The sequence below is a fragment of the Rhyacophila brunnea genome, unplaced genomic scaffold, assembly GCF_057557595.1.
Source record: "Rhyacophila brunnea isolate RB1 unplaced genomic scaffold, BYU_Rbru_1.0 scaffold_9, whole genome shotgun sequence".
Classification (NCBI taxonomy): domain Eukaryota; kingdom Metazoa; phylum Arthropoda; class Insecta; order Trichoptera; family Rhyacophilidae; genus Rhyacophila; species Rhyacophila brunnea.
The window spans coordinates 45,422,717-46,456,653 of NW_028233361.1; the positions used below are offsets into that span (position 1 = coordinate 45,422,717).

The window sequence follows — 1,033,937 nt, forward strand, 5'->3', positions numbered from 1 at the left end:
ACGTGATTTACATTTTATTAATGATTCCTATTATCAAAATAGAAACCCACACACTTCATATCATCATCACGATCAATAGCGAAATGAAAATACAATAAAAAAAATCGAAACAATGCGCCGGTGGAATAAATTTATTTTAATTTATGCAAAGCAAAGGGTTAATTTTTTCACGTATGCGTAGACTGGGCAAAAAATCCTATGTTTCAGGCATAGAAATTAAGTTACAAATCAGTGATATAGAACATCAGGTATTTTATTTCAAAATATTACTAGACATAGGTACCTTTTTTCCGACCATATCCGATCCTAATAAAATAATATGGGCCTCCACATAGCTCTACCTATTAGGTCCATACTCTGACACATACACAAATTGAAAAACAATATGTGTATTTACCAGACCCAAGATTCGAACCTGAGACCCACGATGCTATAGGCCGATGCTCATTGAATGATCGTTGTAATGAATTTAATATAATATTTTTGTTTTTAACATTATTGGTGGAGGGGTTGAAAACAATGTTACTCATAGAAAATCATAAAATGTTTAATCATTAACGATTAATAAGGCTACCCTAAGGTCATGTTTCCACTTACCAATGGCTGTCGTACTGATGTTCCGTGGGGGTAGGCAGGTCATGCGTTGCATGGGGGCGGTGCATAATAAAAGGCTGCAAATGTAGGACGGATGCAAATATGACAACTTTTGATATCAATAGTGGTTTTTCATGAAGTAGTGTAAGTAGATTGACATCTCAGTTTAGAAAATAGTCGAAGAATTAAAAATCCTGACAACAGAACCATTATCGTAGTGTTATAATATTGAAATGGCAATTTATCGCATTGGCAAATATTTTTTAAGGGTGCCTCGCAAACAATCGCTGTTTGAGAAAAGGTTTCCAAATAGGAAATGCTCAAATCCTCAATAGATTATATCGTCACTGTTCTGGCAGAAGACACTAATTCGAAAAAATGTTCCTTATTTCAAACTTTACCGTCTGGAAACCTTCTTAATAAATAAACAGTCTTTATTTTAAAGTCATCCTTTTTACGATTACTTAATAAACTCACATGATAGACCATTTCAAATATTTTAACAACTTCAAAGTCAAATTACTCAAAACTAGTATTCTCCAGTTAGTGTGTTCTGCCAGAACAGAAACGATATAATCTAACTTTTTAAATAAGATTTTTGTTGCATTTTTTGTCATTTTAAGATAGAAACATAGATGGTTACACATGACAATTTTGCATACGATTTGAGACTAAAAATGAGACTAAAAGGCTACGGGGAGGCACTGACAACCTTGGAGGCCCCTTGTAATTTCTTTAATATAACAAGTCGATATCTCCAATGGAAAACCACTACTACGTTAAAAAATGTTATGATAGTAATAATTTCTTAATTTGCCGCCAACGCCTAAGCAACGCATGGCTTGCCTGTCCCAACGAAACGTCACTGACCTTTAGTTAATTTATATAGTTTCAAATAACAATCGAAAATTTTTCCGAAAGTTGTGAAACACTGAACGAATATCTAATCATTTTATAAAAGGGACGTTCTTATTATCTTAAACGAGTAATAAGGGTAGTTTTTTTTCGTAAAAAATCTAGATTTTTATTCCTGGTTAGGGCAGATGCTAGAAGAAACATATGGTGAGTGGCTAAAGGGATTGTCTATCGACAACGGGTATCGCATAATTGGTATGGAAATTTATTATTTTTTGGTTAGTAGGTATTAAATGATTTTCTAAAATATTTATTTTTGTAATATTGGGTATATCGGATCCAGCCCACGGGTCATGATAAATTTGCATGAAATTTATCAATATACCAATGAAAGAACCTAAACATAGATAACTTTGAATGAACTATTTTTAACTTTGTCCCACATTATTATTTCTCTTTACTTGCAAACCTACTAACTAAACTTGGTAGGAAACGTAGATAATTCACATTCTTTTATTTATCAATGAATGGGTATACAATTATTTTTAAATATTGACAAAAATTAAGGAGTGTTTTCATTTGAAAAATAATATTAATTAATTCAAAATTTAAATCAATATTTATTTTATTTTTATGCATATGCATTTAATGCCGAATATAATAATAATGATATATGTACATCGTACTCCTTTGAATATGCCTATTGTAGAATTTATTTCCAACCACGTATAATATCAATAAAGGTAAATAAATGATTTACCTAAAAAATGTATAATATTGTATGTGGCAATATTTAAGTGGACATGTTAGCAGAATGTGATAATAATGCTGTAAAGACTTATCGTAATAATGGTAATAAATCGTAATAATTTAAAGACTTAAAATAATTAAGTTATTTATATTTTACCCATAAGATAAAATATATACAGTATAACCTCGTTTTTACGTGCCCGGAATTCACGTTTTCCCGGCAATTGCGTGTATTTTTTTTAGTCCCGATGTATTTCAGTACATTTAATACCCGCATTTACGTTTTTCTTTCCCGCGATTTACGTCGGAAATATTCAAAATATGCGAGTTACGCGCACTTGACAATGATTGGGTCGTGACATTCGAACGATTTTTCAATAAAATTTTTAATTGAATGTTGTTTTTTAATAAAACGTTATTTTTTTGGAAACATAAAATTTAAATGTTCTTTTTTTAAATACTCCCCTTTTACATTTTCCCTCCAATTAGGTTTTTTTTCTTCAGTCACTTAAAAAACGTAAAATAGGGGTTATACTGTATTAATGTGTAGGACAGAGCGATAAAGGGAGAAGACGTATTAAAGGGGGTAAGATAAGAGAAAATGTACAGGTAATCGCTAATTCTAATTAAATCGGGTCGTGAAAACAAGTAAATGATAGTATAGGTACTCTCAAAATAGTTTGACAGATATTTACAGTGCAGTAGACAATACAATTAATTTGTGACAGATTGACAGAAAGTATAGGAAATACGATTTTGAAAATGATATTCCCTGAAGATATCAATTTGTCATTAATTATAAATATACGTTCAATTCAAATTGAAGCAATTTCGGAAATGGATAAATTTAGATATTATAAGACATTTGTATGTTATCCAATAACCAATCAATCAAAAAATATAAACATTATGGATGGGATGCACAACATAGCCATATCCGAAAATGATGAACCGGTAGATATTTGTTTCTAAATAAATCTTCTTCTTTTTGTGTCATACCCTAGCGGAGGTCGGCCACCATCAAGGCCGGAACAGTTCAGTGGAGCTGCACTCGTACCAATCACGGAGGTTCTTAAGCCACGAAATGCGGCGCCGTCCTCTGCTACGCTTCCAATTGATCTTTCCTTAAATGACAAGTTGGGTAATGCTGTATTTTTGTCCTCTCATAATGTGGCCGAAGTACTGTAGTTTCCTGGTTTTGACACTACGTAGAACTTCTCGGCCCTTCCCCATTCGATTAACTCCCGGTCAGTCCAAGGAATTTTGAGGATGCGCCTATACAGCCAAATCTCGAAAGCTTCAAGTCTCCGTGACATCTCTTGGTTTAGCGTCCATACTTCCATACCATAGAAAAGAATTGAGAGAATATAACAACGTACCATACCCAGTCTTAGACCTAAGTTAAGATCTCGATTGCTAAGGAGGCGTCTCATTTTGAGAAAGGCGCTCCTTGCGATCTCAATTCTAGTTTTTATTTCCTGAGACTGGTTCCATTTCTCATTGACCCATGTACCTAAATATTTATAAAGAGTCACACGTTCGATTGGTTCGTTGTTAATGACAAAATTTAATGAATGAATAATAATTGGTAAATTACCTTTGTTTTAGTTGTCAATAAATATGTCTCGCTTTCTAAACACATAGTATTAGGAAACAAGATAATGTTCCGTTGAAAGTTTAATGAAATATATTGCATTATGTGGCATTAAAAACGTCAAACGTATAAGAAATCAAATAACTTTACGATTCACAATACTACACGTCAACAATTTATAAACATATAAAATACCATTAACAGTGACAATATAACCGATTTCATTATCTCATGAATATTAACATAACATATTTAATTCAACAATTCCTATGTTTTCTTGCATAAAATTAGATTTTAATCGAGTTTATTTACAGCTTTTGTAATTTTATTTCCATAAAACACGGTTTCGATAGAAATCTTATTGGGATTTTTGATAATTTTATTATTATGAACAAAAGAGACATCACGTCATAAAAAGTTCGAATAAAAATTAAGTATTTTTGACACGTTTGTATTGACAATGTTTAAATATGTTAATTTTTTTATAATTAACATTTGGGCACATATAGAAATTCTTAGCATCACTTTAATTAGTTTATTGGGCTGTTTTAACACATTTTATTGACATTTTAACTGTTATTTTTCAAAATTTTTGTTATAGCTAATAAATTCATTTTGTTTTCTGTCGGTAAAGATATTAAATAAATTATTAAAGTAATGTACGTATACTAAAACACACCCGGTAACAAACACACCATAAAACAACTTATGTATATTATATTATTATGGTATTTTGACTTAAATATTTCTTACCAATAAAAATATGTAGTTAAGCACCTGCAATGGACGAATGTCCTGTGCACCGTATGAATGACAATGAACCGGCAAAGAGAGTGATGTCCAGCAATCTAATAGAACGTAGAAGAAGAAGGAGGCCAAAGATTCGCTGGTTGGATGGAGCTGCCATTGACTGCCGTATTCTAGGGGTACCAAATTGGAAAGCGGCCACACTGGATATGGACAGGTGGAGGGAGCTGTTGGAGGAGGCCACGACTCACACCGGATTGTCGCGCCCCTGATGATGATGATGAATGGACGAATGCGTAAGTCTCGTGTTCGAATCCCAGGTCTGGAAAATTCACATATTATTTTCCAATGTATATTTGGAGCCAGAGAATAATATACCTATTAGGTTGACAAATAGCTAACATCCATTTCTCGTAAAAATATAAATTTGTTAATAGTAATGGTAATACGTTAATTAATATGCACGAAATATGCAATCAAAAATCTTTATTTACAGCAAACAAATAAGCGCCACCATTGGAACTCACAACTTGGTGCCGCGGCCTGACTATAGAAGGCCTTGTGAGAAAAAATCCAATCTAGAGTTGTATGTTATGGTTTGTATTATTTTAGTTTTTCTAATTTGGATTTTCTAGAATATTAGATATTATTTAATTTACCTACTTAATTAAAAAATAAAACCATCCCTGAAATTGTAGGTATTCAGCATTTACAAAAATACTGGTTCAATATTTAGGTACATAGTTTAATAATCGGTAGCATAAATTATATTTTACAAAAAAAATGACAGATGATGATAATTTTATTGTTAAACAATATCATATAAAAATTATCAACCCTTTCGTTGCAAATTCCTTTCAATGCATTAACCCCTACTAATATGAAACTTTGTTCATGGTAGGTATCATTATCGAATTTTCCGTTGTAATTATACTTTTTGTGCACTTTAATCACCGTTGCGCGTGCGCAATACATACACAGTATTATATTATACCCAATATGTAGGTATACGCTGAAAGGGTGAAATTAACCCTTTCTCTGTTTTCAACCCCGTGTCTAAATGCTAATTGCAACCTTGCAGTTAATGATGTCTAAAACAAAAAAAATGCATGAAAATAATGCATTTTTTTCATCGCATAGGCAGATGTTACACATTTTGAAACCATCAATAATTATTCTGTTTTTTTTTGACACAAATTTTTAATGTTTTTTTTTTGTAATAATGATCATTGCTATAAACTCTTATGAGTCGAATATTACGGACAGCGAATTTAAAAAATAATACATAATATTATATACCTACTGAGTATCAAAAATTGTCATCTCGCTATTTTTACTTCATTAGTAATCAAATATTCGATTCAGCTAGCAATTTGAGAGCAGTAATAGATCAGTATCCACTGGTTACGTGCGGTGACTTTTATTTGTTGTGATGCTGTTACTATTTGCTACATATTATTATCTATTTGTGACATATGATTTTTTTCCAGACGTGGGATTCGAACCGGGGACCCACAACATTATAGTATGACACGCTACGTAGGTCTCAACATGCTCATCATCATATTCAGAGCTTCAATATTGGGACCATACCTAAATACGATTTTATATAAATAAAAAGGATTTGAAGTTATACACATTTATATTTTTATAAAAATCTATGTTTTTTTTTTAAATAAATATAAAAAAATAAAATAAAATATTTTTTTATTCAGCGAATAATTCACAAGATTTAAGAATGTCACATTATAATTATTGAACATACATAATTTAAAAAATAACTGAAAATCAAACCTGCATCTCTCGGGTCATACTTAATTGTGACAAATTTTAACTAATGGCTTTTAATACTCACTGAAGCGTTTTCTAAATTGAGCTACTATTGGCGATCGGCGTTTGTATTTTAAATCAAAGTAGGTATTACTTTAATTACTAACCGACGTCACAGATCACTTCAAGATTTTTGTTGTAACTTATTTGAACTTGATAATAATTTTGGATAAACTATTTTTTATTCAACGAATAATTCACAAGAATTAACAATGTAACATTCTAATTATCGAAAACACATAATTTATACATAGTGGTTATATTATGTAATCTAAAATAATCAAATGATTATATAAATACTTCAGTATGCAATTAAAAATATTTTTTCTTTAGAAGGTAGGCTTTAAATAATCGCCTAGTATGGAGTCTTTGCCACTGCAAGATAGATAGATAGGTACAAAAATGTTGTTTAATTTATTGATGTAGGTATTGATTTAAAAAACAAGTGAAATCAATTTATAATTGCTATAATAATGCATAGTTATAAAAACGTTGTTCAATACGTGTTAAAATATATCATTATTAATTATTTTCCATCTTATGTAATAAATTATTTAATTGAAGTTCTCAAACATAATCAAAAGAAGATGTATGGCCTATTCAATAAATTTTAAAAGTAAAATAAATTATAAGAACACAACATTGGATTATAAATTACCGGAATAAATTAAAAGCTCGATTTTGTATGTATTCTAAATTTGAATGAATATTTTTTAATTAATTTCAGTTTATTTAACACAACACTCATTTGCATCTTGGAGACAATTTTATATAGTGGAGTGCTACATAATTTACTACTATAAACAATCTGTTTCATTCGTGTTATTATAGCACCACAACAGGCTGAATATAAAATTAGTGCGAAGATCATCATTCATTTACAACATTACATCAACATCACCATCATTAGCCTGAATCTATCCACTGCTGGATGAATGCCTCTCCAAGCTAATTCCACGCTATGCGTTCCGTTGCCACGTACTTCTGCAGAACTTAATCATTTCATCGATCGAGTGGTATTGAAGTCTACCTTGCGGACGTTTTTTTATCTCTTGGGTACCACTGGATGACTAAATTTGTCCAGCGATTGTCCCTTCTTCGAGCTATAATGTATAACAGTGCATACAATTTGTGTTTGTATATTTGTGTGCTCTAGTCAATTTCACACTGCATCATTTAAGCAATCAGATTCAAAAGTGAATTACATTCGCAACCATATTATGCTTTTATGGATTTAAGTGGCTGGAAGAAACTGAGAAGGATTCTAGAGTTCTTTGAGTAATCGCCTGCAGAACAAAGTGAAATGTAGTGAGAATTCAGTTTGCTTGAGTTACCCTTCTCTGTCACTTTAAGTTAAGAAGTCTCACGTTATATTTTACACTTCTTATCATAATATAAATAGAACACAAGTTGTACATTTTCCGGGAACAACATTTGAATACATTGACATATACACATACAAAATTGTGAATTTTAGCGTAATGTTTACGATGAGAGTAATGAACCGTTCCAAATAAACATATAATTTAATAATTGTAAAAAATAACATATCGATTTGACCTAGTAGGACCTAAGACGATTATTCTAACTTTTATCCCAGGTACAGTGCGCACGAATTAGTGAATTGATTAAGGTAATCAGTCTTTCTACAGATTACGTATACAAACTTTACAAAGAGCCGTGTACTTTTTCATGCATTTGTACAATTATTGTTGACTGTGCCATTTGCTCAAATCTTATTTTTTGGGTAGGAAAATGTGAGAAAAATCATAGATTTGCGACGCGTTCAACTGCTCAGAATCACCGTTTACAAGTCACATTTCAAATCAGTTCGACTTTTTCAAATTAAGAACAACTCTACGTTTCATGTATCATGCATAAACGCAGTAACACGAACAATGCATACATAATAAATAATCATAACCAACCATTCCAAGCGGTCTACTCGCACGACTAATGTCGACCATTTCACTTGGAATGGTTCGCGGAATGTGAATATTTGTACGTTGTTAATTAAAATGACGTGTCGAAGAACGAACGGGTGTGATATTTATGAATGCTTTCGCCGGGCTTATTCTGAGGGAGTAGGCACATTCCAAGTGTTGTGTGTATTAATAAGCAGGTGTTGAAGGTATGTTGGAATGGTTTGTGGGTGTTGCCCTTAGGCTGAGACTTGTTAATTGAGCGCGGACGTCTGTGAATTGGCAGAATGCACAGATTTTTGAAGGGTCAACATTCTTTTCAGAAAAATCGGACATTTAAATTTATTTATAGAACATGGAAAGTTTATTATAAATACAATGCCAACAGACGACGATTTGCAGAACTAAAAGTCGCCTTGGTCTTTCATGTATTTATATTGCGATAAGAATTCCGAGGCCAGAGAAACCACAGTATAGCCCAAAAATAATGTAGAAAGTGTAGAAATGAGGACATTCATATGCATCGTAGTAAAATTATAGAAACCTCGTAAAAATGAAGAAAGCTAAGCTGAGGATGTGGTTAGATGTGGAAGGCAACGTAGAAAATTCTGTCATGAACACGTGGAAAGAGCGTGATTAGAATCCTACACATCATGATACACGAAAGACCTCAACAAACAGAAAGATAGTTGCAATTAAATTGTCAAAAATTGTGGTATTGTTACCCACTACTAAGTATATTTATCGATTTTCCAGCCTAGATTTTTTTAGTATTCTATGTAAACAGGGCTAAATTATGTTGGATGTAACCTGCGATATGGTCATGAAATAAAGAAGCTAGGAGTAATATTATTGACTAGGTACTATTATCACTACATCGTACCCTGTGACTTCCTTCTAGAAGTCCTGTAGCAAAGTTACTGATCCTCCCCTCAAGCCAAGGTGAATCCCTTATTCTGAGTATCATTAATTTGTATCCTCCATAAGTGGCATGATATTCAAGATATATTACAATTTGTGGTTGACAACATTCTATAGAAAATATTACCAAAAGACAAAGATATTATTTTTTGTTACTGTTTATAAAATGAAAAATTATGAAAATTTCCAACGTTCATTTTGAATAAGTATAACATAATTTGAAAACTCAGAAAATTTGTTACCACAAGAAAAAATCTTTTTAAAAAAATACGACACCCAGCGGGATTTGAACCAGCGCTCCTGGGATTCGCGCCCATGTGACGTAATTGTGACTAAATTAACGAGGACCCATTTTTTTTACAAAACTCTGTTAAATTTTGTCAGTTGGTTTTGAATCAAAGTATTAATATTACCTTAGTTACTAACCGGTGGTAGGATCTCTCCAAGTTGTTTCCATATTTTCACTTGCTAATAATTTAATAAACTATTTTTTTTATTTAACGAATACAAAAAATAGTTTGTTAATTTGAATTGTTATTGATCTACAAAAAAAAACTTCGTTCGAAAATCATACCTTGTAGTTGCTTAAGCACATAACTAAACATACAAGTTATATTAGTTTAGTGCTATTTCAACTTTTTGTATTTATTTAGTGACCCACAAGGAAATAACAAACAGTCACCCCACCAGTATTTAACCAACGGCTCACATTCCAAGCGTATCTCACCTTAATTCCTGTCTATATCCTATGCTTGGAATGGGCACGGTGGCTCGCGGGCTAATTAAGCGTAGGCGCATGTGACGCGTATTATTGGACACATAGATCACACCTTCGGTTCACTGGAACCACTTCTTATAAATATTCATGAAGTATTAAATTTTCTCTTCAGGTATTATTATTTGAAGGGTTTAGTATGAGCACTGTTCTGAAATTGTACGAGTTCGTGGTAGCGTCAGGGAGAGTGAACTTTTTAATTATCTCTTATTTTTTTCTGTACCTGAGGGCTAGTGAAATAATTTTATTATTATACAAAACGAACACTTTCGGGAAAACGTATTTTAAGATTTTTCAGCCACTGTCTGTGGACGGTTTTTTGGTTTAAGGATTATCAGGTTGCTATTGTGAATACACTCAACTATCTCTGAAAGATATAATTATAATACTATAGATACTTACGAAATCTGTAGGTACTAATTTTCTACAAAATTGGACTTGAGACACTCTAGCTTTGAGGTAGAGATTTTAGCAGGGGCACATACAAGGAAAGGTTTTCGGGTCCTGATCCAAGAGACAGAAAAGTAGGTACAAATTATTTGGGTAAATGTAATATTACTTCTTTTTCATCATCAGGAGCTTATAACCGCCCATTTTACTCCGCACACATCTCTACCACGCCTCGTTGCTTCCGCTGAAAACCGAATCACCTGCACATATACCCTGCGCGTACTTATATACGTAATATTATATTATATTAATGTGATTGGGATATTATATAGCATTATTTACATCTTTATGTTAATGTATATTTTCCTTATGACAGTTTCTTAAACTAGTATTTTCCGACTAACTTTCTTCAAGGCATGCTCGCCTTTCATTCTATTGAAGCTCGTAGGTCACTTCTGCTCTTAGGGCATTTTTCCCTGCACTGACGTGGTATAGTTTCCAATACTGATATTCTGGAAAAATTGAATTGTTATGTATCCGTCAACGGCCTATTTTGGGTGAAAACTGTTTCCTCGTGTCAGGCTCACCAGGCACCGATAGCGAGGGCTGTACGGCTGGTCAATATACCCTTAGAGATGTACACATTTTTGGCGGTGCAATATGTGTTGTGTTTTTTAAATTCTATTTTATTGCTTAATTTGTATTTTTCTTGAATTATTGTTGTTTTTTTTATTTTATTTCTTTTGCACCTATAAAATTATTTTTTGGTTTGTTTTTTTCTTTACTAATTTGATTTACCTGTACTTTTTATTCTAAATGTCATGTTGTGAATGTCTTGAATTAATATTTTTTTATGTGCTCCATGTGTCTTTTTTAAATAAGTAAATAAATTATTATGTTATATTAGGATGTTTCTAAGCGCTGATCACTTAGCATCCATGTGGGATAGGCAAAGACAATTAATATTATGTACGTAGGCACATAATAATAATATTGTAGAGTAAAGTAAAGTATAATAGGCCATCCATGGACTGAAACCGTATGCGGTTTCGAACCGTGTGCAATACTAAGCTTATCTTTTCTCTTCATGGATATATTTTCATGAACACACATCATAAGTTTAGTATGGCACACGGATCTAAACCGCAAACGGTTTCAATCCATGGATGGCCTCTAAGTATGTAGGTTTTTTTTTTTAATATATAAATTGAATTTAAATCAAGCACCTTCAATTTATTGATCTTATGAGTGTTTATATTTAAGAATGTGGGTATTCATTTAATGAATTTAATCATTGAACATATTATTGTCCGCGTGGATAATTATTTTAAATAAAACCATTTTTACCCTAAAATAAGTGATGTGTAGAGATTATTTTTACCCGCATACAAAAATGTTCTAGCCTTCCTCTCTAGTTCAGATGCCTTTCATTACGAGGGGTTCTATTGGAGTCGTCAACATTGTACCATGATATTTATTTTACTATTCGTATTCACTATACGTACATACATATAGGCAGGGCTTTTTTGTAATGTAATGCGGTGGAACGGCGTTCCGGCACCTTTTATCATGGTATTTTTAATGTATCAAAAGCAATTAGATAAAACATTGTTCGCGATTACATAGTACAAGTTAATTATCCTGAATCATCTCATATGAAAATACATATCCTGAAAAACTATCGCGTTTGACATGTGCATTGACTTCTATTATCATTTATTCAAGTGAATGTGAACGCGAATTTTTGCAAATGAATCTAATTATTACCCCAGAGCTTCGTTGAAGACAAAAATAGTTTTGACACTTTTTGATCATTCAAAATACATTGATCGGTGGTGACTCAGTGGAAGAAGACATTCGGCCATAGACTCTAACTACTATAAGAAAAGGAATCGAGACGATTTGTCAGACGAAAATTAGGCAGAACTTTGGAAATCACTAGATAGTAGATTATAGTAGATTAAGAACATGGTGTGGAGGACGGCTAGGATATGACTCCATCTAACAATCAATCGAGAATAGACACGCGTCGTTCATATGCGACTGACTTGAAACATATAAGTCAAATGTTACCCGTGAAACAGTCGTACACCAAGTTATATGCGCATGCATCATGACTGATTCAGATATCATGGCTAATATCGTAGTATATTCTTGGGTTTCCACCGTGTCTCCCTCTTCCTTCTTTACTCGACGTTTCGGGCTCGTTGCAGAGGCCATTATCAAGAGATGATATGTTTAATGATGAAAATGTAGTGTAGGTATGCCTCAAACATTATATAATCATGGCTAATAATTACGTTTCCATCCAGCCAACGTGATTCGTGAACCCTCTGAAGATAAGAGCGAGTCATTGGGTACTTCGTGAACGCAGTGAAGTCAAGAGCGAGCCAGATGGTGAACACTCTGTAGAGGAAAGCGAGTCCGAGCGTTCTCCGTGAATTATTCGTGAATCGAATGAACTAATCAATAAGAACGAGACACGGTAATGTTTAATTGACGCAAAGATTTATGTTAAAATTTAAATGACTCGTTTCCCAAGACCAATTGAGAGTGGTTGAGATGACTATATGATATACGATATGCTATCAATGTAATACTATGGTTATAAACAATTCAAAAAAAAAATATTGAGTTGTTCGGTTTCCAATTGTTCAGCCCCTCTGTTTTAATAGACGATTATAATGATGAATTCCATAGATATCCCCTAGTATGTTATATCATCGGACCCCGTCCATCTTTTCCATAGAGATAGCCATACAAACACTTCAAATCTTTTCAATTAACAAATAATGACTATTGTTCGTTCAATGATCAATCAATGTGAAAAATGAATCAATTGATACAAAATAAATCTTTATAAAGAGGTTTAAATATTCTATGAACCATATATGTAGGTATATGCTACTTTTGAAATATTGTAGTTACATGACGGTATATTGAGATTGTCATTTGAAAATTTACACACTTAATGGACGCCTGAATAATAGAAATATCCTCGTAAATAACCATGATGCCTACGATGGTCGAATGGTTACCGCGTCGGCTTATACTGTCGTGGGTCTCGGATTCAAATCCCGGCTCAGATAAATTCACATGTTGTTTTTCAATGTCTGTTTGGATCTAGAGTATAAACATTATAGATAAAGCAAGTAGCTGACATCAATTTGTCATAAAAAAAAAAACAAAAAAAAAACTGTTAATAAAATCTACACTCTGTGGAAGCCTATATATATGATCTTTTTTAAAATGACTATGCTTATAGAAAAGCAGGTCATTTTGTAACAACTTAATTTGGTAATATAAATAATTAGCTTCTGTAACGTTTTGTCATATTATTTACTTTAATATTTTAATAGGTTAACTAAAACTGTGCTTAGGGGGGGACATGCTCAGCGTACGTCAAAATGGAGCTTTTATGCTATTTTCAAAGCATGGTTATGGACATTCCTTAAACGTTGTAGATAACTATTTATATAATTTTGAAGCCTTATTATCCTTTATATTTATTTTAAACATTTGATGACTGCATAAAGTATTTTTATTGCAATATAAAATAGTATTCTTTTAAACCTCTCGCTCTATTGTTTTAGAATATAGTCATATTTCAGTACGTCCATGTGAAGTGGTGTTAAGATTTTTTATATTTATTATTTTTAAAAGCATTTATAAAACCATTAGTAAAATTTATGCCGACATTATTATAGTGAAATATTTACGATACATAATTATATTGATAATCTCTGTGATCCCAAATTTGACAAGAATTAGGCATTTTATTATTCAAAAAATGGGCAAGATTTACACATTTTAAGATAATTCTAAAGATATTGATTATAAGCTATGTCTTTGACCATACAAACATTTTACGAATAATGTTTGCTTTATAATAATTATTGACCTAATAATAAGGTAGTATTTTTTGAAATACGCCATTTCTATTGACATTTCCCAGTAGCTAAGCTACAACATACGGGCGTAGCCTAAAATTGACAAACAATAAATGAAGTAGGGAGTAAGATCATGGTAATGCGCGTATTTGAACATGTACCGTTTTTTAAAAAAATATTTTTTTTTCAGTTAGCTGATATGATTCCGTCTAGCAATATTATTATAGTATGAATTGCGGACACGGCAGCCCTCGGTGATTGAAGTTTCGTTGCCATGGCCGGCCCACTCTCACCCTGCAGCGGTGCTACAAAATCGATCTACGCGCTGCAGGTTTCTCATGGCGAGAGGCGCAAGATTTGATGATGAACCGAGGGAATTGGCGTGACTTTGTGCTTGCCATATGCCGTAATACTGGGGCGTGACAGGGTGAAGTAAGTAAGTAAGCAGTAATTAATAACTTTCTTATTGTATAGATCTTTAAAAACATACCATATTGTGATGTTGAACATCGATTCAAAGACAATGTTTCGCTGGCTTTTGTAGGTAGCTAATAAATCAGGAAAATATACCGTAGCAATAAATGCAAATATTTTTTAATGGTTTGTAATTATGCAGTTCTGCGGACGAATGCAGTCCATTGTTGCAGCAGTACCAAAAATGCAATTAAATAATTACCATTCCCGACTCACAATGCATTCTTTGGTGAAGCACTTTGTACAGAGAACCATAAAATGCGGTAATAATTATGTATGGAATACACGAAAATTACAAGAATTTAAAATTTGCATGGTCGTATTGGACTGTAACAAAAGTTCCCAAACTTTTTGAGGAGCGAATGCCTATATATTGAAAGTTCTATGTATGTCTATATGCATTGTCATGTAAGTACTATACCCATGCCTAAAACCAAAAGGTAGGTATGCATAATTAATTAAATATATTAATATTATATAAAAGGTACGAGTTTAAGAATAAAGAAGACAAATAAATACACATAAAAAATTAATTACGTATTTCAGTATGTATTCTTATTATTAAAAAAAACAAAAGAATATACAGAAAAAAATATTTCTAGATCGCAAGTCCGCAAAAAGTAAAATAATAGTATAGTATGTTGATCAGAAATTCAGATTTTTTTTTTATATACCTACTAAGATCGCCAATTTGGACTGAAAGAATGAAAGTTGAGAATAAGCTTGAATGAGGTCGGAACTAGATGTGGTGAAGGCCCACCCTTCTTTCGACCATGTCCGATCCTAATAGGATCATATGGGCCTCCACAGAGTAGAGGTTTGTATTAACAGATGTTGTTTTTTACGAGAAATGGATGTCAGCCACTTGCTCAACCTATTAGGTCCATATCCTGACAGACACAAATTGAAAAACAATATGTGTACTTGCCAGACCCAGGATTCGATCCTGGGACCCACGGCGTTATAGTCCAACGCTTAAGCCGCGCTGCCACCGTGGGTGTTAGAGCCCACCCTTAGCTACACTAAAAGTAATGGTGACGAGACTTTAGCTGTAGACCAAGATCTTCCGCATAATATCTCATCTACTACAACAATAACGACAGCTGCTCACAAGATGAATAAGAAATATGTTTTTATCCACATCTTATAAAATACTTAGATACTTATGCATATTTTATTTTATCAGTGTTTTAAAGTCCAACAGACTATTTACAATATAGGTACTACATTTTAACAAGTAGGTACTCAGTTATAATGTATACTTGTATTCTTTTGTATGACGCTATGAAGGATTTTTATTTTGTATGGATGAAAAAAAGAGGGGATAACGCGTCGAGGTAAGCTCAGGTGACCAGACCTTTAAGGTCAGAAGCGTCCATTGTTTCTTGAGGTAGCTTTTATCACGACATTTCAGTGGCGGTGGATGGTGAAAAAATATTTACGCAAGTAATAATATGTATATTTCATTCTTGATGGACGTTATACGTCTAGAAAATATTTACTAATAGTTATTTTCAAGTAAAATATAGAAAGAAGTTGATATTATTCATAATTATTGTATCCATCATAGTCACAGAAGATTCAAGAATGCTCGGTTAAAGCAATTGGAGAGTGTCGGCGCTGGATCGTCCAGGATAGAGGAAGTTTTTGAATGAGGTTAAGACCCGTAAAGGGTTGTTGTGCCATAAATGATAATGATGATCCATCATCGTACTCCATTTTGAGGAACGTTTTTCCAGTTTTTACATATGTAATCATTTTAATTCCATTGTAATTCATTTTAGAAAAGGTAGACTAGTTTATACTGTATTATATAACTATTAACATATACAGTATTTGACTTCTCAGGTAATTAAATAAATACACAGATTTTTTTAAAATATTATAACTAGAGTAGGTACCGCTACGCCTCCTGGCTACATTTGGTAGCCCAAACCGCATTGAGGCACTCGACTTCTTGCCAGAACCCTTGCCCATCGTTCACTTCAAAGTAATATTTGAGATCCATTATCTCAAAAAGTGAATCGGCTTTCCATGATACATTTATATCTGGAATCCGTGCACGACGAATATATTATGAATTATTTATTAATTATTATTGTTTCAGTTTGATAGTATCATTGACAAAAAAAATATTTCAAAAAATTTTCTTATATTATAGAGTAACGGACCGCCCTCATATTTTAAGAGTATGTGTTGTTCTTGAATGAATTTACGGGAAATACTTTACAATAAAACATAGCAGATTTTATTATGTATTTTTCTATTATATTGGTTGCTACTTAGTCGATTTTATTTAAGACGCATTTAGACGAAGTCCAAACCTATGAAGTGGCTAATAGTAACTACATGAAAAAATACGTATTGCTTGAATCTCTATACAAGATGTAAAACTGTTTTTTTATGTAAGACATCTATTAAACAGAGCACAATTTTGTTTGTCAGGCTATCGTCTTTCAAGTGTTTTATATAAGAAAATGAATCAATACCGGCCTAGAATACTAGACCTAGGCTACCTGGCTACTAGAATATTTTGAACTGATCAGTGTTACAAAAAACAATATTTTGTATATTATTTAAAAATAGAATAATATTACACTACATATATACATACTATATATTTGTTTCTAATTTCTTGAGTTTTTTAATTACATGTTTAAAAAATTATTACGTGGTTTATACTCCACGCCTATGGTATTCTTCTTCAAAGTATTTGTACAACAAAAATTTATTTTACATTATAACGAAAATGATTTACAACCAAACTTACAAAAAAAGAATCAAAATCAAAGTATGCGTTTAAATAATCATCATCATCCACCTCGATCGATCCACTACTGGATGGAGACTTCTCTAAACTGATTCTGTACCCTCTCAATCATAATATGAATTACATTGTACATACTTCTGGAGAAGTTAAAAATATCTTGCTATTGCTCCAGCGACCTCGAGCTCTACCTTTCGCATGTTCTGTACTTGATTACCACTGGATGACTAGATGTGTATATCGATGGACTATTCTTCGAAATATGTTCCTGACCATATAATATGTGGATATATCTGTGGGGTAACCAATTCTCTAATTAATCATGGGTATCTTTATATCAATTAATAATATTTAAGAATATTGTCATACTCTGTGTGTCCATGAAAACTATTTATTTTAATAAGTCATGATCATCACTTTGTTTCTTCTCCCATACGGTGTTGATAACTGTTAAACTAACTGATAAATATGTCAAGCAGGGTAAAAAGAAATATAAATGGCTTTTGTAATTCACTCAACCCATTATATAAAACGATCAAACACACATTGAGTAAGCAACGAAATGCATTTTTATGCCCAGCCGCGAGATCGAACCCACGGCATCGGAATTTTACTATCCTAGTTTATTATCTCGTAACATAAAATTCTTATAATGGTACTTTTATAATGATTACCTTGTTCGCACTCAACCCAAACATATCATTAATAATAACAAAATAGGGAAACAGAGATATATTAAATATTATATTGTTATCTTTCCAAAATTATAAATACATTTTTTAATCTTGTGATATCAATAAATTATTATTTTCTAGACAATGCCGAATAGACAAAAGATTTTTTTTCGACTATGTCCGATCCTAACAGAATTAATACAAAGTGGAGGTTTGTATTAATCCTATTCCCATAGTAGGGAAATGAATGTCAGCCATACACAAATTGAAAAACAATATGTGTATTTGCTAGACCCAGGTTCAAACCTAAGACCCACGACGTTATAGGCCGACGTTTAAGCCGCGTGGCCATCGTGACTGTAAAGACACAAGAGCTAAAAATGCTAAATTCTTCTTATTGAAAATAGATAATTTTGAAACAAAAAAAAAACATACTTACTAGAAAAAGTCATAAAAAGGATACCTATATCAAGTGTGAGTCGAATGCTTTATCCCTTGAGCTATCGACATGCCTGTGATGCATACGAATTAAATCTAATATACCTATACCTACTTTGGGTATAGCGACTAACTTTAGGGTAAACCAATTTTATTTTTAACATCTGTATAGGTACCTAATACGGGTGAATAATTACTTTTACCTCAGAATGCGTATATAACTAACTACCTATTAGATTTAATTCGCACGAATCATTGAGAGAACTTAAAATTTTTCTGTGATATTAATTTTCTGAGGTATTTAAAAATTATATACCTACCTACTGTTATATTAACTCTAATTATTAGTTATTAGGTTAGTTGAGAAAAACATTAAATGCTTTATTTGATGAGAAGTGACATTTAGAGTGAAAGCACTTTTAATGGTTATTGTATTCGATCATCAAAAAAATCAAATCCATGCATTTCATCTTAATATTTAATTTAAATGTAATATTAATTTATCTATCAATTCTACTCTGTTTTCGTCTAATTAAACATAATTATGAAACATTAGCGCAGGTCCGGTGTTTCATTGGATAGATTTTTATACCCAGTGATATTTTTACATAATATTATTATCTTATTTCATACATAGGTACCTACAATGATTGAAGATTCAACACCCAGATGGGGTTGGCGTACGTTTAACGATCCGGCAGGTAACGTTTTGATTTTTTAACTGCTGTCACACCTTAAATTAACTTCTGCCCGCGGCCTGGTGTCACTACTCGAGGTGTTAAAAAGAGGATCACTCGGTCATAATAATTTATATTGCCTATACATATTTGTCTGAGAAACTTGATAATTAATTATTGATATATACAGGAATTGGCTACTAATTGATTAAGTAATCGAGTGGTCAAGGATTAAAGGATTACTATTGAATATAAGTATAAGTGAGTTAGGAGGAGCAGTTTTTATATCACCCATAACCGAATTTTTTTAAAACGGTACATGTTCAAACACATGCGTTACTATGATCTTACTCCCTACTTCATTTATCGTTTGTCAATTTATGACTACGGCCGTATGTTGTATTTTAGCCACTGGGAAATGCCAATAGAAATGGCGTATTTAAAAAAAATACTACGTTATTCTTAGGTCAATAATTATTATAGAGCAAACATTATTCGTAGAATGTTTATCACATTTAAATGGTCAAAAACATAGCTTATAATCAGTATCTTTAATTCTTGTCAAATTTGGGATCACAGAGATTATTAATATAATTTTTTATTGTAAATATTACTCTATAATAATGTCAACATAAATTTTACTAATGGTTATATAAATGCTTTTAAAAATTAATAAACATAAAAAATCTTAACACCACTTCACATGGACGTACCTACTGAAATATGACTATATTCTAAAACATTAGAGTGAGAGGTTTAAAAGAATACTATTTTATGTAATAAAAATACTTTATGTAGTAAATAGATTATCTAAAACGTTTAAGGAATGTCCAGGATCATGCTTTGAAAATAGCATAAAAGCTCCATTTTGACGTACGCTGAGCATGTCCCCCCTTATGGTTGGTTTACCTAATAATCACTACACAGTATAGAAATGTTTTTATTCTTTTATTAGCTACATATTGAATTGAAATATTTTTGCCTGTATTGGATGTAGGTACCTCGATATTTAATAAAAACACTATTAATTATAATATATACATACATGTATACTTCGAAATTGCCTTACTTGTAGTGGAATAACTTAACCCTGAAATTTCTTCTACTGCGCACGAATTACAAAGGACAAATTAAATTATTGCTACCGTTATTATTTCCGACTGCTCTTACATGAAGCATATTGCATCGTTTTATCTCGCTCGAGATCGCTCTAACTACTTTATATTTTCTGTCAAAACTACCGAACTTCACGCTTATGTGATAATATGTTTATAACTTAGTAATCTATTAATCATTAGTTATTCAATTCTATGCTGGAAGAAGCATATTTCTGAAAGCGTGGTAGTGGGTTCAAATCTCAGTTTGTGAAAGAGGTATGTATGCAAATAATTAAAATAAAATGACAATACGGTTCTAATGAACTGCATGTATGAACATTTGTGAAGCTTCATATGAATAATATTTACAAATTTAAGATAGGTATAAGTATTTTTCTATTAATCATGCTTTTTTTGAAAACTACTATACCTAGGTTGACTAAAATTTGTTTAAAACTATATCAAAATCAACCCTATCAAAAATCTATTTTGAAACTGCTAAATGTTTCCTGATATTGTGCTCAAAATATCATTCAGATTAAGTTTGCCTGAAATGCTAAAAAGTTTATTCAATACTAGTAAAAATAATAAATTAATTGTCAAATCAACAGAATACGCAAATTAATTACTTGTACCTCACTTCAAATATAATTTATTTTAAGGCACAACTAAAACATATCGTCGGTGTTTTGTAAAAAGGGCGAATTAACCAAAATGCTACTTTACAGGAGGAGGATTTTTAACTTTTGACATTTATTTGTTTTTTACCTGTAGATGATTATAAATATCTTACAAGTTTATAATAAAGCTTAGAAAGATTACTGTCATTATAATAGATATTATTATATAATAGTTTAAAAGGTCTAATATGTCACATTTGCTTTTTATTTCATAATTTTAATTAATTTAATTTTAGTCGATTATCGTTTTTAAGTACTTTCTAGTGCTAGTGGGATACATATTGTATTTTCATTAAAATCTTGATTTCGCCAAAATGGTTGATTCGCCCTTTTTACAAAACACCGACGATATTGACTAATCGCATTCACTATTTATCTCAAATATTTTATAAGGGTTTTACCTATATATCTAAGAATTTGATAAATATTATTACCTAAATAATGTTAACATAATCATTTTCCTGTGACGTCACGCCGTATTCATCGGTCATAAACAAATAATGCCCCTCTGAAAGCGCATTCCGAGCTTATTATTTTATTTTTCCCGCTCTTCTTCCTCCTCTTTCAGCCTTAAACTCTTTTTTATTACCCATCTCTTCTGACGCTTCTTTTAATTTTGGCGCGCATTTTGACACGTGGAACACTTTTTTTACGCATTCGAATTTCAAACGGTTTTGTTGTTTTCAGATTCAGAAATACATTATAAGCAGAGAGAATCAACATATAGATATGATGTCCAGTTTAATGTTTAAATATTATAAAATGACAATGATATGATTTTATAAAAGTAAATTTAATAAGTAGGTAGGTAGGTACCTACCTATATATCATGTAATAAACTATTTTTTTATTCAACGAATAATTCACAAGATTTAAGAATGTAACATTCTTTTATTGATATTTAAAAAAAAAATACAACACCCATCAGGATTGTAATTCGTGCTCTTGTGCACTGGCCACTAAGCTATACGTATCATATCTTATTGAAACAAAGTTAACTAGTGGTTTTTACAATACTCTCTGAAGGACTTATAATAAAAGAAATAATACTGTAGAAGTACGTAGCATTAATATGAGTGCTATTATCATATCAAAATTTCAGGATCTATTTAACTATGAAAATATTGAAAAATGTGCTTTAGAAAAAGTTGGGGGGGTTAAAGAAACAGCGGCTCAGTACTATTTTATTGACCACAACACCACTGCTTAGGTATCTAATATATGATTATAACCTTTTAAATGTATATTATTATAATTCAAAGGGATGGAGGGGACTCTTTTTTGAGTTGCTCCGCTCTAGCTCTGCTCCGGATAAAAAGTTTAATTTCTATAATATTTATAAGTATTTTTTTTTTTAGAATTATTAATAACTATGTCCTTGCTTTTTCCTACAAGGTGGTTGTTAGTAATTTTGAACACAGTCACAAACACCCAGGCTTTGAGAAAAACACATAAATGTTCTTGCCATGACCGGGAATCGAACCCAGAACTCTCGGGTGGAAGGCCAGCGCCTTACCCACTGCACCACAAGAGCCGCCTATATTTATAAGTATTATTATTAAAATAATATTAAACTTATGGACTTACACAAATAATGTTAAAAAAATAAAATATTTTTTTTAAATACGGTTTATTATTCGTCATTTTCATTATTAATTCTAATTGAGAAAATTTCCGACAGTAAATTGTCTTTCATTATCTGCCTCCTCTGTCAAAAAAGTGAGGTTATTGATCACTCGGTGGTGTTTTTATATTTAAAATAATTCCAGTGTTTCCAGTCAAATATAATATTTTCATTGGATTTTAGGAAAATTTAATAATAATAAAAAAGCATTGTGAGTAGTGGAGCACTACACATTTTTGGTGCTCCGGGTAAAGCCCCATTGCTCCACTGCTCCGTGCTTCTGCTCAAGCTAAATTTTGTGTTTTTTACTTGACTACATTTTCATGAAGACATATAATATTATGTAGGTAATCAGTAATTATGTAAGATAATCCGTCTTCATTAATAAAATGTAATATACCCATTTAAGTCAAATCAGTCTTATATTCAAATTACCTCTGTGGCGACCAGATGCTACGAAAGATTATTATCATTTTCATTCGAAAAAAAAAACTATCGTGATATTTATATAGCATAAAAAATATTTTATGGCATTTTTATGGCAAATTATGACATATTTTAAAATTCCCAACGCAACATCATACGTACAACACACAATATAGAATGCTACCGTAAAATGCAAATTCCGTAATATAAAATTAATATCCAGTCCGTGGGCGTAAGAAATTATATATGATTTAATTTAAAAAAATTACCAAAGGTGGCACATAAATTAAGTCGATTTCTATTGTTACTCGTGACTTTTTATTGACTTTATTGATCGTATATTTCGATCATTATTATATGAGATCTATTATAAACTAAGAAATCTGACAAGACGTGAAAAATTATTAATAATTAGCGTAAAATACACATTTGTTCGGATTTTTAACACGAGTAAATGAGTAGGAATGGTGTTTTAACATTAATTCTAGTATTTGGTCGTAAAATTAATCGTTTTCTTCATCCAATTTTGCATAGTTCTGCCATGTTTTAAACATAATTACTGTATGTATACCTACCTACTTATCAAATGAAATATTTGTCTCAATAAAAATATTTTTTAATGTGGATAATAAAAATTCTTTCACACTTTTTAATTATTTTGTTTTTAATTCAAATTCACATATATCGGGTTTAATATTTTCGACTGAGGGTACGTACATACATTATGTAAATCGGATTTAAATTCTAATTTAAGACCGATAGCTTTTTACTATTTATTACTACTCGGGGCTCCATCTTTACGTCCGATTTTCAAAATATCGGCAATTTCATGATTTTATTTGCATATAATCATTTATGGCATTACAGCCCTTGGCGGTTCTTGGCCTCCTTCAAAAACTTCCTCTATCTTTGACGATCTAGGGCCGACACTCTCCTCCTAGTAAATCTCCTGTGGCGCAGTCCAGTCATCTCAATTTCGATCATCCATTTCTTCTCTTGCCCTCGTGGGTATCGTACATAGCCCGCCTTGCTGGAAGTCAAAGATAAACTAAAAAACTAAAAAAAATGTGATTTTTTAAAGGATCCCTTCTTATTATTAGTAATATTTATTATTAAAATTTAGTTTATTACGTTTTCTACAATTTTATGAGGAGAGTTTTGACTAATTCATAGTTTTAATAATTTTTATATTTATTACATCGATTTTTACAAAAGTATAAATGTGTACCTACAGCTTCAAAACTTTTCTATTTATATCACATATTTTTTAGGTATGGTCCCAATATTGAAGCAAGATTTGATATAAACAAAAAGGATTTCAAGGTATAAACATTTGAATTTTTATGAAAATCGATGTTTTTTAAAATAGATATACCTATGAATTAATCAAAAATGTCCTACTAGGTAGAGGATTCGCCTAGCATACAGTTTAGGACTAAAACAGTATGTGGCGGGACTTTGCATATATAATTCACTTTCTTCTACTTTATAGATTCCTTCATATAATTTACCCATCTGAACTTATATTATTATTATGTGTCAGCCATGTCAGCTACGTTATAAAGACTAAATAATGGAGTGATCCATGATGTCGGTTAGTTATTAAGGCATTTAATTGATACCTACCATGATTTAATACACAAAAACCTATAAACAACATTGTAACGTAATTTGATAAACATTTAATATAACAACTACTAGTTAAAATCGTCGTAATTACGAAGGGTGCCCGTAAAGCACACTGACACACATCCAGCGGTTACATATTTGAGTCTCGTCGGATGTCGTATTTTGTTCTAAAAAAAAATATTTTTACTAGTGGGTGCATGAGACGTTCAATAATTGTATAGTTACAAACAAAATTGTTATTCGATGTCCGCAATAAGTACTCTTTCATGTTATATAATCGTGTAGAATACAACCTAATTAATATATTTATACAACTCCTGTAGATTAATACCTACCTATTTAAAATATCTAAATTATTGGATTATATTTGAAAATATATAATTATCAGAAAAATCTAGTTACTTCGGTGATATTAATTATTACTACCACAATAAATAAACACGACAAAAAATGTTTACCGAAGACAAACACTTAGTAGTGGACTTTCTTTTGTCATTTTCCTATACTTGCAATACGCTTTTCCGATACCCTTGTTAGTGTCAAATTGGATTTGTCCACTTATGTTACTCCCCCACCCCCGCCCGTCTTACGGCACTGGACCGCAACACTTAGTGTCCCCGCAATGGACGGTTTAATTCGTGACGCGTACGCCAATGTGTTTGTGCGTATGTACGGGGTGGCGTTGGATGAGGCGTTTTGTGTCACGGATATACGGCGATTATCTCCCATTTCCGAAACGATTTCTACGCCACTGGTGAGATGACCATGATATTTCACATAAAAAAAAATTATATAGACAGTGACGTCATTTTGGTTAATTTTTTTTTACTTTGAACGTAAAATGGCGATTTCTACATAATCTCTGAAAAACTAATATACCTATTTATTTATATTTTTATCCACGTGTTTAGGTACCGAATCTGCATTACATGACATTATTATGGGTATATACAGGATGGGGCGTGAGAACTTCCTTTTTTGAAAATGAAACAAAAGACTGTATAGGCCTCAAATTTTGTTATTCTTATTTTTCGCCTGTCACACAACATTTAACATTTTTGATTTTACACCATCTTAAAAATAATATCTTGTTAATGTCGCCCTCTATATGCAATACACTGAATCAGTCGAATTCGGAAGTTTCGGTTCACTATTTCAAGCATTCCGACCGGTATATTGACAATTTCGGTTCGGATGTTGTTCTGTAGGTCTTCCAGAGTCTGTGGACGATCGTTATAATCCAGGGATCTGAGATAACCCCACAATAAATAATCTCAGGAGTCTCAATCAGGCAAGCGAGCAGGTCAGTTTACATCCCCTCTCAGGGAGATCAGCCGCTCTGGGAAGGCTTGTTTCAAAAAATCTATTGAAACCCTGGAGGTGTGGGCAGTGGCCCCATACAGCTAAAACCACACATTGTCCAGTGCCATTTCTTTGAGAGAAGACAAAAAAATCATGGATCACAGTCAAATAACGGTCTGGTTTCACGGTTACAGCACGACCGTTTCCTTGAAAAAAGTAAGGGCCGATGATCTCTACTCTTGAAACTGCACCCGTGACACGATCTGAATGAAGAGGTCTCTTATGAAGCACTCTGGAATTTTTTTCACTCTAGTACCTACCACATATTCTGTTTGTTAACACAGCCACTAAAGTGAAAATTTGCCTCGTCAGAGAAGAACGTAAGTACGTCGTTGGGTAATGTGTCAACCAGCAGCTCACATGATATTTGTCAGGTTGCATAATCACACAAACATTAACCTTAAATCCAGCCTCTCTCATTCAGCCCTTCTTCTCCCCTCTATGACCACCACTAACTTTTCCATGGCGTTTTTAAAAAAGGAAGTTCACACGTCCCACCATGTACAACATTTTCAGTTCCCTTAAGCAGTGTTCTCCAAGCCTTTAACACCTGCGGACCGGTAAAATTATTTCAGGGACTGTTAATGCAGAAAAAAAGGTGTAGTATTTTATTGATATGTATTGCATATTTGCTAAAATAGTTGATAACCATGTTTTCAGTGTTATTTCGGAGAGAAAAAGCGTTACATTGACATCTATTCTGTTTTTCTGTTTCAATTTTCTTACTTACATAGCCGAAAAAGTTTGCTAGACCTAGGTGGTACCTAGTCAAAAATTAGGACGATAATTGAATGGTTTTGTAACTAAAGATGTTTGTATTTTATATCTGGATACTAAATCGGCATCAAAAAACAACTCGATTATTTTTCCTTATTTTCGACTATCAATTGCGCATCAATTGACGTCTTCGATGAAGGTATGTACTTATAATCAGGGACCTCTGATTATAAGTACATATCTACTTGGGAACCAACATTTCTGAAATGAATGGGACGAATCTCGAACTCGGTAACAGACTGAAAATGCATAACGTTAAGCTCTTCAGTAGGTATTTGGGTCTTGGGCTGCCTCGGGAGGTCACCAGTGGATAGCGTAAAGAGGGACGCAGATAGGAGAGAGAAATAACTCGGAATACAGATCCCCGGAAGATAGTTGTGCAGTCGGAAATGACTGTGATACCAGAGAGTATTACAAATATTAGAAGAATGTATTATACAAAATAAAGTGAAAATAAATTTGAAATTTTAAAATGTATACTTATTTCAAAATAAGAATTTCCGACTTCTTAAAATTTGTAGTAATTTATCAATTGAATTGAACACAATATTACAAATCATTAAAATAAGGTGTTAATCACGTGGTCACCCCATTAAATAAAACGTTTACTTTATCGGTACTTATTTCTTTAGTTTCATAGGGATGTTATCACCCCTCCGTCTTAAGTTAGTTAAAGCACTCACATTTTTTTGTATTTCATGCTTAGGCTGATAACATAGATAAAATATACAAAAATGTAAATGGTAGTATCAATAATAATCGATAATCGTATTGTTACATAAGTATTTATACCTACAATATGTTATTTTTATGACAATATTGTATTGAATCTAGTTATAAGAGGGGATCAAATGAACCTTTGTTTCTTGGACCCTTATGATACAAGTTATCTGTATCGGCCAAATTTTTGTTGGTTTAATATTTTTTCTTCATTCTTGTAATTATTTTAGAAATGGCTTTAGCGAATGCCTAATAACTTATCCTCAATTATGTTTAATGGCGTAACACTTTTTTTGTTTGAGAAGGTGTGATTTTTAACCATGTTTAAAAAACTGTTTTTTGTATTTCCAACAATGACTAGTGCGTATTAATTGTTATATAACGCATACAAAAGTAACATTACAAATTTAATATCACAAAATGATGTGCTGCCAAAAGTCGGTAATTTAAGTATTTAGAGCTAACATCTGATTATGGGTCTATTATATAAATATGTATGCTAGAAAAAAATCAAGGTCATCGGATATATTATAGAACATGCATATAAAGCACAAATAAATTAATATCATACACGATTTTAGAGGGCACGTAAAACTTTATATTACAATTTCTCCATTACATGCTTTCAAGTTTTACCAACTTTTGGCAGTAATAAATAATATACGGTATCATAAAACTAATTAAAATATTATAATGTTCATAAACAAATTTTAAACGTAGCAAGATAATCTATTTTTAGCAACATTTAAGCTATAGGAATCTATTTAGATTACGTTTAAAATACATTTGGTACACTTATATACCCCTTTATAAAATATATAACATATTATCGTCATTCAGTAATAACTTTCTGTAAGTGTTATTTGAATTAATCTAGTTTGAAAATTAAATTCAAATTTATGTTATAATATTATTTCCGATTAAGGGAATAATAAGGGCATTCCCATTGAAGAAAGATTGACCTGATGATAATTGGGGGTAGTTTGATAAAACATTTTCCCTTACATCAATTTAGAAACGGTGTGGCGATTTTATTACTTGTTAATTGAAATGTCTCGATGAATTAATATTATTTATATCTCAATCTATGGTTTTCTCTGACCGCGTTCTTCTAAATTTTTATTGGGTTTGTACATACTCAACCACCTCACTTGTCTACGCCACTGTAAATTTTGATTTTGATGACCATATGCTGCATCTAAAAAATGGTTGTTGTAAAGAAATGCGATTTTAGATAGGTACAGATTTGTTTGGCGATTTAAATAAGCCGCACAGTGTTACGTTATGAGTATTTTAAAATCCATAATGAATCAACGGAATTCGTACCTAACCGAACTTAATAATAACAATATTATTTTTATCATTGGTAGAATAATTCCGTGGCTCATTTGCATAAGCATTTCATTATGAGTTGTGTATCGCAACTCAGTGGGACACCGGAGCATTGGGACGCAGGTTCGACTCTGGGATGGCATTCTATTGTGTTCGCGATGTGGGTATGTACCGACGTGGTACTTAGTTGGAGCGACGGTGAAATATGAAAATAGACTATAACAAGATCAGAGATGATACTGTACAGGATGTTTATTTTTATTAAAATAAAATAAAATGAAAAAGGCATAAACTGAATAATAAAAATTGGTATCACCTAAGATTAAGTACCCGCCGTATATATTAATATCATGGCCCCCACATCCTGAAGCGGGCCCCCTACCTATCGCAAAGTATAAAGGCAGTGTGACGCTCTACAGTAGCGTTTTTCAAATGGTGTAACGCGGTAAAATTAATTTGTACATATATTTAGTGTCTTTTGTATATTTGAATTATGGAGTTGTCGAGTATCGATACACAATTAAAAATTGTATCGTACAACCACATAACTTTAGACTTTATTTTTACTATTCGAGAGAATTTGTGATGTGTTTAAATCACTTATCTGGTCGATTCGCCACATCGGGCCCTTCCTGAGCCCGGTCCCCCAGGCTAGAGCCCTGTCAGCCCCCTTTTGTGGAGGCCATGATCAATATACATACCAAGGAGTGTATTAATTATAAACGCGGATAAATTTACAAGACTATGCAAACGGTATGTGCACACGCGACAGAAGTAACACTTTTTTACTTTTCTCACAATTTTCATAATTTTCAACATCGTCTACCTCAGTGGCAAATCGAAGAGAATCATTTGGTATATATAGAGATAGCTACCTAATCTTAGTAATAACGAAAATATCTTTCAATAAAAAAATCAGCTTACTGGTTGGAAACAAAATGTAACATATTTTTTCTCTCTTTATAATAATGTTTCATTTCATGTTGTTAACGTCTTAAACTTATAATTTGTAATGTCCACAATATGTTAAAAAATAAATTGAATTGAATTAGACTGAATTTTTCGTCAGGTTTGCGATGTCTATCTTACTTCCGTTGCCCTTTGACATCCTTTGTGACCAGAAACGACACGTGCAAATAATTACAGTCTGACTTATTAGCCAGTGCGTACGAAAGTTGAGTTGGCCGACAAAACTAAAGACGCATCTCCCTTTTACAGAGTGTCCCACCTTCCGCTCCTGGTTCAAGATTTTAGCCTGTATCGAAGCGTCACGCTGTCATTATATCGATAATCAATTAAGATTGGGAGACTGCGATGGCTAGGTCATGTGCACCGTATGATTACAATCAATTAAGATTGGGAGACTGCTATGGCTAGGTCATGTGCACCGTATAAATGACAGTGAACCCGCAAAGAGAGTGATGTCCAGCAATCCAATAGGACGTAGAAGAAGAGGGAGCCCAAAGATTCACTGGTTGAATGGAGCTGCCAGTGACTGCCGTATTCTGGGGGTACCAAATTGCAAAGCGGCCACACTGGATAGAGACAGGTGGAGGGAGTAGTTGGAGGAGGCCAGGACCCACACCGGGTTGTCGCGCCCCTGATGATGATGATGACTTATTAGCCAGTGCTCACGAAAGTTGAGTTGGCCGTCAAAACTAAAGACGCATCTCTCTTTTACAGAGCGTCCCACCTTCCGCTCCTGGTTCATGATTTTAGCCTGTATCGAAGCGTCGCGCTGTCATTATATCGATTATGTATTTAATAACGCTTAAACCTTTGCAATCTCAGGCTAAAAATATAATTACAAAATATGTGTCCAAGTTTTATGAAGAAGAAAAGCAAAAGAAAAGAAGAAAAGACACAGAATGCCCTTAATTCTTCAGATAGATCAAATAAATGTATCGCAAAAATGACATGTAAGAAACCACTGTATTACCAACGTCAAAAAAATCCCCACTTTTGGGAAAAAAATATTTTAAATTTAATTTTGTGTGTTTTATTGGTATATATTTTGTTAGTAATGTATCCATATAACACATTTCTTAGATATTGGAGTCATGAAAGGATGATAAAAAATAATGTAAGTATATAAAAAATGGGGCGGCATTTTGTCTAGGGACGTCACTGCTAACAGATATTTTCAATAATTGTAATATAATATCTACTTTTTTTATTGTGAAAACAACAATAGTAAAGTGTAGGTATCTATCATATAATATATACTAAATTATGATTGGTATATAATATTTAAAATGAATTACTATTGATTAGCAATACATATATTATAATATATTTTGTAAGGAGTATTTAAGATTTTATTTCGTTTGGTAAATAAACTATTTAACTGTAAAAGTAAGTTTGAGAGTGAAGTTACTATTCCTTTTTATTTATCAATCATTGAAAAGACAGTTTCCCTAAAACGAGGAGAAAAATAATTCATATTCAATAAATCGAAGATAAACTTTTACGAACACCCTCTACATATTTACGGGTCATAATCCCACCAATCACGATTCAATCACCACCAAGACAAGATAAATCTTAGGCATGTTACAGTAAGGTCTAAATTTGCTTGCGCGTAATTTCGGTACTTGTGTTTTTTCGTACGGCATACCGATGCGCACTGATTCCAATCATCCATCAAATCAAAGAATCGATTTTTTTTATTCCGTTTTGTAAGAAAAAAAATGTTTCTGTTTGAACTTCGTGTGACTTGTAAAAATAAGACTTATGATAATTTATTCATATCACTGTGAAGCGTCACGAAGTTTTTTTTAAACAATTAACAAAGATTTATTTATTCACGAGTCAGCTTTGATCATTTTAAATCAATACATTTTTGAGTTTTTTTTCTTTCATATTCATTATAGTAGGTATGCTTCACAAATAATTCAAGAATTTTATTCAACACAATAAAATAAAGTTTCAATCACTTTGATGTCATGTCTGATTAAAGAAAGCCTTTTCCGGAAATTTTCTGCTCTTCTTAAATTAAGGCTCATTATGACCTTAGGGCTTATTATTCAGGATCATGATGATTTTGGAGTAGATACTGCGTACATACTTCTAAACCTTATAACAGATTATAATAATATGAGCGAATACTTTGTTGCAATTTTATTATTATTATCTATCACAATTTCGAATCTACCTACGCCCTTGAGTTCTGAGGGATTTTGAAACGTCACCTAATTTCTATAGAATAACATTATTAATTACCATCATACAACAATCTTCGGCTGGAAATTATATTAGTTATATGAAAAGCGGTGCACTTTACGAGTCTGTCCTTTAACTAATGACAATCTATATCGATCTCTTTCTCGCTAATGTACCGGATATTGGACGAAATGAAATGGACAATCGAGAAACGGAAAAAGGTGAGGCAAATATTTGTGATTCTTGTAATGTCATAACGCGGCCTCCTAGAGGCTTTTTTATACAGAAAAAAATAATATTATTTTTATATAAATAATTAAAATGACTAAAATATTGCTGCCACTTTCGGCATAATGTAATTATTATTATATTTAACATTTTATCAAGTAGAATCTACTAAGTATTAATAAAGGTGTAGGTACATATTTTAACGACTTGGTTATAATTAGGGATTGCAAAACCGGTATTTCAAAACCGGTATTCCAGTATTTATCAATACCGAAATAACGGTTCTAAAAATCCAAAATACCGGAATTTTCGGTATTCAGAAAGCACACTCGTTTACGTTTTTGAAAATGAATTATAAGTTATGTGCTCCTAAAATGCAAATATATCGAGTGAATCCAACAGAGGTAAAAAAATAATAAAACAAATTTCATCAAATATAAGTACCTGATTGTCGCGATGATTTATCATAATATTATTTCGAAATAGAAAACATCCGTGACAAAAATGTTCAATTATTCTATAAATTTTTATTGATTACTGTACAAGCGTTGAATTTGAGAAGCTCTTCCTGCAGCCGGACTTATTTGCACTTGATGAACTTTTGAGAGCTTTTGTTAAAATTATCAATATATTCAAATTATTTGTAAAAAATCACTAGTTCTACAATTATGATCAATACATATTTTTAAATGTCAGCATAATAAATGTATGTGTGTAGGTGTTTGCTATAAAATAATATTTTAAAAGCTATATTATGATTGATAAGCAATTACTTCTATTTTTTTATTGTTTAAGAAATACCAGTATTAATACCGGTATTCAATAAGAAATACCGAAAAACCGGTATTGGCATTTTCATTCGGTATTGCAATCCCTAGTTATAATAAATATAAAAATATCCGCAAAAATTCTGACAAAAATAAGCATGTTGGATGATTGATGAAATATTAATTAAGTGAGTAACTACCTATATAATTTTTTTTTATTCAAAACCGAATATATGTTAATACGATTAAAGATTGTAATCTACAAATAAAAATGTCTGTCTAAATTAATAAATTGATAAATTTTATGTACCTAAAATAATAGTATTACAGTAGCTACTCATGTAATTATTATTTTTATCTCGTCGTCGCACCAACCCATTCTACTTTTAGATGCTACAAGAGCGATCTACGCGCCGTAAGATCAACATGGCAATTAGTGGATGATGGGTCGCTGAATCAAAGGAAGCATCGTGACCTTATGCTAGCTCCGTGCTTCTATGTTTTAGTATGTTAGGGAAAAGTATGTTGAAATTGTTTAATTTTAGCACTTTACTGTGGATATTGTGAACAAATAACGAATGGCATATAAATGTAAGCATATATATTCCTTATCCCATTATCTAGAGAATGGCGTTTGCAAGGAATCTGAAACGTCAAGACAGGACGGAGAAAAATGAACGCACGTTGACAGCAACAGGTACACGTACAGGTACGTTTAATCACCTTTTGAAATTATTATTGTATTGTTGTGTAATCACGTTCCTTAGCTTGTAGTATTGCTAGAAGAACGATCTACGTGCTAATTATCTGGCAGTGCGTCGTGAGACGTGGTGATTTTCCGAGGGAGATGAAAATAATGCAATAAAAAATACTTGTGTGTTAAAATAAATTAAAAAAATGTGTTAAAAATATTACTTAAACATAATTGAAAAATTTATCGAGGAGGCCACCTTCAACCAGTGGCGTAGCGTCACGTTCATTAGCATTATCGTCGTCCATCAATTAATTTTAATTTTATTTCAGCTCCGAACACAAAGTGATTTATCAAAAATGCCTTCGACCTTTCGTGTTGTGGCTTTTTTATTGTTATATCTTGCGCTTACTCGAGCCGCTGTATTTATTTATGGAATTGATAAATTAAAAAAGTTCTGAACGCGATTTATATGCTTTCGTGAGAAGGTGTTCAGAAAGACTACCAATATTTTATGAAACGTACCTTCAGAGTGTATTGAGTGAGCAGGAAAAGTTAATTTAGATATAACAGCAAAACATGAAGAAGTTCTAAGGTACCGATTATAGTAGCCATATAACCACTTTGATATTGTATAGTTATATAGTATATCGCAATCTCCCACACATCTCAGACACCTTGAAAATAATTGAGTCTAGCAATGAATACCTGACTTGCAGCTATCACTAGAGGTTCTTACTTATCTACGAGTTATTTTGACCTGTCGCACCCACAAATGGTTATCGAATGCACATAACTTAATAGTCATAGTCTTGTATTTTAGATATGCCTCATGAGAATGTTAAGGGGAAGCTCTACAGAATCGGCCTTGAGAATTGAAAATATGATTTTTTTACATGTGGTCCATAATAACTGGTCTACTAGTTAATATAAAAAGGTTGCCGCCAATGTTTGTCTCAATAAACTCCCTCCAAGTGAAGCTTGTGAAGTGAAGCTATAGGGTGACCAAAAAATAGTACTTTCTAATAAATGTTACTAAATTCAATATGTTTATCAGTTCTTTGGTGTGAAGTATTGCAACTGATATGATGGATATGATAACTTTTTTGATTATGTGTTGGCCACGATATAAACTTAATAATATATTAATAACTTTTTAACCTGAAATTGTCCGAGAACTAAATATACGAAGGATGTTGACATACATATCTACCTACATTTTTATTTCATGTGCTATCCAAAAAACATTACCAATGAATAGTGTTTATTTGTAATGTTTAGGACCTACGTATTAAAAATAATAGGTACTGTTTAATTCTAATGCATATTTTCTAAAGCGTAGAATTTAGTGTCTGCCTATTATAAAAAGAAAGTGACTTTTTATTGGCTGCGCAACTTCACTTTTATACTAGTGAAACAAGTGGTAGGAAGAAGCATTATTGTATGTAAAGCCAATGGGCGAAATAATTTATATCATGAGTGCCTAAAAATAATTATTAACATACAGTCACTAGACACATTATTTTTTTATTAGTCCATCTGACTGGCGGGTGACGCCAGGGCTGTCGACGCAATTAATTATATTGTACTTTTTAAATTTTATTTATAATATATTTTATTCAAGTTTTGTGCATCTAATGCCGGGTGCACACTGGCAACATGTCGCGCGACAACCTCGATAAATTTTACGATAATTATCATAATGGCTTAAGAAATTTTACGATAATTATCATACTTACGTAAAATTTGACGAGGTTGCCGGTGACATGTTGCCAATGTGGACCCGGCATAATATCCACTGTGGTTCACGTAGTGGAATGGACCTGTTGTTTCTGGGGTCAACTAATTCAAGAAGTAAACACCCATGATAGAATTTTTCCAGTTTTAGTTGCATTATATTCCAAAACTCATTTCCGATTTTATAAATGGAAATTTCTTGGTGTACATAGTAAACAAACCTACGAATAAAAAAAGACAGGAAGGAACATACTGATTCATCGCCATAAAAACTGGCAACCAAATTCGCCATTTTGGAAAGCGACGACTTTGCTTAAACAAATATCGCGTGGTCTGCACGTGTGCGGTAAACTTAAATAGGTAATTTTGTGTATTTTATGTTTGTGTATCATGCATTGTTGGCCATATTTTCCGGTCTTTCTTGATTGCCGTGACACAATATGTTCCTTCCGGTCTTTTTTATTCATAGAAAAAACAGTATGTTCTATTAGTTATATAATGTATTATGAATCTGTAATAAAATAATACGCAATTAAAATATTTTCAAATTGAAAAAAACACATTTTCCTAGCTTTGAGCCGTGCTCACTCATGAATGTCATTCTTCATTTAGGTAAGTATATACAAATTTTGATGTTATCTTGCAAATTAAACAGGTATCTGACCTTTTCACCATATTATACATGTACCTACATGCAAATGTAATGTTTTCAAATAATTGATATGGATTATAATATACCATCGTATTATTTTCTCGAAATCATAAACATACTACTCGTATAATAGTATTTGAGTATCAACCTATGCTCAATTTGAATTAGGTAATAATAATAATATACCCGTAGATATAGCAATAGTATGTTTGCTACGATATCCACCCAAGTTATCAGTATGTACTTACAGGTTTGATTAAAATCTATGACGAAATTAACATTTCAAAAATATCAATCCATATAATATTTTGACAGCCCTGTTTTCTGATCGGCGGACACGTGCAGTTGTTTATCAAATAATAATGTGTAAGACGGCCGACAATACCAATAATATATATATATTTTTTTAAAATAAAATCTCCGATGATTAGTGATTTTTGCGAAAATATCGATTTAAATTAACGTCCTAACGACGCCGATGTCCTTTTGATACGAGATTATATTTCAATCTCCTTCTCTTGAGCCCCCCCTTAACCTCAACTCAATCGAAGGCGGATAGAGAAAGGCAAGCACAACAAACTCATTAATACCAAGGGAATGACTAGGGACCGAGAGGAGTGAAAGAAGGTAGGGGAGGTCTTCAGGACCTTGAAGGAGTGAATCAGGAAATACAGAATTACGGGTGTGGAGTAATAGTAACCGATTTCGAGTGTGGAAGAATATGGGATACACTTAAACAGGTATCAAGACTACGTCCTTCGTTCTGACAACTGCTCTCGGTTTATGCACCAACACTCATTCGATATTGGCGTATTTGAAGGTTCCAACATACACTATTACACGTCTATAATATGTGTTTCATTTTCGTAGGACACTCACAAATTCAAAACCCTGCTTCAAAATGTAGTGTGTTGGGGTATAAATCAGTGGCGAAGGGTGACTTTTGGAAACAGGTAGGCTGTGGAGGAAGCACACTAATTGTTAGATGTATTTACGGGAAATAAGATGATAATCCGACATAACTACTGATGAATAGGTAGGTACACAAAAACCGATGAAATTTCAAAAGCTCACTGATGGTTTAAAATTAAGCAATTAATTTGAATTATGTATTTTCTTAAATATAAACGCAAGATACGCTCAAAATGTATTGAAAATATCCGTTGTTGTGAATCTGTTCCATAACAATTTATAATTTAACCCGTAAACTAGACATTTTAAAATACTTCTATATTTAAAACACAGACTTAGATACAATATCAGATTTCAACTGACATAATTGGCTGAATAAATTGTCTTAGTCTATAAATAAACTCACTGACAAATAAAAATCACGAGATAAATTATTTATTATTTTTAACAACAATCAATATTTATATGTGATTGAATCCCTAGAAATTATTTTTTAAATTATCTTATAAATTATTTTGAATAAATGTGCACTTACGTAAAATGTAAGCGCTCCTTAAATAGCTTACCAATTTATATGGGCCGCCGCAGACGTCTTGAAATTATGAGAAACAAACTTCATATAAAAAAAAGTTTTCGATTCACGCGAACGTAATCCATACAATATGTGAAGCGAAACGAGATGTCGCTTAATTTTTTAAACTTTCGAGACATGCCATAAATAGTGCTTATTGAAATAATGGAAAAGATCGTAAAATTATAATGACAATTATACGATAGATGTCGTTGGGCATATTGAATATATTATTATGTGATTATATTATTTAATATGTCAATATTAAATTAAAAAATAATTTTCTTAAGAAGGTAGGCTTTAAATAATCGCCTAGTATGGAATATTAGCCACTGGCATAAATTATAGCCTATCGGATATTCTATTTATTAATCTGTTTTGTGGAGTGAATCGACAATTTTATTGTCAATGATGATGGTATGTACTTGTATTTCATCATAAGTTACACTTAGGTAATTAATTTAATATTCAATAATACCTACGCAGTTTGATTACTGTGGGAAAGCATTCAATTGGGGATTTGATTGATTGATTTATAGATATTGTTTTTTTTTCATCTCTATTACTTTTTCTAATAATCTTTTATTTAAACACGTTGTTTATCTGTATAAATCTCGATCGTGATTAAAGATTTAACGCTGCTTAACGCTGTCAAAAAAATTAAATCACACATCACATATAATGGCGAAAGATATAATCGATTTGTTATTAATAAAATGATGTGCTATAAATTCTATATTATAATTTAGTGCTTATTAATTTGATACACTATAAAGACAACCATCTTTATGATAGTGCCTGGTCTTCTTAGAAAATACGAGGCCCGGATAGGAGCGCAAATATTATTACATTCAAGGCCTGAACAAAAACGACGCATAAGTGTGAGTGAGAAAGTATTCGGCACCCTTATAATCTCTACGACACGCGCTAGAGTAAGATAAAAGGTTTACAGATGTGTGAGACGATTTTCTATGGTGTCGCCGCCAAATCTTAGTTTGTTGCTTAACTAAGCTTCGATAACCTGCTAGCGCGTGTTGCTAAAATTGCTATTTTTTGTGTTAAACATAAAGTCAGTAGTAAATATTTTTAGTTAATTAAGTAGAAAAGATGGTTCTGTGTGTTGTATTAAAATGTGGTAGCCGTACTGATAAGCAAGAAGATGGTATTACGTTTCATAGGTAAGTTGATACATGTTCGTGATAATTTATTTGTATATTATTATATATTTTAATATCAAATGACCTAGTGTTTCTTTAAAATAATTAAATTACGGATATTTTTACCTGATGGTTGCATTTTGCCCGCTTAAAAATACTATATAACGTAAAAAAAATAGAAAATTATATTTTAATTCTGAGCGTCTAGTGCGAGCACCAGCGAAATGGTCTATGGTCTCAAACATTTGTATACGAATGCGTTCGCTCGCCCACAAACCAAACGCACGGCTCGCAACTTCATTTAGCAATGCAATGGGTGGCGTCTAGATGTATCTTTAGTCTAAGATTACATTCCATTTTTAAAAAATAAACTGCAGAGGGGATGCTTCGTCAGCTGAATGCAGAACTTTACTATTCTAACTCACATTTTTTTTTTAGAAGGGAGTTTTTTGAAACAGCATACTTCAATTATTTATCGTTTATATAAATACATGAATACATTATAATTTAGTAAAACTATTGATGAATAAAATTATGTACAAATTTGTTTATATAGATAATAAATAACTTAAGTAGGCTGTTTCAAAAACACGTCTGTAAAATATTTCAAATGTGAGTTAGAATAGTTCTGCATTCAGCTGACGGCTTGCTCAGCATTGCAAACGTTCCAATGCATTGAATCAATATTTACGTAAAAGGCATCATATGAAAAACACTAATAAAATCAGTTGACATGTAGGTATAGCTTGGAAACCTGATGCATGATCAAAAATATAGAAAATACTAGGCTCATTTGAGCAAAGTGTGCTGCGCGCCGCGCGGTATCTTCGGACTATTAATTATTACACATAGTCATAGTGGAGACTGAGGTGTAATAATGGGATGTGCGCTTTTTACAGGAGACAAAATATTATATACCTAATCCTTTAAATTAGGTCCTTTTGTAAATATCACATATTACAAATTTAAAGTGTTCACAGCATGGTTTAAAAATCGAACAAAATATTATTTAAATTTTAAAAAAAATGGTGATAAAATGAGTAGGTAATATGGAAGTTCTCAGAGTGAACCAAATACCTATAAGTACAATATGTAAAAAAAATATATAATATCAAACAACGTCCACCTAAAATACCGTGACGTTAGTGAAATATATAATTAACCGGAGCGATTTGTTTGAAAACGGGTAATGCCCTGCCAATTGGTATTACCAATAATGGTGAGTTAGTTCTGCTTCTTGGATGAACAAACAACGAATGGTCTCGATTTCTCTGACAAGGAACAGAGGTCAATATTACTAATAACACAACACAATACACAGTTTTCATAATACATCACGTATAATCTTTGAAAAAATGTTGCAATATGTAACTAGATCTCTTCTAAATGTTAGACTGCATTACATAATATGCAAGCATACCTAAAAGAAAGTCAGTCGGATAGACTGTAATTATTTAATTAGAGAAACTGTAAGACAAACGTATACCTGGTCGACTTTGTACAAAATTGAGGGATATTATCGAGATGGATTTAAAGACCGTTATCATCCATAACTGTACAGCAGTAGTTTTGGCCAGATCTGGAAGGATGCATATTATGCTAGGGAAGCCAAAATTCAAGTAATTCACAGAGGATTATAGCACCACGAATAAGTAAACAATAGTAGTGAAATAATTATTAGGAAAATAACTAGGTAGATTGTCATTTTTATAAGGCTCAAACTATAATTTCTGTATATATGTTCTAATGAAATTCATTGACGTCACATCTTTAAAATATTTTAATTTTAATTGACTGACAAGCGAGCTGGGCTTAAAAATCGACGGGCGGTATAGGCTTTCCATTTTGGTCTGAATTTGATCTGAAATAAAGATAATGTCTTGACTCTGTATTCACGCCATTCACGCCTTACACTTGTCTCAGGCTTCAAGTTCTGATTAAGATAATAAAAATACAATAAAGCACATCTTGTGTTTTATTTTAATTGTGTCACTGCTACGGTTTTTTTCCACGTTTTAAATTGGGCGTCCCTGATTTTCGTATCATTTGAAAACGAATAAACCAAAATGACATAGTGTTATATCGGAGATTAATGCATATATTATTATATTGTTATATTATCCACAATTTTTCTATTTTTTTTTCATTTATCTATGTCGTCATTAATTTCGCCACCTCTAATTATTTACCTAGCATTATGGGGAATGGGACAACTGGTCACCAGGGCAATTGGGTGCCACACTTTCGAATGAAATAAACAGATGTTCGTTACTATTTTATATAGAAAGTAGACGTAGTGGAGTAGAAGTAGAGTAGAGGAATTTTATTCAGTTTCTATCTACTACTTAGTAGTTTTAATTTATTTTGCTCTTAACGTAATGTTTTTTATTGTGGATTGAAAATTATCATTCCGACCATGTCCGATTCTAATAAGATCACCACAGAGTGGAGGTTTGTATTAACAGATTTGTTTTTACGATAAATGGATGTCAGCCACTTGCTCAACCTATTAGGTCCGTACTCTGACTCATACATAAATTGAAAAACAATATGTGTACTTGCCGGACCCAGGATTCGAACCTGGGACCCACGACGCTATAGGCGACGTTGGAACTCAAGCATATGCACAATTAAATCATTATTTACCTGTGTATATTAATTTAAATTCTCACCAAGTATTAAAAAATAATATAATTATTTAAATAATATTAAATATGTATATATTTTAACAATACCTATAATCCACAAACATCTATCGAACGCCGAATCGTCCTACACCCCTTAAATAACAGTTGTATTTGCGGGTCCAAATGTATATTTTGATAACGAATAGGATTTTGTGGTTATCTCAAAATAAATATTCATGTAAGTCACTGATTTTGAAACGAATGTGCGCAATTATTTTACATGTATACGGAAAAGGTTTTAATAATATTGACCTTTACATCATGTCAATTAATTTCTTAAACATGAGTGCAGATTCAAAATTGTATTACAATAACGTGACCACCACAAGGGTGTCAAAATTAAATAGTTTTTAGTCAATGACATATTAAATGGACAACTCACTTCATACCGGCGCGCACGAGAAATTGTGCATGAAAGTCATTCACAAATGTATAGGTAGATGTCACGTGACCATATGACGTATCCATTTCCATTATGCGATACAAGCTTCGAGAATTTATAGTAATATAACCTTTATTGTAATGGCGTATTAGTGTCATGACTCATTGCGTTAGAAACAGATTCTCGGTTACTTACGACTTCTCGGAGATTAGACGCAAGTGAGCCCAGCGCATCACAGGCGACTGTCCAATGGTTTCTGTCATTCAATTGCATTGAATAAACATTATCTTAAAATGGCATTTTATAAATAATAAATAATACTAACACATGAAAAGTGATATCCCATCTTTCTTGGAGTGTTTAGTAGATTTTTTTACAATTTTTAACTAGGCACATTGGCATTTTGTAACACAATAATAACGGTGGAGTCGAAACTTGACAGTCAGAAATTTTGTATGGGCAGACCCAGCGGTGTCGCCAGACCGCTTGCAAGCAGAATGTTCATTTGAGCGTAGGATACCGATATTAAAATATGAATGTCGCCATCCGGCAGACCCGACACAAAGTGAGTGTCATTTTATTTTCTAGATGCTTCGTCCATATTAATGTCATTGTTTTTAGTACAGTAAATAAGTAGATAGGTACTTAGGAGTTTTCTAGGACCAATAGTATTATGTAAAATAAGTACCCATGCAGAAAGGGTACGGAAGTATCTTTAAATTTCGAAGTGTAAGCACAACTCTCACGATAGTTTTCACAAGGCAGAGACGGTAAACATTTTTTTCAAATGTAATACAAATTTATACATAACTAACTCATATTTCTCTTAACTTTACTTATGTATTGTTTTTTTAGAATATCAATGTACGGTCATCATGCTATCATCATTGCACTACTTCTTCACAACTTTATTATAAAGTAGGTATATTGAAATATATTGAAGAGAAACTGCCTTCTTCACAAATGGAATTAACTAAATAAGTAAAGCAGACGAATACAAAAATAAGCCTAATGTTTAAATTTACTGCATTTTATTTCACATTTAAGATTCATTTGTGCATTAGTGAGTTTGATATCAGTTTTTTATAGTTATATAGAATCATCATTATTTCGATGAAAAAGCGGTTAAATCACAAATACCAGAACGTACACGCACCTACATAACATTCACTTTTAGGTACATAATGAATCTTGGGTACTATCCGATTACTAAAATCGTACAACTATTAAATTAATGTCATTGCGAGCACCTAATACCAAATAAAATACGGTTCATTTTCTATTCATGCCATAATTTCAAAATAACTATGCATTTGAGGTTTACTTGAAATTTCATCAGGCTTCGAATAAAAAAATAATACTTATTAGTTGTTATAAAGTCAAAACTGTAAATAAACAAGTTCGCTCCTAAGTCTAGTATATCATGGCTATCCACGGCATTGTTACAAACCATACTATAATTAGTAAGTACCGTATTTGTATTACAATTTTGATCCTTATTCTATGTACGATGTTAAATAGTAAAGTTATTGTACGCCAAAAATACTACAATTTTAAATAACGTAAAGAAATACTCGATAAGTACGTACCTACTATAATTTCGGTATTTCTGTATTATAATGTATTGTGAATTCTTATAATTTCATAAGACAGGACAATTTGGTGAGCCGATAAAGAAATTTGTGTAAAAGAGATAAAATTAAAAGCCTTCAACTTTGATTTTAAACGACCAAAATATGTAAACACTACTTCACAGAGTGGTATTTATATTAATTGATGTTTCATTCGTGCAACGTATTGGGCCCTTATATTAGATCAAACAAGCATTGCAAAATCAACATGAATTTTTTACAGCCTCGCCATACACGGCCGCTCCACCAATTCGTAAGTACACAATTAATGTTCAATCTTGGTTGTTGGAAAACCCAGCTGGTTGAGTATTGATGTGACGTACCACGCACTTATTCGATTTCCCCAGCCGTGGCTCGGTTGGAAAAATGTATCGGATGTGTCTACATCCCGCAGCGGAAATTGACGTTCCGCTACCACACGTTTGGGCGCCAACCGGCACAGCCCGCCATTTTGTAACACAGCTGTTTTGACTGGTTATGAATTTTACTGCGGTAAATCACGGCGGGGGAAATTTTGCATGCAACTGTTCGTCGGGAAAGTTGACAGGAAAAATCAGTTACACTACCGGTACAATATATTTCTATATACATATAAAAGTGATGTAAATATTTTATAATATATCTGGACCTAATAGGTTGAGCACGTGGCTAACATCCATTGCTCGTAAAAACAAAATCTGTTACTACAAACCTATAATCTGTGGTGTCCCATATGATCTTATTAGGATCGGACATGGTCGAAGAAGAAGAAGAAGAATTGAGGATTGCCATTTTAGACAAAATAATTATCAAGCTTTATATTCCATGTCTTGGTAGCAGTGGCGAAAGGTGGAGGTAGGCTGTTACGATCCGACATAAATAGTACACACTAAAATTTCAATATTTAAACTAAACCAAACTATAATAGTTTAGGTATGCTATGGGGAATCCAACAAATATGGTGCATACTTTTTCAGTCATACTTAGTTGTTTCCCTTAAATTAAGAATACATTTACAGATAGTATTGGCTAGTTTTTTTTTTAAATTCATTGGGCCTGTCAAAACAAAACCATAATCGATAAAAAATATATTAAATAACTTTTATATATAAAATATCTAAAATGATCTATGATTTAAGTGTATAATTTTATATATATTAAAGAAAAATGATTTTTTAAAACTATTTTCTACTATAGATTGAATTACAAAGGGTTTAGTTGAATTTTAAAAACTAACAAACACTATCTACAGATTGTAGTCTTAGTTCAATTAAAACAAATACGTTTTACTAACAAAGTTTAGTGTGCACTATTTATGTCGGATCTTCACAGCCTATTTCCAACCTTCGCCACTTCCATGGAGACAATGTGATTTTTAGAATATCTAACCGCCTCCAATAAAATTGTTAATAGAATGTTTTATTACTACGTTAGTACTTGTTCTCCAAATATCAAGTCTCTTATATAATGTTTGAGGCTTTCACGGTTGTGTTTTTTTTTTTTTTATCGTAGTTGAGTTTTGGGTTTCCACCTTTCTTTTAGGTTGTTAGCAACGTAGCAACGTTTACATTCATATACCTACACTACATTTTCATCATAAAACATATCATCTCTTGATAATGGCCTCTGAAACGAGCCCGAAACGTCGAGTAAAGAAGGAAGAAGGACACACGGTGGAAACCCAAAAATCTACTACGATCAAGTCTTAAAAGACTAAGCGATAGTGCCCATAGAACGCGTCGAGCGGGCGAAGTCGGCGTATGAAGCGTTTATTCATAACCATAATCACACGTCTCTTGCCACGCATTACCCTTCACCTATGTAATAAGTGGCCCAAGCAGCACAAAATAATTATTATTACAGCGTCTCTCATAACAAATCAATAAAAATATTATATTATTTCGGGGCTTGTTATTAATATTTACGACGACATTATTCAACCAGCGAAATATAGAACATGCAATAAAATTAAACAATGAGATCTCTGTTATTAAATAATGACTTCTCGCCCGTCGATCGACGACGCCGTCCAGAGCGTGATTTTGCTCGCTGTGTTCAATGAATGGACTCCATTGTATTTTCTTTCATTCGTATCGCCGAGAAGCGGTGATTCGCGAAAAAACGATGATTCATGCGGCGGGCGCGTATAATGCGTCGTCAAATCCAGTGGGCGCTGGCGTATTTGATTACGTTGTATTTTCGTTGATTTACACGCCACTTGTGAAATTTTGCGCGAGAGCCATACTTGCTGCGTTAAGTGGGTTTTACGCCTAAGGTATACGGAAAAAAGGCAAAGAGAACGTTCAAGTGGGACTGAAGATTTTAGGGGTTCTTTTTTATTAGATGTATATAACATGACATAGGTTAGTTTTTTTTAAATTCATTAATCCCTGCCTCACCAAACAGTGGCGAAGGGTGGACCTATTTAGTAAGTGCATGTTTACATTACAAAATCATTGATATTAAAAAAAAATACTTGTTACATTGATAACTATAAAATTTAATATACCAGAAATATGCAAATACTTTCCAAAGTTTCCCCGCTCACTCAATGTGCCCTCAAAGTATTTCATTTCAGGCTTCTCCGCAGCAGGAAGTGACGTCATCCGCTCCAGCGATGATTAGCGCGCCATTTAACCCGGGCGGAGGAGGGGGTGCCCGCCGATAAAGTTGCTTCCCGAGAGCCTTCCGCATGGCAAGAGTCAGATAGCAATTATGCTAATTCGCCATGTTAATTTCCTGCAACACCGGCTGTTTAAACTAAGCAGGAAGGAACTTACTGTCCTTTGGTGTACAACAACAGGACCGTCCTAAAATCATAACTCCAATTTGGAACCCATTAATCGGAAAACCTGTAAAGAAACCGCATTTTTATGAGTCGTATTTATTAATTAATTGCATGCCATTACTACTTTCTCAAAGAAAGCATACATTTGTAAAGTTTTATGTGCACACTGAACTTGTATAAACTGTGTGCTGTGAAACTGTCTATTACATATGGAACCGATCTTCAGTGGAATATACCCAATACTATCTGTGAAACAATTTTAAATTAAATTAAAACTAAACATTTTAAAGTTTATACTTAACGTCAAGAATAATGCCAATTAATTATTATTGAATTTGTTTGATTCGTATGTTTCTATCACAGAAGAGATTAATAAATAAAATTCTGATAAGCTATACCCCAAAACACTACATTTTCACGCAGGGGGTTGAATGTGTTAGTATTCTACGAAAATGAACCACACATTATTGACATGTTGCAACCTTCAAATACACCAATATTGAATGAACGTCGGTGAATAATCCGAGAGCAGTTGTCAAAACGACGAACATGCTTATTAAGTTTATCCCATATTCTTCCACACTCTAGATCAGTTGTCTGTTACTCCACAGCCGTTAGGTATTTCTGAGTTCCCTGTATTGACGACGTTTATCTTCTGATATAATTTACACTTTTCTATTATGATTGGTTTCAGTTAGCCAGGGTTTGACTTTCGGCATCTTTGATAGGACATAAACTTCAAGGTGCCGAAATGTGAAACTCAGTTCAATGAAAGCGATGTCATTTATTAAAACATTTGTTCATAAATTTTATTTTCATATTATTGCTGTGTTATTATTTCTGAGATACAAATTATAATTAATTATGTTTTTAAATAAATAGTTTTAAGAATTGAAGTAGGATCAAATATTTTATAATCACCCTGTAATACTTTCCTAAAGGACGTCCGACATTTCGCAACAGTCCTAGCCATTATTATTATGAAATATTTAACGTAATAACTGTCTGCATTTAAGAACATACCTTCACGATTGACTTTTTTACACAATTTTCCTTTCCAATAGAACATAGTGGTTACGCTTTTTTCAGTGGACTGTAATTTGAAGATGCTTGTGGATTACGGATCTAGGGGGGCGGGGTTTAAATAGGATGCCAGACACTGACCTTTTATGTTGAGAGTTCAGTGTATACGCACTCACGCACTGGTAAACGGACGGTTCGGAATGTCACTCTCACGGTTCACTTGGAATTAACCATATTAGTTTTGGACGAGTCACTCTGTACGCCTGTGCGCGTCCGCTGTCTTAAAGTAACTGAATGTAAACTTAACCACGGTCGACTCATGACCCGTGACTGCTGGTCGCCTGGTCTTGCGACACTAACTGGGATTTTTGGTAGGTAGGAAAAAAGGAATGAGGTCCACCATAATTGGCCCAACCGCAAAGTATTATTATTTTTGTAGATACTTAGATCCTTCTACTCATTTCAGAACTACATATTTTCATGGACCATAATATCTAATATTTTTTTAAGCAGTTGGGCTTAGAGTGACCCTTTGGTCGTCTAGTAACTCATGGGAAACACAGCGTGCCAATTTTTTCCATTACCATTCTAGCTCTTTGGTGACATCCTATTAATTATATTGCATATTTTTGTCTAATGTAGCTGGTGGTTTATGATTTATTAATTTAGTAATTTGCAGATTGCTAAGTATTAATATTTTTGTGTTCCCGTCACATTACATCTAACAATATTGATATATCATCATCAGCCGGGGTCAATCCACTGCTGGATGAAGGCCTCCCTAAGCTTTCTCCAACTCTCTCGGTCCTGTGTCGTTCGCTGCCACGTATTTCCGCCGAACTTTACCAGTTCGTCAATCCAGCGGCTTTTAGGGCGACCCTGTGGCCGTTTCGTACCCCTTGGGTACCACTAGATGACGGCATTTGTCCAGCGGCCGTCCTTTCGGCAAGCAATGTGCCTCGCCCATCTCCATTTCAGCTGTTTGGCAACGTCTATTACATCGCGTACTCTTGTCTGCTTCCTAACCCATTCGTTTCTCTTACGGTCCTTTCGCGTGATGCCCAACATGCACCTCTCCATGCCTCGCTGTGTGACTCTTAGCCTTTGGACATCTCTCGTGTTGAGGGTCCACGTCTCGCAGCCATACGTGAGTACAGGTAGCACACATTGGTTGAACACCCTACGCTTAAGACATACTGGTAGGTCACTCTTGAAGATAATATTCAGACGTCCGAAAGCACTCCATCCCAGCTTTGTTCTTCGAGCGATTTCATCGTGCATGCTTCCGTCTATGGACACCTGCTGTCCGAGATAGACGTAGCTGCTGACTTGCTCGAGTTGGGTGCCAGAAATACAGATAATCGCAGGGTCCGAAAAACAGTTCCTCATCACTTTTGTCTTTGAGACATTTATCTTTAGACCGACCGTTTGACTGACATCCGCGAGTTCTTGCATTCTACCTTGGAGGTCTTTCGGGTCTTGTGAGAGTATAACAATATCATCTGCAAAGCGCAGGTGACTGAGGTGCTCCCCATTAATTGGAACACCTTTTTCCTCCCAATCAAGTTTCCTAAATAAGTCCTCAAGAGTAGCGGTAGCTTGCCGGACACCTTTGTTAATGGGGAATTTACACGACCGTTTGTGGAGTTTCACGCATGCTGTGGCATCACTGTATATACTGTTCAATATGTTTATATAGCGTCTGGAAATTCCTTGGTTGCTAAGGGCGTCTATAATTGAGAATTTTTTGATGGAATCAAACGCCTTTTCATAGTCTATAAAACCAAGATATAATAAGGCTATATAATATTACTGATGCATTAATTTGTTTATTATATGAACTATATTTTATATAGAATTTTACACAGGCATAAGAATAAAATATGTATTTTATCCGAACTCCTACTCTCTTCTTCGATCTTAGAAATTCTTGCAAAGTGTCAGTTTCTAATGCTTTTTTTTTAGTGTGTAACAACTAATCAGTATCATTATTGTTAAAATATGTGTTTTCACTAAATAATATGTCGTGACATATTTGCTTAAAGCTGTGTTGTAAATTTCGTGAAAGGGGAAAACGGAAAATGAGGAAATGCAAATGTGCTTCATGATAAATGGCCTTAAATGAAAATGCCGAGGTGGATTTTCCAATTAAGTATGTTTTTTTAGCATCTCGTGCGATCATAAATTTCCGCTAATTATACGAATTTCCTCAATCAGTATAACTACTCCAAATGTTATGTTTTAAATTGAACACGACAAGTGCACGATTTTCTATAGCAATAAGGAAAATTATTTAAAAACAAACATTATAAAATTGACTTATTTACATTGGCCAACTTACGTAATCTCTTAAATTCAAAATCTAAATCAAAATTATGAAATCATAAATATTCAAAAAAAAATTTAAGTATATATTAGAAACGTTATAATACAAAGAAGGCAGTGGCAACGGGTGGAGGTAGGTTATGGTGATTCGACATGAATAGAGCACACTACATTTTGTTAGTCAAACTTATTTGTTCACATTGAACTAGGTAACGATAGAGATTGCAGATGGAAATAGTTAGTTTTTAAAATTCAATTAAGCACTGCCTAGACCAAACCATAATATAAAAAGTAGGGTGTGGAGACTCGACAAAAATAGAGCACACTACATTTTGTTAGTCAAACTGATTTGTTTTCATTGAACTAGTAATACAAATTGCAGATGAAAATGGTTAGTTTTTTAAATTCAATGAAACCCTGCCTAGACCAAACCATAATAATAAAGGTAGGCTGTGCAAATACGACAAAAATAATACTCAGTTTTTCAGACATACTTATTTTGTTTTCATTGAACTACAAATTGCAGATGGTTTATAAATGTGATTAAACGCTGCTCAAACTAAACCATAATAGATGTATCTGTAAAATATCTATGTACAATTTAATGGCATAATTTTAGATATTTTATATACAGAAGATTACTTTTTATCTAGTATCTATTATGGTTTGCTTTAAGCAGGGTTGAATATAATTTTGAAAACTAACTAACACCAACTGCAAACTGTATTCTTATTTCAATGAAAACAATTAAGTAACACTCATGAAGTGTAGTGCGTACTATCTATATTGGATCTCCACAGCTTAACTCCATTCTTTGCCACTGACAGAAGATGGAAAAGTATATGAAATATTATAAAATATACCGACTTCAGTTTATAATACATTCCAGTCCGGTTTCAATACAATTATTATATTTTCAGTCTTACAGGTTTAAGTATCGGTTCAATTCACTTCACTAGCTTAAACACTTCTATAACTTGTGTATGTCCCCTAACTTAGAAAAGATACTCAATATTAAGGTAACTAAGCATTATCACCATTGAGTTAACTTTTAATACATAACAGCGTAACTTCTGAGATTAACTTACTAATTCTCCCTTTGGTTATTGGAATGGAAAGTGGAAACACATTACAAGATTCTACGAACGTGCTTTAATTTTTAAAGCTTTTGAACTAAACTAGGGAAAACTAACTACTTATGCATCATATAGATTATAATGGAGATTAGTTATATTATAATTTACAGACAGAGAAACTTTAATAATTCAGGAAGTAAAATGATTCAGTATTCTAGAATATAGACGATTAACCATTTGCATTAAAGACATAGCGCATGTTAGTTTAGTATGTAGATAACTTTGATTATGTTATGGTTTTGCTATTACCTATTCCTATCCTTTTTTTATTGGCAGTAAACTTTCATTTTAGTCTATTAATTAAAAAAATATTTGATACGTTTATGTGGATAATTTTCGGTAAATAAAATAGCATATTTGGTACTGTTTATTAGTTAGTTTGGGTTAGTTTAGGTTAGGTTAGGTTTGGTTAGGTTAACCTAACAAATAATCCAGTTTATCGGAAATGTGTTTTCCGCTGTATTCCTGATCACCGAACAGTACCGCATATTTAAATAAAATCAAAATACAATAATAAATCGGCATAATTAACCAATAAATAAAAACTTAGAATTTCAGATTTAGAAAGAATTTAAATAGACAGCATTGAGCAATGGTAATCTCAAATTCAAATATAATGTTACTATATACCTACCTTAATAATTAATACATTTACTTTGTTCATCATCGTTAATTATTGGATTGGAGCGATTAAAATAGCCATTGATATTGTAACTAAGACTCAGATCTCGTTTCAATATTTACGCAAAATATGTACTTTCTTTTGTTTATCTATCAAACCCTATTTTAGTAAAGTTGGTATTTTTAAAAATATTTATTTACTTATACATTATTCAAATAAAATAATTAAAAAAGAATAGAATCAACAATTACTAAGCAAAATAAATATTATATATTATTATTCAAATTAAAAATTTCAAGTAGGTAAGCCCAAAGGTCCAAAAAATGATAATTGCTTTGATTCAATTAAAATTATGGTTGCCATCTGTTAATCGAATTTGAAAACAGTAATCGTAAGTATTAAGAAATATCTGCAAGATATGGATTGATAAACTTACGCCAAAATTAGTCACCTATCAAGCTGTTAGAATTACACTCGAAAATACATTTTTTATAGGATTTTTCTCAATTCGTATGCCAAATGACAGAACAAATTAATACGATAGAAAGCCAGGCAGTTTCATGAGGGTCAAACAGGGAACTGAAATACGTATCGAGTAAGGAATAGCAGGTAACCGATCTCGAGTGCGGAAGAATACGGGATAAACTTAAACACGTGTCAAGAATGCGTTATACGTCGACTACTGACAACTGCTCTTAGTTCATGCATTGACGCTCATTTAATATTGGTGTACTTCACACACTATTGCGCGTCCATAATGCGTGGTTCATTTTCGTAGGACACTCACACATTCAAAACCCTGCGTCAAAATGTTGTGTATTAAACGTAGCCTATCAAAATTCTATTTATTAATCTGTTCTGTGGGGTCAAGTCATTAAACGCAATTAGTACAGGCCCCTCTGAAAATCCTCAAATAATACCAATATTGAAGGTGCGTTGCGTTTACAAGACAAAATTTAATACATAATATTACAAACGTTGAAAAAAAATATTGAAAATAATAATGTGTTTAATTTTACCCCATATTATTTCTCTGCAGTCGATAATCGTAGGTACCTAAGATAGGGCATGCCCCATTAAGTTTGTGTTCAAAATTATGTACACCAATGAATATTATTTATTATTATTATATATTGAAGAATAATATTATTTACTAAGTATTTTTTGCTAGGTCTGGTTGGTAGTTAACAAAAAGAAGTCAATAAGACGATTCATGCCTTTCAGATCCAGTGACTGCAATCATATAAGATAGGATAAGTATATGCTCAAAATATCAGTCCTATGCGACATTTCTTTTACCACGGGAAAAAAAAAAAAAAAAAAAAAAAACTCGACTACAAATCGCAGTCCTCAGTTCCCAATGAATACGACAAAATATTCATCAGAATCACCTCCGCCTTGCGCTACTAAGAATTTTCCAGGGTTTTTGCAAGGCGGTTTCATAGGCCCTGGCCGAATTTAAATTAGCAATACCCGATGCGGGTAGAAGAACAGTTTTCAATAAGGCATATTCTCTCAGCCGGCACAATTTTCATTTGACTAGCATCAAGTAGAGTAGTTTGCGTGCCAAAGTCCTTAAGAAACCTCGATAGTAAATGCGAGGTATCCATGAAGGCATCTAGAAAAAATAAATAATAATACTATGATGTAGATTCGTTATTTTAAGTAGTAAGTAATTGAAGATAATATTATGTAATGATACAAAAATATATAATGTTTGAGACTTTCACGGTTATTCGTCATCGAAATAAATTTTGTTACCTCATATTATTTAAATACTGTATTAGGTAATCATAGGTACCACTCATCATTACAGGTGTGACACATTTCGACAGTCATGTTTTGTTTTCGAAACAAATCAGAGTGGTGGAAGCGATTGTCAGCAGTTTAATCAATCATAACCGAGATCAATAGTGTCTATTTTGATTTATTTTATTGCGACGATGACTCTTATAATTTATTTATATAAATAGCGAAGGACGATTGATAGGGAGATACACTCACTCCTGACTCGTCACTCGACATAGTCACCTCACTTCTCAGTCGCAGTTAGGTCTGAACATGAGCTCACCACGATTACTCTGCACTAGGGATTCCAATCCCGGGATCCCGAGTTATTTTCGATATCTATTAATCCTGGGATTGATAAACATTATCCCGAAGCTTTCGGTATAATTTTTTTATTAATTTTTATGGAAAATAAAATAAAAACGAAAATATAACAGAAAAAATACTTTTAATAACAAATAACTACATTAGAAATAAACTGAGTTTGAATGAAGTTTGATTTATGTCCATGTGTAACTTACCGATTCATTTTATTTGTCACATAATTAAATAAAAATGAGAAAGATTGGCAAAAAACAATGCTTCGCACTATTAACAAAGTAATTCCACCATGATCTCATACGTTTTACGGCAGTTTCATATTTGGCTGACTAATTAGATTTATGAAGCGGAAAGGCCATAAGTACACCATGATTTTCTTTACTATTTTAAATCTCGCTAACCCATTCATTAATTCGTTACTATCAGAAACAGCAATCTCATATTAAATTCACATTATTATTTATATTATAATATTATTTACTCCATTAAACTTATGTATTTCTAAGATTGAACGTTTACAATATTAACAATAAATGTCTTAAATAGTATAAATTATACTAGATTTATTTTTGACAGATTTTATCAATATTATTTGTAAATATAAAAAAAATATATTAAAAATGGTAAAAAAATGCCAATCCCGGGATTGTCAAATTGTAATCCCGAAATCTCGGGATCAGAATTTTGGCTCGGGATTGGATTCCCTACTCTGCACCGTTAATCTTTACTCCATTGTAACTCTCTGTACTCTGCATCAAGACAATAATTATATACATCCTTCTACACTGTTGCTCCCTCACCTGACTACCTCCTTATACGATCACCAAAATACTATTCGTATTGTAAGTAAATATAGGGTATCGCCTTGTTTGCTTAGCCTAATCAAAAAACATCTAAAAAGAATTTCATAATAATAAAATTGTTGTAGTCTATCATCAAACGATATTTTCATAAAAGATGTTAAATGTTTTCGCTAAAATTCTTAATAATATCCATTTTTAAACGGTAGTATTTACCTTGTACAAAGTATTGTTGGAAAAAATAATTAATCATAACTTCAAAGGTTTTCCATTCAAGATACCTTTTTAATGACGTATTCTAATTTTCTATTCACTACATTTTTCAATACAATAGTATACAGGAATGTATTTAGCATGATAACCTTATAAATATGATTCATATACACCAGTGGCTCTCGAACTTGTTTGACTCGCAAACCCCTTCGATATTATTAATTATATTTTGCAACTTACCACGTCGTTATTTTGATGTTAATATATAAAATACATTCAGAGTGTTAATGAAACCGTGGATCTTGGTTTCGAATCTCAGGTCTGGCAAATTTACATCTTCTTTATCAATAATATGTATTATCGAACCCAACCGTTTCAACACATATTTTTCGTAAAAAGAATATAGAATAGATATTATAGAAGAAAACCTCTCCGTGAGGTGGCCAAGATCTATATTGAATTATATATAAGTACAAAAAAGGACAAAACTACTCAAATGAAATAGTAACAAAACAAAAATCCATTAGAATTTAAATTCAACTTCCATCAAGTACCCTTTGTCGATAGTACCTTGTAATATTATATATTTATATGTGTAGTTGTATTTAAAATGACTACATGTTGAACCATAATGAAACTTATATTATGTTTATTTTAGAAATATCAACATTTTTAATTTTTACAACATTTTTATTGGCTCGTATTCTTATTTTTCCGGTGGTTGTTTGTCCGGTACAAATCTTGCAATCGATTTTTAACTAACTTACCGACTAGCTAGACATTTAAACTTTTAGAATATATCAGAACACGATGCCAATGCACTTTTTTAATACTTTTAGCCATCTTTAAGAAGAATTGAATTCATTTTCAGTTAATTCTGTTTTGTATGAAAAGTTATTTCAGAAGAAATCCGTAATCCAATCCACTGTTATTGGTTGCTAGGGGTCTGGGGTCCTAGCAACTAAATTATTAATATACACGTGCGTTACTATGGAAATCAAAATTACATTTCAGTATTATTTCTATCGAGTACAAATTTTTTTGATCGTTTAAGCTAGCAAGTCAAGTTTATATGATTCAACAGAAAATTTAAAAACGTTGTATATAAAAAGTTCTTTTTATCTTGTAATTATTTTTTTAATGAAATTGTCTATTGAATATTTATTTACGGTAGCTTCATAATTTGAGACTACTCCGGATGATTCTAATTACATATAATATTATTATATTGACAATTATGCCAAATCACGAACCACTGTTTAAAAACCATACCAATATAATATGCGAAGCTTTTAACACTTTACTAATCAGTCATATTGATAACTGCGAAAGCTCTTTTGGTAAAAAAGTTCAAATAATACTAATATTATTTCGCTTTGATGACAATACTATTTGATCAAGTATTTAGTTTTTGATTAATATTTTCATTCGATTCGTACGTTGAAAATACATTTTTTTTTTAAATCGTTAGCCATTTAATTAATCAATGTGCTATATAAATACAATTGAAATAGTACTAAATACCTACATAATGTGATTTTTAATGTTATACAATGTTAATATAGGTACTCGATATTTAAATGAAAAGTAGAATATAATGATTATATGGTTGGAACACCCTTTAAGTTAATTAAAACATTCTTCTTCTTCTTGTTCGTTTCCTCGTGTCTGAAGATCGTGACCGCCTTGAAATGGTCATATTTTGCGTTACCAAGACTTTGCACCCTCTCCATTCTCTGCTTCTCTCAGGGTAGAGTGAAGGCTGCGCCCAGTCTGCTACTTCCTTTGCGTTGACATCCCTGGATGTTCCTAAAACCACCAGTTTCACCAGGTTATCTAGTGCGTGCCGAACAATATGTCCAAAATAACTGCAGAATGCATTTCAGACATATTATTCAAGAGCCGTTCATTTATCTACAGTATCTAAATGATTTACTGGTTCGTCCTATGCTTTATCTAAGAAATTCGAAACATTCGGCGCCAACACCGCATTTTGAAGGCATCAATTGCCCTCCGCTCCCTTGCCTTCAGGATCCATGATTCGACACCGTACAAAAATATGGAGAACACTAATATTCACACAAGTATAATTTTCGTGGCAATGGAAATCCCCCGATCGTTCCATACAGTGGTACGACGCGTCATCGTATTTTTCGCAATATGTATGAGCCTTCTTATCTCTGCTTCACATCCACCTTTTCCACTAATGGTCAATCCCATATATACAAACTCATCCACTGCTTCCACAAAACATCTATATTATTAGGTAATCAATTGGAGTGTCTGCTTCTCACAGTGTTATAACACAAAACTACGACCAATATTGATGAAACTTGCACAGCGAATAGACTAGATTTAGAACAATACGAAATATGGAGAAACTTGGATAAAGTTATTCTTCATTGTGTATTTCTGCCATTTCCCCCCCTATATCACGAAATAAATAAAAATGAATTGTGTAATGAGTCAGTATAGTTTTTCGTTATGTTATAAATCATTTTTCCAATAAAAAAAATACATATCTAAAAAATATTATTTTTTTAGATAAAATTATATAGGTACCTATGTAACTGACAAAATTGTATAACGTTAAATAGTTATATTACTTATTATATTATTTTGTTTTATCTTTATAAACCCTTTTTATAAATTTTAGTTAGAAGTAGGTATATTTATTATATAGGAAGATAATATTCAAATCAAAAAATGTTTGTAAAATATTTACAATGTTATACACCTACTTATTGTTATATTCCAATGTTATATTCCTATATAGCTCGAAGAAGGGATAATTGCTGGACAAATTTAGTCACCCAGTGGTACCCAAAAAGTACAAAATGTCCGCAAAGTAGACCTAGAGGCCGCTGGATCGATGAAATGATTAAGTTCTACGGAAATTCGTGCCAACGCAACGTACTGGACCGAGAGAAGTGGAATCAGTTTGGAGAGGCTTTCATCCAGTGGATAGATTCAGTATGATGATGATGCTGATGATACCTATGGAATAAAGAGGAAATAATGCGAGTAAAAGTTAGAATGATTAAAATAAGTAACGTGAAATATTATCCATGAATTAATAGTGGAACTTTGCATGGCAATATGCATTACGGGCATAAAGTAGAGAGTAAGAATGCTTTGCTGACCCATCATTGACATTAAAATTGAGCTCGTCAACAACTACGTCTATCCCGGATAACAAATGGTGAGATTGCTTACAATACTAAATATGCATTGAGCGCAAAGTATTCAACTAATGTGTGCTTCTAGTGCGCACGTATTCATATAAAACGTGGACTCTTATTAATGTACGAGAAATTTGAAAACTTTAAGTAGCGGCGCAACCTGGTATAAAAAGGTGCATATTAGGCATAGTACAAAAATACACCAAAATAAATACATTAATGATGCAGACAAAAATTCAGTAGGCGATTTGATAAAGTTAGCCAAGCTGATGAAATGGCAATAGTCCAGATACAAAAGAAGATTAAGATTTAATCAAAACCTCAACACAGGGATTGTAAACTAATGTAAATCATGTTGTGTTAGCAATAATTATGGCTCCTGTGTGAATTTATGTACCCTATTATTATTGAATATAAATTGGCTAAATGTGTTGCTTTGACCCTTTTGGCTTTGTGCAGCCGATATAACAGCCAGTTGTGTTAATGTGGCGGCTAGATACAGGGAGGAAATGAAAAGGAAATTAATCTAACACTATGCATTATATTATTATTCTGATATTAACTGGGAGGGTTAGGCGCTTATGAAAATGTAATTCGCGCAGCTTTTAGCCTTTACTATTAATAAACGCGATGTATTATTTTTAGTACATGGTATATTCAGATTATTTTGAAAATAAATACAATAAATTTTATGGAAATAGAAATGAAATTTATGAATATTGTGCATTTAAAATAAATTAGTTTATGTATTTGATAGACCTGTTAAAAGTAAAATCATATACATTGCCGCTGAGCTTTTGAAACCGCCGATGCGAAATAAAAATAATTTTACGTGAAAGTCTAAGAACTGCTTTATAACTGAAAAATGAACCTAATATGCTTTTATATAGAATTTTCTGAATACTTGATATGTATAAATAACAGATAGTAAGGGGATGGTCATCATTTTTAATTACTCTAATTCGATAACTAGTAGGTAGCTGAATTGGATATATTACTATTATTAAAATGAAATATGCTAAATCAGACATTTCTTCATAATATTTATAATATACTAGCTGAAGTACCCGGCTTCGCACAGGGTCGCTTCGTGGTTATATTTATCTTAGATATTTAAAAAATAATAAGGGGTAATTATTTTTTTAATATTAAAATATCTGTGTAATACAATATGGCAATATGAAAATAATTCAAATAGTAGTAAAGGTCAAACAAAAGACACTAAATTAAAATCGAATCCAAAATATGCAAATGTTATTAATGTTATTAATATGTAGTAAAAAAAATCAAAATTGGATGGAACAAACAAACAACAAACTTTGTATTTTATATAATACTAATTTAGAAACCTTCGCAGGTGTGCCCACAACAACTGACAAAAGCTTCATCGCAATCGGATGAATGGTATAGAAACGCATACGAATAGAAGAAGAAAAATATGGTTGTTATCATTTAGAAACCTTCGCGGACGTGCACACACAACTGGTCAAAATTTCATTGCAATCGGATGAATGGTATAAGAACGCATACAAATAGAAGAAGATAGAATAGAAGAAAAAAAGAAGAAAATAGTTGTATCAATTCAGATACCTTTGCGGGCGTGACCACAACACTTGATCAAAATTTCATTGCACTCGGATGAATGGTATAGGACCGCATACGAATAGAAGAAGATAGCATAGAAGAAGAAGAAGAAGATGGTTGTACCAATTCAGGAACCTTTGCGGGTGTTACCACAACAACTGACGAAGGTTTCATCGCAATCGGATGAATGGTATAGGAACCATACGAATAAAAGAAGATATAATGAAGAAGAAGAAGAAGATGGTTGTACTAAATCAGAAACCTTTCCGGGTGTTACCACAACAACTGACGAAGGTTTCATCGCAACCGAATGAATGGTATAGGAACCATACGAATAAAAGAAGATATAATAAGGAAGAAGATGAATAGAAGAAGAAGAATTCATTTTTATATATAAGATATAGCCTATACTCTTAGCGAAAGTGCAAGCAATACGTTCACAAAATTTTATCGCAATCGGATGAACGGTATGGCAGCGCATAAAATACGAACAAACAAGCAAACAAATATTGATTTTTATATATTAGATAGATTAGATTGTTTTGGTTGTATTTGAGAGTTTCAATAAATATTGAAATAAATTAAGATCAACTTAAAAAAACACATTTTGGCAAAATTGTTACTATATGGAAATCTTGAAAACTCGAAATGTCGAATCTTCCTCTATGAAAAGCTAGCTGAAAAAAAGTTACCAAGATAAATTATTTTGTTATAGTATGACAACATATTTTTTTATTATTATAATTACATTACAAATAAACTGAGTTTGAATAAAGTTTGATTTATACCCATGATTAAGTTGCCGATTCATTTTATTTTTTCACATAAATTAATAAAAATGAGAAAGATTGGAAAAAACAATGCTTCGCACTTTAACAAAGTAATTCCACCATGATCTCATACGTTTTACGACAGTTTCATATTTGGCTGACTCATTAGATTTATGAAGCGGAAAGGCCATAAGTACACCATGATTATTTGCTTTACTATTTTAAATCTCGCTAATCCATTCATTAAGTCTTTACTATCAGAAACAGCAATCTCATATTAAATTCACATTATTATTCATATTAAAATATTATTTACTCCATTAAACTTATGTATTTCCAAGATTGAACGTAGATATACAATATTAACAATAAATGTCTTAAATAGTATAAATTATACTAGATTTATTTTTGACCGATTTTATCAATGTTATTTGTAAATATAAAAATTTTATATTAACAACGGAAAAAAATGCCAATCCCGGGATTATCAAATTGTATTCCCGAAATCCCAGGATCAGAATTTTGGCTCGGGATCGGATTCCCTTGATATGACGATATGTGGATACGTATACAATTTTGAAATCGTGATTAAAACAAGTAAAGGCCAAGTTCAAAACTTTGTATTGTAAAAGAGTTGATTTTTCTTTCTTTCCTTTCATCGGCTATTATCCGTACAGTCACACGTAAGTTCACGAACTCAAGTTTACCTGTTCCAGATAATTACCAGATGTAATTATATATTGCCTGGTACGTACCTGCCAGACGTAAGCAAATTACTGAGCCTTTATTAATAATAACACAATATTACATCTTTTCAAGGTTTTTTTTTATTATGTTCTTCATTATGAACGATTGCCAATATCAGTGTAAATATATTTAAGTAAGATACCAATAATTGATCATTTTTATTCATTTCAGTAAAGTTCTATTAACAAACAAGGTTTTTTTCTTAAATAACGTCAGATTTAAAAAAAAAATATTGTTTTCTGGTCAGTGAATCTGAATAAATGAATGTTTTAATTAAATTTAGTTGGCAGCAATATTACTTAAAGCTAGCCTAACTCTAAAATTCGGTAAAAATCCTTCGTTTGTAACAAAATGCGTTTAAAAGATTCGGCTACATTATGAGGTATAACAAAGTAAATTATAATTTTCACTCCTAAGTGGAAGCGGAGAAAATAAAGTAATGATTGTTAAAAACTTGCCCAATCCACAGTGGGGTAGTATTCGCTAGATGGGTAAGAAAATCTAAACGAAGGTTTATCTAAAAAAACATATACATAGGTAGGTATTTAAAAACTAAAGAAGGGGTTCAGATTCTAGAGGAATCAATCGGTACCTATTTGCTAAGAATATTTTATTCATGAATGAAAAATGAAAAGTATGGTTAATATACCTGCAGGTGTATATATTCTAGATAAAACTGATAAAGCGTGGTATAGCACATTGAACACACAAAGTGTATTCTTTTTAATAATAACCTATTTAAGAGTAATTTGGGTTACAAGGTATTCTAAGCCCCCGATGATGTCACAATTAGTACGTCAGTGCAAAAATACCCTAAGATATTTGAAGATATTATTCGGATATATTTTACAACCCTTATACATAACAGAGATGCGTGTTTTCTCTTAGCTATGTAACCTTTGACACTGGCTCGACTTCCAAGATTTTGGAGAATTGATACATGGCCTGGAGACGCCAGTGCTTGCAATACTTCGATGATAGAATAGTAAGAAGAAAAAAATTTTTTTTGGTAAGATTTAATCCAGGTAATGGTGTCTAAAATATTATAATAAGTAAATTCTGCACCCTAAAAACGACCCGTAATCTACAAGCATTCGCTGTATCGGCCCACGTGTATGAAGCAAAAATTAAACACGTAATTACACCTGTAATTATCATTGAACGTTCACTTTCCTGAAACTAACATAATTTCATACGAAGCTTTAAGTTCAGCGTAAAGACGTATATTTATTAACACTATTAAATAATATCTTTTTATTACTGTAAAAAGAAAAACCTTTAATTGCCTATATTTATATATCTGATTCAAATAGTTTGGACTATTGCTAGAAAGAGCTTTATGAACTTTTTATATTAGACCATTTGATAGCGACTCTTCAACGTTTTATTGCGTCTAAATTGGGCACCCATAGAAATTTAATAATTTTACTTTGGTGCATTAAGATGGCGGCTAAAAAATTTGTTTATAATCATCGTCTGACGGTCTTATGGGGTTTCATTACCATGAACCTATGAACGACATACCTTCGCATTTTTAGTACTGATAGAATAATACTATTTATTATTAGATATGCCTATTAAGTATTATATGTCCGGTAAAAGTTATCCAGCTATCCAAGTGTGCGCTATTATTTTCTGTGTTCCATCAAATTCCCCTCTCCAAGATCCACTCTTTGTCACTTCTGGGCGATTACAATGATTAAATATAACTATTTTTCGCATCGTAGAAAAGTGCCAGAACGTCCGACTTGAAATAAATAGTAGTCTGAGTACAAACATCGATATTTTTTTTTATTAAAAGTCAATCTACATTCAATTAAAGCGCACTTGAGTGCATGGTGGCCTCAATCTTGGGGAACTGCTCTTGAGTCATTACCGATGTAAATAACTGACGATGCTTCATATCAAACGTAATATAACGTGTGGTTAGTGTTTTTTTATTGCCATCAATTTAAATATCTATTAGGATGAAACCGGTCTTGAGTACATTATAATAATTGTGGATGAAGTAAAAACTAACAACTTTATTATTTTACACAATGAAAAAATAATATATGAATACAGGTAAGTATAAATAATACATATTTCTCAATTATTATTTTATATTGAAATTGTTCGCAAAGTAAAGCTAGGCTGGCGTGCTTTTGGCCACCAGAATAATATCTTCAAAAGTGACCTTCAACTGTGCCTAAAGCGCAAAGTGTTCAACCAGTATGTGCTTCCCGTAATCACATATGCGTGTGAAACATGGACCCTAAGTAAAAGAGAGATCCAGAAACTTAGAGTAGCACAACGTGGTATGGAAAGGTGCATGCTGGGCATAACGCGAAAGGACAAAAAGAAGAATGGGTCGATAAGGAAGAAGACATGGGTTTGCGATGTAATAGAATTCATTAAAAGCCTCAAATTGAGATGGGCTGGACACATAGCTCGAAGAAGAGACAATCGTTGGACAAATTTAGTCATCCAGTGGTATCCAAGAGGTACAAAACGTCCGCAAGGTAGACCTAGAGGCCGCTGGATCGATGAAATGATAAAGTTCTGCGGAAGTACGTGGCAGCGCAACGCACAGGACCGAAAGAGGCCTTCATCCAGGAGTGGATAGATTCAGGCTGATGATGATAATTTTATATTGATGAAAAAATAAATACTCGTGGGCAATTAATTTAATTATTATTTGCTGAACGTTTCTGATATAATTACCCGAATTAAATGAAATAATTACAACCAATCAACGCGCGGCAAATTATCTAAGTTCCGTTCGCATTCACGAAATAAACTTCACTCATCAAGCGAAGGTGGAAGTTGGAAATTACTTCGTGGATATAATTACTCGCTGTTCCGCTCAGATGGCTACGAAAACACAAAAGATTGGCACAGGAACAACGGATTTGAAGTTAAATGCTTGGATGCAACGGGGGTGTAATTAGAACGAAATAAAAAATAAACAATAGGAATCGAAAGGATTTCTACTTGCATATTTTTTTACATTGTTCTCACGATTTGTCAACGTATCAATCAATATAATATAACATTGTAAGTCATTATTAGGTAATACCTACATGAGTAGCAGTATAGTAACTAGAGATGGGAAAACTGGTCGATTTTGAAAACTAAGTATACTTACTACCAGTATAAAAAAATACTTAGTATAGAAACTTATTCCAAAATACTAGTATTTGGAACACTATATAGAGCATTTGGCGTGCGTATGCGACAAAAGTTTCATACTCAACTGAAACTAAAACCAACTCCATATTAGTATTTGAAATACGTATCGGCTCAAGGAACTGAGACTGTGTATCGGCTTCAATAGAATCGCTAAAAATACGCTGAGGTCCGCTTGTCGAAAAGTTTCATTTATTATAAAATTTTAAACACATTTTAAATTTATGAGTTGTTTTTCTGTTAGGTTACAATATTATTGTTAACAAAAATGAATAAAAGTGATTTATTTTAAATTTTAAACATGTTTTGAGCGGTCATATAGCAAGCCTAAGTCTGTACGTCATCTCACCACTGTGCTGCGACACAAAATTTATGCACGCAATAGACTAATAAATTAAAATATACCTATATTAAAGTGCTATCTCGTTCGCTCGCATTTAATGTCAATGGTGTTGAAAGTCTACCAACTGGCGAGTGCACAGAACAGCGACTCGCGATGATATCATCACAAGTTTTTTGGAATAAGTTTATTGGGTCACACATACTGAGTATGGGTAGTTTCGTCCGAAACTTGAGTACACAAACTGGTGACAGTATTTCCAACTCACCTCAAATAGTAACTTTATTATACAAGTAGTAGGTATATAAGAGTGCACGTAAAGCACAAGTAAGCTAATGAATATATTAACGAACGTTATATAAGATGTACAAATTATAAAAACTTTAGAAATTCAACAATTATTTTATTAAGACGTTAGTTGTATAAAATAACATTTAAAGCATGGTTAATGTTATACTTCCACTAATAATAGTGTTTTGCAATAATGATATTTTCGTTTTTAAAGAAATTTTCAAATAAACCGAATTAGTTAGATTTTTAAAATCAAATATTTATTTAATTTATCATATAATTGAATAAAATAGACGGATATAACTTTTTTTTAGCAACAATCATAATATTATATATGCTTACAGGGACAACAGCCTCAATCTAGATATTACATATACTTAAGCTTATAATCAATAGAGCCTCCCTATTATTAGTATTATGTTTATTCCTAGTTTTAAAAGCTTTTATTTTTTTCTACATACAAAAAAAAATCACTAGTGTCTACTCATCTTGGGACCCAAGGGTTTTATTCAAGATATCAACCACCGAAATCAGTTTAGTAGTTTGTGAATAATTTTGTATAACGCACGGACTTCATTAACGTAATAGGTAGGTATATGTTTGAATGAAATGGCCAATTATCACAGCGATTTCAAATAAATATAATAGCTTTTAATCTGACCTATTTACGGTACTTGAATATTATGTAAAATAATAATTATGGTTTATTAATGAATCTTTACCACCGATAGAAATATATAAACGATTATTTTAGTGTTTTTGGCATCATAATTCAAATCTTTTTTCTAACTAAATAATAAATGAACACGATTCATGTCACTTTGACTTAAACATGAAGGCATTCATATTTAAAAATCATGTTGTACTTACTCATGTCAAGTATAAATTGAATTAATGACTATTTTTATATTCAACGAATTATTCACAAGATTTGAGAATATAACCTTCTATATATTAAACATACATAATTAAAAATACCTCAGAAATGTATAACCACTAAAAAAAAATTTAAATACAAAAACCGATAGTCAAAAATAGCGCAATTTCATAAGCATTTCATATAGAATCTACTAGTTAGTTATCGTAATTAAGTTAGATGCCCGTAGTTTAATTGGTTAAAACATATAGGCGCGAGACCAGTTGATATACGGGTTTAGATCCCGTTGTATTTTTTCAAATGTGATGTTTTCTAGTGGGTATATATCAGAGGTGTTTTCAAGCTATGTAATTGAATTTATTTATTTCACGTCGACGAAGTCTTGGCCTATTACTGTGTCAATTGTCGGTATTTATCAGACAATATTTTTTTTTTTTAGCAAAACTTCAATCCTGGGATTTTGGATCTTAACGAATGATAAAAGAATAATCTCAGAATTGAAAAATTTATCGGTGGTTGTAATCCCTGCTTCCCATAGTAACTAAATTTAATATATCATTTCAATATTCTTTCAACACTTCTATTATACGTACCTACGTATCTATAGTTAATTTAATTAACACTAAAATATAAAATGGGTAGAGTTTAAATATGTATCTTAAAATTAAGGCATATCTTTTCCATGTTTCCTTTAATTCTTAACTGGCACGTAAGGTCCATCGGAAAATATCGATTTATTAAATATTCAGCGCTTTAGCTCGGAGCTGCGTGTTTCGGTAATTAGTTGGGTTTTAATCGATCAGACGAAGTAAAACGTTGCCTCATTTAGAATCAACCTAACTATGCAACATACAAACAATTCTGTTCGAACACCATTGAACGCGAATAATTTTAAAACTAATACTTTTCAATTTTCATCGTGAGTGCCATAATTTTTTTTTTACACAATTGATTTTTCTTAATAATTTTCAAGTCTAGTAAATTATTTTTATTCAATTTTCTCGTCTCTTTTATATATTAATATTCTTTTATATATTTTATATACTTACCTATAATATATACTAATATATACCTAAATACAACATCAACTGACAGAATAATAGTAATAATCTTTCTCAGAAATCGGGAGCATCATTTTATGTGTTTGTTTATTCTCCCAAGGTGCAGAACTAACCTGCCATGCCAAATAATGTAATGCCAATTGGAAGGACAATAACTCACGAAATCGCTTCAGATGTTGACATATTCCACCTAAGTAAGGATGATTATAATATTATATGGACATTGTTTTATCTATTCTTAAAATAGGGTATATTTAGCTCATTCAGTGTACTTCTTTACATCTAATTTATATGTATGTATTTACTATTTATTTTCTACCGTTTAATAACTTAAAACTGCATTATATATATTTTTTTAATATTAAGTATAGTATATTAATCCTATGTCTTTGTTTTTAAATGTCATGTTGTGAACGTCTTATATTAATAATTTGTAAAGTTCGCTATGTCTATGTAAAATAGATACAATTTTATTATGTTATTTATAGTAAATGTACAATTTTTATATTCTTCATTATAACTGCCATACTACCTGAATCGCATTATTTTATTTTCATTAATTAATAAACTAAGTAGGTACCTATGTATATTTTTGCATAAGATAATCTTGTCTTTGATCTGTCATAAGATTTTTGCATATGTTACGCCGAATGTGCGAAATTGAATATTACATGAAATGGGCAAAATTTTGCCTAAATCATGATAAATGCAAGCCCGTTGCCTTATTCATGAATTATACAAAATATCTGAAGAGTGCGTGAATTCAGCAGTAATTTTTCTACCTAGTTCATGTATTGGACAAATTAGATAGTAGCGCTAAGATGGTATTTTTTGCAACTAAACTAAATGTATCAAATGCTCATGCATTGGTCAAAATGTACATATTATATTATCTATGGTCAAAATAGATGATCGCGCTCCGGTGGTGTTTTTTGCAACTAATCAAACTAAACAAATGTGTCAAATGTCATTGATTATAAATTATAATATAAAAATATACCAATCAATAACTACAATGACGTTTATATCCGTTTACTATGCGCAAAAAAAAATCTAGAACTATAATATGATAACGGAAGAATTTTATTGAAAAGTATTTTCGCGATTTGATTCGTGCTTGGGTATCAAACGTGCAATGGTCGATTGAATGTTTGTGATAGTTTGTTGACACTTGATAGATAACCTCAAAATGGACATTCAGTTAAATAATTTAATTCAGAATTACAAAACCTAACCTAACCTAACCTAATAATAATAATATTATATTATGTCCAATTATAACTAATAAAACCATCCGTATTAAATTTACTTTTTCTTCTGTCATGTTGACAGTTCAAGAATTCCATACCCTGGCGAATTCATATACTCAGCAGAAAATTTACCTTATTCATGAATAAGGCAACAGGCTTGACTATTACATGAATTAGCCAAAATTTTGCCCATTTCATGTAATAGTCATTTTTGCACATTCGGTGTAACACATACACAATAAAATTATAATATTTCATTAAAATTATAAATAACTTAGTTTTACCACATCGTGGAATTATTTACTAGTTTTTAATAAATCACGATTCATGTTTGAATTGAAGCATCGTAGAGTATTGTTAGCAACAGCTTAAGCCTATGGTTCGAAATATAACAGTGCCTTTTATTCCAGAGGGACTAAACCTACGCAGATTAGTAGGTACGAGTATTCACGAAAGACAAAGACAAGAAACACCTGACACACCTGTTAACAGACAATACTCTGATCACAATCACAATTTTCCAGTGACGTCCGCGTTGATTGTGTGATTAAAACCTGCCCATTTCGATCATCATCATCATCAATGCGATGATTGTATCAAAGAAGACGACATGCGTAGTGTTGTGCTACGTTCAAAGAGGTCGCCGTGAGTAGACGTTACGCCAATGGACATGACCCGAATAATTCACAGACAACTTAACTTTCAACTGGGATTATCCTTAAAGCACGTTTCCGGACTAGGGTGACCATTCAATATGGTAATAAATTCAATATGTTAAGCATGATAATAAATTATTAAAATCAACGAATAAAGCATATGATATGGTGACTGATGTCGTTTTATTAAAACCGCCACAAAACACCACGCTTTATTAAAAAATATCGATAGTTCGGTAGAAGACGAAATATAGTTGGATGGCCGTTCGAAAGAAGGCGATGCAATATTGATAGTACGTAGAGTCAATTACATAAACCTTAACAATAATCATATAAGCCCTGCCTTATTTAAGCACTACAATAAATCGCAGATGCGCATGCTAAAGGTTAATTTGTTTCACTATTATAAATCTATTTAATATATATATATAAAGTATTCACTAATCCCGAAAATATCTAAGCTTGTGTGTTAACCTATGAAATTAAATTTATTTTTACAAAAAAAGATGACGTTAATAATAAACAAAAAATACTCAATTCGAAATGTTTTTTTTAAATTTGGAACCGTGAGTGAAATTGCTGATTTGACATTGATTTAGGTATAACAAATGTGTTAATAACGTAAAACCGATAACCAACAATATTAATCCAATTTAATAAGCCGTGAAAAAACTACTAGTTATATTTATCGTAATTTATTAGAATACTCGTAGCTTAATTCGAAAAGCACATTGCCGCGAATTCGGTGTCGTATTTTTTTTTCAAAAAACGTTTTTCTCGTGGGTATACACGAGATGTTTTCCAATAATTATGTATATTACCTATATGTTATATTCTACTGGATTAGTAATTTACGATTTGACAAAATAATAATAACATTCTTAAAATCTTGTGTTTATCTATGATACTCAACATATTAATCGTCTCTGTTCTGGCAGAACACACTAACTGGAGAATACTAGTTTTGAGTAATTTGACTTTGAAGTTGTTAAAATGTTTGAAATATAAGTCTATCATGTGAGTTTATTAAGTAATCGTAAAAAGGATGACTTTAAAATAAAGACTGATTATTTATTAAGATGGTTACCAGACGGTAAAGTTTGAAATAAGGAACATTTTGGTACTAACTCGATATGTCATTTTTTCGAATTAGCGTTTTCTGCCAGAACAGTGACGTTATAATAATTTTTTTTTTTTGTTTTGTTTTGGTTTGTCAATATATATTTTTTGTGGATTTATCTACCTTTGCTACTGAAGTACTCGCATGGTCACGCTAGCGACCGGCTATCTCCATAAGCACGCGTGTCTTACATGACTCTCTGTGTAATATCTTAATGTCATATCTTTAATGTCAAGCAGATAGGCGGTTTTGCGTGAGAATTGAAATGGTAACGTTTAAAGAATACAAATATGATAAAATTTACACATTTTACTCGTATATTTTAATATTACAATATACGATTATGTGACATCTTCAATACACTAGAAAAATACTAAATATAATTATTTTATTAATATTATTCAGTTAGAACATAAATTTTGTTTTTAGGAGCGGTACGCCACTATAGAACAGTGACGTAGGGTGCCTGGAGAAGGAAGGTATGCTATGGTAGGTAACCGAAAAAAATGTCATATTACATCCGTATACATATTTACGGAACTTGAACTTTAATTTTGTTTCATTTTTAATAGTTTACTAAAATATTTTTTTGACCTAGTACGATCCTAAGAAGATTATAATAATTACTGCCAAAAGTTGGTAAGTCTTGATATCATGTTATGGAGTAATAATTGCAATTTTTATGTCCTCTAAAATCAGGCAAATAATGCTAATTTATTTGTGCTTTATGTGCATGTTTTGTAATAACGTACCTAGTACCTAAATAAATAAATTATCGACTAACCATGTTTTGGCAGCAACCCCGCGATATGCACCTTCACGAAACCTTGCGAAACCTATTAGGTCCATACGCTAACTCCCAAACACACATTAAAAACAAAATGTGTATTTGTCAGACCCTGGATCCTAAGCTGGGACCCATGATAATATAAGCCGCTACGTTATCCGTTTGGTCATCGTGGGTATTAAATTATTTAATTTACTGAACATAAAATATTATATTTTACTTTTTTATAAAAGATATTTCAAAAAGAGAACACGTAATAAAATAGTTATTTTACGAAAAGTGATATACCCAACCAGGAATCAAAGTTATGCTAAAAAAAAAATGTCAGTTGGGCTTCTTATCCGGTAGGCTACGAGGACTGTCCATCGTGAGCAAAAGAATATAGCTATTATACAATAGGCACACTAACTAGCCATTTGAAACTTTTAAAATATATCAGAACACGATGCCAATGCATTTTTTTAATACTTTTAGCCATCTTTAAGTAGAATTGAATTCATTTTTGGTTAATTCTGTTTTTTATAAAAAGTTATTTCACTACCATTATTGGTTGCTAGGGGGTCCTAGCAACTAAATTATTAAATAATATATATGTGCGTTACTATGGAAATCAATATGAAATGACATTTCATTATTCGGTATTTCTATCAAGTACAATTTTTTTTTGATCGTTTAAGCTAGTCAAGTTAAGTTTATATGATTCAACAGAAAATTTTAAAACGTTGTATATAAAAAGTTCTTTTTATCTTGTAATTATTTTCATATTATTTAAAAGCTCCCTTCATAGAAAGAGCTTTTGGCGAAAATGGCTTATATAATAATAAAAATGCGAAAACCAAAAATTACCATATTCTATTCTCTTTTTTAAAAATGGAATCTGTCACTTCCGCCTTTTGGCTTAACAAGTTATTGAAAACGATATAACTATGTTGTGCATATATATCACTTATGTGGGGTGTAACTTGATTTGGTTTTCCCATGATACATAATATGTATTATGTGATAAGGGGCCTTTTAAGTAGTTTAGAAAATTACCCTGATACATTTACAATATACATATATGTATACACCCGCGATCACCGCGCTACTTAAACGTCGGCCTATAGCGTCGAGGGTCCCAGGTTCGAATCCTGGGTCCGGCAACTACATATTGTTTTTCAATTTGTGTATGAGTCAGAGTATGGACCTAATACGTCGAGAAAGTGGCTGACATCCATTCTTCATCCATCTAATTAGGATCGGACATGGTCGAAAAAAAATATTCTGTAATAAGGGACCTTTTGGATTGATCAATAAATTACAACCTTAATTTCAATTTATTTATTTTTAACATATTGTGGACATTACAAATTATAAGTTTAAGACGTTCACAACATAACATTTAGAAACAAAGAAATATAAAACGGTATTACATAAAAAAGAGATAGATCAGTATTATAGAAATAGATAGTATGTTATTAAACAGTAGAAATGTGGAAATACAAAAAATATAAATTAGATAGGTACAAGGCCTACCCGATGGTTGTTTTACAATGTATAAGATCACGTTATCACCCAGTTTTTACTTGTAATTGTCACCATTCATAGGCTATAATATAAATAATTGTGTTTTTTTGAAAGAGAATTTTATGGTCAAAATATTACTTTGTAGTAGTAGGTATAAGATTTTCATAAGACAATAAATAATAATAATATGTATGTAGGTATTGTTAATAGAAAGTTGACTAAAATATCTTTAGTGCACATCTTCAACACATTTACGACATGTCAATTGCGATATGAATGATAAAAATAACCGTCACGTAGTAAAAAAGATTTTGGCGGGAATTAATTAGGCATTGTTTTGCGGCTACGTTCGAAATTTAAATTCAAATCGAGCGCCATTTAAATTAATTTGAACATTTTCTTAGAATTAACGCAAGACAAGATCCGGGATCGAAATGACAGCAGAAACGTGTAGACAGACATACTAATTAACATGAGTCATAATGGATAATACCTATCTATACTATATCTATATAATGCTATGAGAGTCTTGGCCTTCTCCAACATCCGCTCAAATGCCCTTCACGATTCTGAAGGTTTTATAATAATGGTTGGAAACATCTTTAAGCACTGAGTGATGACACAATGTAACTCCAAAATTACTTATTTCACCCTCTCACGCTCCTGTCTTAGGAAATCGGAGAGGCACAAGTTCGTGCCCTTTCTCTCGATTTACTGATGTCATGAGGGAGGGTCTACCGTCTCTACATATGTATTTCAGTAGCGAAGGGTGGAGGTAGGCTGTGAAGATCCCCCATAAATAGTGCACATTAAATTTTGTCAGTCATACGTATTTGTTTTTATTAAACTAAGACTATAATTTACAGATGGTGTTGGTTAGTTTTTAAAAATCAATTAAGCCCTGCCTAAACCAAACCATATTAGTTTTGGTAAATTTTGGGCGATACGACAAAATTGGGTACTGTTCGGTTATACGGAATACAGCGGAAAACACATTTTGAAAATAGCCGATAAACTGGATTATTAGTTAGGTTAACCTAACCAAACCTAACCTAACCCGAACTAACAAATAATCCAGTATATCGGGTATTTTCAAAATGTGTTTTCCGCTGTATTCCGTATAACCGAACAGTACCCAAAATTGTTCACACTTTTTCATTCATACTTATTTATTTTCGTTGGATTAAGAATACATATTACACATATTGTTAGTTCATTTTTTTAATTCATCAAGCCCTGCCTAAAACAAACTAGAATAGTTTAAAAATATTTTTGTCTATGTCATGTATGATTAAATTGCATGATTTTAGATATTTTATAGTAAAACGAGTATTTTTGGACTAGGTATTATCTATTATGAAACACCATCTGTAAATAATTGTAGTCTTATTTCAATGAAAACAAATACGTATGTCTGACAAAGTTTAGTGTGCACTATCTATGGCGGATGTTATTAACAGCCTACCTCCACCCTTCGCCACTAATGTATATTAATATAATAATTAGTTAGGTATACAATTTGGTAAATGCTTCATAACAATAACTCATTTTTGAAACTAGGCGCTTCAATGATAGGTGAAAAATAAGCTTGATTTAAAATTTTGGAAAACTGATGGGAATACAGCAGAGTTCTCATATTTTATAAATGAGTTTTACCATATCGCTGATATTTTAATATGTTTACTGAATATATTAATTAATAGATACAGTTTAGGATTATTTAATTCATTTTATTAGCAATAGGTACGTGGACTAAGGAAATTAGCATGTAGTATAAACTTTTGCATACGTATGAGTCACACACCTGTTTGCATATTATATTATTTTCTCTTGCATGTACCTATGAGTCAGTTAATTTTACTCCACCTCGTGGGAATCGGGCACGTGATCTTAAGACTTCAAAGCTCAAAATAGATATCAATCAACTTCACCATTTTATACCGTTTTATAAATGAGCACTTATTATCAAAGTGTATAACAATCCAATAAATACAATGTCGGAATATATATTAAAAAATATATTTTGCTGCATGTAATATAGTCTTTACTTTAATATAATAATTAATATGTATTTAGAGCAGTGGCGAAGAGTGAAGATAGGCTATTAAGATCCGCCATAAATAGTGCACACTAAACTTTGTCAGTCATACGTATTTGTTTTTACTGAAATAAGACTATAATTTACAGATGGTTTTGGTTAGTTTATAAACCATAAAATAGATAATAGTCAAAAAATACTCGTTTATCTATAAAATATCTAAAATTATGCAATTAAATCATACATTACTTTGGATATTTTATAGATAGAATAATATTTTTTATCTATTATAGTTTGGTTTAGGCAGGGCGTAATGAATTTAAAAAAAATAACCAACAATATGTGTAATATTAATTCTCAATCCAACGAAAACAAATAAGTATTAATGAAAAAATGTGCACTATTTTGTCGGATCGCCCATAGCATACTAAAAATATTATGATTTGGTTAAGGCAGGGTTTAATTTATTTTTATAAACTAACCAACACCATCTGAAAATTGTAGCCTTAGTTCAAGAAAAACAAATACCTATGACTAACAAAGTTTAATGTGCACTATTTATGGCGGATGTTATTAACAGCCTACCTCCACCCTTCGCCACTAATGTATATTAATATAATAATTAGTTAGGTATACAATTTGGTAAATGCTTCATAACAATAACTCATTTTTGAAACTAGGCGCTTCAATGATAGGTTCCACCCTTTGCTACTGATTTAGAGTAGGTAGGTTTTAGTCGGAAAACAGATTACTATCAAAATGATAATAAAGCTAAAACTGGTCGTTATGTATTTTGACCAAAACAATTTGCAATCCTTAATGCATTTGACACTTGTCGAGCTGGTGACATATTTCGGTATCATGGTTGCCGACGGTGGCAATCTTTCTAGTAAACCTGAAATCCATATAAGAATGATGGATTCATCCAACTTAGACTCATGTGGATGTCAACGAAGTAACCGCTTATTGTATCCTATAAAGTTTTAATCGCTAGACAACGGTGTATATGTAATACTGCAGTGATTAGGCCGGAACTGACTTTAGAGAGTCTTATAAACAGGAGTTAGCTGCAATTTAGCTAAGATTAATATTATTTTATGTTTCTGTACATATTTGAATAGCTGTAAGGTTTCCCTATAGATGTAGACGATTTAGCGATTCATTATATATTCTGTTTTTTTTTTAAATTCTATTTTATTCTTTAAATTGTATATTTTTTTTGAATTATTACTGTTTTTTTATTATTTCTTTTTTATAAAATTATTTTTTCTTTGTGTTTTCCCTAGTTGATTTACTTGTACTTTTTATTCTAAATGTCATGATGTGAACGTATCGAATTAATAATATGTTTTGTGCTCAATGTGTCTTTTTTAAATGATGTTCTGCCAGTGAGCCATTTTCAAGAGAGTCAAACTAACCATAGGTACATAGGAGGGGATGTAGATTATAAATAATCACCTATTGCTATTACATGAGAATTTTGAAGGTAATGAAACCTAGAGCTCGACTCAACAAATCTTGTTAACTGTACGGTATCTGTAATCGTTGTTTATGAAATTAAAACCATTCTCCACTAAACCTATTGTTTATTGTACTCGCCACTCTCTAGCTATAACAGGAGTTATATTAAGAATTGGGTTATTTTAAAATGCAAAAAGTGATTAACAGGTTCATTTACCTGCGTAAAAACGAGCAGGCCTGACTGACATCATCCTTCGCACAAAGATGGCCGATAATGATTAGATTGTAAGATGAATATTCAATAATTAACGCATCTGACATTCCGTCGTGTCTAATTCCCATTTCTACACACGTCCCCGTGAGCTGTGGCGCGCGCACGTCCCCGCGATCAGTCGCAAATGATATTTTTTTTAATTGCCCATAATGTCGCATGAAAATGCCCTCCACGCGCCGCCAGTCGTTCAACCCGACTAAAACTACCCAACATTCCCTGCCACTGCTCCTAAAAAATATTTTTCATTATATTACCTAGAAAAAATTAAGAAATCTATTTTTATCCATACTAAGACCTCCAGTCTTTCAAGTACCGCGCGCCTATGCCAGTGTCATCCACCAAACAAATAATATTCCAGAGTAAAATATTTTGCAGAGTAAGATATTGGTGCATACAAGTTTGATACGGTCGACAGTTTCATATATCTTGGATCTCTTGTAACTCGACATAATGATATTACAGAAGAAATCAACAAGAGAATCATGTCTGCGAATAAATGCCACTTTGGCCTGTTAAGACATTTTAAGTCCCGCATACTATCTCGCCGAACTAAAAGCACTTTTTACAAGACACTTGTAAAGCCAGTGCTCACCTACGCATCGGAAACCTGGACATTAACTCTGCGAAATGAACGAGCCTTGAACATCTTTGAAAGAAAAATTCTCTGCCGTATATATGGACCGATCAGGGATGGCACCAATTGGAGGAGGAGATATAATGCTGAGCTCTACGGGCTGTACGAAGATTGCAGCGCAGTTCAATCAATTACGATTGGGAGACTGCGATGGCTAGGTCATGTGCACCGTATGAATGACAATGAACCGGCAAAGAGAGTGATGTCCAGCAATCTAATAGGAAGTAGAAGTAGAGGGAGGCCAAAGATTCGCTGGTTGGATGGAGCTGCCAGTGACTGCCGTATTCTGGGGGTACCAAATTGGAAAGCGGCCACACTGCATAGGGACAGGTGGAGGGAGCTGTTGGAGGAGGCCAGAACCCACACCGGGTTGTCGCGCCCCTGATGATGATGATGAAAATATTTTGCAACGCTACTCTACCCATTATTAGGCTCATGATTCATTAATTAATTAATAATATATTATGTCGCAATTTTTTAATCGCTTTCGTATTTAATTGACCAAAGACAAGTTAACAAGTTAGGTACCTCTTTGCTACATTTTTTTTATGAAAATCCTCTGTAACACTCTAGTTTTCCTTTAACTATATATCTGATATTTCCATCTTTCTTAATTTAACTTATAATCAATTCTCACATCTAGGGATTGCAATATCGATATTTCAAAACCGGTATTTTAATTATTAATCGATACCGAAATACCGGTTTCGAAAATCAAAAATACCAGTATTTTCGGTATTAATAAAGCGTACTATTACATGTTTACGATTTTCGGAAATAAATTTAATGTTATTTTTCACTATTTACTACTATCATCATCATCAGCCTGAATCTATCCACTGCTGGATGAAGGTCTCTTCAAGCTGCTTCCACTTCTATCGGTCCTGTGCATTGCATTGCCACGTACTTCCGCAGAACTTTATCATTTCATGGATCCAGTGGCCTCTAGGTCTACCTTGCGGACGTTTTGTACTTCTTGGATACCACTGGATGACCAGATTTGTCCAACGATTGTCTCTTCTTCGAGCTATGTGTCCAGCCCATCTCCATTTAAGGCTTTTAATAAACTCTATTACATCGCAAACCCTTGTCTGCTTCCTTATCCACTCATTCCTATTTTTGTCCTTTCGCGTTATGCCCAGCATGCACCTCTCCATACCACGTTGTGCTACTTTAAGTTTCTGGATCTCTCTTTTACTTAGGGTCCATGTTTCACACGCATATGTGATCACGGGAAGCACACACTGGTTGAACACTTTGCGTTTTGGGCACAGTGGAAGGTCACTTTTAAAGACATTATTCAGGCGGCCAAAAGCACTCCAGCCTAGCTTTACTCTGCGAACAATTTCATCAAATATTAAATTTAGTATGTAAGTTTTATACTGCCAATATCAAAATTTATTGGCCGAAACTAACACAAGTTAAATAATATTAAAACGAAATCCCTCAAATATAGTTAAAGAATTATTGTCACGATGAATATAATATTTCGAAAAAGAAATCATTCGTGGCAAATATTTCCAGTTATTAATCTAACGTTGACAGTACATCCAACAAACGTTGAATTTGAGAGAGATTTTCCTCTACCCGGACCAGTATTTGTACGAATTAGCAATTAAAAATTATTATGATCATTACTTTTTTATAAAAGTTAACATAATAAATGTAGGTATGTACTTTAAGTTGCTATAAATTATGTTTTAAATAGATTTTAATAGTTATATTTTTTTATATGAATGTACTTATTTTTCTCTATAATATGTTTTGACGAATATCGGTATTCAATCAGAAATACCGGTATTGATATATTCATTCGGTATTGGAATTCCTACGCATATGCATGTTAATTTGAATTAGTAACTCAGTCCAGAAAATACGTATTACTTCGTTTTCTGAATAGCACATGTATTTTAAGTCATAGATTACTAGGTATTTAGGTATTGTTGTTCCGGTCCTAATTTATTGATTAAAAATGGAATAAGTACTACAAATGATAAATTGCGTTTTATTAAATTAAAACAACATTACAATGCAGTTCCGCCATGGATTGATAGTTAACAAAATAAAAGAAAAATTAGGTATTCAAGTTAAAAACATAACATCACACAAAATACTTTTTGTTTGTTTTACTCAACGCCACTGCTCACTGAAAATAAAATTGTGTATGTATGTAATGTCAATTTTGTGGCGTTATACCTTTATTTATTTAGACATTTGTTTTTTTTTTTATTATTTTGATGCTGTCGTACATAAATGTGTATTTTTAATCGGTACGTTAAATTCTCATTAAGTCGATAAATATTTAATCCGCGTAGCCGAGGACAATGAGTCGTCCGGGGGACATCTATTAAATCTTATTGTAAGGTGTCATAGGCAGTGGCAACTCGAAAATAGTACAATTTTTAGTTTATTACGTAAATTTTTTTGCAAAAATAAATTTCACAGCGATTTGACCTTATATTGATTAATGTTAATACTATCGATGGTACTAGATGGAATTTGATTTTAAATTATAGTGGATTTAAGTTTCGTACTATTCCATTACTTTCACTGCACTATCAGTGTGTATTTACCATTGTTGAGTACGCAAAGTGCCTGAAAATGCCAAAAGGCGAAACCCGGGTCGCAAAAACGACTCAAATGGAATAGTACAAAACTTAAATCTACTAGAACTTATATTAATTATTTAAAAGCTTCGACAGATGTTTATAAAATAGAAAATGGAAAAATAAACGTAAAGACGAACTTTCATTAGGTACTCGTACATTAAAATATATTAAAATGCAATTAATAAGGAAGGAAAATAGTTTGATTTAAGGGCGGACATGCTCAGCGTAGGTCAAAATGGAGCTTTTATTGCATTTTCAAAGCATGATCCTGGGCATTCCTTAAACGTTGTAGATAATCTATTTATATAATTTTAAAGCCTTATTATCCGCTATATATTTTAAACATTTGATGACTGCATAAAGTATTTTTATTACATAAAATAGTATTCTTTTACACCTCTCGCTCTAATGTTTTAGAATATAGTCATATTTCAGTACATGAGTGTACAGTGGTGATAAGATTTTTTACATTTGTTATTTTTAAACGCATTTATAAAACCATTAGTATAATTAATGTCGACATTATAATAGTGAAATATTTACGATAAAAAATCATATTGATAATCTCTGTGATCCCAAATTCGACAAGAATTAGGCATTTTATTATTCAAAAAATGGGCAAGATTAACACATTTGAAGATAATTCTAAAGATACTTATTATAAGCTATGTTGTTGACCATTTAAGTGTAATAAACATCCTACGAATAATGATTGCTTTATAATAATTATTTACCTAAGAATAAGGTAGTGTTTTTTTTTTAAATTCGCCATTTCTTTTGGCATTGCCCAGTAGTTAAGCTACATCATACGGCCGTAGCCATAAATTGACAAACTATAATTAATGTAGGGAGTAAAATGATGTTAACCGTTTTTGAAAAAAATAACATAGAACATAATCGAGTCATAAACCTGGATACATTCTCGATGCAGGGCGACTAGGTACAACGTCACTATAAGTAAATTTTAATATTGTTACAGCATGAGAATTAAGGGAACGGAACCATCATAAGCCAAGTTAACCCCTAATTACTATCGAGCGTAGAAAGACTGCATGCTCTCACCATATTTTCCAGAATGAGAACTATGTTTTACTCCAGCTAATAATGGAAAAAAGGTAGAATAGCTATTAATTATAGCCGTGGATATGTAACCTCTGTAAGTAGCTCAACGTAGATGGCGTTGGTGAGCTAATTCAACTGGCCCAGGATAGGAATGACTTGTTTTTTGGTCGCAAACCTTTCAATAGAAGATGGCACCAAAAGTAAAAGAAGCCTTTCAGCATTTCTGCAAATGTGTCCAGTTAAATAACGGTCTTATATCTGAATGAGTGTAATGAGATTAAACAACCATGCCCTTGTTTATTTGCACAAGATGGTTGAGAGAGTTGATTAGATTGAGTCATTTACATATGCGCATAATTGAATTGTTTTCTCTACACTTATTAAATGATGTGTCATTTATGTCTTAAATTTTCTCTATGGCCAGAATTAAATCTTTAGTATTTTAGTGCTTCTGTATTGTTTTGTTGTTAAGTATTTCGTGAGGTTTTTGGAGGTAAATTATGCGATAATGTTATCTACAAAGACATACTGCCAAGAGTCCATCACTCCTTTTTTAATATTGGGCATTTGTTGATGACGTGTCACACAGCTTGAGATATGTCGCCATTATATGGACAGCATTATCGTCCTTAAATTTAAAGCTTATTTGATAGGCTCTCAGGAACTTTTTCCAGGAACATTGCAACACCACGTCATAGATGCTAACACGCCACGGAGCACTGATATCATTGTGTTAATTCACGAAGTATTGTATAAACGTGTCTTCTGCTTTATAGAAATTTCTTCTACGTCATTGATATAATAATAAACCATAGAATCACTTTATCGAAGAGAGCCGTACAGGCAATTGACCTGACACTCTGTTAATATTAATCCTCAATATATATATTATATATGTATGTATATTTACACTTCGCCGCATGCATTACAAATGGATGTCATTACTTCATCATGATGTTTAAATTAACGGACACCGGCAAATAATGCACGCGGATAAATAAATAAATAAATAATTTATTCAAACAAATGAAGAACAGCGAAAATCGCAACGCGTTGCACATCTCAAATATTTCAGATCTGTGTAAAAAAGGGATTAGTCACAAATAAAAAAATAATAATAAAAAATAAAACACCGTTCATTGTGAGAAAACGAAGAGCATAAAAAGACGGTAGCAGATTTGCTATCTTTAAAGTTTTGGTCCATGGCGACTAATGTTTGTATTTATATACATCAATAAGACAGTGTTTCCTGTTTGTTACCTACTTATGCTTACTAGGGAATCAAAATTCAGGATAGAATTTTCAATTCTGGGATTATGGTCAGTAGGTGCGTATTTATTAGAATCATTTCATTCTTAGGATTGGACCAAAATAAATAAATTGCACACCTTTTCAGTGTCTAGATAGTACCAACATAACATTAATTTAGGCAAAGGAAAAAATAAATTTGTTTCTTGATTTAATAAAATAAAATACTTATTAAATAAAATTAAATATAATGCCGTAATATTCAAATCGTAGTCGGCAATGTCTCAAAATTTAAGTGTTTGTTAGAGCTATCGAAATATTTTCCTTTTCATAAGCGTTTTAACTACTTAATACCGAAGCACAAAATATTTTTCTTTGTTTGTTATTTGTTTCGTTATATTATATGGAACTTGTCCAGCTGACATACCGTCGCTATAGGATTTGTTTCCCGAATAGACCAAATGTCAATTTTACAGGAGACGAAAAACAAATTTCATTGTCGTATATTTTAATATCAGTAGATGTATCAATCATTCTTTCTATACTGTATGATTGCAACATTATCTAAGAATAGATTCCAAGAATAATATACTGGTATAAATCATTAAATGCACAGAAAACGCGTTTTATTTACAAGTACTCACTGTGGATATTCGGGAATTTTTTAGCGCTCTCTCAGAATAATGGATATTCGGGACAAAACATGGACGTTCGGGATTTAAGACCGTAGCGTATTGCTGCACGGCCCACAGATTACTGAGTGGTCAAAAAGTACGCGCTTCAAATGTTATATTTATTTACACGATGATTGTTAATAATTACTTCTACTATTTAAATACTTAATGATCGTAATTACCCAAGTTCGTATGTAATAATATCATGCGGCAATCGCTTTTTCGGTTTTATTCGGATTAAGTAATAAAATAGTTTTTAAGTAATTAACTATTTTTTTATTGAACGAATAATTCACAAGATTTAAGAATGTACCATTCTAATAATTGAACATACTTATATAATTTTTTTAAATCACTTCTGAGAAAATATATTATAAGGCATCTACGACTTCAATTACTAACCGACGTCACGGTCATTTCTCCAATATTTTATGATGGTACTTACTCGTACTTGCTAACAATTTTATATTAATACTTTTTCCAAAAAAAAAAATCTATTTATATATATCTGTATGTTATGATATCTATATATTTCTATAATTGACAATTAAACTTATTACAAACCACCAAATAAATATTATATATTTACTATTGTAAGGAATTACAACACAAAATAATAGCACGTATAAATTAATTACCATTGGCTGCTAATATTAGGTAGGTACCAATATCCTAAGTATATAATAACCACCACCATACATATAAAATTAAATTAACTATCAGCGCATTCAAAAATAAATAATAGCATCGCCTTTATTTTCATAGAAATACCTAGATTAAAAGTAAAATAAAGACAAACAATGTTTGATTAATAATAATTTGAAATAATAATTATTTTTTACGTCATAGTAGTTGCCGGGTCATACTGTAGAATTCATATAACCGTTGTGATTTTGTGTCATTTATCAAAACAAAATGCAGTTATTTAGGTTAAATACTCACTTCCACAACTCTACTGTAAGTTCAGGGCGAACTGATGATGTATCAGCTATGAATGATCTCTTCAAATTTGATGAATTCACTATTAAAACAATAGTAACGTTAAAAACAATATCAATAAGACGAAATTTGAAAGAAGTCTCCGGACGGCCGAAAAATATGAAAGCGGGCGTGATTGTTTTAGAGCTAGACAGCGTGAATGTGGGAGCGAGATGCATGGCGTGAGCGCGGTTTGATTGGCTTAAGTCATATTCGGGAAATAAACACTCAGCCAGAGATATATTTCGACCGAAATTAACTTGGATATTCAGGTACGAATAGTTGGACATTCGGGAGAACACCACGGAGTTATTGCAACTTAACATAGCGTATTCGGGTTTTTTAAAAAAATATCTCTGTTCCTAGATAAAAATATATTGTTTTTATAAATGATTTCGGTAGAGTTCGATAAAAGAAATTGAACTGCATTAAAATGTCGATTTCGACAAAAATGGATATTCGGGAAACAAATCCTATAGCGACGATACTATGATATTGTTGATAGTAGAACAGATTTAGAAAATATCGTACTTGTAACAATTCAACAAGAGTAAGTAAAGTATTCAGATATAATGGGAGAGTAGTGAGTGAGATACAGGTAGAGCAAGAGGACTTACTCGAGTGTATAGATTTATTACTCGAGTGCTATATTGATGTATGTGTCTATAGGCACTGACTGGATAGTGGATATTCATAGAAATATAATGGCTATGTAAAGCTGCGGATTTTCGGTTCATAATGATTTGAAAAATAATAGCAAGTGGTTGAATTGCATTCCCACAGCTAACGCGTTGGGGTCTCAGGATCGAATCGTGAGTCTGGCAAATACACATATTGTTTTCCAATGTGTGTTTGGAGTCAGAGTGTGAACCCAATGGGTTGAGAAAATGGCTTACATCCATTTCTAGTAAAAAAATGTTAATACAGACCTTCACCCCGAGGAGACCCATATGATTTGATGTTCCTAGCATCAGCCATGGTAAAAAAAATACATTCAAATCGAATCAATCAATTTCGCCATTTCTGATTTCGGACAAAGTCAAAAATTAAATTAATGTGCCAGTACTGTTTTATATGTAAAGGTAAAAAATATTACTATTTTGTACTTAGTGCTTTCTTCTCATTGAATGCGAATAATAATTGAAAATAACGTCATTCCCGGGTAGCTAGTTATATCGCGAAATATATTCAATACAAACATAACTCAGCTTTCACATACCATAAAATACCAAACCCGATTAATGTGAAATTCTAAAAATAAATACGTACTTTATTGAAAACTAATGTAGGTACTTAATAAATTGAAATACAGAATATTCTGCATTGGAATGTAGTGTCTTATAGAGGTGTTATTTTATAAACAATTTTTTAAATCTTTTTTGTTATTTTTTTTACTAGAACTACCTAACTAATCCTTATGGTTTTTATTGCCCCTTGTGTAGGTGTAGATACCACTGAATGACAGTGTTTATCCAGCGGTTGTCCAATCGCCGAGCGACATATCCAGCCCGTTACCACTTAATACTTAACGACTTATACCACATCGCATGTTCTTGTCTGCCTCATTACACATTGGTTTTTTTATGGTTTTTCCACGTCGTGCCCAACATGCTCACTTCGGTGCCACGTAGCGCCGCTACTAATTTGTGAAATTCACTTAAATTGCACTAAGGACCATGTTTTACATGCATATATTATGACCAATAGTAGCACACATATATTATAAGTAAATAGGTACCTTATTTAAGTTCTCCTGACTTCCTATGGCACTAACAATAAATTTTTCCTTAATTAACATAAATTTAAATTATATCGGCCTACGTGTCTGTGTGTAAGCTTTTCTTTTATTCCTGCACTGTGGTGGTGTTCATTGCAAGATTTTTTCAATAACATAGTTTTAACCCTATGGAGAATTGTGTTAGTTATAATAATATGTACAAGATATTAATTGTTTGATAATGTTTTGTATACTGCGTCAAATGCACAATATAAGTAAAATTGTTAATCCATCCGTGTGTGTTTCAACCCAGAGAATTCATCCAATAAATTATTGAGTGACCAATCATTTTTCGTAAAAATTCCCTTAAGTTAGATACCTGCACAATATGTAAGTTGGTATATTAGTGATGAAAGGTGTGGTCGCCGTAAAGATCCAATATGAATAGTGCACACTAAACTTTGTCAGTTATACTTATTTACGTATGTATTTATTTAAGAAAACAAAACATTGTGGACATTCAGAGCAGAATGCAGAAACATTTGTCATAACTAAAATTTCCTTAGCACAAAACACTATGCAGAAACATTGTCCTTAGTTAATATAATGTTGTATATGGTATAATGTTCGTTATGGTCTCGTCTTAAAAGCTTCGTTCGTTTTTTCTATTGAAAATAATACCATATTTAAAAATTCTCTTTCCTATGGTTTAGGTAAATTATTTTGTAATTGTTAAACGATGACAAAAATATAACAACTGCACTTTATAAATGCAATAACTATAAATACATAGTTAATATTTAATGATAATACTCTTATGTTTCCGTTATCAGTCATTATACGTGATTTCACAGGCACCGCAAGATATTTTTTTAACATGGTAACTCTAGCGTCAAGTGTCATTCTGTCTGGCATCTTGTATTTCTACGTACTGGCGTACAAAAAGTAAAATAATATTCTGCAAGTACATGCCAAACGAATTAACACTATCAATATCCATATTGAGATAAATTGTTAAATGAATTTGAGTGTATGGACAGTTTTATAGACACGCGAATTTATTTTGACAGCAACTGTCAGTGGTAAATGGTAATACAGAAGGGGGCGTGTTCATAACAAAAGTAGGTAGTCTATGGTTAAGGATTCCTTAACTCTATAGTCAGTATAGTCTATAGTTAAGTCATCCTTTTTGGCAACTTACCCTTAAGATCGAAAAATTGGATTGTGCATTAGGCTCTCAGGACGTCCACAATATGACATTTAAATTATAATAAATATTACCTTCACAAGAAAGAAGAAGAAAAAATAAAAAAAAACATAAAGAATTTTATACAGTAAAATAAAATTTTAAAAACAAAATGCACAGCACATTATTGAAAATCTTAATGTCTTTAGGGAGTGCATTGACTACTCTCGTACCTCACTAATGGTGCCTGATAGGCGTAACTCAAGGAAGAAGGTCATGGCTGCGACCACGTAGGTAATTGACAGGCGCATAATGTAAATTTTAATTCTATAGGGCGCCAGGATTGGGAACCATCCCTCGTGATATCTCAATAGCAGAAGTGACTTACGAGATTAGGAGAGTGAAAAGTGAGCATTCCTTGTAGAAAGACAGTCGGAAAGTAATTTGTTTGGCGAAGTATTGCAAGAAACAAATTATACGTCTTAAAATAAAAACATCGAAGAAATTTCTTTTGAACGCGCTATAAAATAAGCTTGTAGGAAACTTCATAATATACCCATTATCAAGAATACTTCGCACTAACGAGACGTAGATAGTGTACGTATGTTATTTGGATTATTCAATGGTTTGGTTTGTCGCGTGATGAATCCTAGAAGCTTACTTCCACGTAGAGCTGTACAAGTTATACATATGAGAGTGAAAAGATAACGAAGAGTCAAAAATTATGCCAAGATCTTTTGCCTCAGATTGGCGCTTTATAGAATTTTTTGACATTATATAATTCAATTTAATTTGTTTTCATTTGACTAAAAATACAAATTATAGTTGGTATTGGTTAGTTTTTAAAATTCAATAAACCCTGCCTACAACTTTATTTGATTAATGGTATATCAAACCACATCACAATTCATATTATATTTATAATATCAAGTGAAATCTGTTTTTATTAATAATCTACAAAATAATTTTGTTATTGAAACTACTAATTAATGATATTAATTACTATTTCTACGTTTAATAAATTAATTAATTAATCATAATTATAACAATACTATTGAGTATTGAAATGACACAACGGCTCTTGGCACTTAAATAACTAACATAATGTTTGAATCACACTTAACCTCAATGCAGAATCACGCGATGACAATTTATTTCTTAGAAGCCAGCTTTGTTTAAATACATAATAATAATATATTCTTACAACAAAGTAAGTGAAAAACTTTGCTTTACTGGCACGTGCATTGTTCGAATATTTAATTTTATTTACATTCAAACCTTATGTTTGTTTTTTACTATGGATTCTTTTTTATTAATCTTGTACTTAGTAGTTTTATATAGGCTCTATATACGTAACGATTACCTACATCCTATTGGGCAGTGTTAATCAATTAAAATACACATAAAATACAATAGATGCTTAGACAGTTATCAATATGTTATTAAATACATACAGAACACAGTACTGGTGAGGGGTGATCGTAGGTTGTTAAGATTCGACATAAATAGTGCACTCTAAACTTTGTCAGTCAAACTTATTTGTTTTCATTGAACTAAGCGTACAATTTGCAATTAGATGGTGCTGGTTATTTTTTTTAAATTCAATTAAACCCTGCCTAAAGCAAACCATAATAATTATTTTAAATATGCTCTGGGTGACCCGAAAAACATAGTGCAAACTTTTTCAGCCATACTTATTTGTTTTCGTTGAATTAAGAATACCTATTACATAAATGGTGTTATGGTCAGCACACGCGATCAGGGACCTGGGGCCCAATGTTAGAACTTGCGAGTGCCAGCTGCCCGGTCGACATGACGTCATATGACATCATTGCGACGTACTACCGGAGTGATAATAGCGCTCGAGAATATAACGCTACTCCGACAGCGGCGCTATTCATTGTCACCATACACATATAGGTGTTTCATCATAATAATATCTACGGTGGGCACTGCGCACGGGCGGCATGCTTCGAGCGTGTATTGGCTGACGTCACAATTACGTCATGTCGTCTGGTGCCACACGAGTCGATAGTTAGGAAATCGCGGTGCAGGTACCGCTGCAGAATATAGACATATAACAGCATGCATATGAAGGGGTGGACAAGTTCACGTATCTCGGATCCAGCCTAAATACCCAAAATAAGACAGCAGAGGAGATAAAAATCCGCCTTATCTCCGGGAATACATGCTAGGCCGAAGAAGTAAACTTCTAATATGTAAAACAATTATAAGGCCAGTGGTCACTTATGGCTGTGAGACTTGGTGCTTAACTCAAAATGAAGAAAACAAATTATCTGTCTTCGAGCGCCAAATACTTTGGACCCACTTTGTAAAATAGGAACTACAGAATAAAAATGAACCACGAGTTGGAAGAGCTGATTGAACAGCAAACAATTTAATATTCTGTGAGTCCCAAAGACTACGATGGGCGGGACATGTGGAGAGAATGCCTGAAGTTAGAGCGCCAAGGATCATGAGGAAGTGGCTACCCCAACGGAAGAGACCCAGAGGCCGTCCAAGAAGGAGATGGGCTGACGCCGTAGAAGTGGACTGGCTTCATATTGGAAGACCCGGTAACTGGAGAAATGTGGCGAGTGACCGCAGTGAGTGGAGAGCGGTTGTGGAGGAGGCCAAATCCCACCCCGGGATGTAGCGCCGTGGAAGAAGAAGAAGATGAGATTACATATGGTGTTGGTTAGTTTTTAAAATTCATTAGCCTTGCCTAGGTCAAACCATAATCGTTCAAAAATATTCTTCTTTCGATAAAATATCTAAAATTATGTTTGGTCTAATGATATAATATTAGATATTTTACAGATAAACGAATATTTGTTTATTATTATCTAGTATGACTTGGATTAGACAGGGTTTATTTGAATTTTAAAAAACTAACAAACACTCTCCACATATTGTAGTCTTAGTTCAATGGAAACAAATAATACGTTTGACAGACAAAGTTTAGTATACAGTATTTATATCGGATCTTAACAGCCTACCTACACCTTTCGCTACTGGAACACAGAATTAAATTTAAAAAAAATACGCCAAAATTTTGTAAATATACCAAAGTAAAAATATCCATAAAAAATGTGACGAATTAGTGTAGTTTATTGAAAAATTATTAGTAAAATCTATTATTAAATTCCATCAATCTGATTCTGTCGGTAGAATTCCCTAGTAGCATTACACTCCACCTTGATTCACTAAACAGACTGTCTTTATTACTGACATGTCTACACCCTGTCGCTTGTTGTACCTACGTAACAAATGCTTTTGTTTTATATAATATGTACTTACCACCTTAGCATATAATATAATCAATATTCATAGTCATTGAAAAACTAATAAATTGCACATACGACATGCTAGGTGATGATTTATGTAGATTTGTCGAGTAGGTACCAAACACAGGTTATAAAAGCAGGAGTGGTTTATAAATTATTCTAGTAGTGAGTACATGTATTATTAATGTATAAAAAAAATAGATCCAGTTGATAAAAGTTTTCAACACAAAGACATCACACACTGTCCAAATTTAATACAAAGTCACGTAGATAAGTATTGTGCACGCGCTGGCAGAGACAAAATTTATATTTTCTGTAATGTAAACTTTCGCGAAACGACAATGATAATAATAATAAGAAGCAGTATTATTATAATGGCAACATTTTAACTTGTTCATTTCTCACAGCAGTGTCCTAAATACCTGCGCAAGCCGGCGGTTATATTTTAACAATTATCGTTAATTTTAACTATTTAACGGTTAGTGCCGTAGCAGCTAGTCAAACTCAAGCAAACGCATATTAATTGACTGATTAATTTAGATTTTAACGCTCAATATTCAAATTCTAGACATCAATATGTCGATAAAGTTACTTAAAAATGATCGGAATTTAATAACAGTTTAAACTATTAGACAATATATTCTAAATATTGTGCTGGAGGCAAATGCATGGAATAGTGAAAAGATGGAATTGTTCAGTGTGGTTAAGAAGCTTTTGAAAGAGGTAAACGCAACGCAAATTTTTATAACTTCATAAAATATATATACTTATACTTATTATAAATTATTACTACCTACCTACTTTATAAATCTATTATAAAAACTGGAGCTCAGACTATTAGATTAAAATCAGGATTCAGATGAAAAATAATAATACCTACACACATCATATTAAAAAAAAAATCAGTTCGTCTTTCATGCTCTTTCATTATAATACATTATGATTATATTATAATATACCTACATGAATACATTATTATTGGATTTTTTTTTAAATATCTACTTATAGATTATTTACATTATGAATTTGTTTTAGCTGAGAAGGCATTTAATTATATGGTATTGATATTGCTAGTGATGGCTTTAGGTAATTTATTGTCTTTTATCTTTACTACCTAAACAATGCCGATTAAAAGATTCATTATTGCTTTATGTTCATTAATTCTGTTGACGATCTATGTAAACTAAATAGATTTATATGTATTGTAAAAATGCCACACAGAATTAATGTTTATTTTATATATCTAAACCATATAACTGTGTGCTATTTAGATAGGGACACTAAAATAATTAACAAACAAAAACTGAATCACCTTTCCTATCGATTATGTTAATTGTATTAAGAAAACAGTTATTGTTATTGCTGTGGTTTGTCTGAATAGTAATATTCGTGAAACATGAGCGAGGAGGTCTGATGAATAAAAGTGTTAGAAAGTGCTACAAATATTATTGTAAGAGCCATTAGTTAATTTTTTTCGCAATTAGATAAGATGCCTATAGCATTGTGGTCAATGTGCGTGGGCGCGAATCCGGAGAGACGTAGGTTCGACTCCTGCTGGGTATCGTATTTTTTTTCAAAAAATATTTTTTCTATTAGTTATATGTTTTCTCAGTGTTTTCAAATTATAAAAGTATGTTGCAATAAAAAGAATGATACATTCTTAAATCTTGTGACTTATTAGTTAGATAAAAAAATATTTAATAAAAGTATAGTTGAAAACTTTGGTCCATAATCACTGGCTTTCTCATTGCTATCTTTTTAATCTGTTCTGTGGTTGATACATACCTATCCGTTTTTTTTTCTAGCTCTTTTTAAACGGGTCATCTTTTCCGCTCATGAAATTTTTAACAATTAGCTCCAATACCACAATATCTCAAATGTATCACTCTCAGCAAATCGCACATACAAACTAGTCTTGACTTCTAACACGTTGAATTTGTCAATGTGATTTTGTCATTCATAAAACTCACGTCATTTAATAGACAGCTTTGGTGTGACATTGTTGGTAGAATAACATATATGTTCGTCGTATGTCACAAATTTCACCAGACATAGGGCCGCGTGTAAAATAACAAAATGTTCATTTAGCATTCATTTCGGCCAGTCACGGCATGGTCCTGTATGTGTGCGTGGAAGAGAGTTGCAACATAACCGGTCAATTTAATGAATGGATATGTTGCAATCGAGACAATTTTGTATGTGTGACTCGACATACGGCTTTACTTTTCTTGTATGTCCAAAATCTCGATACAATAAAGAAATCTAAATCAGATCTGAGTTCTGTAGTAGATTATGTTAAATTATACTCGTTATTATCGGCAGGTTTCAATAGGGTGATATTTTGCAGTGGCGAAGACTCCATGCTAGGCGATTATTTGAAGCCTACCTTCTTCTTCTTCTTATTGTGCCATCCCCTAGCGGAGGTCGGCCACCATCAAGGCGATCTTATATTTGTCGTCTGCTACCCGGAACAGTTCGGTGGAATTGCACTCGTACTAATCACGGAGGTTCTTAAGCCACGAAATGCGGCGCCGTCCTCTGCTACGCTTCCCATTGATCTTTCTTTGAATGACAAGTTGGGGAATGCTGTATTTTGTCCTCTCATAATGTGGCCGAGGTATTGTAGTTTCCTGGTTTTGATACTACGTAGAACTTCTCGGTCCTTCCCTATTCGATTGAGAACTTCAACATTTCGTCGCTATAGGATTGGTTTCCTGAATATCCGTTTTTGTCGAAATCGACCTCTTAACGCAGAATGTTTGTTTGTATATAATTGGATGAGAACCATCCCTTTCTTTAAATTACTTTGTAATGGTAATGAATACATCATTCATATGCTGTAAAAATAACAATTTAAATATCTCCATGTATTTAAATATAGGATTATGAAATTTGTTTTTTGTCTCCTGAACGTTTGGTCTATTCGGGAAACCAATCCTACAGCGACGATTTGTCACCCGGCCAGTCCAAGAAATTTTGAGGATGCGTCTATTCAGCCACATCTCGAAAGCTTCAAGTCTCCGTGACATCTCTTGGTTTAGCGTTCATACTTCCATACCATAGAAAAAAATTGAGAGCACATAACATCGTACCATACGCAGTCTCAGACGTAGGTTAAAATCTCGATTGCTAAGGAGGCATCTTATTTTGAGAATCTCCTTGCCACCTTCTTAAGAAAATATTTTTTTAATTGCATATTGACTTATTTATATAATCACTCGATTATATATTATATAAAATAATTGTTTCAAATAATTCTCAATTTTTTTCATATGGACTTTACGACACGTAGCCCCACCTAGTCTATCGAATTGTATGAACTAAGATAAGCTCCGATCACAGAGTATAAAACTAAATATTTAATATTTAGATAATTTAAAAAAATTATTTCTATGGTGTTAAATCGAATATGTAGACTGTTTTTAAACGTAAAAAAACTTTTATCTAATGATTTTTGATGTATATAAATGTTTTGAAAAAATACGTAATTTAAACTGATCGCTTAATTTTATGTCGTCAGTGAGTTTTATTAATTTTGTTTGTCGTTGTAATTAGTGTGTACCTATTCATCAGTAGTAATATCGTATTATCTTCTTATTTCTCGTAAGTATACCTGACAAGTGTGTTCTTTTTATCAGATCTCCACAGTCACCTCTTTCCAAAAGTCACCCTTCGCCACTGATATTTTGATTGAATTACAAAAGGAAGTAAGTAGTGAATTATTAAGCGGTATTTTCAAGAACAGCGTAAATGTAGTAAGGTGGAATATGAATGTATAGTTATTAGAAATCTTTACACACTGGCATATTATTTTCTGTAAAGCATCACTCACTTTATACCTATTGAACTGTATTTCTTACGAACTATGCCATCATGGCGTCTGCATGTTAATCTGATAATCGATTCACCTCTGTCAAAAGGTGGGCACTAAATAAATTGACCAATCCCATTGACTCCACAATAAAAACTGGCATAATATTGTGATTGCTAAGTCAGATAGTTTGATTTCAATTCTGATGCAATGTACCTACAGTATCCTTATGTATTATATTAAGGATGTAGCAGGTACCAAACCTTATTTCGATGTATATAGAATTCATGTTTCAACTCTTTGAAGTATATAATGTATTTGTAGCTATCAATATTTAAGCAGAGCTAGAAGAGAAACTATTGCAAGAATGACAAAACAGAACAGCCAGGGGAAAAATAAAACATTAATTTTTGTGGAATCTATTTAGGTTAGGTTAGGTTAGGTCATTATTTTGTTGTACCTAGTCACCCAATCATTTTGAACATATTATTGTATCGATTAAGATGAGATATCCTAAGCTTGCCGGCAACACCGAGTTAAGTCCCGTTTATTTGAGGCTTTCTACCGATTAGGAATGCAGAAATTAGGTATATAATTTGATTTATTATGGCGTATTGAAAATCTGTGCTATTAAAAATCTATCAACATAATAGAGATAGGACAATTTCAATATTAAATTTATATTCTTCCTGAAATGTCATAGTTATATTATTGATCGTTGTTCTGTTTTGTCACTGTTCTGTTTTGTCATGGAACCTAAAAAAATGTATATGTAGGTACGGTTGTCATTAGTTTAAAATAAATACATTAAAACTTTAGTTGTTTCAAATTTTGGTGAGTAAAGTTATCAAATAATTTAATTAATTTTTATTTTCGCGCATTAAAACAAGTCCACATAAAATTTAATATCCTTAAATTCTCTCACTTTTACAAAAAGAAAAAAATAATTCTTATCAACAAATTTAAGAATAATTATTATTTCATCACCTTATTTGAATTGAATTCTCTGTTATCACATCAATTTGATTGGTAACATAACACTGTATTTAGATTGATGTTTTCAAATTATTCGATTAACGATACGAGATAACTTCGAATTATTACCATATTGTATTAAATTTATTGATGTACCTTCATTTATATCATATACAGGTCCGCTTAAAAGTAACTATTTATTTACAACCAGTATTTAGCACAAAAAATTTTATGTGAATTAATATAAAAGTCAGTTGGCAAGGACCAAGATGTTGAAGCATAGTTCGTTTTTTTAGTTTAGGCCATACAACCCAAAGAACACGTGTCTAGGACGATTCGGCGCTGAGACAACTGGGCGCCACGCAATCGAATGAAATTCGAGAATAAATAGACGTTTGTGAATAGATAGGTAGTTTAAAAATATATACTTATTTAATATTTAAATTATTATATTATTATTTAATACTTGGTGATAATTTACATATGCACACATAGATAATGATTTTATTGTGCATATGTTTTTGTTCAAACGAGGAGAGAGTTGTTTTTTAAAAAAATAAAGCCTTAGGTATGATAATTCTCAATCCGCAATAAAAAAAACATTATGGTAAGAGCAAAATTAATTATTACTACCAAGTAGTAGACAGAAACTGATTAAAATTCTTCGTCTACTTACTGTATAAAATTGTAATGAACGTCTATTTATTTCATTCGGCAGTACGGCGCCCAATTGTCCTGGCGCCCAGTTGTCCCATTAAATGCGCATTCCGTTTGTGATATAAATTTGAATGCATATTATTTTTATGATACAGCTTGCACTATTGAAAGTAACATAATATTCTTTAACACGTGTTTAAGTTTATCCAATATTTCTCCTTCACTCGCAATCCGCACATCACAAAATTGTCCAAATAGTAAAAAAAAGTCGCTTTTTCACTTCAAGCATACTAAAATTTAAAAGTATATGGTTGGGCGATGGAATTTTTGATTATTGTATACCGATATTTGACAACTCCAAAATTATTATATAGTTGTAAGAAATACAATAAAATCGCTAAAAAATACCCTTTTAATTTTACCTCGAATACCATTTGGAATACGCAACTGTAGATCGCCACACTGCCTTTAACTTAAGCGATAGGTAGGGAGGGGGGGCACCAAAGATCCGAGCCTGGGGGGCCGCTTCAGGATGTGGGGCCATGGCCATATTCTACGCCAGACTGTTATCAAAGAGAAAAAAGAAAACATTGCAATTAAAATATTATTCGATTTAATTATTTACTTACCATACTTTTGATATGGCTATATATTATGCGTAGATGAATAAAAAATATAGGTTTATATTGCCTGTGTTTCAGTTCGATCATTTATTCTTTCAAATCGATTATTGCCTTTAACTTATTTAAAATTTTAGAATAAGCAACAAATGTTTATTTAAATGCGAGAAAATATCACGTCGGTTGAGATTCCGAAGATCACAGACGCCATTACAGTGTGGTGACCACTACACCGGGTCAAAAAATAAAGATTATAATATGATTTTAAAGATATGTTATCATTAAAGACGAAACACTTAGGTTAGTCTACAGATGTCAGAAGTCGTCTCAATTGCGTCTAGGGATTGCAATACCGGTATTTCAAAATCGGTATTCAATTATTTATCGATACCGAAATACCGATTTCAAAAATCCGAAATGCCGATATTTTCGGTATAAAGAAAACATACACGTTTATGTTTTTTAAAATGAATTAATGTTATATTTTTCATTATTTACTACTATTGTAAAAATTGTATGCTGCCAAACCGCAAATATATTGACTGAAACCAACAAAAGTTACATAATATTAAAACAAAATCCCTCAAATATACTCATAGAATTGTCGCGATGAATTAACATATTTCGAAAAAAGAAGACATTCGTAGCAAATGTCTCCAATTATTCTATAACTTTACTATTGATCCAACGTTGATAGTACATCCAACAAACGACGTATTTCTTTTATTTTGTTAACTGTCAATTCACGGTGGAACTGCATTTGTATTATTGTTTTAAATTAATAAATCGCATTTTTTTTGTAGTACTTATTTCACTTTTAATCAATAGATTAGGACCGGTTTCGTCCGCCTCAGAGGGACATTTTCAACTGAATACAAAAAAAATTTACCCAATTCTAATTTGTTAAATAATCAATAATATTTTGTGTCTTCTCCGTTAGTATACCCTATTTAATATTTGGGATTGTTATAACATAACTTTATATATCTATTGTACATTATTTATTATTTTTATTTAATTTTGACTCATATTTTGGTTGTATTTGTTTTTGTATTCGATCTTACTTCAATTGATAATATTGTTTTTTTTTTTTTTTATATACCTACTTTTTATTGTAAATTTTGACTAATCATAAATATTTGTTGATATTAATGTTATTGTAAGTGTTGATGTTTCATATTTTGTGGTTTGTTAATATTTTAAAATAATTTGTTTAATGCCCCTCATGTATTATGAAATATTAATGTCCAACCTCATTAATCTTTAATTAACTTGTTGTTGGGAACGTATTATTGGACGGCTAATTTATGTACCTATTGCTATATTATTTCTGTCACTTTGGATTTTGTTTGATAAATATTGTTTTAAGAAAAATGTATTCAGTTGAAAATGTCCCTCTGAGGCGGACGAAGCCGGTCCTAATCCATTGATTAAAAGTGAAATAAGTACTACAAAAAAAAAATATTTCGTTTTATTAATTTAAAACAACAATAAACCGATGTACCTATTTCAGAGAGATTTTCCTGTATCCGGACTAGTATTTTATAAAAATTAACAGTACTAAAATATTATCATCGATACATATTTATAAAGGTCAACATAATAAATATAGGTACCTAGATAGCAAAAAAAATAGTATTTCAAATAGATTTTAATAGTTATATTTATTGATAGGTACCTACTTATTTTTTTCTATAATAAGTTTTGACGAATACCCGTATTAGGTAATACCGGTATGCAATAAGAAATACCGAAATACCGATATTGATATATTCATTCGGTATTGCGAACCCTAATTGCGTCTGATATTTGCTTCGATGTAGATAAGAAATATTTTGATTTTTTTTGTATGAAGACTTAGAGACCGACAAGTATGAAATGGCCAGATGAGACCTTCATTTAGCAATATGTCGACGATGATAATACAATGCGTGTTTCGTTAATATTCTTTATTCAACACACTAATTAGAGTATTCCTCCAAAGTTTATCAGATATTCGTACTACGTATATCTATTCTATTTTCTAGGCTATTTCTGTTTCCTCACTCATGGCATTATGAATTTACTCTTTTTATTATGAACATTTTATGCAAAAATCTATAACTTTTTCTATCACTTTTTTCTGTCTCAATCGAAAAGCGTTTTTGGCTATTTCCCGTAAATAACAATATCCACGTACCTTAATTCACAGATGCTAATTCGATGACAATGTAATATTACTTTTTAATTTGGGGGTGGACCAGTACTACAAACATGTGATCTTCATACAACGTTCTTAAAAAATCAAGGTTTTTTTGAACATAAATAACTTAAAAAAATCACATTGGAAAAAAATATGACACCCGACGGGTTTGAACCCGTATATCCACTGGTTTTGCGCCAATATGCTTTAACCATTTATTGAGCTATGGGCATCCTATCTAATTATAATAGTAGTAGTAGTAAGATCATGTTGTAAGATCGTGTTTGAACATGTACCGTTTAAAAAAAAATCGGTTAGGTACATGTTCAAACACGCGCGTTAACATGATCTTACTCCCTACTTCATTTATCGTTTGTCAATTTATGACTACGGCCGTATCTTGTAGCTTAGTCACTGGGAAATGCTAATAGAAATGGCGTATTTCAAAAAAATACTACCTTATTCTTAGGTCAATAATTAATATAAAGCAAACACTATTCGTAGAATGTTTATCACATTTGAATAGACAAAGACGTAGCTTATAATCAGTATCTTTAAATGTGTAAATCTTGCACATTTTTTGAATAATAAAATGCCTAATTCTTGTCAAATTTGGGATCACAGAGATTATCAATATAATTTTTAATTGTAAATATTTCACTATAATAATGTCGACATACATTTTACTAATGGTTTTATAAATGCTTTTAAACTGAAATATGACTATATTCTAAAACATTAGAGCGAGAGGTTTAAAAGAATACTATTTTATGTAATAAAAATACTTTATGCAGTCATCAAATGTTTAAAATAAATATAAGGCTTCAAAATTATGTAAATAGATTATCTACAACGTTTAAGGAATGTCCGGATCATGCTTTGAAAATAGCATAAAAGCTCCATTTTGACGTACGCTGAGCATGTGGGCCGTTAAGCGATCCTGATGTCTTATTTAGGTAGGTACATTTTTACCTAAAAGTAATATGTTTTTTACCATCGTTTATTTAATAATTTAGTAAGTATACTTAATTATTATTGTTAATAAAAAAAACTGTACATAGATGGAGCATGATGTTGTATAAATACCTAACGGGTAGTAAAATCGTTTGAGATCACATGTATATTATATCGGACGAGTTGATCACATTTCAGGTGTTGGTCACCCGATGCAAAACTGACCATTCACGGCAATTTATTCAATGTCCGATTTTGTCACAATATTCGATCTCGGTATATATTGGAAAATTATCTTCGGGAAGATTTTTATTGGAGGCATTAGCGTTATAAATATCGATGGACCATTTAAATAATTGAGTTGTCTAAACAAGTTTCGTACGAGGCTCCGATTCTCGAATCGTTGGAATTTCGAACACACTTTTTTTAAAGCAAACACTTTTCACCGTACAAATTGAGGAAATATAAATTGGTACAGCAATAAAATCGTATTATCATGAATAGCTAGATACTATATATTAATATATTAGTGTTCAATGACTTCGAATATATATTATTATAGGGTTGGGGTCAAAATCCCGAAAGCAGAATCCCGAATGGCCGAAATCTCGAAAGCGTAAATCCCGAAAAATATAAAAATACAAACAGTAATAATTGCGCAATATTAGCACTTATCTTGAAGAAAATGGTTTTTTGTCTCTCTTGTAAAATTTGCGCAATTCAAGATAAGTGCCAAGATTGCGGAAATTTGTACAAGAGAGACAAAAACCCATTTTTCCACAAAAACCCATGTTTCTACAAAAAAATGGTTTTTGCCTCTCTTGTAAAAGTTGCAAAATTCAAGATAACTGTTAAGATTCCGCAATTATTACTGTTTGTATTTTTTTATTTTTCGGGATATCGGCCTTCGAGATTCCGGCCATTCGGGATTTCGGCCATTCGGGATTTCAGCATTCGGGATTTCTGCATTGGGGATTTCGGCCTTCGGGATTTCGGCCTTCGGGATTTAGGCTTTCGGGATTTCAGCATTCGGGATTTCAGCCTTCAGGATTTCGTCCGGCACCCATTATTATAATATGTATGTATACTTATTTATTTATTGATAATGTTGTCTTGTTTTTTTATCTGCAACATATTATGTAAATGACAGGGAGATACGTTTTAAATGGGTTAAAATTGTATGTTAAAATAAACTGACATGAAAATAAAGAAATCATCTATTTTAATCGGGTCGTGAAATAAAACAATAATTAATGATAAGTGGGTGGCTCACAATAATTAAGGATCAAGTTCAATTTTCATAAAATTCATTTTTTTTGTTTCAGTGGCTAGATAAAACAAATTACTATATTGTATGTTAATATCACAATCGTAACTCTACAATTTCTCTAAAACTCTAAAACTCTAATCTCTCAAAAACAATAAATGGCAATACTTGTATTGATAAGACATCAAATTGAATGTGAATCATGACCGTTTTGACAGTTCCTTTAGCAGTATAAAAAGGTATTTACTAACATTAATACTTTGTTAATATTAATAAAGACTGAATATACTTTATGTTTCGACTAGGTATTTATTTATATTGATCCATGTACTATCAAAATATATACAGTGAAAACATTCCTGAATTTTACAAAAGGAGTTTTAACTTTAGGTCCAACTATCTCAGGATCCATTTTGATGGAATTGATTCATAATTATGGTGAACCACCCAGGTATGATACTCCCGTAATAGTGTCACAAATTATTTTAGAGTATAAATGTGATTTTAATCAAAATATTTTATATTGCAGGACTAAGGTACACCCAAAAATTTTGGCACTGCCGACCTGCATTTTTTCTAGAAATTATCTCAGGGCAAAATGGTGAAATGTTCAAGTAGGTTTAGCTTGAAGCTTCAGGGCCGTAATAGAATCGCTTATTTTTAATTCATAATCGTGTTAAGCCGATTTGTTCACTTTTTTCACTGCCTTGAAGGAAGTGTGTAATATCTTACAAGCATAACCGACAAACTAATAGGTGCATATTATAATATTATTAATCACTTTACGTAAATACGACGCTTGAGTGCGTTGCGACCTCAGTCTTGGTCATCTGCTACTGAGACATTCCCAGGCGTAAACAACTGTTGATGCTTCACGCCAAAATGTAGGACCTCGTGATCTACATACTTGATTAAGGCCGAGTGTGGTGCGCGGCGGGTTGATTTGGAGGAAACTATTAGTTAGGTAGTAATTTCAGACATATTGTATAATACACAAATTTTGCGAAGACGGTGAACAAACGAAAGCAATCTGAATGGCAAAATCACTCAAAAACACGTGTATATATATACACACACACATTTATGTATATAATATATATGTAAGTACTTGCTGTTTAAATAAAAACAAAAAACAATAAAAATAGAAACGTTTAACGATACGATTGCAATTTTAATGAGTAACGCGAAATTTTACCGCTCAGCCACTCCCAAATGAGCACACCTCTTTCTGTGAATAAATAATGTTTTTTTTTGCCTTGTTTTGATAAATCAGTGTGATTAAGAAAAAAATATATTGTTATGAGAATACTGCTACGTGTTGAAGATAAGGCAGGTAATGAAACAAAAAGAGATACTTAACTCGTTTTGAAATATTTTGTTTATTTTTAATATATTTTTTAACTCGTATGGCAAAGTGCAAAAGTGCAAATCTATCTTGTCAAACCAAACCGAGTCTTTCGTTTTTTGTACAAACCAACCATAATGTTCATGCTTTGATTTGAAATTATTACATTTCTTCTCACTGTGACATCCCTAGCAAAGGTCGAGCACCACAAAGGCGATCTTTGCTCTATCATCTACTACCAAGTAGGTACGAAGGTTCTTAAGCCACAAAATGTAGAATCGTCATAATATGCAGTCCATGGCCCCCACAAGGGGGGGCTGACAGGGCTCCAGCCTGGGGGCCCTGGATTAAGGGGGGCCCGGCCTGGCAAATTGACCAGCCAAGTGAGATAAACACACATCACAAAATTTCACTAATGGTAAAAAAGGTCGCCTGCGGCGCTATTTCACTTAAAACAAAATTAAAAGCATATTGATTATTGTTTGTTAATATTCGATAACTCCATAATTCAAGTGGGTGTATTAGAAATAAAAAAAATCGCTAAAAATACCCTAATTTTTACCTCGAACACTATTTGGAATACACAACTGTAGATAGTCACACTGCCTTTACCTTTAGCGATAGGTAGGGGGCCCCGCCAAAGATTCTAGCCTGGGGGCCCGCTTCAGGATATGGGGGCTGTGATGCAGTCTCAGATCTAGGTTAAGGTATCAATTGCTAAGGAGGCGTCTCATTTTAAGAAAGACACTTCTTCCTATATCGATGGTTCTATTTATTTCCTGATATTGGTCCCATTTACCATTAACCAATGCTCCTAAATATTTATAGTGACCAGTTCCATCTATTCGCTGTTAATAACATCATAACTTGGTTTGGTGTCGTTATTTTTGATACTTTTAATAATTTAGTTTAATAATAAAACAAAATAATAGGTTAATTATGTTGTTACTACGATCGGGTGACAGTGCCAAAGTGTATCTTCACTCACGATTACACGTGTGATATAGCTGTTACATAATAAATGTCCGATTAATTATTTTAGGCGTAATTTGTTTTTTTAAATATCTATATGAAATAATTTTAATTTCGGTAGATAGGTAGGTACAACATATTTTTTGCTGCACAAATTCTATGTAAGTACGTAGGTAATTAAGTCCGCCAAACCTTTATCTAGGTACCAACCTACTTATTCACAACTAGAGACTATGATTTCTCAATTTTTTTCATTTCCCGAAATCAAGAAAGTTTGTTTTCTCGAAAATTCAAGTTCAGTTTTTTGATTTCTCGAGATTAACTTAAGATTACGAAATTACAATATATTTTTGCTGATTTTTTTGAAATTTGTTCCGACCAAATTTTTTACCGATAAATTTATTTCAGATTTACGTCGAGAGCTTTTTTTGTTACCGAGAAATTTCGGTTTCGGACAGTAGCTTACTTAACACAGTCACTGCTGACCAGTTTCTTACCACAACTCGGTCAATGCTCAAGACACGCCTGGCGTGTAGCAATTAGCATGATAATTAAATGTGGTAATTAACTGGTCAGCAGTGAATATATATGTATCTAATGGCCACATGCCAGGCTTATTTTGAGCACGATTGTGTTAACCACGTGACAATGTCTTGATTTCTCGATAAATCTCGAGACGAGATATTTAGAACACGGCCTCTAATTCTAATTGAAACTCATCGTGACTTATACCTAATTAGCAACTACACTCGATACTCACTTAAGACGATACATCAGTGAAACGACAAATAATTTTCAACTATAGGCGCGACGAAATTTTGGACTCGCTGGCATTCGGAGAGCGAACGTCGAAGTGTCAATACGTCAATTTGTTTCGTGATGGCGACGGGGCTATTAATTCTTAAATCGTGTAAAGATGACTAAAAACGTTACCCATTTATTTGAAAAAGAAAACATGTCAATGAATATATTATTATTGTTACTAATAGAACAATAAACAGAATATTAAATGGACGCATGTTGGATTTATATGACAAATTATATTTCGTTCGGCATGCGTCATTTGCACTCGCGACCCGCAATCCGCGCATCGCCTAGTCACGATCTTTTTAGGCCATGCCTCAACTGAGGTATATTTGGTATATAACCTTAACTTAGTTACGAAAAACTTCTCGATCACACCAAACAATTAATATTCTATAGTTTTGATACTATAGTTAATGGCGTTATCGCCACGAAGAATGCAACATTGTATAGTGGAGTAGTTTACGCATGCCATGCAGCTCAGCATGTGTTCAGTTTTTTATGACTTTACTTCTATATTAAGTCCACGGCGAGATGTCAAACATGGCCGATTTCGCTAATATTAATGTTTTACACGATGTTTTATGGCGAAGTTTTTACTAAAACAGGATAAATAAAACTTTTCGTACAGAAATTTGATATTATAATGAGACGTTATGAATAATCAGTGCTTTTATTGATTTTTCCAATTACACAAAGATGTAGAAAAAAAACTTCTATGGAGATATAATAAAATATCTAATAATATATGAAAGTGATACTGATGAAAGTTTACTCTATTTAACTTGTATGGCGAGAAGATATTATTAGATAATTATGTTACCAAATAAATATTCATAGTTACCTACTTATACAAAATTAATGCAAGTGCATTTTCACGTTGTCTGATAGCAGAAAGTCCCATAGGAAAAACATAGATGATACATAATATTATATAAATTACGCATAACATAGACCAAGCAGTTAAAACGTGTTGATTGCGAGATGGTTTGTCATAGATCGCACCCAGGGAACACAGAATTAATGGGAACTGAAATACATAATGAGTCATCTGCATCTCTTGAAATTATTTTGATTTTCGGTTTTCATCGAGTTTTCAATGTAGAAGAAGACTTAGGGATTTTTTTTATTTTATCTCTTTTTCTTATTTTAATACTTACAATTACTTAAATAATATATTGATATATTAAAGCAAAAGCACAGTCTATTACGATACAATGACAAAATATTTTCGTAAAAATTGAGGAACAGATTCGAGGACTAATTATTATTTAATGGTTGCAATAATTCGAAACATAATATACCTACTTTCATTACAACTAACCATATTATGTCTAACATTTAGTATTCTATTTTATGAATCAAATAAAGTTGCTCCACGCGTAAAACTTCTATGAATGTTATCTTGAATAGTAAGGTATGTTTTATAGTAGACCAACAGTTATTGAATGAAACACCTGGACCTCTAGCTTTGAGCCGTTAACTAATAACTAGGGATGTCGAAAAAGTATTGAAATATTCTTTTTGACCGTTACTTAGATACTTTTGTTTCACTTTAATATCGGTATCGGTAGTTTGATTTTGACCGGGGATGCTGACCTGAGTAATTTTTAATTTTCATTTAAAGTCATTGTGTATTACCTACAATAAATTATACATATATAGGTACTTATATAAAATATTGAAATTATTATTTTTTATATGAAAGTGTATAGCTTAGAGGACGATGAATATTTAATAAACTCAAAACGTCAAGTAGAATCTATATATCCGTATATACAGAATTTATATACCTATATTTGTTCACGATTTTTAATAGACATGTTTACCATGATAATGAATTTGAGATTCTTCTACTTAAATACGAGTATATACATAAAAAAATACATATTTGCTTGGTAGTTACCGGTAACTCAATCTTCTCTCAGGGAAAAGTGTCAAACATTCAGAGACTACAGATAAACGAATAGCTCTTGACAGTATGTTTGAAATGCATTCTGCAGTTTTTTGGACATATTTTTCGGTACAGACCGGATATCCTGAAGATATTATTGGTCATTGGTAGTCTCTAGGGAAGACGAAGCAGAGGAATAGCGTCGACGTGCTGATCACGTGAAAGAGCTTATTGGGGGCAGTCTTTACTTTGCCCTGAAATATATAGGTACATAAAATATATTCCATGTGTGTATCTTTAAGCATTTTTGGTGTTTTAAAATAAATCCACTTGAATTGTCAGCAGTCGGAATCAAAATATGTACCATTGATCGCGACCCCCTTTTGTTTCGTTTAGCTATTTTTATCAGTCAGGAAATACACTAAAAATAATTATAAAACAAAATTTGATTTGTCAAATACCGATTTTTTTCTATTACCACACCGAGCCCACATGCTAAATTAAAGTGCCCACCACCACCCGTCATATATGCACAGCAGGCTAGAACCCTGTTAATCCCCCCTTATGAGGGGCATGGGAAGTAGTGTAGTGAAATAGTAGTTAGTAATAGAAAAGGTAGAATCACAAGCATCCAGGCTTTGAAAAAATCACATACATAAATATATTGTGACTTCGCCGAGAATCGAACCCAAAGCCACCGGATGAAAGATTAGCGCCTTACGCACTTTGCTACGAGGGCCACGAGGGAGAGGTCTAAAGTGGTGTCTCCGACAAAATCTTTCTATTCAATACTTTACCAGTATCGATTCAATATCGATAGCAAATTACATCTGTTAGGCCACCCCTACTAGGAACGAGTTAGGCCATTAATTTTATTTTATATTCTGAATGAATAAAAAAATTAGAATAACACCATCTAACAAACAAATCAAATTTAATGCCCGGTTTCCTCAATAAAAGTGCTAGAAAAAAATCTGGGATAATATAATCCTTATTTAAATAAACATTCATGTGTGATATCCTCAATTTAATTAGTAATAAATGTACACCAATACTATTAACCAGTGTCATTGGTGTATTTTATTTTTATTTAAAAAAAAACTGATTTTAAGCTATGATCATGTAAAAACATTTGAATAATTTTATGACCTAAGATAAAAGATAATACTTATTCTTTACTCCGGTTTGTCATATTAAGTAAGTTAAGTGGTGCTCAATATTAGAAAAGTCTGAAGGGTTTAATAATCATTTAAAGAATACTCCCTAACACACGTGCAGTATTTCATAATAAACGTCAAACATAGTATCATTAGGAACATACATAATTAATTGAAAACATTCACTAAAAAAATCTTGAAAACAAATATACGTCGTTGTACATCAGATTTTGACCAATGTTTTATTTTTTTTATATTATTTATGTATAATTAAGTTTTTGATATTGTGTTATATTCAATATTTTGTATAAGTAATAATTTTATCTTTAAAATTATAAAAATGTTAAATATTATTTTCTCAATACAAGCTATTTTCAAAAATTAAAATATCTATTTATTTAGCTTGTGACAAAATCTATGATACACAAAAAAATACCAAATTTTTTTACACATTGCCATTCAATCGTAGTAAATTTTTGGGTTTCCATCGTGTGTCCTTCTTCATTCTTTACTCGATCTCTTGATAATGGCCTCTGCAACTAGCCCGAAACGTCGAGAAAAGAAGGAAGAAGGATACACGGTGGAAACCCAAAAATCTACTACGATAAAAAAAAACAACCGTGAAAGCCTCAAACATTATATTGGCATTAAAATTTTAATTTCGTAAAAAGGCGGCGTAAAAAATTTACCCTGCAACCACAGAATTGAGAATAATTAAATAATAATTAAGTATGTACAATTACTTTAATTCCTAATTAATAATATTACCATTTTGTAAAAAAACTATTTTGCGTTTAATGTCAATACAAAAAAAATTAAAAGTACTGACATTTTCTGTTTTGCAATTTCTGAAAAATATCCAATCTTTTCGTTTTAACGTTGAGACAAAGTCTTTAAGACTAAATCTACGAAGCATATTTTGTTTCGTTTTTCTTCTTAATAATTAGTAAAAAAAATGCTTTCTGTGTAGTAGGTAGTACTGAAAATATTCTTGTGTGCTTTCAGAAGAACAAGGTTTAAGAAGCTCTTTTTTTAGAGAATAATTTATTCTGACTCTAATTGGAGATAACGAAGAAGTGGAAAACATGATTTTAAGCTAAAAAGTATATTGTACTATAATAATAATTTCAGTTAATTTTATTATTATGTATTATTTATGTAAACTCGCACAAAAAATATACATGTCGTAGATAGTTTTAAACATATGGACGAATAATGACAAAATATATAGGTATTCTATTATTTATTAGTTTGAGGTATGTACTTACAAAATTAATATAAGCGATGTATTAACTGAATATTGACAAAATGTGTAGGTTTTATTAAAAATCCACTGTAAAAACTAAAAAAATCGCATCTTAAGATAAGACAGAACTTGGTAACGGATGTGACATGGAAGATCACGATCATCAATAATAGAGAACATGCAGTGCATAAAATAAGACAAATATGACGCTTTGTATAGTTACATCATTATATAGTGGCACTGTGGGCGATTTTTTGCGACAGTCATATATGTTTTACTCATACAATTACGAATTACTTTTGCCGTAGTCATGGTGCCACTGTATAGTGATTTACCTATTCAAATAGTACCATTATTTTCCTCTTTCATTATGGATATATATAATATCAATACTTAAGTAGACATCATGGAATACAAAAATAAAGAAAAGGTGTTGCCTTCTAGGTGATGCTCTAAGTAGGCTTAATTCTCGAGTGTAAACTTAAACACGTGTTAAAGAATAATAATATAATATGTTCAATAATTAAAAGTTTGTCATATAAATTAAACGTGTATATCAGTATAGGTAATATTTGAAGACATTTTGGCCTATGGCCTGTCTTGCCTAATCGTCATTAAGTAATACACCGAAACTAACTTCAATTCCTAAGGTCCATGGCAACTGGGTTTTGTGTTTTTATTTTAGTATTCTGTTTTGTTGTAAATGTGTTGACAAAATATATTACAACAATGGTTTGTTTACAATAAATTACGATAATGGTTTGAAAAATGAATTTGAAATATTTACGCTTATTACAATGTAGTTAGAATGCATTAAATAATTTAGTATAATACCGTACCCACCATACCATGGCTGGAACATGTGTTCCGGATGTCGCCAGAGAGTGCGACACTTCGTACCCTTGTGGCACAGCTTCAAGGGTTTCATCGCCGTGGCCGGCGCTCCCTCATCCTACAAAAGTAATCTACGCGCTGCAGGTCTGGCATGGCGGGAGACACGGGAGTTGGTGATGGACCAAGGGAAGTAGTGTGAACTTATGCTTGCTCTATGCCCCAATGCTTTGGCTTGACAAGGTGAAAGGGAAAGAGATAATACCGTTTACGTATAATACAGTCGTTTACGGGGGTGTTTTTAATAGTCCCCAAGTAATAAGTTAATTCATAAGTGTAGGTACGTAGTAGGAATGAATTAATTGATGTTTTTATTCCAATTTCTCAGCATAAAACCAAGTGGTTCTCAATCGTTATTATTTAGATGGCACAGTGATTTAGTGCAGTCGTAAATGAGATTCCTTTCGCGCCGTTAAACACGATACATTGAGAGGCGATCGGTCGTAACTTAGGCGGGGCATTATGAAGATATTTTAATATCAGATCCGTGCGGTCGATAAATTAGCGACCATAATGGTCGATCGCGGGCGACATCGAACGAGAGACATCTCCGAAAGTAATTATTGCCCACACTTTAAGCACTGATTATTATTTCACCTAAAACAGAATACTTACAACTGTATTTTAAAAGAAGCTTGATTATTTTTAAATTATTAATTTATTATTCAATGTACAATGTTTTTTATCTTCTAATTTTATTCTTCGAGAGCGACGCAGAGAGGGTGAGTATGACTGACTAGAGGGCAGTGGCGAAGGGTGACTTTTGAAACGTGTTAGGCTGTGGAGATCAGAGAAAATAACACACTTATCAGGTATATTTAAGGGAATTACGAATATAATACAATATTACTACTGACGAATGTGCTTGATACAGTTTCAATAACTCACTGTGCGACCTAAAATTGAGCGATGAGTTTAAATTAAACATTCATATAAATACACATAAAATAATTATTTTAATCAAAATTTTATTTATATGTGATTGAATGCCATAGAAATTATTTTTCTAAATTATCTAATTATTATTGTATTAATATATTATACGCAAAGATTTTAGGCTTACGCATTGGCGCCTATCATTTGTATAGACTGCTCCAGACATCTTGAGGTTGCGTGACATAAAGTTCATAAAAAAAACATCACTATTCTTGGCAAATAATTAGACAAAATTCTTAAAGAAAATGTCGCGCTGTTGTTTAAAAACCTTTCTTTATAATACATTCCTACTTTCCTACATATTCGACAGATGTCAGTGGATTTGAGTGATTAGGTATATAGGTACGTCAATACGTAATTAAAAATTATTTTCTTTAGAAGGTAGGCTTTAAATAATCGCCTAATATGGAGTTTTCATCACTGCTAGAGGGATAGAGATTCCTGGAGTATTGTTGTGCAGTCAGCTATAGACCTGAATTGTCTGTAGCGCCAGGTCAACTAACTAACCAATTAATTTTATTCTTGGTTGAAAGCCACAGTGTTTCAATTAATCATCATCATCATCAGCCTGAATGTATCCACTGCTGGATGAAGGCCTCTTCAAGTTGCTTCTACTTCTCTCGATCCTGTGCGTTGCGTTGCCACGTACTTCCGCAGAACTTTATCGTTTCATCGATCCAGCGAATAACACAGTATTAATTACCAAGAACCCTATCATAATCAACATTCTCTCTATTTTTATAGTTTGTATGCACACAATATTATCTGAGCAGTAAATGTTATAAAAAAATATGTTCGCAAGTACTCAGTATTTTTAGGGTAGATAAAATAATGAACTATCAAATTATTATACAACAAAATAAAGTAGTAATTATTGGTATCTCAATCTACTTTCTATAAATTTCACGTGTGTGAAGGGACATTTTGGGAAACATGATATTGGATTCAAGATGTGAAATTAACAAACTTTGTTGATATCAACTCCTGAATCTTATTATTCAAGGGAGGATAATATAAGCACAAGAAATTCGTCCTAGTTCAAGAATCCTAGAGACTGGTTTGAGTTTAAGAGCGGATTCCACAATCTAAGGTTTTGGTCCTAAGGATAAGTCGCCGAAAAGCATGACTTAACTATAGACAATCCTGAGTATAGAGTTAAGGAATCCTTAACCATAGAATACTTTTGTTATGAATATGCCCCCTTCTGTATTACCATTTACCACTGATAGCTGCTGTCAAAATAAATTCGCATATCTATAAAACAGTCCATACACTCAAATTCATTTAACAATGTATCTCAATATGGATATTGATAGTGTTAATTCGTTTGGCGTATACTTGCAGAATATTATTTTACTTTTATACGCCAGCCCGCAGAAATACAAGATGCCAGGTGATAGAATGACACTTGACGCCAGTGTTACCATGTTAATAAAATATCTTGCGGTGCCTGTGGAATCACGTATAATGACTTATAACGGAAACATAAGAGTATTATAATTAAATATTAATATGTATTTATAGTTATTGCATTTATAAAATGCAGTTGTCACATTTTTGTCATCGTTTAACAATTATAAAATAATTTACCTAAACTATAGGAAAGAGAATTTTTAAATATGATATTATTTTCAATAGAAATGATCTTAACTAAGGACAATGTTTCTGCATAGTGTTTTCTGCTAAGGAAATTTTAGTTATGAAAAATGTTTCTGCATTCCGCTCTAGTACTCCATCTCTATTAAGATCGGCGAGACAAGGGGAAATCAAAAATAGATAACGGATATGGCACAGAAAGAAGTATATAAGAGTCTTAATCGATTCAATGGTGTCAAATGCAGATTATTATTTTTGGAAGGAAATAGTGAGAATGTCAAATATTATTCTTGTATGCCTCATTAAAATGCTGTTATTTGTTATCTAATGATTAATTTCTTGACGTCAGAGGCATTGCGACTTATTTGATGTAATGATGCAATTACTTAATTACTTCAATGATTATTATTGGTGGAATTAAACTATATTATTTAATATAATATGTACATACATAAATAAATTATTGAAATAATACCTACGAATAGTTATAGTCTACGGTTAGTCTCTGTTTACTCTTTATTGCCAATTTTTTTTATCCATGAACAATGGTATTATAATAGCGGTACCTATTATGAAAAATATACATTATTAATAAATTAATCTTATAAAATAACAATAATATTATGCACCAACCCTATTAAATTCAGATAATTTTATTGCAACTTAGACTAGTTTCGGTGGCTTTATATCTTAGATGGTATATTTTCAATGTAGATAGAAATATATACTTTTAATTTGCCTTAACGTTTCTAAAATAATTGTGGACCACATGGGATTTGAAAAAGTGTTTTTTTTCAGATGATCAACTAGACTTAACTAAAATATACAAACATTTAGATACAATTTATTAATACGAGTATTTAGACGACAATTTTATATAAACTCAGTAATAAAAATGATAAAAGCATTAAAAATATAATATGTCTACATAATTTTATATTAAATTTAAAACAAAGTTACATCTAGAATCATTAATATTTGTTTTATTAAAATTTATAGTATGCCAATTAATGCTACACAAATTTGAACAACATTGTAAAATATAATTCATTCATTCATATGTCCGGCAAAAAATCCTTGTAAAGCAAAAGCCAGCTTACAATATAGTTGTATAACCTCTGATATAAAGAATGTTTATTAACAAGCAAACGTTTTACCACACACGTATAAATAGATGGCAGCAAACACCTTCCAGGTACATAAATTAAAACACTAAAATTCACCTACAGTCCAACAGATCTTCACAAATCCATTCATAAATGTCAAGATATATCGTCATTAAATATTCACTCTCCAATTTAAACCGGAATATTCTTTCCATATCCCAGAAGTACAATGCCGCAAACCAGATTTTTCTTTTTAGTAGTTGTAATCAATGTTATCATCATCATCACCCACATACTTTTCACATGCTTTCCCTCCACCCTATACTACCTCTCAACATTCTTAAATTTTACGTATAATAATCTAGAATTGGTTTTAAGAGAGTCTCCCAGAAACATTGATATATACCTTGCTAGATAACCTTTTCCCTATGAAGGAATACTATACTAATAAGACACTATTTCGAAAGCCCAACTATAGAAATTGATTATAGCAAACAAAAAAATGCGCCGCATGCGATTTTTTTTATTGTAAGTACATGGAACAAAATTGTAAAAGAATATAAATGGGCATGACCATAATTTTATTGGTCTAATATACATCTGACAATAACCTATAAAATCACTCCTATTGCGATGTATATTGAATTGATTTGGTAGTAAATACTATATTATGTAATAACTAATATATAAATCTTCCGTCGTGTCTATGTGAAAGATGTGTCTGGACCAGGGAACTCAAAAATAATAGGAACTGAAATACCTAATGGGTGTGGAGTAACAGGCAACCAATCTCGAGTGTGGAAGAATATGTGATAAAGTTAAACACGTATCAAGAATACGCTTTTCCTTCGTCTGACAACTGGTCTCGGTTTATGCACTGACGGTTATTCAATATCGGTGTTTTTGAAAGTTGTAACACACTATTTTACGTCTATAATGTGTGGTTCATTTTTGTAGGATACTCATACATTCAAAAGCCTGATTAAAAATTTAGTGTATTGAGGTATAGCCTATCGGAATTCTATTTATTCACTTTTTCTGCGGCCTGAACTCTTTCCAATCATGATTTGGCCATCATGATGGTCGCGTCATTGGATTCAACCATATCATCGATGGTGCAGTTGGTTGGAATGAGAGGACACATTCGTAGTTTAAAAGATCACTAGAGTACATATCTCTACTTCTTCATATTATCCTTGGTCCTGGTTGCTTCGGTTAGTGTTCGATGTATTGTCCTCCAAACAGTGAAGTCCTACATGCCCTCAGATGGCAGCTTCTCGTACTGTATCACTGAAAGTCTGCATAGTCGCTCTGTCCTTAAACGGTGTTCATTTACAAGCATTTTATCTATTTTCAGTGAATTTCGAAAGAATAAAATTTAAATGAGTGGATTCGGGCAGACCAAAAATCCATAGGCACCCTTCTATTTTGCACACACTTTATCCATTTAATAGTTAATGCCCAATAAATCTCCCAAAAACCCTGGTTGTAAATGACGGACACGAGAGAAGTATTTTTCTACCTATTTTAATTAGTGAGACACCTAAATTATTAGTATAGTAGCTTAAAAAAATAGTTTATATTATCTATGTAGACAGAGTTTTTCAAATTTTATTTACAATAGTAGTGCCTCGTGACAATGAAATTGGTACAGATTTTAATGGCTTTACTCTTATATTAATATATATACCTATATATATTATATCCATGTAATTATTCTTTTGAAAAAAAAATGATTTACTAAAATAGTCAACCATTAAAACTTTGACAGTATACCGGTTTGTCACAGATATTTTTTTTTAATTTTTACTCGAAAAATCTGAGCCTAAAGTTGGAATTTGTTCATAATAAAATCAATTCATTATTTTCAATCGTGTTTACCTAACATCAATCAAATGAGAAATGGAATTTTTGTTGGTTTTATGGTCGTTTATCTTTATATACTGATTCACATTTTTATTTATTTATTTAAATTTATATTATATGTCCGTCAAATAAAATTAATACCCATGGTTTTTAACTGATGTAGTTTCTTTAAATGCCTACGTGCATATTATTTTCATTTAATAAGGTTTTATGGTAACTATGTTTAACAGTATTACGTATATAATATTATGTCTTGTTTCTTCAATCATTTTCTAGTTGTTAATTTTCTTGGCAGCTGGCACAAATACATTACAGTTGAATGAAATAATACATAGTTATGTATGCGAAAAAAGTAGAGTATATACCTATGTAATATTGTTGAGCTAATAAATTTGAAATTTTTCAGAAAAGACAAAAAAACTGCATTATAAACACAAAAAGAAGGTAGACTTTCTAATTGTTTTTTGTAACTCTCTATCACAGCATCATCATTGAGTATTATTTTGCAATAATTCACAAGTGATTATTTTATAAATCGGAGGTATTAATTACAGTTTTATTAAAATAATATAACATTATGTCAGTTCGAAAATTTTTATAATTAAATACTTATATTTTAATTCACTGGTTAAAAGAATATTAACAGTTTTACTAAACTGTGTTGTCTAGCATAGACTAATAATAAAAAATAAAAACAATTCTTTTAAGAAAAAAATATCATCGGAATGTTTAATAGATCAAAGCCTAAAGAAGATAAGTGAAATAAACGTCTATTAATTAGTAAAATTAACACATAAGTATAATATTATGTAAGTTCCCACACAAATTTGTCCAAAGCTCATTCTTATTTTGCCTCTATTGAAAGGTTTTAATTTCTGACTCTCATGTTTATAATATCGCACATAGAAATGCTCACGTTGCTGTCACGACCTGGAAAGACACACGAAGATAGAGCGACAAGGATTATTGGAGGCACCGTGTGGTGTTCATAATATGCTCAAACTAACGGAAGGACATGGTTGAAGAGACTGTTCACGTTTGACGGTATTCATCAGCTGTTGACGATGTCTTATTAAAGTGGATGAAACCGGTCAATAAGATTCCTATATAAAAAAATATGACATAGTAGGTAGGTACTGTATCGAATATTTCTGGAGAAGCTTTCATATCCAGCATCATAGACTACACACCACTGGTATCTATATTTACGACAGTGGTGCCTGAATACACATACATGGATAGCAGTGGTGAAGGGTGGAGGAAGGCTGTGAGGATGCGACATAAATAGTGCACACTAAACTTTGTCAGTCATACTTATTTGTTTTTATTGATTTTATTGATATTAACTAAGAAGAGAATTTGTAGATGGTGTTGGTTAGTTTTTAGTTTTGGTATATTTTGGGCGATTCGATAAAAATGTGCACCCTTTTTCATTTACACTTATTTGTTTCCGTTGGATTAAGAATATGTATTATGGCGGATCTTAAAAGCCTTCCTCTACCCTCCGCGGTACCAGTGGCGAAGACTCCATACTAGGCGATTATTTAAAGCCTACCTTCTTAAGAAATTTTTTTTAAATTGCACATTGACATATATATATATATACTTAATCACTTCATTATTTTATGTTTTATAAAAATAATTTATTTTGCCAACGAGAGATGTCGTATATGTAGGAATGTCTTACAGTATTACACAGTTTACAAAACAACTGCAAAGGTATTAAAAAAATATACCACAGCGCGCTGTAAATAAATAATAAACGCCGCGACGTCTCGACGTAAATAAATCTCCGATTATGTGTGAAATAATTCTGATTTTTTTTCGTATGGACTTTACGTCTCGTAACCGCAGCAGTCTGCTGATTTGTACGAAATAAGGTAAGCTCATATCGCAGAGCCTAAAACATTCGCGCATAATAATGTTGTCAGGACTGCGCACTTTGTCCAAAATCATTAATAATAAGATAATTAAAAAAATAATTTCAATGGCGTTTAATCGAATATTAATAAATAAGTAAGTATAGATTGTTTTTATAAATAAAAATAAATTTTATCTAATGATTTTTGGTGGGTATACATGTTTTTAAAAATACGTAATTTAAACACATCGCTCATTTTTATGTCGTCAATGAGTTTTTGAAGTTTCATTGAATTAGTGAGTCGTTGTCTTTTACTAGTGTGTACCTATTCATTAGTAGTAAATATCGTACTATTCTCGTAAGTATACCTGACAAGTGTGCTCTTTTTTATCAGATCTCCACAGCCTACCTCTTTCCAAAAGTCACCCTTCACATGTACATGATAATAAATTGTTCAAGCAAGATATTGGATACCTCTAAATTTAATAAGAAAAAAAATCCATTTTGTTGGTTTTAACGTAATTAGATATAAACTCGTTATCATGTAGGCACCAACCGATTATTCTATAGTTTTTAAAAGCCTAGGTGACGGTAATAAAATGATCTATGGTTATAACAACAGAGAGGTGATTTTTTTTGATAATCATTATTATTGCCCACAAACTAGACAGGCATTCCTCTATGGCCGTCCATTTGTTACTCGGACCTATCTCGACATTATAAACATTATTTTAAGTGGGATAATTAATCAGGTGAAACGAAAGGAAACGTTGCTGGCTGTCTATGGGTATTTTATTTCGTTTTGTCTTAGGAGTGTTGCAAGTATAAAAAAAACCAGGTGTGTCTGCGAGATGATTATTTTCGTTGATTGTGTTGAGCAACATTAATATTAACGTTTTGATTAATTTGAATATTAATCCATGATTAAAGACGCATTTAATATTTTGGATATTGTAATTAATTATGAATAAATTTAATATAAATGAATTTATCTGATCGCAGTATATTGTCTGTGGTAGGTAACACTAGATAGAAGGTTAAATATATATTTTTTTTATATTTTTTTCTGTATAAATAATTATTGCACAATTGTTGTGCTTAAATATTTCAACGTACTAATTTTTTGGACTTAATATCCACATTCTTATTATTGAAAGTAATTAAACCAACCATTATCACATGGAAAATCGTCTCGACTTGGATATGGTCATAAATCAAAACCGTTGGAAATGTTGCAATGCTCTTCCGCGCATATATATTATACTCTAGTTATATAGGGAAACAACTCAAAATTTCAACGATTTGAACGTTAACGTCAATGTTATGAGTTAACTCATTCACTGCTGACTAGATAATGACTTTTTAATTACTACCTTTAAAATGCACGTTAATTACATCGATCGGCCTGGTCATTACGCGCCAGGTGCGTCTTCAGCGTCCAATGTATGAATAATGCCATTTGATGTAGAAAGGCCTAATCTTTAAAATTCAATAAAAAAAATAATCAAAAATTTATTCAACTGGTCAAAAAATTTAATAACCCTCATTAATTCAATTACAAGCATGAATGCCTGGATTTGATATTTTTTTTAAACTGTAAAATTTCATTGTGTATCAGATTACTATTTTAACTCACATTTGAAATGTTTCAGAAGGAAGTTCTTTGAAACAACCTACTTCAGTTATATAATTATTATGATTTGTATAGATAAATGAATAAGACTTAGTACATCATATTTTAGTAAGACTATTGGTGGAAATAGTGATGCATAAATGTGTATATATACCTAAATAATAAATAACTTAAATAGGATGATTCAAAGAACACTTCTGTAAAATATTTCAAATGTGAGTTAGATTAGTTCTGCATTCAGCTGACGACTTGTTTCTTTAATAATTGTGTTAACTGTCAATAATTATTCATGGTGGAAATACATTGTATTAATAATTTAAAAATATATATACATATTATAATTATTTGTCATGTAGGTATACAATATTACAGTGGCGAAGGCTCCATACTAAGCGATTATTTAAAGCCTACCTTCTAAGAAAACTATATCTTCAAGTATTTATTTCAAATTGCAATAAAAAAATATATAGAAAATTTTAAAATATTAAGAGTCATCTATTGTGTGAATTTGAATGTAGACTATGTAAATTAGCCGAGTTTAGAATCAAACAAAAAATTACAAGCGAGTGACGACATCTGTTGTTTTTCTTTGAATGACGATTGTCGATTATTGACTTCATAATCGAAAATAGTTTTCTATACCTTATATGACTCATGTCTTCGAGCAAGTCTACAAATTTTATCACGTCTTGGAAGCGTTCGAGTGACCGCCTTCCAACTCTTTTTGCAAAGTTTATTGTCTATGCCTGCCGCTTTAAATAATAATAAATAAATAAGATGATTTAAAAAAATAATGTCTATTGGGTTCAATCAGATATAATTATTAATTGATTTTAAAAATAACAAATAATTGTATCTCGTGATAATTATTTAGATTAGTTCAGTCATAGACAAACATAATTTATATCGTTTTAATTCAGTCAGATTGTTGTTCAAAACATGGTGGTATAGTTTTATTTTGTGAGACAATTCTGTGATTTATTGTATTCTGAATGTGGATAGATTATCTTTTTTTGTACCCTAAGTCATTCGTCAGTGCTTCAAATACAAATTATTTGTAAAAATGTCTAGTTTTCCAACTGAAATTGGTCATTGCTGTAGTACAGATCAAATTTTAAAAATATCATTTTCAAGTTTGACGTTTAACCAAAAATCAGAAATTATCAAAGCTGGAAGATCAACCGTTCATTTAAATTTGCATACAGCAAAAAAAACTTATGTTAGACATTTCCACAACAATTTATATGACAAATATTCGTTTTTGACTGGCAGTTGTCAATTAAATAAACTATATTGTTGGCCATGTATGCTATTTGCCACAGATAAGTCTGCGTGGAATTATTCTGGTATAAGTGATTTAAATAATTTGACAAATTCAGTGGTAAAACATGTGACTACAGAAAAACATTTACATTCAATCGTAAATCTGGAATCTTTTGGTAAAACTAGAATCGAATTTGCCGTTGATAAACAACAAAAGGCAATTGCTAGAGTACACAATGAGAAAGTCGACAGAAATCTTAATATAATGCGTAGATTGATAGATACAACAATTTTTTTGGGTAAACAAGAATTATCTTTTCGAGCACACGATGAAAGTGAATCATCAAATAATCGTGGAAATTTCATAGAATCTCTTCAATTTTTATCATCTTACGATTCTGTAATTGAAGGACATTTTAATTCATTAAAATCTTCGTGCGCCTTTTCTGGATTATCAGGTGAGATTCAGAATGATTTAATTTCGTCAATATCATCCGTAATTATTTCAGAAATTAAGGCTGAAATTGCAGAAGCTAGTTTTGTTTCTATAATGATAGATGAAACACCAGATATTAGTCGCCGTGAACAGTTAACAACCATTTTGCGATACGTTTCAAATAATTCTGTAGAAGAACGATTTTTAGGTTATGTAGACGTAAGTTCAGAGAGAACTGCCATTGTTTTGAGTTCACATGTATTCTCCATATTAGAAAAGTTTAATTGTAGTGAAAAATTGGTAGCGCAAAGTTATGATGGGGCTGCAGTAATGTCTTCAGAATTAAACGGAGTTCAATCAAAAGTTCGAGAAAAATGTTCTATGGCCATATTTGTACCGTGCCATGCTCATATTTTAAATTTAGTTTTATCTAGATCCGTTGAAAATGTTGCGGAATGTAAAAAATTTTTTGGACACATTAATAAATTAGTGAGTTTTTTTAATACATCTACAAAGAGAAGTGCATTGCTCAATGAAATAATGGATCGCCGTCTTCCAAGTGTTGCATCGACCAGGTGGCACTACCACTCTCGTATACTTAATGTAATACATGACAATAGATCTGATTTCATAACGACATTCGAGACAATACAGAATAATTCTTCTAAATGGGATGAAGATTCTTTAACCTTTGCAGATGCTTATGATAGTAAATTTAAAGAATTTGAATTTAACTTTTACTTAGGAATATTCTCCGAAATCTATGCCCGAACGGATATTTTATTTAAAATTATTCAAAGTAGAACTGTAAACATTTCTTATTCCATTAAAAAAATTAACGAATTTAAAAAATGGTTAGAGACCGACTTCCAAAATAGTTTTAGTAATTTATATAATAAATATAAAAACCTCTGTGAACCACCAAAAAAACGTCGCAGAAATGAATTAAATGATGAGCAATATTTTAAAATCATTTTTAAGGAGGTTTGCGATAACATTTTAATGCAAATGAACGATAGATTTGTTTCATTTGAAAAATTAAATTTTTTAGAATTACTTGAACCGACGCTATTTAAATCGTTTAAACGAAAATTTCCAGATAAACTATTTGAATCCCTGAAAAACAGTTATTCTGGTATTTTTGATTCAAGTCAATTGAAAAACGAACTTAAAGTCATTTATTCTTTACCAGAATTTCAAGATTCAAATTTAAGAGAGTTGTTCGAATATTTTAAAAACAAAAAATGTCTAGTGGAAGCTTTCTCACAGACTTATAAACTAGTCAAATTATTTTTAACGCTACCGACCACGACAGCGACGGCAGAAAAGAGTTTTTCTACTCTAAAACGTGTCCACACATATTGTCGAAATACTCAAAATCAAACTAGATTATCGAATCTTTCAATTATAGCTATTGAAAAAGAATTATTAATTAAATTAAAACGTGGGCAAACATTTTATGATGATGTTTTAAAAAAATTTCTGCAGAAAAACAGACGAATTGACTTAGAGTACAAATGATCATATAGTAAGCCTTTATATTAATTACCTACTGAAATATCTTGAAGTGTTTTGAATGGCAAAATGACAACAACAGCTTTTTTCAAAGCCACCAATGATATATTTTTGGGCGTATGTTACGTGTATGAATGTTTATGAAAATACATAATTTAAACTCATCGCTCAATTTTATACCGTCGGTGAGCTATTGAAATTTCAACGATTCAGTGTGGCGTTGTCATTAGTGTGCACATATTATTATTCATCAGTACTAATATCGTAAGTATTATCTTCTTATTTCCTGTAAGTATACCTTACAAGTGTGCTATTTTTCTCTGATCTCTACAGCTTACCTCTTCCCAAAAGTCACCCTTCGCCACTGCAATATTATGTAAAAGAAATAATTTTGAATTTAAATATTATTATTTATAGCAGGTACTTAATTACCTACTCAATTTCTGGCATAAAAAGAACGAAATTATTTTTTTAATCGCTTGCCTATATAATACTTCTTGATTCATGAAACCTGAAAAAAAAATGTAACATACATACATACCTCAATGACCTCTATTCAATACTCACAATAAAAATAGTAATTTTGCAAAACAAAAGACGCGACAAACCGATAAAAATTCTTTTCAATATAAGATAGGTACCCACTTAAAAATGTTAAAATTTGACATTTGACACCTGACATTTGACATTTGACACGGAATCATCGATTTTCGATGTAAAGTGACAAACAACATGGAATTTTCAACATGTCACCGAGTAATGATTCAATGAACATAATTAGGCAGGTACTCACCATTGAGAATATTCTAATCAGGTGCAGTCAATCACATTCATTTCGTCATCTCAATTTAAACTATAACTAGATAACTTGGTTATCACTGTTTTTGAGATTGGATATGATTCTACATTTATTTTGTACATTTAATTATTCTACATTTTGTTTCTACATTTTTTTATATAGCTATTAGATATGATTCTACATTTATTTCCTTCTCTACAAAATGATAAAACTGGGAACTGTATTAATTTTGTGTTTGAAAATATTAACTTTAAAACCATAAATGCATTAAATAAATAAAATACTTAATATATCTACAATATTTTTTCATACAGTTGAACATTATTTAATTGTTTCCAATTAGACTAGCACAATTTTCCATTTTTATTTTAAATAATAATAATAACAATAGTCTAGATTTATGTTAATCAAGTAAAGTTTAAATTTCATTTTCCCAATATTTGCCAAATCAAAGTTTCGAGTATCTAGTTGTAGTATTAATTGAGGTGACGATTTGCATTTACATGTGTGCGAAAGAAAATTATAAAAGCGGATTTTGATAATTATAATTAGAATCACTTACGAAAGCTCTATTATTTTTGACAATTCGATTAGTAAAATATTTAAATTCCACCATACAGTGACACATAATTGAATTCTAAACCGTTATCGACAAATAATTGATGGAGCTTATGGGATGGTGGAAGGACGAATCCCTGCGAGGAAATGAAGCATGTACTTATTAAATTGAGATTTTCATTTAAAAGTACATTGATTTTAGATAGTGATGATGACTTTCATCTCTTACCTGTTTCGTCTTCTTTATTAAACTTAAAACTGTTAGAATTATTATTGCAGTATTTCATTTAAAGTCACGTTAAAAGCTATCGCTTTTGAATTATTCAGGCAGTGAGAAAATACATTAAAAATGTTGTAATAGTCTAATGAATGACACCTCACATAGTGCTTATGAGCATATACAAGTGTGTTTAAGCAGCGACACATTCGTGTTAGGACTAACAAGGTAAATATTTAACTTTAGTTAAATATGCGCAAACACACCACTGTGCGACGTTGTGTCTCATAGGCATATACACACAACTTATCTTATTCTACTATTTGAGTTTGGATATTTTTTCAACCATTTCTGTTCCAGACGAAGCATATCATCAATGCAAAAATATGTTAACTATTTTTTTAGATCATGTTATTAGCCATATTAGACAGCATAATATTTATCTCCACTTCACTTCAACTTTTAAATTCTGGTTTTAATACCATGTAATTTTGCGCATGCTTTATGTGGAAAGTGTGTTACGCATCGCGTCAACTGTCTACACTCGTATGTCAAATAGTTTTCATTTTTTAGGGGAACTAGCGTTGTCGTCTTTTTATAATGCTTATTTTAATACAAAAATATAGTTTTTTGAAAAAACTATACTTAAGTAATACAAAATTTTGGCTTATTTGGAGTAAAATTATACTGCCTTTTTTAGGAAGAAGGCAGTAACTGACTCTCACACACTTTCGAGATAAATGACATAATGTGTTTTTTCTCAAACTTTAGTACTGTGAATTAATAAAAAACGGTGGTAATTTTTATTAATAGGATGTTAAAATACAAACAAAATAATAATAAACAAGCAGTAACTGCAATGAATAGGTGCAATTACTGCTCTTTTGCTAAAAAAATGCATTATTTTAGAAGATGTCAATTTTTTCACCAAGGAGTTTAACGGTATTTTAGTGATAATACTGATTTTAAAGTGAACATAATATAATATAGCTTTCAAAATTACCTAACGGATGGCATTCATAACTCAATTTCACAAATTTTGCGAGTTACTGCCTTCTTCCTTAGAAGGGCAGTATAGTAGAATTTAGTATTATACCTACATCATTCGGTTGGCAACATTTACGTGCTATTGAATAGAGCTAGATCACGTGCGCTAGCACTTTCATCATGGAAAATGGCCATTTTGACACTGGTTTACGGCAGTCAATGCGCATGCTATGCATGCACTGCGATGACGATGCAAAAAAACCCGAATCTAGACAGGACTACGCAAGCCTACTCGTCGACTTAAAACCAAATCAAGCAATATCAGAATTATCGTAAAGAATATTAAAAAAATATATAATATTAGTGAACGAGGTGATAGTAGTCTAGTTTTAGCTTACCAGAAAAATAAAACTGTTCTTTTGTAAAAATGCGAATGACAAGTGGTTTAATTTTTGATTCGATACTTGGGTGATTATTAGTTGGAAATTGTAATACCTACTTATACATTCCTACTTAGATAATTAAACTTATGAAATACATTATACTATAAACAAAATATTAAACTATTGAATAGAGAGAGCAATGTTGCCACTGTAGTGTAGCGAACAGCAATAGAATACGAAGCATGCAACTAAATACAGTTTTCTGATATTTTTAAGTATTTTATTCAATCAATATGTATCTAAAAATATTAAAAATGGCAATAAATATGTTTTTATATTGATAGATAACCTTATGGTTTGTTATAAAATGCACCTTCCTTTTTAACACCCGACTTTTATTATTATATTATATTAATTTATGCATATTTTTATCATTAAAATGTTAAAAAGTTCGACGATCACGAAAGATTTTTGAATAATAATTAATGGTTTTAATATATTTTATATTATTTAAATTTTATAATAATAAGTAAGTATATACATATATCTTTTTAAGAAATCCTTTTATTTATATCGAATAGACCACCAGTATGATCACAATTAATACCTGTTCTTCAGTAATGTTCGATAAAAATATATTTCTAATAGTAACATGTCATTCCTATACCTTTGTAGTGACCACATCTTGTAATTATGTAAGTAAGTTTAATTTAAGTATTGGATACTCAGCTATTGGAGATAAAATTACAAGGAAAATCTTCTTGGGTGACTTTTGTCTGGTATCAAATCCATTTATGTTAGTAATAATAATGATTATTGGAGAAAATTTACATCAGACATTAAAAGCCGGGTAATTCAATCGCTTATCAGAGCTTTTATGACAAGCTTGTAATATAAACACAGTTGTGGCATATTACTTTAAAAGTTAGAGATGGACTCACACTAAGGCAATACCTTGACACAATATTTCGTGCAATATTTTTATATTATTTTTCAAAATATTGAAACGTAAGTTTTGGGAATATGGTTAAGTAGTACATATCCAGATTAGTAAGAGTACGGTGGATGCGGGTTTGAGACCCTCCAAGCACTATTATTTTTTTAAATATTTAAATGTATTATTTGTTTTCAATAATTATTTTTGATTTTGTTTGATACTGTAAAAGAATGACTTGAGGTCAAGGCCTGATCAAAAACTATCGATATTTAGTGTGAGTGAGAATTATTGTATACATAAACGTTCACTCACCAGCACAATCAAATGCACGGAAAACGGTCTTCTTTAGCAAGACAATTCGTGGAGTCTTTATAATCTACCGGCGATTTCCAAACTGAGAAATGCGCAAGGGAAGGCGCAAAAAATTTAACAATGTAGCCACTGGTTTTCAGTTTCCAAGTCCATAGTTCATAAAACGGTATACTACGGTATCTATTATTTGTCGATGAATAAACTATAAATTTAATTGACTTCTTACAATTGAAAAGGAAAAATTCATAGAATTATCATACGATACTTCATCGAAACAAACATTTAGTAGCATTATCTTCAATTAAATATAGATTTGATAATCTGTGTGCAAATAAACAAACACAGCCATCGCATTGAGCACAAATTATTTTTTAAATAAATTATAATACATAGTAGACCCTTCTTATTATTCTGTAAATTAGGTTTTTTCATATTTTTTTTTTGGATTTATATTGGTTTGACCGTTTAAAAAACGTATGTGTATTATTTTATGAAATTAGGGGGTGGGAGATGCCAAGATTAGATATTTTTTAAAAGAGAGCGTAGTAACATAATGTTTTGAAACCACTGACTACACTCTACATTCTAGTCTTAAAAGAGTTAATAATCTAGTTCTAATTTTAATAAAAACTACTGATGATCGGGTTTGAGACCCTCCAAGGATGATTATTTTTTTTAAATATTTAATAAGCATTATTTGTTTTCAATAATTGTTTTTGATTTTGTTTGATACTGTAAAATAATTACTTGAGGTCAAGGTTTGATCAAAAACTAACCATAAGTGCGAGTGAGAAGTATTGTATAACACGTCAAGATTAGATATTTTTTAAAGGGGGACGTAGTAACATAATGTTTTGAAACCACTGACTACACTCGACCCTCTACAGTCTTCAGGTAAATTTAATAAAAACGTCTGATAATCGAAAGGTATTTCCTACTAAAAACTCAATTTACCATGTGAACACAATTTTCTTTGAATTTATTTAATTTATTTATTGAATGCAGGCACAACTTTACATAATGTAACATAATATATTACCGTTTATTTGATTTTATATTATATTTAACTAGAAATTTACGTTTTGGACAGATTAAATAAAACGGCGTATTTGACTGTCTTCTAAAAAGGTTCATTTCTTCTGGTAGCAATCTTGCGGCCGGGCGACAAGCAACATCTCTATTTCTATATTTTTTAGTTTGTCCCGAAAACGCGGGAATTTTGAAATTACACTTTATTACTAGAGTTTATAATTTTCGATTTACAATAATTAGAAAGAATTATGGAATACGCAATGCAATATTGCACGTGTTGTCTGACCGTAGTCTGGACTAATCTTAAAGTATTGAAATTCATTCTAAAGTGAGACTGGATTAAATTTAAGGTGACTTTTGGTACTAATCAGCGCAATAAAAAGACAACCTTGCTCTTTAGATATTAAGTATCGTCAGGTGTTGGGTATTATCCAGTCCGGTAACTAATTTCATTAGATTCCAGAAAGACGTTGCAATAAAATAAAATTGTAAAACATATACCTACTCATATCAGTAGCGAAGGGTGGAGGTAGTCTGTTAAGATCCACCATAAATAGTGCACATTTTAACTTTGTCAGTCATACGTATTTGTTTTTATTGAACTAAGACTATAAAATTTACAAATAGAGTTAGTTTTAAAAAATCAAATTAGGCCCTTCCTAAACCAAACCATAATAGTTTTGGTATACTTTGGGCGATACGACAAAATTGTGAACATTTTTTCATTCATACTTATCTATTTTCGTTGGATTAAGAATATTTATTACACATTCTTATTTGTCCTGTGGTTGTTTGTCCATTACAAATCTTTCAATCGATTTTTAACTAAATTTCCGACTAGCTAGACATTTGAAACTTTTAGAATATATCAGAACACGATGCCAATGCATTCTTTTAATACTTTTAGCCATCTTTAAGCAGAATTGAATTCATTTTCAGTTAATTCTGTTTTGTATGAAAAGTTATTTCGGAAAAAATCCGTAATCCAATCCACTATTATTGGTTGCTAAGGGGGTGGTCCTAGCAACTAAATTATTAATATATACGTCTAATGAATTATTAATATATAAATCAAAATGACATATCAGTATTCTATATTTTCAAAAAAAATATTTGTTGACAATTGCCTTATTTGTCCTAAATTATTAATACGTAGAATTGTCAAGTTTATATTATGATTCAACAGAAAATTTACAAACGTGGTATTTATATAAAAAGTTCTTTTTATCTTGTAATTATTTTAAATTCATTAAGCCCTGCCTAAATCAAACTATAATAAATTAAAAATATTATTCCATCCATAAAATATCCAAATGTATGTATGATTTAATTGCATAATTTTAGATATTTTATACTAAGACGAGTATTTTTTTACTATTATCTATTATTGCTTGGTTTCGTATGGTTTAATTGAATTTTAAAAACTAACAACGCCATCTATAAATTGTTGTCTTATTTCAATGAAAACAATACATATGACTGACAAAGTTTAGTGTGCACTATTTATGGCGGATTTTAACAGCCTTCCTCCATCCTTCGCCACTGACTCATACACATTAGATCGTATTTAAAAAAAAAACTTAATTTATCATTATCAACAGACGGGTCTATTCACTGCTGAATGAAGGTCTGCCATAGCTCCCGTTCACTATATTCGTTCCCTACTTTTGTGCTGCCTTATAGGTATTATGCATTTGTTCAGCAGTTATACACTTGTCAAGAAACATGTCCAGGCCATTGTTATTTTGAACAGCTTGGCGACGTCTATTACATCGCGTGTCCTTGTCTGTCTCCTTATCAATTTGTTTTTGTACTCTTTTTGTGCTATAAGTTAAGGTGATGATTTTGATTTCATTTATACATAGTAATATGTTATATTGTAAATAATCTGAGACTGTTTCCAAAAATCGGCTCAATCAAGCCTTATTAATAAAAACTGCTATATTAAAAAAAAATTAGGTGTATGCAATATAATTATTATATTATAATCGAGCAATTTATCCATGAAAACACGATTTATTCTAGAGCGTAGGAATAAGGGTGTGTGAATGTGTTTATTGTTACCATTGCTTTTCTCGAATGCACTTACATCAAGTATATTGTATTGCTTACTCTCTCTCAGCGCCATTCCAACAATAATTCCGTTTATAATAGATAATTATTTTGAATAGCTGACAATTTAAAGTGTAATAAAGCATTTTTTTATTCAACGAATAAGACAGAAGATTTGAGAATGTAACATTCTATATAATATTGAGTAAGTACACATAATTTGAAAACATCTCATGCATATACACACTTTATTATGAGGATTTTAACTAGTAGCTGTTGTTAGATGAAATGCTAATCGAATCCAGCAGATACAGGTTCAAGTCCCGTCGGCTGTCGTCTTTTTTCTACAAAATGATTTTTTCTAGTGTATGTATGCATGAGATGTTTTCAAATTATGTATATTCAATTCAAAGTATATTGAAAACCTATAATACTACGTATTAATTATAGTATATAGGTATCTTTATTATTTCCCTTCAAAATATTTTAATACATAAATCAACTTTAAACATTTTTTCCTGTGTTGAATTTTATATCTTGTCTTAAGAAGGTAATTAGTATTCGAGTTAACACCTTTGCGCGTTCAATATTCAAAAAGGGTCTCGAAACCCAGGTAATTAAAATGTATGCAAGGGCATTTGACCATGTGTCTACTCACCACAGTAAAATCTTTATGATAAGGATGTTTTGACACAACGAATAATTTATATGACAGGTAAAGTTTCTATTTATAAAGCCGAGCTTTTAAAAATTCACAAAACCTGAACGCTTGTTCAAGTGTGTGTATAACTTTATACCTCACAAATAATTCCTAACCACTATGAAGCACTACTAACTTACACCATTTTAATATTTTCCTATCGATTTGAAGGTTCTGTATAAAATAGAAAACTTATTTTATGTTTTAGACAATGTTTATAATATGTAGGTACCTCGTCAATATTATATTATTAATAATTTCTCTGACGTCAAAATATGTTTGTTTGATTTCCTTTTCCTACTTGCTCCCTAACCGACACCTACACATTTTATTATAAATAAATACAAAGTTTGTTTGTTCAAATCGTTGATGTAAAAATTAGGTTGCCTGCCAATTCGAATTTTGAATTTTCATGACAGATAAAGTTTGATATTTTGGATTCGATTTGTTTTTTGTTTGACTTTAACTGGCTGTCAGAATTAGTTTCATTTGACATGTTGTGAGCTTAGTTACAGATATTTTGATATTGAAAAATGTACTTATTATATATATATATATATTATTATTGTTTTGTGTATAAGATAAATGTATATCGATCAATGAAGCGACCTCATGCGAAGCCTCGTATGTAAATGGGGAATGCTGAGGGCGTTTAGTAAGTCTCTCATTGATAAACATCTTTGGATGCATCTTGAACATGGGCCCCACATTTTAAAGCGGGCCCCCAGGCTAGGATCTTTGGCGGGCCCCCTACCTATCGCTAAAGATAAAGGCAGTGTGACGCTCTACAGTAGCGTTTTCCAAATCATGTACGGGGTAAAGTTGATGTTTATATTTAGTGTTTTTGGTATATTTTAATAAATCTATTTGAATTATGGAGTTGTCGAGTAACGATACACAATTAAAAATTGTATCGTAGAACCACGTAATTTTAAATAATCACATTATTGAAGAAAAATAGCCCGCAGACGACTTTTTTTACTATTAGAAAGAATTTTATTTGTGATGTGTGTTTATAGCACTTATCTGGTCGACTCGCCATGCCGGGCCCTTCCTGAGCCCGGGCCCCCAGGCTAGAGCCCTGTCAGCCCCCCCTTTGTGGTGGCCATGATCTTGAATCATAGGTATATGGAAAAAAAGAAGACAGAGAATAATTATTATATGTCTTACATTTATATAGTACCTACAGAGGTACGTATCTCCATATTGTCATCCTTATTGCGTTTTCATTCTACACGTAGGTATGTAATATTGTAAAATAAAAATAAAATCTTATTCTAATCATTAAAGGGATGTGAGGATGATGAGGGAGTGTGGAGATAAAGTCGTTGTTGCCTGAAAGTTTCGAGTAGAGAGTTTATTTATCGATACAAGAATAAATAAATGCAATGATAAAGATTATAAGGTGATGTTATAATCGCAGGTGCGGATGTACTGATGAGATCGATGTTATCGAGACATTAATCGTTCCAAGAGACTGGACTTGAGGGAATGGCGATTGGATCTGTCGAGTGACCGGACTCGCAACGAGTAATGAGCTGAGTGGCGAGTTATAGATCGTCCTTGCTATTTATAAAAATGCAGTTCATAGTTTACATGGGACATTGTCGCAATTAAACAAATCATAATATACAGTATTGATCTAGGTTGATTGAGGAAATGCTGACGATTGCTTCCGTCACTTTGTTTTGTTTCGACAAGAAAACATAAATATTGAAGTGTGTCACCCTTGTAATGCTAAGTGGTATTGTCGCTATTATAGGGATATTGAATGAAACACATTGTATTTTGATTCTAGCACAAGGAAACAAAAAACCTTGATTGTGATATAAATAAAAATAATTATATATGAATTATTGTAAAAAATAATCTTTCCTTAGAATCAACTGCAATATTTTAGAGTACAATTCATTCATACTGACACTTCGTAACTCATTTTTTTATTATTTTATTTTTACACAAAGAAAATAATGCTCAGAAATATTTAATAACGCAATTTCTTTATTAGTTGGAACAATGCCAAATTGTCTAGCGGTAAAGTACAATACTCCCATAATAATATTCTGCCTGCTAGATTTTACGCGAGAAGACAGTAGTTATAGAAATATTTACAAGTGCTTATATAAAATTTAACACAATTTTTTTGTACATAATATTAATATGTATTCCACAGAACAGATTAATAAATATAATTCCGATAGGCTATACTCCAATACACTAAATTTTGAAGCAGAGTTTGTGGGTGTCCTACGAAACACACATTATAGACGTGCAATAGTGTGTATTGCAACCATCAAATACACCAATATTATGAGCGTCAATGCACAAACCGAGAGCAGTTATCAGAACGGAGGAAAAGCTTAGAATGACGTATTATTGACACGTGTTTAGATTACTCTCTTCACTAATTTCAATATTCGTGTATTTGAAGATTGCAATACATATAATGTGCAAGTCTATAATGTGTTGTTCATTTTCGTAGGACACTCACACATCCAAAACCCAGCATCAAAATGTAGTTTATTGGGGTATAGCCTATCGGAATTCTATTTATTAATCTGTTCTGTGATCGTACCACATATCTATAGTATATTTCCGTATATAGGTATATATATGGGGATAAACAACTCAATCCGTGTCAACATAATTGATCGGCGATATAATTATCTGACCGCAATTATAAATTCCTTAATATCCATTTCCCGTAGTGTCCAATTATGGCAAACTCAGCAAATAGATTACTGCAATTATAATTTCCGCAATATCCATTTTCCCACATAGTCAGCCATGTCCAAATATTATGTAAACTCCATATTATAGAGTAGCTGACTCAATTATAATATTTATTTCCTAAATATTTTTTTCAAGATATTATTTTGATTGTGAGTAGGTACGCCAATAAAATAAATAGTGGATCATAATTCATTGTCACTCGAATAATTTCCCGGTCTGTTAGCATCTCAGTCTCTGTTATCGCTCCGCACAACATCTTATTCTATCAAGACTTGGACCTCGGATCAGTATTGTAACATAACTACTGTAACATACTCTTGTGCCGACTGTTTACGCTGCAAATAAAACTCGCTCCGCAATCCATCGGAACAACCACCAACTCTCGACTTCTTCATCCACAATACCATGATATTATATTTTATATTATTGCATGGCATGATAACAAAAACGTAATCACATTTTTGCGTAGGTGGGTACAATATTTTCATCTCACCTTTAATAATTATTATACTCCACCTGTTGACACCTTCGAAAATTAAAGGAATATTATTAATATTTTATATTTCAATTAACTTAAAGTAGATATTATCATATATTATATAATTATTGCAATACGAGAGTGCATAGTATAATAATAATTATTGGCACACAACACCAAATGCCAGTGTCTGAAAGCTAAGTGATTTAATATGCATGATAAAATTTAACGAGACTAGAAATTGATTTCATTTTTTAATGTGAATTTTTTGTAAGCATATTATAATTATTTTTATGATATCAAAGGAAGATCAGATTAATATTCAATACATACATTAAAAAATCTGTGACGCTGTATTTTTTAATAAAATATTTAATTTGCGAAAAATACCATGCTCAAATTAGTAGGTACCTACTACCATGTCTGTGTGTCAATATTGCGTATGTATGTGTTTGTGTTATGAATGTATTTATACTTCACTATAGAGCTATCTAGGTAATACATAGTAAATCGGGTTATTTTACCGATCAGTAAAAATATTATCAAACTGTTATAAACAACACTTTTTAACTGATAACTCTACTATATACTGATACTCTATGATATACTGCATCGCGACACTCGTGCCTTCGCCGTACTACAACTTATAGTTGTTGGTAGAGTTGGGTTTCGGGAATTCTAGAGAAATTTTCGAGATTTTCCATCCCGAATCTCGAGAATTGAAATTTTTAACATTTCGGGAAATCCCGGATCTCGAGAATCTTTTCTCGGGATTTTTTTATTATCAAATATTAAATGAATAAACGGGTTTCTTTATGAAAAAAGTGGACAGAAAACACAAAACGTTCAAAGACTAATCGGGGCATTTAACACGATTAAGCCAACGTCAACTCAAAATGAGCGCAATTTTTGCAACATCAGGGAATTTTGTGTAAAAAGCGTACGCGATTCTCAGACGCAGCGATTGAAAGCCTGTATTTTTTGAAATTCCATTTTAATAAGTAATGTTTTGAATTATTTTTGTTTTCCTACTTCTATTTTGTCTGTCTTCTTACATAAATAAAAAAAATCTTATTTTTTAGGAATTTGCCTGTTTTTACACTTGTTTTTAGGATTTTTACAGGTTTTTTTTAAATTCCCCGATATCACGAGAATTCCCGAGAATTCTTTTCTGAAAATCCCGAATCTCGAGATTGAGATTTTCTCGGGAAATACCCAACTCTAGTTGTTGGTACCCAACCTCGTGTACAGTCAATAACATTTCACATTAATTAAATAAAGACATCATTTACATATTATTATGTAGTGATAAGCGACCGCGTAAAATGGCACTTTTACTCGAGCATACGCATGCAGCAAGATGTTATAACTGTAATCACATACCTAATTACTATTTTTATTACCTACCCACCTACGAAATTTGAAATGGGAGCGTTTAAATTTTAGTAAATAAAAAAATATGTTTACTTGGTTAGTGATAAATAATACTATAATTTTGCGCCGAATATACCAAAATGTATATTTTTTAACAGTGTACCTACCATAAGTTTTTTTTCAGAAATTTTTACTATTTTAGTAAAGTGCTCAATACCTAATTACTTGAAAAAAGATGGCATTTTTCCCCTTCAACCATCCCCTGCTGCAACTTATTATTAATTAATAATATACTAGGTATGTACCTAAGTACAAAGAAATATTTTAAGAAATACCAGTGACGCCGAATATAATCTAAGTTTGTGGGATAGGCAGTCAAGTACAAAGTAATTGTCGAAATCAGTGACAATTAAATTAATCAATTGACAGGCTTGGACCGTACTTAATGGAATTCGTTCTGCAATAAACAAGGCGTGCACAAACTTGTCTTTTTTATTTTTCGGATCATTTCTTCGTGAATATTCTAAAATAAATTCACGTAGGTACCTACTGGGTGACTAAACCTTACTTGGTCGCTCCAATATGCCAATAGTTGTTTTCCTCTAACTTTTCTTCCCTGGATGCTTGACCAAATCTGATAACACAAACACGCCCTCCAAACCAAACCCGCCCCGCACCACACTCGGTCTTAATCGAGCGTATCACGAGGCACTACGTTTGATTTGAAGCATCTGTACAGTTGTTTGCGCCTGGTAATGTCTGATACTTTAAACTGAGATCACCACGCTCTCAAGTGAGCTTTGACTGAGTTTACTGATTTTAGTCCTTGACGATAGAAAAGGCACAGAGAATTAAGAAATAGAAAATGAATTTAAAATATATTATATACTCGTAACAACGATAACAATTAAAAGTTAGTTAAAAACTTTTTTTCCTTTCTTCTCTTTCCTGGTTTCATAACCCTGTGTAAATATGGACTTTTTCAGTATCCGCTTCCAACATTTTGTTCATATGTGATTCATCCAGTAGATATCCTACTAATAGTTAATTTGGATAATGCTGTTTATAACCTATATGTCATTTTTTGTGGTGTGTCTTCTAAACTATGGTAATATTGTTATAAATGTTGTAGTTGTGTGAATTTGAATAGATTATAATATACAATATGAACCAATATATATTTGTACATATTTAACAATTTTAGATGTTGAGAGACAAAGTCCTTGAACACACAAAAAGTATTAAGTTACTGGTAAAAAAATTTAACATCAAAGGTGCTAAAAACCTAACCAGGATAATTAGGGTTTTCAACATGTTATTTTATCTCTTAGTAATTGAAATCTGTTTATTATTTAAATTGTTTTTCCATATTTTATAACAATTATACAATATTATAACGATTACATTACCTACATTCTTTTTTTTTATTTATAGATATAGAAAAATAACCACGGGAAATAAAGAATAAAGAACCATTTTTTAATAGAAAAAATATGTCGATATAAATAATTCATTATTTGGATACTTACTCATTTTCTCCACATTGGAAAAAAAATATTTCAATTTTTTTAAGGACTACAATATTATGATGTACGTTTTAATTCGTGCACCATAAATTCTGTACACCTGCAATACTCACTAATGTCTCTCCCGGCTAATAATTTCTCATCAAGTCTGAGATTCTCATGTTTTAATTTTATTTTAAAATTGAATAATACGCAGCTGCAACCTAACTCACTTCTTACTTGTACCGCACTGTACCCACATTATTATAGTAAAAAATAATTATGTAATTCAGGAAAGTAGAATGATATCTATCGCACTATTAAATAACTATTATTTTCGAAACTAGCTATTAATTTGATACAAATGCCGCCTATTCGACGCTTGCATTCTGACAGTGCTGCTTTACGGTAGCGAATCATAGCACCTTACGAAGGCTCAGAGCAACCGTATACTGAGCTTCGAAAACAGATGTTTGCGACGAATACTGGGTGTGCGGTGGTATGACTTTAGGAGCAATGAGGAGATAAGAGAACGTACCAAGCAGCCTCTCATCACGCTGAAAGTGAAGAGGCGACGTTGGACCTGGCTCGGCCACGTGCTGCGGATGCCAGAAGAGAACTTTAACCTGGCTTGCCTGTTCTTCAAGCCGATCGGATTCCGGCGTCCTGGAAGACCGCTAAATACAATCTACAGAGTGTATACGGCGGAGCTACGGGATGACCTGGAACGAAGCAAGAAGACTGGCGAGCGACAGGGATTCTTGGAGGCGCCACGTGGTATCCATATGCTCCAGCTAAGGGGCGGATATGGGCAAAGAAGAAGAAGATTAATTTGGTGAAATACGGCTTATTTACCGATATAATTCAAATCTTACGTTCAACTTCTCAGAATTCACAGGTCTGTCTGTAAGCAGCTCTGTAAGCAGTCTGTAAGCTTATTCATATGTACGATTACATGTAGGTATATTCAGTTGTTATAATTTAATATTATGATTTTATTGGTGTTTTGAAAGGGAAGCATTAACCATTCCTATTTTTTATTTCTTTAACCAGTTGACGCGACATGTACCGTTTTAAACTATTTTTTTTGGTTAGTCACATGTTCAAACACGCGCGTTAACATGATCTTACACCCTACTTCATTTATCGTTTGTTAATTTATGTGCTACGGCCGTATGTTGTAGCTTAACCACTGGAGAATGCCAATAGAAATGGCGTATTTCAAAAAAATACTACCTTATTCTTAGGTCAATAATTATTATAAAGCAAACATTATTCGTAGAATGTTTATCACATTTGAATGGTCAAAGACATAGCTTATAATCAGTATCTTTAGAATTATCTTTAAATCTGTAAATCTTCCCCATTTTTTGAATAATAAAATGCCTAATTCTTGACAAATTTGGGATCACAGAGATTATCAATATAATTTTTTATCGTAAATATTTCACTATAATAATGTCGACATAAATTTTACTAATGGTTTTATAAATTAATAAATATAAAAAATCTAAACACCACTGCACATGGATGTACTGAAATATGATTATATTCTAAAACATTAGAGCGAGAGATTTAAGAGAATACTATTTTATGTAATAAGAATACTTTATGCAGTCATCAACTGTTAAGTGAAGGTTGATATGTGCAATAAAATTGTGTTCTTAATAATTTTATAAACTTATTAAGGGTTAATTACCAGCGGAAATCGATCTATTGCTGGAAGCTTCCCCATAGCTTATTTCAATCTTCTTGGTCCATAGTCCTTCGCTGCCATTAGGGATTGCAATACCGAATGAATATATCAATACCGGTATTTCTTATTGAATACCGGTATTCGTCAAAACCTATTGTAGTAAAAAAATCTATCCATCAATAAATATAGCAATTAAAATCTATTGAAAATACTATTTTATGGCAACCTAAAGTACCTACGTACATTTATTATGTTGACCTTTATAAATATGTATAGATCATGATATTTTAGAACTACTAATTTTTCCAAAATAAATACTATTAAATCCAGGTACAGGAAAATTTCTTTCGAATTCAACGTTTTTTGGATGTACTATTCAATGTTGGATCAATAGTTGTTATAGAATAATTGGAAATATTTGCCACGAATTTTTTCTTTTTCGAATAAATTTAATTCATCACAACAATTCTATAAGTATATTTGAAGGATTTTGTTTTATTATTATTTAACTTTTGTTGGTTTCAATCAATATATTTGCGTTTTCCCAGCATTAATCTAATACACTAAATTTAATATGCAAAATAGTAGGTATACTTTATTGATACAGAAAATACCGGTATTTTTGATTTTTCAAACCGGTATCTCGGTATCGATAAATAATTGAATACCGGTATTGCAATCCCTAGCTGCCATATACCTACATCTACCGACATTAATTAGTTCGTCGATCGGGCGGGTTTTTAAGATACCTTGGATTCGGCTAGAGATCCTGATGTAATGCTGTCATCATCATCACCATCGGCCGAGATTAATCCACTACTGGATGAATACCTCCCCTAGCTCTCTCTTTTCTTTTTGGTCCCTAATTTTTTTCTGCCACGTAAATCCACGCAACTTTATAGGTTCGTCTATCCAGCGGATGTAAGGTAGATCATCTGGGCATTTCATGCCTCTTCGGTACTACTGTATGACGGCATTTGTCCAGTCCATTACCATTTCATCTGCTTAGCTTCCTTATCCATTGGTTTATTTTGTGATCTTTAAGCGTTATGCCCAAAATGTACCTTTCCATGCGACGTTGCGCTACTTGTAATTTTTGTATTTCTCTTACATCAGGAGTCCACATTATTTCGCATGCATACGTGAGCGTTAGTAGCACACATTGGTTGAACACTTAACGTTTAAGAAACAATAAGAGGTCACTTTTGAAGATACTATTCAACCGACGTATGACTACATTATTCCGGCGGTTATTTAATTTTGTTTCAATAACATATTGTGTAAAAACGACCAAACCTCGCTAAAAGATTACTTATTCAGAGACATGCGATTCTGGATAAGTACAAATTAATGTTTAAACTATTTTAGGGTCTGCCCTCAATGTTTTGTAGTTATTCTACATTCATATAATTATTATTATGAGATCTGTCGCGTTGTAATGGATGCCACAAGCGCGAATCCGACATTACTTGAATCCTACACTTTATTATTGGGAATTTATTGCTTTAGTCATAATGCTTATTAAAATAACTATTTATTACGATTTAGAATTTTTGATCAAATTTACATTGAGTTTTGGCTTATAATGTGTGACGCGGATTTATTTTGTGTAAAAAACTGTCATCTTGAAAATATTTCTGAACGACTTTATCTTAATCCCAAAGCACGTGTTCGGTTTTTTCAATTAGCAGAAAAGTTTGACATTCAAAAACCCACAACAAATATTATTTTATAATTAAGTACTTATCCTGTTTACTTCTTTATTTCTGAGATCATTTTTAATCATCAGGTATTGAATACTACAATTGTTTTTTTTTAATACATGTAATGTCTTCTTCTTTGTTACCTAATCACAACGTTACATGATGTCATTCTATTTCAATTATTGTAATAATTTTTGTATATTATTTCATTTTTTTTCTCTAAGAGATACATTGAATTTAAGAAACATCACCTATTAATATAATTTTATCTCACGTCTTCTGCTCTTTGGTTATTTAAAATATGTCTAAAATGAATGTATCTTTTGATGCATTTCAGAAAATTTATAATGATGGCCAAAATAAAACCGACCATCACCATCATCAGCCGGGATCAATCTAGTGCTGGATGAAGGCATCTCTTTCCACTCTTTTTAGTTCTTAGTTATTTGCTGTCACTTACATTTGTTCAACGTAGTAAATAAGTACCTAATCGTTAAGCTCAAATTACATTGGCAGATTGCGTCTGGCCCGATCGTCTGCCACGACTGTCAAACTCTATTCTCTATGGTTTTCAAAGATGGTGAGCGATCGGGACAAAAGTGGAGATTTTTTTATTATTCCGTCGTGCGATCCATTCATTAGCAAGCGAAGATTACCGAAAGCGTACGAAAATAGCCGAATACGCGCCCGCTCGAGAGCCACTTAAACGGTCGTTCATTCTACTCAATTCTACTGCTCGATTTCAACAACTACAAGATGGCGAAATCTCAAAAAAATGTATGGACTAGCGCTTAGGACACGGTCCTCGTCAAATTAATACACGCCAGTTGAAATATATCCATACTCGCTACAATTAATCTTAATCGATTGGCTTGGAGATTCAAGCTCGCCCAGTTATTTATGATGTAAATTAATAATATGTATACAAAAATTCTATAAATGTCAAACGGCCGCGCAAATTTCAACAGATGCTCGCTAGGTTTACGAAAATACGTTCAGTGTAGTCACCAATCTAAGAAATATCTAGTTTTCGGTCAAACTATATTTTTAATAATAGCAACACTATGTTTATTTTAAACTAATCAAAAGCACGAACTAACGCGATTGAATCATTGCGTGTAATTGCAAATAGTGTTAAAACGTTGGCCACGACGGTTATTGGATCGGGTTGGGTCTGCGCGTCTGCCAATGTAATTAAGTCTTTAGGTGCATCTTGGATATAACTGTTTGACTGTATTTTTACAGTGATTGTACCCTTGCCGACCGATATGTAACCCGATATGACCTAATTAGTAACATGCACCTTCCCGTGTCATGTTGGGTTACTTGAAGCTTTTTTTTTCATTTGTCATACGTTAAGAATCCATAATTCATTATTTTTGTAGTAGGTACATGGAGTGATGAGTTTTGAAGATAGTATTCAGGCACGAAAATGGGTTCTAAGTCAGTTTGGTTCCGCGAGCAATCTCGTCAAAAGTCGATAGACATAATATGTTATCCGAGATAGATATAGTTGTAGACCCGCTCGAATTTATTTATATTGATGAGTGATGCGGAGAAGGAGACTAGACGCTTTTGAAATGTGGTGCTGGAAGCGGATTTTAATAACCTTGCGGTGTGCCAAACGTACCAAAGACTTCATAGTGGGCGCCTGGTCTTAGCGGCAATAACTAGGGATTTGAGGTAGGTGGGAAGAAAGGATGAAAGCAACCATAATTATTGGCCCAACCATATATTAATAATTTATTTAAACTTTGATAATAACTAGGTCATTATAAATAAAATTATAAGTCATTTAAAAACCAAAAACAACCTAAAATAATGTCGACACGTGTTTAAAAATTAATGACGGGAGAAACAGTCGACCGAGAAACTAACTAATTATAGGTAATAATTGAATTGGCACTACTTGCTATTTCTTAAACGAATGGCGAAAATTACATATACCTACATACCACCTTAGTATTCTTAATTACTTTAACGTTTGTTTGGAAACCTGCGTTTCTTTTCAATAATATATTTAGATATACCTATAGGTAAGAGTTTCTCAATTAACGAGTAAAAAAATCGAACTGACAAAAGTCAAAAGTTGTGATTATTGTAACATCCTGAAATGTTGTATTATTTACATGTAGAATCATTTCATTATTTTTAATAAGCCCTGGTATTCCGATATGTATGTAAATATTGACATGATGGAGATTTTGTATAACTATATTCTAATTTTCCTTAAGAATCGTCATGGTTTGTTGTGTTTCTGGGGATTAATAATGTATTGTAATTTTGTGTCATTCTAGATTTGTGAATTGGTCAACGTTCTTGAATATTCAGAGATATTTAATTGTTTGGATTCTTATTAATAATCAAAAAATGATTTTCATTTATTAGAGAAAAGTCAATAAAGAGTCTTCTTCTTTTTGGCACCAAACATTAATTTGTTGACTCCTTCTTTGTCGTGCACTCATGGCAGAGGATCGTGACTCTCAGGGCAGAATGGATGGTGCCCCCAGTCAGCTCTTTCACTTGGTCACTCCATCGCGGAGACGATCTTCCTCTGCTTCGCCTTCCCTGGGGGCTACTCAAAACTACCAGTCTCTTCAGGTTGTCCGGTCCGCACCTGGCAATATGTCCAAAAAACTGCAGAATTCTTCTCAGACATATCGTCGAGAGCCGTTCCTTTACCTGCAGTCTCTGGATGATTGACTGGTTCGTCCTGTGCTCCGTCCAAGAAATGCGAAGCATTCGGCCCGAACACCACATCTCAAAGGCATCAATTGCTTTCTATTCCCTTGCCTTCAGGGTCCACGACTCGACTCCGTATACAAATATCGAGAACACTGATGTTTGCACAAGCATCATTTTTGTGGCAATCGAAATTCCCCGATCCTTCCATATAGTGGTAAGGCGTGTCATCGCATTTTTCGCAATCTGTTTTCAATCAATTTGTTGACAAAAGTAAAAAAAAATGACGAGGCAGGCTTCTCTTAATCAAGCTAAAAATTAATGACCTAGCATTTAAGTTTATACCTAATTAATTGTTTATAATGAAAGTCGATGTGTAATTTTCATACGTTTCTAATTTTTTAAATATTGTATTAGGTACATATTATGAGAATGAGAAGCAAGCAGCGCTCGAAATGGAAAAGTTTACGAACCGGAGCGCTCGACAAATTTTCTGAAGATATTTACATAGTCATCAAATCATATATGTATTTTATGAAAATAAGTGTGTCAGATTTTCTATTCTATGCCCTATCTAGCTCAGACGGTGAACATATTTTTTCCACGAAACGGAGCGATAATTTTACAAATTTCACGAGCCGGAGCGACGCTCCGGTGCGTTCCGTTCCATTTCGAGCCCTGGAAGCAAGTATTTAAAAAGTGATTTACCACATAAAAATGCTTGGAAAATGATGAAAAAATTTTGTGGTCAATACTCATGTTTTGTTTGAATGTATCAACTTTATTATATTTTACAGGAAAAAACATTGTTTAAACAAAAACTGTGGTTTTCCTCCTATAAGTTTCACTATAAATCATCGAAAATGATTTAAATTTTTGAAAATGTGTGACAAATCATGATTTGAATGTTTGCTCTTGATATATTAAAATTATTTATTACTTACTGAGGGATGTATTTGATTATTTTTAATTATTTAAGTAGCTAAGTCGGTATATAATAAAAATATGTCAATTTCACGGTTTGAAAAAATGATAGGTGTGCCGCCTCATGAAAAGTTTGGGAAGCACTGAATTGATAGCATTTAAACTGCTGTACTTATCTGAATTGATGATGTGGAATTTTGTTTGATATTTCTAATCTACTGATATTATATGAGGTATAGGTAGTATAACCCATTAAAATACAGATACAATACTTAGTAGGTTGGTAATCAGCCATTTTAAATTATCCTAATTTACATCAAAACCATTCAAACTGGCTGTCATCACGATTTTTTTCAAATTTAGAATTCTCATTCAAATCATCAACATTCGAAATTATTAATTGCCGTGCGATATTCTTTGGTGAGCGACAAAATATAAATTTAGAACATGCGTTTCAAAATAAATAAATACAAAAAAAAAATCTAAATTCGAAGCTTTCGATCATTTTTAAATTTAGAATCCTACGCGACGCGTTCCACAATCCTTCGTTTAAAATGAAAAATCCGCGTAAATCAGTTGTAACGAAAAATACTAATATAATCTGAGAATTAATTCCGTCTCACTTGCTCTCGTTAATTTGAATTAAGTACGTGAAGTTCGTGTCTCTTTTCGGCTGGCACTTGATTCAATTTAATTTAGTTTAGAGTTCGTAGTCTAGAGGTGCCCTTGACTTTCATATTAATTTATTAATATTTAACATTGTATGCTGGCGTAAATACGTACTACTACATACACATTGTCGTATTGGACATATTTTAATTCATTATGCTTAGGAGACAAGTTTTAGAAAGATGATAATAGCAATATACTAATATATATTATACCTATATATTATATAAACCAGGGAACACGGAATTAATGGGAACTGAAATACCAAACGAATGTGGAGTAACAGGCAACCGATCTCGAGTGTGAAAGAAAATGGGATAAACTTAAATACATGTCAAGAATACGTCATTCTTAGTTTTTCCTTCGTTCTGACAACTGCTCTCGGCGTATGCACTGACTCTCATTCAATATTAGTATTTTCGAAGGTTGCTACACACACTAATGCACGTATATAATGACGTATGGTTCATTTTCGTAAGATACTCACACATTGAAAACCTTGCTTCAAAATGTAGTATATTGGGTATAGTCTATCTGAATATAAACGTACCCACCTATGTGGTAAGGATAAACCAAATTTATGCACATATCATGATTATAAAATTACCATCTATGTCATATGAAATCTAATGTCTTATACCTATATCAGGGCATGAGAGATAATGCAACTTCAGTGATAAATATAATATTTTCTGTCGAAACAGTAAATGAAATAAGTATGTACTTATTGTTAAGTAATGAAAAAGTTTCACCATCTCTGTCTTATAGATTAGTCAGGATCGATTAAAAATCTGCTAACTTTTACCATGCAATTGGCACGGTTGTAGGACGGTTCGACGGAAAATTGATTTTCAAGAAAAACGTTAGATTTAACGTTATCTGCCGGTTGCGTTTTTTTAAGTTATTTAAAAATACTAGATCTGGACTCAGAGATATGCAAAGTTGGCATCGCTACTTATCACTATGAGCAGGAACGCAGAACCTATTATAATATTACATAGTTAAATAATGATTTAAAGAAAAGTACACAAATGCTTATACCCCATTGAATATTCTATGATTCTACAGAATCCATATTTATTCATGATAATAGTGTAATTTAAAGGGAAAAATATTAAATTGAATACATTTTGTGGACTTTTGTTACAAATAATTTAGACCCGCATGTCTCCAATAGAAGCATTGTTGATACAATAATACAATAAGTCCGTCGTTCCAGAAGATCATACTTTGCTACCACACAAGCTTCAATAAGTACAGTGTGTTTAGAATACATAACTGATAGTAAAGTGATGTTAACCATCATAAATGTATTTTATAATAAAATAGTTTTGGATATTTTCAGGTAGGTATATAATATATTTTATACCCATCATAATAATATGTAAACAAACATAAGTAATGAAAAATTAACAATTTTCGAACAATTATTTCTATACTGATATTGTACTAATTTTGTAAACGAATGAATACAGCATTTCCCTTTATTCACATTACGCACCTGTGTTAGGCAAAATAACTACGAATTTTTATTAACTTACAAATTACTAAATTCAATATTCATATAAAATAGCTGATTATAGATCAACTTTTACGTAATATTTAACAAAACTATAAAATATATACTCAGCGGCGATTTTCTTTGAAGCAGTTGACACAATCAATTCGTCAGAAGATTTAAAATGGGGCCTCGAAACAGTTCAAACCGGTCATACAACTATTATTACCTAAATTATAATGATATTTTAAAAAATGTATTTTTTACAAATTGAGTAGGTATAAAATATTCCCCAGAGCATAATAAAATCAACTAACATAATCACTCAAACAGGTACGTATTGTATCTATATAGAATCAGTATAATAGTTATTTTTTGTTACATGATGCGATTATTTTTCGTATGTCTATGCACGATACACTGTCTTGATAGCTCTGCAGCACTACGCCATCGGAAGAAGAACATTGAGGATGGTTCCAGGTGACAGATCACCAAAACATACACTATGACACCAGCCCCTGACGACCGCGAAGCCCTCGGGAGTTGGATCAAATTCGGCACTCGTCGTAGAGAGAAACACTTGATATGATGAGGATAAAGGCCTATCGCCAAGGTGCTTCATGATGAGAAGAATACCCAAAGTAAGTAGGTTGATGTCTTTAAGATGTGGTGTTGAAGTATTACATGGATGGCAATGGAGACGAAAATCTGTGTTCTGTAAAAATATATATACATATACCACGTAGTAAGTCGAAAATGTTATGAACACACTGTATAATTGTTTGATTTACTATTGTCGTGTATAATATTAGTGTTTTTATAAAAAATAACACAAAATAAGCGTAGGATGGTGGATGAATAAAATTATTTTACTGTAGTATTTATTTATTTCGGATTATCGATGGTTTGCTACCTCAGCAGCGAATTAAAGCTTGGATTGTTATTCTAAGAATTGAATATATATTATATTGTTAAATTGAACAATGTTGTATTTATGTATTAACATGCCAATGGAAATAAATATAAATAGTATATACATAAAAATATTATATAGTATAAAAAATACCAGAACTCATGCAATCGTAATTTATATAACTGTAAATCATGTTTTGTAATTAGAAAATAAATTTCTTTAGTTATATACTTAAAATATGCATAATATTATCTGCAACAATGCATTAATACAGTTGTCGCAGTGGTTTTGAAACTGTTGTTTTATATCGCTGCGCCCCTCGCCCCTAGATATTTTATAGTGGCGCTCTAAAAATACCAATTGGTGGGATGGGTCATTCTGCGGTACTCGGCACAGTTTCTCAAATCTTGGAATCAGTGTACGTAAAAATAAAACAACAATCCGTCCGCAACAAAACCTCCACTCTGTGGAAGCTATACGATCCTCTTAGGATCGAACATGGAGATATAATGTAAGGCAAATAGTGCATTTTGCTGTGCGTACGCCATACTTAGTTTTACCATAATTGTTATACATGCTAATTTTTTTTAAATTTTATTGTTTGAACACTGTTCTGGCAGAAGATACTAATTCGCAAAAATGACATATTGAGTTAGTTATACCAAAATGTTCCTTATTTCAAACTTTATCGTCTGGAAACCTTCTTAATAAATAAACAGTCTATTTTAAAGTCATCCTTTTTACGATTACTTAATAAACTCACATGATAGACCATTTCAAACATTTTAACAACTTCAAATTCAAATTACTCAAAACTAGTATTCTCCAGTTAGTGTGTTCTGCCAGAACAGAGACGATGTAATAAATAATGCAGACAGTATTATGTGAGTATCAAATGTTGTTTTTTCAACGCGTGCGTGTTACCTGTGCTCCTGTATGGCTTTGGGATGTGGCATCTTTTAATATTTAAAAGTCTCGGATTTTGAGCTATGAGAATAGATATCTCCGCTGAATCTTAAGGATACATTGGTACGACTGAGTTACAAATACTCAAGTTCGCGGACACGGAAACCCTTGGTGATTAAAATAATCACGAAGAGGCGGTTCACGTGGCTGGGACATGTGTTCCGGATGCCGCCAGAGAGTAGCAAAACTCAAGGGTTTCGTCGCCGTAGGCAGCCCTCCTTCACCCTGCAGCGGTGCTACAAAAGCGATCTATGCACTGCATGTCTGGCATGGCAGGAGTTGCGAGAGTTGGCGATGGACCGAGGGAAGTGGCACGAACTTGAGCTTGCCCTATGCCGCAATGCTGTGCACAAACTGCACAGCCTGTTGAGCGAGAGGATGAAAGAAGAAAAAATAATAAAAAAAAATATTTAGTGACGTGAGATTCTTTCTTGAATTTAATATGTAGGTGCGTAAATTATTTTATAAACACGATAGCATATTATCTTGGTTTAAAGCAGGCAACTCAGAAGTAATGAGAACTAAAACGCCTAATGGATGTGGAGAAGCAGGCAACCGATCTCGAGTGTGGAAGAATACGGGATAAACTTAAACACGTGTCAAGAATACGTCATACGTCGAATACTGAAAATTGCTCTAGGTTTATGCAATGACACTTATTCAACATTGGTGTATTTGAAGGTTGAAACATACACTCTTGCACGTCTATAATTATAATACATGGTTAGTTTTTTGTAGAATACTCGCACATTCAAAACCCTACGACAAAATATAGTGTATTTGAATACTTATATCCTATCGGATTTATATTTATTACTCTGTTCTGTGGTTCAAAGTTATAAAAGTTGGTCACCTCGCCAGTATCATTTCCTCCAATACTACATTCTTAAATCTTGTGTATTTATTCATTTGGATTTAAAATATATAAAATAGGATCTTCTTAGCAAACTCGGTGTACTTCTTTGATATATATGTATATTATTTGTATTTTTACTGCTTTTGTATGTTTATATTATGTTCGTTTTTCGTTTTTATTACCCTTTTCTCTATAATGTAGGGTTTCGATGTGTCATCAATGTGGTAGGGTCTCGTATCCCCTTTGCACCTTGCTGAACTTGCCACTGTATAGGAGGTCATCACTGTTGTAGTCTTTACGTCGGGGTCACCAATGTGGGTCGATTTGAGTTACTACTTAACTGTGGGACGTGTCTTAGGTCATGGTGTTGAGGATGATGATAAAGAAGTCGAAGGTGGATGCAGGAGTGAGTTTTATTAGCGACGTAATGGTTGGTACAATAGTATGTTACAGTAGTTATGTTACAATACTTATGATAATATTAAGAGGCCCGAATCTCGGTACAATGAGATGTTGTACGGTGCGATATTTCTGATGAATTATTATTCGCTATTTATACATCAAAATAATATCTACCCATTATAATTTAGAAAATAACTACTTATGTATATTAATCGAGTCAGCTACTTACTGTCATCCGAGTAGCTGACGATTGTATTAAATATAGATATCGCGGAAATACCTATTGTACTATAATTTGCCACTACAGAAATGCATATTAAAGAAATTTAAATTCCGGTAATATATTTAATATCGTCGATCAATATGCTGACTCCAATTGAGTTGGTATCACCATAATAATAATAATGTTTCATGTTACGTCTTAAACTTATAATTTGTAATGTCCACAATATGTTAAAAAATAATTGAAATTGAAAATTAATTAAAACATCGTATCCGTTATAAACGATTTTTTTTAAATTATGAGTGACTAATGTTAACCTGATGCATGCAAAAGCAATAATATGTAAATTTTAAATCATTCACAGACTGACCAATTAAGAGAAGATATTTTTAATTGTTTCTTCATTGAGAATAATTTATACTAACGAAGAAAGGTTAATTGACCATATTTACATTTGGGTTAATTGCTGAGCAGACAGAAAACGGTCACGAAGTTAATAATTCATCAAGTTAATTCCCGAAAGACATGCGCTGTGAGATTTACTGTTATTACGATTTTTTTCTTGTACATATTAATGGAAGCGGAAAGCGTTTTTCTTGTTTACGGTAAATATCATAAAATCTGTAAGATTAAGGCCTAGATGCACAGAATGTCGAATTACGTTAAATCAAAATAACGTCTCTTTTCTTGTGTTAACTGTCAATTCATGGTGGAAATGGGCATTTTCGCCAAAGTTTGTACATTGCGTTTTTGGCATGTCCCATGACTTCGATTGATTTTTTCATAGTTATATTTTATAGAATATTGGGAAATGTATTTTTAACATGCAAATTTATCAATTTACTTTATTTGGTCAGTTAAGGAGGTACAACTGTCTGACCTGTATATATTTTTAATTGATTATTTATATCAAAAGGTAGTGTGTTTTTACCATACCTAAATTCAAATAAACAAAGTCTGATCGCAAACAAACTTTAGTGCTTTTTCCATTTTTAATAAATAAATCTGGACTGCTTTCGTCCGCCTCATAGGAACATTTTCAACTAAATAATCTTTATAAAACAGGCATTTATCAAAACAAATTTAAAAGGTCACACAAATAATCTACAAACACTTTGAATTAGCCATCCAATAATATTTTGTAACCTTAAAGCGAAGGAAGACATTCCCGATTAAACCAAATATGTTGTGCTTTTTGTTATTTTTTTAGGAGAAATGGTCAGCCACTTATTAGCCAATTATGTTATTTATTATTATTATGTTAGCCAACCCATTAGGTCCATACTCTGACTCATACATAAATACTGAATCATGATCAAAAACAATATGTATATAGCTAAGGAACTTTCAATATTTTTTACGGTCATCTTTTTCCGATAGTACTTCTCAGGTTACGGCAAACTACATAAGTACGTACAAATTTCCGGGCACGATGTTACCAATATGTCGTCGGTTTTTAGATTTCACAATCAAAATAATGCTAGTCTTTCGTGTTGGGTATGCAATCGATATGCAATATTATGTTCAATTGTTCTTATTGTGCCATCCCCTAGCGGAGGTCAGCCACCATCAAGGCAATCTCATCTTTATCGTCTGCTACCCGGAACACTTCAGTGGAGCTGCACTCGTACCAATCACGGAGGTTCTTAAGCCACGAAATGCGGCGCCGTCCTCTGCCACGTTTTCCATTGATCTTTCCTTGAATGACAAGTTGGGGAATGCTGTATTTTTGTCTTCTCATAATGTGGCCGAGGTCTGTAGTTTCCTGGTTTTGATACTACGTAGAACTTCTCGGTTCTTCCCCATTCGATTGAGAACTTCAACATTTGTCACCCGGTCAGTCCAAGGAATTTTGAGGATGCGTCTACACAGCGACATCTCGAAAGCTTCAAGTCTCCGTGACATCTCTTGGTTTAGCGTCCATACTTCCATACCATAGAAAAGAATTGAGAGAACATATTAACAACATACGAGTACCATACGCAGTCTCAGACCTAGGTTAAGAGCTCGATTGCTAAGCAGGCGTCTCATTTTGAGAAAGGCGCTCCTTGCGATCTCAATTCTAGTTTTTATTTCCTGAGACTGGTCCCATTTCTCATTGACCCATGTACCTAAATATTTATAATGGGTCACACGTTCGATTGGTTTGCTATTAATGACAAAATGACAAAATTATGTTCAATAAAGAATACTTATTTCTGAAATTTGTGTAACTATGTCACTCAACTTTTTAGTAGCTATTGTGAATATCTACAAAATACTTAAATCTATCCAATATCCTCTAACTAGGCACTTCTTAATTTATTTCTTCTAAAAATGTTATCAGGTTAGGTTGTGTCTAAGAACTTAATCGCCAACAGACCAAAAATACAAAGTTTGTTTCTTGAAATAACCCTACGATTTCATTAATATACTCTATAGAAACAAATTACAGATAGTTAAATCCAATGAACCACATACTGTTTAACTACCCCGGTGTTATTACAACCTTTTGCGAAAATACGCTATATTTTCTTAGGCTATACAAAGATGTTTCCCTTGTTTTTCAACCCCTCACTAATAACTTATTTTAACACCTACTTCATATTAGGTAGGTATGTACTTTAGCAAGGGTAAGAAAGACTATCTCAGGTAAGATGTATAATGCTATAGTTATTATAAATAATTACAAGATAAAAAGAGTTTTTTATATACCACGTTTTTAAATTTTCCGTTGAATCATATAAACTTGACGATTCGATGCAATTATTGTCAACAAATCATTTTTTTGCTATTTTGCAACAAACAAACAAATATAGAATACTGAAATGTCATTTTGATTTCCATAGCAACGTACGTATATTTTAATAATTTAGTTGCTAGGACCACCCCCTTAGCAACCAATTAATAATAGAGAATTATTCTTTGAAATAACTTTTCATACAAAACAGAATTAACTGAAAATGAATTCAATTATACTAAAGATAGCTAAAAGTATTAAAATAATGCACTGGCACCGTGTTCTGATATATTCTAAAAGTTTCATATGTCTAGCTAGTCGGGAAGTTAGTTAGAAAGCAATTGCAAGATTTGTACTGGATAAACAACCACTGGACAATCAAGAATACGAGCTAAGAAAAACGTGGTAAAAAGGAGTTTCAATTTTATATTTTGTCTAATTCAATTAATTATAATGATTTTGAAATAAATTTTTAATTAATTTTACCATATACTTAAATGTTCATGCAATTAATGTATAATTTGAAAACACATCAGATATACTTACTAGAAAAATCTTTGAAAAAAATACGATGCCCGACGGGCCTTGAACCCGTGTACATTGGACGTGCCTTACCAATTAAGACACGGACGTTTTATCTAATAACGATGACATTCACTAGTGGTTTTTACATATTTAAATGTTTAATCAGCTTTTGTGTTTTAAATTAAGGTATCAATTAAGTAGCTTAATTACTAACCGACGTCCGAATCACACAAAATCTTAGTTATAACTTAGGTACTTACACTTGCTAATAATTTAACTATTATTTTTAAAATACACTTTACATTATTCTTTTCATATTGGCTCCATGTCAAAGGAGACTGGACTCTCTCCAATGGTAGATACACATATTCAAAATATTCCTATTAGTAATTCCGATATATTTTTTTACACTAAATTCAATAATTTTTTATTTAAAAAATACAAAAAAAGTTGTTTTTCCAAATTAAGGTTTAAAGTTTTGAGAATTGGAAATGTGCGTTAAGTTAAGATATATAATAATAATTGTGGATTAAGTATTAATACAACTTATGACTTAACTTATAATTGTTAGTTATTTTTAATAGTTATTTGAGTGAATTTTGGAGGAAGCAAAGACGCAAAGGTTTAACTATTAAAAATAACATACACGTGTTTAAGGTTATCCCATATTTGTCGACAATATTAAACCATTTTACAGCCTCACACAGAAGGCAGTAGGTTAACTTCCCTTATTTCGTTTTCCCTGGTTATAAAAAAAACATAAAATAAAAAAATAATAATGACAATATAGAAAATAACTCTAAAATACTATGATACAAATTAATGGTGCGACTTAATTAATTTATTAAGGACTCACTTGATTAATTTTATAAAGAATGTATTGGAATAGGCTTTATGGCACAATAATTATCGCAATATGATTTGATCAGAACAATAACAATCATTAATATCTACACTTCGCCGCCTATTGATTTCATTTCTACCACTTGACCACCCCATCATGTGTTTCACATACAGACATTATTAACACTTGGATACAAATAATATCTTACAAAATAATTGATTCACAAAAACTACTCCTAAAAAAATTAAACTACGTTAAAATATATCAACATAAATTATAACTATCGAGCTCAGATGATAATTAAGTACTCGTTACTAGAACATCACATAAATCAGTTGATATTAAACCTTTTAATGATGCTGTTCAAAATTAACCTCTCATTTAAATAGTTGTTCCATTTGTTTTAATATGACATAAAACTATTAAGGCTATACTTCAGTTGAGGTATAATCTAAAAAAAATCGTGGCTAGGCGATGCGCGGATTGTGAAAATGACGCGTGCCGAACGAAATATAATTTGTCATAAAAATCCAACATGCGTCTATTTAATGTTATGTTTATTGTTATATTACTAATAATAATAGTACATTCATTGACTTGTTTTCTTTTTTAAGTACATACGTAAAGTATTTTAGTCATCTTTACACGATTTAAGAATATTTTCATCCGACGCCATGACAAAACAAATTGACGTGCGGACACCTCGACTGTCTGTCTCCGATTGGCGACTAGTGAAAAATTTCGTCGCACCTACTGTTGAAAATTATTTGCCGTTTCACTGAAGTACGCTCTTAAATACTAAATTCACATATATAACTAAATTAATATTATCTAAATAAATACATCCTTCAAATGTAATACAGTATAGAAGTGCATACAATACCTACCTACTATAATACTGTCCTAGTTGAAGAACTACAAATGGTGACAACTGATAAAATAAGACATTTGTTTCGGGAATACATAATTATTGTGCTATGACGTTATGTCATACGGTGTGGTAGTGCCAGAGGATCCTGTCTTTGACGCTATCAATTACAGACTCGAATCCAGTGTCAGGAAAATTCACATATTTTTTTCTATGTATGTTTGTTCTAAAACAAGGAGATGATGCATTCAATGGGTGAATGTTATTACCTCATCAAACATCTCCTCGCATATCATTTTGCCCTAATACACTTTTTTTTAAATCAAACATAACGTTTTTTCCTCACTGATCACCTGGATTCACTCTACTGTAGAATTTGGTGTATGACGCGAAAAAACGTTTAATTGCAAAAAAAAATGCCTGATCTAGAAATGAACAATACGTTTTAATGAATAAAATAAACAGTATTTACTGTACCATCGTGATAAGACGTGTGAACCGTTAATAATTGCAATTGACTGATTTTGGTTTAAAATTCGCGCCTTTTAGTGCGCCCCATGCTTCAGCAACAATGACTAGATGAAAGCTGTTAGGCGCCGGGCACATACAATCGGTCGTGCGGGGCGCTCGCGCATATTCAATATGAGTCATCGAAAATACAACGTGATCAAATATGGTAGAGCACACTGGTTTTGACGAAGCGCTGTGCCCGCTCGCCCCATGATTCACGCGTTGTTTGACTTCTCAGCGGGATGAATTAACGAAAATACTACGTTGTTAAATATGTCAAAGCCCATTGAACACGGCAAGCAAAAGGGGCGCGCTCTGTTTTATTTTATCCGCTTCTGGACACGTTGTCGATAGACGGGCGCCTCCATTATTTTAATAACAAAGAAGTTATTGTTTAGTTGCTGGGTATGCGATATATTGCTAGTAGAATTATGTCATCGTGAATATGAATTACAAGCCGCCAAGAAATAAAATAATAATTTTATTACTTTGTTATGAGAGGCGCTGAAAATAATAATTATTTTGTGCTTCTCGTGCCTCTTATTACATTAGTGAAGGGTAATGCGAGGGTGGAAGGAGTGTCATTTCGGTTGTATTTACGCTTCACGGGCCTACTTCGCAGTGATTGCCCCGATCCGACGACGCTTTTGGTGGGCTTTATGCCTAAAGACAGCGGACGCAAACATTTTTTTCTATCTGATGAAGGCTCAATAAGGTATCTTTCAACCGTGTTAGTGAGAATTTGATTCAAAATGTAGCTTCCCCAGGCTTGTTTTTTGAGCATGGAAGCATACTATAATCTCAAGCGCCTTTCAATAAATTAAAACCAATTCTATAACCGTTAATAACTATCATATACATGGGCTTTGTCGAGTGTGCAAATTACTATCAAAATAATTAATATATTTGGTTAATGTATACTTATTATTAATTACCTACCACTTCACTTCCTTAAAGTGACATCATGACAGTTTTCTGCCGTTCATCCTAACCCTATAGCATCATATATATGATACCTAGTGTGACAGTAGTTACCTACTTATCGTCAGTGCTTTAATGCACGCTATGAGCGGAATGCAGAATCCAATATTTCGATCTTAAGGATAAGTTGCCGAAAAGGATGACTTAACTATAGACTATACTGACTATAGAGTTAAGGGATCCTTAACCATAGACTATTTTTGTTATGAAAACGCCCCCTTCTATATACCATTTACCACTGACAGCTGCTGTCAAAATAAATTCGCGTGTCTATAAAACAGTCCATACACTCAAATTCATTTAACAATAATTTATCTCAATATGGGTGTTAATTCGTTTGGCATGTACTTGCAGAATATTATTTTACTTTTTATACGCCAGCCCGCAGAAATACAAGATTCCAGACAGAATGACACTTGATGCTAGTGTTACCAAGTTAAAAAAAATATCTTGCGGTGCCTGTGGAATCACGTATAATGACTGATAACGGAAACATAAGAGTATTATAATCAAATATTAATATGTATTTATAGTTATTGCATTTATAAAGTGCAGTTGTCATATTTTTGTCATCGTTTAACAATTATTATAAAATAATTTACCTAAACTATAAGAAAGAGGATTTTTAAATATGGTATTATTTTCAATAGAAAAAACGAACAAAACTTTAAGACGAGGTGAACCATAGACAACATGATTTTAACTAACGACAATGTTTCTGCATAGTGTTTTCTGCTAAGGAAATTTTAGTTATGACAAATGTTTCTGCATTTCGCTCTAAGATTAGTAGTATTGAAAATTAGTAATTCTGACATATATAAAGGTATTATAGGCACTTCAACAGCGTTGTGTGTAATTTAATTCAAATTTCTGCAGTTACATTAATCCTTCTATCGTGGAGGTAATCCCAAGGGGGTCTTCCGTGCATCAGATTCTAGTTTAACAATATATGAAAAAAAAATCTTCTGTACCTACACCATCTAACAATATTTCTAAACTCTGCAACATCCATTTAGTTTCGACTGTATCTTCTCTGGCCTCGATTATATACGTCATAATTGGTAAAAAATAATCTATAACAATGTTAATGTCATTTAATAATTAAATGGAAATATTAAAGGTTTCAGAGTGTTACCCACCAACACTCAAACAATACTTAAACACCAACATCTCATCTGATCCCCATAAAAACCGCACATGTGTTTCGTCAGTCTCTTGTATCGTATTCAAGCACACAAACATACCCGATCAGCTGTTAACGCACACACATACAAGGCCCGTATACACGCAGCATACATTGGCAGGCGTCGGATTCACACCAACGGACAATACGGCGTCGGAAAAATAATAAGGCTCATTTAGATTAACGGCTAATTATTTCGTTAATTAATCGATCGTTAGGTCTTAATGAAAGGTTTCCGATATAAATGTGAAGGGCATTAATTTGTGGATGGAATCTAATTACATAAAGTCTGGTTATATACATTGTTTCTTTTCCACAGTATTTTATTTTATCATAATTACATAGTGACAATGAAATATAAATAGGAATTGAGTTAACAACTACATACCTAGTGTCATTCTCAAAATGAAATACCTCGAAAGCAATGGACCTGAGAGTTGGCTACTGTTATATCTTTTTAGATATTTTCTATGGCATAGAGGTACGGACACTAAACAACAATATATTAAAATTCTAATGGTTTTAAGTTTTGTACTATTCCATTTAGGTCGTTTTTTGCGACCCGGGTTTCGCCTTTTGGCATATTCAGGCGCCGTGTACACTCACCTAAGGTAAACACACACTGACAACGAACACTCTTTAACTCTAGCTTATATAATAAATCAATATAATAAAGTAGGTAAAAACTCCATTACCTACCTACCAAGTCAAAAATCACAAAAAATACAACAAACAAATTATGAATAGTTGAAGTGTCAGCGCCTGAAGATGCCGAAAAGCGAAACCCGGGTCGCAAAAAACGACCTAAAAGAATAGTACAAAACTAAATCCATTAGAATTTAAATTCAAATTCCATCAAGTACCTTCGATCGATAGGATTAATATTAACAATATATTAAATAGAGTTAAGGCCATAGCCCTCACATCCTGAAGCTGGCCTCCTGGCTAGGATCTTCGGGGGCTCCCCTGTCTATCTCTAAGATTAAAGCCAGTATGACGCTCTATAGTAGCATTTTCTAAACGGTGTTCGATGTATTCGGTATATTTCAGTTTTTTTTTTTTTTTTAATACATCTACTTCAATTATGTAGTTGTCGATTGTCAAAACACAATAATAAAAAATTGCGTCACACAACCATATATATTAAAATATTAACTCTTCATGAGTAAAATAGCACCACAGGCGACTTTTTTTTTTACTGTGAGAGCATTAATTAATATGTGATGCTTTTTTATCTCATTTGGTCGACCCACCACGCCGCGCCCCCAAGCTAAATCCCTGCCATCCCCTCCTTTCTGAGGGTCATGGTTGATGCCTTCGAGATATAGTGTTGTATAGACCCATCTATAAAATTCCTTGGACTGACGCCTAACTGCTTTAAATGAATGGGAAAAGACCGATAAGTTTTGCATGGCATCAAGACTAGCAAACTACAGTAGGAATCTTGATCATATTGTAAGAGGGCAGACGTACTCTGCATTATCCAAGAAAATCTCAACAGTATACCTGACAGAAAACGCAGTATTTCGTGGCTTAATGAGCCATGTAATTGGTACGATTGCAGCTCTACCGATTTTTTATAGTTAATAAACGAAGATACCAAAAATTATCCTGATGGTATCTAAATTCTGAAGAAGAAGTGACAAATACTCGATAGTAAACAGTAATAAAGACTATCTTAAATCGATTTATTTGTGAATATTTAAATTTGATGACATCTATCTTATTTCAATGGAATCTCTGCATTATGGAGGCCGGATGGTGATATCTTGTCCAAAATAATTTAAAAAAAAAATCATCTCTTGGATACATTGTTAATCGACTTTAATTGCCGTTTAATTGACGTATGTCATGGATTGTCTTATTTGTTAAATTAATAATACGGTCGATCATTGAGTTTTTGCATTAGGGTGTTAATAACAATAGTGTGAATGCTCCTTAAACCCAAACACACAATCTATCATGTATGTAGGTAGATGAGACGCCGTCAGATATGGGGTAAGGCAAACATTACGGCGTCCACCAAAATACTTGACGTTAGAGAAAGCGCGTGTAAAGACGGTCCGAAGGGCCAGCCGAGTGTTCCCTCCACGCGAAATTGCATCGCGAGACTAAGTTGGAATGTGACACGAAAATTAATTACCCGCCTTAATTACGCGTCTGTGAATCACGCGGACTGTGCCTAATGAAATAATAAAGAAATTGCTTTAATTAGCGGTGTGAGTAATGTGTGACGTCACGGCCGGTTTGACAGCTGTCACTTTGACAGAAAGCTTGTGGTGCTGAAAGAAAAACGTGGCGCGTAATAATGCGTGTGTCTTTTGTTTTTTTTTTGTTAAGTTCCATTAGTGTTTTTAAAATAACTTGTAAAGTGTTGCCATAATATTATGAGCGCCTATTATAAGTTTGTATATTGTGTTTAAAAGGAGCTGTTATGAAATAATTACAGAATATAACTTCTTTAAAAAGTGAAATACTGCGTTTAAAACACTGAAAACCGTTGGGCTATTTTTCCACAACATTATAGTGAGTATAATATATTACTTATATTAAAATAATTCTATAAATTTTACTTATTATAATAAGTACTTTGTCATATTAAGTCCACAATGTTTAATACGATTTTATTTTATAAAGTATTTTCAAACTGTCATTAGTATGTAAGTAAATTTTTTTCGGATTTTCATCTTCATTATTCTCCTGACTGATGACCATGATCACCCATGAAGTTGTACTGTGACATTCTCCAGCTTTTTTTCTATCCTCTGCAAGGATCTATCGATCTTTGAATAAAAATTTTCACTTTGGTGACTTAACTATATTGGTGTTACTCCCTTGCCTCTTTGCCAGGCACATTGCTCACAACAATAATTGAGTCGCCTAGAATCATAAGTTATATTTTCCAAAAATCAAGTTTTTAATAAATCGCAAAAAAACACTAGCGCAGGCGTTATTTTTTGTAATCATAAAGTAGTAATGAAATATCTTGAATATTAATCAGTGACATTATTGATTTGCTTTTTTTAAAGTATAAGTATATAGATCTCATTATGTATCCTCATTAAGATGTGAAATAATCCATGACAGTGTGAGAAAAAATACAGATTCCTGGTTAGTTAGAAAGATCTTATGGCCAGAATATAATTGAGCGATTCTTAGAAATGGTTTTTACACAATTAAAAGTATTTTTTTATATGAGTACAACTTTCTTTTTATTGCTTAATGTATTTAGAATCGCTTGTTATTATTAACTAAAAAATGATAAAATGTTAGTTATGACTCTAAGTCACTCAATAATTAATCTTTCAAATAATAAAATGAGACAAAATGTTCAAACAAAATATTTGTTTAATAAGTTGAGGATTATGAAAGGGAATAATGTGTAGTTGATCCAATGCAATGACTCAATGAATTGGACGAATGGTTAAAAACTATAACATGATAATTAGTTTAGTTAGTTGTTTGGTTAGTTAGTTAGTTATTATCTCTATGTATGTAGGTACTTAGATATTATATTTTTGATGAAAATCAATTTTAATTCTGATTTTTAATGGATTAATCAATGTAATCGCAATTGTTGTCAAATTATAAATATAACCAGCGATCTACCTAGGTTAAATAGATTTACTAATTACAGAAATAGCTAATACAGGCACGTACATAAGTAAGGAGAAGGTTTGCGTCCATACTCCCACCCCCCTCCCCCAGGAACGAAAACTATACATTTTTTAAAAGGTAAATGGAATATTACATCTTCTTCGTCAGGGCCTTCTGACTACGGATCGTGACCCAAGTGATTTGTCTATCGAACAGCACTCTAAAGTCTACTGTGGCCACTAGAAGACCCGTGTCACTAATGCATTGGTTCAACCATCGGAGACAATCTAATGTTTACTTGAATATTCTAATGCAGCATGTATAAAAGACAAAACAGCGCCGACGACACAAACAGACTCTACTGATTCTAATAATTACGACTGTTGGCTATGCACATTCGATAACTATTCGTTGATGCGACAGCTCGCAATACCGTGATGGTGAGCGCTCTTAGTTATAGCTGCAGTCCATGAGCTTATCGTTAGACTCAAAGTACGGAGTCTGGGTATGGATAATGTATCAGGAAAAATGCGGTGATCTACGGTTGAAGTGACGGAAAGCTTTATGTAGTAGGTGGAAAAAATATAGAAATCAATGGCAATTGTTAACTTTTATTACCTCCATCTCCTCCTACCATGCTAAAATCAATAATAGATAATGAATATCTTTTTAAAAATTGTGCCTTCTAAACTATTTTTTTATATGCACGTCTGAGCTAATACGTAACAAATATAATTAGGTAAGTATAAAATATGTATTTTTTCAATGGCATTCGTATAAACAAAAGTCACCATACACCTCTCGTCAATAATTAATACTTATATGCAACTTATTTATATATACCTTGGCTTAGAAAGCCGTCTATAGGTATTATTTATCCGGACTGCACTCATCACTATCTACACATTACTATTTTTTTAAATTTTAATTATCACCATTTTAAAATAACATACAAAATACATATTATGATAATTTAAATTTTATCTTGTTTTATGTAAAACCAAGTCGTGCATATCAGGTGTATATTTACGGTCGGTGTGTGTTTATCTTCACACACGCTTGAAAGCAAAACCCAGAGAGCTTATGACATTTCACACCTTGAGTGAATGTTTAAGGTGTGCACAGCAAACAGAAAAATATTATTAGTATTTGTCCATTACGCGCAGCTGCGTTAAGTATCCACACGAGTGTACTTTTTTAAAATTATTTATCGTTAAAAAGTTTAAATATTCGATTTTTTAAAAATTAGACTTATCTACTTATGTATTCCAACTAGGTTGACCAAGCTTACAGAATGACTCCGTTGGTTTATGTATATGTATATAAATATATCTACATTAAAAAACATAATAAACTGATAGATGCACAAATTATGTGAGATGGTCTTCTAGATCTAGACTGCTGCATTCGAGACAGTGTTCAAATGATTAGACGTAAACAATAGTCAGTCGAAACACTGCGGCATTTTGCAGTCGTATCAATCATTAATTATATTATGTAATTTGTTCCGTATGGGGCAAAAAGAAATTTTGCTGAGCTGCCTACAAACGTATACCTACTAAATCACTAAAAAATCAGTTATTATTTAAAATTTTATAATTAACTCTAATTTTCAAAAAAAAATATAAATATGTCCAATACCAGTGTTTTTCAAACTGTAGTAACTACACGTACCTCTGGGAAAACAAGAAAGGCACGGTTGAACATTTTCCTCAATGGCATACTGAATACCTAATATTATAAAAGTACATACACTAAAAAATACCAAAATACAAATTGTATATTTTTGACTAGGTATAACATATTAAAATACTGAAAATCGAAATAATAACATGCAAATAAAATTTGATAGTACATATAGATAGATAATAATATATGGTGACTTTACATAAGCTAAAAGAAAAAGCTCTCTAATCTGATGAAAAATGTCGCATCAAAAAAGGAAAAAAATCAGCTATTGAGGATATTAAAAAAATAATCATAATATTTTATTAGCTGTCAAAAGTAGGGTAATATATTGATATTAATAAATGTTCACATACCTATATATTTTAAAATTAAGTGTTTTCAGATATATAAATATAACCACTTCCGTCGCACCAGATATTTAGATATCTGAATACATTATACCAATACTCCTACGATACGAGAATAAAATAACTACAAGATAAAAAGAACTTTTTATATACAACGTTTTTAAATTTTCTGTTGAATCATATAAACTTGACTTGACTAGCCTAAACGATCAAAAAAATTTGTACTTCATAGAAATAATACTGAAATGTCATTTTGACATTCATATTGATTTTCCATAGTAACGCACGTATATATTATTTAATAATTTGGTTGCTAGAACCCCCTAGCAACCAATAATGGTATCGAAATAACTTTTCATACAAAACAGAATTAACTAAAAATGAATTCAATTCTACTTAAAGTATTTAAAAAAATGCATTGGCATTGTGTTCTGTCTATATTATACTCTAAAAGTTTCAGATATCTAGCTAGTCGGGAAATTAGTTAAAAATCGATTGCAAGATTTGTACCGGACAAACAACTACCGGACAAATAAGAATACGACTTAAGAAAAACGTTGTAATAAAATAATAATAATAAAACCTAACGAATGTATCAGCTAATGATATGACATTTAAAACAAATGAATATTCTCTGTCAAGAGGGAACGAAAATTTTAAAACGTAATTCCTCCCTTGATGTATGATTACTATACAACTTTCCTAGTTTCTGATCTAACAAGGTCAACCAAATTAGATTTATCCGAAACGCATTTTTTTGTAAATTTAAAATAAACTCCTATCTAACTCTTCTACATGGATTCATAATATCTACAAGACCAAGCAAGATTGGCTGCTTCTGTTACACCAACGTCAAATAGAGCTGCTTTAGTGGGTAGTCATTAAATGGATACTAACATGATAAACTATCATCATCATCAGCCGGGGTCAATCCACTGCTGGATAAAGGCTTCCCCAAGCTTTCTTCAACTCTCTCGGTCCTGTGTCGTTCGCTGCCACGTATGTCCGCCGAACTTTACCAGTTCGTCAATCCAGCGGCTTTTAGGGCGACCCTGTGGCCGTTTCGTACCCCTTGGGTACCATTGGATGACGGCATTTGTCCAGCGGCCGTCCTTTCGGCGAGCAATGTGCCCCGCCCATCTCCATTTCAGCTGTTTGGCAACGTCTATTACATCGCATACTCTTGTCTGCTTCCTAACCCATACGGTCCTTTCGCGTGATGCCCAACATGCATCTCTCCATGCCTCGCTGTGTGACTCTTAGCTTTTGGACATCTCTCGTGTTGAGGGTCTACGTCTCGCAGCCATACGTGAGCACGGGTAGCACACATTGGTTGAACACCCTACGCTTAAGACATAATATGGATAACATAAAAATAACATGGAAAACTATACTGATAACTATCTTAGAAATAGAGAACATCAGTTGTTTATTCTCCCAAGGTGCAGAACCAACCTGCCACTGGTAATGCCAATTGGGAGGGCGATAACTATGTTCAACGAAATTGCTTCGGGTATTGATATATTCCACCTACGTGAGGATGAGTATAAGAGAGGACATTGTTTTATAAATTCTTAAAATAGGGTCTGCTTAACTCATCCGTCGTACTTTCTTGTACCTATCTAATTAATATTTTTTGTATTTACACATTTCTACTGTTTAATAACTTACTATCTATCTCTATACTGATCTATCTCTTTTTTTATATAATACTGTTTTTATATTTCTTTGTTTCTAAATGTCATATTGTGAATGTCTTAAACTTATAATTTGTAATATCCACAATATGTTAAAAATAAATAAATTGAATTGAAAACATTTGGAAAACAGTATCCTTGACGAAATAGTATCTGTCAAATTACGTGTGCATGACAGGTGGTGGATAACGGTCTCATCATTAGACCATGTCCGATTCTAATAAAATCATATGGGCCTCCCCAGAGTAGAGGTTTGTATTAACAGATTTTTGTTTTTACGAGAAATAGATGTCAGCCACTTGCTCAACCTAATAGGTCCATACTCTGACTCATACACACATTGAAAAACAATATGTAATTAATAATTAATTAAATATTTTTGAATAACAGTTGTTAAAGAAAACAGGATTGCGTTATTTATAACCGGTATTTAGTTAGTATTCTACAAGCTTTGACATATTCGTGAAAAATATTCTTAAGTAGGTAGGTACCTGTAATGAATTCTCATTTTAGTTCATACATAAAAGTTTTCTTATCGCGAAATCTATACAAATGATACATTGATCCATAAATCATAGCTAATTACACTCTACGGTCGTCAAAAATTTAAGAAAGTTATGTAAAATAAAAAAAGCTCAAAATCTGATCGCGCTAATTACGCAGGTCTAATTTATTTCATTAAAAGTAGCATTATATCATAAGTAAAAGAAAGTGCATTTGTCTCGCATGACCAAACATGAAAAAGCTGCCTTCGATAATTTTCTACCCCAGCTTTTACACAAAGGAAAACTTAAGTTTCTTGCAATGCCCCCAGCCCCCTCTTACGTCTGCCTAATTTGAATATCAAATTCATACTTACATGAAGTGTTTTCATTACAGAAGAGCTATGTCAATTAATTATTTAATTATATAGGTTTTTGAAATGATGTACTAAGCTTCGACAAAAAAATGTCTAACTAATTACAAACTCCAATATAAAGTTTTACCGAATATTTATGTTTGTGAAAGTGGTGGCATAGTTGGTTGGTTTTACATCTGTCTTAGAACCCATGAGTGTGTACATGATCCCACCTCTCGTAAAATAACATGTGTTATACTCAGATTAGATGTTTTATTCAGAGTAAAGAAGAACCCACTGAATTGATTAAATGGCTAGCAACTCTTTCTTATGAAAAATCTATCATTACAACTTCCAATTTGTAGGCAGTTGGCTTTTAAATATGTAACGTTTTTACTAAAATCATGCATTAGCAACAAGACGTGTATGTTATGCAAAAAATAAGGGTTTATTAAAATTTCTTTTTTATCGTAATACGGTATGATGAAAAAAATATTGGCAACCATATTTTTTAATTTTAGATCACGGTTTTAACAATTTTCACGTATGTAACTGCTTGCACTCGCTTATATTAACGTTTATTGGCAAAGTCTCTATACGCAAAAAAATCGTAACGCAGCGGTGTCACATATTTTGTTAACGATACAATGGCAAGGAGCTGATCAGATATGTTTACCCTTCTCCACCCACCTCAGTGAAGGGGGCATGCCATTCTTATTGCAGCATGTCCGTTAGATGCCCTTATGACATTGTCTAAATGACACTTTCGATGTAATCGTTTACTATTTTTATAAACCATCCCATGAACAACAACTGGTGTATGATAATGCTTAAATCCATATTATTTCGCTAAACGGGTTATATGTAAGGCTTCGATATGACCTTTTCTCGATGTATTGAGTAGATTGCAACATATAGTTGTACCTATATTTAAGACCGTCCAACCTCTTTAGGTCGTATAGTACTGAGATAAAATTCATGTCTAAATAAAACACGGTTCTTGTTGGTTTACAGAAAGCCAGCAGCAAACAAATTTTGAAAATAGCCGATATACTGGATTATTTGTTAGGTTAGTTTTTTATTCTTGAATTCATGAATTTTACCAAAATCGGCTATGAAAATTGAATTAATGTTCATATTGAATCTAATAAAATTGGGGACCATATAGAAAGCAGCAGTTCACGGCTAACTGTGCAACGGTGAAATATTTTACGTACAATTTACATGTAACTATAATATATATTATTATGTATATTTTTTTTTGAATTTAAATCATAGTCCTTGTAAAAAATTTCCCACGAAAGCCGAGCTATCCGCGTCGGCTATTAATGTCGTATGTCCCGGTTTTGGATCTCGAGTCAAATTCATTTGCTGTTTTTCAATGTGTGTTTGTACCCAGAGTATAAACCTTATAGGTTGGGCAACTGGCTAACATCCATTTCTCGTAAAGGAAAAAATCTGTTAACACAACCTCCATTCTGTAGTGGCCCATAATATGGGCGTACAGGCAGAATTCACTAACTCCAAATAAATACACAGTTCTGAGATAATCAATGTTTTGTGTTTATGGTGTTCTTAAAAAGGTTGTAAAATCTTTATTGTTTGAGTTATTCATTACTTTTTTTATATGTTAAATAGTCTTAAATCGTGACTTCTGCCAGTCAAACAGCATTGCTTTTTCTATACAATGACATTAAAATCTCAATTTCGTTAGTGACTTCTGCCTGTACGACCACGATATGATCGTCTTAGGATCGAGCCTAGGGGCGGCAGGTTATATAAAAGTATGGTGAAGCAGGCTGTTATGGTGAAAAAGTATGGTGGGGCGGGTTGGTAATCAAGTTGCGGCAAAATTTCCACGTTAACATCATAGAAAATGGGTACGTTATAATGACCAAAGTAAATCCTCCGTGATGCCATGATTTTTTTTATCGCTTTGCTATTTCTCGTAAGTTATCGGCTATTGTTGGCCTGCTTCATTCAGTTGTATGAGAAAGCCGATTTTTTGCCCTTCTTTTTATTTAATACCTCTATGGATCGAACATTGTAATGAAACGGAGAAAATATTAATATGTATGTAAGAGAAAAACAATTGTTGTATAAATAGCTCACCTTGTCTAAAGTCATACATTTTGGTTTTCGTGGAAAAACTGTGTTAACCCTACTGGACGATTAATTCGGCAATTATCCTACGTAAAATAACTGGCCGGAGCTAAATTTTAATTACCCCAAGCGGCCGCCAAGGAAACGACTTGGAAATATTACCCGGAAGAGACGATGTATTCTAATAGTGCCTACAGTGGAAATCATTTTGTACAGGGGAGGAATTACTGTGGGTATTATTTAAGTTGATTTCATGAATAAATTTAATTCGTCTGGATCGGTTTTTTTCATTTTCTTGCGATTTCATTATACCTCGGCAATTATTAGGAAAATAATTTCATTAAAAATTGCCATCACTAAAATATTTAAATAATTTTTTTATATTTCAGATTTTAGGTAACCATGTTCGATTCTAAAAAAGAATTGTCTGATATGGTCCTCCACAGGATGGAGTTTGTTTTGTTTTTATAAGAAATACCATAGGTCCAAACACACGTTGAAAAACTACATGTGCTTTTTTCCACACACGGGACCCACGACATTATAAGTCTGATGTATGACCGTTCGGCCATCGTGAGCGTTGACAGATTACTTGGATTAGATGCATTTTGTAGATATTTAGTTAAAATAAAAGTATCTTGTAAATAAATTGAAAGATTTTTTAGAACGATCAAATTATCGTACATACATATAAGTTAACGTACTTTTTTCCTCCACCACCCGCCACCATATCCGTTACGCAAGCGTATACCGTGGCGTAACGAACGTTAGGCGATTTGTCAAAGTTGTGCCGAAAGTGTCTCAGGAGAAACTTCCCAAGACCTTGGTTAGCGTGTACTAGAGTGTGCGTGATTCCTACTTCGATATAATGTATTACGGTAAATTCTCGATGAGAAAACACATTCTCGCTCGCCGTAAAAGGCTGAGAAATTTTCCTTCGTAGATACCAAATCGCAATGGCCAACCGGTCCAACTGAGGGTCGGACCGACTTGGGAAGCTCTTCCCTTTTAACTGACATATGGGGATACTCCCAAAGGATGTAATCGGGATCCTGTAATTCACCATATAAGCAAGTCGGACATTCTATTAAGCCAAGCTGACAGAGCTTACGTACGGCGTATAATAAAAGACAATGTATCTATTCACCTAGGCTCTTCTCAGTTGGACATATAGAGATTTGAATGCAAAATCGCGTATACCCCCCTCGTCTCGTTCTAAAAAAAAATTCGTCGAAAATTAAAGTCGAGAGGTAAATTATTAGCTTAGTTGCACTTTTCTTGGCTTGTCCGCACATTTTTTCCGTCCAAAATCAGTGTCATTTTTTTCGTTTCCTTAAAAAAAAAATAATATTACAATATAAAATTCGTTAACAATCAGACTGAGATTTAAAGCTTCTTAACCGGCTCTGCCCCAATGTTTCACATAGGTACTCTTGCTATGAGGTAGTTACGCCAATATATCTATTGAACTAGTAACTAATATTAGTATTAAAACTTGTAGGTAATACTGCACACTCTTAGGAAATTCTTTATGGAAAACGGTTTTGAAGATCGTTTCTCGTTCGTTCGCCATGATATACGCCAGAACGCAGTGAAGGAAAAGCATGGCTAGTATTTATAAATATGAGAATTATTAACGCGTTACGAACTGCGTTTGAAATTCCCTACCCTCTGTATGGAGGGTGGTGTAAAAAATGCTTCAAATTAAAAAATGGATTGGTGCGTGCCGTTAATGATGGCTTAATAACCCTCCCGAGCTTTTCTAAATACACCCTGCTACATGCGTGAGTATGTAACAAATCTCCTCCAAATACTATACATAATAATAAATATAGGTAATGAATACATCAAGGTGATATAGCTTTAATATAGGTATACCTACCTACATCATATAAACAAACTCGAGCTGTACCTTAGAGCTGCAAGTGCGGAAGTCACATTTTTGAGTTAAGTAGGTATGCAGATTTAAATGTGTATTCACGTTCTCTTAATGCTGAAAATTTGGGAGTCCAATGTCACATGGTTTTCAAAATACTTACTTCCAAAACGACGTTAAGTAGTTCAATTATTAAACTTTAGAACTGAAAGAGTGGATGTCTGATTTAAATAATTTTTGCTTTACCCTATAGCAAAACGATTAATTGCAAAAGTGCGGAAGTCGAACATACGGAGTTTTAGTCCGAAAGCGAGTGAGTATTTTAACTAGATTAGATAAACTATTTTAAAACTGCTCTCCTGCAAAATATTGAATAATATGTGACTTCCAGACTTTTAGCTCTAAGGTCTAGTACGATTTAATAGTTATAGAGTCACGTATAAATAGATATAGGTTGGGTTAGGTATATGTTTAGTATACCTATGCCTATAATCTACATATATTTACTATATTTAATATATCATCTTGACTGGGATAACAGTATAATCTATTTTTTTAATATATAATAGAGCCATTAACCCAAGGCCCTCACAAAGGGGGGGCTAGCAGGGCTCTAGCCTGGGGGCCCGGGCTTAGGAACGGCCCGGCGTGGCGAGTCGACCAAATAAAGTGATATAAACACACATCACAAATTCTCTCTAATATTAAAAAAAGTTGGCTGCGGCGCTATTGTTCCCCAATTTTGTTATTATTTAAAGTAACGTGGTTGTACGAATTAATTTCTAATTGTGTATCGATACTCGATAGCTCCACGATTCAAATGGATGTATTAAAATATACAAAAAAACACTAAATATACACATTAATTATATCGCGTACACCTACTGTAGAGCGTCACACTGCCTTTATCTTTGGCGATAGGTAGGGAGGCCGGTCAAAGATCCTAGCCTGAGGGCCCGCTTCAGGATGTGGGAGCCATGCACTAACCCATAGGCAGATCCTAGGGCTTGGAACTTGGAAATTAGACCAAATCAACTTTATGAGTGAATTTTTATTTAACACTAAATAAGATAGATTCTATTTACTGAATAAACAAAAAGTATTAGAAAAATTATGGAATACTTATTGAACAGAGTTAGCTTTGAACAGATATTTTACCTTCTGGTGAGTGCTCTTGAACAATTTAGTAATTAACCATACTTTCGTTTACTTTTCTCATTAAAATAACATAGGTGAATACTATACGTTTTAATTGTCGTTTATTATTTCTGATGTTTACTATTTTTGTTAACTAAACATAATTATTTAACAGCTGTCAGTTTATTTGCTGAGTAGTGATTAAACCAAATTATTTAAATACGTACCATGCAAACGACCCTAAGAACCGCTAATAATAATTATCAACAAAAAATACATATTGATTTTAATAACTTGGCGACGAACTGTCATGTTACCAATACAATTTTTCCACACTCTCTATTCTTAATAAACTACTACCAAGCTCAAATCATTTGATAGTTTACAAAACACGAGGTGGGTCACACAATGTGGGGGCAGCTGCTCTAACTCTATGTTTGACCTCAACATGTAAATTAAAACTCACGTTAAGCCAAGTTAATTACCCGCGTTCAACGTGCTTTGACGTTTTTCCATTTTTTTTTATTGTTTTCTTTTACGCATTTCAATTGAAATGAATGGAGGAGGTGGATTTGAGGGGAGGGGGTTGTTAATGGGCCAAATTATTTTCAGTAACACGAGGTGTCATTTGGAAAATATTTTTTCATAGGCTGTGTTTTATAATTGAGGCAATTATTTTTTTTATTCCCCGTGTGATTTCGTTAAACAAAAATCATACTGTGCTGGAATTGCTTTGTAATTATTATTAAATATTTAACCTCGACACCGGTGGTTATTTTGATGATTCATCAACCAAGCGTGATAGTGTTGAATTTTAATTGTGTTTTAAGAACGTAGAATTCTTCATTAAAAATAAACAGGATTCTGTTTTCTGAAAATATATAACTTGCAAAGCTTTAGAAACATAATAATAATTGTACATATAGATAAGTCATAGATTTTTTGACTTCAAAAGCTTGGACCGTATGGCATTCGAACACAAGTCATTCGCTTACCGAGTGATGGCCCAAACGATGCAAATACTAACTTTTCAGACATTTCTTAATATCAATGTTATCTGAAATTTTTACAAATTCCGTGATTTCTATGGCTACCAGCTTTGTAATTTAAAAAAAATTAGGTGATTCATATGATAATAGATACATATATTATTAAAGCTATACCTCAAATGAGGCATGGTCTAATAAGATCGTGGCTAGGCGATTGTGCAAAAGACGCGTGCCGAACGAAATATAATTTGTCATATAAATCCAACATGCGTCCATTTAATGTTCTGTTTATTGTTCTATTAGTAACAATAATAATATATTCATTGACATGTTGTCTTTGTCAAGTAAATGGGTAACGTTTTTTAGTCATCTTTACACGATTTAAAAATTAATACCCCCGTTGCCATCACCAAACAAATTGACGTGTTCACAGCTTGACGTTCGCTCTCCGATTGCCAGCGAGTCCAAAATTTCGTCGCACCTATAGTTGAAAATTATTTGCCGTTTCACTGATGTACCGTCTTAAATGAATCACATTATATTCAGTAAATGTAACGATATTTTATTAAAGTATTGGCTGTTGACCATTAATTTATCGCTTATTTTATGGTCTACATACCAACAAATTAAGTACAGTAATATAAAAAAATGGCTTTTAGTCTATTGTTCAACTTTTATATCCATACTCTGAATGCAAACATTAACGCAGTTATTTGAATTTATAGTTAAAGAGTGAGCGGTTGTATTAATTTTGTGTGGTGTGCTTTTTTGTGCCGTGTTGAGTAGGGATTGCAATACCGAATGATCTATTAATACCGGTATTTCGGTATCTATTATTGGATACCGGTATTCGTCAAAATATATTATAGAAAAAATAAGCACCTATCGATCAATATAACTATTAAAATCTATTTCAAACACTGTTTTATAGCAATATAAAATACCTACTTACATTTATTATATTAACCTTTATAAATATTTATAGATCTTATTATTTTAGAATTAATAATTTTACAAATACTATAAGTCCGGGTATAGGAAAATCTCTCTCTAATTCAACGTTTGTAGTATGTACTATTAACGTTGCATCTATAGTTATAGAATAATTGGAAATATTTGCCACGAATGTTTTCTATTTCGAAATAGGTATGTTAATTCATCGCGATAATTCTATATATTTGAGGGGTTGTGTTTTAATATTATTGAACGCTTGTTAGTTTCAGGAAATAGATTTACGTTTTGGTTATTAATTATTAACTTAATCTACATTAAATTTAATATACAATATAAGTAACTAAAAAATGACGTATGAAATAATGTATGGTGCATGCTCTATTAATACCGATATTACCGGTATTTTATTTTTGAAATCAGTATTTTGGTATCGATTAATATTTGAATACCGGTTTTCAAATACCTATATTGCAATCCCTAGTGTTTGGTATATGAAAGCGAACGCTGTTCAAAGAAATGCGTATCTCAAAAATGATATAAGTATGTTAGTCTGACGACCTCGAAACGTTGAGGAAAGATAAAAAGGAAGAACATACGGCGACATACCAAATACAAACAAGCTTACAATTAATATAATATAACAAAGTTTCAAGCTAATTACGCACGTCCTTGAGTCTTTGCGTCAAGTAAATTTGCTATGAGAAAGATATTTTTAATTACTAAGTTTGCAATTATAGTAATCTAACAATGAAACTGTCTAAGTATTATTATAAAATAATAATAAATTATAATAAATCCATATATGATACCGTAGTTTTATGGTGTTTAAATGGTTTAAAAAAGTTTATTTCAGCCATTGGCGTCCCGTGAATGACGCATGAAATAGGGCTCTTCCTTTTAATTGTCATTCTTGCTGTCAGAAACGCGAACGGGACATTTCTCAAACCGACGTTGCTAATGAGTTCAGCGGACGGCTTTTATAATTAAATATCTTTCTGACCTGAATAAGTGTTTATTTTTATTTTATTTATTTACTAAAGAATGTGATGTAAATCTTACATAATTCAATCCAGTAAAATATATTATTTATTGTATAATAATACTTATATACATGCAGAATCATCAATCAAGAACTTATATATGGAAAGCTTTTTCTCCACCTTAAATGTAATAAATATTTAATAATAATATCTTCTGAATAAATTAGTGACTTCTTCCTCTTCTCTAGTACCACAGGTAGACCTTAACCACCTCAAGCAGATTCCTCCATTCTATTCAATCATATACTCTCTTTCACCAGCCAATCAGTCTTAATGGTCGCAAGCTTCTTTGTTGAAAACTGAGCTACTAAAATCGTGGTTTACTACACATCGTTTTCTTTCAATAAAATTAAATATGAGACATTTTGATATGTTTGTACATTCAGTAGCGATGGGGATGCTGTTCAAATCCAACATAAATAGTGCACAATAAGCTTTCTCGGTCATACTTATTTGTTTTCATTGAACTTAGAATACAAATTGCAGATGGTGTTAGTTAGTTTTTAAAAATTCAATTAAATCCTGCGTAAACCAGGCCATAATAGATAATAGACAAAAATATTCTTATAAGTATCTATAAAATATCTATAATTATTATGTCATTCAATCATATGTAGTTTTAGATATCTTATTGATAGAATAATATATATTTTTTTATCTATTATGGTTTGATTAGGCAGAGGTAATATGGTAAAAGAACTCATAAGTGAATCAATCAGAAATAATAATACCTATGATCTCACGGAGAATCGATTTTGGAACCCCAAGACGAAAGGCCAGCACCTTACGCACTGGACTATGAGGGACTTTGGTACAACCTATAGTTAGTGCTCACATTACAAAATACAATTAAAATATATAAATTGGTAGACTTATAACTCTTGACACGGAGTCACTTGGAGCACAGGACCAATGCCGCGATACCACATGAACTGCGCATCAGCTAGAGACTTTCCTCGGTGTGTCTGTGTTGTATTTTACGATATTATGGACCTACATACCGTAGTTTGTCATAGTATATAAAGCCTTGAACGTTTACTGTTGGCAATTTCCCTCGTAAAGGGAGCGCACGGTGCACACAATAAGGTGGAGTAACCTAGTGAAGAAATCCACTGGAAAACTGATCTACTACAAGGCTTGCAGACGAAAGAAAAAGTTGAAGAATCCCTAATCCAGAGTTTGCAGTAAATATCTGTTCCCGAGTTATCACAATCCTGGCCAAGGGTTACAACGAGGTCTAACATTTTTTTTTATATCAGTCTAAGCAATATCTGAATCAGATAAATCATTACTTGTATTCAACAAATAATTAACAAGATTTAAATATACATACACAATTTGAAAACACGTCAGATATAATAGCTAGGTGTTTTTGTAGGTGTTCAATATAATATAGAATAATACATTCTCAAATCTTGTGAATAATTATTCGTTGAATACAATAAATGGTTGATTAAATTATTAGAAAATGCAAGTACGTTATTAGTAAAAGTTTGGAGTGATCCGAGCGTCAGTTAGTAATTACGGCAATAATAATATTAATGGTACCTACTTTAATTTACAACGCAAAAACTGATTGTCAAAATTAACGCCATTTGATAAGCATTTCATGTAAGAACTACTAGTTAAATTCTTCGTTAATTAATTATGATGTCCGTAGCTTAATTGGTTAAAGCACATTAACGCGAATTCAAGGTTCAACTCCATTTTTTCTAGCAGTGTTTTCATATTATACATATTCAATATCTGAATCATTGCTTATAATCCCTTTTAATTATTTTATGATTTACGATTGCTCACGTCAGTTACCGTAAATCGAAAAATCCTACGTATTCATATAATTTAGCTATACTATGTTCTTCTTTTTCCTTTCATCAAGGTTTACCTAAATTCACGTATTTTTACCCTAGATTAATTATTATTGTCTTAGCGCCTAATTAGTAATGGGCCGATGCCTATCTCGTCGCATTAAATCAACCCCTATCCCGCGACTTGAGAAGTCGTCAATCGATCGTCTCGACGAACTACCCCAGCGATATTATTATTATTATGGTATACGTATAACATGTGAACTTACCCCAGACGTTCGTGCGGGATGGTCGTAAAATTAATTTTTCTTCATTAACCTTTATGTTCGTTCCTTTACTTTCTTTCATTTTCTTTTCCACATTAACTCGCCACCTTTATTTAAGTCCCCCTTCCCCCGCTCGCCGCCACTTCTGCCTCGACACCAACACTTGCAGAGATGCGTGGGTAATTGTTTTTTTCACAAAAGATGAGTTCAAAATAGGTAGTGTTGACAATTTCAGCCGAAGCGTCCAACACAACTGGCGCGTTGCCCATCAGATGGCCATTAGATATAATTAGCATTTTATTTAAATGTGATAATTACATATTAATTAAAAGGTCCGCTGCGAATCGGTTTAAGCACCATATTATCAAAACCCACCTAAATCCATGAACCAATAGACTCTATAGATGATGATTACCATCGCTGGTAGTATCATAATATTATTGTCATCAAGAAAGTGACTGAATTAACAACGATTGAAGCAAGAGTATCAGTGCAGGATCACTTCAGATAGACAATAATTGTCAAGAATCGATTTAAAGGTAAAATAACAAAAATAAACAATTTTCAAACTTATTTATTAATGCGTTTATTTTTCCACGTTTTTCTTAGCTCGTATTCTTGTTTATCCGGTGGTTGTTTATCCAGTACAAATCTTGCAATCGATTTTTAACTAACTTCCCGACTAGCTAGACATTTGAAACTTTTAGAATATACCAGAACACGATGCCAATGCATCCTTTTAATACTTTTAGCCATCTTTAAGTAGAATTTAATTCATTTTCAGTTAATTCTGTTTTGTATGAAAACTTATTTCGGAAGAAATCCGTAATCCAATCCACTATTATTAGTTGCTAGGGTCCTAACAACTAAATTATTAATATATACGCGCGTTACTATGGAAATCAATATGCGTGTCAAAATGACATTTCAGTATTATTTCTATCAAATACAATTTTTTTTTATCGTTTAAGCTAGTCAAGTCAAGTCAAGTTTATTTGATTCAGCAGAAAATTTAAAAACTTTTTATATAAAAAGTTCTTTTTACCTTGTAATTATTATTATGTATTTAAACTCAATACTATACTGCCATATATTTTCGATACGACAGATCACAGTTAACTGTGGTCTGTGATACAGCCAAATGCATATTATTTACATCAAATTCAACTACAGTCTGTGTAAAAGATATTTTGTTATAATTCTTACATACAATCCGATTATATTATCCCATATAATATATGTTATATTTTGTTTTACAATATAATACTTCATATTGACTTTTCAGAATGTAAGTTGTAGTTCATCTTCCACGAATAGAGTGATATCTGTATATTAATAGGTATAGGTACAAGTAGGTAAGTGTGGCAAATTCATAAAACTTTTAATCCACGATTTGATAGAGAATCAAGTTTTGTGTTGAATGTGTGAGGAGCACTCAATAAACAACAGACTTACATATTGTCATGGTGAAGGCTGTTTTTATTTTAAATTTAGGAAACCATATTGTTAATAAAGTGTCATTTCACAATTTACATGAAAGTTACCATTTTATCTTCAATAAATTTGTCACACTTTTCAATTAATCAATCAATGAATTATTGATGATAGTTTTTAATGACATATAGAACACGTCATCGTTGATAAATTGATAAAGGCCTCATAGAATAAATATTTTCATAAAGCTCATTTTGACTGCTTAATCTGAAAACCAACTAACTGCACTTTTGACCAAAAATGGGAGTTTAATAGCAATTTTTTATAAAGCATCTTTTCTATGCTCAAACAATCTTCTATGCTCAAATTCCTAAACCTATAAATAAATGCGTTATCGTTCTTCACACAAAATAGCCAACTGTAGTGCCAAATTTTCAATATCATAAATTGAACAACTACTCCGCTGTTTATATATTTTTTCTTTATATATAATTTAAATATTGTTACACAAATTATTGTTTTTATTTCGTAATCCGTCATAAGTACCTACTGATACCAAATATCATAATGCCTAAATCCCCCATCAAAAATCCTCCAATCGACAGAGTTGGGAATATAATGGTATTATTATTGTATGAGTCAAGGCTAGACTAGGATGCACAGCGAAACAAACAAAAAGAAAGTACCGTTATCTGTTTCTGGGCGGACGAAGGATCGAAAGTAGGTACAGTCAGTCGGTAATCTACCCTTGAGCCTTGAACGTCGCCTCTAAATACGATTTGCCACCTCTTTGCGCCAAAGCGTGAGTTTACAAATGTTATTATTAATTAATTGTTACTTGTCAAGCGAAATATACTTACGTAATGTCCCTGAATCAGTGTTTTTAATAAGTGGAAAAGTGTAAATCAACACCCTACGTAAACCCTTACCCATCACTACCTATGGCAATTTTGTCGGGAATATTTTTGTTGTTTCATCAGAAGTAGTGATATGTAGTCTCATGGAATATTGTTTTGATTTAAACGGATAATTTTATACGACATTGAATATTCAGACTACATTTCATTTTATAGCGATGTTTGCAAGCGTGGGTGTACATGAGTTAAATAGATTATTATGCATGGACAATAATGTGTAGCGGCTAAAAATTATAAATCATTGTATAATTTACATATTGGCATATTCAAAACGATCTGGACTAAACTTAAAATATATTAATAATATTTGACCATGATTAGAAAATATATCGTTCTTATTTTCGATTATCTCTTTCTACCTCACAAAAACCAATATTAAGTCTTTACAAAAACCTAAAGGAAGTGGTATTACCTTTATAAACTTAGCGATATCTTGAGTAGTCATTTATGTCTTGACACGAAGAAGAAGATTAATATAAAACACATATTTTGTAGAATAATGTTAAAAATATCATTAGATATTCACTTCTTCTTCTTGTTGTGTCATCCCCTAGCGAGGTCGGCCACCATCAAGGCGATCTTATATTTGACGTCTGCTACCCGGAACAGTTCAGTGGAGTTACACTCGTACCAATCACGGAGGTTCTTAAGCCACGAAATGCGGCGCCGTCCTCTGCTACGCTTCCCATTGATCTTTCCTTGAATGACAAGTTGGGGAATGCTGTATTTTTATCCTCTCATAATGTGGCCGAGGTACTGTAGTTTCCTGGTTTTTATACTACATAGAACTTCTCGGTCCTTCCCCATTCGATTGAGAACTTCAACATTTGTCACCCGGTCAGTCCAAGGAATTTTGAGGATGCGCCTATACAGCCACATCTCGAAAGCTTCAAGTCTCCGTGACATCTCTTGGTTTAGCGTCCATACTTCCATACCATAGAAAAGAATTGAGAGAACATAACAACGTACCATACGCAGTCTCAGACCTAAGTTAAGATCTCGATTGCTAAGGAGGCGTCTCATTTTGAGAAAGGCGCTCCTTGCGATCTCAATTCTAGTAAGAATATTCAATACTTTACAATAAAATGTGTTGCAAGCATTTTTATTACAAACAAAAATGTAATAAAATTTAGTCAGTTTTTGGACATTATTATATCATAAACTCCTTGTCTCGAGCTTTTTTAATGAATAACCATTAACGAAGCTCAAGTTTGTGGAATTCCACAAAAGTTTTCCATAGCAATTGATTCCATAATACATTAGTATGGTCTTTTTCAGACGAGATATTTTGCATACATACACACATAGGTACATACAGACACCCATAGATATTTGCATAGTCAATTTAAAATTTAATATCATAGTTATTATTATTATTGTAAATGTGAAGGATGGGGGTCGGTTTAGGGCATATGAATTTATTTATTAAATATTAGCATTTGATATTTTGATTAAGTACTAGAAAGTCCGTCTCACGTAGGGATTTTAATACCGAATGAAAATCCCAATACCGGTTTTTCGGTATTTCTTATTGAATACCGGTATTTCCTAAACATTAAAAAAAACAGACATAGGTGCTTATCAATAAAAATATCGCTATTAAAATCTCTTAAAAATATTATTTTATAGCAAAAACCTACATACCTACATTTATTATGTTGACATTTAAAAATATATATTGATCATAATTGTAGAACTAGTGTTTTTTTACAAATAATTTGAATATATTGATAATATTAACAAAAGCTCTCAAAAGTTCATCAAGTGCAAATAAGTCCGGCTGCAAGAAGAGCTTCTTAAATTCAACGCTTGTACAGTCATCGATAATAAATTATAGAATAATTGAACATTTTTGTCACGGATGTTTTCTATTTCGAAATAATATTATGATAAATCATCGCGACAATTAGGTACTTAGATAAATATATTTGATGAAATTTGTTCTATTATTTTTTCACCTCTGTTGGATTCACTCGATATATTTGAATTTTAGCATCACATAACTTATAATTCGTTTACAAAAACGTAAACGAGTGTGCTTTCTTAAGGGCGGACGTGCTCAGCGTGGGTCGAAATGGAGTTTTTTTCTATTTTCAAAGCACGATCATGGACATACCTTAAACGTTGTAGATAATCTATTTATATAATTTTGAAGCCATATTATCCTTTATATTTATTTTAAACATTTGATGACTGCATAAAGTATTTTTATTACATAAAATAGTGTTCTTTTAAACCTCTCGCTCTAATGTTTTATAATATAGTCATATTTCAGTACATAAATGTGCAGTGGTGTTATGATTTTTTACATTTATTAATTTTTAACCGCATTTATAAAACCATCAGTATAATTTATATCGACATTATTCTAGTGAAATATTTACGATAAAAAATTACATTGATAATCTCTGTGATCCAAAATTTGACAAGAATTAGGCATTTTATTATTCAAAAAATGGGCAAGATTAACACATTTGAAGATAATTCTAAAGATACTAATTATAAGCTATGTTTTTGACCATTCAAGTGTAATAAACATCCTACGAATAATGATTGCTTCATAATAATTATTGACCTAAGAATACGGTAGTGTTTTTTTGAAATACGCCATTTCTTTTGGCATTCCCCATTGGTTAAGCTACAACATACGGCCGTAGCCATAAATTGACAAACTATAATTGAAGTAAGGAGTAAAATGTTGTTAACGCGCGTGTTTGAACATGTACCTAACGGAATTTTTTTTTTAAACGGTAAAGAATTACTTTTTTATTATTATTGTGCAGATTCAGGTACATCTTTAATGCAATTTACAACATACGTAATAATACAAGTAAGTACCTATATGATATTAATTTATATTAAGTATCCAAGATTTAAATTAACGATATTATTTTTATTTTTTTACCCCTGATTTCACTTACGTATGTATTCGTATTCTGAAATTGTAATTGTAACTGTGTAATGTTAAAAGATTTATGTAAACTTAGAAACTTTTAACTATCTGATTTATCAGTGTATAAATGCAAACTTAAATATATAATAAATATTAAATTTGTAAATGTATTTGTAAAACGGATTCAAGTACGACATATTCTCGAATTTAATAATAATAGGCATAATAAGCTTAAAACCTGCCTACAGTATCAAAGTAATGTGAAATATAGTAATAACTGAGTTAAACGTTTACTTTTAAATATATTATTTTAACTCTCTTATTTATAGCATTATACATATAATTAAATAACTACTTAAGCTCACATAAACGAATGGCTAAATTCGTTTCCAGCCATTACGTTATCTTTTCTTTCTTATAAGGTCCCACCCTTTAACTTACTATGTGCGATTCTATTCATATAAGTCGTCGCCAGGATAAATAATATTCAATGAAAATACTTTACAAAAAATCTTATGATTAAATATTCCGTTAATAATAATATGTACATACATATTTAATAATTATTATACAGTTAAAAATGTTTGTGATATTTCTTTCATGCGCAGCTATTAGTAACTAAAATACGAAGCTTGTAATTTGAGACATTTATTAATGTTAAACATTTATTAGTGTAATTAACGCCCACGGTAGCCGCGCAGCTTAAGCGTTGGACTATAACCCCCTGGGTCCCAGGTTCGAATCCTGGGTCTGGCAAGTACACATATTGTTTTTCAATTTGTCTGTGTCAGAGTATGGACCTAACAGGTTGAGCAAGTGGCTGACATCCATTTCTCGTAAAAAACGAAAATCTGTCAATATAAACCTCTACTTTGTGGAGGCCCATATGATCCTATTAGGATCGGACATGGTCGAAAGAAAAAAAGAAGATTAATTAATAAATATGTATCTAAAAACATTAAAAAGAAAAATATTTTTTTTTATTTTAAGTCTAAGATAAACTTACAGTTTACCCCCCCCCCCATCTTATTATTACATATATTTTGCGGTCTTATTTGTTACTAAAAGTCTGTTAATTAAGTTTTCTATGCTATACTTTACAGATTTTTGGCCAATTGGTAGTTTTAATATTTTTTATATTTATTTTAAAAAACATCGATTTTTTTAAAAATATAAATGTAATAAATATAACTTAAAATCCTTTTTATTTATGTTAATTGCAAAGACTCATGTCAGGGTGTGCTTTTAAATTCTGATATTGCGCAATGATTAATAGAGACCGATGTATTTGAACGACCTTTTGATTGGCACAATATTATACCTACACAAATCTTCAATATAACGACATAATATAATATCTACATTACGCGATTAATATGTTTGCATCACTGTAGTTCAGTGTTGGATTAAAATTTAAAAGAACATCCATAAACCTCGCTTTATTGTAACCATCTACTTTATATTAGACTTGATTGCCTATTTGCTACTTCAAACCGTTACGAATGTTAATTTTTGAAGCATTTTATTTACCTGTGCGGCGCCCAGTTGTCCGTCGTCCAGTTATCTTGTAGTTATTCTGGCGTCTTGTTGGTGCAGTACATTTTTCCTAGACCTCATCTCTCTACTGACGTGGCCCACTAACGCTTAAGTTAGGTTACGCTTAGTTCGTCGGCAGAATTTCCAAAGAAAACTCGGTCGGTTAAGAATTGTGTGAACATCCGACCCATCACCACCCTGAAGCTTCGCTAACTACGCTGCGGCTACTTACTTCACCCCCGAAGATTTTTAATCAAATAATGGACTCTAATGGGTAGCATTTTGCTACTTAGCCATTTTGTTATCTTGCATTAAATCAGAAAACAAAAATAATTAATAATATAATAATGTCATGCAATAAAAACAGTCTTATCTTAAAATGAGCAATATGAAGATTGTTATTATGGACTTGGCTTAAGTATCACTTATCATTAAAGAAAAACTTAATGATTCTACTAAAATATACAACAATATTTTGTATATTAATCGTTTATTTTATGCTAAACTTCTCATAACTTTACGATATAACAATATATGTAATGTACATAAAAAAAGCTTTAATTTACATGACTTTTAACGATGATAGTATTAATTTTAGGTCTTTTTAAGGTCATTGAGTTTACATTGAAAAAATAATAAATATTCAATACGAGAAACGAGTTCCGGTCATATTTAATTTATAAATCAAGTACCTACTTAGAGCGCGATGTAAAACCTTACTTAGGGGCGTAAGTCCCTAAGATACGTCCTTAAGATCTTTAAGATATCAATATTGGCTACTTAGATTCAAATGCTTGATTTAGATTGAGATTAAATCAAGAAACGCCTAACTACGAGTATGTCGATCTAAATTAGCAACTCTGGATTAGGAAATCCAATCCCGAACAATTTTCGATACCTATGAATCCCGGGATTAGTAACCATAATCCCGAAACCTTCGGGATTGATTTTTTTATCAATCACAATCAATTAGTATGTGTACAAAATTATGTTAGTGGAGTATATGTACCTGCACAATATGTTACATGAGGAATCGCCAGATGCTCACAGATAATAAATAACCATTTTTGTTGTCGAATCGTAAGAACATTAGAAAAATAATAAATTCGTTCATTATTTAACTATCTAGACGCCACTGACGTTCTGGCACGCGAACGGCGTCTAACCGCCAGTGCCATGGACGTGCAGGCAGGTACTTATTTCTACGCCAAATTTTACGAATGTTATCTTTTCTTAAAGTTTTTTCACATTATTATCTATATTACAATATTATTTACTCCATTAAACCCATGTATTTCCAAGATTGAACGTACACAATATTAACATTAAATGCCTTAAATAGTATAAATTACACTGGACATTATTGACCGATTTTATCAATGCTATTTGTATAATTCAAAAAAATATATTAAAAAAAATCGGTGTGTACTTAATAATTAAGTAGGTACACACCGATTTTTTTTTAATATATTTTTTTTAATTATACAAATAGCATTGATAAAATAATATGTTCGCGCGTACATACTTCTTTGGCGTAACAACACGTTAGTAAAAATTCACATCAACCAAAAATATTCAAACAGTTAGAAAATAGTTTTCATATAAATTAAATATGTAATACCAAACAAAAGTAACGTACCTATCACACTTAAAAATATTAAGCTTAATTTTGACAACTAATCACATATAAAAAGGAGTAGGTACAATTCACAACGCGAAAGAATATTTTTCACCAAGCAAAATAATCCATACTCCTTATTCTATGGTCACTATGGTCGGCTATGATCACATCATTGCGCGAGACGTCATATTTCAGATCTGTCAAATAATAAAGTATGATATAAGATAGAATTGACGTTTTATTAGCCCCATATCAATAAAAACTAGAATAAAGGTGGGCCACTTATTGGAATGCCGCTGGTTTATTTTTAGACACTTTAACTCATATCACTATTTAAATTATTTAATTATTTCTCGTTGTTTTTATTTTATTTTGGCCAACAATAATAAATTTGCTGCCTAGGTAACGGAACAATTCTAAACTATAATATTATACTGTATAATCGTCACGATTGCATTATCATACTGTGGCATAAAGGCAGCTAACAATCGTGGTTCGAATCCAACCGAGTGCTATTTTTTTCGTGTGAAAAAATATATTATGAGTTACATGTCACTCGCCAAAAATACACTCTGATCTGATTTTCCAAACGCGCCTAAAGAAGTATAACTTCAAAACGCCAATACCAGAATCGTCAAATTGTAATCCCCGGATCAAAATTTTGGCGCGGGATTGGATTCCCTACTCTGGATGGTGTTTATAATTAATCATGATGGTTCTGCATCGAGCTCTTAATGGATATATTTCTTTAAACACCAGCATGAACCCAATTAGTTTAGCAAATGGTTAACGGCAATTAATATGTTTTGAATTTAAAATTGTATTATCTATAGATTCGAAGAAAAAGAAAAGAGAGATGTCCTAAGTTAGAGATACTGAAGAATGAGCTATTTTTGACATTTAATATCAAAAAAAATAACTAGCATTATTTTGCATAAAAAATCTGAAATAATATTGGTGTATGTGAGTGTTTATGTATTCATTGCTAAATATGAAACGCGTCATCTGAAATTTTCATAATTAACTCTCAGTTGGTTTAATGACCCTCGTTAGTCTGACCGCTGAGCGACCTGCAAAATTTCACTTCGTCCGTCTAATTCCGTAACGAAGTAAATTAGAGAGATTTATTGGGACGTAATAATATCAAAATTAAATTAAAAACAGTGACACTCAATAAATTGTTAATGACATTAAGAAAACATAAAAGAAGTCTTTATTTATGTGGGTAGGTGCTTAACCATCACGCTTTTAATTATTTATGTTTACATTTCGAAGCAAAAACATTCACATTACCTCATCTCAATATTGAAGCTGTATTAGATTTAGAGGTAATAATACAGGTATTATAATAATATGTTGCCATTCCTTCGAACATAATATTTGCTTTTAACCGATAACGTAGAGTAATGTAAAGCAGTGTTCCCCAACCTGTTTACACATGCGGACGGATATGTAACGGAATTACCAATCATGCAATATAACATAAATTATTGTGAAATTAACTTCGATGCAATGTACTATTAACAAGAATCCTGAGCTGAGCTTATTGCTTCAGTTATTACAACGTTTTTCTTAGCTCGTATTCTTATTTGTCCGGTGGTTCTTTCTCCGGTACAAATCTTGCAATCGATTTTTAACTAACTTCCCGACTAGCTAGAGATTTGAAACTTTTAGAATATATCAGAACACGATGCCAATGCATTTTTTAAACTTTTAGCCATCTTTAAGTAGAATTGAATTAATTTTCAGTTAATTCTGTTTTGTATGATAAGTTATTTCGACACCAATATTGGTTGCTAGGGTCTGAGGTCCTAGGAATAAAATTATTAATATATACGTGCGTTACTATGGAAATCAATATGACATGTCAAGTACAAATTTTTTTGATCGTTTACGCTAGTCAAGTCAGGTTTATATGGTTCAACAGAATTTAAAAGCGTTGTATATAAAAAGTTCTTTTTATCTTGTAATTATTTTTGATTCAGTCGCTTCGTTGATGATGTCGCTCCATCTGGAAGGCGATCGTTCTTGCAACCCTCTCTCTTAGACGTTACCAGAGATCACTCTTTTCTCCAGGCTGCTCGAATCTCTTTTTACTCTGCCGAGAGACATTCTTTGTTGCCAAGATCTTCCAGTACACAAACATGTTCTACACCTGGCCGTCAATCTTCGACCTTTACCAATCCTGAACTAAATGAATTAACATAAATGGTCTTATAGGTAATTCAAAGATCATATTATTATAGTCTTTGTTAGCATCGTCAGACGGGGTATATATCTACCATCATAAATTATTGACATGTGTTTGAATTTAGAACTAAACTCATCACAGTACCTATATAAAAGTATTCAATTATATGTTAAATGTTAGTATGTGACGCCCTCATGTAGTAATAATTATTTCAAACAATTTTATTATTATAATATATTTTCAATGTACATCCGCTAAATTTTATGATTCTTTTGGACGCACACTACTGCTTGTGTATCATTCGTTATACGACTGTATTTGTCCAGCTGTTGTCCACTCACCGAGTAACATATCCGGCCCATTGCCATTTCATTAGCTTTGTTTATTTTGCGATCTTACCGCGACGCTAGTAGTCTAGTGCGTAAGGTACTTGCTTCTCAATTGTGTGATCCGTGTTTGATTCCCGGTGAAGTCACAATACATTTATATGATTATATTTTAACGTATACTACTGCAAGAATGCCTATTTTAGTGTTGATCATAATTATTATTTTTACTTTAAAAAAACCTAATATTATGCACCTTTACATGCCACGTCGCGCTACTATTATTTCAGCTATGTACCTATATTTTTTAAATAAAGTAAAATACATTTTTAAATCCTATACCTAAATATGTAAATAATATTTACAAAACGACGCTTCATTGGACTCTCCTTTTAAAGCAGTCTCTTTTCTAATAATTGTACAATTATTGTCATTGGATAATTTTGGTAAAACACTATTTAATATATTTAATATTTTTAATTTATGTAGGAATCTACAAATCTAATTGATGATCTTTTGTCATCTATTAATTTATTCTCACTGAAGTTATTTGTGTATTATAAAAATGTTATAATAATATTTTCAGAATCATTCAATAACTTTCAAAAACTTCTCAGCGGTTGTGCATATCCCCGATATAATCTTGCGATGAATACCGCAGGCAATAATTAATGCTTTATTTTTAATTTTCTTGGAATGCGAGCAAATGCTATATTTACAAATTTAATGAAATGAAATGAAATGTAACGGAACGGGAGATGCTTTAGTGTCTTCCGTTGGATCGCGATGTGCGCCACTGAAGCGTGTAATATTGAATTTGGTTTTGTATAATGAATATCATTCCATGGCACATCTGAACTGTTTAAGAATTTGAATTTTGTAAAGTAACTCGATCACACGAGGGACAATAATTAATTGCTCAGCATTTAGTGAAGTTGCGATGTACACACGATATGACAGAAGGTAACTTCTCATTCAGGCTCGACAGAAGAACCTGTCAATACTGCCCGTTTGAAATAAATAAACCTAACTCCATACTAGATGATTAGGAAATAAATGGCTGTAAAGTCTATACCTACATACCCAAATTTCTGACAATATGTCATATAATAAAGAAAGGGAATAAGGAGAGTGGGATGATTTGGCGCCGCCAATTAAACGCCAGGACAAATGGGCGATGGAGATCTGAGCGCTGTATGGATTAATAAAATCCGCAAAAGAAATACATGTTTGAATTAACATGTAGACAAGCTAATCTAATATAAAATGTACGGATATAAGTTACATATATTAAAAAAAAATTCGGTGACGTAGTTATAAAATATGTATAACACCCACTATGGCCAATAAAGTCGTGGGTCTCGGGATCGAATCGCGGGTCTGGCAAAAAATCACATGTTTTTTTTCAATGTGTATGGACCAGAGTATGGGTCTAATAGATTAAGCAAATCCATTTTTCGTGAAAACAAAAATCTGTTAATACAACCTCCATTCTGTGAAGGCCTATATTATGATCTTTTTAGGGTCAAACATTGTAAAAAAAAACCTAGAAATAGGTATCGGGCACTTCAATCACAACACAACAATCGTGCAAGAGGAAGGCGTCCCCATAGTATTTCTAAAACAATGTGGTCCAAAATCAAAATCAGAGCTTCTTCCAGCTCTCTTCTATTTTTTTTCCTCGGATGCAATCGACTTTCATGGCGATTTTTTTTTTCATTCAAATTTAATGACGGGAAATTTTTTAGCTTTCGTTCCAGATTTTTTCATTCGATTTTTAATTTATATTTTTGTGAACAGTATAGTACCTACTATAAAATATAAAATTCATCGAATTGAAATTTAGTGCCCCATGTCCGGCTGGACCCCAATGCTGTGAGGTAACTATGCAACTACTTTTTGTTAAATTGTATTTCACAAATTAAATAAAATGAAAAGACGTCATTGATTAATATAAAATGCACAGTTATTTTTAAATACTTTCTGAATAAAAAATAATATTACAATTAGTAAGTATTACAATAAAATAAGTGACAAATTCTTTTATAGTGTTTTTGTAGAATAAAACCCATTTATATTTTATGGTTTTCGTTAATAGGAATCATGTTTTGTGCTCAAAATAATTTACTGAAGGAGCTTCCTTTATACCTACTGATATTGCAATCATCTTGCCTTGAAAGGCTGCATTTTGTCCACAACCGTACTCTATAAATGAACTCTCAACCTCTCTAAGAAAGTCATCTATATAAATATATAACATAAATAAAGTCGACTCCAGGCGCGCACACAATGGGGGGTTGGGTTTTGTGATTTTTTCTATTTCTTCACCAGTATCTCATGTCTTGGTTCTCGAACAATCTTCTCATCATGGTGGACCTTTTTCTCTCAGCTTTCCACGACATGCAAGGTCTGTATCAGTGGGAGACGCGTGGCACTCATCAATTACTACACCATCTGAGGCATCCAAAGTTTGCTTTAATATTCTGACGCAGCATATCTAAAAGACAAGACAACGCGGACGATACAAACGGACACTAACAATTCTAATAATTATGACCGGATAAATGCGGAAGTCAGTGGTGTCTGCTAGATTTTGTCAACTTATTGTTGCCTTAATGAATCAATAATATTTTTTTTCGAAATTGACCCCTTAAGATATTTTGCTGTGTGGTAGATTCAGTTTTAATTTGTCAATTATAATTATGTAGGTACATATTATCAATTAAGTTTTCAATTGAGTGTTTTCAGAATTATGTATATTCAATAATTATAATGGTACATTCTTAAATCTTGTGAAATATTCGTTGAATAAAAGAAATAGTTAATTAAAATTATTAGCTAGTTTAAGTAAGTTGCAACAGAAAATATTAGAGAGATCCGTGACGTCGGTAAGTAGATAAAGTAGGTAATAAATACTTTAATTTAGAATACAAAAATCGATCGCCTACCGTAACCCAATTTGGAGAGCACTAATGAGCAGTTATTAATAAAAGCTAATAATTAAAATTTGTCGCAACAGTCGTAGCATAGTGGAAATGCACAGGGCGCGATACACAAGAGACGCAGGTTTGATTCCTGCCAGGTGTCTTACTTTTTTCCAAAAAGATTTTTTCTATTTGCTATATTTTCTCATGATTGTTTTCAGACTATGTATGTTCAATTAAAAACTATTTGATTATATTTCTACTGCGTTCTAATAGCGCAATGTTATTATTTGTTTACAAAAGCTCTACTATTTTACGATAAATAAATTTGGCACACATACGTGCATTTTTAAAGTTTAAGTAAGTAATTGTTTTTTTCATCATAATATATTTTGTCATTTAAATATAAATTGACTGGCAAAACGGCTCTTGCTATTAAATTTAATGTTTCTTAACAGCTTAAAATAAAATTCCCACAAAATGCAATGATAATATTTTCGATGCACGCATTCTTTCGTTTTCCACATTTCATATCTTCTTAAAATAATAATCGTACAATATTTTTAGAACCAAAACTAAATTCGCACGTACTCGCCGTGACGGTAATAGGTTCAAAATTAAGATAATGTAGTGTGCAATTCGCGAGCGTGGGCGCCCGGCTTATGAATCTGAAGCTTTTCATAATGCGGACACGGTGGAGCGACGCGACGAATGAAAGCGACAAATTGATTTGAATGTGTTTTAATTAGATATCATACACGTGGCTGGTGCTGCCTAAAAATTGATTCCTGGAACACAAAATTCATAGGTGTTTAGGTTGAACCGGTGTATTATCTTAACAAATTCAAATCATTCATTAACTTGAGTTAAAAATTAAAAAATTCAAGATATTTACAGAATGAAATTAAAACATACAAATAAGTAGAATTAACAGTATTGAAATGACGTATTATCATTGACATATTATAGTATAGGATATAGTTTTTCATAGAAAATACAAAATATTAGAATGGTAACCTTAGCAGAATAGGTCAAAGACACGAAAGTGAAATATGCACATTTGTTACAATGTATGTAGGACTTATTTTTTAAACCAGATACAATGCATGACTTCAGTTTTATATAGCAACACCTATACAAACAATATCAATGTGTAGCCAAGTTAGTAGCGGAATATGACAAAATGGTAAGTATAAAAATTCGGTACAGTTTGGTAATGAGGAATACAGCGGAAAACACAATTTAAAAATACCCGATATACTGGATAATTTATTAGTTTGGGTTAGTTTAGGATGGTTTAGGTTAGGTTAGGTTAGGTTAGGTTTGGTTTGGTTAGGTTAACCTAACAAATAATCCAGTATACCTATCGGCTATTTTCAAAATCTGTTTGCCGCTGTATTCCTCATAACCCAACTGTACCAAAAATTTTAAGATGAATTTTCAATATGTACCTACCCTTATTGCAATATAATAATATTTTATTTTTAAACCATATTGATCTGTAATAATCTGTTACGAAATAATACTATTTCTATTACCATACCCGAAAGTCGATGGGCAAGGTCATTTAAAGGTTTTTTTTTAATTATTTTCTAATGCTATTTCTATTAGTTTATCTATATTTATAATATAACAAAGAAGTATGATAGAAAATTATATATTATTTGTATATAATAGTGACGTAGGTACGTATAGCTATGTAGGTGTAGGTATATAAAAACTTATACCAAAATGTTCCCACTTACAAGATAAATAAATTAATGTCCTACGCAACTTAAATGTAAATAAGAATAGGTCTCCCATTGATATCACCAAAGTTTTACACCTTAGAAAATCTCTCATCCGTATTGTGTATGGGTATCATCTGGGAATATCCGAGAATGTGCTTCAAGAGGGAAGAGATGCTCGAGTCGGTCCAACCAGCTGTTAGGCCTACCGGGCCGTCCGACCTGGTCGCCACAAAGGTCAATTATATTGCATTTAAATAATTGCAGCGTCTTATTGCGTACGTGGAGATCTCTTCACATAGTTTTTGTATATCCGTATTATATAGCTTGGTTTTTGTATTATATTTATATTATTTTTATGTTAGTCCGTGCCTTTCTCTCCTATGGCACTTTTTATTAACTTAAGTCAACTCAGTAAACTCAATCAATGCTCACTTGAGAGCGTGGCGATCTCATTCTTAGACATCTGCTCCTGAGACATTACCAGGTGTAAAAAACTGCTGATGCTTCACATCCATACGTAGGGCCTCGTGATACGCTCGATTAAGACCGAGTTTGGTGTGTGGAGGTTTGGTGTGCAGGGGTCTTTGTTTGTGTTGCCCGCGTGTCACTCTTCTCATAATTGGTCTCTTTCATTTGTCGCGTCTATGTTCTAGGCCGTATATTTGAGAGTTTCCTGAAATAGATTCAAATGTGTGATTATTGTCTTGCAGAATTTAATTAATTCAAAGTGATGTAGGTAGATACACAAATAAAACTATTTTAATAATAACGTATCACGCGAAACATTTTCATAGACATTATTTTATTTGATTTGTGATTATTAGTTTACAAAAACATGTTTAATATCAAACTGATATTTGTGACTAAATAACATTGTAACACATGTGTCTGTAAATACTACACTAAGATTATGTACATATTATCTACAACTTAACGTCATTATCATATTAATATAAACTGAAATAGTTTATGGGAAACTAAAGAAAAATCTTAACACCATAAGATGATAACACAGTAATTCAGTGGAAGTCTATAGAGACATGGGGACCTACCAGTGGTAAAGGGTGGAGGTAGACTGTTAAAATCCGCCAGTGACGTCCCGTGGGGGTAGGCAGATTAAGCGTCGCTTAGGGGCGGCAGTTTTTTGAAGGGCGGCAAATCGCGGAGAATCGTTTGGAATACATAGAAATAGCTACCTAAAATTAATTATAACGAAATTATCTTTCCACAAAAAATTCAGCTCACTGGTTTTGTCGGGTTCGCGATGTCTAGTTTACTTCCGTTGCCTTTCGACGTCCTTGGTGACCAAAAACGACACGTGCAGATTTGTGAATAATTACAGTCTGATATTTTGTTAGTAATATATCCATACAACACATTTCATAGATATTGGACTCATAAAAGGATGATAAAAATACTGTATAAAAACATGGGGTGGCATTTTATCTAGGGACGTCACTGAGATCCACCATAAATAGTGCACACTAAACTTTGTCAGTCGTACGTATTAATTGTTTTCATTGACATGAGACAACAATTTACAGATGGTGTTGGTTAGGTTTAAAAATTCAATTAAACCACACGAAACCAAGTCATAATAATATATAATAGTCAAAAAATACTCGTATATCTATAAAATATCTAAAATGATGTAATTAAATCATACATAGCTTTGGATATTTTGGTTAGGCTGGGCTTAATGAATTTGAAAAAATGAATCACCAATATGACGTGTAATATTATGTATTCTTAATCCAACAAAAACAAACAAGTATGGTTTGGTTAGGTAGGGTTTAATCGATTTGTAAAAAGCAACTAAAACCATCTGTAAATTATAGTCTAAATTCAATAAAAACAAAGTTTAATGTGCACTATTTATGGTGGATCTTAACAGCCTACCTCCATCCTTTGCTACTGGTACCTATATATAATAGTTCAAAGGAGATAGGAGTTCTGTGAATTGTAAAAGATAAATATTACTACAATCCGACCTATCATTTACCTACATTCAGTAACGTCCCATGGATGCAGGCTGGGCATACGTTGCTAGGGGGCGACACGTTATGAAGGTCGACAAATAATATTACACCTGTTGAGAGAAGAACCGGTTTTTCATGAAATAGACGATGTGGTCGCTTTGTAAAAAAGTGCCGACACCTTCGTCTTAAAAATAATGGAAGCATAAAATATCCTGGCCACCTATCCTATTTTCGTATTTTAATGCTCAATGATGATTTACCGCCCACGCTAGCCGAGCGGCTACAGATTAGGCTTATATTGTCGCGGGTCCTGGGTACGATCTCGAGTTTGGAATAATATCAAATGTCGTTTTTCAATGTGTGAACATAATAGGTTCAGCAAATGACGAACATCCATTTCCTGTAGAGCAAAAATCTGTTAAGAAACTTCTAGAGTCAATTTTAAAATAAAGGTGATTTATGGCACAGGTAAAATTATTACAAGGTGTCCTCTGGACATGACAGCTCATCATATTTCTACGTACTTAAAAATACTGCATTTTGATAATATATTTCGAGGTAATGCTCTAATCTTCAGTAGATGTAATTTTATAACAATGTTAGTTGACTACAAAATGTATTTAAGTATCTACTCAAAAATTTTGCATACAATTCGGAAGGAGGTGGCATTTTTAGTTTGTCTGAGCGTGGCACTTTAATTTGGGACGTCACTGATTCCGTGACTAATATAAAATAAATATGCATTGTGGTTAATTCCGACCATGTCCGATCCTAATAGGATCATATGGGCCTTCAGAGAGAAGAGGTTTGTAGTAACAGATTTTTTGTTTTTACGAGAAATGGATGTCAGCCACTTGCTCAACCTATTAGGTCCATACCCTGACTCACACACTAATTGGAAAACAATATGTGTACTTGCCAGACCCAGGATTTGAACCTGGGACCCACGGCGTTATATTCCAACGCTTAAGCCGCGCGGCAACCTTGGGTGTAAAATATTAATTATAACTAACAATTATAACTAACTTATAATTAATCATAACAATATTAATTTACACATTGAATTAATATTGTCTTGGATTGGGTATTTTTTCTTTTATTTTTAAAACTGTAACATGTCATGAAACTCAATTATAGTAGTAATTTAATAACAATTAAAACAATCACAGAAACGCACGTTTTATAGATGTATTATTATGATTTCACTGGAAATCGTACTCAGAGCTCCCGGATGAGAATCCAGTGTGGTTAATATGCCTTAGTCGCAAAACGGATTCAGTTCTATTCATATACTTAATATAATTTGTACGGAGTGAATTATTATTGTAAGAAAGTTAACAGTCGGTGAGAGCCTCTTTTTAAGGCTGGTGTGACTCGACCTTCAAGTCTATTTTGATATTAAAAAATATATAAACATACATTACGCGTTCTACTTTTGAGCAGGTCCTTTATATTAACAAATTTATTATTAGTTTCTAAAATATAATATACAACATAATCCAATAGAAATGCATCATGTTATAATATATTATTATTATGATGACTTTCATTTCCCGAAAATACACTGTTGCCACTGCAATTTTCGTAATGGTGAGTGTGCAAGATTTTAATATAAAACGGAATAAATTGATAAGTAGGTATGTGGATATTTTACCCACGCTCAAATAAAGCAAGGAATGAAAGTGTAAGTGCCAATTTAAATGATTCCACAGAATAATTGTTGATCATTTGGAGACGAATATTGATAAAGAAAGTTTTTATTGGCAATAATACAATTAATAAACATAGGTACTAGGTAAATATCACAGAACAGATTAATAAATAGAATTCAGATAGGCTATAGATACTTACCTATGTAATTGAAGGGCACCTGCTGAGGAAATAAAAAAATAAACGGTTAAAGCTTCACCTACCAAATCTCAATGATATCATATAATATTATTGCATACATTATTTCTACATTTACACGACTCAATTCCTATGGTGCGATCGCAAAACAGATTAATATATTATATAATTCAGATATACTTTAACCCTAATACACTACATTTTGAAGCAGGGTTTTGAATGTTTGAGTATCCTAGGAAAATGAAACACACATTATAGACGTGCAATAGTGTGTGTTACAGCCTTCAAATACACCAATATTGAATGAGCGCCAGTGCATAAACCGAGAGCAGTTGTCCAATCGAAGGACAAGCTTAGAATGACGTATTCTTGAGACGTGATTAAGTTTATCCCATATTCTACCACACTCGAGATCGGTAACATGTTACTCCACACCCTTTAGGTATTTCAGTTCCTATTAATTCTGCGTTGCCTGGTAGATATGTATATATTTGGTAATCGGTAAAAAATAATAAAATATATATTTTTTCATATATGTACCTGAATTGTACCAGTGCTCACGTATACGTATGAGCGTAACGTAAAGCGTAGCGCAATAAAGGTGCAAGTTGGGCATAATGCGAAAACACCACAAAATAAACCAATGAATAAAGAGACAAATAAGAATACGTCATGCAATATATGTCGCCATGTAGATTAGATAGCAATGAAGAGGATATTCAAAATTAAAATTTATTTATTTATTTACATGTACTGAATTATACAAAGTACAAATTCAAGACGTTTACAACGTGATATAGAACAACAAAGAAATATATTATGCTATAGGTTACATGTAAATTTTACGTAAAACTTTTCACCGTAGCACAGTTCGCCGTGAGCTTTCTTATCGGAAAGAGATGACCGTACAGGTACTAGGTATACGGTCTCGAATTTTATTAGATTTAATAAGATCATTAATTCAATTTTCATAGCTTATTTTAGAAAAATTCATAAATTCAAGATTGAAAACCTAACATAACCTAACAAATTAATAATCCAGTAGGTATATTGGCTATTTTCAAAATTTGTTTGCTGCTGGCTTCCTGTAAAGTGTAAGACGACAAGAACCGTAATTCATTTAGACAAGAATAATTTTATGTCAGTACTATACGACCCAAATAGGTTGGATGGTCTTTAATATATGGCCATTTATATTTCCGATACAACACTTCACGGTGAAATGTGATACGGTGAACTGCATTCGTACAAGTTTCCGGACACGGTTGATCCTGTCGTAATAATTTATATAACAACGTCCACCTATAATACTCATCCTCACGTAGGTGGAATATATCAGCATCTGAAGCGATTTGGTTGAACAGATTTAATGCCCACCCAATTGTTGGGAATCACTACTCTAGAGACATAATAAACTATCAAATATTATAAATGAATAAGTAGGTTGGTATGTATTTTAATATTATATCTATGCAGCTTTTTTAATAATAGGCAGTATACCTACTGGACACCCAAATTATTATAAAGCCGGCCTTTTACGTTACCTATATTATTTATATTGTGATCGTGTAAAATCGTAAAATTTTGTGTATTTTTAACTACTATAGACTGATTGATTTATCATTGTTGTCATTTGTGATACATCTCGCTTTAAATACATACATTTTTATCCTAAATACAAAATTAACGACCGTGAATGGCTATTTTTTGATTTTATTATTATTTAAATTTGTTTCGTTTATGACCTTAATATCCTAAATGATCACGTATTCCATTAGGACATTAGGAAATAGTCACTGATAACATTTTATCACTAATAAAATATACATTAACTGGTCCGTGGATTAGGCATAATGTAAGCTCAAGTTATGAAGCCATTACTAGATTTACTGCTCTGAATTCGTACTTATAAACACATGTTTTAAAAAATAAAACAGAATTATATCAAAGAGCACAATCATTATTTAGTTATTTATCGGTGTGTATATCATGTACTAAAACGTATCGCTAATTTATTAATGATATCCGCTGATACATAAACTGTATATAATTATTCACATGAGATCATTTTACCAATCGTATTTACCTAAGTAATAATAATAAAGGTTTCTACAATATAATATGACAATTATTACCATATACGGTATTAATAACTAATAATTAGTAAGACTTTTATTGTATAGTAAGTAGGTACCTTAGAGTCCTTGGAGCTTTAAGGCTATACTTCAGCTGAGGCATGGTTTAAAAAGATCGTGACTAGGCGATTTGCGTATTGTGCAAATGTGCGAGCCGAACGAAATATGATTTGTAATAAAAATTCAACTTGCGTCCATTAAAGGTGATACATCAGTGAAACGGCAAATAATTTTCAACTATAGGCGCGACGAAATTTTGGACTCGCTGTTATTCGGAGAGAGAACGTCGAGCTGAAAACACGTCAATTTGTTTCGTGATGGCGACGGGCGTATTAATTCTTAAATCGTGTAAAGATGACGAAAAACGTTACCCATTTACTTTAAAAAGAAAATATGTCAATGAATATATTATTATTGTTACTGATAAAACAATAAACAGAACATTAAATGGACACATGTTGGATTTATATGACAAATTATATTTCGTTTGACATGCGTCATTTGCACCCGCGACCCGCAATCCGCGCATCGCCTAGCCACGATATTTTTAGACCGTGCCTCAACTGAGGTATAGCCTTAATGTTATGTTTATTGTTACAATAGTAATAATAATACTATATTCATTGATATGTTTTCTTTTTCAAATATATACGTAAAGTTCTTTAGTCATCTTTACACGATTTGAGAATATATTCCTCCGACGCCATGACAAAACAAATTGACGTACTCATACCTCGACTGTCGGTCTCCGATTGGGGACGAGTGCAAAATTTCGTCGCACCTACTGTTGAAAATTATTTGCCGTTTCACTGATGTATGCTCTTAAGGGGAAGCGTAATGCTAAAGCGACTTTTGCATTCATACACATACACTACACTTCATCATAACATAATCTCTTGATAATGGCCTCTGCAATGAGTCCGAAACATCGATGAAAGTAGGAAGAAGTACACGTGGTAAAAACCGAAGAATCTATTACGATACATAACGCAACTAGGTGCGTGGCAATTCACAGGAACGAAAGAAGTAGAATCAGTTTGAAGAGACGAATAGGCATATTTATTAGTATTATATGTTATCAAAAAAATTATAGAAAACGAACTAAAATGATAATTATAATATTATATTCTATGATTTTAAAGTAACATGTTGAAGTAAAATATAATAGTGATGTTATATTGATAGCTAAAAATAGATCCTCATTTAAGTCAGTGTGACGTATTATTAATTAATATGAAGAACGAATGAAGCGCCAAACATGAGGAGTCTGCAACCTTTTACTGTTTACTTGAATGAGTTTTTTTTAGAAGTTTCTACCTATATATTTATGTAGGTTTAGTTACTTTAGGTAGGCGCCTACCATTTATTGTATTGAAATTATATTCTATATACTTAAATATAAATTATTTACCATTAATAATATGTGGTCTCAAGGAAAGTAGAGAAAAATCAGTAACAGGACAGTCGAAATAAACGTTTAATTTTCTCATTTATAAGTTATTTACAATTAATAAAGTGGCTAACATATCTCAATCCTCTTTAACCTGATCACAGCCAGAGCCGAGTTAACTCATCAAAGCATGCATGTCACATCGGGCCATAGACGAGTTAACTCGTGCGTTCATGTAAAAGACATAGCTTCTGAATAAATTGTTTGAGTATATTTTCTAAATAATATTTATCATTTTCGTATGAAAATATTCAAGATAAACTCGAGAATCACGTTGATTTGGTAAATTTTCACAAATATTTATCATTCTATTCCTATTTCATATTTTAAGGGAATTATTTTATTCTAAAAATAGCTGAAATACAAGTGTCTACCTGGTAAAAATTGGCTGGCAGTGTAAAGGGTAATCATGTTAGAAAGATACACGCATGATGGTGAACAAGTAAGAGCAATTCTTTTAAATATTTTTAATAAAAAGGTTTCCATTCAGGACCAATCCGCACCTGAATTATCTTTGTGAAATACTTTCCAAACTAATAAGGAGAAAATTCAAGACGGCATTGTTTTCTTCGAGATATATTAAGACTGAAGAAATAATACACAAATATGCACTGAAATCAAAGATCGTCAATCCGTATTCCATGTAAAATGGATTCCTAAGTGTTTATTTGTGTAGTACGGAGATACTTATTCAAAAATAGGATCCAATTAGAACCTTGTTTAATTTTGAAATTGGAACAAGAATTCTCTGACAGATGGCGTTGTGTAAATATGCCGAGAGCTTTTGAGATGTGAGAAATGAAATATTCTGGATTCGTTAGCAAAATATTAAACTGTTTTCGAAAACAACGTCGTTTCATAAACACAATTTATTCATGCGATGAGTATAGGGAATTGTTATTAGTGGCATTATATTCTGGAAATTAATGTAATGTGAACTCTGATTCAAGAAATATGTACTTAAGTTTATTATATAAGAATGTAGGTAGATAAGTAAAATAAAAAAATGAATAATAATAATATGTAGACATTCACAAAATGGGGTTATAATTAGCATACTTCTAAACGAGAAATTGTTTTCAACGATTCGTTCAATTCATAGGCTGAGGTAAAAATATACCAATTATTTAAATATATATATATATTTATTCACTGGTATGGTAGCAGGTTGTAGAAGATACCAGCAAAAAATCATATTGACAGAAATATTTCTCACTAAAGAGGTACCGGTTGACCCTCAACCAGCTAGCGCAATTTTCCGATGCAAGGACGCAAGTGTCGATATGATTTATTGTATGGTGATATCTGTCAATTCTTTGTGAAGATGCATTGCATTATGTAATTAAAATAAAACTCAATATAATTATGTAGTACTAGTTCTACTTACTTTTGATATTATTCAGAACCAATTTTGTCCGCTTCAAATGGACATTATCAACATTGTCAAATATCTCTATATTATGTTCAGTGGTTTAAATTTATCCGATATTAGACATGAAAAAGTTGGATCCTAGTTTAAAAGATGTATTCTTGGGGATGTTCTGTGGCACTACCATTTTCTCTACCACCGATAGGGTGTTTTTCAGCACAAATGCATATTGATAGAAATAATTATTGTTTGTGTGTTTAGCATTTTATAAACCTTTTCGGCTAAACACACGTTTAAACAACAAATGGATTTCATTCAGCCACGATAACCGAATAATCTACGCACAGATTTAAGGACATATCACTCCAATGCGAGCGCAAATAATTAAAAAAGATGATTAGAATATTATTTCAATAGGTGTTTCAGAGTACGACATTCAGATATTAATTTATTTTTATTACAGTATTATGGCATAACAGTGATGCACCACAATACACAGTAAAATACAACGTGTACAATAATTGTTACAAAAAGGTTATGAAACGCAGGTATTTCTTACAAAATTATTTTTAAATTTCACAACACATAATACTTATTGTAATATTTTTGAGATTTCATCTTACGTAATTCCTTCAAATCTTATAAATTTTGATAAAAAAAATAACGTGAATAGACAAAATAAAATACTTTATTACTAATGACTATAAAATAAATATAAAACAGTACCGAATGGTAAATACAGTAATAGGTAGACAGGAAATGCTTAAAGAACTATATAGTTCAATAAATTCGTATAATAATTTATTAATCATTATTAAATTATTTAAGAAAAATATATGAATTTAGAGTCACCATTACAAAAAGTTTATCTTTACAGCGTTGACTTTATACCACCATTGTTTTGTGTTTCTTAGTTGAAATCTATTCTTATCGAATATAGCGCATAACTGCTAATTAATAACACTACAGTGAATGGAATAGATTAACTTTTTGGAACTATCTAATAATATAGCGTACAACTCGCACCGTGAGTGTAAAACCAAGGCATCTGTAAATTTTTCAATTTCGAGATTAAATGCAAAACAATTGCAAAAGTCGTGAACTTGATAATGTAAAAGTGAAGTAACTGAAAGAACATGCAATATAATGTAGATATAAACCAAATATTATGTTTTTTTTAGAAACTCTATGTGTCCTAACAAAACGAAGACTTCAAACCCTAATATATCCAAAATATATCTTTTGCACATGCCTTGGTTTTACACTCACGGTGCGAACTATTCATTAATAACATTACAGTGAACGAAATAAGTGAACTTTTTGGACTTGATTCATAATTATTCCGAGTCTTTCAATTAAAAATCGAATGAATCAAATCGAAATGGCAGTGCGCGGGCCAGATTGTCCGCGTTGTTTATTGGCACCTCGTCAGTATTTACACTAGCCAGAGAGAGCTCACTTTTTTACGAGCCAATCGGTTTATTTTTGTTTTTAATTACTTAGAGTCGTTAAAAAATCGACGCTACCAAATATTTTAGACAGGCGTCGGTCGCGGAGACGCTCTGGTAAAAATAACTCGATTCAGAGTGAGATGCGATAAACTTGACAAAGAAATATAAAACATATCGAAACATTACAAAATCAATACTCAACTACTAAATAGAGTTATTGAATCGATATAAAACTAACGATATAAAAGTAATAATACAAAAAAATCAAATTAAATTATTTATTTTTATTCAGAAAATAATATATATTTTAATATATATCACTTTATAATACATTATTAAATTCACAGGTGCGATGTACTTCTTTCATACATTCAAAGTATCATTTACCTGTCAAAAAAATCCGAATTGATGCACCTAGTTTTAAACTATGACATAAATGACAATACGCAACATGGGTGAAAAGTAAAACAAAGCTATCCTGATTCCTGAATCATTTAAAAAAATCCAAATGGTATCTGAATATAATTATTATGATGGGATCATACTCGTCATAATAATTATGTATATATAAGATTGGAGTTCTCAGATTCAGAAAATATGTTTAAGTAGATATTTAGAGAATATTTAGATGAATAATCATAAAAATGTCAAACGATTATGTGAGTTAAATTAATAAGCAATACATATGGTTGTTATAAATCAAAGCTGTTAAAACACATAAATTATGTTAAATGTTCGGTTTTGGTCTCAGTTCCGGTTCAAAATGAATTAAAGGGTTCTAATAGTTTCTGGATTCTGTTCTGATTTATTTTCTTTATATTTTATAGTATAGCTATAGCCATTTGGTATTCACAAGGCGTTATGTATCAATTTCAGTCACCTCGATACTTACAAATATAACCATTAATACTTAAAATGTTTTTATTATTTTAATACTAAAATTCCGCAAGGCTGAATTTTCTTACAGTGAAACTCTTTGGTAAATGTAAAATATACCAATGTATATTTTACTTTTATTTTAGAGTTTTCATCTTTTTGCTGGTTTGCATACAACTTAAACCAACATGAGCAATGGGATTCAACCGGAATGATTGCGTGCAAGGCGTAAAATTTAATAATGTTCAATTAACAAATTTTATGGATTTATTTTACGGCGTACACATGGTGTATGCTAGGCTTAATGATTCTTATTTTCGATCCCCTGGGCTACTGAATGTGTTAAAAACCTTATGTTTTCAACGGACAATATTATGCGATAATTGAATAAATCATGCATGCTTTCAAATTAAATATACCTATAAGAAAGACGTTTATTTTGAAAAATATTGTATAAAGTAGATACTGATACCTACATTTTTGGTGGTCTTCGAAAAAAAAAACAAAAGTCAGCGTTTGGCCGCCAAATAAATAAAATTACCTTCAGATTACTAGAATAAAATTAATTCTTTGTAAGTGAACTACCTTTAAGACTAAGCCTTATAAACTGATGCATAAATGATACAAAATTGAAGAAAATGATATTAAAAAAACGTTTTTGTTACTATATTGACATGGAAAATTCAAATGAAAACCAATGATTTTACCCAACAGTAGCTAAGGCTTCTAAGGCATTGGTCGGAAATTTTTTACAAAAGAGTAGGGTATTTAGTCAAAGAAATTAATGTATTAAAAATATTCTGAAACAAAACTTATTTATTTATATTAATGTGATTTTTTAATAAAATATTGACACAATATTTTGGTTTGCAAACAGAATCAATTGATTTACTGGCATTTATTAATTTATTGATTTACCTATAAATCTATTTGAAACATTAAATATGTATACATATATGTAAAATCTTACGAATGTTCTTTAAAAGATCTGATCGACTTTGGTGGTCTTTATTGATTGTTTTTTTTTTGGGAAATCCAATAGGTAAAGGCCAGGTCATCATTTAATGAAATATGGTTTTAGATTTCTAGAATGTTTTCAATGCTTACAATAATAATACTAATACTATTCTATTATACCTACACCTTGACCTGTTGTAAATAATGATAATTATTGTATACTCTCGAATGCCAGTTGTCACGGATTTACATCAAGCTATCATTTTAGTCGCCATTTGTTTTTAAAATATTCATCGTTAAGTCAAATTAATCGTTCATAAATGTTGCTTTGGATGGAAATCGCGTGGGAGATAATTTATTGCCTTTTTATTTATTTTTTAAAGATAAATGAACCATTAGAAAATTATTTTTGAATAAAGACACCTTCGTACTATGACGCACTAGTTAATTGATTCAAAATTTAATACTTTCATTTTTTATTAATTAAAATAAAACGCAATACGAAGAATAGGTACTTCCTACTTATTCCACATAATATAAGAACATAAAAAACAATTGTGATCGGTTGTGTCCGCTTTAACGGATTCAAAAATATATTCCTCAAGCTATCAGTGCTGAAGGGTGGAGGTAGGCTGTTAAGATCCGACATAAATAGTCCACAATAAACTTTGTCAGTCATAAGTATTTGTTTTCATTGAACGGGGTCCACAATGTACAGATGGTATCAGTTAGTTTTTTTTATATTCAATTAAATAAACGAATAAATACTCCATAATAGATAATACTTAGTAAAAAAATAATCGTCTATATATAAAATAAATAAAATTATGCCATTAAACTATACTTACATAATTTTGGCTATTTTGTAGAGAGAATAATATTTTTTATCTACTATGGTTTGGTTTATGCAAGGTTCATTGAATTTAAAAAAACAAAATAACAACATGTGTGATAATAATAGGTATTCTTAATTCAATGAAAACAAATAAGTATTATTAAAAAAGTGTGCACAATTTTGTCGTATCGCCCAAAATATACTAAAACTATTATGGTTTGGTTTAGGCAGGGTTTAATTATTGATTATTAAAATTTTACCAACACCGTCTGTAAATTGTAGTCTTTGTTCAATATAAACAAATACGAATGGCTGACAAAGCTTAATGCGCACTATTTATGTTGGATCTTAACAGTCTACCTTCACCCTTTGCCCCTGCAAGCTATTTGTACCAAAAATATTTATAGAAGACATGAATATTTGTTTTTATAGATTGTTATGACGTTGTGTTGTAATGTACGTATAACGTAAAATATTTCGTCATCCAATTAATTATAATAATAAAACAGGATGTATATAAGTAGGTAAATTTTGCATATTTTATATTTTATGGAATTTACTATTTGGGTGAATCTAAAAAGTAGGGTGCATTCATACATTTTCTTTCACAATACCTACTCTTTAAATAGTTGTACGGCTGATTTTGATATAATATTATAATTGAGTTGTAAAAACTTATTGTAACAGTATTTTACATGGCAAAATATGGTTTTACTAAAGTTTAAATGCCTTGTGTATCTTGTTGAGACGTTTAAGATAGGGATTGCAATACCGAATGAAAATAAAAATACGGGTATTTCAGTATTTCCTATTGAATATCGGTAATAAAACCGGTATTCGTGAAATATATGAAAAAAAAGTATCTACCAATAAATATAAATATAAAATCTCTTTAAAACATAAATATTTTATATCAAGAATATCTAAATAGGTAAACCTTTTAACATAATATTATGTCAAGGTGAAATACTCTAGGGATACTGATGTTTACAAAATACATCTAGTAGTTGAACTATTGGTAGGTATTCTCTTCTTCGAATGATCTTTCAATAAATTTATATTATGAAGTGTTCTTAGATTACGTGTATGTGCCCCACTGGTAATTCCACTTTATATTTTATTAGTTTATTAGTCTTTTGCACTTAGCAATTTCTTTATTTTTATCCCGTAAGAAGTAAACACAATATTTCTCACTGTTTTAACAAAATTATATTTCCTAATTAATTATTGTATAAAATACTCTTTAGTACATAAACCTCAAACATTAGACACAGGAAAGTACAATATATTTATGAAATATTCGCCTCTGTGGCTGAGGCAATGACATTATTAATGAACAACGCACTCAGTACAGTAGCTAGCAAGTAAATTCGTGCATAGCGACATTCGCACATGTATAGGTAGACGACATGCAATTTCCATTATGCGATATCACGCATTGGGAATTTATAGGATTATCACCTTTATTGTAATGCCCTTAGAACAGTGTTTCTAATATCAATGTTCATTTGAGCGAACCCGTTCGAACCGAACCATTCGGCAGACCCGACAAAAAAGTGAGTGTTTTTTTTCCAGATGCTTCGTCCATATTAATGTAATTGGGCTGAGGTTACTAATTATTATACAAACGAACGATGTAACACGACAAAAATTACAGTCGTCTTAAACCTTTCATGTTAATTAATACATTTTGTTTCCACTTTCAATACCGAATATATCGGTATTGTATTATTTTTAAAACCGGTATTTTGGTATCCAAAATAATGAAATGCCGGTATTGCAATCCCTAGTTTAAAAGTTATTCATTTTTTATGATGATTTTTGCATTATATTTCATCGGAATTCATGCTAAGTTTCACTTAAAAAAGCAGTCTAATTATCTATAATACTGATAGTTCTTTAAATTGTACTTTATTCTTTCTTAGTAGGAATATTTAAGATGTAATTGATTGAATTATATAGTGTATCTTTCACATAACTTAATTTTTTTTCATTGTTTTTTTTTAATGTATCTTACATAAAGCGATAATTTTGGCAATGTAAACGAATAAAAAATATTAAATAACGTTCAATTACTCTTAGGAATACTCAAGATAAAATAATATCAATGTAGTCCAAAAAACTAAGTGGCTGAAATGGGAATTCATGGAATCAAGCTATTTAGACCACACTACAAGACATAAAATTATACATGAAAAACGATATCACGCATTATTAATGTTAGTGAAATAAATAAATTTATATGATATGATATAATAAATAAATAATAATAACAAGATAAAAATAACATTTTATATACCACGTTTTTAAATTTTCTGTTGAATCATTTTAACTTGATAATTCTATGTATTAATAAATACTTTTTTGTACTTGATAGAAATACTGAATAAATATAGAATACTGAAATGTAATTTTGAAATTTCATGTTGATTTCCATAGTAACGCACGTATATATTAATAATTTAGTCGCTAGGACCCCCTTAGCAACCAATAATAGTGTAGAAAAAGCAAAATAGCAAAACAAAATTAACTGAAAATTAATTCAATTCTGCTTAAAGATGGCCAAAAGTATTAAAAGAATTCATTTTCGTCGTGTCCTGATATATTCTAAAAGTTTCAAATGTCTGGCTAGTCGGGGAGTTAGTTAAAAATCTTCAATCGTCCAATACAAATCTTGGACAAACAAGAAAAATTTGTACTGGACACACAAGAATACGAGCTAATAAAAACGTGGTAATAATAAATGGTCTCCGCATAATGTTTTTTCATGTTTAAATTAATTATGGTACAGTTTTAGATGATTTAGAGAATGAAATAGCGAAATGGAAAAATATTGAATATTATATTCACAGTATTCACACTATGAATCTAAATAATATACACATTGGGGGAAAAAACAATGTAACCTATCTGGTGAAATATTAATTGAATCAAGAGTGCCAAACTACAATTCGGAAGATCGATATATTTTTTTAATTAATTATTAACCGTCGTATTGGAAAGAGGTGGTTATTTGATAAGCATTCCATGTATGACTAACTAAAATAAATTGATGCAATTAGATAGGAGGCTCGTAGCATAATTGGTTAGTGCACAGTTGGCGAGATACCAGTGGTTATACGGGCTCAAATCCCGTCGTGCATCGTATTTTTTTTCGAATATGATTTTTTTTTAGTGGATGAGGTGTTTTCAAGTTATATATGTTCAATATAATAATATGGAATGTTACATTCTTAAAGTCTTGTGAATTATTCGTTGAATAAAAGAAATGGTTTATTAAAAATATTATTGTTTTTTAACTTTATATACATTTGATTAATTGAATCTATAATGTCAAGGGTCATTTAGATGAAGTTGAATTTACGATTATCGAATTTTGGTCAAGTATTAAGTTTTAATATTTGATCGTTTGCGGTGTTCAGGTTCAAGCACTGGATCAACAAAAGATACATCGATAGAGTAAAACCATTTAAAGTGTAGTTATCCATTGTTCGAAGTTGTGTTGATTGTGAGACGATATGAAATAAAGTATCGCTCGTGATTTGAATCGGAACTGATTATTTTGGGGGCCCACTTCGGGCACTTAACACTACGAATACATATCCTCTGATATAATTTAGGAATCATATATTTAAATATCATTTTTACCAACAGATGCTGAATAAAAACATATTATATGCGAAAGCTTTAATTCATAGCCCCTACATACTGAAGCGGGCCCTGGGCTAGGATCTTGGGTGAGCTTCCCTACCGGAGTTAAGTTTAAAGGCAGAGTGCTGCTCTACACTAGTCTACAGTAACGTTTTCCAAATATGTAGTGTTTGAGGAAAAATTAAGGGTAACCTATTCGGTGTATTTTTAGGGATTTTTTGTATTTTTTAATACATCCAAGTGAAATATGGAGTTGTCGAGTACACAATAATCAAAAAATGCACCGCATTATCACATAGTTTATTTTAAAATGTTAAAATAAATATATTTTCACTATCAGAGAAAATGTGTGTTTATTTCACTTATCTGGTCGACCCGTCATGCAGCCCGGTGGATGACAGAAAGTTTTCCAGGAAAGACATACAGGGATATGCAACGATACGCTCAGTGGCTTTAGTTTCTCCGCACTCACACAAAATAGTGAAATCCACACGTATGCATATGCATGATATACGCACATCAAGTATGTCGCAGCCTATTCGCAGACTTTTGGTAGCTGTAATATTGAATGTACCACCAGAGAGAAATCCGTTACTGCAGAACAGTGATGAATCTAGTCAAAGTGCTGCTCCTTTATTTATATGTGTAGTCTCTGAGTTAATTCATTGGTTATCTATCTACATACGTAATTTATTATTTTTATCTTCATCTGTGTTAAACGGAAAAATTAAATTTTTAAGAAATCATTTTTTTCTATAAATATATCTACGACATTTATTTATATTTAGGATAGAGAAAGGGAAGGAAGTGTGTTAGCGCCGCAATTAAAATATAAACATATTTCCATGAAACCTACTCACAAAAATTATACCTAATATTCGCAGTCATTCTTTCATTTGCGCGCTTTAGAATGTACCGCCCCTTAGCAGTACATGTCCTGTTTACCTCCACGAAGCGTCACTGTTACGCTACCATGCACGCTCACTATAACTTTTTGACTTAGAATCCATCGTATATTATTGTACCCGTATTTTTTTAGTTTAACTCACGTTGTTGAAATGGTTAATTGAGGTAGACCGTAGACCTCAAAGATGAGCTCTTGGGGTCAAAAAGCCGTTGCTTTTTTGGTGAAATATACAACAATAATCTTTTATTTTCGACGATTAGACGGGGCACTGGAGTGATTCGATGGCTATCAAAAGTAAATTACATACCCGGAACATAGTGTGAAAATATTTCGGTGCACAGCGAGAAAAAGATATTTATGTTAATTTGAATAGAAAAAAATACTGGCTAAATAATACGAATGTTTACGAAGTACTTACAGCTAGAAAATGTTGAATCTTCTTCTCAGTTACTGCCTCATTACTGAAGATCGTAATCTTCACGTGAAGTTTTGTTCATGATTCTCCCACAGTTGTCTCAGTTGAGCGTATTATTAACACCAATAAAAATCCTGTCGCATTCTTGTTTAATAACTATTGGTCATCCCAGGGCATGAGTGTTATCTTATATCTACTATTTACAATACCAATATGGACCGGTAGTCACGTAACTACATAACTGAAGAGTTCATTTCAGATGCATGCTTGAAGGCTGTTTTTTATTCTTAGGTTTTCAGGGATGGTTTTGTTGGTACGCCTGGCAGTTCACGCGATTGTAACCATACGTTTTGGAAACTAAAACTTGTCCATGCATCCAATGGCCATCCTTAAAGTTATGAAAACTAGGTAAGGCATCTCGATATTGACCAAAACTCATTGCGTAGAGATCTTGGTCTTTTTTGTCGTTATAATTGATAAATTCCGATTATTTTAGTACAGTATAACGATTAGGTAGTTTTTCAAAAATATATTTGTAATTATTATTTTTCTGTTTACTTAAATGACTAACAATACGTGAAAACTTTTCCGATTATAATGCTTGTATATCTATCTGTTACTTTATGAATTTTTATACCATATTGATTTTTTAAAACCAACCTCTCTATTTTATTCTGCAATACCGATGATTCATCCTATTTTAAATAGTTAATATATTTACATGTTCAATACCTTCGTTCGGCACTCAAGCAGTAAATGATATCTTTGATGTGTACCTAAACAACTTGTATGTAATAATATAATATCCCGATTTTATTTTATTTTATTTTTCCTCTTGTATTTATAGTTTAAAGCCAAATTTTATTTTTTGTACATTATATAATATTACGTATTTACCTGTATTATTTTATTGTTATTTTTATGTGTGTCTGTTTTACTGTTATATTTATTAAGTAATTACCTATATCTTCTTTCGCAAGTGCATGCGCCGTTTTTAAATAAATAATTAATACATGTTCATCAAAAGTTATTATCGTCGCTGTATATCAAATATTATCTCATATTATGTGGTTTCAGTCATGTTCTGAGATAATCGAAAAAACTTTTTTAGAAAATAATCGTAAATAATAACTATATGTTTTAACATTTTTTGTAGATCTTAATCATAAATTAAAATTGGATAATCATATTTTCAGGTACCAGAATCAGGCCTTAGGCTCTCACATAGTATAAATAAATTATTGAATATCGATGTTATTTTTCATTTTTGATCATTTCTCAAGTGATATTATAATTCATATCGTCACTGTTCTGGCAGAAGACACTAATTCAAAAGAATTACATATTGAGTTAGTTATACTAAAATGTTCCTTATTTCAAACTTTACCGTCTGGAAACCATTTTAATAAATAAACAGTCTTTATTTTAAAGTCATCCTTTTTACGATTACCTAATAAACTCACATGATAGACCATTTCAAACATTTTAACAACTTCAAAGTCAAATTACCCAAAACTAGTATTCTCCAGTTAGTATGTTCTGCCAGAACAGAGACGATATTATGGTAGAGAAAAAAATGCGCATCACGTGGTATCAATAACTCATTTTCGTCAAAATCACCACATAGGAGGTATTTAATATACAGCGATGTTATGACGTTTTCATCTATCTCAACAGAGAAAATCGAACATTTTGAAAATATAATTTTAAAAAAATGCTAACCATTCATATGATACTACTCGTATTCTAACTTTGGAGAGTAAAAAAAGTATCTCATCAAATTTCATGGTTGGTTCATCGAAATGAATAAAATTGTAAAAAACGCTGCATTATTAAAGATAATAAATGTGCCAATGTGTACTAAATATCGTAAAATTAAAAGAAACATATAATTATTTATGCACAATATATGCGCACGCTTGTCCAATTGTCGTGTTAAAAGAGGGTCATTTCTTGTAGATGAATATCTTTATTATAAGGGGGAGCTTAACGCGTAATTTTGTAGACGCAGTAATTATTATCGCACGGCATGGAAAGAAATCCGTCGCCATCTTATCCGCGATCAAATCGGCTAACGAATATATATTTTTCTCTACTGACCGGTGCGTTAGCATGCGTTGATAAACGTTTTATGGCCAATTAAAATTTTAAAAGAAAATTTAGCTTACTACGTTTTCCTTGAGAAACAATGATTAGTTATGTGGATAATGAGATTTTTTTTTGTTGTTTTAACAGAATTTACTACGTTTTTTAAAAGTATTATATCATCGGTAGGTAATATGATTGTTCACCCATGCACTCGTTGGGTGTAATTATAAACATTGGAAGACATACAATAATATAACCACATACGTACTAGTGGCGAAGACTCCATACTAGGCGATTATTTAAAGCTTACCTTATTCTGAAAAATATTTTTTTGAAAAATGTCGGATTATTTGTCAATGAATTGTAATATTTTTTCGTATGTACTTTACTTCACGTAACCTCAGTCAGTTTATCGAATTGTATGAAATATGGGAGGCTCCTATCGCAGAGACTAAAACCTTCACGCATAATAATATTGTTGTAATGACTGCACTTTGTCCAAAATAATTAATAATTAGATATTTAAAAACATAATTTCTATTAATTATATTATTAATACAAATAAATTGTTTTTTAAAATAATAAGAAATTTTATGTAATGATTTTTGATATGTATAAATGTTTTGAAAAATATATAATTTAAACTCATCGCTCAATTTTATGACGTCAGTGTAAGTAAACCAGACAAGTGTGCTCTTTTTGTCAAATCTCCACAGCCTACCTCTTTCCAAAAGTCATACTTTGCCACTGATACACAGATACATCAACATACTCATTTAGTAAAAATAGTTCATAATTCCACTATATATATAATCTGAAGAGCTTCTTCGATCTAGTTTAGTGGATAGCAAGAATTTTACAGAAAATATATTTGGTATTTCAGTTGTCCGAATTTTTCCCTATTTGGATGATTATTTTTAAAAAAGCTAAACCTTGTCATTATCGTGTTTTTTTTTATATATTTATTAATTACTTATATTTTTTATTATTCAATATTGAATATTTAGAGAGGGTTTTAAGAATGTTAGATTCTTTATTATACAAATAACATAATTTGGACCTTTCTGGGAGATTGCTTTTGTCACTGAGCTTTCGATCCGTATATGAAAATTATTTCATATAACTACGTTTAAAGTGAGGTAATTCTAATTACACAAATCCGGAGACAATCTGGTTCGAGATCAATAATTAAGATAAATGACATTATTATCGTAATTGTAACATACGTCTGAGCGCTATCCACGTATTTATTATTAACGGTTCTTGTACTTGTAAACGCAACATGTAAATAATTCTGACAATCTAAAAAAATGTCGTGTAATAATTATACCAACATGCTATGCGTAAAAATGAAAAAAAGTTGAGTCAGACGAATGTCGCTAAATCAGTAAATTTAGCATCAAAATTTTTCTTTTTTTAGGTCTTCTAAAATGTAATGATTTTAGACTTAAGTATACCTTTTTTATTTTGTAAACACTTATCGAACGCAAATGATCAATACCCACACATAGGTATGTAGGTACCTATGTCTGATTTTTTTAAAATTATCAGCAATAGCTTATTTTAATTTAAACACAAGCGTTTTCTTTTAAAATTTCCCATTAATTTTTGGCTACATTTCCACGCGGCCATAAAACGTGAAAACTTATTTTAAGCGTCAATTATTTTCCAACTTCCACGCGTTTTAATTTACGTGGAAACATGAAAACGCGGCCGTTGATTATTGTTCTTAATTGCGTGGCTATTTCCTTAGAAGGCCCCATTTAGTTGTACACATTTTTAAGGCATGCCTATGGAATCCAGTGGTGTACAAAAAACTATAAATAACATTATTTTTTACGACAATCTTCATAATATATGATAAGTTGTCGGTTAAATCGATTGTAAAATAAAATAATGAAAAAACTTAAGTATTTTAACATAATAAATAAAGTATTGATAAGATTGACAAACCTTTTGTTTCGAATAATATTGTAAATTATTATTTTGATTGAGATCTGAATAATTTACATTTTCTATTTTTAATATGACTTACCTACTATATTATAGTGTCTTGATGATGATATGACAACTGAATGAATTTTTGACTAGAAACAAACATGATTTTTTTAAATGTTGTATTCAATTATTGTAATGATAATTTTAATATGCGAGGAGTAAACTATGGTAAGTCTAAAATGTGATCTTTAGATGTGAGGTTTAATTGTTTTTCTAACTTGAAAATCCTTGATTTTTTAGTTAGAAAACTAAATAAACATTCTTTTTTCTTAAATATTTTTTTTTATTATAGTCTTCCTATTTTTGTATTAATTAATGGCCAGTTGTAACTTAGCTTTAATAATTTCTAAAACATCAACTCTAAAATATTATGTTCTCTAGAAAAACAGTATGTCCAGAGTACTTTTTTATTTAGAATAGACAAAATCGCTGTTTTAAAACATATATTTTTTGACCATATCCGATCCTAATAAGATCACGTCATTTATGACAAAGTGGAAATTTGTTTTAACAGGTTTTTTTTGTTTTTAAAAGAAATGGATGTAAGTTCCATACTCTGACTCCAAACACATATAGAAAAACAATATGTGTATTTTAGCCAGACACGCGATTCAAGCCTGAGACCTACGACATTATATTAAGCCGACGCGTAAGCCGCTCGGCAATCGTCAGCGTTAGGTTAGGTTAGGTAAGGTTAGGCTTAAAACATGTTAATATAAATCAAGTACAGCTACAATGGCCACGCGGCTTACGCGTCAGCCTATTTATAACGTCGTGTGTCCCAGGTTTAAATCCTGGGTCTGGCAAGTACACATATTATTTTTCAATTTGTGTATTAGTCAGAGTATGGACCTAATAGGTTAAGCAAGTGGCTAACATCCATTTTTCGATATATTTTAATACAAAACCTCCACTCTGTAGAGGCCCATGTGATCCTATTAGGAACAGACATGGCCAAAAAAAAGTATCAATTGAAAAGAATGTTCTTTTAAAACATATTTGCCATTCTTCAATATCTGTTAGTACGCCACTGTTTCGGCCTCATTTGACCCATCGAACGATCCGCGCTAATGGACTCATATTAAGTTCTCATTGTGATTTTATGTACGCCGATCACGCCATCTTGGTGTTTTAGGAAGGATTTTCTTAAAAAATATATTCGGAATAATGAGTCAGTCTTTAGTGTTCAGACCGAAGAAACGTCTAGAACACTTTATCTAATGTTAATCTATTCATGCCTTATTCGTTCTCAAAAGATACATTCGTCAGTGTGTAATTATTATTGGTCCTATTTAAAAGGGATTTATTGCATACAAAAAACTAAATATTACTTAAACAAAAATAAACCGAAACGCAGCGAATTTTATGAATTCAATTTAAGTGTATTCAATTGTTTCTTTATTACTTACTACTAATCACTATAGGTACTGAAATACACTATGTAATATAATAAAACGATGGTTGGTAAAGCTATATTTGAGTACGCCCATGATAACCTATCGGATTATAACATCGTGTGTCACAGGTTCAAATCCCGGGTCTGTAAAATATATATTGTATACATATTGTTTTTCAATTTGTGTTTGGAGTCAGAGAATGGACCTAATAAATTAAGCAATTGGCTAACATTAGTTTTTCATAAAAAAACAAAATTGGTTAATACAGATCTCCACCCTGTGGAGGCCCATTTATGGTCGAACAAAGTCAAAAAAAATTATAACAATCTTACAATACTGAAGAAACTTTACATTTTGCAAAAAATAAGTATTAACGTATGTGAAGAGGCTTCTACTGAGTTAAAATTTAAAAAAATATATTAATAATTTAAATACTATCGACCGAAGGTAGTTGATGGAAATTGAATTTAAATTCTAATGAATTTAAGTTTTGCATTATTCCATTTGAGTCATTTTTTGCGACCCGGATTTCACCTTTCGGCATCTTTAGGCACTGTGTACACTTACTAAAAGGCAAACACACACTGACAACGAATACAATTAACTCTAACTTAAAATAGTACAAAAATTAAATCCATTAGAATTTAAAAAATATATTATTTTTAAGTCGTTGACAGATGATCAAAACGAATGAACACATCGTTGCTGTTACTCGCATTAAGCCATGTCCACATTGACAATAAGTTGCTAGCAACTTCTTTAGAAATTATGATAATCATCGTACAATTTAACGAGGTTGCCAACAACTTGTTGCCATGTGGACACGGCATTACGTTCTGAAAATATAGTTAAAAACAATTACTTATCGTAATTGATTTTTGAGTTTTCACAGCGTGTTCCTCTTTCTTTTTTTTGAAGTTTCGACCTCGTTGCATAGGCTATTCTCAGGAGATTATGAGTTGATTACATGTACTGTATGGCCTGTTATAGTTTTTAAAAATAATACTTAATATAGTATTATTTTTTTAAATATTATGATGTTAATAGTTTTTTTTAATACACTTATGACGTCTGCTCATCCAATTGTCCCAGTACCTATTCTGAGAGCTTTTTACTAACATTTTAATAAGAATACGCTTAAGCCAAATAAGTACCTATTTAGTTACTTAATCTGGGGCTACAGGTTATTCAGGTACTTGGCTGACTGTACAACCATCTTTCAGGCACCTCTATCCCAAACTCTTTCTCTCTCTCTCCAGTCGGTCACACTTAGCCCCTCTACATCCCTCTTGATGTTATCCGCCCATTTCCCTCGGGGTTGGCCCACTGGCCGAGTGCCTACAGGGGTTCCTTTATAAACTTTATGAAGAGCTCCAGATCCATTGCATCTAACAATGTGACCGACCCATCTGAATCTTTGCGCCCTCAAGACATTGACTATTATATATAGGGCAAAAATTGTTCGCAGACCTCAGCAGTCGTACGGATGTGCCACCTTGGTGTTATTTAACCAATCCAAGCATTCTTCGAAAAAACTTTATTTTCGAATATTTGGATAGCCGTCTATTGTTTTTTTCCCGTTAGGATCCAGGTTTCACACCCATACAAAGCGCATTAGTTTGATTGTCACGTTATATAACTGAAGTCCTGTCTTTTTGGATAATAGCTTAGACCTGAATAGACTCTTCAGTCTACTCGCAAATTCTAGGTTAATCTCGTTCTTTTAGGAGATGTTGGTTCTCTTAAGTAATAAGGTCTAATCAATGTTAATCATTAGATTTATTCGTTTCGTCACATTTTCCAGGAGAGTGAAAATCTCGCTTATATTCGTTTCTTTTCCCCCGAGCAACACCAGATCATCGGCATAGCCTAATACGTTGTGGGATCCGTTTAGAACGGCTCCATCTCCTGTTAATATGCACCTACTTGTAATTTACCATATAACATTATATATTAATATTTATTTTTCTTTCAACCTCGCATATAATATAACTAATAGTGGATTTATCATCGTTGCAATCATTCATAAAAAAGGCGTCACTTGGTTGTTAAAGAGACTCGTGTAATATTAAATTAAGTATAGGTGTATTATTTAAATAGTACCTATATAACAGACGGGTATTCGTCCACATACAATTATTATTTTACAAATAATGATATGTTTATTTATAAAAGGGTGTATCTACTTACCGTTAATTTAACTGTCGGCCATCTTTTGTTATCGGTAAAGCAGGTATTTTTGTATTCTTAATATTGTTAAGTATCTAAGTATATACTAATAACAGTATTTCATCGATGTATTGATTATAAAATTTTACAGACAGGATATAGATTAAGTAGGTAACAATTATGATACTAAATACAAAAATTTACCACAGTAAACTATTTATATAATAAAGTGCTAAATATATAGATTAAATTTTATCACAAATGTTGGTTTGAAAAATAAATATTAAGAACCCTTTACTGAATAACATAGGTAAGTATATAAACTATTTTTTAAATTGACATTTTGTTAGAGATATATAGCCTAAATCAATCCTCTGTTTAATTAAGGCCTCTACAAGCTAAATCAACTCTTCTCGTTCCGATACACGTGAGAGCCCCTGAAATAAATTACATAATATGGTGAAGGCCTCGAGAAAATAAAAAAAATATTTTTCTAGATACCTTTATTTATTCAAATTCATTTTTTTTTTTACATATAGTGAACATTACAAATTATTAATTTAACACGTTCATAACATAACATTTAGAAACAAAGAAATATTATTAAAACAGTATTATATAAAAAAGAAATAGATTAGTATTAAGTTATTAAACCGTTGGAAATTGTAAATACAAAAAATATAGATTAGATAGGTACAAGGGTACACCGGATGAGACAGACCCTATTTTAAGATTTTATGGATACCGCGGATTTACTACTACCGATGTTTCTTTAAGGACTCGGGACGCAAACTATTCTACTTGATGCTAACTTGAAAATTTGTGCCGGTAAGAAAAATGCCTTATTGAAAACAATTCGTCTAACCGCATCGGGTATTGCTAATTTGAATTCGGCCAGAGCCTATGAAACCACTTTGCAAAAACCCCGGAAAATTCTTTGTAGTTCAAGATGGTGGTGATTCTGATGAATATTTTGTCGTATTCTTTGGGAACTGAGAACTGTAATTTATAGTTGCGTTTTTCTCGTGGAAAAAGAAATGGCACTGGATCTGAAAGTCATGAATCATTCTTGCATGTTACAGAAATTAAAAACACATCTCTTCCACCCAACGCCTGAGATATAATAATATACCTACCTTCTAGGAAAAAAAGTTTTTTTATTCAAACCATAAAACGCAATTACCAAAATTAACGCAATTCGTGAAGTGGCTCAGATGTTTGAATATTAGTAATTTCGTCGTAATTATATAGGACGCAGGTAAAGAATATTGACCAAAATCCAAAGGATTCAGGTTCAAGTGTTACCTGGCGTCGTATTTTTTTCAATCTAGTAAGTATATAGATTCACGAGTTTTTTTTTAAATCGTGTATGTTTAATTAACCTAATATGACGTAGCTAAAAAGTATATTAATCACATCGCATAATGATCAAAACAAAACAAGCTTCTACACAGGGTGGTGAAATAATACATTTTTCACCATTTATAATAAATTTCTCCATCGAAAATATAATTAGTTCTGATTATAAGTAGCCGATAGATATAGCAAAGTACCAAGCGCCATTATTTCCCCTCATAAACCGCATTGTGGCGTTTCATACAAAAGAAACTTAGTTACTTACTACCTTTGTGTTGGAGAAACAATAGGCGCTTGTACCACTGAATACATTTTTACAAAGTGACTGTACGTACCGCTGCTTATATTGGGAAAGTTATATACAACAGGATTATATTATAATATATTTAGTAGAAAAATGTAAATATGTAGAATATTCGGTGTAACTATTTTTCTAAATTTTTTTTTTGTAATATGTAGGTATGTTTAAAATGTTTTTCAAAAATGTGTATTTTCAATAAAAACAATCAAAAAAAAGTCTTGCATGTATTCAGTAAGTAGCTACCGAATAATATTATATAATAATTAATAATTACTCTCAGTGTCTATAGATGGATGTATATTTAATGAAATTGTTCGCAGAGTAAAACTAGGCTGGAGTGCTTTTGGCCGCCTGAATAATGTCTTCAAAAGTGACCTTCCATTGTGCCTAAAGCGCAAAGTGTTCAACCAGTGTGTGCTTTCCGTGATCACATATGCGTGTGAAACATGGACCCTAAGTAAAAGAGTAGCACAACGTGGTATGGAGAGGTGCATGCAGGGCATAACGCGAAAGGACAAAAAGAGGAATGATTGGATAAGGAAGCAGACAAGGGTTCGCGATGTAATTGAGTTTATTAAAAGCCTTAAATGGAGATGGGCTGGACACATAGCTCGAAGAAGAGACAATCATTGGACAAATCTAGTCATCCAGTGGTATCCAGGAAGTACAAAACGTCCGCAAGGTAGACCTAGAGGCCGCTGGATCGATGAAATGATAAAGTTCTGCGGAAGTACGTGGAAACGCAATGCACAGGACCGGAGAATTGGAAGCAGCTTGAAGAGGCCTTCATCCAGCAGGCTGACGATGATGATGAATTACTCTCAAGTACCTACTATACGTTTACAATAAATTTAGTTATAATTTGACGCCATCTAAAAATCATGTTAATAATATTGTTAGCTTGATTTATGATTTTGATCACATAGCTAATATACCTCGAATAGCGTAGTTATTATAAATAATTATCACAAATCATAGGCTGATAAATGGCTCAAATAATAAGAGTATTCATCTGGACAATGAAAGATCTGAGTTCATATCCCATTCGGTCCAACTTATTTGTTGGATAATTGTTTGATGTCCTAAAATGTGTAAGAAAAGAGAATAACTGCTCAAGTCACTTCGACCAGCATCGGACCGTTCGACTAGGCCAATTTTATTTCATTTAGAAATGTTTCCGGTGTCAAACTGCCAATATGAAGATCTCTTCACTTAAATTGTTCGGCAGTATTGTATTCACTTTTGTCATTTATTAAAAAAAAAATACCCTTACGTCCTCCTCTATCCAACGGCCACTTTTAAATTCAGTAAAAGTACATTTGGGTACATGACGACCCAAGTCTTGGGTAACTGCTCCTAAGTCATTCCAAGTCATAAAAAAATATTATTCAAAACCAAACTTAGGGTCACGTGATATGCCCGATTACGACTGGATGTGGTTCGGTTGGGCCATTAACTTCAATGATGGTTTTTGAAAAGTATATTATGTATTCCCAACTTTAGTATATATTGTATACAATATGTTTTGGAGGCATATATTTAACCTTTTATCTATAATATCAAATACATAATGGAAACAAGAAATTAAACTAATTAGGTAATTTTTATTGTAATATTGTTGACTTCAATCTGAAGACTCCATCTTAAAAGTCTAAAGTACTTATCAGTCTACACTTATTACGTAAACTTTATTACTAAAAGTAAATATTTATGAGTAATCCAAATTAGTAGGTATTTGTTACATTAAAAGGTGTATTAAATATTTTTATGCAAAATGTACAAAGAACATTATCGTTCCAGAGTGCGACGCAGCAAACCAGCACAAGTAACTAACTACCCTCCTGTAATTTCTTTTCACAATATTTTGTCCGGTCAATCGGGGCTTTTGTTTATTTTTGTATGTGTACATGCCACTACATCGAGTTGTCAGTATGAATCAAATAACCTACAGTGAGTGATTATTCAATTTAATCAGGTAAATACCTACTGTTGAATTACCTAACTAAACAATAACACGAAAAAAATTTGGTTGCAATTTTTTTCTATAAAATATTTGGATTAACAAATCAAAAAGTTATCTATACTTGCCTCAAGTATCAAATTTTGATAAAAATATCGTTATTGGGAATTTCTTAGTATTTTTTTTTAATTTAGGCTTTATTATACTGTGTCATAAAGAATCTGTACTCCCATCCCTCTGTTATATCATTGTTCTGGTCTGGTTTTCATAGTCAATACCAATATGAAAACAATGATCACTTCTAGGTAGGTACTTTAAATAAATAAATCAGTATACAATTGCACAATTGGCGATTCGTGAGTGTGTTCGAGTTGTTTGCTACAATGTCTGTGTCAATACTAGCAAACAATATCATTTCTCGTCCTTTTCCGATATTTGACTGATAATTGAGGCTTTTAGTGTCAAAGTCTGTAACCTCCATTTTTATTGCATTAATATTTTTTTTATTCTGATTATCCAGCTTTATTTGTAAGTTAAATATAATTAATCTGGAGATTGATTGTAATGTAGTTTATATTGATTGTCAGCCGCTATTAATTGTAAATAAGTGAATGCTGTATTTCGAAAACGTTACAAGTCACAATTGTGTTTTAGCTAAATAGTGTAAACAACCTATATAAAAAAGTTTTTATGGAAAATATATTATTTATTTTTTAGTAAGTGTCAACTTTACTGTCAAAAAACTACAAAAAATGCCTTACATTAATTTGTGTATTTAGGTAATATGAAGATTTTTGAAACTTATGTCACTCTTTTTTAAAATGTGACATGTAACGTTTTTGATATACAGCATTCAAGTATATTACGACTGACTTTATTTTTTTTTTAACCATTTTAATGACGTTAAGAACATTTTTTATCACTTTTCTCTTTTATAATAATTGTTTATTAAGAATAATATTTCTAAAAAAAAAAATCTTTTTGCAGTCCTAGATATTAATGGAGGTTATTGACTTTGAAAATAATAGCTTCAATTAAAATACATACTTTTTTAAACGTTTATAAAACAACAAAAAGAGAGAATGGAAATGTCACTCATTTCTCATTATTTTTACAATTTTATGGTCATGTGTATGTGTTAGAAAAAGTTTTGTTACAAATAACAATAATTCTACAGGAATATTTAAAACACCCTCATTCATTGCTAATGACAATAATGATTGGTCGATGTATGTACCTACAGGTCACCATGCTAAATCTAATCGATTTTTCTATTCTCATCCCCTAATATTACGCTTTCAATAGTTACCGTTAATATTAGCAAAAATCCGTAGCAGCTTAAAAGAAATTAAACAGCACGTCGTCATTGCAAGAAAATCTTATTTTAACATATTTTCACACGATGATGGTTAACTTATTAAATATCTATACTAGGACACATATTAAGATACGTTTTTATATCTACATAATGGGTAGTAAAAATTTTAATCCCCCTAAAATATCTCTCCTTACTGTTAGGCCGTACCTACTACTCAATCAAGTGGCGAAGGGTTGGAGGTAGGCTGTTAAGATTCTACATAAATAGTGCATACTAATCATTGTCAGTCAAACGTATTTGTTTTCATTAAACTAAGATTACAATATGTAAATAGTATTCGTTAGTTTTTTAAATTTCAATTAAAACCTACTTTGTCCAAACCATAGTAAATTATATTAAAAAAATAATCATTTATCTATAAAATATCTAAAACTATACCATTAAACCATACATCATTTTAAATATTTTATAGACAGAAGAATATTTTTTATCAATTATGGATTGGTTTAGGCAGGGCTTAATAAATTAAAAAACACTATTTGTAATATATATTCATAATTCAACGAAAACAAATAAGTATGTGTGAAAAAGTGTGAACTATTTTTGTCGGATCGCCCATAGCATACCTAGACAGGTATTAATTGAATTTTAAAAACTAACAATCACCATCTTCAAATTATATTTTTAGTTCAATGAAAACAAATAAGTAGATATAACTAACAAAGTTGAGTATGCACTATCTATGTCGAATCTTAAAAGCCTACCTCCACCCTTTGCCACTACTACTCACTGTGTCCAGTTATTCAAATTAAACATACATTATTATTTTTTAACACACGGTCAAACATTCGAGTATGACATCACTCTTGTACTTTTCAACCCTTGTGCACTAACGGGTATTAATAGGGTGGAGTGTGCCAATCATTTAAATACAATATATTTTAAATCTGCTATGAAACCTCTATTACATCGCTTACTTTTGTCTGCTTCCTTATTCGTTGGTTTATTTTGATGTTTTTCAGCGTTATGCCCAATATGCTACAATATGTTACGCTACTCGTAAGTTTTTGATTTCTCTTACATTACGCCGACGCTCACATCTAAACTCGCCTCGTCTGCCGCACAGCCATAAATCAAACCTTCCAAAAACGTCGATCCGGTGTTGCATATGAAGACCGCGCAGATCTACCTAGCGACAGTCGCACGTAACCTTCGAAACGTATAGCTATTTGGATGCGGCGAGTCTGTATAGGAATGACCAATTCGTAGGCATTTGTATGCGTCCCGGCGTCTTCGACTCGCAGCCCGAGAAGCATGTGACTTGTCGATTGCAACAGCAGATGTTTTTTTTCAAACTAAACAGTCGCATTCGACCAATCTGCGGAGCTCCTTTTGGAAACGTATGTTTCGTAAACACACACACATAAGTCACATCGATGTATTCGACATGTTGCAGGCGAGACGAGTTTTGATGTGAGAGCCGGCTAAGAGTCCGTATTTCACACGCATACGTGAGTACTGGTAGCATACATCGGTTGAACACTTTACGTCTAAGACATGGGAGGTCATTTTTGAAGATATTATTCGGGCACCCGAATGTACCTAGTCCATTCCATTTTGGTTTTGCGAGTGATCTCATCATAGATACTACAATATTCAGCAAAACAGTTTACCATTACTTTTATAATCGATATATTTATCTTTAAACTTACCGTGCGGCTGACATTTTCAAACTCTTGTATCCTGTTATGAATGTCTTCTGGATCATTGGAATTGACAGCAATGTCGTCAGAAAAGCGCATGTGACTGAGATGTTATGTATGATGCAATGAGGTGAAATGGCAATGGGCTGGACAAGTGGACTACCCAAGGTACACTAAACGATCACAGGGACGCCTTAAATTCTCTGGATGAACAACCTCACAAAGCTCTGTGGATGTACATGACAGCAAAGCACTAGGGACCGAGAAGAGTGGAGACAGCTTTGGAGGCTTTTATCTAGCAGCGGATTAACCCCAATTGATGATGATGATATTTTAAATATTATACCTAAGTATATCTATAATACGGGTATTATAAAAAAATGTATTTTTTCAATTATATTTATGATTATTTTAAATATATTTAAAGTTTATATTTATTTTCATAATTATTGCAATAATGAGTATGGAGATTCCAGTCCAATAATGAATACACATAAAAAATATTTTATCTGAGATAGTGAGATAGGTAATAGATAGGACCTGCGATGCAAAATTTGATTGATGCAAACGTAATCTATTTAATACTTTATATTGTAAATTATCAATGTATCATTTTTTTGCTTCGTATTCTGCCGCTAGATACCTTCAATTGGCTCAAAATTTACCTTGAGAAGCAAATATAATATTATTCTTAACTGTGAATTTTCTATTTTTTAGTCTCTTTAAGTAAGATTTAACATGTTTTTATCGTGATTCCAAAATGAAATTATTTTAAAGATTTTTATAATTATTCAGACTAATAAAATAAAGACTTTTTATATAACTAATATCACCAACGCTCCACCCCTAAAAAGCCTACAATAAAATTCAAAGTATCAAGTTCCGACATAGTTAGATTGGGATCACAATTAAAACTGGTTGTACAATGTTATATTGAATTCAAAAGCAGCTTTTACAGGCATATCAAGACCGCTTCAGATAAACATTACTCTTGTGTTCATTTATCAACACCTTTAATATGATATATTGATTATATAATTAATATGTTTTTTTCCTAGATCATTTAATGTATATAATAATAACTTATTTTTTAAGTTATAATACATAAAGATAATTAAATATTAATCATATGATAGTGTTGTATACCCAAGACAGGAATCACTATGTGACATCGTATTTAGTTTTCGCCTGTGCCCACTCGTAAAATCAAAAGCTTTTAACCCTTTGCCGGTGCACTCATTCGATTTTGTACCCCCCATAGCTGCATAGTCTTGTCAAGTGTTATTTCGTTTGTGCGATTCAAAGGGGTCAAATGGTATTATTTTATAAACTTTTTTAACAATTCTTCTTGAAGCTAGTCGTCAAATCATTAATGATATTTTATTCTATATCATCACCGTGATCATTAATTTTACAAGAGAGTAATTTAAAAAAATATATTAATTTCAATGTAGATACTTACTAGTTAAAAACTTTTATACTTTCTTGTAGAAAATTGTTATACAAACATTTAAGAGATCTTACTAAAGTATATTAAATAACGTAATTACATATTATATAATACAAATTACTTTGTTTTTAAACAACGTTTAAAAAGTTAAAGAGTATAAATTGCAATAATTAAAAAGTATATCTCTTCCTCTTGGTCGTGCACTCATGGCTGAGGATCGTGACCACATTTAAATTTCGCTATCCTTTGAGCGACCAAGACTTTCCATCCTTCTCGATCTTCCGATTCCCTCAGGGCAGAATGGATGGCGTCAGCTCTTTTACTTGGTCGCTCCATCGCGCAGACATTCTTCCTCTGCTTCGCCTTCCCTGGAGGCTACCCAAAACTACCAGTCTCTCCAGGTTGTCCGGTCCGCGCCTGACAATATGTCCAAAAAACTGCAGAGTTCTTCTCAGACATATCGTCGAGAGCCGTTCCTTTATCTTCAGTCTCTCGATGATTGACTGGTTCGTCCTGTGCCCCGTCCAAGAAATACGAAGCATTCGGCGCCAACTTCACATCTCAAAGGCATCAATTGCCTTCCGTTCTCTTCTTGCCTTCAGGGTCCACGACTCGACTCCGTATAGAAATATCGAGAACACTAATGTTTGCACAAGCATCATTTTTGTGGCAATCGAAATTCCCCGATCCTTCCATATAGTGGTAAGGCGTGTCATCGCATTTTTTGCAATCTGTGTGCGCCTTCTTATTTCCGCTTCGCATCCGCCCTTTCCACTGATGGTCGATTCCAGATATACAAACTCGTCGACTGTTTCGAGGTTTTGGAGTGTACTTGGTGTTGGTAGAAGGTTGGCCCGATCAACAACCATTAACTTGGTCTTATTCCTATTAATAAGGAGGCCGTATTTGCGACTCTGTTCCTCTACCCGGTGTAGCAGATTTGTGAGTTCTCTTTCATCAGTAGCGATTAGTGTGGTATCATCTGCGAATCTTAAGTTGTTTATTTATTAAAGTATATAGCATTATTTATTTTTAATTTTATGCATAATGTATTTTTAGTGACGTCCTTACCCTATTATTCTAATGATCGGGTTTAAAAGTCAAAGACGCATTTTGATTGTTAGAAACTATTACATCGAATTCTTTGGAGACTGATTGAGAAAATGGAAAATAGTAGGTGTCTATATATAATAACATGCGAAAGAATGAACTGCTCCAGGGGTCTACACAACACATATAATAAAGACCAAGAAGACGAAGAAACATTTATCTACTGTCAGTGACGTCCCTAGACAAAATGCCACCCCTAAGCAGCGCCAAAATGCCGCCCCATTTTTTATACAGTATTTCTTATCATTTTTTCATGACCACAATATCTAAGAAATGTGTTGTATGGATATATTACTAACAAAATATATACCACTAAATCTAATTTAAATGCCATACTTCAATAGACAATGTTGCGTGTCCACGGTGTCAGATACATACATTTAAATATACACCTGACAATTTTCAAAACTCGCGAATGACTGGCAAAAATATTTGGATAAATTAATTAGGTCAATATGTACCTACCTATAATTCAAATATGATTCGCAAATACGCACGTATCATTGCTAGTCATCAAGGATGTGACGTCCAAGGACGACGGAAGTAAACTAGAGATCGCGAACCCGACAAAAAAAATCAGGTCTGGTAAACCTTTTATGTTAATTAATACATTTTGTTTCCAACCAGTGAGCTCAATCTTTTAATAGAAATATATTTCCGTTATTACTAAGTTTAGATACCTATTTCTATATACACCTAATAATTCTCCTCGATTTGCCGACCTTCGAGTAACTGCCGCCCCCAAGCGATGCTCAATCTGCCTACCCCCACGGGACGTCACTGTTTGCTGGATAATCTGAGTTAGTATTTCAGAACATTGAATAAGACAAATATTACAATAATAACAGTTATCTTTTATTTAAAAGATGATACATAAATAAAAAGAAAACCATTTAATCGATATTTAAGCAAGTTTGGTTTTCTATCTCATTTATTAAGAAAAAAGTAGTCAATCATCTAGTCATATCTGCATTTTATATTATATACATAGATGGTAGATTTAAATTGTATTTTGTATTATACAAGTAAGAATTTACCTACATTAATATGAAATCACTTCATCAAGACTGCTCATAATATTATAAGAACAAAATATATACCTAAGTCAACCATACCTGTAAACATTAACATTATATTTTTAACTATATAGCGAATAAGGTATAAACACCCGATTTACTGTAAGAAAATTATAGATGCATGACATTTTAAGTCACAAACGAGAAATTTCGCATTAGTTTTATTGTATTTTTTTATATTTCTATTGTAATAACAAACGTTATTTAATATAAAATAATGGGATTGTCTGCAGTCTTTGAAATGGCATAATTATGGCTATTTGCCATAATTTTGCATTCTTGTCCAATTAAGTACCTCTTGTTTATTTTATGAAATGTTTTAATGCCATATGAACAAACTACAGTCTGTTCATAGCGTTATTGTTATTTAACAATCATAAAAATCAAGTAGTAAAGGGCGGCCAAAACTGAGCAGAAAGCGTAAAAATGACAATCTCCAAAATAGTATTGACCTCGTATTGCAACGGATATGTCTAGTGTCATTTCAGTTTAAAGCTTCGAACTTGCTAACGGTGATGCAATATTACTCACGCACCTCTTTATAATGCAGCGCGTATATTATGTTTGTAGCACTGTATAATAATTAAAATATCTATTTTAGGTTGTATTCACTCGGATTCTAAATGGATAAATTTGAAAAAAATAGGTAACACAAGGTGAAGAGGGAACCAAATCATACCAGTACAACCCTGAATTACTTTTTTCCATATTCACAGTGCAGTTGTATAATGATTCCAGTATATATATAGCATATATAGGCTAAGCAATTAATGGCATATAAAATAGTTTGTAATTTCTTTAATGATGTTAATTCATTGCGTTTAATAAAATAAAACACAATATTTATTATTATTTCCACTTTCTCTGTATTATTGTATATTCTTTACTACTTGACAATGTCCTTATGATGCGGACGAAACCGGTTCAGAATAATATTAAAAAAGTGGAATTAGTAGAAACTAAATATTGTGCTTTATGTAAATTTTTAATAGATTGTAATGTTTAGCAGTATAACTTTTCAACCCCTCTAATTTTGTCAAATCAATTAAATAAAAGTCGTCATGTATTTTTCTTGCATTTATATAGAATTTATCGATTGCACATTTAAAAATAGTAGGTAGCTTTATAAGCAATTAAAATACATAAATTTATTCTTGCATTTGTACTATTTGACATATAAGTACGTTTAAAAAGTATACCTACATAGATTATTATTCTTCATATTTTCCATTATAAAACCTTTGACATTATGTGACTACTAAGTGGTTTGAACGTAATATTTTATATGTCTAATAATTGATGAAAGTTTTCTGAATATCCTATATCTACTTTTTTAAATTATAATTTAACAAATTTATATTCTCTTGTAATTCGTTTCGCGTCACCTCACACACAAGTAGCTGCAATTTCATTATTCAAAGAAATTGCATACTTATAAAAAAGTAATTTGCATTATTTTATATTATTGTAGTTACCTACTTCGTGCACTGCTTTCTAGTTTTGTTCTGATTGCATCGGTTTTTTTTATCAAATTAATAAAAATATATAGGTACCTAGCAATATCGATGTAGTAATTGATTAAGTATTTCATAATCTTCTTTATATATTATTACGGTTTGGAAGATTAATAATTTATGTTGGCTAAAACATAATATTTTTAGACAGAGTCAAGTTGGTGCATTACGGTCTTTAGACCCAAGGAGTCAGGATTAAATTTGCTTTGACTGAACTAAATAGAGATTTAACTATTAGTAATTAATATAATAATAATTAAATTTGTCGTATCGCTTGTCGTATCATTAGCAAAACCAGCTAAACCAAAATAGTTAAAACCATTATTATAATATTGGAAAATGTAATTCTTGAAAGTAAATTAACGGTACCTCTTTTTTAAAGTAGGTTGGTTACAATTATTTTCGTTTATGCAGGAAAATTCACGATAGGTATGGATATGACAGTATCGTCATTATATTAAATGACATTATAATTAATTTGTGGCATATTGTGAAGTGAGTCTAGGACGATTTGGCACCGGACAACTGGACGCCACGGAATTCAAAAATAAATAGACGTTAGGTACTTATAGGTACTTTAAAAAAATATTCAATATTATTATTTATATTTAAATGATTATATTATGATTTAATAGTTGGTGAGAATGTAAATATGCAGACGTAAATAATGATTTAAGTTTAAGTTCCAACGAAAAAAGAGTTTTTTATTTTATATAAAGCCTTAGGCATGGTAATTCTCAATCCGCGATAAAGAATACATTATGTTAAGAGTAAAATGAATTCAAACTACTAAGTAGTATATAGAAACTGATTAAAATACCTCGTCTACGTTCTGTATACGTGTCTACGACAGTGCAGAGTCCAATTGTCCGGAGGCCAGTCGTCCCATTCCCAAAAGAAGTATGGTGTCAGATAGGAAACACGATTTTGAAAATGATAGATCTCTGAAAATGTCAATTTCTATAATAATATGCTCGATTCAAATTTAAGAGATTTCGGGAGTGGATGAATCGAAATGAAAGTGTTAAAAAATCAACAAAGTGGCGGGGTTGGATAAAAAATTAGTCTGCTATCCAATGGACAAAAAATAGAAGCATTATAGATGAGGTAATACCATCGGCTAAATAACGCCACTTGACAAATTAAGAAGTTTGAGCCACATTCAAGAATTTTGACAGGTGGCACTGCCACCTGATTTTTTTTCCAGTTTCTAAATAATGACGGTTCTTTATATAAAAATAGTTAATGATATGCTTGAACGTATGACTAATTAAAGCTTTTTTCATGTTGGTGTAATGTCAACGACCCTGTCAAATAAAGCTCAGACCATGAGTGTGAAAAATTATTTTATAATAGAAAATTACCAGTGGCGAAGGATGGAAGTAGGCTGTTGAGATTCGACATTAATTATTCACACTAAATTTTATCAGTTATACTTATTTGTTTTAATTGAATGAATACAATTTGCAGATGGTGCTAGTTAGTTTTAAAAATTCAATTAAGCCCTTCCTAAACCAAATCATAATAGTTTAGGTAGGTAGGTACACTATCGGCGATCCAACAAAAATAGTGCGCACTTTTTCAGTCATGCGTTTTTGTTGATATAAGAATATATTATATTATTATTACAGATGGTATTAGGTAGTTTTTTTTTTAAATATTAAGCCCTGCCACACCGTCGCTATAGGATTTGTTTCCCGAATATCCATTTTGTCGAAATCGACATTTTAATGCAGTTCAATTTCTTTTATCGAACTCTACCGAAATCATTTATAAAAACAATATATTTTTATCTAGGAACAGAGATATTTTTTTGAAAAACCCGAATACGCCATGTTAAGTTACAATTACTCCGTGTTGTTCTCCCGAATGTCCAACTATTCGTACCTGAATATCCAAGTTAATTTCGGTCGAAATAAATCTCTGGCTGAGTTTTTATTTCCCGAATATGACTTTTAGCCAATCAAACCGCGCTGACGCCGTGCATCTCGCTCCCACATTCACGCTGTCTAGCTCTAAAACAATCACGCCCACTTTCATATTTTTTCGGCCGTCCGGAGTGCTCTTTCAAATTTCGTCTTATTGATATTGTTTTTAAAGTTACTATTGTTTTATAAGTGAATTCATCAAATTTGAAGAGATCATTCATAGCTGATACATCACCAGTTTGCCCTGAACTTACAGTAAAGTTATGGAAGTGAGTATTTTAACCTAAATAACTGCATTTTGTTTTGAGAAATGACACAAAATTCCAACGGTTACATGAATTCTACAGTATGACCCGGCAACTACTATGACGTAAAAAATAATTATTATTTCAAATTATTTTTAATCAAACATTGTTTGTCTTTATTTTACTTTTGATCTAGGTATTTCTATGAAAATAAAGGCGATGCTATTATTTATTTTTGAATGCGCTGATAGTTAATTTAATTTAATATGTATGTTAGTAATTATTTATTTGGTGAATATTATATACTTAGGATATTGGTATCTACCTAATATTAGCAGCCAATGGTAATTAATTGTTTGTAATAAGTTTAATTGTTAATTATAGAAATATATAGATATAATAATATACAGATATATTATATACATAGTTTTTTTTTTTTTTTTTTTGAAAAAGTATTAATATAAAATTGTTAGCAAGTACGACTAAGTACCATCATAAAATATTGGAGAAATCCGTGACGTCGGTTAGTAATTGAAGTAGTAGATACCTATTTTTATTTAATAAACAAAAACCGATCGCCGATAGTCGCTTGATTTTGAAGAATACTGATGAGCAGGTATTAAAAGGCCAATAGTTAAAGTTTGTCGTCATAAGTATGTCACCTCGTAGCATAGTGGATAATTCGTGGACAGGGTCGTAAACCCAGGAGATGCAGGGACGACTCCTGCCGGGTGTCTTACTTTTTTCAAAAAGATTTTTTCTATTGGTTATAATATATTTTCTCAGAAGTGATTTTCAAAATTATGTATGTTCAATAATTAGAATGGTACATTCTTAAATCTTGTGAATTATTCGTTGAATAATAAAAAAAGATTATTAAAAACTATTTTATTACTTATTACGAAAAAAACCGAAAAAAGCGAATGCCGCATGATATTATTACCTATGAACTTGGGTTATTACGATCATTAGGTATTTAAATAGTAAAAGTAATCATTAACAATTATCGAGTAAATAAATATAACATTTGAGGTGCGTACTTTTTGACCACTCAGTAATCCGTGGGCCGTGCAGCAATACGCTACGGTCTTAAGTCCCGAACGTCCTTGTTTTGTCCCGAATATCCATTATTCTGAGAGAGCGCTAAAAATTTCCCGAATATCCACAACGAGTACTTGTAAATAAAACGCATTTTCTGTGCATTTACTGATTTATACCAGTATATTATTATTGGAATCTATTCTTAGATAATGTTGCAATCATACAGTGTAGAAAGAATGATTGATACATCTACTGATATTTCAATATACGACAATGAAATTTGTTTTTCGTCTCCTGAAAAATTGACATTTGGTCTATTCGGGAAACAAATCCTAAAGCGACGACACCATATTCAAGAAAAATATTCTTCCATCTATAAATTATCTAAAATTACGGATGGTTTAGTGGCATAATGTTAAATATTTTATAGATAAACGAATATTTTTTGCCTATATTCTAATATGGCTTGAGTTAGGCAGGTTTTAATTAATTTTTATAAACTATTAAACACTCACTAGCTACTGATTGTAGTCTTAGTTCAATGAAAATAAATGCGTTTGACTGAGTGTGTACTATTTATGACGGATCATAACAGTCTACCTTCACCCTTCGCCACTGATATAGGCTCTATTAGCATACAAGAAGATTATTTTTTCGAAAAATTTGTTCATTTGGTAGCCGTATTTTTTACTAAAATGTTAATATTCGAATAAAAAAAAATAAACTGAGTACTTACATGTTTCGCAGTTTTCTCAGAGCGCACTTGAGAGTATAACACTACACAGTTAATGACTTATACTAACGATATGAAAAAAGAATCAAATTATATGAATCAAGTTGGACTTCCGCTCGTGCAGGTACATTTAATTCATGGCAATTAGGTGTGTATAACAATATGAGAAAGAATGGAAGACCCACTTGCACATACCTGTATTATACTTACCTTACGTGTGATTGTCTGCGTGAGACACGTAGATACCTGCACACACACAGATAAAACGGTTAAAATTATTATAAATAATTATGTTATTATTAAATTATTCGAGGACTACGTTACCGTTATAATATTATTTTAAACAATTTAGAAAGAAAAAACACATCAAAAAATAATCTTTTGCAATCCGGGAGTACCAATTTATTATATAGTGTTACACCCCCGTATGGTCCCCATTTGGGGATGTCTCTGTGTATCTGGAGAGGCCCGAGTCGGTATCGAATCCAACAAATAGTAACGGCTGATTGCGAAAATAATTAAATAATGTTTAATATCTGCCGGCAACATTGTCTGAATAGCGTTAAAAAAAATACGAATGGCAACGCCGCATTTTGTACGGCTCTCAAGTGACCGTTGGTTTTAGCGGGAGAAGCGTTTTTGACAGCAACGAAGTAAGCAGTGTTAAGCTCGATATCCGTCAAAATTAAATCGAAACGAATTTGTATAAAAATGTAACCATTTAGAATACTCGTATATTAACTTAAATATATCTTGCCGTTTCCAAAACAATTCCGGTGTGTAATTTGTTCACCTCCACATCCCGAATCCAGACAAAAAACCATACTAAAAATAAAAGTGACGCTTAACACTTTCCAAAATGGAGGGAAATGATAATAGGTACATAATAATATATATTTATTAACCGTGTTCTTATTTTTTCGTGCAAGGTGGTTGTTAGTAATTTTTAACATTCAAAAACACCCAGGCTTTGAGAAAATCACATAAATATATTGTATACTAACGAGGAATCGAACCCGGAGCTCCCGGATGGAAGACAATGCAATGCACCATGAGAGACGGACAATCTATTATTCGTGCATAATATCACCATATTATAAGGCGTTTTTTATACTAGCAATCATCTTTTGTAGTTTTAAATCAAATTATGAACGATTTTTATTTTGATACTTAGAATATCTTTCTTAAATCTCTCAATAATCTACTCAAATTCTATTTTTTTTTTAATCTAGAATCTTTTCTGATATACTGCCCCCAATAGGAAAAGGGCAAGTTTTCGACAAAAATTAGAAATTGAGTTAGTGTACGGATAATGCAGTACGTATAATCATTAACCATTTGACATAAAAAGTCCTATAAAATTTATTTCAGTAAAAATATCGACATATTGTTCATTTTGTCAAAACGGTAATTCTTCTAAGCAAGAGAATTCATGAGTAAAATACAACATTGATTGAAAATATAGTGGTTTTTGCTTATACCTTAAGACGATAGGTACATGAGTGAAACGGCAAATAATTTTCAACTATAGGCGCGACGAAATTTTGGACTCGCTGGCATTCGGAGAATGAACGTCGAGGTGTGAATACGTAAATTTGTTTCGTGATGGCGACGGGGGTATTAATTCTTAAATCGTGTAAAGATGACTAAAAACGTTACCCATTTACTTGAAAAAGAAAACATGTCAATGAATATATTATTATTGTTACTAATAGAAGAATAAACAGAACATTAAATGAACGCATGTTGGATTTATATGACAAATTATATTTCGGTCGGCATGCGTCATTTGCACCCGCGACCCGCAATCCGTGCATCGCCTAGCCACGGTCTTTTTAGACCATGCCTCAACTGAGGTATAGCCTTGAATCAAAAGATTCATTCACATTATTGAAAAATTTCTTAAAAAATGTTGAAAAAACTTGAATTGGTAGGTATATCATCATCTCAAAATGTGACTGGCGTGCCATTTTGCTTATGGGTGCAGTACAGGTATTTACTTATTGTGTTTTTAAGTTTATTATAGCCCGTTTACACGTGCATGGATTTACTGGCGGCAGTACGTATTGTCGCAATCATAACAATATATTGCAAATGTAAACAAGTATTATCGTGGATGTTGCAAGACTGCATGCATGGATCAAAAAACTTTAGCGGCTTCTGATATGTCACGCGATAGTTGTAACTTGCATGACGTATGCGCATGCACAGTGGAACAATGGTAGCAAACCTGACGCAAAGCATTTTGACGGTTAGCAATTTCCACAACCTGTCAAATAGCACCATACAATAACAACAACGCGTCTCGCTTACACTTGAAAAATGAGATTGGTGAGACAGTCAGTACTTTTGCATGTAAATAGTTATTATAGCCATACACCTCTACACCTCTTTGATTCATTTATTATTAATAGTAAGTTATAAGACGACATAACACAATGAAGAGTAGTTATTTTAATATAAAAAGTTAGATATAAAATTATTTTTATAAGAATCAATTGTCTGGTTAAATATATACACCATGCGGTTATTTCTTCTTTCAATACCCCTCTAAATATAATACCATTCAATTTTAACACTATTGAAGTAGGTATGTACTATCAAGAGGTAAATATTCCCCAAACAATACAATATCTAACTAACCCATTTTGCTTATTATTTGATATGGTGCTCAAATTTCAATTTTATTAATTAAATCACATTGTGTTTTATTCCGTAAACTAGCTAAGTATGTCATTCTAGATACGGATTATATTTATTAAATTAATTTAAAAAATATTATGGCGTTTCAAATATCATAAGAAAATTATAATAATATACCTATAATAAATATTTATAAAAATACATTATTATTATAAATGTCGATAGTAACTCTGCAATACACAAGTTTGATTATGGAGAGCATCGTGAGTTTAATACCTTCACATAATTATTATCATCGACGTATTTAGTATATGGCTACAAAATTTTAGTGTTCCAGTATTATTCCTTAAAAATTGTATTCTTTCATAAAAAAACAGATTAATACAGATGAAAGTAACAGAAAAATTTTTCCTGCATTATAATAACAGTCATTTTTCAAACTGAGTAAATTTTTTTTTTTTTATTATTTGAATAAGATTTTAGTCAGAACTGTAGGACTAAAGTGCTTACGCACATCGTTTGCCACTGTCCACATGTTATTTTCACATAGCAACGCCAATTTAATTGAAAACTCGCGAAAATGTTATTTAAAATATGTAGGTATATTTTTTTTGTAAAACTATTAAAAATCATGCTTTATAATATTGATATAATATTTTATCGAAAATAACTTAGGGCAACATAATTTATTGTTATTTGACTCTAATTGAAAAATAACAAGGCATCTCTCATAATCACACTTCAGCAAGTCGTTCCTTACAAGCTATAAATAAATAAACGAATGCAAGACTGATGCTATCTGCTAAACGATCCCCCACATAGATTGCTGTATTATTAATAAAACATACAACTGATGCTATCGCCTTTGAAGATGTGCATGTAGTGTAAAAACGGAACAATTAAATCAACATTAAAAATCCTCAAAAGACAGTAATTAAATGTAATTCTTTGTGTTCATTTTACGTAGGAACCCTTTAGCGTCGAGCACTAAATTAGCATAAATGGACAACAATTTATTAGCATAGTTACTTTCAACAATTTAAACGTTTAAAATAATTTATGTTGATAGTTTTATATTACATTAATTTAACATAACTACGTCTATCAACAAAAAAGTTTAGTTAATTAAAACGGTTTCCACAATCCTTTTAAGATTGCATTATATAATGTTATGGGGAGGTTAGGAGTAAGGTTATGTTATGTTACTATAAAGAGGCGAATAGCCAGCGACGTCCCGCACTTAGGGGTTGCATGTAAATTGTACGTAAAACATTTCACCGTGGCACTGTTCGCCGTGAGTTTTCTTATCGGAAAGAAATGACCGTATACTATTCGGTCTCCGATTTTATTAGATTCAATATGAACAATTGATTAATTTCACTTTAATAGGTGATTTTGGCAAAGTTCATGAATTCAAGAATGAAAACCAAACCTAACAATTAATAATCCACTATTTCGGCTATTTTCAAAATTTGTTTGCTGCTGGCTTCCTGTAAGTGTAAAGTGTAAACAAGACAAGAACCGTGTTTTTTTTAGACATGAATTTTATGTCGACCCAAAGAGGTTGGACGGTCTTTAATATACGTCAATATATTTCCGGTACAACATTTCATGGTGAAGTGTGATACGGCGAACTGCATATGTACAAGTTTTCGGACACGCACTTAGTCACACTTAGAATGCTGTATACTTGCTGTATAATGCAAAATTGTTGGGTGCATACCTACATAATAATGTTACTTAAACTTAATAGTAAAATGTTTGAAAAAAATTACGTAAGTACCTACACACAATCTACCGATGATTAGAGCATTTCCAAGAAATCCACTCCCAAACATCAGTGGTTTTAGGTAGATACGTGAAAGTCTGACGCGTTGACAAGTATGGAGGTCTCCTTTTAATGTTTTAGAACTAAAATATCGATACTTTCTAATGAAGCAACAGCAACTAACGCTTCATGTAAAATCGCCACTGCTTTCAAAAGCTGTAATGACCCTGGTCATTCCTTCATTTGCCGCTCTTTATATTTTGCTGCCTCTAAGCAACGCATGGCCTACCTTATACGTCTTTGCAAATAGCGTATACGATTGTTACGAATTGGAGCTCTATAATATTCTGCAAGAAGAATGTTTCTCTATATTTTTTGAGTTGATAGACACCGATGGAAGGGTCTTGTATTAAGGCTATACTTCAGTTGAGGCATGGTATAAAAAGATCGTGACTAGGCGATGCGCGGATTGTGCAAATGACGCAAGCCGAACGAAATATAATTTTTCATAAAAATTCATCTCGCGTCCATTTAATGTTATGTTATTGTTACATTATTAATACTAATAGTATAATCATTGGCATGTTTTCTTTTTCAAGTAAGTGGGTAACGTTTTTTAGTCATCTTTACACGATTTAAGAATATATTCCTCCGGCGCCATCACAAAACAAATTGATGTGCTTACACCTCTACTGCCGGTCTCCGATTGGCGACGAGTGAAAAATTTCCTCCCACCTACTGTTGAAAATTATTTGCCGTTTCACTTATGTATGCTCTTAAGAGTATCCAACCAGCGAGAAGCGTCTTGGATAACATGACTGACAGGCGTAGGTCGACTGGTAGACCCTAACTTTAGTACATAGTTGGATGATTTCAACGAGGATGGTACATTTATTAGCTAGAAGATACTAACCCAGAATAGGGGAATATAAAATAAGTTATTTTAGGAGGCTAAGGTCCAAATTGGTAAAGCTCCCGATATCCTTGAACAAGTTCTAAAATGTCTTTAGAGAATCTTAATCTAGGCTGACTTGTTTCCAAGCCAACCGATTCCAGCGTTCTGAAAAGCCACTTAATACTTCAGGGTATATCATGGTGAATCGGGCCCCCAGGCTAGGATCTTTGGCGGACCCCTCTACCTATCGCTAAGGATAAAGGCAGTGTGACGCTCTACAGTAGCGGTTTCCAAATGGTGTACGCGATAAAATTAATCTGTAAGTTTAGTGTTTTATTGTATATTTTAATACGTCCATTTGAATTATGGGATGTTCAGTATTGATACACAATTAAAAATTGTAACGTACAACCACATAACTTGAAATAATAATAATGTTGAAGGAAAATAGCGCCGTAGGCAACTTATTTTACTATTAAAGCAAATTTTTTATTTGTGTTTATCTCACTTATCTGGTCGACTCGCCTCGCCGGGCCTCTCCTGAGTCCGGGCCCCCAGGCTAGAGCCCTGTCAACCCCTCATTGTGTTGGCCATGGGGTATATACTACAATGCTACGCGATCCTGGCATAACCTGTGAATATGCAAGAATACTCCCGAGAGACAGGAATTCTTAGAGGCTTAAAACCTAAAAAGTATACAAATATTAAGAAAAAGGAGATACAACCTATTTTTATGTATTTATCTATCAGTTGTTGTTCTTCCAAGGAGCAGAACTAACCCGGCATTGGTGATGCCAATTGGGAGGGCAATAACTCTGTTCAACCAAATCCAATACCTACGTGAGGATGAGTATTTATAGGTGGACGTTGTTTTATAAATTCTTAAAATAGGTTCTGCTTAGCTCATTCGGTGTACTACCTTGTATCTATCTAATTAATATTTTTTTGTATTAACACTTTTCAACTGTTTATTAATACTGATAATACTGATCTGTTTCTTTTTTATTTTATTTTATATATAATACTGTTTTAATAATATTTCTGTAATTCTAAATATCATGTTAGGAACGTCTTAAATTAATAATTTGTAATGTTCACTATAAGTATGTAAAAATACATAAAATTTGAAATTTGTACCTGCCTTCCATCGAATTCTGGCCAATGTGTTTTACTAATTAACCAATCTGCAGTATATTAATCATCCTGAAATTTCCTAATAACTATGCGTACGCGATTATCTCAAATTCTGTTAATATTTGCATTTATATTTTGTGATTTTGATTCCTAAGTAATGTAAAAAGCTACAAAACACTCCAGAGATCAAACCGTCACTGTTCTGGCAGAAGATACTAATTCGAAAAAATGACATATTGAGTCAGTTATACCAAAATGTTCCTTATTTCAAACTTTACCGTCTGGAAACCTTCTTAATAAATAAACAGTCTTTATTTTAAAGTCATCCTTTTTACGATTACTTCATAAACTCATATGATAGACCATTTCAAACATTTTAACAACTTCAAAGTCAAATTACTCAAAACTAGTATTCTCCAGTTAGTGTGTTCTGCCAAAACAGAGACGATACAAAGCATTACGACTACTATCCTACTGCGCGTCGATAACGCAGCGGTCGGATTTTTTGACAGCGTCGACCTCGTTTTGCTGTTCGTGTAATTCAGCCTTTAGTTAGTCGACGCCATGTGGTTAAATGCATCATACGGTTGGATTGAAGAGTGCATAATTACTGCAAGCAAAACGTGCATAATTGTTTTGTTGGAAACGCAACTGCAATTAGTCAAATTATCGTTAATGATTTTTTTTATACATAAGTATACTTAATAATAACGTTTTATATTCTTACTTAAAGATGTTGGGAAACTGGGTGACTAATCTCTTTGTATAGAGCACCTTAACATCAAAACTGCCTAACTCTATGAACCAAATTATTCACAAAGAGGAAAAAGCTTCTGCGGGCTATATTAATAGTAAAAGTGGTCATTATGTCCAGGGAGGCGCCAAGCAGGGGTGTTACAGGTTCAAAATACCCTGGTGGCAGGATTCAGGGGCGGCAAAAGCCTAAAAATTTATATATTTTTTAATGATTTTATTTAAAAATATATGTTATTCAATAACATAAACTGAATTTTATGATATGATGTACCTATGTACATTGGTTACTGCCGAAGGTTCAGAGTAAATTATAATTAAGAAAATGGGAGTCATAAATGTAACACATTAAAAAAACTATTTATCTTATAAACATTTGTTCCATGGATAGTAAAAATTTCGCCTACGACGCAATTTTCTTTCATGTTATTAAAACATGTTAAATAAATTTGTTCTTACATTCTCCACCAATCGCCCACACTACATATATAAAACGTTCCAAGATGCTTCACCACGTTATAATTAAGAATTTTATGTATTTCACATTTAAAATATTATGTGATATTTTTTTGTAATAATGAGTAGGTATGATTTTGGTGACAATAAAATAGTAAAAAGAAATTTTCAGCTGGCACACAGGCGACCGCCATCTATGGACCCGATACACCCGATTAATAACTCATTTAGTGCTAACTAAAGCTAACTAGGCGCGTTTGGACGAGTTGGCCATTAAATATAATTAACGTGTTATTTAAATGTGGTAATTAAAAGGTACTTAAAAGGTCAGCAGTACAGGGTGGTTGGGGCTTAGTTTGGAATCAAACCCGAACCCCCCGGATGTGAAGCTTCTGTCTTACTCGTTGTACTTCGGCGTACCCCCAAAGATGATGGTTAGAGTTATGAAAAATGAATTAGGTGTGCACAATCAAAATAAAAATTTTCTCCTCGTCATTAGAAGCATAAAAAAATACAAAGTGTAATTAAATTATTACACAACAGCAACAAAAAATAATAAGTAACTCGTGATTCGTTGAATTCCTAAGTAAATAATAACCCCGTCGAAAAGACAATATGGATAATTTACACCGGTTACACGCATTTTGTGAAACTATAAAGCGTGCAAGAAAAGACGGGCGTAATTATCTCAGTCACACTGTATTGTTTGGTAAAATGTGAGAGAAGGAAGAAAAAACGTGTTTTGTTGTAGGTAACTAATTGAAGTACAGTGCGTGCGCGGAACACTGGCTCGTTCATTGTTGTTTTGTTATATTTACGCTGTGATTACGTTTTAATTGTTTCTAGTAGGCGTGTAGATGGTTTTGTGCACAACAATCGCTCGGCCTGGCGTTCATTATACGGTGTGTTACCACGACTATATTTTGTCAGGTTATTTAATGGATAAGTATTTTAACAACTGTCAGGCACTCTTTTAAACTAGTTCAAACATTAATTTTGTTACATTATCTTTACTGGTGACGCAGTGGTGAATAGAAATTCTAATCCCGGGATTACGCTATTAATATTTTCCGTTATTGTGGAATCAGATAGAAAAACGAGTGGAGTTTTACACAAAAACATTTGTATACGAGCATACGTATTTATATTAACAAAAATATATTAAAAATCTCACATTTAGCAGTTAGGTAATTGATTTAAGATTTGTTTTCAATGAAGTTTACTGATTATTAATATTATGCTTCGTGCATGCATTATCACTTCCCCCTAAAACAATTTTCCCTCCTAAATTGGAGTCGATTACTTTTTACATGGCCCCCACATCCTGAAGTGGCCCCCCAGGCTAGGATATTTGGCGGCCCATACACATTAAAAATCATTTGACATAATTCATTTTTATTTTTAAAAACAATCTAAATAGTCATCTACATTTTTATGTGACAGAATTTTTTTTATTAATTATTTTGGATAAAGCGGCAGTCATAGACAATAATATTATACGCAAATATATAAGACTTCACGTTGAAAGCCTAGGGTATTGCATACATTGCGGTAGACGGGCTGAAGTCACGTGAGGTAAAGTCCATACAAACAAAATCTCCATTTCTCGCACAATAATCTGAATCAAAATGGGGCTGTGGATTTTTATTTTTTACCTTTTGTATATACTTATAATATACTCCTACATAATAATATACGACTGATAGAAATGTGGTTAGCAAATTAAATTATTTTTGTAGAATATAAATACATTAATATGCAAATAAAATAAGTTTTTATTCAGAAGGTAGGCTTTATATAATCGCCTAGTATGGAGTCTTCGCCACTGGTAGGACCTATCTTGAAACACCGTAACGCTGTGGTGTCACGTTTTCTGTGTTCGCTCTTCTCCGAGTACTTTCGGGAGGAGGGAACGCTCCCCTGACTGGTCTGTCAATCATACTTGGAACGTTGTCAAGACGGCGCTTTCGAATTTCTTAAAATTACACTCCATTACTACGAATAAAAACGTGTTATGTCATTGTATCATGTGTTACTCCGCTAAACGGATTGTACATCACTAATCTGAAGAATATTATTACAATTGTCATTCACATGATTGATTATTAATTTATTGATAAACGATATCTTTGAAAATCATCGTATTTCTAGCGTCAGTGACGACTGCAGCCACTTCATAAGACAAACGGGATTAGGGGACAATCCTTTGCTCACTCTCAACGTGAAAACTTTAAAAGCACACATATAAGTTTTTGTACTTTATATAATTAGGATTATAGCATTATTAATAAAGACGTCGGTAAATAGCGATGAACAAGTAGATTTAAACGACTACATAATACCGTCTCTGTTCTGGCAGAACACACTAACTGGAGAATACTAGTTTTGAGTAATTTGACTTTGAAGTTGTTAAAATGTTTGAAATAATGGTCTATCATGTGAGTTAATTAAGTAATCGTAAAAAGTATGTCTTTAAAATAAAGACTGTTTATTTATTAAGAAGGTTTCCAGACGGTAAAGTTTGAAATAAGGAACATTTCGGTACTAACTCAATATGTATTTTTTTCGAATTAGTGTCTTCTGCCAGAACAGTGACGATACTATGCATGACTTAATTCAAATGCAAAAAAAATGGTCAAGCAAGTGGGGTTGCTAAGTTTATACGAGAAAGAAGACTCGATTCAGATTGTGAAGAATAAATGATATTAAAAAAATAAAATAACTAGGTACTTATTTCATTAGCATGTTTGTCTCATTTTATTGATAAAAAGAGAAAAACTTAATAAGGATACGCAAGATGTTTTCATGAAAAATTAATACCTAAATATAACTATGTGGACTGCCGGAAAATTTCACGAATATTCATAAGTAAAACATTCTAAAATCTTCGAGAATCTCGTTTTTCTCGTTTCTCAATTTCTCAATTTCTTAAGAACTAAAGATGGTGAAACAAGATTCAAAATTTTATCATTATTTCTCGAAAATTCTCGATCACAACCTTTTATATTATATACTAATTAATATCACCATCATCATCATCAGCCTGAATCTATCCACTGCTTGATGAAGGTCTCTTCAAGCTGCTTCCATTTCTCAGTCCTGTGCATTGCATTGCCACGTACTTCCGCAGAACTTTATCATTTCATCGATCCAGCGGCCTCTAGGTCTACCTTCGTCTCTTCTTCGAGCTATGTGTCCAGCCCATCTCCATTTAAGGCTTTTAATAAACTCTATTACATCACAAACCCTTGTCTGCTTCCTTATCCACTCATTCTTTTTTTTGTCCTTTCGCGTTATGCCAAGCATGCACCTCTCCATACCACGTTGTGCTACCCTAAGTTTCTGGATCTCTCTTTTACTTAGGGTCCATGTTTCACACGCATATGTGATCACGGGAAGCACTCACTGGTTGAACACTTTAGGTAAGTAACTAAACAATTGCATAATTGATAAAAACTGGCACATGGGACTCGTATGTGGTATTTATTATTAATATATAATAATAGTGTTTAAAAAAAATTTAACGAAGCTTTAAAAAATGTACTGCTATCTAACCAAACCATATTAAATAAATATTATGTAGGTTTATCACTATAACCTCTCTATGCATTATTTCTTTAAAAGATAACTACTAACGATTAATTTTATAATGTTAATAAAAAGCTGCATTTATTATTATTTTAATAAATTAGCTATAAGTAGATAATTACTTAGGTAAGAATATTTACTTTCAAGAAAAAAAATCTGAAAATCTTAATATATTTATCATAATATAGATAAAATTAAAAATTATCTATATATATTAAATAATGATACCTAAATACCGGAAAATTGTTAATTTATGTTTATCCGCTAATAATTGACAAGTAAACTGAGTACAAATTTATAGGACGGTTTTGTGTAGCGTTTTGTGCTCAAAAATAATAGTAAGATTATATACAATAAAATTTAATTAAAATAACTGATAATACTGACTATTTATATCGGCCAATGGGTAGCCATATAAAGCAAATTCTATCGGGTAACTAATATTATGTTGGTGTTATTAACCGTCTTAAATATTAAATTCACCTCTACCTAATACCGATATCAGTAAATGTTGAATTTTATGTGGTAAATACAAAATGGTTTATACATAATATTATTATTTAACTAATCGTCACTCTAAATTTTGTTTTAAAAAATACGCCAAAGAATTAATAATATATACATTATTTTTGAAAGATAAAAAACTATAATATTATATTAAATAATTATTACCTAATCACTTCAAATTTATAAATAATTTAACTACTTATACTTAAATACCTATCTTACCTTCAATTAAAATGCAATTATGCTTTTATTCATAGTATTTTTAATGCTATTCTTCCTATATAAGACACTAATAATATATTATGTTTAATCACGTGTACCTAATAATAATTAATAAATAATTACGTAGGTATATAAAATGACAAATAAAAATCTATGATAAAATTACACGTAATTAAAATGTCATAAAAATACTTTGAGTTTTATAAATTATATATTTTTTGTATAGGTAATTAATAAAGTACATACGTATCATTCATTGTTCATTATATATAGATATAATTGGCCAATTATAATACTTGGCCGTAGTCTTGCGATTATTTTGTATGATTTACGACGAGGAAGAAGCGTTATTGTAAATAATATAAATTATGAAAATTAAGATAATTTATTATTTATTATACCTAAGTTTGATTTATGAAAAGCGTTAACTACCATTTAGGTACGTTGGTACCTAAGTCTATAATACATCAAACAGACCATTATACTGTGTACGCCAGTGTTTCCCAAACTATCGACATATGTGTACCTCTTCTATAATTTTCGTACATTGAGTACCCCTCGCCAAAAAAAAATTGCATATATTTTAATAACAATCAAAATATATTTATTTTTTCCTTTTTAGTACATAAACAAAATAATAATATACGAAAAATAAAATTCATTTATAATAAAAATAAATAAAAGTTATTGAACATACATAATTTTGAAAAACACTTCTGAGAAAATATATTATAATCAATAGAAAAAAACTGTGTTTTTCAAACGTATGTATGTTCAATAATAAATTAGAATGGTACATTCTTAAATCTTGTGAATTATTCATTGAACACAAGAAATAGTTAATTAAAAATAAAAATTATATTGTCATATTATAAATAACATTCATTATAATCAATGAGAAGGATGAAATCGTTTATGTTGAGACGACAGATCATCGTAATTTGGTTCCCTGGTTACTAATTTTAATCTGAGCGGTTCCACGTCCAAAAAGCCTGTTCCTTTTTTTTACTTAATGTCCACAAATACTGAAAAAGTAACTTCACATGGATATTATGAAGTTGGAAAAGGCAAGATGTATTTTAGGACTTTCTCTGTTAAAACTGGATACACAATATGTTGCATTTGCAACCAGAATGATGTTAAAGTACAGTCCTTATATTTATTTTTCAAGAATCCGTCTGAAGCTAATTCCAACAACTGCTCTCCTTCCGCATGCGATAAACCTTCTTGCATGGATGTTGTATTGATGTTGTATTAATGCTTGTTACACCAGGTGTAGCCAAAGCCCGGTGCAGCGCGTACCCCCACCAAACTCTTACCGTACCCCAGGGGGTACGCGTACCACACTTTGGGAAACACTGATAGAGGTTTAAAGACTTTCAAATACAAAATCGTTTATTGAGATGTAGCGATAGTTATAAATCTTAAGTTTAAATCGAATTAAGGCAATAGATAACAATATTAAAATAGTATTATGAATATACATTCACACCCCGTCTTAATCGGGCATATCACACAATACTGCGTTTGTATGTGAAGCATCATTTATTGTGACTGTAAATGTGGCAGTCACAGTCCAAGACAAGATGACCATGCACTAAAATGTGGTTAGACTGAATTTATATGACTTTTAGACTTAAAAGTAGTTATGAGAGGGATGATAAAAACCATCAACCAATTTGATATTTAATTGAACGCAGTTATTGCTCTATCTCTAGCAATTCGCATTAAAGATCTGAATCTTGGGATAATAAATAACCAATGCTCTCAATCTCTAAGCCGGCTCGCACATCAAAACTCGCCTCATCTGCAACGTGTCGAATACGTTGATGTGACGTCTTCGCTATTGACAAATCACGTTGCCAAATAGAGCTCTGCACATTGGTAGAATGCGACTTTTTAGTTTGTAAAGAACATCTAGTGCTCCTACCAATAAATTACATGCATCTTGGGCTGCTAGTCGAAGCCACCAGAATGCATACGCACATCTACGAATTGGTCATTCCTATACCGATTCTCAGAATGCCGCATCCTAATATATATATATATATATACGTTTTGAGAGGTTACGCGCGACTGTCGCTAGGTGCCTATTTGCGCGGTCTTCATATGAAACATCGGAGCAACGTTCCTAGAAGGTTTGATTTATGGCTGTGTGGCAGACGAGGCCATTTTAGATGTGAGAGCCGGCTAAGATACTAATAAAAAATGTTGGGTGTGCCATACCATTGAAGCTCCAATACTACGATGGAAAAATTTAATAGAATTTAATAGAATAGAAATTTATTAAAAGATAAAAAAGGCCTAATCAGGAATTTACCAGTCATAGTTTTAGTACAAATATGTTGTATCAGTATGTTAGACGGACCCTACTATGGTTTCCTTATGAACATATCAGCTGACAAAATATGTATTTTTTTCTGTGCAACAAACAATGAATGCCTGGGACTCTAGGGAACCATTTATTTTGTGAAAGTAAGATAAGTATATATTCGTAAATAGTATATTAAAGTTAATTCCAGATTCTATTAGCAAATTACAGCCTATAAAAACATGGACAGAGAGTGACCATTTCATTGTTTGAGTTGGGGGGGTATGTACATGCTTCTTATACAATTGTTAAAATTTCTTCGTATTTCATTCAAATAATGTGAATTCTGAAAAAAGTTATATTTTCCTACACTTTTTTTATAAAATTGTTCCTGCGACGCAAGCCTGACTGTTCGATTTGTACATTAAAAAAATATTACAGTTGTTAAAGTTTTTAAATGTTTAAACGGTAGATTTACAGTATTTAGATCATTCTGATGATGTATATATAGCCCGATGTACGTCATGTCAATATAAATATATCAAATAGCTTAAAATCAACAAAAACGTTGTTTCAAATCCATTAAAATAGTGTTATATCAAATAAACTCCAGTTCGATTAATATATTATTTTAGTTTCGTTGCCAATAAGTTTTTTTACTTAAAATAAAACTATTCGGTATATACTTAGGTACCTAAATTTCAATTTTCTGATACCTATATAGGGGGGAGTGTATTTGAAGTTTTGCTACTGGTGAACGGAGTATTTTTGTATTTACTTTATTAATTTAAAATATGGTATCCACAGAGAGAAAATAATATCTTCAAACTTGTAATTTGTGCGGCCTACGAACAATAAGGAAATTATTGATTAATCGGCTATTATGATCAATTTAGGGCTCGAAATGTACCGTAACGCACCAAATCACAGCTACGGTTTATGAAATCCCCGAGATTATCGCTCCATATCGTGAAATAATTAATTTGATCGTCTGAGCTAGGTAGGCTATATATTAAACAAAACATCTAACACATTTACTTAACTTAACACAAAAAATGTTTTTTTTTTAACTAAACACAAAAGAAATAAGTTAAAAGGTATCAATTTTCAATTTTTTGAGACGGTTTTTGTTTGCCCCTGAAAATTTTAATTAATTGACTTCCGCGGTGTTGTTTCTTAAGCGACGATATATATATAAAATTAGTATTAATACTATCGACCTAAGGTACCTGATGGAATTTGAATTTAAATTCTAATAGATTTAAGTTTTGTACTATTCCATTTGAGTCGTTTTTGGCGACCAGGGTTTCGCCTTTCGACATCTTCAAGCACTATGTGCACTCACCAAAAGGCAAATACACACTAGTAGGGGCTTTTTACAAACACTTCAACTATTCACAATTTGTTTGTTATATTTTTTATTGTGATCGTTGACTTAATAGGTAGGTGATAAAGTTTTAACCTACTTTATTGTATTAATTTGTTATCTATATAAGTTAGCATTATCTGTATTCGTTGTCAGTGTGTATTTGCCTTTTGGTGAGTGCACATAGTGCCTGAAGATGCCGAAAGGCAAAGCCCGGGTCGCCAAAAACGACTCAAATGGAATAGTACAAAACGTAAAACTAATAAAATATAAATTTAATATGTTATTAATTTCGAAAAATTAACCGATTCGTAAAATTTTCCATTTCGAGCGCTGGCTCAAAAGATTATGCAATAATGCGCTACACCACTTGACAATATTATTATATACGTACTTAAAGTTGCATAGACAATATGAATAATGGATAACAGCTTTATTGAGCAAAGTAGATACGTGATATTAATATTCGACCGCCAAACATGCGAGAAGAAAAACAAGCCGCGTGACGTCACCGCAAATGTTGCACTGTGGCGTTATTCCGTTAAACTAAAAGTAACGGCGTTATCTAAATGAGACATCTTTCGTTATATAACCTTAACTTAATTAAGAACTCGCCAGATGAGATGGGGTTGGCGGGGGAGGGGGCGAGACGCGAGGGGTGGGGGGTGGAATGGCGGATGATATAAGTTTCACGCGAGGACCGAATTAGGAAATAGTTTTGATTTTCATTTTTGTATATAATTATATTAGTAAATTTCCATGGCAGACTGTTTTTGTTATATTCACGGCATAGTTTTTAAAAGTACCTCATGTTTGTTGTGTTGCAGTACACGGAGTGGCGATGACATATTAAATTTTACCTCGTCTGATGATCATTATAGTAATTTTTAATCTATCACTTTTAATTTATCCAATATAAAAATATATTTTCTGTCTTCTTTATAAAAAATACTGTCTGTTATAATCAGTGATGTAGTATAAAAATTCAATAGTGCCAGGTCACAACTTTGAAATATCCCAATGAATATTCATTTATTCAATTCATTTATTTTTTTAACATATTTTGGAGATTACAAATTATAAGTTTAAGACGTTCACAACATGACATTTAGAAACAAAGATATATAAATATAACAGTATTACATAAAAAAAGAGATATATCAGTAGATGAATTAGATAGGTACAAGGAAGTACACCGGATGAGTTAAGCAGATCCTATTTTAAGAATTTATAAAACAACATCCACCTCAACTCATTCTCACGTAGGTGGAATATATCAACACCCGAAGCAATTTCGTTGAACATAGTTATCACTCTCCCAATTGGCATTACCAGTGGCAGGTTGGTTCTGCACCTTGGGAGAATAAACAACTGATGGTCTCTATTTCTAAGATAGTTATCAGGGACACACAGGTCAACACTGCCCAGAATGTCAGAGTTCTCATTTATACCTTGTATAAGTCGAAAAAAATACGTAGCTAAATAAAGATTTCTTCTAAATTGTAGACTGCAGTATGTAAGCATGCCTAAGAGAAAGTCAGTTGGATAAAGCCACGGATAGTATCCATACAACCTCAAGTAAAAGAGTCTCAAGAATTTCTTCTGTACCCTCTCCACCATAAGGCTATACTTCAACTGGTGCGGTGCCCAAACAATAGACCCACTCTCAAGTCTGCTTCGAACTAAAGAATTAAATAAAAGTTTTAATACCGTAACATCTGAAAAGACCCGGGAAGTACGCATGACGAAGCCCAACATTTTAAGCGCTTTGTTTCAAATGGTAACTATATGGCTAATAAATGTCAGTTTACTCTCAAACGTAATGCCAAGATCCCTTACAGATGATATTCGTGACAGAACTCTGCCATGCATCGAGTATTGGAAAAACAACACTTTTGAGGCTCTGGTAAACGATAAAAGATTGCATTTATCAATATTGAATTCTAGTTTGTTACGCCTGCCCCAATTTAATACATTATCTATATCAAGTTGCAGTTGACGACAATCGTCCTAGGTGTAATATGTAGTCGAAAATCCAAACAATAATTTAAGTTATTTTAGTGATATACAAAACTGAGTCAATGTTTGTATTTTATGTCTGAACACCAGATTAGCATTATAAAAAGAATAATATTTGTATATTTAATTACTATAATGACGATTTGCTTGAAATTTTTGACATAATAATATGTATTTTCAAATAGGGAAACCGACAGAAATTTTCTGTAAACCGGCAGTTAAGAAACACTGTATTAGTGCCTCCAGGATTATTTTAAATAGTTAATACAGTATAACACGTTTTCGTTCTTTTTATTGATCCAAAATAACATGGATATCACTCGGAGTAATTCCGTAAACAATGCGGTTATCCACAATAATTGTTAGCACAGTTAACACGTCTTACTCGACAAAATTTGACATCTCGCGGTTAACGCGGTCATAAGCAGCCATTTTCAAAACCATAACTTTCCGAATTAATTAACTGTCTGAATACGACACAATAATAGTATGTGTCACTAAATTTCAAAACCCGCTATAACACTTTTTCATTATTTTGAGAAAATCAATAAAATCTTTTTGAACTAAAAAGGTTTTTGAATGTTACAGTAGTGTTATAACGGCAATTGATAGACATGAGATAGATATATAGATCTTGTTTCATAAATTACAGTCAATCACAGCGGATTTTGAAAGAGGCGATACAATTTTTGTGTAGAGATTTTAATAACGAATCTATTGATTATAATTATTATATATCTTAATTATGCCGAAAAAGTGTTATAGCGAGTTTTGAAATTTAGCGACACTTATAATATTAAACACTTTTTTATTAATTTTGGAGTTAGGCGATATGTTATATGAATAGTCCTGCTGGTATATTATGTAAGTCACTCTACAACCTACAAAGTCACCGAGGATATGAATAAATCGATTCGCATCTGTATTGGTAATGATTTCTAGCATTGAAACACATATTGTAATCCCACAAGGTTAATTAGAATACCTATACACCATACAGTATACGTACCGAATATTATTGACTATTATTTGAAACAAATTTTAAAAATTCTTATACTCTTGCGTGCCCAATTCGGTCCCCTGTTGTTCTATCCAATCTAATTAGCGCCGTCTTCCCAGTTTGCTCCTGTCCGAAGCCGCTGGGGCCATCTTCTTAATCTCTTGCTTAATTACATTTTGCGGGACACTTTTTTTTACTATTTTAGTTCACTTCCACAACTTATCGGACTATGGGGTGAGATTGTATTAGTCCTCAGAGTACGTGTATATTCACTTGTTTGTCTATGTATGCGTTAGTCTGGCATTAAAGTGTCTTGGATTGGATAACAATCTCAATGGTAGATAAGACACGTTTAATTAAACACATTTATTTATTTAGAAAATTACGCACGTATTTTATTTTTCTTTAAACCAATGTCGCTTAATTGCGGTTTTCTGACTGCACTTATGTAGTTAACTTTTTTGCTATTAATCCGTGTTTGACACAATAAAGGTTATTTGCTAAGGGCCCACATGCCCCACGTAGGTCAAAATGGAGGTTATATGGTATGTTCAGAGCATAATCCTGGAAATTCCTTAAACGTTGTAGATAATCTATTTAAATAATTTTGAAGCCTTATTATCCTTTGTATTTATTTTAAACATTTGATGACTGCATAAAGTAGTTTTATTACATAAAATAGTATTCTTTTAAACCTCTCGATCTATTTTTTTAGAATATGTACCGTTTAAAAAAAACGATTTTTTTTTTTTGGTTAGGTACATATTCAAACACGCGCGTTAACATGATCCTACTCCCCACTTTAGATATCGTTTGTCAATTTATGGCTAGGGCCGTATGTTGTAGCTTAACCACTGGAAAGTGCCAATAGAAATGGCGTATTTAAAAAAAATACTACCTAATTCTTGGGTCAATAATTATTATAAAGCAATCATTATTCGTAACATGTTTTATCACATTTCAATGATCAAAGACATAGCTTATAATCAGTATCTTTAGAATTATCATCAAATGTGTTAATCGTGCTCATTTTTTGAATAATAAAATGCCTAATTGTTGTCAAATTTGGGATCACAGAGATTATAAAATATATTTTTTATCGTAAATATTTCACTATATAATGTTAACATTAATTTTACTAATGGTTTTGTAAACAACGTCCACCTAAATTCACCCTCACGTAAGTTGAATGTATCAATATTCGAAGCGATTTCATTTAACATGGTTATTGACCTCTCAATTGGCATTACTAATGGCAGGTTAGTTCTGCACCTTGGGAGAACAAACAACGGATGCCCTCGATTCCTAAGATAATTATCAGAGACACACAAGCCAATACCACCAAGAATGGCGTTTCCATTTACGCCGCGTATAAGTCAGAAAATATATTGCTAAATAAAGATCCCTTCTAAATTTTAAGCTACAGTATGTAAGCATACCTCAGAGAAAGTCAGTCGGATAGAGCCACGGGTAATATCCATACAGCCGAAAGTAAAGGAGTCTCAAAATTTCTTCTGGACCCTCTCCACCATAAAGCCGTAGTTCAACTAATGCGGGGCCCAAACAATAGACCCACTCTCAAGTCTGCTTCTAACTAAGGAGTTACAGAGAAATTTTAGTACCGTAACATCCCGGGAAGTATGCACGACAAAGGACAACATTTTAAGCGCTTTTTTTACAAATGGCATCCATATGACCACTAAACGTCAGTTTACTGTCAAACGTAATGCCAAGATCCCTTACAGATGATATTCGCGAGAGAATTCTGCCATGCATCGAATACTGGGATATTCATATGATCTTATTTGGATCGGGTATGGTCGAAAAAAAATATAACTTGTAATTTTAATGATCTATAAAAAATCTATTTGTAATCTCTATTGAAGCTATTTTACGGACACACTGTTGTCTGTGTATATTATATTATATTTATTTATAGAAAAAGGCACGTGTAAGTTTTTATTGTTGGCATATGTTGATAAACAAGAGAGAATCCCTTAAATGAGATGTGAGATATAATTATTAGCTAATGAAATGACAGTAAACTTAAACAAACTTTTTTATTGCCCGCTATGCTCTCGGGAAAGTAATGAAAATTAGTCGAGGAACACTACATTGCTACCTATATACACTAGCGAACCAAAAGTACCTTCAGAGTATAACCAATAAATAATATTTGTATTAACAATACCATTAGAAATTGTGAAAAAGATTTAGATTAATAAGATAAATAAAAATAAAAAAGCCTTTTTATTTCTTACAAACAAAAGTAAATGACAGTTAATTGACTATATATAATATATTCATTTGACTATATCTAATGAATATATATAACCTATTAATATATCTTTTATGTATATATATATATCTATGATTGTATTATCTACTTATTTTCTAGTTTATATAATATTAATTATCATTATTTTTTATATTCTTGTGTAATACATATATATATATATTAAGATTTTTTATTTTGTATATAATACTATTAGATAATGTTATAAATTAAACAGTGATATGTAATTAGTTTGTTTGGTTTGTAAGAACCCCTCTTCGGGTGAAGGCCTCCTCCAAAGAGTCCCACTGGACTATATTTTTGGTTATTTGTAGCCAATTTGGGCCCGCTGTCTTTATGATGTCGTCTTGCCATCTCGCATGGTGTCCTCCTCTATAGCGTTTCCCTTTTGGGCCGTTCCATGAAGTAATTATTTTTGTCCATCTCTTATCTTGTAGTCTCTCTACATGACCCGCTCATTTCCATTTAAGTCTTTGAGCATAGATTAGAGCGTCTGTGGCTTTTTAAATATTTCTTATTTTTGTTTGTCTGATTTTTTGTCTCTTGTTGATATTTAGCATACCTACTACGTTCCATAACGCGTTGGCAGCTGGTGATTTTGTTCTTTACTATGCTAGAGTACCTCCAGGTCTGACAGGCATATGTTAAGCATGGTAGGAGACATAAGTGTTCATCACTCTAGTTTTTATCTTTGCTGTCATATCGCCTTTAAATATTTCCTTTAAGTATTTATTCCAAGAACTTTGTATTCTTCTTTCTAATTCCAGCTCATTGTTTTTCCTGTCAAAACAAATTTGTTTCCCCAGGTTGGTTAAAGATGGTTAAATATTTTTACAATACAAATTTGAAGTACCTACCTAAAGCTGCTGTAAATTTAAAAAAATAATTATACTCAGGGCGATAACAACAAAAAAGACTTTATTTTGATGTATATGAAAATTATGAGTACGTAAATAACATAAAACATATTATGTATTTATTAATTCTTTGGTATTCAATTAATAATACTTTAGCATTTGGTATTGATTGTTAACATTTCGGAAAACAAGTTGGCTGGAGTCTGATTTATGCAGTTTCCAACTCAGAACCATATTTTTTCTTCTAGAAAATATGTAGAAATGTACTTATTGAAAAATGAATTTATTATCTTCTTCTTCTTTGATTTAATAGTTTATAAAACAAACAACAATCGACGAATCGGCAGAAACGTAGTTTTGACGTAATAAATAGAATTTATAGTTGTTTTTCATAAATAATAGATTCATTGCCCTAATTGAAAAGTATTTTTGTTTTAATCCGTTGTCATACTTACATAATATACCACGAAATGCTATCAATTTATGGTGATACATAATTGAAAAATATCACATGCAAGTACCCACTAGTAAAAATACGAAATCCGACGGGATTTGAACCTGTAATCGCTGGATTCGTGCCAGTGCACGGGGATAATGCTTAATTACGACGATTTTAACTAGTAGTTTTTACACGAAATGCTTATCAAATTGAATTACAATGCTGGCTATCGGTTTTTTGTATATTAAATCAAGGTAGGTATTATTACGTACCTACTTAGACTTATTAATAATTTAATAAATTATTTACTATTTTATTTAACGAATAATTTGCATGATTTTATAATAAAACATTATATAATTATTAAACATAGATAATTTGAAAACAATTATTAAAGTAATTAAGTAGGATGCCCGTAGTTTAATTGGAAAAGCACACTGGCGTGAATTCAGCGCTTACAGGTACAAGTCCCATCGGGTGTCGTATTTGTTTCTAAAAAAGATTTTTCTAGTGGGTATAAATAGTGTTAACTATTCGTTGAATAAAAGAAATAGTATAATTATTCAATTTATATTTGTCCTACAGATTATAATTTTTATTATCGACAATAATTTTTAAACAGGTAATAGATATTTTAGTTAGTTTATCATAGTTGGTAGAGAACCTGTCTTTAAATCTGTGGGTGTGGGTTAAATCTTGTGTCAGTGTGTATCAATATATATATATATATATATATATAATATATAACATTTCTTTTTTGGTCGATAATGCAAGTTGAAAGAAAATTAGACAGTGAAATCTATAAAGAACGATATCATATTGCAGTCGTTATATCATTGGTATAGTGAAACTATTGGATAGCAGTGTATACTATACTTTAAAAGTAAACAAGACAAATTAACCTATCTAAGAAAACAAGATTTATTACATTCTAACGGAAACTATTCAACACAATCAATAGATTTTCTTAGACAATAAAATTTAACTATCTGTTTTCGTAAAATAGTACCCAACTAGTTTGGATCAATAAATTTAATATACATACACATTAACTCCAGACAAACGTTCAATTACATAGTTCAATATTATAATATAGTTCGATAACTTAGACCAGAAGGTGGGAAAGAATGGCACATACACCAGTGGCGTAGGATGCCTATTGAAGGTAGGTAGGTCACTGAAACAAAGGTAAAGGACAGCCATAGTTATAGGACTTAAATTTAAACTTTGCTAATTTTTAGTATTTTACTGAAAAAAAAATATTTTACCTTCTTATAATATATATTACAGGTAATGAAGACAACAGGCACTAATATAATATTACTATATAATTCTACTGTCATGCTAGTTGTGGATTTTGACCGTGATACCATTTAGCATTGCATCAAATTAAAAATAAAATTTATTTATTTTACATTTATAATGAATTTTAAAAATTATAAAGTAGATACATGGAAGTGCACCGAATGACCTTGGGAGACCCTATTTTAAGAATTTATAAAACAACGCTCGCCTATAAATACTCATTCTATAGTAGTGTAGTAGTGTAGTAGTAATATAAGTGACACAATCATAAATAACCAGGCTTTGATAAAATCGCGTAAATTAATATACTGTGACCTCATTGGCTATCGAACTTGGAGCTCCCAATGAAAGGCCAAGGTCTTCCGCACAAGACTACCTATGAAGACCGCGAATATGAGGCACCGACAGGTGTGTAGGCCACGTTAAGAAATTTTTACCACCGTTGCGCATTACAAAATGTATTATTAGTTATATTCCCAGAATTTTTACGCATTTGACAAGAAGTACGCGTGGTTTTAAGAATTAATACTTTTTACAAGTCAATTCATGGAAAATTGCCACTGAATAATCTATGGTACTAACATATGTTGATTTTGATCACCTCCAACATCTGCCTTCATATATGTATGTCTAAAGGACGCCCATGCTCTTAAACGCAACCCCGACTCTTGTACGAGGATGAGGAAATACTTACAGAAGACAAAAAATGTTGAAATATTATGCTGATTCGCATTAATAATAATTGTTCGATATCTAAGTGCGCGCTTATTTATGCCTGACTTTATATTATTACATGTGTGTTATATCTATACGAGAAGTTTCTTTTGAGATTTATGCGTCAATGACATTGATCTACTTTACGAGCTGCTTGTTGGCGAATTTACAATCTGCCTGTAAAGTCGCCCAGTGTCGTCATCGAAAAATTTAACAAGCAGATTGTAAACAATCTACCTAGAAAAGTTGAAAGCCGGTCAACTTTACATGCTACACGCCGGCGTGTGGGCCTACTGCGTCTGCGCAGTAGAGCGTAGTTGCGACCTCCCGGTAAAAAACGAACTACGTTCTGTCAAAATAGTCGCTAGTTTGCTGGCTTCTCAGCAAATGGAAAGTTTTGTGTGTCATCATCACAATCGCAGTAGCTGAATCGCCCGCTTTTAAATTCGCCAACAAACAGCTCATAAAGTAGCTCAATGTAATTGACACAATAGAGAGAGTTAGAGAGTTAGTGTGAGAGAAGTTGGTACCAATAATATATTCAAGTGCAAGATATATCAAAATATAATAGTTTTTTTTAGTTATAACCATACAAACGGTCGGTTAGTAATTAAGGAATTAATTGATACCTACCTTAATTTAATATATTCCCCAAAACCGACAGCCAACCTTATAACGCAATTTGATAAGCATTTCATGTAACAACTACTAGTTAAAATTGTCGTAATTATCTAAGGCGTCCATAGTTTATTGGTAAAACATACTGGCGCGAATCCAGCAGATACAGGTTCAAGTCCCGTCGGGCGTCGTATTTTTTTTTTACAAAATCATTTTTTTTAGTCTGTATATGCATGAGATGTTTTCAAATTATGTATATTCAATATATAGAATGTTACATTTTGAAATCTTGTGTCTTATTCGTTGATTTAAAAAAATATTTTATCAAAAAAAAGATCAATATTACAATTATTGTATTATTATAAAAAAATAGTTAGGGGATAAAGATTTTAAACAACCTGTTTAACATTAACAAAGATCAAGTAAAGTTATTTTATTAAATAATATTTATACCCCATAATAAGAGATATGTTTTTTTGTATATTATATATGTTTATTTTTAATATGAGTATACTTACGACCTTTTACCTTGGCTGGGCTGTGCACACGTAATAAACAGGGGGTGCCGTTAGTTTCTTAGCAAAGATAATAATACCGGCATGACGATTCCGGTCCCTTGTCTTAATTAATATTTCCCCATCTAGTCGTGACGTCACATTCTTAGCATTGCCCTCACCACCCCCGCTTTCCACCTCCGCCGTCCCCGTAAGAAACTTATCCGTTGGTTTATTGGCAAACTAATGCGTCGTTCGATCTTCTCTTGTGTAGCAGTATGGCGGCAATCGAGAAAATGCTTTTCGTTAAAGTTGCATGACTTACAATTGTCTATTATTATTATTATTATTATCGAAGGTACATAACTTTGACTGAGTCTCTACGTCTTATTATATTGGATCTGTCTAATTTTTAAATTAGAACGTAGAACATTTTGACTGAATAGCGATACGTATCAGCTGTTTTATTAACACATACAAATATCAGCTCAACCAAGTGAAACTATTTAAATGAAAATAATTTGAATAACAATTAATTTTATTATCAACGTGAGGCGAGACAATGCAAATATACACACACTCTTAATTATTAACTTTAATAATTATCCCAAGACATTTTTTTCTTTAGATTTTTAGCGATTTTTTTTCCCCGACCATGTCCGATCCTAATAGGATCATATGGGCCTCCACAGAGTAGAGGTTTGTATTAACAGATTTTTTTAAAGAGAAATGGATGTCAGCCACTTGCTCAACCTATTAAGTCCATACCCTGACTCACACACAAATTGAAAAAGAATATGTGTACTTGCCAGACCCAGGATTCGAACCTGAAACCCACGGCGTGATAGTCCAACGCTTAGGCCGCGCGGCCACCGTGGGTGTTAGCGATTACTGGTGATATATTTTTCCCAAACATATACATGAATCTAATAATACACTTAGCATTTCGATTTTTTTTTGTAATGTTTTTTATTTTTCTACTCATTTTAGGACTCGGGTCTTTCATTTAAGCCATCAACTTCTGAAATAAGTTCAATGGTTAATTGCAAGGACCTACAATACGGAATTACGTAGTATCAGTAGGTATATAAAAATAAAAATGTGACAATACCTCCAATCTTGGCGTTGTTCGCCCATTTTGTTATTGCAATAAATTTTATTTTTGAATTCAATTGAATATTATAATCTAGCGCATTTTGCTATATACAAAGCTGATATCGGTTGCTATCGAGGGTAGCTAATCATATTTATGTATTGAGGCGGTTAATTTTTACAATAAGTTAACCGTCTGAACTTATTTGAGTTGCCCCATCTCCACCCGCCATGTATATGCAGCCGCGGTTCGTGCACGGCCGCCTTCTATGACGCTATAAACGTATCAGATTGAAAAGATTTTAGTGCCACACTTCCTTCTCCAGAAGCGATGCTGCATGGGACTGATCTAGCAACCATGCACCTTAGTGCTTAAAGAATAAACTGTCAAAAAGTGCTATATTTTAACAGTACTTTTCTTGGCTGTGTTAACTTTTAGAGCGAGATATACATTTTTGACAGTTTAGACGGCTAACTTATTGCAACAATTATAATACCTGGATACGATAAACTACCTTCGATAGCCGCCGATAGTAGCCTTGTGTATGAATAGATGTGCAGGTCTTTCATTTAAGTCATCAAATACCGAAATAGCTTCAATGGTTTTTATATAATTGAAAGCACAGTGGGAAATTTTGTATATAATAATGATAGCTAATGGCTGTTTGTGACATTAACTCCATTCTATATGTACTATCTTGACTTTGTTTGCTTGTTTAACATTCATTTATTTTTGGAATCATCTTAAAATTTAAGTCTTTCATTCGAGTCATCAAGAACTGAAATAGCTTCAATGGTTATTGCATAATTTCAATTAAAATACCAATATATATATACTTAATACAAAAGTACGAAAACGGGTGTACCTATTCTATATTTCATATGTGCAAATAACCCATCCATGCCTCACCCAATAACCCCAGTTATTCAAAAAACTAGACACTCACTCCCCTCTCTGTCTTCCAGATTAATAAAATGCCCCCTCCCCCCACTTTTCCCAGTTTCTTCGCCTCGTGGGCATTTATCAGCCCGTACAGATGTGCGCCAAATTCTTTTGATAAGCAACTTTTCCAATATGAAGTTCGGCTAATTAATGTCCCCAGACAACCGTTGGGCGACTGCGACTGTTCGCAGTTCGCTCCCCAGCGGGGGACGCCAGTGCCGCCTAGGATTCATAATGTTTACACTACAAGATTCGGTTAACCGGGAATGCTAATCTCAGTTTAACGATTAACCGGTAAAAATAAAACGGGAATATATTGCTATTGTTTAATTATAATATCATCACTGTATAAAGACTAATTATCGTAACCCTCACTTTTTACCGGTGACATTTTGATGGCAATAGACTTATTTCATACTCTTAAACCATTTGTAACTTGACAAAAAATATTCCAACCAAATTCTGTAACCCTCTAAATATGAACCACTGGTGTGTCAATAAAAGAAAATTCTCATTTGTAATAATATTATATACTTGTATAAAATAATAAATAAATAGTATATAAAATAATAAGTAAACCCAATGCCCACAGTTTTTTTCACTTCCTGAACAATTTGATATTTTTGTAGGTTTCCACAATTGGCATGGAAAGTGACGATATGAGGAATTAAAATAATTGATAATTCGGGATTATCTTCTACTGTCTATTGTTTGTCATTTTTCAGCTTCTTGACTTCGATACCAATATAACAGACTTGGTACAATTATTAGTTCTTCCCTCAATCTGTGTTTATAAGATACCGGTATTGGTTAACCTAAAAACGTAATACCGAGTTAAGGATTTACCGGTAATAATAAACTGGGCTTATATTACTATCGTTTTAAAATTAAGAGTATAGAGATAATAAATTATCTGGGATTACCTTATTCTGTTTATAGTTTACCTGTTCCTGGCCATAATCAAAATAATTTGTGTCTAGACAAAGATTTCCTCCATATTCATCAGAATCCTTCTATTTTCCATAACATAATAGTTGGGAGGACTTTATACAATAGGCTGGGTAAGAAGTAAATATTTTTCTTTTTTTCACTATTTTGAATAATATTTTATTTCTGACTAACTAATTTATAATAACCAACAGTAAGAGATTGACTAGTTAAATCAAATAAACTAATCTAAATAAATGACATTGCTAAGTAACCAGACTTGGGACATAAAGAAAAGTGGAGTGGTGTAATAAATTAGGTTGATAAAAATACAATTAACAAGGTATTTCATGAAGACTCTTCCATACTCTGTAGATGCCTTGTAGTAAAATTCAATCGGAAATTATTCTGACGCTCATTTATTTCCTACTATTCCTTGGTTAATGGCGATTTACGTTAATAAACTGAAAACTGCGTATTTCTCAGTGTTCGAATATACGCCACTGTAGAAAACAATAATTATGACGACGCCGTATTGGTAAGAAAAGTATATGGCAGGAAAATCGACGCCGATATCCGACGCCGCCGAATGTTACTTCAGACGAGAGGTGGATCTTAAAATAAATGAATGGTCTATTAAAAGATGGTATTTTTATTTTTAAATATTTGTCATTAATTAATAAATTTCCTATATGTATTGAAATATTTATGTAAACTAATTGTTTTTTAATATAAATTATTTGCAGTTTTATTTGTAACAACTTTACCTAAGTTATAAACTATAATATAAGTTCAATAAAGATTACTGGATTCTTAGATCTTGTCTATTATTCATTGAATTTGTATAGTAAATCCATTAAAACTAACATTTAGAGAGATCCTATGCTTAGGAATGAAAATAAATACTTATTATTAATAAATATGTACCTTGATTTAAAATTAAGGAAATATCCGGGGATTATAAAATTATATGGGTAGCTATAGATCATCGCTTGGTTTGTGATGGATATGTATTCCCATTCAGTATCAACATATTTTTATTTTGTATTTTTCAAAGCTATGTTTCTGATTTTGTTATATAAGTATTTATGCTATAGAAATGCTTGTAAATTTTACCCAACCATTGCGATTAAAACCCGTGACATTTTCTCACCGACAAATAATTTTTATATCATTCAATTAGTAGGTACATACTTATTTACTTATATTACTAGTACTGTTTGTAGTTTAGGTCATTTATATATCTAATAAATAGGTTACAATAAAATTTCACCATTGATAATAACTTGATAGCTTAATAAAAAACATTGATATAAAAAAAAGCCCATAAGATGACACGTACCTACATGATATTTACTTGTGAGCGTGATATATCACAGTGACTCATTGTTAAGCATCTCGCCAGTCATTACAGTCAGGTGTTCAATGCTTAAATAATCAAACCGTGGCGTGTCTGGGCATGAAGTGTAAAGTATGCGGATATATCGTGGAAGGAAATATACAAGGTACAAACAGTATATGATCACAACGGTTATCTGTAGAATTTCCGAACATCGTAAAGAGTTATACCCAGTCGATTTATGTAAAAAAAAAATGTGCAGACGTCCTATACAAATCTTATGGAAAGTACAGTCGGTAGCAAGTTAACTTTGAATAGCATATATATAATAATAAATTAAAGCTTATTACATAAAAATCACGGTGTAATAATATTATCACGTAATGGCACTGACGTATTGTCATAGCAACAGTGTTTGACAGTACAATGGAATAATGATAAAACAGTATGTCAGAGTAATTAGAGACTAAGCTTTTTGTTTTACATTGATACGAAGCTTTCAGTCCGTATCCAATAAAAGCGACAATTAACGACAACAACGAATCACCTTTCCCTTAGCGAAAAGCTCTCCATAGCGACGCTTATCTCGAGCAACGGACAATGGAAAAGCTCCGGTGTATGGGAAACAACGGATCGGCCAACAAGTGTCGGCGCTTTATTCGAGCGTCGCGGCGCCCTCAAATCGGCGTCGCTTCAGAAGACAAAGGTGTCCGACGATAGACGGCGTGAAAGGAAGCAAGTGTTTGAAATAGAGCCTTAATTGGAAAAAGCCGGTCATCGGTATTGTAGGGACGATTCCTATTGTGGGTATGATTCCGTTATGAGGACAATTGTTCTTAATCGCTGAGATTATTATATTGGTATATCATAATATTAATTCATTAATAATACAGTCATTCCTTTTTAATTATTCTTTTGAATGTTTATAATTGTATTATTTTATATTTCACATAAAAGTATTTGGTACTGTTAGATTATCAGGAAAACAGCGGAAAACACATTTTGAAAATAGCCGATAAACTGGATTATTTGTTAGGTTAACCTAACCAAACCTAACCTAACACAACCTAACCTAACCTAAACTAACCCAAACTAACAAATAATCCAGTATATCGGGTATTTTCAAAATGTGTTTTCCGCTGTATTCCTGATAACCGAACAGTACCAAGTATTTCTATATGTAAGAAAAATACTTAACAAGGAAAAAACGTGTATGGGAGAGCAGATTTAGATGATATAGAAGTGGCGAAGAGTGGAGGTAGGCTTTTAGGATCCGGCATAATAGTGAACACTAAACTTTCAAGTCAAGTTACATTTAAGCGTATTTGTTTTCATTGAACTAAGACTACAATATGTAGGTAGCGTTTGTTATTTTTTTTTTAAATTCAATTAAACTCTACCTAATCTAAACCATAGTAGATAATATTAAAAAAAAAATCGTATTTGTCTATAAAATATTGAAAATTATGCCATTAAGCCATAGATAATTTTAGATATTTCATAGATAGAAGAATATTTTTTGAAAAAATCTCCACTATTGTTGGATCGCCAATAGCATACCTCCCAAACTATTTTGGTTTGATTTAGGTAGAATTTAATTGAATTTTAAAACTAGAACCATCTACAAATTGTATTCTTTGTTCAAAACAAATGAGTATGACTGAAAAAGTTTTGTGTGCACTATTTATGTCGAAACTTAATAGCCTACCTCCATCCCTCATCACTGCTTTCTACCAATTAATACACACCCTTTAAGGGGGGACATGCTCAGCGTAGGTCAAAATAGAGATTTTGTTCTATTTTCGTAGCATGATCCTGGACATACCTTAAACGTTGTAGATAATATATTTATATAATTTTGAAGCCTTATTATCTTTTATATTTATTTTAAACGTTTGATGACTGCATAAAGTATTTTTATTACATAAAATAGTATTATTTTATACCTCTCGCTCTAATGTTTTAGAATATAGTCATATTTCAGTACATAATTGTGCATTGGTGTTATGATTTTTTACATTTATTATCTTTTAAACGCATTTATAAAACCATCAGTATAATTTATATTGACATTATTATAGTGAAATATTTACGATAAAAATTATATTGATAATCTCTGTGATCCCAAATTTGACAAGAATTAGGCATTTTATTATTAAAAAAATGGGCAATATTAACACATTTAATGATAATTCTAAAGATGTTCATTATAAGCTATGTCTTTGACCATTCAAGTGTGATAAACATCCTACGCATAATGATTGCTTTATAATAATTAATGATCTAAGAATAAGGTAGTGTTTTTTTTAAATACGTCATTTCTTTTGGCATTCCCCGGTGGTTAAGCTACAACATACAGCCGTAGCCATAAATTGACAAACTATAATTGAAGTAGGGAGTAAAATTATGTTAACGCGCGTGTTTGAACATATACCGCTTTAAAAAAAATCGGTTAGGTACATGTTCAAACACGCGCGTTAACGTTAACGTTTAAGGTATGTCCAGGATCATGCTTTGAAAATAGAAAAAAAGCTCAATTTTGACCCACGCTGAGCACGTCCGCCCGCTATCAGCACTGTGCTATCGTCATTATTTTTTATTAAACTAATAATTAATAATTAACGCTTACCAAAAAATCATAGGTATCCTCATAATAAAAGAATATTTCTGATAACAATTTAGTAGAAACAAACTACACATGTATTGATAAGTGTGTTTTTACGATGCACATAATATTATTGTATAAATAAATTTTACTAATATCATCTCATTGTGAAAAAATAAAACATTTCACTTTATACATTTTTTTTAATTAACATTTTAATGGTATCTGTGCAGCCGTATTCATATAGCCACGAACCGCACTCAACGCAGTTAGTGGTTTATCGGCCGAATAAGAAAACTATAAAAAAATGCATGCGTCACGAAGGTGCGTACAGGAATGCGCACCAAACTTAAAATGGCGGCGATCTGCGCGATCTGTCAGTGTCACTTTAATATACATCTAAAATGAGTTCATCGCAACATGTGTTTAGCAGATTTCGTTCGTCTTGATTGAAGTTAAATGCCCGTCGTCGTTGGGCTATAGATGCATTCATGATGGTAAAAATGCTAAAATTGTAAAAATGTATACAGATATCGAGGATCGATGGAAATGTCAATATTGTCAATGGGCCCGCGAAGCTGTATTGCCATATTATGGAAATGTTTACTAGGTATACTTTAGCCTTTTGTGTACTAAGAAGTATAAAATAAATATGATATAATAAAAAATAAATTATTTAAATGATAATTATTAAACTTATATGGTAACGTTTACACATTTTTACACATATTCACAATTTCAAAATTTTAAATTAATTATCGGGGAATCAAAATTTAAAATTTTGAAATTGTGAATAACGGCATGGCGCGTATTACGTCAGCTACGTGACGTCACTATTCAACAGACTATATTTAGGTTTATGCATGCAAATTTTCATTAAATAGCTTGAATGCAGTTTGCTGTTATATGCATACGCCAGTAAGAATACAAGTCAATAAATAACAAATTTTCAGGAGAGCAATCTCAAATTAATTAACCGTAGTAAATTTTACTGAGTAATTATGATACTAAAAAAAGGAAATCAATAAACTGAAGAAAAGGTAACATTACGAAAATAATTACTTGTACTAAATTATAATGCATACGTTTGATCACATATGAAAACTGGGTCTTAAATACTAAAAAAACTGTATTGAAAAGTATTTTTTTAAAGATCGATTTACATATTACATATTATATGAAATATCGCGAATATATCATAAAACCACCCTTTCTTATTCCCTTAGTATGAAACTCATAAATATTATTAGATACAGAAAGGGCAAAACATATTACAAAATAATTTATTTTATCAAAATCTATTACCTACATAAATATCCAAGGATAATAGAATCGAGTCTATTATCGGTGGTGCTTATAAATTTTTCCATTCGACATGTATGGCATGTCCCGTTAATATGTTTACGCAATTTATACGTGCCAATTGCCCTGGCTGGCTTTTGGTATCTACACTTCACACGTATGCCAGATTTAGGGTTGTATTAGTGAGAGTTAAGACATCACAGAAACAAAAGCAGCAATGTAATTTATGAAGTCTTTCGTTGGGGCTTATTTTATTTCTGTCACTATTATTCCAGTATGAACCTGTGAAAATGCAAGAGAAAATAATGATCGGCTTAAACTATTTTTTCTAATACTTAAAGAAAAGTAAATTATTAGTGGATAAAGTAGGTATTTAAAGTTTTTCTTTAACTAAGTTAACTTTTAACTTTCTAAAACTAAGCTAAATCAAATGATTAAATTACCTGATGTAAGTTGTATAAACACAATTTTGGGTTTACCCAATTACATAAATTATTGTTAAGGTATATTGCCAATATATCTAACGCCAATGGGAGACAAGATGATACAACAAGCGTGTTTTCAACGAATATTACAATAACAACTGAAAACCATATAGAATGCGAAGAAAGTAATATTTCTTTTTTATTTAACGTGTGGTTCTAATTTATTACCCATGTTCGTACCCTCATATTAGTAACGATTACAGACCAAACAATTTCATTACTAATGGATATAAACATATTTTTTCGGTAATTCCTGGTAATTTCCTCGTATAAATTATTCTTAGATTATTTTTAAATTCAAATACTGTCCCTCAGAGTCAGGGTACGATTTTGTAGAAAATAAGTTCAGTACATACCTACATTTTTTTAAACTTAAAGTATCATACCTTTCAGAGCCAATTTATTGTATGATACTATCTATAACAGAAACCTAAAATTCATAAAACCAAAAAGCTGAAAGTCCATAAACAACAAACGGCTAAAAGTAGCTATCAGATTTTGGACATATTATAACATACCGGCTATCAGCTACAGAACTATTTTTTAGTGATCAACGCAATTGTTACGTAATCGATTAGTATTGAATTTGTATTACTTTGTAATATCTTTATAATATCAATCTTAAATTTTCTGAAATATTTGTTGAATAAAATTAGAATAAAATACTTTATACTTAATTTCAAAGCCTTTGTAGGGGGTACTATTCTCGTAATTTAGCAGGAAAACTGGCGAAGGCCGGTTTTTTTCGTACATACTACACAAATCCATGTGTATAGAGTGTGTATCTACTTTGTTTGCAAGAGCTAATAGTTAATTATCTGCGAACGTTTTTAATCAGCGTCGAAGTACGTGTCGCCTATTCTTTGCGCAGTTATGTAGTGCTTAGTTAGTCGTGCAAACAAATCTTGACCAATCTGGTGAGATTATTTGCCGAGGCGTTTAAGGTCAACACCGTGTCGAAACTTATGTGTACAGCACCCACCAATGGCGGATAATATTTACACGAATGAGTTTGTTTGTTAAGTGTTTTAATTGTTTAATAAATCAATATTATATTATTGTATATTGATTTTTTCTTCTTCATATCCTTCCACCTTAGAGCAGTGGCACAACAATCTAAAGACAGCGGTTCTTTTTTTTCTATTCGGTTTGACATCATTTTGCAGCTGCTGCATCTCGACATTTTAACCGTAAAACAACGAAGATTAAATTTAAAGTTTTAGTTGATTATCGACCGTTTTCAAAAAAGGTTTTATATCATGATAATAATAGAAAAGGTATTAAACCTCATCAAAGATATACAGTCACTATCATAGTGATATACTTAAGTAAATATTTTTTTATGTTTATTGAAAACTGAATATATACAATACTTTTAAGAATGTAGCATTGTATTATTGAAAATACACGATTTGAAAAATTTACACAAATTTACGTTGAAAAATAGTGTATATTTAGGCCGAATGAGATTCGAATACTCAGTTTTCTCTTGCCTTGAATGTTAACCAATTAAATTTAATTATTATAAGCCAATTATATTAATAACCCACGTATCCTTTTAATAACGCTGTTTAAAGCAGAGCATTGGATTCGAGTTTGGAGAAGATGCATGGAGCAGTGGAGCAATGGGGTTTTACCCAGAGCCGGAGCGGAGCAAGAGTACCGAAAATGTATAGTGCTCCACTGCTCCGGATGTTTTTTATTTTTAAAATTTTAAATTCCAATGAAAATATTATATTATTTGACACTTTGCAACACTGGATTTATTTAAAATACGGCAACACTTCCGAGTGACTAATAATTTCACTTTTTTGATAGAAGAGGCAGATAATGAAAGACGATTTGCTGTCGCCCTTTGTTAAATAGAATTAATAATGAAAAGGACGAATAATAAACCTAATTTCAAAACTACTCTTAACATTAAATTTGTATACTTACATATGATACCTATTATAACTTTTTACCCGAAGCGGAACAGACCATGGAGCAGAGCTGGAGCAAGTATTAGGTTCCGGAGCGGAGCATCTCAAAAAAGGGTCTCCTCCAAACCTCTAGTTTAAAGTGTTTCAATTTTCGTCAAGAAATCATTACCGTCTTTTTAATGTTTAAATTATAGTTTTGTCTCTATTCTTTCTACTCAAAAATTTAGTTGAACTTAGGTACTAATAATATAATATATTATGTTTTATTGCAGACCGAATATATACGTTAATGAAATAATATAATACTGTCACTTTATTCCGCTTACTTATTAATAAAAGAAGGCGGTATTCCATGTAAGGAAATAAATAGTTGTTTCTGGTAGTGTTCTTGGATACTTACATATTTCTTAGGGTACTGATAGGTACGATAGCTAACTTAAAACCAAATAGTGAATTTATTGGCCCAGCTTAGAATTTAAACTAACCTATTATGACACTCGAAGATTATAGTCATATTGATGCATTTAACATAATCTATAATATTTAGTGATACCTCAATCAATGCTAGAAACCTATTACTATTGATCGTAAATCAATCATATAATATTATTAGGTATCTACTTATATTATATTATTAGTAATATGTTGCAGTTATTCAAAAATTTCTGTACCTAAACGGAGCCAATTATGTGAATTCATATTTTTTTCGCGAAGCGGCGTTTAAAAATGCGAACAAACGGTCCCAATTGGCGGGAAAATCACTCTGGGAGGAAATTCAAAAATGGAAAACTGTTTTAATTTACGCCGCCCCTCTTTTTGCCGCCAATTATCTCACTCCTCTCGTCCGCACAACAGTAATTATTATTATTGCATATTTTCCCGTCCTATGAAAATTTGAAAAGGCTCTTTTTTCAAATGATTTACCGCCAATCATGGCCGCCATTCAATAATGACGCTGTGCACAGGGTTGTATAAAGGTAGACATTTATGATTAGCCCAAATAAATTATTTTTGACCAATCATTGTTTTTTTCACCGTATTGCATATTATCATTTTTTTTATTATTCTGATAAAATTGCATATCGTCACCTCACTACTACAACTTGATTTTCACTATTTTTGAGATAGATAGCTATTGAATATGATTCTACATTTCCGTCTCTACAACATGATAAAATGTGTAAGTCAGAAGTTAATGGGAACTGTATTAATTTTGTGTTTGAAAATATTTGATAACTCTGAAACCATAAATGCATTAAATAGATAAAATAATACATCTATAATATTTTTTCATAAAATTGAAAATTATTTAATTGTTTCCTTATTAGACAAGCATAATTTTCCATTTTTATTTTAAATAATAATTTTAGCCTAGATTTATGTTAATTAAGTAAAGTTTAGATTTCATTTTCCCGACAATGACCAAATCAGAGTTATCTAGTTGTAGTATTGAGGTGACGATATTGAAACGAAAAATACTAGTTCCAAGGATTCTATGGGAACTTTATAAATAATGTAGAACTATAACAATAAATAATTAAAATTAAACAATATTATTTGTATATTAGGGCAGATATCTAACTCGAATTCACCCCTGTATCAGCAATAAAGTTTTCACAAAATAAATGCATTGGTGCGTATGACCATTCTTTTTTTTACATATCTACACATTCTATAAATCTATTTTGATTGGCGATTTTGTGAATCCAGTACCTACGTATTTTCGCGCTCACCTATATTGTATGATTGATTAGGCATTCAGAGTATTGTAAAGCATTCTATTGTAATTATGATTCTTTTGTAACGTTTTCATATTTTTAAAGGTAATTATTTTTACTTAGTAATTCCATTATATTCACAATGTTATATATAAAAGTGTAGGTGGCGATATAAAACAATATAAAATCCCAAAGTAGAGAACTTGCACCAGTAGTAAACAGTACGTGCGGATTGGAATTTTACGCCAAGAAAAAAATATGTGTTTTTATAACTGTGTTTCATTAAAAAGTTGAGGGTTAATAGATATCTGCTGAATACAATATTCCCTCATTAATAGTCGAGAAACTATGGCAATCGACAGCCAGTATTCATTGAAAAAACTAAGCAATAAATACGTTATATTATTAAATTGTAATTTATTGATTATATCTGGAGATGGTCAGTATCTACAGCATTTATAGACAGGGCCACGCTAAAAGTGGTTGCTGCCCGGTGCCGACTCAAAATTTCCGCTCACTCTCTAACTAAAATATATTTTTAGAAAATAAATATTTTAGTTAAAATCATTATTTTATTATCATAAAATATTTATAAGTATTAAAAAAAATATGTATATTGTCATTTCTCAAAAGAAGTTTTTTTTTTACTATTCATTATATTCATTAGAAAGCTTAATGATACGTATAACTTCCAGGCTACAAATAATTACATTTTTGTAGAAACATTTTGTATAAATTTAATATTTTATGATAGGATAAAGGTTATTGAGACTTTGAGAGAATGTTTTTCAGTATATCTGTGATGCCTGTCATAAGTCGTATCCAAATCATTGATCTTAAGCTCATAAATATGAATATTATTATGTACCCATGTTTAAACATATTTTTAGTTAATTCTTCAATTAGCTAATGTAACCTTTCTGTAGTGTGCAGCACACGTAGGTACTTAATATATTTAAACATGAGATTCCGTTTATGTATCATCTGTGTATTTTGCCACCCCCTTAGATCTTGGCGCTCGGATGGTGAGCACCCCGAACACCCCGCTTATTGCGTTCTTATATATGGACTACACGCCACTGATACCTCGAGATCCTTTTTTTTAAACTTTAATTAATTATTTTATAGATCTTCTTCTTCTACGGCGCTACATCCCGGGGGTGGGATTTGGCCTCCTCCACAACCGCTCTCTACTCACTCCGGTCTCTCGCTACACTTCTCCAGTTACCGGGTCTTCCTATAAATTATTTTATAGATGCCCTGTGATAATAAGTTATACTTAGTAATATTTAACAATTACTTATTTAGCCTTTATTAAATATCTAACAACATATAATATTTTATAATACTTAATTTCAATATTTTAATAATTCTTATCTCAAGTGCATTTGACACTTCTTTAATCATTCATTTATTACCTACGTAGGTAGGTACTTATTATTGATCAGTCAATTGAAAATAATACTTTTCGCATAATAGCTAACGAATATGAAATAAATATGCAGGGAAGAACAATGATCCCCTCGATACGTCGATTCGCCAACACCTGGCCTTTTCAAAATGGCTAATAACACGTTGTTTGCTATTTGGCATTGTGATTCGCAAAATAAATAAACCAAAGTTTCACACCTTTGTAAATTACCTACCCATTGTAAATAATTTTCAATATGTATTTATTCGTAGATCGTTTTCAAGTTTTAAGTGAAAAATATATTTTTAGACAATTCAGAGTATAAATCTTTTGGTACGTAAGTATGATTTCTCCCAACGATAAAGACTGGCTACTAGAAGAAAGAAATCGATTTATAACCTAAAAAAAATCATATATTTGGACACTTCAGTAAAGCTGGCATTAGACTATCACAGATCTTTGACAAATAAATATATTTTAAGAAGAACATATTTGACTAGATAAAAAGAAAACAGCAAATGTTCAAATTAAACCAAATAATTTTATTTGAAATTTTAATTTTAAGCAATCTTAGTAGGTACGTATACTAAATCATTGTAATAATAATATATTATTTGAGGTTATATGGATAAGTACTATCCGTGGCATTATCTAACTGGCTTTCTCTTAGGTATGTTTACATACTATAGTTTAAATGCTAAAATATTTGGCCACGTATTTTTTTCGACTTATAACGTAGTGTAAATGAGAACTTTGCCATTCTTAGTGATATTGACTTGTGTGTCCCAAAAATCGGAAGCATCAGTTGTTTGTTCTCCCAAGGTGCAGAACTAACCTGCCATTGGTGATGACAATTGGGAGGACAATAACTCTGTTCAACCAAATCGCTTCAGATGTTGATATATTCCACCTAATACCAGTGGGTATTGTTTTATAAATTCCAAAAATAGGGTCCACTTCTCTCATTAGGTGTACTTCCATGATTTATAATTTATAACTTTTATGATTTTCATACTGTTTTTGTGATAGTGCATACATTTATTTCTTCTTTACACTGTTTAATACTATTTCTTTGATTTTAAATGTCATGTTGTGAACGTGTTAAATTTATAATTTGTATTGTCCATCTTATGTAAAAAAAAATAAAACCAAAAAAAAATTAAAATACTTAATAAAAATTATAACTAATATACCCCCTCAATACTGTGTCATTATTTTTATGCATATATCTCAATTTGTAAGCAATGGAGAAAAACTCATTTATTTTTGAGCTGCACATTTTATACAATCTTTTACAGTAGGTATTGTAGTCCGAATTTTATAAAATATATCTGTCATATTTTTTTCTATAAAAAATGGTAGCACGACACTATGTTTAATCAAATATTAAATCTATGAAAAGAGTGGTTTTGCAGTGTTGACACTGGCATTCACTATAGTAACAGCTAGTTTCAAAATAGAGAACGGTCAGAATTAAGCCACCAAAATTATTAATTGAAGAACACGAAAATATGAAATTCTATATAATTTTATTGCTACACCGATCACAAAAATATATATAAATAATTCGTTGTCTATTTTGACGCAGCGTAATATTATATGTGTCGCTGAGTTTCAAAACCCGCTATAATACTTTTTTGAATTAATTAAGATATATTTGGATTCGTTATTAAAATCTCTACATATGAAAATTTTATCGCCTCTTTCAAAATCCGCTACGATTAACTGTCATTTATGAAACAAAATCAATGTGTCTATCAAATCCCGCTATAACACTACTGAAACATTCAAAAACCTTTTTAGTTCAAAAAGTTTTTGTTGATTTTCTCAACATAATGAAAAAGTGTTATAGCGGGTTTTGAAACTCAGCGACACATATACCCTATCGTGTTTTATAATATATAAGAGTTGTTCTTAAAATATATGCTATAAAACATTTGATAAAACATCTTCGTCAAAGATCTTTGATAGTTTAATACCTACCAGCCTTATACTTAGTAGGTAACTAATTGAAAATTGAATTGTTTTTGGGAAGAATGATAGGCTAAGTTGATATTAAAGGTAATTGCTGAAAGTCATATGATTGAAAAAAAAAAATTGCTTTCGTTCTTATCTGTTGACATGAATAGTATATAGTAAGAGTTCCATACTGACCTTCATACTTAATAATATAATATGTTCTTTAATCAATAAGCAATAATTACATTTTGCCATAGCAATAGATATGACATTGATTGGCAATTTATTCGTACATAATATAAATTTATTCAAAATTTTCATCTACGACATTATTATTATTATTATCCTAATTCCAGAAATTAAAATACTATATTATATTTAAAGTAAATATTGTAATTGTTATGTATTAAAACTTCGTCATAGATCTCCTCATTACAGGTTAGAGGTATATAATAGTTCACCATGTTCAAACGAACTATTTAACAGCGCTGTTGTTACGTATCTGGAATTATTATCTTATACATCAGTTAAATATCAATTATGAAGCAGAGAAGTGCTTGACCGGAAAGAATTCAAAACAGAGACGGATTTATAACATAAAATGCCAAAGACAATAATACCATTGTAACCTACATACTCGAAAACAAATGAATTGTCAAAACTGATATCATAAAATACAAATATATATATTTTTTTTTTATGTTCGTGATACGATTTTTTATCTGGAATATTTATTTACCTAGACAACAAATAAGCTGGAACCGGAAATTAAAAGTCCGAATAGGTGGGTTAGAAGCAATATAATATATTAAATTAGGTTTAATTTTACATTCAAGTACTATTCATATTTTTAAAATGTAACAAAAATTACATACACATAGCGAGGCTGCTCAATTTTGAGAAGGCAGTTCGCTACTGTAATCGTACGTCAGGATCATGTTGACATCTAATCGATATCATTACAGCTATTAACTGTATCACAATTTTAATTAATTCTGTATAATTGTCTTATTCTGTAATAAAATACCGTTATTGCAACAACTTCTTGATTATCCTGATTATCCTGATCAAAATACGACAAGGTGAAGACCCCGGTTCAAGTTTTCTTACTAGGCATTTATTATAAAATAAAAAATCATAAAGTTGTAATTTTTTAAAGTTTTTTTTTCTTTTGCAATTATGTAGTCCAAATAATTAAACTGTTTATCAATTTTGAAACCAAAATCACAAAGCTAGCGTTAAAATAAGTTAGCTGAAAAAGGGCGTAAAAATATTAAATAATATTAGTTCTGCTGTCTTTCCAATACTAGGCACATTAATTTTAGTAACTACGTAAAAATATTACATTTCACTAAAAAACCTATCAATTGCTCATACAGTGTAGCAGTGACAAAGCTTCAATTTATAATGAAGGAAATTGTTTGATCAAATTACATCAGGAAAATAATTCATATCGTTTCCTCAATATACTACAACTAGATAACTCTGATTTGGTCATTGTTGGGAAAATAAAATTTAAACTTTACTTGATTAACTTAAATCTAGGCTAAAATTATTATTTAAAATAAAAACTTGTCTAATTATTGGGTCTAACAATTAAATAATGTTCGATTGTATGAAAAAATATTGAAGATATATTATTTTATTTATTTAATGCATTTATGGTTTTAAAGTAACACAAAATTAATAGATACAGTTCCCATTAACTTCTGACTTATCTAGTTTTATCATATTATAGAGAAGGAGAATAATATTCAATAGCTAACTAATAAACAGTGAAAATCAAGTTATCTAGTTGTAGTATTGAGGTGACGATATGTTGTTTAATAAATGTCACTATGTTCTAATATGTTAAGCATACGGCTAACAAAAATTTATCAATCGTCATAAGAGATCATTTTTAATTAACGTGATTAAGGCAATGAAATTATTTTTCATAATCCGTATTTATAGAAAGTTAGTGCATACGTAGTTACTATTTTACACGCCCATTTAAAATAGTCGTCCGTACGGTTCTGTTTTAAAGGAATTCGACCAACAATAAAATCATTCCAATACTTCTCTGATTGATTATTGTTCATCGCAAAAGAAACAGGTACGGTCTATGGTTTTTGACCAGGTATGATGGTATTTTGTTTGTTTTTCTACCTTCAAGATTAGGAATGCATTGATTGAACTGCCATTTAAATTTGATATGGTGGGAATTAAGAATTGAGATAGTTTTTTTGGATTGTAAAAATACCATCTTATTTATTTATCATTGGTAGGTATCAAAAGAGGGTTACATGTACATTGTTCCTTCTTCCAGCTTCCATCTCTATAGCACCGAGATGAAAAAAATACGCTTTGTTCGTGGAGCATCGCAACCAATAATGTTCCAATTTTATTAGATCTTAACCTAACCTAACCTAACTTAATCTAACCTAATCTAACCTCACCTAACTAAACCTAACTTAACCTAACCTAGCCTAACAAAATAAATAATCCAGTAATTCGGCTATATAAAAGTGTAAACCGAGTATGTTTTATGTAGATATGAATTTTATTTCAGTACTAACGACCCAAAAAGGTTGGACTGTGATACGGCGTTCAGCATACGTAAAAATTTCCGGACACGATCAAAGAGATTGAAGACATATTTTTCATATACCTACCTACCTAGATCGTGCATAAATATACGAAAGCTAGCTAAAAAACGTTTACAATTAATGAATTAATGCTTTCACTTAAGTTACATCAGTCACTCAGTGAACTACATAAAATATAAACTATACAGATATTGCTAAAATATAAGTTTTGAGACTGATTCTGTTATAAACAGCTGGTACCTAGATATTTATTGTTTTAATGCATACTTAATGATTGCGTATATTCACCATTTCTGACATCAACCATGTTCGACTTGTAGCTGAACTCGACCATTGATATAATAATAATATAACTATAATCTATACTGCCTGTCGTCATACATAAATCAGTAGCTAAATACACTGACCCATCATTATTTAGAATATTTCGATGAACAATCACAAAAAATCACTTTATCATAATAATGAAACTTCGAAGTACGCCACTGTAAAGGCCGGTTTTCTAAAATGCTACTAATTCAGCACACTAAAAACGTTTAGGAATCCGCCGCAAGTATTACAACACAAAAAGTTTACTGTTTAATATTATTTTCAAAGCTTTAAAAAAAGCTGTAAACTAGAGAAAACACGAACAGCTGGCGGACCTCGTACAGTATAGATGGGTGGACAAGACGACATTACAGCATATATGAAAAAATATTTAATAAAGCTGGGGGAGAGATTCATCGGTTTGTTTCTGACTCATTCCAATTGTTTAAATTTAAAATAATTACAAGATAAAAAAACTTTTTATATACTTACAACGTTTTAAAATTTTCTGTTGAATCATATAAACTTAACTTGACTAGCTTAAACGATCAAAAAAAAATGTACTTGATAGAAATACTGAATAATGAAATGTCATTTCATATTGACTTCCATAGTAACGCACTATATATTATTTAATAATTTAGTTACTAGGACCCCCTAGCAACCAATAATGGTATCGAAATAACTTTTTATACAAAAAAGAATTAACTAAAAATGAATTCAATTCTACTTAAAGATGACTAAACGTAATAAAAAATGCATTGGCATGGTGTTCTGATATATTTTAAAAGTTTCAAATGTCTAGCTAGTCGAGAAGTTAGTTAAAAATCGAATGCAAGATTTGTACCGGACAAACAACCACCGGACAAATAAGAATACGACCTAAGAAACACGTTGTAAAAAGTATCAGGCTCACAGAATTGAATAAGAAACATTCGATATAACAATATAAAACTGCATTCTATCAAATTCAAATTTCGCTTTCATTCTATCCCAGTAGGTGGCACGATGCGTTTTAATATTTTAATGATCGAGATACGCGACTGTCTCTTTCGTACACAGCCTCCAGACCACGCCCCCTTGTATCCAGCATCCCCCCTCTGACCCCGCGACAGTGTCACCTGCCTGCGCATCGTATGCAAATTTTCCACATACCTACTAACGCCGGCATACTTATGCACTCCTGTTACATTCCGGGCGCGGGTTGACATATCGGGTGTTCACTTTCTCACTTCACTTTACTGGAGCTAAGAGAGGAGCTGGAGAAAATACAGTTTTTAAGATAGTGTCATTAACGTATTATATACGTTTCATTAAACAAAAAAAACTTAGCATGGCGTTACTAGTATGTAAATTCACCAATGCGCTATTATAGCTTCGTTATATTATATTATAATATAGGACTGTATATACTTTACATAATACTTACGATTACAGTATAGGTATAATTTACAATAGTCAATTAAATTCATTTAACAAGGCTTTAACAAGTTAACATTAGTAGCGAGTAGCCGGATATGACATCAGATGAGTGGCAAGTGGTGATATCTAATCGTCACTACCTCTCACTCATCGATCACTTTCTATTTTATCTAAAGCTATTTTAACAAAAACGAACCATAAGTGCGAGTGAGTAAGCATTCGGCATGCTTACATCTTCGCACGATGCGTTAGAGTAAAATATAATTTATACGGCTGAATTAAATATTTTTGCTAAACGTCGCCGGTAAAAATGGATTAGACCGATTACATTCAATAAAAACTGCAAGCACGTGTTGCTGAAATTTATTGTTTTTGTGTTAAATATACAGTTAGTGGTAATTGTTTTTAGTTATTTTAGTAGAACATATTATTGTTAACTATGTTTTGTTTAAATTTGGAAGCCGTACTTACTGATAAGCAACACGATGCTATAACGTTTCATAGTTAAGTTGGTATTAATAATATCGACGTTTTGCTGTGCGTTATACGCAAGAAGCACGGCTTCATTTTACCTTAATTTTATTTTAAAAAATAGGCGTCCTCTATAAATATCAATATTACAATACAAGATTTTATCTAAATCCGTTGTCTTGGAGATTCCATGTGGGCTACTCAGAAATGGCGCACAGGCAGAACGTTTTATCTCGGCAAGTAGTTTGTTACATTTTACAATAATTCTTAAAACTAATGAAATAATATGTAGGTATAGAAAAAATACATATAACATAGTATAAATCTTAGCTACATTGCGGCCAACTCCTGGTTATAAGACCATCAGAAGCCAGTTTCGGCTTAATCCCTGAAAGATAATTTTAATGGATGTTATAACGTATTGTCGAGCAAAAACTTCTTGTCCACGTGCTGTACGGATCTATCAATTTACGTAATTTTAAGTTTTTTATAATACAAATATGTCTAAAACGATTAGGAGTGATGTTAGAATTATTATTAGTATACCTACTATTGGTTTATTGCGAAAGAAAATGAGTCGCATCTAAAAAGAGAGCCGATACATTATTTAAACATGACTTGCCGCCATAACAGGTAGGTATGTCACTAAGGAATCTTCTATGTGCGACTGAAGCGATTTCCTGTTATCGACGATATCTTGTTGTCAGACAGTACTAGATATTGCCTTATAGCAAAACGGTATTTCATGCTCATTTTGTAGACCATTCTGGTAATATGTTGATACCATCTTATCATTTAGGTACAATAATTGAAATAATAACCAAACTTCTAAGATATTATGCCAGAGTGGTCAGTCATAGGTCAGTCATAGTACAGCAATTTTATTATTTCACTGATGAATAATATTATTTTTAAGCCTCACTGTATTTATGTTTCACCGATACCTCAGTACAATTTTATCTGCTGCACACAATATGTAGACGTCTCAAGAAATAAGATGACATTCGTCGACTGTGTTCACTCTGCATAGAACTTACTTCAAAGCTTGCATACATTACAAAAAAATCAAGTTTTTTTTTCTTATTTTCCGTATCAGTACTAGAAATATGCATAATACTTTCCATGACTTGACAAGGCTTGCAACATGGCCTTGTCAGCACAGCGTCCTACTCCTGAGGGCACTCTAGAGCAGGGATCGGCAATATTCGATGCGCCCTCAAGATATCTACCATCAAATTATAATACTGTCACTCCACTAACAAGTTGAATTTCATGAAAAAAAAAATTGATTATGTCCGCGAGAAAAAAAATGGGTTTATAACTCATGATTCAATGGGTGGTCCAGCTTGAGTCATAACTATATAGTTGAAAATGTCCCTCTGAGGCGGACGAAACCGGTCCAGATTTAATTTAAAAAAGTGAAAAGGTACTATTAATATTTGCATTGTATTAAATTAATAATAATAATAATAATAATAATAAATCATCATCACATTTCCTAAATTTTAAACATATTATTGAAAAATTGGGACAAGAAAACTCTATTTATACATCATATAATATAAAGATTATGGATACTCTCATAGAAGATGGATTTGAGGAATTTGTGTTAGTAGAACTAGTGGTGAGATTTTTTATAAATCCATTTAATATTACTGAAAATAATATACACACTATGATGTCAATATATTTTGAAATCAGTAACACCGAAGACCTAGAATTGGAAATAATAAATATACAAAATGATTTTATATTAAAAGCACATACCTACAAAATGTTTTGGAATTTTGTCAAAGAGAATAGTTATTCTAATTTAAGACAATGTCCATTAAAAATTATCTTCATACTGTGCTACGACTTATTTTTGCGAGTAATGTATATGAAATACTTAAAATCAAAATATCGATCAAGACTCACAGACCCTCACTTGGATAATTGCTTAAATTTATAATAATGTTAAAAATTTTATCATGGTTTTTTGTTTAACTTTTTTAATATTTGTATTTTTTATTTTAAAGCTTGAAATATTAGTTAAGTATATATTTTGTTATGTTGATTTATGTCGATATGTGTATATCTTCTCTTAAATAAATATTAATTGATTTTATTAATATGGTGTTTAATTTATAGAACTCCATATTATTATTAATGCACATTTCTGTGTTTTTCGGGGTTATATCAAGATTTTATGTTCTATTGGGATTTTCAATAGTTACCAACATTAAAGAAAAGTATATATATGTATATATTATGCGCCCCAGGCTATGTTCAAAATTTTTATTGCGCTCTTCGTGGCAACAAGGTTGCCGACCCCTGCTCTAGAGTACCATTAAATCTACCCCTGGTAAAAAAAAACTATTTTTGTGGAAATTCTAAGTCTAATGTTGTTTTTATAATATAGGTATCTAAATTCACCACGAATATTTTACTTAGTAAGTAAATAGTGTTGCTTTAACAGATATGTACCTATTCGTATGTTTAACTCCGTGAATCCCGCACCCGACGTTCCTTGCGGTTCAAACCACTTACGCCAGTGGACGAGTGCTGGGCAAACAATACTTTACCGCAGATCGCAGGGAACCACGCTACTTACTACAGTCATGTTGAAAAACATCACATAATACAATAATACTCTCCTTAGATGTATACTTTACGTAGTAAAATATAATATCATTATAATCTACCTAATTACTAATATTTACTAGCTGTCTTATATTGTTTCCTATGTATGATAGAGTATGGTGTGAGACTTGCTGATGAGTATGGGAATTTTTGGTTTTAATATTAACCCTGGTAACTAACAAGAATGTCATCTCTCTTCTTGGTCGTGCACTCATGGCTGAGGATTGTGCCCACATTTAAATTTCGCCATCCTTTGAGCGACCAAGACTTTCCATCCTTCTCGATCTTCCGCTTCTCTAAGGGCAGAATGGATGGTGCCCCCAGTCAGCTCTTTCACTTGGTCGCTCCATCGCGCAGACGCTCTTCCTCTGCTTCGCCTTCCCTGGAGGCTACCCAAAACTACCAGTCTCTCCAAGTTGTCCGGTCCGCGCCTGACAATATGTCCAAAAAACTGCAGAATTCTTCTCAGACATATCGTCGAGAGCCGTTCATTTATCTTCAGTCTCTGGATGATTGACTGGTTCGTTCTGTGCTCTGTCCAAGAAATGCGAAGCATTCGGCGCCAACACCACATCTCAAAGGCATCAATTGCCTTCCGTTCTCTTGCCTTCAGGGTCCATGACTCGACTCCGTATAGAAATATCGAGAACACTAATGTTTGCAAAAGCAATTTCATAAGTGAGGAAATAAAACGGAGAGTTATATAGCAGCAAACTGGTGCTACTTTGATCTAAAACATCAGCCAAAGTCTTGCATCCTCTCGCATCGTACAAAAATTCATATGTATAGGACGCTAATTCGAGTAATACTGACCTACAGGACGGAGTATTGGACTTCGATGAGCATGCGTTAGATATATTCGAAGGTGCTAGGTAAAATATATGGGCCCATACTAGAAGGTAAAAAATAGGTCAATGCGGAAACTGGATTTTATTAATTTCGCGCGCTGAAAAAAATCAATGATACATTATTATGGATATCTTTTTCGATGAAGACCCCTCATAAAAATTGCCCGTGTGTGCGCCTAGCAGCTTCGTACCTACTTCAGATTGTCATTGTTGTAGCTCTGTAGTTTTTTTTTGTTAAGTGCAGCAATGTTCTTTAAATAGTGTTGGACTGTTTCGCTATTTCTGAATTCAGTAGGTATGGTATTTTGATACATTTTGGAAATAACCTTATTTTATTTTTACATTAAATATTTATGAAAAACCACGCACGCGTAGCACATGTGACTTAATCACTTACTTAACCTATTGGGTAGGTAGGTACTTACTAAGGATTAAAAATACATTGAAAAAAACACCAATGGGTTTGAACCATCTAGCAGTGTTTCCCAAACTTTCGACATCTATGTACCCCTTCTATAATTTTCTTAACACTGAGTACCTACTCCTCGTCAAAAAATAAATTACATATACTTTAATAACAATTAAAATATTTTTTTTTCCCTTTTTAGTACATAAAAAAATAATAAACGGAAAATAAAATTCATTCATAATAAAGTATAATTAAAATAAATACAAGTTATATTGTAATTAAAAACATTCATTAATCATTATAATTAATGATAAGGATGACATTGTTTACGTTGAGACAGATCATCATAATTTGGTTCCCTGGTCGTTAATTTTAATCTGAGATACGGTTCCATAATATCCAAAAGTCCATTCCTTTTTTTGACTCGATGTGTACACAATAAATGCTGAAAAAACAACATAGATATGAAGTTGGAAAGGGCAAGATGTATTTCAGGACTGATAAATGATGACAGAATGATGTTAAAGTACACTCCTTATATTACTCTTCTTCCACATGCGATATGCCTTCCAGCACGGATGTTGTATTGATGTCGTATTAATGCTTGTTGTACCGGGCGCATACCCCATGGGTTACGCGTACCACACGTTGGGAAACACTGATCTAGAATATTTAATCTTGTAAGCAAAACTTTCGGAGACGGACGTTCTTCCACTACAACACTGCAGACGCGCACTTACGTCTACGGTTTTAATAATAATTACCGTCAACACTACCCTTATGTGTGTACAGGTAATTGCTAATAATACCGCCGTAATTACACCCCGCGATATTCGTTAACTTTTTCCACATACCTACGTACAAGACATAAAACTTACCCACGCCATATGTCCACTGTGTTTGTTTAATGAAAGGGTGTATACGGTTAACACCTTGCCACCCGTTACAGCTTTCACTATTAATTTCAATAATTATTCTCAAAATTTCCTTATATTTAGTCCAGACCAACATACACCTGTATATAAACAACATTGCATAAAATCTATATGAAAGTTGTATAAAAACTATCCCTATGACGTGTCCATACTCCCCGAACGGTATCGACATATAAGTCGTGGTTTCGGGTTATAATCCCGGTTCTGATATTTTTTCATGTTGTTTTTTAAATGTGTATTAGGTAAGTAGGTATAAGTGGCTATTATAAATTTTTCGTAAAACAAATCCGTTAATACAACCTTCACTTTGTAGAGGCATGCGTGATCCTCGTATGATCGATCGAATATCGTGATGTTTGTATAAAAAACTATTTACAAACATTTTAAATGTTTTGATACAAATGTCCATTTTCTTTATTACGCCGCGTACGGAAGTTTTGTGTAAAATACCGACAAAGTGTGAAGATGTTTAAGCAATTTTCTTATTGCTTATAACGCGCAGTATCATAGAATGTTGTTTCGATTAAAACAAGCTAATTTATATGACGTGAACTATCGAAACTACATTTAATTTGATGATGATTTTTGTAATTGTGATTTTTTTAATCGGACAGTGGAATGTGCACGTTCGTTTGTGTTGGGACAGATGTTTATAGAATATTTTTATAATTTCTTCACGCACAGAGTCGTATTGTTGTTATTGCAATATAGGTAGAGTTCGTTTTATAACAACATATAGGTACCTAAATAAAAATCCACGTTATGTGTATGATTTATAATTGTGACCTTCGATGAAGCGGGTTAAAACTGTCACGCCGACTATGAAATGTGATTTTGGGTCATTTTGAAGTTGTGGCCAAAATAGAATCATTCATGATTCAGTCAACGATGGGTGACAGATGGGTAAATTTGGTGACTGAGAACTTACTGTAATCGTCAACCTAAGTATCACCGAACGACAACTGAGTTGTGCACGAAAAACATGAATTATTATATTTTATATACAACTCTTAAATTAAATTTCACGATCGGGAACGATCAAGGCATACATTGAACCTAGAAGGGTGGTAGGTTCCAGAAAACCATCCTCCCACATGATCGCATTTAATGAAAATGGTAGAATATTACCAATGAATTTAATATAGCTATATACATATTGATATAGAAATATTTTTTTATTGTCGTATTTGATTTTCAGTTATGATAATAATAATTCACGTGCACAGAATGTGTTAACTGCTTCTCAAATAGCGATAAAACCGCTCCAACAGCCTTAACATGTTTCACGTTATATTAGAAGAAAGTTTTGGGAGGAGGTGTATAATTATTTTTGCGCATCTGTTGCAGCAAAAATTACATTAAAACTGGCAGGAAGTAGCTTGTGAAAATAAACTGTTAAATTTATTTTATAAAAATTATTATGTGAGTATTCAAAAAAAAATCATATTATCAAATAAAATTTTGAAATAAGTTTGTAAGCTTTTCTGTCGGTTTATTTTATAACCACATTTTTTTTGACCATGTCCGATCTTAATAGGATCATATGGGCCTCCACAGAGTAGAGGTTTGTATTAACAGACACCCACGGTGGCCGCGCGGCTTAAGCGTTGGACTATCACGCCGTGGGTCTCAGGTTTGAATCCTGGGTCTGCAAGTACACATATTGTTTGTTCAATGTGTGTGTGAGTCAGGGTATGGACCTAATAGGTTGAGCAAGTGGCTGACATCCATTTCTCGTAAAAAAAAAGACTAGACGTATCTACTATTAGAAAAATCAATCAATCAAATGGATTTAATTCACTGAAAATTAGAATGCAAGCAACATGTCGTTAACTGACAACTTCTCTCGGTTTATGCACTGACGCTCATTCAATATTAGTGGATTTGAAGGTTGCAAAACACACTATTGCACGTCTATAATAATTGTTTCATTTTCGTAGGACACTCACACATTCAAAACCCTGTTTCACAATGTAGTGTATATAGCCTATCGAAATTCTATTTATTATACTGTTCTGTGTTTAACTTGTATTGATAGAAACGTATCTATCTCTTTAAAAAAATATGTAGGTATTGTTTTATTCATTTGATATTTGCTACGCAAAAACCTGTTTCTAAATCCGGCAATGTTTTGTGACATATTTATATATATGTAAAACAATGTACCTACTTACCCATTCGAAAATGGTCAAAGCGGGTATGTAATAATATTATTATGTATTGACTTGTTATGTTTCGAATGCATAGAGTATTTACCCATCAATCGACGATTTTTATTTTATTATTGTACAATTTTTCATACTACGTGAGTGTTGAGTAATTTACGCGGTTGGCAGGTCCATTCCATTCACCATGTCAAGAAAGTAGTGCTATAACTTTAGTTATCAAATATTGTCATATTTACCATGATTACAGTGACATAAGTGGTAGCCCGCTCGGCTTTCAACCGAAATTTTGGTAGTTCAAGGCCTTTACTAGGGATTTACTAATCAACTGTGACGGTTTTCCATAACACATCAGCCGAATTCACTACTCCAGCAAAATTGCTGTACCATAATATCACACGTTAAAAAATAAATAAAAAAACTAGATACATCGTGCATTCTGATTCCATACACACCTTGTAATGATTTATTAAATTATATTTTCGGACCGGTTTGTTTTCATATAAATTATACTGAAAAAAAGTAATAAAACACACTTGCGTAAGTACCTTCACAACATACTCTTTCCTTTGATTTCGTCCCCCCTTTTGTTTGTGAGGGCTATAATTAAGCATACTTTGTATGGTCGCTCACTCACAAAGAGACCGGACGGGCGCCCATTGTGTGAGGAAGCTTGAATAAAAATAATACGTATATTGAACAATAATAATAAAATATGAAATAAAAGACTCGGGCTCAAATTAACAGAAGGAGCTACTGCTCACGGAACACCCTGTGTCAATCAAATTTCGGATTGAGCACCCATAGACATAGGCGTCCGATTCATAGAGTGACCAGAAAACTTAAGAACTTTAACTTTATTTTAATCACCCAAATTAAAACAATAATTAATGAATACGTAGTTTTTCCGTCCAAAAGAAAACTACACTTATATAAAATAATTTGATTGTCTAACTGTATGTCCGTATATTTGGTTATAACAAAAAAAACTACTCGAAGAGTAACGAAACTTGCACAGCTTATAGATGACATTGTCGATACCTACCTCTCAAAATAGAAGACTTTCGTCTTGGTTTTTGATATTTTGAAACTTTTCAAAAACAACGCACATGCAACAATATCAGAGATTGTTAAAAAACGAATGATACATTCTTAAATCCTGCGTATGAATTGATTGAATCATTACTAAATCAACAATTTTACATGTTAATTAAAAACATAATACACAAGATTTATGAATGTGACGTGCATCCATACGTACATAGTCTTGAATATACATACTTTTTGAAAGCTCAGAAAAGTTGGTACTTTTTTGAAAAACCCAAAAAAAAATTATCTTAAACAAAGATTGGGATATTATGAATAAATATCTTTAATTTTTTGACAGTAGTGTACTTAATAATTTATTAATTTAACTGGCGTTTACGTGGTAGAACTCCATTATAATGGTTTTGAAATAAATTTATTTTTGTTAATTCTACTTTAATAGAATTAACAATACCAACTTTGTTCACGATCAATTATTAAGCTACTAACCCAAATATCTTACTTACGAATAATTTCCAATAACTACGCTATCTGAGTTATTTCTTTCAGACTAAATGAAAACAATAAAAACTGTTTTCTCTCACCGATTGCCACATTTTTTTTATTGCGTATACTTTGGCCGTTGGCGTAACGAACATTATTAACCACCGAAGACCTTACTTTACGTATACTAGATGTAATAAAGACGCTCAATTCGCGAAAGGAAGTTTGTAAAAATATATACGTTGTTAAATTAGGTGAATAATTTTTCAAAGCTGTCTTGCAACTAGATTATAATAATAATATTTATATACTACCAACGCAGTTCTACACTTTCATTATATAAAAGAACATCTTTTTATAATACGTTTAATATAATTAATTAATATCTTAGTCACCCTATTACCTATTCAACTATGGAATAAGTTCATTAAGGTCAATATTAGTAATTCATATTCACACAACGAAAACTGGTTAAATAGAAATTCAAAAATTTGGACTATAATAAATATTGTATAGGAGTCTTATATACTATTTATAATATAGTATTTGGACGCATTTATTAAATGGATAAAACACAGTTGAATGGTTGCGTTGATATTAATTAGTACAGATAAGTTGGTGACATCAAGCAATGGCTGTCACTTTTTAATATGCATTGTGTTTACTTATTCGCATGCAGTTTAAAATGTGTTGACAACTAAATAATAATTCAGTAATCATAGTGACAGATTGTCTTTTTATAAGTCCTGCGAATTGGTAAATAAATCTTAAATTGGCAAGTGTGAAGTATTTTTCAAATGAACCTGTAATGCGAAGTTCCTTTTAACTAAAATTTTAAATCAGTAGGCAGAGATCCTACTTATGTTTGACTTCCATATGTTTATTCGAAGACTGTTTTCTTCGTCAATCTTTAGTTTCAACATACCATTCTTATATATTTTTTGGGTACTGTTCGGTTAAAGCGGATACAGCGGAAAACGCATTTTGAAAATAGTCGATAAACTGTATTATTTGTTAGTTTGGGTTTGTTTAGGTTAGGTTAGGTTGGGTTGGGTTAGGTTAGGTTAGGTTAGGTTAGGTTAGGTTAGGTTAGGTTAGGTTTGGTTAGGTTAACTTAACAAATAATCCAGTTTATCGGCTATTTTCAGAATGCGTTTTCCGCTGTATCCGCTTTAACCGAACAGTACCATTTTTTGATATATACTCAAATACTCAATAAATGAAGTACTCTTTTATTTTTGTATAGGTAATTTTTAACGATTAATTTTTTTATATCAAATTCATTACTAAATCATTAAAATTTATGAAAATATTACATTAAAATATATGAACTTGTCTTATTAGCAAATAATTGTAAGTAGGTATAAAAGATAATAATGTTGTGCTTTGAAATATACGTATTTTAATAGAAATAAGCTATCTATAGCCAACAATGAATGGGTCCTAATTATATTAATGGTAAGTATATTAAAAACTTTTAACAATCTTTTCTGCTCATTATAAATTATTAAGTAAATGTTTTTAATTTCTATATAGCATACAATAATGAAATATATTATATTTTAAGCTGGTTATATGAATCATATAATACACTTCTTATTTCTATTCAACAAGACAATATAATTGGCTGGAATACTTTCTTTCCAGAAGAACTTTATATTGCTTGAGAGGTTGGCGCAAAGTTTTTACAGACAATATTATATAGGCCGAAGTGGGGCGTTTCAGAACCTTCCATCTCGTCTATGTTAAAAAAAATAACTCAGTAATCCTCATGTTAGGTTTATATATTATATAAGAATTTATCTACAAATAAAATAAACCATTCAAATCTACGTTAGGTATTAAAAAAACTATAATTTTTATTTATATTCAGAAGCAAAATTACTTTTTTAATTTTTAAATGATTTTTCATTTATTACAAGTATTTTTGTTTTTTACTACTTATGCATTTTTTTCTTGTATATTATCGTCACTGATAACTACTTACTTACTTCAGACTGTCATGCTCCGGTATGGGGCATAGGGGAAGTACAAGACCGTGCCACTTCCCTTGGTTAATTGCTAAATCTCGTGCCTCTTGCTATCCGAGACATACAACGCGTAGATTGCTTTTGTAGCACCGCTGCAGGATGATGGAGAGCCGGCCTAGACGATAGAACCTTTGAGGTTGTGTCACAACCGTACGGACACAATCATAAATAAGTTTACCATAATTATTTATGTCTAAACCTCGACAAACTACAAAAACATTCATTTATTGAATAAAAAAATTGAAAAACATTAATATAATTAAATAGGTATAATTGGATATTTTGATTATGTGAATAAATAATATGTCAAAGACAAAACAAAAGTTTTCGACAATCACGTTTATGCACTGTCTGGCGGTGACTGACATAACCATGGCCCCCACAAGGAGGGACTAGCCTGGGGGCCCGGGCTCATGAGGGGCCCGGCGAGGCGAGTCGACCAGATAAGTGAGATAAACACACATCACAAATTTGCATTAATATTTAATATTTAAAAGTCGCCTGCGGAGCTATTTTCCTTCCAATATTATAATTATTTTTAATTATGTGGTTGTACGGTACAACTCCATAATTCAAATGGATATTTTTAAATATACAAAAAAAAACAAAATATGGGTACACATTAATTTTAGCACGTATCTACACGATTTGGAAAACGCTACTGTATAGCGTCACACTGCCTTTATTTATAGCCATGTGATTTGATAACATTTGTAACATTCATGTGATTTGATATGACGGCATCTATAAATGGTAATAACCGTGGCGTAATATATAGATATACCTACTCTCTTAATAGTTGAAGACAAAAAAAATGTGTTATAATGAATTGGAAATAAAAAAAAATTACTTTTAATACAAAATAAAATATTTTTGAGTATCAAAATATAAAAAATAAACACACCTAAAATTTTTTATTTCAATGAAACACTTGGGGAAACAGATATGGGGTTTTCAAATTAGACGTCTAGTAATAATATGAACTTAGCCAAACCATCGCAGGATAATAAAGCATACTTAGTTTCTACAAAAATGTTCCTTATAACTTATAATAACAACGATAATAAGCGAAGGGGTCTACGAAAAGGAGTCTTATATGATTAGACGATGTTACTGTTTAATCCAAATTATACTCTATTCATGACAAAAATATGCAATTTGTATATATATTTAACACCGACGACGGTCGAGCTGACTAATGTCTGGTAAAAATCACACGTTATTTTTCAATGTATTTTTGGACACATATGTATCTAATTAGTTGAGCTAATATCCAGTTCTCGTTAAAAAAAAAAACTATTAATAGAACCTCCACTCTTTGGAGTACCATAATATTATAATCTTTTGAGGATCGGACATGGTAGGTACCTATAACAAATATACATTTATGACATATACATATGGCTGCGTTTTTCAGTGGATTGTATTAGATGGGGTGATGGGTGATTCGGATGCTGGGGAGAGGGGTTATATCGATGACGCCAGGCACTGACCTTTTTTGATGCTGAAGCTGGCTTCGTGGTTTTGGTAGTTCCTCACTGGCACTACCACTTTCGTGCATTACTGTTTACTTTGAGTCACTCCGTAGTTTTTTTGCTATGTTGTTTTGGACTCACGATAAGTTTCGCGGCACTGGGCCGACCGATAGTTTGTAAGGGAGTTGTTTCTTTAATGCACGTCTAACCCCGTTAATGGTTTGGAGGTCACTAAATTGTTTTATATTGTGCTTGGACTTGGATATAGGATTTATAGGGGATTACGCAGCCACAATTATTAGTCTAACCAATATTATATTACATCGACTCAACCCTTTAGGTTTTGTATTAAACACACATTGAACAAAGATATAAACAAATTATTACATTATTACAGGATTATAACTGCCAACCCACAGTTTAAGAGATGCATTTCTGTTCTGGCACTATTCCAATGCAGGCACTATGACTATAGAGAAGCTAGATTAGGTGTAATTAAAAAGAAATTCTATTTAACCACTTTGATTTCAAAACAATCAATATTTTTTTTAATTAAAAAGCAAGTAGGTTGGTACAAATTAAAAAAATCTTTTATACTTAACTACAATTTGATCATAAAAATAAAGTTAAAATAATACGTTATTATTATTCATCACACGTCGACGAACAAGCATTTTATAACAGTCTTGTTTTAATTTTTCCGTCTTATTTTCTATCTTAATAATGAAAAAATAATGGATTCATTTAATTGTATTTAAATGTCCCCATATATCCACTCTATCATTTTATATATCTCTATGACAGTCGAATTATAAAGCAACGTTCACATTTAACGCAACCGACTATACATTATGAACGTAGTTGAATCGTGAATCGGTAGTGACCCGCTAATATCGCGGCTAGTACGTAACCATTGCATACAAAGGGAGAAATACTTAGTCCCAGACTTAATATAAGAAAATGAACTAATGGATTTTTCTGCTTTCTTTTATGTTTTCATATTATTAACGTAATATACGGGGCTTGCCTTGAATGAGAGGACTAGAGATCTCTTTTGTGAAGACAATAGATATACTGTCGTTTCGCTAAGAGAGGATATTTAATTATCGCCATAATAATATATTATATCTTGTGCTTTTTAATACAATTCACCGTTGCGTATTGTTTGGTTCTATAGCCACCGTTGATTGTTTAATAAGGATTTATGTGGATGGGTTAATTTAATTAATAGTCAGTAAACAATAACTACCCCTTCTTTAATTTTCTCAATTATTTTTTTAATATTATCATAATTACCTTTGAGTTCATAACACAAGAGAAGTTGTGACTATCTTTAGCGTCAATTTTCTTTGACGCAATTGTTTCATCAGAAGATTTAAAAATGGGGCATCAAAACAGTTAAAACCAGAGAGTTGGAGCGGACTCTTTTTTAGTTGCTCCGCTCTAGCTCCGCTCAGGAACCAAATACTTGCTCCAGCTCCACTCCAGGTTCTGCTCCGCTCCGGATAAAAATTTAAATATGCATTATTTGTAAAAAAAAAAGTAGTTTTAAAATAAGGTTTATTAATCGTCATTTTCATTATTAATTCTACTAAACAAACCGACAACAAATCGTCTTTCAGTATCTGCCTCAAAGTGAGGTTATTTATTAATTGGCAGTGTTTCCGTATTTCAAATACTACCAGTTTTGCAAAGTGTCAAAATATACCTACTATTTTCATTGGATTTTAGGACGAAAATTTAATAATAAAAAAAACATCCAGAGCAGTGGAAAACTACAAATTTTCGGTATTCCTGCTTCGCTCCTGCTCCGGGTAAATCCCCATTGCTCTACTGCTCCGAGCAACGCTTATGAATTATGAGCGAGCGGAGCTTTTTACCAGGGTCCGCCCACATAAAGGCCCATAGGCCACGCAGACTTGATATCAACCAAGGTCAACTTTGAGGCGTTAGAGAAATTTGCAGCGTCGTATAGAGATCAGGTTAATCGGGTTGATCCCGATTCCTCAGTAGAATCATCATCGAATTCAAATCTTGATATTCAGAATGTAAATACAGAGGACACTTAATGTCATCAAGATTAGTCTAGTCAGTCTAACAATTACCTTTTCTTTCTATTTTTTTTTTTGCTGCATTTTTATTACTCCCATGCGGCTCCGTATCGGAATAGCAGAGTAAGCATGTATTTTTTTTCATTCAGACACATTTTAGTGTCATGGAAGGCGGTCCTGCATATCTTCAATTGAACGTAAATGACAGGTGGAGATGAAAAACCTAAAATCATTTATTTAGTCACAAGATTATTAAAAAACACCAAAAAATATCGTGAAGGCCTCCAAACCTGTCAGTGCGCCGGTTCTATACCAAAATCACCACTGATGATGACGCTTCAATATGATGGCGGGTCGCTGTCAAAGTCTCAAAAATTAATAAAAAATAAAATATACATAGGTTTGGTCTATAATTATATTCTTGTTATTATTCCATTAAATTTGATATTTCTTATCATTATCAAGTAGGAAATAATAAATAATTCCTCGTGTAAGTCATGATTTTATTTTACGATTTTTTTCATAATTAAATGTTTAATATGAATACCGGTTTCATTATAATGGACATTTTCAATTTGTCCATCTAGATAAAACAGGTATTAGTATTAAAAATTTAAAAATTTGTATTATGTACTTACATAAATATTGATTATTTTTTTATTATTTTTAATAATATGGATTTCCATTAAATATGTATTTACAATATTAGCAGTTAAAAAATAATTAGTAGTTATGACCGAAAATATATAACTCGATACTAGTGTAGATGTGAGTATTGCGAGCGATCAGTTCTTCAACTGACCGTTCAAGTTATTATAGTTGTCAGTCTCTAGTATTAGATTATAAATAATAAATTATTTATATCTATTGAGCACTCTTTATTTTACTATAAGTATAATCCTTATATTATTGTATATTATGTATTTATACCCATAATGCATGCAGCACATTGGCATAAAATAATACCTACATACTATATTTTTTTTAATATATACAATAATATAATCGTAATCGTAATATATTTAAGCATGTCATATTATTTTTATATTATAATACAACCTGTATCTGTCTACGTAACAGTACTTGACTACCAAAATAGACTTCCCATACGTCTATGTTAACAATATAACTCTTCAACTCACCCCTTAGTCAAGTTTTTCTTCCGATTGTAGCCCGCCTAATAATAAAATGCATCTGAGTTCGAAGCTACGGCGGTATTATTATGAGCAACATTGCATGCATGTGGTCGGTAATTTCTTCCCTCCCATTCAGCCCCGGCCCTCTTCGCCACCCTCTCGGCTTACCTCCTCCTTCCCTCTGTCCTCCCTTCCTAGTCCGGCAGTGTGTGGATACAACCTACCCCCTTATGGCAACGTGGTCAGTTCAAAGCTAGGCTCTATCACAGCTGGACATGCTCTAGGGAACGTTTCGCGAAATCCACACAAAGTAGAGAAAAAACTCGCGCGTTTTCCGGTAAACGCTCTTGTGATCAGCTGTCATTTTTTGCGCGTGATTTTGACAGTTGTCAGCTGTTTGCGTTCCGATGTTGTCGAACTGTCAAATAAATAAACAAGAGTGCATACAAGTGTTCTAACATTGATATTATCTACATATGGTAGAAACTTTAAATGTTTATTTTATTAAAGCGAAAGCTAGTGTACATTTTGTAAACTTTGTAGACCAATAAATACATTATTACTTATCTAAAGTGATTATTATTGAATAATTTAATATATTGTAACGATAACAGAGTGTCATAAAAGTGAGGTTAAATTACTAACGGTTCTTATGTGTCTACATGATAATATTACGTATAGTTTCTACTATACATATATACGAACAACTATTAACAGTTCAACAATAAGGTGAGATATCTAATCAATATGTAATATGTCACATTTTATAAGTTTTATTAAATTGCACCTAATATACGTATATGGAGATATTATTTTTGTTGTTTGATTTTTATAAAAAGTACGAAACCTTATGTAGCTAGGTATAATATAAATTATTTTTTTCACATATCACTGTTGTAAGCATTTAAATGAAATTAATACGTCTACATCATGGTATATTTATAATGTTCATATTATACATATTGTACTACACACATATAGGTATTATATAGAGTTTTAATGTAATGTTACTTATTAAAAATAGTAGACAATATAAAAATAGTTTTTATTTATATTTCTGTTCACCATTCATTTAAATATTTAGAGATGAAAAGTACCTACTTACCTACATATTTTTATAGCATCATACAATATACGTAGATACAGTCATATTCTTTTTAAAATATCGACGAAAAATACGATAAAATAGATATTCACGTAAGAAATTTTACCTCATTTTATGTAAAAAATATTGGTAGGTATACATTACTTTTATTTAAGTTAGGTAGATACAAAAAATCATCTTTTGATTTACTCAGAAAAATCACTGTAGGTAGTCTGAATAATTAGGTAGGTACATATATTAAAGAAGGAAAAAAAATAACCACTTTCGATCCTAACCGGAACATATGAGCGTCCATAGATTGAAGATCATTGGGTCCTCGTTCTGGATCAAATACCTAGATATTAAAAAAAATGTAATATATGGCAAACACAGAATCGGACCGGCATCAAACGATCTATAGACGGAAGCTCTACTGACTACGCCAACGAGTGGTTACATACAATAAAATACATTTGATTTGCATATTATTTTAGTTATAATTTATGTATTCTAATTGAATACATAACAATACGAACAATATAAACCATTATTGTAGATGCACTTAGGTATTTGTTTGTTAACCAATCATTAGATACTTGTCTACTACTATTGATTTACTAATGAATGTAGTATTTGAACAATAAATGATTCTGCTCATATTATACTTTGGGTCTTTTATAAAAAAATTCATTATATCATAAACAGATAAATACCTACAGATGAATATACATAGTTAAAGACGAATTTGTGTAAAACCGCATTATTTATTTATTATTTATTATGATAAAATGTACGGAGGGTATTCAGATAATATTATACTTAGGTATATTATATCTAATAGATATGTAAAGAAATGAATGTCATTTAATAGGTTTAGTAAGTGTATTAACAGTGTTTAGGTATCTAATATACTATTTTCCAAATACTAGATTTTAACTTGTCTGTTTACTGAGTATCTAATACTGTTCTTTAAATTTATTAATTTGTTATATAAACGAGAGTTAACTGTATTTTGTGTCAGCGTGCATTTGCCGTTAGCAGCCGCAAATAGTGATTGAAGGCCAAGGTTGCAAAAAATTGTACAATGCCTAAATCAATAATTATAATTTATAGTGAGCTTACCTGTTCATTTACGACTCTGCATTATTCTCCTACCATGTCCAATTTGTATTGGAAATTTCTATGTGAGATAATGTCATAGCATAAGTCAATTTCTAATACTTACATAGTTAGGTACTATTGTATCGATCAATAGGTATATCTATTATCGCAATTTTATTATACTAACCTATGGTAAGTTTTTTTTTAATTTATGGTAATCAAAGTGGTAAAATAAACTAATGAATTATGGCGTGTTTATAATTATTCCGAGTTTAATTGACCGATATAAATAGCGAACACTTAAATAAAAATCATTACCTGGCATTAGTAAAGCACGAAGTGCCAAAAAATTGAATTTGAAATAATTATGTTTAAAAAAAAAACTTATTTTTTTTTCAAAGCAGTCACGGTATTCAACTTATCGTCCGGAATCGTTTCCATACAAACCAAAAGTGCTGTCATACGTCATAGTACCTATCATTATATTAAAATCAAACCTTGTACTTATATCTCGTCCATTTTTTTTATATATTATTCTACAATATGCAATTTTTCTAGGATATTAAATCTTTTAAATACGTAGCGTAAATGTATAATTATGTATATTTCATCGCCCATCTTCTAACTTGCATTACATTACAGGAACGTGACCAAGTATATTTTTTAATTTTCTATTAAGTAATTATGCCTAACAAATTTGTATAGTTTCTCTATTATATATTTTGATTCACTGTTTTAAGTCATCGCTTCCTGAAATCCTAGTCTACCATATTAACATCGTATATGTTTTGATTCAATCTTGATATCAGTTTATTGCAAAACTAATATTTTGCACTTCATGGTAAGTAAGAACTGGGGTGGCTTAACCTTTGACGCATATGGCTCAATGCATAGAATGTCGATGTTATAATATTATAAATCTAATTAATTAACAACGATATGCATAGAAATTATGGATAAGTAAAACAGTGAATAACATGGCAACGTCACGTCGCTTTTAGTGATTCAAAGTCTTGTATTTTTTTCGTAAATTATTAAAATAGTTTTTGAATATCATACAATGGTAAACATAATAAATGAAAAATGGACAATATAAATTTTAAATATTTACATATTTACAACAATAATATTATAAGACTTTTAATTGTAAATGCACGTGCCGTGGACAAATTTATTATCAGAATAGTTTGTATTCATTTTAATAAATGGTAACACGCCCCCCATATTATTGCTTCATTGATATTGTCATTGTTTGTATAACCACAAACAATTATAGTAAATAATTACAAAATCTTTGATTCCTTTTTAGTTGGTGTTTGCTTAGATAATCATTACTCAATAAAATATTTGTTTTTTGTCAATTTTTCACCGTCTATGCTCACAATCAATAATTGTACGTTAGTCATTATTTATCTGAAATCCGTTGATTAATGATTATGCCTATTATGTAATAATGTACTAGGTAGGTAGGTACTATCTATATGCGTCTTGATTGTTTATTTATTTCTAGTATGAAAATATTCAATATGGCTGACTTTTTATTTTATTTTAAAATATATTACTAAAATAATAATTAATAATAAACGAATGACACAGGTAATGCTGTTATCCACGTTTTGATCCTCGCATTGAATTCTTATATCAGTCTCAAGCATTAAAATGTCTAACTTTACATGATTAATTATGTTGAATAAAAGAAAACCATTAAAAATGTAATTAAAAATGTATCGGATCATTGTAAAATCCCATCAAGTCACCAACGTACTCTCTGATAAGAATGAGTTAATGCTTTAACACCTTCGGACGCGTGTTTTTATCTGCTCTTTTAAAACTTTTTTATTACCAAAATCTTACATACTCGTACATATAGCTTTTTTCAATAATATATTAAGGAAGCTTCCATTTATTTAACGAAGTTTATTTTTCAGAGGCTTTTCCTAGTTAATTTTAAGGAACGCTACATTTTCAATTCTCAACTCTTGTGTAAATTCAATTTTAAGAAAAAATTTCATATTACTTATTAGTTTACTGATTTAAAAAATAACAATTATTATTAAATACAACATAAAGTTACTACATATAATTGAAAACACATACAAATCGGTTTCGTTTAGTAACAATAAGTTTTGTCCAGAGAAGGAAAAGTTCTTTAATCAATATTTTTACAAAAACATTTTCTGTAACATCAATATGTTCAGGCGGCCCTGGACTTTTGAACGTTTTACTTTCGCACAATTGTGTCGCTACATTTCAAAATCAGCCAAGTCCACCTTTAGGTATTCTTGACTTTTTTGTGAATTGCTGAAGAACTACTGCTTTATAACATTTCTGCATTATCAAAATGTGGAATTTATTAATTTTAAATATTCTATACTCGAAATAATATAAACTTTCACCCTTGTGACTGTGTATTTGAGGAAAAAAGCTGTTTTTCTTCTATTCATCTATACTGGACTTGGCTGATTTTGAAATCTAGCTACACAATTCGCTATTTCGTACGTTTCTTAAAATTTAGTTTTTTGTTGATAATACAAAAACTTCCATGCAGTTTCTTCTCTCTCCTCCGCTTCCCGTCACCTTATCAAATACGTAAAAGGATGGTATTCAACTATCTCTTGACAAGTTTATAAAAAAAACACCTGATTGGTAATACGCCTCGTTTACTTTATTATGCCAATTGTTAAAAAATATTAAAATACACTTTTTGATATTTTTTTACATCCCTCTACTTTCGAACATTCAACATTCGAACACATTATCATGAACCAATCAATTACGTGTGAAAGTCGAGGGCTGCATGTGTTTTTAAACGAATTCTGGGCGTAATAAAAATATACGAATTAAATTCTGACGTTTATTATGAAATTGGAATTGTTTGTAATTGTATATTATAAAATGAAGTCACTTTAAATTTTTATTTCGGCATCTTCAGGCGTCGTGTATACTCACCAAAGGTAAACACACACTGACAACGAACACTCTTAACTCTACCTTATATAGTAAATCAATACAATAAAGTAGGTAAAAACTCCATTTCCTACATATCTAGTCAGAAGTCACAAAAAATACAATAAACAAATTATGAATAGTTGAAGTGTCAGTAAAAAACCTAATTAAAATTAAATTAAAAACGACTTAAATGGAATAGTACAGAGCTTGAATCCATTAGATTTTAAATTCAAATTCCATCAAGTACCTTCGGTCGATAGTATTAATATTAAATTAATTTTTATTGTAGGTATTTGATTAAAATCCTATTTTTATTTCCGATATCAGCAAAATTTAATATTTCAAAATTTAATTTTGAAATCGATATTAGGTAGTATTTGGCTGACAAATAAACTGGGGGTATTTTTATTGCAACTATTTTAAGCTTTAAAAAAGTACCATTTCGTAACCTTTCTTTTCGATTTTATTTTGAAAACATATATTTAAAAAATACAGTTATAATATTGTTAATACCGCCGGAGGTTCTCAAAGTGTTGAATCAGTTTTTTTCCGTATCCTCAGGTGTTTGTATGGAGGTATAACATTTATGAGTGGGTTTTGATTTTTAATTTATCGTTATACACTTTTGTTAATCATGACATTAAGAACGTTTTATTGTTTTGACATTTTCAATGTCCAGACATTTATTTATTTTTACGATATCCAACTGGCGCCATTGTTCCGATTTTTTTCATCTCATTAAATATATTATAAAAATATATAAATTAAGTTATAATACGCGTTCGGAAACCTTGAAAATTGCAGTAAAACTCTTGGTATAATGTCAAAAAATACTGATTATACTATAGTCATCAAAATATAGGATTAAAGTCATAAAATCAATAATAAAAATGCATTTTATTCGAATAATATGACTATTAATTTATCTACAAGACGGAATGTAAATATTTATTAGAACAAGTATAATATAATAAAGCCAAAAATTAGAACACTACATATTCAGTGCTAATAATAATTATATTATAAGTATATGTACCTAAATAATATAATTTACTAAATTTTAGCGACTAACAGAAAGACAGCATACTTACGCATATGAAATATGGTAATTAAGGTGGATATTAACAGACCCAAGTGGAGGTGTCTAATAATTTAGAAAAAAACTCATGGTAGATAATTGACAAAGTCATATCCTCTGGGAATGAGAAACAAAAAGAGAAGAGCTGCACATGTCTGTTCAAACAGCTGTTGGGCCCATTGGACCGTCTGACCTCGTCGCCACAAAGGCCAATTTTGTTGCATTTAGAAAGTTTACGTCGATATATTAGTTTGTGCAGCAGTTTTTTATAACCTTTTTATACTTACTACAATTTTCTCTATTCGATTGCCTCTACGTGCTCCTCTCTCCCGTGGGTTATCTTAACTTAAATTCATGTAAATTCGGTCGAAGCTCATTTGAGTCCATGGTGACCTCACTCTTGGGTAACTGCTCCTAAGACATTCCCAGTCGTAAAAAAATATACTTCATAACCAAACGTGGGGTGTCGTGGTCGCCCGATTAAGACCGGGTGTGATTTGGTGGAGTCATTAATTTCAATGATCGGTAAGTAAAAATAAAAGCTTCACAAAGATGAAAGGATCTATTTAAGACTGGCACAGTTTTTCCACATTCAACCGTCCGACTTACTGCTGAATGCCATCGAGGTAGAATTAAGGCACGGGCGTGGTATGACCAACTGTCAAGCCACGTGGGTTTCTTCAATTAGGAGATCCTGACATATAGGTATAATAATATCTACACTACTCACAGTTGCATTACAGAGCTAAATAAAAATGGAATAACTAAAAATACTATACGAAAAAAACGATTATAATGTTACATTCTTAAATCTAAAGAATAAAAAAATAGTTAATTTAAAATTATTAGCAAGTTCAAGTAAGTTACAACAAAAAATCTCGGAGTGATTCGTGACGTCGGTTAGTAATTAAAGTGATACATACTTTGATTTAAAATACAAATGCCGATTCTCAAATAGTGGCTCAATTTGGGAAGCGCTTCAGTGAGTAATAAAGGCCAATAGTTAAAATTTGTCGTAAATAAGTATGACTATTTTAGCATAGTGGACTATGTGCGTCGGCGCGATACCTGAGAGATGCATGTTTGATTCCTGCGGGGTGTACGGATTTTTTCTATTGGTTATAAGTAATATATTTTCTCAGAAGTGTTTTCAAAATTATGTATGTTCAATAATTAACTATTATACGAATAATCCTTGATTTGGGTTATCTTCATTATAATCAAAAAAGATTATTTTCAAATTTTTGGAATATTAAGCACCGTTTCGAGAGGAGCACACTAATAGTTCTTTCCCAGACAGTGAATAGCGGGTGTTTGATTAATAACCCGAAGCGCGACTCGTTTAGCAATATGCGGCCAGTAATTTCTCATTTGCGGCGTCGTCAGTAATCTGCCGGCGACAGTGGTAATCCAAACAGCGGGGTCATCTCCACCCCACCACAGTGTGTCGTACCGCGGGGTCGTTCTCACCCCCACGATGTCAGTGTGTAGTGTGTTTTTCACCCCACGAAACCGGTATGTACGTAAAACACACTTGTATGTCCTTAACGCCGCAGCGACTTGCACATTACGATAATATCGTGTAACTATTTTGAAACTAGCAAATATTAACAGGTGGCAGTATCACCTGTCAAAATTATCATACATCTTCTCCCTACATCCCTCATCTGGTCTTACTGTCTTTATTCTTGTATTTTCGAACTTATTTTTTCTATGATTGACTTGATACTTACCTTTTTACTCTTATTTTAGATTTTTCACATTTTTTTATCTAACTAATAATCAAACTAACTAATGATGATTGATTAAATAAAAACATATTGCGTTAAAAGACTTTTGCATTTCAGTGCACCATTGGAAAGTGAATCTCAAAATAAAACAATAAGTTTATACATGCATATAAGATGGTTGTACGAGCCTTTGCAAAAACGGTTACATGTAAATAATTATACGTAAAACATCTCATCGTGGGACAGTTCGCGCTGAGCTTTCTTATCAGAAAGAGATGACCGTATATTATACAGTCTCCAATTTTATTAGATTCAATATGAACATTACTTAATTCAATTTTCATAGCTGATTTTGGCAAAATTCATGAATTAAAGAATGAAAACCTAACCTAACCTAACAAATAATCGAGTATATTGACTATTCTCAAAATTTGTTTGCTGCTGGCTTCCTGTAAAGTATTAACCGATAAGAACCATGTTTTATTTAGACATGAATTGTATGTCATAATTATACAACCCAAAGAGGTTGGACGGTCTTTAATATACGGCCATATATTTCCGATACAACATTGCGTGATTTGGCGAACTGAATACGTACAAGTTTCCGGAAACGGGCAAAAACATGTTATTAACATTAGTTACTAGAAAAACATCAAAGTATCATATTATTTTAGTTAAATCAGAATAGCTATATCTCGCTACACCTGTATTGTAAATAGTAAATACAGACCAGTTACTCTTCTCTATCTGATGTTCCTGGAATCCCTAACCTCTCCAATAACGTGCGCAAAATCTACCACATATCGTTCTCAAGCCTACAGACATCCCCGACGCGTTTGCCTCCCCTTGAAAGAAAACTCGGAGCGTACTGACCGGTCACGTGACGGTGCCTCGCACTTACACACGACGGCGCTGTCGACGCGTCACCCTTTGCCGCGTCTAGAAGAGAACACTTGACATCCCGGGAACTCCCGAGCTTTTCGTCTTCCAACTGTGAATTTTAAATTACCAAAAAATAACTACTAACTTGGCTGTATAGAGTGAAACCACATATAAAATTAATGAAGTTAGTGTGGATGGATGATAGGTTGGCTGAACTTGAACCTAAAGTTGATAAAGTTGATTGTTATTGTATTCTGTTTTTAGAATGTAATTATTATATTATAATGTATGAGTTGCCTAGAGTTGTGACTCACATATTCCAAAAACCGAGTTTTGAGATAATCGCAAAAAACCACCAAAACACTGTTTTTTTTTGTAATTTGAAGAAAATTATTGAACTCCTTTGAATATTAATGAGTGAGTGAGTCGATTTTTTTAAAAATATATATATATAAGAGGGCTCGCACATCAGAACTCGCCGCATGCGTCTTACGACGAATTCGTCGATGTGACCTCATCGTAAACCAAGAAACAAACGTTATCAAATGGAGCTTCGCAGATTGGCCGATGCAACTGCAACTCTGCGACCCTGCGACATTCGTCTAGTTGCATTGGCCAAAGCCTGCATGTCGATGTCCGGCCAATATCGACTCCGCGCATGCACACAGCTGCAGAATCGGGCGAATCGGCCATTTCTCTCCAGACTGTCGCTGCGTTTGGTAGAGCTAGAGCTAGCAGCGCTAGGCAGATGTGCGAGGTTGTGATCGTGCAACATTCGCCGGCAGTCTCGAAGGTTTTAATTTATGGCCGTCAGGCGCACAAGGCGAGTTGTGATGTGCGAGCCGGCTAAAGCTCCTTAGGCTACAAACACACAGCATATCATATGAAATAGAGCTCTCTGATTGGTTAAAAAGGCGTTGATGGCTGAGACATGATGTGAGCTATGACACCAACTAACAGTCAACTTTGTCAATGATCGTCATATGTTTTAAAGTAAATTTTGTTACCCAAATATTTTTCTTTATATAATGCCTTTAGAGTCACTTGGTATATTTAACTAAAAAATTACAAAATTGAAAAATGCGAGTAATGACTCTGGGCGACTCATATATTTATTCTGTATCTTTCTTTAATCTTGTATCTTGTTTTATAGTGTCAATATAAAGGTTTTGGGTTCAAATCGCTGATCTGGCCAATTCACATGTTGTTTTTTAATGTGTGTTTGGACTCAGAGTATGGAGCTAATAGGTTAATATCTATTTCTCGTAAAATAAAAAGTCTTTTAATATAAACTCCACACTGTGGAGGCCCATAATATGATCTTTTTAGGATCGGATATGGCTAAAAAATATAGTTATATAATATATTATTCTGAAAAATTTAATCAAAAAAATTACAACAAAAAACGTATTGCCTACTCAATTTCATCAATATCGTAAATAATGACAATAATAATATATTTTTATCGTGTCACCGTCGTAGATTATATCTATTTTTAGAAAAATATTATTACGTAGGTACTTATTTTCTTCTATCGCATAAGCAACAACATCCCGCTTTACTCCTTTTAGCAAAAAAAACATCGATATTTAAAAAAAAATATGACAATATGTTCATCAATTAGAAGATGACATTATAAATGTTGTGTATGTGTATATACAGTAGGTATTGAATGAAAATATAACTGTTTCAGATTGTTTAATTTTACTGGTAGGTAGCTACATATATTTTTAATATACCTACTACAGAGGTGAAACAGGTCATAATCGTGCATTTGTTCATTTTTTCTGTAACACAATAATTATTATCAACTCGAGAACAGTATTTAGGCAAATGGCAAAAATGATTAGCCGGTGTGTTTTTTGTTAACGGAAAAAAACCCTCACCCGTAAGTAGTGAAAATTTTCTTTGGTGCCACCGGAAAACAGGCATGTACTCAGGTTTGCTATCGCCCACATTTGAATATGTCGAAGAAAATGATGGCATTAAAATACCATTAGAGTCGATCAAGTTTGCGCCGTCTACTTTCATACGATATTTGTTTTTTTTCTTCTTCGCTTTTCGTTTCTATGAATGTACGCTCAGAGTGGCGATGGGGTAAGTAGAAGCACGTCGCACTTATAACCTAATCATCAGCTGTATACGTATATATAAGTATACATTAACGATTAACTATTTATATGTATATGAAATGAGAAGCTTTTCTAATAGGTATTGTGTTGAAATTTATTAGATTATCTGAAAGACTTTGAGGGCATTCTGAATATAGATAGAATCTAAATACAGTCGAACTTGGTAATTACGAGAAAGATGGGACCGACTGAATTTGCTCGTTATAAGCATTATTCGTTATAACAAATAATATGTTTTTTAAATGAGCGGTCACATAACACAAAAAGTCGCAATTCAAACAAAAATACACAATTAGAATTTTTCCCCGAAACAAGCATGGTATTCATAAACTACAAAATAGGTTGTATATTGTAACGAACGCTGGTAGGTACCTACTGACTTCAGCTTGGATTTTTTACATGAAATTTCAACCATATGCGTGGATACTTTTTCAATGTTGTCGGCGAAAACACCAATTAGGTACTTAGAAACTTAACTAGTGTCATAAACGTAATCCGATCCCGGCGACATCGTTCGACTGTCGGATTTTATTACTTAGGGTCGAAAATGTTTTTAGACGATTGACACATTAATAGTTTTAAGAAAATTTTTGACGATATTTTTGCTCGGTATATCCGATAAGTAGCTCGTTATAAAAGTGAATAAATCTATGGAGAAAATCATAAACTAAAATGTCAACGAATGTTTCCTCATTACATCCGAGATTTCGCTATGTCCATGATGGTAATAACCGAGTTCGATTGTATACAAAAGTAATGCTGGAAAATGTATAGGTACTAAATGTAGTGAGTTATTTTGCATTGCTATACATTAGTGAGCACGGGTAGCACACATTGGTTGAACACCCTACGCTGCCCTATGGCTGCGAGACGTGGACCCTCAACACGAGAGATGTCCAAAGGCTAAGAGTCACACAGCGAGGCATGGAGAGGTGCATGTTGGGCATCACGCGAAAGGACGGTAAGAGAAACGAACGGGTTAGGAAGCAGACAAGAGTACGCGATGTAATAGACGTTGCCAAACAGCTGAAATGGAGATGGGCGGGGCACATTGCTCGCCGAAAGGACGGCCGCTGGACAAATGCCGTCATCCAATGGTACCCAAGGGGATTGACGAACTGGTAAAGTTCGGCGGAAATACGTGGCAGCGAACAACACAGGACCGTGAGAGCTGGAGAAAGCTTGGGGAGGCCTTCATCCAGCAGTGGATTGACCCCGGCTGATAATGATGATACATTAGTAGAAAAGAGTGGAGGTAGGCTGTTAAAATCCGTCATAAATAGTGCATATTAAACTGTGTTAGTCATAGATATGATTCTAGCGTCAAGAGCACTTACGATAAAAAATATCTAGACGTCCATACACTTATAATAATTATTATTAATAGTAGCCAGTAATAATAATGATTCAATATTTTTTATTCAAGAAATAGCTCAGTAACAAGAAAAATCACAAAAAAACCATTTTGACCAATTAATTGCTATTCGTAGTACATGCATGTCTTTCGCTCTCTCCAAGCTGTCCATTTAAACATAATTTTTGTCTTTGAGTAAAAAAAATGAATCTATGAGTTATGAATCCATTACAAGTCAAACTAAAACCTAGTTATTCATATTTTACGTCGTTTTTTATAATATTGTTATCGATAATCAGCTTTGGTATGTTACCTTCTAGATATCGAAGTAAACATAAGGGTTGTCCTCCCCTTTCATATTGCATAGTGCAAACTTGACCCTAATAAATACAGAACGGCCTATACCACACAATACAAAACGATAGTCTGCAGTAACACGCAATGCGAATTAATACAAATTTCTTATTTTGGTACAATATTATTTACGCTTGTTGAATTTCGTCTACAACTAGATAAACTCTATAATTTTTTTATTATAGCAAGTGAGAGAATTTTTGGCTATAGATAAATGACAATCTAAACATTAGTCTGTTATGACATTCCAACATAAACATATTGTTGTTTGCGATTTTTTTTTGAATATTTAATAATTTATGCAATTCACTAATTGAATGAATCTAAAATTATTTTGTTGATACACCTGTACTAATTGACAGATGCGGGCGATAATGGTGTGAAGTTTGCTATAGAAAAATCTGTCATTAACATTTAGTATTATTTATAGCTTCACTTTTGTGAAAATGCTCTTCAACTTTAAATGAACGTTTGGAAGCGGTCCGGTCCTAATGGAGTTCCGTTATTATTTTTTTTGTTAGTTCTTATCGATCTGAAATCTTCGTCAATCGATTAAGGTCGGTGTAATTCTGATAAATTCAGAAATGAATATAAATCACACAATGTTTTGTTTTATTTTTACAACACTATGACGATATGACGATGGCGGATTTATGATTTTATGTGTATCTTGTTTTACATTATAAATCGTGTTTTATTTAATTTAATTTAATAAAATGCAAATTAATAATACAGTGCATTTCCACCATGAATTGACAGTTAATACAATAAAATAAATTATAAATCTTTATTTAGCTTATTTTTAGATGACAAAAAGTGGTCACAGATGTTAAAAAAAATTGATAACACCTCAGTCACATAGTCACTAATTAATTTCAGCATGATTAATTACGGTAAAAGTTGTTTAATTATTCATAAAACACATAGGCTGGATGCAAGTTCGAGTCCCGTTCAGTTGGTACGTATTTTATCATAGGTTTCGAAAGTATTTCAAGTTATGTATGTTCGGGCATGAATGCTATATTTTTAAGTCTTGTAAACTTGTTGATTTAATGAAACAAAATTAGTTGTAATTTTAATTAAATATCAAATATGATAAAAAATATATAACAACAACAATTATTTTAATGGTAGGTACATTTAAAGATTCTCGTATGCTATCTGAAAAGAATTCGCATTACAAATTTAGGAAAAAAAAATATTTCATTACTATGGAATTAGAATTTTATTAATTCTCTCCGCAAGCAAATTTTCCGAGATCAACCACACATTGAATCTTAACGCTAAGCAACGTGTGCGCTGGCCAGGATGTGAACCCCCGGCCTCTTAGATACCCCCCTTCCGCCCTCACATTAGCCACATCCCTTCCCACACCCCCTTAGCATTTTCTTAATTTCTTAACTTCCCCCCTTGTTCCCACCCTCCTACCCTAGCAAGCGGTTTCCTCTTGCCTATTCTATCGTTTAGCCACACTCGGATACTGCGACGGATTAACATTAAAATAATACGTAATATTATACCAGAACAATTGACCGTGCAGAAATTACACACGTGGAAAACTTCAATAACTCATTTAAAATTCATTTAAAATAATTATATTTTCAAAACACTGTATAGAGGGATTAAGACGTTAGAAAATAATATAAAGATGTTGAAGGAAGAGTAACCATTGCTCCTTAAATCGATTAGTACGAATATGAGAAGAATGTTGAAAAAATAGTATCATACATTTTAAATACAAACTATTTGTAACTACGCCATCGTCATAGATGAGGGAATTTATTTGCGGATTGCATCAGTGTCCACAAAACATCGGGCTATGGGTTTTTTTTTTAATTATTTCAGAAATTTTGTTTAATTATAAAAAATCATTAAAAACAGTGTAACGGTTCTATACATAGAACAGATTCATAAATAGAATTCCGACAGGCTATATCCCAATACACTTTTTACAATTTTGACGCAGGTTTTTGAATGTATGAGTGTCAATAATATGTACTTAATATTATTTTAATAACTACCCGCTTTGACCATTTTTGAATGGGTACACTATTTTACAATATTTACAAATATATTATAAAACGTCGCTGGGTTTAGAGACACTTTTTCACGTAGCAAATATCTAATGAATAAAACTATACATATTTTTTAAAAGAGATAAATACGTTACTATAAATAGAAGTTAAACACAGAACATATTCTAATGAATAGAATTCCGATAGGCTATACTCATTACATTATGAAACAGAGTTTTGAATGTGTGAGTGTCCTACGAAAATGATCCAGGCATTATAGACGTGCAATAGTGTGCATTGCAACCTTCAATACACCAATATTAAATGAGCGTCGGTGCATAAACCGAGAGCAGTTGTCAGTATTCATGACACGTGTTTAAGTTTATCCCGTACTCTTCCACACTTGAAATCATTTTCTTGCTTCTCCACACCCGTCAGGTTTCCTGGTTCTATATGATTTGTAATTCATCAAGTGACGAATTTAATCGCCGTATTAGCACGTGTACTGTATATGTGCATATAGAGCTGAAGTGAAGTTAATATAATAAAAACACATTATTTGGTCATCATCGCTAACCGAGGTCATATTCACTGTTAGATGAAGGCCCCCTTTAGATCCTTTTACTCTTTCCGATACTTAGTTTTTCACTGCCACGTAGGTACATCCGCCGAACTTGGTTAGTTAGTTGATCCAGCGGATTTTAGGGCGACACTGGTCGTTTAGTACCCCTCGGGTACCACTGAATGACTGCATTAACTTTGTCTTGTGGTTATTTACTTACCGATCAATACGGTCGATCAATTGCCATTTCATATTTTTAGCTAATTCTATCACTTATCTTATCTGTATCATTCACTCATAGATTTATTTTACGATCTTTTCGCGTTATGCCTAATATGCACCATTCCATACATTGTTGTGTTATTTGTAGTCTTTTGATTTTTCGTACAATAAGATCGTATTGTGGAACCAGAAGATAGACGTCTAACTTAGTCTAGTTTGAGTATGAAAAGCATATAGTATTAGGTATCATTAAAACGCCTTCGTGGAAGTTAAAAAAAACATTCGAGGTGTTGCTACAAACGGCATATTTTTTCGATTTAAACTTTTAACCACAGAACAGATAATAAATAGAATACCGATAGGCTATATTCAATACGCCGCATCTTGATGCAGGGTTTTGAATGTGTGAGTGTCCTACGAAAATGAAGCACGCATTATGCACGTGCAATAGTGTGTGAAATACACCAACATTAAATGAGCGTAAATGCATAAACCGAGAGCAGTTTTCAGTATTCGACGTAAAACGTATTCTTGAAACGTGTGTAAGTTTAACCCAGATTCTTCCTTACTCGAGTCGGTTACCTGCAATCGCCTTACCCGTTATGTATTTCAGTTCCCATTATTTCTGAGTTCCTTGCTTTTAACTATGGTTCTGGATTAAGCTCTAAAGGTCAATATTTCATATTATACATACGTACCGTCGTAGTCCAATGCGTAAGGCGCTGGGATTTTATCCGCTGACTCCGGGTTCGATTCCCGGTGAGATAACATTAATATATTTATGTAATTTTCTCAAAGTCTAGGTATCTATTATTGTTTCACTACACTTCTGTCATTGGCCTGGCCTGGCCTGTTGTAGTATTAAAAAATATATTATATTTGACGATCAGTAGCATACATTCTTTAAGTGTAAGGTACAATGAAGGGTCACGTTTGAAGATACTATTCAGGCGTTTAAATTCGTTCCATGTAAATTTGGTTCAGGGAATAATCTCGTCATTCATACTTGTCGATCTTAATTGATATCAGAGATATACGTAGTTATTGATCCGATAGATTTAAATGTTAATTATGCTTTCAATTAAGATTTAAATGTTTAGTAAGCTTTTGGGTCAGCAAAGCAGTTTATTGTTAGTTTTATCTTTGACACACTCATTTTTAAACATATTTTGAGTTTTTAATTTGAAAGCTTTTATCTGAAGCTTTTATAAAGACAATAATGTAGTCTGCAATGTGCAGACAATTATGGTAGATAAATTTAAAAAAAAAATGTCTACATGTATAATACACTTTTCTCGGTGCTCGCGTCATTTAACTGAGCAGTTAATTTCAGTATATGTACTTATTGTTTTCAGTCCTAAGTAAATATAAGTTCTTAACCTGTCGAGCATCATTAGGGTATTTATTAGTTCTAACTTTTAACCACCGGAAACTGTATCACTGTTTCTTTCAAATTTGGAATGCACTTTTCCGCGCAATTCTCGCGTCAGTTCCACCACCCCACCCCCTCACTTACTCTGCACTCGTTCCCTTGGCCCTAGCCACGAAAGACCGAAGACATCTCGTCTCTAATGTAGATATGCTCCACGCGAGACGGGCATCTCGCATCCTTGTCTCGCGCCAGTGTTTTTTTCATAGCGGCGGTAGGTGTCTCGCGTGGTGCTGTCCCTGTCTAGCTCATTAGAAAATCGATGCTAACTAACCGCCGACGCGCGGGCGAAGGAAAAAGAGGTCGGCGTTGAAACTAGCAAAAGTGCACCGAGACCCGGAAAATGTTAACCTTTAAAACTGACCACGAATTAGCCTGACTGAAAGTAATCATACCAAAATATCATACATACATTATTTACATAAATTTATTGAGGCTGCGCTATCTGTATTAGGTATTGTAACCGTAAACCCCCAAATAAAAAACGTCAGAGTTTTCTCATTATTAAGTAGTTTTTGTAACTACTGTCTTTGAGATTAAGAATTGGTCCTAATTTCTCAAAGGGCGGGTTAATACTGAGTTTTCACGTGACGTTTGGATTCTTCCATCTTGCGTTTCAAGCAAAGAAGGAATATCGACATCCACCATTTTTAAAAGATTTTTTCCTGACAATATTAAATATTAGTCATAAGCGGGACAAATATTCACCTGCCCGTGTCCTCCCTTACCAGAGATCGACCACCATTACGGAAATAATATATACTTTATTATCTGATACCCAATAGTTTGATAGAGCTGCAATTTTGGTAAATACTTGGGAGTTTTTATGTTAAGTAACAAAATACGAGGTCATCTTCTGTCACCTTCAGTCTTGATCTTTCATTGGATAATGATTTGGGGAATGCAGATATGTGATTATCTCACAATATGACTGAAGTTATGTACTCTGATACTACGTTATTTTCCAACCGTTTAAGGACATCAATATTATTTTATAATCCTTTCAGTTTAAGAACTTTTGAGGAAAGTCTTCACAGTACATCTCGAAAGCTTCAATCCATCGAGATATCTCTTAGTTTGGCATCTATAATTCCATGTCATTCAAAACAATTGGGAGGATACAGTAGCAAGCTATACGTGTTACCATTTTTATGTATTAAATATTAATTAATAAAACATAATTATTAGTAAATAAAGCCACAATAATGACACTCAAAGCTTTAAATTATTATCAAACTGAAAAATAATTAAATATTTACTCGTATTATATACCTGACAGACAACGTATTTATTACGTACCGATTCGAGACCTCATATTTGACTATATTTTTTGTTACACAGGTAATTCAAATTCATAAATAACGTTAAAAACCTGCGTTGCGTTACAATATTCTCTACACTCTCTTTTAGGTGTTATCCTGACAGAAGCTGGAGTTTCTTAAAACATTAAAAAAACATTAAACACAAAATAGACTATAAAAATGAACTATGATTTTATAAGTATAATTATTTTAATTCGTTTGCATATTATTCAATACCACCCAAGCCCGATATATGTTAAAATTTCTTCATTAAATACCTAAAATATAATATTGTAATTTATAATTTTCGGGCCAAGCTGTACTTCTACAATAAAGCGCACAAGTTTCCACGTTCATTAATTAAGCTCGCCGCTCGCCCTCCCACTCTAACACACTGCCGACATGCCTAAATGAGTCGCTGCATCCCTCTCGCGCGAGCTTTGCGCAAAAATTAAGCGCGTTTATACATACCGAACCTATTATCAACGTGGGTATTTTCCACTAAGAGAATGCTTTCCACCGGATATCGAAAGAATGCAAGTCCACCGATGTGACGTGCAAAAATACCCCGTATGCAAAACAGCAGCAGGGGTTTTATTCCCGAGCCACTTCCAACTTGATTTATGATATTTTGAAAGTTCGCCATGACATGTTTTTATAATTTAGACTTTTCCCAGTTTCCGCCCTGGTGTCTATAGGCAGTATTTTGATATAGATTTTATTGTATGCATTTATGTAAAACATGTTTGTTAGTATTCGTGTTTATATTTTTCCTTGTCACAATAACCTGTGAACACCTTCATACATTACTCATATGACAACACAATTTGTGCAACGTTCTATTCAATCGAGTATCATAATAACTTTGTGATAATTTAACTCTCAAATAACTTTATATTATCAATGAATTAAACTGAAACATTTTATGATAGGTAATCCTATATTATTATACTCGTACCTACTATTTTAATACTGTTTTTATCATGCTGTGAACGTCTCGAATCTATAATTTATAAAGTTCACTATATGTATCTGGTGGCACTTTTCAGTGGACTGTAGTATAATGGTGGATGATTCGGATGCCGACGGGGGGGTTATACCAAGGATGCCAGGCACTGACCTTTATTGATGATGAGGCTGGCTTCATGGTCTGGTTTTTACTCACTAGCACTACCACTCTCATGCGATAATTGAGTCACCCTATGCTCGGGAATCGACGGTCAAAACCGGTGCACGTAATGACGTCTTAATGTTTTACAGTCACACGGTTGAAGAATGACTAACTGTTAATAGTAGGCCTGGCAAGGATAATGGTGTTGGGTGGGTAAGACATTTATATTGTATTTGGGCTGCCATAATTGGCCCAACCAGCACCAAAATAAATAAATTTTAATTTTAACACGTATTTCGTATGGAACGCAAGCATTATCAAGTATAGATAAGTACCTACCGGGAAATAATTATGACAATAGTAGTCTATGTGATGCAAACTAAACATGAGTAGAAATAGTTAAATATATTCATTACATATTATTATCTACTTATGAGTTTGAAACTAATTTAATTTCGACGGGTAGGGGATGACAATAATAATATTATAATGTGTGATATTGCAAAATGGTGGCTCTGAAATATTCTAAAGATATAATGTTTACGTGATTTATAATATAGAGTATTTAGAAGAAATTTAGTTTAATAAAATTTACTATAAGATTGCAAAGCAACCACATAGTTCTTTATAGATTGTTTTTGGGGATGCTTCATATCTGCAGCATCTATTGATCGCACGCTACTGGTGATAATTATTAATATAAAAGTTTGCTTTATTTGAAAAAAAATGCTGGAAGGTACTTTAAATGTGTATAAAATAATTAGAGCGATAATACTAAACATTATAATGGATCATTGGACAATAAAATAAAAAAAATACTCTTGAATGATGCATTCCGAAATCTTGTTAATTATTCGTTAAATAAAGAAAATCGTTTATTAGACGTCATATCTGCGATAACATAACTAAATATTTCAAAAAAATACATTTTTATCTGTTCATATTAATTTCGATGATTTTATTTATATCGCTAATATTTTGGCATCATAATAATATATGCAGAATTTCCGTTTACAATGCCATTATTAGCCGCGGGTTTGAGGCCTTCGGCTGGCTCAAATTCACACATAATATTGGTATTTAAACGTTTGTTTGACCCAAAACTTGAACCCAACGGGTTGATTAAATAACCTGTTTAAAAAAAAAAGTGATATGATAACCTCTAATCTGTCAAGCACTTTAAAGTGAAAGTGGTATTTTAATTTATTTGGTGCCTATATTGCTATACTTATCTATTTGTATTTGAATTAACTAAATTATTTTGAAAACTGAATTTCTCTTGTTCACATTGATCCACTTTGGTACTTTTTTATCATCAATACTATAAATTTTGTAATTTTCCAATACGTGTTTAATTCAGATGAAGGAACCAATGGTTTGTACAAAATGTATTACAACCTTTCCTCATTAACTAGTAGCTAATATAACCCCCACTCTGTGTAGGCATATATGCACCGATCAGGAGCGAACATTGTATTTAAGGTAGATACTTAGGTACTAATATAGGTACTATTTTAAACAGTTTAATATTTTTGATTATATTCTGTATAACACTACAATATACCACGAGGCTCAATGTCAGTAGTGTAGTGAAACAGTGGTGTATTTAGTTATATTACTGAAACAATTACAAACACCCAGGCTTTGAAAAAATCACATAAATATATTGTGACCTAACCGGGTCGAACCCGGAGCTCCCGGGTGTAAGGTGCTGTTAGACACTGCAACTAATTATAAATTACTTACTCTACTTAAACTGTCGCTACAAACCATTCATGTCCATTCGAATCTCTATTCCAAACACATTAGATCTCATTTATAAATTCCACAACTTTATATTATATAGTTGAAACTGAGGCAATGAGAAAAAAATCCCTCTCACTTTTATAAAACGATTACAAATGTATGGTGTGTTTATCACTGTTTTAAGTTTAAATATGTATCCTACCTTATATTTCTAAATTCTATTTGTAAAAAAACTTTTTACAGTTCTTCTGCGTTCTTAATCTTTGTATAAAATGTGGTTTTTGAAAATTATTTTAAGTTAAATATTTTATAATTTTTACTTTCTAAAAAATAATGAAATTAAATCGAAACGCTTTATACCTACAGTGCGTTTATTTATTACGTGCACACTACTGTAAGACGTCAGTAATGTGAAATAAATTCATTTTAAATTTTTTACTTACATATAAAAAGTCAGATAAAATAATATGCGAAACTACTACTGTAATTCTATCATATGCGTAGTTAATTTTATGGAAATCGGGTTTTGGTTTTCTGCATTTTCCAGCCAATGAGTAAAGATATTTAATAGTTTGTAAATATATATATATTTTATTTAAATACTATAATATTATTATCAATATACATTTCAATCTTCTATCTAGTGATATTCTTTTCTTTTGACCATGTCCGATCTTAATAGGATCATATGGGCCTCCATAGAGTGGAGGTTTGTATTCATCGATTTTTTTATTTTTACGAGAAATGGATGTCAGCCACTTGCTCAACCTATAAGGTCCATACTCTGACTCATACACAAATTGAAAAACAATATGTGTACTTGCCAGATCCAGTATTCGAACCTGGGAACCTCGACGCCATAGACCGGCGCTTAAGCTACGCGGCCATTTTGGGTGTTTGTCTAGTGATATTACATACCTAGAAATGCTGAAATCAAAGAGTTTTGAAAATTTTCTTCCTCTTCTAATACAACAATATTATTATTACCAGGACATACACGAGATCATGTCAGTATCGTCAATGTTATTTGTTTTCCATCACCTAAATATTATAGCGCATGTATACGTGCATGGATTTACTTGCACAAATAGTGTTTATTTTAAACTATCGCGATAATAGCTTTACTGTTTCCACGTAAAAGTGCTGACTGTCTCGCCAATCTCATTCTTAAAGAGTAAGCGATACGCGATGTTGTCATTTTATGGTACTATTTGACAGTCGTGAAAATCGGTTAACCTCAAAATGAGTCTCGCGGTGAAGTTTGTTTTCTTTATGGCAAGTACTAGGCACTATCGTTCTACTGATATTGAAGAAATCCCAACTATCGCGTGAAAATACAGAAGCTTACGAACTTTTTTTGTTTCATGCATGCAATCTTGCAACTTGCAGGATAATACATGTTTATACGTGCATTTTCTTATTATGTCCGTGATAATACATACTGTCAGCAGTTAATCCATGCACGTGTAAACGGGGTACTATACTGATCTAACTTCGTTAATTTTTCAAATCAATTGAAAAGTGATATTCCAAGAGATTTAAATTAAAATTTTGAGAAATGAAGGCGTCCCTCGAAAGGGGGTCTATATAATACATCATGTCAAAAAGCGATTTTATTGACACGATATTGGAAAGTTTTATTATTTTAACTGCCACACTTCTTGAGATATTATTAGCAACACTGGAATTCTTACCGTAGAAGAGGGGTCTATAATCTATATGATTGTTTTTATTATCCAAAATAAAAATAATAAAATGTCAATGATAAAGAATGTTTTCATGAACATAATTATTATCACAGATATACTCCAAAAGTCCGCATGATCGAATAAAACGTTTTTTTTCGTCTTATGAACAATTTTGTTTTTGCATATAGACGCCTTTTTGGGGGACGCCTTCAAATAATGACTTAACCTAACATATTATTATTATAGAATTTAGTCAAGCTTGCCATATAGATCATTCAGATTTGTGGCCGACTGTACAACCATCCTCCAGTCATCTCAATCCCAAGATATTTCTCCCCTGTTGATCACACTCAATATCTCTGCACCCCTGTTGACGTTATCCACCCATCTTCTACAAGGGTTCCTTCATAAACTTTATGAAGAGCATTAAATCAATCTAAAAATATGACCGGCCAATCTTAGTCTTCGCGTCCTCAAGACATTGATTATGTTGAGGTTTTCTTTAACCGATAATTCTCGGATAGCCATCCGATTTTTGAATGTAGACTTAATAAAAATATAGAAAAAATAGCATTAAAAAATAATAACACTATTGACTGTGGGTAGGTACTAGAAGAAATTTGAATTTAAATTATAAATGATTTAAGTTTGTACCTACTCATTCCATTCGAGACATTTTTTGCGACCCGGGTTTTGCCTTTTAGCATCTTCAGGACCTTTGCACACTGATTAGGCTAACTAAATATTATAGTTATAGATAGTATTTTATAAATTCAAACCACTTCAAAATTTTCAGCCATTCGGATTTTCTACTTAAATCTTTACTTAATTAAAATATTCCGCGATATTTGAATGCAATATTTTAGAATATAAACGAAGAAAGTGCATTTGCCATTGGTGAATGATGATAGTGCCTGAAGATGCCGAAAGGCAATCACAGGGTCGCAAAAAATTACATGAATATAGTTTATCAGAACATTAACAAATTTAATTTTAGCTTTTTAGTTTTCGCTAGGTCCTTAGTATATTTTGGAATGTATATTGTGTCTTCTAATACCAAGTATGCTTCTGATAGGAAAAGCTTTGACACCAAGAAACTTACATTGTTTTGATTCAAATATTTTTTTAGCCATATAAATGATCTGAACGTACTATTGAGTTCAATTAAAATGGTAACCGGACAAATCAGAACATGACAAAACAGAACAGTGACAAAACAGAACAGCCAGGGGGAAAATGAAACATTAATTTTTGTGGAATCTATTTAAGTTAGGTTAGGTTATTATTTCGTTGTACCTAGTCACCCAATCATGTTGAACATATTATATTAATTAGGATGAGATATCCTAAGCTTGCCGGCAACACCGAGTTAAGTCCCGTTTATTTGAGGCTTTCTAGCGATTAGGAATGCAAAAATTAGGTATATAATTTGATTTATTATGGCGTATTGAAAATCTGTGCTATTAAAAATCTATCAACATAATAGAGATAGGACAATTTCAATATTTTTCCTGAAAGGTCATAGTTATATTAATCGTTGTTCTGTTTTGTCACTGTTCTGTTTTGACACTGTTCTGATTTGTCGTGGAACCAAAAGTGATACAATTTTTTTAATATATTTTACGAAAAATAAATTATTATTTTCGGTCGCAATCGGTTTAAAAACTTCTACACTATAGCAAAGCATAGACGATCTCAGTGGGAGCAACAGACAAGCCTTGCCTTCGTGTTTAGTTTTCAGGGTCACTCATAAAGTCTGCAGAGGTTTATGTGCAGTAAATTCCTTCAACGTGTTACGCGGCATCGCATTTGTCTAGATAGATTTTGTCTTATGATATTCATAGCATTTTGATTAACATTGTGATTTTCATTACCATCTATATATACATTATATACTTCGCTATATGTAAAATATAATCATCATCATCAGCCGTGATGAATACTTCCTCGAGCTTCTGCAATTATTTTGAAGTCTAGTTCTTCGTCAATCCAATGTATTTAACCGTAGCTCTGCAGTCATTTAACTATTTAGATAACTCTGTTTTGGTTTTTGTTGGGAAAATGAAATATAAACTTTACCTATTTGATTAAAATAAATCTAGGCTATAATTATTAAATGAAAATTGTGCTTATCTAATTGGGAATAATTTAACGGCCCACGTGCGCCGCCGCGTAGGTAAAAATGGAGATTTTATGCTATTTTCAGAGCATGATACTGGACATTCCTTAAACGTTGTAGATAATCTATTTATATGATTTTACATTAAACATACGCCCACGGTGGCCGCGCGGCTTAAGCGTTGAACTATAACGCCGTGGGTCTCAGGTACGAATCCTGGGTCTGGCAAGTCACATATTGTTTTTCAATTTGTGTGTGTCGGGGTATGAACCTAATAGATTGAGCAAGTGGCTGACATCCATTTCTCGTAAAAAACAAAATCTGTCAATACAAACCTCTACTCTGTGAAGGCTCATATGATACTATTAGGATCGGACATGGTCGAAAAAAAAAATATTTTGAAGCCTTATTATCCTTTATATTTATTTTAAACATTTGATGACTGCATAAAGTATTTTTATTACATAAAATAGTATTCTTTTAAACCTCTCGATCTAATGTTTTAGAATATAGTCATATTTCAGTACATCCATGTGCAGTGGTGTTAAGATTTTTAGATTTATTTTTTAAATGCATTTATAAAACCATTAGTAAAATTAATGTTAACATTATATAGTGAAATATTTACGATAAAAAATTATTTTATATAATCTCTGTGATCCCAAATTTGACAAGAATTAGAAATTTTATTATTCAAAAACTAGGCAAGATTTACACATATAAAGATAATTATAAAGATACTGATTATAAGCTATGTCTTTGACCATTAAAATGTGATAAACATTCTACGAATAATGTTTGCTTTATAATAATTATTGACCTAAGAATAAGGTAGTATTTTTTTGAAATACGCCATTTCTATTGGCATTTCCCAGTAGTTAAGCTACAGTATATAGCCGTAGCCATAAGTTGACAAACGATAAATGAAGTAGGGAGTAAGATCATGACCGTTTAAAAAAAGATTTTTTTTTCGGTTAGGTTAAATTTAATTTAATACCTCTATGGGTTAAATATTGTATATACTTATATTATTTTATTTATTTAATGCATTTATGGTTTTAAACTAGATAGCTCTAATTTGGTCATCGTTGGGAAAATAAAATTTAAACTTTACTTGATTAACATAAATCTAGGCTATAATTATTATTTGAAATAAAAATGGAAATATGTGCTTGTCTAATTAGAAACAGTTAAATAATGTTTAATTTTATGAAAAAATATTGTAGATATTATTTTAATGTATTTATGATTTTAAAGTTATGTAATATTTTCCAACACAAAATTACTACAGTTTCCATTACACCAAACTGTAGAAAAAAATGTATTCCTTAAATTTTATACATTTTATTACGCACACATGATCGAGCGGGTAACGTGTCGGCCTTTAATGTCATGGGTTCCGGGCTCGAATCCCAGACCTGGTGAAAAAATCACATATTGCTTTTCATTGCGTATTGACCTAACAGGTTGATCTAGTTACTAGTGGCTAATAGACATTTCTTATAAAAACAAAAATTTGTTAATTCAACCCTCACTCTGTGAATCCCCATAAGGTGTTCTTAGGGTCAGACATGGTGAAGTAGTAGTATCAGTAGCAATCATATTTTACTAAATTTGAAGATATTTTAAAATAATATATACAATTGATAAAGGCTTATCGTTGATAATTTCTTTTCGGTTCTATGCATTGCATTTTCATATATTTTACTTCCGTATGGATTAACTATTTCATTGGTGCATTAAAAGTTTTGTTCCTCTTGGATACCACTACATGACTAGATTTATACAACGATTTTCTTTACTCCAAAGCATATGTCCAGCCCATTTCTATTTAAATTCAATATTTTAATATATATACTGTTTAAGTATACTAAATCAGATACAAAATTTCACGTCAATTATTATACGAATTCCCCAGATTAAAAAAATTACAAGACTAATTTTTAGCAATACAAAAAAAATTACTATTTTGTTGTAGTAAGAAAATGTATACTAAGTACCTACATATATTTTAATTAATAACACAATCACTGCTGAGCTGTTAATAAACTTTAATTACCAAATTTAAATAGCATCCTAATTATATCGAATGGCCAGGTAACGCAAACGCGCCAGTCGCGGTATCAGCACTAAACGAGTTAATTATACCAAATAATAAATCAATTAAAATTATTTTGTTATTGTTGACGCCTGATTTATTTTAGATAATTGTTCATTGAAACTACATAGCCTGTGAAAGCCTCATAAATGGACTAATTTCGGTAAAACGGACGGAAAAACCTTTACGAAATCTTGAATTGAGTGTGATTTTATGACTCATTTTCCATTTTCACCGTTAAGCAAGTACTGGTCTGATTAGTATGTAGGCTATTTGGGATATGTGTTCAATTGAAAGATATTAGGTAATATTAGCAAGGTTATCATTTGGACAGGTAGATTAGTGGTTATAACTTTTGCTTAAAGCTCATTCGGTCCAACATTTTTAAAGACGAGTATATTTTGGCTATTGATTTATTATTTATTATTTACGTGTAAGTTTCATATCGTGGGAGCTAAGCCAAGAGGGTGTAGAGCACGTGGTTATTTATGCGACTAGATTATTTATAATGTTATCTCTATCGCTCCAAAAAGCGTCAGCAAGGGTAATTCAGTGACGAAGTTATAACATTATAATAATATTATAATCGGTAACTACTAAAGTTATTAAATAGTTCATAACGTCTCTCTCAATATGTTTAACTATAGTTAGATGTGTTGTGTTGGTAATTATGTGGAAAGCCTTCCATCCGCGACCAGCAGACAGCCAGCGCAGATGGAAAATTATGAAGAAATTACATCGCGCATCCGTCTTCCCAATCTACCCTCACGTTCTGCAAAGCGCTTTGCCTTATTTACCCTACGTATTTCCGACGACGCCTCAAATTTATGTCTGTCTCGCTCGTCCGAGTCTAATATTCTAATTTGCATACTACCACTGTCCCTTTCGCACCGGCCTATCTAGTCGGACGCGTTTAAATTATAATTTCCAACGAGAAAAAAGCCTGTGAATCCTACGTTTGTTTGAGATTGTCGCGCTTTAGGTTGGTCGCAGTATGAAAGCTCATATAAATTCAGGCGTCTCGCTTTGGCCCGAGCGCCGCGACGCCGTTTCGTAAAAGCTCCGCTTTGGGCGTCCTTCTAGAGTGGAAGGTAGCGGCGTACGGGGTGGGGCGATATGCAAATGCGCGGATATCTGACGTTAAGGAACATTTTCATATAGCGCGGTCGACGGGGTGGGTGGTAAAAGGAAGGGGTGGATTTTCCAGGCGAGCTTTCCGAGTCGACTAGAAGAGGGACGGTCGCCTCCCGCAACGGTCGTTTTTACCATACCTTAACGAGCTTTTTGACTTTTTTATTTTTTAATTTTTTTTACCACTGTTAATTTTTTGACATCATTATTATGCCGCTCCGACTGCAAACCAACTAAGTGCAGGGCTGGATTCGAAATATATCGCAAATAAAAAAATATTTTATCTTAAATTTAAAACTGTCAAACACATTGCACATTATCGATATGTAGATATGCAGACGCATTTCGTACAATAATAATCGTTTCATTATTATCGCAAAATGTCATGAAATTATAAAAAAGTATTTACTATCAATTTTAAAGTGGTTTTAAAACTTTTCTAAAGTGAGATAAATACAATCAGCTGTGAACTGTAAAGTGTCATTCATGTGAAAAAAAAACTGTAAAGTGTAAAAAAGTGCAATATTTTATGTGGTCTCATAAAAATTAAATTAGAAAACCTTTTTACATTTCAGAGTTTTATAGTCAGAAATTAACAAACAGTATTTCTTGAAATTTACTGAAATAAAAAACTAAGACAACTAATAAATATTTATATTATGTATTACACATAATTATGAAATATTTATTGTCACTTTATATCTTTATACATGAAATTAATTTTCAGATATATAATCACAATTTAATTATAAGATAATGTTTAGATAAATTTAGACGCTTAGGTAAGTAGGTATAATATTATTAGAAGATAAATATAATCATAATAATTGTTCTTTCGATGTTTTAGCTCTTATTAAACTTACGATAAATTATTAAAAAACCAACATAATCAAAGAACTTATATTACAAAGTAAAAATATGCTTTCATTAAATAAATCAAGATTACTAGTGCTTTCAGGGTTCATAAATAATAAAATTCAAATTCAAAAAAGCTTTCACAATGGCCCCGCATAAAAAAGCTCCGCTCGGTCCAATGACAACAGTCCAATAAACAATTAAACTCCCGAAGGCTGTGCAAGCCGCGCTTTTAAGGCTCTATGCTCGCGGCCGGTGGTCAATTATATTAAAGTCTACGATGTATTTTGACAGATGCCACCGAGTTGGAGGTTTGATTTAGGCGAAAAGACATTAACATTAGGCTAATAAATGCTACTTATAAAAGATGGTTTTTTTATTCGTTCCGTATAATATGAAATCCAGGCATTTTAAACTCGTCCGTTATTTATTTCTTAAAACTTGAAGAAAATAGATTATTCAAAACAAGTTTTACTTAAATAAAAAAAACTAACATTTACCTTAGTAGTATGCCATTTTACAAAAAAGTATATTATCATACCATTATCAAGAGTATTTTTACGTTACATTACATTTATATTAATTTAGTGAATTGACGAATGCATAACTTAGTAAACATATTTAGTTACGACCAATTTATTAAAATTATTATGAATATTGTGTTTTCACCAAAACGTCTCATAATACAGTGAAAATTAAAAAAATAAAACAGCCGTGATCATTTTAAACAATGCAATTCGATAAAAAATAGCTAATAGGTATTTTTTATGACAGTGGCAGTAGTGACATTAAAAAATAATGACGATTAACACTGAAAAAAATATACAGTTATTATAAGAAAGAGTTTCTTTTTCAAGAAAATCATTTCAAATCGCATATAATAAATAATATCTCAGCCGTTAATCTATTGAGAATCCACATATTTAAATAAAACTTAACTTAAACTTACCTACACTCAGTTATATTATTATAACTAAAATTCTAATTGACTTAAAAGTAGGTAGTTATCTAACTATTTTAAAAACATATTTTGAGTATGAAATTGTTACATTAATATTCATCTATTATTTTGATTATACAGTGTTGTAAAATTGTATATAAAACAATAATTAAATATACTTACAAAGAACAGTTGGAATTAGTATTCCAATTCGTCATACTATTATAGAATATAATATTACATTTTACGTCACCAAAGAATATATTATATTAATTTTGCAATAACTATAAAAGCCGTCGGTTATAAATTTGTTTTCAGAAATACTTTATTTAAATAATAAATATGCCTATCATATTTCTCTATAAAAATGAAAGCAATGTGATAGGTACTTTTGATAATAACGTTTATATAACTATTTTTAATTATAATACTTGTCGACTTATTTTTTATGTTTTTAAGAAAGTACCAAAGAGTGAAGAAAGTGAAATTAACTACATAATCTAAATACATTGCATACCTAAATAGTAAAAAAAATAAAACACTTTATTTATCTGTCCATATAATATTACCTTTTATTGTCATGGCAATTATTATATCTTAAATACAAATAAATACTAATATGATCCTTCAGTTTTTGCACACTATTTTTTTTAATACTTTAAAATAATTGATATTCATGTAATATACCTAGCATTCACAAAAAAAAACAAAATGACGAACGATACAAAATCACACGAAAGTCTAAATTTCCCTAACAATAAATAATAATGAACTTTCTTTACCTACATAATATCATGGCAGTTATAATAATTAATATTTTTTTATACTTCAAATTATGAATTTACTAGGTATCAGTTATTTGTTTAAATTAAAATTGTATTTTGTACCTTTTTATTGTGATGGTTTTCATGCCTTAAATAATATAAAGGTTAGTACCCCGATACCCCATTGTCACATAAAAATCAAAACCCAAGAAAACTTATCACAGCTATATACGAAACCGGTTGTGATCATTGTACAATAGATTTACCATCACTACGTGTAAATGTGCAATGTTCTATTATTATGTACCAATTTATTAGTATGTAATGTGTCCATTGTCTAAATGTCAAAATGGACCCAAACACTGTCCGCGATTCACAGTTTAAAATCACCTGAAAGTGCATAACATAAAAACGATAGTCGTATATTATTACCAAGTGTGTTATGTGTAAGTTACATTATAATAATAATATTTTAATGTGAATTCCAAAGTGCTGGGCCCACGCTATGTATACGGAGCTTCTGCGCCCACTCGCGAGGCCCTTAAGGAATGAAATATTACCAACGGATTATAAAAGCCGGATAGAGGTTAAATGGTGCCCTTAATTGTGTATGTAAAAATACCTTACATCAATTAAATTGATTAACATTTTGAGGTCTCTTTAAAATTTCTTTCAATCATTTTTTTCATTCAAACTAACCATTTTTTTAATACCCTTTGATTACTCTAAGGTAGTAACTTATATCTGTGTTACTTATAAATGCATCACTTTTACTTGAAGGATTTAACAAAACATAAGGCTAAAATTTTCTTTTAGTTAATGCAATCCATTTAATAATATTATGTTTAATACATGATTAAAGACAAGATTCTAAATTTAAACAAAAAAAAATATCCAAATACATTTAATACCTATTCAAAATAGATATCTATTTTTATTACTCATACAATTAGAATGCATTAGTATATTACAATTAATATTATCTTTACCTATCAATTATTGGTACCCAGATATAATGCTATTATTGATTATTAAAATATTTCGATCGATTTTATTAACGTGAAAGGACATTGCAAACTGCTAGAAGGTATGTGATTTCGTATTTTGATATTGATACACCATTCATACCCTTCTTAGCAAAAAATACCCGGTCATGATCCTTTTTAAAACATTAATATCGTAATTTAGTTTATTAATCTCATGTTGATTTTAATTCTTTCATAAACGTTATAAGTATTACACAACTTACTGTTTGAAATTAAAATAGAAAAAAAAATTGTCATTTTTCGTTAATATATTTTTATAAATGACTGATTGTTAGAACTATCTTCTTCTCTTAATACCGTAATTTGTCAAAGGTTTGCGATTAAATTGCTGTACATCTTCCTATCATGGAGTCATGGATCAGGCATATAAATGACACTGAGTCACTTATGGAAATTATGTCGCCAAAAGCTCTTTGACTACCCATGTCACTACAATCGCCCTTTTTCTGGATTACGGAAAATATGACATATGTACCCATGCAGTTTTCCATGCATTTAGCTTTAAGTTTTTTGCATTATTGGCTCATCTTGAAACTTCATTGATGACGTGATCAAATCAACAAATGCTGATCGTACGTCAATACAGTCACATCTTGAAAATTATCGCGATTATCATGATTTTATTCTATATATTATGTACTCCTCTCCTGGATGAGCATTTTAAATAATTAAACTAAGTACCCATACTCAGTCAAAGAAAATTAGAGTGCATATTATCGACTTTACTTTCGGATTAATACCTCTGAGACATTCTTGGGCCAAAAAACTGTAGATGACACAGATGAACACTATTGTTGTGCCTTGTAAGAGCCCGTTTAAGAACGAGTGTAGTACTGGGAGGGTTATATGGGGGTATTTATTGTAGCATTTTTCGCCCTCCATTGAGTACCATGATTTATATATATATATCTCAATGATAAAAGATATATTTCTCTTTTAATGAAAACTATTGAAATAAAAATAGTGGTAAAATTAATAGGTTCATATAATAATTAGTAGTCTCATTGTGGGATATACATGGCAGGTTTTTTCTTACGCCAGATACTTTTTCTATTCCAGATGAATGAATACCACCGCTTTAAAATTATCTAAAATATCTAGTGGTTAAATCTAGCATTTAAATTATCTCCATGTATATGCGCATATATCCTACCTTGTAGTAATCATTAACCATAACATTATTAATTAACTATTTTTTCAACGAATAATTCATAAGATTTAAGAATGTAACATTCTAAATATTGAACACAGGTAATTTTTAAAAAACTAATAAGAAAATACAGTATAACCAATAGAAAAAATCTTGGAGTGATCCGTAGCGTCGGTTAGTAATTAAAGCCATACCTACTTTGATTTAAATACAAAAGACGATCGCCAATAGTAATCAATTTAGAAAACGCTTCAGAGAGTATTAAAAGCCATTAGTTAAAATTTGTCGCAATTAAGTATGACGCCTTTAGTGGTATATGTGCATGGGAACGATACCCGCGAGATACAGGTTCAATTCCTGTGGGGTGTCTTACTTTTTTCATTTTTTTTCTATTGGTTATAATTTATTTTCTTAGAATGTTTTGAAACTTATGTATATAATATAACATTATTGATGATTATATTCTTCTTTCCTCCTTTTGCCATCCCCTATTGAAGATTGTTTACCATTAGGTGGACTCTAAAGTCTGCCATCCTGCACAATTCTTCAACGTATCAATCCCAGGGGATTTTAATTATACAAATAATTATTAGGGCGCTATATTAAAACTATCAATAAACAATATTATAATAATATGCATTGTATTAAATTCTTAGAAACGCTTTTAGCTTAGTCAAATTTAATGTTATATTGGTAAACGAACGGCCAAAATGTGCGGTAGATTTTAACGCTCTCGAAAGGTGTAAAGTTGATATACTTGGACCGTAAAAGCCTCACGTAAGGTACCTACGCGCATACAGCCTACCCCATCACAGAGCTTTTATACCAAACAGTCTTTTCATTGACTTTTACAGCAACAGTTAGGTTTTGTATGCAATTTAATATCAGTTTTATGCTCAAATACAGCTGATAAAAAAGTCATAATCTCTGCGCCGTTTCATTTTTTGCGATATGTTTTGAATAGCAATAAAGATAAATCCAATATCATTCAGTATAAACCTTCTGAGAAGTATAACAATTTTATTTATGTGTAATAATTATTTTGAAAACTTTCTGATAAAAGCTTTTTCATAAAGCTTTACGTATTAGGTATTATGTATATATTTCCATCTTGCACTACTTAAAATTATGTTAAAACCACTTAACCTATTTTAGTGTTTTATGGTTGGAACAATATAACAGCAGGACTTTTATAACTAGTGAATAAGGTAACACGTTTCTGTTATTTTTCTTAATCCAAAATATCATGAATATCACTCGGGGCAATTCCATATGAAAAGCGGTTAAGTAGGTAGGTATCTACAATAATTGTTAACACACGGTACTGCGTCTTACTTGATTCTAATCGTATGCATTTGGAATCAAGTATGACGTTATAAAAATATAATATGTTGTCGTACTAATCGATTCATCAGATCAGATGACAAAATGGGGCTTCGAAACAGTAAAAATCAGTCATAACTTTTTTTAAATGTAATAATGTTAGGTATCCCGTAATGTTACTTCAACATCATTATCATAATATTTACCCTGGATCAATCCACTACTCTGTGAAGGTCTTTCAAATCTGTGCTTTGTATTTCTACATAATTACGTCCACAGACCTTAAATCTCATATTGATTTAGTGGTCATTTAATTGACGTTTCGAAAACTTCCTTTCTTTTAGGATGACTACATTTTTCCAGCTACTTAGGTACATATTGTTCAAATTATGAGCCGTGCCCTTTTCCATTTTAGATTTTAACTAAATTTCTTTATTTTACTGAGTGTACTTATATGATTCGTTGTAATAACGAGGGGTATCTACAGACGAATTTTAAGCGCATTAAGAGGTCTTGTTTGAAAACATTATAAACAATTTCATCATATTATATACATACATCTTTGTCTCTGTTGCAAATTTTACTGATTCGTTAGTAATGTATTCAAAATAACGATATTGTCCATTTTAATAGTTAGCATTTTAATAATACCTAGTTCATTACCAATGCATTAATATGTACCTACTTAATTTATTAAATTATATCACATTATATGCTAATCCGAATGTTTGCGATTGTTGCATATTTATGCAGTTATTCCGGTTAGCAAAGAATAAGGCCGATTGGTGTCAAAATAATACATTAGGTACTCGTTGTGGAAACTTAAGAATTTACACATTGTAATGATTGCTTTCATTTTTGATTGCTTAAATATATTTGACAGAATTTGTTGTGTGTTTGCTTCTATAACAGCTGTACTTAAGTGCATCATTAAGGAGGTGTGTGTTCTCCAAAGTGATGTCCATCAGTCATCGGAAAATTTTAAGATAATTAGATGACAATATTATTTATATTCTTTGTTGAATTTGATATTAAATATTTTGTAAACTATAAAGCAATGCTTTTGTTATTGTAGATAGATAGAAGACAACAAAACTGTGGGTATTATTATTATACCGATAGTACAGCTGTCCTACGGTGTTTTACTAATACATAATGTAAATATAAATCTAAAACCCATATAAAAAAAAACAATCATCACTTTATTGTCAAAATAAATACGTCAGAACTATTTCATTCAAACTCTCTTGCAACTTAATCTAACAAGAAAATTCCTGTTAAGGTGCGCAACAAAAGTGCGGATCCAATTTTATTGCGTCTTCTAGTTATATTATGATTTTTACGACTTTTGACCAGACCTGTGTTAGTTGGCAACCAGATGGAGGTCCAACGCTGAATATTTCGTTGTTTTTGGACCTTATAGTAGTGGAGCAGTGACGTAGAATTAAAAGAAAGTCCTTATCTCAAGGTAAATAAAAATAATAGTATCAATGTTAATTTTTATTGCTTAGAAGGTCCATTGTATATTATATATGAAGCATTACTTCACAAATAATTCAGGGGTCAAAATGGACCGAAGGGCACCAGCACGTAGCTTCAGTATCATCTCCGTCTCTTCTAAAAAATAATTTGACCACCTAAAGCGCCGAAAAATATAAATTGATCAAATATATTTTTGATAGATAAAATACACTACTTATATAAATACAATATTCTTTACTATTATAATATTCTTACGATGTGGTAATTTTTAGAATGCTCATAGCGTGATTTTATTTTTCGTTTTGAAATTGTGACAATATAATTTTCCTACTTTTTACTATTAAAATATAGTTATAATATAAAATATGTTATATAAGTACTATATAATATACCTACCTAGTTGTATTAATGCAAAGGCACCAGAAAATATTATAAAAAATCGTAGGGAAATGTATCTAATGGAGAAAATGAAATGGGCAGTTATATTTATCAGCATTGAACCTTTAGTAGTTTTTCGATAATAAATATATATTTTTTATTAAGTAACTAATGAACTAACGAAAGAAAGAAAAAATGACGGAAAAGTTGCTTAATATTTTTTGGGTATTTTTTTTTTAATATATTCTCAATCATAAATTGGTTTAAAAATTACTCGCAATGAATATGTACTTACTTTTTTTACTCTACATTTTTACATGTATTTTATTTTAGGTATCATACTAAAGTATAACATATTTTGTATTTATTATTTTTTAGGAATAAAAAAAAGAATCAACGTGCAATTTGATCTATATATTAAATTATTTCATTTTTCGTATAATATATAGAGATACGCCAATGTGTCGTATATACGTATATAATTTTGAATATATTCAATAAAATATTTAATTTGTGCCCTCGGCCATTTTACGTCGGAGCAGGGTGTGTGCCAAGGCGACTGGAGCGATTTAATTGCCAGTTTGACTGACGTTTATGGCCGGGATTCATTTCTCATACCTTTTTAAAACTCTTTTTTTCCCTGTTGACCACTCATTGTTGGGTCAACGTGTTGCGAAGATGCAAATTAAACTTGAGTGCCAAAGTGCAACACGTTCATATTAACTGGTTATGTAAGTGCTCGTTTTAATTTTTATTAATTCTATATCACTTTGCTCATTAAACTTCAAGCTTAATTTAAAATTAAAATAATTTCCAGATAAATTTTCATCATAAATTTTACGATATCAACAATAATTAATAAACCATGTTATGCACAAACTCCATGGTAGAAAAGGGTGACTATATTCAGGCAGTAGCACTGCATTGCGAATTACGATGATAGTGCTAGTTATTGATTATCAGGGAATACAAAATTAATGGAAACTGGCTAACCCTGCTGGATGTAGAGCAGTGTTTCCCTACTTTATTTCTGCTAAGCCCCACGGCAACGCTTCAAAAATCTCCATGCCCCCCCCCCCCCTTCAAAATTGTAGCTACCTAGCTAATATTTCTGAAAAAAAATGAATTGCTTCAAATAAAAAATGCACATAGGCAAATTGTTTTTAATTTAACTTTCTTAAGTAAATATGTATATTACATTACATATACAACTCAGAAGAAAATTAGTACTTCGTCTTTAAATGATTTTCAAGATGACTTTTTTGCCCTCCAAAATATTGAAATTGCCCCGCACGTTGGGAATCACTGGTTTAGAGTATGAAAAAATATGGTATAAACAACACGTGTTAAAAAATATGTTATTTTTATTATAATAATATGCATTTGTCACGTAAATGTAACGCGTATTCAATATTTGAGGGCAGTCGTTTTTCTATTAGGGTTTATGGCCTGACCGTCATAAAGTATCCTGCTTCACAAGCTTGATCCATGGTGATGGATTTTGCATTTATATCTTATTAATATGTACCTACTGTAGGTATTGATTATATTTAAATGCAATGCGGTAACATGTTTATTTCAATATGTTACATCATCATTTTCCATAAACTTCTTCTACTTCGATGGCGCTACAGCTCAAGTCGAGCCCTGGCCTCCTCCACCGCCGTCCTCCAGTCAGAACGGTCCTCCGCACGTCTTTACCAGTTCATGATTTTTAGCAGCTGGTTGGCATATTTTGTAATGTTGTCACCCCATCGTGTGCGTGGCTTTTCCACTGGCCTCCCCCCCCTGGATTTCCTTCGAGGATTTTCTTCGATATCCGTGACTCAGGCATGCGCTGGACATGGCCTGCCCAGTTCAGCCTATCGACTTTTATGAAGGTGGAGAGTTTTGAATCTTGATATAAGCGGTATAGTTCCGTTCCGTTCCATTTTCCATAAACAGTTTACCATAAATAATTTGAAGTAATAACATTTACTACCACTACCATCGAAATTTACAATTTTGTGTCACGGTCTGATTATTAGTAGGCTTTGCATGGTAGAGTAGCTGTTGTAGAGCATTTGTCTTCGAAATCATAAATGCGGCTTTACATCCTGCGTAGCGCGTTTTACTGCAACAGGTCGTATGGGCCAATAAGAGTAGTGTAGTAGTAAGTTTTGAAAAAAAATCACAAGAAAACAAACCCAAAACCCCCGGATGAGAGGCTAGTATCTTACGCACTTGATTACTGGACCCCAAATCCCACATATACATCTATATAATTATAATAGTAATTTGTCTTTTTAGTAGGTACATTGACCGGATATGTGATATATAAAAAAATGTTAAATTTAGAACACTTAAAATGAGATCTTAATGCATATACCCATGTTTATTATATGTTATAATATAGACAATCCATGATTTTGAAAAATCTCAGACACATTATATCACTGTGTTGGATCCTAAGAGGATTATATGGGCATCCATAGAGTGAAAGTCGCAATAACAGATATTTTTTACGAGCAATGGATTTAATCCATTTGATCAACCAATTAAGTTCCAAACATACATGTAAATTTTCTAGACCCAGTATTTGAACCCGAAACCCACGACGTTATAATGCTCATGCGTGTAAGCGCTCTAGCTTTTAAGTTACCAATCTGTTTTTTTTTCTTCTAATAACTACAGAATTTCAAATTCTGCCAATCGAAAGCGATTAACTATGTATCGATTAAGGTAAATGACATTAGTAACATTATTATCACCGATGTCTTTCTATTAAACGATTTTTAAAATTCCTCAATACGATAAGTATACTAAAATTGTATATAATGTAAATTATTATCAGAATATACAAACCATTTTCATGACATTTTTTTCATTTCTGATAACTGTGGTATTTGTCGAAAAACATTTTAAAGAATTTATAATTATATAAGTTTATAACAAAAAAAATATATTCGATAAAATAATCTCAAAAATCTTGTTAATCTGGCCATCATACATTTTAAAAAAACATCAAAAATGGAGCTATGTGGGTAGCAGATTTTTTTTCCCCGTTATTAGATCAAAATTAATTGTTCTACAATTTATGCGTGTGTCAAAATTAGATGAAAATACTTAACAAAGAATCCTTGTAAATCAATACACTGTCTAGCTTAAAATTATGAAGATGATTATTATAATAAAACAAACCAGAGATCCAAAGAAATACGATTGCATTTATGGAACGCATAACTTCTTTGATATACTTCACACTTTCAAAGGAGTTAAATTATAATCCTTACGAAGAATCCTGTGGAGGAGAATTAACATCACAATGCCGAATGCCATTTATCTTGAATAATGTACGTTGTAGTTCATTCAATGTCCTCGCTTCTTAATTGCTGCCGTCCTGGTAATAGAACCAAAACAACATTTGATTTCACACACTCTTGGGTTAACCCACGCGTGAAAAAATACTTACAATAATAATTAATACCATTGAAAACTTAAGACTTTAATTTTTTTATGCATTAGGTACCCACCTATAGAGTATATAAGGTTTAAAGAAAATTAGTGAGTCCAATTAGTAGGTACTTTCATTTAATTTAGTCGAGTTATCTTACAACTCATTTAATAAATTAATACATGGTTAATAATATAGTATGATAATTGAATAAAAATGCCCTCTAAATATGCAGTTATTAGTGACATCATGAAAAGGCGCCTTTTTTCAAGATTTTAAATGATATGAGCCATTCGAAATTTAGTTTCACGCGTAGGTATCATTACACGAAAAAAAATCTGTCCGGACCGGTTTCGTCTACTTAAGATATTGCTAATAGCTAGTTATATAAATCCTTTTTTTAAGTCAAACCGTGCCGTATATTAATAATATGTTTGGTACATTATATAAAACAAACAACTTCCCAATATTAACTTCAATTTGAAAAACTTTCATTTTACAAGGGTAGTAAAATATTCTCAAAAATTATCAATGATAATTTATGTATAGGTATATTTATTTAATACACGAATGCTCGAGAATTTTCTTAACACATTCTGTGTGGGCTTAATAAAATATTCATAGTATAGTTGGTCACTTATCACTATTTGCTTATAGCAAAGATTCCCATTTTATGCTTGTATCAGACGAATAAATAATTTTAACCAAACAAAATGGCGTAAAATATCGTGAACATTAAAACATGAATAAAGTCTCGCTTTAAAATAACGCGTGACAAGATAATCTGATAAAATATTCCATTGCGTTTATTACACGCCCGAGTACATACTTATTAGGGATTTCAATCCAGGGCGTAATTTTCAATACCGGGTATATGCATATACACTTTTTAAATACCGGGATTACTTGTATTAATTTCTGTCTTGATAAACTTACATAGTACCTAATTAATAATAATTTCTCATAAAAACTATTTTCAAAAAATAAGACATATTTCATGATTTTAGTGCTCGCAAATTCCTCGGATAGATAAATTACTTAATAGATATAGTAAAAAAATATATATTAACAATGTTCATTTCAACTAAATTTATGACAATAAATGTTGTACTATTCTCATAATAAATTTTTGAGTGTTGCATATTCTTTCTCCTTTTTTCCTCGACGTTTTGAGCTCATTGCAGAGGCCATTCTCAGGACAAAATGTGTTGATTAATGGCCTTTGCAACGAGTCCGAAACATTGAGAAAATAGGAGGAATAACACTCGGTTAAAACTCAAAAATCTTTTGCGATACCAACACATAACCATGAGAGTTTCAAACATTATATTTATTTATACTATACTTTATTAATCGGTTTTAGTGAATTGTCATTTGGCAAATTTATGTTTTATGTACTTTTCGATGATCCAGTATAATATTATATAAACTGCCAAAAAATAATTAAGTATATTTTATTTATTTAATATTGTGTATTAAATTATCTTAATATACATGTGAATATTCTAAGCATACTGAAAACTTCACTATTGATCGTTTTCAACAATCAGAATTAAAATTTAATTTCCATTAGGTCTCTTAATTATTAATTTAATTTATTTCGTTCCATAAATGAGATTTATTTATTTAATATATGTGAAAAAAAATCTTAATATTCCCGGATTAGTTTAGATGCTCAAATACACCGGGATCCCGAAATTGCTAACCCTAACTTTCATCGCCCATCGCTATTTTATAAAATTTAAAATAACACGTGTTAATTTAAAATAACTTAAAATGTTTTAAATAAAATATAAACAAAATAAAGGTACTTAACCAAATAATAACAAGACTACGGTGCGATCTTTATTTTATAGGTCGATAAATTTTAGTTTTACGTTATTTTAATGATGGCAATATCGAGTAACCAGTTTAATGAGGACATGAAAAAATGTTATAATATTAAAACAATAATATTTTTTTATTTAATTATTGCCAAAGAACTTTGAGAATTTTAGTTTACGTACTGGCAACAAAACTATTATATCTTCTAAATATCTTATAAGGGCTCATTTTCTTATATTTAGAAGATAACTAATACAATCCTTTTAAATGCACTGTACTAAAATAAACATAAATTTTTCAACTATATTAATTGCTAACTAAGTTACCTGTAGAGTTGTAGATACTAATGAATGCAGACACACAAGTTGACAACCTCATAAAGCATTTATCACTTGTGTTGAACTTCTGACTAAATTGAATGAAAATGTACCGTCGAAATAAATAATAATTCAACATAGGTATGCAATACATAAGTGTTTTCAATAATAATTGTAAAATTAAAGGTTTATTTTGACATTATCGTCGTATTTATTTAGTTTTATACGTTCTGTGAGCATTTGCGAAATTACCGTAGGGTGTAGAATATATTATTTAAAATACAGGCATGTGAATCGTGCTAAATATTTTTTTTTTTATAATATAAAGTGTAGTTAACTAGTAGTAAACTAGACAACTTAGATTTTGAGATTGAATTACATTTGCTAATCTAAAATATATTTTTGGGAAATATTAAAAATTTTAGAATCTGATCTAAATCTTGACCGACCAACAAAGAGGCTTCTCAATAAAAAAATCTCAACCTATTATTTTCAAGCTCTAAATACAAACTTATATTTTTTTAAATATAGCATTTGAATTTTATGGTATGAATATGATAGCTAATGAATATGATAGCAAAAAAAAATAATGTTATCCAAATTAAACCATAAAATGTTACAGTTAAGTTTCCATATTCAAATGATTACACTAAAATCAATATTTTTAGCAACCACATTGTCTCTAAGAAGTATAATTTTATTTGAACGGAATTATTTTTAATACTTTTATTAAAAACACCTACTTAAGTATCTACATAATGAAATAAACATATTATAATAATTATTATTCTTCTCAACCTTTTTATGAACGTGTACTATCAAATCCAATATTTTAAAGTATCATTAGGCACCAACACTTAATATTAAGGCGTTTAGATAATACAACTTAAGAGTTATGCCATTTTTATGTTGTTTCTAATAGGTACATATCATTAATTGGTGAAAGTTTTTTATATCTACGAGCAATGCACACTACAGTCAGGCTTTGTCACGAAACTGTAAACTACGATCGTAGTGCTAGTCATTACTCATACTTCGAATGCAATATGGTTAAATGTTTGTGGAATATTATGATTGTTGCATATTGAAATAAATAAAAATATCTTCGAAAATCTTCATTTATTGCAAACAGGCTATCGCAATGCATTCAAAGATATCTAAATAATAACTAGCACTACCATCGTAATTTAAAATTTACTGCCACAGACTGTATATAGTCTACCTATGAATAAATTTTTGACTTTAACGGAATTTTCCATCTTTTAAATACATTTAATAACGGAATATTATATATTTAAATTTTAACAGCTGATTGTTCATCAAATAGTTACTAGAATAATGTATTTATTATCTCGTAATATCAGTTTTGCGATCATAAAGGTTCTGAAATATTTTTTATTTTTGCTAAATACCTACTTAATTTGATGTTATTATGGAAATGTTATATTATTCAAAATAACATTTATTAATACTTTATATTGTACATTATCATCTCGCTTACCACTGGTTGAGGACCGCTCTGCAAACTTATTATTATTATTATTGAAAGCATGACAGCATTAGCGATGTCACTTTTGAACAATTTTATGGATTAAATATTTAAAAATCGATTGACATTGATTTTTATTTAAGTCGTATAATATCTACATCTAGGCATAATAATGATGTCATTTAATTTAATGATTTTTTTTTTCTTCTATTGTAACTCATGTTTTTTTTTTATTTTCTCACAGCAGATCCGGGAAGTGATGACAACAAAACATTAACAAAGATCGTTTTAAAAAAAAAACAACAAGTAAAATTCATTAAAAATAAGTTTTTTGAAGACTTGTTAATAAAATTAAAAGTGCACGTATGGATTGTACCGACGTCGTAATATCCTGATGTGATTTAGCGAGACAGGTGCTAACCGGAAGACCTGCCATCTCAATGTTCGGGGCATGCGCATCACAAGACACTTCACAGGTAAGATGACGCCAATTTCTATTTTATAAGGCCATTTTGATTTTTTATTCACTTTCGTTTTTATGGCAATTCAGTGTGAACTGCTTCGTATCGTAAAAATATATCTGGTGACGAGACACGATTAGGGATTGCAATAACGGTATTTCAAAACCGGTATTCAATTATATATCGATACCGATACTGGTTTCAAAAATCCAAAATACTGATATTTTCGGTATTAAGAAAGCATCCGCGTTAGAATATCGAAAATGAATTTAATGTTATTTTTTCATTACTTACCTACTACTATATTGTATAATATTAAATTTAGTGTATAAGATTATTGCATAAACGCAAATATATTGACTTGAACCAACAAAAGTTAAATAATAATAAAACAAAATCCCTCAAATATATGAATACGTGTATTAATTAAGGCTCTAAGTACCAAAAACAAAAAAACTGACATTTTTATAGAAAAGTGTTCTACATACTAACGCCAATAACTTCAGCTATGGTCTAAGTGCCTCAAGCAAGTCAAAAAAATACAGAAAAATATTTAAACCTGTTGACGTTGTAAGTCCGTTGGCCTGTTTTATTTATAATGGTGTAAATAGCACTACAGTGGTCAACTACATTCAATATAAAATGGCTGACGATGGTGTGTTGACACTTGCGACTTCCTAATACCTAAAATTATAGAAGCTGCCGTGATTGTTTCACACTGTAAAACCACATTTTTCAAAAGGTCTGCTTCATGAAATTTTACTGCAATGACTCGGTATTTTGTATCTACAGGCAATACTACTTTTTGGTACTTAGAACCTTAATTAATACACGTATTCATATATAGAATGGTCGCAATGAATTAACGTATTTCGAAAAAAAAATACAATCCTGGAAAATATTTCTAATTATTGTATAACTATTGATCCAACGTTGAATTTGAAAGCGATTTTCCTGTACCTGGACTTGTATTATTTGTAAAAATTCTAGAAGTTCTAAGATATTATGATCTAAGTATAAATATTTATAAAGGTCAATATAATAAATCTCAGTAGGTACTTTAGGTTGCTATAAAATAGTGTTCTAAATAGATTTTAATAGCTATATTTATTGAAAGTATTTTCTATATGTTTTGACGAATACCGATATTAATACCGGTGTACAATAAGAAATACCGGTATTAAAGTATTCATTCGATATTGCAATCCCTAGACACGATGGACTATCGATTCACGTTTTTGTACAAACATGCTATCAAGTTGAAACAATGTAAGAATTTTTTTTTAAAATGGATTTACTACAATATTTTATGACACCATTTCGTTATAATATAAATGTCCATACACATAAACATCGTTATTTTATTGAATATTGACCTCCACATTTACTGCAATATCAATATTCAACATTTATTTATTTAAATATTGTGCAAAAATTATGTCGCAAAAACTGTCACTTCTTTTCCGTGGTGCTCTATTACAGAATAGGTCTCAATAAAAATTAGTACATCATACTACCATCAGTTAAAAAAAACCGTGTTTATCTTTATCCTCTTCTTCATTCGATGGCGCTACAAATCAATTCAGGCCGTACCCTCTTCCACCGTCTTCCTTCAGCTAGTGCGTTCCTTTACAATATCTATACAATAATATGTAGGTATACCTATAAATAATATAAATATGTTATGAAAATAACACATTACACGCATACTTACAAATACTTCAAGTAAATTATTGCTAAAGAACTAAATGAACATATTATCAAGAGGCGAGTTCATAACCGCTGGAAAAATACGCAGTCACACTGTGATACCATAGATATACTAGATGACACAAACTAATCAAGTTTTATAGAAGCACATGGAAACATAGAATTAAAAACTGAAAGAAGACAAATGGGTCAGAGGACGACTTCACACTAGTGGTGAAGTGTGGAGGTAGGCTGTTAAGATCCTACAGCAATAGTACACACTAAACTTTTTCAGTAATACGTATTTTTTTTCATTGAAATAAGACTAAAATGTGCAGACACTGTTGGTTAGTTTTTAAAAATCCAGTAAATCCTGCCTAAACCTAACCATAATAGGTTTGGCATGTTATTGGCGATCCACCAAACATAATGCACACCTTTTCAGTCATACTTATTTGTTTTCGTTGAATTATGAATACATATTACAAATGGTGTTGGTAAGTTTTTTTTAATTCATTAAGCCCTGGATATGCCAAACCATAATAAATAAAAAATATTCTTCTATCTATAAAATATTCAAAATGACGTATGATTTAATGGCATAATTTTAGATATTTTATAGATAGATGAATAGTTTTTGACTATTCTATATTATGGCTTAATTTAAGCAGGGTTTAATTAAATTTTAAAAACTAACCTGCACAATCTACAAAATAATTTATTCTGTATCTAAAATAATATCAATAAAAATTCTACTCAAATGCTTCTTATTTTATAACACATAAATAACAATCACTTAATAGATATGCAAATTGAATACTGAAAAAATGAGTTACGACCGCTAAAACTTTTGTCCGTCTTTTTTTAAATTTTAATGTGAAGTAGGTACCTGGGACCACTTTCTTCCCAAGCCTTGGGCCATCTAGACAACATATTGCAAACGAGGTGAAAAAATATCTGCTTGTAACGTTTAAAAACACACAACAAATATTATTATATAAAGAGCTTTTTAATTTTAGACTTCCTTTGATATAAATTTGCGGTATTGAATTAAAATTCGATAATTATCACAATATTAAAATCTAGACAGCTAAAATGAGTATTTAGGTAACTACCGTGTTCGGTAATTGGTACGGAAACACTTAAAGGTACACGAAAAAAATGGCTAATTTTCATTTAGCAGTAATATTCAAGTTAATACCCAATTGGAGTGAAATTAAAAATCTAATGTGGCAATAACTAATGTTATAATAACAAATAAATAAATTAGATACCATGTTCAATAATAAACGAAGCATATAAGCCTCTACCAAGTGAAAGTTTTATTAAAAAAAAAATACAATGATAAATTACAATAGTTCTACATTCATCTGACGAAATGGAACCGTTGTTAGATATTCGCCGTACCATTGAAAAAAATAGCATGCATTTTTTCGACCAGCTCGGGGGTTAAAATTACAAACCACGGCTTTATATTTATAGAAAGACAGCTGCTCTACAAACTAGGTCAACGTAATCTGACATTTGGACGGTAAAGGCAAAGGCTGGAAGGACGTAACCACGACTCCATAATCAGCGAATTCCATATTCGAGACTATTTTTCCTAAGTAATTTTCTACTAACTAATACTATACTAAGATCAGGTCGAACGTTGGAGACCAAATATTGTATATACCACAGGTTTTACATTGGCAAAGGTTCTGAATTCCGAGAAAAATCATCTGGTCATGAAGTCTCAACGAAGAAGAAGAGAACATCCATTACTTTTATTAACTCAGGACCACAATACAAATAATATAGAATGCATATTGAAACAAGTGGAATTCGAACATACAACTTTTTCTTGCCAAAAAAGTATTTTGTGGACATTTGATTTTTTGCACGTTGATTTTTCACTAGGTTGCTTAATAAATAGGATTTAGTAATTTATTTGGAGAACATAAGTTATTTATTTTAGATTAGTTAAAATATTATATATCGCATCCCAAAAATGCATTAAAAATAGTTGTTGAGTGACGAAGTTACTAGTATTTTACGACGTAAATACGACATTAACATTTATGCCGAAACAAATCAAATTTATTTCGGATTGCTCTCGTGTACATTTATAAATTGTTTGTAAAACGCCTTTTCGGTTTTGTGATATCGATATGCACCTATATTACTGAGACTATCATTAGACGTTATGTATATTCAATAAATAATATACTCCTTCATTATTAAATCTTGTGTATAATGTGCATTGAAAAAAAAATAAGTAAGTTGTGATTATCGTAAATCTTATTTAAAATATTTAGGGAAATTAAAAATATTTTACAAAATAATGAATGGCTAATGCAACATATAATCGGCTAAAGCAATCATCATTGTCATTACAAAACAACATTATGTCAACGCGTTTCCATAGCAACATCGACCGCGGCAATTAGCCAGCGAAATAATAATAACGTAGCTCCACTATAATTCCCCCGAAACGATTATTTCACCCTTAAAAATCATGTTCGGTTAATTTCAGTGACTTGTTTCATAACAGATATGCCCAGCCAACTCATAACACGAATATAAATTGATTTTATAACACTCATTATGATGGCATACCTTAGTCAAACGTTTCGTTAATATTAGAGCTTTCAAAGCTTATTTATAATAATGATTAACTTAGAGGCCAAATGCAGGCGTCTGTTTAAAACAAGTAAGACATGTTAACTGTTACTCAACTACATTTGACAGCTCGCAGTTATCGCGGTCATGGGCGGCCGTGTTAAAAAATATCACGCATAACAGTTAACTTCCCGGAATAATCAACTGTCCGAATAAGACATATCATATTTATCACATTTTAAATTGATTTTATAGTCCTGCTAGATTAGTTGAGATCTCAAGGATTTTTTAGTATAAAATATCCGATGGAACATAGTCATCGAGTTTATTTTCCCTCAGAAATGCCGCTGATAGTCATTATGTAAAGACAATAGTAGGTATCTATGCCTTATATTATATAAAAAAGAAACAGTACAAAAATATTTAAACAAGTTTTTTAAACAATAGTGTATGCCCTAGATTATACAGCTTATTGAGATAACTAAACAATTATTTATTATGGCAATAATTGCATTCCACTAAAACTAAAAATCAATGAATGCCAGGCATCTAGATATATCAAAAGAATACATATTCTGTCTGCTCAAATCCTTTGATAATTTATTACCTGTAGGTATATGCACAAATAAAACTTAATTAATTAATAAGTATTGTATTAACACAATAACATAGAATTAATAAAAAAATATATCAAATACTGCAGCGCATTATTTTTGTATATTATATATGACAGTGCATTATCTTTGTTTTATTGTGTGGGGGGGCTAATTTGAAATGGGGTGGAATTATTGTGGATGGATAGTTACGTAGCTAAGCGACACGGCGTGACCATTGTAAGAATCAAAACTAAATTAATCGGATAGTGTTTTACTTCGGCTGACATTTTTAGTGTCTACATAAAATAATAATTTAATTTAATTGTATTAACATTTATTTTAAAGGATTTGATTATATAAATAAGATATTATAACATATTTCGTTAAATTTAATTAAATTCGTTTATTACTGTCTCAAAATTATTTATTTATTTAATAAGTAATAATTTACTTATACAACAGAAATCTAGACATTTTTGTTCTGACTTTGAAATTTCTTTGCAACGCATATCAACGCAACAATTATTATAAGTATAAAATTGTGGTTAAACAAGATATAAAATTTTCAGTTTCCCACACATTATCATTCACAAAATATGAATAATAAGAAACAATGCAATAGAATTAAATATGTAATTTGAATTTCATCTAAGTACTTGATTTTACAGACCTAAAAACTTATCTGAAGAATGGGATGGGCGAGCCACTGTCGAAAACTACACAATCAAGACTCGTAACTGGACAAAATCTGGCATTCGAATGACATTTTCAAAATGGCGTCCTATGGTAGTTCATAGTTCCGTTTTTGGCTATTCTACAGATAAGTTTGTAGGTCTGTACCTAATAATTGGTAACCTTAGTAATGGAACAACAAAACTACTAGCTGAAGGTTCAACGTCATTTTATTTTCGATTTGAATTTAGAATTCATTGATAATCTCTACAATTTTACAATCAAGTAGTAATGAATGCAAATGTTCTCGAAATTGCGGATAATCCAAAAACCTTCTGGCAGATGAGAGTAATTTCAAAAAAAGATTGTCTATAGTCTATATCAAATGATTCCAGGTTACCAATGAACAGTGACGTCCCTAGACAAAATGCCGCCCTTAGGCAGCGAAAAAAGGCCGCCCAATTTTTTATAGGTACTTACAGTATTTTTAATTATCCTTTCATGACTAAAATATCTAAGAAATGTGTTGTATATACGTTACCGACAAAATATATACTACTTAATCTAATTTAAATGCTATCCCTGCTTCAATAGAAATATTGTGAGTCCTAGGTTTCACATACATTTAAAAATACACCTGGCAACTTCCAAAATTCGTGACTGGCAAAAATATTTGGAAAAATTTTAAATAAGACACGTATGTACCTACCTATAATTAAAAAATCTGCACGTGTCATTGCCGGTCATCAAGGACGTGACCTCCAAGAACAACGGAAGTAAACTAGACATCGCAAACCCGACAAAAAATACAGTCCTTTTAAACAGTGTAGGTATGCTAATTACTTAATATATTTTGTTTCCAACCAGTGAGCTGATTTTTTAAAAATATTTCCGTTATCACTAAGTTTAGGCAGCTATTTATATAAATATACATAATGATTCTCCTCCATTTGGCGCCCTTCGAGTAACTGCCGCCCCCAAGCGACGCTCAATCTGCCTACCCCCACGGGACGTCACTGCCAATGAAGAAAAAAATAGTCTAACCAAAAACGCACAATCATAATCTATAAAGTATTGATGATGTTCATAATAGAACTAACAACACATTCAATATTTTATTTTTTGTAATGTAGTAATATGGAATAGTAAAAATACACAAACGCCAAAGAAAACCCCCGAGGAAAGCTGGGTGCAAACGCGAGTATTTTATAATACAAAAAATTATCAAAATTAATGCCTCGTATTTATGAACCCACGATGGCCGCGTGGCTTGAGCGCCGGTCTATAGTATCGAGGCTCCCAGGTTCGAATCCTGGATCTGGAAATTACACATATTATTTTTAAATTTGTGTATGAGTCAGAGTATGGACCTACTAGGTTGAGCAAGTGGCTGACATCCGTTTCTCGTAAAAACAAAATTTGTTAATACTAACCTCCACTCTGTGGAGGCCCATATGATCCTATCAGGATCGGACATGGTCGAAAGAAGAAAAGTTTATGAATACTTCAGGTCATTAAGTAATCAAAAGCTCATAATGTTATAAACTTAGGAAATATAAAGAATTTAATTTTAAGATTTAAGCTGTTACATTTATTCGCAAGCTTGCAAAAGTGAGTTTCAGATATTTTACGATGTTTGATTTAATTTAAATATTATTATGTAGGTATCATTAATTAATAGGCATATAAAAATATTAGTTACTTCACCACTGACTATTATTCATACAAATAAATTAATCCACATGGTATTTGCATAAGCTCTATTCAATATAAGGCTTTCAATTAATAAGTCTATAATATTAATCACTCGAAAACTTTTATAGGTAGCTTTGATTTCTACAGTACAATGTTTCACATATAGAAATAATACAATGAACCCAAAAGTTCTTGACCTTGCTTAATATTTCTGTCTACATTCAGCCACACACACACGACTCATGTACACATGCTCATAAAAGCTCTGTCACACACACACGTCGAGCTTTTCGTGCGTGTCCGTAAGCTTTGCAATGCTGAGATCATTTCAAGTAAACATTCTACTAACTTTTTTATTTTTCCTAATTTTAGACTAATCTAAATACATATTTTGATAATAAAATTCTTTAAAAAATATTGAAAATACTAGTTTTATAATATTTTATCATAAAAAATAATGATCAGTAATTATTACATATAATAAAATTATATTTGTAAATTGACTACTAGAATTACTGAGTGAAACGTGGTCTACTTGGGAACTTTTTTTGTTCACATTACACTTTCATATGAAACGATAAGCTTTTGTGAATCAAACAATCTACATTGTTTGTATGAAGAATGTTGAGTTTGAGAAATGGAAAACGTAGTTAGCCTAATATGAAATGACTGTTTTTCTTTCTATTTTATTTAATTTTCTGGGCCTGTTATGTTGAAATAAATAACGACTTTTATCATTAAGTAACACCATTGAACAAAGGAGAATTTCGCGCGAACTAGTTGTTAAAATTTGTACATGTTTGTGAACAATTTATAAGCATCGAGACGGTACGAAAACATAAAAAATATCACATCAGATAAAACCCTTAACGTCACATTTATATATATTTTCATATAAAACTTCAACCAATTACTTACAATATATAAGAATGTACCCATCTGGCTAGGTTGGCAACCCTGGAATCTCATGAATCAACGATCTGATTGAGATATTATATTGAAATGAGTGGCATCAAAGACTAAAGACCAAGAGCGCGATGCAGAACCACACGGAGTGCTGAGGGCCACGATCTTCAAAAAAACTCCTTTATTCTTAAGAGCATACTTCAGTAAAACGGTAAATAATTTTCATCAATAGGTGGTACGTAATTTCGTAAGCGTTGCCAATCGGAGAGCGATAGTCGACATTTGAGCACGCCAATTTGTTTTTTGATTGCGTCGGAATCAATTCTTAAATCGTGTAAAAATGACTAAAAAACGTTACGTATTTACTCGAAAAACAAAACATGTCAATGGATATATGATTATTATTACTTAAATAACAATAAACATAACAATAAATGGACGCACGTTGAATTTTTATGACAAATTATGTTTTGTTCGTCACGCTTCGTTTGCACAATCTGCGCGTCGAGTAGTCACGATCGATTTAGACCATGCCTCAGCTGAAGTATAGCCATAATGATCCTCTACCATTAATTCATGACGTAATCCACAGCATTGAAGATCATTCAAGAGAATACAGTAGCGTTCTCCAAATTCTCATTCTAGCGAGTCGGGATTTTAGTAATTCAATATTATTAAATCCACAATTACATTAAAAATACAAATATTCTGGCATGATAATTCTAACTGTGTACTTCAATAATCTTTTCATATATTCTAAATTACGAAATATATCATATTTTATCACAATAGAATCGTAATGCTAAATGCATATTACTAAGTACAAACTATTCTATTATGCTTACAGAATGTAATTATCGAGGGACACGGCTTAGTAGTTGTATGGCGAGCTTATTGACATCTGCACATTACGAATTCCCGACCAGCTATTGATTTTTTCCATGGCGGTTAGGTGAAACTAATTATGTGTTATCGGGGACCTACCCTGATGAGATGCTATGGTGTTGTGATTTTTGATACTGTAGCTGCAGTTGAAATATTATAGGGGTCTCTTATGAATGCACAATTATTTGATATAACGTAGCAGTGTTACGTTTTCCAATTTTTGGAAAGCTCATTATCAATAACATTAATTAATAATTGAAGTGAAAATTAAATATTGTCTGCAATTACCGTAATTGAGTTTTATCATGTACCAACATAAGAATTTTTGGTACTTATCGATTTAAAGGAAGCCAGCGGCAAACACATTTTGAAAACAACCGATTATAATGTTAGGTTCGGTTAAGTTAAGTTAGGTTAGGTTAGGTTAGGTTATATTTCTTTCTTGAATTAATGAATTTTGCCAAAATCGGCGCGGTTCTTACCTGACTTCCCTTCAACTGACTTAAACCGACTTGAATATATTAACTAAATTAAATATTCAGTATTATCAATGAATTCATAACCCAGCCATGTATATAGTCTGTAAAATTAATTCAATATATTATATTGCATATGTATATTATAACTGCATTATATTATAATGCAGGGTCCGTCAGATGAGTTCATAATAAACGTTATTTATTAATACATATGAAAATTATTAATTATTTATAATTAATTAAGCAGTTAATAGAATCCATTCATAAGAATATTATTTTTATACTAAGAGGAAGCTTCCTAGAAGATAACCATTTAAAGTATTTCGTATCTAAGTATGTATATATAGCGAGACATATAATAATTCGAATTGAAATACAAAATTCCAATTTAAAGAACTGATAGGTATAAAATGAACTGTCGATATGTTATGTTTGAATATGTTCAATATTTTTTTTTAGTAATTCGAGCTAGTTTTAATGTTTTTTTGTGAAGAAAACATTGAATTCTTTTTACACATTTACAATTAGATTCCACGTGGAAAAATAGCACCGTCTAGAACTGCATTATGCAATATCTCTACAGATGCATGCAGATATTATAACACTAAAAAAATAATGCTTCTAAAAAGATTCGTATCCGAATCTATTACGATTATATAATTATAATCGCTGAAAGAATGTGTTTTGTATCTTGGTTATAAAATCCTCTTTATTCAAAGCTTGATCACGTGTTTGGCGAGTGTTGCGCAAACATAATATTCCTATCCATTTGTAGAACGCTAATCAATAATGATTTGCGTCAAAACGCTTTCTTCCAACAACCTGCCATTCATTATGCCGGCCCATAATAATTATCCATGCCGAAAATAAGTGAGCAAGTTCAGTTGTACGTAGGGTTACCACTTATTAATTTGGCCCAAACCCAAACGATATATAATTTACCTAACATTTTGTAAATGTAATGCTTGTGATGGTAACTAACATTGGAAACACAACTAGATACGAGTACCAATAATATAAAGAAGGAAAATGACAATGAGAGGCAAAGAGTGACTTTTGAAAGTCTGTAAGCAATGTGGTGGTTATGGTGTCAAGGTAGGAACTTGTCAGTCATGCAATTATGGAAAGATAATAATAATAATATGATATTACAACTTATGAATAGGCTAATTTTTGTCAACGTACAATCACATGTTGTTTTTCGATATGAGTGTTTGAACCCAGAGTATAAGTTTGAGCAAGTGCATCAACATTTATTTCTTTTAAAACAAAAATCTATTAATACAACACAAATGTTTACGTAGAATCATTTCGTATAATAAAATAAAGAAAATATAACATAACTGTTAGTTTTTAAACACAATTAATAAAATTTTAATTTAATTTTTCAAAATTTATGTTGTTTTAACGGCGTAGGAAACTTTTTTGACATGATCTTATTTACTGTAGTGCAATTTTCCGATTTATTTCAATAGAATTTTCCAATAGATGGCATAATATTCTTTACAAAACATTATACATTTACGTACGGATTATTAAAGCCTTTGAACGAACGAAATATACAATTACGTAGAGTAGGTATATTGCGATAATTTTTGTATTATATTATACATCAATGCTTCTGTTAGTATATTCCTTATAGTAGTATAAAATGTATATACATATTACATACTTTTTTTATTACCTTGCTGTTGGTTTAAATAATAGCCTCATAAGGAGTATTCGCCACAGATGATTGCGTCTACGTTGTTACTAGAGTCACTGTAACATTGTGTCTTCAAAACTAGAGAACTATAGTTCTTCAATACAAGCGTCTTCTTTTTCAAAAGCATAAATCAAGTACTGGTTCCTCAATCCTCCACATCTACGCTTCAGCGAAGGTTTTCCCCATCGTGAATCTTCAATGAAATGGTCGATGGATTCCCAGGCTCGATACACGGAATATTAGATACAATAATGTTAATGACGATGAGATAGTAAATAATGGTTTTATAATAGTTTCAATAAAAAAATAAGCATTTTCGGGTGACAATTTTATTAAAACTATTCCAATTCTCAAACAAGAAATTATTTCTATTACTAATATGCTCTAATACGACAATATACACATGTATGCCAATCAGTATAGGCTCTTCTTCTTCTTTTGGTCATATCTTCCATCAGATGGCGACTGACATGCAGTACCTACTTATCCCTATCTTGGATCAGTCATATCAGATTACGCCTTCGACATTAAGCCACTAGGGTTAAAACGCCGTAATTTTCAGTTACTTCACGCGAACTGTCATGGTTCTTGCTTGATTCCAATTGGGTAAAAGTGTATATTTAAAATCAAGACCTGCATTACGTATCGATTTACAGCGCTGTGTCTCTTTGCCCTAAGGCAAGACTCGATTCAATTAGAAATTCATAATACTCGTATTAATAATATAGTAGGTACCTAACTATTAATTTTTAATTAAGAAAGTTTCTTCTCTTCTTATTGTGCCATCCCCTAGCGGAGGTCGGCCACCATCAAGACGATCTTATCTTTGTCGTCTGCTACCCGGAACAGTTCAGTGGAGCTGCACTCGTACCAATCACGGAGGTTCTTAAGCCACGAAATGCGGCGCCGTCCTCTGCTACGCTTCCCATTGATCTTTCCGTGAATGACAAGTTAGGGAATGCTGTATTTTTGTCCTCTCATAATGTGGCCAAGGTATTGTAGTTTCCTGGTTTTGATACTACGTAGAACTACTCGGTCCTTCCCCATTCGATTGAGAATTTCAACATTTGTCACCCGGTCAGTCCAAGGAATTTTGAGGAAGCGTCTATACAGCCACATCTCGAAAGCTTCAAGTCTCCGTGACATCTCTTGGTTTAGCGTCCATACTTCCATACCATAGAAAAGAATTGCGAGCACATAACAACGTACCATACGCAGTCTCAGACCTTTTAAGAAGCTTTTTAGAAAGTTAAGTATAATGAATTTTTTAAATTTATTATCTATGATTAGGTAATATAGTTTTTTTATGTCAATAAAAAAGTAGCCTCTTCTTAATAAAAAATAATAAAACATCATCACTCTAGCAATAATTAATATATCAAATGTGTTAATGAGTTACGAGTAGGTACCAAATTATTTTTTACTTTTATTAATTAAACCGATTAAGGCCCTGAATTCAATCTTATCGAAAGCTTCGCAACGGTGTTCGGTTTCGAACAGGGTGCAGGGTGTTGCAAACAATCGCTAGCTCTCCCTCCTCATTAACACCTTCAGGTATCAAATATCACGATAATATTTAATACTATAATATTTTTTTTTTGTAAAAATATACATTTTGCTTTGAGTACTCTTAACCTAACATAACAGAGAATCAACACTAACATTTAAAATGTGTAAAAGGAGAAATCTTTTTATGACGAGTAAATACAAAACAAACCATGTTGTAAAATAATATAAATAATGTATGATAAAAAACAGAAACATTTTTTAATAGTACATACTTAAAAAAGAAGATGTGGTCCTCGTAGTTTGGTGTGTGAGACACTGTCATCTCGTCCAAAGGTCCGGGTTCGACTCGGTGAGGTTACAATATATTTATATGAATTTCTCAAAGCCTGGGTGTACATGATGTGATAGTCTCACCTACTATATTAGGCAATACACCACATTTTTACTAGACTGCTGTGATTGGACATCATCACTAATTTTATTGTTCTCGTATTTATAAGAACATATACATATAGGTATTTATTGACAAAAACGAAGGTTTCACTGAATTAAAAGATTCAACCTATATTCGTTAGAGATTAAAAATAATAATTATTATAATACATAATATAATCAAGCACACAAACAGAAAAATTGTATGTACCTACAGGTCCATTTCATAAAAATATTTTGTATCTATTGTTATAATGTATTATTGAATTTTTTAAGTCTACCTAAGTATAACTGGATTCCAAATGCATCCGATTATAATCTATACTTGGATTTAAAAAAATGTAATTTGAGATTCTAATGGGATGCATTTGGAATCAAGTAAGACCTGCGTCACTGCGGTCGAACTGCAGCGCCGTGTATCTTTGCCCTAAGAAGTTTGTCCTAATATTCCATTCAAATAAAAAGATTCATTTTTTTATTCCTTGGGGGGGTCCGGATCCGAACCGCCTCCTGTCTCTTTGTATATCTTTGATATAATTTTATTTTATAACTTTATGAATTCCGAGAACTATTTTTTAGTCGATAGATGCTTCAGTTGTCACTCCGTTATCAATGCTGCACATAATGGCCATTGAATAAAAGTATAACTAAAGTAAATATAACTAATTACTGGATTTGTATGTTATATAGATAGGAAGTTCATTCACAGGAATTAGATTACTTACGTAAATTAAATATATCCAATTAATTTGTTTTTGTTGTAATTTTTTGTACGATTTTATACTTTCCGTACGTAGGTAGATACGTTTTATGTTATCGTAGTTTATTAAACATTACAAACGATTACTAATTGAATAGAGCAAAAAATTGAGATTAGGTAAAAAAATCTATATAATTAGAGGGAATTGTGCATAAGTATTTTGTGCATCGCATTATTAATTAAGTCGAATCTGAATGAGTTAAGCAGGGGCGTCCGCAGTAGTGGGGGCACAAGTACACGCTACCCCCGCCGAAACCGTCCGCCGCAACTCCGATGAGTCACATTTTTTTCCACAATTTTATTCCAGGGGTGAGCTTCACCCCCCGCAAGACATCACATGGTCGCTTCAATGGTGTCGCTCACCTACACGGCCTAACTGGGCACCATTGCCACTGACAATAATCGAAAAAAAATACACTTAGTAATTTGAGATAAATGTGAGCATCTGCAATTAATATATTATGGTACATAGATAAAGGAATTTTAATTATAATATTCCGAACGAACCAGTAAATGTTGCATATTTTTAGAAGAAATTTACTTTTGTCATTCTCCCTACCCAACCGAAATGATTTCTGAAGTTATTAGTAAAACATGGGGACACAAAAATAATAGAAATGGCTGTAAGACGGTACAATTCTTGAATATAAATAAATATGATATAAACTTATACGCGTGTTAAACAACATGTTATTTTCAATGTTTACATAAATATATTATTATAAATGTATAAAGTGCATTCAATTTTCGTTAAATGTTTAAGGATATTCAGGCGGTTTTGTGTTTCTTACATTTTATGATCTGACCATAAACCAATAGGTAGATTAAAACTCTTGGTATAGTATGGCGACTGGTTTTTGCATTTGTATCTTATTTGTTTCTCCTGTGATTAAGTTAAACATATTATAGATAAGTATACAATATTAATACTATCGACTGAGGGTACTTGATGAAATTTTAATTTAAATTCTAATGGATTTAAATTTTATACTATTTCATTTGAATCTTTTTTTTTCATTCGGCATCTTCAGGTTCATGCGCACTCAACAATGGTACCTACATACACACTGACTTCGAATACAGTTAATTCTAACTTATATAACAAATTAATACAATAAAGCAGGTAAAAACTTTATCACCTACCTATTAAGTCAAGGATCACAATAAAAAATGCATGAAGATGCCGAAAGGTGAAATCCGGGTCGCAAAAATTACTCAAATGGAGTACAGAAACAAAATAAATCCATTACAATAAGTATATAAAATACTTGAAATAATATTTTTTCCGAACACAATTTTTTAGGTAGTATTTGTCAAAGAATATAAATTAAGTATTTTCAATAATTATTGTGAAAATTTCTTCTAATGAAATTCAATATTATGTATAATACACCTATGAAGATATAAAAAGCGAGCAAGCAATCTAAATTTTCTTTATTACTAGACGCTATTAGATATTAATGTGTCTACGTTGCGTTGGGTTCTTTTGGTAGTTAAGTTTTGTATTAACTAACAAATGTAATTAACTACATAAAGTAAGTAAGGAACCTCATTATTATTGAATTTAATTTAGACATACAAACAAAATAAATTCAAATTATATTTTTAATTTTAACTGGAATACTAATAATACGATAAAAAGTTTACAATTTTCTTATAAGAATATATTTACCGGGTATTGTTTCTCTTTATGGTAAAATATTTTTTGAAGCTTTCATCTGACATCATTCTTGGCTTAACGAAACTTTGAAGGACCTTCGTTCGCCTCATCCAGAAACTTATTATCCCAAAAAATACAGTGCCATCGCTTTCCAATTATTATGTTGTCCGGGTGTGGAGTAATTTAACTATGTCAGTCGTCATATTGAATATTTTTGTCAATATGACTAGATGAAGATTTGAGTACCGCTTGGTGTATATATATTTTTTAATAAATGTAGGTACATAGTTATATTTCTTATGTGTTTCAAATTTTGTAATAATATTTTGTAAAGTAACTTGACAAGACAGAACGCAAAATTTTAACTGCAATTATAATGATTATAATTTATATTGTCGTAGGTAAGAAGTATGATAAAAAAATAATAAGGATAATATTATTACATAGTTGTTTTAATTTTTAAAAAGTGGAGGGGGTTAATTTATACCTAAAGATAAACATGATAATGAAACCATTGAACCACGGACCATCACTACTGACACTAAACTTCGAATGTATCATATCAATAGCCCCCCTCACCCCACCTTTTATTTGCCACCCTCCAACTCCCCTCGCCCTTGTTTAATCCAATCACAGGCAGCGATGTTTGTTAATAGCTGGCTCGTCGATGTAGTCGCGCAATATCTTAGTATTAATAACAACAAAGTCACCATTTTTAAGCCATGATCGGTCCTAAGAAGATTATATAAATTTCCACAGAGTGGAGGTTGTACCAATAAATTTTTTAAACTTGATAATGATGTTTAGAAATAGAAAAACAACTTTCGACTCTCAACACTAGAAGCTGATGCGGTATCCCAATGCCATCTTTAGATTAATAAAACCTGAACATTACTTTTTGCACCACCAACGAGTGGTCCACTTTTAAGCTGACAAAATCAGATCCCTGATTGCTTGACATATCGATTCACCCTTTTTCGTCTCAAATTGAATTATAAAAAATTCTCAAATCAAATATATTAACTATCAGTGTTATTTATAAATAATATACATTCCAGTTATTCATCAGCTGTCAAAGTCAGACTAGTCCTTCACACAAAAACCGGTGGTAATATCAATTTCCAAAAAATATAAAACATTGATCTATGCATTACATTTGTAGAAGGTGTGTTAATGCTAGTGTATTATTTATCATGTAACTTATCTATTCAAATCAAACCATTACCTATGTGAACACGACAGACGTGTATGAGCACTCTATATAACAATGACAGTTCATACATAGACACCAACGGGAGGGGCGGAAAAAGTAAGACCAGTCGTTGTGAATGTATGGGCTTTTTACTTTAGTCGGCAATGGGTATCCGCATCATATTATGGATACTAGTTTCATTAAGTGTCAATTGTTATGATTTATTTTTCCTTGTTGATTGACAAATATTTACAATGATTTTTGTATTAAGAATTTATATGTGAAATTGTGACCGGTTTCACGTTGATTTTTATAAATCAAGCTTAATTATACATTTAAATGTTCATGATAATTCTCTCTCGATTTTTTATCCATTGATATGTTTAATACATTCTTATAAGACTCAAGCAGTAAATGAATTTTTGTGCTGATACAAGTTGTCTTTTCTTAATTTATTGTATCATCAATAGGGAAAGTATGCTGGTAAAGTGCGTTGTAAGTAAGGGCTCAGACACACGATACTGCAGTTAGCGTGCGTCGACACAGGTCTTACTTGATTCCAAATGGATCCGATTAGAATCTCTAATTGTATTTTTTTTATTCAATTGGAGATTCTAATCGGATGCATTTGGAATCAAGTAAGAGCTGCGACGACTACAATGTCGTAAGGAGGGCCTGTCTTTAACTGCACTGATTAGTTGTGGACTTTTCTCATTCTACAGTCAGTCACGTTCTTCTATCGTACGCTACGCAACGTGCGTAGATATCCTATATAAACAATAATACCAATGCAATCCGTAGCATGCGGTTACTAACGGTGGCTATCGTTAGTTGTAGCGACTGAGCGTGGCGTAAATATAATTAGTCACAAAGACACCAAAAAGTCTACTAAATCACCGTATACTTTTATTAATACCATTATTCGTTATGGTCATAAAAGTGCCTACAATAGACATATTATGATAGAATGATTACAAATTACAGTTTTACCCTTAATCTTCATATACCTCAATCAGTACAAAAACTGTCATTATCTCATATAAATAACCACCAAATATATGAGCGCTGACGATATACATATATTTAAAGAAATATGTATCTATAGTCTAAGGAGAAAATAATATTTTCTCTCGACTAAATTTGTATATGTAAATCTCAATATAACTTTTCTAATGAAAGATTGACTTACCACGATACTTAGTTATAGGTGTAGGCTAATTTTTTTATCGCCAGACTAATAGTGTCTGGATATGTGGAATGAACCCGGAAAAGTGCGAGGGTTCGCAGTTAAAGTGATGAAAAGCTGCAGATAATAAATTAGTTAACAGGGTAAGTCTAAAAGTCGGTGGTTACCATAAAAACCAGTAATAAATTATTGTATATAGTTTCTAGAAATAGTCTTTTCTTAATATATGATTAATACAATCATGTAATATTTTATTTCATCTTTTTTTGAAGAATCACAACCACAGAATAATAAATAGAATTCTGATAAGCTATTCCCCAATACCTACACTACATTTTGACACAAAGTTTTGAATGTGTGACTATGAGTACGAAAATTACCCACACATTATAGACGTGCAATAGTGTGTGTTGCAATTTCAAATACACCAATATTGAATGAGCATCAGTGCATACAACCCAATTCAATTCATTTATTTTTAAATATTGTGGACATTACAAATTATAAGTTTAAGACGTTCACAACATGACATTTAGAAACAAAGAAATATTATTAAAACAATATTAAATACATAACAAAAGATATAGATCGGTATTAATTTATTCTACAGTATAAATGTGTAAATACAAAAAAAATATATAGGTAGGTACAAGGAAGTACACCGGATGAGTTAAGCAGACCTTATTTTAAGAATTTATAAAATAACGTCCACCTATACTCATCCACACGTAGATGGAATATATCAACATCCGAAGCGATTTGGTTGAACAGAGTTATTGCCCTCCCAATTGGCATCACCAATGGCAGGTTAGTTCTGCTCCTCGGGAGAACAAACAACTAATGCTCCCGATTTATAAGATAGTTATCAGAGACACACAAGTCAACGAGAGCTGTTATTAATATATCCACACTCGAGATCGATTGCCTGTTTCTACACACCCGGTAGGTATTTCAGTTCCCATTATTATTGAGTTCCCTGATGATCACAACCATCAAATCTATACTTCTAAAGTGTACAAATAATTTTAAAATGGTTTACTTTCTTGACTAACGATTACTCATTATAGACCATTATTGATGTATTATTTCTTCTGATTTCTATCAAAGAATATTGCATATCGAAAATAATAATATCGTTTCTGACGTTGTCAATATCAACAGTTTAATTTGTGATAATTTTTTATTTAAAAAGTAATTTCCACAAACAACTTTGTTCCTGTTCGTGTTTGCAGGGGCTTAGTTAACGTACTTTCATTAATAAAGTAACCCCCTTCCAGTAATTATGTGTGGAATGAAGTATATTACATATCGACGGGAATAAAATCGATATGTTTGTATGGTGGTGGTTTGTTTTTCTCAGTGTTCACTGTTCGCTTTCTATCTATTCTATGGTTATCTATTCTCTCATACGGATAGACATTACAATATCTATTAACCACTTATTAATTATCTTAGAGTGGTGAATGTACATAACTTCAATCTTTAAGCCAATCATTGCTTGTATTTTGTAAGTGTAAAATACATAATATAAGTAAATGGTATCCTTAAGATTCGACATTTTGAATAGTTAACAGTTTACACTAAACTTTGTCAGTCAAATTTATTTATTTTCATTGAACTAAGAATACAATTTTATTTGCAGATGGTGCTAGTTAGTTTTTTTTTTTTTAATTAAATTGAACACTAACTAATCCAAGCCAAAGTATAAGTACCATAAGTATGACTAACAAGTGCCTATCTAGATACTAGGTATAACACAGTAGCGAAGGGTAGAGATAGGCTGTTATAGTGCACACTAAACTTGTCAGACAAACTTATTTGTTTTCTACCAAATGGTGCTGGTTAGTTTTTTTAAAATTAAATTGAACCCTACCTAATCCCAGCCAAAGTATAACTAACAAGTGCCTATCTAGACACTTAACTAGGTATAACCTAGTAGCGAAGGGTAGAGGTAGGCTGTTAAGATCCGCGATATATAGTACACACTAAACTTGTCAGTCAAACTTATTTGTTTTCATTGAACTAAGAATAAAACATACAGACGTTACTGGTTAGTTTTTTTTTTAAATCAGTTAAACCCTACCCAAACCTAACCATGATAGTTAAAGTATGCTATGCACACTTTTTTAGTAATACTTAATTGTTTTCGTTAAATTCTTCTTCTTCTTCTTCCACGGCGCTACATCTCGGGGTGGGATTTGGCCTCCTCCACAACCGCTCTCCACTCACTCCGGTCTCTCGCCACACTTCTCCAGTTACCAGGTCTTCCTATATGAAGCCAGTCCACTTCTACGGCGTCAGCCCATCTCCTTCTTGGACGGCCTCTGGGTCTCTTCCGTTGGGATAGCCACTTCGTCATGATCCTTAGCGCTCTAACTTCAGGCATTCTCTCCACATGTCCCGCCCATCGTAGTCTTTGGGACTTACAGTATCTTATGATTGTTTGCTGTTCAATCAGCACGTCCAACTCGTGGTTCATTTTTATTCTGTAGTTCCCATTTTCCAACGTGGGTCCAAAGATTTTGCGGAGTATTTTGCGCTCGAAGACAGCTAATTTGTTTTCCTCGATTTGAGTTAAGCACCAAGTCTCACAGCCATAAGTGACCACTGGCCTTATAATTGTTTTATAAATTAGAGGTTTACTTCTTCGACCTAGAATTTTCGACCCCACCAGTCGCTTGCAGGCATGCCAGCATTTATTCCCGGAGATAAGGCGGATTTTTATCTCCTCTGCTGTCTTAATTTGGGTATTTAGGCTGGATCCGAGATACATGAACTTGTCCACCCCTTCATATGCATGCTGTCCTATGTCTATATTCTGCAGCGGTACCTGATCGCGTGTGCTGACCATATACTTAGTTTTTGACTGGTTTATTTGCAGCCCAGCGTTTTCTGCTTTTATTTTCATAGTGCCACCATGGTCGATCATCCTCTGTTTGAATCTGCTTGTAGTTATCGTTAAATTAAGCATACAAATTGCAGGTGATGTTGGTTAGTTAAATTCAGCCCTGACAATATCAAAACAAAATTGATAAACAAATATTCTTCTATTTACAAAATAATATCTAAAATTATGTATAGATAAATGAATATTTTTTGACTAATATCCACTATGGCTTGGATTGAGCAGAGTTTCATTGAAATTTTAAAACTAATAAATACCATCTACACATTGTAGTCTTAGTTCAATTAAAATAAATACGTATGACTGACAAAGTTTCGTGTGCACTATTTATGTCGGATCTTAACAGTCTACTCCCACCCTTAGCCGTTGCCTTAAATAAAAATTATACATAAATATTATGTGTCGGGTATCCTATGACAGAAGAATAAAAGAATAAACAACGCTTATATTGGTATAATAATTATTATTGCGATATATTTATGGAATAACTTAAACGATGAAGCATTTGAACTGTTTGTCAAATTAACTGTCGGCTTAGTACACAATTACTTCCGAAAACATGCAAGATCCGGTGCATAAAAATATACTGTAGACATCCCTCATAGTTTGCGAAAGAAAAACCAAAAAAGATTGACGTGATTTTCTAGCTACCTCTAGGTACATACTATTTTATGGAATGAGCGCATTGCAAGCAATTTAAAAAATATCAGTAAATTAGTGATGTCCTTTTACTAAGATGGTTTCACCGGCTCGCATAAAGTAGTCGATGATCGCGCGAATTAAATTGGATAGCGTAATGAGTTTGTAGACAAGGCGACGTTTTTACTATATAGATTATAGATAATAAACTTATCTACTTTTCTTCTTCTTTCATCGACCTTTTCGAGACATTTTTTTGACATCAAAGTAACATAATATCTAAATTAATATTTTTGCAATTTGTATTTTTAAATTCATTCAGATGACTTTCCTGGTTTGAGACTACCACGTAAATATGGTGTAAGCCTGAACCGAATCCGTTTTGGCCATTCTAGGTTATATGTATATGTAAATCGTTCTACAGTGGCACCGTATGCGACACGCGGTTGTATTGCAATTATTTTCTGCAATGCTTGTTTCTATGCTATCAAACAATACCACTACAACTGCACGGTTCTTTTACCGTGTCCATGGTGCCATTGTATACTGATTTAACTGTATAGGTGGAGCTTGAAAGAGTACCTACTTTGCAAGTTTAGTAAGACTAGTAAGCATATTTTTATCCATTTCCAATGGAACTTTTCATGGGACTAGTTTTGTGATTTTGTTTTTGGTGTACTTATAATTTTATAGAAAAACACTGCTATTAAGTTAAAAAGTAGTTTGAACAGTTCACATCGTACAGATTTGCATGCAGTAATCAAAACAACATTTCAAAAAATATTGAGTTACTACGTCTGATAGAGCAGTACCTATCGTTTTCCCCCCAAAACATAGCCACGATTTCTTGCTTGTCAACATAATATGTGTTTATGTTTTTTATTCGTATTAGATAGTTTTTATAGTGCGTTTGTTACTATATTATTTCTCAGTAATTGGTTGACATAATTATCAAGATAATATCATTATAATTAATAATAATTCAGTGAACCGGTCATTGATGTATTTTACATCAATGGAACCGGTTGTTATTTATTCTTTGGAAAGCACTAAACATTAAAAAACACAGCGGGAAGAAAATAATAAAAAAATCCCGCAAACGGTAAACTGCACAAATTGCATGTAATGAAATGGTAATGTGACTATTTTGTTTTTGAATACACAAATGCAATCAAATAACTAACAAAATATGCAAAACACCCCCGTCCGCGGGTTGTTTTTCTCTCAAGACGATGAAAATAATAACGGCACGCGAAAATATATGTTTAACTCACTCCGTGTAATTATTTTAACCAAAAATTAAAGGCAAAACTTGTATTTAAGTTATAAGCAAAAATAAATTATAACCACGCTAATATTAGTTGCTATTTTATACCTAATGAATTATAATGTTGTTATACCTGCTTCAGCAGATCTATTCCAACTATGTCACTCTTAACTTAACACTTAACACCGGTTCGGGGTATATTTATGAGATTTGATGTAACCCCAATCTCTATAATTTTATCACAACTTTGCATGATTTTGTAGGGATGACTTAAAACATGTTTGTACTAATTATAGGTATTTGACGTTAAATTACGTGCTTTTATTTAGCAATGTAAGTTGCTTTCTGCTCGGTAATGATGTTCAAAAAAGTGTTATAGGTATTTTAATCGACTTTAATATTTGATGAAATAAATATAACGAATCAAAAATTTAATAATAAATTTAATTTAAGCAAACGTACAGGTAGGTATGTTTGTTAGTTTCTGTGTAATGATATTGCTAATTATTTTGACAGCCGCCATTCGCTTTTTGCAATAATTCTGCTGCTAAACCCAAAGCCTATCATAGTCAGGTCGTGAAACGAAACTATAAACTTCAATCGTAGTGGTAGCTATGGCTAATACTTGTTTTATATTTAAATAAAAGGTAATTCGTTAATTATTGATTTCAATGAAATATATAATCAAAAATCTTCATTTACTACGAATAGGTATCCGAATTGCATTTGAAAAAAATCAATAAGTATCACTACCATCATTACTCGTAATTCAGTACCCTGGCCTGTTTACAGTTGACCTTGGTAATGACCTTAGTCGATAAACGATCGAATTCAGCCATCTAAAGCATATATAAAATCGTCTCGACTATGATATATGGTCATAAATCAAAACTGCCAAGTTGCCAGTTGCAACTCTCTTCCTCTTGATGTGACCATGCCGGGACAGTAACATCACGAAGCTAACCGATACAAATGAAAAAACAGCTTCTGCACATGCGCCAATTAGACATTTCGCTATTCTACGCTAGTGTACCATGTCGCAGCAATGCTATGTGCAGCAGTGGGTAGACTATAATATGCTTCATAACTTTTCACTCTGGCTCTAGAATGAAAATGACAACAAGGCAACAGGACAACAAAAATCCGTCGACAAATTTGACGGGTTGCAGTTGAGATAAGTTTATATGTGTGACCAGGCTAAGGTCTCTTATGAAAATTAGTGTGATTAAGCATCTGGCTTCTATAATGTTGTGACAGCTCCTCATTAAGTGAAAAAGTTTTGTAGCAACAACGACAATAAACTAGAATTAATTAATGTTACCTATGTCAACAAGCGGCAGACAACATTATCTTGTTTTAATTTTTAATTCATTCTTAATTATCAAACGTGTAGCATCACGCCATTCGGCTGAGACAGTGCCTAACTAATGGTGGAAAATTAAAACCTTACAAAGTAGTGAAACGATCGCGTGCTATGTCAAAAACTACTGCTGAAAATTGAAAATCTATGTTGTGGTTTTATCTGTTTTCGCCTGTTGTTTCTGAAAATAAAAAAAAGTATTTTTATCAATCCACCAATAATTAATAGCATAGTTAGGTAGGTATTACCTACCACCCCACGATGGCCGCGCGTCGGCCTATAGCGTCCGTGGGTCGCAGGTTCGAATCCGGCGTCTGACAAGTACTCATATTGTTTTTCAATTTGTTTATGAGTCAGAGTATGGACCAAAAAGGTTGAGCAAGTAGTGGCTGACATCCATTACTCGTGAAAACAAAAATCCGTGATTACAAACCTCCACTCTGTGGAGGCCCATATAATATTATTAGGATCGGACATCAATGGGAAAATTAATCGTAGGTATATAGGTATATGTAGGTACTAACTACTGGTAGATTGTTGAAACAATAGTCCCAGTTTAAGTAAAACATCTTGGCCTTGCTCGCTCGTTTTACATTCAGTTTTAAAACAAAAATCACTAGAATTAATTTTTTTAAGTATGAACTTATTGATATTACGAAAAAAATATTAACATTTTTATTTTGTGGTATTTCTATACAAAACTGCTACGAAATAGTCTGCTATAACATTAAAGCCAATTCATAGAATAATGAATACTGAACACGTTACATTGCTATTTTTTCATATCAAACAATTAGTCATAAGACTGTCAACGCAAATAGCATATTAAAAGTTATCTCGTTTTCAATCAATCTAGATTCCATACTTGACATTTCCATATTTTATCAAACGGTTTAAGTTTTTGTTTTTCTAAATTTTATTATACTATGCCATAGGTACATAATATAATATAAACACATTCATTTTTAATATTCAAAACTAATTAATTACACTTACAACGAGATATAATTATTGGGATAACGATTTGTATATTGTTTTAATGGTTTAATTATTATTCTTTCATGACAAACAATAGTTAACTTTCTGCTTGCTGTCCACTCGGTGCTGTGTGAGTATAGAAAAACGTAAATTCGTAAAGCGTGTCGAATATGAAAAATTTTCCTCCGCCAAATTTCACTCGGCAATTTGTTAGCCGTTTCCTTCCGAAAACAATTTCGCAAATGTATGCGATTTCTTTAAAATGCTACCACCAATTGCTTTATTTAGCTACGGTCTCTGCTAAATAATAATTTTCTCTCTACATCTATCAAAACTAAAAATAAAATTTACAATTTAGCTGTAGTATGGCGTTTTTGAAGTGACGACATTACGTTTTAGTAATACTTGTATACAAATTACTAGTTAGTCTTAAATACGTATCGACTTTTAATATAAATAAAATTACCTAAACATAGGCAAAGATAATACCGCATTAAGTAGACTTATAATATCGCCCCCATTTATTTTTAGTTCTAAATTTCCTGTGTTTTTGTTTTTTTTAATTTAAATTGATTTTTGGTACAATTCTGTGTACCAATTTTACGCACCAATTTTCGTAGCCGATTTTGGTAAAAATCATGAATTCAAGATTGAAAACCTAACGTAACTTAACCAAACCTAACCTGACAAATAATCCAGTAGGTATATCGGATTTTTTTTTAAATTTAACCGCTGGCTTCCCTTAAATGTACAAGAACCTGATTTTTTTTATTGTTTATACAATCCGATTGCAAAGCTCGTCCGCCTTACGCAGAGGTTTTTTCCTACAGATTTTTGTCATACGAGAAATGGATGTTAGCCACCTGCTCAGTCTATCAAGTTCATGCTACAGCTCCCAACAGACATTAAAAAAACAATTTGTAGTTTTACCAGACCCCGGATTCGACCCGACCTATGACTTTTCTAATTACCGCTCGGCCATCGCAGGCTCAAAACTACATGCATGAAGTTAGTGATTCATAATATAAAATAAGCATTTATTTTTTTTACCCACATAGTGATTAAATCGATTTATAAACATCTTTAAGTTCGGTATTTACCAATAATATATTTCTTACAAAGTCAAAATGCTTTTAAAAATAAATTCAAACAAAACGTATACTAAGGTACCTACTTTGCTTTATAAATTTCATACTCATACATTAAATAATTATATTTTGCATAAATTTAATTACTTATGCTTATTCAAGTAAAAATAAAGCTTGGCGCATTATAATGTTCTAACGACCGTTACAATATTATTACTCAACAATGAAATATCGTTACATGTTCGTTATAAAATCCATCAGACACTGACGACACTGTGTTATTATTTCTACAAATCGATATTCATTGCTTCTCAAGGCTCGTATTGTGGCCAAGTGATAGCGATGTCCCATAAAAGAGCTAACAAACGGTTCGTAAACACATTCGTATTACCTATTAATACAGTAAAAGTAGGTTAATCACCATGATTTTCGGGTGAAATTACTTATTTTGAAAATATCAACTTCACTGGAGTGCACTCTTAAAAATAAGCGACTTTTAAATAAAATTATATGTTGTTTTACGCATAATCACAGAACCGAAGCTAGGATTACGTGTAAAAAAAAGTTTTCTAGAATTTTTTTTAAATTGAATAAAAATATATTAAATCTATAAACTATACAAATGGTTATGAAAATCTTCGAGAGAGCTTATCAAACTAATTCTGAATGACATAAGTAATATGAAATCATAAAATTATATACATAAATAATAAAAAGGTGACATTTTATAGTTATTTTTAAATTATAAGTACCTACATATAAATATATATATATTTTTTTTATTTTGGACACTCAGTAAATTGAATTAAATTAGGTACATATTTTACATTCTATTGGATGTCCCTAGTATAACTGAACTTTTCGTTAAAGAAAGTTATCAGTGAAATTATTCATTTAAAGGTTTTTTTCTGGATTTAATAATTATTTAAAAAGAACTATTTAAAATATAATTTTATTGTTACAATTTTATTATTTGTTTGAATTACTAATTGCTTTCTTAAACAATGTACCTACTGATGATTTTCATATTTATAAAAATATCAGCCAAATATATTCTAATTAACAACTTTCACGAACAAGCGGTAAAAAAATCAATATAATAATTTATCAATCAAGATAATTTACTTTGCTTCATAGAAATTTGTTATTAACGTTCGTCGCTGTGTCGTTTAATTTATAAACCGGCTCGCTAAAATATCTAAAAATTCACCACTACTAATATGTAACTACCACACATGAACCTATAATAATAATGAATTCTTAACATAATTCAATTGATTTCTTTTGAAATTATGCAGTTATCGTGCATTGTGTTGCTGGGAAATTTGAATATGTTGATTGAATCCGAGGGGAGATGATTCGTTGTTACCTGGTGATCAGACATTATTGGGTAATGCTACGAATGTGTATCGATTTGTACAGCTTATATTATTAGAACGTTATTAAATATTTTAAATTCAAACCTCGACAATACAAAATATTATATACAATCTTTATATATTTAGATAAATAAAATATTAATCATTGATATAACATGCACTTATAAATGCATGATTTATTTTAATTAATTTACAACACTCAATCAAAATGTCTTGTATCTTATAGGTTTTTCTTTGTATTTTTATAAAATAATTATCTGCAGAGCTATTCCAATTAGTTTACTAGTTAACACGATAAAACGTTTCCGTTATTTTTCTTGATCCAAAATAACACGGATATCACTCGGGTCAATTCTGTATATATACATGGTGATTATCTAAATTGCAAGTTAATACTTAACAACCGCTGCTCATGTGCCATGCTACTAACATTTTTTTACACTATGTCAACTTGACTTTGTTTAACCTTAAAAAATAACTTGTTTTATATATGCGCTATATTCCGGTTAGTTTTATTGTTGTATTATATATAAAATATATATTAAATCCTATAAAAATCTAAATCTTTGCAATCTGTTGATAATACTTTACGCAATGTTAGAATCAATTTTCAAAATCGCCGCATCCGCGTTAAAAAACGTCACGCCTGACACTTCATATCCCGTGATAATGAACTCTCAGAATAAGACATGGGATATTTAACACCTTTTTATTGATGTTAGTGATATGGTAGAATAGCCCTCCTGCGCGGCTTTATAAAAACATTTTCAATATACTAATTACAAAATACTATGTAAAGTAAAATAAGCCTGCATCGTGATAAAATATATAAAAAGTAAATTAAAATACTAATTGGTAAGAGCATTAAATTTATAATCTACTTTTTTTTATTCGTTTATGTGTTGAACGAATGAAAAAATAATATGCATATACAGACTATCACTATGTAAAACTATCTCAATATACTTCAACTGTAAATAAAGAAAAGGTATTTACGTATGATTTGTTTATCATTATATTACAATTATTAAGACGTATTTTAATCTTGATTTAGCTTATCCTGATATCGTAATCATAACCATCGGTTTAATAAGCAATGATTTATTTTGCGATTTACGATTATAAACTTTCTAATTTAATCTAAGTTTCCATATAAAGCGAAGTTTGATTAGGTTGTACCTATTATAAAGCCATTATAAAATATATATATATATATATATATATATATATATATATATATATATATATATATATATATATATATATATATATATATATATAATATTATTACTCTTAAATATATATTATATTAAAATAGTTTATTAAGATATCATACATTGAAGCATACCTAAAAAATATAATAATATTTTTACTTACTCTATATCAACTCTATATTTACTCAAATCATCCAGATGACATTGATATAAAAGAAATTTAAAATGCGCTCATCTACCTACTAAAAATTTTATAAATATGCAGCTCGTGCCAAATATAGTCCACGAGTTAATTTTTTTAATAATTTAAACATAGCCGAAAGCGACACTTTGGGGTGGTTACTAAATTTATGTAAAAACCCCAAATTCGTAATACATAATATAGCACGGGCTGCATATTTTTACGGCAAAAATACAATAGCTAGAAATCCTATCTACTTATTCCAAGAGATATTTGCATCAGTCACTGCAGCTATATGCAAAACGGCAACCAAATTATATATTTATAAAAAAACGGTGCATTTTAATTTGATGTTAGAAGTATACCTACATACGCACGTGGATAAAGATATATTTAAAGTAGGTAGATAGATACGCATATATTAGATCTTTTTAAAAGACTTTATAATAGTTTAATTTAAATTTTATCATGTCAGTTTTACTAATTTACTGATTGTAATATACAATAAGTATGTATATCGTGATGGTATGATTGTTTAAAATTTTTTGGTGCTTTTGAACAATATTTGTCCATAAGTTTGGTAAAATTTTTATGTAAATATTGAATTTTATTACATACACTCTACAGTATAGCCGTTTTGTATAATATAAAAATAGCCTTCTTGATATTATGTAATTATGAAATACAGACCTTAATTTCCTAAACATAAAAAGCTAACATTTTTGCAAGATAGTGATGAAATAATAATATTGTATAGTGAAACTTTTTATTTATCGAAACCAAACAGATTACCTACACTTACGTAATATAAAAAGGTTATTCAATGAAATCATATATCATCTGGATCTGTTCAGTACAAGAATAAGCACATTTTTAAAATACATATTCATGCAAAAAGATTTTTAAAAATTACACACATAAATAAATATTTAATCAATTATTTTCAATATTTACCTAAATTGCACTGTAAAATCTACATAGTTATACATGTAAAAGGCAGTGGTGAAGGGTAGAGGTAGGCTGTTAAGATCCGCCATAAATGGTGCACACTAAACATTGTCAGTCATTCGTATTTGTTTTCATTGAAATAAGACTACAATTTGCAAATGATGTTGGTTAGTTTTTAAAATTCAATTAAACCCTGCAAAAACCAAGCAATAGTAGATAATAGTCAAAAAATACTTTATATTATCTATAAAATATGTAAAATTTTGCAATTAAATCATAAATAACTTTAATATTGTATAGATAGAATAGTTTCTTATGATTTGTTTTACGCAGGGCTTAATGAATTTAAAAAAATTAATAATATGTGCAATAATATTATGTATTCTGAAACCATCGAAAACAAATCCTAAGGAATGAAAAAATGTACACAATTTTAACGTATCGCCCAAAACATGCCAAAACTATTATGGTTTGGTTAGACAGGGTTTAATTGTTTTTTTTTAAACTAACCAGTACCATCTGTAAAGTGTAATGTTAGTTCAATAAAAACAAATACGTATGACTAACAAAGTTTAATGTGCACTTTTATGGTGGATCTTAACAGCCTACCTCCACCCTTCGCTACTGGTAAAAGGTGTATATAATAATTGATTAATATAACAATAAAATTCTGTAGTAAGACGGCAAAATATGATATGTCTGTTTTTCTAAATTGTTCAGAAGAGCAATTTTAAGCTTCGAAAAATATTCAAACAATGAAAAAATCAGATATTGACACAGGTTATATCTCCCTACCTATAAGACCTAGACATACCATATTTTGATATCTTGTAGATCTTACTGAGACGAGTCTGAATGTACACCTAACTCAATTTGTCAAAAAATTGGCATATCATGTTTTGCCACCTTACTATAGATTAATAGTAGTGATTAGCTCTGTAGCAATAATTAATTGTTTCTCTATCAAGCATTTTATCACCGTACCAGCTTACCAATTTCTTTTTATATTGTCGGTTTAATAATAGTACAAAAAAAATATATTTCATCAATAGGTAGGTTAAAAAAAACCGTTATTTCTTCTCAAGTTTTATCCGGCTTTACAAAATACACCACAAATTATTTAACTTCCAAAGGTCCTTATCATTTTCAACCCTTACCATAATTATTCAAATTTGCTATCTCAGTTTAGCTAGATACTTTATAATATGTAAATTTTGATATCTACATGAGAATTAACCCGAACAACCTTCACACAGCATTTAACAGGTAGTCAAATATATCCAAGGTACGCAGAACTCTAATTTTTATGGTAATTTTCACACTATGAAAAAAATATATATTATTATTTATAAATCGCGACCCCTCTAAGATGACAGTGCCTGTTTTTTTCTATTATTCTTTTTTTCATTGTGTGCAAAAAAATCAGACAATTTTAACCCTCGCGAAACTGTTGGACAAGTTTTAATTTCAAGGGTTGCAAAACGAAGGGCCAAGGCGTGACAATAATCCTACTCGCGCATATATTATGTTACATGACGTGAAATTTTTTATGTTTTGTATGCGATCCAATTGCTTCGAATCGATTGTTTGAGTTTACTGTATCGAATGTCGCATATCGATTTATTTAATATTTTAATTTGTAAAGTAAAATAATGAAAAATATAACGGTTACATTGATATGAAATAACATATGCTTTTAACATAAAAACATTTAATATTTTCAATTTTTTATGGAGATTAAAATTTAACACTAAACACTGTTTGAAATTTAAATTTTTAATTGTAATTTTTTATGGTTCTCTGATTTTCTGATTCTTGTACGTTATATGCAAGTGCTAGAAATATTTGTTTTGGCTCGTTTTTCAAAATAGTTGTTTGTAATTTTCATTTGACATAATATAACATAAAATTACTTGGAAAATTCCAATGTAACAATTTTGAATAAAATTCGCCCATAACATAAACACTACAAACAAATTGTACTTGTTAAAAAAAATCACTGTATTCCTCAATAATTATTATTTTAGTTACAGTATGTCTTTATAAGAAAGAAATGTTCGTTATATTTTTTAATTATTATTGTATGTATCAGACAGTGCCTCGGGCATCCACGTAGATAAACCTGCCTCTACCGCTTTCTACTAAGATTTTTCGTATAACTTCAATACCTTTACTAAGAATTATCTCTAAATAAACTAAAATATTACCATTCTATTAAAATGATCAAATAATATCCAAAGCAATTGAACACTATTATCATTGCGAAATAGTACAAATTATATACATAGTCAGAATTATTTATAACACTACTGAAATGATATCAATTTCAATAAGCATTACTTATTTATTCAATATTTAGCAAAATAGCGTCTTATCATTTTGAATACATGCCTTCTACAGTGGACGTTTTTAGCACTGAATAATTTTATATACCAAATGCATGCATAATCTTGTATTTATTTATACATCAAGGGCATATTTGACTTATCGTATACACCGGGGACAACGACGTTGTTTACCTATGTCTATAGATATTTATATGTACACAAATTTATATTTAGATTCACAATATTGTACCTAAATAATATACAAGATATTATATACCTGCTTATTTAAATTTAAGTAATCGCTGTGGTGGATATCTACATAATATTTACATGTAATATCTTTATGATTTTCTCATTTTATAATACTATAAAATAACCACAAAGGATATTGGTTAGTTTTGTATTTAACGTTAGACGTATTATTATCATGGTAAAAATAGAGTATGGGTGCATATATTATTTCAGTTTTAGGCCCCCGGTAACGCATAAGTAAAATAAATATAATAATAAAGGAAAGATGCCCACTTTAGAGCAAATATTAGTTTGAGGTTTCCGCTCCATAATTCACATAAATATTCTTTCAAACAATAAATCTGTCCTATCATTTTAAATGATTATTCTGGACTGGATATAAAAAAATACTAGTTATAAATTCATTATAATATGTGTAAGATTTGCGATGAATATTTTTTTAATTGCGATTTGATCTGGACCGTAATGTCTAGAATAAAATATAAACATTTGACATTTAGTGATGAAAGCAGATCTCGAGAGTCTTGTCGACGGCCAAACAGACAAAATAATGCAAACGTCAGCAAAATTGACATTCGATACAGCCTATTTTCTGTTTGTCTGAGACAGTCCTTCCAGTTTTTAGCTGCAAATCTTCAGTGGAAGATATCCTAAATTTTTTTATTGTATTTATTCAGGCGAAAGGTTGGAAAATATAAAAAGAAGCTCCTTCCAAAAGAGTGTCAGGATGTTTCTACTGAATCTAACGTTTGAAAAAGATATTTTTCAATTCATTCACCATTTTAAATTGTGAAGTCTCCGCAAGTATGAATAAATTTTCTTTCTTTTATTACAAAATTTTTATCGATGAGCTTTTCATAATAAAATAATGGACAGGTAGGTACACACCTAACTTTATTTTTTATTATTTATGGTTTCGTCTACTTACAAAAAAATAATTTTGGATTATTATGAATTATAAAATGTATTTGTTATTTAAATGCAATAAAATACAGCGATAGTATTCTGAATAGGTACTTACTAATAATGATTTCATTTAGATGCTATTATTATCTGAAGAAAAAATTATGTATTTACTTGCACCAATAGTGTGTCTCATCTCAATCTCATTCTTCAAGAGTAAGAGAGATGTGATGTTGACATTATATGATACTATTTGACAGGTCGTGAAAATCGGTATACCTCAAAATGAGTTTTAATAAAATTTACCGACAGGTTCAACACTATTGTTATATTAAGCATGCGAAGATATTGAACAAATTCCAACTGTCTTGTAAAAATTCAGAAGCTTCCGAACTTTTTTGAATTATGAATGCAATCTTGCAACTTTGTGCATTTTCTTGTTATGGCCGCGATAATACGTATTGTCAGCAGTAAATCCATGCACGTGAAAATGGCGTATGACACATTAATAGACCGATGAGTAATTTAAATACTTATTTTACGGGGTATTTTACAGTTTTTACATAGCTTATAATGTAGATTATTAACTTATTAATTTAACTAAATTCCTCATTGATGTCACAGTCCATCTTCATGATTGGGCCAAAATATCAGTATAAGAATATTTATTTTAACCGTCAGTAAACTACTTAAAAAAAATACTTACATTATTTTACGCTGAAAATCAAGGCTTACAAACCAAATATTTACGTCTAGCTTAGCACCTATATAATCGTTTATAAAAACATTGAATTTAAAGCATTGACGCCAGACGTTCGGTACTCGTTAATTCAAACAGCTGATTTGGATTGCAGATTCGATTTAAATCCTTGAATGGTAACCTCTCACGTGTTCTTGACTCGTTTCTATTTTTGAACAATAAAGACCACGTGGCTTTTCATTCAATCAATTCTTACTCACCTGAAAACACTCTTAATTCAAAGGGCCACTTGCGATTTGTAAAGATTTCAAGTAAAGTATAAAACTAATTATGTGTTTTTGGTTCATTCAAAAAAATTACCTTCACAATGTTGATCCATGTTTCAATTAGGACAATAGTTCATTAAAATATTTTTTCATTCGTTGTTTCAGAAATATGTTTTTTTTCTAATATTGAACATTATTATAACATGCACGCTAAAGAGCGTATGAAACTGGGAGATTTTAATGCATTTTCCTCTGCAGACATGACCATGAATTTTGGTTGGTATACGCTCAGAAGCAGCTATTTGCATCTACATTCTTTACGGAACGTTTGTACGCACAGCGTCACTACGGCGAATACTTGCGACTTTCAATAGTAGCTTTATGTCTACTGCCCATGACTGGAACTTTCCACTTTTGTACTTTAATCTCCCGGCGTAAACACACATCCACCGCAACTGGACACTTGGCGTTGTTATGCGTGCGGTGAACATTTGAGTGTCATCTGCAAAAAATATGTACAAGCTATCGACCGTAGACATAAGCAGTCATGCTTGCACTTGGTCTAACGGCAAAAGCACAGCGTAGTGCGCAAAGCGTGCCGTTTAGACCCCTGCGCCCTGCGCGCATCACAATGCTTCTTGCTGTGTGCTCCACCATTAACACTAATTATTCGTGAGTCACCTATCAAATCCAAAACACACATCGGTGTATAAGTATGTAACAATACGATTAATATGGAATTAAACGTGGTATTGTACACTGTATACGATAAGACGATGTGCATCTGATATACTTCCTTAATGTGATACAACATATACCATTCAGGTCCATGGTCAAGTAGTACAGTTATCCTCCAATAATCGATGCACCCAGCTGTTAACAGTCGGTCATACTCAGCTTTCCTGTGTCTTCCATAATATTGTCAAACCATTCCATCCAAGAGCATACAAAAGACCGAGTTTCTAAGTTTAACTCATCGCATCTAAATATTTAAAAAAAAATCTGTTTCATATAAATAATAGTGACACATATTTCTCATCTTTTTGTATCTATTGCAATATTATGTAGAGATTTTTATTTTCACATTGTTATATAAGTTAGTAAAAAGCTTAAATATTTACCTACGCCTAAGTGGTTTCGGTGCTATTTTAAATGTAGGTACACAATCATTATATACACCTAACCTAATTCTTTCTGAATATCGCATTATATTATTTATAGATACAGATTAAGCTTAAGGGTACATAATTTAACTTATTCTATTTTTACATTTAAACGATTGATGTTTTTTCAATTACACCTGACCGACAAAATTTAAATATTGCTACATCTAAAAGATGGTAAGTTGTTTACAGAATAAGACTCCAACAATATAAGACCACTTACTGCCACGCGTGTCCACAAACATTCCATTATAAAAATAATCCAACAATAGTATTTGACAATATTCAAATGCATTTTACAATTCAAAAAAAAAATGAAAAGTTCCGTTTTGCTGCGGTCTCCCCCTGAAAATGGCCACGTTCCAAATTTATTCAAATATTTCGAAAAGTTTGAAAGGTGAATAAATAATAACAAAATTTTCGAACTGCATTGCATATTACAGAGACTTTAAATTTTAAATCATTGAATTCAAAGCCATTTATAAAATTGGCAAAAACTACTATAAATAACTGAATTATATTATTATCAGCATCATCATCACACTCCTTGCTGTCTCCATTCTTTACGGTCCTTAGTCATTTGGTGCCATGCCATGTATTCACCACTAAACCTGATTATCTTATTGATCTAGCGGGTTCTTGGTTTAGTCTTGATATTATAATATTACTTGGGTATAATTTCTTTATCTTACGAAGGCGTGTCCCAATTTCTCAAATATCATGCGCAGAGCAATTTGATTGATAAAAACTACATGAACAATATAATATTATGAATTATGCAATCAATTCCTAGAGTAAAAACAAAATTAAAATAAGTCTTGAGTTCAAACCAAAGTTTTTAAATCCAGGTCTTAAAGCAAGTAAAATATTTATAATAATTATTGTATTTTTTATTATTTTATACGCGGGCAATAAGTAAAGTTATAAGTCAGGTTAGTGTAGCCTTGGATCTAATAATTATTTATCTAATAATGGATCTAATTTTAATTCTGCTATAATTATAGCAAAACTAAATATGTTGTAAAACTCTTGTATAGAAATAGATTGTATGAATTTGAATCTAAAAATACCGTTTGGTTACTGATCAAGTAAGCTACAACTGACTGTAATGCAGTCAGGTATATTTTAAGATACATTCATAATAATTATTCTACTATGATATTTTACTATAATTTAAAATAAACCCAATTAATTAATTACATAGGTGTGTACATGATTCTATGTACAGATTTTACCAAAATAAGTCTTGAATATATTTTCATACAAATAAGTAATTAAATTAATTTAATTCGTTACATTTTATATATTGCCATATCAAAGCAGTTATTTAAATATAAAATTATCTATAAATAGATGTGGAAAGATACTTCCTCGTTCATTTTATATAGACAACCAAAAGGCAAAACCAAATTATTGAATGCATATATCTATTTGGAGTCTTAGAAAAACAGATTTTCTTCGCAATACAAACCTTATATTGGCAATATATGAAAAACAAATATTTTACCGCGCACTGCAGATTTGGCATGTGCTGAACACAAACACACCTGGATTAAATGCTCAAATTAAGCAAATAATTTGAATAACGCCCATAGTAATAAGGTGTCTGTGAAATTTATTTGCATATGAAAATAGACATATGAATAAATACAAAAAAAATCATGTTTGATAAAAAGGACACGTTTTGTCCACGTGTACTGCTACGCATCACTATCATCTGAATATTTAAATCCAACGCAGCCAAGAATAATTGTTATGTAAAGTTATTTTTCGCTTCATGAAACGCCATGATGTAGCATGTGTACTATCTAATTGTTAAATTCATATGAGATGGCTTTTATAACGCTTTTCTTCTGTCGTATTCGTGCGAGAGATGGTTATAAACTTTTCTTGCGTTGGTAACTTTTATGGCTACTTCATTTCCTTCTAAAATGTCGTAGCTGGATACGGTAAACCGAGAGACCATCACAGATCACGCATTTTCCCTAACGTTACGTTAGCAGCTTCTTCATATTATAATTGGTTATGGTTAGCATACTCCATGGCCTCCATGTTTGCGAATATGTTTCGTGGATATAATATTCTAAATTTTAGTAAATGGTTTGTACCAATATTATAAATTTAAGCTTATTTGTGTATTTGTCTCTTTAAAATAGCTCTGTTTCGCAAAGTTTCAGTACATGGTTACAGAGAACACTTCATGTCAATAAAGATAAATGACAGTATGGCACTAAAATCTTTTTATTCTGACACGTTTAAAGCATTGTAGAAGGTGGCATATAAATACGTCATGACGGGTGGAGACGGGATAATTCAAATCATGGTAGCTAACAATTTTAAACTAAAATTAAAGGGAGCGCAATGCAAGTTTTCTCAAGGGCGGTACTTTGTCTGGAGATGTCACTGAATAGATCAAGGGTACCATTTTTTTATACAACTGGAAATTGATCATGAGAAATCAAATTGTGAATAATTCAGAACATTCAAAAAAGTTCATTTTGAAAGAACATTCTCTGGATAAAGAACGAGTTTATACTAATAGGTAACCCACAAATTTTAATAAAACGTATTATCACCAAGGCCTGAATAACAACAAACCATGAGTGCGAGTGAGAAAGTTTTCGGCACGCTTATATTTTTACAATATACCTACGTTAGAGTAAGATAAAATTTCTACGACAGAATTAAATATTTTATGTACACGTCACCAGTAAATATTGGTTTGCATAATTCCATTCATTCAAAAACTGCAAGCACGTATTACTGAAATTTATTGTTTTGTATTCAATATATAAAGTTAGTGGTAATTATTTTTAGTTAATTTGGTAGAAAACATGGCTAACGATGTTGCGTTTAAATTTGGTTGCCATACTGAGAAGCAACATGTTAGTATAACGGTTCATAGTTTTCATTTTTCCGAACAATACACACTCTCTTTATATTATTACTCTGAGATTGTCAGTGTATTAACACACGTCTGCCAAATTTTGATGTATTGATATAGGAATTAGTATAAAAGCTGTTGTTGGTTTAAATATTAGTATTTAAGTTAATACATATTAAATTAGTAAAAAACATTAATAGGAAAAACGATAATCGTTATCATAGCATTACTTGTCCTTGTGACAGCCTTAAATACCGTAATGATTACATATATAACCCCAGTCTCCAATCACGGTTTACAATAAAAGACTGCTATCTTGACAATAAGCCGAATAGCCACCCCTGATGGACAGTAATATTCTTCTTCACCCCCACTATAAAGCTGAATAGAACAATGGGTAATGCTCCAAACACCTCACTCGGTCAAGTGATGGACGAGACAAAAGGCCAAGACAATGAGCCGAGTGATTGTCAACTTGCTTCGCTTTGGTTGGTGGAATCGATACTTCGGCTAGACAGGCAAGCTACTTGAATGTATATTATAGAATCTAATATTTCAAATTTATAATGAGAAAGAACAACTAATATAAAATTTATTTATAGTGTAAAAAAATACTTTCGCAAAATTATTCAACATACATAATTTTGAAAACACTTCTAAAAAAATATATACTTACCTAACCAATAGAAAATATCTTTTTTTGAAAAAAAATACGATATCCAGCAGGAATTGAACCTGTATCCCTCATGTTTCGCGCACACTGACATTAAGCATTGAGGTATCCAAACTAATTGCGACAAATTTTAACTAATGTCTCTTACAATACTCTCTGAAACGTTTTCCATATTGAGTTACTATTGGCGATTGGCTTCTGTATTTTAAATCAAAGTAGGTAACCGATGTCACGGATCACTCATGACTATTTTTTTTTTGTTGTAACTTACTTCAACTTGCTAATAATTTTATTAACAATTTTTTTTATTCAACGAATAGTTCACAAGATTTAGGAATGCAACATTGTTCATTGATTGATCAATTATTGTTAAAAGAAAAATATTAAATTCTTAAATCTTTTGAATTATTCGTTGAATAAAACAAATAGTTAATTAATTTATTAATCAATTGAATGTAGGAAATATAAATTAAATTTTTAATTCACAAACATATCATTATAGGCCTTCGCTAAGTGAAAGGTTATATTGACAGAGTCCTTGCTCAAGACTAAATACAACAAAAATCAACATAGAGGTTTTTCTGAAAATTTTACATATGCAGTTGGTTGTATCACAGATCATCGTGAGCTGCTGTGAGTGCCGTGAGATCAAATGCATGTCTAAACACTTAAAAATACGTAATAAAAACCACCATAATACAAGAGAGAGACAGAAATAGGTACAAAGGTAAGAAAATGAAAATAATATAAACATATCGTATAATTTATATAAAATTCTGATGCCCGTAAGTATCAAGTTGTACATATCAAAGTAATGTTCTTATAAAATCGAATAAAGTTGAAGCATTACAGTCTACAATGTTCTCTCAATGCTATACGTGCTATGCTCTCGGTGAATTGTGATACGGCTGAATGTAATACTTCCAATTTATATATAACCTATTCCGCAGACTCTCCACCACCACCAAATATTTTTTTTGAAACTCATGCATCTGTATTGTGTCAATCTCGTAGATGAGGGGCTTTTTCTCATTTACATGTGTTTTATATAATTATGTAGTGATATGTTAAAAGACAACCGACGTGAACAGTGATTGAAAGCTGACTTTACAATTTACTTTATCTTTAAAATAAGAAGAATAACACGTTTTAAATTAGAATAATCGTTTACTGTGTCCAACAAAACCACGGCTTAGAAAAGAAGACAATTTCTTCATTGTAATCTAAATCTCTTGTACTTACTTAGGTATATAAAAAGAGCAATGTCAAAATTTTCAGATTTAAAAAAAATATATTTTAAAGCTCATATCCGTTTCACAGAATTTTCTTAATTTTTCTGAAAGCACAATTCATCAACTGGTCTCTCCATTGTTACAAGCGCAATTCTGCAGCCTCTCACAATGAAATTTTTCTACGCTTAGACATTCTTACGGAAAACAATTAATGCATTGTATTTTATTGTTTGGAGCTTTTCATACTCTGCCGAGCTTTCGGGCAGACGTCTCAGTCATTGTGAGTAGGACGAGCTTTCGCTGTAAAAATATTATTATGAAGACTTTGTCAAGTATTACGACTTAAACAAGGATTTTTATTCGAAATGTAACTTATCTCATAAATACCTGAATATAACATGTTAGATATACATACGATTATCGTACTATTATTACTATGGCTCGTTAGGTTAATTAACTTGTGTGGTAAATATTTCAGTATATTCATTCGGTCACTGATATATTTACATGATTTTCTTATTATATTATATTACAATAATAATAGTTTTGGAATTTTGAAAATTATCTTAATAATAAAATTATAAAATATCTGCCATAGAATTTTAACCATCATTTGGCGAGGAAAACGGAGTTCAAGAAGACTCTCTAATTTATATTTTAATGATACTTAAAATTTAGCTAGACGAAGCCATTCTGGTTTTAAAAAATATATTAAAAGTCCACCATTACACTCAGCATAATAAAAACTATATGTTGTATAGATATAGGTAATCATCACCTGGCATTGATTTTACATTGACAAGTTTGGTAGTACCGTGAGGTATATGTAAATCAATAAACAATGGCACCATGATAGTATGTACAGTAAAAGCGACTTGCAGTAGTATTGTTTGCACGCATTAAAATACGCGTTGTAGCAAATAATTCCGATACAGCCGAGAATCGCATATAGCCTCACTTGTTGCAGACTGATAATCCTTGACAGGATATCAATTGATCTGTGTCATAAATTTTGATTTTTTGACCAATCAACAAACATTGTGTGAGTATAAAAAATACATATTATCTGACCGACTCATTACGACGGAAAAAATACTGTTTACACTCTATAATCAATATTTTTAATATTTTTTTTTCTATAGAGAAAAAGCATTAACTGCGGTATTAATTACTACATATTTTTAGGCATACAATAACTATTTTTTCTGAATTAGGACAAAATAAATTTCAAAATTAATAATTATGTACTTAAGTGCATGTTAAAAAAATACTATATAAAACACAAAATTCTACAACTTTGTTTTTGCACTGTCTCGTGATAACTGATATAACAAAAACAAAAATGCACACAATGCATAATTATTGTGATTGATATAGAGCCATCTTTAAAAGTTAATAATCATGGCTTTATGTTCACTCTATATACGAGTAGTTTTAAAAAAATACAATTGATAGCATTTTTGTGCTCAGATTATCTATCTCCTGCACGTGTATCAGAAAATATTATGTACTATAAACATTACAAACCGAGACAAAATGACAAACCAGATGGAACCTCCGAACCCATCGTCAAACTGGGACAATCTTAGTCAAATTTATAAATGGATGTATGGTAAACATACCTATTGTATTTCATACCGAAATGGAATCAATTTAGAGATGTAAATAATATTTTTTACTACCAGTAAAAGAATTTTAAATTTCCACCTAATTTTTCAATGCCAAATACTTAATTATATAATAATAGAATGTAATATGAAATAGTCGATAGTATTAATTATTTAATGAAAGAATTAATACTTATAAGTATTCAGTTTGTAGTATTACAAATGTTTTAAAATAGATTTTGCATGGATAAATAATATATTTTACACTTGCAAATAAATCCAATTTTATTTTCTATATATATATTTTCATACTATCAGAGTGTTAGGTAATAAATTCTGTTAATCTACCTACTATATCATGGATATGTACATATTTCATTTATTTATTTAACCACATAACTCTTATTAAGACGTACTTTTCGCTTATTTAATACAGAGAGAAAATGCATTCTCTGATATGAACATTATATCTACTAACACTATTACGAAGTTAGAAGTAGAAGACATCTCATAAACATATTAGGAGAACCTGCTTGTATGTACTGTTTGCTGTTTATGAAAGTTGTACTCATTGAAATGGAAGTATTGTGATTCGGTTACATTAATAATGTAACGTAATGTTTTGTTTCTTAATTAATAAAACTTTCAATTAATTAAACTTCTGTTAAAAACTTATATTTCTTCTTTATCCTATTCACCGTATAAATATTAAATGAAGTAAATATACATAAAAAATTCTGCTCGATAGTTTTTCAGGTCATGTCAGTTCGTCGTTACTCCTCGTTACTCTTAAATTCGCGATGCTCAGTACACAATGTTATCGCTTAAGAGTGGAGAGTTCAATAATCATGCAATTTCCTTGAGAACGGTTTATATTTTTCAAAATACGAATACAGACAGTGTACAGTTTATAATATTCAATTATAATAATTTAACTGGGCAAGCGTTAATGCCAGCGCTCCATTGGCGAGCCAAAAGTCCTAGGACAATAAATTGTCCGATTTGTCTATGCTCTGCTACTGAACGAATAAAAAAGTAATGTCTTCTGATAATCCTATAATTTTGTGTTATTTATATGTAGACTTACATAAAATAATATAGCAGTGAAAACAACACAAGTTTTACGTTTTATTTTATGAATTTCATAAATACAAATAAAAAAATAATTGGAAAATCTCTTATTTTCTAATGTGTAAATTAACAAATGAATCATTAAAAATGTATAAAAACAATTACTTACAGATTTTTTTCGGATGAATGATCGCGTATTAATGTCAAATCGAATTTGTATATTGATCGATGGACGAAGTCTGGCAACTCGGAGGGTAAAATATCAAACATGTTTGAAATCCAACGACCCTGGTCTGCTGATTAAAAAGTCCGCAGATCTGGGGTGCTCCACGCAAAAAAAAAGTCCGAAGACTGTAAATCGTCTGACTTGCGTGCCAATGGAGCGCCGGCTTAACGTTAAACCAACGTCTCCTGCGAGAGGCAAGTAACGATATCTACTATATCTTATTCATCGATGGTGTTTTCTTTTGCTTGAAACCATTTTGGAGGAGGTACTATGTGATCTTCTCAAAAACGGCTCACTGGCAAAACATTTCATCTTATGAGGAAGTTTGTTAGGTACATTTTCATATTCTTAAAGCAAATCAAATATGTACAGAAGTCAGAAACATACTCTAAAAATCTGATATATAAAATATAATATTAAATGCAACAACTAGTTATAAGACCATCAGAAGCCAATTATGGCCTTACCACCACCATAGTGGATTTTGGTCGAGCTTAATAATCTAATCTAATCAAAATTATGTTAATGTTTCAGTAAAAAAAAAATTATCTGAATCGAAGAATACGCCTCTATCAAAATAAAACCCTCTAAAAGATTAATAGAATAAAATTAAAAGTGAAAATTTTTACCTCCATAAAGAGTAGGTGATATCAATAGATTTTTATCGTAGAATGGTCATTCGCCATGCGTACAACCCACTGGGTATTTACACTGGATTCAACACACATTGAAAAAACCAACATTTATTTATTTATTGTATGTACTAATATATTTGCATATAATATAACATTAATGTAACCATTCCATAACAGCACGTTGCAACGTTAGTTCAGCTTCTAACACCATTCAAAGCTTCCATACATAGATAGTTCGCGCTCCGTGAGCTGTTGCAGTCACAAAGTGGCTCGCGATTATATTATTCATTATCCCTGGCGTCCGCAAACACGTGTTTTGTCAGCAATGTTACGCCATTGTTCTATGATAACGTCTCATTATTATTGGGAGCTATGCACAATGGTAGGGTGACCAAACCGATGTTAGAAATTTCAATAAAATAATTTAAATATGTTGTAGAATAATATGACAAATTTAATTGTCTATCTCACTACGTAGGTACTAAAAGTTAAATTCTCAGTCATACTTACTCAACATTCCGCTACGCTTAGCCAGCCCTCACATTTTAACTCGCATCGTCTACCACATATATCCATAAATCAAACCTTCTAGGTACGTCGTTTCGATGTTACATAATATTAATACGCGCACATCTACCTAGCGACAGTCGCGCGTAACCTCTCGAAACGTATATAGGTATATTTGGATGCGGCGACCGGCGAAGAATATAGGAATGACCAATTCGTATGTGTGCGTAGGCGTTCTGTTGTCTTCGACTCGCAGCCCGAGACTCATGCGATTTGTTGATAGCAGTACCTACTAGATGTTTTTTTCAAACTAAAAAGTCGCATTCGACCAATCTGCGGAGCTCCATTTGGCAATGTGTGTTTTGTGAATAACGACGTATTTGATGCGTTGCAGACGAGACGATTTTTGATGTGCGAGCCGGCTCAGTCCCGATTGCATATAGTAATTGCAACACGTTAAATTTGTTGTTATTTACAAAACACATGTAATTTAATGCAGGTACTACAGCAGATAGCATCGGTGTGATTTTTTTGAAAAAAAAAACATTTGTTTGTCGCATGTAACACATTTCAGTCGACATAGGGCATAGGAAGAATAGCAAAATTTTACATCGGCGCATGTGCAGAAAGTGCTCTTTCATTCATGTTGAGTAGCTACGTGACGTCACTATCCCGACATGGTCTCATCTGTACGCATGGAAGAAAGTTCCAACATTGCGCCCGGTTTTGATGTATGACCATATTTTATAATTAAATGTCGATTGGCCATGGATTATATTTTTAAATTTTAATAATAAATAACGGTTAGTGCAAGCATATTTGAATGTAGTGTTTCCATTGAAATAATGTAAGGATCACTGTATCCGCAGTGTGGGCATTTATTTAACTAATCCACTGATAACACAACCATTAAATTTTAATTATGTTATAAATGTATAATAACTTTGAATCTGTATGTACGTGTTCAAATTATATTATGCAGTTTTCATAAGTTTGCCATAGTAGGTAAAACTACTTTTGTCAAATTAAAAATATTTAATACAGTTGAAAGAAACGGAAGTTTAAATTCGATTTTAATAAAAAGCCAAATTGTCGTCCTAAATATAACTGAAGTCACGCATAACTTAGTTAGCTCTAGCCATATGCATTATGCACACATAGGAACCAATGCAACGATATTCTTCTACTTAAGCTTTTTACTTCATTACAAGACTTTTTTCGGTACTGTTCGGTTATCAGGAATATAGCGGAAAATTCATTTTGAAAATAGCCGATAAACTGGATTATTTGTTAGGTTAACCTTACCAAACCTAACCTAACCTAACCTAACCTAACCCAACCTAACCTAACCTAAACTAACCCAAACTAACAAATAATCCAGTTTACCGGGTATCTTCAAAATGTGTTTTCCGCTGTAGGTATTCCTGATAACCGAATAGTACCCTTTTTTCTTTTGCAAGTATTATGATAAAAAAAATAGGGGGTGAAATATCATAAACGATACTGACGTTTATAATATAACATACAATGTCATATTAACTGAATATAATATAAGAATGTCAGTATACCCAATAAAATATATTAATATTATGTGATTGAAAATAAAAGCTTAAAAATATACTTGTGTATTAGAAGCTTTTTGGTCACCCAATATTTCATACGTTACAGAATGAGAGAAAGCAATACAAACTGATAACTAACTGTCGCTATAAAGTGTTGAAAGCTTCTCACAATTCGTGTGATAAGTATTATATCAAAAGCTTTTGTTTTAAGTTATGCCAAACAGTGCCTTTGGATTCTACATAAATTGTACTTATATATTATTATATACAATGTTTGCCTGAAGCTTCTGCCGAGTTTTGAAACTCACATTTATTGTTTTAATACTTTGAAATGTTGTACATAGCAAGAATTTAGTAAATATATTATCATAATATTATATCTACATATAACTATTATGACGATAGACCGCTGGTACTGTACTGTCCAAATTTCTTAATTATACGTAGGAATGCATTGTACTATTCAGTTATAGATTATTACCTACTCGTTTTCACATAGGTATGTATCTGAAACATATGTAACCTAACATAGTATGAAAAATGCATGTTGGGCAAAATGTATACGACAATGCATTCTTTTAAAACTTTTGGCCATCTTTAAGCAGAATTGAATTCATTTTCAGTTAATTCTGCTTTGTATATTTCGGAAAAAAATCCTTAAAAGTAATATTTACTACTCACTATTATTGGTTGCTAAGTGGGTCCTAGCAACTAAATTATTAATATATACGTGCGTCACTATAGAAATCAATATGAAATATCAAAATGAAATTTCTGTATTCTATAATATTTATTCAGTATTTCTATCAAGTACAATAAAAAGTTTTTAGTAACACATAGAATTGTCAAGTTTATATGATTCAACAGAAAATTTAAAAACGTGGTAAGTATATAAAAAGTTCTTTTTATCTTGTAATTATTTTTAGATAAAACCTAAGGCATGATAATTCTCAATCCGCAATGAAAACAATATGTTAAGACCAAAATGAATTAAAACTATTAAGTAGCAGATAGAACCTGAATAAAATCCTCGTCTACACTCTGTATAAAATCGTAATGGATGTCTATTTAGTTCATCCAACAGTGCGGCGCCCAATTGTCCTGGCGCCCAGTTGTCCCATTCCCTTGATTTTCTATATTCTATTTTAATTTAAATATTTTTTTAAATATACTTAGGTGGATACCTACGAATTCTATACGTATGAAAACATTTAAACCGTTAAACGCGACTGCAGTATTACTCCCAGAGAACTATTCTCAGCTAAGATTGCATCTTCACATTTCATCCGGCCGAACAAACAAACATTCTACAGCATGCGCGCAATGTCTTGCAGTCAGCCAGCAGGCGTCTAATTTTTCCAATTCCCACTTTTCTTCCTCCTTTATTTCTTTCGTCAGGCAGCTTTGCACTCTCTCTAATTACACTTTACTTTCTTGCGGTATTGGGTTACTTAATTATTCTGCCGAGCGGCTAAGTCCCAAGTGAGAAGGAGGGGGCAGGTATTAAAAGTAACCACGCTGTACTGAGTGGAATTCTTCGTACTTTCATTATTATGTATGTGTACAATTTACATCAACGTGTAGGTACAGTGTATTTAATTATTTTTAGTAAAAAGCCACATAATCCCATGTCAATAAATTTGTACCTACATAGATACTTCACCGTGAGATATATCGGAAATAGATGACCATAATAATATAATATTAAGATCAAATTCATTTCTAAATTAAATTCACAATAAAACGTAATAAAACACCGGAATATAAGAAAAAGATATAGATAGGTAAGTAAATTATGAATACAATCATATCATAAAAAATATTTTTAATTCTAGTAGGTGCTCGTAAGTATCAATATTAAATTAATGTTCTTATTGAATCTAATATAATTTCAATGCTCCACGAACAAAGCATAATTATTTGATCATAATAATTATTTGATCTCAATGCTGTCATCTCTTTCCGGTAAGATAACTCACGATTAACTGTATACGATGAATTGTGAATACGTATAATTTACCTGGATTAGTCAACACTAACTTAAACATGATAATATATAGTTTGTTAATAATTTTTACAAACTATATTATTATCGGCGGTTTAAGCGTCGGCCTATAGCATCGTGGGTCCCAAGTTCGAATCCTGGGTCTGACAAATACACATATTGTTTTTCAATTTGTGTTTGAGTCAGGGTATGGATCTAATAGGTTGAGGAAGTGGCTGATACCCATTTCCCGTAAAAACAAAATTTATTAATACAAACCTCCACCCTGTGGGGGCCCATAAGATCTTATTAGGACCGGACATAGGAACGGTCAAAAAAAATCAAATGCAACACACAAATCTTATAATATCAGAGTGTGTATTGTTTATCGTAGTGTATCGTGAGGTACTGACCAGCCACGAATAATTTTATTGCACAAAGTCTGACAAGAAACAGATTGTGCTATTTTTGCAATGTGTGTTTGTTCCAGAGAAAGGATCCAACGAGTTATACGAATGGCTAATAAACAATCTTCGAAAAAACGTATCTACGATAATCATGGCCCCCACAAAGGGGGGGATGTCAGGGCTCTAGCCTGGAGGCCCCGGCGTGGTGGGTTGACCTGATAATTGAGATAAACACATATCACAAATTTTCCCTAATGCGGAAAAAAGTCGCCTGTGACGCTCTTTTATTTGTAGAGTTTTAACATTTTAAAATGTCTAATTGTGTGATGCAATTTTTCATTATTGTTTGTCAATACATATTCGACAACTCCATGATTCAAATGGATTTATTCAACAATACAAAAAAATCGCTAAAAATACACAGAGTACTCTTAATTTTACCTGAAACAACATTTAGAAAACGATTCTGTAAAAAGTTCCACTGGCTTTAACCCTAGCGATAGGTAGGGGGGCCGCCAAAGATCCTGACCTGGGGGCCCGCTTCAAGATGTGGGGGTCATGACGATAATATATCTTCCACTTTGTGGGAATCTAAATCTTACTTTGTATACGAACGTAAGTAATAATTTACCTTTTTTTTTTAAATATTCTTAATATTGCTCCATCCTCTAACGGAGGTCGGTTACCATCAGAGCAATCTTCACTTTATCATCTGCTATCCGGAGTAGTTTGGTGGTGCTGCACTCGTACCAATAACACAGGTTCTTCAGACACGAAATGTGGCGTCGTCCTCTGCTACGTTTACCGTTGATCTTTCCTTGGATGAAATTATGGAATCATGCACTTTTATTCTCTCATAATGTGGCCAAGATAGTGTAGTTTTTTGGTTGTGATTCTACACAGAACTTCTCAGTCTTTTCCCATTATATTAAGAACCTCGACATTTGTCACTCGGTCAGATTAAGGAATTTTGAGGATACGTCTATACAGCCATATCTTGGAAGCTTCAATACTTCGAAAGTCTCAGCTTTTTAAAATTACTAACGGAAATACTCTGAACTAATTAAAAATGCTAATATGAGTAGAATAAAATTAAACGTAGTGACAAGAGGATATTAATTATCTCATTGGTGTGTGTTATTATATGCTTATGAAAGTAATGTAGTACTAGTAGGTATCCAACAAAAATGTTAATTTACCTGCTTTATCTTGGTTCCCAAGGAACTCAGAAATAATGGGAACTGAAATACCTAAAGTGCAAGTAGTAGTAGTTAACCGATCTCGCGTAAGGAATAATCCGGGATAAACTACGATAAACACGTGTCAAGAATACGTCAAACGTCGAATACTGACAACTGCTCTCGGTTTATGCATTGACGCTCATTTAATACTGGTGTATAACATGTCACACTATTGCACATGCATAATGCATGTTTCATTTTCGTAGGAGACTCACACATTCAAAACCCTGCATCAAATTGAATATTGCTTATCGGAATTCCATTCATTATCTGTTCTATGTTGGTTCCCATACGGGGAGAGCTTAAAAATAAATTTTATATAATATATTCTCATGCAAAAAACAAGCTACTTACATTATTCAACTAAATAATTTTAATAATAATGATACAGTTTTGTTATTTTTTGTATTTTTCTATTTTTATAGAATACCGTTTTATTACAGCTTTTTCACAGACGATCTGTTCCTAACCTTTCTCAACTCGAAAAGTTTTTTTCAAGTAAGAGGCTTAGTTGACCCACCGATTCAAAGCATCAACTCACTGAACAAAATAAACATACTTAGATCAAATACTACCTTCTATTGAACCGACCATTAAGAAATATTTTGCATATTTATTTATTTTAATACAGATCTTATATTATAATATTTTATATTATATTTACCATTTTTAAAATATCGAGTATTTTACGGTCTAATAAACTTCTTAGTTATTACCTGAGCGTATTTGATTAATTTGAATTAAATTTTTTATCGATTATTGTTTTATACTTTATAGCGCTTGTAGAGGCCCAACGCATGAATTGATTTAGAGGCTCCCTATAATTAAAAAAATCATTATATTTGTAATTTCCAAATAATAAATGCAGATTTTTTTAAAGTATGCTTTGGGTAATATGTTATGCTCTGTTAGTTTTTATAAATTTTAATAATAATGAAATTCAATTCAATTCAATTTATTTATTTTTACATATTGTGGACATTACAAATTATAAGTTTAAGATGTTCACAACATGACATAAAAAAAGAGATAGATAGTATGTTATTAAACAGTAGAAATATGTACATACAAAAATATTAATTATATAGGTACCTACATGGAAATACACCGGATGAATTAAGCAGACCCTATTTTAAAAATTTATAAAATAACGTCCACTTATACTCATCCTCACGTAGGTGGAATATATCAACACCCGAAGCAATTTCGTTGAACATAGTTATCGCCCTCCCAATTGGCATTACCAGTGGCAGGTTGGTTCTGCACCTTGGGAGAATAAACAACTGATTTTCTTTTGATGAATTTGAGAAGCTTTCGGTTATATCACTATTAGTTAATTTTGTCGTAATCAAGTAGGGTACAGCTGGCTTAATTAGTAAACAAAGATTGGCCGGAATCTGATGGTATCGGGTTTGCGTCCTATCCGGCACCATATTTTATTCAAGATTGTTTTTAATAGCCTACTTTCTGAGGTTTTTCCAAACTATGTACTTATGTTCTATAAAAAACTGTTACATTTTGATTTTTTTGAATAAAAAAAAAATAAATAGGTTTTTAATATTATTTATATTGGCAATAATCAGACAACTTAAAAACCTTACATTTGAAATATTTTAGAACGGAGTTCTTTGAAACAACCTATTACTTACATTATTTATTATTTTTATAGATAAATGTAAAGGTATATCATATTTTAATAGGACTATTGATGAAAATAATTATGCAATATAAATAACTTAAAAATTATTTCAAATTCAGGGCTTAAAATGGACCGGAGCGTATCGAAACGCAACTCCGGTTTATGAAATCTACGCAATTATTGCTCCGTCTCGTGTATATATTAATTTGATTGTAGGAGTTAAGTAGGTCATTTAAGAAAAATCTAACACACGTATTTTTATAATGTTGATATTTTCGAAAAAACATCGAGCGCTCCGGTTGGTAAAAGTTTTCATTAAAGTATGTTTCAAAGAATATTTCTGTAAAATATTTAAAATGTGAGTTAGAATAGTTCTGGATTCAGCTGACGAAATGATTATCATTATTGGCTAAACATTTACAAAAATAGACAAGACGTAACTATGCTTTCATTTTATTCCATTGGGATAGAACATAAATAAGATTCTCATACAAGTCAATGCATAGAAAAAATAAAATTGTATAGAAGGGAAACTTTGGTTGAAACGGTCGGTCGATATATCGATTGCAGCCCTCGACAGCTTGAAGGGTGAACCAACCGTCCATCGCTTACGTTGCTGCCTCACTTTGTCGGTAGGTAGGTAGGTAACGTAGACATAAGGATAAAAATAGGTAAGTATGTAGGTAGTGAGTTTTTACAACTGCTACAGCACGTGATCCGTGCGTATTTCAAACGCGTGTGTGTTGTTTGTTTTGTTTTTATTATTGAGGAAAATCGACAATGATAAAATGGGAAAATATTTTTGCATTACAGTACTGCATTGAGTAAATATGATACAAATTTGTTGTAATTATTTAAATATATTAAATGTCTTTCGTTTGATGAGTGAGAGCTATAACTACTAAACTACCCGAAGAAACCTCGATAGTAAATGCTAGGTATCCATAAATGCACCTAGAAAATTTATGGTACTGTTCAGTTATCAGGAATACAGCGGAAAACACATTTTGAAAATACCCGATATACTGGATTATTTGTTAGTTTGGGTTAGTTTAGGTTAGGTTAGGTTGGGTTAGGTTTGGTTAGGTTAACCTAACAAATAATCCAGTTAATCGGCTATTTTCAAAATGTGTTTTCCGCTGTATTCCTGATAACCGAACAGTACCAAAAGTTCTAATCTTGCAGTTAATATTTCCTAATACCTACGCTAGATCGGGTTCATAATTACCGTGTCCGAAAACTTGGACATATGCAGTTCGCCGTATCACACGTCACCGTGAAATGTTGTATCGAAAATATATGGCCGTATATTAAAGACTGTCCAACCTCTTTGGTTCGTATAGTACTGACACAAAATTCATGTCTAAGTAAAACACGGTTCTTGTCGGTTTACAGTCTAAACTTTACAGGAAGCCAGCAGAAAATATTTTTGAAAATACGTAGTCTATATACTGGATTATTTGTCAGGTTAGGTTAGCTTATCATTCTTGAATTCAATTTTGCCGAAATATGAAAATTGCCGCTGTTCTCGCCTGTCTTCACTAATTGTACCCTCCATTGTTTTAAAAAATAAATACAAAGTTTATCTGCTCTTAGATTAAAGCATCATCTACTTAATTTAATTTATATTTTCCAAAATTCTTTTCATCAGAAAAAAAACTAAGTGTCGCTTCGCTATTTCTTTTTTAATGGTTAGCTAACTCAACTGGTTATTATCGTAGGTACTCGTATATTATTATTAATTTATATTTAAAAAAAACGTTCCCAAGTAAAAATATTATCGGCAAAAAATCACTAATAACCAATGATATAATAATAATGTTAGACACATATTTTTAAGAATAAAAAGGCTCTTATAATCCACCCTGCTCATTGACAACTAGATATGGGATACATTTCTAAAACAGATGAATGTTTACTACTAATTAGGTATGTTGCAATTATTATTTGTATTCTTTAAATACTATGTCTATTAATAAACCAATGGTCCAGACAGTTGTCCTGATTGCCAAATACAATTACAATGTACTTATATTTAATATGCGGCCCTCGTAGTCCAGTGAGTAAGGCTTTTCAACGGAAGCTTCGGGTTTGATTCCCGGTAATGTCACAATATATTTATATGATTTTCTCAAAGCCTAGCTGTTTTGTGATTGTTTTACTTATATTACTAACTACACTACTGGTTCATTACATTAAATTCATTGGGATTCATGGCCTGTTGTAGTGTTAAAAAAGAATATAGGTATTATGTATATATTTACGCTAACGATGGCCGAGAAGGTAACGTATCGCTCTATAATTTCATAGGTCCAGGAATCGAATCCCATGTCCAGCAAAATTCACATGTTGTTTTTAATGTATGCTTGGACCCAACGTATGGTTTTAATTAGTTGAGCAAGAAGCTAAAATACATTTCTCATAAAAACAAAAATACATTAATACAACACACCTTACAGTGCAGTACATTGCCCAATTCTTCTACAGGAATCATTATCCAGGGCTCTTTCTCTCGCTAGTTGGCCACCATCTTAACGTCGGGACAAAGTATCTACTGGAGTTTCGTAGACATTACTTTTTGACTATAGATCAATCGAATTATTTATTAACAATATGGGCCGTCAGTCATCTGATTCTTCGCGCAGTCAATTGAAATATGGATGCAATTTACAATTTTTTATTTGTTTTATTGTGCTATCAGTTCCCTTTAATTTTGATATTCACGTATCTAAAGCCGAGATACATGTAGTTATAAGTAAATGATTAATACTTTAGAAATACATATCCAGTAAATAAGTACTATGTATCATTGTTTATGTACCATTATGCCAAATTCTTAACTTTTTTATCAATTTATTAGAAATACTGAATACAAGTTCAATGCTTTATCATCAGACAGATTGTATAAATATAAAACAATGCTACATATAGACATGTACTCACAATATAAACAAACATATCAGTCCACGAGATTTCTTTTGTTGTATTTGTGTGCGAAAGCTCTGTGAACGAAACAAGGAGCTTTTGTTGAGATGGGACAATAATAAAATATCGGTCAACAATTCACCACCAAAGATTTTTTTTTAATTTTTGAATAACTCATACAAATGTTTTTTCTAAAGAAAAGTTATCTGAACATGTTATAATGAAAATATCATAATATTTTATTTTATAATATAAAATTATTACAAATCAAAATTGGTAGGTACTTATATTTTTATTAATATTTTACAATCATTAATTTAACAGATACATAATCTGCTTTATTGGCAGCATTTTTAATTCAGTTATTTATTTATTTAACATACATAATTTTGAAAAACACTTCTGAGAAAATATATCATAACCTATAGAAATATCTTTTTAGAAAAAGGAAGACACCCGGCAGGAATCTAACTTGCATCTTCTGAGTTTACGCCCAAATCCGTGCATTATCCACTATGCTACGAGAAGACATACTAATGACGACAAACTTTAACTATTGGCCTTTTAATACCTGCTCATCAGCGTTCTTCCAAATCAAGCTACTATTGGCGATCGGTTTTTGTTTATTAAATCAAATTAGGTACCTACTACTTCAATTACTAACCGGCGTCACGGATTTCTCCAATATTTTATGATGTAACTTACTCGTACTTGCCAATATTTTTTAATTAACTATTTTTTTATTCAACGAATTATTCACAAGATATAAGAATGTAACATTCTAATTATTGAACATACATAATTTTATTCGTAAGTTCATGTCAGTTACAACAAAAAATCTAGGAGTAATCCGTGGCGTCGGTTAGTAATTAAAGTAATATCTACTTTGATTTAAAATACAAACGCCGATCGCCAATGTAGCTCAATTCAGAAAGCGCTTCAGTGAGTATTAAAAGCCATTAGTTAAAATTTGTTGTAATTAAGTATGACTCATTTAGCATTTTGTGGTCAATGTGCATGGGCGCGATACCCGAGAGATGCAGGTTCGATTCCTGCGGGGTGTCCTCCTTTTTTCAAAAAGATTTTTCTATTGGATATACTATATTTTCTCATAAGTATTTTCAAAATTATGTAGGTATGTTAAATAATAAATAATTTAAGTGGGAACCTTTAGACAATTTGAAACCAAAAATTAAAGTGGCCAGCATTCTATGTCTGCTTAGGGGTAGCAATGACGTCACCGAATTTACACATAGGTACCTAAATTTGTTATGTGCGTGTGAGAATTGTTTGAATAGAAGTATTATTTGTGTAGTGCGAATCTTGAAAGTCCGAACATAGGTATGTCCGAAAGCTCACAGGTGCGCAAGTGTTTATGTATTTGAACTTTTACGTGTACATACGTACATAAGTTTTGTATGCGTATATGTGTATTGAAAAGCTCTCACGCACACCAATACCAAGCTGCCCTTTGCGACTACTTGTTGAGCTCTATTCACGGTCAATCTATTTTGAAGAGAGAACGCGGGTCATGAAAAGTTAAAACTAGTTATTCGATATTATATTATATTTCATCACGAAATATTACCTCCAATATTTATATCTACACATAGCAGGATATCTACAGCACTGTATTAGTACTTGGTCAACTTAAGTTTAAAAAAAAAGAATAAATAATTGCTAGATAAAAATAACTTTTTATACACAACGTTTTTAAATTTTCTGTTGAACTGTTATGCTCAATATTCTGAAACTTGTATTTGATATGAAGTAAATAAAAAACAAACAAATATAGACTACTGAAATGTCATTTTGATTTCTATAGTAACGCACGTATATATTAATAATTCAGTTGCTAGGACCACCCCCTTAGCAACCAATAATAGTGTTTTACTTTTTACGGATTTTTCCGAAATAACTTTCCATACAAAACAGAATTAACTGAAAATGAATTCAATTCTGCTTAAAGATGACTAAAAGTATTAAATGAATGCATTGGCATCGTGTTATGATATATTCTAAAAGTTTCAAATGTCTAGCTAGTCGGGAAGTTAGTTAAAAATTAATTGCAAGATTTGTACTGGACAAACAACCACCGCAAAAACAAGAATATGAGCTAATAAAAACGTTGTAAAAATCCCGGAAACAATCGTGAATAATATCGTTTAAATGTTTTTGATTGGGTGCTGTACTTTGTATAACACTTAGAAAACATATTTCACTTCAGTAAATATAATTTTACAAATAAATAAATAAAATCACTATACTCAAATAGTAGTTTATTACGAAACAAAAATCATACGTCACTTTTTAAAATACTGCTTTCAGTAATCGCTGACAAGTTATCAAATACATATGCAAATGCTTTATTCATAAATTACGACAACTTACTGTAAGATCAGCGGCAATTTTCTTTGACGCTGATTACGCAATCGATTCGTTGAAAGACTTAAAAGGGGGCCTCGAAACAATTCAAATCGGTTGTTAATTTATACCAAAGTGTAGGTCAAATTAATGTTTATACAACTGCAGTTAGAGCTTGTCAAGATTACGCGTGTCTCGCCGCGAGTACATGTGGACAGCTCAATGAGGTCACTTGTACCTTGACCGCGCGCGAGAGGTGACATGAGGTCAGTACATATTGTGGACGGCTCAATGAGGTCACCGGTACCTGGAATGCGCGCAAGTTAAATCGCGCCATCTGGACATGGCCTTATCCAGTTTTATATTGGCAACAATAATAACGTCTACCCTTATTTAAGATTGACAATTTTTTTATTTTTCATATGGCATCTTTTAAAAATAGCTAACCTATTTCCACCTTCAGAAATATCCCAATATGCTGCCGCAAACCTCAAAAATACACATTGTGTGTGTGTGGGTGAAACGAGACGAGACAGTAAAAGTGTAGTGGTGACATACGGAGGAGTTTGACCGTGAACCAATGTTTTGCTGTGTTTGTATTATATCGTGAAAACACACATACATACAGCAGGGGTCAGCCACTATCGAGTATCAAACAGCTGATAATATTTGAATTAAGAACTCAATAAATAGTTGACAATTACAACACTATTCGAATAGTCTTGATACAATTCATAATATTACACACTTGTATTTTACTAGATGGAAATCCTATTCAAAGATATATATATATATAATTAATTCCTGTAAATTATTAGGTACATTATAGTCTATAATTTATCTATAATTTAGAAATATGCTTCATGTGGTCTATAGAAAATGACTGTCTAAACTCCCCCTATAAAATTAATACCTACCAAATTTCATCATATTTTTATCACCCCCAAGGAAAAGGAAACAATTTTATTATTAATGAACTCTGAATGACCAGAATGTATTTAAAAATAATGTTTATGCTTTGTATAATCTTCCCCATTAGCTTAAGGAACCATCACAATATTATATAATATTAATGCCCACGATGGTAGAGCGGCTAACGCATCGGTTTATAATGTGGTGTGTTCCAGGTTCAAATCTTGAGTCTGGAAAATACTCATATTAATTTTTAATGCGTGTGGAGTCAGAGTATGGATCTAATAGGTTGAGCAAGTGGCTAAGATATATATAACGTAAAAACAAAAATATGTTAATATAAACATCCACTCTGTGGAGACCCATAATATGATTTTCTTATGATCAAACATTGTCAAAAACAAAATCACGTGTGATTCAATTAATAACTACTTTTTTCAGTGAGTAATGTCAATTATTACAACTAGGGTTTTCCATTTTTTTATTCATCTGTCATGAACTTTCGAAAATATATTTTTTAAAACATATGCCCACGTAGTCCAGTGCGTAAGGCACTGATCTTTCCTGGGGACTCCGAGCTCAATCCCGGTGAGGTAATTTGGCGTTCTAAAATCCTGGGTTTTTTTATTATAATTTAACTGATTACACTACTATCATTGGGCTTCAGGTCGATAGTACATCGATTTTTTACCAAAGTTTTCAGACTCCTGTCATATTGTATACTAAAATCCTTCGATAAAGTATTGGTCAGAATTATTTCCTGACAATAAAATGCTCCGTGTTATATATTTAATGTGTGCGCTTCCTTCAAAATACTGGCCGTAAAAATACGACTTTTTTATATGGCCAATAATAAATTATTTATCATTTTCAAACGATCGTTTGAATGATACAGACTCGAAATTTGTTCACTACAAGTTTATTTAACAATGTATTATTTGAAATTTTAAAAAGATTAAATTTCAATAAATTACAATGAAAAATTATCGTTTGTTGTTTTTGGTCTCTTTTCGTATATTAGTTTAAAATTGATTATGTAAAAAGTAGTGAATTTATTAATTGTAATAAATGCGTTAGTTTACGCAATACCCAATAGCAATAGAGGTGTACCTATGTCTGAAAATCCTGTGGGGAAGTCATATAATATGTTACATACACCACAATGTACTCCGTGATCTGAACCTCACCACACTTGCAAAGTGGGGACCCTTTCAAGCCCTATTTATATACAATATAAGGTTATAAGGACATCTGGATTATCTATACCGGCTTCAATTAAGACACAATATGCTAAATTTGCATGAAAATCTTAAGCCAGTTAGCTCATCCAGCAGATACACAATTATAAGTAAATTCTTCGCTTCCGATGCTAGCAAATCACGTAGTCAAGCATCGTCCTGCTCACTCACAGTCAGAAGTAGCTTTCTTGCAATCCAGGAAGGATCCCTCAAGCGAAGAAATTACTTTGGCAGTGACGCTATGCCACCATATAATGGAAGTTTTGAATAGTTTAATTTTTTTAATATTCCTTCAATTTTATAAGTAGGTATATATATAGGATATTTTATCACTATATAATAAAAATCATGTGTTTAAATGACATAGTATACTTTATCAAGTGGGAGGACTAAAACTTTCGATTGCAGTTTATATTATAATAATAATATGTAATATACTATTGCCAATGCTATGAGTGAGGGGAGTAGAAAAAGAGTTAACATGAGAAAAACATAAGATAGAGACGGTTGGTGAATTTCTGAATATATATATATTGTGTAAATGAGGTGGTATTTTTTATGTGAGGAGTAGTAAATACTACTTGTTTTTTTATTTCTTAAAATAGGACATATAATTATAACATTCACTCAGTAACTCTTTAATTTTCATATTGTAATTCGTTAGCTTAGAACTTGTTATATTTTTTTTTTTCGTACCATTCCAGGATTCATTACAATCAAAGTTAGATATCTTTGCTATATTGTTTATTACTAGGAGTAGAGTTAGAGCTGCACTCAACTACTGAGGTTCTGATGCCATGAAATTCAGTGTCTTCATAGGCAACGTTTACTGTTGATTTTTCTTGAATAATGCATTCAGTAATGCTATACTTTTGCCTATCATAATGTTTTTTGGTTTTGTTTCTATTTAAAACTTTTCTACCCTTTCCCATTCGTTAGAGAATATTAATATTTTATCACCTTTGGTCATTGGTCAAGAAATTTTGAGGATACAGCTACACAGACATATCTCGAAAACTTTAACAAGATTGGTCATACTTCACATTTAATATGCATACATTATTTCATACTGTAACATGATGAGTGAAATAAATTATGAAATTTAAATTATATTTTTGCACTTTAAGATATTAATATTAAAAATGACAACAATATCGATCACGAAGTGCATATTAAAATTATATTTCAAACCTTCTATAGCCTCTCCCATCTTTCTTATACCTATATTATATTTTTATTATATTAGGTACCTATATATTATATTATTACATATAAACGATAAAGGAATAGTCGTCTCCGAAATAATAAATAATATCCATTCCCGCCTGGTAATTCACGGAGTCGGTACATATATGCGCCCATTGTTTGAATAAATTTATGGGCCGAGGAATGCATGTTGCGCCCTGCTTCGGTACAGGACCGGATCGATACTCATTGATCATCGGAGCGTGACCGAGAGGAATGCATTCGTTCCCCAAATAGACCAGAAAAATATCAACAATAAACATCGTGTGACAAAAGACTCTCCAAACTAAACGATTAATTTTTAGCAGATAACTTCGATATTAGAAAATATATTATTTTTTCTGAACATGTTTATTCAAAATAGTTATAATACAATCATTCATTTTATACCGATTTAAAATTAAAACTGTGTAGATATTAGGAAATATTAACTGCAAGATTGGAACTTTTTTTCTAAATACCTTTATGGATACCTCGCATTTACTATCAAGGTTTCTTTGGGTAGTTATAGCTCTCATCCAGCAAACGAAAGACTGTATAATATTTTAATATAATATTTAAATAATTACCAAAAATTTGTATCATATTTAATCAACACTAGTTTTCTAAACAAAAAATTACTCATCAATGACGCTGACGTATTTAAGGTAAGTTCGTCGCTGTATCAGATTTAATTTGTATCTTAATCTTGATTTAACTTAATCTTAACTATCGATTCAATGACAAAAAAAATATCTATTATCTTAGAACTTTGTATTTAAGTAAAACATTAAATTATCATGTTCACTCCCAAGCGGAGTAAAATAAGGTCCCCCGCGAAGAGTATTATTTTATTAATACATAGGTACTTTTTTTTTTAAATTTTTGGTTATAATATATTTTTATTTATATTAAAGTACTTATTTATATTATGACAGTTAAAGCACCGTTGATGTACACAAAAGCTTAACAATGTGAAAAGTATCATGTACAATTTACAAAATTAAATTTACCATCGGCAAACAAACAAAAATTCAATATACACGAAAGCACTCTATACTAAGCCACCAATCTCCGAATGAATTTTTAAATACGCACAACTTTACGGTTGTCTTTTATAATATTGTTATACATTGCATTATGTACATTTTTATTTATTAGATTTCTACCTGAAAGCTCCGGTAATGTGCATGGTATGACCTGTGTGCGATACAGTTCACTGTTTTTCGATTTTTCTCAATCATCTGACATGAGCGTTCACATCATAAACCAAAACCCCCGTAGAATAAAAGTATACCCTGATGTTTGCAGAAAAAAATAACAATACATCGCTTGTACGTAATATATGTATCAGAGATCAGATTCACTTGCTTCTTTTTAAAAGCTTCCATGCGTAAGGATGGTTTTAATGAATGTTTTAGTTAGAGTAACACGGGTCTAAAAAAATTGATTGAAGTTATTTGGGGCGACATAGAAAACTTTTAAATCATAGCAAGGGATACTATTTTTTTTTAGTTAAGGAGCTTTAAAAAGTTTTAGTCAATCTTTTCGTATTTCGTATGTATTTTTTTGTAATTATGGTTGCAATTTTATATTGCATTTGATAGTTTCATAATTAATGTTACTTTACATACAGAAAATGGTTTAGGGATCCATTGACAAGACAAGTGGCAATAGATATTGGATGTCGTAGAATGCCGAGAGGCGATTAACCTGTTGAGAAGGTTATTTGACAGTAAAATAATCGGGGTCTCGAAGCCATGAAGTCCTGACGAATAAAAAAATAATATTCCATTTTCATTATGTACATAATAATTCATATTGTTTTGTTTCTGGGGGGGGTCCGGACCCGAATTCCTCCCCCCCCCCTCGCCTTCTGTGCGCGCCTGGAATATATCAATGTCACAACTTTATATAAATCATTTATTTAGATCACACTAATTTAGTGATCAAACAACAGTACCTACTTGTCTACAACGATAATGTTTTTATGATATATTTTTATTAAATATTTTATTAATATTCTTTTTTATTTATTATTTGTTTTTTTTATTAAACACCACAACAAGCCGTAAAGCCCAATAATAGTGGTAAAACTCCCAGGCTTGAGGAATTTACACATTAGATTATGTAAATATATTTTGACCTCACAGGGAATCGAACCCAGATGGAAGGCTAGTGCCTTACGCACTGCACCACTATATAAGAGATCGTAGTAATCTTTTAAGAGATTGATTCATCGAATACAAATAATTTAGTGTTTTGAAACTGTCAACTTCATAATTTCTCAGTACACATGTAAGCAAGTTTTTCAATAATTTTGAAAACAATTTTATTTACAATGGGTCAACACAATTAAATCTTAATAAATCAAAAACTAGCATATTTCCCCAATTACTTCAAATGACTAACTGTACAACGTTTGCATGGTGCTTGAATATGCCGAAAGGCAAAACTCAGGTTACAAGAACAATATAAATAAATGTTGATAATATGTCAAACCTTATATTTTATAAATGTATTGCAAAAAGGGGTTTATTAGTTATGGACAGATAGTAAGTTATATTTTTGGTAAATAAAATACAATAGAGAAAATAAACTATCCTAAAAGCGAACGTTTGATGTACAAAAACATTATTGTATCAGTTTTTGTAATTTGACGCCTCATATACCAGTATATTATATTTTTTTCAAATCTAACAAGTTTTCCATATCAATAGTGGTGTTAATTATATTTACATTCATGCAATATGTGTTGTAAATAAATATTTAGTACCTATCAGCTTTTTCACATGACAATTATTTCGCAATATTTCCATGAAAAAATCTTTTGTGCAATTATTTAAAAAAAATATATATTAAACAACTTATAACGACAAATTATTATTAAAATACATAGCCTTATTTTTTAACAATATGTAAATCGATATAATGTGAAACAACTTACAAATTGTAATGTTAAGAATAAAAATCCTGATCAATAATTAAGGCCATTGAAATAATTTCTCCCGGCGTATATCCGGGGATAAAATTAAAAAAGACTCCAAGCCGGATACCCTTTGTGTGATATATATTCAACCCTTCCGATCAATCGATCGGATAGGTGCCGCCCAGCGAAACATTTCTTGCGTTTATTAAAGAATCTGTGCCATCGCCGTAATAATCACACAATTATATCCATCCTGGGGTCTAAATGGGTATTAACACCTTCGAAAACACTATATTAAATAATTTTGGAAAAATAATTGAATTATTAATAACTTAGAAAAAAATGAACCTAGTGAAATTCGAACACATATATTATTTCAAATTATTGATTGAGTACTCTCGTCAGATCACGTCACTGATCCAACTGTTTTTTTTTGTGATAATTGATAATAACTACGCTATTTTGTGGTATTTTAAATGAAATTTTGATCAATAAAAATAATTTTACATTCTTAACCATCTGTACATTCAGTCCTACCTACCTACCATATTAAATATAAAAATAATTAATATTTACTGACTTATGTATTGCTCTTTTAGTTCCGGAGCATAAGTCACACAAGATTGCGTCATTTCATTCGCTTTTTCATTCGATTCTTGCTTGCAATATTTTAAGTAAATCTTATAGTACGTAGGTCGTTATTGTAGCATTGCTGCCTTAGTCAAAACATTGTCTGTGTATCACAATAATAACAGTAAGATTATTCAATAATTCTACTTAACATATATAATTTTGAAGAACACTTCCTGAGAGAGTATATTATAACCAATAGAAAAAATCTTTTTTGAAAAAAGTAAGTCACCCCGACGGGGAATCGAACCCTGTATCTCCCGAGTTTACCCCTCATCCGTCGCATTTATCCATTATGCTACGGCGTGACATACTAATAGCGACACATTTTAACTATTGGTCAATTTTAATACCTACTCATCAGCGCTCTTCCAAATCAAGCTACTTTGGCAATCGATTTTTGTTTCTTAAATCAAAGTAGGTATATTACTATTACTTTGATTACTAACCGACGTCGTGGAATTTCTCCAATATTTTTTAGATGTAACTACTTGCACTTGCTAATAATTTTACAATTAACGATTTCTTAATTATTAATTAATTATTTAATTATTTGAATAAAAGAAATAGTTAATTATAAAATTCTACTTAAGTGTCTCGTTATAATATTTCTTTTGTGTATGGTAGGTAAACCACGATCAAAAATCGTCAAAAAAAATCATATTATTTAAATAAAATACAAATATTAATATAAATAGGTATAAGAAATATAATATATCAACAAGCCAGAACATTGGAACTCATAGGTACAAAATGTAAAAATTTTAAAAGAATTTACATGATATCGTTTTTAGTGATATTTTGCTGATTTATTTTGGATATAATTAATATACAGAGTAAAAAAAATATGAATTTTACCAAGCAGTAGGATTCCAACTCGCAATTAATAAGACATGTATGAGCATTTTGGCGTCTGTTCCACGATATAATTTCTATAATAGCTATTACCCTTGTAGTATATAATAAATGTCATCTAAATAGGTACATTTAAAACTTTACATTGATAAATATTTTCTTAAAAATCTATGAAGATATTCATATAATTCAAAGCCAGTATTTGGATCGCCTGGGAGGATTATTAATTCCCGTGAAATTTCTAATCTCCAACGAGTTAAAGACTATTCAATCCAACTTCTGATATGTATTGTATTAAAAGTGAAAAAAAATGGATAAAGGGTTGACATTTTTTCACCAATAATCGAAAGGGGCACCCTTATTCGTTTGACGAAGGGAACATAATAACAATAAATATATATTGATAAAAAATGCATTTATTTCTTGGTTGCTCTAACAAAGGACATATTTTTTTTGTCCTTAGCTTGAGTTGGATCTGTGTAAAACTGTCGCAGTTTCAAATTTCTAATTTACCTGTGCATTGCTCAATATATTATGTAATCAACGGTAAAAAAAAATACAAATGGTTGAGAAAGCTATGAAGATTATTTGAAGAATTCATATCGATATGTCATGGGTTCTCTCTCAAGCAATGAACAAAACTTAAATTCTTGCGTATGATAAAATAAATATACACTGCTTTCGTTGATCATCTAGGGTAGGGTAGAAAACATAGAATGAAGAAGAAGCATCTCTTGGCAGAATCAGTGGTTTGATCAAAGCACATACGCAATATTCAAAGAGACAATAAATAGGAACCTACAGTTGGGTTAGAAGACAGCACTTAAAAAAGAAGAAAAATATGGAAGAATCTTCTCTAGACAATGGAGTCTAAATATCAGATGGAAAGAGGAACTGAAACTAATGATTAAATAATTTTATATGTCATATCCATTTGTATTAAATTGTATGTTGTTGTTTCTTACACCTATCAAAACTGTAAGCATTTCAACAGATTTTTAGATTCATTTAATTACACAATTCCATAGATTCCATAAACAATGATTTACAAATTTTTATAAGGCACCTAACGTTCTTTATGCCATGGTATTCGCTCATATAACAGTTAAAAGAAGTGCGAAAAATCAACTACAAGCTGTTTAGTTTGTTTCAATAAATGCGTTTATTATTATTATTTTTAATTCAACACTGTTATTCAAAAGTGCTAGATTCTCATTTATGAAACAAATTTTGACTGTATGGGATTTGAACGCACATCTTACCTAGTCACAGGCGAATTGATTTTCGGCCATCTAAAATGTTTCAAACTTTGCCAAAGAAAGGTAACCAGCTTTATAACAATATTACTATTATGACGTACCTATCATATTTTAGGACAATAATATTATATTCGGTGAATAATTGATTAAAGTATTTTTATTATCACTGTAGAAATCGCTCCATTACTTTTCCGACCCAGGCCATAAACACGAATTTTTAGCATCCTGAGAATATTCATTGCTTAGCAATAATAATTGTCTATTTCCCCGTGTCATTATATTATTTTTCTCTATGAAAACAGTGGGCCATTTATCCAAGCGTGGCGTGTTTACGTGCAATTCGATTCCTCTATAAGTTTTCATAGCCATTTTTTTATTGCCCGTTTTCGATTCATAACTTGGTATTTCAGTCTCCACGGTCAACTGAATCAAAGCGATTTATAAAAGTATGAATAAAACTGGATTTTTACGGTCACATTAAAATGGCGACACGAGTAAAATGTATCTTTTTTTACTTACATTATATTAACTTCACATGAATTGTGTCTGTGACTACATAGGTACAATTTTATTGTACATAATATACTTTATTATATCTGTACATTAAAGATGGTGTTTCATATGTACGATTTTCATAAAACAATGTAATTACAGATCTTTAACCAAACGTATAAAATTTTAAGAGCCAATTCACATTTTCAGTCTATTTATAAGGGATAACTGTAATTATTAAGGCAAATCCTCTACCTATCCTATATATAGGCATATAGCGAAAAAATATGAAGCTTGTAATTTGAGACATTTTTTTGATAATATTAAATTTAAACTGTATTAATTAATAAACATGTAAGTATCTGGAAAAAAAAACACCCACTTTGACCGCGCGGCTTAAGCGTTGGACTATAACGCTGTGGGTCCCAGGTTCGAATCCTGGGTCTGACAAGTACACATATTGTTTTTCAATTTGTGTGTGGTATGGACCTAATAGGTTGAGCAAGTGGCTGACATCCATTTCTCGTAAAAAACAAAATCTGTCAATACAAACCTCTACTCTGTGGAGGCTCATATGATCCTATTTGGATCGGACATGGTCGAAAGAAGTATCTGAAAACATGAAAAAGAAAAGTATTTTCTATTTTAAGTCAAAGATAAACGTGCAATTTTAAAAAATGTTATAAAATGTGAATTTGGTAAAGGATTCTATCTTATTATTACATATTATTTTTTATAAAAAATATAAATGTGAAATAGTTATTATTTATATCACAAGGTAGAGGATTCACTTTAAAATCAAAAAGTCAGTGAGCGAAAAAAGCAGCCCAACGCATTGTAGCCGGTACCGAATAGACAAATAACATAAAAATATGCGCAAGTGAGAAACTGTTACAACGCGTTATAGATAATGTATAGTGTACGCATATCGAATCTGCGAAGGACGATTGTCAGCCATTCGTCAAACCCAAAATAACTATCTACAAAACATTGAATTAATCACTTTCTTTCAACCACAAAATAACGCTTGATAAAAATGATTAGAGTATAGATACCTATTTTATTTAGAACATTGATATAAGTATTAAATAAAAAATATTTTTTATTTAATTAATTTTTATTAATATTTGTATAATGCAGAAACCATAAAAATATCATAGAAAATATGGTGTAAAAATCGCAGTTAATAATTTTCCGTCAACTATTCAATAAGTACTCAAAACAATAAACCCGATTTATCCATGGCATAAAAGCTTCAAAATTGCATTTATGGAGATTATTTTCACAATTGGCTATCGTTTTATTGAATTATTTCTTAAATGCATTTACTCTCATGACACTCAACAGAATGTTAAAAAATAATTATCACCTAATCCAAGGACACATTATAATATTTTTATCAATAAATACCATTAAATCAGATAATCATAATTTATTGAATCAATAGCAATTACAATAGGCCCCCATAAAACCATTAAAGCAATAAAAAATGCACTTATAAAACATCTTTTTTCAAGTGTGGAGCCCGGATAAAAATGTCGTTATTATAATATATTAAGGGAATCTATACAATAACAATTTATTTTTGAATTGTAACAAAAAGTTTTTCTCTTTTATCAAAAATTATTTATTTTTCAATTATTTTGTTGTATGTGAAAAGCTGTCAATATTATTAACTGTGTACGCCAAACTGTGTTAAACATAATATAGGTAAAAAAATAAAGCTGATAGATTAATTATCTTGCGTATATCAGTATCTGCTTGCATTAAAATTAGTGTGTTAAGCGAGATTTTAATTCGAGTAGAAATTATGCGAGCTTTCAAATGTCTTATTAGACTAAACAGTTTACAAAGATGGTGCATCATGCACACATGTAGATGGTGTTAAAAAAATCATCATAATAATATGTCGTAAAGTCGATCTATCAAATTTAGTATTTTTATAGTTTTATGTCATATTATGACAAATGCAATATGCAAGGAACGTTTAGTTAATTGCGAGATTAATTTTGAACTGCTTGATTCAAAGGTTTAATATCGACTGATTAATATGATATTCAAGTGATGTGTACTTAATTATTCTTTGAACTCATAAGTTATAATATCTGTTGATAGATTTTACTATAGTACTTACTACCTATACACTTTGTATTTTTATTAAAAATAAAAACATTTTTATTTTTCAATCGACACTAAATTCACACAAACAAAAGAATCGATGATAATTGATTTTAATAATGTAAGCCGATGTATTATTATTTTTACTAAGTGAAAAAAATATAATATTGCCTGTACTACAATGTAATATATTTTTGCCTTGCTCCCAATACATAATATTAAATCAATCCGGTGTCATATGGCTTGAAAAGGATTTTAGTTTGCTGGTAATAATAATTGAATTTTTTTCACAAATCATTTTTCAATGCAGAGATATTCTCCTGGCATCAGCTATTGTCCCATCGATACATCTATATTATTTTTGTGTTGTTTGCATGTCGTAAATATTAATTTTGTCAGTTATCTGGTGATAATATATTATATTATAAATACCATAAGATCAACTAATAGTTATGTATATAAAAGTAATATATTTCGACTCGACGTAGAGTCAACATATTATATTATAATACAGAGTATATATACTCTATCGTTTTTTATAATGTTAATGATACTTATATATATTTACGTAAGTTTAATTTACAGAAAACTTATAATAAATAAATACCTACCCAAGTACCTACATCATATTTTTATGTTGAGTTCCTTCTTTTCAAATCTCTCTTTTTTTAAATAAATCAACCTAAATTATAGCCCAAATAGTAGCAAAAAGTGCTTACTATGGAGTTTACATCCTCCAGATTTACCAATGTAACCAAAAACCAGGTTACCCATGTAACCAAAAAAAATACTAGAACCATCATACATAGGTACGGTACTTAAAATTTGAATTTTGTTCCAACTTCACTATTTTACTGATACAATTTACTAAAACAAAAATATTATATTTTACTTTTTAAAAATAGATATTTGTGGTGTTTTTAAGATAAGCTCTAAATAATTGCTTAGTAAAAAATATTTGCCACTGAGCATACTTATAATATATTCTTGCAAAGACTTGTTGCTTAGGAATGGTAGGTACCTACCATGAAACCTTTTATATTATTATGTTAGTCTTATGTTTCACTAAAAGTCATAGCGAACCTTACCATTGAAAAATATATCATAATAATTAATAATACTCAATGATTATTTCTAATGTTTTTTTATTATTTTTGTTTCAGGTGAGAATGCAAGGATATATGTCGTAGATATCAACAAAAACTTTAGTGATATAATCGTAAGTATGTTTTTAACACTAATTTTAAATTATAAAATAGCAGCGGTGGTGTAGTGAGGTGATACGCGTGCGAAAATCCAACCGATGTCGATCGAACGTACTTAGTCACTGACTGGATATTCATATAAATATTACAAAAAATAAAATAGCTACATAGCAAAAGTGAGTCTAGTTGATTAATAAAAATACGAAATTAAATCTCATTGATTTGAAAAATAATAATAAGTGAATAAATTACGTTGACTTACAATGCCGTGGAATCCAGGCTCGAATCCTGGCTTTGAAAAAATACACATATTGTAACATCCATTTGTCGTAAAAACAAAATTCTGTTAATACAACCATACACTATGTGGAGGCTCATATTATGATCTTATTAGGATCGGACATGGTCAAAAAAATTACATTCAAATCGTATCAGTCCAATTTTTCACTGTGTAAATCTGTCAACTGTGTATTTTCGCATTTCACGCGGACGATATCGCGGGTGATCATTATGTATATTATAACAATTATTGTAGAAACTTTTTATAAGTATCTCTTAAGGATTTATTTTATTGAAATATGTACTAACTTACTGCTATTGAAACTTATATGTAATGTTATAACATAACATTACCTCGGTATGTATGTTCTCAGTTTATAAATAGATACTAAATACTAAGAGCTTTTTTGTAATATTTTTGCACATTTAATCCACGAAAAATCTAAATATGTTCAATGACGTTCGATTAAATGCAATTAAATAATTATCTAGATTTGTTAATACTGTAATTGAAAATATTCTTATATTTTTCCTAAGTTCGATAATAATTGAATTATTTCAACTGTAATGGTCACAATGATACTAATCGATCTTAATTGTAAAGAACACACGTACAAAAAATTAAGTCGTTTCAAATTTGTAATGCTCTCATTCCGCCACCTTTGTATTGCAAAGCAAACCATACCCAGTAATTACAGGTCATAAAATTTTTGTTTTATTTAGCCAATTAGAAGGGGTAATTTTTCGATTCAAATCGACTTTAATATCCAATCGCGGATTGCGTATTACATTTTTACAATGTGAATATTAAGTGAATGTTATTCTGCTGTATTGTACATCGTTATGTATATATTAAAAGTAATTTTTGATGATACCTTATGATTGGGTTTGACATTTAATATTCTAGAATAATTACATAAATCTAAATTACTGCTTGTTTAGTCATATTTTCGGAGCAAAAGTATATCGTTCAAATATTTCTACTTACTTTGACTGTTTAGAATAGTTAGGTTTCAACACAATTGTGTTGAATTATTCTTAATTAGAGCGACAGCTTATATTATTGTCGTAAGCCTCGGGTTCGAATTTCGGGTCCTGAAAATTTACACGTTGTTTTTTAATATATGTTTGAACCAGGGAATAGACTCAATAGGTTGAGCAAATGACTTACATCCATTTCCCATAAAAACAAAAATCTTTTAATAAAACCTCCACCCTGTGGAGGCACATTTTATTTTTTTATGATCAGACATGGGTTAAAAAAACTGACATTAATAATTAATAACGTAGGTATAATAATAATTTTTAATTAACTATTTTTTTTATTCAATAAATAATTCACAAGATTTAAGAATGTATCATTCTAATTATTGAACACACATAAATAAAAAAACAAAAGCCGATCGCCAATGTAGCACAATTTAAAAAGCGCTTCAGTGAGTATTAAAAAAAGCCATTAGCTAAAATTTATCGTAATTAAGTATGACTCCTTTAGTATTGTGGTCAACGTGCGTGGGCGCGATACCCGCGAGATGCAGGTTCGATTCCTGCAGGGTGTCTTACTTTTTTCAAAAAGATTTTGTAAAAATTATGTAATTATGTTCAGTAATAATAATTATCAATAAAATTCTTATAACATTTCCAATCACAAACTGATGAATAGTCTCTACTTCGTAGATTATTTATTATCAAAACTTTCGTTCCTTTTGGGGGGGGGGGGATTTATTGATTTTCTGAAGGTATACTAATCTGGGAATTGTCTCTACCTGGCACCCACTCTTGGCTTCACAGACCGGCATTCAACTCACTATACTACCGTTGGGCGCAATTTTTGATGATACCTTATGATTGGGTTTGACATTTAATATTCTAGAATAATTACATAAAACTAAATTACTGCGCATTTAGTCATATTTTCGGAATAAAAGTGTATCGTTCAAATATTTCTACATTGACCATGTAGAATAGTTAAGTTTCAACACAAATTTGTTGAATTATTTTTAATTGTAGCGACAGCGACAGGTCTTAAAAATTCACATTTTGTTTTTTAATATATATTTGAACCAGAGAATGGACCTTATAGGTTGAGCAAATGACTCACATGTATTTTTCTTAGAAACAAAAATCTTTTAATACAACCTTCATCGCGTGGGGGCACAAATGATTTTTTTAGGATCGGACATGGATTAAAAAAAACTGACATTAATAACGTATAATAATAATTTTTAATTAAGTATTTTTTTTATTCAATGAATAATTCACAAGATTTACGAATATATCATTCTAATTATTGAACACACATAAATAAAAATACAAAAGCCGATCGCCAATGTAGCACAATTTAAAAATCGCTTCAGTGAGTATTAAAAAAATCCATTAGTTAAAATTTATCGTAATTAAGTATGACTCCTTTAGTATTGTGGTCAACGTGCGTGGGCGCGATACCCGCGAGATGCAGGTTCGATTCCTGCAGGGTGTCTTACTTTGCACCCACTCTTGACTTCACAGAACGGCATTCAAGTTTAATTGTTTCACCAAATCCAAAAATCGTTTATAATTTTATTTTATTTTAACCAAATTTAACTCAATTTGAGTACATAATATAATATATTTTTTTAGATTTTTTTCCAAAGTACTTAAGAAGTTTATTTATTTTCCAAGTATATAACGTAATAGTTATATCGCATGAGTGGAAGGCGTAGCTATTTATTTATTTTTTCTATAAAAAATCTTCTGAAGAGAAAAAACCTCCGAGATAAGCCCAAAGTCAAATCACCCCAACCTTCAATTCCATTTTACGCGCCAAAAATCGATACGGCATTATAAATTCACAACGCATGCTTGTACGTAGATAAAAAATATGCAAAATTACAGGCTGTACCAAAAATAAAACAGTGATATTATAATTGTATTCGTCAAGTGTCACCCCTTATTAGAGTCAGTGACAATCAGGGTGATCTTTACTGTATCTAGAGTTTAGTTTAAATTCCCTCGTACTAACGTATTCTTTTAATATTGTCTTTGAGAATACGCTAATAAATTATATAATTTTATATCATTATAATAATTTAGGTTAGTCATTGCAACTTCCAAATTCAAATACTAGGTAAAGAAAATGGTAATTTTTACCCGTAAACATTTGAATTCCAAAGTGATATGTCAGAAAACAAAAATTCGGAAATGAAACTTAGGCGACTCCTCTCACATGAGTCAGTTGATTATCAGACAACAAATAATGTGGTCGAAGGTGTGTAATCTATTTTTTTAATTTATTTTCTATTTGTTCTACAATACTATATGGATCTGCGGATCTATTCTATACACAAAGCGACTATCAACCGCTAAAGTTATAAAGTGATACTATTTATTACATATTTGTATTGAGGTATTATAATTGTTACAATAAGTTAGCCGTCTAAACAGTCAAAACTGTCAGTCTCGCTCGAAATTTTATCACAGCCAAGAATGAGTGCAGTGCTGTTAAAATATGGCACTTATTGCAATAATTGTAATTGTTACAATAAGTGCTAATACTTTGATACAAACCTACCCTAGTTAGCCATAGTATTTATCACTTTATCACTTTAGCGGTCGATAAGTATAAAATAGACCCACTTGACCTCCTCACGAAGGGGTTTCTTGACAAATTTTTGTTTTACGTGAAATGAGTGTTGATCACTCAACCTATTAGGTACTATACTTTGGGTCCAAATACATATGGAAAAAAACACGTACTTTTTTGCCGGATTGAAACCCAGGACCCATGATATTATAAGCCTAACGCGTAATCGCTCGACCATTGTGGGCAATATGTAGGGACACCTAAAATACGGTTGTAGGATGGCGTGGCCCAGGATGCAGGACCAATTGGAATTCCGAATTGTAGAGGATATATGAAACTGAGGACAGATTAGGGCATACAGTTGTGCCGCAAATGATTTGTGATTTTGTATTTATTATATATTTCAGATTTATATAATTTAAGTATACTTTAGCGATTCCAATAAAAAAAATGCTGTATTTTTTCTCTATTAAGTTACAAAATTGTCTAGAGTGTAATTTGAGCATAAGAGTATTTTATATCTTTATTTATAATTAATGTCATATTTAGTACACTCTGTATATTATGGTACGCACGGCAATCATCTAACGAGGGTATATCCACTCCTTACTGCAGCTGGAAGTTTAGTCTTATACACTCCCTTACCTCTGTTTATCCTGTCGGCAAAGTCAGACGTTTTTATATAGAAAGGGGATGAAAAAATAATGATATGTATCTAGCAACAGACATTTTCATGTGATACATTTATATATTAACGTATATGTACACTAAGATTGATTTGAAAACAAAAAAATACCTAAGTATTTAAATGGAAATTGGTTTAATATTTTCTTTCCTCTTCTTCATCAGACTCTTTCGATATAAATTAGTCAACTTTATAAGATCACAAAATTCTGAACTAAAAAATATTAAAACTATTAATTAGTCAAAAATTTCTTAGGCGATAACTTAATAAACTAAATTTTAATATTAAATATGACCATAAAATATATGTGTACCTAATAATAAGATGGGGTCTAATTTAACAAATTCACATTTTATAAGGTACATTTTTTACTATTGTAAGTATATCTGTGACTTAAAATAAAAAATGTTTTTCTATTTAATGTTTTCAGATAGGTATATATTTGTTAACTGACACAGTTGAAATTGTAAATTATCAAAAGATGTCACCAATTGCAAGCTTCGTATTTTTCCGCTAGGTGCCCCTGGTAGGTAAAGACATCGCCTTACGGTAGATATATCCACAGAACTCTGATTTCCCTGATTATGTCACCGTTTATCATAATTTAAATATGTATACGGATAAACACCGCTTTCCATTATTTCAAGCGCTAATAATTTCATTTAATGGTTAATCAATTTTACACTAAATTTTAAATAATTGTTTTATCATCATGTCTATGTTAATGCTATTAATAATGTACCTAAGTCATCAAATAATCACTTACTAGGGAGTCTTTTCAAGTGATATGTATATAATATATGTTGTCAAACTTATATATACCTTCAAATGTATTTATACGTATTTATAATCCTTGATACGCTTGATTTATTTAATTTTCTGCGTAAATACTCCTTTGAAAAACAACTTCTTTGAATATTTACGGTGATTTTCGTTTACTGAATTCAAAGTATAAAAAAATGTTCCGATGATCACTTATACTATGTATATGCCCTCTCTAAGAGGGTTCTTCAAAACAGTGTTCCTTAAATAATAATTTATTGACAAAACAAATGTTTCTAATATTGACTAAAAGCTTGTCACTGTGGAAAATATTTTTTAATACAAATCATCGACGTTTTTTATCACATTATGGACCAAGATCTTTCACTGTTATAAGTACCAGAAGAAGATAGCTCACTTAGAGCAGCATATACGTAACAGCCCTGCTACGATGATTTTTTAACTCATTAAGATATAACATACATATTGTTCGACAGATAATTTTTTAACTGGCCACGGAATTCGAGACAGCAATCCACTGGTAAAAAAGAGTTTTGTTTATCATTTCTTATCTGTATATTATGGATTCGCCTAGAATTTTTTAAATAAACGCACATGCGAAATTGATAGCCACACATACCTCAATCGAGTTAAAAACCCAAACAAAATTCGTAAAGATAAAGATTTTCTGTATCAAAACTATAATATATGTTAATGAGTATGTTTATATATAATATATCATCGTCATTCTAAAATTATTCATGTAGGTAAAATACTAAAAACTGAAAAAAAAACTTAAACTTTGACAAGACCAATGCCTAGCATGACGTGTTCTCTGGGACTAATGACAGATCCTAAAAACCGTATCTGGAAATTTGTACGTAAACAGTTCACCGCAGGACACTTATTCGTGCGCCGCAGTACGTGAAACATGAGTTCGTGTAACATTTAATCAAATGACGAGTTCTTCGTTGAACATTTCACCGTGGAGTATATTTGTACGTATGCTACAACATGTGGCGAATTTTATGAGATGTCTTTACTAGGTTAGGTTAGGTTAGGGTTAATCTAATTGAAACAGTACTATTTGCAAACTATCGCCGCATTTTGTAAGATACGTACAAATGTATTCCACGGTGAAATGTTCAACGAAGAACTCGTCATTTGATAAAAAAATGTTATACGAACTCATGTTTCACGTACTGCGGCGCACGAATAAGTGTCCCACGAACTGCATACGTACAACTTACATGTAACCTGCACCGATATAATATAGCGATGGACGAATACATTGATTGAGCTTTGGCGTCTTCCCCCATTAGGCATAATCCCCCGAATTACCTTATGTTATATGTCTATAATATCTAAAATACAAGAAAAAAAAATCTCGATTTGATAAATAATATTAACGACAGTCAGCGTTTAGAAATCAGTATGTAAATATGTATCTCATAGTCTCATTTAAAATTAAATAATAAAAACTAATTAGATTTAGGGAAATGAAATAGTGGAGTTATTTCAATAATATTTCTTCGGCACCAAAATGTCACTTCAACTGTGTAAAACTTATTTCTAGAATCAAATTATTTTCAAGTTATGTTTTGATGTGTGAATTAAGGAAAAGTTTCATAATAACTCGCCGAAACCGCGCCGTACTAGTGCATTAGTGCACCAGATTTTTTTCCATTGGACATATATATCAACCACATTTCCTAATATATTTACAAGTAGAGATAATTATTTTTCATATAATCTACAGTGTCTTTATTATTAAGAACAGCTTTCAAATTTTGGAGATTATTAGGTTTTGGGGCATTGGTATAATATTTTCATACAAATGTTACATTATTTATACCAATTTTATTGTATCACTAAGTAAATATTTTGAAGTCAGCAAACATCTGGTTTAGGGTTCGTTATCAGTCCCGAGCGCAGCTTTCCTCCATCCCTCCCAGCCCACCTCTAAAAAGCTCACCCTCTCAAAAACACAAAAAATCGATCAGACATTTTTTTTATAAGTATATTCGTCGCGGGGGTGGCCGATTCTTTCTTGCTTACCCTCGATGTAAAACGCTACCCCACGGGGTTGAAAGATACTACGACTCCGATTCCAAGCTTTAAAGCATGAATTAAAAATATTATTACTGCAAGGATTCATTTGATCAATTCGTAAATGTTCGCTTTTGAATCGAGCTTTTTATACTATGCACGTCTTCTAATTTGCTATATCTACCTTATATTTTGAAAGAAGATTGTTAATTAAAGTGCCTAGTTTCAAAAGCCCCTAAAACGGTTTTGAAAATTTTTCTGTTAGATATCTATTTAGATGGATATTTTTGTTACCTATATTATGGCCAAAGATTGAACTTTATAAAACGCCAAAAACCGTGAATACTTATGATCAAAAATTAGGGTAAATTTCAAAACCCGCTAAAATGAGTGGGTGTGCTTTTTAAATACCCCTAAAATGCAAAGCTAAAATACTCTTTAGAATGTAAAGAATTAAAAAATAAATACATAAAGTTCACAGATTTAATAGATTTGATTTTTTCTCATTTTTCTCAAAACCACCTAAAATCGTTTTTCTCATTTTTCCCAGAACAACCTAAAACCGTTTTAGGGGCTTTTGAAACTAGGCGCTTCAATTATTTTTAACTTAATTTTTACAATCACGTATTATATCAATTATATTATATACCTAGCTGTTAAAACATAAAATTAAAAATTCTCAATTGTAGACTGCCTACTGTAGGTTATTATCTTTATATGGATTTAATGGAGAGGGTTTCCTACAGGCATTGATTCTAAACTGTTTACATGACTTTTAGGTACTTTATGTAAGGTTTTCGTTTTCGGTAGCTCACGGGGGGAGAACGCCCATTATTTTCTCTTAAAAATAGGTAGATATTGTTTAATAATACTTGCTGATTCAATTCGTAACATCCATGTAGCACCCAGATGTCCATCGTTCAGTTGTTTTGATATACAGTCTGCGACACCGAATCATCTCATTCCCTTTAATCATCAACAGATGTTTAAACGATTTATAAAATAGTCATCAACGTTTGGAAATGAATATGGCACATAAAGACAATTCAACCACATTTAATTTTTTGAAAAAAATATTCATTAATATTGTAATACATATTTAATGAACATTAGAGTAAGTCTATCTAGTTATAGTCCAAATATACTATTATTATTTGATTCAATAAATAATATATTAAATAATATTGTACATTAGGTTAATATTATGTAATGCCCATATATTCTTATTCTATTACATAATGTTGCATACAGATTTTATATTAGGTTGCCTATTGTCGCAGTGCTTTTGTTATTAGTTTGATTTGCCATTCCAATTCGCCATACTGTCCGCGCACTCGATGCAGTCGATCCAATAAGATGCATCCACATCTGTTGCAGTATAAGTGCAATGTATACTTGCATTTGCATTATGCAAGATGCATACCAAAATAAAAGTAAAATAGTTTGATTTTAATCATATTTTGACTTTCTTATAATGTAAGCCATGCTTCGCTTGAACGATTGACTAAGTTTTTTTGTTTATATTTTTAATACAATCTTTGAACTTTCTCAAATGATTAAAAGATTTTGAATCTAAGCATTATTATGTATAGAACTATAGTATATTTTTAATATATATGTAATAATTGTGTTTAAACAATACGCAGAAACGGACACCGCCGATCCTAATAATGTTTGGTCGCGTGTTTGGTCGCGGATTCGGTAATAACTTGTGGATATGACAGCTCGCAATAATTCGCAGATGAGCACCCGTAATTATAGTTGCAAGCCAATTGTGTATGTGCATCGCTATAGTTAAAGTGTAGAGTGTCTTAGTATAGGGAATGTGCCGGGAAAAGTACGTAATAAGTAGTTATGCAGCAGGCGGGGTTAATGCGAAAGTCAGTGGAACCTGCTATATTTTGTTAACTCTACCTTTCTCGTTGCTTTAAAAATCGATAATACAATGTTAAGAAGTAGAGCCCGAGTCTAATAGTGTAATACGTACGACAGTATTACACTCGACTGAGAGCACAAGTGAGCATACGTGATCAACTGCGGCTGTATGTATCTCCACCGCTGCTATCTGACCGTTTTATCTTCCAAAAAATGTTGCAACTGCGTTATTTTTTGTGAAGCTTTATTTTGTGACTTTGGAAAATTTTGAGATAACTATTAATAATAATATAATATAAACCTATTAATAAAAAAACTATTAATAATAATATAATATATTAGATTTGTAATTTTCGTCAATTAGATTTGAATTATTTTTGATTTAACGTAGAATAAACAGACAGACAAAACAGAAAACTTTTTTCTCAGGTAGGTATCATAATATCCATCGCTGATCAAAATGCAAATAATTTAAAAATACTTTATTATTATTAATACTTGAATATTTTATCATTTTAAATGGCATATTGTATTGATCGACGATCATTCGCACTTCTTGCCAATCCCATCTGTAATTATTGTTCCTAATATTGTCTCACTTTGTAGATATTTATATAACAAAAACAATGTCACAAATTTAATATACTGTGATTCTATGAAAAACAAAATATAACAATAATGCAACTCTTTCCTTAGCGCAATGAAAGCTTCAGTATGAAGTAGCTGGGGCATAAGAATAGGGAGGAAATTAAGGGAGGAAATTAAGGGAGGAATGTGTGGTCCATTGCTAGTAAGAAAAAAAACCAAAGGTGAGCTTTTATGGTGAGCTTTTAATTAGATGGTTTAATAGTTGAGTTGATATCGACTTGCTTAAATATATATATATATATATATTGCTAACTTATACTATTATTTAGTTTGTTCCGTTTAATGCAAATAAAGTGAAAGGATATGAATACAAATTAATTAAAAATTTAGATTTTTTTTTAAATTAATATATTGCACGTTTATTACCTACCTTTTATCTAGGTAAGTTTGCATTTTATTACCGGCTTCATACATTACAATCTGTTTATTATTACTCTAGTATTCTTATTGACTAGGTTCTGCAAAATAACTTAAAAATTTGACCCATTTCTCAGTTTTTCACGTAGACATATTTATTCTATTCAGGATTTAAAATAACGCTGAAACCTTATATTTTATTTTTTAATAAACTGAAGCAATTAAATTTTACTAAAGCGTTTAAGGTACCTTTATTAAAACATTTGTTAAACTTTTGATCGTAACTTCGATAACCTCCCCTCTCCCGGTTACAACACAGCTATAAAGCTACCGTTTTACATGGTATGGTTTATTCAAGAGAAATTTGTCAATTACATCAAAACACATACGATTTCTTTAAAAATATCTTATACAGTTATATACAGTTATAACGCTTTGAGTTATATTAATTTAGCCCGGAAATATGACGGAATGAATTCACATGGTTAGACTTCACTTAACCAAACAGATATTTTGAATATCTGTCAATATTTATAAAACTATATATTTAAAAAAATAATGCTGGTGAAATAAAATAAATACTTAATTTTCGTCAAAATAATGCATTAGTTTTCATTTTTAATTATGAATGTAGATAACACTGACTACACAATAATATACTTTGCTCAATGAGCAAAAAATACTTAAAATTTGGAATCTTTTTATTCCCAGTTGTTTTTTTAAAAACACGTTTATTTCGTTCAGTTTTATCATACAATAATGTCATAGATCCAGTTTCTCAAACTTTCATAGCAAATAAACGTACTGCAATCCTTAACGTTAAAAAATGCTGGGGGGAAATAATTGCTATCGAGATCTTTCTTTCTTTCTTGTTTATCGAGCCTTGTGCTAGACTTAGATAATGTGTGTTTTAAGTGTTTGTAAATACATTTATGCATTGCGCAACGCGCATCCTCGCGTTTTATTGCATATACGTTTCAATAGTGTAATGGAAGTAGGTAGTATTAAAATAAATATATATAAAATTATAACAATCTAAGGTGTAGGTAGCTATCAGTTTTCAAATTTTTAGTATTGTATGTGTGTGTTTTCCCGCTTTTACTTTATGACGTCTAATCTATTTCGAATATTACTTAAGTATACGAGCCAAGCTATAGAGGCAGTAAAATAATCGCTCAACATGTATTAATAAGTGAGATACGTATCTACTTATATAAAACTAGAGAATATGACTATTTGGTGTCGCCATGTAGACACTAGGACAATTACGAACCAGCTAATAGTCAGTTACTTGTACAGTATAACATCCACTAAATTGAAACACCCTTTAGGATTAGAGATTAGGCCAGAACTGACTTTTGATGATCTTATAACAAGGGTTGGCTACAGTTTATTCATTTCCGAGAAGGTAACACCCACACTTGGCACCAGGAGGAGACAACAATTATTATAGTATTAATATCGTCACTTGGCGTTACATGAGATTGGTGTTACAGGTGTTACATGAGAATTGCAGATAACGTCAGTTAGGAACTCTGCTGTCACCATTTTGCTTTATTTTAAATATCTAACAATTATTTATAAAATGATTATTGTAAACTGTACGCTTTCTGTCTTGACTTTGAAATATAAATCGTTCTTCAGTTGTAGTAGTCTAGTAAAAGTTGTTGATTATTATATTTGCCACCCCCAAGTCTTAACAAGTTTTAGGTATTTTACCACGTTTTTCTTAGCTCGTATTCTTATTTGTCCGGTGGTTTTTCATCCAGTACAAATCTTGCAATCGATTTCTAACTAACTTCCTGACTAGTTAGACATTTGAAACTTTTAGGATATATCAGAACACGATGCCAATGCATTCTTTTAATACTTTTAGCCATCTTTAAGTAGAATTGAATTCATTTTCAGTTAATTTTGTTTTGTATGAAAAGTTATTTCGGAAGAAATCCGTAGTCCAATCCACTATTATTTGCTGCTAAGGGGGTGGTCCTAGCAACTAAATTATTAATATATATGCGTTACTATGGAAATCAAAATCACATTTCAGTATTTTATATTTTTGTTTGTTGCAAAATAGCAAAAAAATGATTTGTTGACAATTGCCTTATTTGTCGTAAATTATTAATATATAGAATTGTCAAGTTTATATGATTCAAGAGAAAATTTAAAAACGTGGTATATAAAAGTGTTCTTTTTATCTTGTTTTTATTTTATTTTGTTTAAAGTTGTAAGCTATGTATATTTTCTCCACGCATTTCATTGTCGTCAAGCTAGTAATCGTCAAGTTTTCCTGTCGTCCAGATGGTTGCAGCAAATCGCTGAATACTATAATTTCCATATAACAGATTAATAAAATATTAATAAGTAGAATTCTGATAGGCTATATATACCCCACTACACAACATTTTGACAGGGTTTTGAATGTGTGCGTATCCTACGAAAATGAACCACACATTTTAGACGTACAATAGTGTGTTGCAACCTTCAAATACACCAATATTGAATAAGCGTCAGTGCATAAACCGAAAGAAGTTGTCAGAACGAAGTACAAGCATATCCTTGATACTTGTTAAAGTTTATCTCATATTCTTCCACACTCGAGATCGGTTGCCTGTTACTTCACACTTGTTAGGTATTTCAGTACCTACCCATTATTTCTGAGTTCTCTGGTAATTTCGTTAAAATAATATACAGTAAAATATTTTTTGTGATGTTTCCATGTTTTGTTTGTCAAGTAGAAATTTTCAATGAATTTTCATTTAAAACCATTTATTATTCACACGTGATTATATAATATTATATAAAAAAATATTCGCAAATTAAAATATCTACCGGTAAGAATTAAACCTAAAATTGTAAAGAGTATTTCAAACAATCTAAAAAGTTCTGCACGAGAGTTAGTGTCAAATAAATCAAACAAAAATAAACCTTTAAAAATTCTTTCTTCAAAATTTTATCACCTCTTACCTCCACCGATTGTCCATTTCCAGTTCACGCTTCCGAATCGCCCTCCGTTCCTCTCGACTGGTCACTCTTTGCTCTCCCATCCCTTTCCCAACTTTCCCCCAGGCCTCGTCCTGGAGTTCTGTATCCCGATCACGGTCCATTCGCACTTCCTCCCATCAAACGCCAATTAATCGCCCCATGGAGATGCGAGCTCCGATACTAAGGGTGGTTACCCAATTTGATAACAACTGGTTCGATAAATAACTTTATGAAGTATAATTATAATCTATTTTATTACTTATAACATGTACAATATTGTTATTACTGAGTATATTAATAACAAACGGTGGCGAAGGATGCCTGTAGAATGAAGGTAAGCTGTGGCAAGTAACTTATTTTACTTTACAAAAAATATTTCATTAAAAAAATCAACGCCTTCGTTAGTTGAACTTTTTGTCCGGTGAGTCATTCGGAGTTTACCTAATATCGTCGTTGAAACTAGAAAATTGTGTAACTCCAAAAACACTACTTTACAGGAGAGACAAACAACATTATGGTTTCCTATACAAATGTATGGTTTTGGAGTGAAATCATCCATGATTTAACAATGATACAATTTTTCTGGAATTACAAAATTTGCAAGACGGATAGATATTATCAACGGCCACTAGATGGCATTCAAAGTCAATTTTCGATTAAAACGGAGTTACACAATTTTCTAGTTTCAACGACGATATGTGCTTAATACAAATCGCCAGTAAATAAAGGTAGGTAGGCAAGTGTCATGAAAGCTTTACATATTTAATATAATGAAGTAGTTAGTAGACAGTCCTCCGATCTCAAGGACAAACACCATCGAAGTTTGAATTCGAAGATTGATTCGAAGTATAAAAAACTCTGGATTATATGAAGCCTTTGTTTACATATATTATTAGTAGAAGATTATCTATGTGTATGCGAATACTAAGTAATAGTCAGATGACTCTGTTGCTTAGAGAATAAATATATCTCTCTTCGTATTTATTTTACATTTGAGTGGAAGTACCTTCTGAGTGTGGCTGTAAAAAGGTACAATTCTCAAGCGTCAATAACTATGGGATTTATATTACTTACATGTGTCACAGAACGTGTTATTTTAAATAATTATGTATGTATCCATAGTAAGCATTAAAATTTGTCAGGTAAACAAATCGCGAATTACATATTAGTTGTATTTGAATCGGTAGGATTTGTATTTCTTGCGTTTTATAGCCTGGTCGGCATTAAGTCGTAAACCGAAACTGACTTCAATGTTTTGGTATATGGTTATATAATGTAGTCTTCACATTAGGCAATAATAATAAAATTCAGTTTCTCAATCAATTGAAACGTCATTAACTAACAACACAACATGGCTACTAGAGGCGGCTCTCGTGGTGGAGTGCGTAAGGCGCTTGCCTTCCACCCGAGAGTTCTGGGTTTGATTACCGGTGAGGACACAATATTTATGTGTTTTTCTCAAAGCCTGGGTGTTTGTGATTGTTCAAAATTATTAACCACCTTGTACGAAAAAGCAAGGACATGTTTATTAATAATTCTAAAACAAAAACATGGCTACACTCAATTGTGTTTACATATTATTATGTATTTTACTGTCAAGAGTATTCTCCTAGAAAGATTTCTAGTTTATCAACTAGTTCTCAGTAGTTTTATCAAACAGCTCGTGCGAACCGGTACAAATCCCTTGGAATGAGGACATCACTATTGCCACTCCGCCATCAGACGTGCACCTTTGTTTTGTCAACAATGCGCCAGGAGGGAACACCTCTAAGCAACTAAACTGAACTTGTGTTTTTTATTACTACATATTGGTCTGTGTTTAGTGAGAAATTAGTTCGGGAGGTGGTAGTCTTTTGTTGCAAAGAATTGGTACAATTAATAACAAATCAATGTATTGCACAATTTTATTGGTATACCTAGATAGTTAGGTGCTTACTTAGTTACTTAGTCTATATACTTTGTAGTGAGAAATATCATAAAAGTTAAAGCGGAATGCAGAAACATTTGTCATAACTAAAATTTCGTTAGCAGAAAACACTATGCAAAAACATTGTCCTTAGTTAAAATCATGTTATCTATGGTTCACCTCGTCTTAAAGCTTTGTTCGTTTTTTCTATTGAAAATAAGATCGTATTTAAAAATTCTCTTTCCTATAGTTTAGGTAAATTATTTTATAATTGTTAAACGATGACAAAAATATGACAACTGCACTTTATAAATGCAATAACTATAAATACATTTTATTATTTAATTATAATACTCTTATGTTTCCGTTATCAGTCATTATACGTGATTCCACAGACACCGCAAAATATTTTTTCACATGGTACCACAAGTCAAGTGTCATTTCTATCTGGCATCTTGTACTTCTGCGGGCTGGCGTATAAAAAGTAAAATAATATTCTGCAAGTACATTCCAAACGAATTAACACTATCAATATCCATATTGAGATAAATTGTAAAATGAATTTGAGTGTATGGACTGTTTTATAGACACGCGAATTTATTTTGACAGCAGCTGTCAGTGGTAAATGGTAATACAGAAAGGGGCATTTTTATAACAAAAGTAGTCTATGGTTAAGGATTCCTTAACTCTGTACTCAGTATAGTCTATAGTTAGGTCATGATTTTCGGCAACTTATCCTTAAGATCGAAATCTTGGATTCTGCATGGGGCTCTTAGCGTCTAAATTACAAACACAATGCATTTCTGCATGTATGTACAATCCATGTCGTCACCTCAATACTAAAACGAGATAATTTGATTTTCACTGTTTTTTATATAGCTATTGAATATGATTCTACATTTCCTTCTCTACAAAATGATAAAATCAGGTAAGTCAGAAGGTAATGGGAACTGTATTAATGTTGTGTTTGGAAATATAAGATAACTTTAAAACCATAGATGCATTAAATAAATAAAATAATATAACTACAATACGTATCACTGTATGACGGCATTTGTCCAGCGGTTGTCCACACGCCGAGGAACATATCCATACCATTGCCATTTAATCTGCTTAGCGACCTCAAATGCCAATTTGGTGCTGCGAAAAATCTCGTCATATACCACCACCATCAATAATAATTGACATTTGATGTCCAAGATAGACGTGTTGTTGACCCGCTTTGAGTGCGATTGATGAGGATTACTTTTGGTTCAGTGAAGCTGTTTATCATTACTTTTGTCTTTGAGACATTTATCTTTTAAACTGCTTTTATTTTTAAGCTCCTGCATCCCGTTCTGAATGTCGTCTGAGATTTTTGCATACACATCATTTTCGTGTATGCATGTAATATTGGTGTATAATATTATGCTCATCTAATGTAGGTACTAAGTGATACACTACTTATAAGAACACACATGCATAAAAAAATCAAAAAAAAATAATCTAACGCAGAAGAAAAAGAACTTAATTGAACAAGCTCTAAAAAGCCAAATTAACTGTCCTCAACAGACAAAACGACAATTCTTCCAATTTCCATTCTTCCAGTGGCGCTTACCACCACAGCAAGTTGTTAATCTCCCTTAACGTCCACCGTCGCTCTTTGAGCAAAGAAAAAACTTTTTAATTAGCGCCGCGGCGACGGGAAAAAGAATTAACCTAACATTTCCGACCGCGACGCGCAATTTTGGTGGGTAGGTGTTTTAGTAAACACAATTAACGCCCCCTCGCAAAAACAGTGGCGCCCTATTAGAAAAATCATCGTCGTCAAAATTAGACAATAATGATAATTAGTTCAATGATAATAATTATACCTCTTTTATAGTTACTACTCCATTACGCCCACGGTGGCCGCGTGGCATAAGCGTTGGACTATAAAGCCGTGGGTCCCAGGTTCGAATCCTGGGTCTGGCAAGTACACATATTGTTTTTCAATTTGTGTGTGTCAGGGTATGGACCTAATAGGTTGAGCAAGTGGCTGACATCCATTTCTCGTAAAAAACAAAATCTGTCAATACAAACCTCCATTCTGTGGAGGCCCATATGATCCTATCATCTGAGCCATCATGAGTCCATTTGAGCAAATTGTTCAGGAAGGAGAAAAAACACAATAATTTAACCATCGAGCAGAATTTAACAATTCCAAAAATATATGTTTTTTTACATATAAACTGCACTTTGATTAAATTTACACTATTTTAGCGTCCCTTTTTATATGTGAAGAAAATTTATATAAAGAGCGGAGTTGTTCCATTTACGATATTGGAAATTTGTCACCTGTTGGCTGGTATGTTTGAAGAATGATAACGCATTTATTTATAGGTTTAGGAGTTTGAAATTGTATGTGAGCATAGAAAACATCCTTTGTAACAAAATGCCATTTAAATTTTATTTTTGGTCAATGTCTGCACGTATGTTAAAAAAATTAAGTATATGAATTTTTTTCATCTCATTTTTTCCACACAAGATTCGTCTTTAAATTTTTACGGACTTTAAGCTGCGGTGCAAAAAAATAGTCATAGAAGGAATGTTTTTTTAAATAATGGACAAGACATTTTAATGCTTAATGATTGAATAATTATTTCTTAATTTTTAATTTTATTAATTTCTTATCACATGTTCTATCTAAAGATTCTTTATTGAACAAAAACAATAATAGTTTTCAGAAATATTGATATATAAATAATTTGAAAAAATCTTGAACTAACTGCGATATACACGGGATTACTATCCAATCCTTAATTTATCAATGAATTAATTTGAATCTTGTTGTTTTGACTTAATTGAACGATGGAGACGATAATAGTGTGAATATTTGCACAAATAAGCCTGCTAATTTTAACGTTAGTCGTATTGGTACTTTTATTAGCATAATTTCCATATATTGAGGCTCTTAATGAAGGCTTTTGAATAAGTTTTTCTTCGACGTCTTTTTGACTTCCAGTGGAGAGTAATATTTATGAGTATCTGTTAACCCCATAGCACGCAACTGTCACAGATTCCCTGTATACCACGTAGGTTTTGCAACCAAATTAAGTCCCATCCTCAGTCCTGGCGGACGTCGCCTAATAACTGAGAAAACACTCCGATAATGAATCACTTTTACCAGAACGGTTGTAATCGAATCAGAACGGGACGCGGCGAGTCTGGACGCCTTGATCTCGGCGAGTGCGACCGAGACGGGAGGCGACGACAGTAAAAGAGAGAAAAACAAGTAGAATATTATTCCTTATCCAGTCGCCGGCGTCGATCCAGTGGCGGCGGCCCACGAAATTATCGGAGGAATTAGGGAATCACAGATGAAAACACCAGTGGCGGCAGGTGACAAAATATTGTATGTGTTTTCCGCATTGAAAAAGATGTCAAATAATACAACATACCAAAAAAAATACGCGCCGAGTATTCATAAGCTTATTCAATACCTATATTATTACATACTCTCAGCTATATTACAAAAAAAATTATCGGTACGACATCTTAAAATAACAGTAATATTTAAATGACGATATTTTTTATTCATAAAATAATACTACTCAAAACATAGGAATGTAAAATACATCATTGAATGTACACAATGTATAACAAGCTCTAGAGATGTTAAGATGCCTATTCAATTTTTTTTCAGGATTTTTAAAAAATATTTCTGAAACCGTTCAAAATTGTGTAGGTACCTCTGTAAGCATATAACTATAATAACCATTCTGCCTTAACCACTTTATTGCATCTTTTTCTTCACCATATTCTTCTTCGACAACTACTGCTAAATACCTATAAGCTGTATTGCGAATACATACTTTTATTTAAAATTTCAAAAGATCGTTACCAATATTTTAACTAAGCCGTAGTAGATAGAATATATAGTCAAAAACATATTTTACAGATATAAAAATATTTTTTGTCGATTAAAATTTGGTATAATAGAGTTTAATGAATTTAAAGAAAAACTAGCCAACAACATCTGTAATAATATATCGTATTCTTAATTCAATGAAAACAAATAATTATTACTAAAAATGTGTACTATTTTTGTCGGATCGGCCAGGGCTTAATTAAATTTTAAAAATTAACCAACACCATCACCTAATACCAACAACAAAACAATACCAACAACAACAACAATTAACCAACACTATCAACCAATACCAACTGTATTCTTAGTTTAATGAAAACAAATAAGCATAGCTGACAATGTTTGGTGTTCACTATTTTTGTCGGATCTACACAACTTACCTACACATCTTGCCACTGAGATCAAATTACACAATATTAGATGCATTGTTATAACAATCTCTACATGGATAGCATAGCTCACCACCAGCTTAACGATGAATATAAGTCCATATCGCATTCAGTACGTACATTTTTTTGGCAGTGATTAGTATTTTAATATCTAAAGTTATTCAAAAGTTTGTAGGTAGGTACTTAAATTAATTTATTGTAATTTTTCTTTTCTGGCTATAAATGTATGATAATAATTATTTTTTCTGTACGTACCGGCACTGTCTAATATAAACTATCTATATAATGCGGTATTGCGCTTCGTCGCAGGTCGTCCAAAGCCGCAATCCACTTTTGTCTTATGATGAATGGTCCTTTTTGTAGGATGAATGGGGAAAATTAAGAAGGCGATCGTTCATCGGGAAATTAGTGGGGAAAATTCTTAATGACCGCACGGGGGGAGCTTAAGACGATGCGGTGAATCCAGCTTACGTACTAGGTCTATTGTTACTTGTGTGTGGATAAAAAGTATGAAAACTGGTCGTGCAACAGTAGAACTAATATCACAATTAATTGTCGCTCCTAAACAGAACATATTATCCAAAGAGCTGATATAATCAGTTCCAGAAAATAAAAATGAACTAAAAAAAAAACAACTGGATACCTCTCCACCTGGATAAGACGAAGTATACATTTTTTTAATTAATATAAAATTAGCCTACTATTTTTTAATGTACCTACCTTACATGATATTTATTATAAATAATTACAAGATAAAAATAACTTTTTATATACAGCGTATTTAAATTTTCTGTTGAATTATTATGCACAATATGCTCAAACTTGTACTTGACATAACGTAAATAAAAAACAAACAAACAAATATAGATTACTGAAATGTCATTTTGACATTTCATTTTGATTTCCATAGTAACACACGTATATATTAATAATTTAATTGCTAAGACCACCCCTTTAGCAACCAATAATAGTCTTTTACTTTTTAAGGATTTTTCTGAAATAACTTTCCATACAAAACAGAAATAACTAAAAATAAATTCAATTCTGCTTAAAGATGGCTAAAGGTATTAAAAGAATGCATTGGCATCGTGTTCTAATATATTATAAAAGTTTCAAATGTCTAGCTAGTCGGGGAGTTAGTTAAAAATCGATTACAAGATTTGTACGAGACGAACAACCACCGTACAAACAAGAATACGAGCTAATAAAAACGTTGTAAAATTAAGACATACCTATATACATACCCACGATGGCTGCGCCGCTTAAGCGTCGGCCTATAATGTCCTGGGTCGCAGGCTCGAATCCTGGGACTGGTAAGTACACATATTGTTTTTCAATTTGTGTATGAGTCAGAGTATGGACCTAATAGATTGAGCAAGTGGCTGAAATCCATTTATCGTAAAAACAAAAATCTGTTAATACAAACCTCCACTATGTAGTGATCTTATTAGAATCGGACATGGTCGGAAACATACCCATAATATATTGATAGTAAAAATTAATAAATCACAAAATTAGTCATATAATAGGTCACAGCGGAACCAGCAAGGCTTCAGTCCACGAAATAGCTTCCGGTTTGACCTGCGCATCTATTCTATACACAAGACTGTTTTCAGCCACTACGGCAGCTATCTAGGGTAGGTTTGTATCGAAGTATTAGCATCTATTCTAAAAATTACAATAAATTAGTTGTAATTGTTACAATAAGTGCTATCTTTTAACAGCACCTCTTTTGGCTGCAGTAAATTTTAGAATGAGATATACAGTTTTGATTGCTTAGAGTATTTATACGGTTAAGTTATTGTGATTGTTACAATAAGTGCTAATAATTCGATACAAAACCTACCCTAAATAGCTGCCGTAGCAGCCGAAAGCAGTATTGTGTATAGAATAGATGCGCTGGTGTATGGCTTAAAGTCATATTAATATTAATTAAAAGTGAAATATTTTTTTTTATAAAATTTAAGAAATTTAAAATAAAGTAATGAAAAAAATCGTACATTCATTAGTCACGTGTAGCAAATTTAATCAGTCGACCAGAGATCGATTTTTTGTTTCGCTTTCATTTACTTTCGTTTAGGTTACATCTATTTTAGAAAAAGGGTTTCTTCAACATCTTAAGTAGGTAGGTACATACGTAATTTAAAATCACGTCAGATATATTATACCCAATAGAAAAAATATTTTTGAAAAAAATACGACGCCCAGCGAGACATGAACCTGAATCCACTGGAGTCGCGCCGATGTGATTAAACAATTAATCCGGTTGTCCTATCTAATCACGACGCAGTTAACTAGTAGTTTTTACATATTGAAATGTATTACAATTTGCGTTAATTTTTGACTGTCGATTTTTGTATTTTGTGTATGAGTCAGAGTATCGACCTAAAAGGTTGAGCAAGTGACTGACATCCATTTCTCGTAAAAACAAAAATCTGTTAATATAAACCTCCAACATATGGACGGCCCATATGATCCCATTAGGATCGGATATGGTCGGAAAAAATCGTCCTATCGGGCGTCGTATTAAAAATAATCTAGTAAGTATATAATATTATCTGAGGAATGAGGTGTTTAATATGAAGAATGTTCTCAAATCTTTAAATTATTTGTTGAATAAAATAAATAGATTATATTATATTATGTATGTCATCATCATCATCAGCCTGTATCTATCCACTGATGGATGAATGCCTCTTCAAGCTACTTCCACTTCTCTCGGTCCTGCGCATTGCGTTGCCACGCACTTCCGCAGAACTTTATCATTTCATCGATCCAGCTGCCTGTAGGTCTACCTTGCGGACGTTTTGTACTTCTTGGATGACTAGATTTGTCCAACGATTGTCTCTTTTTCGAGCTATGTATCCAGCCCATCTCTATTTAATGCTTTTAATAAACTCTATTATATTGCAAACCCTTGTCTGCTTCCTTATCCACTCATTCCTCTTTTTGTCCTTTCGCGATATGCCCAGCATGCACCTTTTCATACCACGTTGTGCTACTCTAAGTTTCTGGATATCTCTTTTACTTAGGGTCCATGTTTCACACGCATTTGTGATCACGGGAAGCACACACTGGTTGAACACTTTGTGCTTTAGGCACAGTGGAAGATCTCTTTTAAAGACATTATTCAAGTGGCCAAAAGCACTCCAGCCTAGCTTTACTCTGCGAACAATTTCATTAAATATACATCCATCTATAGACACTATTGTTGTCCGAGATAGATGTAGCTTTTTATCTGTTCGAGCTGAGTGCCATTGATGAGGATCTCTTTTTGGCCCGCAAAGCAGTTGAACATGACTTTCATCTTTGTAACATTTATTTTCAAACCTACTTTGTTGCTTACTTCAGCGAGTTCCTGCATTCTGCTTTGGAGGTCTTCTGAGTCTTGCGAGAAAATTACTATGTCATCGGCAAAGCGCAGATGACTCAGGTATTCTCCATTTATGCGGATCCCTTTGTCATTCCAGTCAAGTTGCCTGAATAAGTCTTCAAGGGTAGCTTTCAATAGTTTATGTGAGATTGTATCACCTTGTCGGACTCCTGTGACTCCATTATGTATATAATCACTAAAAATAAGTTATGTTCACAGAGAATTATTATTAAATACATTGGCACTAATAATTATTACCTAATATATTAAAAATGTGCAAATAATCACGCGCCGGCGAAAGAAAGATGTTTTCTTAACTAATTATAACAAGTACTTACTGTAATAAAAGTTGTTATACAAAAAAGTGGAAAACAGAAGTTTTTCAATCTAGTATGCAAATATTCCCAATGCAATCTTGGTCTCGATACTTAATGAGCGTCTCCTCGCAAAGGGGGGAAAATAAATAAATTAAAAGACTGAATTTTTTCGATTGTGATTTTCTCCTTTTGTCTCGTTAGCGATATTGTAATTTGATAAACCGACGATTCGGGAGAAACCAGACCGGGTGTAAAAGCAGCGATTTTTTACGGGGGCTGTGCTTATATAATGTAGATGTACCAACAAACTTTTTTTTTAATTAGAGGGTTGAAAAGACTCAAGAGGCAAAACGTTGGGGTGGGTTCAATTACAAAAATTCTCCGACTGAAGATTTGCAATTATTTTTGGATAGGAATTCATTAAGATATCGATTGCTAACCAAATTGTTTTTTATTTGATTATTCACAAAAGTAACTTGAGACGATGGCTATGTCTAGCATCGTATAAAATGTATTTATTTACTAAAATTGTAATAAAATTAATACAATCAACCGAGCGAAAGTACTTGATGGAGTTTGAATTTAAATAATAATTCATTTAAGTTTTGTACTACCTATTCCATTTGAGTCTTTTTTTCTACCCGGATTTTGCTTTTCAGCATCTTCAGGCACTATGTACAGTGTTCACCGACGTCGAAGGGTGGGGATAGGCTGTTAAGATCTGACATAAATAGTGCACTCTAAACTTCATCAGTCACATGTATTTGTTTTCATTGAACTAAAACAATGTGTAGATAATGTTTGTTAGTTTTATAAATTAAATTGAACCCTGCTTAATCATTGAATAGATCGGCTTGACTAACCATTTTACTAAACTACTTTACTAAATTTGTCTGTTCAGACACGGTTTTTTACCAAATCACTCGCTACTTTACTAAATCACTGGCACAGTCCGAACAGGCCTTAAGCCAGAGTAAATAATATTAAAAAAATATTCGTTTATCTACAAAATATCTAAAGTTATGCCATTAAACCATTCATATAGTATACAGTATGACTGACAAAATTTAATATGCACAATTTATGTCCGATCTTAACACCCTACTTCCACCCGTCACTACTGATGTACACCAACCACAGATAAATGCAGAATAACATTGAATACAGTTCATTTTCGCTCATTAAATAAATCTATTCAATATAAGAATTTCATAGCATGTAAGTATGCATAAAGATACTTACGCCATTAATATATTCAATTAGCGAACGCTAATTCAAAATTTGTTTAAAAAGTCTTGATCCTTTACTTAGTAGGTAATTGGGTTTTTACTTAAGTACAATTCTTAATAAATGTATTATTTAAGCGAGAATTAGCTGTACATAATATTCGAGTATGCTAAGTTCTCCGCCGAAAAGGCGTAAGAGACATGAGTGAGGCATTTGAAATTGAAGTGTTAAGTACTTAAAATGTCATATTCAGTATCTTGCGCTAGTTAGCGCAAGCAAAAGTTATTTCATGGCGTAGCTACAACTATTATTGGTATGTAAGGTAAATATTATGAATTAACAAATTAAATTCCAATTTTAGAACGCTCCCATATGAAGTTGTAAATTGTCTCTTACGCCCTTTTGACCTAACAAGCTCGTACTATATCTAGACTTAAGAGTTAGTGTATCTTAAGTTAAAAATAATACTTATGATAAAACGCAATTCAATACTTTTCAACTTTCTATTATAAATGGGGTTACGCCTTTGTGGCTTTAAGAATGTCGGGTTGTTGTTGTGATTTAGGGGTTGAAAATTTATGACACTTTAGGTACTTAAAATAACTTTATTTATTTTTGGAAAAATCCGATATAAGACACACTAGTTCTGGCATACATAATGCACATTATAATTATTTTGGAAGACTCATTGATGACGAAACTATGACATAATGTGACATTCTAAAATCAAAAATCGACGTCAATATGTACACAATTTAAAACCCAATCTGACATTCATAAATCAGAAAACATAGTATCGTTCGAAGCTTCGACCTTGCAATTATAACCGGAATCAAATTATCGTTCGCTTTGTGAGCCACTGTTATTACCGCGTATCCGGAATATGAGCATGCAAAGGTTACGCGGGAACTGATTATTTTCCGAATAATTCTGTTTTTAATAGCACTTTGAGTAATCGGGATTTATAAGCGGCAATAAATTCGAATTACGCGCCGTAAATTTTAGGTATAATTTGTTTTTTTTTTAATTTTACACTGGCCAAGACGATTTTTAATAAATTATACAGAGCTTTGCAAACAAACCTTATAACATTCGTATTAATAAACACAAACACGCGCAATTACCTTATAGGCATATTATATTTATCTTGATTTATCTGAAACGCATGAGAGAAAACATAATATGTAAATATATAGGAGAGAACGAGACAGGAAGGATACGTACTAAATGAGAAAAAAATAAAATAAAATATAATATCTAATCTAACAAATCTAAATTTGAATCATTATTTTAATCCGTTCGTGAAAGAAAGCAAATAAGAGAATACTCTCATTAGTTTGGCAGATTTTCATAATGCAGTAGTATCATACCGACTATATAGAAAGAATTAAACAATCTTAAAATGAATTTGAAAAATGTTGACAGGTGGCACTGCTACCTGGTATTTTTTTATAGTTGTAAAAAATAACCCTATGTACCTATATATTGACAAGAAGAAAACCTTCTTCAATGAAAATTGAGCCCAAATTAATATATGACGTTGGCACCGGGAGAAATCCTGGTAGGTCAAAGGGTCTCAAATTTATTTGGCAATTGCATTTTTGTATTATTTTATTTTTATAAATCTATATCAACGCATTTAAGTAAATATAGATTTCAAACACTATTTCACAGACATTTTAAGCTGTTCGATGAGATCAAATATTAATTACTGCTACCCAGTTGTGTTGTGTGTATTACATTTTTATTGACCTCCGAGCCGTTCAATATTTGATATAGGCATTTTTTTAATTAATATATTATTATATTATGTGAGTGTATAATTTAATTATGCGGTTTTTTTGAGCAGGTATCATGCTACAAATCCGCCAAAAAGATAAATTATAAACTTCTTGTTGACAGAAGTATTCTAACTTATTATTTACATCCTTTGTAAAAATGTATTTTTTCTTTTTTTTTCAGGTACGATTCAAAACTAGACAAGCTATTCCAAAATATTTAAATAACGTAAGTAATCAAACTATATAATATGATTATAAATATGTAATTAGATGTTTTGTAAATCAGTAATACATCATTCCCGTTCTAGACAAAACATTGTGGTCCTGAGAGAATATATAATCTTTTACTATACATATCGTAACATATTGGTAAGACAATAGAGGATTTAAATACAACATAATATAATAAAAATTGTGTATTTCATTTAGATAACTGAATAATATGAAGTCCCAATTTCTATACCACTAGCATACACGTTTTACCCTGCTATACGTATTCTGTAAAGTTGGTTATATTATCAGTTTGGCATCATACGCCAATATTATATTTGGTATTTTTCATTTTACTAATAATCCTCAGAATCTAAAAGATATTGTGAAAACATATCAACAACAAAATTAAACTATTTTTATGTAGATTAAAGAACATGGAACATATTATTTTTCAATTCCTTTTTAAAGTTATATTAATTCATAAGATGAGAAAATAAAACGTAGATATTGTAAGATTAAAATGTTAAAGTAGTAATTTTATTAAAATACAATGCAATAGTATCTACGTGTGCACTATTTTGTCAGATCACCCATAGCATACTTACTATCATGGTTTGGTTAGGCAGGGTTTAATTGAATTTAAAAACTAACCAGCATCATCTGCAAATTGTATTATTAAAGTTTAATGAAGACAAATTAGTACAACTGACACTTTAGTATGCACTATTTATGTCGAACCTTAACAGCCTACCTCCACCCTCTGGTGAATATCTGTCACAAAAAAAAAATATTGTTTCGATAAAATATTTTTTTAAATAATAAGTCAATAACTTAAAAATCTTTCTACGTCTTATAAATAGCTAGTCGAGTAGAGTGTATATTGTAACCTTTACACAAGACAGCCAACTGGGCAAAAGTGCAGATAGGATTTCCGGACTCGGAGCATCCATTTAGTTAATTGATGCCGTCCAGACTTCTGCTGGTGATTAATCCGAGGCTTGCTCATACGACCAGCGTCTTCCTGTTATTTTTTTACCTCTTTTACTTTCTGTGCTCCTTTGAAACTTCCTAGACTTTTTCTACGAGTATAATTTGTCGCTTTTTCTTGAAGTTAATGTCTTATTTTTAACTATGTATTTATTCTAACAACAAACGGTTATAATAATAATTCAATTATTCAATATATTATAATATGTACCATAATCGATTTTAAATATATAATATTCAATATTGGGCTTAGCGTCAACAATTCAAGTAACTCACAATTGGCGAATATAAATATAGGTTTCACATTTTTTTTATATGGTAATTTAATTACTATAATATAATATTCGTAGATACAAGGGTAATTAAAAATATATTACATGCAAATATAACTGTTACAGATACATAGCTAAAATAAAAAAAAGCATAATATGAAACATCATCACGTCAATAAATATTTTCAACATTTTATTGAAATACAATCGTATATTATTTGATATGTATATATTAATAATACTAAATCTGTTTTTTTTTTTATTTCAATTAGAGTAAATAAAAATTTCAAGTGGAAAAATATTTAAAAAACCTACAATAAATTTATTTTAAAAATTAATGAAAGTTTGTATACAACAGTGAATAGACTTTTAGCTAAATACTAACAAAGTAAATCAATAAAATTTGTTACTTTACGCCTAACCAATGATACTATTGGCATTCATTGTATTTAGTGATACTTAAAGAGAGCTATAGTTTCTGAAACAGATTAAAGACTTTAAAAATCCAAACATCTAACATCTTTTCCTAACCACGAGAAAAAAGCTTTTTGCAAATAGAATGCTAGTGTGCTTTAAATCCGAGCTTTTTTGCATCGCTGATTTCGAGTAGAATTAGACGTTCAAAAAATGCAAGGCACGTATCGGCGCCCGCGTTCGCCTTCTTTAATTTCGTAAGGAGAGCTTTTCTCCCCCTGCAAGTGAAAATTAAAGGTTCCACTTTCTTTTCTTTTTTTCTCCATCCCCCAAATTCTTTCCTGCCTCACTGTTGTGGTAAAGAGCGAGGCTTTGGGGACAATATTTAAATCGGCGAGAAAAGCTCCGCCAGAGACTATCAAATGAACTGTTTTATTATTACCAAACTACAAATGAAAATCTCTTTGTATGTATTTTTCAAATCGATTATAGGTATACTGTTACCTGGAATCGGGAAAATAATAGGAAAAAGTTGAAACAAATCTACTGAAATGTAGTGGCTGACCTTCGATAAAAAACGGTTCAATGACAGGAAAACTTCAAGGGTTCGATTTTTAAAAATATATGAAAGAGTAAATAAATGATAAATTGGACCGAACATTTCCAAAATTATGTTATTACAATTTTCACGAATTAAGGGCGGACATGCTCAGCGTAGGTCAAAATGGAGCTTTTATTGCATTTTCAAAGCATGATCCTGGACATACTTTAATCATTGTAGATAATCTATTTATATAATTTTGAAGCCTTATTATCCGTTATATTTATTTTAAACATTAAATTTGATGACTGCATAAAGTATTTTTATTACATAAAATAGTATTCTTTTAAACCTCTCGCTCTAATGTTTTAGAATATAGTCATATTTCAGTACATGCATGTGCAGTGGTGTTAAGATTTTTTACATTTATTAATTTTAAACGCATTTATAAAACTATCAGTATAATTTATATCGACATTATTATAGTGAAATATTTACGATACAAAAATATATTAATAATCTCTGTAATCTTGTAAAATATTCACGATAAAAAATTAAATTGATAATCTCTGTGATCCCAAATTTGACAAGAATTAGGCATTTTATTCTTCAAAAAATGGGCAAGATTAACACATTTGAAGATAATTCTAAAGATACTAATTATAAACTATGTCTTTGACCATTCAAGTGTGATAAACATCCTACGAATAATGATTGCTGTATAATAATTATTGACCTAAGAATAAGGTAGTATTTTTTTTAAATACGCCATTTCTTTTGGCATTCTCCAGTAGTTAAGCTACAACATACGGCCGTAGCCATAAATTGCCAAACTATAAATTAAGTAGGGAGTAAAATGATGTTAACGTGCGTGTTTGAACATGTACCTAACCGAATAAAAAAATTTTTTTTTAATTAAAATGCAATAAAAACTCCATTTTGACCTACGCTGAGCATGTCCCTCCTTAACAATTTTGTTTTCAATCTAACGAATACTTTTATACATATTTTATTTACCTATAATGACCAGCGGCTAACGTATTGGTTTATAATGCCGTGAGTTCCAGGCTCAAATCCTCGGTCTGGCAAATACACATAATGTTTTTCAATGTGTAATAGGAGTCAGAGTATGGACTTCATAAGTTTTATTTGGCTAATATTTATTTCCCATAAAAAATCTTTTAATAAAGCCCATTATGATATTTTTAGCATCGAACATGGTTATATATATATAAAACTTTCAAAAATAATATTGTAATAAATATCACATTGATTAAAATAATTTAACAAAAAGTTTTTAATAAAATAATATTAAAATGTAATAAATAATTGACGACCGCTTATCAGAAGTATTCTTAAGTCACCAAATTTTCGAAATAAAATCCCTTGTTTACAGAAAAAAAAGAAAACTAAACTTGTAGATTGCATTCTCAAGGGGATGTCGAGTTTTAATTATTATTTTTTTGGGGGTTGAAAGTAAGTAGGTGAGTAAGCAAGGGATGAAACCAAATATAGCCCTTCACATGGCTTCATCAAGTAATTAAGGGGTGTTAATTATTAAAATCTAGATTGGAGATTTTTTTTAACAAACTGATAATAATACTTACAAACAAAAGTCTAAACAGGAAGACTGATATAAAAAAGCACAAAATGTATTGTATCACCTACTGTTAAAATAAGAAACACTCAGTTTATTTATTGTCAATAGATAATTTTTAATAACCCCCGGAAACAATAAATATAAGAAAAAACATCCTAGAAATAATTTAACACTGAAGGATTAGAACCCAAATCTTTAACTATTTGAATGAGTGGTCTTATTCTTTAGGACTTTGGGCTGTCAAGATATCTATGACACATGAGAATTAATTTTAATATCTACGTTATCACACTAGCGATTCAAACTTCAATAAGAAAAAGCAACGAAATATGTTATTTTATCAAGATATGATTCAGTGGGGAATGGTGGAGGTAGGGTGTTGAGTTCTGACATAAAATTTTATCATATGCATACTAAACTTTATCAAACATATTTATTTGTCTTCATTGAACTACGAATACAAAATGCAGATGGTGTTAGTTTTTAGAATTCAATTAAACCATACGTAAACCAAGCCATAATGTATAGGTATCTAATACTAAAAAAAATTAATAGACATATAAATGTTTTTTATCTATTATGGGTTGGTTTAGGTAGGGGTAACATAACTTAAAAAACACTAACCAACATCATCTGCAATTTGTACTCTTAATTCAATGAAAACAAATAAATATGATTGACAACGTGCACACCATTTTTGTTGGATCACCGCAAGCTACCTCCAATATGATGGTTTGGTTTAGGATTTACTTGAATTTTAAAAACTAACCAGCTCTACCTGCAATGTTTATTCAAGTAGTTCAAAGAAAAAAAAAAAGTTAGACTGACAAAGTTTAGTATGCATTATTTATGTCAGATCTCAACAGTCTACCTCCACCCTTTGCCACTGGTATGGTTAATGGTTACTTACATGTTATTTTATTCAATAATATATATAGCCAAGATAAGAATGATGGATTTATATTATCGTTATTTTATGTGGGTAACATAAACCCCACGACACCCACGGTGGCCGCGCGGCTTAAGCGTTGGACTATCATGCCGTGGGTCCCAGGTTCGAATCCTGGGTCTGGCAAGTACACATATTGTTTTTCAATGTGTGCGTGAGTCAGGGTATGGACCTAATAGGTTGAGCAAGTGGCTGACATCCATTTCTCGTAAAAAACAAAATCTGTTAATACAAACCTCTACTCTTTGGAGGCCCATATGATCCTATTAGGATCGGACATGGACGGAAAAAAAAAGAAAAAAAAAACATAAACCAGTTGTAAAACCTCAATGATTTAATAGAATAATTGAAATATTGGGCAGGTGGGTATATCATTTAAAATATCTCTAAATATTTTTATCGGGTAGAGAAGTACTTGATGAAATATGAGCCTAATTATGTAGTATTTTGAATTATTGGTTTTGGTACCAGGATCCCATAAGTGATGTCATTACTAGATTATAATAATTATTGACCAACTACTAGTCGTTTGTTTGTATATTGGTATTATATCGATGATGAAAGAAGCCGTTGTCGTTTCGCGAACCGAATGCATCCGATTTTAATGCGGCCCTCTACTGTTCCCTCGATTACCAAACAAATTCCGGACCCCCCCTCGTCTCAAGAAGTCCACCCCCGCACGCCTCTGTCTCATTTTGTATGCTAGTATTCCGACCAATCATTATGTCTGAATATCGATTATATTTTTTTTCGTTCGCGACATGCGCTTTCTTTGCCCCTCTCTCGCAACCCGCCCGACCCGCCACTGCTTCTGAGATCTTGAGCAGGGATTTTCAAACATAGCATTTTTTTTTGCAAAACCTGCACGACAAATTTGCATTCATTGCATATTTTAAAAGCTTCGTACAAAACAGTACACCATTACAATATCTTGTAGCAAAGGGTGGAAGTAGGCTATTAAGATCCGATATAAGTATCTAGTGCACACTAAACTTTATCAATCATACTTATTTCTTTTCGTTGAATTAGAATACAAATTGCAGATGATGTTAATTTAGGCTAGGTATAATTGAATTTTAAAAACTAACCAACACTCTCTGCAATGTGTAGTCTTAGTTAAATGAAAACAAATACTTATGACAATGCTTAGTGTGCAATATTTTTGTCGGATTTTAACAGCCTACCTTTCACCCTTCGCCACTGTATTATGGTCAGTATGATAAAAAGTTAAAAAAAAAAATATATATATATATAATGGTTGCTCACGTGTGGCTCATGTGGATCTTTACTCCATAGAGTGAACCTTATTGTAACACATGTTTTTACATAGAATCGTTGTTAGTAATTCGTTAGATTCATTGGTTTTATGTATAAGATCATACATACATTGAAAAAACGATATGCATTTTTCCAACAGCGGGATCATACCGCGAACCACGGCTTAAAGACATGCGCTTCAGCAACCAGGCCATTGTGGGTGTTAATTGATATTCGAACTTATTGTTAAGGATATTTTTCAGGATTATGTTATTATTAAACCCAAAAGGTGGATTGGCTCTGAAAGTTATAATAATTTAGATACATAATCTGAACTGTGTAATTATTTTTTGGTATATAGGTATATAAAACTGAAGGTGAAAAATTGATTAATGCAATTGGCTATAAGTCATTTCATATCGTAAATTTTAAAGTAGCAAAATTCATACTATTTCTTTGAGATTTGTTTATAAGGTTAGCACTGCTATAAAAACGCCTGGCGTTACATTCAGAATAAAGTTTTAGTTAAGTATTTTATTTACAAACAATGCATTCAATACTTTCATTAAAGTGAATATTTTTTTATAGTTAGGTTGGTAATAATTAAACAGTATCATAATTAGTTCTGAAATCACTACCAAGTGTTGTAATAGTTAACGGTTGTATTACTCTCTGTAATGCATTCCTAACGTATTTAACAAACAAAGTTTTGACTCCAGTATCTCCAATTTAATCTCTTTTGTGAGAAATATCCAAAATAATGTCTATGCAATAATAATATATGAGATTATCGTAAGATGAAAGTTATATTAATAATTTTTGAAATATGAGAAACAAAATATCATATAAAATTGACTCCTGGAAAAGCTCAGATCTACCCCCCTCAAAGCTCTCCCTCTCCCCCTTTGTCCCCCACACGCTTCCCCATGACTTTTTCTTAGCGAAGCTTTTTGTGTTTGAGTTAGCATACTGCATAAGTATTAGTGGGTGGACTGCAATATCCATACATCTCGATGCTCTCCACTACAGGGGTATAAGAGAGTACTATCTTTTTAATTTTTAACATTGTTATATCTAACTGTAATCGATTCAATTTCACTCCAGGATTCCAATATGTAATTAAATCAATTATCGTATATTATGATAAGGTTACATATTTATAGTATTTAATATATATTATAAAATCGGGACGGATGTTTTCCACTTTGATAAACATTATCAATATTTAATAAAGCTTAGTCTGAACTGAACTATCTGAGAATAGATCTAGATCAGACATATTCTATCCAAGTAAATCTTTGATCTATATTAACCCATTTGCTGCGGACCTTTTAATTAATATTTAATTACCACATTTAAATAACATGCTAATTATATCTAATGACCACCTGACGGGCAATTAACCAGTTGCGTTGGACGCAACGAATGGGTTAAAGGTACATTTAGTAACATGTCTTTTCATTTAATTATTTTAATTTTCAAAATGAATGTATTATACTCGTATAAGAATATTTGTTATTATATTTTCTTGTCATTATTATAAAATCGTAGGTTTATTAATAATTGTATTAAATATAAAACTATAATAATTATGTAAATAGTTTTGATATAAATAAAAGCTTACGATTGCCATCTTTGCTGACTCTCTAAGTATGTGGGTACAACCACTGAAGTGATAGGTACTTAATATGTTGATATGCTATAAATAAATATATAAGAATGAAATATTTTAGTATCTACCTCATATTCGGAACCCAAACTTAGTCATACAGGACAAATTATTAATGAAACATGCACCATAGCGCTTATATGAACAATTTGAAAACAAACATTAATAATTATACTCAAAAAACAAATAAAAACATCCGGTATTGTGATAATTTCTATAAGTACTGATTATTATAAAATATTCTCGGGCTCTATTTGGTATAGAATCAATTACATAATAAATGGTACAGAAAATATGGCAGACACCCATGGCATACACATAAAATTAAAAAAATATATATACCTATATGTTTATGTATATCACACACATACACATTGGGATATGAACCACCCACCCCTGTCTTGAAGGGAGAAAAATATATTTACATTACGGTGGGTGGTGAGTATCTCATTGCATACTTACAGTGAAATTGATTACATATATTCACAAAACTTAAAAAAAGAATTTATTCATTTACTTAATAATATTTATATTTTATCAAATTTATTTTCTTATCACCCTGTTCCAAGAGACTCTTATCTAGACATTTGAATAAAGCTTTATTTTTTACCCTCCCTCTCGCACTTGTGTGAGTATGTAAATGTATACATATATCAGCAAAAGTCACATGTCTAAATACTTAGTTAGGGGTGAAACTATGCAAGCGAGCGACCCCCTTATCAGAATGGGGTGGACATACTCCTTTGTTAAAATCTCGCTGGTTTTTTTTTCATCCCCTTAAGATTTAAGATATTGAAACCCTTGATCTGTTTCAATTATTTTAAAAATAAATAGGTACGTTTTTAGTTATTTTTAGTGTGCTTACGACAAAAAGTTTGAGGGAATATGTAGATGCAAGGAATTTGTTACACGACATTTTATTTGCATAATTGCTAGATAAAATATATTTCACAATTTGTAATATTGCCATCTTCTCACCATCCAAGTGTCTATACTTCACACCTTCCTATGCTTCACTAATAAATGGACAAAGTAAAGGCTATTCTTAGTAAACACCTTTATTTGGTCACTATTCTTCTATTCCACTTTCCCTGAAGGCTACTTAAACCTATCAGTCTCTGACTGTTTAAAAGTACTGTTTGTAAGTACCGTTTTTTAAATAAAAATCGGTTAGGTACATGTTCAAACACGCGCGTTAACATCATTTTACTCCCTACTTCAATTTTAGTTTGTCAATTTATGGCTACGTCCGTATGTTGTAGCTTAGCCACTGGGGAATGCCAACAGAAATGGCGTATTTCAAAAAAACACTACCTTATTCTTAGGTCAGTAATTATTATAAAGCAATCATTATTCGTAGGATGTTTATCACAGTTAAATAGTCAAAAACATAGCTTATAATTAATATCTTTAGAATTATCTTCAAATGTGTTAATCTTGCCCATTTTTTGAATAATAAAATGCCTAATTCTTGTCAAATTTGGGATCACAGAGATTATCAATATAATTTTTTATCGTAAATATTTCACTATAATAATGTCGATATAAATTATACTGATGGTTTTGTAAATGCGTAATAAATGTAAAAATCTTAACACCACTGCACATTTGTGTACTGAAATATGACTATATTCTAAAACATTAGAGCGAGAGGTTGAAACGAATTCTATTTTATGTAATAAAAATACTCTATGCAGTCATCAAATGTTTAAAATAAATATAAAGGATAATAAGGCTTCAAAATTATATAAATAGATTATCTTAAACATTTAAGGTATGTCCAGGATCATGGTTTGAAAATAGAACAAAAGCTCCATTTTCACCTACGCCAAGCATGTCCCCCCTTAAGAATAGATACATATTACATTTATGGTGTCGGTTATATTTTTAATATCCTGTAAGCCCTGCCTAAACCAAAGCATAATCGATAAAAATATTCTTGTAACTGTAAAATATTTAAAAAAAAATATATGTATGGTTTCATTACATAATTTTAGATATTTCATAGATTAACGATTTTTTTTTTACTATTATCGACTATGGCTTTGATTGCACAAGTTTTAATTAAATTTTAAAAACTAACAAACACTAACTACACATTGTAGTCTTTGGTCAATGACCACAAATACGTTTGACTGACAAAGTTTGGTATTCATTATTTATGTTGGATTTTAACATCCTACCTCCACCCTTCGCTACTGATTGATATAATATATATATGTATATAGTAACTATCCATTAAGTTTAAATTTAATTAAAATAATACATTTTCAAAAAAAACTGTCGTGTTGCCAACTTAAATAAATAAAAGTTTCATCAGTCAAAATTGAAAAAGTTTGAAACTAATGAACGGAATAAGAATATGCATATTTTTAATAAATTTTGTTTTTTCATGCTCACGAACGATAATCGTTCTGTCACAATTTTTTCTGGTAATTAATTAAACCTTTTATGAGTCTTATTTGATTCATCGCCCCCTAAACTGCTACGTCACGACAAAATGACGAAGAGAGGGAGGGGGGTGGGAATTTCGTTTCCAAATAATTAATGATTTTGTTTTTGGTGTCAATCACGGGGTTTTTATGGAAAAATGTCTGGCACCATTAATTATTTTGTCTTACAAATTGTTCTACTATCACTACTCAAACTTGATTTTTTTCATTCAATGGAAATTTATTTCTTACCAAATGTTAATTAGTGGATTAGGTAGCTTAGTGCTATATACCTACAATATAATCATTTGGCAATAACCATATAAATAAATAAGAGCTTAAAAAACCGCCACAACAGAGCTTTATCGATCTGAACTCATATCCAAATCTTGTGTTCGTTCTGATAATGGTAATACCTCACCCTGCAGCGGTACTACAAAAGCGACCTATGCACTGCAGGTCTCACATGGCGAGAGACGCGAGATGTGGCAATGGACCGAAGGAAGTTTGCTTGCCCTATGCCATAGTGATGGGACTTGATTGAGTTAAGTAATGCAATGAGGATAGAAAACGACCTCATTTATAACGATGACGAAATTATGATGTGTTTCTTTTGAAATATATCTTTATTTACTTTTACTATTCTGAAATATACTACTATGATTAAATACTATGATTTATAAGTTACAATATAAAGATAGTTTTATATACAAAAATGAAAAAAAAAATTATTTAAATTTTCATTCAACTAATGATTGTATATATAATCACACCCTTTTGACTAGAACACCGGATAATATCATTAACCATTTAAAAAGTGAACGTTCATCACTTTAATTCATTATCAACGAGGGAGAAATTAAGAGCCTAATCGTTTAGTTCTCACTTAGTACGATGTCCGCCATTCTTTAAAATTAACCCTTCTTTACAACCCCTTTCAGTTTACTTTTAAAAGACAATATTGTTTTTGATACATTTTGAAGGGTAACAAAATTTATATTTATTTTAATTACCTCAGAATACCATCACATACGTTTTTATTACTATAAGATTTTTATCTATAATTCTACAATTTCATTTAGCTTTAGAAAATTTACATAAACGATATCATGTTATGATTGTGATATATTATATATATGCATATTATTGTTTTAAATAATAAAATAATAACAATACATAAGTTTTAACTTAAATTTAGACTTCTATAAAACATAACTAAGTCGCAGTTATCCATATTTTTTAGTAAGTAGATATATCACCGTTGACTTATTAAAACCTCCGATGTGATAATATTGAAATTGTATAGGAGAAATAAAACACATACTTTAATGTGAACTTTTATTTTTCCCAAATCTCTAAAAAAACTTGAAAACCGGTAATGGGGAAGGGGACTTTTCATCACCAATTGTGATGACCATGTATATGTATGATTTTGTATATATAAAAAACCATTTATACAAAATTGCCACACCGAAAGCTTTGGTAGCTCTACAACGACATAAAAAGCTTAAATGTCATAAACTTTATCGCTACAAACTATTGTATCTCGCCATCCCAAATAATACTGACTGAAGTTTTCCAAAAGTATATAATTTATTTATTTAGCTAATGTACTGACTTTGACAAGAAGATTATTTCATAATAATTATAAGATAAAAATAACTTTTTATATACAACGTTTTTAAATTTTCTTTTGAATCATATTATAAACCTGACTTGACTAGCTTAAACGATCAAAAAAATTTGTACTTGATATAAATAATACTGAAATGTTATTTTAACATATCATATTGATTTCCATAGTAACGCACGTATATATTAATAATTTAGTTGCTAGGACCCCAGACCTCTAGCAACCAATAATGGTGTCGAAATAACTCTTCATACAAAACAGAATTAACTGAAAATGAATTCAATTCTACTTAAATATGGCTAAACATATTAAAAAATGCATTGGCATTGTGTTCTGATATATTCTAAAAGTTTCAAATGTCTAGCTAGTCGGGAAGTTAGTTAAAAATCGATTGCAAGATTTGAACCACCAGACAAATAAGAATACGAGCTAAAAAATTGTTGTAAAAATGCACCAATCATAACGTAAGTAAAGTCATGATAAAAAAATTGGAATTTATATATAATTACGTGTCAATTCAGCACTCAATTATAAGTATGATAGATTTACCATAAATCTAAATTCCAGGATTTTATGGATTATACAAACCATGGTGGTATTTTCATCCAAGGACCTATTCACATTAAAGTGTACTAAATAAATATGTTACTCACTTTAACTGGGTATTATACGAGACTTGCTATAGTATATTTCGATATATTATATCCGTGATAATTAGTGCAAACAACGCTTAATTTAGGATTATTAATTGTTATTTTACGATGACAAGAATTCTCCCCTCGAAAAGAAATCAAACACAAAACAAACACAAAACAACTGTAAGAAATAATTAATTGAATTCAAAGCGGTGTCGGGGTTTTCTTAATTTACATTTAAGAGATGTTTTTTTTTAATCGGGGTGACTGCGTTTGCATTGCAAACGAATAAAAAATGAGAGGAAATGAAAAATAAAGAAAATCCCCGGAAACTCGCTTGCCTAATTAATTTTTTTAATGAAGAAAACTTAGCTTTTCACCCTCTTGAGTTGAAAACTCAATCTTAAGAGAGAGAAAAAAACTTGGCACTTATTTTTAATGTCATTACAAACCTCTTCTTAGGGTGTTTTTATTTTTATTTTACATTATGAATATCTCAATGTAGGTTATTTATAACTGGGAATGTCTCAGGAGAAGTTACTAAAGACCGATGTCGCCATGTACTTAAATATGCTTTGACTGTTAAGGGGGGACATGCTCGTCGAAGGTCAAAATTGAGTTTTTATTGTATTTTCAAACCATGATCCTGGACACTCCTTAAACGTTGAAGATAATCTATTTATATAATTTTGAAGCCTTATTATCCTTTATAGTTATTTTAAACATTTGATGACTGCATAAATGATCAAAGACATAGCTTATAATCAGTATGTTTAGAATCATCTTCAAATGTGTTAATCTTGCCGATTTTTTGAATAATAAAATGTCTAATTCTTGTCAAATTTGGGATCACAGAGATTATCAATATAATTTTTTATCGTGAATATTTTACAAAAATTATCTCGTAATAAATTATGCTAATGGTTTTATTAATGCGTTTAAAAATTAATAAATGTAAAAAATCTTAACACCACTGCACAGTTATGTACCGAAATATGACTATATTCTAAAACATTAGAGCGAGAGGTTTAAAACAATACTATTTTATGTAACAAAAATACTTTATGCAGTCATCAAATGTTTAAAATAACTATAAAGGATAATAAGGCTTCAAAATTATATAAATAGATTATCTACAACGTTTAAGGAGTGTCCAGGATCATGGTTTTAAAATACAATAAAAACTCAATTATGACCTTCGACGAGCATGTACCCCCTTAAGAGTACTCATGGGGAAAAGGAGCAAGTAGAGGCAAAATTAAAAATTGTAGTAAGTAACAAAAGCTAATACAAAATTATGACGCTTCAAATTTTCTAAATGCAAAAAATCAGGCCGGACGGTTCGATGGGTCCAACAGCTGGTTGATCCAACTTAACCTACTCTTGTTTTTCTGTACACATTTTAGTACATTCCCAGAGTATGTGGCTTGCATCCTGAATTTTTCCGACACATGGGCATGTTGAACGGGTAACGGAAAGACAAAGCTCATAGAGCCTGCCAGCAAAGCCACCACGTTCAGACAAAAATTGACTGGTGAAATGATCTGGAATCCAAGCGATAATCTCCATTCGCCATTCAAAAAAAACATATATGTGTGAATGCCTTTCGTGGAGGCATCCTATTTCTTCTGTCAAGTCTTTAAAGTTTCGTTAAATACGTGCACACATTGATTTTTTGCTCGTACATGCTTTATTCAAATAGGGGACAGTGCTTCTTACAATTTTATACCGTATAAAATTGAACAAAATATTGGATACTACTTAAAACATAAAATTATGTATTAATCAATACAAATTTTAAAATAAAAAAAAACGGTGTGTGTACTTATGTACGCGCATTAGAAGTTATACTTCTTTGGCGTAACAAAACAAAAACAAAACTTGTGATAACCTAGATTCATCGACTAGCTCTTAATTATCTTGTTAAATTACACACTCAAGAAAAAGGACCGCTTATTGGAACGCCGTTGGTTTATTTCTATACACTTTAACTTATATTACTAAATCATATAAATATTTGTCGTTGTTTTTATTTTTAAAGTGACGTTTAATAGTTTGTTTACGTAAGGAATTGCAAATGGCCGACAATAATAAATTCGCTGCCTAGCCAACGGAACAATTCTAAACTATAATATTATACTGTATAATTGTCACGATTGGAGTATCATACTGCGGCGTAATGGTAGTGCGTTCGGCTGATAACAGAACAATCGGTGGTTCGAATCCAATCGAGTGCGTTTTTTTTTGTGTGAAAAAATAAATGATGTGTTACATGTCACACGCCAAAAATACACTCTGATCTGATTTTCAAAACGCGCCTAAAGAAGGATAACTTCAAAAATCAAAGCACTAAAAAGCTTCATTTAATTACATTGAACGCTAAACTTTCGTCCGACGAAGTGGCTTTACTTCGACTTAAAATTCAACCTTTAATTACTGTACAATGGGTTTCCCTCAATCTCAAAAACTCTCGTCGAAATCTCACCCCTGCTCGAACCGTGTCAGCCCGAAGGTTTTTTTTCGTTTTTTAATGGTGGGTTACGACCCCCCAGGGGTCGCTAATGAAATTTGCATAACATTGTCTTACAGGCTTAAACACGTTGTCGGCAAAATTAAGAGAAAGCTCGCTAATTATTTGGCCACAGTGTTTAATATTATTGAAGTTGTACAGTACAGTGACTTAAATGGGACGAAAAAGCGTTTGAGATAAAACTATTACAATTTATTTATTTATTATGTAGACAGTATAATATTCAACATATTACATAATTTTGAAAACACTTCTGAGAAAATAAGACACCCCGCAGGAATCGAACCTGCATCTCTCGGGTATCGTGCTTATGCACATAGAACCACTATGCTAAAGGAGTCATACTTAATTGTGACAAATTTTAACTAATGGCTTTTAATACTCACTGAAGCGCTTTCAAAATTGAGCTACTATTGGCAATTGGCTTTCGTTATTTTAAATCAAAGTATGTATTACTTTAATTACTAACCGACGTCACGGATCACTCCAAGATTTTTGTTGTAACTGACATGAATTTACGAATAAAATTATGTATGTTCAATAATTAGAATGTTACATTATAAATGTTAAATATTAAATACGTTACTCGAACATCGCTATGGGTTAAGCACATTTTGGTGATTTTAAAAGAATTAAAAAACTGTTTATTTCATAATATAATAATCTAAAAAAATACTATTTAACCTATGTTAGATTCCCTAGTTATGCAATATATATGGAGAGCATATAATGCGAAGAGCCCTAGATCATTGGCAAGGCGGAATAACAATTGGTGGCCAGAAAATAAATAACTTAAGATTCGCAGATGATACCACAATAATCGCTGCTGATGAAAGAGAACTCACGGAGTTGCTACACCGGGTAGAGGAAGAGAGTCGCAAATACGGCCTCCTTATTAATAGGAATAAAACTAAGTTAATGGTTGTTGATCGGGCCAACCTTCTACCAACACCAAGTACACTCCAAAACCTCAAAACAGTCGACGAATTTGTATATCTTGGATCGACCATCAGTGGAAAGGGCGGATGCGAAGCGGAAATAAGAAGGCGCACACAAATTGCAAAAAGTGCGATGACACGCCTTACCACTGTATGGAAGGATCGGGGAATTTCGATTGCCACAAAAATGATGCTTGTGCAAACATTAGTGTTCTCGATATGCCTATACGGAGTCAAGTCGTGGACCCTGAAGGCAAGAGAACAGAAGGCAATTGATGCCTTTGAGATGTGGTGTTGGCGCCGAATGCTTCGCATTTCTTGAACGGAGCACAGGACGAACCAGTCAATCATCCAGGGACTGAAGATAAAGGAACGGCTCTCGACGATATGTCTGAGAAGAATTCTGCAGTTTTTTGTACATATTGTCAGACGCGGACCGGACAACCTGGAGAGACTGGTAGTTTTGGGTAGCCTCCAGGGAAGGCAAAGCAGAGGAAGAGCGTCTGCGCGATGGAGCGACCAAGTGAAAGAAATGACTGGGGGCACCATCCATTCTGCCCTGAGAGAAGCGGAAGATCGAGAAGGATGGAAAGTCTTGGTCGCTCAAAGGATGGCGAAATTTAAATGTGGTCACGATCCTCAGCCATAAGTGCACGACCAAGAAGAGAAAAGAGATATAAAATGCAATACCTAATATATTTTTTATCAAATTTCAGCGAAATATGTGTAATTTGACGTACTTACAGCAATCTTACACACTTGAGTCAACACTGCCTGAAATATGCTATTCAGAGTCGTTCGGCTGATGTATTTATTGTATTATAAAATTTATCCACTGATTATTATGATTTAAAGAATAAATTTTACTGCGATTTTTGAGTTATTTATGTTAACAGCTGTTTCAAGTTATAAACTTATCTTCAGGACGACAAAAAAAACTTATCAGTTATATTTATAGGGATATATTGAAGATATTTTACTGTCATTCTAGATCTGGGCTTAAAGCCAAACAATATGTCAAGAATTACAGTAGATATACTTTTTAAAATTCAATACATAATACAAAACTCATTATGTTTTAAAGATTAGATTTTTGCAAGATAATGTTATTTAATACGCTACTCAAATAGCGCAAACGTAACACAATTTTATTTTTAAGCCCATTATAATAGATTTCTAGCACATATACCAATTAAACTAACATATTGATTAATACACAATAATCACAAACTTTTTTTACGTACTATATACATGTTTATATCAACTTTGTTAATTGAAATAGTTCCTACTACCACCTCCATTACAATCGACGGAGACAACGTGCATAATTTATTTACTTTTTTAAAAAAATTGTAATGGGATATTCTAGCCTAAAAATTCAATTGAATACTGTATTATTAAATTTTTTAGTGATAATGGGTTAAATAAAGCTTTATTTAAATCCCGTTTACTCCCATTTTACACAAATCAAAGTTCCTAAATATGTAAAGGGGTGAAAAGGCTTAATGACAGGATCATTAAATTCTCTGACACCTCTTGAATGAAAATCCGCAAAGAGAGAGAAAATATTTTCATCCCTCAGTCGAAAGCCAAAAAAGCGCATCGCGAAAGCCTCGTTCATTTTCCTCGTAGCATTTTTTAATTGAGCTTTAAGCTTTCTCTCGTGGAAAACTTTTTCACCCGCCGGACGTTTCATTTACATCGTAATTAATTTGGAAAAGTGTGAAGGGGTGAAATTAACACTGCCTTGTTAAAATTTACACCACCGAGTTTATTATTATCTAACCGACGATTTTCTCTGTTGTTTTTCCTTTTTTTTGTTTCGTGCAATATGCCAGGAATTTTAACCGCTTTTGTGAAATATTTTCTTTTAATTCAAAAAGTAAAAATGTGGTTTATTTCACGTTGCATATTTTCCGTCTAAATTTATATTTTCTTTTGTAAGCGGTTTTTATTTACGATCCTGATTTAAATGTATTTTTATTTGTCGTATACACCAGCTTTATTTACAACGATGTTAAGGCTTGGTAATTATATTAAAATAACGTTAGTATAAAATATAAATTTTATTTGTTTATTTATTTAGAAAAAGGAGTATTATGGGATTTCAGATATTGGCCAATATACCATAATACATAATAATTAAAACAAAACATAAAAAAATGATTTAATTACAAATCACAACCAATATAACACAAAATAGAAAAGAACGTATGTTCAAATATAACCTCTTTAACACATCCACGAATATAATATACTTTGTTCAAAAAAATGAAACATCACATCCGTCCTGCGACGGGGTATCATGAAAATCACAAGTTACGATTGATATTGATGGCAACATGAATATTAATATTTGCCACTATAGACTGATTGTAAATGAACCCATGCATAAGTAAAAAGAGCAATCACTCTTCAGGTGGACAAGATTGCAAAGAAAATCATTTTCTAAAACCAATAAACTTTACAATACTTCTATTACAAATACATAAAAATTCGTTTATCGATTTTTATCGAACGTTTTACGTTAATTTTTAACAATTCAAATTAATGAATTAGCTTCAATTACTTAAAAACACTTTTAAAATTGATTTATTATTTTATTAAAGTTTTTTACACAATTTTTGTCACTGATAAATTTTTCACTGAAGAATGTCGGTAAAAATATTTAATATATAATATTTAATAAAATATAAATAAAATGTAAATGCTTCACTATGGATTTTAACAATAACGACGTGTTATGCTGAGTACAGTTTGCAGTTACGTTTGTATACAGCTGACTGATTACCTAGTATACCCCGATCACGTTCACGGCTAACTTCATCATGTCGCACTTTCGTAACGGTGTGCGCGCGCAGCTCTCAATTTTACCCTCTACTAAACGCGCCAAAAGAAGTATAACTTAAAAAAATAATATTGTATACTTCAATTGTGAGAAATACGCATCCTTTTAAGACTGATATAATTTAATAATTGTATGACCGGTTTAAACTGTCTTAAGGCCCCCTTATAAATCTTTTGACGAATCGATTGCGTCATCTGCGTCAAAGAACATTGCCGTTGGCTGTGAGTATTAAAAAATATATGATGGTAGGCCAATCATTAAATTTAATCGGAAGCATCCTTAAAGTAGGTACTTCCAACATTTAGAAAAATAAAAATGTAAATATTCTTGTCTCATATAAAAACAATATTTATTCGTCATATTATTATTTAAGTCATGAAATGTACGTTATCTCTTCCTTAAAATATAACATAACACACCTTGTAGGCAATTGTATATACGTAATTATGTATGTTTGTATATGACATTATTTAAAGAAGCACACGACCAGTGGTGTACATCCGTATTATTCCCGAGGGCAAAGTTTATGGGTACATGTATTAGTGGGCGGACGCAAGAGATAGCTGGCAGGACATTTTCTTGTAATGTGAATGCATCTTCAATCGATAGCAGCAGTAAACCATAATAATTCTGATTCACATACCTATGTATGTATCTATAAATATCTACAACAGTTAATGAATTATTTCATTAGAATACTGTAAATTAAGTTATACACATTTTTTGTAAGTGTAGCTTATCAAACTGCTCCATTTTGGTTAGTCTTCTGATTTCTATCGTGTGTTGCTTTGAAAATAATCTTCTCATTTTTTTTATACTTTTTGTAGACCATTAAATCTCTTTTTAATGAGATTCTTCAGATCTTTGCAAATTTGAATACGACATCACTATCGACTTTTCTATGTGTCTCGGTATATTATAGGTTCCTAGTCTTCCCCATCGTTTCTATGTGCACATTTCAAAATTGTCTTCTTTTCCCATCGGCATCTCCTCAATTTATTGGATGTATTTTCTTCTTATTTGCATATCCGTAAGGCTTTAGAAGAATATAATATTTCAAACATATAAATTCATGAAATTTTATTCAATATTAGCACTAAAATACTTATATTATAATAACAAAAACTACATACAAAGTAATTAATAACCTTTATATTTCAATCATATTATGTGGTGATGTGAAAACTATTCCGAACCCATGTTATTAACTTTGGTTAACATATTATGTGTATGTCAAACTGAATTATTCTTCTTCTTCTTCTTTGTCCATATCCGCCCCTTAACTGGAGCGTATGGACACCACGCGGCGCTTCCAAGAATCCCTGTCGCTCGCCAGTCTTCTTGCTTCGTTCCAGGTCAAACCAGCATCCCGTAGCTCCGCCGTATACACTCTGTAGATTGTATTTAGCGGCCTTCCAGGTCGCCGGAATCCGGTTGGCTTGAAGAACAGGCAAGCCAGGTTTAAGTTCTCTTCTGGAATCCGCAGCACGTGGCCGAGCCAGGTCCAACGTCGCCTCTTCACTTTCAGCGTGATGAGAGGCTGCTTGGTGCGTTCTTTTATCTCCTCGTTGGTCCCAAAGTCATACCACTGCACACCCAGTATTCGTCGCAAACATCTGTTTTCGAAGCTCAGTATACGGTTGCTCTGAGCCTTCGTAAGGTGCCATGATTCGCTACCGTAAAGTAGCACCATCAAACTGAATTAACATATTTTTATTATTATGAGAAATGGATGTTAGCCACTTGCTCAATCTATTACGTCCATACTCTAGGTCTAAATACATATTGAAAAACAACATGTAAATTTTTTGACCTTGGATCCATGAATCACGAAATTGTAAGTTGACATGTTACCGCTCAGCCATCGTGAACATTTAAACATTATAGGTAGGTACATAATATAACCTATATACTGCCCTGCTAAGTAAAAATACCGTGTCATTGGTTTTAGTGAAATGAAAACTCAAGTTTTAAACTACCATTTCTCTTTAGTTTGTAAAATTATTGGATTGTTTTGATATAATCTCTAAATATACACTGTATATTTCAAAATTATGATAAAACAATCCAATAATTTTACATAATATAAGAGAAATGGTAGCTTAAATCTTAAGTTCTCATTTTACTACAATCAAATAAAACTGTCTTTTTACTTAACAGGGCAGTATACGGTTATTTTATTAATACTAAAGTTCAAACTACAATACCTGTATTAATACTACTGATAGAAAATTTGTAGATGTCTACCTGCAATATATACTGACAAAATTTATAGGTACCTATAACATTATAATAAATTTAAATCAATTTAAAATGTTTTATGTGGCACCCCTGTTTCACCGACCATACGGGCCGGATTAAGTGTTTTTATTGCCGAGCTGTTTCTCCTGGGCAAAGTCGGACAGCTGGACCGACAATTTATTCATTTGTGGTGCGACCTGGCTAATTGTAATTTGTAGATCGAGTATTTTACACGTGGGTACTCCCTTTGACCAACAACACGAGCCAGGTATGGACTAGAACCAGACTTATTTTCATATTTTTATTTATTTAATGAACAAAATAAATAATTTCATTCAGTACCCATATACCTACGTTTTATTAAATTTTTCATTATGTTATAGTATGTACACAATATTTTAAATAGAGCAATACCAATAATAAGCTTTTACAAAACGCTATGTTATATAATATTAATTTAATACTATTATCTAATAACGTTGTTGAGCAAAATGTAAATGTAAATGTAAAAAATGTAAATGATAAAAATTACATGGAAAACAGACAATAACCAGTCTTCTGTTAAGTTTAAATATTATATTTAGGTTAGTTTAAACTGTTTCGGAGTGGGTTGTTTAAATTGCAATTAGGGTTTTTTTCTATTATCTACTATTTTTTTGATCCTTTAAAAAGCATTATAACCTCCAAAGTATATTATTTCAAGGCAGTCACGTATCATTTTTCCAAAAAAAATACAAAAAAAAATCTTTTACTTATTGATAAATTTAGAGTTTCAAAAACCTTAGATATTTTCATAATCGCATATGGTTTTTTTAAATGATGTAATATGTGATCATACTATTATAATATAGAGATATTCCATTTTTACAATAGTACATAAAGTAATAATAGAGTAAGATATGTGTATATAATACTCATATATATATTTAGTGAGATTTTAACTAAGCTTTTGTTGTTGAAGGTACGTTTGTATACTATGTATGTATAGTAGTGTTTTATACTATATCTATCAATTTCAATATGGAATAGTCAAAATTTAGATAATAATAAATGTTCAATTACATATTTAAATAACTGAATATAATATTCTTAGATTAATTGATGATAAAATTCAAAAATCTTTTTTATTAATTACAGCTTAACATGAGATTGATTCGTATTTTAAGCAACAAAACAATTATAATAATTATATTCTTCTATATCAAAATAGCTGTATCTAGTACCTAATACAATGTGTACAAATGAAAATTATTCTGATAGCAGTAAAAATCAAACAAACGAACACCAAATTTAAATCAATAAAATACGCAAACATTAGCATCACCTGTAACCTGGTAAAAATTCAAATTTGGAAGGCACAAACAAATTTTAGATTTATACATACTTGTCTGATTCGCCCCTTTCGTGAGACCTCAAACAAATAAAGGTGAAACAAATTAGTCGAGACCATCTCTTCGGTTCATCAGGAGTGAGGCGCGAACCGGTTTGTTAAGTGGTCACATTTTTATCTCATGTCCTGGCACTGGACTCGGCGCACCAATAATTAAAACAATACTTGCTTCAGAATCTTTTGAATATATGATTTCATTATATTGTACTCCACCATAATATTCACTCCAAAAAAGCATACAAACAAGTTTACATTTTTATAATTTAGGTAAATAATATCAAATAGTGGCGGCGGGGTTGAAGGTATGTAGACTGCGATAAGTAATTGAAACTTGAAATTGACAGCCATATGTATTATTTACAGGAGTTAAATTTGAATTTTGTTATTCTTCAGTACTTTACTGTAGGTACAACAACTATATATTTTTTTACCATGTCCGATCCTAATAAGAACATTATTATGAGCCTCCACAGAGTGGAGATTTTGTAATAACAGATTTTATTTTTATGAGAAATGGCTGTTAGCCACTTGCTCAACCTATTAGGTTCATATTTTGACTCATATACAAATTGAAAAACAATATGTGTACTTGCCAGCCACAGGATTCGAATCTGAGACTCACGACTTTATAGGTCGATGCCTAAAACTGCGCGGCCACCGTGGACGAATGATATAAATATATTTACGAAACATGCACTAAAATAGATATTAAATAGTTATGACTAACTACGATTACAACTAGGTTTAGAAAATTCTACTGTTTTATAAGTTAAGTGTTTTGTCAAAATGACCGTTTTGCATCGAATCCAACGCGAAAAAAATGATGAATGAATGTATACATATAAAAATAAATGACTGTAAATGTACATATCAGGTATTAATGCCTATAGCATCAGTGTTTTTATCTACGCTTAAAATGATTCCTAAAAAATTGGCCTCCACACATTGTTTTTAATAATAGGACTAAAGATTGATAAATCACATGTGTTATTACATAATAATTAGTGACTATAATTAGCGGCAAACATCACACCGAGTTTTCCTGGTATGATATTGTGTTTGTTTGTAATGTCATCACAATATTTATATTTATTTTAACACAGACAATCTGCCAGCATACAAGTGAATTAATTGCAAGGATTTTAATTACATGAAAGAATACCAAGAAAAATCAACATTTTTTGTCATATATTCTGTTGTTTTGGTGGTTTCTTGAAAGGTTAATTAACCATTTTTTCAATATTTAAAATTATTTCAAATTAATTCAATATCAAGTTGAGTGTCATAGTATATTTTTAAAAAGTATTAAAAAAAACTTTAGACATTAATTTTGACATTATGGAGCGACTTTTGAGTGTTTCAACTAATAAAAATTCTTCAGCTATTTTTAATACTTACTATTTTCATTTAAAATTTTATCGTCAATTTTTTTATCACCGAGCACATAAATATAGAGAAATTCAAAATTACTGCGTCCAATTCCGAGCCAGCCAAATTATAATACAATTATATATTTTTTCATCAATTTTTAATTACATTCAAACGTGATATTAGTCTCTGGCCGCGATAATTTTAATTATATGTAGATATTTTTTTACACATTGCGCAGATCACGATACCGAATTTAATATGATACAGCGAATTATCTCTGGCCCACGCTATTATGGCCAACAGAAACAAAAAAAAAATGTAATAAAAAACACCACAGATCAATCACGTACCCAGGTATTTATTGCTAAGTATATTATTTTAGCCGAATATATTTTTTCAATCAGCAATGCAGTAATTTTTGCCGAGTGCCTTTATCGAAACCAATGACCTGTTTTTTTTTTTTAAATGACTTTAATGAACAAATTTCAAATGGATCATTGAAGCCATCGATTATATCAAGCAAGTCTAAAACTATTGATATTCAATTTTTGGCTATTATAGATAGTGTCTTATTTTTTATATAATAACTTAATATAATATAAATTAGTTTAGTCACAAATGGAGTATCCGTTTGAAATTTCACTAGTTAGTCACTATATATTATGAATTAGTAAATTTATGCTATTTTTGTGATAATCAAGTTTGTTTTTGCATCCACGGTGATATGGTTTTACATGGATTACGAATTCGATACCGTTGCTGAATACAATAAAAATCATGATATTTTTTTAATATTTGTTTGTTCCACTCCAACGATCAATTAATAACTCACTGCTGCCACTAATATTGCTTCATCTTGTCACGGCTTAGTGTTGGGGCAAAAGGAAAGCACAATTCTGCGTCACTTCCCTCGGCCCATCGCCAACTCTCACCATGTCAGACCTGCAGCGCATATGACGCTTTTGTAACACCGCTGCAAGGTGAAGGAGGTCTGGCCACGTTGACAAAACCCTTAAGGCTGTGCCGTAAGCTGGAAGCGTCTCTTCATGATTACCTCAATCACCGAAGGCTACTGTGCCTGCTCATGGACTCGAGTGTTTATTACTCGGTCGTAACAGTGTACTCCTAATACTCGACGGTGACATCGATTCTCAAAGCTCAAAAGTCGAGATCTTTAAAGCTTTGTAAGATTCCACGTAATAGCTCATTCTCAAACTTAAAACCATATTAATAAACGTTCTGAATCTTGTAATGTAGGTAACTTTATTGTCGTGATAGTAACAAACAGTTGAAAGTATTGATATAATTTGACGATAACTAAATATCATTAAACTTGAGTTTAATAACAGACAAATTTAAAATGAAATTGACTCAACATTAAATGTAGGTACACATACAAATATTAAATTATCATTTTTATAAACTAATTGGGTTTCATCTCTCGATATCTGCATCTTTACAAAAACGTTGCAATATTTGGTACAGTTCGGTTATGAGGAATACAGCGGAAAACACATTTTGAAAATAGCCGATATACTGGATTATTTGTTAGTTATGGTTAGGTTAGGTAAGGTTAGGTTAACCTAACAAATAATCCAGTATATCGGCTATTTTCAAAATGTGTTTTCCGCTGTATTCCTCATAACCGAACTGTACCCAATATTTTCTTTAAACAAACCAGATGGGTCATATTATTATCCACGAATAGAAGTTGGTAGTAGCTTAGTAGGATAGTAACTCTAATCTAGCAATACTAGCTACTAGTTTTTACTTTTTTCTAATATTTTTTTGTTTTTCGCTTAGGACTTTCATTTAAGTCACCAAATATCAAAATAGGCTTAGTGATTTCACATAATTTTACACACAATACTAAAATACATATAAGTACAATTAAAAATTCCATGCTATCTTAAAATAGTAAATATATCTAGATACTGATATTTTTAATATGCTAATATGGTAATAGTATTTCAATATTCCATCATACACATGCATAATAATATAATTTTAAAAAAGTCTACCCAAAAAATATTTATAAAATAATTTATTTTAATTTTTCGAAACCATTGACCTTTTGATTCGTTCCACAAATCAGCGATTTTATTACATTCAATAAAAAAATCGATTGAAAAAAAAATATCGAATAATAAAAAAAAAACAGTGGAGTGGCATTCGTACAACAAATAATTATATTTTTGGAGGTGCGCTATCTTATAATTAAACCGTTATAATTATGCCAATGAATGTGGTACTTTGAAGTGTATCGGATTATCGAAACCATCCATTGGCAACCTTTGGTGATGTAATATTAATTATAAATAACTCTTGTACCTACTTATAAGGCAAAAATTAGACAGCGATTGAAAAAGTTTTGAAGGCGAATGCTAAGAGTCTCGTAGATGGCTAAACGAAATACGATTATATCATCATTGAATCTATGTTTATCGCTATCGCTATCGCTATCTATGTTTGCTGAATGTTTATTAGTAATTTTCAATGTTTTAATGTAATTGTATTAAAATTTAATCGTGTCGATGGACCTTCAAACATTTTTTTAATTCAAAGTAGAATATTGTTTTATATAGATTATGTTAGGTTAGGTTAGGTTAGGTTATAAAAAGTTATCAAATGAAGACAAAGGTATTAATTTTACACGTTTATTATTGCAAAAAAATACAATATTTAGTCTGTTAACTTAACTGGACTCATTAAGTTATGTACGAGTCGTCGTTCAGTCAGTAGAATTATTAAAAACAGACATCTACGGTGGAAATGCTACCCGCTAGTTTATAATGTAGATAATAATTGATGCAAGTGCTGTTGCATGTTGCCACATGGAAAAATATTACCCGTGCGAAAAATACTAATTTTCAACTCATTACAAAACTAAAAAAATACTTTACCAATACATGACATAAATTATGTGTGTAAAGTACCCACATTTTTTTTATACTAACATAATTTTCGTAAAAAAAATCCTATTTTCCCATGTTAATTTCGTTGTTAAGTATTTTCAACAGTTTATTGTACCTAGCTCTACCGAAGAAACGATCACTTGGGACTTACAGACATTTGACTAAAATATTACAATAAAAACTGTATTATAAATGCAGCTCGGAGTGTGTGGCATATATTTAAGCAACCGTTAGTGGTGGTATTTGTGAGTGGTCATGTTCTATAAAATTTATTCAGTGATTATTCATTTCGCAATCTGCAAACCAGTTAACTGCATTTTTGACCAAAAATGAGATTTTGTATTATAAAGCATGTTTTCTATAAATAAATGCGTTATCGTTCTTCACACAAAACAACTAACTGCAGCTGCCAAATTTCCAATATCGTAAATGAAACATCTCCGCTCTTTATATACATTTTCTTTATATATATAAGGGAAGGTAAAATAGTGTATTAAATATTCATAGTGTAGCTTATTTGAAAAAAATCAAGGTGTATTTTTAGAATTGTTGAATTTTCTTCGATAGTTAAATTATTAAGTTTTTTCTACTTCCAGAACAATTTTCATAAGTGGAGTTAGCCGGTTTGCAGATTAAGCAGTCGATTTGTAAAATAATATTAGTTTATTAACAACACTTACTCATTTTTCCTAATTAGCCAAACTTATAATATTACAAATCCATTTAATAAGAATATAATATTATTTAAAAAAATCATATGTGAGCAATAATAGGGAGCAAAATCATGTCAAATGACTTATTCGCATTAAAATAGAGGGGTCCGGGAAATAATATCACGTAATATAGTCATGGCTCGTTGACCGTGCAGTGTCTGACACCTGCGAAAATTCTCAAAGTCCGACACCTATCATTAGTTTCGGAACAAATTAATTTCGTAGCCAAGCAAAGCAGGCGCTCGCCGGACTATCTCAACACCATCTCGAAATTAATGCGCTTGGCCGGCCGCTCGGGTTAACCCGACAAAACAAGGTGATGCACGCCTCTGGAGTATTTTTTTTATACATACGTACCACAAATGTACTATGTTATTTGATTTGTATTGATTTCAATTCACCAGTTGCAGTGCGTGGATGAAGCTTTGGTTTGCTAAAGTTTTACATCGATCGAAAAAATAAGAGCCTTTGGAAACACAACAATATAAACAAAAAAATTAGAAAGTGTTTTTTTAGTTAAGAAATGAAAAAAATGTTTGATTTAATTTTTATTCGTTAGTCCAAAATAACATTTTTTGAGGTCCACGTGCATAAAATGTCGACATTATGTTTAAATCGAAATAACAATAAAAGTTTTGCATATGATATCAAAATAGAGTGACAGCTGCAAAAATTTCAATTAGCAAAGCTATGCTGCTTTCCGTGACAATTCCGATTTTACGATAATTATTATTAAAATAAATATTTTTTTTATTTTAGTAACGTTAACAGCTATTTAGTGTTTTGTGGTTAATGACATTGTATGCATCTCAGCCCAAGGAATTTAATTACAGATACACACTCCATCTTTGACTTTAGTAAGATATTCATTCATTTATTGCCAGAATTTAGAAAAAATCTTTGATCGTTAAAAAACGTATTTTTAAGACTTTATTATTTGTGGCAAGGTGTTGCCTATAGCTACTGCAAATTTTGGTGTTTTGACTCTTCAGGACTCCATACATATTATTTTATCAATCAGCTAACGTATTTACTAGCAGAATTACGCATATTATATTAATAGCATTCTTGAATTCGTTAAAAGAAAACATAATACTTATATACATAGTACTTATTACACATAGTTTGATTATAATCAGGACAGTTTTTTAGTACAATATTATAGCTATAATCACAAATTTTAAAGACAATATTAATTACTATTTTATTATATAAGGACTACAATTTTTAAAAAAATCTAATAAAATCTTGGTTAAAAATAAATCAATTAAACGATATATTGGTAGTATTTACCCGTGTGTCTCTGACAATTATCTTGTACATCGAGGGCATCCGTGGTTTGTTCTCCCAAGGTACAGAACGAAAAGTCATTAATAATGCCAATTGGATGAGCAATAAACTATGTTCAATCAAATCAAATCTCTTTGAATATTGATATATTCCACTTAGGTGAGTTTCAGTTTAGGTGGGCGTTGTTTTAAAACGTTTTAAGATAGCGTCTATCAACCTTGTTCACACTGTGTGCTTCTATATATTTTTATTTTTATTATTTATTTGTATTACCCTGTATTTTTAATTCAACTTATCTTGAACGCACAGTACAGATAATAAATAGAATTCCGATAGGCTATAGGTATACCTATACAGTACATTTTAACGCAGGGTTTTGAATGTGTGAGTGTCCTACAAAAATGAACCATGCATTATAGACGTGCAATAGTGTATGTACTAGAGTTACTTATTCATAACTTTGCACTCCGGCTCTAGGATTTTACATATACTATCGTATTACTACATTTTTTAATACAAATGAATATCATTTGATCTAATTTTATGCGAATTAATTAATGTAGTAAAAAGTGCAAACAAGTGTAAAGTTATAAAACGTTTACTCTACACCAATATTAAATTAGCGTCAATGCATAAGCCGAGAGCAATAATTGTCAGTATTCGACGTATGGCGTATTCTTGACACGTGTTTAATTTTATCCCGTAGTCTGCCTTACTCGAGATCGGTTGCCTGCTTCTCCTTACCCGTTAAGTATTTCAATTCCCATTATTACTGAGTTCCCTACTTGAACGCTTTTAATTTGTAATTTGTCATTTTTATTATATGTAAAATAAATAAATAAATTTGAATTGAACAAAATGTTGTTTGGACTTCTGGATTTAAGCTCACAGTCAATGTAACAAGAGTAAAATGTAAAAATGATAATATGAAATTGATATTTCTCTTCTATATTGTGTAAGAAATATTTTCTCAGTTTTAGTGGCGTGGGTGGTGACTTGATTATGTATACCAAACAGTACTATGTATGCCGTAGACTGAAATGTTTATTCACACGTTAACAGCATGACAAAGCCTCACTTACACACCAACATTATAATAAACACTTTCCATACGTAATCAGATAAACTTCCAATTTTTGTATAAAAAATTAACACCACGATTTCAACCCACGAACTTTCAATGTACTGCGCGAAGTTATCTCGCTTCTACGATCAGTGTTACCAGTAAATACCTACTGAGAAATAATATAAACGGCACAAAAAAATAATAAAACTATCAAATATAATCAGTGAAACTTCAAATTACTGAGCATCCGAAATAAAAAAATTACATCCAATTTACATAAATACATCCAGTTTCTATTATTTCGTTCTTATAGTATGGTTTAAATTATTCATAAATCTAGTTATAACAGGGCTAATAAACTTGGTACTTGCTGATTCTAACAGTAAAATTCATTAAATTATACCATACATTAAAAAATATATAAGACCTGAATAAGAAAGAAGAAGAAGGTATAAGACATGAAGAAGAAGAGAATGAGGAATACAGCGGAAAACACATTTTGAAATTACCCGATATACTGGATTATTTGTTAGTTTGGGTTAGTTTAGGTTAGGTTAGGTTTGGTTATGTTAAACTAACAAATAATCCAGTATATCGGCTATTTTTAAAATATGTTTGCCGCTGTATTCCTCATAACCGAACTGTACCATTTTTTTTATAGATGGTTTTGTAATTTAAGTATAATGAATTTGACAGATTACAATTTTAAGGCATTCACGAAATAACATAATAATAAGTGTGAACAATATTTAAACAAAAATCCAGGCTAATGGAGGTAAAAAAAAAGTACATAGAAACACACTTGGTGATTTTTTTTAAAACTTTCACGTAAACGCAAGTGATTTGATTGAACGCAGTTGTCTTCCCAATTATCATTAGCAATGGCAGGTTAGTTTTACATCTTGGGAGAACAAACAACGGATAATAATGGTAATGTCACGGTGACCTTTATTACATCTTTGGACATCGCAAATGTTTTACCTTATTTTTTTATTTTAAGAGTAATTGAGAATTGGGTCTATAAGGTCACTTACTCTTTTCATAGTATCTTACATTATCAGTTCCACCGACAATAATTATTAATTTTGGTAATACTGAAACACAATTCGATGTTTACATTTTTAATACGTTCAAGGATAACATACATATATTTCTTGCTAGCCATGATTAGTGAGATAAAACTAGTCCGAAATAGAGCAGCTAGTAGATACCTATATACAATTTACCTTGTTGGAAAGAAAGAGGAAGTATGCTGGTGAGATACCGCGGAGCTATTTAAATAAGTTATGTACCGCTGATTTCACAGTCGTGAAAATTAAATCAAGGGGGGACTACGCATCCTTCAAGGTAGATATGTCACGGACACTGTTTTGAGGGCGGATAACTGGCCACTTCACTCATTCATAAAAGAATGGGTGTCGAGAGTGGAAACTCCACGGTTGCCGGTTAGCTAAAAATTATGTATTAACACTTATTTTATGTCATGTCGTGAACGTTTTGAATTTGTAATTTGTTATGTTCATTATATATAAAATAAATAAATTTGATTTGATTTGATTTGATTTGAGTAGGTGAATGTCAAAGTCCCTTCTTAAATTGATGTCTGGAGAGGTTCCTCAGAAGATCACGCTATCTGAAAGAATATTCTGGCAGAAACAAAGGCTCGAAATGACCTTAATCGCTATCAAAATAAGATTAATATAATGTCATCCGTATATTGGACGTTATAGAGTCTATAATCTGTAATCAAAAAGCCACATTATTAACCAATTAAGATTTTGTGGATGTCATTTTCTCAGATAACCTGATAAACGTTCTATATCTGATTAATATTTTCTTTTTAAAATTATCAATGGTTTTGTTGACTCGCCAAACCTACTCGAAAGGGTGGGTTTCCATTGTCCATCAAGATTAACGCGAAACCAAACTTTGTACAATATCAGTCGTAGCGATTCTAATTATGCACAAAACTCTTTTATTCGGCGTTCTTGTTTAAATTATAATATGTATTTCTTCACCTTTTAATAATTCACCTATTTCATTTAAACGCGCTATCTCCAAAATGTTGTATAAATAGATATATCGTTATACTTATATATATATATATATATATATATATATAAGTATACTTTTTTAATGTTACTTTTTTGTATATAATTTAATTATCCATTATTCTTCCTCATTTTTCTCATGTAATTTTCTTATGTAATTTCTTTATATTTATGTTGTGTTTGTTTCCTTAAAAAAAACAAATATAGGTATAAATAAAAAAAAGGTCTCTTATTATCATCAAAGTCGTCAAAAGAAATATGTTGCGTGGTCGTTCGCGTTTCAACTTGAGTGACAGATTTAAGAATCCGACTGAAAACATTAAAATCTGCGCAAATCGGTTGAGTAGTGTTCTAACATACGAAGAGGTCCCAGGTTCCGATCAAATAAGTGGATTTTTTGTTTAAAATAAATAATGTTAAATTTATAGTCCTAAAATAGACCGCGATCCAAGGGTTTGTTCTCACGCATCTCATCAATATATAAGACGTCGTTACTTTCACACTAATTCTATAGTTACAAAAAAAGCTGTGAGATTCGACACATTGTTTACATACTAATCCAAAATAAAAACGTGAATTTCGACAAAACATAGAATAATGGAAAAGTCGACGCAGGTATTAATTAACCGATAGCATCTCTACCTGCTAAGCCTTTTGTAGTCAAATCCAGAAAAAAAGATCGATCATTTTTTGTAATATTTAAATTATTGCGTAAATTTCTGCAGTCTTATATTTACAATCCTCCTACAATCGTTGAAGTTAATAACCGAAATCCGTTATTGATTTTTGCCTTTTGGTTTTTGACAGTTCAAGGGGGGACATGCTCGTCGAAGGTCAAAATTGAGTTTTTATTGTATTTTCAAACCATGATCCTGGACACTCCTTAAACGTTGTAGATAATCTATTTATATAATTTTGAAGCCTTATCATCCTTTATATTTATTTTAAACATTTGATGACTGCATAAAGTATTTTTGTTACATAAAATAGTATTCTTTTAAACCTCTCGCTCTAATGTTTTACAATATAGTCATATTTCGGTACATAACTGTGCAGTGGTGTTAAGATTTTTTACATTTATTATTTTTAAACGCATTTATAAAACTATTAGTATAATTTATTATGAGATAATTTTTGTAAAATATTCACGATAAAAAATTATATTGATAATCTCTGTGATCCCAAATTTGACAAAAATTCGGCATTTTATTATTCAAAAAATCGGCAAGATTAACACATTTGAAGATGATTTTAAAGATACTTATTATAAGCTATGTCTTTGACCATTTAAGTGTGATACACATCTTATGAATATAGATTGCTTTATAATAATTATTGACCTAAGAATAAGGTAGTGTTTTTTTGAAATACGCCATTTCTTTTGTCATTCCGCAGTGGTTAAGCTACAACATACGGCCGTAGCCATAAATTGACAAACTATAATTGAAGTAGGGAGTAAAATGATATTGACGCGCGTGTTTGAACACGTAGAATAAAAACTCAATTTTGACCTACGACGAGCACGTGGGCCGTTTATTCAAATATCAAAGATCAACATAGGTTAGGATACAAACCATTTGACACGATTATTGAAGTCATCTTTTCCTACTCTTCTACCGGTTCCAGCGAATATTTTGGTTGGGCTATGCGTGTACCAATCACATTGATTTGTCGTCATCTGTTGTATTTACCATTACTTTTCATTATATAGCGAGTGATGGCAATTTTTTACGTTTCTCCTTCAATACTTCGCCAAGATATGATAGTTTTTTTATGTTGATACTACAGAGAACTTTTGGATCCTTTTCCATTCATTTAATGACATTGACATTTAATGACATCAAAGTGTTATAATTTAAGTTGAATTTTAATGATACGTAGGTATGTCGTATATATAGCTATATCTCGAACGTCATTATTCAATAAACAATTTTTTATTCAACAAATAATTAACAAGATTTAGGAATGTAACATTATTTATTGAACATACTTATAGATCATTTGAAAATACCTCAGCGAAATATATATCATATTTTTGAAAAAAATACGACACTGAAATTCGCACCCATGTGCTGTAACCACCAAGCTACGTGTATCCTATCTAATTACGACTAAGTTAACTAATGTTTTTACAATAATTGTCACTGAGACGCTTTTAAATTGTGTTTGGAAGTCGGCTTTTGTATTTGAAATTAAAGTTATAATAATTACATTAAATATTATTAACTGGTGTCAGGATCTTTCCAAATTTTTATTATAACGTACTTGGACTTTCTAATATTTGACAACTATTTTATTTTATTCAATGAATTATTTACACAATTTAAGAATGTAACATTCTTTATTTAACATACATCATTTGAAAATATAACATAAAAAATATAATAACCACTTGAAAAGAATCTTTTTTTTCATAGTCATAAAGATTCTATATGACTTATAGAACATCTATTTTATGTTTCATTACCTCGATCGGCCAAATCTTTATAATTATTTTTAATAGTGCATTTTATTTATAATATGTTCCTACATCCACTCACCGAATCAATTTGGAGTAATTTCAATATATCAACTGTTATTTACGAGTTCTTATTTCTTGACTCACATTTTTCATTATTATCAATATAATCAAGCAAAATAACGATATTATATATTGATTATTTAGCAGTTATACTTTCAATTGCTTAGCTATGGAGCAAAAATACATTGTTTACATCAAAATTATACTTGTATTATGATGTATAAAATTAACATTAATTTATTTAATTCTAAGGCATCACTCATGTTTCAAAATACTAAAGAAAAGTTGATTTTTTACCGTAGAACAAACTAAAATATCGTAAGGAAAAGGTGGTAAGGAATAATAATTATATGCCAGCGAAAGCTTTGATGCAAAAGCTCCCTGGCTAGATAGTAAAAGCTCGCCGTATTAAAACAATATAAATATAGTTCTAATGACAGGCTACGTCAGCCATTACCTGTACTTAATTCTGCCCTCATTATACATTCGTATTATTTGCTTCCTTGGTTTAATTTTATGGCTTTGGTTTTATTTCAGCATAATATGTATTATATTTTCTGGTTCTTTTGTTCTTATTATATTACTTGGCACAAAGCAATTATGCAGAGGCTAGCTTATTGCAAACGTTGTTTAATTAATTATTTCATTATTTTTAATTACACTCCATATATACAAGGAATAATAGATTATTAATATAATAATTAACACTTGACATTCTTAGTTGTTGATATCAATCATTTTCTTCTCCTGCCATCACGTATTTAGATCAACCACCACAATGATGATCCTTGCTCTATCGTCTACTATTCGGAACAATAAATCAAAACTGCACTCGTACTAATCATATCGGATCTGAAACCACAACCTGCGGTGTCTTCTTTGCTAAGTTTAGAGTTGTTGATCTTTCCAAGGATAACGATTTGGGAATTGTTTTATCCCTTTCCCACCCATAATGTAGCTCAATTACCTACTATATTTTTTTGATTTTGATACAACCAAAACTGTCCGGAATTTTTCCATTTGTTCGAAGATTTAGTCAAAGTTTATCACCCTTTCAATATGAGTAATTTTGAGGATACGTTATACATTGAAGTTAATGGTCCCACTAAACCACACCCGGTTTTAATCGGACTATCACGAAACCCGATATCTAGTGTGAAGCATCATTTTTTTATGACTAGGAATTCTTAGGAGCAGTTACCCAAGACTGAAGTCATAATGCACTCAAATGATACAGCCACATCTAAAAATCCAAAACTTTCTGTGATATCTCCTGATTTAGTGATTATACCCACATGTCCAAGGCCGACTATAATTATTAGACTGCAGTACTGAATAGTAAGTTACAATCCGTAGTGCTGGTTAGTTATATTCGAATAAAATATGGTTACCTGTTTGTAGCAAATGAAGATTTTCGATTGCATATTTCGTTCGAATTACTTAATGCATATACTATGCTTTTCAATATGAAACAATCATCATTTTATAAAAACAGTTTATCATATTGCATTTTAAGTGTGAGCAATAACTAGCACTACGATCGAATATAGTTTTGTACCGTACCCTGACTATAGTGAACCTTGCTGCATGTAATAGAAAATTTTCATTGATATTAATGAGTCATTCGTTTTGAATAATTTAAAATCAAAATTCAGGATATCAATTAAGCATAATATAAAATATGTATTCCAAAATGACTGTATTCGAAATTTTACTTCACTTTTAAATAAGTACATTTTATAAATCATAACGTAGTTTGCTTTTTTCGTTATTAAAACCGTACGTTTTAAATACCGATTAACATGTCTGATAACTTTTTAATTGCTTTGTTGATACGATCAATAAGCCAAGGCTAGTTAGAAAACAAACATTTTTTACAATTTTTAGCGTTTACTTGATCGTTATTTCGTGATAAAAAATGTAATAATTACATTAAATTAATAACGGTCGATACCGAAGAGGTCATGAATCTATTTTTTTAAAATATAAAATCATTAAAAATTCTCAATATTTTTAATACTAACCTAATTTTATAATCTACAGTAAGTTGATCTTCGCACTGAGGAGGTTTCTTACAGATATAATTTTAAAAGCAATAAATAGTCGTTAGCTATGACATCAACCTATAAGGATTAAGGGGGAGACTTGTACCTACCAGAGGCACCTAGCGGAAAAATACGAAGCTGGCAATTTGAGACATTTTCTTGATAATTGACAATTTCAACTGAATTAATTAATAAATATGTATCTGAAAACATTAAAAAGAAACATATTTTTTTTAAGTCAAAGATAAACTTACAATTGTAAAAAAAAACTGAATTTGTTATATATTTATGTTACACAGTTACGTTATTATTACATATATTTTGTAGACATGTATATTATTAAAATTTAGTTTATTGAGTTTTCTATACTTTGACGTAAAGATTTTTGACTAATTCATTGTTTTAATATTTTTATATTTATTTTAAAAAAAACATAAATTTTTATAAATATACAAAAATGTGAATAACTTTAAACCTTTTTTAATTAAGCATTGTAAGTTGATACGTAGGTAAGCCACTCGGTTATCGTAAAACTATAAGTTAAATAATTTTATGAAAACAAATTAATTTTCTTTAAATGTAATTTAATACCTTTTTGGCTCAATTTTCTGGCGCACAAAAAATATATGTTTGCAGAAATACTTAATTTATTATGTTATGACACTGACCCATCCTATTGAGACTTTGAAAGAACGGTTTTCGTTGATTCTCCACACAACTGTAATAAATTAGTGCCAAATCGTAGATGTGAAACTACTTAATAAAAATATAAGTGCCTACTTAGTGCTTCAACTCTTCAATTTTCCACCCTGTCTTAAACTCTACCCTTTAGTAGTAGACATCTTATATACGTATTTCATAATATGATGTATGATTCTGATTATGTAATTAAATAAATTCATTTTTACTGAAATTAAAAAAAATGTGTTTTTCTGTACTTACGCCACCACGTCTTGAATCATGTCGTCTGGGTGTTTTGTATCGTCAACACAACTGATTGGCGCGTCCTTGGTATTAGGTAACTAATTAAGTATATAAAATATATTATATTAGGTAACTGATTTTTTTGAAACTCCTGATTGTAAACAACAACAGAAATGGGTTTCATAATACAACAGCATAAGTAATTAAAATTATGTAAAATGCCTTTAAATACCCTAATTATAATCAAACTCAAAACACAGCTGTTGTGTTCATTATAACAACGTCAAGTTAAGTCCAACGTTTCTTTTGTTTTCTTATTCGTGACATTAAGTTAACTTTAATTCTTATTCACGACATTATTGTGTCTTTTAATTAAGACTGAAAGCAATCCAATTAAAAGTGACGGCAAACGCGTGCCTCCAGCAGAGGGGATGGGGGAGGGGGCGTCTACGTCACATACCCCGACAACCTCCCTAAGTGTGGCACGTAGAACCAAATAGCTTACATAATTAATTAACAAAAAATATATACAATTATATATTAATGTAGGTAATAGTAATTATTATTACATTAATTCAACAGATAATTTTCGATAGTTCATTGTTATTTCAGTTTTCAAACTAAACATAAAGACTAGTCCTGTTTCGTTGTTTTGATAATGGTGTAACAATTGAAATAACTAAAAAACAGCTTTGTGAAATTTAATACAATCTTTATTATGCCAAGTACCGAATCACAGAGTATTATAGACTAATTTGATATAATTTCGAAAGCCAGTCGCCATAGACATTGAACGCAGTTTTGATTAATGTATTAATGAAAGTCGGATCAGTAAATACAAGAAATAAAAAACTCATGAATGTCCTTAAATATTTCCAATATAAACATATTCAAATATACTAATCGATTTAAAAAAAAAAATAAGAATTTAAATCCAAATTCCATCAAGTACCCTCAGTCGATAGTATTAATATTATATTCAAATATAATTATTTTTTTTTATTCAACAAATAATTCACAAGATTTAAGAATGTGACATTCTTTTCATTGAACATACATAATTTTGAAAACATTTCTGATAAAATATATAACAGATAGAAAAAATATATTTTTTTTAAATATACGACACTCAGCAGGTATCCAACTTGCGTTTCTCGGGATTCGCTATTGGTTATATATTTTCTCAGAAGTTTTCAAAATTATGCATAGTCAAATATCAAAAAAAAATAACACGTGCTTGAGGCCTGTATTTCTTCATATTCGAAAATTGTATATTTTTACAGCCACACCTAAAAGATAACTCACTTTTCATGTTTTTGTGTTCCTTGCCACCTTACTATTTATATTTTTCGCGTTAATTTGGTGGTACCTAAATTAAAATTCAATCAACACTTTTTTTGCATTTACTTATATGGCCACTAGACTTTGTTCTTTTTAAGAAGAACGGTACAGGTTTGGATACTTGTTTCTAAAATAATTATAAAAATCCAGGATACAGCACTAGGGTCACATTTTGATAAAGTATTTTTGTAAACCATAGTATAATTTGTATGCATATATACCATATCGTCTTTAATTGTGTACTAGATGAAATAGTACCCGATTTCAAATGAGGTCGCTTCATTGATATTGTATAATATATTTTATTACTTAAGGGCGGACATGCTCAGCGTAGGTCAAAATGATCCTGGACATTCCTTAAACGTTGTAGATAATCTATTTATATAATTTTGAAGCCTTATTATCCTTTATATTTATTTTAAACAATTGATTACTGCATAAAGTATTTTTATTACATAAAATTCGCTCTAATGTTTTAGAATATAGTCATATTTCAGTACATGCATGTGCAGTGGTGTTAAGATTTTTTACATTTATTAATTTTTAAACGTATTTATAAAACCATTGGTATAATTTATATCGACATTATTATAGTGAAATATTTACGATAAAAAATTATATTGATAATCTCTGTGATCCCAAATTTGACAAGAATTAGGCATTTTATTATTCAAAAAATGGGCAAGATTAACACATTTGAAGATAATTATAAAGATACTCATTATAAGCTATATTTTTGACCATTCAAGTGTGATAAACATCCTACGAATAATGATTTCTTTATAATAATTATTGACCTAAGAATAAGGTAGTGTTTTTTTGAAATACGCTATTTCTTTTGGCATTCCCCAGCGGTTAAGCTACAACATACGGCCGTAGCCATAAATTGACAAACTATAATTGAAGTAGGGAGTAAAATGATGTTAACACGCGTGTTTGAACATGTCACAATCACAATGAAAATAATTCTGACAACTAAGTCAAACAAAAGAACATCAAATAAAAATCGAATCCAAAATATTGTGCAAACTTTATCTTAATTTTTCACAAATATTCAAAATAGGAATTGGCAGGAACGGTAATTTGAACAAACAAACATTTTGAATTTTACAATTACAACGTTTTTATTAGGTTGTATTTGTCCGGTGGTTGTTTATCCAGTACAAATCTTGCAATCGATTTTTAACTAACTTCCCGACTAGCTAGACATTTGAAACTTTTAGAATATATCAGAACACGATGCCAATGCATTATTTAGCCATCTTTAAGTAGAATTGAATTCATTTTCAGTTAATTCTGTTTTGTATGAAAAGTTATTTCGGAAGAAATCCGTAAAAAGTAAAACACTATTATTGGTTGCTATGTGGATATGGAGTCCTAGCAACTAAATTATTAATATATACGTGCGTTACTATGGAAATCAATATGACATTTCAGTATTCTATATTTATTCAGTATTTCTATAAAGTACATTTTTTTTATCGTTTAAGCTAGTCAAGTCAGGTTTATATGATTCAACAGAAAAATTAAAAACGTTGTATATAAAAAGTTCTTGCTATCTTGTAATTATTTCATATGAATATGTCAGTTGGGGCCAAGTAGAAAAATGAAACCAAACTATATTATATAGGCGTATTTTCTATTTTTGGAAGATTTTGATTCACTGTTGTCTTTGCATTTTAAGTAATTATAATATTACATTATAATTAATTATTTCATATTAATAAGTCTGTATTTTTATTTTTAGAAACAGTTTTGGAAACCAAAAGTGTCACACGACTAAGCCTGCGTCTAGTAGGCTTCTTTCTATTTCCACCCTCTCTCGTGTTATTAAAGGAAGGTAATTAGCGGCTGAGGGGTGAAATAATCATCCCCGCTTAATGACACCCCGACGACTGTTGTTTACTTCGACGTTAAACAATGAAAATGAACGATTTCTTTGGAAAACAAACAACATTGAGTACAATTACACTTAGTATTATTTATCGGAAAGAAAAATATACTTTTATTATACGACTGATATTAAATTATTTATCAAACCAATTCATTTATGTAAATTCTTTGAAATTAAATTTATATAAAAAAGTTTTAAAATCTTAGAGCAGCGTTCGAATCCAAATGACCGAGAGTAAATATTTAAAACTTAAGCACATTTTCGCTAAATACTCTTACTTTGCGGAATTACTTTTTATATACACCAATCTCGAAATGGAATCCTTCTACTCACTTCTGTGTGTAATCGGAGCGTCTCGCATTGTAACTGGTCATGTGGACATGATTTCAAGGTTGCCCATTGAAATTGCATCCATGGTATTCCGTATGTTGGATGACCGCAGTATTTACTCTGTATCTCAGGTTGACACTGTTTGGAACAATGTCATTAGAGGTGACAACGTCCTGAGGACTCGTCTTCGGGGGCATGTTAGAACAGCGAAAGCAGATCCTTTGATTGCCAGAATTGTCAAGTCTTCGGATTCTGTGTCCAACAAGAAATTTAATAGAAAATTTACTTCTGTTTTCGCTGGGAAGACTTTTTCTGCTGAAAAATGTTTTAAAACTGCAACTTCAACAGTTTCCAGAGCCCCTAAACGTAAACGATCTGATGATTACATTCCTGCTTCCAGCAGAAAACTTATTAGATTTTAATTGTTATTGATTGTACCTTTTTGTAATGGTCTGATTGTATTTATACTTACTTGTAATAAAAAATATTTAAAATACCTATGTTTATTTTTTGTATCATTGTAATTTTAAGCATATCATATTATTAATATGTGAAGCATTGTGATATCGACCAAAACTTACTTAATGATGAATCGTCTTGGTACAAAATCTGTTCAAGGATGAAGTCCAGAGATCAGATGAAGTGCATAATATGCATATAATATTATTATGTATCTTTGTGTGCCAAATTTTATCGTATCAAAATAATAAATGATTTGCTGATTGATTCCGAATTATTTCATTATATGCATGTGTCAATAATTGATATTCTTAATATCGATGGTCTAATAATGTCAATACCTCGTATATGACGAAAATGACTTTTTAATATACCTACTAAAATACTGCCAATGGATTGCGAAATTCCCATATCTGTAGTTATTTTAACAAAAATGGTACAGCCATTTTAGTAATCTCCCATATCTGAACATTGTAGGAATAAACCTGTAATAGCCCCTATCTTGCCTCTAAGCTCTCAAACGTGTTGAATGAAAATGTCACTTCCATATTGTTTAAAAGGTAAAACAATAAGTAATATAACAAATTTGAATGTTTATCTTTTTTATATATATGTTACATTTTATTGGATTTTATAATTATGTTAGGCGGTATGTGCTTTTCTTTACCACACTTTACGTTACTTAGTGTGTGAATATGGGTCAACTATTAACAGATACGGGATATTAAATAAGTATTTAGTTTTTTTAACTTCCTGCACAATTTGTAAAAAGTAACTTACGGAATATTAACATTAAGCCATCGATATACTATTATAAATTATTTTTGTAATTCATAAGAAACCTAGATACAATTATTATCAACGAATGGGACTTAAGCCCATCGCAATCCAGACCCAGCTTTTCATCAATGCAAAATCACACCGACATTTCCTAACAATATGCAACTGAGATATTATTTTAAATTCCATTAATATTAACGACCAAATCAATAAATTAACAATTCTATGTATAATGCAGGTATTTCCTATATGTAGAAACTTAAGTGGTAGACTTTTGTATTACATTGCAACTAGATACACTTATTAACTTACACTGTAACATTATTAATCACAATATTATTTTATTTATAATCGTTTATTGTCATTTAATTGATAATAATGTATTTTTCATATGAAATATATTATATCTTGCTATTCTTCAATCAAAATAATCAGATCAATCTCACTTTATTTCAATTAAGTACAATATTATTTTATAGATAAATAAATTGTTGTTTTTTGATTTTCACAATTTAATATACATAATATATATTAAATTCGGGCGTAGGTATTATTCAAATCTCTCTATCCTTTCTAGACTGAATAAATAATATATTATTCTAATAACTGCGGCCAAACAGACGTTGACCAACATTAAAAATACAAAAATCATCCGACAGATAAATAACCAAATAGCTGGAAACTCGACACAATTATAATAAATTCAAGATTCCGCGTCTGTTTCAGCAGTGGTGTAGTTTCTTTCACTGAAAATTCCATGTGAGATAAATTGTACAAAAACACTGTTCACAAACGAAGTTTTCATCGGTCAGCATGTTTTTAAATGGTATTTTGTACAATTTAAAAATACATGTCTATTATTTGGTATAAAAACTTCAATTAAAGGCATTGATTTTCCATTAAGATTGAATTAAATAATTGGCATAAAATAGTAACATGCATTATATAAAATAATCATTATGAAATATGTTAAATACTTACCCTAGTTACTTAGCACAATTTAGAACTATTTTCATTACAAACATATCGGAATCTATCCAATGCTGGATTAAGATCAGCCTCAATCGGTCACTTACTTTGACATCCTTGTATAATATTTAGTACATATCTCTTGTGTTCTACTAAATAACTAAATGGTGGTAATTGACGTAAGTACTTATTTACTAAATTTTTTAATAATATACTGACTCAGATTACATTCCGGTTAATATATTACAAATCACATCAATCAAATTTTATTTATTTTACATAAGTAACTATAGTGAACTTTACAAATTATTAATTTAAGACGTTCACAATATGACATTTAAAAACAAAGAAATATTTTTAAAACGGTACAATATAAAAAAAGAAATATAATATGGTTTATTAAGTTATTAAACAGTAGAATGAGTAAATACAATACTTATAAATTGACTGATGACTTTTTTATTAAATCAAAAACAATGATAAGCACATTGACAATATGTCATCATCATAGATGACAGCATATTCTTTGTATTTACTAAATATGATATAAAAATATTTGATTCAGAATAGGTACGTATACTAAAATTGCCATAACTTTACATACTTATTATTTAGTCAACACTGATGCAATCATTTTACAGTAATTTTTTTCTTGATTTAAGCTATATAAAATATAAGAGAGTGCAATGAATTTTTAGACCAAAGTGATTTTTAATCATATGGCTGGTATGTACGAGTACTATAGTATTTTTTCCACGATATTAATAATATTAACTAGAATATAACTATTTGAAATAGCGTATGAAAAACAATTTATACAATGTGTGATGGTGATAAAGAATCTTAATTAACTGGGAATGTGTTGATAATTATTTTTAAACGGATTTGTTAGTACTCACTCATTGCATTAAAATAAAAACCTTTGGCCAATGTTTTAATTTAATAGGCACGCCACTGGCGCCGGATGATGTAAATGAGTCCAAATCACAAATTCAGAAAGAGGCCACGGACTTGTGATTTATTCAATCTTAAAGGACAGAAACACAATAGGAATAGATTTTAAAATTCATTCCTTAAAAGCCGACGCTATAAATTTTTACTCGCGCCCCCAAAATCGGACTACTAACTGACTATATTTACGCCTAATTATACACGAATTCATTTTTAATTAAAGTATGAGAAGATCGTGAAACTTTCAACTGAAGATACGAATGTTTTATTTGAGGTTAAAATATATCATTAAACTTGTATTAGAAATTAAATTTACGTGATAGAACCAATGATGTAGAGTTGAAACATGGGGAGTTAGCGATTCGAGACATATCTTTCACAATGAAGCGTGCTCCAGAACATTTTCTAACACTGTCTAAAAATGTTGAAAATCACAAATATAATATAAATGTTTTAATTGATTGTGCTCTCACATGAAGTCTATTGCATCGTACTATAACTACGTCATATTTTTTTGTAACTTCACGCTTATGTAGTATGTTTATAATAAGAATTTTATCTTTTATGACATAAATATTTTTACAACTATGAAATCATATCATGTATTATGTACTTATATAATATATACATATTGTAGATTTTTGGGTTTCCGCTGCGTGTTCTTCTTTCGTTTTTCCTTGACGTTTTAGGCTCGTTGCAGCGGTGCAAGAATTTTACAGAGACCTCTGCAACGAGCCCAAAACGCTGAGGAAAGAATTAGAAAGAAAACGCAATGGAAATCCAAAATCTATTAGGTACTGTAAAAAAAAACCGCAAAATTCTCAAATATATTATAATATGAGTTTACACAGAGTAAAGAATATAAATTTACACACTTTTATTACTTATGATTGTTAGCCATTTAACTGACACGTTCGTTTTGTTTATCCAGACAAAAGATTTGAACTCGCGACATTCTATCACTCAAAGACATCGAATATTATAAATCTGACCACTATTCCACCGAGCAATCGCTACCACTGTTCAATTATTCAAATTGAGTCAAATCGGACCAATCGTATACTTATAATATAACAAGTGTGAGTGTCCCCATGCTTACTTATGTGGATTTTTATTCACATTAGGGTTAAACGAATTCAGGGTTGACACAAAATGTTAACATATATTATTTTAAATTAACAACTATATACCAGTGGCGAATGGTGGATGTAGGCGCCGCCATAAATAGTGCACAGTAAACTTTATCAGTCATACGTATTTGTTTTCAATGAAATAAGACTACAATTTACAGATGGTGTTAGTTAGTTTTTAAAATTCGATTAATCCCTGCGAAAACGAAGCCATAATAGATAATAGTAAAAAAAAACTCATCTATCTATAAAATATATAAAATTATGCAATTAAATCATACATAACTATATACTCATAGTATTTTTTATCTATTATTATAGGTTGGTATAGGCAGGAATTAATGAATTTAAAAATTGAACCAACAATATGTGTAATCTGTATTTCTGGCACCCAACTCGAGCAACTCAGCAGCTACGTCTATCTCGGTCAGCAGGTGTCCATAGACGGAAGCATGCACGATGAAATTGCTCGAAGAACAAAGCTGGTATGGAGTGCTTTCGGACGTCTGAATAGTATCTTCAAGAGTGACCTACCATTATGTCTTAAGCGTTGGGTGTTCAACCAATGTGTGCTACCCGTGCTCACGTATGGCTGCGAGACGTGGACCCTCAACACGAGAGATGTCCAAAGGCTAAGAGTCACACAGCGAGGCATGGAGAGGTGCATGTTGGGCATCACGCGAAAGGACCGTAAGAGAAACGAATGGGTTAGGAAGCAGACAAGAGTACGCGATGTCATAGACGTTGCCAAACAGCTGAAATGGAGATGGGCGGGGCACATTGCTCACCGAAAGGACGTCCGCTGGACAAATACCGTCATCCAATGGTACCCAAGGGGTACGAAACGGCCACAGGGTTGCCCTAAAAGCCGCTGGATTGACGAACTGGTAAAATTCGGCGGAAATACGTGGCAGCGAACGACACAGGACCGAGAGAGTTGGAGAAAGCTTGGGGAGGCCTTCATCCAGCAGTGGATTGACCCCGGCTGATGATGATGATGATATGTGTAATATGTAAGTACCTATTCTAAATCCAACGAAAACAAATAAGTATGAATGAAAAAGTGTGCACAATTTTGTCGTATCGCCTTAAGTATACTAAAACTATTATGGTTTGGTTTAGGCAGGGTTTAATTGATTTTTTAAAACTAACTAACATCAACTGTAAATTGTAGTCTTAGTTAAATAAAAACAAATACGTATGACTAACAAAGTTTAATGTGCACTATTTATGGCGGATCTTAACAGCCTACCTCCACCCGCCGCTACTGCTATGAAGTATCATTATGTAAATGTAAACATAAGATTATAAATTTATAATCTAATCTAATATATTTTTTTTGTCCAAATACGTCATAGCACATTTTTATGAAAACATGTTTTTATTTATTGAATTACATAATAATTGTATATACGCATAGTGGACTGTTTATAGTTAGTTAAGCTAGCACTAAAACGATTCAGAGGCACAACCGTCATCCAGTGACCTCTATCCCGAGCTTTTTCTCTTTGTCGGTGACAGTCAACTTCTCTATCTATCTGCCAATCTTATCCGGGACCAATCCAGAGGTTACTACGATATATTAATTATATTAATTTTAAATTATTATACGTCATTAAATTGTTTATTTATCTGTGTAAATAAATAAATTATCTGACATATTTTTTTTTAAATATTGTATAATAATAGTACTTACTACATAATTACCTGACCCTTGATTTAAATCTTTTAGGTTCGGTGTTGCCAAAGTATGCCAAAAGTTGCGCTGGTGAATTTCACGACTTCATAAATGATGAATGGGTCCTAACTCACGCGCCGCCTTTCATTGACATTGTCTGGCCAATTCTCAATCTTGTCTCTAATATTTAACGGCCATCTTCGACGGAAGATTCCATTGTTTTCAAAATTAGAATAAAATCAACAAAAAAAAACTTCTCCCTAAGGCATGCATGGGCGACCGTGTTTACGGTTTTTTTTCTGTCCCCTTACTACTGCATATACTACACTTATACATATTATTACAATACATATATATTTTTATTATTATTATAATATGACCTGCATAGAAAATACAGCTGTAGATATTACTTTTATACTAACATACGCAGGGTTGCTGCCAAAAGTTGATAAGTAAATAATTTAGATATTTAGAGTTAACAACAGATTATGTGTTTATATATAAATATGTATGCTAAAAAAAATTCAAACCCATCCGATATAATATATAATATAACATACACATAAAGTACAAAGAAATTATTTATTGCCTGATTTTATAGGGCATGTCAAATAATATTATCATGATTTCGAGACTTACCAACTGTTGGTAGTAACCTCACTATATATTGGTTAAACCATGGGTAATCAACCTTTTTATACCTACCGCCCGCTTTTGTAACTCTGTTAGTAGTAAAATTTTCTAACCACCCACCGGTTCCACAGTAATGGTGATTTATAAAGTAGGGAAGTAACTTTAATTTATAAAATTTATAAAGCGATGCTGCAAGTTAAAGCACTTTTTATTTTACTCACCAAATACTTTATGTCAGACTTTCGCTAAGTTTGGCAGAATAAATCTTTATAAAACACTTTGGTAGAGCTTTTAAATGGACTGTAATTATTTTTAAGGGATGTTGAGGAGGTCGGATCTAGTGGTGGGGGCGATGGAACAGAGTGGCAGACACTGACCTTTGTGATGATATTTGATGGCTCCGTGATCTGGTTTCAACTTTCGCTCGAGCGGTATAGTTATTTTGGGTCACTCGGTTCATACACTCCCGCACTTTGTGACACAGTTTATGGATGATATGTGAGGGTGTATGAATGATGATGATAGATTCTGAATGAGTCTTTATCTATTGAGTCAATCACTTAAGCGACGGTAAACTATTAGAAGCTCGCACGCGTCCGCTGTCGAGATACAACTGCATGTTCTTTGTAGCACCGTCTCTCATGACCCCTAATTGCTTATTGAATGTCTTGTAACAATAACAGTGGGGATTAGAAGGTGGGTGAAGAAATAAGGAGTGGAATGGGACTATAAATGGCCCAACCACACTTATTGTAGTTAAATCTATCTTTGTATTTCTACTTTGCATACATAGAAGCATGAAATCTGGTGAAATTACATTTTATTAATTAAATTATTAATGAGATTCCTGAGGCTGATGCTGCAAAACTGAATATTGTATATCTGGCAACATTTTTGAACATTTTAAAAACACAAGACGGTAGGGACTAGGTTGACTACTCCTGGGTTAAACGAAGACTTCCTTGCAAGGATACGTCATGTATGAGTAACAATTGTGCAAAACAAGGCTAAAATCCAGGAAAGACTTCATGGTAATAACCACGCCTCTGACCATCTCACCCGAAGAGAACTCAAAACGAACATGCTACCAGTTATCCATGCCGGACGCTTGAATAGAAAATTGAATTAGTAATAACTTACGTCAATTTACCTTTACAGAGTATTTATTTCTGATCGTCTGAATTCACCTGTGAATTAAGCTCAATTCAAAAGTATCGCAGTAATTATAACGTCTGGATCGTAATTATTTCATCAATCTATTAAAACAATGCTCATTGTTACAGTACTGAGACTGGCAATAAATAATTGCAGGATGCACTTATTTACGGATGCGCAGCCACAAGCGCGATATCTTGCGTAGTATTAACTCACTCTAAAGGCCCGGTCTGTCTACGATACTTAAACGTCGCGGTTATGCGCGACCAATGAATCAGTATGCCCAAATATGAAGCTGATACTCGCTGTAATTGCTCCGATTCAGCTAAAACGTATACTATAATAACCTAGTCGCGTCTAAGCGTCGAAGCTAGAACTGACGTTAACAATATTCCTGTGCTATGTAGTTATAATTCAATTGATATACATAGCACAATGAAATTATTAAAAAAAAAATACAAATGAACATGCAATAGATATATAATATTAACTTTCTTTAACTATCGTTATTGAATAATATAAGCAGAATTTTATTTTTAAAAAATGGGTAGATTATATTACTACATACATAATTAGTTTAGCAAGAGGTTATAATGTCGTAGGCTCCAGGTTCGAATCCTGAGTCTAGCAAATACACATATTGTGTATGGGCCTAATAGATTAAATAAGTGACCAGCATCTATTTCTCGTAAAAAACAAAAATATATTAATACAAACATTCAGTTGAGTCCCATATGATCCTATTAGGATCTGACATGATCAAAAGAAAAGTTATTTCAATTTATGTAGATCTTATACAATATTGTAAAGTTATGTATAATCTAGTAAAAGTCTTATCGATAAAAGTAGGTTAATGCATTGACAACATCTCCCATACAGAGTGGTACTGGGTAAATCTTGTTACTTAGGTGATGATGCTGCTCCACCTGGAAAGCGTATGCCTTTGCGATGTTCTCTTTTCCATGCTGCTATGGATCTTTTTAATTATGTAACTGAATAATTGGTAAATGCGTCTATTGTAGGTGGCCGAGAGATGCAAAACTCCTTCAATATAGAGACAGCCAGTATCAAATCTCGAACGCGTCGATTTTTTTTTCTAACTTATCCTCTATAATGCCACAGGTTTCAGTGCCGTATAGGAATATTAAAAAGTTCAGTGTTTTATTGAGTGTTTTTTTATGATTTCTGTAATACTTCAGTTACAAGGTACATACATTAATGAGAATACTCATACTCTTCATAGATATCCTAAATCATTGAATAATTTCCTTTTTGTAGCTTATAATATATATTAAATCGATACAATAAAATATTATAAGTATAATTAATCATTAAAATATTCGTATCATTACCATAACATATAGATTCCTATGTGTTTTTAAATACATGAATAAAATAATTACTTAAAAGAAAATTAAGCGGCCTGAGTTATACTAGTAATATTTGCCCTGCTCTACGTTTTCGTATAAGTACATAATATGACAATATTACAATGAAATGTATCACATGTTCACGAATGCGTATATTGAATTAAAATAATTGTTACGTTTTTGTAAGGTCTAGAAATGATTGCGACAACTTTTTATACGTTTCTTTTGGCTGTAATTTATGCAGAATAAAATTAAACTTTTATTGCTTTTTGTACATATATATTGATAACGCTGTGTTTTACACTTAACTCACCTTAAGTTTTCTGATATACCTACCCGTTCCAAAATATTATATAGCCATGAACAACTATACGTTATTTAACATAAATAGTTTGGAAACACCTCAAAAATATACATATTAGAAAAAAAAATTTAAAAAATATGGTGCGTAACAGGACTCAAACTTGTATCCATCGAATTCTGGCCAATATGCTTTACCAATGTAGTCTCCTGCATCCTACCTAATTACGACTAAATAAACTGGAGCCCTACTCAAATTTCATGTATTTTTGTATTTTCATTAAAATATGTTACATTCTAAAATCTTAAATCAATAAATAAAAAAAATCCTGTACATTATTTTACTTGACTATACAATAATAATGACCGTATAACGGTTAAAATCTAAGTCTACATAAATCAGTATTTGGGAGCTAAGTAATTCATAGTATTTATAGGAAATACCATGTGTATCATTGAGACACCATATTTTCTCGTCTTAAAAAACAACATTCCATAGTCATAAATATTTTACTACGATTAAAGGGTTTTAATTTAATAATAGTCGTTTGTTTAATGAATCATTAACGTTTGTAACAGTTGTAGATATTATTTAATTTAAAAATATCGATTTTTTTTTTAAATATCATGGGTTGCTGCCAAAAGTTGGTAAGTCAATAATTTAGTTAATATTTAGAGTTAAGGTGAAGTCTTTACTGAGTCTTTTTTAAAGAGGCACCTAGCGGAAAAATACGAAGCTTGCAATTTGAGATTTTTTTTTTGATAATTTACAATTTCAACTGTTTTAATTAATAAATATTTATCTGAAAACAATAAAAAGAAAAATATTTTTTGTTTTAAGTCAAGATAAACTTACAATTGTAAAAAATGTAATAAAATGTGATTTTTTTTAATCAGACCGCACCCTATTATTACATACATTTTATGGTCATATTTATTATTAAAATTTAGTTTATTAAGTTTTCTAAGCATCACTTAAGAGATTTTTGACTAATTTATAGTTTTAATATTTTTTATATCTATTTTACAAAACATCGATTTTTATAAAAAATATAAATGTGTATAACTTGAAATCCTTTTTATTTATATTAAAAATGGCTCAGTAAAGGCTTCACCTTCAATGGTTTATGTGCCAATATATAAATATGTATGCTAGAAAAAAAATCAAGGTCATCCGATATATAGAACATCCACATAAGCACAAATAAATTAGTATTATGCCTGATTTTAGAGGGCATGTCAAAATTAAATTTCCAATTATGTACTACATAATATGATTTTAAGACTTTTGGCAGTAACCCCAAACAAATAATTTTTAATTATGTTTATTTACGTTTATAATGGATCGATTTTAGGTATTCTTACCATATCAAATCTCGATTTAATATACTTACTTAAGTAAAAAAAGATTTCACACTAATCAGATTTATATTGTATTTGTATATACCAGGTACCTAATACTTATATAGAAAATGGACTTCACTATTTCTTGAACATATTATAGCCGCTGCAATACGCCGAAAACGTTGAGTTAACAGTCGAAAAACGAAATAAACCAATGTTGAAAAATATGAAAGAAAATTACTTTATATCATAATATGTAGTTTTTTTTGTTATTAGGTACGTACATATGTCTTGCCAATTGTACCTATACATAAATGTGCTAACTCAGGCTAAATGACGTGAATGACAAACCGCTTAACTTTCTCGCACAAGGTAAACAAATATAAAATAATAATCAAATTACATACAAAGACATTCAATTATATTTTCTACCATCTAATAAGACACATTTGTATGATCACTAATTGTAGACGTAAAACGTATGCATTTAATAAATCCTAACTGCAAATATGTACTTAGCAGTAATTGTATACAAGCTAACTACATAGCAGTTATTATAAATTCATTAAGTATAGTTGACGGATGCATCGTTTGTCAATAACGGAGCACATAACAATTATTATTTTCCTTCTTGTATACTAAAGTAGGCTTCCTCAAACTTGCATTGCAATATCCCACAGCAATTACTTGCATGCATAATAAGTATTTAAAATAGTATGTAGGTACTTGAATATAATATTATGTTTTCCTTCAAATGAGGAATTTTCGAACGAACGAACAGTTAACTTCAGGGGTTACATGTAAGTAGTTCGTATAACATTTTACCGTGGCACAGTTCGCCGTGAGCTTTTTTATCGGAAAGATGACCGTATACTATACGGTCTCTAATTTTATTAGATTCAATATGGAGATTAATTCAATTTTCATAGCTGATTTTGGCAAAATTCGTGAATTCATGAATGAAAATCTAACATAACCTCACAAATAATCCAGTATACGTATCGGCTATTTTCAAAATTTGTTTGCTGCTGGCTTCCTGTAAAGTGTAAACTGACAAGAACCGTTTTTTACTTAGACATGAATTCTATGTCAGTACTATACGACCCAAAGAGGTTGGACGGTATTTTCATATACGGCCATTTATTTCCGATACAACATTTCACGGTGAAGTGTGGTACGGCAAACTGCATATGTACAAGTTTCTGGACACGAACTTCAAGTTGGCACCTCAATTAATCATTTTATAGGTCGTTTTTTATGATTTCAAAGTTTGAACCAGCATTGTAAATCAATGTTAATTAATTAACTTAAAATGATTCTTAGACCTGTCACTGAAATTGAAAGTAAAATATACAACTTAACGTCATGAAATACTTTAATTATAACTGGAAAGACCCATGATGGCCGAGCGGTTACACGTCAGGCTTGTAATGTCGTGGATCCCGAATTCGAATTCGAATCTCGGGTCTGACAAAAAATTATAATATGGTTGGTGTTAGAAACAATTAATTCTTCTCGGTAACTTACTTAATACATTTTATTCTTTTGGTACTATTATCTTATATCAAGGGTTAAAATTTCGGACGTTGAGCCATCTTAGAAAGTTTCCAACCAATTTATCGTTGTCTAGATACTTATATTAAGTCATAACTTTTCATAATTTTAATTTAACCAAAGCGTAAGTACCTGTTAGTTTCACAAAGTGGGCAATAAATCAAAATTTAACAAGGTGGCCTATTTTTACTACCTACTAAGTTACCTACTAAACTTGGCAAACAAAGCAACAACTCTAAATGCAGTAAAATCTCAGAATAACAAAGAACATGTCATTTTCCTGGCACAGGGGGGCAATTACAGTGCACCATGAGTATCAAGCATTGCGTTTTATAGTACTTTTAATGCACTTAGCAATTAGTGGTCTCTGATTTGCGGCTCAGTAAATTGCATAAGTACATAATTTAATTTAAAGCGTGTTTCATTATTTACATAATAAATTTATTCATATTTATATATTTAGATTAGGGATTGCAGTCATGGACAGTATTATAAATCCCAGGATCGGACAAACCTCATGAAACTTTGGCAGATTTTTAATACCAACAAAAAAACTGACAAAACGTTTTACATTATTATTTAATAAATAAATAATTATTTACCTATACAAAATTTTATAAGTAAGCATATTATGTATATTTTCCTATCTTGAAAGTTGTGTGAATTTTTTTGGAATGTTTTTCTCGGACTATCTACCAGTTTTTTAAAAATAACTTGACGAAAACCTGTCATTGGTGATAGTAATTGAAGATACAATAGCTGCGTTTAATCACATTACTATGTACCTATGCTGATATATACATATTTTACAGACGTGGTGAAAATATATTCATTTTTACAATTTTCTCGTATATATCTTAGATTCTATACTTCGAACAGTAAAATACCATTTTTGCTTGTTACCCATAGTCACGAAATTCGTTACTCAAGGATTGTGGAGATTATAAGGTATTCCATTAAAATTTGGGGAGGTCAGGTGCTTCAAAAATGGGATCCAAATACTCACTACGTTCTTCCAATAAAATATTTTTTTTGTTAATGGTTTTATGAAACTTTTCATAAAATATGATTAATAATACAAATTCCACATATTTTAACATATTATAAAATAATGAAAACACCTTTATCTACGAAGATGACGTAGTTACCATTTGTTTATCATTATTTTCTATTTTAAACATGCTTAATCTTGATTTAAACTTTTTTTGAGATTATAATCACAACTATCGATCAAATAATAATAATACTAATATGATAATTACATTTAAACAAGTATATGTAAAAAAATGTTTATACCTACCTATACTAATAACTTATATTTGAACTAATAATTTTAAATACATAAGATGTGTTTAAATAAAAATAATAATTAAACAAAAAAACAGCATCAAGTATCGTTCACATACCCATGTCTATTTTACATAAGCTCTCGACAATTTCCTACTCATTCCTTCACAAAGCAGCAAAGTGAGTATCCACTTTAGAACACAGAGACGGCCAATTTAGACGTCGCAACCCCTCCGTGGTCTGATCAGGGGTGTGAAAAGAGCCGCAGAGAGGCTCCAACAGGTGTCGCTAGTGTTTGCCAATTAACTTCGCAATTAAGTCATCCCCTTTCATTACTAAAGCGTAGCGCTTCTCGTAGATGTTTAAGTGTGTAGCTGTCTACGATGTCTACGCTCGCAACTTGTCAAACTTTCTTGCACAGTGAACCCATTTAAATTACTTTGGTGTTTAATGAAATATATATTTTAGTATTATAACGTTTCTATAAATAGTTAATTATTGTGTAAAATTGTCAAGATATATTGTCTTCTACTAATTCCATGCATATAAGTACGTGATTCATATACATAGATAGTTACCGCGTTAAAGTGGTGGTGAAGTCAAGTATACAATAAATATTCCAAACGAAATTGACATCTTTGGTTTCTCGCAAAAATATTCTCACAAAAAGGCTATAAGTAAATGAGTATTTGTATTTTCTGAACTATTAATCAAATTAATTCCATTTAGAGCTAAATCTGTGTGAAATATTATAAATGTTGATATCAGATTTTTAGACCACAGAACAGATTAATAAATATAATACCGAGAGACCCTAATAGACTACATTTTGACGCAGGGTTTCGAATGTGTGAGTGTCCTACGAAAATGAAACACACATTATAGACGGGCAATAGTGTGTGCTGCAACCTTCAAATACACCAATATTGAATGAGCGTCGGTACATAAACGGAAAGCAGTTGTCAGAACGAAGCATAAGTTTAGAATGACGTATTCTTGACACGTGTTTAATTTTCTCCCATATTCTTCTATACTCGAGATCGGTTGCACGTTACTCCACAGCCGTTAGGTTTTTAAGTGACAATGAGCAGCATCGAGTTGTTTTTTTTTTAATTGAAACTGTTTTCTTCTCGTTAAATTCTACATATGAATGTTGTTTTTGAACAAAACGAGATTATCGTAATTTCTCGAGAAATAATAATCTCGAGATTTAAAAAAAACTGGAAGATCGGGATTCCAGTTTTTCATGATTTCCCGAACTCTACTTTTTTGCACTGACCTTAATATTTATTTCATCTGTGTGTATCAAACACGTGATGTAATTTGAAATAGGTAACTAAGATATCGTAGTGGTTAGAAAGTATTCGTTGGAAGGATAGTTGAATCAGAAAATTATTTGATGTAGACAAGGCTCGAAAAGTTAAGGATGTTAATACGACTTCTACCTTTCCAATTATTAACATATGTTACTGAGGTTTTACAAAATTTGTAAATATGATGTGCGTACCTATTATTAATTGAAAATTTTAATTAAACCATAGAAATTGTTAATTAAATGAGATACATCGCATAAAATTGTTGTAAAAGTTAATTATACGCCCCATGTTGAGAATCACAAGGGCTCTACGTGACACAGCCAACGTGGAGTATTTATTTTCCTGGTAGAGAAGCAGTCTGTTTCGGTATTGAATTTCAAACGGCGTTTGCCTTGGATGTCTTCTGTACACAGAGAGGGAAAATTAAAGCAAAATTGAACCGATTTTCTCGCAATTGCTAATTAACTTAATTTGCGACGCTTTAGCTAGTGAAACATAATCCCGGTCGACTTTCCGTAGAAACATGGAATAGAGAACAGTTTTTTAGCCATTGAGTTTGAACTACATTAGATATTATATAAATATAATGTACCTACAACCAATAATACAAATAATTAGAATAGCATATTTTGAAGCGATTTTAATATAATTAAAATAATAATCACAGGATGGTATAATAAAATTATCCCTTGCCTTGAAAGTATTTAAAAAAAAAATAACCTATATGAACGTCTTTTTTGTTAGGTAAGTTGGTACATACTACTTATTTTTATATTTTTTTTCGACCATGTCCGATCCTAATAGGATCATATGGGCCTCCACAGAGTAGAGGTTTGTATTAACAAATTTTGTTTTTTACGAGAAATGGATGTCAGCCACTTGCTCAACCTATTAGGTCCATACCCTAACTCACACACAATTTGAAAAACAATATGTGTACTTGCCAGACCCAGGATTCGAACCTGAGACCCACGGCGTGATAGTCCAACGCTTAAGCCGCGCGGCCACCGTGGGTGTTTTTATATAGTTCATTGAAATATTATCTAATGGTTTACCTTAATAATAGTGATGTATTCTACAGTCAGTTGGTACCTACGTATCTAGATGGCAAAACGTGTAGCCGCTTCTCTTGTAAATAAGAAGAGTTCTTTAACCAATGACTTTAGATTATAACAGGATATTCATTAGCATAAATTATAATAGTACCTATGTGAGTATAATTACGAAATTGGCCTACAAACACAAAATACTAAACAAGAAAACAACACAAGAGCAATACACAAAATATTTAATTTTTGCCATTTTGACATACATCGAGGAGTAGGTACTTAAGTATAATTAACTGCAAACTTCACCTCAAAACTGTAGGTAATCGAACAATTTTTCAATTTCACTAGAAATGCGAATATGTGTGTAAATGACTAAATGTAATTAATTCTCTTCACCACCTTGTACGAAAAAGAATGGGCATGGTTATTAAAAAAATAAATAATTTTTGATTGAAATTATTATAATGAATTGGTTTAATTAATAGTAAAAAAAATCGTTCACGTCATTAAACTTAGAAGTAAAAATGACAACTTAATTTATCATAATAATTTTTCATATAAATATTTTGTTAATTAAAAAATAACGATTTAAACTTTTTTTCATTTCTTGTACCTACCTACGTATATTTATACCAACCAGGCCGGCAACTACCTACTATTAGTGCAACCCTAGTTGTAGTTTTAAATTACGTATCTTAAGATACATTACTTTTGAGTCCATTAAGATTCAATTGTGAGTTAAAATTTTTGTAAATATGTAACGAAAGACTACAATTAAATATATTAATATGTTTTTCCGATTTTTTTAAAGTCAGATTTGTCTGATGTGTTTAATCTAGGTACTAATCACTCAATTATATTCTTAATATAGTTCTTACTATGCAGTTAATTACCTACATACATTCAGATTTTAATGTGATGAATCGAATATGTACGTACTTACATACGTATGTTTCTGTAGTCTGTGTTACAAGTTAAAACCCATAACGAATTCAAATGAGGTACACTACTCTGAGATAAGTTAGAATTGTCAATTGGACGACTGTCAGCTGGCGATCTGGACTGACTAATCGATAGGTACTCAGATAGATTCTCTATCTGTTCTGGACATCCAATTTACATTACGTTAGCATGTTCTCATGTCCACAACTTACCAACAACGTACCTATATGTTATATTACATGTAGGCATATAATATTATAGTTTACCGGTTAGAATATTTAGGTTTAAATAATATTGTCAGAATACTTTTATTTTATCTATGCTCAATTCTGAGATATATTTTTAATATTAATAAGATGTGTTCAATATTTTATAAAACACTTTGTTGAATTCTCTTTGTTCATTTGCATACATATTGATAAGCTGATATCAAATAAAATTATGATTCGCTGGAAACTAGGTTTAGTACCTAACTGTAAAAAAGACTTAATTTGAGGATCACACATTCAAATCTTTAAGTGGATCGGTGACGAAAGTTGAGTAAATCTAATATATGATTTTAAATTCTTTACACCCCCAACACAAAAATAAAGGCTTTTTGATATTTAAAGTAAGTCACATCAAGTCAAAATATTCAAATTATATAGGTACCTATAGTTAATATAAAAATAGTAACGATGTTTTATTCACCATATCCATGGATATATCTCTAATGCAAGTAATAAAATGTTTTCATATAAAAATGTTACTTGTTTGAATTCAGTTTCATGTCGACTATTGAAATGAAAAAGGACGTAATCCACACAAATCAAATTTTACAGGAGGCACAAAAACGTTTTTGCTATGGTGAATACAAAATAGACATTACCGTAAAGTGTGTGATAATTAATAATCTGGTTTTTATGTATAATTTTTATTGAGTTAACTAAATAAAAACCAACAAAAATGTTGGTTAACTCATTTTTCCCACTTCACTTCCTACTTTTTTTTGTAATTGTCAGTTAAATTTTGATAATAAATCGTCATTTGCAGCTTACATCGTTTAAACACAACGTATATTTAGTCGTGTACAACGTTATTATCCAATACAACGTATTTTGAAAAAAAATGAAACCTAACCTAACTATTTTTAATATAAGTATATCTATATTACCTACATGTACTCGTTTAATCCTCAGTAATTATATTACCACTGGTAATTATCGCCCGTTATGGACCAGTGGTAAAGTGTCCGATTATAAAGTTATGGGTTCAAATCTTACATCAGGAACAATCAGACTATTTTGTAATTCTTTTAAATTACTTAGGTACCTATTATTTGCATTAAATTTATACTACTTATGTATATATTTTTAAAAATAGCCTTTATTAAATATCGTATAAAAAGCTATTTTTTTTAAATACCTACACATTTTTGAAAAAAATTATATTTGTCGTTTCAAAATAATTTTTAGCGTCTATACACTTTAGTCTCTATACTTGCCCATTGGAATAATATATTTTTATTGATTGTTTTTTTTTTCTTTGTATTTCAGGTGAGAGAGAAAACTTGACAATAGAGTACTTACCTACATGAATACTATATTTTCAAATATGGTAAGTGATAAAATGATTATAATAGTTTCATAAAAAATAACAGTTATATGCAGTTACTTTAATTATAGGTAGGTATATATTATTATGAATATCTCTTTTATGTGGCATTAATTTTAAAACTAAATTACATAAGTATTAGTTTGTTAGTCAATCGAGAAGAAAATAACAGAATAGTTAATTAAACAGCTGATTCTGTGTACATATTTTCTTTGCCAATTTTTCCGAAAGAGTTTCGTCCCCTCGCCGACAGATGTCCGGCCGGGGGGGTGTTCGCGCCCCCGCTAAGAAAGCATTCTCTCTTCACATATCGCATTAGCCCGGCCACACATGCAATACTTATTTCGCCAGTGAGGGAAAAGAAAATGGGGTGGAAACCAGGATGAGTTGAATGGTCGTTCGCGATTTTCACACTTGGCGGCAGCACCGGACGGGAAAAAGTTTTGCGCCAATTTATACCGGCTACTCTTTCATTAAGGAACTTTTTAACATTAGATTTAAGAACAATTGAAAAATATAAATTGAAAGAATGTTCCATACGATGCAGTGTAACAAAGAGGGTGCATATAAATTATATAAATTTTAATAAACACAGTGGCGGGTTTAGGGACTTGGAGACTTGCCGAAACACTGACAGTTTTAAGGCCCCGACGAAAAAAAACATACATTCCATCTACCAATGTAGATATCTAGTAAATATGTATATCAATGTATCTCTTTCCTAGAATCACACTCTGTACGAAGACAACGATTTGAGTAGCATGGTATCGAATTCGGACAAACACCACATTCCACTAAATTCGTGTTTTAATTGATTATGGTAAGTACAAAAAATCCACCAAAAGTATCAAAAGCAGTTGTTTCACACAGATTTTTGAGTTTAAAATTAGTATGTTAGGTATAATATGACAACCAGACCCTTTACAACTATGTTCGCGAGTTTACTCTAAATTTTCGTAAATGGCTTATGTCCCACTTCGATACACATGTACCCATATCACATAACATAAGTGGTTTATTTTTTTGTGTAAGTACCTACCTACATCTGGGTACTTACGTATCTGAGTGGTCTTGTCATAAGCCCCTTCGATGTTAGTTACAGGGATTCTGTTATGCTTTGAGTAATATTTTATACTAGATTTGTGAGAAATTAGATTACTGGTTTGAACTGTTTCGAGGCCCCTTTTAAATCTTCCGCGTTTGCGTTATCTGCGTCAAAGGAAATTGCCGCTGTACATTAATTATTTGGTCTAGCTAGATAACAAACTGCATACCTCTTAAGAAATAATTAAAATTTTGATCGAACTATCACTTAACTCAAAACTAATATTTACCTAAATCGTGCCAACCAATTAAAATAAAACACATAAGAATATAATATATAGGTGCATAAGTATATATTCTAAATAATGTAATAACTATTAGTAGTAGTTTCATGTTATTTTTAATAAGATATCCAAAGGAAATAAATAAATGATAAAAATAAAAAATCGCTAGCGGCCAATATTATCTGCATGGAAAATTTTTCGTGAATCGATTACCTACAAAAAATAACTTTGATGAATATATTATTTAAATTCATATTCATATACTTAAGTAAGTATACGTAATACCTAATTATTTCTTTTTGTCTTATAAATTAATATGCCCAGCAAATACTTATACTTATATAACCATGTATATGTATCCAAAGGACAACAAAATAAATCTCCTACTTTAACAAAAAAAAAAACACTTCCACACTTGACCAACCTGTATGAATAGGACCGCGAAAACACTAAACGCATTATTTACCCACCTTTTATAGAAAAATAGCTCCGTCCGCAAAACTTGATCTAAGAAAATATTACAAAATAATTATTACTACTAAAGTAGAGGCTTGAACTTAGAAGGATCGCTTCTTCTGCTGGTTCGAATCCCGATAACGATTAAATTCACATATTGTTGAGATTTATAGCCATTTATACATTTGGATTCAAGGTAAGTATAGTTTTAGAACTTCTAATTATACCTACCTAATGAATGACTGTTCTTGTAAGAATGTATTCTAACCTTTCTCTTACTAAGTACCTAATTAATTATATGCAGTAACATTGCGTTACTGTATCTATTTCACATTGATTTCACGATATCGTATTACGTAGGTACCTAGATATTGTACAGTGACACTTTTTCAGTCACGGGTACCTACTTATTTGTTTTCATTGAATATTCATATATCATACAAAATAATTACAGTGGTGTTGGATAGTTTTTAAAATTGAATTATGTCCTGAAAAAGCAAAACCATGAAATATAAAAAAAATATTCTTCCAACTATAAAATATCTGAAATGATTATAGGTATAGTTTATTGGCATACCTATAATAGCCTACCTCCACTCTTCGATAGTGGTATACTTAGTAAATCTAAACAACATAGCTTGTTGCTTCGCGAACACGGATATCATTGTCGCTTCTCTCCAAGGATTGTTCGACATAACATTTTATGAACGTAAAAAATGGGATAGGTACCTAAGTGCTATATTATTTTGAAAGCGTCCATAGTATTTTAATATTTACATATTATGCTCTCATCGTCAACAAGAGAACGAGCATTTGTTTCGGCAAGTGACACGCTATAAAAATTTGACTATTATATTTAAAATAATGGTTATTTCGGTTTCAAATATTAATTACCTTATGGGTAGGTAATAATATTTTTCATCTTTATTTGCTTGGAATTTCTTTTTTCAATTTTTATAGGAATATGTAAGTATTTAAAATGTAAAGTAGGTACATTTTACCCTAAATATACAATATTCTTAAAACAGTATATTTTTTCCCACAATCGTTTAGGAATTCAATTACTTTTCTCGCATTTTTACGCGCAGTTTATTAGGTATGCATAGGTAAGTACATAATATAAGTATCTATCAGTAGCGAAGGGTGGTGGTAGGTTGTTAAGATCCGCCATAAATAGTGCACATTAAACTTTGTTAGTCATATGTATTTGTTTTTATTAAACTAAGACTACAATAATTTATAGATGGTGTTAGTAAGTTTTTAAATCAATTAAACCCTGCCTAAACCAAACAATAGTAGTTTTAGTATATTTTTAGCGAAGCGACAAAATTGTGCACACTTTTTCAATCATACTTATTTGTTTTCGTTGGAGTAAAAATACATATTACACATATTATTCTTGGTTAATTTTTAAATTCATTAAGCCCTGCCTAAACCAAACTATAATAGATAAAACATATTATTTTATCTGTAAAATATCCAAAGTTATATATTATGATTAAATTGCATAATTTTAGATATTTTATAGATATATGAGTATTTTTTGACTATTATCTATTATGGCTTGGTTGTCGCAGAGTTTAATTGAATTATTATGGTGGATTTCAACAGCCTATCTCTACCCCTCACCACTGATACCTACGTATTTAAGTTCTCGATTTGTTTTTCAAGTTATAAATAACAATGACATAATTTTTTATTATATTCACGTGATTTAACATTATTCTGTGTAACAAAATATTTGATTAGAATTACATTACTGCTCAGGATATTGTGCTGGTGGTCGACCTCTAGCAGAGGAAGATACGTAGAATAACATCCTCAGTAATATATCGTTTTCTCAATCAAGTTATTATATCAGTATCATACCTATGAGTGATTTTTTTATTTAAATGTTAGAACTTATTGGTACCTAGGTAAGTTAAGTACCTACATGATTAAAAAAACATCATAAAACCATTAAAATATCTGAAATCAGATTCTGAATCATTCATCGTAGCACATATCTGTTTTAAGTTACAGTCTCTCTCCATCGATTTGTCTAGTATAAAATATATTTTACTGTTAATAGCCGCAACTTTACCTTGGTGGTCCTTTTTTCACCGAGCCGCAAGTTTTACGACCCAAACAAAACCTAAAAGCGGATATTGTCATAAATGTTACCTGTGTCTTGCCACAAGGCCGCCTTATCGCCCGATCGGTGTTAGATACCTACCCACCTACCTGTCCTACATTGAATTCACAGAAGAATTTTGTGATAGCAGGACTTTGATTTTTTCCCGTCCAGCTGTCATGCATAACAATATAAATATGTTTGATGAAAATATTAAACAATAAGAAACATTTATAATATGAATTATTAGTCAGGTAACTACATGTTATATTATTTCCTTTTTGTACGATTTAACAATTCTCATACAATTTGCACAAAATGGTCTTTGAGTAAATAAATAAAAAATATGGAAATAGTACCTACAATCTATCAAATATATATTATATACAGGTACCTAATAACTTTAATAGAAAATGGGTTTGATATTTCCTAATAGGTAGGTACCTAAGTACTATATCTTTCCATCGACGAAAATATAATAGTAGGTAGATTACCTACCTATACCCTTTATAGCTTTGCACTTTTTTTGCACTTTTTACTACACTGATACGCCTCTTTGCCTGATTACCTCGCATAAAATCAGATCAAAGGATATTAACTTGTATTAAAACATAATTAGGTACGTCGAGCAAGTAAATTAAAGAACATATTAAAGACCTATCCGCTTTCTTGGTTTCGCTTTTTCTTCTGTAGATAGATAGGTACCTAATGATTATTATTAGCTTTTATTGTTGACAGCCAAGCTTTTGAAAGGGTGTCAAAATATTATAAGAAAAGCATTGGCAGGGAGGTTCTACTTTATTAGAAGTGACATAATAGGCTAGGCAATTAATACCTACCTCTATAAATTTTGATTAAGTACCTTGGTAACCAACCTTACCTACTGTGAACCATTCTGAATGTTTTCATATTCATTTTTGATGACAATAGCGAGGGGTGGAGATAGGCTGTTAAGGTGAAGCCTTTACTGAACCGTTTTTAAAGAGGCCTAGCGGAAAAATATGAAGCTTGCAATTTGAGATTTTTTTTTTGATAATTTACTTAATATATAATAAGATATTATTTAAAATGAAAAATATTTTTTATTTTAAGTCCAAGATAAACTTGCAATTGTAAAAAATGTAATAAAATGTGAATTTGTTGAATCGGACCGCACCCTATTATTACATATATTTTATGGTCATATTTATTATTAAAATTTAGTTTATTAAGTTTTCTAAGCATCACCTAAGAGATTTTTGACTAATTCATAGTTTTAGTATTTTTTATAAGTATCTATTTTAAAAAACATCGATTTTTATACAAAATATAAATGATGTATAACTTGAAATCCTTTCAATCTTAAATTTAAAAATCAAATCAAGCTTCAATATTGGGACCATACATAAATAAAATTTGATATAAATAAAAAGGATTACAAGTTATATCTACACATTTACATTTTTTATAAAAATCGATGTTTTTAAAAATAGATATAAAAAATATTAAAACTATGAATTAGTCAAAAATCTCTTAAGTGATGCTTAAAAAACTAAATTTTAATAATAAATATGACCATAAAATATATGTAATAATAGGGTGCGGTCCGATTCAACAAATTCACATTTTATTACATTTTTTACAATTATTGTAAGTTTATCTTTGACTTAAAATAAAAAATATTTTTCTTTTTAATGTTTTCAGATACATATTTATTAATTAATACAGTTGAAATTGTAAATTATCAAAAAAATCTCAAATTGCAAGCTTCGTATTTTTCCGCTAGGTGCCTCTTTAAAAAAGGCTCAGTAAAGGCTTCACCTTAAGATACGATAAACCTAAACAGTGCTTACTAAACTTTTTCAGTCATACTTATTTGTTTTCATTGAATTAAGAATACAATTTTCAGATGGTGCTGGTTAGTTTTTAAAATTCAATTAAACCCTGCCTAAATAAAACCATAATAATATGTAGTACCTACTTGTAATAGTTCAATATGGGCGATCCGTCAATAATAATGCATATTTTTTAATTCATATTGTTTTCGTTGTTTTAGAATATATACCTAATATAGCCCTGCCTAAACTATAATCGATAAAAAATATTCTTTTCCCTATAAAATAAGTTTTGACTATTATCTACTGTGGCTTGGATTAGGCAGGGTTTAATTGAACTTTAAAATGAAAAAACACTATGTATATACTTACACACTGTAGAATTAGTTCATTGAAGACAAATACGTTCGACAGACAAAGTTTAGTGTGCACTATTTATATCGAAAAAAATGGTGGTAATAAGTATCTACTATAATTTTTAATACGTACATACCTAGGTGCCTAAGTAGTAATACATAGATATACATATATATAATTATAATATATTATTTATTAGTAGATTATAAATAGTTAGGTATAATATAATTCTTTTTTTCTTTTAAATGTCTTGCCAAAAGAGACACGCTTATAAGTTTTATCTCTCTCTTCTTCGCATCGTACATGTGGGTCACTCACTACTGCTTCATGGTGAAACGTAAAACTCCTATTGAATAATAAACGCGCGTACATTTCGAAAAAAGGATATTCTACGATACTAAAATTCTAAAGCTGGGTTTTTGACGTCGGTATAACGTTTTATCGACACGGAATCGTGAGGTTTCATTCATATAATAGTGAACGGATTTCATTCAACGAATACGTATGATTTTACGAACGTTTAGGGTTCAGATAACTACAAACTAAACGGAATTCTTCACTAAAAAGGCTTTCAATACTTAAAAACTACCCACTACAATATTAATAGGTAAATAGGTATGTATTTAGGTCCATGACTACTAACCTATTCTCATTCTCTCTAAGCTCTTGCAATTATAACGTACACTAGCAATTTAGGTAAGTTAGGTGAGTACCTACGCGAAGGCACCAGGCGATGATTAATCTCAACCCCCTGCAAAAGAAATTACATATACCTACCTAGGTATTATTTAATCATTCCAAGAAATTCAGCGTTTACTTGGTGATGTCTACAATATACCTCTTCAAAATAACCTCCACTAGGTACCTATTGTGATTTGGTTTATGAAGGGTTTAATTGAAGTTCAAAACAACTGCAATTTGTATTCTTAGCTCAATGAAAACAAATAAGTATGACTGACTTTAGTGTGCACTATTTATGTCGGATCTTAACAGCCTACTTCCACCCGTCACCACTAGTAGGTAGATACCAGCTTACTTTTATATTAATAGGTAACCAACTTGTCTGTAGTAATTATTCTTTTAGTCCAGTATTACCTATATCTACCTACTCTAAAATACGCAAAAACCACTGAACCAATGTCGGTGTTTGGTAGTTCCCAAGTAAGGCCCACTGTAGTCAGGCCATGACACGAAACTGTAAGCTTCGATGGTAGTGCTCATACTTCAAATGCAATATGAATTACTTGGTTTTAATTAAGTATTAGTAAATTAAATGGTGGTATTAATTTGAACGAAATATGCAATCGAATATCTTCATTTATTGCCATCAGGTTATCGCATTGCATTCAAAGTAATCAATAGCTGGCACAACATTTGCAATTCAGTGCCACAGCCTGAATATAGTCGGTTTTGGTCCCAAGATGAGTGGTCAAATAAAATTTATTACAAAATAGAAATAGTAGCTCAATTTAGAAAGCGTTTCAGTGACTCTTAAAAAGGCCAATAGTCAAAATTTGTCGTAATTAAGTATGAGTCATTTAGCATAGTGTATTATGTGAGTGGGCGCTATACCCGAGAGACGCAGGTTCAATTCCTGCGGGGTGACTTACTTTTTTCAAAAAGATTTTTTTATATTGTAGGTATAGGTATCTAATATATTTTTCTCAGAAGTGTTTCCAAAATTATGTAGCTAAGTTCAAAATAGAAACAATCGGCTAAGAAAGAGAAACAGGGCATTGTCGACTCAAGTAGAAAGCCGATACATTCACAACGACTGGTCCTACTTTTTCCGCCCCTCCCGTTGTTGTCTATAGATGACTTGTCATTGTTCTATAGAGTGCTCATACTGACGCGTCTGTCATGTTCACACAGGGAATGGTTTGATTTGGATAGATGAGTTACATGATAAATAATACACTAACACACCTTCTACAAATGTAATGCATAGATCAATGCTACATATTTTTTGTAAATCGATATAACCACCGGTTTTTGTGTGAATGACTAGTCTGACTTTGACAGCTGATGAATAACAGGAATGTATATTATTTATAAATAACACTGATTGATTTGAGAACTTTTTATGATTCAATTTGAAACGAGAAAGGGCGAATCAATATGTCAAGCAATATATGATCTGATTTTGACAGCTGAACAGTGGACCACTCATTGCTTGTGCAAAAAGATATGCTAAGGCTTTATTACTCTAAAGATGGCGCTAAACAGGGTCAAGATTGTTGTACCTACCTATCTACCCCTAGATTAGGGCTATGGTCCCAACAGGGCACTAGTTTATACTTATACCAAATACCTAGGTGTCTTGGTTGCCATGTCAATATATTATTGTGGCCACATCACTGAAAGGGTTAACGATCAATAAACTATAGCACTTAATGACTTAATGAGAGTCTAAATTAATTATGACGTCATTACCAAATATGGCGAGTCAATTGGTGACCAGACGTGGGATTAGAAACAAAAGCAATAATTCTTTATTCACTAAGTCACACATGCTGTATAATTGATAGACATAAGAGGCAGTGGTGTAGGCAACTTATAATAATTAAAACAATGACATTGGTAATTGGTACCTTACCAAAGTTGGTAGGAATCTATTACAGGTGTGAAATTTATCTTTATTTTTAAAAAATAATTAATCTCGCATATTAATTCTTATGTTGATAGATAGGTACCTAGGTACCTACTTATCAAATATTTTAATTGAAAAATAATTAAGAATGTACCTACCTATTTCAGTTCTGAGTTCCCTGGACGTAGGTAGTTACCTACTAAATATAGTACCTACCTACTTAGGTACATACCTATCTATTTATAATTTCATATATTATAAGCATGGTCCCCACATCCTGAAGCGGGCCCCCAGGCTAAGATGTTTGGCGCCCCCCTACCCCTACCTATCGCTAAGGGTAAAGGCAGTGTGACGCGCTGCAGTAGCGTTTTTCAAATGGTGTACGCGGTAAAATTAAGGTGTATTTTTAGCGATTTTCTGTATTTTTAATATCTACATCCATTAAAATACAGTTAAAAATTGCAAATTGCAAATATTTTTGATTATTGATACCGTTGTAGTAAAATCTTTCTTTTGCTGTTAGATCAAATTTGTGATCTATGTTCATCTCACTTATCTGGTCGACTCGTCACACCGGGCCCTTCCTGAGTCCGGGCCCCCAGGCTAGAGCCCTCTCAGCCCCCCACCGTGTGGGGGCCATGATAGAATATAGAAGATCCTATTTAGCAGGTTAATTTAAATAGTTTATATGTAGGAATTAACCTATTGAGAGGAATTTTATGAGAAATAATAAAATGAAGCTTGAAGCTTTATTGGTATTTTACTACTTTGCCATTTAATGTAATATATCTACGTATTAGATAATAAGTATCATCAAAATTAGCGTAAATCTTGTTGCTATAGGTAGGTACCTAGGTAATATTGCTCAGTGAGTGTAAAACCATTGCACTTGGGACCTATGTGCAGATTTTCCATTTTGAGATTTCGAGACGTCACATGCAAACATGTTGAAATTAATAAATTAGGTAATATTTCCAAACTATTCCATTTGCACTTAGATAGGTAGGTACTAGATACGGCTTTACAATCAAGGTGGGAAAATTATACTAACATAAAATTTAACCCTTCCATACCTTCTTACTATGACGAGCGCAACCTAACTAATCAGTGTTAAAATGGGGCTGGACCGCCCCGGGTTGGCGACTGGAGCCTTTTTTTCAAATCGGAATGGGCTCCACAACTTTTTATAAATAGGTACCTAATATGTCTGATACAATGTTCCAGTCTCATGAATAGGTATCTACTTATCTAATGATTTCGATATCTAGGTAAGTATAGGTACCTACCTAGGTACTGCCAGTACCAGAAAATACCTAGCTACATTATTTTGTACAATATCTTTGCCAAACAACATTTAACATGACGCCACACTTTGACTATATGATTATGATTGAATATGAGGTATGTACTTTTATGACATATGGAATATTTCCAAATTCAAATTCACAATAACTAATTAGACGATGCAATTCAAATTGTTACGTTCGTCTTCCAAATTCAAGTTAGAATATCACGTCATGATGCAATATGACGAAAAGAGCACCGTTCCAAATTCAAAAAATATTTGACATTACTCCCAACGCCTACAAGAGGCGCGAACCCATTCGAACCCAGCAGCTCTTATAAATCCGACGTGATATTTTTTTTCAACTTGGGACATCTTTAGCGAAGCATCGGCCGGCCAGACGATCTGCCGCCTCCCCACCCCCCGCGGCCACCCGCTCATTACAATACGAGCGACATTTTTACTCATTTTTTTTCTATATTCTATATGCGTCCCTCTCTCCTTCCACGGAGAGCATACACCCCCTCTTTAGATCCGACCTCATTATTTATACAAAAGACGTATAAGATGATGATTTTTTTGTCTCACTCACCCGCGCATTAATAACCCCGCTCGCGCCGGTCCGCGAGTATTAAAACATTGCCGTTCCTATTGCACTTATGGTGCTTTGTATAGCGCTTTCTCGTCGTGTTTCTTTTAGCTCCGCCTCATTTGGGTATCCGTGGTGGGGGATTTGATTTCCCTTTCCCCTGAAGGTATCCCCTCCTACCCCACGCATTGATTGCGCGGCGGAGGGAATCAGTGTGTAGCCGACGACCGGCTGGATGACATCTCGTTCTTTTGAATATTATATTTTACATACAAACCCGCGCGGTGCTTTCGTCGGCGAAAAATTACAATACACTAAAAAAAATCATAGTTGATAATAAAATATTTATTTATTTTTATGTGTGTGTGTATAATACCTAATACTAATGAAAAGACTCGCGTCATTGTAAATAAGGCCTACTGATTTTATAAAATTTAATGAAAACAATTCTACTTTTATTATTGTGTTAAGTGGTTGATTTTATTCGCAATCGAATAAAAGAAAAAAAAACTCAAGTGGCATAATATTTTATAAATGAACTAACCCCCGTTTGATGAATCGCTCTAACCCACAAATATAATAAAAACAAACAAACAAATAATCAAAACAGTGAACATTGTTTTTAAACAAGTGCTCTTGAAGGAGTTTTCCGGAAAAATCATAACACCACTGTTGCTCCTGAGAAAATTACTTTTGGTTTTTGCCAAAAAGTGGGCGAAACCGATAGTTTTTCGTTTGTTTTTGAGTGTGTTTGTGTTATCGCCGGCATTTGAACCTGTGTTGTTTTCGTGATGCGATCTTTCACCAGTAGACCACACGGCCAATGCTAACAGGTTAGAACTTTTCTGCATGTACCTATCACAAAACGCATATGTCACCACAGTGCGTTTTTGGCCATATAAATCCTTGGATAATATTAGTTTTGAGTGAATCGAGATTCAAGTTAGAATCCTAACATAGGTAGATAAGTACAAATGTGATGTTTATTCGATTTTGCTTTTGCCAATAAAGAAATAGTGTGACTATATTTGCACAATCAACCCAGCATAGATGCCGAGTTATGTACCTAATAGGTACAGTATATCTACCAAATATCGTGCAAATTTTATGAATATAAAAGTTGAAAAACATAATGGCGAAATCATAAGTGGGTATTAAGTATGTATTATTGGGTGGTACTTATATTCAAAAAAACTTACCTACCAAATAAACAAAACAAAAATTTGGAAACTTTGGATTATTAACTTTTAAATAGTTACTTACCTGCTTAAAAGAAGTGTTTAAATCTTGTAAGAAACCATTTATCCCATTTCATTTTCATTAACACGTAAGTACCTATGTATTCTCAGATTGTTATAAATTAGGCTCATCATCAACGTAGAATAATAATTGTAGTAGAAAATGTGTCTTATTAGATTTTTGCAATCAGTTTCTTGTAAGAAAATACCTACCTAACTAAGACGACACGAAATCTGAAATAAACAGGGAGACGAATAGTTTATTGTAAGTTGAAAAAAAAACAATAACTTTTGAGATAATAATATTTTCAAAATTATTGACGAATGTGTTTTTCGTTTATAAATTAAATATGTACCTAATTTGAATAAAAAGAAAATCCAATTGGAACTCGAGCACAGATTAATGATCAAATCACAGTGAATTTCTTTTAACAACGAACAGTACGTACCTACTCGTATAGGCAGGATAAGTAAATAATAATATTACCTAAAATTAAGTTTCAATTATTGCTTTTAGGTTTTTAAATACTATGATAAAAACTATAGAGTTATGAGATAGAGATTTCCGTAGATATTTATTTATGTGTTGTGACCAGACATACCTACTCTGTATTTTTTTTAAATTATTATTGAGTTAGATATCAAACTATAAAATATGTAAATACGGTGGTACCTATTAATTAAAATGCAATATAGTGTTGAATAGGTATTAAGTAGGTATTCAACTTCAAATAAATCCATGCTGCCTGAGTGCCTTCAAAGTGACTTTAACGCGCGACACCGACGGATAATTTTTTGACATTTCAAAGTCCCTAAAATGGTTTTGAAATAAGAACACTATCAGACTAATAATATTGCCTACGGTGACATAAAAATATACTTATATAATAGTAAATTTATACATGCAGTACATATCCAGTAAGATTTAATAAGACTTTTAGTTGGGTCAAAAAGTACGAAAAATAAACATTTTAGTGAATTGCAATGTAAAGCTTTTTCTTGCGTGTGCTTCTGTGCTTTCAAGGTGTATTAATTTATAAACATAACAACTGGTCTTAATCATTATTAAATACGGTACCTATGTGGACTGAAGTTTATTTAAAGTTTAGTTTATTTATTTTTATGACGCATAGGTATCTAGGTACATAATAGCTAGTTACCCACTAATCCTTACCCAGATACCTAATAAGACAAATAAGCGTAAAAAGCTCTAGGAAACTAAGTGGCCTTTTAATAAAAAAAATGATTTACCTAACTAACATTTGATTTTAAAAGGATGGTTAGGTACATAGATTTTAATAAACTGATTAATTAGATTAAGTATCAACCTTTTTCTAAATGTAGGAAAGCTCAAAAGAGCTTTATAAAGCATAACTATGATCTGTAGTTAATAACTAGATAGGTAAGTCCCTACCTACCTAACAGTTGATAAATTAAATGAGATAGATAGAAAAAAATCCCTGACAAAGTTAGGTTTAGGTTTTATGTACGTGGAGGTCCTATGCGCTAAATTGAAAACTCCTTTGGAAAAAATTTGCCTATGCGATAAACCATTACTGTCTTAAAAATGCAGTTGTGTCGGTGAGGATTTTTTTTTGTCAGACTGTTAAAAATATGAAATTTATAAATTTCTATCGAAGCCACCATCTCATCTGTTCCACGGATAACAATCATTATATACATATATGTATCTAAAGTTAAATAAGTAGAATATGTACTTACCTAATTTCTTTCAGAACCAATGATTAGTGCTTGTTAGTAAAAATGAAAACTGTGAAAAATTCAGCATTCGTTATGTAAATACTTTCATATAGAGTTATTATTATATTCTACTTTATCTATTCGTTTTATTACTCGGTGACAGGTGCGCGAAGCTATTGCAAATCAAGGATTTGAGACCCCGAAAGGTCCGATTCTCGTTGAGCAAATAAATACGTCCCTACCTACACTTTCAGGCCATCTGCCGGCATCAGGCATCACCTTTTGTGTGTCGAAATTAGATTTTTTTTCTAAATTGAAACACCTTTTGTTGAATTATAAAACATCAACAATTCATAAATTTTAGTCCTGCTTCGAAATTATTGTTATAAAATGCTACTGAAATTTTGACAAGCGAATGAGGCTTAGTCCTACGTAAATATTATGTACTTACCTATACGTAACGTATTACCTGTGTTTTCCGTAAACATAGGTATATGATTATAAAAATACCTTGATTAATTTAATAAATATTATTCAGTATAGATCTAGCTAGAAGTATCTACCTACCAGTAAGTAGGAATCTAATTGATTATTGCATTAAATAGGTCTCATATTTGATGGAAACTAAACTTGTTACGTGTTTCAGAAACTATTTTTAAAAGTATCTAGAAATATAACATATAGGTATACATGTCGCAGCCCCAGTAAAACACTGTTGTACCCTACCTAAGTCAATAATTTCCATTTTGTAGGAGTGCCATTTGAAATTTTAAATCGTTCAAAATATCCTCTGTTAATAGGTAGATATATACATAATAGTAGGTAGATATGTGTTTATTTATATATAGAAAAACGTAATCTCTTACCAACTACATTTTCTATAGTTAAGTAAGTTATATAATATTAATAGTGCATATCGTGCTCACTTGATGAAAGCTCATATTATTGTAGAATATTTTAGCGGGATATGAATGAGTTTTTTTACATAAAATAACGATGACCTGGAAGTTATAAGTAGGTAGATAGTTAGATACTTGTTTACTCTGAAGGAAATATAGATCTATCCTCATTCAATTATCCAATTAGATAATCCAGTAGGTATATATGTAAGTAGGTTCTTCAATCTATATTCGTATGATTGCAATGGCGTCTCTGATTGCATTCCTCATAATGCGTCAATGCAATTCCACATTATTATTATTATCTAAAGATGTGCACTGCATCCAAAGAGCGGAGAGGGAATAAAACGTCGAAAGGATGTTGCATTATTTATTATTGCATCTCCAGTTGCATTCAGTTACAGTGAAAACCTGTATTATTAATAAATATATAAATAAACACATGTATCCACCTTCTGACATATCGACTTACCTACCTTGTGACAACATCTGCAGTGTTAGAGAAATGGGAGATAAGTCAAAATATTGTGAAATTGAGTTATTCTTACAAGTATGATGCTAGATATCATTTAATATTGTTCATTCATACCTAATACCTACGTAGGTACTAGATACCTATATCCTGAAAAATGCAATAACATGTTGACTTATCTCCTTGTTCCTTTCTTGAAAATAATGGCGACACTTAGATACATAGGTACCTTAAAAGAAAAACCTTCTCTACGTTACAATCGATTTTCTCTAAGTGAATTAGGAAAATTTAAAAAAAATATATGTTAGTACCTACATGTAGTTACTGATTGTTACTCAATTTCTTTACCTTTGCTAACATTAATTTCTAGCAAGCATATAATAGGTAGGTATAACTCAACGATATGTTGACTTACCTATATCTTTTTTTCTGTAACCTCACATAATTAAGAAACAAAGCCGACTAGGTACGTTGATCAATTAAATGTTAATCGTGTCGACTTTTTTGATTATTATCATATTTTTATCAATATATTTGCTATTAGGTATCTAAAATTACCCATCGACAAAATTCTATGACTTTTGACTAGTTCCAGCACCTAGGTTGACTACATACTTATAATTATTTCAAGAGTCTCTTATAGATAACAAATAATATAAAGACTTATTAAGTGGTTATGTACCCACTTGTATCTAATCACCGATCGAAAATCAAATTAATAACCCAATATTAGATACCAAACAATACTAAATCCACTTCAAACATAAAAATTAACTTGTCGCCAAATTTATTAGCATTTTTTTCTTCGAGTTGGCAAACTTCATTATCTGTTGAATCGCATTGTGTTATGTTACTCAGTTACTCATTACCTACTTGAGCTAGTTAAGTAGGTAGATACTCTGGCAATTCGATAAAAATATAAGGTAAATATACTTATAACTTATAACTCTATCTACCGAGATCTAGCATATAAACTAGATAGATACAGTAATTATTGTCATGGAAAAACCATTAAGCACTAACTTTTCAGTAAATTCTGCAGTTTTAAAATCAATTCATATTTTAAATAACTTTGTGATTACTAAATTCAATAAAGTTCACCTATCGGTATTTTATAATGATTGTTAAATCACGGTAGGAAATAATGAAGCGCCTAGTTTCAAAAGCCCCTAAAACGGTTTTTGAAAATTTTTGAGTTAGATAATGTAGTTAGATGGATATTTTTGTGACCTATATGATGGCCAAAGATTGAACTTTAAAAAACGCCAAAATTCGTGAATACGTATCAATCAAAAATTAGGGTAAATTTCAAAACCCGCTAAAATGGTTGGGTGTGCTTTTCAAATACCGCTAAAATGGAAAGCCAAAATACTCTTTAGAATGTAACAAATTAAAAAATAAATACATAAAGTTCACAGATTTAATAGATATGATTTTTTCTCATTTTTCTCAAAATTACCTAAAATCGTTTTTCTCATTTTTCTCAGAACTACCTAAAATCGTTTTAGGGGCTTTTGAAACTAGGCGCTTCTAATAATATTTCCTGATACTCGTTTGGTATAATAATTTGAATGCTCTGCCTACCAGAGGCACCTAGATGAAAAATACAAAGCTTGCAATTTTAGACAATTTATTGACAGTTAACAGTGTTTTAATTAATCAATACTTACATTGGTACCTATCTAAAAACATTAAAAATAAAACAATGTATTTAAAGTCAAACTTAATATTTTAAAAATCGTTATACCTAGGTACTTACTTATCTGCTTAAAATGTGAATTCATTAAAGAATTCTATTATTTCCAATATATTGTTTTATAGTTTTATTTATTTTTTAAATTTAGTTTATTAGATTTTTTCTTATGCAGAAAAATATTTTTGAATGCTTCATAGATTTAATTACCTACTAATTATTCTATATTTATAACCTAAAAATAAAATTGTGTGTAACTTGATATCCTTTTAATTTATATCAAACCTAGTGAAGCTCCATTTGCTAGTGGGTACCCACCCTAAATCTTTCAATTAATAACTTAAGAGACAAAAGTATAGATCAAAGTTTATTTGATAGAGTTTCACACGTAGGTATCTACTTATCGAATAAAACCATTTACAACCTATATGTAGGTAGATAAATAAATTAGCGACAGCTTTGTTCGTATGTCTTGCTTTAGATACATGGGTAGCAATGGACATTAATATTGCGTTACAATCACTATTTTTCTAACTTGTGTGAGAGAGAAAATACATTTTTAATTGTTAATAATCATTAAAGTTACTTACAACAAAAATAATGTGTATTAGTAACTTTTCAGTTATTATTTTCATAGTTTATCAATTGTCACTACCTATATACCTAACAATATTGTATAATAGAAATACTTATTTGGATTTAATTTTCAAACTTGAATAATTCAAAACTAAAAAATCGCACTTAAGTAAGTACCTATAAGTTAGAACTGAGGTAACAAGATTTATTTTTTTAATCTGTCTGATGTATCAAACACACAACAAAATATTTGCAAAAATGATTTTTTTGCATACCTACATATCTTCCTAAAAACCTACATATTTTTAAATTAAAGCTTGTTAATATAATTAACACGCTCAACTGTATATACCGTTGTACCTACCTACCTATCTATTCTTATGTTTCGTGATAAAACTAGCTATCTACCTTTCAATTATACCAATTAGAATAATTAGTATACTTATCACTGTTTTTATCTATAATTAAAGTTACACGAATCCAATTTAGATTGCGTAGGTACCCGGTAATTAAAAACGTACGAGTATTTCGTAATTAATGCTAATTTTCCATTACGTTTTTAATGGAATTTAATAACACAGTCACATGCTTGGAGATAGATACGAGTCTAATTCACGTAGGTAATTTTATATTACAACTAGCTGCAATTTTTTTGATTATTAGATATCATTTTGGAGCAGAGTAGGTACTGACGTACCGAACTAAATTTAGTAGGTATCTCCTCACCAATAATATTTCTATACGTTGTTAGACACCTATATGTAAACTTATAAACTTTTTTGGGGCCTTAACTATGATATTTTTTTCCGTGCATTGGTAATGAAGTCTGTCTAAAAACATTTTTGTATAAAACATTATAAAATTAAATATTGGTACCTACTTGTCTATTAAATTTTAGTAGTAGGGTGTTCTTTAACTCTGGCTTTAATTCTGCCCAATAATAATTAGTAGCTACGTATACCATCATAAATCGTCCGGTGTTCGAATTTAGAACTAAGATTTACAGTATAAAAAGTATTGAATGCTTTATCAAATATTGGCATGTGGCGCCCTCACTCAGCGGACAACTTATACCTACGTAGCATATCGATGCCGAATCGATAACTCTCGGATGCTTGTACATCCAAAGATTATGTGATTGTGGTAGCTAACGTTGGTAACTACTTATTTACCCATGATTATAGTTAGGTTAGATTTTGTAATAGGCAGTATTATTTTATTTCAGTGACATGTTTAGATACCACACGTGAAATATTACAAACATGCATGTTTCGTTGTAATTTCAAATTCAAACACCAAAGATAGGTACCTACCATTAAATAAAGGTGTTTAAAAATGTCCTTATAGCTGGTATTCACACCAGACCTATAACATCCTGTTTGCACTAAGCATCCTCGTTGTCCAATATGTCAGCCTTTCCAAAGAAGTAAGTGGAGGTCCGTGGGCCTCGCACAGCGGGATGTTCACGCATACGACAATTTAGGAGGTAGGTATATGCTCTTGGAGATTTAGTAAAACGCAAAGCATTCGGGTTGATTAAACCCGATAATACCCGAATTCTTATTAAAAAAATAAATACTAAGTATACTATAAAAGTAATCACTAGTTTTACCTACTTTGCACCTATCTTAATAACACTATGTGGATAAATTTTGGTTCTTTAGAAAGAAATATAAGTATTATATAGGTAACTATATAAATTAGCTAAGCTACATAACAATCGCCAATAGAATCAAATACCTATACCAATCTAGACATTGGTTAAGGAATAATAAATTATTGACTCTGGAATCGATAATTTAACATGATAATTAGCATATAGGTACCAACCTAAGGTAATTCAAATACCTAGATATTCACAGACAACGTACATAATTTAATAATGCTTTAAATTCGTGTAGAGTTTTTGTACCTACTTAAATTATCCTAGTTATTGGCTTTATTATTTAATTTCACTTTTTATTCATAATGTTCCATCCATTGAATTTTATAATTAAAATTATGTACCTACCTATAGGAAGGTACATAATTATCATTTACCTACAGAAGTTTAAGGCGTTTCTACGAAACCTACTCTCAAACGGCGTTGGCCTTAGATAAGCAGAGGTCTAAGGTACTGATAAATTTGGAAGCCACCTTGTGATTTCTTTAAATTAAGATGTTGGTACTTTCTAACGAAGCGACCGCATCGTCCGCTTAGTTGAAAACCGCCACTGGTTTCAAAAATTGTTATGATAGTATTCATACATTAATTTACCGCCCCTAAGCAATGCGCAGCCTACCTACCCCCACGGGACGTCACCGCCTACACCTATTTCTATAAGGTATTTACTCGATACAGTATTAAATACAAATAATATTAAAATCAATGATTATCTTCATATTTAATTTCTTAAATTTTATATCTCAAGCTAAGTGTAGTTTTACTTGTTTATATCGGACCATTATTTATGCATTATTTTTTAATATTGTTACGGCCCACAGAAATGTTGGTGTGTGGGTTTTGATACCAGAACCATAACCACAGACCGAACACTTGGTCCCTTTGGACTCCTGCAGTTTTATACCATGTTTTGACCCTCTCAAATGTGTTCTAAATTTGAAATGTTTTTTTAACACATCGCTACAAGCATCAATTCAAATTTTTTCAACACTATGGCTTGAAACATAAGAAACACAGGTCGTTAAACCAACATTTCCATACGTTATCAAAGGTAATGTTTCTTATAGCAGGTACCAGACAGTAGACAAAAGTGTTTCCTATCTAGGTTTCAGTGGGTATTTTAATATTTTATTTAAAACTAATTAATATCAGTTTTATTGATAATCTTAAAGTTAAAAAAAAACGTTTTAACATTTTTCTTTATGCTTACTTTGTAAGTCCAAAGTTTAGCACCGATATAATATAACTATTTATAAGCTATCTATATATTTTACAGGTACCTACCGACATTTCCATCTAATGTTGATTAAACTTTGATAATTTTATTTAAACGCTTATCGAAACTGCATACCTACCGTGTGCCCAAAAAGAGACACTCACAAAAGGCATTTGATAGTTAAAAAAGAGTTGTGTGACCCTTCATACTTTGACCTCGGTGAGTTGACTTTTTTCAAGACAGGCTGTTGACCGCTCCGTTCTATCAATGCATTTCAAACATGGCAGTTTTTCTAACGAGCCATTTTGCAGTGTGTAGGTAGATATCCACTTATATTTATTTTTTTGCAATTGCATTATATAACTACCTACTTACCTGTGTAAGTAAGTATTTATGTAATAATTGGCACCTATATTGTTATCAACTTCGATTATTATCAATTGTTTGAAAAATTTTAAAATACTCTTTAAATTTTAATCTTCATAAATAAAAGGTTATTTTTTTAAAAATAAATGAATTATTTTTACAGTTTTAGATAAATTTATTATGATTTCGTGTCCAATCAAAGATTTTGTAGATCCACTTATTCATCGTCCACACTCAATCGTCAGATGTAGCATATGACTACCGCGTCCGTACATTACAGCATCTGAACACATATGTGAATGGTCAATAAAACATAGTTAGATACCTATAAGTAGATATACCTACATAATTTTATAATATATCGTGGGTATATGTTTATACGAGATCAGGTTATTCATGGATAGGTGATACAAATAAAAATACCTTGACATAAATTCACATCAGTAAAAAATGATGCTCTTTTTCGTTTATAATAGATATTGTCACTTTGTATGCAATACGGAATCTGTGATATCTCATTATTGTATTTATTTTATTTTGCAATTATATATGTAGGTATGACATTCACATCTTGCTTTTTTAATAAATATTTGAATCCAGAGAATGGAACTAATAAATTGACCGAATGACTAGAAAAAGCTTGTAAAGAATAAATATGATAATATAATATAAGTATTATATAATAAAGATATTATGATGATATAGATAATATGATAACAATAATAAAATAGCAGAGCGCGCACATATAAATATTATGATATAGACGGGGCGGGGCGGTCAATTTCGAAAAATTATATGTTTAGGTAAATAATAATAATCCACAAGTGGTTATCAAATATGCATGACCTTACGATTATAATTATTATGATCGTTAGTGTCCGTTTGTGTCATCCGTGTTGTCTTGACTTTTGGATATGCCGCATCTGAATATAAAAGCAAATATTGGAAACCCCAGATGGTTAGGTACACCAATTCATATTCAGAGTACCACAGGCCTTGCGTGTCATGCAGCCAATTCATTGAGAAGACTATTCAACAGCCAAATTATCCGGGTTACAATCCTCAGTCATGAGATCCTGGAGAAAAATAAAAATAAATAAGTACCTATTCCTTTCACTTACATAATTTGTACTTCGTTCGTGGGAAGGGTACGGACCCAAAACCCTTCCATTGTTTGCGAGCCTATGAAGATATATAGGTACTATATCTAAATATATGCATAACTATATTTACTACATATCTATTTTTATTGAGTGAACATTAAAAAACAATGATCTGGTTGGTAGGTAAGTAGGTATGTACATACTTAGTGAAATATAAATAGTGAATAGTCAAAATAAATAAAAATGTAAGAATATATTTAGGGGTACCTATTTACAGCGTTATCTTCTAAGTTATCTTACCTTGAAACGGTTTCATGATAATTAATTCATAATAATAACATGTTATGTGCTATTTACTAATATGTTAGTTAAATGTTTACCCAGCACGCGGTGGGCAGACAATTATTACTTGCGCAAACTTGCCCCAGAAGAAGATTACATAGATAGTAGGTACCCACGTATTGGCTCATATCTGTGCGCGAAAGGAAAAGGGAGATAAGTCTAGAATTAAAAAAAAAATTAAACTGCCAAAGTTATACAAATCAAATCGACGCTGTGAAATGAGAAGTTCCCATACAAAGTTGTCCAAACTCAATCGTTGTTTGGCTCAATACTTACTGCTCATTGCGACTTCGGCTGATGATGATAAATCATTTATTATACCTAAGTACCTAGTATTATATATTAATGAAAAAATAAATTAAACAATAGGTGTTTTCTTACACCAGATGTAACTTAACTTGCCCACTTAAGAAGTGCAGATTACCCCTCTTTCTCCCAAAAAGTAGTTCGTGTGAAGTCCGTTTCACATAGTGATAACTGTGTTGTTTCAAATTCCTATATTCCTATTTATAATTTCTATGTATCTTTAGACAAAAATATGATAGTCTTTGAAGTTTCATAATAATTATCACTGGTAAATAATAAAGCTTAGTTAAAACAATCTGTCTTCAGTGGAAGATGGTTTCTCCTCTTTCAGTAGAAGAATACATAATATTATTATGAATGGATATGATCCACTCTCATTGGGTTCTCGTAAATGTCTCCACTGAATTTCATTAGATCGAGAGAAAGAAATGTGTTGCAAATTAACGCTACCTATTATTGCAATAAGAGTGCATATTGAAAATTTTCATTCATATCGTTGACCTATTCTGCTAACGTGATCACTTTTATATTGATGTATTAATTGTATGTAAGACGAAACCTTTGTTACTAGTAGGTAAGAACGATATTTTTGTTTTATAGTAAATTACTCCTACCTAGAGGAAATGATGGTTGAAGGTAGGTGTTGCAAATTAACGCTACCTATTATTGCAATAAAAGTGCATATTGAAAATTTTCATTCATATCGTTGACCTTTTCTGCTAACGTGACCACTTGTATATTGATGTATTAATTGTATGTAAGACGAAACCTTTGTTACTAGTAGGTAAGAACGATATTTTTGTTTTATAGTAAACTACTCCTACCTAGAGGAAATGATGGTTAAAGGATATTATAAAGTAGGTACAGACAGCTTATAGGTTTACTTAATTTGCAGCTTCTGATATTTCTAAGATTGAATTCGCGACATTATATTAGTTTCTATTGAAAAAGTTAAAATTTATAATAATCCTGACGGCTGACCTCTCAAATAAATATTGAGATCACAGGTGGAGGTGAATAATACGTGAATGATCGGAATCCTTGGGTGGAACGGCCTCTACCCCGGGATGTTTAGTGCCTCATTTTATTAACACATAAACTACACCCCACTGATAGTGTTCGGATAACCGGATTGCCTTTTTATATCTGTTACATTTATTCAGAGCCCTGTCGAGTTAACTTCTCACGTAAAATTGATATAAAAACTGGAAAAAGATTTTACGGCGAACCTAACCTTCGATTTCTATCGCACAAGGAATGAGCCTATTTCTTTTGTAAAATGATAATCACTTAGGTATATATTGCATGAGATTTACACATTTGTTTCTTAGATTCTTTGCTAATTGGATTGTCACCACTTGGGTATCTACTATCTGCCCTATTCTTTATGTGGTTTTGAGCTCGTTACATAGTTCACATACTTACAAGGAAGATAAAACTGAAATCTCTTAGGCAGGCTCTAATGCCCTGAAAATTCAACAGATAACAGTGATTTGAAGACGTAAATGGTCTAAAAGCTGTGAGATATTGAAATGCAAGCAGGTGTTGATAATTAATACTCGAAAAAATACTCGTTTGATGAATAATTAATTATCAAAAAGTATGAAAGCTACATGTTATAAAATAGATGAACCAAAGAAATTTCTTCTGAACGTGCTCTAAAACCAGCTTATAGAAAGGCTCTAAATAATAGATAGGATAGGATTCGAGAACACTGTGTACTAATTTTGATTCAAGATGAACTTTTGTTTGATGATAAATACTAAAAACGTATTTCGACGAAGAGTAATTTGTAGAATTACGTAGTGTGCGACTTAATTACGTATCACAATAAAATTACGTTTTCTCAATAATAAACTCATTCGCTGCTGACTAGATAATGATTTTTTAATTACAACCTTTAAAATGCACGTTAATTACATCGATCGGCCACATGGTCATTACGCGCCAGGTGCGTCTTCAGCGTCTAAAGTATTAAGGTTATAACGTTTTTCTTAACTATTAATTAAATATATAATCTTTGAAAAGATGTTAATCAAAATAATTACATATTTATTTATCTGCAGATAATTGAAAATGAAATGCCAAATGACATTTATATAAATACCACAATAGTTTTATCCAAAATAAATGTAGGTATTTTATATAAACTATTTAATTGTTTCAAATATTGCAGAAAAAAATTTGCAACTGACAATCAATAATATTACTGGTTTGTAACTCAAACTGTCTTTTCTTATTGTCGTCTTTTGTCCATCGATTCATATACTTACCTAATGCTGTGTTTTCACGTGGCAATTTTTATCGTTCAACTGTCTGTTGAATGTTGAACAAAAAATCGAGAAAAATGTTCCGGTTTACGTTTAAGTTGAACGGAAAGTTCTAGATAATCGATTCTGCATCAAGTGAAACATACAAGTTTGATGCACCGATGCGAGTTGTTATCACTAACCAATATTGACTTGAATGATGATTCACTCATCACTGCTATTGACAATCGTTGAAACAACCCCGACTTTGTTTAATTTAACTTACTTATTTTAATTTTGTTTAAATGTGGTTCCGACTGATCAAAAATAATTGACATTCAACAGTCATTTAATATACAATTGAACAACAATAATCGCCACGTGTGAACGCGGTATTACTCATATTTAAATATGTAAGTATTTATTTGAAGTTATGATGCTTTGGCTTGCCACTCATAAAATATGTTTAATGTACACATAAATGTGTCCAAAGGTACATCCCAAATGATCTTTGTAATCTCACCTGAGTGTGGGGAGGGCTTAACAAGGTGCGATAATTACTGCCGGTACTTACCTGCCTTCCTTGTTTTTCTGTTTACTTATTTTTAAGTGCGTGAAACAACGCGTTGTTAGCTTTTTTACACATAATTTATGATTTGATAAGAATATTGTTAATAAAGGAATTTTTAACGACTTTTTTATTTACAGTTTTTTAATCAAAAACGGCGTATTATTTTAAAAAAAAAACGGTTTTCTTAGGTACCTACCTACCTATAATTATTTTGTTAATTAAAAAAATACTATTAAGTATATTAATTGTAGGTAAATACTTTTTTTATTATGATGACTATTTCTATGGATATATTTTTACCTATCTATTTAGTCAGCAACCATTTTGCAAATCAAGCAATATTTTTTTATAAACTAACATTTATAACCATCGACTTCATACCAGGTACTTAAGTATTTTTTATGTTTAGCTTTACAAATTTTGTCAAACTGACTAAGTATATCAGGAGGTAGGTATATTTTGACACTTTTTACTATTAAATCTGAGTTCAAGCAATTATTTTTCTATTGATATTAGGTACCTACTGAGATTTCTAAAAAAAACATATATCTAATAATCATATTTAAAAAAAAAATATTTAAGCAAACATGAATTAACCATAAATTTAATAACAACAATAAAATATTTTATCACGCCGGATTTGCGATTTTTTATTTGCGATGAAATATTATTCGTGCATTTAGTTGCAATGAGACTTAAAATATTTCCATCGGTCATTATCCATAGATCAAACGATAAGCAAATAACATTGTAATGAATTCTGGCAATGTTTTCCTAGACAGTATTGTACACTTGGGCATAACACTATGCATTCTGAATAGAAAATAAGCATTCAAATTTCGTCTGAATCAGATAGTCCTATTTAGGCATTCGTTGCCTGCAGATGTTTATTTAGAGGTGTGCGTATAAATATTATATATATAATACCTACAATACTTTATCATATACACACGAAAAAATCTTTTATGCAAGTCACGTGCTAAAGATTTTATAAGTGTCATATTTCAGTAGTACTCAAAATATTAACATTTACTATGCCTACCCAACATTAATTTATTATATAAACATATCTTAATATACATCTCCGTGCAAAGGTAAAACGGACATAAGTCTAAAAAAAATTAAACAAAAATAACAAAGATTTATAAAGCCCATTCTCATTAATTAAGCTCGTCTGAAAAATAGTGATGTTATACTAATATCCCTATTAATTTCACAAACATAAGTATACTTACTTATACCTACTATAGGTATCCATACTGATATAACTAGGTATTAATTTGTTATTTTTCTTGCTTTTACTGCTAAGCTCTAATATTTGTATTTAACGCACAGACATATTTACACCTTTTCCCGTTTGTATATCGACTGTGTTTAAGAAAAAGGGTGTAACCCACACAGAACAAATTTTACAGGAGAGGCAAAAAACGTTTTTTGAATGATTTTGGTTCAATATTAGTAAAAAAAAATAGTCACAGACATTGGGTGCATGACGATTGATGATTTGGTGTAAAATCTTTTTGGTCTATTAATAATTAAAGAAGTTATTACAAAAAAATCATTAAAATTGAGGGTAAATGCTTTTTTTCCTTAAATTAAAACTTAATTAAAACTCGATTAAAATTATTTGCGACTTACTTCATTTGTACAGAACGTGTATTTTGTTGTATACATTGTTAATATCTAATAAAAGCATTTTTCGAAAAATCGAGGGTTACGCCCTTTTTCCTAAACACAGTCGATATATATAATATAAAATCATTGATGTTATACAATAAACATAATAAGGAACAGAAAAAATAAGGTTTGGCTTTCTAAATCAAAACAATCTTTATTAATTTATAATATCTGTATATTTGCTATCACGTTGTGTCGTTTGTGTATAGTAATGTAGGTAGGTGTTAATGTGATATCTCAGACTTTTCTTTAAAAAAGCTTTCAAGAAAAATGAGTTTTAGCATGGATACATGCTTTTGTCTTGACCTCCCGGGCGCATTCGTTACGAAAAATCGCACAGGCATAGCGGTAACGAAAAATAGTCACAAAAGTAGCGCTTTACAATTCAGTCGGTCGCGAATGGTGCCTCGCGAATGACGTGTAAACCCACGCCCCGCAAATTATTTTATTTTCTTTCGAATTTGGACAACCAGCATTCAGAGAATCAGTAGGCAAAGCATGTTTCCATGTTTAATAATTACTTTAGCCGTCAGGGTTTAAGTATTTTTAGTTAGGTATTATAGTAAGTTATTGCCTACAAGAAAACTAGGTAGGCACCTACGTACCTTCATTTTTATAGAAAGATGCGTACTTTAATCCTTACCTTATGTATGTAGGCGTCCATGTAAAATATATACCTATCTATAATCATATATGATATAGGTATCTTAATATAATTTTCATATTTACGTTATAATATGTATTGTGTCCTTTTGTATCTTTATTTTTACAAAACTGATTTTCTATTAGTAACCATCATTTTCCTTGTGAACTTATCAGATTGAATTAATAACATTAAACACACATAGTCAAATTTAGATTTGTGATAAAAGGTATGCACGTGTGTTAATAATATTTAAACTCAGTTAGCCTAAAGCATTGTTTTGTTTTAATTTGTTTCACTTACGTGTTATGAATGAATGATAGCATACTCAAACATATAATTTTATTGTCGTACTAGTACATTGCCATTTCAGTATCTCGACATTCAGCTGAACCCAATAGGAACACTATGAAACAACATAAAAAATCTCCAAACCGGTTCCGGCCCATAAAAATTTTGAACGTCTCTGTTCCGCTGGCTTGTGACAAGTGTTATCTGATTAGAAATCGATTCATCGGTGTTTATTGTTTTCAAATTTCACACAGACATTTCTGACGCGCTTGTTTGGCTGTCTAACTAATGCCCCCTTTCAAAAAGTATTTACTCGTCTATTCTAAAGCAAATACCTACCTTTCTATGTACTTACTTATCGAATGACGATATTGCAATACGTAGGTAAGTAAGTAACACATAAATATTATATTATTATCTCCTAAACTACCAAACGGTTGAATGCAATCTTGTAAACCATTCGATTAAGATAATTTATGAATAGGTAAGTATATAATTGTGCTTATGATAGAAATAAGAAGTAGTTACATACCTAAATACCTAACTACATTATAATGTCAAACCTACTGACAATCTGCATATTTACAGATTACAGGAGAGACATTTAAAATATGAATTTACTACGATTTTACCAAAATAATAATTAAAACTTTGTCACGGATCACGGTCAACAATCTAACCCCTTAAATAACATATTTTAGTTAAAATATACCTTAGGTAGGTACCTTACCTACTACGAGTACCGTTTAACGTAAGCAACCTCTATATAAATTAAATAAAGTTTAAGTCAATGGTTATTGTATTTACTACACCATCATCAAGACTATAAAAAATAATTATTATTTTCAAAATCTATTCATTCTAGTTATTATCAAGTTACTAAGCCCAATATAAAACAAACATTACGAAATTCTTAATAACGTTATTGACTTTAAATTAATGTTATACTGGGTTAGCCAGAACGGATTGGTTAAGATTTAATCGTATATTTTCTATACCATTATTAGGTATTAATTATTAAATGTATTATAATTCTTTTATTGAATATCAAATATAAATATGACATATCATATATGTAGGTGTCTGCAGAAGGAATTTATCTGCTATTAAATTTACCATTTCGATTTTGAATTAAAACTAAAAATACTTATGTATATTTTTTTTAATAGTCGCCCAAGTACCGAAACACATTCGTGGGTAGATACTAGATAGCTTCGTGGATGAGTTAATATTTTACTTTTTTAATGGCTGCTTAAAAGCGACCAGCATGAATGGATTTTTAAACTGATTTTGTTTTATTGGCCACTTTAAGTGAAGAGTCGTTTATATGACGGTCAATACAAATTAGTATTTGCCTTCTTTTAATTACCTCTCCCGCTCAGCCGACAGGTAGATAAAACAGAGGTAAGATAAATAAAAATTAAACACTAGACCTCGAACCTGTAGTACGTAGACTCCCTTCCACGAAATGATTCTGAGGATGACTTAAATAAGCATCTACGTCATTCATATTAATAACTGTAAACACATCATCATTAACACCTCACTTAATTTTATTATACTTAAACCTATAATCATTGCGATCAGCGAGACTACATACTTTACCAATGAATCTGCAATAATTGCAATGGTTGTAGGTTCAGAAGACATATTTGTCTAACATTTTTAAACACATTTAGTCACTGTTCTGGCAGAAGACACTAATTCGAAAAAATGACATATTGAGTTAGTTATACCAAAATGAGCCTTATTTCAAACTTTACCGTCTGGAAACCGTCTTAATAAAAAAACAGTCTTTATTTTAAAGTCATCCTTTTTACGATTACTTAATAAACTCACATGATAGACCATTTCAAACATTTTAAAAGCTTCAAAGTCAAATTACTCAATACTAGTATTCTCCAGTTAGTGTGTTCTGCCAGAACATAGACGATATGTTACATTCTTAAATTGTACTTATTAGGTATTAATGTAAAAAAAGCTTTGATTCAAAATCTTTACATAATATGCATTGAGTTACCATTCGTCTGGTGCATTTTCATGATACAATTGGTAAATGTAATAGGTACCTACTGAATTTAGAAGATTTTTTTCAGTTAATAGATATGTAGGCTCTTATAGTATTATAGAGTGGTTATTGAACTTAATATTTAAATTAAAATATAAGTTTAACTCATAAATGAAGCATACTGTAAGAATTATATTTACAGGTTTTTTGCAAATGATTTTTATTATCTCGTCACTGTTCTGGCAGAAGACACTAATTCGAAAAAATGACATATTGAGTCTCAAAACTAGTATTCTCTAGTTAGTGTGTTCTGCCAGAACAGAGACGATCTACTCGCCTCACAAATTGTGCTCTTGCTCTGGATCACACACACATTGTAAAACAACATTTTATCCTTATGCATTATTCAAACTCTAATCCACCAGATTCAATAACCGGCTGTCTACCAACTATTCTAATGTTGAATTGAAAGTATATAATATTGTTTTAAATAATTCTCATGTTTGAAATATAGTAGAGCGTTGACAAATAATGCATTTGTATTGTCTTAATAATATTAGGTAAGCAGTTAATAAAATAATAACCGAATCATGATCAAAATGAAAAGAAACAAATATTTTTTTTCAAATTATTATTGCAAAATAATACCTAAATACTGTTGCACGATCAAAATTCTGGAATCAAATTCATTGTAATGAGTATTAAACTATTGTACCTACCATAAGTATTATTATGGAAATTAAATTTATCTGATAATTATTAGGTAACTAATTTATATTGATGGGTAAGTAGACATATCACAAATTGATATAGGTTATAATAAAATGTGTGGATGGCAGGAATCTTTAGATGAGGCAGTCTATACCGCCTCGCTTTTAGACTGAATTAATGTTAGTCATTTGTAATGGTTTAATTTGAATAACAGACTAGCCTGTAGTATTTCTTGTGTTAAGTTTATTTATAGTTTGTTAAAATATCCTAAAGATAGTTTAGAAAATCTAAACATTTGGTAAATATATATTAGATACCTGTATAAAAGTACTGCCCGGAAAATATGTGTGTATTATATAACTATTAACGGTGTTAATTTAAACTGCATTTGTAATTAATATTTATTTGTCGATTGGATCTGATTTGGGCAGACGATTAGCGTGAGTCTATGGATCTCATTGAACCTGCTTGTCTGTCAGTATAATTTTAATTTACGACTATTAAGACTACGTATAAGGTTCATAATTAGTTACTTTTACATATATTCATACTACATAATAATATGCACCTATCGAAACTCAAATACCTATGTTAATATTGTCAATTAGCACTAAGCTTCAAACGCTTTGACTTAAAATATCATGGTAAAACAGAAAAGAATAGCTGAAAGTTTCTTCATCGTTTTTATGGAACCTTTTGATAGTTTGATTTGTTTTTTCACTCAATTGGGTATTTTTTAAATAAAGGTATTTGCTAGATATATTAACAAATAGATAAATAATTTAAATAGTCGTTATGAATTTTTATAATCCAAATATAAGTAGACAATTTACTTAGGACACTCTATTACACGCCATTCACAACCTGTGTTCTGGAAAGTTTTTCCTAGAGCTTAAATGCAATGACGGCTATATGTTAAGGTGTTTTTCACAATCAAGCAAAACATAACTATGCTGTAGGTATATGGCAGTTCATCGTATAAGTTAACTTTTCTCGAGAGGTTCTCTAAATGTGTCAACGCCTTGGGCCCCTACGAACTTAAAACCGCCACTGATCAGCAAAGCTTTGAAAGGAGCTTCTCATTTGTAGATGCTAAAAAAGCTTTAAACACGTGGCGAGTGACGGGAGGAATATGGTTAGTAGGAAACTTGTAGTTAACACATTTTTGTAGGCGTGTGTGTAAATAGTATGATAATTCACTCAGTTTTCTGTAAAATATTATGTACTTACAAGTCAAGTGTGTGCAATGAGTTTGGCATACAAACATACCGTGTGATATAACTGATTTAAATCAGTCACATATAATAAAATAACAACTTTCATAATATGTTGTCCATTATTTTAAACCAGTCAATTAATGGTTTGTATTGAATACCAGTTTATGCACTATTGAATTAACTGTTAGATAAATTGTATTAAATTGCATTGACTGTGTAAATTGTAAAAGTAAATCGACTTTTACCATTTTATTAAGACATCAGACGGTTAAAATAATAACTCTGTTTAAGTAACACCAGCGGCGATTTTCTTTGACGCACATGATGCAATCGATTCATAAGAAGATTTAAAAGTGGGCCTCAAAACAGTTCTAATGAGTCATACAATTTTATTATTAAATTACACCAAAATCATCATCTTTAACAACAATTAATTATATTTAGTCACAGGTGTGATTCTATAAAAGAGATACCTAGGTACATGATTTTTACTAGGTACCTACCTCGTTGGTTGATTTTATGGTTTAAATTTTATTTTGTATCATGGGGGCTTCAAAATCAGTCAGTGTATTGGCTCTCTCCATAAACCCACCACTGAGTCATACTTACAACATTTTTTGTTAAATCATTAAATTATTTGTAGACAAACACGTTCAGCTTATTATTTATAATTCACAATACCTACACTTTAATGCTTATTCGGTTTGGACTAGGTATATATTATATTATATACCTATAACTAGAGAGTATCTCGTGGACCTACATATTTAGGTAGCTATACCTATCACAATTATTAAGTTGTACGTTGGTGCATGATTGCTATACAGTATACACTATTACTTGTACCCGCCTTGTTTGAACACTATTTTGACATTTTGAACTTATGTAAATAATATTCTAAATAATATGTGGTAGGTAGTTACGTTCTCTGCATATGTAGAATGTTATTAGATATAATCGGAATGTTTTGATTTCGATACAAGTCAACCATTTTTAATGTATATTGTAATAATTAATTAAACAATACCATCCGTTGTACTGAAATTGTTTCAGTCGAATACAAACTTTCTCTCTCTCTCTCTCTGTCCTCATGGATATAATTTTTCTCATTTTACAGTCCTGATACTATGAACTCCAATGATAAAATCTGTAAACCCCTTATTTTACATTTTCAAATTTTTCTTCTGCCCTAACCTAAGATCAAGGGCCATGAGTTTTTTTTATCAATAGGTACCTAATACGATGACGAAACCTAAAGATGACGAGAATATTATAATAGGTCGTTTGGATTTAGCCTCAAACTATATCTACCAATATAATAGAATTTATTACAGTGTGATGTTTACTGCAAATTAATATGTAGGTATCTATATACCTGTTTGCAGTAAAATTATTAATCATTTTAAAGCTTTACTTTTATAAAAGTATGTACCTATTTAGATTTTTTCGTCTATATATAAAAGATGTTTGGTAACGTTCATGATAAATGACAATATTTAATCACGTAGGACCTATTTGTAATTTCAAATATAATTCTTGATTAAAAATCGCAAAGTAATTAATTTATTCATTATCGAATATTTAATATTAATATAAATTCATTATACTTAACAGAATCGCAAGTGTTATTTAATTTTAATATCGTTTAAATATCACACAAGGCTCTTTAATATCAAATAAGACACCAAGGTCCGGCCCATTATTGTTCATTTTGAAACGGAAAGATCTTTTTAAAAAGACATGCTTGCGTTGAGGTCGTGTTGACCTTAAGCTTAATTCGTGTGTCAATTATTTATTGTTTTGTTTACATGTGACGCATTTTAATTACATTTTAATTAAATTTGCTGTCGTGTTTATTTTGAAAATCACATTTAAGACGACAACGCCGTCTGTTGATTGGTGTTTAATTTATCAATTGAGATTATTATTCTATCACCTAACCGTCCTAACCCAACCTTGCTTGACTTAGACGACGTTGGATTTTTTGCTAATCTTAATTCTCTTCAAAATATATTTCATGAATATAACGCACATAACGTTATATGGATGAATATTTTGTCATCTAAAATTGGTCAAATTTAATTCAAATGTTTTACTGGTAGTAGCAATTAATAATTTGAGGAATAAACTAACAAATTTTAAGTAAATCGACTTCAAAAGTAATTTCCTAGTTTATAATTTACAACGTGTGAATTTTGTGTGTCGTGATAAGAAAACTATTCCCAAATCATTGTGTTCATACACTTATGTCCTATATATTATATATACGCGTTTATTCCACAATTCCTCAATTTATTCGTTTTCATATTTTTCACTTGATCTTTCAATAAGTTATTAAAGTGAATTACTATTTTCATTCCTAGATTTTCACTGAGTCTAAGTTATATTAACAGGCTAAGTATTAAATAGATTTTTTACTATCATTCACTTAACCCTTGGATCCGTACTCTGGATCAAACACATATTATGCAAAAACAATGTGTGAAGTTTCCAGATCCGCCACTACTGACATTTTACCATCCTCCATCGCAAATGACAATTAATAATGTAGATTGATTTAGTGATTAGTTTATAATTATTTCAATGAACAATAGAATAATTAATTGTCATATCAGGTATATTTTTTCTATTTGCAATAAGAATGTCTCTAATGAATATTTGTTAGATATAATATGCTTAGGTAAGTATTAATAGGTTTTTTTTTATTCATAAACGGTCCCCTGCATATTCATCCTATTCCTACTGGACTGCAGGTGTAAGAATGTTGGGCAATACTGATTTAAAAATACATATTTCTCATTAAAAGTCATCCTCGTCTAAGTGTAAAATCTCGATATCCAAAGCATTTTGCTTTATGCATATAATATAATAATATATAGGTATCCACCTAATTTATCTTTAATCAATAATTAATTACAAAGATTCTCATGAACTTTATAAAAATTAAGTGTGCATTCGAAAAGAAAGACATGAGTCAGAAATCTTACATTTTAATTTATGTGAATTCAGAAAGATAATAATTTATTAAATTTGTTAGGTATTTGAAATTAATTTATGTAGAATTATAAAAACACAATAATATAAATTCACGTCGATGGAAGATTTCATTTATCATTATTTGAAAAAAAAAGCTTAAAACACAATTCCTTAATTAATTTATGTTTTCATTAAAACGTGTGTCGGTTGAATTTCATAATTCGATACGACGCTCGACATTCACAATGTAGGTATAATGTCATGTTTTCTAATTTATTACAAATTTAATCAAATATGTTAAGTCGGGGACCGGCGAGGAATTAAAAAATATTAATTTTGATGTACGCGACCGTGGCTCGGCGATAAATTGTTATGATCTTGAGTTACGGCCGGAATATTTTGAGCTAACGAATTTAGCGCCCATGCTCATTGTAAAGAGTATAAACTTAACGTAATTAATTCGTGTCGTAGGCTATTTTTTAACGTCCGATCGCATAATGTTACAACTTTTAAAATACTCTCGATAATAATTCACGGATTATCGTGTATCTGTGACATGATTGCCATAGAAGAATCAATTTGGAATGTTTTTTATCCCAGCGTTATTTAACTGTAGCGTTTAATTTATCTGATAATTATTACATATATACTTTAACAACCTGTCGTCATAATAGTATAATTTGTAATACTATGAAACTTTAAATTTAAATATACCTATATGCAATAATAAAATCATAATATACACTTACATACATACACAAAAGGTTAAATAAACACTTTCTCCAGATAGGTACAGATTTTAAATAACTATGAAAGTGAACCAATAAAAACGATAGTTACGTACTCGTGCTAATTAATAAAAGACATGGAAATTAAATTAAGGTTCCAAATAAAATAACGCCTTGTAGAGTATATATGCTGCACTCCGGATCTAGGATGGAAATGACGTAATATATTCTCTTCTTCTTTGTGTGCCATATCTGTTATCGGACGTCGGCGATGAATTTAGCCATTTGGCCCCTGTCCGTCGCTGCTCTGAATAGGGATAGAGTGCTGAGCTCAAACCAGTCCCTGAGGTTCTTGAGCCAGGACGTTCTTCTTCTACCAGGGCCTCGCTTACCGGAGATCTTCCCTTGAATGATGAGATGTAGAAGGCGATACTTCTCGGGATGCCGCATGATGTGGCCAAAGTATGCCAGTTTCCTGGTTTTTATTAGTTTGACTATTTCTTTGGTCTTTTTCATCCTTGACATCACCTCGACATTTGTAACTTTGTCCTTCCAGCTGATACGAAGCATGCGCCTATACACCCACATTTCAAAAGCTTCAAGTTTTTTGAGAATCGTTTCTGTGAGTGTCCAAGCCTCTACTCCATATAAGAGGACCGAGAAGACGTAGCATCTCACCATTCTAGTTCTGATTCCTAGGTATATATCATGGCTACAAAATACTTTTTGGCATCTCAATTCCGTGGTATGGTTCCAGTCATCATCCAGAGTGCAACCCAAGTATATAATGGAATGTGTTCTCTACATGATTATATTACCTATATATTTATTTACCTATTACCTACTACATATATTAATACAAGTGAATATCATTTGATCTAATTTTATGCAAAGTTATAAAACGTATACTTAGTTTTTCATAGTATCAAAACTATTAAAGGGTATTATTATTATCTTCTACAATAAGAATTATAATTTATTCAAATCTATAATTCAGAGAAAAGTATAGGGCAGCAGAAACATAGGTAAAAGGACAAGTGGCTCAATATCCAGGGCGTTGGGGATCTACTACGTATGGCTCAGGATAGAGAGAAAGCTCAGACTTGGTTTGACTACATTACTGCATAATATTAATATTGATTGAATTATGATAGGTCGTCAGTAGACGTTTATCATATTTTACTTAACAAATAATAGGTACCTAAAGATTGATGAGCTTTTCGATCTTTTGGAATGAAAAAAGCTCTCATTTATTTGGCGCGAAAATTCATCTCTAAACAAACAATGTTGTCCGATAATAATTCATTTGTGATTTAGAGATCGGAATGGGGCTTAAAGCTTTGCATTTATATAATATACTGAATATATTATATTTATCAATTATTATTGTAGGTAAGGTTAGATCAAGATTTTACTTATAGATAATTTATTTTAATAAAATGGTTAAGTAGGTAAGTATTTACCTACTTATAATATTATTTTAACCGTTTTTCAATTGATTATTTAATCTCGCATCGAAAAAAAATCGCCTAAATATTACATCTCTGAGCAATGACGTAGGAAAATCAGAGTGGGTATCGCTTTTTTATCTTATTACTGACCACTTAACCTCGCAAAGCAAACAACCTCCACTTCCTGTGCAGCCCGAAATTAGTATCCAATTAATTATCCACCTCGTTTTAAAACATGCGAGACAAATTGAATTAATCCAGCGCGCGTCGTAAATTTCTAAGTCGATATCTTTCTGGACGCCAGATCCGAGTAATAATAATTTCGTGGGTCGATCGTAAGGGTCCGAGGTGTTCGGAGATACGTTTGATAGTCCATTAAATTCTCGGGGACCAGTTCAATTTGTGACATTGCTGCCACACAAATGAAGATGTTTCTTGAATTCAACAGTATAAATTTCAAAGGATCTTGTTAAGTTACTTAGGTACCACGATCTACAATCACAATCCTTCACTTAATTAGACCAACATTACATTAGGCATTATAAATAATTTGTCCATATAGGAGTGTTCCTTATTACGAAAATAGTAATCACTGAAATTAGCATTGCATAAAATCGTCATTCATCTGAAGTGATCTATCGCTTATCTGGTTGCCTCACCCATTGTTTAATTAGCCAATTTCTTAGCGATTTCACTCTACTTGGAAGGCTCACAACCATAGAATAGAAATGCAAAGCCAGTCGCCATAAAACAATACTTTTAAGCCAGTTTTAATTAAATTTAATACTAAATGACAGTGACGACAAGAAATACAACACCGACTGGGTATCTTCAAAAATATTACTAATATTAAATGCACTTACGTGACAAGCTTTGATGCATATTATACATTACGTCACAATTGAAAATAACATACTTACCGATAGGTATTTGTCATTAACATGTGTATAAATTTATCCCATATTTCTTCACAGTCAAGAATTATTATACCTTTTTATAGCTTCACCAATAAGGTAATCCAATTCCCTTATTTTTGTGATGTAGCCTTGTCAAAGCCTAGCAACATTATTTTTTAGACGTCACCAATAAAAACCCTAATGTCCATTACGGTAAAAATTAACACTATAAGTACCTAAGTCATTAATAAATTAATACTTTCAATTTAAATGTCTACTTGTATCGGTGACTATTTACAATTTACATTAAACAGTTTCGAACGATAGTTATCCTCAAAATAATGGTATTTTTAATATATTTAAAAAAAATTAGGTTGGTTTCCAAAAAAAAGTCTAATTTTATCATGTGCCTAATACTATAATATACGAAATAATTTTTAACTACAGCAAAGAGAGGCTTCAATCATTTATTTTTTATTAATTTTTTCTTTTGTATTAAGAATTAATTCATTTTGTCCGCTCTATTTACTATTTATGTACATAGGTACCTACATACATCAAAATACCTACTCTATATTGTTTTTTCTTTAAATATGTATTCACATTATATTTTAAAATCACAAGATCTTCTCGTGTATATTTCGTATATTTCCTTTGCTTCATTATTGTTCTTGTATTAGGTATCTCAACGGATCATCTCATTCAAGATCAAAAGGCATAACACCTCAAGTATTTATGTCATCATCATTTATAACTTTGATCAATTCACTGCTGCATGAAGTCATCTTCCAGCATATTCCACTGCGTTGTCAGCTACTTCACAATAGATACCTACATGCAAAATAATTATGTCATCAAACTGTGTTCTCTAAGTCTACCCATTGGACATTTTATTTTATTTCCTTCCATCAACGGCAATTTTCTTTGACGTAGAAAACTAAACTGAAATCAGAAGATTTAAAAACGTAACCCGAAACAGTTCAAACCAGTTATACAAGTATTAAATGATACCAATATTTTAAAAAGGTGCGCATTTCTCAGAAATCGAGAGCCACCAGATCACCATTGCAATAATTGCCTTTCCTACGATATCATTTTATGGTGTTTAGCAAATCGTCGCTATAGGATTGGTTTCCCGAATATCCGTTTTTGTCGAAATCGACCTTTTAATGCAGAATGTTTTTTCGTATCTAATTGGACTAGAACCATCCCTTTCTTTAAATTACTTTGTAATGGTAACGAATACATCATTCATATGCTGTAAAAATAACAATTTAAATATCTCAATGTATTTAAATATAGGATTATGAAATTTGTTTCTCGTCTCCTGAACATTTGGTCTATTCGGAAAACCAATCCTACAGTGACGAAATGTTATTAGGTACATTGCATTCCCTAAATTGTTCACTTATTAATTTTGCCCACCATGCATCTTTCAATACCACGCTATACCATTTTACTTTTTGTTGACTGGGAGCTCATAATTTGGATGCATACGACATATTAATATATTTAAATATTGTATGAAACGTGAACCTACTTACAGATTGAATATATATTGAATCAGACTCAAAAAGTTTACATTTAAATTATATAATGAATACTGAAATTGAATAGTTGGTATTATTCGTCAAAATAAATTAAATAACTGTGTACCTGCTACACTGCACCCTGAGGCTAGAAATTTTGTACACTGATCATTGCCTATAATTAAATCATTAAAAATAATCATAATACATTTTTTTTCAATTTATTCAAATTAGACCCAAACAATCAGGTACATTCAACGGGTTAAATAACCCCTTGAGCGCATATCGCTCCAAATCCGACCTGATCAAAATAATAATACTCTTGCCCCATTAACTTTTTATCTGGCTCGTGTCATGTTTTCATTTCTAACTATGTAATAATTGAGTTTATCTTCTCCCTAACATAGCCACATTTGATATGGATTCGTAATATATTCCATATTACAGATAACAAAGATGTCACTTCGACTTTATCTATACTACACTATTTAGATAGGTTTTTGTCTTATCGTAAAGATTTGGAAAACATCTCGAAAATTACTTGGGATATCCGTGACTCAATTGAACGACTTTTGTGAGGAGAATTTTTCATTCAAACTTAAAATATTCATTCTGACTGTAATGCACGTCTTGTTTAGTACTAAGGATTTTGGTACTGTTCGGTTATCAGGAATACAGTGGAAAATACATCTTGAAAATAACCGATAGACTGGATTATTTGTTAGGTTAACCTCACCAAACCTAATCTAACCTAACCTAACCTAACCCAACCTAACCTAAACTAACCCAAACTAACAAATAATCCAGTATATCGGGTATTTTCAAAATTTGTTTTCCGCTGTATTCCTGATAACCGAACAGTACCAGAATTTTTTTAATTGTTGTACCTACTTACACAGAAAAATGATTTGGAGGGGTTATTTTGAACAAATATCCATATTTTTTATTGATGGGCGGGGGCGGGCTTAAGAAAATCTAGCAGGCGCGACTGACATCCACAGATGCTCCGCCTACTACTTACAGGTTCAAATGCGGAATAGAGCATTTTTTCAGATACATTCTGCATACTCAGATATTCCGCACTTTGAGTCTCGCGATAAGCACCTGGCATGCAGATACACCTAACTACGGGTGTTCACATACGAATTATTGCGATCTGTCGCGTCCAAAAGTGGTGATTAAATGCGCCTGGCTTAACGGCCATAATTTTAAGTATCATTAGTGTCCGTTTGTGTCATCGGATAATTAAAGCAAACATTGGATTGGCAAAATTAAGTAGTATCAGAATTTGCTGTACCTTTTTAAAAAGATTGCAATACGTAGGTTGTGATAATATGTCCTAAGTAAAATGTATAACCCACTAAATTATATAATTTACAACTTAAGTATTAAAATATAAAACAGATATAAGTAAGTATATATATTATATTGTAAGTTATTTAATGTTTCGTATAAAAGATAACCAATAAGATAAACAATAAAAAAACAGTTAGATTGTCAAAAAATCAATGAATTCTGCCCACATTATTTTACGCTATGAATCGTTAAAATTTTACGACTCCAAGTAAAGTTGTGATAATTACAATATTGACTAGGTATAGTTATTTCAATATTTTATATACCTCTGTACATATATATTTAGATAGGTATTAATGATCTTTAAAAAACCCTTATATAAGTGTGATTTATATAAAAAACAAAACTAGTGACACAACTATTACTGTATTAAATTAAATTAAACACTCAATGACGGCTTATTGCACATTTATTTTTAAGGGGGTCTCCAACACTGTTAGTGCATCAAAAGTCCACTTATAAAAAAACCTCCACAGCACAAAAAAATGTATTTTATACAAAGCCATAATTATTTCAAATATTTAGATGAACAATCATAATAATTCGCAAATAATAGTGTTTTTATAAATACTTTTCTATACTTAGAAATTCAAATACTGGAATTTTCAGCTTAAAAATATATATCTATAATGGTAGTCTAGCCTCTTGTTGGAACCTACCTGTTTTTTTTTGTACTATAGCAGTTTCGTAACTTAAAAAATGCCAAAAGTATATAATACCTACGCGTGTATTTCATTAAAATTGAATAAATAGGTGAGTGATAATAATTTCGTAATATGATCTTAGTAAATAATACACACATTCAAAAATTATCTAACATTTTTATTCATTAAATTTTATGTTAGTTTAAGAATCAACTTTGGGGAATATATTTACATTCAAAGAAGTTGTCAAAAACTAACAGTATGGAAATATATATACCTACACTCCGTGCCAAAGTAACATTAGACACATTTTTATAATCGACAGATAAATTACACCTTTCGAAGCGTGTCTTGGAAATAAAAATTATCAATAGAAAAATAATAAATGCAAATTTATGTAAATTAATTAATTGCTGTTAAATTCCGCTTTTTTGACCGGTCGCAGAGATGGTTTTGCATATTTTGACAGTTCCCTTGTGGCTCAGACAAAAATAAATGATTCCGGTATCGTTTTTATGATTTCAAACAACTTAACACCTTAAATTATCATCGATTCATTCAAGTATTTTCTGTGATTCAACACTGCTCCAACTCAAACAGGTACAGTTAGATGAAGATTTTAAATTTTCAAATTTAAATAATTGCCAAGTCACACGAACACCTAACGTTGATTAATATTTAAATATTTCCTTTCTTAGATAAAATTAAAGAGAAAAAAAAACAAAAAATATCTGACTAATGGATTTAATTGCCTAATTTATAATATTATGTTTTCAATATTATTTATAAATTCGCATTCTCTCTGAATAACTACGTCTTCTCGTTTTAGGATTGCCAATTCTTTGGAATATTTAAATTTATAATACCTAATTTATTAATGTGTTACTTTTCTGTTCGTTCTTTGTTTTGCACAATTTGAAATATTTATTAAAAATAATTAATATATTGGTACTCAATAACATTGAATTAATTGAACTTATCAATGTTATTGAGTACCAATATATTAATTATTTTTAATAAATATTTCAAATTGTGCAAAACAAAGAACGAACAGAAAAGTAACACATTAATAAATTAGGTATTATAAATTTAAATATTCCAAAGAATTGGCAATCCTAAAACGAGAAGACGTAGTTATTCAGAGAGAATGCGAATTTATAAATAATATTGAAAACATAATATTATAAATTAGGCAATTAAATCCATTAGTCAGATATTTTTTGTTTTTTTTTCTCTTGAAATTTCTTTTAATACTCGTGAAAGTTCCCTTACTGTGCCACAAAGATCACTGTAACATGACATCAAACCTTCTAACAATCCAAACCCATAACAACGATCATTAGGTAATATGCATGCATAAGCGCAATTAAGTGATCATTATTTGACAGCTCATATAAGTACACTTGTATTACTGAAAGCTTCTGATTTTATAGCAGTTATAATTATTATCAATTTAAATAATCAAGACTTTTTAAGATTATTAAAAAAAAAAAAGATAGGTAGGTACATATCATTCGTTATCAAGAGGTTTATGTTTAGATTACTATTATGTCAATGCTTGGTCTTGCGTACCGTTTTAGCCCGTGTCCGGAAACTTGTACGTCTGCAGTTCACCGTAGGTATCACACTTCACCGTGAAATGTTGTATCGGAAATATATGGCCGTATATTAAAGACCGTCCAACCTCTTTGGGTCGTATTGTACTGACATAAAATTCATGTTTAAATTAAACACAGTTTTTGTCGGTTTATACTTTGCAGGAAGCCAGCAACAAACACATTTTGAAAATAGCAGATATACTGGATTATTTCTTAGGTTAGATTAGGTTTTCATTCTTGAATTCATGAATTTTGTCAAAATGGGCTATGAAAATTAAATTTATATTCATATTGAATATAATACAATTGGTGACCGTATAGTATACAGTCATCTCTTTCCGATAAGAAAGCTCACGGCGAACTGTGCCACTGTGAAATGTTTTACGTAAAATTTACATATTATTGTAACTGTTTTAGCTAACATGTTAAAAAACACTACCCCAATAGGTATTAAATTTTGAAAACAGCAGATATTTAATTTCTATGAATGAAAAGCCTTAACTCGAAATTTTTGGTGCATCATGTTTTCTAACCTACAAGAACAATATAAATGAGTAGGTACCTAACCGGCCTAATCGATATCTTTAATTATTATTATAAATTTTTGTTGTTAAAATACATATAAGTATTGTACAAAACCTATTTACTTTCAATATACCTACTTAAAAATATTTACGTCGCATAATGTTCATCTAATTTTAAAATGAATATTTATAAACAGAGAGATCAAACGACAGTTTTTATTATTATTTTTCTTTTGTTTTCTGTATAAATTATCAAGAGATAATAAATACAAGAGTTCAACATGGTATAGAATCGTATCATATATAATATTTCTACGCTTTTGTTTCTTTTCGCTGATTTTAAATAGAGATAGATATGTCAAGTCACTCAGGTTAAGTCAGATACAAGAAATATATTATACTTTTAGTTATATGATTTTTAATATGTCTCATTGTGAATACATAATTATAATCTATTTATTAAATATTACATTTAGAATTTTCCCTTTATTTTCATCGTTTTCCTTTGCACAGTTTTGACGTTGCCTTTTTTTTATTCAACTAAATATATTACTACCTATTAAAGAAATTTTTACAAATAATTTATAAAATATCAACTATCCAGTGCAGTGCATTGACCTCACTTTTCTATACGGCACTGTTCTAAAGATAATAATATTGTTGGCGGGAAAAATTTCACAATGGCTGCCCGAGGTGTTGTGATTTTATCTCACTGACTTCACTGCCATCTTTAGTTTAACTATTTTTGTTATTTTATTTATGTAAATAAATTAAAATACTTTTTGCTCTCCAAATAATTTTAATTATAAGTATATTCAATTAAAAATAATAATCCGTTCGAATAATCAATAACTTTAATAATAATAAATTCACTTCCTACCAATGAAGACATCATTCTATGATTCATTTTTTTTCTTCTTGAGTACCTACTTATTAAATTCAAATTTTAAAACACGTTCTTTATTTAAAATGCAACACACGACACGATACCTGCGTTTCTACTCGCTTAAAATATAAAAATATCCACAAGTCAAAATATTGCATTATTATTTAAATTTTCACCCGTGATCTTGTTGCATATTTTGACTTCATCTTTGTTTGAGGCATGCGACATTTCCTTCTTGTATTGATATTCATTATTTGTTGCCTCAGTGTTGAAGTAATCGTTCTTGTTCGATATTTAAATTTGAATTTTGCTCGCAGAGGGGTTCCACAAAGTTTGATATTCAAATTTTAAGGAACTTAATGATTTGTTTACCCACGGAATTCTATTTATGAAAGTGTTCGATATTCAAATTTGACATACATTACTGACACTTTATTATGGGATTTGTGATAAAAGAAATATTGTAATGTAAAAGAAAACGTCATCGACGATTAATTACGATTCAGATTTTTCTGAAATATTTAATGTATTTTTATGTAACTAATTGAATATCAACTTTTAAAAAAGTTCTGGGAATACATTATTACATGTGCTCACTCAAAAATATCGGTAGGTAGGTACTATGTAGACCTCAAAATTTAAACTGCAATTAATAAATTGATTGTTAATATTTTTAAAGATAATTTATATCTCTAAGACAGATGCTTCTATTATCGTGAAAAACACTGATGTCATTCGCGGCTAACTGAATCATCTAATCTCTAATCAGGATATCCTGAGGGTATAACAAAACCCCATAAAGCAACACGAACGTTTAACATACAAACAGTGATAAAGCAATTATTCTATTACGGCTAATTAAGGGGCAGTCAGTAATTAATCAAAACGGCCACTTCATTGTGTTTAATAATAAATTACATACAGGAAACATCAGATAAAGCGCTCATTTTAAGAACACACTGAGATAAATTAATGCCACATTCCAAATTTGAATTTAAAGAATTGATTTGTATTAAACTTGTTCGATATTTAAATTCGTAATTTCTTCAATTTAGGAACACATTGATAAATTATGTAAATACCTTAAAACGGCACGTTCGAAATTTGAATTTTGAAATAGGTAGACTATGATTATAAACAACGTAAACAGGCTAATTCTAGATATAAATTTGGAATTTTGTTTTATTGTGTTTTAGTTATTCGATATTTAAATTTCACTTTCTTATGACTGATGACTGTTATTCAGATTTTATCAGCTTAAATTGATGATTGGTTAAAATTTAATGCAATTTTTTCGTCTATAGATAGGTATGTATGTATTATAAAATACCAGTAAGTAAGTATTGGTAGGTAAATGTGTCTACATATAGGTACCTACTTTAATAAAAATAAAAAAAAACATGTCAGCCGCAATCACGTCACCATTTTAATGCAATTGAAAGTTTTAAAAGACCTTCTATTGTTTCAAATATATAACGTTACTTTTTTTGAATGTGGAACCTTAATCTGTATGCAGTGCATTGCATCAAAATACAACAACTGGAATAGCTCATTATTTTATTTTTAAAATGCACGCCTGTATCAAAACTAAAAATTCTATGATCACGTCCCTGCATTATCATTGCGTTGCCTTTATTCAGAATTTTTCGAAGAATGCCCTGAATATTTTTACATACATTATTTTATTTGTTAGAATAGTTTCCTACGCATACTTAATCTAACCATGAAATATTATTTACTAACCATAATAATGAAGTCGTGAGCAGACGATCCTGTGCACGCTTTTATACTTTGTTACAAAAGTAACTTAGGGTTTTGTTATTTTTAAAGAGGGATTTTTATCTGAGACTTTAAGTAAGAGTGAAACGGAATTAATTATATTCACAATTTATATTAAAAATAATATATATCTCAGTATATTGTAATATTATGATATTCTTGTCTGTTAAAACCGTTTTCTTATTGTGGGGCTCTACTCGCACCAACCATGGAGGTTCTTAAGCGACGAAATGTGGTGTAGTCCTCTGCTCCATTTACTATTGATCTTTCTCTAGATGAAAAATTGGGGAATGCTGTACTTTTGTCATCTCATAATGTGAGCGAGATACTGTAGTTTTTTTGTTTTTGATTTTACTTCTCAATCCTTGCATATTCGATTGAGAATGTCAAAATAAGACATCCGGTCAGGTCAGTCCAAGGAATTTGGAAAATGCGTTTATTCAGCCACATCACGATAGCCTCAACTCTCAGTGACATCTTGCCATTTTATATAAAATGTTCGGTCAATATAAATTAATGATTTTGTTATTAAGTTTTAGTTTCAAGTATTTTTCATTCTATGTTTTCAGAATTATTTTTTAAGTACTTATTATAATTACCATACTATACCTACTATAATTTTATATAAGTCATATGTCTGGATGAAGGCTTCTCTAAGCTAATTGCATTACGTTCAGTCATCTGCGTTGTATCCTCATAAACTTAACTATAGACCTCTTCGGACGTTTTTTATCTCTTGGGTATCTACCATCGGATTATTAAATTTATCCAGCGATTATATTTTCTTCAAAACACTCCTGCCATTTAAATTTATGTTTCTTAGAAAACTATATTACTTTGAATTTACTCATTTGTTTCATCATTCTGGCGTTATGCCCAGCATGACATACATACCTACTCCATAAAACACTGTGCTTTTCTTTTTTGAGGATCTTAGAGTTCATATTTCACATGCATATATGATTAGAGCAGTACATTGAATATTCTGGGTGAACATTTTGTTTAACACACAACGCAAAGTCAAGTTTGAAAACATTAATCAGGTAGCCAAAAGCACTCTAGCTAAGTTTTTGCTAAGTATATGTTTTTACATGTAAATATAATAAAAGTTCTTTATATTGCGCGACTATTATATATATATATATATATATATATAGTGAACTAATAATATATTCGATTTAAAAATAATCCCCTCTCTACTTTAAATATAAAACGCGTGCTATAAAATCTAATAACGTGAATAATATATAATGTTTGTAATTCAATACTTTATTCATGTATTGTTAAATCTTATATATTATGTAGATAGGAAGGTGGTTAGTAAAAAGATTTGTAGTTTCATAGACACACGTCTAACGCTGACAACATTTATTTTTAACCAGCTGCATTTACAGTAAAGTAATATCTTACAACCCTCTATGCATGATAATGAGATATCTTCTAAAAATTATCATACAATTTCTACAGTAAAAACCTCCAAATTTAACAGACTTATCCTTTCATAAAAGTGTGTACGATTCAGAACCAAATTGACTGTAAAACTAGCTTGAATAAATTTAGCACGTGGCTGATAAATGTAAATGGATGTTTTTTTTATATAAATATCTTTATTATCTAAGTGTATGTGTATATAAAATGAAAATATACCTGCGAATTTATTTCACTTTTATTTTAATGTTCAAGATCTTTATAGAAAGGAAATACCGTTTAATAAAGTTCAATTACAATATTGTGTGTTATTTTTACAGTTCTTATCTTTTATAATACCTTATAATAATAGTGTAAATTTAATAATTCTAGCGCTTGAGGTCATCTGGAAATTAACTTTTGGGTAATTGTAAATTTAAGCAACTACTTAGGTACTAAACATTTTATATATTATCTTTAGCATTGTAGGTAGATACCAAATATATAAGCAGAATCATTCGATAACTATAATAAAATTATGTGCGTTGTGAACGTGGAATCGTTAATAAATATTCAAAACAGTACAGCTACTAACATTTTTGTGATCGTTAATCTAAACAATAATATAAATTATGACAGTTCATTGTATAAAATAAACCTTAAACCGCTCTTAACGCTAATCAATACAGCCCTGAAAAATAAATCTTAAAAGTGTGCACTTAATATAAATGAATCTCTAATACGAACTAATTTAATCATGAGCTATTGTAACCATTTTTCAGCAATAATTTTACACATGTCTGTAGGTGTTAAGTAGATAATATTATAATGTTTTTTTCAATATATTTGGTTATCTAAATATCTAATTCAATAAGTTATTTTTTTACGATGGTCTTAAAGCCAGGTTAGGTTAACTTATGTTTTGGACAATATGCTATTTTTTTCAAACTCTAAAACAATATTTATCATTCGATTACCTTCAATTAGACATAATTGACAGATTGAAGGTAATTTTCTAAGCAGTGATTAGGTAGCTATTTTAAATACTTATTCAATTGATGATTCTTCATTTGCATAGCTAAAATATGTCATCAAATTAACTGGTGGGCGAGTAACTATGTCAAGTCGGCATTAATCTCTACCGTACCGTGAGAGTAATTTTTGTATTTGATGCCGAATTATTACGCCTGTCGGCATCATCGGTCTTGCATTAAAATGCCTTTACACCGCATTCCGCAGCACTGCGAACACAGCGAGAAACACCACGGCCAAATAATTAATCGAGCCGATTTTTTATTGTTAGCGTCCTTTTCAAAATGTCCACCGCGACTCTATCAACAATCACTCATTCCCAACTAGATATTCATCTTGCGTGGCCCACCCACATTCACCACTTTTTGATGGTGCGCTCACACCTCACTGGCAAAAGGACAACTTTTCAATTCACCTTTACTCGCCGAGATTTTTATATTATATAAACAATAACTATGAGGATCGCTTAATATGCGATATATTTCAACTACACTGTATTGTATATTTACGACCAATACTCAAGCGTTCAAAGTCTGTAATAATCTGTACGTAAATATATCATTTTTCGTATAGATTATCGTGACATATACTGGCAAATTATGAAATAGTACTAAATAGTAGCTTGCTAGCAAATAATTAAAAATGAAATGATTAAAAAAAAATATGCCGTTAAATCATATTTAATCGTAACAGTCCCACGATGGCCTATGCTCTGTTAATCTGTTTATACAATCTCCACATTATGGAGGCCCATTTATGATCCTCTTAGAATTGGACATGGTGAAGTAGAAAAAAATATAATTAATTTTCTATATTTTTAAAAATAAAGTTAAAATCGTTTCTCTTTTGTTTCAAGATTTAAGAAAATTTTAAAACCTAAGTAACCCTATTTTCATAATTATACGATATTATTCTACGTTAAAATTAGTGTGTATGGAGGTTCATATTCATCACTAATAATTTCATATTACTATTATTATTAACATCAGCCGTAAGTATGATTTTAATTATTCGATCATCGATTCACTGAGCAATGATGTATATTAGGTTAAAAAAAATAGCTTTTTGCTGTCTTATTAGACGTGTTAATAAATTAAATTAGTTTAATTGGATATTTAATTAAAACTATCGCAATTTTCTCAAACGCCACACCAGTGAGAACGTATTCCAATGTCTTGAAATCAACAATAAGGTACCGGACGCACTTATTTGTATTTCACACTTTGCATTATTGTTTCGGTCACGCTACTCTATGAGGCATTAGTCGCTTTATATACTCCGATCAACCTAAAGATTCCAGTCATTCACGAATAAACCTAGATTCACAGACCACAAAACTCGACTAATTAAATACGAATTTTTCATATTCCTTTAAAATCTAAAATAAATATTTAATATTCTATTTGAAAATAAATAACTTTACTTCCGCAAACATATTTTCCACATATGTTTAACCCGTTGCCGTAGTATATTAATGAAACTGACTCTATAATAATATAACCATACTACCTTCACCAGAGCCTATGAAGTTTTCTTTACTACGCTAAGATCAGGCTGTATGTAACGCGCCCTTACAATATTATGAGTTATATGAAAGTTGTAGACAGTTAAACCGCAACATGTGGAGCGCTGTTTTACCATACTATATGATTTAAGTATTGGAAATTTATTCGATATAACTGATATCGATTTACAATGGATATAGTTTATTTTTAAATAATTTTTTACATTCATTAACATGTAATGAACTATTTTTTTATTCATCGTATCACAATATTCACAATATTTCAAAATCTTTATCGAACATACATAATTTCAAAACACCTTTTGACAAAAGTATTTTCCTGACGGGATGAACTCGAATCCGTCAGCGTTCGGCCAATGTGCTTTACACTCCAATGTGGGAATAATAATTAAATTGTAAAAGAAAGACCGTGTTTATTTTATTTTTTATAAATGTTATTAATATAAAATCAGCAAAAATAATTATCTTTTATACGTGCATAATAAAATAGTAAACATTGTGAAAAAATTTAAATAATCAAAATTAGTAAGTATATGATACTCTAAGTGGTATATTTTCCACAAAAATTTCTTATATTATTATACCTCAAGGAATCTCTCCCAACCTCTCTCTCTCTCCAGTCAAACATTGCATTCTTCTTGAAATTAATAAGTTAATAGTCCATACGTCTCGTCCAAAAACGGGACTAAGGTCAAGTTTCTACTAGAGTTTTTTGATAAACCTTATGGTAAAATAATATTTTACCTATTTTTTATTTCCAATTAATTATATTTTTTCTTAGTCTTAAGAACTTCAATAATAAATTATTGCTGAGTTTTTTACTTACACGTATTTCCGCAAAGAATAATCAATTTGCGATACTGTAAAATACCAAGCACCCATGTGGCTGTTCTATACTATTGTGGTTCCATTAGATGACAATATCTAACCAGTACTTGTCCGACATTAAAAAAAATCAATCACTATTTCATAAGAAAAAGCCGTTGGCTTTGCAACCGTCAATTATCAAGAATAGGAGACCTGACAAAAGTTATTTTAAAATCACAGATTGCTAATGTGATTATGACTTATTGCAACGTCGCTAAAGTCAGTTCCTATCAAATATTTGCCATCCACTGTCAATTCGACAGACGGGCGCTTTTGTTGGGTTGATTTTATTAAAAGACTCGATCGTCACACTGCGGTAGGTAAAATTCGACTAATTTCTTTAGTGGAAATAAGCATTGACGCTCAACGAGTGGTACATGATCAAAATTTAATTTAATTTATGATTTAAATATGCAAGTCAGACTACAAAAGAAAGTATCTACTTCAAAAATTAAACATAATAATTTTTTTTTTTTTTTTTATAATAACCATACCCTTGCTTTTTCGTACAAGGTGGTTGGGTGGGTTAGTTGCATTGATATGGGGCTAATTAAGTGCCTCCATTTATATCTTTAATTTTCTTTATGGCCAAGATTAAATATTTTGTGTAGTGTTCTTGTGTTGTTCTATTGCTTAGTGCTTCGTGAGGCTTTTGGAGGTCAATTTCGTGATTATGTTGTCTACATCGAGTCCTGAGAGTCCATCGCTCCCTTTCTAGTATAGGGCAGTCATTGATGACATGCCACACAGTTTGAGATGTGTTGCCGTCACATGGACAACAGTCGTCATCCCTCAATTTAAATCTTTTTAGATAAGCTCGCACCGATCCGTGGCCTGTTAGTATCTGTGTGAGTTCGTGTGATATTTTTAAGTTCCTGGTAAGAGTGATGGCACAGTTTATGTTTGGAATAAATTTCTGCGTTATTGACCCTGTGGCGGATGTTGTGTATCTGTGGTTCCATAGCTCTATGGTATCTTCGTTTAGTTTTTGTTTTGCGTAACTCAGAGGGAAGTGTGTATAGGTTAAAGGTCTTTTGTCTGTTGTGGCTTGTTTGGCGTATTTGTCAGCTTCCTCGTTTTCGGCTATCCCTGTGTGACTTCTTATCCAGAAGAATCTGGGGTTTGTTCCTATCATTCGAAGCTGTGTTGACAGTGTTAAAATGTCTCTTACAAGTGGGTGTGTCGATGATGGGTTTTGGAGAGCTACCAGACTGGATTGGCTATCTGAGAATATGTTTACATAGTCGTGTCTGTGGAACTTTAATCTTTTGAGTGTCCACTCGAGAGATTCTCTGATAGCAAATATTTCTGCTTGGAAAACAGTGCAGTAGCTTTCGAGCTTAAATTTTCGGGGTGTTATTAATGTTCCATTTTCGTAGGCTACAAAAGCTGCCCCTACTTTGTTATCGATTAGACTGCCATCTGTGTAGATCTCCAATCCTGTGATGTGGTATTTTGTTTTAGTGTCTTCGTCAACTGTTCCTATGTGTTCTATATTTTCTAGATGTCTGTTACCAGGATGTGGAAGTTGTGTGTAGTGTATTTTGTTTTCGTATGTTCTGTCTGTAGGTAAGTGTCGGGGAAGTATGTGGCTTGTTTTAACTTGGTATATTCCTGTAAGTTCTTGTATTTTTATATCTATTGGCGCTATTCCTGCCAGGGCTTGTGCTGACGTTAGCGATATTGTGCGATATCCCTTGCAAATTGATATTGCGAAAGGTCTTTGCGCGGAATTCAGTCTTTTTTGGATCGACTTTCTGTGAGTTGCTTTATTCCAGACCGATGCCGCGTAAGTTAAGGTTGGCTCCACAGCTCCATGATATATAATTTTTAAGACTTCAGGAGACGCCCCCCAAGTGGCTCTTGCTGTTTTTAAAAAGAATTTTCCCATTTGAGCTGCTTTCTTACATATGTAGTCGACGTGTTTCGCCCAATTGATGTGCCTGTCTAGTATTATGCCAAGAATTTTAAAGGAATCGACCAACTTTTTCGGTTTTCCTTTCCACTGGATTGCTGGTGTTCGTATTTTCCTTTTGTTGATAAACATTATATTTGTCTTAATATCTGAGAAGGTTAGTTTTACGTCTTCACCCCATGAGTTTACTTTTTGAAGCACGCTATTGGTTTTTAATTCCAGTTCGTCGGTGTCTTTTGCTGCTATCAATATTAACACATCGTCAGCAAAGGCTTGTATGTGTGTATTGTGGGGTAAGAGTATTGTTAATAGACTGTCTAAGGCGATATTCCATAGTGTTGGGCCACAAGTTGAGCCTTGGATGCAACCTTGGGTTTGGTCTTGTTTTATTTCTTCGTCTGCATACTTTAGTTTTACTTCCCTATCTTGTAGATAACTGCAAAACAGTTTGTACAAGTTAGGCGGTGTTGACTTGATTGCAAGGGCGTTTTTTATGTGTGGCCACCATGCGTTATCAAATGCACCTTGAATGTCTAGGGAAATTGCTATGAGTGATTCTTTCAATTCGAGATGCGTTGAGATTATGTGTACGGCTTTGTTTAGTGCGTGTTCTGTTGATGTTTGAGGGGTAAAACCAAACTGTTTAGTGCTCAATTTGTTGTTTTTTGTAAGATGCCAGTGCACTCTCTGAACATAATAATTAAAACATTCCAAAACATACATTATTTTTATGTACCTACTTACTTTTGCATTTCGTGTTTTAAGAACCTCCGTGCAGCTCCGCTGAACTGTTCCGGTAACAGATGATAAAGCTAAGATCGCCCTGATGGTGGCCGACTCCGGTAGGGAATGTGTCGATAAGAAGAAGATTAATTATCACTTATAGACTCAATCTTTTTCAAAGATTCAATGTTTGCTCGGTGATAATTTTATAAGTCGTATATATCTCTCGGTTTAAAACATACTTATATTTAAAATATAATTTAAGATTATGTATGGAGTGTGTAAAATTACAAACTGTCCTATTATTACATTACCTATAATTAATATATATATATATATATGTATTACGCACACTTCATTGTGTTAAATAAAATTAAACGTAAAATTATTGTATTAAATAATTTTTGAATGTCGTAAATGGCAAGCTATATATTTTATAGAATTAAGATATTTAAAACAAAATTTAAATATTCATAATATTATAATGGATCTTTGGTTTATAATAGATAATCATTGCTAATTATTGTAAAGCTACATTTATTTAGAAAAAAAAATCTTGAATTATAATCTAGTAAATTCGAGCTGCCATGCCACTGGTTAACGATGAATGTAAACTCCATACAGTCAGATGACCATCTGGCTGTAGCTCCGTTTATAGATTCCAAAATTGAAAGCCGGTCATGTCATTCATTTATTCATACGCGGTTGATAAACTCTATGACTAATAATTTGTTATTATAAAACATTAAATTATATATTAATATACTATAAGTATATATTTCATAGTGTGTTGAGAACATTCATAAATGTAATTAATCTGTATGTATACCTAATACATATCGCTGCATAAGTGAGAATTACAATATATTACATCCGTATCCATTGCTTGGGTGCAGATAAATTGAAACCAATAGCAAGTCGTTGGGGTTTGCGTTATGTAAGCCTTCTGTGGCTTCTGCCTGGTAGATCAAGCTTAAATGGTCTGGTATGAATTTGAGCGGATAAATATTTCTTAAAATGTGATTTTGTGCTGATATCATGAGATTGTGTCTATTTTTATGGTGTCTTCTCCACCCTTCCGCCATACGAGTGAATGAATTAATACATGCATAGCACTATTTTATGACTTGACAACTTTAAGAATAATTTATTTAATATGTAATAATATATTATGCCAACTAATACAGAAAGAAATTAATAATTTATAAAATCTTCTTTTGATTTCACTCAGAGCTTTCACGTAGCACCCAATTCGGCGTAGAGGTCTACGGCAGTTTCTCTACGGATATTTTAATATCAACACATTTTGAAATAATATAAAATATATAACAGTTTTATTTTTATTAGTTTATGTAAATAGGTATCTTAATGGAATATATAATTCTCTTCTCTATAACAAAGTGGAATTAAACAGATGTGTTTATAGTTGAATAAAACCTTTTTTAGTTAGGATAGAGCCTAAATATATTTTTAAAAAATATACTGAAAAGAGTAAATATCGCTGATTATTAAAATAATTTGCATGTTCTTTCGTATTGTGAATTTATCTGTAGCAAACTATTTTTACACTTCCGGAATAGTTTTCCAGGATCGCTGTGAGATGACTTGTATTAGTGTTACAATATAATCCAACATTTTCTTTTTAATCCCAAATCCGATATTACGAAAAACGGTAGTCATATTATTTTTTTTGGAAAATTGTCGATTAAGTCACATATTTTTTAACGACACCATCTTGTATTATATATGGTACATCTGAAAGTTCAAAATACACGTTGCACCTACATATAGTAGTTAACATGATTCTCTTTAAATATATTAATAATTCTTTTAAATGTGAGATTAATGGAAAGAAGACATCCAAGGTATATTTTCGTGTAAGTCAAAACTTACAGTGAGATATACCTACTGGCGTTGATGACGATAGCTATTTCCGTTTTTGCACCATTGATTATGTAGATACATAGGACTTCCGTTATATTTTAAAAATGTTCATAATATGTAAATTATGTAGCTATCACATCCTTATGATATACATAACGCTGTCGTTATAATTATTATAGGATAACAATAAAGGGGGAGAACATACCATAATAGTTATGCGATATGATTTTGGTCTCTTATCTTTTTATGAGCATAATGACGTAGTGCTGATATAAAGTACTAATTAGATGTACATTCATAATATTATGAACTGTTAATTTTTTTATTGATAATTAGTAAAACCCATTCACTAAATATAATATGGCCATTCAACTCACATGTTCTCATTGTAGCCAAACAAACAATCCCAAAATCCTCTCTCTTCCCGGTCGTGATTTGCTGAAAATGCTCTCGCGCGAATTCCTCCATGCTATGAGCAATGTCGTGAACTGAGAGAGAGAAACAGATAGATATTATTGTAAAGTGGGTGAGAGGGAACGCGATTACTTTCGACGTTTGCGTGCAAAGTATGAAAATTCAGAGACGTGTATTTATAGACACTTTGAGAACTGATACAATTTCAACATAAACGCACAGTTCTAAGCAAAAATATTAAAAATATACTTTACTGTCATACAGTTCAGTGATAATATTATGAAATGTAATATATTTTACAAATATGTAATTGACATTATTTTATGTGTTTTTAAATCATCAACAGGTGAAGGAATCTAAAAACATTAAAACAGAAAAAATAGTCCAAAGATAAACTTACAACTTAAAAATACTGTTACCATAATATTATATTATAAGTATTATAGTATATCATTAAAATTCAGTTTGATAATTACTAGTTTTTTAATAATTTGTAATTTAAATGTAGGTACTTACCCATCTACCTATTTTTTTAAATTTTTTGGAGAAAATGTAAGTGCTTTTTACTTGAAATTATTTTTATTCACATCAAATCGAGCTTTTATGTATTCACAATACCAATGTAGTATTTAATGCAATAAATAGACAGTGTGTCTGTTTATTTGAATTGAGAAGCTGAATATGTGGGCCGCCCACTTAATGGTCTAAAACTCTAACAAAGTAAAGTACGCTACGAGCTTCTCGATACTGTCATTGAATTGGAGAGCTTTGGAGAAGACAGAGAATTGGAGAGCTTCCAACTTTACCTAATTTGTCATAAACTTTATTATTGAGAAACGTGACTGCATTTAAAAACTGCCCCACTTAAAACCTCTCCAGCAATATATTCGTACCACCGCGCTCTTGTCTAGGGTTACCAAGAGTGTCATGGCATACTTCATGGGTAGGACATTTCTCTTCCCCAGTGACCTATTGTCATAAAAATATCTTGGTTTTATAGCCAAAAATGTAGATCTTTTTATAATTATAATTTGGAAAGTTAGTATTTTACTTAAATTTTAATAGTATTGAGGTATTAGTATTTTTTGCTATCCTCAGTACCCTCAATAAAATATGCCTCCAAGATCTAACGCTTTTAATTTGGTTAATACTTTTTTCTCAATATCAAAATAAAAGCTTAAAAATAATACACTTTCCCAAGTATAGCCTAACACAAACATATTAATACACGAGATTATTAAATCAAAAAGGGTTCATTTAAACTTTAATGTGAACGATTAATTATTACGTAACACGTATTGAGTTATGATTTTATTTAAAACTTAAAGCTTGTTCGTGTGCTTTTCAATTAAGTTCGCATCTAAATTGTGGAAATGGATATAGGAAATAATAAATTACTCTTTACGCTAGCTTTAATGTGTCAGATCCTGCTGTAGGTAAACGTTTATTTCGCCTTGGAGAGATGCTCGTAAACGCCTCTTGACTTATAATTGTTGGTTAACTTCTTTATTAAGTGGTCTCAACCTGTTAAGTTGTACAAACGTACAAATAATAATTAACTTTTTGAGTTATTATTGTTATGTTCCTTAACTGTTTCTCTCACAACATGTATGTTAATTGTTCTGCTCACTTCATTACTTTTTCGACACTAGAGTATTTGTGGTTGTTAAAGAATACAACTAGGTATTCCTGGTTCCTGGTATGTAAGCATTTAGCATACCTACCTACCATTTATTTTGTTAGTTTAACGTTTAACTTGTTTTTTGGACATTCCTCTTATTTTTTTCGAGGTAAGTCGTGGGTAAGTAGTGTAACCTCCTCTCATAAGTTCACTTTTAAAAATAAGAATTCAATAGATGAAAAAAATTACTAAAAAAAATGGTGCATTAATTGATTTAAAAAAATACATGTAAACAGTTCATAAAGTTATAAATGTCACGTAATGTTACAGCTAATATTACTATGTAATACATATATGTAATACAATTAGATAATAACAGTTACATGTAGGTCTAAATAATTTAATTACTTAGGTACTCGCAAAAAAATAACGGCTGAATCTACATGTTGTAATTACACTTAACAAACATGTCTTCATCGTGCTTTCGCCTAAGCGACTTGCTCGGATGGAAACTGAAATTGGTCAGAGAAGAACGTCACCATGTTTTTAAAAAGACAAGTTATACTTATATAAAAATAAAACGTTATGTTAAGTAAAAATAGCCACCGTATTTGATGTTTTGGACCTAATTCCTTATTTTTATGTATTAGTGCCTATATAAGGAATTTTAGGGCTAGTATTGAACTAGTCTTTCATGTTTCTAAGTCGATATAAACATATTTCCAGACGTATCTTGTTACCAAAAACGAATTATTAATAATATGCAACTACCTACTGAATTCTATTCTAATGTAATATTTTCTTTTGTTCACAGGTAAACATCTTTTAATGTCCACAAGTTTGAAACGTCAATGAATCCCAACTACTAAGTATGTACCTACCTATTAAATTATCTCGGCACTTCAAATTAATATAAAAACCCAATCGATTATTACATACGTACTTCATTTAAACCAGGTATTTACTATATTGATAAATCGTAATGACACATAAATTAGCATGACATGGCATAAATTAAAAATTATAACAAGACCGCGCGGTATAAATAGTTAAAGATCATTTTACTTTTGTGTAAATACTATAACATCTTCCAAATTCAATGTATAACTTGACCGCCACAAGCAGGCAGATTTCCGATAGTATTAGTTTTGAAGATTTGTAGTGAAGAGTTTTTTAAGGGGTTGTTTATCAGCCCTACTGTTTGGGGGGTCAAATCTATATTCTTCGTTGACCAAACCACACCCTCCAGTGAAAACAATAATTCCCAAGAAAAGCTGTACTCTAACTGGTAATATAAAATTATGGTGTGTAGGTATACACTAATTATTATATCCCATGTATACTTATAATCATAACTAAGTATACATTAAAATTGATGAGTCATAAAAATATATTATGATAACATTGTAAAGTGAAATAATTGTTTGGAATATGTTATTTACTATTATAATTAATGTATTATGAATATTTATGATGCTAATAAAATACATAGTATCTATAGTAAATAAATATTATGAAAAATAAGCTTAGCAATATTATTTCTAAGCCCAAATTTACTTGGGTTATGTAAATATTAACAAAATATTTTATAGCTGTATAAATAGGATTAGGCTGTAAAATTTGATTTATTTTCAAGTAATAAATTTGGACAGTGCCTCTTTTTACCGTAATGCCTTTTAAATTATTAACAATTTTTGTGCAATCTCACACAAATATCATGGTCGATTTCCTTTCATTAAATTTATCATCTCGGATCAATTGCTTGTTAAATTGTAAATTTTAATTAAAACCGTTTGAAAACACTGCTGTTATAATGACTATTATTACCACGTAGTGTTACTACCTATCTAAGAAAACAATACATTTTTATGAGCTGTACACGATTTAAAAATCCATTATCACCAAGACACTAAGTAATTTTTGCTTGTGTTTTATTACTATTAGTTATCGTTGAACATAGTATAGGTACCTATAATACAGCAATCAAAAGTATAACTATCAAATATCTGAGAAGCTTCAACTTAAAATTAATTTTCTAATATCATTAATACAATTCAAATTATTATAACTTATAACATAATACTCATGTGCAAAGTTTAAAATTGCAGTGATTTTCTTTAACGCAATAATTGACGCAATCGCTTCATCAAAGGATTTAAGTAATAACAACTAATAAATTATACCAAAATAAATCTTAAATTTTATTTTAATGTGATCACTGATCAGTCAGTACGTCAGCTTATAAGCCACTAAACGCGTCATTGATAACTCGATGTGTAAATTTTTCGGCATACCTACTTGTTTACGAGAATAATTCGTTAGCTAATCTAGCAATATATATTATATATATGCCATGGGGACGAGAACTACCCATATGTTTTCTATTTTCTTCTATCTTCTGTCTCAAAAGTAGTTTTATCTCCCATTACCAAAATGCGATAAGTATATTTTCTTTCAGATTTTTTTCGTGTGTTTGCATATTAGGTAGAAAGTAATTTATAGGGTGGTAACTTTTAGTGTAAGATGGAATGAAACTAATCTAAATAATATATAGCAGGTAGCTACCTACTTGAGGATGAGTATTATTAGGTGAGTATTGTTTTATAAACTCACTTTTACTTTACTTTTTATACCTACTGTTTTTTTGATACTGCATATATTTATTTCTTCTTTACACTATTTTAAATATCATATTGTGAACTTCTTAAATTTATAATTTGTAATGTTCACCGTATGTTAGAAAAAATAATTAAATTTGAATTGAACTGATTCACATGACCATTTTCTTCCAGTTACAGCATATTATAGTATGTACTGTAAAATGTAATTGACTTATATATGACTTAATTGATATACACCTCTTAAGTGGACGAAATTACTGATAATATTTATATGGATAAAGCAGGTACGTAAAAGCAAGATAAATATTTTATTTTATTTATATTTTTAACTCGTTTTCACTCGTTTGTTATCTTCCGAATATAGCCGAAAATACGGGATCATTAATATAATTATTCACTCAAAGTAAATTGTACATAGTCGCAATTAGTAATCAGTACCTAATCATTCATTGAACTAGGAAACAAGTCGCTTAACCCCCGCGGTGCGAGGTCGTCGACACGCCGATTCGAAACGGCCGACCGCGCGGCCAATATACCGACTGCGATATCAATTAGTTCAGGTAATATCAACATCATGAAAACATTTATACGTCTTGATTTATACATGCCATATGGTAACAAACAATATAAATTTTCTAACAACGTAAGTAAGTAAGAATTACAAATGTTCAATTGATATAAATCAAACATGGGCTTTCAATTGAAATCATAAGTATTTCATGACGTTAGCGACAGATTAATATTATTATGGTGTTACCTAACCGAAAAAAAATCGTTTTTTTTAAACGGTACATGTTCAAACACGCGCGTTAACATTATCTTTCTCCCTACTTCATTTATCGTTTGTCAATTTTTGGCTACGGCCGTTTGTTGTAGCTTAACTACTGGTAAATGCCAATAGAAATGGCTTATTTCTAAATTATTGGCGTTTTCAAAAAAATACTATCTTATTCTTAGGTCAATAATCACTATAAAACAATCATTATTCGTAGAATGTTTATCAAATTTGAATGCTCAAAGACATAGCTTATAGTCAGTATCCTTAGAATTATCTTCAAATGTGTTAATCGTGCCCATTATTTGAATAATAAAATATTGTAAAATTTGGGATCACAGAAATTATAAAATATAATTTTTCATCGCAAATATTTCACTATATAATGTTAACATTAATTTTACTAATGGTTTTGTAAATGCGTTTAAAAATTAATAAAACTAAAAAAATTAACAATACTGCACATGGATGTACTGAAATATGACTATATTCTAAAACATTAGATCGATAGGCTTAAAATAATAATATTTTATGTAATAAAAATACTTTATGCAGTCATCAAATGTTTACAATAAATTTATAGGATAATAAGGCTTCAAAATTATATAAATAGATTATCTACAACGTTTAAGGAATGTCCAGGGTTATGCTCTGAAAATACCATTTTCCATTTCGACCTACGTTGGACATGTGAGCCATTCAATCAATCTCTGTTAAAAATTGATTGATAAGGAAAGGATACCTAGTCAAAATTATTGCCAGATTATTGGATATGTAGTTAAAAGAAAAGAATTATTTTAATTTTAAATATTTGAAATGCCCTGCAATGTCTGATAAATTGCGAGAAAAAATAATCCCACCGCAAATGATAGTACATAACTACTTATCTGAGCTTAAAATTAACGTAATTACTTGCCGGTAAACGAAACAAGATTTTCCTCCTACAATAAAATTGGATTCACTCGTGTTCGGAAGTTTTTCTTCGCTCTGGCATTTCTTTGCGCCTTTTATCCAAAACCATTATTACTGCATTCGGTTCAGAATGATCTAACGCGATTTCGTACGGATATAGAAGTTGTTATTGTGAATAATTGAGAATGTACAATTTGAATGCGACTAGACAATACAATTAAATACTATTTTAAAATACCAGTGTCAGAACAATTTTATTTAAATGAAACTGTCCAAGCTCAACCTTTTGTTGTTTTATACAGTTTCGCCTGAACGTTAAATAGGTACTTAAACATAGTATATTGAATAGAACATTTAAGTGTATTATTTAATATTTGGCTATGAAGTATATACTTCTACAAAAACTCACTCTATCCAACCGTGTAATATCCATATCAAATTCCCAATACTCTAATATCCCATTAGAGAGTTCTTCTTTTCAAAATATTTCTATCAGCCCTGTCACTCTTTTGTACCAGCCATTCGTATCTTAATTTTTGATTCTATCCATCAATGATTCATTCAATCTTGATCTGTCTTCTTTTTCGTCGTCGAAATGCAACAATTTTCTGTGAAGTTAAGTTAAGTAAAGGCTGCCTCCAATAAGCTCCTTCACTCAGTCGCTTCATCTCACCAACGCGACGCTCTTCCTCTGCTTCACTTTCCTTGGAGGCAACCTAAAACTACCAATCTCATCAGGTTAACTGGTCCGCTCCGAATAATATGTCCAAAAAAACTGCAGAATGCGTTTCAGATATAGGTATTATTGTCAAGAGCCGTTCCTTTATTTGGAGTCTCTGGATGATTGACTAACTCGTCCTGTTTTCTATCCAAGAAATACGAAGCGTTCGGCACCATCACCACTTCTATGGGGTTACATTTAAATTGTACGTAAAACATTTCGCCGTGGCACAGTTCGCCGTAAGTTTTCTTATCTGAAAGAGATGACCGTAAGTATACTATACTATAATTTTATTAGATTCAATATGAACATTAATTCAATTTTCATAGCTGATTTTGGCAAAATTCATGAATTCAAAATTGAAAACCTAACCTAACCTAACAAATAATCTAGTATATCGACTATTTTCAAAATTTGTTTGCTGCTGACTTCGTGTAAAGTGTAAACCGACAATAACCGTATTTTATTTAGACATGAACTTTATGTCAGTACTATACGACCCAAGGAGGTTGGACGGTCTTTAATATATGGTCATATATTTCCGATTTCACGGTGAAGTGTGATACGGTGAACTGCATATTATGTACAAGTTTCCGGATACGCTTCTATGGGAATTAGGCTACCTAGCCCTTCAAATCCGTGATAGGTACATATTACATACTTAATATAGATTATACGACAAATCAATGTCAAAAGTTTATTTTTCTAAAATGAAATTTATATCAACGAGGAATAAATAAGTATATACTATGTTTCCAGCTATAAATTTATATTTTAAACGTTTAATTTACGAATATTCCATTATTTTCTTTCCATAAATTAGTAAATAAATGTATATATCGTGCTTCTTTTGGGTGTGTGTGTGATATGGTGTCTACGCCAATTAGCAAGATACGAATGTATGTAGGCAGCGCCATATATGAAACCGCAGAAAAAAGCCTCATCTCAAAATTAACGCAATTATTTTGCGGGCAGTGATTACTTTATGATATAATTTAGCAACTGAGGTCACCGTGGGACTTGCAGACGCCATCTTGAGATTCGGACCACGTCGTATCATCGTCGCTCTTTAAAAACAGTGTAACTGTAAAATAAATAATTTACATTAAATACCCAGTAAAGTAGCTACCAAAACCTTCAATTATTTCATTCATTATGTAGATAGTATAATATAGTTATGGTCTCCTTATAAAGCGCTGAAAGGGCTCGCTTCATTAGGGTCGTAGAACATACCTATTATTCAAAAACTACACATTTTTAATATTTGAAGTTTGGAGAATAGAAATTGTTACACCGCAACCATAATCATACCTACCTAGTGTATATTACAATACTCAGTGGCGGATAATGGAATGGGTGAAAAATAACCTTGAATAATCTCACAGAAACTATTTATACCGCTGTGGTTTTTTAAGCAGAAAATGTATTCTTTTCATCATGAAGCTAATAAATAGGTAAGAAGTAAATAAATTTTACGTTTAGGTTTTAGTTAAACACTTTTTGTTTCGTTTTTTTTAATCAATTATAAAAATAAAACACTTCCTCTCAATGATGTCTCGTGGTGGTAAAGACACCTTAAACAATAGGGATACATAATGATGCAAAATTGAAAATAGGTAATGTACCTACTGTCCGGCAACGCGTGTAAGAGGCGTGTTTAAATAATGTATCGGCTCTCTTTTTAGAAGCGAATCTTGTTCTTTTTTGCAATAAACCAAAAGTATACTAATACTAATTTTAACATCACTCCTGTGGGTCTATTCTATACCTATCGACCGCTAAAGTGATAAAGTGATAAATAATATCAAACTTAGGGTAGGTTTGTATCAAAATATTAGCACTTATTGGAATAATTACACGAAGTTGGTTTTTATTGTTGCAATAAGTGGTATATTTTAACAGCACCTATTTTACTGCTGTTAAAATAAAGCACTTATTGCAACAATAAAAACCAACTTCATGTAATTGTTACAATAAGTGCTAATATTTTGATACAAACCTACCCTAAGTTAGATACTATTTATCACTTTAGCGTTCGATAAGTATAGAATAGACCCACTGATCGTGTTAGATATATTTGTAAAACTTCGTAAAATGAAATGATAAATTTAGGGGCATTCCTCATTTGAAAACGGAAGAGCGATTAGCTGCACTGGAGGGGATTGTTAGTTCACAGTTTTAAGAAGTGGACAAGAAGTACTACCTACTAAGTATATTATAAATTTACTAATATACGTACGGCACTTTGTCTACGAACGTCACTGGTTCCTTTGTGTAACAAATTGCGGAAACTAATGACAAAAAATGATTATAATTGATTTATCTACTTAGCTGGAATAATAGTCATTAAAAGCAAAATAGACAAATATTTAAACAAAATTATCTTTTCCTCATTACGTCTCTAAGAGTATGTGCTTATTTACAATGTTTTGTTTGTTGTAAAAACAATAAAAATACTAATTATTAAAATCATTAATCACAGTCCGTTGACATACAATGCTAACTAATTAATGACGATAATGGTGTAGTTTTTCTTTACGAAATAATCTCACAAACAATGATGTTGTGATTCACAGTATATTCTTAAATTAGTGAGTTTTTTTTATCAATTTTAATATACTCAAGTAAAGATTTAAAGATTTTCCTGTCATCATTAAGTGCCTATTCAAATTTTAATTAAAATAATTATTTAAATATCTCGTCATACACGTGTCATGTACTATTATTATATTGAATATTTAAATCCTTTTAAATAATAGCTACAACGAGTTATTTAACAATTTAATGTATCTTGTTTATAAAGAACCAATTAATATGAGACGTATGAGACTATAGGTACACATATTGTGAAGATCGTGGTCAATAGAATATACATACTTATCGCTTGAATTATCTAAACATACATTATACATAATTAAAATAAATGATTTAATAATATAATGTCCTTTGTATAAAATGGATAACAATATACGTTTTGTCTTATTTCTTAGATTTTGTTAATAAAAAACTTCAACCATCTTTAACCTTATCACTGCCAGCCAATTTTAACTAGGTGGACACTTGTAGGCCAGCTATTTTCGGAATAAAATAAATCCTTTAAACAATATGAAATAGGAACGAAATGATAAATATTTGTGAAAACTTAGCAACACAACATGTTTATCAATATTATCGTGAATATTTTCACACTAAAATGATAAATATTGTTTAGAAAATATACACAGAATGTTTATTTAGAAGTTATGACGTTTACAAGAACTTGCGAATATATTCGTCTGTGGCCTGATGCGACATACATGCTTTGGCGAGTTAATTCATCTGTGGCACGGATCAGGTTAATCCATAACTACCGAAATTTATAATCGATATAAAATTATTTTGCTGATAATCTTAAAAGTTACTTGTTTACATATCACTAGCGTTGCTCCTTGAAGAGATAATCATGATTCAAAAAATTTTAAACGAAAATAATACAGCATAATGTAAAAGATGTCGATTCGGAGTTTAGAGTCTCTAAGAGGTGGATTGTGGGTTCAAATCCTATAGGTAGGTATCTCGAAAAATCATTCATTGCAAATACTGTACTCAAGTCAATGCATTATTTGTCCTACAAGGAGAAAAACATACTATCGTAATCACGTTTCTAACTTACCGTATTTGTGTAGTTTTGGTCCATCTTTAGTAAGCATTGGCATATTTTATCAATCGGCATACGTTTTTTCTATCTGTAATTATTATTATACTATTATTTCGTACATATTTATTAACAATGTATATTTTTTGATTCGATATTCAAACTTGATTAAATCGCCCTTACAACTTAGAAACAAGTTGTACAAAATGCTGCTAAGTCAAAAAGTTTATAATATGATTCTCTCTATATGTAATAGTCTAAATACTTTTTAGTAGTATATAAATCAACATTCAATGAAAACGGATGTAGGTAAAATACATAATTTACGACGATACGAGAGAATCTTTTTCACAAAACCACTCGCAGTGAGTCATTCAATTTTGTGTCAAGAATTTCATTCATACCTCTGCTTTAACCATCATCATCATCATCGTTATAGCAGTAATATGTTGGCATAACCTTTAAAAAATATTTTTTAAACCAGTTTCTAAAACCTGTATTCATCCGATACACCAACGCTCTTATGGAGAAAAAAAGAATTATATCGGATGGATATTTCGGACGTTGGATCGGTTTACCTACTTGGTAAACTGCCGTGTGCTTGAGCTTAGGACATAAACCATTTAGCGTAAATTATGTTAAGTCAGATTAATTCAACACTTTCATGCTAGTTATCAAAGCTGGCATGTCAATGAAATCGGTTCTTAAGTGATGGCAGATACCTACATAACGGGATTTTATTATCAATTTAATACACATAATATATTATTTATGAATCTCTTTACATTAACCACAATATGTTATCTTTGATTTTGACAACACGTCGGTATTTCATTCTAATTGTAAACATCACAAAGTAAGGAAAACAATAATAATAATAATAATTAAATATCATATTCATCAGCCAGGCTCGAATTACTGCTTTTTGGATGCCTCCATTCTTCTCAGTACCTAGTTATTCACTACCACGTACATCCACAGAAATTTAAAAATTCGTCTATCCATCGGGTTTTAGGGCGTCCCTGTGGGCGTGTAGTGCTCCTTGGGTACCACTGTATGGCGGTATTTTTTCAGCGGTTGTCCACTCACCCATTGCCATTTTATCAGTTTAGTGACCTCTATCACGTCGCTTACTCTTGTCTGCTTCCTTGTCTATCGGTTTCTTTTGTGATATTTCCACGCTATGTCCAACATGCACCTTTCCATGACACGTTACGCTACTATTCAAGCGCCCAAATATACTCCATGCCAGTTTGGTTCATTTTCATTAAAATTATTCATTTTACAAGTTCCCCAAAATAATAAGTAGAATTATTATCGATATAATATTACCTATAATGATCAGTATACTCATTAGTCATTGTGCTGTTCAACAATTTAAAATTCATTTGGGTGTGTGTTGGTTCATTGGTTACACGTTATGTTTTCATGAAAACCGTAGCCTTATATACCAATATATTTTATCTTATTTCCCATGAATCTCGTCATATTGAGCGATAATTAGTCACGAAATATTCGTACTGATTTATATGTCATAATAATACGTTTTCACAATATGCAAATACCTATTACGGAATGAAAAATTGGGTTCGTGTTATAATTATGCAATTTATTTAACCCATCAAGCACCGTCATTACTGTCACACCGGCAAGACAGATTGTATATAAAATATAGTGTATTATTTGTCAGCAATTATATCCGCAATCGTTACTGCAACAATGATTGTTGTTAGTCATAATAAACATATGGGAACGTGGATCACATAAGCCAATGTTAAATGTTTGTTATATTCACCGAAAAAATACACATCAAAGCATTTAATTGCGTCTATGAATATTATAATATTATATACAGGGACCCGACGAAAGTCAAAATCTTTCATTTAATAAATTACAATACGTAATTATTTTTAATAAAAATAACTTAATACAAACAATTTTTGGTAACAAAGTAGATTTTTAAAAATTATAAGTACGTATTTATTTATGTTAAAATTAACCATATAATAGTATAATATTAAACTCCAGTTTATTTAGTTGATAATTAATTCGGTTGCTACACCATTATCAATACTGTTCTAGTTACATGATTACATTCCTAATAATAGTAATATAACTGAAATAGCTATCGATTAATAACTACTAATTTGTGGAACTACAGATTTATTATAATTATTATTTTATGACATTAAACAATTTATCTTTGTAAGTATGTTCTTAATAATGTTAAGAATTCTCTACAACTAACATGACATGACTAAAATTGTATACTAGTTATCTACTGTACGCAGTGTAAAAGACTGAAGTGAAAATCGGGAAATATACGTATATATTATATACCTTCCTCAAAGTGAATAGGGATATGTAATCTTTGAATAAATGGCTGCAGCCATGATTTACAAATTAATAAATTAATGATTAGTTAGTATACGGAAATATGTAGCTAAATAAATTATAAATACTTTCAATCGTAATCGTATATATGTAAGTATATAAAATACTGAATGGTTCAAAACTATATACCTAAGCAAGTAAGTAATCGAAGGAATCAAGTCGTACTTATCAAATTAATGTTCTTATTGTGTTAGTAATAAAATTGGAACATTATATTCTGCAAGTTTCCACTAACAACACGTCATTTTTTTATCTTATTGGTATACTGCCATCTCTTTTATATACAACAGTTCATCTTGAACTATGATACGGCGAAATGTGATACATTCGTACTTTATATAATACGTCTTGCATGGGTCCATACCCAAAAAATACTATTCATATAGGAAAACCATAAGGTACGTATATTAATAATCATTAAACGTTTTATAAAACTGAAAATCAGCGTAATAACTAGGTAATGTATGCTCGTGAAAACGTGCTATGATTAAATAATATACTTAGCTATATTTTAGTATAGATAACCTATAAAATGATATTTTTTTCGTTATTTTAATAATAGCCAGTCATAATAACATAAGTATATTAATTGATTAAAACTTTACACGGTTTATTATCTTTGTTGATATTTCGGTTTAGGTACATGTGTTTTTTCTTCGACGATTTATGCATCCTCTAATTTATCTCCAAACATTGAGAAAGGAAGGAGAAGAAAGAACTCACGGTGAAAACCAAAATACCATCAAATATTGAAAAGAATCGTTTATAAAATAATAAATAAAGTTACATGCATTGAGTACCTATATAGGTACGTATATATATTTAATTTAAAAAAACAGTAAAAAAAAATACATACATAGTGGTTATGCATATTAAAGTAGGTACTGACTTAATAACATGCATATGAAACTAATAATTAAAATTCATGCAATAAAAAATAAATATTACTTATTCATAATATAATGTATACCTAAGTAGGTACGTACCATTATTATTAAAACATAAAATCTTTTCATATTATTAACTTCTCATACTAACAATGTTTTATGAGTGTCGGTAACTTTTGTCCGGTCTTTGATTGTCATATAAAAAAAATATAATTATCTATGACACTGGAATTTTGTAATTATCCTGTGTAATTAGTTTTGAATCATAGTTAACAACATTTTTGTATGAACAGGATGTCACATATTTGACTAAATGCCACGGCTTTTTTTAATGCATTCATGTTGACTTTTGATATTTTCCACCGTTCTTATAATTATCACGACTGCCGTAATTATTATAAAATATTATGACAACAGATTTTTTTAAGTTCATATATTTTGTTGCTAGATATTATGCAAATTGATTTCTAAATAAATATAATTTTTGCTATCATTGTATTTATACAGTCGCACACATTATTTGTATGGATAACGTTAGAATTAGATTCGTTAGATTGGATAAAATAATGATATATTATTAATTTATAAAAGTAGTATTAAACCGGCAGTATTCCTATATAGAAATACATATATCTTGAGAATTCTCGATAAGTCAAAAAACCAATCTCAAATTCTCGAGAAAACAAATATTCTGGAATCTCGAGAAATGAAAAAGTCACAATTATTTTACTAATCAATTTATTGTATTTTATAAATAAAGATAATTAGGTACTTACTCATGATGACAAAACTGCCTTTTTCGTAGTGAAATTTTGACAGGTCAACACTCATAGAGAATAACGTGACGTGGCTGTCGATTACATTTTTTCCCTAACGGCCAGTGACCCACATAATCGATGTGTACAGTGCTGGCACTGTAAAATAGACTATAGAAGTAAATTTTAATATTTTACCTTACCCAAACAAAACAGTTGGCCAGTTCTGTAAGGGATATTATACCTATCACAAGTTGTGATACAACTCAAACGTATAACCGTGTGTGAAATGCCAAAAAAAAGACATTGTCTACGAATATTTTCACATACGGTTATACGTTTGAGTTGCGCACCTTACTACCGCTCCGCTAAACGCCGACTACTCAGGCCTTACGCATAAACATTTCTTATAATCATAATAGGTTGCGTTTTGGTATTAATCACAGGGTTAGGGGTGAGTGTTCTTCAGCAATAATGCAGACTAATAAACATTCACTTTAACAATAGACCTACCAATAAATCCCGTAGATATTAATAATATAAATTTTATTTATGTTAATTATTACTTAGATTTTATTATTATTAAGTATGTATATAATGTTATTTGTCTAACATAAAATATCGACTTGTCAAAATGGAAAATTAATAATAATTGTAAATAGAAAAATATGTGAATATTTCGTAATAAATCGTGAGTTATCAACGTGTTGTTTTATTTTTTATACTTGAAACTATAGATTTATTATTAATTTAGGTGGATAGGTATCTGAGATAAATTAATATTATGTTTAAAACAATATCCCAGCTTTCAGAATTTCGTCAATTTTCAGATATAATAAATTTTAAATGACAATATACTCATGTCAAATTAGCCAATATCCAACGAAACACAATGCATTCCATTAGCGGCGACACAGACCGTGTGTGGTTTTAATTTTTTACAGCTATACTGTAGGTAATAATTAATTATTGTTAATCTGAAATTTGAGAATCCAGTTTTCTACAATAAAATCCACAATGACGTAAGTTTATCATTGTGTCGTATTTTTTTAATTTAATCACTAAAGGCACGCCTACGCAAAATATTTTAATTTTCCTCAAACGGCTGATGTTCTGCAAAAAGGTACTAACGCACAATATCAAAAAATATTTCTTTAACTGTCACTTATCATGTTATTTATTTATTTATTTATAAACATTGTGGACATAACAAATCTAAATTCAAGACGTACACAACATGAGATTTACATTATAATAAATATTACCCTCACAAGAGAGAATTTAAGAGAATTTATATAATAATAATAAATTTAAAAAAAATACATAGAACGTCGAAAATGTATTTTTATATTTCATACTTGTTTCCACAATAATATATCACAATGAGACTGATTTTGTCGGATATTTTTAATTGGTAACAATCAGTTTTACAATACAATATTAAAATTTTGAGATTGTGATAGTAAGTAGGTACACATGAATGTTTATATTAGGTATAACAGCTCAAGCAAGTGAATGTTTGTTCTTCCCCCACTCCAATGAAATTCTCTTAACGTAAACGCTTTTTGTTGAGCGAGCATAAGAATTTCGCTGTAGTGGGAGAAGAACAAACATTTTCTCGTTTGGTCTAAATGCGGATTAAGCAGTGTTATCTGTAAATAATGATATAAAGCCGTGAATTCCATTTTGTAATATTATAATATTAATGAACGTAAAGATAGTTTTTAGCAATGCTGGTCCTTGATTATCAAAGTTATATGTATGACAAAGCTTAATATCAATTAACAAAGTTATTTACGAAAGCTTATTTTTCAAATATTTTATTTACCCATTAATGTAAGATAAGTCATATAATAAATTAAAACTTGTTTAATAAGTATATGAAATTAATTATAATACTTATACTTATTATGTAGGTAAAAGGAAAAGACATTAGTCGATTTAACGCTACTGAATTAGTAATTTCTTCATAAAGTATTATTTACATATATTTTTTATATTACAGTAAATTTGCATTTCAAAAATAATAAAATGAAAACAAATGTGTGAATGTTTTAATGACCAGACGATATTTATTTTTTTACATTTTACAAGGTGAAAATTTTCTGTTTTTGTAAATCGATGTGGGTTGGATTCTTTCTACATCACGCCGTCGTTCATAATTTCGTCAACCTGTTGCCACAACAATTTAAAATATCCTCGTAACGAATCGCCGTTATTTTGTTTCTTTGACATAAATTTAAAGTAGGTTTTAATTAATTAAGGAATACCTGATCTTTGTTTTAACACATGCATTCATAATTAAATTGATGGCCATTGTGCAAAGAATTTTAATGAACATGCTAGCATTTAATGAACAAAACAAATGTCATTCTTTATATTTAAGTAGGCACCTAGTCAGTTATGAAGATATCTGATTAACAAAAGTGATTTAATTAAAACAAAAGATATTAGCTTTGAAAAACATATTAATATACATACAACTAAAAGAGCGACGTATGACAGAATACGATTATTTTGAAAATAACATTTTTCGGATGATTTGGTACATAATCTATTACATAATAATATATTAATATCGTTTTATGGATGGTACCCTTTTTGCAATCAACTTCTGATTTTCACCCAACTTTACTAACAAAATGAGTTGGATTCGTTTAAAAATTATAATTAATAAAATAAATGACGTACTTGACTTTACAATTAATGACCTCAATAACAAAAAACACACTCACATACCTACTTACTAAGTAGGTAGTTACTTATTATACATGACATACAAAATAACGTAGGTACCTATATCTTTCATGTTCGATTTAAATTAACTGATACGTAATAGTGATAAATAGGGAGATAGTATTTATTTCTACACTTACTTTTATAGTTTTAAATTTACGATATGACGTGTAACTTTTTTCAAAAATAAGTCGATTTGACTCGCGCGCATTCCAGGTACCTATATGTGACCTCATTGAGCAGTCCACACGCACTCGCGACGAGTTACCTCTCGTGCGCGGTCGAGGTACAGATGGCATATTGCGGTGATACACGCGTCATCTGGACAAAGCTTTAGACTAAATTTCTATTACGCCAAAAATCGTTCTGATCTGAATTGTAGTTTTAGAGATATTGATGTTATGAATAAGTTAAACTTTTAACTAATAAATTTATTTTTGTAAAATAATAATAATTTCAGGCCATTTTAGCGTAAATAGACGAATGATTTTTTTGATAACTATTGCACAACGACAAAAATATTATTTTAAGGTAGGTTAATCAATTAAGAAGTGACAGCAAAAAGGTGATGTTACACCTTTAGATACCTACCTGTATAATTATTTAGAATCAAGAATGTGAGTTAACTAATTATACTTGATACTCTCATCAAACATTCCCAGAAAACCAATTACAATATTCAAATGCAGCGTACACTTGTTTGTCATAATAATTACTATAAAATACTACCCAGGTAGACGGGTAACTAGGCAACGAGTTTTGTTTAATTAACCTTCTGGCCAGGTGAGCGTAAGTGGCACCTCACGCCTCAACGAGGTGTGATCTCGCATGTGAGTAGTCAGTCGACCGAAACGCGCAACGCAAACACTAACCTCCAGGTTCGAATCCCACCACCTTTTACTCTCAACTACTTCGTCCACTGTTTGACTTTACAAAGCTCTGTTTGCATAGTTTCGTTATACTGTGCTGCTAGACAATTAAGAAAGTGCCTAGCAGTATAAATTTAATATTTTAGGCTGGAGGTGATAACAGTTATAATAGACACCACTGTCAAAAATATATATTGTAGTAATGTTTACCAGTTATAATTCAGTACTATATAATTACTGGAAGGTCTATTATTGTAACTATTATCGATAATTTTCAGGTAGATAATTAAATATTATGTAAGTATTCACCAAAGTTGATTACGTATAATTTATAATTTATATAATATTATGTATGTACATACGTGTATATATATATATATATATATATATATATATATATATATAATATGTAATGTTTATAACAATGGACATAGGTTTTTCCCAAAATTAACATCTCATAATATTATGTTCTCGGATTATGTACAGCTACAAATTAGGCCAGATAACGGAAAGCTAAGGGCCGGGGCTTGTAGTCGAGGTTGAATCCATTTTTGCTTGTAGGTACATATCGTCACCTCAATACTACAACTAGATAACTTAATTTTCACTATTTTTAAGATAGCTATTGAATATGATTCTACATTTTCTTCTCTATAAAATGATAAAACTAGTCATTAACTGTATTAATTTTGTGTTTTGAAAAAAAAAACCATAAATGTATTAGGTAAATAAATAAAATAATAATATATCTACAATATTTCTTCATACAGTGGAACATTATTTAATTATTCCCAATTAGACAAGCATAAATTTTCATTTTTATTTTAAATAATATCTAATTATGTACTATAGGCTAGATTTGTGTTAATTACGTAAAGTTTAAATTTCATTTTCCGACAATGATAAAATCAGAGTTATCTAGTTGTAGTATTAAGGTGACGATATTATTATTAAAAAAATTATAGAATAATTATTTTTTGTACTGACGTATTATTACAAAATAATTTGTACCCGCATCAATAAGCATAAATAAGATTTTTTTAATATTTTTTTATTTGTGTATTTATAATGTTTATAGCAGCCATGTTGATTTAGTTTGTAGAGCGACTTGCCGTGATGACAACCGTTGGAAAAGTTTTAGTTATTTTTTTTTTCAATATTCGTTTGAACCAGTGCAAACATAAAAGTCAATTATAATAACTTCTACCCCTTTCCACCCTGTGGTGGTCCATATTATCCTTCGCACAGAAGCTAACATGACTATTTCTTATAGGCATTTATAATTACTTATCTGGTATCTTCTCTAGGTGTTTCGGAGTAAATTTATTTATTTTTCTGATATAATTTGACCAGTTCTGTCAGACATAACTCCATACTCTGGGTCTCATACAAGCCACTACCGGTTTTACACACTCGTCGTTTTAAATTTTAAAGCTCGTCACTCTTTTTAACATTTTTTTTATTCTCTCGATAATACCGTCTAGTAGTTGAACACGTTTTTGTGCATACTTACACTTTTTTACCGAGCGAGATTGCGCCTTGATGACTTCCTAACGATGTAATAAATTAGTGAAACCGGACAACGCCTTATTCAATTTAAACAACTGGTAAAAAAAATCTAGTTAAAAAACTCACACCTAACTCTAAGTTAACCAAGAAATTGATTAATTTTATACTAAGTAAATGCATTCTGTATTAATATTATTGTGAAAAATCTAATCTCAATATTCTTACACAAATAATTTATTATAAATTTCAAAATTTTATTTACTTTCATAAGCAAATAACAAATTACCAGATCAAACATGCCTAACATAATAAAATCAGTACCTAATATAATAATTTTAAGTACCTATATAAATAAATATAATACTTCAAAAATACCTAGTGTCATAGAACCGATATGAAATAATTAATCTATAAGTTTTGTGAACACACACCGTGAACTTAATCAAGTATGAGTAGGTATGTTTGAATTTGTGTAATATTATATTCTTTTATACTGAGAGGTGAGAGTAGAAAAGGTTTTTGTAAAATGAGGAACCAACCTGTCTAAAAATATATAAGACATCATATTATATCTAAACTCGCTCTAAAACAAATGGAATATACCGATATCCGAAGTAGGTAATATGGTTGAATAAAGCTATTGCTCTCTCAATTGGCATCGCAGGTGAGTTCTTTCTACGCCTTGGGAAAACAAACCACTTTTAATTTTATTTTCTTGGATAGTTAGTTATCAGGGATGCACAAATCATCAGTCAGAAAAATATGATACCAACCAGAAATTGGCTTTTTTTAGCTTTAAAATTGTATTATTTCTACAATCTACAACACACCATATTTTGATTATTTAGGGTAGGTGCTGGGTGTAAAGTCAGCTTTCTCCATAAATTTTTATACATACTTGTATCATGCAGGTATATGTCTAAAGTTGGGTCACCTCTGATAACTGGGTAAATGGTTAACAAACAGTCCACGTTAGCAACATTTAATGTAACTTCTACTCTGTTAAGAATAATATGCCTCACTGAGTAGCGAAAATAGTATTTTTTTTCATTTTTATAAGTCGTAAAATATTTATATATAGTCAAATTAAAAAATGTTTTGATATGGGCCGCGACTTCTGGATTTATTTTCCCATAATTGAATTCGATACTCTCACCAGATCGCATAATATCGACATTTCAAAATTAGAACCAACAGCAAACGCTTTGCTCCGATTGGTCCAAATTCGGCGTGGGAATGGAAATTATGTTTCCCGCCAAATTATTGTAATGGCGTCTTCCCGTCAAACCGATGACGATGATGATTATTGTCTTGGACTAACGTAATAATTATTATTCAAAATTACTTTCGCACGTGCCTTATTTATGGCGACACATAACCACGAAATTAATGGAGACGTCTAATAACAGGTGGATTCAACCTCCGAACCGCAACCAATATCACCAAGCTATTTTTCCTTTCCGTTATATGGTTATATTTTTTCACTTACATACAAAATCATCTTTACATATTATCTGCATTCCGCCTTCTGAAAATAATATAATATATTGGTCTATTTTTGCTTATTGGTTGTTAATACGAGTATCAAATGAACTTCATAATAATATATTTTAACATTTAACCATGATTTTAGAACGATATACCTAAGTATGTATTATTAAATTCGTAACTATAAAAATAATAATATTCTCTGCATTGTAAAATATGGTTTGAAAAATAAATCAAAAGAAAATGGCAGCCCATTTTGACGTTCTGCTTTGGTTACTTACTCACTGTAATTTACAATTTTATATACCCTATTTTTTAAGCTATTAATAACCATGTCTTTGCTTCTTTGTACAAGGTGGTTGTTAGTAATTTTGAACAATCATAAACACCCAGGCTTTGAGAAAATCACATAAATATATTGTGTCTTCACTGGGAATCGAACCCAGAGCTCCCAGATGAAAAGCCAGCGCCTTAGTCACTGCATCACGAGAGCCGCCTATGATTTTATTTTGTACCTACCGACCATGTCTTCCTTCTTCCGACCATGTCCGATCCTAATAGGGTCATATGGGCCTCCACAAAGTGGAGGTTTATATTTCTTTTATTTTGTTAACTGTCTATATTAACAGATTTTGATCGTGGGTCCCAGGTTCGAATCTTGGGTCTGGCAAGTACACATATTGTTTTTCAATTTGTGTATGAATTAGAGTATATACGTAATAGGTTTAACAAGTGCCTGACATCCATTTCTCGTAAAAACAAAATCTGTTGTACGTTCCTACCTACTTATATATATTAGGCTTTCACACTTATGTAAATCGTTTTATCTCAACATATTGGTCAGGAAAATACATTTCAAAGCGAATGACTTTCAGCAATCAACAGCAATTATAAAGCAAATATTATAAAAAAATACTTTCTCTGCAACTTAATATAAATTCTTATTTTAGTTATTTTGACGTCACGAAACAATGACTTTTGTTTGGATCAAATATAAAACATACACATTGCTTAAATTAATAATTAATAACGCTATATTCTCCAGGAAAAGCCCTATATAAAACAATAAAAGCATTAGATTACTATTAATAAAAGTAATTACCTATATAGTTTTTTTGCAAAAGAACAATCAGTATTGATAAATTACTTGGCAGTTTTTTTTTCAATGAATAACTTATTATCAATAATTATTTTATTTGCAGATGTTTTGATTGATGGTCCCTGTCCAAGCCGACATTATCATAATTTTGCGACGCTATTTGGCTACACGGACACTTTACGTGGGCGATGAATTGAATTATAATATTATTTTTTATTCCTCTTAGTAGGTACATTTTCGAAGATAAATAATTGCTAATGACATTAGGAAATCAGATTTTTTTTATTTCGCAACTGACAAACGTGATATAACGTCTTTTTTGCCACGCCACTGGTTTAAAATTTCAAATAGGGATATTATTCTAGTTTATGTAATTATTATTCGAGCTTTAACGTTTCTATGGAATTTGGATTACTATTTTCTAAATATTTGGAATTTCCAATCATTTATTTATGTCTCTAGACAGTGAGTTTCAAGTCGAATTTTACAAAAAAAAATATATCGTAATATTCATTCATGGATACTATGCATCTTTTAAATATAATCGTAACAGAAACTCGAAATTCTTAAAAATATGAATCCTTAAATATATTTCCATCAAAGGCATGAAAAATCTTAATTTGCGTTTTCCCGAAACTGTTATTTTTTAACATTATACTACATTGGCTCTTAAGTAGGTCGTAGATATATGTAGGTAGGTAGGTACGTAGGCAAAAAAACTTTCATTTTAATTTATCAAATTCGTAAAGCTCCTATCAAATTGATTGTCCCAAGTCAAAGTTATAGTAGGTACGTTTTGGCAAAACTATTCAGACTATAAATAATCTGCGGTGACGAAGCTTCAACTATGTTTGATATAACAGTAAAGTTAGTGAAACACATATTATATTATACTATAATGAAACCAATTAAATCCTTGTTTTATAAATTGCTCAGTTAAATTGCAACTTGTCGCTTACAAATTTTTAGCATATCTAACTGTAATTACATAAAATGATTTTAGATACGTAGCGTACGTTTTCATGTAATAGTACTCTTGATCCAAGAAATAATACGAGTTAAGTGTAAAAAGTAAGACACACACTAACAATATTATAACATTTAAACGTATGCGATATTCAAATACTTTCGTATTTGTTATCCATATAATTAAATCTAAATATTTATCACCAAATAAACAAAATTTCGAAGGTCGGCATTGTCATAATTTTATTTGTGACCTTTACTGAAAAATATGTATTTTACACAGGTATATGTACACACGTTACCTCTCGGATCAATAATAATTGATTGCACACCTAGTCAAAAATGGTGAACATTTTGTTTTAATTATTAATTTATTACTATCATTAATTACCCTCATTTCATCTTTCTGTAAGTGCGAATTATGTATTGACTTTGAAGGTTTAATCTAAACATATGCAATGTTGGTGTAGGTATATATATTATATACTGTACAGCAGTGGCAAAGTGTGGAGGTAGGCTGTTAAGATCTATCATAAATAGTGGATGTTAAACTTTGTCAGTCATAAGTATTTGTTTTTGTTGAACTAGTACTACAATTTATTTATAGGTGGTGTTGGTTAGTTTTTAAAAATCAATTATACCTCGCCTAAGCCAAACCATAATAGAAAATAGTTAAAAAATACTCGTCTATCTATGAAATATCCAAAATATGTAAATCGTAGTCTTAGTTCATTGTAAACAAATACGTATTACTGACAATGTTTAGTGTGCACTATTTATGTTGGATATTAACAGCCTACCCCTACCCTTCGCCACTACTGTACAGAATTACAAATAGGTAGGTAGGTATAAGAGTAGAATTCCGGAAAATTTCATTCAATTTCACAGCGAGTTAAAGAAAGAAAAGTTGATATTCGTTTTTAACGCATTCGCTGCTGACTATATAATGAGATTTTAATTGCCCCCTTTAAAATGCACGTTAATTACATCGATCGGCCGCCTGGTCATTACGCGCCATGTGCGTCTTCCGCGTTCAAAGTATTAAGTGTTTGATAACACACAATTAAAGCTTAAAGCTTACAAAAAGTTCCTTTTGTCCTAACAAATTGTTTTTTAAAATAATTATCAGATATAAATATCTTCTTAAAAATTGAATAACAATCTTTCACTAATAAAAAAGCTTCAATTCGTTTTTAATACGGCGGGATCTCAATAAGCTCATTTCGGCCAGTAATATTTTTTCTCAGAACTGATATCCAATTTCTAATCACTTGTTTAGTTTGAGTTGAGTGTACAGTAGCTGTACAGTAAGTACCAACATCTATATGCCTTCTTCATTTACAACGGTAGTCCTATAGAAATCGCTTCTCGGTATACGACTGCGTAATACAAAAGCAAGTACGTAACCATACAAATAAAATACTGAGCCGGGTACATAGTTACCTTATTCAAAAGTTTGTATTGGACTAATTAAGAATTGAATTCTCGTAATCCAACGATTTCGATGGCTCACGAAAAATTGAACGCCGCGGACAATTTTATTGACCGCAGAAGAAAATCAATGTTACATTGTAATTCCAGGTTTTTTTAAAGTACATACCATTTATTTTTTAAAATATAAAAATACATAACTATACTTTTGTAACATATTTAATATGATATTGATAATTATTATACATTATCACTTCAATCGTATTGCTAAAATGTCATTTGTGGTGAGACAAAATTCTTTATTCCTAATATAAGTACAACAATTTTATTTCGTAACTGTGTTTATTGTTTTCAATACTATATTCTTAGATTATAGAAAAATATAGATAGATCTATTGCAAGTGTTTGTTCCTCAAAACATGACGAACTTTTTCACGCACTTGCCTCGCCCCCTTCACGCTTCCTCCGCGACCCTTTCCTGGATTATTCGAAAATATGTGTGACTGTGTGCGGTCTAATAGGGTAGTAGACTTTTGAATAAGCGTTAAAATATATTTAAAGCAATTTTTAAATTATTTTAGAAGTTGTCTCTAGAGAGGGTTTTCACTAGATCTAGAATATGTGGGTTTCTAATTATTCATCTATCATATTCATATGTAGATATTTTCATATTAGGACATATTATAATATTTAATAAAATTATTTCTTTTTTTATTACAAACATAGAGTACGTAAGTACTGAACATATAATAACTCGTAGAAAAGTAACTTTGCATGAAAATAATGTACATACGTATATTAAATCTTCTTCTTATTGTGCCATCCCCTAGCGGAGGTCGGCCACCATCAAGGCGATCTTATCTTTGTCGTCTGCTACCCGGAACAGTTCGGTGGAGTTGCACTCGTACCAATCACGGAGGTTCTTAAGCCACGAAATGCGGCGCCGTCCTCTGCTACGCTTCCCATTGATCTTTCCTTGAATGACGAGTTGGGGAATGCTGTATTTTTGTCCTCTCATAATGTGGCCGAGGTATTGTAGTTTCCTGGTTTTGATACTACGTAGAACTTCTCGGTCCTTCCCCATTCGATTGAGAACTTCAACATTTGTCACCCGGTCAGTCCAAGGAATTTTGAGGATGCGTCTATACAGCCACATCTCGAAAGCTTCAAGTCTCCGTGACATCTCTTGTCTCTATTAAATATATTTTGAATTATTCATAACATTTTTGGTACACAAAACGTTTTCTTGAAATGCTACAATTTTTAGCGTTTCACTATAGAATAGCCCATTATTAAATATGTAGTATTACTAGAATACGTAAAGATAAATATTATATAAATTTAATATAGTGTATCATGTTAATAGTAAAAGCTGTGGCCGTATGCTACGTCTGAAACGGTCATAGTAATATACCATTTATTTTAACACGTAAAATAAAACATGCCTTTACAATAACCTATTTATAAAATAAATCATTGTTATTTAATATTTTAAATACATAGGTACTAATGTATTCGTTTTCTTTTGTTACAGGTAAGCCGAGATGAATGACCAGGAAGTTATAAATGAATTGAAAAAAATATGAGACAACTCGGCTAATAATAATTCGTCATCAGTAAATAATAGATATAAAGGTATACAATATTCAATAATAATATAAGAAGATGGATATGTAGGTACCTTATACGTCATAGGCTCTGCAATACGTTATACCTAATATATAACATCATTTCGAGAAGTTATGAAATATTAGTAGGTAATGTATCCGCCCACCAAAAATTATTGAAAATCAACTGAAGACACGTGATCGAAATTGAAGTTATATGAATTTCGGAAAGTCTTACGTGTCAATATGGGTAAGTTAAATACCTATCTATATAGTAGGCACATTAATATGGAGACTACTTACAGTACTTACTGGTGCTTACAAGTTTCTCATTCCTTAGACTTAGGAACAATAATCAGGTACCATTTTCAAGAAATACGGAATGATACTTTATTCACTTTATCACTTAGTATTCACTATACCTACTTAAAAAATCTTTTAAGTTACGTGTTTCGCTCAGATGACGGACATTATCAAATGTGAGTGTTCATTGTAAGTATAAATAATTACCATGCCCACTATAATTTCGTATTTGTAAGTCTAGTGAAGACTTCGCTAAGTAAATAATAAAAATAATAAATATAATAAAGTATGGTAACTATTTTTTTCAACATAGATCGTTTAAGTTACTTTGTTAGATCAGCGGTGATTTTCTTTAACGCAATTAATGCAAACGATTCGTCAGAGAATATAAAAGGGGACTTACAAACAGTCCAAAATTCGTATTTCTCACAAGTTGATTTTTTTTCTTTTTAATTTATAACGATTTAGATTTCACATAACAAAAGCTCGACTATCATTCATCATCAGTGCCTAAATCAGTGAATTCATTATGAGGGTGGCAGATCATGCGTTGTTAAGAGACAGCTAATTACTTAAGGCATAAATTGTGAATATAATGTACTTACCTAGATATTTTATAATAGATTTCGTGTGCGCGAATTTTTTTTTTATCCTAGGGAGCCTCAAAATCAGTCAATACGTCGGATCTCTACGTCTTTCCGTGTCAGACACTTTAAGCAAATTTTCAACGTAATAATTTTCAAATTTATTAATTTTATTATAAAGTTTGTGTCAATAGTTTCAACAAATTAAAAAAATACCTATATATTGAATAATATCCTTATTACAAGTAAGAACGCATTTACATAACAAAAATGCAGTAATTCATCATCACAATACATAATAGACAAATATTATATCACCCATAAAAATATAATATTATAGAATCATTTCTTCATAGTAATAAAAACATATTTTGTGTAATATCTCCGCACGTATCTACAATTATTTGAATCCGTGGTCCAATGATAAGGTGCTCGCTCGGCATTGCGCAGTTCTGCAAAGTTATCTCGAGTTCAAATCCCGACTGTGGTGAAAATATTTTTACGGATGAAAGGTTAGCACGTCTTCATTATTTGATCTCATTTTTTTCCAATATACAATTGTAGGTAGGTACCGATGGACTTTTTCCATTTGTAATAATTAATGGTGCATATCTCTGTTACCTAGATGGCATCCGGATCTCTCCAATACTTAGGTATACCTATGTATGTTGAATAAATAATGTTAAATTATTGTTTAAGTGTTATTCATTAAATAAAAGAAGGTCCGGATTTTGCGATCGGATCAGAATGATTTATAATTATAAAAAAAATGCCAATATGTATTAACGGCGGATTAGTATTTAAATTTTAAAATAACTCTCAATCTTAACTTCATCGGAACTTTCCGCGTGCCTTATAATAATTGTGTCGGTTTCACCGCTGAACTGCACTGCAGGTACGTGAGTACAATTTGGTATAGTTTTTTTTTAATATGTACGTTTCTGGCGGTGTTTAACCAAATTATAAGTTTTATGCTAGTGTATTAAAACTATGGGGTTGGGCCAATTATGGTGGCCCTTATTCCTTTCACTCTCACCTACCTCAAATCCCTAGATATTGTTGCAAGTCAAGGCCATCGGCAGTTACGTGTCATGAGTCGACCGTGATTATAGAACAGGCAGTTACATTCTTTTACCTCAAGACAGCGGACGCACTTAGGTTTGTTAAAGCTAAGCCGTCGTTAACTACAGAGCGACTCATCAAAAACGCGTCTGTTCGACCTTCGTTGCGCTAAATCTGATATGGTTTGAGCAAACGTCACGTATATCATCCATCCTGAGATTTTCAACCGTGAGAGTGATATTCCGAACAGTTATCAGTGCGTGAGTGTGTGAACACCGAACCAGCTCCAGCGCACCAGCCCTCTCAACATAAAATGTTAGTGACTCGGTTGAATCACTGTTTAAACACCCCCTAGATCAATAATCCATAAGCATCTTCAAATTAAAGTCCACTGTGAAAAGCTCAACCACTGTGTTTGAATATATTTTTAGACGACAAGGGTATGGTCAATATCGAAGTTAAGCTTGGTTAGAATAACTAAAGTGATGAATCAAATACAGTGACACACTGTGAGAACTGTGATGCTAACTTCTCTTTGTCATATAAAAGCAGTGTTTTGTGGTGAATGACTGACGTACCCGGCCGTCTGCATTATATGTATAAATATATTATTATATCGTAAATATGATTGCGTCGTAATTATGTAATAACACCGTCATTAAAACTAGCGTTATAGTTATGATTATAATTATAATTACATTTCGAATAATAACGATTTTTACGAACACCACAATAATAATTTGAGGTTTATTCCTCTGAACCGCATGTAGAGAGAGCTGTACTGCGACAAGTTGGCACCGGCCGTACACATTTCGTGTAAAGATTATACCTACCTTTTTTGACATCACAGAAATTATTATTAATATATTAACTTGTACAAAACAATGTACTTACACATTTTAGTTTGATTTGTCATAACTAGACAATAATATATAAAAAATAAAGTTTTTTTTGACAAAACCTCAATGGCATCGTTTTGCGGAGCGGGTCCTGCGGCGTGTATGTTAAACAAGTACCTACACAATATGTATATTTAGATTATGTATTTATATTAAATAAATCAGTTACGTAGGTATATTATGACGATAATATTAAATAGGTAGGTACTCTAAAAAATCACAGCATATTGCTTACAATATTATAATCAAAACTTTAACTACAATATTGCAACAGTTTAGAGTTAGCAGAGTATTGTTAAGTTGTGACATTTTTAGTAAATATCAACGTCAATACCAATTAGAAATACACATTAGTTAATTTTATCATTTTATAAAGCTCTTTTTCAACACGTCCCCCCCCCCTCATTTACTCCCGCATAGCATTTATTTTACTCTACTAATAATAGTACGACTTTTTGATTAAGTTTAATATGCGAGCAAAACACTTGTCATATTAAATTATTTTGTGAACACCAAAGAATAGATAAATTTGAATTTATAAAATTATAATGCGATACCTACCACACTACAATTGCTAAATTCACTACTTATTCAAAATTATCTTATTTTACGATTTTAAATTCATGTAAGTAATTATCGATTCTACGAGCAAATGTACTTTAAAGCTATGCATTGTTTTAGTTTTTTTTTTAAATATAAAAACTATGTTTAGGTAGGCCTTGTTTATTTATAATATTTCAAAAAATGAAGTGTTAATATTGTATAGATACGTTATCTGCATAAAATCTTGCTGTACTGGATTGTTACGATGTAAATAATATTTTTCTTACTTAAATGAGTAATATTGAATGGAGCGGTACCAGCTTCGTGCGGTACACCTCTAGAGCAGTACAAAATCAAAAATTGAGGGAAAAAAATGACCGACCGAAATAATTAACGGCGCAGTCACGATTCATTTTATTGCGAGTTTTGTATCAAAGTTTTACAATAAAATGTTACAATCATTTTGCCAAAACGTGGTCCAGTTGTAATCAAGCGCCGAATTAAATACGAAAAAAATACCTCAAAGCACTTCGGCATTACAAATAAACATAGTTTTTTGTATAAGTATATAAAAGCGAAGGAAAAGTTGAAAAGTTCATATTGAGTTCATAATGGTATACGAAACAGACACGTCGGGCTGGAAGGATTTGTTTTAGCAACACACGTAAAATTATCAAGAGTAGCATCCATAGACTAAAACCTCGCTTGATTTTGAAGCGTATGCCATACTACAACTACAAACAATTTACTACAATGTATTCCATTCGAAGTAAGACCAATAACCAGCACTAAGATATTTAATTTCGTGCTACGGCTTGATTAAAACAGTTCTTGACCTTGTATATTTATTTTTTTTTTTTTTTTTTTTTTTTCCGACCATGTCCGATCCTGATAGGATCATATGGGCCTCCACAAAGTGGAGGTTTGCATTGACAGATTTTGTTTTTTTACGAGAAATGGATGTCAGCCACTTGCTCAACCTATTAGGTCCATACCCTGACACACACAAATTGAAAAACAATATGTGTACTTGCCAGACCCAGGATTCGAACCTGGGACCCACGGCTTTATAGTCCAACGCTTATGCCGCGCGGCCACCGTGGGCGTATATACACGTTCATATTATATTTAGTGAAAATATATTTTCATGAAGAGAAAAGAAAGTTAAATATGGCACATAGGACAAACCACATACGGCTTTACATATAATATTATAGCGGTGGTTTCCATGACGCAAATGAGGCATTCGCCTCGTTAGAAAGTACCTACATTTTCTTATTAACTAACCTAACCTAACATAACCGTTGTTGCAATTTGAAGACGTCTTAGGGGAAGGGGCTTATTATTTGAAATTATGAAAAGTACTTATTACTGGAGTATTGGTCTAAGATTTCTAATACTAAGTGGTAACCGTAGCTATGTTTTAGCCAGTTTTTTAGTAAATAATATATTTGGATACGTTGAAAGAAAATAAATACCTACATAAAAGTTTTGTCTACAAACTATTTACTACAATTATTAGTGTTAACTTAACTCCACATAATATTGTCCAACACTATTTACTAATGCGAATAAAAAGACATACTTATCATATAAATTGAAAACGATTTGAATCGACACCGTTTAATTAGTATATTTCACACTGAAACTAAAATAATGATACAAAGTTACCTAAACACTGATTTCAGACTTGAGTATATACCTTTTTATTTTGCACAAAAAATATAATTATCAAATGTGGATCATCATTAAATAATAATATTGTCCTATCATTGGAAAAATATAGTTATACATTATAAACATAATAATATCCAACTGCATGTTTTTCAGTGTTTTTTTAGATTAGACAGAATAAAAAAAAGCTTGCATCTAGTTATTACGATATAAAATAAATAAGTATCTACATAACTATTCATCGTATCATTAATAATACAACGCATTTGTCAATATCAGTATTATTTTCAACTTAATTTGACCTCTATAATAATAATCTAAATAATATTATTTGACGGTGGCACATTTTTTTGGTGAAATAATTTTTTGACGAAAATTATTTCAATTGTTATTTTGACGAATATTATTTTGCAAATTTGCGTCAATTGGAATATTCTTAATAGCAAATTAATAACCGAAAAAAATATCAAACATATTAAAAGTTTTTTTTTCTATATTTTATTGTATTATATTGTACATATGTGCATAGGTATGAATTGCAAAAGATTCATTGTTAATATATTATATTGCTACAACAGTTATAATATGAAATTCAACAGATAACAATTTAATTCTAGGAAATTTGCATATTATTGAAAATACAAAAATTGTAATTGACGATGACTAGTGATTAATTTGATTTTTAATGTTATATTATAATATAAAGAAAATCAATTATTGTCATAATTTGTTTTTTAAATAAAAGAAAAAAAACATAAATTAATCAGTTTTATTTCTACACGTTTGAATTTAATTATTTTAAACGTAAAAAATTAACATAGCATATTTTTAAAGTATAAAATTTTATAGCTTTAAATGTGTTGATTATTCACATTATTTGTTTAGGTTCATAGTTAATTCGATACCTATATTATATTAAATAGATTTATACTTTTTTAATTGTAAATAAATCAATATTAGTAGGGTAACATGAAATGTTACATTTATAGGTAAAATATCTGCATGAGTTATTTATATCATTGTACTAAGACATCAACGTTGAGAATTTTCAAACCAGTTTAAAGCCAGCAAAATCCGTGATTATTTATTATGTAAACTAATTTAATAAATTTAATACCTGCAACGTGCCTGTTTCAGAAAAGAAATGTATTATAATATAGATGTACTAAACATATTATTATTAATTGAAGTATCGTTCACCAGTGCTTTTTTCTCGCTTATTCTAGATGCCTTTATGGGGATATCTTGCATTTACTATCGAGGTTTCTGTAAGGACTTTGGCACGCAAACTACTCTACTTGATGCTAGTCAAATGGAAATTGTGCCAGCCAAGAAAGATGCCTTATTGAAAACTATTCGTCTACCCGCATCGGGTTTTACTAATTTGAATTCGGCCAGGGCCTATGAAACCACCTTCCAAAAACGTTGGAAAATTCTTTGTAGTTATGTTGAATATTTCGTCGTATTCATTGGGAACTGAGAACTACGATTTATAGCCGAGTTTTTCCCGTTGTAAATGAGATATCGCATAAGACTGATATTCTGAACATATTTATGACTGCATTCACTAGATCTAAAAGGCATGAATCATCTTTATATGCCAAAGTTTGTAATTTTGATTCTTTTTATTACATCAAATCTATCCAGTGCTCAATCATACTTACATACAAATTTTGAAAGAAAGTTTTTTTTAATCTACATTTCTATGTATTCATGTTGATAACCAATTCAACCTGGTAACACATATTCAGAATGATTCAACAATAACTAATGTGCAATATCTAAACAGCGTAGATATATTAATTATGTATTCTCGCTTTGACTATTATGCCAGAGTGGATAGGGAATTTTTTTGGGAACATGTCTGGTTTTTGATATTTGACATTGGCCTAATGATATTTTATACTTTTATATTTTTAGTAGATATCCTTATTTTAAAATTCTAAAAAAATAGTGTTGATGGGGTAGGAATTATTTGGATGTAGGTACAACACGTTTATTTTATATCCTGACAAGCTGAATTAAGACTTTAGGAAATATATAATAAGTGTGAGTAAACAATTATTATGAATGTACGTAAGCAGGTAGGTACCTACTGAATTTAATTAGTAAAACCTTTTCCGATAAAAAAAAATCAGTCACAACAAATTTTAAATCAATTTGAATTGAAAAGAAAAAACCTTTTTCCGCAATCGAAACTATCTCGTACCGCGGCTATAATGTAGAATAATTTATAAAAGCACCGTAGATTAAAATAATAATTAGACAAAAAAGCGAAAAAAATGAAATCACGGCATATAATTTCCAGAACAAAAATGATTATTATTTTCATTATTCATAAAGCCCGGTGTCGACAATTAAAACGTCATTAGTCTTGGCCCATTCCAAGCGGTGGGCCGCTTAATGAATGTTCACTGGAGCGTGATGTTTGTCTATTTAATTACCCCCGCATTAATAATTAAGCATGGCCGGATCCGAAAGGCATTTGTTACTTCGTGAATACGGAAAATGGACTAAGAACAACGACTCTCAAAAAGTTTTCACATGTCCTCAGAAGCACCAAATCTGTTTAAAATTATTAAGACGACACTACAGTGAAACGGCAAATAATTTTCAACTATAGGTGCGACGAAATTTTGGACTCGCTGTCAATCGGAGAGCGAACGTCGAGCTGTGAACACGTCAATTTGTTTCGTGATGGCGACGGGGGTATTAATTCTTAAATCGTGTAAAGATGACTAAAAACGTTACCCATTTACTTGAAAAAGAAAACATGTCAATGAATATATTATTGTTACTAATAGAACATTAAATGGACGCATGTTTGATTTATATGACAAATTATATTTCGTTCGGCACGCGTCATTTGCACAATCCGCGCATCGCCTAGCCACGATCATTTTAGACCATGCCTCAACTGAGGTATAGCCTTAAAACCTTCAATAAAGAAAAATGTTAATTTTCTGCCATTTATCCGCAATATCTTTTCTAACTCTCCAGACGTAGCACATGAGCCATGCCATCAGAGCACGATGATTATATGTAATCTATTTTCTTCTAAGTCCACAATTAAAGGATAACGCATATTTCAGAGTCCAGACCAATAGCATATTATGTACGTGAACAATGTTTTCTATCCGCGGCAGAAAACAAAGAAACATTTACATCAGAACATTTTAAATGTTCGTAAACAGTTTTTATACAATAATCATTTGTTCATGAGTTCATTAATTTGATTATTTTAATCTCTTATTACGACCGAAGGACACAAAAATAATGTACCTACAACTCATAGTAATTCTCAATTTTTATTACGAATGAAATCAAAGTAAACATAAACGTGTTATCTAGTGCAATAAATACGTGTTACGTTTAATATAATAAAATTTATTTCAGCATTTATTCAGTAGAATATCATTATACAAATGATAAAAAAATAATATTCAATTTTACGGAATATTTTTAAGTCGATAGCTATTCCGGTTGCAATACCACTATCAAGACTATGACAATGTTATTACAAACGAAATATCTATCAACTCAAAAACATCATGTAGAATTTAATATAATTTATATTACTTATCATATTTTCTATGTTAAACTTTCTTAAATACCTATATTATGTTAGTAGGTACCAAAATTTTACGTTTGAATTTATGTCACATACCTAATAGAGGTAATTGTTTTATATGCTATGATAGTTCAGTCGAGCATGAGAGACAGTAAGTAATGTGAGAAATGGACATCAGGTACATTTTCAGATAACTTTTTGGAAACCCATTTACAAAGATTTCAAAATTTTCATCAGTTTCCAGAATATATAGGTCATAGGCTATATAACCTGCATTTTATACCCTAAATAACTTAAAGATAATACTTTAATTATTTATATTACATATTATATGATCATTTATTTCTTAATGAGAAGGTTCCTTCGAGGTAAAAGTTAAAGATGCATTTTTTGTTTGATTGTTTGAAACAAGACGGAGGTAAGCTCGTGACTCACATTCAGTGTTAATTCCTATTCAAATACGACGTCAGGCCGAGTCGATTTACTAATTTACACGCTCGAATTAACGCCTTGATGACATTCCCCGCCTCGGGGCCGATTGGAATGCACTCTTAAATCTTCAAAAATATTACACCCGTCATTTATGAATAGAATTAAAAAATATTTTTTGAAATATTGACCACCATTAATCATTCATTAGTGAACAATTTACATTGTGTAAAAAACTTAACATTTTTATTTATCAGTTGGTACATGGACATAATATGCAGGTACATTATAACATTTCGACTGACTGAAATAATATTCGCTGCAAGCAATTTTGTCACCTGTATCAATCAATTTATAATTTAGATACCAATCATTTCTATTTTTAATAACGGAATTATTAATTATTTTGTGAGTTTTTTTGTTTGAACTAAATAATTTGGTTTCAAAGTGAACACAAAAAGATACTACTTATATGTAATACGATCTTGATATAGGTACAAACGAATTATGCCGGAATGTTTTTTGTTGAATTCACTATATAAAAATGAATACTTAACATTCTCTTTATTGGAAACTTTGAATACTTTTTGTAAAAAAAATATCATTATACTGTTGGTATGTTGGTATCTTGATTTGGTTAATAAAGTGCCTACTTACTGTGATTTACGATTTTAATTGTTCATCTAAATTAAATAAGGATGGTTAATATTTTTAAAAAAAATCCCAAAACAGATGTTTTAAGTGCAGACCTGACTAATAAGTTAAAGAACACAATTGATATGAACTTTGTCACAAATAAATCTGAAATGAAAAATATCTTTGATATAGCTAGTTTAATCATTAACCTCAGTAAACTTTGTTAGCTTGACATTCATATAAATGTCGTGTCCGGAAATTTATACGTATGCAATTCGCCGAATCACACTTCACCGTGAATTAATGTTGTGTAGGAAATATATGGTGGTAATATTAAAGACCCTGCAACTTTTTTGGGTCGTATAGTACTGAGATAAATATCATGTCTAAATAAAACACGGTTTTTGTCGGTTTATAGGAAGTCACAGCAAACAAATTTTGAAAATAGACGATTATTATACTGGATTATTTGTTAGGTTAGGTTTTCATTCTTGAATTCGTGAATTTTGCCAAAATCAGAGATGACCGTATAGTAAACGGTCATCTCTTTCCGATAAAAAAGCTTACGACGAACTGTGCTACGGTGAAATGTAATACGTAGAATTTACATGTAACCCATAACATGTATACCTACACCTGAAGAGAGAATTTTAGTTATTATTATTTTATTTATTAAGGAAAACAAACATTAATTATCAATATACCTACTCGATATAATATAATAGATTAGAGAGAGATATTGCAACCAGAAAAGTTAGTAGTCTGGAAGTGTGTGTAAAAAATGTGGATCTAAAGATAAATGAGACAAAAATTATGTTTATGTCCGATTTGACAAAGTAATCACAGAATCCCCTATAACTCCAATTCGACAATTATTTCTTCGAGTTTTTTGTGTATTTTTGATCCCTGGTAATCAATGTGAGTGTCATCATCCATCAGTGAAGGAATAAAACAGAGCAAACATAATATTGTGTTATAAATCCACCAGTATAAATTGTCCGCTGAGTAAGGGCGCCACATGCTAAACATTTGACATATCATTCAATACTTTTTATAATGTGATGAGCTTCGTTCCAAATTCTAACACCTGACGATTTATGATGGTATTATTATAGTAGGTATAAGACGTTGATACGACCAGTAATAAATAACTTACAGATCAGAGAGTTAGATTAGTTACTAGAGATTACTGAATATATCTTGACACCTTAAAAGAAATTTCCATATTATATATTTTATCATGCATTATTGTTTTATTAGAATACCTGCTAAATGTTACACTGATTGATATCATACATTTTCTTACTCGCCTAATTAAAACAGTAAAGTCGTTTACCAAGATAGAAGTTATTTCCATTTCGGTCAACAGCGCCATTGCAAGTGATGTAAAAAACGCGAAACTCTGCCATAATACACAGCGAGTGCATATTATACATAATAGTATTGAATAAATAAGAATTTTAATTGCTCATTTACTTCACATAAAAACAATAAAAGAAATGACCTCATGTTTTAAAAGCTTTTCATAATATTATAACCAGTTTAATTTGCCTTTTCATTATTTACCACACCAATGAATTGATAATAATAGGTTAATAATATTAAACATCCCATATTTTTATTAGTGAGTAAGTATAACTATTGTCTTTAAAAACTCTCTTAAACTACCCGACACGATTATTTATTTTTTTCTATATTATGTATCATGATTTGCAATACAACTTAGGTAAGTATGTACTATAAACTTGTACCTACCTATACTTACCTAAAATTATTGAGGGTCGTGGAAAGTGTTCAAAAACCTACTCTTCTCTACTCACTGCGATATGGGAAAACAATTTTCAGTCAAAACGTTTGATAATACGATGTCATGTAAGTATTTTTTTAATTTTAACAAATTTTCTTTTTCCATCATTCATATTATTTATGGTAACTGACTTTCCGTCATCCTTTCCGCGTGACTCCGCCATGGCAAAGGTCACCGTAACAATTCTTTCGGATGTATCTCTGAGTTGTACCTACCTTATATTTATCTACATCATAGCCCCCACAAAAGGGGGGGGGGCTGACAGGGTTCTAGCCTGGGGGCCCGGGCTCAGGAAGGGCCCGGTGTAACGAGTCGACCAGATAAGTGATATAAATACACATCACAAATTCTCTCTAATAGTAAAAAAGTCGCTATTTTCCTTCAATAATGTTATTATTTAAAATTATCTGTTTGTACGATACAATTTTTATTTGTGTATCGATAATCGACAACTCCAGTATTAAAATATATAAAAAAACACTAAAAATAAACACATTAATTTTACCGCGTACACCATTTGGAAAACGCTACTGTTGAGCGTCACACTGTCTTTATCCTTAGCTATAGGTAGGGGGCCCACCAAATATCCTAGCCTGGAGGCCCACTTCAGGATGTGGGGGTCATGATCTACATCTACATACATACCTCGTTTTAAATTGCCATTTTTATCGCTTCAAAAATATATCACAAATAGTATATTTGATAAAACGTATTGAATTGTCTCCTTTAATTTTTTTATTAATTAAATTTGACAGTCAATTAAATAAGTGAATAATGTAGCAGTAACACAAATAATATTGAATTTTAATTTTTCATTTTATGTAGTCCGAGACAACCAATAATCCGTGAACTTACTAAAGTATGTAGAACAGCACGAAAATTTAACACGTAAATTCTCAAAAATCAATGGAATTGAAATCTCTAAATCAACTATTCATTACAATATTTGATAGTTAGACACGAGCATAAGTGTTTTTCTTATAGTACGTAATGCTCGTAGAGATTGTTACGTGGTGTTTTATTTTCACATGAAATCTAAAAAAACTCTTATAAATCCACTTTTTTTACAACGAGCGGCTTGTTTTATTTCTCAATCGAGTGTCCTGCTTGGAAAACCAAAAAAATCGAACTACGAAGGTCCGTTTCTAAGGACCTGCGCGCATTCCTTCGAAGATTCCTCTACGCCGGCGCAGGAATGTCCACGCTTCGATGCGGACAATTCGGCCCTTGGATTGATGCTCTTTGGCAGAGATTTATCATAACAAATTAATAAGTTTATCATACATTTACATAAAACAGATATTTTTCATTTAAATAAGTTAAGCTTTTTATTATTACATGAACTTTCTATTAATAATACTTATTTCAATAGTTTTTGATAAATCAAATAATAAAAGCTCACAAAACTTAGTCATGTCAATTATTGTAAATCATTCAACAGTGGCACCGTGGGCGATTTGCACGTATATTGGAACATACTACATATCGTCACTGTTTTGGCAGAAGACACTAATTTGAAAAAACGACATATTGAGTTAGTTATACCAAAATGTTCCTTATTTAAACTTTACCGTCTGTAAACCTTCTTAATAAATAAACAGTCTTTATTTTAAAGTCATTTTTTTTACGATTACTTAATAAACTCACATGATAGACCATTTCAAACATTTTAAAAACTTCAAAGTTGAATTACTCAAAACTAGTATTCTCCAGTTAGTGTGTTCTGCCAGAACAGAGATGATATAACGCTAACAGGCAAATTGCTCTAGCCGTTCCCATGGCGCCACAGAAGAACGATTTAACTAAGTATGCCTATGTATAAATTACCAATATTGCTTAAGCGTTTAGTTTATAAACGTATCTAATTGTATATAATAAAAGAATAATGACTATTTTGTCATTTTACTCACAAACATAGTAAGAATCACATCAGTAATATTGCTACAAATTTTAAGTTATAAATCTATTGATATGCCTTAATGACATTAATTTTATAATATACCTACGCACATTTATAATAATGTTTGCTGTCACCGTGAAGCAAATACTAAAACGGTCGCTTATTATACCTACCATGAGTGACAGTTTAAAATCCCATAGTAGGACGAAAACCCAATGTTATTTTTTTCAATCAGAATGACGTGTGTTTAAACTGAATTAAAACATAATGGCTAAAAACTAATCATTGTACAAAAAACCTATTTTTACTAGACTATGATACTACTATGATATTTTTTTAATTTTTTTTTATCCAAATTTGAATAAGCTGACGAACTGTCGTAGAATATGATGTTTTAGAATTCCAAACCGATGGTTACAGCATCAGGAATGCACCTTTGTCCCCTATTGTGTTCGTCTGGTCGCACCTCCAATGATTTTAGACTATGCTTAAAACCTCACATAACATGGAGGCCACAGACAGACTGTCTAGGCCAGACGAACTGCGATGGTATGATACAATATATTAACTAGACATGAAGTTACATATTAGTTACCAACATTAAAATATTATAAACTAGACTACTTTAACAACTTACTATTAAAATTTACCTATAGGAATGTCAGGTTTCTGTTAAAATACAACAGTTTTGTATTGTTAATCATTTTGAATGTAACTTGGACTTTGAAAGAATCAAAATTTATAGCTGTTTATTTACATTTTTATATATGGGTTGATCTGATTAATTTAGGTACCTACCTCAAAGTAATTTCTAGATTTAAATAATTTATATTTATTGTTTTTGCCGACACCCTGCCACCATACAAGTGAATGAATGAATTTAAATCTAATAATAATATGTAACATCATAGATAATAGGTAGGTACACCAGTAGGAATAAAGAAAGTGCTATCAAAAACGTCACACTGATATGGTAACCATGACGATAAATCAATGCAACAATATTTAATCTCACGAATTGCCTATTGAAATGAATAGCCGTAATTAAATTCTAAGCGTTTTGAGATTGAACCGCAAATAATATAATATGTTTTTGTGTATTAGGTGTTACAACTGGTAGGTATTATAAAACTATCCATATATAAAATATCAACATTTTGACAAAAGTTCATGTTAATACTATACCTACATTGTAGAGGGTGGGTAGTATTTATTTAAATATAACTACATTTTCTAGAACTCCGTTATAGTAAATACTAAAAAACAAAATTACCAAGAGTATTTTATTCTACCATGAAATTACGTCCACAAAAATTACATTTTTTTCTACGACAAAGCTTATGTTTTGTGATTTTCTAGAAATACTTTTGTTCAATATTTTTCTTTAATCGTTTATTAAAATTTATCAGAAAATAATATTACTGAATACTTAATATGATAAACTAGGTTGAAATCTAGTAAAAGATAACACATAAAAAATAGGTAAGTAATTCTTTGAATATACAATATTGTACGTAGTAAATGTAGTCAAGAACGTAGGTACTACTTATAGAAATTCATTCATGTTTAATATAAAATATCTAATCCCCTGTGTATACAATTTATATTATTTATTTGTTTATCTTTACAAAACAATAATATTAAATCATACTTTTTTATTAGACGTGATCTTATCCATTGTTTAAAAAGATATAACGGTTGAATAAATAACGCATAAATCAAACGAAAATTTTCTCAACAATAAAATTTCTACTGTGTTTTATTTATGTATTTCTTATATTATCTGTGATTGTTTTTGGAATAAGTACATAAATTTTGAAAATTTCTTAATTTAATATTATTCATAATTCACATTTCTCAGTATCGACCACCAATCCAAGATTCAAGACGTATTCATAATAATAATATTATATTCCTTTCTATTCAATAAAATTGTGTAGGTATACCAACATGAATAGAATTACACCACAACCAATCTCTAAAATTTGGTTTAAGTAAATAGGTACTAGGTAGTAGGTACATATATACAAAATATTTGGATGTGACTTGATCAAGTATGTTGTATAATTGAAGAATTATTTATAGTACCTTCATATTATGCACGTTTTGAGAAGTTCGTATTCTTCAGGTTTCTTCTATAAGGAAGTGTGAATTATTAGGAACAACTCTAAATTAATAGGGACCGAATTTAAAAACACGGAATTTACTTAACCAAAGTTTTCGTTTGAAGTACTATACTTGACAGTATATAAGTACTATATACGACTACGATATAAGTATAGGTACCTACTTATAATGAATCCGTAACATTGAAAGGGGAAATCCTCGGTTATATTTCCCGAGGCGTATTGCGATGATCCAAAATTTAGAACAATGACCATTGTGATCTTTTATAAAGATGCATTTTCTTATACCACAATATAAGTCAGTAGACAATAATGTACAGGTATATTATCTACCTATATTTTATTCAACGAAGCATAGTACACCTGTTCGTATTTTCGAGATCTAACCAGCAGGTGATATCATTCTACAATGATAACCAAAAATAATCGTATCTTTATTGTTACTGATGATATAATTAGTTAAGTATCTATTATTGTTAATAAAGCATGTCCATAGTTTTTAAATCTCTCACTGTTGAGGATCGTAGCTTCTTTCAAATGTCCTATTTATATCTCTCAAGCGATTCCTGCTTTCAACAGCTAGCAAGTAACAGACAACCGATCTCGAGTGCGGAAGAATATGGGATAAACTTAAACACTTGTCAAGAATACGCTTGTATTTTATTCTGACAACTGCTCTCGGTTTTTTGCACTGATGCTCATTCAATATTGGTGTATTTGAGGGTTGCAACACACACTATTGCACGTCTATACATAATGTGTGCTTCATTTTTGAAAGACACTCACAGATTCAAAACCCTGCTTCAAAATGTAGAGTATTGGGGTATAGCCAATCTGAATTATATTTATTAATCTGTTCTGTGTTTGTAACCCAAAGTCTTGATGAAGCAAACATTTTGATATGGGACTACTTTTCCATCCTTCGTTCAAACCTGTCATTGCTCTCTATGCTACCTATTACATATAGGTATATTCTGCGACTTATCTACTTTTCGCAGTCTTAATAGTGTGTATACATGTCATAAAAAAACGTAACCAAGGAGATAGTAATCAATTAAGGTTTACAATAGTCTGTAATTGTTTAAAACAGCATTTGTACCTATGTTCTTTTTCACTTCTTATGTTATATTTGAAAATACTATTAGATATACCTACCTTTTATCATTTTCATAATATATACGCATGGAAGACATAATAAATGTACATTATACTTGTACCAAAATATATTATTTTGAGGCAGATGTAATACATTAGCGTTAAATATGCTAATGATAATTTAACTACATACTACGTTCTAACTCAGTATGTATATCGTAATAGTCCCTTGCTATTTACCTACAACAGATTGTCTACTTTTAGCTACACTACCCATGTCACGTTTCGCTCATTCCTCCCAAGTTAGGGGACAAAGTAAAGCAAAGTAAATAATCAGGAAAAGTATATAGTACGGAAAATCACGAACACTTGTTGGACATTGTACGGAGTAATACAGGGTAGACAGGGGGTGTAGAATGTGGGCCAATACTTGGGTAGGTACTTTTCCGAAAGTTTTTTTCGGATTTTTTTTACGTGTTTGTATTTAAGTGAAGTCCGCCATATGTTGTGTAATAGTTAGAAATGTTATAATAGTGTGTTTGTATTTTTATTTCAAGTAGGTAGGTAGGTACAATAAATAGGTACCTACTAGGTACTTGAAAACACTATGTTTTTCATGTTATAGGATTCTAATATATATTATATACTTAATATATTATTTCCTTGTACGTCGACTTTCGTCTCATTATGCAAAACTATTGTAATGGCTATTAAGCACAGGGTTTATTTTTTATTATTCAATACACAAGATTATATACCTACTATTTTACTTATAATTTCTTTTATATACCAAATAAAACATGTTTAAATCTTGTATATATTCAGGATTGTCTAAAATATCATTATTCACTGTAATTAAGATAATAATATCATTAATTTTAAATGTGGTCACCTTTCATTTAACAGGATTTTGTAGTACCTCAAATTCACATAAAGATGTGAATTTGAGTCCTGATAGTTCCTACTATTTTCTAGAAATTTTCTAATAGGTTCTGATGTTGGATGGATTCTGGGTTAACTGTTAACCATTTCTTATAATATTTGAGTCCACAGCCCACAATGGGTCACGTTATATTATTTTAGTTGTAGATTCAAGTCTGATGGTCATGCACTGCAATTCTTAATTATTTAAATGAAAAAAAGTGTTGCTTGAATATTTTTTTTTGTTGTAATTTTGACTTGATTAATTGAACATGTTAGCTAGGGTTAAAGGATGATTTTATCAGATCAGTAAATCCAATGAGCGATTATGTTTGATTTAATTATTACAGCATACAAAAAAATACAAAATAATTTATAGTCTCGTTCATTCGTAATTTAAATTCTCTTTTTTTACGTATTTAGATATTATTTCCCACTATTAATCGTCTGAGATAGACATACTACGCACATAAAAAAAATTAAAACAATTAATTACTGGGCCGCACCTGGCCGATTTTATACAGGTGTGACGCTTGAAATATTTCAAGTCGAATTCATCACGAACAAAAAAAAACAATATCGAAATGCTAAAAAGTAGACGTCGAAAATACGAATCAAATATTATGTGGTGTATTGTCTTGATATTAGTATGCTATAACTGAGTATAACATCACAGGTCCAGATCAATTAATTTTTAAACTGTTATTAATCATTATTTAATGTTTTATTATATTTTATTTAAAATGCAGAACGCATATACTTACACAATTTATCCATTTAAAATTTACATACTTAATATATTTACATTATTAAAATTTAAATCATTCAATTACATTATTGTTTCGTAATTTATTTATTTTTGTTGCATGTAATGTAGCCATAAACAATATTATACTGGTATTTAAGTGTTATAATAAATTAACCATACATGAAATCAGGAAAATTTTACATAACTATTAACAACAAAAAAAATGTAAAATTTAATAAACCTACTAAAATATTATTGAATAACTATTTTATAAAAAAAATGAATGCTCTTTCACTTCGCATCATTTAAGTACCTATACTTACATTTATTAAAATTGAAAGTGCGAATATCAAATATATAACCTGTGTACATACCAGTGGCTAGGGGTGGAGGTAGGCTGTTAAGATAGGACATAAATAGTGCACACTAAATGTACTACAGATTTGTTTTTATTGAACTAAGACTATAAATAATTGCAGATAGTGTTGATTAGTTAATAAAAGTCAACTAAACACTACCTAAACAAAACCATAATTGTTTAAGTATGCTATGGGTGAATCGACAAAAATGTTCACACTTTTTCAGGTATAGGTACTTATATGGTTTCATTGAATTAAGAATACATATTACAGATCGTGATGGTTAGTTTTGCCTAATTCATTAATCCCTGCCTAATCCAAACCATAACCGCTAAAAAATATTCTTCCTAAAATTATGTTTGATTTAATGGTATAATTTTACATATTTTTAAAATAAACAAATATTTTTTGACTATTATCTAATATGGCTTGGATTAGACAAAGCTTAATTGGTTTTTAAGAACTAACAAACACTATCTAGTATCTACACATTGTAGTATTAGTTCAATGAAAACAAATACCTACGTTTGACTGACAAAGTTTACTATGCACTATTTGTGTATGATCTTATAGCCTACCTCCACCCATCGCCACTGGTATCTACATAACTAATATAATCCTACCGCTTCCTACTTGCCGAATATTCCAATTTATAAATATATTATTTATACATAAATAATTTAAAATATAATGAATTTAGAGATAGTTTTAAAACGATTATATACCTAAAATTTTATTTAACATGGCTTTAATTATATTTTAAATGTGTCTTAGATGTAGGTATGAGATCGTAATCATACTGATTGATTCATTTCGCAACGAGATATCTTAAGGTAGAAACTTACAATTTTCTGATTTTTTTGTGCTAACAATTAATATTCGGAACATACATAACTTGTAAACACCTCAGATATTGAAATAAAAATACGATGTTCGACGGGATTTGAACCCGTCCATGTTCATTGAATGTAACGTCGTCGGGGAACCCGTTGTAGTTATATTCAATATGGAATGTTACATTCTCAAAATCTTCTGAATTATTGTTCGTTGAATAAAATAAATGGTTCATTAAACATTAATATTTTGTTTGTTTTAAACTATTTATATTGTTAAGGCTATATCTCAGTTGAGACATGGTCTAAAAAGATCGTGGCTAGGCGATGCGCCGATTGTGCAAATGACGCGTGCCGAACGAAATATAATTTGTCATATAAATGCAACATGCGTCCATTTAATGTTGTGTTTATTATTCTATTAGTAACAATAATAATACATTCATTGACATGTTTTCTTTTTCAAGTAAATGGGTAACGTTTTTTAGTCATCTTTACACGATTTAAGAATTAATACCCCCGTCGCCATCTCGAAACAAATTGACGTGTTTACAGCTCGGCGTTCGCTCATCGATTGCCAGCGAGTCCAAAATTTCGTCGCACCTATAGTTGAAAATTATTTTCCGTTTCACTGAAGAACCGTCTCAAAGTTTTCACGTAAAACGTACTGGTCTTAGACATGTCATAGACAAATCAGGTGAGTATATTATCTAATTCAGCCCTGACAAAATCTTCACAATATTGCTTGCATTACACTCACTTACACACGTAGAGGCGATCTCGCCGATCAATGGTAAAGTGGACCGGAGTGGGCGTGCAGTTTAACTAATTGTGACGCGCTATCGTCTCGCATCTCTGAATAGCAGCGCCGCGGGCCAACATGCTGAAAACAATCGAGAGGTGGATGCCTTTATCGAGCGATATGCATCTTGGGTGTCTCGCGGACCCCACGTTGATAAATTCTTTTAACAGATGGACGCTAGCGTCTCGGTTTAGATGTCGAATTCCAGAGCGAGTAGAAAGCGAAATTATTCGAATCACTCTTTGATCTTTTTTATTATTGACTTTGACATGTTAACAATCACAGGAAATATTTGCATATATTAGTTTCGTTCAGTTAGGTTTAGTTTTTCGAATAAAATAAATCGGTGCGTGTATTTATGTACGCGCGTTAGAAGTTATACTTCTTTGTCGTAACAAAACAAAAACAAAACTTGTGATAACCTAGATTTTTTCGACTAGTTCTTAATTATCTTGTTAAAATACACACGAAAAACAGCCGCTTATTGTAGCGCCGTTGGTTTATTTCTATTCACTTTAACTTATTATATTACTAAATTATATAATGGTTTCTCGTTGTTTTTATTTTTAAAGTACCAACTCTGACGTTTAATCGTTTTAAACGGAACAATTCTACTATCAAACTTGCGTTTGTATACAGCTGACTTATTCGCAGCTAAATTCATACAGGCGCGCACTTTCGTAACTCTCAATTTCACTCTACCAAACGCCCCAAAAGAAGTAGGTATAACTTCAAAAAATATTTAATATGACAACACATTTTTTTATGTTTCAGTTTTTATAATGCATATTATAATTATTGCCAATGTAAAAGAGCGATAGGATATGATGTCAGAAAGGGATAGCAGATAAAATGTTAAGTTACAACTGAATAGAGGGAGTGCGGGTTTTTAGAAGAGAATTACGTAGGTATTAGGTACTGTTAAGTATTGATAAATTTAATTCTAAAAATTCTAAAATAATACTTTTACGGCTTACTTTATTCATGCGTAGAAACATTTAATATTTCTATCTTTAATGAAGTTATTATTATTTTTAACAAGTTTGATGTAGTACATAGATTGGTCAAGCACGGGGCATAGATCGATTAAAAATGATGCAAGTTTTTGTATGGCGATTGCATTGACTGGCATAGTTGTGACGAATTTGCCACTATGAAAAATACCGCGATGACGTATCTGATGTTCTCGCCGATTATGACTCCCGGATTACCTTAAACTTCATTGGCAACCATTTCATAGCATTTCTGTATATAAGTACACACTCCAACTGTTTATTTTATATTTCTATGTAAAAAATATAGTTATACTTATTACTGAGCTTACTTCTTACCATGTGTCGTATTAAATAGCTTGTATGCGTGGTAATTACCATGAATATACTTTGAATAGAAAACCCCTTTAGTTAATAAAAGCATAATGTCTTGTAGTTAAACGTCAATTACATTGAGCTTCTTTACGAGCTGTTTGTTGACGAATTTAAAAGCGGGCGATTCAGCTACTGCGATTTGATGATTACACACAAAACTTTCCATTCGCTGAGAAGCCACAAGCCAGCGACTATTTTGGCAGAACGTAGTTCGTTTTTTTACCGGGAGGTTGCTACTGCGCGGACGCAGTAGGCCCACACGCCGGCGTGTAGCGTGTAAAGTTGACCGGTTTTCAACTTTTCTCGGTAGAGTGTTTACAACCTGCTTGTTAGCTTGTTCGATGATTACACTGGGCGACTTTACAGGCAGATTATAAATTCGCCAACAAACAGCTCGTAAAGAAGCTCAATGTAATTGACGCTTTACCTAGCTAGTAATATAATAATACATACATATAATATAAATTATATAGTTACCCACCTACATATTATATTATAATATAAAGCATAATACGAGCTTCGTATATCATATTAATATGATAGTACTGTGATAGGTATGTACCAATGTGTAAATAAAAAGTCTAATAACACGACAAACTTTATTTTAATACACAAATACACTGTGGTCCATGTGCTACATGTTGTAGATAGTAAGTAGTTTACTTTATTTTTGGTATCTACTTATACCTAAATTATTTTTTTAAATGATAACAGCTAAAATAATAGTGACCATCATTGAATTTTAAAGATCTAACAATTCAGTCCAGGGAGACAGGACAGAAATCACTTATTCTTTTCCCCGCCGTCACCGTGAGATGCCATCTCAGCGTGTCACTACGCGTAATCCGGACACGTCAAAGTACGCGCAGGCCACTCACCGTCCAGTATCACCAGATAACGGAACAATGAGCCCTTAATTGTGGCCACAGGGGATAAACATCCCCTTCAGAGCATGGGAGGGTGATCTCTCGCCAACAACACGGCTCGAGCAGATGGTTAGGGGGTGATTTTTGACACGAGAGAGTGGATTGAAAGACTACGATCGTTTTTGGACGTGTTTTTGTGTATTAACTGTACCTACTACCTACTATAAAGTTAGCTTAACTATTTTTGTATTATTTCCTACTATTGTCATGATATTATTACTGAATTGCGAATTTTGTGAAATTTTCACTGTGATAGTATTTAATCATAATAGGTAGGTACCCAGTTTGATGTTATCTTGATTCTTTGATTATAAATATTAATATAAACTGAAATTTTTGCTTTAGAAATGGGTAGTTGCCTAAAGGATAATAAATTTTAGTTGTCTCATATGGCCTATCTTATAATTGAATCGTAATCAGGTAACACAAAAATTATAAAATAATCCTTAAATATGGAATAAACTTACTTAAACGCGTGTTAAAAATATGTAATTTTCAATGGTAGTTACCTCTATATCAAAATATGTATTACGTTTTGACAAGTAGCTGAAACGCGCATTCGTTATTGGTCATATTTGAGGACATTCAGAAAGCTTTGCATTTCTTGCGTTTTATGGGCTGACCTTCATAAAATAATAAACCAAATTCGGCTTCAAATCATTGGTCCTAGGCAACTGGCTTTCATAGTATTATTTTATTAATCTATTCTGTGATTTTACCTAATAATGGTTGAATTTATATTATTATGTTTATTTTATTCTATACCGATAATGCCAGATGTTTATAGTAAATATTTATTTTTCACAATCACAAACACCCAGGCTTTGAGAAAAACACATTAATGTTTTGGTCATGACCGGGAATCGAACCCAGAACTCTCGGGCGCCTTACCCACTGCACCACGAGAGCCGCCTATTAATATATATATATATATATATATATATAATATATATATACCAGTGGCGAGCAGTACAGGTAGGCTGTTAATAATCGACATAAATAGTGCACACTAAACGTTGTCAAACATATTTATTCGTTTTCATTAATCTAAGAATACAATTTGTAGGAGGTGATGGTTAGGTTTTAAAATTCAATTAAACCCTCCCTAAGCCAAACCATAATAGTTTAGGTATGCTATAATAGTGCACACTTTTTCAGTCATACTAATTGTTTTCGTTAAGTTAATAATACATATTACAGATGGTGTTGCAATACGAGCATTCTTAAGGATGGTTTTCAGATGTCTGACCTATTCTAGAAAACGTGTCAACTTTAGTTTTAAATGGTGTACCTACTTATCTGTAGGTACAATATAAATATAAACAATATGCAAAATTATCAAATAACATTTTTTAAAAAGAAATGCTTTCCTTAATCAGGTATGTAGGTACTATATTATATAATGCACCTTATACATATTAAATCCTTATTATGATGATAATGTACTGATCAAGATAAGTGGCTTAATAAAATCGCACACACCCTCCTATCTGATTGCATCTATGGACGGTTGGCAATAAAAATGTAAAACAGCACATATCAATCCTCATTAAATCAGCCGCATTCATTAATTTATTAATATGAAAATTGGACGAATGATTTACGTGGTGCGGTTTACGAATGCATCGGTCGATGCTGGCTTAGTTTAGGTTTATTCAATTTTGGAATGTTGATCTATCGCAGATAGTGTTTCATATTGCATTAAAAAAACTGTTATAAAATCCTAATTGAAACGTTAATTATGCAATATTCAGTTTAAGTGTGTACTTCATGTATGTATTTTATTTATATTGTGAAAATATAAATAAAATATATAATAATTATATCTACACATATTGCTTCGGACTTTCACGTTTATTTGTTACTATATACCTATTTGGAAAATTTCATTCTCAGCAACGTAGTATATTGTCACTCCTACTTACATGTCCAGTTGTTCGTAAAAAAATATGACACAAACAGTGACGTCTCGTGGTGTAGGTAGGCTGAGGTAGGTCATGCGTTGTATAAGGGGGGCACATTATGAAGAGCGGCAAACGAAGGAACGTATACAAATATTACAACTTTTGAGAGTAGTTTAAGTTTTCATTGAAACACAATATGAGTCGTTAGAAAAAATCAACATCGACAAGCATTATAATCCTGACAACATAGGTAACTTTTGTTTTATGGCTCAGGCAACATTTTCAGAAGGGTGTCTCCAAACCTTTCAGTGTCACAAACCTCCACATACCTAAAACCACCACTGTTCGATGGAATGCTTTAATTTTTACTAGATTGTGTGTATGTCAATTATAGGTAGGTAAGTAGGTACATATCTGACTGATAAACTAGAACTAAAAATGAAAGGGAATGGCGTTCTAAGTCTGTTTAAGGGAAGAATTTTATCCAGGGACGTCACTGGACACAACACAATATGTAAGTAAATAAATGTATACACCAAACTGTACACAATTTACAACAAGACGTCCTAATAACAGCTCCTGTAATGAGTGCGAAACGTTGAGAAAAAAACACGGTGACAGCTCTAAATTCACTTTTTTTTTTAAATTTTTACAATAATCTTGTTATACCAACCATTTGTTTATAAAAGCAATCAGCAAACGAAACTGCTCTTAGTTGTTATTGTTTTATGTGATTTAAGTTGTGGTTTTTCACCAATACTGTCTTATTCTAAGACCAATTATTTATTATAGAAGACAACTTTTAAAATACAAATAAAGAATTATCCTCGTAAGTATCATTAAAAAAATATATAAATATTTTACAATATTTAGTCTTAGCTACTATAATAACTACATTTTACTCACCATAATGTTTATATTTAGTAAACGCAAACATAGCTCAACTCTTATAGAATTGGCGATAATACCACACAAGAAAGGAGACAAAGTTTTCATGTTACTTGCATGAATGGAGTGTATGCAATCAAATATTGCAAATGCATATTGGCGTCGTAAGTAATTCAGGTATATTCTTTGATATTATGAACAATAACTTAGTTTCATATTATTGTTTCGTAGGACTTTTCGTTGGTGCACTTACACGCGTCGGTGCACTTGAGACGGGCGCCCGTACAAAACGCATCCTGCACACAGCTTCTACAATATTTCGTAAACCGTGACCTTTTAAATAATCCCTGTATGGAAAAACTAGGCAAAAATTACTATGCTGTAATTTGATATAATACTACAATAGTCTTCATACATACATATATGTAGGAATAAATTAATGTACCTACATAACTATTTATGTTTTTATGGCAATACGTTATATATATCGCTTGTAACTAAAAATCTTCTTGACAAACGAGTATGATAACGATATAAAAATACTTTAAATTAATATTGAGATATTTTTTAAATGTAAGCATATGAACACGCCACTGTATACCTACGTCACTTTTGTTGATTGAAATAGTTTCTTTCTTTATTACAAAAGCATTGACAATCAGGTATTAGGAATTATTAAAAGACCTGATACCTAACTAATAAAATATTAATGTTACCAAACCATGCTCATACACAAATATTATTCATCAAATAGAAAAAAAATGTAAATATGTATTGTGAAATCAGTTAGTTACCATCAATTATCAATAATTATATGAATTAGTGTCTATTATTTTTACTCACAGTTTTATATCATGACCGACACATCCTGAAGTGGGGCCCCCTACCTATCGCTAAGGATAAAAGCAGTGTGACGCTCTACAGTAGCGCTTTCCAAATGGTGTACGCATTAAAATTAATGTGTATATTTAGTGTTTTTTTGTACATTCATTTGAATTATGGAGTTGTCGAGTAAGTTAAAAATTATATCGTACAACCACATCATTGTAAATATTATCATTATTGGAGGAAAATAGCACCACAGGCAACTTTTATTACTATTAAAGCAAATTTGTGAAGTGTGTTTATCTAACTTATCTGGTCGACTCGCTTCAACGAGCCCCTCCTGAGCCCGAGCCCCTAGGCTAGAGCCCTGTCAGCCCCACCCCCTTGTGGGGCCCATGTTTTATATACAATTAACAAAATAGAATGTCATCTTCGCATTCACTATTTTTTGTGTCAATGAAGGGATTTTGTTTCTTCTGATCAATTTATAAATTCACGCATCACAGTTTCAGCAGCGTGCGAAAACCCACTGAACCATGAAACGATATGTCGGCGCTCACAAATCATTTGTGAATATCTCATATGTCAAAAAGTCCGCCGGTGAATGATTCAAACTTCCAATCAAAATAAGAAAAAAAACCGCCACGGTTCAGGAAACGCGTGAAAAGTTTTCGATTTTAAATAAATAAATACCTACGTTTGATTCTAGTTCTAGTTAGTTCCTTTAAGAATATAATGCAAATATTACATCCTAAAATTAAGGATCGCAGAAACACAATATATTAAATCCCAGGAATAAAAGGAAAAATTTTATCGGTATCACATGCAAAATAAAAGAACTGCTTCAAAACACGACATACCTACGTATGAATATATATTTTTACTAGACATGGAAAATAGAAAATAACTAGGTCAATACCTACTTTATAATATTATGTTTTTGGCTATGCGATATTCCACAATATAAGCAAGTCTATAGTATTGCATTCAGTTGTGAATAATTTATTGCAGTGGACAAAATATTTTGTCACCGCAGTGAAAACATAGTGATTTCTTATTCAATAACCGTTTTGCAAGCAAGACTTGTATAGTAGGTAATAAAAGCTGCATATATATATATTATATACATACATATATATCGCCCGCCATATCAGGCTATTTCAACTATTTTACATGGTTGAATAAGTACCTTTTGTAAGTATTGGTCCGGCCAGGACCGCGTCTACTGAGCGTGCGATATTTATGCGGAAGCTAAAATATATATATATTATCTAATGAGATGTATTGCTGGATGTATCTATTATTGATTTCAATGATGGAACACGTGACGAGTCACGAACATTAACGATTAACGAAACCGAAATTACCTTCCCATTTTGTTGATCAAATTGTTTTTAGTGTTGTATATAATCATAACGTTGGGTTGATATATTTTTTTCTGGGATACATTTACAACATCTTTAAAAGTCCCTTTAAATTCGTAATGCCATGATCTATGCCACATATTCAAATAGTGTAGATATGTACTTACATATTTTGTGGTAGAGTCAAAATTAAGTAAGTAAATATCTAAAGTTAACATACATTATTTTTATCTGACCATGACTTCAGTGTGTGACTTATGGACAAACAATTATTACATTGTAACCATCATAGATATATTTGAAAGGGAGAAAATAAACGCTCTCTCTATCCAGACTTTATTTCATTTCAGATCCTTAAAACTATTTAATTCTGCCAATGAAAATATTTTTAAAACAAATAAAAATAAAAACAGCATATAAAGTATTATATATATTTATTTTCTTCGCCTATTAGGATAATGGTAAATTTTAAATTTAATCATTGATTTATTTTGTAAATCTCGTTCGTTTCACCGAGCCTTAATTTTTTAATGTGATATTTGTGGGGAGGCCTACGTCCTAGGCGCGGCCCTGTCGGCGGCGGTCAATTAATTACAAATACACACACACATGGTTCAATTGAATTAAAAACAGTCGCTTGAAATCAATTTTAATTGCTTCTCCACTATAAATTCTAATCGGTATAGCAGTTTCCATTATAATTTACTGTCGTTTCGCAAGATGGCCGGGCATTGCGAATCGGAAAAATAATATATTACTTATTCGATTTGTGATTAGATTGTTTTAAATTGTTATTATTTCAATACTCTATTATTTATAAGGTGTAATAAATACTTCTCAGATAATTATTACACTCTATTTATAATATAGTTACCTGTTAATCAAAAAGGTGTACTCACCTATTACCTACTGCAAACATTTATTATAAGTATAATATATCAATACATACCAATGCAATTGTAATTTGTATTACAAAACACTATTATTTACGTCTTTATTGTATATCCAACATAACGTTTCATTAAACTTAAAAATCAATTTACACAAATTTCACTTGTTACTGGTATGTTCTCACCAGTCTTACATACTAAATAAACCAGCTATGTTATCATGTCAGAATATTTCCAATAATTTTCCTCAAACCCGTGACAAAATAAACTCAGATAACGCATTATTTTGGGTTGGTCTGTACTTTAATTGTACATGCATATCAAATTCAAGTTTACAGCATATTCATGGACAAACGTAGACGCAAGAACGTTTTTATTAGACGAAGTCTTCACTGAGCCTTTTTTAAGCTTGAAGTTTTTTAGCTTGAAGCTTGAAGTTCTTTTTTAAGTTTTAAGCATGAAGTTTTAAGCTTGATATAAATAAAAAGGATTTCAAGTTATACACATTTATATTTTTTATAAAAATTGATGTTTTTTAAAATAGATATAAAAATACTAAAACTATGAATTAGTCAAAAATCTCTTAGGTGATGCTTAGAAAACTTAATAAACTAAATTTTAATAATAAATATGACCATAAAATATATGTTATATAGATTCAACAAATTCACATTTTATTACATTTTTTACAATTGTAAGTTTATCTTTAACTTAAAATAAAAAATATCTTTCTTTTTAATGTTTTCAGATACATATTTATTCATTAATACAGTTGAAATTGTAAATTATCAAAAAAATATCTATAAGGCTCAGTGAAGACTTCGCCTTAAGTATAATCCAGTCAATATTGTGTCTTTTTAAGTTATGTAGAAAAAACTTAATAATTTTTTTAAAAACTTCATTTACGGTTAATATCAAATATATACTCAACAAATAATGATTCCTTTCATAATTATTAGATACCATGTCCTTGTCCTTCTTCATCCACATGTGCTGTCTTCTATACGAAGGTTGTTTATTACTAGTTTAATACCCATTCTATCCCCATGACTTTGAAAGTCTAACCTAACCTAACACGTTATATCATACAGTCAAGAAACACCTATTATTTTTCTCTCTATCATTCTCTTTATGATTGTCTGAAACAGTATATTATATAACATTTCCTATGATATCGCTAATGAATATGAGTTTTTGTTTCCTCGCAATAAATATAATCATGTACTTTTAAACCCCGTTCGTTAAACTACAATACATTGTTACACATTCTTTGGATAAGGAAAATTACAAAACTTCTCTTATTAATCGTCGCTTGAGTAAATAAGATATAGTATTATGATAATATGTATAAATATTTATGTAATTACTTGTGTTGAAAGTAATTTTACAATCGGATTTATTCTAAATTTAAATAGGTGCACATTTTTTTTAATTAAGTATGTACGTCAATAACATTAGTAGAGAATTCGCACGATCAAGACATCAGAATATATAATCATTTATAATATATAAAATAAAATATTCATATACTGACATACTTCTTTGCATGATACGTGTTTTTTTTCTACCGCTCTATAAAGTGATAAATTAATAATAAAATCAGCAGTTAGACGCTTAATGCCTTATATGTGAATAGGTATTACTTTTTTCTAAAAACTTTATTTAGAATTAATTATTATTAGATTATATTTAAGTATATTAATAAGATGATATGTCTATTGGTTAAGGAATATCATGTTCTCACATAAATTGCTTACATAAATATTTATATACCTACCTACCTATATATTAGAAACTTTTGAAGACGTCCATACTTAGTTCACTTAATTAATAACAGTAAGATTCTCAAAGTGTTTATTAAACGTACCTACAATAAATGTTTCCAAATTACTTAGGCTGATCTAACGAATTAATATACCTAATACTTTTGAGTATAATCATTAACACCTTTGGACTGGATCCATCCTCTGCTGCTTAACTACTTCTCGAAGCGGATTCCACTCCTCTCGATCTTGTATGTTGGGCTACCACGTACTTTGGTAGAATTTATATACTTATTATCGATACAACGGCATCTAGGTTTACCTGTTGGTTGAATTCTATCTCTTCCACTAATCCCAATGGACTAGATATTTACAGCGATTGTTTCGTTTTCGAGTATGGGTTTTATCAATTTCCATTCAATGATTTTAGCAACCTATATTGCATCACGTACCTCTTTTTGCTTCCTTATCAAATTATATCGATTTTTGCACGTTATTCCCAGCATGCATACCTAACATCTCCATAACACGTGGTAGGTACCCATTCTCTAATACTGATATTTCGTATGCATATAATTTATGATATGACTATTAAATTTATTATTAATTTAATTCGATAATTTTATGATGGATATAATACTTATGTATGTCTAATTAATACCTATGTTGGGTTTATACTATATATTTACATACCTACTTGAGTACTTAAATGTATTTGTTATTGTTGTTACTGCGATTGTAAAAAATGTACCTATTATATTGCAGGTTTTTTTTAATTCCATCACTATCTGCCATTAATAATAGGTACCTACTATAGAATCACTTAACTTTGCCATACATAAACCTATATTACACGAATCTGTATATCTTGTTATCAACATAATATTATTTTATCGCCTTGTTTTATACTTGTAACTGGAGTTTGCAATTTATGCGTAACGAGGCTCGTAGATTTTCACAATTATTTTTATCGAGAGCTTTTCTAAGCTTTGCACAGTTAACTTTGACAAATTATCCAAGACTGAAACCAAAATCAGTGTCGCTATTACTTTAATTAATATCGGAAAGGTTCGCAACGCAGGTAGTGATTACACTCAGCCCATTCTTTATTATACGACTTGATTCAGATTCGCTCAATTGGCTCTAATGAATATATTTGCCTCGGTTGGCCTTAATTGAGCACAGACGCAAACCTTGTATTATATAGGTAGGTACATTATGGACGACCTAAGATGATGATAACTGTGACAAAACAATATTATCTACGTATAGAAAAATCATCATCGGGACTATACCCTATATAGGGTCTTGGCCAAGGCCGTGCCACTAAATTATGAATTACGATGGTAGTGCCAGCTATTTTATTACTTATTATTATTTATTTACGAGTACAATGCGGTAATCTATTTGCAATATATGATGATTTTCAATTGCATATTTCGTTCAAATTATTATAATTAATTTCAATATGCAACAATCATTATTTTCTACAAATAGTTTTCCATATTACATTCAAAGTATAAGCAATAACTAGCACTACAATCAAAGTTTACAGTTTATAATCTTGGGCGTTGTTGGCCAACCCTTGGAATAGTCACCAGTCTCCGTTGGCGCCGACGTCTTGGTCATTTTTCAAATAGTTCTACCGCTGGTCTGTCTTACTCTTAGGCTTTTATATTTGACAACGTTTTTCTTAGGTCGTATTCTTATTTGTCCGGTACAAATCTTGCAATCGATTTTAACTAACTTCCCGACTAGCTAGACATTTAATACTTTTAGAATATATCAGAACACGATGCCAATGCATTTTTTTAATACTTTTAGCCATCTTTAAGTAGAATTGAATTCATTTTTAGTTAATTCTGTTTTGTATGAAAAGTTATTTCGATACGATTATTGGTGGCTAGGGGGTCCTAGAAACTAAATTATTAAATAATATATACGTGCGTTACTATGGAAATCAAAATGAAATGACATTTCATTATTCAGTATTTCTATCAAGTACATTTTTTTTATCGTTTAAGCTAGTCAAGTCAAGTTTATATGATTCAACAGAAAATTTAAAAACGTTATATATAAAAAGTTCTTTTTGTATTGTAATTATTTTAATCTAAGCTCTTAGGTTTAGATTTCTTGATCCTCCTTTTCCCTTCCGGTATATTGAATTCGGGTGTTGCCGATGACCTATATCCACATGTTGAAAAACTGAGTAAGTAGGTGCATAGGTATTAATTTCATCAAATGTATTATTTGAGTTTAAATATACCACTAAACTTAGGTATGTCACAAAGGAGATGATTCCGCTGAGGTAGATTATAGTCAATAGACATAAATGCCGATATATATCAACTAGATATAGGTACCTACCTATATAGATTATAAGATATTATAGATGCTGAGATATATCCAGTTAATAGGCGATCACGATATGGCGCATGTCCATCTTTTGAAAACAACCTACATTATCAAGTCAAATTAGGCACTATCGATTATTTTTTTAACATTTTAATTCGTTGCCTCGAGTCTTAAAAAGATTAAAAACAGACAGACCCAAACGATAGACAAGTAACGTATTTCGGATAGGTATTTATTTTTTAATATTTTTACAATGTAGGTATGTAATAAACTTAACAGAAGATGTAATGTTCTCACGTAAGAAAGTATGTATTTTTAATGTTTCGTCAGCATACAAAATTACAATGGATAAATAAATGTACATATATTTACGTTAATATGTATTTATATTATTAAAAGATTTATCACTTTTTTATAAACATAATGTTAAATTAATCTAGACAAGAGAAAAATACCTATTGGACATGTATATCTTCGACTTCTAGTAGAATTTGAACTCACATATTATTATTATGTGGTTTCCCGGCCACTTAAGCTACCAAAACACAGAACGGATTAATAAATAGAATTTAGATAGACTATACCCCAATACACAAAATTTTGAAACAGGGTTTTGAATGTGTGAGTGTCCTACGAAAATAAAACGTATTACAGACGTGTAATAGTGTGTGTTGTAACCTTCAAATACACCAATATTGAATGATCGACGTCAGTGCATAAACTGAGAGCAGTTGTCAAGTTTAGTATGACGTAATCTAGACACGTGTTTAAGTTTATCCCACATTCTTCCACACTGGAGATCGGTTGCCTGTTACTCCACACCCGCTAAGAATTTCAGTTGCCATTAATCCAGTATTCCTTGTACCAAACCAACGCTTTTACCTATGAAATCATTACTGGCGTTCAAATCCTACTTCATCTAAGATTTTTACGTGCAATTTTCGAATGAGTACGTAGTTATATATTTTTTTTCCAGGCTTTTCTAATATTTTTATTTTAAATGGAGAATGCTTCATTAAAATATCTTATGTGGTTCAGTCTTCATTAAAAAATAACTCGTTACCATGTGTTTATTTTAGGTAAATGATGCTTTTTATATTGTACAAAAACCGGTTAAATTAATTTCAAGATTTTCATCTTCTTTCTTATCGTGTACTGAATATTATTGTGTATTACGTTATAAAGCTCTTGTACTTCATCATAATTCATGCTACCTTTCGGATCAAACGAGAAATTTACCAGTTAACTCTATTCTAATGCTATACTTACCTGTATTATAAAATATAAACAAAGCTGGGCGATCTCTATGGGTCGATACCTACTATTTATTTTCTTTTAGAAAATAAGTGTTCTTGCAACATTTTTTTTATCAACCGGTTCTATAGCTGCTGCGATCCCTTAGTTACTGATCGCTGGCTCGGTACCTCTATTGTATATGCGCCTGGGGTAACAATTAATCCGACATGGCGTTCGGGCCGCGTCACGATCGGCCGGTCCGATAATGGGCCGAGAATTAACGGCAGGTCTCGCGAAAGGGCTCTCGCGGTCCAATTATCGAAACATGGATCAGGGGCGCTTTATGCTCTCTGACTGAAGATTCTTTACGAAGGAGTTATGTCCGAGATAAGACATTCGACATTACAGTTTAAGGGAGAGTATACTAAGCTATTAGAGACATCTATCAACGAAATTATGAATCATGCAAGTCGATAATTATAATTTTCTAAACAAAATACATTAATTGGGGATGTACCTATTTCAATACTTTTTTTAAGGGGGATGCCAGCAGGTGTGATATTATAATTAGTAATTTGTAGACCATTTTAACTGAAGTTTTATTACCCCCAATATATTTACAAAAGTCAAAAATATGTTTTTAATTAAATTATAGCCATCATTTTAGTACATACCTACCTAAATCACTTACTGAAATCCATGATATCCGAGGGGCCACCGCGTCGGCTTACAATGCCGTGGGTGCCAGGATCGAATCCGATAAAAGCTTTACCAAATTACTCTTTTCTTAGTCTGTACCTATATCTTTGCTGTCCCGTAGGGTCTTCCGCTGGGGTTTTGTCGTCGATGTAGCGGTTACATTTAAATCGTATGTATTACACCATGGCACAGTTTGCTGTGAGCATTCTTATCGGAAAGAGATGATCGTATACTATATGGTCTCCAATTTTTGTAGATTCAATATGAACATTAATTCAATTTTCATAGCTGATTTTGGCAAAATTTATGAATTCAAGAATTTTAGAAGGTTAGACGGTCTTTTATATACGGCCATATATTTCCGATACAAACCTTCACGGTGAACTGTATACGCACAATTTTCTGGACACGCGATGCAGCGCGTTTTAGAGCAGTATTGTCTTCGTTTAGTTATTAACTACCCACCTCTTGTCTAACAATTATCGACGTGTCTAGCCCATTTCATTAGTTTGGCATATTAATCTTGTCGTCTCCTTATGTTTTGGTTGGTTTTATGATCTTTCCGTGTTATGTTCAATATGCACAAAGTAACATTGCTAACTTATATTATTACCTCTCTATTTCTCTTAAATTTTCTAAGACCAGCATATTATATTAGGTATAGGAAGCTATTTATAATTTCTTAATGACGTTAGTGTACTTATATAATATTATTTGTTGTTGATAAATAATATTGAATTCATGGTTATAGTGACGGCGTGGTTAATGTATTATTGTGCATACCTATACCTAATTGGAAACACAATGTTAAAAACTAGAGATGCGCTCGCATGCATATCGGCTTTGTTATGAAGTCATTTAATTATGCAAGAGTAATATATACAAAACGGTATGCAATTAAAGTAATTGAATAAGTAAGCATTAACTAGGCTAATTATCCGTATGCACCGTTGCTGCCTTTTGTATGCAAGTCCGCAACTGCAATTTATCATGTTGGATAGAATAGGCGAGGGTCTTATTAGGATTTTTTATTTATTTGTCAGTAAATGCCTGTACTTATGCAGTGCTTTGTCACTAATTAAGTTTAACCATATAATAAGAAAAGGAGATTTTTATATTTAATAATGGCAGTTTATTGGTGAGGTTGTGAAACATTCGCCAGTACCTACTGAGGCAAAGTTTTCCCTTAGTTTATTAATATCGGTGGCAAAAACTCTCTGATTGATCGTATCCGGGAACTTGTACGTATGCAGTTCACCGTGTCACACTTTTCCGTGAACTGTTGTATCGGAAATATATGGCCGTATATTAAGGACCGTTGAATCTCTTTGGGTCGTATAGTAGGTATTGACATAAAACTCATGTCTAAATAAAACACGGTTCTTGTCGGTTTACACTTTACATGAATCTAGCAGCAAATAAATTTTGAAAATAGCCGATATACTGGATTATTTGTTAGGTTAGGTTTTCATTCTTGATTTCATAAATTTTCTCAAAATCAGCTATGAAAATTGAATTGATGTTTATATTGAATCTAATAAAATTTGAGACCGTGTAGTACACGGTCATCTCTTTCCGATAAGAAAGCTCACGGCGAACTGTGCCACGGGGAAATGTTTTACGTAAAATTTACAAGTAACCCTGATTGACAGGGGTAAATGTTTAAAACAAACTAAATGAATAGCATTACACACATCAGTAGTTGTACTCACATGCGTAGAGCGGCAGCAGCTGTCTTTCTATAAGTACTTACGAAACCATTGGTGTCGGGTTCAAGCCAGCGACTGTTCAGAAAAATTCTTTTATTTGATCCAGTGCATGGATCCAATGGTTTGGGCGAATAGCTAATAACTATTCCCTGTAAAAAATCTGTTAAAACAACGTCTACTCTGCTTGTAGGTACTTATACATTGTAAGATGTATAAGGTATTAGGTACATCAAAAGTTTCGTAGCATACAACTGCATAAAAATAATATAACAGCACCCATACATCGTACTATTCACATAAAGAAAAAAACACATAGCCATTATCTACTTTGATTATTATACGTTCAATTCGTTCCCTGTTACGATTAGTCGTTAAACTTTATGGCACTATTTAAAAAAATATTAATTATCATTGGAAAGTGACGTAATGTATCATATACTATATAAATCAACTATTTGATAATAGATAATTACCTACCTACATATAAATGAAAAAAAACATAAAAATATGTCCATTCTATTCTCATAGCATAATATACCTACATACATACATCCATTATAATCAATAAAACGTAATGTAACTATGTTTTTTTTTATTTTCTTATGTGTTTATTTTGAACACTCCATAACTCCACTTTTAACACAAATAATATTATTTTGATATCACAACAACAATCTAAATTTGAATAATTTATCGCACTTGAAATAATTAATGCATCAAAAATGATATTATATAAAATAAAAAGTTTTTAAGCTAATAATTTTCTCGATGCCTTAATGTGTGTCATTCATCTAATGAGTAAAATCAAGATTATGTTAGATATTAAAAATGGCCATCCAATGAAAATATAGCAATATGAATTTTAATATTATAAAGATTATGCCATTTTTTTGAACAGTTTAAAATAAATTTTCATCATAATTATAAATAATTAATTAGTCACGATTCAATATGTAGATATTACTACAAATCTTGTTAATTGTATTATTCAGTTGCAGAACGCAAAATATATTTACAATAATTCAATGGCTGGGATAAACAGAAACGGGTTTTGTTATCTGAAGAGGTGCAGGCGTTTGAAAATAGACGATAGGATGATGTATATTCACAGTGTTTATTGATCATTTATTAGCTGTCAAAGTTATTTGCTTCAACATTTTTGATAGATGCATCGATGCAGGATGCCTTGCGTGCCACCCCCATACACCAAACAATAGTTATACACAACTGGATTTTTTTAAATCTTTACGGACTTAATATCTACAAAGCATATCTACTGGAGTTTCTTATATTTAATACCTACCTACTTAGAATAATTTTATATCTTTAATATTATGTTCTTTTAACACTTTCAGATCTATAAATGTGTAGTAGGTAAGTACATAATACGTATATATTATATATAATTTATACAGTAAATATTTGACAATAATGAAAACTTTAACTATTCTTCAAATAAAATAGGTAAAGGAAAAAGAAATTTTTAAACATCGATTCGATTATTGTGTCTATACATTTCTAAGAATCCCTGTCGATCGCCAGTCTTCTCGCATCTTTCCAGGTCATGCCAGAATCCCATAACTCACCCTATTTACTATGTGGATGATTTTGGCAGCCTTTTATGGTGCTGGAATCTGATTGGTTTAAGCCTTAAAGAACATGCCAACAGGTTGAAATAATCTTGCTTCTTCATTCTCAATGTGATTAGAAGCTGCTTGGTCCGCTCTCTTATCTCATCGTTTCTCCTAAAGATATACCACTATACACCTAGTATCCGCCGCAACTCCAAAACTCCGCAACACATCTCCTCTCGAAGCTCAGTATACGGTTGCTTTGAGCCTTCCTAAGGTACCATGACTTAAGACCATAAAGTAAAATGTAGCTCAAAATAATATAGAAATTTAACAGAATTTTGTAATATATATATCGCAAAAAGGGTGCTCAAAACAGTTCAAACCAGTCATATAATTATTAAACTATTTTTATTTTATCAGTCAGTACTTCGGACCTTCACTAAACATTGTGAATATTTACATAATACGAAGTTTAATCTTATTTATAAGTATACTGATATTCACTGTCGGTCCGAGACTGTCATTATATCTCAAAGTGTATGGTCTCCTTAGGGATGAAAGATGAAATCTATCTTGCTATTTAACCCTAAAACACATATGACTAAAGAAAAATCTTTTCAATCACCATCTATTGAATTACAACATATTATTCTTTTTCTAAGTAGCTTTGGGGTGCATTACAGAACAGGGATATCAAAAAAAGTATATTGTTTATTAATTGCGTTACATACTATATTATGTAACCAATATGAATTAATATAATGAATTGTATTTCTATCAATATAACAATACTATATATTTTAAAAGATGCAGTGCAGTTGTATTACTTACATAGGTTTTTATGTGCCTTTTGTTGTTTCAATAATTTTTTAAATCATTGATAAAACTCTTTGCATTATGTAAGCTCAGTACATAAAAAACGTTAGCATTGGTCAATTTTATTTACTAGTCGTTTAAGTAAAACAAAATATTTAATTTAAAACATATTAGAAGTGAAGGTATATAGCACACATTTGAAAAAATCTAGGAAACAAAGTTAATAGATATCTTAATTTAACACTTTCAAAAAGTAGTCGCCAATAATAACAGAAATTAAAATAACACGTGAAATATATTATGGTTGTTGGGAAATTTTTGCATAATCTTGATTTGTATCGATAGCTTAGTCGGCAAAGTTGACTGCACGAATATGAGTTCTAATACCGTTCAGTGCATTTTTTTAATAGGTAGGCTTGGTTCTGACGTTGTTCAAAATTACGCATACCTACCTATTATTTTATCACGGTTTGACAGTTTTTAATTCCCTCGAAATTTGTAAACCATTATTAGATCGATGTTTTTTTATTTAATTATTTGCATGAATAATAAAAATATTACATTGAAATTAATATACTTACTTATTATTATTACATAATATATTTATTATCAACATCCTTAGTTTGTAAGTAAATAATATTGAATTGTACAACTAGGTTTATTAGTCGTCAAGTTTTTCGGATGTCAGAAACGGAATATCGTTAGTTATTTATCAACATATTCGATAAGAATTTGGCATAATAATATAATCTAACCACCAATAACATCATTGCAATAGTATAACGATACTTTTAATTTATATAATAACCAATCACGTGGTACCTATTTTCAGACTCACCTGTAGAGTGTAGAGACGCATCGTTCACTTCTCCCTGTGGATTAATATACACAAACATTTTTCATCGGGACATTAGTTCTATCGTTTACACAAAGAATAAAAACGCATTTTTTGTATTTCTTTGAATAATTCATCTACCTGCGAGTCATCAGGCTTTTTGTTGTCAAAGCATTCGCTTATTTGGCCAAGAAAACCGGCCAAAAATAACGTGGAAATGAAAAAAAAACCACGCAGGTGTTCCTTAGGGATTCAGGTTTTTTGTCATTTTTTCCTATACTCCCCGGCTGTATTAATTATTCTTTTGGTCATTAGAGTGAACGATTCCCAGAAATTCTGAGCTTTTTTGAATATTCTAATATGCCATTATGTGTCTTTTGAGACGGTCTGTGTTTTCAATGTTTTTTTTTGTTATTAGTATGAGATTTATGCGTAGCTTTTATGGCTTTTTTAAATGTTCTTTTGACATTAATCCTGTCTACAGAAATAAAATCTTTTAAATTATATACCATGCGATAGATACTAAGAAATATCAATGGATATAATGTTCATTATTTTAGACTTACCTATTTTAGTACCTACCTATCTACTTTTATAATTTTTACAACAGTATAAAATGGTCATTGATTTTTCACTTATATTTGATTGAATTGAATTTGATTTTCTAATATCAATTAAAACCTATATATATGTAGTACTTACCTAAATATAGGTTTAAATATACACACTTGATCCAATTAATTAAACAGTCTCAATACTTAATATATGTACATATTTTAAATGATTATTTTTGAATGATTAAGATTATCTCAATCAAAATCTTCTATTTATGCAGAAACAGTGTTATAATTAATCAAATCGAATTGGACTGGTTGATAATTTTTAATTAACTCTGTGGTTTTACTTACTAACAATGTTTTTCCTCTCTTTTTCCAGGTATATTCGCAAACTATCAATGAAAAATATTTCGTCGAATCCAAAAATTCCGAAACCCCAGCCAAACTAATTAAAAAAGTAAGTGTAAAAAACCTCACGTTTAATTAAGTTTTAATTAAAAACCACACACAATAGGTAGATGGTCTGTAATTTTATAGGAAAAATTAATTAGTATTTTATTAATTCAAGCGTGGCCATCTTATATTAGAGATGTTATAAAATATTTTCATTGTGTTCGCTCAAACGCTAGACCTTGATTTGATTCTTGACGAACTGATTATACATTCACGTTCAACTGGCAAGCGTAATAATATTATTACTTATATTAATAATTTTGTCACCATTGACTCAGTAGGATTAATCAATGAAGTCGCCAAAAACGTACATACGCTATATGCCAGTCGTATTGCGTCTCCATATATGTCATGTTAACACGCTGCAGCTCTGCCGGATAGGTACACCCTGTGGAAGGTATTTAATGGGCTTTCCAAATGACAAAATCTAGGCTAGGTTAAAATTCTCTTGAAAAATCAGTACCACGTGGCCGAGCTAGGTTCGAATCCTGAGTTTAGCAAATACATATATTGTTTTTCAATTTATATTTGAGACAGAGTATAGACCTGATAGGTTGGGCAAGTGAAGTGGTTAACAGCCATTGCTCGCAAAAACAAATCTGTTAATACAAACCGCGACTCTATGGATGCCCATATATTATGATCTTATTAGGATCGGACATGGTCAAAAAAAAAAAACTTAGTCGTTTACACCTTAGAAAGTGCTCAAATTTTGTTTTTACGTTTTATTTAAATTTTAACACATTATTATTAAATTATTTTAAAACGTAGGAAAAGTATCATAAAAATATAAGTATTTAATATTGACTGTTAAAACGACGTTTTAATATTTTTTTTAAATCTGTAAGTATGTCAATTGACAATATTTATTGTAAGTCTTACAATATTTACAGTTACACTAATTTCTTCGTGAATTATTTTCATTTATTGGCATAAATTATCTGGATAAGTAATAAAAATGTAAAGTACCTAAGTTGTACCACATTTTACTTTCTTGTCGTATGTGTCCAATATGTTTAAATTTTCGTTGACACTCAGTGGCGAATGTATTATATTTCATTCGGCTACCTCTACCTATGTAAGTAGCAGCAGGTAAAATATTATTTGAGAAATCTTTTGACACAGTGTCGCATCACGCTAAGCCTGTCTCACACGCGCACGCACGGAGATGATTCAAGAAATGAGATCGACGGATAAAATCTAAATTTAAAGTTTAAAAAAATATCCCTTATCATTAAATACTCTTAAGTACAATTTTCATTGATATTGGACAGGGTACTAAGTACCTTCTGAGGTAGGAAGTCTTCTTCTTTGTAAGTGACGTTCTTTTGTATGGAGGTTTTTCAGTCAATAAAAATGTATCTTTATCGAGGTTTCTTCAGGAGTTAGTTATTCAGATAAAAAATAAGGTACAAGTCTTTTTATTGGGAACAGGGGCGATTATTATAGCAAATTTTGACAAAATTTGTGAATTTAATAATGCCCTAAATAACTAAAAATAACCTAACGTAACAAAACCAATCTAAGTACCGGCTATTTTAAAAAATTATTTGCCATTGGCTTCCACTTAACAGTCAAAAACCAAAAATAATTATTCTCGTAAATTCATAAGCATTTAGATAGATCTACTAGATATGTAAACATATATGTAAATTACCATCTTTGATCCGGATCGTATGGTGCACAGGGTGGAGGTTGCACCACAGTTAGGTATAATAAAAACAGAAAAATGAAAGGGAACCAAACTGGTCAGTGCTTCGTGTCTTCATAAAATGTATTGATTACTTACGTTGATACATTTAATAGATTTGGATAAATCTCAAAGAACGCCTAATTTTGTCAGCCTGGATACCATAAATTCATAATAATTATAATAATATACTTTCAATCGTTTGTGTAAATACTATTAGTTATCGCTCGCGTGTTGCAAGTTATTGTATGATATAAACATCGGACATATCGGATGACTCTCGCGGGGAAACTGACTGAAATGGCTTCCTCATTTTATTTTACTGCCGAATAGGAGCGAACCCTTTTCCAGTGCATAAAAATGGCAACTAATATACCTACCGAGCTAAAGTAGCTACATTCAGTCATGGCGTTTGTCAAGTTATAAGGAAATTACTCCAACTATAAATACAAAGAATTACTTAAGACAAGAGTATAATTTTTGTAATTTCTCACCTGCTGAAATTACCTCACAGACGCCTTGACTAAATGTAGATACGTACTTCTCTACTTGAATAAGTATTGTAATAATCTATACGATATTTAAATGGAAGTTTACCGTCTTGGTCACAGCTAACACGTACTAAATACACTTGTGCCTATAGTATTTTAAAATTTACATAATAGTGCCTACCACATTTGCAGCTGGAGTCAGTTTAGTTTGTTTTGAATAAAAGGGTTTAATTAATTTTGATATTTTTTTATTGCCGAGTGACGTTTTGTGACTCTTGAATGCCACTGAATGATGGGTTTTATTTAGCTATTTTAGTTTATTTGTTGTTCTTTCGTGTAATGCTTTTTATTCTTCTTTCTCAAGCATTACCATAAATATATGAAGGAAACATAGCTTTATCTTTTTAACGTATCATTCACCCATTATTGCACCATTTACAATTTATTTACATGTGTTAAGAATAGGTAGGTAAATAGTATTTGATTTTATAGAGGCGTGAAAATATTTGACAAGCGGAAAAACAATTGACATGCTTCAAGAAAAACAACGACGGGAGTAAAATGTGAAGCTAAATTTACTATTCATAATACATCCAATCTGAAGCTATAATAATCATTATACTCGTAGCTTCCCCGTTTAGCGACTAAACAAATTTTCAAGCACCTTAAATGATACAATAAAGAATAAAAAAATATCTTAGTATATTTATATTCTTCTTCTTTCGACCATGTCCAATCCTAATAGGATCATATGGGCCTCCACAGATTAGAGGTTTGTATTGACAGATTTTGTTTTTTACGAGAAATGGACTTGCTCAACCTATTAGGTCCATACCCCGACACGCACGAATTGAAAAACAATATGTGTACTTGCCAGACCAAGGATTCGAACCTGGAACCCACGGCGTTATAGTCCAACGCTTAAGCCGCGCGGCCACCATGGGCCTTTACCTACCTATATATATGTGTGTAATTAAAACATATGATTTTATTTTGGTACCATGTTTTGTACCTATCTACCATATTATCACTTTCCCGGAAAATAGCGTTGATTGGGAATATCATGTATCTACTTACCTAATATTAGATATTATTAAAAATTACTTTCGATTTTATCTACATTAGGGCACAAAAATAATATAATAAAATAATACATGTGTCACAACAACGCCAGGTTCCTCTATTGCATTTTTTACAACAACAAAAAAAGTAAAAAAAGCTACACCTTTGTAAAGATGCGGTCATTTATATTAACGCTTTTAATCCCTCATACGAAATACCACACGCGAAAAAAATATGATACATTTCCATCTCACACGGCTTAATATTGTTAAACAGTGACAGAGACATTAATACGTCCCACTTTAAAAGATATAAACAATAAATTTTATCAGGTAGACATTTTTATTCCAAATTTAGGTTGCATTTATGGTAGCAACTCATCATTTTATTTATGAATTTTAAATATATAAAAAAGGATGTTTTTTATTGTCAGAAGGATCCTCTGCCTTTTTTTAATAACCCGTGTTTAGTTTTATGTTAAGGAATTTGGAGTTTGTCGTCGACGCGGCGAAATAATGGCTGATCACCCTCATCTAAATCCGTAGGATATTGATTCAAATCCCGTAACTGGATCAAATTCTAGGGTTCTATCTTTTCACGTGTACATATTTGGATGCATACTATAGAAAAATAATTACAAGATAAAAAGAACTTTTTATATTACAACGTTTTTAAATTTTCTGTTGAATCATATAAACTTGACTTGACTAGCTTAAACGATCAAAAAAAAATGTAGGTACTTGATAGAAATAATACTGAAATGTCATTTTGAGATGTCATATTGATTTCTATTGTAACGCACGTATATATTAATAATTTAGTTGCGAGGACCCCCTAGCAACCAATAATGGTGTCGAAATAACTTTTCATACAAAACAGAATTAACTGAAAATGAATTAAATTCTACTTAAAGATGGCTAAAAGTGTTGGCATCGTGTTCTGATAGGTATATTCTAAAAATTTCAAATGTCTAGGTAGTCGGAAAGTTAGTTAAAAATTGATTGCAAGATTTGTACCGGACAAAGAACCACCGGACAAATAAGAATATGAACTAAGAAAAACTTTGTAAAATAGAAAACAAGGTAACCTCGTAAACAATAATTGTGTATTGGTTACCTATATACTTAGGTACCTATCAGTGACAAATATATATTTAACAGTTTAATATAAGGAAGTACTTCCTAATTAAAATACGAGAAATTTCTAAACATAATACTTACGAGTACAAAGCAAAATTTATTCTAATCTACCAACGTGAAAAAATAGCAAAACATGGTTATAGAAGTAAGTAGATGTTACTACCTACATAACTGAACATATTAAAGCCTTTCTTAATAGAACATTTATACATACAGACCAAATTAACTCTATTTAGGTATTTGAAGTCACTCAAATTAGGTACACTGAAGGTAAATTACATAATTGACACCCACGTATCGCTTTTAAATGTTATGGTTTCCGGGTTCAAATCCAGAATCTGGCAAATTCACAATAATATTGTTATTTTCAATGTTTCAACGAGTAGGTATAGATAGACACAGAGTATGGACCTAATAGGTTGAGCAAATGTCCATTTCTCGTAAAAATAAACATATGTTAATACAACCAATATGTATAATCATCTTAGGCTTGAATATAATAATATTATAGATATACTGATAATACATTGCCTATGGCTTAAAGGTTAGATCCAGTGGTTCTGCAACTAAATATTTACAGATTTAAGGGACGCCCATGATATTTATCACAATTCAAAATAGTCGATAAATCATAGATATTTAACAAAATGTTGTATTATTGGGTTAATTTTATTTCATTCGTAGGTACTTACCTACGCAAGATAAAAATATTAGCAAGTGTAATTCGAACAAAATGTAATAGGCAGGTACTATATTTGGTTGAATTCGGTGTATGTAGGTACCTACATGCAATATATATAGGCAATTGATTGTTTTGAAAGCTTTCACGTTTCAAGCTTTCATATCACAATTTTGACACTATTTAGTGATATTGATTTCAGCTGCCTACCATTAGAAGCAGTTAATTATTATTGTCCAGAATCTGGTTCTAAGTATTGCTATTTTATTTGTTTGTTATAATCCGTACAACGGGCAGTCTTTGCCACGTATGCACTCCTGCACTTGTACGTGCTGTCCCTTGAATTTCGGTGACATAAATGAGGTGAAAGATATACCAATTTGATGTAAGAATTACCTGTGTGGATAGATAGTCTATAGTTAAGTATTTGTGAATTGTTAGTTAAATGCAGCTAATTATTACTGTCTGAAGTGTCCGCAATCTCTCCGACTCCCACTTTCACGATGTCTGCTTCAATTGTACAAACGACTGCGAGATAAACAAAACTCGATTTCGAACCACAATATCAAAATGTCATTGAATTGTATTTTTAAAATGGCGTCGCCCAATCGAAATGGCGGAATTGCTTCCCGCGTGATTTATAAACTCTTGTCCGCGCCTGCGCGTGGGCTGCGCTCTGTCGTGTGTGTGGCTGAAATGCACTCGCTGCATTATTTCATTTACATTATTATTATTTATTTTATTTATAAACATTCGCATATATAAATACATATGTAATGCTATTTTTATTGTTATGTAGCGAATAAATAACCACAAGGGAGAGTCTGGGTCCCTCAGACAGAAAGTACAGGATGCATGGAAATGTCACTGCAAAACTCAAAATTAATAAATATTTGTAATGTAAAATAAATAATGTTTTACTGTATTATTCTACACAATGATTATACATAAATAATAAAAAGATAGTAGGTACATAAAACATCGAAATAATTGGATTTTATAAAAATGCTCCTACGTTTTCCCATAATCACTTAGAAATTGAAGTGACTAATTGTGTCTCTCGCATTTTTACACTTGGTTTATCGGTTCATTAAAAAAATAACAGCGATATAATTTTCATTGTTCATGTGATTCACATAATATTGATATGTAATGAGAACTGTCAGGAGAAATAGTGGAGCGCACTCTGTCCTGGAAAAGGGTACCCATTGGATCACCAACCCAACATGCTCCCGCACCATTGTTCATGACACATATATAGTTAGTGTGTCAGGAATCCGAATCATGTCACTTTTCTCCAAAACACCACATCTAAAACTGCCTTGTCAGTCACCTTCGGTAGGTCTTCCTTATTGTATTTGACCCTGACACAACAGCAGACCAGCATACGACTGTCTTCCTGCTCCTCGCCTTATATCAGATTATGTCATCACTAATTAATATCCATTATTTTTTCTGGTTCGTTTTGAATTTTGACTCTTGGCCTTGTCAATGCATTTCAAACACACAGAATATTAATACATAGAATTAAGATAGGCTATACCAAAATACACTATATTTTGAAGCAGGGTTTTGAATGTGCGAGTGTCCTACGAAAATGAAACTCACATTAAAGACGTACAATAGTGTGCGTTGGAACCTTCAAATACACCAATATTGAATGAACGTCAGTGCGTACATAAGCCGAGAGCATTTGTCATAATGAAGGCAAAGGTCAGAATGACATATTCTTGACACGTGTTTAAGTTTATAACCCATTCCTCCACACTCGAGATCGGTTGCCTGTTACTCCACACCCGTTAGGTATTTCAGTTCCCATTACTTCTGTGTTCCCTAGGGTTTATACTTTATTATATACCTGGTTATTTAATACCTCTATAGTGTTCCCTGATTTCAAACATCGAAAGGTAATTCGTGGTCCTCTGTTGGCATTGACAATAATTACGTAACATAAGTTATGTGATATCCACCCAGTTAACTCTTGAGTTCCGATTCACATTATTAGGTACAATACCGCGAAATGTGTGACAGCCATCTCAACATCGCGAAGGCGGGAAAATGAAATATTGCCCCTTGCTAACTGCTAATTTAGCGTTCATTAAAAATGCACGTGGGCGTACGTATGTGATTAAACGAAAAACATCATATACCTACACATGCCTTAACAAATTATACTTATAAATCTATGTACCTACTTCTCCTGACATATTATTACAAATGAACCATCTTATTAACTCTCATAAGCACCGCTAATTATATATACATCAATGTTCATATGAGTCAGGGTTATTATAGAGACTAGTCACACCAAAATGGATAAAGCAGTGTTTGACAGCGATACTTTCGTAACTCTAAATTTAATTTTATAAGACGGCATGCGCCGAGCTTAATCTTTAACTGGTTTTTTTTATATATATTATAAGTACAATATTTATATGGAGTAAAATGATAAATATTTTAACGTAGAATACGTATATTGGCAAGACCTACAATCTAGGTTAAATAATCGTATCACAGCAATGTCATATTTTTGTCGACATCGATTTTACAAACGAAATATTTTTAAAGGTCCCACACAGATTTGAGCCTGGACCCTAAATATACCAGTTGAGTAGGTATACTACTAATACGCTACTGCTGAATTCGCGTTAATTATTTTTAATTTAAAACCATGACATAGAAGAAATCTACCAAGTATTCTTTAATTAACTATTTCTTTTATTCAACGAATAATTCACAAGATTTAAGAATGTACCATTATAATTATTGAACATGCATAATTCTCTAGGCCCATAATTCTAAGAGCGCTTATGAGCAGGTATTAATAAGGCCAATAGTTAAAATTTGTCTCAATTAAGCATGGCAATCGTAGCATAGTGGTAATGCACAGAGCTCGAAACCCAAGAGACGTAAGTTCGATTCCTGCCGAGTGTCTTACTTTTTTTAAAAAGATTTTTTTATTGACTATATTATCTCATGAGTGTTTTCAGAATGTTTATTATGTATGTTTACTAATTATTCATTTATATTAGCATTTACAGATGGCAATACACATTATAGTTTCAAAGATAACTATTATCAACATACTAAAATAAATACAGTGTAATATTTAGATATTATAAATTCGATGAATGCATTCCTGAACATCATCTTCGATTTATCAATAAAAGTATATTCACTACATAAACGATAATATAATAATTTATATTTAATATAAGTAATATTTACCTTCATTAACCTATGTGCTTAATTATCTACAATGCTATGTACAACTAATTAGTCCACATTTAAAATGAAAACCAATAATCAACTTCTCGTAAATACGACATCATCAGACGTAATCATCACTTCTTTTTGGATTATACGTATCTGTGTGACTGTGTCAAACTAACATATTATGTGACGCTGTGATATTTTCAGGGGCAATTTTCTTAGTTGCAAATAATGAAATATATTAAAAAAAAAAAAAAAAAAACTATATTTAAAAGGGGCCTTGAAAGAGTTCAAACCAGTCATACAATTACGAAATCACATATTGCGTAGATACACGATATTGCCCAAATGATAACATTATCCCTTCAACCAATATCAATTGGCTCCATAAACCCGAAATAAACTAAGCCTCTATTATTAATATGTATCACTTTCATCCTTAATAATAATTAATTTGGATTAAAATATGTCATTTCTGGTGTTTATTGTATTTTTATTGTGGGGTGTCTAAAAATCAGTCAGTGCGTTGGGTATTCCACGTCCTTAAGCACATCACTAGATATTTCTGATAAATTAATTGAAATTAATTAAGTAAATATAGCACAGCATAATAAAATTATTTTAATAATCCTCATCTATGACAGTGACGCATTATCATTAACTAAACTATATTTTAATATAGCTTATTCTGCAAAATTAACCGCATCTAAAAATTCGATTGAAAAATAGTGATTAGAAACTTTTTTTTAAATTTGTTTTTATTTAATTTAAATGTATATAAACATAGAATGTTTCAATATTCATATTGTTATGAAAATCATACAAATTCGATATTTTCCTTTGAGATGGATCAGTAAAAGATATAAGCACGCTATTACAATACACACTATTACATAACTAATTGCAATTATTAATAAATAAACACATTTTATCCGGTTAAAAAAAAGTTTCCAAATATATTACTTATTGTATGTCTCCGATTATATTGGTTATCACATTGCCCACTTAAAAAAAATGTACGTAATTGAGTTAATTTGTTCTGTGTGCGATCTCGTGAAATCGATTTGCGAGCATATGATAATTTACCTCCGCATATCATTATTTAATTTGTCTGATGAAATTATGTCGTGTTTATTTCATTAGCGTTTAATTTACTATTTGACCAGCTTATGTGTGTCCTGTTTTCTATACATATACCTTTATGTGTACACTAATTATTTCAAACTGTTTTCATAGCAACATAAATACTCACATCAAAACTGTACTAGCGTATTTTAACCACTTGAATCATGTCTTCAAAAGTAACCTCACACCTCAGTAAAAGAGGGTTGCCGTCACTTACTGCATACTAATATGAAAATATGGTAGAGATATAGGGGTATTTCCTATAGCCTACCCATATTTAGAATATTATTAAAACCATCGATCTAAAAAAACTATGGTAAAGAATCCCACCTAAGATAGCGAATAAAAATGTGACTATATTTTTGTATTAAATAGCCATATTCACCTACCGGTAATGTGTGGTGACTTTTGCTTATAGAGGTGCCACTGGGAAAAATATATTACAACGTTTTTATTGGCTCGTATTCTTATTTGTCATGTAGCTTTTTATTCAGTACAAATCTTGCAATAGATTTTTAACTCACTTCCCGACTAGCTAAACATTTAAAACTTTTAAAATATATCAGAATACGATGCCAATACATTCTTCAAACACTTTTAGCCATCTTTAAGTAGAATTGAATTCATTTTCAGTTAATTCTGTTTTGTATGAAAATTTATTTCGGAAGAAATCCGTAATCCAATCCACTATTATTGGTTGCTAAGTGGGTGGTCCTAGCAACTAAATTGTTGATATATACGTGCGTTACTATGGAAATCAAAATGACATTTCAGTATTCTATATTTGTTTTTTTGTTTTTTATTTACTTATTGAGCATAATAATTGAACAGAACATTTAAAAACGTTGTATATAAAAAGTTATTTGTATCTTGTAATTATTTTAGAAACTATTTTCATTGAAATAAATATACAGATTGCAGATGGTACCTATTGATTAGTTTTTAAAACTCAATTAAACCCTCCCTAAAGCAAACTATAATAGATATTAGATAAAATATTTAAAAGTATGCCATTAGATCAAACATATTTTTATCTATTATTCGGTTTAGGAAAATGTTAATCGAATTTGAAAACCCATCTGCAATTTGTATTCATAGTTCAATTAAAACAAATAAGTGTAACTGAACAAGTTAGTATTATTTATGTCGAATCTCCTCAGTCTATCTTCGCGCTTCAGCACTGTTTTTTGCACTACATACATATATATAGGTACTACCAATTTGTCCAATATAATCCCTGTAAACGCCATCATCTCACCTACATCATCACATATCTAAAATATCTCCTGAAAAATGCCAAATAAGAAAAGGTATAAGTATTGAATTAATCTTTATTGCTGTCTAAAGGTTACACAACACCAATCTTGACAGATTCCAATAGAATTTAAAGTTAAAACAGATAAAAAGCATCTGCCAGTTTTGCTATAACAGCTTCACTGTACAGCTTCAATATTAAATATGTTTTAACTCCATCCTTATTTTGATACAGATACAATGTTGAGGTATTAAACCCCTCGTTGGTTACTTGGAGTCCGATAATGTCTCGGAATCAGCACGAATCTGAGTCCATTAACTGGCCCCGTAACTTTAGCAGACGATATATTTCATAAAACTTCGATCGCTCTATTGGGTCTATTGCATTAGTTGATGACTGTTTCGTACTCATGCTAGGTAGGTACCTTATTTTACCGACATGCATTTTCACGAACTTGCTGCAAGCGATGCAGTAGACTTACTGTGTCGGTACGTAAAAGGCGGTACCTAATAATAAACGTGTTAAATATATTTACTATATACATATATCTATCTATGTACCGTATACCTTTATATTATCGTTGTCAATGCAATAGTAAATAACTGTTATTACCAATAAAAGACTTCCAACACAAATTACTTATCTTAAGAACGTACACAGTGGAAAGAATCTACAGTAAACTAAGTTAATTATATAAGTACCTAACATAAAACCACAGAACACAATATATTTAATAAATAGAATTATGATAGGCTATATCACAATACACCGGTAATCGAAACTAAAACTCTCGGGTGGAAAGCCAGGATCTTAGGCACTGCACCACGAGAGCCACCTACTTACTATATTGAGATTATATGTGATATTTAACTTAATAAACAATCCACGTGAAGAATTGTGTTACCAATTCCTAAAGTTAATTAACATTATATTGGCTCCCGCGCTGTTGTGTAAGGTATCTGGATGAGAGAAGGTACTACCGTACCAATGACATTAATATGTCATTGTACCGTACCCCAAAAATATTATTTTTTTGCATCTAATGTTTATTGCAGAGTATATTATTGCAAGAGCGTAGATATCTACTAAATAATATATATTTATTATCTAGCATTATGTACGTTTGATTTTAATAATGCAGAGTGTCACGGGGACCTATATAGAATTGCTATGGGCTAATTGAGCGAGGCGTATTCATTTCGGGGCTCGCGGTCAAAAACAAGACATCTGAAATCAACTTATAAAATAATTGGTGAGTCGGAGCGTATCAATTATTATTCAAATTGATTGATAACGCGCCCGGTTATTAATTACTCTTAAATTTGACTTTTAAATTTGGACAGGCAAGAATTTAAATTACATTCCTGCCGACTTCGTCGTCCAGTTTTAATAATTGAAACCTTTTTTGGGGAATAGCTTAGCATATTAATTTTATTAAATTTAATTGACAGTGGGTAGTCCATCAGTGTTTTGATTTTTGCTTCTGTTACACCAAAAAAAAGAAGAGTAAACTCGACACCAATATTAACTTAGTTACATTCACAGACTGGGTGTTTATTTCAATTTATATTCTGCTCAAACAATTTAATACAATTTCCAAATTAACATTTGACAATGAAAAAAATAGTATAATTAGGTATCTATCTGCTAGGCTTAGTGTGACAGAATCAAAATATGTTCAAAACCGTATTACATTGTATTGCGCATTTGAGACCTACTCTAAAATTTATTTTACAGTGCCGCACCGAGATAAAAAAAAATACTCTTCATCAATGCTACAAATCTAAAAGAAGATCGTTTTATATACCTACCTATAATGCGTTATCGTTATTCAGATGAATAATCACGTAAATTCGCTAATAGATTTCAACCACACAAAAACTGTTAGTATCGAAGTATTATATTTTTTCGCTGAACATTATATAATTAATTGACAGTAAATTACTACTTCAGCAATAAATGTAGTACCTACCTATTTATTCGCAATATACTAGACTAAATTACTTATATGCTGTGTGGAAGGAATTATTATTCATTTAATCACATTTTGGTAGTCGTCAATAATTAACAATGACATGCATTGAACGGTTAGGTACATACCTGAATAGTAAGTAAATACTTATGTGGTATATTAAATAGTTATATTGATTTCATGTCACCTTGCATATAATTGCTTAACGCTGATTAAAATACTAGTCATGTAAGTGGGTACATATTAATTTTTACATACGTACATAAATTAATCTATAATTATCTACTACTAATTATTAGACTCTGTAAATTTATAAAAAATAGATTGCAACAAAATTAGAATCCACTTTTTATAAAACGACTATCAGCAAAATCCAAAAACTCAAATCAGTCAATAAAATACTTGTAATCGTTAAATAAATTCGCGCAGTAAAAAAGCTCATTTTTATATTGTATCACTACAATTATTTCAACTCTCTAACATTCGTGGATAACGTAATAATTAAAATACCTACATTAAGAGAGGCTCGTGTTTAGGCTGTTCCGAAACTATTTACAAGTTTAATTTCTCGCTATATATCTCAATTGAATAATGCAGTACATCAAACAAATACCGAAGAATATAATTTAACCCACCAAAATAGACCGACGACTTTTTAAAAACTGTTAAATAGTGCCTATGTAACTATATTATAATGAAATAAATAACGTATTTTATTATTTTTTCTATATTACCTTGTATAATAAAGACGATTTTGTACTAAAGATTATTTAATATTATTTTTATTAACTTGTAAAATTGAGATTTTGTAAAACATACCTATACATATGTGCCAATCTACTTAATATTGTAATTGCCACACCTATTAATAATGAATATAGATTTGTTCTTTCGATGGTGTGTAGTTGGTGCGAAAAATAACTCGACACACAAACAATGTATTATTTACATATTATAAAATTATTAATATATACCTAATAAGTGAGAAATAAAAGAGACTTAGAATGTCTATAAGTACTGACAAGGACCTACCTAATATCTTCTTCTCATAAAAACTGACCATCGAGCATTTACCAAATGTATCACCCATAGAGCAGATTAATAAGATACGCATGCGAAAGCCAGTCGATACATACTAAGGCTTTGCTTTGAAGTCAGTGTTAGTTAAATACTTAACAACGATCGGGTCATAAAACACAAGAAACACAAAGCCGGCTAAGTGTTCTGAAATTTTAGATAGGTATGACAAAATTTCATTCAGATTATGATACAGATTATTGGAAATAACACATTTTTAACACGTCTTTAAGTACATTTACGCCATGTATCTCCACACTCGAGAATTGTGCCTTTTTACAGCCTCACCCAGAAGGTAACGCACTTTTCCTATGTTTTTGTTTCATGATGTCACTCATTATTGTTTATTTGCATCGATTTATGCTCAGATGGAGCATACTATGAACACATTTCAAGCGATTTATTGAGTACCTACCTACGTTATCAATACAAAATCATTTTACTCAAACAATAAAATACTTACTCAAAAATACGTCTTCTATAGTGAAGTAATCTATCTTTCTGGAAGTATTTCTTATCGGGAATCATTTTTGTATCACGAATATGCTCTCTCGCCTCCGCTGATCAAACTCACGCCAAAACATATACCAATAAACATTCTTACTCTTTATAAAAATCATATTAATAGCCAGGTGTAGCACAATAGTGCACCTAACTGCTTTTAGATAAGTACCTATCTTGTATTGTATCTAAAAGTGATGTAGGTATATCTATCTGCTGACACCATGGCCCCTACAAGGGGGGGGGGGGCTGATAGGGCTCTGGCCTGGGGGGCCCGGCGTGATGGGTCGACCAGATAAGTGAGATAAACGCACATTAAAAATGTGCTCTAATAGTAAAAGAGTCACCTGCTACTTACTTCAAAGATAATATTAAAATTTTAAAATATATGGTTATGCAATAAAACTTTTGATTATCGTGTTTCAATACTCGACAACCCCATAATTCAAGTAGATAGATGTTTTCAAAAATACAAAAATCGCTAATTAATTTTACATCGAACACCATTTGGAAAATGCTTGTACCTATAATATAACATTGCATTTGACCTTAGCGATAGGTAGGGGGGCCACCAAAGATTCTAGCCTGTTGGCCCGTTTCAATATGTGGGGGCCATGGCTGACACTATTAAAATGACCAACATAAATTTTCTCTGCGAAAGGCCTTTGTGGTGCCTAGACGGATCCGGGGGTCAGGTCACTCGTACTTGCGTGAAAGAGCTCTTGGTCTTCAGTTCTACGGATCGTGTTGTTTTTTCAATATGTGTTTGTCCACACCATAGGAAAATGTCTAAGAACTATTCTTCATAAAAAGGTTCACTGCGAATGTGCGGAAATAGTGACATATTTTCTCGTTTTAGTCTATTGGTTTTAATGTCGTTGGGCTAATTAAAATTACAGTTGTTTTTTAATCAATATTTCTACATATCCTGTAGTTATTTTATTGTATCAAATTATGAAGCTCTGTATGTACCTACAATTCATTTCAAACTATGTTTAAATACATTTATTTTTAAAGCTGTTTTTCTTGTAGTTTTTACTGTCGGTCCTAGGTTTTGTGTGAAAAATTACACATTTATATTTTATGAGACAAAGATTATCATGGTCCACGATTTTACCACACCTGCCTACAAAGAAACGATATCACGACTCCAACACCAAGAAGTGCCCGTCTACACATGCACAGGTGTCTTGTGAGTGTGCGTGTGTTCCCACTATAAATATAAAATTGCCCGATGTTAATTTTACCCCATAAATAATTTCGATGAAGACCGCGCGGATATGATGCGGACATTTCGCGGGTCACGATCGTTAAACCGCACCGATTATGGAATAGGAAATGTAATACGGCGATTTGATTGGCCGATTCGGACGTGATGTGGCTAGACGGTTAATTATTGCACACTCGATCGCTGACGGCTATTAGCCGTCTGAGCGGATATCAGCAGAATGTCCAATTTATCGTCGACATTTGCAAATAAATTTGACAATTTATTTTTCCTCACAATGTCACTAATTTATTTTGATTTAGTTAATATGATTTCATTTAACTCGTATAAAATAACGACTGTTGAATCAAGACAACTACTAACGGTCAAATTATTTGCACAATATTGTTTTAGTAAGATTAAAACTGGTTTATAAAATGCTGAACATAATATTATACAATATAAAAAATAAAGGAGAAAGAGCGATTTGTCACGTATTAATTAAGATGAATGAAAAAATCTATTTAGGGAATGATTCCTTATAAAACTTATTAGATAATTTACATTTGTTTTACAAAACAAATACAAACATTTAATATAATACATGTAAAAAATATAGGTAGGTACTTATTTATATTATATTTAACTTCATTAAACCAAGCATGGAAGAATCATAGCCATAGTTTTTAATAAGCACAATTTGATAACGTTCGGGATTGACCCAAAAATGAAAGAAACAGGGTCCTGTGAGTCCATTCTATACACAAGGCGGCTATCGACGGTAGTTTATCATATTTATGTAGGTATATAGGTATTAAAATTGTTACAATAAGTTAGCCGTCTACTCTTAACTTTCAAAACTGTCTATCTCGCTTTAAAAGTTAACACAACCAAGAGAGGGACTGTTGAAACATACTACTTTTGACAGTTTAGGCAGTTAACTTATTGTAATAATTAATTATAACTACCGTCGATAGCCGCCTTGTGTATAGAATGAGCCCACTAGTCATAGCGTGCATTATGAAAAAACTATATTTTTATCATTTAATAAAAATATTATGTTGGCAAAAACATAGTTTTTATATAATATTGAATTGTATAAAGTGAATGAAAAATTAAGCCAGTGACTTTTTTGGTACAAAGTCTTACCATTTCATGATATTATAGGTATTGTTGGCATTTGCTAATTTTAGACCAACAGAGTTTTTATAAAATGTCTACATTAACTTAGTAGGATTAAAGTGATGTACCATTATAGTGTTTATGTGTTTTATAGATTTTTTTCTCTGGCGAACTAGTATGTAGGTAAGTACATACCTACTTAGTTTCCAAATAAATTAATTATTTGCTAACCAACTTGTTATTTAACATACGATAATTTAAAATCCAAAAAAACGACATTTAAAAATAATATCGTAACAAGTGATAATTCCAAACAATAATTATTATTCGCGGGCCAAAAGTTTTCGCAAAAAAATAAGATAATTATCGTAAATTTAATTAATGTGGACATCGTTACCAGAGCTATTTTCACACTTCTTCTATGGCCGCCATTAGCGTGCACGCTTTAATTGATTCAATAAATAACAGAAATATGTTGAAATGTCAGCGTTTTTTAATGAGTAACGCATACGAAGTGTTTTTAGAATAACAATCATGCCAAAGATATTACAGTCAATCTTTAGAATTAACGCCAACTATTTTAAACATTAATTTCCATCTCACATAGATAATTATTGTCAACTTAAATAACCCAAGAAATTTCTCAAGAGTATGCAAACATTTTCTTTTTTTTTATTAACACGCATTTCATTTAATGCTGCCATCGCAGAGGTTATTAATTTATTGAATGAAAATACTATTATTATTAAATAATAATTAATATACCTATAGTATTTTTGTATATCGTTACCAATTCACCCATGTTTTATAATCTCTTTCAACTAGTATGATATTAATGTAGTCAATGAAGTTAATAGGTGGTACATTTCATTACGTCTTATTTCATTTTTATTTTAACACGTTTATATTGTACCTATAAGTACAGGTTTTCTACACGTCAAGGCTAAGTCCGGATTGTTTGAACTTAGCAATCCTAGGTGAACTTTTGCCCGGACTTTCAAGAAGCTATTATTGTTTTGAAATTAGAACATTATTTATGTTTCATCGACATTAGATATCAATCGGATATATTTCCAACGAAAAAAAAACTAATGTTATACAATTGTTAAAAAAAAACTCTTTCACCTGAAAAATGTGAATGGTAGGTACTGACCTATCCAAAAAGGAAGCTATAGAAGGAATAAGTAGCCAGTAATAATGCTATCATAATGAACCTAATAGTGTATTTTTTTGAACGGGTCTGAGGAAATTATATCAACTATAGAGAGGTACCTATACAGTCATGGTAAAATAAAAACTGTCTTCTCTTTTAATTGTTAAAAACCGATTATGGATTTTTGTTAATTTGCATATTAATTTTGATGGTAATTATTTTCAACCGTAAATGATTCACATATAACAATTTCTTAATAAAAAAAACTTGTGACTTTTACCTACTCAAATATATTTTAATTGCCAATAAAGGTTAAGAAAACTTGTTTACAATACTACAATATCAGATATCCTACCTACTTTTTAATCGATTTATGTTAATTTTTAAAGTATCGTCATTAAATGACCTTATCAAAAAAAGCGACCCTGATTAATCAGAATGGGAATGTGCGTGTCAGTTTTTGATTACGGCCTATTGTTTCCATGATGAGTGCGTGTTAGCGTATCACTCCGCTATCCATGTTAGGTGTTGTTTTATTGTAAAATCCGCCTCACCTGACCGATCAAGGCATACCTATCCCAATCAAAGTAATTACATAAATCAGGTAAGAGTCAGAACAAAACACAGCTGAGCCATATTGATCGAACGTCCATCTCGGATCAACTGCCTCGTTTATTAAATACCTCGGGCGATTCTTGAACTTTTTTCTTCAAGCACCACCAAAAACCATAATTTAATATAAATATACCTAGGTATATGTTATTTAAATTTTATTGGATTTTTATAATTTTTATTAATAACTAGGTATCTACCTGCGTATTATAATTTTTTTCAGTTTCCGTTATATGTTTGTGTTTGTAGTAAACTTACATTAAAATGTATAATATAATTTAAGTCTCTACCAATGAAGAAGTAATAGAAATATGAAAGCCTGTCGCCACAGAACAAGTCTTCCAGACACGATTTATTACTTTATGATACAATACAAAGTGTCATCAAATATCACCAATATTGAATACGCGTTTCGTTTACGTAACAATTATTGAAGGTAACATATTATTTATATATAGTATCTAAGATTATTTATAGCATATTTCTCCATACTCGACAATTAAACTTTGGATGTATTTTCCATTATATTTGTGATTCCTGGAACATATTATATAGATATAATTCAATAAATAAACAATGAATTGAAAATATCACGACGACACCGATGCGGTGAGTGATGAATAATACACATATACAACGATGATATATAATTGTAATCTACCATGTCAAAGAAAATGGATTCGTAGGTATATGTCAAAAAAAATTAAAATTGAGTTACATAAAATAATATTATATGATAACTCCAATTTAATATATCGTCGGTGTTTTGTAAAAAGGGCGAATCAACCATTTTGGCGAAATCAAGATTTTAATGCAAATACAATATGTACCTCACTAGCTTTGTTGTGTAAAAACGGCGAATTTTTATCTCCACAGAAAAGTACTTAAAAATGATAATCGACTAAAATTAAATTAATTAAAATTACGAAATAAAAAGCAAATGTGACATATTAGGCCTTTTAAAATATTATATAATAATACCTATTATAATGACAGTATTTTTTCTAAGCTTTATTATAAACTTGTTAGATATTTATAATCATCTACAGGTAAAAAACAAATAAATGTCAAAAGTTTAAAATCCTCCTCCTGTAAAGTAGCATTTTGGTTAATTCGCCCTTTTTACAAAACACCGACGATATTATTACCACAAGACGTAGACAGATGAATCAGAACCAGTAGATATGATGTAGTATGTTTCTACTTTTCAATATATCCTACCTATTATGTACTGCAAAAAAGTACTAATCTGACCTCCTGAGAGCTTTTTAAAAATGTTATACTTACTATTATAATAATAATAATACAATTTTAAAACGACCATATTATTTAACTTTTTTGCTTTACAGTGTAAGATTACAATTAATTTGGTAAACAAATATTTAGTTTATTCGTAAAGATACCTACTGCACGGAGTTCCACCGCGTCCCACACTTTCAGGAGCCTCCCTTTATATGCCACATTTTAATTACAGGCCCGCGGCACTTTTAATTTTTGTTCTCCTCCATACTTTATTGGGACGGATAAACAACGCATTCATTATTATTTTCGGTTTAACATCATTTTTTGAAAAATAATAAAAAAAATACTGAAAAAATTATCCACGATTTTTATCCTTTGTGATTACCGGAGTGAACCGCTTATCCCCTCGAGTGTCGAAGGGAGTCCTTATTGTGAATATTTTTTCGATCAACGAATAATAAATACCGGTCTATAATCTGTAACATTCATTGTCTTGCAAAAATTATCAACTAACGATTAAACACTCACATTTAAATTTTAACAGTCAGGATAGGGCTAACTAAACATCATCAGAAACCCGATAATCCGGAGAGAGGCATGCTATCTTCATACAACTCTCTCCACGTTTCTCTACTAATTATGTCTACTTAGATATAGTCACTGTTCTGGCAGAAGTTACTAATTCGAAAAAATTACATATTGAGTTAGTTATACCAAAATGTTCCTTATTTCAAACTGTACCGTCTGGAAACCTTCTTAATAAATAAACAGTCTTTATTTTAAAGTCATCATTTTTATGATTACTTAATAAACTCAAACCATTTTGATAGACCATTTCAAACATTTTAACAACTTCAAAGTCAAATTACTCAAAACTAGTATTCTCCAGTTAGTGTGTTCTGGCAGAACAGAGACGATATATACAGATATATTTTAGATTTAAAAGCAAACGGATTCATTTCATACATTTTGTTTTAGGGTGTGCTAGGTGCAATATTTAATTCCACGCGTTGAGCGATTTGTTTTTAAATATAATTATTTTTATAGTATTTAGTTTAATTTACAATCCTTCTGTAGAGTAATAATCATAACTTTGCACTCCGGCTCTAGCATGAAAATGATGTAATATATTCTAAAAATATTTTTTGCCATATATTATCTATTTATTTATTTATTACTACATATATTTAAAACAAGTGAATATCATTTGATCTAATTTTATACGAGGTAAGTAATCAGGCAAAGAGGCGTAGGTATAATTCAAGTAAAAAGTGTAAAGTTATAAAAACGTATAGGTACCTACTCCACCTACGAGCAAATATCAACCCCATCGCAAGATGAATGTAATGCTTGACAATGATGCTATCTATCGCGGGGTTAACCTATTTGCTGTCATTTCTATGGAATTATTTGTGTAAGTATAAAATAAAACACTGTCACTATCTAGTGGAAAAATAAAAATATATCTAATGGATTTATGTTTTGTACTATTCCAATAGTACACAATTTAAACCCATTAGAATTTAAATCAAATTCCATCAAGTACCTTCGGTCGATAGTATTAATATTAAAAATATATCTGCTATTCCTTGGGCCACTGAAAACGGCACAGCATGTGTTTACATTTAAAAAATGCAAATAATAAATACTTATAATTAACTCATACTTATACCAAAAATCAAATTGTTAGATGGAGCTACTACATTGGTAGGTATTATAAAATAACATTTTTTTAAGTTAGGTACCAACAATGCAAACTATTTTACATTCGTTCAAATATCGAACATAAAATTTTTGAATCCGAAACATTCGAAATAGAATTTAGTATATTGTGTAGTTATGTCCAATACACACACATAAAAATACACGCACACAAAGATTCTTAATAAAGCATAATTTTATTGAAAATTGACGTCTTTCCATCATTATTAAACCCTCACACCGTCAGAAAAGCCGCATTTAAAACGCGGACTAACATGCGGTCAACGAAATCGACACATTGTAATCACCGCCCGGGTAGTAATTTACGATTCGAATGTTACAAACTAACAGCGGAATGAAAAAAAACTTCCAAAAGAGCCGAGATTAATTTTCCAGCCCTTATTATCTCGTACAAAATTATTTTAATAGTTACGAATTACACTTCTTAGAACAAAATTAGGTCTTCTAACATTTTTGATTTTGTAAAAAGGTCTTTAAATTGTTCCTATATTTGATCCTTTAATCCTGGGACAGTGTTTGTGTGTTGGTATGTGTGTAGGTATATGTTTACTATTGTACAGATTGGCCAAAAATAAATTCCTAATTTATCTAATACATTTAATTTAATTGCCATCAATACGAAATAATGTTAATATTTTATTGAATTAGTAAGTAGGTGTGAGGTAGATTTCTTCTAATGCTTTTAATAACAAAGTATTTTTTAAACTTTAAATTCAGTCTGTCATCCCTTATTAAGAACAATGATTCTATAATTTCCTAATCACTGTACGCATGGCTACAATATTACAAGTACATCAAATAAACTAGTCTTTGGTGGTTTTTTTGCATATATCTTATCCAGACCATGAACCCAATAACTTGGACGAATGACCAACAATTGTTTGTAAAACCGTAGGTACCAACATATCATTCAAATATTAGATATTATTTACATTACCTATATATAACTTTAAAAACAATAAAACTATATTATACAATCTTGGCAGCACAACTTCTGTATTAAATAATCAATCGTGATTTACTGTATAAGTAACATTGTTGCAAGGGGGCCCTCAAACTTGTCATTGCCTCGGGCCACAACGTGTGGGCCCATATGCCTAAATTATATTTATTTATTTATTTTACATATAATGGACATGACAAAATAATTATAAATTCAAAGCGTTCACGACATGACATAAAAAATATGTGTTAACAATATTGAAATAAAAATAAAAGTACATATAAGCACACCAAGTAAACTGATAGGCTCTCTCTAAAAGTTATAAAACAACGTCAACCTAAGCTTAACAGCATTTGATTAAAACATAGACAATATAATATCTAATCACAATTGACTAATCATTTTTAGTCGTTTTTGAAATTAAGTAAATAAAAACAATAAGAAGTAAGTATTTAAAAACAGAGGGTTGGAGCGGACCCTTTTTTAGTTACTCCGCTCCAGCTCCACTCCTGGACCTAATAATTGCTCCAGCTCCCCTCCAGGGTCTACTCCGCTACGAAACGGGTAAAAGGTTTTAATACGTATTATTATTATGTAGATAATCGTAAAAATTAAAAAAAAAATAAGTAGTTTTAAAATAATGTTTATTATTCGTCATTTTCAATATTAATGCTGTTTAACAAAATTCCGACAAAAAATCGTCTTTTATTATCTATCTCTTGTCACTTAGAATTAATTTTATGACGAAAATTTAATAATCATAAAAAAAAACATCCGGAGCAATGTAGCGCTACAAATTTCGGGTGCTCCGGGTAAAATTCCATTGCTCCACTGCTCCGTGCTCCTGCTTCGAGCTTCGCTCCAACGCTCTATTTAAAAACGTCTTAAAATTTTTCATGATACTTTTTATGGCACACTCTGTAGACATTACTACCACTACCAACACACTATGTAATAAGCATTTATTTTTTAAAGTCTTTTAGTAAGTAGGCATGTATTTATAAGCCGAATCTTATTATGTACCATTAAACATGAAATAATTACGCTCTGATCGCAATTAACGATTTTAATTTTCCTTCCACGAACCGGCCCGGCGTGAATATCGTGTCCTTAAACACGCCAACATTTTTTTATATATACATTATAATATTATTCCATCGATGTTTTGAGGTGGTTTGTATATTTTTTTTTTTTTGTTTTACTATTATTAATATTTACTTTTAATTATATACAGCATTTTGAACAGTTGTTATCTGTTACCGTTCGTGACAGACTATATCACGCTTTTCATGTTAATAAATTTGAACATTGTTATACTTAATATTAAAAGTATTTCTATGGATTACAGATAACAATGTTTAATTAACTACTTTTGTAGTTTTATATAATGCAACTAAACAATGTAGGTCCCCAATTATCGTATTTGGCTTTTAGCCTCTCACCGTGTATTTTTCCCATGGCCCCCACATCCTGAAGCGGGCTAAGATAAGGGCTTTGTGATTTTCGAGAGTAGTGTTCGTCAAATGGTTTCCGCGGAACCCCCAGAGTTAAGGTTATTCCGTTTAAATAAATCCAGTTGATTTATTGAGTTATCGGCACTCTTCGTCATATTACTATGAAGCCACTGAACGCGACATCCTTTTGTGGTAGCCAAGTATCATATCATGCAACCCTGCGCCATATTAGATAAATAGCCATTTTGTAATTCAGGAAACACAATTGAAATAATTATTATAGAATACAATTCTACACGTGAATTATTATTTGTAATTAATTATATCAATCATCATATCGCATCAAATTGCATTGCGCAGCCACATATTTTTTTAATGTTAATGTTTAAGAAAAATAGCGCCGCAGGCAACTGTTTTACCAATAGAGCAAATTTGTGGTGTGTGTTATTCTTACTTTACTGGTTGTCCCGCTGCGCCGGGCCCTCCCTAAGCCCGGACCCCCAGGCTAGAGCCCTGTCAGTCCCCTCCTTGTGGGGCCCATGATTCTTCCTCTCTCTTCCTCGACGATTTAGTCTCTTTGCAGATTTCATTAAGTAGGCACTTTACAAAAATTTACTGTTGTACAATATTGGTACAAAATACAAATTTCAATGTTAAACGTACACTTTTTTAGTATTAATATTCTTTCGAACGTTTCATAGTATTTATTTTATTTTCAATGGCGGCCTCGACTATGAAACTGAAACCATAATAATAATAAAAAAAAACTTAATAATTACGATCCCGCAACAAAATCATTAAATCCAATAAAATGTAAACTCATTTAAAATTATCATCACTTTCTTTAATTACGAAATTGGTCAATAGGAAATAAAAAAAAACGAAATTATCACTATTTAATAATGACCGTCCCTTGTGCACCGTCAATACCTTGGCGCCATAGGGATTTTTGTCTGTTTTCATAACCCACAACCTCAATAAAAGCTCAAATTGGCAATTCTTATAGGTAAAAGGGATCGTTCTAACTGGGCAGGTTTTAACTTCTTACAATAACAGACAAAAAATAATTTTATTACAAGTACAAAAGATTACATAGTATTTTTATTATAATTGTTACTGTTTTCTTAAAAAACATTATAAATAATTTTGACTCTCATATAGATAAGTGCTTTCCATATCTACCATGTTATACATATTTATAATTATATAATTATGACGGCCGAGTGGCTTAAGTGTCGGTTTACAATGTCGTGAGACTCAGATTCGAATCCTGGGTCTGGTAAATACCTATAGGTATTGTGTTTGGAGTCAGAGTATAGACCTAATAGGTTCAACAAGTGGCAGACACCTATTTCTCATTAAAAAAAACTCTCCACTCTATGGATGCCCATTAATATGATCCTCTCAGAATCTAACATGGCAGTAGTAGTATAATTATTATGTAAAATTTGATGAAAGGGTCATTTGAACTAGATTGTCCAAATAGTCAGAAAACTTTCTTCTAATTTACTAATGCAGACAGATATTGTGTTTGGAGTCAGAGTATGGACCTAATAGGTTGAGCAAGTGACTAACATCCATTTCTCGTTAAAATAAAAACCTGTTAATACAACCTCCACTCTGTGGAGGCCCATATCGTCCTCTCAGAATTGAACATGGTAAAGTAGTAGTAGTATAATTAAGTAAAAATTAATGAAAGGGTCATTTGAACAAGATTACGCAACTAGTCAGAAAACCTTTTTTCTGATTTACTAATATGCAGATATTATGGCCTTAAGAACTAATTTACGCGTCCTAGGCTTATATATAAACAATAACAAAATGCGTTAGTAATTATAGTTTTCCTCTTAATCGTAGTGAAGGATTGATTATTATTTTTTAACGACGAATTTTATCCGTCTTACTAAGTCATCGGGAATGTCTTTATACTGTTTTAAACACACATTGAAAAATAACATTTATATTTTTTGCCAGCCGCGGAATCGATCACGCATCTCACGGTTTACGTCACGAGCGATATATGAACTACACCAGCGTGATCTCTCTTCTTTGTGTGCCATATCCGTTATCAGACGTCGGCGATGAATTTGGCCATTTGGCCCCTGTCCGTCGCTGCTCTGAATAGGGCTGGAGTGCTGAGCTCAAACTCCAGCGTGATCACTAAACACTAATTAATACCTTTTAATATGTTTTATACATATTGATACAAATAACCTCTTAGATTTCCAAGTTGCTATATAAATAACTGACACATAATTTAATTTGGTTTCTTCTTTTTTTACAGGTAAATAATTGGTGCATTTTTATGGATACCTAAGGATAATACTACAAACCCTAAGGAATAGCAATATTTTCAAAGGAAACTGTAAGTGTCTTAATAATCAGTAGGTCATTAGTTTTATTCCGACTTTATTCAAGTTTTATTGTACCTAATTTCTCATATTTAGCTTTACAAAAATGTATAAACCCAACACCCAACAAAAAAAAAATATTGTGTAAATTTTCATATTTTTAAACAACCATCTAAAATTATAATATTTACACTTTTATTGTTCCAATTTTCGAATTCTTTCAGATCAGTGGTTTTGAAAATAGACAATCAAAAAACGTACAGTCATTGTGTTAACAATTATATCCCATCTTCTTGAGACCAATTTTTTTCTTCTCGTCTCTCCGTTCATAATTATATTTGTCTCACATCCTTTTTGGTTCCAATTGTCTTGTGGTTTTATACCATTTAACGTAATTATTTTTTAACAAATTATACATCCAACAATGTGTGAGTTTGCACAACACACTTGCTTGCATCAATGAAAATATTTTTTTTACATGTTTTTATTATTTATTATGGAAAACCTAAATAGGTACCTACCCATCTAGTTTTATATTGCTAAAAATCACTCAAATTTTCAGTTAGGTACTTACTAGGATTAAGGCTTATCAACTATATATTGCAATCGAAGGAATTACAGCTATAAAATAAAATTTGATAAGTAGGTACATATATTAGATAAATACCTACTGTAATGCAGAAAATTTTCTTATTAACGTCGATTCCTATTTACATAAAGCGCTACGTTGTCATAGGTATTATAGTTCAACTAAATATATACATAATATAATGCTGTATATATAATATGGATCAAGTATGGCTTAAGTATGTGAAACTAATAATACCTACTAATTTCGAGTTTACAACAATTTCATTTCCTTATTACACATATTGACTAGGTACTACAGGCAACTTCAATCAATTTGATAGGTTGCCTCATTACCTACAAAATCTGAGATAGCCAATTATTTAATGTTTCAGTTGACATTTTGTTTATAAATTCAACAAAATTAAGTCTATTAACATGTTTTTATTTTTTTTTCATGCTTAATCATTATATGTAGGTGTTTATTTCATATTTAATCGAAAGATAACACTTGAAAACGTAATTAAAGATTTTTTAGGCGTTTATTGTATACGGACTTAATAGTTTTAGTATTTTCAGGCTTCTGGTATGAATAGTCTCTAAAACGTGAATTGGTTCTGAACGGCAAAAGGGTACAAAATCAATACTCATGTACTTATATTATTATCGGCAAACCACATAACTTATATGCCTGTTGTGCTTTTGTTGACAAATGTGAAAAAAAACGTTTTTTTTTTTAAATTTGCTATTTTAGGTCTGTTTTATTTTGAACTGTTTAATCAAGTCAAGTAACATAATATGATGTTACTTACTAAATCGACATTCATCGATTCATCAACAATCATTAAGACAAATGTGTAAATAAGTATTATGCACTATTGTGTGTAAAATCTTATAGAAATTTAATCAATTTCCTTACGTTATAATGTAAGTATAACAATAATAATTCAATGATTGACGATAAAATAGATTGAAATAACAAAGATAATAAATAATATATGACGTGTTGAATTTACATATTTAAACGGATCTGTAAAACAAAATTAGCCATTGATTGGTCACGCCTGATCTATGTGAATGTTGGCATATTCCTACTTATATACCTAACTAGATTTCTTTTACATTCTGCATTTTGCAAATCGCCCTGGGGTTCAATTTATAGTTGCATTTCAGTAAAACGTCAAAGCATGCTTTTGCATTAATTCCTTTGCATCTCAAACAGTTTTCAAGTTGAAACTAACAGTTTTCAATTTTTTTTATAACATAACATGTACTTATAGGTAAATATAAATTCTCCGTTTCATAAATTAATATTTCACATATTATATATAGTTCCTTATATATTATATTAATTTAAGAACACAGTGAAAAATGATTATTATCACTGAAAACTATTTTTCAAATATTTTAGTTAAAATTTTTTGCAAAACTTTATTTATAAAAAGATTTTAATGGAATTGATCATTATATTGTAGGTCTATCAAACTGGATAGGAACTTTCCTACTTGGTAGGTAATATCTACATAATACTTACTTTGTTGCTGAGTAGTAAGGCAATTTATATAAAAAATCAGTATTTTGTAGAAATACCAAATATAAAACTCAAATTCTCAGAGTTGTTAAAATAACAATCATTTAAATATTTTCAAGGATACCAAATAGAATATTATCACTTTAATGGTTAATAAATATAAATTCTTGGTCAAGACATTTTTCAAATTATATAAATAATACCATCGTTATTTTACAAACGTTAGTTAAATTTTATTATATGTAATGAACTTAAATATATAAAAAGTCAAATATGGCAGTGAAATGTAGGGAAGGATAGCATAGAGTTTATAATTACTATGCTTAAACTTAGGTACGTAATTGTGTGATTCACTATGAACATAGCAATGGTTTATTCAGAAATTACCAAAAAATTGTTTCCTACTATCAGTCAGAATAACAAATTCTTCAAAGCCACCTTTCCATCACACCCTGCCAATATTTTTTCATGAAATAGTAGGTAGTTGGATCGTATTTCATATTTCGACATTTTTGGAAGAACTATTTAATAAATAAAGTTAGACACAATTATAGAATATATAAATGGCTACAAGATGGTGTTTTAACATTGTCTCCCGTTATGCGTTTTATTTTCACCAATACTGCAGTAGGGTTAGGAATGTCGTTCCGTCATCGCATCAGCTTTGCATGTTAACTGACTATTCAATTTTAAATTAAAAAAATATATGTGAAAGTTTTAGAAGCTCTGGATTAATCTACACTCACCATTAGTATCTGTCATTTTTATTTCAATCTTTCGTCATCATCATCATCATCAGCAACGTTTATCTAATTAATTTCAAGAAATCATTAATCATAATTCCATAGGTAGGTAGGTACACTAGCCTGACAATTAATTTTGATTAATTCAGCACTCAATTCGATTGCGTATTACTCGTTGTATTATTATTACAATGAGATTGTATAAACTTCTAAGGATAAATATTTTTTTTTTATTTAGCTAATATTGCACTTTACTCAGTATCAAAAATTTTACATTTAAATTAACATCTATTTACTTAAAAAAAATATCATCTGCCTTAGACTATAGATACTACGTATTATTAGGTAGTTACCTTCACCATCATCCTGTATTAGATGAAGATGTCTGCTAATTTCTCATACTTCTCTCAACCCTCTGCCGATATAAAAACACCCAAATTTTCTATTTTCAAAATTGAACATTTTGAAATAGGTTAATAAAAGATAAAATGTCTGATAAATATTCAATAATTGAAAGAATAATTTTTGAGAAATTGTCGCATTTGACATTTTTTAAGGGTTGTGCGAATACTGAATAGCATGCACTTTTTTCGATTAATCCAAATATCGTAATTTAACAGTATAGGTAGTTGGCATCATAATTATGTATAATCTGTCAATTCAGATTTCATATTTTTGTATTATACTTAAAGTGATATTTTTCGTTCCATGAAAATTAATTCGAAAATGCTTCGTTTTGCGATTGGTCGTTGCAGTTATTATGTAATTAGTAAATAAAAAAACTATAGATACCTACAGGCCATTTATACTTAAAAAAATCAAGTTTTAGTCTTTATTTTGGTAAAATTTAAGTGCATCCAATAATTATGAAATTTACTGAATTTTAAATTACGTTTATAAGTTTTTGTCAGACGTAGTCGGAACTGTTTTACAAATGAAATCACGTTTATCATCTTTGTGTTATTAATTGTTAAAACCATACGTCCGCTACACATATCTCACAAAAAGAAAATTAATGTTATAGTTTGATTATATAACAAAAAAAATGTTAAAAGTAAGTGTGTATAACTAAATATTATTTTCCCAGTAACAATACCGTGTTGTCCCCTTAGCGATCAATATAATAGCCACGAATCACGCCATGCCATTTAAACACTTAAAAATATAAATATAATTAATTATTGTTCCATATAGGTATAATAGGAAATCAACTATGACAGCATAATTCTATTAAATTCTTGTGGGATGCGTAACATATAAATTTAATCTACGTACCTATATTTTATTATTTTATTTTATGTGTGATCATTTAATTATGTTAATTAAAGCACATTGTCTTTAAAATCGTTTTTTATAATACATAATAAGTGCCTTGGCATAGCGTGTATCATGCAATGCAATTAGTGTTATTAGAAAAAAATAATCGATATTAGGTGTATTGTTTCGAATGCTGTATCTATAGGCACATATTAGGTAAGCAGCCACTAGCCAGTAGAGTGAATGTTTCAATGTAATTAGTAAATAAGTATTGTAATATGCTTAGTTGGAAAATGACATGACCAATAACACAATTTTATTGAATAGTAAACAACAGCATATTTTTATGAAACATACGTAAATAATACATCTACTTAACTAAAGAATGGATTGGTTTAGGCATATAATGTAACGTAATAGATTATACCTACTTATTAGATAAATTGGCTTAGTTATACATGTATTTCAAAATATAGTAGATATTAGGGTTCACAACCGATATATTTTTTATCACTATTTATAAAACAATACATTCGCTACAAGATTGATCGGTAATAATATATTAGGTATTGTACGACAACATCTTCTTGGCTACGTGAAGGAGGGCGCTGTTGTCAACTAAATGGGAGGAGCTTGTTAGTTTATAATGGAAGTGTGGTTAAAAATGAGAGGAGCGTGTTAGTTCACATTTTTAACACGTAGCCAAGAAGATGTTGTCATAGAGTAGTTACCTAATAGAAGTAGTCGATTATAACAAACAAGAAGAGTAAAAATACCCAATTAAAACTAAGGACTTATTACGGTAGGTACCTACCTAACGCCAACTAACTCGCGGTCAGGTAACATAAAATATTAATCTCACGTCAATTAATTGTTTTCTATGAATTTCGGCTGAATATTGTGCAGTTTCTTTTAAACATTATTTTTATATGGAAACTGAGTCTTTCTTATTTTTCCAGTGTACCAATATTCATAAATCATAACACTCTCACTGATAATGGGAAAATAAATAAATTTGCGATATTTGAGATAACTGACGACTAGACCTCATTATTAAAGAATGAAACCACACTTGGTTTTGCACCGTGTGTCCATGCTAAACTTATGAGTTCTGTTTATGGTTCAAGTTAACTACCTACCTAGCTTCAGACTACGATGCAGAACCATCTGGATTAACTTGGTAATAAACACCATCCAGAGTTGCTAATTAAGCTTGTCTTACTTGGCTTGGAACGTATCTTTTGGACATATGTGCATAAATAAGTATGGTTCTGCATCTCAATAATATAATATATTATAGATAGCCTCATATTACTACTGGCTCTTATGTATAAATTTCTCGCAGTTTAATTAGTAATACGAATCAACGTAAACGTTAAATAATCACTTAGACTTATACGGATTGTGATTTTAGATAGTTGTCTAATTATAATATGATGTCCAGAGTAAAACGTAAAAAACTACGATTGCAAAATACATCAAAACATAATATACTTATTCATGCACTGATAAATTTTATATTATATATTATTATTATATTGAGTTATCTAAGTTGCAGTCTCTCCCATTATAATACTTGTAATTAACCAAATAACTTAATTGGAAACATCCCGCAAAAGGTTAAATAATTTCCCATATTTTATTTGTTTTTAATAACATAATAAAACAATAAAACTCCACGGCGTAAACATGACTCACAATGTTTAAACGTTTAATTACACCTTCCGCTCATTTGTACTGACATAGGTAATTACAGGTGAGTACTTTAATTATCATAGAACTTTTTTTACCTTAATATAATGTCCGTGTAAAAAGACATACACATGTGAATATTATTTGGGGTTTACAAACGAAGCCATCTCAAGATTTGTTGAAAAATTGTAGTTAAGGGGGACGTGATATGATATTAAAAACGATACAGAACGACAACGTTTGATGAATGTCCAGGATCATGCTTTGAAAATAGCATAAAAGCTCCATTTTGACCTACGCTGAGCATGTGGGCCGTTAAGCGTCTTCTATTAAAATTTACTGTTTACCTTCCAATTATTGTGTAACGATATCTTTATTAGAGCGTGTTGCACTTACAATCGACGAGTTCATGTTTTAATTAAGTTGCCTATGATATGTCAAAGAGATAATGTAAAAAAAATGTTCTTGTTTCAGCATTAATTTTGCTGGGTAATACACTAATTGTAGTAAGACAATTATACTCGTGAAATATAGGTACCTAAACTAGTGAATTGGATATAAAATATTGTCTCTTGATTGGTGATAAAACATACCCTCAATTTTGTTGCTTAAGTTTGTGATTAAAAGATTTCTATCATTATTGTATGTATGTATAATCTGTAATTCTTACCTCCCTCGGAAAACTTTCTGATTTTAGGAAAATACATACCATATAAGTACATCACTGTCAATGAGAATGATTGATAAAATTATTCGGCTCATGAGATACAACCCCTTTGTACCAATATTTTATCATCCCTTATTTCATAATAGGCAGGTATTAGGTATTGTAATAAAAAAATGAATAATAACTTGGACATTGAAGTTATTTAGATATTAATTCAAAATGAAACATAGATTAGAATAAAAAAATACCATTACAAAAGAACCATTACAAATATTTGCTCTCGTAGGCAATTGGAAAGGATATTCTCGAGAATTTGTACTGATTGTTTTTGGAGATAGATATACCTAAGTATTTTGATATAGGTAGTAGGTACATAAATTAATTGTTTGTATTTTAATTGTTAGGTTTATTAAACGAATTTATTTTAATTTTGTAATTGTACCACAGGGTCCTGTAAAGCTTTAATGCAGCGCTGGTTATTAGTTTTTAATGTTAGGTACATGAATGAGCTAATGTATAAATCGGCCCAAATTATTATCTAAAGATTGTATCAACTTTATACATTCATTGAAAAGACTCAACTATCAATAAAATTCCACCTGTGTATGTCGAGTACTAAGAGCAGTCAATGTTTTACATAAATTAATATTGCATTTACGGACAGGCGTTAGAGCGTGTGAAAGAATTCTGTTGAACTTGTGTAAACTGTGTAATGCAAACAAAACATTAGAAGTGGATTCATATAATATAATTATATATATATAAAGGACATAGGTATATATACAATCGCGTAGAGTAATCACATTGTATTGTGACTACTTGAATAAAATAAGCAAGAAGTTAATGTGTGACTCATGACAACTGGGAAATATACTTACTAAAATAAATAAAAAGGTAGTTACGAGTGTATATTCTGTCTTGCAATTTAACAATTTTATTACCTAAAATAAAACTTCTAGGTGGAATGTGGATCCACTTTCATAGTAAGTATATACCTAGGTAGGTACTTGAAATTTATGTTACTGGCTTATAAAATCATTTCTTAGCAAGTACATATTATTATGAGTTAAATATGTAATTTCATTAAAAAAATCATTTGTCATTTTTGCAGAAAACTGTTCTTACGAATACCAATTATTTATGTACTTACCTTAATGTTTATTATATGTACTTATAGCATTTCATATTTTTTATCTGTCAAATAACAGCGTCACGTGTCTCTAATTGTTATTTGTGGCATATAGGTACGAGTATGTATCAGTGGCGAAGGGTGGAGGTAGGCTGTTAAGATTCGCTATAAATAGTGCACACTAAACTTTTTTAGTCATATGTATTTGTTTTTATTGAACTAAGACTACAATTTACAGATGGTGTTAGTTAGTTTTTAAAAATCAATTAAACCTTGCCTAAACGAAACCATAATAGTTTAGGTCTAATTTGGGCAATACGACAAAATTTCATTCATAATTTTTTGTTTTCGTTGGATTAAAAATACATATTACACATATTGTTGGTTAATTTTTTTTAATTCATTAAGACCTGGCTAAACCAAACTATAATAAATAAAAAATATTATTCTATTTATAAAATATTCAAAGTTATGTATGATTTAATTGCATATTTTTATATATTTTATGGATAGACATGTATTTTTTGACTATTATCTATTATGGCTTGGTTTCTCAGGGTTTAATTGAATTTTAAAAACTGACCAACACTATCTGTAAATTGTAGTCTTATTTCAATGAAAACAAATATGTATGTCTGAAAAAGTTTATTGTGCACTGTTTATGGCGGATCTTAACAGCCTACCTCCACCCTTCGCCACTGGTATGTATATAGTGTCTACAACAAGCTCTTATAACACGCAAATTCTATTGTCTTTCCAATAATGACCTTTATAAATAGGTACCTATTTAAATATATACCTACTCACAAAAGTCACCAGTAAACCGCTGAATTATTAATTATTTTTAGAATAATAGCAACGACTAATAAATATATATTTATATGTATGTACCTACCTATCTAAGTAAGATTATCTGTTATCATAAAATAAAATATCACAAAACTCGTTAATTTTGAAATCATCCACGAACTGACCAAATATACATTTCTGAAGCCGGGGTTGGCTGGTTGAATTCCTTGACCTGGAAATTCTTCGTGTTATTTTTTCATGGATTTCATTGGATTAAAAATGTACTTACCTACCTAATGCGTAGGCACAGAACGTTTCTTTTGCAACAAAACTGTCTAGACACCTTTTCAGGAGGCGATCCAAGATCGACGCGGATGAAAAAAATATTTAAAACTAAAACATATTATAATTTTTGTAAGTTTTACAGACCTCATAACATTGTGCGTTTATGTAATAGACTCGCAGGCTTATCTGCATAATCGTCTGGCATATGCCCTCGTTGGTATGTTTTATTGAGACTCCGGTTACGGATACATATAGGTATATATATTATTTTTATATTCTAGAATGCGTCTTATTTTCTTATACTGTACCTACACACGCATTGATGAAGTCATTATGCCTATTAGAGATTCTCGAGTTTATCACATGTCATAAACGTATTAATTACAGTTAACTAGTTATCCTAGATAGTAGATAAATAAATAACTGATTTGTTTTTACAAAAGTGTGATTTACTTTTATTCATCTGTGTATATTTTGATAAAAAAATCAACAGATGAAGAAACAAGATAAAGAAACAAAAGACAGAAAATAAAAACTTGAAGTCATAAGTATAATATGAATGTTTATCCATTAAATCAGTCCAATCAGGTACATACTATACAATACACACTATACAGTTCACATGCCTACCTATTATGTTATCGTCGTAGATTTAAATTATATATTTGCTAAATATGAACATAACTAGGTAACCTATGACTAAGGTATTAATAATATCAGCCTGACATAATGATACAAATAGTATCTTATTTTTTGTTGCAAATTTATCTTAGAAATATTGTTCCTACCACCCCAAAATATTAAATAATTTTCCATGAAAAATTTTGTACAAAATCAATTCCAAAGTTCTTCTTTTTCTTCCTTTGGTGACGGAGGATTGGAGAATGAAAAACATAGTGATTAGGTGTGTGCTGTAACTGAAGCATTATTCGAAGTGACATAGCTAGGAATTCCTACATATCCATATTATATTAGGTAAATAAATATCTATAGATATATCTACCTATTTACCAAACAAGTTTTATAAAATGATTTTTGTCTAGACATTATTAGAAGCAGACAAAATAATTGATTTTGTTAATTATTTTTTTACACAAGCTTTGTCATAATAACAGATTTTTTAAATTTGGAACGTTTTTAAATATTTCAGAATAACCCTTTAATGGCGACATTCAAATTTTTTGCATTAGCAACATAATACTATAGAACGTATTAATTTACCTGATTATCTAAATTCATACGATTAAAGCTTAAATATAGGTATCGTATAAGTTGATTTCTATATATTTACATTTAACGTGCCGTGTACGTATTACCTCTTCGGAACATACCGCAAAACGTGACGGTGTTTTTGCATACTTACAAGTAGGCACCATAAAACATTTCTGCATAGCAAATGAAAATGAGTCCAAATCAAACACCAACACACGTACGCTGATGTGATGTCACGGATGAATAAACATGCGTTATAAATCTGACTTAAAATTTTTGAAACCTATTTGGAATGAAAATAATATATTTTAAACAAAATACATCAGAATTCAGCTCGGTTTGTTTATTTTTTTTGTTTCCCAACAATAAATCGTTTATTAGTTTGACGTTATATTATATAAGTATCTATGTATTAAAATAGCAAGGAGGTAATCACAGTTATAAAGTGGACACGTTAGCAGAAAAGGCCAATGATATAAACACGAATTATTTTTATATTCATTTTTAAACGGCATACAATATACCATGTATTTTTTATACATCTGGGAGTATTTAAATATAAGCCTAAATATAAGAAGAGAAAAATACTAATGTAAAGACATGAAGACTGATATTTTTTTTCAACTAAAAATAAAGTTGTATGAACAGACCCAGATGTCTATGAGGAGGTTTGTTTACAAGAGTCCTAATACATACAGTTATATTTCATCTATTTTTTTGTCTACAAATAATTTTATATATAGGCTTTTCTTTGATTGTGCATTCAAAAAGAAGTAATAGAATAGGTATTTCATTATGTTATAGCATTTATCGAATAATAATTTCCTGGTATGTGATACCATAAGAGATACCTTATGTAATGTTTTATTAAATGATACTTTATCCAAGACATCTTATACATCGATTTATAAAGTACCTACCTATTTGATATTGTAGGCTTATTAATTTTTCATTTTTTTTTATCTATGCTGAAGTTTTCGACTCCAAACATCTAACAATAATACCTAAAAGAAATATATTATGTTATACTACTATTTTTTTTGAAATAGTATTTGTTTTTGTATACTTCACCGCTAAAGACAGTGACTCTCGGTTATGTATCTCCAGTGATTGATGCATTTTAAGATGCCCGTAGCCTTTTTTACTTGGTCAGACCATCGTGTCTATTTAAAAACGTCTACATTACAGAATTATGAATCATACATACAAGCTATCCGCTCATACGATACTTTTATCGACCAAGTATAATACCTAACCGACCTTTGAAAGGGTTAACAATCAATATAAAAGTACATTCACACGTACCCATACATCGGCCATTATCATCACCAACACATCGAACAATACAACTGTGTAAAAGTATATTATAATGAACCAATACCAACGCGAGATGAAGTATCTACCTAACGAACGCTGTGAAGTTAACTACGAGTAAGTAGTACTTACCAATAATAACAATATTCCCGCCAATTATTTCCATCGAGGTTTTCTCACGGTCAATTGACGCGGCTATGCGCGGGCTCTTGCGCAGTATGCGAGAATACGACTTCTGCGCATGTTTGAATTTTCAGGAAATAAAAAATGCAGTTTCATATACAGATTGAGGGAAACAATTAATGAATAGAGATTGATTGTTTTCATTGTCAGATAAACATAATATAAAATAACTATACAATCTAACTATACCTACTTACATTTTTACCTATCGTATCTATTGTCTCTACTAGAACTACATATAATTTCCACATCGGGCAGAGCATTTATAGACCTGAGTTATTCGTAACCCCATTAGGACCATTCTACGATATTATATTATTATATAATATACACAGAACAAACACGTATTTATTAATCGAAACAGTATTATGTAATTTTATTTCAACCGCTGTATTCAAAGCCTCGACTATCAGATCATGTATTGATCGTTTTAATCTCTGTTCCACTATTGACAAATGAATGATGATTTAGACTTAGGTACCTATATGGTATTTAAAGATCAAAATTATGACATTCTCTCTTCTACCAATAACTGACTTTACCTATTTTTCCAGCGATTCATCATCGAGTAATATGCAAGCCGATTGTCATTACATTTTTTTGGCGAATTCTTCGCAAATATCTGCTTACAAATAATATCTATCGTCATAATCATCAGTCTGAATTAATTCATTTCTCGATAAAGGTTTCTCTATGTTGACTCTATGAGAACATAAATATTTTGTTGACCCAGTGGATTCTTAGGTCTACATTTCTGACGTTTTCTACCTCTTGGGTAGCTATAACTGGACAAATAGATTTATCTTTGGCGTGGCTACTATCTTTGGCGGGCCCCATTACCTATCGCTAACGTTAAAAGCTATTTAATGATTTACAGTCGTAAAACCAAAAATTTTAAAATTTTAGTATTGTCGAGGTGTAATAGCACCGCAGGCTACATTTTTTTTACTATTGGTGCAATTTTGTGATGTGTGTTTATCTCACTTGACTGGTCGATCCACCACGCCAGGCCGCCAGGCTAAAGCCCTGTCAGTTTCCCCTTGTGGTGCCATGTTGTCGATACATAGGTATACGATACCATCGTAAAATGAGTTTTTTCCTTATAAACCACCCACTTTAAGTTTCTATAAATAGTTTGGTATAAAATCTATGAGATTATCCGTTTATAATTTACTGATCCCCTGTAACATTTATTTTTTAATAAATCTTATTTTCTCCACATTCCAAAAGTAAGAAATTGATATTATCTTAGAAATTATTGTCACATATCTTCCTACGCATACGTGAATTATTACACCTCACATAATATACGAATTCTTTTAATATCATAAATATGAATCAATGAATAAAATAGTTAACAATATTATTTATTAAATTTATAACATCGTGTCTACTCCGTGCGAAGGAGAATATCCGATTTCATTGAGTGTCAAAAACCAAATAAAAACATAGCTTTTTGATAATATCTGTGCTTACAATTTAATTAGAATTTAATATGGCGCGTTGTTTATTTGAAACGTTAAAATCTTATAACGCGGCTTTAAATTAAGTTTAGAGTTTTAAATTTATTGTTTTATCTTCATCTCGTGATTGGTCAAAAGTTACTTTGGGTTTCTTCTTGTTACCAATACGCTGGACTGTGCTCATTGAATTTTTATAGTCCATTCAATCAAAAGTGCGTTATTTTTTAGCAATCATTTATATTATCAATAAATTCATTAATAATTTTTAGTACCTACGTATCTACCCACAATAAAAATGATGTGTCTTTTTATTATTAGAAATTGTTAGGTATAACATATAATTTTTCTTTATTTTAAGAATCATGTAAAATAATAAGTATACATTTTATATAAATCACCAAATTCTTGAAGGTAGGGTACATCAAACAACATGTTTAGATCTCTCATTTTATTGGCGTTATTGTAGGTACTTGACATAAGAATTTCAACAAATTTAAGCAATCACTAGGTGCCTATAAAGATCAAAGTGAAAGTGATTTTCAGGATGACATTGTACCTACATACACATAATGGTATAATGCCCCAAATTTTACCAACACATAGTAGAGCTGCAACTTTGTAGATGTCTGAGATATTAGCACTACTTACTTATTAGCAAGGAGGACTTGAACAACGAACAGTTAACAGAGGATAGGTGTCAAATTTAGTTATCGGTAGATTTAATTTAAATTTAAAATATTTCTTAATAACGATAAATAGTTGTCTCTTTATACATACTCTTGATAAAAATAACAACTGAATTTTCTTGACGCGGTAGTCATCGAACCTGACACCTACATATGGCTTCAGAAACAAACATTCTGCCATTCGTCCAACGTTGTTTATGTTAAAATTCTTTATCATTTCAATTAATCTTCGTTTTACCTACTTAATAATTCTCCTAGCAAATAATATTATAATACTCATAGTCATAAATGAATAAAAGTTTACACCTATTACCTATGTATCTACTTACGCACGTAAATGATTTTAAATGTGTAACAAATTAAACTACATACAAAATAATTAACTGAACGAACTTCGAGAACCAATTCACGCGGACGCTTTGTACGTAAATATTTGATAAAAGATAAGCTCGGAGGACAAAATTGTGTCACATAAATACTTCGCCGGTAAAAATATAGATATTTCAATATAATGTAGGCACCTAACTACCTACCTACAAGTCTTTATTATCACTAAAATAACAAAATAGCTCTGGCCAATGAATTAATTTACTTCTATTAAATTATAAACTACTTGTTTATTATCAATGATTGTCAATAAAATACATTGAAATAACTCCATACTTAATGTTCTAGTAAAATTATAATACCAAATAGGAGATACCTAATCATAATAATAATATAACTTTACCCACATAAGTATGCAGATATATACTCACATAATTTATTATTTTGAATACTTATGTATCTCTAGACCTATTATAGACTGAGGTAAGTATTAACTAAATACCTATATAAAAAAAACTAAACAATCAGAGAATTCAATAAAAAACCTAAGTCACATACATACATTTACGCATTGACGTAGGTGGGAACTTATATATGGATCCGTGTTACCAACGGACATTTCATAACATGACTTTTTATTATTATCAGGGAGTACAGAATTAATGGGAACTGAAATACCTAACGCGCGTGGAGTAACAGGCAACCGATCTCGAGTGTGGAAGAATGTGGGATAAACTTAAACACGTGTCAAGAATACGTCATTCCAAGCTTGTCTTTTTTTCTAACAACTGCTCTCGGTTTATGTACTGACACTCATGCGATATTGATATATTTTAAGGTTGTAACACACACTATTTCACGTCTACAATGTGTTTCATTTTCCTAGAACACCCACACATTCAAAACCCTACTTCAAAATGTAGTGTATTTTAATACCTATTGACTGCCTGTATTTTCATTTTTTAACTGAATTTAAAAGTATATGTTAATTCACATATGTAGGACCGCTTTAAATTTAAATAAAGTTTTTATTTCAATAAATAATGTCATTTATTTTTGTAATGAAAATATTTGTTTAAATAAATGCAAAATAAACAACCCACTGAATATAATATAAACTATAAAGACTACGCCACTGCTATCCCTGTTATCGGGTGTTCGATCATTTGAAAGAATTAATTGTCTCTTGTAATGTGATCATCTTTTATACTCAACGAATAAAAAAATAGTTGACATATTATCAAGGAGTGGCTTTTTTGTAACATAACTATTCACCAGCCAGGTGTGCTTATTTCCTACACTTTCGACTAGTGTAAGTATGTATTAACTATTTTACTGTTGAGTGAAGAAAATGGTAATACGTAGGTATATAAATACATTGTATTTACTAAACGGGATAAATAAGATAATATGGGATAGGTACCTACCTAAGTAGTTTATTTTGGCTGGAAAAAACACTTCCATAAATGTTTACCATTGTTTGTAAAAGTAAAAGATACTTATTAGAAATTTATAATACAACTAACTTAATATTTACCTAAGGATACTTAGGTAGATATCAAGAATGTTTTATTACCATAAGTTGCTATATAGCAATTCGATCATTATTACCGCTAGGTATTTACTCAGGGCTCGAAATAGACCGGAACGCACCGGAGCGCCGTTCCTGTTTGTGACATTCTAAAAGATACCGTTCCGGCTCGTGGATTCTTTGAAAATTGCGTTCCGTTTCATGTTATTGAGATAATATTGCATGTAGGTATGTAGTTTTTAAAGTTGTAAGAACTGATTCGTGGGGATAAAAGTATGTATGTTATTTATTAATGATTATTCCTACAAGGTCTATAATATAATATAGGCTGTGCGGACTTCAGATAAGTTTAAAAAAGGGTTAAAGGGCTACAGGTCCAGGACCTTAAATTAGTAGGTCTCCGGAACCTGAAAAATAATTTGAAATCACAAAAGAACCTTGCAGCGAAGGAATACACAAATGTACGAGCTTCTAGAATTATGAAGATAAGAGCCCAATTCTAAGAAAATTGACGAAAAATAAGTGATTTTGCAAAAATGAGTAGTGTACCCATTTAAAAAAAAAACTACATTTTAATGTTGTATAGGGGGGGGGGGGGGTAATGTGTATTAGCGCAGAACCCCTTCAAGTATAAATGAAACCCGGATTATTAGGCATATCGCCCTTATGATATCCGAAAAATATTTAACATAATTTGATATATTTGAATGATTATTCAGCGTTCCGGTTCGTAAGATTTTCTATTTCGAGCACTGTATTTACTTTGTAAACTATCAAGTAATCACAAAAACAAATATTCATCATAATGATTCATGCAACATTAATGAATGCAATATTAATGAATGCAATATTAACGTGCAATATTAACAAAATGATTAGAATAAGCTTATGCCTGCTTTCATCTAGCAATGAAATTAAAACGTCAGATGAAAACATGATTTGATTATGGAATGTACCAACTCCGTTATTGAGAACTACTAGAATTGGCGGGTTTTATTTTCGAAAGTGCTTGACGAAAATTCACGGGTTGCTCGCTTAACCAGCCGTTGACATTCAAAATTGAAAGGTCCAAAAATCAACTATTTTCTGGGAGGATTCTTTTCATGAAGCAAGACTGCTACCAAACCCCACTAGGTACCTGCTAACCTACCAAAATATTGTAATATAATACTTACGTAAGGTCACAGATAAATTTACGGTAGGTAAAGTTGAAATTGATTATTTGGAGAAATTATGTGTTATCGTTATGTGAGCTCCTTTCTTTACAAAGTAAATTTAAAATATGAAAATAACAATAGTAGGTACTGATTTACCTATTTGATGATTATCTTTTTATTCTTTCTACTAATTTACAAATTATGGTAAATATCAGTTTTGTATTTTCCCAAAGACTACCGACATCCTGTTTGATAGAAATATTTTAAATATTAAAAAGTCAACAATAGAATACTTTGGTTATGCATATAAATTCGCAATTAGGTACTAGAAGACCATGGCCCTCACAAAGGGGGGCTGACAGGGCTCTAGCCTGGGAGCCCGGGCTCAGGAAAGGCCCGGCGTGATGAGTCAACCAGATAAGTGATGTAAACACACATCACACATTCTCGCATCACACGCATCACAAAAAGTCGCAGGCGGCGTTTTTTTCAATAATGTTATTACTTTAAATTATGTGGTTATACAATGCATTTTTTTTAATGTGTATCGATACTCGACAACTCCATAATTCAAATGGATGTAATATTAAAATATACAAAAAATACTAAATATTCACATTAATTTTACCGCATACACCATTTGGAAAACGCTACTGTAGAGCAACACACTGCCTTTATCTTTAAAGATGGGTCGAGGGGGCTTGCCAAAAATCCTAGCCTAAATTTTATTTTATTTCGATACTTCTACAGGTACCGACTTAATAATTGTGTTGGTAGGTACTTTGGTAGAGGAATAAAATAAAAACAAAACTTTTAATTTAGAAACCAGAGAATATTTTGAAAATCATTACTGTACTTACAACACTTACGTAAGTACTAACCTTCTACTGATTACGTAACAAATTAATCTTATTTTACTCAGTCATAATATTATTTCAGAGGAATAAATTTATTATTATTATCTACCAATAAAAATATGGATTGATAATAAATTCACAAATAATAAATTTCATAATTATACTAATGGTGATTTCCAAAGTGTAATTGATCAGGCGCCACCCAAACGCGTAAGGCTTGCTATTTTGTTTTACGACTTATTCAGTCGTCTCATTTTAATGGACTTGGCAAAGTTTCATTATAATGGACTTGGCACGTTGAATCGAGTAACCATAGTACGTGATTGAATCTAAATTTACGTTGGATAACAGTTTGGCATTAGGCAGATAATGATCGCAAGTAGGTGGGCAAGTTATGAAATTTTAATTTAATATTATAAATATTCAAAAAAAGGTAGGCAATGTATCTTTTTCTATCTAAGTAGTATACCAACATTACAGTTGAAGTGATTCTCTGTGATTTTACAAATATTCACTTTTTGATCAGCGTTAAGACTATTTTTAAAAATTCGTCGCGGTGTAAGACAGGGTTGTATATTGTCACCTTTGCTATTTAATATGTACTCGGAAGCTATTTTCCAGGAAGCCTTACAAGGTGAATCGGTGGGTATTATGGTTAATGGCAAAAATATTAAAAATATACGATATGCCGATGATACTGTGCTGATTGCTGATAGTTTAAAGAGTTTACATCAACTGGTAGAAAAGTTTAATGAGGTCAGTAATTCTTATGGTTTAAAAATGAACCTCAAGAAAACAAAACTATTACTAGTATCAAAAACAGCGACACCAGACACCAACCCAAATTATGTCATTAACAGCAAACCAATCGAACGTGTGACCCATTATAAATATTTAGGTACATGGGTCAATGAGAAATAGGACCAGTCTCAGGAAATAAAAACTAGAATTGAGATCGCAAGGAGTGCCTTTCTCAAAATGAGACGCCTCCTTAGCAATCGAAATCTTAACCTTGGTCTGAGACTGCGTATGGTACGTTGTTATGTGCTCTCAATTCTTTTCTATGGTATGGAAGTATGGACGCTAAACCAAGAGATGTCACGGAGCCTTGAAGCTTTCGAGATGTGGCTGTATAGACGCATCCTCAAAATTCCTTGGACTGACCTGGTGACAAATGTTGAAGTTCTCAATCGAATGAGGAAGGACCGAGAAGTTCTACGTAATATCAAAACCAGGAAATTACAATACCTCGGCCACATTATGAGAGGACAAAAATACAGCATTCCCCAACTTGTCATTCAAGGAAAGATCAATGGGAAGCGTAGCAGAGGACGGCGCCGCATTTCGTGGCTTAAGAACCTCCGTGATTGGTACGAGTGCAGCTCCACCGAACTGTTCCGGGTAGCAGACGACAAATATAAGATCGCCTTGATGGAGGCCGACCTCCGCTAGGGGATGGCACAATAAGAAGAAGAAGACTATTTTTATTCCTAAGCACAAAATATACTTGGGTAGTGCGTAAGCAATTTTGATTGCTGTCCGCCTTTCTACTGTGAAACTACTGCACAAATATTGACGAAACTTGCACAACTTCTACAAGATTGTCCAAAACCCAAGTAAAACATAGAGCGCCGACTGCCTTCAAATATTGAATAAACGTTACATTTACGTTATAAACATTATGATACAGACGTACATATTGAAAATAACATATTCGTTAACACGTGTTTAAGTTTATCCCATATTTTTTCACATTCGAGATCCGTAATCTATTAAGCCACACCCAGTAGGTATTAATTTTGATTAATTTAATTAATTAATTAACTCATTAATTAATTAACCCATTAATTTTGTGTACCCTGGCACTGACAGCATATTCAAAGAAATAAAACGAATGTGTACTTAAAGGGTGCCCATGCATTCTTAGGTATACTTATGTAAAATTATTTTGATGCTCACACTTGATGATGTTTTTATAATTGCATACTTATGTCTATTACTTATAGGTATCTACGAATTATTTTAATTGTGCGTGAATTCATAACACGAACCTTTATTGATATAAATTAATGCACAAGAAAACATGCTTCTCATTTTTCTATACCTAAATCTTAATTATTTATAATATGATTTGGTTTTTGTCATCGGTGACGTAATAAAATTGCCGTTTAATAATAAAATGACCTGTTGGCAGGCAGTAACTATTCATCTCATTTGTTTTTCCCACAAAATGAAATCAGGTGCAGTACTCCAGCTGAATGGTTGATTAAAATCCATATGACAAAACAAAATTAAACAACATAATGGACTTAGTCAATGAGCTGCATCTGTGTCGCTCAATCTGTGCTCACCAATAATTAATTATTATAGTGTAGGTACCTACCAGGTATTTAATTAAACTAAATGCTTTGAGCATTTTGTATGCCCAATGTTTACGTAATATTTAGGTTGATTACTGTTTTGGTCATTGTTTCGGTATTCAGCCCAAATTTAAATAATTGCAACTTAGGTACTTAATTAAATTGGTACCTACAGTGACGTAGTTTGTACTGCACCAGCGCAGGCAAACACAGTTAGATCCCGTGATTGACAACATAATATAATACGTTTTTCTTATGTATCTTAGATTCAGAAAAATGGACCATTCCTTGTAAAAGTCTATCCTTTTTTACTTGGATACTATTATATTATGTTCTTGTTAATTAAATTGCCATCTATCGTACGGTGGGATTATATAGGTAACCTAACACATGAATCATGTAAAGATTCTATTTTTTATTATTTAAAGGATCTATTTTTAATTCTACCTACCTGTATGAAATCTGTATTTTTTTCTTAAAATAAACTAATTATTTATATTTAAATACAATGACGGGATAGGAGACATTTAGGCCCAAGTCACTGATTGACTTTGAGGCCACCAATTTCATAGATTCACATCCTGTAACTAAAAATACTTATTATTGAGTATTGACAGTGATGACACGTCATAATGCTTACTTTTATAAGCATTTTTTTGTATAATAATATCTGGATAGGATCGTACATATCTGTTTGAATGGTTATGTTATAATATGCTTTATACACAATATGTGAGAAATACCTACGTATCTTTTTAATATTTTGATAAGTGTAATTTAATACTTACTTAATTGTACCTATGACGTATTTGAACTGTTTCGACGCCTCTTGTCAACTTTCTAACGAATTGATTACATCACCTGCGTTAAATAAAACCACTTTTGTCTAGATACAGTGAACATAATATGCTTTTAATTGTCTTCTATTCATCATCCCTCATAAATCGAGAATAAGGTATGCTCCATATAGAAGCTTAATTAATAGTGATTTGCCTTCATTATTTTCTATACAATGCGGTGTGATTTTTATCCACTTTTCTAAAAGATTTATCAGTGGATTGTTCACGAGAAATGGATGTTAGCCATTTGATCTCGCTGTTAACTTCGAGATTTAGATAGAAACAAGCATTAGAAAGCCATCATATAATTTTAGGTACCAGATGCGAGATTTTAAATATGTGTATCTAGTTATATGAACCCGTGACCTATAAATTCCTAATATGACATTCTGCCGTATTAAGGTTAAACATATTAGATTTTAAACTTGTTTATCGCTAAGAAACTACTATCGTTGAGTTTTATAAGACAATGGTTGTTTTTTGTTTGCTGCTTGTACCTACTTTTGGCGAATATTTTACGTATCAACAGATTTGATTGAAACGGGAAACTTATTTTGAATTATATAAATATACTCATAATGGTATTTATTTCAATTGAGAAGTGCTGAAGGACTCCGCTGGAAATAAGGTTTAGCGTAATTAACGTACTCGACAATAATAATGATGAAATGACAACGGAACAAAAAGAAAAAAAACCATGAGAATGGATTTTGTAGTGGGTGTAACAGGTTACTTCCTGTCCGGCTATGTGAACCATGGATTTTTAGTTCAATACCAGAGGTTTTTTACTGCCGGTTTTTGAGATACCATCAATAATAAAACTACGTCATTGACAATTAAATACATAGATAAATACATACTGTCATGTCTTCAACTGATTTTTTCTTAAAAAAGACTTATCACGTATCTACCCAAACGTGCAACACTTAGGTATACTTGGAGGCCATCTATGGACTGAAACCGTACGTGGTTTTTTACCGCATGGTATACTTATTAAACTTATGATTTCTGTCCATGGAAATATATTTTCACTAAGTTTGTATGTAGGTACCTATATTAGTTTAATTAAATGTATACAAATGGATATGGATATTTTCTAACATTGAAATTTACATTTTATTATATAAATATCTCGTTTTTAATTACCTCAGTGGGTCTATTCTATACACAAGGTGGCTTTCGACGGCTAAGGTTATAATTATTATCACTTTATCATATGTATGTGTTGAGGCGGTTAATGTTACAATAAGTTAACTGTCTAAACTCTCAAAACTATCTATCTCGCTATAAAAGTTAACATAGCACTTTTTGACAGTTTAGACGGTTAACTTACTGTTACAATTAATCGCCTCAATGCATACGTAGCTAAATATGATAAACTACCGTTGATAGCCGCCTTGTGTATAAATTAGCTTCGCTGTTCTATGTAACCTGAAGGCACTATTTTTTTTAAAAATATCATACTTAATAATATTTAATGTTCTTACATAAAATACAATTTATTTGGTGAAGTAAATAGCTTGGCCTTATTTTAGTTAATAAGTTGTAATCAAATGGATCAAAATATAACAGAAACTAAATCCAACAATTATATAACTTTGATAACTGATTTGAAAGTGGGTAACTACTTATTATGGAAATAACCCGAACAACCAATCTAAAAGTACAAAAATTCACGGCAAATAAACTAGGTATGTACTTCATAATGAAAATAGAATAGGTACATAGTATGTTAATAACTTTATTATTATGTAGATATTGAATTGACATTAATACAGCCGTATCGTATTGGCGAGCAGTGAATATCATACCTCCTCCCCTACATAATAATATTGTATACTTATAAATTAAAAATATTAAATATACCTCGCAGCCTGTTGACTATTTAAATTTCATTAATAGTCACGTTGCCAAACGGTTGTCAACTTCTGCACTGTACAATTATTTCCAGTTCCCATCATCAGTCTGTTTTCTCATTATAATCGATAGAGCTTTGATTGATTTCGATTTAGGAGACTCCATAGAAAATTCAATACAAAAAACACAACGAAAACAATACAAGGTAATTTATTTGCGAGTACGAATGATAGTGTAGGTAGGAGACCTACAACTTTTAACATGACAACATTTTTCCGAGTATTTTGAACATTCATTTGGTTAAATGTAATTGTAAATTGACTGAAACCATCAAAGTGATTTACATATGGCAGAAAAGCTTAAATACCTAATAAGATTCCAAATAAACATATGACAACAATTACGCCAGGTATATAATAGTTAGGTAAGTTTTACATACACCATACCATTTATTAACTTTAAATCAGTTAAAGTTGTAGGTTCTTACGACTTTTAATCAATGAAATCATATTACAATTTACTTACCTGCGTATCTATTTTATATATAAGACTGCTTTCGGCCGCTATGGCAGCTATCTAGGGTAGGTATGAATATAAGCATTAGTATTGTTAGTAATTGTAACAATAAGTGCTATGTTTTAACAGCATCTCTGTTGGCTATGCTAAATTTTAGAGCGAGATAGACAGTTTTGACTGTTTAGTTTAGACGGCTAACTTATTGTAATTGTTACAATAAATGCGCTGAAATGGGTAATCATTTTGTTTTGCTTATTTTTAGTTACCTGTGAAATTTTTGTGCTATACCTGCACTATCTCTTACAAATAACACGTTAATAATGTATGCAATAGGAATAGACAGATGATTTGTGACATTTTTTTATCATAAACGAAAAAAGCTCTCCATAAATAGTGAAATTGATATAGGTACATGACAGTGAAAGCTTGACTGATGAAATCATTAGTAGGTACTTGGGTACTAAACTACGAAGTATCAATCAATACATACAAATTTGAAAATGGTACTGAATATAATTATATAATATTGAGTTAGTAGGTACAGTTTTTTTTTAAATATATGATATTGTTTTGGTACCTAGATACATCGGTGTAGAGTAGAGGAAATAAACTTTAATACAATTTAATAATCAAATAAATATTTTCCATATTTTCCCACACCGAGAATTTTTTTCTAGTCTGAGTTTATTAATATAAATTTTAATTTAAATATTTTAATTGAATCATAAAATATGTTATTTAATTTATGGTTTGTTTATAAAAATACTGTCGTAATTTTGTCGTTTAAACAATTCTAAATTAACAATATATGCTATAAAAAGTGTATGAATTTTGTTCTTATCGCGCTATTTAAAATACCTTTCACCACCATTAAAAGGTAACTCATTAAAATTATCAAAATTCAATTATTATTTCTAAAGTTAGGTCACAATATACGCTATTACAAAGAACACTGAATTCTATTAAAATCTCGTCGATATCGTTTTGCATTGCGAAAATCTTATTGAAAAATATATCGTACAAATTACTAGTCGGAGTGTATCAAAATAGTGCTACGGTCACATTTTTATAAATAATTACATTAATGTGTAGTTATTATTATACATTTAAATTGGTCACACAATCGGAAAATGGCAGAACAATAAAATACTAAGTACTTACCAGCGAGAGTTGGTGTCTTTTTGTTTCGAAACGTTCAACTTTACCATACTGCTGAGATAATTTAAATAATATCGATATTAACACGCTAAACACCAGAAAACGATAAATATAAAAGTTTAATGTCATGTAAACAATTACATATTTCTTTTAAATAGTTCCTTGGTTGAAGATTTATAATACATATGATCACAATAAATATTTTATGCAATGTCTCCATTACCCCATAATTACTTGCGTAGAAGAAACCATATATCTTTTTCTACAGAATCCAAGTCTCCCGATACTCCTTTTTCATTCTAGTCTAATGAGGAGGAGCCTCTTGGTCTCTTTCAATCTAGAGACACTGTTTTCCTAATGGAGAAACAACGGGATGATCATTGTATAACGTGTAGTCGAGGTTGTACCTCAAACTATTCATTTGGTTAGTTTTATATAAACATGTATTAAAATAAATATATTATATTAATAATGGACAATGTAAACAATAAAAGTACAGTCGTAAACTAATAAATACAGATGGATATGAAATAGGATCATTGAGTTTTGCATCAAACTTTGTACTTAGCTTGTATACTAAAGAAGTCCTTGCATGTAACCAAGGGGTTGAGTGAACGAAGTGAAATCAATCCTTCTGAAAAATGAACGTCAACAATAACCCACTCTGTCATGGAATTATTTTTAATAAATAATAACATAATATAAATAATATAAAATGATATAACATTTTAATTGTAGTATTTTTCTTTACAGTCTTATGTATAATTTTAGTGACCAAATTGATGTACATTTTCTTATCCCGGTCCATTCATATCAGATCATCAACGGTATTGTTAATTTGTTGAAGTTAATCTTACTAGGACACTGTAGGTATGTATAAAAATATAAGTATTTCTAAAATATGCAACTTTTCATTTACTTATAGTCTAAGAGCTTTTCTGGTTTAACATAGAGGTTTTAACTCTGTTAACAATGTAAACCACTGTAGATAGGTAGGTACCTATATATCAAACCCAATAATTTAATATAGCGTATCTATCTATGTAGCCTCTCTTGATAACAACAATGTTTTTGACTCGGTAGCTAGGTAGGTACTTAGATAATTTAACATTGTTAATCGGGTTTAAATTTTCAATATCCAGAGATCATTGATACTTTTTTCGTCTCAGATAATAATCATCATTGATTATTTTTATTTGATGTTATACATTTTTTCTGAGAAACCGGTTTCTTTGGTGTTGTACGGTAGAAGAAGAAGAAAAAACACAAAAAGTGTTTAAGCCACATTAAGTAATAAATATAATTTGTTTTCGCCTCCATATTATTATATTTCCAAGACATTAAGTAGAGCGTGAAATGAGAAATTTATACGTACCGAATACTGATTGTTAAGGCATCTCTGTTGTTATAATATTACTTTGATGCTCTGGGGCATGGGTACCTTCTTACATCTTGCAAAGAAACGTGAGGAGACGATGTTATTTGATGCCTGAATTGAAGTATCTGTAAGGCAACCATCTTAATTTCTCTTTTACACAATGTGATTACATTTTTGAATGCTGAAATTAAGCGGCCATTTTAATTTCTTCATTCAATTCGTCGCTTCCATTTTGTGATTATGTTAATTTATTTGTTAATTAATAAAGAGTAAATTAATGTAGTCGTATTAATAATATGTAGGTAGAAATTATTTTTAAACCACACAAGTCAAGCCCTATGAGAGTAGTGAGTTGGTGGATATCCAAGAGCCACAGGTGTGGGGTTCGATCCGGCGTCTGTCAAAAAAATGAATGATATTTTTAATGTGAACTTAATCCAGAGCAAGGATTCAATGACTTGGGCGAATGTCTCTTACAACTATTCCTCATACAGAAGTCATTGGATATAACATAAACTTAGTGTAGGCGCATATCATTAACTTATTAGCGGAAATTGTATGAAGTTCTTTTACTAAACATAGGTAAAGTGAAAACTTGCTATGAAGAATTATTATTATAGTAGTATAACAGTGTGTATAAGTAAAAAGGTAAAAGCAAATTCCCAATTGTTAAGGCAAAGTGCAGTAGGTATCTACTATTATGGGACTATTAAAGGACATACACTTTACTGGAAATTTATTAATACACCTATGTATTTAAAATTATTAAAATACTTACATTTTTTTTGAATTGAAAAATAAACTATAAATTAAAAATAATTGTCACAAGATGTGAGTTTGTTGAAAAGTTTTACCTTAGGTACTATTACATAATATTTTATACACTAGATTCTAATTATTCTAATGATTATAATATATCTATATATATAGTTTCATAAGTTCTTTCAATAATGTGAGTATCAGATATATTTTTAAATAATTCAAAGATTTAATATGCCTACCATTTACACAACGTTTTCCTAAAAAATGGAAATGTGTTTAACTCAAAATCCTTCTTATTTACTTAAGTATATCAAATCGAGTTTCGGTGCTCTTATTGTAACAAACTTCGATTTGAAACTGCTTACTATTTTTTAATATGTTGTTATTACTGAATTTTGTCACTTTGCTCTTATTGAAATCTCAAAATTTTCTGATTCTTTCTCCTTCGGTAAAGTAAAAACGTTCCGCGTAAGTTCAGCAAGTATCTCGGCAGAGTCGGGCCGTGGTCGATAGGGCCCCGGGCGCCGGATGAGCGACATTTCTGTAGCGCGTCGAATGCCCACTAATCGGTCACGTTCTTTGCCAGTCCGATGCCTTTGTTGCGTCGATTTCGCATCGTAACATTATTACGCCCACCGCGAATGCTAAACCGCGCAAGACCATTTACAAAATGTGTGAGATAGGTAGTTCTTTTTGACCAATGGAATATTAAACAAGACATCCAATGAATGATTTGTAGTTATTGTTAGGTTATTTTTGTTTTTATAATATAAACACGATTTGCGAAACATCCTTTTGAACAATCCAATATTTTTTCACAATGTCCGATCCTAAGTACCTCTACAGAGAGTAGAGGTTGTATTAACAGATTTTTGTTTTTACTAGAAATGTATGTTAGCCACAACCAATTCTATATTATGTCCATCTTTCTTCTTCTTTCTTTCACCCTTTCACAACCCAGCGTTGGGGCACAGGGCATGCATAAGTTCGCGCCACTTATCTTGATCCTTTGGTCTAAACCTCTAAACGCATATTGAAAAACAAGGTAACCGCTCGATTATCGTGAACGTACCTAATTAGACATCAATATCCTATGGCTGAAAATATCATCTGTATGCATACTTTCGACTATTCTTACAGTCTTCATTTAACTATTAAGTTTGTACATCTCATATTACAAATTAATGACTATATTATGAAAAAAATACAAAACCAGTGAATGAACTCTTTTATACATAAGTAATTAAAATTAACATTTGAAAATCTTAAATTACCATAGTCAATATATTGTCTAACATCATATAACATATCAAACAATAGATACACAATTACAAGATAAATAGAACTTTTATATACCTACAACGTTTTTAAATTTTCTGTTGAATCATATAAACTTGACAATTCTATATATTAATAAATACTTTTTTTTGTACTTGATAGAAATACTGATAAATATAGAATACTGAAATGTCATTTTCACATTTCATATTGATTTCCATAGTGACGCACTTATATATTAATAATTTAGTTGCTAGAACCCCCTTAGCAACCAATAATAGTGTTTTACCATCCAAAACAAAATTAACTGAAATTGAATTGAATTCTGCATAAAAATGGTAAAAAATAGAAAAAAATAAAATAAAAAAGTATTAAAGGAATGCATTTTTGTCGTATTCTGATATATTCTAAAAGTTTCAAATGTCTAGCTAGTCGGGAAGTTAGTTAAAAATCGTCAATCGTCCAATACAAATCTTGGAGAAACAAGAAAAAAATGGTACTGAACAAACAAGAATACGAGCTAATAAAAACGTGGTAAAATACATGCCTAAATTTTACACGACAATGTTTTACTTATTTTATAGCACAGATTACAGCATACCGTTTGAGAATCACTATCTCCGTTAAATTATTATTAATTTTACAATGCCTATCTATATACCAACTTCTGGAGCAATAACTGCTTATTTTTATTTTATCAAAAAACAATAATTTGCTCCTATAAATATTCAACAAAATTTTGTTTTTTTTTTAATATATACTGTATTGAAAATAATATTTCTCTTTATAAGAACTATTTTTGAAATATCAAAAGGGACTTGCGTCGTTTTATCTTTAACCCTTTCAAAACCGACCGCAATAATTGTACTATGCATCATTGATTTTTATCTTCTCTAACTTCCTGTGACTATTTAAAAATGAATATTAAATTGTTTTAATTCCCATATTAAAGTCAATACAAAATCACATTATAAAATTATCAATACCCATTACGCTTATTAAGTTTAGTGATTTATTCCTTATATTGTTTTATTTTTTCATTGTTACTTAATAATAATAAATCCTTTAAAACAATAGCCTCTCTGCTATATTTTACATAATAATGTTGTCTTCTTCTTAATTGATGAATCTACGACTCAATTCAAGTCTTGATACATTTACCATTTTCATCAAGATAAATAAATTCTTATAATTTTATTGTACCATCGCCTATTGGAGTCTGACGACCATCAGGGTACTTTTCAATTCATTATTTGTTACCAGAAATATTTCGGTAGTACAGATTCAATCATGTGTTTGTAGGGTTATATACAAAACCTCTACAGATCGCAGGGGTCACCACTTATCGGGGGGATGAACGTAGTGTTATTTTTACCTCCGATGTTAAGTTTAAGTTCAGATCGTTGCTTGAGTGTGAGTGACATAATATTATGTTCGGGCAGTGATGAATACACGAGTTGGCATTTTCTTGGTTTTATTTTAAAGTAAAAAAGTTCGGATTACAGGACACAAATGACTGTCACATTATTTTAGTTTGAATTGAAAGGTTTACATTATACTTTGGAATTTAGATATGGTGAGAGACATGGAACAGTTTTGCATGTCAACTACATTATACGAAGGCCGAAAGACAACTGTATCATTTCCGTTGCGTTATTGTCTATAGTTTATCAATGGCTGTAGACGGATATCTACAAAACAGTTTTCAGTTTTCTATATGTCTATCAATTTGCATTTTTTCGGCTGGATAGCTTACTACTATTTCCTATGCTTACGTGTATGGATGAGCATTTTACTTAAACAAATTAGATACTTACTGCAAAGTTATGTAAGTACCCACCTCCTTATAGTATACATAACAAAAAATGTTAACTGTATCTTATCATTGATGTATTAAAAATTTCTTTTAAGCATGTAGAAACATGACAAAGCCACTGTAAAAATAAATTAGTCAATCCAGTCAAGAAGGTTGATTTTTTATTAACATTATCATATGGGCGACATTTATGAATCATAACATTAAACAAAAAATGAATAATCAGAACAAGTTAGTAGGTTCACTTAAAATAATTTTATAATGCGTTCACAGTTATGAGGCAGGTATATAAATTCTTTATTTTTTTCGATAAACCGTATGTGATACCTATCTGCCGTATAATTTAGATACTTCCGGGTTCATAATCTCATCTTCGGGTAGGTACCTATATATTAACTAATGTATCAATTAATATAATGCTAACTATAGTTTGTACGACGATGTCAAAACATCTGTCATTAAATATCGGGAAACTGTTTGAGTAATATATATTATATATCATAGTGAACCTGTAAAGAAAATAATTTTCAACGATAGGTACGTATTTTAGGGGAATTTAATTATTTTATTATTATTAGGAAAACAGGCAACCCAATTGATTGTCTTACTTACTGGATATAGTTTATTAATGATATACGTAAGTACTTAAAATCTCGAAGTACTTAAAATACTCGAAGAACAAAGCTGGGATGGAGTGCTTTCAGACGTCTAAATAGTATCTTCAAGAGTGACCTACCATTAGTGCATTAGTGAGAGGTGCATGTTGGGCATCACGCGAAAGGACCGTAAGAGTAACGAATGGGTTAGGAAGCAGACAAGAGTACGCGATGTAATAGACGTTGCCAAACAGCTGAAATGGAGATAAGCGGGGCACATTTCTCGCCGAAAAGACGGCCGCTGGACAAATGCCGTCATCCAATGGTACCCAAGGGGTACGAAACGGCCACAGGGTCGCCCTAAAAGCCGCTGGATTGACGAACTGGTAAAGTTCGGCGGAAATACGTGGCAGCGAACGACACAGGACCGAGAGAGTTGTAGAAAGCTTGGGGAGGCCTTCATCCAGCAGTGGATTGACCCCGGCTGATGATGATGATGACTTAAAATTAGAAAAAGGTTACTCTGTATACACTACTGGCGAATAGTTTTTGAAAGATGTCAAAACCCATCTCGAGATATGATGCTTGTAATGATAATAGTAATGATCCTATCTCGAACAAAAAACACTAACAGAATAATTTCACACAATTGATAATATGTAAACAGGTATGTACTTTCCTTATCAAATAGATATAGTGTTTTAAAAATCGATTTGGTACCAACCTACTGTCATATGCCTATATAATTTGTAGTGAATTTTCAAATAAAAAATAATGTAAATTTTACTTTAGTTTGTTCAGTTCTCCAACGTCTAAAAACATTGATATATGAACAATGCTATACAGGTACAGTAATTTAATGTTAATTAGAATCCTATCGTTTGGTAAGTAGGTATATAGTTGGGTACTATGCCATCAAACGTATTTTAATAATTAACTTTAACATTGTTATGACATTAGTTTGTGTAATGTGATTTGATAGTTTATTTTGAAATTAAGATTTATAAGTCGCCAAAGTATTGTGAGCACACTCTAATCCAGTGACCGGTTAGTGATGTCCACGTCACGGCCGATCCAGAAATCGAATGTCGATCTATTTTGATCGTCTTTCGGGTTTAATTATGATAACGCCTGCGACAAGATGGATGCGCCCGCTCGTCAGCTCGGTACATGACACTTTTTGGCTTCTTGGGTAGCCATGGAGTGGTCACTGTGACAATAATTGATCGCTAGTGCTGGGCGAAATCGACATTCACGACACACCGTGACGGCGACCCAGGATTATTTTGCGTTTAATTAGAGGTGATTAACATTACGTCGATTAATTAATTATTATCAGTAGTCAAAATAATTATTGACAATGTCTACATACTCGAATTGGACTTTTTTAAATTTATACCTACAAATTATCATCGCCTCGGCACAGAACCGATCGATTATACCATCCGTGTATCGATGTGATGGTTTCCGCCAAATGTTTTTCGTGTAGGTACTTAAGTATTCTATTTTCGTACAAATTACCGGACAAGTGACAACTAAATACTTTTTTTTTTAATTTGCGGCGTCTTATTGCAGACGTCAAGATCTCTTCGCGTAATTTAGTAAGTCCATATTATTTTAGCTTTGTTTTTACATATTATATGTAAATTAATTAGAATCATTTATTTTTGTTTATTCTCCGTGCACCTCTCTCCCATGGGCACTTTGATTAAATCGTGTCTCAGTAAACTCAGTCAAATCACAATTCAGTACCTATATGGCAACCTCAGACATTTCCAGGCATAAACAACTGCTGATGCTTTACATCCAGACGTAAGGCTTCGTGATACGCTCGATTAAGACTCGGAGGGCACTATTAGGTAGTCTATTTAACCACTGACCGCTAACAAATGAATATTATGAAATATACTTAGTAAAATCAGTTTACTTAGTAAAATCAAACATACTTAGTAAAACAGTCAATGATAAATAAAAATGGACCACCTCCATGATTATTCATTACCTAAGTAGGAATAATATGAACTATAAGCTCATAAGTCATTATATTTGTTTACTTTTTATTATTTTTCATTTTCCCGCTAAAATAATAACTGGTTTTGATATTAAAAGAATGAACTGTGAACAATAGTATAAAACATTATCAGATAATTAGGTAGATACCTTTGCCTATTAATTAACCAAAAAAATACCTAGGCGCTTATTACGTAGTGAAAGAATTTGTAATCTTATAGATAGCTTCGTACTTAAAAATTCAGTTTAGAATTGTGGCTCACATAGTGAAATGAATAATCGTAGTTAGCTAGATATGCACGTAGGTATTTACTTATGAGCATATTACCATTACCCTCTCAGTCACGTGACAAACAATCTTGTTATTAATTTGACAGAAGGTCGTAAGCGCCTCACGCGACCAGAATAAAAAAAATGCACCAAATTTAATCGTTTATTTTGTGCCCACCTGACGCCGAATGGTGAGATGCAATGGCACGTAAGTCGCGTGCTGTCCGCGGGGCAGATACGGTGTGTCGTCCGCGGCCGGGCGCTCCTTTCGTTCTTGGTCGAAAACCTGTTTCGGGCCCGTACCAGCAACGTGGAATGCACCCAAATATTATTTATGGTTTTTATCTTTTTTGACTTCCGTTTGGATAAAACAACAAACTTTTGAATATTTTATTTCACTACCAACACGAAAGAATTTGAAAGAGGTAGGTATATACATTACTACATAAGTAGGTATCTAGGTATTATTATATCATTATAATAACTCGCCTATCAACCACACCAATAATATCATTGAGTTACTAACTTTATATCTAGATACTTAGGCATATTGTTTTTTTTTTAATTATTACTTTTCCCCATATAACACATTAACGAGAACCGGTGTCCTTTATTAGTAGGTATCTACCTAATTTATTGATTTATTATTCTAAAATCTAAAATAAAAATTACGCCAGTACAAACCTATATTATCTACCTTTGACTGATGGAAAGGGGTAGGTTAATAGAAATAACAACATAACACACATGTAGGTACAGTGATCAATGTGTTTCTAATAGATTTCCAGAAAAAATATAAATAATCTGAATATTATATTATTATGATTATAGGCCCAATAATTTCAAATGAATTATTATAGTAGTTTTATTTATCATAGTTATTCTCGATTTTTTTTTTGAATTAACTGAATAAGTACATAATAATATTATGTAGGTATGTTCAGTAGGTACATATATTTTTTAATAATTAAGTAATTTAAGTGCAGTAGTACTTACATAGCGTTTACACCATATTATGTTTGTTCAATGAATTGATAAGTAGTATCTATCTACTAATTAAAGATAGCGCTAATTTATACGTTCCTTGTAATTTCATCACCATAATAATATAATATAATATACCTACATATCCATGGAATATTCGTTAAATATGTAACTTAAATACTTATATAGGTACATACCTATGTACATTTTTTTAGGATCGTTATCCTAAATCTGATAATAGACTTGATTATTTATTTTTGACGAACGCCTTATACCTACTTGGCTAGCTATTTTTCAGGATAATAATTTCTTTGTTTGATATTACTTAGATAGAAAAAATAATCCTTTACCTTTGATGAAATAACAAAAAACTGTGTTCCTTGTGTCAGATTTTTTATCGCGCATTGACGACTCCGAAAAATGTCTTACAATCAACAATGGATTTAATACCCCAAGATAGATTCTTACTTTACCCGTAATTCTTCAACCCTTCGTTTTTAATTTAAAAAAAAAAGAAAACAATGAACACGCACCCTGATAGAATTTTATAAAAAAAAACAGTAAATAACGCTACCCCGACAGCGAGCGTATTCAATTCAATAATATATAAATTATCAAAGATTAATTTAATAACTGATATTTTCTTGATACCTATATTTATCTTCTACTATGTATAATAATAAAAAAAATGTATTAATTACCTACATACAACACATTATATTAGATATGTAGGTACCTACATTATATACTAATTCTTAGTTATCACTCTTTGCAACTCAGTCCAAGCTTTCAAAGCTTCGTATTTTAATTAATAAATATATTTGCCAGAATTCAATTCAAAGCTTTTCTTAACCATTATGTGAGCTTTGAAAATCGAAATTTCTCTTATCACATGGCATAAAAGTAATATACCTACTTAGTCAAATATTTTAGTGTTATTTTTTAGATTATTCAGTGTTTTTGACTGTCAACTTTGGACACAAACACACTATTCTTTTTATCCTTTACGCATATAAAGGTTAAAAAGGTTAGGTTAGGTGAGCATAATATCTATGTAGCTCATTATACTCATTAGGCACTAAATTTTAAACATACTACCCCTTACTAGTGAAACTATGAGAATATACCTTCCCAATGGCGTCAGTACGTTGAAAATTCTCTACCTGTAAAATTAGGCTATTTATATAACTAGATTCTTCTTACTCCTCGTAACTGAGAATCGTGATCACTCCTGAAGTGATGCTGTGTCATTATCAATCAGCTTTTTGCAGTTTTTTTTATTCTCTGCAAGTCTTGTGGGGGATGATATCGGTGTTTTGGTAAATTCCTTCACTCGGTCCTCATCGGTGTTCGTATTCTCCCACTTTTACTTAGCAAATGCCCGGGAAAATTATTAATCTTTGAATTAAAAAAAAATAATTAAATACCTACTCATTTATACTTTGTAGGGCAATATTATCAAATTATTTTGGTACTCTTTCGCAACACAGTTGTTCGCAAACGGTCCACGAATTAGCGACAAGAAAAAAAGGGTGGGCTAGTGCCTTACACATCGCGCAATAAATTCACCATCGGGGCTGTAGCGTGTCACCCGAAATTATGGTTTATGTCCTTAAGAAGCTGCGAAATCGGCCGGAAAACCATTCTTTATTATTAATATTAATGGGACAGAATTATTTTTTTATATTTTTTTTTCTCCGGCGCGGTGACGGATTCAAGTGTCAAAGGACGGCTGCTTTATTAGTAAACGCGAGGGACCGTAAAGGTATAACTCTTTTCTATTGTTGAAAAGTTTTTTTACTGTATGTGCGATCATTTAAAATTTAAAGAACCGTCGTTTTCGGATAGGATTTATTGTCACGATAATATTTTGTTCATTGAATTATATAATATGACGAAGACAAAAAAATATCTGTAGGCATACCTTATTTATACCTATATACATATAATGTTAAATATTAACATATAATGTACATACATTATTACCTTACCTATAAGTATATTCAGCGATAATCCTTTATCCTCTATTATAAGTGGCCAATAATTCAATTAAGAAAACCCTTTTAATTAAATTATCTACTTTAACATAGGTTATATGATGCTCTTTGCTCTACACACACTCTACTCACATGGTCGCGCCATTTTTCCTTAGTGTCTGGTCAGTCTAGTAAGAGCAGCAATTCGTCGATAGGTTATGTAGAATCGCTGCTTGGTGCTAAGCTAAAGGATCAATGGACTGTGTCAATGACGCTGAACTAGAGAAGTGTGGAATGTCGCACTCTCTGACGAGATGTAGAGGGGGTACATGTCATATCCACGTAAAGTACATATTTTTAATTGTACCTATCTGACATGATAGCTCACAAACTCGAGTATTTGTGACGTCACACCAATGTACCTACCCTTAAGATTAACTTCACAAGATGTAGGTATTTTAATCTTTTCGTATTTTCAGAGCAAAATCCTAATTATTTTTTTTGTTATTGTTTCAGGGAGTGATGTGATGCCGGCCGGCGAAAGGCGCGATGCCCAGCCCGTTGCTGGCGGGACACGCGCACGCGCAGCCGCAAGGTCAAGGTCAGGTGCAGGTGCAGGTGGGGCCCCAGGACCCAACCACCGGAGCAGCAGGCCTCTCCACCATTAGCGGTGCGCGCAGGCGCAAGAGAAAGCGGGACGACCCGCAGAACTCGCAATTCGCCCGAGAAGAAGACGACGACGAGGACGTCGACGCGATGAGTCCCGAGGAGGAAGCGGCCGCCTCCCCCCCGAGGGCTCTCCACCCCCCGCACATGCAGCCATCGCATGCGCTCGCGCAGCGGCCGATGAGGCGCACCCCTCCCGATAACTGCAGCCTATCGTCAGACGTCGAGCAATTCGACGGGAAGATCGTTTACAACCCCGACGGATCGGCTTACATCATCGAAGAGTCCGAGCTCTCCGACGAGGAAACCAGCTTGGGTGCATTACCTCGGCTCCTCGGCGACGGGTGCATAGTTGACGGTCGCGGAGTGCAGGGCGATCCACCGCGGGAGTTTCCGCAGATCGCCAGCGCCGTCTATGTGTCGAGGCAACAACTGTTCGGAGCTCTGTGCGCCCTCAATGCACCTCCTGCGAGAACACCCGACCCGCCCGCCGTTCACACCTACCGCGTTTTCTCATTCAGAGATAAAACGCGGCCGGCGCCCCCGCGCGACCACTACCGCGCGAGAGACTGCCTTAGCGTGCCCGTCAAACCTATTCTCATGTGTTTTGTGTGCAAACTCAGTTTCGGCTACGCTAAATCGTTTATCGCGCATGCGCAGACCGACCACGGGCTCGCCCTTCTCGACAGTGAGAGGGACGTGCTCGGCCGCAAGAACTCTTCGGCGATAATTCAGTGCGTGGGGAAGGAGAAGGAGCCGCTCGTGTCGTTCCTGGAGCCGGCAGGGCCTGCGCCTCCGGCTTCCGCCCCTCGAGCGCTCCCCGGCCCCGCCGACGTAACGGAAGTTCCTAATTCTTTAATGAATAAACAGACAGACTCTAACGCTAGTGATAGTAATAATGATAGTTTACTCGATAACGGTTCCTGCGAGCGCGCCGAAAGTGTGCGAATCGCCCCCGGAGGTTGGGGAGACCCGCCTCACTCGCTGATTACGGTCCAAAATCCCCAGGCCATCAACGCGTCCGTCCAGTCGCGGGGAGGCTCACCCGGCTCCCCCGGATCGGCGATCGCTCAATCACCGATGTCCGCGCAGGCTTTGGGTGCGCCGCCCGCTTTCCTCTCGGGCACCACCATCGGAGTGTGTCCCGAACATCTGCAGGGTAGACCTTCGGCAGCGGATTGTCCCAAGTGCGAGCTGATTCTTGCTTCAAGTCGGATGGGCGGTCCTCTTGCTGGCATGCACAGCCGTAATTCCTGCAAAACTCTGAAATGCCCAAAATGCAACTGGCACTATAAATACCAAGAAACCCTCGAAATTCATATGAAAGAAAAACATCCGGAAGCTGAGACCAGTTGTATTTACTGTATCGCCGGACAGCCCCATCCGCGACTAGCGCGAGGTGAAACATACACATGTGGATACAAACCTTATCGCTGTGAAGTTTGCAATTACTCGACGACGACAAAGGGAAACCTCAGCATCCACATGCAATCGGACAAGCATTTAAATAATATGCAAGAACTCCAGAACGGTGGAGGTGGAAGTGTCGGTACCGGAGAGCCTCTCGCTCCTCAACCGCCACCGCACACCCCGCCGGGACCACATAAACCACCTCCCCCGCCTCACCATTCACCTGTCACATCACACAAGCCAAAGCCAACCTTCCGTTGTGACGTGTGCAACTATGAAACAAATGTGGCGCGAAATCTTCGCATCCACATGACATCAGAAAAGCATACACACAATATGCTGGTTTTACAGCAGAATGTGAAGCATATGCAGACGTTATCAGCGTTGCAACACCAACATCAGCACAGTCAACAACAGTTAGAGGGGTTATTACATTTCCATCCTGGTCTTTTACCTGCTGATAAACCTTTACCAAACGCAGAAGCGGCGTTGGCTGATATGGCATACAACCAGGCGCTTATGATCCAATTGATGACTGGCGGGCCTTTACCAGGACATGGTCCTCCTGACCTAGCTCCTCATTTAGATCTCGGATTAAATCCAGATACCATGGAACCTCCTCCAGAGCCTGCCGATCCAGACCCTGATAGGTCGTTCACATGCTGTGTTTGTAACTGTTTTGCGACAGATTCCTTAGAAGCTCTTGCACAACATCTAGCTCAGGATAGAACGAAAGTCAGAGAGCAAGAGATTCTGGCTCTTGTGGCGGGACATTACGTCTGCAAGCTATGCACTTATAAGACCAACCTAAAAGCCAACTTTCAACTGCATTGCAAAACAGATAAGCATTTACAAAGACTGCAACACGTTAATCATGTGAAGGAAGGGGGACCTAGAAATGAGTGGAAGCTGAAATATGCTTCTGCTGCCGGTGGGGTCCAAGTGAGGTGTAATGCTTGTGATTACTATACCAACTCTGCTCATAAACTGCAATTACATGCGGCCGGAGCAAGACACGAAGCTGGCACCTTACTCCTCAGGATGTTGAGATCAGCGCCTGCGGGAACTCGGGCCAGATGTGCTCTCTGCGGGTTTGTGGCCCGAGCGAGACTTCCGCTGCTCCAGCACGCGAGATCTCTGAACCATCTACAAATGGAGCAGATTCATCAACTGCAGAGACGGTCCGAAGGCAAGGATATGCCGGCAGACATCGGGGAAGTCTTCCAATTGATGCAGCAGCCTGACCAGAATTATGGAGACTCTGAAAATGGTGAGCAATTATTTATTCTTCTAATTAAATTTAACAGCTCATCATTATCTATATTAAGAGGGCAGGTATGTACCTACCTATTTTACATGTTTGGAATGACAATAATAACTTTAACTATAGCAATTATGACACCTACCTATACCTAATAGGTGTATATTTTGTAAAGTTATGTAGGTAGGTATGTATAGTGTATTTAGCAGCGACGAAGGGTGGGGTTAGATTGTGGAAATCTGACATACATAGTGCACACTAATCTTTTTCAGTCATTCTTATTTGTATTCATTGAATGAAGAATATTATTTTTGTCGAATCTCCGCAGCCTACCTCAACTTGTACGGTTTTAATACTATCAACCGAGGGTACTTGATGGAATGTGAATTTAAATTCTAATAGATTTAAGTTTTGTACTATTTTATTTAGTCGTTTTTTGCAACCTTGGTTTCGCTTTTCGGCGTCTTCAGGTATTATACACACTCACCAATGGTAGATACTTACACATACTTTTTCTACTTTTATGGTTTGGTCTAGGTAGGGTTTAATTGAATTTTAAAACTAATCAATACAATCTACAATTAATTTATTGTATTATGAGTTCAATGAATGTATGATTGACAACGTTTAGAATGAAATGCACCATTTATGTCGATAATCTACAGCCTACCTCCACATTTCACCATTGGTATTTAGATATACCTACATTGGTAGGTATTATAATGAATATTCAGATGTGTTTTGCTGCTGTACAAAATGCTATGTACCTACTTAGCCAATTTGTTCACAAATGCAATCGACGGGTGGGACTCACTTTCTTTCAGATAGATACTATTCAAAATTAACAGGTGGATACTATCGACTGTGAGTATTATTTGATGGAATTTGAATTCTAATTTATTTAGGTTTTGTACTATTTACCTAAGTATTTTTGTACACCCCGGATTTGCCTTACGACATCTTCAAATAGAGGCAAATATTCACATTGTCACAAAATACCTACAACCTAGACGTTTTTCGCTTGCATTAAAATTTACGTTTGATTTAGCACATAAACTAACCAATCAGTCATCAAAAACTCAAAAAGTTATAATACATTCACGTGTTAAATTGAAACTTGTTTCCAAACGTAATTATTAATAATCATATAGGTAATCAGATAGATAGGTTACTTAGGTACATACATAAATTAGGTATATTTTTAATAAGTAGGTACTTATAGTAAAAAATACATTTTTCCTTCAGCATTATTATCCGAACAATAAATCCTTATCGGTGCTTTCTCTTTTAATAATCGTGTTCATATTTTTCTTACTTACGATCACCATATGGTATTTAGGACCGAAATGGTAATTACGCTATAGGTTATTTCATTACGACCATACATGGGACGATTTTTAGTGTGCCCAAACACTCTTAGGCTCTTAGGTATATGAAGTACATAAATCAATGTTTTTTTAATATTTATTTGTGTATTTAGTTACGAAAGTACATATTTTAATTAGGTGCCTACTTATTTTTTTATATTTAGGTTATCTTTAATAGGTAAGGTAAATAGGTAAGTACCTACTACCTACCAGTGGTGAAGGGTGGAGATAGGCTGTTAAGATTCCAGATAAATAGTGCACACTAACCTTTCTCAGTCAAACGTATTTTTTTCATTGAATTAAGACTACAGTGTATAGAGTGTTTGTTAGTTTTTAAAATACCTGACAAATCTAATACATAGTAGAAAATAGTCTAAAAATATTCGTTTATCTATAAAATACCTAAAAGTATGCTATTACCTAAACAATGCATCATTTTAGATATTTTATACTTATAATATAATATTTATTATCGATTGTGGTTTTGTTTAGGCAGGGCTTAATGAATTTAAAAAAAAACTAAGTAACACCGTCTATAATAATATGTACCTATTCTTAGTTCAATGAAAGCAAATAAGTATGACTGTCAAAGTTTAGTGTGCACTATTTATGTCGAATCCCCCACCCTTTGCCACGGCTACCTATTTAGGTAGATATAAGTATACCTACATAATATTACGTTTCTGGTAAAAAAACTCATTGATTAAAAATAGTATCATTACATCTTTATGGTAGATGAGGTCGTAAATGGGTCATCTTAAATCCGTTGTTTTATGGCATGATAATTCCCAAATATTTATGGAACCGTTTTATAAAGGTTGTATCGTAATTACTGTTGAACAACCGAAATTATCGATGTTTTCAAATTTGAACAAAAAACTCGAAAAAAAATAACAATAAAAATTAAATTAACCAATGACGCAATAATGAACCATCTGTTGTTATCATGAAGATATAGGTATATTAAGTAGATAAACGAACATCGGTAGGAAATTAGGTACCAATACTCCACCTATATTTTGGTAGGTACCTAATTATCTAGATATCTGTAAGTACCTATAGATATTTGTAAGTAGGTAAATATGTCAATTTATAAAATATATTATATCTAGGTACCAAATAATAATAATCTTTGGATATTAACATCAGAGTTTTACTTATTTTACAACGTTTTTCTTAGGTCGTATTCTTATTTGTTGTTGTGGTTATTGTCGTGTTGTGTATTGGTTGTTTGTCCGGTACAAATCTTGCAATCGATTTTTAACTAGTTTCCCGACTAGCTAGACATTTGAAACTCTTAGAATAAATCAGAACACGACGACAATGCATTTTTTAATACTTTTAGCCATCTTTAAGTAGAATTGAATTCATTTTTAGTTAATTCTGTTTTGTATGAAAGATACCATTATTGGTTGCTAGGGGGTCCTAGCAACTAAATTATTAAATAATATATACGTGCGTTACTATGGAAATCAATATGAAATGACATTTCATTATTCAGTATTTCTATCAAGTACAAATTTTTTTGATCGTCTAAGCTAGTCAAGTCAAGTTTATATGATTCAACAGAAAATTTAAAAACGCCTATATAAAAAGTTATTTTTATCTTGTAATTATTTATAATATATATTAAATAAATATCAGATTATTTTATTTTAGACTAATTTTAATTTCATTATTTTATTTGTATGAGAAGATTACTATGACATAGTTAGGTATTTAATATTTATTATAACTAGGTATTTCACTTGGGTAATCGTTAAAAATAATTAATATTTTTTTTTCTCTTATTAAAATAGCATTATTGCTTTATAGCTTTAAAAAAGACTAGGTTAGCAGTAGAATTAATTCGTTCAAATATCGAGCATTGACCAATGTCCTGTTTGAGTATATAACGAAATATTAGCGCCACGCAGCGTCAGATAGCGCAAGCGCGTCGCCCGAAGCGTTCTATAATGTCATTAGAGCGATTATTGAAAACTAAAGAGTTGCATTACCGAACACACACACTACAGAATAAAGACAGTGAGATGATGACAAAACAAGGTCCGCGGTACGCGTGCGCGACATCTGTTACCAATTCGCGCGCAATTATGAACGCTCTCGTTGTTTCGTTCTTTTTTCGAATTTCTCGGCGGTAATTTTCATTTCGCGAACACTACGCTTATTATTATTATTTCGTGGATAATAATTTGTGTGTCGTACGTGTTGCACTACAATCATTGTTTCAGTGTTGTAACGTTGTGTTCTTTATTCGAAATTTATTTCGTTGTTGATTGTGTTCTCTATTTGAAATTCAGTTTGATTGAGTTGTGTTGTGTGTTTGAAATAATTATTATCGTGCCTCGATCTACTTGTCGCGTTCTTAATTTGAAATATTTTAATGATGGTTTTTTTGCGGCTAAATTTGAGCCGATTTAAATTTGGTGCGTACGTAACTACGTTTTTTATATTTTTATTACCTACCTACCTAATTATTCCCACATTCATGTGATATGGAAAAGAAAATTATGCTTATATTGGATTAATTTTCTGCACTCCAACATACACTAAGATACCTACCCATCAGTAGCAAACGGTGGAGGTGGGCTGTGGAGATCCAACAGTGTACAAATAGTGCACGTTAAACTTTGTCATACTTACATTTGTTTTCATCTTATTTTTTTCAAAAAATTATTTTTTCTAGTGGTTATATCTAGATACTAGGGTATTATATTATATATAAGTACTTACTCGTATATTAACATATATTTCTCAGAAGTGTTTTCAAATTATGCATAATTTGTTTTGATTGAACTAAGCTTACAAATTGCAGATAGGTAGTATTTTAAAATTCAATTAAACCCTCCATACGTTCATTCTAAACAAGATTCTAACTAGAATAGTCATAACGATTTTTTTTAATCTGTTAAGTATGTAGAATGGTGTCAGATTCTTGTGGCAGTGCAGGCGACTCATTTAGGTGTTGGTATCGTCACTTTCAAATGACATTACACCATTCCAAAGTGATTTCGTTAGAAGAATCTATCCTTCCTCTACCTACCTACCTGCATTTATGCAGGTTCTAAGTTGGTTGAAAATTCTATAACTATAGAAAATATTAAATATACTTATACCTACCTATCGGTAAGTAGGTATCAGTGGCGAAGGGTGGAGGTAGGCTGTTAAGATCCGCCATAAACAGTGCACATTAAACTTTTTCAGACATACATATTTGTTTTCATTGAAATAAGACTACAATTTACAGATATTGTTGGTTAGTTTTTAAAATTCAACTAAACCCTGAGAAACCAAGCCATAATAGATAATAGTCAAAAAATACATGTCTATATATAAAATATCTAAAATTATGCAATTAAATCATACATAACTTTGAATATTTTATAAATAGAATAATATTTTTTATTTATTATAGTTTGGTTTAGGCAGGGCTTAATGAATTAAAAAAAATAACCAACAATATGTGTAATATGTATTTTTAATCCAATGAAAACAAATAACTATGAATGAAAAAGTGTGCACAATTTTGTCGTATTGCCCAAATTAGACCAAAACTATTATGGCTTCGTTTAGGCAGGGTTTAATTGATTTTTAAAAACTGACTAACACCATCTGTAAATTGTAGTCTTAGTTCAATAAAAACAAATACATATGACTAAAAAAGTTTAGTGTGAACTATATATAGCGAATCCTAACAGCCTACCTCCACCCTTCGCCACTGGTAGGTATGTATCTATCCTACCTATTTACTTGGCACTATTGACTTTTTTTTTAAATCGTCTACAACCAAACCAGCCTATCTCAAATTAACATTGAAAGGTAGGTACCTACCTACCCATTAGAATAATAATTAATACCCATACAGTGGTAAACTAAACTAAACTTTAGGGTCCACTTTTTTTTGAGATACATAGATACCTAATTACAAGTTATAGGTACCTACGTAGGTATTATCAGCACCAACCGAGTTTCAATTTAATATAGTGTTTTAGTTTTTTTTTATATTAGGAAATACTGTCAGATTGACAGCGCAGAAATACAATAGATAGGTACCTACCCATATCCTTAACAAAAAAGACACCCATTTTGTAAACTTACTCGTTGCCCATTTATTTCCAATTAAATATCTACGTTTCCACTCAGGGATCGTCAAATTCTTTTAACAATGCTCGGTAAACAGACGAAGAGTAGAGTAACTGGAGTATCCAAAACATTGAAGTCTATTCGGACAAGGGGTCCTAAACTTCACTCCAATATTTATGTTTAATTAATGAAATTATTATTAAATCGATCTACCTACATAATTATTAAGTACAGATTAAAATAAAATATAGAAGAGCTGAAACCTCTTGTCAGGTAAATGTTTAACTCATTAAAAATGTGTACGTATACGTTTACCTAATGTGCGCCTTCTACCTATATTATATTGACTAAGTACCTACCTATTACGCCACGTGCTTTTTGCATGCTGGCGCTATTGCAATGGTTTTAGTTCCAGAAACGACCGCGATGAAAAGTTTTTGAATCTTGAGCTTTGTTAAGTAGAGGTGAACAAGTGGCCAATATCTATTTCTCGTAAAAATGGTTCTGTGAAGAAACCACTTCACGTGGCGGCTAAGATTGTAGGGTCAATGAAAAAAAGTGTTCAAGTCCTATGACTCGATACATACTAGGCAGTAGGTATTTAATTTACCTATCTCCTCTACGGTTTAATTAAATGATAGAATTGAATGTAAAAAAAACAATTCATCCTTCTAAACTATTAAAAGCTCCTTGGCTATTTTATTATGTACCTACCTACCTACATAAGAACTTGAAAATTTTAAATTTCCTGTCCGCGAAGACTGGTATATGTTCCCCTGCCGGAGGTAGAGCAAAAAAGCCTTTATGGCTGATACAAATTAGGCGTGATCCGGAGTGCCAAACAATAGAAATCTTATCACATGAGAAAAACGTGCTGGCGCAAATTGGCCTGCTCCAAAATGGACTCTTTCAAAACATTGTTCAATCCGTTTTTTAATTTAGACCAATTCGTTCCCGGCCATACGAGATAACTTTGGCAATTTTTCGTGTCTAAATGATGTCTATGACTTAGTACTTAGGTATATACCTACTTAGTTGTTGACAGGTAGGTTTTCCTCGACATCAGTAGTTTTGTCATTTTATTAGGTAGATACCTACCTACCTACATATCAACCTACTGGGAGAAACAAAAAATATATAGGTACGGAGGTTATCTTTCTACTCCCAGCATTAGGTACCTAATTAGGTACTAACTATACCTATGCAGTTATAGGTAGGTTCCTTTAACGTAAATAAATTGACGGATGACGATTTGAAAATTATTTGATATTTTGTTTACAAAAATGACAATAGATATATGTCTTTACCTATTCTACTTTTCATTACCTACCTTAATTCAAAAGTTCCAAAAATTTATGACCTTGAACAACCGGTTCCATTGGAGATCCAACGTTATATCAACCGGTTCGAAAAAGTTAATATAGGTACCTATATCATTGGAGACAGAGCAGGATTTACCATAGAGTTATAGGGCATACCTACCTAAGTAAGTATAAAAATACCTAAATTGGCGGGGTCATCTGGGCCTGAAATATAATTTAATTGCAGAGAGAATACCTAGTTAGTTATAGATGCTTAGGTACTTAGGTACCTACATAAGTAGGTACGTTTTTAAACTGAAAGCAAGCCTCGTTGCCACAATGCCACACGAATTTGTCCTTTATCTACATTGGTAGGTATTTAGGGTATTTAGGTTATTCACATATTTCACTGCTCTGTATGAAAAGTTTTAGTTACTTACATAACTATAAAAACTGCTCTTAATGAAAAATGAACTTTTGTTGTCGATCCTACTCAACATGGTCTCCAATGCACTTGTATTCCTTTAATCCTCACCTATCAATTTTATTAACCAGTAGGTACTTAGTGTCATATATGTTGATAATATTTTTCTTAATTTTAAATCTCTTCTTGTTCTCACCACCTTTCCCCTTCCTACGATAATTATAATAATCAAAGTTCCGCATCTCGCTCTCACGCATTATTAAAACAATATTTCCCTCGTAGCGCCGTCTCATTCGATTGCATTAATTAAACGTCGCGAGTAGTAGTGTCTCTTTCTTTATCAGTAAGGGCGTGTCTAACATCAGCCAATGGTTAGACTTGTTCGTAAAAGGAACGCGATATTTAAAAACCAGTTCTTAATGTTCCAAGTTTAATTTAATTTCAAGTGTGATTATTCTGATTTTGAATTGAAACATAACCAGTGCCGGCTCGATGAAAATAATAATCGTACACTCATGGTTATGAATTTAATTATTTGAATTTATTCAAACTGACAATTGCTCTCTTCACAGAGTTATTTCATTCCTACGGTTCATATTTTACTCTTGATTAAACCAAGTAGGTACCTAATTCTAGTCATCATATTTATCTCAGCACGCAAAACAAAATACCCACTTAAGACACTTCCTTAAGTATATCTATTGTTTATCCTAATCTCGGTTTGAATAAAAAAAGCGATGAAAAGTAACAGGCTAGATAAGTAAATAAACACAGAATTTGACAACATTATAAAAACGACATCTCACCTCGAATCAACCATTAAACCACAAAAAAGTAATAAAAATGAAGCAGCTATACCATAAGTCAGCTCATTAAAACATGGTGAACTAAATTAATTAATTATTATTTAATTATATTAGTTTATGGTGCACTATTTATGTCGAATCTTATCAGCCTACCTCCACCCCTCGCCACTGGTATATGCCATATACCTATGGGTACCAGCATACCTATCTACGCATGGCAATACTTGCGCACACAGTGAATTCTACGTGGATTATACTTATATCAATGCTTTAGCAGTGTAGGCTATGTTGACAGTCCAATAAAATATGGATTTAGGTTTTTAAAATTTTAAAGTAGGTGGGTAGATACCTACAGAAGTATCAATTTCGTGTAGAAGAAAGAAATTCCAGAGAATCTGTATGAAAATTAATTCTTTTAGTTGTCCTGTTTTTCCATCACTTTCATAATAAGTTCAGGCTCCATCTCTATACAATAAGGTTTTCTTCAACATCTTTGCTAGGTACCGACCCAGCTACATACTTATAGTCATGGCCCCCACATCCTAAAGCGGCCCCCCAGGTTAGGATCTATAGCGGGCCCCCCTACCTATCGCTAAAGTTAAGAGCAGTGTGATTTTTTACATAAATGTTCCCTAAATGGTTTCCATGGAACCCTAGGATTAAGGGTATTCCGTGTATTTTTACCGATTTTTAAATAAATCCAGTTGATTCATTGAGTTATCGGCACTCAGCATATTGTGAAGCACTGATCGCGACCTCATTTTGTGGTAGGTACCCAAGTAACATGGAACCCTTCGCCATATATTCGCCAGAAAACACACAAAATATTCATATAACAAAATTCTACGCGTGAATTATCAATTAAATTATATCAATCAAAATATCACATAAAATTATATTGCACAGACACATATTTTTAAATGTTAATCATCATTTAGGAAAACAGCTGGCGACTTTTTTTACTATTAGTATAAATTTGTAGCGTGTTTTTCTCATTTAACTGGTCGGCTTGCCACGCCGGGCCCCATCTAAGCCCGGGCCCCAGGCTAGAGCCCTGTCTGCCTCCCCCCCATGTGGGGGCCATGCTTATAGCTTTGAATATCTACATAATATCATGGGTACCTACAAGGCATAGGTAATAGAGGATGGAATAGAAATGAGAAATTAATTTACACATGACACAATATAATAGGTAGGAATACATAGGTCCTACTTACCAAAAAAAATATTACTAGATATTTATGGGTTGGTACCTAGGTACGTTATGTGGGTACCAATATACTACTCTAACCTATAAATTGTTGAATGAGCTTGTGATTGATTAAATTAAAGTTATTTTTTTGTTGATTTACGTATTTACGAAGATAACCATAATATTATGTAGGTAGGTAGGTACCTAGGTAGGGGATGAGGATCAACTTTCTAAGAACTGCTATTTTAGTGAGTTTCTCTGAATTCATCTTACTAAAACAATCATTCTTGAGGTTTGACAAAATGGTATTAGAAAAAAATAAAACCAACTAAATCTTCATCACAATAAATTATTGTTAGAATAAAGAGACTTTCGTTCATTATTCTGTCAGCTTTCAAATTTTGTGTTGGGTAGGTACCTATTCAGTTTTGTGTCATTCTTAAGACATTATTCTGGGCATACCTGGACCATTTTCAATTGTCTAATGCTAAGCAGGGTTCACACGATCCTAGTCAGTGGCGTTGGTGAATTAGGTATTCTTTATTTTTCGTTCTTAATATATATTTTTTTCATTAAAATTTTCATTTCTACTAAGTACCTATTGTAGGACCTAGGTGCATATCTATTATCAATGTAGGAAGTAAGTATATTACTATGTTCTGATTCCGTAGATGAGTAGGTACCTACCTACCTACATGGGTACATTACCGCTGAAACTTTCGATGTGATGTTTTTATCCACAATATTTTTTTCGTGTTTTATTAAGTAAAACCCTCAACTTTCTACATACCTACTTACCTATCACTAAAATTTTATAATCATTAATTATTTAAATAAGTACCTAGGTACCTACATATAAAAATCTCAGATTTAACATGTATCCTTTTAATATGTCCGGTACCTCCAATATAATAAACCAACAGCAGTGACGAAGGGTGGAGATAGGCTGTTGAGATCCGACATAAATAGTGAACATTAAACTTTGTCAGTTAAACTTATTTGTTGACATTAACTAAGAATAGGTACAAGTTTCAGATGGTGTTGGTTATTTTTTTAAATTCAATTAAGCCCTGCCTAAGCAGACTCATAATAGCTAAAAGATAAACAATAAGTAGGTACATATTCGTCGATTTATAAAATACCTACTAATATAAAAATATGTCATGAAATCATACATTATTTCTATAGACATCGTGTCTCCATAGCATACTTCCACTCCTATCCACGAGTCGTCGAGCCGCAAAAACCTCTCTGAACATTTTATCTGGACGTTTTTATAACCTTTTTTATCACAATTTATCACCATCATTTTATGATAAATAGGTACCTACGATGAAAAAATATAATTATAAGTAGGTATAATATATTGACGTAGTACTTAAGTAGGTACCTATGAAGTGACAACCATTTTCATTTATTTTTTCTTAAGAGCGTATATAAGTGAAAAGGCAAATAATTTTCAACAACATGTGGGACGTAATTTCGACCGCGTTACCATTCGGAGAGCGATAGTCGACTTGTGAGCACGTCAATTTGTTTTGTGATGACGTCGGATGAATATATTCTTAAATCGTGTAAATATGACTAAAAAACGTTCCGCGTGTAGGTACATGAAAAAGAAAATACCTATGCCAATGAGTATACTATTATTATTAGTAATATAACAATAAACATAACATTAAATGGACGCATGTTGGATTTTTATGACAAATTATATTTCGTTCGGCTCGCGTCATTTGCACAATCCGCGCATCCCCTAGTCACGATCTTTTTAGAGCATGCCTCAGCTGAGGTATAGCCTTAAGTAAAAATAATCTCCACAACGGGTTTTATGACGACTCACGTATCCCTTTCCTCAGTGACGTGTTATTTAATAATGCACCTAGGTACATACTTACCTATTTACAGACATATTATAAAAACAATGAATTTTGTGTGACACTTGTAAAATTTAATTGTTTTGCAAAGTTGAAAAACTTAATTGAAACAGTCAATCTCCGTTTGTCTGCATTCTGAAATGGTCAGATTACGTAAGTAAAAAAACTGTTGGATAAATAATCGTCAAAACATAAATAGGTGCCTAATACTTACGCCGTCACTGGTGCATTCTGTCGCTTTGGTCAAAAACGGTAATGTGCATCATTTTACGCGTATTGTTTCTCATCAATACATTTTTACCTTACAGTTTCTCCTTTACAATTACTTTATACTCACAATGAGATTCGAATACAATACCTGCCACGCGGTAAAGAGAACAAGCTGTTTTTTTTCCTTTATTTTTTGTCTGAAAAGAGTGTATTGCAGTATTTCAGATGCATTTTGAAAAACGAAGTTTCATATACCTATTCATCGTACATTATACTTATTTAGGTACCTACCTACCTGGCAACTTACCTTTAAACTCTTATTTCATAAGTAGAATCGCCAATATCAAAACGTCGCTGTAGAATTGGTTTGTAGAATAGACCAAAAAATGTCAAATGTTCAGGAGACGAAAAACAAATTTGATTATCATATATTTAAATACAAGAAGGTATTTAAATTGTTGTTTTTAAAGCATATGAATGCTGTTTTCATTACAAAGCAATTTAAAGAAAAGGATGGTTCTGGTTCATTTAGATACAAAAAATCATTCTGCATTAAAAGGTCGATTTCGACAAAAACGGATATTCGACAAACCAATCTATAGCGACGAAAATATACAGAAGTTTTTAGATAGACAGGTGGGTACCAGTGGCGAAGGGTGGAAGTAGGCTGTGGAGATTCGACATAAATAGAACACACTACACTTTGTCAGTCATATTTAGGTATTTGAGATCATTGAACTGTGACTACAAATTGCCGATAATTTTTTTTAGTTTCCAAAATTAAATTAAATTATGCCTTGACTCTAGCTAGACCAAACCATTATAATAGAGGTTGGCGAGAAAAATAATATCTACACACCTTTTCGATAATATGTAGGTACTCATTTGTTTTCATTGAACTGAACAAATTGTAGATGACTTTTAAAATTCGATTAAACCCTGCATAAACCAAACCATAATAGTTTACTTACCTACCATTAGGTACCTATCCAATAATTATCTATCACCCAAATTTAAAAAAAACTGACTTTATTTGTACCAATTTTTCACACGTCACTGTGTCTGTGAGAGTGACGTCATCATATGCAATACCTATAAGTAAATTAATTAGTTAAGTAAATAAACTTTCCCTGGTTTATACCTATATGCATTGGTGCATAACATTTTTTAATTATTTTTCTTTTTCTACGCTCAAATATATACCTACTTTCATCCAATTCTACGCACTATTTGCTATTGATTTGAGATTATTGTAATTTAATAAATCATTAACAAATTCATGTTTTCCTTTTTGCAGATAACAAAGAGCCGATAGACCAAAAACCAGAACTGAGCCACGAGCAACAAATGATGAAGTTCCTAGAGCAACAATCTCACATTCATCAGCAGATGCAACACCAGATGCAACAACAACAACACCAGCAATTACAACAACATCAACAACAATCCCAACAACAACACGAAGAGAACACTGGTGAACTTCACCCGTGTCCATTTTGCAACTTCACCAGTGATTCTGAGTTACGACTACAAGCTCACGTTGTTGCGCAACATGGAGCTCCAAACCCTGCACCACCCGCCTTCTTATGCCCACTCTGTCAAGATGGATTTAGAGACCGACCAGCTCTTGAAAGACACGTTATGCAAATTCATTCAGTAAACTCCGAAGGCTTACAGCGACTTTTAATGCTGGTAGATCAAAGCCATTGGTTAAACAGCGCAAGACTTGTAAGCCCAGATTCTGTAGCAAGTAGTAAGGATTCTGCCCAAAAAAATGATTCAGGAAATCTTGAAGAAGAACGTGAAATAATGTCACCGCATAGTGAGGAAAATACTGAGTATGAGGTTGAAAGATGTACGACGTGCTTGAAAAACTTTAGGAATATTGATGAGTTGTGTGTTCATCAGAATGAGACTGGGCATCTAGAACTGAAGCAGACGCCGCAGGGTCCAGGATACTTGTGCTGGAAGAAAGGATGCAATCAGTATTTTAATAATGCACAAGCGTTGCAAATGCATTTTAAAGAAATTCATTCTAAAAATTCTATCTCGAATATGTCTGTTTCTGAAAAACACGTCTATAAGTATCGCTGTAATCAATGCAGTCTCGCTTTTAAGACAATGGAAAAATTGCAAATTCATTCGCAGTATCATATGATTCGTGATGCAACAAAGTGTGTGATCTGTGGACGCAGCTTCCGATCGATACTGGCTCTCCACAAACACGTGGAGACGTCACACTCTGAACTGAGCGATGAAGACGTTGCAACGTTTAAACAAAGCCTGATGAGTAATCCACTGCTTTTGGCAGGTCTTCAAGGCCAAGTTCTAGATAACTCTACTAACGAATTATTGAAGAAAGAATCGTTAAAGTTAACTGAAGAAGAACTTATGGAGCTGGAAGAAAATAAAGATCTGAATAACATGAGTAATGAGGACGGTAATCAAGTTGATGGAGAAAATTCTGACGATTCTATTGTTTATAAAGATCAACAGTTTTTAGAGGACTATTTAAATTCTCAAGCAATGGCTGAAGACTCTTACAATGACCCAAATAGAAAATACAAATGTCATCGCTGCAAAGTAGCGTTCACGCGGCAATCGTATTTGACCTCTCATAATAAAACTCTCCTTCATAGAAAAGGTGAAAAGTTAACATATCCGATGGAAAAGTATCTCGATCCTAATCGCCCTTTCAAATGTGATGTTTGCAAAGAATCGTTTACGCAGAAAAATATTTTACTCGTGCATTACAATAGCGTCAGTCATTTACATAAATTGAAACGCGCCATGCAGGAACAGCAAAATAATAACAATGTACCTCCCAGTTCCCCGGGAATGGCAAGCGCGCCTCACAACACCTCTAACCTCGCACTCACTCCCAAAAGTACATCGAGTGAAGAGGATGATAAGAAAAGATATAAATGTAATATTTGCAAAGTGGCCTACACGCAAGGAAGCACTCTCGATATTCACATGAGGTCAGTCCTGCATCAGACGCGCGCGAGTAAGCTGCAAGACTTGGCGATATCCGGTCAGATTGATCTGTCGAAACCTCTCATAGAGCAACCGGATGGCCCTAAACAAGACCCCGCCAAAATCTTCCAAGACATGCTGTCGCCTAAAAACACATCGCCGTCATCGTCGTGCAGCGGCGGGGCGAGGGGCGCGTCCCCTAACGGCCCCCCCTCCCCGGCACCCCCGGCGCAAGGCGTGGCCTGCAACAAATGCCACGCGCTCTTCCCGACGCAAGATCAGTTAGGCGCTCATCAAGCGCTGTACTGTTTGTTTGGGCCAGGTAGCGCCGCGCTGGTCGCCGCGGGCTTACTCGACGTTCACGGCGATAGATCGCAAACCGACGACATGGTCGCCAAAGCCAACCTCCCAAAGAGGAATTCGCAGATATACAAGCACTTGCTGGAGAGTTACGGATTCGATCTGGTGATGCAATACAACGAGAATCATCAGAGGCAGCAGTTGAAGATCCAAAGAGAGAACGAAGAGAAGGAGATGGCTCGCGTGCCTACTCCAACGCCGGCCCCCGCCCCTCCCGTCGAGCCTCCCGAACCGGAAACTGTCAAACTGGAGGAGGAACCCCCTCCGGGTATCGAGCTTCCGGAGATCGCGAAATCCACATGTCAACATTGCAATAAAGAGTTTTCTAGCGTGTGGGTGCTAAAGACACACTGTGAGGAGGTTCACAAGGATAAAGTACCTCTCGAGTTTTTAGAACAGTTTGCCGAACAATTTAAAAGTGAATACGAAAAGAAAATAGTGGTGGTGACGGCTGCTACGTCGTCTACAGTGACATCTTCGAGTCCGCGAGTGACATCTCCCGTAACAGAGGCCCCAGTGACAGTCGTCCCATCGACCCCAGTGCCAGAACCCGAAGTTATCTGTGAGGAACCGCGAGTAAACGATCGATGCAGTGTGAGAGAAACCAACCACAATGACTTAAGTGAAAGGCCTCCATCTAGGAATACTCCAGCTCAACAGCTGGCCCAGCATATGAGTGAGGTCCAGGCTGCTTTAGGAGTGATGCAGCTCCAACAGCAGTTAGGGCAATTGCATCCGGTGGTCGCTCAGATGCTTTCGATGGGTTTGCCTTTGGGATTAAATGTTGGTGCCCTGGCTGCGATGAATCTGCAGCCTCCACTGGTGCCGATGATGATGCCCCCACCTCCCTTCGACCAGATGCAGCTGGCGCCTCCCTACTCACCGCAGGAGGGACAAGCGGCCCTCTTGAAGCAGCAACATGCCATTATGCAACACCAACAAGTGGTAAGATGCTATTTAAATTATTTTTTTATTTTTCATATTGCAACTAGACAGTTGGTAGTATTATCTATAGGTATTCTATAAACATAAACTATATATTATAAGTATTAGTAATTAAAAGCTAGTGACAATTAAACCATTAGGTTAAATACTGTTAGAAAATAAAACATTTTGTAATATCAGTTAGGTACATGACGTGATCTGCTACTTTGAATTTACGAAGCCTGTTAACATTTTCAATCTAATATCAATAAATTACAAAATTTCGATAATTAATTATAAAACCAAACATGTTTTTTTTTTTTAATTTGTCCGCCATTCTAAAAACTAGAGTTGTTTTGAAACAAACTCCTATGCAAAAATATACATTTTAAATATTATTGGTAACATGATATATTTATAAATCAATTATGTATAATTTACACAGGAACTCATTTTATTGTTTTAGGATTCACAATCTTTTCTAGTCATATTGTATTTTTTATATTTTTAAAATACTTAAATAATTAGGGAGGTAGGTACCTACCTTATCAGACAAAGGATTAGTGCAGCTATTAATGTCATATCTAAATCCTACGAGATTATTAAATTCGTATTTACAATCTGTTTTATTTTTTTCCTGAAATATAAGTATTAATGTAGGGTCGATGAATACCCATGGACTTGAGTTTTTAGTATCATAAATCTAAGAATTCAAACAAAGAGCAAATAATAAATGCTAACTTTAGTACATACTCGTAAGTAGGTAGGTGGCTTTTTAACCCATTTGATTTTTTAAGCATTGTTATAATAAACAGATAATTTTAATCCAACGTTAATCTATTATTTTACTGAACACAATATTTTAACACTATTTCGTAAAATCTTCGACTGTAGAAAGTATATAAAATTTAATAAAAATACTTAGGTAGGTACTATGTAACTATTTAGTTTTTATATAATATGTTATGTTGAAAAATATAAAGATATGTATGTAGGTACCTAAGTATGTAGGTGGTACCCACTAGGTACATTCATATTATTAAAATAATGAAAAAACTTTTTTTGTGGATACTTATATCATAAGTATTTAAGTACCTATAAGGTATACTAGGTAGGAAATAATTAGCAGATTTTGTTTTCTACAATCATAACGTAGGTAAGTATACTAATTATAATATGATAAGTTTTATAAACTATTTACTATACTTAATTTACCTACATTATTTGTGTCTCTGTTCAAAAGATAAAATATTAAGTAATGGTTTGTTTATTAACAGTTTTTTTTTAACTTAAAAATGCAAGAAAATTGGCGTACCTATTATAAGTATTATTAAAAAGGGTAATTAAATTACACAGGTAGAAGGATGATACGTTTTCTTATTCTACGAAACCATTGAAATGAACGTTTTTGTTAATTTAAAAAAAATATAGCAGCTCTTCCAGGTATCGTAATTAAAACTTAAAAAGTTTAGTCTCATAAAGTCATTATATATAATAATAATTCCACGACAGCTCTTTATTACGAATCCATTCCAATGCGATAAAAGTACCTAGATGAAACTGCGAATTAATTTCAAGAAAGCGTTGCTTCATTCTAGCATTTATTACAAAAAATAATGCAAAAATAATAATATGGTATGGTTTCATAATAATGCTAACTCAAAACACCTCCATTGAGCATAGAATATAGATAGGCATTGATAGTCCATACCACAGAACAGATTTTGTGTTTCCTGGTCCATTCATACTACCTACATAATAAACAAATTGTTGATTATGTATTTATTAATTAGGTGTCATATATAGCTATATAGATAGCTATATCTAATTAAGATTTCTTTACAATGTCCGGGTAATTTAACTTTTTTTTAATATCGTCCTAATCTGAGGGTTTGGCGTAATTTTCTATTCATAAGTTTGATCATTATTTTAATAAAAATGAAAAAAAAAACAATAAAATTACTAAATTATTACAGGCATACTTGATAAAATTTCTACAAAATACACCGACAGCCATTACCCAACATTAAATTTCTTAGTGTAGATAGGTAAATAATTAATAATAATAATTAGGTTATGTGACTATCATAATATTATCTATGTATATATCTACTAATCTACTACCAAATGTAGGTTGGCTGGTAGGGCATTAGGTACTGGACAAAAATATCAATAATACGTTAGTTTGTTATCGTAATAATTGTTAGAGAAAATAATGAGAAGTTAGAGAAAATAATGACCAGAGAAGCATAATTTCAAACAACATTCATCAATATACTATGTTATAGAATTAAAACTAGGCAGGCGAATTGAAGTAAATAGGCATATAACTTACCTAATTGCAATCACTGTGCAATAAGAATATAAGGGATGAAGCACTGCGCTTGCACCTTGAGTCTATTATTTAAAAAAAAAATATACCTGGCTCATCACACGCGGAATGTTGACAACATATCGCAACCATTAGCTCGTAATTTTTCCCGTTTGCTTTTGCTAGTTAAATAATAAATTTTCGATACCATCTCTCATTTTGCGAATGGGTACGTAGGCCCATAATAGTAATATATGTTTCTAAAACTGTGACACCTATTTAGATACGAGCAGAGTGGTTTTAGATAATTTTTATATTCTTAAGTATTTGAGTATAATCATGTCTTCTATCCTCTTCTTCTTTTTGGAGAGGAAGATAACAGTACCAAAAAATATTAAAAATAAGTTTGTAGATATTATAAAGGTACTTATATAATAAATATAAAGAGAAATTTGAATAGATCCTTCATCGATGGAGAGGTTGCTTTACATAGGTAACTACCTATTTAATATGAAACACCTTACTAATTACTATGCCTAATGAAGAAATTAGATGCAAGCTATTTCACAATGGAGTTTAATGTATAACAAGCTTTAATTTCTCTGATATTACAGCTAAAACAACTTTTGTGACGTTTTTTGATACAGTGAAACATCAAAATTTAGAAATTTAGATAAACAATTAAGTAAAACTGTGAATAGTACCTAACTACCCACGATCATCGTAAGTGACAAAAATACGTCAATAGCGATCTGCCATTTTTGTTGTTGTTCATAAACATTACATTTAATACCTACTTACAAGATAGAGACTAGATATATACCTCTACATATATATTTTTTATATTTACCAATTTAGCCACCGTTGATAATATAGTTCTGGAATCGCTATCAAATGTTTTCATCTAAACTAGTACTTACAAAATTGCTCCCTCTATTAGAGCATTTTATGTCTTTGCAAAAAGATTCACATTTAATTATATTTTATATGTCCATTCTCCATTCTGAGATAATAATCACTCCGATTGCAATATAAAATGATTCTACATCCGTAGTAGGTACAATGTGTTATGGATAGCTAATTTTTTTTATAAGATTTTAATACTTTAGCTTAAAAAATATAGAACATAGTCTCAGACTTAGAACATAATATTAAGTTAGATAATTTTAATTATTACACAAAACTTTCAAGCTTTCTGTTCAGACCAACAACCAAAGACCATGAGTTTTTCGTCAGTGGGTATAATAATTATGATCGTGAGTCTTGAAAACGAGAATAAAAGGCTTCAAAATATACCTACATAACGCAGTCAAAATTTTCTATCGGTCATTGACAATTGAAAACTTTGAGCACGACTGTATTGATGGCTTTTGATGCGCACAAACACTGACACATTGAATTTACTAACACAATAACATTCAACGTTGCATGTGTTCGTTGTTTATTCAGAACTATTCTTCGGGTGCAAGCATTGTCATAAAGAAAATGACAAAAGAGATGCGAAATCGAACGAGTGTGACAGGGATGCCGATAATGCACAACATTATATCCTTTTGTTCCAAAAATAGCCCAAATTTAGATCCGAAAAACCATTATTAGATTTTTTTACAATTGCTGTTTTACCTGAGAATCTTGCATGCCATCTAAATCGGGATGCGCGCAATTCGTACCCGGGATAACAAAATCCTTACTTTCAATAATTACTTTTATTCTTTAGGGCCAAGTCTCGGGAATTAAATTAAATGATAAAGTAATTAAATAAACAGTGTTTCTATACAGAAATATCACTAAATAGTTTACAAGAGAATTATAACCAATTCAAAATATCGACAATACTAAAAACATTGTGTTACCTACGATTTTCATTGTGTTTCAAGTGGGATGAATCGTCCTAAGACCGTGCCAATGGCGTGGTACAAATCACCAAGTTTTATTTGACTTATGTTTCGGACTTAATTATAACCAAGTACCTATCATAAAACTATTTATTTAAATAAATAAATATACATGCCATACACATAGCATATAACGCCAATTTCATCCACACAATAAAGATAAAACGGTTATCATTTGCCAGGTCAGTTTATCCCATAGGTATATACTAGAACACCCCATCACATACAAGATTTTAATATTGAAATGGACATGTTAGCAAAATAGACTAAAGACGTAGACGCGAATTTTCAGTAATCACCCGTATTTTGAATGACTCTTTAAGTATACAAAAAAAAATCTATGAGCAGACCCACGTTTATGTGACCAGGGTCGTTTACGAGAGCCCTTTCACTATTTACGTACGATAGGTATATGGTATATATTACTACCTAAGTCGTTGACTTGCACGTAATATTCAAACCTATGGCTATTAAAAAATCAATCTATAAATACAACCCTTCACAATTACTTTCACTTCATAATATTATGTAGATATTGTATAATCGGATTTCATCAAAAACTGATAGTAAATAAAACATTAAAATACCACAAATCCTTATTAATTGTCAATTATTAATTCACTACATTATTATTAATTATCGGAATTTAAAATTTACATAAATAAGTAGGTATCTATAGATGTATTTAAAATGTTAACTTATAGGTATGTATTACAAAAAAATCTATATCTGGATACGAATTACTAGAGAACATTATGTCCAAACGAAACATGGCTTCCTTCATACGTGTATTATGGCACAAAAGGTTAAAATCTAGATCGCTGAATAATGTCACCTGAGATTTTTTTTATAAACATCTAGTTAGGGATCTACAGTTCCTTCAAATTAGCCGCTTTGGGTTTCGGAATTTCGATTTTTCACGCTGTTTTGACATTTCTAGCGATTTGGGACCGAGGTACCTACAATTTCTTAGTAACTGATGTGGTAGCTTCCAAATAATATTACACACAAAAGCTTGTGATCGTAGAGCTTTTTTTTGATTGATAGAATTCATTGTGAAAGATTTATCTGGAATGACCATTAGTTATATTATAGTTATTATGTTGTATCACTGGAAAACAAACGTCAATTAAACACAATTCTTTGAATCGCAGAATATTTTTATTTTTATTTTGGGGAAACTATTCATGCAGGACCGGAGGCTGATAAGATCCACCATAAATAGTGCACATTAAACTTTGTTAGTCATACATATTTAGTAAGACTACACTTTAGAGATAGTGTTGGTTAGTTTTAAAAAATCAATTAAATCTTGCCCAAACCTAACATAACCTAAACATAATAGTTTTGGTTATACTTTGGGCGATACGAAACAATTGTGCACAATTTTTCATTCATACGACATATATGTTTTCGTTGGATTAAAAATACATATTACACTAATTGGTGGTTCATTTTTTTAATTCATTAAGACATGTCTAAACCAAACTATAATAGATAAAAAATATTATTCTATCTTTAAAACGTCCAAAGTTATGTATGATCTAAATGCATAATTTTAGATATTTTATAGATAGACGAATATTGTTTGGCTATTATTTATTATGGCTTGGTTTCTCATGGTTTACATAATTGAATTTTAAAAACTAACCTATACCCTCTGTAAATTGCAGTCTTATTTCAAAGAAAACAAATAAATATGACTGACAAAGTTTAGTGTGCACTATTTATGGCGGATATTAACTGCCTACCCACACCCTTCGCCATTGAGTGACACTGTATTTCTGAGTAGTTTTCCCGATACAGAATTAACATGACAAAAATATTAAGTTAAATATACTAAAAAGCTTATTGCCAACTATTAATAAACATTTCATTTGATATCATGCTATCTTCTAATTGTATTTTGTTTTGTATATGTTTCTTAATGAAATGTTTTTTTTCTTTTCTTAGGCAAACGCAGCGGCTGCAAATCAGAAGCGAGCGCGCACGCGCATTACAGATGACCAGCTCAAGATTCTGCGTGCGCACTTCGACATCAACAACTCGCCAAGCGAAGACGCCATCCACGAGATGGCCGGCCAGTCTGGTCTCCCTCCCAAAGTCATCAAGCATTGGTTTAGAAATACGCTTTTCAAGGAGAGACAAAGAAATAAGGATTCTCCGTACAATTTTAACAATCCTCCATCGACGACACTTAATCTCGAAGAATACGAGAAGACAGGAGAAACAAAAACTACTCCGCTGAATTCTTCAGCTAGTTCCGATGAAGGTAAACAGCCTCCGGAGAAGAGGCCGAAACCGTCACCTGCGCCCACCCCACCGATCTCATTTCATCAACCGGAAAACTTAGTCAAAATGGAGCCTAATGATGATATCCACAGTGACGAAATCAATAAGTATAACTCTTACGACAATAAACACCAAGAGGATAAAATTTATAATTTTCCCATGGGGCTACCACCACAAAGCCCCGTTCCAAGTCTGACTGGATCTGAACATCACATTCAAAACATGTCTCGTCCGGCTACTCCGAATCACATGTCTCTAAGTTCGATTATCCAATCGCAACTGGAATCGATTCCTGCATCAGCGATCCCTCAAGTACAACAACTCTCGGGATCACACCACCCCTCGATGCTTCCGCCAAAACTGACCCCGCAAAATTTCGCGTCCCCAAACAATTTGCCCCCGAATGTCTTACCCATGACCCCAAACAGAAGTTTAAGCCCCGGCCGAGGTTTAAATGAATTTGGACTTTCCGGGGGCAATTCCAATGGGTCGAACAGCTCCGGCGGGTCATCCGGGAAGCGCGCCAACCGAACGAGGTTCACGGACTATCAAATCAAAGTCCTACAGGAATTCTTCGAAAACAACGCATACCCAAAAGACGATGATTTGGAATACCTTTCAAAACTATTAGGGCTCAGTCCTAGAGTCATCGTTGTGTGGTTTCAGAATGCAAGACAAAAGGCTAGAAAGGTTTATGAAAATCAACCGGCCGTAGAACAACCGCTCCCGGGAATTCCCGATGAAGCGGGCGCGAATCGCTTTCAGCGCACCCCTGGTCTGAACTACCAGTGCAAAAAGTGTCAACTTGTATTCCAGAGATATTATGAATTGATAAGACATCAAAAAACGCATTGCTTTAAAGAAGAAGATGCCAAAAGATCAGCTCAAGCGCAAGCGGCTGCCGCACAAGTGGCTGCTACTTTGAGCAGTGAGGACTCGAACTCTAGTACTACTACAGTAGAGACCCATCACATGGCACAACAAATGCAACAGCATCGAGATATACAACAACAGCAGCATCATAGCGTGCCAGCAAGTCCCATTATGGCAATGCCTCAGCAGCCAATCACACCAACGCCATCTAGCTCAAATTACCCATTGTCTCCTGTGACGACTCCTACTCCAAGTGAAAGAGGCAGTACAGCAGATCGTGATAGAGACCAAAAAGAAGGGACTTTTCAGTGTGACAAATGTAATTTAGTATTTCCAAGATTTGAATTATGGCGTGAACATCAATTGGTCCATATCATGAACCCTAGTTTGTTTCCAACTTACCCGCCAGATTCGCCATTTGGAATACTCCAACAACATGCCCAGCTGCAGCAACTTAACGCTTCTTTAGGTGGTGGAGATCCTGGTGGTGTTCCCCATCCATTGATGTCGATGTTGAATAGCCAAATGAACAAAAGAAAATTTGAGGATTTTGAAGTCGAAGTTGATTCAGGGGATCAACCGAAAGATAAAAGACTTCGCACAACAATCTTACCTGAGCAACTTGATTACTTGTATCAAAAGTATCAAATAGAATCGAACCCATCTAGAAAAATGTTGGAAAACATTGCCAGAGAGGTGGGTTTGAAAAAGCGTGTTGTTCAGGTCTGGTTTCAGAACACTAGGGCGCGCGAACGAAAAGGCCAGTTCAGAGCCCACGCGCAGGTAATTAACAAACGCTGCCCCTTTTGCCCAGCTCTGTTCAAGGTTAAGAGTGCCCTCGAAAGCCACTTAACCACTAAGCACGCGGAACAGTGCTCTCGCGGAGATATCAACATCGACGCTCTGCCCGATGAGGAGCTCAGTATGGAGTCCTCGCCTAGTTTTGGATCTCAGCAAGGTGATAAACAAGGAAATTTTTCCCAAGGGGGGGCAAACATGATGCCCCCCTTGTTCCCACCTTTCCACCCAGATATGGAGAAATTTATTAAACAATATAACGAAGAGTCTATGAAGCGGTATATAACTGAATTACAAGCAGTTGCTCAGCAGAATGGAGTCGAGACAAAGGATACAGGTCGTCCAGAGGGAGAAATTCCGTTGGATTTGAGTAAACCTGTCGATCTATCCAGACCGATGAAAGTAAATATGGATCACGAACGTGGTGGATGTGAACCGGGTCCAGCAACTGATCTCAGCGAGCGTTCACTATGCGATGAAAGATCAGACAGTATGTCTGAGACCACAGAATTCTATGATGATGAAAGCAACCCTACATCACCAAGCTCTACACAAAGCAACCAACGTCACAATTCAACTGGTGGAAATTCTTCGAGTAAACGCTTCAGAACGCAAATGTCATCTTTACAAGTTAAAATAATGAAATCTCTTTTTGGGGATTACAAAACACCAACTATGGCTGAATGTGAAATGCTTGGCCGCGAGATCGGACTCCCGAAACGTGTGGTACAAGTTTGGTTTCAAAACGCCCGCGCCAAGGAAAAGAAGCATAAACTAACTGTGCAGAAGAATTCTGGAGGACCCGATGTCGAGCCCCGCGGACCTGATGACTGCAAATACTGTCAGTTCAAGTACAGCCACAAATATTCTGTGCAAGATCATGTGTTTACTAAAGGTCATATAGCGGCGGTGCGGACTTATCTGGAGAATAACAGTAGCAACCACAGGAACAACAGCAGTGGAGGTGGTCAGTGCGAGGAAGGAGGAGGTCCTCTGGCTCTCCTGATGGCCGCGAGGCTGGAAGGGAGGGACGAGGAGCTCTTGAGAAGACTTTGCGCCCCAGCTTCAGCACCAGCGGCTGCCCGGCCGCTGCTTCCTGCCTACCCACCCAATGGTGAGTGCCCAATTTAGCCAGTGTACAACTTCCCCGTGTCTCGTCAATACTGTGATCTTTGTTTATTGTAAGAATGTTTTAAGGAAGTCTTCAGTTCTGAGTTCATGTTGTTTTTTTTTTGTTTATGTTGTATCGATGTTATTTTCGCTCCACACTTGTTGGTGTTGGAAAGTGTGAATTCTGTGTGTATATGTGGTGGACACTGGAAGAAAATTATGCGCTTACCATTTTGTTGAATACACCATTGGACTTTATTTTTTTATTAGTTTTTTTTTCATTTCACTATTATTTAATGCAACCATATTTTTTTGTTTTAAATTCATATTCATCTTTGTGGACTGTTTAGCAATCATTTTCATCATTTTTTTCATTATTTTATAGTATCATGAATGTCAACAAATATTTTTTTAATTATTATTGTATTTATTTTGTATGTGACGTTTTATTTGTTTTATTTTCATCTTTTTTAATAATTAATTTTGAAAATATTGGAAAATTATTTTTTAAGTTTGTACATAAAAATATTTTTTAATTATTATATGACATATATTACGAAATATATAGACGTTTATCAAAATTATTTTTTCTGTTTTGTTTATTATTTTTTTTCTTTTCTTTTTTTCTACCAGTGTATCCAACGCAGTGCATGACAGAAAGAGGAATGAGCAGCCACCCACTATCGTCATACGCATTACAAATTTGAATTTGAAAAAAAAAATACATTGTTTACCAACATCAGTCACAGTAGTGGTAATTAAGCTAATCGCCATATTTTTATATTCAGGAAATACTTAAGTACTGTCTCTACATTTATTTTTCGTTAACAATACTTTATCAGAAATATAATACTTATAGAATCTTTCGACGCCAATGAATTATTTCACTCACCTACAAAAACTTAGAGAAAGATATGAGAAAACTAGCTAAATTCTTATAGTTAACAAAAATATAATTATCGTTTAATTTTATGTGTACCTACAACTGCCTAGTAATTCAATATATTTTCTATAAATTAATTTCGTACAGAATTGTTAATAGTCTATACTTCGCCCAGTGAATCTTTAAAACTCACTTTAATCAAAATACAATTTAAAAAAAACTCGTTTATAGTGTCCAGGAAAGCTAAAAGCTACCAACCTTAATAATCTTCCCCATCAAAAATAAACATAAGCTATTGAAAAGACAATATACCACCCTTATTTAGTAAAAACTACACCATGTTCCAAAACGTAATATCATGTTCACGTTTCTTAATTTCCTACTATCTCACATATTTCGTATAGGTACGTCTTGAATGGATTTAATTCGAAATATGACATAATATAAAATACTTTCGTTATAAAAATCAAATTTTAAAATAATTAACACATTCTAAAGATTCAAAAACTAAGAACCGTTTCATTTGTTTACTTTTCACGAACATATTTAACACAAGCTTATTTTAAAGTAGGAATACTATCTTCCACGTAACCTCGAAACCCTTGATGAAATCAGCCAATCAGGCGCCTGGCATTTACTAATACACTAATACGCAGTGCGTATTACACACAAATCTTGTCAGTGTGTACAATTGCAAAGTTACGCGGAGGATACTCTAATTAGGTATATAGGTACCTACTATCACAAATTTTGAAAAGAATAAGTAACAGAACAGAAAACAGTTTAATAGAAATATCAAATACGTAGGAAGACTCAATTTCTGCAAAACAACTATCTGAGTCCTAAATCATTAGGTTCCTAAAATTCAGTTTATATATTCTAAAAGTATAGCCTGTTTTACTTGTCTTAATTTAGTAAAATAATACTGGGGAAAAAATGTTACTGTCATCTATAAACACCGTGTAGCTGATGTATGTATAATGCGATTCAAGTAGCAGTTGGATCATTTAAACCAGTTTGACGCTATTGTCTGTGAGAAACCTGTCCTAATTGTGTGACAGCCATCGTACTCCTAACGAACATTTAACGAAAAAAAAAATGATAATACCAAGTCGCAATAATCATAAACCATATTATTATAATACTTATACGTTAATAAAAAAAAGATATTCGATCGGGCCGTAGTAGGAAAAAATGATAGCAATTTTTTCCCATCAAGTGCCTACTTACGAGCCAAATCGCTTCTCACGTATTTAGTATGGCTTAACACTTTAAGTCCTACTCAAGTGGATATAATTATTTTTCATTCATTCATTATTATAATATATTAATAATATGCATATTACATTTATTGAAAATAATTAATATTAAAAACTTATCAGATACTTTTATTATCATTAACTAAATATACATAAATATGTATTTACTTCAAATGTATTATAGACATCGAAAAATTGGTTCATGTCTTGATAACACATCTAAATTGTATTTGTTTAAAAATTTATATTTGTTCAAATTATCATATACCTAATAATATTTTAACAGTGCACGTTAAAAATGAGAGATATTTTATAGTACTCAGAGTGTGTAATAATAGCAAATTCTTAACTATTTTTTTTCTAATATTTATTAAGTAAATTAAGTAAAGTCAATTTTATTATTAAAGACAATATTGTAAAATAGTTCAATTACAGTATAAAAATGGTATCATCTATTTTGCAAAGTTGTGCTTGCTTGATAAAATTTTCACTCAGTGGACCTATTATACTAGAAGAAAATACATATAGGTACCTGCAAAAAATGACGAGGAAAAATTTCTATCATTTGATTAAGCTATGTATGTGGCAGGAAGTCATATAGGTAATAAATACATACCTACACAATTTTTAGGTAGCCATAATAATTTTGCAGTAAAACTATTATAAACAAATGATTTTGAATTATTCTTCTTTCTTAGATAAGTATGTTATGAAAGAATGGTAAAACAGAAAAAAAAACACTACAGTGATTATAGATCACTAATTTTTTCACATATTAGGTATATCCATAAATTTGTAATTGCACTGGAGTATTCTTAAATAAACAGGCGAAACAATTAGTTTCATATATTCAACAACTTTCATACAGGTGATAAAATTTAATGATCAGTTTATAACCACCATATTATTTAATGATAAGTAGTCTAATGCATAAGGGCCTGCCCGGGTTCGATTCTCGGTGAAGTCATAATACTTACATACCAAAAAAATATATGCTATTTTCTTAAGCCGGAGTAGTAGCTCTCTGATTATTTTACTACTTTAAATGGGCTAGTGACCTATTCCTATTGTAGCGTTAAAATAAATGGAGTTTTACTTATATGGGGTAACTTTTTAACATATACTTTTGCTTCAAAATTAAAAATAATGATTATTCATTCTTTAATGGATATTTAATCGTATAAAATTAAGAAGATATTCGAAAATCATTTAAATATATACCTGCCCACAATGCTACAATGTTGTTAGTGAAGTTGATCACTTACTGCTGCGGGGTCTAGAGCGTTAAACACTTAATCGAATCACGAGTATATTATAAAATCTGTGGACTTTTTTCACCTCTGTTCTATAATGAGAATTTAAATCTTTGAATATTGTTTAGCGATTCACTTCTTTGACCATTTTTTTTGCTATATATAACACAGGAATATCATTATTATTATTTATTTATAATGTCGCTGATACGGTCACGTCCATCGCCACCGCATGACGGATCCGATTTTTATTTCACAAAAAGATGATAATTTTTATAAATTCAAATTAATTCCGATTTCCAACGATGTCGACAGGCGTTTTGTTAATATTTAATTCAAATGCCCCTCACAATACATGCAAATTTAATCTGTCAAATAGCCTTCTATCTTATAATGCGTTGTGAAATTATCATTAAGTTAATTATTTGTTAGAAATAAAATAGTTTATCAACCATTTAACACATTGATTTGAATTAATTGCATCCTAAGTTTTCAAAAAAATCAAAAGAGCTATGCAATTTTTAGATAAAAAAATGGTAATGTTTCAACGAGTATTAATCAATTTTATTATAAAAAAAACATCTAAACGTTTACGGATCCAAATCTTATTCACCATTTATTAAATATTAAGTATCGATATGAGATTTTTTTTATATCGTGTGAGTTTCGATTAGAAATTTTCTATTATTGTGAGAAATTTAAAGAATGCTTTAGTACATAATATATCAATACCGGTATTATAATATCATATATCTACATTCTAGAGCCTTAATCAATTATCAGATCTATGTCAAATATCCACACGGTTTATACGTTTTTATCAAGACTATCTATTTACTCGGATACATTCACAAAAGATTGCATTTATAAAATAGGTATACCTACCCACCAACATAAGTCAGCATAAAACAAAAATAATAGACCTGAAAAGTAAGGTGCAAAATGCATTTTTGCAATAGAAATAAATAACAGTAGATACTAAATTCTGTCATTGTTTTATACGAAATTTGCAAATGTGGTTATGAATATATTATATTGTAATGATATAACGTGATACTTTTTTTCCAATGATAAATTAACAAATTGGGATTTGCCATCAACACACATTACCTTAATCTCGGGTTCATATAAACTTACCTACATAAAATTATTAAGGACTATAATATACCTATTTGTCAACTTATAGATAAGTATATGTAGAAAAGTGCATAAACAGTGATTCGATTAAACTTAAGGACATTTTACTTTGTTGTTATCTTCCCACGGCGGATATGGGTAGGTACCTCCGCTACGACAAATATATTATATTAGGGTAGATAACGATAAAATACATATAAATATAATATAAATGACAGGACTATATCATCGCTTAATCAATTGGTTGTATCAATTCAGAAATTTGAATTAAAAGCCAGTAATATTTTATCGGTAAAAGCATAGAGAAATATAAAATAATTGAGTGAATGTATGGCGTCTTTAACATCAGGTCTGAGACCATTAATTTTATTGAATTTAGAAAATAGCATTTGCATCAAACTGGTCAATAATTAAAAAGTGGCTCATGGAGATAACAAGATTGACTCCAGACCATTGGACTTCTCAGTTCTTAACCGGACACGGTGATTTTGTCTCCAAGCTCTGTCAGCTTGATCTAATAGAATCTCCGACTTGCTTATGTGGCGAATTGCAGGATGCCAATCACATCCTCTGGGGGTGTCCCCCATATTATGTCAGTCAAAAGGGAAGAGCTTCTCAAGCCGGTCCGACCCTTAGTTGAACTTGGTATCTATGAAGGAAAATTTCACAGCCTTGCTATAAAAAGTTTGTGGCATTTTACAGCAATATATCGAAACAGGAATCACGCACACTCTAGTGCACGCCAACCAAGATCTCGGAAAGTTGCTCCTGGAATACTTTCAGCGCATCTTTTAAGGGCGCCTAAGGCCTTCATAACCGGTGTGAAAACGTGGAGGGTGTTAGAAGGAAAAGCAATTGATTTAAATCTAGGAAGAGAATTTATTATCTTTAGTTAAAAGCCTATCCTATATTAATGTAAATCAGCAATTTTCTTACACGACACACATACGCTGACGATGAAAGGTAAAAAAGCATTTGATTGTCAATTCATAGGTACTAGAAGTTACTTTATCATACATACGTCACAATAATGTATTATAATTGAGTGATACAGAATTTGGCTTTAGGAAATTCATACTATGCACAGCTTTATCTATATATAAGTAGGTATATAATATTTTTTATTGCAAACATTTGATTCAGAAACGTGCTTTTAGTGTTGTATGGAGTAGGTATATATTATAATATTATAGCACTTTTGTATGAAACAGCCTTTGAGTAATATACAGAGCGTGTAATTTTTTATACGATAACTATTGCGCTTACACTGAATAAAATTATACACGCGCTACACTAGCAAAAGGCGAATATAAAAAAAATGTTAAATATTATTAAAATTGATTTTACGAAATAGTCGTGAAATACCATGCAAAAATCGGAAACACATTTCAATATTACCTTTCTAACTAACAATGCGAGTATTTGAAATAAAAAATAGCTTTAAATCACTTTAAATCATTACGACATCGTATCAGAAAACATTATTATATATTACAAGATTTTTTAAAGCTCGTCTCATTAATTTGCATTATTCTATTTTATTCGGGTGTGATGCTTGCCTAATTTTATTTTTGAATGAATTTATAAATAATATAAATGACAGAGATTAACCGTATTATTCCATATAATTCTTTCATAAACCAATACCTACCTGTAAAACTGTTGATAAACTATAAAACATTTGGCCATCTATCATTTAGTAAATTATAACATTTGAATAATAAAAATAATCGTTAAATCGTATGTAACGATCGTATCGTAAACGTTTCGTCAAAACGGCAAACAAAACGTACGCATCATATTCGGCATTTATTTCATTATGTATTAGCTGAAGTACCCGGCTTCGTACGAGGTTGCTTCATTGATCGATAGACATAAATCTGTATATATCTATATAACAAAATAGAAATAATTCTAACAGCCAAGTCAAACAAAAGAAATTAAAATCGAATGCAAAATATGCAAATATTATTTTTCGTGAAAACTTAAAATTGGAATTCACATGAAAAATAATTTTTACAAACAAACTCTGTATTTTTTATAATATGTCGATTTCAGTTGAGGCCAAGTAGGAAAAGGAAATCAAACAAGCATATTTTGACTTTTATAATACATTATATTATAGATTGTGCTGTCTTATTTTTTTTTTATGGTTTGACTACTACATCCCCTGATTGGAAGCTTAAAGCTCGTATGACTTACTCTATTATTAGACAGACAGCATTGTTTGATTATTTTGGTGGTTAAGTAGTTATACCGAATACACTTTTCGTCTTGTTTTATTATATAAATTCTTGTTACTGATGGTTTACGTTTACATTATATCAATGTCCCTGATTAAACTAAATTTTAGTATGCCTACCAACCAAACTCTTGAGAGACTTTAGAAGAGATAGATGTAGGAATTACGAATCTGATTAATTTATTTTAAGATTCTCGAAACTTCTTTTCTGATAAATGTAATCATGTATCCATGATATAAAAATATCAAGAAATCATTAATTCATCATTATTTATATCGCTTTATATACATTTGGAAGCTTCGTGATACCTACCTAAATATAGTTTTGTTATTTCAACTCTCCCTTATTTTACATGAAGCGAGTATACCCAGTACATTGTTCCCTTGATTTAATGGTATACACTAACTACTGTATCTGTAAATCAAAGGAAATTGTGCCAAACATTATTTGGTAGGTAGCTACCTAAACGTTTTTACGTTTCGCAAAGTTTGTATCTATCTCGTAAAATCTGGGGTAAAGCTTTACGCACTCTCCTAACCTTGCTTAATAGGGGGAAACACAGACGTACTTTATATTATTATCAGGGGGAGACCTAAATGAACAATTATTCAAATGAAAAAGGTATTGTCTCTCCGGTGTCCTTTTATAAACCGGAATCATCAGCTGCACTGACCAACCGAATATTATAACATTTTTTTCCTTCTGAATATTCACACACCTTTTGAAGCTCATAACAAAAGACGATGGCGATGTTGCCAAGTTGGTCTTGTCTTCTCTCTAACGAACTGTTTCCCCTCTTATTAGATATGGCTTCTTTTAGAAAAGCCGTTAATTTTTAATGTCCAGTGATTTTAATCTATTGTGGGTACCTACACACTAAGGAATAATTTATTTGCAAACGATTTATTTGAAAATATATTCGCATATGTCCCTCTTCCAATAATAGGGAATGCAATTATTTCTTGCAAAGACGTGACGAAAAAGTTTATTGAAATTTATTATAACTACCGTTAAAATATCTCCTCTATCTATATTTTTAATATTCATAGATAATATTAACTCTACGCCTGCGATGGTCAAATGCATAGAGGTATTAAATAAAAAGAGGTGCAAGGAATTGGTTTTCTTATACAACTGAGTGACACAGGCTAAAAATAACCGACAACTTACGAGAAATAGCGACGCGATAAAAAAAATGCAGGGCATCACGGAGGATTTACTTTGTTCATTATATCGTAACCATTTATAATAAAATGTTAACGTGTAAATTTTGCCGCAAATTGATTACCAGCCTGCCTCGCCATACTTTTTCACTATACTTGCCTGCTTCACCATACTTTCATATAACCTGCCGCCCCTAGGTTAAATGGTAGTATTTTGATTTACAAGTTTGCGGGTTTCAAGTTGGTTTTTTAATCTGTATTTACACCCAGAGCATGCGCCTAATAGCTTGAGCAAATGGCTAATAACCATTTCTCGTAAAATAAAAATCTGCTACAGAACCTCTTCGCAAGGTAGTCAAGATCGATGTTGGATTATAGTGACAAATTAATAACAAAATTTACTAGACAAGGACTCAATTCCTATTACATAATATACCAAGCAAATTCATTTTACATTTTTCTCATTTTAATTCAGTGTATACCATTTACAATTATTTGTAAATGGAATGATACTCCTTTGGAATATCATTTTTCTGTTTAACATACGTGACTACATAGGATTACACTTGGTTTTCCCTAAAATCACCGTGCTCTGCTGTCTATGAAATATTTTACTGCGTAATTTCTTATACTTATATCAAATATTTACACAAAAATTGAAATTCTCATATAGCTAAATAACATTACATAATATAAATAAATACATATTAACGATTAATAAAATATTTGAATGTCACATTTTATTGACGACTTATATGATTAAATCACAACAATGTACGTCGCATATTTCCTGTTTCGTTTAACGCTTACAGCCCATTGTTATTAAAAGTGCACTTATTTTCATAATAATATATGGAATAGTTTTCGCTTATGCGCACTGCGTAGACGCAACATTTTATACAAAATAAATCTTTGGTATTCAAGTATGTCGACTGAACGCAAAAGAGAAAATTTAATTAATGTATAAATTCATTATGGTTCTCTCGAAATTGACACAGATTTTGTAAATACTTTTGAATTTTCCAATATTTTCTTTGCATTTATTCAATAATTATTTTGCTAATATAACCGAGTTTAGTTAACACAATTATTATTGATCTGATATTTATATTAGTTTAATTGATATTACATATAAGTAGACTCATTTTCATTTCTCATAAAATAAAATATAATATACTTAATATTACGTCACACTCAAATATCGCGTCATATGACTGAATATAATACTAAAAAAATCTCAGCAGTTTAGTTTTAAGTGATAATATTACGAGTAGGTATGAAAGTTACTAATCCGAAGACCTTATTAAATAAATAATATTTTATGTAAATAAACCAAAATTTAGTAAATAATACTACACTGTTAAATACCTACATACTTATGTAAAATGTTATAAGTAATAACATTAATTGTAAATACTTCGACGCTTTATAGTTTTACTAGTTGAATCATTATTTTAATGTAATCTTTTAAGTATCTATATTATTGTATATAAAAAGTACAAAGTCTTAAAAATCTCTTTCTTTTATAATTTAATTTATATTATTATTTTTGTATTATGTGTTTCTACCCTATTTAGAAAATAAATGTTTATTGTGCACGTATAGAATTAATTCAATACGATTTGGTCTATATTATAATAATGTAATATTATGTAATATGTATTTAATTTCCGCACGCGTTTTCTTTAGTTGCATAGCTATATTATTATTGTGTTATATGCATATATGCAAGATGCATAACGTCATTATGCAGTAGTGGTTATATAATATGCAAATATTTACTTTTGAAGTTTTTTACCCTTTAAGTCAGATGCCCCCTTTCTTGGGGTCCAGGCACGCGCTGTGTGGGTCTCAAAAGTATATTTGATATTCAAATGTGCTCTAAACAGCTTAAATTTCAATATTGCCCAAATTTTACATAATTTTATCAAAGTATCTATCCATATTTAAATTTACACCTCACATACCTAATATATTCTATCTACCTGAAGATAATAACACTATGGCATTTTTTTATCTCATGACACAGATACTTATATATAAAAATATCAAAGCTCGTGTCATTTTATTAGTACGTACATGATGGTACTAGTTGCAACATTAGTAACATCGTATTTTTATTTTTTTTGAGAATACCCATTATTCGATAACAGTATAATAAAAATTAAATAATTAATTAATATGGTTCTCAAACAATTAAAATGTATTTAAGACCACTTTACTTTGCTGTACGTACTTCCGATTAATTAATAATAGGTACGTTTGTTATAGAAACTATTCTGTTTGAAAACTTAGTGTGATAAACTTTTATTGAACAATTATATTGAGTTACTATGCAATTAGTTCAATTATATTTGGTGTAATATTATGTGAAAGGTATCATAAACACTTGAATGGTAAAAAAATATATTGTTTAAAAAAAATAACATATTGAATGTAAAATATAATATAATAGCTTGGGTGATATTGAAAGACTATGTACTGTTTTCAAATATTGCTTTAAATTTGTAAATAATGTTGATTGCTATGTTTTTCACAAATAATGCAAAATCCTAATAGAATAGATTATTAAAATTATTATTTAAAATAATACTCGTGCATCAGTTAGAATTTATTTTAGTATGATTTTATTTTTATTATAATATCTATTGTATCATTTTTTTTTTTAAATATATTTAAAAAGTCAAAGAATTTTTGTTGAAATACACTGAAAGAAAAAAACTAATGAGTACATGCATAAAGACTTGTGATTCCTATATGAAATGGTTGCTAATATTTTATGAACCCAATCAAAGTATATTTTGTGTTTGTACTAAAAATGTACAGGATTAATAATTGTGATTATAATTATGTAGAGAAAAATGTTTAGTGTATTAGTTTTTGACCCTTTCGGGCTTAAAGGGCTAATGAAATTTGCATTAGAAATAAGAAAAAACAAAACTTGTTAAGTCATTTAATTATTTTAAGCATCTTTTTCGGAATAGTAATCTCTAGGCATCATTTCTAATTTACCTAATTATTGTGAATTGTTAAAATAAATATTATATTTATATTTTAAAACATATTTTTTTCTTTTATTTTTTCCTTGGTTTATTCTTTTCCTTTTTTACCACATTTTATTTTCATATAAGAACATACTGTCTACACACCTGTTCTGCCCTCCTGCTAAGTAAAAAGACAGTTTTTTTTTGGTTTTAGTGAAATGAGAACCCTAGTTTTAAAGTTTAACTATCTTTCTCATATATGTAAAATTAATGGATTTTTTTGACATAATTCCGAAATAAAAACTCTATATTTAGAAATTATGTCACAAGAATCCAACAATTTTACATAATATAAGAGAAAGGGTAGTTTAAAACTCTCATTTCCCTAAAACCAAAAACTGTCTTTTTACTCAGCAGGGCAGTATTGTACACACACAAAAATTCATTTAAATATTACAACAACATTGAGAGCACTATTTGAAAAAGCATTTGGTACAAGAATATATTTTTTTGGATAACTAGGTAGAACACTATAGATCAAAGAGAATGCCTCTTTGGGGTCTTTCATATATATCTCCACGCCCGGAAGTAGGCAGGAGATGTGATATAATAATATGTTACCTACTTTGCGACGAAGGAGTTACGGGAGGGGGGGGGGAGTTGTTGGTAATGTGACGTCACAAAACCAATAAAATATAAACCAACTTTTTCTGAAAATAAATCCGTTCAGTGATAATCATACTAAAATCGATTTTTTTCACGTAATTATTTGTTTTATAATGAATGGGGTAGTTAAACAATATGACATAGTTTAGATAGGGGGGTAAAACAATATGTGATTAAATGTACTGATAAGAGGTGATCAGCACTCGAAATGGACAGGAACGCACCGGAGCGCCGTTGTGGTTCGTGGAATTCCAAAATATACCGTTCCGGCTCGTGGATTCATTTAAAATTGCGTTGCGGTTCGTTAGATTGAGGTATTTATGTGTGAATGTATCTTTTAAAGTTTTTCTCAAAATTAAAAATTAACGAAGTTATGTCATGCCGGGCGTGCAAGGGTTAAAAATAAAATTTATGACATCCCTAAATTTCTTACAATTTTCTTTTTTGTGTCGATACATCCGTGTCTAAATGCATTGTCTAAACACTCCAAATAATTGCATACTTACATAAAAAAAGTAACTACAGCTGCAAGCTACAAAAGAATTGTGCCTTTGCTGACATTGTTTGAAAACCTTTTGTACTTAAATAACTTAAATTCAATAAAAAATAAAGATGGCTCCTACATATTTGTATAATAATTTCTAAAGTATGAAATATCTCAGTACAGTTTCGCTTTTACCTTTGACTGGTATGCATTGCGAATTTACTTACCTACTAATTTATTACTTATATTTTATTGTGAGTGATAAAACTTATTTATTTTCATCGCCATCTAATCGCCGTGTTAATTTTATACCCACGTCTATTTTTGCGGGCAAAATTTTCGGTGGTAAAATTAATATGATAAAGTTTGGTAATTTAAATCGTACAATTCCGCTAAAATCTACTTATTAGTGATAATCGCTTGTTTTTTAAAACATTTTGTATTATTTAAATTTGTTCTCTTGAAATTTGGTTAAACATCTCAGCAGGCGATACCTTTCTATATATTACATATAAGTATATTTTTTGTCGTTGGTATCCAAACTGATTTAACATATAATGCTGTTGACCAGTGGCCACAAGCAGAATTTTTTCGTTTTGAAAATGATAAATATGAGTGGATATTTATAAATTTTATGAAGGTTTAATTAAGTAGTAGGTACTTCGTGTAAATCTGCTAAAAAATTAAGAATTCACTCCGATAAGCATTTAAGATCGACAATACAGTTAAAACAGGGTTTTCTGATTCAATGTCATTTCGACAATTGACTCGACGTGTTAAAAATATTTATGACGTGTCGTAAACCCTTATTTTTACAATGAGTAATAAATAAATGCACCATTATGCCATTTTCCTACAAAAATGTTTTTGGTATGAAACTATTGAATAGCCTACCGTAATTAGTTTATTTTTAAGGGACGTTTCTATTGTGTTATTACATACGTTGTAACTTGCTACTTTAAAAAAATAGAAATAATAGATACCTACTATGTAGAGAACTTTTAGTTAATTTTTGTTTGTAAATTTGTTTTAAAAAAAAAGATCCTCCAATAAAATTTTATTACTATCATAATAATAAATTATTGTTCTGTATTATCATTATTCATCACCGTGGCAATAATAATGACTATAATGAGACTAGGTAAGGACAAACATCACAAATTGAATCGTTTAGTTTAAAATACACTCACAAATTAGGTAGGTACGTGTTCAGTGCGGACAACAAATAATTTTAGATGGTAGTCATAGATTAAATAAATACGGTGGTAAGTTCTTTAATCTGAGGTGGTAAGTGTACGTATATTACAATAATGGTAACCAAAGCATCATCATTGTAACATATATGTCATGGTCTCCACAACGAGGGGCTGAAAGGGCTCTAGCCTGGGAGCCCGTGCTCAGGAGGAGCCCGGCGAGGCGAATCGACCAGATAAGTGAGATAAACACACATCACAAATTTGCTTTAATAGTAAAAAAAAAGAATTTTCTTACAATACTATTATTTATAGTTATGTGGTTATACGAAACAATTCTTAATTGTTTATCAATACTCGACATCTCCATAATTCGTATGGATGTTTTAAAATATACAATAAAACACTAAATATACAGATTATTGTTACCCCGTACATACTGCCTTTATTCTTAGCGATAAGAAGGGGGCCCCACCAAAGATCCTAGCCTGGGGGCCAGCTTCACGATGTGGGGCCTATGGTATAGGTATATACATACACTACAATATTAGTCCTTATAATGTTGAATATAGGTAGGTACCTACTGATTAATGACAATTTTATATTATTCTATAGGAATCGTGTTTAGCAACTCGAGTTGCACCTTCCGTCATGTTTTATCTTATATAATTAATGATACTTCTTCTTCTACCCTGTCATGTCTTAATATTGGGGCATAGGGCAAGCATTGGCGCCACTTCCCTCGGTCCATCGCCATGAGCCTCCCGCCACGTCAGACCTGCAGCAAATAGGTCGCTTTTGTAGCAACGCTGCAGGGTGAGGGAGAGGCGGCCACGGCGATGGAACCCTTGAGGCTGTGCCACAAGGGTACGAAGTGCTGCACTCTTTGGCGGCATCCGGAATACGTGTCCCAGCCACGTAAATCGTCTCTTCGTGATAACTTCAATCACCGAAGGCTGCTGTGCTCACGAACTCGGGTATTTGTAACGCGGTCGTACCAATGTACCCCTAAGATTCGGCGGAGACATCGATTCTCAAAGCTCAAAAGCCGATAATTAATGATACACCATTGGTGATTTAAAATGCTATAATTACGTAGTTTGGTGATGATGGCTTGAAGCTTTTCTTAGAAGTAGGTATGGCCTAATGGCCCTTATGGTGGAGAAGGTCCAAAAGAAATCTTTGAGGATCCTTTGTTTGAAGCTGTGTGGATGCCATCCATGGCTTTATCCGATTGATTTATCTTAAGAACGCTTACACACTGTGTTCAACCAAATCGCTTCGGATATTGGTATATTCCTCCTGCGTGAGAACGAGTTTATGTGAACGATTTATAAATTCTTAGTTTGATAACTTCTTAAATAATTAAATGGCGTAGTTAGCTCTATCGGTATACAGATATGTACTGTATAAATTTTGTATTTACTCGTCTCTGTATAGGTACTTACTATTTTTTCTAATAGTTGCTGCATCTATTTCTTTATTTTTAAACACTATTTTAATACTATTTCTTTAATTTTTTTAAAAATATTCTGTGCTCGTCTTGAATCTATAATCTGTAAAATTTGTTATATGTAAATTAATTTTTAATTTGAATCTTTATGGTAGGTATGTGGATATGTTGTTTTTTAAGTTTAATTAATTAACAAACTGAACTATCCCAAATGAGACAGTAATATAAGTTATAAGCAGTGACGAGTGGTGGTAGAAGTAACATGCCTGCTGATTATGGGTGGTAGATAAAGTAAGAGTAAAGAATAATACAATTCTTGACGGTATACTTTGTTGAGACGAGGTTCTTTCGCCTGCGGCGCTGACAATCCTTGCCCACTTGCTCAATATACATCCGCGTAAGAAGTTCAAAGTTTATTGTTGCATTTATACATCCAACGTACGTACGTATGTAAAGAAAAAAATTAAGCATACCGTTTTTTCGGAAAATTATAGAGCGTTCCTGTTCGTGAAATTTTCCATTTCGAGCACTGGAGGTGATATGATCAAAAATTACGAAAAATCGCATGACGTCATTTATACATGCCCCCTCTGTGATAATAATTTCGCGTAGGATCAATGTAAGATAACAATATTGGATAATTATAAGGATATTCCTCAAAAATTTATGAAATTTGAGTAAACGACAAATAATGTTATCCATAGATGCTGTGGATTTGATGCATCCCTGGATAATCCCAAGATATAACTGTTAAAAAGCATATGGTCTTATCAATGATCACTTATTGTTTTACAAGCTATTCTTTTGAGAGGAATAGTAATTACGAATAAGCTATTCTCTCAATGCCTCATACCGTTTTATGAAAGCTCTTTCTAGAATCTATGTGCTATGGATTCAAACATACATTACAGAAAGCAAATTGTAAATTAAAACCAGCTACGTGATTCAAATTTCCACATGAACCAGTACCTACACCATCAACACCTATATCTTTTATAGTTATTTATAACACCTAAAAGAAATTTATATTTTTTTGAAAGCATGGTCTTATTTTAATTACCTTATTTAAATAATATATCTCTTCATGGTCGTTCCGCCATGGCTGAGGATTACTGACCACCCTGCACCTGGAATGCAGTCATCTTCTGAACAACAAATCTCATAAATATATAAGCAACTCTATATTACAGATAATGAATTTTAAATATAATTTCCCCACACAAGGAGCCATCACAGTATCAACCGTATAGTTAGAAACTATTTTTAGTAAATTACCGTACATTTTATGCAAACCTTCTGAGGGGACCAGCTTAACAAAACTTTTACGGATTCATCCAATCCATTAAATTCATCTATCGTGGATGATATGAAGATTATCACATTTAGCGACGTAGAGGTTCGATGGACTGACTGATTTTGAAGCCTCCTACGATAAAAAAAACAATATAGCTGCAGAATAATAGCATATATCTATTGTTTATAAAAATATCAAATTACTTTGCAGTAATATATTCCCAGCGAATCCATTTCCAGTAAACAGCGTAGCTAGACCATTGGTGAAATTAGAGACGGTGTATTATTACATCATATCACAGCACATTATACCATTACGGTGTATTAGCTGAATAATCATTTTTATAGTATTATATTTTCGTAGAACTGTAATAACAAATAATATTTCATTTCGCTACTCAATTTAAAACGCTGACTCTATATTTAGTTCAATATGATTATGTAACAGAATTTAATGTTAATGTATTACTTTTTAGTGTATAAATAACGAAGAACAATTTATCTCAACGTCACTCGAATCAGAGTACTTAGCTAGTAACTATCATGCATAATATACTATTGTACTGATACGCTGCTAATAAATCTCACCCTGCTACATCGTAGACTTCGTCATTATCATCATCCTCTACCTACACATCGAACACCACACACTAGTGACCCAACAACAACAAAAATTTCGTGTAGGTACATGAAATCTACTATGAATACCTAATATTTTTATGACTGGATTGAACTATTTGGAAGCCCTCTTTAAAATTTTCTGACAAATTGCGTCATTTGCGCTAAAGAAAATAATCCATTATATAAATAGTAAGGTATGTTACAATTCAATAAACCTATAAGGTTTGAACCCGCGATCTACGAACATACAGACGTAATACTAAAATCTTAAAAGATCGATGGATCTTTTCAAAAAGGTAGGTAGGTACTAGTTAGGTACCTAATACATAAGTTAGAATAAATTAAATAGCCAATAAATACTATAAGTATAAGTCTTTCAGAGGAACATGTGGAAGTTAATTGTGTATTCAATTATCAATGTACGTAATTTATTTTAATATCGAGGTTGCTAAACCAAAATAATGTTTATAATACTTAAATCATTTAGAATAAATTCATCTTCAATGTTACAAAATAAAACCTTTTTTAAATTGATTAATTAGCTAACCAATTACTGAATTCATATAAAAGGACTTTTATTTTAAAAATCTAAATTTTATAATTTTCCTTTTGAAATGCATGAACGCGATTCTAAAGGGATTATAAATTTTAATTACATCATCAAGTATTAATATCGGTTAATAGTAGATTTTTAATGTATTTCTTTTTACTATATACCTAGGTACATATTTGGAGGGAGGTATATACTATATATTTAAAAAGGTATATATGTCTTTTTCATGATATACTTACTCGCACTCACGTAAATTATTACAGAGAGCAGATACTTAAAAAATAATTAAGAATAGGTACCAAAAGAAAAACAAAATATAAAGAAATAAATTTAATAATGCCACACAAAATGAACGCTGGAGAGTAATATTCAGATATGTCATTAAATTTCCGGCATCTTTCGTACATTGTCATTATTTTCTGTTCCCGTTAATGACGTCATAATGACAGGTCTGAACATTTAATGCCGTCAACGTGTCATTAGTTTATTTGTCCACTTAAAAAAGAGTGGCATTAATTTATTTATGTCGAGATTTTTTTTAATAATTCAGAGACAACGTACGGTAGAAATAAATTGAAGCTAGAGCAAGCTAATTAGATTTGACATATCATATCTTAAATACACTTAAGGGGAGTGTTATAGAAACTAGACTTCATTATTTATTTTTCGAGTGTTTATTTTCATTACTTTTACATGGCGCATGTTGCTTGATCTACTGTTTTATGTAATGTTTTTATTTTTAAATAATGTACTTAATAATTTCCATTTAATCACTACATAAACGTTTATCAAATCCATTAAATAATGCTAAGACAAAACAGGTAAACGTGAATCATTACCTCGCCCGTGATTTTCTATTGTGTGATTTGTCACATTATTTTACGATAACCTAAAAAGTAGTGACACCATTAAGCGAAACTTAACATTTGCTAAATAAAATTTGAAACTTAATTTTAGCATAATGTAGGTACGTTTAAAAAAATACAATTTAAATAAAGCCGAATGAAGTAACAAATTAATGGTTGTCATCAAACCATTTTTTTTTACTTATACCTAATGAATATTACAAATTATTAATTTAAGACGTTCACAACATGACATTTAAAATCAAAGAAATATATTATGTAGTACTTATTAAGTTATTAAACAGTGGAAAGAGTAAATAAAAAAAAATATAAATGAGATACAAGAAAGTGCACCGAATGAGCTAAGTAGACCCTATTTTAAGAATTTATAAAACAATGCACACTATGTCAATATCCGAAGCGATTTGGTTGAACAGAGTTTTTTAACATTACCATGTAGGCGGATGAATTCGAAACTTCGCTTTTGCCGTCTGCTCACAGCCTTAGTTTTATACCTTGAGAGAACAAACAACTGGTGCTCCCGATTTCTAAGACAGCTATCAGGTACACACAGGTCAATACTACCAATAATGGCAGAATTATAGTAATAAACCCCTTAATACATATTGGACTGAAAATAATTTTAAAATCTTTTTTCATTAAAACAAATAAGTGGTCGCCTCGTCAAGAAAATTTCAAAAACTTGCCTACCTAATTATTGTCGCATCCTGATTGTTTCAAGTGGAAATAATTATTAAAGTAAGTACAAGTTTATTACTGTAATCAGTAATGATTTATCGCATGGGTAAAATTTTAATAGCGGGCCTAAAAACCTGTCATAACATACTAACATATAACGGCATGAAACAGATACATACATCGATCTGTTTGCGAAAATTAATTGAATGAAATAAAACTATATAAAAATACATATAGGTAGATAATATTTATGAGTTGATTGGTTTTATTTTTTTCATAGAACCTTCAAAACTAGTCTAGGCCAGAGGTATTTACGTAAGTTCCTTAAGACTTTCCGAACCAATACCGAATATTCTACATGGTGACAAAAACTAATGTGATAAATGATTAAAAACTTAAAAAAAATGATAAATTTTAAATATTCTGACCGATTACTAGGAAGGATTAATTATTTGCTTTTCATTAATTGACGTTTTTGTTGAAGAATGAATCACTGTAATCTTTGGTCTGTTTTAAGACTAACTACTATAGCAATCTCATAAATGACCAATCTTACAGCACATTATTCTCTTGACACATTCGTACCACAATGAAGTCATGGGGACCCTAGTGACAAGGAGTTTATCTCGCGATTAACGGTAATACAAATTTGTCACGTAATTGGGTTCACGGCTTCACCGTCACGGCGTGACTGTACCTACGACTATCCTACAATGGAAACGAGCCTCTCTGGTACAGTTATACATCTTTTGGTGTTCCCTGTAATTAGATTATAATAATTGTGAGAAAAGTATATAAAAATACAAACGTCGTTGCAGCCATGTAATTTTATGTCGATTAGAACAGTGACCCTCAAACGGTTTTCATACGTCAGCTAGTGTTGCACACAATTTTATATATTTTATGATTTTTAAATGACATACTAAAATTCTGATTATTTAGATAATATTATATAATGTACACATAGTAACATAACATATTTTTATTGCATGTAAAAAAGCGTACTTTGTTAAATAAAACATACTATTTATTGGGGAATGGTCGACAGATTGATCGCAAAAATGCGGTAACCAATTATAGAGCACAGATCATTATTTATCTAAAGAAATTTTGTAATATATTTTAATTGAACTAATTATATGAGGCAAAGATTATCCATGTTTGGTATGCTTTATATATTGATACTCGATATTTACTCACTTGTATATAGGTATATTTAATTATAAGGGTACATTGGTCCAATTTGTGGCATTCATATTATTATGTAGCATCTTCACAGTGAAGTCTCTAGGCAAAGTGCCGTCTTTAGGCATACTTAGAACACCATCATTTTTTATTTTTAGTTTCATTTTGTCTGCAAATTGGTTAAATATCCACTTACCTATTTTATTTTAGGTATATTTTAGACTATCTTATATAGATAACTACACCAAAAACATTAAATTGACATACACCCAATCTACTGAGTATTTCCACGAAACTTAGGTATTCTGAAACAGTGGTGGTTTTTGATACCTGGAGGAGATCTGTGGCGCTGACATGTTTGGAGGCACCTGTGAGATAAGCCGCCATAACAAAACCTATGTAATTATAATACAACAATAGTTATATTTTCAAAAAATTTTGTGCTTTGATTATTTAACGAAGATGTAGATACTTTCTATGAAACAACCGCATCGTTTGCTTCGCGGAAAACCGTCATTACTCTCAAAAATTGTAATATTTGTATTTCGTTCATTCTTTCGCCACCCCTATGCAACGTACGACCTGCCTACTCTCACTGGACGTTACTGCATCGTCACTATGATCATAACTTAAATAATCTAAGATACCAAAATTCAGCGTCTCAAAACACATATTCCACAATATAATAAACACAGCCCACACATTTAGAACATCAATATTTAACCAAGTATGTAATGAGAGAAACAAAAATAATTGTCGCATCATTTTCCCATACCTACGGTTTATTTTCCATTTTTTTATTTCATATAATACATTCACCTGATTATATTTAACTGATTCTAGTGTCACAAAGCTATTTACTTACAGTAAAGATTTTTTTATGTTTTATTTTGTTTGGTCACAATTGTGCCTTAATTCGAACAAAACAGTATGTATGTAATTACAATTGACTACAACATGTCATATAATAAGTATACGGAAAAAATTCGAACGAATTAAAATTGTCATTACAGCGGTAGATTTTTTAGTATGGATGGAAATAATTTGTAGAAACTGTGTTTTGTGACAAACAATAGTAATTTAACATAGCTGTCACCATTAAAATACATAATACTTATTGACTCTAAGTACTCACATAGGTAATAAAAATTGTAATAAACATGTTAAAGAAGCGCTTTCTAATATGAAGAAAGAATACTGATACCATGTGTTTAAAGGTTAATGGTTAAATTAACTAAAGAATTTAATCTGTAACTAGTTCACAATAATTATTGTGCTTTGTGATTTATTTGTGAGGGTCGCACTGAGATAAAAAGGCCTCGCATTATAAGTACTATGAGCGTTCATTATCTTTTATAAGCCTGTACACTGCATGGATTTACTTGCACCAATAGTGAGTATTTCAAACAATCGTGATAATAACGGTTTACACGTAAAAGTGCTGACTGTCTCTCCAACCTCATTCTTCAAGAGTAAGTCAGACGCGATGTTGTCATTTTATGGTACTATTTGACAGTCGTAAAAATCGGTTAACCTCAAAATGAGTCTCTGCGCAGTGTAGTTCGTTTTATTTTCCAGCAGGTTTGCCACTATCGTTCTACTGCTCAGGCGCAGATATCAAACAGATCCAATTGTCAAATTCAAAAGCTTCCGAACATTTTTGATTCATGCAAGCAATCTTGCATTTTGCGGAATAATACATATTTACATGTGTGTTTTCTTATTATGGCCACGATAATACGTACTATCAGCAGTAAATCCATGCACATGTAAACGGGGAATAAGTTACTAATTAAAATAAAAAAAATACATAAAATCGAAAATAATCAGTTTATATAAATAGCTAACTAATATAATCATCAACAGAAGGCCATAAATAAACAATTTACCAACATATAAAATGTTCTTAATACAGAGAATATTGTATCTTCTTTGGTAACCAATTGAAACACAGTAAAGGTTCTTAAATTACTATCAAGTACCTACTTCCTACCTCAAAAAGAATAGGTATTATTCGGTTTTCTCATTATTAGTTAATACTTTGGACGCGGAAGACGCACACGGCGCGTAATGACCAGGCGGCCGATCGATGTAATTAACGTGCATTTTAAAGGGGGCAATTAAAATCTCATTATCTCTTCAGCAGCGAAAGCGTTAAAATATTTTGAAATGATATTATGATAATATAGGATCTCTTTCGACATTTTAAATGGGAGTAGGTAATTGAAAATCAGCCGTATAAAGCCTTGAATAGTACATATTAGGTGTACAACCTCAAATAACTAATATATACCTACCTACTTATTTACAATATAGAATTTTAAAATAGTATTCAACTATTCACAACGAATTAATTATTATAAATCGAGTCTTATCACACTAATACATCATCACTCGTGGTGGGCGCTGGTCTTGTCAAATTTTCTTCCCATTCCGATATATCATCCAATCCGAGATGATGATCTCTCACGCATCCTGGAGTATGCCATCCAAATACCGTAACTTATACATGCCCTACACTCATTCAACCAGACGCTTTCGCATCAAAAACTTTCCAAACCTTCGTTCATTTTACATGAGCAGTATCTTTTGTGAAAAAATAGTGCATTGCAATATAATTAGTAGAATATTTCTCGTAGAATTCATTACATTCAATTAATACATCTTCATTCTTGCTTACAAATATCGCTTTCAAGATCATTTTTTTTAATATTAGAAGACCGTTGTTAGACGTGTTACTTATGGTAATCATCCAATATTCTAATCCACGTGTGAGGGAAGATTGGTGTCAACATGAATTTTGGTGTTCCAAAATTTATATTGGTACATATCTGTAATTTAGATCTCTATTGCTATATTCTCTACCTTTTCGTGGTAATAGGGGTTGAGAATTCAGAATTCTACACCTAACTAAACCATGTCCGATTCTAATAAAATCATGTGGGCCTTGTATTAACAGATTTTTTTTTACGAGAAATGGATATTAGTCACTTTCTCAACCTATTAGTTCCATACTCTGGGTCGAAAAACTACATGTGAATTTGCAAGACCACCGCCATCTTTGGATTAATAAAGCTGAGCATAACTTTTTGCACAAGCAACGAGTGGTCCACTTTTCAGCTATCAAAATCAGATCCCAGATTGCATGACATAGTGATTCGCCCTTTCTCGTTTCAAATTGAATTATATAAAATTCTCACATCAAATATATTAACTATCAGTGTTACTTGTAAATAATGTATATTCCTGTTATTCATCAGCTGTCAAAGTCAGACTAGTCCTTCACACAAAAACCGGTGGTAATATCGATTTCCTAAAATATGTAGCATTGATCTATGCATTACATTTGTAGAAGGTGTGTTAATGCTAGTGTATTATTTATCATTTAATGCATCTATAAGTAAACACGAGAGACGCGTCAGTATGAGCACTCTATAGACAATGACAAGTCATCCATAGATAACGGGAGGGGCGGAAAAGTAGGACCAGTCGTGAATGTATCGGCTTTCTCTTCAGTCGGCAATGGCCAGACCCTTTGAACGACGTTTTAGGCCAGCCGCGTAACCGTTCGGCCATCGTGGGCATATCAAATCTAAAAATAATAGTTTAAACAAATAAGTATATTCTTGTTCAATCAAATCTTATAAAAGCATGTAATCTTAAAATACACAAATGTGCTTGACATTTCTTATAGATTTCGGACGTGTTTTCTTCTGTATTTTTCCATAATAATGACGCTGTAAGACCATACAAAATATAAATATTAATTATATTATAATATTACTCATTCTGTGAACTGTAAGAAGCTGTTTTGGCTTAAGGTTCCGGTTCTGAGACTTGTTTGAGTTAAGGATTCCATCATTTCCATCCACATTTAAGGATATAGAGAATATATGAGGCGTCTAATTCCAAAAAGCGATGTCCACATTTGGTCAAAATCGAGAAAAAAAATACGCACGTGTTTTTTGCATAATTTTACACAATAGGCAATGATCTATAAATTCCAAAACGCGACAAAACCATACGAAAAAAAATAATTTATGTCTCGATTTATTAGAAAAAGCGCCAAGTCCGTGTTTCATATTATTTAAAGCTTGGTTGATTTCGCGCGTATTTAAGTCAACCAATGAGGGAACGTTCAATATTGTAAATGGCGTCTCCCATGCTGTAGCATCTGGTAAACTCATGAAAGTGCCACGGAAATATGTGCCTTATGCGGAATAAATTAAAAAGTGAGGTACAAGTAGCGCTACGTCCAATTTTATTTTGCCTATATTTATTACATTAAAGAGTTTATCGGCTGAAACAAATTGCCATTTGATTGTGATTTCGACATAGAATACAACGGAAAAAATAATCTATAAAAAACAAATAATTGAAGCTTGAAACATAAAATCGTTGTTTCCCGCAAATATCGAATTGTGGACTTGTCGCTTTTTATAATTAGACGCCTCATATGGTCGTAATAATCACTGACATCATATAACGGATATAGCAAAGAAAGCAGAAAAAGTGAGGTATAAACTTTATAATGACATACCAAAAAAAACAAAATATTCGGATATACTTACCTAGATAGTTTCTGTTTAAAAAAACGCTTAGTCGATTTCCATTAACCAATAAATACCGCCGATACAAACGTGTTTTTTGTGAAGTTACGTTTGCACAGGTGATTGAAATGGCAATCAATTATTACGATTTCGATTCTAGCGCCCAACTTTACTTCGACAATAATGATTATTTATCACTGCCAGTGATTGAATCGAAACGGAATTGCTAGAAAAAAATGTATCAATTTTATTGAGACACCCTGTGTCCGCATACAAAAGTATCAATGTACCCATATATACTTGCTTACTTGGTAAGAACGAAATTTACAAACCAAACGTTTCTCAAAGTTTTATTCAAAATATATTTTTATAAAATATTTTTTTATTCAACGAATAATTATTCACAAGATTTAAGAACGTAAAGTACTGAACATACATAATTTTGAAAACACTTTTGAGAAAAATTATTATATATAAGTAGGTATCCAATAGAAAAAATCTTTTTTGAAAAAGGTAAGACACCCAGCAAGATCTAGCCTGCATCTCTCCGGTTTCGCGCCCATTCACATATACCACTATGCTACAGGCGTCATACTTAATTGCGACAAATTTTAACTAATGGCTCTTAATACTCTCTGAAGCGCTTTCCAAATTGAGTTACTATAGGCGATCGGCTTTTGTATTATAAATCAAAGAAGGTATTACTTTAATTACTAGCCGACGTCATGGATCTCAGATATTTATATGAGTCGAATATCTGTTAAAATAATTTAAACGTAGCATTTTCTTAGCACTTTTCTTCTTTCGACCATGTTCGATCCAGACCAGGATTCGAACCTGGGACCCACTGTGTTATAGTCCAACGCTTAAGCCGCGCGGCCACCGTGGGTTTTAGTTTAGTAAAGTTAGCACTTTTAATTACATTATATTTAAAATCAGATCATGTTTATTATTGATATGCTGTCATCTCTTCAGCATTTTCGCAACAAGTACAGAATGTTGCCAAGTATTGCGTCATTAAGCTCCGTATGATATGACACGTATCCAGGATGACTAATCTTTAAATGGTTACCATTACTATGCCCTCTCCTAACTCTTTATTCAATGACTATTTGGGACTAACGCCTACAATTGCTGAGCGGCTTAAGCGTCGGCCTATAACGTAGTGGGTCTCAGGTTTGAATCCTGTATCTGGAAAATACACATATTGTTTTTCAATCTGTGTTAGAGTCAGAGTATGGACCTAATAGGTTGAGCAAGTGGCTAATATCCATTTCTCGTAAAAATAAACATAAATGTTAATACAAAACCTCCAGTCCTATTAGGATCAGACATGGTATAAAAAAATGTGATACTATATCTACTGGTGATAGAAATCACTAGTGGTAATTATAAAAAATACCAAATTTTTTCCATTTCACTCTCGTTCCTTTACGACAGGGGTAGTCAACCTTTTTATACCTATCGCATACTTTTGTATCTCTGTTAGTAGTAAAATTTTCTAACCGCCCACCGGTTCCACAATAATGGTGATTTATAAAGAAAATAATAATAATGAAAATCTTTTTAAAACCCCTACCGCCCACCATGAAAGCTGGAACGCCCGCTAGTAGGCGGTAGGGACCTGGTTGACTACCCCTGCTTTACGACCTTTACGTATTTATTAACTTTCTTTGAAATAATTTTAACTTTATAATGCGGTTTTATTCTTGGCCGTGTAAAGCAACGTGTAGGTAGGTACAATGTCGACTATTTTTGAGCTTTTGACTAATATTACAATATTACTTCAGATCGATATAACCATTCTCCAGAAGAGCAACTGACTGATAATTGGTATTGTAGATTATTTTTCAACAAAAATCTTCTATATTATATCACTACCTTTAAAATTTTATTTTTCTCTACGTATCTACATCTTCTTCTTATTGTGCCATCCCCTAGCGGAGGTCAGCCACCATCAAGGTGATCTTATCGTTGTCGTCTGCTACCCGGAACAGTTCAGTGGAGCTGCACTCGTACCAATCACGGAGGTTCTTAAGCCACGAAATGCGGCGCCGTCCTCTGCTATGCTTCCCATTGATCTTTCCTTGAATGACAAGTTGGGGAATGCTGTATTTGTGTCCTCTCATAATATGGCCGAGGTACTGTAGTTTCCTGGTTTTGATACTACGTAGAACTTCTCGGTCCTTCCTCATTCGATTGAGAATTTCAACATTTGTCACCCGGTCAGTCCAAGGAATTTTGAGGATGCGTCTATACAGCCACATCTCGAAAGCTTCAAGTCTCCGTGACATCTCTTGGTATAGCGTCCATACTTCCATACCATAGAAAAGAATTGAGAGAACATAACAATATACCATACGCAGTCTCAGACGTATCTATATACTCATCGATTTAATAAATAAAATTTCAATAAAACTTGATTAAATATTAGAAACTTTTTTTTAAAAACGTTATATTCTAAATTTTATTGGCTGCTTTACAAAGAGTTTTTACGCCACACAGTTTGATAAGCAATCAGCTTGACATAACAAGATCTCGTTTCCAAATGACTTGATTTGTAATTATTTTTGCCGGAATAATCAAATGTGCCCGCACGGAGTCACTTTAATCGACACCACGCAATATTTTATTTTTCATTATTCAACAATAAAGGTAATCCAATAGGTACATGGAAACTTCCCTTTATGGTATTATATTTTTTGCTCTGCACGACTAACTGAATGTAAATCTCATTAATTTTGATATTGGATGAGTTGAATAATTTGTATTATAATAATATTTAATAGATTTATTTACAAATTAAAAGTTAGTATCACGAAAATATCATAACTGTTGTCTGTTAGTGAAGACAGTGTGACATTGCTTCACGATTTTTATTATTGTTTGGAGTATTCAAAATTTGCACTAGAGAACTACACTGTAAAAAATAGGTATATTAGTAGGTATATATACGTATAGGTATTTGGCCGATCTACTTATACAATAGATACTTATAGAGCGGTAGTTTTTCATGAAGCAGGTGAGACAATCATTTAGTTAATACTAAATTATGAAATTATGTAAACCTTTTAAAATTTACAAATAAGAATACAATACTATCTTAATATCTTAAAAATAGGCTCCAAACATATCAACACATTAGAACTCAACGTACCTACCTAAATCACCACGTATTTATATTATAAATACACACCTATGTATGAAAATTGGTGAGAAAAATAGGTAGTAGATAGGTATTATGCTGAATTATTAAATAGAAATATACTTTTGTTTTTCAGTGAAAGCTACTTCTATTGTTTAATATACTTACATAATTTGTTTATTGTGTGTGGTTGAACGTACCTATCTATGTTTAAAAACATATTTTACCAATACATTTGTATAGTAATGATTTATGGAAAAATTCAATCGGGAACGATGTGTTTAACTTAGCAGTTTATAATATCTAAGCAATTACTATTGAAAAAATACCTATTGTCAATGTTATATAAAAACCAGGGGAATTCAGAAATAATGGGAACTGAAATACATAACGGGTAAGGCGAAGCAGGTAACCGACTCGAGTAAGGAAGAATCCGGGTTAAACTTACACACGTGTTAAGAATACGTTTTACGTCGAATACTAAAAAATGCTCTCGGTTTATGCATTTACGCTCATTTAATGTTGATGTATTACACACACTATTGCACTTGCATAATGCGTGCTTCATTTTCGTAGGACACTCACACATTCAAAACCCTGCATCAAGATGCGGCGTAATTGAATATAGCCTATCGGTATTCTATTTATTATCTGTTCTGTGATAAAAAACCTTTCAAATAAACAAACTTTTACGTTATATCTTATGACGCTCTTAAATAAGATATATGCTACAAATAAAGCAGTGGTACTGAAAGTGTTTGAAAGAAAATCAACCGAATTATTAATAACTTTATAGAAAACCATTAACAACAATGCGATTAAAGTCAAAGTCGTTTTTCAACGCGGTTTCTGTGATTCAACGCTGTCTCACGTCCAACAACGTCGATCTAGTTTTTTCAACATTATTTATTTCATCATCAGTTGGCCATTTTGAATCGACAGAGATGTCAACAATGTTTTTATTAATGGACGCGCAACGTGATTGGTTCCGCCACAACAAATGCAATAATTTTCACTACGTTTTCGACGCACAAGTACTTGTAGGTAATAAATGGATACCTACAATTAATACATATAAATAAAATTAAAAAGAAAAAACAAATATTAAATACTAACTAATAGGCTATATTATGCTATCACAAATATCCTATAAAGATCCGATGTTCTAAAAAAGTTCCCGGCTATTAGAAAAATAAAATTATAACAGCCGAAATCAAAATCCAATATTTGTGTGTTTTTATATGAAAATCACTGGGTTTATGGCATATATACGAGAAATATGACGGCATTCATTTGTTGTACGAAAAGTTATTTTTAAAGTTTTCCCAGTATCGTTTGCTTTCAGTGGTTATCATTATTAAATTGTGTGGAATATAATATTTATATCCGCACGTGTCATTGTTTACAGTCTGGTGTGAATTTTTTCTAAATCCATTTCTGATATTTATCTGTAAGATATATCTCTTCATTATTAAGCTTTTCATATACTATACATATGTAAATGGCAAACATTCGATCGTATATCGAATTATTTAAATAAAAAATCTAATAAATAATTGTAACACGTCCGATATACCTAGTAGGAGAAGGTGTCAAGACACAATCATGCAACAACGGGTTAAAAACCTTAACTGCCTATCGATATTATCTTTTTTTGCATCCGGACGTGAGGTTTTGTCAAAATTTCCAACACGTCGATACTAACTGTACGCTTTCGACAGCCTGTAAAACCAAAGAAACAATTATTATATGAAAACGGATAAACGTGGTTTTATATAAAACAACAAAAAAACACCTGAACGCTATGCGTATACCTGTGAGCTTTCTCCTCGTTTTGATTGCCAAAAACGTATTTCATTATTGTTTATTATTGAGTTACGCTATAATGAAACGTGTTGCTATTGACAGAAAATCATTTAAATTATTTACTTGACGTAGGTTTATTGATGTAAAATTTCGTCATTATTATATACTGCTACCAATAAAATTTTCTAAAAATATCTAAATAATATAAGTAGGTGCCTATGTACCTACTGTATGTTCTATATAATTTATCATTAAGAGTTTGAAAAAACGTCAACAGCACATAAATAATAATTAATTACTTAACATATACACACATACACAAACATAGTTTTTTTTTTATTTTATTTAAAACTCCAAATTATAAGTATAACTTATATATTCCTATTAATCTCTAGGAACTTTGATGAGTTTTTTTTACAATTTCGTCGAGGAAATCTATCGTGAACTGTTAAAAATCAATCAAACAAATAATTAAAATCATTTTTAACTATTATCTGAAAGATTGATATAGCGAGTTTATAAGATTTGAATAGCATTCATTTATGGAGATTTTGCATTTTTTATATTTCTACGGAATAAAAATCGCTGCGCTAGGTATATTTTCTTGCAGAATATTGAGAGAAAAGAATATTGAAAATTATAATGACATTCGCAGGATTTTCATAAATATGTATTGTAAGACAACATCTTCTTGGCTACGTGAAGGAAGGCGCTGTTGTCGACTAAGTGGGAGGAACTTGTTTATAATGGAAGTGCGGTTAAAATAGGAGGAGCATGTTAGTTCACAGTTTCAACGCGTAGACAAGAAAATGTTATCACAGAGTATATTTTGAAATATTATAATAATTGAAATATCCCCAATATCGCACACTTATTTATTATGTTACGTTGTCTAACTAAATGCTGCAAATTGATTTTGACAGAAGACAATTTCGGTCATCTAATGGCAGCTGGTATCCAAGAAGGAGAAAACGGCCCAACAGGTAGGAAAGTGACATGGAAGGTGACGATTAAATTCAATCACAGTATCAAGAATTACGTAATTCTCAAACACTTTATGTATACACATAATATTTCTCATTGGCTCATTTGGTATTTATGTTAATGTCAGAACTATGTAAGAGTGCCATTTTATTTTAGGCTTCAATTTTATCCCATAATATAAAACTTTTGTTTTTTGTTAATTATAGTAAACTGTTTTTAACTACATATAGTATATTTTATATCTAACAAAAAACTTAATATAATTATATTGTCAAATTTATATCTGCTGAAACTTAAAAATGAATTTTTTTCTCGATTATCTCAAAACTGTGTTTTTGTAGTTACACCCTTCTGACACTAAACCCCCGAATTATTATCATGCTGTTTGTATACGAATATGCGTTATTTAACTTTGTATTGTTCTAAGATGACAAATAAACAATTGGTAGAAGAAAGTGCGAATGGGACGAACAGGCATTTACAGAAAAAAATTGTAGGTTATAAAATATATTAAAATTTTATATATCTACTTATTTCTTTATGTAAACACTTCTCTTTCCAATAAATAAAGTTTATTACTGCTCACATAAAAATGCGAAACATACAATTATTATTATCCGATACTGTCATATTATAAATTCTCGATGCAATGTCATACCATAATAACAATGTTGCCACCGCAAATTAAAAACGTAATTATTGACAAGCTTTTTTTAAATAATTATTCATATAGTAGAATTTCGTTATAATTGAATATTGAAACACATACACATTCGTAGAAATAATTACCATTCACAAAGAACGTTATTATTAGAGTAATAATTATTATTTTCATGGAACACGACAGTCCACAACTTTAATATTTTTCTTCCTATTAGCTTACTCAAAAAAGTTTTTACTTTTTTTGTTCAAAAATGTTTTCATATTATTATGATATGATTCTACATTGGCGTTATATTATATCATTAAAACATTAAAATCCCCACCCCCTCTTTATTTTTCATCTACTTTAACATGATTATTTTTATCCATTTAGTATCAGTATCTATCTCATACTTCACCATTAAATTTATTATATTCAAATTCAATTTAAGAAATGGTTTTAAATTTGAGTTTTTTATGTTGACTGTTGACAACTGTTACTGATTATAAACCTGTCTTTAAAAACCGGTGACGACCCGTGGGGGTAGGCTGGTCGTGCGTTGCATAGGGGCGGCACGACTACAAATAGGTACTACAACTTTTGAGAGCAGTGGCGGTTTTCTATAAAACATGCGATTCGGTCCCTTTATTAGAAAATGTCGACATGTCTGAAAATTTTTGAGGCATACAAAATGTAATGCATATTATAATGAAAGTTTATTGTAAGGGTGCCTCTAAGCTAGCCACACCCCCCCCCCCCACGTATATAAAACCACAACTGTTTCAGAGTAGGTTTCGTGGAAATACTCTAATTATCAATAGGTATATGGTATGTATATAGCTATGCCAATTTAAAGATATTTGTTGTATTTGTCTATTTAAGATAGCCTAAAATAAATAATAAAATAGTTAAGTAGGTAGGTACTTAATGAATTTTTAGATAATTTAAAACTAAAAATAAAAGAGAGCAGCATTCTAAGTCTGCTAAAGGGCAGCACTTTGCCTAGGAACGTCACTGCTTAAAATGACACTTAAATAGAAATTATTGTAGATTTAATAAATAAATACACTTTGTTTTTAACCATTATAATACTAGTTATAATGTAAACGCCAATTCAATTAAATAATTAATGAAAACTTATAAATACCTAACAGTGATGAGTTTCGGAATTAATTGTAAATAACCGATTTTAGTAATTTAATTAAAACACATAAAAGTGCCAATGGTAATGTGGATTTACAAAATTTGTGGATCGTTGCTTATTTTTTTTTAAATTCTTTCTTCTAATATATATTTTGTTAGCAATGTTATTCATCTGAAATCTTTACCAATCTATTTTTCGTTGTCGGCTTCTAGGTAGAAAATATAAAAATGCTTATAACATCGGTCTAGTTTTTGAAATAATGGAACTGAAATCTTACATTAACATTGGTTTTATTTAATTTTTGAAACTTCGTATCTAACTATAGGTAAATATATGGAATAAAAATGGTATAGATACTATGGTCACATGGTGTAAACGATTTTTTAACAAAACGTTTTAAATTTTAGCTTATTTTAATATTATAATGATATGCAAGGTAAAAGTATTAAAGCTTATTGACTCAAAGCGCTTATCAAGTTTTTTCTTAGTAATATTTATGTAAATAACCATCTTTATCTACCCTATTTTATATTAGAAAGCTATTTGTGAGAAACTAAATGACATGAATTTAAAAAAAATGGGTAGGTAAGTTTTTTTGTGTTTTTGTCGATCAAATTTCGTACTTATTGAAATATCTACAATTTGCATGAACTAAATATTATGTACTTTTACCTACACCAATCACGATATTATTAGACATTTTATTGGAAGGTAGGTATTGTGTATGTATAAATGAAGATGAATATAAAAAAATCTATGATCTCAAACACTTTGTAATAAATAAACAATGCATAAACACATGCCACTAGTTGAAAGCTGAAAATGTTAACTAGGTCATCGATTAAAATAATTAGCTGCATGTCATTTTACATTGTAAATGCACATGAATTACAACATAAGCTTAGATTCACACACGATTCTATAAATTATTAACTGTGCATATAGATGCATGCTCGATTTTCAATCAATTATGAATGTACTCGTACCTAATTATAAGTGAGTGTAATTCTTCAATCGGATTATAATCTACTAGCCAGAAATTCAGGATCAATGATTTACGTATTTTTTTAAGTGCGCTTCATTGATTATTTTTATATGATATGATATGAAAACATCTGCTAATATTATTTAACAAATGATTATGCTTTTGGTTAATAAAAGGCATCATTATAAAATAGAATATTTCATAAATCGTCTTATTGTAAAAATAATATTTCATTTTACTTAATAATAGGTATGATTGATAAAAGTTAGCTAATAAACCTAAGTTTCCATCTAAACACATGCCTTTTACCGATTACAATTTATTAACATAATTTATATAATTTATTTGCTTATTTACAATGCTGTTCATTCATTGGAATATCTCTAAATAATGACAACTGAACAAATATTATTATGTTTGCGCATTAAAGTAAATAATTCATTTCCGTTTAATTTTCAAACTAGTTCTTATTGGTTGCTATAATTACCACGCGATCTTTTAGGTGTGGAAAATGTACAAAGAAATCGATTCATTTACTAAATAAAACGGTTTTTTACCTAAATAATATAATCCAATAATTTAGTACAATTTCAAAGTGCAGTCTACGAAAGAAGTCTACAAAACAATTATATAAATATTATTTTTAACTGTTGGCTAATTAATTTTACATCTTAAGGGGAAGAAGCATGCAGCAGAGAACCTAGCGAAAAAATACGATGCTTGCAATTTGAGATTTTTTTTTTGATTATTTACTATTTCAACTGTATTAATTAATAAATATGTACTTATCTGAAAACATTAAAAAGATTTTTTTTTAATTCAAAGATAAACTTCCAATCGAAAAAAAATGTAATAAAATGTGAATTCGTTGCAGGGTCATATCTTATTATTACATTATCTATTATGGTCATATTTATAATTGAAATTTAGTTTATTAAGTTTTCAATTTTTGAAAATTTAGACTTTTGACTTATTCATCGTTTTAATATTTTTATTTTTATTTTAAAAAACATCGATTTTTATAAAAATATAAATGTGTATAACTTGAAATCCTTTTTATTTATATCTAATCCAAGATCTCGCTATATCCGTGATCGTAATAACCGAGCTCGACTTTTTTTTTCAGCGTGTCGTGACTATGACTCGCAGGACGAATACTGTAGGTTAGAATAGTGTAGAGTAGACGTAGACGAAGACGTAGAGTATCGGTAGGGCCATCATATCGAAAGAAAGTATTGATACCTGATACTGGTGTCGGTATCGGTATACAAATAAAAGTACCGGTCAAAAGTATTGACACTCGCAAAATCAGTATTACGATCGGAAAAAAATGCCGAGATGGCCGCTCTACCAACTAGACCAATATGGGTTACAACCAGTGGCGGCTCGACGACTTTCTAGGTTGTGGGGTTTAGCCATTAATTAATAAATATATATACCTACCTATTTTCTCATATTATATAATATTATGTACAAAGCTACTTATAATAATATGATTTTATAAATGAGGAAATGAGTAATTTTTCAGAATAAAATAGAGTATAGACTTACCATTATCAGTTTTGAACTAGGACATACAGCGAGTTTTTTTACTCACCTAGGGGTTATTTGATTCGCTCCCCAGTATGCGTATACTAACGCTAGTGATGGGCTGGGACTGAGTGAAGAAATGACGGTCAGTGGAGCATTTAATTTAATTAATTACTTTGCATTATGTCATTACACAATTTACAATCATTGCTTCATTTATTCGTATAAAAATGATAAATACCTCTATAAAATTGCGACCGATTTAGATAGATAAAATAAATAAATTACTTTATTTAATCGTGTAATTAAGTAGGTATATTATGACAATTATAAAAATATTGAACATGTATTTTTTATATAATAACAATTTGGGGATGGTCCCTACGAACCCTTTAGGTAGAGCCGCCCCTGGTAACAACATAATTTTTACATATAACAGTTTACAGAACTTTTCTCAACATATTGAGCTATTAGTTCGAATCAAACATACATTTGAAAAATACACCACGTCAGTTTTTTGCAAGGCGCGTAATTCAAACATGGAACCTAAATGGCTTAAGAGGTGGGCGCCTATTAGGTAGGTACTACTAAATTTATCAACTAAGTGATCTCGAAATAATTTATATTATTAAACATGTACATACTTACCTACTATTTTCATTGATACAGATGATCAGAAATACCTATAAATAAATAATTAATTGAGAATTTAAACCAGGGGTAGTCAACCTGTCCCTACCGCCCACTAGTGGGCGTTCTAGCTTTCATGGTGGGCGGTAGCGGTTTTAAAAACATTATTAACATTATTAAAAACTTTGTTATAATCTATTGAAGAGAAAATTTCATCACTTTCCTGAATTGTCATCTATAAAAGATGATGTAACTCCATAAAATATTGACCACATCAACGAACTTAAATTGGATATGGAAAAACGTTTTGAAGATATTTGGAAATTGAAGGTGTATGACTGGATGAAAAATCCTTTTACCGCAAATATATTGAAGAGGCTGATACAACTTGCCAAGAAGAACTATTAAAAATCAGATATGATGAAGAATGTAAACATAATATGAAAACCTATAGCAAAATAAAAAAATACCTGTCTTATATCCAAATATGTGGAAAATGATATTCAGTTTATTGATACCATTCCCTGCCTCATATCTTGTGGAATCAGGAGGGCGGTTAGAAAATTTTACTACTTTCAGATAGAGTTGGGTTTCGGGAATTCTCGAGAAATTTTCGAGATTTTCAATCCCGAATCTCGAGAATTTAAATTTTTAACATTTCGGGAATTCCCGGATCTCGAGAATCTTTTCTCGGGATTTCTTTATTATCAAATATTAATTGAAAAAACGATTTTCTATATGAAAAAAGTGGACAGAAAACACAAAACGTTCAAAGACTGATCAGGGCATTTAACACAACGTCGACTCAAAACGATGGCAATTTTTGCAATATCAGGAAATTTTGTGTCTCAAAAGCGTACGCTATTGTCCGTGGTTTTTGAAATTCCATTTTAATAAGTAATGTTTTGAATTATTTTTGTTTTCCTACTTCTATTTTGTTTGTCTTCTTACATAAATAAAAAAAATCCTATATTTTTTGGAATTTGTCTGTTTTTACACTGATTTTAGGATTTTTACAGTTTTTTTTTAAATTTCCCGATATCTCGAGAATTCTTTTATGGAAATCCCGAATCTCGAGATTGAGATTTTCTCGGGAAATACCCAACTCTACTTACAGATATATAAAAGTGGGCGATAGGTTTAAAAAGGTTGACTACCCCTGATTTAAACGAATCTTTAGATATTAATTTGTATTTAAAAGTGCTCATAAATTTATTAAACCTTTGTAATGTTCAATTCGAATTGCGTTTTCCGCAATTTTTGAGCGCAGGTTTATCACTGCCGGCAACATAATGATAAATCATTCATTATTTCGTGCATTTAAAGTTTATACCACTGCGGCCGCACATCGGTTGCCGGCTTATAAATAAGCAATAAGTAACTAAAGTCTGCGGTAAATTTATTATTTCCAAGTTAACAGCATTCAAATGACCGAGATGATGATGGCGACTCGAAAGGTTAAGTTCATTGTACTTGGAATGGTTGATTCGATACGACGTTCTCTTCGGACTGGCGTTTGGAGACAGTGACAAACATATAGCGCCTTTACACGTGCATGGATTTATTGGCACCAAAAGTCTGTAAATTCAACTATCGCGATAGTAACTTTACTGTTTACACGCAAAAGTGCTAATTGTCTCGCCAATCTTATTATTCAATCGTAAGAGGGCTCGCACATCAGAACTCGCCGCATGCGTCTTACGACGAATTCGTAGATGTGACGTCATCGTAAATTAAGAAACAGACGTTATCAAATGGAGCTTCGCAGATTGGCCGATGCAACTGCGACGCTGCGACGCTCCTGCATGCGACGAATTGCGTTTACTAGAGCCTGCATGTCGATTTCGAAAAATGTCGACTCCGCGCATGCGCACACCTACACAATTGGCCATTTTGTCTCTGTCTCTATCTACACTGTCATTGCTCGCTCATCGCTGGTCACCGCGTTTGACTTTTTTCATACAATCAACACAATAAAAATGGCAGACGAGAGACTTCTCCTTTTTCGCGTTTGACGTTTGCCGCTAGGCAGATGTGCAAGGTTGTAGCATGCAACATTCGGCGGCGGTCTCGAAAGTTTTTATTTATGGCCGTCAGGCACACAAGGCGAGTTGTGATGTGTGAGCCGGCTAAGTGAGACGCGTTGTTGTGATTTTATGGTGTTATTTGATAAGTTGTTGTGAAAATTGGTAAACTTGATCCATCCATGCAATCTTGCATCTTGCATGATAATACGTAGGCGTGCATTTTTTGTTTTAGTCGCGATAATAGGTACTTACTGTCATCAGTAAATCTATTCACGTGTAAACGGGGTATTAGCATGTACCTGTAATGTACCTAACGTTCGGGAAAATGTTAAAAAACCTGCACAATTCTCGAATTTCCAAGTCACATTTTTTTCATAAGTATAACAGCCAAAACATTTGCTACTTAAAAACGTGTAAAATCATACAACCAAAAAAGCAAGAAAGCTATTACAGATATTTTAAATTTTATAAAATGCATTTTAATAGTTGTTTTTTTTCTGTGTGCCCCGATACTAATACAATATTAGCTAAATAATTGTAAATTCGACACTGATACTTACCTCCGATATCGCGAAAAAACATATATATGCATCGCCTGGAGAGACACGTGTAATTTATAAAAGACATCTAGGTATTACACGTTTCACTCTAATTCTTCATATTATTCGCTTCTAGATAGAATATAATAGCGATTATGTTGCGTATATAAGTACTTAGGTATATTCATACACTAAACTGTATGACGATTATGTATTAAACTATATCGTTATTCGATACGTTAGTATTCCAGTTAAATCAGTTCATTTAACAAACTTAAATTAACCCACCAAACAGTAGTCGAGCATTTTAATCTCACGTCTATGTTGTGTAGTAGAATTTATTTCAATGTTGAATCACTTGAACTATAATAATATGCACTAATATATCCGTAGACAGAATTTAAAAATTTTGATTAGATCATACAACATTTCTGGCTTTATATTGTTCTGCAAGAGTTATTTTGTGACATTTGTAATGTAATTTTAAAGCCACCAATGTCTTAAACATTTCATCATAGCCAAGCCAACACACAGCATCTTTCCATATTGACTTCCATTGGTTTCTATATTTTTAAATAAAACGAATAATTGTAAAGGGTCCGCCCGTATTTTAACGTATGTATAAAGGTTTACCTTTGTATTTCTTGATTGACCTTTCGATATTCTGTTGCCAGCCAAGTGATAACATACTATACTCAAAGAATTGCCATCGTAAACACCAAACATTGTGTCAATCATTGCTTTGTATGACTGTCTCTCTCTTGGCATACAATTTGAGCGAGACGGAATGTCGGATACGGTGCATTCATATTCCTCAGCCCGAACATTAAAATTGTAATTTCAAATTGTCTGCGTTGAGGAATTAACTTTATAATTAGCTTTGGCAGAGCGCATTAGGTGAATTACATGGCTTGTTTGTCTAGAATTAATAATACATAAATTATTTATGTAAGCTTATACATAAGTACATTGACTTATGTGCTCGCTGGTAGGAAATAATTAAATATTTATGTGCGCGCCGTATATAACCGTCCACATAACAATGTTTATCTTGTTTTTTTACCTTTGGTTTACAGCGCATTAATTGACGTATCTCTTTATTAGAAAATATTAAAACATTTTACTACAAATAGGATTACTGGCAACTTAATTATGCAAGTTTATATTTTATTATGTATTTATTCGTTATTTATGTTCTCATAAATACTACTTAATTAGTATCTCATTTAAATACATTTATAAGTAAATATTTGATATTATCTAAACATATTGAAAAAACCTTTTTCTATCCAACGATTAAATTATCTGAAAGTCATTTCGCACTACGTATTTACATGTATGTAAACTGAAATTTGTTTAAGCATATCAGTAGGTAGGTACCTACATCCTTGCAACAGAGATTTTCTTTGACGCAGATGACATAATCAATTCGCCAGAAGTTTTAATAGGGGGTCTCAAAACAGTTCAAACCAGTCATACAATTATTAAATTATACCAAAATTTAAAAAAAAAGATGCGTATCGATGTCTCACAAATTGAGTACAAAATTACCAAAATAATAACCACTCAAACAAAAAAGTAAATGACAGATAGTAGGTATTATGTGTCATTAGTATTAATTGTCCTAAGACCTAAATAATAATTCGACAGCGAAGAGGTACATACCTAGTTATTTTTACTGGGTACCTACGTTAGCAGTTGGAATTTATGGTTTTTGTTTAATGTTTATTGTGTGAGGCTCAAAATCAGTTAGTGTATTAGGCATCCATGTTATTAAATATGGCACTGCATCGTTACATCCCAATTCATATTATAGTTGCCTGTCTAATCATTGTTAGGTTCACGTCGGTCGTGAAAATTTGGGATTAAAAATGACTAAGTATTTGTAAACTATACGGTTTTTAATTCAACATTATCATAGAAATTCACTACACGCATGACCAATAATTAATTAAAAAATATATATCTACCAATGTTTTTCGCATTATTGATCACGAATCTCCAGAAAACAAAAACTACGTATTTTACCAAATTTTTCTTAGCTCGTATTCTTGTTTGTCCGGTGGTTGTTTATCCAGTACAAATCTTGCAATCGATTTTTAACTAACTTCCCGACTGGCTAGACATTTGAAACTTTTAGAATATTTATCAAAACACGATGCTAATGCAATCTTTTAATACTTTTAACCATCGTTAAGTAGAATTGAATTCTGTTTTGTATAAAAAGTTATTTCGGACCTAATCCGTAATACAATCCACTAGTATTGGTTGCTAAGGGGGTGGTCCTAGCAAAAAAAAATGTAATATATACGTGCGTTACTATGGAAATCAAAATGACATTTCAGTATTCTATATTTGTTTGTTGCAAAATAGCAAAAAAATGATTTGTTGACAATTGCCTTATTTGTCCTAAATTATTAATACATAGAATTGTCAAGTTTATATTATTCAACAGAAAATTTAAAAACGTGGTAGGTATATAAAAAGTTATTTTTATCTTGTAAGTAATTATTTTCTAATAAATGAATAATAATCAAGGCTATTTTAGGTAAGGTTAGGTTAGGTTAGGCTAGAATTTACTAGGTTGCATTACAGTTGTAAATGATTAAGTATTTTTTACATATCCACGGTTTCAAAACAGTCGACGATCGGTTAAAAAAAATAACTTGATCATTAAAAAAACTATTTCTAGAGAATAGAGATTTAAATCGTTGTATGTAACGTAGTAATTTCTCATCATATCAACAGCACTTACCTGTTACAAATTGATGAAAAAATCTATACCTGAATAATATCTCATTTCGATGTCTTTTGTATTACCGCCGATGTCTGATGTTTCATTTCATACGAGAGAAAATAATTATACCCCTATTCTTAATTCAGTGCCTTGTCACATGATCCCGATGCATTCATTCATTTCGATACAGTTGCATTGTGTTATTGCATCAGTCTGAGAGATGCGTCCCTTCACGAAGCTGCCAAAAATTATTATTATTATTTGATGGCATTGAACCACGTGGGAAAAGTGGCGATTGGATGCATTGAAATTATTCTTACATACTCCACATACATATTATCCTTGTATGACAATTATTAGAGGTGTGTGATTTCTTTTGTTTAAATCTTAGGAAAAAATCGATTCAATCATTTTATGGTCTACATAATACGAGTATCATTATATTTATATATTATGGATGCACATGTTTGAATAAAATTTTAGATACTACGTAAATACCATAGTTTTGATACCATGGCCCACACATCCTGTGATACTTAGACTAGGGCACTTACCTAGTTGTTAGTGTTATAAATATTGTATGGGAAACATGGTAGGTAGACGGTAGAGAAAACATCACATGCACTAGTGCGCCAGATTCATACTTGTCTATAAATTTAAATCTGGATGATATTTACAGGAGGAGAATACTGATGACAAGATTGGAATATACCTAGGCCTGGTAGTCGTTTATTGAATATATATACCTACACAATTCTGAAAATTCTCTGAAATATATGTAGGTAGTGTACCTACCTACATATAAATGTTTTAACTAAGTATAACTTTTCTAATCATAGAAAAAATTTTGTGTCGATTAGGTTTTGACGGCACATCATTCCCTTTTAGTGTGAGTATCTTCTAATTAAACTACTTTAACATTTTATTTGAATTAACTTGGGTTATAAAACAAATAAACTTACGTAGGTACATACCTACTTTACATGATATTAAAAACAGTTTCTTAGAAATTGAAAGAAACCCACTTACCTACCTACTCTAAGATGTTTCTAGAAATTTTCTAAAATATACTAACATAATATAATTATGTTTATATGGCCTAATAAATTCTATATTTTTGTATACGGATTTCATGCATATCAATATAATCATTAACCATTAATTACGAATGTCAAAGATTTGTATTGTTCCCTGTGAGAATCCACTGATTATATTATAACATATATTGTAGAATTATTATGTGTTATGTATTAACGGCAATCATATACATAATTAAAAATGAAAAAAAATCCATTGGCTGACTACTTATAAGGACCTGTGGATCCTGTGGTCTCTCAGTCCAACGATCGATAGCCGGCCGCTGCATTTGAGAGTTTAATTATTTTAAAATAATTTTCCCACACCTCGTGGCAATCGGGCGAATATCGTGACTTTCTGATGCCGATAATTATATCTCTTGGGCTTAATCGTTGATCAACTTGTATGCAATTAGACTAATTCTTGCGCAGTGGCGTACGAGAGAGCCTCAACCCAACATGGGTAACGTTCAATAAATATATTTTGTACCTGATTTAAATTTTCAATAAAATCATCATATTTAGCATAAACCAGAGTGTTTATTTAATATTTCCATTTAAAAACGTCTAATGTATACATGTGCTGCAAATTCTTTACCTAACTCGAATGTGTACCACTTTCTACAGATGCTTGACAATTCTATTTTCTGGTTGACCTCTGTGACATCGCCTACTCAAAGAACTCATATTATTTTCAAATATGAAATGATAGAGGAAATAATTTACAATATAATTAATGTATCATATTAAGTTCATGATTATATTTTTGCAAAATTAAAGTAGTCTTCATTTAAAAATAAATTTAATCGATCTTCGAAATAATTCATTTGAAAATTAAAAATAGCTGGATTGTACCTACTGATATTTGATTCTTTAAAAAAAATGACATTTGGAATCGACTATGCAAAAAATGAAAAGCGTAATACCTACCAATTCTTTTAACCATCGTATTTTTGTAAACAAAAAAATAGTAGTAAGGATTTTCAATTTTACTATCACAAAAATTTCCATAACTATTCGCATTTATAAGTATGTACAAATAATATTTTTCACTCCTGTAGTAGGTTCCCAGAAATATGTTAGTATTTCTCCTATTTAATGGAAAAATAAAAACGCGCCTATTTTGATTCGGTTAATTAATTTTAAATCGATAGAAAAAACTGATTTCATTCGTAAATCCCACAATGCATAGAGGTATTTACCTACTTTGTACCAAATAAACAAAAAAACTGTAGGTAACTAATACAAAAATGGTATGGTAGGTACATGTCTAGAAAAAAAGAAATATTTTGTAATGAAGTTGGACCACTTAAATATGAAACTGAATTAAATTAACATTATTTACAATAATATTTGACTCTTATATAAACGTATCCCCTTACAAGTGGGTATATTTCATCTACGCCAATGGTCATCCTGCCCATGGCCGCTTATTCTTGTGAGGGATTTCTTATTCTCATTTATTAAAAAAGTAATTTATAACTTTGTAATTTGCTGATCAATTAAAAGCAATTATACAATCAAGCACTATGACCTTTGAACTCTACAATACCTACCTGCTCTCGACGAATATGGGAAATTCCATCGATCCAAGGACGGTTATACTTATTTACGTTACTTTGTTAAAGCTACGTTAAAAAAATAATTATTATTTAAAATGAGACAACATAATAAGTATATTATATCTAGAATTATCAAGATTTTCCTAATGTGTATCAATGAAACATATCACTCTATCTGTATATGTAGGTATAGGTATATCTAACAAATGAAAATAATTTTAATAGACTTATAAAAATGTTGCTATAGATACGTATTACGTACCTACCTACTTATGTATTCCCTCAAACATGTAGCTCCAAAATAATGGGAGCTGAAATATCTGGAGTAGCAAGTAACCGATCTCGAGTAAGGAAGAATCCGGAAGAAACTTATACACGTATCAAAAATACGCCATACGTCGAATACTGACAACTGCTCTCCGTTTATGCATTGACACTCATTTAATATTGGTGTATTACACACACTATTGCACATGCATAATGCGTATTTAATTTTCGTAGGACACTCACACATTCAAAACCCTGCATCAAAATGTAGCGTATTGAATATAGCTTATCGGTATTCTATTTATTATCTGTTCTGTGCTCTCAAAGTAGAGTGAAAGCTGCCGCTAGTAAACTTCTTCGTCTTCCTAAGTAAGGTATTTCCTCTACTTTTCTCTCCACTCCATAACTACTATCAGTCTCTTCAAATTCTTCACTCTATGATAAGCAATATGTACAAAGAACATAATTTTGGTACCCGTTTTATTTTGAATTCGAGTCCCTAAAATGATTAATTAGTTCATTACATGCTATGTCCAAGAAATGTAAAACATACGTTGCTAATATCACAGTTTATTGCCTTAAATTATATTACCATCAGGGTTAGAGACCTTGAAGGATGAAAAATGCTGTTTGAAGAAGAAGATGATTGCACTTTAAAGTGGTCGTACATTCGTGCATCTTATAATGCATACAAAACCCATTCGACTCATTTTTGTATAACAGAACTTTAATATTCCAATGCAAATAAAGTCTTTCTTTGTTTAGAAAAAATAAGGATCAGCCGCATTTTTTCAGAAAAAACTCGGTATCCTGCAGCAGTTTGCGGTCTCCTGCGGTAGTTTGCAAGATTCTGCGGTAGAATTCCGCCGTGCCTACAAAACTTTAAAACTCCCTCTACTGATCTACTTTGTATACCTATTACACGTGCAATAATATATTTTAAAGCTTAACCTAAATACCTGTACAAAACTTGGCTTGGACTATTATTGCGAGTTGCAATAATAGCTTTTATTCCGTTTCACCGAAAAGACTTACCAAAGAAACTTATACAAACTAAAAATATACATTGTTTAAAATAATGATGGACCCCATACAGATATATTATATTATTTTTATAAAAAGTTTCCAAAAAGGAGAGCGGTTAACCTCAATAATAATCTGAATTATGTAATTATTTATTTTTTCAAAATTTGTTTTTATTTTTGTTAAGTCGGTTGTATGTCTACAAGAATAAAGAAATGATTTGGCATAATATATTAGGTACGTTTAAGTTGGGAAAAATTATTCATTCTAATGGTCTTTATAATGGTCTAAAAATCAAAATATTTATCAACTAAAATACACTAAAATATAGCTGGCATTTTATATCATTAATAGTATATTGATACACTGCTGTCAAATGGAATTCTATCAAGTAATTATATTAATTATGTATTAATGTAATCGTATTTCTATATATTTAGTAATTAAATGTAATCTTTACAAAATGTATTTAAAAAAATATATCAGTATAAACAGAAGGGTTTCTTGGGAAACGTTGTATACTATAATACGTCTCGAGATGCGGTCACCAGTTCACCATCACATTTGAATAGAAACGGTGTAATTTCATTGCTTTTGTATCTTTGTACCAAATTTCCGGTCAACGTGATTTTTTTGGCAAATTTGTCGAAAAATTATTAATACCTATATAGGTACAAGTACAACTAACTTTATTCTTCTAATGTCAGTATCATTCATTACTACATATTGATAACATACACACCGCTATCCACGAACGTGCGATATTTTCTTCTCGGCGTTTAACTTTTGTTAGTTTATTTTTTATTTGAATCGGATATAACTCAAGTTTTTGGGATGAGTGTATACGTTAATATTTCAATGCGGACTCATTGGATTTTTTTTTGTCATCAAAGCGACCCTCGTTAATAAGAATTGATATTATTCTTACAGTTTCTAAAGACACCTGGAATATTATTCTTACCTACCGGTTTACTAGGGTGACCTATTTTTGGTATTTTCTTGAGATAATTTTAAATAATTTAAAACAGTGTTTTTTTTCGTTTTCATGTTTCTTACTGTTAAAAATCGTAATTCCTTTTAAAATTCTTCGTTCTATCTATCCAGCGATGTTTGCAATCCGCTGCATAGCTGTATGTAATTGATTGGCCCGAATATTAAAAATTTCCTAAATCATAGTTTGCATTTTATTTTATATATTTAAGTAGGTAGATAATATATTATATAAGTACATAAATATAAATATTCCATAATTATTAATTTATATACACTTCGACGTTCAAATGATGACAGTAAGCATGTGACGTATAATATTATATCATAACGTAATGCGCTAGTGTGTCGGTCATGGCCCCCACACCCTGAAGCGGGCCCCCCAGGCTAGGATCTTTGGTAGGCCCCTTACCTATTACTAAGATTAAAGGCAATATGTCGCTCGACTGTAACATTTTCCAAATGGTGTTCGCTTTTAGTATATTTTTAGCGATTTTTAGTATTTTTTAATACATCCACTTGAATTATTGAATTTATTGTCAAGTATCGACTCACATTAAAAATTGCATCGCATCAATTTGTGATGTGTGTTTATCTCACTTATCTGATTGACCCACCACGCTAGGCTCCTCCCAAGCACGGGCCCCCAGGCTAGAGCCTTGTCAGCCTCTCCTTGTGGGGGCCATGATGTCCGCTATGTTAGGTACCTACTGTTATGTGCCTAGGACCTTGGTTTAAATACTTGTGATTCTCTGTGAAATTTAACCTAATCGCAAACAATACATATTTGTAAAAAATGGATTAGGTACTCAATTGTCTGAAAACGTAATCTTTTAGCTAAAGATAAAGAGATATTATGGTCACCCCTGCTACACCCTCTCGGGCATTAAGCAAAGCATAATGCTCGACATTTTTTTTGTTTATATCTGTATGTGTGTAGGACATCCATAAATGTGATATATGGATAACATACCTAACACCTTAATTTCCATTAAAATTTTCCATTTTGAAATAATATACGATACTGGTACATATTATATTACAATATTCTCATGAAAATCAATGCTCACATAAATTTAAAAAAATAACTAAAACCATTATTAATTATATAATAAGTAAGTATATAAATAATTCTCTGTTTTTATTTATTAATTCACCTAAATAAAAATCATACTTTAATAATATAAATTGCTGCAAGTTCTAATGCTTGATTTTATAATGCATTCAATTTAATGTAACTGTATTCATTTGACTATAGGTACATTATATGAAGTGATAAAAATTTGGGTATCTAAGTCATGTAAAAACCATATAGTATATAGTATCTGAATTTATAGACCCCTTTATATTATTAAAGTTCGATATCTTAGCATAAATACCACACGATATACGAAATAAATAAGTAGACATTAACATGTTTTTTAAATAAAGAATAACGGTGATTCGAGTTTAAATTACTTTAGAAATATAAGCAAATTAATGTTCAATACGTTCATATCATCAGATAGAATATTAATGAAAAATAAGTTTGCATTACAACCGAAACAGTAAGAAAACAATAAATATATTAACAGTACTATACAGAATATGTATCTATAGTCTAAGAGCGGAATGCACAATCTAAGATTTCGATCCTAAGGATAAGTCGCCGAAAAGCATGACTTAACTTTAGACAATCCTGAGTATAGAGTTAAGGAATCATTAACCATAGACTATTCTTATGAACATGCCCCCTTCTGTATTTCCATTTACCACTGACAGCTGCTGTCAAAATAAATTCGCATGTCTATAAAACAGTCCATACACTCAAATTCATTTAACAATGTATCTCAATATGGATATTGATAGTGTTAATTCGTTTGGCATGTACTTGGAGAATATTATTTTACTTTTATACGCCAGTCCGCAGAAATACAAAATGCCAGGTGAAGAATGACACTTGACGCTAGTGTTACCATGTTAAAAAATATCTTGCGGAGCTTGTGGAATCACGTATAATGACTTATAACGGAAACATAAGAGTATTATAATTATATTATATTAATATGTATTTATAGTTGAATTTATAAAATGCAGTTGTCATATTTATGTCATCGTTTAACAATTATAAAATAATTTACCTAAACTATAGGAAAGAGAATTTTTAAATATGGTATTATTTTCAATAAAAATGATCTTAACTAAGGACAATGTTTCTGCATAGTATTTTCTGCTAAGGAAATTTTAGTTATGACAAATGTTTCTGCATTCCGCTCTAAGACTGAACACTATTTTAAGAATTCATAAAATAACGTCCACCTAATAATTATCACCTCATGTAAGTGGATTAGTATATATAATATATTATATTCTAATAATAATTTGATTGAATACAACTGATATTGCCTCCCCAGTCGGTACCATCAAGCAATTGATAAAATCTTTGACATACTCTTTTGATTCTAATAAACAGTTTACTTTTAAAACAAATTATTCAATTTATCACTCCGCTAAAGTGGCGACTGTCTTTATTATGCAGATGAGCCCATATTATTTTGAAAATTATATTACTTATAATATTATTATTTTCAAAAACCTATTTACCTACTAAGAATTGTTTTCATTTTTATAAAGGTAATTCAAAAATCTAGATTCCATTACTGAAACGCTATGCTTAAGGAAAACATCAAAACATTTTACTAACAATTTTAATATATTATGTAGATAAATATAACAGACAAAGGCTTGCTTCTTGCAGGACCTGTAAGTGTCAAAAATAAATAAAATGTGACCCTTGGTCGTTAGCGAGATGCGTTTTATAATCACCGTTTAAATTAAGGAATTTATTTATGACATTAAATTTGTTTAGGAAAAAAAAACACCCAAAGATTAGTGAGCTTCTATTGTAACAAATGTAAGAATGCTTTGAGTTTTGTCTGTCTTTTTTGAGTCAAACGACACAACTGAATTTATAATATTGAAATTTTATATATTATATTTATGTTTAAAAAAAACACTAGGTACTTTTTGGAAGAAAGCAAAGATTTTCTCGAAATCTAATAATATTTTTATTTTATTTACGATTATAAGCATAATATTAGAGAATTAATACAAGGTAATATTAATACTAGAGAGATGGTATTATTTGGCTATATACCTGCCTACAGTCATATACCTATGTGCTTCCAAAAACTTTCTCTGTTGCACTCACATAAAAGTTGGAACCTGCCAAATAGTAGTCTACTGATGACCATGCTATTGAGATAGGGTTCCCTACCCTGGATGATCTTCTAAAGCTTTCCAGCGTATTATCTCCACTTTTTTAAAGATTTTTATTCATAAAGCGAGTAGGTACTTTACTTTTATGTTATTCTATTATTTACTTTACTATAAAATCCCACATAAGGTACCTACAAAATTTTACAATTTCTTATTGGCTGTATCTAAATGGAAAAATATATTTAAAATCTTTAAAAATCTGACACTTCACTTTAGAGTAGGCGTCAGTGCCGCAGGCGAAAACTAAATAAAATAATTTCAATGAAACTGAAATACTTAAATGATTTAATATTCTCATTCATTCTATTATTAAATTTAATACTATGGCCGGTCTTATCCAATGCACAGGTGAATAGTGTTTATTAAGAACACCAATGAGTGACCGGTATAATATTATTACAATATAACTACATACCTACATACTTATGTACTTATTTAATAATATACATACTATAGTAATATTAGGTATGTTCCTTATAATAGTGGCGTGAGAATCGCGAGAACTTAATGAGTCATCGATTATGCACTTACTCTGAAAGCGGTAAAATTTTACAAGCGATTTGAACAATGCAAAATAATTTACAAGCATTACCGGTTACTATCAAATCCATCATCAGACTTTTTGGCTTGTTAACTAAATGTTTCATTTTTAGTTATTTTTTAAGGAAATGCATACTACTGTTTTAAACTTATTTTATAGATTAATATTTAATAACTATTATTTTACTAGTTATGCATAAATGACACGTTTGCTTTAGAATGACAAAATGTTGAAGCATAGCATTATATCTATACCTAATTAAGAACTTTATTAATCTGTCCATTGACTAATAATATGATATGTCAAAATAACTTAGTTTTAATTAAATTAAATTTATTTTTAAATATTTTTTTCTGTTCTGCTGTTGTACTGTTTAAGAGACTAGAATCTACCATCGACTGTAAAAATTATAATAATAGTATTTTTTTTTAATTATTCAAAGAATTATCTTATAATATGTGTCTCATTTATTATGATTTTAACATACACCAGTATTTTTGTATCCGTAAAATAGGAGTCTATAAATCTAAAATCACTAAGATTTATGGAAAGCCAAAAGAATATTGAGTTTTGTAATACTCTTGTGTGGAACCTTCGCCTATAATTGATTCGACTCATGATTCTTTTTATTTACTACAGACTATAGCTAATTTAGCATATTCAATTAATAAGACGTATTTCCATTTTCCTTGCGCATACATTTAATTTCTTTATCAAAGAAGACACTTGTAGATAATTATCTTAAGAGCGTAATTCAGTGAAACGGCAAATAATTTTCAACAGTAGGTACGACGAAATTTCTCACTAGTCACCAATCGGAGACGAATAGTCGAGGGCGCATGGCGTCGGATGAAAATATTCTTAAATCGTGTAAAGATGATTAAAAATGAAAACATGTGAATGGATATACTATTATTATTAGTAATATAACAATAAACATAACATTAAATGGACGCATGTTGGATTTTTATGTCAAGTTATATTTCATTCGACTCGCGTCATTTGCACAATCCATGTATCGCCTAGCCACGATCTTTTTAGACCATGTCTCAGCTGAAGTATAGCCATACTCAACAGCAGACAATGTCCGTCCAAGAAAATAAAACAGGTCCTTATACCTACTGTTTTACCAGTTATACCGTTAGTCATATATTATACAAAACTGTCATCCTACTTTTCTTCTATTAGAAACGCATTATAAAGAAAATAAAATCTGTTTGTAATGTAATATAGCACGAATTCGCCAATACCAAGTAGTTCTCACGGCACAATATGCCTTATAATATTTTGAAAAATCGCGTTTCAATAAGTACCAACACTACACAACATTTAAGAGTCGTTTAGCTGAGTAATCAGGATTTTAAAATAAGAACGTCTACCTTAGTAGTCCACTACCACGCGCAGAATACAAAATATCTCATTTAACTCTTTTGAGAATTGATTCATAGTTCATCGCACGTAGAGTGAGTCGATTCAGTGATCTATGAGTCATTGGACCATTTAATTTTTACATCACTAATTATTCGCTTTCTTTAAATTTTAATACTTACATATTGTAGTTTGGTCTATTTTCATAAAGCGTTCAATTTCCCAGCAACGTTTCAATGCAAAGTGGCGCCCTTAATTAAATTTCAAATGCCACCGTTTAAATTCATGAGCTGATATATTATTATTTCTTTTGAGCATCTTTATCGGAATAATGTTATTATTAAACGGTTTGGCCAATACATTCATTGATCATTAAAACAATCATATTATATTAATTTTAACGCTGCAGACAAAATATCTTTTGATTTACACGAAATTTACCCTTCAACTTTATGAATTTTAAAATTTTTCACTAATTTTTCAACTTTAAAACATGCTGCCTCTTAGCTGTACATATCCTTTCTTCGCCATGAAACAAAACTATAAAGAATTTACTAACCGAAAGTTTTAAACATTTAGAAATTCTTATTATAGAATTAAAATATCAAATAAAAATTACATCCCAAATTTGATGGATTGAAAATGTACACAAAATTCTTAGTAAACCTAAAGAAAGTACCTAATATTATTTGAATTATACAACCAAGCAAAACAATTCGTCCTTTTTACTCTCTTTAAAATTATTCGTAAAGAAAGCTATAAAAAAACATTTCTTATTTGTTACGATAACTTACCAATTATCCACGCCTATTGTAGAAAATAAACTTAATAAATTTTTAAAAAAAAAGTTGAATTTAGGCATGTAAAGGGAGATTAAAATCTTTATTACTTACATGTACCTATAATTTGTTTGAACAATGTTAGATAATAAAATGAATCAAGAAATAGATCTCTTTGAGTGAATTTGGTTTTACAAATGCTACCAACCGTGGGATAATTGACCTGGCTCCTCGCACCATGCCGCCAACTTAATTGATCGAAATTTGTATTAAATAATTGCATAATAGCAAATATTTACCTCGAAGGAATTTTAATAACTAGGTAGGTACAAACTTACCTACGTATCATAGGTTTATGCATTGCTCATATGCATATTGTGTAAAAATACGCCAGAGATAAGCGAAGAAATAACGTCTTTTTTATTTACGTCTAAATAAATAAACAAAATATAGGCAGAGTAAAATAAATAAATACGTAACGTAATCATTATGTAAACTAAAAAAATAATAAAGTAAAGTACCCGTAGGATACTGGCATTTAGGCGAACAAACATAGGGAATGGATGGTTGCAAAAGGTTGCAAAAAAGATATATGAACTACAGAACCTTTAAAATGCATTTTTCCCATTGATATACTACTAGATGAGCAGTTCCCATACAAGTGTCATTTTAAAAATGTACCACAAAAGATATTACGAATATCGTCTTATAATATTTCCTTGTAGGTATAATGCGTTAAGACCGTTAACATGGATTCCCGAATTTCACCCGTATTGTCCTGGCTGTAAAACTAAATTTGCGTTCTTGGAATAGTGAACCTAAGGGTGTCTGCAACGCAAAACAGACAGAGCAAGTCGTCATGCGCTGACTATTAGTTAGAGTAAGATGCAAGCTAGATCGGGCTTGCTCAGTAAGTTTTAACAAAGGCCGAGTCGCTGAAAATCGGGCGTCATTTTAAGAAGCATATGATTCATCCAGTAGTATATCAATGATTTTTCCTTATCATTATTTTTGTCAAATTGATTACGTTATTAGTATCACTTCCACTACGTGATCTACATATTAGTAAGAATTCTGATTTACCTACATTCATCTTATAATTATAGTACGATAAAGATAAAGCAAGACATCCTTAAACTAGATACTATTATTCAAAATAACAACATATTTTAAAGACGAAATAGCAGTGATGGTGCCAAGGCCTGAACAAAAACGATCCATAAGTGCGAGTGAGAAAGTATTCGGCACCCTTATAATCACTGCAACACGTGCTAGAGTAAGATAAAAGGTTTACAGATGTGTGAGATGATTTGCTATGGTGTCGCTGCCAAATCTTAGTTTGTTGCATAGCTAAGCGTCGATAACCTGTGAGCGCGTATTGCTAAAATTTATATTTTTTGAGTTAAACATAAAGTCAGTGGTAAATATTTTTAGTTAATTAAGTAGAAAAGATGGTCCTGTGTGTTGTATTAAAATGTGGTAGCCGTACTGATAAGCAAGAAGATGGTATTACGTTTCATAGGTAAGTTGATACATGTTCGTGATAATTTATTTGATATTATTATATATTTTAATATCATTGACCTAGTTTTTCTTTAAAATAACTTAAATTATGGATATCTTTACCCAATGGTTGCATTTTGACTGCTTAAAAATACTATATAACGTAAAAAAATAGAAAATTATATTTTAATTCTGAGCGTCTAGTGCGAGCACTAGCGAAATGGTCTATTGTCTCAAACATTTGTGTACTCATGCGTTCACTCGCCCGCTCATCAAATCATTTTTACATCAAATTTTGAAAAAATAACAAACCAAAGAATGTTAGAAATAAAAAGGCAGTTTAAATTTTCGTAAAACGTTGACAAGTTAAAAAAAGTCTAATTTCTTTCTAGTAGTAGGTATTATTTATTAGTACCTATAATACAATATTTTAGAATACCTCGCTAAGAATATATTCCTATAAGCAAGAATTTATACATGTGTGTTGCCTTGCCAAGATTTTGTGAAGCTAGAAATTGCTACTGTTGTTTTCAAAATCCTCAAATACAGTGCAATGATTACATACGATCATTTTATAAGCGAAAATACTACTGCATTGATCGCTTTAGTAAAACTACTACTTAGTCCTATATTAATTGTTTTTAATAATTTAGTAATTAATATCACGATTGTATGTGTAAATTACAATTCCTGCGGGTCTATTCTATACAAAAGGCTGCTTTCGTCCGCTTAAACCGCTAACTAGGGTATGTTTGTATCAAATTATTAACACGTATTGTAACAATTATAATTAGCCGGTACTAATTGTTGCAATAAATGATATTATATTTTAACGGCATGCCCCCTGCCTGTGCTAAAATTTAGAGCATGAGCGATAAAGAGAGAGCGAGAGAGAGACAGTTTCGACTGATTAACTAATTACAATACAATTACAATTATAATATTTCAATATAAAATGTATGTAACAAATACTAACACATTATCACGTTAGCACGTTAGCGGTCGATAGTCGCCTTTTGTATAGAATAGACCCGCTGGTCCGATATAGGGCATATTATATAGATATTATGGCATATGGCAAACATGATTGTTTGATAAAATTTTATGCATAAATGGATATATTTATTGATTTATAATAAACATCGTATCGAAACACAGGGTAGGTACCTATTTATTTCAAAAGCTTCTAGTTCTGGTCCATGCTGCGCAGCGTGCCATCTCTAATTGATTGACAGTTGACGAGCAACATTTTGACTTCTACTTTGCATCGACTACGGGAACGGGCATCCGAAACAAACCTCTGTGGATGCGAATCTGCATAATTTGCGGTCACCGGTCGCGCTCGCCCCCGATAACTATGTAAAAATCAAATATTGTTTTTGTTTTTCCAAAAAGTCCGACAAAAAACGGACCGAACCCGAGCTCGGCCGAATAATCATAATATTATACCATTGAAACTTGTAGATGCAAAAAAACTGCACGGCTATTTTTGTTATTCTTTATTTTTGAATTTAGAATTAAAACTTTTCATTCATTGGTATTTTAAAATGATTTAGAAAAGTCCTGAATAATAATATTAAGAAACCCTAAACGTACACAATAATTATAATAATAAATTTAAAATCTCTGACAGTTATTTTACAATATTTATCTTTTGATTAGAGTGTTTAAGGTTATTTCGTTTAGTACACTTTTAGCAACATCCAGTTAGCAGGCATGCCCCAACTTCCCCTCTATTTCAATAAAAAATACATGCAAATATTTAATGACAAAAAAAATATTGTTCACGTAAGTGTCATTATTATTAAATCCATCTATACCTACATATATCTGAGTTTATTAAGGTATTAACTCAACATGCCAACTTCTCAGTATTATATAAATTACAAATTCAAAATCTATTTATAAAATAATTCATCCTGCCGATGTGCTTTTTTCTCTTTTTAATTTCCTGTCAAAGCGATAAATAATTGAAAGTGATAAACATCATAAATATGTATGTTTATTTAAAAGACACTGCTTTTTGCATACTAAATAAAATATACATTAGTATGTATACTTACTATACCAGTATACAATGAACATAATTTATAATACTGAGGTTCATTTAATTTTAATTTAATATAATATACACATGCGGTAGGTTCTGCAATTGAGTGAATCATTTTTATGTTAAAAGGTCCATTATTAATTATTGATAAATTATCCCTTCATTTCTTAAAATAAAATGGAATTCTTAGTATTCTCTTGGTAGTATCGGCCAACATCACACGTTGCCATTCCTACACCAAAAACACATTTGCACATAATGCAGAATGTTAAAAAAACCTGTTGATTTTGAATATCGATGCATTGTCTCCGTTAAGTATTATAATCAGATAAATACCTGTCATTGTCTAAAGATAACTTTTCGATATCTACATATTATAACCAGCATTTATGACATAGTTACCAATTCGCAATAATTACACGTATTAAATTTAATGTAGGTACCTAGAGTTCCAGTTTAATCTGCAAAAAATGCATTTTATCGATTACGATTAGTAGACATTATCTTAAAATTAAAATGTTAAGCAAACACCCATCTATGATGATGACTTGTTTTATGTTTACTTATTTTTATATCACTTATGGATTAATTTACCTTCATGGTGGTCAAAGGTAGTTGACATGGCTAAACAGCAAGGATCTATTATTTGTATCAAACGCCGCCTACCGAATTCATTTGTTTAAATCATTGAAATGAATGCTATATTTAAACCCAATACTTGGACAACTACGCTTGCGCAACTAAATGAGAACAGTGCAGTGGGCTATTCTATAACACTAATATTATTGGAAGTAGTAATATAGCACCCACGGTGGAGAAATAACAACATATCGCCATCTATATTACGGGATTGAATCTCGGATCTGAAAATATCACATAGGTACTAATGTATGACATAATAATTTAACTCGTAATTTTAATCATATATAATTTGTAGCATAATAGTAAATTGTAAGAACTAAACCCAATGTGAATAAATAATAACGACCCTCAGTAAATGGCGAAGAAACAATCATAGTAAGAAGTACCAATAATATGTTTGACTTGATGGAAATACATTAGAAATATCTAGCATAATTAAGTGTTTGTTATTTTTAATAAGTAAGTATAATATTGACTCAACCTCAACAGTGCATAAGTATTTTATATACCTATATATCGTGAGCATACTGCTAAAAGCGACTAAGTCAAAATACCGTTGGCAAATTGAGATTGAAATTTTTTTGATAAAATATAAACACATAGCTTTGCAATTTTACTTTATTTTATTTTGGGAACTAAGTTGGCATGGTTATTTATGGTTAAATATTAAAAGATATTTTCTAGCACAATGACTTACTTAGTATTTTATATTATAAAGTAAAAATCTCTAAAATCGCAAAAAATTACTTGGTTACTTTTGATTTTGGTGATTTTTTTTGTTAATGAATTAATATGTTGATACAAATAACTTTAAAAAATAATGTTCGATTATTTATTAGTTAAAAAAAATACAAAGCTGTCATTTCCACAAAGAACCTACGTCACTGATCAATATTCAAAACTCACCATTCAAGTATTCAAATCGTCTCGTTTGTGACTTTTTGAAGGAAAACAAATGAAAAAAATACACTCAAAAATAATCGAAATACTGAAACGGAATTAAAGGGAGAATTAATTATTATAATAGGTTATCAAATGAAATGAATGATCTTTTACGAATATATTTTTTAAAGTATGATAATGTCATCCATCAAAACTACTGAACTAGAAAACACATTTTTTTTTATAAAATTATATATTTGTAAAATTATTAAGTACCTAATACCAAAGTGATATTCTTACAAAATCAACAAAATTGACGTGGTTATTTTTTTATTAAAATTTTCACTAATGTTCATGATTTGTGATAGGTACCTACCTACATAGTTAATTTTAAAAAAATCATTCTTATATTGCGTCCATCTGAAAATAAAATCATACCAACTCCGCATAATTCATCAAAAAAATCAATTTATGAAAAACTATTCCAAAATCAAATTTAAAATTCCGATTTCAATGGCGGCTAAAATGGATGCTTATTTTATGCGATCATAGAGAAAACAAAATGGTGGCACTATTTAAAAGATTTTGATTGTAATTTTATTATGAATTTTATATTCGTGTTTCCACATAATAATTACTTATTACCTATATGCATAATCACAAAATATTGATGGTTTCATATTCTAATGCTTATAATAATAATAATTAGTCAACCATATATCAATACAAATATATGTATTTCAATAATTTTCATTTTTACTGAATTTAAAAAATTAATGACGCCAAATCACCAGGTGATATTGTCATTATCATCATCATTTAGGCTCAATTCACTGCTAGATGAAAACATTTCCAAGCTCTTTCAACTCTTCTCGGTCCCTAGTTATTCACTGCCACGTACGTCTATCAAACTTTATGAATTTGTCTATCCAGCGGTTGTCCACCCGCCGTACAACATGTCCAGTCCATTGTCATTTAAACTGCTTAGCACCCTCTATCAGATCGCATACTTTTTTCTGCTTCTTTAGCCATTGGTTTTTTTGTGGTCTTTCAGCGTTTGCCCAACATTCACCTTTCCATACGATGTTGCGCTACTCGTAATGTTTCTTAGATTAAGAGTCCAAGTTTCACACGCATACGTGAGCACTGATATGACACATTAACTCATTCGCTGCTGACTAGATAATGATTTTTTAATTACCACCTTTAAAATGCACGTCATTTACATCGATCGGCCGCCTGGTGATTGTGCGCCAAGTGCGTCTTCAGCGTCTAAAGTATTTTAAATACTTTGCGCTTAATTCACAAAAGGAGGTCAATTATTACACTAAGGCGCCCAAATGGATTTCGGTTAAAATTGACTATTTTAAAACATCATCTTCCAAAATTCAATCCGTAAGATTACACAGTATTTGTACACTTCACGGTTTTGTTTTTTCCTTTCCACGACTATTTGTTACTCATTCGTTCATTTTAATATATAACAAAGTTTACATAAAAATTGAAGGTTTACTAAAAACGTTACATGGTTAAAAATAACAGTGACCGTTTGATTAACAATGATCGTGTTTTTTTTCAAATGTTGTATCATTGATATATATATATATGCGTATTAGGTACCTACTTACTTATTATTAAAAGAAGAACACAATTTAAAATTCAGCATTGAGACTAGCCCCGCCTTGCAGTGATCGTCAATCATTAATCCAAAACTTTGCCAGCCTCCAAATAACCAAGGCATGCCCGCTTCGTCCGAAGAAAACAAAAAAAAACAGTATAAATTACGGCGCCTCCTTACGTATTCGTCGCATAATTTGGTGGCCGCAAAACTAAGCTTACGTACAGAGTAAAGCTAAGCGGAGATGGCGGATGATTAAAATAGAAAATAACTAACCATCGCTAGTCGGTACTATCACCACTATCATCATCATTTCAGCTTTTTATTATGCACTTCTGGCTCAGGCTCCTTCCCAACTTTTTGCATTTTAGTGTTTCATTGTTACGTACCTACGTTTGCTAAAATTGATTACATCATCAATTTAGCAAACTCTTGTTTGTCTTTTGGGACCACTGGATAACGTATTTTGTTGATTAATATTTTTTTCTTCGAGTGATGTAGCCTGTTCACCTCATATATTAGAAAACGTTTAAAATCATTAATAAAAATATCTGAATCTGTTATCTCTTTTCCGTCATTTAAAAAAATCCAACGCTTAACATTTAAGTTTTATTAAAAGTGCGTTCAATTCAATATTGCCTTTTTCACGATCTTTTAATATGATAATTAAAAATATAAAACGTATGTACCTGTATCATGTGCCAATTGTATAGTATTTACCACAGGTTATTATGAATAGTGCAAGAAGATGCCGAAAGGTGAAACCCCGGTGATTCAAAATGATTGAAATATATTACTACAAAGCTTAAATTCAATCCTTATCGATTACCATCAGTATTAATTTACTACCCCCATTGCAAAATGTATACGTAGTTACTTTGAACAATATAAACATACATAATGAGATCATCGCCCGTGTTATTTTCGGTCACCGCTTCGATTTACTATGTACGTACCGTCAAACAAATATACCTGACAGAATTAAGAGTATATATATGTGGCGTAGAAGCTGGCCTCGTAGAGGTACTACGCCGGCGTAGAGGTCTATCTGTAGGTCTCTACGTGACGCAAATAACAGCCGAAGACATGACTGGAAAGGTTAGGCCGTAGACCCATCACAGTACAATGTTGTGGGATGCTATATTACTTTGTTTTGTTTCCAAGGTGATGCGTACTGATGGCTTTCGGTATTTTTTATATGTACACGGAATATTAGAGTCAAACAAATATCAACCTTAAAATAGGTATCTAGTATGTTTAAATTTATATGGTAATTCATACAGCCATATTATTGTTTTCTTGGTTTCAACGTCACCCCAGTTAGTTTTGAGTTAATCATGATTCATGTTTGAATGATATTAATATATAATTGATAATATAACCATCATTTTCGGCACTATACCTTTGAGCAGGTCATGGATTTTTCCATCCCGGGTGATCCAGCACAACCCTTTTTTATTAATTTGCCAAGTATTTATTTCATATGCATTTTCATATGCCAAATGATCTTTATGACCTCATACAGTAAGTGTAGCTCATGAATGAAAATATATGTGATGTTATTAATTGATTGAGCATTTACCATTTTTCAAAAATAATAATTATATTCAATAATATAGATTAGTTTATTATCAACAGCCTTTTTTGTCTCAACATTATCAAGACTGCAAAATGACTAGACTCAAAAGTAGACTGACAACCATAAATAATAGCTATCGTCCAATTAGTCATATGTCAAATCAAATTAATATATATTAAATTATCGTGTTCTACTCATGTGATTGCCGATTGTAATTCTGTGTAGCAAAGACCTACGGATATATAAAAATATAATAAAGGTATATAACATTGCATTTTATATAGGCCGACAAAATTAGCAAACATACCTACTTACGTTTTTGATATCGAAAGACAATTTATAAATGAAACTATTTTCTCTTACAGCAAGTTATATTTAATTCAACAGATTGAGTTATAGCTGACAGTTATTTCAGTTGTAACGCCAGTATCAAAACTATATGAAAATTAAGATATGTAAAATAACACTTTCAACTGTATACATAACACCAATCAACGCAACCAAAGGATAATATGACTACTGATTAAAATAGTAAAAAGTAACATTTAATTTAGAAGCTACACTATTAATCACTATATTTTATAAGTAGTACAAAAAAAAACGTAAACAGTAATTTAACGGAAACATTGTATTTAATCGAACAGAAAAATGACAGTTATATTACATATTTTTTCGCAAATATATATACCTACTCGTAGGTAGCCGAATCTAATGCACTTGGGTTTATTTATCTGGCTTTATAATTTGACATTAAAATATCTTAGTATTACACCTAAGTATACTTATAATACATGTAGTGTTATAAGACAGAGTATTATTTACTTACTAAACTAAAAAAATATTAGGTACAGAAAACATACCTACACAATAGCGTCGCCAAACTAATGAAAATATACCTAGGTACATACAAGACTAGACAATGTATTTTTTATCGTGTAATCTTATAATATGCGATGCATATTTTGTTTTTAAATTGTCTGACATGGTTTTTTATTAGATTTTCAATGCGTCTCAGTCTGATGTCTGGAAGACTGAAGAGTAGGTACCTAACTACTTACAATTCATGCATTTTCTAACCTTACATTGCCTTACATATATGATTTTTTTTCATCGTGTGTTATTATGTTTTCATGTTTTAGTGGAAAAGTCTAAGCGCAAATGTCTCCTATAATAATATGATAGAATTTTTTTATCAGATATCAATCTCTGTTGTTTTTGTGTATAGTCAGTCTTACATAGATTTCAAAACAATATATTATGACTATTCTAGGACATTAGAAATTCTCTTAACATAATATTCTGTGAATTTAATCGAATTCTTTATAAAATAGATTTTTTTCGAATATTGTATTGATAAGTATTTAATAAGAGTTTATATATACAATACAAAGTTTTAATCATTAATTTATTGGTACATCATAAATGTATTTAATAATCTGTTCTCAGTATCAGCTGAAAATGTCCTGTTAATGTGAATGAAACTGGCCTTCATCGTTACTACATTATGTAGAATCAGTATTTTTAATTAATACAATATCTTTCCAAAGAGAATTAGCAGTTAACATCATATTATCATAAATATTATATTTTCTGATTGTTATGCTAACTTTTAATTTCATTTTATTAAACCGTTTCAAAATATTAGATTTAATGCGTATTTAAGATTGTGATAGATATCCATTTTAATTATTATAATTATTTTATTTGGAATTGATTTATATTGCAATTTACCAGTCATGTTAATATTATTAATCTCTACGTTCAGTCTTGTATAATTGCCATTACCCAAAAGTTTACCACCTAATCACATTAATTTTAAAACATTTATTTTTAATCGAGATTAAAGATTAAAATTTGTCGAAGATATCGATTAAAGATTATATATCTTCTAAAACATTTTAAAATGGTATGTTACTCGTACCAAAATTTATTTGGCCAAGGGAAAAAAATAATACAACAATTTAATCATTTACATCAATGATTTTTACTAAAATAATCATGAGAATCATGACAATGCGTACTGGTATTCTGTTATTAACGCATCGTAATTCAAGTATGCACAATTCATACTTTCCTAGTATATCTGTGAAAAATTATATTCATACAACATCTTTTATAAAGGAGCAGACAAGGAATATTTTTCTTCTGTGTCTGGCTAGGAGGCTTTCGCGCCCCCACCCTTCGACTCTACTGTCACGAAGCGTCGATGATATGAATTTTTAAACATAGGACTTTTCCTCGTAGGGGATGAATGCAGAATTGAGAAGAAAATAGAGGGATGAAGAGTGATTGTGATGGGGGATAAGAATCAGCTGTCTGGCGTATTTATTATGTTTATATTGATAACAATACATTACTTAATTTGTAAAATCATGATAGCTCAGCTGATAGATATTCACCACATAATATAAAAAAACCATTTTACGTCATGTATTTGATTCACATCGTCAACTTTATCAAGTATGAGTACAAAAAGAAATTCGCCCAAGTTTCTAATATAATATAATTACAATCAATTCTGTGGCCACGTTTAATATAATATAATAATAGCTATTCAATAATTCATCGCATGAATTAATAAAGAATACAAATAAATAAAAATATTTACACTAATAACATTTTATTAATAATTAAACTAGATTTTTCCCACTTTTCATAATATGTTAAAAAATTTTCTCCATCTCTACTCAGTTGTAACATTGAAATTTTATGTGAAATCCTTTTCTCACATTACATAGTTAGGTACATAGCTGTTTTCTTCTCTCGTTTCAAAGCTTTGGTATTAATTATATATTACATAAATTCGAACGATATTTTTTGGTAAATAGTACTTATTATCCAAGTACTATTATATTTTATTTATCATTTAGTAAAAATTATCTCGAAATTCCTACGTAAGTAAACGTAAACATTGAATCCTCTTCATACATAATATACAGTTTGTTAGTTAAACTATAATTGTATATTATTACATAGTCAATATAATAAACCGGTATATTTTGTTTGTTGAAATTTAGTTGTCAGTTGTTATTGGTGCTATTTAACTTTAACTCGCAATATGTTAGAGAAGTAAACCTGTGACAAAGAATATCCGATCTGTCCATTCGAGCTCGTTCATCCAATTGTACTATATCCAACTACGGATATCTTATATGCTATATCCAGTAAACTACCTTCACGAATAAGCATCTAAGCTAACTATATCCAACCAGCACTATATCGCGGTAATTTTTCTTCGCTTCTTTAGTATTCAGGACGCAGAGTTATCTATGGGGAGGTTCCAACCCCCGTTCCACGCGTCCTACGGTATCACCTTGCACCCTTTCATGAGTAGTGAAGAAATATATTTTTGAACAGGTCCGTAACTAACTAGATTGTTGGATTTTTTTTTGTGTGAGATAAGTCAATTTTTTATACTGTATTTACTTATTTTTATTATTATTCCTAAATTTTATTGACATTGTCTTTGTATAATCATGACAACTTTACTGAAAAATGTTTTTAAATATTTTATATTTAATTTGAAAGCCATAAATCTAAAGTTAATGCAATGTATTTCATAGAGAAGTTGGACAGTATTTTACTTAATTAAAATAAAATATAGTATGTAGTACTAATTCCACCTTGTTAATTAATATTAATCAATACCCGTTTCGCTTCAAATGTACATTGAAAACTGGTTTTCGCTGTTATTTGTATTATTTTAATTATACAATGTATTTCCATCAAGAATTGACAGTTAACACCGTAAAAGTAAAAAATAGCATCTTATTAATAATATCAAACTTATAATTAATAGATACATATTATATAAAAGATGCAGACACATTATGTTAGCTAAATATAATTGTAAAAATAAAAATGGTGAATATGAAAATTAAAAAATATGAGTTTGATGAGTTTACCAGTATATGTTCTTATTACGAGATCTAATTGCTAGAGCAGGTACTACCACAGTAACTAACTGAGGCCCAGTTCTTAAAGTGCCTGTCTTTGATTCCATTGGTCGTGGGTCCTTCATTATATGCTTGTTGTTTCTGAAAGTATGTTTGATCTAGTAAAAGAACCAATGAGTTGGGTGAATGGCTAACAACACGTTTAAAAGTCTATTAATTTAAACTGTGGTCAACTTAGAAGCTAACACGATAACTACTGGTAACGTCATATTGACATCTGCGGTAGCTTGCATTGTTCACCGCAAGTTATATACGTAAGCATGTTACCACAAGCTCATTCGCTTATGCGGCAACTTTCAATGCTTTTATAGAGTCAACCTAAGATTTTAAAATGTACCAACCATAAAGTGTTCGATAGTCAGGTTTTTAAGGTATCTATTTAATAGTTTTATAACAATGCTTTAAAAATCTGATGTGATCTACAAGCAAAAAATTACAAATTATCCAATAAAGATAGCATGATTTTCTTTTTTTATTCACATGTAGGAGTATGTAGCAGGTGACTAATTGACAGTTTTTTTATATATCTCTAATATAATAATATCTTTATAATGGTTTATGTAGATTTATTTTGGTCAGCGTGTGTTCCATCCTTCTTTTCTGGACGTTTCAGACTCATTGAAGAGACCATTGTTCCAAATTATTGGTAACAATAAAATGTTTGAGGTTTTCACTTTTGTTTTTTATCGTAATATATTTTTGGGTTTCCACCGTGTATACTTCTTCTTCCTTCTTTCTTCGACGTTTCGGGTTCGTTACAAAGGCCATTATCAAAAGGTGATATGTTGAAGAGTAGTGTAGGTTGAATGCAAACGTCGCTCTAATGATGCCAAAATGAATCCGATTAGCTAAGAGCAAACGTTGCTCAATTGTTACCTACGACCAAAGATATTGGATCGAATATTGGATTTTGTGCTGGAAGCCATGACGTTTTTAACCGTAACCCATCAACCCTATTATTTTTTTCAGGGTTTCTATGAATTTCAATAATAATGATAACAAACACCTGTGAAAATCTTAATAAGTAAATAATGTTTTTATATTTATTAAAAAAAGTTTAACCAAGTTTCATTTTTTAGCTTATTACTTAAATGGAAGTAAATAATGTTTAGGTATTGGAAGAGTGTCTATGGAATAATTTACTACTTCTAAAATAAACAAATATATAGCCGGATCTATAAATGAAGTCATCTGTAACGCTATTGAGATCCGAGATAGAAATTCAGTCTAGTGGCATTAGGATTACCTCGGGGGTAGTCTACCCAGCGCCTGGTTCCGTGCATGTATCAGGAGGGGGAGGGGGTGCACGAGACACCCGGGTGGGCGGGAAAACAGCCCGATGTCAATGATTGAACGTCAAGTCGCCGGGGAATAAATTTTACTGCCTTATTTTGTGTATTCCGCAAAGGTAGAGAAGAGAGTCGAGGAGGCCGAACGTGCCGTCAGGGAATCGGTGGGAAGAAAATAATGTACGGCCGCCGAGTATGCAAGTGACGTCTGGGCGACGTTATGTTATTGCCGGCTCTAAGCTCGATTCTCGAAAGCTCGGAAAGGGCGTTTCCGTTGTAAATTACGTTGAGTTTGTTTGTAGTCTAAAGCTCGCTAAGGTGTGAATCTATGATCGTATATTTTCTCCACACTAAACAGAGTCAGTGTTTTTTTCTCTATTGATAGCAGTTTTCCGCTGACGCAACATCAATCGCGAATCAGAAATATTGACGTCATAAAACAAACCATTTTTATACAAAACAATTGGCTGAAACGATTAGGACGATTCACGAATAACAGAAAAATATTCAAGCCGAACGTTATAATTTATATCGGTAAACACTATATATTATAAATTAAAAATAATATGAATTAATTTCAATGGGATTAATTTCAACCTACTCTAACCCCAGTGGAGAAGGGTGGAGGTAGGCTGTGAAGATCCGGTATAAATAGTGCATATTAATCTTTTTCAGTCAAACATATTTGTTTTTATTGAAATAAGGCTACAATGGTAGATAGTATTATTTCTTAGTTTTTAGAATTCAATTAAACCCTGCCCAATCCAAGCCATAGTAGATAATAGTAAAAAAATATTCGTTTATCTATAATATATTTAAAATTATGCCATTAAACTATACATAAATTTAAATATTTTATAGACATAAGAATATTTTTTATCGATTATGGTTTGGTTGGGCAGTGCTTAGTGAATTAAAAAAAACTAACCAACACCATCTGTAATATGTTTTCTTAATTCAACGAAAACAAATAAGTATTACTAAAAAATGAACACTATTTTTGTCGGATCGCCCATAGCATACCTAAACTATTATGGTTTGGTAAAGGCAAAGTTTAATTGAATTTTAATAACTAACCAGCACAGTCTGTAAATTTTATTTTTAGTTCAATGAAAAGAAATAAATATGACTGACAAAGTTTAGTGTGCACTATTTATGTCGAATCTTAACAGCCTACCTCCACCCTTCGCCATTGCTATCTACTTACTTAGTCAGTAGGCTTTAAAATAGTTATATTCTATACTTTTCCATAATAATTCTTTGTCCTGTCGTCTAACTGATGTTTGGTTACCAGTTGGTATATTATTACCCTTATTCCTTATTCATCGCGGCTCTGAAGAATAATTATATACTTTGGTCAAACTTCTAACATAGATTCTTCAGCCACAAAATGTGTAATTTTTTTGATCTTCTGATTCCCTATATCTTCTCTTAGGCATGTAGCAAATTTCTAAGTATAAGTAACTATCAAATAATATTTGATATTTGACAAACACAAGCATAACCACAATAATACTATATACAATATACAAATTTAGTTCATTGTATTGGGTTTTTGAAGTTGTCACTTTAATAGTAAAATTTAGAAGATCAATTAACTTAGTTTTGTTAAAACGAGAGATATTTATAATGTCTTTCATTTAATTAAAGTATCCTTCCAATTCCTCCAAACTGTCTGTCCAAAAATCTAATATTTTTTATTCCAATGTAAAAGCACTTGTAAGTCCTCAATAATAATATTGAATAGACCATGTCAAAATTCTTATTATTCATCATCATCATCAGGGGTGTGACAACCCGGTGTGGGTCCTGGTCTCCTCCAACAGCTCCCTCCACCTGTCCTTATCCAGTGTGGCCACTTTCCAATTCGGTACCCCCAGAATATGGCAGTCACTGGTAGCTCCATCCAACCAGCGAATCTTTGGCCTGCCTCTTCTTCTACGACCTATTGGATTGCTGGACATAACTCTCTTTGCCGGTTCATTGTCAATCATATGGTGCACATGACCTAGCCATCGCAGTCTCCCAATCTTAATTGATTGAACTGCGCTGCAATCTTCGTACTGCCCGTAGAGCTCAGCATTATTTATCTTCTCCTCCAATTGGTGCTATCCTTGATCGGTCCATATATACGGCGGAGAATTTTTCTTTCAAAGATGTTCAGGGCTCGTTCATTTCGCAGAGTTAATGTCCAGGTTTCCGATGCGTAGGTGAGCACTGGCTTTACAAGTGTTGTAAAGAGTGCTTTTAGTTCGGCGAGATAGTATGCGGGACTTATAATGTCTTAACAGGCCAACGTAGCATTTATTCGCAGAAAAATCTTATTATTGCTGAATAAAAATAATGTGAATTTTTACCTAGCGAGGTACAAACACCAGTCGATTATAAATAAACGCAATAATAATACTGTTAATTTGTATATGGTACACCTATGTACTTATATTAATATTTTACTATTTGACCTGTTTAAAAAGATCAGTAAATATCAGTGACTAGAAACATCAACTACCAAATAATAATACCTATATATTGTTTCACCGATAATTTTCATAATATTTTTTAACTATTTATATATACGCGTCATGTGAAATAAATGTCTGTAATATATATTGTAGTCGAGTAGAAGACTCGGATGTCTTTTAGTATACGTTGCTCAGATCGCCCATTAAGGATTACATCACCGGCCGTTTTATTTTCCACCTACACAACCCCCTCTTAAGGGCTGTCAGGAAATAAGACACGCATGCCAATATTCAGTTTTTTTTTATAAACTACCAGACAAAAAATTCATTTACGATGTTATAATGAATATACCAAAATTATATTTCATTGAACTGAAATTGTATACCTACCCTGATCTCTAGTATATAATATAATAATGAGAAATAAACTTTTATTCTACATTTAAACATAATAAATTTGACACCTGTTTTATAATATTAATTTGGGATGTTTCTGATGGTGAAGTCCTATTGAATTATAATATTTTAGAGTTGTTATCACTTATTTAACTTTCTGTTACTGTAATTATTGTAAAAAAAACAATAGGTACATCTACTGCATGCGAGTTCTGAATAATCTAAGTAAATTATAATTCTCCTAATCAACCTATTGGGGAAAAACCAACATGCTGAAATGGCTATAGGAAAATATATTACTCAGTAAAAAAAAAAACATTTTTTGACTTTTCCAATATAATTCAATAATGATCAGGACGGGTTTCGTTTGCTTCGTTGAAACATTCTCAACTAATGAAAACTGATCAGTTAGCAATTATTGAGACCCATTGCAGCATTGCACTATCAATAAATGATGTTTAATAGGCACTATATAATAATATTTATTTAAATTTTAAGTATTAAAATATTTTTTCCGCCAATTTACAGTAGATGACACAATTCAACTATAATAAATGACTCTTTTTAAATGAATTACAAATATGTCTTCAGCGATCTCTGTATTCCACCCTTTGACTGAGGGAATTGAGGATACTGAAACATCGTTCACTTGGTCAAACCTTTGTGTAGGCGACCTTCGTTGTTTAAGCGTTCCAATTTAATATTTTAAGTTTTAAGTTCAATATTTATTCCTTCATAATATTTGTCTCTGTAGGTATACCCTGAAAATAATTTAAACAAAAGCCTCATATCCAGTCACAGCAAAAAAAACAGCCTCCTTTCAGATTTTTATAAGTAGATATGAAATTTCTACATCGTAATGTCAATTGGGACCAGTTTGACTATCAGTCTAACATTGGTCTTCTTAAGTATTATATACTTAACTGAATGTAAAGATGTCTGTTATGTATACTTCATAAAATAATATGGATTGTATTATCATAAATAAAGAGCTAACAACGTGATCTAAAATTAAATGTGAAACAAAATAAAAATCGTAAAAGAATAATGATATTATATTATTGCAAATATATTTTAAAAATATAACGTATACAAAAAGCCACATCAACCCTGTACCACCACGGTGAGGTAGTTTATCTCCCCGCCACCCCCCATTCGTTTTTTGTCCCCTTTATCTCTAGTCGTCTGTCTTTTTAGTCGTTCTTTATCGCGCTTTCGGGGTCATTTGATTCCTAGTATAGGAAATTATTAACAAAATGCGACTATGTATGCTCCCAAGCCAAAGAGATAGGGGGATGTTTTTTATTTTTCTTTATCTCTCGCTCTTCAGTACAGTCTCGCAAATATTTACATACTCGGGTTTTTATGGGTAAATGTGGGTATATGTCGATATTAGTGTTATGTTTTTTTGTGCTATATATTTTTAAAGATATTTGAAAGTGTATATAATTTACATAGTAATTTTTACAGAAAAATAGGCGAAGAATACCTATATAGTATTTTCTTATTTCAAATATTTAAACTACGGCTATTTACATTTCTACATGTATAAATAAGTAAGTAGATAAGCTAATATTATATAGATGTGCTTTGCAAATTAAAATTGAATACATTTTTTTAGACGAGTACCTACTCAATTTAATGTTACTTTTTTGTTCTATTACCAGCAAACTTCATATTATCAGTTTATACTTTATTCATTAAAAAATAATGATAATAATAGGTAGGTATATAATATTCTAGAATGTATCATAGCGTAATATAATATTATACAATAATATAAATACATATGCCAATAATTAGTAAATCTAATAAACTTCTGTATTATGAAATATTAACTTAATAAAACAATTTTATTAAAGTATATTGTACGATATTTAATATGTACTGATATATGGTAGGGTTTCCTGCCAAAAGTTGGTAAGTGGATAATTTAGGAATTTAGAGTTAACAACGGATTATGTGTCTATAATTATGTGAATATGTTTGCTAGAAAAAAAATCAAGATATATACATAAATGATATGCACATAACGCACAAAGAAAGTAGCAATATGCTTGATTTTAGAGGTCAAGTCAAACTTCAAATTGCTTGTACTCCGTAACTTGATTTTAAGAGTAACCCCAAGAAATTATATAGAAAGAATATTAAAACATTAGAGGTATTAAGTATACAATAAAATGATATAAATAAAAATACAGCTATTTACATTACGTACCACTGAATATATCGATAATTTCAAATATAGGATTGAAAAGTCGTAAAGTTTTTCCAACTGGTATCTTATAAGGCTGACGAGAATATTATCATAGTTGTATTACGGTTTAAAATACATGAAGTTCCCAATTCATTGTTTTTCTTCATTTAATGAAGGATTTCATACCTACAGTTTTCAAAGCTTTCATTTGATTCACACCGACAAAGGTATAAATGAAACGGATATAAATATACTGCAAAATACATAAGACAAATACACCGAAACACCCTTGCCAAATTAGCACAACCAACCCGGAGAACGAATCCGTAGCACCCACACAGTCGCAGCATCGCATGTAGTCAGTATCTTTGCACCCACACCGCCGTGGCGTCGAATGTATTCGCGAAGGCGTCGGTGTGAGTGCACAGGCGTCGGTATTAGCGGCGTTTAACGGTGCTGGCTCGTTACGGTGATTAGGAAAAGGCTGCGAGGGTGGGTGGTGGTGGGCAGGCGCGCGCAGCCTCCCAGAGCCACGCCCCCGCCTTTCTTTCAGCCCCTAATAACGGGTCGAAAGGTCAACCCTTAATGATTCATCTGGACGCGGCAAGTGGCGGAGGCTTTCGGGCGAGATAAGGGTAGGGGGTGGAATTAAAAGAATAGCCTGCCGCGTCACGGCCGGATTGCGGGGCTTCTTTGTTGCGATATTGATTAATACAGTTTGGCCCTTTGTCTGAGATTTGATTGTAGAAATCTATTTTACAGAATTTAACGTTTTTCAATGTTTATATCCTGATAAATCTTTATTCTTATTACGATATCATTTTCTTGGTAAAGTTCTAATTTGCAACAGTTATATATACCTAATATAAAATTCCACAAAATAGTTTTTGTAAATCGATTGCTATGTATTTCGGTAGTAACCAACGTTCCTACCAATTTTATTTTCCTATTGTGTACATACAGGCCATAAACTCATTTCAGCAGTAAATTTTGTATGAATAATATATTTCTGCAAATAATAACCCTTTTTTGTAGGTGACATTTGTTATAACACCATTATCAAGTCTACATTAAAATCATCACCAATTTACGAAGTCTTACCAAACCAAGATAGTCTCACTGAGACTACTAACTTATTGTTTCATTAGATTTAGAATCAATTGCGGATTTTGGCCGCAAGGTTTCTTAATATATAGATGTTTTATACAAGAAATTAGCCAAACGCTCATACTATTATTGGCATACTCTAGTCTAGATAACTAAACACATGTTGAAAAAATACATATGTCATTGATTTCACAATCAAGTTGGTTTATATGTAATTGTAAAACCCTAAATACCAAACACATAAACGGCTTAAAGCGCTTTGATAGAAAATGCATACTTAAAACCAAAATTTAACATTATTGTCATGATAGAAACTCATAGAAAGTGAAAAAAAATGCAGGAAGAAGGTATAAAATGACATGGTGGTTTTAACATAACGGTGAATAAATCTATGATAAAATTACTTCATGGTGGAATTTTTAAATACGTATGTACCTTCTCATTTATAATTCCATACATATAATGTACATACAATTCCGAATCTATATTCACAATAGATACACCAATACAAACAGTATAGTTACCGTTAGGTATGTTTCTATACGTTCATACATTTCAAATTTGCACAGGTGCCCCCCTTAGTGCATCTAAGAAGAGTTCGTTTTTCTCGAATAGAGAGATATGTCTCACCCCCTGCCATTCTGCTTATCCTGTAGGAGGCACAACTTTCCATAAGCCCGCGCAATTTCAATTCAAAGCCTGTCTACAAATTTCAGTAGTACTGAACATTCTTAACGTCGTATTATTTATATATACTCCATGACATTTGGTATTACTATTAAATAATATCAACTGAAAGCTTTTGTTTACAGAGCTTTTTCAGTAAACATGTAGCAGGAGCGTTGAAAATATCTGTTTGACATTATAATGTCACCTTTTTGTTAAAAATAATATTCCAGATAAACTATGAAATATGTTTATCTTCTGAATATAAAAGCTTTGCAATATTATGAATAATGTAATTGTTATTGAAACCGATAAGAATTTGTTATTCATAGGAACATATTGTACTTCTGTATCAAAATATTATCTCTAAATGCTAATTTTAAAATATGCGAGCTGAGTATAATGCCTTATTGGAAATTATTCGTCTAACCACATCGTGCTTAAAACTAAAAACTAAATATCGCTCCTCTTCAGTTCCACAAAACTTCAACTCGTAAAATTACTAGTTGTTGTCATAGGGCTGATGTTTTTGTCACTTTTCTAAAGGTACGTATTGGTGAGTCAAAACATTGATTAACCATTACTCATAACTACTAATTCTTAGTTGTAGCACTATGGAACTGAGCCATCGATATTATGATAGGCATATTTACACGACTAAGTAATTTTTTAAGCATTTTTTATATATTCTACATATCCCACCAGTTGGGGATGGCGTTCCTAGGGGATTTCCTGAAGGCGCTTAGTGACGTAACAACGTTTGGGCGAAGATTGATAAGGTGCACCATCTTGCAGAAGCAATGAGATTTGTATTCCAAATAAGATGCATCCAGCATCCTTCGCGCGTGCCAGTCTGCTACACTTATGCTCTTCAAAAGACATAAAAGATAGAATGCAACTACCAAAATAAGTCATAATAAAACTAATGTTTCTACATATTCATATCGCATAACGATCATATCTTTCATACTATTTTAATACGGAATATTTTTGAAATTAGTAATATATTTTTATGATAATTATTAATTATATTTTACAACAAAAAATTATAAATGTTTACAAAATACGGTACGAATATTCTGAATTCTAACCAAAAGGGGAAATCTATGCAGATTTAGTTTTTTTATATATTAGGAACAGGGAACTCAGAAATAATAGGAACTGAAATACCCAACGGGTAAGGCGATAGCAGGTAACCGTCTCGAGTAAGTAAGAATCCGGGTTAAACTTACACACGTGTCAAGAATACGTTGTACGTCTAATACTGAAAACTGCTCTCGGTTTATGCATTTACGGTCATTTAATGTTGGTGTATTACACACACTATTGCACGTGCATAATGCGTATTTCATTTTCGTAGGACACTCACACATTCAAAAACCTTGCTTCAACGTGCGGCGCATTGAATATAGCCAATCGGTAATCTATTTATCATCTGTTCTGTGATTAGGAAGTACAAAGGAACGAACTGAAGAAAGTGATACAAAAGCGAATGATTAAGTTGGCTACAAGTCATTTAACATTGCAGATTATGTTATAGGATACGTGTGCTCTGGAATTATTTTTCCTGGGCAGCACTGAGAGAAAAATGCCTTGCATTAGTACTATAAGTCTAAAAGAAGATTTTATACTACCGTTATTTAAACGAATCTAAAATGACAGTATCTACGTAAATAGTCAAAGCACGATGCCAACAGCGTGTCATTATCATCTTATTTTTTTATTGATAACCAGTGCAATAAAATTATATTTTTTCTACGTACCGCGCCATTATGGTAATTACCCAGTTGTCAAATCAAGTTATTTCAACTAAATTGATCTACCGTGGCTTCGTGTCAAAAATCAGACTATACAGTGGCGGCTCGACGACTTTATAGGTGGTGGGGTTTAGCCATTAATTATTAAATAAACATACCTACCTACTTTCTCATAATGATAATTGAACATTATGCACCAAGCTACTTATAATAATATGATGTTATTAATGAGAAAATGAGTAATTTTTAATAATATGATTATCTTAGTCGTTACTTAACCACGTCTAAAATGCGTGTTAAAAAATATTAACTTAATAATTAATAACTAATAATAATTATTACAGACTTACCATTATCAGTTTTGAACAACGACATACAGCGAGCGTTTTTACTCACCATGGGGTCATTTGATTCGCTCCCTAGTATGATAAAATAAATTAAATAGTTCCTTTAATGATGTAATTAAGTAGTTATATTATGACAATGATCAAAATATCGGACGTGTATTTTTGACATGATAACGAAGTGGGGATGGTCCCTATAAACCCTTAAGGTAGAGCCGCCCCTGAGACTATATAAAACCTATACATAGGTATACTCTGCAATAGACATTCCAAGAGGGAATTATGTATTTAATTCTATGTTATTTACTACTTCTGTATAATTTTCCCAAAAACACATTCCCAGTTTTAAGGAAGTAATGACGTTATAGTTTATTCATAAAAGGTAGTCACCAGATATTTTTGTGATTTTGTTGGGAACGGAAAATCAAGGAAAACCAAATGATTATTAAATCCAATACAAATCCATTTCCCCCACATCCGGTCAATCGCCCCGAAAACCGGATGTCCCCTCGCGTTCCGCTAAGTGGCCGCAGTAAGCGCGGCAGTCGCGCTGTTAACCGTGCAATAAAATGCCCGGTTATGAGCCTCTTAACTGCCCCGTGGAATGTCATTCCTGTCGTTCGCCCACGTGTGATTCCACGCGTATGTCTCTGGTATGTCATGATCACGTGGTGGACGACTCGAGGACAGTAGTTTGAAAGTCTGAGTGAATCTGAGGTATTGGTAAATGTGCTGTTGATCGGAAAAACAAAAAAATCACAATTTTCACGATTTTCAACTACTTTTTACTCTTTCTTTGAGGTGACTGTAGCGGAAAATATACAATAAACAATCATTTAGCATTTAGTGGAAATATTTTTAGCTGCATACAGCATAAGAAAAGATCCATTTTTACATAGCTAGATAGATATTATCATTCGAGTACTTGTCAAATGAGAATACTGTAGATACACTCTGCTGCACGGAAATAGAAACACAATAAAGACTTATAGGTACGTTTTCATGTAATGCTCCCAGTTCTATTTTGAATAGATCTTTAAGCCGGTTACGCCATGGTATATACTATACCATAAAAGGTGAGGGTACATAGCGAGTGGTAAACGAAAAATAACTATAAAAGTATGACACCTAGTATGATAGCTTTGGAAATGGAAAAACACATTTTTCTCAGTCGAAACAACGTCGAAATTCTATCATTCTTTATGTGGTAAATGTTAGCCGTATTATAACAACGAAAACAACTATTGAATACATTGTAAAATATAGCAAAATAATATTATGTAGATACTTTATTATTCGAGAATTATTAAAACCGATAAATCAAGACGTGTTCTTTCTATATATACCTACTTTAAAGTTGAAAACAATATTTATTGAACAGTTATACTATAATAAAACTTTGTTTCTCCATTCTAGAAAGAGAATTCCTAGAAAAATCTATGTGTATTCTACATACATACCTACATAAGATAATGTAACATACCTACAACAATTTAGAATTTATTCTCAATCATCTGGTAGATATACAAATAACAGTTGTAAAGCATTCAAATTTTATTTTGTCTTTGTCAAAGAACGTTTATAGAATCAGCATATTTTTTGCGGAATCAAAGAAATTTTCACCTTTGAGGGCTCACATTTGTCTTCAGAGAATAGGTTGTCTACATAAACTTTAATAAAATGTATGGAAGGGTGGATATAGTACCTATTTATATTCTGATTGCAGTATAGTAATTGCATAAGTAGTAGGTACCTGTTAATAAAAAAATATTTGAATATGGAAAACCAATTTGTACTATCTCTTATTAAGTGCTGTGCGCCTGATACTTGTGTATCATCATCGTTATCATCGTCATCATCGGTCGGGGCGATCCACTCTCGGATGAAGGCCTAACCTAGCCATATCTACTCTTCTCGATCCATAGCTCTTTACTTCTAAAAATTATTTGAAAATAAACATTTAAATATAATATATAATTCTAAATTAATGTAGGCATATACGAAAATATTTTACCATAACTGTAAAATCGTTACATGAAGTAGTATTTATTTTGAATTTCTTATGACTTGCTTCATCCTATCACACTTCAACATCGGATAATATAATGAGCACAATATCGCGCCATTTCCCTCGCTCAAACACCAGGTTCGGCACCCCTTGCTGTGTGAAACCTACAGCATATTATAAATAGTCTTACAACAGCAAGTACCAATCTATTTACTTACAAGAGTAATATATTAAGTATAAAATTTGTTAAAATAGTCAAGTTTAAAAGAAATAATATAAACTATAATATTGTAGTAGTAGTATTTCTTCTTTTTCTTTCTTTCGACCATGTCCGATCCTAATAGGATCATATGGGCCTCCAAGGAGTGGAGGTTTGTATTAACAGATTTTATTTTTACAAGAAATGGATGTCAGCCACTTGCTCAACCTATTAGGTCCATACTCTGACTCATACACAAATTGAAAAACAATATGTGTACTTGCCAGACCCAGGATTCGAACCTGGGACCCTCGACACTATAGACCGGCGCTTAAGCCACGCGGCCATCGCGGGTTTGAATAAAGTTTGAATAGTGATGCCACTCATTATTTCAACATTTCTACGAAAACTATTTTATTACATTTTTTAAATAAAACATTTTTTTTTTGGTTCAATGTACAAATAATTAAAAATGTAGAATTTTCATGTATATAATGTACATAATTTGGAAGAAACCTGTCTATTAGATTGGACTTGAACTTATAATACCCGTCGCAATAAAGCACATCACCCAGATTGCAATGATTATGATCTGTTCTAATCTCATTCTGTACAATATTTACGTATATAATAATTGATCCTTTTTTCATTTTTTTAATTAGGTACATCTTCAATCTGTCTATATGTTCTCATTATTATTCCAATCCATAGTTCTTTTTCTAAAGTACCTAAATTGAAAATTTTCTATTACAAAGTATTACCTACCCAACACCTAAAAATCTTTCCGAAGCAAATCCTGTGATCCTGTTCTTATCCGTGAAAAATACAAACAGTCGGTTAGTTAAACCCAATCACGAGAGAAGTAGAGCGAGCTGTGTTCCTGATTACCCCCCTCTGCGATATAACCATACTCCCGCCACCCCCAAGAAAGTACACAGGCAGTGTGTGGGGTGATGGAGAGGGGGGAGGTGTCTTTGATCAATAAATCGACTGATGGTACAAAGAAACGAATTTGAATTTTTCGCCCGGGTGGAAAACACCCGTGGATGTTTCTGCGTGCCTGGTAGGTAAATAAATATATTTGCAAGAACTTTTACGGACGTGCATGCATGGAGAGTTTTGAATATTTTGATCCAAAAAAATATAAAAAATAATAATATTTAAATATTACAAACTGCTTAACAATAATTATTACAGAAAGAAACAAAATCTTAATTAATTAATTACTTACTCCAAATACATCAGAAATTATTGACATTTTTAGATTCTGTTTGTACAATGTGTGTAAAGTGTAAAGTGTAAAATCACATTTGACAATAATTTCAGAACAATTATTAAGTTGCATGGTGTCAGATTCTTATGATAGTGAGGCGACTCATTTAAGTGTTGGAATCATTACTTTCAAATTATACTAACACCGTTCCAAAGTGATTTCATCGTGACCACAATGCCAGAAGAACCTGTTCCTCCTCTACCTTTGATTGACTTTGTAACCATATGAAATTTCCGCCTCAGTAAATAAAATCATAAACTGCTGAGAAATTTTATTTTGATTACTTTTATTTGTACTATTAATTGTAATCTTAATAATGTTTCATGGAATAAAAACTAATTTTAGGCTTGTAACATAACTATAGAATGTTTACGTAGTACAATTACTAGTATATGTGCTGTAAATGAACCTGCAATGCGAAATGACTTGCACACAAATGGATAATGATCCTTATCCACACTTTTACGTGGTTGTCATTATTATCTTTGGAAATAGTACGACAAAGTAATGAGGAATTTAAAATGTAGAAAAATTAAGTACGTACATATGTCTTTAAATGTGTTATCTGTCAATTCATAGTAGAAATTTATTTTATTATTAATTCAATTTAATAAAACGCAAATTTAATGCATTTCCACCATGAATTGACAGTTAACACAATAAAACTGGAAAAAATACTATAAAAATGTGCGTTTTATTAAATTAAATTAATAATTACATATGTATTTCTAACATTTCAAGCAGTTTGTGTTAACATAAAGAAACATCACAATATTCATGTTTTTTATTTATAGCTAACATTGTGAGATTAGCAATATTGTTGAATTTTAATGACTAATATAATAATATGGTATCCTATTTTCGATATTTATTTGTCTCCCAAGCACGGGATTATAATAATATACGAAAAACATCATTTAAATAAAAAGTCAAAATATTTGTAAGACTTTATTTTTAGTCAGTGGATAAAAACTTAGACCTGGGTAAAAAATATTCAATTCAATCCGATAAATTGTCAACTTTAAAACTTACACAATTACACACACACTTGAGCAGAAAGCTTAATAATTTATGACACTTTCCAGCTATAGCGGCCGTTAAATTTTCAGAAACTTTCAATGGTCCGTGCGCTTTTCCGTGCCAAATTATTCACTTGGTAGTTTATCAAAGCCTTTTCAGACTGTGTAAGAAATCTACCAGTAAACTTTTATCGATAAAAAATACATTGTATTTAATTATTGTATCTTTAAAAACTAACCATAGACTGATTGTTTTTTCTCCGTTTTAGTTCCATAGAAAAATTCTTCACACATCGATATTACAAAATAAAACTGTGAAAAATAGGAAAAATATTAACAATTCATGAATTACTTGTTTACTTCACCCTGCCACGCACCGGCATTGGTGTCACTTCTCTCAGTCCATCGCCAACTCTCGCGTCTCCCGCCAAACTAGATCTGCAGTGCGTAGACCGCTTTTGTAGCACCACTGCAGTTTAATCAATTACCATGCACATTGAATGCATCATTAATGAATGAAATATTATGACGAAAAGTGTAGGTATTTCGCTATATATAATATAATACATTGTAGTGTATTTTCTGCTTGTTCAGTTATAACTAAAAACTTGCACATGTTATAGAGTAAATAGACTATAAATATTTGTACCAATTGTTTCGTCCTCTTCCAGTGTTCCGTATGTAGGGTCTCCATACAACCTTGATTCCATATTAGATTTCTTCGTTCTAACCCAAAATCAACTGGACCAATTAACAAATTAAACCATAATATATTTTTTAAAACTGTCTATAATATTTTTACGTATTTTTTAAATGCAATCTTTAATTTACGGATCAAATAATATACATTTAAAACTTGGGGCAGAGTTTCGATATTGAAAAATGTGCAGTATTGTTTGCTTTGTACCTTTTAACAGTTTCTTCCCAATTCTTGCCTAAATCAATAAAGGATAAAACAAATATATTTTGATAAGATACGAGGTCACTTAGTTATGGGTAACCTTTGATTTGAGATACATTCATTTATCCATAACATAAACACAGAACATAATACAGAACATAAAACTGGATTGAAAAGAAATGTTTATAACTAGAAAGGCACTTCTAGAATCTCAATCTATGCCAGTTTGTTTTCATCAGCTTGTTGAATAATAGAAAATTTCATAGGAAAGGCAAGGGACACACGTCCTATGGTTTGAATTTGTCCGCACTTACAAAAGAAGGAATTTAATTATTCCTATTTATATTAAATATGTTAAGTAATTGCTATTAAATAAGTCATTAATTAAAGCATATATTTATGTATAATTTATAAAACTGTAGATTGTCACATCCGCAGTTAAGTAGTGGTAGAATGCTAACTTCTAAAGTAGTGGGTTAAAATATTGCGGCTGGAGAGAAATCATACTTTTTTTCAATATGTGTTTAAATCCAGACCAAATACTTAACTGTTGGGCACTTGTAGCGAAAACAATTAACGAACGACATCTTGTACACCTGTGATTTTTTTCTTGGATCATTCCCAACAAAACTTTAAAGGGCGCATCTCGTTTGTTATACCTTGGTTTTAAGACGATGAAAAACAAAAGGTTTTGAAACGTATATAATACAATATGGTGAATGTGATCAGGTTAAGTATGCAAATATAACAGTTTTTGTTTGTGGTAATGAATGGTGAACAATTTAAATTAAATATACGCTTAATTTTTAATCAATCTCAATCATTGATCAAAGGTTTTCTACCGCTATTAATATAGAAACACCTTTTCTATCTAGTTTTAGTTAAAATGAGATATGCTCAGGTATAAAAATAATTATTGAGATAGGCCTTTGTAAATATGGTTGGAATTTCGAGCCTACGATACAATATTATGATGTAATAAAAACTAATCTAACGTAAAAATGTGTCTTTAGTATGTTTCTCGATTTAAATTGTGATCGTTTTAATTTAAAATTATTGAAATAATAATAAAGGAATGAAAAAAGAGGGATAATTGACAAAAACACAGATAATGACGGATTTTTTTTACCGAATCAGACTTGAATTCACAACTCTCTCAATCCGGGCAGTGTATTTTATAAAATACATACATACATCACTGTGTTTCATCCTTTGTGTCTCCACAGAGTGGAGGTTGAATCAACAAATTTTTGTTTTTACGAGAAATGAATGTTGTTGCTCAACCTACAAGTTCCATACTCAGGATCCAAACACACATTGAAAAACAACATGAGAATTTACTAGACCCGGAATTCGAAATCGGCAAAATCCACGACATTTATAAGCTGACAAGTTACCGCTCGGCTATCGTGAACGTCGATAGTTTAATTTAAAAAAAATATTTATTTAAAGAGATTGTACTAAAAATTTATTTTCAAAATTGGCCTTCAGATGAAGCTATTATTTAAGTAAATAATGCAATTTAGTTGTCAAATGAAACTGGACGATTTATGTATGCAAAATAAACATTCAAATACATAAGTAGTTAATAACGAAAATATCTACGTGCTTTTCATTGAATATTGTAATCATTGGTAAACTGAAAAGTCTTTATATTTTTAACTTTTTTCAATTATTCGAATTATGGATATTATATACCTAAGTCTAAGCTACATTCAGTATTCAGCTCGACATGAAATGTCAGGTATTAATGAAATTACTCAGTTAAATTATAATTTCGCATAATGCATTGCTTACATTTTGGCGGTACTGCTTTACATTAGCAAATCGTGCCTTATTTAGAGCATCATTGCGTATTCAGAGAAAAAATATACTAAGAAAAATGAATACTCTGAGTATAATTAAATTTATTGAAAATTTATTGAAGCATAAATCTAATATTACCTACAATTTAACCTATTTAAACAATTTACATTAATTACATATTCTCTTAATCAATGAATAAGTATTTGTTATTAAATATACTAACATAATTTTGAACACCTCAGAAATCTAATATATTATGTCAGAAATATATTTAAAAAAAAAATTAATAACGAAATTTGACACTTCAGTCGCATAACATTGGTAAAGTCGTGATGAGATAGCATTGATGGCTTAAATGTTAAAGCGCGTTGGCCGAAATCCAATCAATGCTGGTTTGAGTACCGCTCCGTTTATGATGTTCCAAATTATGTATATTCAATAAATTAAAATAAAGTTTTTTTTATTTGGTTATTTACATTAATAATCCCCAAACAAAACCTTATTAAGGTCTAGGACGAATCTTTGAAAATGCGCCTAATTGAATAACTTACGCCCTAATTTATTCGCCAACACATCCTCGGCGAGGTGGAGCCTTCTCGCGTTTGGTTTTTGCATCAGGACCTCGCGCCAAATATGGCCGGGACCGGTTCGAGGGAAGGGGCCGCAAAAACGGAGCGCTGCGAACACGCCGGGCGTCGCACCAGACAGTTGCACTATGCGCTTTTTGCGCGTGTACGGTAATTAAATTAAAACAGAGCAATGTTTTAATCAACCTTCGGCACCGTTTGATATTTTTTTTGGTTTGTTATGACGATCGTTTAGATAGCGTTGTTATTTTGTATTCTGCGCAAAACATCATACCCATGAACGTAAAAGCAATTGAATATATTACTGTAAATATGTACTTACAAATTAGTTATAGTTGGGTAGCCGATAGGTATGTCTTTATTGTTACTCATGGCTTTGTAAATGAATCTATATAGGTACCTAGTATATTAAAGTATAATTTACTATTAACATACCATACAATTTTGATAGTTTTGACAGAAACAATACATATTTGAAGCGTCGCCGAGCAAAAGAAAGCGCTGCAACAGCAACCGTATCAAAAATCACATTCGCCCTGAAATTGCATCTATGCATATTCATGGTTAAATTGTTCCACTAAATTTAAGGATTTAACCTCAAATATTTTTTAGACTTCATTTAAATAAGATATTTGAAGAATTTATTGATTATATTATGCTATTATTAAATAAACCATAAGGGATGTGTAAATTATTTTATTTATAAATATAATAAAAATGTTTTCACACGAATCATGAACGGATTGATAACTTAAAAAATAGAGCACTCACCCGGATAGTGAAAGATGTGAGTTCTTACTTGGTATTTTTTATAATTCTTGGTAGTTTTTTTCAAAATTATAAAGAATCTACTCGTAACATTCTTGAAATGCTCTGTGTAAAAATAATAGCAATTTATCTATTATATCACTCATTTTGGTTATTCCCATATATATATCCATTCTCTGGATCGAAACACACATTGATAAAGCAACACGTAATTGTTATCTATCTATAGGCTTCGAATCCATGATCGAAGGATTCAGAGTAGAGCGTTTGATCTGACTTTCTTTTTATTATCATTTACTGTCTACTTACGCTTTTAACAATTTTATAAGTATTTATTTATGAGTAGCTACTTAGCACACTTATTATTTATTTATTATTTTAATATTAATGCATTGAACGCTAAAGACGCGCCTAGCACGTAACAATTAGGTGGCCATTCGATATAATTAGCATGCTATTTAAATGTGGTAATCGAAAAGTAGTTATCTTGTCTCCAGTCAATGTGTTGAAAACTACTTTTCTTAATCAATTTATTTTATATTTCATAATCTCTCACATTTATACTTTTAAAAAACAAGTAAGTAGGTATATCTACTAACTGTTTACAGAGCATAATATTATAATGATATCTGTGTTGGCAATCATTTAAATTCGAATTTAGAATTCCTGTATTCGATTCGTTTGAATAAATCCTTAATTTCGTTCCCGATTCAAAAATAATTTTGATTTCCGAACGATGATCGCGCGCCTGCGCATTGTGTCTGGCGGGAAATCGAAACGAAACAATAATAACAATGGCCGCCGTGGTTTTGAGATGTCACATTAATCAACCGACCGCCGGCCATATCTCAAACGACACAGGACGGTCCAGCGGGAGACGAAAATCCAGTGGGGGCACCCGAGATTTTTAGCCAGAGGGCGGAATTACTGGTAAAATCAAACAAAGTACCTACAAGACCATCCGTACAATCTCTGCATATTGTTTTAGTTTCGAATAAGTAACAATGTTATAGATATTGTAAGTGCGGTTTAATAGTTTTGAATTAACCTTGTTTGTAAACTGAATATTTACAACTTTAGAAGGTACCTATCCTATGATTATACATAATTATAGCATAAATGAATTTCGGTTAACATGGGCAAGCCGATTCATAAAATATGGCAATACCTGTTGAAGAAGGATCGAAACTACCCAGATTCACTGTACTTATGTAACTAGTGGCTGTTTAAAATATATATTTCCTTTTCCTTTAGTTAGAACAAACTATAACTCGAGTGAATAGTATGTCCTATTAATTATTTTTTAGTTGATATTTTACGAATATTTTTGACGCTTTTATAAGCTTTCAATACCTATTGAAATTCATGAATGATTTTTATTCCCATTAAATATTTTTCTATACAACATGTCGCTTACAAGGTAACCAATTATTGCAAAGTCAAACCAGGAATCTGTATTAAAATAAATTGTGTATTGGTTTTGTTGTTCCCTTATCTTAATTTGTAGGTATTTTTAAACAAAATGTTAGGTAGGTACAATACCATTTTTCTTATGCTTGGCAATGACTGTATTATATTTGTCAATGGCACATACAACCCCAGGACATTTTAACAGGACTGTTTCTACAAGGATCCTGGACAGGGATTACTCAACCGTAACCTTATCAATTATGGTATGCATGATTTAATTATTAATATATTCCTTCCCTTAATCCATTTACGTACTTCAATGTAAAGATAGAAGCTTGAAATACTCTGTCGCTCTCGTATGATTATTTTACATAATGTCTCTCATACCGGCATCTACGAGAGTGTGTATACTTACTATACAGAAAGATCTGATATATTATCCAGAGTTGAATTAGAGATTATAAAAAATAGTTTAAACTGTTCTCTTTTTACATAAATGTCATTTTATATATTAGATATAATTGTTATATTACAGTGTATGGCCGAGCGGCTAACGCGTTTGCTTTTAATGTTAGAATCTTAGATTCGAATCCTTGGTCTGGCACATATTGTTTTTCAATATATGTTTGGAGTCATAGTATTGATCAAATAGGTTGAGCAAGTGGCCATTTCTCGTAAAATTAAAAAAAATATCTAAGTATCGAACATGGTTTAAAAAATTTGGGATATAGCAGGAACTGAAATCAGTCCGTCTCAAACCCACACAACTGGTGTCACAACTGATTCCTATGAAATTGTACAAAACTCCCATTAACTATAATACCATAACTTTATGGCTAGATTATTAATCTTATCCATTAAACCACATTTATCTTATATGATATAAGATCTCTATGGAAAGTCAGACGAGGAAGAAAATAAAGCAACATAGTGATCTACTTGACTGGATTAGTACGTTATCTCTAAAGTTTTCTATAAAAATGGGTTTAATAATACATTTTACTTATAGAGTTTGTTCCAATAATCCCAGGTCCCAGGGTCCCAGGTTCGAATCCTGGGTCTGGCAAGTACACATATTGTTTTTCAATATGTGTGTGAGTCAGGGTATGGACCTAATAGGTTGAGCAAGTGGCTGACATCCATTTCTCGTAAAAAAAAATCTGTTAATACAAACCTCTACTCTGTGGAGGCCCATATGATCCTATTAGGATTGGACATGGTCGGAAAAAATAAATTAATTAATGACTACGTTACTCTAAGTACGATTCTGTCGACTATACGTACGGGTATCTTCCAATGGTCACGATGAAAGCCTGCGGAAAATAAGAAAGGATATTATTAGGTAGAACGATAAGATGCGTTTTATTATTATACGTATCATAAATGGTAGAAAAATATAACTATTGAACAGATTGGATCATTTATAAAAAGTATCAAAGGTAATTTAACAATTAATTAATTAATTATTTATAAACTTTCTCAAATGTTATTACATTTTACAGAAGTAATAAATTGTGTGCTTAAATGAGAAACCAACGTACTTATACATATTATAATACAGTACTTATTTAGAGTTATAGTACAGTATTATGATCGAAAACAGAGAATTATTTGTAGGTATATTATGGACTAAAGTTTGAGCAAATCGTAAATATTTTAGGAAAGATATTTATCTCGGGTTTTTTTTTCATTGTGAAGGTCAATATTAATAAAAATAATTACAAGATAAAAAGAACTTTTTATATACAACGTTTTTATTTTTTTTGTTGAATCATATAAACTCAATTTGACTAGCTTTAGCGAATAAAAAAAAATGTACTTGATAGAAATACTGAATAATGAAATGTCATTTCATATTGATTTCCATAGTAACGCACGTATATATTATTTAATAATTTAGTTGCTAGAACCCCCTAGCAACCAATAATGGTATTGAAAAACCTTTTCATTCAAAACAGAATTAACTAAAATGAATTAAATTCTACCTAAAGATGGCTAAAAGTATTAAAAAAATGCATTGGCATCGTGTTCTGATATATTATAAAAGTTTCAAATGTCTAGCTAGTCGGGAAGTTAGTTAAAAATTGATTGCAAGATTTGTACCGGACAAACAACCACCGGACAAATAAGAATACGACCTAAGAAAAACGTTGTAATTCAACGTATTCCTTCAAAAATAGAGAATAAACCTATGAGTTGTTTCTTATTCTTCTTTCGAATTATTCTTATGGCAATACTATACATGGTAATACAATACTATAATCATCATCATCAGTCAGGGTCAATCCACTGTTAGATGGAGGCCTCCGTAAACTCTTTCCACTCTTCTCGGTCCCTAGTTCTTCGCTGTTAGGCACATCGACCGAAATTTATCCAACGGGCTTTAGTGCCCCTTGGGTACCACTGTATGACGATATTTATTTTGTTCAGCGATTATCGGGGTTATCCACTCGCCGAGCGGCATGTCCAGCCTACTGCCATTTAATCTGTTTTAGCTTTGTACCTTTAATTTAATGTCAAATACTAAAAATATATTCCGTCAGAATTTCTATTGAAGTTTTTCTTTGATTCGTAATTTTTGTGATTTACAATATTTTGTGATATATCATCTCTGTTCTGGCAGAACACACTAACTGGAGAATACTAGTTTTGAGTAATTTGACTTTGAAGTTGTTAACATGTTTGAAATTGTCTATCATGTGAGTTTATTAAGTAATCGTAAAAAGGATGACTTTAAAATAAAGACTGTTTATTTATTAAAATGGTTTCCAGACTGTAAAGTTTGAAATAAGGAACATTTTGGTATAACTAACTCAATATGCAATTTTTTCGAATTAGTGTCTTCTACCAGAACAGTTACGATATATTCTTACCATGATTTATTAATATATTATTATATCTATCTTACTCGTTCTATAAATGCAAAAAGTGGGTACATTATAAACGAGTAATTTATAACTTTTTTTAATTTCACGAATAATTCACAATGAGCAAATCCGATGGATACGGACTCAATTCCTGCCCAGAATCGTATTTTTTCAAAATATTCAAATAGGTTTATTCCAATACATCAATTACATTTTGATCATAATATTTCTTTGATAATGATCGCAATCTTATATTATATTTCTTGGCAATAATATTATTATTTCTTTAGTAATAATTTATATTTATTACAACTTGTTTTATTTCAATCGTACATCGGGACATTGTTTTGTCCCAACACGACATATCGAAGTTCATCCCCGAAGAATCGTGTTTTATTATATTAAAATATACATAGGTAATATTATATAATGTGTATTCCTCTATATATACTAGTACGTTTGCATTGCCATATCATGTTTCACTATACGTATATTAGTATATTTACAGTAAATTGTTTGATGTAGCATAATGATTATATTAAAACCAATTATCTGGACGAGCTTTTAATTTCGACTAAGAAACACACAAAAATAATAAAAAATGCGTAATTTTTTGGGCGAGGTTATAAGAAAACACGATACTCTAGTATAAAAATTTGTAGTATAAACTTATACACGGCTTAAGTAGTATGTTACTTTAAATATTTCCGTTGGTATCATAATACTATGCATTATAGATTCACGTAAACGCAACGAATATTTGATTACATTCAAGATGGTTTTTCTTGCATTTATTGCATATGACTTGTCCCTTCCTAAATCATAAACAAAAACTACTTTAAAAGTTTTGGTTTATGGCGACTGGCTTTTCCATTTATATCTTATTAATCTCTTCTGCGGTTTCGATCAATTTTTCTACTGAGAGACATCAATTAAAATATTGATAGTCACTTCTGCAAAGACTGGTTGTTGGACGAATGTAAACGAATATAACAAACGAAAAAATAACAATACTTATACATTAAATTAGACAGTTATCAATGTGCTATAATATACCTGCAATAGGAACATAACAACGCATATATAATCCAAATAACACTTTTTCTGTCATAGCTTAACTGCAAACCTTCAAAATAATCTAGATTCAAGTTTGCTGGATAGTAATTTATAAAATGTATTCACGTAACAATAAATACTTACCTGATTACTATAATGTTGTAACATATAAAACAATAGTATCTTACAGGTATATTATTTTATTAAAATAATTTATTATGTATAATAAAGAGATAGCTACATGATTGTTTATGACGTCATGACACAAAGCGGCAAGTCCGCATGATAAATAACATAATCGAATAAATCCAAATACTTTTTGTCTTATTATTATTTCAAAGGGTCATCTTTGAAAAAGTCAGCAGGGACACACGTCTTTTAAACTTTTATAAGACATTGTGTTTATTTTTTTATATTTCTGGGTTTTTGCTTTGGAACACTTTTGATTAGTTACCTACATATTATTATCGTTTTGTGTTAAGTATCTGGTACATTATTTAAAAAAACAATATATTAACATGTAGTAAATAATGTTGCACTGTTTTATATTTACAACACATTACGTTAAGTTCTAAAAAACTAGATTTATGGAATTATTTTAACATCGTTATTGTAAGTGAGATTTATCTACGAGTTTTGAGTTAGTCGAGTTTGAAAACTGAATTCAAATACATTTTATGTCAGTTTATACGACAAAGTAGAATAATTCCAGTAGAAAATACTTAATCATACTACTCAAAATAGATATAATAAAACTATGCACATCTGTGATAACAGATAGCAATTTCAAAACGTAATTTCTTCTTACCACAGTGTTGTAGTGACATGGGATAGTGTTTGAAAAAAATATTAATCCAAAACAATCATAATTCGATGCGACGATGCACTGTCATAAAAATAGATTAAATTTTTGCACTAGTTTCCTCGAAGTTACCACTCACAATACAAACATTATTTTCGATAAGATAATAATTGAGGTGTTTAAATAGATTTAAGGTATACAAGAAATACAAGAAGCTGTATACAGTTTGATTTCATGATTTGAGAGACTATAGTGTTGACTATATGTTCGTGAATCCCACTAACTGACACTTTTTAGGGCACCGTCAAAAAAGCTTAATGCACTAAAAGCACCCTGAAATGTAAAAGTTTGATAAACACATTGAAACATCAAAACATTATTTTATTTTATGTCTGATAGATACTTACAATTTGTATTATTGACATTTTTCAATTACAATGTACGTATTTATTTTCATGCAGATTTCAAAAATTCAAGAAAGATTTTTTTATTATAACTTTTCTTAGCACAACCCTGATTATGATTTCCGAATGCAACAAAACGCCACGGTCACATCTGCGAGTTGGAAAAAAAACTCTGTCAGGATTTTAAAATAAATTTTATAGAGACAGCTTTATGGCCCTGGGCTTTGATTAAAAATTTACTGTTCGAAATTCAAATTAAGTAGGCAGCTTTTGTTGTCTCCCGCAGAGACGGATGCCTGTAATGGAACCTAAAGCTTCATGCTAATCAGCCTTTTTGGGTTTATTTTGATGAAATATTAAAATTCGCAAAATAGAGACATGTTCGAAGATTGAACATTTTTTATGAAGATGCAGCCTAAATGTTTAAAAGAAAGTAAACCTGAAAAAACCTTACTAAGGCTAATGATTAAATCAATGATGAGAAATATAAATAAATGATGATAACATTTCACATTACAGATTCAGCTTGGCACTTATTTTCTATTAGATTAGAGATTTATTAGCCATGGCTTAGATTTTATGCCGGAATAAAAAAATATTTCTTTAGTGTGAGTATTATTTTCGTTTTTATTTACAAGCTGTGCTGCTAACAGTATCAACACATGTTAAATGTCAATTTTTCATTCATAATCAATGGAATCACCATTAAGTATTGTGTTACAAAAATATATGGAAAATTGCACTATACTTACAGTCAATATAAAAAAAAATATTAAAGTCATGTTTTGCAACCCGGTTTTCACCTTTCTGCATCTTCAGGTACTTTGCACACTCACCAATGGTAAATGTATACTGACAACGAAAACATTTATTTCTCGCTTATATAATAAATTAATTCAATACATTTTATTTACAAGACACCATGTTGCTCCTTAACAATATTTATACATGCAGAATTCTCCTGTAATTACAGAGAATATTTGAAAGACTTGAAATTTCAAATGGCTCTTCCGAAAAATAGCAATTTTTAAGTTACTTTAATAATATACTAGGAGAATTATATATATTATATCAAAAAATACAAATATCTACTCTGCATACATAATATAAATATAATATATTATAAAGGTTGCCGCTTTTCGGTAGACGTGATTTCACACCGTTGGATTCCTATAGTTTCTTAAAAAGGTCTTATAAATGGCCAAAAAATACAAAAAAGGACCAAAAAACCATAATTAAAACTGTCAAGACAGCGAACTGGAATGTCTGGTATTTAATTAATTTGGACGGATAACCGCGCAAGTGTCAGTGGCGGCGGCAAATCAAACATTTTTTTTTTAAATCGTAATGATCTCGCATTTATTTTTAATTTTGATTCTAAATCAAAACTAAAATTTCGTCAAAATATTATGGGATATCGATATTGCATTTTTCTACATTACGTCTACAATCATTTTATAAGTATACAGGGGCATAACGAACTAATTAAAAAAAATATGGTTACCTTAAGAAAACTTACTTAGGTATAATTGTACAGTAATTACGAAGGTTTACTCAAGTTTGTCCGAACTTCACATGGACCAAGCGGATATTGTAATCTGGTTTCAAAAGGAACAATAATTATTTATTTCAACAATCCATTCAGGACGAAGACCTCTCGTATTAGGGAGTAGGTACGACTGAATAATAATAATCATATCGTGTCTGGAAGCTATATCATGACTCATCCCCATTACCCCATTTAATAGTTTTAGCACAATTAATTACGTCGCATACCTACACTAGATTTCTTATCCATTTGTTTATTTTTGTATTTGCGCGTGATACCCAATATTCACCTCTTTTTGGCACGTTATGCAACTCTTAATTTATAATACTAAGGACCACATTTTTTATGCGTACTTGAGCACCGGATGCACATTTTAATAAAACGTCCTAAACTTGAGGCATAATTTATTGAATATATCGTCGGTGTTTTGTAAAAAGGGCGAATTAACCAAAATGCTATTTTACAGGAGGAGGATTTTTAATTATCGACATTTATTTGTTTATGACCTGTGGGTGATTATAAATATCTAAAAAAAATATAATAAAGCTTAGAAAGAATACTGTCATTATAATAGGCATTATTATATAATATTTTAAAAAGCCTAATATGTCACATTCGCTTTTTATTCGTAATTTTAATTAATTTAATTTTTGTCGATTATCGTTTTTAAGTACTTTCCTGTAGAGATACAAATTCGCCGTTTTTACACAACAAAGCTAGTGGGGTGCCTATTGTATTTTTATTAAAATCTCGATTTCGCCAAAATGGTTGATTCGCTAATTTTAAAAAACACCGATGATATATGTAAATCTTTCAGCAATCAATTGGCATACTTATTTCAAAATCGATTTTTTTCACTTTATCTCATGTTGCTTTCAGATCAATAAATAAACAAACGTTGAAAAAAAATCTAAATTTTTTCCACCGCAGGAATTGAACTAATGACATTTTGGCTTATACCTAACCACCACTAACTCCACCTTGGCCCCACGTTGGCCGCGCGGCTTAAGCGTCGGCCGATAGCAACGCGGGTCCCAGGAACGAATCCTGGGTCGGGAAAGTACACATATTGTTTTTAAATTTGAGTATGAGCCAGAGTATGGACCTAATAGGTTGAGCAAGTGGCTGACATCCATTTCTCGTAAAAACAAAATCTGCTAATAAAAACCTCCACTCTGTGGAGGCCCATATGATCCTATTAGGATCGCAGACGGTCGAAAGAAGAAAAAGAAAAACTCCACTTTTGGTTATTATGTAAACACTGCAATAAAATAATCACAAAGTTAAATTATAGAACTAAAAATACAAAGTATATTATAATATGTATGTATTATTACTAAAACGCCACTGCAATGGTGATCCGACAAGCATGTTTTACAATATGATCGCACCTTAATTTTCTTGCTACAGGTAGGATAAATAAAAAAAAATATACTTGCATATTTTAAATTATTCTCCCTAATCTTAATTAGTTTAGACGGTTCCCACGATTAAATTAAATACGACAAAATATCTTGATATTTTCAAACTACAGAAGAAATTTTTTAATTATTACTTATTATTATTTATTTTATATGCCCAGCAATAAAACATATGTATATATTATATTATTATAAAATATTTTACAGTTGAATGAAATAAATATACGATCACTTTTATTAGGTTTGTCAAACTCCAGACATTTAAACTAAACACATTACCAGTTGTCTTCGTCATTGGTAGGGCTCAATTCATGCAACCGTTGATGAATATAAAAATAAAATAAAAACTTTAGATTCGATTAGGGATAAAATATTTCTCTCTTCAAAGTAGACCTGACTGATGGCGTTGTCATTACAAGATCAATTCTCTTTGCAAAGAATCACAAAGAACTTTTAAAACGGTGGGGGCTTTCGCGAAATACATCCCTTAAAATACACCCCTACATATAAATTATATTAATCTTTCAAAATCGCTTTATTGACAGTTAATCAATACTTCAAGAGCTTTTTTTACTAACATATCTATATGTGTATGTAGAGAGACCTAAACACAACTCCATCAGCTTCTGTCAAGTGAAATGTGTGATATATATTCCTTCACTTAGTATTTCCCATTATATTTCTTCATATACATATATTATACCTATATTATCATTATTATTTGTTTCTTTATTAAACACCACAACAGACCGTGAAGCCTAATTGGCAATTACAGTGGCAACACTGGTTTGAAAAATTCAATTATTAGGTACTTGCTTCTTTCAACAGTAATATTGATAATATTGTCATATTTTCTAATACTGTTGCTTTGTTATATTATATAATAATATATTGATAATGTAGATTACAGTTTTATGTTGGTATATGAGATTACTTATAGGTCATAGAGGGAAATAAAATAATTTTTGGTTTTATATTCGTAATCACGACTAGGTACACATATTGTCAGCAGATTTGTATAGAATTGACACTTTTTGCATCGAGTGAACTGGCTCCAGTAAACAAACGCATTCAAAAGACGCATTCTACAGTTGCATACATATAATATAATATGATTATAATACGTACATGTACAATATATATATAACATCACGCGTGTGTTTACCGATTTAACCCCCACCCCTTCTCTTTATTTATGGACTTTAAAAAATCCCCACATTTATTGGATCAAAAACGCAGAGCTCGAAATTATTTGCACAAGATATTTTATCTTTTTTGCAAATTGGATTTCACAATGTCTAATGGATTAGGCACACAAGACGATTTCTGTTGAGTTAGTAATTTCTCATCAACTATAAAAAGAGATTTTTAAGACATTTTATTGTAGAGTAATCTCATTGAATTTCATAAAATAAATAAGTTTATCAATGTCAATAAATGTAGGTGTCTAAGAATATTATATATTATAGAAATATAATATGAGTATAATTTATATTATTTATTACTCGTAGGTATTATAATAATATTCCTGTGTTATCTTCTTTAGCATAATTAAACGAATGGTTCTATGACATATGTAGCCATCAATATCTGTGAAACAAAGACATAATATGTTTGATGGTCAAATAACGATCGACTAAATAAACTAATTAGGATTTGTGTTAAGTATATAATACATATTAAGTAGTCCAACAACCTTATCTGTAGTGCGGAAATAAATGAAACTAAAACATTATGTATGCTACACTGTGACATTGACAGTGGCTACCCCATAAATTCTACATATACCTAACTTTGTTGTACTGTACCTACTTAGAAATATAATATTGTACTATAGAATTCTGCTAAGTAAATGTTGTTTCAATGTCTTAACTAACATATAAATCGTCACCCCTTCACATAACGAAATGTCTGACTTATTAGTTTTTAATTTCATTTAATTTCAAGTTTTATCCAAAATTTACGGATAGTGAATGCATGGTGTTATAAGTATATTATTATTTTTTTTGTGTGACTGAAGTCTTATTTTTTTAAAGCAATAGATAAAGCGATGCTACAGATGACTGTGGTCCATGACTAACTGCACATTTATCCTTTAGGCGTCTCTCTCTTGAGCTTTTTCTCTTCGGTCGATCACACTCAGCCTCCCTGCGTCCGTTTTGATGTTATCCGCTAATGCCCTACTGGAGCTATTTTATAAGCGTTTGCACTTCAGTACATATACAGTCACGGTGATGTATGAATGAAAATGAGATGATGATTTATCTACCTATCATTATTGCGATTAATGAGAAAAATTCTTTAGTTAAATCATGATTCATTATTAATAAAATACACTCGATTTAACTTTGCTTAAAAGAATAGTAGACATTTTAATAATATAAGCGAATTAATACCGTAAAATTATCGTTAGTATTATAATTATTGATAGATATAATATAAACCAAAAGAGAGTACAAAACAAACCTATTTATTAAACTGTGCATATAAATCTATATAGTACCTATATCAAGATATAATAAATAAAAAAAGTTAGAGAAATTTACGTCACAAATAAAAATCTCGCTCAACTGATCAAAGTAAATTCCCCCAGCACACACACACGCGCACATGGTTTATTTATTGCATACACATCCACACTCACCTCCACACATAAAAATATACTTAAAGCTTATTTCAATTTGAAATTAGAACGCCTTTTGCCGCGTTTTCCCCTTGTCCCTCCATCTTGACTCCCGCGTCGACAGCCGCCATCTTGTTCGCTTTGACATTCTATTTTCCCGCGCAGGTTCAAATGTAAATTCGCATAACGAGGTTATGTTTTGCATTCGCGGACCTTTTTGACAATATAAACAAATTCTGTTGTATTATTTAAAATGTGTTTATCTTTAGTATCAGCATTACTCAACACGTACCTAAATACTTACAGAAACGTGTGCATTAATCTCAAATTATACATAATTATATTTTCAATTATAAACAACAATATATAATGACGCCTGTACACGTGCGTAGAATTACTGTCGGCAATTGTGCTTATTTTAAACTGTCATGACAATAACTGTTTATACGTAAAAGTGCTGACTGTCTCTCCAATCTCATTCTTCAAGAGTAAGCGAGACGCGAGGTTGTCATTTTATACTACTATCTGACAGGTCGTATTGAAAATCGGAGTTCAAAATGAGTAGTTCGTTTTTTTCGAAAATAATCTTACTTGCGCGCAATAAATCATCACAATTTGGAATCTTCCAATCTTGTTTGATGTATGCAAGCAATCTTGCCAACTGCAGGATAATACATGTTTCCCTATACACTTTCTTACATCCACATCCACATGCACAGTACATCCATGCACGTGTAAACTGGGTATATAAGACAATAAAACAAATAAGTACATAATCATGACAACAGTTGTCACCTATAATATAGGTGGTATACATAAGTAAGCGAACCAGTTTCACTTGTTTCTAAATTTAAATAAATATAATTTAAAATAAGTAATATTATCTAGTACCTATAAATTTTAAGCTTTAAAATGTAAATCATAGAACCAAGTGCAATTAGTCGTGGCGTTTGAATAATTTTATGAATAGAGTTGCATTACATTACATTATTGTGTTAGGATACGTTCAAGTGCGGGTAGAACATGCAAATGCAACCATCTCACCAACTACATAAAAATACCTTATTTTAATCTATTTATGATTATGACAGAATTATAATATCTCTAATATGACATTTACAAATCACTACTTGCTGAAAATTATACCTAGATATTGAATCATTGAGATTTAAAAAAATATATTAAACCACATTTAAAATAAAAAAATACCGCTGTTGCATTTATTAAAATTGTCATATAACTTCAAAGCAACAATGGGATAACTGAGATACCCCACTATTAATAATGGTATACACAAATCCTTCCATTATCATTTTATTATAAACCGCAGTAAAAAAACAAAATAAACTGAATGTTAACTATTTCATTTTATGCCAACCACATGCGCACACAACCACACTGTGACATCTTTACGTTTTTGATTCTCGAGATTTCCTGAGGAATTCCTTTCGACGTATGATCTTACGGGAGAATACTCGAGAATCTCGTATTCACAATATCTCGAGAAACAATAATCTCAAAATTATACCACAAACATTAAAGTTTAATTATTTCGAAACTAGTATTTTTGACTTATCACACTGTAGCTTTCAATATACAAACGAAATTTACGCAGTGAAAAAATACGATATATATTATATGCGTATAAATAACGTTACACATTGTTTTTTTTAATATTTTACCAACATATTTTATTGAAACTTATTTGCTATTGGGAGTGCAAAACCAATCCTGCTACAATAAAACTAAATATTTGATTTATTTATTTAAAAAATCTGCAGAATAATAGGATAAAAGGGAGATAAGTCTTAAAAATCCAAAGATGAGTTTAATATGCCAAATGAACCATATTACTTTATATGCTGCACAAATGAGAAAAGAGATGAGTCCAATAACCGCATCTGAATTGCCTACTAAATTTCACATATAATCATTGGTGTTAACATAGAAAATAAGATATATTTTCATTGGAAAGAACTCAAAAAAATATAGTAGGTACTTAGGACAATTATTGTATTTCATATTGAACTTGTTAATTGTGGTCTAACAGGCGTCCATAAACGGAGTAGGTACATGATATTCCATTTAAGATAATTATAAAATGTATCAGAATTATGTAGGTAATGAATTTACATAAAATTTGAGGCTGGACGGTATTTAAGACAACTGATATATCACTGGTAGCTGTGTATGGTTTGATTTCAAGATTATTTTTAAAGAATTTTATGATGAAACATGCTCACCCATGCCACATATAGTATTTTATGGATTTTTACGGCGCCGTGAAACAAAAAAGTTCGAAAATCACTGCGGTATACATACCAATATGTACTATATAAAATGCTGTATTTTGTATTTTTAACGATTCACGTTAGGGCAGCCTTAAAACTGAGTGCTTGTATTTTTATCATTGTAATGTTCTCTGAGGTATTCGTCGTCGCTAGTATTTTACCAAGCGAAAAATTCTTCGAGCGTCTTTGACGTACGTTTAATGTTTAATAAAATTTATACAGAACCAGGTAGATAGAGGAATACCTAATGTCACCGTAGCTTGCGTATGCTGATTTCCATTTCGTATTCCGAGTTTTATTAAAACAAAATCCCTCCAGAAAGAGAGAAAAAGACGTGAGGCAAAAACCTACACATATGACGTAACGTGATTTCTCTGCACACGCTCTCCCGAAATCTCGAGATATTCCCGAGTTTAGTTTTTTGCTCCCCCCATTCCAAATGACGCATTCGTACGGTGGGCATATTGGGCAAACGTCAGAATGTGAGCAATGAACCATAACCGGCGGTTTAACAACTGAATTTGAAATACTCGCGCTCGGGAAAAACCTTAAGAATTTAATATACCTAAGGATGATCCTTAAACTGTCGCAATACATTTGTAAAACATTTAATTGGAAAATTTCTGTAATAAATATATTACCTCTATATGAATGGACTATAATATGCTATGACAGGTACACATATTTTTAAGTTAACTTAAATGACGGGGTTTTTTTACACTGTATTATAATTAGATGGTATATTTGTAGCTGATAACAAGCCCGTTTTAATATTGTCATTTTGTATGTGAGAGTGTGTGGTGAGTATTCTGATATTCTATCATATAATGAGTTTCACTTGATAACTAAAATTAATATATATATTAACTGAAATTATTTCAAAACGTGTTGAATACAATAATATGTGCTTTTATCCTAGGCGTCAATATTTTAAAGCTATCTTTTCAATGCTTTCTCTTCCAACTCAGTGAATAATAAAAAACCAACCCTTGTAAAAATATATTACAATACATCTATAAACTTTAGTAGACGTGAATCAAAAATTATAACTATGATTATTATATAACAAGCTATTTTATCCTATGTAATTTTCATGATATAACATGAAGTTTGTATAGCTTTTTGAATGTGGTAGTTACTTTATTTAAAAAAAATTATCTCCCATTGAATAGAACTTTTATTCGATTCTTATTATGTACTTTCAATCGTCAGTATTCATTGATTATAAATAAATTAAAACTGCAATAGGTATGACACCATTTTTCACTAAATAATAAATACCTGTATTTATACTTATATAATAATAATATCATTGTTTTGACAATGTATGACTGTATATGTACTACCTATGTAGGTTTCTACATTCAACAGTATGTGAAGTATAAGTACCTACATATGAACACATACGTCTAAAAGTTTTGAAATCCTTTATCAAGATCTTCACTAGACTCCCCGCGAGATGGCTTCAGGGGTAAAATGAGGGGATAAGAGGGTTCAAGAAAGGGTGGATGGCGTGGGGGTTGGATTTGAGCGTTTTGCAAAGAAGCAGGGGAGACGGGGGGGAAGATGAGGGCACCGCGTTTTTTAATATTTCAATTTCCCTGTGCTTTTTTCAAGTCGTTTCTGGATGAATAAAACCAGAGGGCGGCTCGGGGCGACATTCAGTTTTCAGGTATTATTTTTAGGATATTCCTATTAAATCATTAACTATGTAAACTATATTTTATATAAGTATCTTATATACACAAATCACTATATTCATTTTTAGATATTTTTTTTGAAAACGCTCAATGCCAAGTTCCTCAAAATACATTGAGACAATTTGAACGATTTAAAGACAATTTTATATTTATCATATTTTTATATTAATTACATAACTTAAAATTAAAATTAAAAATATTTTTCATTTATTATATTATAATAGTATTGTTTGTATAATATACTATAAAATCACTAAATATAATATAGATGCATACCAGTATATAGGTAATAATATTAAATCAGTTGTTCAATGAATGGATTCATTTATTTTAAGAAGATAATTATTGTAACATCCGACGGCCAATCAACACATCGACAGGAATTTGAACTCATTGATATTGATTGCTGAAAGGATTAGAGTTCTCGTGTTAAAAATCTGAAAATGAGTACGAATCGTAGTCATTTTTCCAGGGTTTCTACAGTAAGCATATTTCTGATGTTTTTCAAAATTATGTATTTTCCATAATAATGAATCGTACATACTCGAAACTTGGTTATATTCGGTGGATATTGAATAAAAATACTTACTTGTTATTACTTATTTCGATCTACAATTATTTATTCTAGTTCTTATCCGCATCTCGAAGAGATATCGTAACACATGTTTCTTGTTTAAAGAATAATTGTAATACATTTACTCAACTTATTAGACCGATGCTCTCACACACAATTTTAACCAATAGAAATCCATTATACTGATAACTAATAGGCTGTATCATTAGTTTGAACATTTTGAGTTTGGTACTATATGACGTATACCTACGTATTTTAAAATACAGACACATCATCACCGACATCAAGTCAAATATAAAGGAACTCAACATATTGTATAATCAGTCAATTATAATTGTGTTCTATAATTTTTAGTATGTAAATAGCCTTGTTGATAAAAAAAATATGTACATAAAAACGTAATAATCCTATAAATGAATATATAAATATATCACTCATTGTATTATTAATTTAACCAACGATGTTGGATATAGTCCTATTTCGCTTATGGACTTTTATAAATGAAAAGTGAAGCTCAAAAAATCATTTTCTATTGCAGATTTCCCTTTTTTTGAAAGTTTTTATACAATACACAGTCATTATTTATACAAAACCACGAGTAACAGTGTATACTAACATATTTTTTTATAAGTTTATATACAAACAGTGCTACAAATACCAAATATTTTAATTTTTATATACCTATTTACAAATTCAACCATACACAAAACGTTTAAAATTGGCTATCTACTATTTATGTTGCAATATAAAGTATTTGATTTCGTACCTCTTTAGTGGTCAAAACCAATTTTTAATCATTATCAGTATTTACATAGTAATGGTATATATTATTATCTGTGATGATAATGCAAAATATTCTACAACTATTCAAAGAATATCTATCAATCTTGAATAGGTAATATAAAGTTAATATTTCAGTATTGACTTTAATGTTCTCCCCTAGTTACCTTCAATACTCGGTACCATCTAATGACGATGATGTTGCCGGTTTTGGGGAATGATCATAACTGTCAATTCTCCGTTATAATTGTTACTATATCAAGATTGATTGTATTATTTGATTATCATTTAGTAGGGTGCTTACTTTTCCGTAATATTTAGAATTTCTGCCAAGTCACGGTTTATGAATTTATCATTAATTTTTGGCAACATCCGAGCTTTATTATAATATTATATAAGGGCAGGTAAACCTTATGAATTAAAAAGGTCACAACAAAGGTTAATGATATCATCATATTATTATATTTCGTAATGAAAAAGTTTTTCATTATATATGTGTTTATACTTTGCTATATACATGAATATAAATCAATATGTCTTTCTACTTTCTACCTTTGAAATTTTCGATTGGGTAAGCGTTAGACAATAAACAAAATGACGTCTGTTTAAATTTATACAATTGATTTTAAAAACATTGTATATTTATTATTAAAATAGGTACATACTTAACTACATCATCAATCCATTGTTGTCAGTATATACCAAACTACATACAATTTATCGTAATATCTGATGGAAAGGTTAGGTACCTTTTTTTCTACTACAACAAAAATCATAAATGAGGGTGATAATTTCTGGCTTAGAATAGTTTTCACTCTCAAATTACTATGCATGAAGTTTATTTTTTTTCTTTTAAATTGCTTATATTTAGTATACATTACTACGGTATGGTATGGACACCTGTCTTTTACTGGTTATAGGTATTAATTACATATTTTAAAGCATTGCAAATATCAATTAAAATACATATAATGTGTATAGTATCTTATACAGAAGAGCGCAATTCATTCCAGTACGTGTCATCTGAGAAGTCAGTTAATTAAAAAGTGTTTATAAATTAAATATTTAACTTTCTCACGAACCGACGCCGACGTCAGGTTTCCAGGCAATTCACAGAGCGGCGTTGGCTGTAGCGTCGGGACGCCGAATGAAAGAATTTTCCCGCCTTTTTATTTTCAACAATAGGAAATATAATGGGAAAACGTGGAATGATTTACTTCCATATACATTCTTCCATAATACACTTAGCCGGAAGGGCGGAGTCATAACTACATTTTTTACTTGTAAATCATTGACAATATAGATGAGTAAATACTACATAATCTTACCTACAACTGAATTAATTTAATTAAAAACTTAGAATTTTTTCTTTTTATTATTGAGTGAGTTTAAAATAAATGATGACAAATTTTTGAACATTTAAACTATTGCTTAGTTCAAGCGATACTTTCCTCTGCCATTTTCTTCAAGCCAACATGATGTTGTTTCTTCAGTATGACATATTTAGCATACTATTATCTTTCTTTATACATACTCTTAATGCATCGGTGGCATAGACCAGTGGTTCTCACGTGAAATTTAACTGTGGCCGCACAATTGACATTGACAGTTCTATGAAAACGTCTGATGGCCGCACCAAATTTCACTTTTGTTGTGATTAATAAATTAAAAAATTAAAACTAAATTTTATTTTCGGAAAGAATTAATCAATTTATTAATAGACATGTCCATTTAATAAAAGACATTTTTACATTTTAGTACCTACATATCTAATTATTTAAAAATAGTGCAAATAGAAATTCCTCAATAGATAGGTACCTACACCTTTTTTCCAATGCGAGCCGCATGGCTGCTTCTAACTACACATCTGTCAACTGGCTGGATATTTGTTTATTATGAAGTGCATTACACTGAATGATCTTTTACAGTTTACAATTGTAGGAAAAATCGACAATAAAAATAAATCAATTGTTGCCAATTCTTTGAATTGACTTGATTCTTGGTCAACGTATAACTTCGACCAAAATTTTTCAACTGTGGTATTATTAAAATGGTTTTTAAGTACTTGGTCATGACTTTTTTCCAATAACGTATATTTAACGTTAGCTTGTTAATTAAATTTTAATACTGAAAATGATATTGGTGGCCGCAGCACAATCCTTTGGTGGTCTTCATTTATTCAACGTAAAATATCTAAAAATCAAAAGGCAGTAATAAAACCATAATATATCTACATATGTGCATACCTTGACTCTTTTCAGAGCCTACTAAATACTTTATTTATGTCACAATTTTCTCATCGTATTCCACCCCTTAAAAGCTACCTATTTCAAAGAAAGCTTTGGCAAAACTGCGCAACAAAAGTAAAGCCCACCGCAGAATTAAACTTTCGTCTATTTTTGCTTTTCTTATTATTGTGTACGCAGAAATTTCAATTATATTTCATGTCATAATCAAACCAACCGGTGGAGATGTTTTTTTTATTTATTTATTTACGGTCTGTAGAATATGTGACAGGTTCTTCTATTATTATATAAATCTTTATATGCCCACCGACCAACCTGACGACAAACAACACTTATATTGTATTTTAAATAATATTATGTAAGTACATATTAGTTTTTATATTAGTGTGAATATTATTAAGCTATAAAACTTTTACATTCTACAAGTTAAATTGAAATTTATTTGTAAAAGATATCTGTAGATAGAGGAAGGATATCTATATTCTTCTGGTATTTAGACCACAATGAAATCACTTTGCAAAGATTTTTGTGTCATTTGAAAGTAAGGAAACCAACACCTAAATGAGTCGCCTACACTGCCAGAAGACCCTCTCACCATTCAACCTATAGTGATTTTGTGTTTATTAAATATTAATATATACATTATAATCTTTAATAAAATAATTTTTTTATTATTCGGAACGGAATAACTAAGATTTGGGTCTTGGCGAAATCTATAAAATTTATGTGTAGTATAATTTATGTTAGTAATATCATTACGTTGATTAAAGAGTGCAAATCTGGTGGCCTTTACCTGGTGGAGTTTAAAATTCTTAAATGTTAGGGTAGTTATTAAAATTAATGTTATGACTTATTCATAAGTCAATAGTTTAATTAACAGATAAAACCATTCATTTGTACCTACAATAATTTATGTGGGTCCAAATGCCAAACGGTCCAACTTTTTTCCTAGGATTTTATCTAACACCTATATATTCCTGAGGTTTTTAAAAATCATGCATTTTCAACAATATTTCATGGGCACCTGACTAAAATATTTTTTTTATATAAATGAAAAGCAAATAAGTACATTACAACCAACATCTAAATTGAAATTACGTTACATTAATATCACAACGTTTTAAACTTGTAAAAGGAAAATTTGTGTAGACTAGGTATACGTTTTATAACTTTGCACTTTTTTGCATTTTTTACTACACTGATACGCCTCTTTGCCAAATTATCTTGCATAAAATTAGATCAATTAATGATATTCACCTGTAATAATATAATATGTAGTAATAAGAAAATAAATAGATAATGTAATTATGCAAAATAATTGAATGTAGTGAAAAGCTATGAAGTAGCAACTCTTTCTTTTGCTCTCTATTTGGTCGGTATTGTCATATTTTATCAATCGGCTAAATTCTTTGCTACTTAGAATTGAACTCTTACCGTATTAACAAACATTGTATTATTATATTTGTATTTATTTAATAATTTATAAAGATTTTGAAAACCTCCTTCTATAGAGATTGAGCCTAAATGTGTAAAATTGAAGCATTAAAAAAATACTGGTACACATATGAAATTAGTTACAAATGACTTCGCGTTGCAGGTTCATTTGCAAAGAACTTCACGCTACTGCTATGCCATTTGTGTGGCAATTTTCCAGGCGGATAAAAACACAATCAGTTAAAAAAAATCATGTAAAATTTCTGTAAAACTATTTATAACACACTCGAGTGAGTTATCACAATAAACATAATACATAGCCACCGTTGTGTGTATAATAAAATCAGAATGACAACTATACGGTATTAATATTTCAGGAATTTACGAACTTAACCTTACTTTATGCGCTTGCAAAATAATTTCAAATGTCATAACAGAAATAATAATATATAAAACTCCTCTTATGTATATTCTAAATGCTTTGAATACACCGCACTTGCAACAAGAGTCCTAATTGCAAGAGTCCTAATAGTATAAATGTATGTATACCTACTCCTAAATAAATTGCAAGGACTGAAAAATATTAACTATTACCTACGCTCGTGGGTATTTTTCCGTTAAGGCTCCTCCAAATCACGGTAAAAATATCCACAATTGTGTTAAAATCCAACGAAATAATCTCATTGTTATTTTATACCGCGGTTTTATTAATATGATTCACTGTAGATAATTGCTTAAAAACCCTTATTGCTAGCCAATGGATCGGGCGCACAATAATGATACGTTGCATCGTTAATAAATAAATAGCTATCCGCTAACTATCCGATAAATATTTTAAACGAGGCCATTAGAGAAAAAAATTGTCAAGTTGATCTAATTTTCATGCGCAAAATGACTCAGGTATACTTAGTTCAATCAAAGACAACACATACATTTATAGACTATGAAACAGAATTTTTGCATATCTGATGTGGTGAATAATTAATTATTTTCAACGAGTGTGGGAATAAAACTGTGCAATATCAATTCGCAAAATGAAAAATACGTATTGGTGGTCATTATCTTTTTATCTGCAAATTTACCCGTTTATTATACTAGGCATTTCATTGGTACACAACATTGTGGCATCGTATTAGATTCAAAATAAATTTCCTTTTGACCAACATTCATTTTAATTTTTTGTGTTTTTTGTCCACATAATTAACTTCAAACCTATTTGTTTGATAATGCACGACAAAAATCACTGTTGAAACTCACCTGGAGTTTCAGTCAATTCAGGCTCATAGCTGATTAAAAAACCAGCCTCTAGCGTTCTCCATCCTAAGCCCCCTTTCTCTCTCTCTCTCTCTCTCTCTCTCTTCAGTCGATCGTACTTAACCCTCTGTACAAGAAACACAAAAAACTGTTACCTCTGTATTTCTATTGATGTTGTCCGCCTGTGGTGCGGCGAAGAGCCAAATGACTAAGGTTTATTAATCAACATTTGGAGAGCTCTAGATGCAAACACTGTATACCTAATGTATTATAATTTTTTTTTTTTATATGTAAAATATGTAAGATACTCTATTTTAATCGTAGATATGGTGGAATTAATCAAAATAGCTTTATTTAAAAAACATTATAATGAACTTCTATCACGTAAATTCGTAAATACTGTTTAGATTCGTAATAGTAGGTACATATTGATTTGTTATGGCCATGTAAAAATCTATCTTATTTTTTTGGATATAATAAAATAGTCCATCATCGTTAATTCCAGTATAATAATGGTATTGTAACTTTATTATTAGTTTCGACTAAATTTAGATTTGAGATTATAACGTCAATGTGTATGTACCTACTTATAATATATACGACAGAGTAAAATTGTAAAAAAAGTAGTAAAGAGTAAATATGATTTATTAAAATATAATATTTTCCATTACAGTGAAGATTACCTACACAAATATAATTATAACACAAAAAAGTATGTAACCTACACACAGTCGAAAGACTAAATAATGGGAAAAGAGGTATTCTGTCCATTTTATTATTATATGTCTATAAGTAGGCATTTCATTATTTTTTTACGAAACCCACAATAACTTATCATATGCCACTGGTTGAGACAGTGCTCAATAGCCTATTTAATTCTCAACCGTGTAATAAAGAAATAATAAGTAGATACTAGATAGTTAGTAACTTATGGCTGCAATTTCTTCATTTTTCCATTTCAATTTCTTTTTACTGCCTACTTAACCACTACTGCATATTTAAATAACTCAGACTTCTTATTTTCTGCATTTCATTTTTTTTATTATCATCGGTCATATAATATTCTACAAAGTTATTTTCTATAGATGCCATAATTATAAGATATAAACAGGTGCAATTTTTAGCCCCATGGTGGAGTAGTGAAAGAGAGTCTGCGTCTGAAATTGTGGATAGCGATAAATTACTTGTATATTATAGTTTGTCAATATAATATATCTGCTACTCTCTGCTTGTTTGAATACTCCGTTTGGAGAGATAATGGATATATACAAGGAAATAAATGAAACTGAAATACCTAACGGGTGTGGAGAAACAGGCAACCCATCTCGAGTGTGGAAGAATATGAGATAAACTTAAACACGTGTAAAGAATAGAAAGCTCTCGTTTTTTGCATTGACGCTCATTCAATATCGGTGTATTTAAAGGTTGCAACACACTATATTGTGTGATTCATTTTCGTAGGACACTCACACATTCAAAACCCTACGTCAAAATGTAATGTATTGGGGAATAGCCTATCGGAATTATATTAAAATTTATTAATCTGTTCTGTAGATAATATATATCTATGTGTTTTTTCAGATGTCATGTCCCTACTTTTGCACTTCCGCTTTAGACGGTGCATAATAATATAGTTAGTTCCCATTTTAAGGGAAGTGACTTAATATTCTACGGTTATATGTATTTTACGATTATTGGTTTTTAAGGGTGAGGATAAAAGGGAAGATATATGAACATTTTAATATTTTTGAAATCAGATTATAAAAATTAAGACGATAATCCATGTAGGAATATGTAATTTCATGACGAAAATATTCTATTATATCAAATAGCCAAGGGCCTATGACATATGAAAAACTCAGTGGATATTTAAAAAGTATCTTGAGTAAATACCATGAAATAAAAATAGTAGGCATCTTAGTGAATTAGCATCTAAGAACATTCACTTTAATCTTTAAAATCTTCCGTTTAGTTAGTAAAATTTAGTTTATATAGTAAAAATGTCATTCAAAATATAACATCTGGGGATTATACACAAATTTCAAATAATTTTCGGCATCTTTTCCCTTCCAAATGCATGTGTAATCGAAAAATCTTATTTTATATAATATTATCTTTACCATTGGTTTAATATTAATATTATTACGAATACCTACGTATTTAAGGACTGCTGTTTTAATATCAGAAAATGATTCAATAATACATCAAGGTACAGTGTTTTTCGTTTAAATTTTCTCCACTAAAAATAATATTATGTATTTTAGTGTTTTCCTTGTACTGCAAAAGATTAAATACCTGTATTAAAAAATGCACCACCTCAAAGCGCAAACATGATAATATTATAATAATACTGTTCCTTCTCACGATTTTAAGTAGTTATACCATTGTTTCTTAAACATTGCCAGTTATAACAAAAGCATTGTGTTTGTTATTAAAATAAACTTTTTGGAATGCCTACTATGGATTTATTTTATATAGTTGCCTTATTGGTGAGGATTTTCGTATCTTTTGTATCCATTACAACAGGCCACAGTATACCAATTAGGTACGGTAGTGAAACACACAGATTTGAGAAAATTACATTAATTGCTACCTCGCCGGGAATCTACTGAGATTGATATATTCATAAGTTTGTTCAAAAAACTATAACCTACTCGCTGTGGTGCTGAATAAATTTAATAACATTGCAAAAAAATATGTGTCTATAATTTTATTTTACCATAAATATCTGACGTTTAATAATACTGATAGTTTTAGTTTAGTAGCTACCTACCACTTCTTTCTAATTTTGAATAATTCGAGTTTATAGTCAATTAATGAAGTACACTAGTGGATTTGTATACTCTTATGAAGTCACCATAATATGTTAAAATAATCTGGAATTAGGATAATATGTCGTGTGTCGTCAATTACCTATTGTCCTCGGGGTTAATTTACCCTTAACCCTTCTTTTTGATGACCGAATAAATAAAATAATCTTTTAAGTGAATAACAATTAATAAACCTTCACTTTTTTGCAAAAAGTTGCAGAAACTCACGCTTCTAAGTGATCCAAGATATAATTGAATCTTTATTCGTTTAACATTCTCTGAATTATCACTAAACGGGCACGATTTTGCCCTGTAAATCTGTCAGACAAGTAAATAATAAATTTATGGATACTTTAAATGGTGCTTAATATTATATATATACTACAATACATAACACATTATATTCAATATATTATATTTATTATAAGTACTCAACAATCCACCTAATATAGTGTGCTTCCGCATAATTTTTATATTGTTATAATTTTTATCGTATTCCATTTACGATATTTTAGAAATATGTTTATCTACAATTTTTATAAACATCTTTAAATATCGAATTCAAATGTATAAATCAAAGCTTCCAAGAAAGTTTTACAACAACATAATAACTACAGTATTTATTTTTATATTAATTAGGTATATCGTACTGTTGGATTTAATTAAAATATACCTAATATCATAGCACTTTAATAAAATTGATGATTAGGTAGGCATTTATTACAATTTAATTACTTAACTACCTATTATATTATCAAATAGGTACCGCATACATTGTAATATATTACAAATCTTGAAGTAATAAATATAATACTTAGCCATACGTACCTAAATATTTCAACTTTTTTATGTCTCCAAAGATCAAAGATTTTTCTGTATTTAACAACTAATACTTACCTATCTTTTATTTTGAGAATATTTTTAGTTATATTAATACCACTTGAGATAGTTTTTAAATGAATCTACATTATATTATGTATTCTTTCTGTGAATTATTTCCGTGACGACTGATTTTGACTTACCTACTATTTATTTATTTTTTACACAAATGAAAACATGCTGATATACATATAAGTGTACCTACAATTTTCTTTTTTCTAATCCTTTTAACTATCAAAAACATACATTGTCACCATGCAGTGTGCAAACCTATCTTGTAGGACCACTGACAAATTAAATCTTATCATAAAGACATAAATTATGAAATCCGTGCTCTTTAGGCAAAAATCACTGCAACCTGAAATTTAGATTTAATATAATAATTATAATTGAAATATACTTATAATCACCTTGGCTTGTTGGCATGTTTACTGTCTGATTGAGCAGATTTAGTGTTATGTGACATCGGTATATAAAGATTATAATCTCTGTATATTATATGGGCATATAATTACTTAGCTAAAATCTTCCAATTCAGCTAATAATAACCTGTGCCTGGTGACGAAATCATAATATGGTATGGCGTCTCTTTAATCCTTGAATAGTGAATCCAATCCTCAAGGCCTTAAATGGGTGCATCATAAGATTGTAACACCTCATCATAAGATCTATTATTTCTCCTACGTATGCGGGTACGAACTACTTTGAGTACAGTTCCTCGGCTTTTCCCCTTTCGGAGAAGTCCATAACAATTTGAAGTTCATAGCTGGAGGTGCAAAAACAGTTGACCTGTGATCACGCACGTGACCCTGGTACGCCACCCCCACCCTGACACCTACCTCAACTGTCTCTTTCTAATGGAGAGATATCTCGCTCCCACCGGCACGCTTTTTTGATCAGGTGAAGTAAACTGATTTTGCAGTGTATTTTCTATAGCAGGTGATCTAAGGATAAGATGTATTTTGGGGACCTTTTTGCAATAGCGTTGAATGTATGTACCTACTTAACTCACAATCATTAGATGTTCTGCATTATAATCTACAAAGTACATAATTCATGTATATATATAATTTATGACAGTCTAAAATTCAGGCGGTTATAATGATCAAAGTTATATTATATTTTGTTATGTAAAGTAAAGTTATATTTATAATTGAATAAACTATTCGAATAGAACATATTCTAAAGAAATAAGGTACTTTTTTTTACAGAGTACAGGTTTTCTAAGGAAATAAGTGGTATTATATAATTACATTACTCGTCAATCTTTACGTCACCTCTTCCGCTTTTCATCTATAGCATAGGTGATTTTATTATATATTATCGTCACTGTTCTGGCAGAAAACACTAATTCGAAAAAATGACATATTGAATTAGTACCAAAATTTTCCTTATTTAAAACTTTACCGTCTGGAAACCTTCTTAATAAATAAACAGACTTTATTTCAAAGTCATCCTTTGTACGATTACTTTATAAACTCACATGATAGACTATTATTTCAAACATTTTAACAACTTCAAAGTCAAATTACTCAAAACTAGTATTCTCCAGTTAGTGTGTTCTGCCAGAATAGAGACGTTATATTCTAATCAATTAACGTCATTAAATACGTGTTTTGTCAGATTCGTAAAATAGTATCAAAATATATAAATTCAAAAGTAGAACTGTCCACATTTCAATACAAAATATGATTCTTACCTATTTGCTTTTTACGATATTTTTTTTCAAATTTTACGTATTATTTACCTTTTGATGTAGATTTTTTAATATTTGGTAAAAATAAAAAATAGTTGAATACATATAACTACAGTATTTTTCACCGTCAGATCTGAGCATTATACACTAGGCATATTTTTTCATATTAAGTTCAACCGTGACATACCTACTATACGACAATAATTAACTTTTTTTAAAGCTCGTTAAATATTAACAATGTGCAAAATAAAAATACTTTTATTTTCATAATTTCAAACCCTTAGCATGTAAAAATAATTGGTATACGAGAATGTACGTCACTGTTCTGGCAGAAGACACTAATTCGAAAAAATGACATATTGAGTTAGTACCAAAATGTTCCTTATTTCAAACTTTACCGTCTGGAAACCTTCTTAATAAATAAACAGTCTTAATTTTAAAGTCATCCTTTTTACGATTACTTAATAAACTTACATGATAGACCATTATTTCAAACTTTTTAACAACTTCAAAGTCAAACTACTCAAAACTAGTATTCTCCAGTTAGTGTGTTCTGCCAGAACAGAGACGGTATATTCATTAGACTGACTTAACATTCAATGAGTACGTGTTATATAAATTGTGTCTTTTATTTTAGTTACAGTATTTTACTAAGAGAATTTTCAATAAGCCATACCAACTTATATAAAAGGCTTTCGATAAACTTAATGCCTTCACCGCGCCGTGGCGCACCAGTTCGAAGCCTCTGATAGCAAAGTTTCCTTAGCCTGTAGTCAAGAGGCGTTATGTCGTGATGATGTCCACAGCGCTAAGATAAAGTGGCTGTACTTACCATTACATGATTAATGGCTTTTCGCGGCAAATAGCATTTCTGATTACTGTACTAAAGCTTACAAAATAAGTAAGTTGTCGTCCTTAAAGTTAAGTTTATATCAATACAAACTATTACAATCACGTGTATTCGCATAAATATATGGAAATAATGTAAGTATATTGATTTAGATATCATTACAGAGAGCATCAGTTGTTTATTCTCCCAAGGTACAGAACCAACCTGCCACTGGCAATACCAATTGGAAGGGCGATAACTATGTTCAACCAAATTGCTTCGGGTGTTGATGTATTCCACTTGCGTGAGGTTGAGTTTAGGTGGACGCTATTTTATAAATTCTTAAAATAGGGTCTTCTTAGCAAACTAGGTATACTTACTTCTTTGAACTTCTATAGATGTAGGTATAATTGTATTTTCACTGATTTTGTATATTTATATTATGTTCTCTTTTATTTTCATTTTTATCGGTTTTATTACTTTTTTTTCTTTATAATAATAATATTTCATGTCATGTTGTGAATGTCGTATACTTATAATTTGTAATGTCTAGAATATGTTAAAAAATTAATTGAAATTGAAAATCAAATTATAAATGGGCCAACAAAGACAATTAATATTAGTTTCACAATAATCTTTATAAACAAAATAAAATTAGCATTCTGAATTATTTGTATACAAATTCATATAACGTAATCACAAAGGTACACACACAATTAATATCCTAAACAATTAAACGATCATAATATATTTAGTTGGGTTAATAAAACCCATAGTTAGTTGAAAACCAGGTTTCATCGCTAGACTGAAAACTGGGAGTATCTGGGTATGGGTAATGTACCAGGAAACGTGTGAGGGAGAGATCCACGCAGTAAATACGGAAGTTAGTGGTGCCTTCTAGATTGTGTTAACCCCATGTTTCAGTGTTCGCTCTTGGTCAAAAAAACCCTTCGATACGCCATCAAGTATAAACTTATCATATTTGATGACTTCATCTAGCGCTAAATTAAAACTAATGATTATGGTCTCATAGTAAAACATTTCGTGCTAATCCTTGTTTAGATTTCGTATTTCCACGTTAATGGCCATCAGTGAGACGGTTCAAAGATGATCGCTGTACTAATTTGGTGCAATTTGCTAATTCTCAAATGAATGTCTTAGCAGTTTGATTATTTTAATATACGAGCCGTCAATCCTGCGATGTTGTTGTGAGTCGTGAGGCCTGGAGCAATACTAAAATGTATTTACTTGGACAGGGCTGAGAGTGTTAAATCTGTCTATATTATATATAATACAAAGAAGGTATGTTTGATTTTTTGTTTGTTCCAATTTTAAATTTTTATCACAGATTAAAATAGTGTTCACATATTTTGGATTCGATTTTAATTCGGTGTTCTTTTGTTTGACTTTTACTGCTGTCAGAATATTTACTATTTCTTCAAGCAAGATAATTGTACTTATAGCTACCAATCAAAAAAAGCGACCTCGTGCGACGCTGTGTACCTTAGTTAGTATCTTCTTCGTCATTCCTTTATGGCTGAGGATCGTAACCACCTTTAAATTCCATCATCTTCTGAGCGACCAAGACTGTCATCCCCTCTTTATCATCTACTTCTTTCTGGGCATACTGAAGGCTTCTCCTATTAAGCTCCTTCACTAATAAAATATGTCCAAAAACTGCAGAAAGCATCGCAAATATATTTCCAAGAGCCGTTACTTTATCTCTAATCTCTAAATAGTCTAAATGATTGACTGGTTCACCATGTGCTCTGTCCAAGAAATACAAAGCGACAACACCACATTCCAAAGGCATCAATGCCTTTTTTTCATAAAAATGTATATAATATAACGATTTATGTGTAACTAGGGTGTATTTATAATGGTTATTACATTTTTATTAAGAATCGTTATCCCGGACCAAATTTTCAACTCAAGATTTTGAGAATATCTATATAGATTGGTGAAAATGTATGAAACGTTACCCAAAAAGTATATTTAGATTTTTTTTTCTATCAAACAATATCGAAAAAATAACATACATTGTTGAGTATTTGTATAGATATAGGGCAATGACATTATTAATGGACAACGCACTCAATACAGTAGCTAGAAAGTAAATTCGCTCATAGCGACATTCGCACATGTATAGGTAGACGTCACGCAATTTCCATTATGCGATATCACGCATCGGGAATTTATAGCAATATGACCTTTATTGTAATAGCGTTAGAACAGTGTTTCTAGTGTCAATTTGAGCGAACCCGTTTGAACTGAACCATTAGGCAGACCCGACAAAAAGCATCGGGAATTTATAGCAATATCACCTTTATTGTAATGGCGTTAGAACAGATTATGCCATTCGGCAGACCCGACAAAAAAGTGAGTGTCATTTTTTTTCCAGATGCTTCGTCCATATTAATGTCATTGATATAGGGTAAGAGTGAATAATTTATATAATATTGTACTTATAATATGGAATATCAATAATATTTACGAAAGTAAACTGCAAACTGTCAGAGTATTTTTTCTATATAATATAATGAAGCAATTATTAACGTACGAAGGATAGAATAGTATATTATATAGAAAACTACCTAGAAAATATGTTCCTTATGTCACAAAAATAAATTATTTTAGAAAATTTGGCAGTTATATAATAATCTGCATTGCAATAATTTATCATTTAGATATCTTGTTTTATTGACATTTAGCAATAAATTCAACCAAAATCCCATCCCTGGGTTCATACCTCGCATGGTACAGCAACAACGGCCACGCTGCGAACTACCACCATTGGGCCGCAGGGAAACCGAAGTAATAATGCTCCGGTCTCATTATTATCTCGGAATTCGTTTAATTTGCACCTAATTCATCACCGCTCCATCTTCTCTCGGTCTGAAGAGTGTAGTACTCTGCTGGTACACTGGTGATGGAGGTATTGGTGCATCAGATAGCTGGTAGAAAGTGCATAGGTGCGTCATTACTCATAATCATCAGTATTTTATTGGAGGTTAAAACGACTTCAATTATTCACTTTTAGAAAAAATATAGTTTTATCCACTAATTTTATATTAACAGTATATTTTCTTCATAATCGTTACCTACATATTATACAGTGATGTAGTGTAATGTAGCGAGGCAGGTTATGCACTGCTTAGGGGCGGTAAATAAAGGAACTGATACAATCATTACAGCGTTTGAAAACAGTGGCGATTTTCCAAGAAACGGACGGTGCGGTCGCGTCATTATAAAATACAGATATCTTTATAAGTATAAGTAATAGATAATTAATAACTAATAATCTTTTTTAATTCGCAAGGGGGCCTCCAAACTTGTCGTTGTCTCAAATCTCCACGTAAGTTCCTAAAATCATCGCTGTTTAAGTCATTTTTGACAGATTTTTCATGCATTTATTTGTTTGTTTATGATAGGTATAATAGGTAGACATTTACTTAACAATTTTGCATATAATTTAAAACTAAAAATGATAGGAAATTCTGAGTCTGCCTAAGGGTAACATTTGGCCTGAGGACGTCACAGAAATTATAAATTTTAAAATTAGAACATTATACGCAAAACTTACTTATAGGTACGTTATTAGAAACATCTTTTCCAGGGCTCGAAATGAACCGGAGCGCCGTTCCGGTTCATAAAATCCCTAAAATTTTCGCTCCGTCTCGTGGAAAAAATAATTTGACCATCTGCGCTAGATATGTCATATTATAACAAAAAAATCTAACACTTATTTTTACACAATACACATAAAATTAGAACAATGAATTAGAATTAAAACTATCTTAATATTTTCGTAAAATTATCGAGCGCTCCGGTTCGTCAAATTTTCCGATTCGAGCGCTGATCTTTTCGATTCAGCATAGTAATGCATGATATTTTGTAAAATGCACGTATTACTTATTTATTATCCACAATATATTCTACTGCTATCTCACATCAATATCATTAACAAAGAATTGTAATATTAAATAAACTAAAACTTTATATTTTTCTACTCATACATAAAGCTCACCATGTGAATAACTGAGCAAAACACGTATCTAGTAACTGGTGTTATGTACAAATTATTTCATGAAATTGTATAAACTATCTCTTTTCAATATTACGTCATGACTCTTTACTATCCCCAGTATACAACATTGATAACAGTGTTATAAAATTAAACGTATATTTCAGTACCTGCTCATACTTGATAAAACACATAATATCGGCAAAATATGGTGAATTAGTCATTAAACTCATTTTTTTAATGTATGTTTGGGTACAGATCAATACCATAGACCTAATGGGTTAAGAGAATAGGTAACAATAAATTTATCATTATTAAAAATAATTTAAGATACTTATTTAATTTTTTTGTGAATATAGAGATTATCTCCTATATATAATTACCCTAAGAGATTTTGGAAAACGCACCAACTGCTCAATAATTACGCCACGTCAAATAAAAATCCAAAATAATTATACACTTCAATGAAAGCTTAGCCGAATATATTTTAACAATAAAATTAAAGGTATGTATATTGCACGTGTTGCATCAATAAAACCAACATTATATAAACAATGCCATACCTTTTTTTAGTATTAATAATATTCTACATGATTATAAAATATTGATTTCTAAGATCCAAAAATACTCCACAATAATTATATTTATGATATTGTAATACTAACTTTGCTACAAAGTTTACATTTTTCTAGAATTATCTCTTAAATATATCCATAATTTTACATTTTCTAGCCATCTGAGTCATTAAAAAAATCGTGCGTCTAATATTTTAACATAAATACAATGCAAATAAACGTGTTTATAATGAAGGAAATAATGATTATCTTTGATACAAAACAAAACTCTATTGTTATGTGATTACGTTTATAGTATTGTTATTATAACAGGTAATTTTCTACGCACAAACAGTTCTAAAATTACCTTAAATACAGACAAGTCTAAAATAACGCTAATATCCAGATTGATTTGGTCTAATCTAGAGCGATGTTTCACAAAAGCGTCTATTTGGTCTGGTATAATTTGAATTTAACGCCATGTAACAATAATGGCAAAACACAAATAATCATAAGCACTGATACCATTATAATGCTGAGAAGTGAAATAGGCATCGGGCAATCTTCGTATAGTCTTATTATGATGCTTTAACGGTCTTCATATTTGAAAACACGATCTGTATCGAAAATCATATTGTTCTGCCAACGACTCTTAAGCTGAGTACATGAGATGATATAAAACAAGCGGTTCCGTAACTTTTGTAATAAAAAAATCTGCGCTTATAACACGTACCGTAAAAGACAAGTAAACCGTATTGATGGACCTAAACGGTTAGATGTAAATTCTACGTACAACATTTCACCGTAGCACAGTTCACAGTGAGCTTTCTATCGGAAAGAGATGACGTCTAGGTACTATACGGTCTCCAATTTTATTAGATTCAATATAAACATTAATTCAATTTTCTTAGCCGATTTTGGCAAAATTCATGAATACAAGAATGAAAACCTAACCTAACCTTCCGTCACCTAATCTAACCTAACCTTGCGTAACCTAACCTAACCTAACCTAACCTTACCTAACCTAACCTAACCTTACCTAACCTACCTTAACCTCCACGAATAAAACTAGAACTCTATCTGAGAAACTGAAAATAATTCAAGACGTCGAAAAAAATCCAGGAGAAAAACCAGTTTTTTTTAATGGGCCCCTCAGATGATGGTTACTTAAACCCTGACGGCTAAAATTATTAAACATGGAACATGCTTTGCCTACTGATTCTCTGAATGCTGGTTATGAAAATTTGAAAGAAAATAAAATAAATTGCGGTTTTACGTCATTTCCGAAGTGCCGTTCATGGCCGACTGAACTGTAAAGTCTCTCGCGGCCCCTGCCGCTCTACTTTTGTGACTTTATTTTTCGTTACCGCTGCGCCTGTGAGATTTTTCGTAACAAATCCACCCAGAAGGTAAAGACAAAAGCATGTTCCATGCTAAAAAAATATATATCCCGCATTTATCGTTTTTAGGGTCCTTTGAAAACCGTAAAATCGAGGTTTCACTGTAGACAATTGACAAAAAAATATATAGGTAACTCCATAAGATAATAAAAGTTATAGAATCGCTGTTAACCTGTTATCCGGGCACAATAATTCCGATGTGGTCGAGATTCCGAACGGGTTTCGAAATTATCTCAAGAGTCCATCACAACTCACAGCCGATACGATACCGCGACATTGAAATCAAGATTTTATTGAATGATAAACAATAATCTCTCGGCCCGAAAATATCTCACAAACAGCTGTAAAAAATTATAGAGCCGGTTAATCTTAGTTAGCTTGTGCCAAAATACATACAAGTTGCGTGTATGTAATTATGATCTCGTGTTCTGTAGATTAAAAATAATATACTAGTACAATATATTATTATGTACATATGTAATATGCCTCATGCTTAGTTGATTTTTTAAATTTAAATAAACTATTTTCATGTTGATAAATCAATAGAAGGCTTAGTTTTTTTAATCTTAAAATTTATTTTTAATATTTCGACTTATTATGTCTTTTAATTGGGCCTATAACTGTCGACCTATACCGTCGTGGGTCCCTGGTTCGAATCCTGGGTCTGGCAAGTACACATGTTGTTTTATTGACATAATATTTATAATATTAATTTACAAATTAAAATTAATATTAGTAATGATAATTCTAAAAAATATGCACTAAGTACCAAGTGAAATCTAATCCGCCAACAAGTAAAATATCACTTCCACTAGTGCCATGGCAATTAATAACTTTACTCATAACAGAAAGTGCTTACAGTCTTTTAATGTCCATAGTTACCCGCCGTTCGTTATACTCACCTAAACAACACTCTCCAGTTTTATGTTGTCAACATATTAATTGCCCTCTGAGCTTAAAAAATATTATGGTATTTTTTTTAACTTTCTTGTATGCGATTAAGTAAATTTTGGTTTTTGTCAATTTAAGGGAAGCCAGCGCCAAATAAAATTTTGAAAATAGCCGATATATTGGATTATTTGTACGGTTCGGTTAGGTTAAGTTAGGTTAGGTTAGGTTGGGTTTTCATTCATGAATTTTGCCAAAATCGGTTATGAAAATTGGCGCAGTTTCCGCCTGGCTTTCCGTAAACCGACTTGTTGGTACTAAATTTTCTTATAAAATGTGTTAACAATAAATTTTTAATATAATATAATAATATGTATTTACTTACAATTATTCATTGCTGTTTCTATCTATATTTCTGTCTAGTATGTACTTATGTATAGTGATTTTTTGAATGACATGATCTTTTCTTGATAAATATTTATTTTATAAATTTGGGGATACATTAATCTAACGGCAGATATTTAAATGATTTAGCCTTTACCTTTACAGCAATAATGATAGGATACTAGATGAATGTGAAGAATTATGTGTTAAATTCCTATGTACAAATACAGCGGGTAAAAAAAACTTAAATGACGGACAGTTTCAGATCTGAGATTACTAACAGATCGTGGTTATTCTTTATAGATCTTCAACGAGACCGATCGTCGTCAGAATCCAAAGTGAAAAAAATAACCAAGCTAAAACCGTGACTGTCGATTTTAAGAAAGGCAGTGAAATTATTGTTAGAAGTTGTTTGGAGATGTGTCTGAAACAATATTTGGAATTTTTTCACACGCGATTTGATATGAGCGGACAATGCCATCGAAATGACAGTTAGATTTTAACACAGCCAAGAGATAAAAACCATTTTATAATGGTTAGATATTACAGAATAGCGATTAGTTTTATCTTTATATCTACGCGATAATAGGTGGATAGTTTTTGTTTCTATTTTTTTTAATATGACAGAATATAATAATTACAATAAAATGTTATTTTTATCAAATATTACTTATATTTATGTATTTTTTATTATTAAAATCATAGATTACACAAAGAATAAATATCATATACTAAGGTCCACAATAATAATATTAAAAAGAGTAAAACAAAATTGCAGTCATTACATAATATTCATAAAAATTTTGATATTCTTAGTTTCTCCAGTATTTAAAATATTTCCCTGTCCCCTGGATACCTCAAGAGTAACCAAAATAGCGATTGACTGCATTACCATAATATAATAAGAATACAATTTGCAGATGCAGTGCTAGTTACTTTTTAAATTTAATTAAACGTTGCCTAAATTAAACCATAATGGTCTATGTATGCTATGGACGATTTGACAAGAACAGTGTACACTTTCATACTTATTTGTTTTCTATGAATTAAGAAAACCTACTTACATATTACTTATTAATGGTGTTGGTTATTTTTTTACATTTTTTGTAAGCCCAACCATAATCGATAAAAAATATTCTTCTATCTGTAAAATATCTAAAATTATCTATGGTTTAATTGCATAATTTTAGATATTTTATAAATAAACGAATATTTTTTTTATCTACAATGGTTTGAATTAGGCAGGGTTTAATTGAATTTTAAAAAATAACAAACACTATCTACACATTGTAGTCTTAGTTCAACGAAAACAAATACGTTTGATTGACAAAGTTATGTGTGCATTATTTATGTCGGATATTAACAGTCTAGCTCCACCCTTCGCCACCGATACGTCATATTGTCACACCGGAGATTTTAATAAGTCAATGACGAAATATAAAAGCTGTAAACCATAAAACTAATATTTATAATTATTATTCACTCATAAGTAAAAAATAGGGGTATTTTCATGATTAATAACTTTTATTATGGTTGCATCGATTTTTATATAAGTGTTCGCATATATCGCATTTGGAACGTAATGTTATAAAAGCACAGAATAAAATATGTTAATTATTATTGCGTTTCCTCATTATAAGTGTACATATTATTCTTAGAATACCAGCAACTATGGTGGTCTGTCGATTTTCTATTTCTTTTAAAGATAATGGTAACAAAATACAATAATTACTTTGTTTTCGTTAGTACAATAAACTTTTAAAATGTCCAGCTTTCTACTGCCTCTATATAGTTACAGTAAAGAGCTTTGAAGTATTCACTCGCCTGAGTAATATCAAAAATAGTAGTAAAAAATGTTACACTTGGAATATTTTAAGTTTCAAAAGGCCAATTTCGTTGTAGGTATTGTTCTACTTATAGTAATCCTTCAAGAGATATAATACCGACAATATTGCTTGGTACCTAATTTTTTGGACTCATATAGGTACTTACATTATTTCCTTGCAATATTATGTTTGTATTCATCCAATGGTGCTCGTTTTAGTTAATATAATATAATGAACGCTTCACAGTTTAATTTTAAATAGCCGACAATACACGAAGCAAATATTATCAGCTTAACTCGTCCACAACATCACATATGTAATATACATATAAAATAAAGCTACACAAAGTATTAAATGTCTAAAAAAGCAGGCCAAGTGAGTTAAATACACAGAATTTTAAGAATATATTAAGCCGCGTTGACACGGTCCAAGTACGATCCAAGTAGACTTGGATAGGAATAATTAGTATGAAGATGTCTCATCCAAGTGACAGCTTCATACTATTTATTCCTATCCAAGTGCACTCGTATATGACATCTTCATACTAATTATTCCTATCCAAGCTACTTGGACCGCGTCCTACTCATCCAAGTTAACTTGGATAGGAATAAATAGTATGAAGCTGTCACTTTGATGAGACATCTTCATACTAATTATTCCTATCCAAGTCTACTTGGATCGTACTTGGACCGTGTCAACGCGGCTTTAACCAACGTCCAATCAAATTCATTTTAGCGCAATTAAAATATATCTTACTTACTAAATGTAATGTATTAACAGTGAGTATGTAATAAATTACAGTATTTCTAAGCCCCAACACTGGATTTTAAACTTTTTGTGTTATTACGTACCATAGAGGTATGTATGTAGGTACCTAATAAATGAAGATGGTTGAAGGTGAATAGTACAAAACAAAAACCGATTATAATTTATATCCATGTAATAATATGTTAATCAGAATCTTATTAAAATACATATTTAAGTTTTAATAAAACAAATATAATTAATTATTTAACAGCACTCACACATTTTAAAAGGCCCAATGACAATACTTCCTTACCTGTAAAAGATATTTTTTCTGTCGCTTCTTTTACGATGTTCTTACCTTTGGTTCTCTTTTGTGTCCACTTCTTGTTTCAAAAGTAATTATTTCCTCTATTGTATTTAATTTTCTTCGGTATTACCAGTATTGTTACCTTTGTTAGCGCTTTTGGGACACCCTGTCGAATTTTGTGCCCAATAGGAAGCGAACACTCTTTATGTTATTTGCTTTGTAAAAATCTCCACATGATAAATGGTGGTACCCTAACTGGACTGTCCGAATCCTTGAAAATAGCATACTAATATTTCCGATATTGTCATTTAGTATCAATATTTTAATTTTATTGATGAGAAACACGAAAGATAATCGACCAACGCACAACATTTGCCTTTTGTGCTATATACGAATTCAAATCTCTAATAACCATTTTATAAAATGAAAAATATCATACTTCAAGTTTTTGTTAAATAAAAAATATTAACCAAATTAGGTAGATACTGTGTATAATGTAAGTATACATATATATTCATATTTCATGTAAGTAGGAACAAATTTTTAATTTTAATTTAATTACGTCTAAATAGGCTGGCTTGGTGATCAGAGAAATTATATAATTTTATGATATTTAGATAAGTAGTATGTATGTCATTTTGTGATAATTTGACTTGGATATCTACTCAAAGCACTAGTTTTAAATCGCGGACTGACTGTCGTTTATTTATCAAATCCAAAATTTCATTATTACGAATAAAAAAAAAGTATTTAATAAATAATTACTAAACAACGATTAGTCTTATTATCTTAAACAAGATTATTTGTTTTGATTAGTTATTATCAATTTTAATATGGTTTTTGATAAGTATTACGAGTTAATCTCAATTCATTAACTACCTAACCTTATAGATATTAATCTCCAAAAACATGAAAATTAGGTAATAGCACAAAATTTGATCGCATACTGCTATAAGTTTATAAACATAATCTTATATAGGTATTTACCTGTAAAACATAATGTAGATAATTCTGGTATGTATCTATTAATAGGTAGTAGGTACATGTGGCGAAGGGTGGAGGTAGGCTGTTATGATCCGCCATAAATAGTGCACACTAAACATTGTCAGTCATACGTATTTGTTTTCATCGAAATAAGGCTACAATTTACAGATGGTGTTGGTTATTTTTTAAAAGTCAATGAAACCCTGCGAAAACCGAGCCATGATAGATAATAGTCAAAAATACTCGTATATCTATAAAATATCTAAAAGTATGCAATTAAAACATATATAACTTCAGATATTTTATAGATAGAATAATATTTATTATTTATTATAGTTTGGTTTAGGTAGGGCTTAATGAATTTAAAATAAATTACCAACACTATGTGTAATATATATTCTTAATCCAACGAAAACAAATAAGTATGAATGAAAAAGTGTGCACAATTTTGTCGTATCACCCAAAGTATACCAAAACTATTATGGTTTGGTTAGGCACGGCTTAATCGATTTTTAAATACTTACCGACACCATCTGTAAATTGTGCTTTTAGTTCAATAAAAACAAATACGTATGACTAACAAAGTTTAATGTGCACTATTTATGGCCGATCTTAACAGCCTACCTCTACCCTTCGCTACTGGTAGGTACATAGTTACTGATGATGTGTTACTTTTTCTGTTCAAGATTTGACAGTTAGTAGGGTAACAAAAAATAAGAAGACGGTAAGACGATACAATCTAAAAGTTATGAGTTTTATAAAACTACAATTAGGTATTGAGTATGACAGTGTTTTTTACGAAACAGAAAATTGTATTAAATTGACAGTGTAAAAGAATCTTTCGATCGTATTCCCAAACCTTCAAATCGGCTTGACTACAATATTTTCAAAGCTAAGCTAAGCTTTCAAAATATCCGCCATTATCGACATTGAAATCTGCAAACATTATAAAACAAACAAAAACCTTCCCGAAAAAAAAACAACACAAAAAGCAACATTAGTGAATCTATTGACACGTTTTTTTCTTTGCGTCCGTTCCTGACTGATTTCTGATTTCTTACCTGGGGCTGGGATTCGAGCGTTTATTGTCTTTGGGGGATACGTTTACCTGTATTTTTTTCGCCACAAGTTCACGCGTGTATGTTATTTCAGTTACATATTTCAAATTGAATGATATACCATGGATGTCATACGTTAGCTGATCAACAGTCTGACTGCAAATTAGTATGCCTATTATCTAGTATATTGTATAAACACCTTATATTATATTATATGAATACATTCCACATAAGTATAAGATTTTCTTTATGATACTACGATCAACTTGATTTTATATTATAAAGAAAGTTGATCGTAGTATCATAAAGAAAATCTTATACTTATGTGGAATGTATTAATATCATATAAAATCACGCGTGTATGTTATTTCAGTTACATATTTCAAATTAAATGATATACCATGGATATCATACGTTAGCTGATCAACATTCTGACTGCAAATTAGTATGCCTATTATCTAGTATATTGTATAAACACCTTATCTTATATTATATTAATACATTCCACATACCTAAGTATAAGATTTTCTTTATGATACTACGATCAACTTTCTTTATAATATAAAATCAAGTACCTACTGTCAATCCATTTTCACCGTTTTTAAATGATTTGGATTAATATTATATATTATATTATTCAAAGTCATGAGAATTTTTTAATATTTCAGAGGATTTAGTTCTAGCGACGAGGGGTTTTTCTTAAGACATCTTCAGGCTCTATACAAATTACTTTAATTTAAATTCAGTTAATTACGTAACTACTATTATTTTATATATTTTAAATGGGCACCTAATATATACTTATTGATTTATTACCATATAATATGCTGATATAAAAATAATTACAAGATAAAAAGAACTTTTAATACGTATACAACGTTTTTAAATTTTTTGTTCAATTATTATGCTCAATATGTTCAAACTTGTACTTGATATGAAGTAAATAAAAAACAAATAAACAAACAAATATAGAACACTGAAATGTCATTTTTATTTTGGTTTCCATAGTAACGCACGTATATATTAATAATTTGGTTGCTAGGACCACCTCCTTAGTATAATTATCTATATTATCTTAAGTATAATAGTCTTTTACTTTTTACGGATTTTTCTGAAATAACTTTCAATACAAAACCGAATTAACTGAAAATAAATTTAATTCTGCTTAAATATGGCTAAAAGTATTAAAAGAATGCATTGGCATCGTGTTTTGATATATTCTAAAAGTTTCAAATGTCTAGCTAGTCGGGAAGTTAGTTAAAATCGATTGTAAGATTTCTACTGGACAAACAACCACCGGACAAACAAGAATACGAGCTAATAAAAACGTTGTAAAATATGGCAGTGTTATAGAGATTTTGAAAATTATAGAATGTAATTTTTGTCATCCGTGGTTTATCGTTCCAGGAAAACTATTGTTCTTTATTCAAAAAAGAGTAGCGGTAAGTTGCCAACAGCGCCAATTTATTTATCGAAGTAGCGTCACGAGTCGGAACTGCTCACTAACAAAACGTAGCCGTCGATTATGCGACATCTTTGTGTCAGAGTTATCAATCATTTTGATGCGGATTTCGCGCGAACACCTGGAGGTGCTTGCATGCGCCCCGTAACGTGCAATTATACGGTCGATGGCAATCGGCGGCAAGCGATACAGATAACATGCCAAGCAAACACATAAATATTGTTTCTCACAGGTAAACTTAGTTCATCAAGCCTACCCAAAATTCAATCCATTGCCAATGGCATTATTTGAGTGTTTCCCTACATATTGGTTGAAAGAGAAAAGTTTTTTAAAATATATATTATTATAATATGTCATAGGTAATACATGTGTGGTATAATACCAAGGTGAGAGAAGGGAGTATTTTGGCCAAATTAAAAATAAAGGCATAATTCAAACTAGGAATACTACCTACTCTGGAGCATGCCTTTCAAAGCAGCCTTGGACTTAATTATTCTTGTGACGCCGCGTGAACAACTTTTAGAGAGCTTTTTGTTACTTACCCCACAATATACAAATGCCCGAAAAAGCATGGAGATGATTATTTAATTTTAAGTGTATATATTATTTGATGACTCATTTCTTTAAATATATGATTCCATCTATAACTTATAGATAATTTTACTGATTATACGTGTTGTTACTGCCAAAAGTTATTGAGTAATTACAATTTAAAGTTTAATATGTCCTCTAAAATCAACCATTATTCTAATTTCTCTGTACTTTATTTATAATATTATGTTCTATACATCGGATGACCTTGAATTTTTTTCTATAATACATATTAAATATAGATACATAATCCATTGTTAACTCAAAATACCTAAATTATCGACTAAAGTACCAATTTTTGGCAGCAACCCATGCTATATAAAACCAACAACATGAGTTTTTAGTAGTAGTTTAGTTTAATAGTATACTTAATAGTTTTTTGGTCATGACATTCAATATATAAATGCGTAAGATATTGTAATTGTTCACTTGTAATTATCAATATACAGCTGATATTGGTTACTTTCTATTAATTTTATTACACAGCTGGTTTGGCAACTACTCATTTTTGAAAATGTTGTGAACGACTGGAATAATGCTCTCGTCGTGTATGTACAAATTGTAATGATGCAGTTGTCATAAATAATTGCATTTACACAATTTATGACGGAAAGACATAATGCCGCTCACAGCAATTCCCTTGTGTATTTGCGAACAGGGTGGAGTAAAATTCGGAAAGACTATAGCAATATAAAATTATTATATGAATCACACTTGAAAAAATAATTTCAATAAATCTCAAATAAAGTTTAATGGCCAATTTTTTTGACATGGTTGTACCTGTAATAAAATTAGGCTTTTTAATATTTTTCTTTTCGTAGACGTATCATTTGAGATATAATTATTTAAAGATGTTCTGCATAAAATAATATTTTATTAATTAACTTTTCTAAAATGGAATTCTAAATCAAATTAAATATACTTATAATTATTACTTACCTACATAATATTTAATATTTACTATACCCTATCACGCTCGATCATAAGAGTATTATAGGTCAAGTACAAGATTGCATAATTTCTCTCGGTCTATCGCCATTTTTAACTTTCAACTTTACCGTCTGGAAACCTTCTTAATAAATAAACAGTCTTTATTTTAAAGTCATCCTTTTTACGATTACTTAATAAACTCACATGATAGACCATTTCAAACATTTTAACAACTTCAAAGTCAAATTACTCAAAACTAGTATTCTCCAGTTAGTGTGTTCTGCCAGAACAGAGATGATATTATATGGCATCCAGAAAACATAAAGCACCTCTTCATGAAAGTCTTATTCTGATAAAATTGGTTATAAGATGAGACACATTTGATAAAAAGTTTTAATCAGACAATGAAAAAATGTTTTTTTTTTAATTCAAATAAAATATCATAAACAGGTTACGAAGGAAACTACATATTATATAGAATAATTAAATAATATATAAAATAAATTAACATGACATTCCATCGAATGAAAAAACAGAGATAATAATAATTAACTTCAGGTAGATATTATATTAATCAATACATCAACATTATTATTATGAGTATTGTCATACATAACAATAAAAACTACAATATATTGACGAAGTTAACATTATTTTGAAAGAAATGAACGTATTACTTTAACTAGCACTCCACCCGATTTTGATTGTGTCACCTGAGCTTTTAAATAAAGCTCGAATGAGAAATAATAATGAGATTTTATGTAGCTATATAATATGTAGCATAGTTACTTACTTATAGTAAGCAGCCATTTTTCCAAACTGTTATAAATTTCGTATCTATGTCACCGTCATAGATTATGGCTGTTTCTTTGCGTATTGTATCAGTCTTGATGTAACGTATTGTAATGTTGAGGCATATATTTTTTTAAATTTCTATTAGAGTATCTAATATACCACAGACCCATATTATGTTAAATTTTCAATGTTGTCTGATACAATTCGTAAATGAAATCCCTCATCTACGACGACAACATATTTACAATGGATACCTAAGTCATTGGTTAATATTAAAAATTATCTTAATCTTAACTCAATTCAATACACAACTTTACATCTTTCTATTTTTTGGGTTCGCCGTGAGTTTTCTTATCGGAAAGACCGTAATACTATGCGGTCATCTCTATAGCACCGAGATGAAAAAAATACGCCTTATTGGTGGAGCATTGTAGACAATAATGTTCCAATTTTATTTGATCCTAACCTAACCTAACCTTACAATTAATCCAAAATATTGGCTTTTTTTCTAAATTTGTCTGCTGCTGGCTTGCTGTAAAGTGTAAACCGATAATAACCGTGTTTTATTTAGACATGGATAGTGGAAGTCAGTAATATACGACCCAAAGAGGTTGGACGGTCTTTTAATATACAGCCATATATTTCCGATACAACATTTCATGGTGAAGTCAGAAGAGTGATACGGCGAGCTGCATACGTCCAAGTTTTCGGATACGCTCAATCACAAATAAAGATATTGTGATTGTTTTTGAAAATACGTTTGTGAATCATTCCACATGTAGGTAGTAAGTAAAATAAATAAATATTGTCCGCACATGCCTTTCTGATGCTTTGGTCCGTTCACCAATCTTAACATTAAAATCTCAACATTTATTTTTTACTATATAATCCAACATTTAGTTTATTTTAACACGATGATCATTACCCCTTTTATTAGATTTTTTACGCATGATAAAAATAAATGTTCCTATCTACTCAAACTTATTTCAGTCCAACAAATACACCTGAGAGCCCAAAAACGGATTGTGCCTACCTACCAAAATAAAAAAAAATCTGTAACGGTCAATCGGATAAATTCCCATTCAAGAAAACCCCCTCCACCAACCCTCTCACTCTCAAAGGTAGGCCGAAACCCACCCTTAACCGAGTTGTTTGACCTTCCCTAACAAAAATAAAAAAATCAAAGGCAGTATAAGTTTGTGGATAGGTATTTAAAGGTAACGCGAATATTTTTGTATTTGATTTGAGTACCGGAGTGTTTGCTTAGGTCCGCGGACCACCCTCGTTGATGGTTTTGTGTTATTTATTTTATTTCACGCGAAAGGGTGGTTTTTTTGCAGAGACTTTTAGTTATGAAGGGCAGTTATGAACTCAACGATCGCCTCGTTTTAGATTATTTGCTGACAGATTGTCATTTTTGTTATTTGAAGTTGTTTTAATAAATAAAATAATATAATACGTTGGAACTTTTACCATAATTAAACACAAACATACGGACAATGGTACGAGTAATAAATGAACCAAATATATTTATGAAGAATCTTTTTCTATTCCCACTCTAAAGTTTACATATACAGAGCTTTTAAATACATAATATGTAAACGAAGTTAAAACACTGTTAGCAAAGTCAATGATTAAATAAATTACAAGTCATTTTTCTTTCCGGAATCATTGTTTATATTATGTTATATCAAGCATTCATTTATTACGTACTTTGTTACTCTAATTGTAACAACACAAAAATAAGATTTATAAGTATTCGATAAATAATCACAGTATACCACTGTCCTTCCATCACGTGTTTACATTCTTATTTCCTTACTTTTCACTTCTGCGAAGCAAAAACTCACATCAGTGCGTACATAATGCTACATACCCAGACAATTATTATATGCGCGGGTGTATTACAAGCTTAATCAAAAAAATATTTCCAATGGTAGGTACCTACTGTTTGTGATATTGAATAAAATTAGTGACTGTTTCAACACAAATCATGTTTAATAATATTAATCGTAATGCTTCCTTTATGATTTTAATTAATTTTATTTTACAGCTACTGAATCAAGTTTAAACCATTACATTTTTCTTTTAGACTAAATAAATAAATTGTAAAAATCTGGTCTGTTTCCAGTAAACCATAAGATTCATCTATAATACATAATATGGCATAATCATTAATTAATTAACTAAATGATTAATAATACAATTCTTTGGAATGCAGATGATAATAAGAAAAAATACCTTTGTACACGCCACTGCTTTAAATGTTACCATATATTTCTCAAAACCATTGGGGTCCCGAAAAGGGGGCAGTCCGCCAAGGTCATTATTTAATTTGTTGCGCTTCTGGTTTTCAAAAAAAATCTTGTTTTTCGATTTTCGTAAAGGTGCCGCCGCAGTCCGGCGGTGCGCTGTCGATTTAAATTGGTTTGTTTTTGAGAATGGAGTGAAATTTTTACCTCCCTTTGAGGTAAACAATATATTATTTGATACGTAGCCATGCCCGCTCCCTTGTCGGATTTCCGAATTACGTAGGGAATCTTTAGGATATGATTTGTTGTTATTATATATACGAATAGTCTTAATCTTAGCATATAGGAATGTATTCTTTTCATACATATATGAAAATGGAAACCAATAGTCTTTTAATTAGGAAACTAATGTAGAATCTAGTAGTAAACTTATTAGAACTCTGCAAATGAAATCCAACACTTACATATTATTAATAACATAATTAGGGAAATTAGCATTTTCACTTATAAACTGTGCATAATAATAATATGGAATTTCACTCAATGTACGTAACTTCAAAATGTTTTTACGCGAAATGTATGTAGTATGCCATTCACTCCACCCATAATGCTGGTTTGAATCAAATGCATAATAATATGTCATTTTTACCAGACGTGGGATCCGATGCCTTCGGTGGGTTTATTGGGAAATTAAATTTAAAAATGAATAATTGTCTCAGAGCTGCGATAAACCATGACTTATTTAATCAATAGGTGTGTATACACGATTATTATCTCAGAATCTCCATCTAAAATGCGTCATTGTCATCGCTGTCCTTTGTATACACAAAAATATAATATTTGGAGCATTTTCCGTATATATTTGAAAGAATACTTAATAATTGATGGTATCTATGGTATATAGAATTCAATAAGTATCTGCCTATTAATTTTTCATGTTGATAGAACAACAAAATACAAGTAAATACATAGGTATTTAATTAGTAGTATTGAATCCGGAAATAAATAAAGAAGAAACATAATATTTGATTTTATGAACCTACGTAGAAAGATAGCACAGGTAATTAATTATTTTAAGAAAATTTTCAAGGCTAGTTTTTTAAGTATTATGTAGCTTAAAAGTTGGAGCCTTCATCTGACACTCAAAATACATGTATTTAAATCCCAGTCTTTTAAATATCTATATGGAACAGTAGTGAAGGGTGGAGGTAGGCTGTTCAGATCCGACATAAGTAGTGCACACTTAACTTTGTCAGTCAAACGTATTTGTTTTCATTGAACAAAGGCTACACTATGTAGGTAAATAGTGTTTGCTAGTTTTTAAAATTAAATTAAACCCTGCCTACCCAAGCCATAGTAGGATAATGGTAAAATAATATTCCTTTATCTATACAATATCCAAAATTATGCCATTAAAACATACATAATTTTAAATATTTTCTAGATATAAGAATATTTGGTACTGTTCGGTTATACCGGAGGCAGCGGAAAACGCATTTTGAAAATAGTCGATAAACTGGATTATTTGTTAGTTTGGGTTAGTTTAGGTTCGGTTAGGTTGGGTTAGGTTAGGTTAGGTTAGGTTAGGTTAGGTTAGGTTAGGTTAGGTTTGGTTAGGTTAACCTAACAAATAATCCAGTTTATCGGCTATTTTCAAAATGCGTTTTCCGCTGCCTCCGGTATAACCGAACAGTACCGAATATTTTTATCGATTATGGCTTGGTTAAGCAGGGCATAATAAATTTAAAAAAAAATGACTAAGACTATCTGTAATAATATGTATTATAAAATCAACGAAAACAAATAAATATGATTGAAAAGATGTGCATTACGACGGATTGGTCATCGCATACTTAAACAATTATGGTTTAGTTTAGGCAGGGTTCTATTCACACTGTAATCAACAACACTATTCACACTGTATTCTTAGTTCAATGAAAGTAAATAAGTATGACTTTCAAAGTTTAGTGTGCACTATTTATGTCAAATCTTAATGGCCTACTTCCACCCCTCGCTATTGTATGTACCTACCTATTTTTAGAATTTCCCTATGGGTAGTCATTAATCTTAGATGGTAGAGAGAATGAAATAAAAATCTTTTTTCACTGCTACTTATTTAATTAATACAAATAATAGGTATATAATGCGATCGCAATATTTTAAAAGCTCTAAAATTGTCATTTTAGAAGGAGCTTAAAACATATCTCCATCCTATCAGACATAAGACCCAGAATTTCTCTGTCGAGGTTTATATTATAATGTAAACAATGGACGATCTCAGGAAATTTTACCTTAATCATCATAGAGATAGGGCTCTTTTTGTACGAAATTTGAGGTAGAAAAATGTATATTTTAACACTGCTCGGCCATTGTTGAGGGGGAAAAAATTAAAAGAATGGTGCCAGAATGAATGGATATCATAGTGCCTGCGGAATGAGCTTTTCACGAATTCTTTTTTTCTTTGTGCATGGACGAAGAAGATGAAATCATTCATTATGAATATCTTTTCAGACAGAGAATGTAAACCAGTTTATAAAATAATACTCAAAACATTATATTCTATATTATTACATTTACTCAGTAGCGAAAGGTGGACTTAGGCTGTTAATATCCGCCATAAATAATGCACATTAACTTTTTTTGCCATACGTATTTGTTTTTATTGAACTATGACTACAATTTACAAATGGTGTTGGTTAGTTATTAAAAATCAGTTAAACCCTGCCTAAACCAAACCATAATAGTTTTGGTATACATTGGGCGATACGACAAAATTGTGCACACTTTTCCATTCATACTTATTTTGTTTCCGTTGGATTAAGAATACAATATATTATTAAGTACATATTTTATTGGTTAAATTATTTAAATTCATTAAGGCCAAACTATAATACATAGGTACATAAAAATATTATTCTATTCATTAAACATACTAAGTTATGCATGATTTATTGCATAATTTTAGATATTTTATAGTTAGACGAGTATTTTTTGACTATTATCTATTATGGTTTGGTTTTCAAAAGCTGACCAATACCATCTGTAAATAATTGTACCTAGTCTTATTTAATGAAAAAAAAATACTTATGACCGATAAAGTTTAGTGTGCACTATTTATGTAACAGCAAATCTCCACCCTTTGCCAATGCAATGAGTACAACATGAGCGATAAGCACATGTATTATAAATATTATCAAAATGCTCCAATGTCATTCTCACCAACATTCTCGTTTTTATTTCTCTAGATATTTACTAAAACTTTAATGATCCTTGTTATCCTCGACAGCACCTCTACATTCAGTTTAAAATATTGTAGGTATATCTCTACGTAGTGACAATGACACAGCGATGGATATTTTCTATGACTTTAGGCGTCATGGAGGAGATATTAAAACGCACCAAGCAGCCTCTCATGATGTTGAAAGTGAAGAGGCGACCTGGATCTGGCTTGGCTACGTACTGCAGATGCCAGAAGACAACCTCATTCTGGCTTGCCTATTCATCAAACTGATCGAATCTGAAAAGGCGCTAGGTGTAGGTATACGGTAGATCTAGTGATGTCTGGTATGATCTGAAACGACGCAATAAGACTGGCTAACGACAGAGATTCTTGGAGGCGCCGCGTGGTGCCTATAATATGTTCCAACTAAGAGACGGATATGGCCGAAGAAGAAAAAAATCAAATTCAATTAAAAAAAAACATACCGTGAACATTACAAATTATAAATTTAAGACGTTCACACCACAACAACAAACAGTGTAGAAAAATTATAAAAAAATATAAATTATAAAGCATGGAAGTACCTACACCGAATGATATAATTGGCCCATATTTTAAGAATTTTTAAAACAACGTCCACCTATTATACTCATCTTCACGTAGGTGGACTATATCAACATCCGAAGCGATTTGGTTGAACAGAGTGATTGCCCTCCCAATTAGACAGGCATTGGAAGAGACAACGTATTATTTTAAATGAAATTTTGTGTGCGATCCAGTAAAAAATACAGTAAATTATGTTAAATATCTATGGCAAATTATTTATAATGCATAATAGGTATATATGGCGAAAAGGGACGACCAGAATCGATGCTGCTGAACTTAGTGAATTTCTCATTAAATTTTAATAATATATAAATTCTCATTTAAAACCTTTAAAACTCAATCCACTATTTTCTTTTTATTTTGTCAATCTCAGAATTAAACCGAATAAATACATAAACCGAATAAATAGAATATAATCGTATTACACTTTCTTATATATTATGTATTATTATTTGATATTGTGAGTTTTGACGATACCTGGATATAGGTGGTTTGCCTTTTAATGTGCGCATACGCATTTTTGAATTATTATTTCTGGCCACAAAAGAAGTCCTTAGTAAGCCGAGTCACGATGTGTAGGCACGATTTCCAATTTTTAAATGTTTTTGTCGTCATTTTTATGAATAAACTGGAAAATATGGGTCCCTCTGTGTGGACATAATTAATGTCATTTTTTGTTTTGTGCTTTTTTTTAATACGCCATGAGAATGAATATTTGGGATATTCAGTCGCATTAATATAACAAGAACCTACCTACTGCCTATCCAAATTGATTCTATTTATCATGGGTACAACAATATATAGGTACATGCTATTCACACAGGACGTATGATTGAGTGATTGTCAAAAAAATATTATTCCCTTGAAATGCAATCTAAATCTTTAAATAGGTATGTCTTGTATTTTAAAATAGGTCGCTAACAGTAGTAAAGTAGGTACAGGTAGCGAAGGGTGAAGGTAGGCTGCTAAGATTCGAGATAAATAGTGCACACTAAACTTTATCAGCCATACTTATTTTTTTCATTGAACTAACATACAATTTGCAGATGGTGCCGGGTAGTTTTTAAAATTCAATTAAATCCTGCCTTAACCAAACCACGATAGTTTAAGTATGCTATAGGCGATCTGATAAAATAGTGCACACTTTTTCAGTCATACTTTTTTGTTTTGGATGAATTAAGAATATGTACATATCAAACATGGTATTAGTTAGTATTATTATTAAAATTCATTAAGCCCTAACCAAAGCATAATCGATACAAAATATTATTATATTTTTAAAATATCTAAAGTTATGTTATTAAACCATACATACATAATATTCTTATGAATTAACAAAATAATATGTATGTACCTACCAGTGGCGAAGGGTGGAAGTAGGCTGTTAAGATCTAACCTAAATAGTGCATACTAAACTTTCAAACGTATTCGTTTCCATTGTCATTCATTCATATCAGTTCATAACAGCCTACTTCCACCATTCGTCACTGGTAGGTACACACATATTATTCTCTCAATTCACTAATCCACAGCTCATTATTCGTTTTATTTTAGACAAATTTTATTTTACCTCTCCGTCTCACTGATATTAAAATTTTATTTTTATTAAGTGACCTGTTGGTTTCCCCGATTTAAGCATAGTGCAGTTGTTTTTACTTTAAAAGTCTACGTTGCATACGCAATTATTTTTGTAAATTTTGTAAATATTATACTTATGCAAGTGTGAAGTTTGCACATTTCCGTCTTTCTGGATTTAAGATTATAAGTAGTGAAAAAAATATTTGGAACTACTTTACTATTTAAAAAAAAAACTACAACCAAAAAAAAAACATCCAAAATTTGCATTATACTAAACTAAACAAAAGTTGATTAAAATATTCTCAATGACATAACCCTTCCAGTACTCTTACTTAACGACTTTCTAAACCTACGGATCGTAGCTTAACTATAATATGTATTTTTAAATTCACAAATAAATACAATTCAAAGATACGCTTAAATTTCCATTAAACAAATGACAATAAATTTTATTCAAAATTAAATTAAACAGAATGGGAGAATTGGTTTAACGATTTAAAAATCAAAGCTAGTCTATACATACATCCGTTACAAATTTTGCTTCCGATTATCCAAACTTAATGTTCAATAAAAAAATATTAATTTACGACTAGAATGGCGAATTTGTAGTCTTAGCGGAATAACAGAGCCATTAGTTTTTCGAATGACATTTTTTATTATTGGAAACGCACGCGGCGCCCATTTTTGGAATGCTATAAATTAAAATTTTAAATATAATAGCCAACTCTTTCGTGATTTTCTTCCCCTATTAGAAATTATGATTTCGGAAATTGTCAAACTGTGCGACGAGCCGAGTGCGGTTTGCACAACATTAACAATAACAATACGAGTGAATTATATTTAATATTATGTTTATAAAAAAACAGGATTTTTACATATCAAAATAAAGTAAATTACGAATGTCCTAAGTGGAGCATACTGTTATATAAACACACATATAGTGGACGTCCTATTGATAGACATATGATCATGTTCTAAATTAATGGTAGATATATTGAAAAAAAACAACAACATATTATTCTGGTTATCATCAGACGTAACCTAATTATTGTTTTTTTAATGCGTGGAAGTAGATAAATAGTTGCTTTTGTATTGAATAGATAGGTCGAAATTAAACATATTATATGCTATATGTCTGATAAAACAATTATTGCATGTAGAAATGGACGGTGTAGTATTATATCAAGTCCGGAAACTTGTACGTATGCAGTTAGCCGTATATCGGAAATATATGGTCGTATAATAAAGACCGTCCAACCTCTTTGGGTCGTATAGTTCTGAGATAAAAATCATGTCTAAATAAAACACGGTTCTTGTCGGTTTACACTTTACAGGAAGCCAGCAGAAAACAAATTTTGAAAATAGCCGATATACTGGATTATTTGTTAGGTTAGATTAGATTAGGTTTTCATTCTTGAATTATTCATGAATTTTGCCAAAATCAGCAATGAATGTTGAATTAATGTTCATATTGAATCTAATAAAATTGGAGACGGTATAGTATACGGTTATCTCTTTTCGATAAGAAAGTTCACGGCGAACTGTGCCACAGTGAAATGTTTTACGTACAATTTACATGTAACCTATGTATATTGGGTAAAATTGTTAAACAAATACGATTATATAAACTGACTTAATGTAATGTAACCTAACCCTATCTCACAAACCAAGAATGTAATTAGTTATTTTTCATCATTTTTTTGTTCAAATTATTTATGTAGAGAATTTTAAGACATTACACAATTAAATAATTTCTGTTTTTGTGGATTCATTATCATTTTATTTAAAAAAAAAAAACAGTTCAACGTTATAAAAAGGGGGTGTAAAATATAGTGAAGTTTGAAAAGCTACCCCAGCTCTATGGTCCATTAAAAAAGTGGCCATTCCATAGATTACGAAAGCGCGCGATGTGGCATTGTGAAATTTATTGGATTTATTGACAGCGCATTAATGCTTCGCTGTATCAAATAACCGAATTGAAAATTATTCTTTAATTTTAATATAAAAAATAAATCAACAATACTTTTTAGCCGGCAGAATTCCATTATTATAAGCATGAGCCATTAGTTTTTTTTACCAATGATATTGATACATTGTCGTTAAATTTGCTCCATATATTTTAACAACTATTAAAATCCCTTTGAATATTCATGTTATATATAGTTATTGAAAACTCTACATCTGCTATGTTGTATTTCATAGTACCTACCTAATTGTATTTTAAATAAATCGTCCGTACATAGCTAACGTTTTTCTTATTAAAAAACATTCACACATTTCATAGCAAAAAGGCTCATGCCTTATATTATGATATTCTTATTGGAAATTTTAAACTAATTGATATTCTTCTTCTTTTGACCATGTCCGATCCTAATAAGATCATAATACGCCTCCACAGTACGGAGGTTTGTATTAACATGTTTTTACGAGAAACGGATGTTAGCCACTTGCTCAACCTAGTAGGCCCTTACTCTGACTCCAAAAACAAATTATGCATATTTACCTACTTAATTAATTACTACCGAGATTTTTTCTACTATAATATACATATATGGTCAAATCAAGTGACAAAAATCTGAATCCAAAATCGAAAACATGGCGGCTCTCGTGGTGCAGTGCCTAAGGCGCTTGCCTTTCACCCAAGAGTTCCTGGGTTTGATTCCCCGTCAGGACACACAATATCTATGTGTTTTTCTCAAAGCCTGGGTGTTTGTGATTGTTCAAAATTACTAACAACCACCTTGTACGAATAAGCAAGGATATGGTTATTAATAATTCAAAAAAAAAAATCGAAAACAAAGCTATAAAAAACAACATGAAATATTTATTAAATTCACATATAACCCCGTAATATATTTTTTTGTTTTCACCGCGTATTCTTCCTCTTTCTTTCCACTACGTTTCAGACTCGTTGCAGAGATTATTCTCAAGAGAATGTCTGCGAATTTGCACTCATACACCCACTGTATACTCCATCAATATATTATTTTTTGAGAATGACTCCTGCAACGATCTTTAAATGTCGAGAAAAAAAATAGGAAGAAAACTCAAATACATATTTCGATGAAAATAAACCGTGAAAGTCTCAAACATTATACATACACAGGTAACCCTTTTATTAAAAAATACTGTAAATTATAACTTTAACCTATAGGCTATAGGGTCATATTATAATTTAATTATCTATAGGTACCTACATCATTATATTGCTTGACTCGTAAATGCATAACTTCCAATTTATACTTATTATAATTTTGATAACGTACCTACTTCTTTACGTAGCCTTTAGGCGTACATTATATTAATACATTGTTTTATAATTATTTTTATCATATTGCTTGACCCATAAATTAAATTAATTTTATTTTTATTTCAATAATTATAATTTATAATTCATACTTTTTAATTAAATTGATAAGGGTATTGAATTATTAGGTTTCTCATCAATTGCTTCATTTATTTCGTTGAAAGGTAAGTGATTTCAATAGATTGATCTTCGTCTTCATATATTTTTATAATTTAAGTTTAAATCTAAAGGATTAGAATAAGATAAAAATGTATAATGATATAATATCAATGAATGAGAGGAATTATTGTATTTTTTTTATAAATATGCCTAATGAAACAAAGATATCAATCTCGTATTTTTTAAATTTTTGAATGAAATTATCATTATCATAAAAACACCCATATAATTTAATTCGTTGCAACTTATCGAGATTTTTTTTATTAATCGGAATTTATAATGAGTAAAAAGGGGAATGTAATCTATATTTTGTACAGTAAATTAAATAGATGTCGTGATTTCATATATTTTAGAAATCGTTGAAACGACAGACAAAATACGTCATTCTGAAATGGATTTTCCCTTAATTTCAGTGTTCGAACCGTCAACCAACCAATACCCCTACGAGATCTTCGTAGATTACTCGCGAAAGGTTAGTGATAACATTCAATAGAAAAACAGAACCGTAGAGAGTCGTTCACGTAGCTATTTTTTCGCTAAGTGCAATTTGTAATGTATTATGATATTGGCTTAGCTTTTAGGCATTAAAAATAATATATTGATTCGAAATTCGAACACTGTAAATTTGGCGAGGAAAATCCGCGTAGAAAATTGTTCCATGTATAAAACCAATGAAATATAATACAAAAAATATTATTCGTAGGAATGTAATCGGGTTTTTGAAGATTTTACCTAGACAATAATAATTAACAAAAAATGTTCTTAAGTAGATAATAATTAAGATATATATTTTTTTTAAATGAGAATCCATATAACGGCGATTAATCCATTTAAGTTTTTCTTCTAATTAGGTACCCACGAATTTAGAATAATATTTAATATATTACTTACTTAGATATATTATTAAAAAAAAAAATATTTGCTTACTTTAATAAGTGACTAGGTAATATATTATTGTTGTTTTAGTTTCTGTTTAATCATTATCTCATTTTTATTTCACTATAACTATTTTATTATATTATTACAATGTCTTTAATGCAATTGAATTAAGTTTTGTAACTGAGGATCATCTTTCGGCATCTACAGGCAGATTTCACATTTGCGTATGGTAAATATAGAATTCCGGATCAATAAAAACGATTCAAAATTGTGTTATAGAACTCTCTTCTTTTTACACTCATGGCTGAGGATCGTGACCACATTTGAAGTTCGTCATCCTTTGAGCGACCAAGACTTTCCATCCTTCTCGATCTTCCGCTTCTCTCAGGGCAGAATAGATGGTGCCTTTAGCTCTTTCACTTGGTCACTCCAGCACGCAGACGATCTTCCTCTGCTTCGCCTTCCTTGGAGGCCACCCAAAACCACCAGTCTCCCCAGGCTGTCCGGTCCGCGCCTGACAATAAATGTCCAATAAACTGCAGAATTCGTCTCAGACATATTGTCGAGAGCTGTTCCTTCACCTGCAGTCTCTGGATGATTGACTGGTTCGTCCTGTGCTCCGTCCAAGAAATACGAAGCATTCGGCGCCAACACCACATCTCAAAGGTATCAATTACCTTCCGTTCCTTTGCCTTCAGAGTCCACGACTCGACTCCGTCTAGAAATATCGATAAGTCTAATGTTTGCACAAGCATCATTTTTGTGAGAATCGGAATTCCCTGATCCTTCCATATTGTGGTTAGACGTATCATCGCATTTTTTGCAATCTGTGTGTGATTTCTTATTTCCGCTTCACATCCGCCTATAATAGAACAATTCATCAAATTAGAATTTTATTCCTAGTACCTACATATGTTGTTGTCATTTAGTGAAATATAGATATAGAAATATATATTGAAATATATATTATATGAAAAACAATAATCTGTCAATACAAACCTCCACTCTGTGGAGGCCCATATGATCCTATTAGGATCGGACATGGTCGAAAGAAAAGAAATATTATATGACATACCTAAATTCTATGTTCGTTGAAGACTCATAAAACGAAACATGATGTTGCTAAGTTAATAAACATGTGAAGTTTTATAATAGTAAAAACAATACATAAGTACTTAGTTTGCAAAACTATCCATATTTCAATGAATCTAAATGTATTGGGTATTATTATTATTATTATTATTTAAATGTTTGGTACATACCTACCTACTAAGAAAAAAATATTTGCTCACGCATCAAACTTGTTATAACGACGCAATAAATCTTAAGGGACCACCCTTCAAATCATTTATCGTTGAAAGATATAAGCCATCAAAAAAATCCCCTACCCAACCGATCAAATTGTAAATGAAAAAAAAAAGCTTAATTCGTATGCAAATTGCGGCTCACGTATAATTACACACTCTTCAAGCAGTGCCAAAATATTCCTCCTTTAAAATCACGTCGGGAAACATTGAACAATAAAAATCGTACCGCAAAATCGCTCATTAATGACGAAGAAGAAAAAAAACACACCCCTGGTGTTAAAGGAACTGCTTGAAAAAATGTTGCTCTTGCAAAAAAATCTTATTAAAAAAAACTAATCAAAACATCCGTCATCAGACGGGGTCGAATAAAGCAAAACCTACAAACATTGAGTGATTGTCAAAATATTGAATTTTTTTTATTAGTCTCTAAAATCCTAAAATGTAAATATTTTCTTAGCAGTCTCTTTTTAACAATGAATCATTGTTACCTATTCACCTAACCTAACTCATTAATTACGCGCTCTGGATTATGGTGGAATTTAAAGACAATAAAAAGGAATAAACGTACGACCCATGGCTTCAAAAGAGGACATTCTGCTGTATAAAAAAAATACTACATACATTTGATTGAATAACTTTGTAATATTCCTCGAATATATAAGTAATCAAATCAGAAACAATTACACAGCAATAAAAATGACTAAAAATGATTTAAAAGAAACAATTATTATGGAAGAAATTGTAGTTTTATTTTTTGGATATACATATTATGTTGATATTGAATACTAGATAATATGATTATTCGTCATACTTGATCATAACTATAAAATTTAACAAGCATGAGGAAAGATACATTTTGTTTTTTTCTTTTACGTTTCAAAGTATTTCTCAATACACGCATAGGTACTTCCTAATTACTTATAAATAGTAGGGTAAACTATTCTTAATATTTGAATACTTTATTCATCAAAAACTCATTATGACTGAAAACATCACTCTCTTTGTACAAAATGAACTTCATTACCATTAATTTTGCATGACAATTAAAATTCAGTAGCCGCGAAAGTTTTTTCATACCCCACTGTAATGTATACGTTTTTTTTACATTGACTCTTTTTTCGCTACATTTTAGACAGCTAACCTCTAATTACTGTTCATGATTTTTTTTCACTACCTCACTGGTTTATTCAAATTTTTACAAACATTTAATATTTGAAAATGAAATGACTGACACAGATAAATAATTGAATTACGTTTTATTCTAACATTTGAAATTAGATTGTTTATTTTAACAATAGACATAATATCTCTACAATCAGTTTATGACTAAATACTTTACTAATCGGTTCGCTTACATTTGAGTTTATAGTACTCGAAATGAAAAATTTTGCAAACCGGAGCACTCAATAATTTTCCGAAAATTTTAACGTAGTTACCAATTTTATAAAAATATGTGTGTTAGATTTTTTTCTTATAGGTATGACTTATCTGGCTGAGATGGTCAAATTATTTTTTCCATAAGACGGAGTGAAAATTTTGGGGCTTTTTCAACCGGAAGGACGCTCCGATGCACTCCGGTCAATTTCGAGCCGTGAGTTTAAAATTGTAATAGTGTCTATATAGTGTCTTTGATAACTGTTGCATTTATGTTTATCGTCATAAAATGGAATGTTAATAAATTTTATTCTGAAAATTAAATATTAAACATTTAATTATTTCTTATTTATAACGAATATTATAAACCGCACACATAATATACTAAAGGTATTATTATTATGGATACATTAATATTTAATCTAATCCCCTATATGCTTCTAAGTTCGTTCTTTTTTCAAATACGCGTATGTAGGTAGCTTCATTATTTTTTGTCACAGGGTAACTTTTTTTAAAAACCGTATCTGTGGCCATACAGCCGATTCATTATACAGCCATTGTTTGAAAACTCACCCCACTGTTGCCACCCTAACACAAAAAAAAACAACTGAAGGCTAAATAGCTTTTTTAAATCGGATATTATAATTAATGTGAGTTCCGCGACGCGCCTTTGAGCCAAAGAACAAAAGACTTTTTCTATACATATCCGCGATAGCTGGAACTAAATGTTTGGACGATTTTAATGCTTTATTGTATATAAAATGTAAATACAATCTCGTTACATTTTTATGAATAGATTTAGCTTTTTTATATTGCGCATAGTAATTATTGTTTGTTCGGTGAATAAGATATGCTTTGAATATGTTTTTTTTATTTTGCAAATGAATTACTTTATTTTGCTCGACAGACAATTGTTTTTTTAGCAGCTGACGCTTAGAACATAAGTTAAAATAATGTAGTGAAGGGAATTTATACTATTATTATTATAATCAGGCGTGTTTTATACAAGGTAAATCCAACAACTTTATTTCACAAATTCAAAGCCGAATTATAATATTTAAACAGAATTGTTCCGACCTTGATTTCTGACTTAGGTAGATATCATTATTGAAATTATTTAAAATAATATTTTTAACCCCGCGCCTACGATGGACGAGTGGTGACGCGTATGTTTATAAAGTCGTAGGTCTCGGATTTAAATCCCGGGTCTGGCAAATTCACATATTTATTATTTTTCAATCTGTGTTTCTAACCACAACAAGGACATAATCGGATGTGCAGGTGGCTAACATCAATTTCTCCTAAAAATAAATCTGTTAAGAAACCTCTGAGCGAGGTGGCCAAGATACACATTGGATTATAGAGCCAACGTTTTTTTTTTAAATTGTATTTGTATTTAAACCAATGGTGGCTAGAAGATAGTTTTCAGTACCTAACCTAATGTTACTAAAATTGCCAGACCAATATTAAGTAATAAACTAAAACTCCCGTCTTAGTCTATCTATCTATGCCATGGTGACTAATTTTCGCATTTCAATCTTATTAATCTGTTTTGTGGTTATAACCATCGTTAAACCAAGCATTGATTATTTATTTGATCATTCTACCTCAAATCCATATTATACGGAGTATGAACTAACGAATTTAAAATATTGTAGGCCTTATATGTTAGCAACAATAGGTAATATTATCATATATGTAACATATATTTATTATTTATTTATATACCAAAGTATCTTTTTCAAGCTATGAATAATTAACATTCATGCATCGAACGCCTGTTGGAGTGTCATCCAATCAGAGAATAGGATTGTTTGGGACAGTCAACTATGTATATAATAATATCGCCTGTGTTCATATTTATTAAAATAAATAATGACATTCTGTTAGTTCCTTATATAAAACAAAACACTAAGCTAAAAGTATTGTCTCTGGTTTGAAAAACGCGAGGGGACACTACCCAACTACCTAATGCATTTTTTCATGGATATCAACTCAGCTCACGGTAACGATTTTTTTAATGCGATTTTTTTGCCAAAGGGGTAACTTGCACCCTCTCTTTCCCCGGAGTAAAGATACATCGGCCAATGTAGCTAAATCTACCCTTATGATTGTGGGGTGATATCTGGAATTGGTGATAAAGTGCGATGCTCATACATTCTGTTTGTATTTGGAAAAATATGATGTTTATTTCTGTAGCTGTTCAGCGAATATAATAATGTTATATGTGTTTGTATTAAATTCTCGAATATAACTATGAAATTGTTTATTTGCTTGATTTCCATTTCACTATTATCATCAGCATCATTGATGATGATTCTACAATTCCAAATTCCAACTTCAAGGCTGGATAATATCACACCCAGTGTCTGACAATACTCGATCGTCTAATTCCTCTTCGCCCTTTGAAACATTCGCAAAATACTTGATTGCTTGGCTTGCCATTATTCATGCACTACACGTTATAATCTTCAACTGAAGTCATCCAAGCGAGTATGGCTTAATATAAGAAGATCATTTTTGTATACCTAACTTAACCTAACACACCAAACTACACTTAGCTACGTGAGTGAAAAAGTTTTATTATTTCTTGAATAACTTCAACATGTCAAACGAACTATAATAATGCATAAATGAAAAAAAAAAGTTGAATCAATGCCTCTGAATCAGTAAAAGGTGCACATACAAAATTGTAAAAAACTCGAACATCTTTTAGATTTTCTGAAAAGTAGTGATTTTAAGCACAGAACAGATTAATAAATAGAATACTATGAATAGGTACCCCAATACATTTTATTTTAAAAGCAGGGTTTTGAATGTGTGAGTGTCCTAAGAAAATTAAACACACATTAAAGACGTGCAAAAGTGTGTTGCAAACTTCAAATACCATACCAATATTGAATGAGCGTCTGTGCGTAAACCGAGAGCAGTTACCAGAACGAAAGACAAGCTTAAAATTACATATTATTGACACGTGTTTAAGTCTACCCCATATTCTTCAACACTCGATATCGGTTCCCTGTTACTCCACACTCGTTAGGTATTTAAGTTTCGATTCATGGATTTTAAACTTACTAATCTCGCCTTTTCTTTCACACACCAAAATGGTTGTCATAAAATCTTTTTACCTCTATCGGCCTAGTTATCTTTGTTACTTTCTTTTATTGTGTTAACTGTCAATTCATGGTGATATGCATTGTATTACAAAATTAATTTAATAAAAGTGGAAAATGTCTCTCAGAGGTGGACGAAACCGGTCCAATAAAAATTTCTGTTTTATTATTTTATTACATTAATAATCTTTGTTAATGTCCAGAATTCTGAACCATATGTCAAAAATAGTCAAATTTCAAATAAGTTCTTATGATTTTCTTGATATCATCACTGTATAATAATTTACTTATTTTTTTTAGTTGTTTTTGATTTTGGTTCATTAAATGACAGTGTCTTGACGAAACCGACATAAATATCAAATATATTGTTGTAATATTTTAAAATATAATTTATTATATAAAGTTATATTATAAATAAATGTATCTAAATGTATGAAAAATAAGACAATAATGTCAATTAAATTCCATTCTAACGAAAAAAACTATGACTCTATACACACACCTACTGCATAAAGTAACTAGCATACCAAGTCAATGGGTTTCACGGTGATTAGACTTTTTATGATTTTATTAGAATCCTAGACTTATTTCGGGACGCCAAGCGACCTGCAAGGTCTAGCGAGGCAGCTGGCTCTGCTAATAAATTTAAATGCTGTAACTGGTAACTATTCCCTTAATGTTTTAGTTCTACTAATGAATTATTTCAGAATTCGAAACCATGTAAATACAAAAAAATGAGTGTATAATATTGCTATCATGTCAATTATCAACAAAACGACCAGTTCATTAAGTCTATTATTAAAATAACGAATGTAAATCGCCGTGTATTGTAAAGAAATACTTAAAATATTAACAAAATTAGCATAAGTATACTTAATGTCATAATTTAAAATATATTTCGTAAAAAATAATATCCGAATAAATTACGTCGCGAAGCATAAATAAAACAATAATTCAACCCGTATAAAAAATCCCAAATCACAATTGCCACTTTTGAAGTTATACCGAGGAGGGAAAGACCGGATAGATAGTTTTAATAAAAACGAATATAAACTTTTCTGTGTTTAACTGTAATTTATACGCTGTCGTAAAAAAGCTATAATCTCTTTTTTAATCGTGTCACGCAATTTAAAGAAGATCGATTCACAGGGTGTTCGCAAAGACACAAATTATTTTAATATTCAATTTAATCACCCGATTGTGTTATAGCTTGATTAGGAAGAAACCACAAACAAATTAAAATTATTATTACTCGCACGCTTAATTTAAAAAAAATGTATCTGCTTATGCAAGTACATATTACAAATTCTTGACGTTCACAAATAAAAAAGAACGTAATAAGAAAAATAAATTACCAAACACAAAAATAAAGAAATCATAAACCATTAAAATATATAAATAAAATACACCGGACAAGCTAACTACTATTTTAACAATTCATTACCCTCAGTTACCCTTTTTTAAGTGGAAAATAATATCATTATACGGAATGAAGTTGGAATTACCTAAAGAAGGTTAGTTTTGCACTTCAGGAGAACAAAAAACTGGTTGGAAGATAGTTATCTGGGGCACACGGGTTATACTGCCAATAATTTCAGCACGGTGCCTGGTGATTTTGCCATGGCGTTCGGATGAGACCTAAGTATTGTTGAAAAAACAGTGTGTTAGACAGATTAGGATTAGATGGTGGTTACCAAGTTGGTCACCAATAAATATATTTACTGATAGTCACCGCTTTAGATACACAATCTCAATATGCACGTGTGGTTGTATTCTATACACAAGGCGGCTATCGGCGGCGATCAACGGTAGTTTAGCATATGTATGTATTGAGATATTATAATAAATTACAATAAGTTAGCCGTCTAAACTGTCAAAAATGTCTATCTCGCTCTAAAAATTAACACAACCAAGAGGGAGACTGTTAAAACATAGCACTTTTTGACAGTTTATACGGTTAACTTACCATAACAATTAACCGCCTCAATACCTAGATAAATATTATAAACTACCGTCAATGGCCGCCGATATCCGCTTTGTGCATATAATAGACCCGCAGATGTAGTTTCCTTCCTTAAGTATTGTCAAATATTTCTTACATACATGAAAAACATAAGTGGGCAGAAAACAACATCATAAATCTTGATAGGGTTTATCGTGAAATTTATGTGAACATTTTTATAATATTTTTTGTCATGCTGTCACTGAAAATCTGCTAGTATGCAATCATTCTTTTTAAGTTCTTATAATTTAAATAAATCTTTTAATCTATTCAAAAGTGACAATAAAATTAACTACGTATTTATTTATGCAACTTCCTAATCACCTTGCTTAGATTTCCTAAAATAAATACTATTTGAAGATGGGAGATCTATTGAAAGTAATGGGGGAATATTCTAATGTTTTGTAGGCATGAGGCACATAAAATGCATTATACTTATACATAAAAAAAGAGGGATGAGAAATACCAAAGAAGTCATTGATTAAATAATTATTGTAGTAGGTACCAATTGTAAGGGAAATTACTTTTTCCTGAAATCTCTACTCCACTAAAAAAATGGTAGAAATCTTTTACCCTTATAGGTAGTAGGTATACGATGTTATACGTTTAGGCTAGGGTGTGTAGTATCTGTATACGTTTACAAAATTAAGCAGATATCTACTTAGGGTTGCATCCATTGATGTAATCAAATACCTACTCTGTTTAGTGTGTTATTTGTTTAAAAACTTTAAAACGAATATCAATGTTCATGGTAAACCTTATTTGCTATTCAGTAATTTGCCACTTAATAAGTAAAAGACTATCAATAGGGAGGTATCTACTTAATTCTTCTTCTTATTGTGCCATCCCCTAGCGGAGGTCGGCCACCATCATGACGATCTTATCGTTGTCGTCTGCTACCCGGAACAGTTCGGTGGAGCTGCACTCGTACCAATCACGGAGGTTCTTAAGCCACGAAATGCGGCGCCGTCCTCTGCTACGCTTCCCATTGATCTTTCCTTGAATGACAAGTTGGGGAATGCTGTATTTTTGTCCTCTCGTAATGTGGTTGAGGTATTGTAGTTTCCTGGTTTTGAGACTACGTAGAACTTTTTGGTCCTTCCCCATTCGATTGAGAACTTCAACATTTGTCACCGGGTCAGTCCAAGGAATGTTGAGGATGCGTCTGTACAGCCACATCTCGAAAGATTCAAGTCTCCGTGACATCTCTTGGTTTAGCGTCCCTCTATCTCCTATATCTCCTCTATCTACTTAATGGCAAAATCAAATGAAAGTAATGAATAATATTAATAAAAGATGTCACATATTATACTTAGTATTTTTTAAATTATGTTTATTTAAAAATATATAATTTATGTATTTATGTAAATATCAAGTTTGGTTACCGTATGTTTTGTTTCACGCTATTTTATTTTCACGGTTTTAGCCACACTCGATCCATCTCTGAATAAAAGCATCTTCTCACTGTCTCTCGTCTTTTTACTGTCAATAAATGTACTTAAGTACTTAGTAATTATGTTAAAACTTAATTGTTTTATCAAACACCAGCTTCAAAGGCTGTATTAACAGTTTTTTTTTAGCCACTTTGGGTCCAAACACAATTTTCCCGACCCACAACATTAAAAGCTTGACGCATTACCGTTCGGCCATCGTGGGCCAATTCATATTACTCATAACATAATAATATTATATGTCCAAGCTATGTCTACGTCATAATAATTATAATAATTATTAATTTTCATGCATATATCACCTATAATTTTCATTTTAATTTGATCCATTTTAGGTTTGGTTATGTTTGGTTTCGACGGCCCCACGATGGCCGAGCGGCTATGCGTCGAGCTCATAATGACGTGGGTCCCGAGTTCGAATCCCGGGTCTAGAAAAATATCACATGTTGTTTTTAAACGTATATTTGGATCCAGAGTATGGATCTAATAGATTGAGAAAGTGACTAGCATATTATATTTCTCGTAAAACAAAAATCTGTTAAGAAAAACCTCTTCGTGGGGAGACGCAGATCTACATAATGACTGTAGAGCCAATAATAATAATATGTTTGGTTTCATATTATTAGCAATTTAACTGACAATCAAAATATGTTATAACTTATAATATACCTCTAATATAATATCGAAACTAAAATTACAATGCCATAAATCGAAAATGTACGAAATATTATATGAAAATACCTACAAACTTTTATCAATCAGAATTAGTTATGGTACTGTTCGGTTAACAGGAATACAGCGGTAAACACATTTTGAAAATACCCAATATACTGGATTATTTGTTAGTTTGGGTTAGGTTAGGTTTGGTTTGGTTAACCTAACAATTAATCCAGTTTATCGGCTATTTTCAAAATGTGTTGTCCGCTGTATTCCTGATAACCGAACAGTACCTTAGTTATATATTAAATCTTGCTTATTATTCATAGAATAATAACATGGTTTAGTTAAAATATATGTTTTTTTTCTTTATGAATGCAGCAAAAATAATAGCTTGACTTTATTCCTGCCACAGTGGCTGAATCTTATTACAATCAAAACATGATATATCCAAACCGAGACCACGTAATAATTCGATATATCAAATCCATCCTCCGCGCTTCGCAAACAAACACCCCAATCTCCACACTCCATCATTTACTTTTCCCTAATAAGAATCCAGAACACCCCCGGCAAAAACTTAATAATCACGTTTCGGCTTATATTTTCCATTACGCCAGGCGCTGCTTCCATTACACTTTCATGAAAATCTACTAGGCAATCACTTCCTATTGTGTCTCGCAGTGGAAGTATAAAACACCACACTGTACCCACCTAGCCCGGCATACCCGCTACATTATATGCTTTCTTTCCCATTTTCTCATTTCGCCCCGCGATACCCGTCAGCTGCTTATTTAATATTTAATACGCGCCGTTATGAAATGTAATTGCTTGCATATTAGATCACTGCAACTCGTATGCGAGGAGAAACATTACGTATTATACCAATTTGGGTGTGATATAAGTAACAGTGCGCAGTGGCAATTTTCTTATGTAGGTACCTACAAGAAACGTTCCCTCCATAAGAAACTTTGGTACAGTTCGGTTATGAGGAATACAGCGGCAAACACATTTTGAAAATAGCCGATATACTGGATTATTTGTTAGGTTAGCCTAACTAAACCTAACCTAACCTAACCTAACCTAACAATACCCAACCTAACCCAACCTAAACTAACCCAAACTAACATATAATCCAGTATATCGGGTATTTTCAAAATGTGTTTTCCGCTGTACCGAAACTTTAGTAAAACCCAAAAAGTTGCATAGTTTGCAGCAACCGCAAAGTAAACAGACAATTGTAAAAATAATCCTGGAATTAAACAATATCTGCCATCAATTATTCGAAGACGTATTTTTCTATTTTAGGACCTAATAGTTATTCTGATTTCCAAGTGTCCGAGATGAATATTATAGAAATACTAGATGAAGTACTCAAATTCACACGAAATCGCTTTATCGATCAATAATAATTACTTAATTTAATATATAAATATAAACACAATATGTATCTTATAATTCTGAGCACTAAATTAAAGTCGAATTTAAAATATTCAAACTTTTTCTTAATCTGTCAAAAACATAAAAAATCAAAATTGGAACAAAAATAATATTATAAACGAACATATTTTGTATATTGTATTATAATATATAGATAAAAAACACCATCTGTAATTGCAGATAATTTAAATTTAATTAAACTAAGCTCATAATTTAATAAAGTATAATATATTTAATTACTAATTCTGTGAAGCATAAATGCGCGTTTTATTCTATTAACATCAAATAATAGTAATTACCTGCTAATGATAATATAATTTACCTTTTTTCATTGAACTTTGTATTCAAAATTTAAATTGAGTAATAAAACACAAATACTTGAGATAGAAAAAAACACATTAAATTGGACAAAAACAAATTAATTTAAAATTCAATTTCAACAGCGCCAGCTTAAGAAGGAAAAAAACGTATCGACAACATCAAAGCAGCGTCTCTGGCAAAACTCCTATTTTACTATTTACGAGAGAGCGCGAAAAAAACGCAATTATATGCAAAAAGGAGATATTCACCTCATTCCACCCCGGTCTCCCCTATTGATTTACGCGCACACAAAAGGTGTACAATAATTTAAGAGATGAAAAAAAAACGTCTGCAAAATAAGCGGGGGAGGCTGGGTGGCGATCGCACCCTTATTTTATATATTTTTTCGTAATCTTTCCTTCCCCTCTTACCTTCTTTAATTTACAGGGAAATTTTTATTTATATAGTTGGGACACGCTTATAAGTACTTACGCCGTTGCAATTTTGATTGTTTGGGATCATACCTTTGTTAAAAAGAATCCCTAATTTCAACGCGCAAGTCTTTGCATAATTATTATCTTCTCTGGTTTTATGACTGATCCTCAAACTGTACAAAAAATATATTTTTTTTACGGCAAGTTTTTCGTCTACATTGCAGATATTTTTCTTTTCACCATCCGTCATGTCTTTTCAATTTTTCTCGCTTAAACTGTGGCACAATGAATGAAAAGTAACCTTCAAAGATATATTGGAAAATATACCAATTATGAAATATCCTATAAGAAATTCAGTTAATACCTTATCCAAGTTCTATCAAGAAGATGAAAGATTATTTATATTAGTATCATATACATTTTTCCAAACTGTATTTGGCATAATTTAAGAAAAAAATCTGTAATATATATTTACTCTAATTATAAATATTATCGACAATGTAAAATTTTCAAGAAAATAATGAACAAATTTGTTGGTTATTATGATATTTGTGAGTTTAAAAAGTTTTTGCATTATACTAATAAATTGTATTTTAGAAAATTTTCTTATTGGAATTTCATTTATATTCCATTGAATTGGACTATTGTAATAATGCATGAAAAATTTCTCGTGAAAATTATTTTTAGCTTAATTAAAACATATTACGTTTTTGTTTTCGAGAGTTTAGGAATCGTTAATAATACCGAGGAGGCCACGCAGGATAAAGACAACGATATAAAAATCGGGAATTCTATCGCAGGGTGTAATCCACCCCCACCGCCTCCTACCCTAACGGTACGTGTCTCAGACTCATAATAACTTGGAAGGGTATAATTTTTCTTTTTTTAAAAAAAAAGTTTTTGATTAGATAAAATAACGAAGGAGAAATACAACAGAAAACAAATAACAAAAGGAGTTCAAATTGCCAGCGATGGCAATGCTTAGACATAGATGATTTGCTATTTTTTTGTTTTGTTTCTTAAAACATTTAACAGGGGCAGCTGAGATCACTTTATGATTTATTAAAGAAATCAGAGAGATGCTGTCGAGAATCTGGAATCGTCATTTTTAGATGCATTCTTTTTCTTCACCTTTGTTTGATTTTGATTTGTAATATTTAATCATATGAGCACTACGTTTATTCCCCAAGAATCACTGCCACTATCGATTCTTCTCTTTTTTTCACAGACCAAACTAATCCTATGAAATCCACCAGTAAGGCCTATTCTAACATATTACTTAAAATAAAAAAGAACTAACTGTGATAAATATATCAAACTTATTACTTTACGTATTCTGGCGGTTAATTATGTAAAACAAAATAACCATCTGAACTGTCAAAAGGTGATATCTTTAATAGCCTCTCGCTTGGATGTGCTAGCTTTAAGAACGAAACAGAGTACGTCAATTTTACATATTAAGAATTGAGACGCAAGATCCGATGTGGCTGACATCCATTTCTCGTAAAAACAAAATCTGTTAATACAAACACCCACTCTGTGAAACCCCATATGATCTTATTAGAATCGGACATGGTCAAAAACATACTTTTTTTAATCGATTTTTAAAAATTAACCAATAATATCTGTGAATTGTAGTATTAGTTCAATAAAAACAAATATGTACGTATGACTAACAAAGTTTAATGAGCACTATTTATGGCGGATATTTACAGCTTACCTCCACGCTTCGCTACTGAGTCTGACTCATACACGAATTGAAAAACCATATGTGTACTTACCAGACCCAGGATTCGATCATGGGACTCACAACGTCATACGCTTAAACCGCGCAGCCATCGTGTGCATTTTTCTTAGGTATAGAATAATAATTAACTGACTGTTTTTTATGTAATTATTTACATTATGACTTCCTGGAATCGATATCAACAATAAATAAACCAAAGCTTTTACCTATCGTACGGGGAGATGCGTGCAGAAAGGCAATAATAAAATAAAAAAATAAAACGTTTACCCAACTAATCAGAGAAAGTAATTTAGTGTTTTGCCGCGTCGTTCGAGAAACGTAAAAATCGTATTAAATAAAATGTCCCCGTAATTATTTTTAAATCTGTAGACTAAATTACTTTAGTATTTAGATTTGGCGGAAATAATAAACATCTTCGATCACGTGACAAGGGGGCATTAAAATTATTATTATCTTATTATAGGAAAAAAAACAATACACAGCCAAATGTTACTGGAATATTTAATTTTTTTTATTACCTCGATTAATGGAAAAGACAGAAAAACTAAAATGTAAAAAACAGGGTGACTTACCTTGTATAAAGAAAATTGTTGTTATTAAAATCTAATATAGGTCGTTACTGAATTCATTAAAAATGATTTAAATATTTACAATTATTTTTTTTATTTAATTCTTTATATAAATGTCTTAATAAACGCAATATTTTTAGGAATGTAGCATTTCCTTTTGAAAACACATAATTTGGAAAAGCCTCGATTAACAAAAATATTCAAAAAATATTCTGAAAGAATATTTGCCTTATAAAGACATTTGCCAATTGCATAATCGTAATAGCTATACAATAGTTGATATTTTAATTGCAAATAGTAGTAGCGAAGGGTGGAGGTAGGCTGGTAAGATTCGATATAAATAGTGGACACTCAACTTTGTCAGCCATACTGATTTGTTTTCATTGAACTAAGAATATATTTTGCAGATGGTACTAGTTAGTTTTTAAAATACAATTAAATCTTGCTTAAACCAAATATTTGTATGCTATAGGCGATCCGACAAAAATAGTGCACACTTTTTCAGTCATACTTATTTGTTTTCGTTGAATTAAAATTCTATATGACAAATGGTGTTTTTTCAAATTCATAAAGTCCTGTTTCCCCAAACCCTAGTCGATAAAAAATATTATATCTATAAAATAACTAAAATTATGTATAAGTAGTTTAATAGCATAATTTTAGATATTTTATAGATAAATGAATATTTTTGGACTATTATCCACTATGGAAGGCAAGGTTTAAATAAATTAAAAAAAACAATAAACTCTATCAACACATTGCTATCTTATTTCAATGAAAATACAAACGTTTTACTGACAAAGTTTTGTGTGCACTATTTATGTCGGATATTAATAGCCTACATCCACCCTTAGCCACTGGAAAATAGGGACATGAGAATTTTTTACATTTGGTTAATTTAGCTATTTTCCGCGCATATTTTCACAATAATTGTATTTAAAATAACACCGGTTATGTCAATATTGTAGTGTTAATTGTTGACTGGTTTTGAGAAAGAAGTATTTTTTGCTTCATGTTCATATTTTCTACTATGCTCTATGTTCTGTAAATAATTAAGGCTTAATTACTTCACAAAGATGACGTATTGAGAAGCCATTGATTTACGCCCTGGACAACAAGAACTACCTGCTGTATGTCTAACATAATTTGTAGGTAGTACTAAAAATAATTATTTCGTTTATTGATTTAATAAAAACAAAGTCTCCATTAACACGTCATACGAGCGTCTGCAGAACTATAGTTTGTCATATAATATTTTGATCGAAAACTTTGAAAACGAAAGGCAAACTTATTATTTTTTCCACGATAATATCGACGGACCATTATCATAATGCTGGGTCTACATTATTCATGAAAACGGTAATAATTTTTGTTTGATAAGTGAAAGTTAATTTAATTGTGTCATATTTGGTCTACTAAATAGGAAAAGTTACACAAAACCCTATTGTCAAACATAAGGAAATAAATTATTCAGTATGTATAATCATTCAGAATCAAAAGTAGGTTACTAAGCTAAATTGCTATCACTAACACGACATAAATATTACTCCAGTACCTATATAAATCTTACAATCAAAATCATTTATGTAAAATAAAAAATAAATACTCTATTACCTTTTTTAATTACTTTTTTTATTCATTTTAATAAAAAAAGTAATAATTTAAAAATGTTTAGCAAGTTCAAAAAAGCTACAATACTAACATATCTTGGAGTAATCCGTGACATCGGTTAGTAATTATAGTAATACCTACTTTGATTTAAAATACAAAAGCCGATAGCCAATATTAGCTCAATTTAGAAAGCGTTTCAGAGGTTATTATAAGAGCGATTAGTTAAAATTTGTCGTAATTAAGAATGGTACATTTAGCATAGTGGTCTATGTACGTGGGCGCGAAACCCAAGAGATGCAGGTTCGATCCTGCAGGGTGTCTTACTTTTTTCAAAAAGATTTTTGGTACTACACGTTTATCCTGGATACAGCGGCAAACACATTTTGAAAATAGCCGATATACTGGATTATTTGTTAGGATAACCTAACCTAACCTAACTTCACCCTAAACTAACCTAAACTAACAAATAATCCAGCATATCGGATATTTTCAAAATGTGTTTGCCGCTGTATCCAGGATAAACTTATAGTACCAGATTTTTTTTCTATTGGTTATAGGTACCTAATAAATTTTCTCAGAAGTGTTTTCAAAATTATGTATGTACTCTATTATCTATTTACTAATCGGCAATGTATTTAAAGTTTTTGGTGAATTACCTATCATAGTCACGGCTGCAATACATACATACTTCGTATAAATAATTACTTTCTTCTTTTTTATGGTTCCTCTCCCCGAAAAAGGATTGTACCTAGTCATCATGAAGATCGTCAAGAAATTCGTCTTCCTAGATTTTTTTTTGGTAATAAGGAAAAATTATAGGAGCACTACAATCTCCATACATATGTACTTCTTATTTTGTACCTTATCTACCCAAAAAAATTTGAGCATTATTTTTGAGCCTCTTATATTCCTCAAATTACAATGTACTTTATTTAATCATTTTATCCACATTTCAATCCGATATATAAAAATACAAGAAAAATGTAACCACGTACACAATAATTTTACTCTTTAAAATTAAGAAAAAAAAACCTATTGAAATCATTTCTTTTCTATCGTATCTATCCACGCGTCATTTGAAGGATTTTCACATAAATTATAAATACATACAGTCTTGCATTGCATTATATTATTGCTACTTAATGTTACATATTTTTTTATGTCAGCGTTCACGCTTATGTTCATTTAGTAAATGTATATAATGCAGTCGCAACCGATAATAGTACAATGATATCAATCAATAGGAAGCGGGTATCGAACGTGTATAGGTTAACTATATATGTAGTAACTACTCTCTTGTGATTATATCACAAAGGCGTGCAATATTAGTGAAACTATTTTTTAAATCACACTTCTTTTTTTTTACATTTAAGTATATTATTATCCAGACTAAGTAAAACTATTTTGAACTATCGCATCTTTTGTAAATATTTGATTATCAATAATTTTGCCACTTTCAACTTCACAGACCTTTTATCTAATTTAAATTTTGAAATATTAAATGAAAAATATAAATTTTAGCTTATTATACATTTACAGTATATTATTTATGTATTTGTTGAGTCTGCTGTTAACTTTTTTTTATGAAAATCAGGCTTAACTCGGTGGAAATAAGTAATTGATAGGTATTTGTTATTACGAAATCGATACTCTTTATTTTTCTTTACATAAATATTTTATGAAAAATACCATTGGCTACATCTAAATAATTATATTATTTCACAAATTTACAATATAGTATTATATTTCCTTAAGCTTATTTTCCAAGAATTTTTCATTGTTCACGTTGTACAACTGTTTCATATTTATGAGCTAATAGGACAACTTCGTTGTCCTGGATAGGATGCATTGATTCTCTTATATCCCGAAACTTGGGCTAATTAGCCAAGAAAATGTTCTTCTACTTACGCTTATATTACTTTCTCTCTTTTCCCTCAGCTTGAATTACAATAACTCACGTAATTACTTATTTAATTGCGGAAAATAGTACATACCAATGTTTATATTCATAACATTAGTTTGTTTTTGATAAATAAGTAAGAATTAGTGATTAAAATAACTTTGCTTACCATAATTTCATAATTATTATTACATTTTTGCACCTGCTCACTAGTTTATACATAATATGTATTTATTACGTATGTACATAAAATAATATTGGTACCTACTTCCTAATAATGTGAGAAATTTAAATTTTCTAATATTCTTCTAACAATATTCATAAACAAAACGAATTATTTTTTTTAATAAAAATAATAATATAGTACTCTCCGTCACTGTATCCTTGATTGGTATTTTGTCTCTCTTATCGATGCAGGGTTAAGGGTTGTTTTTTTGTATCGGAAGGGGTTGTTTGTCCCATGGGAGTTATATAAACCCAGCCTGGTGCAAATCGTGGCCTGCTACGTGGCCAGCAAACTTGTGTGAGTTTCGATGAATTATTACGACGCCTATAAGTACATTTCCTAACAAGAGACTACATACTGGTTCATAATTTTACTAAATTTCTTTGATGTTTTTTTAACTTAATAAACAATGTTATTATAACCTTATATTCTTGTTAATTTATTCAATGAGTTATCACTGAGTATTGTCTCATACATATATTGTTTCTACAATATGTGTTGCGCTCACACGGTAAATTAGGTAATTACTAGGTGTTACTTGAAAAAGCACACAAAGTATTTGAAACACGTGTAGAATCAATATAAGCTATATTTAGAATAATTACAACTAAGTAAAATACTGAAACTGTTTTTAAAAAATCTATTCTTGTATTCTACAATCATTCAGTAATCCTACTCCTAGTTTCAAATTACTTCTAGTTTAATCTAGTTTGAAATTAATTCAGCTGTTTTAAAAATATGTATTACCTACTATAATCTGACTAAGTATATTGTAGAATTGTAGATATTATAATCACCTGTTATCATTAATATTTATTTATAAAAATCTTATATTATCAAAAAAAACTCTATATTATCATTCTAGGATGGAGTAAATTATTATTTTCAAATTTCGTTTTTTTAGATAAGTATAGTGAACATTACAAATTATTAATTTAAGGCGTTTACAACATGACATTTAAAAACCGATAAATATTATTAAAGCAGTATTATATAAAATATAAAAAATGAAAAATACAAAAAAATATACATCTGATACAAGGAAGTAGGTACACATAATGAGCTAAGCAGAACCTATTTTAAGAATTTATAAAACAATGAGAACATATCTCATCCTCACGCATGTGGAATATGTCAATATCCGAAGTGATTTGGTTGAACAGAGTTATTGCCCTCCCAATTGGCATTACCAATACAGGCTAGGTCTGGAATAACAAACAACGGATGCTCTCGATTTCTAACACAGTTACCAGAGACACACAGGCCAAGAATGACAGAGTTATCATTTTGGCCGCGTATAAGTCGGAAAAAATACGTGGCCAAATATAAATATCGATATCAATATACGCACACTATGCACAGTTAAAAAGTATTTTAAAATCCGTTTGAGATAAATTCATTCATATAATTACTTCATACATTCTCGTGCCTATATTATGTACTAGAATATTACAAGGAGTTTTTCATTTTTTTCGACATACCCATCTTGAGCTAAAACATTATCGAACCTGCTATTTAAAAATACTACCCCTTACAAATACATGCCCTTATGATAATTGATATTGGTTTTATCGATCTGTAGAAACTAAAGTTGAGTCATCCCTTCCTTATTGGCGACCACCCTCACGTCATAAATCCTAAGTAACAGTCGCCTCCGCGTATCTAAAAACTAAAAAAACTGTATCACATCTTCCCTCGCGTTAATACAACACCCACTCTTTCATTTCCATATAAAAAAGCTTATCGTTTGACGCAACGAAGGAGACAGTCGTACATGTCCTATTCGCTACACATGTGCGTCACAGCATTAAGTATCTACCCTATGTAAGTATGGTTTGGACAAATTATGTCCCATTTTAATGTCTCCTTAGCGACATGTAATAAAAAATGCGACAGTGTAATGAGCTTATAACGTAATATGGAAGAATATAATATTTAGCTCGCGATATCAATCAAAGTGAAAGCTTCGGTATAATTGAAATTATCGACGAACGTATTATATAAAGTGATTAGGTAAATCGAATTACTGAGACCGTTATTTACGATAAGTTATATAACGTTAACGAGTTTTATTATGAAACCTTAAATACATCATTATTTATTTACATTTATTAATGAAATAAATGTAAGTAACTTTTATTTTGTAATAAACGATATTGCAATTAATTACATTGAATAATGAAATTATTGCGACACAAAGCATTAATTTATTTCTTCCATTCTTATATAGATGGATAATTAAAATCTTTTTCTACCGATAACATAATATTTACGAGTACATTACTACAATTATAACATTAAACTATTACTCTAGAAATTATAGCAAAAAAGGAAGCCTTTTATTACATAATATAAGCGATTGTCCATGACCTAGTCCTACTGAAATACAGACATAAAAAGTAGGCAGTGTACACACATGTCAATATATTATAGACGGATTCGTAATAGTAATGATCAGATCTCTAGGCACGTGCCTCGAATCAACAGACATTATTTGTTTTTCTAGATGCTTTTATGGATAGTTTTTTAAATTTTTTTTGGACCATGTCCGATCCTTGTGTTTTCACATAGCGGAAGTTTGTATTAACAGATTTTGTTTTACGAGAAATGGATGTCGGCCACTTGCTCAACATATTAAGTCCATACCATGACTCAAACACAAATTGAAAAACAGTGTGTATTTGCTAGACCCAGGATTCGAACCTGGGACCCACGACGCTATAGGCAGACGTTTAAGCAGCGCGTCCATCGTGGGTGCCTAGGTACCTTGCATTTACTATTGAGGTTTCTTTAAGGACTTTGTCACGCAAACTACTCTACTTGATGATAGTAAAATTAAAACCGACATTATATTGTATTGATAGACGAGCAATTATTTACAATAATATTTTTTTAAATGCGTATAGTGCTGATAGTGGACGAGTGGTATCGTGTCCGCTTATAAAGTCGAAGGTCTTAGAATAAAATCTCGGATTTGGCATTTTTAAACCCAGAGTATTACATATATTATACACAACACAATGTATTAACAAAATGTGGGAAAGCACAGATGAGCATATACGGCTTAATATAAAAGCTCTATCCGTATTAAATAAAAGCTTTTTTTTTTTAAATATTATTATATTATATTAATAATTTATGTTTATTTATAATAGTAGGCAGATAAATCAAAGACCAAAAAACATGATTTAAAATTGGAAGTCAATTGCTTAAAATACTTACACAATTTTATTGTGTAATTAATTATTTATTAAGTACACATTCGAGGGCTAAAAACTATGGCTATATAAAAGACGTTACTAGTTAATTAATAAGGAGGCATGCCTAAGAAATAAACACAAACCTCGTATGTTTGATGCCCCTATAAAACGCGATGCAATCGTAAAAAGGCACTAATCATGCAGTCCATCTTGATAAATTATACATTTTAACGCTTCTTCAATTCCAATACAACGCCTCCGCGGCAATTAAAGCGCCCCTTAAACACTTTGAGAACCACATGCCGGAGAAAACAGACGTAATAAATTAATATTTACAACATTTTTCTATCTTTAATATACCTACGCATATCAATATAGTACAGGATACACCGTTCCATACAATCATTTTTCATTCCAAGAATCATTCTTATTTTGTAATGTAGCTATAATTTTGTTTTTAAGTATACATATACAATACATTATATTATCTGAGCATACGCTTTATAATATGCGTTATGGAGAAAAATAGCAATAATGATTATTTAGACAAATTAGTGTGCAAATTTATCCTTATTACAATGCAGGTAAAGTGCGTTTTTTCAATTAAATTTAAATGAGATCATTCTGACAGACTGGGTGTCCTTTTATCTTTCACATACTCTATCAATTTAAAATACGCCAATGGCTTAATTAAATGAAAAAGTCAACTTCATTTTTGACTCCTTTCGTGGATGTTTATTCCGCAAATTCCGCCATTTTTCAGAATAAAATTTTGAGAATCATCAAATATCCTTTGATTTGGCTGCGCGAGGGGGCTGTGTTAATAAAATCTAGCTACGAGTACCTACCGCCTACTACTTAAAGCGTCTCGTCACTTCAACTGCGAAATACCGCTTTTCCCACATACATTCTACATACCCAGACACTCCGCACTTGAGTCCCAGCGATAAACACCTAGCAAGCAGGTATAACTACGGGTGTTCACCTACAACCTATTGCGATCTCTTATTGTCGCATCCGAATTTATTCGGATCCTTAGTGTCTGTTTGTGTCGTCCGCGCTGCCATGTCTTTTCTTTAATATTATTAAAGGAAACATTGGATGCCCTAGATAGTTGCTCCAATTTATGAGTGCCACTGACCAAACTATTGGAGACCAAATTAATAATATTTTTGTCGATTTTGATTCAACGATTCGTTTCCGTTATTATTATTTATGACAACAGATTTGACATAAACAAATCAAAGGTTATCAAAACCTTATATGTAGATATATGGAGGCTTTTTTAATGAAACAATAGCTAAAAATAATATAAATAATTTGGAATATTAATATAAAACTATCTTAAATTATCATCAATCGGTATGTTTGTTTTATTATTGTCATTACATTATATTTTGTACTACATAATCTTATACAGATATATATATCTTTATTTTTTAATTTTAAGATTTTATTAGCTTATAGTGAATAGAATATTCTATTTTCTTTTTTGCAAAGCTGATTAATCTTTTAAAATATCGGTAGGTATTCAATTTTCTAGGCTTTGATTAATTTTATATTTGATATATGATATAGTACAATAGACGGAAAAATATACATTATATAATATATCTGAGAAACTTTCCGAGTCCGGGAGGGTTAAAACAAACAACGTCTTAAACAAATTAAATTAATATCACTCCGAGAAAGTGGGACGTACCTCTACGTCAAATTAAAAACACCTCAATTATAAAACTAAGCGTTCAAATAATAATGAATTCCATACAAATAAATAAATGAATGAATAAAACTGGCTTAGTACCTACCGGGTATAGTTCCCAACTCATCCGACCACGCCCACTAATATTTCAACACAAACTTTTAAAATAAAGAAATTATAATTTATCGACATGGTTAAAGAATTTAATTGTCTTTTTCAAAGTTTCATTTTTAACTTTGAATAAACGGTCAAGTTTTAGTTTGCTGTGACAAAGTTCATTTATTATTTAATATGCTTTTTCGATTTTTAATTTTGTTGTGACTAGACTAAAAACTTAGTTTGACATTATTATTGTAAATTAAATAGAATTGAATATTTTTGTTTTCAATAATAATATGTAAGTAAATGAATCAATCACTATTATAACAATATTTTATGTTAAGAATGTCGTTAGGTGTTGTCAATATTTTTTTTCGATCATGTCCATTCGTAATAATATCTTATAGGCCTCCACAGGGTGGAGGTTTATATTAACAGATTTTGTTTTTACGAGAAATGGGTGTCAGCCAATTGCTCAACCTATTAGTAGATCCATACTAGACTCATACACAAATTGAAAAACAACATGTGTCATTTCCAGACCCAGGATTCGAACCTGGGACCCACAACGCTATAGGCCGACGCTTAAGCCGCGCGGCCATCGTGGGGTCAATAATTTAGTACCTTATAAATTCCAAAAGTATATATTTACACATAAAAAATACACATAAAAACATAAATAAATTGTTATTAATATTAATAATATAATATTAAATATTTTTTTCTTTTCAAATTTTATAAAATTGAAATGAATATATACCTACTCGTATTTTTACAGTGAGATGTCTAATATTAATTGGCAATGGTTATAATGTATTATACAAAATACCTAACTTACAAAATGAGAGGTAGTGGAATAGATTGATACATAGAATCATGAAATAACTATAGCGCTATGTAATTGTCTTTTTTTTAAATTAAATTATTTGATGAATTAACAATTACAACAGTAACAAAGTACCTATATGAAAACAACAAATAGATAGGTAATGGCAATGGGAATTTAAAAAATGTTTTTGTTTTTGTTTGTTTTTGAATTATGTGATTTTCTAATTATAATCTTTGTAGTAATTATGCAATCAACGTATATGAGGAAACAATATTTTACAACGTATTTCTTAGGATTTTAACTAACTTCCCGACCAGCTAGACATTTGAAACTTTTAGAATATATCATAACACGATGCCAATGCATTTTTTTAAATACTTTTAGCAATATTTAAGTAGAATTGAATTATTTTTCAGTTTATTCTGTTTTGTATGAAAAGTTATTTCGATACCATTATTGGTTGCTAGGGGGTCCTAGCAACTAAATTATTAAATAATATATACGTGCGTTAATATGGAAATCAATATGAAATGACATTTCATTATTCAGTATTTAAGCTAGTCAAGTCAAGTTTACATGATTCAACAGAAAATTTAAAAACGTTGTATATAAAAAGTTCTTTTTATCTTGTAAGTATTTGTTATTAAAATCAGTCAATATTCACTTATATTTATAATATATAATTTCAGTAGCTATTTACATCCTAAATACCATCCCTTATTAATTACTATTTTGAATGTTAAACAGTTTAAAACGCCCCCGATTATTAATCAAATTGTTGAAAGCCTCTAATAAAGGCTGTCTTATGGGGATAATTATTATTAACCCTTCTACAACCAACCCTTTCTTTTGTCCATATTGCTTGTTTGAGGAGGGTTGATGATGTGATTAGATATATGACCTAAGACAGAACTGCATCTGTTTCATTTAACGCGTTCAAAACAGTATTGGTCAAACTTTTGTGCTTAACAAAACACAATAATTATAATTTAAGTAATGTAACATCAATATGTAGGTATATAGAATCTTTTTCTTTTACTACTTATACGAGAATTACATAGATTTAATGATAAGAAATACAATTATTCTTTCAATCAATTACGATAATAAACTGTATGTGGGCGTAAGCTCTTATATTTAATACAAGTTTTCAATAAAACCTATTGATTTTTATAAATATCAATCACTGTATTAAGAAAATTGTTTGAATTATAATAATAATACTAATAATTGTTTTTTCTTTCTTTTCAGGTAAGCTCCACTTGATCGATTAAGCTCATCAAAATAATATAAGTACATATTCATAAAAAGACACACTTCGAAAAAAGGTTGGTTGAATTTTATTAGGGACACTTTGTCCTAGTTCTTCATGAGGTTAGATTGTTAACAATATTATTATCATCAGTATCCTAAATTTTTGTTAAAAGGAGTTAATTATTCCATGATGAAATATCTTTTGATAGGGTAGTTAATAAAAAATAATTACTTTCCCGTCAAGGTAAAATTTTTTGCTTTGGCATGAATATAATAATAAATAATTGCTGATATAAACTATTCTATAGTATAAAGGCTAATGTCGAGTACTCGTGCTAGCGATAACTGTGATCGTTGCATATACAATATCTAGCATGGATGCCAAATAATTAGTACATGAGCATAATTCATAATTATTTCGCATCTAGAGTTGGTTACAGTATTTGAAACGATTACAATTACGGCTCTCTAATGAGTACCTTCCCGGCTTAAAACATTTATAATATGACATTAACACAATTAAAACAATCATATTTATGTATTATATTACATACAAATGAAGAAAAAAAATGCAAATGATTAATAAGTTCTGTATTGTACTTGTAGTAAGTATTGGGTTAAATAGACTGAGCCCACCTTCAGAGTTTATAAAACAAACTTACATAATATTTATTTACTTCACGTAATTGTAATAATATTCGAAGCAATTTGGTTGGACGCAGATATTATTGCTATGGCTGTTCAGAGTTAAACCACAAATTATTAATATTATAATTTGGGATTTTAGCATTTCAAAAGGTTTTCCTTTTTCTTATTATATCTAAAGTATTTTTTTACAGGAAAAAAATACATTTTCGATAAAATATCACTATCTATTGTATTTATAAAAAAAATGTAAGCACTTAGAATCGAAACTATAACCCGATGTTTTAAAGCAAAATTCTTCGTACCTAGTATACTACAAATTGGAAACAGGAAGGTACTTATATATTAGTTTATTAATAAACGTTTAGTGTTCACTGGTTTTAAAGCAAAGGCGTTTATAGACCGCCTTGATTTAATTACTACCCGCTAAAGGGTTGTTTAACACCCTCAGCGCGAGGGAGTTGTTTTACAAAGTGACATGCAAATAATTACATTTCACCATATCGCTTAAAGGGTTTGTCAGTCTTAAAGGAAATGTCGTGGTGAAGGAGTCACAATGAAAATATTTCATCAGATTACTTCACTAATTAAAAAGGCCCTAATATCGAATTTAATATGGTAAAACCCACAATTTTTATTTGCATATAATATTTTCGTGTTGATGATTGCATGACTATATATTATGTTTTCTTTTATATTAGTTGTATAAACTTAGTATAAATTTTTTTAATATTAAAAAAAAACCTTATATGAAAACTTCGGTGTACCTACTCACTTTTTCGGCTTAATAGTGCTGTTTGAAGGCCAAAAATGTAGAATTTGGCGTATCTTTGCGAGCTTAGCCTAGGTAATCTAAAGAAAAAACGTAGGTTTATGTCATTATGGTAACTTGTGTTTACTCATTTTATAAATTAACATTTAATGACCAGTTGACCACATGGAATATAACAATACTATTGAAGAGTATTGTTGTAAAAATTGAGAATACAGCCCCATTTCGTATCTACCCACAACAAGTTTCGTCATAATACTTTTTTTTTCAAATTATTAGTTCGTAATATCTTCAATTTTGATTAAATTCAAATATACTTGTTTAATATTTAGTGATTTACAATAAATAATTTCATGAATCTTGAAAATTGAATACGTTTAAAAATATCACGTGAATATAATACCTATGTATTATTATTCTCGCTATGAAACATTTTGTTTGTACGTTCATAGGTAAGTGAAAATTGACACTACCACCTTCTGTATTAAGAAACGAAATTTGGCTTAGTAACCCTCTAATAACGTCGGGGGTGTTTCGGTAAACAGATTCATTTAACCCTTCCAACGTTCTAAGGGATGAATAACTAATTAATCACTGTGATAACTTGCTTAGTCATAATAGCCAGCCTTGTGGCTTTATTTTTTTTAAGAAAAGAAAACAATGAAAAGTTATTTTTATTTTCTTTTCTTTATACCAAAATAGAACCTCTAACAAAGTACCAACATGACTAGAGAATATAAATGGAAATATATTCTTGTTTGTCGTGATGTTTTTTTTATAATCAGTGAGAGCTTTCAATGGATTTGTAGGGGCAGGCTAAATGAACTACCTAACTATATAAGAGTCTGATGTCAGATGTCACGGTATTAAAAATTCTCTGTAGCTCCTTGGCTAGAAGCCGCATGAGAGTATGTCGATTTTTTGGGCCCCGCATCAGTTGAAATACGATTTTATCGTGGAGCGAGTTCAAAAAAAAATTTTGAGACTCCTTTACTTGAGGTTATATGGATACTATCCGTGTCTTTCTCTTAGGTATGCTTATATGCTGTAGCTTAAACACTAGACGATATTTGTATTTGACCACGTATTTTTCCCGATTTATACGTGGTGAAAATGAGAATTCTGCCATTCTTGCTAGTATTGACATGTGTGTCCCTGATAAACTATCTTAGAAATTGGGAGCATCAGTAGTTTGTTCTTCCGAGGTGAAGAATTAACTTGCCACTGGTAATGCCAATTGGGAGGGCAATCACTCTGTTCAACCAAATCACTTCGGATATTGAAATATTCCACTTGCGTGAGGGTGAGTATAGGTGGGCATTGTTTTATAAATTCTTAAAACGTCTACTTAGCTCATTCGGTGCACTTCCTTGTAACTTATTTATATTTTATCGTATTTACACGTTTCTACTGTATAATAATTTAATACTGATATATTTCTTTTTTACATACCTACCTGATACTGTTGTTATAATATTTCTTTGTTTCTAAATGTCATATTGTAAATGTGTTAAATTAATAATTTGTAATGTTCACTATATGTAAAAATAAATAAAATTTGAATTTGAATTTATAATAAACCTAAAAGCTTTTGATTTACTAATAATATAAATACATTTCAACATTCAAATTCATTTATAAATACTTACATATCAAGTATTCATAAATAATACTTTTAAATTTGAATTTTAAATCAACCTAAATGAACGTTAATCTAGTTAAAACACTTAATCACTACCCCCTGCTTCGTATTATTATTTTTTGAGTAATTTTGAAACTTTCCCAACATGTATTAAATTTGCATCTTGTGCCGTAATCTTCTTAAAGTATCAGTTATATATTATATATGTATAGGTACTCAGTTCTTTTCCCTTCTTATCGTGCAACAGGTTTCTTCCCATTTCTTAATTATATTCCTTGGTTTATATTTATGTTCTTTACGATGTAATTATAATTAGTCAGGGAGGCTTTCGCGCTTTTCGGCTTTTGTAAAAATCTCCCAAGGCTTTAACACGGAGAGCTTAATTTCTAATTAACACCATCTGAACACTTTAAAAATGTCTACTTTACAGTATATACATACTGAAAAAAAACTGGATATTTTTAAGGACTTTATTTATTGATGTTTTATTTTGCTTCAACCCGTAGAAAAAAGTAAAGTGTCACTAACTTACATGCATTATTCATGTTCACTTTCACAATATTTATAGACTCCGATTTCTATAAGCTGGCGTACACGTCATCGCATTGCTAGCATCGCATTGACGATGGAGTTGATGGGGGCGGACGTAATCCAGTGTATGGTGAAGCGGGAGAGAAGTTTAGGAATTTAGTTCCACTAGTTCATAAAAGAACCGTGATGACGTGTACCTACGCCAGTTTATAGAAATCGGACTCTAGTAATGAAACTGAGGCATTGTAATTAAAAAAAATGGATTATACCGTACGTACACGGGTGTTGAATTTTATAAGTGTATTCTCTCTACGGTTGTGTTTGTCTGTGGAACTGTCCGATGGACCCAACAGCTGGTTCATCCGACTTGAGCAGCTCTTCCCTTTCCGTACACATTTGAGGACATACCATTTCATCAGCTTTTTCACCTTTATCCAATATCGTATATTTATCTGTTTTTTTGTCATGTCGTTGAGCGCTATGTCCAACATGCACCTTTCAATGCCACATTATACTACTCATGGTAAAGTTACTAATTCAGTGTAATGATATACCTATAGAGAGCGCCTATTGTTCGACAAAATGAAGCCGTGTTTCTTGTGTATAATGCACAGTAGAACGTCGATTTTATTATTATCAACATAACTATGAAACGTTATACCATCGTGTTGCTTATTAGTACGGCTACCAAATTTAAGTACAACATAGGTAACCATAGGTTCTACTAAAATAACTAAAAATAATTACCACTAACTTTATATTTAACACAAAAACAATAAATTTCAGCAACACGTGCTTGCAGTTTTTAAATGAATATAATTATTCAAACCCATATTTACCGGTGACGTTTAAAAATATTTAATTTAGAAATTCTATTTTACTCGCATAGTGCGGAGATATAAGCGTGCCGAATGCTTACTCACTCGCACTTATGGTTCGTTTTTGTTCAAGCCATGGTTACTAATATAATATTAATTATGTTTAAGTCCACGAATTAGTTTTTTGTCGATATAAATTCTGATTGTTTCAACTGTCATTATGATAAGTAAATTAAAAATATTTTATGTGTGATTGTACCTATTCAATGGTTATAAAAATATCATATTAATAGTGTTACCAACTAAAATGTCCTGAAGTATGACTATCCGAGTGCTTCAGCACTTTTCGCTACTTAACTATTTAGTAACAAAAACTGTGAAATAATAATCAAGTCAGTATACATTTAATTCGGAATACGGCTTCTACATTTCTTCCGCAACGTCGTTAAATGCCTACAAGCAAGCTGTGAATGTTAATAACTTAATTAGTGTCCCTATCTGCAGAGTAAGAGGGGAGACACCTTCCGATGTAGGTATGGGAGGAAACCAATTAGCTAGGTGCTCACCTGATGCCAGCAAAACGCTGTTTTAAGCCGGTTTTTTAATAAATAAAACCTATTTACAACTCCAATTAACAAGGTGATTGAATTCGAATGAGTTTTTTTTAAACACGGTAGCTTGATTTCGTAGGAGGATTAATTATTTTTATTTGATAGATTTCGGCTTTAATTAAATCGGATATGTCAATTAGACATATACTATCTTTAATATAGGTACGTGTACGTTATTTATTTTGACCGCTAGTATATAATACATAATGACATATACATACTATCTTTATAATACCAATCAAAGTTAAAGTTAGAACAATTACTTTAAAAAAAAAAAGGTAAATTAATACCTACTTTGATTTAAAATACAAGAGCCGATCGCCAATAGTAATTCAATTTGGAAAGCGCTCCGGAGAGTATTAAGAGTCATTAGTTAAAATTTGATGCAATTAAGAATGGCGCCTTTAACATAGTGGTCTAAGTGTATGGGCGCGAAACCCGATTCGAAATTCGATTCCTTTCTTGGTTTCTTACTTTTTTAAAAAAAAGTTTTTTTCTATTGGTTATAATATATTTTCCCAGAAGTGTTGTCAAAATTATGTAGGTATGTTCAATAATTAGAATGTTACATTCTTAAATCTTGTGGATTATTCATTGAATAAAAAAATAGCTAACTAATAATTATATTCAATCAACTTTTTTATTGTATAATCAATAGTGGTGTGTTTCAATAATATACTTAAAATTGTTATGTATAAAATGGTTCATATTTTTGCTAATTCATTAGCAAAGTTTTTGAATTTACCTACATAATATGAATAAACTATTAAGTATTTATTTTAATATAACAAGTAGGTATCTATCTTTAAATCAAATAATTGTTACAATTGAATGAATATCAGGGCCAATTTCATCTACTAAAAAGGACATTGCCAAAAGCTATTTATACAATTTTTAAATCATGCCTAATATTAGTACATATGTTTGATATTTTAGTAAGGATTTTTGAAAAACTATAGTATCAATAAACAATTTCATAGAGTCTACAGTAATCCCTTCGCAAACCAAGTAATCCGAAAAAAACTCCCCTCTTCAGTTGATATTATTAAAATAAATGAGTGTCCATTTATTCCTCTTAACTCTAGACTAGAGAACAAAATTCTTTTACGTTTTTCAACTAATTTACACAGACTTCGCAGTCACGTGACGCGAATAATAGTTATTCCCACATACAAAACAGCAGTTTATTTAATCTGATGAAATATTTTATAAGATGTTTACCATTATTATGCGGAAACATATGATAATCATATACATAAACCATAATACGATGGCCAATAAGAGAGTCACTAGAGCTAAATTTAATTTATTTGTACGTAAAATCACTTAATAGATTTTCTTACATAATATATCACAATATATGACACAATATTATGTATCTTCCACATTTAGATTTTTTTTTATTATGAACTACATTTTAGTAATTACTTAACAGATAGTTGCATGATACAATAACATTGCAATGAAAATCTTTTAGAGTAAATCCTATATAAAGTTGGAGACGGTGGAACTCGACCTCATACTTTTCCCTGTCATAGTAATTGCTCGTATCCTTCAAGCTACCAATCCGTCTATAAAGCATGTGCAATAATCTTTTCTACGTTGATCAAAGTTTCAAGCTCCGCCAATGGAAATACCACTAGCTTTTATAATTATCTAAAATAATAATATTACTAACCTAACAGTGATTATAGATGCCGCCAAGTATTAAGCAAATATTTTAAGAAGGTTCTTACACTTAAGAATAATTAATAATTCTTTTTCTTATCATGTCATCCCTTAGCGGAGGTCGACTGTCATCAGGGTGATCTATGCCTTATCATCAGCTGCACTCTTACTAATCAAGGGGTATTTTACGTCACAAAATTCTGCATTGGTTACTGTCGATCTTTCCTTCGATGACAAGTTGTAGAATATTGTATTTTTGTCCTCTGAGGACTTGAGGACTGAGGACAGGAGACTTTTTGTCTATGTGGCTGAGGTACGTTAGTTTTATGGTTTTGATACTAGGTAGAACTTCTCGGTCCTATCCCATTCAATATTGTCACCCGCTCAGTCCAAGGAATTTTGAGAATGCGTCTATACAGCCATATCTCAAAAGCATCAACTCTTCGTGACAGCTCTTGGTTTAGTTTAGTTTAAACATTTAATTGTGTTTAGTTGTAGTTGATTGTACTGAAACCACAGAATAGATTAATAAACAGAATTCAGATATGCTATAGTATATAGCTCAATAAACTACATTTTGTCATAGTGTCCTACGAAAATGAAAAACACATTAAATACGTGCAATGGTGCATGTTGCAACCTTAAAATACGGCAATATTGAATGACCGCCAGTGCGTAAACCGAGAACAGTTATCAGAATGATGGACAAGCTCAGAATGACGCATTTTTTACACGTGTTATGATATTTCAGTTCCCATTAATTCTTTGTTCCCTGACTAAAACCATACCACTGAGATTTTAATACAATTGTAGCTACTTGTACAGGGAGAAAGACACCGTATCAATTATGATTTTTCAAAGATTACCATTTAAATACCTACACATACCTATAATTATTCATAATACTTGGATGAACAAGTGAAAAATATCGCTTATATCATACTAGGTAGGTTTACAATATTGAATAATATATATTATATAATGTCAAAATAGGCCAAAGACAGCGGCTAAAAAACAAAGTTTATAAACACCTATATATTATATGGCTACTAATTCAAATACCAGGGAACTCAGAAATAATTGTTCTGTGGCAAATACACTAAACATGCTAAGCAATCGTCAGTAAAGTAAATTATAGTAGCTACTTTAAACGGTATATAAAATTGTATACAGTTATAATTCAAACTATTTTGTAATATTATGTATTTATGAAAGTTACAAAAAAAATGTGTAATAGATATACAGGATATTTAGTATATAATATTACGAAATGTGTCTTGTTTAACCTAATGGTTATCACAGTAGTTAGTACAAAAAATACATCCTTACATCTTGATAGCGAAATTTGCTGCAATTAGTTTTAATCAAGTGTATCCCTATTAAGATACACTGTGCTTATTGCAGTAATGAGGATTAGCTTAAGTTACCGTACACACGTAATAGCTTGACCCACTAACTGGCTTATGTAACTATCATGATGTGTGCATCTACTAAAATCTACTGTTATCAATGTTATTAGAACTGGGGCCAGATATGCACTGCATTTCAGTTTTGAATAGATCCTCAATCATGAAGTGGAAATGCATTACAATTTTAAACGCAGCGGTGGATTCGTAGGTATGCGTAGAGACTAGTTGCATTGACTGATTTTGAGTTTTGACCCCCAATGTCCAGGATCATGCTTTGAAAATATAACAAAAGCTTCATTTTGACCTACGCTGAGCATGTCCCCCCTTAAAAGAATATTCAAATATATTATATTATATTATACTTATGCTTAATTTTGAATGCGTAATCTTCATAAATGAGGTCTTTTATTGCACTCTGCGTCATCTAAATATAGATATTATTAAGCATACATAATTCTAAAATATTTTTGAGAAATATAATATATAACCAATAGAAAAAATCTTTTTGAAAAAAATACGACACCCAGTAGGACTCGAACCTGCGTCTCTCGGGATTTACACACACGCGCAGTGACCATTATGCTATAGGCATATTGTCTAATTGAGTTTTAACTAATGGTTCTTACAATACTCTCTGAAACGCTTTTTAAATTGAGTTAAGAGCGTACATAAGTGAAACGGCAAATAATTTTCAACACTATGTGGAACGAAATTTCGGCCGCGCTGAGGCGCGTTCGGAGAGGGTTAGTCAACCTGTTTGCACGTCAATTTCTTTTGTGATGGAGTCGAATGAATATATTCTTAAATCATGTAAAGATGACTTAAAAACGTTCCGCATGTACTTGAAAAAGAAAACATGTCAATGAATATAGTATTATTATTACAATTATAATAATAAACATAACATAAAAAGGACGCATGTTGAATTTTTATGACAAATTATATTTCGTTCAGTTCGCGTCATTTGCACCCGCGACCCGCAATCCGCGCATCGCCTAGTCACGAGCTTTTTAGACCATGCCTCAGCTGAGTTATAGCCTTAAGCACCTACTATTGGCAATTGGCTTTTGTATTTTAAATCAAAGTAGGTATTATTAAGTTAAGTTAATTTACACAGAATTGTTAATTATAAATTTCCTAATTACAAATAATATCTCAACGTGTACTCGTAAGATATTACCATAATTTCAATGTAAAAAACAAGTTACAAATTTATGTAAATTACATAAACTTTTCTAAAAGAATCGAATGTGTAAAATTTGCATAATTATTTCAGCAATTTAAATTGCCTCATACCGAGCTTATTAAGAAATTAAGACTAATCTTCATATAAAATATTAGCTAGATAAGTCACTTGTCATAATGTATAAAAGTCTCGACGATTATGAGTGTGACAGTTGCTCTATTATCATTATTATGATAGTGTTTATATGTTAGTTAAGAGCATTCCTCTCGCGATAATTTCCGACCGTCTAATTTCCTGTAAGTGTTGATGTCGACTGTTACAACAGGGTCATGCCACCATCGGTTGCATGACAAAACAGAACAGTGACAAAACAGAATAACGATAAATATAACTATGACCTTTCAGGAAAAATATAAATTTAATATTGAAATTGTCCTATCTCTATTATGTTGATAGATTTTTAATAGCACAGATTTTCAATACGCCATAATAAATCAAATTATATACCTAATTTCTGCATTCCTAATCGCTAGAAAGCCTCAAATAAATGGGACTTTGTCGGCAAGCTTAGGATATCTCATCTTAAACAATATAATATGTTCAAATGATTGGGTGACTAGGTACAACGAAATAATGACCTAACCTAAATTAACCTAAGCTAACCTAACATAACCTAAATAGATTCCACAAAAATTAATGTTTCATTTTCCCCCTGGCTGTTCTGTTTGGTCATGTTCTGTTTTGTCACTGTTCTGTTTTGTCATGTTTTGTTTTGTCTTTTTCCGTTTTGTCCGATCACCGCCACCATCATATCTATCTTGTTTATTCATCTATACTTATTTTATTTCACATCTTATGTTTTTTATGATAAATAATTTATTATAACAGTAGGTAAGTATATATTTTTAACACAATCACTGCTAACCTTTTAATTACCCTTTAATAACCACATTTAAATAACACGTTAAGCTCCAAACGCGCCAGTCGCGGTGTTAGCACTAAATGAGAATTAAATTATTGGCAACTGCAAGTATATACATTAAAACTGTTGAGACACTGCTTCATCCAGAAACCATCATACTTAATATTCATCATCATCACCAGCCGCGGTCAATCGACTGTTGGATGAAGGCCTCCCTTAGCTCCCTCCACTCGGTCTTTAGTGCTTTGCTGCCACGTACACCCATCGAACTCTATGAGTTCGTCTATCCATCGGATTTTAGGGCGTCCCTGTGGACATTTAACACCCCTTGGGTATCACTGTATGACGACATTTATCCAGCGGTTGTCCATTCACCGAGCGACATATCCAGTTTGATTTTAAACTATGAAATATGCGTCACTAATACTACCGGAATTTGAAATAACACTTTAAATTAACAGTTCCCAAAATGTAGGTACATCGTGGTTTAATTACATGGATCCAATAGTATCACTGAATTGTTTGAGTGTTCGTAGTTTTTCGTATAAAACTCATCACTTCCCTATATAGCCATTTAATATAAAGCAGTTTTAGCATCCGTCCCGTGCGGCTCCGTTTCGGGACGGAATGAGCACTTAAAATCACTTCTTTCAGACACGTTTATAGCGTCATGGAAGGTGGCCCTGCATATCCACGGCTGTACATACATGACGGGTGGTGGTGGGTAAACAAAGTAGTCACAAGACTAGCAGAAGCCAAGTCAATGTAGCGGAGATTATTATATATGGTAGATATTGTAATTTAGTTGAGTATTTAAAAAATACGTAGAGGCAACCTTGTCGCACATTACACCACTCGCAATCTCAATTAAGTCCCGCTAGTTAGAGAGAAACACTGATCGTTTTAATTCCATCCTAAATCGCCGTGACGTCACATCCTACACCCACGTGTGAATTACTGGTCCCGTCTTCCTGCCCCGCGAGACCACGTGTCCGGGGCACTGGGAGGGATTTTGATAGCGCTCCTCGCAATTGCCTAATTACCACACATCGTTTTTAATGGAGTATTTGTGCATGTCGTTTTGGTGCTGGGTCACATTAGCTTGATAGATTTATCGTATTTAAAATTTATTATCTAGGCCCCAGGGCGTTTATACTATTAGACTATCACTATACGGTGTCTACTCAACTAATCATTCTGTTTTGCTTTCTGAGAGCTACTTAGGTATTTTTATGCACTACCGGCATATATATTCATAATATTATATTTTAATTTTAATTTTATTACATTATAAGACATATTCATAATATTAAAAGTGAACTCCCACCGAATGAATAAAAATAATTACAAGATAAAAAGAACTTTTTATGTACAACGTTTTTAAATTTTCTGTTGAATCATATAAACTTGACTTGACTAGCCATCAAAAATATTTGTTTTTCATAGAAATAATACTGAAATGTCATTTTGACATTTCATATTAATTTCCATAGTAACGCACGTATATATTAATATTGGATTTGGAAGAGCACTGATGAGTAGGTATTAAAATTGATCAATAGTTAAAATTTGTCGCAATTAGTATGTCACCTCGTAGCATAGTGGTAATGCACGGATAGGGCGTAAACCTGGGAGATACGAGGTTCAATTCCCCGTCGGGTTGGCTTACTTTTTTTCAAAAAAGATTTTTTTCTGTTGGTTATAATATATTCTCTCAGAAAGTGTTTTTCAAAATTATGTATGTTTTATATATTAATAATTTAGTTGCTAGGACCACCCCCTTAGCAACCAATAATAGTGGATTGGATTACGGATTTCTTCCGAAATGACTTTTCATATGAAACAGAATTAACTGAAAATGAATTCAATGCTTCTTAAAGATGGCTAAAAGTATTAAAAGAATGCATTGACATCGTGTTCTGATATATTCTAAAAGTTTCAAATGTCTAGCTAGTCGGGAAGTTAGTTAAAAATCGATTGCAAGATTTGTACTGGATAAACAACCACAGGACAAACAAGAATATGACGTAATAAAAACGTTTTAATAAGGCTTTTCATGAAATACTCTTCCAAATTCAAACGAAATTGTTTGAACATTACCAGAAGGAGTTATATATTTTTTAAATGACAATATTGATAACGATTTTAAATTAAGAATAGTTTAACAATTAGCAAATACTTTAAAAAAATATATATATAAAGTTCGAAAAGTTAAGTTTTTAAGTGAAGAAAGTGGATAAATAATTTTACTGGAAAATTCTTAGCATGTAGGTACAATTCCCGCAGACAATATAGAAATATACTTAGATATGTAAAAAGATAAATTAGAATCAGGCAGTACACCAGAGTTATCACAATTTTCAAGTATGCTAGTGATGATAGAGAAGAGAACATATTATAATTATTTATGTATAAGTATACTTAAATAAAATATATTATATATGTATAAATACTTGATACACTGTACAGGTTGGCACAGTAGGTATATCGTGTTAGTCAAATCAAGACGAAAAATGTCCATAAAATTATTCTCTGTTTTATTGACGAAATAGAGATTAAACAAAAATGATTCGAATTAAAATTCCAGTGGAAAGTTGTAAAATTTATTCATCCCCATGAAAAGTCAAGGCACGAAAAAAATCTCAAACAAATAAAGCTCGACCGACTTCCTGCCCAAAGAGCTTTAAGCTGCGATTAAAAACGCGTAATTAAACCAACACCAATCTCCCCTAAATTACAAATGTTAATCTATCTTTTTTCCGCCTACCGGATTTAATTGTTTGCTTTAATTAAAATCCGGTTTTATACCCTAATCCTCCCCTGCCGTTAAATGATAATAAGTCCTTTTCACGAATCGAGAGAAAAATCCACGCGGAGATAAAAAAAATGTAGATTATTTTTAAGGTATGAGTAAAAAGCAATCAAATGCTTTCTTTCTCACTCCAGCTAACTAAACACTGGATAAGTCCCTCCTCTTTTTATACGTTGGATGGTGATTTTTTCTCCTTTTGATTCTCAAGAAAATTCGGCTGCAAATAGTATGAAAGAAAATTCGCTTTCCTTTTAATTTCAAAGTTGATTTATTCCGCCAATTGTTTCTTTATTACGGCGCCCCTTAATCTGATTGAAAAATTTCAATTATCGTCAGAAAAAATAAAATAAAATAAACCCAAGGCAGTTCAAAAGACCCATTTTCCTTGTAATCTAGACATTAAATTTATTTAATATTCATTGTTTCTAGATTTTTAATTAAATTTTTTGTTACGATTGAATAAACTTGAAATTGTTATCTTATACGAGTATAATAATTGAAATTAAAAAGTACTGACGGTCCTCAACTTAAGTTTCATGTTTCTACTTAATTGGATAAAAATAATTAATTTTAATTAGTTGAAATAAATATCTAACGATAAGTTGTACGTACCTAATATCCATATGAACGATTAAAACTCAAGCAAATAATTGAAATTAAAAAAAAAATTGGGTAGGAAGTTATGTATATGAAAATTGACATCAAGTGCAAAAATGATTTATTTTTTATTCAATACTTTAATAACGTATTAAAGGTTTTAATGATATCGCAGTATTTTATTGAAAACTAGCTAAAGTTTTATTAAAGTAATATATGTTTGTTAAACTTAACAAAACAATAATAATTATTACACAATTAATATCAAAACAACTGTATCTAGACGTACAATATAACAAAATGAAAATAATTCTGACAGCAGTAAAATTCAAACAAAGTCGAATCGAATCGAAAATATTCAAACTCAAAAATTCAAAATTTAAAAAACATATTTTATATAATATATATATATATATTATAGATAGAGCTTGATTCAGGAACATACTTTTCATGACGGAATTTGCAACACTTTAAACATATGAGGATTTCATTGACCTGTAAAGTGAAAGTTTTTATTCAAATCCTGGTCCAAGATTTTATATATGTGCGTCTTTCACAACTTCTTCTTTTTTCGATGCCACTTCATAAATTTACTTCGGAATTTCCACGACAATTTGACTGACCTACACTGAACACTGACTCCTGATCTTCATCACTCTCCTCTAGGTTCCAGGCCATCACATGTCACTCCAGTAATATTATACGAAAACAGCCGTATTTGCATGTACCTAGATATTTTATAAACACATAATATGGCTAATGCTATAGACAAATTGGTTATCAGTGTACTTACATTATTTGTGCTCTTGAGCCACAATTAATAACAATTATAATTGAAAAATATATTGAAACATTTTTATTTTTAGAATGTTAAATTATTGAACATACCTTAACAACTATCAACATACATTTTACAACGTTTTTATTAGGTCGTATTCTTATTTGTCCGGTACAAATCTTGCAATCAATTTAATTAACTTCCCGACTAGCTAGACATTTGAAACTTTTACAATATATCAGAACACGATGCCAATGCATTTTTAATATACTTTTAGCCATCTTTAAGTAGAATTAAATTCATTTTCAGCTAATTCTGTTTTGTATGAAAAGATATTTCGGAAGAAATCCGTAATCCAATCCACTATTATTGGTTGCTAGGAAATTATTAATATATACGTGCGTTACTATGGAAATCAATATGAGTGTCAAAATGACATTTCAGTATTATTTCCATCAAATACATTTTTTTTTGATCGTTGAAGCTAGTCAAGTCAAGTTTATATGATTCAACAGAAAATTTAAAAACGTTGTATATAAAAAGTTCTTTTTATTTTGTAATTATGATTGATAAGTAAGGACGTGTATTTCAAATTTAAGAAAGAAACACTTAAAAAAGTTACTAATGGATTCCATGTCGTATAGGTAATAACAATAACTAAATCCAGAACTTTTAAAGTCTTGCATTACAAACAGTAATATGTTTCCTATTGTCTACCAGACTTGTTCCATTAAGTAGATAAATAAAATTAATATATTAATAAATAAAAAAAATCTCACATAATATGAACAAAACAAAACCGCTGTTTCTTCAATTTTTTTTCAACCGGCACCTCTCCACATTACCGTCGGCTCACGCGCCAGACATGTGATGTATAAACGTCAGAATTAACGAGCGCCTTGCCTATCTCGTTTTGCGATAAAAAGAATGCGCGGGTTCGCCCCTTCCCCGCTCCGGTTACCCCACCTCACTCGGATGTATTACGCGGGATGCCCTCTACGATGTATGTTTATACTTATCTAGAGATTTAAATGCTTAACATCTCCGTACATGCACATTAATAAGCCAATATATTTTTTTATACTATCCAAGCGACGTATGTAGGCACTTTTATAAATTCGATCACCAATAAATTTTCTTATTTTTTTTTATAAACTATTTGAGAAGGTGAAAATCATTTTTTTCTTCGGCTCGACAATCCGATGTGGATTTTAACAGCCTCTCGAGAGGTTACCACACTGGATTCGAACACACATTGAATAAACAAAATGTGAACCGACGGCTTCGAAAGCGGGCACCAAGAGGTTGCAGTTGGTTGGTTATTGTCATTTTTCCGAATATAATCAACGATAAGCCTTGTAACAATGTGTAAAAAATAAGTAAATAAATTATAGGTATATAGGTATAGGATATTGTTCATTTATTATTTTCGCAGTAGTTATATGTACAGGTTTAGAGTATATAGCATTGGCTTGTGGTAATAAATACAGCTAGCTCTTGATGATAATTAATTTATTGTTTTTATTTACATATTATAATCCAGAGTTATAAAATTTTATATTTTATATTCGCTCAAAACAAGAGACGAATATTTTAACTAATTCAGTTATGCAATAATCCGGGCGCGCCCGCCAACTATTATTACCCCAAAGACCAAACCCTCCCCAGTCTACCCACCCGCGGATCTGTGTGTACATATAAACCATCCACGTCTTAAGTTATATTTCTTTCATCCCTCATTTTTCCAGCCCGCGGCAATCTGAAACCCCGTACCACACACCCACCCGAATAAACCGGAGAAAACCCACCTCAGGGGTGTGGGGAGACGGGGGCTAACTCACCCATAGGGGTTAAGCCACCCACTCTGGTTTCTAACAACCCCCTGGGATGGCTATTAAAATCCGTCAAGCGAGTAAGATAGCGAGAGGGGAAAAAATTCACCCCGCGGGTTCGAGCGAAATATGGATCGGCGGGATGTGTATTTTTTTTTCATTCGGTTTTTCGATTTTCTTTTAAGCAGGGGAGTGTTTTAGTAACGCTAGTCGCTAATGGTCGTGGCGATCCGACCTCTAATCTTAAATCCAATTTACGTATAAGTACTTTTCCTTTCGACACTCCCAAATCTTCACTCTTAATTAATTTAATGAACAAATCTAGACCTATCTGTCAGTTAAATCCAAAAACCATTTTTTTCAAGACACGCGAAAAAATCTTTCATTATTTTCCTCGATCCTTATTTTAGTACAGTACCAATAACTATATTATACAATTTTCCAACAAATGACAATGACAGGCCGTTACTTTATCCTAAATTTATTTTCGTGTGTTTTAATGTGAAACAAAGTAAAACAGTTGCAATAAAATCACAGCTTTTTCCTAGGAGTACCTAAAATATTTTCATTAACAACGTACAGTAAAAGATATTTTTTAAATACTGTAATACCATTCGTTAGTTCAGTAGATTTTCAATATTTGAGTTGCTTAGACTCATAACTCATATTTTTCAATTTTGTCATTTTTGAGTTAAATATACCTACCAAGTGCTTCTAAAGGCATAAATCTATGTAAAGAAAAATAGTTGGCTATCAAAAGAAACTTTAAACTATGTGAAAATTGTTGAAAAAGTTGACTGTTGGTATTATTACTCAAATTTTTCAATGAATAATGTGAGTTCTGTCATAAAGACTTTTCTATCCAATCAGTGAGTTCTATTTCGCATAGTATTCTGTGTGTTTGCAGCCTTCGGAGTATAATATACAAATATATATATATATATTTTTTTTTAATGTAAATCGACTCACTCACTCATTAATATTTAAAAGAGTTCAACAATATTCTTCTAATTACAAAAAGAAGTGATCTGGTGATTTTTTTCGATTGTCATAAATCCTTTTTTTTGGCTTTTTTTAGCTCATGCCAAATTCAGTCAAAAACCAAAGTCGAGAGCTTACCACTCAAAATAAAATATATGTGATGAATTGGTTGGTTATTATTTAACTTTTGTCGAATGGCATTCAGTCAATTTACATATAGGTAGTTTTTATTCAATTAATCTGCTCTCTTAATATTAAAAATACCAGAATCCCGGTTTTTAGAACACCGGTATTGCAATCCCTAATCCAAGACTCTCATGCGTCTGCCCGCCCAATACCAAAGCCGTTGTCTCTGCAAGGTCCGATTTTGAGCCAAAACTACGGTAGGTATCTATTTCAGAGTCCTACTTATAAAATCCAAATTGGCTGATTAAATTAGAATTAATTAGTTTAGTATATAAATAACATACGCACTTAGTAATTGGAGTGAGGAGACTAAAAAGCTGATTATTTATCTTCGAAATGAAAACATAAAAAAGAGACTTTGAGGCCGTATTCAATGAATGATGCGCAGTATACACTGTAAGTACAGTGAAAATAATTCAACAGATTCATAATTTTATTTTTTAGATCAACACACAGCGTTTGATTTATAAGGAAAGATACGGCAAAATACATTATGGGAATTTATTTAAATACCATTTGTAACGAAGGAATGCCAAAGAGATATGCGTTAATAATTAAAGTTTTCTCCGCCATCCGTCACGCAGTATAAGAAGGGTGGGGGTGGGAGGGTGCAATAGCCTCGCACCCTTAAAAAATAACCACCCCCAGTCCCCATTGAGAACCCCACTTGCTTCGTTAAGCGAAAAATCCACGTCGATCTAATATTTTCTTGATGTAATAAATGAAAAAAATAGCATTCGTCGCTATTAGGTGTCGAAAGATTGAGGAAAATTGAATGGATCATTTCTAGCAACGTCTCAATAAATGATGGCGAACGTCCATTGTCTGAACTTTTTCAATTATGGTGAATATATGGCTCTATATAACCAGACTATCTCAACTTTTTAAAAATATAATAACCAGATACATATGTTGTTATTTTTAAATTTGTTTTGTGAGTTTTCATGCGTGGTTACACTTTCACGTAATAATTTTAGTCGTTATTCGAATGGAATAAGTTATATTTTACAGATGAAATGTAAGAAATCTAAATAGGTATCAATTTTTCAATTAGAGTATTTTTGATTTAATTTTATACATAAAAGTTTACTGTTTCAAATACCTATCCTCTAAAAATCTATATTATATATGTATATATAATGGTCTGCATTCCAATGACTATACAATTTTGCTCAATTTTAAATGTGATTTTTTGAAAATGATGAATCATTTTCTTGATTCTATTTTACATATGAAAATCAGTTGTTAATGCCATTTAGAAAATATAGATAAAGATGTATGAATAGACATCGAATCATATCATTTTATGCATTTATAAATAATGTGATACTAAAAAAACTTAAGAATTATACTCAACTAATTAAACTTAAACAGTTAAAAGATAAAAAGAACTTTTTATATACAACGTTTTTAAATTCTCTGTTGAACCATATAAACTTGACTTGACTAGCTTAAACGATCAAAAAAATTTGTACTTGACGTGTCATATTGATTTCCATAGTAACGCACGTATATATTAATGATTTAGTTGCTTGGAACCCAGACCCCTAGCAACCAATAATGGTGTCGAAATAACTTTTCATACAAAACAGAATTAACTGAATGAAAGATGGCTTTTAAACAGTATTTAAAAAATGCATTGGCATCGTGCTCTGATATATTCTAAAAGTTTTAAATGTCTAGCTAGTCGGGAAGTTAGTTAAAAATCGATTGCAACATTTGTACAGGACAAAGAACCACCGGACAAATAAGAATACGAGCTAAGAAAAACGTTGTAAAGTATAAAATAAAATAATGAAAAAAATAGCAATAAAAATATTAACCCATGAATGCGACATATGTAAAAAATAACACATAAGGACCAATTTTTCACTTGATCTTCAAAAGTATAGGTACTTATAACTATATACCTAATTTAAAAGGATGAAAATAAAAAAGTATGTTTTATTTTCAAAAAATTAAATAAAATAGTATGTTTTCACCTTGTTGTGTATTTATAATTGAAAAGTATAATGTGGGTTGTGTCAGTATTATTCTAGTTGCATTTTTTAGTAATAATAATTACAAATTCCTGATTTGAATATCGAATATAGATATGAAAGACGCTTAGCAATCACACGAATGCTACAGCTCGATTATGTATACGCACGTTTTTATCGTTGAATAATCTAATCTGTACATTTCTTTTTTTTCAGAAATTTTATGTTTGTAAAAGCAGTGCGTACATATTTTTCTCCTAAACATACTTTTGCACTCGTAACGTCAAATTTGTGTCGACCGAGAAAGAAAATGAGGGTGTTCCCCACTCTCCCTATTTCAAGTCTTTAAAACAGTAGCGTAGAATAGTGAAATAAAATAAAATAATAGTTGTATCAAAGATTACACTTTGGCATATTACACTTATTCAAAATATCTATGACGATACCAAACAACGAAATCCTGGCCACGATTATTATGCATCCAAGAGTGATGTAAGTATATTAGAGATATTTACTCTGCTAATGTTTATACTTTGAAATAAAATCGTCAAAAAAACTTATTAATGATTGCATTACCTACTAAGTAAATTGTATTTTTTTGATATCTAAAATATCCTGGATTAGTTTATGCAGTGATCTTTTCTGAAGCTGTGAATGCCGGTTCGAATCCTTTTGTGTGGCAAAAAAATATATTTTTATTAATCTTTGTTAAATAATGACCTATTTTGGGTGAAAGCTGTTTCCTTGTGTCAGGCACCAATAGCGAAGGCTGTGCGGCTGGAAAATACACTCCCTAGAGATGTAGACATTTTTAACGATGCATTATGTATTCTGTTTTTTAAATTCTATTTTATTGTTTAATTTGTATTTTTTTTAAATTATTGTTGTTTTTTTATTTTATTTCTTTTGTGTAAAATTATTTTTTCCTTTGTTTTTTTCTCTAGTTGATTTACGTGTACTTTTTTATTCTAAATGTCATGTTGTGAACGTCTTGAATTAATAATTTGTTATGTGCTCAATGTGTCTTTTTTTTAAATAGATAAATAAACTAAGCAATTCGCAAAATCCCTAGTAAAAATAAATAGTGTTAGGAAAATACAGAAATTGATAACGGTATCAAGACAATTATTAAGTATGATTGAATCAATAATCATAGAAAATATTATATTTTGTGTATAAGAAGCAATATTTGTAAATTTAAAATAAAATAACAGCCTATTTTTACGTTATTTTTTTGGTTATTCGTATTTTTTTTGTTCACTGGTAACCTCACAATGAGGTTTCTAATTTCTCATTGAAGCATTGATGTTAGCTATATATTGTTGATCTAAATATTCTAAACAAATTGTAGTTGTTCTTTTTTCTCTAATACTTATGACAATTTGAATTATTAGTTTTAATTAGATGCACGTTACTGTCCATAGCAACCTCCCCGGAGAAAAGACCGCGAAGAATGAGGGTGTCGAATAGAGGAGGTGGGGGCAATGTGGGCCGTGGGGGAAGAAGCTTAAAAGTAAAAAAAAATAACGATTTTTGGGCAAACGCGGGGAGAATATTGAATATGTAAAAGCATCGGCGAACGTCCTCGCATACATAAGGGATCTCGCGAGGCAAATAAATATTCGACTTGAGTCATTATTATTCTGGCGCTCGACTTTGATTTTGCTTCGCGGATTAAACTGACATTTTGCGGAAAGAAATGTTACTTTGACGCAATCCAGCGCGTAAAGATTTGTGATATTTTTGTTTGAGCGAAGGAATATTTTTATGGATTCTAACATGTCCCCACTTTACTCATTTAAACGATTTAATTTTGTTTGAAGTTTCCATTTTTAATATGTTAATAACATACTTAGTTCATGTATATATGCTTACAAAATATCAACGATGTCTTTCAAACATGACTTTGTCAAAAACAATTAATTAAGTATGTAGGTACTTATCTAAATAATTAATATCTTTCAGACCCAACTAACCTTGTGAGTCTGTTAATAACAAATACATACCATTTATGCCATAAAAACTATCTGTGAAACATTAAGAAGAAAAAAACATAATTTTGAAAAACCTCAGAAACATAGATAACTATTTATTAGAAAAAAACATAGAAAAAAAATTGACCTAGTGTGACTTGAACCCACATCATTCATTTTCTAAAACATGGCAAACAATTAGATTAATATTTTTAATGATGCGGATTATATCTACATAATATTATTATCATCAAATAGGCATGAGCCTTAAGTACTACAAATTATATTTATTTCGTTAGTTACCGTATGTACGAAAATCATCTAATAAAGCTCTTATCAATGAATAAAGTCTTAATAACGATGAAAAAAGCTTTACCCGGTTATGGCCAGTTGTAGCATATATTTTTTATTCATCATTCATTTCTGCGTCCAAGAATACAAAAAAATGCAATCTTACATCAGTAGCAATTGCGCAAATAATACCACCCTCTCTTGGGGTAGGCGGGGGTAGGGCAGCCGCGGGGTAAGCGCACTGCTGCAATTTAATTTTTTATGTGTTTTTTCTTCCCCCACGCGACTCGTAACGAAAGAAATAAGGGGGGTGCGGAATGCGATATTATGGAAACGAACACAGATATTCTGCAGTGACCGAAATGCGAATAAATAATTATAAGATGTTTTTATAATATCAACTAAACAAAAACTCTATATAATATAATATAATGCTTATCTGATAAAATAAGCAGCGAATAGTAATTGATTCGACGAAAATTTGACTGAAACCATAGGTCCGATTTATAAATGGCAAAAATCATTCACGCCAAATGAAATTTTCATCGATCATCAATATAGATCAATACTAAATGAAAATACCAATACCGATATTTCGGTATTTCCTATTGAATACCGGTGGTAGGAAATTATGGAAATATATTATGGAAAAAAAGAGTTATCTACCAATAAATATAGATATAAAAATCTCTTTAAAACATGTAAACTTTTAAAAATAAGTAAAGATAAAATATGGTAGAGATGCTGATGTTTTTCATATTCAACCTTTTATGGTAATTAATACATTTTGTTTCAATTTTCAATAAAGAATATATCGATACTGTCTGATTTTTAAAACTAGTACTTCAGTATGGAAAAATTTTGAAATGCCGGTATTGCAATCCCTACACATGTATCCAAATTCAATAATGCTCCTTTCTCTTTTCTGAGTCTACAGCCCGAGTGAGCCTTGACTACCTCAAGTAGATTCCTCACATCCGTTCAGTCTTCCGCTCTCTTCCAACAATTGATTAGTTCTTACAAATCTTTCAGGACGGATTTTCTTATTTTTATGGAATCTGATATATCAATAGTGATCATTATATAACCTTTTAACAGAAAGTGTAATCCTTCTTTCAATCTCGATTCTCATGTTGTTGTTGGTATTAATTAACATGTGATCTAAGAAAGATAGACTCACTGTCTTAGCATCTCCGGAAACTTGTACGTATGCAGTTCACCGTATCATACTTCACCGTGAAATGTTGTATATATCACCCTATATTAAAGACCGTCCAACCTCTTTGGGTCATATACTACTGACATAAAATTCATGTCTAAATAAAACACGGTTCTTTCCAGTTTACAAGAAGCCAGCAGCAAAAAAAAATGAAAAAAGCCGATATACTGGATTATTTGTAAGGTTAGATTAGTTTTTCATTCTTAAATTCACGAATTTTGCCAAAATCAGCTATGAAAATTGAATTAACGTTCATATTATACGTATACCGTGTAGTATACGGTCATCTCTTTCTGACAGAAAGCTCACGGCAAACTGTGCCGCGGTGAAATGTTTACATACAATTTACATGTAACCCTGTCTTAGTGCATTCATTATACAACAATAATGTCGCACTTAGACTAAATTAAAGGATTGGACATTTATTCAATATAAAAATATAATAGTTATAGTGTATATGTATTATTACCTTAACGAGAAATATTTAGGGAAAAAATATCATATAAATAATTTCGTATTATATTTAAAAATATGCAAGAAACACTGAAAATATTTCGGTGTTTGATGGTTGAGTAAAATACTTGGGTCCCAAGATATATGCAAACTACAAGAACAAAACTGAAGTCTAAGCAATCGACCAAGGCTAATACTCCAATTATTGTCCCAGCAAGTTTTTTTTATATATTTTCAATTAATCTTTGAATTACAAAACAATATTTGCAAGAGTTTTAAAAATCCATTATTTTTAAAAACGTCATTATGTTACGTAAAATCTGTCATTAGCAAAGTATAATGCATTTCCATTACTGGCAACATAAGAACATGGGGTAAACCGGAGTAAACCGGCCAGTATCGGGGGTGCTCGCTTGCAATTTCGTTACGGTTTGTTGAGAGCATTTTTAATTAGGGGCACGGATGATTATTTTTTACGCGAGCACTTTTTGCGAGGGCGATCATTTTAAGGGTGTGAAAAACTGGCGACGCCAATTCATAATATTTTCGAAGGGTGTTATTGAAAAAAAATCGTTAGATAAAATTTATAATATAATACCGTCGTTTGTTTGACCATCTGTAACCTGTTTCTAAAATAATAGGGACAATCTATGTATAAATCAAAGTTTTATTAAAAAATAAATCTGAAGATCTAGGAATGTAGTTATTATTTTTATGTAAAATACATAAGTAGGTATATAAAACGAAACAGCTTTAGAGATAATCCTTTATAATGTGTTTCGCTTTGTTTTTAATAATTATTATATGAATGATCATATTTAGGCAGGGTTGATCTACTTCTAAACAAAAGCCACTGCATGATTTCAATTTCATTTTTTTTAAACATATTTTGGACATTAAAAATTATAAGTTTAAGACGTTCACAACATGAGATTAAATATTATTATAAAGAATAAAAGTAATAAAAACGATAACAATGAAAATATAAAAAGAAAATGAACATACAATGAACAAAAGCAGTGAAAATACAATTATACATCTATATAAGTTCAAATAAGTACACCTCGTTTGCTAAAGAGACCCTATTTTAAGAATTTATAAAATAGCGTCCACCTAAAGTCACTCTCACGCAAGTGGAATATATCAACACCCGAAAAAATTTGGTTGAACATAGTTATCGCCCTCCCAATTGGCATTACCAGTGGCAGGTTGGTTCTGCACCTTGGGAGAATAAACAGCTGATGCTCTCTATTTCTAAAATTGTTATCAGGGACACACAGGTCAACACTGCCCAGAATGGCAGAGTTCTCATCTATACCTCGTATAAGTCGAAAAAAATACGTAGCTAAATAAAGATCTCTCCTAAATTGCAGAATGCAGTATGTAAGCATACCTAAGAGAAAGTCAGTTGGATCTGATCGCTCATAGGTTTACTGCTACCTCGTATTTTCGCTAACCTTAATCAACCTTCGAAGTTTTCGACCAGTCCATTGGTTTTGTTTACCCACAATAATATACCCATATTGTTCTAAACCTAAACGTTCCCAGACAGCGAACGGCATGCTTAACCCAATGTCATTTCAACAATTAGCCGACATATATCGAATCCAGAGTACTGCTGATATCCTATGGCATTAAAAACCTGCAATACAGATTTAATATTAGTTTCAACTATTCCACTAAATCACGAATAAGATTTCAATCAAAACATGTATTTTCAAACTACACAGAAATCTTTTTATTTTAATTTAAGAAAGTATAAAAACTTCTGGTTTTTTTCTTCTTATTAATTCACATCAGACTCGGCGATCATTTTGACTAAATATTATTTACTCATGTATAGGTAAATAGTAATTACAGAAAATATTTGTAATTTGTTTTCTGTGGTCGATCTGTGTTTACTAAAAAAACAAAAGTTGACTCGCCTCTTCATGAAATTGGCATAACTTTTATATTCGACGGCATCATCAACGAGAGTTTTTCCCTGCCCCCCTTTTTCTTTTACGGAAGCCCCCCTTATTTTTCATCCCCCTGCGTCCATTAGTGGGCGCCATCTTGAAATTTCAAACCACAGGTGCGCGGTGAATTCTTAATGTGACGACTTGCCATGAAAAAAAAAACAAAAAAAATGCATTGTGGACAGTGACAGTAATAAATAATGAAGAGATTTTCTCATTTGAAAATTCGTGTCTTATTTTAAATGTAGACTTCCCTATTGAGGGCAAGTAAAACTACCTTTCTTATTTAAATATAACATAGCCATGGAAAGGTAGATGGAAAACATACAATCATCCAATACATAAAGGCACAGATGTACAAAGTGAAGGCCAAACTTTCGGGATACTTAAAAAGATAAGTATTCCTTACAGAGAAAAAATATTCAAAAGATTAAACTTTCGATTAAGCCTCTCAATAAAAGATGTAAATAATAACAACAGTGAATATTACAATGAAAGCTTAATATCTATATGCCGATTTGATGATTTCGGTGAGCACAACACGTGCAATGGAAAACGGTGAGCAAGTATTTTGCGAAAGCCCTAAAAGGCGATGAGAAGTTGAATCTTCAAGACATTGATGGCCAAATTTATCTTGGATTTTCGCAAGTTGTCACATTCGCTCCGAGTTGATGCGGATACTAGGTCGGTCTTTGCACAATGTCAATGCACATCTGACCTCACCAAACCAACCCAGGACTACGAGTAGTATCCACGCCAACGCGGCTACTTGCGGTACCGTGTGTCTTGGCTCTTATGAATGCTGGGAGCCACCTTCAGCCGTATAGCCAAATATGATAATGGTGATAATATTACGTACATCAAATATACTAATATACTTAGGTAGGTACTTCAATCCTCTCACATACTAACTTCGAATGATATGAAAACCACAAAGTTGTTGCACTATTTTCTTTGGATAAATAGCACTTATGTATAGGTACCTCCTAACTGGAACATTAATATTATATTGTTTTTGGACCCAGAGCAAACTTTTGAACAATCTTTGTTGAACAAGTGGTAAATATCCATTTTTTGTAAATAAAAAAACTGTTATGGAACCTCTTCATCATAAGACCGAAATTGATATCGGATTGTACCTATAGCTAAATAAAAAAAATCAATACTTGTGTAAATACAACATAAAACTATAGTTATTTAAATTTATAATAGCATAATTAAATGTTTAAAATCAACTTTCTTAAGTATTGGTTAAATGGCCTCCATATAAATGTCACATTTACATCCATCCGTCTACTGTCCCTACAAAACAACGACTTGACAACAAGTACCTCATTAACAAACAAACGTCTTCCATTGAAAATATCTGATCTTGAAATGACCACACGTCACACAGTGTGGTACTAATAATGACTCGAATGTGGTACCAATGCCTTCGATACCATTCTACTGAGTAACTTGATTTAATGTTATAATGATTGTCAGTTATAAAAAGAAAGGTTTGCACATTGTTATATATATTATCTACGAAAGTATTTAATTATATTAATTAAAACTTCTTTTACTATACATGTTTAATTATTTTTTCTGTTCTATAAAATTCATTCCACCAAATTTATACCAACAACATCTTCTTCCTATTACAATAACGACACCGATCCAATCGAGGGTAGTTTTTCATTTTTTCTTCTATCGAAATATTAGCACTTATTGTAACAATTACCTAATTAAGTGTGTGGTGGCGTTTATTTTTAGAACCCGTATGTACATACGTTGTACACACCTCTGCCCACCTGATAAGCAGCATTTTAATACAATATATCGAGATATCCGTTGCATTGTAGAATTATTTTGACCGAGCATCGTCTTATCTTCATATTATCATCAAATTATAAATTCAAGACGTCCACAATATGACTAAATATGTATCAGTATTTAAACAAAAATAGCTTAATAAAAAATGTAAATATAAAATAATAAACTTACTTAGAATTACACTGAATGAGCTAAGTAGACCCGGTTAAGAATTTTTAAAACATTGTCTACCTAAAATCAATTCAAGATCTTCTATTATCTTCATGAGATGCGTACATAGTTTTCTTTGCTAGTAGCCTCTCCGGAATTCTATATAAGTTGACCTATTTAAACTAAAAATAAATGTATTTTAAATATAATATGTCTTTTCGTCATAAATCTGAACGATGTGCAACCTTTCATGAAATAATAATTGCATTTAACTCAACACAAATGCATATATTAGGGCAGTGAATACTGAGAGACGTTAACCATTTTAAATGTGGGCGTGTAGGCAGATTCACCAAACATGAGTGTTGCTTAGCAAACATCGTTAAGAAGAATTAATTCAGTTTCATAATATCATATTGATCGTATTTAAAATAAAGCACAAAACTATTTTCTGTATCTTCATCAGAAATAGATGAATACATTACTCATACCAACATTTTAAAGTTTCATCTCGATATATCATAAGATTCCCAAGTTACAAGATAAAACTTAAAAAAATAGCACACTTGCAACAATTCAGCACGAGTAAATAAAATAGCAGCGGTGGAGTGTTGAGGTGATGAGTTGCGGGCAGAAGATCACGGGTCTATATCTAACCTTTGTCGACCGCACAAATTTATTTGAGTGTGAAACTAACGTAGGTACGTATCTAAAGGTACTGACTGAATATTCATATAAACTAAACCCCTGGATAGAAGAGCGAACATATCTCATATATTTTAAAAATAATAATTAGTAGAAAAAATACATTTAAATATAAAATAGGTATCTATTTTTTTATTATATACATTTGCTTACTTTATGTTGTTAGTCGTATATAAGTGAATTCTTGAAGTTACACAATACAGTCGAACTTGGTTATTACGAGTAAGATGGGACCGACTGCATTTGCTCGTTATATAACATTATTCTATAACATATAACATTATTTAAGCATAGAACATAAACAAACTGAAAACCATCGCAAAAAAACCTCGAAACATACATGGCATTCATAAACTACAGAAGTAAGTTGTTTATTGTAATGTAGTGGTGAGCCGCTGGTGCTGGTAAGTACCTACTGACTTCACAAAGCTTGGATTTTTTACATGCAATTTCAACCATATGTGTGGATACTTTTTCAATGTTGTGGGCGAAAACACCAATTAGGTACTTAGACACTCGGATTTTATTGCGAAGGGTCGAAAATATTGTTTTCAAATGATCGACACATTAACAGTTTGGCTCGGTATACCCGAGAAGTAGCTAGTAATTAAAGTGAATAAAAATATGGAGAAAATAATAAACTAAAATATCAACGAATGTTTCCGTATTACATCCGAGATCTCGCTATTTCCGTGAACGTAATAACTAAGTTCGACTGTATTTTAATTGATTGAATGGTCTCCTTTTGTTTGTCGAGTCATACTTAACGGATGCACGGACAAGTTAAGGGGCTTCTTAATCCCGGGATTTGAACCCTGTTATGTGTTATTATAACGCAACGAACGCGCTGTGCCAGTGTGGCGAGGCTTAATACTAATTTACATCTCATTAACCATACAGTGCGGCGTACGAGCATTGTGTTTGAATACTTGAGACATATGTGATGGTGGCATTTGAAGGGTTGAATTTGACGTCACCGTAATTGCAATGCCAACTTGACATTCATATTATATCAGTATTATAGCATTACATAATTTGATTAATTAAAAATATTGCGCCAGATTCTTAATCATTCGCTCATCATCTCAAGTCATCCAATCAAAAATTCGTTTAAATATATTGCGCAAATGGCAAAATGTTAATTTCTTTCATACACTTATTCCACAGTTCCATAAATCTGGACAGAAAACACAAAACGTTCAAAGACTGATCGGGGCATTTATCATAATAATTAAGCCAACGTCGACTCAAAATGAGCGCAATTTTTCAATATCCAGGGATTTTTGTGTCTCAAAAGTGTACGCGATTGTCAGACGCAGCCATTGACAGTCTGTGTTTTTTGAAATTCTATTTTAATAAGTAATGTTTTCAATTATTTTTGTTTCCCTACTTCTATTTATTTTGTCTTCTTACTTAAATAAAATAATCATATTTTTTTGGAATTTGTCTGTTAATGCACCGATTTTACGTTTTTTACAGGTTTTTTTTAAATTTTCTCGATATCTCGAGAATTCAAAATTTCATTATCTCGGGAAATCTCGAATCTCGAGATTGAGATTTTCTCGGGAAATACCCAACTCTACATGCAATCAATATTACACGGGCTTAATATAAAATAACCACTTAAATAGAGTACCTATTTGTACATAAAAAAACAGATGTCAATATTATTATGTGTCTTTATTTTCAATTATAATTATTTTTAGTTATTGGTAGTTAGACTTTTCGTGGTGGCCTAAAAATCAGTCAGTTTCTCAAGCCTCCACTTTCCTAAGCCCGTTACTGCTCTCATGTCCTAAAACCAGTAACGAATATGTATGTACAACTTGGCTAGCTTTGATTGAAGAGAGACACTCGGCAGTTTCACACGACATTATTCAAATAGGGCGGCTAAATTTCCATACAAAATCATTACCGGACAGCAAACCTGCATTCATGCATACTATTGCATTATATACGTCGCTCGCATTTCAAGGCGGTATAACTTTACTTTACGTCGATGAATATAATTTTTCTTCTCTGCAAAATCTCGTTATAACACAAAATGTTACATTCAACTCGTTGAGTCACTGACAATTTTATTAATATCTATAAAACATATAAAATGTTATTTAAAAATGTTTCCTTTTAATCGGCGTTTTGACTATTTCTAAAGACCTAATTACACCACAGACTCGCAGACCTAACCAGATTCAACGATATAGGTGAACAATCTTCTAATTTAAAAAAAATCAATTACATGAAACGATTCAGCTACCAACTCGATCGTGTTGACGCTTGTTTTGATTGGTTCATAATATACGTTCAGTTGCTAGTGTTAACAATAATAAGTTAACCAAAAAATATGTAGGTACATATTGGTCAATAAACTAGGTACTTCTTTTATTCAAAGAATAAATCACAAGAGAATGTAACAATCTATATATTGAGCAATTTAAAAAGCATTTCATGTTAGAACTACTAGTTAAAATCGTCGTAATTAAATAGGATTCCCGTAACTTAATTGAAAAACCACACAGGCGCAAATCCAGTGGTTACAGGTTTAAGTCCTTTCGACTGTCGTATTTTTTTCTAAAATGGAATTTTTCTATTGGTTATATGCATGAAATTTTTTCAAATTATTTATGGTGGCTACACTATACAGCCTTTTTTCTCATTATGTTGTTACTTCAAATACCAATTGGAGATGACGTTTAGACAAGTAACTAGTTAGTGATTGTATTTACTATGACATTATTTTTGTTTCATATTATTATTGTCTGTTAAAATAATGAATAAAATCAGGCACACTTCATTTCGTTATGTAAACGTAATTTATGTTGTTATGTCAAACGCAAGACAGGACACACCACGTGCGGCCACACATGTGGGTCTATTCTATACTTATCGAACACTAAATTGATAAATAGTATCAAACTTAGGGTAGGTTTGTATCAAAATATTAGCACTTATTGTAACAATTACACGAAGCCGGTTTTTATTGTTGCAATATGTGCGATATTTTAACAGCAGCAAGATAGGTGCTGTTAAAATATAGCACTTATTGCAACAATAAAAACCGGCTTCGTGTAATTGTTACAATAAGTGCTAATATTTTGATACAAGCCTACCCTAAGTTTGATAATATTTTTCACTTTATCACTTTAGCGGTCGATAAGCATAGAATAGACCCAATGGAAGCTCAATGTTAATTCGGATATTTTCGTACGTTCTCGTTAATCTTTGACACGATCATACCCAAAAAATGGGAATTATCACAATTCGGCCACGACTCAGAGGTGACTTTTCACGATCGGGTCAGACAGTTGGCCAGAGAATCTGCCAATGTAATTTGAGCTTAAGACACACAGACAAAAAGAAATGTCCATTTGTTTACAATCACGTTTGGTTTTAGTTACGAATGGGCCTGACACACTGACAGGTTTGAAGTTCCTTTTTAAACAACCTTGCCTGCGAGATAAATCATAATTCAGTGTAGAAAATACAGCAATTATTGTCAGATTTCTTGCATTTGATTTTCTTTACTCACATGGCGAATAATATGCATTATTTCATTGTTTTGTTACTTTTGAGATGGTGAGTATAGTGACCACCTCATTTACTACATAGTGAACCACCACTATCAATTTGTTTGTTCCATTATAACTCACAAATGACGTTACCAATTTGATATCAGTTTCGGGCTATAAATCCGTCCTCAGCAGGTACGATAACGAATCTTAAAGATTCTGACACAAATATTTATACTCAGTAGTCATGGTAGAGCAAAGGGGTGTATATGTTACACCGAATGTGCGAAATTGACTATTACATGAAATGGGCAAAATTTTGGCTAATTCATGTAATAGTCAAGCCTGTTGCCTTATTCATGAATTGGGTAATTTTTCTGCTGAGTACATGAATTCGCCACGGTATGAAATTCTTGAACTGTCAACATGACAGAAGAAAAAGTAAATTTAATACGGATGGTTTTATTAGTTATAATTGGACATAATATTATATTATTATTATTAGGTTAGGTTAGGTTAGGTTAGGTTTTGTAATTCTGAATTAAATTATTCAACTGAATGTCCATTTTGAGGTTAGCTATCAAGTGTCAACAAACTATCACAAACATTCAATCGACCATTGCACAATTGATACCCAAGCACGAATCAAATCGCGAAAATACTTTTCAATAAAATTCTTCCGTTATCATATTATAGTTCTAGAATTTTTTTGCTCATAGTTAATGGATATAAACGTCATTCAAATCCATAGTGTTCAAATCAATGACATTTGGCACATTTGTTTAGTTGCAAAAAACACCACGGAGCGCGATCATCTATTTTGACCATAGATAATATAAATGTACATTTTGACCAATCCATAAGCATTTGATACATTTAGTTTAGTTGCAAAAAATACCACCGTAGCGCTACTATCTAATTTGTCCAAGACATGAAGTAGGCAGAAAAATTACTGCCGATTACACGCGCTCTCCAGATATTTTGTCTAATTCATGAATAAGGCAACGGGCTTGCATTTTTTATGATTTAGGCAAAATTTTGCCCATTTCATGTAATATTCAATTTCGCACATTCGGCGTAACATATATAATAAAATCTGCTTTTTTCTCGCCCATAACAGTGCCATAGTCTTCATTTATTTATTTATTTTTATTTTTAAATAATCAATTCGCTGCATTGTAGGTATATCTATTATCAAAAATATATGTCTCCATAAGGTACGTTGTAATAGTTTAGATAAATGTTATGTAAAATGCGTACATAGCTCCATATAAAACTAATATTTATTATAATTATTAAAGATATTCATGGTCTAAAGGGTTATAAATTCCTTTCGATCTTATTAGGTAGGCATTTGACGAATCCAGCAGTTGACAGGAAATTTGAATATTTGTGACATCTCTTTGTACTGAAATCGCATCCATTGTATTTAAAACAAACAACATAATAATAACTACCGAGCACAAATTTTAATAGAATTTTCCATAGCGAGGGTAAATAATATTAGTAGTTCTTCTATGTGTTAAAAACGAGTTTCATATTATTCCAAGTACGAGAAATTGAACACAAGTTAAATTAATTGGTAATTAACTATTTTTTTTATTCAAACGAATAATTCACAAGATTTAAGAATATATCATTCTGATTATTGAACATTATATAATTTAGAAAAACACTTTCTGAGAGAGTATATTGTAACCAATAGAAAAAATCTTTTTTTGAAAAAAGTAAGCCACCCGGCCGGGAATCGAACCCAGCATCTCCACGGGTAAACGCCCCAATCGGCGCATTTTATCCATTATGCTACGGTATGACATACTAAATGCCAAAGTAGCTTGATTTCGAAGAACGCTAATGAGTAGGTATTACAGTGACCAATAGTTTAAATTTGTCGCTATTAGTATGTCATACCGTAGCATAATGGATAAAATGCGCCGATTGGGGCGTTTACCCGTGGAGATGCTGGGTTCGATTCGCGGCCGGGTGGCTTACTTTTTTCAAAAAAAGATTTTTTCTATTGGTTACAATATACTCTCTCAGAAAGTGTTTTTCTAAATTATATAATGTTAAATTAATTGGAATTAATTTGTAAATTTCACACGGAAACATTGACTATCCATAAAAGTAATATCTTATCTCCCTATTATAATACTTTTGCACCCAGTTTTATTTATGGCTTAATATACCTAAATACAATATTGAAGAATATAACAATACGTATTTAAATATTCGGAAAATAATATTATCCTTTAGAAAAATCTAAACGAAATCTTGGATAGATTTTAAAACAATTCCTCACTTGCTAACGATTCTAAGCACTAAAATATCGATCAAATATTTACTTGAAGATATTGTCTATACTATCTGATGTATTTTTGAAAGTCTATCAATTAGTGTGATAACCTTTGTCATTTATACCACGGTAATGATTAATGAATGCCTATGATGATTTTCGTATGGTTTAGTCACTACAGGCAATTTTATATTCTATGTGTTCACAGTACCGAATACATTATTAATTGTAAATAAAATCAAAATTTTGCCCTGCACCTACTTTATTGTATTGATTTATTGTATAAGTTAGAGTTAATAGTATTCGTTGTCAGTGTGTTTGCCTTTTGATGAGTGTACACAGTGCCTGAAGATTCCAAAAGGCGAAACCCAGGTCGCAAAAAACGACTAAAATAAAATAGTACAAAACTTAAATCCATTAGAATTCAAATTCTAATTTTATCAAGTACCATTGGTCGATAATATTTATATTATAACAAAGTATATTTGCATACAATAAGATTGTTCTCCAATATCTTTTATAGGTACATACAGAAAACACTTTATGCTTTTCATCTAACTCTATGACGCTGTTAGTATGACATACTAGTTGGTATATTAATCAATAAGAAGAAAAAACATTTTTAAATACGTTTCATTTTTTTACTGAAGGAATAATATCGCATAAAAAACTCGTAAGCTTTTCCACGTGTAAATAAATTCACCTGCTGAGCTTTTTCATGTTTGCTTTTGTCCGTACATGCGTCCCCTTCATTTACAAATCATTATGAGCGATTATTGATTGACATACGAGTATGTGCCATTCCGTGTAATTGAATATTATTATTTATGTCAGGGAAGGAATACCAGACAATGTCGGTATTATAATATTTACTTCTTATTATTATTATCTTAAAAGTTGATTAGAATTGTTTTAATATTATTCATCGATATCCAATGCGTTGGGAATCTGATATGTACGACTATCTTAGAATAGGGGAGAGTATTACAAGTTGATCGCCAACTATTGATAGAATACGACACCAAAATAAGAAGAAGATTATTAATCTTGACTCTGATTAGTGACTGTATTTTGATCAAATCACTAAAGGAGGTCATCAGCGAAGAAATATGTCTTTTTCTGAGCTTCATTTGTGCTGTATGATTATAGAATCTAAGACATACTTATGTGGCAAATTACAAGAAGCCAATCACATTCACTGGAAGTGTATCTAGTCAGTCTTACCTCCAGTTGGATCGATCGGCCATATGGATTTGATATCTGCAAAGAAACATTTGTCAGCTTTCATCGCAAGCTTCATATTAATTTACCAATAAAAATTATTGTCAATTAAAAAGTTTAAGTGTTATTCTAGATGTTCTATCTTTTCAAAGTAATTATATAATTGTGTTCAAGTGATTTTATTATAAGTCATACAATAGCCAGACGATGATTCAAAGTTTAATGAAGATATCAGTAAAATGATTAAAATAGACATTTTAATAATATGCTATCTATAATAAAATATGAATACATAAATACCAGCTGAGATCAATACATTCTGTGAATGCAGAGCATACCTTGAAACATTAATAAAATAGTACCTACGACCTACGCAGTAACATCATTAGAATTATCGATTTTATTTAACTAATATTACTTACAACTTTATAAAAATGAGTACCTAGATCTAAAATAATTCATCCAATTTAATATGAATAAATTCAGCACTATTAATTTATATTAAGTATTCCATTTTAAATGGAAAAAAATAATTAACCAAGGATCTATTTAAATATACAATCAACTTAAGTGTTATAAAATTTTATCTACCTAATTAATAGTATTAGGATTATACCCACAATCAAAACTCACCGCACGCCACTAGTGAATACAACATTTTGAAAAACCTCTAGAAAAAATCTGTTTAATTCTATGTTTTTCAGAATGTTTATGATTTTAATAATACCAATTAATTTTTGTAGATATATGAAATTGTAGGTCCTATCCTAACAGTCCCTCGATGGCCGCTCGGCTTAAGCATCAGCCTATAGCATCGTGGGTCCCAGGTTCGAATTTTGGGTCTGACAAGTACACATTTCAATTTGTGTATGAGTCAGAGTATGGACCTAATAGGTTGAGCAAGTGGCTGACATCCATTTCTCGTAAAAACAAAATCTGTTAATACAAACCTACACTCTGTAGAGGCCCATATGATCCTATTAGGTTCGGCATGGTTGAAAAAAAATCTTAATAAGTAAATATTTGATATTTTCAAATCTAAATAAATGGTTACGATTCCCTGTATGAAACGTTTATTAAGTTGAAGGCTGTAATTGCTTGGGGGTTATTTCTGTTTGCCTTATGTTTAGGTGTTCATTTTCCAGATTTCTTCGGCCGATTAAATTGACGCGAGTACGTACCTACATTTTCTTACCAATGAATCGTGAAAGCACTATGAATAATATATTAACATATTATTATGTAATACTTATGTCCAGATTATCTATGTTTTCATTTATATTTACATAATTTAATTTCATTAAAACCAATTAAGTATATAAGTTTAACAGTTACCATGGTTAACGTTATGCTAATAAATATCTACGTCCTACTATAGCGTAGTTGGTATAACGCACGTATATGAAAACGTGGATGCGGGTTCGATGTCACGTCTTTGTATTTTATCCAGAATAAGACCTTATGGATTGGATGAATGTCCAACAACCACTCCTGGTAATAAGGCCCATAATATGCTTTACATAGGACCAAAATGATACTAAAAACCTAAATAAAATCCCTTCTTCTAAAGAAATTATTAACGTTAGTATAAATAATTACAAGATAAAAAGAATTTTGTATATACAGCGTTTTTAAATTTTCTGTTGAATTATTATGCTAAATATGCGCAAACTTGTACTTGATATGAAGTAAATAAAAAACAAACAAATATAGAATACTGAAATGTCATTTTGATTTCCATAGTAACGCACGTATATATTAATAATTTAGTTGCTAGGACCACCCACTTAGCAACCAATAATAGTGGATTGGTTACGTATTTCTTCCGAAATAATTTTTCATACAAAACATATACTCATTTCATACTTTTGATGAGAAATAGATCTTCTTACTACTTTAGGTACTACTTAGTTACAAGTCGGCTATGTGAAATACAGCGGCAAACACATTTTGAAAATAGCCGATATACTGGATTATTTGTTAGGTTAACCTAATCAAACCTAACCTAAGCTAACCCAAACTAACAAATAATCCAGTATATAGGGTATTTTCAAAATGTGTTTGCCGCTGTATTCCACATAACCGACTAGAACCAAATAATTTAGTAAAACAAACGGTTCTACCTTGATTAAATCCAGTGCAGTAGACTGTGAAATACGCTGACGGAGTAATTCTTTTTTAAATTGTTACAAAAAATGTTAAACATCATTTGCTACCGATTACATTACATACATTAACACCTGTTCTGTACATTTCCAGAGCTTACGCTAATCCAGGTGTCCGACTTATTGAATAACTCAACACCTTCTAACTAAACCTGTATTTAATTCCACACTAATACATATTAGTTTCTCATTAGAGCAGGAAATTGTCGTGGGTATTTTATTTTACTATTTCCTTATTCAATATTATTAATCCAGGATTTTTTATTTGTATAGTTTATAATATCTCTCTTTCTAAATATTGTAGATAGGTACATAATAATATGTCTTTAATAATAATAAAATGCATTACTATGGAGTTTCCCACATATTATGTCAGTATCAAAATCGTAAACAACTCAATATTCAATGGATGTGTTAGCAGAATAAGCTAAATTCATTATTGCAATGCTAGGAATTCATTTTTAAACCACATAAAATATGCATTTTTAATGTGCCAACATTTCAGCAGATACGTGCTATCAATGCTGTAAAGACATATTTGTCTTGATTGACATTGTTCAGCAAGATTTTTGTCATATTTATTTATATTCATCTGATTATGAAAATATATTTTTTTAATTAGCATACCCAGATGTATATGAGCAGGTTTGTTTACGCGAATTTTTTTATTGATCATTTCCCCATATATTATTTTTTGTGCATCTAAATTTAATTGAATACCTAGTCACTGATTTACACAAATTCAATTAAACCACGATTAGTCAATGTTAACCATTTAATCTAGTTGTTATCAATACAAAACGTACTAGTTTAACACACATGATATATTTGTTTTTTTAATTAATGTTGCATTGATTCTCAGTGTGCGAACTGCTTATCTTATTGGTAGTATCGTATAACACTAAGAATTAGATATATTATATCAGCACACACTTATGATTTACGTAAGTCGTTATGTCACTGATTAATATGAGGTGTTAACTAGAACCAACATTTATCACGGAATCGTTGAAAAGTAAATGGTATTAAAGTGGTAGGATTTCTAATCCGTCGGGGTTGAAATACTGTAGCTATTAACTGCCTATTGTAATATTTATTACATAATGTGACTTTACCTTAATTTATTAGCCCTGCTTATGACAATTTTAAACCCTGATTAGGATTAGCAAAGACTAATTATTAACCACGACTTATGTAGGTACCTAAATAATAATATTTAACATGTTTTAAAATTTCCACTACTTATATAATATATAAGTTGAATTTGAAGTTACGTACTGTTATTTTTTTACAACGGAAGCTCTGTATGAACTTATTAATAATATGAATATATATATATACTAGCGAGTACCCGGCATGCGTTGCAATGCCACCCAAAGAAATAAATTGTTTGTATTTTAATTCTGTTTATTGAAGTGCTTTTGGATACATAATATTTTTTTTCCGTTTGGTGCGTACACGAATAAATCAGAAGGTTTTCCAACGCGTGAGCAGGCCACATACAGGTGTCCATATGAGAAGCATGGATTTTCCAAATTTGGTATAGAAACGCATACAAATAGAAGAAGATAGAATAGAAGAAAAAGAAGATAGTTGTACTAATTCAAAAACATTTGCGGGCGTGCGTACAACAACTGACCAAAGTTTCATTACAATCGGATGAATGGTATAGGAACGTATACGAATAAGAAGATGGTTTTTCTAATTAAGAAACATTCGCGAAAGTGCACAACAAAGTTTCATCTCAATCAGATAAATGGTATAGGAAAGCATACAGGATAGACAGACTGACAGACAAACAAACATTCATTTATATATATATATATATTTATAATTAAGTTCATTGTGGTATAAATATATTTCCGATAGGACGTAGGTACTGCTAAATCTTTTTATTAGTAATATTGCTATTTAGTTAAGGCATATCTATTATTTTTATGATTGCCTTATGCTTATAGTAGGTATATTTCAATGCAAACAACAATAACTAATCCTTAGATACATAATTGAATACAGCCACATTTTATTTTTCTATCAAAGATTTAATGAAAGAAATGAAAATAAATTTACGTCAAATGTACTCAGCAGTGATTCAATGATTTATTTTTAATTTACTTAGGTATAAATTAAGAATTGTCATCCAAAACTATTATTGCGTTATATTATTTTCTGAATACTAATGTACATTTATTTTTTTGTTACAGTGAGTGGAACCGGACTGGTGGTCGAAACAGGATCTGGCGCTGCTCTCCTCGACCTTCCAGGCACATCCCTCGAGCAAGTGCGCCATATAGCTGCAGACCCTGGAGTGTCAACCCTCAGGCTTCCACGAGCACCCACAGGCAACCCTCAACACGCTAGAGACGTAGACATAGAAGTCTGCTTCGTATGCAAGCAGTGCAAAGTGGCTTTCCTTACTGACCACGCTCTATTAGCTCACCAGCGTCAAACATGCTACGCAGGACGAGAAGCTGAACGAGGAGTAATCAGGGTTGTGCAGCCGGGACTAGAATGCAGGACTTGTCCAAGTGGAGACAAATTCAAGACACTACAAGAATTTAGAAAGCACTTAGAAGGTGAACTACACCAGCATCATAACCCAGGTCCTCAAAAACCTGTTATGCCTACTCAAGAATCACCCCTAAGCCACGAAATGGAAGATGTAGTCAATCAGATAACTTTACTAGCTGCTAGGGCCGCGCAAGAAATACCATCGGCTGGTAAGGATTCGAACGCTAATATCCAAAGGGAATTTTGCGCTCCTGGTCCGGCTAAGCCGAGGTTTCCACCTCCCGGAGAGCTTCTTCCGCAGCAGGCCAGCGCCGGACACTAACAATTAACTTTCTTCGAATTCGTTCGAAAGAGCTATAGTGGCCATGCTAAGACTTGAATATAATCTTATTTTAAACATTAAAAACAGCTTCTTATAACATTTAATATACACAAGTATTACATACAGCATCTAAAATAAAAAATTAATGTTGAAGCATACATGTTTAAGCTGTGTAATTTTTCCTTATAATAAATACAAAATATAGGTAATAACCATCAATTGGTTGACAATATTTACCTAAATATGTTCCTATAGTTATGACATTATTATAAATAAATAATCAAGTCTTAATACGGCCGTTAAAATATTTAATATGGATGAAACTTTACGATTATAATAGGAGTTTTGAATTAGAAGTTCATGTTTTTCGAATTCCTAAATTTGATATGTGAAATTAAGATGGAATATAATATCATTATTTATTCATATCTTCTTTGTTATCGATAATTACATTGGTAACAATTCAATATTGGATTTGTAATATATATGTGATGATTTTTAATTGCTGTAATGATACTCATTTAGAATAAAATAGAAGACATTTTAAATAACTTTACCAAACAAAATCTGCGAAGATAATAAAATAATGTTATAATTTCGCGGTAAGAATATTGATTTAATGCAAAAGTATTCTTATATATTTACATATTAATATAATAATTATTAACTATTTTGATTCCTGATTAATAATAATCAAAAAGAATTATGTATTTTTAACAACAATTGCGCCTGTTTTCTTCAATAGAAACAATAACTAATGCTTTTGTGAATTTATATATTTTAAATGAAAAGTATATAAAATACATTTTAGATATTATTATGTAAGTCTCAATACGAAAAAAATGTTGGATTCCTAATTCGATTTATCGCTGATTTTAGTATGTTTTATTTTTACGCTTTTTGATCAAATACATATTAAATTACTTCTGCAATGGGCATACAAAGATTGTGTAGAGCGTAAAATACTAGAAACTGTCTGTATTATAAAAAAAAATGTAAATATATCGGTGTATGTTAAAAAAATAATAGATAGTATTAAAACTACGTAACGTTCCCTGTGAAATTATTGTTCGTATTCTAGATATAAAGGGGTTAGATGATTTTTTTGTTTATGATATTAATTAACGTTGAATTCATTCATAATATTGTAAAGTAGTTGTGTGTCATAACTAAAGTCGCCCCTACATCACAGTTCCTGGTTCGAAATTCCTATTTAAAACGTGAACATTATATATTTCTAATACGCTGCAATATTGCGTAAATGGTCATATTTTGATTCGCGCTGAAAATTACAGCGCGGCACTGAAACTGAACAGCGCGGCGCTGATCACGGTTAAAAGTTACTAATGATAGTATTATTTCAGAGAAATTAATATATCATGTTTGTTCCGAGTGATTGAAACTGAAAATCTCGCATTTTAATGTTCCTACTTCTTTGCAAAAGAATTATTTTCTTTTTTTTATAATTTTCAATTAATATACTATTGATTTTTTTAAAATAAAGTTTTGTATGTCAAGTGAGACACGCATAAAGTATGTATAAATTAAAATAAACTTTCAATGTAAAAAAAAATGTTTTGATCAGTGTCACATTATTACAATATCGTTTTAAAATACGTTATTCAAATTGAGTATCATGGAGAATCTTTGAATTTTTCGCTCAATATTGCAATATTATATTAAAAATGATCAGCTGAAAAAAAAAACTACACGGAATTGACAAACGAAAATACTAAACAATAAACGCGAAGTCGTTAGTGAATGACCAAATTATAAACAAAATATATGACTGGGTAACTACACGCCAGTGGTTATGACTATGATCATACGAGAACGAAATACGATTCGTTTTTCGAAACATTTTAATGATTTTGAATTACGTCAGATGACGTCATGATGCGTTGTTTTATAATATGAAAAAAAATGAAACAATTGAATGTCACGTCGCGTACTGGGGGGCGGCGTGGCGGCGTGCTCTCGTAGACAAAACAGCTGGACACACTCAAAACATCTCAGAAATTAATAAACAAATAATAACGAAGAAAATCAAATACTTGCACAAAAAAAAATATTTCGGATTTCCCGAGTGACGACCCCCGCACGCAGGGGCGCACACTATCAAAATCACGATTTCCGAAATTTATTATTTTTTTATTGAATAATAAAAATATGCACTTTTACTATGAGTATGATAATGTGAATTTATCGATACTTATAAGCGCTGATCATATCATGATATTGTATGAATTACATACAAAGTTTTTTTACTATAAATCTTTTTCTTTACGTAAGATTGTGTACGTATGCAAATAAAATGAATATTTGTAACGGGGAAAAGTGTTTATAAATTTTTGAACGCGAGTAAAAGATTATTTTTTATGTTATTTTCAGTAGATGTTCACAGAGAGCACGATAAAATAATCACTTACCACCAACTCCCAGGAAAGCAAGTTCCTATCTTTATAGCATATAATACTTTAATTAATAATATACTATATAATGACTATGTAATACATAATACATATTAATCCACTTACGATAGATATAATGTTCTTGTAAGAAGTTCCTGAAGAATCCTAATTGGCTATAATGAAGAAAATGTGTGAGCATTTATTTGTGGCTATTGTAGCGATGTCAGAATGTATTTTTTTTATTTAAAATATTTCTGTTAATTTAATTGAGAATTGTTTATTTGTTGTGCGGTCATATCTTTTAACGTATGAATGAACATTAAAAAAATATCCTCATTTTATCTTTGCATGATATTCAACAACTCAAATCTTTTCCACTTCTTTACCAAAATTTCTCATAATAATCATTTTATACTAACTAACAATTTTGATTACTTATTGATTTAATATGATAACAATGTTCCAAGTGAAGTATTAAAATTGGTAAATCTATGATATTATTAATATATTGCTGACTCAATTTAAATCAATCAAATACAACGTGAATCTACAAATACATATGAACAAAAAAATCAATGATTATTTTTTTAAATATTCGAATATTAAATTTTGGTATTTATTACAGTTGATTTAAAATGTTAAAACTGTGAAGTGGAATTGATATTTGATGCAAAATGAGGCGTTTTGTAATTAGGGTTCAATCTGTGTGAATTATTTGATGTCAGTAAATAGAATATTTTATACCTACTGGTTTCTCGCCAGAAAAATGAAAAAAATTGGTTCCTAATAACTATTAATAACTTCTATTGAAATATTATAATAAAGTGAAAGAATATTAACTACTACAGAATTTTTAGGTATTTAAATGAAAGAATACACACCTAATGATAACAATGTTTTAAGAAGTTAACGTGAAATATAAAAACAAACCAGGGCCCCGTTACCCTTTGTGAGGGGGCCCGAATCTGTATTATTGTACGTAACGTAATGTAGGCGTAATTAACATAATTATTAATGAAAAAAACACGTAGGTTTAATGATTATCGTAGTTTTATTCCAAAACGAACAAACTCGAAACTTGGGTCTAGCTGTAGCTTGACCTACCTCGCATAAAAGTGAGTTTATTTTGGAAATATGTGTGATTCTTGGATTTTTATTAATTATTATTGTATCAACATTATTATGATTATTATTATTATTAAATGAGTAATTTTAATTAAGGTTAGATCCACAGATACGACGTTGGAGAGATACACCATTAAATCGTCCTATTCTATAACATATTATTTTCCTCCACTTTATTTAATATCCACAATAAATTTAAAAAAAAATATTGGTGAGTTACACATTACAATAAAGTACTATATCTGTTAATTGTTTCTCAAATATTTTTGCTCAAAACATATTTATTTATTAACTGATGGGAAACCTCAGTAATAATGGTTTCAATAATTTTATTAAAGACATCTTTTTTCATGCACAAAATAATTATATTTACAATAATATTAATTAGTTCTTGCATATCTGATTTATTCCATTTAAAAAAGCTCTGTAAATTAAAGCATAGATTGCATTACATTAAAATCACAAAAGCACACTCAAAATAAATAAATTAATTATTGTATTTAATATTTTTTTATTATCTTTGTTAAAGCTCTTCATATTTTGCAGATATAATACAAGATATGAAATAGTCTTTTTTATTATTTTAATATGGATTCGTAGTTCCTCATCTCTCCGGCGTCGCTGTCTGAACGCTGCAAATATAATAAAATAGAAAACGGTGATGCAGTCCCATGTACCATCGTCCATTCAAATATGGGGAAATACTTGGAGTAAAAAACCTTGAAGAAATATTTAAATCTAGTAATTATGAGCACACTATACTTTGTAATACATATTACGTGTTTCGATTGATATAAGATTAGTATTCAGTAATATAAAAACTCAATAGAAAATCTAAATATTAAATTAAACAATGAAAACTTTTTTTATCAATTAAATATTTATTTTCAACGCATATTTTTTAATTAATAATTAAATTAGTTAAAATACGTTAACAACTATATAAAGATGATATACTTGATATAAGGAGATGAGAATTAAAATGGTAAAAGTGTATGTAAAAACAGATTATTGAAGACTTTCTGAATGATCAAAACTTTTCAATGAAAACAGCTCTCAGGAGAACTGGCTAGTAAAAAACTAACTTTGACCTCTTTAATTCACAACTCATCATATAATATGCTCCATATCGAGAGGATGTTATGAAAATTTACATGAGATTTGATTGACTTTTTCAGTTGTCTACCAATTTAAATAAAATAATTTTGGTTTTTCTTTAATAAAGTTTATTAGGATTTTTTTTCATATGAAGCGTTCAATTCAGTTGAAAATAAATTCAGACTTACAATTAAGGTTTTCTTACTTCAAGTACTTTCCCATGGTTTAATAGCCTAAAAACATATTACAACATTATCGCATCGCATATATACTTAAACGTAGTCAGTGTATGTGTTTGGAAGTTGGAAATAAATTCAATGCAGATGAAAAAAATAACTATACATAAAACGATATCATTTTATATAATATATATATATTATTTAAAAAAAACTGAGATAATGAGATCGCTTTCCTATCTATTATTACTATTTATATTTATATTAAATTTAAAGAAAGATAATAATCAATACGAAAGTCTTACTACAATATTTTTATTGCGTTTGATGCTTTATTAAATAAATTATTACATAGTTAAATAGCCAATAATAGAATATTTTACAATACTACAATATTTTCACATTAAACAGGAGTTTTATTTACAATAATGCATTGTTAATCTACTAGAAATATAACCACAATTTTAAAGATTATGTTGTCATTTTTTTATGACACACCGACTGACATCCAACAATCAATTTATGGATAATTATTCCTCAATAAAATCATTTGTGTACCTATATAAAGAAAAATTATTCCAGAGAAGATAATTACAAAAAAACATTCCGCACAAATGTAAAAACAATCAAATTAATTTATGTTTTATGAAAATATAATACTTCAACAAGAAATAGCGTTTTGTTAACAGATTTAATTCATTAATTTTCTGATAACTTGTTTATACCAAAGTAATTAAAATTAAGATCGTTTTTTTAATTAAAGATGACGTAATACAAATAGCAATAGAAAATACATTTAATATTATATTCGGTCGTTGATATCAAACCGAAAACATATTCTTTGAAATTGTGTGTTGAGTTATTTTTGTACTAGGATTACAAGCAGACCCAAAATATCTGGAGTCTTATTATTGTCATATTATTGTTTCGTTTATTTTATATAATTTTAATTTTAAATATTTGTTGAATGTATAAAATGTGTTCTACGTTGCCATTAGTCGAATCTTATAAATATCCAGTGGTGTATTTTTTATTTAATGTGTTGTGGAATAATGAATGACGGTGAATCGTTGAGATTTAACAAGGCCAGTGGTGTATTCGGCCGAATAAGGTTCCTATGTATATTTCATATCTCTATAACATTCTCTGGCAATTATCTATGAAGTTTCGATCAACTGATATATTTAGCCAAACTGTTTTTAATCGATAATAATTTGTTGAAGATATTTTCTTAATAATTCGTGTTTTTAGTGAGGATCGCTTATGTAGTAATAAATGCACCGTGAAGGGAAGTGGAAAAATCATCTGGTTTTGTATCGGTACTATAAATAAGTTCGCTCCCTTATTTTAAACATACTCAGAAATAATACTCAATTTTGTTACAAACATCATGCGACGGTTATTTGACAACAAAATATCAGTATCACATTTTTTATACTTTACTTAAATTAATTACTCTTATTAAATTAAACTATGTTAAGTATATATTTTACAAATTAAATTGTTCATGAAAATTTTAATAATTCCAATTTAATTGTAGGTATAATATTATGTTATCTTTGTATAATTTTAAATAATTAATGATAATAATTTGCAATATAGCCGTAACAGTGTAAAATATATTTTTATTCGTATTCTTTAATTTGATATTCATAATTTTTAATTATCTCAACAATTTTACAAAATTTAATAAATTTATATTTTTATTATTGTATCTCAATTTAAATATTTTTACTCAAGAGTTACTTATAAGTTGTATATTTTTTAATTAATTTAGTGAACACTGATATATTGACCGTCATGAAAAATCATGTATTTATTTTTAAATATTTTTACTGATCGTCCGGCGGACGTGATAATAATTTTACATCGATTTTGCATCGTAACTTCAATAATCGAACAGTTAACTGAATGCTGAGAAAATAAAAAATAACTTCTACTACTACATTGTCAAGTGTAAATGGTGAAATAAACTCATTGCTAGTTTATCAGAAAAATAAAAATGTGTTTTAATTCTACTGACATTATAGCCCACCCATACGTAACTCACTTATTTATAGCACACACAATACTTTCACACACTTTGGAACAGATCATCTTCATCGATATTCCACTGTCCACAAATAATTAATTATTGTACCTAAAACTAATAGTAATTCTTTTCTATCCAAAACATATTTTCACGTTTACACAAAATGCTATAAGTTGACGCTATCCATCTCCTTCTTGGACAATCATTGAGCGAACATTCAAATTATAAATTCAAATTTATTAATGAAAAAATCAGAAATCGGTGATTGGCAAATGCGCCATATACATACACACATATACGCATAAAACTAAAAAGTATGCAAATTTAAATAGTAAATAAAGGAATAGACATAATTACTAAATAACTAATAGCAATAAATATGATACTAATATATATTCAGAGCTCGAAATGAACCGGAGCGCACCAGAGCTCAGCTGCGTGTACCTACATGAAATTCTTCAGACTATCGATTACATTTAAAAAAAAATGTCTGTCATCATTTTAAGTACATTTATGTCAGAAATTCGAAGACTGTTATTGTTATATCCGTTCTAGGGAGGTATATAACTATAAAATCAAATACACTTAAATATTTTCGTAAAGTTATCGACTCTCCGGTTCGTAGAAGTATTTCTTTCGAGCACTGAATATAAGTAAGTATACAAATTAAATTATTTAAAAAAAACCTTACATAATGATGCTATCAACAGCACTATATACTTCATTATAAAAGATCACATTCATTCTGAGATGGGGTATCACCCGCATTATCAGTGAATCGGTAAAATCTGGATCTTCCATGGCATCCAATCCATTCAGCTGAATCCAGGGATATCTGCGGGAGAATCGTAAGCACAGTAGGAACCACTCATGAAGTCCAAAGCCTTCATTGACGATGCATCGAGAGAAAAATATAAGTATCACATTTATATACCTACCTACGGAGTTTTTATAAACTTATTAGGATAAATAAATATGATTTTTGCTACAATAAATAATTAAGTTTATGAAACATCCATAATAATATGTTGGGTCACTACTGTGGTATTCGATGTGTGGGTTGAGGATGATGATAATGAAGTCTACGATGTAGCAGGGTGGGATTTATTAGCAGCGTATCGGTACAATAGTATATTATACAATGATAGTTCATATAATCTACTGAGATAGTTACGAGCTAGGTACTTGGATTCGAGTGACATTCAGATAAATTATTCTTCGTTATTTATACAATAAAAAGTAATACATTAACATTAAATTCTGGTACATAATCATATTGGACTAATTATAGAGTCAGCGTTTTAAATCGAGTAGCTTGTGAAATATTATTTATTATTACAGTCGTAAGAAAATATGATACCATGAAAAATGATTATTCGGCTAATACACCGTAATGATATAATGTGCTGTGATATGATGCAATAATATACCGTATCTAATATCGGCAATCAACTTGCTGGTCTAGCTAAGATTTGTTCACTGGAAATTGATTCGCTGGGAATATATTATTGCAGAATAATTTGATACATTAAACAATAGATATTTGATCGCTACTATACTACAGCTACAAATATAAATATGTCTCGTAAGTCATATATTATTGGTTTAATTTTAATTACATATGTAAGTAGGTACATTATAATTATCTTATATGCAGATCTATGACTAGTTAAGAATTCCTATTGCACATATTATTTATATTCAAAATATAAACAATTCATTGGTTCCTAATTTTTAACATAGTGAAAGACTAAATAATTAAATTTGGTGTAAAGTAGAAATAATGAAATTCTACACAATATGTAAATTATTTACTGGAAAACGAATATTTTGAAATATATTAAATTATTAATATATTATCCATAAAAATATCAATAATTGAAAACATATTTTACAATTTTATTGAAATTTTAATAAAATTTACTTTTAGAATATTACTACATTTCATTATAATATTATGAGATGCATTTTTTTTGTATTCAAAGAAAACCGCTGCCGCGGCTTCCTGGCAATCACCAATATTACGTTAAAGACAGGTATTCGTATTCTATAATCAATAATTTTGTTGTTTAATTTCTTTCCGTCTTCCGTTTCAGTCAAACCTGTCAAACAGTGATCTAGTGTTGCTAAATTTTTTGATATAATATACTAGATTAGAGGTCACACTTACCTGATTTTTAAAAAGATAATTATAAGATTGTAATAACACGATTCAAAGGTCACTAATCCATTTACCATTAAATAAAATCGTTGATTTTAAGAATTTTTTGTCAATATACTCAATTTTCATGTAATGGAGTCATATTGCCTTATAAAATATGTTTAATAAGACGCGATATATTTTATAAAAAATATTTGTCAAAAATCTTTAATACTGTCCTACAACTGGTAGTATAAGATATATGAGGTCATAGAACTGTGAGTCCACAGTAGACGGGTAGAAGACACAAAGTATAATATGATTATTTTCTAGTTACTGTCATAATCACAGTAGGTATATTCTTAAATTATCAACCGCAAATAATATCCTTTGCTTCATATGATAAAAATACATAATATGTGAGCACTAGTAGCACACATTATTTGAATATTTAACGGTTAGGACACAGAGAAGTCACTTTTCAGGAAACTATTCAGGCGCCCAAACGTACCCCATGCTAGTTTGGTTATGTAAGGACTCATAGCCGGCTCGCACATCAAAACTCGTCTCGTCTGCAACATGTTGAATACGTCGATGTGACGTCATCGTTATTCACAAAACACAAGTTGCTAAATGAAGCTCTGCAGATTGGTCAAATGCGAATTTTAAGTTTGAAAAAACATCTAGTGCTGCTATCGACACCAGAACGCATATGCACACCTACGAATTGGTCATTCCTATACCAGCTTGCCGATCGCTGCATTCAAAAATGTGTATTTTTGTTTCAAGTAGCGCAACGTGGCAAAGATAAGTGGCATGGCCACGTAAACCACAATATAAACCAATGGATAAGAAATCAGACAAGATTATTTGATGTAATAGAGGTCGCTAAACAGATGACATGCCAATGAGCTGGACGCCAAGTGGACAACCGGTGAAAACATGCCGTTATACAGTAGTAGGTACCCAAAATAAACTAAACGACGACAAGGACAACAGTCCATGAGGCTCCCTTTTGTTACAATCAAACTCGTTGTAGCCCCTGCATTTTTTTTTTATAAATATTTACTTGGCAAAATAATATTTTTTTATATACATAATTTTGAAAAACACTTTCTGAGAAAATATATTATAACCAATAGAAAAAAAAATGAAAAAAGTAAGCCAGGAATTGAACCCTGCATCTTCTGACTTTACGCCCCGTCCGTTGAATTATGTGCTACAAGGCGACGTACTAATTGCGACAAATTTTAACTATTTGCCTTTTTAAAAAAAAAAATCTATTGGTTATAAATGTTATAATATAATATTTCCTCTGAAAGTGTTTTTCAAAGCTATGTATGTTCTATAATCAGAATGGTACATTCATAAATCTTGTGAATTATTCGTTGAATAAAATAAATAGTTAATTATAATTTATTTATATATTAAAAAAAAAATGATTTCCACGTCACCTTCATGACATAATATGCGCATGCAATGTTGAATGAGTTTAATTTCTATTCATTTAAAATCATTTTTTAGAAATAAATGTGCCATTATCATAATACAATATTACTATTGTATGTTGATATAAACACGAATGTATGAGTAAGAAGATTTCATTTTATTAAAAACATAATATATTTACATGAATATAAAACACATTCATGCGCATGTCCCAATAATCCTTATATGCTTGTTAAGGAAGGCAGCTACTCGTATGTTTGGCTAGCAATATTAGATATAAACATATAACAGTTTTCCAGCACTAGTATAAAACAGTTATTCCACACCTTTTTATACGTTTAGTCTACTATTTAAATGTAACCAGGCATATAAAAACAAATTAAAATTCCTAAAATTAACTGATGATTTTCAATGGTCTCTGAATTGATTTTGAAGATATTAATTTGTACAATGATTCAGTTGCAGAATGACAATATTCATAATAACTACACCAAGGAATGAAGAGGTGACATTGATGTCCACAGTAAAGGAACCAGATAATTGTATATTATGAACTTACTTTAGTTAATATAATTGATATTTACTTTGAAATGCTATCATACTTTTACTTAAAAAAATATTATTCTGGTAGTTAACACACATCCAATTGAGAATGGCAAGTTTTTACACATAATGCACTATTTAAATATTTTTTCATTTACCTAATACAGTTCTACCAACAGTACCAAACAAAAATATATGGGTATATCAAAACCTTTGGTGCGAAGGCATCTGTTGGTTCCAATGTTATATAGATTTTGTGTCAATGTTAACATTGCTTATTTCACCAGCTTTAAAGGTCTTGACTTATAAGTTTCTCCACCGAATCTTAGGGATACATCGGTATGACCGCGTTACAGACACACAAGTTCGTGAGCGGACACAGAAGCCTTTCAGTGATTAAAGTAATCACGGATTCCACCAGAGAGTGCGACACTACATACTCTCGAGGCAACCTCAAGGCTTCCGTCGCCGTGCCCAACCTTCCCTTTTCTGACCTTCGTGCTACAGGTTTCACACGGCGGAAGATACATGAAGTGGCGATGAACCGAAGAAAGTGGCCTGATCCTGTGCTTGCCCTTTGCCATGAAAGTAAGTAAGTAACATTGCTTAGATGGTGTACTTAAAACCTTAGTTCGATCTAACGAATATTAGGTCAATTATTTTAACAGATTGAGTTTATAATCATAAGGAGTTTTACACGTCGGTTGATCGGTACCTCGTGACTGAGAGACTTCTAAGACCTTTGTCTACAGCTTGGCTTCATCCTTCTTAGCATTCAGCAGCATGTATGGTATGTTTCAGTGTCAAACCAATTGCATTCTTTATTTGGTCCATCTATCTGAACAGAGCTGATCCTATTCCAGCGTGCTTCTGGAAGCAGATGCCGAGTGTCCAGTGGATGGCCTAACAAACCAATTATTCCATAATCAACGAACTTCAGATTCGAGACAGACTCTCATCGATTTTCGTTCGTCGGATCTTCAAGAGGTTGACGATCTGGAAAAATCAGAAGATCAAAGTTCAATGGCAAGTATAGTAGGTATTATAAGTTAATGATATGATTTTCCTAATAATAGACAGGATACAGAAGGCTATATTTGAACAAGATTTATAACACAGTTAGATAGATTTTTAATGCTTATGATCATTATATAGATTCGTTGCAAAATATTGTACATAAGGCAAGAGAACATTTCAATTCAATAATACCTATGTAGATTTTAGCCACCGGACTCAATTCCTGAACATGTGTGAATGTGTGTTTGAGCCAGAATATTTATTCAAAGGAATTTGTATACTTACATATTATGTAGTAGGTATTTAATATCGATATACAAAGTGGAAGAAAGTTTTCTGAATGAATTTTGAAATCTTAAATTTATATTTATGAAAAGCGTCAATCAAATAAAAATATTGCTACTTTGAAATAATCAAACAATATTCCTATCTTAATGATCAAAATAATATAAATGAAATTTAAACGAACATTTTCGTATGAAAAACAATTAATGTGTGTTGTAGTGGGCCGTGTGCCAAAGGTTTGCTATAATTCTCATAGTTGGCTCTTGCGGAAAAGCTGGTTCTCTTGAAATCCTGGCAAATGAAAAGCAAACAGAACCTTTGTGCGAAGGCTTCTCTCATAACCGCGCGGGAAAGCCTTTTTCCAGTCTAGCTAGATCAAAATTTAAACCACGTTAACAGGAAAGTATGAAAATTTAATGTTATCATATATATTATAATATTAATATATCTGATATAAGTATTATTCAAGTCAGTTTACTGGTTAGTAATATTATTATTTGTTCATTAATATATTTCTGTCTAATAATAATTATGTTTATCTTTTTCATTAGTCGTTCGGTTAATAAATGATAGAATATCCTTCTTTGAAGTCTTGAATTGAAGGCTTGAATCCCATGTCTGGAAAATTCAAATGCTCTTACCTCAATATGTGTTTGGATATAGACCATGGACCTTGAAAGTTGAACGAATGGTTAGAATAAATTTCTCGTAAAAATCTATTAACCTTTTAACAGCCCAGCTGAAAGTACTAGGTATACTCCCCAGGGCCCAGGAATTAATTATATTATAAAAAAATTAAAAGAATAGTGAAAAGTCCAATATAATGCACTTACATATATGAGACCTCAATTGAAGTTCGGCGAAAAAGTTTTTCATACACAATTTCGTGAAAATGTCTGAAAATTTTCAGGTATGGTAGGGTTGTCACAACACTGCACTTACAAGAATTATTTGATTTTTTTTTTTTTTTTTAATATAAGTATTTTGAAAAATAAATTTTATAGTATTTTTGTAAAATGTCACCATAAATACTTATAGCACTAAGAAGTATACTAAACACATTAAAATCACTAAAAACTTTCTTGTGTATGGAAAATTTCGAAGCACGGTTCAAAACACAGAGCAATGTCGCACTGCTTGCACAAATACCTAGTTTCTTTCCGTCTTTTCTGATTTTTTGTATTGGCACATACATAACATCTTCTTGCCGCATTAATTTTATTGTTAGTAGGTGGTATTTTACCCAAAAAATGTCTTTCTGTTAGCCTAGAGGGTAAGGGTGCTTTTCGCTTCAAAAGAGTTTTTGGTTCTAACTTTTGTTTTTCGATCAGTTGTCCGATGACTTTCAATTGAAATTCACCCAGCGGTTGTTTTTTTCCAGTTTTTTGTTGGAACAATACATGGGCATTCAGCAGAGATAAATCTATCAAATGGAAAAAAAGTTTTTTGTACCATTTGACAGTTTTTCTTGTCGAATTTACAGAAGAAATTATCATATCACTACGATCCACAGCACCCATGTTTTTATTGTAATCAACAATGCATTCCGGCTTGGAAATCGGAATTTTAGTCTTATAGTCTACTTTTCCAGTAGGTTTGAAAGTATTGTTGTGAATTGTGGACAACATTGTAACATCCTTTTTATCCTTCCACGCCAAAGCCATAATTTCGTCAGTATGGAATGTATCGGTTTCCCCTTTTTTCAATTTCTTAGTAAATTTGGGCATCCCAATTCTGTTTCTCCTTACGGTTCCACAGGCATTCGTCCGGTGATCATAAAGATACTTGAATAACGTTGGGCTGCTGTACCAGTTGTCAATGTACTATGTATGCCCTAGTTCCAAGTATGGTCCAAGCATCGTTACCACCACGTTGCCCGATATACCGATGTAATTATTTTTCTCAATTTCAGTTTGTTTTCCGGTATAAATGATTACATCTAAGACAAAACCAGTTTTGCAATCAGCCATTACAAAAATTTTTATTCCGAAACGACTAGCCTTCGTCCTGATGAATTGGCGGAATAAAAGTCTGCCTTTGAAAAGGAGAAGACTCTCATCAATACATATGTTCTGATATGGACACATGTACTGCTTGAAAGAAATTTTCAGTTCCTTCAGGACCTGTCTAATTTTATATAGTCTATCTCCGGGAACCTGCGTTTCATTGTCACAAAAATGCAACATTCGATGCATCAGTTCGAAACGATTCCTGGACATGGTTTCGGAATAACATGGTGAAAATAACAATCTGTGGATAGACCAGTGTTCAGATATTTTATTCCGTGAATTCCTTGACATTAGCATACACAGCCCCAAAAATGTGTACATATCATCAATTGTGCAGTCTACCCATCGCCGTAGACGATCAATCAAAACTGTGATATTTTTTGTGGCAAATACAAATTGTCTGTTGGTCTCTCGGACTAACATTTCAACAAAAGAAATATCGATGAAACATTTGAAATAGTCCATTTCGAGTGCATCCGAAGTCAAATTATCAGCTTTGCATCCCGAAACGTTAGCATCGAAGGAAAATGCGCGTGGCTCAAACATATCCGATTTCCACTCAAATGTCGGTCTTTCAGTGGATTCCGGTGTGATAATTTCACTTTCATCGACTTCCAAAGTTTCCTCAAGTTCGACATCCGAATCATCACTTCCATCGTCTTCAGATTCAACTGTTTCGATAAGGTTATCGATTTCACCAACTTCGTCGATCTCATCCATTTTGAATAATAAAATTTGTAAAACTAAACTCGTAAATAAAACACTTTGTATACGCAAATCGAATCCGAAATACAAATAAAAAATAGTCACAACACTTAGTTCTTTGTCAATTTCTATCTAAAAACATCGAAAATATTTCTTTTCATTCAAGTTTAGTAGGTAAAATCTAAAACAAAACTCGTAAATATAACACTTTTTTATACGCAAATTTTATATGAAATATAAATAAAAACACTTGGTCACTCAATAGAAATTAAATTTCAATGTAAAAACATTGAAAACATTCCAATTATAACGCAAATCTGAATAAGAAAGCATTCCGAATTAGCATCCCGACTAAATGATATTCCGGCGACAACTGACTCATCACTATCGAATCATACCAACTGCCTATTGTACAAGATATCCCAGTGTGCAGGGGAATTTTGAGCTAACCCTGATTTGGCCTCTCGGGAAATTCCCTTATTCTCGCGATGTATGCGCCGTACAAATGTTTTTTGCTTGATGATCAGAAATGTAGTTACACGTTTTAAAATTAAATAAATAAATATTTGACTCATACAAGCGCGTAGAACGGCTCGGCGTATATCGTACGGTACGGGCGCCTGAATCACCGCCGTGCATGACGTAAACGTTACGTTACGGGCAGCTATCAGGTTAATAAACCTAACCTATTAAAAAACTATTCATTATTCAATAGTATCTCTCTAGATCTCTTTGCGATCCTTTTACAGGTCTTTTTATCGTAGAACTACGTTTTGTATTCGACATGATAACGATAACTTCGATATAATTACCGAGCGGTTGGTAATTAAGAATTATATTGAAAAAAGTATTACTTACATTCTAATCATTTATAACTTTTGAAGACGTAGACAAGGTGAAATATAAATTATACCACCGTATCTGGTGGTTAATATCAGATTTACGTTAGTCGAACCCCGCTGACAAATGTAGTTCTAGCCCAGAAATTTTCGAGTTCACTTTGGTGGTGAACTTTTAAAACTTTTTTACAGAGCTTGAACTTCTTAATCTAAATAATATTTATGAAATCGAATTTTATATGTAGCTTCAACATAGCGAAATATCAACACTTACTGCAAAAGATGGTGACACTTTCTAATGCACGAATAAAAACAAAAATTGTTCTACAGTTTCCATTTCAATAGACTTAAATACGTTGCATAATCACCACCACGTGTTGCAATAATTAAAAAAAATAGTTATACCTACGAGTATATAGTATGTTATACTTTTATACGGAAGTATGCTTTAGTATGAAAGCTATGAATTTAATATCTATATAGCCAGGTAGGTAGGTAGGTACCTACTTAGTTTTTCAGACATGCGACGTATAATTGACAACTTACTCTATCATTCATAATATGGTTGATCTGTGTGTCCCTGATAACTGATGCAGAACTAACCTACCATTGGTGATGCCTATTGGAAGGACAAAAAGTATGTTCAACCAAATCGAGTCGGGTGATGTGATATTCCACTTGCATGTGAGTGAATTTTTTTAAATTCCAAAAACTTAGCTCGTACGGTAAGTACTTCTTTTGTTTTTAATATAATTTTATGGGTATATTGATTTTTTATCACATCGATTTTTTTATATTTATGTGTAAGTTTAATCTATTATTTCACTGTTTTCATTATACCTATTACCTACTAATTTATCTGTATATTAATATAATAAAATTAAATGACATATGTAGTAGATAGGTACTTTATTATATTATTGATTAAATAAACAATGTTCACTACGCCACTGACCTGAGAAACTATCGCAAAGGGCGGCGCAACAAAGAAAGGGTGACAATGCTATTTCTAAATAAAAAAAATCATTCTTTCTTTTTTCAAATTTCCCTTCGATTCTGCAACCTCGATAGTCCGCAGTTATGCAAAGACCGGTTTTAGCGCTAGGCCCGAGGTGTGCCCCTCCCGAGATAAGCGCCCGACAGATAAATAAAACCGGATTTGCAAATAATAATTGTTTGCGAATTCCATAACGTCCCTCGCTTTTTTACATTGTTGCTCTGTGCCTCACACATATGTATGCACGTGAGATACTGGACCTTACTTCCATTTACAACGTTCTAAGTAACTTTACAGAGTTTTTTCTTTTTATTTTTCTTTTCATTAAAAGGGTTGATCGTATACCTAAAAGTTATCCTTGTAAATACTAAATGCCACATACATTTGAAAGTAGATAATATAAACAATAAGAATTAGTAAGTTTTCAACCTTCAAGAATTCACTGTTCATGACAATTTGGTCAGTTATTTTTGGGACCTCGTTTACATCCCACAATGCAATACTATTGAGGAATTTAACAAGTAATATTAAAAGATTTTACAAATTATTACATTTCGTTGGTTTTTTTTAGAATTATTAAAAACCATGTCCTTGCTTTTTCGTACAAGGTGGTTGTTGGTAATTTTGAACAATCACAAACACCCAGGCTTTGAGAAAAACACATAAACATTGTGTGTTCCGACCGGGAATCGAACCCAGGAACTCTCGAGTGAAAAGCAAGCGCCTTACGTACTGCACCACGAGAGCCGCCTTCGTTGGTTATATTGATATAATATATTGATGATGGGTGGTTCTGAAGTTTGACTCATAAACTTCTGGATAACATATAAATTTGGAAGAATCTACACTTCCGCGTAGCATTTAATTACTATTTAATTACCACATTTAAATAACATGCTAATTATATCGATGACCAATCAATGAGGGTACATTGATACGTGCTAAGAGAATATTATATGATGTATTCGAGACATTAGAATAAAAAATAAGTTTTTTGACCATGTCCGATCCTAATATGATCATATGGGCCTCCACAGAGAGGAGGTTTGTATTAACAGATTTCTGTTTTTACGAGAAATGGAGGTTAGCCACTTGATCAACCTATTAGGTCTATACTCGGACTCAAACATAAATTAAAAAACAATTTATTATGTATTTTCCAGACCCAGGATTTGAACCTGGGACCCACAACGTTATAGGCTAACTTAGAAAATCAGAAACACCTCGTAGAAAATACTGTAAATGTTCAAATATTTTTTTAAGAACTTTGAAACCAAATACAGCAGTGCTCCGCAACCGGTGTGCCGCGAGACGATGCTATGTGTGCCGCGGCGCATTCTGTCAAAAAATGCAAATAATTTTGTATATTATACAATACTTACTTAATGGCCAAATTTGCGTGCATGGCTGGTAATATATTTGAGCACCTGAATAAAATTAATAAAAAAATGCAAGGCCAGAATGAAAATATATTGATATGCTTCACTACCATAGTGATAATAAATAAATCCACTACCATTGAAAACAAGCAATGAATTTTGGGTCCGGCCCAAAAACTTATAACTTTGCTACAAAAGAAATTTCATCATTACTTTCATACAATCAATACGACTGGATTCGAAACCCTTTTGCAACCAATGCCGGAAATTCTATAGAAGCACAATAATTATATTCGTGAGGAATTTTGTTGAATTGAGGAATGACGTGACGCTAAAAATGAATTTCGCCGATGTTCCATTGGGTATTTTCTGGATTTCGGTTAATAAAGAATATCCTCGGATTTCCGACTAGGCTATCACAGTTCAGCTCCCATTTTTTACGACATATACCTATGTGAGCAACTTTTTTCAACTCAAGCTATAATTAAAAATGATAAGCAATCATACTTGACGGGTGATAAGAACTTCGGGATTCTCTTACGTCAAAGCTCTAGTCTGGGGGGACAGGCTCAGGGGGGGGGCCGTGGCAGATCAACCAGATAAGTTAGATAAACACAAATTTTCTCTAATGGTTAAAAAAAGTCGCCTGCGGCGCTATTTTACTACGCTGATACTAATATTTTTAAATATGCGATTGGGGAGTGTTTGTATTAATAAATACAATAAATAGCTAAACATGCAATGAATACCATTAATTTTACCTCCTACCTACTTTAGAGTATCACACTGTCTTTAACCTTAGCAATAGGTAGGGGGCCCGCTTCATCATGTGGGGTCCATATTTTGATGTATAAATTGTTTTACCTGTGGTGTGCCGCGGAATTCTGGGAATACCTTTGGTGTGCCATGGGTGAGATAAGGTTGCGGAGCACTGAAATACAGCACTGCTATCGTATAATATCGTTAATAAATACTTTCATTATTAGAGAAATTAATTTTAGTTTAATTCAGTGGCGGAACTGCAGCACCCTCAAGCAAATTGAGAAAAATGTAATATTATAATATACATAAATTTATGTATATTATATGAAAATATCAATATTATATAAGCCTGTATTAAACTCGCCCGCGCAGTGATACAATCCAATTATTATCATACACCTCGATATTAATATCATAAAGTGACGCATCGCATGATTTTGTGCAGTACCATTTTCGATGGAATATGCTCAAGTGGGCGAAGGAGGGGAGCGTGGCTCGGAGCTAGGAACTTGGTCTTGTACTGCCGCTCTGGCAGTAAGTATTTCGTTTTGCGTGCGGGTACAGCGGCTCTGAGCGCGACAGCTTTTGTGAACAATTAAAATGTGATAGACCTTTTTTTCAAAGAAAAAAGACTGAAGAATAAATTTTATAATAAAATAAAAATACACATAATGTTTAATTTTAATAGTTTTGATGTTAATAGTAAAATATAATCTAAATAAACATTTATTTTTATTCAACCGCAGCACCCCCAGATATAATATCCACGAGCCGTCACTGGTTTAATGTCATGGTATGATTTAATGTCATGGTCATAGTATGATGTTAATACTTATTTACCTCTAACGTGACCAATAAACTGCCCGATGTGCCTACATTGGAGCCTCCAGTTGTTTGGTTACATATCAGGCAAGCAATATGACAACCGAAAGATCAGGTTGGAGAAGAGAACGAGGAATATCTACATAGATGAATCAAATAAAGAGTGCCACGCGAGTTTTCTACTGACACAGACTCTGAATATATAGTCCTATACAGAATCCAAGATTTCGATCTTAAGGATAAGTTGCCGAAAAGCATGACTTAACTATAGACTATACTGAGTATAGAGTTAAGGCATCCTTAACCATAGACTACTTTTGTTGTGAACATGCCCCCTTCTGTATTAGTATGTACCACTGACAGCTGCTGTCAAAATAAATTTGCATGTCTATAAAACAGTCCATACACTCAAATTCATTTGACAATGTATCTCAATATGGATATTGATAGTGTTAATTCGTTTGGCATTTACTTGCAGAATATTATTTTACTTTTATACGCCAGCCCGCAGAAATACAAGATGCCAGATGATAGAATGACACTTGACACTAGTGTTACCATGTTAAAAAAATATCTTGCGGTGCCCGTGGAATTACGTATAATGCGGAAACATAAGAGTATTATAATTAAATATTACTATGTATTTATAGTTATTGCATTTATAAAGTGCAGTTTATAATAAAATAATTTACCTAAACTATAGGAAAGAGAATTTTTAAACATGATATTATTTTCAATAAAAAAAATGAACGAAGCTTTAAGACTAGGTGAACCATAGACAACATGATCTTAACTAAGGACAATGTTTCTGCATAGTGTTTTCTGCTAAGGAAATTTTTGTTATGACAAATGTTTCTGCATTCCGCTCTTAGACTATACTTATGAAAACACAGCCATGTGAGATGCAGAATAAATAGAAAGTGTATACACAGACAATATTCAAAATATGAGATATAATTTATTCCATAGTTATTAGAACAATGTTGAAGCGAGTTTCCGATTTGTGTATGTTATTGATTATATCGAAGTATTGGGGGGGGGGCAGCTTCGTAATGGGGAGGCGAGAATTAAATCCGTCGCGTTTTATAACACTTTCTGGAACTCTCTGTAAAACAATTCATTTAATTATTAATAAATAATAGTCCTAAATATCTATAAAGGTGGGTACATATATCATAGAGTCGTCCAATTGTCCACGTCGGAAAAGATGCATACAAATTTTTAACGACCTTAATATTAATGATTTGTTTTTATTTATTTTATCTTATTTTGCCTTTCCACCAAGAAATAACAATATTGAAAATCAGTTCCCTTGATTTAACAGGGCGGCTCGTAGTATGTGTTACCTACCAATCAACTGAGAGCCATATATAGTTTTGCAAAATATCTCACTTATTAACTATTAACTCATAATATAATATATTTCAATTTCAACCATTTTATTTTATAATTTAAATACTTATACTTAGTATTATTTAGCTGAATGGTACTGCTACCTATGGGAGCAACTGCAGCATAACAGATTTGTAAATAATATATTAAAATTTAGATTGCCTATTCTAGTGAGTGCGTAATACAAATGACAATAAATAGGTATTCATTTGTTATAAAAACGTTGTATTAAATTAGTGTCGAAATATTGTATTTCAAAATTGGATTATCTGACGTGACGAGAAAATTTTACATAGGTATATAATTATGTTATTAAGTAATCTAAAAATACTCCATATGTTTTAATATGTCGCAGAATTTATAATTATTTACGATGTATTTAGTATTTTGTGTGAATTTTAAAAGGAATGAAATAAATAATTATTTTTAGCAAAATTATAAGTGGAATTGAAAGTGTTACCATTTTATCTGGCCAAGTGTGGATCTAAGAATGGGTAGTGGGAGGAGGGAAAAGGGGGTTGAATAAAAGGGTACGCGCGAAATAATGCAAAGGGTGGGAATCGAATTTTTTAATCGAATTTCTTCTCAAGAGACTGGCTGCCCTTTGCGTGGGTTTGCTTATGACATGACTGAGGTCGCCATTTTAAATACGGCACGTGGAAGCCATTTTGTAGTTGTGTTCCATATTTAAATAATATATGAATTGCCATATGATGATTTAATAGTGCTCTCTATTGGAATACGCTTCGTTATGAACGTCGAAATGCAGAGATTGTTAGAAATATATAACGATGTGAGCTTTTGAATAGATTCATGATCCTTTTAACAAAAAAACTACTATATTAAAAAGGTTTGCAAGATGATTAATACAAAATTTAAAATTATTCGTGGGGTAACACACAAGGCTCGATTTCTCGATCAAAACAAAGGTCTTTCCAACAATAAATGTTTATAATGCATAATTGCTAACCTGGCATTTTCCCAGGTGATAATTTACTTAATTACGAGCTAAGTGTTACAGTGCCTCTGAATCAGGAATATGCGAGCCATCTTGCTTGAGAGATCCGTAATGTAATAATTGAGATACTTAGAATTAACTTTAAAAATACAACCAAATTTAAGTTTTCAATCTACAGATATTTTTGATAAAATACCATTGTCTAGACTCTAGAGTCTTCTAGACGTAATACCCATACAGCTGTTACTATTTTAATTAATCAGTCTAACGTTTTAATAAATTTGAGTAGAACAATATTCTAGCAGGGCCTATTCTAACATATTTCGTAAAAACTCCACTACTCCAAAATCAATAAAACGTGATAAATATTATATGTCGTATTCAGGCAGTTAATTATCCCGGGAAGTAAACTGTCAGGCGTGATAGCTGCTCGATCTATCAAATGTCGTTGAGTAACATAGTTAACACGTATTACTTGATTTCACCAATTGGAGATTCTAATATGTTGCATTTGGAATTAAGAAAGACGTGTTAACTGTGCTTACAATTATTATAGATAACCACCTCGTTTTTAGAAATACTCCGATTAATATCCGTGTAATTTTGGAATAATAAAATTAACGGAAACATCCAACCGTGTAGATTTTCGTTTGATCACCGACAAACAGAACATCGTATGTGTTCACAATTTTAGATACCTGGGGATGAACATCATGGCTGATGACATGACACTTTGATAAGACAAATTGGTATCCGAATTTGAATGGCTGGATTAGTATTCAAATCAATAGAGAAGTAGTTTCTCAAATACAACATTTTGATACACGAGTATAAAACGGTACTTTTATTTACTCATGCGCAGGGCTCGTAATGGACCGAAGTGCACCGGAGTGCACCGAAGCGCCGTTCCGGTTCATACAATCCCCAAAATTATCGCTCCGTCTCAGCGTTCGAAATGGAAAAGTTTACGAACCGGAGCGCTTGACAGTTTTCTGAAGATATTTACATAGTTATCGAATTTTATGTGTATTTCATAAAAATAAGTGTGTTAGAATTTCTATTAAATTGCCTATCTAGCTCAGACGGTCAATTAATTTTTTTCCACGAGACGGAGCGATAATTTTACCGATTTCACGAACAGGAATGGCGCTCCGGTGCGTTCCGGTCCATTTCGAGCCCTGCTCCGTCTCGAGGATTAAAATAGTTGACCGCCTGAGCAAGATAGGCCATATAACAAAAAATCTAACACACCTATTTTTATAAAATACACATAAAAATGGTTGACTATTGTCGAAGAAGAACTTCAAAACAAGTCTACATGTTAAAACTGTGAACCAACAAGCCCCTCCTATGCAGTTAATCGTACTTCCGTTCCAAATGAGAAACACCCCTAAATTTATCATTTCATTTTACGCTTCAGTTGTATACGGATCTAGGATTTTACGTAATTTAATGCTTTTTATAATAAAAAAATATATATAAAACAATCAGAAGTGATATTACAATTATTATTAGTAAAATTTTGGTTTATTGCGAAGAAGAAAAGGAGTCATTCATTATTTAAACATGCGTTGCCGCCATGACAGGTACGTCACTGAGAAGCCTTCCATATGCGACTACAACGACTTATCGTTATCGGTTATCGACGAGATCTTGTTGTCGGACAGTATGTTAATATTTTCGTGAATTTATTGAGCGCTCCAGTTCGTAAAATTTTCCATTTCGAGCGCTGGACTGAAGACCTATAATATGATCTTCTTAGGATCAGACAAATACAATTTTTAAAAAGTATTTTTTGGTTCGTTCGGGCACGTAGGCCTCCCACCTCTTTCTGTGGGAACCTGGGCGAAGATTCTCAAATCTGAAAAGAAGAGACCTTTGGACTCTGACTGCTAACTACTATCTTACAGCCATGCAGAAGCACAAGTAGCACGCACGCGTTAATCAAACGATATTTAAGCCTCATCAAATACAGCCAGGACATCCAGCTGACTTTAAGTTTGTTGAATGTTGACCCGCCATGTCCATGCGGAAGTTCACTAGAAAGACTACCATCGTTGGCAACTTGTCACAACTTTTTACTCACTCACCACAAATCTACAATCCCTGCATCATCAGAATCAATGGCTGTTCTGTAGCAAGTTATCAACCGTTTATCGAGATGCTCATCTTTATAAAAATTAACTTTCAACGGAGTTGCATAAGATACTGCAGTATAACTATTAAACTGCCGGTTAGTTTAATTTTTTTTCAATTGTACCTATTTAATAGCAAGACTTCTACATTATATTTGTCTAAAGCACCTACATAATAAATTAATATTATAATACATTAACTATTTTCAATATTAATTCTTGATGTCACGACACTCAACCTTAGAATTACACGTTTAATTTTGTTTCATCCCTTATCTTATATATATTAAATTCTCAGCTTTAAGTTTTTAATAATTATACCTATTTATATGTTATTACGTTTTATGTAACCAAAAGTCAAATTGGATCCAATTGGAATAATGTAAGATCGGTTTTTGCAACCCCGTGTGTCGTGACCCTCAACTGACTATACTTTAACTATCTTTATCTAGTGTTCTTTTCCCCCGGCTGATTAATTATTGTGCTAACTAATGATTAACAAACCCTTGGACTTTTACTCCCTCATCCCCCATCGTCACATTTCGTGACAAAATCTTTTGCCACCTTATCTAAATAAAACCATTTCAAATATTATTCGATACAAAATGAATTCCTTGAAAATAATTGATATCAGTGCCTTTATTCTAATGTACCCACTGCGAGTGGAATATTTTGCGACCTATTACCCAGGTAACAATTCGATAATCTCGTTGCGATACATTGGAATAATGGCCAATACCTAAACTGTTTTCACGGAATATTTTATTCTCTTAGGAAAAAATATTCACATGTCCTTGTTTTAAGACACTTTTTACAACCCCCTACCACCATAAGGCGGCTCTCGTGGTGCAGTGGGTAAGGCGCTGGCCTTCCACCCGAGAGTTCTGGGTTCGATTCCCGGTCATGACAAAAACATTTATGTGTTTTTCTCAAAGCCTGGGTGTTTGTGATTGTTCAAAATTACTAACAAACCACCTTGTACGAAAAAGCAAGGACATGGTTATCAAAAAAAAAAAAAAAAACCCCTACCACCTTAGACACAAATCATGACATTACCTTTATTAATATAACCGCCCCGAAAAAATAACAAATTATTCAGGTAAATTTAATGCCTATTCGTCAGGACTTCATGACTGAGGATCGTAACCCGAATTATGCGGCATGTCTAAAAGACTCGATAGCGAGGACGACGCAAACGGACACCATCGATCTTAATAGTTATGACTGGTAAGCACGCGCACACGTTGTATGGTGGATGCAACTACCCACAATAAATCGTATGCTATACCTGCAGCCCAGGTATTTATCGCTAGATTTAAAGTGCGAATTGTCTGGGTATAGGGAATCTATCTGGAAAATTATGGTATTCTGCGATTGAACGACGAGAAGCTATAAGTAATAGGCTGAGTAAATGTAGAAGTCCCACCACCATAAAAATCAATTGAAAAAATATTACTTATGGATATTTGTTCAAAATGGAAGCCCCCAAACTATTTTTCTATGTGCGCGCCGGCATAGTAAATTGAATATTTGAGAAGTACTGAGATTCTGAGTAAAACGGCGTATATTTTCGCAATGATAATGGCTCTTTATAATATGAAATTACGAGTAATAAATTGTTGAATAATCAATATGACGCACGATGGCGTCTGCGCGAATAAATTATAATTTGCAATTTAGAAAAATTAAGTGCCTATACTCAATTATTATCGTTTGTATAATTAACATTAAAATATTGCTAACGATGTTTGAGAAACATTTAATAAGGTTTATGATCTCATGATGACTATTTTAACGACAGGTATCTTTTTTCATTAACCGATGATATTTTTTTAATTGTCGTATACACTGGTATATATATTTTTAATTGATAAATAAATACTTATGCTATCTACTCAAACGCTATCTTTAAATTTTAATGTAATATTTTTAATTTATACTTAACACACTTTTCGACCTAAAAATCTTCAATCAAAAACAAATTTGTATGACAAACATTTAATAGAATAACATAATGAAATCTATTTATTACATAATATTTATAAAACAATTATTATAAATTGCTTCTCCAATGAGTTAGAAAGTCAATAAGATTGGCTGTAATAGTGTAATACATATTAACCCATAGCTTACGGGCCGCACAAAATTGTGTTTTTGCTAATTACTTTTCAAATGCAAATTAACACGTTAATTACAAAATTAATTAAAAGGGCCCGAAAGCATTGTGTTAAGTATTAGGTATTGGACAGTGTAATTTTCTTACTGGATTCTATTTACTAGATCCAAGTAGAATCTTTCGGACCAAACCACAGAACAGATAATAAATAGAATACCGATAGGCTATATCACCACCATCTTTAGATTTATAAAACCTGAGCATATCTTTTTGCACAAGCAATGAGTGGTCCACTTTTTAGCTGTCAAAATCAGATCCCAAATTGCTTGACATATTGATTCGCCTTTTCTCGTTTCAAATTGAATTATAAAAAATTCTCACATCAAATATATTAACTATCAGTGTTATTAATAAATAATATACATTCTTGTTATTCATCAGCTGTCAAAGTCAGACTAGTCCTTTACACAAAAACCGGTGGTAATATCGATTTCAAAAAAAGTATTGAGTTATGCATTACATTTGTAGGTGTGTTAATGCTAATGTATTATTTATCATGTAACTCATCTATCCAAATCAAACCATTCCCTGTGTGAACACGACAGACGCGTCAGTATGAGTACTATATAGAACAATGACAGGCAATGACAGGTCATCCATCGACAACAACGGGAGGGGCGGAAAAAGTAGGACCAGTCGTTGTGAATGTATAAGCTTTCTACTTGAGTCGGCAATGGCTATATTCAATACGCCGCATGTTGTTGCCGGGTTTTGAATGTGTGATTGTCCTACGAAAATGAAGCACGCATTATGCATGTGCAATAGTGTGTGTAATACACCAACATTAAATGAGCCGAGAGCAGTTTTCAGTATTCGTCGTAAAACGTATTCTTGACACGTGTGTAACTTTAACCCGGATTCTTCCTTACTCGAATCGGTTACCTGCTATCGCCTTACCCGTTATGTATTTCAGTTCCCATTATTTCTGAGTTCCCTGGACCAGACTGTCTACTTAGCTGAGCTAAGTATCCTCCTCTATCCGCTTGTACTGACAATCCGCCGAAACAGAAGAGTCAGCAGAGTTACTCTAAATATTTAACACGGTAATACGTTTATGTTAATTTTATTACTCAAAAATAACACGGATATATCACTCGGAGCAATTCTATAAATAAGGCGGTCATCTACAATAATTATTAGCACAGTTAAAATGTCTTATTTGATTCCAATTGCACCCGATTAAAATCACCAATTGGATTAGTCTGATCTGATTAGTGATTCTAATCGGATGCAATTTGAATCAAATAAGACCCTTCGTCGACTGCAATGCCGTGTGTCTGCGCCCTAAGAACGGTATTTTGCCTAGGGATATCAATGTGTTTTATATACACATTATGATGACACGTATATGTACATAAAAATATTATTAAACATATCAAATCCTTATATGTATAGGTATATAAAGTTTGAAAGCGATAGTAGGAAAGGAATAAAAAAACATATCCCTTATTAAATCATTTTGATCAACTTCCCACGTCGTTTCCAAGTCTTCTAGCTAAATTATTTCATCGACTTTGATTTATGAAGCCACACCAAAGAACTGACTTCCCATAAATACTTCAAACAATGCGATTAATATAGATATCTATCTTATGAACAATGTGTAATTAAAGTATAGTGTTAAAAATATTAAAAACCGGCTAGTATATGCATCATTTGAATTAACAGGGTGTTCATGATTCGACAGATACATATTTAGATCTAAAAGCCAGTGTTTATTATATGTTAAAAACAAACTTTAAAAGAAAACTCGATTTAAGATTTTTCAGCCATATCAGCGTCATATGAACTTTTGGTTTTCTGATTTGAAAATTTTCAAGTTCTGAAATGAATTTAGGTACTCAAAAATCACCTTTTCTCGCTCTGAAAGACATGATAATTTAGGTATCTACAAAGATAATAATTTACTCATTTTCTGCAATGTCAAATATACGCTACAGATTTAATAAGTACATACCTACATACTATATACCGGTGGCGTAGGGTGGAGGTAGGCTGTTAAGATCAGCCATAAATAGTGTACACTAAACTTACGTATATGTTTTCATTGAAATAAGAATACAATTTACAGAGGTTCAATTAAACCCTGTGAAACTATGTCATAATTAATAATAGTCAAAAATACTCATGTATCTATAAAATATTTAAAATTATACAATATCTACAATCATACACAACTTTGGATATTTTATAGATAGAATATTATGTTTTATCTATTATAGTTTGGCTTTAGCAGGGCTTAATGAATTTTAAAAAACCTAACCAACATCACCTGTAATATATATTCTTAATTCAACAAAAACAAATAAGTATGAATGAAAAATTATGCACTATTTTGTTGTTTTGCTTAAAGTATACCAAAACTATTATGGTTTGGTTAGGCAGTGTTTAATTGATTTTTAAAAACTAACCAACACCATATTTCAATAAAAACAAATACGTATAACTAACAAAGTTTAATGTACACTATTTATGGTCGGTCTTAACAGCCTACCTCTACCCTTCGCTACTGCTATATACTTTTCAGAGTTCTTCATTGTTGATTTTGAGTTAATGGAGGCATTTATATTGAGGAGCATAATAATTCACATGCATATTTCACAGTATCAAGTTCTAATTAATATGGTTACAATAATTATTATTAAAAATCAGATAGCACGTAGGGTATTTAGGTATATACCTAGACTTAGTACATTGCAAATTACAAAATGCAAAGTATTCACAACATAAAAAGACATGGTGATATGGGTAAAAAACTACATTAAAGCACACATAGTGAACTAAGTAGTAGACCCTATTTTATAAAACTCATAAAACACCACCTAAACTCAACTGACGTAAGTAGAATATATCAATATCTGAAGCGATTTTATTGAACGCAGTTTTTGACCTCCCACTTGGCATTACTATTGGCACGTTCGTGATATCGATTATTGTGTACTATTCAGTAAGTTATTCATTCTCTCAAATTATTTATATATGTTACGCCGAATGTGCAAAATTTACTATTTCATGAAATGGGCAAAATTTTGCCTAAATCATGAAAAATCCAAGCCCGTTGCCTTATTCATGAATAAGGCAAAATATCTGCCAAGTGCGTGAATTCGGTAGTAATTTTTCTGCCTAGTTCATGCATTGGGCAAATTAGATAGTAGCGCTACGGTGGTGTTTTTTGCAACTATACCAAATGTGTCAAATGATCGTGCATTGGTCAAAATAGATGGTCGCGCTCCGGTGGTACTTTTTGCAACTAATCAAACTAACCAAATGTGTCAAATGTCATTGATTATATAAAAATATACCAATCAATAACTACAATGACGTTCATATCCATTTACTATGCCTAAAAAAAATCTAGAACTATAATATATGATAACGGAAGAATTTTATTAAAAGGTATTTTCGCGATTTGATTCGTGCTTGGGTATCAATCTTACAATGGTCGATTGTTTGTTTGTGATAGTATGATTTGATAGTTTGTTGACACTTGTTAGCTAACCTCAAAATGGACATTCAGTTGAATTCAGAATAAATACAAAACCTAACCTAACCTAACAATAATAATATTATATTATGTCCAATTATAACTAATGAAACCATCCGTATTAAATTTACTTTTTCTACTGTCATGTTGACAGTTTAAGAATTCCATACCCTGGCGAATTCACGAACTCGGCAGATAATTTACCTAATTCATGAATAAATCAACGGGCTTGACTATTACATGAATTAAGCAAAATTTTGCCCATTTCATGTAATAGTCAATTTCGCACATTCGGCGTAACATATATAACACACAATAGAGTAGTACCAAAAGTTGCTGAAGTAATGAAATATTTAAGCTTATCAGAAATACGTGGTAATTTGAGAGAAGAAAGCATGAAGAAGCCTTCGTCCAGCATGGTAAGATTCATGACTTCTGATGAAGATGTTGAATTGATATAGATGTTATTTTTCGTATATTCCTGTACGAGACCATACGTAGAGAGCTTTGACCGTTAAATTGAATTTGTTAATATAGCCACACCTCAAAAACTATAATTCTTGATCGTATAAAATTTATACGACCGTTAATTGGTCGTTATTACCTTCCTATATTTATCGAGCGATTTCGAAATTACATAATTAATGTTGATATAAAAATATCCGGGGTATAATTAAATCGAAGCAGCGCCTACGCCGGGCGTGTGGCACAATGGCTAAATTATTTCCTTGAATAAATTACAAAAATATCAATTATATTGAATTTTTGTGTAATGTTTTTTTTTTGTATACCTACACTCAACATCACAACAAACTGTTTAACCAATATTTACGAGATTTACACATCTTATAGACTACATTATTGGTAACAGTTTGGTAGGTACAGCATATAGATTCATTTCCATATCTAAAAAACCTTATTTAAAACAACGCACTTGCAACAAATAATCACCTGTAGATAAAATGGTTATATTGTAAGTGTTAAGGTGAGGTTCGGATAGAAGGACACGCGCCTACATCCAACCGCTGTCGATCACGCAGGCTCGTTCGAGCTTTCAGTCGAGTGTGATACTGATTTTTCTTTATAATATCTAAAAGTTCTGACTGGATATTCATAGAAATTCAATGGCTGGGTAGAGATGCATGTGTCTATATACAATAGTTGTCTATTTCATTGATTTAAAAAGAAATCGAATCAAATCAGTCGATTTATTCACTCTGTATATCTGTCAAATTTCACAACATTTATATAATATATAGAATCAGAATAATACATATAAGTACTTATATTAACTTTTAATAATCATGTTGGATTTCAAAGAGTAGCTATATAATTATAAAGCTTAATGCGGTTTCATGAAAATAGTTAAGCTCCCAAATTTTAATTTGCAAACATTTTAGATACCTTTGATACTGAATACACTTATATAATATGGTGTATTATGTATATGTACCTAAGTTACTTAAGTCAGATCTAATAAATATGTAAATACATAGTTATTATGACAATATTTTGGTAGTTGGACTTGACAAAGATAAAACCGTACAGAGATGAAGAGGTAATTACACCAATCAGGAGGCAATCTGTGATAAATTCAAGCAAATGATATTACTAACTTAATTATAACAGATGTCGAGCGCCAGCCATTTTTTTAACTGACGTTATTGGACTTATGCAGAAGGTTTAAGAATGTTAGAATCTTTATTATAGAAAAATACATAATTTTAAAAAACCCATGATATTTAAAAAAAAAATCAGAAAAAATATTACCAAATCCAAGTATTTTACAATCGGGGTGAGTGCTTTCGCCTCTAAGCTATCGATTCATTTATGATTCCAGCGAATGATTTTTTATTATGTTTTTTTTTTATGATAAGGAAACTAACTAACTTATCTTGTATTCAATACAAAAATGATAATTAGCAAAGATCACTAATACTTTGAAGAACTAAAACTGAAAATGATTCCAGAATATTTATATTTAAAATGTCGTAAAATAAAATTTACAGAGCTTGAAGATTTGAAATTTGGTACGGTTGCCTTGGGTAAATTACAGAACTGTTATTTTTGTGTTCCTTCAAGCAGCTGTATCTGGATAATTCTCATAATATAAAATTCTGGATGCAAGCATATTATATATTATATAACAATAATTAAATCAATTGCATTATGTGACCAAAATATGACTATATTAAAACTTCTGGCAAACTGATAGGCAATCTTTATATTCATACACTGTCCACCGGGAGATGCCGATGGCAATTAAAAAAATGCTTTAATACAAATTGGTCTGATTATTGGGTAATTAAGTCGTAAATTTTTATGACGTTCATCCAAAAGCGCGGCTTATATTTGAAAATTTTGTGAATGGTAATTATACATTATTTTACGTTTGGAAAGTTATTCGGAATTATCGTAATTATTGTTATGTTGTGTACTTTTAAATAATTCGAAGTGTTTGAAACTATTTTTGAAACTGTGATGCCTAGTCCAGACCATGATACATAATATTGTAATATATACCAGCATATAATTGCTTTGTAAACTTTTGCTGTTACACAAATGTATGTACACAATTATTTATTCAAAACGCTCATCCACAGAAATATCAAACATTGATTTAATGAAATTTAGACAGTGCACATTTAAGAATTTTGTGCATTTTAACAAAAAAAAAATCCACATATCTGGCCACACTTTTCGACATAAAAAAACAGTCCCAGAAAACATCTAATAAAAAAGATACAATATTATAAACAATAACAGATTTGCTTTAAAATCAATATGCTGTCCTTTTTTAAGACTTATATTAATAATAAAATTAATTTAAATTACCTACACACTATTTAAGGGTTTACCAAAATGCGCACCTATAACCTACAGTATTTTTTAGTTACATGACATTTATCAGTTGCGAATCAATACATAATATTTATTAACTATTTGTTCATGTAAAAACAATGTTCATAATAATTATGATTTGGTTTCTTGAATTGCTTGTTTACTATTTTTATTATCTGAAAATCTTATATCTCTATTTTCTGCTTATTGCAACACTGGTTCGAAGCCCACACAATACAAGTTTTTTTCAAGGATTTTTCATAAAGGTTTGCGCAGGGCTCGGAATGGACCGGAGCGCACCGAGAGTAACACAGATTCATGAAATCCCTCTTGCTTGTGACAAAATGAATTTGACCGTCTGAGATACAATATACAATGTAGTACCTACATATTATATCAAACAATCCAAAGACGTGGTAAGGGTTCCTACTGCCCCGGAGCCAGCCCAACATTGCCGCTCCCTAAATATTGTTTTTTTAAATTAAAATATGATAGTACGAAATTAAATAAATGTTGAACAATTATTTCATTGTTATCAAAAGGTATAACAAAAATGATGATATATTTTACCCATTAAATAATATTCTTATTCTGAATTATTATAATGTACAGTATTTTAAATCGATAGATTATGACACATAGAATGAAGTACGGAAACACAATTTATAACAGATTATTGATAGAAATTTTGCGTGTTTTTTTATCATAAAATTCATTTTATGAAATCGAAAAACATTTTTTTTAATAATATTATTAAGTATAAATATTTAAAAAAATCTAACGCACTTTTTATAAAATATACATAAAATTAGAAAATAAATGTATGTTGGCATTTTCGTAAAATTATCGAGTGTTCCGGTTCGTAAAGTTTTCCATTGCTAACGCTGGTGTGTGTCCGATGCTTTTCCAGGTTATGTATAAAAAAAATCAATTTTAAATTTCCATCTGCGTCAGTTGCACAATACATCATCTTACGGTGTGCATCTTTGATAAATAATTTTCCGTAATAAAATTCCACACAAAGGTTGTAATTTACGCGTCCGTGCATCTCTCGGTAGTACGTTTTTGGCTCGGGGACAGAGCAGCGGAGCACCTACAAGCGGTAATGCACGCGGAACAATTGACGGACGGGGTTTTATGTTAACTAATCATAAGCATCAAGTTGTCAGTGTTTGTACCGCAAGTGCATTCGCGTACAGTCGAAGCGTACGAAACAGAATCTTGACCGCAACAACACAGGGCACATCTGGATGTTTTGACATCACTTAGTCTTGATAATCGTGGTGATATATTATATGCATCATCATCAGAATCTATCCACTGCTGGATGAAGGTCTCTCCACTTTTCCCGGTCGTGTGCGTTGCGTTGCCACGTATTTCAGCAGAACTTTATCATTTAATCGATCCAGTGGCCTCCAGGTATACCTTGTGGACGTTTTATACCTCTTGGATACCACTGGGTGACTAAATTTGTCCAACGATTGTCCTTTCTTTGAGCCATGTGTCCAGCTCATTTCCATTTGAGGTTTTTAGCAAACTCTATTACATCGCAAACCATTGTCTGTTCCCTTATCCACTCATTCCTATTTTGTCCTTTCGCGTTATGCCCAGCATGCACCCCTCCATACCAAGTTGTACTACTATATATTTATATAATTATAGGTGTATCAATTACCTTATGACATTTGACTTGATTTATCAAAAAAAAAAAATACTTTTGTTATTTGTTACAATGTTCTCTTCTATGAGCACTATTAACTTAAAGTCATCTAAATTCTGTTAAAGAACACTTGAGTGCATGGTGACCTCAGTCTTGTGTATTGCTCTTGAGATATCCTCAGTCATAAAAAAATACTGGTGTGTAGGGTCCCGTGATACTCCTGAGTACGACTGGGTGTTGTGCGGGGCGCTGTTGTTTGGTAAGGCCATTAACTAAAATGTGTTGATTTATTTATCTGTAACGTATAAGAGAAATCTAATTAAAATGTGTAAGAGATAGCAAGACAGGGAGAAGAAGTATTAAACATACACGTAAACGCAAATTTAAAAAATAGACTGACACGCAAATAAAGAAATCGCTTATTTTAATCGGGGCGTGAAAGAAAACAAATGATGTGATACTTTAATAATACATAGTTTTACAGAATGATGCTTACAGTGCAGTAATAGCATATAGAGTACGAGTAGCTATATCATATAAATTATTAAATGACATTAAAATTAATTTATGACGGATTGACGGAAAATTATAAAGAAGTATATATAGGTGTTGTATAGGTAAAACGAATTTCTCTGATATATCTCTGAAAATGTTCAAGAGATTTCAAAAGAGAGAAGAGATTTCGGGAGTAGATAAATCAGAGTAAAAGTGTTAAAAATCTAGAAAGTGTATAGATAAGAAATTAATGTGTTATCGGTGTTAAGGGTAATTATAATAAGGGTAGGGTGCTAACTCCTATAATACTAGGCAACATAAACAATCAATCAAAAAATAGAAACTTTATGGATGAGAATGAGTAGCTAACATCAATTATTTATCGTAAAAAAACTGTTAATACGACACGACTACGTGGAGGCCTATAGTAAGATCTTCTTGAAGTAAAAAAAATAAATATAATTTTCCAATAGGTTTTTTGTCCACAAAAATTGATGATTATAAATACTAACGGTTATTGTTTCTATAAGGTACAGACATGTTTACAACCATCATGAATATTTCGGTAAAAAACGTATAATTATTATAATATCCACATAGCAGTTATTATAAGTTAAGATTTAATGCAGCGCTTTGTATAGTATGATCAAGAAAATGACTGATTTTGAAGCATTTATTTTAATCCATGCTCTGAGACATGAAAATCTCGTAAAGTGCACCTAGATATCGAATACAATGCTTGCATTTTTATCAGGGTTGCCAAAAAGATAGATATATTATACATTATTTTAAATATTATTTTTCTGGTAATAACATTGAATCGTTTCTGTTTTGATTTTTAAGATTGTTACATGAAATAAATATTAGGTAGGTACTGAGAAGTACTAATGTCTGATATGCATCAAACGCGCACACAAGAAGAAGGGGTTTCGAGTGCAGACCCCCCCCCCCGGAAGAAACGAAAATATAAAAATTATTTAGTTGAATGGAATATGACTATTTCTTTTTCTTCTTCTTCTTCTTTTATTTTTAATAGGTACACGGACTCTGATTATTTTAACAACAATTACCATTCGATTCACAATAGATAACCACTTGTGAATGCGAAAGGTAGCAATAACTCGCAGTAGCACCCGTAGTTATCGCTAGGCCGAAAAATATCTGGGTATGAGGAATGTACCTCGAGAACTGCGGTAGGGGACTGCAGTTTAAGCGACGAGAAGCTATAAGTCGTAGACGGGATAAATGAGAAAATCCGTGGTACTTTCTAGATTTTGTTAACTCTGTCTCCTCAAGCTACATAAAAAAATAATTAATATGGATATTTTTTTCGAAATGGACCCCTTCATACCAATTTTCTGTGTGGGCACCTGATATGCACTATGACCACCCAGTAGCGAAGAGTGGAGGTAGGCTGTTAAGATCAGACATAAATATTGCACAGTGAACTTTGTCAGTCAAACGTATTTATTTTCATTAAAATAAGACTACAGTGTTTAGAAAGTGTTAGTTTTTAAAATTCATTTAAACCCTGTCTAATCCAAGCCATGGCTGATACAAGTAAAAAAAACATTCGGTTTATCTATAAAATATCTAAAACTATGCCATTAAAACATAAATATGAATTTAGATATTTTATAGATAGAAGAATATTTTTATCGATTACGGTTCGGTGTGCGCAAGGCTTAATATATAAAAAAAAAAAACTTACCGACACCATCTGTAATAATATGTATGAGAAATAAGTATCACTAAAAAAAGTGTGCACTATCATTGTTGGATCGTCCATACCATACCTAAACTATTATGGTTTGGTTACGACATGGTTTAATAAAATTTTAAAAACTATCCAACACCATCTGCAAATTGTATTCTTAGTTCAATGAAAAGTATGACTGACAAAATTTTGCGTGCACTATTTATGTCGAAATGTAACAGCTTATTTCCACTTCTCGTTACTGTGTGCCATAGTCTTCTTACATCCAAAAGTCACTCTTCGCCACTGGTTGCTAACCCTAATCCCGGTGCATTAAAAACAAAATACCCGGGGCGCCTGGCACGACGCATAGCAGAAATCAAGCGAGAATTTGATTTATCTCGGATAATTATCGAATAATATCTGCTTTGCATCTCTCGTTATACCATTATGATAATTTCGTCCCATTATGGCCAGTGCTCTATGCCTCTTTGACGCGCCATCTCGCTGAAAAACGCTATCATTTTTCCATCGTCCGTCTCTTTTTCGCGTACCGACAGCCGGCGCTTTGTCGTCGGACGTCTGTCGATTTTTTGTTTGGAGGATTTTATAATTTTTATTCTCGGGAATAATAATTTTGTACACCCACTGTGATTTCTGGATCATCACGCTTTTTTATAGGATGCTTTCTTTCCAATGACGAGATACTTTCTTTATAGAACTAAAATATATTCGCCGGCCATAGTCATGTAACATCAGGGATCGAATTGGACTGGGGCGCACCGGAGCGCCGTTCCGCTTAATGAAATCCCCAGAGTTATTTCTCCGTTTTGTGAAGGTACAAGTCGTTTATCCTGGAAACAGAGGCAAACACATTTTGAAAATAATTTGACCTTTTTAATAATTTTAATTCATAATAAGACACTTTAATAATTTGAAAAATAATTTTACCATCTGATCTAGATAGGCCATATAACAAGAAATCTAACTTTAATTTTTATAAAATTTACATATAATTAACCAACTACCTACGTCAATATTTTTGGTAAATTATCGAGCACTACGGTTTGTAAAATTATTCATTTCGAACGCTGAGTAACAGAATGTCAAAAACACACGTCATGCCATTTCTTCAATATTTGCTTAAATCTAGAGTGTGTACCTAATAAGTTGACTGAGTGACCATCAACCTCCCAAAATCCAATATCGTATAAAGATTGACATCGGCGCTCCGACACTTATTCAAACAGTTAAGTATCAGTATTTTGTTACACACAATAATTTCAAATCACGAGAATTTAGAAAATTATGTATGTTCCAACATATACCACTATTCTCATGCCCATTAACTAAAGATAAAACAGTGAATGGTACGATTAGTCAGTCCAATTCCAAAGTGATTATGAGAGAAGTATAGCATTTTTATTAAAACAGTACGGATTATCGGTAGGTACATAAACATTTAAATATTGATTAAAGTACTTTTGAGTTAGGGGGAGGAGTGATTAGGATTTTCAGTCAATGATCAGGATCAAACACACACTACACAAAACAACATTTAAAATTTACTAGATGCAGGATTCTTACCAGTTCGGCTTCAGAGACGAATCTATCGTGATCCCTAGTCCAGATCAAGATACATTGGTTCGGTGAATGAATGTAGCAAAATGTTGTAGGTATCAAGTGTTATGTTATAACATTTTAATATATTCTGATACAAATTACTATGGTTTTATGTTTTCCGATGCGTGTGGAATCATTATTCATTTACATATTTACAAATGTTCTTGGTCTGAACTAGGGTACCTATTCAATACTAGAGACTCTAATCTAATTCAAATCTATATAACTACTAACGGCCGGTGTTCATCTATACTCATAATAAAATTATAGTTTCCTTAATCATTTTCCTTATCCTTTTATCATTTTGACTAATTCAATGATACGAAACCATAAGATCAGCGCTCAAAATTGAAAAGTGTACGATCCGGAGCGCTCGAAGATATTAACATAGTTATCAAATTTTATGTGTTTTATATAAAAATAAGTGTTATATTTTTTTGTTATATGGCATATCTAGCTCATACTGCCAAATTATTTTTTTCACGAGACGGAGCAACAATTTTACCGATTTCACGATTTTCCGATTTCAAGCCTTGCATAAGATATATAATATTGTTAATTGTTGTTTGTTATTTTATTATAACTCAAAAACTACTGTACAAATATTGACGACACGCGCACAGCATACCCACGTCATAATATCAGTTACTTGTACCATTTAATTTCACCTCAAAGCTTACCAGATAATTATTGTCGAAAATAACGCATAAACATGGAATTAATGTCAGATAGTAGCGAAGAAGTGTTGATGTGAGGTGTTCGTGGTCGTGACGGCTTATTCCATCTCTCAGTAATGAGTGAAACTGACGTAGGTATCTACATGCCTAAAGGCACAACTGGATTGTTATTGCTTCTTACTGATTTCTGTATATCACACAGATGAAGTTGCTAAATATAGGTAGTTTGATAATTAAATTCATGACCAGAATTTAAGCACGCTGGCGTAATATTTCTGTTCTGTCCCATTGCAACATTGTACCTATGCATTTAATACGAGACTTCATAATTGAATGTTTTAAATCAAATACACCCTTCGTATAGCAATGGGAAAGTGTATATTAAGCATAACGCAGAAAGACTTCAATATTAACCGCTGTATACTGACTCTATGAACTGGTGAACAACGTAAATACTTCATAGGACATGGGCTCGGAATAGACTGGAGCGCACCGGAGCGCCGTTCCGGTTCGTAAAATCCACAAAAGTATCGCTCCACCTCGTGAAAATTTAAATTTGACAGTCTTAGCTAGATTTTCCATACAATGTAAAAATCTAACACACTTATTTTTATAAAATACACATGCAATTAGATAACTATGTTAATATTTTCGTAAAATTATCGAGCGCTCCGGTTCGTAAAATTTTCCATTTCGAGCGCTGGATAGGACAAAAAAACTATGGTTCATGAGAAGTGGAAAAGCTAAGGACGACTTGTATCCAGCAAAAAATTGACTTTGTGTAATGTGAATAAATAAATACAATTTCATGTTTGAGGGATAAATTTTTGTTTAAACTTCATACAACGAAATATTCTTATTTGTCAATTTTCTCATTTCTCTTCGTATATTTCAGTAATAATTACCACTTAGACGCAGTCGTGAGCGATAGATTGCGCACGGAAGAATTTGCCGCCCGAGGGAGAAAGGTCTCTCTCTCTACCGCGAAGTATTTTTACCGCCCCTCTAACTGCCGCGCACTGTTCACCGAACGCAGGGCACACCATTGTATCGGTTACGACCCTGGCATGAAGTATCTATAAAATTAACTTGGTGACCTCCGATTGTGTGATTAAATTAACAGGAGATACAGTTTTTTAAACTGAAAAACTGTAATTATTTTTATACCCTCTAACCACCCGGGAAATACTTAGCCACCTCTATTATTCACTGTCATCTTTCATGGACTAGAAATTTATTATTTATATATTTTTTTTAAATATTGCAATACCTATGAGCATTTCAATTACCATGCTGATATGCATCCCTTTCCTAAGAGTAGCTCCAGACGATTAATTGATTCAAAGATCTAAGATTCCGATTTAGATGAATATGCGAGTATCTTCTGCATATTGTTACATCACGCTCCATATATATCGGGGAATATTCCCCGATTGTGAATAAATACAATCAATATATTATGCACTGGTCATGGCATACATCTAAAAAATATTTTTTACATTTTCATAACTTCTGTGACGGGAGTAGGCGTGACGTACCATGGGGACAGGCAGGCTATCGTCGCTTAGGGGTGGCTAATTAAGGAATAAATACTATCATACAACTTCTGAAAGCAGGGGCGGTTTTTCATTTAGCGAACGATGCGGTCGCTTCATTAGAAAGTGTTTCGAGATCTCAGTTTAAAGAAATCACTAGGGTGCATCCAAACTTGTCAGTGCCTCGCCTTGGATCTCCACGTGCCTAAAACAATCGCTATGTTAAAGTAGCTTTCGTAGAAATTCTCCAATCCTCGGCAGATGATATTTATATACCTATGTCATTTTGTTGCATTTATAAGTTTGAGATAGTAAAATGAGTATGTACCTACACCTAATAATTTTATATATACTTTGAGACTAAATATAAAAGGGGACGGAATTCTAAGTTTGCCTAAGGGCAGCACTTTGCCTAGGGTAGTCACTAGGAGTAGATACGATTTTTTTTAACTTTTTCTTAATCACACAGATAAAGGTAGGGGCAATAGAGTCATTATGTTTGGTTATGCAACATTATAAATTTGCTCAATGTTTGACATATTCTAGAAATGATGGTACTGACTGACCTACTGTAATTTATTTCAAAGCAAGTTCTTTAAATAATATTTTGATAATACTATAATTTAATAATATAAGAAAATACAGTTATGGACAACACAACGGTTTAAATATAAATATATGCTATACCTACAAGCAAATTAAATATAATTCGTGCATAAATAAGTGAGGAGACAATTAATGGTGCAGGTAGTCATTTTACCAATCTTATTGATAATATTGCATCAAGGTGAATTGATTCGAATTGGTAATTAAATTATACAAAATAATTAATGAAATCATTAATATTTACATAGAGTACCTACACAACAATTTACAAATATGCAAATCCATCGATTGACAGTCTAGTTTACAACATGCAGATTTCTATTATGGCTTTATTAGGAACAAACCACACTCGTTGTGCGAGACGGTTAATTAGCCTAGTTCTCATGGAAATCGTTCGAAACACAATACTTCCACGATGACGGTTTTCATTTGTTCACATTCAAATTACGCAAATTGTTTGGCATTCTACTATAAATGAGTGCGCCGATAATCAACAATTAATCATTAAACTCACACCTAATTAAAAAATATTTTCCTTTATACTTTGTAATGGTTATTTTCCTCGGATGACGTCGACTGTCATTGCGGTGATCATCATTTCGGAGGCGGCAGATCTAAACAAAGGTTCATTGCTGCTTTGGAAGTACTCTCTCAAAGTCTTCATCATATAAATTAGTTACTTGGCATTTTCATACCAATATACCAATACATCTAGACGCCACCCGTTGCATTGCTAAATGAAGCCGCGTGCCTTGCGTTTGGTTTGTTAGCGAGCGAATGCATTCGTCTACAAATGTTCGAGACCATAGACCATTTCGCTAGTGCTCGCCCAAAGTGCTCGCACTAGACGCTCAGAATTAAAATATAATTTTCTATTTTTTTACGTTATATAGTATTTTTAAGCGGTCAAAATGCAACCATTAGATAAAAATATCCATAATTTAAGTTATTTTAAAGAAACACTAAGTCACTGATATTAAAATATATAATAAAATACAAATAAATTATCCGAACATGTATCAACTTACTTATGAAACGTAATACCATCTTCTTGCTTATCAGTACGGCTACCACATTTTAAGACAACACACAAAACCATCTTTTCTACTTAATTAACCAAAAATATTTACCACTGACTTTATGTTTAACACAAAAATATCAATTTTAGCAACACGAGCTCGCAAGTTATCGACGCTATGTGAAGCGTTTCGCCCCGATTTGATGGCGATACTTTTGGAAACTGGCTTGTAGCTAGTAGACCTTTTATCTTACTCTAGCGCGTGTCGCAGAGATTGTAAGGGTGCCGAATACTTTCTCACTCGCACTCATGCATCGTTTTTGTTCAGGCCTTGATACAATACATAATACATCATAAAATCCCATTTAGACGAGAACTAAAACTCCAAACTAAAATTTTAGACTATTAATTGCCTAGGGATGATAAAAATACTCTATGTATTCTGGCACTTGTGATTTCTTGACTTTTTACATTTCTCAAGAATTCTCAAAATCAAGAATATTTCTTTTCTCGAGAATTCTCGAGATTATAGAGATATCGTCATTATTATGAAATTAGCCGATCTTGTCGATTTTTTTTTAAATTTTTGGATCTTTTTTGAATTTTCTAACTGACATTTTTTAAGAAATTACGTTCTGATTGTATCTAAGTCAAGGGGCTATTTTTTAGCTTTTCTGGTCAAATTTATCCGGAAAATTTAACATATTTAAATCCATTCACAATAAATTAAAGTCCAGACTCGTACAACACTTTAAAGAAAACTAGATTCACGTTAAGCATAAATTGAAATAAATAACGAGTACCTATTACAATAAAATTACTCTTTACCAAATAAAAAATTGAGAATACTAATTTTACATAAGTGGCTGAAAATTATTGGATCTAACAGGAAGATATTAAACTTCCTTATATTTAAATTGGGCTTAAAGTTTGAACATATAATATAAATGTACATAGTTTTAAACTAAAATCACAGATATTATATTTATGTTATACTCCTTACGACATCCTGTCAAATAAAACGGGCAACAGATAATCATTTACCCACCTTGAAATCAGTCGAAAAATACATTATGTATCGTCCCGATAACGACCTGTAAATTGATTATTATTGTGTCGAAAAGATATTATGCTGTTCACTGTATCTTTGGGACACCGTATTTATTATGACTATGAATATTCAGACAAGACGTGGCACAGGTTGATATTAAAGCTCAGTTGAACCCTGAGGGGATTGGCAGAACACTATTCGCTCACCTGTGTTATTATAAAATATATCAACCTGCATTTTATTATTATTTGTATGTAGTACTTGTATATGATATGAAAAATCACCACTATATTCAAATATTCCTCCATTAATCTGTTAATACATTTATACTGTATTGAAAATACTTAGGTATGTAATTTAAAAAAACTTCAGGAACGCAACGTAAAAAACTCTGCGACCGACTGGGATTCGAACACACATCATCCACTTTCCGGGTGAATGTTCTTAAATAATTAACTTATTCATCCAATTGTTGAAATTTCGAAAGAAATAAAACCGATATTTGAGGTTGAAAAATTAAAGTAACAATTATTTATGTTACAGACAGTAAACTTTACAAAGTATAAATTCAAGATATTCACAGGACGTAGTGGAAAGTTAGAGAGAGAATTAAGAAAATGGTATGTGATAATATTAGCAATATTAAGATAACAAAAAAATTGTACTCAGAAGTGAGAAGAGTAATTCAATTTAAATCCATCATCGCGCAAGTGAAAAATATCAGTTTCTGAAGCGATATGGTTGTACAAAATTATTCCCCTATCAATTGGCATTACTAATGACAGGTTAGTTCAATACCTTGGTAGAACCATCAACCAATTTCTGACAGAGTTAGTTATCTAGGACACACACTAGGTCAACACGAATGGCTGATTCTCATTTAGGCTGAAAATAAGTCGAAAAAAACATCCCCAAATATTAATCTCAACTGGGGTAAAGGTTACCATCTTTGTTATTTAAATTTGATTATTAGATGGCGTCAGGAGCAATATTTGTTTTAGTTTTGACGTCTACGCACCAAGTAAAAATATTTTTTATTCAAGAAGCCTTACGTTGTATTTGCGAAGGAGTTGGACTCTTAACAGATTTACTTTTGGATCTATAACCAGATGGGATTATTCGAATTCTATACTATACTTCTTCTTCTTCTTTGGCCATATCTATATCTATATTTGGCCTTAACTGGAGCATATGGACACCACGCGGCGCCTCCAAGAATCCGTGTCGCTCGCCAGTCTTCTTGCTTCGTTCCAGGTCAAACCAGCATCCCGTAGCTCCGCCGTATACACTCTGTAGATTGTATTTAGTGGCCTTCCAGGTCGCCGGAATCCGGTCGGCTTGAAGAACAGGCAAGCTAGGTTAAAGTTCTCTTCTGGCATCCGCAGCACGTGGCCGAGCCAGGTCCAACGTCGCCTCTTCACTTTCAGCGTGATGAGAGGCTGCTTGGTGCGTTCTTTTATCTCCTCGTTGATCCTAAAGTCATACCACTGCACACCCAGTATTCGTCGCAAACATCTGTTTTCGAATCTCAGTATACGGTTGCTCTGAGCCTTCGTAAGGTGCCATGATACGCTACCGTAAAGCAGCACCGTCATAATGCAAGCGTCAAATAGGCGGCATTTGGTTTTGACCGAGTACAATCGTGAGTCCCAGACATTTCGCATCGAGTTGAATGATGCTCCAGCCATTCCCATTCGGATAGCGAGCTCTTTCTGCAAAATGCCATCTCCCGTGATGTGTACCCCCAGGTACTTGAAGCTGTCGACGCTCTCGATGTTTTGTCCATCGCTAATCAGAGGAAAATCCAGATCAGGACAGGTGCTATTGCACAAGACGTTGGTTTTCTTCGCGTTGATTTTCAAACCACTTACTTTTATTTTGATTCAATCTTATAATTCAATTAATTCAAAATTTATCAATACATCGCACGTTATGACTAGATCCTTTTTTACTATGCGCTAATGTACATATTATTATTTACAAGTTTCCACATTTTCGTATATGAATATAATAATTTATTGTGCAGGTTAAAATATTCAAGATTTTTTACAATTTAAAACAATGTAACCTTTAAAAACACCTGCGCTTTAATTAGCCTAATTAAATTTTCCAGGTACAATATCGTTCACAATCTTACTTCTTCTCGAGTGTATAAAATGATTTCTCAGTCGGGATCGGAACCGATTACCCGCGGGCTGTGAGCTTGCTTCGTTTACCGCTGAGCAAAAAGGTCATTAATACTGCAATAATAATGCATCAGATTCATGCTACACCCACGGGACACTTTACATTTTATATATTTAATATTTATATTTACTAAGGATTTTGTAAGACAAATCAGTAACTACCGATATATCTGAGACAAGTCTAAATTCCGACATGATTAGATTGAGTGATTCAGAATGACATATTTTATTATAAATTCAATTATTTAATTATTATTTTTGTACGAATATACACAAGATTTAATAATTTTAGATTCTTCAACAGGGTATGACATAAGCAAAAATATATTATTCAGTATTGAATAAAAAAAGATAGGTTACTCGTTAACACCTAACACCATCTATACTCATGTTAATATAATATACTATATCTAGAAGAAGGCAGTAACTCGCAAAATCTGTGAAATTAAGTTATTAATGCCATCCGTTAGGTAATTTTGAAAGCTATATATTATGTATTCTGTTCACTAATCAGTATTATCACTAAAATACCATTAAAATCATTAGTGAAAAAATGGACATCTACTAAAATAATACACATTTCTTAGCAAAAAAGCAGTAATTGTACATATTTATTGCAGTTACTGCTTGTTTATTATTAGGTAAATTGTTTGTATTTTAACATCCTACTAATAAAAAATATCACCGTGTTTTATTAATTCACAGTACTAAAATTTGAAACAAAAACACATTATGTCATTTATCTCGAAAGTATGTGAGAGACAGTTACTGCCTTCTTCCTTGGAAGGGCAGTATAATTACCTTAATTAATTACAAAGACCATTGCTATTTCATTAACAGGATTTTACATATCTCAAATAACGTAGTTATTAGAATTAATTTACGTGAGTCATAGACGAATAGGTAGCTTGAGTAGTAAGTAGTGTAAATTAATAGTAACTAAGTCAATTGGTGCTATGCTGTACATACATAACTTTTTAATGGTTACGTTTTGGAAAAAAAACAAATACAACACTATACATAAACAATATATTCCTACTGCTAAAGGTGTCGGATCATAAAAAGATAGAAGTGTGTAAGTATGTATTTATTTTGATTTAACGATAACTTGATTGTTTTTTTTCGTTTTATTTTTCTCGCCCTAATGACATAAAACGAAAAATCTTAGCCTGACAAATGTGACGATAATATTTTTTTTAAAACCTCACGAAAATAAATTAAGCCTTCGGATAATTTCATATTAATTGCAGCCTGCGGTTTAGATTCAAAATAAGGACCTAAATTTTAAATGTACATTTTGTAGTCATATTTTATTATTTATTTTTCTACTCAAAGAAATTATTTATTGTTCTTATTCTTCTAGTGCGATCGCTTATCAGAGGTTAGCTCAATCAGAGCAATCTTTGATCTATCATCTGCTACCCTAAACATCAAGGTTATGAAGCCACAAAATGTAGCGTCATTTATCGTTGATATTGCCTTAGATAACGACCTAGGAAATGCTGTTCCTATGTCCACTAATAATCTGGTCGAGGTACTGCAGCTACACTACGCAAATCGTTTAGGTCCTTTCCCATTCGTTTAAGGATGTAAAGGTTTCTCATCCTGTCAGTCAGCCTCTATTCTTTGTGACATACCTATTTTACAAATTAAAACCAATAACTAATACAATTGTTGTTTTAATTTAATAAAACGCAATTTTTTTTTTGTAAAACTTATTCCACTTTTAATTAATAAATTAGGACCGGTTTCGTCCGCCTCAGAGAGACATTTTCAACAGTTGAAAATGTCTCTCTGAGGCGGACAAAACCGGTCCTAATTTATTGATTAAAAGTGGAACAAGCACTACAAAAAAAATGCGTTTTATTAAATTAAAACAACAATACAATGCAGTTCCACCATGAATTGACATAACAAAATAAAAGAAAATAATACAATTAGTGATATGCACCAAAATCATCACAAATGCCTTAGCGAACAAGGTGGATAGATATCGTTGTGGGTGACCCCAAGTAACTGGAAGTCTAAAACTGGATGGAAATCGCCCAACGCAAAATAACATTTCTTAAAGGAGGATCTAGGGAAAAATAATTATAAAGAAGTTATTATTTTTTAAACGTTATAGATAAGTAAATTAATTCTATTGATTGATGGAATTTCAATTATTTTTTTTTTCCTTTTTTTAATACTTACCGTTTTTATGACCAACATTTCGCCTTTCGGCATCTGCAAGCATCATTTACATTCGTCAATAGCAAACATACAAATAACACAAGGTAGAGCTACTCACTGTTTATATATGTACCTATCTACTAAATTAACATAATAAAATATCGTGAAATATATATCATTACTAAATAAAATTGTTTAAACTACTAAATCAAAACACTATTTTTATAAATTAATCAAAAGAAAAATGTTATATAATATTATAGTGCCCTTACATACGTTCAACATACTTCTAATGACAGCGTCCACAATATTTGAATTAGGAACGGTGGAAAAAAAGACAAATTAAAATTATTTAATATGTCGTTCACAAAAATCTCTCCCGGAATCTTACAAAAAAACTCACCTCAAATGACATACAATTTATAATGCGGACCACAAAGTTAGGCAGACAGTAATATACATTTCGAATGTGTTTTATATACTACGTGTCGAATTAATAGGTATAAAGTTTTGATGATGACCACACTGAAAGTCCTTGATTGGTCGCAGCGTAGTGTCAGTTATAATTACAGCGGCGCTGGATAAATATTGGATGAAGATTATTTGATTGCGTCGGCTTTTTTCCGGTACGTGGTGTTGTACAATAGGAAAAACCTAAAATGAAATTAAATATCTGAAAAGAAAAAACCACTCTGTAACCCTATAACCCTATAACCTCGTAATATAGGGCATGCACGTGGCCGCTCCATATTTCTCGACGTAGCGCCGCTTCATGCACATTTCTTATGTAAACTTACCAGGGTGTAGGTCGGCCTTGTAGTATAGCTATCTGGCGAGAATTTGTAGGGTTGACGGATGAGATAACGTGAAGTAAAACAGCAGACTGGATTTAAAACACTTAGATACATTATTACTTATAAGTAATAATTTTCTTCTTTTGGAGCCGTTTTCTATCAACGGTTTGGGACGAAATAGCAGTACTTCTCTATATCCTGGATCAGTCAGAGCAGGTCTCCAATACCGTGGACATTGAGTTACGTACAGAGCTTGTGTTAACATGATAATCTCTTTCTTCCTAAACCTTTTCTGTGCCCTATACATTTCACTGCATAACCCAACCTTATTATTTGTGCCATGCCCCATTTCTAAGTTTCAAAAATCTCCATGCCTCCAATCAAAATTTTATAGTTACCTAACAAGAGAATAATGAATGTATTGATGATCTTTTTCAAATTTCTCATTCATATTCCTGCCATTTTTCACCAAAAATAATAAGGAAAAGTACAAATATAACAGTGCTGCCGTCTGTTTCTCTGAGAGTCAGGGTTGCAATATAAACAAAAGTATTTAAAAAATGCGTTTTTCGACAAGAAAAAAATGTAAGTAACAAATATTAACGATTTGCACATAGTCCCTCAAAACATTCAAATTGCCCTCCGGTGGGGCTAACTGTTAGAGTAAACCACTTTTTTGCGGAAAATATTGCCAAACTATATCGCTTTCCTGCGTTTTACATATTATTATAATATTTATGTAATACCTATATTTTTATTTTATTGATGAAAATAGTTATATGTTATACATATGTATATTATATAAATGTATAAGAGTAAAAGTATTGTAACAAGTTAAGCTTCCGCAGATAGTATAATAATATACCTAATTCATACTAAAAATACAAGAAGAAGAAATTCTTAGATAAAAAATTTAAATATATTATTAATTTGTAAACGTAAGTAGGTACACACGAATATTCGTGTACTAATATACAGAACTGTAGGTACATGACTGATATTATTAAAATGTCCCTCTGAGGCGGACGAAACAGGTCCTAACTTATTGATTAAAAGTGGAATAAGTACTACAAAAAATGCGTTTTATTAAATTAAAACAACAATAAATGTACATATCACTGTAAGAAAATACAAATAAAAGAAAAATAGAACAATGATATATATCAGTTCCGATGACAGTCGACTATATTATAATATTGTGTAAACGTCTCATCGATATGAATTTTTGCCATTTTATTCTTTGTGGTCAGTTTCCAGTTTAAATATTTTAAAACATATCTGCCATCGATTTACTTTCTGAGATAATGAAAGTCAAATATTTCACTAGTTTGATACCAATTTGGGCAGCGCATTTTTCGTATGCGTTAACTCCTCGTGAATTCCATACCTTGCCGAACTTCCTTCTGTGAGGGTTTCAGCTATATGTATAAGTATTCATAGTTTCATGGTAGAGCGCTAGCAATATAATGTGTGTTCAGAATACTACTTACTTAAATTTTCTATAAGTATTGCTAGTGATATTTAGTTTTAATATATAACAATAATAATCTTAATGTATACCTTTCATGAATTGAATTTTCGCTACGTTACGTTACCAGTAACGCGCGCCAGCGATGATATAACAGAAAAGAAAATACAAATGTGACCAACACTAAAAAAATAATCGTACCGAATTTTTTCATGAAAGAATAATATTTTCAAGAGCAACGAGATAAAAAAAAATCAAATATGTCTTTCATTTCGACGGTGATAATTATTATCTCTCGGTTAGAAGTTTGTTGGGAATTATTAGTGTCGTTTTTAGTAATAATTATAATGTTAATGTGCAGTGTGTCGATTAAAAAGTGTGAATTCTTGGAAGATCTGAAAAAAACAAGTTGGAAAATAGCAGATAAGCAAAACCTGGTAAGTGTAGATACTTACCTAAAATTTGTATAAAAATATACGTCTTCTTCGGCCATATCTGACCCTTAGTTGGAGTATATTGACACCACGCTGCGCCTCCAAGAATCCATGTCGCTCTCCAGTCTTCTTGCTTCGTTCCAGGACAAACCAGCACCCCGCAGCTCTGCCGTATACACTCTATAGATAGTATTTAGTGGCCTTCCAGGACGCCGGAATCCGGTCGGCTTGAAGAACAGGCAAGCCAGGTTGAGGTTCTTTTCTGGCATCCGCAGCACGTGGCCGAGCCAGATCCAGCGTCGCCTCGTCACTTTCGGCGTAATGAGATGCTGCTTGGTGCGTTAATTTATAACGTCAACTAAAGTCATTGCACCACCGCACACCCAGTATCCGTCGCAAACAGCTGTTTTCGAAGCTCAGTATACGGTTGCTCTGAGCCTTCATAAGGTGACATGATTCGCTTAATATATGTACTCAGAAAAAATAGACACCATATGAACATTTGTTTTATTTTTACCGGACATTGATGGGTTTTTTAAATTTTTCTTTTATTTTATGATTTCATATTATATGGACTAATTTTAAAATATAATTTTCCACATTTTTAAAAACTGATCCCATGTACTTGGTCAATAAGTAGTGGAATATCACCTTGTAGTGTGGTCGAATTGCTTTTGTATGTTAGCGCATTGAAAACTGAATAATTTTTGATGTTTCTTTATAATTTAATCTAAAAAGTTAATTACCACGTTTGCTCATAAGTAGAGAATATAAGTCTCAAAGAAGGGAAGGCTTATATTTACAGTTTTATTTTATAATGAATTATCGTCAACATATTAGGTCCTTACACTGGGTCAAACACACATTGAAAAACGACATGCATTTTTATTCATCCACGGAATCGAAACCATAACATAGACCAGTGTTTCTCAACATTTTTACACCTGCGGACCACTGAAAATAGGAGAAACATTTTGCAGGCGGTTAACGCAGAAATTATTTTTTTTTATCAATAATTCATCGTTATTAAACGATTATATTTTTGTAAAATCATAAATGCAAGTAAAACGTCTGATCGCGGTTGATTTCGTCACGTAAAACTATTAATCTATTTAAAAAACAAAAACACAATGCACAAACACTTGAAGATGCATGGGATTTGAACATTTTATTGGATTATCATCAGGATAACATAGGCATTTGGACGCCGAAAATTCGAGTATATACCTACCACCAGAAAATTTCTACGGACCACCGATTGAGAAATACTGATAGACGGCGCTGATTTACCAATTCGGCTACCGTGGGTCAAAATTATTTACGTATGACATACTGTTTTCTGTGATTTTTTTTACTTTATTATGTTCATATAAATATTGCAAATAATGGCGAAGCATCTTATAAAAATATTTTACATTTATTTTATAACTTTAATGTATAAGGCGTTGTTATGTACCAAACGCTTTTCGATTGGTTACTTATATGTATGCGTTTTGTAATTTTACGTGATTATTGATATAAAACAATAATAGTCATCAAACATTCATAACAAATTCAAGTTTCAGGACATATCTCGAAATGTCTGCAATTTATATAATGTATATAATTGAAAGTGAATATGTATTCAATTATGTTGAATAAGTTTATTCTTTTGTTAAATATTTTTTTATTCAATAGGTACTACATAATCCACATAGTACCTACCTCATGGTCCCAACAGGGGGGGCTGATACGGCTTTAGCCTATGGGCCCGGGCTCAGGGGGGGCCGAAATAGATGGTTGTACGATGCAATTTTTGGTTGTTATATACTCGACAACTACTACATAATTCGATGTGATAAAAATCGCTAGAAATACACTGAATTTTATTTGATCTCGAACACCATTTGGAAAACGCCACAGTAGAGCGTCAGACTTCCTTTAACCGCGATAGGAAGGGCGACCCGCCAAAGATCCTGGCCTGGGGGCCTGTTTTAGGATGTGGGGGCCATGCCCTACATACCCAGATAATGTTAGATTCTTTATTTTTAAAGTTTATTTTAAAGTATACCTATGAACTATATGTATTTTAGTAAATAATTATCTTTTAAACACCTGGCACAAACTTTGAAATATTTGTCGATTTTTACTATATATTAAAAACTTTGCTCCATTTAAAAAAACTAATATAATTTTTAACACCTGACGGTCAAATAACCAATCAGCCCTCAATTAGCAAAAAAGAAACGATAGACGTTCCATTTATGAAATTGCATCGCCGATTGTTGTGTTGGCGCCAAAATTTTGCGGCAGGGAAGATAATTACAATGAAAGGTTTAAAACGCCGCTACAAATAAAATAATTGGCGGGAATAAAAATTATTTTGTTGCCTTTGTTTGAAACGAAATTAGTGTTGATTCATTGTAATCCCGCGATGGAAAAAAAATAGAGGTGGTACGTTTTTTGACATAATTGAGTAGGTACGAGTACCTACATTCGAACACCTTACCAACGATGAACATATTACTCTGTTCGTTTTTTGAAAATTAATTAAGGGAGTACATGGTCAGCGTAGGTCAAAATGGAGCTTTTGTTCTATTTTCAAAGCATGATCCTGGACATACCTTAAACGTTGTAGATAATCTATTTATATAATTTTGAAGCCTTATTATCCTTTATATTTATTTTAAACATTTGATGACTGCATAAAGTATTTTTATTACATAAAATAATCTTCTTTTAAACCTCTCGTTCTAATGTTTTAGAATATAGTCATATTTCGGTACATAAGTGGTGTTAAGATTTTTTACGTTTATTAATTTTTAAACGCATTTATAAAACCATTAGTATAATTTATGACGAGATAATTTTATTAAAATATTTACGATAAAAAATTATATTGATAATCTCTGTGATCCCAAATTTGACATGAATTAGGCATTTTATTATTCAAAAAATGGGCATGATTAACACATTTGAAGATAATTCTAAAGATACTAGTTATAAGCTATGTCTTTGACCATTCAAGTGGGATAAACATCCTACGAATAATGATTGCTTTATAATAATTATTGACCTAAGAATAAGGTAGTGTTTTTTTTACTATAATATTATGTTTTAATGAATAACCGTATTCAATAAGAAATACCGGTATTGATATAAATATTCATTCAGTATTACAATCCCTATTCATATGACATAGTATATGTAATAGTCAATTATCATCACAACCCTTAATGAGTCTTGACTTTCTTCAACAATTTTCTCGACCCATCCCATAATACGACAGTTATCCGTAGATCCACCTAGACAGCGAATTTTCCTCTGCACCATACTGGTTTCCATGACTTTATTGTTTACGTTGTCGTCTATAATTAAAATATCAAAATAAAATTGTCAAGCGCTTTGAAAAACGCAAATTATTTCAAATATTACTGTTTTTCTTGAAATCGAGCTCGTAAAAACACACAATGTTTTCAGTGTAGAATTGATTTGTATTATTTATTGCCTACCACTGGATAGCGAAAGTATAGTGATCTAAGCATTATACTGACATCTTGCGATATAAAATAAAAGTTGTCTATGGCCGACTGGGAAAGGGGAATCTGTATAAAAATAGCGATCCACGTCCACCCGATAGCCCATACGCCAGTGACTACATGTAAATTATAGGTATACAGGATTAAAATAAGTAGGTACTACCTGCTTATAATTTTACAGGTAGGTAATTCAGACACATTACAAAATAAAACACACCAGTACTGTAATAAACTAGGGCAACTATGCAGACAACCGATTATAGGTATGTGGGTACCCAAGGAATACAACATAATCCTATTTCTTTTTTCTTTCTTTCACCCTGTCACGTCACAGCATTGGGGTATATACCTAACCAGTTTGCGCCACTTCTTTCTATCGCTAACTCTCGCGCCAAGCCAGACCTGCAGCACATAGATCGCTTTTGTAGCACCGCTGCAGGGTGAGGAATGACCGGCCACGTCGACGGAACACTTGAGGTTGTGCCACAAGGGTACGAAGTGTCGCACTCTCTGGCGGCATCCGGAACACATGTCCCAGACACGTGAAGCGTCTCTTCGTGATTACTTCAATTACCGAAGGTTACCGTGTCCGCTCACTAACTCGAGTGTTTGTAACGCGGTCGTACCAATGTACTCCTAAGATTTGGCGGAGACATAGATTCTCTAAGCTCAAAAGCCGAGACCATTGAAACTTAGTAAATAGGTACATAATTATATGTACTGGAATAATTTTGAATGATCTAAATGTAGGTAGGTACTCGTTTTTATGTATGTACTATAATTTCTGTCAAATTATCTACCTATTTCAATTTAGTTGGAACATCATTCACTCTCAATAAAATAAATTTTGTAGTTACTAATTGGTTGGACCATTTATGTTCCCATTCCACTTCTTATCTCCTCACCCACCTCCTAATCCCCAGTGTTATTGTTACCAGACATTCAATAAGCAATTACGGGTGATGAAAGACGGTGTTGCAAAGAACATTGAGTTGTATCTCGACATCGGACGCGTGCGACCTTCTAATAATTTACCGTCGCTTAAGTGATTGACTCAATAGATACAGACTCATTCAGAATCTATCATCAGCATATCATTCACCATCATAATCATCCATAAAACTGTGTCACATAGTGCGGGAGTGTACGAACTGGGTGAACCAAAACAGCTATACCGCTCGAGCGAAAGTTGAAACCAGACCACGGAGCCATCATACACCATCACAAAGGCCAGTGTCTGCCACTCTGTTCCATCGCCCCCACCACTAGATCTGACCTCCTCATCTTCCCCTAAAAATAATTACAGTTCACTTAAAAGACTCAACCACTAATCTCAGAAATGCGCATGCGTACAAAATAACCATACGGTCAAATGTTCTACAAACAACGCGTCATTTGATCTAAATGCTATAATACTGCCATTTGTTGCCGGTAGAAAAGCTCACGGCGATAATTTATCGGCAAACTACATGCATACAATTTATCGGACACGTACGCCAGCTCAGTTACATAAAATGTAGTAAATATTGTTATTTTAATGTTAATATAATTCCTTTCAATGACAACAGTGTTAACAGTACACTAAATAATAACGATCAGTAATAACTGTAGGCAATGTCAATAATAAATAAATAAATGTTATGACAATTTGGAGTCTTTAATATGAAAGTGCTCAATAAATACTATGTTGTAAACTCCTTATTTTACATAGCAAAAACGACGTTTGCACTGGAATAACCTCACATGAACGAGACATCATGCAAAAGAATCTAGTCTTTTTAGTTTTGGATAATCGAATGCTTAAAATATCGTAGAAAGACAAAATAAGAAACGACATGAACAGATAATAAAAAAATGGTGGAGCTATACCAAGAAGCACATAGGTAAGTGGTCAAAATATCATTTGTTTAGACAAGAGAGAACTCCTTGTAAAAAAAGCTCTATGAATTTAATGACTCGATTTCATAAGAGATCGATTTTATTTTCAGGTCAAAGTAAGAGAACGATTTGATGGCAGACTAAGTACAAGAAACGACCTTTAAAGAAGAACTAGAATCTCATAAAGAAGTCGTGTCGCCATTTAAAATATATATTAATATAAATCAGCGGTGAAGGCTCTATACGAGACAATTATTTAAAGCACACCTTCTAAGAAATTATAAAATATAGAAAAGATAGACATTATAAAATTTAATAATAAAAAGACTTCAAGTATTGAATTTAGATTTTGCATCAGAGGTAAAAAATATGCGTCAGCGCCATCGGTCTTCAACGATTATATTGTTAGGAATTCAGATTTATTTTGTATGATCGTATGGTCACGTGACTCGTCTACCGAAATAAATGCAAAACGGTAGGCTCGAAAGGCGAAGCCTAAAATTTCTGCCCATAATAATATTGTCTATGACTGCAGTTTTGATAAACATAATTAATAATTAGATAATTTAAAAAAATATAATATATATATGCCATTTAATCACATATAAATACAACTTTTTAGATTAAAAAAAATAAAAATTAATGTTATCTTATTATTTCTGATGTATTTTAACTATAAATGCTTAGAAAAATACATAATTTAAACTCACCGTTCAATTTTACAACGTCAGTGAGCTATTGAAATGTCATTGATTCAGTGTGTCATTGTAATTAATGCGTACCTATACATCAGTAGTAATATCGTAGTATCTTCTTATTTCCCGTAAGTATAACTGCCAAATTTGCTTTTTTTCTCTGATATCCAAAGCCTACCTCTATTCAAAAGTCACCCTTCGCCACTAATATAAAAGCTGCACTGTACATATTATCAAATTTAAATATAACAATATAAATGAATTTTCATTATTTGAGACATATAAATAATATATAATAATATTATGAATAATTGCATTGTATGATTAATAAATGCTCACAGACTTATAAATAATTTCTTTTAAAGTTAAAGTAGTCGTTTGACGAATGAAATCTGTTGCCTTCAGAATTTTCACAGTCCTGCGAATCCTCTAAAAAGCTTTTTGCAGAATTTTCGAAAAATACTGAAACATTTTCAGCTCTGTACTGTAAATGGATATGAAAATTATATGGGTCAGAAAACCTTCTGAGAGCCTGGCATTGGGGCATAAAGCTGCTAGCCTTTCGGGGGTTGCATATCAAATCTTTAAATAGCAATAAGCATGGGTAAATACGACCCCACAAAACGGTTAACACTTCTCAAGCAAGTCAGACGTAAATAAATACTCAACATCCAATATTTACTATTTCATCTGGATATCCAATAATGCAGCATCTATATTCTCAGTATTCCTCATTGCTGAGACTCCCAATTCTCCCATTGACTAGAGCAGTGTGACGTACGCAAATACGCAAATAATGTAGAAATTTAAGCAATCGCTATGATGTTTCAAATAATGATTTTTGGTGTATGAAATCTAAACCAAATGTATCTACTTTTATATCATCACCTTTGAGCGCTTTATTAGTAGGTACAATTTACTTTTCGATCAAATGACTCAAAAACTTTTACTTCATAAATACGTGATTTGGTGGACTCGCTTCGGCTGTGTAGTTACGTCATCATTTACCCGGACATAATTTAATTACTAATGTCTCAACGATTAAATTTCTAATTTAATCAAAAAAGAAAACAACTTCACTATTATTTAAATAATTTAGCGAAAAATGAATATAAATAATTACAAGATAAAAAGAACTTTTTATATACCACGTTTTTAAATTTTCTGTTGAATCATATAAACTTGACAATTCTATGTATTAATAATTTAGGACAAATAAGGCAATTGTCAACAAATCATTTTTTTGCTATTTTTCAACAAACAAACAAACAAATATAGAATACTGAAATGTCATTTTGATTTCCATAGTAACGCACGTATATATTAATAATTTAGTTGCTAGGACCACCCGCTTAGCAACCAATAATAGTGAATTGGATTACGGATTTCTTCCGAAATAACTTTTTATACAAAACGGAATTAACTGAAAATTAATTCAATTCTGCTTAAAAATGGCTAAAAGTATTAAAAGAATGCATTGGCATCGTGTTTTGATATATTCTAAAAGTTTCAAATGTCTAGCTAGTCGGGAAGTTAGTTAAAAATCGATTGCAAGACTTTTACTGGATAAACAACCACCGGACAAACAAGAATACGAGATAAGAAACACGTGGTAAAAATTCACGATTACTGGTTTTATTACTTGGTTATCCAAGAATCGAATAAATAATTAGGTTAAATTCATATAAAAATATCCATCTTTCAAATTATTCATATTTTGTTATATTAATTAAACGAAATAATGTTTTTACTTAATTACGTGGGTGTAATAATATATATGTTTTATAATTAGAACTAATGCGATTGTTTTCTTTACAATATGGACACTTAATCAAATTATTGTATCTCTATGCAGATGTTGCTTTTTGTTTTTCCCGTGCAGAAATTTTATAACCCCCCTATATTATGAGCTTTTTACTCTTTGCTACTGCTTGCTACCAGTGACGTAGATTGAAAAATAAAATTCTACCAATTCTAAATATTTTAATTAATTACATTCGAGTGTTTACATAATGTATATCTACTATACGGTTAAGACGATAAATACATCATAGTTAAATTAATCAATGAAATATCAGGTTTTTCTATATATATCTAATCCTAATAAATATGAAGATGAATTTTCATTTCCGGATCCAAAAAGGCATAGATACTTATGACTACAAAGGGAGAACGTAATGATATTAGCAGTATCAAGCAACATAATACGAAATATGTAATTTAATATATTTTTCTAATAATGCTGCGAGTATTTAAATTAATCAATGCGTTTCTTAAAATATTAAAAACCAAAATAACAATATTTAAATTCAAAGATTTTGATGCAATTAAAAAATTAGTAGGTAGGACATCGTTATTTTTTCACTGAGATAAAGATCATAGCGATATTTTGAATTCATTCATTGTTTTAATTTACGATATAAGTATTTGTTTTTTTTTTACAACTTTAAATCGTTCCATTTATATCTAATTGAGTTTCAGCATTCTGACTTCTCTCCACCCTGCCGCGCGATTTGAATCCATGCTTTTATAGACATTTAAAAAAAATACGTAATATCGAGATTTTTAATAATTTAAATGTAATGTCGGTTGATACCTAATATTTATGCAACCAGATGAAACCCGCTCAAGCCGTCTTTTTTTCTATTGGCTTAATACATAAGTCTCTGGTTATTAAAAAAACTGAATAAAAAATGGTGCAACATAATTAGCTGCAGATTTTACCTACAACTTAATATCATAACCATGAATGAAATATGAAAATGGTTCAATGTAATTATCTCATTGTACCACCTTGTATGAAAAAAACAAGGGCATGGTTTGTAATAAATTATTTATTTTTAAAGTAAATAAAAAATATGTTTATTTTTACACAAAATTACAACAAAAGCAACACATGACTTTTATTTAGCAATTTTTGGATGAATTATAATCATACTATATCTTGATAGAAGATGACAAGCTCAGGACGATCAATCCGATGCTACATCATAATATTATCAAAACCATAGTGGTCTACGAAATCGAAGCCTGGATATAAAAAACAAACAATTAAATGGCCGAAGGCTTTAGAAATATTTCTGTATCGTCATATTATTATGATAAGCCAGTGGTCGGCAACTCATTCGTCAACAGAGCCAAATATCGACAGTACAACGATTGAGATTTCTTTTGAGAGCCAAATTTATTAAACTTAAATTATATAATATGTAGGTACCTACACTGTATAACTTAATAAAACTTGATACCATACGTAATAATGATATTATTTATTGATAAAAATTAAATTATAACTTATGGTATTCATAAAATTAAATCATGACAATGACTGACAAACACTCAATGTGAATATTGGCCTGGCATCTCTTTGGAAAGTTTGGGAAGTCAAGTTTGCATCTTGTTGTTTTTAATTTTAAGCACATTTCCAGGTTCTCATCAATAAAACGATTTCTCAATTTACTCTTGATTTCTTCTTTTAGAAATCTCTTTACTAACCACAAAACTTGCAATATTAACATTGTTGGAAGATTGTATTCAGTAATAAATTAAATACAGAAATTGATTTTTCTTGATTCTTATAAAGTTCCTCAACCGCTTTCTTCCTTGCATCACCGACAGGATATTTACTGTTAAATGACGTGACAGGGCGTATTTAGTTGCAAAGTGTCTCTCTAAATTTGACTTATTGTTATGCGCCAATTTTTCCCCACAAATAATACAGGTCGGTAGGACTTGTAAGTTTTGAATAAACGCGAAAGTCTCGGTCCTTCAACTTTAAATTCATGGTTTTCATCTTCCGTTTATCTTTGCTTCTTCTTTGTAGCCATGTCAAATAGGACAGAGGGCATTTGTGGCAGAGCCGCACTCAAGGGGCCAAAGAGCCACACGTGGCTCGCGAGCCGCAGTTTTCCGACCACCGTGATAAGCATTATTTGGGTTGTACTGGATCATTTCACTTATTATTTTATGGTAGTTAAATTTTAACTACCATAAAACATAACCTACCTACATACTAATGCATTTTTTCTATTGTACAAATAATTTACTCCAAATACATATTTGATTGGCCCAGGATAGATACTCGTATATGTATGGTACTAAAAAGTAAAAATATTTTAATTTTATTCGAAAAACGGATTTTTTTTACTATATTGGAAAAGATACGTAAGCTACTGGCGAAAGCTTGTAATATTTGGCCACGCAGATTAGCTTTGGTTATATTTATCGAAGCATAAATACGTGGCGGTTGTTTTTTTTCAAAGCTCTCCTGTTGCAAGTAATGAAAACCCTTCATAAAAAAACATGTTTTCCATTATACTGATTACTGAGCATGGGAGACTTGTACGCGGAAAATCGTTACAGAAAAATATTGTTTACAATACTTATCGGTAACTGACGCTTATGTGTGTTTTCAATTTTCTAAAATTCGGCGGTGGAAATATTGGGGTGATTTTTTTCATCAGAAAGGCATATTCATACCTTCATTTGCAAAAGGGTGAAATCATTTTGGAAAATATTGAAAATTTTATTAAACTGATAATATGGGAAATTATTAATACGCGGTGATGAGGATTTAACGGATATATAACCACTGGTGATCAAGTGAACTAAATCGACTTCTAAGTCAAATATTCGGTTAGAAGTTCTACATAATTGTTTTAAACATTCTATAAAAAATGAGGTCACGTTTTCAATCGATCTTATATTCCTACTATTCCGCTATAAAATATTGATATTTCTATATTTTAATTAATGTTTTTAGTATTAAAAAGAGTATAAATAAAGCTCATACTAAAAACCAGGGGGTTTATTTCTAAAAGTTAAAGTATTTTAATACGGCGGGAGGGAGGGAAGGGGGTTCACAAAATCCAGTAAGTGCCACTGACTTCCACATTTTACCTCGCGTACCCCCGAACTTGTTCGGGTACATACCTCATACCCAGACACTCCGCACGAGGCTAGCGATGAACACATTAACCTGCAGCTATAATCTCGAGTGATCATCTACGAATAATTGCGACATGTCGCATCCTCAAGTGGTTATCGTACGCCTTAATTAAGGGTCATTATGGTTATGATCCTCATTATCCGTCTGTTTCTTCTGCGCCGTCTTTTTTTGGACATACCGCGTAAGAATATTAAAGGAAATATTGGATGGTTCGGACTCTAGACGATTGTTGAGTATCAAGGGTCTTCCACTAACATGCATTGCGTGTCGTAGAATACTGAGAGGAGTGGAGCCAACCGCTTGAGAATGACGTTCGTCATCGAATCATCCGGTTCACGTTCCTTAGTCATAAGGTCCTGGCGAAGAAAAAGAAATATTCCATTTACCAAAATTATTTGTATTTTTTTATTTCTGGGGGGGGGGGGCTGAACCCAACCCCCCCCCCCCCCAGTCTGTATGCGCGATTGTGCTACCTACACTCCGGCAATACATTGAAACATTTTCGGTGCATAGGTATAAATTGATTTATTTTTATTTCACCCAAGAAATAAGAAAGTCAAAATCCAGGTGCAATATTATGTTCCCCAAACTGTCTTGTTGAAAAAAGTATCCCGTAATGGCCATCCGTTAATTTTGCAGTAATAAACAAGAGAAGAAGATGCTCCCCAACATTGTTTATTGAAATAAAAACGGTATAAGGTTGTCCGGATAGATAATATTGCAAAATCGCACCATGCAATACCACCTATCTCAGATGAGAGCTTTTACACTGAACACAAGAAAATCAAATTACAAAGATATGAAAATTAAACTTTTAAAAAATTTAACTAGTTATCATATTTCAAAATGTTTTTAAAGACTATTTTGTAAGTTTCAAATATTAAAATCTATATTGTAATTGGATTTCGGCGAAATTTAATGGGCCACTCTAAAAGCTCTTCAATGCGGGATAGGAGATATTGCGCGGGATTTGTAGATGTATGGGGCGCTTTTTGTAAGGCTGGAAGCACATGGGGCCCAATAAGGCCGCTAATAAATGAACACGGAGGAGGCCATTAATAATTTAACACATTTTATGAGATAGTCATAAAGCAAAGAGGCCACACTGTATGGCGAGGGGCGAGTGCCACGTTACACGGTGTACAAGAAATACTTTAGCATTTTTTGTAATATCGTCAATTAAGAACATTCAATGAATGGGTTTTATTTGAATCCCTTTACCACCTACTAAGTCTCTGCATACGTTATGCAAGATTATGCCATGACGTAACTAACGTTAGGCGTTATGTTGGTAGTGTCCCAGGAGAAACTTCTATATATCGATTGGCGTGCCCTAGAGTTTATTTATTTAATCTATTATCGATAAGCATTTACGAGATGTGATGCCGGAAACATTGTGGAAGCTAAGAGTTTTTCAGTTGTAGAAACCAAGTCACAATGGCCGACCGATTCAACTGAAGGTCGGACCGACTTCAACTGACATATGAGGACACTCCCAGAAGATCTAATCAGCACCATGCAAGTTTTTCCTAGTTTCTTAATCGATCTCGGCGGAGAATATTTTTATATAATACCTACAATCAAATACTTTTTTCAGATACCCATATACATACATACGTACATACGTACGTACATACGTACGTACATACGAACATACAGCGTACATAATAATATGTAAAAATAAATTATCATTATCACTCGTAAGCGGTACACCGACACTATTGAGTATATAATATTAACTGTCATTTATCCGTCACATTAGGTATGATCTGGGTCACATTGAAAAAACAACCGCAAACAACAACCACGCCTTCAGAGTTTCTACCAACTATTCTACCATAGTACACCAGCAAACAAATTAAACGTTGATGATATGCTGTAGATTTTTTTTATCAATACGTAAGTAAGTACTTTTTTATAGTGACAATTTCCACTTAACTCCAGCCGACAAGCAGTTTTCATCACTGATTTTACTTATGAATTTTAGCGTGTTCGGAAACTTGTATGTATGCAGTTCGCCGTATCACACTTCACCGTGAGATGTTGTATCGGAAATATATGGCTGTACATTAAAGACCGTCCAACCTCTTTGAGCCCTATAGTACCTACCTACTGACATAAAATTCATGTTTAAAAAATGAAACACGGCTCTTGTCGGTTTACACTTTACAAGAAGCAAGCAGCAAACAAATTTTGAAAATAGCCGATATACTGGATTATTTTTTAGGTTAGGTTAGGTTTTCATTCTTGAATTCATGAATTTTTCCAAAATCAACTATGAAAATTGAATTAATTTTCATATTGAATCCAATAAAATTGGAGACCGTATATTATACGGTCATCTCTTTCCGATAGAAAACTCACGGCGAACTTATGCTACTGTGAAATTTTTTACGTACAATTTACATGTAACCGAATTTTAGTCAGTGGCGTAGTGAATTACGAGTTTCTAACCACGGTGTCGCAGGCGAAATGGGGCGGGGGTCCCGCGTTATGGATGGCGCAATAACGCTCCCATTAGCGCCCCGGCCACGAGCCGCACCCGTAATTAAATACGTGCCTCGGCCCACCGGACAGACGCTAGATATCTCGCAGATTGTATGAAGGAGCACCAAGGGTAACCTCCTGGAACGGTGCCCCCCTTCTCACCTTCCTTGCACTGTCTACAAAACGTCTAATTTGTTTTTTTATATTAAAAAATGTATCGGGGGTTACTCTGAAGATGCTGAGGTAGCCTCGATATTATTGATATCTGTTCTGGAAGGTTGAGTTGAGTGTGTGATGCGTGACATGGTATATTCGGGACACAGTTGAATAATACAAAGTGTTGATATTTCTTGGTTTTGTATTGTAATGTAGACAATAATTTGGATTCACACGACAATATACAGGATCGGCACATTAGTTTTTATGTTGAAAGCCGACATGTTTACATTGTAATTTGGAATTTGATTTTAAGTTGTACGTTATGCGGTTGCGCGCATAGTATGACTATACCGTTGAAGATCCGGAATGCAACTAACTTATTGCCTGTCATTTCCTGTTCATATTATTATCTATGCTATTTAAATGAGCATAGTTAATAATGCGTCAGTTGTAGGATTGAGTAAAGCCAGCGTTCGAAATGGGCATTTTTACGAACCGGAGCGCTCGATAATTTTCCGAAAATATTAAAATATTTATATAAGATTACTTATATAAAAAGAGTGTATGTACTTAGCAGATTTTTTGTTATATACCTGCTAAGATTAGACGGTTTGCTGGAACAGTTTTGTGGCGTGCAAGATTTGGGCATAATGTTGTCGGCAAGGTATATGAAAATTGAGTTATGTTTTCAGTTTCGTATAAACTTTAAAAATTATATTTAAATATGTAAATGAATAATTCACGAATCCTAATGCAATTTTTCATTTTTCCACGAGACGGAGCGATAATCTTGAGTAATTCACGAACAGAAGCTACGCTCCGGTGCGTTCCGGTCCATTTCGAGCGCTGAGTAAAGCTCTACAAATGTATCTAAATATTCCTTAGCTTGCATACTCCTGTTATTTCAACTTTATTCAGTAGATTCTGATTCTCTGTATTAAGTTTGTTGATTTTTGAAACGATATTTGTATAGAAAATGGTCCTCCATGTAAATACGATATGGTTGAATAAATAATAATTAATGAAAATTATTTACATTATCTCTTTTGCTCCTGAGTCGAGCTTATACTTTTATAATATGGACTTTTTCAGGAGAATGATACTGGATTAAACACACTTTGAAAAAGATCATTTAATTTAATATCAGACACGCGATTCGAACCCGCACTCACGGAGACGAGCATGGGCACTCTATCCACTAATCTACCGTGGGGCTTAATAAAATTGAACAGCGTTATTTCGTCAATATACAGATATTACATCAACTTCACTAGTAGGTAAATTAAATTTGTTCATACTATGTATTAGAATTAGTAGAATTACATATTATACAGCCTATGTAAAAAAAACGACATGGAATTTGTATTCATATTCTACTCGTAATTGATTTTCTTATACTTTTTAATTGAGTATTTTTTATGTAAAAATGACTCAATTTGAAAAGTACAAAACTTAAGTCAATAAATGTGAATCATAGATGTTTTTAACCTTTCGGCAGCTTTTCGCTTATAGGTGCCTCAGCATATGAATCCTCATTCAATGTTTTTCAAAAATTAACCTTTTTGGTTCAATCTAACGAACTAAAATCTTCCCTTTGTAGTATTTTTGATAAATTAAAAATTGAAATACATACAATAACCAACCATAAACTATGATTTCTGGACGTACCTGCTAGATAGATATCTTTTTAAAGCGACCTGTAAGTATTTGGCTTTAAACTCCACAATCTAGTCTATGATATAGAAATATAAGCTAAAATGTGCAACGTTTTTCTGTTAAGGCATCCATCCAGAAGACGAATCTCCTTACGTTGTGTTCCATCGAAGGTGACCAATAGGGTCCTATTTTAACCACTTTCTTGGAATATAATATATTTTAAAATCTAAATATTTATTATCTAATAGGTACCTACTGAATTTATCTAAAATTCACTATTATGGCAAAGAAAAGTTATCATTTATTTAACCGATGTGTTTTCTCATAAGATTATTAGTATGACATTCTTATGCTATAATAATTTATTTTATTAATAACAATTAGGCCTGTTTATCTCAGTCGGCAGATTCTTCACTGTACTTAGTTGAAGTACTTTTATAAATCGATATTTTTTTAAACCAAACGCATTGAATGAATAATTTGCAATGTACCTAATTGATATCATATGCTTTTAAAAAATAATTGAATTAAATCATAATAAAATCTTTATCTGTCAACTGATTATGTACCAAATTTGAGATATTCTAACCTTTATAGGTCATCCATGGACTGAAACCGTATGCGGTTTAGAACCGTGTGCCATCCTAAGCTTATCTTTTCTGTTCTTGGAAATATATTTTCACAAACTATATTATAAGCATCTGATCGTATCCGTTTATACCATACACTTACACTTACAAATTTAGTGAAAATATGTTTTCATGAATAAAAATCATAAGTTTAGTATAGCACGCGGATTTAAACCGCATACGGTTTCAGTCCATGGATGGCCTCTTAGTCTAAATAAATGGTCGAAGCGTCCATTGCGAGATGAATAAAATTTCGCTCGAACTATAGACTCATACGAATTGAGTCGTAAAAATGTAAAAAGCGTGTGTATTCAGTTGTTATATAATATGATTTAATTTATATTATGAAGGAAAAGCATTAACATAAGCATTAACATTATTAAAAATTCTCGCCGAATGAGACATCGAGTACTTTTTTGTGATGTTGAAAGGCAAGTGTTGTTTAAGTTGAAGAATGTCAATGGGAGAGTGTGGTAGATCACTGTCAGTTTTGAAACTGGATAGTAAGTACATCACCGCCTACTTCAAATCGGACATGTCTGCTTTATCGGTTGGTCTATCATATTATCACAGTCCAATAAATGAGTGAAAAAAATGCCAGTCTTCTTAGTAACTCATTAGATCGTTGATTCTGACTCTTATTTGAAACACATACTTTCTCGGTCAACAAACCTGACAATGACGAAAGATAAAACCACAAACATTTAGTCATAAAATGTTTCATTGATGCCTGTACGCCGAAAGACAACCGCTTACCGTGACTTTTAAATACTTTAATACAACCAATAATCAATAATAATTATTATTTCCTATGTTAAAAACCGCATAGCAGCGTCGGCGTAATTTTGGACTAGCGATACACTAGTGAATTTTTCCATGAATCAAGTCCTTCGAGTAGCTGTTATTAATGGTATTAAAATAAATCAAATTGGCATAGGTTATTGTATGACTTTTTGAAAAGTAAAAGAAAACGATAGCTGAATTCTAAATGTATCATTTTCTGTGCAGTAGCAAGGGAAGGGGGAAGAAATAATTCATACTTTGAGTTTTCAACCGAGTATGTTTTCACTCAGATTGATTCGTTGATTAATTTCCAAAACTTGACTAACTTTCAACTTGTATAAAATTGTATAGTACCTAGGTACATATCTAATCTTAAACTTTCTTCAGGGCATGCTCACCTTTCATTCTCTTGAAGCTCGTAGGTCACTTCTGCTCTTAAAGCATTTTTCCCTGCTCTCACGTGGTAGGTATAGTTTCCATACCCGATATTCTGGAAAATTTGAATTTTTATGCACCCGTCAATTGCATGCGTGGTCGCAGCCATGAACTATTTTTGGTGAGAGCTGTTTCCTCATGTCAGGCTCACCAGACACCAACAGCGAGGGCTGTGCGGCAGGTCAATGCACTCCTTAGAGATTTATATATTTTTAGCGATGCATTATGTACCTATTCTGTTTTTAAAATTCTATTTTATTGTATAATTTGCATTTTGGACCCCACATCCTGAAGGTGGACCCCAGGCAAGGATTTTTAGCGCCACCTCTACCTATCGCTAAGGTTAAAGACAGTGTGATATTCTAAAATACCGTTTTTCAAATAGTGCTTGAGGTAAAATTAATGGTATTGATTGTATGTTCAGCGATTGTTTGTATTTATTAATACATCCACTTGAAGTATGGTTAGTTGGGTTAAGAATAATTATTTGTCGAATATTGACACAATAATAATAAATTGTATCCTACAATCGCATGTTTTAAAATATTAATACCACCGTGGGAAAATAGCGGCGCAGGCGACTTTTTTTACTATGTGAGCAATTTGTAATTTGTGTTTATCGCACATATCTGGTTGACCTGTCATACCGCCCCCCCCCCTGAGCCTAGGTCCCCAGGCTAGACCCCTGTCATACCCCCCTTATGGGGGCCATGCACCAAAATTACATTAATTTATGTCTTTTTATTCTATACTTAACTCAATATCAACATCAATTATATCGAAATAATGAATTCTTACTATAACCTAGTTTAAATCTTTTTGTGTATGCACAAACGACAACTGAATCACAGACCAGCATTCGGGTCGGGCACTATCCCGCCCTAAGGCAGTGATTATCAACCACGGGCGCATGCATTGGTGGGGCCGCAAACGCAGACGGGCCATAATTGTTATTGAGCTATTAAGAGCGGGCTTGTAAGAGCGAGACCTGCTTAGCCTGGGACCAATTTACAAAAAGGTACAACCGCTACAGAAAAAATCTCAACGACGCCAGACTAATTATATAATTACTCTGTGCGTTGAGGATGTACAGGGTATTCTGTAAAACACTGCGCCTCTAAAATCAGTCTCATAAACATATAGGCTGATTGACATCACATTTTCATGGATACGAAATAACAATACTTATCGTAATGCCATACTTAAGTAAATCACTAGATACCAAGGAAACGCAGAGCCTTGTATACGTATACTGACTACATGGGGATCTTTTTAAATATATTTAGTCATCGGTATTAGTTTAATTACATAGTATGATTACAACAAGTTAATATTCTACTACTTGATAGCATTGAAATATGATTTATTAAAAAAAAAATTTACAACTTATACTGTGCGATTATGTAACTACATTTACTTAGGTACGTTCTTCAATGATTGTTACACATAGACCCACCCGGAGGTGAAGGGAGCGGAAGGCATTTAATGCTTTCAACATGTGGTATTGGCGCTGAATGCTTTGTGTTTCCTGGATAGAACACAGGTGAACCATTCGATCATTCAGATACTCCAGAGTCCAGATAAAGTTTATTTATTTAACCCATAAAGCTCGGTAGACACTTATACGTGGCAGCGAAGTATTGGGGACCCAGAAGAGTGGAGGGAACTAGGAAAAGCACACAGTAGATTGATAAATAGAATTCCGATAGGCTATACCCCAATACACTACGAAAATTAAACACACATTATAGACGTGCAATAGTGTGTGTTGCAAACTTCAAATACACCAATATTGAATGAGCGTCAGTGTATAAACTGATACCAGTTGTCAGAAGGAAACACAAGTTTAGAATTACGTTTTCTTGATACGTGTGTAAGTTTATCCCATATTCTTCCATACTCGAGATCGGTTGCCTGTTACTCCACAGTCCACACCCGTTAGGTATTTCAGTTCCCATTATTTCTGAGTTCCTTAAGAAGAAGCCTTCATCCAGCAGTGAATTAATCTCAGCTGATGGTGATAATATGAAAATTAACATTGTAAAACTATAATAGAAAAGCCGTATTTTGACTCAATGACATTATCTTATAACTATAAAACCGTGACCCACTCATTGAATATTTTGTTTATATTTTATGTAAATAATTCTTAAAAAAAAGGTAAATTAATATTAAATTAGTGCAATTTTCTTTTGAAACATCGTGTAAAATCTTTTTTTATTTTAGTCTCAGCTTTGCCTCTTAAGTACAAATTATAATTTTTAAGAAGAGGCGACCTTAAAACAAAGGATCTAAAATTATTTCTGTAATAAGCGGGCTGTACATTGTCGACTAGGCACAGTGTATTAGAAAAAAACTTCTTTGAGAGGAAGTGGGTTTAATTATGATTGTGGGATTAATTATTATTTCTTTAACGACAATGGCAACATTAGCACCATTCGATGTCGGTTACTTATAAATTAAAACATCTTAGACTAGCGCCACATTGGTGGTGTTTTAAAGAGATATCACTACTATGACTGATAACTGGTACTTATATTAATTAGCACAGATATACATATGCATGTCCCATTATCATAATATCAATTGCATTATTAAGGCACTATAACACAATGTATGTTAATTTTTACAAGTTTTATTAAGATTTTAATGCCAATTTGCGTAAAGAATTATCCTCTTTTTGTGTATCATAGATTGATTTTTATCTGTTTAGTGGAAGGCACCGGTAAATATTTTTTTTAAATAGCCGATATACTGGATTATTTGTTAGGTTAGGTTTGGTTTTCATTCTTGAATTCATGAATTTCGCTTAAATCGGCCATGAAAATGGCCGCTGTTCCCGACTGGAATCCAGTAAACAGTAAACTTGTACCAATAGATTTTTTTGTCATATTATGAAAGCAAAATAAATATATACCTACTTATTTTAATTTGTAAAAATAGCTTAAATTAAGAAAATCATTTTTAACCCAAGGTAAAATTACTTATTCAAAACATTTAATATAACACAATATAAAAAACACAGTTAATACATTGTAAAAAAATATACATAGGTACCTACACTAATTAACTTTTAAGCAAAAGTATTTTGAAAATTTTGATTTATTTCGATACCGATTATCTCAGTAGCAACCACAGATTTTTGTTATACCAGTACTCACCAAGAAAAATGTCTTTTCTATGTAGACATCTAACAATATTTTTTCCACAATTAATTATTAATAAATTCATCCAAACGGTCAAAATGTCTTCTAAAACAGTTAAATTTTTAATATCAGTAGATTCATAGAACTGAATTGCAAAGAACTTTTGTTGAACTTGTTAGAACTGTTTAATCCGAAATATTAATTGATTTTTAACATTGTCTGCCATGCATTTAATTTATTTTTTGAAGTATTATTTTCGGTCAATATAAATATTTTAATAATAAGTTTGCATAATTTGTTCTTATCTGAAAAAAAATAAAAATATACATACATGATTTTTGTAAAAAATATTAATACATAAATACTTGTAGTTAGTTCTACTGAAACATAAGGCGGCCCCCCAGGGGTCCGCAACCCGTATGTTTGGGAAGTACGGTAAAATCTAAAATATTCTGTGCTTTGCAAATGGTGCCTTATCATTTTAAGGAACCGCAATAATATTTTAAAAAAATGCAGCTGTGTATAATGAAATTAATAACTATATTTTCAGTGCGTAATGCAAATGACAGTAACGCTATTTTAATTTATTTTATTCGTCTGTCGTCGACTTTAAAATAATGTTTTTTTTAATTGACAACTGCGCAGAACACTCCGCCCAGTTTTTCATAAATTTTTGAAAAATGTATAATTATAACATATTATAAGACCATATTGTATACTTTGTAGTAGAGTGACAATATAATCATTTGTACTACATCACTTACCTAATTAGATTTAATTATTTCTTTTCAGATTGTTGACTAGAGTGTCTTCTTCCTCTTAAAACGTCTGGAGTTACTTTCAAAGTAAAACATTCTTAAGTCGGCGCCACAATTATGAAATAAAATGAGTGAGCAATCAGTATAAGAGAAAAAATTTACTAACATATGAAATTTAAAGCTATATCAAAAAATAATATCACTATTTTCATAAATGTAATAACTAGGCTTAGGATTCTTGGGTATTTAAATATATTTTTTTAAGTGGCCTCACAATAAAATATCAAAAATATCTATCTGTTTCATACAATTTTTAAACATTTAAGCCCTATTTGTTAGCAATTATTTTTAAATATTTTTGGATAATTACATTTTTTTTTTTTTACATATTTTAGGTTTAAGCACATATTTTCACATAGACACAAAATTAATTAACACAATAACACTAGTAAACACAATTGAAATGTTAGAATCATCTACAAAGTCACTAGTGGAGCAAATTAATATTTTAAACAATACTGCTGCTAAAATAAGAAATTGTTACTGGTCCAATTGGAATAAGAATAAGTACAAAATTAAATAGTGTTTTAAAGCTGTTTTGGAAAATCCATCAGATGCCTCAGATGTTTTAATTTATTCTACTTCACTTAAATACGCAATAATTAATCTGTAGAAGTGTAAAGAAGTTTTTCCATGTACTTATAAAAATTTGCTAGGATCAAATCATCAAAGATTCACTTTCGAAGTTTGAAGCATTATTTTATCATTTACTGTAATGAAGCGTTTTCTGTTTGTGAATAAATAATAATTAAATATATATTATGATTTATTGTAATACTTGCTTAAATTTTTAGCACCTATTTTTATTTTTTTAGCACATAATTATGAAATTTTAATAACATATTTTTCAATTATATCTACATATTTTAGGTAGCTATTATTCATTTTAGCACCTAAAATCCTAAGTTTAGTAATAACATAATTTAACCTCGAAATCAAAAGTAAATTTAATTGACTCGAATAGGTTATTATAAATTCACTTATCACGTTGTTCTGCTAGGAATTATTTGCTTCTATTCAGACAATTCTAAAATAAATGTAAATATCAATAAATAACACACAAAAATAAACGGGGCATCAGAATTTTTAATACCTACGTGTGAAAATTATATCAACTGTCAGCCAGTGCTAGTGAAACTGTGCACCTATAATTTAACATTTTAATTTAAATATTTTCTAAAGATCCCCAATTACTTTATGTTTATAGTATAGTGGAAATTAATTAATGATAATTTCTCTCCACACAATATGTATGTTCCTATCAGTGGCGAAGGGTGACTTTTGGAAAGAAGTAGGCTGTGGAGATCTGATAAAAAGAGCACACTTGTCAGATATACTTACGAGAATAGTACGATATTTACTACTAATGAATAGGTACACACTAGTAAATGACAAACGACACAATAATTCAATGAAACTTCAAAAACTCATTGACGACATAAAAATGAGCGATGTGTTTAAATTACGTATTTACGTACATGTATACCCATCAAAAATCATTAGATAAAATTTATTTTTATTTATAAAAACAATCTATACTTACTTATTCATTAATATTCGATTATACGCCGTTGAATTTTTTTTTAAATTATCTAATTATTAATGATTTTGGACAAAGTGCGCAGTCGTGACAACATTATTATGCGCGAATGTTTTAGGCTCTGCGATAGGAGCTTACCTTATTTCGTACAAATCAGCAGACTTGCTGCGGTTACGAGACGTAAAGTCCATACGAAAAAAATTCAGAAGTATTTCACACATAATCGGAGATTTATTTACGTCGAGACGTCGCGGCGTTTATTATTTATTTACGGCGCGCTATGGTATATTTTTTAATACCTTTGCAGTTGTTTTGTAATCTGTGTAATACTGTAATACATTCCTACATATACGACATCTCTCGTTGGCAAAATAAATACTTGAAAATGCTATCATCTATCCGCTTCTTACTTTAAACTGTGTATAACTATTTTCAGACCCATGGTAAAATGGCTAATAATATTATATATGTAGTAGAATAGCACCGCGTAATTATGTACTTACTAAACTTTAAACATATATTGGATTGGGTCAATAATGTCGTGTACAATAAAATTGTACATACGTGTTAACACCTGGATTTAAAATAATGTTAGTGTGTAAAAGTGTGTTCCCACGTTGGCGTCATTGGTAGAGCCCTAATCCCTCGCGAGTTCAATTCCGCCACTGGCAAACACTATTTTTTGTGTGTTTGATAGAAAGGAAAGACCTTAATGGTCTGGACTCTGGACGAATGAATAACATACTCTACTCCCCGTAAAAAAATGTCTCTTAATATAACAATTACCATTTGGAGGTTTATATTATCTGCTTAACAGATAAATGTTACCAATTGAGCCTATAATATTTTTTCGCCTAACACGTATAATTCTGAATCTAAGCTTATTTGAGGTTTTAGAGGCCCTTTGAGGCCTCTATCTACCATTTTTTTTTAAATGGGAGCTTCATGCAACCGTGAGATACACCGACTATAGTGATGTTACTAGTCTACTAATGGATAATAGTGATCATTTGCTTTCCTTTTTGCAAATTTTTAATTGCGTTCGAAGCAGACAGCAATCAGCAAAACAAATTAACCGAAATGTTTGAGAAACAAAAGCCAAACAGGTAAAAAAATAATTCTCTCACCTCGCCGAAACTGTAGACATTGAGAGACGTTTTTAAATTATCTTGTCTTTCCAGCAAACACGTTACACACAAACATAATATGTATGAGTTTGGAATCCTTTAATACGATTTCTTTTTAATGCCTGTCCGCGAAACGCTGGAAAAAGAATGCCTAATATTTGACAGGGTGGCTCTACAAAATTATGTAACAGCAAGCAGGAAGTTAAAATGTTTTCAAATTATTCAAAAACTTGCTTATCAGTACATACATAATATTGTCTACTTTTTGTTTACTGTGAGTTGATCACTTCTGTCCGTTTGACGGTGGGTATTTTGCTTTCTAGTGTCTGTAATGTCGCTGTTGATAAGTTCGGCGTTAGCTTTTATTTCAGTTCAGGACCTTTCATGCATAAGGATATAAAAAAAAATCTTCACTTAGTTTAATTAATTTTAAAAAAAAGTTGTGATTGATTTAAGGGCGGACGTGCTCAGCATGGGTCAAAATGGAGCTTTTTTCTATTTTCAAAGCATGATCCTGGACATACCTTAAACGTTGTAGATAATATATTTATATAATTTTGAAGCCTTATTATCCTTTATATTTATTTTAAACATTTGGTGACTGCATAAAGTATTTTTATTACATAAAATAGTATTCTTTTAAACCTCTCGCTCTAATGTTTTAGAATATAGTCATATTTCAGTACATAAATGTGCAGTGGTGTTAAGATTTTTTACATTTATTAATTTTTAAACGCATTTATAAAACCATCAGTATAATTTATATCGACATTATTATAGTGAAATATTTATGATAAAAAATTATATTAATAATCTCTGTGATCCCAAATTTGAAAAAAATTAGCCATTTCATTATTCAAAAAATGGGCACGATTAACACATTTGAAGATAATTCTAAAGAAACTAATTATAAGCTATGTCTTTGACCATTCAAGTGTGATAAACTTTAAGGACCAAGGACCCTTAAGCATGTTTACACCTATTCTAATTGTTTTTTAATTGAAATACAATTTTTAGGTGGTATGTGGATTCAAAAATTAGACATAAGAATTACCAGTCATGCACACTACCAATATATTCCCAAAATTACGTTAATTGATAAGTTCACAAGTATTTAAAACAACTAGGTATATAGAAGACATTTTTTATTTTTCTTCTTTTCTCGGCCATATTCGCACCTTTCCTAGAGCATATGGACACTACACGGTGTCTCCAAGAATCCCTGTTCCCGGTGAGTCTTTCTGCGTCATTCCAAGTCATACCAGCATCTCGTAGCTCCACCGTACATGGTTGGATTGAAAAACAGGCAAACCAGGTTTAGGTTCTCATCTGGCATCCGCAGCATGTGGCCAAGCATGGTCGAACATCGCCTCTTCACTCTCACCGTGATGAGAGGTACATGGTACGCTCTCTTATCTCCTCGTTACTCTTAACACACTCAGTATCTGTCGCAAACACCTGTTCTTGAAGCTCAAAAATGAGAAGAACTTTACTAAGTATATTATATTTTCAATAGTTAATGATTTTAAAATAATCAATTTATTGTTATAAAACCAACAAACAAACGTATTCTTCTCATGATATTTTCTATCTATGTAGTTGTAGACGAAGCGGTAGTGATGTTAATTAATTATGTAGATTAAGTACCTATATTATTTTATTATATAACAAGTTGTATTTTTTCCGTTATAGAATGATATTTCGATAAGAACAAGATATGTTCCTACATAACAAAATACAGCAGATTATTCTTGTACGTCGTACAAACAGTAAACACAAGTATGTAGACTGCTTATTTAAATACTGTGTGTTGTAGCAAATACCTACACAATATTGAATTGCATAAAACTTTTTTAAAAATGTTACTAAACACGGAACACACGAAAAAATTAAATAGTTGTAAAATGCACCTGATAGTTCACACGATTTTTTGACAGCGTCTGGAGGAAAAAGGCAAATATTTTATTGCGATTGACCGAAGGGGAACGATTCCATTCTTTAATGTATTTTGTTTGTTTTGGTATATATCATTCCGCTATAAATTCCTCTTCAAATTCATTTAAATAGCCAATCCGATCCCTTGCAATATATATAAAAAATAGATGTTTATTTTTCACATCAATATTCCTTATAGACATTTAAAAAAATATATAAATCGTCCAAAATAAAAAACCGATATGTCCACTTTGCAATAATAGTACTATCTAGTAAATTACTTAATTATGTTTGACGCTTAAATTACGTATTTCAGCTTTCACGGTAGTTATTTTTTTTTCTATTTCTATTCTATTTATTTTATAATTATTATTTTCTATTTATATTCTATTTCCAATTAATAACAATATGAACATTTTTATTAGCTAGTCAACCGATAATTACAAAACAAAATAAAATAGAAAATATCGGTATTTGTAACTAATTAATTTGTTTGTTTTTGAATGTCATTACATAATATATTTCTATCTGATGCTTTATCGGGTTTTGCAAGTTATACATCATTACATATTGTGTGAAATTTCTTATAATATATTATGTAAGCACGTATTTTTTGTTTGATTTTGACAAAGTGTGAACTGATCGGTTTTTTTCATTTATTTTTAGCTCAATAACTTTCTTTTTAACCGGCTTTCGTCGAGCTTTTCACCAAGTTAAAACGTTTGGGTGTCACGGTTGCCGGTGACAGTAGTTTTTCAATTAAACATATGATTCTTATGTACATGAGAGAAATCGGCCAAGACTCCATGTTGGTCACTGCATTATTTTATGAGGAACAATTTCCTGATCATTAACGGATGCATGTTACGTTTACTCATAAAGTGCTATAAAATGAGGCATTCAAGAATCTCTCTCGAATTGTAAGCTTTAACAATCGATAAATTCACCGAATTTTAGGGATACACTAATACAACCGTATTGTAAACATTCAATTTTGTCAGCTGATATATCCAATGATGAATAAATAAGATGTGAGTCTCGTTGTAACGGGACGAGAACCACCTATCACCCCTATGATAGGTGTAGAGATGAAAAGAGACTGGTTGGAGGTTGCTCAGATGAATGGAGGAGCGAGAATTTATTGCTGCGTAACGGTATACAAATAATAGACGAGTAAATGATGCAATAGATGTTAGCGGACCGAGGCTCGGTGGAAGTGATGCTTGAGTCTCAGGCACGGGGTGATACTGAGACTGAATCTGAGATCTGGCTGAGATAACCTATCAATTATGACTCGCAATTTATATACATAAATATTCGTTAAATTGTGACGCTCATTGTTGATGTAGTTTCCAACTGGGAAATCTGCTGACCGCCGCATCGTTGCAACTTTGAGGCATTTCGATGACAAAGCCAGAACTTTCGACACTCATGGAAGTATGTCACACCTGTGGAATATGCTGATCGCAGATGCGGCGATTGTGCGATAGTTAAATCACTCACTGATACTTACGTTATCGTCATAACGCTGACAAGACCCTAGGTTGTTGCCCGCTATATAACTAATTAAATTAATTAGTCATTAATTTATACAATATAATTATATTTAATTTCGAATGTGTATTTGCGCTCACCTTACTCAAGTCCTCACAAAACAGTATCGGTTCATACATGCCTGTCAAAATGCATGTTCGAAAAATTACTGTAAAATGAGGCGAATATTTTTGAATTATTTCGTGCTAAAAAGTTTGATTGTTTACAAAAATAATGGTTATGCGAATATGGAAGTGACTTTGAGTTTAAATTTTGTACATTTTATTAGGCGACGTATAAACATAATAACACGAATGAGGTGCCAAAAATATCCAGATGTTGTATTCACACCAAGAAAAGCTCAATTGTATCTAGTTTAAAAGCAAATCATACCACAAAAAAAAACTCTTTTTTTCTTCTATTTTTTCTTCTACATAATATGAACAAAATTCAATAAAACAAAAAACAGAACGTATAGTCTACTCAGCAGGGCTATTCTAACTAATTAACACGGCAATATATACAAGGCCGCTGACATACATGGCAGCATGGGGGTTGACAGGGCCCTAGCCTGGGGGCCCGGGCTCAAGAGGGGCCCGGCAAGGAAAGTCGACCAGATAAGTGAGATAAACACACATCACAAATTTGCTTCACTAGTAAAAAAAAAAAAGTCACCTGCAGCGCTATTTTCCTGCAATATCTACTGGTAATTATGTGGTTATACGACACACTTTTCATTTGTGTATCAATACTCAACAATTCCATAATTCAAGAAGATGTTTCAAACATACAAAAATCGGTAAATATTTTACCTCGGACACCATTTGGAAAATGATTGTGTAGTGTCACATTGCCTTAACCTTAGCGATAGGTATGAAGGCCCGCCAAAGATTCTAGCCTGGGGGCCTGTTTCAGGATGTGGGGGCCATGACTATATATATAAAATAACAAATAATGATAATAGTATGTAAATCTTCCATAAATGCTTGGTGTTGCCTTCAATTAACAGTGTAAACCGGACGACAGTTTTGTATAACTACAAATTTAATTTCACCTACATTGATTGCCATCTATCGTCAAAACCATAAAATCTCCCGGAACCTTACTTTATTCCAAATACAAACTAAATAATGATACATCACAGTTCAAACTTGGAACGAGATTTCCCGCCATGAGAGCGGAGTAACGTGGATATTATACAGTCTCGCCTCGCCCTGCCGACCGGGCCGCGAACTAATGATAGGGTGAGGCGCACCGAGCTAATTGTGTCGACCCTCCCCTCAGATTTAATTGACTCGTCCGAGATTAAAATTACGACATAATGCTAGAGATAAGACATGCGCGGGATCTGATGACGTAGGTATGTTAGGTCAGTATCATCACAGGAAACCTCTTCTTTTTAATCCATTTCCGGAAGTCGTCGATAACTTTGAAAAAAAAATCCTTGATTGCCGCGCCTCTGAACAGAGATAGAGTACTGAAATCAAACTAATTCCGTTATATATTTTAGCAAAAACGTTCTTCTCCGTCCAGGAGCCTAAACCAGCTACAACAATATATTTATTCTTCTTGTACCCCACAATGGCCGCGCGGCTTAAACGTCAGCCTATAGTGAAGTGGGTCCCAGGTTCGAATCATGGGTCTGGAAAGTACACATATTGTGTTTCAATTTGTGTATGAGTCAGAGTATGGACCTAACAGGTTGAACAAGTGGCTGACATCCATTTATCGTAAAAAAATCTGTTAAAACTCATTTAGTGCTAACACTGCGACTGGCGCGTTTGGAGTACTTGGCCATTAGACATAATTAACGCGTTATTTAAATGTGGTAATTAAAAGGTAATTAAAAGGTCAGCAGTGACTTAATCAAACCTCCACTCTGTGGAGGCCCATATAATCATGTTAGGATCGAACATGGTCGGGAAAAAATAGTGGTATCAACTACAGAAGGATGGCGATCAAATTGTGGAACATCCCCTGTTATGTACCAGTCCTATCTTCTGTGACCCAATAAAAATTAATACATCATCAGAGTTTTCGCTTCCAACTAAACCGCCCTTCTGACTACGTCTTTGCTAGAATAATTTGTTTCTGTATAATTAATTACCAGGAAGAGATCTAACATTTTTATATATGTCTTTAAATTTTTCATATTACCTGTTACACGTTAATACCAATAATTAATAACACGTTAATTATATCTAACGGCCAACGACTCCAAACGCGCCAGTCGCGGTGTTAGCACTAAACGAGTTAAGAGGAGATAGATTGGCAATGCTAATATTAGCATCGTGGATGCAACGAGAAAAAATTGCCCAGTTAGATATATTTATTAAATAAATACAGTAAATATTCACGTTTATATAAAAGTGATGCAATAATGGACTTTGACAATTTATTTTAGACTTATTTTTTAGACTATATTGATAATATTATGTAATAGATAATGTTTAGTCTTATGGTCAGACGAAAATGTACCACCATAGCAAAAGAAGTAACCCGCGTACGGATAAAAAGTAAATATGCAGCTATGTACTAGTAAAGATATGAAAGTGCAACTACATGATGACGGTGCTCTGGGCACAAATTTTCTTGTACATAAAGAAAGAAAAGAATATTGTACATACATGTAAATATTAACTATTAAAAGTACCAAAGGCGGAATACAATTTTTTCAGCTTAGTTTTATGTTAACTAATATCAGTTATCACGACTGATTTATATGCATTAACACTTTTCAGTGATAATTTGAATGAAAATCACTTGGTAAGTTTTGTAATGTCAATGCAAAGTAAACACTTTGCATTGACAATATACTTGTCAAACGCACATGGGCCATCGCCGCGCCATAAATTACCAAACTTTTCAGTGACTGCATCAAGAGCGGCACGTTCCCCGACTGCTGGAAGCGGGGCTTACTGAAGGTGATCCCCAAAGCCGGCGGTCGAGTACCGTCAAGCCCCAAAGCCTACCGTCTTCTAACACTCTTGCCGGCTCTCGGTAAGGTGCTGGAGAAACTTCTGTGCTACAGGATTGAAGCCCACCTGGAAGAGCATGCACCGCTTGCTGATAAGCAATTTGGATTCAGAAGATGCAAATCAACGACAGACGCCATAAGAAACGTGATTGCCATCGCTGAAAATTCTCGCCGTAAATACGTCCTAGGAGTTTTCCTGGACATTGCAGGTGCGTTTGATAGTGCATTCTGGCCTCTTATACTTTGGCTTCGGCTCAAGAGACTACCAGGAAATTTGTTATTACAGAGTTATTTCACGAATAGATCGATCGACTTTCGTGTTGGTTCTACCACAATAGAGAGGCGCACCAACATGAGCTGCCCCCAGGGCTCTGTCCTCGGGCCCCTCCTCTGGAACATGCTCTTCGACGATCTCCTTAGGATTCCGCTTCCAACCGATTGCACTGTCATCGCCTACGCTGACGATGCGCTGCTTTTGGTGGAGGCCGACAGCAGGGCGAAGATTGAGAGTGCCGTCGGCGAAGCCTTAAAGTCAATTGAGGCGTGGGGTAAAGTAAGCAGACTATCTTTCGCACCTTCCAAGACAGAAGCCATTGTCCTGAAAGGACCGGGACGACTAAACTGTAAGCGGCCACCCACAGTCCGCTTCGGTGACACGAGAGTGAAAGTGTCAAAGATCGTCACCTACCTGGGCGTCCAAATGGACACTATGTTAAATTTCCATCACCATGCCTTTACCCAAGTCTATAAGGCTGGGAGGGCCTTCCAGAGGGTGGGCCGTATGGCTGGTGATGGATGGGGCTTAAAAGTAAGGGCGCTTATGATTGCCTATGGCGCCATTTATATGGGGATCGCCGCCTACGCTGCTAGTGCGTGGTGCCTGCGTATCCCGAAAAGTGTCAAACTTAGAAGCACTCTTTTAAGCGGACAGCGCAGCACGCTACTTTCCATAACCAAGGCCTACCGAACAACTTCTACGGCCGCGCTCCCGGTCATGGCCGGCATTCTCCCACTAGATCTGCACATACAGGTCAGCGGCGCGTCAACGATGCTCTTCAAAGGCGAGGAGGCCGTTGTTGGTGACTTTTACCTAGCCCCGCCTCCTCGGCTTGTTGCTGAAAAAGTAACCTCGTTGAAGCGGACAATACGTCTCATGACGCTTGACGCGGCGTGGAAGACCTGGCAGCGACGGTGGGATGAATCAACCAAGGGCCGGCACACATATATGTTTTTTCCAAATATTAAATGGCGATTGGAGATAACCAAATATCTGACTCCTGACCATCATACCAGTCAATTTGTGACTGGCCACGGTGGGTTCGGTGACAAGCTCTTTGAGCTTGGACTTGTAAGCCGTCCGACATGTCCATGCGGAGGGGAGATTCAGGATGCCAACCACATCCTCTGGGAATGTCTTAGAATGTGCTCCGAACGGGAGGAGATGCTCAGGTCGGTCCAACCAGCTGTTGGGCCCATCGGGCCGTCCGATTTGGTTGCTACTAAGGCCAATTATCTTGCATTTAAAAAATTTGCGGCGTCTTACTGCGGGCGTGAAGATCTCTTCACATAATTTTTGCTGTCCGTATGATTAGCTTCATTATTTTGTTTTATATACACTAGAATCATTTTTATTTTCATAATTTCCCTGTGCTCTTCTCTCCCCGGCACTTTGCATTAGAAAGTAACTTTAAACTCAGTCAGGGCTCACTCTGAGCGTAACAACCTTAGTCCTGGGTATCTCCTCCTAGGGCATTCCCGGCCTAAAATTTAACTAGATGCTTCACATCGCCAATGTAGGGCCACGTGATGTAGGGCCGCCCGATTAAGACCGGGTGTGGTGCGTGGCGGGTTTTAGTTTGGAGGGATTAACTTCAATGGTAAGTTTTCCCAGTCTATTGCTATTTCATCGGCTCGGCTATATCAATCAAATCGTGTACCCTCGTCTGTCTCTTTGCCCTTTGATTTATTTTGTGGTCTTTCCGCGTTGTAACCAACGTGCACCTTTCCATGCCTTGTTGCACTAGGTACTCGAAGTTGTTTATTTCTCTATCTTTTTTTTTTATCTTATGTAACTATTATTCAGTTGTAAATATAAATTTTACTTACTTTTCTTATAACCGTCGCAGTGCTCGCTTACCTGAAAATCCAAAGGCACTTTCGACTGTCGACACGTTTGAGAAACAAAATTGAAATATTAAAAAATCAAATCTCGAAACGGATTCAATTTAAATCAGTTTCTTTGTAACTGATTCGATTATACATGATTTTTTTTATTCATTATTGTTTTTTAATAATTTAGTTCGATCATTAAAATAATTACGGAAGAGAAAATTACGGGTTCTGATGTCTTATGTATCGGTGATTATTAGTTGGGGCCCAATCTTAAATTTACAATTAGCATTCTTCGGCATATTAAATTCATTTTATGAAATTATTAATGCTAGAGCTCGATCACAAACTAATTCAATGTTTAATAAGTTTTATAATGACTCACATTGAGCATATTATAATATATACATACATATTTATATATATTTTACTTAAATAACAGACGTCTTAAAGTATCGCTGACTAATTTCTAAGTGCCCTACGATAACATGTCAGTAGCGAAGGGTGGAGGTAGGCTCTTAAGATCCCGCATAAATAGTGTACACTAAATTTTGTCAGTCATACGTAATTGTGTTCATTGAAATAAGACCACAATTTACAAACGGTATGTGTTAGTTTTTAAAATTCCATTAAACCCTGCAAAAACCAAGCCATAATAGATAATAGTCAAAAAAATACTCGTCTATCTATAAAATAACTAAAGTTATGCAATTAAATCATAAATAACTTTGGATATTTTATATAATAATATATTATATAGAATAATATTTTTATCTATTATAGTTTGATTTATGAATTTAAAAAAATGAACCAATAATATGATTATTAATCAAACGAAAACAAATAAATATGAATGAAAAAGTGTGCACAATTTTGTTTTATCGTATCGACCAAAATATACCAAGGTTTGGTTTAGGCAGGAATTATATTGATTTTTAAAAACTAACCAATACCATCTGTAAATAATTGTTGTCTTGTAAAAATATATATATATATATTTACTAAAGATATAACATTCATAATTTTTAACACCTCACAAACACCATATTTTTTTAAAATATCTGTACTGAAAGGGACTCGAATCTGCGACCATCGAAATGTATTCTGTAAGAATTATGAATGCTCGATATATGCACAATATACGTGTTGTAGGTTTGACGTGGCCCTAGATCAAGGGAAATGGTGCAATCTTGTGTTTGCCTTGCGCTCCGATACTGGAACGAAACCGGGTGAAGTGGTACCTAATAGTATATTTTTAATGTGTAATAATTGTCTATTTTTCCACCATTCTCTTGTAAGGGTACACAATAAGTTTTTCTTGTGGTTATGTATTTGTTTCTTTTGCATTTACTGCGTAATATGTAATAAATGTACTCAAACTCAACCAATAATACGACACGACCAAAGTGAACATAATAAGTAATGAATAAAACTTTAGTAACCAACCAATAAATAGATAACAACAGACAACAGTATATAAACACATATTTTATATAACTATAGATAGTATTAATAATTTTAGGGCTTAAGATTAAACGAATGCAAGTGATAAATATAATAATTTTAAAAAAATAGTTCATTTTTAAAAATTGTCAGTACTTAAGTATCTGTAATAAATATTGTATATTGAAGCAGATGAAACTAGTCCTGGTCATTATAAAATCAAGTGGAATAAGTACTACGTCATATTGTGTGTTCATATTTAATTGTGTAAATGTTAGATAATATATCAATAAAATCGATGAATATTTTATGGCTCTGAATACATTTATAATGAAGTGGCAGCAATGATTTTAGTTGCCCCATCTCCACCCGTCATGTATATGCAGCCGCGGTTTGTGTACAGCCGCCTTCCATGACGCTATAAACGTGTCAGAATGAAAATATTTTAGTGCCACACTTCCTTGTCTCGAAGCGATGCTGCACGGGACTGATGTAGATATCTTGGAAGCCAAAATAACTTATTTCCGATAATAACTAAATACCATACATATTATTCATCACCATTATCATCATCACCGTCAGCTGGGATCGATCCACTGATGAATGAAGGCCTTCCCTAGCTCACTCCACTCGTATCAGTCCCTAGTTCTTCGTTGCCACGTACATCTATGTACGTGGCAACGTAATATTTCCAGCTGGTTGGCATCCCTTGGGACTATATGTAGCATAATATAATGGTTACCGACAGTGATATCAATATAGCATCCAGGTGTGTTCGGTATATACTACATATTATATAATATATTTTAAATATGTAGCTGCGAATATGAAAATCAGGCAATTTTTAATTGCATTGTGCATTACTTATTCCAGAGGCGTACCATTCTCGACCTCCTACACTACGGTACGAATGGCGAAAGGAGCAAAAAGATAGAAACTCACAATTAGCTGTGAAAAAGGGGTACTGCTTTTCATCGCGCACGTCCCCCAAGGTGCTACAATCTCGCCAATGCTTAATTATTGGCGAAAACAACGGTGTTCAAAGTTTTTTTTTGAAACGATTATTTCTTTAATGTTATTATTGTTTCCCTATAATATCCAGATGCTTTCTTATCGAAACAAATCATTTAGCTAGGTACCTACCACGTTATTGTAGTATTTAAAAACAAATTAGAAGATTTTTCTCCGTTCACTGAATGTAATATTCAATATTCATGGTAACATTAAAAATGAGAGAGAAAATTATATATGCCCATGTCCTGGATATGAAAACATTTAATAATTTTATAATTAAAATATTTTTTTTATTTAAGATTTCTATTAAGTATTTTTTTCCGACCATGTCCGATCCTAATAAGATCATTTGGGCGTCCATAGAGTGGAGTTTGTTTTAACAGATTTTGTTTTTACGAAAAATGGATGTCAGCCACTTGCTCAACCTATTAGGTCCGTACTCTGACTCATACACCAATTGAAAAACAATATGCGAAGGTACTTGCCAGACCCAGGATTCGAACCTGGGACCCAACCGATAAGCCAACGCTTAAAAAGCGCCGCCATCGTGGATGTATAGTACGAGGGTGGGTCAATAAGTCCTTAGAAAAGCCGACAGGTGGCGCGACTAGTACTGTAAGCGGTTTGTTTTCATGCAGCGGCACTACCGATTCAGTATGCTGCGAAGTTTCAATCAGATTGGTCGGGTTGTTGTGTGTTTCTCGTACATTTAAAAAAAAATTTGCTTGTGGAAAATGGAAAAATGGAAAATGGAGAAAATTGAGTTTAGAGCTGTTATTAAACATTTTAATATAAAAGGGTTAACAGCAAAGGAAATAAAAAATGAGTTGGATTTAGTTCACGGCATATCTGCTCCTTCACTTGCAACTATTTATAACTGGTTAAATGAATTTAAACGTGGTCGTACATCAACAAAGGATGAACCACGCTCAGGACGTCCTGTAGAGGTGACTACACCAGAAATGATCAATAAAATCCACGATATGGTGTTAAGTGACCGAAGATTAAAGTTGAGTGAGATAATTGAGGTTACAGGGATCTCAAAAGGTAGCGTCATTTCTATTTTACATGACAAATTGGGCATGAAAAATATTTCTGCAAGATGGGTGCCGCGTTTGCTCACAGTCTACAATAAACGCAATAGGGTGGTGGCCTCTAAAGCCCTGTTGTCGCTCATGCAACGCAATCCGGATGAATTTTTTCGTCGCTTTGTGACTGTAGATGAAACATGGATACACCACTATACTCCCGAGACGAAAGAACAGTCAAAGCAGTGGATTGCGAAGACAAACCATGTCCAAAGAAGGCGAAAACCGTAAAATCAGCTGGTAAGGTTATGGCTACTGTATTTTGGGATGCACGTGAAATTATTTTCGTTGACTATTTGGAAAAAGGAAAAACAATAACAGGGAATTATTATGCATCTTTATTGGACCAGCTAAAAAACGAAATTGAAGAAAAACGGCCTCATTTAAACAGGAAAAAAATCCTCTTTCATCAGGACAATGCCCGTGTTCACACATGTTTACGATCAATGGCTAAAATTGAAGAATTGAAGTTCGAATTGGTCGACCACCCACCGTATTCGCCAGACTTAGCCCTCAGTGACTTTTTCCTTTTCCCAAAATTAAAAAAATGGCTAAGTGGACAACGTTTTTTTTCAAATGCAGAAGTCATCGATCGGACAAATGCTTATTTTGAGGACCTTCCGAAAACTTATTTTTCTGACGGTTTAAAAAAAATTGAGAAACGTCTAACCAAGTGTATTGAGCTCCAAGGAGATTATGTTGAGAAATAAAAAAAAAATACAAAAATAAAAACTGTTTTAATGCTTTTTTCTAAGGAATTATTGACCCACCCTCGTATATATTCATATGATAACAGTAAAAAAATAAATAAATAAAACATTATTTTACAAAAATAAAAATTTATTTGGAATAATAATCACAGAACTATTAATTCATATAACAGATCACAGTAGAATCGGCAAGACATCAATCCACGCAATAGTTTATGGTTAAGCCTGATGTATAGCTGAAAGTCCTCCGGGAACGACAATAATTATTCATGTTACATGCTTTACGATGTGCTCCGTGTTCTAAAACTAAAAATAATATCTACAATTAAATATTGTTAAAAAATTGGTGTCACAAGTAAAACTTTGAGAATTTCTAAACGCCATGTATGAAGCAAAGTAAGTAGGTAGGTAGCAGTGGCAAAGACTCCATACTTGGCGATTATTTAAAGCCTACCTTCTTAAGAAAAATATTTTTTATTTTCATGTTGACGTATTTATATAATCACAAATAATAATATATTCAATATGCCCAAAGGCACCTATCGTATAATTATCATAATTTTACGATCTTTTCCCATATTTCAATAAGCATGATCTATGGCATCTCTCGAAAGTTTAAAAAAATAGAACACACCACGTTTCGCTTCACATATTAGGCGGCCACAGACGGACAGTTCTCGTAAGAGGTTGAACATGCCAGTTAATACGTAATGGCGGCCATACAATTATCTTTGGCAGATAATCTGCTGCGCCCATAGACGGACACTTTTCGACCTGTCAGATGTGTGGCATGTTCAAACTGCCAGCGACCCCCCACTCCCGTGTTTTTGTAAAACTGTTGGAATTTCAACTAGCCGAAAGTTCTCGAGTGACATTAGATGTCGGTAACGTAAAGTAGAATATACCGCGCGATACAACTATGGCTGGTGTTGCTTGTTATAAAATACAAATTCATTTATTATTAAAAATATAATAATATTATGTACGCGGAGATCGCAAATATTATATTTTATTTATTTTTACGAGAGTAAAACAAAGTTATAGTTATTTATGTAAACATATTATTTTATACAATATAATATAAATGTTAAAATTTTAGAGAGCATTATAAATATTAAGTTATTGTGAAAATATAGACTAATAACTCAGTACTCAAATTTTATTTATTGTATGTAGTGAATATTACAAATTATTAATTTAAGACGTTCACAACATAAATTAATATACCTAATTGTGAATGACAATGTCGCTAAATCTAAATAAAATTTAAGTATATATTTTAATAATATCATAGTAATTAATTATTATACTGATGATTGATGTAAATATAATTTTGTGGCATGTTTAAATTTATTGTATATAAAATCAATACCTTTATAAATATTACCGTTTTCTTACTAAATTAATACTGTCCATTAAAGGGAATAATTTATTCAAAAGAAAAGATTATATTTTATATTATCCACTAGCGAAATCATGATTTATTTTACCAACGTCGTAGGTGTGTATTTTATGTCAATTTGTTTTTAATAAAAACAATTATAACCATAATAAATTCAAAGTAAAATTGTTCGTGTATCATCGTTCAAGTATACCTTACCTAAAACTATTTGAAATAATACCCCTGTGTAATATCTCCGCGAACTTAACCTCCATAGTTTTTGACACTGCTCTGCCACAGACAATAACTGTACGTATATGGGCACGTCTGTGGACAGTTCGACAGATTTAAATGGGGTAGTTAAACTGATCTGTGGTGTGGCCACTAACGTACAGTTATTGAACAGTTATTGTCTGTGCCATGTTCAACCTGTTACGAGAACTGTCCGTCTGTGGCCGCCTATTGTATGGGATTATTTTCGCGTGAGTCGACGGGTTTTTCAATATGAAGTTTTTTTCTCATTATTTCAAAATGTCTGGCGTCCCGCGTACAAATGTACAAGCTGTTTCGTTAGCGCTTACGTCGCGAGAGCACATTTATTCAAAATAATTTAAAAAATAATTTCTATGGGGTTCAATCACATAAATATGTATTGATTGTTGTTAAAAATATAAAATAATTTATCTCGTGATTTTTATTTATTTATTAGTTCACTCATTAGACAATTTAGATATCTGATATTGTACCTACCTAAGTCTGTGTTTTAAATATAGAAGTATTTTAAAATGTCTAGTTTTACGGGTTAAATTATAAATTGTTATGGAACATAATATATATACAACAACGGATATTTTCATAGATTAACCAATTAAGCTTTTGAAATTTCTTCGTTTTAGCGTACCTATTCATCAGTAGTAATATTGGGTTATCTTCTTATTTCCCGCAAATATATCTGACAAGTATGGTTACTCCCACAGCCTACCTCTTTCAAAAAGTCACCTTTCGCCACTGGTAGGTAGGTACCTAGGTAATTACAAAATATTGTTGCTATTATTAATGAATTTTGAAAAGAGAACTTTAGATACAGTTGGTGGGAAATAACTGCGTGGAGCGTAAATAGTAAAATTCTCGTACAGGTACAGGATAGATTTGGGTTTGAATCCTACTCGATCCAAGATTTTTTTCTATTTTTTTTCAAATACAGTAATCTTTCTGATGCTGTTTCACGTTATATTATCTGAAATGGTAAAACATAAAAATTCATTTACGTATTCAATACAATCAATACAATGTTCTAAAGTCAAACAATGTTGAGTATCATAGTGCGATGCCCACATGCAAAACAGTTCATTATAATAATTTTCATCGCGTATAATTGGTTAGCTGTCGCGTATTGGTCACTTCTCAACTTTTACTCGCTCTGGGGCCTGACTTCCACAACCAAAAACCAATACTACCAATAACTCATCGCGTGCTTAACACTTCGAATACTTTAATGATTTTCTTTAAATGTTTGAATTACTTACCATTATGTATAACTATAATAATTAATAATAATTTAAAAACAGGAAACAGATTTGTTTTACAAGTGTACTTAGGTACTTACATATTGTCATAAAAAATACTTAGAGGTTAATAATGAAATTTCTTTCAATTAAGTTACGTTAAAAAATATAGAGTATAAACAAAAGGCAAAAACTATTTTCGATTGTATTACAGTAGTAAAGTCAAATTCTGTGACGCTAATAAAATGCTTCATAGGGAAATAATTATTGTGACAACTAATCTCTGCAGACCTGATCATTACAATCTTGCAGCATCCCTAGCTCGCTTAGGTATATTAAATGATCATAAATGTCATTGCGGAAGCGATATCAAAGATATTATAAATCATGTTGTGTCCGCTATGGTGAAAGACGAAGCCTGATTGAAAATTTAATAACTTATAATTATCAATTACCAGTTAATTTTAAGATGTTTATGGCTCTGCCAAGCATCAAAGCATTTTTGTGTATTCAAATGTTTTTGAGAGAATTTAACTTTTAACTATAATAATTATAAAGCTAAAATGTAATACTATGTATCTACCCATTATAAATAATGTATTTTTTTTTAAATAATTATAAGTTGTATAAATGGAATGTAATAACGGATCTAAGGCGATTCGGCGCCGGGACAACTGGGCGCCACGCAATCGAATGAAACTTGAAAATAAATAGACGTTCGTGAATTAGAGGTAATAATACTATTTATATTGAAATTATTATATTATTATTTAATACTTAGTGCGAATTTAAATATGCATACTTAATAATGATTTAATTATTCCTATGTTTAAATTTCGACTAGAAGACAGTTCGTTTATTTTTTATATAAAGTTTTATGCATGATAATTCTCAATCCGCAGTAAAAATCATTATGTTAAGAACAAAATTAATTAAAACTACTAAGTAGTCGATAGAAACTGATTAAAATTCCTCGTCTACTTTCTCTATAAAATCGTAACGAACATCTATATATTTCATTAGACAGTGCGGCGCCCAATTGTCCTGGCGCCCTGTTGTCCCATTTCCGTAATAACAGTGTATAGTATAGCTAAACATGCCTCAGTTGAGACTTCGTAGCTTAATAAACAACACTTACAAAAAACATTAATTGAGTATGTAGATTCCTACCATTATTGATTAATAGGCGTGTGGTACCTCCCACGTAATTATTTCGATGTCATAACCATCTCAGTAATACACAACTGATCTCCTGCTTCTCTGATTATCGTGCACGATGGTTGTTAGTTCTAGTTATTGGATTTTTTTCATTAATTTTTAAACGTCAATTTTATTATCGTTTATACTTTATACATAGGTCCCATACAGGGACAGCGTGGAGAATGTGTCATTAGTCTTTCGCTCAACGATTTGGGTATATTCACTCAATCGAAACACACTACTTTAAAAATACCAATGTGACAGACACAGCCGATGGGGATGAAGTGATGAATAGAATTATTCTAATAATAGTTTTCATATTCATTATTTACATATTAAGTAATACATGAAAATGGGGAAGGAAAACCGAAGTAAAACATTAATGTTGATAAGACAAATTCATTAAGTATTCATAGATGGTAGTAGAAATCGTTAAAATAATAAGTAACTTCTTCTAATATCAGTGGGTTAAAACAGTCCGGTATTGCCACACCGAGCGCCCAATAAATCTTAAGCGCACTCATCGCTCTGAGCTACCAACGCATTCATAATAATTCCTCGCGCCGGCCCTGACAACTTTTCACCGCCTCGTAACATTTCAAAACAGCCACAAGTGCTATGAGCTTTTGAATAATGGACCGAACTTATTTAACTACAAATAAAATAATGAAAAATGCAGTAATTTCTTACTAATAATTATTAGTACCTACCAAATGCGTTTTCATTGCGTACTACTTAAGGTGATACATCAGTGAAACGGCAAATAATTTTCAACTATTTTGTACTCTGGGTACTTGTAATTTTGGACTCGCTGCCATTCGGAGAGAGAACTTCGAGTTGGGAACACGTCGATTTGTTTCGTGATGGCGACGAGGGTATTAATTCTTAAATCGTGTAAAGATGACTAAAAACGTTACCCATTTACTTTAAAAAGAAAACATATGAATGAATATATTATTATTGTTACTAATAGAACAAAAACAGAACATTAAATGGACGCATTTTGGATTTATATGACAAATTATATTTCGTTTGGCATGCGTCATTTGCACCCGCGTCCCGCAATCCGCGCATCGCCTAGCCACGATCTTTTTAGACCGTGCCTCAACTGAGGTATAACCTTAACGCAGTTTAGTATTAATGCACTTACATAATTAGTTAATCAATATCACGAAAGGTACCTTACAGGGAACTGAAATACCTAACGAGTAAGGAGAAGCAGGCAACCGATCTCGAGTAAGAAAAAATAGGGGCTAAATTTAAACACGTGTCAAGAATTCACCATACGTTGAATACTGACAACTGCTCTCGGTTTATGTATTGACGCTCATTTAATAATCGTTGTGATTATCTAAAAGCTTTGGTGTTTGTGATTGTTTCACTTATATTCAATTCATTAATAATACTTATTTAATGGAAGACGCCATAAAAATGAGAAGAATATCACACAAAAAAGTGCTTTGATAAATTTTCTATACCTACACATCGTAAAAATATAAGATTTTAAGGTTTACACATCTTTTAAACAGTGGAATACAGATTAGCTTCATTATTATTTCCATTCGAATTCATTAAAAATTATTCTTTTATTTTACAACGTTTTTTACAACGTTTTTCTTACCTCGTATTCTTATTGGTCCGGTACAAATCTTTCAATCGATTTTTAACTAACTTCCCGACTAGCTAGACATTTGAAACTTTTAGAATATATCAGAATACGATGCCAATGCATTTTTTAAATACTTTTAGCCATATTTAAGTATAATTGAATTCATTTTCAGTTAATTCTGTTTTGTATGAAAAGTTATTTCGACACCATTATTGGTTGCTAGGGGTTTGGGGCCTAGTAACTAAATAATTATTAATATATACGTGCGTTACTATGGAAATCAATATGACAAGTCAAAATGACATTTCAGTATTATTTCTATCAAGTACAAATTTTTTTGATCGTTTAAGGTTTAAGCTAGTCAAGTCAAGTTTATATTATGATTCAACAGAAAATTTAAAAACGTTGCATATAAAAAGCTCTTTTTATCTTATAATTATTTCAATATTCTTTTTATTTTTTGAGATTGTTCAACATTTTCGTGATACCTATAAATTTTACAATATAATATGTGGCAAGTTACAATAATATTCCTGTTAACAAGTATGGAAAAAATTACTGCGCACAGTGCGTATTTTGCATATGAACGCGTACATAATTTGTGTGGTGTAAATTATAGTTTTTAATTATGTCTGACGCCTTAACGAACTTGCAGTTGGTATGCGATGACTTACAATCGCCGCAGGACATTTTCTTCTCATTTCATGGAACTTTGATGTTTATTTTTTCATATTTCTAATATATATGCACAGTTAAGCGTTGTATTTTTTTTAATTAAGAAAGACATTACCTTCATAATATTACAGAGTGCGTCTTACAATATTTCGACATAATTTCTAGAAAATGAAAAAAAAATCAGAACATCAGAATTTTATTTAATCTACATTGATGTTCCTGCAATAATACACCCCTTATCTACGACGATGAGTCAATCAATATTTAATGTTTAAATTGTTTAACGTATTATCACTTCACAATAATAATAATGTCACGTCTAGTCAGAAAAATGCGCAGATGGTTCCAGTGGGTCTATTCCATGGCCCCCACAAGGGGGGGGGGCTGACAGGGCTCTAGCCTGGGGGCCTGGGCTCAGAAGGGGCCTGGAGAGGCCAGTCGACCAGATAAATGAGATAAACACACATCACAAATTTGCTTTAATAGTAAAAAAAGAAATCGATTTTCGTTCTAATAATATTATTATTTTAAATTATGTGGCTGTACAATACAATTTTTTTACTAATTTTGTACAATACTCGACAACTCCGTAATTCAAATGGATGGTAGGTAGGTATATATTATAAAAAAAAACACTAAATATACACATTAATTTTACCGCGTACACCATTTGGAAAACGCTTAGAGGGTCACACTGCCTTTATCCTTAGCGATAGGCAGGGGGGGAGGCGCCTGCAGCGGCTTTTCGCCTGCAGCGCTGACAATATAGGATGCATATTATGAAATGTATATTATGCAATAAGTGATTGAGAATGCTATGTAATTTTATAAAATTGTTTATTATTTGCTTAGAAATATTATTATTCTATTCTAGACTCCCCCACGCGTAGCTTCCCATATTGTGTCTCAAAAAGGATGCTCCAGTCCAGACAATGGACTAATTTTTAGGCATTTTTCGTGAATAAGTAGGTACCGATACCTACATAAAGTGATTTATACTGAGCTTCAGTGATACCATTTCATGCAAAAATTTTCTCCTACTAGTCTGGAGTTGCCTTTAGAAATATGAAACATTTAAAAATGGAATGTTGATGTAAGCTATTATGATGCATCGCGATACAAAGTAATAATATTAGATATTTAGTTGATAAAAACATTCTCATTGTGTAGCGCTAATATGCTAGTGTTAGGTTTTAACACTCGGTGCGTTTGGAATGGGCGGTTTTTTCGATTCGATATTTGAAAATCGAATGCGATCTGAAATACCAATCGCAGAGCAGGGCGCTGCCTGCACGTGAGAATTTGAATGCGCCGGCTCACATTGCAGTAAAGGAAAATGCTGTGAAAAATTCATTGAATCTAATGACCCAACAACTTAATGTTTTTCATAACAAAATGCCATCGTGCCAGCTTAACGTTTCTATATAACAATTAGGTATATTGTTTTTACATAAATACGATCATATTTACCTAACTGAACGAGTCTATTGTATTATCTGAAATTGAATTTTATTTTAAGAAGGATCATCACAATGTGCCGGTTGTTGAAAAACAATTGAGGAGTAAGGGGAGGGGGGCATTGGAAGACGATAAGTAGCACTAAAATATGCTCAAAAATGCCTGAATATTCAAATCTTTTACCTACACCTTCGCCTTTAAGAATCATTTTTAAGTTTTCTGGTTATCATGAATCATTCGTTGCTTGATCATGATAACAACAAAATCGCACTCAAATGTCATCTCTCCTGTACCTATGTGTAATTTATGTATTTTCAGTGTTTTGTATTTATAGTATTCGGTTTTCATAACATCAATTTTAAAAAGTTTTTTGTTCAAATTTATCTTTCAATGTACCATAACTTTTTTACTGACTTTACATGCGCTGAAAATATGAGTATAATATAATATCACAAATATGCGTGTTTTAAAAGGGGTAATAGTCTGGAATCGAAAGCTCTGGTCTATATAGAGAACTGTCATTGAGACAATACTTAGGAAAATCAGTAATTACTATTCAGCTGTAATCTAGTCTAAATAAATTTTTGAAATTATCCTGAAAAAAAGATTTACCATCCATGATGGTCGGCGTGTTAAATTTACCATTACCAATGTCGCAATGTTGATTCATATAATACAATCAGTATTTTCGTTAATTTCTTGAAGTAGGTACATACATGGGTGGGTAGGTACATAGGAAACCAATATGTATATTTTTTCAATGATAGTAGTACCTAGATTCATACCTAGGAATTTTATAATTTAAAATAATGACGAATACTGTTATTTATTTTGAGCTATTTAGTATTTTTAAGTATCCCTTGTGTTAATGACAATTAATAAGGCACTTAATGATTTATTTCTATGTAACATCACTCCCAGCCAGTTGTCTTGGCATCCGTCAGCTTCTGTTTTTCGATTAGAGCGGGAAGCGTGCGGTCATCAGGCGATTCGGTCTTTCTTATTATTTTTTTTTGTTGCCATGGAAACCGATCACGTTCCAAATTCGAATCATTGTAATCAACCAAGATGGCCGCGCGCTCCTATTATTTCTTATTGTGTCTATTGTGTTTCTTTGTTGTTTGACGAACCCTTTTTCAATGTACAATACACCTTTTGTGTCGCTGGGATGTGTCTCTGGGCATCGTGAATAAATCCTGGCATTCTGCGCTTTTGTAACCAAATCAAAATGAAACAAACAAAATGCACAAATCGGGACCACATTCCTCTATTGTTTTTCGAATGCAGCCGTCGAGTGCGACTAACGCAATATACATAAACAATCCATTATTCCAAATTTAAAAACCTGCCTATACATTTTAATTTATAACAGAGAGTTGGAGTAAATTAATGCAATCTTATCCCGAAAATTGTTGTTATCATCACATGTTTTTCGTATCTTTTTAATCAATTAGGTACATACAATAAACTGAATCGTACAATCCACCAACCCAACTCCAAGTGCCTATCTTATATTAATATAATAATATGTTCACTAACATCCGGTTTACACGTGCATGGATCACTGCTAACATTACGTATTATCGCAACCATAACAAGAAAATGCACGTGCATATACTTATTATCGTGCAAGTTGCAAGTTTGCATGTATGGATCAAAAAAGCTAGAAGCTTCTGAATTTTCACGTAATAATCGGTACTTGCATGGTGGCTGCGCATGCGCAGTAAAACGATAGTGGCGAACCTGCCGGAATAAATACGAACTACACCACACAGAACATTTTGACGTTACCGATTATCTACGAACCTGTCAGAGCCTGTCAAATATCACCATACAATGACAACATCGCGTCTTATTTACGCTTGAACGAGAGCATGTGTAAACAGTCATTATCGTGTTAAGTAGTTTAAAATATAGACTATTGGTGGCAGTAAATTCATTCACGTGTACAGGCGCTATAACTTCAACCAACATTGTTTTTGCGAAATACATAATACTACTTAAGTACATATACATAAAAAAAAATACAATGCTATGTGTCAACAGGTCTACTGACGGACCACTCATACCGCTTGCAATAAAATCCGAAAGTAACTGAAATCTCATAGAAAGTTGGAGTGATATTTGAGCATGCGATGAACGCAATACCGAAAATGAAACTAAATTTCTCATCCAATGTATTTTCCGACGTTTGTATATATATATTGCTCAACGCCCATCGTTTCTCACATAAGGGGATTGTCAAAGCGAACCCCGAAAATAATTGAAATTCTCAATATTCCGTAATGTTATCTGGAAGGGCATAGTTTTTAGATCGCTTCTCGGTCCACAAGTTTAGTGGATAATACTCATCGCGAAGCATATAATAAAAATTCTACATAAGAAAAAGACAAACACATATTTTACTATCTACTGACACCGGTGAAACTAGAAACTATAAAAACAAAGGCGCCAAAGATATATATTAATCAGGGTGGCCCAAAAACACCGCACGAAATCTTTCAAAAAATATATATAGTGAAACGTTCAGACATTCAGGAGGAGGTCTTTAAGATCCTGACTGCCCTTAAGATTATATAAATAACATCATTGTCATAGCTACTCTCGATACACTTTTGGATACTTTCATCTTCTTGGTGCCTTCACTCTTCTCGGTTGTTAGAAAACTAAGAGATAGGTACCTTATTTTAACTTCCTACTATTATCTGCACCTGCTACTCTATCATCCTTTTTGGCACCATCTAGCCATCTAAAATTAGTCTTGTTAGTCGACTTGCGACCTGTTCTACTATCTAGTATATCTAGTATATAAGTCGGCGGGTAGGCACAGTTAATTCTTACTACAAGACCCTTCCATCAGAGTCTATCAACTTTAACGAACAAGGAGATACATCCTTCTTGGAATAGGTTGTAAATGTCCAGATTATGTCATAAACGCTATTCGTATAGAATTAAAGCTAAACGCTATTCGCCTAAAGTATGGGCCATTTTACTTAGGTACTATGCACCGTATTTATCTCAAATACATTAAACACACGCCCCTCAGAAATATGACAACACAAACATAGACACCCAACCAACCCGTCCGCACCGCACTTAATCAATCTTATTATAAGGCCATATGATTAGGTGTGAAGAAGTTTTTTCACCTGAGAATTTCTCAGGACCAGTTACCCAAGACTTGGAGCACCACATACTCAAGTGTACTTTGACTGAATTTAAATTGATTTCTTTAATAAAATTTGCTCATGTGAGAGAGAAGCATAGAGAACTATCAAAAATAAAAATTACAAATAATAATAATTGAAAAATGGATCCCAAACTACGCTAATTTGAAAGTATTATAAGCCTTCCAGAACAGGACAAATCGGTGCCGCCGACAAGTCTTCAGCAACTGGACGACGCCTATTGGACGCCAGGGAAAATAGACGGGTGGACAACCGGATGGCGACCATCTAGGTGTCGGGACAGTTGGCTAAATTACAAATTATAATTGTGTCAATTGGATGAGAATTGGATTGGATGTTAATATATTTATTTCGTGGGGTTACTCCCAAATGTTGGTAAGTCTCAAAATCATATTATGGAGTAATTGCAATTTTAAGTTTGATGGTAATTGATTTGTGCTTTATGTGCATATTTTATATAGGTAGATATCGTATTACATTGATTTTTTTTTCGAGCATACATATGTATAGGTATATAAACACATAATCCCTGATTAACTCTAAGTACCGAAATTACCAACTTTTCACAACAACACCACGATTTATTTCTGAGAATTCTACTCATTTTTTAAACTTAGTCGCACCTACTCATGTAAACTCATATATACCTACACACATAAACAATTTTTTCTAGTGTGTATATGCATGAGATGTTTTCAAATTATGTATATTCCTACTCATATCCTCATTCAGTACTCATACTTGATAAAACTCACGATGTGAGTAAAACATGTGTCATTAAAGATTTTGTTACGAATATCAAGTTATTTTATAAATTATCATGGATTACCGCCGAGTAAACGCTAAATCTTTTAAAAATACCTATTACAATTTTTCCATTAAATAAGTGTCGATTATTTCTGGAACGTCCTTTGAATATATCGAACAGCGTAATAGTGCCGTGACCCTAAATTTCCATCGGCAAAGAGAAAATTTCCATCCCATTTCATTGTTCAAACACAATTTCATTGAGTAGGTGACACCGCGGCAGGGTCCAAAAACTAGTTCCCCGCCCCATATGGGCCTATGCAAACTGTCGGCCCTAATAGATAAGGCTTTTTGGAATTATTTTACCCGCCACTTTCCGGCCGTTTGTTTGCGCATATGAAATATAGGCCGTGAAGAGAGTGTGTGGAAAATTAATAAGGTTTTCGAGAAATGGGCATACCTATATCCTATCTACGTACTATATGACGTATTGTTATATTGTATTCTCTCATACTACATAGGTTCTAAGCCAATAACAGCAATTCAGGAAAGAAATTTCCATTTTAATTTACCTAATGAAATAAATATTGTGTTTTGTGTTCTTTAAATTTAATATGACATATAAATATAATAATATATTTATAATAACTACTGAGTTGAAAAATAATACTCGTACCAAGTAAAATACAAGTACATACAACAGGGCCCTACGTCCTACATCAGTGTCTCCCAAACTGTGTGCCGCGGCACATCAGTGTGCCGCAAGAAGTCTCAGAGGGCTCGCACATCAGAACTCGCCGCATGCGTCTTACGACGAATTCGTCGATTTGACGTCATCTTAAACCAAGAAACAAACGTTATCAAATGGAGCTTCGCAGATTGGCCGATGCAACTCGACGCTGCGACGATCCTGCATGCAACATGTCGCATTCTGCTACAGCCTGCATGTTGTATCTAAAAAAAGTCGACTCCGCGCAAGCGCACAGCCCGCGGCCATCGGCCATTTCTGTCTCTATCTCTGTCTACACTGTCATTGCTCGCTCATCGCTGGTCACTGCGTTTGACGTTTGTTCATACAATCAACACAATAAAAATGGCAGACGAGAGACTCTCCTTTTTCGCGTTTGACGTTTGCCGCTAGGCAGATGTGCGAGGTTGTAGCAAGCAACATTCGTCGGCGGTCTCATAAAATTTGATTTATGGCCGTCAGGCACACACGGCGAGTTGTGATGTGCGAGCTGGCTCAGGGTGTGCTGCGAAGGAAGAAGCCTCAAAACTGTTCATCTCATGAAAAGTACTATCACGATTTATCTCTTTGCGAGCAGAAATAATTTGTTTCTTCGATGCTGAAAATATGGTTTATGGTTTTCTTTACAAAGACAATTGGTGGCTGGAAATATCATTTCTTATTGATCTTTTTGAGAAATTAAGCATTTTAAATTTAAGCCTGCAAGGAGCAAACGAAAATATTATTACAATTTCAGGAAAACTAAAATCTTTCCCTGACAAGTTAGACCTGTGGACCAGAGAATTTAAAAACTCACAGCGTGATTCCTTCCCAGGTGTAGACGCTTCATCAAACAAATTAACACTTTGATTTCCTTTATTCATATTAATAAGGTACCTACATTTCCTTTTTTAAGGCATTATTAGTTGGTGTGCCGCGGAACAAATCCCATTCATCAGTGTGCTGTGAAATAAAAAAGTTTGGCAGACACTGGCCTACATACTTAAGAAAATGGTGTTGCTTTTGCCTATTTCTAAAACATTTGTGTCCAACCTTTTTATTTCACTGAGCGTCATTTATGGAAGATAAAGTCGCCATTTTCATCAGATATTTCTCCAAAAATCACTCCGAAATCCAAGTGGAGAGAGCTTTTTCTAGCTCATCCTTCCAAAAATAAAATCAACGTAAAAAACCCTACGTATCGTCCAAAGTATACCAAAACTATTATGGTTTGGTTTAGGTAGGGCTTAATTGATTTTTAACAACTAATCTGTAAATAGTAGTCTTAGCTCAATAAAAACAAATACGTATAACTAATAAAGTTTAATGTACACTATCTATGACAGACCTTAACAGCCTACCTTCACCATCTGCTACTGATATGCCCAATACCTACTTATTATTTGTATATAACTATTTAGTTTGCCCAATACCTACTAATTTCTTTTATTTTGTTAACTGTCAATTCATGGTGGAACTGCATTGTATTGTTGTTTTTATTTAATAAAACGCAATTTTTTTTGTAGTACTTATTCCACTTTTAATCAATAGATTAGGACCGGTTTTGTCCTAATTCATTGATTAAAAGTGGAATAAGTACTACAAAAAAAATTGCGATTTATTAAATAAAAACAACAATACAATACCTACTAATTATCAATGGTCTTATTTTTGTAAATAGCGATTTAGTTCTTCCATTATAAAATAAAATAAAATAAAAATAAGTACATAGGTATATTTAAGCATTATGATCATTGAGAATCGATTGTCAGTTAGTGCCCTGGTACTAAACGTATGCAGGAGGTCGCGGAATGAGTCCTCAGTGATTTACCGTCAATTTTTATCACATGCGATTCTGCCAGGTACGCTTATGGAAACGCCACCTATCAATGTTTGCTAGAATACCACGTCAGGTGAATGATATCTGTAAATCGCGGTTTGAAAAACGTTTTGATTTTTTTACACCAAATCCCATTACTATCAATTTGTAAAACAACAAAATAATATTGTGTTTTAATTAACTATTGTTTCTATTCAACAAATAATTTACAAGATTTAAGAATGTAACATTCTAATTATTGTAATACATACATAATAACACACATAATTTTGATGTAACTTTTAATGTGATTTTAATGGAACTCAATTTAGAAAGCGCTTCAGTGAGTTTTTACGCACCCGTCAATTACATGCGTGGTTGCAGCCATGACCTATTTTGGGTGAAAGCTGTTTCCTCATGTCAGGCTCACCAGGCACCAATAGCGAGGGCTGTGCGGTTGGTCAATGCACTCCCTAGAGATGTAGATATTTTTGGCGATCCATTATATATTCTGTTTTTTAAATTCTATTTTATTGTTTAATTTGTACTTTTTGAATCATTGTTGTTTTTTTAAATTTTATTTCTTTTGTATAAAAATATTTTTTGCTTTCTTTTTTTCCTCCACTTTGTTTTTTCTGATTTTCCGAACTGATTACTTATAATTTTTATTCTAAATGTCATGTTGTGAACGTCCTGAATTAATAATTTGTTATGTACTCAACGTGTCTTTTTCAAATAAATAAATAAAAGCCATTAGTAAAACATTTTCGTAATTAAGTATGACTCCTTTAGCATTGTGGTCAATGTGCGTGGGCGCGATACCCAAGAGATGCAGATTCGATTCTTGCTGGGTGTCGTATTTTTGTCAATAAAGATTTTTTTGAAAGTGAAAGTGTTTTTAAAATTATATATGTTCAATGGAATAATGTCAGTTATGGGTTTATTGTGCGCAAAAATCAACAATCAACATACATAACTTAGATATCGTAGAATTGACAAAAAATATTGTTGTTGTAACCACCACTGTAGTGCGAGTTTACCACGTAAACGCCAACACAAAAAATGGCTTGTTAGATAAAAATAATATTATAATATTTTGTATTACGTTAATTTAAATGAGTATCAGAAAAGACTGTAGCAGTCAATGACTTCGGGCCTTGTCAGCATTATTGCGACAATGTAAGAATTATCAAATCATTTAATTACTATCGTATAATCCTCCAATCTAAGGTAAGTATATTCTAAGCGCGTGACATTCTTCGTTGGGGTTCGACTGCTTCGGGATAGGTCATCGAAACGCTCGAAGTTGCAATAATGCAGAGGCCAGCAGATTTCAAACAATATCAATAATGAAGTGAATATTCATGTATCATAGTTGATGAGTTAGTCAGTCTCAATCTTAATACGATCAGTAATCTTTGTGCCAGTCTTATACAGACTCTCTATCACTCCGCACATTATCTCTTCCACTGGACCTCGGAACAGTATCATAACTCTTGTAGCGGCTGTTTACACTGCAATAAAAACCCGCTCCACTATTCATAGGAATAACCACCGATAAGACTTTCATCTCTACACCTTCAGCCCTAAAGACTATTATTAGATTAATAAGAAAATAGAATTCAATATAGCTAATCAAAATAATTAAAGGCGACTAACGAAGATGTCATCTTTCCTATTAATAACTATTCTAGAATCCTGCAGGTGCGTTCGGTTAACGCTTGACAGCTTGAGTCAATAGATAAAAATATGTTCAAATTAAACAGTTTCCATACTGATTTTATTATAACGTTCTTATTAGCTCGTATTCTTGTTTATCCGGTGGTTTTTTGTCCAGTACAAATCTTGCAATCGATTTTTCAACTTCCCGACTAGCTAGATATTTGAAACTTTTAGAATATATCAGAACACGATACCAATGTATTCTTTTAATACTTTTAGCCATCTTTAAGCAGAATTGAATTCATTTTCAGTTAATTCTGTTTTGTATGGAAAGCTATTTCGGAAAAATCTGTAAAAAGTAAAAGACTATTATTGGTTGCTAAGGGGGTGATCCTAGCAACTAAATTATTTCTAAAAAAGTTCTTTTTATCTTGTACTTACTTAGTTTAAATACACCTGAAAATTGTAGCGGAGTCTCACACAGATATTTAAGTATTTATTTGAAACACTCATGCCAAACCGACACGAATGTGTTTTAAATCGTGTGTCAAATGTAAATCACGTAAAAACGACTCGTTTAGTAAGTATCTTTTACGTAGTATTTAAAATGAAAATTTTAGAAACCTTCTTTAATGTGGGAAAACCACGCTTCAGAATTTCCCAGTAAGTACTAATCCAGTGAATAAAAATATTATGATGATATTGTTAGAATAATAAAAGACAGTACAACAAAAAGACAGTTTTCTACTTTCAATGATTCTGTCTTCCAGTGTATATAAACCGAAAGAAAATAAAATTTGACATAATATATGAATGAAAGCCTTTATTGAGAACCATAGTAGGACACCTTTGACACAATATAATGAAATGGGGAACTCTAATGACCAAACCTGCGAGTACCTACGGTAAAATACAAACCATGAAACAATCTTAATATGAACAATGTTTTCCATACAAAAATACATGAACAATTGTATCAGAACATATTATTGAATATTCGTTTTAATACAACTTTGGAACAGTTTGTATACCTACTATACAATGTTTATTTGTTCACAAATCGATGTACTTCGGTTTGGATTAGGCATTATAAAAAGTGCACTAAATGACGTAACACGATTTTTTGTATTTTGACACGTACCCCCCTCTTCTCCCTCAACATATTCGTTAAAATATCGATTTCACTATAATGCTGTCATTTTATATTATTTACTATTTTTCTCATAAAACAAATTATTTATAATTTGTTGATTTCTTGACGTTATAATAATATGTCCATGGCCCCCACAAAGGGGGCGCTGACAGGGCTCGAGCTTGGGGACCAGGCTCAGGAGGGGGCAGGCGAGGCGAGTCGACCAGATAAGTGAGATAAACACACATCACAAATTTGCTTTAATAGTTAAAAAAAAAAGTCGCCTGCGGGTTATTATCCTTCCAATATACTTATTATAATTTAAAATTATTTGGTTATACGATACAATTTTTAATTGTGTATCAATACTCGACAACTCCATAATTCAAATGGATGTATTAAAACATACAATAAAACACTAAATATAGGTACATACACATTAATTTTAGCGTGTACACATTTGTAAAACGCTACTGTAGAGCGTCACACTGCCTTTATTCTAAGCGATAGGTAGGGGGGCCCGCATCAGGATGTGGGGGACATGAATATGTCCTACTACCACCCCCCCTCATTAAACCGCGTCCAATATAATCACATTATTATACAGACCACCTCCTTTATGGCGTGACGTCATAAATAAAAGCTCATGTAAGTGAGATTTTTTAAACATTTTCTTTTGTTAGTACGTACGTATATTAAAATATTATTCGAAATGATTCTATAGGAATTTACAGTAATGGTTCATAGTGGAATGATTTGTAATAGCAGCGGCGTGCATTTTCTTTATTTTCTTTTATGACAGGTGCAAGAAAAACCAAATAAATCTGTGCATATTATTTTCCTAACAATATTGTCAGACAGTTTGCATATAAAATGTAAACTTTATTTCATATTAACTTCCGTTCGCTGAATACATGTAAGAAAATTCACGTTAAAATGTAAACTCCGCTTTAAAATACCAAGGTTCAAAGACAATTTAATACAATGGCAGATAGAAGAGTATACTATAAATCTATATACGAGTTCGCCCGCGTGATATATGGAATGAAAAGTAGATATATTATACAGGTATATAGGTATTATAATAATCTATTTTTTTATTCAGCGAATAATTCGTAATATTTTAAAATGTAACATTCGGTCAATTAGTTAAAATTTGTCGCAATTTCATAGGATACCTATAGCGTTGTGGCCAATGTGCGTGGGCGCAACACCCGAGAGACGCAAGTTCGATTCTTGCTGGGTGTCGTATTTTTTTTTTCAAAAATGTTTTTTTCTATTTGTTATATATTTTCTCAGAAGTGTTTTTATATGAATGTTACATTCTTAAATTTTGTGAATTATTCGTTGAATAAAAAAATAGGTAATATTCTTTATTGAACATAGCAACATAAATAATTTGAAAACACCTCAACAACCATTACAAAAATCTTTTTCGAAAAAAAAATACGATACCCCGCAGGATTCGACTCCACATTCACTGGTTTTTCGCCAATGTACTCTACAAATTAAGCTATGTGTGTCAAATTTGTTTTTTTTACATATTTGAAGCGCTTCATATATTGAGTTAATTTTGGCAGTCGGCTTTTGTATAGGTATTACACAAAATTAAGACACATAGCAATTCGTATTATTAATTATTCGATTTCTAGTCATGCGTTTCCCAGCCCATGCTTCACCTCATAATATTTCAAATGCTTTTTTTGAGATCGCATAATCGAGATTTAAACCTACTAAAGTTATTGGTACAGACGGACAGATACTTAAATTTTATTATTAGTACAAATGATTATTTACATGATTTAGAACATTTCAGTAGGTATCTACTTCTATCATTTCTAAACTCATCGATGTTGTATTGCCAGTAGAAAAGCGCCTTTCAACTAACATTCAATAAATACTATTATAGAATATAGGTAATTTTCAAAAACTTCAGAAACATACATATTAGATGAAAAATAAATAGAAAAAAGTTGGACCGAGTGGGTCTCCAATTCACATCTTTTGCTTCTGAGATGAGTGTTCTATCCCTAGAGCTATCGATCCGTTTATTTTTCATGCGGGCCGCGCTTGATACACCTACCTCAGTGGCGAAGACTTCATACTAGGCGATTATTTAAAGCCTACTTTTTTAAGAAAAAAAAAAATAATTGCCTATTACCTAACGTAGGTATTTAAATACTAGCTTAATTATTTTATATTCATATTGACTGCCGGCTTGCTAAGACGGACATGTAGCTATTAGTCACCAACACAATCCAACAAAGTCTTCAACTAATTTAGTACATTTCACGCAAACAACACATACATACGATCACATATGTACCTATTGTAAAAAACACACAAAATCACAAAACCTGTGGCATACTATCACGTGACCTCTTGTACACACTGCAAAGCAAATTTATAAAGATATGTACTTATTCATTTCAGCGCGCTGGGCTGATACCGAAAGTATAGCTAAATACTCGTATGTATTTATTAACATTTAAAATAGACCGTATTAATGTATGTGTGGGTAATCTTAATGAACAACCGAATCCCTACATGATACAGATTATACTCACGATATAGAAATGTTCGCTTCCAGAATGACATTATGAAACTTATCAAAATGTAATGAACGATCCCGTGAATTCCACCGGGAACATTACCGGGCATTAATGGGCCATAACCGGGATTCCATCGCGCCGGGAATGACCGATTGCAAGTCAATTATCATAAAAATTCTCGCGTGCCTGGTTATTTATTACCTATGGAAATGTATTTAACGTCGATAATTTGGACATACGTGATCCTTTCCGTGGATCGGAGATGAACATTATGATGATGCTATGGGATGGAGGGAAAAGCCCTTGCAGTCATGGATCGGAAATCTTTTATTTGAATCATTTCCAAAAAACTTCTAGAATTCACTGAATTGGCGGGTGATTAAAATCAAATACTGCCATCAATATAGCAGTAGGTGGACAATAGTTTTTGAAGAAATTTGTAAATCTGTCCGCTCAATATTATTCGCGAAGCCATTTATATGGACAGACAGTTAAAACTGTTAATTAGCGATCACAAACTTGAGTAGGTATAAATAGTGACATCCATTAAATTGATCCTACCTTCGGACATTAAGCTGGAACTGACTTTTGAAAGTCTTATAACGGGACTTGAAATATGGTAAAATATTATAGGTACAGTTTTGATTCATTTTTTATAAAACTATGCTATATTTCTAATAAAGAATAATATTTTTCATGTTTACAGGTAGGTATTAATAATTATGAATGTGTTTGTTTCTATTAAGCTTATAAAAGCTTTCGTTCCCCTTGTGCATTAATTCATTCATTGATAACTAACTACGAGTACACCATGTCCATATAGTTATATATTATATAGGTAGCGATATATTATTATCGTCATTGACCTGTTTAAGCCTCCGATGTGACATTTTTTTGATTAATAATATTATTACACTGCATATGTTAGTAAAACCTTCTGTGTTCTAAATACCGCCTAAATACTGTCTCATTTTAATACATAATACCCAAGGAACTGTTCTGTGATAATACCTCTAATGTACACAGTCATTATATTATCTGAGCGATTTTAAACACTCTATGGTGATAAGCTCCCACTGTTTACTTCTTATTTAGATAAATCCAGTTATTCAAAGACTTACAAGCAGTTTATCTTAGCTCAACGTTGATAACGACTACAACTACATTATTCTTTACCTACCGACAGTTAGCTGACCAATTTCCAAGAAGGCATGATGTAGTTACCGGACCATGATACATTACCCGGTGGGCTTAGTAATAGATGTCGATACCTGGACCATTCGGACCCGGGTTGGTCATTATCTATTGTCCAGTTTAATTCTGCTTGAGCTAGTAAGCTCATTATTTTGTACCTTTTTCAAATAACATAAAAACCGTTATCCGCAACAATTGTGATTATTGGACCGGCTCTACACTAGCATCATAATAAACAGATGCCAGGTTAGGGCTTCGTCCACAGAACAGATAATAAATAGAATTCCGATATGCTATATACCATTACGGTAAAGTTTGACGCAGGGTTTTGAATATGTGAGTATCCTACGAAAATGAATCATGTATTATAAACGTGCAATATTGTGTGTAATACACCAATATTAAATAAGCGTCAATGCATAAACAGGAAGCAGTTGTCAGTATTCGACGTATGACGTTTTCTTGACACGTGTTTAAATTTATCCCGTTTTCTTCCTTACTTGAGATCGGTGGCCCGCTTCTCCTTACCCGTTAGGTATTTCAGTTCCCAATATTTCTGAATTCTCTTTCCTCATCCCATAAGTAGTAGGTATGTAGTGCAAGGATACGTTCGCCATTTCTATACCATTGTGAATAAGTGAATACAATGAAATAATCTACTTATAGATGTTTTTACAAATTAAATACCTACTTTTATATTATTTAAAATATTGATAAGGCCACTGGTTTACAATATCTGAAAATTGCGCGTGTTGCCAGCGGCATTCTGATAAATCATCATACATCTCTAAAATAATAATCCAAGACAAAATTAGGGGCCCTTAAATAAAACAAAAAATAAACGTGTTTCATATCAAAGCAGAATATTTTTTGATGTGTAAACTAACGTTTTAAGAGTGATTTATTAGTGAAATGTTATACTTACATTTTTTTAGTTAGGACGCCTTATCAACGAAAGTCGGTATCATCAGCAACAATCCGATATCGATGGTGGGTGTAAATCGTATAAATGAAGACCTGTATCACTCGCGGAATATCATAACGAGAATACTCAAAAAAGACGAGACTGAAACTAAAACTCCAACCAGTATCTAACTAATGTATGTCAATGGCGGCTCGCTCACGATAAGACTGGTATCTCTGACACCAAACTGAAGAGACACGACATACTAGTCTCCCAGTCGATCAGTTTCCAGTCTCCCATAAAACAGTGGTGCCAATACTGCCAATATCAGTAGGTTCGATGAAAAATCATATTTTCTTACCAAAATTGGTAGCACTGAACTGAACCGAACAAGCGATAACGTCATGTCAAGACGTCAAAATTTAAAGATGGGCGAACCGATTTATAATTTTAAATTTGTGGAAGAAGTTGAGAAATACTACTGCCTGTATAATTACAGACTGCCAGAATATTCTCGTTAAGATATTACGGAAAAAGCTTAAAATGAAGTAGGAAAGACAATCAATTTAACAGTTTGAGGTTATGAGATTATTATTTCAAGGGGTTTCAGTAGCGCCGTGTGCGAAGCATCAGTCATTGGCCAGTATATAAGTTCCATCAGCAACCAGTTCGTCAGATTTAAGTTTCTCCATGAGTGAATGGCCTTACACACAACAATTCAGTTACCAATTTGATCGAGGTTTGATTGCCTGCCACGCGATGATTACCTTCGCTCAGTTGAACGTCAACCTGAGCGACGCCGGCTCGGCGGAGTTAATTGAGACTATGCGGGCCACAGGCCTGTCTCTGGCGCTGGTACAGGAACCGTACCACTGGGCCTCTAAAAGGGGCCCCAAGGTCACTGAAAAGGGACTCGGGTGCGCGGGTCTTGTCGTCAATGCCAGGGGTGTGGAGCCGAAGGCTTGCGTTTTCGCTCTTGACCCTCGCCTTGGCGTGCTGTCGCTCTCGCACCTGTCAACTGAGTTAGTCGCGTGTGCAGACATAAGCTTTCCCGGAGGAGGCAGCGTGGTGGTTATCTCCGCCTACTTCAGCTTTAAGAGTACAAAGGAACACGTGGCATCAGTGCTTGACGGCATCCTTCGCGCAGTTAGTGGCAGGGATGTCATCATCTGTGCGGATGCAAATTCGCAATCCCCCCTCTGGGCGCCCGTGGATATCCCCCTGTGCGACGCGGACGCCATCGAGGAGTTAGTTCACCAGCACAACCTGGTCGTCCTCAACGACCCCACCAGCATGCCGACTTTCGTGTCGCACGCAAACTCCGGAAGCACCCACATCGACATCACCCTGGCCACTGAATCCGTTGCGAGACGAATCAGCGGCTGGAGAGTCCATGAGAGCGCTTCCATGAGTGATCACCGGTTGATCACTTTTGAGCTGGCCTCTGTCTCCTCGCACGATGGCGGCTCTGACGTTTCCCCAACTCCGCCCGCGCGGTTTAGAACCCGCGACGGGAATTGGGAAAAGTTTGAAGAGGCGCTTTCCAAAAAGCTTGACAGGACATCCAGAATCCGATTTCCAGACGTACACTCGGCCGCCTCACGACTGACTGCAGACATCACCGGATCAGCCGAAGCTTCACTCGGACGCTGCAAGCCCAAGCCACCAAGCCAGTCGCCGTGGTGGACGCAGCATGTTTCGCGCCTGCGTGATCTTTTCAGAAAAGCGCGCAAGGTCCATCAACGTGCACGCCTGCGCAAGCAACCACCTGCCTCCATCGATCCCCTTGCAACCATGGCCAAATTCACCCGAACGGAATACAAGAAAGCAATCACTCAAGCCAAGAAAGACTACTGGCGTAATTTCGTTACCATTGAGGGAGGTTCGGACCCCTGGGGTCCTCCATACCGTGCATTGAGGCTGGGACTCAGACCGACGAGCCTCCTGTGCGGCATCGAGAAACCGGGTGGCGGATTCACCAGTACCGAGTCTGAAACGGCTGCGGTCCTACTCGAGGCTCTCATCCCTCTGGATGATGAGTCCAGGGATGATGACGCCATGAGGACGACCCGCTTTGAGGCTTCTCTTCCAATCGACACGGATCATTCATCGTTGCCTTCCGAACAGGAGATCAACCAAATCATGCGCACGTTGACTGCTGGCAAGGCCCCGGGCCCGGACTGCATTGACAACTTACTTGTCAAACGCACATGGGCCATCGCCGCGCCAGAGATTACAGCCCTCTTCAGTGACTGCATCAGAAGCGGCACGTTCCCCGACTGCTGGAAGAGGGGCTTACTTAAGGTAATCCCCAAAGCTGGCAGCCGAGAACCGTCAAGCCCCAAAGCCTACCGCCCTCTAACACTCCTGCCCGCCCTGGGCAAAGTGCTGGAGAAGCTACTGTGCCACAGGATTGAAGCCCACCTGGAGACACACTCGCCGCTTTCCGATAAGCAATTTGGATTCAGAAGAGGCAAATCAACAGTCGACGCCATTAGGAACGTGATTGCCATCTCTGAAAATTCTCGCCGTAAATACGTCCTAGGAGTTTTCCTGGACATTGCAGGTGCGTTTGATAGTGCGTCCTGGCCTCTTATACTTCGAAAGCTTCGGCTGAAGAGACTACCAGGAAATTTGTTCGCGTCGATTCAAAGTTACTTCACGAATAGATCGATCGAGTTTCGAGTTGGATCAACAACAATAGAGAGAAACACCAGCATGGGATGTCCCCAGGGCTCAGTCCTCGGGCCCCTTCTCTGGAACGTACTCTTCGACGATCTCCTTAGAATTCCGCTTCCAACCGACTGTACTGTCATTGCCTACGCAGACGATGCGCTGCTGTTGGTCGAGGCCGACAGCAGGGCGAAGATTGAGAGCACTGTTGGCGAAGCCTTAGCATCAATTGAGGCTTGGGGTAAACTAAATAGACTATCATTCGCACCTTCCAAGACAGAAGCCATTGTCCTCAAAGGACCGAGACGACTGAACTGCTCGAGACCACCCACAGTCCGATTCAGTGACACGAGAGTGAAAGTGTCGAAGATCGTCACCTATCTAGGCGTCAAGATGGACACCATGCTAAATTTCCAACACCATGCCGAAACCCAAGTCCACAAGGCTGGGGTGGCCTTCCAGAGGGTCGGCCGCATGGCTGGTGAAGGATGGGGCTTAAGAGTAAGGGCGCTCAAGATCGCCTACGGCGCCATTTTTATGGGAATCGCGGCTTACGGCGCCAGCGCTTGGTGCCCGCGCATTCCCAAGAGTGTCAAACTTAGAGCCTCTCTTTTAAGAGGACAGCGCAGCGTGCTCCTGTCCATTACCAAGGCCTACCGTACAACCTCAACTGACGCGCTCCCGGTCCTGGCCGGTATTCTCCCACTTGACCTGCACATTCAGGTCAGCGGCGCTTCAATGCTGCTCCTCAAAGGTGAGGAGGCTGACGTTGGTGATTTTCATCTCGTCCCCCCCCCTCGACAAGCCGGCGAGGGATTAGCACTATTGAAGCGCAAAATTAGACTCATGTCGCTTGACGCGGCCATTAAGACCTGGCAGCGAAAGTGGGACGAATCTACTAAGGGCCGGCTCACATACGCGTTTTTTCCAGACATACAGTGGCGAATGGAGATAACCAAGTATTTGACTCCAGACCATTACACCAGTCAATTTGTGACTGGCCATGGTGGTTTCGCTGGCAGGCTCTTTGAGCTTGGACTTGCAAGCCGTCCGACATGTCCATGCGGAGGGGAAATACAGGATGCCAATCACATCCTGTGGGAGTGTCTGAGTATGTGCTCCGAACGGGAGGAGATGCTCAGGTCGGTCCAACCAGTTGTTGGACCCATCGGCCCGTCCGACCTGGTTGCTACTAAGGCCAACTATCTTGCATTCAAAAAATTTGCGGCGTCTTACTACGGGCGTGAAGATCTCTTCACATAAATTTTGCTGCCTGTATGATTAGCTTCGTTCTTTGATATAATAAATAAGTAGCTTCATTTTCTTTTAAGTAATTTCTATGTGCTTTTTCTCTCCCTGGCACTTTGAATTAGAGTAAACTCAGTAAACTCAGTCAGAGCTCACTCTGAGCGTAGCAACCTAAGTCTTGGGCACCTTCTCCCAGGACACTCCCAGGCCAATTTTTAGATGCTTCACATCACCAATTGACGGGTCCCGTGATACTCTCGATTAAGACCGAGTGTGGTGCGGGGCGGGTTTGGTGGAGGGAATTTAACTTCAATGCCTTACAATATAACTTTGTGTTTAGAACAAAACAATACATAATTAATAATTTCCGAGAGATAATCATGAAACAAAACGTCAGGAGCTCTCGAAATGGACCGGAACGTAGGTAGAGAGTATTGTAAAACCATAACTTAAAATTTTTCGCAATTAGATAGGATACCTATATCATTGTGGTCAATGTGCGTGGGCGCGAAACCTGGAAGACACAGGTTTGATCCCTGCTGGGTGTCGTATTTTTTTCGAAAAAGTTTTTTTCTATTGCTTATGTTATATTTTCTCAAAAGTGTTTTCAAAATTATGTAGGTACCTATGTGAAATTAATTTATGTTTTAGCAGTAATAAAATAATCAAAAATACGTCAAGGCATTCCGGTGTTCAATATTACCTACATGCAATTTAATTGCTTAACTTAAAATTGTATCATTAAATATGGTAAATTTAAATAATTGATATTATTGTTTCACGACTCTGCGTAATTGATTTTTAAAACAATCAACGGTATATAAATAATTATTACGTTACGTTATTAAGTTTATTCGGAATTTAATTGACCAATTTTTGGGCGGCAAAAAAATATTTAATTTGCGATTATTACTTGAAACCGCAAGCAAAAATTTGCCTGCCCAAAGACCGTATTACAAGGGAAAATACATCAATACAGAACCAGATCTACCGAAGTAGAAGAAATTGTATTTTGTGAAAAACAGAGAGCAAAAAAATACCATTATAAACTTCAAAAAGACACTAGTCCGTAATTACGTCATATATTCTTATCTCATCAGAGTACCTGTATAAAATTGTATGTTTTTTAAAATTTAATTTAATTTAAATTGATTGAAATTATTTAAATTAAAATTGTATAAATTGTATATTTTTCTCTATTAAATTGTACAAGTATGTTTTGATTTTTTTTTGTTATTATTATTGTTATTATATATATATATATTTCTATATTCTCTTCTTCTCTCTTGTGAGGGTAATGTTTGACTTATAATGTAAATCTCATGTTGTGTACGTCTTAAATTTAGATTTGTTATGTCCACAATGTTTTGTATTCTTAAATAAATAAATAAATAAACTAGGATAATTTGTATTAACATTATTAAGCATATTACATAGGTACGTAGTACCTACCACAGGATAAATTATTTGAATTAGTTTATATCACTTTAAATTGACGTAAGTACCTATACGACTTGTGTTTCATTTACAGAGTTAACGTCATTATCAAGTAACATTTAAAAACATCTATATTCTATTTATTGCCTACATAATATTGCAGAGTTACAAAATATGAAAAATACAGATTGTAAATTTTCACTTTAAAGTTGACTAGATGAATATGATTTATAATGTGTCATGGCGTCCAAATAATTGCAAGCTTATAAAATTCCATTCCCCGACCATTAATTTAAAATTTTGAAATTGTTAATGTGTCTGAAAGTGTGCAAACGGTACCATATACATTTAATAATTATACATAAATAATTATTATGAACTTTAAATAATTTATCAGTTATTTTATCACATTTATTTTATAATTCTACTGTACGAAAGGATAAAGTATTGCCAGTTAACATTTCCATTTGGTGGCAATACTGAATACATACATATTATTATGACTAACTTCACTTCAATTATGAGATGTCAAAACAGAATAAGAATAAATGACAGAAATGCAAATGGATTTAGATAGTAATATGTAATGATCTATGTATAATATTATCATTTATACCAATCACCGTATACCGCATATCACCGACACTATTGATGTTTCCAGTGTATTTGAGAGTTGTGCCTTGTTTATTACAGTTATCTTACAATAATTAACTAGGAAGGTAGATACCATACTATTTTGAAGAATGCAGTATGCTTCCAATTGCATATTTTAATGCCAGATACAGCAGTAGATACCTATTTTTGCGGTCGTTTAGCGGAGATATTTTATCGTAATCTTACGTAAATCCATCTTATCTCTCCATGAGAAATATTGCAAGCGAAATAGGAACGAGGCATTGTATCAGTTACAAAGGATCAAAATTTTACGTATTTTCTAAAAAAACAGCACGACTAGGAACTGTTTTTAAAGTTCGCAAATGTTTTACAGAGTCTACAAAATGAACGAGGGCCTCAAACAAACGTTTTTTTAATGAATGCATTATTAAAATGACATTTGAAAGTGACAGATGAAGCAGCCATTTTGAATGGCGTGTGACGTCAGATTGCTTACATCACAAACAGTGCTATACGCTATATGATGGAAAATCGGTTAAATGGCTTATAAAGAATTTGGGAATCTCATACATACGGCCCCTAGTGATTTTTCATTAATAGTTTTTTAATATGGATTTTAGCTGCATCCAGAAATCGTATTTATTCTCATCTGTCTGCCACAAGCTCCATCTACCGCCTTAGTCTCCCGACCATCCTTTTCCTCTCTGGTCTGTTGGACAGCAGCCTCATTGGTGGTTGTGTACCATCCATCATTGAGACATGGCTTGCCCAGCGCAGTTCTCTCACTTTTACCTGTGAGACGACAGGGGGATCATCTTATAACACGTAAAAGTTTATGTTTGTACCGTCTTATCCACGTAATTCAATTTTCCTCACATTCGGCTGCGAAGACCCTTTTCAGTATACTATTGAGTATTTATTTTAATACCAAGTCTTCTTCCTTTTTCTGAATGGGTCCATCATCCGATATATGGGATAATATTGGCCTGATGATGATTTTAAAAAACTTTTACTTTTTTAATGGCATGTAAATTTGACCGCGTGTACAATTAATTAATTTATTCTCTGCGAGAGAGTTTGTACGCGTAATATTACTTTCAGAATTCAATGAACCATTCAATCATCTGGGAAAAACATAATCAAACAATTAAGGCGAGAAAAAATATAATTAGTAATCCAGATAATTATTTTATGGTATGAACGATTTCCGGTTAAATGACGTGACTTTTAAATTGAAATTTCCATGGGTACCAACACAAAATATCGAAGTAATAATTTTAAATTATGTAAGTATTCTTATTGGGTGAATTTTAATAAATCCGGAACACCAGTAAACTAGTTTTCTTACACACAAATGTTAATTTATTATTAAAATTAAATCAGAATAAATAGCTGCTACTTTATTAAATACGTACCTATTGTACCTATCTTATTATCGTGTCATCCCCTACCAAGCTATGGAGAGCACAGTAGAATACTCTTACATTTTTTTATTAGGTATGTATCCGGAAATAGGTCGTAATTAAATCATTTATTCACGATGGCCGCGCGGCTTACGCGTTGGCCTATTGCCTCGTGGGTCCCAGGTTCGAATCCTGGGTCTGACAAGAACAAATATTGTTATTCAATTTGTGTATGGGTCAAGTGGCTGACATCCATTTGTCGTAAAAACAAAAATCTGTCAATACAATCCTCCACCCTGTGGAGGCCCATATGATCCTATTAGGATCGGACATGGTCAAAAAAAAAATTCACGGTAACAATTATTATACATTCATATACTTCAGTGGCTTACAGGCGATAATGAAATTTTAATTCAGCATACTGCTCTTCTTTTATCGCGAAGATTATGCTCGGAGTCGAAATCGATTGAAATGTTTTTGAAATACACTTATCTTAGCATCTGGGTTTAACAAATCCTCAAAATATGACGATGGAAAATTGAGAAATTCTCATGGATTTGGAACCCATTCACTATATTTAGTGCCCAATCTTTGTGAAACTTTATTTCGGCAGTGAAAGAGGGTCAGATAGACAATATGTCTTGCAAAAATTTGTCAATATGGAACTGGTTGAGTTATATATGCAAAACTTAAGTAATGCTACGGCGAATCCTGATCCCACTTGCGATGTTGCGACATTGACTTTTGCAAAGTTAAATTTTCGCGGTTACTACCTATAATAAGAACCACATAATATTATGTGGATTGGAAAATGAGCATACGTTTAATTTTCCTCTGAGATTGCTATGTGGCGGCCAATAAATAGGCTCATCCATTCCTCTAATCGAAATGTGTTTAGAATGCAATGTGAACATCTTTATACATTATGAACACCACTGGTATAAAGTTTCCCGTTAATTTGCAAGGGAGCGATTTTTTTACAACAGTAACTAATGAAAAATACATTCTAGCGCATATATTCTATACAAAAAGTTGCTATCAGCGGCTATCGATGGTAGTTTATCATATTTATATATTGAGGCGGTTAATTGTTACAATAAATTAACCGTATGAACTGACAAAAAGTGCAACGTTTTAACAGTACCACTCTTGGCTGTGTTAACTTTTAGAGCGAGATGGACATTTTGACAGTTTATACGGCTAACTTATTGTAACAATTATAATACTTCAATACATAAATATGATAAACTACCCTCGATAACAGCCTTGTGTATAGAATAGACGCGTTGATACTTTAAAGATATTAAAATTGAATTAAATAATTATTGTATAGAACAATAAAAAAAATTCTGAATTCCTTTGACTTTCTAGCGCATCTCGTCACGCCGACTGTACAATTTTCCATATTGATTGATCGGTCGGATCACTGGGTACGGCCGCGACCTCCGCTTGGCGGACTGTACCCGTCCAGTATTGAGTTGCCCGTGAAGCAATTACGATCATATTAAATCTTGAAAATTTTCAAACCTCGTTGCTTCGATTTTGATCCCTAATAATTATTTTAAATGCTTCGATGTTGTTCTCGAGGCTCGAGGTAAAGCAACATTGAAAACCACTAGGAATAATATTTTTACGCTTAAAAAATCAACTCTCATTATAAAAATATTATCTCTCAAAGGCATCCGGCTAGCAATCAGTCTTGGGGTAAATTTTAATGTGTCAAAATATTCAGGTATTAATTATTTTGTGTTTGATTCCAGAGATATTGTTTTAGTTATTATCTTACCACGCTGGATTGGATGGCTCACAAACCATCCTAAAACAAACTGTTAATAATACAATAACAATGCAATAATAAGATTTTGTGTTGTTTTGTTATAAGGTTGTTAGGGGATCTTAATACTCGTAGTACCTACATAAATTCCGATGAATGAGAGTTTTGTAGCATTTCATTGGTTTATTACCTACCGATATCTTCAATGTCTAGATATTTTTTTTTTTTTTAGAATTATTAATAACCATATCCTTGCTTTTTCGTACAAGGTGGTTGTTAGTAATTTTGAACAATCACAAACACCCAGGCTTTGAGAAAAACACATAAATGTTTTTGTCATGACCGGGAATCGAACCCAGGAACTCTCGGGTGGAAGGCGAGCGCCTTACCCACTGCACCACGAGAGCCGAGATATTGTATGACATTACTAATTGAACTAATTAAACGATCCTAAATAATACATTATTTATATATACAAAGCAGTGACATCACGCGGGGAGGACAAATACTACACTGCGTATAGGTATGCGGCAGATAAAGGAAAGAAAAATAATAAGAGAACACCATTTTAGCAGCATATTTCTTTAAAAAAAAAATCGCCTGCGGCTCTGAGAAACGTTATCTACCCGTAGGTAGGTAGGTAGGTATATAACAAATTACGCACACGTTAATATTTTCGGAAGATTATCGAGCACTCCGGTTTATAAACTTTTGAATATCGAGCGCTGATACATTTTTTGAGAACGAAGTAAATACCTCGTTATATAATAGAGATAACACAATATACTTACCTAATTTTATGGAATATACAATAGGATCAGACGGTTTTTTATAATACCTACCGTTATATAGTGTTTGTTTATATTCTCGGACCTAGGTATAGGTATTTCTTTTCCATCGGCACAATTTGAAATACCTATCAACAGAGACTTATGTTATTATATTAATATTAATACTATCGATCGAAGGTATTTGATGGAATTTGGAATAGTACAATAATTATTAATGGAATAGTACTTATATATACTTATTACTTTTACTAATAAAATTTCTCGATGGCGCCCTAACACATTGGCAATTTGGAATATAATTATTAGTCTCACATTTTGTTCAAATTGTGCACGAACAAAAATAAAAAATACCACATACCTACTATTTGATGTAAAAAAACTAATATGTGTAATAAATTGGTATATATTTATGTGAAATATAAATAACAATTAAATCACACAATTGCGATCTCTTTCACTTCACTCACAGCATTCGGATCACGGACTATAAACAAAATAAAACCCGAGGTATTTTCAAATTACGTGGAATCATTTTCGTACAATTGGTACGTGATAATAAGATTTGTCTTATAACTTTTACATGCATATATTCCACGACTTGTACAAAGCCGCGTTCGTGAATATCGTAGAAAATTCTCTTAGAATGTACACAATGGCCACAAAATTGCTAAGTATTTATTTACGCATTGTTCCGATGTTCCAAGTTCCAACAGCCAGATTGCGATTTAAGTAAACGCAAGCCAGAGTTATCTTACTATTAACTGTACCTAATTATAAGTAATATATTTTCATTTGCTTATATAATTTGTATTTTTTTCTGTGAGGGGGGGTTTGGATACGAATCCCCATACACTACAGTCTACACCCATTATTTTGTCATCTGGTTCGTGACGGTTTTGGAGACGGCTTAGCTTCCACTACTCTGCAAATGAATACTTTGAATTTCTATCACTTTTACATAATATAAGTTTTATATTATGTTCGATGTTGTAAATTGTTTGGGAGCGGGATATACCTACACATGTATTATAACTGTTTCGTGTAGGCATATAAATAGTGCAAAAAACCCTAAATATGTACCTACCTATATCGAAACATGGAACCTGGTCCGTGGGTCTATTCAATACTTATCGACCGCTAAAGTGATAAAGTGATATATTATATATAATATAAATTTTAACAGCAGCAAGAGATGTGCTGTTAAAATTAAGCACTTATTCCAACAATTACAACCAACTTAGTGTAATTGTTACAATAAGTGCTAATACTTTGATACAAACCTACCCTAAGTTTTATAATATTTATCACTTTATCACTTTAGCGGTCGATAAGTATAGAATATACCCGGAATGATTTGACGAATATTAATAATCTGCTTAATTTTTAATGTACATTAACTAAATATCATAAAAATCCAGACATTTGAAAATATTTAAATATGAAAGTGATTTTTAAATATTTTAATTTTGGTATATCAGATATTATAAGTATTTAACATTAAAGGTTAATAACGACCACGATAGCCGAGCGACTTACGCGTCGGCTTATAATGTCACAGGTCTCAGGTTTAAATCCTGGGTCTGGAAAATACAAATATTGTTTTTCGATTAGTGTTTGGTGTTAGAGTATGGACCAAATAGGTTGAGCAAGTTTACATCCATTTCTCGTAAAAGCCCATGCGATCCTATTAGGATCGAACATGGTCAAAAGAAGAAAAGGAGCACATTAAAATACATTTTGATATTTTTTTTTTTTTTTTGTGATTTTACCGAGGCTTTGACTGCGACTCGCTGTCATATCGCCTCTTCTCTTCTAGAAGGGGATCCGTCGATCAGGTCCTCACTCCTATTCTGTTAAATAACTTTACAATTTTGCCTAGCTCTTCCGTCTTACCCACCGCCAGGACACCCTTCAATTCGTCGACATTCTCATAGATATCTGCAATTCGCAGCTGTACTCTGTGGATTTCATATTTGGGGCATTGCAGTGCTATATGTACAATGTCCTCTAAAACATGACATTCATCGCAGAGCTGCGGTTCGCTTCTTCCCATGAGGACATCAAACATTTTGATAATATTATCTAAACTAAATGGTTGAATGTAAAAGTTTTAAAAAAAAATCGATCGACAACTAATTTTGGAACATTTAATATAGTTATCGGTTGCATAATTTTAAGGTCACTCTGTACGATTCGTTTCTTTCTTTATTTCGAAAAAAAGATTAGTTAATTACGTACCTAATATATCTCGGGGCTGTTATTTTGTCTTCATCGAATTTTAATCGAAACATAAAATTGTTTCCATAAAAAAATAACGTCTGTGTTAATGTATATGTATACAGATAATTAGACTTTTTTCACTTGAATGCTCCTCAGGGAATAATATAGGTAATAATTATTGATATTTATCTTTTTTTAAAGACAAATTAAAATTTAATAATAAATGCTAATATTAATATTATTATTATAATATGTCTAAATCTACAAGGTTAAATACAAATAACATCGGATTACAAACACTTCTAGAACTTATCAAGAAACTAAACAACGGTAGTTTAGTATGATATGAGTTCAGTATCACTTTTGACCACGAGAAATTATATATAATTAGATTCCTCTTACCGAGGAACACAGAATTAATGAGAACTGAAATACCTAAGGGGTGTGGAGTAACACTGTAACAGGCAACCGATCTCGAGTGTGGAATAATATGGGATAAACGTTAAACACGTGTCAAGAATACGTCATTCTAAGCTTGTCCTTCGTTCTGACACTCTTGGCTTATGCACTGACGCTTAATTATTTTGTTATCACAAATGTCAGACGGTCAGTCCTCGGGACCATGGGATGAAGCCAGCGCATCGAAATGAAAAATTACATATACAAAAAGGGACTGTTCAATTAATAACAATAATAAAAAACCTCAGGTCACGTGATAGAATGACACTGGTTATGACAATGTGTGTAATTGTTTGTATGTGTTGTGTGCGTGAAATAAACAAAATTACTTGAAGCTTCTCTATTACTGTGTTGGTTTCTGCCACGTAATAGTTCAAATACTATTGGGCCAGTAGGATACAATTAATAAATTGTCTGTCTAGCCGTCAGACAATTTATAATAAAGTCCTACATATAGGACAGATGTCGTTGGCAAATTAAATTATTTTTGTATAATATAGAATAATGAAGTTATTATTTAAATACGATAATATACAATTATTATTTTTTTCTTGGGGAAGGTAGGCTTTAAATAATCACCTAGTACGGAGTTTTTGCCACTGCAATACAATATTTTGTATTTATTAACAATTAATAGGTATTATTTCCATGAAACGCCCCCAAAATTTTCCAGTAACCATTAGGGGTGCACAACAAAGTATCGTCCATCGAACCGTAAAGTGAAAAAGCAATATTTCATATTTTTTTGATGCAGGTGGACCCTTATATGCCTACATGTGAGGGGTGCTAGGGTGGGAAAGCCTGTATAACTATAAGGTAGGTAGGTACTACATATTGCTTGATCAATGGCTGACCTAAAGATACGGTATCACATCTGAAACAAGAGTCATATATTTTTGGATGCCGATCACCTGATTGATATTCAACATTTTATGGTGTTTATCAAATTTCAATAACGAATGAAGGTAGTTTTGATTCGTAATGATTTTAAACAAATGGTAGAAATTTACGAGTTAAGTTAAATTAAGTTGATTTTTAAGCATACCAATAGGAAATAATTATTATATTTGTTATTCAAGACAAGACAAGACAATACGCAAGACTTAAGAATAAATAGTTTTTTTTAAACTCCACACACCTAGATAAGTTGTAACAGCACCAGAATTATGGGTTTGGGTCGAAATCCCGAAGGCCGGAATCCCGAAGGCCGAAATCACGAATACTGAAATCCCGAATGGCCGAAATCCCGAAAGCCGAAATCCCTAAGGCTGAAATCCCGAATGCCGAAATCCCGAATAGCCGAAATCCCGAAGGCTATCGATCCCGAATACTGAAATCCCGAATGACCGAAATCCCGAAAGCCTTAATCCCGAAAGCCAAAATCCCTAAGGCTGAAATCCCGAATGCCGAAATCCCGAATAGCCGAAATCCCGAAGGCCGGAATCCCGAAGGCCGAAACCCGGAAAAATACAAACAGTAATAATTCTCAACAAATAATAACTCGAAAGCAAAAAATACTACTTTTATAAAAGAAAATGCAATAAAAAAAATATATATACACTGACAATTATTTATATCTTAGTTTCCATTTTTCCACAAAAAATGGTTTTTTATCTCTCCTGTAAATTTTGCGCAATTCAAGATAACTGTTAAGAATGCGCAAATTTTTACAGGAGAGACAAAACCCATTTTTTCTACAAAAAATGGTTTTTTGTCTCTCTTGGAAAATTTGCGCAATTCAAGACAAGTGTTAAGATTGCGCAAATTTTGCAGGAGAGACAAAAACCCATTTTTTGTGAAAAAATGGAAACTAAGATATTAATAATTGTCAATATATATTTATTGCATTTTCTTTTATAAAAAGTATTCTTTTTTGCTTTTGTCCATTCGGGATTTCAGCATTCGGGATTTAGGCTTTCGGGATTTCGGCCATTCAGGATTTCAGCGTTCGGGACTTCGGCATTGGGGATTTCGGCCTTCTGGATTTCGTCCGGCACCCCAGAATTATAATATTATGTCTTTTTCAAAATCCTAGAAAACCCCTAGGGCCGAGAGGGATTCGAGGTAAACCTATCGCATGCTAAGCGATGAGTTTGCTAATACGTGGGTACGTTTATTTTTAATCCGTGAATATTACTCAGTCTTAAATAAAAGTGAATTCAACCAAAATTATTCCTATACAGCAGTGGTGCACAATCTATTTGAAAGAAGAGTCAATTTATCCATTTTCTAATTTTTCACGGCCCGCACTGGGTAAAAGTGTTCTAAAATAATGATATTATAATATACTAGACGAGGCATACATTATTTCATTAGTTACATTACATTACAATAGTAACATATTGGTCATTAAGTACCTACTTGTTATTTTGGCCCGCTATACGTTAATTAATTCATTTTAAAACAAAAATTTTGAGAACCTGACACTATCTTTGTATCAGAGTATGTCTTGTTATTTCCATTGTGGTTACACGTCAATTGTACGTATTATAATTCGCCGTATCTCAGTTCACCGTGAGCTATCGTACCGAAAAGACGTGGCCGTATACCATTGAGATCAAATTCATGTCTAAATAAAACACTTGAAAATGTACAAATATTCATATATGGATTTTTAAAACTAAAAAATATGGTTGCGATTATTGACGGAATTTGAATGATAGCGTGTACAAAGTTTGGGTCGGTAAGAGATTATGTGGGTTTTTTTCATAAATAGGTGGAAAGAATCTTGTTAATTAAAATAAATTAGGCATATATTTTTAATATATTTTCAATTACAACATAACAATTCTCCGATAGAGCTTTTTCAGTCTGCACCCCCCTGGTCATTTTGAACCTTCAGTAAGAACGGTACAAGGTGAAAAGTCATTAATTTTCTTTGAAGAAAATTTCTACCCCAAAAAATATTCCGCAAACTCTGAACAGAGATTTTAACTTTAAAATTGTTACACACATATACTTATCTAAATTTTGTATTTATATACGTATTAATTTGTCCTACAAAAAATAAAGAATAAATATTTTTGCCACCTATTTCAGTACCTACTACTTTATTTATTTTCTTATAATATCTATATTTTACCTGATATTTGATAAATGTCATCAATATAAACATAATAGTATAATAATAAAAGTAATTTGTAGTGGCAGTTTTCCACATAGTTTAATCCACATAACTTGGAAACACACCAGAAAGATACCTGAGAGAAAACATGTTCAAAAACAAATAGTGCTATTATTAGCAAGTGCAAGTACGTTAAGACTAAAATTTGAAGAGATTCTGACGTCAACCAGGAATCATCAGGATTAACTCAATCCATGTCAGTATCAGCAGCGGCTCCTCTAATACCATGCAAGTGCTACGCACTGCCTGCATTTTTGAAAAAATCGCTCAACTTTTCATTGTTATTCATACGTGTATCACTCACTTCGCGAAGTAGAACATGTAGCAGTAATATGAACAATACTCTGTTCATGAGCGCAAAGCGATTGCGTCCAAATAGATTTTCAGTTTACACAGGATTACAATGAGGTCATTGTATACTACTTAAACGATGGTCGAATGTTCCTGTAATGGCGTTTGGTGTAGAATTTTTTACACACTTTTTGATCGGCGCACGAACTGAAGGACTCTAGAAACAAAAACGCCAGTTTCTGTTTTATAACAATGTTGGAGAGTTAGTTTTTAACAATTTTACAGTTAGCATATTTAATGAATCTCTAACATTTTACGAAAATACAAACGCTGCGCTTATTTCTAAACCACTCAAATACATTCAAAATAATAGAAAAACATATCAGCGGTTATTTATTTGGCTGAAGCATTGTTCGCTCGGAGCGTAAAGCCATAAACTGTGACATTTATATTTCTTATTGATATTAAATCATTCTAGTTGTTCAAAAACTTTTTTGAGAAATAGTTTAAATAAACAAAGACATATTTAATTTACCTTCTGAGAAGTCGGTAAGAGAACACGGCAGCCTTCGGTTATTGAGGTAATCATGAAAAGACGCTTTACGACCATACGTGGCTAGGACACGTGTTCCGGATGCCGCCAAAGAGTGTGACACTTCGTACACTTATGGCACAGCCTCAAGGGTTCCATCGCCATGGCCGGCCCTCCCTCACCCTGCAGCGGTGCCACAAAAGCGACCTACGTGCTGCAGGTCTGACATGGCGGGAGGCGCAAGAGTTGGTGATGGACCGAGGGAAGTAGCGCGAGCTTGTGCTTGCCCTATGCCCTAATGCTGGGTCGTGACAGGGTTAAAGAAGAAGATCTTCTCTTTATAGAAGGTAAACCATTGCGCACTACCAGAAAATGCTATTCTGAAGACCACCGGCCGCCACTGGTCAGCATATTGATCGGCGATATTAAATACCCATTTCCTGTAGTGTCCAATTATGGCAAACTCTGTAGATAGCTGATTGCAATGATTATTTCTGCGATATCCATTTTTCTACATCGTCAGTAGTTTCCACATAATAGCTGACTCAATTATAATATTTTTTTCCTAAATATTCTTTTCAAGATATTATTTTGATTGTGAGTACATAAATAAATAGCGGATAATAATTCATTGGAAACGTCACTCGAATACAAGTTCCCGGCCTGTTAATATCTCAGTCTCTGTATCGCTCCGCACAACATCTCATTCTACCGAGATTCGGACCTCAGAACCGTATCATAAGTATTGTAATATAACTACTGTAACATACTTTTGTACCGACTGTTTACACTGCACATAAATCTCGCTGCTTCATTCATCGGAGCAACCACTAAATCACGACTTCTTCATCCACCACACCATGACTCTAAAGGTAGATAAGTAAGGTATCTATTACTTGTTGCACAAAAAACGTCAGCAAATATTAACGAAAATTCATAAGAGCTTCATTTGCATGACTATTAGTTAATGCCGTCGTAATTATTGAGGGTACAGCTGGCTGACTTGATAAAGCACATTAGCTGGAATCCGATGAATGAATGTTCCTGATATTCCTGACCTAACCGCCTCAATATTTTTGCAAGATAAATTCTGAGGTGTTTCCAAATTATGTATGAAAATTACAATTTATCCAAAATTATTTATATATCTTTTTAATATCTATGTTTATTAGCAAGCTCTTCGTATGCGTGTTTAATACAAATAATGTTGCGTTCTTAAATCTCATACAATAAAAAAATGTTCACTAGCTAACTATTTCATAATAAATTGAAAACAAGTAAGTATAATAATAAGAAATAAATGATAAAAAAGAATATATATTCGTCGAATTCTTGCGTACAGATCTGCTATCCTAAATCAATTTTATTTACAAAAAGTAATTTTAAAATTATGTCTGGAGCGATTTTCACTGATTTTGAAAATATTTTTTTAATTAACTGATAACGAATACATTAATTGATACCATAATTACTTAATACAAATCCGCTTTCGAGCAAAACAGTTGTATGTACACAATAACGATATGCGTTATCTCAATGAGATAACGTCTTATCTGAAAATTTAAAAAAGTATATTAATAGGTGTCAATTTACTATTAACGGCAATATTTCAGTCGTTGGTTCCTGAGACATTGTTTTATTATTCAGTGTGAATACGTGCAGTTTATTATATTTTAATAATATTATATTGTATTGTGGTTCAATTAAAATCAAAACAAATATAAGCTATTCTTTTTACAATATTATGTGGCTGTAAAAGGACTGTCAATATTATACCATAATATTAATTATGTTTGAATTTGGAACCGCATTATAAAGCGGTAAATTCAATAAAGTAGTAAGATTTTAAAAAAAAATGTCAGTCCATTTGGTGTACCTATAATATGTTATTAAAATTATGTTTGCATAAAAGACACTTTTATGAAAATTTTAATTGGAAATAATTTTTGATACGAACTGGGGGGAAAATAAAATATACTTAATGTGAGTTATAGTCAAATTTTTGTAACATAACATCACTCGCCGAAACGAATGTTCTATTTCTGGTTAAACTTCTTTTAAATAACGTAGAATATATTTTTTTGTCTATAAAATAAATTATATTAAACACTTCGTGGAGGGAAAACGATAATTATTTTCGTGTTAAAGTAGTGACTATAGATAGGGAACTAAACCTGACAGTTAAATATTTAACTAGTTAATTAAGCATTAGTTGGTGGTGCTTTCCATATATTTAATGATGAGGTTTTTCCGAGGTGATGTGTTTGGAGGAAAACTTCCTGTCGTCGCCTATACGCCGCTGCAGGATGATGTAAGAATTCTCATTAATATGCTAGGTTAACCATTTATTAATAGTTAATAAATAAAATACCTCAGAAACATACATGTCTACTTATTAAAAAAAAATATCAAAAAGATTGGACTGTGTGGGACTCGAGCTTACGTCTTTCACTATACGGGTAGACACTCGGTGCATTTTTTTCTAATAAGTATATGTAGGTATGATTCTGAGGTATTTCAAGGTGGTGTTTTTTTCTATAATAATTTAACATTCCTAAACCTTAATTATTTTCTGTTTTGAATAAAAAAAAATGTAATGTATATATTATCACTAGATACTATTGCTAATTTTATTTAGGTAGGTACATACTTATGTAGGTAGAAAATAATATTATTTTACGTGTTAAAAAACATTAAAATTATTGTTTCTCGTATTCACGTAATTATCTACATTATGGGCCCACATGCTCAGCATAGGTCAAAATAGAGCTTTTATGGTATTTTCAGAGCATAACCCGTTTTTAAATAAATATTTTTTTTTCGGTTAGGTAGGTACCTACATGTTCAAACACGCGCGTTAACATGATCTTACTCCCTACTTCATATTTATTGTTTGTCAATTTATGGCTACGGCTGTTTGTTGTAGCTTAGCCACTGGGAAATGCCAATAGAAATGGCGTATTCCAAAAAACTACTATCTTATTCTTAGGTCAATAATTATTATAAAGCAAACATTATTCGTAGGATGTTACATAGCTTATAATCAGTATCTTTAGAATTATCTTCAAATGTGTTAATCGTGCCCATTTTTGAATAATAAAATGCTTAATTCTTGTAAATTTGGGATCAAAAAGATTACAAAATATAATTTGTTATCGTAAATATGTCACTATATAATGTTAACACTAATTTTACTAATGGTTTTGTAAATGCGTTTAAAAATTAATAAATCTTAAAAATCTTAACACTACTGCACATGGATGTACCGAAATATGACTATATTCTAAAACATTAGAGCGAGAGGTTTAAAAGAATACTATTTTATGTAATAAAAATACTTTATGCAGTCATCAAATCTTTAAAATAAATATAAAGGATAATAAGGCTTCAGAATTATATAAATAGATTATCTACAACGTTTAAGGAATGTCCAGGGTTATGCTCTGAAAATACCATAAAATCTCTAATTTTGACCTACACTGAGCATGCGGGCCGTTAAGTACGTAGCAATTTGCCACTCATCATAGAGCTGAATTTACCGCGTTTCATTTCCGATCACCGGATCACAGATTTAAATCCTAGTAGGTTTGTACTTTTTTTGTCTTCAGTCAATGTGACATTTTTTTTATCCAGGTCCCAATGACTAATAAATCATAGTTACACAGGTAATTCGTTGGTGCCGCACACTGTGTGGATCTATTTGTGATTGTCTGTTTATTAATTGATTAAGTATGTTGTGGACAACATTCTTAAACAAACAACTTTATTATATGCTATTATATTATAACTAGTATATATATTATTAACTATATTATAATAGGTATCTTTCTCTATTTTTATTTTTTTTCTGGTATATGCACAGAGGTATACCTATTTATTTGTGCCCAATAAATTACATGAGACTTAAAATACTACACTTTTTCATCGGCCAAAAATTCCAGCTTTGATTTAAAGATTCATTGCGTCCTTTTTTAACAAAAGCACGTTTTCGATTTGGCCCGTTAATGAGTTCTCATTTCTAAGAGAAGCCTAGTTTAAATATTTTTGTTTCGAACATTCGAAAAAAGCGCGGGACAATCATATTATAGATAAAAAGGTTTTAATCATTCAAACAATGGTGGAAGG

General features: G+C 31.6%; 1 protein-coding gene across 1 annotated transcript; it reads left to right on the plus strand.

Moving 5' to 3' along the window:
• The first annotated feature begins 156,269 nt into the window (after positions 1–156,269).
• zfh2 (Zn finger homeodomain 2) lies at positions 156,270–904,674 on the plus strand. The gene is made up of 6 exons (XM_085959440.1): positions 156,270–156,766; positions 333,824–334,055; positions 672,803–675,632; positions 688,181–691,164; positions 697,303–700,426; positions 904,046–904,674. The coding sequence occupies exons 3-6, from the start codon at positions 672,836–672,838 to the stop codon at positions 904,672–904,674; spliced, it is 9,534 nt and encodes a 3,177-aa protein (XP_085815566.1). The 5' UTR covers positions 156,270–156,766; positions 333,824–334,055; positions 672,803–672,835.
• The last annotated feature ends 129,263 nt before the right edge of the window (positions 904,675–1,033,937 follow it).

Excerpts from the sequence above, each read along its gene's own strand:
- zfh2 (XM_085959440.1), top strand. The coding sequence starts at position 672,836 with ATGCCCAGCCCGTTGCTGGCGGGACACGCGCACGCGCAGCCGCAAGGT. Across the intron at positions 691,165-697,302 it reads TTATGCAACACCAACAAGTG|GCAAACGCAGCGGCTGCAAA; the intron begins GTAAGATGCTAT and ends TTCTTTTCTTAG. Across the intron at positions 700,427-904,045 it reads TCCTGCCTACCCACCCAATG|TGAGTGGAACCGGACTGGTG; the intron begins GTGAGTGCCCAA and ends TTTTTGTTACAG.